The sequence below is a fragment of the Microdochium trichocladiopsis genome (assembly GCF_020744255.1).
Source record: "Microdochium trichocladiopsis strain MPI-CAGE-CH-0230 chromosome Unknown B0I36scaffold_10, whole genome shotgun sequence".
NCBI classification, from domain to species: domain Eukaryota; kingdom Fungi; phylum Ascomycota; class Sordariomycetes; order Xylariales; family Microdochiaceae; genus Microdochium; species Microdochium trichocladiopsis.
In genome coordinates, this window is record NW_025763553.1 from 639,879 (window position 1) to 1,658,433 (window position 1,018,555).

The 1,018,555-nt window shown below is 56.4% G+C and overlaps 316 protein-coding genes and 7 non-coding genes across 323 annotated transcripts in view; 156 read left to right on the forward strand and 167 right to left on the reverse strand.

The window, feature by feature from the left end:
• The first annotated feature begins 1,101 nt into the window (after positions 1–1,101).
• B0I36DRAFT_333408 (uncharacterized protein) lies at positions 1,102–1,471 on the forward strand. The gene is made up of 2 exons (XM_046155215.1): positions 1,102–1,282; positions 1,335–1,471. Exons 1-2 carry the CDS (start codon positions 1,156–1,158, stop codon positions 1,439–1,441), a joined length of 234 nt encoding a protein of 77 aa, XP_046007108.1. The 5' UTR covers positions 1,102–1,155; the 3' UTR covers positions 1,442–1,471.
• A 2,828-nt stretch (positions 1,472–4,299) lies between these two features.
• Positions 4,300–10,342, forward strand: B0I36DRAFT_434854 (uncharacterized protein; the record flags this gene model as incomplete). The annotated part of the gene is made up of 4 exons (XM_046162731.1): positions 4,300–4,377; positions 4,813–5,043; positions 5,687–6,062; positions 6,558–10,342. The coding sequence occupies 4 exons, from the start codon at positions 4,300–4,302 to the stop codon at positions 9,977–9,979; spliced, it is 4,107 nt and encodes a 1,368-aa protein (XP_046007109.1). The 3' UTR covers positions 9,980–10,342.
• An 848-nt stretch (positions 10,343–11,190) lies between these two features.
• Positions 11,191–12,438, forward strand: B0I36DRAFT_353644 (uncharacterized protein; the record flags this gene model as incomplete). The annotated part of the gene is made up of 2 exons (XM_046157233.1): positions 11,191–11,244; positions 11,470–12,438. The coding sequence occupies 2 exons, from the start codon at positions 11,191–11,193 to the stop codon at positions 12,436–12,438; spliced, it is 1,023 nt and encodes a 340-aa protein (XP_046007110.1).
• A 541-nt stretch (positions 12,439–12,979) lies between these two features.
• On the reverse strand, positions 12,980–13,909 carry B0I36DRAFT_252023 (uncharacterized protein; the record flags this gene model as incomplete). The annotated part of the gene is made up of 1 exon (XM_046150655.1): positions 12,980–13,909. The coding sequence occupies one exon, from the start codon at positions 13,907–13,909 to the stop codon at positions 12,980–12,982; it is 930 nt and encodes a 309-aa protein (XP_046007111.1).
• A 2,694-nt stretch (positions 13,910–16,603) lies between these two features.
• On the forward strand, positions 16,604–18,283 carry B0I36DRAFT_333416 (uncharacterized protein). The gene is made up of 2 exons (XM_046155216.1): positions 16,604–17,674; positions 17,774–18,283. The coding sequence occupies exons 1-2, from the start codon at positions 17,085–17,087 to the stop codon at positions 17,904–17,906; spliced, it is 723 nt and encodes a 240-aa protein (XP_046007112.1). The 5' UTR covers positions 16,604–17,084; the 3' UTR covers positions 17,907–18,283.
• A 685-nt stretch (positions 18,284–18,968) lies between these two features.
• On the reverse strand, positions 18,969–24,306 carry B0I36DRAFT_275315 (ABC-2 type transporter-domain-containing protein). Its single transcript, XM_046151372.1, has 2 exons — positions 19,471–24,306; positions 18,969–19,412 (listed from the first exon to the last, which is right to left on the reverse strand). Exons 1-2 carry the CDS (start codon positions 23,855–23,857, stop codon positions 19,207–19,209), a joined length of 4,593 nt encoding a protein of 1,530 aa, XP_046007113.1. The 5' UTR covers positions 23,858–24,306; the 3' UTR covers positions 18,969–19,206.
• Positions 24,307–29,350: 5,044 nt separating this feature from the next.
• Positions 29,351–31,181, forward strand: B0I36DRAFT_333422 (DOPA-like domain-containing protein). The gene is made up of 3 exons (XM_046155217.1): positions 29,351–29,686; positions 30,204–30,286; positions 30,481–31,181. The coding sequence occupies exons 1-3, from the start codon at positions 29,457–29,459 to the stop codon at positions 30,825–30,827; spliced, it is 660 nt and encodes a 219-aa protein (XP_046007114.1). The 5' UTR covers positions 29,351–29,456; the 3' UTR covers positions 30,828–31,181.
• Positions 31,182–31,978, reverse strand: B0I36DRAFT_333425 (expansin-like protein). Its single transcript, XM_046155218.1, has one exon. The coding sequence runs from the start codon at positions 31,738–31,740 to the stop codon at positions 31,384–31,386; it is 357 nt and encodes a 118-aa protein (XP_046007115.1). The 5' UTR covers positions 31,741–31,978; the 3' UTR covers positions 31,182–31,383.
• Positions 31,979–32,903: 925 nt separating this feature from the next.
• B0I36DRAFT_387733 (PQ loop repeat-domain-containing protein) lies at positions 32,904–34,314 on the forward strand. Its single transcript, XM_046161202.1, has 2 exons — positions 32,904–33,069; positions 33,168–34,314. The coding sequence occupies exons 1-2, from the start codon at positions 33,007–33,009 to the stop codon at positions 34,182–34,184; spliced, it is 1,080 nt and encodes a 359-aa protein (XP_046007116.1). The 5' UTR covers positions 32,904–33,006; the 3' UTR covers positions 34,185–34,314.
• Position 34,315: 1 nt separating this feature from the next.
• Positions 34,316–40,667, reverse strand: B0I36DRAFT_434863 (ABC-2 type transporter; the record flags this gene model as incomplete). Its single annotated transcript, XM_046162733.1, has 3 exons — positions 34,316–34,656; positions 34,727–39,237; positions 40,559–40,667. The coding sequence occupies 3 exons, from the start codon at positions 40,665–40,667 to the stop codon at positions 34,627–34,629; spliced, it is 4,650 nt and encodes a 1,549-aa protein (XP_046007117.1). The 3' UTR covers positions 34,316–34,626.
• Positions 40,668–43,930: 3,263 nt separating this feature from the next.
• B0I36DRAFT_367393 (uncharacterized protein) lies at positions 43,931–44,389 on the reverse strand (the record flags this gene model as incomplete). The annotated part of the gene is made up of 1 exon (XM_046159452.1): positions 43,931–44,389. The coding sequence occupies one exon, from the start codon at positions 44,387–44,389 to the stop codon at positions 43,931–43,933; it is 459 nt and encodes a 152-aa protein (XP_046007118.1).
• A 1,609-nt stretch (positions 44,390–45,998) lies between these two features.
• B0I36DRAFT_393158 (casein kinase II regulatory subunit-domain-containing protein) lies at positions 45,999–47,620 on the reverse strand. Its single transcript, XM_046161458.1, has 2 exons — positions 47,000–47,620; positions 45,999–46,933 (listed from the first exon to the last, which is right to left on the reverse strand). The coding sequence occupies exons 1-2, from the start codon at positions 47,156–47,158 to the stop codon at positions 46,097–46,099; spliced, it is 996 nt and encodes a 331-aa protein (XP_046007119.1). The 5' UTR covers positions 47,159–47,620; the 3' UTR covers positions 45,999–46,096.
• A 216-nt stretch (positions 47,621–47,836) lies between these two features.
• Positions 47,837–49,080, forward strand: B0I36DRAFT_333431 (uncharacterized protein). Its single transcript, XM_046155219.1, has one exon. The coding sequence runs from the start codon at positions 47,846–47,848 to the stop codon at positions 48,893–48,895; it is 1,050 nt and encodes a 349-aa protein (XP_046007120.1). The 5' UTR covers positions 47,837–47,845; the 3' UTR covers positions 48,896–49,080.
• A 2,096-nt stretch (positions 49,081–51,176) lies between these two features.
• On the forward strand, positions 51,177–52,623 carry B0I36DRAFT_252777 (endoglucanase-like protein; the record flags this gene model as incomplete). The annotated part of the gene is made up of 2 exons (XM_046150706.1): positions 51,177–51,776; positions 51,886–52,623. 2 exons carry the CDS (start codon positions 51,177–51,179, stop codon positions 52,621–52,623), a joined length of 1,338 nt encoding a protein of 445 aa, XP_046007121.1.
• Positions 52,624–53,076: 453 nt separating this feature from the next.
• B0I36DRAFT_367396 (fungal-specific transcription factor domain-containing protein) lies at positions 53,077–56,059 on the reverse strand (the record flags this gene model as incomplete). Its single annotated transcript, XM_046159453.1, has 8 exons — positions 53,077–53,405; positions 53,491–53,724; positions 53,782–54,254; positions 54,306–54,657; positions 54,717–55,235; positions 55,297–55,571; positions 55,646–55,746; positions 55,829–56,059. 8 exons carry the CDS (start codon positions 56,057–56,059, stop codon positions 53,077–53,079), a joined length of 2,514 nt encoding a protein of 837 aa, XP_046007122.1.
• A 671-nt stretch (positions 56,060–56,730) lies between these two features.
• On the forward strand, positions 56,731–57,526 carry B0I36DRAFT_26845 (uncharacterized protein). Its single transcript, XM_046151246.1, has 2 exons — positions 56,731–57,123; positions 57,274–57,526. Exons 1-2 carry the CDS (start codon positions 56,764–56,766, stop codon positions 57,367–57,369), a joined length of 456 nt encoding a protein of 151 aa, XP_046007123.1. The 5' UTR covers positions 56,731–56,763; the 3' UTR covers positions 57,370–57,526.
• B0I36DRAFT_26822 (nuclear protein 96-domain-containing protein) lies at positions 57,509–64,102 on the reverse strand. Its single transcript, XM_046151243.1, has 4 exons — positions 63,755–64,102; positions 63,547–63,654; positions 59,876–63,477; positions 57,509–59,741 (listed from the first exon to the last, which is right to left on the reverse strand). The coding sequence occupies exons 1-4, from the start codon at positions 63,861–63,863 to the stop codon at positions 57,648–57,650; spliced, it is 5,913 nt and encodes a 1,970-aa protein (XP_046007124.1). The 5' UTR covers positions 63,864–64,102; the 3' UTR covers positions 57,509–57,647.
• Positions 64,103–65,649: 1,547 nt separating this feature from the next.
• Positions 65,650–66,448, forward strand: B0I36DRAFT_367398 (uncharacterized protein; the record flags this gene model as incomplete). Its single annotated transcript, XM_046159454.1, has 2 exons — positions 65,650–65,862; positions 65,978–66,448. The coding sequence occupies 2 exons, from the start codon at positions 65,650–65,652 to the stop codon at positions 66,446–66,448; spliced, it is 684 nt and encodes a 227-aa protein (XP_046007125.1).
• A 2,045-nt stretch (positions 66,449–68,493) lies between these two features.
• Positions 68,494–70,494, reverse strand: B0I36DRAFT_252842 (uncharacterized protein; the record flags this gene model as incomplete). The annotated part of the gene is made up of 4 exons (XM_046150711.1): positions 68,494–69,866; positions 69,930–70,150; positions 70,237–70,306; positions 70,422–70,494. The coding sequence occupies 4 exons, from the start codon at positions 70,492–70,494 to the stop codon at positions 68,494–68,496; spliced, it is 1,737 nt and encodes a 578-aa protein (XP_046007126.1).
• A 762-nt stretch (positions 70,495–71,256) lies between these two features.
• Positions 71,257–72,677, reverse strand: B0I36DRAFT_26875 (peptidase family M28-domain-containing protein). The gene is made up of 2 exons (XM_046151250.1): positions 71,917–72,677; positions 71,257–71,839 (listed from the first exon to the last, which is right to left on the reverse strand). Exons 1-2 carry the CDS (start codon positions 72,540–72,542, stop codon positions 71,362–71,364), a joined length of 1,104 nt encoding a protein of 367 aa, XP_046007127.1. The 5' UTR covers positions 72,543–72,677; the 3' UTR covers positions 71,257–71,361.
• A 408-nt stretch (positions 72,678–73,085) lies between these two features.
• On the reverse strand, positions 73,086–77,371 carry B0I36DRAFT_333442 (uncharacterized protein). Its single transcript, XM_046155220.1, has 3 exons — positions 76,275–77,371; positions 76,168–76,215; positions 73,086–76,106 (listed from the first exon to the last, which is right to left on the reverse strand). The coding sequence occupies exons 1-3, from the start codon at positions 76,993–76,995 to the stop codon at positions 73,477–73,479; spliced, it is 3,399 nt and encodes a 1,132-aa protein (XP_046007128.1). The 5' UTR covers positions 76,996–77,371; the 3' UTR covers positions 73,086–73,476.
• Positions 77,372–77,795: 424 nt separating this feature from the next.
• Positions 77,796–78,275, forward strand: B0I36DRAFT_367402 (uncharacterized protein; the record flags this gene model as incomplete). Its single annotated transcript, XM_046159455.1, has 4 exons — positions 77,796–77,843; positions 77,910–78,006; positions 78,097–78,191; positions 78,255–78,275. The coding sequence occupies 4 exons, from the start codon at positions 77,796–77,798 to the stop codon at positions 78,273–78,275; spliced, it is 261 nt and encodes an 86-aa protein (XP_046007129.1).
• Positions 78,276–78,502: 227 nt separating this feature from the next.
• Positions 78,503–79,732, reverse strand: B0I36DRAFT_377031 (uncharacterized protein; the record flags this gene model as incomplete). The annotated part of the gene is made up of 2 exons (XM_046160520.1): positions 78,503–78,633; positions 78,679–79,732. 2 exons carry the CDS (start codon positions 79,730–79,732, stop codon positions 78,503–78,505), a joined length of 1,185 nt encoding a protein of 394 aa, XP_046007130.1.
• Positions 79,733–80,174: 442 nt separating this feature from the next.
• Positions 80,175–81,666, forward strand: B0I36DRAFT_333448 (60S ribosomal protein L8-B). The gene is made up of 3 exons (XM_046155221.1): positions 80,175–80,289; positions 80,558–80,629; positions 80,697–81,666. Exons 1-3 carry the CDS (start codon positions 80,287–80,289, stop codon positions 81,405–81,407), a joined length of 786 nt encoding a protein of 261 aa, XP_046007131.1. The 5' UTR covers positions 80,175–80,286; the 3' UTR covers positions 81,408–81,666.
• Positions 81,667–82,748: 1,082 nt separating this feature from the next.
• On the forward strand, positions 82,749–84,635 carry B0I36DRAFT_367405 (uncharacterized protein; the record flags this gene model as incomplete). The annotated part of the gene is made up of 3 exons (XM_046159456.1): positions 82,749–82,989; positions 83,064–83,799; positions 83,921–84,635. The coding sequence occupies 3 exons, from the start codon at positions 82,749–82,751 to the stop codon at positions 84,633–84,635; spliced, it is 1,692 nt and encodes a 563-aa protein (XP_046007132.1).
• Positions 84,636–85,341: 706 nt separating this feature from the next.
• On the reverse strand, positions 85,342–86,996 carry B0I36DRAFT_296409 (Thiolase, N-terminal domain-containing protein). The gene is made up of 3 exons (XM_046151892.1): positions 86,848–86,996; positions 86,674–86,759; positions 85,342–86,577 (listed from the first exon to the last, which is right to left on the reverse strand). The coding sequence occupies exons 1-3, from the start codon at positions 86,852–86,854 to the stop codon at positions 85,417–85,419; spliced, it is 1,254 nt and encodes a 417-aa protein (XP_046007133.1). The 5' UTR covers positions 86,855–86,996; the 3' UTR covers positions 85,342–85,416.
• A 453-nt stretch (positions 86,997–87,449) lies between these two features.
• B0I36DRAFT_333455 (cytochrome P450) lies at positions 87,450–89,889 on the reverse strand. The gene is made up of 3 exons (XM_046155222.1): positions 89,150–89,889; positions 87,916–89,084; positions 87,450–87,813 (listed from the first exon to the last, which is right to left on the reverse strand). Exons 1-3 carry the CDS (start codon positions 89,869–89,871, stop codon positions 87,674–87,676), a joined length of 2,031 nt encoding a protein of 676 aa, XP_046007134.1. The 5' UTR covers positions 89,872–89,889; the 3' UTR covers positions 87,450–87,673.
• Positions 89,890–90,670: 781 nt separating this feature from the next.
• On the forward strand, positions 90,671–92,638 carry B0I36DRAFT_252663 (uncharacterized protein; the record flags this gene model as incomplete). Its single annotated transcript, XM_046150701.1, has 1 exon — positions 90,671–92,638. One exon carries the CDS (start codon positions 90,671–90,673, stop codon positions 92,636–92,638), a length of 1,968 nt encoding a protein of 655 aa, XP_046007135.1.
• Positions 92,639–93,216: 578 nt separating this feature from the next.
• Positions 93,217–96,877, reverse strand: B0I36DRAFT_367409 (uncharacterized protein; the record flags this gene model as incomplete). Its single annotated transcript, XM_046159457.1, has 4 exons — positions 93,217–95,548; positions 95,612–96,077; positions 96,136–96,326; positions 96,387–96,877. 4 exons carry the CDS (start codon positions 96,875–96,877, stop codon positions 93,217–93,219), a joined length of 3,480 nt encoding a protein of 1,159 aa, XP_046007136.1.
• A 2,351-nt stretch (positions 96,878–99,228) lies between these two features.
• On the forward strand, positions 99,229–101,482 carry B0I36DRAFT_252351 (uncharacterized protein; the record flags this gene model as incomplete). Its single annotated transcript, XM_046150679.1, has 2 exons — positions 99,229–101,300; positions 101,356–101,482. The coding sequence occupies 2 exons, from the start codon at positions 99,229–99,231 to the stop codon at positions 101,480–101,482; spliced, it is 2,199 nt and encodes a 732-aa protein (XP_046007137.1).
• A 1,720-nt stretch (positions 101,483–103,202) lies between these two features.
• Positions 103,203–105,371, forward strand: B0I36DRAFT_353671 (uncharacterized protein; the record flags this gene model as incomplete). Its single annotated transcript, XM_046157234.1, has 2 exons — positions 103,203–104,268; positions 104,335–105,371. The coding sequence occupies 2 exons, from the start codon at positions 103,203–103,205 to the stop codon at positions 105,369–105,371; spliced, it is 2,103 nt and encodes a 700-aa protein (XP_046007138.1).
• Positions 105,372–107,923: 2,552 nt separating this feature from the next.
• On the forward strand, positions 107,924–109,563 carry B0I36DRAFT_333467 (uncharacterized protein). Its single transcript, XM_046155223.1, has one exon. The coding sequence runs from the start codon at positions 108,115–108,117 to the stop codon at positions 109,234–109,236; it is 1,122 nt and encodes a 373-aa protein (XP_046007139.1). The 5' UTR covers positions 107,924–108,114; the 3' UTR covers positions 109,237–109,563.
• A 1,586-nt stretch (positions 109,564–111,149) lies between these two features.
• Positions 111,150–112,676, forward strand: B0I36DRAFT_333472 (uncharacterized protein). The gene has a single exon (XM_046155224.1). The coding sequence runs from the start codon at positions 111,173–111,175 to the stop codon at positions 112,277–112,279; it is 1,107 nt and encodes a 368-aa protein (XP_046007140.1). The 5' UTR covers positions 111,150–111,172; the 3' UTR covers positions 112,280–112,676.
• Positions 112,677–112,953: 277 nt separating this feature from the next.
• On the reverse strand, positions 112,954–117,188 carry B0I36DRAFT_252893 (exonuclease; the record flags this gene model as incomplete). The annotated part of the gene is made up of 9 exons (XM_046150717.1): positions 112,954–114,215; positions 114,276–114,681; positions 114,738–114,842; positions 114,892–115,031; positions 115,088–115,338; positions 115,401–115,823; positions 115,888–116,777; positions 116,864–116,971; positions 117,168–117,188. The coding sequence occupies 9 exons, from the start codon at positions 117,186–117,188 to the stop codon at positions 112,954–112,956; spliced, it is 3,606 nt and encodes a 1,201-aa protein (XP_046007141.1).
• Positions 117,189–117,682: 494 nt separating this feature from the next.
• B0I36DRAFT_333476 (phosphoenolpyruvate carboxykinase) lies at positions 117,683–120,776 on the reverse strand. Its single transcript, XM_046155225.1, has 7 exons — positions 120,472–120,776; positions 120,299–120,350; positions 120,206–120,231; positions 120,075–120,124; positions 119,811–120,011; positions 118,666–119,372; positions 117,683–118,610 (listed from the first exon to the last, which is right to left on the reverse strand). The coding sequence occupies exons 1-7, from the start codon at positions 120,584–120,586 to the stop codon at positions 117,974–117,976; spliced, it is 1,788 nt and encodes a 595-aa protein (XP_046007142.1). The 5' UTR covers positions 120,587–120,776; the 3' UTR covers positions 117,683–117,973.
• A 986-nt stretch (positions 120,777–121,762) lies between these two features.
• On the reverse strand, positions 121,763–122,847 carry B0I36DRAFT_333479 (uncharacterized protein). Its single transcript, XM_046155226.1, has one exon. The coding sequence runs from the start codon at positions 122,610–122,612 to the stop codon at positions 122,073–122,075; it is 540 nt and encodes a 179-aa protein (XP_046007143.1). The 5' UTR covers positions 122,613–122,847; the 3' UTR covers positions 121,763–122,072.
• Positions 122,848–128,579: 5,732 nt separating this feature from the next.
• On the reverse strand, positions 128,580–129,273 carry B0I36DRAFT_333482 (uncharacterized protein). Its single transcript, XM_046155227.1, has one exon. The coding sequence runs from the start codon at positions 128,937–128,939 to the stop codon at positions 128,640–128,642; it is 300 nt and encodes a 99-aa protein (XP_046007144.1). The 5' UTR covers positions 128,940–129,273; the 3' UTR covers positions 128,580–128,639.
• A 1,087-nt stretch (positions 129,274–130,360) lies between these two features.
• B0I36DRAFT_367416 (uncharacterized protein) lies at positions 130,361–130,786 on the reverse strand (the record flags this gene model as incomplete). Its single annotated transcript, XM_046159458.1, has 3 exons — positions 130,361–130,521; positions 130,596–130,655; positions 130,717–130,786. 3 exons carry the CDS (start codon positions 130,784–130,786, stop codon positions 130,361–130,363), a joined length of 291 nt encoding a protein of 96 aa, XP_046007145.1.
• Positions 130,671–131,492, reverse strand: B0I36DRAFT_27146 (uncharacterized protein). The gene has a single exon (XM_046151291.1). It carries the CDS (start codon positions 131,414–131,416, stop codon positions 130,868–130,870), a length of 549 nt encoding a protein of 182 aa, XP_046007146.1. The 5' UTR covers positions 131,417–131,492; the 3' UTR covers positions 130,671–130,867.
• Positions 131,493–133,572: 2,080 nt separating this feature from the next.
• On the forward strand, positions 133,573–135,344 carry B0I36DRAFT_333491 (uncharacterized protein). Its single transcript, XM_046155228.1, has 2 exons — positions 133,573–134,573; positions 134,706–135,344. The coding sequence occupies exons 1-2, from the start codon at positions 133,719–133,721 to the stop codon at positions 134,844–134,846; spliced, it is 996 nt and encodes a 331-aa protein (XP_046007147.1). The 5' UTR covers positions 133,573–133,718; the 3' UTR covers positions 134,847–135,344.
• A 147-nt stretch (positions 135,345–135,491) lies between these two features.
• B0I36DRAFT_t171 lies at positions 135,492–135,578 on the reverse strand. The gene has a single exon. It is a non-coding gene; the product is annotated as a tRNA-Gly (tRNA).
• Positions 135,579–137,230: 1,652 nt separating this feature from the next.
• On the forward strand, positions 137,231–138,891 carry B0I36DRAFT_252377 (uncharacterized protein; the record flags this gene model as incomplete). The annotated part of the gene is made up of 3 exons (XM_046150682.1): positions 137,231–137,524; positions 137,583–138,529; positions 138,618–138,891. 3 exons carry the CDS (start codon positions 137,231–137,233, stop codon positions 138,889–138,891), a joined length of 1,515 nt encoding a protein of 504 aa, XP_046007148.1.
• Positions 138,892–140,422: 1,531 nt separating this feature from the next.
• Positions 140,423–143,701, forward strand: B0I36DRAFT_27209 (autophagy-related protein 13-domain-containing protein). The gene is made up of 3 exons (XM_046151300.1): positions 140,423–140,784; positions 140,856–140,954; positions 141,035–143,701. The coding sequence occupies exons 1-3, from the start codon at positions 140,542–140,544 to the stop codon at positions 143,540–143,542; spliced, it is 2,850 nt and encodes a 949-aa protein (XP_046007149.1). The 5' UTR covers positions 140,423–140,541; the 3' UTR covers positions 143,543–143,701.
• A 350-nt stretch (positions 143,702–144,051) lies between these two features.
• Positions 144,052–147,401, forward strand: B0I36DRAFT_333501 (uncharacterized protein). Its single transcript, XM_046155229.1, has 5 exons — positions 144,052–144,479; positions 144,597–144,757; positions 144,856–145,611; positions 145,675–146,047; positions 146,102–147,401. Exons 1-5 carry the CDS (start codon positions 144,437–144,439, stop codon positions 146,944–146,946), a joined length of 2,178 nt encoding a protein of 725 aa, XP_046007150.1. The 5' UTR covers positions 144,052–144,436; the 3' UTR covers positions 146,947–147,401.
• On the reverse strand, positions 147,388–151,119 carry B0I36DRAFT_333502 (SNF2 family N-terminal domain-containing protein). The gene has a single exon (XM_046155230.1). The coding sequence runs from the start codon at positions 150,689–150,691 to the stop codon at positions 147,626–147,628; it is 3,066 nt and encodes a 1,021-aa protein (XP_046007151.1). The 5' UTR covers positions 150,692–151,119; the 3' UTR covers positions 147,388–147,625.
• Positions 151,120–152,731: 1,612 nt separating this feature from the next.
• B0I36DRAFT_434890 (uncharacterized protein) lies at positions 152,732–153,318 on the reverse strand (the record flags this gene model as incomplete). The annotated part of the gene is made up of 1 exon (XM_046162734.1): positions 152,732–153,318. The coding sequence occupies one exon, from the start codon at positions 153,316–153,318 to the stop codon at positions 152,992–152,994; it is 327 nt and encodes a 108-aa protein (XP_046007152.1). The 3' UTR covers positions 152,732–152,991.
• Positions 153,319–155,291: 1,973 nt separating this feature from the next.
• Positions 155,292–156,899, forward strand: B0I36DRAFT_367422 (Clr5 domain-containing protein; the record flags this gene model as incomplete). The annotated part of the gene is made up of 2 exons (XM_046159459.1): positions 155,292–155,443; positions 155,576–156,899. The coding sequence occupies 2 exons, from the start codon at positions 155,292–155,294 to the stop codon at positions 156,897–156,899; spliced, it is 1,476 nt and encodes a 491-aa protein (XP_046007153.1).
• A 1,502-nt stretch (positions 156,900–158,401) lies between these two features.
• Positions 158,402–159,982, forward strand: B0I36DRAFT_333512 (ribosomal protein S7 domain-containing protein). Its single transcript, XM_046155231.1, has 2 exons — positions 158,402–159,011; positions 159,186–159,982. The coding sequence occupies exons 1-2, from the start codon at positions 158,514–158,516 to the stop codon at positions 159,651–159,653; spliced, it is 966 nt and encodes a 321-aa protein (XP_046007154.1). The 5' UTR covers positions 158,402–158,513; the 3' UTR covers positions 159,654–159,982.
• A 634-nt stretch (positions 159,983–160,616) lies between these two features.
• Positions 160,617–162,895, reverse strand: B0I36DRAFT_367424 (P-loop containing nucleoside triphosphate hydrolase protein; the record flags this gene model as incomplete). The annotated part of the gene is made up of 2 exons (XM_046159460.1): positions 160,617–162,445; positions 162,511–162,895. The coding sequence occupies 2 exons, from the start codon at positions 162,893–162,895 to the stop codon at positions 160,617–160,619; spliced, it is 2,214 nt and encodes a 737-aa protein (XP_046007155.1).
• Positions 162,896–164,058: 1,163 nt separating this feature from the next.
• Positions 164,059–166,127, forward strand: B0I36DRAFT_367425 (RanGTP-binding protein-domain-containing protein; the record flags this gene model as incomplete). The annotated part of the gene is made up of 3 exons (XM_046159461.1): positions 164,059–164,169; positions 164,221–164,289; positions 164,391–166,127. 3 exons carry the CDS (start codon positions 164,059–164,061, stop codon positions 166,125–166,127), a joined length of 1,917 nt encoding a protein of 638 aa, XP_046007156.1.
• Positions 166,128–166,353: 226 nt separating this feature from the next.
• Positions 166,354–168,123, reverse strand: B0I36DRAFT_367426 (uncharacterized protein; the record flags this gene model as incomplete). The annotated part of the gene is made up of 6 exons (XM_046159462.1): positions 166,354–166,422; positions 166,509–166,649; positions 166,743–167,091; positions 167,173–167,192; positions 167,247–167,416; positions 167,484–168,123. 6 exons carry the CDS (start codon positions 168,121–168,123, stop codon positions 166,354–166,356), a joined length of 1,389 nt encoding a protein of 462 aa, XP_046007157.1.
• Positions 168,124–169,512: 1,389 nt separating this feature from the next.
• B0I36DRAFT_333521 (uncharacterized protein) lies at positions 169,513–169,994 on the forward strand. The gene has a single exon (XM_046155232.1). It carries the CDS (start codon positions 169,575–169,577, stop codon positions 169,887–169,889), a length of 315 nt encoding a protein of 104 aa, XP_046007158.1. The 5' UTR covers positions 169,513–169,574; the 3' UTR covers positions 169,890–169,994.
• Positions 169,995–170,992: 998 nt separating this feature from the next.
• Positions 170,993–171,906, forward strand: B0I36DRAFT_333523 (uncharacterized protein). The gene has a single exon (XM_046155233.1). It carries the CDS (start codon positions 171,147–171,149, stop codon positions 171,618–171,620), a length of 474 nt encoding a protein of 157 aa, XP_046007159.1. The 5' UTR covers positions 170,993–171,146; the 3' UTR covers positions 171,621–171,906.
• Positions 171,907–173,187: 1,281 nt separating this feature from the next.
• B0I36DRAFT_252471 (uncharacterized protein) lies at positions 173,188–176,448 on the reverse strand (the record flags this gene model as incomplete). The annotated part of the gene is made up of 5 exons (XM_046150688.1): positions 173,188–173,585; positions 173,653–174,590; positions 174,674–175,813; positions 176,215–176,310; positions 176,369–176,448. 5 exons carry the CDS (start codon positions 176,446–176,448, stop codon positions 173,188–173,190), a joined length of 2,652 nt encoding a protein of 883 aa, XP_046007160.1.
• A 4,819-nt stretch (positions 176,449–181,267) lies between these two features.
• B0I36DRAFT_333530 (uncharacterized protein) lies at positions 181,268–181,684 on the reverse strand. Its single transcript, XM_046155234.1, has one exon. It carries the CDS (start codon positions 181,660–181,662, stop codon positions 181,453–181,455), a length of 210 nt encoding a protein of 69 aa, XP_046007161.1. The 5' UTR covers positions 181,663–181,684; the 3' UTR covers positions 181,268–181,452.
• A 217-nt stretch (positions 181,685–181,901) lies between these two features.
• On the forward strand, positions 181,902–184,803 carry B0I36DRAFT_333532 (pectate lyase superfamily protein-domain-containing protein). Its single transcript, XM_046155235.1, has 4 exons — positions 181,902–182,083; positions 182,153–182,301; positions 182,378–184,235; positions 184,300–184,803. The coding sequence occupies exons 1-4, from the start codon at positions 182,005–182,007 to the stop codon at positions 184,497–184,499; spliced, it is 2,286 nt and encodes a 761-aa protein (XP_046007162.1). The 5' UTR covers positions 181,902–182,004; the 3' UTR covers positions 184,500–184,803.
• Positions 184,804–184,896: 93 nt separating this feature from the next.
• On the reverse strand, positions 184,897–186,118 carry B0I36DRAFT_387769 (uncharacterized protein; the record flags this gene model as incomplete). Its single annotated transcript, XM_046161204.1, has 1 exon — positions 184,897–186,118. The coding sequence occupies exon 1, from the start codon at positions 185,953–185,955 to the stop codon at positions 184,897–184,899; it is 1,059 nt and encodes a 352-aa protein (XP_046007163.1). The 5' UTR covers positions 185,956–186,118.
• Positions 186,119–187,037: 919 nt separating this feature from the next.
• Positions 187,038–188,319, reverse strand: B0I36DRAFT_27409 (uncharacterized protein). The gene is made up of 2 exons (XM_046151341.1): positions 188,119–188,319; positions 187,038–188,068 (listed from the first exon to the last, which is right to left on the reverse strand). Exons 1-2 carry the CDS (start codon positions 188,122–188,124, stop codon positions 187,175–187,177), a joined length of 900 nt encoding a protein of 299 aa, XP_046007164.1. The 5' UTR covers positions 188,125–188,319; the 3' UTR covers positions 187,038–187,174.
• A 155-nt stretch (positions 188,320–188,474) lies between these two features.
• B0I36DRAFT_27423 (uncharacterized protein) lies at positions 188,475–190,305 on the forward strand. Its single transcript, XM_046151346.1, has 2 exons — positions 188,475–190,134; positions 190,232–190,305. Exon 1 carries the CDS (start codon positions 188,646–188,648, stop codon positions 190,065–190,067), a length of 1,422 nt encoding a protein of 473 aa, XP_046007165.1. The 5' UTR covers positions 188,475–188,645; the 3' UTR covers positions 190,068–190,134; positions 190,232–190,305.
• On the reverse strand, positions 190,257–192,094 carry B0I36DRAFT_27420 (uncharacterized protein). The gene is made up of 3 exons (XM_046151344.1): positions 192,052–192,094; positions 191,608–191,908; positions 190,257–191,507 (listed from the first exon to the last, which is right to left on the reverse strand). Exons 2-3 carry the CDS (start codon positions 191,789–191,791, stop codon positions 190,447–190,449), a joined length of 1,245 nt encoding a protein of 414 aa, XP_046007166.1. The 5' UTR covers positions 191,792–191,908; positions 192,052–192,094; the 3' UTR covers positions 190,257–190,446.
• Positions 192,095–193,062: 968 nt separating this feature from the next.
• On the forward strand, positions 193,063–194,044 carry B0I36DRAFT_27417 (uncharacterized protein). Its single transcript, XM_046151343.1, has one exon. The coding sequence runs from the start codon at positions 193,167–193,169 to the stop codon at positions 193,854–193,856; it is 690 nt and encodes a 229-aa protein (XP_046007167.1). The 5' UTR covers positions 193,063–193,166; the 3' UTR covers positions 193,857–194,044.
• Positions 194,045–194,233: 189 nt separating this feature from the next.
• Positions 194,234–196,696, reverse strand: B0I36DRAFT_252117 (uncharacterized protein; the record flags this gene model as incomplete). Its single annotated transcript, XM_046150661.1, has 2 exons — positions 194,234–196,237; positions 196,349–196,696. The coding sequence occupies 2 exons, from the start codon at positions 196,694–196,696 to the stop codon at positions 194,234–194,236; spliced, it is 2,352 nt and encodes a 783-aa protein (XP_046007168.1).
• An 845-nt stretch (positions 196,697–197,541) lies between these two features.
• Positions 197,542–199,128, forward strand: B0I36DRAFT_367435 (FAD dependent oxidoreductase; the record flags this gene model as incomplete). Its single annotated transcript, XM_046159463.1, has 1 exon — positions 197,542–199,128. One exon carries the CDS (start codon positions 197,542–197,544, stop codon positions 199,126–199,128), a length of 1,587 nt encoding a protein of 528 aa, XP_046007169.1.
• A 1,956-nt stretch (positions 199,129–201,084) lies between these two features.
• B0I36DRAFT_367436 (transcription factor TFIID-domain-containing protein) lies at positions 201,085–201,965 on the reverse strand (the record flags this gene model as incomplete). The annotated part of the gene is made up of 3 exons (XM_046159464.1): positions 201,085–201,516; positions 201,571–201,658; positions 201,733–201,965. 3 exons carry the CDS (start codon positions 201,963–201,965, stop codon positions 201,085–201,087), a joined length of 753 nt encoding a protein of 250 aa, XP_046007170.1.
• Positions 201,966–203,639: 1,674 nt separating this feature from the next.
• B0I36DRAFT_27431 (uncharacterized protein) lies at positions 203,640–204,474 on the reverse strand. Its single transcript, XM_046151348.1, has one exon. It carries the CDS (start codon positions 204,417–204,419, stop codon positions 203,757–203,759), a length of 663 nt encoding a protein of 220 aa, XP_046007171.1. The 5' UTR covers positions 204,420–204,474; the 3' UTR covers positions 203,640–203,756.
• Positions 204,475–207,475: 3,001 nt separating this feature from the next.
• On the forward strand, positions 207,476–207,593 carry B0I36DRAFT_t160. Its single transcript has one exon. It is a non-coding gene; the product is annotated as a tRNA-Glu (tRNA).
• Positions 207,594–208,093: 500 nt separating this feature from the next.
• Positions 208,094–210,311, forward strand: B0I36DRAFT_275405 (major facilitator superfamily transporter). Its single transcript, XM_046151373.1, has 3 exons — positions 208,094–208,497; positions 208,595–209,400; positions 209,525–210,311. The coding sequence occupies exons 1-3, from the start codon at positions 208,301–208,303 to the stop codon at positions 210,019–210,021; spliced, it is 1,500 nt and encodes a 499-aa protein (XP_046007172.1). The 5' UTR covers positions 208,094–208,300; the 3' UTR covers positions 210,022–210,311.
• A 1,270-nt stretch (positions 210,312–211,581) lies between these two features.
• B0I36DRAFT_333548 (uncharacterized protein) lies at positions 211,582–213,174 on the forward strand (the record flags this gene model as incomplete). Its single annotated transcript, XM_046155236.1, has 3 exons — positions 211,582–211,585; positions 211,748–212,216; positions 212,462–213,174. 3 exons carry the CDS (start codon positions 211,582–211,584, stop codon positions 213,051–213,053), a joined length of 1,065 nt encoding a protein of 354 aa, XP_046007173.1. The 3' UTR covers positions 213,054–213,174.
• Position 213,175: 1 nt separating this feature from the next.
• On the reverse strand, positions 213,176–215,697 carry B0I36DRAFT_296472 (uncharacterized protein). The gene is made up of 3 exons (XM_046151893.1): positions 215,069–215,697; positions 213,475–214,993; positions 213,176–213,406 (listed from the first exon to the last, which is right to left on the reverse strand). The coding sequence occupies exons 1-3, from the start codon at positions 215,352–215,354 to the stop codon at positions 213,307–213,309; spliced, it is 1,905 nt and encodes a 634-aa protein (XP_046007174.1). The 5' UTR covers positions 215,355–215,697; the 3' UTR covers positions 213,176–213,306.
• Positions 215,698–217,970: 2,273 nt separating this feature from the next.
• On the forward strand, positions 217,971–218,473 carry B0I36DRAFT_333553 (uncharacterized protein). The gene has a single exon (XM_046155237.1). It carries the CDS (start codon positions 218,038–218,040, stop codon positions 218,284–218,286), a length of 249 nt encoding a protein of 82 aa, XP_046007175.1. The 5' UTR covers positions 217,971–218,037; the 3' UTR covers positions 218,287–218,473.
• A 372-nt stretch (positions 218,474–218,845) lies between these two features.
• Positions 218,846–220,580, forward strand: B0I36DRAFT_434907 (uncharacterized protein; the record flags this gene model as incomplete). The annotated part of the gene is made up of 2 exons (XM_046162735.1): positions 218,846–219,020; positions 219,094–220,580. The coding sequence occupies exon 2, from the start codon at positions 219,252–219,254 to the stop codon at positions 220,578–220,580; it is 1,329 nt and encodes a 442-aa protein (XP_046007176.1). The 5' UTR covers positions 218,846–219,020; positions 219,094–219,251.
• A 2,409-nt stretch (positions 220,581–222,989) lies between these two features.
• On the forward strand, positions 222,990–227,410 carry B0I36DRAFT_333558 (AMP-binding enzyme). Its single transcript, XM_046155238.1, has one exon. The coding sequence runs from the start codon at positions 223,394–223,396 to the stop codon at positions 227,261–227,263; it is 3,870 nt and encodes a 1,289-aa protein (XP_046007177.1). The 5' UTR covers positions 222,990–223,393; the 3' UTR covers positions 227,264–227,410.
• A 1,344-nt stretch (positions 227,411–228,754) lies between these two features.
• B0I36DRAFT_393224 (cytochrome P450) lies at positions 228,755–230,416 on the forward strand (the record flags this gene model as incomplete). The annotated part of the gene is made up of 1 exon (XM_046161459.1): positions 228,755–230,416. The coding sequence occupies one exon, from the start codon at positions 228,755–228,757 to the stop codon at positions 230,414–230,416; it is 1,662 nt and encodes a 553-aa protein (XP_046007178.1).
• Positions 230,417–230,529: 113 nt separating this feature from the next.
• Positions 230,530–231,691, reverse strand: B0I36DRAFT_333559 (uncharacterized protein). Its single transcript, XM_046155239.1, has 2 exons — positions 231,208–231,691; positions 230,530–231,157 (listed from the first exon to the last, which is right to left on the reverse strand). Exons 1-2 carry the CDS (start codon positions 231,577–231,579, stop codon positions 230,756–230,758), a joined length of 774 nt encoding a protein of 257 aa, XP_046007179.1. The 5' UTR covers positions 231,580–231,691; the 3' UTR covers positions 230,530–230,755.
• A 1,100-nt stretch (positions 231,692–232,791) lies between these two features.
• B0I36DRAFT_367445 (uncharacterized protein) lies at positions 232,792–233,581 on the forward strand (the record flags this gene model as incomplete). Its single annotated transcript, XM_046159465.1, has 4 exons — positions 232,792–232,873; positions 232,950–233,083; positions 233,205–233,367; positions 233,502–233,581. 4 exons carry the CDS (start codon positions 232,792–232,794, stop codon positions 233,579–233,581), a joined length of 459 nt encoding a protein of 152 aa, XP_046007180.1.
• Positions 233,582–234,254: 673 nt separating this feature from the next.
• On the reverse strand, positions 234,255–237,128 carry B0I36DRAFT_367446 (ferric reductase like transmembrane component-domain-containing protein; the record flags this gene model as incomplete). The annotated part of the gene is made up of 6 exons (XM_046159466.1): positions 234,255–235,476; positions 235,546–235,667; positions 235,725–235,786; positions 235,855–236,084; positions 236,148–236,539; positions 236,613–237,128. The coding sequence occupies 6 exons, from the start codon at positions 237,126–237,128 to the stop codon at positions 234,255–234,257; spliced, it is 2,544 nt and encodes an 847-aa protein (XP_046007181.1).
• An 894-nt stretch (positions 237,129–238,022) lies between these two features.
• Positions 238,023–239,253, reverse strand: B0I36DRAFT_252228 (carboxy-cis,cis-muconate cyclase; the record flags this gene model as incomplete). The annotated part of the gene is made up of 3 exons (XM_046150669.1): positions 238,023–238,870; positions 238,934–239,042; positions 239,107–239,253. The coding sequence occupies 3 exons, from the start codon at positions 239,251–239,253 to the stop codon at positions 238,023–238,025; spliced, it is 1,104 nt and encodes a 367-aa protein (XP_046007182.1).
• Positions 239,254–242,047: 2,794 nt separating this feature from the next.
• Positions 242,048–243,845, reverse strand: B0I36DRAFT_275423 (concanavalin A-like lectin/glucanase domain-containing protein). Its single transcript, XM_046151374.1, has 2 exons — positions 243,490–243,845; positions 242,048–243,424 (listed from the first exon to the last, which is right to left on the reverse strand). The coding sequence occupies exons 1-2, from the start codon at positions 243,581–243,583 to the stop codon at positions 242,382–242,384; spliced, it is 1,137 nt and encodes a 378-aa protein (XP_046007183.1). The 5' UTR covers positions 243,584–243,845; the 3' UTR covers positions 242,048–242,381.
• A 2,018-nt stretch (positions 243,846–245,863) lies between these two features.
• Positions 245,864–246,774, forward strand: B0I36DRAFT_27592 (uncharacterized protein). Its single transcript, XM_046151384.1, has one exon. It carries the CDS (start codon positions 246,044–246,046, stop codon positions 246,512–246,514), a length of 471 nt encoding a protein of 156 aa, XP_046007184.1. The 5' UTR covers positions 245,864–246,043; the 3' UTR covers positions 246,515–246,774.
• B0I36DRAFT_27617 (uncharacterized protein) lies at positions 246,613–247,329 on the reverse strand. The gene has a single exon (XM_046151389.1). The coding sequence runs from the start codon at positions 247,222–247,224 to the stop codon at positions 246,712–246,714; it is 513 nt and encodes a 170-aa protein (XP_046007185.1). The 5' UTR covers positions 247,225–247,329; the 3' UTR covers positions 246,613–246,711.
• Positions 247,094–249,060, forward strand: B0I36DRAFT_333569 (uncharacterized protein). Its single transcript, XM_046155240.1, has 2 exons — positions 247,094–248,786; positions 248,867–249,060. The coding sequence occupies exons 1-2, from the start codon at positions 247,436–247,438 to the stop codon at positions 248,875–248,877; spliced, it is 1,362 nt and encodes a 453-aa protein (XP_046007186.1). The 5' UTR covers positions 247,094–247,435; the 3' UTR covers positions 248,878–249,060.
• Positions 249,061–249,982: 922 nt separating this feature from the next.
• B0I36DRAFT_377061 (cytochrome oxidase assembly protein-domain-containing protein) lies at positions 249,983–251,740 on the reverse strand (the record flags this gene model as incomplete). Its single annotated transcript, XM_046160521.1, has 3 exons — positions 249,983–251,090; positions 251,175–251,479; positions 251,600–251,740. The coding sequence occupies 3 exons, from the start codon at positions 251,738–251,740 to the stop codon at positions 249,983–249,985; spliced, it is 1,554 nt and encodes a 517-aa protein (XP_046007187.1).
• A 744-nt stretch (positions 251,741–252,484) lies between these two features.
• B0I36DRAFT_333574 (uncharacterized protein) lies at positions 252,485–254,747 on the reverse strand. The gene has a single exon (XM_046155241.1). The coding sequence runs from the start codon at positions 254,546–254,548 to the stop codon at positions 252,881–252,883; it is 1,668 nt and encodes a 555-aa protein (XP_046007188.1). The 5' UTR covers positions 254,549–254,747; the 3' UTR covers positions 252,485–252,880.
• Positions 254,748–254,862: 115 nt separating this feature from the next.
• On the reverse strand, positions 254,863–258,642 carry B0I36DRAFT_377062 (fungal-specific transcription factor domain-containing protein; the record flags this gene model as incomplete). Its single annotated transcript, XM_046160522.1, has 4 exons — positions 254,863–255,164; positions 256,595–257,867; positions 257,922–258,258; positions 258,419–258,642. 4 exons carry the CDS (start codon positions 258,640–258,642, stop codon positions 254,863–254,865), a joined length of 2,136 nt encoding a protein of 711 aa, XP_046007189.1.
• Positions 258,643–258,924: 282 nt separating this feature from the next.
• B0I36DRAFT_393250 (uncharacterized protein) lies at positions 258,925–259,691 on the reverse strand (the record flags this gene model as incomplete). Its single annotated transcript, XM_046161460.1, is given in 2 exon segments — positions 258,925–259,659; positions 259,677–259,691. The coding sequence occupies 2 exon segments, from the start codon at positions 259,689–259,691 to the stop codon at positions 259,207–259,209; spliced, it is 468 nt and encodes a 155-aa protein (XP_046007190.1). The 3' UTR covers positions 258,925–259,206.
• Positions 259,692–267,536: 7,845 nt separating this feature from the next.
• Positions 267,537–268,616, forward strand: B0I36DRAFT_367453 (uncharacterized protein; the record flags this gene model as incomplete). The annotated part of the gene is made up of 3 exons (XM_046159467.1): positions 267,537–267,744; positions 267,870–268,207; positions 268,317–268,616. 3 exons carry the CDS (start codon positions 267,537–267,539, stop codon positions 268,614–268,616), a joined length of 846 nt encoding a protein of 281 aa, XP_046007191.1.
• A 787-nt stretch (positions 268,617–269,403) lies between these two features.
• On the reverse strand, positions 269,404–270,328 carry B0I36DRAFT_27689 (uncharacterized protein). Its single transcript, XM_046151403.1, has one exon. The coding sequence runs from the start codon at positions 270,226–270,228 to the stop codon at positions 269,548–269,550; it is 681 nt and encodes a 226-aa protein (XP_046007192.1). The 5' UTR covers positions 270,229–270,328; the 3' UTR covers positions 269,404–269,547.
• Positions 270,329–270,776: 448 nt separating this feature from the next.
• On the forward strand, positions 270,777–272,018 carry B0I36DRAFT_377063 (Zinc/iron permease; the record flags this gene model as incomplete). The annotated part of the gene is made up of 1 exon (XM_046160523.1): positions 270,777–272,018. The coding sequence occupies one exon, from the start codon at positions 270,777–270,779 to the stop codon at positions 272,016–272,018; it is 1,242 nt and encodes a 413-aa protein (XP_046007193.1).
• Positions 272,019–272,146: 128 nt separating this feature from the next.
• On the reverse strand, positions 272,147–274,064 carry B0I36DRAFT_333584 (uncharacterized protein). Its single transcript, XM_046155242.1, has one exon. It carries the CDS (start codon positions 273,808–273,810, stop codon positions 272,425–272,427), a length of 1,386 nt encoding a protein of 461 aa, XP_046007194.1. The 5' UTR covers positions 273,811–274,064; the 3' UTR covers positions 272,147–272,424.
• A 283-nt stretch (positions 274,065–274,347) lies between these two features.
• B0I36DRAFT_27735 (uncharacterized protein) lies at positions 274,348–276,178 on the forward strand. The gene is made up of 2 exons (XM_046151416.1): positions 274,348–274,563; positions 274,628–276,178. The coding sequence occupies exons 1-2, from the start codon at positions 274,519–274,521 to the stop codon at positions 276,095–276,097; spliced, it is 1,515 nt and encodes a 504-aa protein (XP_046007195.1). The 5' UTR covers positions 274,348–274,518; the 3' UTR covers positions 276,098–276,178.
• A 3,748-nt stretch (positions 276,179–279,926) lies between these two features.
• Positions 279,927–282,139, reverse strand: B0I36DRAFT_367457 (Sodium/hydrogen exchanger family-domain-containing protein; the record flags this gene model as incomplete). Its single annotated transcript, XM_046159468.1, has 2 exons — positions 279,927–280,871; positions 280,955–282,139. The coding sequence occupies 2 exons, from the start codon at positions 282,137–282,139 to the stop codon at positions 279,927–279,929; spliced, it is 2,130 nt and encodes a 709-aa protein (XP_046007196.1).
• Positions 282,140–282,345: 206 nt separating this feature from the next.
• On the reverse strand, positions 282,346–284,037 carry B0I36DRAFT_333588 (uncharacterized protein). Its single transcript, XM_046155243.1, has one exon. The coding sequence runs from the start codon at positions 283,776–283,778 to the stop codon at positions 282,519–282,521; it is 1,260 nt and encodes a 419-aa protein (XP_046007197.1). The 5' UTR covers positions 283,779–284,037; the 3' UTR covers positions 282,346–282,518.
• Positions 283,912–284,478, reverse strand: B0I36DRAFT_333590 (uncharacterized protein). Its single transcript, XM_046155244.1, has 2 exons — positions 284,244–284,478; positions 283,912–284,156 (listed from the first exon to the last, which is right to left on the reverse strand). Exons 1-2 carry the CDS (start codon positions 284,354–284,356, stop codon positions 284,066–284,068), a joined length of 204 nt encoding a protein of 67 aa, XP_046007198.1. The 5' UTR covers positions 284,357–284,478; the 3' UTR covers positions 283,912–284,065.
• Positions 284,479–284,844: 366 nt separating this feature from the next.
• On the forward strand, positions 284,845–286,843 carry B0I36DRAFT_296500 (uncharacterized protein; the record flags this gene model as incomplete). Its single annotated transcript, XM_046151894.1, has 1 exon — positions 284,845–286,843. The coding sequence occupies exon 1, from the start codon at positions 285,224–285,226 to the stop codon at positions 286,841–286,843; it is 1,620 nt and encodes a 539-aa protein (XP_046007199.1). The 5' UTR covers positions 284,845–285,223.
• Positions 286,844–287,740: 897 nt separating this feature from the next.
• Positions 287,741–289,063, reverse strand: B0I36DRAFT_353721 (uncharacterized protein; the record flags this gene model as incomplete). Its single annotated transcript, XM_046157235.1, has 2 exons — positions 287,741–288,509; positions 288,582–289,063. 2 exons carry the CDS (start codon positions 289,061–289,063, stop codon positions 287,741–287,743), a joined length of 1,251 nt encoding a protein of 416 aa, XP_046007200.1.
• Positions 289,064–292,553: 3,490 nt separating this feature from the next.
• Positions 292,554–293,672, reverse strand: B0I36DRAFT_353722 (uncharacterized protein; the record flags this gene model as incomplete). The annotated part of the gene is made up of 2 exons (XM_046157236.1): positions 292,554–293,066; positions 293,652–293,672. The coding sequence occupies 2 exons, from the start codon at positions 293,670–293,672 to the stop codon at positions 292,554–292,556; spliced, it is 534 nt and encodes a 177-aa protein (XP_046007201.1).
• A 734-nt stretch (positions 293,673–294,406) lies between these two features.
• Positions 294,407–295,362, forward strand: B0I36DRAFT_27782 (uncharacterized protein). The gene has a single exon (XM_046151425.1). It carries the CDS (start codon positions 294,575–294,577, stop codon positions 295,283–295,285), a length of 711 nt encoding a protein of 236 aa, XP_046007202.1. The 5' UTR covers positions 294,407–294,574; the 3' UTR covers positions 295,286–295,362.
• A 1,867-nt stretch (positions 295,363–297,229) lies between these two features.
• B0I36DRAFT_367461 (chaperonin 10-like protein) lies at positions 297,230–298,381 on the forward strand (the record flags this gene model as incomplete). The annotated part of the gene is made up of 1 exon (XM_046159469.1): positions 297,230–298,381. The coding sequence occupies one exon, from the start codon at positions 297,230–297,232 to the stop codon at positions 298,379–298,381; it is 1,152 nt and encodes a 383-aa protein (XP_046007203.1).
• Positions 298,382–299,173: 792 nt separating this feature from the next.
• B0I36DRAFT_367462 (CCR4-Not complex component) lies at positions 299,174–305,839 on the reverse strand (the record flags this gene model as incomplete). Its single annotated transcript, XM_046159470.1, has 3 exons — positions 299,174–299,206; positions 299,274–305,170; positions 305,254–305,839. The coding sequence occupies 3 exons, from the start codon at positions 305,837–305,839 to the stop codon at positions 299,174–299,176; spliced, it is 6,516 nt and encodes a 2,171-aa protein (XP_046007204.1).
• A 1,024-nt stretch (positions 305,840–306,863) lies between these two features.
• On the reverse strand, positions 306,864–306,934 carry B0I36DRAFT_t170. Its single transcript has one exon. It is a non-coding gene; the product is annotated as a tRNA-Gly (tRNA).
• Positions 306,935–307,897: 963 nt separating this feature from the next.
• Positions 307,898–309,036, reverse strand: B0I36DRAFT_377068 (hemolysin-III related-domain-containing protein; the record flags this gene model as incomplete). Its single annotated transcript, XM_046160524.1, has 3 exons — positions 307,898–308,056; positions 308,238–308,468; positions 308,569–309,036. The coding sequence occupies 3 exons, from the start codon at positions 309,034–309,036 to the stop codon at positions 307,898–307,900; spliced, it is 858 nt and encodes a 285-aa protein (XP_046007205.1).
• Positions 309,037–309,550: 514 nt separating this feature from the next.
• Positions 309,551–311,768, forward strand: B0I36DRAFT_387802 (uncharacterized protein). Its single transcript, XM_046161205.1, has 3 exons — positions 309,551–310,664; positions 310,735–310,772; positions 310,834–311,768. Exons 1-3 carry the CDS (start codon positions 309,859–309,861, stop codon positions 311,676–311,678), a joined length of 1,689 nt encoding a protein of 562 aa, XP_046007206.1. The 5' UTR covers positions 309,551–309,858; the 3' UTR covers positions 311,679–311,768.
• Positions 311,769–313,133: 1,365 nt separating this feature from the next.
• Positions 313,134–314,245, reverse strand: B0I36DRAFT_353727 (heterokaryon incompatibility protein-domain-containing protein; the record flags this gene model as incomplete). Its single annotated transcript, XM_046157237.1, has 2 exons — positions 313,134–314,042; positions 314,135–314,245. 2 exons carry the CDS (start codon positions 314,243–314,245, stop codon positions 313,134–313,136), a joined length of 1,020 nt encoding a protein of 339 aa, XP_046007207.1.
• Positions 314,246–316,296: 2,051 nt separating this feature from the next.
• Positions 316,297–317,301, forward strand: B0I36DRAFT_367466 (uncharacterized protein; the record flags this gene model as incomplete). Its single annotated transcript, XM_046159471.1, has 1 exon — positions 316,297–317,301. One exon carries the CDS (start codon positions 316,297–316,299, stop codon positions 317,299–317,301), a length of 1,005 nt encoding a protein of 334 aa, XP_046007208.1.
• An 833-nt stretch (positions 317,302–318,134) lies between these two features.
• B0I36DRAFT_434933 (uncharacterized protein) lies at positions 318,135–319,035 on the reverse strand. The gene is made up of 2 exons (XM_046162736.1): positions 319,001–319,035; positions 318,135–318,884 (listed from the first exon to the last, which is right to left on the reverse strand). Exon 2 carries the CDS (start codon positions 318,758–318,760, stop codon positions 318,281–318,283), a length of 480 nt encoding a protein of 159 aa, XP_046007209.1. The 5' UTR covers positions 318,761–318,884; positions 319,001–319,035; the 3' UTR covers positions 318,135–318,280.
• A 2,380-nt stretch (positions 319,036–321,415) lies between these two features.
• Positions 321,416–322,538, reverse strand: B0I36DRAFT_424902 (uncharacterized protein; the record flags this gene model as incomplete). Its single annotated transcript, XM_046162301.1, has 2 exons — positions 321,416–322,151; positions 322,233–322,538. The coding sequence occupies 2 exons, from the start codon at positions 322,536–322,538 to the stop codon at positions 321,798–321,800; spliced, it is 660 nt and encodes a 219-aa protein (XP_046007210.1). The 3' UTR covers positions 321,416–321,797.
• A 1,040-nt stretch (positions 322,539–323,578) lies between these two features.
• B0I36DRAFT_434935 (uncharacterized protein) lies at positions 323,579–324,847 on the forward strand. Its single transcript, XM_046162737.1, has 2 exons — positions 323,579–324,078; positions 324,150–324,847. Exons 1-2 carry the CDS (start codon positions 323,814–323,816, stop codon positions 324,725–324,727), a joined length of 843 nt encoding a protein of 280 aa, XP_046007211.1. The 5' UTR covers positions 323,579–323,813; the 3' UTR covers positions 324,728–324,847.
• Positions 324,848–325,220: 373 nt separating this feature from the next.
• B0I36DRAFT_367470 (GNAT domain-containing protein) lies at positions 325,221–326,132 on the forward strand (the record flags this gene model as incomplete). The annotated part of the gene is made up of 1 exon (XM_046159472.1): positions 325,221–326,132. The coding sequence occupies one exon, from the start codon at positions 325,221–325,223 to the stop codon at positions 326,130–326,132; it is 912 nt and encodes a 303-aa protein (XP_046007212.1).
• B0I36DRAFT_333608 (uncharacterized protein) lies at positions 326,052–327,175 on the reverse strand. Its single transcript, XM_046155245.1, has 3 exons — positions 327,102–327,175; positions 326,858–327,000; positions 326,052–326,758 (listed from the first exon to the last, which is right to left on the reverse strand). Exons 1-3 carry the CDS (start codon positions 327,148–327,150, stop codon positions 326,456–326,458), a joined length of 495 nt encoding a protein of 164 aa, XP_046007213.1. The 5' UTR covers positions 327,151–327,175; the 3' UTR covers positions 326,052–326,455.
• Positions 327,176–328,780: 1,605 nt separating this feature from the next.
• On the forward strand, positions 328,781–329,825 carry B0I36DRAFT_333609 (uncharacterized protein). The gene is made up of 2 exons (XM_046155246.1): positions 328,781–329,124; positions 329,215–329,825. The coding sequence occupies exons 1-2, from the start codon at positions 329,076–329,078 to the stop codon at positions 329,682–329,684; spliced, it is 519 nt and encodes a 172-aa protein (XP_046007214.1). The 5' UTR covers positions 328,781–329,075; the 3' UTR covers positions 329,685–329,825.
• A 596-nt stretch (positions 329,826–330,421) lies between these two features.
• On the reverse strand, positions 330,422–332,088 carry B0I36DRAFT_27829 (phosphoglycerate mutase family protein). The gene is made up of 4 exons (XM_046151438.1): positions 331,762–332,088; positions 331,549–331,693; positions 331,399–331,472; positions 330,422–331,324 (listed from the first exon to the last, which is right to left on the reverse strand). Exons 1-4 carry the CDS (start codon positions 331,954–331,956, stop codon positions 330,521–330,523), a joined length of 1,218 nt encoding a protein of 405 aa, XP_046007215.1. The 5' UTR covers positions 331,957–332,088; the 3' UTR covers positions 330,422–330,520.
• Positions 332,089–332,845: 757 nt separating this feature from the next.
• B0I36DRAFT_367474 (uncharacterized protein) lies at positions 332,846–336,390 on the reverse strand (the record flags this gene model as incomplete). The annotated part of the gene is made up of 8 exons (XM_046159473.1): positions 332,846–332,882; positions 332,955–333,178; positions 333,242–333,499; positions 333,564–333,685; positions 333,744–333,972; positions 334,028–334,199; positions 334,250–335,379; positions 335,434–336,390. The coding sequence occupies 8 exons, from the start codon at positions 336,388–336,390 to the stop codon at positions 332,846–332,848; spliced, it is 3,129 nt and encodes a 1,042-aa protein (XP_046007216.1).
• A 968-nt stretch (positions 336,391–337,358) lies between these two features.
• Positions 337,359–338,186, forward strand: B0I36DRAFT_367475 (nuclear transport factor 2 domain-containing protein; the record flags this gene model as incomplete). Its single annotated transcript, XM_046159474.1, has 6 exons — positions 337,359–337,368; positions 337,504–337,521; positions 337,639–337,703; positions 337,767–337,838; positions 337,902–338,000; positions 338,079–338,186. The coding sequence occupies 6 exons, from the start codon at positions 337,359–337,361 to the stop codon at positions 338,184–338,186; spliced, it is 372 nt and encodes a 123-aa protein (XP_046007217.1).
• A 105-nt stretch (positions 338,187–338,291) lies between these two features.
• Positions 338,292–339,522, forward strand: B0I36DRAFT_27908 (uncharacterized protein). The gene is made up of 2 exons (XM_046151450.1): positions 338,292–338,887; positions 339,188–339,522. Exons 1-2 carry the CDS (start codon positions 338,582–338,584, stop codon positions 339,431–339,433), a joined length of 552 nt encoding a protein of 183 aa, XP_046007218.1. The 5' UTR covers positions 338,292–338,581; the 3' UTR covers positions 339,434–339,522.
• Positions 339,523–339,884: 362 nt separating this feature from the next.
• Positions 339,885–340,335, forward strand: B0I36DRAFT_252459 (TVP18/Calcium channel flower; the record flags this gene model as incomplete). The annotated part of the gene is made up of 2 exons (XM_046150686.1): positions 339,885–339,976; positions 340,035–340,335. Coding segments are annotated over 2 exons (393 nt in total), but the record flags the coding sequence as incomplete, so codon positions are not given.
• A 4,526-nt stretch (positions 340,336–344,861) lies between these two features.
• On the forward strand, positions 344,862–346,679 carry B0I36DRAFT_353738 (uncharacterized protein; the record flags this gene model as incomplete). The annotated part of the gene is made up of 4 exons (XM_046157238.1): positions 344,862–345,030; positions 345,617–345,739; positions 346,365–346,476; positions 346,553–346,679. 4 exons carry the CDS (start codon positions 344,862–344,864, stop codon positions 346,677–346,679), a joined length of 531 nt encoding a protein of 176 aa, XP_046007220.1.
• A 317-nt stretch (positions 346,680–346,996) lies between these two features.
• Positions 346,997–349,790, forward strand: B0I36DRAFT_353739 (altered inheritance of mitochondria protein 21; the record flags this gene model as incomplete). Its single annotated transcript, XM_046157239.1, has 2 exons — positions 346,997–347,936; positions 347,995–349,790. The coding sequence occupies 2 exons, from the start codon at positions 346,997–346,999 to the stop codon at positions 349,788–349,790; spliced, it is 2,736 nt and encodes a 911-aa protein (XP_046007221.1).
• Positions 349,791–350,211: 421 nt separating this feature from the next.
• On the reverse strand, positions 350,212–352,753 carry B0I36DRAFT_333624 (uncharacterized protein). Its single transcript, XM_046155247.1, has 2 exons — positions 352,124–352,753; positions 350,212–352,052 (listed from the first exon to the last, which is right to left on the reverse strand). Exons 1-2 carry the CDS (start codon positions 352,578–352,580, stop codon positions 350,470–350,472), a joined length of 2,040 nt encoding a protein of 679 aa, XP_046007222.1. The 5' UTR covers positions 352,581–352,753; the 3' UTR covers positions 350,212–350,469.
• Positions 352,754–354,241: 1,488 nt separating this feature from the next.
• On the forward strand, positions 354,242–357,582 carry B0I36DRAFT_377078 (uncharacterized protein; the record flags this gene model as incomplete). The annotated part of the gene is made up of 3 exons (XM_046160525.1): positions 354,242–354,673; positions 354,756–357,339; positions 357,407–357,582. The coding sequence occupies 3 exons, from the start codon at positions 354,242–354,244 to the stop codon at positions 357,580–357,582; spliced, it is 3,192 nt and encodes a 1,063-aa protein (XP_046007223.1).
• A 517-nt stretch (positions 357,583–358,099) lies between these two features.
• Positions 358,100–360,016, forward strand: B0I36DRAFT_434945 (putative adipose-regulatory protein-domain-containing protein). Its single transcript, XM_046162738.1, has 3 exons — positions 358,100–358,514; positions 358,629–358,813; positions 358,888–360,016. The coding sequence occupies exons 1-3, from the start codon at positions 358,512–358,514 to the stop codon at positions 359,831–359,833; spliced, it is 1,134 nt and encodes a 377-aa protein (XP_046007224.1). The 5' UTR covers positions 358,100–358,511; the 3' UTR covers positions 359,834–360,016.
• An 892-nt stretch (positions 360,017–360,908) lies between these two features.
• Positions 360,909–362,795, forward strand: B0I36DRAFT_353743 (uncharacterized protein; the record flags this gene model as incomplete). Its single annotated transcript, XM_046157240.1, has 3 exons — positions 360,909–361,947; positions 362,034–362,395; positions 362,460–362,795. 3 exons carry the CDS (start codon positions 360,909–360,911, stop codon positions 362,793–362,795), a joined length of 1,737 nt encoding a protein of 578 aa, XP_046007225.1.
• Positions 362,796–363,953: 1,158 nt separating this feature from the next.
• Positions 363,954–366,517, forward strand: B0I36DRAFT_28056 (beta-lactamase/transpeptidase-like protein). The gene is made up of 2 exons (XM_046151475.1): positions 363,954–365,715; positions 365,804–366,517. The coding sequence occupies exons 1-2, from the start codon at positions 364,049–364,051 to the stop codon at positions 366,252–366,254; spliced, it is 2,118 nt and encodes a 705-aa protein (XP_046007226.1). The 5' UTR covers positions 363,954–364,048; the 3' UTR covers positions 366,255–366,517.
• A 750-nt stretch (positions 366,518–367,267) lies between these two features.
• B0I36DRAFT_367482 (ESSS subunit of NADH:ubiquinone oxidoreductase-domain-containing protein) lies at positions 367,268–367,783 on the forward strand (the record flags this gene model as incomplete). The annotated part of the gene is made up of 2 exons (XM_046159475.1): positions 367,268–367,542; positions 367,705–367,783. 2 exons carry the CDS (start codon positions 367,268–367,270, stop codon positions 367,781–367,783), a joined length of 354 nt encoding a protein of 117 aa, XP_046007227.1.
• Positions 367,784–368,404: 621 nt separating this feature from the next.
• On the reverse strand, positions 368,405–369,248 carry B0I36DRAFT_367483 (2',3'-cyclic-nucleotide 3'-phosphodiesterase; the record flags this gene model as incomplete). Its single annotated transcript, XM_046159476.1, has 2 exons — positions 368,405–368,609; positions 368,710–369,248. The coding sequence occupies 2 exons, from the start codon at positions 369,246–369,248 to the stop codon at positions 368,405–368,407; spliced, it is 744 nt and encodes a 247-aa protein (XP_046007228.1).
• Positions 369,249–369,599: 351 nt separating this feature from the next.
• B0I36DRAFT_296522 (aminotransferase) lies at positions 369,600–371,314 on the reverse strand. The gene is made up of 2 exons (XM_046151895.1): positions 370,829–371,314; positions 369,600–370,772 (listed from the first exon to the last, which is right to left on the reverse strand). Exons 1-2 carry the CDS (start codon positions 371,061–371,063, stop codon positions 369,763–369,765), a joined length of 1,245 nt encoding a protein of 414 aa, XP_046007229.1. The 5' UTR covers positions 371,064–371,314; the 3' UTR covers positions 369,600–369,762.
• A 266-nt stretch (positions 371,315–371,580) lies between these two features.
• B0I36DRAFT_296527 (kinase-like domain-containing protein) lies at positions 371,581–375,055 on the forward strand. Its single transcript, XM_046151896.1, has 2 exons — positions 371,581–373,298; positions 373,352–375,055. The coding sequence occupies exons 1-2, from the start codon at positions 371,864–371,866 to the stop codon at positions 374,857–374,859; spliced, it is 2,943 nt and encodes a 980-aa protein (XP_046007230.1). The 5' UTR covers positions 371,581–371,863; the 3' UTR covers positions 374,860–375,055.
• A 576-nt stretch (positions 375,056–375,631) lies between these two features.
• B0I36DRAFT_252189 (DHS-like NAD/FAD-binding domain-containing protein) lies at positions 375,632–377,270 on the reverse strand (the record flags this gene model as incomplete). Its single annotated transcript, XM_046150666.1, has 2 exons — positions 375,632–376,905; positions 376,997–377,270. The coding sequence occupies 2 exons, from the start codon at positions 377,268–377,270 to the stop codon at positions 375,632–375,634; spliced, it is 1,548 nt and encodes a 515-aa protein (XP_046007231.1).
• A 442-nt stretch (positions 377,271–377,712) lies between these two features.
• Positions 377,713–378,130, reverse strand: B0I36DRAFT_333638 (uncharacterized protein). Its single transcript, XM_046155248.1, has one exon. It carries the CDS (start codon positions 377,892–377,894, stop codon positions 377,718–377,720), a length of 177 nt encoding a protein of 58 aa, XP_046007232.1. The 5' UTR covers positions 377,895–378,130; the 3' UTR covers positions 377,713–377,717.
• A 592-nt stretch (positions 378,131–378,722) lies between these two features.
• B0I36DRAFT_28135 (putative calcium P-type ATPase) lies at positions 378,723–383,217 on the reverse strand. Its single transcript, XM_046151487.1, has 3 exons — positions 383,023–383,217; positions 379,662–382,859; positions 378,723–379,600 (listed from the first exon to the last, which is right to left on the reverse strand). Exons 1-3 carry the CDS (start codon positions 383,073–383,075, stop codon positions 378,769–378,771), a joined length of 4,083 nt encoding a protein of 1,360 aa, XP_046007233.1. The 5' UTR covers positions 383,076–383,217; the 3' UTR covers positions 378,723–378,768.
• Positions 383,218–384,227: 1,010 nt separating this feature from the next.
• On the forward strand, positions 384,228–386,158 carry B0I36DRAFT_353751 (uncharacterized protein; the record flags this gene model as incomplete). The annotated part of the gene is made up of 6 exons (XM_046157241.1): positions 384,228–384,248; positions 384,346–384,632; positions 385,124–385,218; positions 385,715–385,792; positions 386,014–386,029; positions 386,089–386,158. The coding sequence occupies 6 exons, from the start codon at positions 384,228–384,230 to the stop codon at positions 386,156–386,158; spliced, it is 567 nt and encodes a 188-aa protein (XP_046007234.1).
• Positions 386,159–387,019: 861 nt separating this feature from the next.
• On the reverse strand, positions 387,020–389,885 carry B0I36DRAFT_251696 (tubulin-tyrosine ligase family-domain-containing protein; the record flags this gene model as incomplete). Its single annotated transcript, XM_046150633.1, has 4 exons — positions 387,020–387,752; positions 387,825–388,511; positions 388,808–388,873; positions 388,963–389,885. 4 exons carry the CDS (start codon positions 389,883–389,885, stop codon positions 387,020–387,022), a joined length of 2,409 nt encoding a protein of 802 aa, XP_046007235.1.
• A 150-nt stretch (positions 389,886–390,035) lies between these two features.
• B0I36DRAFT_434955 (uncharacterized protein) lies at positions 390,036–391,753 on the reverse strand (the record flags this gene model as incomplete). Its single annotated transcript, XM_046162739.1, has 2 exons — positions 390,036–391,362; positions 391,561–391,753. 2 exons carry the CDS (start codon positions 391,751–391,753, stop codon positions 390,221–390,223), a joined length of 1,335 nt encoding a protein of 444 aa, XP_046007236.1. The 3' UTR covers positions 390,036–390,220.
• A 997-nt stretch (positions 391,754–392,750) lies between these two features.
• On the reverse strand, positions 392,751–395,059 carry B0I36DRAFT_333647 (uncharacterized protein). Its single transcript, XM_046155249.1, has 2 exons — positions 393,847–395,059; positions 392,751–393,771 (listed from the first exon to the last, which is right to left on the reverse strand). The coding sequence occupies exons 1-2, from the start codon at positions 394,644–394,646 to the stop codon at positions 393,240–393,242; spliced, it is 1,332 nt and encodes a 443-aa protein (XP_046007237.1). The 5' UTR covers positions 394,647–395,059; the 3' UTR covers positions 392,751–393,239.
• Positions 395,060–396,095: 1,036 nt separating this feature from the next.
• B0I36DRAFT_367491 (DASH complex subunit Duo1-domain-containing protein) lies at positions 396,096–396,742 on the forward strand (the record flags this gene model as incomplete). The annotated part of the gene is made up of 3 exons (XM_046159477.1): positions 396,096–396,353; positions 396,454–396,585; positions 396,659–396,742. The coding sequence occupies 3 exons, from the start codon at positions 396,096–396,098 to the stop codon at positions 396,740–396,742; spliced, it is 474 nt and encodes a 157-aa protein (XP_046007238.1).
• A 377-nt stretch (positions 396,743–397,119) lies between these two features.
• On the reverse strand, positions 397,120–399,075 carry B0I36DRAFT_28195 (ribonuclease H2, subunit B). Its single transcript, XM_046151498.1, has 2 exons — positions 399,023–399,075; positions 397,120–398,945 (listed from the first exon to the last, which is right to left on the reverse strand). The coding sequence occupies exon 2, from the start codon at positions 398,669–398,671 to the stop codon at positions 397,241–397,243; it is 1,431 nt and encodes a 476-aa protein (XP_046007239.1). The 5' UTR covers positions 398,672–398,945; positions 399,023–399,075; the 3' UTR covers positions 397,120–397,240.
• A 380-nt stretch (positions 399,076–399,455) lies between these two features.
• B0I36DRAFT_296537 (uncharacterized protein) lies at positions 399,456–402,280 on the forward strand (the record flags this gene model as incomplete). The annotated part of the gene is made up of 2 exons (XM_046151897.1): positions 399,456–399,759; positions 399,819–402,280. Exons 1-2 carry the CDS (start codon positions 399,753–399,755, stop codon positions 402,278–402,280), a joined length of 2,469 nt encoding a protein of 822 aa, XP_046007240.1. The 5' UTR covers positions 399,456–399,752.
• Positions 402,281–402,522: 242 nt separating this feature from the next.
• B0I36DRAFT_333652 (uncharacterized protein) lies at positions 402,523–404,017 on the reverse strand. The gene has a single exon (XM_046155250.1). It carries the CDS (start codon positions 403,850–403,852, stop codon positions 402,983–402,985), a length of 870 nt encoding a protein of 289 aa, XP_046007241.1. The 5' UTR covers positions 403,853–404,017; the 3' UTR covers positions 402,523–402,982.
• A 1,951-nt stretch (positions 404,018–405,968) lies between these two features.
• B0I36DRAFT_252535 (uncharacterized protein) lies at positions 405,969–410,417 on the forward strand (the record flags this gene model as incomplete). Its single annotated transcript, XM_046150693.1, has 3 exons — positions 405,969–408,243; positions 408,349–409,949; positions 410,031–410,417. The coding sequence occupies 3 exons, from the start codon at positions 405,969–405,971 to the stop codon at positions 410,415–410,417; spliced, it is 4,263 nt and encodes a 1,420-aa protein (XP_046007242.1).
• Positions 410,418–411,170: 753 nt separating this feature from the next.
• Positions 411,171–413,631, reverse strand: B0I36DRAFT_28221 (uncharacterized protein). Its single transcript, XM_046151505.1, has 2 exons — positions 412,734–413,631; positions 411,171–412,640 (listed from the first exon to the last, which is right to left on the reverse strand). The coding sequence occupies exons 1-2, from the start codon at positions 413,441–413,443 to the stop codon at positions 411,227–411,229; spliced, it is 2,124 nt and encodes a 707-aa protein (XP_046007243.1). The 5' UTR covers positions 413,444–413,631; the 3' UTR covers positions 411,171–411,226.
• A 1,478-nt stretch (positions 413,632–415,109) lies between these two features.
• B0I36DRAFT_333658 (uncharacterized protein) lies at positions 415,110–416,836 on the forward strand. Its single transcript, XM_046155251.1, has 5 exons — positions 415,110–415,294; positions 415,501–415,741; positions 415,846–415,888; positions 416,013–416,438; positions 416,509–416,836. Exons 1-5 carry the CDS (start codon positions 415,231–415,233, stop codon positions 416,548–416,550), a joined length of 816 nt encoding a protein of 271 aa, XP_046007244.1. The 5' UTR covers positions 415,110–415,230; the 3' UTR covers positions 416,551–416,836.
• A 4,094-nt stretch (positions 416,837–420,930) lies between these two features.
• B0I36DRAFT_353761 (uncharacterized protein) lies at positions 420,931–422,737 on the reverse strand (the record flags this gene model as incomplete). The annotated part of the gene is made up of 5 exons (XM_046157242.1): positions 420,931–421,063; positions 421,360–421,431; positions 421,497–421,603; positions 422,492–422,593; positions 422,684–422,737. The coding sequence occupies 5 exons, from the start codon at positions 422,735–422,737 to the stop codon at positions 420,931–420,933; spliced, it is 468 nt and encodes a 155-aa protein (XP_046007245.1).
• B0I36DRAFT_28275 (uncharacterized protein) lies at positions 422,647–423,670 on the reverse strand. Its single transcript, XM_046151528.1, has 2 exons — positions 422,956–423,670; positions 422,647–422,859 (listed from the first exon to the last, which is right to left on the reverse strand). Exons 1-2 carry the CDS (start codon positions 423,351–423,353, stop codon positions 422,751–422,753), a joined length of 507 nt encoding a protein of 168 aa, XP_046007246.1. The 5' UTR covers positions 423,354–423,670; the 3' UTR covers positions 422,647–422,750.
• Positions 423,671–423,994: 324 nt separating this feature from the next.
• Positions 423,995–424,624, reverse strand: B0I36DRAFT_28306 (uncharacterized protein). The gene has a single exon (XM_046151534.1). The coding sequence runs from the start codon at positions 424,531–424,533 to the stop codon at positions 424,108–424,110; it is 426 nt and encodes a 141-aa protein (XP_046007247.1). The 5' UTR covers positions 424,534–424,624; the 3' UTR covers positions 423,995–424,107.
• B0I36DRAFT_28312 (uncharacterized protein) lies at positions 424,625–425,168 on the reverse strand. The gene has a single exon (XM_046151537.1). The coding sequence runs from the start codon at positions 425,044–425,046 to the stop codon at positions 424,717–424,719; it is 330 nt and encodes a 109-aa protein (XP_046007248.1). The 5' UTR covers positions 425,047–425,168; the 3' UTR covers positions 424,625–424,716.
• On the reverse strand, positions 425,136–425,783 carry B0I36DRAFT_28304 (uncharacterized protein). The gene has a single exon (XM_046151533.1). It carries the CDS (start codon positions 425,687–425,689, stop codon positions 425,225–425,227), a length of 465 nt encoding a protein of 154 aa, XP_046007249.1. The 5' UTR covers positions 425,690–425,783; the 3' UTR covers positions 425,136–425,224.
• Positions 425,784–425,878: 95 nt separating this feature from the next.
• On the reverse strand, positions 425,879–427,321 carry B0I36DRAFT_367498 (uncharacterized protein; the record flags this gene model as incomplete). Its single annotated transcript, XM_046159478.1, has 3 exons — positions 425,879–426,858; positions 426,986–427,144; positions 427,246–427,321. 3 exons carry the CDS (start codon positions 427,319–427,321, stop codon positions 425,879–425,881), a joined length of 1,215 nt encoding a protein of 404 aa, XP_046007250.1.
• Positions 427,322–429,429: 2,108 nt separating this feature from the next.
• On the forward strand, positions 429,430–431,255 carry B0I36DRAFT_28334 (uncharacterized protein). Its single transcript, XM_046151543.1, has 4 exons — positions 429,430–429,952; positions 430,164–430,338; positions 430,512–430,628; positions 430,759–431,255. The coding sequence occupies exons 1-4, from the start codon at positions 429,629–429,631 to the stop codon at positions 430,869–430,871; spliced, it is 729 nt and encodes a 242-aa protein (XP_046007251.1). The 5' UTR covers positions 429,430–429,628; the 3' UTR covers positions 430,872–431,255.
• Positions 431,256–433,132: 1,877 nt separating this feature from the next.
• B0I36DRAFT_393312 (uncharacterized protein) lies at positions 433,133–434,578 on the reverse strand (the record flags this gene model as incomplete). The annotated part of the gene is made up of 3 exons (XM_046161461.1): positions 433,133–433,822; positions 433,999–434,073; positions 434,105–434,578. 3 exons carry the CDS (start codon positions 434,576–434,578, stop codon positions 433,478–433,480), a joined length of 894 nt encoding a protein of 297 aa, XP_046007252.1. The 3' UTR covers positions 433,133–433,477.
• Positions 434,579–436,087: 1,509 nt separating this feature from the next.
• On the forward strand, positions 436,088–437,283 carry B0I36DRAFT_252612 (2-dehydropantoate 2-reductase; the record flags this gene model as incomplete). The annotated part of the gene is made up of 2 exons (XM_046150696.1): positions 436,088–436,168; positions 436,252–437,283. 2 exons carry the CDS (start codon positions 436,088–436,090, stop codon positions 437,281–437,283), a joined length of 1,113 nt encoding a protein of 370 aa, XP_046007253.1.
• Positions 437,284–438,225: 942 nt separating this feature from the next.
• Positions 438,226–440,306, forward strand: B0I36DRAFT_377089 (major facilitator superfamily transporter; the record flags this gene model as incomplete). Its single annotated transcript, XM_046160526.1, has 8 exons — positions 438,226–438,403; positions 438,478–438,532; positions 438,637–438,673; positions 438,768–438,798; positions 438,862–438,904; positions 438,971–439,003; positions 439,078–439,577; positions 439,666–440,306. The coding sequence occupies 8 exons, from the start codon at positions 438,226–438,228 to the stop codon at positions 440,304–440,306; spliced, it is 1,518 nt and encodes a 505-aa protein (XP_046007254.1).
• Positions 440,307–450,750: 10,444 nt separating this feature from the next.
• B0I36DRAFT_t169 lies at positions 450,751–450,845 on the reverse strand. The gene has a single exon. It is a non-coding gene; the product is annotated as a tRNA-Cys (tRNA).
• Positions 450,846–450,918: 73 nt separating this feature from the next.
• On the reverse strand, positions 450,919–452,044 carry B0I36DRAFT_28400 (uncharacterized protein). The gene is made up of 2 exons (XM_046151554.1): positions 451,400–452,044; positions 450,919–451,314 (listed from the first exon to the last, which is right to left on the reverse strand). The coding sequence occupies exons 1-2, from the start codon at positions 451,919–451,921 to the stop codon at positions 451,147–451,149; spliced, it is 690 nt and encodes a 229-aa protein (XP_046007255.1). The 5' UTR covers positions 451,922–452,044; the 3' UTR covers positions 450,919–451,146.
• Positions 452,045–452,101: 57 nt separating this feature from the next.
• On the forward strand, positions 452,102–457,266 carry B0I36DRAFT_333694 (EPSP synthase-domain-containing protein). The gene is made up of 2 exons (XM_046155252.1): positions 452,102–456,970; positions 457,059–457,266. Exons 1-2 carry the CDS (start codon positions 452,321–452,323, stop codon positions 457,122–457,124), a joined length of 4,716 nt encoding a protein of 1,571 aa, XP_046007256.1. The 5' UTR covers positions 452,102–452,320; the 3' UTR covers positions 457,125–457,266.
• Positions 457,267–458,797: 1,531 nt separating this feature from the next.
• Positions 458,798–461,198, reverse strand: B0I36DRAFT_28415 (uncharacterized protein). The gene is made up of 2 exons (XM_046151555.1): positions 460,307–461,198; positions 458,798–460,237 (listed from the first exon to the last, which is right to left on the reverse strand). Exons 1-2 carry the CDS (start codon positions 461,013–461,015, stop codon positions 458,952–458,954), a joined length of 1,995 nt encoding a protein of 664 aa, XP_046007257.1. The 5' UTR covers positions 461,016–461,198; the 3' UTR covers positions 458,798–458,951.
• Positions 461,199–462,344: 1,146 nt separating this feature from the next.
• On the reverse strand, positions 462,345–462,838 carry B0I36DRAFT_333698 (uncharacterized protein; the record flags this gene model as incomplete). The annotated part of the gene is made up of 1 exon (XM_046155253.1): positions 462,345–462,838. A coding segment is annotated over one exon (494 nt), but the record flags the coding sequence as incomplete, so codon positions are not given.
• Positions 462,839–466,623: 3,785 nt separating this feature from the next.
• B0I36DRAFT_333704 (histone-fold-containing protein) lies at positions 466,624–467,521 on the reverse strand. Its single transcript, XM_046155254.1, has 2 exons — positions 467,187–467,521; positions 466,624–467,109 (listed from the first exon to the last, which is right to left on the reverse strand). The coding sequence occupies exons 1-2, from the start codon at positions 467,332–467,334 to the stop codon at positions 466,946–466,948; spliced, it is 312 nt and encodes a 103-aa protein (XP_046007259.1). The 5' UTR covers positions 467,335–467,521; the 3' UTR covers positions 466,624–466,945.
• A 1,164-nt stretch (positions 467,522–468,685) lies between these two features.
• Positions 468,686–469,578, forward strand: B0I36DRAFT_333706 (histone-fold-containing protein). The gene is made up of 2 exons (XM_046155255.1): positions 468,686–469,224; positions 469,291–469,578. Exons 1-2 carry the CDS (start codon positions 468,859–468,861, stop codon positions 469,333–469,335), a joined length of 411 nt encoding a protein of 136 aa, XP_046007260.1. The 5' UTR covers positions 468,686–468,858; the 3' UTR covers positions 469,336–469,578.
• B0I36DRAFT_434972 (2-hydroxychromene-2-carboxylate isomerase) lies at positions 469,546–471,016 on the reverse strand. Its single transcript, XM_046162740.1, has 4 exons — positions 470,714–471,016; positions 470,529–470,597; positions 470,418–470,448; positions 469,546–470,345 (listed from the first exon to the last, which is right to left on the reverse strand). The coding sequence occupies exons 1-4, from the start codon at positions 470,786–470,788 to the stop codon at positions 469,861–469,863; spliced, it is 660 nt and encodes a 219-aa protein (XP_046007261.1). The 5' UTR covers positions 470,789–471,016; the 3' UTR covers positions 469,546–469,860.
• An 11-nt stretch (positions 471,017–471,027) lies between these two features.
• Positions 471,028–476,941, reverse strand: B0I36DRAFT_275501 (uncharacterized protein). Its single transcript, XM_046151375.1, has 2 exons — positions 476,578–476,941; positions 471,028–476,505 (listed from the first exon to the last, which is right to left on the reverse strand). Exons 1-2 carry the CDS (start codon positions 476,757–476,759, stop codon positions 471,492–471,494), a joined length of 5,196 nt encoding a protein of 1,731 aa, XP_046007262.1. The 5' UTR covers positions 476,760–476,941; the 3' UTR covers positions 471,028–471,491.
• A 204-nt stretch (positions 476,942–477,145) lies between these two features.
• B0I36DRAFT_333715 (pre-mRNA processing factor 3-domain-containing protein) lies at positions 477,146–479,142 on the forward strand. The gene has a single exon (XM_046155256.1). The coding sequence runs from the start codon at positions 477,541–477,543 to the stop codon at positions 479,026–479,028; it is 1,488 nt and encodes a 495-aa protein (XP_046007263.1). The 5' UTR covers positions 477,146–477,540; the 3' UTR covers positions 479,029–479,142.
• Positions 479,143–482,103, reverse strand: B0I36DRAFT_387843 (DNA repair helicase). The gene is made up of 2 exons (XM_046161206.1): positions 481,274–482,103; positions 479,143–481,191 (listed from the first exon to the last, which is right to left on the reverse strand). Exons 1-2 carry the CDS (start codon positions 481,862–481,864, stop codon positions 479,380–479,382), a joined length of 2,403 nt encoding a protein of 800 aa, XP_046007264.1. The 5' UTR covers positions 481,865–482,103; the 3' UTR covers positions 479,143–479,379.
• A 4,627-nt stretch (positions 482,104–486,730) lies between these two features.
• On the forward strand, positions 486,731–487,814 carry B0I36DRAFT_367509 (uncharacterized protein; the record flags this gene model as incomplete). The annotated part of the gene is made up of 2 exons (XM_046159479.1): positions 486,731–487,527; positions 487,595–487,814. The coding sequence occupies 2 exons, from the start codon at positions 486,731–486,733 to the stop codon at positions 487,812–487,814; spliced, it is 1,017 nt and encodes a 338-aa protein (XP_046007265.1).
• Positions 487,815–489,341: 1,527 nt separating this feature from the next.
• Positions 489,342–490,106, reverse strand: B0I36DRAFT_333723 (uncharacterized protein). Its single transcript, XM_046155257.1, has one exon. The coding sequence runs from the start codon at positions 489,990–489,992 to the stop codon at positions 489,747–489,749; it is 246 nt and encodes an 81-aa protein (XP_046007266.1). The 5' UTR covers positions 489,993–490,106; the 3' UTR covers positions 489,342–489,746.
• A 2,513-nt stretch (positions 490,107–492,619) lies between these two features.
• Positions 492,620–500,329, forward strand: B0I36DRAFT_424926 (uncharacterized protein; the record flags this gene model as incomplete). The annotated part of the gene is given in 9 exon segments (XM_046162302.1): positions 492,620–492,974; positions 492,987–493,598; positions 493,608–496,437; positions 496,515–498,195; positions 498,712–499,263; positions 499,273–499,825; positions 500,011–500,032; positions 500,055–500,179; positions 500,265–500,329. Coding segments are annotated over 9 exon segments (6,492 nt in total). The 5' UTR covers positions 492,620–492,922.
• Positions 500,330–500,434: 105 nt separating this feature from the next.
• On the reverse strand, positions 500,435–502,140 carry B0I36DRAFT_28625 (uncharacterized protein). The gene is made up of 3 exons (XM_046151598.1): positions 501,882–502,140; positions 501,533–501,720; positions 500,435–501,462 (listed from the first exon to the last, which is right to left on the reverse strand). The coding sequence occupies exons 1-3, from the start codon at positions 502,021–502,023 to the stop codon at positions 500,632–500,634; spliced, it is 1,161 nt and encodes a 386-aa protein (XP_046007268.1). The 5' UTR covers positions 502,024–502,140; the 3' UTR covers positions 500,435–500,631.
• A 1,731-nt stretch (positions 502,141–503,871) lies between these two features.
• B0I36DRAFT_252030 (uncharacterized protein) lies at positions 503,872–506,959 on the forward strand (the record flags this gene model as incomplete). Its single annotated transcript, XM_046150656.1, has 2 exons — positions 503,872–506,317; positions 506,394–506,959. The coding sequence occupies 2 exons, from the start codon at positions 503,872–503,874 to the stop codon at positions 506,957–506,959; spliced, it is 3,012 nt and encodes a 1,003-aa protein (XP_046007269.1).
• A 341-nt stretch (positions 506,960–507,300) lies between these two features.
• Positions 507,301–508,901, reverse strand: B0I36DRAFT_28652 (aldo/keto reductase). Its single transcript, XM_046151603.1, has 3 exons — positions 508,686–508,901; positions 508,477–508,585; positions 507,301–508,386 (listed from the first exon to the last, which is right to left on the reverse strand). Exons 1-3 carry the CDS (start codon positions 508,791–508,793, stop codon positions 507,656–507,658), a joined length of 948 nt encoding a protein of 315 aa, XP_046007270.1. The 5' UTR covers positions 508,794–508,901; the 3' UTR covers positions 507,301–507,655.
• An 818-nt stretch (positions 508,902–509,719) lies between these two features.
• B0I36DRAFT_252784 (uncharacterized protein) lies at positions 509,720–511,705 on the forward strand (the record flags this gene model as incomplete). The annotated part of the gene is made up of 1 exon (XM_046150708.1): positions 509,720–511,705. The coding sequence occupies one exon, from the start codon at positions 509,720–509,722 to the stop codon at positions 511,703–511,705; it is 1,986 nt and encodes a 661-aa protein (XP_046007271.1).
• A 576-nt stretch (positions 511,706–512,281) lies between these two features.
• On the forward strand, positions 512,282–513,862 carry B0I36DRAFT_333733 (uncharacterized protein). Its single transcript, XM_046155258.1, has 2 exons — positions 512,282–512,568; positions 512,747–513,862. Exons 1-2 carry the CDS (start codon positions 512,365–512,367, stop codon positions 513,773–513,775), a joined length of 1,233 nt encoding a protein of 410 aa, XP_046007272.1. The 5' UTR covers positions 512,282–512,364; the 3' UTR covers positions 513,776–513,862.
• Positions 513,863–514,806: 944 nt separating this feature from the next.
• B0I36DRAFT_393341 (uncharacterized protein) lies at positions 514,807–517,254 on the forward strand (the record flags this gene model as incomplete). Its single annotated transcript, XM_046161462.1, has 1 exon — positions 514,807–517,254. One exon carries the CDS (start codon positions 514,807–514,809, stop codon positions 517,183–517,185), a length of 2,379 nt encoding a protein of 792 aa, XP_046007273.1. The 3' UTR covers positions 517,186–517,254.
• Positions 517,255–517,842: 588 nt separating this feature from the next.
• B0I36DRAFT_252242 (uncharacterized protein) lies at positions 517,843–520,481 on the reverse strand (the record flags this gene model as incomplete). Its single annotated transcript, XM_046150673.1, has 6 exons — positions 517,843–517,960; positions 518,023–519,927; positions 520,005–520,019; positions 520,085–520,136; positions 520,250–520,273; positions 520,364–520,481. The coding sequence occupies 6 exons, from the start codon at positions 520,479–520,481 to the stop codon at positions 517,843–517,845; spliced, it is 2,232 nt and encodes a 743-aa protein (XP_046007274.1).
• A 602-nt stretch (positions 520,482–521,083) lies between these two features.
• On the forward strand, positions 521,084–522,454 carry B0I36DRAFT_333735 (uncharacterized protein). Its single transcript, XM_046155259.1, has one exon. The coding sequence runs from the start codon at positions 521,519–521,521 to the stop codon at positions 522,254–522,256; it is 738 nt and encodes a 245-aa protein (XP_046007275.1). The 5' UTR covers positions 521,084–521,518; the 3' UTR covers positions 522,257–522,454.
• Positions 522,455–522,879: 425 nt separating this feature from the next.
• B0I36DRAFT_251391 (uncharacterized protein) lies at positions 522,880–527,437 on the reverse strand (the record flags this gene model as incomplete). Its single annotated transcript, XM_046150612.1, has 2 exons — positions 522,880–523,056; positions 523,115–527,437. 2 exons carry the CDS (start codon positions 527,435–527,437, stop codon positions 522,880–522,882), a joined length of 4,500 nt encoding a protein of 1,499 aa, XP_046007276.1.
• A 2,079-nt stretch (positions 527,438–529,516) lies between these two features.
• Positions 529,517–530,287, forward strand: B0I36DRAFT_28719 (bladder cancer-related protein BC10-domain-containing protein). The gene is made up of 2 exons (XM_046151619.1): positions 529,517–529,650; positions 529,745–530,287. Exons 1-2 carry the CDS (start codon positions 529,634–529,636, stop codon positions 530,187–530,189), a joined length of 462 nt encoding a protein of 153 aa, XP_046007277.1. The 5' UTR covers positions 529,517–529,633; the 3' UTR covers positions 530,190–530,287.
• Positions 530,288–530,598: 311 nt separating this feature from the next.
• On the reverse strand, positions 530,599–531,960 carry B0I36DRAFT_367522 (flavin-containing amine oxidoreductase; the record flags this gene model as incomplete). The annotated part of the gene is made up of 1 exon (XM_046159480.1): positions 530,599–531,960. The coding sequence occupies one exon, from the start codon at positions 531,958–531,960 to the stop codon at positions 530,599–530,601; it is 1,362 nt and encodes a 453-aa protein (XP_046007278.1).
• A 968-nt stretch (positions 531,961–532,928) lies between these two features.
• B0I36DRAFT_28751 (uncharacterized protein) lies at positions 532,929–533,979 on the forward strand. The gene is made up of 2 exons (XM_046151624.1): positions 532,929–533,185; positions 533,274–533,979. The coding sequence occupies exons 1-2, from the start codon at positions 533,170–533,172 to the stop codon at positions 533,846–533,848; spliced, it is 591 nt and encodes a 196-aa protein (XP_046007279.1). The 5' UTR covers positions 532,929–533,169; the 3' UTR covers positions 533,849–533,979.
• A 130-nt stretch (positions 533,980–534,109) lies between these two features.
• On the reverse strand, positions 534,110–534,556 carry B0I36DRAFT_367524 (uncharacterized protein; the record flags this gene model as incomplete). The annotated part of the gene is made up of 1 exon (XM_046159481.1): positions 534,110–534,556. The coding sequence occupies one exon, from the start codon at positions 534,554–534,556 to the stop codon at positions 534,110–534,112; it is 447 nt and encodes a 148-aa protein (XP_046007280.1).
• Positions 534,557–536,964: 2,408 nt separating this feature from the next.
• On the forward strand, positions 536,965–540,006 carry B0I36DRAFT_333742 (ribonuclease H-like domain-containing protein). Its single transcript, XM_046155260.1, has 4 exons — positions 536,965–537,863; positions 537,938–538,176; positions 538,236–539,358; positions 539,438–540,006. The coding sequence occupies exons 1-4, from the start codon at positions 537,065–537,067 to the stop codon at positions 539,770–539,772; spliced, it is 2,496 nt and encodes an 831-aa protein (XP_046007281.1). The 5' UTR covers positions 536,965–537,064; the 3' UTR covers positions 539,773–540,006.
• Positions 540,007–542,351, reverse strand: B0I36DRAFT_296591 (phosphoglycerate dehydrogenase). Its single transcript, XM_046151898.1, has 3 exons — positions 540,692–542,351; positions 540,310–540,589; positions 540,007–540,231 (listed from the first exon to the last, which is right to left on the reverse strand). The coding sequence occupies exons 1-3, from the start codon at positions 542,062–542,064 to the stop codon at positions 540,124–540,126; spliced, it is 1,761 nt and encodes a 586-aa protein (XP_046007282.1). The 5' UTR covers positions 542,065–542,351; the 3' UTR covers positions 540,007–540,123.
• Positions 542,352–544,133: 1,782 nt separating this feature from the next.
• On the reverse strand, positions 544,134–545,146 carry B0I36DRAFT_28768 (uncharacterized protein). Its single transcript, XM_046151625.1, has one exon. It carries the CDS (start codon positions 544,993–544,995, stop codon positions 544,339–544,341), a length of 657 nt encoding a protein of 218 aa, XP_046007283.1. The 5' UTR covers positions 544,996–545,146; the 3' UTR covers positions 544,134–544,338.
• A 1,327-nt stretch (positions 545,147–546,473) lies between these two features.
• Positions 546,474–549,128, forward strand: B0I36DRAFT_333750 (major facilitator superfamily transporter). The gene is made up of 2 exons (XM_046155261.1): positions 546,474–547,871; positions 547,979–549,128. The coding sequence occupies exons 1-2, from the start codon at positions 546,791–546,793 to the stop codon at positions 548,641–548,643; spliced, it is 1,746 nt and encodes a 581-aa protein (XP_046007284.1). The 5' UTR covers positions 546,474–546,790; the 3' UTR covers positions 548,644–549,128.
• Positions 549,129–549,816: 688 nt separating this feature from the next.
• On the reverse strand, positions 549,817–552,061 carry B0I36DRAFT_210525 (armadillo-type protein; the record flags this gene model as incomplete). Its single annotated transcript, XM_046148904.1, has 3 exons — positions 549,817–550,311; positions 550,368–550,994; positions 551,054–552,061. Coding segments are annotated over 3 exons (2,130 nt in total), but the record flags the coding sequence as incomplete, so codon positions are not given.
• Positions 552,062–553,846: 1,785 nt separating this feature from the next.
• B0I36DRAFT_367530 (mitochondrial ribosomal subunit S27-domain-containing protein) lies at positions 553,847–554,353 on the reverse strand (the record flags this gene model as incomplete). Its single annotated transcript, XM_046159482.1, has 4 exons — positions 553,847–553,869; positions 553,929–553,978; positions 554,038–554,246; positions 554,312–554,353. The coding sequence occupies 4 exons, from the start codon at positions 554,351–554,353 to the stop codon at positions 553,847–553,849; spliced, it is 324 nt and encodes a 107-aa protein (XP_046007286.1).
• Positions 554,354–554,603: 250 nt separating this feature from the next.
• B0I36DRAFT_333753 (ribonuclease III domain-containing protein) lies at positions 554,604–556,431 on the forward strand. Its single transcript, XM_046155262.1, has one exon. The coding sequence runs from the start codon at positions 554,823–554,825 to the stop codon at positions 556,038–556,040; it is 1,218 nt and encodes a 405-aa protein (XP_046007287.1). The 5' UTR covers positions 554,604–554,822; the 3' UTR covers positions 556,041–556,431.
• A 797-nt stretch (positions 556,432–557,228) lies between these two features.
• Positions 557,229–558,389, forward strand: B0I36DRAFT_367532 (acyl CoA binding protein-domain-containing protein; the record flags this gene model as incomplete). The annotated part of the gene is made up of 3 exons (XM_046159483.1): positions 557,229–557,244; positions 557,387–557,684; positions 557,768–558,389. 3 exons carry the CDS (start codon positions 557,229–557,231, stop codon positions 558,387–558,389), a joined length of 936 nt encoding a protein of 311 aa, XP_046007288.1.
• Positions 558,390–559,414: 1,025 nt separating this feature from the next.
• On the forward strand, positions 559,415–560,346 carry B0I36DRAFT_28828 (uncharacterized protein). Its single transcript, XM_046151644.1, has one exon. The coding sequence runs from the start codon at positions 559,532–559,534 to the stop codon at positions 560,282–560,284; it is 753 nt and encodes a 250-aa protein (XP_046007289.1). The 5' UTR covers positions 559,415–559,531; the 3' UTR covers positions 560,285–560,346.
• B0I36DRAFT_28834 (uncharacterized protein) lies at positions 560,346–561,452 on the reverse strand. Its single transcript, XM_046151647.1, has 2 exons — positions 561,151–561,452; positions 560,346–561,094 (listed from the first exon to the last, which is right to left on the reverse strand). Exons 1-2 carry the CDS (start codon positions 561,274–561,276, stop codon positions 560,408–560,410), a joined length of 813 nt encoding a protein of 270 aa, XP_046007290.1. The 5' UTR covers positions 561,277–561,452; the 3' UTR covers positions 560,346–560,407.
• A 580-nt stretch (positions 561,453–562,032) lies between these two features.
• On the forward strand, positions 562,033–564,304 carry B0I36DRAFT_333759 (phosphatase 2C-like domain-containing protein). Its single transcript, XM_046155263.1, has 3 exons — positions 562,033–562,874; positions 562,940–563,950; positions 564,007–564,304. Exons 1-3 carry the CDS (start codon positions 562,135–562,137, stop codon positions 564,119–564,121), a joined length of 1,866 nt encoding a protein of 621 aa, XP_046007291.1. The 5' UTR covers positions 562,033–562,134; the 3' UTR covers positions 564,122–564,304.
• A 150-nt stretch (positions 564,305–564,454) lies between these two features.
• Positions 564,455–566,223, forward strand: B0I36DRAFT_333761 (uncharacterized protein). The gene is made up of 4 exons (XM_046155264.1): positions 564,455–564,750; positions 564,805–564,833; positions 564,939–565,476; positions 565,595–566,223. The coding sequence occupies exons 1-4, from the start codon at positions 564,724–564,726 to the stop codon at positions 565,931–565,933; spliced, it is 933 nt and encodes a 310-aa protein (XP_046007292.1). The 5' UTR covers positions 564,455–564,723; the 3' UTR covers positions 565,934–566,223.
• A 201-nt stretch (positions 566,224–566,424) lies between these two features.
• Positions 566,425–569,678, forward strand: B0I36DRAFT_296600 (family 4 glycosyltransferase). The gene is made up of 9 exons (XM_046151899.1): positions 566,425–566,741; positions 566,820–567,280; positions 567,412–567,692; positions 567,827–568,029; positions 568,115–568,377; positions 568,474–568,560; positions 568,631–568,653; positions 568,734–568,860; positions 568,965–569,678. Exons 1-9 carry the CDS (start codon positions 566,619–566,621, stop codon positions 569,599–569,601), a joined length of 2,205 nt encoding a protein of 734 aa, XP_046007293.1. The 5' UTR covers positions 566,425–566,618; the 3' UTR covers positions 569,602–569,678.
• Positions 569,679–570,799: 1,121 nt separating this feature from the next.
• Positions 570,800–572,434, forward strand: B0I36DRAFT_251829 (uncharacterized protein; the record flags this gene model as incomplete). Its single annotated transcript, XM_046150644.1, has 3 exons — positions 570,800–571,749; positions 571,795–572,134; positions 572,246–572,434. 3 exons carry the CDS (start codon positions 570,800–570,802, stop codon positions 572,432–572,434), a joined length of 1,479 nt encoding a protein of 492 aa, XP_046007294.1.
• A 793-nt stretch (positions 572,435–573,227) lies between these two features.
• Positions 573,228–576,381, reverse strand: B0I36DRAFT_251740 (DDHD domain-containing protein; the record flags this gene model as incomplete). Its single annotated transcript, XM_046150636.1, has 3 exons — positions 573,228–575,100; positions 575,165–575,660; positions 575,721–576,381. The coding sequence occupies 3 exons, from the start codon at positions 576,379–576,381 to the stop codon at positions 573,228–573,230; spliced, it is 3,030 nt and encodes a 1,009-aa protein (XP_046007295.1).
• Positions 576,382–576,386: 5 nt separating this feature from the next.
• Positions 576,387–577,165, reverse strand: B0I36DRAFT_28896 (uncharacterized protein). The gene has a single exon (XM_046151661.1). It carries the CDS (start codon positions 577,131–577,133, stop codon positions 576,588–576,590), a length of 546 nt encoding a protein of 181 aa, XP_046007296.1. The 5' UTR covers positions 577,134–577,165; the 3' UTR covers positions 576,387–576,587.
• Positions 577,166–580,532: 3,367 nt separating this feature from the next.
• On the forward strand, positions 580,533–582,891 carry B0I36DRAFT_28973 (dual specificity phosphatase). The gene is made up of 2 exons (XM_046151685.1): positions 580,533–582,420; positions 582,509–582,891. The coding sequence occupies exons 1-2, from the start codon at positions 580,626–580,628 to the stop codon at positions 582,823–582,825; spliced, it is 2,112 nt and encodes a 703-aa protein (XP_046007297.1). The 5' UTR covers positions 580,533–580,625; the 3' UTR covers positions 582,826–582,891.
• Positions 582,892–583,311: 420 nt separating this feature from the next.
• Positions 583,312–585,144, reverse strand: B0I36DRAFT_393370 (WD40-repeat-containing domain protein; the record flags this gene model as incomplete). The annotated part of the gene is made up of 2 exons (XM_046161463.1): positions 583,312–585,021; positions 585,084–585,144. The coding sequence occupies 2 exons, from the start codon at positions 585,142–585,144 to the stop codon at positions 583,760–583,762; spliced, it is 1,323 nt and encodes a 440-aa protein (XP_046007298.1). The 3' UTR covers positions 583,312–583,759.
• Positions 585,145–586,175: 1,031 nt separating this feature from the next.
• On the forward strand, positions 586,176–590,196 carry B0I36DRAFT_333779 (uncharacterized protein). The gene is made up of 6 exons (XM_046155265.1): positions 586,176–586,422; positions 586,483–586,703; positions 586,763–587,124; positions 587,195–588,948; positions 589,046–589,336; positions 589,416–590,196. The coding sequence occupies exons 1-6, from the start codon at positions 586,285–586,287 to the stop codon at positions 589,968–589,970; spliced, it is 3,321 nt and encodes a 1,106-aa protein (XP_046007299.1). The 5' UTR covers positions 586,176–586,284; the 3' UTR covers positions 589,971–590,196.
• Positions 590,197–591,037: 841 nt separating this feature from the next.
• Positions 591,038–592,117, reverse strand: B0I36DRAFT_367543 (uncharacterized protein; the record flags this gene model as incomplete). Its single annotated transcript, XM_046159484.1, has 1 exon — positions 591,038–592,117. One exon carries the CDS (start codon positions 592,115–592,117, stop codon positions 591,038–591,040), a length of 1,080 nt encoding a protein of 359 aa, XP_046007300.1.
• Positions 592,118–592,403: 286 nt separating this feature from the next.
• B0I36DRAFT_333783 (uncharacterized protein) lies at positions 592,404–595,868 on the reverse strand (the record flags this gene model as incomplete). The annotated part of the gene is made up of 1 exon (XM_046155266.1): positions 592,404–595,868. One exon carries the CDS (start codon positions 595,863–595,865, stop codon positions 592,728–592,730), a length of 3,138 nt encoding a protein of 1,045 aa, XP_046007301.1. The 3' UTR covers positions 592,404–592,727.
• A 1,004-nt stretch (positions 595,869–596,872) lies between these two features.
• B0I36DRAFT_353805 (uncharacterized protein) lies at positions 596,873–597,808 on the reverse strand (the record flags this gene model as incomplete). Its single annotated transcript, XM_046157243.1, has 1 exon — positions 596,873–597,808. One exon carries the CDS (start codon positions 597,806–597,808, stop codon positions 596,873–596,875), a length of 936 nt encoding a protein of 311 aa, XP_046007302.1.
• A 523-nt stretch (positions 597,809–598,331) lies between these two features.
• B0I36DRAFT_367546 (uncharacterized protein) lies at positions 598,332–600,735 on the forward strand (the record flags this gene model as incomplete). Its single annotated transcript, XM_046159485.1, has 3 exons — positions 598,332–598,600; positions 598,712–599,021; positions 600,667–600,735. 3 exons carry the CDS (start codon positions 598,332–598,334, stop codon positions 600,733–600,735), a joined length of 648 nt encoding a protein of 215 aa, XP_046007303.1.
• Positions 600,736–602,744: 2,009 nt separating this feature from the next.
• B0I36DRAFT_367547 (PAPA-1-like conserved region-domain-containing protein) lies at positions 602,745–604,191 on the forward strand (the record flags this gene model as incomplete). The annotated part of the gene is made up of 4 exons (XM_046159486.1): positions 602,745–602,880; positions 602,968–603,726; positions 603,790–603,896; positions 603,955–604,191. 4 exons carry the CDS (start codon positions 602,745–602,747, stop codon positions 604,189–604,191), a joined length of 1,239 nt encoding a protein of 412 aa, XP_046007304.1.
• Positions 604,192–605,435: 1,244 nt separating this feature from the next.
• On the forward strand, positions 605,436–607,638 carry B0I36DRAFT_387880 (uncharacterized protein; the record flags this gene model as incomplete). The annotated part of the gene is made up of 1 exon (XM_046161207.1): positions 605,436–607,638. One exon carries the CDS (start codon positions 605,436–605,438, stop codon positions 607,608–607,610), a length of 2,175 nt encoding a protein of 724 aa, XP_046007305.1. The 3' UTR covers positions 607,611–607,638.
• Positions 607,639–608,793: 1,155 nt separating this feature from the next.
• Positions 608,794–609,931, reverse strand: B0I36DRAFT_333789 (uncharacterized protein). Its single transcript, XM_046155267.1, has one exon. The coding sequence runs from the start codon at positions 609,665–609,667 to the stop codon at positions 609,185–609,187; it is 483 nt and encodes a 160-aa protein (XP_046007306.1). The 5' UTR covers positions 609,668–609,931; the 3' UTR covers positions 608,794–609,184.
• A 2,538-nt stretch (positions 609,932–612,469) lies between these two features.
• B0I36DRAFT_29059 (uncharacterized protein) lies at positions 612,470–614,075 on the forward strand. Its single transcript, XM_046151708.1, has one exon. It carries the CDS (start codon positions 612,588–612,590, stop codon positions 613,974–613,976), a length of 1,389 nt encoding a protein of 462 aa, XP_046007307.1. The 5' UTR covers positions 612,470–612,587; the 3' UTR covers positions 613,977–614,075.
• Positions 614,076–614,377: 302 nt separating this feature from the next.
• On the reverse strand, positions 614,378–618,182 carry B0I36DRAFT_333793 (uncharacterized protein). The gene has a single exon (XM_046155268.1). It carries the CDS (start codon positions 618,126–618,128, stop codon positions 614,793–614,795), a length of 3,336 nt encoding a protein of 1,111 aa, XP_046007308.1. The 5' UTR covers positions 618,129–618,182; the 3' UTR covers positions 614,378–614,792.
• Positions 618,183–618,334: 152 nt separating this feature from the next.
• On the reverse strand, positions 618,335–625,370 carry B0I36DRAFT_333794 (Mus7/MMS22 family-domain-containing protein). Its single transcript, XM_046155269.1, has 6 exons — positions 620,638–625,370; positions 620,412–620,590; positions 620,189–620,356; positions 619,998–620,132; positions 619,756–619,942; positions 618,335–619,700 (listed from the first exon to the last, which is right to left on the reverse strand). Exons 1-6 carry the CDS (start codon positions 625,190–625,192, stop codon positions 618,469–618,471), a joined length of 6,456 nt encoding a protein of 2,151 aa, XP_046007309.1. The 5' UTR covers positions 625,193–625,370; the 3' UTR covers positions 618,335–618,468.
• A 258-nt stretch (positions 625,371–625,628) lies between these two features.
• Positions 625,629–625,903, forward strand: B0I36DRAFT_367552 (uncharacterized protein; the record flags this gene model as incomplete). Its single annotated transcript, XM_046159487.1, has 2 exons — positions 625,629–625,692; positions 625,755–625,903. The coding sequence occupies 2 exons, from the start codon at positions 625,629–625,631 to the stop codon at positions 625,901–625,903; spliced, it is 213 nt and encodes a 70-aa protein (XP_046007310.1).
• Positions 625,904–627,198: 1,295 nt separating this feature from the next.
• B0I36DRAFT_252355 (cytochrome c oxidase polypeptide 5) lies at positions 627,199–627,978 on the forward strand (the record flags this gene model as incomplete). The annotated part of the gene is made up of 3 exons (XM_046150680.1): positions 627,199–627,433; positions 627,621–627,814; positions 627,895–627,978. The coding sequence occupies 3 exons, from the start codon at positions 627,199–627,201 to the stop codon at positions 627,976–627,978; spliced, it is 513 nt and encodes a 170-aa protein (XP_046007311.1).
• Positions 627,979–628,823: 845 nt separating this feature from the next.
• Positions 628,824–630,666, reverse strand: B0I36DRAFT_367554 (P-loop containing nucleoside triphosphate hydrolase protein; the record flags this gene model as incomplete). Its single annotated transcript, XM_046159488.1, has 2 exons — positions 628,824–629,964; positions 630,020–630,666. The coding sequence occupies 2 exons, from the start codon at positions 630,664–630,666 to the stop codon at positions 628,824–628,826; spliced, it is 1,788 nt and encodes a 595-aa protein (XP_046007312.1).
• A 1,821-nt stretch (positions 630,667–632,487) lies between these two features.
• B0I36DRAFT_367555 (alpha amylase) lies at positions 632,488–634,921 on the forward strand (the record flags this gene model as incomplete). The annotated part of the gene is made up of 6 exons (XM_046159489.1): positions 632,488–632,560; positions 632,630–632,754; positions 632,810–632,909; positions 632,989–633,101; positions 633,172–633,863; positions 633,916–634,921. The coding sequence occupies 6 exons, from the start codon at positions 632,488–632,490 to the stop codon at positions 634,919–634,921; spliced, it is 2,109 nt and encodes a 702-aa protein (XP_046007313.1).
• Positions 634,922–635,196: 275 nt separating this feature from the next.
• B0I36DRAFT_367556 (origin recognition complex subunit 5 C-terminus-domain-containing protein) lies at positions 635,197–636,834 on the reverse strand (the record flags this gene model as incomplete). Its single annotated transcript, XM_046159490.1, has 1 exon — positions 635,197–636,834. One exon carries the CDS (start codon positions 636,832–636,834, stop codon positions 635,197–635,199), a length of 1,638 nt encoding a protein of 545 aa, XP_046007314.1.
• A 263-nt stretch (positions 636,835–637,097) lies between these two features.
• B0I36DRAFT_29174 (uncharacterized protein) lies at positions 637,098–640,108 on the forward strand. Its single transcript, XM_046151757.1, has 2 exons — positions 637,098–637,196; positions 637,290–640,108. The coding sequence occupies exon 2, from the start codon at positions 637,538–637,540 to the stop codon at positions 639,725–639,727; it is 2,190 nt and encodes a 729-aa protein (XP_046007315.1). The 5' UTR covers positions 637,098–637,196; positions 637,290–637,537; the 3' UTR covers positions 639,728–640,108.
• A 393-nt stretch (positions 640,109–640,501) lies between these two features.
• Positions 640,502–642,405, reverse strand: B0I36DRAFT_367558 (uncharacterized protein; the record flags this gene model as incomplete). Its single annotated transcript, XM_046159491.1, has 6 exons — positions 640,502–640,600; positions 640,672–641,393; positions 641,466–641,751; positions 641,812–641,859; positions 641,919–642,107; positions 642,328–642,405. 6 exons carry the CDS (start codon positions 642,403–642,405, stop codon positions 640,502–640,504), a joined length of 1,422 nt encoding a protein of 473 aa, XP_046007316.1.
• A 1,448-nt stretch (positions 642,406–643,853) lies between these two features.
• Positions 643,854–645,818, reverse strand: B0I36DRAFT_424949 (CDP-alcohol phosphatidyltransferase). Its single transcript, XM_046162303.1, has 3 exons — positions 645,149–645,818; positions 644,712–645,088; positions 643,854–644,655 (listed from the first exon to the last, which is right to left on the reverse strand). The coding sequence occupies exons 1-3, from the start codon at positions 645,360–645,362 to the stop codon at positions 644,278–644,280; spliced, it is 969 nt and encodes a 322-aa protein (XP_046007317.1). The 5' UTR covers positions 645,363–645,818; the 3' UTR covers positions 643,854–644,277.
• Positions 645,819–646,521: 703 nt separating this feature from the next.
• Positions 646,522–647,477, reverse strand: B0I36DRAFT_29210 (uncharacterized protein). The gene is made up of 3 exons (XM_046151766.1): positions 647,018–647,477; positions 646,838–646,948; positions 646,522–646,761 (listed from the first exon to the last, which is right to left on the reverse strand). Exons 1-3 carry the CDS (start codon positions 647,256–647,258, stop codon positions 646,640–646,642), a joined length of 474 nt encoding a protein of 157 aa, XP_046007318.1. The 5' UTR covers positions 647,259–647,477; the 3' UTR covers positions 646,522–646,639.
• A 2,909-nt stretch (positions 647,478–650,386) lies between these two features.
• On the forward strand, positions 650,387–652,460 carry B0I36DRAFT_252884 (pisatin demethylase; the record flags this gene model as incomplete). The annotated part of the gene is made up of 7 exons (XM_046150716.1): positions 650,387–650,585; positions 650,727–650,941; positions 651,023–651,360; positions 651,455–651,580; positions 651,668–651,975; positions 652,089–652,276; positions 652,344–652,460. 7 exons carry the CDS (start codon positions 650,387–650,389, stop codon positions 652,458–652,460), a joined length of 1,491 nt encoding a protein of 496 aa, XP_046007319.1.
• Positions 652,461–655,885: 3,425 nt separating this feature from the next.
• Positions 655,886–660,462, forward strand: B0I36DRAFT_377123 (humps family-domain-containing protein; the record flags this gene model as incomplete). Its single annotated transcript, XM_046160527.1, is given in 13 exon segments — positions 655,886–657,009; position 657,451; positions 658,075–658,347; positions 658,357–658,452; positions 658,462–658,521; positions 658,534–658,588; positions 658,613–658,755; positions 658,768–658,788; positions 658,798–658,910; positions 658,935–659,205; positions 659,221–659,520; positions 659,563–659,695; positions 659,801–660,462. Coding segments are annotated over 13 exon segments (3,252 nt in total).
• A 1,046-nt stretch (positions 660,463–661,508) lies between these two features.
• B0I36DRAFT_206818 (signal recognition particle, SRP19 subunit) lies at positions 661,509–662,003 on the forward strand (the record flags this gene model as incomplete). Its single annotated transcript, XM_046148849.1, has 1 exon — positions 661,509–662,003. A coding segment is annotated over one exon (495 nt), but the record flags the coding sequence as incomplete, so codon positions are not given.
• A 796-nt stretch (positions 662,004–662,799) lies between these two features.
• B0I36DRAFT_252190 (dynactin) lies at positions 662,800–666,865 on the reverse strand (the record flags this gene model as incomplete). Its single annotated transcript, XM_046150667.1, has 2 exons — positions 662,800–666,390; positions 666,464–666,865. The coding sequence occupies 2 exons, from the start codon at positions 666,863–666,865 to the stop codon at positions 662,800–662,802; spliced, it is 3,993 nt and encodes a 1,330-aa protein (XP_046007322.1).
• Positions 666,866–667,338: 473 nt separating this feature from the next.
• B0I36DRAFT_252142 (V-type ATPase, V0 complex, 116kDa subunit family) lies at positions 667,339–670,186 on the reverse strand (the record flags this gene model as incomplete). Its single annotated transcript, XM_046150663.1, has 5 exons — positions 667,339–667,470; positions 667,535–667,755; positions 667,812–669,848; positions 669,912–669,990; positions 670,058–670,186. The coding sequence occupies 5 exons, from the start codon at positions 670,184–670,186 to the stop codon at positions 667,339–667,341; spliced, it is 2,598 nt and encodes an 865-aa protein (XP_046007323.1).
• Positions 670,187–670,341: 155 nt separating this feature from the next.
• On the forward strand, positions 670,342–670,940 carry B0I36DRAFT_435019 (uncharacterized protein; the record flags this gene model as incomplete). The annotated part of the gene is made up of 2 exons (XM_046162741.1): positions 670,342–670,413; positions 670,457–670,940. 2 exons carry the CDS (start codon positions 670,342–670,344, stop codon positions 670,763–670,765), a joined length of 381 nt encoding a protein of 126 aa, XP_046007324.1. The 3' UTR covers positions 670,766–670,940.
• B0I36DRAFT_333823 (uncharacterized protein) lies at positions 670,925–672,397 on the forward strand. The gene has a single exon (XM_046155270.1). It carries the CDS (start codon positions 671,293–671,295, stop codon positions 672,220–672,222), a length of 930 nt encoding a protein of 309 aa, XP_046007325.1. The 5' UTR covers positions 670,925–671,292; the 3' UTR covers positions 672,223–672,397.
• A 428-nt stretch (positions 672,398–672,825) lies between these two features.
• Positions 672,826–677,226, forward strand: B0I36DRAFT_29255 (uncharacterized protein). The gene is made up of 2 exons (XM_046151773.1): positions 672,826–674,877; positions 674,950–677,226. The coding sequence occupies exons 1-2, from the start codon at positions 672,957–672,959 to the stop codon at positions 676,965–676,967; spliced, it is 3,939 nt and encodes a 1,312-aa protein (XP_046007326.1). The 5' UTR covers positions 672,826–672,956; the 3' UTR covers positions 676,968–677,226.
• A 541-nt stretch (positions 677,227–677,767) lies between these two features.
• Positions 677,768–678,608, reverse strand: B0I36DRAFT_387900 (SGNH hydrolase-type esterase domain-containing protein; the record flags this gene model as incomplete). The annotated part of the gene is made up of 2 exons (XM_046161208.1): positions 677,768–677,912; positions 678,007–678,608. The coding sequence occupies 2 exons, from the start codon at positions 678,606–678,608 to the stop codon at positions 677,768–677,770; spliced, it is 747 nt and encodes a 248-aa protein (XP_046007327.1).
• A 1,262-nt stretch (positions 678,609–679,870) lies between these two features.
• Positions 679,871–681,319, forward strand: B0I36DRAFT_393388 (trypsin-like cysteine/serine peptidase domain-containing protein; the record flags this gene model as incomplete). Its single annotated transcript, XM_046161464.1, has 4 exons — positions 679,871–680,315; positions 680,405–680,669; positions 680,760–680,889; positions 680,959–681,319. The coding sequence occupies 4 exons, from the start codon at positions 679,871–679,873 to the stop codon at positions 681,055–681,057; spliced, it is 939 nt and encodes a 312-aa protein (XP_046007328.1). The 3' UTR covers positions 681,058–681,319.
• Positions 681,320–682,548: 1,229 nt separating this feature from the next.
• On the forward strand, positions 682,549–684,137 carry B0I36DRAFT_333827 (ras family-domain-containing protein). The gene is made up of 5 exons (XM_046155271.1): positions 682,549–682,812; positions 682,923–682,935; positions 683,026–683,415; positions 683,514–683,594; positions 683,671–684,137. The coding sequence occupies exons 1-5, from the start codon at positions 682,792–682,794 to the stop codon at positions 683,796–683,798; spliced, it is 633 nt and encodes a 210-aa protein (XP_046007329.1). The 5' UTR covers positions 682,549–682,791; the 3' UTR covers positions 683,799–684,137.
• Positions 684,138–684,733: 596 nt separating this feature from the next.
• On the forward strand, positions 684,734–685,821 carry B0I36DRAFT_353830 (ribosome biogenesis protein BRX1; the record flags this gene model as incomplete). Its single annotated transcript, XM_046157244.1, has 3 exons — positions 684,734–684,858; positions 684,928–685,145; positions 685,217–685,821. 3 exons carry the CDS (start codon positions 684,734–684,736, stop codon positions 685,819–685,821), a joined length of 948 nt encoding a protein of 315 aa, XP_046007330.1.
• A 565-nt stretch (positions 685,822–686,386) lies between these two features.
• On the forward strand, positions 686,387–688,239 carry B0I36DRAFT_435024 (uncharacterized protein). The gene is made up of 2 exons (XM_046162742.1): positions 686,387–687,533; positions 687,600–688,239. The coding sequence occupies exons 1-2, from the start codon at positions 686,691–686,693 to the stop codon at positions 688,041–688,043; spliced, it is 1,287 nt and encodes a 428-aa protein (XP_046007331.1). The 5' UTR covers positions 686,387–686,690; the 3' UTR covers positions 688,044–688,239.
• Positions 688,240–689,577: 1,338 nt separating this feature from the next.
• On the forward strand, positions 689,578–691,929 carry B0I36DRAFT_252066 (histone deacetylase; the record flags this gene model as incomplete). Its single annotated transcript, XM_046150659.1, has 4 exons — positions 689,578–691,103; positions 691,164–691,227; positions 691,286–691,547; positions 691,619–691,929. 4 exons carry the CDS (start codon positions 689,578–689,580, stop codon positions 691,927–691,929), a joined length of 2,163 nt encoding a protein of 720 aa, XP_046007332.1.
• A 1,134-nt stretch (positions 691,930–693,063) lies between these two features.
• B0I36DRAFT_333834 (uncharacterized protein) lies at positions 693,064–695,889 on the forward strand. The gene is made up of 3 exons (XM_046155272.1): positions 693,064–693,476; positions 693,549–694,226; positions 694,293–695,889. The coding sequence occupies exons 1-3, from the start codon at positions 693,466–693,468 to the stop codon at positions 695,533–695,535; spliced, it is 1,932 nt and encodes a 643-aa protein (XP_046007333.1). The 5' UTR covers positions 693,064–693,465; the 3' UTR covers positions 695,536–695,889.
• Positions 695,890–696,822: 933 nt separating this feature from the next.
• B0I36DRAFT_435027 (uncharacterized protein) lies at positions 696,823–698,459 on the forward strand (the record flags this gene model as incomplete). The annotated part of the gene is made up of 3 exons (XM_046162743.1): positions 696,823–697,326; positions 697,635–698,053; positions 698,361–698,459. The coding sequence occupies exons 1-3, from the start codon at positions 697,317–697,319 to the stop codon at positions 698,457–698,459; spliced, it is 528 nt and encodes a 175-aa protein (XP_046007334.1). The 5' UTR covers positions 696,823–697,316.
• Positions 698,460–700,993: 2,534 nt separating this feature from the next.
• Positions 700,994–701,672, forward strand: B0I36DRAFT_367577 (uncharacterized protein; the record flags this gene model as incomplete). The annotated part of the gene is made up of 2 exons (XM_046159492.1): positions 700,994–701,263; positions 701,373–701,672. 2 exons carry the CDS (start codon positions 700,994–700,996, stop codon positions 701,670–701,672), a joined length of 570 nt encoding a protein of 189 aa, XP_046007335.1.
• A 285-nt stretch (positions 701,673–701,957) lies between these two features.
• B0I36DRAFT_29319 (uncharacterized protein) lies at positions 701,958–702,717 on the forward strand. The gene has a single exon (XM_046151785.1). It carries the CDS (start codon positions 702,142–702,144, stop codon positions 702,619–702,621), a length of 480 nt encoding a protein of 159 aa, XP_046007336.1. The 5' UTR covers positions 701,958–702,141; the 3' UTR covers positions 702,622–702,717.
• Positions 702,718–703,895: 1,178 nt separating this feature from the next.
• B0I36DRAFT_29330 (uncharacterized protein) lies at positions 703,896–705,914 on the reverse strand. Its single transcript, XM_046151795.1, has 2 exons — positions 705,872–705,914; positions 703,896–705,806 (listed from the first exon to the last, which is right to left on the reverse strand). Exon 2 carries the CDS (start codon positions 705,656–705,658, stop codon positions 703,991–703,993), a length of 1,668 nt encoding a protein of 555 aa, XP_046007337.1. The 5' UTR covers positions 705,659–705,806; positions 705,872–705,914; the 3' UTR covers positions 703,896–703,990.
• An 815-nt stretch (positions 705,915–706,729) lies between these two features.
• Positions 706,730–708,258, reverse strand: B0I36DRAFT_252696 (family 1 glycosyltransferase; the record flags this gene model as incomplete). Its single annotated transcript, XM_046150703.1, has 2 exons — positions 706,730–707,997; positions 708,072–708,258. The coding sequence occupies 2 exons, from the start codon at positions 708,256–708,258 to the stop codon at positions 706,730–706,732; spliced, it is 1,455 nt and encodes a 484-aa protein (XP_046007338.1).
• Positions 708,259–712,127: 3,869 nt separating this feature from the next.
• Positions 712,128–713,610, forward strand: B0I36DRAFT_29356 (uncharacterized protein). Its single transcript, XM_046151802.1, has 5 exons — positions 712,128–712,456; positions 712,515–712,695; positions 712,754–712,794; positions 712,851–712,928; positions 712,987–713,610. Exons 1-5 carry the CDS (start codon positions 712,370–712,372, stop codon positions 713,578–713,580), a joined length of 981 nt encoding a protein of 326 aa, XP_046007339.1. The 5' UTR covers positions 712,128–712,369; the 3' UTR covers positions 713,581–713,610.
• Positions 713,611–714,451: 841 nt separating this feature from the next.
• Positions 714,452–716,216, forward strand: B0I36DRAFT_29373 (carbon-nitrogen hydrolase). Its single transcript, XM_046151807.1, has 2 exons — positions 714,452–715,110; positions 715,241–716,216. Exons 1-2 carry the CDS (start codon positions 714,538–714,540, stop codon positions 716,117–716,119), a joined length of 1,452 nt encoding a protein of 483 aa, XP_046007340.1. The 5' UTR covers positions 714,452–714,537; the 3' UTR covers positions 716,120–716,216.
• On the forward strand, positions 716,217–716,649 carry B0I36DRAFT_29374 (uncharacterized protein). Its single transcript, XM_046151808.1, has one exon. It carries the CDS (start codon positions 716,313–716,315, stop codon positions 716,571–716,573), a length of 261 nt encoding a protein of 86 aa, XP_046007341.1. The 5' UTR covers positions 716,217–716,312; the 3' UTR covers positions 716,574–716,649.
• On the reverse strand, positions 716,619–717,472 carry B0I36DRAFT_29386 (uncharacterized protein). The gene has a single exon (XM_046151809.1). It carries the CDS (start codon positions 717,248–717,250, stop codon positions 716,726–716,728), a length of 525 nt encoding a protein of 174 aa, XP_046007342.1. The 5' UTR covers positions 717,251–717,472; the 3' UTR covers positions 716,619–716,725.
• Positions 717,473–717,786: 314 nt separating this feature from the next.
• On the reverse strand, positions 717,787–719,200 carry B0I36DRAFT_367581 (uncharacterized protein; the record flags this gene model as incomplete). Its single annotated transcript, XM_046159493.1, has 2 exons — positions 717,787–719,027; positions 719,167–719,200. The coding sequence occupies 2 exons, from the start codon at positions 719,198–719,200 to the stop codon at positions 717,787–717,789; spliced, it is 1,275 nt and encodes a 424-aa protein (XP_046007343.1).
• A 987-nt stretch (positions 719,201–720,187) lies between these two features.
• B0I36DRAFT_296662 (uncharacterized protein) lies at positions 720,188–723,454 on the forward strand. Its single transcript, XM_046151900.1, has 2 exons — positions 720,188–720,658; positions 720,713–723,454. Exons 1-2 carry the CDS (start codon positions 720,415–720,417, stop codon positions 723,289–723,291), a joined length of 2,823 nt encoding a protein of 940 aa, XP_046007344.1. The 5' UTR covers positions 720,188–720,414; the 3' UTR covers positions 723,292–723,454.
• Positions 723,455–723,741: 287 nt separating this feature from the next.
• Positions 723,742–726,998, forward strand: B0I36DRAFT_367583 (vacuolar membrane protein; the record flags this gene model as incomplete). The annotated part of the gene is made up of 5 exons (XM_046159494.1): positions 723,742–723,756; positions 723,849–724,856; positions 724,910–725,143; positions 725,202–725,537; positions 725,595–726,998. 5 exons carry the CDS (start codon positions 723,742–723,744, stop codon positions 726,996–726,998), a joined length of 2,997 nt encoding a protein of 998 aa, XP_046007345.1.
• A 318-nt stretch (positions 726,999–727,316) lies between these two features.
• On the reverse strand, positions 727,317–728,837 carry B0I36DRAFT_367584 (uncharacterized protein; the record flags this gene model as incomplete). The annotated part of the gene is made up of 1 exon (XM_046159495.1): positions 727,317–728,837. One exon carries the CDS (start codon positions 728,835–728,837, stop codon positions 727,317–727,319), a length of 1,521 nt encoding a protein of 506 aa, XP_046007346.1.
• A 765-nt stretch (positions 728,838–729,602) lies between these two features.
• Positions 729,603–730,859, forward strand: B0I36DRAFT_251524 (chorismate synthase/flavin reductase, NADPH-dependent; the record flags this gene model as incomplete). Its single annotated transcript, XM_046150619.1, has 1 exon — positions 729,603–730,859. The coding sequence occupies one exon, from the start codon at positions 729,603–729,605 to the stop codon at positions 730,857–730,859; it is 1,257 nt and encodes a 418-aa protein (XP_046007347.1).
• Positions 730,860–732,423: 1,564 nt separating this feature from the next.
• On the forward strand, positions 732,424–735,692 carry B0I36DRAFT_29442 (uncharacterized protein). Its single transcript, XM_046151816.1, has 3 exons — positions 732,424–732,438; positions 732,619–732,767; positions 733,271–735,692. The coding sequence occupies exons 2-3, from the start codon at positions 732,745–732,747 to the stop codon at positions 735,681–735,683; spliced, it is 2,436 nt and encodes an 811-aa protein (XP_046007348.1). The 5' UTR covers positions 732,424–732,438; positions 732,619–732,744; the 3' UTR covers positions 735,684–735,692.
• Positions 735,693–736,894: 1,202 nt separating this feature from the next.
• B0I36DRAFT_252877 (uncharacterized protein) lies at positions 736,895–740,212 on the reverse strand (the record flags this gene model as incomplete). Its single annotated transcript, XM_046150715.1, has 2 exons — positions 736,895–738,824; positions 738,888–740,212. The coding sequence occupies 2 exons, from the start codon at positions 740,210–740,212 to the stop codon at positions 736,895–736,897; spliced, it is 3,255 nt and encodes a 1,084-aa protein (XP_046007349.1).
• Positions 740,213–742,438: 2,226 nt separating this feature from the next.
• Positions 742,439–743,593, reverse strand: B0I36DRAFT_333860 (uncharacterized protein). Its single transcript, XM_046155273.1, has 2 exons — positions 742,862–743,593; positions 742,439–742,748 (listed from the first exon to the last, which is right to left on the reverse strand). Exons 1-2 carry the CDS (start codon positions 743,180–743,182, stop codon positions 742,551–742,553), a joined length of 519 nt encoding a protein of 172 aa, XP_046007350.1. The 5' UTR covers positions 743,183–743,593; the 3' UTR covers positions 742,439–742,550.
• Positions 743,594–744,776: 1,183 nt separating this feature from the next.
• Positions 744,777–744,886, forward strand: B0I36DRAFT_t161. Its single transcript has one exon. It is a non-coding gene; the product is annotated as a tRNA-Leu (tRNA).
• Positions 744,887–745,293: 407 nt separating this feature from the next.
• On the reverse strand, positions 745,294–748,709 carry B0I36DRAFT_333863 (uncharacterized protein). Its single transcript, XM_046155274.1, has one exon. It carries the CDS (start codon positions 748,443–748,445, stop codon positions 745,569–745,571), a length of 2,877 nt encoding a protein of 958 aa, XP_046007351.1. The 5' UTR covers positions 748,446–748,709; the 3' UTR covers positions 745,294–745,568.
• Positions 748,710–751,429: 2,720 nt separating this feature from the next.
• On the forward strand, positions 751,430–755,381 carry B0I36DRAFT_333865 (uncharacterized protein). Its single transcript, XM_046155275.1, has one exon. It carries the CDS (start codon positions 751,476–751,478, stop codon positions 754,950–754,952), a length of 3,477 nt encoding a protein of 1,158 aa, XP_046007352.1. The 5' UTR covers positions 751,430–751,475; the 3' UTR covers positions 754,953–755,381.
• An 885-nt stretch (positions 755,382–756,266) lies between these two features.
• B0I36DRAFT_367590 (kinase-like domain-containing protein) lies at positions 756,267–760,029 on the reverse strand (the record flags this gene model as incomplete). The annotated part of the gene is made up of 2 exons (XM_046159496.1): positions 756,267–759,711; positions 759,836–760,029. 2 exons carry the CDS (start codon positions 760,027–760,029, stop codon positions 756,267–756,269), a joined length of 3,639 nt encoding a protein of 1,212 aa, XP_046007353.1.
• Positions 760,030–766,607: 6,578 nt separating this feature from the next.
• Positions 766,608–767,276, forward strand: B0I36DRAFT_333871 (uncharacterized protein). The gene has a single exon (XM_046155276.1). The coding sequence runs from the start codon at positions 766,673–766,675 to the stop codon at positions 767,162–767,164; it is 492 nt and encodes a 163-aa protein (XP_046007354.1). The 5' UTR covers positions 766,608–766,672; the 3' UTR covers positions 767,165–767,276.
• A 1,381-nt stretch (positions 767,277–768,657) lies between these two features.
• Positions 768,658–769,193, forward strand: B0I36DRAFT_353853 (uncharacterized protein; the record flags this gene model as incomplete). Its single annotated transcript, XM_046157245.1, has 2 exons — positions 768,658–768,672; positions 768,729–769,193. 2 exons carry the CDS (start codon positions 768,658–768,660, stop codon positions 769,191–769,193), a joined length of 480 nt encoding a protein of 159 aa, XP_046007355.1.
• Positions 769,194–771,661: 2,468 nt separating this feature from the next.
• Positions 771,662–771,964, forward strand: B0I36DRAFT_353854 (uncharacterized protein; the record flags this gene model as incomplete). The annotated part of the gene is made up of 1 exon (XM_046157246.1): positions 771,662–771,964. One exon carries the CDS (start codon positions 771,662–771,664, stop codon positions 771,962–771,964), a length of 303 nt encoding a protein of 100 aa, XP_046007356.1.
• A 4,361-nt stretch (positions 771,965–776,325) lies between these two features.
• On the reverse strand, positions 776,326–777,069 carry B0I36DRAFT_29528 (uncharacterized protein). The gene has a single exon (XM_046151848.1). It carries the CDS (start codon positions 776,947–776,949, stop codon positions 776,404–776,406), a length of 546 nt encoding a protein of 181 aa, XP_046007357.1. The 5' UTR covers positions 776,950–777,069; the 3' UTR covers positions 776,326–776,403.
• Positions 777,070–782,578: 5,509 nt separating this feature from the next.
• Positions 782,579–785,031, reverse strand: B0I36DRAFT_333881 (multidrug resistant protein). The gene is made up of 4 exons (XM_046155277.1): positions 784,339–785,031; positions 784,000–784,263; positions 783,520–783,919; positions 782,579–783,436 (listed from the first exon to the last, which is right to left on the reverse strand). The coding sequence occupies exons 1-4, from the start codon at positions 784,823–784,825 to the stop codon at positions 782,818–782,820; spliced, it is 1,770 nt and encodes a 589-aa protein (XP_046007358.1). The 5' UTR covers positions 784,826–785,031; the 3' UTR covers positions 782,579–782,817.
• Positions 785,032–786,289: 1,258 nt separating this feature from the next.
• On the reverse strand, positions 786,290–788,578 carry B0I36DRAFT_333887 (FAD dependent oxidoreductase-domain-containing protein). The gene is made up of 3 exons (XM_046155278.1): positions 788,412–788,578; positions 787,464–788,360; positions 786,290–787,394 (listed from the first exon to the last, which is right to left on the reverse strand). Exons 2-3 carry the CDS (start codon positions 788,157–788,159, stop codon positions 786,414–786,416), a joined length of 1,677 nt encoding a protein of 558 aa, XP_046007359.1. The 5' UTR covers positions 788,160–788,360; positions 788,412–788,578; the 3' UTR covers positions 786,290–786,413.
• Positions 788,579–789,581: 1,003 nt separating this feature from the next.
• B0I36DRAFT_353858 (uncharacterized protein) lies at positions 789,582–789,959 on the forward strand (the record flags this gene model as incomplete). Its single annotated transcript, XM_046157247.1, has 1 exon — positions 789,582–789,959. One exon carries the CDS (start codon positions 789,582–789,584, stop codon positions 789,957–789,959), a length of 378 nt encoding a protein of 125 aa, XP_046007360.1.
• Positions 789,960–791,318: 1,359 nt separating this feature from the next.
• B0I36DRAFT_367597 (uncharacterized protein) lies at positions 791,319–793,069 on the reverse strand (the record flags this gene model as incomplete). The annotated part of the gene is made up of 2 exons (XM_046159497.1): positions 791,319–791,821; positions 792,745–793,069. The coding sequence occupies 2 exons, from the start codon at positions 793,067–793,069 to the stop codon at positions 791,319–791,321; spliced, it is 828 nt and encodes a 275-aa protein (XP_046007361.1).
• Positions 793,070–795,771: 2,702 nt separating this feature from the next.
• B0I36DRAFT_333892 (centromere protein Chl4/mis15/CENP-N) lies at positions 795,772–798,054 on the forward strand. Its single transcript, XM_046155279.1, has one exon. The coding sequence runs from the start codon at positions 796,020–796,022 to the stop codon at positions 797,727–797,729; it is 1,710 nt and encodes a 569-aa protein (XP_046007362.1). The 5' UTR covers positions 795,772–796,019; the 3' UTR covers positions 797,730–798,054.
• B0I36DRAFT_333894 (uncharacterized protein) lies at positions 798,042–800,227 on the reverse strand. The gene is made up of 3 exons (XM_046155280.1): positions 799,901–800,227; positions 799,654–799,831; positions 798,042–799,588 (listed from the first exon to the last, which is right to left on the reverse strand). The coding sequence occupies exons 1-3, from the start codon at positions 800,051–800,053 to the stop codon at positions 798,381–798,383; spliced, it is 1,539 nt and encodes a 512-aa protein (XP_046007363.1). The 5' UTR covers positions 800,054–800,227; the 3' UTR covers positions 798,042–798,380.
• Positions 800,228–801,349: 1,122 nt separating this feature from the next.
• On the forward strand, positions 801,350–804,889 carry B0I36DRAFT_333896 (ribonucleotide reductase). The gene is given in 6 exon segments (XM_046155281.1): positions 801,350–801,575; positions 801,644–801,801; positions 801,877–802,254; positions 802,335–804,167; positions 804,177–804,408; positions 804,469–804,889. Coding segments are annotated over 6 exon segments (2,664 nt in total). The 5' UTR covers positions 801,350–801,556; the 3' UTR covers positions 804,513–804,889.
• Positions 804,890–804,980: 91 nt separating this feature from the next.
• On the reverse strand, positions 804,981–807,737 carry B0I36DRAFT_333897 (exocyst complex component Sec6). Its single transcript, XM_046155282.1, has one exon. It carries the CDS (start codon positions 807,491–807,493, stop codon positions 805,247–805,249), a length of 2,247 nt encoding a protein of 748 aa, XP_046007365.1. The 5' UTR covers positions 807,494–807,737; the 3' UTR covers positions 804,981–805,246.
• A 4,948-nt stretch (positions 807,738–812,685) lies between these two features.
• On the reverse strand, positions 812,686–814,494 carry B0I36DRAFT_296698 (taurine catabolism dioxygenase-like protein TauD). Its single transcript, XM_046151901.1, has 3 exons — positions 814,126–814,494; positions 813,456–814,014; positions 812,686–813,308 (listed from the first exon to the last, which is right to left on the reverse strand). The coding sequence occupies exons 1-3, from the start codon at positions 814,244–814,246 to the stop codon at positions 812,744–812,746; spliced, it is 1,245 nt and encodes a 414-aa protein (XP_046007366.1). The 5' UTR covers positions 814,247–814,494; the 3' UTR covers positions 812,686–812,743.
• A 917-nt stretch (positions 814,495–815,411) lies between these two features.
• B0I36DRAFT_367604 (major facilitator superfamily domain-containing protein) lies at positions 815,412–817,283 on the reverse strand (the record flags this gene model as incomplete). Its single annotated transcript, XM_046159498.1, has 5 exons — positions 815,412–815,611; positions 815,686–815,869; positions 815,957–816,751; positions 816,819–816,853; positions 816,968–817,283. The coding sequence occupies 5 exons, from the start codon at positions 817,281–817,283 to the stop codon at positions 815,412–815,414; spliced, it is 1,530 nt and encodes a 509-aa protein (XP_046007367.1).
• Positions 817,284–818,444: 1,161 nt separating this feature from the next.
• Positions 818,445–819,755, reverse strand: B0I36DRAFT_252651 (uncharacterized protein; the record flags this gene model as incomplete). The annotated part of the gene is made up of 1 exon (XM_046150700.1): positions 818,445–819,755. One exon carries the CDS (start codon positions 819,753–819,755, stop codon positions 818,445–818,447), a length of 1,311 nt encoding a protein of 436 aa, XP_046007368.1.
• A 517-nt stretch (positions 819,756–820,272) lies between these two features.
• Positions 820,273–821,480, forward strand: B0I36DRAFT_393418 (TIM-barrel-protein domain-containing protein; the record flags this gene model as incomplete). The annotated part of the gene is made up of 2 exons (XM_046161465.1): positions 820,273–820,360; positions 820,470–821,480. The coding sequence occupies 2 exons, from the start codon at positions 820,273–820,275 to the stop codon at positions 821,273–821,275; spliced, it is 894 nt and encodes a 297-aa protein (XP_046007369.1). The 3' UTR covers positions 821,276–821,480.
• Positions 821,481–821,613: 133 nt separating this feature from the next.
• B0I36DRAFT_333905 (uncharacterized protein) lies at positions 821,614–823,443 on the reverse strand. Its single transcript, XM_046155283.1, has 2 exons — positions 822,935–823,443; positions 821,614–822,863 (listed from the first exon to the last, which is right to left on the reverse strand). Exons 1-2 carry the CDS (start codon positions 823,004–823,006, stop codon positions 821,970–821,972), a joined length of 966 nt encoding a protein of 321 aa, XP_046007370.1. The 5' UTR covers positions 823,007–823,443; the 3' UTR covers positions 821,614–821,969.
• Positions 823,444–824,276: 833 nt separating this feature from the next.
• Positions 824,277–824,387, forward strand: B0I36DRAFT_t162. The gene has a single exon. It is a non-coding gene; the product is annotated as a tRNA-Gln (tRNA).
• A 303-nt stretch (positions 824,388–824,690) lies between these two features.
• Positions 824,691–827,678, reverse strand: B0I36DRAFT_296711 (uncharacterized protein). Its single transcript, XM_046151902.1, has 2 exons — positions 826,955–827,678; positions 824,691–826,876 (listed from the first exon to the last, which is right to left on the reverse strand). Exons 1-2 carry the CDS (start codon positions 827,407–827,409, stop codon positions 825,007–825,009), a joined length of 2,325 nt encoding a protein of 774 aa, XP_046007371.1. The 5' UTR covers positions 827,410–827,678; the 3' UTR covers positions 824,691–825,006.
• A 1,703-nt stretch (positions 827,679–829,381) lies between these two features.
• B0I36DRAFT_393420 (uncharacterized protein) lies at positions 829,382–830,785 on the reverse strand (the record flags this gene model as incomplete). Its single annotated transcript, XM_046161466.1, has 1 exon — positions 829,382–830,785. The coding sequence occupies one exon, from the start codon at positions 830,783–830,785 to the stop codon at positions 829,715–829,717; it is 1,071 nt and encodes a 356-aa protein (XP_046007372.1). The 3' UTR covers positions 829,382–829,714.
• Positions 830,786–832,328: 1,543 nt separating this feature from the next.
• B0I36DRAFT_251495 (cyclophilin-like domain-containing protein) lies at positions 832,329–834,062 on the reverse strand (the record flags this gene model as incomplete). The annotated part of the gene is made up of 1 exon (XM_046150618.1): positions 832,329–834,062. The coding sequence occupies one exon, from the start codon at positions 834,060–834,062 to the stop codon at positions 832,329–832,331; it is 1,734 nt and encodes a 577-aa protein (XP_046007373.1).
• Positions 834,063–834,482: 420 nt separating this feature from the next.
• On the reverse strand, positions 834,483–835,920 carry B0I36DRAFT_333910 (uncharacterized protein). The gene has a single exon (XM_046155284.1). It carries the CDS (start codon positions 835,509–835,511, stop codon positions 834,753–834,755), a length of 759 nt encoding a protein of 252 aa, XP_046007374.1. The 5' UTR covers positions 835,512–835,920; the 3' UTR covers positions 834,483–834,752.
• Positions 835,921–836,581: 661 nt separating this feature from the next.
• B0I36DRAFT_275658 (Deoxyhypusine synthase) lies at positions 836,582–838,335 on the reverse strand. The gene is made up of 3 exons (XM_046151376.1): positions 837,850–838,335; positions 837,006–837,785; positions 836,582–836,946 (listed from the first exon to the last, which is right to left on the reverse strand). Exons 1-3 carry the CDS (start codon positions 838,072–838,074, stop codon positions 836,881–836,883), a joined length of 1,071 nt encoding a protein of 356 aa, XP_046007375.1. The 5' UTR covers positions 838,075–838,335; the 3' UTR covers positions 836,582–836,880.
• A 1,808-nt stretch (positions 838,336–840,143) lies between these two features.
• Positions 840,144–846,640, forward strand: B0I36DRAFT_29723 (uncharacterized protein). Its single transcript, XM_046151916.1, has 3 exons — positions 840,144–840,268; positions 840,365–844,343; positions 844,402–846,640. Coding segments are annotated over exons 1-3 (6,120 nt in total). The 5' UTR covers positions 840,144–840,266; the 3' UTR covers positions 846,541–846,640.
• Positions 846,641–847,079: 439 nt separating this feature from the next.
• B0I36DRAFT_29725 (uncharacterized protein) lies at positions 847,080–847,660 on the reverse strand. The gene has a single exon (XM_046151917.1). The coding sequence runs from the start codon at positions 847,500–847,502 to the stop codon at positions 847,119–847,121; it is 384 nt and encodes a 127-aa protein (XP_046007377.1). The 5' UTR covers positions 847,503–847,660; the 3' UTR covers positions 847,080–847,118.
• On the reverse strand, positions 847,390–850,460 carry B0I36DRAFT_29728 (Up-regulated during septation-domain-containing protein). The gene is made up of 3 exons (XM_046151918.1): positions 850,212–850,460; positions 847,742–850,153; positions 847,390–847,658 (listed from the first exon to the last, which is right to left on the reverse strand). The coding sequence occupies exons 1-3, from the start codon at positions 850,341–850,343 to the stop codon at positions 847,566–847,568; spliced, it is 2,637 nt and encodes an 878-aa protein (XP_046007378.1). The 5' UTR covers positions 850,344–850,460; the 3' UTR covers positions 847,390–847,565.
• A 1,006-nt stretch (positions 850,461–851,466) lies between these two features.
• Positions 851,467–853,079, reverse strand: B0I36DRAFT_333918 (UBA domain-containing protein Ucp14). The gene is made up of 2 exons (XM_046155285.1): positions 852,344–853,079; positions 851,467–852,225 (listed from the first exon to the last, which is right to left on the reverse strand). The coding sequence occupies exons 1-2, from the start codon at positions 852,596–852,598 to the stop codon at positions 851,665–851,667; spliced, it is 816 nt and encodes a 271-aa protein (XP_046007379.1). The 5' UTR covers positions 852,599–853,079; the 3' UTR covers positions 851,467–851,664.
• Positions 853,080–853,454: 375 nt separating this feature from the next.
• B0I36DRAFT_296726 (dehydrodolichyl diphosphate synthase) lies at positions 853,455–855,147 on the forward strand. The gene is made up of 2 exons (XM_046151903.1): positions 853,455–854,285; positions 854,355–855,147. Exons 1-2 carry the CDS (start codon positions 853,804–853,806, stop codon positions 854,929–854,931), a joined length of 1,059 nt encoding a protein of 352 aa, XP_046007380.1. The 5' UTR covers positions 853,455–853,803; the 3' UTR covers positions 854,932–855,147.
• A 591-nt stretch (positions 855,148–855,738) lies between these two features.
• B0I36DRAFT_367616 (uncharacterized protein) lies at positions 855,739–858,014 on the forward strand (the record flags this gene model as incomplete). Its single annotated transcript, XM_046159499.1, has 3 exons — positions 855,739–856,922; positions 856,992–857,872; positions 857,950–858,014. 3 exons carry the CDS (start codon positions 855,739–855,741, stop codon positions 858,012–858,014), a joined length of 2,130 nt encoding a protein of 709 aa, XP_046007381.1.
• Positions 858,015–863,019: 5,005 nt separating this feature from the next.
• B0I36DRAFT_252846 (uncharacterized protein) lies at positions 863,020–865,032 on the forward strand (the record flags this gene model as incomplete). Its single annotated transcript, XM_046150712.1, has 2 exons — positions 863,020–863,548; positions 863,615–865,032. The coding sequence occupies 2 exons, from the start codon at positions 863,020–863,022 to the stop codon at positions 865,030–865,032; spliced, it is 1,947 nt and encodes a 648-aa protein (XP_046007382.1).
• Positions 865,033–868,367: 3,335 nt separating this feature from the next.
• On the reverse strand, positions 868,368–871,824 carry B0I36DRAFT_393436 (uncharacterized protein; the record flags this gene model as incomplete). Its single annotated transcript, XM_046161467.1, is given in 3 exon segments — positions 868,368–870,259; positions 870,272–870,562; positions 870,723–871,824. 3 exon segments carry the CDS (start codon positions 871,822–871,824, stop codon positions 868,368–868,370), a joined length of 3,285 nt encoding a protein of 1,094 aa, XP_046007383.1.
• Positions 871,825–875,324: 3,500 nt separating this feature from the next.
• Positions 875,325–877,140, reverse strand: B0I36DRAFT_333946 (TIP49 C-terminus-domain-containing protein). Its single transcript, XM_046155286.1, has 3 exons — positions 876,748–877,140; positions 875,835–876,602; positions 875,325–875,772 (listed from the first exon to the last, which is right to left on the reverse strand). Exons 1-3 carry the CDS (start codon positions 876,889–876,891, stop codon positions 875,413–875,415), a joined length of 1,272 nt encoding a protein of 423 aa, XP_046007384.1. The 5' UTR covers positions 876,892–877,140; the 3' UTR covers positions 875,325–875,412.
• A 44-nt stretch (positions 877,141–877,184) lies between these two features.
• On the reverse strand, positions 877,185–879,252 carry B0I36DRAFT_333947 (uncharacterized protein). Its single transcript, XM_046155287.1, has one exon. It carries the CDS (start codon positions 878,770–878,772, stop codon positions 877,333–877,335), a length of 1,440 nt encoding a protein of 479 aa, XP_046007385.1. The 5' UTR covers positions 878,773–879,252; the 3' UTR covers positions 877,185–877,332.
• A 1,290-nt stretch (positions 879,253–880,542) lies between these two features.
• On the reverse strand, positions 880,543–881,748 carry B0I36DRAFT_435068 (transcription initiation factor IID, 18kD subunit-domain-containing protein). Its single transcript, XM_046162744.1, has 2 exons — positions 881,426–881,748; positions 880,543–881,315 (listed from the first exon to the last, which is right to left on the reverse strand). Exons 1-2 carry the CDS (start codon positions 881,484–881,486, stop codon positions 880,849–880,851), a joined length of 528 nt encoding a protein of 175 aa, XP_046007386.1. The 5' UTR covers positions 881,487–881,748; the 3' UTR covers positions 880,543–880,848.
• A 407-nt stretch (positions 881,749–882,155) lies between these two features.
• Positions 882,156–882,624, forward strand: B0I36DRAFT_367622 (uncharacterized protein; the record flags this gene model as incomplete). The annotated part of the gene is made up of 4 exons (XM_046159500.1): positions 882,156–882,164; positions 882,241–882,350; positions 882,466–882,547; positions 882,604–882,624. The coding sequence occupies 4 exons, from the start codon at positions 882,156–882,158 to the stop codon at positions 882,622–882,624; spliced, it is 222 nt and encodes a 73-aa protein (XP_046007387.1).
• On the reverse strand, positions 882,608–883,298 carry B0I36DRAFT_29798 (uncharacterized protein). The gene has a single exon (XM_046151935.1). It carries the CDS (start codon positions 883,053–883,055, stop codon positions 882,699–882,701), a length of 357 nt encoding a protein of 118 aa, XP_046007388.1. The 5' UTR covers positions 883,056–883,298; the 3' UTR covers positions 882,608–882,698.
• Positions 883,299–888,223: 4,925 nt separating this feature from the next.
• B0I36DRAFT_29827 (uncharacterized protein) lies at positions 888,224–888,938 on the forward strand. The gene has a single exon (XM_046151944.1). The coding sequence runs from the start codon at positions 888,309–888,311 to the stop codon at positions 888,828–888,830; it is 522 nt and encodes a 173-aa protein (XP_046007389.1). The 5' UTR covers positions 888,224–888,308; the 3' UTR covers positions 888,831–888,938.
• Positions 888,939–894,745: 5,807 nt separating this feature from the next.
• On the forward strand, positions 894,746–897,215 carry B0I36DRAFT_29842 (putative camp-mediated signaling protein SOK1). The gene is made up of 2 exons (XM_046151951.1): positions 894,746–894,771; positions 895,120–897,215. Exon 2 carries the CDS (start codon positions 895,227–895,229, stop codon positions 897,123–897,125), a length of 1,899 nt encoding a protein of 632 aa, XP_046007390.1. The 5' UTR covers positions 894,746–894,771; positions 895,120–895,226; the 3' UTR covers positions 897,126–897,215.
• Positions 897,216–899,537: 2,322 nt separating this feature from the next.
• B0I36DRAFT_t163 lies at positions 899,538–899,664 on the forward strand. The gene has a single exon. It is a non-coding gene; the product is annotated as a tRNA-Ser (tRNA).
• A 6,870-nt stretch (positions 899,665–906,534) lies between these two features.
• B0I36DRAFT_252900 (FAD dependent oxidoreductase-domain-containing protein) lies at positions 906,535–908,639 on the reverse strand (the record flags this gene model as incomplete). Its single annotated transcript, XM_046150718.1, has 2 exons — positions 906,535–906,677; positions 906,749–908,639. The coding sequence occupies 2 exons, from the start codon at positions 908,637–908,639 to the stop codon at positions 906,535–906,537; spliced, it is 2,034 nt and encodes a 677-aa protein (XP_046007391.1).
• Positions 908,640–910,115: 1,476 nt separating this feature from the next.
• B0I36DRAFT_213795 (uncharacterized protein) lies at positions 910,116–912,551 on the reverse strand (the record flags this gene model as incomplete). Its single annotated transcript, XM_046148947.1, has 1 exon — positions 910,116–912,551. A coding segment is annotated over one exon (2,436 nt), but the record flags the coding sequence as incomplete, so codon positions are not given.
• Positions 912,552–913,425: 874 nt separating this feature from the next.
• Positions 913,426–913,725, reverse strand: B0I36DRAFT_333971 (uncharacterized protein). The gene has a single exon (XM_046155288.1). It carries the CDS (start codon positions 913,709–913,711, stop codon positions 913,556–913,558), a length of 156 nt encoding a protein of 51 aa, XP_046007393.1. The 5' UTR covers positions 913,712–913,725; the 3' UTR covers positions 913,426–913,555.
• Positions 913,726–916,424: 2,699 nt separating this feature from the next.
• Positions 916,425–917,173, reverse strand: B0I36DRAFT_333972 (uncharacterized protein). The gene has a single exon (XM_046155289.1). It carries the CDS (start codon positions 917,072–917,074, stop codon positions 916,622–916,624), a length of 453 nt encoding a protein of 150 aa, XP_046007394.1. The 5' UTR covers positions 917,075–917,173; the 3' UTR covers positions 916,425–916,621.
• Positions 917,174–917,607: 434 nt separating this feature from the next.
• B0I36DRAFT_333974 (WD40-repeat-containing domain protein) lies at positions 917,608–919,741 on the reverse strand. The gene has a single exon (XM_046155290.1). The coding sequence runs from the start codon at positions 919,355–919,357 to the stop codon at positions 917,804–917,806; it is 1,554 nt and encodes a 517-aa protein (XP_046007395.1). The 5' UTR covers positions 919,358–919,741; the 3' UTR covers positions 917,608–917,803.
• An 801-nt stretch (positions 919,742–920,542) lies between these two features.
• B0I36DRAFT_333975 (uncharacterized protein) lies at positions 920,543–921,450 on the reverse strand. The gene has a single exon (XM_046155291.1). The coding sequence runs from the start codon at positions 921,434–921,436 to the stop codon at positions 920,936–920,938; it is 501 nt and encodes a 166-aa protein (XP_046007396.1). The 5' UTR covers positions 921,437–921,450; the 3' UTR covers positions 920,543–920,935.
• Positions 921,451–921,570: 120 nt separating this feature from the next.
• B0I36DRAFT_333976 (RNA polymerase II transcription factor-related protein) lies at positions 921,571–923,965 on the reverse strand. Its single transcript, XM_046155292.1, has one exon. The coding sequence runs from the start codon at positions 923,629–923,631 to the stop codon at positions 921,700–921,702; it is 1,932 nt and encodes a 643-aa protein (XP_046007397.1). The 5' UTR covers positions 923,632–923,965; the 3' UTR covers positions 921,571–921,699.
• A 1,565-nt stretch (positions 923,966–925,530) lies between these two features.
• B0I36DRAFT_367629 (thiamine diphosphate-binding protein) lies at positions 925,531–928,700 on the forward strand (the record flags this gene model as incomplete). Its single annotated transcript, XM_046159501.1, has 2 exons — positions 925,531–928,084; positions 928,156–928,700. The coding sequence occupies 2 exons, from the start codon at positions 925,531–925,533 to the stop codon at positions 928,698–928,700; spliced, it is 3,099 nt and encodes a 1,032-aa protein (XP_046007398.1).
• A 657-nt stretch (positions 928,701–929,357) lies between these two features.
• B0I36DRAFT_367630 (uncharacterized protein) lies at positions 929,358–932,351 on the reverse strand (the record flags this gene model as incomplete). Its single annotated transcript, XM_046159502.1, has 1 exon — positions 929,358–932,351. One exon carries the CDS (start codon positions 932,349–932,351, stop codon positions 929,358–929,360), a length of 2,994 nt encoding a protein of 997 aa, XP_046007399.1.
• Positions 932,352–933,107: 756 nt separating this feature from the next.
• B0I36DRAFT_367631 (uncharacterized protein) lies at positions 933,108–934,773 on the reverse strand (the record flags this gene model as incomplete). Its single annotated transcript, XM_046159503.1, has 6 exons — positions 933,108–933,167; positions 933,264–933,407; positions 933,496–933,756; positions 933,835–934,254; positions 934,362–934,543; positions 934,653–934,773. The coding sequence occupies 6 exons, from the start codon at positions 934,771–934,773 to the stop codon at positions 933,108–933,110; spliced, it is 1,188 nt and encodes a 395-aa protein (XP_046007400.1).
• A 3,239-nt stretch (positions 934,774–938,012) lies between these two features.
• On the reverse strand, positions 938,013–939,851 carry B0I36DRAFT_251618 (NCS1 nucleoside transporter; the record flags this gene model as incomplete). Its single annotated transcript, XM_046150625.1, has 3 exons — positions 938,013–938,927; positions 938,998–939,584; positions 939,653–939,851. The coding sequence occupies 3 exons, from the start codon at positions 939,849–939,851 to the stop codon at positions 938,013–938,015; spliced, it is 1,701 nt and encodes a 566-aa protein (XP_046007401.1).
• Positions 939,852–940,454: 603 nt separating this feature from the next.
• Positions 940,455–943,222, forward strand: B0I36DRAFT_29947 (uncharacterized protein). Its single transcript, XM_046151980.1, has 6 exons — positions 940,455–940,638; positions 940,716–940,792; positions 940,858–941,027; positions 941,099–941,476; positions 941,530–942,544; positions 942,609–943,222. The coding sequence occupies exons 1-6, from the start codon at positions 940,588–940,590 to the stop codon at positions 943,150–943,152; spliced, it is 2,235 nt and encodes a 744-aa protein (XP_046007402.1). The 5' UTR covers positions 940,455–940,587; the 3' UTR covers positions 943,153–943,222.
• Positions 943,183–944,269, reverse strand: B0I36DRAFT_367634 (Alpha/Beta hydrolase protein; the record flags this gene model as incomplete). Its single annotated transcript, XM_046159504.1, has 3 exons — positions 943,183–943,734; positions 943,793–944,159; positions 944,226–944,269. 3 exons carry the CDS (start codon positions 944,267–944,269, stop codon positions 943,183–943,185), a joined length of 963 nt encoding a protein of 320 aa, XP_046007403.1.
• A 616-nt stretch (positions 944,270–944,885) lies between these two features.
• On the forward strand, positions 944,886–946,522 carry B0I36DRAFT_377165 (TfdA family taurine catabolism dioxygenase TauD; the record flags this gene model as incomplete). The annotated part of the gene is made up of 5 exons (XM_046160528.1): positions 944,886–945,181; positions 945,298–945,614; positions 945,694–946,066; positions 946,221–946,320; positions 946,445–946,522. 5 exons carry the CDS (start codon positions 944,886–944,888, stop codon positions 946,520–946,522), a joined length of 1,164 nt encoding a protein of 387 aa, XP_046007404.1.
• Positions 946,523–947,757: 1,235 nt separating this feature from the next.
• Positions 947,758–948,608, reverse strand: B0I36DRAFT_353893 (uncharacterized protein; the record flags this gene model as incomplete). The annotated part of the gene is made up of 3 exons (XM_046157248.1): positions 947,758–948,005; positions 948,203–948,320; positions 948,429–948,608. 3 exons carry the CDS (start codon positions 948,606–948,608, stop codon positions 947,758–947,760), a joined length of 546 nt encoding a protein of 181 aa, XP_046007405.1.
• A 10,772-nt stretch (positions 948,609–959,380) lies between these two features.
• B0I36DRAFT_435081 (uncharacterized protein) lies at positions 959,381–960,539 on the forward strand (the record flags this gene model as incomplete). Its single annotated transcript, XM_046162745.1, has 2 exons — positions 959,381–959,941; positions 960,504–960,539. Exons 1-2 carry the CDS (start codon positions 959,522–959,524, stop codon positions 960,537–960,539), a joined length of 456 nt encoding a protein of 151 aa, XP_046007406.1. The 5' UTR covers positions 959,381–959,521.
• Positions 960,540–960,947: 408 nt separating this feature from the next.
• B0I36DRAFT_29989 (uncharacterized protein) lies at positions 960,948–962,274 on the reverse strand. The gene has a single exon (XM_046151992.1). It carries the CDS (start codon positions 961,908–961,910, stop codon positions 961,212–961,214), a length of 699 nt encoding a protein of 232 aa, XP_046007407.1. The 5' UTR covers positions 961,911–962,274; the 3' UTR covers positions 960,948–961,211.
• A 5,379-nt stretch (positions 962,275–967,653) lies between these two features.
• Positions 967,654–968,854, forward strand: B0I36DRAFT_30010 (RGS domain-containing protein). The gene has a single exon (XM_046152007.1). The coding sequence runs from the start codon at positions 967,742–967,744 to the stop codon at positions 968,771–968,773; it is 1,032 nt and encodes a 343-aa protein (XP_046007408.1). The 5' UTR covers positions 967,654–967,741; the 3' UTR covers positions 968,774–968,854.
• Positions 968,855–969,244: 390 nt separating this feature from the next.
• On the forward strand, positions 969,245–969,994 carry B0I36DRAFT_30018 (uncharacterized protein). The gene is made up of 2 exons (XM_046152010.1): positions 969,245–969,826; positions 969,898–969,994. The coding sequence occupies exons 1-2, from the start codon at positions 969,372–969,374 to the stop codon at positions 969,947–969,949; spliced, it is 507 nt and encodes a 168-aa protein (XP_046007409.1). The 5' UTR covers positions 969,245–969,371; the 3' UTR covers positions 969,950–969,994.
• A 1,628-nt stretch (positions 969,995–971,622) lies between these two features.
• On the reverse strand, positions 971,623–972,151 carry B0I36DRAFT_334024 (uncharacterized protein). The gene has a single exon (XM_046155293.1). The coding sequence runs from the start codon at positions 971,915–971,917 to the stop codon at positions 971,678–971,680; it is 240 nt and encodes a 79-aa protein (XP_046007410.1). The 5' UTR covers positions 971,918–972,151; the 3' UTR covers positions 971,623–971,677.
• Positions 972,152–976,147: 3,996 nt separating this feature from the next.
• On the forward strand, positions 976,148–978,964 carry B0I36DRAFT_435083 (uncharacterized protein). Its single transcript, XM_046162746.1, has 2 exons — positions 976,148–977,039; positions 977,122–978,964. The coding sequence occupies exons 1-2, from the start codon at positions 976,374–976,376 to the stop codon at positions 978,619–978,621; spliced, it is 2,166 nt and encodes a 721-aa protein (XP_046007411.1). The 5' UTR covers positions 976,148–976,373; the 3' UTR covers positions 978,622–978,964.
• A 1,591-nt stretch (positions 978,965–980,555) lies between these two features.
• Positions 980,556–981,788, forward strand: B0I36DRAFT_334028 (uncharacterized protein). Its single transcript, XM_046155294.1, has 2 exons — positions 980,556–981,272; positions 981,386–981,788. Exons 1-2 carry the CDS (start codon positions 980,771–980,773, stop codon positions 981,487–981,489), a joined length of 606 nt encoding a protein of 201 aa, XP_046007412.1. The 5' UTR covers positions 980,556–980,770; the 3' UTR covers positions 981,490–981,788.
• A 1,258-nt stretch (positions 981,789–983,046) lies between these two features.
• On the forward strand, positions 983,047–986,684 carry B0I36DRAFT_367640 (uncharacterized protein; the record flags this gene model as incomplete). The annotated part of the gene is made up of 7 exons (XM_046159505.1): positions 983,047–983,203; positions 983,264–983,345; positions 983,424–984,693; positions 984,752–984,962; positions 985,035–985,993; positions 986,059–986,292; positions 986,415–986,684. The coding sequence occupies 7 exons, from the start codon at positions 983,047–983,049 to the stop codon at positions 986,682–986,684; spliced, it is 3,183 nt and encodes a 1,060-aa protein (XP_046007413.1).
• A 452-nt stretch (positions 986,685–987,136) lies between these two features.
• On the reverse strand, positions 987,137–988,108 carry B0I36DRAFT_252577 (s-adenosylmethionine mitochondrial carrier protein-like protein; the record flags this gene model as incomplete). Its single annotated transcript, XM_046150695.1, has 1 exon — positions 987,137–988,108. One exon carries the CDS (start codon positions 988,106–988,108, stop codon positions 987,137–987,139), a length of 972 nt encoding a protein of 323 aa, XP_046007414.1.
• A 649-nt stretch (positions 988,109–988,757) lies between these two features.
• Positions 988,758–991,429, forward strand: B0I36DRAFT_334035 (uncharacterized protein). The gene is made up of 2 exons (XM_046155295.1): positions 988,758–991,310; positions 991,381–991,429. Exon 1 carries the CDS (start codon positions 988,790–988,792, stop codon positions 991,079–991,081), a length of 2,292 nt encoding a protein of 763 aa, XP_046007415.1. The 5' UTR covers positions 988,758–988,789; the 3' UTR covers positions 991,082–991,310; positions 991,381–991,429.
• Positions 991,430–993,739: 2,310 nt separating this feature from the next.
• B0I36DRAFT_252528 (uncharacterized protein) lies at positions 993,740–995,427 on the forward strand (the record flags this gene model as incomplete). Its single annotated transcript, XM_046150692.1, has 7 exons — positions 993,740–993,937; positions 994,010–994,370; positions 994,435–994,552; positions 994,605–994,675; positions 994,739–994,763; positions 994,836–994,968; positions 995,026–995,427. 7 exons carry the CDS (start codon positions 993,740–993,742, stop codon positions 995,425–995,427), a joined length of 1,308 nt encoding a protein of 435 aa, XP_046007416.1.
• A 968-nt stretch (positions 995,428–996,395) lies between these two features.
• On the reverse strand, positions 996,396–997,564 carry B0I36DRAFT_367644 (cyclin-C; the record flags this gene model as incomplete). Its single annotated transcript, XM_046159506.1, has 3 exons — positions 996,396–997,036; positions 997,113–997,322; positions 997,405–997,564. 3 exons carry the CDS (start codon positions 997,562–997,564, stop codon positions 996,396–996,398), a joined length of 1,011 nt encoding a protein of 336 aa, XP_046007417.1.
• A 1,204-nt stretch (positions 997,565–998,768) lies between these two features.
• On the forward strand, positions 998,769–1,001,291 carry B0I36DRAFT_252187 (mitochondrial carrier domain-containing protein; the record flags this gene model as incomplete). The annotated part of the gene is made up of 8 exons (XM_046150665.1): positions 998,769–998,931; positions 999,013–999,093; positions 999,184–999,391; positions 999,571–1,000,331; positions 1,000,396–1,000,442; positions 1,000,502–1,000,620; positions 1,000,682–1,000,717; positions 1,000,775–1,001,291. 8 exons carry the CDS (start codon positions 998,769–998,771, stop codon positions 1,001,289–1,001,291), a joined length of 1,932 nt encoding a protein of 643 aa, XP_046007418.1.
• A 4,160-nt stretch (positions 1,001,292–1,005,451) lies between these two features.
• On the reverse strand, positions 1,005,452–1,006,546 carry B0I36DRAFT_30202 (uncharacterized protein). The gene is made up of 2 exons (XM_046152037.1): positions 1,005,696–1,006,546; positions 1,005,452–1,005,623 (listed from the first exon to the last, which is right to left on the reverse strand). Exon 1 carries the CDS (start codon positions 1,006,502–1,006,504, stop codon positions 1,005,716–1,005,718), a length of 789 nt encoding a protein of 262 aa, XP_046007419.1. The 5' UTR covers positions 1,006,505–1,006,546; the 3' UTR covers positions 1,005,452–1,005,623; positions 1,005,696–1,005,715.
• A 1,360-nt stretch (positions 1,006,547–1,007,906) lies between these two features.
• Positions 1,007,907–1,010,799, reverse strand: B0I36DRAFT_296797 (FAD binding domain-containing protein). Its single transcript, XM_046151904.1, has 3 exons — positions 1,010,357–1,010,799; positions 1,009,374–1,010,290; positions 1,007,907–1,009,309 (listed from the first exon to the last, which is right to left on the reverse strand). The coding sequence occupies exons 1-3, from the start codon at positions 1,010,406–1,010,408 to the stop codon at positions 1,008,347–1,008,349; spliced, it is 1,932 nt and encodes a 643-aa protein (XP_046007420.1). The 5' UTR covers positions 1,010,409–1,010,799; the 3' UTR covers positions 1,007,907–1,008,346.
• A 573-nt stretch (positions 1,010,800–1,011,372) lies between these two features.
• On the reverse strand, positions 1,011,373–1,013,907 carry B0I36DRAFT_275740 (peptidase family M3). Its single transcript, XM_046151377.1, has 2 exons — positions 1,012,960–1,013,907; positions 1,011,373–1,012,903 (listed from the first exon to the last, which is right to left on the reverse strand). The coding sequence occupies exons 1-2, from the start codon at positions 1,013,689–1,013,691 to the stop codon at positions 1,011,521–1,011,523; spliced, it is 2,115 nt and encodes a 704-aa protein (XP_046007421.1). The 5' UTR covers positions 1,013,692–1,013,907; the 3' UTR covers positions 1,011,373–1,011,520.
• A 711-nt stretch (positions 1,013,908–1,014,618) lies between these two features.
• On the forward strand, positions 1,014,619–1,016,693 carry B0I36DRAFT_30234 (uncharacterized protein). The gene is made up of 4 exons (XM_046152038.1): positions 1,014,619–1,014,969; positions 1,015,030–1,015,103; positions 1,015,159–1,015,308; positions 1,015,383–1,016,693. The coding sequence occupies exons 1-4, from the start codon at positions 1,014,804–1,014,806 to the stop codon at positions 1,016,451–1,016,453; spliced, it is 1,461 nt and encodes a 486-aa protein (XP_046007422.1). The 5' UTR covers positions 1,014,619–1,014,803; the 3' UTR covers positions 1,016,454–1,016,693.
• Positions 1,016,694–1,018,216: 1,523 nt separating this feature from the next.
• The window catches only part of B0I36DRAFT_393511 (uncharacterized protein), a gene marked incomplete at both ends in the record, with an annotated part of 3,197 nt that continues 2,858 nt past the window's right edge, over positions 1,018,217–1,018,555 (forward strand). Inside the window, one exon of the mRNA XM_046161468.1 lies at positions 1,018,217–1,018,555. This exon is cut by the window's right edge and continues 1,266 nt beyond it. Coding sequence (XP_046007423.1) covers positions 1,018,217–1,018,555 — 339 coding nt within the window.

The following is a 1,018,555-nucleotide window of genomic DNA, read 5'->3' on the forward strand; positions in this document are numbered from 1 at the left end:
TGCACCCACCCCCTTTCGGAGCTTGCCGACCTGATGGGTTTTCCAAGAACCGCTATATCAGCGTTCTCATATGGCTCCACGGTCATGGGCGAACGGTCCAATTTGCGAGCAACCTGGGCTCCGCCCTCTACGTACCTAGCCTTTTGATCACGGCTAATTTGCTGGGTCCAGGCGGAGAGCAAGCCCAAGGTTCGGATGATCCCCGTTGTTGTTGTTGTTGTTGTTGTTGTTGCTGTCGTCTTTGGAGGGCGGCGGCTCGCTCGCTCCCCATTCTCAGACGGGCCGCCCGCGCGTGCAGCCGTTTCTTTTTTCTTTTTCTTTTTTCTTTTTCTTTTTTCTTTTTCTTTTTTCTTTTTCTTTTTTCTTTTTCTTTTTCTTTTACACACAGAAGTACGTCGACGGGCGTTCGAAGCAGGCGCTGTCCCGCGGTGCGCATATCGACACTGTGACGGTGATAATGGATGATGACACAAAAGCCCCGTCATTCCACTGCCCATAATCAGCGCCTTTGAAGGTTTGTGGCAGACGAAAGAACGTCACAAGTGCTTACGACGACGCGTCGCAAAACGCGAAGTCACCTGGCCAGGCCGCCCCCCTTCCCCCGCCAACCCGAGCTTGGTGATCCCCGTCACAATGTGGCAGAAAGGCCATGTCTTATATCTAAACTAGAGCGCTACACAAAAGCACGCTCGATGGCACGCTCAAGCCGTGGTGGGCAAGCTGCGCGTCGCGTCGTCGTCGTTTCTTCACTCTCTCGGCGTCTACTTGCATGCGCCGCATACTGGTACCTCTATGATATACACTAGGTACGTTCGTAGTCATGCAACCATTTCAAGTTTCCGTGCACCACCCCTTCTCCCACTGCAACCGCACCTTTTCAGGGGGTTCCTGGGCTGCACGGTGCACGGTGTGATGATGGGGTGGTACCTGCAGATGGTGATCCAAACTCGGCGCTTCAATCCTGGCAGCTTTTTTTCTCCCACGTGCATCTCAGAAAAAACGGAGGGACATCATTAAAACGTCCAGTGACAATCCATACACTTGGCGTACTTATCCAGCGTTTTACTCGCGCTGGCAAACAGACAGACAGACAGAAAGGCAGTGAGTGCCGCCTGCGCCGCCCCAGTTCTTGACGTTTTTTTTATTATTACCTACATGCCCCTCCAACTTTGCACATCTGCAAGCACTCTGCCTGGACTCATCTCAGGGGCTTCCGCCCTGCATATGGGAATGAACCCCGTCCGCACAGATTATCAGCCTCTCCCAACCGAGCCAAGGGAAGCTACTGCATGTGATTAGTACGCAGACGAACAGGCGCATTGTCGAAAACACACCAACTCCACATGCCGACCGGACGAGAAACTCCTATGTAGCCCCCCGCGGGGGCCCGGACGAACCCCCCCATTTGCACGCGCTGCTATTGATCACAGAGACGGCCTAATTACCTGATATTGAGCGGTTCGCGTGTCCTCCAGCCAAGGACAGAGCCAATGCTAGGTAGTACAAGGGCCGGACCAGGGGATCGGGCCAGATGAACTCAAATATACAACCCGCCTGGAGCACAATGTAACGCGGGCATGCTGCCTCAACCTGGTAGGTAGGCAATCTAATCCACTTTATCCCGCCGTGCCCTACCGCTATATGTACCGCTGAGCTTGATCCCCAATCGGGAAGGCGATCGGAGAACGAAGAGAAAAGCGGGGTCTGCTCTAGATGTCGGGGGCTCGAAAGGGACCATAACCATATTCTTTGTTACTGTTCACTGACCCGATCAGAGAGATCTGTGTCGAGTGGTTGCCGAATTGTTGATCACACGGCTCGCACTGGGAGTTGCGCTTCCAGCGATCACAGGGATTATCTGTGTGGGCCACTATCCCCGACCCTACACCACGGGATATGTAGCTCGGCAGTAAGAACCCTGTGCCATTCCTTACTACAAAAGCGCTGAGTGAGTGGTCTCAAGCCAACTGACTTCTCAAACGTTTGAGACCTGGCTGGCATCAGTATCAGTATCACCGTACTGCTTCAAGGGCAGCAAATATCCCCCCACCGGAGCTGGCATTGATTTCTTTCTATCGACGACGATCGAACTTTCGAATTGTGGGTCGCCAGAAGGAAAGGAGAGTTTTCCTCTTTCACGAGTCCCGATTCGGCCACTTGGGGCCTCATCTGTGCTGGCGCTTGTGCTTGTTGCGAAGGAGACAGCAGCCCTTCAGGATGATAGTTTGGAATCGTTTGGCCAAGCTGGGGAGGAGAGCAGCCAAAGTAATCCACTTGTGAGCCTCAACCATTTAGGGGTACGACTTTATGCGGAAGACCCTGCAGAGTTCAAGAACAGGAATGTCGACACCATGAGAAGAGCGACCTTTCGTCATCACTTGACCTTACCAAGATGGGGCCGGAGGGACTCTGAAGCGTTTGGTCCAACGTCAAATACCGCGGGCGGTCCATTGTCAGACACCATTGCAGGGACAATGGGGTTGATGGAGAAAAGGAGACAATGACATTCGTGGACACGGTAGGGGGTGTAGACCCTACGAGTCATTGAAGGCCGGATTGAAGATTCCGATCAAGCTCACGCCAGGCACAAGCTTCTGATTGGCTCGCGGAACACAAACAACCCCACCGAGCGGACAGGTGGGCCTGAACGAGAACAAGGGGGCTGCCCAAGGAAAGGAAAAAAAAGTTTGGATCCTTGTAGTGCTCTGCAGGGGCCGTGGCGCCCTGCATGGAGCCATGCGACGAAACAGCCGGCAGTGGTGATTCCGAGTCCGGCGAGGAGGCCGGCACAGAATCGTAGCTCGCACGCGCTTTTGGCCCGGCCGTTGTGAACCCGATCTATCAGACTCTAGGAGTGCAGCATGCAGGCACTTCGTCCGGATAAGAGCGTTTTTGTTTTGTGTATACGCCGAGCACATACTACATCGAGCGACCGGCCAATGGGGAGTGCTGGCCGTTTCTGTGCCTTGCACCAGTGCAGCGGCTGATGAATGCAAGACGACGGATGGTCACGACGACCGTAGCCGTGAACCAGAGAAGTACTACTGCCCGAGGGATGCCAGATTGCCGGTGAGGTCTCCTCAAGCTGATGATCGATGTACCCATTCAGATCAAGGACAACCTGTGGTGTTTGAGAAGCTGAGAAGCTGACACGCCGAGCTTCAGGGGTTCTGAGCTTTTCTTGCGGATCCAATAAGCGTCAACAGGTCTAGGCACATGAAACTCGGAAGGCATCTCTAGCCTTCTCGGCCAATCCTGCTGCGCTTCATGGGCGTCTGAAAAATGACAGACAGTGACGAGCTGAGTCGAGAAAACAAACTCCTTTGGAATGAAGAAGCAAATGCAGGGGCAGATCATCTGCGGACTCTCCAGCAATAAGCAGTCGCCATTGCATCGCGGTCTATTTGCTTCGCAGAGAATGGTGTTGCGCCTCGCAGCGCCCAGCCAAAGTCTCACAAGCGTTTGGACAGGTCGGAACTGGAGGACGAAGCGCGATTGGAGGGGGCCGGTGTCAGGAACAGCCGTCTTATCCCAATCCTTTAGGAGAAGCCGTTGCAGGATAGGGCGCCACCTGGGGTCCATTAACGCTGTTTGGTGTCGCCTTGCAGCTGGCTGGCTTTTGTTTGCTTTTGCCCCCCCCCACACCATACGCACTGCGACGTCAACTGCTGCTTTGTCGAATCATGCCATCGTTGGCGAGGCTGCCGTGTTCTCTAGTGGGTGCAGATCCATCCCCAGTGGTCCTTGAGCCTCCATTCCTCGCTCCCTGCAGACGGCCACGGTCCTGCTGATCTTGCAGTGTTGATGGATGCTCGAGCTTGGGGAACAAGCGCCTTGTCGCCGGACTGGTGGCTCCAGGCCAGCCCGCTTGTTTTGCCGCGCTGTGTAACTCTTGCCCTGGCGAGTCACGCTGGCACGCTCCATGGTTGTGCTGCAGAGGAAGGAGAGAGGCCAGGGCGAGGGGCAATCGGGATGGAGGCTCTGCCTGTGATACGGACAACGAAACAAGGCAGGGAGGGAAATCAAGGCGGCAGGGTTGCGAATGGTATGCGGCCGGGGGACCCCATGTCCACTCCGACCGACCGGAGAGCACGCCCGCCTGTCGAGACGATGATGGGATGTGACTGACGGGGCCAATTGAGACTGGTCATGTGGTTGGCGTCGTGGGGAGGGGAGGGCATCCGTGGGGACGCGGTTTAGGGGCTGCAGAGCCCGCACGCGCAGCACTGGACTGTTCCGCGGAGGAGGGCCAGCAGGCGGTGGCTGCTTCGCTTGTGCGGCGGTCGTGCCTGCCAAGCCATGTGCCTGGCCAGAGTGCCTCTAGTTGATAGGCCGCCCCCTGTCCGACTAGTCGACACTCCACTGCCGTCCAAGCAAGTATCTTTGGGACTCAAGCACGTGCGAGGCACTGTGCGACATTCCTCCTCTATGGGTGTGGGACGGGACTCTTGTGCATTCTTGACGCAGACCTGCCTGAGCTGTTGCCCATGTTCAGCCTGTGCACGCGAAGGCCCAATATCCCCTTTCTCGCTTGTGCTACCCAGCTCGGTTTTTTTTTTTTTTTCGTGTTCTTTAGGCGCGGAAAGGTAGAGCGCCATGGCAGCAGGTTGATATTTGAGACGCAAAATCTATTCCACTGACCGCCCGTTCTGGCCGGTCTCCTTCACTTATCTCTCCCATCCGTCGCCTCACGATGGGCCACCAAAAGTAGTGGATGCAGCAGATGAAGTGCATATATGTCCAGCTCAGGTCCCGACGATCGTCGGTGTCTGTCTGATCAATTCGCCAGCTTGTAGGGTTGCTGTGCCGTAGGGTTGCACAGAGCAGCAGCTAGCGCTTCAGATTAACCATACCACGGAAGGTTTGTGTCCCGCAAGGACAAAGGCATCGCCGCGTGTTTTGGGTAACGCAGACAACCCAGACCCATACCGCGCTCAAGACGACCGTGCTATTGCACTGCTGGTGCCGAGGAAGATGGTTGGAAATCCCCAGAGTCCTGGAGATCATCGACCAGGCGACAGAGCCCTGGGAATGCATCTTACAGTGTGCTGAGAGCCACAGGACCACTGGCTACTACTGCTGTGCGTCCGGCACGACGCTGGCGACCAGGGCCCACGAAGCCGCCCGCTGCTAGGCGGCACACTGGACGGGGAGGACCCTGACCCCTGCAGCAGCGTGGACAGGCTCAGGTGGCTTTTGCTCGTTCATTTCCACCCGTCCAGTCCACCCTTTGCTCGCGCCGTGCCCGCCAGCCCCTGCCCGCTCTTCTGCCCCCAAGTGCCTCAATGCCGGTGCAGTCTCTTGTCTGTGCTTCCAGGTCTCTTCCTCGACGCTCTTGGGCATTTGTCTTCTTCTCTGCAACTTCTGTCCCCGAGCCACTGTCGACACCTTCGTTTTCGAGACCAACCGACATCCTCCTGCCCACCGCCAGACGAGCTCGATAACGACACAACTTCGCACGCCCGGCACCGGACTTGACGCCACCGCAAGAACAATAAGACAGTAGCCCCTCGGCGTGTCTCCAGCCAGCAGAGACCACCAATCAGCCAACGTCAACACGACCGGTTCCTGCAGCACCTTTTTGGAACGTCTCCCGCACGAGCCCGCTTGTTTAGCCATCGGCACTGCTTGAAGAATTCAGGCGCTGCGGAGCCCTCCCTGACGGTAATCTCACGACGCATTACAGACAATCGGCTCTGGCATTCAGGAGCCCATCACTCTCCGTCACCACTTCACAAAATCCTCAGACGCCCACATTCCAGCCACCAGGCACAACAGCCTGGACCCCTCACCGACCGGTGGGTTCCGTGTGGTGCCGCTCGTTGCTGCACAATCTCTTTCTCAATACGTGTGCCCCATCGACCAAAACACTCCATTCCGGTGGCTGTTCCCAAAACCAGACTTCTTGTGCAACACACCAAGTCAAACCGTGGCCAATGCCAGCCTAAGAGACGATCTGATTTGCATTCTTCGCTCCGGCGCGAGACACGAAAGTCGGCCCCTCGCAGAGCACGAGCCTGCAAGGCACAGACCATTCTGCGCAGAGCCCCAGCAGCAAGAAGGTAGGCCACGCTCCTCCTGATGCCGGACCCCTCAGGCCGTCTGTACCCCTTTTCAGGCGAGATTCTCCATATTGTGACTCTGTCACAACAGCCGCTTTCCTGTACACTTTTCATAAGCCATTTTTCGACAGCACCTGCGGCTGGGTGTTCAACATTCAATAATACCTAAGAAACGACTACATCGGATAATTAATAACATAATACAATTAATAGGCGTCTATCACGAAGACAGGACTCTTTCCCACCCGGACGTGCTACTTTTCGGCCAGCATCATTACCTCAATCGATACGCGAAACACTCATCTCGAGATTTGTACCTGCAAACACAATCAGTTGTCTGGAGGGAACGGCATGTTGGCATAGGGTGCACGGAAGAACTGACTGACTTCACCACCGACTGATTCTGGGTCCGCGCGCGACCTGCAGTCGCACACATGAATCGATTTCGGACGAAGAAGACGAAGGACGACTCGGGCAACCCTCGTCCTTCCACAGACTCCGACTTTTCAATGCCTTCCTTCAGACCGTTCAAGAAGGGCAAGAAGCCCGCCGAGGAGAAACCACAGATCGACCTGGCAACCGTTTTGCCGAGTAACGATGACTTCAGAACGAGTTTGCTCATGTCGGGGCTCTCGGCGCGGTTTTCGATGCTACGGGAACAAGACGACCCAAACACCAAGATTGGCAAAGCCAGCGACGACAGCGTGTTGTTCTCAAATAGGCAATCGAGGTTAGATTTCGGTCTTTCAAGCGGGCTTGGTGACATTGCCGAGGTCGAGTCAATCAAGCCTCCGTATGCTAGGAACGACTCTTTCCATTCCGACGATGCCGACTCTTTGGCCGGCGGGAGTATCATGGGGCGCTCAAAGCCGACAGAAGGCAACAATCTTTTTGGCGGACGACAGAAGATTTATAAGATTCCAGCAGGCGCGAATGCTTCGAAGACCGACGGTGGCATGCCTGGAAGAGCTCTATACGACGACGATGTTGCGATGTCTGCCTTCCAAAAGTGGCGCATGCAGGAAAGGGAGAGGAAGTCAATAGACGGCGAGAGCGACGAAAATGCGGACGAGCCAGCAAATGATTACAATGGAGATGGCGCGCGACCAGCGTCGCCCGGCCTCGCGGGTTACAACAAGAACCGGGACACCTCTTCAACCACGTCATCTATCCCGTCCATGGCCAGGAACTCCACGGCGGCAACCTCAATCATGTCTAGTCAACGGACCCCATCCTTCAAGGAGGGCCAGAACAGCTTGTCACTAAACACCTCCACGTCGACACCTGCGACAGAGAGGAATGTTGCGCGGACAAGACGTTTGTATGAGCAGGCATTGAACCAGGATTTGCAGGAGAACCAGTCCTCGGCTCTCTCGAGATTTGAATCCCTCAGCAAACAACGCGGACTGGGCAGCCGAACACCGGACCTTGCTCCAGGCATCAGCCCTTCGCCTACACTTTCTGCCTTTTCTGATCGGTTCGGCGGACGGAGCGTATTGGCAAAGGCCAGTGCACCAAACTTGCGCTCCATGAGCCCCCCTGCGACGGCCTCGACAGTGGGCACCCCCGACCTCAACAACCGAGTATCTGGTGCTTCAGAGAGCCGCTCCTTATTTGGTGGCGGCGCGCCGCCGCTGAGCCCCCCTATCAGCGAGTCTGGGGATGCCTCGGTCCTTGCAATTCAGCCCAATGACCGCGGCAAAGCGACGGCGATGGGTGTCTTTCAGAAGCCGTCCCAGCCTTATGACGAGTCTCGTTTTGCCCAGAGACAAGTGCAGCTTCAGCAGGGTCGCGAAACCCCAACATTGACGCGGGACAGAACCAATTCAAATGCGTCTCGTGGGACCTCCAGATCGACCTCGGCACAGCGGCCACCGCTAGAGAGCAAGGCGAGCTCCTCTGCCATCAGCCAGATGCCATTACATGAAGAGCAGTCCACATTCTTTGTCGATGATGGCGCTTCTGAATACTCGGTCAAGTCACCAGAGACCGACTCTGCCCCGACGCTGACTCGTCGTCCTTCTGACCGCCAGCACCCTGCCTTGCGCGAGTCGACTTCGCCAGTTCCGCTCACGTTCAGCGAATCGCAGTCGGCTGAGCAGGCAGCAGCGGACAAATTGGTAGTTCCAGGCGAAAAGGCGGAACCGCTCGATTCTCCGACTCTGCCCGGAGCAGGACTCAGCGGCATGGTGCGGCAGCATTTGAGAGCTGCCAGCAACGCCTCTTCTGTCTATGACACGGCTCCAGGCATGGCAGAATCTGATGCCGAGGGCGATTCCTACTCTGCATCGCGGGAGCATGACGGCCAATGGACGGATGACTTCTCCAGAGAGGATTATGGGCACCTGCCCATTGATGCTGATCGTTCCTTCTTGACAGGCACTGATCTTGACGATGCGGCCACAGACAGCCTTCCCAGGGAGTCGCTTGAGAGAGACGAGTTTGCCACACAACTTGCTGATGGCGCTCGCCGGATTCGTGAGAGGCTCACCATGTACGCCGACAGCGACAGCCGATCGACCTCGCCTCATCACCAAGGAGAGCCCAAAACTTCGATAGACGCTGGACCTGCGCCCAGAGCTACTGGCCTCGGCATTCTGCGGTCTCGCGAGAGCCGCGGCTCCATGCGGGACAGAGGTCGCGATGAGTCGCAGTCCAAGGCCATGCGCATGCTAGGACTTGGCAGCAGAGGCTCATCCCCTGCTGGCAACAAGTACTCTCTGGATGCCAGCCCCCCTCTCCAGGGTGTGAGACAGACCGAAGAGCCAGATGAGCCCAGACCGAGTCAGGATTCGGCCAAGCCTGCCTCCAAAGAGGAGCATGCGGGGATCCGCGCTTTCCGTCAGGCGCGGCGGGAGCTGCAGCGGATGAAGGAACTCGAGGCACAGGGTCGCCGTCAGGCACCCAGTCAGGAGTCGCATGGCTCCCCGGATCGGGATGCTCAAGATAAAGGACCGCAGGACGTTGGAGCCCGTCAGTCACCTCCAAGCCGTGATCGTAGGCCCCCACCAATGGCGCTGTCTCAGCGGATGCCAAGTGGGGAAGCTTACCATCCCGGATCCAACCCAGGATCTAGATCTGCCTCGCGAAATGACAGGGACAGGAGCGGATCAGACTCGAGCCAGGGCTATCGCTCCCAGAGCCGGCAGGGCAGATTCAGGAATGATTCTGACGCCGATCGCAACCTTCCACCTCGACTGGACATCCAACCTCGCCCACAAGGCCGCCTCCCCGTGGGGCTGCCAACAAGCCCTCACCCGATGAGGCGGTCACCAATGATGTCGCCACAGCCGCACCCAGGCTCCCCAGCCAGAACACCGCAGCCGAACTACGCCGGGCCCGGCGGTTTGCAGCCTCCTAACGGGCGTGCATATGATGCGGGCCAGCCCTCCCCAATTTCTCCCATGCCATCTCCATTTCTCTCTGGGGCACCGAAATCCCCCAATGGCTTGCCTGCACGTCCGTCTGAGCCTCAGGGATACCCAGAGGGGAAGATGCAGAGAGTTAGACCACGAGGGCCTTCAGAGGCGGCCATGATGCAGCCTGCGTCGCACGACTTGCGGGACCGAAACCGCACCGGCGGGCCACGAATGAATGGCAACAGCCCTTCCCATGCTCCCCCTCTGCCACCCATCAACCCTCGGCGGCGGCAAGAGACATCGAGGACGCGGACAATGTATGACTCGTCTCCGGACAGGCAGGGCGAAAGCCAGCATGGCCCGCCGAGCAGTGCGAGCACACCAAATCTGCTGAAGCATGCTGAGGGTCGAAGGGGCCCCCAAAACTTCACCCCACCGGACTTTTCCTCGCGGCCCCGTGACAACACGCCCCCATTCAATGTCGGCCCTCCCGCTTCGAGGATGGTCGTTGCCCCGTCCAGAAACCCAAGCTCTGGACACCCCGGCGGCATGATCTGAAGGAATGCACATTGATTGTGCACTTCGCGGTCAACATAAGGTGCTGCATAGCGGCTCTCGCATCCTTTTTTTTTTATTACTCTCTTTCCATGTTTTCAGTTCAGAGTTGGTGGCGTTCATCTCTATATCTTGGGACACGGCATAATCGGGGACACTTTTATGAGCACTTGACGATACCTTGGAAGTTTTTTGTTTGACGTCAGGCATATATATACACATGGGTACACTCGCGCGCGCACACCACAAATCGAGCAATCAGGGGTTTATGTAGACCAGCTACTGTTTTGTCGCCTACTTAGGTACTTTTAGCCGGCTTGATGCCGTGGACTGTTTGTTCCAATTTTAAAAAAACTTGAACCAGAACCCAAACACACGATGCCTGAGGTTGTACTATGGACGCGAAGCGTCTCTAGTTGACGTTGTTGCAGCCACACCAGTGGTGATTGACACAATTGCATGTTGGAGGCGGAGGGTTGGTCCGGCCCACTTTACCCCGGACCCACGTTGCAGCGACTTGAAGATGACAGGTGCTCGATTTCCAAGCCCCGCCCTCGCCTCCCCGTGCAAGCTGGAGCGAACCTTGCACGTCTTTTCAACGGCTGGCTTGAATGAGGAGGACCTCCTCAGCCAACCACTCACCACCTCGCCAGCCAAGGAAAAGATTCACCACACGAATTTCTAAAGTCGCACAACTGCCTTCCTCCGGCCTCACAGACTCGTCAGTATATCTCCCCGTGTCGTGTTGCGGGAGATTGGCACAATTGCCTTACTCAGGAGCGGCGATTGCGTGAGCAGCAGTTTGTCAAACACTTTACAGCAATCACCAGGAGGGTTCACTCTCCTTTTTTCCATGTGGCGGCTAGCACGCTGAAACGATAGCCGTGTATACACACTGGGACGTTTGACAGAAGACTCAAGAGACCAGCTGTTCTTGACGCCAGATAAAAGTCTACATCGCAGCAAAACTTCCGGAACACACACACACACACACACAAACACAGAGAGAGAGAGAGAGAGGAGGAAAATATTCGCCAGCTAGACGTGAGCGATCACACGCACCGTGGCTACTCGGCCCCCCCCCCCTCGTTCCTCGTTTCCTTTGGCCTTGTCTTCAAGGTCTTTGGAGTATCCCCGTGTGATAAGAGCGTTTTGTGGGGTGGAGCAGCATTTGAGCCGAAGGAAAGAAGAAGAAGGAGAAGAAGAAGAAAGAAATGGCGTTTATCCGTGGCTACCGCGAGAGCGACAAGGAAGACTGCGGGTTCATCGTGAGTAGTTAGTTTCTCTGCCTGCACCCCCCCCCCCCCCCAAACCCTTCTCTTCTGCCGTTCCTCGTCTTGGGAGCGTTGGTTGTTCTTTCCACCCCGGGGTTGGCTTTTGTTGGTTGGTTAGCGGGTGGGATACATACTTTGCGCGAGGGTGGTTGAGCAACAAATGTCTTGCCCTAAGGTTGTATGGCTCATAACTAACAATCAAAACCAAAAAAAAAAAAGTGCCGGGAGACCTTGCCCCCTTCTCTGTCCCCCGCCCAGGCCTCGAGCAGGGTCCAGCTCCTGGCGCCCTACGTCTGGACGCACCAGTTCACCTACCTCTCCCCGGAAACGTGCCACGTGCTCGACGACGGCAGCGGGAGGGCCGTGGGCTACTGCATCGGGTGTCCCGACGTGCACGCCCTGACGAGGGTGTACGGGCGCTTCGTGGACGATGTCCTGCTGCGGGAGGACGAGGGCGTCGTCGTCGTCGTCACTTCTTCGAGAAGGCCGCCTGATCAGGATGGCGAGGAGGAGGAGGAGAGGATGGCGTGGGTGAACGGGGCGAGGGTGCCGTGGATGGTTGAGGTTGATGATGATGCTGCTGCTGCTGCTGCTGCTGCCGCGGACGGCGAAGGCCGGAATAAAGGAGCCTGGACGGAAGATGGGAAGGAGAGTAAGGACGAAAAGCAGAAGAAGAAGACGAGAATGGTGACGAACCCCAAGGCCCTGGAGCAGCTCGCCTTCCGCCCAGACCTGCTGCTCGCGCACCCAACGTTTTCGAAACCGACGCTGGACCAGCAGCAGCAGCACCCGCCCTTGCCCAGCTACCGCGCGACCATGCACATCGACCTACTCCCCGGGTACCAGGGCCAGGGCTGGGGCCGGAAGCTGATCGACACGTTTGTCGAGAGCGTCGTCAGGGCGGCGTCGGCGGCGGCGGCTGGTAGTAGCCACCGGCAGATAGATGAGGAGGAGGAAGAAAAGGAGGACAGCAGCGCGCGGGGGCGCCGCGACAACAGGCCAGACTACGGCTCGGGCATATGGATCGGCGTGTCCCCCGAGAACCGCAAAGTTCTGCCCTTTTACGCGCGCGTCGGGTTCCGCCTCGTCATGAACGACGATGCCGAAGGGGTAGTGCTCGTCAGGGATATCCCGCCGCTGCCTCCTTCTGCTGCCCCTGCTGCAGCTGCAGTTCCTGCGCCAGTTTGATCATCCGCGTTCTTGTACGCCTTCCCCGGCCGCCGGAGAGAGAAAGAGAGACTCTCTATGTCTCTCCATTATGCGTGTCTCTTTGTACGCGCCATCTTTTGGTCATGGCCTGTAGGCAGGAGCACCAGGTCGTGCACGATTCGGTTGCAGGACTGGCAGGCAACTAGCTCCCTTGGTGTGGAAATGGCTTACATATGACTTTGTCTGCTAGTAACGCCCCAATTCTACTTGTTTCCGTGGTCACAGTGTCTTATTGTTATCGGTGATGAGACCTACCTGTACTTACAACACTCAAAGGACAAGGCGATCAGTGCTGCGTTTTGCGGACCAGCAAGCTCGCAAACAAATCTGACACTTGCAAGGTTGCTACTACTTGCGTGTATCTCAGCGGAGCTACATGTCTCCCCCCTGATTCTTCACAGAAAAATTGACGAGATGGAAAACCCGCCGCAAACTCTAAGAGGAACAATCTTATTTCTAGCAAATCTAACCAACTATTACAAGGGCCGTGTCGTCAAGTCATTACTCTTCGTCGTCGTCTCTAAGGCTGAATCACAATCCGAGCAGCGCCACCGAGGGTCTTGTCACCCCACACTTGCTCAATGTCCTTGAGCGGGAACGCCTGGGCGTCCAGCATCTTCCACCCGGCGAGGGCCTGCGCCATCTTGGGCAGCTCGATCGAGGCGCCCTTGAAGCTCCAGGCGCCGGGGCCGGCACCACGGAGGGTGATGTTCCTGGACCTGAGGATGGCGGACGGCAGGGCAATGTCGGTCTGCGCCAGGCCGCCGATCTGCACGTACTGCACGGGCTTGCCGGGCCTGACGGAGCCCAGGACGTGGAGGGCGACGTCGCCGTAGACATAGTCGAGGATGACGTCGTAGTCGAGCTGGGAGAGGTCGGTGTCCTTGATGTTCGGGGCCTGGACGACGCGCTCGTCGAGGCCCTCGACCTTGGCCAGGGCGTCGGCGTTGCGGGCGAGGCCAATGACCTTTGCGGCGCCGAGGGCGCGAGCGACGTTGACGGCCATGCGGCCGCTGGCACTGGTGGCGCCGATGATGAGGACGGAGTAGTCCTTGGGGAGGTCGGAGGTGCGCTGGGAGAGGGCCATCCAGCTGCTCATGGCCGGGTTGGCGGAGGCGGCAAAGCCGACAGGGTCGACGCCGGCGGGGATGGGGATGGCATTTGACTTTGGGATGTTGATGTACTCGGCAAAGGTGCCAAAGTCTGGGGCGAACTTGAGGCAGTAGTAGAGGTTGCCGGTGGCCTCGTCGCGGGCGACACAGTCGACGCCGGGGATGTGGGGGAGGACGTTGCTCGAGTAGTGCTGGCCGGTGGCGCGGGAGCGGACGACGTGGTGGAGCCCGGCAGCCAAGACCCGGAGCTGCAGCTCGTCGCTGGCCGGGGCCGGGAGGCTCTCGACGTGGCTGTAGCGGGGTCCTTCGGCCCACGAGGTGACTTGCGCGCGGTTCATGGCGGTGGTTGTTGTTTGCTGGTGGTGGTGGTGGTATTGGTGATGGGGTTGAGTGGCTTGGCCTGGTCTGTCTGTCTGCTCTGTGCTGTGATGATGTCCTCGATCTCTTGTCTCGACCTTCGGGGGCAGGCCAGCACTATTTGTATCCGTGGGCCATGGTCGAAGACGAGCTGTGACTGCTGCTGCTGCTGGCATCAGCAGCCCACCTTGAGGCAGGCAGATAGCCCCAGGAGTATAGGGTATGCATGCACAAGCTTCGTATGTGCCCCCCTCGGCCAGCCAGTCAGGACAGAGGAGCCCATCGCCGGCCTTGCAGCTGAGCTGTATCTGCGCGTGCTCCGAATTCCCCGTCCAATTTGCCGCTCTTAGCTCCGGCTCCGAGGCTGGCGCCTGGCCGTGGCCTGGCTGAGACGCGGCGGTCGCGAATTCCAAACTCCCGCGCGTCGGTCCCGGCGCTGACCAAGAGGGTTGCAATCATTGGGAAGCCCGTCGTCCCAGGCGAGCGGCCACGCAAGCTTGTCCGACTTGTTGCATGAGCACGCCTCTGCTGAGGATGGGCTCTCGGGACCGCCCCGAGAACAAGCATCTGTCAGCTGCATTGCGGGCACCAAGATGGAAGCCACTTTGAGCAGTTGCGCGAGCCGAGCAGACTGGACCCCGCTGACTGAGACCATGCCTGCATTACGCGCGATTGTGACTAAGCACAGCCCTATGCCCCTTCTTGCGACTAGGTAAATGCAGCCTTAGTAAGGATTCCCTCATCGTCTCAAAAGGCTTACAGCCCATTCCCAGCTGCCCTCTGTTCGCATTGGTCAGTCTCTGTCAGTCTCCAGCCCGCGATTGCAGAGCCCCCCTTCTTGGCAGGTCCGAGATCTATGGCCCCCGCCCGCGTTCTCAGGCGCAAGAACGACGGGCTGGGCGCCCGGCAAAGTCAGCATCTGGTTGGAGTGGTGCTGCTGAGGCCCCTTATCATGCTCTGCACAGTTTCCTGTCCAGCAAACCGAAATCTTATCTTGATCTGTCTACAGGGCTGGTGTTCCCGGATGTGGCGACAGACCACGACAATCTCGGAACTTTGGCGTCGGCCCACGCTCGTCACCCCGCCTGCCAGGCCCTGGTCCTGGACGCGCATCTTCAGCCTGCACAACCCAGCCGACCTCTTGCACAGAGCGGCAATTTGTGCAATCTTGATCCACCACTTGCTGGGCCGCCTTCCTCGTCGACGCAGTTTGAGCAGCATCGAATGAGTCCACAGCCCCCATCTTCACCCGCCTGGGTCTCACCAACAGCCAGGCTGGCTGGCCCAGAAGCGGCAGGCCACTTCCTTCTAGACCAGGAGCGCGAGACTTGCCCCAGTGGCCAGCGATGCTCTTTTCGGGCTAGTCACCAAGGGCGGCCTGGAGCCCACTTGGCTGTGGCGCCATGCTCCGGTCCATCCCCAGATTTCCCCCCAAAGGTGCACCACCACCACCACAGCTGCGCAAGGCCGTTGGAAAATGTGTAGCCATCAGCGAATGCACAGCGTCCAAGATTCCGTGGGCATTCGACTGCATCAGGATTTTCTTCCGACCACGCCCGATGTCGTGCTGGTAGTGCGCAGTCCGGGCTGGGTTCGTGCTGTCCGGGCACTTTCTTCCTGCAACGGCCAGCGCATATGTGCTAGGCCCGCGAGACCCCTGAGGACGGATTCTCGCCAACGACCAACACGACTGCTGCCAAGCGCACACAACGGGTCCTTGCCCCCAGCTCCTGACACATGAATACATGGACCATTATGCATGTCCACTGGTGTCCACCGGGCCGGGTTCGCTGCAGAGGTATTATTTTGCGAACCAGCGCGCTTTTTGTAGCGCTACCCGTGCGTGTCGCTGCGCTGCGCAACATTGCAGCTGGCAGTGATGGCACGAGTTCTGGCGGTGCTCTTAAGATGCAACAAAGGTGGTTCTGGCAGGATGCTTAAGGCAACTTGGGGTGCGCTTGTGTGCTTTTGAGTTGGCGTTAGTGCCAGTTTGAGCAGCTGAGTCGCCTGCGCCTTGCGGTACTAAGCTTATGCCGGGACCATATTTCCAGCCGATCTGCTGACACTGACAAGCCGGGGGAGGCAATTCTGCCCCACTGGGACGAGGCAATGCAATGCAGCGAGTGCCCCGGCTGCTTGGATGCTGCTTGGGTGGGAAAGACGTCCAGCATCTCCTGGGAGAAGGCTCTGTCTGGATCGTGACTGGAGGCAGATGGAGGGCTCGTGATGGATGCCCTGGGGGTCAAAGGCCTCGTATAGACAGGACAGGCAGCAGAGGAGCGAGCAGAGGACCCAATGTGCCCTGGCCTAGCCTAGCTCGCTCTCTCACGGCCGCTCGGCAGGGTCCAAGGCCGTTGGTGCGAGTGTGGTTCTGGGTTCCCCGCTCGAGGGCAGCCGGCACCCTGCAGGCTGGGTGTGTGGTGGTGTGGCCCGTCTCGTGGAATTGGCCACTGGCGCAACAACAGGTCTGGAGGATCGGCGACGAGCTGGCTCGAGACACCCCAAAGAAGCAGAGGAGCAGCTGGCCTCGCTGGTTGGAGTCGTGGCCTCGACACAGATGCGGTGCGGACGACGAGACAGGCACACCTGGGCAGGCACCACAGGTCGGGACACTTCAGGAAAGGACAGCCCCTGGCCCAGCAGCAGCGCCCCGGTTCTCGTGCGCTTGCCAATTTCCTGCCTCCACCCTCGCCCGACCAACCGACCTGGACCGGGCTGCGCCGTCCGCCCTGCACTCCGCTTTCTCCTAACTGCCTGCCTGCTAGGTACCACGGTACGTACTGCCACTGCCACTGCCGCTGTGTGTGCGTGCGTGCTGTGCCCGTCAGCCCGTCTCGCCGCCTTTCCGCCAATACCTCTTGCTGCCACGGCTGCCGCCGTCGTCTCTCTCCTCCCAATCGCCTGCATCGTCGACTCTGCCGCCGCCCTCCCCCCTTCCTCGCGCCCTCTGCGTTGCCGCCAGTGCTCCAGCCATTGCACGACGCGCGCGCCCCTCTCCGCCCTTCTGCATGCGCATGCCCGGCCTGGCGACTCCGGCTCTCGAGTCCTCCTCCCGTCCTTGATCCTCCCGTCGCCCGTCAGCGGTCAGCCGTCAGCCGCCCTTGCTCGCCAGTACTCCTCCTCCTCCTCCTCCCGCGAAGCGCGAAAGGGCCTGCCATGTCGTCTCCCCGCCCCCGAAGCCCGCGGAGCCCCTTCTCCGCCAGCGACCGCTCCTCGACAGAGACCATCCTCGACAAGCACTCGGAAAAGTGCGAAAAGTGCAAGCTCGAGAGCGAGCGCAGCCTCCAGCTCGGCGTGCCCCTGATCGCCCTCTTCCGCCTCGCCAACGCCATTGCCGGCTGCGTCGCAGTCGCCCGCATCCACCAGACCGTCGACGCAGGGTGGTGGGTATGGGAGCACAAGGTCCTCTTCTCCCTCTGCTGGGTCATCTTCTTCTGGAACCTCCTCGTCGCCGGCGGGAGCATCCTCGGATACGCCTACTGGCCCACCCCGCGCCGCACCTTTGGCATGCCGCCCATCACCGTTACCGTCAACGGCTACAACCTCGTGTCCTTTGGCGGGCCCGACGAGCCTGATGCCGACCGGCGGCGCCGCATGAAGCGCGTCCAGGTCTCCGTGTTCGACATGGTCCTCACCATCCCGACCATGGTCCTCCTCATCTGGTCCAAGACGGGCATGGACCCCTGGTGGGGGAGCCGGTATATCGGTCTGTGGCCGCCGACCGTCACACCAATCGCTGTGCTCATGTATGTTTGATATCTCCCCCTTTAATGTATGCGAGCTTTACTGTCAAAAGTGAGCTCCTTGGCCATTCCACTCAGCTAACGCTATATACAATCCTGCAGTGCGTTTCAATTCCTGGTCGCCACAGTCCAGCTCTTTGAAATCTTTGAGGCCCGCGTCATCGGCATAAAGCTGGACATGTACGATATTTACGAGAATGAGGAGAGGCTCGGCCGCCTACGCCTGCGAGCGTAGTCTGCAGCTCAGTCGGGGGTCATTTTCCATGCTTTTTATCATTTCGCACCTAGCAAAACAAGAAAAACGAACTCAACTTTGCGCGAGATCAGTCGAAGTCCAGACTAGCAATGGAAAGCGCGCGCGACGTGTGTGTTGGGGGGAAATTGCGAGCTTTCTTTGAAAGCCCGCCCAGCTCGCCAGTTCGGGAGTATATTGTCGAAAAAACACATCCGCACGCCCGCACGCACAGAGAGCAAGTAGACAAAGGGCACAGGAATACGTATATGGCGTTCATGGGAGTTCTTACTGCAAAGGGCACACATACACACATTGTTCTGGGGCTTTGGCGACGCAAATAGCTTGGAATATTCTGTTATTGAGTACATTCATCCGTCCCCTCGTGTCTCACGCATGCGTTCATCTTGTCGTTGTGTTGTGCTGTATTGTGTTGTGTCTCTGTCCCTTGTCTCTACTCTACCCCCTTCATCAAGTGACAGGTAGTAAAGGACGGTCATGTGAGTGGCAACTGTGGGCAGCAACTGTGAGCAGAGACTATGAGCAGCGACCATGAGCAGCAACTGTGAACATTATACCACACCCATCCACAGCGAGCTTGTCATGTCACGACATAGGGAAGCGGCCCCTAAAACATGATAGCGGACTGCCGCCCCTTCTTCCTCTTCCCCCTCTCTTCTCCCAATGGATCTGGGAAAGATTCAGTCCACAGTAACGTACATATCAATACCGATATCATTACACTTGCATCCATTTTTTAAGAGACCTGGCCAACCCACCACCACCACCCCCACCACCACCCACTTTGGGCTTTGCCCGTTCCCCCCTTCCTCAAAAGTGCGGCTCGCGGACATTACGTTAGGAATTTTTCCAATCTGCAGCAGCAACAACGAACACAAGAAGAGAAGAAGAAAAGAAAAGAATTTTTTTTTTTCCAAACTTGCCACCCCACTCTTTTGAATATCGACATCGAAAACAGCGGCGAACCTTGTAAAAACACAAGCCATGTATTCATTCACTTGCTCGGATGCGTGATGCACATGCGTCACGGCTGATTTCCTTGTTCAGATCAAAGGGAAGAAGCGGTGTTGTACTTGTAAAAGATGGTTTCTCTAAATCATTTACCAAACACTAGACTGCTTTCTGACAGGCCTGGAACTCTTGAGACCTATAAAAGATTGTATCCCAAACGCCGACACATATAATCTATAAAAAAAATGGAAATGGTGCACATGATCTAAACGAGATATTAAACAGATAGTATATACGCGGAAAATTTGCAGACGATCCGGACTCGTCGCGCTCAAGCAGCAGCGTTGCTGCTGCCAGTAGAGTCTGCCGTCTTCTCTCTGGACGTCTCCGGGACAGCCTTTCCGCCCTTCTTGGCGTCGGTCTTATCGGCAGACTTCTTGCCCTTCGGCACGCGAGTGAGCCAGTACAGGAAGAGGGCGCCAAAGATGTTGAAGATGATGAACGCCCAAATAATGCCAAAGTTGCGCCACCGGTCATCTAGAATAATGTTAGCTGGTTGCACACTTCTTTCGCAGCACGAGAGCGTGGTGCTTACCATATGAGATGTTGACCTGAGCCAGGAAGGCGTTGGTGTCGGTGAGTTGGCATAGAGAGCAGTTTGATGTGGCGTCCGGGTTCTGCAGCTCTCCGCCCACCACAGCCGTGTAGCTGGCCAGGTATTCTCCACACGTGGAGGACGGCGGCGGGTTGAACTTGATGAACTCGTTCTCTGCACACGTGACGGGGGCATTGGCGACCGACGTCGACAGAAGACCAGACACCAGATACGTAAAGGGACTGATCCTGTACATGAAGATCCAGAAGCCAGGGAGACTTGCAGGGCCGGCGAGGACACCGCAGAAGATCAGGCAGAGGGAGAACAAGAGGTTGGCGATGTTGCCACCGGCCTCGGCCGTCTCGAAAGCAGCAATAATCATGTCTGTGAATGTGCAGGTGAAGAGCAGGAAGACCCAGATGAAGAGGAAGGCAAGAGCGCCGCGCTCAGTCTGGGCACCAGAGTAGGCGGCATTCTTGTACAAACCGACAGGGTAGTACCAGCACACAAACATGAACACAGACATGAGAGTGTTCCAGGGAATCTCCACAATGATCTGCGACAGCATGAATACCTTCCAGCTGTACACCTTGGACGGGCGCTCGCGAACTTCGTATAGACTTCTCTGGACGACGAAGTGAGGCATGGTCTGTTGGACAAGCTGGCCGAACACCGTGAGGATATTGAAGATGGCAAACATCTGGTTCTGAAGACCCTGCTGAGTGAGGGGAGCGTTCAAGAAGACGAGACCAATGAAGAGGGCGACGGAGATGCAGAGAGCAGCCTTGGCATAAATGTACGACGGCGTGCGCCAGTACTGCTGGAAAACACGGTGGGTGACAGTGGTGAGCTGCTTGAAGAAAGGGGCAGCGTGCTCGCGGAAAGACTGGTCATCTTCCGTGGCGGCAGGACCATCCGGAGCGTCGTCCTTGAGGCGCTGCAACTCGGCTTGCACCGCAGCGTATTCCTCGCTGTCCCGCCAGGTCTGGAACCAGTCGACGTCGGTGTGACTGCCAGGAGCAGCACCAATGGCGTCAAGCATCCATTCGGCAGGGTTGGCGTCTGGAGGACAAGCCGGAGCGCCGTGGCGCTCAAAGTACTTGGTCATGGTCCGGGAGTTTTCGCCAATATCGCCAAAATAAACAGTCCTGCCGCCTTTGGCCAGGAACAACAGGCGATCGAAACGCTGGAAGAGCATAGCAGAAGGCTGGTGAATGGTGCAGAGGATAGCCTGGCCGCTCTTGGTCAGCTTCTCAAGCAGGTCGAGAATGGCCCATGAAGTCTGCGAGTCGAGGCCAGAGGTGGGCTCGTCAACAAAGAGCAACAATGGTGGCTTGGCGGCCAGCTCAACACCGATGGTGAGGCGCTTGCGCTGCTCGACATTGAGACCCTCTCCGAGGACACCGACGACGGCGTCGGCGTATTCTTCCATATCAAGTAGCTTGATAACCTCATCGACGTACGCAAGCTTCTCCTCGCGCGGGACGTCCGCGGGCTGGCGGAGTAGGGCAGAAAAGTTGAGCGCCTCGCGAACGGTAGAGGTCGATAGGTGGAGATCCTGTTGCTGCACGTAGCCAGTCTTGCGCTGGAAAGAGTTGTCTCGAAGCTTGCCATCAACCAGCATCTCACCAGTGATAACACCCATGGTGATACGGCTGGCAAGCGCATCCAAGAGGGTGGTCTTTCCAGCTCCAGAAACGCCCATCAGCGCAGTCAGAGTACCCGGCTTGACCCAGCCATCAACGTGGTCGAGGATGCGACGGTTCTCCTTCTTGATCTTGACATCATAGCAGACATTGTTCCAGTGGAAAACACTCTCGCTGGCGTGGATGTTGGCACCACCCTTCTCGGCACGAGCGCGGCTTGCATTGGTGATGACAGGTCCGACCTTGGCACCCTCTTCATCGTCGCCCTTGCGCTCCTTGAACTGCGCGGGCTTGTGGCCACGACGGAAGACGAGCACCTCGCCCTTGGACTTCTTCTCCGAGACGAGCTCGGCAGCAACAATGTAGGTCATCAAGGAGAAGCTAATGAAGGCAAACATGATGCCCACATTGCGCCACTTGTGCACTGCCTGGTATTGGTAGGCGCTCGTGATGTAGGTGTCACCGTCCACGAAAGGCTGCCCAGGGACGCTGCCGACGGCGCTGCATGCTCGATATTGGTCGGAAATGTTTTCGAAGCCGGGAACCAAGGCGCTGGGCACAAATTGATTGCACTGGAACTGCCGTCCGCTGAACTCGTTGATCATGAACGACTCGAAGGCGTACGCAAGAGGGTCGACGTAGTTGAGCCAGCGACACCACTCAGGCATGTAGGCGATTGGAATGACAAATCCCGTGAAGATGACGAGGTCGAGAATGAGGACGGCAGCGGGTACCATGGCTTGAGACAGGGTTCTCGAGCCGGAGGCAATGGTGCGGAAGATCATGCTCATGACCAGGACAGTGATGAAGGAGAGGAATAGGAAGAAGAAGAAAGCGCCAGGCTCCCGCCGCAGGTTTGTCATGAAGTACAGGACAAGGTTGAAGGCAATGCAGTTGGCGACTTTGTAGGGCAAATCTGTGATCATTGAAGCGACGGCTTCGGCAGCGGGGTGGTACAAGGCATAGCGGCTATGTTTCTCGACGATGGGTCGTTGCGCGTAGAGTGTCAGGATCTCGAGAGCACTGGCGAAAGCGTTCATCAGACAGGCGAAGAAGAGGAGGGCACCACGTTGGAAAAAGCTCGATGTGGTCTGGTCCAGGTTGTAGAACACACTGCCAATGATGAGTGCCATGATGACGTTGCCAATGAGTGCCCCCACAGTCAAGCTGGGATCGCCAATAAGTCTGCGGAATCCACGCCACAGGCAAAGCTTCACCTGCTGGCCAAATGACAGAGTGTATGGCGACTTTGCTCTCTGTGCCTTGGCCTGCTGCTCACGCTTGGCCGTGCGGAAGGCCAAGGCATCTGGGCCGTCAATCGGGTGCTCAGTCTTGTACACCTCGATCTCGGCTTGCAGAGCCTTGTACTCTGCAGACTCCTGCCATGCCTTGGCGAAGTCGTCAGGCGTGCGCGGGGCGCGTCCCTTGAAACCCTCGCGATAGACGCGCTCCAGGGGGCTGGTCATGGACGTGAGGAAGTCGGGAACCGTTTGACGGGCAGGGCACTCAAAGCCGAGGTTGATGAAGTACTGCTTGGCGGCATCTGCGCGGCCAAAGTAGATCTGGCGTCCCTCGTACAGAACGAGGGCCTTGTCGAAGCAGTCGTAGGCCTTCTGGGGCGCCTGGTAGATTGAAACGCAGGCGGTTGTACCAAACAGCTCGGTCTGCGTGCGCAGGGTCTTGCAGAACTCGACAGCGTTGGCGCTGTCGAGACCTCTGGTGCTGTTGTCCCAGCACTGCAGCGGTGCTCTGCTGAGAGCAGCTTCCGAGATGGTGACACGCTTGCGCTCGCCTCCGGAGACACCGCGAACATACTCGTTGCCGACACGTGTGTTGACTGTGTGCGAGATGCCAAACATGGCCATGGTCGTATCGCGGAGGTGCTCGGCATAGGTGTCGGCGTCGACGCCATCGGGCAGCGAGCGCGGGGCGCGGGCCCTGGCGGCGAAGGTCAGGGTGTCGCCGACGGTCAACATGGGGAAGTGGACATCGACCTCGGCGGTGTAAAGCGCCTCACCGCGGTGGTGGGAGTGCATCTCCTTCGCAGAGATACCCTGGTAGTTGAAATACGACTTGTCGTCAATGTAGATACCATTGGTCTCTCCGGAAATGGTCTTGAGGAAAGTCGAGCATCCGGAGCCGGGCGGGCCTAAGACCACCAGCATCTCGCCCTTCCGAACCAACCCGTCAAAGTTGCGGAGGATGTCGATCTTGGTGGGCTTGCTCAGACCGGCTAGCTTGCGGACCAAACCCACGCCTTCCAGAGCGATGTTGCCAACACTCTTTTGGAAGTCAGTGGTCTGGCCAAATCCGTGCACATTCAGGTTCTGGTAGCAGACGCCGGCAGACTTGAAGAGGGATCCGTCGTTCTCCGACATGGCGACAAACGCCTTGGCCCAAGCCCGGGCATTGAAGTTTGGGGAGGCCGGGTTCACGGGAGAATCCTCGGCCGTCTCGAGGAAGGGGTTGACACTGCCGGCACGATGGGAGTGTGATGTATACCGCCGAGCGAGCTCGTGGACAATCGACTCTCTACGCTCAAGCTCCGAGTCGTCCTCTACTTGTGTCTCGTCGCCGGAAGCTGGGTTGAACTCGCGATGAGACGAGTCGCCAGATGTGTTTGTGCCCTTGGCAGCCTCGTCAATGACATCCTGCTCGGACCGGGCGCGGGCGAGAGGGGCACCGCTCGACTGCTCAGTGCGGTCATAGGCCGTAAAGGCCGTGCTCCCCACGAACGCCATTTTGGCGAACCGATCCCTGAGACGTCAGTCGGCTGACGGTGATGATGGTGGTTGGCGGTTGTAAGTCCGGGGTAAGTGGCTCTTCAGGCGGGTGGTCGCTATATCGATGATAGGGTTCTCCTCCAATGCGGTCGAATCTGTGAGGTGAGCAGTGAAACCGTGCGTGACAATGTTGAGAATTGAGGAAGTTGTGGGGAGGCAGGTGTATGGCCGGCGGCAGTTTATGAAGCGCGAGATTAGAGAATAAGTCGAACTATGATGTAAATAGGCGCCAAGCGAAAAAAGTGAAAAAGAAGTCGCCGAGGTGCGGGGGCAATACGGCGGCTGGCCGAATCCGCAGGTTGATGAAAGATCACGGCAACAACAAGCTGGCAGCCGCAGGGAGGTCTGTGGCACAAGAAGAGCAGAGGGTAACAATTCGAACCTCTGGAGCTGAAGCGGCTCTGTTGATAACCGTATGTGTCCGAGAAGAAGCCAGGGACCACTGGCTGGGGCGGGCACTTTTAAAAGGAGAGCGAGGCTCTTCGCAAAAGGTCCCGCGTTCCCGAGGATGGCACACCCGCTGCGCCAGTCAAAGCTGCTCGTTTTCGTACCGCGCGCTCGGGTGCAGGTACCTCCGGACACGCGCATATATACGGCCCCACCTGGGCTAGGGGGTTTGCGGTTTAGGCAGCGCCCCGGCGCCCGCAGACAAAACAAGCACCCGCAGAATCCATCCAACGGGTGCATCACGCGCATTCTTGTTCTCCCCGTGAGCCCGTAGTCCCTCCTGTGCCGCACCCTTAACTCCGCCCACGTTCCTTCGATTGTTCCATACGGGCGCCCAGCAGACGTCAGCACACACTACACAGCATGACGAGAGCTGACGCAACACCAAGTACGTCCCGCCTTCAGTCGCGCCCTATGTGGTCAACCCAGAAAATACAGGGTCTCTTGTCGCCGTTGACGTTTCCAGTGCTGCCCCGGGGCCGTCGATCCTCGAAGAGCCAAGGATGCGGCTCCCGCCATCGCGAAAGTCCCCTTTTCACAGCAGGGTGCTTGAGGATAAACCAGCAAATGTCTACCTCAACCCGTGGCTTGGCCCCCGCGCTGTCACTCAACTTGCTGCTTGTTGTTGTTGCAGGCCCCTTCCCTTACGAGCCACCATCACCGTGCTCGCGAGATGACCTGTCTCGTCAACTTGACCCAAGACAGCATCGGCTTCAGAGGTGGTGTCGCGCTCTTCCGACCAAGAAACAACAGTCGTGTGCATCACCCAGCAGCTCAGCCCGGAAGATGCGGCTATACACGTCTTGGCACAGCTTATGTCCAGCACTGCATCATGACATCCATGTCCAGATCTTTGATACGCTGGCGGGCGCTGAGATGGCCAGGGTCCTCCGGCCGGTTTACGCTTACCTAAAGGCCGCGTGGGTCTCGTACCGCTGGGCCTTGACCTCACTATTCCAATTCATTTCTGCCCGCCGGCCCGGCTGCGCTTGGCAAATCTCGGGAAACAGCAACTGTCCGACAGCCCGCAAACGCAATGCACTACCTGCGCCACGTCAAGGCTCGCGCACCAGAGTTATCAACACAATTGCTCAGGGTTTTCCAGGCAGCATCTTGCATGCCAGCACCGGACCCCCGGGACCGGTGTTTGCGACCCCAGCAGTCCGTACTCCGTACTCCGTACCAGGTCGGCGATTGGCAAATCGGCCGTGCAGCAAGTAAAGATTTCGGCCGAACCATACCGGACGGTGCTGGATACCTACTGGACCCGGCAGCAGTCAGCAACAGTGGTAGCACGGAGCAGCCAGACCCGGACGGAAACAAATGGGCTGCACTTGATCACAATGGTACGAGCATGCTGCATGTGTTGGCGTACCAGTCACTTGCCGTTTTTTTTTGTCTTTGAATCCGGCAGGCTACTATGTAAACAGAGTTGCCTGCCTATTTGGACAGTAAGCCTGACGGATGCTCACTTGCGCATTGACAGACGAGACGCGCGATCAGGCTGTTGTTCCCTGGCTTGTCAGCGGGACCTTGCTTGACAATGGCATGTCGAATGTGGCATGCGTCAGAACCAAAGAGGTGGATCGGGGAAGCCTGTGCTGTCTTACAATCACGCGACATTCGCGGAATAAAGCCACATGTAGAGCAGACGTCTTACCATCTCGGCAGGAGGTACCGAACGCCACAGCTTACTTGGGGGCCTGCTCTATGTCAAATACACCAAACCCGGGGCGGAGCGAGCCATGTATCTGCACCCGAATACCCGAAGCTCCCCTCGCGTTCGGACTCGTACTTGCAATCGTGTGCCAGCAGGGGGGACCAGCAGCCCCACCAAGCGGGGCATCTGGAACGCCCGCACATCATGAGCCAATCTCCCACATCCACACACCCAACCAGGTGGGGGCGCCGCTGCATTGCCTGCCAGGGTTGCCTACAATCTTGTGCCAGTAGGGAGCCGGGACCCTCCAGCACCTTGTTGGTTGGTGACAGGGGCTCAACCCGCATTGGGAGTCACGGTCTCTCAAGCACATGCCAACAATTCACGTCCTTGGGGATTCCCGCCTAGACAATCCATGCGAGGCCACCACCACGCCACGACTGCGCCGGGCAGAGTGCCCCAACAATGTTACACACACAACCCTGGGCGAGATGAGAAACACAAGCATGCCACAGGGCTCTACACATTTCTCAGAACGACGGCAGCTTCGAATGCCGCATTACCACGTGCCAGTCACTCATCAAACGCTAGATTTAAAAAAATAAAAATAAAAAAAAAAGGATTGAAGCACTGGTGGGTGACAAGCGCGATGACATCACTCACTCCTGGCGGCTTCTCCAAGCACGTGTCACGACTCGCCACGGCCACCACAATTGCACAAAAACGCTTCAAGCACAAGTCCTATGGGGGGCCGTCGCTGTCTACGCATCGGCCGGATCCGGACAACGGGCATGTATCAGGAGCGATACACTTCGCAGCTCATAAGGTTGTGCGGGAAACCCCCCTTGAGGCTGGGGAGGGTCTTTGGCCCGTTTTGAGATTCCGTAAACCTTCCGAGGCATCTGGGCCACATTGACATGTTTTGCGGTCCATTGATTCACTCGTCTCGTCCGAGTGATACAGGAGGCTCTGCTGGAGTTGGCTTTATCAGCGATCCAGTCCAACAGCAATGCGCCCTCGCCCTCGTCCTCGCCCTCGCACCAGCAAATCATCCCGCCAGCCGACACGACAATGCTTGGCATACGCATTACATGACCTTTCGCTTGGACATGGCTAGAGTGTACCCAGCCGTCGCAGTGCAGTGCTTGCATGTTTTGCCGGACCCCAGATCGCCTCGACAGGTTGTCTCTAAAGCTGCGCTAGCCTTCGCGGCTAGTGGAAAGCTAGCCAAAAAGTGCGCGTGCCAGTTTTGGACTAGGCCCGGGTAACAAACCCATGCTGACTGATTCCCGCGCGCCTCCGTGCCTAGCGGAGGACCCGAAGAGCAAAGCTGCGGAATGACGTATCATCAGTTTCTCTCCCTTAACGGCGCCCTCTAGGCATCGAACCAAGCTGTTCTCTTCGCTGCAGGAGTTATTGTTTACGAGCTGAAAGAGGAAGGGCTTAGCGAACAACTTTCGCTGCTCTCATTGGGTTTTGAGTCAAGTAGCATCCCTGTTGTGACGGAACAACTAGGTCTCATCCGTGACACATTGCCGTTGCCGTACTTCGTAATTGGATAGGATGAGCAGGTCAAACTCCCAGTCGCCTACTCGGCGTACTTTGCAGTTCGTCCTTGGCCCTGTGTACCATTGACTGGTAGGATCAGAGGTCTCCCTGAATATATACATAATCACATTGCGGTTAGATCCGTATGCAGGACTCTGCATCATTGCGGATGGTTCTGTGCTGGTACGCACAAAGACGGACAGCCGGGAGCCGGGAAAGCCGTTGCCAGAGACCAGGTCGGGGTTTTCATGAGCTTGCGTGACTAAACTAAACTCGCTCCCAATGGGACCACTTCCAAGCCGGATTGGAAATCATTGTTCCAGAAGGCATGCCGTTCTATTCTGTAACTACGTAAAAGGCCACGGATGCACCGAGCTGGCCCCGCCCAGCTACCTACTACGAGCGCGAACGAACTAAGCATTCTGTCGTTGAGCATGTTACTGTATCTGCAAATCGAAGGACGAGGATTTCTCTGTGGTGGTGGCAGACCGCTCGCCCTTGGCCACTCCTCGCTCGAGGGCGAGGCAGCAGGTCAGATTTCGCTGCGGGGAGACTTTGAAGTGATGGTGTGCGAGGCTCCGTAATCAGAATCTCTTTCATGCTGAGGGGAAAGTGTGAAGCCGCCCGGGAGCGAAATATGTCTGGTTCATGCAATAGCATGTATCGATTCTCAGAGCTGGGGTACAGCCGGAAGCTTCGCGATCGCATCACCTTTTTTGTACCCTCTACAGATCGCCACACCCCTTTTCTTTTTTTCTCATCCTGCTACGAAAGGAGTAGACATATCTCAGGTTCAATACCCGCTGGAACTTGTACAGCTATGATCGAGTACGAGCGTTATCCTTGGCCACGGGTTTCAAGATTCTCATGACGCCTCGGCCGACCTTGCAATTCGATGTCGAGACCAGTGTTCTCTTGAATGATCTCACCGGCTTTTCCGGCCGTGTCGAACTTACCTGCGCGCCTACACGCGACCTGATGTGCATGCCAGCGACTCTTCTCCCAGAAGCTGACGATCTGACAGATGCTGCAGTGAATGACCTTCTCCGCATATGTGCTGCTCTTGCACGGATTATGTCTGTCTTGTTTCCCGGGTTGTCTCACTGAGTGAGCTGACCCTTCCACCCCGAAGTACTCGCATAAGCAGACCCTGGGACTCATTCGTGTTAGAACAATCACAGAGCCGAGATTGGCCAGCCCTTGGCTGGCAGGAGCAGCCTGCGCACCAGGTCTGTGAGAACGGGGCTTGTAGCAGAAAAGACGTTGAACGATTAAGGAACCCACGTGAATCGAATTGCGTGGCGAGGGTTTTCGGTCCATGCACAGAAGGTGGTGGCTGCATTGAGCCCGGCCTTGCATTAGATGCCAGACTTTACATTCCTGTCGGACCACTTTTACGTTCTTCATCAGCCATTCTTGATGCACCTGGTACGAGAGGGGTCGAGACGTCCAACTGTATTATATCTAAAGAAAAGGCTGCAGGATCAGCCCATTGTCCGAAACAATTAACTTGTAGGGCCTCTGGTAGTAAGCAAGAGCACGGCATGACCGGCGTGCCAAGGCCAGGACCGCCCTGCCCTGCCGAGCCTGGGCAACAGCGTCGGCAGTTTGCGGGGGAAATGCGGGGCCCGGCCCCGGAGCACGCGATTGCATGACAATTACGTGCCACAGCGCTGAGTGGTATGGATGGATGTGTGGCTTTTAGTCAGGTCCTGGCACGGTTGACAAATCACGATGCCCTCCCTCCAGACCTCAAAATCGCCCTGAGAGCCCGCCGACCCCAAAGAGGCACCTACCAAGGACAGGCACACTGCGCAGACATGCACATACACTTATTCAGCACCAGCATCATCACCACCACCAACCACCACCACAAGCAATAGCAACAATTACAGTCACAGAATGTCCGCCTCGGTCCCTGCATCAGCAATAGCCAAGACACCCGTGCCGACCCGCCCGGTCAGCACATACCCGCCGCCCCTGTCCGGCAAGTACGCCAACCTGCCCCCGCTGCCCGAGGACAAGGCCCCCGACGGCAAGAGCTACGTCAACCCGCCCGCCGCCGACGGCAAGCCCAGCGAGGCGTACGGCAGGTTCACCGCGCCGCTCGACAATGGCATTCGCGGGGGATTGTGAGTGCTTCTTCGTTTTTCCCCCGTTTTTTCCTTTTTCCTTCTTCGTTGTTGTATCGTTTTCCGGCGTGGGTTCCGCGGGACCGGCGTGAAATTTGCCCGATCGAATTGGGCTGGACGAGCCGGCCTGGTATTCTGGTTCAAAACGTGTAGTCTGCTCGCCGCTTTGGCAAGTCGAGAGGAAGCACAGCTCGGCAGACCTGCATGTCTGCATTCGAGATCCGAGCTCGTCCATCTAGACACTCGTTTGCAAATTCGTACACGAGGACGCGGAACCCCCAGCTCGGAAAGGGCGATGTTTGAGGCAGTGACCATTTGTATGGTGCGACGACCAAAACCTCGCAGCAGCCGCTTTGTGCCTAGCTAGCTCCCCGGGGGGCACACATTTCGTTCTTTTTTCTTGTTCTCTTTTCTTCTGATTTGATCGTTGTTATGGAAACGGCCCTTAGAAGGAAGGCCGATGTTGCCGTTGCTGTATTCGTGCTGACCAGTTTCTCATCTTCTCTCTTACACACAGCGACGTGCACATCTACCACGACCCTTCGGACGCAGAACAAGCCGCCTACGCACTGCAGCTATGGGAGCGTATCCGGCGAGAGTGTATGTCGTTTCCCCCTTTTCACCCTCTTTATTCCATGTTTTCCCTTCGCCCGCCTCGCTCGCTCCCGTTCTCAACCTCTACAACAAGTAGCACTATTACCCCCCTTTTACTTAAACCCCCAACCGCTTGCGCAAAGTGTTTCACATCGACAAAGAAAACAAAACTAACCCAAACAAACAAACAAAAACTAAAGTCCCAGAGCTCCGAATCTACCGCTTCTGGCAAGTCCCCATCGGCCCGCACCCGCTGGCCATGTTCGAGGTGAACCTGCACACGCCCGCCCACTTTGGCGCCTTTGTCCCCTGGCTCGCCATCTGGCGAGGCCCCCTGTCGGCTCTGGTCCATCCCAACACCCTGCCGCATAGTGCTCCCGGCGGGGAGGCCGAGGCCGAGGCTGAGGATGAGGGCCGCCGCGAGCTCAGGAACCATACCGAGCGGGCGATGTGGATGGGCGAGAGGCTCGAGCTGTCTACGGCCATCTTTGACAAAATGTCGGAGGCGGCGGCGGCGGCGAGGCAGAAGAAGGACGGACAAGAGTGAGGAAATTGCTGCTGCAGCTGCTGCTTTTTATATCGGAAAAAGGAGAGGCGGTGGTCAGGGTGGCGGCGACTGGCCTTGTCAGACAGTGTTTTGCATTGTGCCGTTGACCTGATATCAGACCCGCACGTCCTTTGTGACAGAGTGCACTCGAAGTTACCGATATTGTAAGAGTCGCTTGTCCAAGGAAGAGGATTAAAGAGCGCATCACTCACCTGTCGACGTCCCTAATTATACAGACCTTGCAGCAAGCTCGAGAAAAGTGTAGAGACAACAATGCCGTCGATTTTTCTAGGGTGTGTATAAGGAGAGTTATATACAAAAGATGCATATAATCATGTGCAAGAAGAGAAAACAAAGGAAAACGGCCAGTGATGGACACATGGCACCACCATAGTCAAGACTCCTCCTCGACCTTTTCTCCCACAATCAACATCCAACAACGTTTTCTTCTCTGTGGTTCGCCCCCGGCACCACACTCCATTCCGCCTTGCTCACCGGCATCCCTCTTAGGTGTTCGCTTTCCAAAATCCCGGGCGAAATTGTCAGTTCAGCCCGCTTAGACGAAAACCCAGCTGGTGCTGACGCGGCCCTCGTCGAGGTTTCCGATCTGCTGGAAGGCCGCGGGGGAGAGGTCAATGTTTCCCTGGGGGCAGCTCATGCACTTATCGACGATGGTGACAACGACGGTCTTGCTGCCGCGGGTGACCTTGGCCTTGCGGCCGCAGATGGAGTCGAGGTTGGGGTTGGGGTGAGTGAAGAAGCTCGGGGCGATGGCGGCGATCAGGTCGTTGCGGTTGTTGGTGCGGCCGCAGGCACCGAGGCCGGGCTCATACCAGGTGGCCTGGCCGGAGTAGGCGGTGGCGGCGGAGGCAAGAGTGGCAGCAGCCAGGACGGTTTGGGTGAAGGAAACCATTTTTGCTGGTGGGGTTTGGGGTTTGTTTTGAAAGGAGGGTGTTTGGCGGCTGCTTTGTTGCGCTGAGAAGCTGGTTGGGAGAAGGAGTGGTGGTTGAGGCAAGGAGTGACTGAGTAATGAAGCTGATGCTGTGTGAATCCAAGTGGTGGTGATCGTGGGGGTTCGACAGCAGTTTTATACTTGACGTCGTGGGCGCGATTCGTCGTGATGAAGGCGGACTGCCCGTCGCGAGCAGGCTCATTTGGAAAAGTTGGACTGCTGTATTCCACCATGGCTTCTAGAAGGCCACGCCCCAGCCCGCCTTCGGCCATTGTGATTGATGATGACGACGACGAGATGTCGACGATGCATACCATGAAGCTGAGTGTCTGACATTGAGCATTGACCACGGACGGGGCACTGGAAGTGGTTGTGATGGTGGCACATCCAAGCATATCCGCTTTGGGATACAGGGACCCTTGGGGGCTACGTTGCATCCATGGCCGGCCAGGGTCAAGGTGAGCAGAGCCCCAGAGCTGCCAGCAAAGTGATGCTCACCTCGCCTCACCGTAGCAGGACGGGCATTGGACAACTGGCGCGTCGCATCCGTGATGGGCCAGCCCCCTTCGAGAGCTGCCTCGTGGCGGGAGAGAGCCCAGCTCGTCGGGTAAGCCGCAGGCTGGCGCCCGGGAACGTCCATTTCCAGGGCCGCCTAGTCATTGCCTTGGCACCCCATGAAGCGGCCACTCAGCAGATGCAATCGGACTCGTATAGTGTACTAATCCAGGGTCGTCGATAATGCCGGTGCGGGCCGTTACCTGGTGGCGCCGTGTAGCGCTGGCACAATGACAGGCAAGCCGTCGTCTCAATCCGCCGTTCCACTCCGCCCGACCTGACGGGACAGTTGGTGCCAGGACGGTCAGTCCACTGGCAGTAACGCCGTCACAGGACAGGGCCTACCGTCCTTTCAGCTCTTTCAGGGCATGTCGCACGACAGACACGCCTGCAGGTACGCACCCGCCGTTTCCGGGTTGCACCTGCCGTCGTCTGCTCTTCCGCGGACTGCCCGGCCACGGAGCCGCCGCAACTGCCCCGCTGCCATCACTCGGCGCTGCTGCACCACCACCGCCGCCCCAGACCCCGGTCCCTGGAGCCGACCGACCTCGTCGCACCTGCCTGCCTCTCTGATACGCAGTGCCCAACCCGCACGTCGTCCCAAGCGCACAGCGCACAACGCCATGTAGCATCAAAAATGATGGTGCCGGCCAGCTCTCTCCCCACATCACCATGGACAACCCTGTCGCCGCCAACATCCTCGGCACCGCCGGCGCCGTATGCTGGTCTGTCCAGGCAAGTACAGCCGTCTCAGTACCACTTCCAATCCTCTCTCCCGCCTCACATGCGGTCACAATGTCACTTGGTTCCTAACAAAACCCGCCGCCCGACAGCTCATCCCCCAGATCATCACAAACCACCGCCGCCACCACGCCGATGGCGTCCAGCCCACCATGATGCTCCTCTGGGCCCTCGCCGGCCTGCCCCTCGGCGTCTACAACATTGCCCAGGGCTTCAACGTCGCCCTCCAGGTCCAGCCCCAGCTGCTCACCTTTCTCAGCCTGGTCACCTGGGCGCAGTGCAAGTACTACGGGCCTGCCGCCGGCTCTCAGAAACGAGATGAGGAAGAGGAGCAGGAGGTGGAGGCTGCTACTGACTCTGCTACTGCTGCTGGTTCTGCCCATGTTCATGGTCACAGTCGTGGCAACGTTGATGATGACCGTGCTGCTGATGATGTTGTCACCAGCCCTAACGTGGTCCGCCCACATTCACCCATCCCTTCCACCACCACCGCCAATATACCACCACGAACACCAGTCACCTCCCATTCCCAGTCCACACCAGAAACGACGTCCCCCGAGAGCCACCGGCGCTGGCCGCTATGCCCACACATCCTCCTCGTAACCTCTGCCATCGCCCTCGCCCTCGGCGGGATACAGGCGGGCCTCGTCTTTGCTCTAAGGCACTACACCACCACCACCACCACCAGCAATACCACCACCACAACAACCACAAAAGCCCCCCTGACGGCATGGCCGTACACCCTCATGGCCATCCTCTCGGCCCTGCTCCTCAGCGCCGGCGTCCTCCGCCACTACTGGGACATCTACACGACCCGCACCGTGCGCGGGATATCCTTCCTGTTCGTCGCCATCGACGCCCTGGGCGACCTGACCTCCCTGCTCTCGCTCTTCTTCGAGGTCCGCCGCGGCACCCGGGACGCCGAAGCCCAGGGCCAGGGCACAAGCGAGGGCGTGGATGTGCTCGGCATCGTCATCTACGGGTCCGAGCTCGTCCTTTGGATCGGGGTCATGGCTTGTGGCGTCGTCTTCAATTTGAGGCCCTGGCTGCTGAGGCGCAAGAGGCGCGGACGAAGAAGGAGAGGAGAGGGCAACGCAGACAAAAGCTGAGGGAGATATTTGGTCAAAGCCGGCCGGGGTCGGGATGCTTATGCCACTCATAATCACTAAACATCGAGAACTGCGGTGCGCCACACTTGTATGCACTTCGGGGAGCACATCAGTACCATCATCATTGCTCAACCGCCAATGTCAAAACGACTCTCTTATTTGATTATTGGATCAGTGTCGACCCTCGTATGCTGCGAGTACCGTATCTAGTCATCCGTAGACCATTATGAAAATATAGAGAATGATATGTAAAGCGAAGACAGGAAAAAAAATATCTAGTGATAGGCTTTTATGTTCTAAAACAAAATGCGGAATCGCGCAATGCCCCGGCGCTGTAAAGAGAGTTTAACACTGCATTAGCTAGCGTAATGCAGGCCAGAAGAGGAACATGCTCGTATCCTCGTGAGAAAAAATCAAACGTCACGACACCAGACCTGGTACTCTATCGTCGATTGAAGTTCAGGAAGCGTCCCTAGAACAACACATGTTAGTCTCAAGTGGCAACAAATGCAAAACCCAGTTTGTGGGGCGGCAAGACTTACCGCCAAGAGCAGAATCGCCAGGTTACTGAAGATGAAGGCGGCAAAGATGCCGAGATCTCTCCAACGGTTGCTGAACTCAAAGCCAAGCGGCTCGTAAAACTGATTGCCAATCTTGTAGGCACAGTACTCGCAAGCACTCGTGGCATTGTTGACAAGGTAGCCGAGGCCACCCGAGCTGAAAAACGGTTCCATATACTCGCCGCAGGATTCGCCGCCAGGAGCATTGAAGTGTTGGAGCTCGCCTGATCTGCAGACGACAGGAAGACCCTCGAGAGCGGTGGTGACTGTGCCACCAATCAAACGCGTGAAAGGGTCCAGCTGGTACAACCAGGCCTTCCAGAAACCAGGCATCTGAGGATAGGGGATTGTGACACCACAGAAGAGCGCAAAGGTGATGACGATGAACGGGTCGTACTGGCAGGCGATGAAGGCTGACGGAGAGATGGCAGCAAGGACCTGACCCAGAGTGATGGCGAACAGCTCCGTGATCAAGATCATGAAGAACTGGTAACCCGCTCTCACACTCTCATACTGGAACCCAGGCATGTAGTAGAGCGGCAGGAAGAACAGAACAGCGCAAAGAATCGAGTACGGCATCTCGGCGACAATCATGGTGACCGTGAACGTCAAGCTGCTGTACATTTTGCTGGACTGCTCCCGGAAGAAAATGGCACGCTTGATAACCCACATAACCTCGGCTTGTGTCATGACAAGCGCAGGCAAGACGGTAATCTGGAACATGACGAAGACCTTGTTCTGCAGAGACGCACGAGAGTCGTCGAGTTGTAGGTAGGTGAGACCAGTAAGGATAGCGATGGCAACGTGGTTGAAAACACGAGTGAACAGATAGTTGGGGGACCGCCACAGGGACAGGTTCATGCGGCGCATGACCGTCCTAAGCTGGTGCGACAGCGTCGATGCATATTCGCGCTCCAGGGCGTGATCGATCTGCAAGTCCGCGGCCTGACGTTCGGACTTGAGCTGAGAAATGGTGTCCTTGACATTAGCAAGCTCGGGGCTGTCTGCCCAGATATCAGCCCAGTCACGATCGCCAAAGCGAGGACGGCTGCCGGCACCAATGGCCTCGAGCATGAACTCGGCAATGTTGTCAGACTCTCCAGCAACGGCGCCATGCCGGGCCAGATAATCACGGAGAACATAAGCATCGCTGCCGATATCGCCAAAGTAGACACACTGGCCACCACGTTGCAGTAGCAGCAACCGGTCAAAGTTCTCGAACAGAGCGGCGTTGGGCTGGTGGATGGTGCACAGAATGGCCTGGCCAGCACCCGCAAGCTTCTTGAGGAAACGGACAATGTTGAAGGCGCTCTGGCTGTCAAGACCAGACGTCGGCTCATCCAAGAACAGTAGCAGCTCCGGCTTGGCAGCAAGCTCGACACCAATGGTGACACGCTTGCGCTCCTCAACAACCAAACCGAACTCGGGGTATCCAATGATGGCATCTGCGATATCCTCCATCTCAAGCAGGGCAATGATTTCCTCGACGTACGCATACTTCTCCTCCTGAGGAGTGGTCATGGGTTGTCTCAAGTCAGCCGAGAAGCGCAGAGCCTCACGGACGGTCTGGGTGGGATCGTGCATGTCGAGCTGTTCAGCGTACGAGGTTGATCGCTGGAATTCTTTGCCAGGTTTGAGGCCGTCGACCAGGATATCACCAGAGATGACACCGATGTTCTTGCGAGCAGCCAGCACGTCCAGAAGCGTCGTCTTGCCGGCACCGGAGGCACCCATGAGGGCAGTAAGCTGGCCAGGCTTGCAGTAGCCGTAGACATTATTCAGCAAACGACGAGTGCCACCAGGGACTGGTACATCGTAGTTGAGGTTCTCCCAGGTCAGGACGCTGGCAGATTCGATCTTCATGGTCTTATCTTGGCCTTCGCGTCGCGACTTCTGACGGGCAAGACGATGCTTTTGCAGCTCCGCGTTGAGCTTCTTACGCTCCTCATTGGGTTTGGCGTATGTGCGGAAAGTGTTGCCACCCATGCCATGGTTGAGGACCTCACCGAGAATGACATTGGCCGCAAGGAAGAAGATGATGATGGCGATGATGATACCAAAGTTGCGCCAGAGATCCTCGGGCGCATACTGGAAGGCCTGGGATATGTATGCGCCTCCATCGACCTGATCGGTACCAGGCGTGGATCCGGGGAGCGTGCAGACTTGATTGTTGATGTCGCCGTAGCCAGGGCCTGACGGGATGAGAGATTCGGCCGAGCAGGTGAGCGTGTTGCGTCCAAATTCGTTCGCCATGAGGGCAGCAAACGCTAAGCCCAGTGGGTTGATCCAAAAGATCCACCGCAGCCATACCTGCTGGTTCTGATACTGGATGAGGTAACCAGATGTCAGAATGAGCAGCGTGATGGAGACGACGGCGAACTTGATGGCGTAATCAAAGTCCGGACTTAGACAACCAATGATGCGGAAGAACAGCGTCATAGCTATGTTGCCGACCAAGATCATAAGGTAGAAGGTGAAGAAGGCACCCGCAGTCCTTGTCAGGTTAGTCATGAAATACACAATGATGGAGAACACCAGGATCTGCACAGCTGAGAAGGCGGCGTCGACAAAGATTTGCGCAATCCACAAGGCCGAGGGCCGATGGAACGCATAAGCCTTGTGCTTGTTCACGATGGGGCGGCCTGTCATAGTTGACCCGAGCTCCGAGAAGGCCTGGAATGCGTTGAACAGGAGACTGATGAAGAGAAGACCACCCTTGCTGAAGGCGCTGGCTGAGGTTTGACCGAGGTTGAGATAAAGAGTACCGAGGACGATGGCGATGACAATGGCACGAAGCCAGGAGAGGGAAAGACTGAGCTTGTCCTGCATCTTGAGGACGAACTGACGTTTCATGATGGCCCAGACTTGCAGGTGGAAGCCGACACCGTAGACGGAACGCTTAGCGCCGCCCCGCTTGCTCTCCCGAACTGCCGTCTGGAAATCATTGTGCTTGGCCGACTCGTGCTCGAGCTGTGTCTTGTAGCTGGCCATCTCCTCGTTCAGGCGAGCAGCAATAGCAGACTTATTAAAGGCCTCAGCCAGGGTCTCTGCGCTGTGCGGCGCGTTCTCGGGTGAGTACCCGTCGGCATAGTCACGCTCGAACTCGTCAGTGCAGCCAGTAACATAATCAGGCGTGGTTTGCCGGGGGCGAGGCAGGAATCCGAGGCCTTCAAAATAGGCGCGAGCCTCGGAAGCTGGTCCAAAATAGACCTGCTTGCCAGAGTCAATGACGAGCACCTTGTCGAACTGCTTGTAGATGTTCTCAGACGCCTGGTACAGGGAGACAAAAGTCGAAGTCTGATACAGGTTGGTCTGGATGCGCAAGGACTTGGCAAAATCGAGGGCGGTACTGGCATCAAGGCCACGCGTGCTGTTGTCCCAGGACAGAATACAGGCATTGGTGATCATCATCTCCGCGATAGAGACACGCTTGCGCTCACCGCCAGAGACACCACGGACGAGAGCATCACCGACGACGGTGTTGCGCGTGTGCTCAATGTTGAACATCTTGAGCAGCATTGTGATGACATCCTCCTTGAACTGCTTCTTCGTTGTGCCGGCGGGCAACTTGTTCGGCACCTTGACGTCGAGGGCGAAGCCAAGAGTCTGCCCCACACTCAGAGTTGAGTGGTGAATGTCGTCCTCCTGGTTGTAAACGGCCTCGCCTCGGTATTGCTTGAACTCATCAGCAGTCCACGGGCCGTACAAGACGTCACCCGAGACGCTGGTGTATCCATGACGCTGGTTGGCAATATTCTTCAAGAACGTGGTGCAGCCTGAGCCAGGCCGCCCGAGGACGAGCACCATCTCACCGGGTTTGACGACACCCTTGAAATTGTCAAGAAGGGTGGCCTCCTCGAAGCTGAAGCCCTTTCCGAAAAGGCCCATGATTGGGGTCCAGAAATTGAAAAAGTTCTTGAACGCATCCGGGAAGGTCTGCACATAGTTGGTCATGCCACCCATGCCCTTGACAGTGAGCTTGTCCCAGTAGACGCCAATGTGCTTTGGCTTGATGCCGGCCTCCTGCTGGGCAGCGAGTCCACCACGCAGAGTAGCTTCGAGGTCGAACAGTTCCTCGGTGCTGTCAGACTCGTCTGCACCAGTCCTGTTAGATTTGACCTTCTCCACATCTACGCCCTTCTGGCTCTGCCGGCTTTGAACACGGCTGATGCGTGAGAGACCAGAGATCTCACGCTGGAGCTCGGCGAAGTCGGCTGTTGCACGCTCAATGTTCACGCCACCTTGTGCGTTGGAGAATCCACTGGGGTTTGCCTGTCTGGCTCTCTCGCGCTCTTCTTCTGGCGAAATTGTAGCCACGGATGCGGAAGAGCTGGAAGTTGGCTCAGAAGCCGGGCTGGCCCCAGTCTCCTTGAGCTCAGCAGCAGGCGCCGCCGCAGCCTCATGCTGCTTTTCCAGATCTCTCTGGTCCGCCATTATGGCTGTGCGATCCCCCACAAGAGGCGGCGATGGGTGAGATGCGTCGTCCTTGGTTGCTGCGTTTGTCGGTGTTGCTTATCGAATTTGAGCGTTGATGTGCCAAAGCTCAAGCTGCACCAAAGGCCAGTGAAATTGGGCGTAGAAGGGGGATTTGACCGTAGCTGGGGCGTTACTGGCTGTGATGCCGTTCTCGAATCACCAGGGGGCTTTGTGTCGGTAGGATTTCCTGTGGAATCGGAGCTTATATTGCACAAAGTTGTCGGGGAAGGGCTGTGAGGTGCGTTGCCGTGGGGAACCCTGGGTGGTAAATAAAGGAACGAGACACACCACGAGGCAGCCGCAAAAAAAGGCGAGCCGTTGTGGTATTAGAAAGCAGGAATGACTAGAAGAAAGGGCCCAATTGGGAGGGGACGCTCGGTGGGAGCACGAGATGCTGGTGGAAGCCTGGGAAAAAGAGGGCAGCAGCACAGCACGAGAGGAGACAAGGCGGGAGGGACGCCGCTGATGAGATAGTGTGCGGCATCGCAGGTCTCTGGACAAAAAAAACCGGGCTCAGGAGCGCAGTTGCTGGCCCATTGAGGATTATCAAGCAGGACCCACCACCACCTGCCGGGGACGCGCCACGCCGCGCAGGGAAAGAGCGCTGCACTGCAGCCTGTGGGGCATCGTGAATCTGAGATGGGATACATACCACTGATGGGACGCCGCCCACCAAGCGGGCTCCACTCCTTCCCCGTCGACATCGTAGGGTCATCGGCCAGAGCACATCATCGTCACCACCGGCAGGGAGTCTGGCTGCTGTGGTGCACAGTCACAAGTGGTCGGGCGCAGCGTCGCCATGCCACTGGTGATTTGGAATGCAATCACACTTGCAGCCAGCCAGGCATGCAGAATGCAGCATGCAGCATGCAACCATGCAGCACATCCGCATGCCCACGCACGCAGACTGCGCCCTTGGTGACCCGACGCCTCTCCCGCAGCTCCCCTATCAATCGCCGTCTGGGGCTCATATCACGGAATGCGGAGTCGGCACGAAAAAGACCTATCGCCATTCGCTGACAATCATCCGCGGGCGAGCGCACTGCTGAGAAACCCGACCGCAGCACGCCAAGCAGGATCCACCACCCGACGGCCCTGAAGGATGCCCAGTCACAATAACCGAACTGAGGCCCCGGCAGATGTAACTCTGGCACGACACACCGCGCCTGGTCGCCCCGGCCAGTCTGCCGAGCTGAGCGGCGAGCCGAATGGAGCTAAAGCGGCAGACCAGCATCCTGTCAACAGTCAAGCACCCTGTCAAACACCCTATCAGAATCATAACCACGTTCTTTGACACAGCCTCAAGGCAGGGACTTTTGCACCAACCATCCATCTCACCTTCGACGTTGAAGCTGCTGCCGCGAGTCTTGTCGACAGGTCCAAACGAACTCCAGTCGTCACCATCAGAGCCAAGCCGCCAAGTTGCGTCGCCGGCTCCACGTCTCATGAATGAGTGCCAGGGCTGTTAAGTCCGCTTCTCCGTCCTAGACCCGTGGCAAAGCTCAAAACTCTGCTGGACTTTCGATGTGCGCTAGCTCGTTGTCGTCCAAACCCCTGACTAGCGCACACAAGCACAACAACACGCTACCCATCCCACCTTGACTCAGCTTTTTCGCCGCCGCTTGTGCATGGTATGGGCCATCTCCTGGGGCATGCAACCGGCCCAATAGCTGACCGTCCACCTGGCCAGACTGCAAATCGTGCAAACAACCTTGCCTCAGAGCTCCCGTACGGACGGTCTCGAATCCAGGACCATCAGACCCTGATCAAGGGGCAAATAAGCACGCGTCTAGTGCCCCGTCGTGCTGCATGCTACATCTTGATAGTGGGGATACGAACGGGACTCCCTGGCTTGCCCATCGGGCTTCGGACAATAAGTGGAGGCGCCCTGAGATTAGGGTCCTGCGAAGTTTGATGCTGCGGGCCGTAGCAGCCCTGACCTGGGCGGGCGGCGTTCCGCCGCCCAGGGGGAAACGGCTGTGGCGGGCGTGACACCCTGGCACGCCACGGTATCACCTCTTGCGCAGCATGTCTTCGCCAGAGGGTGACGTCGAGTGCCAGCTTAAGTCGGCGTGATTTCTCAGCACGACGGCACGTTCGACGGGAGACAATCCGGACCAGGCGTCACGCCGAAAAGCCTCTGCGTGTCCCCGGGGCCGATATGGTGGTTTCGCGGGGCAGGCACTAAGATCGATTCACTATGATTCATCGCCGGCTAGTGAACCCGCTTCCACGGATCCCTCGTTTGGCAGCGGCGGCAAGAGGGAGCGTGCAATGCATGTCAGCCCCTCAGCTCCGCGCGCGTGTGTGTGTCACATTGAGTCAACGTCCGGGCATGGGCGGACTTCTGAGGCCGGCTAATTTCTTGTCAACTCCGCTTTCTCGGCACCACCCGCGCGAATGGCAAGCCGACTCTGCAAGTGTTTCTGCCATGTCCCGCGCATTTCCTGTCGTCAGCCGGAACAGCCGCATTTCGGGGTGACGCACACCTGTTTGCTTGTCCTTGCAGGGGTTTTATTTGTCTTGACGCCTTGACCACGGCGTGCGGTTGTGTCCACTTATAGGCTCGTCGAGACTTTCTTTTGATCAGCTGTTGCACATTGGCAGAACCTGTAGATCCCAGACTGCATGGCGACAAACCCGATCAGCCTGCATGCTTCAAGTAATACTGCGCATGACCACAATGTCAACATGGGGCTGCCCTGCAGTGCGCTTACATCCTGAAGCACTATGGTGCGCTGGTGCGCGATGACTAATTGGAAACGTTGTATACTTGCCTTGGATCGCCCTGAGTTTGAATTCCGCAAGCCGAGTGAGACAATATGTGCAGCCACCAGATGTCTGCGGCTCTGCAGAGGGCATGGCCAGGTGAGGTGAGTGAATGCCGACCTAGGTAAATAGCTGACGACTATCTGGCAATCGTCCCTCTTCATCGCGAATGCAGACAACTTGCCACGTATTGAAACTGCTGCGCCCAAATACTGCCCCAACCAGGACCTCGATTTCCTCCATGGCTTTCTGCCCTGGTACTGGAGGCCCTCTCACTACCTCCTGACCGGGACTCCCTCCAACCAGGCTCGTTCTTGACATTCGTGTAACTCTGGTGGGAAAATGGCCACCACTAAACTTTGTGCTAGTCGAACGAACATGCGCCTCGTGACGGTGGTGTATCAGGACTTTGGCCATGTTGTCTAGCACATTTCTTTGTCCGACTGCAGGCCATACATATTCCACTTAGTCGCCGTGTATCTTCCCGGACTGTGTAAGTATCATGGCGAACGAAAAGGCATTGTTCTCCATTATCCAGCGTTGCTGTAAGCACAGCTGCTGTTCCCGAAACGAGCGGGAGAGAGATTATTTTTCTGTTAATCCCAGACTGTTAGCATCTGTCCAGAGGCAGCAGCCCTGGTTGATGCATTGTCTGGAGCGCAATGATGGAATTTCATCTCGTGAATTGTCCCTTTCCTGATAACGTCAAGAACTCGCTTTGAAGGTATTCGCATCCTGGAATGCCTATTGCTGTATGATTCGCCGGTGCCCGGTAAAAGTATGCCGCTCGACGACATTGATATTCATTTATCTGGATCTTGAGTTATCGTTCTTGTCGATCCGTGAGCCAGTACGAGCACAGTATAACTCAGAGCAACTAAATAACATATGTGAGGATGTGCTATAGAGCCTGACTCAGAATCAGTGCTCTGGAGTATATTGTATACTACCTGGGGCTTTTCCTCTCTACGTGGACAGTTTCATGCTCAGTCTGGTTTGTCCTCTTGTACTTCTCTGCTCGTTAATTTCTACCAAGGGTCGATTGGTATGGACCATTCGAGATCGCATCGAATACGACGGGGGCCACCGACTCATTTTGAGAAAGCTGGCCTTGGGGTTTAAACGGTCTGAAGCGGGCTCAAAGGTCGTGACCAATATCCCGCGTCCCCATACTAATTTCCACGCCCTACAGAGTTTGGATATTTTGCATGCCTTCGAAGTGCTCTCTGTCGCCTAGGTCATATGCTTGGATTGGCATGATGGTTATGGGGGATTGCGTGTTGGTGAAACCGGGAGAACGCCAGAGAAATGTTGGGATAATATAGTCAATGTGGCGTACTACTCTCTTGTTTGCAAACCAGGCGCTCGAGAATCAATAAGTCTGCGAGTAGCCATCCCGATCAAGAAGGCTTCCGCTGTGGAATTTCCCGACTGCACATGACTGTCATTATTCCCTCCGATTATGAAGACATAGTCCTATCAATTCGCGAGCCCTTGTCAGGACAGACTTGTCTCTAGGGTCCGAGACGACAGCTCGGGGCCGCTCAATAATAACAGCTCACTGTGTCCCCACTGAGATCGTTGTGTGAAATGTTGTTCTTTATAAGTTTTGCTTAAAGGAGTGTCGAGAATGTAATTAATGCTGTTGCAGGGTTTCCATAACGTATAAAGCCCCTGACTGTAAGTCAGGTGACGCTTCCTTGCCCTCCTATCAAACCCCCACACGTCTACCAGCGCCAACTTGCCGTACAAAGAAACTGCCCGGGCAGGACGACCGCATCGAGTCTAGCAGGGTTCATCACTCCTCCACCGCTCCGAGATAAACGTGATGAAGCTCGGAGATACTTTGGCGGCAGAGGGGGGGATCCCAATTTCCGCCTCCACGTCCTCGTCCCAGTAATCTCTATGCCTTGCTAGCGAGGACATATGGCCCTCGCCTTCTTATAGCCCCGGGTTGATGTCGTAGTAGACCTCGGAAGTGCTGCCAATACCCTTGCTAGTGCCCGGCCAGAGGGAGTTGCAGAGCCCGTTGCAGTCATAGTCTGGCTGCGGGTTCCTGGGCACGCTGGCCCCCTTGCCGTCGAGACTGTACTTGTCCCTGCTGGTGACCTCAAAGTCGTAGCAGAAGCCGCTGCTGGGACCCTCGCCGCAGATGCGCACGCCCGGCAGGTAGAGCTGGTCGAGCGAGCACTTCTGCGGGATGCCCACGGGCCCCTGGCAGCGCTTGGCCGCGTTGAAGAATTTGTTGAGCCGCCCGTTGTAGTACGTGATGGCGATGTTGTAGTTGGCCTGGCCGCCGCCCTCGCAGATGCAGATGTTGCGGTTCAGCTTGTCGGCCGCGCTGGCCTGCCCGGCCATGGCCAGCAGCGCTGTAGAGATGACGGCGGCGGAGAAGTGCATTTTTCCTTTCGAGGGGAAAATGTCAAGATGAGATATAAGCGAGGGGTTTTATTGGAGCTGAAATGTCTGCTTGTGCTGTGATGGTGAATATTTTCAAATAGTCAAAATCTTGGTCGATGTCGAGCTTCTTTATATAGCCGAACGACGAGCTGAAGATCGAGATTCCCCACCAGCGCCAAGACAAGTCGGTATCCAGTCCATAGAAACTGAAGCTGACGATGTTTTCTGAGGCACTGCATGCCAAGCTGCTTGAAATCCGCCCATGAAGGACACGGACAGGGAAACACTCGTGGTCGACCAGGACCTCGCTCAGGCCTCGTGCGCCCTTCAAAGCACATCAGGATGACGAGCCGGGCAACAGCAGGGGTGTTGTAGGCCCCAGTCCACTGGGCGGTGTTGATTCAGAGTGGGAATATTCATACCCGTTGTCATTCTGCCTGTGCGTCCCGTCGTGATATTGGGCCTGGGTTTGAAGGATTCAAGCCGAGACAAGGTTGTTTCATTTCGGTGAGATCAGATCGGAAGCTACGAAAGAGTCGAGCTGGCCTAAAGAATCCGAGTGCCCAAGTCATGTCTGTGACAATATTGTGTCGCCTTCCGTGGTGGCTTCCTATTCCATGAAACGTGTGACAAAACGAAGAGGAAACCATTTACAGTCTCATCGCCCGAACCGCGGCACCAAAATTGGACAGCTATCCGGTCTGGGCCAAGGACTTTTAGTCAAGAAGTGGAGTAGAGACCATTTCCGGATTCATATCCCGAACGCTGACATGACAATGGACGTTTTCTGATCGCAGTGTGCCATTGTGGAGGAGCGAAATCCCTGCAGGTCTGGGTTCCTGTGTCGGGTGGCTGAGCTTAATGTTTTCCCGATTGAGATCTGGTGGCGATTGCAAAATTGCAGAATAAGGAGACCAAAGCAACAAGGCGGAATGCGCTTGGTTTGATAAAATTCACATCTGCGACCCAGAGGTATTCTTGTTCACCTCGTGAAACACGGTTTGACTGAATCAAGTAACCAGTTGTCGCAAGCACTTCGTCTCTGCCTAAAGTCGTTTGAGTGTTCAGGTTCTCATGAGCGTGGCTTCCTGAGACAGTCACGTATACCCAGTCCGAAAGTTTTCGTGGAAGGTTGTGGCACACAACCGTGGACGTCTCTCAGGCAAAGGCTGGGACGGTAGACACCATGCCTTGACTAGATCTATTCCTTGGTATCAATTTTGGATGTGGTAGATTAAAGGGAACACTGCTTGCCGAAAAAATGCAGTGTACAACTTGTCTATGATGAATGATGCTCCGAGACCCCACGCGCCGCCGCCTCCCCCTCCCCAAACCCGTTTTTTGGCACCATCGTGGAATTCCATGTGTCTCTCCTGGAAGCCTTTCCAACCAGAATTGTCGCATGCTGTCACCAGCAGACCCAACGAGGCATTGCTTCATACGGGCGTATCGCTCAGCCGAATTGAGGACCGGCCGCGAAAGACCCAGACGGAGGCAGGTCTTCTGCCACATCCACCGCCCAGTATCAATCGACTTCGATTATGTCTGGGTTGCTCAGGACCCATCACGACCTGACGGTCGTCAGTATTCCCAGGCTTCGCAGAATGCAAGCTGCCAGACTAGTTTATGCATCTGACGGCGCCTGTGATTCTCCTGCAATATCGGATGAGTGGAAATGCCCCAGTCTGCTAACAATTTTGACATCATCTAGAGTTCGGAGTTGGCACCATTCGTCTCCATAGGGCTACCACCCTGGCCGTTTCTCCTCCGTGCCCTCAATTTCCGTACCGGCCTGCCATTCAGGTTCATGCTCTCATCATAATCCTCGCTGTCTGGTTGCTCCTCGGCGAACCGCCGCGCCTCATCGAGCTCTGTGATGTCTGTCGGTTTTTGCCTGAGCCACTGCATGCGCGGCCCGGACCGCGCAACTTCAGAAACACGGAAACCGTAGATCCGGGGCTCATAGATCTTGTTGGGACCCAAGCCAGGAGCGATGTTGCAGGTGTACATGCCGTTAAGCATGGACTCTCTGTCGTCCTCCGTTATCCTAGCGCCAGCAAGCACGTCCGCTCCGCGTTTCGTCAGATCGTATTCGGGGAATGTGAGGAGGAAGAGCGAGCCGAAAGTGCGGCCGAAGAAGGCACCGTCCACGGTCTGGAACCTGCTGTTGGGCGGCACGTAAACATCTAGGCAGGATGGGCAGAAGAGCTTGACAGTCTCTTCGCCAGGAATGTCGGACAACCCCACTGGCAGCGTCCTCGCCTGCTCGCAGTGGCTTCGCGGGCACACACCGAAGTGGCCGAGCTCGTACTTTTCCGACATTTGCTGTATGCCTGCACGAGAGCAGATGAAGCGCTGGTGGATGAGACCGTAGAGCATTTCGGCAGAGGATTCTATCACCGAGAGATCACTAGCTATGCGGCTGTGGTTTCTCCGTTCGCCGTGGCGCATTGGGCCGTTTCCGCCCTCGATTGACTCGTCCTCGTCCTCTTCCTCCTCTTCCTCTTCTTCATCGTCATCCTCGGGCTCGACATCGAGTATCATCTGGGGGCGGGTTTGTGGTCAGCAGACACTTCAAGGACGCTGTGAGGGCACAGCAGAAGAACCAACCTCGAGCGCCTCTTTGTACATTGCGACCTGGGTCTGGAGACCTGTCAAGTTGAAGTCATCTTCGATAAAGTCCTCTGAGACCTCGGCAAAGTACTCGTGCCCGAGCAGCGAGCAAAAAGACGAGATCCAGGATTCGGGAGTCCCCGAGGAGGACGACATTGTGGAGTCCAGGTTTGCGGTTGGCCCACGGCGAGGACAAGAACAGGACGGGTGCTGGTGGTGTTTGTGCACAGGAGGAGAGCACAGGTCGTGTCGGGGCTAGGCTGTGCGACTGCAGCAGAACCTGAAGGCGAATATATAAGCGGTGCCGTCACACGATGCGGCGCGGTGTGAGCGAGGTCTTGACGAGACGTGCGGGCGGCGCAGCGGCGGGGGTGGGAAAGAGGCGGGTGGCCGAGGAGGGGCAGCACTGCAAGTTTGCAGGGACCACAGCCTCGAGGGTCGCAGGCGGGCAGCGCTCGAAGGTGGCCGGCGCGGACGCTGGGCGAGGAGGGAGACGGGGGTCGGGTTCGACGTGGGCAGGCGGCTCTCCTTTCGAGCACTCGGGGGCGTATCGTGAGGTGGTTCTTCGTAGACGGCGTGGAGAGGCGACGTCGGTCCAGATCTGCAGCAATTGCTGGCTTATCCATGCAGTGTGTGCCTATCTCGCCTTGCAAGCACAAACAGTCCTGCACAAAGCTGGTGCACCTGCTCATGGCCGTGCCGTGCGTGCCTGGGCAGGTGGGGAATTCGCGCACGGACCACTAACCCCATTGGCTGGGAGGCTCTTTCCAGTTGGTACAATGTCGTGGTGGCCCTGCGTCCATGACGGCCTTGCTGCCCTGATCCAGATCTTTTCTCAAAATTATGCTTCTTAGAAGGTTGTCGCCATCATCGTTGCCATTGCGAATACTTCCGTCACAAACCTCAATACCCTTTGCACGGGATGCCCGGCTGTCGCGGAAGTTTGCAACTTCACCCGGAGATGTGTCCGTCTCTGGCGTGAGTGAAGTCCAAGGACCACTGGACACCCCATCCATAAAGACACTTGTCTGGGAGACGTCCGCACCGCTTGTCATCAGAAATGGCCACGACCTTCCAGCCATCACCAAGTGGTTCGCAAGCGGACATGGTGAGCGCTCGCCAGCATTTACAGAGTACTTCCGCAGCTTCGAGGAGTTGTACATGCCGTACGAGTTCACAACGGATCTGAGCCACAGCAAAGGCTGGAATACATTTCTCGAGTGGATGCGCGGACATTCGTCAGTGCAGGTGCCCGCCCTGGAAGACATCATAAGCTCTTCCCTCTCCCGAGCGCAAGACGGTCCTGCTACGTTTCACCAGTTTCAAGCTCCCCTGCAGCTGTTGACCTGCGCAAGCCAGTATAACTGCAACGCCCACGAGGACAGCCTTCTCACGCAGCTATACATTGCCCAATCGGACATTGGGGAATTACCAGCAGAGCTCAGACACGACCTCCCCGTCCCAGACCTAGTGAAGAACGCGCCAAAGGGCGACATTTACAGCTCGAGCATCTGGCTCGGACTTCAGCCGACGTATACTCCCCTGCATCGGGACCCGAATCCAAACATTTTCTGCCAGCTGCATGGTCACAAGACCGTGCGCTTCATGCCAAACAAGGTCGCTCTTGATATTTACAAACATATTCAAAGGATACTGCAAAGCGGTGGGCACGCTTCTATGAGGGGGGCAGAGATGATGCAGGGTCCCGAACGTGATCTATTGCACAAAGCGACCTGGCATCCAGAAGCGCAGGATGCCCATCATGCACACATATCGGAAGCAACCGTGGGGCCTGGCGATGCGCTTTACATACCAAAGGGCTGGTGGCACACCTTCGTTAGCCGAGGCCCAGTAGGCTCAATCAATGCGTCGGCGAATTGGTGGTGCAGGTAGTCGGCAAAAGCTGCTGACGACAAGCGGCGGAGGACGTGCCCGACTCATAGCATGTGTTCAGAACATCGAGGGTTGCGAGTTGTCAAGCACAATCTAGTCTCTCTGCGCCTTTGCAATATGTCGATTCCTGGATGTGAACGTTCTCCAAGGCGAGCTCCTACGACCTGGACATACGCAAATCAGTGCAATACTTCAAGCGGAATTAGAGACATGGCTCAATGGTCCAGAATCTGGTATTCCAGGCTTTCCGAACTAGCGTGGTGAGCGCACTCTTTAGGACTACACCTCAGGAGCAGTTTTGTGGCTGCTGTATGCAGCATTGGAGCAGACTGTATACCCGACAACGCACCGGGATTATACCCGACTGTCTGCCACGCCCGCACACATGAAACCGCACAGAGCGACTAGGCATCTTCACCTTGCGTCACAAGTTAGCATGACTTGTCAGCCATATTTTTCATGATGAAAGTAGCCTCGTCATGCCTTCCAGCAGATTGCGTACGGAGAAACAGTTCCTAGTATGTCGGATACGGCCTGTTGCCGTGGCCTGTACGCCAACTACGGAATCTTTCACGGAAAACTATCAGCAGGCATTTACGCCGGCAAGTGACACATGTTATCATTTGGCCAAATAATCAGTCCAAAGACTACAGCTGAAGAGTCAAGAGGACATGGTCGCTGGGCTGTGAGCGCACTCGCATAGCACGACACACGCCCACCTCGGCAGCCGCTCCCGCCGGCTGGGCTCAGTTCTCTAAGCCCGCCATAAACCCCAGGCGGATTGCCACTGAGCGCCACGCAAAATGTTTTGCAGGCGGGGACTGAGCGTATTTTACCAACTTCGAGCTGCCCAGGAGGAAGATGCCTGCATGTGACGTAGCTACCTCCACTATGTAGGTATCTATCCAGACTAGGCAACACGGTCACATGCCCAGGCCCCAGCCACTGTGCGGGTGTGTGCCAATGACAGAAGGCAGGGAGGGGGACAAGGCCCGGCTGGAGCCGGCCATGGGTGAGGCCAAGACTTGACGAGAGAGAAGGAGACGGGGAATGGTGGAGGCGGCGACGTAGTCGTACATATGTATGCGCGGACAGAAATGGAAAACTTGGACAAGCAGATCAGGTCCAAGTAGGAGTTGCCGTCCGATGTGCCGTCACAGCACCCGCGATGCTCCCTCATCCCACGCCACGTTCATTAGCCTGCAGAGAGGTAGGCTCCCCCAGGGGCGAAAAGGATGCAGGAACCGGGGCTCGTTGGGCGAGTCAGAGCACATTTCGCGGAGGCGTGATCCGGCAATCGGTGGTCGTACCGCTGGCAGGAACCAGGGTCCACCCTTGGCCGTCCTTCGAAGTGTGTGTGTGTGTGTGGAAATATGCACCATATAGTAAGCCCAAAGTCCAGATATTTGCCCAGCCGTCCAGTAATATGCAGAGCCATGCCCAGATCCTTGGCTCGGATCTGGCGAGGGTCAGGTACCGTCGGCAAATGTCGTGAGCATCTACAGGTGGGGATCTGGGGCTGAAGTGGTCGAGACGGGTCGAAAAGGGGGGGTCAGGAGACTTATACACCCGTGAGCGGAGTCGGGGGGAGGGGACGGTCGTCCGATCTTTTTCGTCACCAGACATATTTCATCGTCGACCACCTGTGAACATTGCCAGGGGCCAAAGCAACCGACAAACCCTAGTCCCATAGAAGCAGGCGAGTGTGGGGTGCGGAATCCGGGGCCGAGATCCCAGATGGGGGTGTGGGATTGCCCGATCTGGGAATGCGGCGGCACATGTTCCATGGCACGGGTTCTTCAACCCTCCCTCTCCGCACAACATGTCGACGCACCCCGGCCTAGTGCCGGCGGCGACGACCTGGGAAGCCTGGCGCGTGCGGGAGAGCGGAGGGGAGGGTTGCATTACCTTGCTAATGGTCTGCTGCGCAAATGGGGTCACGATCTGGGGGTGCGATACCCCTGGGGAATGCGGAGATGGTGGAGGAGGCGAGAGAAAAAAAAAAAGAGTCCTGGTCAACATGTGGTGGTATCCGGCCCGGGGGAACAAGTGACGGCCCAGCTTGCGCGTGCCATAGATATATAGCTGGCCGCCGCGACATGTTTCCTGGAGAGTTGTTCCGTGGATCAGCAGGGTTGCCAGCTCCTCGAGACTATACGCCTCTCTCTCGGTTGTGCCTCGTTTCTTTCCTCCAGCTGCCTGCCTGGTGATTGGCCCGTTTGCCACTTATACTCGAGTCGAGTTGCCCACTCACTTGCCCGTCGAGCAATCCTCCTCCGCCATGGCTCGCAACATGCTGCTGCTGGGCGCCACGGTCCTGCTGGGCCTCGCCGCCGCCCAGAAGCCCAACGGCAAGGAAGTCCACCCCAAGATCACGACGTACCGCTGCACAAAGGCCAAGGGCTGCAAGCCCGAGACCAACTTCATTGTGCTCGACTCGCTCGCCCACCCGGTCCACCAGGTCGGCAGCAGCCTCGACTGCGGCACCTGGGGCAACCCGGCCAACGCAACCGTCTGCCCGACAAAGGAGGCCTGCGCAAAGAACTGCATCATGGAGGGCGTCTCCGACTACTCAAAGTACGGCGTCACCACCAGCGGCGACTCGCTGCGCCTGCAGATGATTGTCGACGGCAACACCGTCTCCCCGCGCGTCTACCTCCTCGACAAGACGGAGCAGAAGTACGAGATGACAAAGTTCACCGGCGGCGAGTTCGCCTTTGACGTCGACGGCCGCAAGCTGCCCTGCGGCATGAACGGCGCCCTCTACCTCTCCGAGATGGAGGCCGACGGCGGCAAGAGCCCGCTCAACAAGGGCGGTGCCTACTGGGGCACGGGCTACTGCGATGCCCAGTGCTACACAACCCCCTTTATCAACGGCGAGGTAAGTAAACCGAAACTCCCTTGTTCTTTTGAGAGGGCCCATTGGGCTGTTCACCCTCGCCCTTTCATCGTGCCGGCCAAGCCAACTAACAAAAGTAACCCCCCCACAGGCCAACATCAAGGGCTACGGCGCCTGCTGCAACGAGATGGACATCTGGGAAGCCAACAGCCGGGCCACGCACATTGCGCCGCACACCTGCAACGTGACGGGCGTCTACGAGTGCAAGAACGCCGCCGAGTGCTCGCGCGAGGGCGTCTGCGACAAGCCCGGCTGCGGCTGGAACGCGTACCGCAACAACCAGACCGACTACTACGGCAGGGGCAAGCAGTTCGACGTCGACACGACCCGCAAGATCACCGTCGTCACCCAGTTCCCGGCCGACAAGAAGGGCAACCTCCTCGAGATTGTCCGCCTCTACGTCCAGGACGGCAAGGTCATCCACTCGGAGACGGTCAACAAGCCCGGCATCCCCGCCGTCGACTCCATGACCCAGGAGTTCTGCGACGCCACCGGAGCGGGGCCCTTCACGAGGCTCGGCGGCCTGGTCGGCATGGGCGATGCGATGAAGCGCGGCATGGTCCTCGCCTTCTCGGTCTGGTGGGACGCCGGCGGCAACATGCAGTGGCTCGACGGTGCCGCGCAGGGTGCCGGCCCTTGTGACGCGACCGAGGGCAACCCGACCAATGTCGTCAAGGTCGAGCCATTCCCCGAGGTTTCCTTCAGCAACATGCGCTGGGGCGAGCTCGACTCGACCTACGGAAAGCCCAAGCCTCCCGGACCCCCTAAGCCGCCGGGTCCTCCTAGCCTCCCCGGCCCTGTCCACCCTCACGGCGTTCCTCGTGTCTAAGTATGTGTTGACTAAGGAATGATACACGGAAATGGGCAAAATACCTACTGCGAGGATATATACTTGAACTGGAATCATAGTTGGAGCATCACCAAGCGCTGGCCTGGCAAATGTATTCTACAAGCTAGAGGTTAAGATGAAGTAGTCAAAATGCTACTATTTTCATGTCACCTGTATCCGTTCCTCGAACGACTGTTATTTGCAACGTGCAGAGTGATTAGGGTGCGGCAAAACCGAGACCCAGCAATAGTCGTTCGTCTTTCCATTCTGAACTGATAAACCAATCAACGCCAAATAGAATTTCGCTCTCTTTACAAATGTATTCCAGATCCAGGCAGAGTGCCATAGCATGAAGTGGGCCCCAAAAAGTTGTATGCCACATTCCAAGTATTGGCCACGTGGTGAGGACAAGGCAGGCTTAAAGGACCTGTTTCTGACTTGAAACATAACAGGCTACCATACCAGATCCGATGTGGGCATGTTGTCGATAAAGCCTGGCTCTGTGTAGCCCATCATATCCGTCAGATCAAGACTCATGTCCGAAAAGTCGAATTCGGGAGGCAAGAAGCTGGCCGCGCCCGCCGGCGGAGGCAGCATGGCCGCCGAAGCTGGAATGCTGAGGCCAGCAGGCATGTGATGATTGCCTATCGCCATGCCTCCGCTACTGTTCATCGTGCTTGTGCTGGGCGGGACTTCGAACATCGAGTGCCGTCGACTTCCCGCGGGTAGGGTCTGTGCTGATATTTGAAGCATGTTATTGTGATGGAGCTGCCTTGGTCGAGCTACGCGATGTTCTGGTCAGCATGTTTGTCATAGCCGTGTGATCTGGCAAGTCGAGTATCTGCTCGGATGAGAAGGATGACCTACGAAATCCTTGAGCGCAGTGTCTCAGTGCGGATGTGAATTTTGTACACTTCTCAATCACCGGGTTGCGATGGTCTATCAGCGGCAAACATTCAATTGCTTGATTCAGCACCGTCTTCTGCTTGTGAGTCACGGATGCACTGCCATTCCTTGGTAGTGGCATTTGGTTGTCCAAGTCCAGTGGGTTGACATCTTCGGATATCATGATGGCCACGAGGGTCAAAGCTGCGTTGAACGCTACACAGGAAAATTTAGTTAGGATCGGGTGAACCAGTACAGGGGTGGCCCTCTTACTGTAGTACAACGTAAACCACCAGGCTCCCAGCAGATTTCTGTGCTCTGCTGACGAATGCGTCGTCGTAGATACTACATTGACGATGACCTCGGCAGACTGAAAGCAACTGCTCTTGCTTCGATGACTGATCTGCCAAAGCACGGAAGCCTCGTGCGGATCCAGCACAGAGCCCTGGAGAAGCTCTAGGTAACGGTCCAGTATTGGACGGTGCGCCAGTATGCGCAGATTGTGATATCGTAGCGTCAAGATGACCCGGAGTTTCTTTTGTAGTGAAAGTACGCCCGAGTCCGCTGCGAGCTCATCCGCGTTGACAAGCTTCAGGCTGGCTGGTAGTGATGACCGCCATGACACGAGCTGCTGTTCCGTCTGGAGAATCACAGAAGCAGTATCAGCTAGCGGTGTCGGTGTGCTGCAGCCAATGTTATGGGCGTAGAGCATGTCAATGACTTTGCACATTATTTGGTGTAGCGAACTGCCTTGCAAGTCAGTAGGGAGCATAGCATGTGATTAGAATCCGACCTACATCGTAACGTTGAAGAATGCTGTGCTAACTTCTTCAGTAGACCAAGAACATGGGACGGCCTTGTTCTGGCTAGAAAATTCCATGTAATGAGCGGGAAGCGGGGTCCGGACATAGCTTTCAGGGATCGCGGGCGGCCGTCCAAAGGTCATGCACAGAGTACGATCAAGAATGATACAAGCGTACCAAGTCCGGATCCGTGTTTCCCGCTCAAGGGGCGCGTGTCGTCTCAGCGCCTCTTCAGAGTGAAGGCCGAGTTGGAGGGCGGCTTTCACTGCGAGTCCATGGACAGTCCATGTTCGTATGGAACGTTGGGTACTTTGAAGGTATTGGGTCATCAGGAGCATGACCTGCACTGTCGCATTGATCTCGAGTTAGCAAGCATCCTCAAGGCTTCTGGAAAGCTCAACACACCTGTCTCAACAGAAGCCGAAGTCATCATCTGGCCTACACACAACGCTTTAGCTCGTCCTAGAAAGACGTCACCGTGAACAGCCCGTTCCGCCGCGTTCATGCCAGCATCCATGTCTGTGCTCATGGCCATCGCCATGACCATGTTGAGCAGGCCCAGCCAGCTCTTCTTGACACCTCGAAAGCGACAGGCTCGAGCACTCAGGTAGGTCTTCCAGAATGTCTCCTCGTGGATGTATGGAAATAAAAGGCCGGTGTCGCTGAAGTATCTCCTAATGAGCCGTGTTGTCTCCTCCTCTGGAGGGATGTGAAATGTCTCGGGACTGCTCCTTCGTCCTGTCCATGAGACTTTGCGTGCATGGGATGGTGGTGATGGCGGCCTTGAGACGGCCAATGGAGGTCTGTGTTTCTGCAAGTCATCGTCGGGACATGGGGAGAGTGGTCCCGTGCGTTGCGGGTCTTTGATCACTGTGCTTATGGCACGACGGATCACACGTGTGAATGCGATATTCGATGTTGGGCCTAAGAAGACGGTTAGAGATCATAGGCATCCCCGGATAGTCCTGATGTGGTATTTTCCTACCAAAGTATGCAGCAGAGTCTTCCTCGGCGGCAAACTCGATGCTGCCAATCCCGTCAGTGACATCGGGCGAGTACACGGAGCTCGCATCGTCGTCGTCATCCGCAGCCACCGAGACTTCGATGCCGGGGCCAGTCTGGGCCGTGGGTGACTGGTTGTTCTCGTCACGAAATGGCATGTGCGCTGGCGTCAAGAGACCAGTCTGGGAGTTCTTGCCCTTGAGCACGCGCAGATCACGCTCGACAGCAGAAAGACGAGCTTCGACGAGATCAAGGAAGCTGCCGGCGACGAGCCATGTCAGCATGACCAGCAATCTAGGACTTGCACCAGCAGATCGCACGTGTAGACTTACACCTTGGGCACGGTTGCGTTGGCAGTAGGAGGGTTCTGTGCATAGATGCATTCGATGTCCTGTGCCTCGCACGAGCCGCACTTTGGACGCTGCCCGTCACACTATTGGAAGCTTGATTGTCAGCACGATGCTCTGCATGAATACTTGGACATCATCACATCAGGGTGTCCGGGCGTGACTTACACGAGACTTGCGGGCACGACACCAGCTGCAGGCGACTGGGATGCGACGGCGCTTGCGAGGCCCGTTCTCGGCGTGGCCATCATCGTCGCCGTTGGTCGTCGTGTTGGAGTCGCGACGGTGTACCAGGTCGTCGTCGTCTTCGCCGCCGCCGCCACCGCCGCCGCGAAGGCCATTGATGTGGTCGGGCGTGCTGTTTGGGGGCGACGCCGCCATGTGCTTATGGGTGTGCATCCAGAGTGAATGGTTTGAAGTTGTCAAGAGTTGCCGCCTGCTCTTGGCGTTGGCAGGCCGAGGTGTTGTTGGCTCCTAGCCCAGAGCTTGTGCCTCCTTGCACAAGCCGGGGAGATAACAGTTTGCCGACGTCTTGTGAGGCGTTCAAGGTGACGTGGAATAGAGCTTGGGAGCGCAGTGTAACGCGGCCCTGTCGATCGATCTCAGCAACGTGCCGCCACTCTCTGTGTGTGTTTGTCGGCAATATCTGCGTGTTAGGATAGGTAGGCCTCCTCAGTCCTGTTGGTATCGCAAGTTTTGGATCTCCAAGACATCCAGAAGAGAGGAGATGCAAAGGGTCTCGTTCTCAAGACCTGCAGAGAAGGAACGAGCCCGACACCGGCTCCTTCCCGCGATCAGGGTGCAGGTGTCTTCCGCAGATAGCCAACTTGCACAAGACTTATCGCCGTTGTCAGCCTGACTCCATCCTCTGCCAGTCACTCTCCGGCGCATCCTACGACCTGTCGCGCTGGTTGCTAATTGTGAGATCAACCGCCAACAGTCGAGTTGTCACCCAATCCCCACCCGATTACTGTACCGGCCGTCGGAAAAAAGGAACCCCGCTAGACATGAGATCGCTGCCCCCCGGGCCCGACCAAGATCTGCGACGTGGTTGTGCCTGCAGGACATACGTAGACTATGGACGAAATACAGACCGGCTCGCAATGCGCTGCCAGGCACAACCGCAACTCGCCAAACGAAGCTGTGTTCAAACCATTGGGTGTGTCCACGATTCCGGCGGCCGGCCCCACCTCGCCCCGGCGCCGTGCACACAGAGATCCACCGTGCTCCGAAACCCGGGCTCCCGCGAGAACTGCAAGATGGCTCCTCACTTGTGCTCCTACTCAATACATGTGCCATATAGCAGTCTACCAGCTAGAGCTGCATTTCTTTTTGGGCAGCACTGCTCCGAATCCTCCTTGCTCCTGAGCCCGATGCAATACGACACATCGGCCGGATCGGCAGCAGCTCTCACCAAATTTCCCCAGGGATCGGCCTTCAACAACAGAGTGTACCCCGGAACAGTAAGCAACACCATTCAAAGAACTCCCCCCTTGCTCCACACATCCTGCCACGCACGCAATCCTCAGGTTGTTGTTGTTGTTGTTGTCCCGTGCACGTGCTGTGAGGGCCTTGCGCGCACAAGCATTCTCAAGCTAACTGGCTGACTGCTGTGGTGTGCTTTTGAACACGGGGGCGTAGACACGTCCCACGACACACGGCGCATACACGGGACTCATATTCACACATGCACAGACCAGAAGAAATAGGCACTGATTTTGTTCAAAAGACGTGTACACACGCCTCCATGGGGCTCATTAAGTATCTATCTACTGCTACATATAATTGACAAGAGACGGCGTGGCGCGCTCTGGTCAGCCGACTTCCACATAATCCAGCAGTCGTGCCGAGATAGGGACTCTGTCGCGTGCATTTCGGGTCCTTTGTTGCCCCCACCAAAAGTTTTTTGCGTATTTCTTCTCCAATTCTTCGTCGTCTTTCTACGTGGGGATCACGTTCGCCTTCGCTCAAGATCCTACAGCATTCCCTATATTTCCCTAGCGCCCATCTGAATGGCTCTCAATGTCCAGCCATGATGCTCGTGTAGTGCGACCACGCCAGGTCTCGCGAGTGTCGCAGCAAGACATCCTCGGTAAGCGGGAGGTGGAGAATTCTCTCGTGCTCCATCTGTATATGAGAAGACTCGGGTCAGTAACTTCGCTACTTCAAAGCACACACCGCATGACGGGAAGCGTTCATGAGGAGAGATAAGACTTACCTGGCCAATCTTGGCCATGCCCGCCACAACCTTGGCAACCTCAGCAGCCATGTCGGTTAGAGCGGCATACTCGGTGATGCCCGCCTCAGGGCTATTGCCATGCATCGCTGGCAGTCCTTCCAGGAGCGCACTGACAAGCTCTGAAGGAGGCTGCTCGTGGCGTCGCTGGTAGCCCATGAGCTCGAGGAACAGCTTGTACACCTCGCCGCCTATGTTCCACTCGGGAACGCGCGCATGCCTGCCTTCAAATTGCCGCAGCACGTCTGCAAGCGCATCGTAGTCGCGCTGGATGATCGTCACAGGAGCCACCTCCTTCACAAATGTGCGGTGAGCGTCGGCAAAGGACTCGGCGCGTAGCAGGCATTGAACCTCGCCTGTCGGGTCTTTCTTGACGCTCCTCATGAACAGCGCCTTGGCGTGCCAGACCCATTGTGTGGGAATCTTGTAGTCCTCGACGAGCTTCTTAAAACTGCTCGAGTCCTCGCCGCCGATGTGTCCGGCGTGGCGGCAAAGTTGTTCCTGGACAGCTCTGCTTCGCGCCAGGGGATCACTCAGGTGCAGCAGCACGAATGTCGCCTCGAGCCAGTGGCCCTCATTTGTCAATTGGGAGGCGAAGGCAATGGTCATCGCATCTGCCTTCTCGTCTGCATCTGCGCCGAAGGAGACCTGACCAGAGCTGACAAGAGCCTGGCCAAGCTGCCAGCTTAGGCGGTAATCGAGTGGCGAAAGTTGAGAGTTCTCAGGCTGAAGGACGGCCTCGAGATCGCACCTTTCGTCAGAGTAGAGTTGCAACAGACCCCACAGAAGATCCTGGCGGCTCTTGACATCTGGGTCGTTCCAGATGCCTGCTATGCCGCTCTCGAGATACCAGCTGACGGGGGCATCTTCTTTCTCTTGTGCAATGTCGTCTCTGAATCTCTTGACCGCGTCTGCAATAAGTCCATTTGACGAAATTGCGTACCAGAGTCTCAGGCCAAATGCTTGCTGCCAATTCAGACCGAAGCGGCGGGAGATGACAAAAGGCTCGGACCGGTTTTCAACTGCGCCTTTGACACCTTCGCATGCACAAACGTTCCCGCTCAGCATCTCGTACAGTGCCCGGATGGGTTGCGAGAACTCAACGAGGACGTGCGCGTCTTGCCACTCGCGTATCTGGTCCCGCATGTCGCGCTTCACATCGTCGCTAGTTCCAATCAGCGCAACGAGGGTGGCCAGGCGGAAGTTCTTGCCCTCCAACAAGTGCTTGCAAGCCTCGGCTTTTTTGTGGCCCGAAAGTGCGGCCAGAGCCTTTTCTTCACTCGAAGCAGCCATGGCAACGGCTTTGCTGGTCTGGGACTCAACCATGCCTTCCCAGAAGCGGGAGAGCTCGTCGCGTCGGAGAATCTCAGCGGCCGCCGGGTGATTGTGAAGATCAGCGGGGATCTTGGCTGCATCAAAGAGGACACTCGCCAGTTCCCAGACAAGGCGTTCGTGATCGGCAGCGGTGTTCTTGCCTCCATCTCCGCCGACAGCGAAATCCTTCAACTTCGTGGCCCGGTCGAGGTGCACAGAAGGGATGCCATCTACAAGAACAACCTTGCTGAGCCTCTGGTGCAAGGCTAACGACCTAGCCGACATCTCGTTCGTGAACTTCGCTATCCGGATATCTTGAGACTCAGTGACGATGCCGTTCTTGGTCACTGTCATCAAGCCATTCTTTTCTGTTATCCTCCCTGAACGCTTGAACGCAGAGTGATCCGGGGTGGCAGCAAAAACCAGTGCCCCACTGGGACCCCAGTTAGGCCGCATGGTATCGCGCCATTGTCGCTCGGAGGCGTTCATGTCACTCTTGGTCATGGTCTTCGTAACACGCTTGTAGGGCCACTGCAATATGAGAGAAAACTTAGTTAATATATTCAATCTTTTGTCTGAAATAGAAAGCCAGCGTAGATCGTGTGAAGCCAATCCTAAAACACATCCGCACCGAGGAAAGGGACAAAAATTAATTAGCAACCGACCTTAACACCCTGTGGCCGATGCGGCGCCTGGGGGGCCTGGACAGGCGCCTTGGCCTTGTCGAAGAGTGAGTTCATCAGATCGATGCTAGTAGCGAAGCCACGTCCATCTGAAACGACTCTTTTTTTGTGGAAAAGGTCGGTCTTGCTGCTCTCGGCGACGGCGCGATATCTGTCGTTCTCGTGGATGCTCTTGAGAAGGGCTCTGTCGCGCTTTTGGGGGCTGACAGACTTGGTGAGCATGTCCTGCCAGTCGTCTCCGGCAGCAACCTGGATCTTCACGGGCGTCGACGTATCCCTGATGGCACGCATTCTTGCTCTCATGATGCCAGCCGGGGTTTCCTGGACCATGTCTTGGACCTCAGCAGCAAACGAGTCATCTTGCTCCATGGCTTGATGCTGTTCGAGGGAAGCACTCGCATCTTCAGATGCCTCGAACGTCGCATATTCGACGTCCTCCTCGTCACGAAGGACAAGGGCCTTGGACGCCGAACCCACGGAGCGCTCAGCTAAAAAAGACGGCTTGCTCTGCTTGCGCTCAGCCATCTCTTCTTGCTCGTCACTCTCATATGCCAGATTGGAATCAAAAGCGCCAGGGATCTGGCTTTGGCTGCGTCGAAACTCGTACAGCTCTTCGTCTTCTGCCGAGCCAGCATCTGATGACGCAGCGAAAGAATTCCATTGGCTCGCCCGAGGGGGTGCTGCGACAGGCTCCTGCTCAGTGGTCTCGTCTTCCTCATCGCTGTCATCAAGACCGTATGTAGTGAAATGCTCAACCGAAAAGGTCCATTGGCCGGTCTCTTCCACGTAGCTCTCGAAAGTTGTGTTCTCGATCCTCTTGAGACGTTCGATATGCTTCTTGACGGACGTCGTCTTGCCACGTGACTTTCGTGGATAGGCATTCTCGAGGCTGATGAGCGAAGGGACATTCAATCCCTTACCGACCGGAGGCTTCTTCGCAGGGTTCGGGTAGACCGTCGCTGTTCGCGGCACGAGGATCACAATGTTATCAAAAAGCTCATCGAGATTGATGGATGTCAGATCGACGGGAACCTTGAACTTGACATAGCCAACATTGTCTCGGCCGACGGTAAAGTTGGCGACCCGCTGGCGCTGGACGCGGTTCATGTTCTGGATCTCCTCCTTGCTCGGGCTCATCCAGTACTGACCAGGCTCGCCATCACCGGTCTCGATAGAAGCGTTGACCGCTGGTGACTGAGGCTCCTCCTCGACGATAGCCAGTTCATTGCCCTTTACCTGCTCGGTCTCGGGCTGGGATGAGCTGATCGGAGAGACTCCGTTTGTGCCATTGCTTGCTTGGGGAGTGGCAGCCTCCTCTCCGTTCTCGATAGCCTCAATGGTGTTGGACTCGAAGCTGACGCGCTTGTTCAGTTTTCTCGACCCGTTGGGGGTCTCCTGCAGCGGTTTGTCCTTGGTCGGCGTGGAGAAGAGGTCGGAGCGCAGCTCACGGTTGATGACAAGCTTCTTCACACTGTTGCTCCCATAAAGGCGAGAGCCGGAGCTTGCGGAGAATGCACCCGGTGCCAGCAAAGTATCTTCGACGTTGAAGCTGCGACGGAGACTGTTACTCGAGATGCTCTTAGCAAGGCTACGAGTCAGACTTCCGCCGCCAAGGAGGCTCTGAGACATAGCACCGGGGGTGCTAGCGACACTGGAAGGGCTTCCTGGGGTTCCGTAGGTGCTGTACGAAAATCCAAAGCCATTGCCCTTGCGCTGGGGCGTCGCGTAACGTGAAGCAGAGGAGGGGTTCAGCTTGTACATAGGCAGGATTGATGGACGTTTTGCCTGCCTCTTGCCAATTGGAGTCGCCAAGGGGCCGGGGTTGGTGACTTCGTTGTTGCCGATGTTGCCGAACAGCGAAGTTCCGTAAGCAGAGGGGTCGTTCACACTAGCGGTCAAAGCAGTGGGCGTGGACTGGTTTCCCATGGAGCCGCCGAAGAGGGAGTTGGACTGCTGCTGCTGGTTCGTCGAATTGCCAAAGAGTCCACCAGACTGTTGGTTGTTTGTGCTTGCGCCGAAAAGGCCCCCACCAGTAGCAGGTGTGCTGTTCCCAAAGAGACCACCGCCAGTAGCGGGCTTGTTCTGGTTGCCGAAGAGACCGCCTGATTGGCCCTGGTTCTGGGTGGTTTGGTTCATGCCACCGAAGAGACCACCGCCAGTGTTGTTGGTCGTAGTGGACGAGCCAAATAGGCCGCCACCAGTGGCAGGCTTGTTGCCAAAGAGACCACCACTCTGGCCTTGGGCGGGCTGCCCGAAACCTCCGGTCGTTGTGGTACTGGCACCGCCACCGAAGAGACCTCCGCCAGTAGTGCCAGTAGTCGCTGTGCCGGAGCCAAAGAGACCTCCAGGCTTTGCCTGAGGCGTGCTGCTGCCGAAAAGGCCACCGGATTGCTGCTGTGGCTGGGCGCCGAAGCCGCCGAATCCAGTGCCTGCGCTCTGCTGCTGGTTGTTCTGAGCACTGCCGAACAAGCCACCACCTGTCTGGCCCGTGGCTGCATTGTTTTGTGCGCCGAAGAGACCACCGCCAGTGTTTGCGGCGCCAGTAGTGGTCGTTCCAAAGCCACCGCTGCCAAACCCTCCAGTGGCTGGAGTAGTGGTCGATGCGCCGAAGAGACCACCGGGCTTGGGCTGCTGTGTCGCACCGCCGCCGAAAAGGCCACCTCCAGTGGTGTTCGTGGCTCCAAAGCCACCAGTCGCGGTGTTGGTGCTGCCAAATGACGTGCCAGGATTGGAGCCAAAGAGGCCGCCAGACGGTTGGCTTTGTGTGGCAGTGGTGCCGCCACCAAACAAACCACCAGTCGTTGCAGCCGGCTTGCTGCCAAACAATCCACCAGTGCCGGATGAGGCACCAAAACCTCCAGTTGTGCCTGTTGTGCCGGTGTTGGACTGGCCAAAGAGCCCTCCACTGCTGGCTGCAGGAGTGCTGCCGAACAGACCACCTCCAGTTGAGGTGGTGTTGGTCGTGCCGAAGCCGCTGGTGGCCGCGGGTTGTTGGGCCGTGGCGCCGAAACCACCACCGAATGTGGTGCTGCCAAAAGCACCGCCGCCACCAGTACCGCCGTAGCGGCGGTTTTGAGCGTAATCGACGAGGCGCAGTTCTTCTGCAGACCACTTCTTGTAGGGGTCCACAAATAGGATGTTTTGGAATGAATTCTGTGCACTGCTGGTCGCTGAATCCTTCTCGACGAACGGCTGGAAGTTCGTGATGGCTGCAGTGCCAGGAGGGTCTCCGACGGCACCTAGAGCAGTGCTAGCAGGGGCATTGTTGGTGCTGCCAAAACCGCCGAACCCTCCTGTCGTGCTTGTTCCGGTGCCACTACCGAAGAGGCCACCACCAGTTGTTCCCGTTGTAGCACCGAAGGCGGGTTTCGCCGCGCTGCTACCACCGAAGAGACCGCCGCTTGTGCCTCCTCCGAAGGAAGATGTGGTGTTGGTCGCGTTGTTGGAGCCGAAGCCGCCGAAGCCACCGCCGGTTGTCGCTGTCGTGGACGAGCCGAAGAGACCGCCGCCGGCTGATGTCGCTGGGGTGCTACCAAACGCAGGCTTGGCACCAAACCCGGAGCTGGCAGTAGAACCAAAGGCGCCTACGATGCTGTTAGTCACACAAGTCTCGAATGCATACGCATGAACTCCCATAGGTCGCCAGGGCTTACCCGTGTTGGAGCCGAAGCCAGAGGTGGTGCCGGTACCACCTCCGCCGAAGAGACCTCCGCCAGTAGTGCCGGACGTACCAAAGCCGCCAGAGTTGTTGGCTCCAAACCCTGCAAATAGGGAGGTCAGGGATGCCCGTTGTGAAAACGAAGGCGAATGGGAGCGCATGGAACGCCAGACGGAGATTATCGCGCAGGGTGTATTACGTACCGGATGTTGTATTATTTGTAGTGTTGCCGCCGAAGCCGCCGAAGCCACCAGAAGTAGTGTTGGTGTTGCTGCCGAAGCCGCCACCGCTACCGAAGCCGCCGAACGACATGATGATCGTTCAGTGATGGCTCGCTGAGAAGGGGAGACGATCGCGTGCAGCGCGTGTGATGTGGTCGACTGAGAGCTGCTATCAAGACGAGGAAGACATGGAAAGCGAGGCGGAAAGAACGGAAAGACTTTTGGGAGTCTGGGTCTCGTGGCGCGTCAAATGTCGCACGATGACGGGTTGAGCGGACGAGAGAGCTGCAGGTCGTCGCCAACGGGCTGGACTTCAATTGAGATACCGCAGTAGTCGTCGGATGGAAAAGGAGATGCGCAAGGATACGACGCCTGGGGAAGCGCGAAATAGCCTGGGGTTGGCAAAATTTTGGGAAACCCTTGCCTGAGAGAGAGGGCGCAGGAGGTGGTGGTGCCCGTCGCAAGAGGCAAGCAGCGAGGGAAGGGGAAAGGACGGACGCGAAAAAGAATTAAGAGGGGGAAGCAGGGAAAGGACGAGATGAGGTCGGTCAGTCAGAGGGCGGCCGTGGATGGGGCGGCAGCTCTGGGCGACGCTCTGGGGTCGGATGGTGATGGTGGATGGGGAGCTCCAAAAACAAGCAGCAGGAGTCGTGACGACGAGCAGCAGGCAAAGGGCAAAGTGTTTTTCTGGGACGGGGCCAGTTCGCGCACAGCTTGAGCTGCTGCACCAGGCCGGGCTGGGTCAGGCCTCGACGCGGTTCAGCCACTCAGGAGACGCGAAAGCTGTCGAGGTGGGGCGGCGAGCTCCAGTGCTCTCCAGGTCGCTGGCGGCCTTTGCGCTGCCACTGGCGAACGACCTCGGGACCTCGAGACCTGAGGAGACCTGAGGAGACCTGAGGAGACGACACACTGTCAAACAGGCAAAAGGAGAGTCACCACCGGCACTGAGCACCGTTGTTGCACAGACACGTCGTCAGTCACAGCAGCCCGACCAAGAGCACTTCAGCACACGGACAACTTCAGAGCGCAGCCACCAGGCACCAATTTGACACGACGATTGGCACAAGAGAAACACCACCAGCAGGAGACGACGAGCAGGCACGCAGCACGCAGAATGCAGACCGTGGTCACGTATCTCGCGATATGGTTGTCACTGATGGAGTTTGGAGTTGAGTCGAGCGTGTGAAGAAGCGAGTGAGGTCGGGACTGCTTGCTGGAGGCTGGGAACCAGGTGGCATTTTATATGAGCGCATGCGAGGCCTTGGAGGCCCAATTGTTAAGCAAGGCAGACTCGGGCGAGGCTTTTGAGTCAGGCAGCAGAGCAGGGAGACACAGTGTTTAGCATACAGTGTTTGTGCATTGGAACACTGCAACTGCAGCCGTCGCACGCGCAAAGTGGAAACCGCGACAAGCTTGCACAGCAACGCGCATCAACCGCGGGGAGCAGCCCCCGGAGACGCGCTGCACGGCGCTGGGTTGATTGGCTGCCAGCGTCGCGCTGCCGTCGAAGACGCTGCATCGCCAACACACAGAGCACACGGCAACCCCCACGATCGCCTCCTAAGCCTCGGTCTTGCTCGTCGCCGCATTCATCTGCAGCTCATTGATTATTCTCACGGGTCTGGTCTGTCATCCTTGCAGAGCATAGTTTGGCGCACAAAGCGGCAGCACGTTTGCGATTTCCAGCAGAGACCACCAACTCTCGCGACCAGCCATTCTCTCCAGCTTGCGCCATTCAGAGCACGACACAGTCAACGCGGTCGCATTACACGCAGAAGAGCCCTTTTACTTCTCCGAATTGGTCAGCGGTCGATTGCCTGACTCGCTGACTTGCTGACGATTCCGGCGTTGCGACTCAATACTGTACCTTGGCGGCCATGGCGGCCTCTTCGCAGCACAGGATGAATACATATGGTGGTGGTGGCAGCATGAACGATTACGCCGACAGAAATCCCCAGCACAACCTCTCAATACGGCCGGGTTCGACGTCGCGGCCCTCGGGACGTTTTGCTCCTCCAGCGCAACCACCAAATCACTCAGATCCGTGGGAGCAGATTAGCGACGAGCACAGGAGCGAGATCAACGATTGTGTAAGTACGAACATCTCCGTGCTGACGAAGCGCAGAAGGCCGCAGGTGTCAACTTCGCTGTCGAGATCTATATCGCTCAGTAATTTGCGACGTGGCTGACCATCACTTCTTCAAGTTCTCATTATTTGATATGAACAAGGACGATACCCTAGACTTCAGCGAATTTCGCTACGCCCTCCAAGCGCTCGGGTTCAGCAACATACCACGGAGCGAATTAATATCCGCGTTCAAGTCCGCTGCACACCCAAAGCCCCAATGGACGCCTCTTCCCGCCATACCGAACCAGCCACCGCCGAGCCAATCCCCGGGCGTTGTCGACCTGCGTCTGAGCAGAGAAGGTTTTCAGTCTATAGCCGCGAAATATGTCGCCGCGCGAGACCCGCGAGAAGAACTCCTCAAAACATTCAGTCTGTTCGACAAAGGAGGCAAGGGCGTCATCACGATTGAAGATCTGCGAACAGTGGTCAAGGAGCTTGGCGAGGACGTGCCTGACAACGAGCTGAGGAGCATGGTGGAACAATTTGATGTGGAGGACAAGGGCGGCGTGTCAAGGGAAGAGTTTCTCGGCATCTTCCTGGACAGGTGATGAATGAGCAATCGGTAAAGAATGGTTCACTCAGCCCGACAATGAATTGGCTGCTGGGAACAATCATGTGCACAATCGGCACCACGGTGGATTTCTGCTCGCTCCGCCACATCGTCACCCCGGCTCAGCTGCAGGCATGCGTGGCGGGAGGGAAGGCATGGCGACAGGCTCCTGCCAGCATCGGAAGCCCTCGCCTGACACCATTTCAGATGCGCAGTCTGCCATCATGCAATCATATGTGGGCCACGCGCTGAGCAGCGAATTTTGACTACGAAGAGGAGGGAGCTCTACGGCACAATGGCGCTGTTGAATTCTGCCATCGTCCTGCCGGGGATGCGTAGATTTTGCCCAGAGCATGCTTTCTGCAGCACTATGGGGGGACACGGTCTGCCAGGACGTATCAGCGCCTTTCTGCTTGGTTGGGGTATGGACTACAGGCGTCAAGGTCTTGATTACTCTACCCTAGCACAATCGGCGCACGGCGTTTTGTTGGGGCCAGCAAAAGCGCAGGTACATACTCGTATTCATCCTCGAATATATAATGAACAAGTCATTTCTCCCTCAAGTCAGCACGACACCTTGATCACAGTGGTAGATCTTTTGGAGGTAACGAAGATGAACAAAAAGTTCCAAGGGGGCGAGAGCAAAAGTAAATCACCCAACCAAACGTGCAGGCTCGGCAACAACCGCGCTCCCCATTGTCCTTGACTGTTGCGGTCTAAACATGCTGGACCGTGGCACACGCCTCTTTTCATAGGCCGGGCAAAAATAATCTAAAACCCGAAATAAAAGACTCTTTTGTAGCTCTGTGAAAATGTTACCCGAAACATCTAGAAGCCACGGTTGAGAGCATGACCACGCAATAAGTCCAATTCATTTTATGGCGGATTAACATTATAAAGGAAAAAGTCGGAAAGGAGGGCCTAGCAGGAAAAAGGAATGTTGATAACCAAGGAACAAGTTTGTAATAGTTAGCTTGTCCAACTTTAACAGTCTCTGGGCAATTATCTAATTCCATAGGTAGATATCTTGATACGATCCATGAAATATAACGCACAGTTGCGAAACATGACCCAAACAACAAGGGAAGCAAGAATAGTTATTCTCTTTCTAATAAAAAGATAGAAAGAAAGAAAACAAGAGAGAAAGAAGATTTCAAGGTCACAGGAGGAAAAAAGGTGAACACCACCGAGCACCAAGCACCAATCCACTTCATCCGCCTTTCCAACCACCCGCAGCAGCAAGACTTGGAGCAACTAAGCGTATATACCATCAAATCAAATGAGAAAAAGCTCCATTAACCATCCAAGCCACGACATGACACCGGACCGCCTTCACAGCCATTTTGAGGATCAGGTTTCGCACAGCCACCACTACTCACAAACTTTTCAGCTTTCCAAAATGTACCAGAGAGCTCGAGAAACTCCAAGGCTGTCATAATCATCAGGCAACCACAACTTTCTTGTGCGGCACGATTTCAACATCTTCGGCAACATTGCATACTTACCTGAACGCGCCAATACTGGAAATGATCTAAATACATTATATCTATTTTTGATGCTCGCATTATTCTTCCGCTCTCCAACTCAGCCATCGTGCAACAAGAATTAAAAAAATTAGCGTAGAATGGGTGTGTATATGTATGCAAATATGTAGAACCTCGTCTGCCTGTGCGTCACTTCTCAGCAATCTTGCCCAGGCTTTATCGGCCCCCTCCTTCAAGCTGCGTCGATTGTGTTGTTCCTCAACCCCCGTCCTCTTCCAAAAAGCAGACCCTGAGTATGTCGAGGAATTTGCGATCTGTGGTATTTGGTATGGCAAATCATGGCGGTTGTGCATAACCAACCAACACCACAAAAGAAATGTATTTACAATGCGCTTCAGTATGGCATTCTTTTGCTCGAATAGCAACGCGACACAACTCGCCCCCCGTAGCGCTGATGAAGCGTGCTCGATGAGATTCGGGCCGCCCCAAATCGAATGTATTCAAAGTACACCTCACGTAACCCCCCTGTGTGATTCTTTACCCATAAACCGGCGTCAACCTAAAACTGGATCAGATCACCGCCCTGTTGCTGGTGGTTCTGTTGCTGCTGTCCCCCGAATGGGTTGCCGCCGCCGTAGCCTCCATTCATACCACCCACTGGGCCAGTGGCAGCGGGCATTTGCGGCTGGCCATATGTTGGATTGGGCATCCCCGTGAATTGCTGGCGCATGAAGGGGTTGTTGCCGGTCGCGTTCGACGTGAGCTTTTGTGCGCCGATGCCAGCAGAGTTGACAAAAGTGCCAGGCGCCGTGTGTTGAGCTGGAATGCGCAGCTCGCCCGTATTGCCAAATGTGTCCATGCCGTCACCACTGGCCAGCAGGGCATTGAGTCTTTGCTCGTGCTCAGTCATCGGCTTCTGGTTCTGTCTCTGCTGCTGCTGTGGCTGCTGAGGAGGCGGCAGGTTGAACAGCGACGATTGCGCTGGAGGGGGCGTGAACGTCTGGAGCGACTTCTGCTCAGGCAGACTTTGTAGGCTGCCGAAGCTGGGCATCGCCGGAGGCCGCGCTGTCTGAGGTCTTCCAATGGAAGCGAATGGGTTGTTTGATCCAGTCTTCATCGGCTGAATGGACTGGGCAGTGTTTGCGTTGTTGGTGGCCCAGGGATTGTTGCTGCCGGCCTGAACTGGCGACTCAATCGGGGTATGCTGCTGCTGCTGCTGCTGCTGCTGCTGCTGCCCAAAGCCCTGTCCGTAGGGATTGAAACCGGTCGGCTGCATCTGCATTGTCTGCTGTGGCTGCTGCATCTGCTGGGTGTACGGGTTGTTGTACATGCCGGTCTGTTGTGCATCGAAACCGTTACTGAAACCGGTCTGCTGATTGGGGAAGCCCGTGTAGTTATTGCCCATCTGGGGCATTCCTGTGTACTGCTGCTGCATGCCCTGGTTCTGGTCAATGGGATTCCCAAGCCAGTCAACGTTGCTTCCTTGCTGGTAGCCCATGTTGGTGTACTGGGGTTGGACAGGCTGCTGAACGGGATCATCGTCGAAGAGCGATGCGGCGTTGGCATTCTCCAGCTCCTGCTTGCGACGCTCGTCCTCTTCTCTACTGAGCTGGAGGGCTTTAGCCAGGTCGTCGTCAGCGGGATCGGCACCCTGTCGGCTCTGTCGTTTCCTCCTGTCCTCCTCCTCTTGGTTCTTGCTGGCCTCAATCGCAAGCTTGTACTCGAGATCGTCCTCGGATGATTGGCGTTGCACGAGAGCTCTTCGCTGCTGCGACGGACCAGCGCCGCCTCTTTCGACCCCCATGCCGCCTTCGCTGGTGTACTCTTCTATGCCCGTCACTCGGGACTTCCAGGTCTTGCGGTCGCTGCGCTCGGCGCGCAACCTCTCCTCGTCCATGATCAGTGCGGTCAGCTCCTTGGCCGCCACTCGGACTGTCAAAACCAGTTAGCTCGTCACTCTTGTCGCTGCCAGAGCAATCCTCGACCTCCACATACCATTCTGGCCGACATCCCGTCCGTCCTCATCAATGTACATGAACTCGCGCAGGGTCTTGATGATGTATATGTTCTTTCGGGCCCATGTGACGATGAGCTCGGAGCCCTCATGCAGGCAGTAGTCGAGTACCTTGAGGGCTTTGAGTACGTGCCTCCAGTTCTTGCCCTTGTCGTTCAGACGCTTGTCGAGCATGTCAACAATGTCGTAGAACTCGGTCGACCTGTAATTATCCGACTCGTAGTTAGGCGCTGCGCATACGGGAAGCGTAGATGGGAGCATGGATGTTTGTGATGCATTGCGACGTACGAGTTGTAGGTAAGCTGAGCGATCTCGCTCATCTGGGTCCCGGTTGGGCCCCATGGGTCATTGCTGGTCGCTGCGATGCGGAGGGTCCGTCAGTGAGGCGCGCGAAACATGGAGAGACGAGCTGGGCTGGATATGACGCAGGTCTGGGGGAGGAGGGGGGCAGAAGGGGGCGAGCAGTCGCATACCTTCGCGGACCTTGACCTGGACGCCTGAATAGCCCTTTGTGACATTCTTGACACTTCTCATAACCTTTGACATGTCGGGCGACTTGTGGTCCCTAGCCGGGCACCTGGGCGAAAGGGCGGGAGGCGGATTGGCAAGAGAAGTTGGCGGAGATTGGGGTGTAGCTGGACGGTTGGGCCCGCAAGCTGGCGATGGGGGAGATGATGTAGGTGTGCCTGCACAGGTGCGCAACTGGGGGCGGCCTGGCTGGATTCGGCTCGCTGGGGTGGGGACAGTGCTGTGTGTCGATGGCGGGAGGCTGGAAGCTGCAGCAGCGAGTCGACGAGGGTGGTGCTTGTTGTGGCAGGCAGTCGAGATGGGAAGACACGCCACTGATGAGGGGGAGAAAGATTTCCAGAAGGGTGCCTGGCGAACGGGCGATATGGGGAACTGTCACGGAGGAGGCTGTGCGACGGCGAGAAGCAGGTCAGACGCACGCGTGGCAGCGGGAAGGGCAAGCATCCAAGAGCATGCATGTATGGGCTCGAGCGAGCGATGATGATGCTAGCACCAGTGAGTGCTGTGCGCGACCAGCAACAAGTGGGCCTCCTCCGGGGGGATGATCTCAGCGGGCCCCAGCGGTGCCCACGGGTGGGGTGGGTGCGCCAGACTCGTGCCTTCCAACGCTCTCAGTGCCACGCACTCCATTGCCTCGGCGGGCTTGGCGCTCCCGGGCAGCCCGTGGCCGTATGACTCAGCCTTCCGGGGGGTACGACGACGACAACCAACTTCAATCTACGAATGCCCATCTCCCCAGGGACTGTCGCCATAATCAAGCAGTCTTACAGCCGTGTAGCGCCACCAGCTAGTTCTTTCTTGGCGAAATTCCCAATGCCTACTTGAGGATGTACATGCAACACACTTCCTTCCCTCCATAAAAAAAGAAATGCGACAATGTGCTCATCATGTCATCGCCGTGCTCGAGACATTCATCAAATCCATCCACTCCATCGTGAAAGCCACCGTAATCTTAGCCCAGTCGTGCACAGTCGGCATATCCAGATGATCGCCGTCATCGTCCATGGTATGCCACACCAGCGGGAACGGGGTCGTAATGATGTGCAGGATAGGCACGCCCTTGTGCATAAACGGCTCATGGTCGTCGCTAACCCAGGATTTCGTAAACGCCGACGGCTGCTTGTCGTGGTCTGACAGGAAGGCCGACATGGGCGTCGCCTCGAGCGCTCCCAGCTCCCGCATGCGCTTCTCAATCTGGGCCATCCGCCGGTACGCCCAGTGCGTGGACTGGAAGTAGCTGGGCACTTTGGGGCCCGCCGAACCCAAAAGGTCCAGTAGCACGAAGAGGCTGATCTGGTCCATTGGGTCGTGATAGGTTGCCACACCGGGAAGAGGCGAATTCTCCCATTCCGTAGTGAGTGCTCTGCTTGTGTGTCAGGCTTTGCATTCCCTCCTCGAGACGAACACTCATGTAAAAGGGGTGGGAAAAGGTTGGCTTACCTCGAACCGTACAACGAATCCGTCGCCGTCCACGTCACAAACGCCTCCTCGCCGTCGAGCAAAACAATCTGCACGCCAACATTGCTCCTCTCACCGCTCGCCTCCATGCCCTCCCACAACTTGGTGAGCTGCGCGTCTATCGTCTTTGCAGTGTACATCAACATCGCGCACGGCGCTGCCGAGTCTGTCGCGCCGATGAACCCTTCTGGCGCAATCTTTGAGTCATAGTGCGCGACGAGGGTCAAGAGCCCGCACGTCCCCGGCCGGTCGATACACCACTGCGGCTCGCGCTTGAAGATGATGTTCTGGAAGGGCAGCTCACGGGACCCCGTGGCGGGCGTGGTGCCCGTCGAGTTCTGCCATGAGACTTGCCACAAGGGCAGATGTGAGCTGAAGAAGTTGACAAAATGGTTCTGAGCGACGACCTGGCCCTCGGTGCCGGGGACACGCGTGATGAGCAACGGCGCCAATAACCCGTTGCTGTTGTGGATGTCGAAGTCGGCGGGATCAAGGGCGATCTGCTTGAGGCGCTCATCCGAGAGCTCCGTGTAGCTAAGCGCCCTGTTGGCCAGCAGGAGGCTTCGGATGCACGCCCCCAGGACGCCCGCGTTGAATATGCGGACCATCAGGTCTATTGCGCCCCTCGATCACAGGACCATAAAGTGAGAGTGAAAGAGTGCTGCTGTCGACTGGCCAGCAGTAAACCCGCCAGCGCTTCCTCCTGGGACGACCCGGCAAACAGTGCAATCTGCTGAAGCCTTGCAACCGATCTGGTGTTCAATAAAACTCGTCCTGAGCTAGACGATTAGAGAAACAAGTCAAATCACACAGGCTGCGAGCAATAACAACGAGAGGACCAGAGAGGACGATTTGGAGGAAGACGGGCAGCGACTGGACATGAAACTTAACCCTTGCAGTCCAGTTGTCCAGGTGTTCGTTGGCCTTGTGTGGTGCAAGGGAGATCAAAGTGGGGCATTCTTAACCACATTCGGCGACAGCCAGCACAATCGACCCCTGAAAGGATATCCAGGTCTACTGACCAAGACCCTCCCAAAGGCTACGCACTTTCTATGATCCGGACGCTGCAGCAACATTCCGACATAAAGACACCGCGCATGAGGCTCCTGAACGAATCGCAGTGTGCTGGCCTAGGCTGCGATGCCAGCCAACATACTCGCAGCTCTCACATCATGACAATGCTTGAAATGTACAATGGGGGTATTGTTCTACTGGCATATAATCTTCCAAGCTCACACGCTTTGTGAGGCAGCAACGGCGTTCCAACCCCGTCGCTCCGGCCGGCTGCCTTTCGTCGTACCAACCGGTGATCCCAGTGAATGATCCCAGTGAACTCCTAGTGTTGCGCCCGGCTCGTCCCAGAAAGCAAAATAAAAGATCTCAAAAAAGGGAAGAAAAGAAGAAAAGTCCTGCGACCAAAGTCAGTGAGCAGGCTCAAGCTATGTGCTTGCCTGGCAGACTGAGAAGCATCGATGTTTGAACATAAGGATGTACAGCCTCAAACACTGGAAGTGTCGAATGCTTCGCCCACCGCGAAATAGTTCACTCCTCCTCGCCTTCCGCGTCAAGGTCGTCATCACCATTATCGACATGGACGTCACTGACGACCAGATCAATCCGGTCATCCTCGTCCTCGTCATCGTCCTCGTCATCATCATCCTCGGCGGCGCTGTCGGGTTTGAGCTCGAAACGCGCCGAGATAGTATGCACTCCAGCATTCCCCGCTGCCGCGTCCGGGGTTTGAACATTGACGGTATCATGAGCGCCAGCGTCAGCACTAGTTTCGCCATCACTCTTGAGCTGACGTTGGCGTTCCAACCAGGCTGGCGGGAGCCCAGGTCCACTGTCCGCGTTGCCATAGTCGCTCTTCTTGGTCCCTTTAGGCCACCGACCTGGGCCGCGGCCTGTGCCACCAGATTTGCGTTTGGAAGAGCTGCTACTCTTTCTTTGTGTGGATGAGGACTTTCGTGGTCGAGGAGTCGCACCGGACGGGCGTCGCGGGCGGGGACGAGGTCGAGACGCTGACGACGGGGCTCGTGGCAGAGTCGGTCGTACAATAGATGAACTAATGCGTGGCACCGTAGGTCGCCGCGGATTGACTGGGGGGAAAACGACAAAGCGATGTGTTGGAATGTCCTCATACGCTTTGTCCCACGACACATCCTGTTTCTCTTCTGATGTGGCGCCTGATGAGTTTGGACCACGGCGACTATTCTCCTCATTCTCATTGACCGTAGTATCGGTGCCGTTGACTCCGCTACTATTTTCTGGGTTGAGCTCCGTGTTATCATTGGGCTCCGTGGATTCAAGTACCCCGGGTTCCAGTGCTGTAACAACCTTCCGATCCGGGCCCAGATGTAGTGCAAAATCGCCTGTAGCAATCCCGCTGCTCGCCAGGATGTTGACAGCAGGCGTCTTTATATCGTCGTCCTCGTCACGAGGGGCAATGGTACTAATTGTAGGGCCCAGCTCAAAGTTTGTGGCGTTGCTGCGGCCCATGACATATGGGGTCCATGTCAAAGCGTTGGGTTTCAGCTTGACGTAGCCCTTGGAGTCCCACTTCTCGACATATTGGCGACAGTAGGCGAAGTCGACTCGAAACGCATACAAGCCACTGATCGGGTCCCGCACTAAACATCGGAGTCCTTCGAGGGCGGACACAACATCATCCGGGACCATGCCAGTATCGTCAGAGATCTGCCGGATGCTGAGTCCTTTCCGTGCCATGCGATCCTCAGAAGCGTTATCGAGGAGGTACTGACACATGACGAGCCTCCAATAGTTACGATATGAGACAAGGCCCATATCGGATAAAGGCTTTTCTGGCGAGCCCGTTTTCTCCTCCACTTTTGTGAGCAAGTAGGAGAAGTCGATAAGGAGGTTGCCGTACCCTTTGCGTTGGTGGATGGGCAGTGTCAAAATGCAGCTGACGTTGTTCTGACTGCTGGCTCTCTTTTCTTTGGAGAAGTATCCAACAAAGTGATAGCCCAGGTCGTCATACTCGCAGAGAACGTAGAAGAGGAAAGGTTCTACATCGTAGTAGAGCGTTTTCGAACCCAGGAAAAGCTTGGCCAGTAGGCAGAGATTCTGGCAGTAGACTGGGTTCTTCCGCCCATCCACTTCGAAGAATGAGATAGAGCCGTGCCTGTAGATCTCATCGCCAGGTGGGTGTTTAGCTGGGCACTTGAGCTTGTGCCGCCAAGCGACGTAATCCGAGTTCATATACTTCAGACAGAACTCGCAGATGTATAGCACCCGGTTGCGACTGTACTCCTCTGGGTACGGTGCAGCATACCAAGTATCGATTTCCCAACCTCCAAACTCGATGCATTCGATCTGGCTTGCTGGACCCTGTGCTTTCTTGGTCTTTCTGACTGGTTGCATTTCTGCTTCCGCCTGCATGGCCAACAGGCGATTCCTCCACTCCTCTTCGGCCTTCTGCTTCGCTTCATCGAACCGTCGCCTATCATCCTTAGTGGGTAGTGTTTTGGTCGTGTCGGCTTCTTGCTCTGTGAGAATACCGCCATATGGCTTGCCTTTGAGCTCATCCGTCTCCTTGTCATAGAACGAGTAGAATGGCTGCGAATAGCTTGGACCAAAGACAGATGATACAGCTAACGCATCGGCGACCGGCACGTCGCGCTGAGTTCCGTTGGTCTGTGCTGGCCGACTTGTTGCCGCCCTGTGTGATCGCTTCTTCAGTGGTTTGGGTTTTCGTGATAGAATCTTGGACAGCTCCTCGCTCTTGACCCTCATGTTGAGCACGAGACTAGATCGCGAACGCTTGATGACGGTGCAGGGAGTGGTGATTCCGGCAGATTTGAGCCGCACTGAGCGCACAGACCGTGGTCGCACGGAGCTTGCATCATCATTCATGCTTTCTTCTTGCCCGCCCTCGTGATTAGAGCCATCCGGTGTGCTTCTGTGTCGTTTCCGAAGGGCCATGCTGTCCTCTTCCACCGCGCCTTCGGAGCTCTTCCTCTTCCTAAGCACCCGGGACTCCGCTTGGCCCTGACCCCTTTTCCTTGTTTCGCCGTGGGCAGATGGATGGTTGTCTTCGCCATCTTCGTCCACTTCCTGTGACTGCAATACATCTTGAGCATCCTCGCCATGCTCGGATGATGATGATGTATCATCCTCTGCACATTCCGGACACTTCCACTTCGAAGGAGCTGTCATGAAGGTAAGCTTTCGGGGTACCGTATCGCCTTTTGAAACAGGATGAGTACTGACCATTCTGTTCACTAATTGCTGAGGCGTCTCGTGCACATTGCTGATGGGCTGTATCTCCATGATTAATAACTGTTGGCGGGTGATGTGTACACACTCGTAAACCTTACCGTGGTCGCCACAACTGCTGCAGGCAAGGAAGGACTCAAAGTCTTCTGATGGGTCGTTCTCCTCAGGCTTCTTGCAGAATAGACATAGGCTAAGGTCTGCCGCTTCAGACTCCTCATCTTCGTCTTCGTTGCCATTCTCCGCGGCAGCTTCCCACTCGGCTTCGGAATCGTGATCACTCGACGCACCAGACGCAATGCTTGCGCTCTCGTCACTCTCCTCGTCGGTATCCCCCGGCCTAATCTTAACAGCACCAACGCCTTCAGCGTCATCTTCGTCCTCCACGTCATGCTCATCGTCCTGGCTGAGTTGTGTCTGGGTTATAGGCTCGTCATCGTCATCGCCTTCAGCGTCTGCTTCGCCCATGGACGCGTCCTCTTTGTCCTCATCGTCGCCGCTCTCGTCGCCGTTACCATCATCGCTGCTTTGATTCGGATCGTCATCGTTGGCTTCGCTCAGGTCACTGTCCGCATCTTCTTCCCCGGCACTCTGGTCGTCCAAAGCATCTTGAAATTCCTCGTCGGTATCATTCCTGCTAGTTCTCGATGCCCGAGGTTGTCGACGTCGGCCGTTGGCTGAGCTATCCCCACGTGTCTCGTTGTCGCCTGTATGAGTATCGTCGACCTCCATGTTGTCCCGATCATCTTCTCCATACTCGGCTTCGCCTTCGCTGAGGACGACGCTCTGTTGCAGCTCCTCTTGCATTGCCTGGGCGCTGCTCATTGTTGCGAGGGGCCCACGCCGCAATGGGGCGAGGCAGGCGCGCACGTTGGACCACAAAACAAGTGTTTGGTCGGACTGATTATTTTGGTGAGATCAAGCGGATAGTTTCATAGCAAGTGTGTCTTCGTGCTATGGCGGTTGCGACCAACGGCGTTCTTCGCACACAGCCTAGCAAGTTCGACAAGGCTGGCGCGGCGCGACATGAGGCGACAGGAAAGCTGGAGATGAGCGAGGTGCAAGCTCCACAACGCGCTGGCGTGTGGCCAACCAGCTGCTGGGGCGGTGTCTTTCGTAGTGCGGCCGACGTAGAAATCGATTTGACGCGTCCTGGATCGATTCGGGTGCCGTTGATGCAACGTGGTCGAGGGAGAAGCTGGACGGCGCGAGAGCTCCTCGTTGTCGTCAAGGTGTCCTGCTCTCCGCGCCGTGAAGGCAGGCAGGCGCGGTCCCGCACTGCTAGACTCCACTCTCCCAGGCATTCCGGGATCGCTCAATTTGGGGTGCAAGCCAGTCTGTAGAGTTACATCGCACGGTATGATGCACTGTACCACATGTTTAGAGCCGTGTGCCACACGCTGGGTGGATCTGGCGGGCCAATCGCGACTGGCTCAATTCGATAGACTGTAGCAAGAGCTCGCCGCCCGACGACATCGCCAGCTTCAGAGGCCATCTTGGTTGTCTTCGATCACGAACGCCTAGTGCTTCGCAGCCAACGTCGCTCTAACACCCGCTGCTGCACCCTTCGGCAACAAACACATACCAATTCCGCTACTGGCAAAACGTCAGCACACCCAAACGCAATGGCTGTTCCCTTTGAGGCACTGATTCCCTACGGAATCATCTTGGCCGTAAGCTCCTGGCGCCCAGCCTCACCCCCTCGAAGCGCATGGCATCTCTGACAAAGTGTTGAACAGATGTTCGGAGCGACCGGCGCCGGTCTCTCGAAGTTTCGCAACTGGCAGAACGGCGGCAAGCGGGCACGGCGATCGGTGGACCAATGGGACAGACAGAGTACGAGCAACCTCATACGGAATTGGGCGGCGTGAACAGCAAAACTCGACCTCTGGACGGCGAAACGACTGACATCAAGTTTTTGTGTAGTGATGAACCGCGACAGAAGGCTCACGGGGAACATTAGAGGACAAATTGATGCCGCGAGGGCACCTGCTGGCTTCGAAGTTAACAACCCCTGGAAGGTTCGCATATGACCATCACTTCCGGAAGGGCCCTCAAGCTAGATATACTGACAAATCGAGCAGGTCGAGAAGCGCATCTGCTAATTATCGGAAGCACGATATGGGCGATCACAACGGCAGATAGACAAGTTTCAGCGGCAAACCCTTGTACATAGCCAAATGAACTCGTCACCAGAGAGGATTATAGTTCTTGTTATTCTCGAAATTCGCGTGGACTCGGGTTCATATATGAGATGATATGTGCAAAGAATTGCATTTCAGCTTGGCCAGATTTCAATGGCTGGTTGTAAGCGCTGGCGGAGAGTCATTCTTCATAAGACGACTTCGGCTCGGTTTTTATTGAGCCCCTCAAGAAGCATACAGGCCTGACACAGCTTTTGGCTCGACATATAGCCACACTTCTCGCAGGATCCTAGCTTCTGCTTGGGGATGATGGGAATGGCTTGACCAGCGCGCTTCGGACTTGGTTTCGCGGAGCCATGATTACCCTTGACTGTCGATGGAGTATTTGAAGCGATCTTTGCGAGCGAGACTTCGGTCTCTAACTCCTTCTCAGAGGCGAGGTCGTTCTCTCGTAATTGTTTCTCCATTGCCGCCATCTCACCAACATTCGAGCGTCCAGCCACTGAACCACATCCTCCAATGCTGTCTGGATCGGCGACGGATGTCGCATTTGCAGACTTGCCATTACAGCCGCAAGCGTCGGGGGCTGCCCCTGGCACCAGACGGGCCATATCCTCTCCGCTCCTGACGATGTCGAGGATGGCGCTTGGCCGCACTCTCTCCAGGTTCTTGATCAGACTCCGCGCGCTTCCACGGAAAGCCTCCGGGCTGTATATGCACTCTGTACTGAAATAGTCCAGCTTCTTGTGGTGTGCATACAGTACAATCTCCTTCTCGTATGCGTACTTGAGCGGCTTGCTCCTTTTGACGTCGCTTGCGTCGCTGCCGGTAACAATACTTGTGCTCCTCGATAAACGCGGCAGATCTCCCCGGAGGAGGTTCATTAGAATGGTTTCGGCCATATCGTCGGCGTTGTGACCAGTAACTACGTGCTTGATCCCAAGCATCTTGGAGCCTCGGTCGAGCGCCTGTCGCCTGAAGACACCGCAATAGGTGCAGTTGCCTTTCTTCCCTATCGTCTCCACGACTTGGTCCATCGTCCAGCCGTAGAGCTCATCGTAGCCGACAATCTTGAGCGGCATTTCGTACTGGACCGCGTTGCGCTTGACAGTCTCGAGCGAGTCGTCCCGGTAGCCCTTGATGCCCTCGTCGATGCTGAGCAACAATAAGTTGACGCCATAGTGGTACCTCTCGTTCAAGGTCTTCAAGACCGAAGCCAAAACCGTGGAATCCTTGCCCCCCGAGGCACCAATTGCCACGTTCTCGCCAGGCTGGAATAGTCGAGACGATGTGATGGTGTGATGCACTTCATCCTCAAAGACTCTAATGAAGCAGGTTTTGCATAGCTTGTCGTGGTTCTTGGGCCTCTTGATGAGTGCTCGCTCAGTCTTGCAGCTGACGCACGGCACGGGTGGCATGGTTAAGAGACGCTTTGATGAAATCTGCAACTACCAACAATACCACTGCGCAATCGTGCTGGTTACTGTGACAGCGATCGGAGGATACAAATGGTGCTGTCGTTCACCGCAAGCTGTTCGTCAACCAGAACAAGCTCAATGCCCAATATCTAGTACCCAAATCTCTGTCCGGCTCTATGGATGACTCAACCAAAGTGTACCAGTACCAGACCTTTCAGCTCATGTTCGCCCCACCTGAATCTTCCCAGTGCAGTCCAGCGGCCGTGAGCAAAAGTTGCCCAGGTCCTGGAGAGGAGGGGCTAAAAGTCTGAGGTACAGAGGTACATGCAGCGCCGCCAGAGTGGACCCAACTATTCTTGGACTAGCACAGCCGATGAATTCCCGAGCGCCCACAAACCCTGACAAACCACACAATTATTCTGGAGCCATGCGAACTTTTTCCCATCGTCGTGCAAGTTGGCTCGTACATTTTCCCCCGTCAGCACGCCTCTGCAGAAATCGAACGGGTCGACCATCAATCCTCACCCAACGACTTCTAACCCACAGCAGCAACCATGGTAAGCACATCTCGATGAAACACGACCTTCCAGCACGGCTGTCGTGCACTCGCCTGCACGCGGCCATTGTGTGAATTGCAAAGACTCTCGCTTTGTCGAGATGTCACATATCCCGCCTATCGTCCTTCGGGATGATAGGTGAAGATTTGGCTTGAGGTTGATTGCGATGTGTTGCCGAAAGGTCGCTCGTAATCAATTCTCTTTAGAGTTCAAGGAAGATCAACAGTCAATGTCAACATTTGCTGATGTCTTCTTTTCTCAATGATAGCCTCCCAAGTCCGGAAAGAAGGCCGCCCCGGCCCCCTTCGGTGCCTCCAAGTCTGGCAAGAAGGCTGCCAAGGTTAGTGATGATGCTCCTGTTCCCCCATCTCTCTTGGTAATGGTGACCCTAACTAGGATTCAATCAGAACCCTCTCCTCGAGAAGCGCACCCGCAACTATGGCATCGGCCAGGACATCCAGCCCCGCCGCAACCTCTCCCGCATGGTGAAGTGGCCCGAGTACGTCCGCCTCCAGCGCCAGCGCAAGATCATCAACCTGCGCCTGAAGGTTCCCCCGGCGATCGCCCAGTTCCAGCACGTCCTGGACCGCAACACTGCCGCCCAGGCTTTCAAGCTCCTCAACAAGTACCGCCCTGAGACCAAGGCCGAGAAGAAGGAGCGTCTCGTCAAGGAGGCTACCGCCGTCAAGGACGGCAAGAAGAAGGAGGACGTCAGCAAGAAGCCCTACACTGTCAAGTACGGTCTCAACCACGTCGTTGGCCTCATTGAGAACAAGAAGGCCTCGCTCGTCCTGATCCCCAACGATGTCGACCCCATTGAGCTCGTCATCTTCCTGCCCGCTCTCTGCCGCAAGATGGGTGTCCCCTACGCCATCATTAAGGGCAAGGCCCGCCTCGGCACGGTCGTCCACAAGAAGACCGCCGCTGTCCTCGCCATCACCGAGGTCCGCTCCGAGGACAAGAGCGAGCTCTCCAAGCTCGTCAGCGCTGTCAAGGACGGCTACCTCGCCAACAGCGAGAACGCCCGCAGACAGTGGGGTGGCGGCATCATGGGTGCCAAGGCCAACCACCGCATCGAGAAGAAGAGGAAGGCTATCGAGAACGCCACCAAGATCTAAACATGGCCCGTAGCGCTTGACAAGGTTGAAAAAAAGAAAGAAACAATAATGTCTCGACGTCACGGTCATTGGTCACGGATGAATGGAGTTATCTAGCTTTTTGCACAGTTCCGGCGTTTGGCGGGGTTCAAAATTTCGGGAATACCAACGTTACATGGATTTGCATGAACAGCAGCTACTCCCTCCGCTCTCGAGAGAGGCCACCTCTGACCTATAAAAATGTGACTGCATGATACCACCTATATATTGACTCCCCAACCGCACAAGTGCTGAAGTGATGGTGCATGGCCAATGTGATATCTAAAGCGAACGCGCTGTGGGCTTGTTGGCGTTTACACTTCTGGATCTTTTCCGCTTTATTTCCAATCTTAACATGAACAACCGCAAGTTCTATCCATGGCCAGAGGTGTGCCAGCTTTCGACCTGCTTTCCCGAGAAGAAGGGTATCTTCAGTCTCGTTAGAATGGGCGAATCTGGGTGTCCCATGAGTGCCTCCCATTGAGCTCAAACCAGGCCGCTGAAGCGCAGTCGTATGCGCTCCCCCAGGGGAGCTTTCCGCCGAGCTAGCGTCTCACATCTTGGCTGCAACGGGGTTTTACGACAAGAACACAACGCCGTATTCTGGAGTTGACGTCTACTGTGGAAAGTCAGCAGATGGAGGAAGCTGGTTGTTCAAAGAGGTAGATTGGGACAGAATAGTCGAGTTCCGCCCCCCACAATGGACTGCAACATTCCCACTTGAGGTTGTGTTCCTGTCACGAAGTGCAGGCACTTTGAACCGGCAAGTGATGCCTCAAGGAGCTGCGAATGCAGGGATACTGGATCCCTGAATCAAGGACCTGGAGGCTCAAGGTCAAGGTCGGGTCGTAGTTAAGGTTGAGACACATCTCGGAGACAGGCACGGAAGCTCCGGCGACTATGATCGACTTTTAACGGGAGCTCATAGTGTCGGACTTTAGGTCGGACCCCAGACGGTGAAAGGCCGGCGCAACAAGAGCCCGTCGTGATAACTGCGTCATGTAAGGTAGTTGTGTGGGGATGGCAAGGGTTCGATTCGTGCAGACGAGGGGCAATTGCACTCTCCGCGTCGGATCTGCAGCTTCCAGAAAACAAAAGTGTTAAGCTTACCGGGTACACTGGAACTATTAATAAGGGTCCTGTCAACCTTCGAATTCTCGGAAGCACACATCTGGCCATACAAAGTACAGAGGTGACGCTACGGGACGCCCGCCGACTCAGCCGCTCCTCCACCAGCAGCAACTTTTGACGAGAACATCGACGGGAAGGCATCTTGCCCCAGCCAGCACAAACAACACGACCTCCCCTTTGGCGCATTGCAACATGTCGTTGACAGTCCTGTCCGACGGGCAGATCCAAACGCTCCTCGAGAGCCTCGACAGGGAAGACACCAACGCCTTCAAGTTTGGCCTGAAGAGTGCCCTTCACGCCTATTCAACCGGCCAGCAGACGGGCGGGGGCCCCTCCATAGACCAGCCGGAGAGGACAATCACGCACTCGGAAGGCAATGGCACGACGACGCTCTTCATGCCCTCGTGCGCACCTAACGGCCACGGAGTCAAGGGTATGTCAATATTGCCATGCTTTCTACACACTGCCGTTCTCAAGCTCAACTGAAATCTGACTCTACATACACAGTCGTCACATTATCCTCTGCCAATGCTGACCCGTCCCACCCGGTCGTGCGGCCTACTGGCTCGATCACTCTCTTCTCACCAGAGGGCGAGCCCATGGCCCTGCTCCACGCAAAGACCCTCACGGCTTTCCGCACAGCACTTTCCTCAACCTGCCTGCTCGAGAAGCGCAGTGTTGTCAGGACCCTGACCGTCTTCGGGTGCGGGCTCCAGGCGTACTGGCACATCCGGCTGGCCCTCAAGGTGAGGGGCGACACGATCCGGCACGTCAACATCATCAACCGCCAGTTCAGCGAGAACGCCAAGCACATAATGAAGAAGTTCTACGCGATCCCGAGCGCCGTCAAGCACGCGGAGGGTTGGGAGGCGGCAAAGTTCAGTATCGTGACGCCCTCGTTCGGCGACTACAGCCGGATCGAGGCGGAGAACATTGCCGACGCCGACGTCATCTACTGCTGCACGCCGAGCACGCAGGAGCTCTTTGACGCCGAGGTCCTCACCAACCGCGAGGCCAGGAGGAAAGGCAGGCTCATTGTGGCCATCGGCAGCTACACGCCCGCCATGAGGGAGCTCCCCAGGGATCTGCTGCACCGGGCGGTGCGCACGCACGAGCATGGCCACCGGCATTTCCACAAGCATGCGGTGGAGGGCGGCGTGGTGATTGTCGACACGATCAGTGGTGCGCTCAAGGAGGCCGGCGAGATCATTGATGCTGGACTAGACCCGAGGCAACTTGTGGAGTACGTTTTCGTTCATGCTGCTCGTTTTTCCTTCTTTGTTTTTCTTTTCATGTCTCCCGGACCATGACGGGGCTTTCCTTTTCGCAAAGGCCAATGCTAACTCAGCGCGCGTTGATCACAGACTCGGAGAACTAGTCATGATCCACCAGATCACACAGCAGGAACAGGAACAACAAGACGCGGCCGCTGCTCGAGCTTCGCAGTCATCAGAATCCTCATCCCTGGCCGAGTCCCTCGAAGGCATGAAACCTTTCTCTCGTTCGAGCACGGGCGGCGGCGGCGGCAGCGCAATGTCCAGCGTGTACGGCACCAACTCGTCCACAAGCGAGGCGGCGAGCAAGCGCTCCTCGTCGCGCAGCCCGAGCCGTAGCAAGAGCGGGAGCATCGCAAGCAGCATCTCTCACGCGCTGCACCGGCGCAGCTCGAGCCGGTCGTCCATCGATGGCCGGCAGGACAAGCACCATCACCACCAACAACACCACCAGCAGTTTGAAGCGGCAGCAACACCTACGCCGCAGACCGCTGCCGACCACACTGGCAGCGAGAAGCGAGGCTCGGCCTCGACGTCGTCGTCAGACTCGAAGCAGCAGCGGGAGAGCCACCTGGCCCGCTGGCTGCACGACGGCAACGTCATCTACAAGTCGGTCGGGATGGGCCTGATGGACCTCGTCGTGGGCCAGCAGGTCGTCCACGTGGCTCGATGCAACGGGTTCGGCACCGAGGTCGAGAACTTCTCGTCCGTCGCGACTGCGGCGGGTGGTGGTGCTGCCTCAGCCGGGGATGGCCAACCAGCTCACGCTCATGCGCTGCCTCCTCATCCTCCGGCCGAATCTTGAAGTATGAAGAGCATGAACAGCACTCAGTTGCGGCAGCGGCGGCAGTGACGGTAGGAGTGAGATATAAAAAAGAAAATTTGCAGTCGGGTTGGCCACACGACAGAGTGATGATGGCAGAGTCCAGACCCACGAGCTACTCTCGGCCTGCACGGTAGATTCTATTCGGAGACGTCGAATAGTGTATAATGCGCGGCAATAACCTGACATCTCCTCCACCCCAGACCTTTGGTTGAGGAACAGGCCTGCCGGGACTGCATCTCTACACTCTTTCAAGCGCCTTGTCTACAAGCCAATTCGTAGCATCGGCTATCTAGCAGCATATGAATATATTTTCCACAAATACACCATGATTGCAGTACTTGGCTTGGATGGAGTGCGCTCGAATGAGGTTAACATACGGGACTATGCATGACAAGCAAAAGCACAAATCTGGAAACAGGAAACTGAGAGCGCAAAATAGTAGCTGTGTAGAATGATGTCCGGCCTTCCTTCATGGTCTTCTTCAGCTAGTATGTGAGCGTGCAATACGACCACATCAAGAACGATACGCCCCTCTAGGTTCAATAGGCAAGCCATCAAGTGTTCTGACAAATTGGTGGTCTAGTGATCATAATGGTCCGTAGCGAAGAAGAATTGTTGCATGAAGGCCAATTCACAGAGAGCTCTTGTCATGAGGCATGCACCGTGACTATGCGGAAGTCTTATTTGTTCGAAAAGTTCCCCTTTATTGATATACAATGCTAAACTCCTTTCTTTGTTCATCCAATGCTAGACTGATCTTTTACTCGGCAACCCAAACAGCGGCCATACCCATGCCAGTACCGACACACATGCTCGTAACACCAATCTTCTCGCCGCGCCTCCGCAGCTCGTAGAGCAGGGTGCTGACTTGGCGGGCACCGGTACAGCCGAGAGGGTGACCAAAGGCAATCGCTCCACCCTTGGGGTTGATCTTTGCCTGGTCAAGGCCGAGCTCGTTGGCGCACCAGAGGCACTGCGAAGCAAAGGCCTCGTTGATCTCGAAGATGTCAACGTCGTCCTTGGTCAGGCCAGTAAGCTCAAAGACCTTGGGAATGGCCTTCCAGGGGCCGATACCCATGAGCAGGGGCTTCACGCCAACGATCGATGCCGCGACGTACTTGCCGAGGATTTGCTGGCCGAGCTTCTCGGCGGTGCTGCGCTTCATGAGCAGGACGGCCGCGGCACCGTCCGAGATCTGGCTGGCGTTACCGGCGTGGATGGAGCCGTTCTTGTCAAAGGCCGGGCGCATCTTGGAAAGGGTCTCGACGGTGGTGCCGGGGCGGACGCCGTCGTCTTTGGAGACCTTGATGGTCTTGACCTCGCCCGACTTGGGGTCCTCGAACTTGACGGTGAGGGGGTGGATCTCCTCGTCAAACAGACCGGCGGCCTGAGCCTTAGCGGCCTTCTCGTAGGAGGAAGCGGCAAAGGCGTCCTGGTCGGCGCGCTTGATACCGCGGTCCTTGGCCATCTGCTCGGAGAGGACGCCCATGGGCACCTTGCAGTTGGCCGCTTCCGGGTGGGATTCGAGGAGCTCCGAGAACTCAGTAACGGCGCCGGGGCCGTACTGTGTGGACATGCTCTCGACACCAGCACCGATACCAATCTCGATCATGCCGGCACGGATCTGGTTGGCGACGTCGACGCAGGCCTGGAGACCCGAGGAGCACTGTCTGTTGAGGGTGCGTACGGAAGTCGACTCGGGGAAGCCGGCAACGAGGGCGGCGGCGCGCATCTCGGTGGCACCACCGCCGGGAGCAAGGACCTCACCGACGGCAATGTCCTCGACGAGGGCAGGGTCGATCTTGGAGCGTTCGATGAGGCCCTTGAGAGCACCGGCCATGAGGTCGGCAGCGGCGGTATCCTTGAAGCCGCCCTTGCCGCCCTTGGTGAAGGGCGTCCGCAGGCAAGCGGTCACGACAATCTGCGCCAAGGGACAGAGTGATTAGTACCTGCGCAAAAAGCAAAACCCGACAGTATAGCTGGCGGAAGGCGACTATGGATGGGTGGAAGAACATACATCGTCGGCATTCTTCTCGAGAAGCTTGGCGCGAGCGCTCTTGGAGCCGGTGAGCTGGCTGCCGATCTGGGATAATCTGTCGAGGGCTGCACCGGGGAACGAGTTGTTAGCGCGTGGTCTCGTGATGGGGAGCCGCGGCAGGAGAAGAGGTTGGAAGCAGGGGTTGAAGCTTACCAGACATTGTGTGTGATGTGGTGATGGAGACCGAGAGCGAGGAGGGAAATAGAGAGATGCAGCCACAGAAGATGGAAAAGAGCAGATCGTGGGGTTGTGGGAGCTGTGGAGGATGATGTAGGTGTCTCGGTCTGGGGGAGGTGGCGGGCGTGCTGGTTGTTTTAAACCTTGGGGCCGGGAGCAGGAGCTGCTTACTGAAGGTACTTAGTTGGCTCGCTCGGCTCAAGGTCAGGTCAGGCCAGGCTCCGGGCGGGCAGAGGCGCGAGGGCGAGGCTCCACGTTGCTGGGCGGCAATCACGGGTCAGTAAGGAAGTACGCATGTACCCCAGACTGCCTGGGGAAAGGCACTACCGGTCTTGTCCAGGCGTGCGGCAGCGTTGTGGGACAGGTGCAACGCAACGCACGCATTGCAGCAAGCAGCAGCAGCGCATCTCGAGCCTCGGAAGTTGCTGTTTGCGTACTAGCCCCGTGGCGGCGGGGGCCCGCGCGCCCTGAGCCGCTTTCACATGCCAGACCCCGGCCCCCGCCGCCAATCACGGCTCGGTCAGCAGACCGGCGGCACCGGGGCTTGATTCATGGTCCTACACAACGACATCTTCAAGGTCCAGCTGACCAGCATTAGCATGGACAGACTCATACAGCTGCGTGCCGTGGCAGGATATATCAAGGACTCGGGTCACAAATCATCCATGCAGAAAAGGACATGGAACACCGCAAGAGCCACAGTCCCGCAAGGACCTCACGGCAAGGTTTTGGAGAGACTGGTCGTGTAACAGTACAGCCTTGTATCGTCCCAGAGAATACCTTGGCAGGTCCGGCTAGGTGCCTATATAACCCTCTCGAACCGCAGATACAGCGAGTTGCTCCTCGGGTGACCCGTATACGCATCAGTCTGCTCGATTCCTACATCGTCGACAATGTGCGTCACATAGTTGGCCCAGATGGCAGCCACGACAAGTTTCATTTCTGTCACGCAGCATCAGTATTGCCACAATTCAATCGTGCTCGCCCACAAAGACTTGCGATGAGAAAAGAGTGGAACAAGAAGGGACTCGCGGGTTGACGTACCGTGCATCGCGAAATTCGAGCCAAGACACATTCTGCCGCCACTGGAGAACCCCCAGAAGTGTCGGTTCGCGACTGCAGACTCCCCCTCGTCGCCTTCCGCGCCAACGACTGTCCTCAGCCATCTTGTGTGATCCCACTTCAACGGATCGGGATACGCTCGCTCGTCACGGTGCAGATTATACGCCGAGGCCGATATGCGTGTACCACCAGGAATTTCTTGACCTGCAATGACTGACGAAGAAGCCGGAACAACCCGCGGCTCCGGCCCGCCAGCAGGAGCGTACCGGCGTACTGTTTCCATAATGACTGCATGCAGGACTGGGAGCGCGTCGAGCCGCTTCGCATCGGGGATGTGCAGTTTGGCGTCCTCCCCATTCCCATCCAATTGTACTGAGAAAGGACTGGGGAAGGCAGAGCGCAGTTCCTCTCGCAACTCCCTTTGCAGGTCAGGCGACTGCGAGAGATGCCACGACAAATAAGTCAACGAGACGCCAGTGGTCTCCTGGCCCGCCAAGACGTGGTCGAGGACCTCAGAGGCCACCGATAGTTCAGGATGCTGAACAGCGGTGGAGTGAATGAGAGAGCTCTCGCCGTTATTCCTCGCTTCGCGGTCAATCCCCGCCAGCATGGCCCGAACAACGACGGGTTCATTAGAAGCGTCGAGCGGTGCCGAGGAGCCGGTTGTCCTGTGCACATACTCCACAGCTGCATCGCTCTTGCTCTTGCACCAGCCTTGGAGCTCTTCATTCGTCGCTCGAACCCAGGCGGGCGTCAGGCTGAAGCCTGTTCGGCGAACGAGAGACTCTAAGTAAGGTAGCTCCTGTTCGAAGAAGCCGTACCCCTTTCGAGTCATGTATAGCTTTAACCAGTGGTCTCTGTAGTTCTTGTCCTGGATAAAGTTGGACGAGCGTGATATCCCGAAGCAGTATGCCGTTATAAAGTCCATGGCCACGGCGCAGAACAGAGAATGTACGTTGATACCGTGTGGCTGCTGTTTCTGGCTGGCCGACTTTTGCAACAGTGGCATCAGTCTGTCGTTAACTATCACGTTTCCCTGTGCATGTGTGGCCGGGCTGGTTGCAATGTACGATTTCGAGTACACATTTGACACCATGCGTTTCCGCACGGAATGGTGCTTGGATTGTGTCGAGGAAAATGTGTTTGGCACACTATCGTTCTTGTCAGTGGATAACGTCGGCTAGCGACGCATAGGTTCCCGGAGAACTACACTCACCCGTAGTTGTTGAAGACATCGTACCAGCTGTGCTTGTCAAAGCCACCCTGATATACAGTCTTGACAGCCTCGAGGCTGTTGACACTCACCTCGGCGGGCCCTATCCGCACGACAGGTCCATACTTGCGATGCAGCTTCTGCAACGTGCGGTTTTCCCGCCCCGAGAACCTCGCCCACAGGATCCACGCCGACGTGATGGAGCACGACCAATGCGGTTGCGGCAGCCTCGAAAGTGGCGACAGGAAAAAAGGATATAGCAGAAGCTTGTACAGCAGTGCCACTGCCGCGACACAAGCGGTGGTAGTGTACAGCTGAACAAAGGCGAGAATCAACCTCGAAGAAGGCGACAGAACGGCGGGATAGAGCACGAGCTGAAGGAGGAAAGGGGATGCAGCCAGGCACGCGGCGAGGAACCTAGCCTCAAGCAGGGCAAAGATGAACATCCTGCGGGTATGTTCACAGCAGGGGACAGCTCTAGAGAAGCGCTGTGTGTGCGATCGCCACCACTGCCGGGCGACAAGGCGATTAGCATGGGCTGGTTTGCCGTACACACAGGCAGTCTCCGACTTGTGCGGCAAGGGGAGATGGCACTGCGTGCCAAAAGTGACGTCGAGGTTGTAATGTCCCACCGCTGGCGTGATCAGCTTCTCCAGGGACTCAGCCGGCCCCACCCACCTCTGCCGTCCGAGCACTGGAGGGGCCTGCAGACCTGAGGCAGACATATAAGAGTTACCAGCAGGCTCTTGAACAGAGGCTGCCCTGCACTTACCGTTTGCGGCTTTTCTGATCGAGTCTCTGATCACAAATATTGGCTGCTGCTGCGGTTGAGCTATGGCCTGCCGTGTGGGTTTGGTGGAAGCAGTGAGTCACGCTTGTGGTTGATGACTCCAAGCAATCGTGGACGTCTCGAAGAGAGCCTTGCTTGCAGGACTCGAGAGTGACCAGGCTGGGATCCCTGTTACCTCAGCCGCTATGAATCTTTGGATGGCATGCATGCATACGCTGTATTAGTTGTTGTCAAGTTTGTCGTGACGAGGGGCCACTGCTGCTTAGTGGTGGGGCCCCCGGGCCTAGCGCTGAGGCTTGGGGGCGGCCGTTGGCAAGCTTCCCTCCAGGAAGGCGCCTTCCGCTTGGGGCGGCTGCGTCACAGGGGCAATGATGTCAGCTCCAGTGACTCTGGCGGTGGTGCTAGCGTCGATGACTCTTTTTTTCGTCGTCGTTCCCAATAGTTCCGCCCCAGGTCCCCGCCACGAGATTGACGTGTGCCACATTCGGCAGTCGAGCCAGCTTCGCCTCTGACGCGCCACAGCCCGATCCCTGCAGCTGGGCCTGGTCCTGTAAGCCAGAAGAGACAAGCGTCCGTATAGGGCAACGCCGTGTTTCCTTCTTAACCAACCTCGCCGTCGTGATCCCTTCTTTTCGCCCTCGCCACTATTCAACCAAACCAGCAATCATCACAGCACCCCAATACTTACACGACCGTTATTCTCTGATGCCCCAGATGGCGTGCCAGACCAAGATATGGACTTGAGCCAGCATTTCAAGTCGCTCCAGATCACCAGGGATCCGGCCAGGCTCGAGTCCCTCCCGGCCGATATCCTCCTCATCATCCTCTCCCACCTCGACACAGCCCAGAGCGTCGCACGTCTCGGTCTGACCTGTCGGGTACTGCACAATGTCGTCGTAACCGTCGGCTGGCGGACCTTTGCTCGGTCCTGCTTTCCCAGCCTTGACCTTCCCGAGGTCAGCAGCGACGCAGGATGGAGAGAGCTTGCTCGGACCCTGACCTCCCAGTCACGAGACTGGGACAGGCGTGCATTTGTCTTTGACAATTTCGTGCGAACAACGCCACAGCATAGCCAGCGTAGAGGCGGACGGCGTGGTGGTGGCCGTGGCGGCGCCGCCTTTGTTGCGGCACAGACTATACCTTGCCACATGGTCGTGGCTGCTCACGAGACACGGGACGGGAGACGGAATTCTGAAACAGTGATTTGGGGAGCCGGGGAGGATCTCGTGGCGCGCACACGTTCCCATCGTGGTACTGCAGAGCAGGAGGAAACATGGCACCTGTCTGAAGGTGCTCGCCATGGTTATACGGCTGGCAAGGATGATGTGACCTCTCTGTCCGTCGTGGAAGACTCAAGTCGAGCCTCTGCAGGAAAGGGCATCGCGGCCGTAGTTGGTCGAGCCAGTGGCGAGCTGGCGTTGCTTTCACTCGACAAAGACAGCTTCGCGCAACCAGTGCTGCATTTTCGGCCCTCGCCGGAGCATGGCACCAAGCTCGAGCAGAGGGAGATCCAGGCGCTTGACACGAGCAGGCATGGCGGACTGCTTGCAAGCGCCACAAAAGACACTATCATGCTCTACTCCTATAATTCTCACGAAGAACAAGTGAACAGCAAGGCGCCATCCTCGGATGCCGTGGAGGAAACGCCTAGCATCGGCCCAAATGACTTCATGATCCTCCGAGACCAAGAAGGCTCGCGGCCTTTTCAGGTCATGCGCGACGTCAAGTTTGTCGGCCACGACTTGCTCGCGGTGGGCTTGACAAGCAGTTTGGATCCTCTACGCTACATCACAATCAGACCGAGTGGGCTGGACATGGAGGCAGCAACGAAGCTAACCGGCGGGTACATCAAAGACGAATCCGAGAGTGGGACAGTACGAGCGATATTGCCAGTCGGCTCCAACACTATGGCTGGCGGGCATGAGAGTACCATTCTAAGCGCGTGGGATGACGGTACAATCCGCCTTCAGGATTTGCGTACTCGCCAACCATTCGACCGCATCTACCAAGATCACTTTGAGCCAACAACGCCAGCCAGCTCTCTCATCTCGTTTGGTTTCGAGCGCTTCGTCGCCGGCAGTGCGCGCGCCTCTGTCCTCAAGATCTTTGATTTTCGCTGGTCCGGAGGCTACCAGTACACCAACGCACTTCCGTGCAGTGACGATCCTCCTTATCCCGAATCACGGTCGCCTACAATGACCGCCGCACCCTACCAGCCTGACCTCGACCGCTGCGATCATTTGACCGGCTCTCGGTGCTGCTGGCATGCCCTCTCGTCGCATGCGTTCTATAGACCAAACATCAACGTCTACCTGAACGTCCGCCGCGAATCCCCGATCCACACGCTGGCCAAGGCCTCTGATACCTCACCAACCTTGTATGCCGGGCTATCTGCCACACTTGTCGAGATGAATCTCAAGAAGGACGACGGCGTGCATTTTCCCGACCAGCCCGGAGGCAGCGCTGGTCCACCTTTGCCCAAGAGTGGCCCGCTGCACCCAGCATCTCGTGTTGGCGCTGGTATCATTGAGACAGGCGATGGATCTGTCCTGCGGGACATTAGCGAGAGCCAGCGGGTGCCCTTGATCAGACACCAGCATTCGCAGCAGAGCACGTACATGGAGTTCCCCAGCGACTCGGCGCGCAAGCGCCATCGGCTTGACACGTGTTACCAATACATTGAGGACTTTACTATATATTGAGGAAGAGTGATAGAGAACCTTTTTCGTCTCCTTCCTTTTCCTTGCCTTCAACGGTTGTGCTCGGTGGATTCCAGTGTGTGTTTTCCTCGCGAGCGAAAATTGGGATGCATGGAAGGCGCGGTAGATTATCTGCCTGTTCCTGTTTATTCGAAGCGACATGTGAGTCTGAGATTCGAATTGGCGGGGATCATAGAGACGACTATCTGTAAGCATTCGTACCTTAGATAGCTGCTGATTTGACCGGAGTCCGTGAGAAAAAACAAACGCCATGTAAAATCGGCGGCGGTTGGCTCAGACTTGGCAAGAAGAGATATATTTCGCGATCTTACTTCAAGTACTCATCTTGGCGACCACGCGAAAGGACTGAGTGCAACCTACAAAGCAGCGCTTCATGTACAGCAATTAAAACAATACCCGCAAGCAGCACGCTAAATACATTGTCTAATCAAGTTATTTGACATGATAATACGAAAATGACAAATCACGTTACAGCAACCCCCTCATGACTCATGTTATTTCCCCTTTTGCACTGCACACACCACGCCCAACTCAGCTCCAATTTTGAAAGTGTCAGCTGATCAGCTGAGATCGAACCCGGCTCCAGACTGGATGGCATATAGCAACTTGCTCCTCAGCGTCTCGGCAGAGCTGTACCGCGGCAGCTTGAGCAGATTGACACACGTGCTCGTGCTGGGCAGCCTGTCCTCGTCGGTGCCGCCGTCGCGAATGCTGAAGGCGGGACTGAGCTGGGAGAAGCCGAGCAGCGGGGCGCGCGGCGTCGAGGTGACATACTTCAAGACCTCGCGCCGCTCAGAGTCCTTGAACGAGTGCATGACCTGCCAGAACATCTCGACGGTGGGGTGCTCGAGGCCGTCGTCGCCAATGGCGTAGAGGCCCGAGTATTGCGTGTTGCGGCGCAGGTCCTCGACGTCAATCTCGGTGCTGTCGCCGCCCACGAGGCGCTGCAGCTCCGACTGGTTGAACATGGACAGCCAATAAGGGTTGATGATGGTGCCCAGACCGCGCAGGAACGCTTTTGTCTGGCGGTACGGCTGGGCAACCAGGCGGTGGTTGACAACGTATGATATGTAGAGGGGCCGGTCCTTGTTCGTGACGGGCAAACTCGACCCTTCTTTGCGCAGAGGCCGTGTGATGGTGTGGACTTTGCCTTGGAAATCCCTGACCTGGTCTGTTATGGTGAAGTCCAGCGAGAGATCGGCAACGTCCCCGGAATAGTTCTTGAGGCTGATCAGACCTTGGTACAACTCCGGATCCATATCCCGCAGATCGTTGAGATTAGCCCTGTGGTCGGTGGGTGAGGTCTGACCTGACGACGCCCACTTGAGCAGGAAGAAGCTTGCAAACGAGATATCGACTAGAATGCCCTCGTACATGCACTTCCCTATCAGCCGGCCCAAGAACTCGTACCGCTTGGACAGGTCAGTCATTCCGTTGTTCCATTCCGGCGATCCCTTGGCCGTGCCGGTGTAACGAAGGAGTTCAGCGCGTTCATCAAAGGCGCTTGGGTTGGGATACAGTAAGTTCTGCTGGTTGGCCACGAAATACCCAGGACCGTTCTCGCTAGGGTCAAAGGCTTCTTCCGCAGCACTGGTGAGGAACTCCTTGGTCACGCCTCCACCATCGATACCAGCCTCTGGCTGGTCGAATTGGTCAACAAAAGTAATCTGTATAGGCTCTTTGATGCCTTCACCCAGGTTATAAAACTGCTCGTAGGCATCATCAAAGACGGAACCACGCTTCACGCGAGCAGTGTGACGCCCAAGAATCTCTCGTCCGCCAGGTGTTGGGCCACCAAATCCCCCGGCACTTTGTATGACGGACAGCCGCCACCGATCAGGATCGACGTGGCCACCGCGCCTGCGGTTCTTGTCGAGGTAGATAAACTGTCGAAAGATTTGTACTCGAATCTCGAAGGGGATGATAAAGGGCATATTCCTGAGAATCTCGAGTTTGGGGGCTGCTTGCGCCAGCAGTTTCTCGCGCTGTATCCTGCGCAACTGCCGATGTCGCTCGATCTGAGCAGCCCGTGATATCCGCGAGACGCTTGCAGTATGAAATGGGGTTCTGTCAATCTCATCCTCGTCCTCGTCGTCTTCTTCGGTGGTGTCGTTCTTCTGCTGCTCCTCAAGAACGACAGCTGAAGTGAACCCGTTCATGTCGAATTTTGATGTCATCAACCAGAAGTCTTGCGGCAGAAACTTTCGGCGGGAGTCCCTCTCGTATAGTGATCTCATGGTGGTGGTCGCAATCTGACGAAGACCAATAACGTCATTCCCGAAGGTGGGAGATAAGGACTCTTGTGAGGATCCGGATTGAGCTGAAGGCTTGGGTTGTAGCCCCATGAAATGGTCAAGTCGCGCGGGCTCCTTGGTAGAAGAAATTATGCTTGGTAGATCGTGATATAACGGGAAAGTGAGATTTTTCAGAAAGCTCGTTAGCGCTTTGAGTTCTTCCAAGTCCAACCCGCTGGATCGAATGCGTGATGTGGCCGGGCTTTGCTGAGACATCGCTTGAAATGTTGAAGGCAGGAAGTCCTCGTCATCCGTGACACGCAGCAGAAAGTTATATAGCTCGAGGAATAATAGCATTGTGCGCCACTCCTCATCGTGCTTGGATCCCGGCTGCAGCAAGGGACCTACAACTGAGGCAGGATGCGTAATCTTGCTTTGCATCAGCTTGCGAAAGATCTCGGTCCTTGACGCCGCGTGCCAGAAGTACTTCACGGTCGGCATAGTGTGCTGTTTGCCGGAATCGCTCGTCGTAATGTCGCCATGAAAGAGCCGCATCTTGATATCGTCGCCATGGTTGGGAAAGCACTTGAGCAAAACCAATGTGTAGCCAGCGAGCAGATTAGCGTCCTCCGAGAGCCCTGCGCTGGGCGATGACGTTCTGGATCGTCAAGAGAGTCAGCTGCTAGAAATCTCCCAAGCAAATAAGGTAGCTTGAACTCACGTGGTGAATCTCCGCAAGAGTTCACTGATACCATCGTCGTTGACGAGAAACTCAAGCTGCTCGGCAACGAAATCAGGCAATGTGGATGACGCAGGGTCAAGCATTTTGAGATCCTCGTCGTCCGAAATCTGATCGCCATCGCCACTGTCATCCTGGTTGTACCGCAAACGGATATCGACGGCAAGACTCGAAAGTTGAAGGTAAAGAGCTCTCAGGTAAATGGTATCCTGACCACCGGCGGATGTTCTGCTGAGTGCGATGAAATGTGCCAGGAGCCATAACTGACCGTCCCTCGATGTTTTGTTTGCAGATGTGCCATACAAGACAGCATTGGATATGACATCTGAAAGCAAGCGGTAATCTATGACAGCTGACAGAATCTCTGGGTTCTGTCTGGTTACAGGAAGGCCTTCAAACGTCAAAAAGTGAAATGCTATCGCATGGTATGCAGATTTTAGATCTGACGCTGTTCCTGTCAGTGCACGCTTTCGATAAAGTCTAGGACTCGAGGTGTCAACACGTACTTTTCTCGGAAGACAAGGGTGCGCGGACAACTTCGCAGAGCATCGCTTCCTCGGCAGGATCCGCGACCTCTGAAAAGTACCGTGCCGCAACATGATAGTAGCGGCCAAGGATTGAGCCAACACTCCAAGGCCGTTTTGCCACAAGCTCAGATAAAAGCGGTAGGAGCGCACGGGCGGAAGAGAATGGTCTTCTGTAGTTTTTGGTATGTTAGTTGAGCTGACTGAGGTGAAATGGGCCTTATTTGTCTTACTTTTCAAGAGCAGCGACGATGAGGGCGACCAGGCGATCGAGCGAGTGCTGGTTGAGGCTTCCGAGTTGATGATCTCGTGCTCTATGTGCTGTGAGATCGTGTACGAATGAATCTAACCTGTTCTGGTCGTCGTCTCGCTTCGGGTCAAAAAGAGCCAACAGCAGCGGCAACGTTTTGGTAATGTGGCCAAGACCGGTACCCCCGGCACGCTGCATTTCGCTGTCAAATGCTCGACGATGACTTTCTCTAATCTTCTGCCTCGCGGAATGTCCCCTCCATATCCTCTGGAGCCGCTTCGTAGCGACAAGCTCTTCGCGATCCTTCTGGCGCTTCTCCCTTTCTGCTTGAGCATGGGCGACCGTCTTGGACGCACCAGATGATGCGCCTGGGTTTGCGCTCCAGCCGCTAGAGCCCCAGGGACTCGAAGGCCGCTGCCCGCTGAGGTTCACATTGCGCGGCCGCCGAGAGTTGCCGGTGAATGTAGGAAGCATGTTGGCGTGTTCTCGTGTTGGTCTGCTCTATGATGGTGGTGGATGAGCCGGCATCGGACGAGGAGCAGTAGAGGGGGCCGTTGGGTACTCCGCCGGGTGCTCGAGGGATGTCAGAACTCTAGGAAGCGGTGGCTGCAGTCGAGCCATGTGTATGTTCCGGCATCAAAGACTGGCAGTCGATAGCGAGGTCGGGCTGGTAGCCTGGGCGAGGCACAGGAAGCGTGTGTGGCGATGCGGCAGCTGGGTCTCGGGCGGCAGCGGGCCGGTGGCACAAAGAGCCAGGATGTGGTCGAGGCCAGGCTCTGGAGCGGACGGTAGTTCGGATGGTTGCCGGGCTCGATCAGAAGGGAATAGGAGCGATGGTGCCTGTTGGGAAGCGCTGTCGTTTCGAGGACTGCGGGTGGGATTCCGTCACATTCTCCCAGCTGCTGTCATCGAGGCCGCAGGTCGAGGTCTCCATGCCCCACTGCGCACGCAGTGAGCTCCTTTAGTCGCCTCACATGCCACTAGAACACTCGAGGGCATGCTCGGTGCCACTGGGCTGCTGCAGAGACAGTTGCTCATGCCCATGCAAAAGTCTCCAATAGATTTGGACTGTTCGTCTCGACCATAACGCGTCAACTCGTACCTCTAACGGCGATCAAGCACCCAGGCCCCCATAACCAAAGTCCACCCAGGGTCACGCAGGCACACAACCAGTGATGCAATGCCAGTCCCGTCTCCACATTTACGACGGCCCCTGGCTTCGAGCTAAAAGGGAGGCCGATAACTCCGGCGGTCACCCCCGCCACGACCCTGGAATCCATCGGATCTGAAGCTCACCGCCTGGAGAAGGAATGACTGAAACGATTTAAACCCTTTGAGACATGGGGAAGTTGGTGTCTCCCACGAACAGGAATCGTTGACTTGGTCAGACAACTCAGGCCCTGCCATCTCGAGTTGGTAGAGTAGGAGTTGGGCAGTCCATGTGCTCCTTGTTGGCCTGTAATGGGTCCATGTCAGGCACTACACGACCAAGAAGAGCAGGCCACCCAGCGCGAAATGCTGTGGGAACACCTTGCCAACATGGGCGAGTGTAAAATCATAAAGTGCGCTCCTGCGGCTGTGGTTTACCGCCTTTCACGAAACCATGGTTGTGGTGTAGCAAACCAGCAGGATCCAGGTCGCCCAGGCAGGTGGAGCAAACCATCTACCTGGGCACATTTTAAGTGGTTGTTCCTGCGCCGCCGTGCTACATTACGCTCCAGGGTACAGAGGTATCATCGCATGTGGCTGCCAGGCGGTTCAGATGTCCACGCCTGAAGTAGCAGACTCTTCAAAAGATGGCAATGTCAAGTCGCTCTGGGGCTTGTGCTGCCCCTGACTATTGTCTGGCGCAGGTACCTAGAATGTCGAGTCGCCCCTCTAATTCATCGTGATTCCTATCACGCGCCAGAGCAGTCGCCATAGGCTGGCGGGGTCGCCCTAGGAGAGTCATGCCCTGCTGTCGTTTCTTCAGCACGGCTTTGGAGACACATCAAGCTTACATAGTACGTACTTTGCCGTCTGCAGCCTGGTCGAGATGGCGGACGATCCAAGCCGGAAGAAGCACCGGCGTTGATACCTGTCAGCACTCTCATTCGTGCGAGCAGCTGCATGTCACTGGCCCAAAGTACTTAAGTAGTTGGACTTGTCGCTGGTGAGGGTGTGGGTGGTGGGGCAGGCCCTTTGCCGCCTACTAGAGATTTTTTTCTTCCTGGCTCAGGCGTCGACTTTTTTCTGGCGGGCGCCGTTGGACCCTTCCCAGGTTGTGTGCGCGTGGGCACGTTCGCAGCTGCCCGCCGCAGAAGAGCAGAGCGGCATGGGGGCCCCCCACCTGCACCATCTCCGACACGCTCGCTGGGCGCAATCACAAAATTTCTACGTCTTAAGCGGTGCATGGGCACCACCCTCCTCCTCCCTCCTTCTTCCCTTCAACGACTTGACACCCCGTTATCACCAGCTTCGTCCCATAAAAGCACAAAAGAGATTCAGTTATAGGCACGACTTCCCAAGAGCTCGTGCTTCATATCTGTTCTCGCCAAATCAAATCTCAGAAAACACCAAAAAAATCAGAAAATCCAGAAAATCCCCCCCTCCCACCGCCAGTTCACCACCCCGCGGCCCAGGATCTTCGACTCGCTCTCGACACACCGGCACTTCCACTCCGATCCGAGACGACGATATCCACTAGAACCTCTGACCCCAGCGGAACGAGTTCTCTCCCTCTCGATTTTCTCATTGACGCAACAGGTTGACCTTGGTCCCAGTTCGTCATCACCACCTGCCACGAGACAAATTCTACTGTTTGCTCGCGACACCAAACCATCATCATGTCTGCCGCTGCTGCCTCTGGCGCTGTTGACCAGCTCGCCACTGACCTCGGCAACACCTCCCTCAACAACGGCAGCGATGCCAAGCCCACCGTCGACACCAACGTCGCTGCCTCCAACGATGAGCCCGATACCGCCGGCGCTGCCCCGAGCTCGGCCCAGACCCCTCACCCTGCCGCGTCTGCTTCGCTCTACGTTGGCGAGCTTGACCCATCCGTCACCGAGGCTATGCTTTTCGAGCTCTTCTCTCAGATCGGTTCCGTTGCGTCGATTCGCGTGTGCCGCGATGCCGTTACTCGCCGCTCGCTCGGCTATGCCTACGTCAACTATAACACCACCTCCGATGGCGAGCGGGCGCTCGAGGAGCTGAACTACACTCAGATCAAGGGTCGCCCCTGCCGCATCATGTGGTCTCAGCGCGACCCCAACCTCCGCAAGAGCGGCGCCGGCAACATCTTCATCAAGAACCTCGACGCCGCCATTGATAACAAGGCTCTCCACGACACCTTTGCCGCCTTCGGTAACATCTTGAGCTGCAAGGTTGCGCAGGACGAGAATGGCAACTCTAAGGGCTACGGTTTTGTCCACTACGAGACCGATGAGGCTGCTTCTCAGGCCATCAAGCACGTTAACGGCATGCTGCTGAACGAGAAGAAGGTCTTCGTCGGCCACCACATCCCCAAGAAGGACCGCCAGAGCAAGTTCGAGGAGATGAAGGCCAACTTCACCAACGTCTACGTCAAGAACATCAGCCCTGACGCCACTGACGATGAGTTCCGCGCTCTCTTTGAGAAGTACGGCGACGTCACCTCGTCGTCCCTCGCCCGCGATGCTGAGGGCAAGTCCCGCGGCTTCGGCTTTGTCAACTACACCACCCACGAGCACGCCTCCAAGGCTGTGGACGAGCTCAACGGCAAGGACTTCAAGGGCCAGGACCTCTATGTCGGCCGTGCGCAGAAGAAGCACGAGCGTGAGGAGGAGCTCCGCAAGTCCTACGAGGCTGCCCGCCAGGAGAAGGCGAGCAAGTACCAGGGTGTCAACCTCTACATCAAGAACCTGTCTGATGACATTGATGATGACAAGCTCCGCCAGATGTTCTCTGACTTTGGTCCCATCACCTCTGCCAAGGTCATGCGCGACAGCCTTATCGAGGGCGAGCAGGACAAGGAGGGCAAGGACAAGGAGAACCAGCAGAGCGATGACTCCGAGGAGTCCGACGACAAGAAGGAGAAGAAGACTGATCGCAAGCTCGGCAAGAGCAAGGGCTTTGGCTTTGTCTGCTTCGCCAACCCCGATGACGCCACCAAGGCTGTCGCCGAAATGAACCAGCGCATGATCGACAGCAAGCCTCTCTACGTGGCGCTTGCTCAGCGCAAGGACGTCCGCAAGAGCCAGCTTGAGGCTAGTATCCAAGCTCGCAACCAGCTCCGCATGCAGCAGGCTGCCGCCGCCGCCGGCGTGCCGCAACAGTTCATGCAGCCCCCGGTCTTCTACGCTCCTGGCCAGCAGCCTGGGTTCCCTCCTCAGGGCGGCCGTGGCATGCCTTTTCCCCAGCCCGGTATGGGTATGCCCGGTGGTCGTCCCGGCCAGTTCAACCCCAACTACGGTGGTCCTCAGGGTGGCCGTGGCGGTCCCATGCCTCAGCAGATCCCCCCCAACATGTACATGCCTGGCCAGTTCCCTCCTGGTGCTCCTTACGGCCAGCCTGGCAACCCTCAGTTTATGATGGCTCAGGGCGGCCCTGCCATGCCCGGCTACCCCCCTAACGCCCGCCAGGGCGGCCCCGGCGGCCGTGGTGGTCCCCGTAACGGCCACCCCGGTGGTCAATTCCCTCAGGGCGGTCGTGGCGGTGGCAACCAGCAGCAGCCTCAGCAGGCCGCTGGCGCCCCTCAGGACCTGACCCCGTCCTCGTTGCTTCAGCAGCAGCTCCAGGCCCACGCCAACAACCCTGGCCAGCAGAAGCAGATGCTCGGTGAGCTGATCTTCCCCAAGATTTCTGCTATGCAGCCCGAGCTCGCTGGCAAGATCACCGGTATGCTCCTGGAGATGGACAACAACGAGCTTGTCAACCTGTAAGTCGACCACCCCAACGGTGCTGTTGGCCCAATGATACTAACCTGCCCGTAGCATCGAGGATGAGAGCGCTCTCCGCGCCAAGGTTGACGAGGCTATGTCCGTCTACAACGACTACGTCAAGTCGCAGGGCGACGCTTCTGCTGAGCAGAAGGAGGAGAAGACCGAGGAGAAGGCTTAAGCGTGCCCCAATCTGCACTCTGCCCCTCCCTGAGCGACGTTTACGACATTGTCACGCACATGTTTTAGATCCTTCGACACGGCTCGGAAAAGTTGGGTGATTTCACATCGATACTTGCATTGTTATTTCGTACCCCCTCATACCCTCTTACGGCTTACGACATGTTTCTCACGTGCGATGTTGCAATGATGTATGGCCACGCAATGGCTGCATCTGCCACGGCGGCATGTGAGAAACAATCTGTTACTCGCATGTATTGATAGACGATCTAGGGTCAGACTGGGATCGTGGCGGGGAGATTGCACACGGCGCAATATTGTTATTTTTGGCGTTGACGGTTATTTGACGACCATGCTCATGGTTCACCATGTTGACATAGGTTATGAGGGCGACGTTTCTGGGGAACAGGTTGAGCCCGGACATTGCCAGCTGGAAGGTCACATTCCGGAGCACAGAAGACTTATTGGTAGCACTTCTGATAATAAGCAAAAAGTTCAGTCAAACAAGTGGAATGCGCAAGGTGACGAGTAAAGTATGAACGCGCCTACCCTCAGATGTGGGGGATGCTTTTGGGACGTCCTCGGGCTTCTGCAAGGCGGCGTCATAGCTGTTACAATGAATGTCAGAACACAACACACGATGTTTGCTCGCGCATAGTGGTCGTTGAAGCTTTCAGGCTCCGAAAAAGTGGCGATGTTGGGCCAATGCTACGCCATTGCGACCGCGAAAAGACTGGCCAGACGCATGGGAGCTCTCGTTGTAGGATGGATGCTTCCGTGGTTTTGTTTCCTGTCTGCAATAGTCTAGATCCAAGCCGCGCGCTAGGTGGCTTGTGCATGATTTGGCTCTAACGGCTGCTTGCATTACTCTGCAGCACAGATCATTCCATCAGATTGACATTCGACAGAACTAACTGCCGCCAAGACGTGGCTGGCAAAGAGGCAAGCCAGCCCAGGTAGCACGGCTTGGCAGGAAGGCGCGGTTGAGCTGCTGACGCACACCAAGCCCAATCCCCAGGGGGTGGTCCCCCTCTTTCCCTCTTTCCGTCCTGGAGCACTTGCTCAAGAAGGTGGTGCCAGGCCACCCACCGCTTACCCGCCTGCCCCTCGCTCGCCGTGCATCTCAACCCCCAAGCCTGCCCTCTTTGTATGCTGCTGCTTTTGAATCACATATTCTCCTCGTCGCTTGCGTAGGCGTCCGTATAGAACCTGCAATAGTTGTGGTGCTGCTCATTTGGCACAGCAGCTCCCCGTTCCGGCACTACGTCTGAGGGGTAGTCTCGAGGTCGAGATCGTTCGAGGGGCCCCAGCTTCGCCCGCCAAAGCCTAATCCAGCCCGCCCAAAAGCCAGCCGCGAGACGCACTTGAACACGGTTGACCGCCGAACTCCATACAACGACAAAGGCTACGCCGTCGCCTTCGAAACACACTACAGATCCTGCAGCGTCCCCCGAAACCACATCTGGCAATCGTTTGATAATTACCAGTGGGCTCCTACCATCGAGCCAGGCCCATCTCCAGCTCCAGTGGACCTGGACGTTCGAAACTCTGAGAGCGCACAGATTGCGTACCGTCGCCCGCTGCCAACGCCAGCCTCGTTCCAGCCTTTTGTGACTGTGTTGAGCTGAGGCAGGCACTAGATCGCAGCAGCCTCCAGCAGGCTGTCCATACGCTCAACGACCATCATCTGCGCCGCAGCCGACACTCTTCCTCCTCCCATAATGGCTGGCCGACCAGTGTCCTCCCTCGAGGCAGCCCTCGAGGAGGAGCGGGCCGAGATTGAGAACCTCATTCTTCAGCAAAAGGCACGAAGCCCGCCATCATCGATCAGCATGCGCTCGCCGTCACCCTATGCTAGGATCCCACAGTCTCCTGTGCGCAGCATGCTTGACGTTGGAGGCTCGGACACGACGAGAAAAAGCCCCTCCCAAGCACCATACCGCAGCATGCTTGATCTTGATGCAGGGTCGTCAAGAAGGCCGTCAAGTATGTTGGATGTGGGTGAGCCTACCTCGGCAGCTCCACGGTCGCCTATGCTGCCGCACAGCACTCATACATCTCCCACGCTTTCATACAAGACTCCAATCTTGCCAACAGCCCGCAATAGAAGCGCCTCTGACGCCTCGGCGAAACCAGTCGACTTTGGCCCGCGGTCGCCACCCGCACTGAATCCTAGATATGATTCCATGTCTGCCTACCAGTTTAGCAACATATTACCAACCAATGTTGGCCAGGCCCACCCTTCCCGACGAACACAAGGTTCTAGCAATGCCCGTTCGAGTTCCATCGGTGAGGCATTGAGAGGTACCGATATCTCGAGTCTGATGATACCCGGCGAAGGACGCAGCAGCAGGTTCTCGAGCCGCAAGGGCAACAAATCCAAGTCTCCAAGCGGACGCTTCTCCCTGCGGTCAAGCTCACCAGGCGGAAGCTTACTCGCCAACTCGGCTGGCCGTAGCTCTGGAGGACTCGTCCTGGACAGCAACGGGCAAGTGATTGATATGAACAGCGCGTATCGCCGGCTGTCAGATGCCAACCTGCTCTACGGCGGCTCGAACCTTGCATCCTATGCAAGGAAAAAGCCAGAAGGCGAGGGCCTCGGGCGTATCGAGAAGGACAACATGAGCCCTTATGGAGACATCTTGCCCTCGGATGAGAGTGATGACACTGGCAACAGCTCCGACGAGGAAGCAGATCGAGGTAGAAAGCTTACTACTAGAGCTGAGGAGAAGACTGGTGTGCCTCAACGTCGCGTGCAAAGTCTTCTTGCAGCTGCGGAGGAAGAGAGTGAGTGTTGCCGCCCACGTCCGCAAACTCAAGATGTTGATCTCCATTGCTAATATGACCACGTAGGGCAACACGTGTCAACGCAACCACAGTATCGATCTTTGTTCGATGATGCAGAGACTCATATAGCTCGCTCGGAGAACAAGGCAAAAGCAAAGAACGGCAAGCAGCCAGTTCACCCTAGCACGAGTTTTGATGAGATGACACCGTCGGGCAACCTGACTCCCGCTTTGGATCCGGACCTGGAGGCCGACGTGTCTGCCATTCGTGTTGCACAGAATCTCGCCCTGAGCCATACAGGAATTATATCAACACCTGAAGTGCACAGATCGATCAAAATCATATATCGCGGGGAGTTTGACAGGATCCAACGCGAGGCGGCAGAGGAGCACCGCCGGCTTCGGAAATATCTTGTCGCGACAGATCTCAGCGACGAATCGACCCATGCTCTCGAGTGGGCGATCGGAACTGTTCTTCGCGATGGAGATACTCTCCTGGCCCTATACTCGATCGATGAGGAAACAGCTAGCTCTGCAGACCCAAATTCGATCAACCTGGAGGACGCGAGAGCTCTGAAAGAGCAGGCGGCTGCAGTCAGCGCGATCGCCAAAGGTGCCATGGGAAGGCCACCTGGGTCGAACACAGGTAGCCCGCATGCACTCCACGCCATCATGCGCGAAGCTCGCAGTGCAACACCTTCGCCTGCGCCTAGCATGAGAGGGAAGGGCCGACTCGAGGAGGAACGTGAGCGCGCGGTTCAGGACATCACAGAACGTGTTTCCAAGTTGCTTCGAAAGACGCAGCTCCAAGTGCGGGTCATCATTGAGGTCATCCACTGCAAAAGCCCTAAGCATCTTGTGACAGAGGTCATCGATCTGGTGAGCCCGACGCTGGTCATTATCGGCAGCCGGGGTCGGAGCGCTCTGAAGGGCACCTTGTTGGGCTCGTTCTCAAACTATCTTGTCACCAAAAGTTCCGTGCCGGTCATGGTCGCGAGGAAACGGTTAAGGAAGAAGAGCAAGTATCAAGCTCCACCAGCGAAGCAAATCAACAACCTTGCCAACCCGGCGGCACGCAGCCTTGAGACAGCGCGCATCGACTAGAGTTTTGGGTCGCGCGCGAAGAAGACATGGAGTTTTTGAGATACCTCTTACGGAATACGTAGCCACCATCAGCATCAGCGCCAGCTTTAGATGTGAATGAAATAGTCCAAGAGACGGCTTATCAGCGTGTCTACCTGTTCGATCTACCAAGACTGTGACACTATCCACCCAGTGAGCCGAATGTTGACACACCATCGAGCCTGAGTAAGTGGTGATTGGCAGAACATCACGTGGCGGCCCAAAAACGCGACCTGCAAAGCGCCGCAGACTTGTCCCGAGGTCGTCGCGGTGGATGAGACCTCATTCAAATTACTTCCAGACTGTTCGTGCAAGTAGGCTGGGAAGAGACCTCCGTCGGGGCCTTGAGAACTTGAAGGAAAATGCGCGAAGCTCATTGTCGCCAGGATTCTCACTGCGCGACCTCGTGAGGCCAACGTGGACCAACCAACGCTAGAAGCTTGGTTGAACTGTTGAAGCCCCCCGGTGTGTAGCTGTACTGCGTGGATGTTTTGACGGCCCCTCTTTTGGAGCCCTGCACCCCGCTCCTCGCGAAACAATGGTGATGGCGTTTCCCCACCAGGCCGGAAGAGGCGCGCGTGGCCAGACAGTGATTGGCTGGCAGCGGCCAGAGACGGGTGGGCTAGGTGCGACACACCGCGCTGGCCCCCAGCCTCTCCATTTCGAGATCTGCAACTGCTTCCGACCTGGGCCCTTGTCGAATCAGCAACTCCAACTCCAGGCCAACCAGACGAACCCGTCAGAACTTGCACGCTGAGCAAGAGGCACTCGTTCAGTCGTTCCGTCGATGACGCTCTATGACTTGGCCCAGCTGGAACCTGTGAGAAGACTCACGAGCAGGAGCCTCGCCCAAGCGGAATACACACTCTTCTTGCCACGCCGATGGTGCCATTGTTAAAACGTTTACCATACTCCATCACCATTGTCTGCTGCTGAGTCTATCCCCGACAGGGTACCAACCAGGGCTCAACTGCACACGAGACAAGAGACAGGGAGCCTTATCTGTCTGGCCCAGCTAGGTACAGTCTCGCTGTCTGGGATTCACGGCCCACCACCCCAAGGCGTCCTCGCATCCTTGCCTTGACGCCTCGAGCATCACCACCTCCCATTGGACGCTGGCGAGTTCTGCGACCTGGACCTCGACGAGTTGCATGCAGGGAAACACGACTGGGCTTGCCGGCACTTGCCCTCCCACCAACCACCACTACCACCACTCCTGAGCAGCACGCCAGCAGCTTCCACCCACCTGCCCAGCCCGAGCCTGGAATACTCTCCCGCCCGCCCCCGTTGCCGTCTCGTCATAACTTAAGCTCGCCTATGCCGGCCTGACGGGACTCGGCCCTCGTTGTCACCCGCCCGCCTCTTTGTCCATGTGGTGGCCTACCTCACAGCCCCTCGTGTCTGTGAACACACAAGTCTCCTTCATCAGCATCTCTATTGCGCCCAGCACCTTTCTCGCCGCCCTCATCCTCGTCTGCGTCTTTGCTGCCGTACTCTTCGTCACACGCGCCGTGCGCCTGCCCCGCCTTCCCCGTCTGCCCATCCCTTCCGGCCTGGGCCGCCTACTTCCCGGTGGTGGTGGTGGCCGCAGCCCTCACATTTTGGACCTGCAGCACCTGCAGCTCGGCGACACTCCCGCCTACTCCCAGTACAAGGAGCTCCCTCCGCTCCCCGAGCCAGACATCATCTACGAGGACCTCGCCGTCGAGCACTACCATAGGGCCCTGCGCGCAGCCAAGTCGCCCTCGGCTTCGACACCTCGCAGCAGCTTCAGCCGGTCCTTGCTCCCGCCTCGGTCCAAGCTGGCCATCGAGGCGGCCCCCAAGGACAGGAAGTCGAGCCGGTCCTCGGCACCACCCGTTACCACATCATCTGCTTCCTCCAAGCGCCCCCGCGCCGGACGTACGTCGTCCTCCCGCTCCGATGGATCTGTCCGAGGTGAGTCTCGACGACGATCTTCGGTTCGAGACGCCGATGTCGAGGACCGGAGCAGCAGCCCACCAGGACAGCAGCTATTACTTCAGTCGCCAGCAAACGCAGCACAGGCAATCGTGGAGTCGCTCGTCGATGGGCCTTCTGGAGGAGGAGGAAGCCCATCATCACGGACACCATCCTCCCGGAATGGAGGGGGTGGAGGAGAGCGACGACAACCTTCGCGACGAGGATTCAGTCTCCGGAGGATACTCTCCTCCAGCGTGGAGACGCCTCGAAAACGGCAGTAGGTCATCTGGATTCTGGCGAGGAGGTGGCAATGCCGGCTACGGCGGTGCAGACCTGCACATTATGCGCCGCATGAACGAAATACGGCGCGATAGTCCCAGCATTGGCTTGGACGACGAGATTGATGGCGAGATTCTTGAGCAAGCCATGAGGACCCGGTTACCGACTGGCAGCATAAGTCCGGAGAAAGGCAGATCGCCAGAGCCAGAGCCATCTTGCGAAGACGACACCCTGGTCAACCGAATCAAGCTTGAGAGCTCGCCAGGCTTCAATGACAAGCACAGTCAAAAGAGGAGCATACTGCATTCACTGCCCCCAGAAGACACACGAGAAAATTGTAGGTTCCTCTGGTGAGCAGGGTGTACGAGGCTTGAATACTGACCTTGGGGGTTCAGATATAAGGTTTGCCATACGTGCAGATGTCCAGCAGAGAACAGAACCTATCGAGACCGCGATCCGACATGTCCGGAGCTGGTTTCAGTCAATCACTAGATCGTGGTCGAGCATGATTGTGGCCACAATGGTGGCGATATTGTCAATCAATGCAGTGCGATCAATATTCCAGCCAGTCACATTACGACCGTCACCGGATCTGGTCAAGGTCGCCGGCATCGCGCGATCTTTTGAGCCGCTTATATACTACTCAGAGAACGGCATCGCGCAAGTCGGAGACCTTCAAGCTACCGGAGTTGCGGTGTGGGACCTTGGCGAGAGCGTTCGCCAGAGCAACATGACTTCGGCTCCAATCATCGTCAAATCTCTTGATGAGCTCTCCGACAGTCTCAAAACGCTTGCGATAGAGTTGACAAAGTTCTTTGCCAACGTGGATGGCGACATTGATGGCATTCTGATCGTCATGGATTGGGCCCGAAGAGAGCTGGCTCAGGTCCAAGCCGTCCCGAGCCCACCGTTCGTCACGGCATTTTCGAATATTCATAATGTGCTATGCGCCACTGGCGTCCTGGAGAACCCTGCTACCGGGGCTCCGACGCGACTTGGGGCTCTCACGACCGGTCTCTTTGGCATGTCGCAACCGCAGCGAACACGGAGCACACTGCAGCGCACATTTACCGAATTTCTGTCCGTTCTAGAGGAGGCCATTGAGAACGAACTACAGCACTCTCTCGCCCTTTTTGGCCTGTTTGAGGCTATTGACCGGCAGTTCCTGAACCTTGCTCGGACTGTGGTCCGCGAGTCGTCACTGCAGGACGAGCAGCACGCCGACCTGCTGTCGTCTCTGTGGACGCGCATCCTTGGTGCAAAGGGCAGCGAAGTCAAAAAGTACGAGCGCAACCGAGAGCTCCTGCAGAACGTGCGGGAGAAGACGGTGCGCAACAAAGGCATCTTGGTCGAACACAATGGCAAGCTCATGACGCTGAAGGCGAATCTCGAGTCGCTCCGGCGCAAGCTGGTCAGCCCGCTCGTGCGCAGCGTCAACTCGAGCACTGTGACTGTTGAGGAGCAAATCAAAGGCCTCGAGGACGTCGGCCTATATCTCGAGGGCGTGCGCGCGCGGCAGAAGGGCAAGCTGATGGAGATGCTGTACGGGGCTGGGAGCAACAGCCACCATCGCCGAGACGAGCACGCGAGGATGATTGAGGGCGATGGTGCCAGCGGTGGGTGGTAGATATAATTGGGTGGACGTCGCGAATCTAGCTTTGTCGTTTGCGGGCGTACATGGGTCGGCGTTTGCTAGGATTCTAACACCTTGGCTGGTTATTTTGTTTATATGGAGGTGGACAGACATGATTTCGATAGCCTTGAGATGGATCAAGCCGGACAGGACAGGGCAGGACAGGGCAAGGTACCTAGGTAGACAGGCATGGTCGTCACTGGCGGCTGGTATGGTGGGAAACAGGCATCCTTTGTATTTACTGCGAGAGCATGGAACAAATCATGTAGGTGGTTAGCATGGACGACCGCACATTTCTGAACATTTGCATATTCACATAAACTCCCTTGCAATTGTGTTGGCGCGATGCTGACGACCTTGTCGTGCGCAAAAGATTTATTGTACTCCCAGATCATGCACAAATGTTGACGTGGACTTCGAACCTGCGTGCTAACATGAACACGTGAGTACAGTGCAACAGGCTTGCTTAGGTCTGTCTGGGATCAGAGCAGGGACTTCTGTGCCGTCAAAGGATGAGTAACCTTTCCCCGCTGGTCTGAAGCAAATTGCCTGCAACTGCCTTGACTGCGGGCAGGTCTACGACTCGCGCGTCACAGAAACACGAGTGGACTTATTGCCTCTCCTCCTGTGCCCTCCTTTTGTTCCCTCCTCAGCAACGCCATCCCCGGGCAGATCGGCGGCGGCGGTCAGCTATCAGTGTTGGCAAGGTCCAGGGTTTTCATTCCACCCATCCACCACCCTGCCTGCCTCGGAGGCCTGCACTTCGCATCGTGGATTAGCTCGATGGGCCAGGGCGTGCTTCTCCATGTGCTTACTATTCCTCCAGTGCCGCATCCGGCATATGCCCTCGATATGCCTGTCGTCGTTTCTTCAACAGGTCCCTCGCATGGTCTCGACACGCCACACTACATTCGCCCAGGCTGTGTGAAATCAGTGGGAAAGATGGCCAAACTGCATCAAAGCGAGCTGCGTCTGCCCTGCCAGATATGCATGGCCCTTGTCAGAATCTGAAAAGGCCCCTTCCCTGTCTGCGCATCCGCCGAAGGAGCAGCCACCCATGTGCATGCCGGGACCGAGCAACCACCACCAGGACCACCACCACCCTCGCCCGCCTTTGCCGCAGCTAGGCATGGTCTACAGGCCGGCGCTGGAGGTGATGGGGGACGATATCAAAGATGGAAGAGGGGCCCAACCCCATGTCATCGGCAATGACAGTTGGAGGGGTTGGCGTACCTGCCTTCAGAGTATTGTGGGTGGTCTTTTGTCTTCTTCTGTGCCTGGACGGTCTGCTCCGAGTTTGACTTGTCGTCTGTCCTTGTGCGTTTCTTGCAATACCGGCGCCGAGCAGAACAGCATTTCGGACTTGCGCGGTTGGATACAGTCATACCACAGGTCGTTCTCTGGAATATTGACGAGACAAGACAAAGCCAGGCCACCGGGCCACAAGCTGTACCAAGTGTCCATCGACAACCGGTAGCAGCCATGAGCCCCGGATCACCGTGGCTGAACAACAACGACAGCGGCGCCGGGCCCCCATGGGCGCAAAGCACCTGCCAGCCGTCCGCAGCATACACCGACCTGAGCCACGCCGTCTTGTCGCCTACCAAAAATGCCACCTTCAAGGCCGGCGACCAGATCACCATCTCGTGGCAGGCGGGCCTCACCGACGAGCTCATTGTCCGCAACGGGGCGCCCTGGGCTGGCGGCTGGTCGCCGAGGACGTCAAGCTGGAGTGTCTCGGTGATGGAGGAGGGCGGCGAGGTTGCTGCGACAATTCTCGGTGCGTCTGCTGTCTCGGTAGACCTTTACAGATGGATGTGCTGGGACACGTGTCATGCGTGAATCTTCTCAAGTACAACAAGTCTTGACGAAACGACTACTGACATGATGACCACCACGATGGACAGAAAACGCAGAGTTCACATACGGCATGGACGTCGCCTGGACGGCCCTGGCGGACTGCCGCAACACCGCCATCAACCAGACGTGGCGGGTCCCATCGACCTTTGTCGACCAGCAAGGCGGTGGCGGCGGCGATGGTCGCGGAGGCAACGTCTTCAGCCTCGTGGTCGTCAACATGACGAGCCCAGACGCGCCACAGACGACGACCGGCGCCGCGTTCACCATTAACCCTGCCAGCACGGCACCAGTCTTGACTTCATCATCTTCATCATCAACACCACAACAGACGTCGACTGGGAGTTCAAATGGACCAACATTAGCAGCAGAGAACCCAAGCCCATCATCGACCGCACTCTCAACCTCTCAATCGACATCGCCATCATCAGCCGACCAGCAGGGCCTGACCTCAGGCGTAAAAGCAGGGATTGCGATGGGCGCACTCGCCGGGGCTACCGTGCTGCTATTTGGTCTGGTCTTCCTCTGGCGACGACGACAACGACGACACCGGCATCACCAGAAACATGCAAATGACCTCGAACGCGATGGCCCTCCGCCAGTCGAAGTCGAGGCCGTGATGCCGACCGAGCTGGACGCACACAGCGGCACATGCCACCGCAGCCTAGATCTCAGTCCCGCCACCTCCTCCACCTCGAGTTGTTGTGGAGCGGGCTCGGAGCAGAAGCTGGCGATCCTGGAGGTATTGCACGACCAGTACCGCCACCACCAGCATCAGTATCAGCATCAAGGACAACAAGAAGGCCAACATGATCACCATGATCATCACCGCAGGGAGGAGCAGTCGTCGATGAGTAGCAACACAGGGCTGGGCATCAGCCTCAACACAGACCCAGCATTCTCCCAGGACCAACATACCCATCATCCACACCCCGCGGCGCCGCCGCCGCTGCAGAATGGGCCGTTGACATCCAATGAAACCAGCGACGGCGGCAGCAGCATACGACCGCGCTATCCCTCCGGCCCGGTCGAATTGCCGGGCCACATCCCGCACCAGGAGATGCCCGCTCCCGGCATTTACGGTAGTGACACCACCCCCGAAGAGGGCGACAGCGATAATGACATCACGGGCTCGCAGTGGCGGCGGAATACGGGACGGTACAGAGAGACGGATGGATAGGACCACGTACTGCCCTGCCCGGATCAGCTTGGCTCGTCTCGGCTCAGACCAACTCAGCTGTGTGGTAATGAGTGACACAGACAGAGAGCACGGCGCACCGAGAAAAGGGGGGGTATCTTGCAAGCAAGCATCGGGGGATCAATGACAACGGTCTAAGTACAGAAAGAAACAAGACCTCTCTTATACTCGTCTCGGACCTCTCTGTATATATGCCCACACAGGAAACACACATCTACAAGATAGCACACGCGCATGAGAAAACAAGATAATGCCCACTCACTACCTCTGTGCCCGGCATGACGACCACTTAGGCGTCCTGAGATCCAAAGCGATTCCCACGTTTCACAAGGGCTGGCTTACACTTGATCAAGACAAGAAGAATTGGCCAGATCGCCCTTTTGACCCAGATACGAGATGAAAAAAAAAAAGACTCATCCAACTCTGCCCCAGCCTTGATTCACGCATACTTATGATCACAAAACTTGGGGGTCGCACGCAAAAAGCTTAACTTGCTTGAACACATGCAACATCTAGAGAGTCAGCGTTGGGTTTCTAATCAATATCTAATACTCCTCCACCGCCCGTCTACACGACACCTAACCTTCTCCCCCTTGCTATACCTTCCTCGTCCTCCGGTTCCTCGTCTCGCTCTCCCACGCTTCACAAGAATCAAATCATCGGAACCCAGGTGGTGGTGGCACGCCACCTCCGCCGACTCCCCCTCTGCCAGGTGTACTCCACCCGGCATTCGACCCGGGGCTGCTCATGCCCATGTTCAACGCGCTCCCTCCGCTTCCAAACACGGTCCCGCTGATTCCGCTACCACCCCCAGCACTCCCAAACCCGCCAATACCACCGCCCTGCCTGACTGGCGTCACCGGGCCCCCCATCGCACCAACGCCACCGGTTGGTGGCGTGCGAGTCCTTGCGGAGCCATTGTTGCTATGCCCATTGTACCCACCACTACTACTATTGGCGGCACCGGCGTGGCCGTGGTTGTTGGCATGATGACCGCTCTTGCTGGGTGGCTTGAAGCCAGTCGCCGCGCCGGTCTTGTACACCTCTGCCAGTCTCTGATCTAGGATGCCTGCGTCCACAAACTCCTGATACTTGCGGTACAGCAGCAAGGCGGTGCGCGCATCCTCAATCGAGTCGTGCGTGACCTGCTGGATGTCTTCCTGCAGCAAAGTGTGCGCCAGGAACTGCAAACTAAGCTTGCGGAAGCGCTCTTTGATGTAGAAGAGGTCACTCGTGTCAATCACCTGCGACTTGGGCACGTGAATATTGATCACTCGAAAGTCCTGCTTCAGGCCGTGGCCGAGGAATTTGCAGCCCAGGTTAAGCAGGATCCATATCTTTTTGTAGGCAAGCTTGAGCGGCACCAGGTTGTGGCCGCGCTGGGCGGCAATCTCTGGATCTAAGTCCTCGGCAGTGATGCCAGAGTACGAAGTCAGGTAGTCGACAACCTTTTCTTTCATAGTGATGTAGTCGTCGATGAAGGGCACGCCTTCGTCATGGCCAGAGCCGCGGAGAATGGACGTGCGCGCCAGCGCGTGCGTTATGGGGCGGATGATGTTGCGCTCTCCGTCCGAGTTTATCTCAATCTCGGGCTGCGACACTTGGACGAACTCGGTATCAATCGCGACAATGGTGTCTGGACCCGGCGGTTCGGTGTCCGGGTTGAGGGTGCGATATGTCTTGGCGGCGGGGTCGCGGTCGTGCAAGAGATCCAGGTATAGTAGCTCTCGATTCAGGAACTTCTTCCACTCTGAATCGATCTGGTTGTTGGCTGACTTGACTTGGAAGATGACGACAGAAGGCGATTTCCAGGACGAGTTGAAACTCAAAGCCTCCTCCGCGGCCACCGGGCTCACGGCGAAATCGTTGAAAGTGTACCACTGATTGGTTCCGGGCGCCACAGGGGCAGAGTGAGCGACTGTGCATACAAGTAATTAGCGTAGTCCGGACATGTGATGTAGTTGTTGGCCGAACCTACCGTTCGCTGTGGCAATCAGGTGAGATCGCTGCTGCAGACCGTCCTCTATGCTCGTCGCCACACCCGTCAAGGAGTACACCGTGATATTATGGATTGCCCGTTGGAGGTGGAGCTTGAGATCCTCTCCTTCATAACAAAAGAATTGCCCGTTGTCCACGATAATGCCAATCTCCTCAGGCAGGAACCCAGGTGTGGCCCATAGTCGCCGTTGCTCGCTGTTTGAGATGCCCGTCGTGAGCATCAGCACGCCCGGGATCTTGTGGATGGTGCGCCTCGTTGCAAGCGTTTGGTAGCGGCGACAGTTGTTGCACCAGCCCTTATTAATGGTTTCGCGCTCAACGCTCTGTTTGAGCACTTGCGAAAAAGTCGTCTTTGGGGCTCTGGCGTTTCGGCCATGCGTTGATTTCTGCAAAAAGTCAGTGTCCTGACCAGCGCCGGCGGGCTTCACTCGAGTGGACTCACGGCTGGCGGGTAAATGAGCTCATTGACGGGTATGAAGTCGGGCTTGGTGGTCTCGCCTCGACATTGGTGGCATCGTATAGCGCTCACACCTGCGGTGTGAAAGAGCTGCAAAGGGTCAGCGATTGTAGAACGAAGGGACAAGCAGACAACTTACGTCTTCTATAACTCTTGTTTGTGGGAACATGGCGGTATTGTTCTTCGCCATCTCTTGCAGGAGGAACCTGGCTAGCTGCTGCAACATCAAGGTCCGTGACCCGTTGGGGTGCTCCTCCTCGAGCAGATTCAGTCTCGAGGCTGCACACGTCAGTATTTCCACAAAAGACAAATATCACGCAGGCCTATGGACTTACTCAGGGGATGGTGACTGAGCGTCTTGGTCAGGTTCGACGCCTGACAGGCATCTCCTTCTGCCTTGTGCAGCATGTCAAACAAAAATCCGAGCTCGCAAAGAAGACATGTTTCGTCAAAGCAAGCAGAAGCGGCGTGTCTCAACGCAGTGTTGCGTATCAGAGGGGTATAGTGCATGATCTGCAAAAGTGAATTGACGTAGGCGTTGACAATGTGGTTCTGTAGACCAGAGTAGTGCGTCTTGTTGTAGTGACTGACTATTGTGTTAGTAGCAATGTCCCGTCCACCATCCTGAAACCTCGGGCAATTACTTACGCAAAGTCAAAATCGTCGATGCCAAATCTGCTATACTTGATCTCGACCGGCTGGTACAGGTCTGGTACTTCGACCTTGTGGCTCTCGATGGTATCTGGCAGCACCAGCGGGTACTCGGGAAAGGTCTCCTCAGGCGCCGGTGTCCCAGCCGGTGATTTCGCCAAATCCCGCGCTTTTTCACTCAGGAATCTCGGGACAGTCATGAGGTTGTTATTGTTCCGCAAAGTCGTTCTAGTATCTTCCACCTGGTTTCGGCGCAGACCTCTGGTGTTCTTCCCATAGAAGCCCCAGTCTCTTTCTTGTAAGCCAGTCAAGATTTGCGGTTCAATCTTCGGGGCTGGGGCGCCGAGTTCTGTGATCATGTCTGGCCAAGCCGACAGCAGTACTTCTCTATAGTACGGCATCCCAACTGTGCTCAATGGTCTGATATGGGCAAGCTTGTTGTCAGTTGCAGAAATCATCAACTCCAGCATTGCAGAGAACTCACACATCATCCTTCCACTCCATCTGAGGGGCTGAGGGCACGCTGTCCGCAAACTCCACCGGCGTCACATATTCGCTGAAATGGATCTTGTTCGGTGATCCCCAAAGATGGATATTGCATTCGCCATCAGCGAGAGCAACCGCCTCGCCAGACGAGGCAATCTCGATCATTGAGAAAAATGACAAGCTGTTGGCCTGCCGCACATTGCTAGTGTTGGGGTTCATGAGATCGACAACATGCATCTGGCCAATCTGCGACATGACAATGCTCGTGGTCGACATCCGCGGATGCATGCGGACAAAGGCGGCACCGGCAGGAAATGGGATCGGGCTCATGGAGATCATGTTCTTGAGATCGAAGACATTGACGAGTGGATCAAGCATATAGTTGTTGTTCTGGCGCACAGAGAAGCCGCAAGTCACGATGAAGTCGTGCTGCGCGTCCATGTCGTTGATCGCGGCCGAGTGAGCGTTCCAGACTTTCGAGACCTTGAAGGTGATCGGGTCGAGGATGTGGACGGCACCCTTCGGCGTGGCGGCACAGATGAAGCGGCTCCTGCGCATGATTTTGTAGTACGAGTCCGTCGGGACGGTCTTGGTGACCTCGCCTTTGTGAACGTCGATGACAAACATTTTGTCCTGCTCGCCGGCGACCAGGATTTCTGCCGTGCCCTTAGACGTGAAACTCATGCATCGCAGCTCCTTCATATCGGGGTGTCGAACTGTCCAGATCGCACCCCCCCTCCTTGCAGCCATATGCACGCTCTTTGAACCAACTGCAATGACGCCCTTATCGTTGAAGAGCAGTTGATGGACAGGGCCATCTTGAGAGGTGTGCGCTTTGAACGAGGTGTACTTCACGAGCTCGTGCCCGTAGAATGAAGTGACCCGGCCCTGTATGTAATTTGCGACGTTAGCGGGTGTCGGGCAGCTTGTCTTATGCCGTCAGCCCAAAGGAAACAGTGCTTTGTGCATCGTACATATTGATTGCCGGCCCAGAGAAGTTCCTGCGCCGTGTCGAAGGCAAGAGTCGAAACCGGGGTCGGATGCGCCCGGACACCTGGCGGAGGCAGTGGGATGCGGGCAACCTGGAGCAGGGTACGAGACACGTTAGCTTCGTATCAATACGACTGAGGCGAAGGCTCGAGAGTGTAGCCCAAGCAACCTGGGAGGGGAGTCGAGAAGAGGCGCTCGGCGTGCGTGCCACGGTGAGGTTGTGCGGTGCGCGTTTCTCCGGACGCGGGGGAAGCTATCAGGCATGACCTGCGACGATAGTCCACTTACCTCGTCCCAATCTCCGTCCATCTTTAACGTATTATCATCGTAGCAGGGGATACAATCGGGAGCAGAGCTCTATGCTGCTAGGGCTCGTGCGCCAAGGAGTCGTGATCTTGAGAGGGCGATTGTGGTAGGGTTGTTCAGTGCTGGCTCATGCCGTGATCGCGGGTCCACCATTGTCAGTGGGATCGCTGGAACAACAGGTGTGGGTCTGGCTCTGGTGGTGGGGTCGCTCCGAAGTCTGACTTGGCAATTCCCCTTCCGTTGTACCCCTACGCACGATTTGGAAAAGTGATGGATTTCCCACAATACCTACGATTCGGATTTGGTCTGCTATTTTACGAAGCATACGCTGCTTCTGATCATCACATGCTCACCTGCTCGGACTGTTTTGTACCAAGTTGGATTTTGCTCTTGCCACAAATAGTCTGAGCGCGGCGAGACGGCCTGAGATGGGGCCCAACATCACCTCATTCGCAGCGTGACTCTACGCGCAGTGACATGTAGGGCGGGATAGCATATGATGGTACTTTCTTTCCAATTTCGTCGATAGTGGCAAGATATGTGCCTGTAGGAAAATATGACTGGGATCAAAGAATCCGCGCGTCAAACTCATGCTATGTACAATTGCTCCTTTTTCCTCATAATCGTGCCGTCGAGCCCAATCAGGGCCGCATGCGCCGTTCAACAGAAATCAAATGATATAATTCATAACCCAACCGAAAAAAGGGACAGAACTGGAGTAAAGAAAGAAATCCTAGACAGTGGCCAGAAAATCAAACATGCTGAAGAAGAGACGCGCTTTTGGGGCCCTAAACGACAGGGCCAGCCGCCTTGACGTCGGGTGTAGCCTCGGACTCGTACTTCTTGAAGTTCTCGATGAAGAGGCCGCCAAGCTTCTTGACCTCCTCGTCGAAGCTATCGAGGCCAGCGGTCCAGGCAGTCTTGGGGTTCAGCAGCTCATCGGGGACACCAGGGCAAGTCTTGGGCACCTGGAGGTTGAAGATGTCGTAGTTCTCGTACTCAACCTTCGCAAGCTCACCCGAGTGGATAGCGTCCAAGATGGCGCGGGTGTACTTGAGAGGGCAGCGCTTGCCGCCCTGGGCGACACCAGCACCAACCCAGCCAGTGTTCAGCAGCCAAGCATTGGCAGAGTGCTGCTCAATCTTGTCCGCAAGCATCTTGGCGTAGCGCATGGGGTGCAGAGCCAAGAAGGGCTGGGCGAAGCAGGAGGAGAAAGTGGCTTGAGGCTCAGTGACACCGTCCTCAGTTCCGGCCATCTTGGAGGTATAACCGGAGATGAAGTGGAACATGGTCTGGGCGCTGTTGAGCTTGGAGATCGGGGGCAGGACACCGCGAGCGTCGCAAGTGAGCAGAATGATGTTGCTGGGGTGGCTGGGCGACAAGCAGGGAATCTTGGCATTGTTGATGTACTCGATGGGGTAAGCACTAGCAATACTGTTAGCAGCGGCCTACACGATGATGGGATTCTGTTCAGACTTACCAGCGAGTGTTCTCGGTGAGGGTGGCATCGTCGTAATCAACCTCACGGGTGACGTCGTCGAAGACAACATTCTCGAGGACTGAGCCGAAGCGGATAGCGTTGAAAATATCAGGCTCCTTCTCGGCAGAGAGGCCAATGCACTTGGCGTAGCAGCCACCCTCAATGTTGAAAACACCGTTGTCACTCCAGCAGTGCTCGTCGTCACCGATCAGGGCACGGTTGGGGTCAGCTGACAGGGTGGTCTTGCCAGTACCGGACAGACCGAAGAAGAGGGTGACATCGCCGTTCTTGCCCTCGTTGGCAGAGGAGTGAAGTGTGAGCACGTGGTGCTTGATGGGCATCTCGTAGAAGAGGACGGTGAAGACACCCTTCTTCATCTCACCAGCGTACTCGGTGCCGAGGATGACCATCTCCTTCTCGGCAAAGTTAATGGCGACGGAGGTTCCAGAGGTCATACCCTCGGTGTATCTGTTGGCGGGGAAAGTGCCGGCATTGTAGATGGTGTAGTCGGGGTGGAAGTGCTCAAGCTCCTCACGGGGAGGACGGATGAGCATGTTGCGCATGAACAAGGCATGGTAGGCGCGGGCGCAAATGACACGAACGCGGATGCGGTACTTGGGGTCCCAGCCAGCATAGCCGTCAACAACGTAAATCCTCGACCGGGTGTTGAGGTAGTCGATAGCACGCTCGCGGTTGATCTTCCAGACCTGTGGTGACATTGATTGTTAGCATGTGCCAAGCCTTTGTGCAACAGTAGAAGTGGGGCTGGCGGGCAACCCCGGGCAGTCAGAAGGAAATGCGGGGTGCAGGAACATGCGCCGCGTCTGGCCGGCCCATGACGCCAGCGGCAGGGATGCTGCACGACTCAGCCAGGACGTTGTTCCGGCCGCTTCTCGCCCACATGTGCTCCCAAAGCCAATCAGGTGGTGGCTTGCAACTCCCTACGACCTCGGGCCAGACCACACGATAGTGATGTCAAGGTTCGCTCACGTGTGACCAAGCTTCCGCAAGGGCGTTTTCGGGAGTAGTAGAGGCGCACCAAATGTGATTGGGCCAACGTATGGGTGGCACCCCGATTGCTCGTGTGCAATGGAGGAGGGCGTGCAGGTTGTAAATGGAGAAGACAAAACTCTGCCGCAACTTACCTCGGGAGACATGGGCTTGTTCACTGGTCCCCACCAAATGTCGTTTTCTGACGAAGGCTCCTGAACGATTCTCTTGTCTGAGGGGGAGCGGCCAGTCTTGGCACCAGAGTAGGCAGTCAGGGCACCGCTTGATGAGATGGCGGAGCCTTGCTCGTAGACGAGAGCATCTTCGTAGAGGGCGGCAACAGAGGGATTAGGGATCTGCAAGTATTGTGTGAGCCCCCCATAGGCGATACCGTTCTTGATGGTCTCTCCTCTACTTACAATGGCGACTCTGTCGTAGTCAATGTGCGCAGTCTCGTGAAGCTCGTTCTCTGCCCACAAAGTTAGTCTCTCAGGTCATCCTTCAGCTGACTCGAGGGGCTAGCTCGTGGGCCAGTGCGGGGAATATGTACCGAGTTCAGTGTGCTCGGCGTGAGGCCTGTGAGGAGATTGCGTTAGACAAATGGACGGGAATCGCAAAATTCGTGGGTAGTTGCGGTACTTACTCGACACCACCAGGGTGAAGGGCAGTCTTGTTGACCTTGTTACTGGGAATCACTAGCAGGCGGGCAGGAGCCGTTAGCAAACTAAAGGATGATTGCAGGCAGGGCGAGGAGAGGACGAGGGAGAGAGGTTCTTTGCGCATGGCCATCTGGTGTGGGCGAGAGGCGAGACATACTCTTGCGTTCTTGGTGCTGGGAATGGGAACGGTCGTGGAATAGCTGCTGAGAGCGAGGGCCTTTGATGGATGGATCGTGGTAAGGGGAGTTTGTTCTGGGGACGGGGTCCGACATGGCCTTTAAAGGTCTACGAGAGCGGGAGCTGGGGCAGGCTGGCGACGCTTGGCGACGAGGATAAGAGGTCCACCGGATACTAGCGGACGGGCGTTTTCGAATCTGTGGACGACAAGAGTACGGGGCAGCAAGGGAAGAGACGGCCCAGGTGTGGTGATAGTGGTGGGTAGCTGGTGCCGAGCTAAAAGACGTGGGCCGAAACCGAGGATATATGAAGACCGGTGGAGACGGCGACGATGGCTGACGACATTGGACTGGCCCGTAAGACCTGCCCGCCGTGCCTGGGCGTGGCCGCACGAAATCAAACCGGAGCGGCCACCCCTGCACCCATCGGGAAGGCCCCATGGCGGCAGGACAAGCCCAAGTCTGGGGAGCAGCGGCGGCAGCAGGGCAAGCGCGGGCGCGCCTGGAGACGCTGCTGCTGCGCCTGGAGAGCTGAGGCCAGGGCGGCGGACGGGGAACACACGGAGGACTGACGGGACTGGACTGGCGATGGGATGGTGGAGGACGAGAATGGAGACTGCAGAGGCACGGCAGGCTGCGGGGGAGCCCGGCCGCGGGGAAGAGGTTCATTGGGCCAGGCCGCGAACGGCATCGTCCCGGTGGGGCCTGCGGTCGGAATGAATCGCGACAGGCACCGTCAGGACAGCCCAGGTGCTCTCGACAAGGCCGCTGGCCGTGCCGGTGCGCGGCCTAAAGCTCCGCCGGGCACGCTGGGCGGCCAGTAGAACTCGAGCGTCGAGGTCTGAGCCCGATCAGGACGGGCATGCGCCGGGCGAGCTTCGATCCAGCCCGCCACGGCCACACTCGGCCAGGCACTTGAGCCACGGTAGACTTCCGTCTTGCTCCCCTCCACACCCCAGATCTGCCACAAGCGCCAGCCCCAGACTTCCCACGGATAACCTCTTGCGCTGCCTCTCCCGGCTTATTATCGTGCGGCACTCTCCATCGTACGTATTCACGTCCCCAAGATAGATGATCTTTCAACGACAACCCGGCTCCGCCTTGTGCAATCTGCCACAGGGGTCGGAAGCCGGCCGGTCCACGTAGCTGCGCAGCGAAGGCCATGCTGTCAAGGAAGAATCATCTCCCGATCCCAGCCGGTCGAGCCGTCGTTGGCTTTCCCACTGACATTGTGGATTGGACAGGGTTCACCCAGAGATTCGGATCTCGAGAGGACTTTGAGCGGTCTCGGTGCATTGGAATACTCAACGCCGGCGACGAGTATTGAGACACAAAGATCATGCCTGTGATGTCTCGTAAGTCGCGTACAGTCCGCATCACGAGGATTTCCCAACCAAGCACATGCAATACGACAACCGCGTATCGAGACCATGACACGGCAAGGTGCAAACCTGGGCAAGCGTTGTGCCTAGGAGCTTTCCCCGGAAATCTTGGCGAGTCGAGATGGGATCCACAGTGGCTGGTTAATCGCACACCTGCGGGCCTGCTCTAGACCACGACTTAGCTCAGTTTGAGCTGGAGCTCAGCAAACCCCGACATCTTCCGAGGCTACGGGGGAACCAAAGATGGGCCCTGGCTGCGGTGTACGCATTGGAATGAAGGTCAGCAATGGTGCTCCGCCATGCGAAAAATTTGAGGCTCTCGTGAGCGTGGCCGGGCGCAGTCTGATCCTGGGACAAGTGGAATTCATGTGGATGGCCGTTACGTAACGAGCCTGGCCAACCAGAGACCTGGTCGGCCACGGGTGCAGCAGGCCTGGCACGGCACACTCGAGAGCCTGTCTCAGAATGCCTGTGAAGACGAAAAAGCTGGTGAGTCGCGTGACGGGCAGGGACCATGCACCGAGATTGGATACGAAGGCTGTATCGTGCACGTGAGGGCCGGCGCAGTCAATTCTCAACGGCACAGACCAAGAACAGGACCGGAAAACGCAGCATGAACAGCAACGGAAATGGCATCTCGTCCCAGACCACTTTGCTCCTAGAGCTATCTCGGTTCCTTTCACATGGGAAACCGCCTGGCCCCATGGGAGTCTCCAGAGCCAGCTGGGCAGTGAAGTCATAGTGCGTTGCAGCCCCCACGACCCCACCCGAGCACCAATGGCGGGCCCGCCATTATCAACGACAAGCCATCGGGTGTTCTCGGAGCTCGTCTCTGGTGCCTGAGATGGATGGCCAAGTGCGCTCGTCGACGTTGCCGTGACGGACAATTACCCGCGGGAACACACATGTACGTCGCCCGGCAAGGCTCCGTCTCCGTGTCGGCGGCCTCTGAGACGACAACCCGAGCTGCTGCGCCGTGGATCGCTCTCGGAGGGCGTACGGCCCTGCTAGCAATGTCCCGTCAATGGTACGCGAGAGAATGGGCGTCATTCCTGCCGGCGCTTTCCATGATTTACGACTTACAACAGCGCCCGTCCCAGCATTCAATCTAAGGTCAGTGTTCATGTAAATGGTCTCTCCTGTCTCTCCTTACCCAAGCACTTCACATTTCCATGACAGCGTGTTCTGCCCTGGGGACACAACTATACACTCTGAGACACGCTTTATATCGTACTAGAGACTTTTCTCTTGCTGTCATCAGCAAGGGAGTCTCGTTCCGCCTTGCTGCTACCAGCAGATGAGTGCCTGCCGCATTTGTCTACGTGTCATCCGAGGCATATATCTTACGGAACACGAAAACACCTCACCATTCGTGTAAAGTTGGCCAGTAGAAGCAGGGCCAAGAAAGGAGGAAAGGCACCCCATGAAAATCCCGTTGAGCAATCCCGTGAGGCATTTCCAGGCTGCTCTTCTCCAAGCAAGCTTAGCCATGCAAGTGTCACTCATGGATTGGAAGTGCAGAAATGCCTCAGGCTCATCCCCCGGGCTGCCATCTATTGCGAAATATTCTCGGGTCGGAATGAAAGAGGCCTCCTCTCTGTCTGTTGAAAAGTCGCGCACAGAAAATGAGAGTGTTTCCATGCTCTTGCTCGAGCATAGCCATACCCGTGGTGTGCAATGAACGTGCCAATAAAAACGGAAAATGGCTCAAAACAAATGGCTCTCATGACAAGGACTCATCTGTCGAGAGCCACCCTGGATCAGCAATAAGCTTAAAGGAAATAGACTTGCAGGCCAAGGACTGACAAGCTCTTGCTCCTCTGTGGGAAACCAATCGTCTTTGACCGCCCCGGACGAAAGGAGGGTCCCCTTTTCTCGGGCCGAGCCGCCGAGCGGCAAGGTTGATGGTTGATATCTGACCAGCACGTCATGACCACTGATCTCCCTCCCTTATGCCGAGAGGCTATCCGGTAGCGACTGTTGCGGAGCTCCGATGCTTGCACAAATTTGTTCATCCACGGGTTCGTATAAACTCCGACTGCTCATGACACACAAAGTCATTAACGCACGGCTTGTGCGACGAGAGTTGAAATGGCGTAGTGGTTAGACATGTTCTTAAGAACAAGCCGGACCTGCCCGTGTCTGGGCATACATGCTGTGCCTTCTTTCCAAGCTCTGTGTGACCTCGATTGGACTTATCATCTTCATATGCCACATCACAAGCAGCGTGTGTCTACCACCACATGTCACTCGCAATGGGGTACCCTCATCAACGAGCGGAACGACTTCTGGCGTTGGCGTATAAGTCGTCCGTCCCTATGTCATCCTCAACCTTTCGACGAACAAAGGTAGTTTGCTTGCAAGAGACGCCCAAAACTTACCGGTCTGCACCAACAATGGCGGGTTTCCAGTCGTCCTTGTCAGCACCATGGGAGTTGCAGAGTCGAGGCTTGCACCCCGTGAGACTCGTTGTCTCCAGACAACGAATACGCGGACGGTAGGTACCTAGTAGACATAGCACTATCATATCTTGAAGCGAAACCAGGAACCGTCATGCATGCGGATAGTCATCCCTACCCCCAGCCAGCAGGTCCGGTGAACATGCTGAATGGTCTCGTCCAGCTGGAACACGTACACTGCCTGCCCGTCATACTCCTTTTGTTTCAGTCAAGAATCGCCGTGTCCGAGTTATACGTGAGGGGCGTGTGAGGGGTAGCCAACCCTGGGCTGCGTAGAGTATATTCAATTCGAGCGAGAGGCACGGATATTCTTGGCACGCCGCGAGGCCGTCGCGGGTTGGATGGATATGTTGACCAAGGTTGCAGGCTCTTAGATTGCTGACCCACGCACCGCAACCCGCGGATACTCAACGGACATCATAATCGTGTGTCAGGAGATAGTTCTTTCACATGGATGAAGTCGACCCGAGCACATCCTTTATGCTAATACAAGGATAAACAGCAACAAGAAAAGAAGGGGAAGTGCAGAGCCTAGTAGGGGTACTACCTTACACGCTTGCCGACCCGAAATGCTGGACTCGGCTCTCCGACTAGGTCAAAGCGTGTCGTGACTCAATTCCAACCACTAGGCCAGACGGGAAGGATTTGCGACATGGCTTTGAAATCCCCAACTACCCTGAATTTGGCTGTCTGTAGTAGCTTGAGTTTCTTTGTAAGGGTTAATAAGGCCTTACTTGGCTGGTAGGCTGGTCGCTGTGGTTCTCAGCCGAGATAAGCCTGGCGTACGCGTGCCTGAGGAATTCTGAGCAGAGGAGAATTCAGGGACTGCCACTATGGGGAATGGATGCTCGCTGTCGGGCGGTTGTAGATTCCCTGGCATGCAGATACGGCCGTAAAATACCCGCTGTTGAAGCTTAGAGTTGCTACCGTCCGTCCAACTAGCGAGAGAGAGAGAGAGAGAGAGAAAAGACAGAAACCAGAAAAGCCAGAGACTAGAAAAGAAAAGAGAATGAATTGTTCATGGACAGTCGCCTGCCGAACTTGTGTACAAACAATGATCACCGGAGACAACACTTACTGGCAACATGCCACTGCCGCAATAACCATGGGTCTGCAAGCAGGTATCTCAAGTTGCGGTCTGTCAGTCTACAGGGCCAAACACGGAAGTGCTCAGGTTGTACAGGTTGCAAAAGGAAAGGTTTTGCAGAAAGCTGCCACTTAGAGGGGCAAACATGGAGACCTTACGAATGGGACCATCGCCTAACCTGCCGTGAGGGAAGGGGATTTGTCTGATACTCGTGCAGTTATTGACATTGACACCTCCTACCTCGAAGCTATGCGAAAACAGAAGATTGTGGGCGCTGGCAGTATTCTTCATCATTGACATGAACTAACACCCGTGATGGTCACTCCTCCTTTAAGAGGGGCTGCAACAAAGGTTTGCCATATACAAAGATGTATCAAAGCCGAGATAAGTATCCGTCCGGGTAAGAAGAATTGAACAAGGAGATGCAGCGCCCGCCAATATCTGTGAACGCTGCGCCGTCATGGCGAGGACCCAAATTTTTTCTTTTCGCGGGACGCGACAGTGGGGGGGACATCTGCTAAAGTACAGAACAAACAAGCACAAGCTGCCAGTGGCCCATTTTTCTTCAATTTGTTGATGATGCGCGTCGGGCCGTGGCAGTTATTAGGCCCTATATGTGGTCGCATATGAGGTTGCACGGATTCTAGACCTGGAATCTCTGAATGAGGAAACGTAGGCGACAGTCAGAATGCCACGCCCGCTCGGAGCAGTACCACCAACCCCTTCTCACAGCGTATCGAACGACACACTCAGCTGCCGGGGGTCTGCTGTCACGCATGGGCGAGGTTTGCTCTGGCCCAATACTTCCTTTTTGTCGGTGACGAAGTTAGAAAACCGTCATTGATCGGAAATAGCACCCGTCGAGTCATGATCAGCATGCAATCTCGAAGGAAGACCAAAAAGAAAAGCAGATCCCAGAAAATGGCTTTCGGAACATGCCGCTGGTTATCTAATTCCTCAACGTTTGTCCCACTATTTTGTCCTTTTGTCCTGCGGATAACTCGACACATGCGCATCATGACCCGACGACGGCAAGTGCCGTCTCGGCGAGACATCATCATGCTTTTCTGAAAAGGAGTTACATGTGGACTTGACCACAATCAGGTATTGGTTTTTCTCATAATCCCGTGGCTCGATGCGGGCATTGAGTGATCGTAACCCTTTCCCCGGTGTGCAGGGCAGAATACCCATCAGACCTGGACGATTATCCTCATCGAGACTCGTGCACTGGCTAGGGAGGGTTGCCTCTTCAGAGTAGATGACGGCAACAACAGCGTCATCATCACCGGGTCGAGCCATGATCCCTGTTATAAGAGAGCTATATAGGAAAGCAAATTGCCCGGTACCACCCAAGATGCCTGCTTACCTGTCAAGGACCGGGATGGTGCAGCGAGACGTGCATGCCTGGCACGGCACGTGGCATTTTCGACAACTTTACAGCCATGCACGTACAGGCCACCGCGTGATCTGATACTTGGCGCCCTTTGTTTTGTGATATGTCGTGTTTGTCCCAAGATTTGTCGTGTCGGGTTGCAGCTCGAAATGGACGCTTAGGTACGTGCTGCCGTTGCTGTACCTCGAGGACTAGTGACGAATCACCCGAGTGGGATTTCTGTAGGATCTCCAGGATTAGCCAGAAAAAAAAAGTCCCCGTCCTTCTCGTCTGCGCCGGGGGTGCGAGTGGATTGGCCGCACAGACGATGTACGGGGACTTCCGTTTCCGGGCAGCAGGAGCCCAAAGGAAAGCACCCGGACCAATCGCTAAATGAGCCTCTTGCTTCTTCTGTTACAGACAGCGACTACGGCCAAGCACAACCCAGGGCAGTGCATGGTTATCGTTGATCCTGGCAACCCTCTACATATAAATTATCCTTGGGGCTGACGAGGCAGCATTGCAGGGATGTGTGGTTGCGATCGGGCATCGTCATTAATCTTTTTGTCCCATACGCGCGTCACAAGCGTCACAAGGTGTCAGAAGCGCGCAGGAAGTTTGCTGCCCAGCAGTGTTTGTGTGTGCAGGTGGAGAGATCAACGGCCGAAAAAGCAAGCTCAGTCAAGCATACGAAAGAAAGAAAGAAAAAAACACACATCTGAGTGATTTGACATATGGCAAGTCCCCCACTTATAGTCCGGGACAAAAGTTGCACTACGCAGGAGGGCATTCGCCAGCTAACACGGCAAGCTCCGCTTGCTGTTGGCAAGGCAGTCGCATGATGACCACCGCCTTTTCAGCCCTGTCGCAGACATCAGACGATGCCTTTCCGCTGAGACTGATGAGGTGGTTCGAATCCACCATGCCGCAGCAACAACAACAACAACAACAACAACAACAACAACATTGGGACAGTTCGGGTGTGTCTGTGGCAGGCAGGCAGGCAAGTAGAGACAATACGGCCGCTTTGGCACGTCAATTCTGGACAAGTTATACCGTTCTGTCCTCGACGAAACGTTTGCTCGTGCGCAGGGCCGAGTCATGAGACAGAAGTTGGGGTCGTTGCTCCCAGCCCCACACGGCACAGCGCGCAGGGTGCATTAGCCTCACACACGCACAAGCACGCCGCCCAGGCGGAGGAGAATGGACAGTTGGAGACACTGGCGGATCGGACAATTCAGAGACCGCCAAAAAGGACGAATAGCTTGTGGGCAGGGAAACGGGTAACCACTCTAAGGTAACCTTACGGAGTACTCTGGCCCCCGAGGAACCCCCCACAACCCTGTCTCAAACGGGAAATAACCAGCACGAGTCAGCCAACCAGATCACGAGCCAACAGCCCGCTGTTCCCGGCCGAGAATGCCCAAGGGTTTTCTCGGCCGCCAGCCAGGGGCAAATAAGAAAGCCTTTTGGTTGCTTTTTTTCCTTTTTCTTTCTCTCACCGTTGCTGTACGGACACGGAGCAGCAGCAGCAGCAGCAGCAAACAGGAATATCACCTGGGCTCGGCTGATGGAAAGGAAGCAGGACGGATGGCTAGCGTCGTCTCCTGGAACACAAATGGTGTGGATGGATGGATGGTGTTTGCTAGTGTGCGGCTCCGCACCGGTGAAGACGACCGAGGGCCTCTCCGTCTGTCTCACAGTAGACTCCGCAAAAGTCTAAATTGATAGATCCTCACAACGTCCTGCACGGCCGCGGAGAGAGAAAAGTATGCAACAGTGAGCTTGAGAGGAAACACAGAGGGGAAAGAAGTGTGTTTTAGGTACTTAGTAATCATGGTTACGTACGCTACGCATGCATATGCACCAGGAAGCTCCCAGCCATGGTGCTGTGCATACAGACATATTGACAACCTTTGACAACCGGGGACCCCCAACTACACTCACACATTCCAGCACCGTGAAATGACGAGAGAATGCCAATCCCTCGCACCTCCGTTTGCTGCTTTTCTGCTTTCTTCGCTTCCATAGGAAAAACAAAGAGGGCCGTGGCAGCAGACACTAGATCCTCCTGAAAAAGGCCAAGCAAGGGGAAAAAGAAACGTAAGCGCCGCTGCCGCCACTGCGGAAACCCCCAAGTCTCAACCATTTCAACCAGTCAACCAGCCAGCTTGCCACCCCCCCTCCCTGAAGGAAAGAATCGAGATATATTTCCCGAAAGACCATCCCTCTCTTCTCTCTTGTCTCGGGGAAAAGATGCTTAATCCGCCAAGAAAAACCGCTCGAGATGCTAGGTCTACTGCGTAAATCAGACCATATGTATATGTACACTTCCGGAGCGCAAGCGAAAGCAAGAAAATACGAAGTGGAGAAAAGATACGGAACAAAGGCGCTGGCTGGTAACACGGGGAGCCCATCCGCTGCCCTGCTCTCCCTTCTTCTCCTGCATTTCCGGCTCACAGATCATGTGTTATCATCGTCAATGCCACAGACCCCTTGTTGCTGGTCTTAGAAAGGCCCTCGTCCCAAAAACCCCCCTCCTTCCCCATCCGGGACCATCCGCGAGCATCCTCTCGAACCTGTTCCACCCCCCACTGGCCTTTCCCCCCCGTCACCCCCCTGACCAATTCTTGGGCTTCGAGAGTTTTCCCTTTGGCACCCGCGGGCGGGTAGGGTTGGCCTAGTCGCTGGATGCAGGGATCAGGGGTTCACCGCACGTCTGGGTTAGTGTTCCCAACTGCATGGGTTGGTGTCCCACGCTCTCGGGACCCAGACATACCCAAGCAGGAATGGGCAGATGCCGGTGTCCCTTGATTGTGCAGGAGTTGACGCCGGCCAGCACTGACTCGCGGGTCGTTAGTCGTACTAGTTGCTTGTTGGGTTTCAGAGTTTCGAGTGCCGTCGAGTCACCCTTCGCTTCCGCTTTCCCCGGGCCGCAAAGCTTCACTAGAAGTGGATGGGGTAAGTATCACATCCCCTGAGGTATGCGTCATGTAAGACCTGTCAAAGGTTGACAATCGGTGCAAGTGCCGTCTCGTGGATCGACCAGTCTATTGATGGCTCATTTGCATTGTCCAACAACGTAAAAGAAAATGCTGCACCACCCATACAGAAAAGAAAATCAAGCATTAGCAAAAGAGAACAGAAATGAAAACAGCATCGCCCGTTGTGCACCAAAACACCATGCCAACCGCCCAAAGATTGTTGTACAGTTCCCCGCAACCCAAACACACGATTTCTTGGCTCCTGTTCAGTTTCGGCGTCTCCCTGTGATGGGCCCCTTTGTGGGAGCACACGCCTCCACCAAGTCGATGTTTTCTGGACGGACGTCCGAATGTGTCTGGCAGTGCGGATTGCATCATGCCCCATCAGAAAGTCCTCCACCGACCAGGGAAAAGGGGTCATTTAATGTTTGCACCGCACGCTAGGCAAGCGGAAGCAAGTTCCGGCCGCGCACAGGGCGCGACAGGCCCCTGTCGTCATGGGCGGTCCGACCCAGGAACCCGGACCACAACCCCGTGGCCTCACCGCTTCGAGAACACTCGCTTGATCATCCGGGCTGCGGACCCATCACCAACCCGTCGCGATGATGGACTTGTTTGTCATCCAATTGAGTGCAGCCTCGGCGGCGTCCTCCTTGGCGTTGTTCAGGTTCTTGCCGTCGTACCAGAACCGAGCCGGGATTTGTTTGCCGTAGACAGTGACTGTGCTGGACCACGCCGTTCGCCCTCCTTTATGGGGTATGAGTTAGCTGAATGGCATGGGAAGTAGGCTTTGTTGTTGTTGTAACCCAGCTTTGTCTTACCTCGGCGATCGGACACAATCTGAAAAATTGGTGACTGGATCTGATACTCGCGGCATACGCCTGGGGACAATGGGTCAGCAAGCTGCCAATGGGATGTTGACAAAGGCTCTGTGGTCATTACCTTCAAGGCGATCTTGCCATGGAGTTGTGAAGCTCGCTTCGGTGTGAGTGTGCTTTGCCACGGAAGGCATATTGGGATATCCTGGCACGCTTGGAAGAACCGGGTGTGGTATTGGCTGCGTCTGTTGGACTTGATGCGCTTCGACTGTCGCTCAAGGAAGTTTGGCCGAGGGTAGAAGAAGGAGAGAGCGAGACGGGTATGTTGACAATATGGGGGAGGAGAGAAGGGCGACGGCTAGATATATATGGACTGGCAGTAGAAGTGACACGACGGGAAGGCCGGTAGCCGGAGCAGTGTGATGACAAGTGACGATCGTCTGAAGCACGGAGGCCCGGGAGACGGGATGGCGGACGGGGAGGCAATATAGTGGTTCTGGGGACGGGCGGGTGCATTGGGAAACGGCCCCAGGAGCCGTCCCCGGGGTGGACGAGGTCACGAGACGGCGGGTGGGAAATGGGCGTGTCTTTGCATCATGGCGACGGAAAAGATGGTAGGCTCGAGAGTCCAACGTCTGGATCGGACCCTGGCGGGACGGGAGCAGGGGACAAATGGAACTGGGACCGGTGGGCGTCAGCTGTGGTGCCCTGCCTGGCGTGGCCTGGGCTGGCCTGGTGGTGCAGGCCGGGGCGGCGGGTACACCTGGGCCACCCCGGGGACAGGGTTGTGATCCGAGTCGAGGACACGAGCGGGTCGTCTCCATGGCATCGTGGAGCGGGACAGGACCTGCTGGACTTGGACGTGAGCGAGAGCAGAAGGAGGGTGGGCGGGTGTCTGGCTGAGGCGTGTCCACGATGTTGCGTTCGTAAGGCGAGCCCGTTGACTGACCTCGCCTACTTACGCGTGTCCATCCCGCGCCTGCCTCGACGGGCCAGGCCCAACCATGACGTCCTGCCGCGGCACCGACCGGTCCCTGGGCTGCATCATCTCACCACTTGCATGCCACTGCCCGCGGACAGCACATCACCACGCAGCACAGCACTGCACTGCACTGCACCGAGATTTGGGCAGCACCCGCCCTCTTTGCCTGGGCCTCACTCGCTTCAACAGCTTGCTTTTTCTCCGCCATCTGGCAAGCCTTGCGTCGCGCTATGCCGCTTGCAGGGCCCTGCCGCCAGACCGGTTTCCTTTCTGCAGGCAGGGTCACCCCCCCTGGTGCATCATGATGCACGCTCGGATGTGCAAGCTTGCCCGTTCTTCAATCCTTCTCGACCCCTACGAATCGCCGCGGCGGCAACCCCCCACCCACTCCGCTGCTTATCACATCTGCCCATCTCGTCTCGCGATGGCTCCCCACGCCATGTCTCTCGCCAGTGTGCCACGCAACGTGTCCGGCGCAGAGCCTCCCACCAACGGCCATCGTCAACCCTCCTCCAGACAGTGGGTGACGTGGCAGTATGTTTGGATTGGGGGTTTCCGCCCGGCGGTCCGTGGATGTCGTCGGTCCCGTAGGTTCTGCATAACGAAGCGCCTGTTGTGCTGGCAAGCCATCCGGCATCTTCGTCAGCGACAGCGTTTGCGTCTCGATGGCAAATGCTGACTCGACTATATTCTTTCCCCCTTCCTCAAGACGTGGCAAGTGGCCACTCGAAACTGCCCTCACCCCGGTTGCCTGCCATGCAATCCACTTACACAACACCACGCAACACAACACGACAAGAAGTGACAGCTGTCTTCGACGCGGGGTGTTGATCAAGCGCCTGCCGATCTGGGGTACATGATGCACCTCGCATAGCCTGCCCCGGGATGATAGCAGCGAGGTCTGTTCTCCCATGCGAGTAGCAGACAGGAATCTCTGGGGACCAGGCGCGCACGGCTGCGGGAGAAGTTTCGAGGAAGCCTGTATGATGCAGGCCTTAACGGCACAAAAAGTACTGCAGCCCTTGCCCGAGCAGCGATCCTTGACAGTAAGATGTCGCAAATGCCGCAACAAGCAGAAGGAGTAAGTCAATCGTACCTCTAATCGATGGGCTGAATGTCCGGGTGCTCACACTCCATGTGTGGCCGCCTCTTCGCGAGATTCATGACTGCTCATTCTCGGTGGCTGGTGCGCATCAAGCATAAAAGATGACGCATGAACGGGAACCCGATCGGCCGTTGGGCCCACGGAGCTTAGAATCGCCCAGAATAGTCACCTCGAGTGCCCAGAAGGCGGTGGCTCTGTACCCGTCGTCTGTAGTGGACAACCCAAGGCCATATCTGGGCTGAGGTGAGAGAGGTCCCAGGGCTTTTTCGAGCATGTGAGACGTTGACTGTCAGGATACTAATCGCAAACGACAGGCCGGAACGAGTGCCCCTAGTGATCTTATGCCGTCGGATTATCTGGGATGGCGCGACAGGACACATTATGGATCCAGGGATGCTGTGGGGGCCACGGAATATGGCCGCACAATGCAAATTGCGGGGACGGAATCTGGGGTTCACCGCGCGCGCTAAAGACCCAGCCCTCAGCTGCCATTGATGTTTCCAGCGTGGCCGTGGTGCTGAGCATGGCTGCGAGTTTCTGGGAGAGATAGACTCACGTCAAGGATTTCGGCACGGCAGATGGCGGTCATTCTTGGAGTAAAAGTCAATGGGGATGGATGGAATACTTTGAGAGTGCCGCGAGGACAGAGAGACAGTCCCTTAAGACCACGTTGTCTATGGCCAGACACACAGGAACATAGCACGCACGACAGGCGCCGCTCTGTGGCGCTCAAGTCCATCACGGCAGGTCCACTTGAGAGACAGTTCATATAGTAAAGGTGGCAGACGGACAACGGCTGCCAGAGAGGCAATGGCCACGCCGGGGTTCGACGTCGCCGGGTATGGCGGAGTGGACCGACCCACTTGAGCTCAACCTCGGCACCTGTGATCTCGGCCCCACGACAGATCCGGGGCCGTGGCAGGCCAACATAAGCGCGTTTCGCTGGCTCCTCCTGTCCACCGACTGCCCTCACTTTGACCTACTCATTCCACCACGCACAAAAACACCAACACCAACACACACCAACCCCGTCTGCACAATGCCGTTCGACACAGAGCTCACCCGCAAGCTGGGCATCCGGATCCCCGTGGTCCAGGGTGGTATGCAGCATGTCGGCACGGCTGAGATGGCCTCGGCCGTGTCCAACGGCGGCGGCCTGGGCATCCTCACGGCCCTGACGCAGCCCACGCCCGAGAAGCTGCGCGACGAGATCCGGAGGTGCCGCACCCTCACAAAGTACCCGTTTGGCGTCAACATCACGCTCCTCCCGGCCCTCGTGCCGCCCGACTACGCCGCCTACGCGCAGGTCGTCATTGACGAGGGCATCAAGGTCGTCGAGACGGCCGGCAACAGCCCCGGCCCCGTCATCAAGCTGCTCAAGAAGGCCGGCATCATTGTCCTGCACAAGTGCACCACGATCCGCCACGCCCAGTCCGCCATCAAGCTCGGCGTCGACTTCCTCTCCATCGACGGCTTCGAGTGCGCCGGCCACGTCGGCGAGTCCGACATTACAAACTTCATCCTCCTCAGCAAGGCCCGGCAGACACTCAAGGTGCCCTTTATTGCGTCGGGCGGCTTCGCCGACGGCCAGGGGCTCGCGGCCGCCCTGTGCCTCGGCGCCGAGGGCATCAACATGGGCACCCGCTTCATGTGCACCGTCGAGGCCCCCATCCACCACAACATCAAGGAGACCATTGTCAAGGCCGACGAGACGGACACGTCCATCGTCATGCGCCGCTGGACCAACACCACTCGCCTCTACAAGAACAAGGTCACCGAGGCGGCCCTCAAGGTCGAGCGCGAGAGCAAGACGGGCGAGTTTGCCGAAATGGCGCCCTTCGTCAGCGGCAAGCGCGGCAAGGAGGTGTTTATCAATGGTGACCCAGAGTTCGGCGTAAGTGTTTTTGTTTTTCTTGGTTCTGTTCTGTTTTGCACAGTTTTGGTGCACATGCCAATTGCGACTCTTCGCTTCGGAAGGCGCTCTCTGTTCGCCCGTCACTGACTGACATGCCTTTGACGTAAACAGGTCTGGACTGCGGGCCAGGTCATCGGCCTGATCCACGACATCCCCACGTGTCACGACCTGCTGCAGCGCATCGAGCGCGAGGCCGAGGAGACGCTCACCAAGAAGCTCAAGCTCGCCAAGGCGGGGAGCAGCAAGTTATAGTTGCAGAAGCCGTCGACTGGGCGGGATGCGGATGTGACTGCAGGTAGCGAGCCTGTAAACAGCTGGGTTTTCAACATGGTACAGGACGGGGAGATGTTTGGTCAGTTGGTTAGAGAAGAGAGACCTCTCATCTCATGCTGATAAGACGACGCAGCCAGGACCGTGAGAGCAATGTAGAGCTTATAGATGCGCGTGGATGGATGAGCTCTTGATTGGAATAGATCAATGAGTCGCTTGCGGCCGAGATTCTCGCACATTCTACAAGTCCTGACGGGGACGTGACCTCTCACCGTGTTGTAGAGAATTGCAGTATTCCTAGAATCCAACACGAGTCTCGCATGTAGTTCTCGTGTGTAGATTTGATGCAGTTTTGGGAGGTTTCGTCCATTATGGCAGCTCACTGCTTGCCCTAGGGATGTTCTTCGCATGCGCAAGAACAAAGTGCCCCTTGTCGTGCCGTGAGATACATCACAGAAAGAGCGCTCCCCCCCCCTCCCAACTGCCCCACAAGAAACAAAGAAGAAGAAAGAAAAAAAAACATAAAAACGAACTGCAAAATATCCACACACCGTAACCAGCTGCCAGGAATAAGCCAAAAAAGATTGAACTTGACCACTGTGATCAGTGGTCAACCCAGTACGTTGATGCATTGACGGGGAGTCGAACCCCGGCCTCAACCTGCCTCGAGATGAAGATGGAAGGGTTGAATCCTAACCGTTAGACCATCAATGCTTGATGATGATTCGGTGATTTCCGATTGTGGATAATGCTTCTTGACAAGCTCTATATCCTGAGCTCATGAGCTACCAGTCTGGGTTTTGGTCAGGGCGGCTAGTTACGACAGCGCAAGGCAGCGTTGTTGCAACATTTGGGGTTTATCTGATTTGGTGCACTGTCTGTCGGACGCACACGTCAAATTGCGAGGATCCGAGGTATGGTGAGGACTGGCTCATTTGAGCGGTGTATCTGACTGACTGCTGTGGTAGAACATTGCAATGAGAATTAACTCATGAAATACTGCTTCCCGCACAAGACCCTGTCTTAACGAATCTACCCTGACCCAATATGACACGGTCTATCTTGATTCCACAGTATGAGCTTGTCCGCTCTGACCGACGAGAGATTGGAATTAGGCAGTCCTATAATGATCTTACGGTCAGGACTTAACCCTTCTATCTTCATCTCGGCTTAGGTTGAGGCTGTAATTCAAGCCCCATCATTATACCAACACTAGGTCAGCGACTGATAATAGTGGTCAAGTCCACCTTTCGGCTTTTTTTGTTCTGGCCATAGGCTTGCGCCCACTGACAGCTTGCAGGCCGGAGTTTTTCGGACCTTTTTTTCGTTCCCACTCTGTAGACAGCGTGCTGGCACAAGGTTACAATTTGACTTTGCCGCCACGCAAGGAACACCCGACCCCGAGGCTGTAAGCATAGTATCCACCACCACACCGATGTCTGTAGCTCGAACTTCAAGAGGTTTGGGAGTAGAACATGGCATATGTCAAGTACAAGGCATGAGCTGCTCCGCTCTCAACAACGACAGAAGTGCGATGACTGACCCCATCACAACTTCGGGGCGGGATGCAGAGATTCCTCACCGTACAGACCCCCCTCACCTCCCCATTACCAACGCGATCCCTGTCGAATGCGGGGAAAACCAGGCGACGATCACTTGGAGGCCAGGTCAGTGGTCATGACTCCTGCTGCGACCTCCACAAAGGCCTGATTCTGCAAAGGAAGCCCGGAGAAAGAACTAGGCGATCGCCACTGTAACTTGCCGTAACAATCTCTAAACATTCCAAGCTAGGAACTTGGAAACACCCCACTGCCCAAATGACTTCACCCTGCAGCGCACCAGGCTGGGGAAACAGGGGGAGCAAGTGTGGGGGAGGGAAAAAAGACCTTGCCCTTCTCGTGATCCGCAACAGATCTGCAGCGGCAGAGCCGACGGGTTATTTTCTCTCTGCTCCTTGAATGCATGGGACCTCAATGATCTCCTGCCCAAAACTGATGTGGTCTTCCCCGCATGCTACTGTACGTAGTACTCTCAATACCCTGCTAAGCCTCTGCTCGGCTCCTCTGCGGAGCCATTACTTCATCGCTCCAACGTACGATGGAGGATGACTGTCGTCAGGTGAGAGTTTGCCGACACCCATTCGGATAGGTGCAGATCAGCGTGCAGTGATTCCTTTTTTTGCGTAGTATGTGACTGATGGTGATCGGCATATGACCTGCAGGGCAATGAAGAAGGCGCAGTAGTATATAAGCAATGGGGGGGACCTCCGCGATGGTCGCCGTTTCGCCCTTCACGCTCCATGTGCTTGTTCCAGCACGAGTGTTGACTTGAGACCACCGGACATGATGCCCAAGACGGCACTTCTTATGCTCCAGTCCCTGGGACTTTGCGCCCTGGCTGGAGCGCAGTCGTGTCCCGAGTACATCGACTACTCCAAGGAACGTCACGAGCCCTTCTCCTCGGGCAGGTATCAGCTGTCGTACCAGCGACCTCCCCCAGAGTGCCGCAAGTTCGTGCTACCAGAAGTCGAGCAGGCGATCGTGGACATGAAGACGACGATTGCGGATCCCGACTTGTTTCGGCTGTTCGAGAACGCCTTCCCGAATACCCTCGACACCACAATTTCCTGGCACGGCTACGCTGCTGGATCAGATGAAGAGGTGAGTCGAGAGATGAATCACCTGGTTTCGCAGTGTGAATGCTGATTTCTGTGCGTAGCTCACATTTATCACGACGGGCGACATTGTCGCCAGCTGGCTACGAGACTCTGCGAACCAGCTTCGGAGCTACAAGTCCTTACTGGTGGCCAACGACTCGCACGATTCGCTCGCATCCCTATACCGCGGGGCCATTAATCTGCAAGGCCGATATATCCGGACGAGTCCATTCTGCAACGCGTTCCAGGCTCCAATCGAATCCGGCCTGCCGCCAGAGTTCAACGACTGGGTCGACAAGGACACGGTCAAGCCGGCATATGACCGCAACTTTGTATTCGAGTGCAAGTACGAGCTCGACTCCCTCGCGGCATTCTTGCAGTTGTCCTTCGACTACTACGACAAGACAAAAGATGCAGCGTTCTTTGGCAAGTACCAGTGGCTCGCCACCGTCGAGAAGATTCTCAACGTAACCAATTCGCTCCTCGTCGGCTCATACAATGAAGACGGATCTCTGGTCGAGCTGCCGTACACCTTTCAGCGTGAAACCACGAGTGCTTCAGAAACCCTATCGAACGATGGGACCAGCGCACCGATCAGGAGCGGGACGGGCCTTGTCCGCAGCGCGTTCCGCCCTTCAGACGACTCTGCCATCTACCAGCTACTTATCCCTTCAAACATGCAGTTCTCGAGCTACTTGGACAAGTGTGCCGCCATCGCGGCGAGCTGCGCCTCACCACTCGCGGGCGAGATGCGCGAGATGGCCAGCGGAGTGAGGGCTGGCATCGACAAGTATGCCAAGGTCAGCCACGACGAATTTGGCGAGATTTATGCCTTTGAGGTCGACGGCTACGGGTCGAGAAACATGATGGACGATGCCAACGTGCCGAGTCTGCTGAGTGCGCCGCTGCTGGGCTATGTCGATGTAGCAGACGAGACGTATCAAAACACTCGCAAGTTTGTCCTCTCGAAGATGAACCCTTACTACAATTGGGGGCCGGCGTTCTCTGGGTGAGTATAATCACTTCCCCCTTTCCCCCAAATCTTTTGGTGTAACGTCGCTCAAAGCACCAACAAACTGACGGGCTGCGGCATGTAGAATCGGCGGACCTCACCAGGGACCTGGCCAGGCTTGGCCCATGTCGGTCATCACCTCTCTACTGACCTCTGACGATGACGAGGAGATTCGTCTTGGACTCAGGAGTATCGTCTCGACGACGGATGGCTTGGGCCTCGTTCACGAATCCATCAACACCTTCAACGTGAGCGACTGGACGCGGCAGTGGTTTTCGTGGGCCAACGGGCTGTTTGGGGAGATGTTGCTGGACCTGAACGAGCGGAAGCCACATCTGCTGAGCGAGAGCTACCAGTAGTTGACTGGCTTAGCGGCGGTTGGCGTGCTTAGCACAATGCTGCCGTGGACGCTAAGGTGATCACGATCAGATGTTCAAAGAGGTCTGGCCCTAAGCACATCTCTGGCTCTGTTGATCTAGAATAAGAAGGACATTTCCAAATTCCCGTGGCGTTTCGCAAGGTGCTCGAGTTGGCTGGCACTATGGGTAGGCCTAGCCCAAAGAAGCTCCGAGACCGGCGCATGGCGACAATGCGCGTCATTAAGCACCTGGCTCACAGTGGACAGCGCCTTGGAACCAACTGCATTGGAGAACAACTGTGTAACGACGCTGTGCGATGTGCTACAAAGAAGGTATTATTCATGGCATGCATTTTGCAAAGTAGCAAGCTCTTATCAGCATTTCCGTTGCCGATGCGAGTGGCCGGCAGGCAGTAATGAGGAGGAGGGGGCTCTCTTATCGCCCTTGGAAGAGGGTGGTGACAATTGACCTTCTGTGGCACTGGAGGGGCAAGCGGAGACGGGAGTTGTGGTTCTTATCATGGATCATCGCCAGGTGAGCCGGACTGGAGAGAAGGTGGCGATATGGGTGTATTTAGCAGAGCTGAATTGAGTCCAGAGTGAGTGCGTTGCGGGCGGCATCTGGGACGCGCAGGTGATTCACCCTGCCAGCCTTGGGGCTGCTTCTTGTGAATCGTAGATGGTGACGGCAGGCGGTGATTATGGTGGCAGATGAGCAGTTGCTGGGCTCTTAGCACGTCACGAGGCCGGCCCCATCTGACCAGGACGGCGGCCCGCCCGCAAAAGCACGCCCCAAGCACTGGTGGTGCAGGGCTTTTGGCTTATCGCCCACCCCCAGACTAGCCCTGCCCTGGACGTGAGACGGGGCTACTCCGCGAGCACATGGCCTGGCGAAGCACGGAGCTCCCTGTCCCTGCCCTGAGCCGCCGTCATCCACTGACGTGACTCGGCCTCACCCGCCCTCGCCGAGGCCGCCGTCCACCCTATCGATCCCAACATCGAGTCGACGGGCTCTGATGCACCTCCGCGTCTTCTTGTACGTCCAGCGTTTCCGGCTGCATCCCCTTGTCAACATCGGTTGCCATCACCATCAACACCATCATCATCATCGCCGTCGAATGCACCACGCCTGCTTCTATCGCTTCAGCATCTTTCGCAAGCGCTCCGATCCCCAGCATCCAACGTTGGAGCTTACAGCTCACCACCCTGCTGCCGCCCGCGTGTATCCTTCCGGCTCAGCCTTTCGTAGTTCGCATCTCCCGCCCCCGGCGCCCGCGTTCCGCCTGTCTGTCTGCCTAGTCGAGGCAACCCGTCAAGGCTGCCGTCGCCCGACTGAGCAATCTTCCATCCACTGTGTCGCGCAGTACCCCTCGCTCGCTACAGGCTGCAACAACCGAGACTGGAGCTTCTGATTGAACAATGGACCCCAGCACCCTGTGTGACTCAGGGCAATAATCACAACATCACGACTCTTCGAAAACCACAAGGCAAGACTGCATCGCGAAGCCCACGAGGCGCCATCAGTCCTGTCGTCGAACTGTGGAACCGCCAAATTCCCTTCGTTTCCAGCCGGCTCGAGACTGCCGAGCGACCATTGCATCCCCACGACAGTCACTTATGACCAGAGGCCCTTGGTGGCCATGACATCTGCATGATGCACCAGACACCTCGCTCTGCCCCGCGCCCCTTCTCTCCCGCATCTTCGCCTCAAACGAACCCTGCTCGAACGAACAACCCCAGAGATCCAACGAGTCCCGCACCGAGTTCCCCACGGCCGACATCAGAAGCCGAGTCCGCCTCGGATCATGCAGCAGGCATGTCCAGGCCCTCCTCAGAACGGCCGTTTGGAGGGCCAACCAAGGACTCAGTCAAGAAGCTTGACCAAATTATACAGGTACACCACCCTTGATAATCAACGACGAGACGGGCAACTTGAAATGTGCCAGCTGACACGAGGCAAAACAGAATGTCTACTCAAAGGCTGGAACTATAATTCTGCAAGAGCGCATGCGAGTTACCCCAACCTTGGTAGGGCGGACACTCGAGAAGAAAACAAGCAGATGGGTACGTCATGATATTGCTCGCTAAATGCATCTAAAACGCGGTGCTCAATTTTGACGTCACATCTAACAATGGTTCCACAGTTCCAACTTGACACGGACGATATCGATGATTTCAAGGACGAGTTCCGGACTTGGAAACAATGTGGTGGGCTCGACAACCGCCCTCCGCCTCTCATCATTGAGACATACTTGGATACCTCACGGCTGAAAAGTGGTCAAAGTCTGGTGATTCTCGATGACAACGGGAAGCGGTGGGACGTCGTGGAAGCTCTCACTGCATCGGACGCCTCTAGTGATAGCAGCTCCGGCTGGCCGTCAAAACCGAACCCACATGTCATCCTTGAGCGCTGGAAAGTCGAATTGAAGGGCACGATACCAGATGACCTGGACGACTTTGGAGCCCAGCTCCCCACTATCTACAAAAAGGCCATTGTGTTGTGCCGGTCAATATTCACTACCACCGGTATCCTTCCGGCGTGGAAACTAGCACGAAAATCGAAGACCCAGGGTATTCATCCTGCTAGCCAAGTGCGCTGCCGTATTAGAGCCAGCGACTCTCTTGGAAGTGGCCTTGATGCCTTGCGGTCGCCCCTGTTCGATGGTCCCGCAGATGTAGCTACAGACTACATGTTTGGCCAACTGGAGGTTCCAGTGGGACGCTTTTACGTCTCTGTCTCCTACCGCAACAATTGCAACTTTCAAGTTGTCGAGACGGAGTCGTTGCTCAGCTCTCGCATCGGTATAGCGATTTCTGACGACATGTTCAAGCCCTCGTTGCCTCACCGAACACAAACCGAATATGCCAAGGCGAACCGGCGCGCCTTGGAAGTTGGTTCCTTGCCCTACAGTCGACAGACTGGGAACATCACAGACAACCAGCAGCGTTACGGCAGCTTGTCAACATTCCATGGCGAAGGTCCCTTGGGAACCAGTCCGATATCTGCACTGAGAGCTGTCAAAGCACCCGAGTCAGACACAAGCTCTCCTCCGGGGTCGCGTCCAGAGAGCATTGAGCCACCTCCACATTCTCTCCCTATCACTGGGCCCGCGCGGCGGCCGTCAGTCCGCACAGGTACGAGTGACAGCCACGGGAGACGACCATCGGTTTCATTCCAATCGTCACCCTTCAAGCATGGCTCTCTCTCAGGATCGCCTGGGCGGAGACTACATGGAGATGAGGCGCCATTCTCCCCGAGCTCGCTCAGCCGTCTTTCTGGGCCGAACACTCTGACCCATACACGGAACCGATCGTCTCTGACGGCTGGGATGCCAGCATCACTCCGAGGAGGGCCACCTCAGCCTGCCACGGACAGTTTCGTGGCTGGTTCGCCAAGGCCGAGCGTGACCAATAGGTTCAGCAGTAGTTTCAGTCACCGGCGCAGTCGTACGTCCTTTGGTGGCACAAGCAGGGTTGGTGATGACGACCAGAACAGCAGCGGAAAGCAGAGCCTGGCCTCATCTCTCGCCCAACCTGGCTCTGGGCTATTGAATGAAGCTGGAGGCGGTGGCAGCTCTGGTTCATTCCAAACAGATGATGATAACATTCAGGAGTTCCTGAAGGTATTGGATAGCAAGAAGACTCTACAGAGTTTCGAGCCATCCAAGAAAGGCGAATCGGCCACGAGCAGGACACGAGCACAACTCAATAAGTTCCAGCTCATGCGGGAGTCCAACAATGCGCTGACCGACTCACTCAACTCGTCCACACAATTGCAAGCGCCATCGAGCACATCAAGTAGGCATATCGCCAACATTCCTGGTATGTCGACATCATCATCGCCTGGCAAACCGTTGTCACCACACACGCCACACACGCCAGCGGTGCCCTCCAGGCTAAGTGAAAATTCGAGCATCGACCACGAGCCGACTGTTCGGGAGACTACCATCACGGCTGTTGGAAGAGCTCCAACCAGTGCAGCGGGCACTACAGCTATTGACATTCCGATCTCACCTCGTCCTTACACCCACGTGCGGAGATCAAGCTCTGCCGCGCAGAAGCATCGCGTGCTGGCTGATGATGAAGATCAGCGAAGCATCAGTCTTGGTGCTGACGACCGGGAGCCCCCAAGCCTTAGCGCCCTGCTAGGACGGAACATGGCGTCGGGTGTTGACGACGGGGATGCCTCGCCTGTCCTGCAGCCACCTGCAGATATCACCACCACAGAATCACCAAGCGTGCCCGGCTCGGGATCAGCATCGGAAGAACGCGAAACGCGGCCACCAGGGGGTCTATATGCTGGGTATTCGAGCTCCCCATATGGTCGGCGTTACGGCAGTAGTGCAGGAAGAGGCGCCACGCCGCCACATTCAGGCAGTGGCAGCCTGGCGGGATCCAGTACGGGCCGGTACGGGAGGGGATACACACGCGCGCGGCCAACAAGCGGCTTAGGTCCTCTTGGAGGAGGGCCCGCTGGAGATGAGCCGGAGGAAGAACCGCTCTTGTTTGACATGTCTGAGATCAACAGAGACCAGTCGCGGCGCAGTATAGAGGAGGGCCGCGGCGGAGGCAACACTGGATCAGGCTCAGTTGGTGATAGAGGCGGGCCTGGTGGGTATGAGGCGGCTCATAGACAACGGCGCTGGCAGTAGGATAGAATGGTGGGATGCTTGATGCTGTCACGAGTCACGCCAGCCATGATATAGAACACCAGTTTGAAAGGCAATACCTAGACTGTCTCAGGGTTTCCAAACACAGAATGACTGCGAGTATTTGAAGAAATCCCTATTAATTCAACGATAAGATTTCCGCAAAGAGAAATGTCATGTGCTGCCTAGTGAAGGCGAGCTGCTCACGAGAAAGTCGTCAGGCTTCCCAAACCCCCTTGGAAGTTGGGCCCGACTGCGCCGCGCGCTTCTCGTGGCCGATGGTGGCTGAGCGAGGAGCAGTTGTGGGGAGAGCACTATTCCTGGACTGGCAGGCTGCAGCATATCGCAGCTAGGCGGAGCAGAGACCCGGCATGGCAGGGCACCTACAGAGGGCAGGCAGGCAGGCAGGCAGGCAGGCAAGCAGGCACGCAGGTGGGGCTTGCAGCTTGCTTGTGGGTGCCCGCGCCGCTTCGAAGCAAGCCGCCATCCCCATCAACCCATGCATTACGTAGCACACCTCCAGACAGCAACCTCCACCACTGCCTGCCTCACCTCCGCAGGCTTCTGCTCCGACAACCTGTTCCTGCTCGTCCCAAGTTCGGCGCAACAAAGATCACGGCATCTCCTTGGAGGTCGAAACAAAGACGACGCATATTTCACCCCAACCTGTCACTGCACCCGACACGGCAACGTTCCCAGACCTGTCTGTCGACCTTGTGCTCATCAGCCGAGGGGTTCGAAGCTTCGCGAAGAGCTCTTGACCACCGCGCACTTCAAGAGCGCGACACCTGCCGCTAGAGCCTGCGCTCTTGCATTTTGTTTGCGCGGCCGCCAGGAAAACAAGGCTATCAACCAATCTGCCGTGTTCGCGGTCGTCCCGACGTCTGTCTGCCCACAATGTTTCGCCCTGCGGCAACGTCTGCGTATGACGATGTCATCGGTACGTACTGGTTTCCTCGGCCGATCCCACCATCTTCGCTTCTTTGAAGAGCGAGGACATAATACTGCACCTTCAGTGTCTTGGAGATCTTGGGCGCTGACATCTATTCTCTTGCAGCCAAGGCCACAAACGAGAACCTCACTTCCGAGGACTGGGGTGCCATCATCGAGGTGTGCGACAAAGTGACGAGCGATCCCAACGGACCCAAAGAGGCAATCTCGAGCATAATCAAGCGCTTGGCGCATCGTAACGCCAATGTACAACTCTACACACTGGAGGTAAGCCTCCTTGATCATCGCTCTCGCTCGCGGTGCTTGCTCCCTTGCTGCGATCGCGCACTTGCGCATGCTTCCAGGAGATGCTGACATCGTGGCAGCTTGCTAATGCGCTGTCGCAAAACTGCGGCAAGCCCATCCATCGCGAGCTGGCCAGCCGCGCCTTCACCGACTCGCTCCTGAAACTTGCCAACGACCGCAACTCTCACCAACAGGTCAAGTCAAAGATCCTTGAGCGCATGAAGGAGTGGTCTGATATGTTCAGCCAAGACGCAGACCTCGGGATCATGTACGATGCATACTTCCGCCTCAAGCAGTCGAACCCTACACTACACCCGCCGTCGGCGCCTCAGAAAACTGGCCTTACCGACCTGGATCGGCAAAAGGAGGAGGACGAGTTGCAGATGGCGCTGAAGCTGTCCTTGCAGGAAGAGGAGCGTAAGAAGTCTGTGTCGAATGCTGCGGGGCCAAGCTCCTCCAGTGCTGGCCCTTCTACAGCTGCTGAGCCAGTAGCGGCTCATCCTACCGGCACTACGGCTGCAACGGTGTCGCGTGTGCGCGCGCTGTACGACTTTGTGCCTACAGAACCAGGCGAGCTCGAGTTCAAGCGGGGCGACGTGATTGCGGTTCTCGAGTCCGTATACAAGGACTGGTGGCGTGGCTCGCTCAAGGGCAAGACGGGCATTTTTCCATTGAATTACGTCGAGAAGCTTACAGATCCTACACCCGACGAACTCCAGCGCGAGGCACAGATGGAAGCTGAGGTGTTTGCGGAGATCAAGAACGTGGAGAAACTCTTGACTCTGCTCAGCACATCCAATACAGCACCACGAGAAGAGGACGATGGGGAGATCTCGGTATGTCACTGGCATTCGACAGCAACTGCCTGTTCAAAAACCAAACTAATGACAAATCCACAGAAACTCTATCACCAGACTTTGTCCATTCGGCCAAAGCTGATCAAGCTTATCGAAAAGTACTCGCAGAAGAAGGACGATTTCACCCAGCTCAACGAGAAGTTCATCAAGGCCCGGCGAGACTACGAATCACTTCTTGAGCAGTCAATGTCGCACCCTCCCCAGCACAGCTACCACCATGGCTATGCGCCACAGCCACACATGCCACAAGGTGTTCCGCCGGGCATGCCCCAGGGGATACCCCAAGGCTACCATATTCCAGGTGCTCCTGCTGGGCCAGGAGGTCCTGGGCCCGGATATGTACCTCAGGGGCCACTACCTGGGCAACAGGAGCCACAGAGATACTACACGCCAGGACCCCAAGGCCCTCCTCAAGGTAAGAATACATGAACACCCCCGCATGCGTAAATGAGCTTACAGGAATATTTAGAACAGTATCAGGCTACGTCACCACCTCCTAACAACTTTCAACGTCAAACACCCGCTCCTGCGCCTTTCTATCTCCACGGCGCAGAAGTGCCGCCTCCAGGCGCCTCGGCACCTCCACAGCAACAGCATCAACAGCAGTACCCTCACCGAGAACAACAACCATCAAGAATGGCAAACACCGCCAACGCCCCCGCCCCGATCCAGACAGCAATGTCGCCGCCGCCTCAGCAAAGCTACCACGCTTATGCACCTCCCCAAGCTGGACAACGACCTCAGAGCCAGTACGGTGGCAACCCACAGGAGCTAGCTACTTCTGTGTACGATTCCCCAGTGGCTGCACACCACCCTGGCAGTCCTCAAGACGAATACCCAACCTACTCCCAGGACGAGACTCATCTCCCAAGCCCCGGAGGACCGAACAAACAAGCGCCCTCCTATGGCCCGCCTCAGCCTCCGCAAGGGGCATCAGCTCCGTCTGGATACGTACCTCAACAGCCGTCGGCGCCACCAACGCAACCCCAGTACGCTGCCTTCAACCCTAATGCACAGCAAGGTCCCTATGACAACGCACCCAGTCACCCACCGCCTCAGCCCACCGGTCCTGCGCCACCGATTCCTCAGGCTGTGATGAGTCCCCCACCGCTTCAACCCAGCGGACCTGCCTTTGACGCTCGACAGAGTCTGCCAAGTCAAGCCGCTGGTAGGCCGTCTCAGCCAAGCCAGCCAAGTTACAGAGCCTATGTGCCTGGCGGAGGTGCTCCTTCTGCAGCAGGTGTCGGCCCACCGGGCGGACTTGGAGAGCCCAGTGCGCCACAAGACTTTTACCGGCAGAGCGCGGCGTACTGAGGAGGGAATAGTGTGATGGGTTGATCAAGGCGACGAACGGATGCCGGAATTGGCAGGCTAGGTGGTGGATGCTGAAGGTGTTTCCATGGTTGAGGCAACTTCGCGTGTACTTGAGACGACGGTTCTTGCTGTCGTGGGTGGAAGCCTTTGAATCCTTTGCGCCAAGATCAGGGTGGTCAATGACTAGCAACGACAGTTCACATGTTGGCCGTGCTAAATGTTCTGTATAGCGAGCATTCAAAGCCAAGATTCTTTTTCTGTTCCCCGAATTTTACCCACAAGGGCCGAGTGCGGTGCAAGGGCAATGCATACATATACCTTTTCTTTCCCGAAACCGTGCCCACGTACTTCATTCTTGACATGTGGCCCCCTCTTCATGCATTGTGTTGTGAACGGACTTTGGCTCAGGATTAGCCAAGTCTCTACTCTGGTGGAATGAGCTGGCTGAACAGGTGGGTTAAAAAGTGAATAATGTATTCTCGTGGGCCTCGCTCGGTATGCTACAACTCCTGTGTTCCAAACCCCCAGCGTTCATTCATAAAGTATCGTCATGCCGTGCCCCTGCCTGCCTGCCTGCCTGCCTGCCACGCGACCTCGTCTCGCTACATCATGATCGCAAGTGACAAAATCTTCTTAGTTGGGCGTCAGGGTCAGGCACGGCGCCCAAGGCGGCCACGAATCACCACCGGCGTCCATATACACCATGGTCCTTTGTACCCCCCCTGCCGCTGCCGTGGTTCTTCTTACTGCGCATCCCGCTCAGCGAGCTGAACACGTCGTCGTGGACAACTCGGTCGTTGACGTCGTCGTAGTGGCCGCCGCCGCCGCCGCCACCACCGTCGCGGCCAGCATGCTTGAACAGCGCAATCATCTCCTTCAAGCCCAGGCCCATGCCCTGCTTGCCACCGCGGCCACCGACGCCGCCTGAAGCAGCCGCGCCCTCGATCGCCGCGTCCGCAAGCGCGCGCTTCTTCTCCTGCAATTCCAAGATGCGCTCCTCGACCGTATCCTCGACCGTCAGCTTATACACAATGACGTCGACTTTCTGGGTGAGGCGGTGCACACGGTCGATGGCCTGCTCCTCGACGAAGGGATTCCAAAATGGCTCAAGTATCACGACGCGTGAGGCCGCAGTCAAGTTCAGACCCAGCGCGCCGCACTTGAGCGAGCACAGGAGCACACGTGTGCCGGCATCGTGCCGGAGGCTGTTGAGTGCCGCCTCGCGCGCGTCGTTGCGCATCGACCCGTCGTATCGCGTGTACTTGATGCCGTCTTTGCGGAAAAATGGCTCGACCAAGTCCAGCATGCTTGTGAACTGTGAGAAGACGATGAATTTGTGCTCGTGAACTTCCTTGTGCAGAATCGTGAGAAGTTGCCGAATCTTGGCCGAGGCCAGGACGTGCGGCGTTTGTGAGCGGTCTTTAAAGGTGCCATTGTTGTCCGAGTCCGAGTCAAGTTCAGACTCTGAGATGCCTGTATCTTCATCACTTTCCTCGCCGGCCTCCTCTTCGTAGGAGTCTTCATCGTCTTCATCGTCTTCGGACCCAGACGGCGATACGACGGCCCGTGATGCTCGTGCTTGGCCCTTCCTTGACCGGCGGGCAATAGCAGACGGAGCAGGCAGGTCGTCATCAGAGTCGCTCTCCTCAAGAGCTTTCTTGATATACTCAGGTTTCGTATCTCTGCCATCGTCCACCACGAAACTTCCAAGCTGGCTGCCTTCCCTCGAGTCTTCATCATCATCCTCAGAGTCCTCGGTATGGATAGTCTCGCCGTCGCCCTCGGCATTCTCATCATCGGTGCCTCCAGCCTTGCCGAGCCTTAGAGGCCCCTTCTCGTCCCCGGAGACGATCCAGCTGCCCTCTACCTCCTCGTCGTCGCTATCAATGACGGCGCGGCGGTTTCTCGGTTTCCTCCGCCCAGCAGCCAGGTTGATTTTCTCTACGACCACCTTCTTGACCTTAGTTCTCTTGCTCTTCTTTGCCTTCGGGGGCTTCGGTGTTTTGAGCAGGTTTGCGCCGTCATCGTGATTCCTGAAGTATTGGAGGTCGTCGTGGCAGTCCTTGCACTTATCACGGCCAGCCTGGCGGCTTTCCTTGTCGATTTCCCAACCGCAGATGTCACAATGCTTCGCAGCGACATCGAGCCCGCCAAGCAAATCCGCGAGAGCATCGACATCAGCATCGGCCTTCTTGGGCTTCGGGTCTTCTGACAGTGCCTCTTGATCCTTCTCGAGCTTGCCCTCGAGTAATTTGGGGTGGTTACACGCCTGCCTCAATCGAAGCAGCAGGACGAGCGCACTTGCATAGTTGATGTTGCCCTGCATGAGGGCGTCGATGCTCTTGTCTGTCCGACGCTCTAGTCTCTCGTAGAAGCGTCGCTCCGCTGGGGAGAATGTCGTGGCGATTGAGACAACCTTGCGCTCCGTCACCTTGAAATCTGACGTTGCGCTGTTTTCTTGGTCCGCACTCTTCTTGCCACCCGTGTCTAGGGCTCCGGCTTTCTTCAGGATCTCCTTTGTCCGCCGCTTCATGAAGCAGCTCAACATGGCGTGCAATTTCTGCATGGCCACATCGCCTTTGCCTTGCTTGATTGGGATCTCGAAATGGTCCTTCCATTCGCGTAGATCATCGTATGGCTTGATCCTGAGAAACTTGACAAGGCTCTGCAGCTCCTCGAGGTTGTTCTGCATCGGCGTGCCGCTCAGGCACCACCTGTACACGCTGCGGAGCTCGTAGCAGGCTTTTGTCGCCTTGGCATTCCGATTCTTGATGGTATGCGCCTCGTCAAGAATGACACGATACCAGTGCAGGCCGAAGCACCCAGCCTGCCGTGTTGGCGTGCACTGTCCGTGCTCGGAAACAAGGATCTGGTAAGTGGTAATGACGACGTCGTACTTGCGTAGGTCGGCAAAGTCTTTTGTCCGCTGCGGCCCGTGGTGCACGAGAACCTTGAGCCGGTGCGATTCCTCGACCTTGTCATCAAGCTCAGACTCCCACTGGCGGATCAGAGCCAAAGGCGCAACCACCAATGTGCTCTTCTCGACTCCCGCATGCTTGTCCGCCGGCTTCGAGTTGGTCAGCAGCAGAGCGATAGACTGCAGCGTCTTGCCGAGACCCATGTCATCGGCGAGCAGTCCACCTTTTGGCACCTTTCCCTTCTTCACGGGGCCTAGTTCACGGCCTCTCATCCACTCGACACCCTCAACTTGGTGCGGTAGCAGGCGGACCTTGAGCCCCTCTATCTTTGACTTCTTTTCTTGTTCCTCCGCGTCCTTCAAGGCGTCCTTGGCTTCCTCATCGTCCTCTATCGCGCCCTCGAGTAGGGCTTTGATGTTCTCGGTAGCCTGCTTTGGGTCGACATATTGCGAAAACACGCCAGGCTGGCTGTACCTCGAGATCGGTGCATGATCTACCACCGTGATAGGGTTGCTAGACGTGCCCACAGGAGGCAGCACTTGTACCGGTGCCGTTGGGACTTTCTTGTCCTTATAAGATGGTCCGAGGGGTCCGTTGAAGCGCTGCGGTCGATGGTGCTCGGGTCGATTCTTTGGCTGAATGAAGAGGTTGGCGTACTTATCGTCCAAGCTCGCCCAAACTTTCGCCTTTACTGCTGGTAGTGAAGCCATGGCGGACGACAGTCCGCTTGAGGCTCGTTGTGTGGAAGACGTGCCGTCGTTGTGGGACTGGTTCGTTGCGTCCTGGGGACGCGGCGGCAGCCGCGGCGGGGCGTGCTCGTTGACCATTGTGATCACGGCGCGCTGGTTTGTCGGAGCCGTCAGGGAGAGGGAAGCTTTCGGAAATGCGGAATCGAACAACAGATCGAAGCTGGCGAGGTGTGCTTGCCTGCGAAAGCTCGGTTCTTCTGAGGAGGCAAGACTGTTGATTGGCCGGAAGTGTGTGTTATCCCCAGCTTTTCTGCACAAAAGAGGTATTAGCCGAATAAGAAGTGTCTAAGCACATGCGACCTCAGTATCCTCGGGGTTCAAACCTCATGGGCCTTCGTCGAAACTTGATGCTCGTTGCAGAGGCGGTGCACACGTGGGTATGGCGGTCCTGCCAGAGAGACGCGCCGATGTTGCAGACACGCGAGCTGAGAAGAGCTAGCCCAAGGGGTTCGTTCCCGCAAGTCCTTTTTCGCGCGTTGAAGAATGGTGTGCTGCCACGCAGTGGTTGGGCTGCTTGAACAAGACTTCAATTCTTGGTGGCATGGAAATGTTGTGTTTACTCGCAATGACATAATCGCCGGGCCAACCTTGGCTCAGGCAAACGAGAGTGCCCCACCAGGGACCCTGCCTGAGGCGTCCCCCGCCAAACTGTCAAAGACTGCCTTGAGCGTAACCAGAGGACCCTGCCTACGGCAGCATCGGGAGAGCGTTTACTACCTTAAGGTACTTTAGGTACATAGGCTATGGTGCTTCAAGTAATGCAGGTGCGATGGCATCTCCAAAGAAGACGCCTGAGGCTTCGTGGGCTGCGCTTGCCCACGCTTTCATCACGGAAGAAAACTTCTTTGCTCCTCCAGCTGCAAGCGCACCGGCTTGGTCAAGAGCAAGCGTGTTTCTGGTTGGGCCGTTCCCTTCAACCGCTAAAAGATAGTCATTCAACATTCAAAGGACGGAGACATTCACTGTAGGTAAGAAGCCATGATCATTTGGTGCTTGTGGCCACATAGATATGCCGAGCTCAGTCCATGATGCACCCGCAGTCAACATGTTATTACAAAGAGCCTGGTTGTCACAGATGGCATTGGCTGGTGGCGGGGGCCATACCAGTTTGGAAAACAATCCGACGACGATGTTGGACGTTCTGGAAGCATTCCTTGTGTTCCTCATACGCGGCCTCATAGGCGACAGAATGCCAGCATCGGCTTCGTGACGGGGTACAGACCTATCGCGCTCTCCAGTCCGCCCATCGTATACATTGTGCCTTCGCGCAGGTTCCGCCATCAGCCCCATGTGAAGTGCCTCCCTTTCATCGCAAGGCTGGTGGTCATCTGTATTCACAGCGACCATGATGGCATCAGCCAGATTGAAAGACGGTCAGCGCCTATGAACAGTTCGTCATGACTGACACGCGACAGATTCACCTTCCTCATCAAGGTGTTCCGGAAGGCGTGGCGTGGCGTGTCGACGCTGTGGAGCTCGGCGACCACCATTTGAAAAGAGGGCTTCTGAAGGGACGAGTATACGACCGGGACACCCTACACAGCGGTAATCGTAGATAACGTGCTTGCCCATGGGGTCTAGTTACTGGACTTGACCAGAAAGAAAATGTCAAACGTGCTCGCATCTGCCGTGCACGGGCCGATCAACTAACATACATTAGGGAAAGGCAATCAATCATGGTGGTCCCATCCCGCAACTTGGCTCGAGCAGACGATCTGCCTAGCGCAACCGAGGGCTGCCTCGCAACCCTTCTGGGAAACCACAGCCGCAGTCACGGATTAGTCGAATCGCCGAGGCGCTCCTTTGAGCAGTCCACCTTGGCAAATTGGGTGCTTCCCCCAGGGCAATTTAGGCTGCTGCTCCTCACACTGACGCTATCGTGCTGCAACACTGCCGAGTCAAGAACGGTCTTGCGAGTCAGACAAGGTTGCTGCAGCGTTCTAGGCTGGAACAGGCAAGGCACAGGTAGTCTAATGCAGCTCTCTGGAGTCTGGCGCGCCTGTGGTTTTGGCTCAGGGTCGGCGGGCACGCGAATTTGGACTGTATTCGTGATGACCGATCATTTATCAAGGCGGGCGGGCCCAGGCTCCCAAGGGGCGACGCAAGACACACTGAGCAGCTTTTGATCCTCGCGAGGTTGCGCAATATTCTGATGCGGAAAACGGCAGTTGCCTGCTGGGGGAGCGGAATCAGGGTGGATGCTTCGGCCTGCAAACAAGCCCGTGCACAGATCCGGCCTTCGGGCGGGCTGCGACTTGACTGGCTGTCGACTGCTGTGCGGTCCGCGAACGAGGACTGCAGGCTTTTGTTTGCTGCGCCGTGGCGCCGTCACGACAAGCTTGGCGGCAGGGACTGAACGAGCTGGGCGGACTCTGGGCTCACGCATTGACGTGCAAGTTGGAAATGGCACTCGTGTTGTGTGAGGCTTGGGACGACTGTGTTTCGGACACAGTTGCAGTGTAGCGTCGGGCGATTGTTAGAGCCGCAGATCTGCCGGCAGATGTGGGAAGAGTGCTGCCTGATCCCAGCTCGACTATAACCCCCCAATCTTGCTGCTTGTGATGAATGAAGCTAGAGGCGAGCACGACCTGAGCAAGCACCTGGGCAGGACGTAGAGTCGAGCTTGGGCCACTGGACAGCTGCCAATCACAAACGCCGGCTGTGAAACCCCCGCAGCCCAGAGCCCGGAGAGCCAATGGGCACATTGCAGTGGCCACGACTCCACACCCTCATCTTGCTGGGCTCCAATGGTGCGTAGGCCGGCTCAGTCGAGGTTGCAGCCGAGGGCCCCTTGCGGAGCACACCCTCCTCCCGTGGTGCCGAAGTCGCCTGATTCATGGCCCTGTGGCCAGACGACGAGATGAAGAATGAAACATCCGGTGCGGTGGTATAACTGGCCGGCTGTACGTAATAAGGCATTGATTGATCTGGCGACGACGCAACGCACTCGAGGGAGGCACTGTCGACTACTGCTATCATCATGTAGCACTGACACGCAACTGTGTTGCGCACTTGAGACCTGGAATATTCCGTACCCTCCCTCCCCACCCGTGTGCGTCCTGTCTCTCTTTTCTCTCCCCTTCTAGATCAGGTCGTCGTCCAGTGGCGCGGCGCCTTTGAAGCAAGCGCGCAGGCATTTAGCTTTGTGGGCGTTAGCTAGTTAGAACCCGCCTCGATATTCCTCCCGGGCGCCGGCCCTATGCATGCTTTTGCCGGCCCCAAGGCCAGGAGTAGGGCACCGCTGTCATCAGGCACCCTGGCAGTTGTTTGCTTCACAATTGCACCGTAAGGGCAGATCCCTGGCCGCCGGGGGCCTCGTTACCACTTACGGCCATCCGGGTTGCCACCTTTGACGGCGCTGTCGTATTATGCACATGACGGACGGATGAAGTGGTTGCTGCCCGGCCCCCTTGGCCTGCGAAGCGAGGCCCTCGTGGGTTTGGTCTGTCTTGGTTGTCTTGTCTCTTGTCGTTCGTCTCGTCTCGTCCCGTGCCGTGTCTTATCTTGCACGCCGCAGTGAGCAGCACCGGCCTGGCACGCCACAAAGACCGTTCTCGCGCCTTTGAGGCTGTCAAGGGAACCTTCCTTCTTCCTCTTCTGCAAAGCAGCGGCCATTCGACACACCTCGACCGCTGAGTTACTTGCGGCAACCACGGCACAGCACACGGGCAATTGTCGTTCAGACCCTCCTGCACGCACTCTGCGTCATCCTGCTGCTCCAGCCTGGCTGGCAGGCTACCAACATAACTGGCTGGACCCAGCGCGTCGGGCTGCCGGGCTTTGTGTCCCACGAGCACGGGCAGTGGGGACTGCTACCTTCTTCGTTGGAGTCCCTCCCCTGGCCTCAAGGTTGTCCCTGCTGCGGCACCTGCCTGGTGCCCCATCCTTGGGCGCTGCGCCTGCGCGGGCTAACACCTCCAGACCGCGCTACCCACGGCGCAGGTCAGCCGGCCCCATCCAGCGTTTAGTTTTAGCCTTTGTGCCGGGCTCTGGCCAGCTCCTTCGCCCGTCGCGGTGCGATCCCTCTCGTTGGGATCTGGACCCGGACGAGCCGGGTGCCTCCGACTTTGGTCGTCCTCTCCCGTCAGTATCACGCACGAGATTGAGGCCACAAAGCCCGCACAAGAGTGAAAGAAAGAAAAAAAAAAAACACTCCAGGCACAAACAGAGAGAGAGAAGGAGGGAGAGAGACAGACAGACAGACAGACAGAGACACAGAGATCAACAGGCGCCCGACATTCTACAGCAGATCGCAGCACGCCGTAGCGCAACACTCCAGCGCTGGCTGGCCACCTCGCTCGAGGACTGCCGTAGTCCCCCACGTGGACCTGCATGGATCTGCTGCTCAGCACGTCCCCCGCAGCACGCTGTTTCGCCCCGTGTCGCAGTCCGACCTGAGCGCCCGCTCCTCCCTCGCACCTTTTCTTCGGCGACTCTCCCGTAGACCCTGGACGCACGCACACCCTCACCTCGCACCTGCTTGCTCCCACACACATCTTCGCGTGTCGCTGTCGCTGTCGCCAGCCAACATCAAGCACGTCGTCGCCCATCGCCCACGGCGTCACTTACACCTCGCCCACACGCTGCATAGCCTCAATTGCCTCGAGCCACCACTGCATCGTCCTGCTGCTGCGTGCCGCATGCTCCGTCGTTGACGGTAGCAGAGCCTCTGCTCGTCATGGCACCCATCACCCCCCCGCCCGAGGGCTGGGCCACGGCTGCCGAATGGCAGTCTCAGAAAGAGACCATCACCACTCTCTACAGAGACCAGAACAAGACTCTCAAGGAGGTCATGCAGCTCATGGCCGACAAGCATAACTTTTATGGCAGGTAAGCATCAGCCTTGCATCGTGTTCGCCCCTCCCACGCTCGCTCCTGCTCCAATCGGCCGCTATGCTGTGTCGTCAATTACTCGATTTCTTTTTGCTAACATCGCTGGCCACTTTCTCTGTCGGACTACAGCGTCAAGATGTACAAGTCCCATATCCGGAAATGGGGAATTGATAAAAACATGAAGGCGCGCGATGCTGCGGAGATCATCCGCCAGCAAAAGGCACGCGCCGCCTTGGGCAAGTCGTCTGTCGTCTATATTCGCGGCAAGCGGATAGAACCCAGCAAGATGCAGCAGTATCTCGCCCGAGCGTCCGCCACCGTCACCACGCAGATCTTTGACGACTCGCCAGAAGATACCACGTCAACGTCGCCGTCAAGGCCAAACTTTGTCGTCTGTCGTACGCCATCGCCAGAGCCGGCAGACTCCGTCTTCATCCCTCCGCGGCTTGACGACCCCAATGATCTGAGGGTACCGCAGGAATGCATGCACATTCTGCGAAATTATGTGTCCGGCGGGTTTGAAACGGGGAAATGGAAGCTCGACCCGCAAATCGGAGGCCCAGACACATACAACTCACTCGCATGGCTCGGCAATCTCAACACCGCGCGTGACTTGATCCAGGGCAAGCGGATAAAACAAGGTTTCCATCTCCTCGGCATATGTCTTGACCAGTACAAGCTTCATCTGCGCGAACCCGACGCCGACTTCTGGATGGTGACCTATGCGGCTGCCGTCGGTCTCGGCCAGAGCGACGCAAAGCTTGGCGACATGTTTATCGATTATGCCGCCAAGCTGACGAACGTCGTCCTACCGAGCAATCATCCATTCTCGCTCCTCTGGGCACGACTATTGACACTTCGAATGCCAGGCATCAAGCAGCATGGCGCTGCGGTTATAAAGTCCTACGTCGACACATGTGGGCGGTACTTCACTCCACTGAACCCGATACGGACTCACGGTCCCCAAGGCATGTACTATGCTCTGCACATGCTCGGGCTCTTATCACTGCAGGACTTTGAGATGCTCAGTGAGCAGGGCTACCGGGAGAGCGGCGTTATCGAGTACGGGAAGAAGAAGGTCAACCTGAGGCAAGGAGCGATTGCGGCCATGTCCAACAGGACAGAAGAGGCCGACCAACACTGCGACGAGGTCGTTCGCTGGCTTGACACAGAGCCAAAGGATCTCTGGAGCGATATGCGCCTGGAGATACATTGGATCCGGTTCCAAATATACGCGGGGAGGCCACATGAGGTCTGGCCAGTTGCCAAGAAACTTGCCGAATATTGCAAGGAAGCATACGGACCCGGACACTACAACACGGCATACACGATATCCACACTTGAATCTTACTTCCGCCAGGTTGGCAACGAAGCAGCAGCCGAAGACCTGCGGCGGGATTTCGAGTCACAATGGAAGTTGCTGTGCAAGAAGGCGCGCTACTTTAAGCGGTAGCTAGCGGCGCTCTAGCAATCTGGGATGGCTAGCTTCACACTAATTCTGCCACGAGCAAGATGAGGCAGCGTGGCAAACACACCTGGCACGATTTGAGTGGCCAATTTTCAGCAACATTCAGAACCCTTGTCGGGGACTGAATAACAGAGGCAGCATGCCATTTTCCTTTCCTCAAAAGATGTGTTGAGAATTTATGAATAATATGGGAGGCGTTGTTCGGGCCCCTTGTGGGCAGACGGAGGGGTCATTTGGGAAGGCAGAGTTGAGTCTTGCATTCACGAAAGTAGGCACGAAGCAGGAAGGAAAACGTATGGGCGGCGTTTTGTTACGCATGTTGTTACTTTGATATCCCCCTTTTCGCATCGTACATATAACTTTGATATCCCCCTCAGTATATACTCACAACAGGTAGTTCTAATTCTAGCACGCCGAAACGTTTATGACATCTAAAAGAAGAAAGAGCTCTCAAAGATCATGCGGACCGAGTGGCTGTGACAATTTGAGTCTGAAGGATGTACACTACTGCACAACCGTGACATCTCATCTCTGGAGGATTATCCCCGTGCGCATGTGTGGCACGCTGCGTGGATGGTTATGCCTTGAGGCGCAAGCCACGCCAGTCGGCGAGATGAAGGACAGCACGAAGACGGCAGAACAATGACCTTCCAGCGGCGCGTCAACTGTTGCCATAAGGATAGCATGAGCCATTCTCGGGGAGTCAAAGCAATGGGTATCTGGCGGGTGTCCTCGCATTGCTGTGTTCAGCTGCTCATTGTGTTCAGCCACAACCGGTTGAGGATCGAGATCCTTGCCCAAAACTTGTCTTTGATGTCTTGTCATTCTTGCAGTCATCATGTGCGCTCCTCTTTCAGAAAGAGGTACACGTTGTGTGGACTTGGCATACAGACGCTTGTGCGGAATTTGCAGCGACTGTGCATCTCACGTCACGCATGATGGACAACGAAGAGTCCTCGAGGTGAGGGCCGTGCTCATGACGATTCCCCTCGATGCAGAATCATTGACATGGGGTCAGCAGCATGACAATCCCGAGCCTCTAAGCGTTGGCCAATACTTCCGGGCCGAGACATGTCTTGCGGGACGATCGGGCAGGGGGGGAAGGTTTGTTTGGTTGCTGGCCCAAGGTCGTTGGCGCATGAAGAGGTCAGATAGGACGACTGATTACGAAACTCTCGTGTTCTTGAGCGGGCCACTGGCGCTGGACCTCACGCTGAATACCCTTGAGGTCATGTGTGCGACTTTAGCGATGGCCAAGTGGAAATGGTGTGTGTCTCAGCATATGGTTGACTCAGTCAGGCTTCTCTTCTCATTCATGATGACTGGTGCAGGGGTTGGCAGCTGGCAGTCCAGGGTGACTGCGCCAGCCTGACATAGGCGTCCTGACCCCACAGTGCGTGCTCACAGTAGTCCCCTGTATCCTTACTGTCTTCGGCTCCAATCAATTTTGCCCGCAAAACGCATTCGAAGTCTCGCGACGACGACAAGCAAAGAGGACAGCGGCCGTACAACACAACGCCTGCCGGCGCTCGCGAACCCGCCACCCAGAGACAAGACCAGAAGCCCTGGAGATATTCGAAGCCCAAGAGTCTGCCCGCCATGGCCTCGAGAGCCAATCCCTGGACTGCGCTTCGCGGCCTGAGCATCCGGACGAGAGCCCTCCGCACATCATGCACCCAGCAGCAAACCCGGCCGACGCCAGCCTTGCTGATACACAAGACGATCGGCGTGCGCCGCGACTTTACAGACAACCGCAGGCACCAGAACGCCAATACATCCTCGACACAATCCACATCATCATCATCACAACAGCAGCCTGACTCGGCGGTACCACCACCGCCACCACCCTCGGCACCAGGAACACAGGTTGGGCCTTACCACGAGCTCTTTGCTCCCAACTTCCTCAACACTGAGGCCATTGCCGCGCTCGAGAAGGCGGCTGCGGAGGCCGCCGAGGCTTCTGCGGGAGATGGCCTGCTATTCCACATGCCTGACCGGGTGGGCAAGCACGAGCAGTTGCAGGACCGGTATCACCCCGTCGTCCACCAGATCACTCGGCTTCTCATGCGCGACGGGAAGCTGAGCAAAGCCCAGACGGTATGAATACCCCCTTCCAGCATGTTGTCGGCAGTTTTCTCCTAGGTTGTTCGACGTGGCGAGGAAGCCATCGAGTGGCGAGCCTTCCAGCAGCAGATAGTTTGATTGCATATGGCACAGCCCTACAAGCCTGGAGGAGAAGCTCATATACTAATCTTGACCGACTGCGAACAGAACATGGGCCTCATCCTCAACCACCTCCGCACATCGCCGCCGCCCAAGATCAACCCGCTCCGCCCGCTCCTCCCGGGGGCCCCGCCCCCCTCGCAGCTCCCGCTCAACCCGCTGCTCTACCTCACGCTGGCCATCGAGTCCGTCGCGCCAATGGTGCGCATCTTCGCCATGAAGGGCCAGGCCGGCGGCGGCCGCGCCCTCGAGGTCCCCACCCCTCTGCCCGCGCGCACGCGCCGGCGCCTCGCGGTCAACTGGATCCTCGACGCCGTCAACAAGAAGAAGTCCCGCGGCTCCGGGCGGGGCCAGTTTGCGGCGCGCTTCGGCGACGAGATCATCGCCATTGTCGAGGGCCGCAGCTCGCTCTGGGACAGGAGGCAGGTCCTGCACAAGCTGGCGACCGTCAGCAGAGCCAACTTGAACAACCCCAAGGTTTCTGGCACCGGCGGTGGCAAGAGCAAGAGGATGTAGGAGGAGCATGGATTGATCTTTTCCGACGCTCTGCTCTTTACCAGTTGGAGGTATCAAAAATAAAGTGTAAGCAGAGCATGGGCGAATGAAAGGCGGAGCAGAAAATAAAGAAACGATGGCCAGCAGCCATTGACACGTCACAGACGCGTCTGCGAGTTTGATGACGAGGTTTTGGTCATCATTTCAAGCAAGTGCAAGCGACCACTTGAAGGCTGAAAGGCGCAATATCCTCCTCGGTCACACACTCGGCATAGATAGCCTCAAGTGCTAGCCGCCAGCCTTTTTCCGAACCACTCCTTCAGTGGAGAAAGGAGCCGGTTGCTGTTAAGGATTGGGGGGGGGGGGGGGGGGGGGGGCCTCGGAACAGGTTGCAACAAAAACACATGTGCCTGCTCTTTGCTTAGCATGAGCAACGGGTGCGGCGGCGCAAGGGAGGGGTTCTCGTTTGTAGAAACATGATGTACATTTATAGGAAGACATGTATACCACCACCAAAACAAGCCGAAGCAGCCAGCAGCAGCAGCAGAGTTTGAAAGACTCTGGCACATTTCCAAGTGTGGCAATTTGACGCCTTTCCTCGTGCCTAGCGTGGACAAACCGCAAAAGGGCTACTGCTCGTCATGTTTGTGTCCTGCACATCCACGCGATCAGCTTGTGTAAGTCATCACATACATACTTTATAAGTGTACGTACACTTGCCGCTACTGCAGGACAGCGCTGGCGATGCATCACGGCTCGCAGTTCGTTCGCTTGTACAATCCATAGTGCATGCCTGAAGAACAACGACTGCCATGCGTTGAACGAAAACCGTACTCATGTTTTGAAAAGCTTGTGTCTATATCGTCATCGTCACTACTAAACCGGTATCTTCAACCCATGATGTCGTCCATGATGCATGCTTTTTTCCTCTTTCCCGCAAGTTTTTCCCTTCTTCCACACTGCCATGTGTCGAAAGAAACCCTCTTACTCCGTGATGAGCTTGGTAATCTTACCGATGGCAATGGTCTGACCCTGGTCGCGCAGGGTGAACCGACCCATCTGCGGGTAGTCTTCGAATCTCTCAATGCAGACGGAGCCGGCGCCACCGATGACCGACATGCGGGCGATGATGCTGTCGCCGCGCTTGGCATGGGTCGGCGGCAGCTTGCTCTTGCGACCAGTGCCCTTCTGCAGCTTGTGCAGGAGGCTGGCGAACGTGACCTCCTCGACAGCGGAGTGTACGTGCATGACGCAGTTGAAGCCTGCCGACAGGATGCTCTTGAGCTCCAGAATTCGGATCTGGGCCTCAAACTCCTTGACGTTGTGGACGAGACGCTTGGGCGAGCACATGACGAAACCGGGCAGGATGTCTTCCTCTTCGATACCGCGCAGGCGGAGGCGGACCTGGTCACCACACTGAGCGGCCGGAATCTCGTCTTCCTGCTCGCCGTACACTGCAGCAATCTCAACCTTCTCCTTGTTCGGCATCATCACGATGCTCATGCCCTTCTTGACCACACCAGCCTCAATCTTGCCCTCGACCATGGTACCCATATCCTTGTACTTGCCACTGATGGCCATCATAAAAGGCGCATTAACCTTGCGCTCCAGAGCACTCATGTTGTCAAGGTACTCGAGGAGGGACGGCCCGCTGTACCATGGGCAAACGCCATCGGGAATGCGGTCCTTGATGCCCATCAGCTGCTGCGCAGCAATGGGCATGAAGAACACATCGGTCTTGAGGTTGTAGCCAGTACCCTTCAAGAACGCCGCGAGCTTGGTCGTGCACTCCTTGTACCGCTCCTCGGACCACTCGACGGTAGGGTCGTCCATCTTGTTGATGACGACAATGAGCTTGTTGACACCCTGCGTCTTGGCCAACATGGCGTGCTCACGAGTCTGTCCACCCTTCTCGAAGCCAGTCTCGTACTCACCCTTGCGGGCCGAGATGACCAGGATACCGACATCGGCCTGCGAGGCGCCACCAATCATGGAGGGGACGTAGGTCTTGTGTCCGGGGGCATCGAGGATACTGTAGCGCCTCTTCTCCGTCTCGAAGAATCCACGTCCGACCTCGACAGTCTTGCCCTTGGAGCGCTCCTCCTTGGTCAGATCAAGAGCCCACGACAAATACCAGGTCTCACGACCAAGCTCCTTTGCCTCGCGCTTGTTCTTCTCAAGTGTTCTCTCGTCAACCATGCCAGTGGCATACAGGATAGAACCACCAAGCGTAGACTTGCCGGCATCAACGTGGCCAATGAAGATGATGTTGACGTGCTCCTTGCCGTAAATCTCCTTGAGGGTCTCGTCGTCGACATCGGCAGTCTGGTCGTCGAGCACTGCATCGACACGGGCGCCCTTGCCGGCGGCGGCGGCGCGGGAGGGACTCGATCTGCCTGATGATGGTGTTGGAGAGGTCTTGCCGCTCGGGGCCTTGGTCGACTCGCCCGTCTTCTCGATCGCCTTGGCGGCTGTCACCTTCTGGGCTGACTCGACTTCCTCCTTCTTGGTATCTGCTGGCTTAGGCTTGGCAGTCTCGCCGCCAATGCTGAGGACTTTGGTACCACCCTCCTTCTTCGCGACAGGCTTGGCGTCTCCTCCTATGCTGAGCACCTTCGCGCCACCCTCTGACTTGACCGCTGGCTTCGCGTCGCCTCCGATGCTGAGGACCTTGGCGCCGACTGCGGGCTTGTCACTAGGGGCCGCCGCATCCGTCGGTCTCTTAGCGATGGTGGGGACTGATTGTTGTGCAGGCTGCTTTGGAGGCTGCTGCTGCTGTCTTTGCTGCTGGTATTGAGCGTATGATTGTTGGCCTGCGCAGAAGGTATGGTTAGCAAGATACGGCGGCAACAGCACACGGGGTATCCTCCGCACGTACCTTGGCCTTGTTGCTGGTAGCCCTGCTGCTGGCCATAACCACCGCCATAACCCTGGTTGTACTGGTTGTAGCCCTGGCCGTAACCGCTCTGAGCATAACCGCTCTGGCCGTAGCCGCCACCGCCGCCGCCATACTGAGAGAACTGGCCTCCGCCGTATTGCTGCTGCTGCTGATATTGCGGGTAACCGGCGCCGTAGGGTTGTCCGGGCTGGAAGGAGGCAGCGCCGGGAGTGAACGAGGCGCCGGGGTTGAAGGACGAGGCGCCGGGGCGGAAGGACTGGGGTTGCTGAGGCTGCTGGTTGTTGAGATTCATCTGCTGGGTCTGCCGGGATAGGTTGTCGTCCTGGGCAGACGGATCGTCTTCCCACGAGTTGAGGTTCGACATGACGGGCTGTATGCCGATGGGAGTGGTGCAGAGCGCTGGTGTAGTGAAGTGGTTGAAGCACCGCGATGGGCGAAAATCGTGCAAAATTTAGGAGGGCGGTTGAGATGGCTCACAAAGAGGAGGGGCGGCAGTGCAGTGTCGCGCGTGCAGAGAACTGCGGGGCTGGCGCAGAGGTTCCCGGTCCTGGAAAGGCTTCGAGCAACAGGAGCAACCTCTGGTCTCCAGTTAAAGAATGCTGTGGCTTGATAGGCCAAGTTATTCTGGGCAATGGGAATTGAATGTCCACTGATGAACTTTAGTGCCGCGAATGTGTCCTGGGTTTCACCCGTTCGGAATCACAATTACAGCACAGAACAGCTTCCGTTTGGATGAGCAGAAGTGGCTGGATTATATTCGAGATCATGCGACGGCACCAGCTCAAGTTTTTGGCTGCCAGAACTTCTATACAATTCTAGGACAGTCTCATCTCCTTTTCTCGAAGTGCTTTGGGCAAGAGAGGCACAGTACTGCTCTTGGTTGCGCGAACACTGCCTCGTGCCTTGCACTCTTGCTGCCTGATGTTAGGCTGTTACACAAGATATGTGACTCAACCGCTGGCTATGTCCTTGCACGTAGGGCTGTGGTAAGCATGGGATGACGCATCTTTCTCTTGCCGCACAGCTATCGCTGCCACCAGGCCAACCTGTGATCGCTTTTCTTGACGCCCAATGACCCACGTATCGTGGGAAGCAACGTGATTCTGGGCGGGGTGTGCTGGAGCCAGGTGGGCTGCCCCACGCTCAGCTCCTTGGCCAGTATGACGCACGCATCTCTTTTCGAAAGGCGACACGGGTAGCACAGTAAGAATAGTCACAGTGTGGTTTCCTGCAATGTACTGTCTTTGCTGCCTTGCACTTCCACGAGGAATAACTAAGTGATGTGCTTTGTACAAACGAACGGACCAACATTGAATATTGTGCAATCCAGAATTGTCGGACCCTCCGCACAGGCGTGAGGAAAGTAGGCCGACTCTCCAGGGCCTGCACGGCAACCTTACTCCATTCACCTCGTGCGACCATTTGTACTTGTCGAGATTGACGCGATGCTGCTATTCGACCATATTGCCCAGGCTGAGCTGCATCCTCAAAGCCAAGCTCCTTGGAGTCTTGATACTGGGAAGCACCATGGATGCTTTCGTCTCAAAGCTGTCATATCATGCCACGAGTTTTGCCATCCGTTCCTGTCTCGCATTGACATCAAACTACGTCGCCAAGCATGCAGGCTCATTACTCAAGGTAAGTACTCTGCAACGAGAGGAGCTTCAGACTATCTAACGATACAAGCAGACAGTCGACAATGGACCTTTGCGCAGAGAGCTTGATAAACTCCAGCGGCGTCTGGCTCGAAAGATTGAGGTGCGTGTTTGGAGGTTGGTGGAGTGTGCTTGCACAACAACAACGCATATGTTCGTCTTTCAATCATCCTTGCTCGATGTATCTGACCCGATATTCTGCAGCTACTGTCCCCAATCCTTGAGTCTATAGAGCTTCGCTATGCCCAGGGTGAGACAGCCCTTGAGACCGTCATACAAACTTCGCAAGACCTCCGCAGAGAAATAGACTGCTTGGAGGCGAGAATCATGCTCGCGCAGCCTGAGAATCAAGGGGACAGATCTACTGCGAAAGTCACCAGCAACTCAGATGCAGGTGAAGTCCTGGCCATAATCGACGACATCAAGGACCTGATCACCAACATTGATGACGCAATCCCGCTTGTCAACCTCTGGATTTCCTCTTTGGGAACTACTCCGACCCAGACTACACCATTCTCCCCCTCGAGACTGTTACAAGCCAGCATGCTACTAAATATCGCTGATACACAGCATGTATTGAATTCCTCCGGATCCACGCAGATCGGGCCAGATTTTTATGTTTCGTTGTACATGCTCTTTCGAGGTCATGCATCGCTAAGAGACGACGAAGAGCCCTATGGCGTTGGGGAAGGCCAGCGAAAGCCGCTGTGGCAACAAGTCATGCGCAAGGCTAGAGTTCGCTTGTACCGGATGTCACACCATACTGGCCACGGAACGCAGCAGGAGTCGCGCACAGCACCAGAGACAAGCTACGAGTATCAGCTTCGGATCGTGGAGGATCTAGACGATGGACTGCTACACACCAGCGATGGGCGGACGCCAGTTTCGGCCTCATATGACGGTGTCATCGCGGCCGGAATGCAACAAGCACTACCCATAGGACAAGTGTCCAAGCTATTATATACGGAGGTTGGTGGCCTACTCAACATTGTCCCCGACGACGATCAACGCGGCAACCCAGTTCTGCTGTTGAAGAGAGAAGTCGGTGTCACTATAACAAGCGAAAACCTTGTTAAGCGCGAACCAGATCAAGAGATCCGAAGTCGACCTGACTTTCACATACCTTCGGGCGACGAGGGTGTTCAGGGTGAAATCAACAGGCAATTGTTCGGAGAGGATGATGCGGCCGAGCATACCTCTGTCGGATGCAACAAAAATGCGCGGCTGGCCGAGTCAGGCATCGCGAACGGCGCCTTGTGGCAGCTACCTCCAAATCTTGATCCGGAGTGGTTGGCTCTCGAGGTCTACACGCCCGAAGATGATGAAGGCTGCGGATCAGACACCAGTAGTCAAACAATCGATGATCCGCAGCAGATTCAGAACTCGATTTCGGAAGATGCTGAGCAGATCAGATCGGACAGCTGTGGACGCACAAGTGATTATACAGATACATTCCGTGTCGACGCCAATCTCTGTAAACAGTTCTCACGCATGAGCACGGGACCAGTTGAACAGTTGCCTTCATTCCATGTCAAGCAAGGATTCGAGTCCTCGAGCACCGACACATTTCATCGCCCAAATGGTAGGTCTAGCCCAGTGCCATCACAATTGGCCCAGTCCAGCATTACCGACAAGAGCTCCCTCCACGACGAGCATAACACGAGACGCGAAAGGGACAGAACACTTCTCCAGCGCTCCCCCTTCGGCGCGATCACGACCTCGCTCTCGCTCCTCGAGATGCTCTTGCGCCTCACAAGCCTGCAGGAGTTTGAGCAGAAGACGCACCTCGCGATCCCAGATCACCTGTTACGGTTCTACCTCGACGAGTCCGCGTCGACGAGCGGGCTGCGCGGACAGCAGCGCGTTTCGGCTAGGAGAGAGGCCGAAGCCAAGATGGGGTTTGATCCTTACACGGACTCGCCGGCGTTCGACGGACGATGAGTTGAATGGCATCAATGTTGTCGCGGATGTGGAAGGCATTAGTCCACATTGGTGCTTTTGTCAAGCTTTGCGCGTATGAACAATTAGACATTCCGTATCTACACATTATTGTGGAAACAAGTTGCCCGATCCATGACGCTTTTCCCCTATCCGACCCTTGTGAAACAGCGCCAACACTATTCCCTCTAATATGATCGATGTGTCCACAGTTTTCTCTTGTGCCAGCTTATTCGTCATCCTCCGAGTCACTGTCATCCCCAGGATCCGGCATGACCACGCTGTTCAAGAACGTCACCTATCTTTCGTCAGCATTTGCCCAGCAGGCGTCGTGTCTTGGGCGAATCCAACTATCATGCTTTTAGAAGGTGGAGGGGGGCTCACAAATCCGACCAGAGCGCGTATGGACTCCATGATTCGTTCCTGTGCATCTGGCGCGGTAAAGTCGTGGTCCGAGAACTTCTTGCCCACCGTGTAGTTCTTGAGCTTGAGGAGCTCGATATCGCGGTGCTCGGGATCGACGCCCTGTACTGGCAGGTCAGCATGTTGCAACTTATACCCGCACAACAAGTAGGCACAGGGTCATGACAAAGCAGCGCCGAAGTGGAAATGACCGACCTTTGGTCTCGTCTTGAGTGCGCTTTCCTTGTTCGCTTCAGCAAAAGCTCGGATGACGGCAGCGGCCTCGTCGATTTCGACTTCGTCGCGAGTTGCATTGCTCTTTCCACCTTTCTTGTTCTTTTTGTTCTGGAGGCTTTCATATTTCGCGGCCTCGGCCAAGAAATTGTCGCGGAAAGCCGGGTCCATCAAGATGCGGCGAATGCGGTGTGGACGTTCGTCTACGCTGGCACGCAGCCTCGCGAGGGCGTCCTTGTCTGGACACCACAGGCCACCTCCGATGAAGCACTTCTGTGGTTCCACATGGATGTAGTAACAGGCGTATGGACCTTTACGCCCAGTCCGTGACCTACAAGCTTTGTCAGTCTGATTACGACAGATGCGCAACCTGCATGAAGGCATTGGTTCTGTGCGTCGGGAGAAAGCTCACCATGCAGCAGAATAGTGTGGCTAGGTTCGCATTAACATCTCCAGGAGAAATTGAGTGGATAAATGGACACCTACTTTGTATGGAGTTGGATCCTTGCTAAACCGCACATCCCGGTAGATCCTGAAGATCACGTCCTTCAGAGGTAGCTCAGGGACAGTCTCGTCGGCCTCGGTGATCTTCTCTGTTATGCTCTCCACGAATGACTCCCAGTCCTTGAGCGACCGTCGATACTCCTCGTCATGTACTGCAAGGTCTGTCAATCCTGAATATATTCCAAGTGCACAGCAAGAGGAGCCGGCGGTGAGTCTTACGCTTGAGCCAGCTACGTTTGTTGTTGGCTTTGAGGTCCTTCAAGAACAAGAGAGTGTTGGGGTGAATACGTTCCGGCTCATAGTCGATGCCGCCGGTATCTCTCAGCTTTGGAAGTGGTATGAAAGTGACCCTCGACTCCTCATCGTCCTCGTCTTCGTCCTCGTCCTCACCCTCGCCACGATCAACTCTGCCTGCTTTCACCGGTGCCTTGACTTGAGCCTTTCCCGCACCTGGTCTTCCTCGCTTTTTGATCTTGGGCGACTGCTTGCTTGCGGTGCGAGCCGCATTGCTTGAGCTCTCGTCAGACTCGTCGTCGTCATAGTCGTCCTGATCCTCCGCCTCGTCCTCGGATCCTTCCAGGAAGTCCTCGTCATCCGTAGAGTTGGCAACTGCCCGCTTCCTCCCTGCGGAGTCGCCACGCTGCTTCTTTGCATGTCCGTCGCGATTCGGAGACGCCTTCTTCCCTGCACTGCCGCGCTTCGTCTTTGCGACCTTTCGCGGCGGTTCTTGTTCTTCGACGGAATCGCTTACGTCATCCTCAAAGTATGTGCTGGTCTTGCCTGTGCTCAGGCGCTGCGACCGGCGGCGTGACGACGCCAGCCTGTCAGGTGCGCTGCTCAATTGCGTGGTTGCGGCCATTGCGAAAGGCGCTCAGCAACCGAAACCGGATTGAAAACGTCGTGGTAGCTGCGAGTACGTGCATGGGCAAGCAAGACCGGAAGCTCGGTGGGAGGCGATGACGCTTTACCAGGGCTGTTGCGCTTTACGCGTTTCAGCAGCGCGCCTTCTGCACGCAGTCACGTGCATCATCAACCCAACTGCCGCAACAGCTTGCGAGGCTCTCGCTGCACGAAATCCTTCCATCTCCGCTGGTTGAATTCCCAGTGCACCGGCGATTACGGTTCTGTGCAGGACGGTCCTTCTTTGCCAGATTGCTCCAAACGAGAGCTACAACGTCACGGGGACCTTCTCGCTTCCAGAGGACCCTCGATGATCGCACATCCGCGAATGGCAGTTCGACAGCACGATGTCGTCCATAACAATGAGTGCTCGATAAGAGTCACGACCGCCAAAGGTAGGCTCAACTTGATGATGATGGGAGACTGATCGCCATGTCCCAAAGGTCTTGCATCGCCGCATTGCAAACACCATGCCGAGCATCACTCTTAAGACTCAGAGTCTCGGCAGCCTGACCAAGACAAGGATCTTGATCACGGAAGCGATGCGCTGGTTACCAGTCTTAAGCCAGCCGCTCGGACAGTCGCTTAAGTAAGTCCCATACTTTCTGATCGATCTCCGTGAGTGGCGGAGAAGGACTGTCGTTATGCCGATGCCAGCAATGCTGACATGCACCAGCTTGTCACTTGCAGAACACCCCTGGCCAAGGCCCGCCCTCTCCCCTCCCCCAAGCAAGCTCGCGCAGCGACAGGTCGTGCGTGCTATGAGCACCTCCGCCACCCGTCCGCAAAATCATTGACGATGATATTTCTACATCCCCAAGAACGACTGCTTACATGCCGTCAGTAGCTGCTGCCGATGGAACAAGATAATCGCCCATACAGATCGAAGGAGGTATCACGACGGCACAGCAGACATCCGCGAACTGGTTCGCGACCAGAAGAGGCGACAGGTATGTACGGGTACCTGAACCGCGTTGTATTTGGGCGCCGTAAGCAATTACAAGCATAAACGAACTTCCGTACGATGGCCCACCAGCCTTGACCATGCTGCCATCTCATGACATACAGTATTAGCGGCCTAGAGAAGCGTCGCCCCCACCAGCCCTACCTGCCTGCACTGTGGCACTGCCACTTCGACGGATTGGGCCTGGCAAGTCTGTGCGACTGGCTGGTGAGCATCCCCGCTGAGGTGACACCCCAGCAGCTGAAAGCAGGGGTGCATCCACAGCCCCGGTTAGTGCTCTCAGCTTAAACTATGCTTGAGCCTATTCACGGCCATGGCCTCGGCGATCAAGCACCGGCTCGCCAAAAGTGACTCCAGTCCGTCACCCTGGCAGAACCACTTTCGGGACTTTTGGCCATCCGGACTCCAAAGAGCGGTCGATCGTCCTTTTGTCTCGGCCGTGCGGCATGCATGGCAACTGTGTCTGGTGGGCGATCTGGCACTTGTTTCCTTTGTTGCTGGACTGCTGCCTCGTCGATGCTCGAGACTGTCGCTACCACGAGTGGTGGCCCCGACGGCTGAGCAATCTAGCGTCGTGGGCTCAAGCCTGCTCAAGCCGTGTTGGAGAGTGCCATCCACTACTGTGTGCCCTCTCGCGACGGGCCACACTGGTTTGTTGGAGGCTGTCGGCATCAGTTGTTGTTGGGCAGCGGAAATTGTGGTGGACAAGCTTTGCGGACGGTCGTTTGGGCCTCAGCCACTACGTGCGTCCACCCTATTAGCTCATGGGACCAAGCATACTGGGAGATGACCCGACAATCCGACCTCTAGCACCACGCCGGTGCAGAAGCTGTCCGTCGAAAAAGGGCAACAGGCGTCGATCTTGGCTCCACGCGGTCCTGCTAGGAAGCACAATAGTCCATTGCTTCGTGCCGGCCCAGCCTCTCCCGGTATTGTTTGGGCTAAGTCAAGGCGAGGCAGAACGGACCGTCGTCAGAGTGCCTTACCGGGAAGGATGTGGCGTCTTGATCTGCATGGGTCGGCAGTGGCATTTGGGCAAGATTCCTCAGCTGCGCGGCACAATTTGAGTCTCAGTCCGCATACTGGGCTGATGCTTGGGCACAAGTGGTGTGTGGTACTACATACTCATTTTCCCTGGCACAAGATGGCAAGGCTATGCCTGCCGTCATAGAAAGCCTCGCTGTTCTGTTTAGCTGGCTTGGCCCATGCAAGCCATTGGCCATGAGCTGTATGCAATCCTCGACAGGATCCAGCTAGCCGCAGCCTAGGCCGACATGGACAGGGGCTGCTTGATGGACCCTGGTTTGTCACCGCCTCCAGTCCGGAAGAACTCGAGCGAGCTAATGCAGTCCGAAGAGTCACTGGCGAAGCTGCAGATCGCTCCGTCTATGAGACCGAGGAGTGGCGCTGCAAAGGTGATTCGACCTTGTTGTGGAGAACCAGAGGCATCAGGCTGGATTCTGGGTAAACACATCTTGCATCCTCCGGCGCATATAAAGAGACGGAGCACGCCCCCCACGGAATCGGCTGTTCGTGTAAGTCAAGTGTTGCCCTCTCTGCGCAGCTCCTTGCACAGCACCTTTCTGGCCCTGTCTACCCAAACAGCCAAGATGCGCTCTCACATCCAACTCATCAACCTCTTCCTGCTCCCTCTGGCAGTCTCTGCTGGAGAGTCTGTGAGCAAGGTCAGCCTCGCTGGCTTCATTCCCCTCAAGGCCAACGACTACAGCGCTGCTCGCGTTGGTGCCAACAGCCTCCTCCTTGCCCGCCAGTCATCATGCCCTGGTGGTTACTGTGACGGCGGGTGCATGGCTATCGGCGGCACTTGCTGTAATGATGGCAATGGCTACTGCGAGCTCGGTTACTACTGTACCGCGACTGCCTGCTGTAAGATTGGCAAGATTTGCTCCGGCTCGGGCGGCGGCGGCGGCGGCGGTGGTGGTTCCGGTGGCGGTTCCGGTGGCGGGTCTGGGTCCGGCACCTGTGGTGTTTCTCAGGCAGTTTGCGACGACGGCTGCATGCCTCTCGGCAACGTCTGCTGCAACGATGGCACTGGCTCTTGCAAGGCCGGCTACTACTGCACGGCCACCGCCTGCTGCCGAATCGGCCAGACTTGCGATGAGCCTCCTTCCAACCCCAGCGGCACCGTGGGAGGCGGAGGCGGCGGCGGCGGCGTAACTGCGACGTCGACTTCTAAGCCCTTTGGCGGCGTCACCAGCTTGCCCACTGCCACTTCTGACGACGACACCTTCATCTTCGGTCCGACAACGACCAGCGATGACGACTCGACCTCGACCTCCTCTCGCAGTTCGACCAGAAGCTCGACCAGAAGCTCGACCTCCACATCCGCCACGGCTGCCACCACTCCCGGCTCGTTGGGCGGCTCGGCTCCTCCTCCGCCCCCTGGTGCTGGTGCTCAGCTCGAGCCCAACGCGAAGCTTGCCGCCGGCATCGTTGGCGCCGTCGCTGGTGTCGCTGCCATGCTCTTCTAAGTCATCCATCGCCACTGACTAAACAACCAAGCCAGGTGTCCGTGGTCACACCTTGCGCGGAGAAGTGGAGGATATAATAGTGATCTAGGTCCCCTTTTTATTATTTGATGATTCATGTCCTGTTCCTGGCTCGTACAGACTCAAATATACCCCAAATTATCCCCCAATTTCATGAGGTTCTCATTTCGGCGCGCTGAACGTCGGAGAGAAGACGAAAGATTGCACAACTATTTAGTGGAGTAAATTGCCTCGCCGCACATAATATCAAACCAATACTCTTCATGGCACATATTTTTTTTCTTCTCCTGCACGTGCAGTAGCAGCAGCAGCATGACGAGTGACCGAGCTTTAAGTCACGCCCTGTTATCTATTCCGATGTAGATGATTTGTCCCCGGGTGTCTTCCCACGTAGTTTTAATCTCGTCTGACTTGCTTCGGCCGGGTCGCGTCCAGGCAGGCAGGCTCTTTCTTGTGTCTGGCTGAGATTGGCGCGCAACCAGCCCTTCCCGCCTCTTTATCTATCTCTCTCTCTCTCTCTTTAAATTCTAGAGCTGGTCGGGCATTTGTCGTAGTTTGTTTCCGCTCTCGTCATTGCAGTCAGTGTGCCAGTCTGCCTGCTTGCCCCTGGGATTTGCAGAATATGTGTCCAACATGTCAAGAAAGAGCTCGAAAAGAGTGAAGTCAAGGCCTCCGCAATATGACGGGGGATACGGATTGCATCGGCACGACCTAGGCACATATTCAAGTACCTAGGTATTCATATAAGATAAGGGAAATCTCGGAAGGCAAAGGGGGGAGCTTTGATAAATCATAAGATTCTCTGCACAGGGGTCTTGACGGGACTTTGTCAACAGCAGAGGGGGGAAGGAAGGGCCTAGGGCTGACGGGATAAACAAAAACAAAGAGGGTAAGAAAAAAGGAAAGAAAAAGAAAAGAAAAGAAAAGGTTAGTGCCAAGTAAAAGGGGAAAGGGGTTCCCCAAAAGGACGTGCCTCATTTCGTACGACCCAACTAGCCATCATAACAATGAAAATAATACTTCTGCAAGCTTGGTCGCAGACGCAAATGACTGGACTGGGCTGCGTTTTCACCCCGATCATAGGCATGAGTGGAAAAGAGTGACAGATAGGATGCACAGGCATCTTACTCCCACACCATCTGGTCACACAAAACACCAGTGCCACGACCAATCCACCAGACACGATGGATCAAGCATATAACAAGCCGCCTGGGGCAATTCTTATTGCACGAGAAATCTACCAAATAGAATACGCCACCGCGAGACCACCGGATGGTGCTCGAACCTGACAGCTAGCTAGCATGGTATTCGTGCACGCTCTGCCCAAATGCTGCCCGGCGGGCTCTAGCGAAAGCTAGCTCTCAAGAAACACCACACACCAACTCGTCGTCTTGTTACCTTGACGAGATGAAACACCCATCCAATTAAAAAGCCGCTTTGCCAACGCCAGAGAAGCAACGATGAAGAGCACCCCATCATACAACACAATGTGCGGCTAACCATTTTTCATCAATGACCAATTCCAATCAGATCCAAGAGGACCATGGCTTCAGCCCAGTGCTGCATTGGCGCCTATGAGCGGGGGCGTCGGCGGCTTCTCTAATATCTCCGCGTACCCGTCTAGGCCGTTGCCGATGACTTGCACCACATCAAAAATGTGCGAACCCTTGAAAGTCTCGGCCCAGAGACGAATGACGGCGGCTGCAAGCTGACGCAGCTTGATCCCCTCGTTGGCATGACCGTTGATGCTGCTACCAGTAGAGCCGTTGCTGTTGTTTCGCGCCAGGGAAGGGTCAATCGGCACAGCAAACTCAGTCTCGTCGAGCATCCGTCTCAGCATGGCAAGAAGATTGCGCTCCTCCGGTGACAGAGGACTGTCGCTCGGCCCAATGGCGCTCAGAGTGATCAGCCACTTTGACAGCAGTATTGCACATTCCAGGTTACAGACTAGAGACACTCTTAGTATATCTCCACCGAGGCGTAAGTGCCAATGATGTGGGATGAAAAAACTTACGGGAATGCTGCATGCTCCACTCTGTTGACTTTCGCCGCGCCACATAGTTGACACCAAGCTTGACGAGCATGGACAAAGCATGTATCGCCTGGAGGACGGCCCGGTTTAATCGTACACTTCGGATGAGGTATGGTGCATTACTGAAACCTTGGGCAATAAGGCTTGCGTCGCGAGTCTCAAGCACTCGACTCGGGCTGAGGTCGGTGTAGAGGCGAATTGAGGCCAGTCGCCACAGAGCCGTTGAGTTGTATACAACGGCGCCCCCGGGGAAAGATTCGCTGTTGATATTCTGTCCGCTCTCGCTGGCCCGTGCTTGCTGCTGTTCAAAACTCATCTGCCAGAAACGCAGGGCCTGGAAACAGTCATCGACGTCATCCGGCCGTAGACCCCGAGGTGCCTCGAAGGACGGCACAGATGTGAATGATGTCTGCTTGAGCAGGAATATGTGCTGAAGTAACGCATGGATCAGGACGTAGTTGCCCAGCGAGGAAATGTATGGCGGCGGTCCTTGCGGCGACCTGCTGAACAGCCTGGAGAATGCATCTTGGAGTGACGTGTCCATTGATGCGACAGAGTGACGCATTTCCTGCCACTGCCATGCACTCTCCGCCCTCCACAATCTCGAAGAGTTTGGCAGAAACAGATTGAGCTCCGATGTCAATAGCGAAGGTGGCATATTGTATGCAATACTGCAGAGATTCGAGAAGCAGTATGCTGTGAGTTTCATGCGATTGGCACCTTCGATACGGACCCACGATTCCCAGTCTGCTGTCTGGGTCGACTCGGAGACGAGACCCTCTTCGCGGACTAGTAGTGACAACAGACTTTGTAGCGAAAGAGCTTCGTGAAGAATAGCTTTTGCGCCCCACAGGCCTACAGCGAACAATAGGAGGATAGCCTGTGTGGTTTCCATTCGCGCTTGAGGGGTATTTGGTGAACTGTTGAACTGCCTGTTAGTATGCTGCAGTGATATGGATGAGGAATGGCAGGAGGGTCCTAGAAGAATTGCATAGTAACGTACTAAGGTTCACGATGCGTGTCTTGTGTCATTGGGCGCTCTTGCTGTACAGAGCTGAAAGAGTGCCGAAAACCGTGACTCGGTGATGGCCTTGTTGAATGTGGACTATACGCTGCGGGAGTCGGCAGAAGACCTGAAACCTCACGACTGCGCCGCCGACGGATTTGTTCGAGGGCGACAGCTTTTGCCGCGTACCACAGAGCATTGCTACGATGGCTTTCGAACCTGTACTGTGCGCCAACGGCAAGAATAGCCAGAAGAAGTTCCGGCGACATGTCCACTGCGCTGAGAGTGGGCAGATGAAGGATAGGAAGGTGGTCATGAAACCCGCTCACATATCCCTCCACAAACCTGGTAAGGGTGTGCCGAGATGGGAAGATGAAATCACTCGGAAGAACAGTGGTGAACTCGTCCAAACGATTCTTCAGCGTGTTGTGATCCGTAGCCGAAAGCCGCTGGAAGGCTGCTTTTCCAGCATCATCACTCATCCGCACGCCCTCTTGCATGTCGCGTGGATCTGGGGCGAGGGAGGAGAATCGGGTTGGCATTTGAGATGCGGGTTTCGATGGTCCGCCTTTCTGGAGCCAGGAACTAACGGACTGCTCACCCTCAAAACCAGGCGGCAAGAAGTGTGCAGACGTCGAAAACTCGTCCAAGAAAAGGTTGAAGTCTTCCGGCGGCGTGGGTCCAGGATGGCCCTGGAAGCCCACAGTGGGTGGCTCGTGGTCTCGCGCTCGATCGCCGTACCCGACTACATCATCGTAGTTTTTGATACGCTGATTGCTCATATCGGTGACCATCGGCGTGATGGCGTTCATTTCATTCGCCGATGCCAACTGCGTCGCGGCGTCCGACAAGAGATCCAGGTTGCAGGCCGCGGGGCGTGATGGCACGCGATGGTCCGCACCCATGCCTCCTATCGATGTGATCTGCTCCCGCTGGTACGGCTGTGCCTGCTGGTGCTGGTGTGGCATAGACATGAGATCTTGAGCAGCACGCGCCTCGGCTGGGATTGGCTGCGGAGGTGATTGCTGTGGGTTATGCACCCCAGATTCACCAGAGGACGACTTTCTTGGTCTGTTGCCATCCTTGCTCGAGCCCTCGTTCAGATGAACCAACTTCTCGTGGCGTACAAGAAGATCCCTGATATCCATCAAACACGTAAGCAGGCTATCACGGTAGAAGTCTGGAGCATTACTGGGCAGGTGCTATGGTGGTTCGATATACTGAGGATATCGTGGGGCCTGTGAAAGCAAAGGCGTGGAGAAATGCTGTACTCTGGCGGTGACGCACAGCAAGGGACCAACGTGAAAGAAGAACACTAGATGCAGAGCATGGCAACAATCGGAAGGGGCAATGGTGTATTATGTGCTCCAGTCGGCAGAATCGGGATTGACCCCGCCAGGATGTAGGATTGGAGGGTACGAGCGGGCAGAGGAGAATTGGCCCAGCGCTACCCCAAAGATCACAACGCTTGGGGATACGCAGGCGCGGAGACGGTGTGCGGAATGAGGACCAAGAAATTGCTTCATCGTGTGACATACCTACGCCCAAATGTTTTACCACAGCGAGCCCAGCCGCAGCTGAACGGCTTCTCTTTCGTATGTGTACGCTCGTGACGCTGGACATGTTCGACACGCCTGGGGAAGTCAGCACGGGCGCAAGGTGTGTTGCAGAGGGCAGGAAGTTTGCACATACCTGAATCGTTTGCTGCAATACCTGCAAGGCAGCGTCTTGGGCTTCTGTTGCTTACCATCCGTGGCCTCGTCGGCCGTCATCGTGTTGTTGTCCATCGGTGAGAGCAGTTGCATAACGAGCGTGTAAGAGTATGTTACGGAGGGTAGGCAGCAGTGCTGACTTCTGTTGGAGATGCAGGCAACAACTGGTTACCGACAGCCTCTTAGGTTTCAAGCGCTCTCCGGGTCGTGGTTTGAGGCCAAGCGGCTCGCAGTCTTTTTCTGGTTGGGACAACCAAATATTCGGAGAGTCGCGATCGGTGTTGGAGCAGAACGTGGCGGTATGCCGTCACAACACGATAGTATGAAGTGGACTAAACCCGCCGGCGGCGCTCGTTCGTTGTTATCACGGAGACGAGCCGTCGCGAATGGCGGGGGCCCGATGAGCCTGCCGCGAAGGATAGTACCGCAACAAGAAGTGCAGGTCGTTTCGTGGCGCTGGGGTGCGCTCGTGGACGTTGTCTGCTTAGCAAGACTTGTCGGGATGCCGATGACTCGGCGAACAAAGCCGTGTGGAGACGGCCTGCGACCTTGCTCCAAGGTTCTTGCCCGCGAAAGTAGTTTGAGGGACAGCGCACGACTGCGTTGCAGACGCGAGGAGCGGCGAAGCCCGTCGGTGCGATGCTGAGGGGTTTCGTCGCTGGGGGTGATGAGGAGGACGAGGAGGAGATTGACAGGTAGTGCGGCCCAGGATTGATAGCGTGAGGGGGACTTCTGGAGCGGAAGTGTGTGGAGGGCTGGGAGGATGCGGAGTAGAGCTCCAGCGCCTAACCAAAAATGACACAAAATGACTGGCGCCAGTGCAAGGCTAACCGTGCCCAAGTGCGCGCGGAGAGGGGACAGAGAGGCAGGCGACTCCGACCAGGAGGACGTTTCCCCGAAATGGTCGAGCCGGCTAGGGGCCCCTGGGCCGAGCCGAAATGGGCAGACACGACTGTGCTCTCGGTATTTCGCCAGATGGGAGCGGTGGTGCCCGCTCAGATTTGTGCCAGCCTGGCTGTCTTTGTGGAGTTTCGGCAGCCGCAGCCTCGCTCCGGCGGGTAGAAGCAGAGGCGCGAGGGCATGCCCTGATTATCCGGGCGGACGGCTGGGATGGGCTGGGCTGGGCTGGCTGGGCTGGCTGTGCCGTTTGCTGTGCTGGTGCTGATGTATGGTGCTTGCCCTGCACATGAGTTGGGTTGGGGGGCGCCTGCCAGGTTGTGCTGCCATGCAGAAGAAGAAAGGTGAGGCGGCGAGGGACTGCCTGGGAGTGGCACACACCCGGGGCGGCTTGTGCTGCAGGTGTGTGTGTCGCCCTCGATGTTGGGGACGGAGGGCCATCTGCGAGACTCGAGGAGGAGAGGAGTTGGGGGGCGGAGAGCGCGGGTGCGCCTATGGGGGGAGTCTGCTCGGAGGCATGAGCAGGAGATCCCCAGTCTTGGCACAGTTGGAGAAGGAGCAGCCCGCGACGGGCAGGAGCCCTCAAAGTGGGGTGTGACTAAGCTGAGGCTCCTCCCTCCTGGACGAGGCAGACACCAGTTGACAGCACACATTACTCGAGCGCTGCCCAACACATCGTCAATCATGTACAGAACTTCTCCCATGGTGGCCTTGCTCCAACTGCCCCTGACACGCGCGCTGCGCACGCCGTCCATGATGGACCATGCACATCATCATACCGGCCTTGCTGCCGCGGTAGCGACGACGAGATGACGTTCTTATCATGCTGCTTCTCCAAGTGGCTTCTGCTGTGGGACCTAGAGCCAACTTTGCTAGATGGCTTGTGGTGCCAAAGCCGGCGCCCTGATCGCGCCGAACCACGCCAGCCTGGCTCCTCAACAAGAGCCGTGCTGACATCCCGCTGGGGTCCGGTCAAGCCTAGAGCGTATACTCCTCCAGCCCGCCTGGCTGCGCATTGGCAGTGCAACCTCAGCCAGCAAGCACGCACACAGGCACTCCTTGACATTTTGGGGTTGGCGCACGTGCCCCCCAGCTCACACAGCTCTCCGGCAGGCTGGGAATTGGCGAGGGCATGGGGACAAGCGAGTGTCCCCAAAGACTGTGTGGCCACGGCGAGACTTGTAATTTTCACGAGCCATTGTCTGGGTTTTGTGGAGTTCGGCCGACCGGGATTGTGCACGCGGGGAAATACAAAAGTGCGTGGCGCAAGGTGGAGACCCGGCCCACGACAAGAGTCAGTCAGTTAATCCTGCAGGCAGGTGGCCCTGGCATGGCACTTGCTGGAGCAGCAGGCAAGCACGCAATGTTGCCCCGCTCCTCAGGAGTTGCTCCAACAGATTCTGCAGATGCTGCTTTCCACCTACCAAAGCGCCTGTGAGCATGTGGAGCTGACGTTCTGTGCTGCCATGGAAGGGTTTGGAGCTGCTCTCCAGCTCCGCGCTCCCAAACATGTGAGAAGAGGAGCTCGCTATGCCGGGCAGACTTTGGAAAAGCGGCTCCCATGCCCAAAGCTGGGGATTGTGGGGAGCGGGGAAACTCGCCTGGCCCCCTTGGTCTTGCTCGCTTTCCCTTCGCTTCTGTACAGGAACATCCCGCCCTCAGCGTCCCATATCGCTCTGCGGCCGCTTCAACATCACTGTGAGGATGCCAATGCGCTTGCGCCACAAGCGTTCAGGCTACACTGGACTCGGTGGTGCAGCATTCCACAGATCTGATACTGGCAACAGCTACAGGGACTGTCTTGAGCGCCCCGTTATGCGTGCGGCAACGAGACATCCGGCCAGGAAATTGTGAAGAGTTACTCCTTTGAACGATCGCAAACTCGCGTCGCACTGGTAATTTGCGTTGACGATACCCGCGATTTCTGCGAAGTTCTCTCGTTGTTTACGTTCATCTCCAGAGTTTTTCTCTGTCTGTTCGGTTGGGTCCGCTGCTGTCTGCTTGGTTAAATATCATTTATTGGTGATGTTGGATATCGCAAGAAGTTTGAAATGCGTGACCTGAGCCTGGACTTCTGCTTTCCCAAGATTACAACGAGGGCCACACCAGCCATGGCATCCCCGAAAAGGCTGACCTGATAGATCCATCCAATGCCATAACAAAGAATGTTTGTGATGCTGGAAAGAATGCGAAACATGCCGCTTAGCTGTTCGAGTCGTGACACTAATGCGACAGGCTCTGTCTGTCTGTCAAGTGGTCAAAGAGTACCGCGGTAAAGGAAAACATGAAAGGCGAAGTTGTTGCTAGTGTCTACGCCGTTTTCAGCAAAGCAATGGTCGTTTAAATGGCCGTCTATTTGTATGCATGCGCGAGTGGAGGCTTTCTTGTCATTAGTTGCAGGTGAGTTACAAGCGCCGGCCCTTCTAGGACTGTGGCATTCGAGCATCAAGTCTCGGCCGTGAGCTCCGGGCATGAATTGAGTCGAAGGGTCGCCTATCTCGGTATAATGCTGGACGGCGAGGGATGGAGATCCGCTGCCCAGGCACTCATTTGCGGGTGCTGAGATGACAGCTGGTTACGTTGCATCTGAGCCGGTTGGGGCATGGTCACCTTGACCCAAGGAACATGCGAGCAGCCTTCTGCACACAACACACAATTGCCGGACAAGCCTCCTTGACGTTCAGGCTGGCAGGCATCAGGCCCTTTCCTGGACGCGCGCTGTGACGTGCGGTTGATATTTTTTTGGAAGGCTGCCAACGCTTTTGTTCGACATGCATCGTTGTAGTGGTTGCGCTGTGATGAGCGGGTTCTGGTGATGTGCGGGCTGCACATGATCCCTCAACCCACCCACGTCCCAACGGTCATGGGGTTTATGACCAGCGACGACAGCGTGACTTTGATCCAAAACAGGCCCGATAGCATCGTCATTGTGTTATGCTAGTTCCGTGCGGGTGATGATTCTTAGAGTAAAGTTCCGCATGGGAGGAATCCCCCGAAGGACTTCCAATTACAGGCAGGGTGGCACGTCCCTCCAGGTACCACCAGGCTCGAGAGTGGCCGGCCCTGCTAGGGTATGCAGCTTCCTGAAGGGGAAGGCACGCGCTGACCAAGGTTGGCGCCTGGAAATTAAAGGATTGCCACCTCAGAGGCACGTTGACGACCATCATGTTTCACTCGGCCACCTCTCCCCAGACCTCGTCCCGTCTTTGCTGCCAGACACACCACCCCAGGAATAGATCACGGGCGAAACACCCCGAAGCCCCCCCTCCCCCTTCAGTGTCCACGCGAGATCCTCCGCCGGGCCATGCCTCGCTTAAGCCCATGCCGCAGTCTGCTTTGGGGCATTCTGACAAGCCTCCTAAACAACAGAGCAATAAGATGGAAGAGTGCAGGAAACCCAGCGTGAGCATGTCGATCATTTCTTGAACCTGTGGACCACGACACCGTCCTGCTTGTGGCATCTTCGCCTGCAGACTTCAGGCGACGAGTCCGAGCAGAACAGTCCAGCACAGATCATGACTGCTTCAACATCAAGGCCTCATCATCAACGACTCAGCCAGTCTACAGGCTAGCAAGAGGCTTCACGTACAAGCTTTGCGATCCTGCCACTCAAGACTGGACAATGGCCCCACCGAGTCGGACCTGGTGGAACCCTGACAAACTTCGATCTCGTAGCGTCACCTTGCCGGGCCTTGTGGACAGTCTGGTTGGCTGACACAGCACATGACGGACGGCCCTTAGGTTGAGATTGCCAATGTCAGTCTGCACAGCCAGGAGCAAGAGCCACCACGAGATCTCCTCCGCCCCTTGCAGCACTTTGCGGGGAGGCCCCATCTTTACCGACTTGCGCGAGGTCGAAGGATTGGAGGTGCCTGGTGGACACCTCGGGACCTGATCCTACTCATGGATTTACACCAGACGGCATGCGATGCTTCCAATGCAACGACGACCCATGCCCGAATCAGCAACGGGCCGAAGACATCCTGGCTAGACTTCTTGGTTCATGAAAAAAGTCCCTACGACTCTGATCACATGGCATAACCCACCACTGTCTTTGCTTGGCTTGTCCCCTCCTCCATCGTCGCGTCGCACAACGTGTCCTGGCTTGCGGGACGACCCACGCGCATAGTTATTGCCCGTAAGAACAGATCTTGGCACTCCTCTGTCTCAGCAGTGCCTTGCCATATCACCCGACTGGAAGGTCACATACACAAGGTTTAGCTTCCTGGTAGACACGGACAATGTCGAGTACGTCGTGGTACGTGGACGCCAAATCGAGTGACACTCCTCATCTGCGAGGCGGCGCCAGACCCATGAGTCGATCGATTCAGTGTGGCGCCCGAAACTACCACCCATGCCCATGCAGATCTTTACCATGTGGCCGCAAGTGGCACAAGCCTATTCAGAAGAGCCGAGACAAGGGACTCGCTCGTGGCAGACTGATCACTCGGCATTATTGGTCAGGAGAGGTAATACTGCTTAACAGGCCTCCAGACATTCCATGCCTGCTTTTTTACTAGCGCCCGAGGGAATGTTTCGTTGCCAGCGCTCAGGAGCTTGGCGGGTGACATGGACCGGACATGTGGTCCATGTCACCTCAACTCATGGCAGCTTCATGGCTAGCTGTCTATAAGTAGCCGACGGGTCCCGTGGTCCTGGTAGTTCGAGCAGCGAAATGTCCCACACTCTCCTCTGGCAAACACGTCAGTTGCTGCAGCCATGAAGTTTCAACATATGCTTACGGCTCTCATGAGCCTGGCCCTTGGGGCACAGGCCTACTGGATGGCGGATATCAAGCGTGAGTTGATACTTTTGCGCTTCGCATCATCTCGGCGCCCACGGTACTAACCGCAATCCACACTTTTAGACCAAGGCTTGGCCCCCTTTGGAGGTGCCAATTACCAGGTGTTCCGTAACGTCAAGGACTTTGGCGCCAAGGGTGATGGCATTACCGATGATACTGAGGCCATCAGGCGTGCCATGAACACTCCCAACAACCGCTGCTTGCAAGGATGTGTAAGTCACAACACGTACAGATGAATAGGCACAAGTCTGTTTTCCACTGGCGCTAGATCTGACAAAAGTTCTTCAGGCTTCCAAAACCGAGACTCCCGCTGTCGTCTACTTCCCCCCGGGAACCTACATGATCTCGTCCTCGATCGTGACCCCTTACTATACCAAGATGATCGGTGACCCCACGAACAGACCCGTGCTCAAGGCCACAGCCAACTTTGCTGGCTTTGGTCTCATTGATGGCAACCCATACTACACTGAGAAGCCCAACTGGGTACCGGTTAACGTCTTCTTCCGCGAGGTCCGCAACTTTGTCATCGACACCACCAACATCCCCCCACGCACCGCGGCCACTGGTATGCACTGGCCCACTTCCCAGGCCACCAGCTTGTACAACCTTGCCTTTGTCATGCCGGCCACCGCAGACGTCGTGCACGTTGGTCTCTTCATCGAGGAAGGCTCTGGTGGCTTCATGGCCGACCTTACCTTCCAGGGTGGCGAGTCCTGCGCCAGCATGGGCAACCAGCAGTACACCATGCGCAACTTCAAGTTCAACAACTGCAAGACTGCCATCACTCAGATGTGGAACTGGGGCTGGACGTACATCGGTCTGGAGATCAACAACAGTGACGTTGGTATCAAGATGGCCAACTCGGACGTCGGCTCGGTCACCCTCCTGGACTCCACCATCAGCAACACCAAGACATTCATTCAGTCGAGCTATACCCCGAGCGGCAAGCCTGACACTCAGGGTTCCATCATCATGGAGAATATCAAATTCAACAACGTCGGCACTGGCATCAGCGGACCCAGCGGTACTATCCTTGCTGGTGGCACCACCACCATCGCTGGATGGGGTCAGGGTCACCAAGTCCTCGGTACGGCAGGGGCCACTGAGCTTCAGGGCACCATCCAGCCCAACACGAGACCCGCTGCCTTGATGAACGGTAACGTGTACTACCAGAAGTCAAAGCCCCAGTACGAGAACCTTGGGGCTGGCGACTTCCTCAGTGCTCGCTCTGCTGGCGCCAAGGGTGATGGTGTCAGTGATGACACTGCTGCCATCCAAGCCGTGATTACACAGGCCGCGGCGAGCAACAAGGTTGTCTACCTCGACTATGGTCTCTACGTCGTCAAGAGCACGGTCAACATTCCCGCTGGCACTAGAATCGTGGGTGAGACCTATCCCGTCATTCTGGGATCTGGCAGCTTCTTCCAGGACCAGAGTGCTCCCAAGCCTGTGTTCAAGATTGGTAGCCAGTCTGGTGTCGCGGGCCGTGTCGAGTTCTCCGACTTCATTGTTTCTACCAAGGGCCCCGCTGCTGGCGCCATTTTGGTCGAGTACAACCTTGTCGCACCTGCCGGCAACCCGTCTGGCTTCTGGGACTTCCACACCCGTATCGGCGGCTTCTCCGGCTCCGAGTTCATGATTCCGCAGTGCGCCAAGGTTGTTGGCTCCGCCAACATTGACCCCAAGTGCATTGCTGCTTACATGGCGGTCCATGCTACCAAGCAGTCTTCTGGTCTGTACATGGAGAACACCTGGATCTGGGTCGCCGACCACGATATTGAGGATGCAACCAACGCCCAGATTACCATCTTTGCTGGTCGTGGTATCTTCATCGAGTCCACCACTGGTTCCTTCTGGCTTGTTGGAGGCGCGGCTGAGCACTTCCATCTGTACAACTACCAGTTCGCGGGCACCAAGAATATCTTTGCCAGCATGCTCCAGACCGAGACCCCTTACTACCAGCCTCTGCCCAACGCCATCCAGCCGTTCACGGTCAACACTTCGCTGAGGGACCCTGACTTTGCGACTTCATGCCAGGGTGTCAGCGGCAACTGCGCCAACTCCTGGGGTTTGCGCATTATTGACTCGTCCGACATCTTCATCTATGGCGCCGGTTTGTACTCTTTCTTCAACAACTACAACACCTGTAAGTTCAATCACCCACCTGACAGACACACTGGGGACTGTTACTAACCGTACCTCAACTGCAGTCTGCAACAGCATTGCCAACGGCGCCAACTGCCAGTCTCGCATGGTGTCCCTTGAGGGGTCGATCAAGAATGTCAACATTTTCGACCTCAGCGTCATCGGCACCGAGTCGATGATCAACAGGGACGGCAAGAGCCTGACCAAGAACTCGGACAACTTCAACACATATGCCTCCAACGTCATCATGTACCGCAGTGGTTAACCTATGTCAACTTGACATCGAGCAAGCTAGTCTTGGTCATGCTCAGAGTCCGGACAGGGCACTCACGTGATCTTTCCCCTTGGCATTTGTCCAGCTTTGACTTGGATGAACGACATATAAGTCACGTCAAATTTGGGTGGTCGTGGATGACCACCCTTTACGAAATGTTTTCCCGTACATACTTGCAGGAACCTCAGCAGAGCCTGCCCTTACTTTCACGAACATAGACTTTGCACAAATGGACTACACATGTATATAGCCCTATTCATAGCACCATTGTCAAATGCAATCTGGTGAAAATGCAGCCGCTCTCTCCTCATGCTCAATGCCTCACCACCTACTTGAATGAAAGTGAGCAGCAGTCCGCACCATCTTCATGACCATAAGTGTGCAGACACTAACCCGTCAAAGAATATCCGACATCGCCGCTCTCTCTGCCCAGCTTGACAAGCTTCTCACGCATCTTCTCCGCCCTGGCCTTCTGCCTCTCCTTCCATGCCTTCCTCTCCGCCTCGCCTTGCAGCTGATCATACCAAGCATCACTGGCCTCATCACCACCAGCAAGGCCAGCAGCAAAGACCTCGTCAAAATCGACGCCCTCGACCCAGTCCCTGACACCATGCTGCAGGACATTCCTGGCCCTCGCCTTGCCAGCCCTGACATGGCCCACGCTCCCGTGCAGCGCCATCCGCTCGCGCGCGACATCCTCGTAGACCCCGCGGTGCAGGATGTTGTTGTCGTAAAACACGACGTCCCCCGCGCCGAGCTGCACCACCAGCTGGCCCGGTAGATGCTCCGCAAAGGGGTCCGCGTCGCGCTCGGCCTGCGTCCGGGCGCGGGCGTGCGAGCCCGGGACCACGACGAGGCTGGCGTCCGCGTCGCAGAGGGCGAGGTTGTACTGCGTGTGGCTGTACAACGGCTGCTGCTGCTGCTGTCTGGAGGAGGAAGAAGGCGTGCGGTTGTGGAGGAGGCGGGCTTCTTCCTCCTCTGTGGTGGCGGTGGCGGGGATGTCGTCGCGGTGCCAGCGCAGGGCGAAGGGCGTGGGCGGGTTCACGAGGAGGTTGTACAGCTCGAGGACCAGACTGTCGTCGTCGTTATCATCATCATCATCATCATCAGAACCAAGCAGAGCCTTGACCACACCCAGGATCTCATCCGAGAAGTAGCCCCGCGCAAAGACGCGGCTCTCCGGCCCAAGGGCCGGGTCCATCAGCCCCTGGACGCCCCAGATGCCGGCTTCCGGGTCGAAGGTCCACGGCGGGAACTGCTTGCCGACGGTGCGCACGTGGGGCCACCCGCCCGCCCGGGCGAGGGCGGTCGTCCGCCGCGCGGCCGCGTGCAGCGCCGCGAGCTGTGCGGGCGGTAGGATGGAGCGGATGATGACGAAGCCGTCCCTGCGGAGGGACGCGCGGAGCGCGGCGGGGGAGGGTATGTGACCTGGGCGAGAGTCTGCCATTGTCGGTGATTTCGCAGGTGTGTCCTCTATATTCTGCTTTAAAGAGTGAAAAATGGCTTCGTAAAAGATCCGAGAGTGGTCGCGTGCCACGATGTAGCGGGCACTTGAGTGAGTGAGTGAATGATGGTAGGAGCACCGGCGCCGGTGCGGGGGACGTGGGCACACGGAGGGCGGAGGAGGGTGGAGCTCGACAGAGGGCCGCCGGCTCGGAGCGGGGAACTTGGAGGAGAGCGGGCAGGAGGGGTTCCGTCGCTTAGAGCAGCAAGATACCTGGGTCTCCCAGTTTTGGTCGTCTTACTGCATGCATGCTCACACTGGCTTGTTTTTGTGTCACATCCCATACCATGTCTACATCATCAGTGATTGACTTGAGACGCGCTTCTCCAGGCCCAACTACTCGCCGAGTTGTACGTGGTGTGGACTTTTTGTGTATTTTGTGTATAAGTGGGGGCTGCGGGGAATTCTGGATTCCTTCTGTCGACCTCTAGCTCAAGTACCCCCTTGACGGGCCGACTTGTGACACTATCGACGCCCAAAGGACCTGCTTGCTCTCTGACATGTGTGGAGAATACCACATGATATTTGTGCCACTGGATTGCTATGCTAATTATCGTCGTGGTGTAGCCCAGCTCGGGCATTTGGAACTAATCCAAGATGTGGACCCCAGACCTTGTTCGCATTTGTGACATCTCGCCAAGAGAGCAGCCCTCGTACTACCAGCCACGTCGTCGTTGTGACCCGTGTCAATCGAATCGTGGAGGTGAGCGGCTGTTGCTCTCGTGGCCAGTGTCGAGCACCACGCATGACTAGCCATCATGGCGACTGATCGTTTGTCCTTTCCACAAGAATTGCTTGTGGAATGGCCTGTCAGAGCTGAGCTACGTGTGTCCACGCGTCTCTTTCTAGCTTGCGTCTCTCGAGAGCAGCAGGGTTTGCCCTCGTTCATTCAGTCTTCTGGACCATCCCACACGCCATTGCGCTGGTTCCCTCACTTGCGATATTCTCCGCCAGCACCCTTCGCTATGGCTCCTTTTCACTTCGTGAAGAATATCCTGCGTTGTGGCGAAGTATTGGGCCGACATCTTCTTCCATGAGACGAGGATATGCTCAACGGTCTCTTAGAGAAGCCTGTTGAGCTTCGTGTCCCGTTTGTGCCAAAGGACACTTCGCAGTGATTGTCACGACAGTCGGCCTTGCCAATACCCACTGCTCTGGTCCTTTAAGTGCACTTGTCCGCTGGCCAGCGCAGCGTCCATCCGGTCACCGTTTTGCGCACCTCCTCATCGCCCGGGTCCTCCTCGAACAGGACTTTGTCCATCTTGACCTCGAGAAACTTGTCGACCACAAAGCCACGCTCTCTCGCGACGTCGAAAAATCCCAAGTCGCGCTCCTGCAGCCACGGCCGGTAGCTTGTAAACACCACGTACGCCGTGCTGCCTGGCTTGGTGCTCATGGTCTCCTCGACCGTCTTGACCAGCTTGCCGTGCTCCGAATGTCTGAACAGCAGATCGGCCAGGATGAGCACGTCGAACTTGTCACCATGGCCTGGCTGGAGCCGCTTAAGCAGGTGGTCCGGGTTGGCACCCCAGACGAAGCCGTCCACGTCGATCACTCGTCCCGCGCTGGATGTCCCGTTGTCGTCGCCGCCGTCGTCATTGAACGAGGTCGGGGTGATCCCAGGGATGAACTCGCACCCGAGGATGTTCTTCTTCAAGTTCACGATGAGGTCCGCGTCGGGGAAATCCGTTACGACGACCTTTGCTGCTCCCAGGATGGCGGCCGAGATGCTGGCCAGGCCCGCCCCGGCGCCGAGCTCGAGCACGGTGCGGCCCTGGATCTCGTCGAGGTGCGTCTCAAAGTAGTCTGAGATGACGCGGCTGCCGTTCCACACATGGTGGGCATCCAGAGCACTCTGGCCGACGGTGTGCAGCGTGATGGTCTTGCCGGACTTCATGACATGCGACGTCACCTGAGGAGGCGGCGTGGGCGGGTAGTACCCCTCCGGATCGTCGAACAGGCCATTGGCGTCCTCCATGATGAGTAAATGATATCTGCCCGCCGCTGGCTGGAAATATGCCTGGACTCCCGACCTGCCTGAAATGATTTGTGTGTTCTGGTGATATTAGTGCCTAGCAAATGTTGCTAATCAAGACTGTTACGTACCTCCATGGAATTTACAAAAAAATGCACGCCCCACTATGTTCTACTTTCGAGCGGCTGCCGGAGCTGGTTGCTCCCATCTGTGACCATAGTCAAAATTCTTATGCTTTCATAGGTAGAAGATGCATCCCAGCAGGGACTCGGCCATGATGTAAGTCTAACATGGCCTTACGCCCTCGAGGAATGGCTATTCATTACGAGCTCTGTCGACAGACAATTCTCGAGACTGCCCCTCCCCCACTGGAATAGCATCCAGGGTCTGATAAGACAATCAACCAGGGCTGATGTTTGATTATGTAATCATGATCTGGCATGTCACTCCACAATCCCCAGGCCTCAAAGGGTGGAGCACAGCCTCCGTCCATACATATTTACTCTAGTTACTAGCCAGTAACGAACAGTTGGAGATCGACCCGTACCTTGCACTGCCTTGTTGCGCAATGACATACGACGAAAGCACCTAGCGCAAACGGTCGACTCCAGAGCCTCCACGAGCGACACACGCCAATGCAACCGTCCCGCCCGACACAATGAGCAGCAGCACGACGAGGGATGCTCGCCACGGCGCACGCTCACGATCGCCCATGTCGCCCGTTCCCGCCTCACCCTCGAAACGGTCGCGCGAGGACGACTACCACCGCGACGCCAAACGCCGTGCTACGTCTAGACAAGGCTCTGTAGATCACCGCGAAGGCGAGAGTCGCACCCACCGCCATGACAGAGGCTCCCGGCACGATCGTGAGAGCCGCCCACGCTCCCGCCATCGCGGCGGCGAACGCACCGACCACGATAGAAGCGACCGCCACCACCACCACCACCATCGGCATTCAAAGCCCTCCAAGAAGCCCGCCACTGCTGCCTCCGCACCCGAGCTTCCCTACGGCGCCCGCCCCCTCCTGTACAAGACGGACCTGGAGCAGTTCCGTCCCATTCTGGCGCGGTACCTCGACGTGCAGAAGCAGCGCGACATGTACAGCATGGACGAGCGGGAGATCCGGGGCCGCTGGAAGAGCTTCGTGGGCAAGTGGAACAGCGCCGAGCTCGCGAGCGGGTGGTACGACCCGGACGTTTTCGCCACCGCCGTGCTCGAGGACCGCGCCGTGATGGCGGAAATCGCTGCTGCCGGCGGCGGCGTCGGCGGGGCAGGCCTTGGAGGTGGGGGACATGACTCCAATGGCGGCAAGAGTCGGCGAGACGAGCCGCGGCATGAACACGGGGAGTCGTCTCGACGCGGACAGGGCTCAAGGGAGGAATCTGGGGCTCCTCTGAACCACCGGGGCTCGAGCAGCGGACATACAGAGGGCAGCCCGGGACAGCCGCACGACAGACAATCCCATTCCGCCCTCAATGATAGTAATGCCGACGACGACGACGACAACGACGAAGACTACGGCCCAACCCTACCAGGTACCGGCACCAACAGCACCGGCCGATCCCAAAGAACCCAACACCAGGCCGCCGCCCCGAGCATGCCAAACCTCCAAGACCTCGCCCTGCGCCGGGAGCTCGTCGCCGAGGCCGACGAGCAGTCGCGCGCTGACGCGGTGGCCCAGCTCCGCGCCGACCGCAGGGCGGACCGGGTGCTCCAGAAGGAGCGCCTCGAGGACCTGGTCCCGCGCGCGGACCCGGGCTCCCGCGAGCGCAGGCTCGAGAAGAGGCGCGAGGTCAACGACAAGATGCGCTCGTTCCGCGACGCCTCCCCCACGGCCGAGGTCGACGACCGGGACCTCATGGGCGGCGGAGACGGCGGCGGCGGCGGTGCCGACGACATTGCCGAGCTCAAGAGGCAAAAGGCCGCAGAGCAGCGGCGCAAGACCGAGCGCGAGATCCGGCGCGAGGAGGAGGCGCGTGCGAGGGAGGCGGAGCGCGAGGAGAGGCTGCAGAGCTACAAGGACAAGGAGGACAAGACGATGGCGGTCCTGAGGGAGCTTGCGCGGCAGCGGTTCGGGTAATCTGGTCCAGAAGAAGGAAAAGGGGGCCTGGCGTTGAGAACGCAAAGCTACGGTTTTGTGGCACTAGGTCTGTGTTTATCACGAGGGGAGCCAGTCCTACTTTGAAAAGAACATCCGAGATGGTCTCAGATGGATCTCTGTGGCTAAATACTTTTTAGGTATAGATGATCGCCATAAGTAAATAGGCCAGTCCAAGAAGGAATCTGATGAACCGGCGGCAGTAGCAGCAGGGGGGTTGTTCACTCCGTCTCAAATTCATAAAAGGGGGGTATCTATGCAGGATTAAATAACCTGCGGCGGCATCGCATGAAAAAAAAACATGATGCATGACGTCGCTTACGTTGTCTCCATCCACCTCTCATTCACATTTGTTTTTCCTTCATGCCGGATGACTTCCCAAATTGATCCCGCCATTTGCATTATTGCCATTACTGCTCCCTCCATGGATTGTGCACCCTACACAGGCACAATCGTCCCCGCACGGGCAGTGCTCTGGCTCGCCCAGACAGCCGTAGCTGTAGTTGAAGACAAGATAGTCCGAAGATACCGTCTGCTGCATTTCTGGGTGCGGCAGCATCTGCTCCAGCAGTGGGTCGCCAGCCGGGGACGGCATCGCGCTTGATGCCTCGGAGCTGTGCATATCTTCCGTAGACCCATCCACATCTTCGTCCCCATTCTTGGTCCAGTCTGCCACATTGATAGCAGATGCGACATAGTCCCTCGTCACGGTGTTGAATGGATGATCGATACAGCCAAGACACTCGCAGACATCGCCGCATTGGCATTGCATAGGCCGGCCCAAGATACTGTTGATCTGCCGGTTCTGCTCAGCGGTGAGTCCGGCCATCACGGGGTACGCGCCCACCACGGTGACTGGTGGATAGACTTGGTACGTCGGAGGGTACTGTGGAGCGATGCCGTTCATATACACGTATCCGTTGGCCTGTGTCGGCATTTGCGGTGGCATTTGTCCCTGCCAGAATGCTACGCCATTTCCAGGGTTCTGGATATAGACCGCTGGCTGCGCCTGGTTGAGCTGTTGGATTTGCTGCTGGTAACCAGGCAGGAGCGCTGGTTGAAGATCAGGCAAAGGTGCTTGCGGTAATTGTGCTGGTCCTCGAGCTTTATTCGAACAGCACCCACCTCCACTACTCATCGGTTGTTTGTACGAGCCGTTCTTCGGAGCCGGATGCGTGCTTTCTGAAGATATGGTGTTACGGTCGCCCTGCATAGGACTATGGCTCCCATTCGGCGTCGCCGGCGCCGTCTGCTTTCTCGAGCTGCAGCACGACCCAGCAGCCGGGGGGCTTGCGGTGTTTTCCTTTTGTGCCGTGTTTGACGTCTCATCAGGAAACTCGGGATGTTTCTGGGCGGGCGACGCTGAAGTTTGCGGAGACAGTGGAGACCCGTTTGTCGTTGGTACACTACCAATGGTATGATCTATCGAAGAAAATGAGGATATGCTGGGCGACGGCATAATGTTGAGAGAGCTCGGGTTCATTCGCTCCAGAGCAGTTGGATCGATAGACTGATTACGAACATGTCCATTGCTTTTGAGCTTCTTGACCCGGTGGGCTGTCCTTGTGGGTGAATGAATGCCGGTCTCTGCTACACCATCTTCCTTCTTCACGGTGACCCCCTGATGGGCCGCTTGTTCTGTGGCCGGAGGACGGCAGCCATGATGTTGGATTGGAATCGCGGCTTGAACGCCTCCACAGCCACATTGGATCCCAGGAGCATGTGGGCAAGTGCTCAGCGGTCGTCCAGGCTTCTTTACCGCGATCATGACACGATCATGATGTGCACATTTCGTTGAGCGATGCCCACGTATGCATGGCGCACTAGCAGGAGGCGACCTTATCAGTGATGGGTTGCTTCATAGGTGCAGCCAGACGAGCGGTAGTAGTCTCTTTGAGCAGGGACGGGTTGGTTTCTGGGGGGGAAAGGGAAACAGAAGTATCTCATGTAGATTTGCAGAACATACCAGGCCATCTTCACTCCATTAATCACAGGCATTCTGTTGTGGGAGGAAGTACTTCTCCAAATACTTCAGGTTGTAGTAGTGGTCGTAATAGCCAGTCGGACGGTGGTACTCCGTATCACAAACGTGGCAGCTGGTGTTCTGTATTCCCGCGACAAGCAGCAGGCCGGCCTGAGTGAAGCAGTTTGCCGAGCGCGGCTGCAAATTTAATTGGCGAAATTCTTGTCGCAGTCGAGGGTTGGTGTCGTACCCGTACCCAGGGGAACGGGTCGGGCTGCAGGTTGCGTCTGCGCCTCAGTGCAGATCTGCCCTGGGAGACAAAATTGGTGAACTGCACAAAAATCCGGAACCTTTTGGCAGCATGCAGAAGGTTTCATTAGGTTGTGGTCGTCCTAATGGTAGCCTGTAAAAGTCCTGTCCGAGCCAACCCAATGTTTTGCGTCAGGCCCGTCAGCACTTGATGTCTTATGAAAACTGATCTGGCCCAGGGGACTGGCTCGAGCTCGCCCGGAAACCTCGGCAACGACGCTGAAGATGCTGTCCTGGATGGCCAGAAAAAAGAGCTTGCTGCATGTGCAGCTGTGATATCCAAGGGTCCACGGGGCCCGCCTAGTCTCGGCACGGCGAGATGGTGATGGCCACACGGGCTGGAAGAGTTGTAGATGGGCGGAGGTTGCCGGAGGCGGACAGTCAGACGCGGTCGTGCGGTGCTTTGCGAAGATCGGAACGAAATCCGAGCTCAAAGCCAACAAGGTAAAACCGGAGCAGCACCACGGCACTGGCCACGGCGCCGTAGGGCAGGAGGTCCTGGCGCAGACCTAGACGGGAGACCGGATTTGTGGGTGACGAAGATTGAGGACCAAGCGGACGGACTGGACCGGAAGGAGCGTGGCTCGAAGCGACACATGTGAGACAGGATTGGGGATACTGATTCAGGACAAAATCCCAAAGATGGGGGCTTGTGGTTTGTGTTGTTGTTGAGTAAGTAACCTTGTTGCCGCACGGGCTGCTGAATCCGGGCTAGGACAACCGTGTCAAACAAAGACGACCCGGGCTCGAGGTCAGTGAGCAGCCGAGCCTTGACAGTACAGTCGGGGCAATGGAGGGCGATCGTGGCCATGGGAGAGGGCGCGGAAACATTCGACCTGCGTGCGAGCGAGCAGCCTGTTTCGTCAAGGTGGGATGGGATGCCAGAGTTGAGCATGTTTTTATGTAAGCAGCCCGGCCGAACGAAACGTGAGGGCGGGGCTGTTCTGGGCATGCACCCGAGCCACCTCAAATGTCCAGCTCCCCCACGGGCAACACAACTGCCTGCTCACACGGGTTGTCGCAGTGAAACATGTGACCCCTTGCGCGTCCTAGTCCGACAGCCGCGCCATCAGAATCCCCTGGCCTGCCTGGGTGAAGGTTCTTGGGCGTGTCGTGCTCCATGGATGGATGGTTGCGCCTCCAAGCAACTCCCCGTCCGCTTTCCGCCTTCACATGCTCCCGCGCCGGCTTGGCACAAAGCAGGGTCCAGATCGTTAAGCCCAACGCGGCTGCAGGGTCCCCGATTGGCGCGCAGTTGCAGACGCTTCCAGCTCTACGTGTCCGCGTATTCATCAGGGTCAGGCTCGTCGGGTCAAGAGACTCCTCGTATTCCATCCAAATCGACGCTGGCAATCGAGCGTCCTTATCGAGACTTGTCGGGCCACAGTCCTCGTTGGACAATCAGACTTTCTCCGACCACCTCTAGCCTCCACGAACCCCCCGCCCAGCCCCTGTCGTCTCCGTCGATCGTTCAGGGAGCCACCTCGGACCATACCTAGTTTGCAGTCTAGCTCGCCAAACTAGATTGTTTCAAGCGGCAGCCACCTTTTCGCCCCCAAGAGTGTGCAGGTCTGCGGATCAAGACGAGGAGGTCCCAGCCCGTTCGCATATAAGCTTAGTGAACTTCTGGCCCCAAGAGTAGCCGCGTCGAGGAGTCGAGACATTGCTTAGTCCGCAGCCACCGCGAATAGAAACAGCCTGCACAACTCTCGAACAAGATCGAGAAGGTCCATCGGGTGCATAGCAAGAGAATTTCTGCATCCGCTCTGTTTGATGTCCCTGGAGAGCAAGAACATGCCTTCCGGTTGGCATGGTTTGTGATTGGTCCCTGCAGGTCACCTAGTCGTATTGACTTGGATACACCAGCAGATACACCTCAGTCTGATGTATCGGAATCTGCAAACATATCGGCTGCTGTCAAGCGCTTTCGTGGCCTAGGTGCCTCCTCCGGTGGCACAGGATCCTTCTCGGCGGCTGTCAACGTTGTCTCGATCTGTGCCTTGTCCTCGTCCATAGGTTCTCCATCTCCCTCACTGCCGTCCTTGTCCTCGTCCATGGGCACCCCGTCAATATCTGTGTCCATCTCCGAACCGTACATGTCGTCTTCTTCGTCATCCATGGTGTCATCTACAACATCTGACGCTGGCAAAGGTTTGAATCCTCCACTGTCAGCCGCAGGCGCAGCGCCCGCTTCAACTGTCTTCCACTTTTTCGACTTCTTCACTTGTGCCTCTACTGATTCTTCCCGCCGGGCCGATGGCGGATTCTCGAACGTGTCGACGAAGAAACGCTGGCTCTCGATTGGAAAGGCAGACCAGCCTTCCCAGAGATCCAGGACCAATCCAATGCTTCGCTTCCACTTGTCAGCCCTGAGACGTCCCCAGTCATTCCTGTCCGCCATGAGTCCCAAGACCTCAAAGACTTTGTGACGCTTGAGCGCATGCTCGAACAGCTGACGAAAGCGCCAAGCATGCCGCACGCCACTTGTTGCCGAAGATGAGAGGATGTCACTGACGACATAGAGAGCAACGAGACTGGCTCCGCTACGGTCTTGTGCCTCCGCTGCTTTGGCCGTGGTCTCCTCGGCAGATCGGCCAAGATCTTCCGCATCGTCGTTGTGGCTCTTGATCCGTTCTGATGCAGGGACGGTCAATGCAAGCGGGTTCACAATATTAGATACGATCAAACTGGTGACTTCATCTGCGCCACGGCTCGAATGTGTGATGGCAAACGCCGTGATTCTGGCAATGTCGCCTTTGCGAATGCGGGTAAGACTCGTTGGGAGTCGGGTGAGGAGATGCGTCAACTTGGCTTTGTCAAGAGGGTTCAGATACGTTATTGGTTCCTCAGCCTTCTCCCCTGGTTTGGTGCCTTCGTTCTCGGATTCGTCGTCTTCGGATGAGTTGTACTCTGGATCGGAAACGAACTCGTCGATAGACGTCGTGTACTCATACAGCAGAGGTTTTTCGGGCAGCTTCCACGCATGGCTGTCCTCAAACACCGGGACGAAATTGCCTGACTTGCTCCGTCTGGTGTTAAGACCGGTCACAATTTCCCACAGGCGCCACCTGTACCACACGCCACCTTCGCTCCGGGCATCCCAGATCCACGCCCACTGTTCGTCCTTTTGAACTTCTGGGCGAGACATGAGTAGTGCCTCAAACTCGGGACCATGTTCTAGCACCGCCTCAACCACCTTGTGGATCAGGGCTACCTGCTTTACATCGCGCGGTGCTTGTATCGGAACGTGCAGGATTGTCTTGGCTATGGGCCCTCCTGGCCCGTACGAGGTGGGCGGAGCATAGCCCCGGCGGCCGCCGTGCTGGTACGATCTTGTGTTCCTATCTCCCATCTGTGGGACGGGCTTGGCACCGAATGGGTGTGATGCAGCTGCCGAGGAGGATAGGTTAGATGCCGCGGCAGCAGTCGATACCGCTGAGGACAAATGACGGTGTATCGTCAAATAGAATCCGTAGCCAAGGTAGCGGTTTTGCAATGCGCTGACCGCGGAGTCCAGATCCGCTGCTGGTGTCTCCTTTGACACTGTCACAATGGCTGTGAAAGATCTCTTTTCGGTGTTGACAGATTGAGCTGTGGGCGGGAGGATCTTAACGTTCTCTACAGCGAGATCCGAGGGTAGCAGCGCTTTGACGAAAGCCGGTGATGTGCCAAGAGGGAGACTTGCTAAACGCAACGTAGGCTTGGCGACCGCCTTCTCCTCTGCCTGATCACGAATCCGGGCGCTTTCAGCTTCGTCATCGCTGACGTCGAAGGCTTGGTTGACGGATTTTGTGGGTGTGGATGTAAGGTCTGCATCTTCAAACCCGGCGCGCCCAACAGCACGGTATCCATCGTGAGCTCTGTCGACCCCCTTCTCTTTCTCGCGGGAAGATGTGTATCCTCCTCGTGAAGGCCCGTCGTATTCTCGTCGCCGATGGACCGAGTTTGGAATTGGGCCCAGAGATCCGGGGCCGCTCCTTGGTGTCGACACGGGACCTAGAGAGCCAGGGCCGCTCTTCATCGAGCCGGCAGTGCTGCCCATGCTGGCGCCAAAATGCCGTCTTGCCGCGCCCCCTCCGAGCGCGCTGCCGCCACGACCGTAGGGTGTTCCATGTTGTGAGCCGCGTGATCGCGTAAACTGGTTGAGAGGGTCGTCGTCGTCGTCGTCGTTGTCAAAGCTCTTGACAAAGCTCTCGTAAACGGCAGCTGTCTCCTCAGCCTCGCGTTTGCGCTTCGCCTCTGCCTCCTGTTTTTGCTTCTCGAATGCGGATTGTTTGGAAGCTGTCTGCAGCTTGGCCTCAACGTTGGGGAAACCTGTCGGGGGTTTGTTTGCGGACATGATGGCGCGCGTTCGCGAGAGCCTCAATGGAATTCTGGCGACCGAGCGCCAAGCATGGCCAGGAAGCTCCACGCGTGCTGAAGCTGGCTGTCGTGGTAGCAGTGGCTCTGGAGTAATTGATGCTGCCGGTTTAATCTGCGAAGTACATGATGCGAACAGTTGGAAGGATCAACCTAGGGTGGGACCCACTTCCAGCCGTCATGCTCCAACACAAGATGATGGCAACCAGGGCAGGCAAGACGGCGTGCTCACCCTTCCCCCAGATTCAAACATACCAGTGGCATCCGAACGACGTCTTGAAGTTGGCTGCTAAGCTATCCTAGTCTCTTTGACGCACCGAAGGTGGTTTCTTACCTCTCCCTGTGAGGCGACGACACAATTTGGTTCCCGGACAACGTCAATCGCTTGCTGTCGGCCGGGTCGAAATCGGCGCAAGCCGTCTCGATCGGCATTGACGCGGCGACTTATTTTTGCACATGGCGCGTCGGATATGTTTGAGAGCGCAGTGGCAGAGCGTCAGGCCAATAACTTCCATCCTGGGTGCGTATTATCGCAAAGGTTGTTGGCGATAAGGTGCCACTGGCCCGCGATGGCAGCTGGCTCGGCGCCGACGTCGGGACCTGCAGAAGTCCAGAACCGCCGCTGGCCGCGCTCCAGAGCAGGCGGCAGCTCTGAACGTTGTGCTTCGCACCTCGTCACAACTCTTGCTCGCGCACGCCGCCCTCGATTGACCAGTACTGGCAAGACCTATCCTCGGTGCGCACTTAAGCAACACACGTGGACTGATAGCCCACATACGCACTGTGCCGACGCCCTGAACCAGCTGCAGTTCTCAAAACCCCGCCATGAGCCACCCGCACGCGCCTTTCCGCCCGCCGAACAGCATCCTCATCATCGGCAGCGGCGTCTTCGGGCTCAGCACAGCGCTGTACTTGACTGAGCAGCGCGAGTTCGCCAAGACTTCCATCACGATCCTCGATCGCTCTCCCGAGCCCGGTGTCTTCCCTGCCCGTGATGCATCCAGCATAGACTCGTCTCGCATCATTCGCGCCGACTATGCCGACCCCGCCTATGCGCGGCTCGCTGCCGAGGCTGCGCACCACTGGCGCAAGCAAGAACCGCACGAACTAGGCGGCGAGGGTCGGTACACCGAGTCGGGTCTTTTCCTTGTCGCCAACAAGGACGGCACCCCAGGGCTCGGCTACACGCAGAAGAGTTGGATCAATGCCATGGCTCTAGCGAATGCAGAAGGTGGTCGCGGGCCAAAGAGTGTGCGAGTGGGTTACCATGCCGGACAGCTGCGTGCGATGACTGCTGCCGGTGGTACCTTTGGCGACTGGGGATACCTCAACGATGCCAGTGGCTGGGCAGATGCCACCAAGAGCATGCGCTGGCTTTATGAGAAAGTGGTCGCGACTGGCAGGGTACGCTTCATCAACGGCACTGCCGAACGACTCGATGTAAAGAAGCCAATCTTTGCGCTTCCAGGCGTCCTCGACAACAAGCCTCGAGTGAGTGGCGCTATTCTTGAGGACGGGACTAAGCTGTCTGCGGACCTCACCATCGTCGCAACTGGCGCTTGGACACCGTCGCTCCTGGACCTGCAGGGCCAGGCTGTCGCCACGGGGCAGATTGTGGCATATCTCGACATTACTGAGGAGGAACAGGCCAGGCTCAACGACATCCCTGTCTTGCTCAACTTCTCAACGGGATATTTCATCATCCCGCCACGCGATCGTGTCCTCAAGATCGCGCGGCACAGCTACGGCTATCTGAACCCTACCGAGGTGCCCACACCTCTCGGCATGGCTGACAAGTCAGCTGCGACCACACTGGACCAAATCACCAAGTCCAGTACGTCGACAACCACAAAGAGCACTGATTCAGCCTCGGCGAAAGCACCAAGCACGCCAACCGGTACGGCTTCTGGAACAGTCAAGGTCTCCAAGCCGCGAACACATCTGACACACCCTCCGGTCACGCCGACGACATCAAGTCTTCCCCCAGAAGCTGAAGCAGGGTTGCGCGCTGCGCTCAAGAAATTTCTCCCTTGGATGGCTGACACGGAGACGCGGCCATTTTCCGAGACTCGCTTGTGCTGGTACACCGACACACCCTCTGGTGATTGGATCATCGACTACCACCCATCCTACTCCGGTTTGTTTGTCGCAACCGGCGGCAGCGGGCACGCGTTCAAGTTCCTCCCTATTCTCGGTGCAAAGGTTGTCAGCTGTCTCAAGGGGCAGTATCCGGCCGAGTTTGCAGACAAGTGGCGCTGGCGCGGCGTCCAGGGTCTCGGTGATGGCGATGCAGAGCGCACCATCATAACCGAGGACGGCAGTCGTGGTGGTGTGCCTGGGCAAATCCTTGCTGATGAGCTTTCACGAGCTCCGGCAGTCGCGCCCGAGGAAGGCGACAAGGCTGCGTCGTAATGTCTGGGTGCTTAGATATAATGCCATCCTACGAGCATGTAGCAATGAACCACCAACAATATAGCCATAAAACAGAAAGAAGAAATTTTATGTATAAGTGCTACACTTGGAATGCTTAAAACATCATCTGTCTCGACACCAGCAGTGCCAAAAGATCCGTGGTGAAGGTCAGTGAGTTGAAACATAGGCGTGCTTGGTCTGGCTCGTCCATATGGAAAATCTGATGCCATTCGTGGACGACGATGACTAGCAATTGAAGAGATGCTCACTACGAAGCACAGGTAAGCATGGGCGGAAGCATGGGTCCTTCATACGGTGCGTTTCTGTTGAGTCATGGACTACTGCAGTCTTGGAAACTTCAGGAGGACCGCGAGTTCTCAAAAAAAATAAAAAAAATCATCGCTATTAGTCAGATAGCCATGAGCACCGAAAAGGGTGAACTTTACCCTGCGACGAGCACATGCCGAGACCGTGAGGTAGGTAAGCTCCCCGATGCTCTCAGCCTGAGACCAACGTGAGTTCCATTTGCTCGTTGTTGTTGCGCGTCCGTCCTTTGCATGGGCTGGGTGCTCCGATAGGTGAAGGTGTGTGCCCTCCCTCCCCCTCTTCTCTGTCTCTGAGTATCTACGACTGTTTCTGCCCATGAGATCAAGCTAGTGGCTGTTAAGGGAGGCGGATGCGGAACGTTTTGTTCCTCCCACCACCAGATGAGGAGCATGACGTGGAGTTGACTGTACCCAAGTCTCGTTTGTTTTCTCGCCTTGTTTATTGCTCAGGGTTTTTTGGGGGGTTTCCTTGCTGCTCTGGGGTGAGGAGCGACAAGCAAGCAGGCAAAAAGGCAAACAGAATATCCAGTCATACACATTTGTGAATTTCCTTTATCTTCGTAATCCCCCTATGTTTACAGCCTTTTTCTCCCAGCAAAACTAGGAAGATCTTGAGGAATCCCTCACATCACTGGTCTCATTGTGCTCTTAATGATAAAGCATCCCATGAATCGCCCTTGCCTGGATTGAATCAGGACGCACGAAGATGTCCAGCACGACGGTACCCTCAGCCGTGATTTCCTGGCCCACTTCGCGATATTGTCTTCACGGGCACAACATGATATTGGACCCAGTCACAAATCTTAGAGAGACAGGCAAGAATAGGTTTGATGAGAGCGGTCAAAAGATGCGCACGGTGGAATTTGTATCTAGACTAAAAACCTTAGTCGATGCCAGCGGCGCGAGTGTCTTATAAGTAGACCTCTTTACCAATCAACTCAGCTCCCAACCTCATCCCCAAACCAAAAGGTAAAGGTCTGGTCTCCTCTCAAATGCGAGAATCGCAAAAGAGCAATCTCAGGGAGTACTCAGCGTCCCTTCCTTGGGAAGTGCTTTCGCCAGCATTGTCTGGTAATCCAGACAAAATGCGGATAGATGCCCCTATCACGGGTTGACATCTGTCACAACTCTAGCCGGTGGGACACCGACGTCGTGTTGTCGTGGCCAAGACTTGATGATAGTGATGTGACGTGTCACCAACTGACCACGCCGGGGAACAACCCCAAACTGAATTAAGACGGCATCCTCGTCCAGCGCTCATGCCGCCGAAGAATGCAGTCATGCAATCTATGAAGAGCGTGCTCATTGACTGAGGAGTGATCATCAGACATAACGACTCCTCGTCAGGCACACATTATGTGTATCGTCCCATCCATTTGTTAACGCCAGTGCAATGCAGTAATTTTGGTGAAAAGAAATCAAAGTGTACAAGCCTGCCGAGGGCTCAAAACGCAACGCGGAAGCGAGTGCAGAATGATCTCCCGAACAGGCGAGGAAGTGAAGTTGTGGTCGTTAAGTCATGAAATGCGCGAACTTTGTATCGTAACCTTACGCACGGACATTGACGCAGGTGACGATTCAAAGTGAGTCGGGCGATTCGTGTTGCGCGAGCCACGGGCCAATACAATGCCTAGACCTTGCGGAAATCTTGGAGAACGGGGTAGATCATCTCGAAGGCCTGGTAGATCTCCTCCCTGACTTTGGCACCAGTGAGAACGATTTTGCCGCTGACGAAGATCAGAAGGACAATCTTCGGTTTGATCATGCGGTAAATGAGACCAGGGAACAACTCGGGTTCGTAAGAACTGAAGTTGTGGTGGCGCGAAGCCAAACCCTCGAGGCGGATGGGGAACTTGATGTCGCAGCTGCCGACAATGTTCTGGATCTTGAAGTCGGTGAACTTGGCATTGAAGCCGAGTTTCTGGATGATGCGAGCGTACTTGCGGCTGGCAAGCTTCGAGTCATCCTCAGATTTGGCACCAGTGACGACCATCTTGCCGGACGCGAAGATGAGAGCCGTCGTCTTGGGCTCACGGATACGCATGATGACGGCGGCGAAACGCTAAGCAACTCGTCAGACCCAGCCCTTGACACAAGGCGCTCTGGTAGCTCTTACCTTGGGGTTGTACTCAGCGTTGCGAGCGTGCAAGGCAATCGTCTTGAGGTCCAAACGGCAATCGAGATTGACCGTGGCAACGATATTTCTTGAAAGTGCAGTGTGAGCCTCAAGAGGTCTACGCAACTCAACTCAAAGAGTGTATCACGAGATTATACATACTGCAAGGTTGGTGTCAGACCACTGCCACCCTGCGTGGCGGCAGGCGTCGCAGCTGGGGTCGCAGGGCTCCCGCCGTTGACAGTTGCGCCATTGGCAGCACTGCCGTTAGGCAGTTGCGAACCGTTGGACGGAGGAGTGAGCTCGCCAGCAGCGCCGGGGAACGACAAGGAACCAGCAGCCGTGAAGGCCTTTGCCTGAGCCGCGGTCGACGGGTGAGTCTGGATAGGCTCCATGATTTCGCACTTGTGATTCCCTGAGGATTGGAAACTGTCAAGTGTGGACTGCAAGGTGCGGCGTTAGAATATTGTCTTTATAAAGGACGGAAAGCGTGGCTCTAGTTTTGCCACAGGCAATGGGATGGCTGGCGCCTCGAAAGGCAACCACACCCATCAAACAAAACCGTCTGTTGGGTGGTGGGCACGGCAGTGGATGGTGGGCTGAGGAAGGATATCCCTCTTACATGATAGATGTGTGAAGGAGATGAACAAGTTAATGTCTCCCCAGCACGGAAGGAAATTGGAAGACCCGACGGTGGTTCGGAGGAAGCCGCGTCGGTTCTGGGCACACACGGAACAAGGGCGTTCAAGAACGTCGAAGTCGATCGAATTCGCGATGGTTAGATCGGATGATCGAAGTGACGAGCGCTGCGCAAGGTGGATAGACGAGAGTGTCGACGATCGAAGGTGGTGACGCGGAGATGCGAGGCGACCTGTGACTGACGACGAGAGGGCTCGATCGATCTCTTGCAGCTAGGCTGAGAGGAAGGTGAGGAGACCTTGAGATGGTGATCCTCGAGCAGTGGCTGGACTGCTCCTAAAGTCTCTATTGATCTTTGTGCTACGGTTGCGACCGGTGCGGAAGGTGGCGCAAGTGTCGATAAAGAGACTGCGCGGTGTTTGCCGACAAACACGATGTTCCTCGACGGACGAGAGAGCTGTCCGGCTTGACTGAAAGACTCAGAAAAGAGAGGGAGAGAGATGTGGGAGACGAGCGACAACGACGACGACGACGATGCGTGACGTGGTGCAGCAAGTTCTTGACGGTTACCAGCTCGGCACTTGTGCGAGCGGAGGGGTGGTTGTCAGATGTGGAGAAAAACCAAACGCAACTGGCAGGCAGCTGGCAGGGAGTGCGTGGCAGACGAGTGGTTTGATTGGTGGAGGAGAATGGTGTGTGGGGTCGGTCAGTACTTCCGCAGGCGCGAGAGCCTCTTTGGAAATCCAAAAACCGAGGGGGGAGTCCCGGGCTCTTTATAATTTTTCAGCAGCCGCCTCTGACTTGCACGCACACCCACCATGTTCCGAGCCCCGGCACAGCTGGGGTGGTGGGGCGCCCACTTTAATTGCACCCTAGCGAAGACGCTAGCAGCAATGCGCCCAATCACGAGCAGGGCTCCGCCCCTTATTTTATCGCTCGCTGGGATGTTCCTCTCCAGAAGTCCGGCCAGGTCACCCCAAGTCCCACTGCCCCGGTAGACGATCAAAACTGCCTCATTGCGCAGCAATACACACGTTGCAGTGTTCTACGTCACTGACGCATGTGTCATGATCGCGGATACGCTGTGGCGCAGAGCCAACAACATCCGGCAGGCGGCCAGAGATGCCTCATCGCATGCTCAAGTAACATAAGAGCGCGATACGTCAGGAGTAGCTGGCGACAAGCCATGTGCTCCCAAGCATGTTGTTGGGTGCAAAAGGGGATTGACGCGGAGGAAGAAAGAAATGGATGGACATGGAGAAGATTATGTTGACCGAACTGGTCAGAATTTTTTGCAGGAAGAAAACCCACCATGATTTGGGCACACACGCACGGTTCAGCTTTTTCGTGTGCACCTGGGCCGTGACGAGCCAGATCCGGCTGGGAACCTTATCTGTGGACGGACATGTGGTGCGAGAACTTGCTGACCCCCGCTGTCAGGGAAGCTGTTTCAAGGTTTGCTCGTGTCGCGAAGTTCGCACGGTGACCGGGTCTCTCCTTGGCCTGCTGAAGAGGGGTTGGGAGCGGATACAGACGGGTCCGGGTGGTCAGCAGAGGCTAAGGCAAGCCTGGCCGTGCTGGTCTGCTATGCGTAAGAGTCGCCCAGCAAGCCCACTTGCTGAAACAGCTCCCGTGTTCTCGGCGGTATTCGCCTGGCTCGGCTTCGTGCGGGCTGTATGTGTATTCCGAAATGGCGAGGCATGACGACCCGGTGTCCTGCAGTAGAGAGCCAGGCACTGCTCCAGGGAGATGTTTGGTGTCGAATCTGTCCGAGGTTGGCATTGCGCAGACGGAGCAGTCCGAAATAGTTGTGGTGTCGAGGACGAGAGGTCGAGGTGACGGACGTGCATAGCATATGACGAGCGAGTGTGCCTCATGACGGTTGTGTGGGCGGGCGTGTCGATCCTTGGTGTGACGGGGGCTGGCGGTGTGGACTTGAGTCGGTCATGGCCCCGTCGTACTGGTACTGTTGGAGGTGTACTCGCACGACGTCGAGTTGTCGATTCATTGTTGCGTAAGTCGTCGTTGTAAAGAAAGGCTTGTGCATCAGGAGTTGGGCCTTGGGCACAGTTGGCGAAGCTTCGCGCCGTGAAGGTAGTGAAGACACGATCGGGTTGGAGAGGCAGCAAGCAAGCAGGCAGGCAGGCAAGCACGGAGGCCAGCTTGCTTGCGGCGGAGTTGACTAGGGCCAAGGACGGGAAATGAGGCATGGCACAACACGCGCTGGAATGTGCGCAACCGAGCACGGGTGGCCACAGCAAAGGGAGGCGAGAGCAGCGGCGACTTTGGGCACTGCTCCTACTGCCGGGTGGGCTGGGGCAAGGGGCTTCACAGTATGGCCCTCTCGCGACACTACCCCTGCGAGGTGCTTGCGTGGCTGAGATTCAGGAGGTTTGGCCGGGCTTATGGGAACGCGCAGGAACCCTGCCCAGCCATGGCTCGTGTCGTGAGCCGGTGGCGGGACGCGAAGAGATTTCATCCCCTCCCTCCTCTTTGCACAACCAACCTCAAGGACCTCAGCAGCACGCAGGAAGCCCTCTTGGCGTCTGCCGTCTGCGCTCATGCAACACACACGCACGACCCGAGCCGTGATGCCCTTTGTTGGAGAACACGCATGCTACCCTCATGAGTCTGCCGTGGCGAGGGCTTGAGCCGTTGAGTCTGCTCGCGAGGGACGGGAAGCACGACAGCGCCAGGAGCCGCGCACGCAATGTCTGCCTGCTCGCCTGCCTGCTCGCCTGCCTGCCTGCCTGCCTGGAAGCTACCCAGCACTGGAAGCAGCACGCACCACCAGACTGCCGCCAAGCGGCACCAACCCTGGCCCCTGATTCGCGCAACACGAATGACTCATTTCCCGTGCCCCATCCCTCTCCGCATCCGGCATCTGATACGTCAACCACGCCAGCCGAGCTTGTCGTGTCTCGTCCAGAGACGCGCCCCTAGCCCGAGCGCCGTCGTCCCGTCCTCGTCTTCGTGCTCGTTCGTTACTCGAGGCCACGCTGGCCTGATCCTCGTCGTGACTCGCCCGCAGTGGCGAAGACGCTTCTCGGAAACCCGTCTGTCCACCAGGCAACGCAATGGCCTATGAGACATGAGCGCGCGCCGCTCAGATGCGACAGGATCGCAGTGTGGCACGCGGACACGGGCGAAGAATGGGAGCCGAGGGCCGCAACCACGCAGAAATAAACAAGGCATGGTGCGAAAGAGAAAAAAAATTTGATTCGTTTGCGTGCGTGCTTGGGTTGTTTGCTTCTCTCGCCCCCACAATTTCTTTTTTTCCTGCTTCTTCTATCGATGTCCACTCCTGTAAGTGGTTGGTGGCTGTCGTACCGGCCGGTCGACCGCCATCTAATTGGTTAAGCCTCCCATCCTTCGCGCGGCTGAGAGCGCAGGACTTTGACACACCCTCCTCCTCAAGTCTCTGACGGAAGGCAAAGGCAGGCAGGCATGAGCCTGGCGCTTTTCCGTGGCGTCCTGGCCACCCCTGGATCCCTGGATCCACCCATGTCGAGCCAACTAAAAAACCCGTCCAGCGCAAAGCCACTGTCGCTCCAGCGCGATGGGCGAATCAGTGCGCGGAGAGGCGTGGCAGATAAGCCCCCGTAATTCCCAGCAGTGGTGCGGCTCTCCGTCGGCACTGAGCGCACCTTTGCCCCCCTAACCACACTTGGAAGCCCGATGCCACCCAAACCAGGTATCTTTGTGTAGCCAGTCTGTCGCACTGTACGGCTGCGCTACCCGACCCCTGAAGCCCAGAGCTGCAGAATCTGGGGGAATCAAAAGATAAGCATCATCAAATGGCGGAGGCTGTTGCTAACGACTTCGTCGTGTGGCCAATCGCTGGCCCAGACCGGTCCTGTCACCTTTGCGACCTGGTCGCCGATGCGGAGATATGCTGATGGCGTTCTTGCTCTGCTAATCTGTGCGGTACTGGTTGTGTGGATGTGCCCGGAGTCCCTCGCGTGTCACATACGTCTGCCCTCGTCGTATGATCAATGCCAGAAGTATATATCACCTCTATCCGTCCGCACCCTCATACGAGCACAGAGGCTCAAGCGTGGCAATGGACTCGTACAGTCTTGACCTAGAAACCTGAAAGATATGTTGGCATTCATGGCAAGTGATTTGAATTTGGCACCAGGCACTAGCAACCTTTCTTGGGCGTGTTTTGTGATCGACTTTAATGGCATCTTCAACTTCGTCCGGTAGTCTCTATGCGAATTGCACCATCATATGAGTATTGCCGATGAATTTCAGGCCATTGGGCGGCATACAATAATCACAGGGTTCACTCAGGGTCCAAGACATTGTCCGCCCTCGTGATCAGCTCAAGGGGCTCAAGGGGCTCAAGGGGTCGTCGGGTCTTAAGTTACCCCTTGCTTCCTGTCACTGCTCCCTTCTTGCAGGTTGCAGGAAAGTGGGCAAGAATATGCCGGAGTACAGGTTTGACGAGTCTGGGCAGACAATGCCATTCCCCGCACCGGACAGAACTGAATGCCACATTGGCTGGGATGTCATCTCTTGAAAGCATACGTGCAGCGAAGAAATCGTCAAGATTATGAGCCACTTAGCCTATAATGGCGCCGCCTGAAATAATTAAGTAGCGTGCTTTTCCGTACGAGATTCGGGGAACGGCAAGCACTTGTAATCTGGTCTTATTCATCGCAGCTGTAGACGAGAATGATTACGGATGATATTCATCGAGCCATCCCCGCTTGTATTGTGAATTGTCTGCGCATATATCGTCCTTGATGAAGGCATGTGTCTAAAATGTATTGGTATTATATGGTCTTCATCTAAGCTCGTGCTCGTTATGTAACCCTCGATTGACAGTGGTGTGTCCTTTGCAGTCGACCGGCATGCTTGAATCTACCATTTCATCTGTGGTGCCTTGATCAAGTTTGTATGCAGGAACTGGGGGCATCCAACCGAAAACATTCGTGTTCTCAACAACCCAGCGACGACCGCCGACTTTTCGTTTTCGTGTTCTTTTTCGCATATCACGGTATCACCAATTACTCAAGGAGACTACTCCCCACCGCCAAGATCAACCAAGCCTGTTCACGCCGTCAACCAACACCACGGGCGCTCTGGTGGAGCAAGAATGGTTCTTCCCTGGCAGGAGTCATATCATTCCACACGAAGCCTTGCCATCGCAATGAGCTCCGCGGCACGGCTCTCAGTGTGTGCATGTGTACATAATGGCAATTAGAACCGGATGACTAATACGCACTCCTCTCACACTTGAGAGCTGACAACGTTCATATCCGATATCGTCTAGCGGCTAGGATACCGCGTTTTCATCTTCCATCCCCTCTCATTCTCTGTCATGAGGGAGGGTAAAAAGGTCCGCGGGGGCCGGGGTTCGATTCCCCGTATCGGAGACATTCCTTTTGCATAGACTGGTCTCTCAGGGTGTCATTCTTTTTGGTTGGTTTAATTGGGGTGCTGACTGGGAAAGCTGAGTGAGGCCTCGGTTTGGTTGGATGCTATCCGATCTGGGTTCTCCGTCAACAACTTGCACAGGGATACCGGTATTGGCTGTTGGCAGTGGTTGATAATACACCCCTTGACAGGTTTCGAACGGTAACGCTGTACTAAAGATCTAATTGGAGCGCGGAAGCCGGGCAGCGCGGCATGCTGTGACCTCGAGTTGGTGGCTGAAATGCAACTGCAGCTCTTCACGTTGTAGGGTCTTTCTCACGAGATGTCAAAAGGTGTTGAAACGGGCGCGCCCTTCGACGACCAGCGGCGCGGATGTTGCCATCTTGACCGGGGTGTGTAGTGCTTTACTCAGCGGGTCCTGGCCCTTTCAGTCGGAGCACCTGGGCCAGGGGGAAAGGCGTCATTCTCCAACGACCCCTCAAATAACAGCTCGGCGGCCGGACACTTTTTTTTTCTTGCTCCTAAGTGTTAGGCGGCTGACACACCGCTGTCAGACTGCAAGTACGAAGCTTTTATATACTAGTCAAAGGAACCCAGCTAGACATCCTCTCGCACGTCGTACAGACTCCCGTCTCTAGCCAGCGCAGACTTTTCCTAGCCAAACAGTGCAAGCTTGAACAACGCGGACACACCGTCCACCATCGCCATGGACGAGACGGCGCCGCTCCTGCCCGAGGACACCCGGGTGTACGAGGCCCGGCGGCACAGCATCGACGATGTCTCCGCCGCCAACAAGGACTTTGTCCAGTTCGACCCGGAGGGCGACGCCGAGAACCCCATGGACTGGCCGGCGCCGTACAAGTGGACCATTGTTGCACTGCTCGCGTCCATGGCCTTTACGGTGTAAGTGAGCTCCGTACTAGCGCTGGACGTTGTTCATCATCAACGCCGGCGCTCAATGCATGGCCTTGGCTAACAATGGCTGCACAACTTTGCATAGGACATTCACGTGCATCTCCGTGGTCCCCATCGCAAGCCGCATCATTGCCGACCTCGAGGGCGAGGGTAGCAACCCGAGCAAGTCGTCGAGCGTGCTGCTCGTCACCATCTGGGAGCTCGGCGAGGCGGCCGGCCCGCTCTTCATCGCACCCCTCTCCGAGGCATATGGCCGGTACCCCGTCGTCAATATTGCCAACATGCTCTTCATTGGCACCGTGGTGCTCGCCGCGCTTGCCACCAGCAGTGAGACCATGATCCTCTCGCGCTGCCTCACGGGCGTCGCCGTCATCTCCAACGTCCTCAACCCGGCCATCGTCGGCGACATGTTCCCGCCCGAGCAGCGCGGCACCGCTATGAGCCTGATCCAGCTCGCGCCGCTGACCGGCGGGGCGATCGGGCCGGCCATTGCGGGAGCGATCGCCGAGACCGCCGGGTGGAGGACCATCTTGTGGATCTCGGTCGGCCTCGCGACCGCTTGCGAGGTGCTGTTCCTGACGCTGTTCCGCGAGACGTACCAGGTGCCCATCCTGCGGCGCAAGGCGGCGCGGCTGCGCAAGGAGACGGGCAACAACGCGCTGCGGACCGTCTTCGACGCCGACGATGGCTTGTCGAGCACCAAGAAGGTCCTCGAGGGCGCCATGCGGCCGCTCGTCGTGTTCTGCGGCTCCGGTGTGCTGCAGGCCATGTCGCTGTTCGGGTCTGTCGTGTTTGCCTTCTTCTACATCATGTCGACCACCCTCCCGGACATTTTGCAGGATTTGTACAAGCTGTCTCCGGCGATGACGGGCTTGTCGTTTGTGCCGTTCAGTGAGTGTCCCTCCCTTCTCTGCTACCAGGATTGATCCGGAAACTCTCAGTCTCAGCCTCATGCTTCGTTTTGCTTTGCTTTGCATGTCTCGACTAACACACACCTCTTTGCGAAATCCTTCAGGCGTCGGCTCCGTCGTAAGCGTCATCATCTGCAACAGGATCCTTGACCCCATCTACGTGCGCCTGCGCGACGCCAACGGCGGCGTCGGGCGGCCTGAGTTCCGCCTCCCCGTCGTCATCGCCGGGTCCTTCAGCCTGCCGCTCGCGATCCTGCTCTACGGCATCGTCGCGCAGGCGCGGCTGCCGCTGCCCGTGCTGCTCTTCAGCGTCGGGCTCATGGGCGGCACGCTGCTGCTGGGCTTCCTGCCCGTCATGAACTACTTTGTCGACGCGTTCGGCCTGTACTCGGCGTCGGCCATCACCGCCATCATCGTCACGCGGTGCATCATGGGCACGTTCCTGCCCCTGCTCGCGCTGCCCCTGATCGACGCCCTGGGCTATGGCGGCGGCTTCGCGGTGCTCGCGGGGATATTGCTCGCCATGGCGCCCATCCCGATGCTCGTGATGCGGTATGGTGGCAAGTGGCGGCAGCGGTCAAAGTATACTCGGGATGCTTAGACGACGGGGGCGAGAGGGAGAAGAGGAGAGGAGGAGGTGTCATTTAGATGGTGGGAAGTCCCGATCACATTTTGGAAGAGAGGTGGGAAAGAAAGCATAGCGAAGCCTTGTCAAAGTTGGACCAGCCCATGACGGATCTGCATGCATGATTGAGATGTTTGGGTCTCTTTTGGGCGAGTGCATCTTGGATTTGTCCTTGTCGTTGTTGCTTGACCTATAGACATGATGAAATGACGAACATATCGATGCCATGCCCGATCTCGCTTTATCAAGGCGCGGGGGGAAATCACAAGAGACCCTTTGATATGTCCACTTCAATCTGTACCGTGATTATTGATGATCCAAAGGTCGGCGATGCGGCCAGGCTTATCGCGTGGAATCGCGCATAGTGGTTGGAGATGCCCGATTGGGGTAGCATAGCCGGCAGGCTTGTGACGCTTTGCGGTTGGAGATAGTTGGTAGGCCCAGATCTCGCCCGTCGGATTGGCTGGGGACGTTTTTTGGGGGGAGGAAAACGCGGGGGTGTCTCAAAGTGCTATCAGCTCAAAGGTCGAGCTTGCCTGTACAAGGTGCGTAGCAAACGTAGCGAACGACAAGCGGCGTGCCGTTTCCGGGCCTTGGTTGAGTGGGATCGTGCCTATCTGGAGAGGGGTGTTACATATAATACTTTAGGAACACATTGTCCGCAATGACGACTCCCGTGGTCGCTTTCCCTGATATCTGCACGGACTGTGCATGCGGATGCTTCTGCAGTTGCACATTTGCTACAAATCATTGCCATACTTGAGATTGTGTCGTCCACGTTCTTGCAAGGCGATTACCATAAAAGTCGAGTACATACCAATCACTCGGCCTTCAAAGTAACGTGCCGTATCTCACACCCTGCAGTCATCGGCGTGTAAGTACAGCAGACATTCTCAACCTGCCGACTTCGAGTGGCTCTCTGTTCTGTGTCCAGCTCTCTCGGGCCATGCTGGTCACTTTACATACTCAGCTTACACAATGACCTCGTCAACCCTCCTGTGGCCTGCCGGCCTGCTCTTCCTCGGCGTGACCTTCTTGAGCCTCAGCAGGACTCACAGACAAGAGCTGCTAAGCATCACCGGGCTGCGTCGGCTGAGCTCATCCCGCCCGACGACACCAAACGTCGAGAAACAGCCACTTACACCCACAGACACCTCGACTGCCCCAAACGCAGCACTCAAAACCACATTCCCGCCTTCGCAGCGCGACCAGCTCGTGGCGCTCAGCAGCAGACTGCCCGCCAAGCAACAAGCGGCCCTCGGGGATGTCTCCGGCACGGCTTCATCATTCGGCGACGGGAAGACCCACCAGCGTTCAAACCTCCTCCTCCTCCGGATGGACGAGGACTACAGGACCGCCGACGAGTCCAAGTTCTGCTACAGCGGGTTCTCGGTGCGCGAGATCAGGGCCCTGGGGGACTTCCCGGACTACGCGGCGCTGTGCGAGGTGCCGCTCCCGCAGGCCTACGCCGAGTTTGACATTGACAAGGCGCTGCCGAGGCCGTATCGGCCTTTCCGATGGGGTTATCATCAGACCATGTGTAAGTTGCTGGCCTTTTGATATTTATCCCTTTGAATGAAGTTTCTGGTTTCAGTGTACAGTAAGATCAACACGCCCGAAGAGAGGAAAACAACGAGAAACCATTGGGGGAAGATGAAACAAAAACAAGGAAAAGGACAGCTCAGCTAACTTTGTGTCACAGCCCTGACCAAGATGGACACGGACTGGTGGCTCGAGCTGGAGAACACGTACAAGCAGCGCATCGCCCAGCGGCAGCAGCTCTACCGCGAGCACGGCGCCAGCGTGCTCCAGGCGCTCCCGGGCTCGGAGCTCGCGTGCAAGGAGCTCATGGAGATGGCCGTGCAGTTCCTCTGCGCGCGGTACCCGCGCTGCTTCTCCTTATCCGCCGACGGGGCGGCCCTGCACAACGCCATCCTCGGCACCACCACCGTGTTCGCGGCGACGGACCCGCTGGTCGTCCTGCTGGACAACATCCCCGAGGACTTTGCCGTCACGCTGCGCGACCCGGAGACCGGGTACTACCACTTCCGCGCGGGCGTCATCTGCTCGTCGCTCGGGTGGAATGTGTCGACCAAGATTGGCTTGCGGCTGGATGAGATCCACAAGATTGTGCCGGACTACAAGGAGAAGATGGCTTTTAGTATGGACCGGTGAGTGTCTTAAAATTCTGCTCATTTTATTCAAGTGATCTTGTTGATATTTATCAACTGTTTCCCGTCACCATGCATGACATGTATAAGCACATGACCCTCCTTCTCTTTTCCAACCCAAGGAAACGAGAAACAACTCGATTTCTTGTATCCAACACCCAGCGATCCAGCGATCCAGCATCCACAACCCACCAAAATCACCACAAATAAAGAAAAAAACTACTAACATCAGAGCAAATAACCAGCTTCTTCTCCAAGATGCCCCCCTCGAAACCAATCCAGCGAGGCTCCTGGGGCCTCGAGGTCGGCCAGCCCCTCTACCTCCCGCCGGGCCACCCGCACCTACACCTGCGCACCTTCCAGTCCCCCGAGCTCGAACCCTCAGACGTCCACCTGCGCGTCGACTGGCAGACACTGCGCCGCCTGCCCCTCTCGGGCGCCATCGTGTTCAACTTCAAGGCCTTATTCACCCCGCTCGCCGAGCTCCGCGACGAAGCCGGCGTCCCGGGGCTCGTGGCCCACGTGCTTAAGCACGGCAAGAGGGAGATTATGCGCTACAAGGACACCTGGCACGTCGAGCACGTGGTGGTGCCGCTCCTCGAGGCGTGGGAGAGAGAGCAGTGGGAGACGGGCGTGTTCGGGAGCGGCGAGGGCGAGGGTGGTGTCGTCTCGTTTCAGGGTGTGGATGGGGGCAGTAAGGAGGATAGCAGTGGCGCTGGTGAGAAAAAAACGGGGTGCAAGATGCAGAAGGAACAGGGCTGGGAGCCCAAGACGCTTGATCAGAGCCCGTGGTTCAGGGGGTGGGAGGAAAAGTGGCATCGGCAGCAAGGGTTTTGAATTTCGCATTGAATTGAATCAGGGAGATCAGGGATCGAGATGATGGCCATGACTTCTCGAGGTCTTTACGGTAAGGTCAACGTGACGGAAGGGGCAATTTCCAATATACACAGCGTGAGATTAGAGTTTCAGCGTTATAACATCAGCCTTGTGTATTGCATACATATATACTGTTGGACTTTTGCCGTGTCCGTTCCGTCCCGTAACGAGCTGTTACCTTCTCCAAAGCTATCACCCTTTTTTTCCACTTTCTTCAAGTCATATAATACTTGGGACCCTCGCCACCTTGAGGCACCGCCCAGTTGATGTCCTGGTGAGGAGCCTTGATGTCGCAGGTCTTGCAGTGGATACAGCTAAATTGCGAAAGCGAGTCAGCCACCATATATTGCGAGGGAAGACATGTCGGCACGGGGATACTCACTTCTGCGCGTTGATCTGGAACCGCACGCCGAGCGGCTTTGACTCGTCCTCGACATACTCGTACACGCCAGCAGGGCAGAACCGGTTCTCGACGCCCTTGAACTTGGGCCAAGTCTCCTGCGTGTGCTTTTCCCAGTCCTTGACCTGCAGGTGCACAGGCTGGTCCTCCTCGTGGTTTGTGCCCGTGCGCGACACGCTCGTAAGGATATCAAACGTGATCTTGCCGTCGGGTTTTGGATACTCAATCTTCTTGCACGCGTCGGCCGACTTGGTGGCGCCGTGGTCGGTGGTCTTGTGCTTGAGCGTCCATGGCACGCGGCCCTTGAAGATGAAGGCCTCGAGGCCAGAGTACATGATGCCGCCATACAGGCCGAGAGGGTTGTGGAACGAGGGCCGCATGTTGCGCACCTCCTTCAGCTCCTTCCAAATGCTTGACTTGCGCAGCTTGTCCTCGTAGTCATATAGGAAGACGGATCCTTGGTCCTCCTCGGCCAGGGCGTCCCACGCCGCCTCCGCCACCAGCATGCCCGACTTCATGGCATTGTGTGTACCTTTGATCTTGGGCAAGTTGACAAAGCCCGCCGAGTCGCCAATGAGCGCACCGCCGGGGAACGCCACCTTTGGTATTGACTGGAAGCCACCCTCCACGAGAGCGCGGGCTCCGTACGAGATACACTTGCCGCCCTCGAGCACCTTCTTGTACTCCGGGTGCTGCTTGAGCTTCTGAAACTCGCCATACGGCGACAGCCACGGGTTGGGGTAGTCGAGAGCCGTTACCAGGCCGATGCTCACAAGGTTGTCGCCAAAGTGATACATCCATGCGCCGCCATAGGTGTCCGAGGGCAGAGGGTAGCCCATCGAATGGACGATGTCGCCCTTCCGGAAGTTCTCTGGCGGGACCTCCCAGACCTCCTTGATACCCAGGCCATATGTCTGATGCTGGCTGTTGCTCCTCAAATCAAACTTCTTGATCACCTGCTTGGTCAAGCTGCCGTGACATCCCTCGCCGAACAAGGTCACGCGGGCATGGAACTCCATGCCACGCTCAAAGCTGTCCTTCGGCTTGCCCTCTCTGCTGATGCCGAGATCGTTTGTGGCGACGCCCTTGACGGAGCCATCGGGCTTGTACAGGATCTCGGACGCGGCGAATCCCGGATAGACCTCGACACCGAGCTCCTCTGCGCGCTCGCCCAGCCACTTTGTGAACTGGTTCAGGCTGACAATGTAGTTGCCGTGATTGTGCATCTGGGGAGGTGCCGGCAGCGGGATGGACATGGACTGGGTCAGGAACCTCATCTTGTCAGTACCCGCGGGGGTGGCGTGCTCGAAGCGGTTCTCATTGTTCTCGTCGAGCCAGTCGGGGAACAACTCTTCGACCGAGGTTGGCTGTATCACGGCGCCAGAGAGGATGTGCGCGCCGACCTCGCCGGCCTTTTCGAGGAGGAGGACCCGGAAGTCCTCGTTGCCAGACTCATTGGCGAGCTGCTTGAGGCGGATGGCCGCACTCAAACCAGCGGGACCTATAACGGGGTTGCCGGGCTCCAGTCAGTCCCATTTATCCCATTGGGCGCCTTGTAGTGATGACACAAGCTTACCTCCGCCGACAATGCAGACGTCAACCTCGTCGCTCTCCCGGTCGATGGTCTTTGGGTCGAAACTGTCGTCGACGCTGGCGAGGCGTCTGGCCGGGGTGGTGCTGATGCCACGCACTGCAGCCCGCGCGGGGACAGATGCTGTCACGATAGCAGCCCTCGAGGGCTGAGTTCTCCGAGCGGAGGCCGTCGAGTAGGAAGCGGCGCATGTCCTCCTAGCGAGTCGGGATCGCAGCGGCCGCGCGCTCTGGCGGGCGAGGGTCTGGAGGGGAGCAGAAGCAGCCGACATGATTATAGTGGCGCAAGGCCGCACTGTCGAAGACGAATTTGCAGAGGCCGGACGGCTGTGGAAGAGGCAGGCCGGGGAAATCTGCTGCGTCGCAGGCGCGGCTCAGGCGACCCTGGCATTAAAAAAGAATGGAGATCGTGGTGGTAATGAGTTGTGGAGGTGGTGGGCACTAGAGCAGGCCTTCTCCAGGATGGGGACCGGACCGGAGGGCCAGTATCCGAACTAGCAAGCCACCGCTAGCTAGAGGCTGTGGAATTTAATTGATAAGCTCGAGCGGACGACAGGCAAACACAGAGCCAACCCAGCTGTCAATTGGCAATGGAGCTGGAAGGTGGATGCAGTCTGGCTCAGCAGGTTGTCGCCTACACACACAAAACCCGAGCAGGGAGCTGACGACATGTGCCAGCCAATATGCGCAGCGTCGCCAACGCCTGCATCCGGCCGAGGTCAACCGCGGTACCTGGGCTTTGGCTGGCCGCCAGGGCGGATGATCGGGTACTCTAACGCCGGCCTTGGATACCCGCAGGAGGCCGCGCTGGAGCGTGCCTGCCGGCTGAGCTTTTACGCTTGCCCGTCATCCGCTGTGGGGTCAACCACGGCCAGCCGGCCTGGCCAATGACGTCGCTGCCATTTCGAAGGCGGCCGCCTGGGGCCGGCCGATTGCGGAGCTGCTTTTGTTTGTTACTGAATGGCATGTGCTTCCTTGATTACGACTTGTAGCCGTGATCCGCATCACCTGGCATACAGCATCCTGAACAACTTTCCTGGATGATCGATGCATCTTGAGCTGTGTCGTCAGCACGTATGCGGTCCACGTCAGTTAGCAATCTCGGGTTGTAGGCGGTTACTTACCATAGTAATGTGCCCATTGAAAGTAGGCGTGTCCCGCTGCTTGTCAGTGGTTGCCACAAGAGACGCAAAGCGAGAGAGAACACAACTGTTCTGGATCATTGCGACGCCAATCACATTAAACAGCTGCCCTGCCCTTCAAACCTAAATTCACGATCACAAATATTCTCACCCATTTTGAGGAGGTTGGGTGCACCGTGACACCCATTTGGCAGGCCTGTTGTTCTACTCGCCAGGTGACATCTCGCCACGCAAATCTGCACCAGCACAGTTCACGGTTGAAAGGTTGCCAAACAGGAACGCCGCTCAACATAGGGTTTCCAGGATCAACGATCATACTGCACTGCGTGGATCGTACTTGGCTGTGTAGTAATTATCTGCTGTGACAGAAGAAGCAGCAAAATCATCATTGAGCGATAGGTTCGGGTGCTTTCCTTTGACACCTTCTGCTTAGCAGTGGAAGTCTCACTGCATTGAAGGTGCTGTCAATCTGCTCACCCTCGCGTGAAAGAGAATGTACCGGAACTTCTTTTCCCTAATCATGGAGACCGAATAGTGACGTGATGGGCTCTGATGCGATTGGACAAGCAGGGAGGACATTCCTGCGACATGTCTGCCACACACCAAAAGCCGAACGTCTGAGTGCTGATATGGAGATACACAATACTTGAGCAGAAGTAGACAACTTCATCTATACAGACTAGCAGTGACTGTTACTAGTGCTGCCGCTCCACCAGTGCCTTCCTCACCAGTGCTGTACCATGGGAGCAAGAGTCCAGACCTGGCTGCCAGCGTGTGTGTTTGACGCTAGCGTTGGTCAATCAACCCACCCACGACAGCAGCAAATGTTCCCTACCACTCAATGACGCGCAACCACCCCTGCTTATAACGCCGTGGTCTAACGGCCGCAACTCAACTTGTAGTCTGTGCAATGTCTTGGGTTATAAGTTCCCTGCCATGAGGTGTCACCTTGGCCCTCTCCTTGGCGTGGTCTCCAGCCCCTCCCCAGTTCGCTTAGGTACTGCTAAGCACTTGACTGAAGGTACGCTACGCTAAGTATGTAGTACTCGAGTTGCATTGCACGCAGACGGCCAGGCAAACCCCTGTGAGGCCGCGCAATTTAAGGTTCTCGCGCCGGCAACTCGTCCCCACCACACCTGGCTCGCCTGGGTTCCCGATCAGAAGAAACCACCAGCTCTGAAACGCAACGGCCCTCAGCCTGCTACAACTCAAGACTCAATCCCAGCCCCCACCCCCAAGCAACCCTTGGTCGGCCGATCACAGAATGGCAGTACCGCGCACTTCTTGTTCTTCTTCTTCTTCTGTGGGCTCCACAACCGCTGTCTCAAACGACAGCTCGATCGGCGCTGTTCTCTATTGTGTGCTTCTTCCACCGAGCCGGCCACACCAGGCCCCCCTTGCCGTTTGATGTTCGTGGACCAGAAAAGAAAGAACAGAACCTGCTCCCCTTCACCCTGCAAGCGCGGAAAAAGGACAACGAGCCGCCGGCTGGTCGGCCGCACCATCGCCACCACCACCACCACTACCTTATTCGTAACGATGCCTGCCGCATGCCCAGACATAGACGTGTGTGACGATGAAGCCTTGGGGCCCCAGGGCAACTCGCTTAGTCGTGACTTTGCCCGGCGTACGCGACTGGCCTAGACCAAAGTCCAGATCACCCCACGTCTCATTGACATGACTATGTACAGTTGCAGCAAGGGTGGATATGGACCCCCGTGAGGCTCAAGAACACAGCCACGAAATGCTCCGGGTGGGACGCCGCCCGTCCACCCACCCGCCCGGCACTATCAATCCCGCCAAGCCCAAACGCATGGGAATAAGCTTAACACACGCACTTCGCGGCACTGCATCCCCCAGTCTCTGGGCAGCCTGTTTGAGCCTCCTTCGTGGGCAGCAGGCGAGAGATTCCGAAACCATGGCCCAAACACCCGATCCTCTCAACGACTGCCGCTTCCAGCTTAACGCTGTGCCCCGACCGTGTCTTTGCAACCCCCCTCTCCTTCACCCTGGCTCGGCCGATCCTGGAACAACACACCTACATGGAGAAGCAGAGATCTGATCTATCGGTGCCGGAACCAGCAGCGGCGTAGCATTCAGGAGGAGGCTGTGCTCTTGGTGTGACCTGTCTCCCCCCGATAATGAGGTGATTCTCTTGCCCAGCCTCGACATCGTCGCGTCTTCAGCCGCCTGGACATCGGGCTCAACCCAACTTCAGGCCCGTCCGACCGATCTTCTGCTTCCATGAAGTGCTTGGAAGCTTGGCAGGGACGCCCGGAACGGTCTTGGATAGACGAGGTGGTGCTTAGTGCTACATGCATGGTCCGGGAAGGCAAGGGGGAAGGTGATTCCACGCGCTACCTGTACCTGCCTCGCCTGCCTCCTGTATACTGTCCCAGCGATGCGACTTTGCAAAGCTGTCGCGCGAGCTGCCGCCCTTGGCCTAGGGCCAGCCAGCCAGAGATCCCCAGGGTGGAAAAGATGAGCTCAGTGGGCTGCTATTCTTGGCGTCTCAAACATGGATCGCCGGACCCCTGGCTTGCGCCCGCGCTTTCCCGCATGGCGAGATCAGAACAGAACGGACCCGCACCCGCCGTTTGAATGTTTGGCAAGTCGCGCCCGGGGGGGGGGGGGGGTTCTCTTCGCTTCTCGAATCATTGAAATACCAGGCCGATCCTCTGCACTTTCCAGTCGAAATTCCGGCCCTCATCCTCATCTCCACAGCTGACTTTCGACGTTGTGGTGTCAAGTCTTTCTTCTTTCTTCTTTTGCCTCTTCTTCGTCGTCTTCCGAGAGGTAAGTTCGAGAGAGTCCTAATATCACCAAAGCTGGTGACTGGTGGTCCTGACAACTGACTTGATTTACTTAGCTGTGCTCTTGAGTTCCCCTTCGTCTGATCGACTGGTCTCGACTCTCCTTGAACACCGTGCTTCATCTTTTTCTGTAACGACTTCGCTTTCTCAAGATACCCGTACATTTTCCACCTTTCCTCACACGTCAACGCGTCAGTTCAATCCTTCCGCCAAGATGAAGAACTTCGCAACCACTATGCTGGCCCTGGCGGCCGGCGCCCACATCGTCGCCGCCATGCCGACCCGGGCCTCGAGCGCCGGTGTCCAACGCCGGAACCCAGACGTCCCTGTTGTGGACGCCCGGTCCATCCTTATCGACTACAAGAAGAGAGGAGTCCATCTCAGCTCGCTGGCTGAAGAGGCCGGCGCCGGTGCCGACGTGGCCCAGCCTCCCGCGGCCGAAGCCTCTGCGCCTGCACCTCCAGCTCCTCCCGCCGGCGAAGCTCCCCCGCCACCTCCGGCACCTCCCGCCAACGGTACGGCACCTCCTCCGCCTCCGGCCCCGCCTGTTAAGCCTGGTAAGGAGGCCGTGGCGCCTCCGCCTCCCCCGGCCGGAGCTGCTCCCCCTCCTCCACCTGCCGCCAATGGCACGGCACCTCCGCCACCTCCGGCGCCGCCTGCTGAGGATGCCGCAGCGCCTCCCCCTCCGCCGCCACCTGCTGCCAACGGCACGGTGACTCCCCCGGCTCCGCCTGCCAAGGGTGGTAAGGGTGCCAAGGATGCTGAGAAGGCCAAGGAAGCTAAGAAGGAGAAGGAGGCTAAGAAGGAGAAGGAGAAGGAAGCTAAGAAGGCGAAGGAAGCTAAGAAGGAGAAGGAAGCCGCGGCGCCGCCTCCGGCTGCTAATGCTACTGCTCCCGCCCCTGCTGCAGGACCCGGTGCCGGCCGCGGTGCTGGCCGTAAAGGTGCCGGTCGTGTAGGCGCCGGAGCCGGTGCTCTTCCTGTTCCCCCTCCTGCCAAGAACGAGACCGCAGCTGCTGCGCCTCCCGCTCCTCCTGCGGCTGGAAACGGAACTGCTCCGGCTCCTGGTGCTGGTGCTGGTCGTGGTGGTGCCGGACGTGGCGGCGCTGCCGGCGAGGAACCTGCTGCCGGAGCTGGTGCCAAGGCTGATGGAGGTCTTGGTGGTATTCTTGGCGACCTCCTCGGTGGCGGTGCTGGCAATGCTGCTGGTGGTGCGGGAGCCGGTGCTGGTGGTCTTGGTGATATCCTTGGTGGCCTCGTTCCCGGAGCCGGTGCCGGAGCTGGTGCTGGAGCCGGAGCTGGTGGCGCGGCTGGCGGCCTGGGAGGCATTCTCGGTGGCCTCCTTGGTGGCGGTGCCGGCAATGCTGCAGGTGGTGCAGGTGGCGCCGGCGGTCTTGGTAACCTCCTTGGTGGCCTTGTCCCCGCCGCCGGCGCTGGCGGCGATGCTGCCGCTCCTGCTGCCGGCAAGGCTCAGAAGGGTGAGCAGAACGAGAAGAGGTCCTATGCTTCGCAGCCTGTCCGTCGCAGCCGCGTGTGGCTTGCTTGAAGGAGCTTGTGAGCATGTGCACATCTTTCGTGCTTGCTACTTCTCAGTTTCTGGTGCTGGAATGAGGACCTGAGTCTTACAGAAGAGTAACGACGAACATTGTTAGACAAAAGAGACCAAAAAAAAAGAAAAAAGAAAATTCAAAGAACCAAGCATGGACCAAGGGCGATGCACGTTGTTGAGATTCAAGTATGAGGTGTGAAGGAGACAAAGCCCATGGGGGCCGGCATTTCATTTCCTTCGGGAACTCTTCTGTTTCTGTCCCGCAGACAGTGTGTTTATTTTGTGCTTTTGCAACGGTCTGAGGACCTGGCTGGGGTTTCTTTCGTGTTGATCATCACAAATAAACCTACTTTTGGCAGCTGGACCTGTCAAGTCTGGTACTACTACACCCTGTATCGCAGTCCTTGGGACGCTCCAATCTGAAACATTGTGTTCTGCTGGGTGGTAATGAGTCAAGTCTAGAAATTCTGTTGTCCGCGATCGTAGATTGCCTGCGCGGCAGGATGACCTGCCAGCAGGCGGCGTAGGAATAGAATGGCGGCGACAAGCGGATGGCGGTGTTCCTATGCGGAGTCTGCCGTTTGGCGCCGGATATCGAGCCCTGCGGAGTCGGCCCCGAGCGGTGCGGGGGGGCACAGATGCGGGTGCCGGGGGCCCGGGACAGGGCTATTGCGTGATGTCCGAGCCTGGCCAACTTCCGATCCGGTTCAAGCTGACCGGAGCCGCAACTTGCGGCTACCGCAAACGCAAGCCCTCGTCATTTTTGCGTATATTGCATAGTCCTGGCAATGGGAAACCCTGGAGGCAGCCAGCCAGGCCCCCCTCCGAAGTCTAGACTCATCTCAGCCACCAAACCTTGTGTGTGTGTGTAGCATTTATCCCACGACGCTGTCATTTGCTGTACTGCTGTTGCCCACGCGGGTCCTCTGGCACGTCCGTGCAGCATGGGACAGATGTGGAAACGATGTTGTATTCTGCAGATGAAGCGACTCGCTTGTACGCCCTCGATCCGCAGGTGGGGCGTCTTCATCAAGTTCTCCATGCCCACTGTCATACAGTGCAGCATCCGCGGACACCTGAATTTGCGTGAAGATTGGAAATGCTGCATCAAGAGGTGGAACAATAGCCATTTTCGCCGTGGAGCCTCGATTGTGCTGCAAGCAAAAGTCGTCCGCCATTGACATGGTCGTGGAGGCCTGGTGCCGAGAAACTCAAAATGGGGCGCCGGCCATGCAAGCCAGGAGACCAAAACATGGCAGTAAGTCAACCCAGCAAAGCGGCACTCGGGCGGCTGCGCCAGCGGCCCAGAACTTTTCGGGAGACAATTGAGGTGTGGGAGGCGGCTGGGCAAACCAAGGTTTGGAATCTCGATTCAGCGATGACGTTGCGGGCTAACAGCTGCCGGTGTAGAAGGCAAGCCAAGGGCGGCTGGCGAGTACTGATGGGATGGCGGAGCTGCACGTCCGTCGAGTTGGGGGGAGGGCAGAGTGTGGCGCTCGGATGGGCCAACCGGGGAGTGGGACGACGTCCATGGATGGGATGCCCAGATGCCAGGGCAGAGTCTATGGACACGATGGCCCGAGATCTGTGCCGCCAGGTGGGGGGGACCCAATGGAAGAGGAGGGAGGGCATCGCAGACTGCCCTGGTGGGATGCGCTGTTGGGGAAGGAGGGGCAGCTGCCTGCCTTCACATGTCTCCGCTATCGCACTTGGCAGGCGAGGCCAACCTTGGAGGGCAGGAATCTTGGGACGGCACCAGAACACATTGGAAGGCCGCGCCGGCGCACACCGCCGTGATTGGGCCTGGAGCAGCCTCGCCCGGCAGGAACCGGCTGCCCACGTCGGCTCTAGAGCTGGCCAGGAGGAACCCCTGCGGGATAAATCTCGAAGAATTCTTGGACGTGTCCCTGCAATGCCATCACCCTATCAAACCCAGGCTCTGTTGCAGGCCATTCTGCAACTTCGTATCAGCGCCTGGCCTTCGAAGCTCCATGCCGTTTGTCAATGAATGAATGAATGAATGAATGAATGAATGTCGTTGAGGATCAGGGATCTCGTCCGCTGCAGTGGCAAGCGGACACGTGGGGGTTTCGCCATCGACGTAACTGGGCAACCCGTCGAGGCGACCCAGAACAACCTCTGGGCCCAGCAAGTTGGCGGTCCATTGTTGGCCAGCTCTCCGCATCCTGATGTTGCGCAGAACAGCCCGGCCCGTCGGTTGCCGTCCCCGGGGACTGTTGACGTCCGCCGTGCCGTCAACTTGCCGCCCCTGTGCCCCAGTAGAGCCGGTGGTTGTCTCGTGAGCATGTTCCTAATGAGGCAGCCGCCCACCAGCCTAGCGCAGACGTATAATTACACGTCTGCCCAGGCACCACCCTAACATCGATCTCCCTCTCGCTCTTTCTTCTCACTACTCCCGAACGGCCGTTCTGTGGCACAATTCTCTCAGTACGTTGCCATTTCCGACACACCTTCAGCCTGTCTCTGTCTCCATCACACAAGAGGTCGAGTCTAGAGGAGTGCCGGCACCCAAACGCCACTTGCTTGCTGAAGATACGACTACCCAGATATTACCTGCCTCTCTCCCTCTCAACTGCAGAGTCTGTGGGACATCCTGCGGACAACTCTTCTGCGCCGCAGAGACCAAAACTGCTGGCGACTACAGAGAGCGGGTTGCCCGCCAGTCGCTGCTGGACCCTGGAATTGCACCACTCGGTCTAACCTCACCGCATCGGAAATTGCTCACGGTGCCCACTCCCAACCATCAAGCCACCCCGCCAAAACCGCGGTCCAGGGGCGGCAACCTCAAAATGCCCGTCATCGACACCAGCAAAGACCTGGCTGCGCTCTTCAGCGCCCAGGCAAAAGCCACGCCAGACGTGATTGCCCTCGAGGGCGGCGAGATCCAGTACTCTTACGCCCAGCTTGACCGCGAGGTCGAGGCGCTGTCAGAAAAGCTCCGCCGCCATGGAGTTGGCCGGGACGACCTGGTCGGAGTACTGATGGGCCGGAGTGCGGACTATGTCATCTCCTGCCTCGCAGCTTTGCGCGCTGGCGGTGCATTTTTGGTGCTCGAGCTGGCATACCCACCAGGCTTGCTCGCCGATGTGCTCGAGGATGCTCAGCCGGCTGTCGTAATTACACATACTGCCCACATTGGCAAGATCCGCGAAGGCGTGCCTACTATAGTTCTCGAGCAGAATAGGCCACGACTGGAGAATGGCGACGCCAATGGCCACACGAATGGCTACGCCAAGGAACTGCCTGCTGAGGATGACCTCGATCGCCTAGCCTTCGTCTCGTACTCTTCTGGCACAACCGGCAAACCGAAAGGTATCGCCAATCCGCACAGCGCTCCGGTCCGTTCCTACGAGCTGAGGTTTAGATTGAGTGATCTCCAGGTCGGGGATCGCGTCGCTTGCAATGTATTCTTCATCTGGGAAATCTTGCGGCCTCTACTCAGGGGTGCGACGGTCGTCACTGTGCCTGACGAGACCAGCTACGACCCTGTCGCCCTTGTCGATCTCCTACGAAACAAGCGCATCACAGAAACATTAATGACGCCCACGCTTCTGGCGACTGTACTTGCGAGGCATCCCCAGCTCGGCAATCGTGTCAAGGATTTAAAGACGATATGGCTCAACGGCGAGGTTGTGACAACAGATCTGGCGCGCCGAGCGTTGAAAGCTCTTCCGTCCGCGCGGTTGCTTAACTGCTACAGTGCCAGCGAGACCCACGAGATCGCATGCGGCGACATCGGCAAGATGTTCGACCCGAACGCGCCAGTATGCCCGGTTGGACCCCCCATTGACCCTGAACACACATACATTCTTGATGAGCGTGGGCACAAGGTTGAGCCGGGCACCAGCGGCGAATTGTTCATTGGTGGGGGCCTTCTAGCCAGAGGCTACCTCAACCTGCCAGAGACCACAGCGAAGGCTTTCTCACCTGATCCGTTTGCGAACGCACCCAACGCACGGATGTACGCCACAGGAGACACTGCCAAAGTACTGCCGAGCGGCCTTCTTGAAATCACTGGCCGCGTGGGTGCAATGATCAAGATCAGAGGCTACAGCGTTCAGCCCCCAGCAGTCGAGAAGGCCATCATCGACCATTTGACTGTCAGCAACTGCGCGGTTATTGGCTATGGTGACGGACTGGAGAAACAGCTGTGTGCATACGTCGTTCGCGACAAAGAGGCGTCGGCTGGTCGTGCCGAACTTGTCATTGACGAGGCAGGCTACAGCCCTGCATCTCGCAAAGTGTTGGCACCACACCTGGCACAGTACATGATCCCAGCCCTGTGGATCGAATTGGATGAGCTTCCAACCCACGAGGTATCGGGTAAAGTAGACATGAAGAGACTACCGTCACCAAAGTCTCATGGGCGGCGCACTGGGAGCCCGACTGCCGACGGTCAGAAAATCGATCGCGACCAGAAAATCACGCTCCAGGATATCGCCAAGATCTGGGCAGCGGCACTTCAGGTCACCCCGAAACAAGTCATGCAGCAGGAGCATGACTTCTTCGATCTTGGAGGGCACTCGCTGGCTCTGGTCGACATCGTTACCAAATTGACGGCTGGTTACGGTTTCCCTGTGCCTCTGGGGCGGCTTGCGGGAAACCCAACTCTTCAGGGCCACCTTGACGTCGTCTTACAGGCTCGCGATGGTCATACGGCGGCTGTGCAAGCAGACCTGCCTAAGATTCTACGTGCAGACTGCATTCTTGCAGATGATGTTCGTCCTAGCGGGGCAAAGATGTGCCCGATCAGCGAGGCAGATACCATCCTGCTGACAGGAGTCACGGGCTACCTGGGCGCTTTCTTGCTCACGACGCTTCTTGAGACAACGAACGCCAACATCATTTGCCTCGTCCGCTTTGCGGATCTTTCAATCGATAATTTCCCTGCCGCTATGGCGCGTATCCGGAGAAATATGCTGGATCTCGGTCTATGGAACGACTCGATTATTGATCGTATTGAGCCTCTGCCAGCCAACTTGGCTCGCAAGCGGTTTGGTCTGTCTCCCGAAGAATTTGACGACCTCGCCGCGCGTACTCAGGTCATCATCCACTCGGCTGCTACTGTCAACCTGGTGTACCCTTACGCCGCGATGCAAGGTGCCAATGTTGGAGGGACGCGTGAGATCATTCGACTGGCTTGCAAGGCGAACGCCACCCTCCACCACGTCTCAACCAACGGTGTGCTCACCGAGTCTGTGGAAGGATGGGATGAAGATACCATGGTCGACGTCGACGACGTACCGACAAAGCTGCTTGATGGGTATGGCCAGACCAAGTGGGTAGCAGAGAAGCTTGTTCTCGAAGCCGAGAGGCGAGGCCTGCCGGCCAGGATATACCGGCCTGGCACTATCAGCGGACACAGCGTGTCCGGCTCGACAAATCCATACGATCTTCTCAACGCGCTCATCATCGAGTCTCTGCACCTCGGACACTACCCGGATATTGATAACTGGTACGCGGAGATGACACCGGTCGACTTTGTCAGCAAGGCGATTGCCACCATTGCGGACCACGTCGACACAACACAGCGCATCTTCCACGTGGGCGATCCGAACCCAGTCAAGACCAAGGAGATCTTTGAGCACCTGCAAGTTCTTGGATATCCCACCACGCCGCTGGCCTGGAATGAGTGGGTCGAGCTCTGGAATGAGAAGAGGGGTGGCGGCAAAGGTGGGGAAGGATCGTTCACAGTCGACATTCTTCAGCGAGGCATGCCCGAGCGCGAGTTCCTCACCTGGGTCACCGTCCTCAAAGATACTAAGACACAACCCGTCCTCGCTAGCCACGGTCTGGTGCGTCCCAAGATCGACCGGGAAATCCTCCAGATCTACGCCCGCCACTTCCGCGTTCGAGGTTGGCTTCCGCGCCGCGTGAACCGCAGCCAGCTCAAAAAGGTCGGCCCGCCTGTCAAAACCATGGGTCCCCTCTCCGGTAAGGTCGCCGTCATCACGGGCGCCTCGTCCGGCATCGGCGCCGCCGTGGCCCGCGCACTGGCCCAGGAGGGCGCTCACGTCGCCCTGGCCGCCCGCCGCGTGGACGAGCTCGAAACCCTCAAGACGTCGATGGCGTCGAGCGCCAAGGTGCTCGTGCACAAGACAGACGTCACCGACCGCGCACAGGTCGAGTCGCTGCTCAAGACGGCCAGCGAACAGCTCGGTCCTGTAGACATTCTCGTCTCGTGCGCAGGCGTCATGTACTTCACCATGATGAAGAACGTGCAGGTGGACGAGTGGGAGCGCACCGTCGACGTCAACTGCAAGGGTCTTCTGCACTGCCTGTCCTCGACAGTGCCGGGCATGCTGTCCCGTGGAAGCGGCCATATTGTCGCCATCTCCTCCGACGCCGGCCGCAAGGTCTTCCCAGGCCTGGGCGTCTACTCGGCGAGCAAGTTCTTTGTCGAGGCCACCCTGCAGTCGCTGCGCCTCGAGACGGCCGGCTCGGGCCTGCGGGTGACTTCGGTGCAGCCGGGCAACGTCGCCACGGACCTGCTGGGCATGTCGACGGACCAGGAGGCGCTCAAGAAGTACGGCGAACCCTCTGGTGCCAAGGTGCTCGACCCGGCCGACGTGGCCAACTCGATTGTCTATGCCCTGCAGCAGCCCGCCCACGTCGCTGTCAACGAGATCCTCATTGAGCCGAGGGACGAGCCAATCTGAGCATTTGTGATACCCAAGGGTGCTTCACTGGGATGGAAGCCCTTGAGGTGGGAAAATGAAATGTGTGCTTAGTACCATCAGTGTGTGTGTGTCAAGCACAAAAGCCATAGACATAAATAACCCTTTTAATCACTTTTCACTATACCGCCCACACCAAGCTCGTCTTGTAAATGACTTCATTTTTCCTATATTTCTGAGTGTTGTCACTATTGTCGTTGTCTGCAATACCCCACGCCGAAGATCCACCAAACTGCTGCCCCTTTCCTGGGTGGGATATCAAGTAGGGTGCCTTTTGCGAACGACACCTCGACTTCTCTGGAGTCTTGCCGACATCTCCTGTAGCATGATATGTTTTATTTTATATGTTTTATGCAAAGGAGCAAAACCCTCTCTCAGAATAACAGAGGCTGTCTTGTCAAAGAAACAAACCAAAGCTTGAAGCAGGGCGGCAAAGGGCAGAGGGGGAATCCCACATGCAACGACAACAAAGTCCTGCCGAAAAGCCAGCATGCAGCAGGCATGCAGCATGATGCTTTGATGCAACCAAATGCCGCTCGGCCCGGCCCATTTTCAGCCTAAAAAGCAGACCTGCCTGCCTGCATGGCTGGTGGCGGAGGTGGTGTTGGTGAGGGCCTATGTCTGTCAGGCTTCCTGGCGGCGACCCGATGTGCATGGGAGTGTGTCTATGTGCTTGCATGGATAGGAAGTAACGCAATCGGCTCGGCGGTGGCGGCCGCCGCCGCCGCCGCACATCTTGGTGATCACGAGTAAACCTAGACTGTACCCTTGCGCTGCGCCCAGCCAGCAACGGTGTGACTTGCAGGCGGGTATACGTACTTGCATGTGTTTCCCCTCCCAAATTCTGGTTGCTGTGCGGTGCTGTTAGCTGGCGTTTGTTTGCTTCGCCTGCAGGCCTTGCAAGTAGTATGACCAACCGATCAAGATCTTGCTAGGATGAGCTGGTTGTGCCAAGGTGTTCGAGGCCAGAGAAGCAAGCAAGACACAAATGGCCCCGATCGCGGCTACTGCACCAGGGCGCTTAAGACCATGCACGACATTGTGTCAACGGTCAAACGCCTGACAGGGGGTTGACTGGCCAGGCAGTCCGTCACCGCAGGCTGTTGTCCAAGGGTTCCTGGCCGGATCGTGCCCAACACTTTCATCGTCCAATGGAAGCAAATCTTTTGAGCATATCTTCATTGGTGTGCGTCACGGGGCCGAAGGATGATGTTAACCGGCATAGAATCATGATGTCCTCTTGCCAGCTTGAAATTCAAACCTTCTGCTCTTGGTGCCGGTCGGTTCCCAATGCAGTATGCCGCTTTTGTTGGGCAGCGTGTCTTTCGTGGGCAGCCCAGGATTGTCCCAGGAGGATAGAAGCTGTGGTGGGCAAGTTTCGAGACAGAGGTCTTCACACTCTGTTTGTTTCCTTGATTTATTGTCTGTCACCTGTATCATACTCCGGGTTTAGTTGTCGGACAGGATCGAAAAATGGCGAGGTCAAGATATCTTGTGGTTTTGCTTCTAGCCACGTTCATCGCCTCGCTGCTCAATCGGAGACGTCGACTCAAGCCGTCCACATCCAAGTTGCCGTTGGTCGGTGATTTGCACAAGTCACCTCCCGACAGACCGCTGTTGAACTGGAATGCTTGGGGTGCCCGCCATGGGCCCGTGGCCACGGCAAATCTGCTCTTTGGGACCCTGGTCCCCGTCGTTCTCCTCAACACTGTCGATTCTGCCGCCTACTTTCTGAGTCGGAATGGTGGACACTGCAACAATAGGCCGTCATCAGTGTCAATGGAGCTGCTGACCAATGTCGAGCAGCCCGGAAAGTCGAAATTCACCCTGATGCACGACTATGACGATGACCTCAAGCGACGCCACCGAATCCTGACACCTAGCCTTGGCCCTCTTGCTGCTCCCAGGTATCAGGCCGTTATGGACCTCGAAGTACGCCAGTTGCTGGGCGACCTGGTGAGAATGCTGCAGGCGACAAAAGATTCCGTGTTGAGTCGCGATGAGATCCATCCACCGCTGGAGAGGACCATGGCAAGCACGGTGCTCGCCTTGCACTACGGCATTCGAGTCCCGACTACGACGGACCCGATCCTCAAGCGGCTGCTTGCACAGCATCACAAAGTGGCTGGACTGGCAGCAAATCCCTGGCTTGTCGACTTGATTCCAGCTCTGCGCCACCTCCCGCTCTTTCTGTCTCCATGGCGCCGTGCTGCAAAGGCCATGTTTGAAGACCAGAGCGAATTCAACACAAGTCTCCTACGACAGGCGCGATCTAGTCCAAGCTGGAACGCTGCTCGTCAGGCTGACACTGTACTCGCCAACGAAATGGACGTCGGTCGTCAGCATCCAGCACGGCCGGGACAGCCTGACGGACCGGTGTCTGAAATTGAGTTGGCATATGCTTTGGCCACAAGTGTCGAAGGAGCAATGGAGACGGTTTCGCGACAGGCATTGTGGCTCTTGGTGGCTGCGGCTACACATCCAGATGAGCTGCAGAAACTCCACGGGATGCTTGATGCGGTTGTTGGGCAGGACCGCCTCCCCAGGTTTTCGGACAGGTCCCAGCTTGCCTCCATTGATGCGTTTGTTGCGGAGACTATGAGATGGCGTCCGATTGCGGCCATCTCGATTCCCAGACGGACGGGCGAAGCGGACAAGTACGATGGCGTCCATGTTCCCAAGGGGGTGTCCATAGTGGCCAACGCATGGTCGATCGGGCGTGACACACCATTCATCAGTGCTGGGCATAGCGTGACGGACGTCGAGGACTTTCTGCCCGAGCGGTGGCTGCAGAAGGACGACATGGACAGCGACATTTCCACGGGAAGGCGCCTCCGTGCCGACTTGTCAATACCCGTCTTTGGGCAGGGCCGACGTGGCTGCCTGGGCCAGCGAGTCGCTCTCGATGCTCTGTTCCTGCAGGCTGCCGTACTGCTGTGGGCTTTCGACATTCGAGCTGCTGATGACAAGAAGATAGACCTAATGTCGATGGAAGCGTCAGGGTTCATGGTCTTGCCGGCCGCCTGCAATCTTGTGCTGCGGCCAAGAGGCGACTGGGTGACGAAGACCATCGAAGCCGAGTGGGATCGCCAGGAAAAGGATGTACAGATTCTTCTCGGTACCTTCCGAGTTTGAGGAGCTTCGTTATGAGCACATGGCACCATCATATTTAACGGAGAGCGCAACGCAAAATTCTTCCAAGAGGGTGGCAGACACTCACGCCGCACACGACAGTCTCGATACACATCTTCTGCAATAGCTTGAAATTTGCTTTCGGTTTACTCAAGCAGGCACAAACGCTGCCGCCCACGCTATGCCGGCACAACCCGCTGTACAGATGTCATTTTCCTTCAGTCGAGTAGGCACAAAAACAATGGTGCTTATTTCATTTTCACTCTACGGAGTGGGGTGCAACTTATGCTTCAGCTATTGCACTGATAGGCGAATTTATGTACTCAACAGGCGGCCTCTCGCTCAGCTGGGACCTGTGACGGACTTGGTGACACTGCCGCTCTCAATATACACTCCACTGAAGTAGAAGTCCTCGTTGCTGTCGGCATACCCGCTGCGAGGGAGCTCAAGGACCCCCAAGTGCCAGTCGGCACCGTTGCTCGAAGGCGATGCACTGACGGGAGCAACAGTCTGAACCAGATCGGCAGAGCCCGTCGAGTGCCAGAAGCCGACGGTGCGGGCGTTGAAGTCAATCTCGTAAGCGCAGTTGTGCCACACATCGGCCGCCCAATCGACGCTCCACTTGGTGACACCGCCAACCATCCAGCGCAAGGCCGGGTCAGTGGTGCCGCTGGCACCGCTCAGCCAGCCAGATTTGAGCTCGGTGAAATGGCTCTCGAAAAAGGCGATTTGGTGCTCTCGCGTCTGCGCGGGGGGTTGGTGTTGCTCCGCTTGATGCTGAAGTGGTACCAGACCTTTCCGGAGGCAATGGCCGCTTTGGTTTGGGGGATGAGCTCGGTCCGGCGCATATTTTGCCCGTTCCAGTATGCCGAGTTGGTCAGGCTGATCTTGACGCCCTGCTTTGAGGCCGAGTCGGCCGGGTTCTTGTAGCTGCTGGACAGGCTGACATATTCGGAAGTGGGACCGTTGCCCTTGATGTACCACTGGTAAGGGCCGACCTGGTTTGACCAAGACCACTTGTCGAGGTCTGCAGCGGAAGTGAAGTCGTTGAAGCGGCCGTCCCAAAGGACAGTGCCACAGGCGGCTAGATGGCCCAGGAACAAGGTGGCAAGTGCTGAGGTCTTCATTGTGGCGGTGGGAGGCGGTGGAAGGTTAAGTGTGCGCATTGCCGACCAGAGCAGCCCAATTGTTGCCAACGTAGTCGATCTTTATAGCAAGTCTCAGATCAGGCTGTCGTCTACCTGCCCTGTCCCGCAGGTCGTTGCCAGCGCAAGCTCCGTGGCCCAAACAGGCCACATTGGGGCCATGGAGGTGTAAGTGCCGCGAGCAAATTAGCCAGTCTGGGGTAGATGACCGCCAATCCCTTGGGCCAATATAGGTGCTAGCCAATAGGGCAGCCCTGCAAACCCCAATCAAGCTTTCGCGGCACTGCGGGACCAGGGTCCAGGGACTTTCTCGGCTGCCCGATGGGAACTGTGCTGCTTGCCTGCCATCTCGAATCCAGTGTAGTGGTGCGGAATCTCAAATCGTCGTCGCGAGGACGGGAGAATCTTCCGAGTCTTGATTGCAAAACGCCCGTCCGTTCTTCTCGATGCGACCATCGTGGGATTTCAATAAGGAACCTGTCTTCTCTTGGTGCTGATCGTCGAGCCTGCTGTTAGTGGTGCATCCTCGCATGGTCTGCGGCGCGATTGTCACCCTTACCGGCTGCGAAGATTGCATGCTTGTCAGCATTGTACAAAGTGTACATGTCACGGGCATGCCAACCCTCCAGAGACCTCAGGTACTTAGGTCGTCTTGAGCCTCCTTCGTTGTGGATTTCAGGTAGTGAAGGGTTTTTCTCTGGACCGGCAGAGCCCCATCGAGGACCCTTACGGACACTAAATTAGTGCCGTGCAAATTCAGTTGAGCGGAAACCCTTGAAAACCCTTGGAAGTCGAGGCTCGATGTGGCAGAAAAAATCAAGAGAAAGAATGAAATCTGCTTCCCCAAGGCGAAGGTTGTGAAGGCGAGGATACTGCCGGGGCGACGTGCACATGATGCGAGCACGAATCAAAATGAGACCAAGCTCAATTCGAGTTGCTCCCGCAATTTGGAGAGCCTGTGAGCAAGCACCGTTTGCATGGCCTCCCGCATGCGGGAAGGAGCAACCAAGACAGCTTCACAGCTACAACCAATCACCAGCTCGCGCCCCCGCAGCTGAGCTGGGCGCCCCTCATGACGTACTCCAGACTTTTCACATCGCCGTCGAGACTTCTGCCCTGTTCAACTCTGAATATTGAGAAGCTCACAGTCAATAACGGAACCAATTGGACATACGGCTGTAGCAAAAGAACAACTCTCGCATCGCCAGCTTCATTGCACCACATAATCACACAATGTCGATTCCCACCTCCACCTCCGTCGTCGAGTCGGCCGTCATCAAGGCTCCCTTGAGCGCCGTCTGGCACCACATCAAGCGTAAGTCTCCAATTTCGGCGGTTTCCAAAGGCGCCCTCGAATCAGCATTGCTAAATAGCTCTATACCGCGAAACAGTCCAGAACTTCAGCGACTTCTGGTCCGCCCTCAAGTCCAGCGAGTTTGTCAAGGGCACCAGCGACGAGACCGACGTCGTCAAGTGGACCTTTACCGACGGCACCGAGCTCGAGGTCAAGCAGGAGGAGCACAGCGTATGTCTACCTTGAGGCCAGCCACCCCCAGCTGAGACAGATCATCCTCATGTCTGCGAATGTGCCTGCTGCACGAGAATCGTGGTCACCCATAGACTAACACAAGAATTGCGGCCGTCAGACCATCAACCACTACATCACCTACAGCATCATCACCTCCAAGCCCGAGCTGACTTACTCGTCTGTCCTCTCCACCATCCGCCTCTACGCCGTCACCTCTGGCGAGGCCGAGGGCAGCACCTACATCGAGTGGACCGGCAACTTCTCTAGCGACGCCGATGCCGGTATGTTTGTCCCATGGCCGCTTCCATTCGTACACGGGGTTCCATATGTCACCCAGCCATTGAATTACACCCATGGGTTCTTTTCATTTAAAAAGCAATTGGCTAACCACAACACATCCTGTTCTCCCGCACAGGCGTCATCCAGGATGCCAAGTTCAAGCGCCGCGACGCTCTTGCCGACCTGGCCAAGGCTGCCGCCAAGCTCAAGCACTAGAGCGCGTGTACAGTAACGTAAGAAGGAGTCATGACACTGTAACCATGACGTATGAAGACAGATTGTAAGAACAAAAAAGAAAAGGCGACGAGTGTCGGAAAACCGCTAGGCAGATTCGGACCGGAGTGCCATTGTTCTGGACTGGACCGCAAAGCTTGAATGGATTTCCAGTGTACTTCAAAAACACACAGATTGTGCAATGTGGAAATAATCAGTCTCAAGAAACAACGCAAGTGACCGGGCACCATGGATGACGATCTAGCTGCCACAGCCCAAGTCTTCCCATCGTAGACGATTGAACTTGAATCGATACCCAACTCGTGACAAAAAGTCCCGCATAAGTAAGGAAGGCTGCTGATGCACACCTAATGCCTCTAATGAACAACGGGACGTGGACCACAAAGTATGCACAGACTGCGAGTATAAACATCGCATTACCCAAACACAGTACCAAACGCCCAGATCTTGTATACTCGAATATATGCATCTACCCTAAATCCGTCGCTATTCCAATATGCTATGCAGCATCAAGCGCTGCGTCCAGATATGAATCCTCCCAAAAAGCTGACCCAATGACCACGCTCGTGTATATATGCAATGCCAGATGCACCTACTTTTCCATGATCCACGAATGCAACACAATATGCGAAAGGAAGGAAAAGATCAAGGGGCTTCACCAGTTGAAGCTCTCCTCAAAGTAATCCACCGTTCTCCTCTTCTGCAAATTCTTGGTCTCGTTGAGCAAGCCGCCGCCGCCGCCGCCCCCTTGCATGTCCACCACCGTCCGCCTCGCGTCGTCTGCCATCTTGCCCGGTCCGCACGCAACCACTGCCAGCGAGCCGTGCGAAAAGTCCGCGGCGAAGTCGTCAATCTCGGCTGGCACGAGAGGACGGCCGTGGAGAATCTTGACGTTGGGGGCGCTTGTCGTGGCTGTGTCAGTGACCGATGAAGTAATGCCACCTTCGTCATGCTGCTGCTGCTGCTGCTGGAGGAGTATGTCGTCGCTGTGAGGCTGCGCCTTGGTGACATATACATGTATGCTGAGCCTCTCGTCGGCAAGCACGTCCTGATCAAAGTCGTCGCGGAGCACTGAGTCCGCGAGCGCGGACTCGCGCACGGCCCAGATGATGCGGATCGCGCGGGTCCGGCTGTTGGCGTGCCGGGACAGATGGGAGGCTATAGAAGCCGCTGAGGGCCGTCGAGTTCGGTGCCCTCTTTGTGCTGACTGTTCTGACTGTACTGGAGATGATTGTAGCAATTGTGTTATGTATGCCAGTGGCACGACAATCCCGCTGCCGCCAACTACGAACAACAAGTTGTCGTATCTCTCGAACGGCTGGGTGTGCCCGTACGGTCCCTCAATTAGTACGCGCAGACGAGTAGGTACTGGACCAAGCGGGCCCATCTCAGACAGCGCAGCCGCAGAATCTCGCAGACGGCCCGTGAAGCTGTCGTATGGTCTAATGAGGAACTTCATGGTCGATGCATCCTTGCATTTGCTGTTCTTGTGCCTCCTGCCCAAGGATCGTGCAGCAGGCTTAGGTGATGCGAGCAGGTGATCCTCCTCGTCGGACATTGCTGGTGTTGTCGCAGAAGCTCCAGCGACGACGCTCAGCTTGGCCATGGTAAAAGGATGACTTTCCCAGAAACGTTTGTCGTTGAGCACATGGAGGTAGTAAAATGTCCCTGGCTTGGGCTTATAGAGCGACCTAGATGCAGGCACACTCACGCGCACCATGTTTGCGTCGGAGTCATATGTGGCTTCAGCGATGGTCGACCAGAATCGGGGGTTGAATGATATCGTGCGGGCCATGCGCATGATACGATCTGCCACCCAGATTGCGCAGCATGTCCATATCGGCGGGTCAAAACGGCCGTTGAAGATGGTGACGTGGCTGCGCACGCATTAAGGGCAACGGTTAGCAGAAGATCATGGTTGCGTAGAGAGAAATTGTTGAACTTACGCCCACATTGTGTACAAAATGATGACGGAGAAGCCAATATGGATTATCAGAAACAGCTCATACGTGTTCCTCCGGAACCAAAAGAGCGACAAGCCGAGAAGGAGGCTCATTAGGATGGTCGCCTGTTCCAAGTTAGCTGCGTCTTTGCAGGAGATATAGAAGGGTAGGTGACGACTCACGATCTCCCCAGTCCACCAAAAGAACTCGTCAAAATAGGCCACAAAACCATCCCAGCCAGAGCCTACAAGTACGCATGTGTGAGCGAGATCTTTTCACAAAAATAAAATCAAGAGTGACGCAGTGACATACTGTCAAACACCTGGATGGTGTAAGCAACAGAGTGGACAATCGCCTGTACCGTAGACACCCGCGCCACCCAGCGGTGGAAGTTGTTGTACGTGCCGAAGTCCCACCCAGTGAGCCACATGAGGAGATTGTTGCGCATGCCGAACAACCAGATAAGCGGGAAGTTGGCAAACGAGATGATGCCGGTGCGGTCAGCCACATAACGCAGCCACTGCGTGCGCGTATCGGCCCAGCTTTATAGATTTAGCAATCAGCCAGCCGTCGTTGTAGAGTTCAAATTGACCGGGTTGACTTACTACATGTTACCCGGAAATACCCAATAGCCGTGGCAACAGAAAGCGATGTTCATGACGACAAAGGTCGCGAGGGTAAGAGTCTGGACTCGAGGGGGGACCGTGTACCAGCCAAACGACTGCGAGCTTTTCTGGCCAAACGTTGCAGGGATAGTGATGTATCGCTTAATCCACTGGTGTGGCAGGCTCGTCCTGCTTGATGACTTGAACGAGGAACCAAGCTCCTCATCTTCAGAGTCATCAAGTGGGATCCAGCCGTTACGCTTGGTAGACTTATGGCGATCCCACCTGCCCAGAAACCGATAGGACAGGCCTATGGCAATTACTGCCGTCCAAAAGACGAACAGCCCAAGGCTATATTCCAAGTGCTTCTTCCATACTGCTGCCCATGCCGCCTGTTCATCACATATCGGTGTCAGCTTGTGCTCTCTCCCCATAAACACTGCCACCTTGGCATCAATAACTCACCAGGGTATCATGCATCAGCCCTAACAACGTCTCCGACGGTAACACCGGCTCATCGAACACCAGATCCTTGCCGCCGCTCAGATCCTCTCTCTCGAACCGGTGCAGCCGCGCGACATCCTCGTCCGTGTAATCTGCAATGATGCTCAATGGGGGCAGCCACGCCCCCGTCTTGCGGTGACACGTCTCGTTCACAAACGCCAGCCCAGCGGTCCGCTCGGTGACAGTGCAGTACTCTGTCGCACATAGAAACAACGACGACGCAGCGAGCCTGCCCTCACACGGGCGGAGACCCGGTGGTGCTGGTGGCGTGGCGGCGTCAGTGAAGCGTATTGACCTGAGCGTGGTCTGGCATGCCTCGAAGCATGGGGCATCACGGTACACTGTTGCAGCGGCGGCGGTGTTGACGAGGTGTGGTGACGACGCCAGCAGGAGGACAGACGCGGCGGCAAGGCGGTTGGCCGACTTGGGCTGGGCCGCCCGGGTGCCGCTGCGCTGGTGGCGGTGGGAGGAGGGCATTGCTGCGCGTTTGCTCGAGGAGCGAGGGCCTGCATGTGAGAAGAGCTACGAAGGCACAGCCCAACAGCAAGCAAGACTAGAACGGACGCTGTCCAAGTGAGCCCGCTCTCGGAGTCTGCGGAACAGGGAAGCGCACGGGCGGGCGAGGACCTGCGCGTCTGTACCAGCGGCTCGACGAGGGTTTGAGGAGAGGAGGTGTGTGTACAACTGTAGACTGGCGAGAGCCGAGCCAGCTGCGAGAGAAATTGCGGAGAGATTGATTAGATCCAACTAATCTTATCAATCAGCTGATGCGGGCAGCAGCATGCTCACCCACCCGGGCATGCAGGGCGCATCTGTAACTGAGCCGAATGCCACTCCAGGGCTGTCACGTCAAGTCCCGCGGGTCGGACTGGGGCGGCCGTTGTCCGGCGGAACTCCACCGCCCAATGTGCCCCGCGCCTGCCGCCCACCACACTTTGAAACCTTTACGAATAGCTTTTTGGACCTTTCGAGTGCACGACAGACTAGATCAGGTCTGCTCTTTTATCTGTTGTTATCCCCAGGGTCACGAATACGGCCGTGATTTTGGCAGGGCATTAGCTGAATTGAGTCGAGTTCCTTCTTCATGCTATGAATGATCAATGCTTGAGACAGAAGCTGGATAACTCAAGGACATGGGAACCGCCTCAAATGCGTTGCATCACAAATGCTCGTACTTTTGTGCTACACGAATACAGTGCAAGTCAGCCGTGCAAAGGTTGCAAGGACCAAAAGGGCTTCATACCCCATGTGCAGTGTCACACAGACCATGTCTTAACATCGAAAACACAACCAAGGTTTCGCTCAGCCGCCAGCAGTGTTGATACAAGACATAGATCTCAGTTATGGCCAAGATAACGGAATCGTCCTAGTCTAGTCATACCAGATTGCATTCATGCCGAAACCAGGCTCAGGCACCCTGACCCTGGCCACCCTGCCGAGGAACTCATCCTTCCACCGGTAGATCTCGAGCCAGCCCTCTTGGTCGTCCGTGATGGCAACCCACTCGTCCGTCCAGTCCGACGGGCTGACGGCATTACTATGCCCGCCGCTCGTAGGTGTCGGGTTCAGAAACAGCTGCTTCTCAATGGACCCGACATCGCGCAGGCGGAACGCCGTGACGTAGCCTTGCACGTCGAAGCTGTTGGAGCGCGCCGAGGCGAAGAGGTGTTTGCCCGAAAACGACACGGCGCAGACGTCGCTCCTGAACAAGCCCTTGTCCGCTCCGGGGATGCCCGGCGGGATCAGGGGGAAGGAGTGGTGCGTGTACACTGGCAGGTGCGTGGCCGGGTCGATGACATACTCGCACAGGCGGTTGCCGGACTCCATGAGCGCGTACAGGTAGTTGCCCGTCGGGTGCATGGCGACCCAGCGCGGGTGGTCCTTGGGCGAAGGACACTCGACCGCGCCCACGAGCTCGAGGTCTCCGTCCGTCGTGGACCCCGGAGAACGCTTCTTGTGCACCCAGATCTTGTTCCGGTACATGTCGGCCGAGTACAGGTACGTCTCTGTCGGGTCGAAGACCATGCCGTGGATGGCGGTGCCGGGCTCGTACTCGTAGTTTTGCGTGTTGGTCTCGAGCTTGCCCGTGTCCGAGACGGCAAAGACGGCGCCGTGGCCCGCATGCTTGTAGAACGGGTTGCAGTAGACATTGTAGGGGGGCTTCTTGGCCGAGAGGAGGAAGATGGCGCGCGTGTTGGTCGTCGCCAGGCTGGCTTGTGCTGTCGTCGCCCATGGTGGTTAGCTGATGTGGCACAACGGAACGAGCTCAGAGAGTGGCGTACGGTCGTGGTTCATGGGATGTGACGCCTCATGGACAATATCTGTGGGACTCTTGACCGCAAAGCTGTTCCACTTCTTCATGGCCGCGCCATAGATGTTCTTCTTGTTGTGCTGTTCAGAATATCCGGGGTAAGTGTGCATCCTACAAGCGAAAGCCAGGGAATGGCTGCCTCACGTCAAAGGTCATCCAAGAGATGGGCTCGTCCTGGGGGATCTCGGTCCGCTTGACGAGCTCGAGGGTGAGCTTCTCGTCGTCAAAGGCAAAGGTAAAGATGGCACCCGGAGGCGTCCAGGTGCCGACCATGAGGTGGTGTATGGGCATGGTGATGATATGCGGCCCTCGGCGGCGGGCGGCGGGTGTGAAGTGTGTGAGGCGTCTGAACAATGGAGGTGCTGATGTCCAGGCTTTGGTCGGGAGCATCAATTCGCTTGTTTCCAAATGGAACGAGCAGATTTTGGTCGCCAAGTACTCGTTTGTGGTACGTCAGATGAAGCAATTCAAGATCTGTGGCAGGATAGATGTTGAGCCGGCCAATGTTTCCGCCGGCAGACCCGCATTGCCGCTCCGAATCGCTGGGAGAGCCTGCGGGGTGAGGGGCTTCCCCAAATCGGGGAGGTTGCGGCAGCCGGCGTCGGAACGCTAGAAAAGATGTGGTGGCTAAGCGTATTTCCGGCTGGCCACTTGCTCTCACGGGCATTTACATCTCATGCTAACGCAGCGCTGGCGTGTTCTTAACTAGTAGCTGCGATACGTTCATTATTGCTACGTTGAACATCTCGGAGCTCACACTAGATATACTCGGCGCTTTCAACACAACCGGGTGCAATGACCTGCCGCCGGCAGCCAGCCGCTCGGTTTATAGCTACTAGATGACGAAACATGGATGGCAGTAATCGATGCGTTGCTCCTTCAACAGTTGCTCATACCTGACTTCGATGCACCAACCTTGCAAGTCTACCTTTACAAAGTTGAAAATCTGCAAAAGTCGTTTAGAATCTACCTGGTCGCCGAATCATCTTTATTACATTAGCGCAATCATAACTTGTTGTTGGTGAGCATCGTTGGCAGGGACAGCGTCTGCATCTGAAGGCGCCGTGCTGGCTGATTTTGCAGGGTCACGACAACATACCTCTGCGCACACCCGCACACCCACTCAGTTGAATAAGCCGACGTCTTGTGGTTTTGTGCAACTTGCAAATGCACAGGCAGCATAAAGCACCAGCACACCTCGAGAGCAGCAACTTCATACTTACTGGCACGGGGCCTGTGTGGGGATGACTATCTTGTCGGTGCTTGCCCTGAAGGGAAATTACTTCGCATTCTGCCAAGTGAACAGCGGACTTGGCACCCATGCACCGCTTTGAACCTTCGAACCAGCATGTCTCGCGGAAGAATCGCCTCTCCGGGTCCGGGGAGACGTCAAGAAGTGCAGAAATCGCACACGCACGCACAGGGGGAACGTCACGTCATCCATGGCTAGTTCAGCTCGCGCGCTGTCACTGGCATCACTCATGGTCACAAACCGCCGCTTCGAGGGGAACACGAGCGAGATGACTCAAACTAAGTGCAAGCCAGTGGACGAAGCGACCAGCAGAGAATTGTCTTTTCACCTTGCTTAAGTTGTCGTGCAATAATGTTATACTGCGTATTACCGCACGGTAGTCGACCAACAGCCGTGGACCTTGCATTCACAAGTAAAGCCGATGGCTTTGAAAAAAAATAACAATATCAATTTTGATGTACGTAAATCCTGCACCTGTGTGTCACCATGCTCCCGTGCGTTCGCACATCGCCGCCAAGCGCTTACCGGTGTTGGCAGATGGGATCTGTCTCCTCTTTTAAAATTGCGCTTTCCCCCAGCTCTGCCCGAGAAGAATTGCATACGAGTATTTCGTCCTTATGCGCCCCTCCTCCCGTCTCCATGTTGGTAGGGTTTCCACCAGACTAGCAGCCTCTAAGTACGGCCCCATACATCGTCCGATCCCAAGCCCCTACCCATGATCAACGAAGTAAGGTGAAATGGCACCATCTCATTAATTACTATGTAGGACCTGTGCGAGACGCACCAGAGCGGGCCAATAGTGCTGCCAGGAACAGGGACCAAAGTAAGAGACATGGAACTACCAACCGACCAACCAACCAACAAAAGGGGGGAACCGTGCACCTGATCCCGCTTGAAGCATTTGCAGCAGCATCAACCATCGCTCTGTCATATTAGCAGCACCCACCCACCGCATGCTCACAGAGCAGCATTGTAGGAAACAGTTAACCAAAAACAATTCAAGGCCCAAAGAAAGGCCTGGCCGGATGCAAAGTGAGTGAGCATAGTTGCTTTGTGCGCGCGGCCACTTCTGCCGTGCTACCCGCTCTTCCCCCAAGTGACAGTTGTCCGCCATGCAGGTCTCTCTCTCCTGTCAGCGGCGCCAGGCGGCCGTCCCTGTCGATCCCTTCCCTGCAGAGCACACTCTCCGCGCGCCTGCCTGCCTGCAAGGCGGCCAACCCGTCTCGCACCAGCGCCAACGCCAGCGCTAGAGGACCCTGGCACTGAACCACACTTGCCAGTCCCCACGCCTGACCAACATCAGTGGTTGTGGACTCGGATACTTGCATTGTTAGCACAACGACCTCCCATCATCTTGCATCCCTTCTGCATTGCCGGGCGATGAAACGAAATAGGACTATTCTCCGTGAATTCGATGCGCATACTCCTCCTGCTCCGGCACCGCGAAGCACATCTCATCAACAGCGTCCCCCCCCCCAAATCGTTGCGGATCGATAGTGCAAAGCTGGTTAAGCGGTGGTCCTTTCTGTACGTGGTTTCGCGCAAGGCACCAAAAAATCCGGGGTCATCATAGTTGAAGGGACGTGGTGGGCCTTCACCCGTCGGGCTGTGCGCGGCCGCCACTTGCATTCTTTCTTTGTTTCCCACCGCGATTGCGAGCGGACGGCTCGATCGACGTGCCGTGTCACACTCCAATGCCGTGTAACGGCATCATGCAAGGACCACGAGCTGAAATCTGCTTGCGGACACTAGCGTGGTTGTGACACATGGTTGACAAGATCAGCTGGGGTGAATAGTCGCACAAATCAATCAAGAACCTGCAGGCCAGACGTTGATGTAATAATGTTTGTTCAAATAATGCAGCATTTTTTTCTCCCTCTATGGTATCATTATCTACAGGCCACGCGACGGGCGTATCTCCAGCCAGTATCGGTGCCGCTCTCCCCTATATAACATTCAATGCGCTCATCGATCCCCGCAACCCCAGACGTGCTCGGCTGTGGCAGCTTTTCCGGGTGAACGCCATAATCATTGACCGCATGCGCCGGCCGCAGCGCCGCATCAACGAGAGATGCTGTCTGGACCGCGTGAAGCAAAAGGTAGCAATGCTGAAGAACAAAAGCCAAACGCTAGAACGAACACGCTCAGGTCTGTCTCTGGGTATAACTTAGAAAACAATGGCAGCGACAAGAGCAGCACCCAGGGCAATGGGGCTGAACGAGTTCTTGAAGGCAGCGCCAGGGACAGGCGACGTGCTGGGGGTAGCAGCGCCGCTGGGAGTGGCAGAGACAATGGCGTTGGCGTTGCCAGTGGTGGTGGGCTGGTCAGAAGAGGTGCCAGTGGCAGTCGCGGAGCTCGACGTCTTGGTGGCAGAAGCAGACTTGGTGCTGGTGATCAGGGTCGAGGTCTTGGTAGCGGCAGCAGAAGAGGCAGTGGAGCTGGCGGCGACGGAACCACCCTCCTCAGCGGAGCCGGAACCACCGCTGGTGCTGACAGTGATGTCGGTGTAGGCGCCGTTGTTGGGGGCAGGGGCCCAGACGTACTCCTTGGCACCCTTGACGCCGTTGCTGTAGTCGGTGATCTTGATGTCCTTGTAGTAGGCGACGAAGGGGCCCTGGCTGAAGTCGGTGTAACCACCAGCCCACTGGACAGTACCCTCGGGGGCGTCCTTGCGGCCAGCAACCCAGCTTCCAAGCTTGATCTGCATGGGGGTCTGGGGGAAGCGAGTACCACCCTGGGCATCCTTGTACAGGAGGGTGCGGACAAGCGCACCGTCAATGTACCACTTGACGTAGTCCTTGGTCCAGTCGATGGTGTAGGTGTGGTCCTCGAGCTGAGGGTTCGCGACCGGGTGGTAGGCACCACGGTCGTAGGTGGTGGTGTCGCCCTTGCCGAAGTAGTTGGTCTGGACCTGCTTGACATCACCGCCGAGCCACTCCCAGTCGATCTCGTCGAGGTTGTCCGACTGGAGGACGAACGAGGTGACGACACCGTTGCCCGGGGCGGCACGGATGGTCACGTCGATCTTGCCAAAGAAGATGTACTTGTGGCTGCCGACAGTGGGGGCATCGGTCTCCTTCTTGATGGTGAAGAGGGCGCCGTCCTTGGTGTAGTTGATGGTGGTGCCGGCAAACTCGTAGAAGTAGGGGCTCTGGCCCTGGGTGAAGTCAGCGTCGATGGTGGTGCCGAGCGCGGGGTCGTTCTTGCAGGCTGTTTTGAAATGTCAGCAATGGTTTCTGGTAAGTCCAGTACTTGGTCCAGGTGTGTCTACTCACTCTTCTCCATGGGGTTGCAGTCAGTGTGAGTCTGGGCAGCAGCGAGCTGGGCCAGGGCCAGGACGGCCGCACTGGAGATGTACTTGGAGAGCATGTTGACTTTTGAATGTGGTGGTGGAAAGATGTACAGCAGAGAGTATTGGCAATGGGCACCTCTTTGAGTCGGCTAGGAGATATTAAGAGAGGGCCTGGTACGGAGAGCAAGAGGAAGCTGCGAGGCTGAGCGAGTGGTGGAGAATGGCAGCAAGAAGGAAGGAGCCTGTCTGAGCGAGAGGTACAGGCGATGTGAAACAAGGATGTTTGAAGAAGGATATGGAGATGGAGAGAGCAAGAGATCAAAGAGAGAAGGATCTCCCATGTGGCTCCCTGAGGCGCTGGCGACGGCGCCTTTATTTGTTGTTTGGGCTGGGCGGCGTCGCAGCCAGCGGCGGGAGGGTCTGGTCATCTGCCTAGCCGGCCGGGGCATGCACCCATCCATCGTGCGTGCGTGCGTGCATGTTGCACTTGTGGATGCAGGGGCAGCCCTGGACCTGGCAACCCGTATTCCCCCCCAGCAGCCCTGGGGCGGCCAGGGGGCTGGGCCACACGCGGGGCTAGGCCGAAAAGGGGCAGGGAATGCTCCAAGCGAGTGGCGCCTGTTATTTCCCATGCGCCGTGCTTGTGGGCTGGGCGAGCTGGGCACGCCCTGTCCAGCCAATCAGCGCGTGCGAGCCTGGCACCGCGTTGGCCGGCTGTCTCGAGCCCGGCCCCAGGCTGGCCACTAGTCAGCATTGGCCCATCCCCCAAGCCCATAGCGAGATGGGCCTCATTCCCTCCCCCCGTGAAGGCTGCTCCAGGCTCGTGTTGGCGTGCGATGCGACCTCGCAACCAGCGCCGTCCCTTGCCCGCTTTGGGACTGGCTCAGGGTCTCCCGCCTCTTTCCTGGGTGACGTTGCATAACTCAGCCTTCCATTCCAACCTCAAGTGACAACCGTGGAGCCTGCAAGCTGGTGCGTCGCCGCTTCGTGTCTAAAAGTGCACAGCCCCAGCACAACGCTGACTGATGCAAGTGCATTCGCTGGTCCAGACAGATGCGTTCCATCATGTCATGCTAGGCAAATCATGAGTCAATGATGCTCAGAAATAGTCGCCAGCACATGTCGCGATCCGTGTCCATTATTCATCTTCATGGTGGTTGGAAAAGCAGCACCCAGCCTCTCTCGGACTCACCACCTGCACGCCGTTGGCGCGCTACTTAGCGTACGTTAGGCATGGTCCCCGTGAGGACGTCAGCAGGCGACGCACGCCTGCGCAATTTCGACAGCATCAATAGTCGACGGCGCTCGTGACGAAGACTTTCTACTCTGGGGCGGCTCTCCCCATTGCCGCACAAAGGGCTTCTTTCGGTCTCGTACGCTTGTGGATCAGCCAAAGTGCCCAACACGACCTACTAAACTTTGTGCAGTTCCATACGAGCATGCCTGACATGGTTGTTGTGATTGGCCCTGCATGGTCGCCTCGACTCTTGTGCCGTCCACGGGTGTCGACGGCACTGAGGGCTTCTCGAAGCATGGTGCGGCAAGCGACGCAGATCCTGACTGTTAGGCCCCTTGCATTCTAATTACTAACTCGCACATTATGGCCCCTCGGCACCATCCCCCATTTTGGCTTATGTTGGCAGACAGCTGCGCACGTCCACATGATGCATCCGCCGCCCGTCCCATGGTGCCGCTCGGCCATAGGTATTTTGCGCTCGAGCGAGCAGAATCCTAGAGGTTCCAATTATTCCAGACACGGAATGTGGAGGGCAAGGGACGACCCTCGCCTTTCGCCGGTGCGGGCCCCATCACGAGCTGTACACTACTTTGTAGGCCCGTCCAGTCTGTCAGACGATCCGTCGCGCAGGGGTCCAAACTGGAGCAGGAGACCCAGCAAAGTGGCAATCAGGGGAAGACGGGTAGGAAACACGAGGCGGTTTGCGCAAAGGAAATATGTCCGGCGCCTCCTCCACCGAGTTTGACATCTTCGAGAGTGATCACCCATCTATGGCCATGTGCTTGCGCTGCCGGCCGTCCCGCTCCCGCCCATCCACCGCTTGTTGCCAGTCCCCTGACCGGCAACCCTTGGCAAGACGGCGTCTTTCGAGTGCCCGTGGTGGATGGTGGTGGTGGCGTTACGCTGCTATTCCTGGCACTGGCTAGGGCGCATCTGGCAGAGGTCCGGGGGCGGTGCAGCAAAAGAACAATAGAACGAGGCTGCCCGACAGGCCCTCCCCTTCGCTTGCGCCGTCTTGCGCGCACACGGCCCACTGCCGACCAGATCCAGTGCCAGCCAAAAGATGCGGCCCCTGCCAGACAACTCGAGACACGGAGAGTCATGCCTCAAACACGGCTGTCTCATGCGGTTTCCGCGCACCCAGCCACTCAGAGGCCGGCTTACTGCCATTGGCTGCACATGTGCCGTTTCGAGTTTACAGCCCATAACGTTATGAGCAGGACATCTGAGTTAATGGCCCTGGGCATTGTGGAAATATCCGCGGAACGTGTCATGTTTCGTTCGTTCTAAGCCCTCGATCATGGTGATACAGCACGGAGACTCGAGTCGCTGTGTTCTCCGGGACATGCCCGATGCTGGCGGCGATATCATTGCGGCAGATCGCTTGTTGCCTCGCCTGTCTCTTGCTCACATACCGCTTTGCCACTGTGCTATTTGGACCGCTTCACAAACACATTTCCGTAGAGCTGGCTTGCATCCTCCCTGGACGCAAGCGAGCAGTGGGTGTTCTCCGTGTTGCGGAGGTGCCTTTCAGCACCAAACTGGCAAAAACTTCACCATGGCCCAACAATGGCGTGATGTCTGCCTGCAGCACTCGTCATTGCCCCAGGCTGCATTGCTGTGCCAGTCTTCGGTCGAAAGCTACATTGCCGTCATTTGGAATTCCAACGACAAATCCAGAATGTCCCAGGGCCGTTTTTCTAATTCGCAGCCGATGCTGGCATCCACCTGTGTAAGTGGCGTGGATCTGACCTGCCAGAACTGGAAATAAGTGCTGCCTCCGTTCAACCATAACCTGGGCAGTGAGACTGGAGATGAAGCAACAACATCTCCCATTTCCTCGATACCGCAGATCAATCAAGACAGCCCATGACATGCATGCGCAAGATACTAGTGTGCTGGCGACCAAAGCAGCATCAAACAGAGATCTGCACGTGAAGCGAAGTGCATTTAGGTGAGTCAATGAGCTTACCCGGCATCGGCGCTCTGCCTGCTACCCCGCGACAGGGAATGTGCGTGACTCAAGCTCAAAAAATAATGCCCCGCCATCGTCGCAAAAATCCATGACATACTTTTGATAAACGTGCCCCTCACCTTCGTTCGTGACGCAAGCAATTCGATTGCGCGAAGCACATCATAAGCAGACGCAATCGATCCCCAAACATGGCCGACTCTGAAGCGCCCCCGACCGAGCAGGTCGCCAACCTGCACCTCGACGAGGTGACTGGAGAGAAGGTCTCCAAGTCTGAGCTCAAGAAGAGGCAGAAGCAGCGCGAGCGCGATGCGAAGAAGGCCGACAAGGCGGCTGCCGCGCCCCCCAAGGCTGCCAAGAAGTCGAACGACGAGGCCGAGGAGAAGGAGCTGACTCCTAACGTGAGTCCCAAAGGGTTCCTTGTGGGAATACTGTACTGAATTGCTGACTCTTGATAACTGCAAACAGCAGTACTTCGAGATCCGGTCCCGCAACATCAAGAAGCTCATAGAGTCCAAGAGCCCTTACCCCTACCCCCACAAGTTCAACCGCGACTACGACCTCAACAACTTCGTCAAGGACTTTGGTCACCTCAAGTCTGGCGAGCACAGCAAGGACAAGGTCCTCCGCGTGGCTGGCAGGATATACAACAAGCGTGCTTCTGGCAACAAGCTGCTCTTCTACGACATCTACGGCAACAATGGCGTCAAGGTCCAGGTCATGTGCCAGGCGCAAGAAGTCAGCGAGGGCTCGCCAGCCTTTGAGGACCAGCACACCCACATCCGCAGAGGTGATGTCATTGGTATTGTCGGCTACGCCGGCCGCACCGCACCCAAGACCAAGATCGAAAAGGGCGAGGAGGGCGAGCTCTCCGTCTTTGCGACCGAGGTCGTTCTGCTCGCGCCCTGCTTGCACCAGCTGCCCGACGAGTACTACGGCTTCAAGGACCAGGAGCAGCGCTACCGCAAGCGGTACCTCGACCTGATGATGAACCCGACCGTCTTCAACACCTTCCGCACGCGCACCAAGATCATCAAGTACGTCAAGAACTACCTCGACAATGCTGGTTTCGAGGAGGTCGAGACTCCCATCCTCAACATGATTGCTGGCGGTGCCACCGCGAAGCCCTTCACCTCCCACCTGAACGACTACAACATGGACGTCTTCTTGAGAATCGCCCCCGAGCTGCCTCTCAAGATGTTGATTGTCGGCGGTTACGACAAGGTTTACGAAATTGGCCGCCTCTTCAGAAACGAGGGCGCCGATCTCACCCACAACCCCGAGTTCACCACCTGCGAGTTCTACGAGGCGTACGCCGACTACGAGGACCTGATGAAGCGCACCGAGGAGCTCGTGTCCGGCATGGTCAAGCACCTGACCGGCGGCTACACCACCGAATTCACCAACCAGCACGGCGAGAAGTACAACGTCAACTGGGAGGCACCCTGGCGGCGCGTGTCCATGATCCCCGCCCTCGAGGAGGCCACGGGCGAGAAGTTCCCTGCCGCCGAGGACCTCCACACCGACGAGGCCCGCGAGTTCCTCAAGGGCGTCTGCAAGAAGATGAAGGTCAACTGCCCCGAACCCCAGACCACCGCCCGCATGCTCGACAAGCTCACGGGCGAGTTCATCGAGGAGACGGCTGTCAACCCGACCTTTATCATTGAGCACCCCAAGATCATGTCGCCCCTGGCCAAGGACCACCGCAGCAAGCCCGGCTTGACCGAGCGCTTCGAGGCTTTCGTGTGCAAGAAGGAGATTGCCAACGCCTACACAGAGTTGAACCAGCCGTTCGAGCAGCGGCTGCGGTTCGAGGAGCAGGCCCGGCAGAAGGACCAGGGTGACGAGGAGGCCCAGACCATCGACGAGACCTTCCTCAACGCCCTCGAACACGCCCTGCCCCCGACAGCCGGCTGGGGTCTCGGCATCGACCGCCTCGTCATGTTCCTCACCAACAACTACAGCATCAGGGAGGTGCTGCTGTTCCCGTTCATGAACCCCGAGCAGAAGAAGGAGAAGACTGTCGGCACTGATGGTGCCGAGGAGCCCAAGGTCCCCATCGAAGGCATTGGTAAGTGAATGCACCGTGCTGCAGCCAGCTCATTTTTTTCTCTCTCGCTCACCATCAAAAGCTAATATGGAGCTGTACAGCGCACAAGTAAACTGCTAGTCAGCAGTGCTTCACCGACGACACGAAAATGTTCCAGCAGGAAGAAAAACAAGAGAAACCGCCTTGTCTGGATGAGAGCTGAAGTGATGATAAGCCACAGGTAGAAAACCCTTATTTGGCGTACTTGGCGTACAATAAAAGACAGCTAGAAACAAAATACAGTAAAATCAGCCTATCTGGGACCAGCGACACTGCGATGTTTAGTAGCTCCTCGTGTGAAGTGACCTGACTGACTGACTGGCTTGGAAGTCCAAGCACGCCCTATACTGGACTGTGAAAGTGCCCTGACAGCACCGGCGGAGGCAGTGACGGCGGTATCGGCTGTTGTGTGTGTAAGTGTGTGTGTGTGTGTCCTCGCTCGCCTCATCACCTGCTGTTCGCAAAAGCAAGCCGGTGTGATAGAACTCAACTTACCAAAGTTCCACAAAAGCCCAGCGAAACAATAACCAATACCCTTCTCCAGCTTTCTTGGCATTCGACACTTTATGGCTGTGAATGTGACTGTGTGTGTGTGTGTGAGTCGTTTCTTTCTTGGGGAAGCTGTATTGTATTGTGGTGTTTGTGGTACAGTAATATGTACAGGTCTATCTTTTTATCGTACATACAGAGAGGACGGACCATAATGTCTCTCCTTTCCTCGTTCTCTTCCTTCTTCCTCTTCCTCGTCCTCGCCTTCCGCTTTGACAGAAGGGTCTTCTTTGCTTTCAAGTCCTATATATCTCTGGAGGGGTTCTGGTTTCGAGGAAGAGGGTTTCACGGTATCTGTCCTCTTACAGGTATACACCTGCGGTTTCCTCTGAAAAGGAAGGGGGAAAAACGGTGCCAGGCCAGAAAGTGCTCGGTCTGGGTACATCCCTTCTTCCCGCTCTCCCCCACACCCTGCCGTCTCCCTCTTGTTCATGAACGCGCGCGCCCAATGGCGGCGATTTTCGTACAATATCCTGTTTCTTCTCTTTCGTCTCTTTCTTTTCTTTCTGTCTGTGTTTCGGCGCTTACCCCATCGTCTCGAATCTCTCTCTCTCTAACAAGTAGAAGTCGGAGCGGTAATTTTTTTTTCTTCCTCTTTACCTTTTAACGTTATCGACGTTGTTGTTGTTTTACAACCGCGGCGGCAGCTTGCCACCAGCAACCTGGTCGAGGCGCTTCTGGACGAGCCTCAGCGTGCTCCTGGGCACGCGGAGCCTCTGGCCCAGGATCAGGACGCCCGTGAGCAGGGCGAGGGCGCCGGCCTGGTGCGCGGCGGCCAGCGGGACGGGGACCATGTAGATGAGGGTGCTGATGCCCAGGGCGACCTGGAGGCTGACGAGGTGGACGAGGCCCAGGGTGGCCTTGCGGACGTCTGGCGGGATGGCGGCGGCGAGCTTGCCCGCCTGCCCGCGGCGCGAGTAGGCAAAGAGGGCGAGGACCGAGAAGAAGGTCGTGGTCGCGAGGATGCGGTGGTCGAGCTGCACGAGGGACGGGTTCTCGAGCATGTTGCGCCACACGAGGTCCGACCGGTCGGGCGTGTGCGAGTAGAAGTCGTCAAAGAGCTCCTTGCGCGGAGGGGTGAGGCCGAGCCCCATGTAGGGGAACTCGTTGTAGATGAGGCCCGCGTCGAGGCCCGCCACGAGCGCGCCCGAGAGGACGGTGGTGAAGATGAGGCCGGTGAGGAGGGTCACGAGGCGCCGGTAGGGGAGGAGGGCCGGGTTCCGCAGCGCGGCGAGGTGCGCCATGGCGGCGGCGGGCTCGAGCTTGGTGACGAGCCGGCGCGTGCGCAGGACGCCGAGCCCCGCGAGGAGCATCCACGAGTAGCAGACAAAGGCCGTGGCGAGATGTGCGGTGAGGCGGTACTGCGAGACGCGCGGGTGGCTGCCGGGTGCGAACAGGTCGTCCTTGAGGCCAGACTTGACCATCCACCAGCCGATAAAGCCCTGGAAGCCAATCAGGCCGCTGATGCCCAGCAGCGTCCACGCCATGCGCTTGGTCACGCGGCGGCGGGCGACAAAGTAGACGGCGGGTAGGACAAACGACATGCCGATGAAGCGGCCCCAGAGGCGGTGCGTCCACTCCATAAAGTAGATCTGCTTGAACTCGGCCAGGTTCATGTGCGAGTTGAGCATCTTGAACTCGGGCGAGGCCTTGTACTTTGTGAACTCATCCTCCCAGTCGGCCTGGGACATTGGCGGCAGAGATCCGGTCACGGGCTTCCACTCGGTGATACTGAGGCTGTTGCCCACGGGGACACATGGTCAGCAAGCTTTCACGTCGGACGAACGAGTCGAGGCGGAGAGACAAAGGGGAAAGACATACCCAGACTCAGTCAACCGCGTCAGTCCACCAAAAATGACAATTCCAAAGACGCTGACAGCGCTACCGACAAGCCACAAGCCCACAGAGCGTGAGCTCATATCAGGGAACGAGGAGCTCCGACTGCTGCTGCTGCTGCTGCCACTCTGGCTCTCAGCCGAAGCCGCTCCCTCCACGCTGTTGTCGACGGCGATTGGCGTCGTCGCGGTTGGAGTCGGGAAAGGGATAGTCTTGCTCTGCAGCAGCGTCGTGCTACCATTACTGCCAGCACTCGAGGTTGCCGTTACCGTCGTCGCCGCGGTGTCCGCCTTGTTCGTGCTTGCAAAACGTCTAGCCGCAGCCGTAGCCACAACAGACAGCGGCCGGCCGGCCACGCCCGCCCTCGTCGACGCGGCGGAGGCAGAGGTGGACAGACATTGGCGACATACAAACGGAGTTGTCGCTGTCGTGCTGGCCACCAGCGGTCGTCGCAGCAGCACCGCCGCGGTGGTAGCAGCCTTGCTGGTGGTGCCGGTGGTGCTGCTGGCTCCGGCGGCGCGGCGAAAGGCGGGGACGAGTCCGAACGCCATTGTGTGTTCCCCCCTCGTCGTCGTCGATGTTGATGTCGATATAGCTGGGACGTAATTGGGGGTTTGATATTTCCCCTCCCTGGATCCGCAGGCTTCGTGAACCCCTCGGAGGAGACAGAGAGAGAGAGAGCGCGAGAGTTTGTGCCAAAGCCGCTGCTGCTACACCCGTTGCGGATGCCGAGCGCAGAGATTCTCGGGGAGCTGCGTTAGCTGCCAAGAACAGGAACCGTGCCTGCGGCCGTGACCCAGATGAGGAGGGTTCGGTTTGACTGACTGACTGACTGGCAGACAGATAGAGATGATGGTGTGGGCAGGTGTGGTGGGCGGATCGAATGATTCCTCGAGTTTTTGGAGGGTCCCAAGAAAAGCAGCCGCGCTGGGCGGAAGGGCGGGCAGGCAGGGGTTCTTCGAGCTGCTGCTGAGCCAAAAGATGGGCTGCCCCCACCATGCCATGCCATGCCATGCCACCCCTAAGCTCCGGCTGGGGCCGGGGGCCGATCCGCTGCGACGACGACGGCACCGAATCCCTTGCGCTGTGACTGGTCCGTTTGTTTGTGGGTGCGAGCAGCTCCGCTCCGGAGGACCGGGAGAAAAGGGAGCAAGAGACCACGACCTTGACTCTTGACTCTCAGCTTCTGCCTCCATATCTCGCTCAGTGATTGCAGCAGAGCCTTATAGCTTGGGGATCCGTCCAACTTCGGATTCGGCGGAACTGATGCTGTCCTCCCCATCACATGGCAGGGCCGAATCAAAATGTAGTGTGGAATCATGCAGTGGGCCATCTGATATAATCATTGGAGAAAGAGGAATTCGTCGCTTGTTTTATGTGCTAGAATACTGGTGAGAAACATGAATAGACCCGCATGCAACCGCCCTCCTATGCACCTTTCCCCCTTTCTATAAGTCAGAATCCCGACTGGGAGCACTGCCGATGTGCAAGAACAGCCGTGTCAACGTAAATACCTTGTCGACCGCAAAAGCGTTCCACAAGCATCTCCCTAGAATGCCGCTTGCTAAGATATAAAAGCAATGGCCCATGCTCTGCCATATAACCCACCCTCGACAATGGCTAAAGCCCGGCATGCTGCTCTTCGCAGACACGCACTGATAAACGTATAGTACAGCCTTCGGCCCACAGCTCTAGTCTTGGCTCGCACTGAGGTCCATGTTCTTGTCCCACAGATTTCTCAAGATGGCCGCGAGCCCACCATCGTCGCCATCATTGTCATAGCGGGAATCTTCATCGTTGTTGTTATTGTTGCCATCGCCATAGCTTGAGTTGGCCCCGTTCGTCCTGATCGAAGTGGGCCGTCGAGCAGCTGCTGCTGCAGTCGCAGGCGTGGTCGGCCTCGACTTCTGTAGGTCTGCCAGACTTTGGCTCAGGCCATACGACGGCTTCTTCGCGTGGCCCAAGCCAGCCGCGGACCCGCCATTGACGCCGTTCGACTTGTGTTGGCGTATCGGCTGCGTCTTGTTGGCGCCCGGCAGCTGGGATAACCGGTTGATTGACCGTGCAATGGGGTTCTGATACCGGCGAACGACGAGGTACTCCATTCCTGTGCGCTCAAGCTGCCTGCTGATCCGCAAGTCCCGACCTTCGTGGTTGTTCACTCCGACCAGAGGGCTGGCTCCAACAACTCCACCGCCTCCGCCGGGCTGCGAGGGCTCCATACTGGAGCTTGCGCGCTGGAGATTGAGCTTCTGCTGCGTCCGGGATGTTTCTGCCGGCACACCTCCGCGCGCAGGTCTTGTGGTCCTGGGTGCCAAGGCGCTGTCGTCCTCGTCATCCGCGGCGGCATTTGTGTCGGTCGAGTCTCGATGCTTGTCGGTGATATTGGTCAGTGATTTGGACGGTCGGACATTGTCGCTTCGGCGCGCAGGCGATCGTGTCGGCGTGTAGAAAGAGCCTGGTTCTGCGCCGCCGCCGGAGCCATTGACGAATCGTGACGTCACTTCGGCAGTCTGGTCGCTACCGACAATGGCAGTGGTGTTCTTTGGCGTGCCGTACAGGCTTGCCCGAACCGAGTCTGGCGAGCCCCGGGGCTGCACCAAAACCGTCTCCTTGGACATGTGTGGAGCGCTGTATGAAGGTGTTCTCTTCAGTAACCTGGACGTGAGATACTCCTTGTGCTGGATCGTTTCCTTGTCAGACGCGGTGTCACTACTTGACTCGTGCTCTGCGGCAGACTCTTGCGACTGCTGCTTCTGGAGCTGGTGTGGTTCCCTGGGCGTGTGCGGTCGCGACGACGACGCTGAATGTGCTGCCTCGTCGCGGGCTGTCTTACCCGGACTCTGCACACCACTGGCGACGGATCCTCGCCGCGACAGATAAGGCGAGGCAGAACCGCTGGCGTCTACCCACTCGTCCTCCTGCTCGTCGTCGTCGTCGTCGTCGCCATCGTTGTCGCCAAGCGCGAAGTGGACCGAGCCCTTGGCGCCAGTGCCTTTGTACTTGTTGACGTCGCGATGTGATGCAGAGCGCTTGATGTTGGCGGCCGACTTTGACTTCTTGGCGATCTCGACGTGGGAACGGTTGCGCTTGCCGACGAGGCTCGAGTGGGACGCGTTCTTGCGCAGGTTGGCCGAGGACGAGTCGCGCGAGGAGAGCTTGGCCTCGGACGTCGAGCGGCGGTGGCCAGGAGTGGAAGCCGCCGTGGAGGTGGCCGTGGCAGCCGGGGCGTGGTGGTGGTTGTGGTTGTGTGCGGAGCGGTCTGGCGAGGGCGAGTGATTGCGCTTGGAGGCGAGCTTTGTGGACGAGGCCGAGGTGTGCTTGTGCAGAGCCTTTGAGGAGGAGGTGCGGGCGTGCATGGGAATGCGGGCAGAGGTGCCGCCGCCGACGACGTGCTTTGTGTGCTTGACTCTGTGGTGGTGGTGGTGGTTGTTGTTGTTGTTGGCGCCGTGATGGTGATGGTGCTGTGTCGAGGACGAGTTTGACGTCTGGTCGCTGGCGAGGGAGTCTGTCGTGTTGTACCGCCGGGCGCCGGGGCGTTTGGCAGCAGACGAGTGCATCTGGGCGACAGGGGCGGAAGCGGCATCGCTGTCGACACCGCCGTCCTTGCCGTCTGGAGCCATGGATGATGGTGGTACGGCAGCTTGCTGCTGCTGCTGCTGTTGGGTGTGTGTCACACGCCAGGCCAGGTCACTGCACAGGCAGTCCAGTACCGAGTACCTCGGGCCGCGCTGTGCACACGCTGTCGCCCACGGCAGCCCAGGTCGCGGGTACGCGCAGGGCGGGTTGGAGAGGTCTCGTGGCGGCCAGGGGGTTGTGGCCTGTATCGGGGGACCGGTGTGAGACGCGAGGCCACGCAGCTGAGGGCTGGAGGGAGGTGTGAGCTGGCAGCGCCCGAGTGGCCTCCCTTGATTCGTCCGCCGCGCGCTGCGACACCGGCGTGTGGCTGCTTGCTGCTGCTGCACGAGGCGAGTACTATGCGTGCCGCTGATGTGTTTATGATGGGTGTCGGCTTGTTCCTCGTCGGCGCGCTGTGTCGGCGGTTCGTGGTTCCAGGGATACGTCGAGGCAGAGACTGCACGCAAACCCGGTGGATGGGTGGAAGGGTTGAGAGAGAATTCGAATCCTGGCGGGAAATGAGCGGCCGTGGTTGGATGCGGCACAGGAGCCACTGTCGTGGGTGCTCTCTGCCCTCCTGCTGCTTGATTATGCCGCGCTTCGACGCGGAGAAACTCTAATGGCAACAGGCGTCCAGCTCAACCCATCCCAGACAAGACACAAGAAGGGAGCAGGATTCGCAGATGACCCATCGGAGCAGCCGGCCTGCATCCTTAGCTCGTGCTCAGGCAAACCTAGTGCCAGACCAGATACTGCTCGAGACGGCCACAAAGACCTCCAGGGACGGCATACTCAGCACGGGGCACGACCGCAAAAGTGGCCCAAGAGCCGATTCCAGCGTATCTACACTAGATGGCCACCTGGGCAGCAGCACTCGGACCAGCCATCGAGCTAGCGACCATGAATCAAGGCTCGGACACCTAACCCATCAACTGGCACTTGTTGTGTGCGCTACTCCGAGATTTAAAATGACGAGGCTCGAGCAAGCCCTTCCAGGAGCTGCGAAGTTGTCTTGGGCCGTTGGGCTCGTTCAAACTTTGCTCAATGTGGGTGTTTTTTCTTTCTTTTCTTTTGGTCAACACCATGTGCAGAGACGAAATTCACTTCTCTTGGTAGGGATCACAGCTCGTGTTCTGACAATGACTTGCAGCATACACACGTTGAGCATGCTCGGCTAATAACATTGATGGCCCCCCGCTACAGAAGGCACCGACGTGGCTACTCCATTTAGGTGATCACCACCATGTAACCCCCCATGTGCGTCATAGCAGACGCATGGCATAACTACCCGCAGCGCACGCAGCAACCGGCGGTGAACCAGCACTGACAAAGCACACCAATCATTCCTACAGCCCTCAATGGCAAGATGTTGACATGTTCATTCAAAAGTAACTTCGTAGCATGGAGCACTCATCCGGTGGCGTCCAGCTTTTTCTACACAGGTGAGGGGTATCCAAGCGAACAGAACAAGACATGAAATGGTCCAAACCGCCATAATCTACCCCGATAACCCCCCAGATAATCCCAAAATCAATAGCAGCCGTCTATGGTCGTGAATGGCAGAAAGATGATTGGGTGGCAACAAACTTTTAGCAGGCAGGCAAGGCCTACCTTCTCTCAATCGGTATACGCCACGATGCCGTGTCGTGTCGGGTGGTACTGCTCGAAATCTTCGCTACTATCGCTCTGGCTGTTGGGGCTGTGCACCGTGCTCATCTCAGCACTCGCGAGGCCGCTATATGTGCCTGGTCCGTCAAATGTCATGCCCATCCCCATGGACAATAAACTCTGCCGCCGAGCACCCACCAGATCCATGTCGACCGCGCTGCTGTTCCTGCTGAGCTCGGGTTTCTCCGGGAGCTGCTTCAGAAGCCCTGTCGAGATGTCCAGCATGCCCATGGCGAACTCGGTAAGCTTTGCACTGCCGCCAGGCTTGCTGCTTACACTCAAGGTCCAGCGATACTCGCCAAGGCGCCTGCGGTACCAGTCTGCTTCTTCGCGGCCTGGAGATGTGGCCCACAGCAGTGATCCAAACGTGCCAATCAGTGCAAAACTGGTCTTGGAGGCGAAGAACCAAAACGCTTGCAAATGCAGAGGCGTAAGCCTGTTGACAAAGTCCATGGCTGAGATCAACCGTGCTTTGGCAGCACTGCGGCAGATGTGCTGGACATACGCGTCGATCGCCTGCGAATCAGCTGCTAGCGACCTGATGATGCGGCGGTGAAGGGTGATCTCGGTAGCGAAGTAGGCCAGATGCAGTGAGCCAATGCTGGTGAGCCGCGTCGAGGTCGAGCTGACTGTCTGGAAGGATGAGTCCATGCGAATACTGGTTGGAAGCGCTCCATACCAGTCCTTGAGCTTCAACTGGATAGGTTTGGCCAAAGAAAGAACAAAGCTGGTGCCTTGAGGACCAGCATTCGTGACGGTCTGCATGGCTCGCAGAGTGTAGAAGGTGTCGAGAATCTCAGCCAGGATCTGGGTGAGATATACCATTTGCACGAAGAGAGTGCGGCCTTGTTCGCTCTCCTGCTTCTCCTCGACATCACCATCGTCGTAGTCGTCCTCAGGGAAATCGTTTGGTGAAAGTGGCTGTACGATCCAGTTTGCAGTGTCGATGTGCGACGGTCTCCCATGAACCAGGGCACCCCATTTATCCTGCATGTAAAGAGCCCAGGCCAGCCTCTTACGCAGCCCCTTCTCCCAGGGTGGTATCTTCCAGTGCGTGCAGTCGAGATGAAGCCCAAGCTCCTGGGCGATGGCGACAAGCTGTGCTGTCGGCGCCCACTGATCTCCTTCAGGCTTCTGTGACAGCAGCAGACCTGCTTGAATTGTGGACAGCTTGGGCCGCCACATGGCATCAGCGAGGGATGACCGCATCACTCGTTCGAGTTCTGTGACGTTTGGGCGCTCGCACTGGGAGAGTTCCTCAGAGTGCTCCCACCAGTTCATCGCCAAAAGGTAGACTACCGCAAGGATCGGAGGAGCGAACTCGCGGTAATCGCGTTCGTACTTTTCGAGGAAGACCGACTTCTGGATTATGGGAAACGATGGGTGGACGACCTCAAAGTACAAGTCAATGAGCCGCCGCCCGTGCGGGGCGACCAGCCGTTCGACCTCGTCGACATCCTGGATGCAGTGGTCGTAGCCGGGTGTGTTGTGGTCTGGGAGCATTAAAAACGTGTCGTGCTCGCTGACCTTCCGCAGCATCCCGCGCGCTAATAAGCTCTCATCTTCGGGGTTGAACGGCGACAGGTTGATGAGCGATGGCTCGAAGTCGGTGGTTGGCCCGATGTATTGGCTGTATCGGTCGTTTTGAAGCCCGAGGGTCCTCTTGAGAAGCGCGGGGCCTCCAAAGTTGGCCATCTCTTCGATCAGGGAGTTGCTGGCGGTTGTGTTGGAGTGACTCGAGTGGATCTCTCGCTGCCTTCTATACTCGGACCATCTCGGCGACCTATTGTCAGGTCATACGCATTGTTAGTCCTCGCATGACGCCCATTCGACGCTGATTCGTGCGGGCCGGCCGGTGCGAGACGCCTGGTCTCGACCTGCAGTAGCTTAAGGTGGGAGAGATGGGGGGTGAAAGCCCCAAGGGTGGCAGGTTGATAACGTACCCTCTCTTCCAACTGGCCTCTTCCACTGTAGGATCACGCCCAAGCTTCCTTTTCCGCGGCTGTGGGCTCGAGTCCGAGTCGGCAGAATCATGGCCGTTCATGTTGCTGACAGGGCCGTTGTCGTTACCCAGGCTGCTCTGCTGGCTGCTCATGGCGGGCTCGAGTGGCTTGGGTGCGATGGCTATAGGAGCCGTCCGCGGTATGGAGGGCGTGCCCCGAGACATGGCGACAAGTCCAGATACCGCCGAATACAGTTATAAGCAGGCGGTACTTCTGGCCCCCAGACTAGGGGTTACAAGCAGCCTCGCTCGGCTCAGCCCGTGCTTGGTGGCCGTTATCTTGCCGCTGCCGCTGCCGGGAACCGTGGGAGTGCTACTTTGTGGTGGCGGTTCGTTGCAAGATTGGGCCCACTACGACACCGCGCAGGACTGTAGGATGGAACGGTTGGGTGCGTGAACTGGCAGAGATAAGAGCGAGGAAGAGGAAGAAGAGATAAGGATGTGAGTGGTCGAGCCGACCGTCGATGTCGGGCGGCGGCCGAGCCAAGTCTGGGGTGCGGGCTGGGGTTTGGGTTTAGAGAAATGTAACTTGGTGTGTAATAGGAACTGATACGCAAGATCCAGATTATGGAGCTCGTTAGACTCGGCCTTCAGACACGCCAGCCGCTCACGGCAGCCGGATTTGAGAACACCCAAGCAAGTGTCGACAGTGTGCGACGCTGTCTGGCTCGAGGTCAGAGATCGTGAGCGGGCGATATGCAGGCGCTGGCCCAGCCTCTTTCTGACTGGCTAGGGCTGGCGCGATTGGACAGCGACGGCTGCAAGGATGAGAAGAGCCCGGGATTCCGACGTCATGGAGAAGCCAGGCAGGGGACGCTGCTCGTGTGATACACCTTTAGAACCGGGCACGGGCGCACTTTCTGGATATCGTCGAGCGAGGCCTGAACGACAAGTCAGACAGGCGGGCAGAGGTCCATCTGGGGGAGAAATGAAGATGACGACGGGAAGCAGGCAGGCAACGTGGGGGGACGAGGTATTAGATAAGGTAGGCGAGAGCGCAGCGCTCTGGTCTGGAGTAATTCTGGAGTCCACCACCCAGCCGACGGAGGCAGGCAGGAGTGATCGCTGCGCCTGGAGAGCCCGGCCAGGGTCTGCTGTGGCAGGGCCCGGCTGCAGCTGCAGCTCTTTTGCCGGGCTCTGGAGGGTGGGAATTCTGGGGCGGGCAGCCCTGGAGGCATTTGACTACGACTACGACATACCTGGGTACGGTACATGACATGCCAGGGTCCTCGAGTCGGCGAATCGAAGGCAGTCCTGTGTGGCAGGAGATGCACTTGCGTAACAGGAAAACGTGGTGCCTGGGGCCGCTAGCTCAAGCCGGCTGACTCCAGTAGCAGCAGCACCAGCACCACCAGCAGGCGAGATCTGGGTGGGCTCGCCTGCGCCCGAGAATAGCAAATGCGCTGAGGACATACGACACCAACCAGATTCGGCTGGGCCATCTCGCGTGTGGTGTACGAATCCCCCTCTGAGCTGCGCTGAGTCACTTGCAGAACAGTCACGGACTGGCACTTTCTCTCCGCTTCCCCTCTCAGCAGTCTCGCATTTCAGCTGTCCTCTCTGTCCTTTTGGTCGCATTCATTGCTTGCTTGCGTTGCAGTGGTGGCCGGATGGATGACGGGGCCGGCCGGGCGGGCGCTTGGCACGACGTTGCGGCGCGGCGAATGGGAGGCGGGCCAATCTTTATCTCTGAGGCATGACAGTACACAATTGTCAAGAGTTTAGTCGTCAAAATGCCGCCGCTGCGCAGCCGTTGCTCCTGCCCCACCATCCTCCGCGCCGCCCGGCCTGCCCAGGTGGACATCCAGCAAAGCACCTGCGGCCTTCAGTAAAGGGCGTACCGCCGCTCCCGCGTTGCTATCTGCTGCAGGCTGCCCTTGGCGCTTGTCGTGTGCCTTTCCTGGACCAACCGCACTGGCTGGAAGCTGCGCCGACTCCCAAGCCACAGGCTGAAGGTTCTTCTAGAGCGGCATTCTCCTCAGCAGCTCAAGACGACTGCTAGGAAGGTCATGGAATGAGAGCACAATCAACACAACCAGACCCGGAAGTCGAACCCCCATGGCTAGCATCACCACGGACAGATCAGATCGCCCGGGACCCTGTGAATCCGCTGCCGTGCATTACCAAACCGAAATCCCATGGGTATTTCACAAGCCCGCCCGCGTCATGACTGGGCTCTCAGTACCGATAACGTAATAGCTCTTTCCGCTTCGAGTCAGGGTGCCACTACCTCGACTCCGCCGCACCCTGCGAGGCCCGTCCTCGATGCCTCGCATGCCCTAACCATGACGGTGTTTGCAGGGCCCTTTTCGATCTGCCTTTTCTTGGTTCGGCTTCACGTGCGGCCTTGCTCTGTCAGTCTTCTGTCATCAAGGCACAGTCACCATGTCGTGGTCTCGTCGGACGATCCATGGCTGCTCCAGTGATGGCCCCGACTTCTCTGCCCTTGTCCGTAGACCAGACCAACCAACCCCCCACCTGGCTGTCAAACATCAGCAAGACCAAACCGCCTGCTCTACCCCCAAGCACTCCTCCACAGGTAGCGCAGCGCTGGTAAGACCGGCTTCAGAGATAGGAGAGTGAACAATGTTGGGTCCATCCTAGTTTGCACCTTAATGTCTTGCCATGTAAGCTGTCGCAACCCCTGGCTGGCCAACCACAGGCCACGGCCACGGCAGGACTGGAACTCTAAAATTCGGAGCCAAGTAATCAGCCTACGACAAGGGCTGAGATACTGGCTGGCATGTGCAAGGCAAGCCATGGCAAAATATACACCAGGGTAGTCAGCAACTACCGCATGGCAACTACTGGATGAACGCAACGCCGCACTTTGAATTCACAACTAGTAGGTCTGCCATGACTCTCTGTAGCTTTTTAGACCGTGGTGTAGACTCACTTGGAGTAAAGTTGAAAGCCCATGCAGCAACACACCACTCTCAGCCCCCTGACTCACTACGAGCACTGTCGATCTTGTCCCCCACTTGTATATCGGGGGTTTGCATTGGCTTCCAGAGGATCATCGAACTAGAGCTCAGTGCAAGGGACGAATATCCGGTTCACCAGCCGAGCATCTCGAACTAGGCGACTTGACTCTACAGTAGTGCACATTCCGTGGAGTGGTCGACCAACCTCAGAACTTTGACCAACCATATTCCGGGAACCAAGGCCCGTGATTATTGTGCGTGAGCTGTTCAAGCCACAGAACGGGCTCGACTTAAGCGGCCAATACCTACCCAGAGCGACAACTTTCAACTCACGGTGTGTCGGAGCTCTCCAAAGGCTGATCCACTTGAGGCACCCATGCTCTATCTGTTAGCAGCAGTGACCAGCGTTCTGCCTCCTGCGGCACGTCATGTCTGCGCGCTGACCCATTCTAGCTTAATTTGAGAAGTATTTGAGAAGTTAATGGACAGCCGCGCTTTCGCTGTGGCCAAGTTCCCAGACTCCAGGCTCACCTCCAATTTTGTCTCCGAGCCTAGCGAATCGAGTGAAGCCAGGCTCGTTCCGCCAAACATTAACGCCGTCTAGGACAAAGCTCGACCGGGGTATGTGGCCGAATAGCGCGCGAGCCGGAACCGCAATCGTACGAAGGAGGCCTATTGTCATGTTGTTCTTCCTCGCCCGTGGACCCGATTGCCATGTCGGCCGGCACCGGATCTTCCAGGCGGCCTGGCCTGCATGGCAGTTTGTGGCGTCAAACGGCCCGGCCGGCCGCCCGGCGCAGGCTTCTTCTCTGTAGAGCGAGATGTCCCTCCGACTAATCATCAGCGGCAAGGATTTGGGGGCACAACAAAGCCTGAGCCCTAGATTATCTGCTTCCGAACTCGCTTGTCACGCTCAACATTGAAATGCAGCACAGCAATTGTTCTTTTTGATGCAGATGCCCGCAGCGATTACCTTGAAGGCCAAGGTGGGACGTAAATTTCTCAAGCTGCCTGACTAGGCGGTAGTCGGGATGTGAGTAATGCGTTTGCGGCTGGTTGTGCCGTCTGATATTTTGGCTATGTGCTTCTTTGCCTTGCTCAATCGACTTTGCCTCCTCCAGGCGCACCACTCATACGAGCCTTGGCCGAAACACAAGGTGTCATGAACGACCAGAACGCTGATGACACGAAGCACCAGTATATAAATTGGTAAAAGACGGACAGGCAGACAGACCCCCATATCCCCCGCATGATGCACGCCGCCCGGTCGCAGCCCCGGGGCGTGGGGCCGAAGCCAGACCAACATGCACATGGTTTTGACACAACACGGTGTGATGAGACGTGGGGGCTGTGCCAATCATTACTGCTCCAGAGGAAGCGGGCGAGTCTCTTGTGATCTGGGGTGAATGGACAGGCGGGCGGATAGAAGGAGGCACGAGATCAACAGTCCACGGTGGTTCCTGCTGGCAATCGTCATTCATCTATTGTAGTCCTAGGGGTTTACAGCAACGTGGCAGTAGTCCATCTCGACGTGTTCCATGGTGCTCCTTGACGCACCACCGTGCGATGAGCTGCTGATCTTTTGCTTCAAAAAAACATGAACGTGGGATCACTTGTCAGGAGGACCGACCTTTTCTTGAGCCACAAGCGCTGTCATTGTGGCATCTAAGTCATGCGGCACGGAACCTCGAGTGCTGGCAGGCGAGGGCTGCAAGGACTATTGGCAAACACATGACAGGGTCTCATCGTTGCCTTCTCTTCTCGTCAAAGCGGAGAAAGACCCTGGCCGTCTATCGCACTTCACTTTCCACTCGAAAGATGTATTCCGCAACCCTATGCCAATGTGTACGAAACAAGAACACGTCCAGCCTAGCCTTCATTTCTCGTGGTCCTGATTGCCAATGCATCGAACAGCCAGTCGCCAAAAGCTCGCTCAGCCATGGACGACGAGATACTCTTGAAAAGTCGGACACTATGCCATGCCATATAGCCAATATGATCTATTCCTCATCGCCAGATCCCGAAAGGTGCCGTGCTCCTGACGGAGATGAGAGAACCAACCCCCACAAAAGGAAGAACGGTGGCCTCTCATGCTGTCTCGGTCTTTGCACACATTCGAGGGGCTCGATAGACCACACAGGATGGGGAGCAGCTATTGATTAGAAGGCGCTGTGACCAAGAGCACCGGCGCTTCTGGGCATTGAGATTTGAGGTAAACATGTGCAAGTCCTTCTTATCGTCCCAGGGATGGGAATGGTAATTATGTCTGCTCCGGAGAACCGAGCCGCTCCCGCTTTATTACCGCAATCTTCTCCCCAGAGGGTCTCATGTGCGAGCAGGTCAGATGAGGTAGCAGGTAAGAGAGATCGAACGGAGACGGGGACGTGATTGTCCACGTCGAAAGTGCATGTGCCTGGGTCGTAAGTCGAGGATGCTCATGCCATTCTCTCTGGGCCGGGCGTGCCCACAGGATACTCTGACGGATGCGAAGCTCGTCTGATGATTGATGGGCTATCAGATGATATTAGTAATATTACTTCAAATGATCATCATAGAGCGATCATCTGACTTTACGGAGACGTGGTCGGCAGAGATCCGGCTTCCGACCATCACTCTGGACAGAAGGATGCGTTCCTCTGGCAGGAGCGGTTTCTCTTTAAGACAGTACGCTGGAAAACGATATCGAGTAGTTGACGCCGTGAGAATGTTGATCGCATCTTGTTCTGCAAGACCGGACAGCCGTCCTGCTGTTTCAGCTGGCCATAGAGATATGTTGATTCTCCTCACAGTCTGTGACTGAAACACAGGCCAAGTCCAAAGTCCTATCGATCCCTTGTCTGTCTTTAGGAGCCAGATCATCGTCAATGTCGCCAACAACCCAAGTTTAGACACCCACTAGCGGGCTGAGGAATATAATTCGCCAGGCTTTCTTGAGGCTTACCCCTGACTATGACGGAGTGTACCGCTCACTTAGCCCCCAAAGCGGAACTCGTGTTGTAAGAGCTCAACTGTGCATCATGTCCACATCTCTCTTTATGGCTGTCACGACCCACAGACACACGGAAAGAACATTGAAGCCAGCTGGATTGCTCTCCCATGTCAGCTGATAGTTCCTTTCCCCGGCCTCACTCAGCCCTCTTCTCCTCCTGGAAGGGTGCAGGATGCTAATTACTGCATCCTCGACAAAGCTTTCCTCGTGTTCACAGTCCTGCCAAGAAAGCACATTGTGGCGGTGCTGCTGATCCGCAACTTCCTTTGCTCTTTTTCTCCTCGTGCCACGCATGCTTACGAGAGGGTAAGAAGAGATGTACGTCCGAATTGGGAAACCACGACATGCCTATTCAAGATAAACATTGCGTGTACAGAATTAGGAACGATTGTGTGTCGTGGCCACTAGAATTTTGTTGCCTTGCTGTGGATGGCCTGGGAATTTTGTTGTCCGGACTGTTGCTGTACTCGGAGTTGTGTGTACCGCAATTTCATTACCGTGGCAGCAGTACTCTCAGCTTTCCATCTACACTCCAAGCTGTCATGGTCGGCACGCGCTCTTTTGTCCATAGTGACACTGCTACAAATGCGTCAATTCTCTGGATATCCACGAGTACTTAGCAGTACACTGTAGTCTTTCGAACGGAACCACATGCCCCATACGAGATATGGTCAACGACAAACCATTCATCAAACGATTCGAGTTCTCTGGTAGCTTCTCAAGTTTGTTTATTGTAATAACGTGGTGACAAACAGAATAGCAACTGATGTCTACGACCAAAGAGCTTACCTGCCAAATCTTTTCCTAAATCCTACGCTCCAAAACAAGTAAGCGAGGCTCTTTGAACAAAGGAGCAAGCATCGCCACGGAAATCCACACTTGACCCTTGTCGCCCAGCTCGATGATCCCCGGTGATACCCGGAAGGCCTTTTGGTTCTCTCCCACCTGGGTAATGTGGCTGTGTATGTGTCTGGGAACTTGGTTGGGGTCCACACTCCACACTCCACACACAAAGAAAAGAGCATAATGCCCCAAAGCGAAGTTATTAGGTCATGTCCCCACGTGCCTTGCTGGTTGCCACGCCCGAGGCTCTTCGTCTAGAGTTCGGCAGCTCCCGCGTAGCTGGGCTGCCCACAACGGCGGTAACGTTCCCTGGAGAGAGGAGCTGGGGCAGCTGAGGAAATTGAGGTGTGATTGCCTGCAGCGGTGGTGGTGGGGTGGTAGTGGTGCCTATAAATAAATTAAAAGGCGATCAATCCTGCAGCTCTGCTAGAGTCCCATGCCGCTTGTGTGCTGTGTGCTTGCCCGTCCATATCCCCACCCCGTAAAGAATACTGCGAATGATGTTGAGGCTGGGAGAAATTGCTTTGAACAACTCCTGGCACATGCCTGGTGGTTCGATTTATCGTTTCATTGAGATGTTTGATTTGAAGGCAGTCTCCCAACAGGGCGCGCGACATTGTTGCTGATTGAGACTGGCGAGCGAACGGCGGTCATAATCGCCACGGTGCACATCATCAAACGCCCGGGCTGGTGGTGGGTTTCACCGCTTGCCGCTGTACCTCGCAACTCTAATGTCACATGCCCATGCAAGCCCTCGTGGAGAATGAGCAGACCATCGGGTTGGAAGAACCGAAATGCTGCTGGACGGGCCCTGTATTCTCTTCGCTCCCTCGGCTGCTGCCCCCGCAGCCATATGCATGCGAACATGGTTGGAGGGTCGCAACTACCAGCGCCGGCAGTTCAACATGTGCTTGCTGGCCAGCCACAGGGCACAGATGTTCGTGCTGTGGGATTGTTGTAGCAAAAAAGCTGCCGTTACCTTCAGAAGTCGTGTATCTCCGTCATCTAAGCTGACCTTTTGCCTTGAGGATACCCGGAAACTAGCTGATTCGGGGAGGCTCCCAGGTAACATTACTGCAGATAGGACTTTGCCCGCTGACAAGTCATGCAAAGCCCAAGAAACAGACCCCAACTGGTATACCTGCCTTTCCTTCTTGGCGGCGGACCTTTGCCCAGGTCTGGCTCGCGGTATGTGTACCCGTTGTCAAGATCAGCCCACAGACCGGGCACCCCGGGTGCACAAGGGGGGCTCAGCTCAGCTCAGCTCATTGCGGCAACCCTGCAGTTGCCTCCAATGGTAAACTCCGACCAAGGCAACACGGGAAGCGGGAGGGGGCTCTGCGGAAAGCACCAGCCGTTGTTGTCGGCGGTCCTGTGCGCTGGCGGGAAGAGACCTCAGAAGGTTAATAGTCGCGGAAAGAACTAGCTTGCACAGCCCGCTCGCTGTAGCTGCAAGTCTAGGCGCATTGTAGGCTGAAAAGTTGCTGGCGCAACAACTCCTCAACTGCGGTTGACTCGCGCGGCCACGAGACTTGGTCCAAGGTTGAAAGGATAATCCAATGGTCAGCAGCATCTCCACAATAGCTGTTGTCTTTGGTCCTGTGTACCAATCTCGCATCTGCTCGCATCGCAGCAAATAGTGGTTGAATAGCCTGCCGTGTGATGAACTAATCGCTGCCGGGGTATCACGGGCATGTGGTGGTGGCGGCCGGGCGTTTGCCCGTGGGCCCCTGTGGTAAGCCCATGCCTGAGGCTCTCTCACGTCAGCCCTAGCTGCACCCTTGGACGACGCATGCATGCATACGGAGTATGTATGCTCACTTGGCGGCCCAGGGATGCTGATCCGGTGCTGGAAAGTGCCTTGCTCGATTCTCGCCTTCTTGGTCAGCCGCAAAGCAAATGAGGAAAGAGATGGAAGGGCCGAAGGAGCGCGGGCGTGTGCAGTGCAGGATCCCTGTCCGTTCTGGGAGTTCGAGAAGGATAATAAGGAAGCCCTGTTTGCAACCACAATGTGCTACTAGGACTTCAGCCTTCTTTCTTCCTGCCTGAGGTATATCTCAAGTGCGAGGCCGACACGACCTTACGACGCCTGCAGCTCAACTCAACTTTGGTTGATATCAGTGACAAGCCCGGCCGAGTAGTTCTTCCGCACTTCTCTCAGCACCGTACCCGACGATATACTAGCACGTCATCATTCACTTGAGCGACAGCTAGCAGTTACACAGCGAGAGGTGTCAGAATTCGACAGGAGCTCTAGCTCAAGATCTTGGTGCGCGGCTATACAACTCAGAACAAAGGAAATCATGTTGTCAAGAACAGTTCTATCGGGGATTGTGGCCGTGCTGGTCGGCAGTGTTGTGGACGCACACACGGCCATCAAGTATCCTGGATCACGAGGCGACAACTTTGGAAAGAATGGAACCGTGGCAGAGAGCGACGGCCTGGGCATCTTCACCAGTGGCAACGACTCGGATCCGATATTTCCCTACGGCATGACATTCATCTATCCATGTAAGTCCTTTTCCCAACACGGGCAAGCCACGACGACGACACCAACAACCACAACCCTCTCCATTTGAACGCGAGTACGCCCGCAGCGCCAAGAAGAAGACCACTGACACAAATGACTGCCGCAGGTGGTGGCCTTCCCACATCGACGAATCGCACACTCTGGCCCCTGAACGGGCCGGTGCCGCTGATCCTGGAGCCGGGCCACCAGGCCAACCACGACTGGGGCATGATCTGGGTCAACATTGGGCTGGGCACGATCCCGACCAACTTCACCACGCAGATGATGCACGAGTTCTCGTTCACTTTCCCCTCGGACGGCGTGTACGACAATCAGATCTGCCTCCCCGAGGTGACACTGCCCTCGGCGGTCCGCAATTTGGTTAGCTCCGGCCAGGTCAAGGCCGGGGACAACGCGACTATCCAGGTCGTGGAGAGCGCAAAGCACGGAGGTGCGCTGTACAGTGTAAGTCTTGGGTTCTAATTTCATTATCCAGCGTCAAACGCGCCAAAAACCCGATTCTCGGATGATGTGTCCTGGAGTACTAATTTGCATATTTTTGTTTGTTCGGCAGTGCATCGACATCACCTTCACAGCTGCCACTTACCCATCGGTCGAAGTCCCCGACGTCACGACAAAGGGTCTTCAGTGCACAAACGACACAAACTTCCAGTTCGGCAACGTGACATATGGGCAATGGAGCGCCGAGTGGAGCGGAGACGGATATTCCAAGGACCAGTCCCTTGCGCTGGGTCTCGGACTGGGCCTTCCGCTTATTGCTATCGTGCTGGTGCTGGGCTACTTCCTGTGGAGAAGCAGGCGGCTGAACAAGCGCTATGAGGCTGCAGGGCTGGCGGTGGGGATTAAGGCGTGACTTTCCGTCGGGGGGGCTTCCAGACGGGAGGCCAACGGAGAGGAGAGTGCCAGCGGCGCGGTGCCGCTGCTTGTTCGCCGTCCCGATGAACGCGAGAGATAGGACCAGCCATTCTTTCGAACCTGGCCCCAGATGGCTTCAGGCGGAGTTCAGGAGTTTCGATTGGGATATACCCTTGTAATGAGAATAATCATGCTGCTGTTCGTCCTGCCTACTAAGTATGGGCGACTGCACTTGTATCGGCTTCTAGCTTGCTCAGATTAGCGCCATGGCCGCACCAGATGATCCTGAGAACATGGAAAGATGTTGCTTTTTCCTGGTACGCCACTTGAATCATGGACATTGTCCCCAAGGTGAATGTCTGAGCTCGTGATGCATCAGTCGGCATATGCAAAACTTCTGGGCAATGGTTACCGTTTGATTACAAGACTCTAGGCCGAACGGTCCGAGGATAGTGGTGATGGCAGTTTGGACGACTGGTGGTTCCCGACTTCACCCGCCATGCCGCTTCAATGATGCCGGCACTAGTGACGTTGACATCACTTCCCCACAGTGGACACCTGGCCCAGCCCCGGTCGAGAGTTCTGCTTGCACGTGTGTGGGTTTCGAAGGGCCATGGCTAGTCGTAAAGAGCTTTTCATGATGCTGCGTATGTGCAGCGAGGTATCGTGAAGTGACTAGTCTCGAGTAGGTAGAAAGGGCCACGGCGGGCGAGCAAGATGCTGGCCTCGGCCAATCTCCGCCCCTGGCGTGGGAAGCCCAGTTGGATTAAGGTTCGTGGGCGGATAGATATGCTTAAAATCTGACCATGGAAGCACACACCCAAACAGGGAGAGCGCCCACCATGCCAAACAGCTACCCATCTCTCGAATCGGCAGATGGCTGTTTGGTGACTGGCAGTTATCAGTGTCTGGGAGTGAAGCAGTCTGGTTCACTCGCCTGTCTCTGGACGGAGTCTGGGCACCGCCGAACAAAGTCGGCAATGGCGCCTGCCGCGAGACTGGAATGTCGCACACAGACCCGGCCCGCGCCTCAGGAGGGGTTGAGAATCAGGACAGCCACGAGCATATTTACTGACGTGCTTACGTTGGTGAGCTAGGCACTTGTCGTAATGAAGCCCTGTGAGGTTTGGTTTTGAGGGATGCGGCAAGGGGCTCCTTCTTGGCTGGGCGGCGCATGGGGTACGCGGCTTCCCCAGACGACGGGGACGACGGCAGCGCCCGGCACGAGTCGGATGCGGAGGAAGGTTCTTTTTGCCAGTGCGTGCCGTGTCGGTCTGCGAACCTTGGGAGCCTCCAGAGCGACCTTGGCTGACGCCTCGAAGAGGCGCGATGCCGGCATCCGACTGGCCAGGCGAGGCTGTGCCGGCTGTGCGCGGCCCCGGTTTTACACGATACTTCTTGGCACGCCCTGGCCAGGACAAAGGACGACACACGCCCGCCAGCCCTTGCTCTCCACTAGACCGCGCTCCCCCGTCATCAATGGGCCAGAAGAACAGATCCAGAACCTGCCAGCCCGCGATCCCTTGATACAAATACCGTACAGTGGCCCATCCATCCCCACCGCCCACGGGACGACCACCACTGCCTCCTCGCCAGCACCCAGCCGCCATCGCCTGAATGTCCAGTCTTCAGATACACACTACGCGCACCGGACCGATCCCCACGGGCCGCACCTCTCCTGCCAGCACTGGCTCGACTGGTTGAAAGAGTCCTCGCACACAAATCCCCCCTCGGATCCCAGGACATTCACCGCGTAGCCCGCAACTCGGCCTCCTTCCAGCTGTAAACCACCAACGCCTAACCCAGAGCCATGGACACCAAGCAATCCAGTGGCCCCAATGGCACACCCCAAGCTTGCCTTGGCAAACACGCTCTGCCCGTGGAGCCCAGGACGTGGTATGGTGACGAAAGCCCCATGCAAGCTCACATCAGCCCAACCAGTGGTATTTGGAATAATGTCAGATTCTCAAAGATCTCGAGCTGGGCCGCCTGGATCGCCTCGGTCCTTGTATGCTCTGCCATTCTCTCCACCATAACGGCATCGTTTTCTGCTCTGAATACAACCAGCCAACACTTCACTACCGGCACCCCATCGCCGCTTGATATCGACACCGACTTTGCCCAAGATATGGTATCTCTGCGTTCTCCAAGCTCAGCCATGGACACATCTGGCCTCGCACCACTCTCTGCCATCGTCAAGCGTGCAAACACTTGTGCTTCTGGCGACGAGACGGTTGGACAGTATGACATGCCACTGAGGATTGGTGCCGTCTTTATCATTCTCTTCGTCTCAGCCTCCGCCTGCGCGTTCCCGCTCCTCGCATCACGCCTCCCAGGCCTACGGATGCCCTCGGACTTTTTCTTTTCAGTCAGGCACTTTGGCACCGGTGTTCTCATCGCAACTGCCTTCTGCCACTTGCTTCCAACTGGTTTCACCTTGCTGCATGACCCTTGTCTTGACAGCTGGTGGACCGAGGGCTACCCAGCGATGCCTGGCGCAATCGCTTTGGGGGCCGTCATCTTTGTGACCGCGATTGAGATGTGGATGCATCCTGGTCGTCATCACCACACTTCGCCAGCAGCGAATAAGGCGACGCCTCCGCGTAATCGGCAAAAGGGCCAGTTTGTGGGACGTGCCAGGAGCATGGGTCGCAGCCTGTCCTTCATTGGTGGTGAGAAAGGGACGGCAGACAGGATCACATCTGGCGTGCTCGTCAACGACCCGGAAACTGCCCAGAGGAATAAGAACGGTACCCAGACGGCCGTTGATGATGGCGCTGACAACAACTCCGAGAACGACATTGACGTGGTCGACAACCATGACGCCAACAGGGATGTCCACGACCCTAGGACCACGAATGACGACAGTGACAGCACACGCGGCCTCACACCTGAGCAGAAGCGCAAACGCGAGATCGCGCAGTGCTTCCTCCTCGAAATGGGCATCTTGTTCCATAGTGTTTTCATCGGCATGGCTCTGAGCGTGGCTCTGGGCGGCAGCCAGTTCGTGGTCCTTCTCATCGCCATCTCATTCCACCAGACATTCGAAGGCCTCGCCCTGGGCGCCCGCATCGCCGCCATCGACTGGCCCGAGAAGAAGTCGATGCAGCCGTGGCTGATGGCCCTGGCTTACGGGTGCACCACTCCCCTCGGACAGGCGATCGGTCTGGCCACTCGCTCTGCTTACAGCCCGGACTCGGAGGTCGGCCTGATCCTCGTGGGCGTCATGAACTCCATCTCGTCGGGGCTGCTCATCTTTGCGTCGCTCGTCGAGCTCTTGTCAGAGGACCTCCTCAGTGATGAGAGCTGGAAGATTTTGCAGGGCAAGAGGCGTGTGTGTGCGTTTTTGCTGGTCATTGCTGGGGCGTTTGGTATGAGCCTTGTTGGTGCATGGGCATAAGCCAGAGCGATTCATGGTTACCAGCCGGATCATTTTGCATTAGACTTGGGTTAGCATACCTTTGGAGTAAACTAGACAAACACGATGCTAGTCGTTGTTGACAATACATACGTCTCTTGCGACTGCCTTCCCGTTGATTTTTGTGGTGTTATGGCGTTGGAATGGCAAAGCTAATCTCGTACATGTATTCAGAAAGCGAAGTAGTTTCACATGATATATCATACATTCCAATTCCTTCGCTGTTCCGCCATTGGTCGTGCGGTCCGTCCACTGTCCATTGCCGCAGCTGTTCTACTCCAGAACCATTGTGCCAAAGCGCATCCAAGCATCATCGAGTACTCCCTCAGCACCACGCAATTATCCCTTCACGGCGGGACAGAATCCAAACGTCCGCCCGCTCCGCCTTTTAACTCCACCATCCGCGACCGCCACCAGAGCCGCCACTCCCTCCGCTGCTGCCTTGGCCCTTCCTCTCCTTCTCCACCATGGCGTCAAACTCCTTTTGGGCCTTCTCCTTCTCGTAGAGCCGCTTCTCGCGCTCCTCGTCGGCCGCCGTATATGTCCACGACTCGCTGTTTGCTGGGCTGTTGCGCTGACGGATGCTGCTCCAGCCGCCGGCGGCATTGTTAGTGTTGGTGTTGCTGCCCCATTGCGCGCCGCTGTCGGTTTGCGTTTGCTGCTGTTGCTGCTGAACTCCCGCCGCGCCCTGTTTTCTGATGCGGTCCCAGGCCGAGGCGCCCGAATTGGCTGCGTTAGCGGCGGCAGCGGCAGCGGCTTCCTGTCTCCGAGCCGCGGGCGACACGGGGGACATATCGTCGAAGTCGTCGCTATCGTCGTCGAAAGCGCTGCTGGTCCCGGCCCAGCCACCGGGCTGGGGTGATGTTTGGCTTTGTGGAGGCGGGGAGTACGACGGTGTCGAGGGCAGCGAGGATGGTGGCGGCTGCTGGCCGTAGGAAGGGGCAGGCCGGTAGGCGGAGGGGCTGGCCGAGGAGGAGGCGTATGATGTCGTCTCTGCATAACCCTCTGTCTTGCCCCAAGTCTCGCTACCGGCGCCACTGCCGTTGGTAGGGGGAGCGTCGTCCCTGTAGGAAGGCTCCTGCTGCGGCCGCTGCTGCGACTGGCGAGGATAGCGTATATCCGGCTGTGATGTTTGTCCCTGTGCGCCTTGTCCACCCGGTCGGGCACCGGCGAATCGCTTTGCGAGCTCGGCCTGTCTCGTCGCCCTGATCTGCTGCATCAGCTCGCGGAGGCGGGGATCTGTGCCTTTGCCCTTCTCATAGCCACCGACGGAGACTTCTGATACGATCCACTGCATGACAAACCAGGACGGAGGCGCGTAACAGGTGAATCGAGCAGCATGCCAGCATGTCCTGGCCCTGGGGCCTCTCAGAAGCGGCATGCTCTCGGAGGGGAACACGTCCGGCTTGAACGACGACCACGGCGTGATGAATGGGAATTTGAACACCTTCCGACTCCTCCAGGTCATGAAGCCCGCGAGCAGCAGGGACAATGGCTGGGCAGTGGCCCGGGTGCGCCACACCCAATCGAGGTGCTCTACGAGTGCATCGACTTCCGTCGCCGTCACCTTGCGCCCGGCAAAGGTCGCCTCCTTGGCAAGTTGTGACCATATGTAGGCCCGGTGTGCGTGCTCGCCCATCCAGAGGAATCTTGAGAAGAATCCCGGCCGCCGTAGCTTGCTGTAGTCGACATTGGCATTCTCCTCCAGGAATTCGTTCTTGACCTTCTGCGCGAAGTCGGCCAGAGCCGCATCGCGCTGTTCGAGCGTGGCCATTGCTGCAGAGTTGTGGACAGACAGTTTGCTGCCACTACTACGGGAGCTTGTCCCCCAAGGTCGTGAAGCTGTGTTTTGGTGCGTTCGGATGTTAGACGTTTCTTCGGGCCTACCGCATGCTGCCCTCCTACCGAAGAACTGGCTCAATGTCTACTTGGCTGGGACGATGTCTCACGGCCGAGCGCGGAGGCTTTAGCTAGAGGTGTTGTTGTTAGTGCCCGGTCATGGCATCATTGTCGCTCAGCTCCAGCCAGTCGTCAATCTGCAAGAAGCTTGGGCCAACGGGTTCCAGGCGTCCCGCACCTGCCGCAAGCTGCTTGCTAGACCCGCTGACGTACCGTGCTGAGGTAAGGCCGGCAAGCCCAATCGCTCCCCGCCAAAGCAATGGCAGGGGTCGCCGTGCGGGGCCGCACTGTGCTATCGATAGACGCGTTTATTGATTCTGACGCGTCTCCCTGGGCCCCGGCGCGTGAACCTCTCAATGGAGCTGGCCAGTGGGCACGTGCAAGAGCTCGACACACATCTCGTCGAAAACATCAACGACACTTTTTTGGAATACGGCACGGCACATGAGGACGTAGCCTTCCCAGCCGAAGCGCGAAAAAAAAATTACTCCTGTTCATTTTCTTTCTTGGTCCGCGCCCCACATTGGAAGTGAAGGCGTGGTAGAGATGGACAGGTGATCTCTGTATTGACACGACCGAACTCATGCCTTTGCAAAAGTCGTTTTCGGAGCAAAATGGCTCCCTCAAGGTCTGTAGATGAATCGAAGATCGCGTTCTCGTTAAGCATTACTAACATGTTGAATATCTGATAGGCTCGCCAGAACTGGTCGAAATCTAAAAGCCACAGCTTTGCAGGGCCTCAATCTGCGAATCGAACTGCATCAGCCAGACCTCTCGAACCAGTCTCCGCGGTCACGAAGAACAAATTGAACGCATTCAGCTTCCACGCACCCGTAGCCGAGTCGAGCAATAGCCATGCGAACCACACTGTCGATTCTACGACCATGGACAGAGGAATGGAGGGCGGAAAGCCCGAGGACGACAAAAGTCTGCCGGCGAACAACAAGATCACCTCAACACCCATCAGCCGGCTAGCATGGCAAGATCTGATCGGCATGCCGGAGATCAAGGAGACAGAAGAGGACGCCAGTCCCCAAGAGCGACTCACTTGGGATGCTAGACAAGGACCACAGGTCTCGTACTCCCCGATCGTGCCACGCAGGAGGAATAGGAAGAGAGCACGAAGCTCATCACCGACGTCTTCCCCCGCCAGCTGCACGAAGCCAAAAGCACCAGCTGTGAACGTTCAGCAACTGTCGCGTGCTTTGAAGTCCCCTCACGCTGACCCAGCCATGGAGCTTTGGGACCGCTTCTCGCTCAGCGGCTCGCACTCGACGACCCCGTCCGGGGCGAAAAATCCAGCCTTGGCACAGCTCATGGTCTCTTCCTCGCCACAGCCCCGACAAGCGAACAGGGTGAATAATGCTGCGTCCGGCGAGAGCAGTCTACGAAGAGCGATAAGTTGCGGTACAAATTGGCCAAAACGGCGGCGGCTGGATCGACAAGAGTCCGCTCGGTCAGCCGACGCTGCCTACGAAGGGAGCCCGACTGGCTCTTCCAAGACGTCCATGGTCAATGCTTTGCTGCGCAACATGAATGGCGAGCTCAATCGATCCCAAACGAGCGCAGAAGCCCAAGACGATATGCAATCTCCGACCGCGAAACGGTCGATACGAGCGGGTGTCATGGACTTGGAGCAGTCTCCGAGCAGGAAGGCCAAATCGCGGGAATCGTCTCAGCAGACTGCTTATGAGGAGCTCGGAGAACAGCCGACACGGGACTTGGCAAATCCGGCCAGAATCGCCGACGAATTCGACTTTAGGGACGACGATTTCGACGATTTCGACGATGATACACTCCTGGAGCTAGATAACACGCTCTCTGCAAAACCACAACCTGAATCAAGAGAAGCTCTGCCAGCTCAACCGACTCACCACCAGCCATCAACCAAATCCATAACTCAACCAATTGCAGACACATCTGACGACGAGTTTGCTGATATGGACGACGTCTTTGCCGCTGCAGAGACACTGGTGTCCCAGCTTGACGGGGGCCATAATACCGATGCTGCCAAGACAGCTGAGGGTGCACTTGTCGAGGACGAATATGGCGACGATCTTGGGGTTGACTTTGACTTTGACGCAGCCGAGTTAGCTGCTACTCAATCCGTCCAGCAAGCAGGCCGCTCGGTCCCTCTTGTACGTAGGTGGCATCTTTCATAAGGCTCGAGACATTGTACACTAAACAAACTCAGGCAGGGAATAAACCTAAGACTATTCAACGCTATCTTGTAAGCAAAGTCTTGGAGACTGAGTATGTGAGCGATGACGGGCGAGAGAACATCGAAAAGGTAAATTGTCTGGACGCTTATAAATCCCCTTCATCGAAGCAGGGAGAGCTGCATGGACTAACAGCACGATGCAGATCCTGTTCGTCCAACTCGATCGCAGCAATGTGATGCGGACGATTCACCTTCGTGGTGACTGGATTGACACGCCTGCGAGCCAAGGTGCTTTCGTCCACGTTATTGGCGGGTTCGAAGCCTCGGGTCGATGTGTCATCGACAACTCGCAGAACATTCTCATCCTACATCCTGACCAGCTAATGTCGGCGACCGTCATTGCGGACAGTTTCACTTGTATGCGCCGAGCTGTGCTGCAAGACCGCGTCAAAGCAACAAGTGAAAAGACACCACCGTTAGTGTATGGGACGTTGATCCATGAGATTTTCCAGCAGGCTCTCATGGCGAATCAGTGGGATGATGTCTCTCTGTGCAGCTTGATACAAAAGGTCACGGAACTTCACCTCGAAGACCTGTACACGATTCGCGTTGCCATGCCAGATGCGCAAGAACATCTGCGGTCGAAAATGCCAGAGCTCAAATCATGGGCTGCCGCCTTTGTCACAGAGGCACCCAGAGTACGTTGACCTTAAGAGCAGCGTGTCGAGAATAGAAGACTAATAATCGTTATAGCCCGAGGCTGTTGTGCAGGGCCGAAACGGCGAGAAGGCCAACATGTCGCTCACGAAGCTTCTCGACGTGGAAGAGCACGTTTGGTCTCCGTTGTACGGAATGAAGGGTAATATCGACGCGACAGTCGAAGTAGTCATGCAGGAAGGAAGCCACCAGCGCATCTTGACTGTGCCCTTCGAAGTGAAGACCGGACGGAACGCGACCAGCAACCACCAGGCGCAGACATCGCTCTACAACCTCTTATTGTCCGACCGATATGACATAGAGATTGCCTATGGGATTCTTTACTATACCGAGACTTCCCAGACGATTCGCATACCGACTATCCGGCATGAGTTACGACATATGATCATGCAGCGCAACCAGCTGGCGTGCTATGTGCGAGAGCGCAGTGTCCAACTCCCGCCGATGAAGAAAAGTTCTCATGGATGTGGCAAGTGCTACGCTCAGACGTCCTGCTTTATATACCACAAGCTCGCAGATAACGGCGATGGCGAAACCAGTGGACTCAAAGGAAAGTTCGACGAGGTCGTTCAACATTTGAATCTAAAGCACCAGGAATTCTTCTTGAAATGGGAGGACCTTCTCACCAAAGAGGAAAAAGAGAGCCAGAAACTCCGCAGGGAACTGTGGACTATGACCAGCCGGGAGAGAGAGAAGGTGGGCCGCTGCTTCTCGGACGTAGTGCTGGAGGAAGGATCAGCCCGCGAGGATGAACAAGGCAACAGGATCAACCGTTACACGTACGGCTTCGTGAAGGAGGAGGCTTCTCCAGGATTCTCGTTCCTCGAATCACAGCTTGCAGTGGGAGAGCCAATCGTTGTATCGGACGAGCAAGGCCACTTTGCGTTGGCGATCGGCTATGTCACTGCTGTCAAAAAGCAAAAGATCAGTGTCGCAGTTGACCGCCGACTGCACAACGCGCGAATCCGCCAGCCAGGATTCGACGAGATCGACAATCAAGCCTTTGCAAGCATCATGCAGGTAGCACCACGCTCAACTGTGCCCGAACAACCGACTCCAGCACCCGTAAGATACAGGCTCGACAAGGATGAGTTTAGCAACGGCATGGCGACAGTCCGGAACAACCTGGTGCAAGTTATGGCGAAAGGCTTGTTTGGGTCGAGCGAGATACGGCGGCTTGTTGTTGATCTTGTACCTCCAACCTTCAAGACGACGCCAACCCAGTATACCTTGGAGGGTCGGGCTAGTCTAAATGTCGATCAGCGGAGGGCCATTCAGAAGGTCATGAGTGCTAACGACTACGCACTCGTTCTTGGCATGCCCGGCACGGGCAAGACGACTACCATTGCGCACATCATCCGTGCGTTGGTATCGCAGAAGAAGAGTGTGCTTTTGACTTCTTACACGCATTCCGCTGTCGACAACATTCTACTCAAGCTCAAGGAGGATGATATTCCAATTCTGCGTCTTGGAGCCACAGCCAAGGTACATCCAGATGTCCAAGATTTTGCGATCCTGGCAGGCCAGCCGAAGAGCTCTTTTGAAGACATCCGCAGTGCCTGGCACGACACGCCTATTGTTGCGACCACATGCTTAGGTGTCAATCATCCCCTCTTCTCCGAGCGCACTTTCGACTACTGCATTGTGGACGAAGCCTCGCAGATTACACTTCCCATCTGTCTAGGCCCGATCCGCATGGCGAAGACCTTTGTTTTGGTTGGAGACCACAATCAATTGCCACCGCTTGTGCAGAATGAAGAAGCCAGGGCTGGCGGCCTGGACATTAGCTTGTTCAAGCTTTTGTCAGAGACGCACCCGTCCTCTGTTGTCAACCTAGAACACCAATATCGGATGTGCGAGGACATTATGTCTCTCAGCAATGCACTGATCTACGAAGGCCGCCTCAAATGTGGCACAGAGGCGCTCCGACTACAGAAGCTCGCGGTGCCAAACATGGACGCGCTCAGGCAGAAGCACTACGATCCGTCCAACATCACCCACTCGTCTACCAGGTCAATCTGCACCTCATGGACGACAAATTCTTGCTGGCTACGTAATCTCCTCGATCCCGAAGCCCGCGTTCGTTTTGTCAACACCGACATGCTGCCATCGAATCGCGAGGAGGCAAAAGGCAACCGTATCGTCAACCCAACTGAAGCACGAATAGTTGTTCAGTTAGTTGATTCTCTGGTGGCAGTCGGCGTGCCAGTCAGCGAGATCGGTGTGATGACTCACTACCGTAGCCAGCTGTCATTGCTAAAGCACGGGCTCCGCAGCTATGGGAACAAGATTGAGCTGCATACTGCCGACCGTTTCCAGGGCCGGGACAAAGAAGTTGTGATCCTCAGCCTTGTGCGTAGCAACGACACCTGCAATATTGGTGACCTTTTGAAGGACTGGAGAAGGATCAATGTCGCATTCACAAGGGCAAAGACAAAGCTGCTTGTGGTTGGATCGCGGCAGACACTCAAAGGTAGTGGCGAGCAGGAAATGCTCAGCCGCTTCATCAAACTGATGGAGTCAAAAGCTTGGATCTACGATCTGGACTCTGACGCGCTAGATCGTCATTTCTTCGAGGACGGCCTGACGCAACTGACGAGCACAGCGACTGGCACACAACGTGGCGTCCTCTCGCCAACAAAGACCCGAAAGGCAGCCGTAACGCCGACGAAGAAATCACCGCGCCGGCAGCATCTGATGAACATGGACAAGGAGAATCAGAGGCCGTTCCAGGGCGGAGGGCCAAAAAAGGGCACGGTCACTGCCAAGGCTCTCGTCCAGGGTCGTCCGATCTTGCGCGATATCTTGGTAGACCTCATGGACGACGACATTTTTTGAATTGCAATGCTGGGGACTGGATCGGATATGCTGCGTGGCTTTGAATAGTTGCAAGTTGGGACAAGGATATCATTTGTTGGTATGCCGTATTGCTTTATGATTAGCAGCTTGTGGATCAATCATGGCGCGGAGTTTGGGGAGCTTTATTTTAGGATGGCTATTTGAAACGACTATTATGGACGTTGATTGATTGCAACAGCGTGTTCTCGTGCATTCCCGGTCCAAGCCTGACTGGCCTTGTCGTATCTGGATGATGAGCTTATTCTGTTTTTCCATCACACACCCCAAACACCAAGTACGTGATCCTCATGCTCGCCCGTGAAGGGAACTCGATCGTCCCCATCTCTCGGGCCCATGGATTGCTGTGGATGCTGCACAGTGGTGTTGGGAGTGAGGACGACCTCATCGCCTCCGCGAGCGCGAGCACCGCCCTCTTTGCCGAGCAGACTACTCATCCTCCTCCTCTGCACCTCGAGCCGCTTGACGCGCTTGACCAGGATACCCACGACCAGGGGCCCAATGATTGTGCACAGCACGATGGCCCAGGTGACGATGAGGAATATGTCTGAGGGTTCTTGTGCGGATGCTGCGAGGCGGTATGTACCCGACAACGACTCGGTGTTGCCGGAGGACGAGGAGGATGGGGTAGCGACGGAGTGAAAGACGCCTTTGCTCTCGGCGACGGCGGAGATGAGGAAGCCAATCTCCCCACGGGCGACCATTGCGAAGGAGAGGATGCCTGCTGGGTAGAGAGATGTTGGTTTTGCGGGCGTGGGGTTTGTTCTGGGAACCGGCGGCGGCTGCTGCTGCTGCTGCTGCGGTGTCACAGACTGACTTTGTTCTTCCTGGGACGACTGGGCGGTGGTGGTGGTGGTGGCGGTGGTAGATGTAGTAGCACCGACGGTCGGCTCTGGACCGATAGCAGGCCGGTCCCGCACAGGATCAGGTGCTGCTGGATCTGTCGACATGGGACGTTTCTCGCGTACGCCCACGGCTGCGACGAGCTTGTTCATTCTGGACGAGAAGAATGCCTTGACGCTTCCCCATCGGGCTGAGAGAGTGGCGCCACGGCTTGCGCTGTGGCTCGGTCGTGGAAGCCGGACGAGCCAGAGGCCACAGGCGAGCTTGCCGAGTAGCATGAGGAGCGTGTAGATGATACCGCGCCAGACGATGGCGCCGGAGAACATCTTTGTGATGGGGATAGAGAAGCCGATTGATGCCTACAGAGATGAGCAGAGAGTTGTGTCAGTCCAGGGAGGTAACTTAAGAATGTCACGGAGCAGTAGAAAGCAGAGCGGCATACAAAGAAGAAGGGCTTGAGCACGCGGCCCACCGCTGCTGAGTAGTAGTGCTCGTAGACCGCAATGCCGGTGTGCTCTGACTTGTGCCGGGAGCCCACTCGGGGAGTGTGTTGTCCTTCGCGGTCAGGAGTTCCTGCGCCGCCCTCGTTCACCTCAGATACCGCGTGTGGCGACGGTGGCTGCTGTGCAGCAACTGGAATCTCTGTATCTGACGATGTATCGGTGGTCTGCTGCCGGTCCTTTCGCTCAGCATCCCACCAGCACACCATGATGCCTGCGAGATACGCTGCGAGAAGGACCGAGGCGCCGGCAAAGGCCGCGGCACTGACGAGGCCGAGGAGCAAGGTGGTGTGGATGGCAAATGCTGCGTCTCTGGTGCTGAGCAGGCCAAACACGGCACTGCGTCTTCTCAGCCTGGCTGGACTGTCCTTTTGGGGAGCTGACGATATTCCTATCTCCTTCTCGTCCAGGAACCGCATCGCGGGCCGAAGCACGAACCTGTTGGCCAGCGGGATCACCACGGCGAAGGCCAGAGACACGAGTACTGGCCGAACCACTGTGATTGGGGCGATGGCGACGGATGAAGACGACGACGACGAGCCCAGACTCGACACAATCTGCACCATGACCAGGCCCACGACGTCGTCCATCATGGCGGCGGTACTAAGCACGCTGCCGAGCCTCGTCGAAACCAGGCCGCTCGTCGAGAGCACGGTGAACGTGGTGCCCAGGCTGGTCGAGCACAGCGCTGCGCCGGCCGCAAAGCTCTGCAGAGGCGTCGCCCCGACGAGCGGGCCTAGCACGAAGCTCAGTGCCATGGGTGCCGCGATGCCCGTGGCCGCAACGCCCGCGGCGAGGACCAGGTTGGCCTTGAGAGCGGCGATGCTGGTCGAGACGCCGCCCTCATAGACGAGCAGGATCAGGCCGAGATACCCCAGCTGGACGACCGCCGTCTCGAACCCGTCCGGAAGTATTGTTGATGTGAGCCATTGCGCGCCAGGCGTGCCCCATGCGATCCCGACAAGCACCTGCCCAATCAGGCCACAGTACAGCGTCCGGTCGAGGATCGAGTTGACAGTGTTGAGCAGCAGGAGGAACGACGACATGACGAGTATCTGCGTGATGGCGGGTTCGTAGTATGGCAGCGATGCGCTGTCCGCCGTGGCTGTTGCATCCATCGCCGCCATGGTGGCTGAGCTGGTTTGTGGCGAGTACTGGTGCCAGAATTGAAGAACCCCACTAGTCCGACTCAAAGGAGAGCCATGAAGACGCCCAATGAGACAACTGCAACAAATGCAACGGAGTAGGGGCAAACGCTTGATGTTGTCCTGTGCGAAAATACTCGATTGTGGTGTTGGTGGAAAGAAATGGGCAGGGTTGTAAATAGCGCGGACGGGTCCGGGTCCGGGTCCGGGTCCGGGTCCGGGTCCGGACCGATGTCGTCATGAGCGACCGGCACCATGCTTGACGTCCCCCCAAAACAAGCCTATGACCAAATCATCTGGAGGTTGCTTCATGATGGGCATCATTATCTATCTGCTCTCAGGGAAAGTGACGGCTTCCAGTTCAATTGCCAGCCTGACGTCGCAGATTGAGGATATCCTGCAGCTTGAGGGGGCCCTTTGCGCCCCAACCGGACGGCCCGCTCTCCACCTCTGGCCGCACGGAGACATACCAGTTCCACGCCCGCCGGTCGAGCTCGGCCATGCTCAGATGGTCCGCCCAGCTGTCAAACAACAGTCTCAGAGCCCCTAATAACCTGCCCACATTCTCCTGCTTTTCCAGGTCCAGTGCCTTGGTCGTTCTACGCTTTGGTGTCGTCTTTGCCTTGCTCACGCTGCCCTTCCGTGGAGTAGTCTCGGTGCCATCTTCTCCCTTGCTGCCGTCTTGTGCCGCAAGTTCATCATTCTCGTCCACCGCCTCCATCCGGGTTGCAAAGCTCTTGAGCAGGTATGCCATTGCCGCTTCCGGCCTATGTATAGGCATACCCACGACGCCAGCCTCGTACGATCTCGCGCCACTTGCCGCTGCAGTAGAATTGCTCTTCATGGCCTCCAGATCCAGACCCCATAACGCCTCCCCGCCCAGCTGCTGCTGTGCCGCCCGGCCCGTGATACGCAGTCGCCCAGCCACCGCGTCCTTCAGACAATCCCGCATGATACGCCACCTGTCGGGTCCCAGCATGATGCCACCATACCAACGCGTCATGACGACCAGCATGTCCACCGTCTCCATCTCGCGCATGTTTTTGATGAGGAAGTTCCCGCACCCGGACTCGCCGTCGTCAAACGAGTCTTCTCGGATCGTCGTGGCGCCAAACAGGTTCGTCGGGGTGTTGACTCGATACGCCCAGGCATTGTGTGAGGCATCTTTGAGCGCAGGGTACCGGGCGAAGAGGGCTTGCATCTTGGCGCCTCTCTCGGCTGGTTTTGTAAGCGGAATGGCCCGCACGATGAACGTCGACTCTTTCAGGGTGATAGGCTGGCTCGCGGACCACGTCGCTTCTTCCTGACGTTCCGGGGTTGCGGCAGTGGCTGAATCTTGAGTGTGCCCCGAGATTGTCGCGCTCGAAGCCGCGCTAGCGGAAGGATGCTCGTCACCTTCCCGCTTCACGACGTCTTCCTCGCCTTTCCACGTATAGCCACCTCTCTTGAGCACCGTGACCTCCCTCCCCAGCACACGCACTCTCGGCTGGCCATGACCCCAGCCCTCCTCGTCTGCACTGAGCCCCTTCTCCAGCCCGATCGACACAGCCTTGCTCCTCGAGTTGGCGCTGACCACCGCTTGCGCCAGGCTCAGGCGGCTCGAGGGCGGCTGCTCGGGCATCGTGTACCGCAGCAGCTCCACCGCGAACGCGAGCACCAGCGGGGCGCGGTTCGTGACCAGCGTCGTGGCCGCGATGAGCCGCTCGTCCGCCTCGACGGGGAGCGAGAACGACGCCTCGTAGTCCTCGGGTGATACTGCCTCGGGCCCTTCGGTGAACAGTGCGCCATCGCCTTTTTGTCGTTTTGCGCTGCTGCTGCTGCTGCCGCCGCCGCCTGCCAGTAATGAACCGCTGCGCTTATTGCCGGTTGCTGCGGCGGCGGCGGCGGCGTCGGGGTTGTTGAGCTGCTTCACACGGGCTTTGCACGCATTGTGCAGCGAGCGGGCAGCTTTTGTGTCTTTGATGGCAGACTCCACGGTGGAGAGGGGAGATTCGGCAATCTGCTGGATGCTGAGCGTGCGAGGATGGGAATATGTGAGCATAACAGCACAGCGACTGGGTGACGCAAGGCGTGGGTTGGTCCCTACCTGCGCAGGTTGCTGCCCTGGAGCAGCTTTATCCTCATCATGGCATCTTTGATGGGCACCTTGGCCGTGGTGAGGAGCCGTAGCAGCTCCTGCAGGTCTGTTTGAGAGGCCATATTGCCAGGTCAGGATGTGCCGGCAGTTTTCGCTCGACTGCGTCAAGCGAAGAGACAATATTCTGCAATTCACGAGAAGGCTGGAATTTGCATTGTGTTGAGTTTTGAGGTTCACGCGTGTTGTGAAACGGTAGACGCGTTAAGAGGTCACCAAGTTGCGTCATGGCCGAAAGGCTGCAGCATCTGCCTAATCAGCCGTGGCCTAGGCTTATCAAATGCTCCAAGACCATGCCTTGACAATGATCCGTGAGCCCTCCCGTGTAAAATCGCGCTTGGTCAAAGACAGATATATCCAATATATGAGATGTAATTACGACCACGTCTCATTAAACTTGTGCTTCGCAGGAATTCGTGCAACCTCTTCTGGAGGTTTCGAGTACGGTGACAGTGCGCAAAGATCTTTATTTCTACTTGCACTGTACTGCTTGACGACCGCCCACTTCCCCAAATCTCCAACTCCACAAAAACTTGACAGGCCAGCTCGATCCATTGCATTGCTGGACGGACCTGTGAACGTCGGGATTCCTGCTCTGACCTCTGCATCTACAGCGGCCTGGACTGCGGCTCCTATAACGATCCCTCATTCCCGTGGCCGAGGCAGTAGCTCACACCTGGGCGCCATTGGGCCTCGCCAATTCTCTCTCGAGAGGTCAAGACTTTTCCCCGCCACAGCCAGGCTCTACCTGTGCATAGAGCGTACTAGGATACACCGGGGCTCGAGGCAGAAGTCCAAATAGCTCCTCAAGAGCTTGGTCCGGGCGGTGCGCTACAGCCCGCGGGACTCCTGACTGATCTGGGGAGCGAAACCGAGCCTTGAACTTACAGGGCCCTTGGCAAGGGACGAGCTTGGTTGGATCCTCATACCTAATGATGTCCCAGCGCACGGCCGGTCCGGCGTCGAGGACATTTCTGTCTCGATGCCGGTGTAATGAGATCAACAGCGTCTTCCTAAGGCAGACTCGACGCCATGTCTCGTCAAAGAACTCCAAACCAAAACCACAGCAGCCGGCCAGGAGCAAGCCGCTGCCATACAAGCCTTCAGCTCAACCACCACCGTCCTCGGCCACCTCGTCTCCAACCTCTGGCAGCAGCGGCTCAGAAGCCCAGCCGGTGTCCGACCTCGTCAGGCAGCGCTGGCTGCCCATCTTCGGCATGGGCGCCATGGCGCTCGTCCTCGGCTCCGTCTTCGCCTCGGGCGTCTACCACTGGCGCAACGACGAGGTGGTCCGCTACCCTCCCGGGAGGGAGCCCCAGGTGCCCACAGGCAGAGCCAGCATCCAGTCCCCCGTCGAGTTTGACCTGCACCTCGACAAGTCCGAGTGGCGGCTCGGCATCACCAAGCTCCGCCGCCGGCTCGCAGAGCAGGCGCACGGGCACGTCCTCGAGGTTGCCATCGGCGCCGGGCGGAACCTCGAGCACTACGACTGGGAGCCCGTGACGGAGGCGCTGCTCAGCCCGGCCGAGCGGACCAAGCTGCGCGTGGCGCGGAACGACTGGACCGGGATGAAGCGAGACAAGACTGCTGGAGGAGGAGCCGGCGACCAGGCTGGCAGCGTCACGCCGCCGCCGCCACCACCACCAAAGGGAGTCCTAAGCTTCACAGGCATCGATATTTCGCCGGCCATGCTCGACATTGCGATGAAGCGCATGCGTTCCGTGGTCCCGCACCTCGCCGAGCGCGGCGAGCTACCCGCCAAGCCCGTCTGGACGCTGTTCTCGCAGCACGCGACCAAGTCCGCTGCTGCTGATACATCCGGCCACACCGCCACCAAGGGCACCGGTGGTGGTGGTGGTGGTGTGGAAGCGACCTACGCGCTCCTCGACGACAAGATCCGGATCATGCAGTGCGACGCGCAGACCACCATGCCTCCTCCTCCTCCATCATTGCCATCCCGTGATTCTTCCTCCTCCTCTTCTTCTTCCTCTTCCAGGCCCCCCAAATACTACGACACGATAGTGCAGACCTTTGGCCTATGCTCCGTCCGCGACCCCGTGGGCCTGATCGCCAACATGTCGACCCTCGTCCGCCCGGGCACGGGCAGGATCATCATGGTCGAGCACGGCCTGAGCTGGTGGGAGCTCATCAACGGCCTGCTGGACCGCAGCGCCCGGGGCCACTTTGAGCGCTTCGGGTGCTGGTGGAACCGCGACATCGAGGTCATTGTGCGCGACGCGGTCCGGCAAGTCCCGGGCCTCGAGATTGTCGCGCTCGAGAGGCCCGGCTGGCTCACGGGCGGGACGCACCTGTGGGTCGAGCTGAGGATGGCTTCTTCGTCATCTTCTTCTGGTGGTGGTGGTGCTGGTGGTGTGGTGGGGGGGAACCCGGCGGCAGATAACACAAAGATGGACGGATGGTTCGGGCTCGGCTCCTTCATGACGGTCAAGAAGAAGAAGGAGGAAGCAGGGTCTCAGCAACAAGCCACCACCACCGCCACCACTACTGTCGAACAGGACGTGACAAAGGACACTAATACCAAGGGTAAATGAGGCGAGGAAGTAGGTCCGCCGAGAAAAACACGGGGCGACATTCGACACAACAGACAAGACACTGTGCCTTGGAAGGCGACTCATTTGCGAAAATGTGGAAACACTATACCAGGTGTATTTGGACGTGTAAATGATATTGTACCACTATGCAGCAACAGACAGACGGCACAGACGACCAGATCGTCCAGTCGTCGGTTATGTGTGGGTTCTCTTGTTCAGCCGACAGCAGTTCACAACTAGAAGGCAACAGCACATAGCAGCTTAAGAACTTGCCTGAAGACTACGAATTCGAAACCTGAGCCTAAGATTTTCTACCAAGGAGATACAAGGATACGTGCAACTTTTGTTCTCATGTGCAGCGGGAAAATGTAGATGTAGAGACCAAGAACCACCAAAAGAAAGCTTCTTTATCTCTAGATGGTATCAAGTGTGGAAAAGCCAGCAGACAGAAAGTCCAGCCGAGACGGCAGACACACATTGCGTAATTCCAGCCACGTGTGCCATCCCCGCCAGCCCACCTCTTGCTCTGTAGTCGTACAACTGCCCTCTATCTACATGCCCAACATCCCTTCCGAGCCAAGTGGAGTAGTAAAGGTGAAAGAGTAGAGTCCGTGAAACCAAGCTTCCTGAAATCAGAAGGCTCGCATTGAAGTAATGAGGGGAATCGGTAAAGATAAAAAGCAACCCAGAAAACGCCACCCAAAACAGCAAACGCCATGAGAACGCCGTTTTTTTTGTAACCAGAGAACCCGCTTATATCAACTTCAAACTGGTAACCTCGTCTAATCGGCAGGGACTGTCCGCCGCTTTCATCGTACAAGGATGGTGCGAATGCCCCAGGCAAAGCTAACCATCCTGCCTCTCGCTCAGCGACAGTCGTGAAAATATGTAATATAATTAAAATCCGTTCAAAAGACCGTCGAGCTCGTCTAGCTCAACGGTCTCGGGACTTCTGTCCCAATCGAGCATGGCATCAAGTTTCAGCCAGCTCTCAGCTTCATTGTCCTTCTTGGCCGAGACAGGCATCGGGACACTGGGTCTGATGGCTGGACTGGTCATGTAGGCCATGTGGGGGAAGAAGCTTGGCGCGAGCGCCAGGGCTCGATGCGACTCTCCGAAAAGTGTTTCATTCTGGAGGCTCTCGTCGACTAGCAGGTTGCTGTCCACAGGGTCGGCGGAGAGGAGCTTGCCGGTCAGTCTGCGTTTCTGCAGACCATCGGCGGTCTGTGTAAACTCCTTCTCGTCCTTCTCCAGCGGAGGCTCATCAGCCTTGTGCGCCCGCGAGACGTTGTGGACTGGACGTTGCCGTCCCGAGGCAGAGCCCATGGGGGTACCAGGGATGGGAACCTCGTCGTCAATGTCATCAAACTCGGGAGAAGACAGGTCAACCTCAGGTGACATGCTGAGCTCTCTCCTGCGGTCGCTCTCGGTCTCTTCGGTAGTGGAGATGGAGCTTGCCAGGGACGGGGTGACAGTGGTGCTAAGCTGCGAGGACGTTGCATCCGGCAGGGGAAGGTGAGGGCATGTGGTCAAGTAGTAGTAAGTGCGCCGAGGGTGCACAGTCTCCAACTCCTTGGCAAGTGGGCAAGGGGAGGAGGCGGACCAAGACGAGCGCTTCATGAAAGCAGCAAGTCTGGAAGAAATAATGGAGCACGGGTTGGCCGAACTAGAGTTAGGACTGTCAGTGCTTTGATCTACCGGGCGGCGTTCCTCATGAAGGACAGAAAAGTGAACTCACGTCTTGACAACCTGGAGCTTGTTGATAAGCGCGGTAGAGAGATCCTTGATGAGCTGAGGGCGGTTGCGGGTGTCTTGGAGTCGGAGAATGACGGCCTCGACAATCTCATCGTTGACCTTCTTCAGGTCGATGGGCTTCATGGTGGGTAGATGCTGGGCATCGTCCCGCTCAATAGATCTCTTGACCCCGGAGCGAGGCGATGACGGAGGGCTTCGTTTCGTGGCTGTGACGACGGGCTTGGAGTGTGCGGCCGACGAGGGGGCGGGCGAGCTGACGTCGACATCGTGCGACCGTTTTATCCTCTTGCTCGAGGGCTCTGGGGCGTCGTGGTCGGGCGCCGGTCTTGTAAGGGCCATCTTGGACGGGGAAGTGTTGGTATTCTTCGACGACGAGGTTGACTTGTTGGACCTGGGATGCGACTGCGGGATGTGTATACCGAGGGACGGCAGCGACAGGGACTTGCGACGGGTATTGTACGGCATGGCTGATAGCGGAAGGGGTTGAGGAGGTGGCAGAAGTGTATTATATGGATGTAGGAGGGAGCGGAGAGGTCGGAAGCATGCCGGGGGAGGAAACCCAGAAGGACCAGGCTGGGGGCGTGTCGCTGGAGACGGAGTCCAGAGCCGGGCCAAGACAAGACGGGCAGGTAGGTCAAGGAGCGGTGATGGAGCGGCGGCGGCGGCGGCGGCGCAGGCTGGGAGGAGGCGAGAAGCGGCGGCGGGATGATGCAAGCTGCGACAGTGCGTGGCCGGGCGGCGCCAGGGTCCGGGGCGGGAATGGCAAAAAGTACGGCGATGTTTTGTTTTGGGGTCACGAAGGGAGGAAATGGTAAGGATGGATGGGGGGAAGGCGAGGTCAGTGCACGCGCAAGCAGCGAAGAAGAAGCGTAGGAGGAGAGACAGGACAAGGGAGTGGTGATGATCAGACAGGACAGGACAGGCAGACAACTAGGCCAGGCGAGGCTCACCACTCTAGAAATGGCGCGTTTGTTAGGAGCGGGCCGCACAAATGCGCCAGTTTTAGGTTGGGGCACTTGCCAGGCTTGGAGTGGACGAGGTCGCACGACCAGAGCAGCCGCATGCGCCTGAGGCAGACAGGCAGGCAGGCAGGAGCGATCCGGCAGTGACCTGCGCAAGCTCCACAGCTTCTTTTTTTCTGGCTGGGGCGGAGGCGAGCACGGCCGGGGCCTTTGGCCGTGTTGCGACGCAGTGACGGAGCGCGGGAATGCTCGAATGCGCCGGCTCGCGCTTGCGACGGGCGCTGTGCAGGATTAGGAAAGGCGGTGGGCCGTCCTCCTCACTTTTTTTTTTTTTTTTTTTCCCTTTCCCTGCTGCGCTCCTCTGCCCAGGACGGGGACAAGCCAGTCTGGCGCTGCATGAGAGCGGAGTCCGCTGGCAGGGCACCCTGGCGCCGGGCAAGGGCGGGTGGGCTGCACCTAAGCACGCTTCTGCAGGCCGACATCAGGGCTCTGCAGAGTGGGTCTCCCGGGCAACAAGTCCCGTCATGGGCGTCGTCAAGTCTCTGTAGCGCGGGACCTTCGCAGGTATCGCCAGTGGAGACCTGCCACCACAGCGGCACCAGGCCCGGGTGGGGCAGGTACTTCTCGTCATGCGTGCGCGGTGGGCTGGTGTGATGCAGCTGCCAGCCAATGGGCTAACACGCAAAGACGAGAAAAGCAATTGCGGAGCTCGATCAGACAGATCCTAGTCATGACTGCGGGTCGGCGACCCACAGCCAAGACCCACCGGGAACGGCGGAAAAAGAAGAGGAAAAAGAGGAAAAGAAAAAAAAAGAGAGAGGGAGGAGCGGGAGGTGGTGGTGGTGGTGGTGCAGGGACAACCCAGCAATAGCAAAGTCCACTCGCCCTCACCAAGCACGCCGTTCGCACCTTTCGCTCTTTCGGCGCCGTCGTGTCTTTGATGAGCAAATTAACACTCGCTAGCTGCTTTGCGCTGCCGTTGGGCCCGGCGCCCTCGGTGCTCCATCCAGCCTGGCATGTTGCCTTCCGTCGTTCCTCTCGAGTCGGATCTCGCTAGCTAGCCTCTGGGCGCTCGTGCGTGGAAGCCCGCAAACCGCCCTGTCAGGCCTTTCTCCCGTCAACGTCGGCCCTTTTTCCATCCCGCATCCAGCAGACTCCCATCAGGACTGTCTGCCATTTTTGCCGTGGCATTCGCCTCGTGCCCGCCTTTGAATCGGGGTCGCCCGTGGGCACGCGGCTCTTCACATTGCACACCAGTCCTGCGACGTCCTGCAGACGCAGTAACACGCCTCGATTGGCTGTCCATGTCCCCCACTAGACTAGCTGGGTACCTGTCTGAGGCACGGTCTGTCGAGACGAATTAGGTAGCACTGAGAATGCGGTCAGGGACCGTCAGTAAGCCTTAGCCAACGAAGTATTGCCCGGAGACCAATGCGCCTGTGGATAGCGTCGTGGTGGACAATTCATCACCGCCTTCTCGAGCTGCAGGCTGGAACGGGCAAGCGGCGGTTAAGCAGAGACCCTGAAGAACGGGCTCGAACGGATCCTTCACGTCCCAAGGGCCGGGCACCCGCACTTGCTGTGCAAACCACTCTGGGGACGACAGGACCGTGTGGTGTCTTGTCGGCCTGCGCTGTTAGCCCAACCTCGGCCCTAGCGCGTGGCTCCAGGGATGCTCCCTTGTCTGACCCATCTGAGACAACTGTGGCGTGGGTCTTGACTGCTGGAGCACGAGGGTCGTCTCCGCTTCTCATTCATACAGTGCCCAGGTGCACGCGCGGGCTCCAGCGCATGATCATCCGGCTGGCCTGTTGTTCGTTGTGAGACATGCCTCTTGGGAACGTCTGTATCATGCTTCCCATCTGGATGATCGCTGGAAGCGCAATTTACGGTTCAGCCAGGCGTACCAACGACGGATCTTTCAAAGGCCTGGTTATTTCGAGCTTGTTCATGGTTACTGACGTCCAATAGTCCACGGACAGTCGTGACACGCAGTATGAGCTCCGCTGTTGATTCATGCCTCGGCGAAGGCTACACAGTGCCAATGTCGGCGCTACGAAGTTTTCAGGGTCCAAAAGGCCCATCTGGATCTCGTGTGTCACTGATCTTAATTCCTTGGGATATTAGTCCGGCACGCTGCAGAGAACTTGGTAACTGTCGGCTTGCTTCCTAGTTAAGGACAAGAAAAATCAAACTCGCGCGACTGGTGGGTCAACCTCATATGCCTCGTGGTTATGAGTCCACAACCTCGAGAGAAGTGTTTGTTACACGCATAGGGACGACGTGATGCCGTGTGATGAGGCTGTAATTGGCGCACTCGTGATCTGCTGCTGTCCAGGGCGTACGATAGCCTTTGTCGAGGGTTGGCCAGTCAATACGCGGAACTGGATGTTCCCTCTGCATCATTCGCCCAGTCGCCGCGACCGTGGCTTGGGGCTGTTTTCTGTCGCCGTTCCTGCTGTTCGTCTCTCGTTGTGCAAGGAGCAGGCGCCCATCCATTGGCGCTCGAGCATTCCGAAAAAAACGCCCAGGATATTTTGAGGTGCAGCGGGAGCGGCAAGGGTCCCTTGCAGCCCCCGAGGCAGAAAAAGGCGGTCTGCGATGCAAACAGATCCATTTGTGACGCCTCGCTTGCAGCTGCTTGCTCCCTCGGCGCATCAGACCAAGTGTCATGCCATGCTGCTTGCAGCAGTGTCCGCGGCGACCTGATGTGCACCATCGGTTGAGCGTAGAGAGCCATGGCGTCGATTTGCGAAGCGCACCAAAAGGCAGCAGCGTCGGCCTGGGACCACAACATGACAGCGAAGACTGTACTTGGAGAGTCGCCAAGGGGCGAGATTACGTCAGAGATCGGATGCACGACTGCTGGGCGGGAGCCAATGCCTGGGTTGCGCTTGACACCGAGAGAGGTTGGGACCCGCCAAGATGAGCAGCAGGTGGGGAAGCCTGCAGATGCTCTGGAAAAGGTCTCGGTCGTCTACCTCGACTCGACGTCAGGGCTTTTTGTTGTGATGTGCATGACCACCAATCAGGGGAACTCGGCACAGAGTCTCCAGGTGACTATCGAGCCCTTTGAGACGGCCATACAAGGGCTTGGGTCGAGGAACTGCGTCGTCGTGCTGGTTTCCGTGAGGCACGGTCTGAGGGCAACCAAGCACTGACACACACAACTGCTGCCTCAATTGGCCGCTGTCAAGGTTGCCATATCCTGCGAGCGACATTGCTGGTGGCCAACCAGAAGGCAAACCTGCCGAGAGGTACGCACGCCTTGGCTCACACGAATAGTCTCCTACGCTCAAAACCGCAGCCGACGTCACATCAACGACAGCTTTGTTGAGGCTCGTATCGCACGAGCCGCTGCTGGGTGTCGCTTGGTGGACAAAAGGTCTGCCAATGGCGATTGCCGCCAGTGAGCCGCCGCGAAAACCTGGCTGTTGATTGGGCAATGTGCTGCTTCGTCTGACTCGTTGCTGGGCAGGCGGGATGGGCTCTGCACCGCACTTCGGCTAGTGTACTGTCGTTGGTGCAACCAGGTCTTTGTCGCGGCCACGCTTGCAGGAGATTGGGTGTGCTGAAGCTGTTCGATCGCGCAGTCTCGGGATGCGTTCCTCGCGGGAGACGGTCCTAGTATGGGTCAAAAGTGTTGCCGTTTGTGCTTCGTGCTCGCCAGAAGCGATGTGGTGGTGTGATGCACAGGAAAACAGCCGCCTAACTGCGATCACGACTTGGTGGTCTTGGGTTCGGTCCTTCCGTCCACATCAGCGTCACGACTCCTGCTGGCTCACAGGCATTGATGACTCGCAGCTGCAGGCCAGGGTGTTGTAGTTGCAGCTGTCGTCTGGTCTTCGTTGCCATCGTGATTCACCTGTTTGCCATCATGAGCCTCCTCCACCCACCATCGACCACCCAACCCCACAGTCGACTGCACCCACCACACTACCCACCCACCAGGACCACTTTGTCTTGCGCTCGACATTAGCTTGCATGCAGGAACGACTCCCCCGGGCTGTCCTTGCGTTATCCGGACCACTTGTTCATCGGCGAGCGGACCTTTGTCGAGCGTCAAGTCGCAGTCCATGCCAGGCACTTACCATAATAGCACGGCACACCATCACGAATGCACATCAGCCATTCTCGCTCAGTCACCAGCTTGTCAGGCGGCCCACCCTGTTGGCAATCGTGATCGCTCCAACAACCAACATGAGCTCGAGATACGCACTACCACGACCAGCTACAGGATATCATCAGCTGTTCCTTGGCTGGCCACCACTCGCGCGGTCTACAGATAAGCGAACCCCGATCCAGCCACGGCCTGCCTGCACAACTTCTCTCTGGAGCCGATTGCAAGGTATGGTTGAGTGGCCGGCGTTTCTGGTTCGACTCGACAGAGATCAGATCCTGGATACGTGATTCGGATGACTCGCGCAAGCTCGCCTTTGTCGATTAGAGTTTGACCCACGCACGTCCCATGTGTTCGACGACATCAATACTCCCTTCCATGAGCTTGTCAGCCCGCCAACCCATGTGGCTCCAAACCATGTTCCACCCCTCCAAGTCTCCAATCAGAGACATACAGCTCTCTTGATTCTGCACGCTTGTTGGGTAGCTTTCTTGAGCTATCTGTGAGGGTGGCCGACAAAAGAACCCATTGAAACCGCCTGGCGGACCCTCGGCCATGCAGGCGTCACTTCCGCTGTAAGTGCTGTAAGGCTCGATGCGCGATGCACTGGAACGTGCCAAGCTGAAGGGGGCAGTGTCGTGATGTCCAAATATGGATAGTTCAGCAAACCAAAAAGGTTTCGTCGCTCATGGTGACAGCATTTGGAGAGGAGTCTGATGTACACTGGCGACGCCACATGCCTTCAAGAGACTTGATCAGCATTGCGCTTGTTGGCATGGAAATTCGAGATATGCATCCTGTCGCGCAGCAAGACTTGGAGCGTCGAATCATCTCCAGATTTGGTAAGCCACCTCAAGTCTGCAGCCAAGGGATTCTGGCAGAGCACCACATCGAATGACTTTCTTATGTTCTTCAAACATCAAGCCGCCATACGTGTTCGGGGCACCAAGACGGCTGTCATTCAACTGTGTCAGGCTGGTGATGATTGCAGCTACTAAACAAGAAAGGTTGCAGATCCAGGAAGCTCTGAAAAGAAAACAAGATGCGAATAAAAAAAAACCGTTCGTTCAAGTTTTGCACTGGTATTCTTTGTTTGCGAATAGAATCGGACTTGATGATGCAATACTAGACAGAACACAGTCTTCCTATGATCAACACAGCTGCTCTTCCAGCGATACTTCACGCTATCACTTCAGCAGTGGACATTGCTTCATGCCCCGTGAGTGCGTCTGCTTTCTGGTCCTCGCAGATGGACCGAGCGGGCCGCCTCGGTTGTTCCAGGTTTGCCTCAAAGCCCTCCATCTAGGCAAATGGGGGATAGTTCATCGTCAAATGAAAGTAATAGGAAGCCTTGTGTATCGCCGAAGGAAGACTACTGTGGCGAACTGGCTCCATTTTCTGAGTTCCGCCGTTCTCTCAACCCCTGGCATACGCGTGATGGAGGTTCCAAGCAAAGCTTCATGCAAGGCGAGCATACAGTCCTGTTCCGATCCCTTTGTCATAGAGTCCTATATATGGGTTTCCTTCTTGTACCAAGTGCCAGGACTTGCTGCTTCTCGCGACTGTGTCGGTTGTTCAGCACTATCGAATTCTGCCTTCGTATAAGCATGTATCCTTCCCCTCTCCCGGTCATACCGGGTATATACGAGAAATATAAGGACAAACCAGGCGCTGACGATCCATGATCAGCCAGCACCGCGCTTTCGATCCATGATCAGCCAGCACCGCGCTTTCGGCGAGTCCTCCCGAGGTTTTTTGAACCTATGGAATTCATGGACTAGGCCGACGAGCATAGATCAAGTCATAGAGCCAGCAGTCCGGTCTGCCGGTTCCGTGGGTACGTGGCTCGGCTTGTCTGTCAAGTTTCCAAGCTCGGACAGCAGTAAATTCTGCCGCTGGACTCAAGGGGCTCGGCCCGTCTACTTGAACGAACAAAAAAGTGCTCCGGGGGGCTTCAGAAATGCTAAAGGACTCTGGGAAATTCGCGTGCTTGGTTTATACTTCCCAAGAGAGGGTTCTCGTGCCCACAAGCCGGAGTAGTGACTATCTCATCCATTTATGCGTTGTTCGCTATTCGTTGTTCATCGACACACGCCGCTGTATCAAGATTGTGCGAGTATCGCCTTCGTGTCGTTGAACATCATAGCGGGTAGTTGAAAGACGTCTTCTCATAATCCGCCCGAGCCAAAGTTCAATATCTCCGGAGTATTCTCACAATATTTGGCGAAATCCCCCCCCACCTCTCTGACTGCTATGGCGGGACTGTTCCTCGGTATACCTGTGATAAGCTGTATGCTTGGTCCTTGGTCGTACTGTTGACGGAAGGTGAACATGCTTGATGAAGTGACCGACGTACTCTGACTTTGGTACTTATTGAACCCAATGTTTTCTCGTGATCGGTTTGCCTGTAGCATGTGCACAATCACAAGAGTGTATCGGGGTCCTCAGTTTTAAGATGAAACGATCTGGAAGGCCACAGATGAGATCTCTGACCTGGCTCCATGCTTTTACACACCAATTTCGACGCTGCACAGTACCTTGGTGCCTGCTGTTCCCGGAAAAATCTGCTGCAGGTTGTGATCCAGTCTGATTAGTTGGGCTTGACGTGTCAACAAGAGCCGGAAGTATTAACTACGTAGGTACCTAGGCAGAATGTGACCAGGACGTGTCCAGGACCGGCAAGAAATCAGCCCGGGTCTTTCCGAAGGAGAATCACCTCCGGCTGCGTCTTGTCTCCGATCGGACCCCAACGTATAGACTATGCAGGCAGCCAAACGCCCGCTCATACCCGGCCGGGGCCTTGACGTAACATCTCGGTGCCTGTCAGCCGGCATGACAGTTCGCGGATGGGGGTGGAGCAACAATCAGGCCGGGCCTGACATGTGGATCCCCCGGGCTCCGGACGCCCCACCTGCCTCGACTGACTGCCGGGGGCCCCCACACCTGCGGCTGTGAGGATTGATTTCGGGCTGCTTTCGCACACAGCTCGGGCCCCGCTCTCTCGCAACTGTGTGTGTGTGTGTGCCTGCCTGCCTGCCGGGACGAAGCTTAACCCTGCATCGCCCGCCGAGTTCTCGGGTGCCGCTAGGCCTGTTCGGGCCACATTCGACGCCGCCCACGCAAACCAGCCCTGCGCAATATGTGTCCGGGTCGAGGCCAGCCCGGGGGAACTACAGCACAGCAGCCGTGTCATTCGCTGCCTGGAGGAACATGAAGCCGGCAGATGCTATTTTCAGGGTCTGTTTGGAGGGGAAGGGTGTGTGGCCACCAGGGCTGAACTGCAGACCAACACCCGCGGCTGCTGAGGCAAAGGGATACATATAAAGTATATAAAGAGATTGACCTGCTCACAAACTCAGGACTCTGGAAGTATCGACATTGCCAACGACAGTAGCAAGCCCCTTACAATAATAACTACCACCACTCAACCTCAAGTCGCATTGCATACAGCCTCATTCAAGACCCTCCCCTGAACAGCAGAGAGAGGAAACTGGAACCAAAGATACCCAAGTTGTTCGACCACAGACACACACACACACACACGCAGCCATGGCTTCCTCGAAACCCATCCGCAAGGTCCTCATCTCGGGCGCGGGGGACATCTCGGTGCTCAGCGTCATCGACGCGACCATCGACCCCCCCAAGGCCGGCGAGGTCCAGGTCCGCCCGCTGTACTCTGGCTTCTCCGGGGCCGACATCAACATGCGCGAGGGCGTCTACCCGATGCAGAAAAAGGCGCCCCTGACACCGGGCTACTCCCTCGTCGGCACCGTCGTCGCCCTCGGGCTCGGGACCAGCAATTCTTCAGCCACAGGTGGCCGGCCCCTCCAGCCGGGCCAGCTCGTCGCCAGCCTGACGGTCTACGACGCACAGGCCCAGCTCGTCAACCTCCCCGAGAAGTACCTCATCCCCGTCCCGGACGCCGTCGACCCGCAGTCCGCCACGGCCGTGATGCTCGACTGGACCACCGCCTTGGGCCTCGTCGAGCACGCCAAGGTCCGCGCCGGCCAGCGCGTCTTCGTGCACGGCATGAGCGGCGCTGTCGGCTGGGCCCTCCTGACCCTCTGCCGGCTCCGCGGGGCCGCCGTGTACGGCACCGCCTCGGCGTCCAAGCATGACCTCATCCGCAAGGAGGGGGGCACGTCCTTTGTCTACACCGACAAGCGCTGGATGCAGGCGATGCGGGAGCTCGGCGGGGCCCACGTCGTCTTTGACGCCCTCGGCTTCGAGAGCTGGGGCGAGTCATACGATATCCTGAAGCGCAAGACGTCGCCGGCCGCACCGGTAAAGGGAGGCGACTCCTCCCCCTCCGCCGGGCTCGAGAGTGGCGGCCTCCTCGTCGGCTACGGCGGAAACCTGCACAACCTCACCAAGCCCACACCAACACCCCAAGAAGACGGCAAGAGCAAAGGATCCGCCGCCGCCGCCACGCCGGCCCAATCCCAGGTCTCGGGCATCGTCAAGCTGCTCGCCCTCAACGCGAAGCTGTGGGACTCGCGCTCCACCTCCTTCTGGTACATCTCCCGCGACGACAAGAGCTTCCGCCCCAACGTCGAGAAGCTCTTCGCCATGCTCGCCGCGGGCGAGCTCAAGATCCCCATCAAGCAGGTCTGGGACATGGAGGACATCAGGCAGGCCCACACCTCGTGGGGTAAAGGTGACGGGGTCGGGAGTATTCTGATCAAGGTTAATGATGAGTGAAGGATTGAAAGAAAGGACAAAAAGGAAAGAAAAGAAGAAGAAAAAAAAAGTGAGCGGAAGGCAGGTTTGAGGGGTTTGGAAGGATTGACATGGTCGATCGCTTGCTTACAGGCAGGGCGGTCGTTTTGATGTGCTCATTTGTCTTGATATACACCCGTGTTCTGGCAGGTTTATGATTGTGTGTTTCTTTGTTTAGTCAGGCGTCTCGGCCGAGATATACCACTTTTCTTCTCACAAGCAGTTACAAGCGTGGCACAATCACCAGCGTGATGTAACCTGTCACCTCGTTCTCGTCATTATCGAACTCTGCCCTCCCCACTCCATTTGCAAGCACGGAGAACCAACAAGGAACTGGGAGGCACTAAAAACACGACAAGGTAGATTAATCTTATAGTTTTCTTTTGGTACATTTGTCGTTGTCAGAGCGCAACCGTCCGTTGCCCACTTCGTCCGCCATTGGACAGACTATATGATTACACAAAGGGATGATGCTCCAGTGACTTGGCCAAGCTAATCAAGGCGATGGCCACCAATCACTCATCGTGAAGATTTCATTGCTCTTCTTCCCTGCCTTGCGCCTTACGATGCTTTCTTCTTTCGTTGGGAATACATGTCCTTGCCAAATGCAGTTGACCCCGTCTTGTGGTGACGCCGAACAATATCAAAATGGCAAAAGCCCGCTTGCATAACAGACCCAAACTGTCTATGAATCCTTCCCTCCGCCTGCCTGCCATGCAAGCCTCCTTGCTTATTACATAGTCTATTGGTATGTAGTCATCTCACAGAGATGACTTACGATCGAATGGAGAGAAATTGCTCGGCAGTCTGGTGTTACACAAGTCAGTACAAGACAGTCCAAAGCCACAAGAGCCGGCTCCCATCATAGACGTACCTCGCGATCAGCCTTGATGAATGGCTGCTCAAAAAACATGTGCTTGTCGTCCCGGATAAGATCCAGCACGGCCCTCACGAGCCCAGGAGGCTGAGGCCAGAAGCCGGAAACGCGCTCGAGCAGGATTCGGACAATCTGTTGGCGGATGTCCGCCTCCTCAAGATCATTGGCATCCCGACCAAATAGCTCGAAGAGGACAATGGTAAAGTATTCAGTCAGTGGCCCAGGAAATCCAAGTCGGTCCACGATACTGCTGAGGAAGAAATATCGCGCTTCAGGCTGCAACTCGTGGACAAGCAGCGAGATGGTGGCGTAGTCTGGCGAGCCCGGCGAAAATTGCAGAGACTCGCGATGATATCGATTGACGGCGCGGTGGCCAATAAAGCCAACAATCTCGTCGACCAGTCTCGTGTTCGTGCTGAGAGGCACGTTGCCAAATGTCGTCTCGTGCACTCCACTGCGCGAGATCGCGTGCGTCAAGTGTGCAATGGCATCTTCGGACGGGCCGTCCTGCAAGACCTGTTCGAGAATCTCAAGCAAGCCGGCGTCACGCAGATACGAGAGAGAGCTCTCTTGAGATTCAGTGTGCTCCAAGGCGAGCTCCGCAGGGGTGCAGTTGATGAGCACGTTGCGGAGCTGTCGACAGTGCGGCGGAACGCTGGCCAAGAGCGCAGACGAGCTCGAGGCAATGTACTCGGGGAAGTCGTGCTGAATAATAAGCACGAGTTTGATGGCGGCACGATAGAACTCCTTGGCAACCTCCGGCACCTCAAGACCCTTCATCGGCTCACAAGCAGACTTGAGAGCACTGGAAACTAGCTTGGTGAAGGGTGCCCAACCGCGTTTGTTCTCAATCAGCAAGAGCTCAGGGGCGAAGCGGCGGTGGGCAACCAAGGTCAACCAGCCATACGCGAACCCAGGGAACCGCTCGGGATTCAGCACCGACATCGTCTTTGCGAAGCTAAGAAGGAACTCCTGGCGAGAAGACGATGCGGCTTCCGCAAACAGGCCGTCCGTGCCGTGAAGCAGCATGGTGAAAATGCGGAGGAACACACGCTGGCAGAACATCTCGCCGCGGACGAGGTGGTGATGATTGAGTACTACTGTCACAATGCCCATGACGGCATCAAGGATCGCGAGGGTGGTCGTTTGATCGTTCTCGGACGTCTGTGCACTCTCCCGGGCAAATATGCAGACAAGTTTGACGAGCCCGTCAGCCGCATCCAACGCATCGTGATTGCTTGAGCCCAGATGCATCGCGTGCTCGTACGCAGTGACAGCACTGTCAATGGCAACACGGACAAAGACCAGGAAGTCGTCCTTGCTGGAGAGCGGGCCACGCGCGCGCATCTGATTGACCATGGCACTAAGGACTTTGTCTGTTGAATGGGGGTTGCTGACGAGGTGCAGCCATTCTTCAAACAAGTACTCCGCTTGCTCCTGCTGGTCTCTGTCGCCATCTTGACCCTCGCTCCTGATTGGCGCAGGGATACCGGACCCCATAAACTTCGCCTTTAGGCGTTGCGATACTTCCGAGTTCGGGTCTTCGGCAATCAAGTCCCAGGAAACTGAGAGACTCTGGAGGAAGTCGGCATACAAGGCACAGGGGCGCTCATTGAACAGAGCGATATCGAACAGCTGCTCGAGGAAACTCAGACCCCATTCTTCTTGTTGGCTCAATGCGCTGGCCATCATCTCGTCGATGCTCTGCAAGTTCAAGATGCCGGTTGGCAAAAGAGCCTTGAGCAAGGGCAATTTGAGCATGCCCGCTGGCGGTTGCGATGCTGCTTTCTGCTTGACCTTGTCATCAAGACCGTAACTGTCCGTCAAGCGGTGAGACAGCTGCAGGAGTTGATCAAGGATGTGGATGAGGCTTTCAATGAACAGAGTGTGCGTGATCTGGGGATTGAACAAAAGACTTGTGATTCGGTCGGCCGCATAGGCGACGAATTCCACGGACTCTTGGCTGATAATCAGCTGCGTAAAAGTGTCGACCGCATCCATGACCTGGTGAGGGCGGGGCAGGTCCGGGAAAGATTCCTCTGTGGACTCGGTCGCAGCGCGCTCAAGCTCAGTCAAGATCTTTTGCATCTTGTCTACAAGAGCCTTGCTGTCAAGCGGGCCCTGCGGAGCAGCCTGCCGACCGTTCGTTAATCCGGCATGCTGCGCATATGGCAACTGCGTGCTCAAATGTGGCACAGAAGGTGTTTCGGCCGGGGTAGGAACGCTGGGAACAGCCGAGTACGACTCTTGCAGTACCTCGTTTGCAATGCTTCTGGTGGCGTCCGATGCTGATGCTGCATGGGTCGGGCCAGACTGAGCTGTACCTCTAGGCTGGCGAGCAAAGTCCTCGTAGATGGCCATCTGTTCTGGGTTCAGACCCGGAAGGTTGGGAGTAAGCTTGTATGGATGAGGGATGGTCATCGCCCAGCGGCTCAAGCCCGGGTCAATGAATGGGGTGCCGGGTTGCTGTTGGCGATGGCGGCGACGAGCCTCAACTTCTCCAGCAATCATTTCCTCGATCTCTGGGACAGCCCGGTCTTCCGCCTGCTTCTCAATGATGCCACAGGCAAGATCCAGGTTCAGGTTCACACACATGATAATGGTACCTTCCGGCAGCCCCTGTGGCAAATCCCGAGCAAGGTTACGCATGCCATTGGTAATGGTGGCACGCAGCGGTTCCTTGGAGGTGACGAGTGCGAGGCTACCGGCTGTCGCCTTGACCATGCTGATGGCGGACTGTCGCAGCTTATCCTCATCAGGCTCTGTTGCAAAGTCTTTGTGGATCATCTGTTGTGTGCTGATTGCAGCGATAGTAACACTGCGATCAACGACAGGTTGGATGGTCTCCTGCAAAGCACGAGTGAGGGCGGTCCGCACAATGTCGTGGAGCCTGGCGTGATTCACGACCATCTCGTTGGTCGGTGGCAAAGTCAGAGCGTGACTGATGTCTGGGATTGTCACAGGAATGTTGTGTGGCGAAAGTCCCGTGGGCACAGTGCTTGCCATCCCGTTCAAAGACAGGCTGTCAAAATGGTCAAGGGTGTCCTGCACCACAAGTTGTCCAAGCTGAGCAGCGTCTTCGGCCGGACCGCGCTCTTCGAGCTCCCGAGAGGGCTCAATACTCTTATGGTCTAAGCTGAGATCCTTGCAGAGGACTTCAATCTCAAACTTTTGGTTCAATTTCAGCTCCCCGTCGTGGTACAACTCGATCAGGAGATGGATTATAGCCATCAACCACGGGTTTGGCGGTCGGAAGATGGTTGAGCGTGCACCTTGGATGAGGACTTTGCAGACAAATGGAATGACCACCACGAGCCGTTTCGTGTCGTGAGCCTCGATGAGAAGCTGTTTGAATGCGATGTTGCGGTGGAGAATAGGCTTGTCCCGAGCAATAGTCAAGAGACCAAGCCACGCTCCCAAGTGCTTGAGATGGGATCTTTCCATCGTGCTTGACGCTGTGCTTTCAGAATTGAGCATTCTCGTCACACTGATGTATGTCTGGCGAAGAACCTCGGCCCAGAGGCTCTGACGCTCAAAGAGCTTGAGGAAGTCGAGGTAGACATGGTGGAAGTTGGGTTGCATTTTCGCGCGCTCCTCGACGAGGTGGCTGGCGAACCACTGCTGATGGCGTTCTTCAAGAACCTCTTCGAGTTCTTTAAAGGTTGACTGCAGTGAAGACGCTGTCAAGTTGTTGAGGCCAAACTGCACTTTGTCTTGCACGTCCACAACAGGGTCCTCGAACAGGATGCCTGGCGGTGGGGGATCAATCCCAAGAGCAGAGAATGGCGCGACCAGAGTATCTTGCGCATCACCACCGTTGACGAGAGCGTCCGCGGCATTGTGCTCGCCGGAGCCCGAACCGTTCTGGTTGCGCACTCGGTCCTCTTCGTCTTCTCGAACCACATCTTCGGCACGCCTCCAGGCTTCTGTGCCCTGCAGTCCCGGGATCGCCAACAGCTGTGTACAGAAACCAGCCCACTCACGCAATCTGGGGAAGAGTTGCATCAATGCCTGCAGACCAAACTTGTACATAGAATGGTCCGGTGGGTGATCGCGCACTGCCTCCAGAATCATGCCGAGACCAATCTTGAGGGGTAGCTCGGAGATTAGCTTCTTGGAGATGACACCACCAAAAAGCACGGCTGTGGTTGCCAAAGCTTCGAGGGGGTAGTCGACAAAGTGCGAATACTCGTCAAAGAGGCCGTGGATCATGCAGGCAAAGATGTCCTGATCCAGGGGATTTTGCGACCGCTTGTACTCTTCGAGCTGCTGGACCAGAACCTTCACCTCAGTCTCGTCGCTGTACATTTTCTTATAATGCTCCTCCATCTTGAGGTTGGCAGCCGGAGGCAGTGCGTTGCCATCTCTGCCGTTCGCGTCAATGATGTCATCGTAGCCTTCCCCGTAATTGATAAGACGGGGGTAAGCGGTGATGCAGAGCCTCTGAAGGGCTATCAGATCCGGCACCGGGCTTCTCGGCATGGCATCCTCCAAGATCTGAAGCAGCGCAGATACCGTCTTGACTTGCAAACTGGTCGTCGTCTTCTGGACTGGCTCGTCGTCCGAGGAGCGTTGATACTGCAACTCATGGTTCGCTTTGATGCCCAAGAAGTGCAGAAGGGAGCGCGGGTCACGTGCGCCGTTGTGGGCCCATTCGGTGAGGTCCAAGTAGCCCTCAGCATGGGCTAAGGCTGCCAGATCGTAGCCGAACCCAGTGGGAAGGTAGACGAGTTCATCCAACCAGTTGTGCTTGATGACATGCTCCGCGATTATCCCGAGATCCATGGGTTTTGTGGCATGAGCATTGGACAGTCTCTCTTTCACCCAGGATTTGTCCTTCTTCCACAGGCTGTACAGGACGAAGTCATAATTCTCTGTACGGCGGTAGAGGAAGCTTTCAAACAACGGGTTCAGAGTTTCCACAGCCATTGGCGGCCAGGGTTTAGGCACGCCAAAGGCGGAAACGATGAAGATGTCCAGGTTGGGCACCACTACACCCTGGAAGAGCCGCTTTGCCTCCGTGCTCTGCGAGGCATGCAAGGAGTGCAGAGCGACCTGGAAGATGGCCGCCAGAGCTGGCCCGGATACCAGAGGGTGCTTGACTGCAACCACCGCTCTGTCTCGCACCTCGGCTGGTGCATCGGTGTAGTCCTCCAGAGTGAAGGTCGGTTGCGAATTTGGAATCGTGCTGGCATCCAACTGCTCCGGGCTCAGAGACGCAAATGCGCAGATGAAAGAGAGCTGAGTTTCCGGGTTGTCCCAGTGTGCCCCTCCCCAGAGAAATTGTATATCAAATGGTGCATCGTCGTTCTGGGCTTGTGCGATCGGCAGCAACGCATTATACAGGCGCAGGAACTGTTCTGAAGATACTCTGACATCTCGCTGGTCAAAATACGATACAACCTCTTGCCAGCTGAACGATTCGGGTACGACTCGGCGAAGGGCGGCAACAAGCGCAGCAGGGTTGTGGCGATACGTGATGCTGACGGTCGTGTATGTCAGAGCTGCCGAAACTTGCTCCTCCGTCAGCTGGATATTCGCTGCACGTTTCTGCAGGTACGTGTAACATGTCTCTTCGTCACGGGTGAACTCTGGGCCAGTGCGCTGTATATAGAGAGCCAATGCGTTGGGCTGCTTTTCCCCAAGCACACGGATAAGATCGAGAGCGGCCAGCACTTCCATTGGCGGAGCTTGATCAGGCGGCGGCCAGCGAGACTTGACTTTGTGGCTTAATTCGGACTTGGCCATGGCATTGAAGTTCGGAGGATGGCCCTGGATGTATCGGTCGACGATGGCAGCGATGAAGGAGGGGCTCAAGTCCGCGTGTGGCGCGTAGTCCGGCCTCGAGATGATGTTGACAAAAGTAGGGAAGTTGGTGGACAAGATGGCGTCAGCTACACATGGGTAATGGGAGTTAGCAAATCGAGCTTGTAACATTAGGTGGGAGGAACTTGAGTGTGCCGGGATGGCGACGAACCTTTGGTCTTTAAGTCAGAGCGAGTGCCCGTCTTGAATGCCAATGCTAATATCGTCTTCTCCAGCGCATCGAGTTTGAAGTGCTCCATGAATGTGGAGAGGTCAAAATCACGAAAGATGTCTTCACTTCCGGTCTCGATGGACTCTGCAATCTTTGCGGCCTGGTCGGGCTCTCGTGCGATCTTTGACATTTCTGTCACGAGTATCGAATAGTTGCCCTGGTTCGACGCTGACCGGCTGACGCCGGGGAATATCTGGGAGGCATTGCTTGCGACCAGGCGCGAGAAGTATTTCGAAAAGACCTCCATCCCGTTATCATCGATGAGTTTCCGAAGCTGTTCAACCTGTACCTGACGCTTGGCGCGGTCTTTGTCGTCCTTGATCGCGCCCAGAAGGAGATAGACCTGTGCAATGACAATCCTTGTCAGGGAAGTCGTCCCAGACGTTGGGCTGCTGGTACCAGGGCTAGCACTGGAACTGAGCAAACCGCCGTGTGTAGGAGTAATGGATGGCCGGGGACCAAGAGCGAATTCGGGCGAGAATGTTCCAGATCTCTGTTGGCTGTGATTCGGATACCGAGAAACCATGGAGGTGGAGGAGGGAGGATAGGCGCGTGCGGCGGGTGGGTAGAAGTAAGGGAAGAGAGGGGTTTGGGTGCGGGTAAGCCCTTTCTTGTCTCTCTGGCGAGTCCCTTCAATACGTGTGGACTGTCGTCGCGCCGAGCAGTGACCCGAGCCTCGTACAGCCTGGAAGCACCGTCGGCGTGCGTTCGATCGTCGTGGGAGATGATTACGCGAGGAAGCTCAGAAATCCTCGGGCTCGAGTATCGTGTGCCCGAGGTGCGTCGCCTGAAAGATGCGCAGGAAGCGACAGGGAAAACGACCACAGGACGAGGCGAGATTGACGCAGCTATGAGTGGCTGCGAGGAGACCGTCTGCTTTGAGGGAGTGGCCGCGCGGGTTCGTGGGGAGGTGGAATGTGTCGCGTTGGTGGCGGCAGGGAGGAGCGACTTGTGGTTGAGATGTGAAGGAAGCTTGGGTGGTGCGTGCCCGCTGGAGTTGATGTATCGTTGTCGCCTAGGCGGTTCGGAGGGTGGATCAGGTCGCAAGGCGTCGTGAAGGGACGAGAGGCAGGGGCGGCTGGACAGGCAGGCCGTCTTGTCGTTGTGAGGGTGTGCAGCGTCGGGGTCAATCACATACGTACACGGGCAACACGCACAAAGACAGGTTGATAGAGGTTTGGTCCTGGAGCCATCGAGCATGCTGGCATGGCAGCCCCAAGCTCTCTTGCTTGGCTGCCGTGTCTCCATCCCACCAGATTTCAACAGCCTCTGACAGGCCAGGACCCACCTCATGCGAGACCAGCTCTGTGCAGCTGCGCGCAGCTGGAGGCGTTGGCGGGGTGCACCCTTAGCTCGAAACTCTGGTCCTCAGACAACAAGATGATCCTCCGCCGGTTCCTGAGACAACTGGCTGCACACGGCAAGCATGGAGGAGTCATACACCAGAGCAAAAACCAGAGCTTTCGCCCGTTGCCTCTTTCCTCTTCCTCATAAGGGTAGGCAGATGGGTTGACGGGAGAACCAAAAAAAAAAAAGATCATCGGCAAAAATGCATCAGCCGTGAATCGAACACGGGGCCCATCGATGGCAACGATGGATTTTACCACTAAACCACTGATGCTGGTTGTATGCCGAAGGTGGCACATATTGAATTGGGTTGCTTACGATTGATTATGACTGCGACTCTGGATGGAATTGTAGCTGAGAGGAGAGGCTACACCGCGCAATGTATCTGCACTCTATATACTGGTCCTAGTTGAGGAGGCGTCAATTCGATATATGACTGCCTTAGAGTCTGAAAGTGACAAAGGTAGGCTCGAGCATAAATTCTTCGAGACGCGAATTGATCCTCATCCCAGCATCGGTCAATCACATCGGTTCACATACCATCTGGATACCACAGTCTGCCTATTGGCGAGTGCTTTACGCGATTTCTTGATTCTCGTCTAGGTTTGGATGCCGACCAAGCGTGCTACTTCTTGGGCTGCTGCGGTAGCTAGGCCGTGCTGGCACGTGCGTGCCTGCTCAACTCTCAACTTTAATATTTGATCTATAACTCGTTCGATGGCGATATAGTATAGGGCTAGATAATGCTTAGCTAAGTACATAGTAAGCTATTCCGTGGGCCAGTTATGGTCATGCTTGTTAAGCTTGGCATGCAGACTGCCTCTAACGAGTGATGTCATGGGGTCCACGACGACGACGAACGCAAACCCGCGCACATTTGTCGCTGTGGTCTCTCCATGGCAAACTTAATTGGAGGATAGGACAAGCCAGTCCGCGCGCACGAAACCGTGAACGGACGACACTTGTTAGCGTAGCAGGGCGTCGACTTGATACGGCAATACAACGATGCATCACGTAGGGGCTGCATCGAAGCCCCATGCGTAACAAATGCTTGGTCGTTGTCCCACAGAGTTTTGGCAACTTCTGGCAACTTCGTCTCCGCATTTGCGCCTCGACAGTTTCAGTGGTTTCTCCACCATGTCTTTGGAATAGTATGGGAGCGCGAGCTCATGCTCAACGTCCGGTTTTGGGGATCGGAATCTAGGGTAAAATCCTAGCAAGGCGATGGTCTTGCTCTTTAGCACCGCATCGTCTGGGGGTCATGATTGTACTTGAAAGCCTTGACCACACCGTTGAGGTGGCACCAGGCCCCGATCAGCACGCATGCGTGGAAGATCTGGTGCGAGCTGCCCCAGATATCAAAGTACCCGGGTTTCCATTTCTCGGGAACCTTGTTCTAGAAAGAGCGAGACGTAACATGTTAGCAAGAGTGCCTATCATCGCAGAGACTTGGCGAAAGTGGTGCCATGACAGGCGAGAGTGGAATATAACTCTGCAGTAGAAAGTTCGCCAGGACCGTGACACAAGAAGCGGGTAGCAATAATTAAGTTGAAAAGAGAGAGAGAGGGACCACTAACCACATATATAATGGCGCCGAGGACATAGAATATACCTTCGCCGACATACCAGTCCCAGCCCATCTGCAGGCCGGCCTGGTGAACGCCGAACCTCTGCGCGGCGTGGGTCATAGGCACAACGCCCGAGAGGCCCATGGAGATGAGGATGGCCGTGCGGACGTGGCGCCACGGCTTGCGCTGGCACTGGGGCAGGAGGCAGACTATGAGAGCGCCAATGCCGAATATTGTAATCTGTTATTTCGTGTAATTGGAACTGTCAGAGCGGGGGGAGGAACAAGGAGTTCGGGAGCCAGCCCATATGTGCTGCGGGGTTGGGCGAGGGTCAACATACCATTGCCCAGTAGAATCTGGCGATGGCTGGTTCACAGTAGAACCCGTAGTACACTCCAGGGTAGAAGCTTGTCATGGTAAGCAAGATGATGCCCGCGAGGTCTCCGAGCAGAAAGCACTGGCGGATCACCTCGGAGTGGTTTCCAAATGTATGAAATGCCGAAGACAGGGTGAGGCATGCGAGGAGGCCTGCGAAGAAGACCCCAAAGAGCACCAGGTCAAATTGGAGTGCCTGTCGGAGCTGCTGGTGCAGGAGGAACGCCGCGGCAACAAAGGCCACAGCACCAAGCAAGTGGCTCCATATGTTGACGGTTTGGTTGTGTATGTGGGCGAGGCTCTGGAGCGATCTACCGTACGAGTTGGTGGCGGCGCGGTACCCACGAATGATGAAGTGGTTGTCTTGCTGCCATGGCTCGAGTTCGTCCCAGGTCAGCGTCCTGAGCCCTTTTTGCTGCTCACCCGATGCCATGGACCGCAAGGCGGGTCCGTCTGGCTTGTCGACGGATGCGTGTGGTATCTGGGCCGCGCCGTTGGGGCTGCCGACTACGGGGTTGATCCGACGCAGATATGCCATGTCTCTGCACTGTATGCGGAGTCTGTTCGAGTTCGCGTGGTGGGTGGAATTGGAAGCGAAAAATAGGAGATTCCGCAGCTGTGTGCTGGGCAGTCCTGTGTTACAGGCATGCGTCTGGTGGGAAGGGCTTGTGTTATCACATTTCATGCACGCACTGGTGTGGCATATCAGGCTGGCCAATCTGGTAGCGAGGGCTGCCGCTTGTCAGGGGGCTGGAAGCAATATACTACGATGCCATCGAGATTGCGTGGGCTATTTTTATGATCCCGTCCCGTCAGCCCGAGGACACCATCCGAGAAGGTGGGGGATTGTGAATCTGCGCCCCAAACGAGGCTCTGGAGGGATGCTCGTACACCCACCGACGCCAGGACGGGAGAGATTTTGGGGCAGCCTTACGAGTTTGACCCTGGAAGTATCGGAGCAGAATTCCCGCAAACAGCAGGCGTACTTTCAGCTCGCAAGGATGGCGCTTACCTTTCGACCGGGGCGACCCATGCAATCTCCGATACTTGCTTTCTGTCACATTCGGGTGCTTCACCCGAGTCGGAGAATACTGATGACTTGGACATACTGCGTATAGCCATCTTGCTCATGAAAAGTGCGCGCATCCAGTACTGATAGACTGTGTTTAGGATTAGCGAGATGCGACAGCTCGCTGCCCTGAAACTAGCATCGGCGTCAACACGCTTCCAGAACTTTGTGGCTAGGTAGCGCAAGATGGCATCTCTACCCGCAAACACTGGGAGAACAATCTTCGCCTCCGAAGACCGTTCTCGACCAGTCTCACGCTGGCCAATGACGACCCTGTCACAGTACGCTGCGAATCTGCGTGTCAACATACGACTTGTTCTTATTGCTTGCCTTGCCAACATTGTCAAAGCTCAGGAGCCCAACTCCACAACGATAGAATGCTCGACAGAGGCAGACCAGTTTGTTGGCAATTCGCAACAGATGTTCAAGATCGGGCCGTGGATCACACGAGGAGTGTGCGTGCGGCAGAACAACCAAGACGCTAAATGCTACCAAACACTCCTCGGGGTACTCACGAACCTGAACGAACTCCGATCTGCCGAGTACAACGGAGCATCTGGCGTCCTGGCCCTTCTGCCCACCATCGGAGCCCTGCTCGGAGCACCCACCAACGAGATCTGGAGGCTCCTGACAATCGTCCCCTTCGGTGGGGTCCTGGCCATGTTCCTCTCCTTTGGCGGTGCCATCCTGCCGGTTCGCGTCGAAGACTACGAGCCGTCCCTCAATAAGGAGCTGCACTCGGACTCGAGCTTCAGCCTCCGCAACAAGAAAAGGGGTGCGTCAAAGACCAACAGCGCGAAGCAGGCAGACGAGGTGGAGGTTGTGACACAGAACCTGCTCAAGCAGATCGAAAAGAAGATGCACTCGCCCGACAGCGTGCGGTTCAAGAAGACGGACATATGGCTTGGGTTCTTTGGGATGTTTCTGCTGTTTGGGGGCTCGCAAGCCGCCATGTCTGTGGTCGAGCAGGGCGCCGTGCTGCCTTGGTGGTGGTCAGTCACATTATCCCCACAGGCTTTGGCTCCTCGGTACTGGTACTGACAAGAACCGCAACCCTTCTAGTGTCTCGCGTTGGTGGATGCACATGTGGTACTTCATGGGTGAGCCTCCTGCATTCTCTCCCCAAAGCCGAAACTAAGAACTGACGTGGAACGCATACAGTAACTCTGACTGCCATCGCGGAGAACTGGGCCCAGTTACCATTCAGCGACCAATTCAAGCTCTTCCTGTCCGACGTCCCATACATAATCAGCGTCACGGGTGGCGAAGACATTACCCAGTCCTTGGAGAAGGCTGGATCTGGCGACAACACAACCATCTCACCCAACGTTGAGACCGGAAAGGCCATTGAGCGCGCGGTCGGCCAGCTCCAGACCATCACGCCGGGCGTCGTGCACATCATCAGCGGCACCGAGACGACCTCGCCCCGCAACGCCATCCTCATCATCGTGTCGGTCATTGGCAGCGAGGGCGACGAGGGCAGCCGCCTCAACGCGCAGTCGTTCTGGCGGCTCCTGACAAAGTCGGCGAGCATTGCCGTCTTCGTCACGGGCACCGCCTTCTTCGCCTCGGCGCAGCTGCTGGCCTTGCCAATGGCCGTCATGGCCCTGACGCTGCTGCTCGCGGCCGCCGTCTTTGGCCGCGCCATTGCCTCGTACATCACCACCTCGGTCGGCACCTCGGAGCCCATGATCCACGTCATTGTCAACTCGCGCTCCGAGGCCTACCAGGTCATTGCCCGCATCATGCTCCTCACCCACGACAGCCCCCGCCGGGAGCAGAACGTCGAGGCGGCGGCGGGCGCCGCGGCCGTGCGCGACATCCAGATCGAGCTCAACGGCCACATCTTTGTCAACTGCAAGAGGGTGGCCCAGCGCTCGCGGTGGTGGCTCAACGTGCTGGGCATCATGGCCAAGCCGTATGATCTTGCGGGCGTGACTCGAAGGAGGGCTAGAGGCTACGAACTGCTGCCGGTGACGTCTTCTTCTTCACCAAAGTCTGAATAGGGGGAGAGAGCGTGAGAAGCATGAGACTAGGCAAGTTTTCTGCTCATATTGGTAATGAATATTTAGTGCTAGCTATTGTTCACATCATGGAGAATTTCTGCGTGCAAGTCGCAGACAAATCTTGAATTACACTTAAGCCCTCTGTTGGTAAGCGGCTTCCGGAGCCCTATAGGGCGCAGGCACTACTCAGTCCCACATAGGCCCTGCTCATTTGATGTGCGTTGCACGGCTAGACTTCGGCCACAGATCAAAGTGCGGCTCGCGAGAGATACCCCTCCGACACTGACCTGCGGCAAACCTCCTCTTCGAAGTGGGTGGCTGGCTCGCTTGTGATCAGGAAAGTCTTTCTCTGCCCAGTGACAGTTTTATAAGGCGGAGACACTACCCGGCCGTTTAAGCGAATCAAATTGGTTCTAGATACAAGAGGCTAGCTCGGCAGCGGATAGACCTAGGCGACGTCGCCGAATCAAAGAAAGGGAAGGAGAAGAACTATAGCGCGTATTCTGCCTTGTAGAGGTATAATCAAAGAACAAGTTGATGGATAGTAAATCTATGAAAAAGCCCCCTGCCCCTCTTATTCGAAAACACGTCACCCATAGCTTTTGAGTGTGACTCTACTCTTGGCTACATCAAGAAAGGCACGCATATTTGACTTTTCCAAGGTCATGATATTGCCCTAGTCGTCTTTAAACTAGCACAAAATCTCTCCTCTCAATCCCATCGAAACAAGAATTAGAGGCGTCTCCCGAAAACCAGCCGAGTCTCGAGAACGAGCCATCTGCGTCGTTCTCAAACAATACCAAGCCGCTTGTCGTTGCCCTTGCCCCACTTGCACTTACTCCACTTGTACTTGTCTTAAACACCATCAGAAAGACGATCTCAGCTGCATCTTCCTCCACTGTGACATCAAAGGTTATTTTAACCTCACTCTCACCCATAAAGTCAGCGAAGCTGTAGTCTTGGCTCGGATCGAAGCTGTAACCTTGGTCCCGATCCCCCTCCGCTCTGGAGCTGGAGTTCGGCGTCCCCACGATGAATCTGTTTCCCAAACTTCGAACCGCGCCGCGGAGCGCCCGCCGGTCCGTATAGCTGGGAATCCCGCAACCCCGCCTGGCGCGTACCAAAGGCGCTCGCAAATGAAGCCGGATATCCACTGCTGAAATGTGATCGACTTTGAGGAGGCTGCAGGAGATTTCGTCACTTTCCACGGCCCCGCTGTTCCTCACCCTCTCTGTGTTAGTAAAAGTCTACTGCGCGGGCCGGCGCAGGCTTCGTGCTCGAAATCCTGCATTCAACACTGCGAGCCGATCACGATCTGCCCCTGCAGCGATGTGCCCCTCTAAAATTGTCAGATACTTACCATACTAGAGAGTAACACACCCCTCCCTCCAGAGACAGCCAAGACCAGCTGGGCGCCCGCCTGCACGAAGGCCTCGAGCACTGCAGGAGAGTGCCCTATCGCATCGTCAAATTGGTTCGCCAGTTGAGGTGCGCCGGCACGAGCATCTCCCACATCCCAGCCCAATAGCTCCCCAGGAACGGGCAAAAAGCGCCGGTAACACCAGCGATGGCAACTTCGCGGTCGGTGTCATATGTGAGCTCCATGGCCGAATATACATCGACCAGTTTGGCCCAGTAGCTCGCAGCTGAGCCTGAACCTGAGCCCAGCATCGCGTTCGCGAGGAATTCCGAGATGCGTAACGGCCGAATACACCTCTCTTTGCGTGCTCTATCTCGCCCGAAAGATCTATCGTAGAAAGTGTCCTCCCAGTACCTCATCGAGGCCTCCATGGCCCTCAAACTTTCTCCCGGCGACTTGCCCGGGCCGTAGGCCACGTCGGCGGGGTGGTTGACGGACCTGGCAAGGGGTCCGCTGAAACCGCCCGGGACCTCTTCTGACGCGCGCATGGCGGTGCATCGCCAGTATAGCTGAGATCTCCCGCAATCGAGAGTGCGCGGGGCGAGGAGGACCTTTTGGAGCACCCATGCCGGGGTGTACAGATGATACGTTCCATCCATGCCATCTGGGTTATGGAGATACCACTTTTCCTCGGGCGAGTCGCATCGAGGCGGCGCGAAGGGCTCGGGCTGCAAGAGTCGTGGGTTTCGGGGATATAGGCATCCTTCGTCGCCATTCCTGGCGTTTGAAGTGGCAATGTTGCACTGCGAGTTGCGGTAGATCTCGCCCATCACGGCCGATTCGGCTTCCCAGTCCTCCACCGAATCTTGGATGATGCAGAAGCTGTCGATCCACAGGTACTTCGAGCCCAGGTGCCGCGCGACTCGGATGGCATCTTTGAACGTCTGGGGCAGCGCATCGTCTGGTACGTCGCTGCAGAACGTCTCGAGGTTGTTCCGTTGCAGCTTGGTGGAACGCGATCTTCCCCAGCAGTGACTGAGCGTCATGTATGTAAGCTGCTCGGGATATTCTGCCCTAATGCGTAACCTTATTCTACCTTTTGGGTCTCCCAGACACAGTAAGCGAGATGGCCTGAAGTGGAGGTCGACGTCAGCGGAGCAGGCGCCGTGGTCTTGACTGGACGACAGTTGGTATCTTCGGGGCACATGGTCGCACTGACCCTGTACACACTTCCGAAGCCACGCTCTGGCTTGGTCGAGACTTGCTATAGACCCGGTATGGTCTGATAGCTCTTGCTGGGGAAGAAATGACGCGGGAATGTCGTCCTCGGTACTCATGATCATGAAGTGGCATAGGTGCGGCGCCATCCTGTGATGGATAATTATCCTGCGTATACTGAGCTCGAACGTCGTAGAGTGCCACCATATCATAGAATAAATGCGCGGCCGCGTCTCGGCAAGGTGGTGCCAGATGACCGCGCAGACGGGACAACCGCCCGTAGCTGAGTCTCTGAGTGACTTCGCCCACCAGTGGTGGCGGTACTGCTTACCGTTACCCATCATTAGATCCTTCTTCCAGAGTGCAACCTCTGCGAAAATGGTTGTTCTGCAGACACGACAGACTCCTGACCTCGGATTGGACAGCATAACTTGCATGGGAATTGGCTCGACCAGGTATTCTGCAACATGGCGCAATGAGAGGAAAGTGAGGACGAGCGATGCGCTGCAGATCGGCGATATGAAGAGAAGGGGCCGCATCGTCTGAAGCTCAATCGCCAAGTATATAATGTAGAGCAAGATGCAGGGCGGTAATCCTAAGTGTGGACTGTTGGCAAGCCCGTCCGGGATATGTGATGAATACGTCCAACCACAAGCAGCCATGATCTGGGCGAAAAGGGCACTGGCTGTGTCGACATACAGCAGTGGAAGCGCCAAAGTCACCAATCGAAGCGCTCTGGTGTCTAGCCAGCAGGCCATGCTGCTGAGAGAAACAGCTGCAGCCAGGGTGGCCAATGGAAGCACCCAGCATCTCCCGACTGTCGTACCGACCCTGACCACAAGCAAAGAGGATATCGTGCCCAGCCCGCGGAACAAGCCCCACCAGGAAAAGAGCCCAACGAGCGAGCCGATGTGAATCGGGTCCTTGGTCGGGCGGCTCGGGCGGCCACTGAAAGCCTTCCATATGGCGAAAGTACCACCAGCTGGGCACTTTGTACGGCGACCTTGGCGAGAATGTCTCGCCTTTCTTCTGAAGTCATGGGGGGGCTCCACAGGCTCTGGATGGCCGAGATTGTTGTCAGGTTCGTCGGGTGGTGTTGATACTCTTCCAAGAGGAGAAAGTAGATCATGGTGTTTAGTACAGCGCCCAAAGTATGCCAGCACCAGACAAGCTTGGGAACAACTTGGTACATCAGGGAAAGCATGCTGAGTGGACGGGTCATGCCGACCTCGCGCTGGCAGATCCAAGGCAAAGCCGGGCGACGACGAGATAGGCGATTATCTGGGCGGACCGTCTGAGCACCCAACTGTGGACAACGTCGCACAGCCGGCGGTCCGGAATTGGGATTCGCATGGTGTAGAGCCTTAAGCACGACAAGACATTCACGCAGGTCGCTTGGTGTAAGCTGCTCAGCCACTCTAGGTACATTTTTCGTCAGACCAGGAGCGGACAGCAATTGGCCCCCACCATCCAGCTTTATGGACACCGCCTCCTGGAGGGGGGCTGCTGTTGCCGTTTGCAAGGGTGTTTGTCGCATCAAGACCAGGGTTCAAGCAGTCGGAACTTGGGCCACGCAGCTCGTGGTGCGTACGGGTCGTGAAGGCCAAGCAACCTGAAACGGGAACTTCCGCACATTGTCTCTATTTTCTCGGTTAGCGTGTGCTTGGTTCGGCATGACGCGGTGGCTTTCAGGGCGTCCTGCCGTGGGCAGCCAAGGGTGCGGTGGAATGCAGCCCCGGTTGGGTGCCTCGCGCATGTCAGAATTAAGGTTGTGTGCATCCTGGCATGCAGGTGCCCCTCCCCTCTAGGGCTAGTCTAGAGCTCTTTGCGGGGGCGTGCCTTCCCGAATCCGGAATTATACATGTCGGGCCCCCACCATCACGTCTTGTCACTCTTCTCGAGCCTTGGAAGAGCCCGGCAGTGCTTCCAGTTATTAGGCCCGGGGGCGCGCCCTGTTGTTCTTTGTTTCCCAAGGGCAATACCCGTGGGCCGCAATCACGAGGGACAGCCAAGTCCACAATCCAACAGACCGCGTCCAAGATGGCCCACGCACAGAACAGCACGTCCTCACATGCCTGGTCCAGACTGCGCTCCAAGAAGTACTTGTGCGCACTGGCGGCCGCCCTCGTCATCCTTTGCTATCTTGCCTGGTGGGACAGCAGACCGGTCCCCTCGACTGATAATTCCCAGCGAGTATCCGCCCTCGGAGGTCACCCAGGCGCCTCTCCAGGGTCACCAGGTGCAGTGGGCGACACCCCGGAGGGGAGCGCTGGTGCTACCTCACACCTCGATGCAGCTCAACAACCAGAATCACAGAACCAGCAGCAGCGACTGGGACCTTCCGAGCCGGCTGCTGACCGGCCCAAGGCCATCATCATCGAGAGCCGCCTGGTCCCGAGCATAATACCCATCATGTTGCACTTTGCGGCTGTTCTGGGGCCCGCGTGGGGGATGGTCCTCTTCACGGACAAGAAGACCTGGGAAGAGCCCCGGTCGGCGCCGTTCCAGCGACTTCGTGACGGCGGCCAGCTCGAGGTGGTCTTCCTCCCGGACAACACCGCGCTGACCGACACCCAGGCGGTGTCGCAGTTCCTTGCATCGCCCTGGATCTGGGAGCAGGTGTCCGAAGCACAGCGAGTGCTGCTGTTCCAGGCCGACAGTATCCTGTGCTCGCGGTCCGGCAACACAGTCGAGAACTTCTTCGAGTACGACATGGTTGGCGCCCCCATCGCCGAGGGGTATGGCAAGGGCTACAACGGAGGCCTGAGCCTGCGCAACCCGCGCGCCTTCCTCGACATCGCACGCTCCGCCGATTTTGCCAGCTCCGGCCACTTTTTCGAGGACCAGTTCTTTTTTGAAAAGTTAGAAGAGGCCGGCGCAAAGCTGCCCGACGTCGACACTGCAAAGCGGTTTTCTGTCGAATACATCTACTACAAGACGCCACTGGGTTACCACCAGCCGGCGCGGTGGCACGAAGTCAGGATGGAGCAGATAGAGCACTGGTGTCCCGAGGTCAGGTTGATCCTCGACCGGAGGTTGGATTGAACAAGTCGGTCTTCTGGCCGGGTCAGCTGACGGTCTTTTATCATCATGGATGCGCTGTGCGCGGAAGTCTAAGAATCAGGCTCGATCACGACATTTCGACAGATTCCACCTCCGCGATGTTGTGCAAGTGTCATCACATGGTGCATGTGTGCTCAGGGAAGAGGTGAAACAGTCTTTCCGCCCTCTTGCTATTTTTACGAGCGATGAAAGTGACTTGATTCGTTTCAGGACGACGATTGATAGCCACAAATTGAAGGTTTCCATTTCGTTTTCTTTTCCATTCTTTTAAGCTCGCCAGGCCCTCATCATAGCCATCCACATCAAGACGGGTCATTCGTGCAAGCATGGCTCCGTAGCAAGGGCTCAGAGAAGCTCATTTGCTTGGCGGAACGGAAGGACACAAAACCAAATCAGAACCGTTTTGTTGAGGCAGATCACGCAATCTCACACTGGAGTCATTACTGTTCACGACATCACACAGAAGAGGAGCTACGCTCTCGTTCAGGCTGCTGCTCGTGGTCCCAGCTATCGGCTTTGCCATGCCGCGCCCTTTCCATCCGCGGACACCATGAACCTACAGCGAAATCGGCACATCCTGGAAATAAGTTCGGCAACAGCGCTTATCATCAACTCGAGAAAGCTGCCCAACCTTGTCATAACGATGCCAATGCGTTGGACTTTCATTCCCAGAGGATTCAGGGCGTCGCATTCGCCTAAGAAGCAGAATGGGGAGTGCCTGCCGACAGACTTTTTGGTGCTATCGTTTCACCAAGCATAAGTGTCATGTCACGGCAGAAGTAGTCAATATGAAATCACCGACAGTAAGTCCCCAATAGGTCGTCCATCTCATCATCTTCAATTGTCTGTCATGGGAACCTGTTCGCACTCTAGCCCAAGTCATGGGCCAGGCCGACCATTTTCAAAGTCCTATCCCTGCCGACTGATCCGATCGTAGATGAGTTGCCTGGATCTACACAATCTACTCCTCAGACTCGGCACGGCGGCCAGACTGAGAAGCCCAGACATAAGCTGGCTCAGCCTCCTCGCTGGCCGCGCCACGCTTTCCAGATGCCCAGACGTAGGCGGGCTCGGCCTCCTCGGTAGCTGATTCACGCTTCCCCGATGCCCAGACGTATGCGGGTTCAGCCTCCTCGCTGGCGGGTTCACGCTTCCCCGACGCCCAGACGTAGGCGGGCTCGGCCTCCTCGGTAGCTGATTCACGCTTCCCCGATGCCCAGACGTAGGCGGGTTCAGCCTCCTCGCTGGCGGGTTCACGCTTTCCAGATGCCCAGACGTAGGCGGGCTCCGCCTCCTCGGTGGCAGCGTCACGCTTGCCAGACTGAGAAGCCCAGACGTAGGCGGGCTCGGCGCCCTCGCCGCGGGCGCCGAGGGCAGCGCCGGCGACGAGCGCTGGCAGCAGCATGGCCGCGACGGTGGAGAAGACGACGGTGTTCTTCATTTTGTTTTTCACTGATTTTGTGGTGTGTGTGTGTGTGTGTGTGTGTGGATGAGGGGCGCTGGCTGGGTTTTGGAAAGTCCAGTCAGAGGTGTAAAAGTTTGCGAGTCTGTTTGGAGAACTTTGACTTGAGGATATGTAAAGCGTCAGTACTATGCTCCTGCTCCTGCTCCTGCTCCTGCTCCTGCTCCTGCTCCTGCTCCTGCTCCTGCTCCTGCTCACGAGCATTATATGATTACTTACGAGGCGAAGAGATGTCTTGATGCAGGCGAAGCGTGCTAAACTGGATGTCTCTGACGAGCGGGAAAAGAACAAGTCTTGCTCTATGGAGCCTCCAGGACTGTATCTATATACCTCCCGGGGACTAGAGGCCCAGGCCACAACACTTACTTGTCCATGGATCTGATATTGGGCAGCCTCGGCCTACGACGACGGGTCGCACCTGACCAGTGACAGTGGGTAGCAATACAGTCTCTGCGTTCCCCGATTTTACATGACCACATCCCGAGTGTGAGATCCTCCTTGCCCGCGATAAGCCGCCACTCCTTCTGCCGACATGCCTGTTTCACCCCGTTCATCCCATCCCCATCCACGAAGAGGGGCAATTCCATCACGCCGCAGAACGCTGGGATGGCGTGGTCCTACGCGGCCCTGACGGCGGCCCTGTGTCAGGCCATGGATTGCTGCTAAAGAATACCAGATCTGGCAGGTGACATCCGGGACGCATGTACAGACGACCACGACGACGCGTAGATCGGTAAGACACTTGAAGCACGTACAGAGTGGGGGTGTGAAGAACACAAAGTGGGCGGGCGCGCGCAAGGATATGCGGCCGGGTGGGTTGCTCGCGTCTCCTTGCCTGAACACATCGGCCATGGAAACATGACTGGCTCCTTTCTCTTTTGTCAGGACCAGACCTGGGCACATGGTAAGGTCCTGCCGGACGGGGGGGGGGGTCTGGAGACACGGATGTTCACAGGCTGCGTGGTTTTTCCTTCGAACAGGGTTGATTGTGTCTGGTGTAAGTGCGAATCGCAGCAATGCTGGCACCAGGACTAGAGGGATTTTTCTCGTTCGTGCAACATGGGATCGCCGTCGCCCCTCTTCGGTGTCGAGTGTAGTTGAAGCGGAGACGATCACGACGCTCGGTTTCTCGGCTGAGTATCACGACGGCTGGTGGTGCAAAGACAAGCATCTAGCATGGCACACTGTGCTTCGTGGGAGTTGCAGAGAGTCGGTAAGAGTAGCCTCGGCTAACGCGGAGGCCATCAGGCTCACGCACGACACAGAAAGCACAAACTGGGCTACCGAGACCTCAAAGACCCGCCCTGGTAAAAAAACCCCCGGCCGTGAAGGCAGGAGTGGCCATGCAAGACGAGCCCAGCACGCAGCAGATGATCTACGTCTTGACAGAAAAAAAAGTCCCTTTTCCAAGGCTGGCACACGCGGACATGTCCTGGGAGAAGGACCGCAACGGTGCTATCGGCGCTAGGGGTGAGGACAAGAAACGTCCCTCCAAGCCTATCCCAGGGCAAGGGAGGCTAGCTTCCGGCGGAGACAAGGTCGTTGTCGGGGCGCATGGCCTGGATGCAATGTCTAATAGAACCCGAGCCGTGGAGCCCTCCTGTCAGCCCTATCGGGCCCCGGACGTTGACCGCGCGGCGTCCCCTTCTGTCGGCCTGGGCTGTTCCTGCCGCTCTAACTGGGGCGGGGTTAGTGGTGCGACCACCGCGTCGTTGAAACGTCCTCCACTCGGGACCATTACGAGAAGATAGGCAGCTGGAGGAGCGAGCTTGTCGCCAATCATCGCCGTCGAATTGCACAAGGGTTACATGCGTGTTCCGAGGGGGCGACTTGCAGCTGGCATGCGAGCTCGTGTGCTAACGTACTTTCCGCCCATTCAAGTCCAAGTTCCAAAGCAGGGGCGTGTGCATAAGAGCAATCCCCACACGGCCGTGAACCACAAGGACCAGGGACCCCTGACAGACAGCGGGTGGTATACGCTTGGCGGTCCTGCAGATCAAAGCTTGTCATCCCACCCCGCCTTCCCCCACTTCGTTTCGTTTCTCCTGGCCGCCAGCCCTGCGCCAACGCCCGTGGGCGATCTTTGTGCAAAAAGGTAATTCTGATGAGCACGGCAACCTCCCCGGTCAGTCAGCATCACATGCAGACTCGCATGGTCAATTGGCGGGGGGAGCCCGGGGGGGCGGTGTGCAGTCGGACCAGCTCCCGTGATACCAGCCAGGCCTTGTCCTAGCCCACCAGCATGGCCTGATTACCACCAGCAAGATGGGCTCCCGGTGCACACGTCCGTCTGTGAGAGCCAATGGCTGTCGCTAAAGAAGACATGAAACTGATTCAGCCAGGCGCAGTATATTCACTCACTGTCCTGTCGGCATGCACAAGCTGCCGAGCGGCCAGCTGGCACGAGAAACAAGACGCCCGTAAGCCCGACTGCGAGCACGCGACTCGTGGTCCTTTCCTGCCCGCCACTCATCACTACTGCGTGGTGCGAGGAGACCGAGCAAGGGACCGTGCTTGTGTAACCCCTCGGCATCGTCCTCCGCTTTCCACCGATGATATCCGAGGGTGCTGCGTGTTGCCTGCTTTGAACAGTGACACGGCAGTGAGACTGTCTTCCCGGGCTCTCTCATGCCGGCGATTCTGGGAGCACCGCAGCCTTCGCAAGCAGGACAATCACCGCTGAAGTTGCCGTAATGCGATGCTGGGGTGCCGTGGACCACACAGCAATACTGGCTGACTCACGAATTGAACACGGTGCACCGATCTGGTGGTGATGACAATGGCAATGGTAATGGTAATGGCTCCTTCAAGCACATTCAAGCTCCACCACATATACAACCTCATCAATGGAGACCGGGTTGCGTTCGGGAAGGGGGGGCAAAACAACTTTCATTTTCCAGTTGCTGAAGACAGCTAGGTGCTACGATGCCAGCAGATAGACATTTTCCAGAGATATCATGATAGCAAACAAAGATGGACACATGGTTGAAGTCCAAACTACAAATGCCACACCGCCCTATACACCAACCAGTCTCTCCCTCCTCGTCAGAATGTTCATCCCGACCTTGCGTCCCTGCGTCACTGGCATGCCCGCATGCCACGTCCCCGGATGCCCCGTGCCATTGGGATACAAGTTGCCCCAGAAGATGGCGTTGCCCGGGATCGGCTTGAACGCCACGCCCCCGACACCGCTGTCGTCGTGGCAGTCGATGAACTGGCACCATTTCGCGGGGAAGGCACCCGTGTAGTCCGGGAACTGTGTCGCCCCGCCTTTGCACTCGCCGGCCCCGGGATGGTTGGTGTCGTCGGCGTCGCAGGCAATGTAGACGAAGAAGCTTGAAATCCGGGGGTTGGAGTCACCTCCGAACCACTAGACACCAGTCATATGCAAATTAGCAAATATTCCCCTTGACCCTTCTGACAACATCAGTTCGAGGAATATACCACTTACATCAAAATGTGGCCGGAAGTGGTCCGAGATACCATACTTGACGACCTGCAGGTCCTCGAGGTGGCTGCGGGGCAGGAAACCTTGGAAATCCACAGAGCGCTGCTCGATGCACCGCACTACCGGATCGTTGCCGCCTAGCACGGCGGACATGGACGACCGGATCTCGGCGTTGTACGTCTTGAGCCGCTTTCCCTGGGATACGGGAGATTGCTGATACAAAGGCTTCGCCAGCTTGAGCAGGTACTCGATCTCTGCGGGGGAGAGGTAGTTCTCAATATATGTAATGATTGGATCACTGCTAAACATGCTCGTGCGGAACTGGTGGTCTGGGCAGCCGTGGGCGTACTGTGAGCGCAGAGCTTCCATGCTGAAGGGCGCCGTGGAGGATGCGCTTGTGTTTGTGGTCATCATGTCTGCTTGGGTTGAGGGTGAAGCAGAGCTATGGAGGAACGAGTCCAGAGCTGCGAGACCCTGTGAGCCCCAGCGCATGCCGGCGAGGGCAATGATTGTGGGGGCAAAGACTCCGACGAGAGTCCATGGCCTGCTTGAAGGCGATGAGACTTTGGTGGGCGAGGACTTGGATGCCATGGTGTTGTGTGGTTGTCCGAGGATGGAACAAGAAGTGGTAGCACTGCTTTGCAACAGAAGAAAAGACCAAAAGTTGAGGACGATTCCCAAGGAGAAGGGGACACAGTCGAGGACACTTGATCTGGATTCCTTGGGCAAAGGACAAGACTCCGATGCGCAGAGTCAGAGGTGGTCTCTGGCCACTCGCTTTCCCAGCCGGCTGGTGGAACTCGCAGGAATTATGATTTTTTGCGCGATCAGCCTTTGACAGAGTGTCTTTGCAGTCCTCGAACAGGCGTGCGGGACACTCGAGACGACCATGTCCAGTGGTGATCTTCCCCGCAGATAGGGCAAGACCAGGTCCGTGGCAACGAGGCCCAAGACATGGCAAGGATCTGGTGTCGCACGACAGATAAACCAGCGTACAGCAGCACAGATACAAGCCGGCCAGCCAGTCGGACGTTGTTGAAAGACGAGATGCAACGCCGGGCTAGGGCCAACCCTTGGTGTTGTTACTGATGGCCAACTGACACGAGGCCCCAGCGTGACATTGCTGCGGACTCGGCCGGGCCACTCACTGCACTGTCGACTAGGGATCTTGTTAAACACACGCCCCGCCCCCACTTCCCCGCCCCTGCCAAGCACCTTCCGTTCTTAGGACCCTCCTCACTCCACGCTAGGTCGCATCTGCCGTGACATTTGACGACACTAGAGTCAGGAACCGCCACGATTGGTTTGCAGCATGACACAGTGGCGTGGATCCCGACGACGCCATCTGCCCGGCTTCACACGCAAAGATAGGCGCCACTCGACCAAACCATGACCCGGCAGCATTGGTCAATCACAAGGCGGTGTCCCGGATGTCCTTGATCGCAAGACGACGTCTGGAGACCCGCGCATCTTCCGTAACCTCGAAGACCACTCCTCTCTCCCTGTTGACCACACAATCACCTAGGGCAAGCCTGCTTCGTTCCTCACAATTGTCTCTGTCCAGTCCTGCCATTGCACCTCATCATGGAAAGCCCTCGCAACGACTACTATTCTCGCAACTCCATGTCGTCAGACGAGACGAAGCGCTTCCTGCCGTCCGACGACATGGACACGCCAGTGGTGCGGCCTGCCAAAAGGCAGAATCCCTGGCTGAGCAGAGGCGTCGCCGTGACTGGCCTCAACGTTGCGCTGTTCCTTGCTGCGGTGGGTGTCTGGTCGCACGTCCACGTCCTTCTACGCAGCTTCGACTGCGACGCAAAGCCTCGCCAGGACCACTTTGAGCCAGATCGTGAGTATCTGCTTGTAGACGCCACTTGCTGATCGAGAATACTCGTGTGCTGACAACATAACCTGTCGCAGTGCTTTACGACACTCGCGTGACGTTCCAGCCGCACAACTACTATGGCGGCGCGCCAGACAACCACACCGATGAGATGTGGCAGCGCCTGTCGCCTCCAGGCGACGGCATCGTCGAGGTGCCCAACGCCTTCACTTACAGCCTGCCCGCATCCCTCCCGGCACCAAACAACCCAGAGACCCATAAGGTATATGGCGTCTCCATGTTCCACCAGCTGCACTGCCTCAACTTCCTGCGCTTCGCGTACTACCCGGAGACCATGGCCGACTCGATGGAGCCGCACGAGATCACGGCCCACCGCGACCACTGTCTCGACTATATCCGGCAGGCCATCATGTGCGCGGGCGACTCGACTTTTGAGCCCCTGACCGTCGTGGGCATTAATGGCATGGGCGCTACGCACCAGTGCCGCAACTTTGAGCGGCTCTTTTCATGGGCCTATGACCACCGCTCGGACAAGAAGAAGGGGTCTGGGTACAAGGGCGGCGTTGTCACCCATACTCCGGGCCACCGCAATGATTTTGTAGAGGGTGATGAGGGCGCTGTCGTGCCGGCGCACCACAGCCACGAGTCTAAATGATCGCCGTTACACATGACGGATCGTAAATGGATGTCAAGTGAATGAGTTCACAATTTTCATAGAGTCAGATATTGATGTTCTCGGGTGTATCCTGCTAGCTAGTTCCTGCGTCAATGACAGCATATACAGCACTTGTCAAACTCGCATTAAAAGTTAGAAAGCCACTTCAGGGCTCGCACACATTATCTGGCCAGACTCGAGCTGACTGGGGTGGTGACCAGGATTGCGCAAAGTGTTGGTTGTCTACGGGTCCGCAAGCCCTGCAATGATCTGCTGCCCAGCGTTGGTCCGCAGCCATCCATGTGCTAACAACGGTATACAACCACACTTACAGCCCTCACTAACATTTCTCCCCTCTGCGCCTCCTAGACCTTCTCTCACCACAACAATCATCTGGACCTCTCTGCATCACGCCAATTTGCACATTCAAACACATAGACCACACCCCTGCCAGGTTTCCCCCGTTTCTTTTTCCGCGCCAACAACAATAACCATGGCAACCCCCGCCACCACCATCACGAGCAGCAACAACAACAACACTCTCATCACCACCCCGCGCCTGCACCTCATCCCCCCGGACCCGGACTCGGCCGCCCACGCCGACTTCATCGTGCACCTGTACAACACGCCCGAGTTCATCGCCTCGATCGGCGGGAAGCCGACGAGCATCACCACGCGCGACGCCGCGCGGGCGTACATCCGCAACCGCTTCGTCGCGGAGCACGCGCGCAACGGGTACGGGACGTACCTGGTCGTCCTCCGCCTCCCTGTCCCGAGGCCCGGCGAGTCCATCGGCAATCATCCTGGCCCTGACATCGGCACCAGCACCGGCACCAACACCACTGGCGGTGGGAGTGAAGCAGAAGCAGCAGCAAACGCAGTGGGAGGAGGAGAAGATAATGCGTTGTCGCCAGGAGCAGCGGAAGCAGGAAAGATAGTCGGCACGGTCTCCCTGTCCCGCGGGCCTCCCGGGTCCGGCTACGCCGCGCCGGATCTGGGGTTCGCCGTGCTCCCCGAGTTCTGCCGGCAGGGCATCGCGACGGAGGCGTCCCGGGGTTTACTTGCCTGGTGGTCCTCGTCGTCGTCATCGCGGGGATCAGCGGTGCAGCGGCAGGAGGGGGACAAGGGAGGTGCCAACTCCAAGGGCGGCGGCGGGGAGGTCGTGCTGGGACTTCATGACCCGGGCAATCTTGCGAGTGCGGCTGTTCTCAAGGGTCTGGGGTTTGAGAAAAAGGGGCTGAGGAGGTTGAGTTTCTTTGGGGGTGTGGTTGGGATGGTGTGGACTATGAGGGTGGGCGGCGGTGGTGGTAGTGATGGGACGGTGAGCGAGGATGAGGTCAGGGCGCTGGGGCTGCCTGGTGAGGAGGAGGTGGTGGCGCAGGAGGGTGCTGGTGCGGTGGTGTGAAGACCACGAAGAATTGGTGACTTTGTTACAGAACTTGGGAGCGGCAGGGACTCCTGCTAGAAAGCGCCATCGTCAGGTCATGTGGATGGAAATTGAGCGAGGCCGATTGTCAGTTTCAGGTCCCGATTTATGTGCGTTGTGTACGTTGTGGTGCCTCAGGGACCACACAGTTCCGCAGCACTCCATGACGGGCAGGATGAGGGAAACACGAAGGCATGATACACGTCGTCATTTTGAAGTCTATCTACCACTAACGACTATGTCGCCCACCCTTCTACTCTGGATGCGTTGCCTTCTACAAGGTCAAGCAATCACGATCCAGCCTACGGATTCTGCCAAGTCAGATTGTACTTGGCCTCCTGCTCAATCTGGAACCGCCGGAGCAAGTCAAAATCGATACAGTCATGCTCAACGCCCCAGCCCGTCACCGACGTGGCGTGGCCCTGCCCAACTTTGATCGGGCTGTTGCCCTCGATGATGAGGTCGCCCCCGCACGAGATGCCCTGCCGAAGGTACTCGAAACAGTGCTCCACGTGGACCTTCCACTTGAAGGATGTTTCTTGGTCCTCGGTGACCTTGTGGCTGCGGTGATCCTTCTCTTGGTAGTATTGGAAGCGAATCATGTTCTAGTGCCGGGAGTTTGGAGAAACCCGCGTTAGAAGGGTTCTTGTCTGTTACAGAGGCTCTGAGCCAGAACTTCTGAAGGCACACGGTGCAAAACATACCAAGCAGTGCAATTGGTGCAGGATCGAGATGACGTAGAAATCCTGCGGCTTGGGCACGGGGGTGTTTGGATGGTCATACGGCGCGACGATGCCCTCGCCGAGGCCCCATTGCTTTGGATTCTCGATCCACACAGCGTCGTGTCCTAGAAGCCGACGACAGGCATGATCAGCACGCGCTTTCTCTCTTCGACAGCCGGACAGAAAGCATCGGGGCTAGCTGTTGTTCATGTGCAGCACCACTTACCGGCAACCAGCCCGTCCCAAGCAATATCTGCCTCTCGGCCACCCCCCATGTACCGCTCGTCCTTGTCAAAGACCTTCTTGACGGGCTTGAACACGTCCTGCGGGATGGGCGTACTGGTGTACATGCGGAAGGGGGACACTGGCACTTGCAGCGGCCGTGTTTGGTGCCAGGCCACGACAGTGGCGAGCCAGCCCAGGCTGAGCACGATGACCGCGGCCGTCTGCCAGCTGGGGACCCGGGCTGTGCGGGCTGGACGAGATACGTCTTCGAGGTCGACGCTGTCGTCAAGACTTGCGCGGCCGCTGGACGGTTTCTCCCCGTCGCCGGAGAGAGGGGCGTATTTTGTCTCGCTCGGAGCCATTGTGAGTACACAACCACCAAGAGGCAGGAGTATGTTTGGTAGCAGAGAAGGAAGAGAGCGAGAGTCTTTGGTGAAGGGGGGGCGCAGTGCTCCTGCTGTTGGCCAGAAGCGATGGACAAGAGGGGAGCAGCGTAGACAGATGCTGTGAACAACCCGGAGACAGACTACCCTCTGCGTTCTTCATGCTTCCTTCCTCTAGCACACGAAGACAGATCCCCTGAACACCCAACCGACAACGGTCTCCCCCACAAGGCAGACCCGACAACGGCACGACGAGGAATCCCGCGCACGTTGCACCGACTCGTACTCGGTGCCGCTTTCTCGCTTTGCCGCGGAGGCAAAAGCCGGTAGCCAATCATGGCCCACGACATGTCGTATGCCGTGTCAAACCACCGGGGCGCGAGACATGCGCATGCAGGCTGTGGGTGGAGAGACACGCACGACACGAACCCCTGCGAGATAAGCTTTGATCTGCAGCGGTTGACAAGGCGGGTGGTGGGGCTGTCCAGGTGTGGGAATGAGGGGTCGAGGGGGTGTCGCTATCTCCTGTCAATGTCAACGAGCCAAGCCAGGGTCCCCAGATCGGCAATGCAGCTTCCCGCAGGGGTCCTTTCGAGATCCGTGTACTCCGTACATAGGACTGGGGATGCTGGCCACAGGGACAAGTACTAACAAGGTGGCTGCTGCACGGAGACCCCCACAGTCCGCAGCTGGTGCCTCCTCATGGGCCCGGGAAGGGCGTGGCTCAACGAGGTATGCACGCACGACAACGTGCTGACGCCAGCACATCTCGCCACTGCTAAGGTAGCGGGGTCGATCGACTTGGCGGCACAAGACCAGCATCAGCTCGTGGTACACTCCACTGCGTATACCGGGCAAGTCGACATCGAGTATACCGCAGCGTTTTCCTCTTTAGGTAGGTGGTAACATCCATCTCCTCCGCCATGGGACGACACCCAACGGACATCAGAGCACAGGCCCGAGCAGAGCCACTGGCATCACGACAGCAGTGGTGCAAGTGACGTACGCACCAGCGCTTGCCATCCGTACCACGTAGATCTATCTTCCAGTTGCTCTCGATTCAGGGCATGCTCTGATTCTTTCAGGGTCTGTCGTGGTCCCCGACTCCCATCTTCGCATCCTCTTGGACAGAGCCAGTGTCTCTCAATGACCACAACTTCAACTTTGACAGCAGCATCCTCTCAGTAGTCTACTACATCTCGCGTCATCAAGGGACCAGTTTCGTCATGTCAACCACGCTCAACGACAAGCAAGACGGCCATTACGACTCGCTGTCTATCGACCAAGACAGCGACGACACCGCCAGCCAGAATGAGCGCGACTCCTTCCTGCACACCAACAAGACGCACCAGGGATCGAGACAGCACCGGCGCCAGCCAATATCAATAAGTCGTGTGTTCATCTGCAGTATCTCTACACTTGTCGTTGGAGTGCTCGCAGGCTTCTTCGGGGCCCAGTGGGCATCGACGACAAGGCCGCCTGACCGAGCCAAGATCCTGCTGGAAGCCGGCATCACGAACCCGGCCTCTCCGATACCCCAGCAGGTCTTCACGAATCGCAAAAATGTGCCTTTCATCCCACACAAGGAGTTCATGGGCCCTTCCGCCGAGGCCGCGAGCAACTGGAAGAAGTTGACAGCTGGTGAGCACTTCCATCACTCATTCTCAACTGCATATATTTCACCCCATAAAGGAGACTCTCTGACTAACTCGGGACGGTTCAAAAACTCAGGCTCCGACTCCATCTACCTCTCCGACCCGTCCCGCTACGGACTCTCGGACCCAGGCATCCGCGCCCCCTTCTTCACCTTCCACGACCCTCCCGCCCGCGCGGCGCTGGACTCTGCCAACCTGCACAACTTCTACGTCCTCAGCAACCTGCACTCCCTGCACTGCGTGCACATGATCCGCATGCGGTACAACTCGCTCGTGTACGACGCGCCAAACACGGACCCGCTGGGCTCGAGCCCCATCGACGTCGACTGGATCGACCACATGGAGCACTGCTTCGAGTACCTGCGCCTGAGCGCCACGTGCGGCGACCACATGGTCTTTGAGAGCGACTCGCCGCCGGGGAGCCCCAAGAGCTACTGGGAGGGCGGGCTGAGCTGGGGGGTCGTGCATAGCTGTATTGATTGGCAAGGGCTGATGGAGTGGCAGGAGGACATGGTGGTGGAGTACAACAAGACGTGGCAGCAGTAGTAGTTAGCAAGGGGAGGTTGTGGGATATATATATATATCTAAGGCCCGTCTTGGTCAAGGCAGACTGGAAAAGTTCTGCTTGTGTTATGAGTCTGCAGATTCCACTCCAGGCGGCTGGGCGTCGTGCAATGGCAATCAATGTGGCAATGTCTCTGGCCTCCTCTCTGGCTTCCTCTCTGGCATTCATCGTTGTGTGTACCGTTTCCCTCCCATCTCGGCAGCCTGCGCTTTGGAGAGGCGTAGCTCGACATGAAAAGGACTTCCGGTCAGTCCTGGATAAGAGCATAACTCAAGATTGAACTCTTTTCGCCCGTGTTGGGCCGCAAAGATTAATCGACGTCAAAGTCCCAACCGGGCATGCAAAGACGTAGCACGCACTTCCCAGGCCTCAGCCGGCACAACCCCCCCCTTGCGCAGCACATCACAGACTGGACACCTGGCGTTGTACGGTTATACCAAGCACGAAGTCGGTGCCAACCCCACTGACATGACATTGCATTACCTCGCCCCCTCCCCAGATAATAGCGTATAATTGTCTGAAGCGACTTCATCGCGACTCAATAGTGATGAGCAGACATGCCATGTGCTGGCAAACGCCCCCGTTGTCGTCATCCCGGGATGCGCCTGCCAATAGATGATGTCCAACAAGTCCCGGGACGCATCACAATTGACACAACAAACAAATGTGTGGTGGTTATATTATAATTATCACAAGTGACATCAACTCTCTCGTCTTATTATCGCCAGTCCCCCATTTTGGTCTAACTACACACATGTCCTCCAAGTATTTACAAGAATGCAACCGATGAGAGACACAACCACCCATCTTTACAAGCTCAGACGACCGAGGTGGTCGGCGCGGGGGTGATGACGCTGCCATCGGTGACCGTGACACTGGAACTCTCGGTAGCAACAGCCGAGGCCGAGGCAGAGAAAGTAGCCGTGGCCGAGCCGGTAGAGCAGATGCAGCCGGTCCCGCCGATGCTGGTGATGGGCGGGCCGTTGGCGCAGGTGGGCTCCGACCACCAGGACTCGATGGTCGAGGTCGGGGTGTCGACCTTGCGGAGGTTCTGGGCCTTTACGAGGACGGGGATGGCCTGGCCCGTGCCGAGGCGGAAGGCGCGGTGGCCCAGGACCTGGAGGTGCTTGGAGATGGCGCCGCTGTGGGCGGTGATGGAGATCCAGGTGGCGTCGTCGTGGGCAAAGACGTCGTCGAGGACGGCCTTTGTGCGCTTGACCTGCGCCTCGTCCGTCTCGGCCTCGTAGCCGCGCCACAGCTCGTCGAGCTCGGTGAAGCCGTCCTCGAACAGGAAGTTGGGCACCTGCTCGTGGATCCAGGTCTTGTTGTTGCGCTCGTCGCACGTCCGCATCGAGATGCCCTCGCGGAAGAACTCCTTGATCACGGGGACAAAGGGGCGGTCCGCGGGGAGCCGGAGCCCCGCGAAGCTGAGCTGCGCCGTCTGCCAGCAGCGCCGCAGCGGGCTGCTGTAGTACGACTGCGGCGCCGGCATCTTGACCGCGTCCGACAGCTGTCTGGTCCAGAAATCAAACGCCTTGGTGGTCTGGTCAATGCCGGCCTGGGTCAGGGCGGCGTCGCGCCAGGTGACGGTGCCGTTGCCATCGAGGGGACCCCAGTAACACTGCAGAACGTTTGCGTGAGCGGGTCGATCAGACTGGTGCCAGAGACAGCTCACGAGTTTGCTTGCTTGCTTACATTCCAGGCGGGAGTGCCAAAGGCGCTCTCGGCCGCGTTGTGGTAACCCTCGCCGTGACGTCCGAACAAGAGGACTGTAGGTCTCGGCAGCTGCTGTTAGCTCGTTGCTCAGGCCCTCTATCAAAATCCGGGTGGAGGCCCTCGACGTACCCTTGTACTGGGTGTTCTTGTCAGCGGCTTGGTTAAGCGAGTTGACATAGTACTCGAAGCGTTCCCACAGAGTCCGGGCACCAGTAGGGTCAAACTCGGCATCCGTGGGGTACGACTGGTTGATCAGGCCGTAGTTGGTGGTTGTCTGCCGGAATGTCAGTTGGGAACCATTGCTGTAGGTGTACACACTCCAGAGAACGAATGGCAACTCACGTAGTCAAAGCCGCTGGGATTTGTGCTGGGGTCGTCCTGCAGGAAGAAGCCGGTGACGGTGGTGTAGTTGAGGAGGGCCTCGTGGCCATGGCAGGTGGTTCTCTGCCTGTCAGACCACTTGCCAGCCCTGCCCCAGGGCCAGGCCATGCAGGCCGATGCCAGCGAGAGCACAACGAGACCACTCTTGGACAGCATCGCGGCGGGTATGCTAGGAACTGCAAATGGGGGGTATTAACGAGTGTGGTATACTGGCTGCTGTGAGCGATAGAGAGGATGGCCTGGCAGCTCCTGCATCGAGAGCATGCGACTGTGCCGGGGACACGAGTAGCTATTTATGCCAGCAAGCAGAGATGACGCCCAGGATGCCCAGACTTGCATGACGAGGTGCTCCAACGCTGCGAGCCTGGGCAAGGCCAGGGTGGTCGGCCAAATCGGCGGACCTGCATGTGAATAGTCCCGCATGGCAGTAATACACCATCACTTGCCTTGGTGTACATGGAAGACAATGCGGACGGCCCAGGCGCGATTGTGGAGGGGCCCTGGTCCGGGGCCCGGCGCCGGCAGCCCACGTGCAGCCAATCGCCGGGCCGGGAGTGACAACGTGGCGGCCAGGCACCCCCCTGTGCCCACGGAGCCGCTCACGACAGCCGATCCGTCGAGCCGCTCGATTTCATCTCATCTCTTGCTCGCTCACCGAACTCCGTGGGAACCCTTGCAAATAGTCTGCCTGCGTCCGTCCCGAGGCGTCGGATCCCTGGGAGCCGCAGTCAACGACCCTTTTCCCCTGCATTAGCATGTTGCGCTTGCTTGACATGGACCATCGCCCATTTCATCTATTCGGCCGTGGCGTACGCTGGCTTCAGTCCACCTCCGGTTGGCACGGCTTCCCAAACTCTTCCCGGGAGCCTGCCGTCTTCGGATGTTGCATCCGTGGCACACTCGACACGTGGGTCCCATGTTGCATCTGCCAGGTCATAGAGTCGGACTCCTTTCGTGGCCACTGTCATCGTCAATTGCTAGCTGTGATCATGCCAAAACGGGCATGGCCCACTTGAAGCCATTGCTCAGTTAATTTTCGACATGGCTAGCTCAAGGACGTGTCTAGGAAGCCGCAATCAAACCTGCAACAAGTATACGCGTCATATCAGTAAAAACAGTCTTAAACAAGTGGGTGGAGATGCTGGCCGGCTTACCCTTGTTCCCCGACAATGGCCTTTGTGTACTTTTCTAGCTCCTCGAGCTGCTCAACACAACCTGTCAGGCTCTCATTGTACGAGTAGCTGTAGATCTGCGACCATTTCCGGCTCTCGGCCTTCTCCTCCTTCTCAACCTCTTCGTCAGCATCTATGCGGTCCTGTAGCTCGCTGCTCTTCTGTAAAAGCTGCGCCCGCGCGGCTGCTGCGCTAGGTAGGTATTTCTGCGGACAAGACGGCGTCAGCACACTGTGGACACAGAATATTCATGGTCTCATGCAACATACCGGCATCTTCCGATTCGCTCGGAGCGCCCCTGACAAAACATAGAGGTTTGTGAGAATGGCTGCAATGGCGTCTCTGCGGTATGGCAGCAGCTCTGCGGCAGCTTCCGCGTTATCTCGTATGAATTTTGGGTGGTAGAATAGAGAAGCCTGTCTGAGAGCAACAACGTGCTCAAAGAAGCGCTCCGAAGCATCGATGAGACCAGAGTATGGGAGCGGGTCAAAGGGCGACCGAAGTCGGATCTCATGTCGTGTCAAGCCCTGGGCAATCGTCAGCGGTTGGGATGTGATTTACAACGTGAAGGCATCGCACGCAACTACTTACGAGGAGTTGGCGCAAACGAACAAACCCTTCACGAAGTCGGCCTTCAAGTTGCTCTGAAGCATCTATGTCCTCTTGAGTCGGTTCCCTCCCTGCTTCGTAGTAGACGTACTTTGAGACGATACCTGAAAGAACATCCATGAGTTTCCACCCTGATCAAGTGTTTGGGAAAACCAGCCTTACTTCGGTAAACAATGCTCGAGTAGAAGAGCATTAATGAAATTCCTTTTCGAAGGTCGTGTCGGGCAACAAAAGGCCACAAAATCCAGTTCACGAGTATCGAGGCCACTACGCCGACGACCATGGCAGCGCCGCGGATTGCCGCAATGGAAATGTGTGATGTGTCCTCGGGTGCCGTATTTAGCGTCAAGGAAATTGTCGTGAATGCCAAGCAGCCGACCAGGCCAGACCTCTATGCGCGCCTGGATATCAGACAACGCCACACGAGAAACCAGGGAGGCACTTACCGGATGAGAGCTTTGTGTATATCGATATAGCATCGGAGGCATATATATAAGGCAGAACACAGCCATGACATAAGGACTGCCGTTTCCCGCCGCAAATGCTAGGCCTGCCCAAACTGCTCCGAGGACAGCACAGAACGATCGCATCATCAGATCCTGAATATTGCCCCCAGTTCTAATGATTGTCAGTGACAATGAAGGCGTTTGACTGGCAATGGTGCTTACCGTGATCCCATGATCAACCACGCCATGACTACGGCCCACCATGCCTCATATGTATTCCACCAGTCACTATCTTTCGTAAGCCAGGCAGGAACTGACAACAGCGTCGTGACAGCTGCCGTCTTCAAGCCGAACCTTGTCTCGAAGCCCTGCAGGCGGTGCAGGGCCTTCCAAACACCATATCGGATCTTGGTTCGCTTGGTAGGGCTATCGTCCTCTAGTTCGTCCGCTGTCATTGTTGCATGCGCTTCATCGCGGGAGCCCTTGGAAGCATAGTTGGTGCGGGGGAGTGGCTGAAAGTTCCGCGATTTGATCTTTTGGATGAGCTCCGCGATCTCATTGAAGCTCCTGAAATATGCTCCCGCTGTTACACCGCCTCGATCATGTCGGACTTGTGCGTTGTTTCGAAATAGACTTCTGGCAGCGGGATAAGACGGCCAGTGAAAGCGAGGATATCTCGGCTTTCGTTGCTGCATATTGTTGACCTTGACTAGCAGTGCCTCAATGGCAGAAGCTGTCTGATGCACCGGGCGACAAAAGGCAAAAAGCTTGACAAGTTCCGGCAGCTGGCCATAAGACGCAGGGAGGCGCTCGCTAGCCAGCACAGTGTCTTGACAGCGCGAAAACTCAATGATCCCCTTTCTCAAGGTGACGAGAGCGCCTGCCACATCATTTGAAACATCGTGTGCTGGACCTAGATATTGACGAAGGCCGCTCATGTCCATGAGAACAGCGTCACAACTCTTCAATGCTTCCCTCATGGCTCCTAGAAGCGTTTCGGTAGGATTTGCAAGATAACTGGCGACAAACTTCATCAACTCGAGCTCTTCGTTCTGCTCGACTGAAGCTGGTTCCAGATTCACGCTGACGACGAACTCGTCCAGAATCGGCCTGCCTCCAATCTCTGCTGAGCGGCCAAGGCCCTCATAAAGCCGAGTCTCGTTTTGGAGGCTGAGCTGTGAGCGGAGCACGTTCTGAATAAGATTCCGTAGGTCGAACACGTCCTTGGGGTCAAAATACGTGATGGAGATATCCAGGATGAGATCTCGGTAGGCTTGCGACAAGTTGACAAACGTTGATGCTAACCTGCGGCGCATCCTGCGGTGGTCGCTTCCTGCAACGACTAGTCCATCCTGCCAGAGACATCAGCAATGTTCACACGCTTCTTCACCACGGAGCGGACTCACCAGCATGACTTCAAAGGCTTGATGTAGTGCCACTGCAAGAGGGCGTGCGCCAGCATCAGGAGACACCACAACGCACACACACAAGGCAATGGCTTGGCCAAGGGCCCAAGGAATGGCGAAGTCCAGAAGCTTCGCCCATGACACTTCGTTGGCTGAGACATCGGCCAAGCATGTATAGGCAATGGCTATCCCGGCACAAATGATGCCTTGGTATGTGCGTATGTAGTAGGTCCGGATGAAGCCAATGACAAAGATATATAGGAACAAAAACGTTGCCAGGACGCCTCCGTAGCCGTCACGAGCCTTGGTAGTGGATGTTGATATCCATAAACCCAGGGCGCCCCATCCCAGGCCTGTAGCTGTGCCAATGATGGTTTGGACAGCTCCGTCGACCTGTGCACCGACTACCCGTCCAGGATGGCCAAGAATGGTAGACACAGCCGTGATGTAGTAGTGATTGCCGAGAACACCCCTGACGCTTGGAACGAGACACAAAATGTAGGCGAAGTAGAATGCCGCGAACGATTTAAGTAACTTGATGCCAGCCCGAGTGGTGGTGACACGGCGAACGACGCCCCTGATTTCACGCCACTGCTTGGGAAGAAAGCCGCTGAGCGACAACGGATCCCTCTTCCGGAATGCGAAGGGCAATGTTGCCTGTGCTTGCTTCAAAATCTCCGCTGGTTCAACACTATTCGGCACGCTGAAGATAGCGTCGAAGAAGCTATCACGCATCTCGATGAGGCCGTACGTGTCATCCTCATTCGTAGGCTCACTGCCAATCAGAGGAGCTTGCCTACGAGCTTCGGGCTCGGATGGTGCCAAGGGTTCCGAATGTGTTGCGAAGACTCTGTCCAGCGAGCTGACAGACGGCGTCCGGCGTCGTTGCGTGCCAGCGGACGTTTTGCGTTTGACCAAATTCGACAATCCTTCTCGTGCCGTTGGGGGGCGGTCCATCTTGTGTGATAGGCCCCGCCTGCGCGATACCGAGTCAAGGAGGTGCCGCAAACACGAGACCTTGATCCAACGCGACAGCCTGGTTGTCTTGTGAAAGAGGACATGGAAGACCTATATCTTCATGGTCCTTGGCGGGCGGCACCTGATGGATCATGTCGATTATGAAGTTTTATGCCGCCCGTTACGATGGGTGGCCTACCCATTGAAGCCGTGTTGCCGTGGGAATCTAGGTCGAGCTGAGAGGCGAAGGTGCGTGAGGTTGCGCGTCGCTCATGCGATTCAGGCTGGCTGGGGAGCTTTGGCGTCCTTAATTAGTGCATGATTCAGGCATGATCGAGACCCACCCTTATGGGGAGTACACGCCGTTATAAGTCCCAAGGGCAGCAGGCAAAGCCGTGTATTGATTGTCTTTGTCCTGGGCTGCACGGTCCTGATTGTGAAAGCAGCATGTCATCAAGCATGTCTCGCCTTTTCCGACGCCCAGGGCCGGTGAAAAGACGGAATCCGTGGCGTCATAGCTCAACGTCACTGGTTGCGCACAAGCATGAATGTCAGGGGGGAATGGTGCCGCAGGACAAGATGACCTCCGCGCTTCAACATCAAACAAAGTCAGTGCCGGACAGGGGTGGCTGGTGGTGGTGGTCGCCGCCGTGGTGTGGTGGCCTGCGTGCCTCGGGCGTCCCGATGCATTGGGCGCCAACCTCACCTCACCTGGGCAGATGGGAGCTGGAGCTCCCTCATCGAGCTGTGCAGGTTGTTGTCAAATTACCCCGCCGGCCCGCCTCACACACTGGGCCATGGTGGGGCTGTCACTGCTGCCCGCGCCGGCGCATTGTCTTGCCCGTGTGCTTCCCGTCTCCCGCAAGTCACAAAAACCTCGAGCCTCCAGACTGGCAAGCCTTGCGTCCTTCCCCGTCCACCTTTGTCAACAGAGTCACATTTCGTCCCAGCGACACAGCACCGCAAACATGGCCCAAAGTATGTTCCCCTGCGCACGAGTGCTTCCCCGCGAGCTGCAGTTCCCACCACGCTCAACCGCAAACCCTGCCCACCACCCAAGACCTTGTCGCTTTAAGTACTGGAATTGTAACTGACAACCTTGCCCGATCTTAGACTTCGAGGAGGTCGCGAGTGAGTCTGCCCCGGGCCGGTCGACAGCTCGACAGAGCGCTTCATCTGGCCGTCGCAGATGACGCCACCAAGTCCGACACCCGAATCGACCGAACTGACTCCTCCTCTTCTCCCTAGAGCAATTCGTCGAATACTACTACAACCAGTTCGACAGCGACCGGACTGGGCTCAGCGCCCTCTACGTATGCGATCCCTCGAAAGACGGATACAGGAACCGGGAAGATCCTTGCTGACGTAGCTCGCAGCGCGATGGATCGATGCTCACTTTCGAGTCTTCGGCCAGCTTCGGTGTCGCCACCATTGTCGAGAAGCTTGTTGTATGTGGATCGCCTACCACCAATATTTCTCTAGAATCTCGAAGCTGATGGGACTTCCTACAGAGCCTCCCCTTCCAGAAGGTGAAGCACCAGGTTTCTACGCTCGACGCTCAGCCTAGCGTCAGCGGTGGTGTCCTGGTCCTCGTTACCGGTCAACTCTTGGTAGGTCGCGTTCAAAGAAGAGTCGCTGATACTCCACAACGAAGTGTGCCGGGCTGACCCTCGGTGTCTCCTGATTAGGTCGACGAGGAGCAGCGCCCCATGAACTACACTCAGACCTTCCAGCTGATGCCCGACGGAGGCTCCTTCTACGTCCTCAACGACCTCTTCAAGCTCGTCTACGGCTAAGTGCGACAAGAGAGTATGCTGCGCGCGGAGGCTGCGAAGCGCATCGTCTCAGCACGCATGTGACAGCGCTGTCGGCCAGCGCTACGGTCCAATGCAGGAGGCAATCATCGTCGTCAGATAGCGCAATCAAGTCTGTTGTCCTGGTCAGTGTCGGACAAAACATATGGCAATCTTTGCCACAGCAGTGATCAGCACAGCGTACTGTCTGCTGCTTGCGTGCAGTACTTTGCGGAAGTGTTCCCATACCCGACGCGTGAGTTGAGGTTGGGATTTGGAAGTGTGCAGAATAGTGTCCTGTTTCTTGCCAAGGACAATGGTATTGGCTACAACTGTCATGTCACCTCAACAACAAAGCTATCGATTGCTTGGTGCCGACCCCTGCTCCTGCACAGCCCATGCCGCGTCAGAGCTCTCGTAATCTCGATATCCTTGGGCCGCATTTCCGGTTCCTGCCTACGCCATGTACAGATGCACGCAGAAGGCACCAGCTTAAGCGTGGCACGTCTGGGACTCTTCCATATTCAGTGAGTGTGGTTGGTGTTTATTTGGGTGCCTGGAGAGCCTCAGCTTCGCAAGCTATTAAAGTCAAGGACAGCCCAGTCTTACTACGGAAGACGATTGTGTCATCCATGCCCAGCGCTGCGCCACCAAGCGTTCATTCATCAAAGGACAAGCCGGCCACAACCTTGAACCGAAGCTCTGTAAGTGGAAACGCGCAGCAAACATGCCTGACTGAGCCTTCCTGAGCGGACGAGAAGTACAGTGTACCCGGCGGAGTCTGGTGCCTGTGCTGCTTGAAGGCAGTAGCAGAGACCTGTCGCAATCCTGCCCCGACCCGACCCCTGGCAGGAACGCTGGGGCTGGCAGGAGGCAGGCGGCGTTGCTGGGGAACAGGTGCGGCGGCTGGTGTCTCCAACAAAGGGCTCCCAGGGCCGGCCCCCCCACCCAAGCTCTCTGCACAACTGGCCATCTGTACAGAACTGACCTGACACGGCAAGCAGCACCAGCCCGGACCCTCTCCACGCACTTGCGCACGTCCTAGTCGGACCCCAGAGCTGACTGCCCCAACGTCGTCCCCATCGCAGCCAGCATCACTGTCGCAGCTCTTCCCGAACCCTACTCTGGACACTCTTCTCCTGCCTGCTCTCGAATCTCCAACCCTCTACCCGCACCATCTCGACGTCTCTGCCGCCATCTCAAAGCCCGCGCATCAGTCCGCTCCCCGCCAATCACCCGGCGATCCATAGCTCTCGCTGCCAGCTCCGGAGCTTACGCACTCCACCACATCTCCCATCGCACCGTCGACCGTCAATTCCCGAAAGCTCAAGGCACAAAGTCGCACCACCGGCACAATGGGTCTCAAGGACGAGTTCGCCACGAGAAACTTCAGTACGTCCTTCCCAGCATCTAGCAGTCCCCTCTGTACTATCGTACCTAGCTAACGCCGCATCGAACGATAGGCATCTATGCTCAATGGTAAGCAGCCTACAATCGAGATCATCCTCAAAGTCAGCACGCGCCTCCACGCAGACCAACGGGCCCAAAGCTCGCCATGTGGCGCAGCGTGCGCAACACCCCAAGGCGCTCGACGCACCGTCCCTCGTGCGGAGGATGTCTGCCGGCCGATCGACTGGGACACAGCGAACGACGATCGTGGCACGCTTGACAGAGACATTGAGCTGACATACAACTAGGTGCGGAATTCTCTGCATGATCCTGTGCTTTGCCCTAGGCATTGCCAACTTGATCACCATCACTCTCCTCCTGATTGCTTTTAGCATCATCTGCTTGTAAGTGCTTCCGAACCCCGGCGTCTGTTGCGGCGCAGGACCCTGACATTCGCGCTAGGATTTCGTCATTTTTCATTCTCTTCCTTGAGGTGCCCCTTCTGCTCCGTATCTGCCCGACATCGGCCTCCTTCGACAATGTTGTCCGCAAGATCACCACCAACTACATGCGCGCCGCAGCGTATCTTGTCATGGCCCTTGTCCAGTGGCTCAGCTTGCTCGTTGCCAGGTCGAGCTTGATTGCTGCTGCTGTCTTCCTCACCATTACCTCCGTCCTTTACCTCTTGGCGGGTATCAAGGGCCAGGCCTTTGTTGGCAGCAAGACTCTTGGTGGCCAGGGTGTCGCCCAGATGATTGTGTAAGCCGACTACGACAAGCGCAAACAACTACGAACCAATCGGAGGTGCGAACTTCCTGGCCGGGGTGGCCGGGTTTGGCCGACATGGGAAGAACCCAGCTGGGAAGCGATGGGACTTCAGGCAGACTGGAAACGAAGTTGATGATGTGTGGAAACCAAAATATCCTCCCTGGCAAACTTGCTTTGAGCAGGGGCGCATAGTACGGTCCCCTGACCTGTCTGGAGTACGGCGTCGAGCTTTGAGAATTAGAAGTGGAGGGCAAGTGAGAGGGTTGCTTTTGGACTCCTGTACAATGGTGTTCGTACCTTGCATGTACTTCTCACGATGAAAATGGGTCTTGGTTTTTCGTTTTAAGAATGGCTTTGCTCATGTGGTTATGGCCATGTTGTCGACATCTGTGAATGTCATTGTTGCGCTTCTTCCAGCCGGGATGAGGCTTCTGTGATCTGAGCCCCGCGAGGGTTCGACCGTCCTGGTGGTGATACAAGTCAAGGGGAGCACATGCCAGGAGTGCTTTTACTTGCGATCACCACTCCCACCATTCCCAAGCTTACAACAAGACGCATAGGATTTGAGGTGCGTCCCGTAGTCTCGGCTTGCTATCACAGGTCCGGTCTCTTCGGAGATAATGAAGACCAGAATCTTGGTGGGCTGCCCCTGGGCTTTTAATGTGGTAGTCCGACAAGTACTGTTCGCAGCTCGCGGACATGCAGATCTTGTTTTTTCCTCCCCGAGAACAGTCTTCCACTATTTCACCACTGTTACTCCCGTCTCACACCCGGAGAATTTATAGTCTGCCGTCAAACGGGTGTGGTGGACATTTAGAAACAACTTCAGTGTTGTCAAATTAGTCGAGTTGGGTCAACAATTGATCCTCGTATCAGACGTTGTTGTGTACAGCGGGACAGGACTCGAGCTTGGAGACAACATACTGGGCATGAGCAAGTCGGAAGCGTCGACTGACCGACTTGCCAACTGGCCGACAGGGGGATTGATGATAGCATGACAGAGGAATTTGCTATCCGCGCTGAAAGGTTTCCATGATTGTCCATGTCTGGAGATGCCGAAGAAACCATGGCTACTTGTCGTGAAACATTTTTCATTGGTCTCAGTGTGGCATGGAAGACTTTTACCACGAGCCCGGTTCCAACTCGGTTTGTGCCATGGGTTCTAGTTGAACTCATACACCGGGATTAGCTGGCCTACCACGAAACTTGCATGAGGTAAATAATTCGAAACCGCCCGAGAGTGCTTTGGCCTCATCTCATCTCATCTTCATCTGAGTAGTTACAAACAAACGAGTGTTGTCCATGTAGCTAGCTCGTGGATCAGGATGTTTGCGAGGTTGGACTACATGCGTTGGGACCGCAAATCTGGGGTTGTGATCAGCTGATCTGCTGATCTGCCATCGCGACATTCCCTCACTGCCAGTGCCCAACCTGTCACTCCAAGTTTCTGGTCTCGTAGGCATGGGCTTTGCAGATTGGTAGCAGTCGTGACTGACAGGCTGGGCATGTCGACGACGTGGACTTGAAGCCTCGAGATCTAGCAGGTATAGGACTTTAGCATCCATCTCATTTCACCCTCGCCCTCGCACAGCACTCTTGACGCTGGAACTATGGGGACCGAAGATGAGGACTTGAATATAAGTAGCCGCCGCAGAGGACCTGCTGGGCTGAGTAAGTGAGAAGATGAACTCCATTGGTAGGCAAGTCAATCACGAAAGAACATGTAGTTCATAGGCAGGCCGATCGGTCGTAGCTTTAGTTGTGCCATCCGCAAGATAGTAGCAAAGATGAAACAGTCACCTGCCGTGATACGAAAAGGAGCACACAGGGGGTCACGTCACGATTCAAGGACCAGCGGAGACTTGTCTCCAGAAGATGGGTTCTAGTCCGATCCTGACGTCCGCTGGTCGCAATCTCGCACATTCCACCCCCCAATCCCTGCGCGCTCGGTAGCGGCCGCCGCGCGGGGGAATCCGGGGGGTAGGGCCTTGCTGATCCGGGGAAAGGTGTTCTCCTCTTCTGAACTAGCACCTCGAGATCTCCGACTGATTCATCGCAGGTAATCCGGCCCAGTACGAGACGCTAGCAGCCAAGATCGTTGCTCTGTTTTTTTTGTTGTTTTTTGTTGTTTTTTGGGATGCTTACGCCTGCTTCTCTGTTCGATGAACAAGAGCTGTGTCTTGTGTGAATGAAGGCTCCAAAGGCAAATGCCGGTTCAAAGCCATTTATTACAGGCTTATGCAACATGAGCCCGCATCTTTGGGCTCAAAATGCCCTTCGAGGGTTGACTACAGTGGGTGTTACCACTTACGTAACGATTGACCAGTTGAAGATGCTGTCTTACAAGCGTAGGGAAGCTTCATCTCGCTTTTTGACCTTTCCTGTCGTTACTAGATTAGGCTAGTTGCAGATGTCGTCAACATCGTTAGAACATCACGGCCTGTCGTGCTCAGCCACGCCCAGCATGGACATTACAAACTATTCACGATACGTAATCACGATATGTCAGACACTTTGGTGGATTTGCCATCTCGATGCTGTTGTGCCTTTCTCCGTGGGGGTAGTCGTGCAATGGACTGGACAAGGAATGCCTGAATAGTTGTAGTCGGATGCCATCCCAAAGGGACAAACCCCCCCCCATAATGTTGTCATCGCGCGGCAGCCTCCCACTGGCAACCGTCATGGTGGGTGGGATGCGTTCATGGAGTGGGTCACGCTCCCCACCCGCCAGTGCAGTGCAGTTTCCTGTTCCACGAGAATCAACGAAGCCTCGCCGGCTCGCAAGACCTTGATGAGTTAGGTTTGCTGAACGCTCATGGGAAGCGCTGCCCCTCTATTACAGTGAGAACATCTGTCCCAGGTCAGGGCTGGCATTTGGAGGCGTATGGGCGACGCGGCGTAGCGAAGCAGCGCGTCTCCTGCTGAGCGCTAAAGAAAAGTCAGCATTCTCGTGCCACGGTGCGAAGCTCAAGATGGGATCGCTGAGCGCCACAGGTCTGGAACCCTGAGACCTCTAGCCACTCTAGAGCAAATCGTTTGGGTTGGGTCGTGGCTAGTCCACTTGTCACGGAATCGTCCAAGTATCGAGCGCGTTTCCAGGATGAGCGCTTTCGGAGTTTCTAATCTTGGGCCGTTTCAAGAGCTGTCCCAAGCTTGAATCGTTTCGGATGGCCGTGTTCGAGAAATCATGGTGAGACGAATTGGCAGCACCATTGAGCGTCACCGTCAGCGTCATTGGTGGGGAGAGACGGAAAACACGATGGGACCGCTGGGCTACCAAGGGCACAGTAAGCAACCGGCCCACGCTCACAGTGCAACACGGTCTGGGGCTTACCGTACAGTGGTTGCGAAGCCGCGCGCTGCTATTGCATCAGCTCTCGCCATGTCGTTGGCGAGGCTCATTGAGGGGTGTGGGGCAGTCTCCAAATATGCAGGAGAATCTGCAATACGTGCTCGACAATGGGCGAATGGATGCTGCCCAGACAGAGACTGGCTGTTGCGACACCCGTCTTCTCCGCCAGCCGACATGAGCCCCTGCCAGGCCCGTTGTTGCGGTGAAAGCTGTACCAGGACGCGCGGAAACCCGTCTCTGAAGCCGGGCCTGGTAATCTCATGAGCAGTGGGTTCTGGTCCATCAGGTGACTGCCAAATTTGGCTGCAGGCTTGTCTCCATGTTTTCATGGGGTATAGCCTGCTGGCGGTGGGGTCGGCTGACTGTCGAAGTTTTACGCCATGCCAGCCATCGAGCGCAGTTTTGTCATCTGTGTTGACTTCTTTGGACGCCAATGGCCAGCGAGTGGCCAGGCCAGGTGATATTGGAGATGCATCTTCCCCCACAAGTTTGCAGAGGCGCTCGGAATCGCCATGTCAGCATTGATACAATTTCGGGGGCGAGAATCGCGTTTCCCATTGTAAGATGAATACAATGCTGCCAGCGTTTACTGCGCATTTCTGCTCCGATCTGGACTCAGCTTTTGCTAGCTTGGACCTGCTCAAAGGGGCCAAGGCCGGACTCGCGATAAGCTCGACTGGTTTTCATTGTGGATGTCTGGCCAGAGTTCGCACACCGCCCCAGCTGTATTGCATGCTCTCATCCAGCCCGTATAAGTACCTAGGTACGTACTTTTGTTGTACCTTGCAGCACGGAACCGGTCGTCAAAAACATTCCAAGGTTGGCCCAGACGAACTTTGGAAGGTACAGGGACAAACACCCCCGCCCGCAGAAAGAGCCTGCTGGCCATGTTTGGGGCCCAGAGACGAAAACGACAGCTCTCAAGGGCCATGTTCAGCACTTCGCAAAAGGTGAGCATGCTCAACAGTGTCAAAGAGCAATGACCCTGATCGCTGCGTCCAGCCGTGTTTCATGGACGCGGAAAGAGGGTCCGGCATTGACTGATCCAAGATAAGCCTTGCGGTTGGCTCGATTCCGGGTGCGTGTTGTAAGCTCTTTGAGCACTTATCAGTCTCGAGATATCACGAGGCAGCGATAACAATGGTGTGCCCAGCCAGGCCCGGGCCCAGATGGACATGGACACGGACTTCACAGAGCGTCGTAGAAGGCATGTCGGATCCATGGCAGGTGGCAGCGTGGACCTGCTGATCATGACTGTCTTGTTGAGTCGCGACAGTAGCCTCGCTGGATCGAGGTGTAACGGCCTTACCGAGGCTGTTGTGTCTCCGCCAGGCACAAGTCAGTCTGCTGCAGACGCTAGAATCGAACAGTTTGAGAGCCACACGTTGACGTTATGAGGCGACCAGTCTTCGTACCCGTCCTGTATCGAGATGCTGTGGAGCTGCCAACCCTGCTTGTATCACAGGGTGAAGTCTTAGCGTTGCGATGGTCGAGCCAGCTGCCCCAGACTCTCAGGTGCTTCGTGTACCTGACTTGCTCGGCTGGCATGGCGAACGTGACGGGTTGGTTGCGTGGATGCTGTGGTGGATTGCGAGCACAGGGATACGGGCTGACCTTTTTCTGAGCCAAGAAGTGGGTTTGCGTACTGTGCCGGCCCCTCCTCGGCACACGTTGCGATACCAAGGTACATACTCGCCCCAAGCTGTCTGCCCGCACTTGACGAGCGAGCTTCCTGCTCTGGTGGCCGTGTCGATTGGCAGAAGCATTTAAGAAGTCATGAGGCCGTCCCGCCCCCGCCGGTGACATGACGACGATGCTTGCTGGCCCATCTTCGATCTGCTCGAGAACTTGGCCTGGTTCTATTATTCCCTTTGTTCATCCACTCTGACAATCTGCTCCCGACTGCAACACCATCTCGACGCAGGCGCTTCCCCACGATTGCTCACTCGTCACTTACACGCACCCATCTCCACCCCGCGTGCGATCGATCCTCTTGCAGGCGCCAGACCACAAATCTGCTCGACCAAACATAATAAGAACCTCAATTGTAAGTTACTGAGCGTTGCTGTCCCAGTACACCGCACACATCCACTTGCCTCCATCTCAGGGCCTTCCCCTTCTCGATTTCAATTGAGAGGCCTGTCATTGGCGGGCCTCGCAGATACCTCTTGCGCTCGAAGCTGCACCCACCAAGTCTTGCTCCCCAGTCTGTCACAGTTGACAGAAACATGGACAGGTTTCCTTCTTTCAGGTTTCTGCCAGTTGTCCTATGACCGGGAGAGCCAAAGGCTACCGCAGCTACAAGTGGTGTGCTCTCGCAATTGTCCCTCTCACGACCCATGATGTCCCGCCGCTACCCGCGCCGCCAGCGGTGCCACGATGCCCCTCCACGTATCCTCACTTGCCTGGCTGATCTTATCGGCTGCATTCCCAACACCCAACCAACGCCCGGCTACCCTCTGCCCGTCCCTTGAAGCGAGCCCCTACACCGCCGTCGGCTAAGGCTTTTTCTCGCCTCGCTCGCAAAGCGCACCCTTGCATCTTATCAGCGTCAAACTAGCTGCACAAACAGCCGGGAACGGACACTTTGAGCTCTCCTCGAGTTTGCCTTGTGTGTCTTGTGTCATTGTGTGTCCAGTTTCAGTGACCAATGCTAAATTTCCAAGAAATAGATTCCATCTCCCGTGCTTCCTCCAGCACAGCCGATAACGGTGAATTCGGTTTTCCATTATTAGCTTTGTCTTGCGTCCTGGCAAAGCCGCCCACCACAAAGTTGTCCACGCTGTAAGTTCAACCTTACATGGCTCTAGCCGCGCACCACCAACCCCAATTGAGCACTGCCCACCCCTGCGGGATAAAGTCGTCCTTGGGAGGAGGCCTCGGACCGGCCAGGAACGGGCCTGTTTGGTCCTGCAGTCCACGAGGCCAGGCCCGTGGCCAATCCTGGCGGTGCGGAAGATTCCTTCGGCGAGCAAGACCACCGCTGAGGGATTTCGCAAGATCCCCCTCCAGACCCGACGCAGCCAGAACAGAAGTCGGGCTTTTGGCCAGCGCTAGCCCTGACTCCTGCGGGCGTTGCGTGCTATCGTGCTCAGACGTGCCCCCGCTGCGCCGCGCATTTTGTGGTCGGAGGCTTGACTGTGCAAAGTTGCTAACCTTGATTGCTGCGTTGGTTTAGGAAAGCGGAACCACAAATACATCATCGCCCTGGCCTGCACCGATTTAAGCTTCGCAGCGCCCATCCCACCCAAACCTCTAAACAACACTGTCATCTTTGCAGCTCTGCTTTCCTCGTTCTTCAACAATGTCAACAGCCACAATGCAGTCTACGCCAGCCATCCCGCCGCGTCCTTCTAGGAGTCATGACAGCTCCAGCACTACGGCCACAGCTGGCAGCACGCCCAGCATTCCCCCGCGGCCGAATCGCTTCCGATCTGTCTCGCCCAACCCAGATCGGTTCGCCCCTTCGCCTTTGAACGAGGGCTTCAACCCTCCCAAATCACACCGGCTCAGCGCGACCTTTACTCCCAGCTCCCTTGGGGTTACCTCGCAGTCAACCACGGATCTCGACAACATGGGTCCTGGCGAAGAAGGTGCCGAATACGCCGCCTACGGAGCCAACAACGATGGAGGCGAGGAGCTCACCCGCCAGTCCTCCGCCTCCCCAGAGCAGACTCGCACCATTGGCGAGGACATCAAGCTCCACGCTCCCAAGCCAACGATGCCCGCCCAGAGCGCCAAGCAGCGAGTCGCTCAGGTCACTCGTACCGACTCGGATCGTGCCGCTGCTTTTGGCATCGGACGCCCAAGCAGCACAGACCAGCACAACCCTCCTCGCACCCTCAGGAAAAAGGCCAGCACTGCCAGCCAGCTTTCCCAGGGAAGCCACTACGATGACGATGGCGGCATTCCAGAGATTGGCATCCAGGTCCCCATGTACCCACATGCTGGCGACGTCCAGGCTCCGTCACCTGCTCCTGGAGCCATTGGCACCGCACCTGGCACTCCCGGTCAGCGCAACCACCACAGGAAACGTAGTTCGCGCGGTTTCAATGAACTGCCACCCGGGAGCTATGGCCTGCACGGCCATGGCGTTGTGCCATCAGACAAGCTGGAGAAGGCCTATTACGAGAAGCACCCTGAGCTCCTGCAGAAGGAGCATTACAAATATCTTCAGGACCGTCCCACAGACTTCTCTATGAGTAGCGAAGACCTTAACAAGATCGTCCGTGGCGAAGCGACAGGTAAGTTCCGTCGAGCCCTGCGAACGATGTCCCCATTTCTAACTAAAGGGTTGTGCAGCGCCGTCCGAAAACTACACTGGTACGCCCAGCGAACAAGTTGGATACCAAGCTGCCGAAGAGTACGCCTCGCGCCTTTCGCGACCTCCCTCGGCAGCGGCCAAAGATATTACATCGCCAATCCGCCCCAGCTTCGGACGCGCTGCATCAAGTGCTGACGATGATGAGGTCATCCATGTCTCGGATCGTGGTCACCATCGTGGAGTTCTCAAGTACGGCGAGAACGAGCCCGCTACAGTGGATAATGAAGAGGGCTACGAAGCCCCCATCCTTGCTTCCGATGAGGTCGCCAAACGCTCATCCCAGTATGAGCTCTACCCCGCAGTCGATCCGCCAACCGAGCGTCGGGGCAGCGCCTACGAAATGGAGAGGCCCCGGAGTATTACTGGCAGTCGACCCAGCAGCATCTACAGTCCCCCACCTGCGGACGTGCACTCGACCTCATTGGATGATGTCGAAGAGTACGAACCGCTCTTCCCAGAGGACGAGCAGGGTAACAAGATCCCACTCTCGGCCGCCCAGCTGCAAAAGATCCGCCAGCGTTTCCCCAGCCGAGATATCTGGGAAGACGCACCCGACAGTGTACACGGCACTGCTGAAGTGTCAACACCCGAAGCGGTGGAGTCCGCAGCTCAGAGGCCAGCTGGCCAGCCTCTTGGCATTCCTCGGGAAGGCGAGACTCCCGCGCAAGCATTCGCTAGGCAACAAGAGGAATTGGCAGAGAAGGAATCCAGAACTCCAGACAGCTTCTTGTGGCGGACGCAACGTGGCTCGTGGTCCGATAAGCAAGCTCCGAAGGAGCCTGAACGTCCAGGTCTTTGGACCGACCGCCAGGGCAAGGCCCAACGGTTCCCGAGTCGCGATGTCTGGGAAGACACTCCCGACTCGCTCCAGTTCACCACCACAGTCTCTGGTCCTCAATCAGAACGAGAAGTTGAGGATGAGGCGGCGGCCGACGAGGCGTCCGTATCAAGCAGGCCAGTCGTCCCTCCACGGCCCAAGAAGACGGGGTCCGGCGATTCTGCTAAGCCCGTCATCCCTGAGCGTCCGAAGCCACAGGTCCCAGCCCGCCCGGCTGCCAGACAAGGATCCGACCCAACCGAATCATCAGAAGCAGCAGCCAAGGCGAAGCCTGCGGTGCCCGCTCGCCCGGTCGGTGGTAAGATCGCCGCTTTGCAGGCAGGTTTCATGTCAGATCTGAACAAGCGCCTCCAACTTGGCCCGCAGGCGCCAAAGAAGGAAGAGCCCGTAGCCGCAGACTTGTCGGAGGAGAAGGAGCAGGCTCCGCTGGCAGATGCTAGGAAAGGTCGCGCCAGGGGTCCTCAGCGTCGGGCGCCGACAAAATCATCAAGTGCCGGATCGAGCGACAAGTCGACTCCTCCACCGGTATCCCATGGCAAGCCTGTGCTGAGTTTCTCCATTACTCACACACTCTGGAGCATTGACGAGGAGGGCACTATGGTGATCAATCCGGAGGAGAAGGAGCAGGAAGTAAGCACTGTCACTGAGATCACGCCGGAGACTCCTTCAGACCTGGAACCGAAGTCCGTACAACCTCCCACAGCGAAACCAAGTGTTGGCGACCAGGGCGAGGGCGACAAGGTCCCAGTGTCGCCGGAACAGCATGAGCCGGAGGCGGCGTCTTCAGAAAAGCCCACCTTTGAGGAGTCGGAAAACAAGACCCTCGCGACTAATACTGCGGGCGAGTCGATCTTGCAGGAGTCGGTGACCAAGGACCCTGCGACGGATGAGATCAAGGCCGTCGAGGGTACCAAAGAGGACGTCATTCGGGATTAGGTGGATGCGACGGCGATCTTCTCTCATCCTGTAGAAAGCCAAATCCCAGCTAGACTTGGCCACCCGCGCTTCTAGGAGTAGGGCCACACACGTCTCTTATCACTATTCAACTTGGATAGGTTTACTCTGTGTTCCTTCTTATACATAAACGAAAAGCTACCGTCACTCCTTGATAAAAATTGTCTGTCTGACCTGCATTGCTGCCATGCGTGATGCGTATAACGTGAAAACCTGAAAGATTTTGTTTGCGTGGATCTGGCGAAACGGGAAGGGCGCGCTCTTTTTTTTTTTTTTTTTTTTTGTGTACAACAGCGCTCTCTCTTTTGCCACTCAGGAGACCACCAAAGTGAGCACAAAAGCCCTGCACCTGCGAAAGAAACAATATTCGTTTGCTTCACGTCACCGGGGACTCTTGCACTAGTTTTTCAATGGGTAGGATGTTGTTATATTATGGCTCAACCACGACGCTTTGAGGATAAAGATGATCATACAGCAGCTACCAATATGGTGGGGTTCACTGCTCTTCTTTCACCGACAATTACATTTCTGGAGACCCCGGCGTCTGGACGCCGTACGAGATGTATGACTGCACGCACAACGAGAGACCTTGCTGCCTGGCTATAACCAGACGACAGCAGACAGTGCGCAACACAACCTAACTCGTCCTCACTTCTTACCCTCACTTCTTGCCGCCCTTCTTTTTCTTTTTCTTGTTCTTCTTGTTGGCCGAGCCGGAGCCTTCACCATTGCCATTTGTAATTGAGACTTCGGCGTGAGTAGCTACCTCGGCATCGACTTCGCCCTCACTAGAGCTCGAGAGTTCAAGGACCACTTTGCGGACGCCGTCGGCCTCAATGACGTTCTCCGTGATGCTTCCGCTTCTCGCAAGGCGCTTCGTAGTCCGCCGCTCGATGCCGCCGAGACGGCCAGAACTTGAGCTGCCTGAAGGCGAGTTGTCTTGGTGCGACGTATCGTTCGGAGCCTCGTCGATCTTGACATTGAGCTTGACGGCATCGGCGTAGCTCTCGCCTGCGGTAGGTGTGCTGCCGTAGGCGGGTCGTTTTGGGGCGTCAGCACCGTCAAGGTTTGTGGGTCGCAAGAGACTTGTTTGTTCATCGGCTTCATGCGAGGATTCCGGGATGTGTTCCGCGGTGGCAACAGAGTCGGACCGGTGATTATGGCCCATTCCTGGTTTGATCTTGACAGCTGTAACTCGGGTGCTCTTAGGGTTCGCTGCAGGGTTCGAGGGACCCAGATGCTTGAAGTGGTCCAGCATTTCCTCATAGTTGGCCTTGATGGGCACGGCCGCGCGGACAGTGTGGCCATCGTGCCCAGCGGAACTGCGGCGCATCAACACATTAGTTCTAGGACTGGACGACAGGATCTGGCTGGGGCGTTCCCCCACGAGGCTTGGTCGCTTTCCCAGAGTCCGGTCAATCACATCATTTTCCGTTTCGACCTGGTCGTCGTCGACGGCGGTGTTCTCCTTGCCGGTGTTCTCTTTCCGTTGAACGCGTGCCTTGGGTGCAGGGTGAGCGCGACGAATGGCCTTGTGCACATCGACATACACATCAGATTCATCAATGATCTCTTCGCCAATGAGCTCCTCGATGACGTCCTCGAGGGTCACGACTCCGAGGGCGCCGTGGTCTTCGCCTGGATATTCAGAAATCAAGACCATGTGCGACTTGCCCTCTTGGAAGAAGTTGATGATGTCGAGACAGCTCGTTTCCGGCCGTGTCTCGGGTAGAGTGGCGAGGGCGAAGTCTCTGACTCTCTTGCCGTCTTCAGGATCGTAGGTGATGAGGATCTTGACAAGGAGCATGCCCACAAAGTTGTTCGGGTTTCCGGCCTGGTGGATGGGGATTCTGGAATAGCCAGCATCGAGAATCTCGTCAATGGTTTTCTCATCAAGCACTGTGTCCTCAGACATTGTATAAACGTCATCCATCGGGGTCATGACATCTTCTACAGCCTTGCGCTTAAGATCGAGCACGGCACTGATGATTGTCACTTCGTCTTGGTTGAGACGCTCATCAATCTCGCCCAGGGATTTGTGAAGAGTGACGAGGGTCTTCAGACCACTCTTCTTGTAGACGGTACCGTGATCTTCGCCAAGGAGCCAGTCGAGAAGCTTTGCAATCGGCCAGGCAATGGGTGACATGAGGTACATGAGAGCGAGGACGGGTTTCGACGCATACCCTCCGATTTGCAGACCATAACGGACACAGACTGATTGCGGCAAAACCTCACCGAAAATGACTGTTCAGATCCCGCGGCGTCAGTAGCTTGACCAAGTGAACAGCGCCGGAAAAGGACTGGTTGAGACGTACCAATGAGCACGGTACTACCAACGACGGCAGCAACGCCGCCCCCAAAGCATCGGTCCAGCACAACGGGCAGCGTCTCGTTGACGATGACATTGGAGAGTAGCAGTGTAACCAGCACCCAGTGCTTGCCTCTCTTGAGCAAATCGAGAACGCGCTTCGCATTCTTGCGCTGCGACTCTTCGGGGTCGGTCGAGAGAACTTGGAGGTAAATTTCGTCCTGGCCCATAAGCGCTATTGTTAGACCAGCGAAAGCGCCTCCGGAAAGAACCAGGACCATGGAGACGATGTAGAGGATCCATAGCGCGCCACCTTCAGCCTCGGGGGCATTGTCGTGGTGGTCGCGAGGTGTGATCCTGGAGGTTGGAGCAGCTGCAGCAACTCCCAAGAACAAGGCTTTGGCCAGCCCGAGCACTGCGCTTCTCAAGCGGAAGACATTGGCGTTGCGGGCGGACGGCGACATCCTCTGCAAGCTACCGAGGCGGCAACCCGAATGCTCAAGGTGTCGGGCACGATTGGAAATGTGCCGGTGCCTCAGCGTCGCAGGAATGTGCGAAGCTTCTGGCTGGGGAGGTCGAGTAGGCCCAGGGCGCGGGTGTACGATGTCGTGGTGAATCTCGCGCAACGGAGGAGAAACGATGCGACGCGAGTCAAGTCGAGCAAGAGCTGGGGGGCCAATTGGCAAAGTGGAGGAGGCCAGGGCTCGGCAGAGGCGCAGCGAGAGGCGCGCGGGGGCCGTTGGCAGCAGGGGAGCTCAGACCCTGCCTGCTTCAAGGTTGCCGGTCCAGTCTGGGCCCTGCTTGCGGCCTCCAGCTATTACAGGCTGAGCCGCCGTTGTCGTCGTCGGCTTCTGTTGACTATTGACTGTTGACTGGTGTCGGGGATTAGCAAAGTGTCTCGTGGGTGTCTGTTTGCTTACAGCAGGAAACTTGAGTTGGCTGGCGTCCAGGAAGGAATAAAGAAGGTCGAGTTCTCCTCTCGGCCGCGAAATGCACCTCAGGGCCTGCGGATCGACAGCATTACAGTAGTTGCTACCTCTGTGGGACGGACAAGTTGCGCCGCCGACCCGTCATGCCTCCCGAGTACTGTAGGCTGCCGACTGACGTGCTTGGCGTGCACCACCCAAAAGTCTGCTGCTGTGGCCCGCCAGTCGGTCATGACGACAAGCTCGAGACAAACAAGTGTGCCTCTATACCGCTTGCGCAAAGCTTGACTCGGTTAGCCTCGAGCGCACCCAGTCCGCCGGCAGATGCCTACCCTACGAGCATGTGCGAGCTGCACCAGAAACGATTTCGGCTCGTCTTCTGCATGGTGGCATTTTTGCCCACGTGCTTTTGAGCGGAAGATGATGCAATGCCAGCCTTCTTGAACCATCAACACGCCGCAATCAGATCCCCAGCCATGATCTCTGCGTCTCAATGGAGGAATGCAGGAGCCACTCCGCAGCGTCATCCCAGTGTTGTCTGCTGCAAGCACAAACGTGTGGGGGCCCCATGCAGTTCGTCGTCATCTGTCCATCCAACAGCTCCGGAAGTGTACCTATTGGCTTGTCGGCGGCGCACCACCAAATTGTGGAGGTAAGCTACCCGGTGGCCCCGCCCCCACCGCTCGAGCTCCACCTCAGGCAAAGATCGGGCAGGATGCGACTCGCTGCCAAGCGTTACCCGGCGTTGCCCTGTCAACCAGACCCTAGATCCAAGAGTCAACACCCAGGGCACTCCGCCTCTTCACCGCAAGACCCTCCATGGCACACTGCAGCTTGCTACAACACTTCTCCAGGCTCCAGATCCTAAACAACACACTTGAGAGTCACGATTTCGTCGTTCTTTGCTACGACAGTGTCATTCGGGCGGAGTGGCCATCATTCAGACATTTTCGCCATCACCGGCACCTCCTGCCCTCCCTGTCGGCGCGGGCTGTGCGAGGCGGCGCCTTTGGAATCCTCGGTTTCTGCCCACGTGAGACACCACCCTGACCTCGGGCCAGAAGTTTCCCACTGCAACAGCAGGCATACGTGATAGCCGCACGTATTTCTGCCTTCGACAACGACCTACGGGTCGCCCCGAGCCATACTTCAACCCTGTTTGTCAACAATCAAACTGCGCCAGAGCTGGCACGTCCACGATGCCCGCCGCAACGGAGGCGCCCTCAGTGGCTCTGTCGTTTGCGAACAACTTCTGGGGCAAAGATGACGCCGGTGTAGCTCCCATGCTGGAGCGGATGGCGGCAGCAAAGCAAACCAACGATGAGCTCAGGTCGTTCTATAGCGCCCGTGCGGCTATCGAAGAAGACTATGCTAGGAAACTGCTGGCACTGTGCCGCAAGTCACTGGGCTCGCAGGAGATGGGCACCCTGAAGCATTCTCTCGACACGGTTCGAGGAGAAGTTGAAAGTATGGGGAAGCAGCACGCCAGCATAGCTGCCCAAATGAAGACCGAGCTGGAAGAACCGCTGGGTGCATTTGCTGCCGGAATGAAAGAGCGCCGTAAGATTGTGCAGTATACGGTGGAGAAATTACTCAAGATCAAAGTGCAGCAAACTGCTGTTGTCAACAAGGTAAGACTTTCCTCAGGCGCCAGTCGTCCCAGCTGTGTTGCAGCAGAAACAAATTCTATAGGTGGCTGACGAGTTTATGTAGACTCGTGATCGGTACGAACAAGACTGTTTGAAGATCAAAGGCTATCTCGCTCAAGGCCACATGGTTATGGGTCAAGAGGAGCGCAAAAACAAGGCCAAGCTTGAGAAAACTCAGATCAGCGTTGCGACAACAAACACCGAGTATGAGAATGCCGTCAAAGCTCTGGAGGACACCACCGTACGCTGGAACCGGGAATGGAAGGCTGCAGCCGACAAGTTCCAAGATCTTGAGGAGGAGAGGCTCGACTTCACGAAAAGCAGCCTGTGGACGTTTGCCAATGTGTCTTCAACCGTCTGCGTGAGCGACGACGCATCTTGCGAGAAGATCAGGCTATCACTGGAGAAGATGGATGTGGAGAAGGACATCGTCAACTTCATCACTGAGAGAGGAACTGGGCAGGAAATCCCAGACCCGCCAAAGTACATCAATTTCTGTCGCGGCGACGTTGACGATCATGTGTCAGAGGCTTCAGATGACGACGCATACTCGGTCGCCCAGTTCCCACGGAGCATCAACCCAGCATTCCGCTCGTCTTCACCGCAACCCTCCACCTTTGAATCACACCATGACCCGAACTCGGCTCTGGCTCGTGAGATGGGGCTTCCAGAGATCAGCCCTGCCACAAGCCGGGATGCCACTGCCACTCCCCAGAAGGCCTCACCTGCTCAGATCATGCCGCTCCGTGACACACGTCCGAGCAACAACAGCGTGCAGCCATACGGAGCATTCCGAGATTCTAGACAGTCGACATACGGAGAAGTATCATCAGAGGCACGGCAATCCAGATACGGCGCGCCGGATACACGTCAACCGGTATATGGAGCTGGTGTGGATGTGAGGCAGCCCCCATACGCCGCCGGCGGAGGCGAGATGCGACAGTCCCCATACGGAGGCGGCGGCGAGACGCGACAGTCCCTATACGGAGGCGGAGGCGAGACGCGACAGTCCCCGTACGACAGTCAATCGGCAAGGCGTCCAGCACAAGCTACCCAATACATCGAGGCTCCGCCTGCAAGCCAAGATCCCAGGCCTGAAGCGCGGTCCCAGCATTCGTACAGCCCTTCCCAGTTTTCGGCGGTCCCCCATGACCCTTACCCCATGGATGGAATGACTATGCTATGCAGAACTGATGGGCTTAACTCGGCCACTAGTTCTAATCTGTCCGCTCGACCAGTCAGTCGTGATGACAATAGCGACTACTCAAATCCGACCTCGATGTCTAGCGTCGAGCCTGCGAGTGGCAAAGTATCGCCAACAAAGCAACCTGAGCCATCACCAGCGCCTGAACCCGAGAGGCGCATGCTTAAGAAGAAGAGCGGTTTCTTCCAGAACCACAGCCCTTTCCGGAGGAAGAGTGTCAAGGAGCTACAAGCAGTGAGCAATCCGAATCGGAATACTTGGGGTCCCACGACTGTGAAGAGTCCGGTAGAGTCCCGTCGGCCTCAAATCACACCTCAAATCACACCTCAAATTACACCTCAAATCACACCTCAAGTCGCACCCCAAATCACGCCCCAACGTGATGTGAAGCCTGAAAGAACCGCTAGCCCAGATCCGATCGACGCAAACGCCAGTCTTGCTCTGAATGTTGGCCAAAACGTATTTGCGGTGTCCAACACAGATAGACGCAACAAGCCCGCAGAGACAGAGGATTCTTCAGTCGAAGACCAGGATCCTATCGCGCTTGCCCTAGCTGAGCTAAAGGGGGTAACGTCAGGGAAGCAGTCGGCGGGTCGTATTTCTGCTGATCACTATCACGGCATTGCGACTCCTGCACCCGAAGCGGAGCGCACCCGACCATTCTCTCGGTCAGTTCCTGCTCCCAGAACCGACACAGGTGCCGCCACGCCCAAGATGGCTTCTCCACCTTCTTATGATCCGCCAGTGCAGAGGCTCGGTGTCCCGCCACCTGCTGTCACTTCGAAGGCAATGAAGGAAGCTTCACGCAAGTATACAGAGCAGACCCAGGCAATCTTCAGTCGTCCTCAAACAAGCACGTACTCGACCCCACCTACTCGTTCTCCTACAAAGCACTCAGAAGTGCCACGTGCGGCGTCGCCGGCGCCACCGCGGAGCGCATCCCCGAGACCCAACATGCACCCAGATACGCGCCAAGCCGCTCGATCAGCGTCTCCTAACCCTTATGCCAATGCCCATCAGCGCGCGCCGTCGCAGATGTCGCAGAGGTCGCAGAGGCCTCAAGCACAACCTCGGGCTTCAGAGCAGAGCTACAGCAGGCAGAACTCGAGCGGCGATATCAGGTCGGCATCCCCTGCAGCGTCTTATCGTGGTAGCTGGAACAGCCGCCCCGCCAGCCGTGCTAGTCGCATGGGAGGTAGTGACATGGCTGTGCAGCTGGCTCCGATCGGACCTGATGCCTTTGGGTCATCCGCCGGCAGCGAATATGGAGGCTCTGTCCGTGGCCGCGGCAACGGACGACCTGGCACAAGTGCAAGTAACCGGGGAGCCATGGGGCTTTATGACGGGAGGGACCCGGCCCAGGAAGGTTCTCGGCAGAGAAGTAGGAGCGTGGCAGACCCAAGCCGGCAGTATACTCCGGAAGGCCGCCCTATTCTTCACTATGGTAAGTTTAACAATGCTAAAACAATAATGGAGCTGCCGTCGGTGATTACTAACTCGTCGGCTCACAGCGCGTGCTCTATACCTGTATCAAGCAGCAATTCCAGAGGAGTTGGGGTTTGCCAAGGGCGATACCTTAGCCGTCTTGCGGCACCAAGACGATGGCTGGTGGGAAGCAGAAATCCACTCTGGAGCTGGACAAGGCCGCAATGGGCTTGTGCCTAGCAACTATCTCCAGCCACTCTGAGCAGGTGTCATATGGGGCAACGCCACCAGTTCGATAGCGGAGGCAACGTCGGCAAGTCGGGCTCTTTGGTGTAGAAAGATGTTGATCTGATTTGACACTTCTTCAAGCAAGCGATTTCGACCTTTTATAACCCGGTGCGCTTCGAGACATCTCGGTTTTGGAATGTCAGGGGCATGTATTGTACATACTTCCTTCTCGCGAACAGTCGTCTTTAGTATCATGTATAACGCATTGGAATGAATTATTGTGCCTTGAATGAACTCACGAGAGGGACACATTTATCAGAGCCAGAAACTGAAGATAAGTGCCTCACCCAAGCATTGAAATCATGACAGTGACACCTTTGCATTCTCCTTTTGAGGCTCATGTATCGTGATTGGCGGTGCTAAAAAGAATTCATCATGTAACTGGCCATGACGTTATGTTTCCAAAGTCGACAGCTCCGGCTGGAAAAGTGGAGCTGCTGGCGTCGTCGCGTGGAGGGGCGCCCGAACAAGCTCCTTTGTCCGATCAACATCGTCGAGCCTTTTCGTCACATGCCACAGCCCTGGACGAGACCACACGCTGCATTTCCCTTTTCAGCAAAGCCATCGCACCGTCTTGTCTGGATATCGGCGCTACGTTCGGCCACAAAGAGCAATTCGCACCAAGCTGTCAATATTCGGACATCTAGAGTAGCTGGTGATGCGGTTGGCATGTGAATAGGGCAGGTGAGACAAGGAACGTGGTCCCCCAATCCCTGGCATACTCCTTCGGAGTCCTTCCTCCAAGGCGGCTCCGAGGCCTGAGCTCCGACTTGATTCCCCTGCCTTCAGCTTTCTGCTACTACGGATAACGCTCTCCTTGCACGTCGCGTATCGGAGGTCAGCCACAACCGTCTAAATACTTGTCACGCTGCCCAAGCAAAGGGCTGCTACGCCTCTCATCTAATGGTGCGCACACGTTTGCCCCTTTCGTGATGTGTCGAGAGGCTTGTTCTCTTGGTCGCTCGAATCCTTATTAAAACCCACGTCCTCGAGAAGAACACACATTGACATCTAGTCCAGGAATACCTTTTGCGGCCACTGCGAGTTGCAACATCGCCCCCAGCTAGAAGGACATATTTAGGGACAATCCTGTTCCTGGCAACCTCATTCATCTTGCTGTGTATCGCCGTGCTGGCGTACCTCGTCTTCTACTTCAACTACGTGCCACAAAAGCTCGTCTCGGTACCTATTCATCTTCAGTATAAGTAGGCCGTCCATCTTCATCGCCGCTTATTTCTGGCGGTCTTGCCATCTTGCTTGCTACTAACTATACCTGTAGTGCTGGACTGAGCCCGTTTGGCATTGCGGATCTGGCATCAACCTTGATGCTGGAGCAAGCTTACGACGTGACCGTGGACCTGACGCTGCCGCGCTCGCCAGTCAATCTCGAGCGTGGCAACTTCATGGTCGCCTTATACGCTCTACGGTCCCTGCCTGACAATCCTGCCTCGGCTTTCAGGCTCCCCTCGGATCCATATGAGCACGTCACGGCTAGCAATGTGGTCTTTGCCTCTCGCCGCCCAGCCCTGATCCCGTATGAAGATCCTCTCGTGTCCACGGCTTCACGCCTTCTGTTCTTACTCTATCACATCATATTTCCCTCGTCGGAGCAAGTCACCCTGACTGTTCCCATGGGTGAGTTGGTTGACTTCAAGGACGTGCTACCACTCTCGATACTGCTAGATGTACAAGCCGGCCAGACGCTACAAGTCTACTCAGCAACAGTCACTCTAGTCGCAAGGCTAAGGGGGCTCCGCTGGCTCATGTATAACCACCGCGTCATCTCGTTCGTGGTGTGCACCACAGTTTTCTGGCTGTTTGAAATCGTGTCTACCCTCATCGCTTGGCTTGCACTCGCGTACGTCGTCTCGAACCAGCAGCCAAAGACTCAGCGCGAGTACGGCGGCAAGGGGGTTTCTCGAGGTGGCGAGCTTGCTGGCCGGCGAGCACAACAAGATTATGCTGGCCAGACGGATCATTCCCGCGGCTCTGATGCTCAGGTCAAGAATGAGCTGGAGGCCAGCAGTGACGACATTGATGTCAAGCAGGAGGAGGCGGAGGACGAGGTGCTGGCGGGTCTGTCTCGGCACGGAGGAGATGCTGATGATGAAGAGGAAGATCTCAAGGACCTAGGTCCGGGAAGCACGGGAAGTGCACTGCATGATGTGAAGGGTGCCGGCTCGCTGCGCCGGAGATCCTCCCAGAAGGGAAGGATGTCTTCATGAACTCTTGAGGCCCGAGCGAGCTGCCTAGGGTGTTTTATGGGCACTAATTGGAAGGCTGAGGACAAGTTGGGATTTGGGAGGGATCACACCAGGCCTGCAAATGAATCGAAGCTGGCTCATATCGCGGACACGTGTTTGCTCCAATGTATGCAGGTTGGTGAACAAATAAACTGCTGGATGACATGGTCGGCGCGCGTGGTGTGCGGCGTCCTGTTGGCTGGAATGTGGCGTGGACCCCTGACGGCAGAACTGCCGCATCGCGGCGATGCGGAACCATTACGCCCACCTGGGCACCCAGCCCAGCAAGGCCTGAGACGACCCCTCCCACAATTTGGCGTCGAAGATCGCCTCGTGGGCTCCGTAGGTGCTGGAACATCAAAAGTGCAGGCGGCGACAACTTTCCCATCCCGCTTGAACCGGGACCGTCTCGAAGGCACGGGAACGAGTCTGGGGCATTAAGTCCGCCAGCCACACTGATAGCGTACCTTAGTCACTTCTAAGTGTTTGGTAGAAGCACCAGTTCTTAGCCGACAACTCCTGAGTCCTGTAGCACTGTCTTCCAGACCCCCCATTGTCCCAGCTGCAGCAACATCAAAGCGTGGACAGCAACAGGTTACCCCCCAACAGCCCACGCGACGTGACCAGATCTTGAGAGGCTGTCGAGTGGCGCCTGTACGCTCTAGCGTAGGTAGTTCCTTGCACGACCCCTTTCAGGCGCCGACCGCCAGAACAAGCAGCAGCAAAACTCCCCGAGCCAGCACACCACAGCTCGGCGGAGCAGCCCACATCGGGCCAAGCAACAGCAGCTGTCACCGCTACCGCTGTCCCGCTCCGCGCCGCCATCCCAGCCCAGCCCCGTCCTCCCTCCTACCGCTACTCCTCCTTCACGACACCGACAAACCCCCAACACTTCTTTTTTTTTCTCTTCTTCGCACAGGCCTTTTCGCTTGCTGCGTTCAGTCCAGTCTTGCCAGCTCCTCCTGCTGGCGCTTCCGCTACCCCTTCTCTCTCTCTCTCACACCACTCCCACCACGAACGCACGCCGCGCCTCCCCCCGCCCTTCCATTTGCCCACGATGCCCTGCTTCAAGGGCATCGCGGTGAGCATCCACGCGAATGGTGCCCCGCTCCCCGAATACGGCATGCAGAAGCAGTCAAAGTTCTCACGTATCAGCAACTACATCTCCGTGCCGCAGCCGCAGCTCAACCCGGACACGTCCCAGCACGAGCCCGCCAAGTTCGCCATCTCCATAACGCTCCTGACGCCTGGCCACCCCATCCCTTACACGACCCCCAAGCCGACCGATGCTGTTCCTCACCCGAAGCCGATCTATGCCGGGCCATTGCCCTCCACAAGCTCCGACCCCTCTCGACACGTTGGTACCGTCACGCCCTATGTCCCCCTGACCAACTCGGAGAACGAGACCATTGCTGCCTACATCTACTTTGATGGCCGTGCCAAGGAGGAAGTTGCCACGCTTCTGCGGCCAGGCGAGGAGACTTGGGTCAATAGCCGTTGGGTTCAGGTTCCCGACAGCGAAGGAGGTGGTCTGGCCGAACGCGAGTTCCTCTTCCGCGAGGTCGGCCTCGAGAGGTGGCTTAACGGGCTCGACCTCAAAGGTCACGATGCTGCGGAGAAGGTGGAAAAGCGCAGACAGAAGTTTGAGAGGCGGCATCGCCGGCAAAAGTCCACCGCCTTGAATGCCAGCGGCCTCACCGCGGAAAAGTCCGGCCGCGTAAGAGACACTCTCACGTACGGCGCCGACGAGAACTCTCCGCTCGAGACGCCAGACGACTCCGACACGGACTCGCTCTCGGACGACGACGACGAGCCCCCAGAGGCTACTGGCCAGATCAAGGTTGCCATGTTCCGTGTCATCGCCTCCGGCGAGATCAAGAAGGGCGAGTACTCGCCTCAATTCGGCGCTCATGATGATGACGATGACAACGACGGCAAGGGTGGCAGCAACGGCATTGATGCCGATGTCGAGCACACCACGAGCTTTGCCAAGCCCAAGACACTCGACCCCAAGACCATCAGCACACAGACCGTCACTGGAATCGACGGCCCAGACAAGCCATACGCTGTCTTCACCTTCTTCTACCGTGGTTCTCGTAAGTTGTCTTTTAATTGTCGCACGGGCAACGGAATTTCTCCAAAGAACGATTGCGACTGACACAGCCCGCTTGCTACACAATAGGTCAGTTGGCCAAGATGGGTATACTGCCTGGGTCCAAGACAGAGCAGAAGACCCCCGCCGCTAAGCGCCGATCAACCCAACTGGACTTTTCCAACCTTGGGCCTCTGAAGAAGGAGGGTACCGTGGGATTCTCGGCATTCCGAGACCAAGAGACCGAGGCGCGGAGGCGCAGAAAGTCGCAGTCAAAGCCCAACGGAGGCGTCTCGGCAGGCGGCATGGACGAAGACAGTGACGATGACGCTAGCGACGCAGACCCCTTGGCCAAGATGGATGATAACGACGATAAGGTCGTCAAGACACATCTGGCTCCAGAGGACGCTCAGGCGGCCGGAGAACTCCAAGCTGGCATTGACAGGATCCGGGTAGGTTCCGGTCCTTTACTCATCCCTTGATGGATTGTTCGTGCTAACAGTCGCGTGCAAACAGCTCAAGCGTCAACACTCTGTCGAACCCGACAGCATCAAGAAGTCGCCGAGCGTCGACCCCACGACAGGTGACGCTACGCCTCCGGATCTAGCTTCCAGTGGCAAGCCTGTGCCTGACTCGGTAACGAACTTGCTTTCTCAAGCCTTCAATGGCGACTCCACCACTGTTGGCAGTCCTCTGAAGAAGCACCGGGCTAGTGTGGACGGTGCCTCCATGGACCGATCAGCTGGTTTCCCCTCAGCCATAGGAGATGTCCTGGGTCGCGCTACTGCGGATCAGCAAAAGAAGGAAGCGGCAGAGGCGAATAAGCTCAAGGAGGAGGAGGAAGAGTTATAGAACAACTATGACCCGTGTCGGTACCTCTAGCCCGGATTTCTGCCATCTCTTATATCGCCGTTCGCGCAGCGCGAAAGCTTACGACTTCTTTAACGACGCCGACGAAATTACCATGACGCTTTGCCCGCTTGTATCCAATGGCACACTGTTGCGCCCGCCCTTGGAGTAGGGCCTGGCAAGACAGAGCAGCGGAGAGCGAGCGAGGCTCACCGCCAGCAGCATGACCAGCAGAATCTGGTCTGTCTACGCTGTAGACTGTTGTTGTGTTTGATGGTTCAACCTTTTTTGATGCTCGTTTTGCAGATGATCACCTAGTCTTCCGCACGATGAGTTTGTTGCAGCAGGATATGGTCACGACAGACTCTAGAGGCGGAGTTGGCAAGATAGATCTTTTCCACTGCAGACCGATGCTGTGCAAGCTCGGGACAGCAGCTTCCCACACGAATGCGGTCATACTTGACTCTGGGACGTATGTCCGAAAGGCGATGGCGACAGTCGTTGGTCCCTTCACAGTTCATCTCTCCGCATTCTAGGAGCGGACCGATCGAGACGTATGTGTGCAGGAGCATAGCTGCTGCCGCTACCAGTGACGTCCAGCCGCGACTTGCACTGCTCGACGAGCGCTTCTCAAGTATCTATTGGACGATAAAGAGATAGAACATGAACATGACGAATCAAGTACATTTGCAGAACAGTACCGTGGTTACCGAAAGACTTGCCCGCGCTTCAATGATATCAATCCGTAAACTTTATATCAACCCTAAGAGTCGATACCGGACCCCGGAGAGTCTGCTGCTTTGTTTGTGATAGTGGTGCTCAAAGGCTGAGAATATTTGGCTACGGAATAGTCACAGCAGCACTGAATAATATGGCTGGCTGTTGCTGCATCCCGGTGTTGTCAGCGCGCGCCGCCCACGTGGCTTTACACCCCCGGGCCCCGGCGCTCGGGGCGGGGTTTCGGCGTGCGTCCGGAGGGAAAGCTTCGTCCGTCAGCCACATCCCGGGCTGCTTGCTTTCACCGCATCCGCACTCTCTTATTCTGCTCTGGTTGCCCTGGGGCTAGCGTGCAGTCAGTTTGTCGCCTTTCTTTTCATGCAGCTGTGGTTCGAACAGACCCAACTGGTCCAACAGGCAGTTCGACTTCACAACAACAATCATTGTGAGTGTGCCGCTCCCGCTCTTGCTCTGTCTACACAGTCACATCTGCTTCGAAGCTACCGTTGGAGAATTTCCTTACCGGCGCAAAGCCAGTCATGGGAGGCGGCGAGGACTACCTGCCGTACCGTGGCGGCCGGCACGGCGAGCATCGAGGAGCAGGCACGGACGGTTCCATGCGGAAAGGGCGGCCAGAGGCTCGGCATAGATGCGCACAAGAGCAACACGAGCCGCGGCAAAACCACGACCAAGGCAGAAATAATCCCCTGCGACAGGCAGACTTCGTGGAAGCAGCGCGTGCGGGACTGGATGAGTGGCGCGTGCCGGGGATATCCATCGCGGTGATCGACGGCAGCGCCAGCATTTATGCCGGAAGCGACTGTACGGGGGGTGGCGGGTATGAGATATGGGCCGAGGGCTTTGGATACGCCGCACTTCCGAAGCGGTGCGTTGCTCCCTCTTCCAGACCGGCAGCCTCACAGAACGGGGAGCGGACGGAGCACGGAGCACGGCATGTGAAGCAGACGCGGGGTGAGGATGTCGGCTCCCCGGCCACCGCCGAGACGTTGTACTACACGGGTAGCACGACGAAGGCGTTCACCGCGGCGGTGTTGGGCCAGATTATACACCCCGATGCAGCAGGGGAAAAGTCGGGCACGGAGGCGGCGGCGGCGGCGTCGGCATCGGCATCGGCACCAGCAACGTACTCGGCCAAGTTCCCAAAGGGCTTTCGCACGCCAGTGTCGGAGGTCATCCGGGACGATTTCGTGCTCTCGGACGAGTGGGCGACGGCTCACGTCACTTTCGAAGACGCTCTGAGTCATCGCACAGGGCTTGCGAGGCACGACAAGGCGTTGGCAGAGTGGTATCCGCCGGCCACCTCCGCCACCACCGACAACAACAGCAGCAACAGAAACAGAGATGATAGCAATGATGATGTCCACTGCAATGGAGAGAAAGGGCAAGAACGAAAACACCGCGGAAATGTCCGGGACTACACCCGACTCCTGCGCTATCTGCCGCTCGTGCAGGAACCTCGCGTCACGTTCCGCTACTGCAATCTCATGTTCCTCGCGGTGTCACGGGCGCTCGAGGTCGTCACCGGCCGCTGGCTGGGAGACGTCATGAGGGATTGGATATGGGAGCCTCTGGGCATGCAGAGTACATACTTCAGTTTGCAGGACGCGCAGCGGGCGAGACCCGGGAGCTTGGCGGAAGGGTATTACTGGGATTACATGGCTGCTGCGGGGGGCGATCACGTTCACGAGGTAGAGAGCAAAGGAGCAGGGGAGCTGCGGAAGGAGAAGAGCTTGTATCACTACATCCCCTTTATGGACCTGTCGGGAGGCAGCGGTGCTGGAGGCATCGTGTCCAGCGTGGCCGACTACGCGCTCTGGGTGCGGTGTCTTCTACAGGAGAGTGGCCCGCTGAGCGAGGCGTGCCATCGGGCCATCACGACACCACGGATCATCATGCAGGCCAATGTCGACGGCAGCACGGACAAGCAAAATGGCTATGACGGCCCCCTTTCCTACGCGCTTGGCTGGTTCGCAGGCACATACAGGGGCCACCGGGTATATGCGCACTCGGGCGGTATGGAGGCTTATGGCACCGAGGTGTACTTCTTCCCAGATCTCAAGTTTGGCGTGGTCACCATGGCGAATACGGCCGTCACCGCGAATTGTCTGGGGGCAGTGTTGGCCTGGAAGTTGATTGATGACAAGCTTGAGGTGCCGCAGAAGCAGAGGTTCGATTGGGCCGGCAGGTAAGTCTGCAGCGCAAGACAGAGTGGTTGTGATCCCTCTGACGGTTCTCCCGTCCATGGCAAGCAAGCTGACACAGCGCACCTACAGGCGGAAGGCTGGCATTGCAAAGTCGCTCAAGGCACGAGACACTGCAATGAACGACTACTTTCCACGTCGCGCGCAACCTCCGCTGCGCACGCCTCTTCCCTTGGATGCATATACCGGTACATATCACCACCCAGCGTACCAGAACCTGGTCATAATCAAGAACGGGAGCAGAGCCGAGAGAGGGCTCATGCCGACGAGCGACGCCGCTGCGAGAAGGGAGCTGTACGCCGCACATCACGACCGGGTGTGGAAGATGGACTTTGAGTTTGAGCACGTCTCTGGCGAGCACTGGCTCGTCTTTATCGAGTTTGCACACTCACCAAACAGGCTCAACCAGCAGTTTGCCAAGGCCGAATTCAAGATTGGTGCTGCAGGCGACGTTGTGAGCGTCTGCGTCGAATATTTGGAAGACGGCGCCGAGGGTGTTATTGAGTACAAGAAGCTCACGTAGGAGGTCGATGGACTCGCAGCACATGATTGTGCGAGATGGCAGCACGATAATGGAATGGCAGATATACATATATACGCGCAAACGTTTTCTTTCATTACTAGTATGGTTCGTGAAGATGGGAAGAGCTATGGCATCCGGGGTATAGTGAGGTGCCTGGCCTCGCCTTATGGAAGGAAGGACCAAATGAAAACTAGAATGACTGTCAGCATCCTGCGTCTGTAGCATGGCAAGTGCGATAAAATGATGGAAAAGTCATGTGTAATGTCAGACTGTTGAGCTTGATTGTGGTATGAATCAACATTATACTTCAGTTGGCTGTTCTTAGAAGTAGGTAGTCATCATTCAGGTGCCGTGGGATGGTGTCCATGGCGACCGAAGTAGAATTGGTGCGGCTGTGATGAATCACGAGATGGAAAAAGGTAACTTACACTATCGTGAGCGAGCCCGGAGCGAGCAGACAGAGACGCCAACGACGTCAGAATCCTGCAAGCCTCGATCCGGGTGCTCTGGTCTCCGTCCACCAGATTCAAAGGCGGAAGGATGTCAAGCCAACTGCGTGGTGTTGTCGAAGCAAAACAAAGCAGAATGTGGTTGTAGAGTGAAGAAGAAGAAATTGCTGCAACCAAATGCGCCAGGTTTTGAAGAGTTGCTCCTGTGGGGACACGCACGACCCCAGCGAATGTCTAGTGCCGGCCAGATGGAAAGTCACGTGCTGCGGGGCCCGCTTTTCTCCGGCCCGCTCAGTGTGACTCGCTGCGTTTGTCCCTCATCCGCCAAACGAGGTTCGGCCACGACCTCGCAGCTTCCGACCTCATCCATCATCGCCGTTGCTGCTTATCGAGGCTGCCAACAACCATCGCCCGCAGCACCATCTCCACTCAATCCGCTGCGCACACATCACCAGCGCTCGGGCACGCCGACCTGAAGATCGTTCAGCACCAGCGGCCCAATCTTTCCCGGCTTTCGACATCACCGCAACCACCAACACTAAAGCTCTGTCGTCACCAGCTATCATGCCCGCCGTCCGACCGACTACCGCCGTCCGGGCCTCGCGCGCCCTCAAGCAGCAGACTGCCTCTCCTGCTGTCGCCGCACGGTCCTTCTCCGCCACCCCCAGAGCTGCCGGTGGCGCCCACGGCCCTCAATACGACCCCCCGAGCGGCTGGCTCTTTGGTGTCAAGCCCGGCGAGAAGTACCAGAAGGAGGGCTGGGAGACTCCTTTTTTCTACGGATTCTGCGGGAGCTTGCTTCTTGCCGCCGTTGCGTACGGTTTCAAGCCCGATACCTCGTTAGTTGGACCCCCGCCCGCCACATTTGAGACTTGGTGGCTATAGAGCATGATAGCTCTGTGTTGCCTTGGCGGAGATATAGTGGCACCGCTTTGCCTCTAATTCTTACATGACACTTGGCATCTCTATAAAATCAAGAACACAACTAACCTCAGCTATAGCATACAAACCTGGGCTCTCGAGGAGGCACGGAGGAGATTAGAAGCCGAGGGTATCCTTGAGGATCCTGCCAAGAAGTAAACGCTTATGTCGATAACTGGCTTTTACTTGCACAATAATCCTCAATGCATACTTCAATCCTGTGTCGTCAACCATATATATTGTGCTGGGACCGCGGTCGCGGGTTGTTGAGTTGCACCATTTCACCATACCGCATAAAACGGCAAGGAATGGTTCGTAAGCGCGGCTCAAGGCGCTTGGGATAACCGCTCAGCAACTCACCTCTGTACATGGCCGCACCACTCTCGACACTTGCGCACTGAACTTTCTTACTTTGGGTTTCCTTTCTGGGTCGCGATGGAGGGGTTGAGGTTCTGTGGTCACGTTCTTGCCTGCAGGGAGGGCAGAACGTTTTGAGCGTAAGGAACTGTTCACATAGACAGGTAGCCACCAATCGGCGAGGGAGCCTCTATTCGATCATATACCTTTCTGTCATGTCCGACAACGAGCATCGAATGACATGATGCGACGCGTACGAACACATGGCGGGCATGGGGCTACCGCCATTCGCCTCCAGCTCTGCGTCACCCCGTAATGAATGGCCAGCACTTCGCCTGAAATTTCCATATGAACCTGTACGCATACACCGTCTGCTCATTTACTCCTTTATGCATCCTAAAGCTCTGTGGTATAAACTTGCCATCACAATAATCTCGTCGCGATCGGCTTCCACTCCGCGATCGGGCGATCTGTCGGCACAAGCCATACCATGCCACCCTCCCAGCCAGCACCTTCCTCGGTTGTCGAGTCGGTGAGTGTTGCAGCTGAAGCACCAAGCTTAACTCCAGCCTCTTCAACTGTCTTGGAAATCTGCGAGAGCTTCTCGTCGGTGATCGGCGTTGAGCCGCTGTTTCCGTAAAGATCGGATGGTTAGTCAACTGCTTGCTAGGCACTCTGTGATCCGAGGAGACAGGGGAATGAGCCGAAGAACGGAAAGGGGCACTGACTAAATCAGACTGACATGAGGCCCGTAGGCCTCTTTCCACCACGCAAGCCATTCTTCCGTGGTCTGCGAGATCGTGCCGGGCTGACCGTGTGTATCTTGCCCGCTGGACGCAGTGCTGCCGCCGCCGACGCCGCCACGAACCACACCGTGCTCCCTCGCAACGCCGACAATCTCCTTGACGCCGTCATACCCGACGCGGATGAAGCACCGCCGGAAGAAAATGTCTTGCGTGTCCACGCTCTCCAGCCTGACGCGGACATGACTGGCCGGCGGTAGTGGAAGCGTGTCGAGCCACTCTTGCGCACGCTGCTTCTCCTCCTCGCGTTCCTTCTCTGACGGCCCGCTGTCGCCGCCGTACGTGGAGGGCAGTATCTCAGACGTGAGGGTCATGTGCGGGGCGAACAGCACCGGGCTAGTCCCGCCATCGCCACCCGCTTCAGTGGGAAAGTTGGATGGCAGGACCGAGGCGATGAGCGAGGTGATTGTGCCATGCAGAGGATGCGATTCCGGCGGGATGAGCCAGAGGGAGGAGCCCGGCATTATGTCTCTTGTGCCGGTCTGCCTTAGACCTTGGTGTAATGAGACTGGCGACGAGATCCCTCCAAGGAGCTGCTGGCTTTCTGTTCTGGGAGTTCACGTTACGAAATTTTGGGGGAGAGCTCTTCAAATGCATAGGTTAATGTTCGTTGCTCAATGCTCAATAGAGTTTCGCTTCACGAGGTATTGGAGAATGAGGGGCCCCCTCATCTGCCGTTGGAGGTCACTGCTCAGGTGGCTGCATGTGGATGAATCCTTCCCACTCATTGGTTTGCTTTCACAACACACTGCACTTCGTCGCTACTCGTGTTATCCAACTTTGGGTTTCATAACAAGGCGGTCAAATGACGGAATGCTGGACATTGATACTTTATTTTGTTTCTTTCAGGTGTACCTAAGAGTATGCAACCATATCTGATTCCGCTAGCCGTTATGCGTCTTTCTCTACCATGCAACTATATGTAGTATATTCTGGAAGCCAAAGAGAACTCTGCGTCTTGAGAAACGAACCAGATGCTTAGCAACGGAAGCTCCACTCGTGCTCCTCATCGCCATACTGCCTAGCCTCCATCCACTCCTTCATCTTCAGCGCAATCTCGCCGGACTCCTCGTGCTCACTCAGTCCGCAATCGACGAGCTCGCCCTTCCAGCTGATCTTGCGCACAGGGCTGACAATAGCCGCAGTGCCGGCGCCAAACACCTCGATGAGACGACCATCGAGCGACGCCTCGTGCAGCTGCTTCATCGTAAGCTTGCGCTCAGAGATCTTCCAGCCTTCAGGGGCGAGCTTTTCCCGCGCCAGCCCGAGAATGGAATCTCTGGTCACGCCCTCGAGGATGGTGCCGTCGAGCGGCGCGGTGACGAGCTCCTTCTGCCCGGTCTCCTTGTCCTTGAGGGCGACAAAGAGGTTCATGGTGCCGACCTCGGTGATGTACTCCTCGGGGCCGAACAGCCACAGGTTTTGCTGGAAGCCGCGGCTGGCGGCCTCAAGCTGAGGTACAATGCAGGGAGCGTAGTTGGCTCCGAGCTTCTTGTCGCCCACTCCACCCGGCCAGGCACGTACAGCGTAGTCTGTAGCCTCGAGAGACACGGCCTTGAATCCGGTGGGATAGTATGGTCCGACAGGAGAAGCAATGACATAGAGCAAAGCAGAGCCCGGCGCACCAACGCCCAACGTCTTCTGTGTTCCAATCATGGTTGGCCGCAGGTAAAGAGAATAGCCACGCTGGTTCGGGATGAAGCGGTCCTCCAACTTGGCGAACTTGGCAATCAGCTCAATGAGGCCGGTGGAAGAAAAGGTCGGAAGGGCAATGCGGGCGGCCGACTTGTTGAAGCGCGCCATGTTCTTGTCGGGCCGGAAGAGTCGGACCTCGCCATCCTTGTCCTTGTATGCCTTCATGCCCTCGAAGCACTCAAAGGCGTAGTGCAGCACACACGTGGCTGGGTCGAGCGAGAGGTTCTGGTAGGGGACGATCTTGGGCTCAAGCCATCCATCAGTGGCCGTCCACTCAATGGTGAGCATATGGTCTGTTCGAATGGTCAACTTCTCTGCCGTTGCGGGCTCGGTATGCTGAATGTCTGACCTGTGAACTCCTTGCCAAAGACGAGCTTGGCCGGATCAACCAATTCCTTGGGCGACTTGGTCTTCTCAATGGTAAGCCTGCTGGCATCGATGTCCATCCGCTTAGCTGTCGACGCAGCTTCAGGCTTGATGCTATACCATCTTGCTGCGCGCGTGGCCGGGCGGAGCAGAGCCGGCCGAGCAGGAGCGATAGCCCGCGCCGCGCTGGCGCACCGAGGCAGAAGTTGCCTCAGCATCTCGGACGCCTGATCAGGAGTCGTATGATCTGTAAGGAGGTAGTTGTTCTCGATGCGGAAAAGGTATGGTAGGGACAGGTGCGAATCGAGGGGCAGACGGGCTAACGAGGAGGAAGGAGAATGGGATCAAGCAGGTGACGAGACCGAGTAGGTGCACAGAATATGACAGCACCAAGTCAGGGGCGGCCGGACGCGGGTCTCGTCGGTTTGCAGAGGCAGAAGATGAGCGGCGTCGCAAGTGGGCAGCGAATGTCGGTGCGATGAGAAAGCCATGCCCACGAGCGGCTCTTCAGTGAGAATTGTCTGGGGTCGGTGGACCCTTGAGCGACATCGGAGGACGGTGGGCGGGTGGCTACAGGGGTCGATGTCAACATGCTGCGCCCAATCAAGCCTGCCTCGATTGGACAGACAGTACAGGTGCTGGGGTCCACAGTGGGAAGCCTGCGACAGCTCCTCGGGTGGGACAATCGCGGAAAGCTGTTGCTGCCCAGGGGACTCGCATCCGGCGCAACCATTCAACAGGCCGAACTCAGCCAGGTGCTGACTGCAATCTATGCGCCGCAACCTCGACCGCGAAAGCCACGAGTATCAGCTCACCACGCCCGCTCATCTACGACCAGTGCACAACATCCCGCTTGGGCGCGGTCAGGGTGCCAGCCCCAGGCGACTCGACAGCATCCACTTCCACGGACGGTGACAACGGCAGCAACGACGACGCATTGGGACACGATCGCCTCAGCACCCGGGCGGCATGAAGCGAGAACGTCATCCCGCACGACCGAAGCTGCCCCTCCATCACCATGTTCTCCTCGCTTAAGAGCTTCTCGTCCAACATCAACTCGAATTATACCGTGTCCGCAACGGCCTCGTCGTCAGCTGGCCCCTGGAAGATCTTCGACGCCAAGAAGAAATCCACAGACAAGCCATATTCAGTCTTTGTCTTTGACAAGAAATCCCTCGATGCCCATGGCAACTCCCTCGGTCGCTCGGGCGCTGCTGCCCTGAAGCGCGCAACAGAAGAGGTCGTCGAGCGGCTCAGGAAAGAGGCCTCTTCCCTCGCCCGATTGCGCCATCCCAGCGTGCTCGAGCTTGTCGAGCCCGTCGAAGATACCCGCGGTGGCGGCCTGCAGTTCGTCACCGAGCCCGTCACCACTTCGCTTGCCAGTTTGCTGCAAGACAAGGACGAACAGGAACGTGCTGGAGGCGTCGGCGGTCGATCGAGCCGCTACGTTACCGAAGATTCCGACGGTGTCCGGCGACGGCGCGAACTCGAGATTGATGAATTGGAGATCCAAAAGGGTTTGCTGCAGGTCAGCAAGGCCCTAGAGTTTCTGCACGAGAACGCCGGCCTTGTCCACGGCAATCTGACACCGGATTGTATTCTCATCAATGCCAAGTCGGATTGGAAGATCAGCGGCCTCGCGTTCTGCAGCCCGCCCGAGAATTCGACGAAGCCGACTTCCGTGCAACCCGTCAGCCTGTCCGAGATTCTCAACATTGATCCTAGGCTCCCGCGCCAGGTCCAGATTAACCTGGACTACACGTCTCCAGATTTTGTGCTTGACAACAACCTCACTACCTCTGCCGACATGTTCTCTTTGGGGCTCCTCTGTGTTGCACTTTACAACTCGCCCCACAGGTCTCCCATAGAGAGCAGTGGGAGCATTTCTGCCTATAAGCGAATATTCACGTCGTCCTCGACAGTTCCATCCTCTGCAAATAGCTTCCTCTCGTCACGCCCACTACCACGAGATTTGTCGAGTTCAGTCTTGCCTAGACTCATAACCCGCCGTCCTGCCCAGCGTATGACAGCACGGGAGTTCCAGGAAAGCGAGTACTTTGACAACATTCTTGTTTCAACCATCAGGTTCTTGGACGCCTTCCCGGCAAAGACAGCCAACGAAAAGGCGCAGTTCCTGCGAGGCCTGAATAAGGTTCTGCCATCATTTCCGAGATCGGTCATGGAGAAGAAGATACTACCTGCTTTACTCGAGGAACTAAAGGACAAAGACCTTCTGTCCCTCATTTTGCAAAACGTCTTCAAGATCATAGATCTTTTGCCGTCAGGAAAACGTGCCTTCAGTGAGAAGGCGCGGCCGCGCCTCAAGGAGATCTTCACTGTCAATGCCAAACAATCTCAAGAAAAAGATCCAGCTCGTGATGCAGGTCTTATGGTTGTGCTTGAGAACGGCAAGCTTATCGCGGACAACACAACGGGCAAAGAATTCAAAGATGGTAAGCGATAGCTTTGCTGAGCGTGAGTTCACGGCTAACGCACTCATTTCTAGATGTCTTACCAATCTTCTTATCTGCCATCGAGTCATCAACGCCGTCGTTGGTCGATGTGGCGATGCGTGGACTCCCAGTCATCCTTCCTGTGCTCGACTTTACCACGATCAAGAATGAAGTATTTCCAGTTGTAGCAACTGTCTTCAGTAAAACGAACAGTCTGGCAATCAAAGTTCGCGGTTTGCAGGCCTTCGTCATCCTTTGCGGAGGCTCAAACGACTCTGATGATGGACTGGATGGGTTGAGCCCTGAAAAGAAGAAGGCGTCCTCCTCCAGCGCGCTGGACAAATACACTATGCAGGAGAAGATTGTTCCCCTGATCAAAGCCATCAAGACGAAAGAGCCTGCAGTGATGATGGCAGCGCTTAATGTGCTCCGCGTCGTCGGCGAGTTTGCAGATGCCGATTTCGTGGCTATGGATGTTCTCCCCGTCTTATGGAGCATGAGCTTGGGCCCATTACTAAACCTGAAGCAGTTTCAGTCCTTCATGGAATTGATCAAGATTTTGTCCAGACGGGTGGAAGACGAGCAGATCAAGAAACTCCAGGAGCTTTCCAGCGTCACAAATGGAGCTAGCTCTGTTTCGCAGAATGAAGATTTCATGGCCTTCGGGGGCATTACAGGCACGGTTTTTGAAGCCACTAACGGCACTGGGGACGATGATTTCGAGAGTCTGGTGAAGGGCAAGGCATCTAGCCATTCTAAAGACGTTATGGATGCCGGGTGGGATGCCGAGCCAAGTACTGCTCGGACCGCCTCGCCACCCGTTCAGCGCTCGAGCACGCCACAATTCTCATGGTCGACACCGAGTCCTACGACCGTGACAATGGCCCCCGCATCGTCTAAACCGTCTTTCCGAACGGTGACTCCTGATCTCGGCCGATTCGATACCTTGAAACCAACCTCGACGCAGTTCTCAAAGCCCCTCCAACCTTCAACTAGTAGCAACAACATGATGCAACCAGCCGCCATGAACAGTGCGCAGGGTACGCCAGGACTCGGTTGGGGGGCCCCGTTAACATCGACGACTTCGAATGCCGCAGCCAACCCATGGGCTTCCTCGACATCGCCGGCTTCGCCGCCTGCCGCCCCATCTGCATTTGGCAGCATGACAAGCTCCTTGTCGGGCATGAGTCTCGGCATGAACAACCAGCAGCAACGCTCAGCGTCGTCCTTCTCCCTCCCCCCGCCTCCGTCAAGTAGCAGTTCCACGCCTTCCGGGTTCAGCCTCCCTCCGCCACCAGGAGGCAGCCAGCCTCAACGGCAAACCTTCATGGGGCAACCGGCCGTGAAACCCAACTACGGCGGCGGACTCAACCAGGCGCCTCTGGGCAGCATGAACAGCATGATGGGTGGTAGCATGAATAGCATAATGACAATGAACAGCAACAACCCGGCTATGAATGCCTCGGCGTTAGCGACCCCGCAAGGCCAACAACAGCAGGCGAGCAGGCAGGGCGGTGGAGGGAGCGGATCGGGTTTAGATAAATACGAAAGTCTGATCTAGAAAGCATAGCAGAAAAGTTGGAGGGGCTTCGTCGAATTCTGGAGAGTGGTGACCAGCATCGCGGGCACCGTCGACGACAGACGTGGCCGAGAGTGGGAGGCAGTACGTCGTGCTTCTTGTATCACAAGCTCATATGTCGCAAGCGAGGGATACCCATACACAAAAAGCAATGGCATTTTGATGAATGGAGACAGGCCGCTAGTTGTGGTGCCATATGATTAATGGTTGAATATCAGGCTGCCGTTCGGCCGTGATCTATGTATGATTTCTAATTTCTCGCACACTGGCTATGCGTGGGAGTTTCTATGTCGTGGATCGCGTCCACACAGGCGATTCGTCAGCTGCATCGAAAATGCAGCGTCATGGAAAAGCATTGTATTTCAACAAAACAGAGGCGCCTCCCTTCATATTGCTCCCAGGAAACGCCAGACCGGGGGCTGCCGTCGACGGGCAGCAGTGGTCCATGGCAGATTGAGGAGGGAAGACAACAATATGTGAGGACAGGACCAAAACCACAGGAAAGACGGAAAGAATGAATCAGAAGCCACAAAATTAGCCATACCAGTCCAACTTGACGCGATGGACCCATAACTCCTTGCTTGCTCCGATCAAGGACAAGAACAACAACAATTCTCAAATCACGCCCATGGGACAAGAGTGGCCTGGAAGTCGTCCAACAGGAACCAGTTTCGAGCGCAGAACCGCCAGGCAGATGACACAAGACGGGGCCTTGTAATGCCAGGGAAGTGCCCCATCTAGAGGTCTTGTGTGCTTAAGCATTTGTCGAGGACAGGTCAGGAAGTATAGTCACATCTCTCTTGATGACGTTCTGGTTGATCTCCGTGAAACGGTGCCGGTTGTCATAGCCTTCTTCTCGCTCGATAAGAACCAGCTGGTCTGAAGGGATCATGCTGTGCTGCAAGTCCCAGCCAAGCCGTCGGCAGAGCTCGGCAACAACGACGTCGCAGTCTCCTAGCATGTCGATGTCAAAATTGATGTGATTGACAGGTGTTCGTGAAATGTAGATCTGGGGCACGTTTGGTGGGAGGAACGAGGCGACTTCGGAGACAGGGGCAACCTTGAGCGAGGTGCCGATCACGATTACGAGGTCGACAAGACCTCGATCTTCGGCGAGCCGATTGGCAAACTCGTCCGGGAGGTTCTCCCCAAAAAATGTGATGTCAGGCTTCATCACCCCAGCCGTGGGGATGTTGTAGTCATCATCGGAGTCGTCATCGGACTGGCCACGTCCCCGGCGGGACGAGGAGCGACTGTTACCTTGCCGCTTGCGCTTCACGAGACCTCGCGCCCGGAGCTTGGCGATGCAGCTTGGGCAGCGGGGAATTGTGTCTGCTTTAATCTCTGCGAAGATGGCATGGCCGGGTAGCTTGTATCCGCAACGCTGGCAGGTGGCAGTGGCAAAAGAGCCGTGGCACTGCACAAGATGCTCCGGCTTGATGCCAGCATTGGCCTCGATGTTATCAATGTTCTGCGAATAATTGGTGAGAAGCTTGTTGCGGTCCTGCAGCATGGCAATGAACTTGTGGGTGGGCGTGAAGACCTTTGCATCGTCGGGAAGAATGTTGCGGGCAACGGAGTAGAATATGCTGGGATCTTCTCGGAAGACGTCGATATTGAAGACCTCCTGTGGATCGTTGATACCCAGACCCATCTTCTCGAGCTGGGAGTAGAGGCCTGTGGCTTTGGATCGAAAGTCAGGAATGCCTAGGGAGGTGGAGATGCCAGCGCCAGTGAGGACGATGATGTTGCGGGCGCGCTGGATGAGGCGGACGGCGTCGTCGACAGAGCTGTACTCGACGAGCTTGACGCGCTTCTGCAACTCGCGTGTCATGGCAAGTGTGAGCAGCTGGAAGTATGCATCGTCATCACAGCCCTCGAGAAAGGCGGGTGGTTTGACGCCGAAAGCGGTGATGAGGCGCTTGGCGGCATAGTCGCCAGACTCGATATGCCGCCTGTAGAATTCGACAGGACCCAACGTGCGGAGCTGCTGGCGAAGGACGGCTGCTTCCTCCGAGGGGATCACGGCTGCATGGGCGGCTCCGGGTCAGCGCTGGCTGCGTGGAGGAGACACTCGCAGCAGGCTCAATCAATCAATCAATCAATCGGTCAATCATACCTGTGTTGCCAGGGTCTTGCTTATCCTGTGTGAGGTCCTCAATGGCATCGGCATACAGAGATTCCGTCTCCCACGAGTCGCTGAGATCCAAGACGCGCTCCTCGAGCTCTGCGATGGCATCCTGGTCCACGGGGCTGGCTGAAGAGCGGACTTGTTTGATAGCGACGGCAGGGCGCTCGACAGGCGCGGTGCCCGGAGGAAGGGGATGCTTGCGCGGTCGGCCAGGCTTGCGCTTGACCGGCACCGCGGGCGCCTCATTGACGTGCTGCTGCATGGCGCCGCTTTGCGCGCTGTGGGTGCCGGCACCGTTTGTGGTGCAAGCCGCAATGTGCTCACGGCTGTTGCTGTCGTTGGGGTGGTTGCTGCCAGTGCTATTCCCGAGGGCGTCGTTGTCACCAGCCATGGATGGCAGTGGTCACAAACAAGAGGCTGCAAGAGCAATACTTATGGCCAAACCTGGCAGCAGCTGCAACCGGGGTGGGCAGTGCAAGGCCAGATCCACGAGACGCCAAAGTGCTGTTAGCAAGTGTCAATGTGGTGGACGGGCAACTCTGATGGAAATTGTGGTGTTGTCGACAAGGATGGTTGGTGCAACGGAGAGAGCCACACAGGGGTGGGTGGGTACCAGAGCAGATCTGGCCGTCTTTGTATATAATTGACAGACTCCTCTGGTTGCCCGAGTTGTCGAGCGCCTGCTGCTGCGCTTGGCAAGTCGACACAATCAATGCGATACGGCCCCATCACAGCCGTCAGCAGGGCGATTGGTTCCGCACATAGAGAAGCATCTATCTCTATCTCCATCTCTCTCTTTGAGGTGAACCAAAGAAGAAGAAGAACCTTGAGCCTCGAAGGGTTTTTGACAAGGCCAGAGCCAAGCTAGTGTTGTGTCTTGCCACATTTCATCCACACTGCCGTTGTCAACCCCCGCCGCGCATGGTTCCGACTTAGTCCCTTCCAGACGTGTCCAAGGTGCAACCTTGGGAATGTAAAAGTGTGACCAGGCGGGCAGAAGGAGGCCCCCACACCCACGCCCCCGTCAATCAGTCACTGGCAGAGCTGGCAAACAAACAACCAAGCAACCACAGTCTCACGCGGCCAACACAACATAGCTGCGCACCTTGTTGGCACTCGTCACATCTTCAGTCTTGGTCGATAGCGGCGAGCGTGACGTTCTCGCCATCTTGCTGCACTTGTGCTCCACGGATGTCTATTGGGGCGCAACCACGCTATCTGGTGCGTAATACAAAGAAGAAAAGCTCCAGGTTGATAAGACTGGATGGAAGAAGCGGCCAGGAGCGCAAGACAAAAAGGAAAAGAAGAATAAGGCACGTTCCTCTGTGCAGCATTATCAAGGTATCCATAGTGTAGCGAATGTTACCTCGGTGCCTCCCCACAGCACCCCCCCCCCGGCGCCAATCCATGTCATCTCAGCAGTTCTGCTTAGACTGCTCCTACTTGAATAGCTCAGTATCTTGGGCGCCTCTTCGTCGTATTTACTCGGGTGTTAGCTGCATGAGCCGGGTCAATGTGCCAACGCAAGCATTTACCCTGCCCAGCATGAGTCACGCTGGCTGTTGGGCCAACCCTCTTCGCTCCATCCCTTCATTGTCGACGCTGGCATCAAGGGCGATCTGCCACAGTGCATCAACCGGCATGAGCGTCGAAAGTCTTGGAGAGTAGCTGGACAATCTCTTGTCAAGGCCGTCTAACCAGGGAACACCGCCTCGCTTCGATGAGTGGTGAAGTGAAAACAGGAACAACCATCCGACCACCTAAGAAATGTGCTTTTGTGAAGGGGGTTGTGGCACGGACAGTGTTGGTACATCAGAGGAAGCACCAGTCTCTGGTTGCTGCTCACTCACAAGCTGGCTGTTTTCCCGGCTTGCAAGTGGCGATGGTGTTGATCGGGGCGGGAAGTCGCGTTCTCCGGCCGGCTTGTCGACAGGGGACCACGTTGCGCCTACACTGCCGGCAATGATGCCGGCCATGACAGCCGTAGCCCCGAGTGCCGAGTTGGATCGAGACCGTGTCGACCTGGACCGCGAGCGGCCTTCGGGCGTCAGAGCAGATGGAAGGTGCTCCTCCTGCGTCGGCGTGTGAGGCTCCCTCATCGAGTTCGACCGCGAGTGGGATGGGCTCCGTACGGCAGACATGAAAGCCTCCTTCGGGTGCTTGGCGGCAAACTTCAGATTGCTGACACGGCCGCCCTTGAACTTCTTGAGGAAGCGCAGGTCGTCCTTGACATCAGCGAATACCTCTGGGTATTCATTAAACTTTTCCTCGTCGGATACTGTAAGGCCAGGAACCCGGTTGCGCCGTCGCTTGATGAACGCTGGGATGCATTTCCGGATGAATTCATCAGGAATGCAACGGATCAACATGCCGATTGGGATCGAGAGCAGCCCGCAAATTAGGGCAATGCCCCACTGCGGACCGCTCTGAGGAGGTCGGCCTTCGGCAGTAGTGGTGGGAATGGAGAAGGGAATGCCGCCAAAGAAGATAATAAGAACTTGAGCGCCACACATGATCACGTTGATGCCGATGAAGAACCAATTCTGCGTCAGCCCCTCGAGAATGTTGAACTTGTTGTCGAGGCGTCGATTGCTGCAGGTCGGGTTAGCCAGATTGCCCGGAGATCATGGTTGACAGAACTGGGGGTACTTACTTCCACTGGTTAAAGATCTGCATCCAGACGAAGGTGTTGAAAACAAGAGCATCAATGTACGGCTCTTCGTTGGAAATACCGAGCTGCGTCGCGGCGTACTTGAGCGTGAATGTGACAGCCAACTGGTAAATAGCCTGTCCGATGATCATCTTCCACATGGTGATCGAGATGATCCCGGAGCCCTTTCGCTCAGGTTTGCGGTCAAGGACGCTGTCTTGAGGAGGGTCTGTCGCCAGAGCAAGAGCGGCGAGCGTGTCCATAATCAGATTGACCCAGAGGAGTTGCACGGCGGTGAGCACCGATTCTTGGTTGGCGTTGGCCACGGCAGTGAAGAATGTAAGCACGACAGCGGTGACGTTGACGGTGAGCTGGAACTGCAGGAAGCGTTTGACCGCGTCGTTGACTGCTCGACCCCACTTCAAGGCCTTCACAATGCTTGTGAAGTTGTCATCCATGAGAATGATGGCAGAAGCTTCCTTGGCAACTTCCGTGCCGGCAATACCCATGGAAAAACCAACATCGGCAAGTTTCAGCGCAGGCGCATCATTGGTTCCATCACCAGTGACAGCTACAGTCTCGCCAAGGTCCTTCAGACGCCGAACAAGGATTCGCTTGTCTTCGGGGCTCGAACGTGCAAGGACCTGCAGGCGGGGGATGATCTCGTTTTGCTGATATTTACTGAGATTCCGGAACGTTGGGCCTTCCATCACGATGCCCTCGTCGTGAAGAATGCCACACTCTTTGGCAATAGCACGAGCGGTCAGCTTGTTGTCTCCAGTAACCATGCGGACGATCACGCCAGCTCTTTGGCACTCTCTGACCGCTTCAGGAACGCCTGGCCGTAGGGGATCCTGGATTCCAACAAGGCCAATGAAGCACATGTTCTTAAACACATCTTCGAACAGAGCTTCACCCTTGTTGTCCTCACTTCGTCGAGCGTCTTGCGGAGGCCAACTCTCAAAATCGCGGTATACGAGGCCAATGGTTCTCAGAGATCGTGAGGCGTATTCTTCGATCAACGCCTTGATGGTCTCATCGTCGCTTGCTTCAAGGCGGTCGCTGCTGATATCTTGGTCCGGGCTCTTGAGCAGTTGTGTGCATTTGCCGAGAAGAATCTCCGACGCGCCCTTTACGTAGAGGCGTGCTTTCCCGTTTTCCAGCTGCGCGACTACACCCATACACTTCCGGCCGGAGTCGAAAGGAATGAGCTGCAGAATTTTGACATTGGCACGTTCCTCGCTGACAGCACCCATGGCAAGAAATTCGCGTGCGAACATAAGAAGTGCTGTCTCAGTCTTCGATCCGATGAACGTAGAGACCCCATCTACGTCGCCTTCAAAAGCAGTGGAGTTGAGCGAGATAGACTTCAGCAGTAGATCTTTAGTATCCTCGGCGAGCCCGGAGGCAAATTCCTGAGTTGTAAACTCCTTGGCTGACTTCTCGGTAGCTGCAGTTTCGGAGCCTCCGAAGCGACGCTGAGTACCAACGGCACCAGCGACTACGGTCATCTTGTTCTGAGTAAGTGTGCCAGTTTTGTCGGAGCAAATCGTCGTGGCGTTTCCCATAACTTCGCATGCCTTCAGATGACGAACAAGGTTGTTGTCTTTCAGCATACGCGTGGTAGCAAAAGCGAGAGCCAGCGTGACAGCCAAAGGCAGTCCTTCCGGAACTGCCACGACGATGATAGTAACGACGACGATGAAGATCTCGAGGAATTCTTGCCCTTTTGCTGAAGGTGTGCCAGTGTTCTGCGGAAGATGCGCGCAGAATTCGATGAACAGTACGATGAACAACAGCAGACCAGCCCCGCCACCAAGCTTTGCAATGTACTCGGCAATAACATTAAGTTTCGACTGGAGTGGTGTGACTTCGGGGTCCTCGTCCAGGGACATGAGGGTCTTGCCGTAACTGGAGTAGATTCCTGTGGTAGTGCACATGAATGTGCCGACACCCTCCATCACACGGCCACCCGACTGGATGAAGGGGTCTGCCTTCTTCAGATCTTCTCCGGCCTCGATGGCAGCGAAAACCTCGTCAGCAGGCCTCTTTCGGATGACGTCTGATTCACCGGTTGCCTGAGACTCGTCGCACTTGACGTTGAAGCCCTGGATCAGCAGGCCGTCAACAGGGATGAGGTCGCCTGGCTCGAGATGCAGAACTTCACCAGCGAGGATGTCGAATACTGAAATTTCGACCGTCTTGCCGGCACGGATGGCTTTTACAACCCGATCAGTCTTCTTGCGGTTGAGCTTCGCAAACTGTCGCTCCTTCTGCCAGTCGTTGAGTGAGCCGACGAGAACCACGATGACAATGGCTGCGATAATTGCTACGCCCTCAATCCATTCGACCGCAGGTTCGCCAGCCTTGTGTTCGCCGCCGAAAGTCTGGTACAGGCCGACCGCGAGTGAGATGACTGCAGCAATGGACAGTAGGATCAAGACCTTGTCATTGTACGTGATCCACACAAGCTGCAAGAAGCTTTTGCCCTTCTTCTCCGGCAGCCGGTTATCTCTGTACACACGAATTCGATCGGAAAATGGCACGTCAGACCCGCCAGCGGCTGCACCGCTACGCGACTGCGCCGCCGGATTGACCTTGTCCTTGGATGAACGAGCCGTGGCCTCTTCGAATGTGACTGTCCCGTCTAGATGGCGTTCATCTGGACTAAGGCCAGATTCACGGTTGCTGCGTAGACCGATTTCAATTCCAGCAAGGCCACCAAGCTTGTAGAACGCCGGCAAGCTTTTGGGGTTGAACATCTTGGTGAGCTCGCCGGGAGTGAAAGCAAATGGGTTGTTCTCGACAACGAAATCCTCTTCCTTGCCCTGATCCGGTTTCAGAGCATCGGGATCATTCATGATCGCATCGTTTCCGGGGCCAGCGTGGGAATTGGTCCTATCCGCGACGACGGTTTCTCCCTGGGAGAAGTTGACAGAGCGAGCACCATCGTTGCTATCAACCGAATTTTGTCTTGATCGATGTTCGCCGGGCACAGAAAGAAAGCCTTGTGCCTTCTCCCCCGTCTTAATGCTAGGGGTGCCGGGGTTAAGAGGGCTCACAGGGCGGCCATCTTTCCCTTCGATGGGTGCATTCGCCCGTGGGTCGATAGACGTGTTGTTCCTGTCTGCGGTTGGAGAGGCCGACGCGGTCGTCGAAGCGGGAGCAGTATCGTTCGCGTTGTCAATAGTGATTGTAGGGCTAACGGGATGTTAGAGACGAGCATAGAAGGAATGGGCTTGAGCTGCCATCCGGCGACCTCTCGCCATCATGCACAGTCCACTCCGTCTCTGATGGGCTCCAAAGCGGACGTCTGCTCGCATCATGGCGTAGGTCGCATGGTACAATGGAAGGAAGTACTCACGCTCGTGATCTCGCCGGCGCGGTGTCACCACCGTGTGGTGTGGACTCCGGCATCGTGAGGTCTGAAAGCTGTGCGACAGGGCAGCGTACTGGAAGCGGGCAAGTACACAAGTGGCTAAATTATGTCAAGTCGAGTAGCGAGACGGACGGTGTTGAGGTGCTATCGAAACGCCATCGACGATTTGTCGGAAATTCGCGGTCCAAGGGGGCCAGCAAGGTCTGTAGGTCGCAAGAGGGCGAACTCTGCGAATAAGAGACAAACCGAGCGAGGCAGTCGTCGATCTGCTGCAGGAACAAGAATGCTGACAATATACGAAGTGCTTTGCCGCCGTGAGGCTCTAACGCTGTGGTGAGGCGAGCCGTGGATGGACGAGACGCTGCCCGGGCTTCATGAGTAGCTCGATCCTAAAGGGCCAGGACGGGCGGAGGTCGTTTGAAGCCGTGGGTTGCTGCTTCTGCAGCAAGACGAGCTTGGGCAAACCACCAGACACGGGACGCGGTGCGGTTGCTGTGGCGAGAACGAAGCAGGCCAAGGAAGGAGGAAGCAGGAGTGGGAGCGTGAGGCCCCTGGTCATGATTGCATGCGCATGTGCCTGAAGACTCACCTCCGGTGGTGCGCTCATGGCAAGTTGCATCTCCACCCAACCAGGCACGACTCAGGCCCACCTCCCGGCCGCTCCCCAGTCCTGAACCCACACAGAGGCTGCACTGCCCAAACCAAACATCAGCACAGCAGCACAGCTCGTCCCGCCCCATTGGCCCATGCCTGCTTCGTCTCTTCCGCTGCTTCTTCTCAGTATTGTTATTATTATCCTTCTTCTTCTTTTCCTTCTTTTTTTCGTAATCATTGTCGTTATCCATTCTCGTAGTAGACTTGCCGTCACCGCAGCACCCACAGCCATCATCACGTCCAGCGGCTCATGTCATGCAACGCGCTACGGCCGCACTAAAAGATCCAAATCAAGGGAGGGCCGCTCCAACGCAGCAAGCACAACAACCCACCGTGGCCGGGGCCGGGCAACGATCCGCTACGCCCATGTTCGCGCTAGCCAGCCGTGGTCTGGCGCTGCTGCTTAATTTGCTTGGCGCCTGAACTGGCTGCTTTGTTTCGACTCGCTCTCTCTCCACGCTGGCGCCACCATCGTCAGGCTGCCAGCCCAGGGGCACCTCAATTCGCGCACGCTGGCAGCCATCAACAAACACAACATGGCTGGGCGCAAGGACCTGGTATCGCCCGGGAGAAGCGAAGAGCCCAGCCGGCCCAGGAGTCGAGCTTGGCAGAAGCGTCGAAATGAGCAGCGAATTGCGTCAATGAATGTGCTAGGCCTTGGCCTCGACAAATTGGCTCCAGCGCCAAGCCGAGCCAAGTGAGGCTGTGCAAGCCAGTGCGATGCCACCCCGGCCCAGTAGAATTGTCCTCTCTGGTGTGATGTGCCCAGGCTCTGGCCCCAAGGGTGTGCAAACGACACAGATTGGTCTCGGCTTGCTCCAACAACAGAGAAAGCAAGCGTTGTTGCTTGTGGTTAACAAGGGTGGTTGCATTTGCAACCGCTTCTGTGGGTGCCCCATCCTGGTTGTTGTATCCATGCTTTCCGGCTCTCGCATACTAGGGTAGGAACAGTCTTCGATGACAAAATGGAAAGCGATGAGCAGCACATTGACTTCTGTATGCCCCCAATCGAATCTTGCGCGCATCATTCAGGGCCCCGGACGTCCATTCCAAGCATTGCTTATTTGTCGCGACAGCAAGCCCGTCGAGCGTCATAATTACCAACTCTCATCATTCCAGCATCTCATCCCGCCCTGCTCAGGCTAGCATGTTTGATTGGCAACCATTGGCTCATAGCGCCACGGCCCTGTCTGCGTTTGCTGCTGTCATACGTGGACAAGAAGGCAGTAATAATGTCGGTGATCCCTCGCAAATTAGGCTCCTGCTCCTACATATGCCAAGGAGCCTTGGTATGATGGCGGGCCCACGATATGTCTTGGAGCTATGCATGCGCGGGTACCACCTGGCTGCGTTCACGGAGCAACTCTCCGCGCTTGTCACCACACACCAAAGGGGACCGGTGCCCGTCAGACTGTGTGATTTTCGCCTTCAGCCGGGCCCGCAAGCGGTGCGGCAATGTGCGTGCGTTTGCTGCATTCGCTGTGCAGTACTGGACGTGCGACGCCCAAGCCTACCTCGGCTACTCTGGTAAGCACTAGAACCGAGGGATACGCAGCAACTATGAGATCCCCGAAACGCTGGTGGTCCTTCGTGGAGCCTGGGCGAAAACAAGGTTAAATCCCAGCTGTTGCATTGGCCAGAGCAGCCCCTGGCCGGCCTGGCAGGTTTTCGAGAAGGGCCAGGGGAAAGGTACTGTCCACTGCCGCGAGGCCATCCATGCACACACAAATCACAAAACGCAGCCAGCTCAGCCAGCTCTTCCTCCACCTGCACGCACAGTGACGTCCGTGGCAGCATATGTCTAGTGAATGACGGCACCCATGCAATCATCCAACAACCTACTAGGAGGATATCCTCTCGGATCGCAGTCCTGACTGCGACAATGCCTGGAGCCATTAGTTATCTGCTCAATTGCATGCGGACCTGCCACTGTATTGCTGGTTGGGTGGTCTTCAGAGCACTTCAAAGGGGTGTCGCTTGCTGCTACACGTGTCCTTGCATAGATAAATCGCCAGCACGATAGATGGGCGCATTGCGGAGCGTACACGTGCCCGAAGATGCCCTTGCTGGGCACTCGGATTCATGCTGCGTGCTCTCCAGAGTAAGGACAGGCTTCTCAAACCTACACCGACTCGGCACGATGCGGTTGGGCCAAGCCCGAGCGGCTGGGCGACCGCTAGAATGCACAATAGTAGTCCAGCAAGAGGAGCGTCCCCGTGCTTGCGCAGCGCGGAGTCTAGAACCATCAACCATCATGGCAGTTTGCGCACGTCTAGATCCTGCCACAGTGACGAAAAAAATGAACACATTTGAACCCGACAGCGGATCGCTACGGCCAGTAAGCACAGTCGCAGGTCGGGCGCCAGTAAACTGGGTGGTCACTGCTATAAACAGTAGAGGCGGTCAGCCTCGCAAGGTTATCTCTCGAGCCAAGGACGACACCATGAGCCGCTCTCAGGCCTATTGAGCTGTCGCGATGAAACATTTCACCGGCCCTTGATGTGATGAGGTCACCAGTGGCAGGGCGTACCCGACCAGGACAGATATGGACAAGGACCTCGACGAATGGCTGTTGTATGCTGTATTGCATGTTTTACACCCATGTCGCTGCACCGCTGCCACGGCGCCTCTCGAAGCAGTCTCTACCTTTAGCGACGGTCAAGCCAAATCTTTCTGCTCACTTAGTACCTAAATTGGAGTTTTGCTGCTGCTTGGTGTGCTTGGAGCTGCCTGAAATTCACCACCATCAAACTCCTTCAAGCCGGGACAAGGCAGATTCCGAATACTTGATGCTGTTGGGTACACCGACATTGCTCTATTCAAGAGACTCACTTGACACTTCTACAAAGCACCATTTCCCACGGTCCCCGATTGATTAAATTTCGCCTTGCTGTCAGACTCAGTGCGGGCCCTGCCTGGCCTGACGCGAAAGTGCACTTTTCGGGCATGAAGGATTTTTGGCCATTGGAAGAACTGGTGCTGTATATGAAATCGATAGTCTTGATCAGGTTCGTATTGGCAGTATTGAGCCGTTGAAACGGCAGAGGCTGTGCATCGCTTCCGGTAGACAGTCCACCGGCCGGCCGGACATGCTTGTATTGCAAAAATCTGTTCGTATATAGATAACCGACCCCTCGCTCAAGAAAGTCTAGTTGTGCGCACCAGCGATATGTCACGACGACGATACAAATCGTGAGTTGGTTGTGGAAAGGTGAGAGGCAAGCTGTACTGGCTATGTCAGGTGTCGTGGGGAACTTGACGGGAGTGTGTTGGAATCATCGATGAACGAGGTCTTCACGCATGCCTTTTGCGTCTATTGATGTCTCCTCTACGCGCCAAATTGCGCACCAAGCTCAATCTTGCGGACCAAAATCAAGTCACGATTTTGACTGGAACGATCTTTCGCATCCCCCGCAGCACACGCCGTCTGCCCGTGCTCACTGCCCAAGAACCCGCCAACTGCGACCCTCAGTACGTTCTCCCAAAGTCCCTCGACAAGACTCTGCAACTCCGCACCCGTCTGTTTGAAGTCCGGGAAGGCATTGACCTCGAGTAGCCAGACATGCTCAGTCGCGTCAACCAGGAAGTCGAGCCCAAATATCTCGAAAGCATTGTCGAGCGGCCGGAAGTGCATCATCATGCCTCGTGCTGCAGCCTCAAATGCGTCACCTGTGATGTCGCACACCTGTTTCAAGATATGCTCCTTGGTTGTCTGAGGCAGCGAAACGTCCCAGAATTGCTGAACGGTATTGTCCGCCACAGAGCGCTGAAGGCATGTGTTCGTCAAATGCGACTCCAGGTCGATGGCATCTGGACTGTCCGTAGATGTGCTCTTGGCTGCTGCACCAGGCGCCACATAAGGCTTTCCAGCAAAGAGTGCCAACATATGTCGGTAAACATAGACATCTAGGCTTCCAACACAAGCGACGTAGGTTCGTATATGGAACTTGCGATCATCACCACTTAAAATCAGTGGTGGATTTATGTAAGGCTGTGCAACGAAGTGGCGTAGGTGGCTGGCATTGATGCCGGTGTCGTCTTGCTGATCATCTCCGTCGGCCCTGTCACCCTTTCCGATGACTTGTCGTCCGTCGTACCCGTCAGCTTCGTCCTCGTCGGACTCGTCATCGGACTCGTCATCTTCCCACTCGTCAAAGATTGCCTGCAGCTCCTCCATAGTGCTGAACAATCGGATCCCTTGACCACGATCACTCATGCTTGGCTTCAGTATCCACCACTCGATACTCTCAACAGATGCATCATTGGCAGTCATCTGTTCGTTCTTCTCCATGCTGGCCCTCAAATCGAATGCCTCAATCAAGGAATCGTCCAGGAATTCGGCATAGTCCACTTCGAAGGCTTCACTCCTCTTGACATGGGTCTTCAAGGACGAGTCAGGTCGTTTGGCCACCCAATTCTCCACGGTGGCCGAGAGATAATGTTTGCGGATGAGCGCTTTTCGAAGCATGTAACTATTTACCAGGCATGTTCGTGGATGCGTGCCGACGTAATCCCAGTCTATCGACTCGTACTGAGTGATCTGCAGTATCTTTGCGTCTTCTGGGGCATTTTCAGGCAAGAGAGACCTTACGGTTATCTCTAGGGCGTCATCCGCATCTGTCGACCGCTTGGGCGATGCCAACAAAGTGAAGGTTTCACGAGGAAATACCTTGTTTAAGGCGTCAAGGATCAGCGGCTGCACGTACGCATCCCCGTAGTCGATAAGAGCGTAAAAGTGATTTTTTGGTCTTAGTGCAAGCGTTGTCGTCCCCAAAGGTTTTGATGAGGTCGTTTCTTGGGCTGTAGCGATAAGACCTGACCTGCGTGCGTAGGTTTTGTGTTAAGAGTGCATAGTTCATGTCCTAACCATTGAAAGTCACAAAAACGTCGTGCCATGGGAGAGACATCCACGTCGTCTCAGCACATTGGTGAAGTTTAACCTCAAGAGATCAAATGGCATATGGCTGTGTTGAACTAGCATAAGGTGTTGCTTTTGTCCAGATTACCAGAAGCCAACCAAACTCCACCACATGCGGGACTGAATCTTTCCACATGATGTGCATCGACATGCAAACTTTACATGGACGACAATCAGAATGGGCATGTGCAAACTCACAATTTCAATTCTTGGCCGTGGAGATGAGGGGCTGCCTGCTGGAAGTTGGCCTTCAAGGAAGCGATACTAAAATGCAGTGTTGGCCATGATGAATAAAGCCGTATAGCATCACTCAGTTTCGGTGGAAGAGGCGTCGTTGGGGAAGCTTCACGTACCTGGTAAACCCTTGAGTCAAGGCCCAGCCGTCGTTGCCAGGAGGGGCCTCTTCAACGCTTCGGTAGACACCTGAGAATTTTGGGGCCCATTTGAAGTGCCGATGGGATACCGTCGAAATTTTGGTGGTCTGGTCATCTGTGGTTGGGATCGAGGTGGCAGCCTGCTCGCGCTCACGGATGCGCTCCTCCTCCTCCTCCTCATCTCCGACACTGCCCTCAACCTCCTCGAAGCAGCCGCCGTCGGCGTCGTCCCAGTAATTTTGTAGTACGTCGGTGAAGACTGCTTTCTTGCCAACATCCTGCACGAGAGGAATATTGACCGTGTACACATCGACACTCCCGTCCGAGGGCCATGCCTCGTATAGAGCCTCGATGACCTTGACAGCATGCTTGCTGGCCGCATTGATGATCGTAGGGTCGTGCTTCCTAGAGAAGAAAGCATAAGATACTGCAATGGATTTCTTCCTGCAGGCGGCTCCCTCGAGAGCCCCTCCCAAGGTACCAGAGCTCAGCGCAAAGACGGAAGTTGAGTTGCGACCATAATTTGGCCCGCTGACAACGAGATCGATTGGACCACGGTGCTTGAACAGGTGATGAATACCGATTTGTGCTGCACTCGCTGGAGTTCCGTCCACCAGAACCCATTCCTCTTCCCCGTTCTGTGATGGTCGTGTATGTGTCGAACCCTGAGGCCTCGAGCTATCCGGGTCCAGAGTGACGTCAAAGTGCTCAGAGGGTCTATAGTAGGTTGGCTTCACGGTCTGGCCAATAATATGTGCTTTTCCTATCCATGACCGCTGTGAGTGCGGCAGACAAACCGAGACCACATGTCCGGAGGCCTGGAGATCACGAATGAGCTGGTGGACAAAGGGCGAAGTGCTGACGGATGGAGGGCCGTCGTCATTGGTGACCAGTATATGCATGACGGATTTTGACAACCCCACGGGATACCGAAGGAGCGAAATGGTAGAAGGGCACACTGTTTGTGGAGGCGAGTTCTGAAGACAAACAATAAAGGTAGCGCAACGGGAGAAAGGCCCTTTGCTAGTGCCAGACAACGACATCATTTTATAGTGGGGGCGGGGCACTAGGAGTGGCACAACAGCATCCTACATGCTTGAAGAATGCCTGATGAGTACGATCTTGTCACTTGAATTCTAACTGGTGTCGTAGAGCGGTCTGCATGTATTGATCACATGCATCTAGAAGGTCTGATGTCAGATCCTTGAAAAGCCTGTTGGTGTATAATGTTTAGAGCCTACAGCCTCGCCTTCTTCGGACTGCACCCCTTCTTGCTGTCCGCCTCAGTGGACGCTTCCCTTCTTCGCTTGCCCACTTGATTGCCCGCTTCTTCGCCATCTTCCGTTGCTTCAGACGTGTTGATCATACTCGCATCTGGATCGTAGGTCATGTTCTCCGGGTCCCGTAGGGCGCCCACAATTTTGTCAACGCCCATGTCGTCGCCCTCCTCTGTCTCTACGAGGTCTGGGTCAACCCATCCCTCGGTGTAGCTACCGCCAAAGTCGATGATCCACAGCTTCCCGTCCTTGTCGACCATGAAGTTGTCCGCTTTGGCATCGCACCAGACAATACCGGCATCGTGGAGCACCCTGACGGCTTCTTCTGCCTGGTTGGCCCACTCCTCCCTCTTCTCCTCCACGACGTCCGAGTCCAACATCCGTGTAAGTGGTGTGGGGTTCTTGATTGCTGTCTGTAAGAAGCCCATGATCTGGTTCCCAGAGGAGCCACGGCTGCCGCCGTACCACCGTACCAGACCTCTCACTACAGGCACATTGATCTGATGGTGCAAACCTTTGGCTTCAATGTCCTTGAGGCTTTCGAGTTCCCGCTTGGTTGATGCTGTTTGAGAGGCGTCGACCTGTTTGAAAAAGTATATAGTATCCAAGTCTTTTCTGCCTTCACCTCCATTTTCGCGCTCGTTGTCTGAGGTCTTTTTGCAAATCATGACTTCTGTTGGTGCGTGAAGACCATAATGGTCTCCAGCAGCGACAACCTCAATCTCGCTAGCTTCGTACCAGGGGATGTCGAGCTTGTAAATGGCCTTTGGAACCTTGATCCGCGGGGCCATTTTGACGATTTTCTCCTCCAGTTCTGGCGAAGTCTCCAGCTGTTGTTGCGCGGCTTTGCCGTCGCCCCCAATGATGAGCTTGTAGAAATAGGTAGGGCCGCTGTACCATTCCTGTAGGGTCTGTCTGTACACCTTGGCGCCTCCGATCTCTGGAACAGGGTCCAGTCTGTCGAATACACCCGAAAATGGCGAGAGCATCCACTCGCGCAGTGCTGTCTTGGGATCTTTCTCCAATTCGGTCCCCTTCAGTGAAGGCGGCAATGGTGACGGAGTCCTCTTTTGAGCAGTCCCCTGTCCTGGAGAAGCTAGGTCTACACCACTATCCGTGTCTGATGTTATGTGGTTTTCTTTGTCGTTACTTGATATCTTGTCGTTGATGTGGTTGCGAGTTGCCCTGGGGACACCTCCCTCGTTCTCGCCTGGTCCATAGGTCCGATATATCCCTTCTTCCTGTTAAGCTCTCAAGGCTGAGATCAACCCTTGGAACTCTTCTCCGACTTTTGCCGCACTTTGGGGCGAGCTCCCCTTGAAGTCGGGATCGTCAAACGTCGATTTCAATAAATCCCGTGCATCGGCCACAATGTTGAAACGGAAGTCCTTGACCAGCACAGTCAAAGTACAATGGTCATTTTCGTTGCCAAGGCTAAAATTGAGAACATGGGCCTCGTTGGCCGTAGCCTGGGATCCCTTGGTTCTGGTCATTGTGTTTGTCGTTCTTTGTGGCGGTTAAGATGTTGTCGTCCCAGTGCCTTAAAGAAGTGAGACCACCAGGCACGTGGATTATTGACGGCCATTCCATGTCCTCTAGCAGACCCAGCGTTTTACAAAATACTTCGGATTGGAGATGTCCGCAGTACTCGTAATATGACTCGGTAAGTGGTGAGATCATGACAAGTCAGGTTTCAGTGACCTGCGGCGGTTCGGTACAGACTAGCATGAGTAAGGGAAAGTTAAAGGATTAAGTCAGCCCAGCATCGGCGTCTGATGCCGAGATCGTGGGCAGCCCGTTTTTGCTTTTACGATGCGGCGTCGGCAGTGAACGGCGATTATTGATCACTGCCACTGTAGGGGAATCCCAGCGATCTAGAATGCCGCGAGCATTGGCGTGGCCATCGTAAGAGTAGCATGCTCGACGATCTACACTAGAAAGACAAATGTCAAGCGCCGATCGTGGTAGTGCGGGCCGGTCCCCAGGCTCGTGATGACTGACTGAATCATCACTGTCCATATGGGTCGTATTTGGTCGCATTCCGTCACACCAGGCTTCTCTCCTCAAGCGTTCATGGCGCTGCCAATTATTAAAACCCATAGGTTTTCTTTCTTTCTTGGGGGTTGTTTTTGGAATACACATGGGCAAATGAATGATTTGTGCTGCACAATAAACGTACCAATTGCGGATCACTCAGAAAGTAGACTCCAATGCGTCATAGACACCGTGAGCTAGTTTACAGAACCATCTGGGCCTAATGCCCTGTTCCTCTTTCTACTCCGGAATCACCATGAGAGATCACAAAAGTCGCACTACAGGTTTTCCTGGCCTGTGCCCATCCTCAATCGTGCACTTACGAGTTTGTAATCATGAGCGTGTCCAAACGCTTTTCATCCGTGCAAGCACGGCTTATAAGTCTTGCTCAAACCAGTGGTTAGAGCAAGTGTGGCATCTTGAAGCAGACCAGTCGGTCTTACGAGCCGTCTGAGATGGGGTCAAATTCCCAATGTATTATCTATCTACTGTGACTGTCCAAGAGCAAAAAATACCGTACTTGGCGTGCCGTTGGACAAAACCACTTGCAGCCAAGCGACCAGAGGTGCGCGAAAAAAAACCCGAGTGACATCAATCTCAGGATACCGGTGCGTGGACTGTCCTTTCCGTCCGATACGACGTTCTGCCTTCAATGAAGGCAACACTTTCCCAACAAAACCCACGTCAAAATAACCATTCTCTGAAGGTATTCTGAATTGCAAACCTGCCTCGCTGACAACAATGCTCGTCAAGTCATTAAAAGTGTGTAAGATAGCACATGCGCACGGCAGAACAAATGTATCCTGTGGTAGGACTGCTGACATCCCTTCCCGGTTATCGACAACCTCATAGTGCCGCGGATATGACACCGGCTGCGTACCACTTGCCGTGGACAGTCGCAACAACTCGTAAAAAAAGAGGCGTTCGCTGTTGTTTGAGTGGCGATCATGCTCTTTGACGCTTCGAGGTCTCCAAGGAAGACTCGAGAGGCTCGCCCTCACGCTTTAGGCTCGTTCGACCAGACGTTCGCTTAGAAACACGCCAGCTGTCGAATGGGCTACCAGACTTAATGGGCCGCTTCAGTGGCGATTCGTTCGCGAGGTCCTTGCTAGTCGTGCGTGTCGTACGAATGGTGGATGGAGGCGAGGCAGGTGCAAAGCGTGGTGCTTTGGGTGTCTTCAGGTTGTCTTCATGCGCTTCTGCGGGTGTCTCTGGGTGAGGCATAGTTGCGGCATTCAAGAACGACACGCCGTTATCTTCGATGTCCGTGACGGCCTCTTCGTCGTCCTCCTCAGTGGCGGGCGCCTTGTCCCGAGGCGGGAAGAGCAAGCGAGGTTTGATAGCTGAGCGAGTCAGGCGACGTGGCGTCTCCTCATCCGCTGCGGCCTCAAGGGACATCTCATCATCACCAGCTGCAAGGGCAGACGATCGACCGTCCTGGCTGTCTGAGAACTTGCGGAAAATCTTCTTTCCTCGGCTGGTTGCGTGGGATGTTAGTGAGTTTGACCTGAGGACAAGGTGACTCGAGGAGAGATATTAGATTGCAACTTACAACACGTATACTATGCCGTCATCCCTCTGCACAGCTTCTTCGACGGTTTGCGAGCCTTCTCCCGGAATAGTGACCTGACGACGCCTGCTACGTCTCTTGGCGGTCTCTGGCTCGAACGCGACGTCACTGTCGTGGGCGGCAGCATTGTTGGCATAGAAAGGATTGGCACTGCTCCTATCTATTGAAGGGATGCGATCTCTTGAGTCGGTGAAGATGGGAATGGGCTGCTCAATATCTTCGGCAACAAAACTCTCCATGGCAATGCCCGAGTACTTCTTGGCTTTCCTCTTCCGTGGTGACGCAATCATGTCAGACTCGGCGCTAAAGAGGTTGCGTGCCACGGACCGCACGGCTGCTGCATCATTTTCGTTTGGCTGCTTGCGCGGAGTCTTTGCTGGAGTGGGGAGCATGGTGCCGACGCGAGAGATTGATGCTGAGCCAGTCTTCGACTTGGAGTAAGACGAGGATGTTAGAGGGATGGGGAGTCCATGGCCAGCCAAAGTAGGGGCCTCTGCGGTGCATGTGTTCGGGGCGCGGCGGACAGAGTCCATGGCCGGAAGACGGCGCTTCTGAGGAGAGGTGGCAGGCGTGGAGAAGATGTTTGATGCCGGCTTGCGGGACGCGGATTTATGCGTTGTTGTGTTGGGTGAAGGTGTGCGAGCGCTAGCACGTTTCTCCGAGATACGAGCCGACTTGCGCGGGGAGAAGGGCTCCCAGGAGTCGCTGTAGCCGTGCTTTGGGGTGTCTGGCGTGCGCACGCTACCTGGAGGCGGAGGTGTCGAGCATAGATGGGAGGCCATGGTTGCTGGGCAGTCGGGCGGAGCGAAGCCTAATGGGAGCCAAGCGGGTTCGTGCAGAGGACAACTCTGCAACGATTCATGTGCCGCAAAGGTGGGCAAGAGCGCCAAGAGCGTCAACTAGGTGTAGCGAGGATGTTGCTAAGAGGTTGAAGCAATGGACTTGATGATGCGTAGCGACAGGATGATGATGATGTTGTTGTGTCGTGGTTGTCACCCAGAGACGGACGGGGTAGTGTGTGGATAGGGAGTACTGTGTCGAACAAAATGTAGCAACGTGCGATGGTGTTTGTGCTTCGTCAATTGAGAATTTGCACGGAGTACGAAGCAACGACAGGCGAGCCTGCTGGGGGAATAGTATTTTAGGAGCAAGGACAGGGACGGCCAGGGGAGTCAACGACGGTGGCATAAAGACGTGGCTGGGGCGGGAATGAATGGGAGGCTCGAAGGGAGGGCGGGTGTGGCCGTGGACACAGGGCGGTGGGCAGGTCCTTTGCCCAGGTGCCCGCCCGCCCACCTGGGAATTTCCAACGTGCCCAAGTACCGGAAGGCTGCAGCGCATGTCCCAGCCACCAGCTTTTCCGGTGTTTCTGCACAGGGTTTTGGAGCATGGGTACTCGCGTGCAAGCAGACCAGTACATCTCTGCTTGGCCCCACCCAGCCTACCTGGGCACGTCGGGTCCTTACGCAGTATGCCCAGCAGCAACCCGGCCTGCCCAGGTGTGGAGTCCCCTCGTGATGATGTCTATTTGTTTTGCGTTACTGCCTCCAGCTCTCACGTCTCGTCGCGTCTAGATCAGTGGTTGACGCGTCCAACACGCGTCACCTGGCCTCCCACTACCAGGCATATCTGCGACGGGCCGCACAAGACACAGCTACTATCTGGCTGAATATGCACGTGATACCTACTGGATGGGCAATCTAGCATGACAGGCATTGCAACCCTCATAGCAACGGCCTATTCGCTGTCTGTCGCCGGCATGGTTGAAGGAATGTTTGTGGATCCTGGTTGAGGTGCTGAGGCCCATGCGTGGTCATTGTGCTGGTCTGAGAGTGTCCGCTGCTCGGCGGGAAACGTGCACTGACTATTTTTCAGGGTTCAAGGCTACCATAGTATCAAGCCTTCGCGCAACTAAGACATCCATTGCTGAGGTGACGCCGGTATCCATGTCTTGCCTTGCCCAGTGCGCAATGGCTCGGTACTTCATGTCCACCTGCGAGAGTTGAACCTGCTTGGATAACGTAGATCAGGTTAATTGGGAGAGTTCCCGCTCATATTTGTGGGTCATGAGAGCCCCTGCCCAGGTGCCCCTCATTCGTTAGCAAGACACGAAGACAGCCGTTCAACGCCTGAACAACCGTAATGCCTCCGGATGTCCAGACCCTGAGCCCGAAACCTGCGCTCAAGGTGTCCCGTCTACATTCTTCGCAACCCGCTTCCGCAGCCGAGCCATGCCTCCGCCTCCAGGCCACGAACTGTCTGATTCGGAGCCCGATGAGGCATTCGACTCGCCTATCAAGAGGAGCACCTCCTTCCGAGATCAAAACCGACCAAAGACACCGAACAACCAGTCTTCTCGCTACGATGAGCAGGACAAGGACGACGCTCGCGAGACGGTACTGCGCAGGGAGCTAGAGGGCGTGCGCAACATCAATGAGCTGATCGAAGGTGTTGTTGGCACACTGGAAAGAGCAAAAGGCAACATGGCTGTAGGCTGATATTCTTTGACCTGCCGCACCGGCCACCTGTTTGTGCTTGGCGGATGTCCTTGATGAACAGATGGTGCTAACCTTCTTCGACCTTCCGAAGACCGTCTCAAAAACCGTCGACACTGCGAGCGCGCTGCTCAACACATGGACGCGCATTCTCAGCCAGACGGAACACAACCAGCGATTGATCCTTAACCCGACATGGAAAGGCGCCAGCGCGGACGTTGCGGAGGTAGAGGCAGAACAAGCCGCCAAGGCCGCGCAAGCAGAGCGCCGTGCCGCCGAGGATGAGCGCCGGCGGACAGAAGCAAGGCGACGAGCGGAGGAAGCACAGGACAACGCTCACCGGCAGCGAGAGGGCACCGGATCGTCTGGCGGAGCTGGACTAGGCAGAACGCCCTCCACAAGAGGAACACGTGGTACTAGGGCGAGAGGTGGCATCACTGGTGTCCGTACCACGAGGAGCACTTACAGAACAAGAGGCGGCATCACCAGGGGCAGCAGTAACGTAGGGACGGCTGATGCATCGACTGCAAATACCTCAGCATCTTCGTCTTTTCACGCGGGTACTAGGGGTTCGTCGGGAATAGCAAGGGGATCAGGCACCACTCGCACTCGCGCGCGAGGGACGACAAGAGGAAGCTGAGACAAGCCGACAGGTCACCACCCAAGAACGGAAGAAAAACCCACCCGGCAGCAACAGTTTGGATTTCTCGCTATCTTCTTGACCGCGACGAAATTTCGAGAACCTTACAACGAACGAGTTGGGCATAACAAAGTATAAAATAGATGATACCCACGGCAATCGATAGCTTGCCAATCGACTCCTTTACGCCAAGCATATGCTGTAATGATTGAGTAAAGTCCTACGCATCCGGCCAGACGCTTCACGCCTTCTTCTTAAAGAAGTCGCTCATCTTCTTCATTCCAGTCGTGTTCACCTTCTTCAGGTTTTTCACACCCCGACTTTCACCCGCCTTTTTCCTCCGGTCCTCCTCCTCCTTGAGGCGCTTCTTCTCTGCACGCTCTGCTGCCTCGTCATCGTCAAGGACACGTTTTCGACTGTAGTCACTCATGCTCCGCGCCGACGCCGCGTCTTCGCGCATCTTCGCGATCTTGGCAAGGTACGCATCCAGAGGCGCAAAATCCACCATTGAAGCGCCGACATCCCTGGCCAGGAGGGCTTTTACGGATGCTGCCCGTGCTGGGGATAGATATGCAGAGCAGATGTACGAAAAGGCCACGCGCAATCTTTGCAAAGCCACAATCTCAGGTCTTGCCTGAACAGCTGAGGTAAGATCTGTGACCGTGCCCTTGGCTTCTTCCTCGTCCAGCTCTGGAGTGGCCAAGAGCGAGGTTGCTGCTGTGGAGGTCATCGATATATCCGAGGCAAAACTTGCCGTGGCATCGGAGGCAGAGGCGGACGACTGGCTATCAGCTCCCCGGGGTGACATTGGTGTAGACACTGAGCACTGTTCCTTCTCTTCAGCTGTATCTTCACCAACGACCGTGGACTTTGCGGTATCTGTTGACACATCCCGGACCTTCAATCCCAGCATGGGGGCTTCCAAGGCTTTGGTCACAAACTTTTCCTCCATGCTTTTTGGCAGGGCTTGCCGCGCCAAGGACCGCGCCTTGCCAAGGAGCTCGTTGAGTAGCTTTTCCTCACTGAAGCGAAACATCAGCTCGTCTCCTGCTTCAACAGTATCGCAGATTGACGCCATGCGGGACTCGAGCAGTTTTTGCAGCTTGCCACCAGCCCAGCGCAAGATCTCGGTGAGATGCGGTGAAAGTTGCGCAATGGAGTCAAAATGGTCGTCGCCGGACAGGAAGAGCTTCTTCTCGTCCGCTTTAGCAGTTGAAGATACTGGATGGGTGGCCACAGCTGGTAGAACGAGGAATAATGGATCTACTGGCGTCGCGACGTAAAGATCTGCTCCTTTTGTGATCCTTGCGTGGAAGACGCGGCTTTCACCCAGAGTCTCACTCTGTGAGGTCGAAAGAGGTCCTCCATTTGGTGGACCAGGCTCTATGAGCCAACTTTTCGGTGTCGATTTGAGAGCCGACACGCGTGTGAATTCATAAATGCCACTTTCGGGGCAGACGAGATATCTCGCGGGTTTGCCTGTTCGAGCGCACAGTAATGACACTACTCGAGCATCGGCGCTCGCTTCCGTTGGGAGTATGAAGACTCTTGGGGGGTTGTTTGTCTGGACTGGTAGAGCAGAGGAGCTTTCTGAGTTATCGGCGGCCGGAGCCCTCTCTGCGGATCCTGACTTGGTTGGGGCCACAGCCTTCGATCGAGTTGTTCGAGCCATCGGATGAATACCGGCGCGAAGGTGCGACAAGGACCGCAGGAGTGTCGTTCACTGGCAAGTAGCTTTGTGGATGCTTGCAGCTGGGTGATCGTGGAAGACTCGATTTCCTTCGTTGTCGGTGGCTAGACTATTCTGATACATCAGTCGCGCTGACGTTGTCCGCCCTCGGAAACGCGCAGTCGTCGGGATTGGTTTCGCCCTGAATTCTCAAATGTCGTCGCGGTGGCAGCGGGCAAACATCAACGCATGAATGTCATGCTCAAGTGGTCGATTTCTGGGCAGTACAACAATGGCCCGCACGAAAGTTAGCCCTGCCACTTACCATCGTAGTGTCCTTGAGTTGGTACGTACAGTCGGTGGGCCTATTCTGGACACCTGACGTTGAACGCGTAAATTGAGTTTACCCATGCCGCGCGACGAAAGACGCGCCGTGCTAGTACTGTTTGGGATGTCCGCACTCCGAGCCTGACCCCATCACCAGATGGAGGGCCACAGCAAGTCGGCGACTGAGTGCTGCCCGATTCGCGAGCAAACCCGAACCTGTATGGCATGCAATTATTGATGGTCAATTATCGATTGGCTGGAGTCTCTTGGGAGCTGTTACGCAATTGCAAAGTCGCTGCCAAGTCGCAACGCACTGGCATGTATGCCCCGGCAGTCACGAGCACCCCTGAAACCTTATCGATATCACCCGCTCCGCGAAACATTGCGCGGGTTGCCTGGATCCTCTAAGGTACCCTAGTCCGTCTCAGCTTTATGACCTCGGGTTCTTGAATCACAACCACCCAAAACGGTTTTCGAGTCGTTTCGCGCAACGACATCTTGAGATTCGCGCTGGTTCTCCTTGGTTGTTCCGCAGCACCGCCGCCGTTGGTCATACCTCGAGTTTACGGATCAACCGAGATTGTCCTCTTGTCCCTCTCACTCCACGCCGAATTGGCCTTCGACAGCATCGACCAAAACATTGCTGATGAAACCTCGTTTCCATCTTGTCGTACCCGCCAACGAGTGTCTGACCGGGACGTGCATGCGGTAGGACCACTACACCAGGGCCGTCGCAGGCAAAGTCCAGGTAGACGGCATGGCAGGCACGTTTCCTCGCTCATGCGTTTGGTTGCATAGACTAACATCCTGCCTGACCCAACAGGGAATCTCTCTGATGGGCCCCAATGGCCTCCTCGATCGCCGCACGAGGCCCTGCTGAGCACGCCGGGTGGCCGGGAAAAGCTGCGTCGCATGATGAACCGCACATCGCCTTCCCCATCTCCGTCGAAGCGGACCACCGGCACAGCTCAGACACAGGCAGCAGCGATGCTTTTCGAAGACGGGGACGATGACGATGAGGACGACGAAGAAACTCTACAGCTCAAACTAAAAGCGATACAAGCCCAGCTCAAATTGAAGAAGTTGCAAAAGGAAAAGGCAAGGAAGGATGCCGACAATGAAAGCACCACCAACAGAGCTGAGTCTACATCGGTATCAAGCACATCGATCATGACAACCAGGCCCGCCGCTTCATTGACAGAGAGAAGAAATACATCTTCACACCAGGCTGAGGTTCAAGTGCCTGCCTCTCCCGTTCGCAGGACTCAGCAGAGCATGCAAGATCCCACATCTCCAAGCCGAATACGCTTAGGAATCGACAAAGGCTTGACTGCAAGAGACATATCACTCAAGCGAGCTCCGAGTCTGAGGCAAACAGCTCGAGCAGAGCACGACAGCCGCACGACACAGCGTACAAGAGGATCGACCGATCAATCGTCAAGATCAGGTGAAAGTCAGAAACAGGTCACGACGTTCGGGCAAAGAATGCAGGCTGCACGATCGGATGAGGCCAGTCGATCGGATCGCCAGGCGCGGATCAGGCAGGTCCGGAGTACGGCATTTGGCCTGGGGAAGACTGAGTTGGAGGACCTCAAGAGGAACGCCACCGAGATCCCAGATGTGCCCGACGAACCCATCCAATTCACGCGCGAGGACGTTCTGTCACGCGGCCCGGAACAGAAAAGGAACGCGGCCAACACGGCCAGTGCAGCAACGCGGACAGCACTTGATATGCCAGCCATCGAGCCATACTCCGGTTTCCATCTGAGCAAAAGAATCATTCCTCACACCACCATGGCGCGGACCCTGAGCGGCAAAGAAATATACAACATTGAGGATGTCTTGAAGCATGTCAAGGCACCAGACTTTGAACTACCAGATATTGACAAGGACATCGTCATCTTTGGTATACTAGCGTCCAAATCGGACCCCAAGGCGCATAAAACCAAAAGCGCCCTCAAGGAAAAAGCAGGAAAGGACGATAACGCTGCGAAATACATGGTCCTGAAACTAGTCGACCTGCAGTGGGAACTTGACCTCTTCCTATTCAACACAGGCTTTGACAGATACTGGAAATTGAGCCCCGGCACGGTGATCGCCATACTGAATCCTACAATTATGCCGCCGCCGCCAGGTAGGACCGATACGGGAAGGTTCAGCCTCGTGATCAACAGCGGTGAGGACACCATTCTGGAGGTGGGCACTGCTAGGGATTTGGGCTTCTGTAAATCAGTCAAGAAAGACGGCAAAATCTGCGACAGCTGGGTTAATAAAAAGCGTACGGAGTTCTGTGAATTCCACATGAACTCTGCGCTGGAGAAGCATCTCAAAGCTAGGCAGGATATCAACGCTTTCAATACCGGCCCGGGGCCTCGCAATGGGAATGCTTCCAGCAGCACGAGACGAGGCAATTCCGCGCGCGGTAAAGATGGAGGAGGTGAAGACAAGAGAGCACGAGGTGCCTTCGATCGCGACACGCAAAGCCACTGGTTCTTGCACAAGAAAGACAGTGCTGCTGCGATGCTGGACAATGAGGTGCTGTCGGGTCATATATCAGGCACCATCGAGCGTGGCGAGGCTTTGAAACGTCGTCTCGCAACCCAGGAGAAAGAACGAGACATTATGAAGCAGCTTGGCAAGGTTGGAGCTGGTGCTGGCAAGGAGTACATGCGCTTGGCACAACAGAAGAGAGAAATCCCCACTTCTGGGGCAGACCTTGTACACGATCCTGACTCGACTTCAGGCAGTACAGGAGCAGAGGGCGAGCCGAGACGAATGGATGCCCGGTCTCTTGGTCTGTTGAAGGACAAAGATCACAAGATCCATCTCAGCCCCGTGAAGCGGAAGCGCACGGAAAGCGCACTGTCTGGGTCATTTGACTCGTCCTCGTCAACATCCCATTCCTCGGCGTTCCCGTCCAGACCTCCCAGTGTCGTGAGCAATACCAAGACACAGGCACTTGGATGGGGTGGTGGGCTCAAATCGAAGCTGTCAAGGATGAAAGATGGAGAAAATTTGCGGAAGGGCAATGCGAGCTCGACGCCCCAGGAGAGCGACATGAGCGGCACAATGAATAGCGTGAGCAGCGACCATGCGCCGTCTCGTAAGAAGACGCGGTTTGTGACAGAGAAAGGCATCCGGATCGCAGGACGCGAGAGTCTCGGTGGGGAGCTTGCCAGTTGCAGCAGCGATAAGCCTGGCGATGGCGCCAGCACGGCGACGGGGCCACGGATGGTCATGCTGGATGATGATGACGACGATGATTTGCTAATCCTTGACGAGTGAGCCTCGTACGAGGCAGCAGTGATTCGAGGAGTTTCGGCGTTCATAGTTGTATACCCCTTTCCTATAGCGAGCATTGTTTACAATTTGGACACTTTGAGCCCTGTTCATGCGGGAAAGCCTACTTCGCCGTGGATGGTTGTGTGAGAACTGGTGTGGTTTGCTATAAGTAGCTTTGCAAGATGGGCCGGTGCATTAGTCAACAATGGCAGTGTGAGTGGAACCACACCCCTCACACCTCCGAACGACCAGGCAAAGAGGAGGTCACTGGCGCAGCTACTACTGAGAGAAAACCATGCCCGATTATGTCTACAGCCCTGCGTCTCGCAGCAACCTCCAACCGGGACGCGAAAGAGTACAGAGCTGGAACAACCAGGACTCGTGCGAACAACTAGAGACTGAGGTTACCCTTTGCGAAATTCTATTTTCTTTCGAGGACCAGGTCTATGTGCAACCTGGGCCTCTTGATTCGAGGCTTCACAATAACGATCGCCAAGAGGAGGACAAATTGCCATCGCTCTGCCTTCTCAATCCACATTCGAGAAACACACTGGCATTTACATATGAGCGCTACAGTGGACACCCCTCACTGAACAATATTCTTGGTCTTTCACACTAGACATGAAAAGACTGGATGATGGTTCAAAGGTCGACGGGTTGGCTCCTCAAGTATACGCGCCGTGGGCCGGCGCCGGAGAGTCATAGTTATTGCTCCCCTACTGCGAATGCCTCGTCGGCCTCTTGGCTCCTCTTGCCCCAGAAGCCCTTGCCATAGCTGACGAGTATTTCCTCGCCCTTCGCTATGCCGGCGGATGCCTTACTCTTTGGGTTTGCGTTTTTGCCTGATGGGAGGACAAAGACTGCCATGCACTTCTCTCGGCAACGGCCATCCCAGCACTCCCTGAACTCAGCATTGGGCTTGGCCTTGACTCCACGGTAGTCGTTGATGAAACGAGCCTCGTTGCCCATGAGGGCGGCATCGATAGCCACAGACGCATCGCGGTCGAGCCATAGGTCGTAGTCAGAAGATTCGTGCTTGAGGCTGTGAGGTGGCAGCGCGGAGTGCACGAGCCCGTAGTAGGGGAGGATGAAGGAGCCTGGAGGCAGGTGTCGGGCAGCAAATAGACCGGACTGGTGGCAGGCAGGGTGGCTTGGGTCAGAAATAGGCACAACGACGGCGTTGGCCGACGGCCCCCGTGGCAGATGCACGGGGATGTCGGCAGCTTCGGAGCCAGAACCGGGACAGGAGTGGGAGGCTTCGGAGGACCGGGTGGCGAGCGCGGCCCGTTGGGACCGGGAGAGCCCGGGGGCGTATGAGGGCTGGGTCAGATAGGGCAGATGCGACGGCCAATGGCGAGGGAGGGAGGTGGCCCGAGTTTGCTTGCCCATGGACAAAGGCTGGGTCCCAGCCGTAGATGTTCTGTGTGCCGCGAGTGTTTTGCGCTGCGTATGTAAGCAGTCTGGATGACTGGATGTCGTCAGAACGGCGGTAGCAATAGCAAGATGACGAAGTGACGGGCTAACGGGAGCGTCAACAATGACAAAGCCAGATGTTGGAGGGGGGAAAAGGAGCATGCTATGAACAGGCAGGTTGTTGCGGGCCACATTGCGGGGTGGAGTCTGGTAGGCGTCAAGAAATCACAAGTCAGCCGTGGACAAAATGGGCAGGATGGGTAATTGTGGCCGAGGATGGGAAAGCGCGATGGGTTTCCTGCGCCGCCGTCGCAAGCTCGGCTCCGCAGCACCAGACAGACTCGAGGGCTGCTGACGGGGATTCGGCCATCTTGTGCATCCACAGCGTGGTTCCGCCTCCCTTGATGGCGGCAGGCAAAACTCTGTTCCTGAGCTCTCTCTGCTCCCTCCCCTTCTCAGATGGGATTCCAGAGAGCGCACCAGGGAAATCGGCCCATTGAGACAAGAAGAGGGGGACCAAGTCGACAAGGTGCCGTGCATCGATGAGCAGTTGAGTCGAGCTAGCTCGAGTTAGCTCCCCGACCATGAGCATCTGGAGGTGGCATGTGCCTGGGGCAGGCACGCTAGCCCGCTAGGGGCAGACTCACAGGCAGCGGGTCATGCACCGGAGGAAAAGTCCGGATGCCCTTGACTCTGCGTCGATGATCGGCGAAAAGGTGATGGATCTACGATGACAATTGGGCACTCGCTTCTGCGCCAGCTGCACACGGCCCGCCCTCGGCAGAAGCCCCACAGCAGGGCGCCCTCCGGGTTTCGAGGCTCCAGGCCCACCAGCTGGCAAAACGAACCCCCGGCTCCGGAGCTGGATCTGGAACCTGCTTGCGGCCGATCTATACCAGAGCGAGCGCAGCGCCCGCATCACCCAGAGTCAAGGCAAGAGGGAGAGGAGAGGTGAAGGTGTTGCACGGCAGAGCGACAGACGAGGGGGGCGGGGGCACACACGACCCGGCGATCAGAGGGCCACACACAGAGACCAACAGGTTTGACTCGACTTGCCCATCAGCGATCCCATCAGTGCACGCCCGCATCCCACCACGACTGCGTCGACGCCCAGGTTTAGGCCAACTGACTGTGCTTCCCCAGCCAGCCTGCACGGCGCGCCACCATCATCCGTCACCTACCACGCCCTGCAAGCGTTCATTATCGTCTTGCCCAGTCCGGTGGCACCTGCGACCCTCGTCCTCGTCGGCCCCGACAACGGCAGCGACGAAGAAGACGACTGACTGCATTGTCAACGGTCCTTCCTCTGCGCCGTGAATGCTCTGGCGTCTGCTGGGCACAGCAGCACAACATCCATCCCAAGCACTTTGCTTGTCGCCGGCCCCTCCACCCTGGATCTCGGTGCTGCTCGCCTCCGCACCAAGCACCTCTCTTCGACCGTCCTGACTTCATTGCCGCCAACAACCACGACATTGCCAGCTTCGCCAGCGCTGTCGGCTTACCCAGTCTTCTTCGCCGTTGCGCAGACCTACCAGCCTATTCCTCCAGGACCTTTCCGCATTCGTGACGAGGTGGTATGTGCATCACGCGCGGCGGTTCAGCTCCATCCTCACAGGATGCTTGATACTGCCTTTCGCAAACACCCGCTTCCACCACAAGTCTTCGGCGCGAGACCTCTACTTGTGTTCACTAACTGGTCTTCTCGATCTAGGTAGTCGTAGCCCAACTTCACAGACCCATATATTGCCAGTCCCCCAATCCTTCAACAACCCCAACGAGCCTGCTCGTGCGACTTATGTCGCCATCCGACTCTACCAGCTGTTCTTTATGGACTGTCCCATTATATACGCCTAGTCCTTTTGATACACGCCACCCGCCCAAGGGTCGGCTCCTCTCTGTTAAGCTCTTGGTTGCCACGGCGGCCTCGCCCGCCTAGACTGCAGCTTCTGTGACACTGGCCTCTGCTGGCGAAACCACGAGCATGGATGCTCAAGACAACACATCTGCCGTGTCGCCTGCGGCACCGGCACCATCCGACTCTAGCCCTCCAGAAAATCCCTTCGAGACATCGTTCCAGCAAGATATCGAGGCTGGGACCACGACCGTACCCGCGGCTGTTTCTCCATGTTCTCCGGACGACGAGGGGGATGTGACCACTGCGAAGCCGTCACCACAGGAAGATGACGCATCCGTAGTCAAGCCTACTTCGCTCCCTCCCTTGCCCGAGAACAGCATCCAGGGGCCGCCGTCCAAAATGGATTCGAAAGATGAGGCATACATGAACGACGGGTCTCGTGCCTCGTCTTCCTACAGCACAAGTTCTGATCTGCAACTCGGGGCGGGCACAAGCGCCAGTAGTACCGCCGATCCCTCGGACAGAGTGTTTCCCATACGTTCGGTTGTCAGAGTCGACACTTCACAACCTATGCCCTGGGGCCTTTCACGTTCAGGCGCTGATCACGAACCTTCCGCCCGCCCAGATGTCACATGGAATGGCCGCCGCCCAAGCAGTCCTCGCATAGACACCGAGGCTGTCCTTCGCCGCGCCGATACGACTTATGGCTATATGCCGTCCGGCCTGAGATCACCATCCGACAGGGAACGCTCCACAGCACGCTCGAGAAGTACGACAATACCATCCACAACCTCTCTCCCCAGTCCCCAGCCCGTGTCTGAGCACGGCGGTTTCTCTGACCCATTGACAATATTTGACGATGCTGCTTCCGATGCTTCTGACCGGACGCGAGGCTCCAAATCTGCCCCAGCCTCGGACTCTCAACCTGCGGATGCCGAGTCGTCTTCCGACTTGAACGATGATGCGCTTGTATCCGTTCGTTTTCGGCATACCATGACAGCCGAGGGCCATGCTGTCATCACAGGACGGGATGGAACCTTGCAGAGATGCGAAGACGAGCCGATCCACACACCTGGGGCCGTCCAGGCTTTCGGCTTGCTTGTTGCCGTCCGAGAAGAAGCTGATGGTCGGTTCAGCGTGCGCTACGCCAGCGAAAACTCGAAGAGAATTATTGGCTATACTCCCCAGGAGCTTTTTCGGCTCAATAGCTTCACCGACATTCTTAGCGAAGAGCAGGCCGATAATTTGCTGGACCACATCGATTTTGTCCGAGACGAAGAGACGGATCCTGCAACCAGTGGCCCTGATGTCTTCAGCATGTCAATCCGGCCACCCGGGCAACGCAGCACGAAGTTGTGGGCGGCCTTACACATATCGGACTCACATCCTAATTTGATCATTGCCGAATTCGAGCTTGAGGACGACCGAGAGTACCCATTGCGACCACCAGACGAATTCACACCCGACGAACCCGAGGATACTTTGTATCAGAATCCCACAGTGGAAGAGTTCCATGAAAGCACGGAAATAACTAGCAAGCCCCTCAGAGTCCTGCGTAGCGCTCGCAAGCGGCGGGGCGAGGCAGGAGCGATGCAGGTCTTTGACATCATGTCACAAGTACAAGAGCAGCTGGCCGCTGCGCCCAACCTCGAGAAATTTCTCAAAATCTTGGTTGGCATCGTTAAAGAGCTGACAGGCTTCCACCGTGTCATGATCTACCAATTTGATGCAGCCTTCAATGGCAAAGTCGTTACCGAGCTGGTTGACCCAGCTCACACGCGTGACCTCTACTATGGCCTCCACTTTCCGGCATCCGACATCCCTAAGCAGGCGCGCGAGTTGTACAAGCTCAACAAGGTCCGGCTCCTATACGACCGTGACGTCGAGTCAGCCAGGCTCGTCTGCCGGTCTCTGGAGGATATGCAGACACCGCTTGACCTGAGCCATTCATACCTGCGCGCTATGTCACCTATACATCTCAAATACCTCGCCAACATGGCTGTACGCTCATCCATGTCGATATCTATCAATGCGTTCAACGAGCTTTGGGGGCTCGTCACATGTCACAGCTACGGCGGCAAAGGCATGCGCGTAGCCTTTCCCATCCGGAAGATGTGCCGCCTCGTCGGTGACACCGCATCCAGAAACATCGAGCGCCTCTCGTACGCCTCTCGACTTCAAGCTAGAAAATTGATCAACACGATACCAACGGACAAGAATCCTTCTGGTTACATCATCGCCTCCTCGGATGACCTTCTCAAGCTCTTCGACGCTGACTTCGGCATGTTGTCCATTAGGGGTGAGACCAAAGTGCTTGGCAAGATGGAGCAGTCGCAAGAAGCTCTTGCTATGCTGGAGTACCTGCGCATGCGAACTTTCACATCCGTGCTCACGTCTCAGGACATCAAAGAAGATTTTCCAGATTTGCGTTACTTACCTGGATTCTCGGTCATCGCAGGCCTACTTTACGTACCGCTCAGTGTGGGTGGTAATGATTTCATCGTCTTCTTCCGGCGAGGGCAAGTCCGCGAAGTGAAGTGGGCAGGTAACCCTTATGATAAGGTCATCAAAGAGGGTACTTCAAACTATCTGGAGCCACGGTCCAGTTTCCAAGTGTGGCATGAGAGAGTGCTCGGTAAATGCAGAGAATGGTCAGAGGAGCAGGTAGAGACCGCCGCTGTGCTCTGCTTAGTTTATGGTACGTGCTTAGTAAAAGGCCTGCTCGGGAGACGTCGACTCTCTCTGGCCTCAAGCGACCGCACCATTCATGAAATGCGTACTTACTCCTCGACTATGTGAACAGGAAAATTCATTGAGGTCTGGAGACAAAAGGAAGCTGCGATCCAAAGCAGTCGACTGACGCGCTTACTGCTGGCCAACTCGGCTCACGAAGTCCGCACTCCACTCAATGCCATCATAAATTACCTCGAAATAGCACTGGAGGGCAGCCTGGACCAAGAGACACGAGAAAATCTGGCAAAGTCTCATTCTGCATCGAAGTCTCTAATTTACGTCATCAACGACTTGTTGGATCTCACGAACACCGAAGAAGGGCAGGAGCTCATCAAAGATGAGATACTCGAACTCCCTGCAGTCATCAGGGAAGCCACAGATCCATTTAAGGTCGATGCGAAGCGAAAGGGGATCGACTATCGTGTCCTGGAGCACCCAGGATTGCCAAGACACGTCCATGGCGATTTTCGTCGGGTTCGACAAGCTATTGCTAATCTCACAGCCAATGCCATGCAGAACACCACTTCTGGTTCTGTCTCGGTAGAATGCTATGTCTCTGAGGTCACTGAGGGCCGCGCCCGGATTGAGATTGCGATCGAAGACACTGGCTGCGGCATGAGCAGCAAGAAGCTAGACAGTCTCTTTCAGGATCTGGAACAAGTCAGCACTGATGCGGATGCAACTTCATTGGATGATGTCCAACGGCCCTCAGAAAGCAGGACGTTGGGCCTTGGCTTGGCCGTCGTTGCACGCATCGTCCGCAATATGGATGGCCAGCTCCGCCTCAAGTCCGAGGAGGGAAAAGGTTCGAAGTTTGTCATTCAGCTCCCGTTTGACCTGCCCACTGAGGAGTTGCTCGCGAAGGTTGGTGCTGTCGACAACGAGGAGGCGGACAATACGACACCCAGCGCAGCTTCAGTCACCAAGAGTCTGCCACCTACAGATGCTAGTGAAGTCATGCTTGTTGCAAATGCCAGTAATGCTCACGGGACTCGCACATTGAACACAAAACGGAGCATGGATGAGCACAGCATCACCAACAGTCTGAAGAGCAGTCTGGCGAGCCAAGGTAGCATCCGCAGTGTCAAAAGCGATGCCGATCGCTTGATTGATGCCATTTCGACCCCCTTGGCCCTGGGAGACCCCGAAGACGAGACTCAAAGAGGCTCACGGCGTGAGTCCAGGGGTCGCAACCACAGCCAAGCCGGCAGTACGACCTCTCTCCCTGGCACAATTAGCATTGGAAGCAACATTGGCACAGCTGAGCGTCCCGCCCCCTTAAAGAGATCGACCACAACATCTGGTGTTGTCGATTCTTCGGAGGCGAGCACCAGTGGCACACATCCTGTGGCAGACAGCAAGACGCCCATCAGACCTGTTAAGGTTCCAGACGAATTCTTTGACCAGCCAAGACTACCTCAGACTGGACAAACCTCGAAGGTTCTATTCGAGGTACCACCCTCGCCTGCCCCTGTCATTTCCAAAAGCTCTGACAAGCAGAGCACATTGCAAGTATTGGTGGCCGAAGACGATCCGATCAACATGAAAATCCTGAAGAAACGCCTGGAAAAAGCAGGCCACGAGGTCACGCATGCAGTCAATGGGGAGGATTGTGCAACTGTCTACAGCGAGACACCAGAGAAGTTTGATATCATTCTCATGGATATGCAGGTACGTTTTCAGTCCAAGCATACTGGCACATTTTACCTGGGGACCCTTGCCTTTCACTGCTGACGAATTTGACCATTACAGATGCCAATTGTTGACGGACTCAACAGCACCAAAATGATTCGTGCTTTTGAGCGTGCTGACAGTAAATTAGCTCTCTCACCTGTGGCACAGAGACACGGCGGTATTCCCATTCTTGCTGTATCCGCGTCACTGGTTGAGCGAGAGCGGCCTTCCTACATCGAGGCCGGTTTTGATGGCTGGATCCTCAAACCAATAGACTTTAAGCGTCTGAACACCCTGCTAGATGGTATCCACAGCCAGGACACACGCGATAGCTGCTTGTACGTCCCAGGACAGTGGGAACGAGGGGGGTGGTTCCATTCTGGGCAGTCAGATTGGGCCGACAAGCAACATACCGAGGCACCACAGACTTCGGTGAACGGCGACACGACGATACCTCCTCAGTGAGGCCAGGCCACTGACGTCCGCATCCTCAACATCACTACGTAGAACTTGTTACATCGCCCGGCTCGTCACTTGCACATCAAAGCGCCTGGACCGAGGTCGGTCATGCTCACAGCTGAGCTTGAGAACGGGCTTGAGCGGTGGCGAAAGTGCTCCACTGGGGCTGTACGCAAATCCCAGGCGATCTTTCGAAAAGGCTGCCACGGGTGACACCATTGGCCTTGTATCTTCATATTGGCGTTTTCTTTTATCCTGGTGCATTATAGAAGGGTCACACGGAAAGAGCATGAACAGTACACGCATATTACTCTTGGGACGGTTATGAAACACCAATGAATTGGGTTATGAGCTGAAGTAGCTCTTTTGTCCTTCGTCTGCGGATGTGTCGTCTATCTCGCTTTTGTTATTGCTAGCAATTCGCCATCGTTGCCATGTTGGCCCTAGTCGCGGTCAAATGACGCCCATTGCTGCCTCGAGCAGCAGTACAATATGATATATCCCCATGGCGGGTTACCCTAAGATGTCGAGACTCCGTGGTAGATACATGTATCGTAGCAGCAGGATTGGACAGTCTGGCGGGCTTGCCGCACCGCCGCAGTTAAATTTTTCAGATAGCCACAGCCTATTCCCAGTCCCGCCAAGGTCTAGAAATATCAGTAGGCTTCGCAAATGGGTTGTATTATTCCATGAAATTATATGATACAGCAATTCGCAACCTCCAAATGCATCAAATCGCTCGAGAAATCGTTTTGAACGCCAGTTTCGCTGAAAACTTTTGTGGCCAGCCCCAACTGGAGCTCCTTGGTATGCTGTCAGTCCATATACATGGCATCACCATCCGCTCCGTCCCCGGCACCGAAGTTGTTATATAGAGCTTGCTGGGATTGTTGCTGCAATGCGACAGATGCGCCGCCCATGTCGGCGATGACAGGGCGCCCGTTCATTGAATGCACATCCACGCTCGTGCCATTGGACATGTAATGATTAGTATTGCTCGCCACCGCAGTCTGCGAGGTTGATCTCGCCTTAGCAACATTAAGCTGTTGTGGCTGCTGCTGCTGCACCAGCGCCTGGTGCTGAGGCAATGAGCCCACCGAATTCAGTGGCTGAAAGGGCTCATCCTCATCCATATCTGCATCTGCGTCTTCGTCACTGTCATTGTTGCTGTTCCCGTTCTCGAGCGGCGTGGCAATTTGCTCTTGTGCCGGCGATGCCGCCGTTGAAGGCGTTGCTTTTGATGGCTCACCATTTGCCGCATCGACAGTCACAATCGGTTCGGGGTTGATTTGATCTTGCTGCTGCTTTTCTCGCTCTTGCTGGTGCTGGTTTTGCTGCACTTGCTTCTGGAGGGCTTTCGAGGTGGCCACATGAGAGGGAGCTTTTGCTGACTGCGCAGCAGGTCGCCCCGTGGATGGCGCCGTGGCGCTCGTCGGCGTAGGAAGTGAGGTCATCTGGTCCAGTGGCTTTTGACCTGCCATACCCTGAGCTCTTGATGACACGATTGCCGACTTCCAGCGCTCGATGGCGATGGCGACGACGGCATTTAGATCCAAGTGGCGGTCGTCCAAGGCAAGGCCTATAGTCTTTCGTGCAATCGAAGCAGCATTTCCAAACAGATAAGAGAGAATCGACTCCTCAATCGGTATTGTAGCAGGTGGTACGAGACGGAATTCTCGCGGCTGCTGCAGTCGGTTGAGATGCTCGATCTGAGTCTTCAGATTTGCGTTTTCTTGCTTCAGTTCATGCCTCTGCTGCTTCAACATGTCGACCTCCTTTTGTCGCCTTCCGATGCCCCTTGCCAGCTCCACAATCCACAGCTCCTTTCTTCTGTCGAGTGTGAGTGACTCCCAGACTTGAAACGTTGACTGCAAATGCTCGTCAATTTGCTTTTCCAAGAGGGTCGCGGCCGCTTCTGCACTTCTAATACTTTCACGAAGATCCTGGGAGGCTAAGGATTGGGGCATTGGGTAGCTAAAGTCTTCAGCCACAGCAGTTGTAGCCGTCGCACATGTGGATTTCCATTTCTGAAAGTGTTCATGGAAGTAGACTTTGAGAGCCTCATACTGTTTCTCAGATGGTGGTTCGATTGACCAAGAAGAGGAGGTAGAGTGCGGAATTGACGAGAACAGGGTCGGTGGTGCGCAGAGGCATTGCAAGGTCAGAGCCGGGAAGTCGAGAGACAGAGGATCGAAATCGAAAGGCTGCGAGTACATATCTATGTGCTGCCTGATTACGAGACAAGTCTCGTTAGCCATATGAACCAAGTACTGGTGTAGGGGTATTTCCAAGCATCAGCAAATGAAGGGAGGAGGAACCTACTTGGCAGCTCTCAGAGAACTCAGAAGCTCTCTCAACGCAAGCTCAGCCGCTCGAGCCGTGTCCATGGCATCTGCCAGCCTATGTCTTGCCTCGAGCTGGGCCTTTTGTGCTGCCCGGCCAGAACTATTGCGGAACTGGTTCTGAGACTGCTGGTTGATCCTTCGGCTTGCGGCCGAACCCTGACTGGCAGCATCATCCACCTGAGCGGTTTTTTCGGGTCCAGTAGTGGGCGCCGGGATGTCGAGTATCACGCCAGTCGCTTCCCAAGTTGGCTGAAAGGGGTATTTGAAAGCCTGGTTATCGACAACCAGCTGTGCGTCTGAGCCTGCTGCGGCGGTTGGCAATGTATCTGGAGCAACTGAACCACTGTGGCTTTCGCGAGACGGGCTTGGTTTCTTGACGGAAGAGGGAGGTGTAGATACGACATGGTTGGACGACTCTCTCCGGGCAAGAGAACCCCGGGGTTGGCGGCGGGTAATGCCACTGCGCATCTTGCGGATGGCTTCGACATCGTGGATGCCGTCCGGGGGTTTTGGATTTTTCTCCTTGACGTAGAGATCGAGGTGACGGCCAAGGGAAGAAGAGGTGAAGGCCTGGCCACAGTACGGGCAGTTCTTGTCCTTAACAGCGCTCTGTTTGCCCAACACACCAGGAGAATCCTCGCCACCGGGCGCTGCCGCGTTGGCGCCAGCGACATCGGTGTCGGACATTGCTGCTAAGACGGGCAAGCGATTGCGACAGCTAATGGATCATGGTCGAGGATATCGGCTTCTAGCAGTGTTGGGAACGGCTGTTCGGAGCTGTTAGGCAGCCCAGAGAGCGTGCGCAGGCGTATTAAAGTATAAGGCGAAGCGAGTGTCGGGGGCCGAGGGAGATGTGAGGGAGACGAGCGCTCGATGATGGAAAGCTAGGGTGGAGAGTCTGAAGAGCGGCCCTTGATGAATTGAGCTGGCGCCAGGCCCGGCCCCAAGGGGCGCTCAGGGGCTGACGGGTAGGCGTGGCAGCGGCTCCGCGTCCACCCACAGCACGACGCGGCCACCGACCGGTACAGGGTCCTGTCCTAGCTCCCGCCCTGCCCTAGCTCCCTGGTCCCACAAGTGAAGCTCGAGACTCGTGATGCTTCGCTTTGGAGCGCCGCCTTCTGCCAACCATCACACACCCACCGCCCATCTACGGACCGTCGAGCAAACCCGACCTGGGGTCAAGGCCAGCCACTTTGGCCGCCGACCTATGCATGCAGGCGTGCCCGTGATGAGCTGGCAGGCGCCGGGCCGCCTCGTCGCGTCCTTGTCTGCAGGCCACGCCCAACACTGCCCAGGTGGCTAGGGGCCATCCCGTTGCAGCCTGCACGCTGTGGCGAATAGGCTCCTCTTCCGCCCACTGCCGCCTTGGCGGGCGATCCCCCGTCCTCGCTCTCCCGCTGCCACGACCCCTGGCCATGCAACTCTACCATTCTTCGCCCACATCTCGTGCGCGCCAGGTCTCCTCGACGTCGGTGTCCTTGCGCCGCTTCCGGTAGACCGTACAGCTGTATGGGTTTGCAAGTTGGGCAGGGTTGTTGTCGTTGTTTCGTCCTGGCGTGCGGTTGCCCCGGCAAGGACTATTCAGGTGTGCGGTGCACACTTGCCTGACGTATTGTGTGTCGCAACTTGACACTGGCAGGTCTGGGAACGATACTGCGAGCCGTCGATCTGGCTTTTTCGGTTTCCACGGAGGCACAGGCACAGATCGTTGCATCAATACAAGGCTGTAACTTGGTCCTGTGAGCGGACAGGTGCAGAGAGGCGGGCGACAAGTCCTCTAACGGTCAAGCCGCTCAGAGAGAATCGTCCTCGAGCTTTCTGATACCCGTTCATACGGCATGAGCATAGACACCATCGTACTAGACTGGATCGCACCAAATGCCTGACTTCCAAAAAACTTTACTGCGTGCTTTATGACTCGGCTGCCTCGTCTTGCTAAGGCATACGGGGGTCGATTATTGTAGTGGTTTACGTCTCAGTAGGCGTGCCTAAGGTACTTACCAAGTGTGTTCCGGGAGACAAGTCTTGGGGATCTTTCACTGCAGGAGCAAATCTAGAATGGGCAGCACAGAAGTATCCTGCTGTCTGAGCAGGAGTGTACTGGCTAACCGCAAGAACACACCGAGGGAGAATATGGTAGCTGACTATATTACCAAGGAGCAATCCCATGTTTTCGAGGGACGTTTGGACGTGACCACGTTGGTCTGCGAGACAATTGGCGAAATGACAATTTTCGGACATTACTGGGCCGGCCCTGGGTGTCCGGTTATATCGGAGTTGGCGCGTCCACCTGGGCACTTTCGAAAGTCGCTCGAGGAACCTTGGAAGCTTGCAGCTTCTCCACTTGCTCCGCACCCCAAATCGCGTTCCACATCTTTGACACTCACGCGCCGCAGCGAGCGAGGTGCCTCCACAAACCCGTCTCTGCGCTTCGCGACCCTCCATCCACTTCCTGTCCTCGGCGAACGATTTGTATGCTGCGTTTCTTTGGCCTGGCGAGCCGTGAGGACAAGAGCTCGACCACCAATATGCCGCCCGGTAAGTCGCCCTTTGGTCTCATGGTCTTGTCGCGCGCCGAGTCCAATATTGCACCAGGATCAACCACTCCTGAAGTCAAAGACAGCCATCACGACTTCACGCATGCGCCAACAAACACTTGTGCCGCGTCATGGCCGCCGCAGCACACTTGATCTTCTTGGTTTTCCCAACATTAGACACTGACTAGATGCCGTGCATCAAAACAGCAATCAGTGACGACGAGCACTCGCAATCAGAAGACGACGTGCAAGTGCCTCTGCGCACCAAGGCTGCCGATTCCCCGCCACCCAACGCTTCCTCGTCGCGACGAACGGCGAAGACCACCACATCGACTACACGCAATGGCTCCAAGCCGCCAAACAAACCCGCCAACGAGTCTGATGAGGTCAAAGACGATGAGGATGACGACGATGACGAAGACCAAGACGACGATCTCGAAGAGGACGAGTAAGTCGCCTGCAAGAAGTGTTTTATGGGCGTATCTAGGCCACCATGCAACGGGCCCAAGGCTCGCGTTGTCACGATCGAAATGCTGATGTCGCGCAACACAGATACGTCGTGGAGAAAATCATGTCGCACATGGTCTATCCAGATGTGAGTGCTCCCAAATCGAAAGCGTGTACGGAAGTGTCCTGCTTTCTGTCACCTGAATCGGTTCATGCCGGATAGAATAGAAAAGGGACAATATCGGGACTCATTTTGACATCATGATTCCTAGGGTACTTTGAAATTTGAGGTCAAGTGGGAGGGCTATGACAAGAAGGCAGATCGGACTTGGGAGAGCAAGGAGAACCTGCTGGAGAATGCAGGTGATATTCTCCTTGAATACCTTGAGGCCCATGGAGGGGAGGACAAGATCCTCGAGGACTCGGAAAAGGGAATCAAGGGAAAGAAGCGCGGCCGTCCGGCGGCGAGTGCGCCTGCGAACGGTAAACGGAGAAAGGGCGAGCACCCGAGTGATAGTACACCGCCAGCGTCGACGAAAGCGTGGAAGCCACCGGCTGGACTCTGGGAGGACGAGGTCGATTCGATCGACGCGTGCCATGACGAGAACTCGGGCAAGCTGATTGTGTACCTCACGTGGAAGAACGGGCAAAAAACTCAGCACGAAACCAAGGTCATCTACCAGCGCTGTCCCCAGAAGGTAGGAGGCCTTCTCTCTGCCACGCCAGCACGTCTCATCTGTGGAGCGATAGCTAATTCAACTACTGCAGATGCTGGCTTTCTACGAGCGGCATGTCAAGATCGTGCAATGAGTAAAAATCGCGGCGAGCGATGAGTGTGCGCGTCAATTCCGCGTGGGAAGACACGCCCAAAGATGGGTGGAGCATCTTATGAAACCGGGATCGTTGTTTTTTGCAGGCAGCTAGGCGGGACACATAGGGAAAGGCGCTGACGGGTTTTGAAACATTGCTTGATCGTGCATTTGATGTGGTAACTTTCTAATGCGTAGCTATTGTACCTCACCACGAGCCTAACAGCCCTGTGATATATGGAGGCGCGTGCGCGGAGACGTGTCGTTGACAAGGTGCAGCCACGAATAACTCGTAGTGGATGGATTGTTCAATTGTTCAGAGCGCTAACCACATGGGCATCCATGGATGTTCTGTGGTTGTTGGTAGGAGCCTAGAGTGGAGTGGAGTGGAGTTCCACCTCCCAGCCACCAAGAAAGTCGCATCATGCCACCCCTGTCCAGGGGCGGGTTGGCCGTGGCCTATCAGAAGGCCCTGTAGGCTCCCAGCCTTGTGCTTTTGCGCTGCGACGCTCGAAAACCTGCCAGCCTCGCTATTTACTCGTGGTGATGGCGGGGCAACCACCCGTTACAAGTACGCATGCGCAGCCGCCGTCGACCGACAGCGAATGCATTCCAACTCTACTCCTCCACGAACATACACAAAGCGTTTATTCCTTCACATCAACCAATTACTTGACTCTCCCACCTAGTCTGTCTCAGACTTCACCGCTTTGCTCCCCCAACGGATCTCTCCTGGGCCATATCCATCTCCAGCCTCACCAAGCTTATCCGCTTCACATACCACCTCTCACCAGCAATCACGAGCTTAGAGCCAAGTCGCAATCATGGTCAAGGAAAACGATACCATCGCCATCATCATTATTGTCCTCTTCATCGTGCTCGCTCTCATCGCCTTCGGCATCTACCGCCTAGTCCACATGGCCCGTACTCGGGGCTCGGTCACTACCTCCAGTACAGGCAGTTCAAGCGAAATAGTATGATCACGAAAGTCTGGGCACTAGTGGACTACACGCACATGGCGAATAAAATCGGATTCGCGCCAGACGGCTACCTGGCTACGTCGACATTGGATCTATGGCCATATGGAAGTCGGCGGCTTGAAGTCAACCCATTTCGGTGACACAGCAGCAAACACTGCGGCAAATAACGAATAACGGAGCTCACGATTTCTTCACGGATTGGCGACAGCGAATCAGCATGCCCCATGTTTCAACGCGGCGGCTTCCTCATTTTGGCATCAACGAACAACTTGCTGGTCGCCCGTCTCTGTATATATATCACGGCCGTAGATGGAGGGGCCCCGTCACTTGTCGGGGTCGGGGATGGCGAGCGTACCCCCTTTTGACTGCTCACATCCCCAGATTTCTTTTGGGTATGGCGTAATGGCGTTTGTACGGGGACCTGTCGATCAGCCCACCACCTGGTCGGCTTGGGTTTTCCGCGGGAGCCTGACCTGACTTGAAAGCAGGGGCATGGGGCATGGGCAAAGGGAACTGCCCTGTGGCAGTGTGGCATACCCATACGATCCAGGGCCGCCTACGACGCATGGATTTGTCATGATAAAATGACATCCGGTAGCCATAACTTCATCATTCTGACAACAGCATGTACGTATATAGTTTAAGTTAGATCTGGTAGATACCTTGCGTAGTGTAGATAGATAATCGCCTGCTTTTGCGACACGAAGCGGAGCGAAATGGCATGATTGACGAAGCAATGCAAACAGCACTTCACCCTTCCCTCATCTGTTCCCCTGTCTTTTATACATGCCAGCAACTGGTCTGGGTACGGTGTTGAGAACTGGTAGCGTGGTACATTTGTATTGGCGTTATATCATGCCATACTCTGCTAAATCCATAACCCTAGGGTCAGCACTCCCTGGAATACAAGCAGGTGGGGCACTGGGGTCGCTGGCTGAATGTGAAAGGCAGTGTCTTGCCACGAGGCTGTTTGCGGGGCTTAGCTCCTCCGATGTACCTGGCGTTGACACTCTCTCCGCCCGCATCCATTGTTGAATGTCTCAGGACATCCGCGGCTCCTTGCCGTACCATACTGTCGTAATGCATCATGAGTCTCGATGCTGAAGCTTTTTGAGCCCGGGCTCGGGGCCCCTTGGCGTTGATCTCGGCATTTCAGGAACGCCAATGACAGCATGCCTACTTTCCAGCTTCATTAGTGTCCGAATCGTAGGTTGCCGTGCCTCCGTTCCAGACTACGACGCCTGGTCGCCCTGGTTGGCCCTGACCTCGCGATAACTGGCCGGCCGACAGCATCAGTTCTTCGTCAGTCGACTACTTGGTCTCCAGTGCTTTCGATTCCTTCTTCGTGCTTGAACACTTCGTGGCCAACCTTTGTCTGCAACTTGCGGACTTGGTCAACCTTTTCATCACTGCTTTGCGCCACGCTCGTCCTGGGCCAAGCGAAATTATCTTGGCCGAAGTCCTCGTACTGTCAACGTCATAGCCGGCGCACAGGCGCAAGAATGTCCCCTATATCTGAAAAACCATGCCCTGGTTCTGGCTTCGTTCCAGGTACATGTCGCGTAAGCCACAAGCCGGTTCCGTTAGCGACCTTGGGCCCATGCTGGTGTGCCTCGTCTATATTATCCAACCCAGATGATATTCGATCTGCATTGGATCCAAGAACAACCAGAGATTGCTGGGCGACGTCGTGTTGGCCCTGTATTGATATTGAGTGTTTGGATGCCCGACAGTGCGAACACAGAGCAATAGCTCCACCCGCGCCAGTTGCAGATGGTCATCGTAAACACCATAACTTTGTCGTTAATTCTTGCACCTATGGAGCGGAAGATGATTAATGAGACCTTGTATCGACACGTTCCGATGCCAGTGGAACTGAACAAAACCTAGAGTATAGGCAGTATTCATACCACCGCTTGGGGTCTGCTTGCCGTGGCGCTCAGTACGCCGGCGACGCATGTCATGGTAAGGACTCAGCAGATTGGTTCTTGGATTGACTGGAAGGATGGCTTCTTGACAACAGAGTAAGCCTTCGTTCCGTCCGGCATGGATTCACACGTAGCCGCGCTAGCCCTCTCTCCTGGCTGTAAATGGAGCGACATGTGCGAGCAAGTACCTAGCGGTTCCGCACGCAGCCGCTTCAGTTGAATACATCGAGGTTATGCCGCTTGTTGGGCAAACGGAGGAGAACATCCCAGCCGCGGCACTACGGGCTGCACTTGTCATACTTGGCGTGCTGTATTCAATTTTACCCATGTGAGGGAAGAGACGGCGGCCACAACGACACCAACGTCTTATTTACCTCGAGGACTACCAATGTCGAGATGAGCGACGGTATCGTCTTGAAATTAAAGGACATTCCCAAGTCAACCCACCTCGACCTTACTTCCAGATGTCCAAGCGTTTGAGCAACACCTCCTTGCAATGCACAGATGTACTTTAGGATAACTTACTTTATCCTAGATGGTGGCGGACACGTCTCATTAGAGGGGTACGATGGGGGCAGGGAAAATGGATATTCCTCGCGCTTGCTCAAGACACAGGCAGTTGCTTTGGCTCAACAGCATTTGTGTTGGAACTTCGGCGGCTTGGTCCGCACTTGGGGCACATCGATGGCTGAGCTTGAGATCCAGCATGGTCACTGATACTGTGCATCGCCTCGGTTGCGTTTCAATCACGGCAGAAAGGAGCACAAGTCTAGTATCAGTCACACTGGTGACCTAAGTTAACCTCTACCAACTTTGCGATGACGACAACGACGGTACAGCGCGCTATTCTCGTGTAGGTTGACGACCAGCATGACCACCACGCCATTGATCACGGCAGTGTTATGAACAATGGCAATCAGTTCTCCATGACTTTAGAAACTGCAGAGAACCAGTCGCATACATATCGCCGCTGCGCCAGATCTAATCAGTGCACTAGACGTGATGAAGAGTGTACTCAGGCCGACATTTAGAACATGCACTTCTCAACCACGGTGCGCAGGAGCAACTCGATAAGAACCAGAACGTGTTGGTCACCCATGGGAATGAGGCACCCACATGTCCATTGAGTCTCAATTGACGATGTGTATATGAGATTCGAGACGTACAGCAGGATGGAAGCCACCGTTAGACCATTATTGCTTGGGAGGACAAGCAAGCCGAACGCCTCACATTCTATAAACCTATGTTGAGCCCATAGAGCTTGAAACCCTGCTAGTGGATGATAAAGATCAAAAAGGTTGAACCAGCCCCAGTAGCATGAGGACATGCGCCGCGCCCACCATCGATGGTTCTTCGTGGCAGGGCTGGGACGCGCCCGCTCCTGTATACCGCTCCAGATCTCGGCGAAGCAGATCAAGCAGCACTAGAAGTTCCGTTGCTAGTGTGTACGGATCGACTTACATTCAATTCTGTTTACGGTGTAAGGATGAACTCCTCTACCGTCACAGGATATCGAGGAGGTCGAAAATGGACCAAGATGAAACTCAATCGTTCAGCCACGTAGTTCGTATGCTTGGAGTTTCCAGGTTGACAAAATCCGTGTTCACTGTCGTGCACTCGATTAGTATCACGTTCATAATCAAAACAAGGGACCAGCCATTCCGATTTACCATTTCCGAACAAAATCAAGGTGTTTCTGGGAGGACAAGTCAAGCCCCCTTACTTCTTTAAAACGAACAGTGCCAGTGCGCTAGAACCCTGAGTTGACTCAAAGTCAGAACCCATCGAAGCAAAATTTTGATGGACTCTTATCCTGTGATCACCTGTTCGAATGGTTCAACACGACCTTCTAGGGATGCTTCCCGAGGAAGCGCCGCTTCGCGCAAGCCAAGTCATACTTACGATTTCCAAGAACCGTTCGTGCGTAATGAGGAGCCTGGAAATTTGGGCAGGCAAGTGAACGGGTTTCCGTACCTATGGGGCTGCTTGGGTTGTGAATATTGTGCTGGCGATCTGGGAGGCCGGCTTTCCTAGCTTACCCTTTGAGACCAGTGAGAGTCTCGGTGACCGGGACGCCCAGTACAGAATGACCAACATACGGCTGATTAGACTCGTAGCCGCCAGACACTGTTGTACGTGTGTCCCTCTACTCTCTGCACTGTGGTATTTGCCTAAGTTTAGCCTGCACCCTTCCCAGACTACCTAGGAACTCACAGAAGCATGGTCTTAACAATACCCCGGATAGATTTGAGTAGTCCTCACCAGCATAGTCAGCTTTCAAACTCAGTCGTGTCCAAAGGCACGGCAGGTCACGTAAGGCGAAAGCCTCTGGGCTGCGGAAAAATGTGAAAAGGGGCTACGGCAAGTTTTTGTCGTGCGACGACTATCGAGCAGGTCTTTCCTTCCTGCCAAATATCTGTCCTGGTAGACGGCAAGTGCTGGATGCTAGCAAATTCTGCCAACAGAAGAAAATGGCGCAGACCGGTGGGATCAGGAGAGGAATTCCACCAGCTGCGCCCTCGACCCCGACTTAATTCTGCGAAAAGTTGTTATGTATGTTTCAGGGTCCATTATCCTCGATACCAGCCCGAGCTACAAAAATTGTCAGCATTCGGACCTTTCCAGCAGGCGTGGGCAGGTCGAACGTCAAAACACCACAAGATCTCGCAATATCTGCATCTTAAAGATTCCACGGTCAGGTGAGCTATTCGCGGGATAGAGTATCGTTCGTATCATTGTTGGAATGTCAGGAATCAGCATGCGGCTCACATCTGAAGAGCTGATTGCCCCGAAATGTCACATGCATAATCAACAGCCACCGTCTCTACGAAGCGATCATTTTCAAGGAGTCGTTAGGATGATGGACTCTACCGAAGCTGAGTGGCGCCAATGGCTTCTTTCTGTCAATCGTAGAAGCCAGTGGTGGGCACTACAGCTGGGCTTCGTTGTCGAGAAAAATGAGCTGTGGTTTAGTCACCAGGCATCGACAGTACAAGACAAGATAATACTAGTAGTGACCATTGGTCAAACTTACATGACGGCCAGAGTAAACCTCGAGCGCTGCACAATCCTGTGGTATGGGTAGCAGGATATAAGTCCATTCGCCCGCGAACAAGTCCCCGGAGGACTGCCACAGCTGTTGCTTGACGGCACATTATGTTGCTGTTCCCCGGCTCGCTTGGACGAAATCATGCAACCTGGCCGCCCACAGGCCTTCTGTGCCAACCTTACCACGCACGCCCCCTGTGTTCGAAACAGTTGAGTCTTCCACGATGGACATGGTTGCTAGGCATTTATCTCCGCAGGATGTAACCACCCCCCGAAGAAAATTCACGGCGGTGGAGAGGTTGCTTGGGACGAGGAACCGATCGAAAGAGTTGGCGAGCCACACACAGACACGAACTTGTCCCTGTGTTAACAAAAAGACGTGGAGCGTCGCCGGCGCCAAACAAGTGAGTTTTCCGCGCTTTGACGTTGATATCAAACTAACCAGCTTACAGGCGCGAAGTTCTCGGGGCTCGGTCCATCGAGCATGTCTCGGCTTGGGGATCTGGGTGAACATCGGAGGGGACTAAATACTGCCTCTCCAACAAGACCAAGAAAGGAATGATTCCGATGAAGAGTGGATTACAGTCGATTGGCACAACATCTCGAGACGTTGAGTAAGACAGCGAGTTACCGGGGCGGAAACCCCTTGTAGTCAGAGATGGCTGAACGAGATAGTGATGCTGTCCAAGTGCACCCTGCGTGAGGGCTACATGCCGGGCTTGTATTGACAATGAGGGAAGGAAGGAATGGCCGTGCTTTATGATTTTCGCATCTGACACCAAGCCACGATTCCTCGGGTCGTCTTTAACGTACGATAGTAAGCGAAAACATCCCGACAACTTCCGCATGGGCCCCACGTAGGAGAGCAGAGTAGAACGCTCCCAAGGGACTAATTATAAAGCAACGACTGGAGGATTGCCGCCGGCTCCAGCTCATAGGTCAAAGCTGTCAAAGCCATCGACAAAGGTAGGTAGGTGTGCAAGCCCGGGCACTTGGACGACGGTCGCAGTACGGCTTGGGATATGTTTTCAGCGAGCACTACGGCGCAGCTGAGGCTGGGTTGACTCGTTTCACAATGATTTGACATTGTATGCGTGTTAATTATATCACCTGCGACGTGGCGAAATGTGCAAAAATACCGCAGATTCGCCATGGCCAGTGGACGGGGGGAGCCGGTGCCTAGTATCATGCGCGATATAAGTTGGTCATCTGCGTGCCAGCGTATTTAAGAGGCAGCCATGCCCCATGTAGGAGGACATCCAGGCACGGCTCAGTCTCCGGACGTGCGACGGTGGTACGACAGGCGGTTCGGCCCAGGTCGGCGCATCAGCAGCCCAACACGGGGACCGTCTATAAGACGCAGTCCGGCCGCCTGACCGCAGCCCCTGCGTTTCTCGGCATGCATCGAATGTTGCCCGCCGGCCGGCTCGACAACAGCTGGTGACTGACTTGTTACCACGAACACATTCACGGACACGATGCAATCGTCCCCAGCATCCACGATGGCTATCAACGAAAGGACCAGATGTAGCACGAAACCTCGCCTTCAACACCCCCCAAAAATCACCAAGACGGTCCGCTCGTTTCAAGAGCGTCTCGAGGTCACTTCGAGATGAGACACGAGACAGGAGGCAAACGAGCAACGACAGCAGCGGCGGGCAAGCAGAAAACTTGACAGCGAAGGAGAGAAAAACCAGGATGAACGGGAAAGGACACAGCGGTATTGGGCATGATGGCCCATTGGTCCGGCTGTAGTGACCGAGTTTGGCGAGCGAACCGGTTCTTTGTTGTGCGCCGGCGGATGCCAAACGGCCCTTTTTCGCCCAGCCGGGTCTTCAGGTTCTTGGCCGCCCACCGCACAGTGCAATGGCCGGGCAAAATTGCACAAGTGCACACGGTATCAGGGCTCGCCATCAAGTCCCCCGTTCGCCCTCCCACTCCTCCTTCCCCCTTCGCCCCCACATACGGGCATACTGCGGCAAATGCCAAATCCAGCCACCTCAAGCGTGCGCGGGCCCCTTGTTGCATTGTTGCAGCATTCGTCCATCAGAGTGCCGCTGCACTTGGGGTGGTGCTGGGCTAGGGTTGATGGCAGGATTCAAGCAAGCAAGCACGCGAAGCTTCTGCAACCAAGTGGTTGCGTCGTCGGGCCTCTAGGCTTTCTTTGTCTTTGGAGGCGGACAGGCGCCTCAAGGAAGTCAGAGAAGGGCATCAACCCACCGACCAAGTCACAGCGCATCGCATCGTATCGGGTCGCTGTGAAGCGCATCGTCTTTTGCGGTGGGCCCACAGCCCTGCCCTGGGGACCGGCCACACGCCGCGCCCACATCCGCTGCGACGTGCCCTGACCCTTCCTGGTTGCTGTCGTTTGCTGTCTGCGACAGCACTACGTAACGTCGCTGGCTCCTGCGAGTCGCTCGCTGGCGTCTCGGCTGTCTTCGTCCGACTCACAATCCGCGTGTCTTGTTCTAGCTGTTCGTGCGTCGTGGCGAGCGTCCCGCCCGTAGCTCGTGATGCGCGAGTCCTGCAACATGCGTGCATGCCGCTTTCCCTGACACATGCAATGGCGTCACTACACAGCGTGCCCTGGCTGCCTTTCTAGGATCCTCTACCTGGGCCGCGTGGGGGGAGGGGGGGGGGCGTACGTCTCTTGTGCAGACCCCACACGCCCCTATGGCGCTCCCATTCCCCCGACAGTTTCCCCAACCGAGCTGGTGCCCTAGGGCTCTGCTCCCCACGTTCGCACCAAAGCGGCCACTGGTGCACCACCGCATTCCCCAACATGCATGCACAATGTCCCAAGTGTTTGTGTGTCTGCGTGTGTGCCACGGCCCTCTCCTGACTCTAGCATGGATGGGCCATTGTTCCTCATTTGGGCTCTCTGCTGCTCGTGCACCTGGTATTCAGCCTCAACCTTCTCCTCGCCAAAGCACGCTCGCCATAGCAAACCAACAAAATCATCAAGTCTATCATTGACCTGCCTCGTGAAACGCCAATCTCCAGTAGTAGAATGAAACCCAGACTGAAAAGAAAAACTCCCCACCGTTCTCCCCCCTCTCCCCGCTCTTCTCTCTCTCCAAGAATATGTGCAGAACTGGAGATGGTTGCAGTCTACCAGACAGTAAGAGACGGTTGCCAAAAGAGCCAGACTTCGGCGACCCCTTTCCCGCATGTCTATATACATTCCTTTGGGTGGGGCCGCCTTTCGCACAACGGTCTTTCTCCTCAGCAAATTCAAATCTTTTGGTGCCGTGACCCGAGCGGCCACGAGCTGAACGCCTCATACTCGTCGTCAGAAAGCCATGCGACAAAGGAAATGTGCTGCGGGAGCGATGGCCGGGGGCCCTTTATGCTTGCGGCCTCTGGACGTTGCCTATAATGAATCCCACAGCCCAGATGCAACGGGATCGGGAGACTGTGTGATGCCGTCGTTGAAATTGTTCATACTCCAGTATCCATCGTCCTCCATGGCTGCAAACGCAGAAGTGCTGTCGTCCAGGGCAACAGAAGCCGCCATAAGCTTGCTGGCTGCAGCCGTGCCCTTGAATTCGTCGTACTCGAGGTTGCTCAAGTCCGTTGCACTAAGCATGGATGCTTGACTTTGTGACAGATCCAGGAAACTGCCTGCAGCACTGTTGCGGAAGCTGTCCATCGCCGAGGTGCCAAAGCTGGGCAGGAAGTCCTCCGTTTCGGAAACGTCGCCAGAATTAGAAGCCAGCGTGGGCTCGGCCGAGTCGGGCAGCTCGAAACCGGGAAACGACTCCGCCTGGCCAAAACTCGAGGGCACATAACCGTCGCGCAACTCAAGGCCGTCATACTGCGCCCAGTCGACCGAGGCGGCACTGAGGCCAGCGCTGAAAATAGGTTGTTCGCCGTCCGACACACCGCTGAATAGATCGATGAAAGGTACATAATCGGGATATTGTGAGGGGGTGTATTTCGGGTAGCGAATGCTCGACAGGTCGAGCGGCGGCAACTGGCCATTGAGCTGCTGGAGCGTGTCGCCCGGAGACGCAAGATCAGACTCGATGTCGGAAGGAGGTGTAGATGCCGCAGTACGGCTTCGACCACTAGCCTTGCTGCAATGTAGATTGTCCATCGACCGTGTACCAAGGCTGCCAGAGCTGCTATTGCTGTGCATCGAGGACACTCTGTTCAGAGTGTACGGCCCATGTTGCTGGGAAGCTTTGATGTGCTTGTGCGTCGGCTTGTGGTGGCCGTTCTCGTCAAAGCTCAGCACTGGTTCTGAATGAGCCGTGTTGGTCCTGCGGCGGCGGCTGATGGGTTTGCAGCTTGTTGTCTTGCACTCCTCCTGGTCCGACTCTGATTCCGGGACGGTATCAAGTACTGCCTCTTTTTTGTGACAGCATGTACAACGCCCACCGTGGTTACAACAACAGCTCTCTGGAAGGGCTCATGATGTCAGTCGTTGCGTGCCCAGTACCACCACATATTCATGGAGTGGCAGGTTGCCGCTTACCCTTGTGTCCGTCCATCGTCTGCTGCAGGTGGATGCACTTGTGCGTCTTTTCTCCGCAGTCGCACTTTACATGGGATGAGCGAGACTTGCGCATGGAGCGGCAGTGCTGGCACTGGGATACTGGACGGCCCTTCTTGTTGATGTGTTGCAAGGGACGGTCTAAGATCACGATTTCCAGGTCAGCGAGGATCACACGTAAATGTAGCAAGAAGAACACAAGCTGCAGGTGGAAAGGTCGTGAGCTTCGACTCGGAACTCACCCGCATGCTGGCAGTTGCTGACCCTGTGTCCACGGACACAGGCCTCGCAAGCCCATTTCTCGCCGTCTATCAACATATCTTCAACCTCTGCTTAGGTGCAATGCGGAATCAATAAGCAGCAGAGCTCGCCGTGAGCCGACACAGGCAAGACCTGGTAACACTTTTGCTTCTGTGATCTTTGTGGTTGGCGTGCTGCTTTCAGCAAAGCACCCAGGCAGAACAACAGACCCGCGAGGCTATAAGAGGCTCATGCCTGTGTCTGGGAAGAAGACGTGGAGGCTGGTTGGTGGTGTTGTAGAGTCGGGACTGAGGAGCTGGCCAGGCGTACGCTGGGCACAGAACTCGACCTGCCAGGACAGACAAGCGGGCAAAGCAGTGGGAGAGAAAAAAAGAAGGCTAGAGGAGAAAGATGAAGGTAGAGTTTGGGAATCGCAGCGACGGGCGGCGGCTAGGAGAGAGTCGCAGGCCGACGATGGGCCCACAGGGAAACCCTAAGGCGTGGGCGGAAGAGAGAGCGCCTGTGAGCAACAGAGGAGAAATGGGGTGGAGAATGGGCGGGCTCAGACAGGGCCTGTGGGAGGAGCAAATGGCGAATGGCACCGCAGTGGAGAGGCGCAAGCGTTGCTGAGTCGGTAGTCCAGCCCAGGGGGTGCGCTTCTCCAGTGTCGCAGGCGACAAAGGCGGTTTGGGCGACGACCCGCCAGGGGTTCAGGCCTGTGGGAGCCGAGCACTGGAGCGTTGATGAGGAGGGTGTGGGTGTAGGGGCGAAGGCGCGGCGACGGCGACTTGACACCACCAGAGAGGACTGGGGAGCAGTGGGACAGTACCTAGCCCTGGGCAACGATGGCAGCAATGGTGCCAAGCTAGCCTCAGAGCTGGCGAGAAGCCGGTCAGGACCCTTTTCAAAAATTGTGCGGACTAGTGCAGCGGCGCCGAGACAAGCACCAGCGTCCAGGCGGCGGCACACGCTCCTGTTGCAGATGTCGATGCTGTGCCGGTGGTGCTTATGTCTCACGTATTGGTAGGGCGGTCTTGTGTTGCAATGTGCTGGCAGGCAGTTGAGCAGACAGATGAGAAGCACGGACACATGACAGATCTGAGGCGGCAGGCGGGAGACTGCGCGACGCTCCGACAAGCGGGGGCCACCCAGCCTTGAGAGAGCGGCCCTGCGGGAGCTTTTAACAACGAGACCGACGGCCAAAAGGAGCCGGCGGGCAGGACAACGAGTGGGAAGAACCGGGCTGCGTCGCGACCAGGCGGGCGGGCGACCCCGTTGGAGCGTTGGAGGTTGGAGGCGGCAGGAATACGCAGGCGCTGCACGATGCACTTTTGAGCCGGCTGCAGGGCCGGTCCATGCCCCTTCCGGCCATGGTCTTTGTGCCCACAGGCACAAGGCCGGCATGAGCAACTCGGTTTCTCCGTCGCCTCGAGCGGCTGCACTCCCTCCCCAGCCAGGAGCGGGCCACAGCAACCTCATCCATGACGGCGTGGCCACCCTCAAGCCAGGCGGACTCATTATGGCCTGCCGGACCACGCTTCCGAGTCTGTTGTTTACCACGAATATGGTCTAATTGCCGGCGCAAGATGGTTCAGTCCCCCTGCGCGCCTGCTTCGGGTGCTGATGACCCATAGCGTGCCTCTGCAGATGGCTGCGTTGCCGACCTCGTTATGACGGTGTAGCCTCGACAGGCCGTGACAACCAACTGGTCGCTGACGGGTTGCCACGGGAATGAGCTGCTGACGCGAGGAGGGCTGTGGTGGTTGGACGCACAAGGGCTCCCAGGTCCCGGAGTGGTGAGCGACTTTTTGTCGTGGAAACAGGCCCCCACCACTCAGTTCGGCGCTGCATGGGGGCTTGCAGGACGAGGCAGGCAGGAGGAGAGCGCCAGGAAACAGCTGAAGCCAAGAGCGAAAACGCGGGATCACGTACATGATCGCCCTGGACAGGCGTGGGGACAAGGGGCCTCGCTCCCCACGCCACGTCGATGATGTCGCCCGCCGGGTGCTCAGACCAGCATCCGCCCTGCTTCTTCCGACCAGCCAATGGCCAACGTTGCCGGCCAGGCCCGTTGGTGGTCACTCATCAGTGATCCGGGTTTGGGGAACCATTCTCTGAATGGCGTAGCTTTCTTTTGTCTGTCACCGCCGCGGCCGCGAGCTGCCCGTCTAGCAGTCACAGAATCAGACCGATCGAGTGGAGAGCGCGTGGCTGGTCATCTCGGCGCGGCTCCACAAGCCAATCAATGGCTCTTGCATGACAACCCACAAACTGCCATCCCACGCAACGCAGATTCTCCGCTTGCTGGCCTAGCAGGTTCCCAGACAGCTCACTCGGCGGAACTTGGCATGGGGCTCGGCCGCCCTGGTAGAATGGCGATCAACAATGCTGGCGGGGTTTCCGACGGAGCACGACTCCTGGATGATGCTACCGAAACGACCATCGTGCACCATATGGCAGGATCGAATAGGCTTAAGGAATACCCAAAGCTGGGAGAACCGGAAGCGCGTGGCAAGTTTGGCGGCCGACTGCCATCTGTGTGACTTCGATGTGAGGGCACTTGAGGTCCACGATGATCATGGTGATTGTCGCAGTACGGAAGCAGTCTGGCAGTCTCTCTGCCTTGCTGCTCAGTGGGGAGAACCGGAGAGCCTGTATATCACGGCAGCACACACGACTTCACCACCACATACCAGTCCAGGCTCACAGGTACAACTGCCCTTCATAACGCGTCCCAAATGCATACCAGATTGCGCAGCTTTCTATCGCTGCTGGCTACGAGGTCTCCTGTGGCCGTCGGCCAACGTCCTCCGCATTGCTGATGCCGATTGGCCGGCCCGTTCTGGACTCCAGCTCATATTAGCCTCAGCTTCACCTCCCGGTGTTGACCGCCACTGCCTTTTGCTAATTTGGATGCCAGACCACACCCTTCTTCCCCGGGTGCATGTCACACTCCATCCACGGTTTGGGCTGCACGTCGTGCTCGCTGGCACAAATCCCTCGCCTCTGCAGAATTCTTCTAGAACGTCCAGCGCTGCAGTCAGCATATGGCGCCGCCTGCGCCTGTTCCTGCCCTTCCCGTGATACTGGACTGCGTAAGCTCAGCCTCCACCCTGTTCAACTGGAACCCCTGTGCGCAGCCAATAGCCTGCAAGCTTGGTTGGAGATGACCCTCCACAGAGAGGAGCTCGTTTTGTGGTTCCTCTAGGTGGCTGGGAAGTTGTGCACGTGCTGTATGATGCCTCATGACTGACGTGTGTACCCGCAGACTGCGCCACTCGTAGATTTTGTTTCAAAGCAAGCTGGACAACTTCACAATGTAGAAGGCGACGTGCGAACACCACAGCCAAGTTCACTTTGTGGGTGTTGATACTCGCCCGAGGTGGTATGTGCCTGCTGGCCAAATCATTTGGCACTGCCATAAGAGACTCGCAGCAGGATGAGCCGATTCTCAATTGAGTATCTCGACTGACTGCCCAGGTTCCCTGTTTACATGGCTAATGTAGTCACTCAAGTGATCGGGGTGGCACCTGCACATCTGTACCCGGCCCAAACGAGGCAGTATCCCAGCCGAATGGCTCTTCTCAGCGTAGGGCTTCGAATGCCCAATCACGGATGCAGCTCGTGACCAAATGACCAGTCTTCCCTGCTGGATCAAGTGATGCAGGCCATCCTCAGCGACAATTAATCCCTCATGCTCATAGGAGCTCGACGCGTTCACAACACGCCGATCACCAGAAAAAGTGCGCAACACAGGGACAGAGTCAGGGTCTGCAGCTGATGTCGCTCCGTTGGTGAAGACAATTCCAATTCGCATTTAGCTTAGCAACCTATGATCCATACGAGCTCAAGACCTTAAGAAGATTGTGTTAACGCTAAGAATTACTGACACCCGAGCTCGACCATCGAGCCGCACGTACAGGCATATCAGCCGACCAAGCTCGGTCGCTTCTAGACCACGGAGTATTTCGTTTCCTTGGAATTGGCTCGCCTAAGAAATCCCTGGCATGTACACGTCCAGGGTGCCGACTTTTCTCGCGCTAGCAGCATCTCCCAGACGCCCGCCACCACTACTCCCAGCCACCAGTACTGTAGTGATCTATTTCCGAAGCGTGAAACGGCACTTGAGGGTCTGATCTACACTGGGGGGGGGGTTACACAACCCCCTACCCTGGACCCTTGGGGGAGTCCCTCCGTCTCCTTCCCTTGAGCCATCGTCTTTGGGTACTCGTCGGTACCAGGTCTGCGCTTGTGTCGAAGCTGCTGAGAGATCTGCCAGCTACAGACAGAAGTCGTCACAGAAGCGCCTGCTGTTGACAATAAGCCTCTTCTAGGCTATCGGCCGCTGTGGCTGTGCAGGATTTGTCGTGTCATTTATGCCGGTCAGTCAAGCAGTTACATCCAAGCCGCAGTTTGTGTAACGATGATCGCCACAAAGGCCATTATTACACACTCAATGTGGCCAATGTCTTCTCGGTGGACTTGTACTGGCGTCCTGTTTGAGCGCAGTTCCCCTTATATGATGCCAAACTCACAGTGTTCAACAGATGTTGACCATTTAACACAACCTTGAAGGTCACCGCCTAATGCCCTACGTTTGGAATTTGCATGTCATCGATCCTGATACCGTTTCACCTCACGCTGGTTGGGCCGGAGATGTGCGCGGGCTCAGAGGCTTCCTCCCCTATTATTCATATGAAGTGCTGTCTCGCCGGCCAACAGTAAGTGCCGACCAAGCACAAGCTTTCCAGGGCATCTTGTAGGGCATCGAAAATGCCGTATCGCTGCACGGAGCGAATTGACAGTCCATCAGATCTATAGAGAGCGTATGCCCTCTGCATAGGTCTTTCGTTTTGTTTGCTCGCTGGTGCATCGTCACGCTCCTCAAAGTATCGGCGGGTCGGACTAAGTTGTCCACAGCAGCAGAATGACTGGAATTCAGGAGTACGAAGTGCCTCTGTTGCCATGGTAGCCTGAAACCCATGACCAATAAGCACCACAAAAGCTCTCCCGCTAAGTGCAATGTTGTGCTTGCACATATTCAAGGTCATGGACAGACCTGAATATTGTTTGGTCCCACAGAACAGTTGACTGACCCTTCACACGTCAACATAGAGTGTTCGCTACGAAGTGCCGTGAATATGTCTTCGATTATATTATTGAACAGAGGGGGTTATGTGGCCCAGGTCAAACACAACCGTGACGACATTGTACAGTGGTCTACTCAAATACGCGAAGGGTGAGCAATCATTCGACAAGAGGTTCGCCGCTTAGAGATTGCCAAACGCCAACCTTTGAACCGACTACCAAGCTTATAAGTGGCAGGGCTTAGTGCGGTCTGGCTGGTTAATGTTCGTTGTCCCATGTCATGATCGAGGTACGGCGCCATAAATTGGGACACTTAAGTAGCCAGCACGTGCAAGGTGCGAAATTTGATCGCAGCAGATAACCCAACCGTTCCGTAGCTTCCTCCCGCGGCAAATCCACCTTTGCCACCTCAATCAGAGAGAGAGTGCCGGTAACAACAACAAGTGACGGCTGAGGGGGGTGAGGGGAGCAGCGTCGGCAGGCAGGAATTCCGACGTCTGCCTGCCCGGCCATACCACCTCTGCAGGCTTCGCATTCGTTCGGGAGAGGTACACCGGAAGTCGGCAATGCCAACAAACAAGATGTAATCTCGAATGTGAACACGGGGTAGAGGCAACTGGCAGCACCTCCCGAAAAAGCTCGACGGAAAAGTTGAGCTGGTAATTCAGAATTGGGGATGCTCCAGGTATCGGTCTCAGGACTTGTGGTAGCGCTAGTGCAACAGGCGCGAAGTGGCCGAAGACTTTCGAGAGACTTGGAATGAGTGAACGACTAGCTATTAACTGGAAGAGGACACTCACGGGTCAGACGACAAACGGGCTTGCTTAGCACTGGGAATCATGCGAGGAACAAGAGCGATGCGGTGATTTCGGACTAGCATGGGCTGGCAGTGACAACCGCGTTCCAACGATCAAGCATGACCAGTGTCCACCAGCTTCTGACCCTTTCGTTCGCAATCAAGATCAAGCTCCATGCCTATCTTACAGGCGTCGAGACTAAATGACCGCAGTCAACGGCACGCCCTAGAATGTACATTTTTGACGCGCTACCATGCTAACCTTTTAGCAACGATGATCCGAAAGTTTTGATGGCAACAGTGATCAAGATCAGCCTCAGCAGATGAATAAGCTGCGTCGTAGAGGAGGGTTAGTCGGTGAAGGCGTCCCAATCGGTGAGAAGACGATATACGATGCTCATGTCGCTATTTGTGCATGAGCCATATTTGTGCATGAGCCAGGGACCGAGACGAATGACTCCGTCAATGCATCTCGTAGGAGATGGACAATAACTCAGCATCAGTTCCACGCGTTCTCGGGTGCTTGACAGGACAGGGTATGGAAGACGAACAACGGCTATGTAGCTCACAAATGTGTCGTCGTTCAGTCCAAGGAAGTTGTCGGTGTGGCCGATATCCAGGTATAGATCGTCCATTGAGTTTGTAGAGTACGGAGCCTCTTCGTTGGGTGACTGGCTTGCGGGCCGTGGAGTCAGCTCGTTGGTAGAGTCAGGCACGCTGGGTTAACTGACCTTATGGATTCCACGAGGATGCGAGCCCCAGCCTGTCTGGCATGGGAGCGTCTCGAAATCTACGGCCCTTGATATGTCTGAGCGGGCCCTCTTGATTCGTGACCGCGTGAGATGCGTATAGGCTGGTGGTGGACTCTTACATTGGCGCCCAGCAAATCGTTGATGGCATCCACGCTAGCTTCCTCGCTCGCAAGCTTGCCTCGATGTTCTTGATTCTACCCGCTAGCTACTTGATATGACCTTTACTGCGCGCAAGTTTCTGGGGGATTCTGCTAAACACTCAAGCGATTTCTGTGTCCGTGCGGTCTTAACAACGTTATCCTCCATTGTTACCCGGCGTGTCACATTGGTTCTCTCTACAAAGGTGCTCGCCACAGGTCCGGGAACCTTGGAGCGATTCCTCGGAGGTGTGCTGCCTTCCGCCTGCCGTGGGTTGCCATCACGTACAATAGCCCTAGGAGGCTGGAACTGGCCAACTGGTAAGGCTTTACAAGAATGACCATTTCGTTCAAGCTGCAACTTCGATTGTGGTGATGGCGCTCGTTCTGTAAGCACAGAGTGCATGGCCAGCTGCACAAGGGGTTCACCGTCCTTGAGATCAGAAACGCGATGAGCAGCGGTCCATCCGACATGAGAACTTTGGCTGTTCTGATATCCTTGGCCTGCATGTTCACGCTCGGTTGGAGAAAGCGACGCTTGCAGCTGCTGCGATGGCAACATATCTTGACGATGCTATTGGGCGGTAACGTTTGTAGAAAGCATGCGCTGAAGAGCATGTTCATTTGCCTCGTCAAGCCTCATCGATGGAATTGTGTTGCATGCCTCCCATTTCAACACCCGTGCTAGCATGCCGTGCCACCTGTAAGCTGACTCATGCCCAACCTCGCCACCTTTGGTCAAGCCAGGATGTGCATCCCTTGTCGCGTCCGCAAGTGAACGGCTGCTAACGCCTGAATATTGGTTTGGTGGTTTGGTGTTCAGGATGTGGCCACGACTTGTATCATCTTAACTTGGACCAGCTTCATATTGTATCGATTTTCGACCAGCAAGTATTGCGTTGTGCCTGGCGATGTCGGCGATATCGCCTTCCAGCAGCTCGCCATCGCGCTGCGGTGGCCTGGTTTCATTGATAGTGCCTGTTACCGTCACGGACGCCTAAATACTAGCTGCAAGGTCTAGCAAGGCGGCACGCTCATTATCGATGGTCGTCATTCCTTGCCTAGCCGAGGCCATCTCGCGACCTGCCGACAGAACTCGACACGCGACAGCTTGCTTGGTCGTCATTGCCACAAGCATGCATGAATGCTATTCCTAATTCGCCCCGGTCCATTACACGGCTCATTGGACCAAGGCCGAATCAAGGATGCAAAAATAGATCTGCGAATGACGTCACACATGATAAGCCCAGATATGCAAGATCAATGCAAGCGTAGAAGCTCATGTCGAAAAGGAGGCAGCAGTGGTTTCTGCCAGGTGGCTCACCAGGCGAAGGAAGACCAAGACATCGCGAGACCCCGAACACGGCGCATCTGAAGCTGCTGCCCAGGCTTAAGAAGCTATGATGAAAATAAGTGAGGCGAGCGCAGCTCGAGGGCTCATCCACAGGAGGCGTAGGCGAGCCCGAGAGTGAAGCTATCAGTGCAAGCTGCGGTCCAGGCCAGGGAGTTCTGTGACTTGCGCTACGACATGCACCACGCACGATATCAAAAAGCAGGAAGGCGATGAACGCTATTCTGATTGGAGCTGGTGAGGGGAACGGGTTCACGAGAGATGAGACTGATGTCAAGATGGGCCCTGGGGTATGGCGAGTTGAGTTGATGGCCATTCGCCTCGAGTCCGAGTCGTAGAGGTGGAATTTCCGTTTGGCCTTCTGGTGGCAGAAATACGCCCTGGGCAGGTCGTCCTCCAGGGCAGCCAAAGTCGTCTTTTTCCTTGGTGCCAGTGACAACCGTGGCTGCGCGTCTGCTCCGAACGCGTGTGGCGTTGCTGCCCCTCAGCCGTCGTCATTACCTAAGCCGGCAGGGGGAACGCACTTCGCAGCCTTGTTATCGCGAACTCGCCTGGTGAGCCTCGGCAGACTCCACATTCGTTCAACCATCCTCAAGCTCAAGAGACACCAGTTGCCCTGCGGCCTCCTCCAGGATAACAAACGACAGTGCTGGGACTTGGCACACAAACAAGACCCCCGTGGCGGCGCAGACAAAAGGTTCAATTTCTTGCCTCATCAGCATGGAACAAAGGACCGCCACTCACATCCTGTTCGTCGGCGCAGGCGCCGTCGGCTGCTTTTATGCGTCTCGCCTGCACCATGTGAGCCTCAACATGACCAATCTGTCAGCCATAACAAGGCTCAGTGTCTTTGCTGTATACAAGTACTAACATTGAGACGCCAGCCTGCCCAAAACATACACGTCTCTTTGACGGCGCGGTCCAACTATTCCGCGATCGCCGAGTCTGGCGTTAGTCTACAGACACACACCTTTGGCAACTATACGTTCTTGCCTCATGCCGTCTTCCCCTCCGTTCAGGCTGCTAGCCCTGAATCCATGCCATCACCGCATAACCTCAAAGTGCCCCCGCCAGCCTCCGGATGGGACTACATTATCGTGACAACGAAGGCTCTGCCCGATAAGACGGACGATGCGGCCATGATCGCACCTCTTGTTTCCCCAAAATCATGCATAGTGTTGATTCAGAACGGTGTCGGTGTCGAGGATCCCTACCGCCAGAGATTTCCGCACAATCCCATCATCAGTGCTGTTACCATTGTCAGCGCCGAGCAAATCAAGCAGGGCACGATTCGGCAGAACAGGTGGACTAGGATGAGTCTTGGCCCGTATGGCCATGGGCTCAGCCGGGCACTGCGTGATGGTGGTGGCCAGGACGAGTCGAGCCAACTTCTATCACGTGCGACGAAGAGTATGAACGACCTGACACGCTGGTGGACCGAGCTGGGGAACATCCGCGATGTTGAGCCGCATACCGAGATGGAGCTCCAAACAATACGGTGGCACAAGCTGTGTATTAATGCCGCATTCAATCCCACAGCGGTCCTATCTGGTGGCCGCGGTAATGCCGACATTGTGACCGACCCCGAGCTGCGGGAACACGTTGCTGGTATCATGCAAGAGATCTGGGATGCCGCGCCAAAAGTTCTAGGCAAGCCTTTCGACGAGAATCAGGTGGCGACGCCGGCAAGGATCATTAGAAGCAATGAGCGCAACAAGGGATCAAAGCCAAGCATGTTGCTGGACTGGGAGGCAGGCCGTCCAATGGAGTTGGAAGTCATCCTCGGCAATCCTGTCAGAATCGCTCGCGCGGCAGGCGTGCCCATGCCTCGGCTCCAGAGCATCTATGCAATCCTCAAAAGCATGCAAACTGTTCGTGAGCAGCGTGCTGCAGTAGCTAAGAACACCAAACTGTAATGCTTGCCTTCTCTCGAAGAACGAAGCTGGTCTGCGTGCTAGACGTTCTAGCCCTCCGGAACAGGTACAAAGTAAGAATGCCGGGAATTCGGCACAGCATTAATTCAACGTACTTCTCTTGTGGCTGATTTTGTCATGTGTTCGCTGACCTGTTGCTAGAGCGCTAGTTCTTCACCTTTGTCGTGTCAGCATGCTTCCTTGACCCCTCCTCTGGGACCACCGAGTTCCAGAATATCTTCAAATGCGCGTCGTCCTCCGTGTCAGGTATAGGGGATGATACTGGCAGTCGTAAGAGTCTCTCGCTCGTCGTAGAGACCACGCTGGGAAAGAGCTCGCTCTTCAAGGCGGCTTGCTCTCGTCCTGCCATAGGTCACAGCTGGCGCACGCTTTGGCGCCAAGGCGACGCTTGGTGTTGCTTGTTGGAGCTTGTGGAGCTTGTTTCTCCGGGGGTGGCGTCGGGACGGGGCCGCATGCGCATCCTCTCCAACATCATCAGTAGATCCTGGCTGGCACATTATTCTTTTAGATCGTCGCTGAGCTGGAATTGCGGGGAAGGGAAACTAAGAGGACTCGTCACCCTCGCATAGCCATCCTTGTCGGTCACACATCATAGCCCGAAAAGCCATGCATTAGCCAGGCAGCACGCAAGCGAGACGGTTGACAGAATAAATCGGACGCTGATGCCGATTCCGAGCGGTGTAATGTCTAACATTTTTTGTCTACTGGTTTGGCGAGCTCGGGTGTTCCCCCCTCGGACGTGGCAGAGCTGGCCCAATTTCTCACCATTCTCACACGTAGCAAATGAATTTACATACGCACGAGGTCGTTGTTCTCCGTCCTCTACTTGTGCTCATACGCGTCCGCCTGCTGGATTCCCTGGTTGCGCCTTGTGTTCTCCTTGACTCATTCTCATTCTCCCGAGCACTAACAGCGACACCCATCATGCCTGATAGCATCACCCACGAGGCAGCTTCCATTGAGAAGCACGTACGGCCCATATCTCAACCTGACACGGAGCCACACGTCGATGTTGAGCTTCATCCTGGCCTCGACCCCGACCAAGAACGTCGAGTAAGGCGTAAAATTGATTGGAACCTCATGCCGATGGTAATGGGATTGTGTAAGCAAGCATCCTCTTTCTTCTGAGCTGTGGACGTGGAGCCCCTTACTGAGATCACCTTTCCCATCGGTCAGATCTCGTGGCCATCCTGGATCGCTCAAACATTGGCAACGCGAGGACCGCTGGCATGTATGTTTTGGATCTCGCCGAATGTCCCATGACTTTAGGCACGACATTGGCGCCATGTATGTTATCATCATGTCGCGGCACTAATAACAGTCGCACAACCCCAGGGCTACTGATCTCGGCTTCGATGACGCCCATTATCAGGTTCGTATTGAGAGAACCCAAATCTTGTCACCATTTTCCAAAGGGAAGAGAGTACATACGCATAAGGCTGACGCAGACTGCGGGTTTACTGCAGTGGCTATTGACCATATTCTACATTCCGTACAGTAAGAACAAATCCACAGCCGTACCTGGTGTCTATCGACTAATCTTACGTTTGTGGGCACTAGTTCTTTTCGAGCCTCTGGCATTTATGTGGAAGCTGGTCCCACCGTCAGTGCCTGGATCGTGACACTTTCCGCCGTTCCGCACCCTTGACTAATATCAATTGTCCTGCAGTCATATGTGGGCTGCTGGTTGTGTTTTGATATGGTAAGCACCACAGCATGATTTCCTGCCTAGAATCGCCAGTCCCGTGTGGCTAATCTTCGAGTGGCCGCGTTCAGGGGCATATCATCCACTTTACAAGCTGCTGCCTTCTCGTGGTCCGGCCTTATGGCCTGCCGTTTCTTCCTCGCCGCAGCCGAGGCCGCCTACGGCCCAGGGATTCCCTATCTACTCTCCTTCTTCTACAAGCGTCGGGAGCTAGGCCTGCGCTGTGCCATCTTCTTCTCCGCCGCACCACTAGCCAACACCTTTGCTGGCGCCTTGGCCTACGGTATCACCTCAGGACATACGAAAATTGCTAGCTGGAGACTTCTTTTCCTGGTTGAAGGTTTACCCTCAATCCTCATGGCTGTCGTAGCGTATGGGTTTATGCCTGATTCGGCTGACACGGCTCGCTTTTTGTCGCCAGAGGAACGGGAGATTGCCAAGTTCCGTGCTATACAGCAAACAGGTCAAGAAGGCAGGTCCAGAATTGGCAATGTACAGCTCAAGGAAGTTTTTGCTAGCCTCGGCGACTTGAAAACGTGGATCCCACCCTTGATGTACTTCTGCATCAATGGTAAGTAGTTGTTCCCTGGTTGACATTAGGAGGAATAGGCGCGCACGGCACGGCCGACGTGGGCAAATACTTACATCTTCTCGAGCAGTCTCTTTCAGCTCCCTCCCTGTCTTCCTTCCCGACATCATCTACCATATGGGGTTCTCCTCGGTCGATGCGCAGGGTCTGACGGCACCTCCCTATCTGCTCGCCTTCTTCCTATGCCTAGGGACGACTTATATAGCTGATCGAACAGGCCAGCGCGGAATTATGATTGCCTCCGTTTCTGTGATAGGAGGCGCAGGTTATATTGTGTTAGGCGTCTGCACATCGGTGGCTGCGCGATATGTAGGCGTTTTCTTGGCTGCCGCCGGCATGTTCCCAGCTATTGCCAACATTCTTCCCTGGTCGATCAATAACCAAGGCAGCGACTCGAAGCGAGGCGCAGGCATTACAATCATGAACCTCGTCGGCCAGTGCGGCCCCCTCCTCGGCACCCGGCTTTTCCCACAAAACGAAGCCCCCTACTACTCAAGGGGGATGTATGTTTCCGCTGGATGCCTATTTATGACTGCCCTCTTAGCACTAACACTCCGCACATTGCTCGCTTGGGAGAATAAGAGGTTTGAGCAGAGGGATCAGGCTCTCATGGCAGCTGCATCAGTTGGTTCCGCTGCACGAGATAAAACGAGTACGGTTCGCTTGGTTGGGGTTGAGAACGAAGGTTTCGGCTTTCTAAATGTTCTTTGAAGGCTCTCCTGCACCTGCCTTCTTCAATCTCCAAATAATGTTCCGGTTGTTACTATTTCACGGCGCGTGGATCACCGGAACACAGGGTACTACAACGGGAAAACTGTCGGGTACCACCAAGAACTTTGTGAGCCTGCGGATTTCGATGCGATCGAATACATCGTACCGAAGCCTATGGCTGGTCTGATAAAGCCGTAATGATGAGCTACCTGTACCGATCATGTGCTAGTGCATGGTCGATTATGCCCACAGCGGACAAGTTTCGATGTACGCAATTTCAACAACGAAAATACCACAGCATGAGATGCATATCCATGTTCACATAGATATCCAAGATGTAGCAGACCTAGCATGAACTCGGTAATTTGAATCACTGAACACTCTACGACCAACGTGGGAGTCGCCCGAGCAACATCAAGAGTATCTGTAAAGGCACGACAGAGGGTTGCAAAAATTGGCACGACGAAACGCCTATTTGTACCACAATTGCGAGAGAAGCTCTCCAAAACTCTTGCAATGATAATAACAGCATCATGTCACATACTCTAGAGACCGCCCGCAATAATCCCTTAATCCAAGCACACCAAGTCCTTATTCTAAGTAATCAAATGATTCTTGAGCCTCGCCGTATTTCAACTATCGGCTTGGAAGTAGGGGGTTGGGGATCACGTTGCCTCAGTCTTATCTCAGCTAATCATAATAAATCATCATATCCTACACATATCCGCAACCTTTGTCGTGCAAACAATCTCCACATCAACATGTTCGATCTCTAGAGAATTGAAAAAGATCATCGTTCTGAAACTCTAGCCGTACGCAACATAAGGTGATTGCTCTCAACGGGGGCGGATTGCACATATGACGGTAGATTATTTTCATCTTTTTAGAGTGATGCTAAGTAGGAGCTATACACACAGGGCCGACAAATGTAATCGGCCACTGTTTTCAGTTTTATTTTCTGGCGACTCACATCTCCATGAAACGTAACAATATTAGGTTTTCTGTGCAACTGTGGGACCCAATTTCCCCAGCGATTCCGAATTCTAAGTTTTATCATATGCTATTCTTATTCGAGTTACTCGTAAGGATAACAGACCATCGTGCTGGTGTAATGATTATTATTAGTACGTGTGACCTATTAAGGTTTCGCGAGCTAGAAGAACACGTCGTGGGCGATTTATTCAATGAAAAGCGTTTTTCACCGTCCTGATGTAATGAATGAATCGTCAGAGTTTTACGACACAAGACTAGTTCCACAGTGGTGGAGAGGAAAAGGATGAACTATGTTGCCATCTTTTGTCACCGTAGCTCCTGGCGATGGATTAATGTTGGCAGAAAAGCTTTGCCGATTTCATGCTGAAACAGGGACTGCGCACTACTTATAAGCATGTCAGATTAAAAAAGCAGAGTCAGTAAGTTTCGAAAATGTACGATGTAATTTCGCATGAAGCAAAGCCGCCTTTGACGTAGTTGTTGTCTTTTCTATTAAAGTAAGCAATATAGTATGAGATTTAGATTACAAAATGATACCTATGCTTAAAAGCCGGGCCACCAACTCAACGGCTATATTCCTCAAGTTGCTCGCCAGTGATAAATAGTAGCTCGGTATCGATTCCCGAATTATGCAGCGACTCAGCTAAATGATCGCTACGGGAATGAGTATTTTCGCGAGAGCGAATCAAGCGAGGCCTATCTATATCTGAGCAGAAAAAGAATGTCTATCAATAGCATCTGATATAGGAGCTCATGTTAACGTACGCTCTGCAAAATCCCTCTAGGCCTGACCCGAGTAGAACGAATCGAAGTACCAGATAAATGGTCTCATGTAGTCATGGAAAACAACCCTACATCCATAGCTCAGAGAACAAAATGTTGACAAATAGTTTATCTAGGTGGCATTCGAAAAGATGAGATATCCTCCTTATTTTGAGATGTGCGAACTGGTCGTGTTGAAAACACAATCACTCGCATAAGGCTTACACAATAACAAAGCGGAGTACAGAAATCAATAGTGGCAGGTGGACATGTATCAAACGAGTCGTTGAGGTGTAATGAGAATTAACAGCCGTTACCAGCAACACCTATCAGTAGATGAACATAGATATATCCTGCCGAGACAATCACAGACTACAGCATACAATACAAGTATGACGCTTCCTAGGGATAGGAATGATAAATGGTTTTTACTGTCTAATGTAGTAGTCAACAAACGGCAATCCCTAGCACGAGAACAGAAGCGATGATGAGAATTAGGTGGTTACAAAACTAGCCCATGAAGCATCAACTATCCATCAGACGTAGTCCTTAGTCAAATAGCAGATGGTTGTTTCCCTGTGCGGATCACGCGCTCAGTATAAAAGCAATCACAAGAATCTAGCACAGCTGTTTATAAGTAGGTGAAACCGAAACAGAAGGCTATGTCTTCAATATGTATGCTATATATATACTTTTAGTCCAAAAAAGAGTAGTTTCAATTCATTGCCCCTCTTGAATGTGAATAACATCGTATATAGGGAAGGAGAAGTTTTCTCTAGCATGCGCTAACTCCATAGGCTTTTTAACAATTGTGCGTGCTTTGAATCTGTATTATTTTACTCTCATCATGAAAATACTACTGATGACCATCAAGCTTGGTTAGAGAGCACGTGATATTAGTTTTGCGGTGTCACTAGAGTATAGCGCTACGCGCAAGCTCAATAGGCGGAAGATAGCCGCCCCATAACATACCTAAGAGAGTCTACTCTGCGGGGCTCGCCTCCTTGGTCTACTTCAAATAACACTGAGTCGCAGTTGTTCAGATGTTTTCAAGCGCTCAAACCGAACCGCCTGGCCGTCACATGTATCGGTCATCCTACAAATGATACACGTTTATGTCAGCTGGTTAGGTGTTGATATATGGGATTCAATGCGATGATATCTGATATCTTAATTTGGGTTCTTGCTATCTAGACTCTTTACGTATGTTGCAGTGGCTTACTCCACAATGCGTTGAAATTTTCCATCTTGACCAGCTCTAAACTCGAACCATTCGGGGTTCTTCTTTCATTTCTTATTATCAGGTACACGCCCGCCTTCAATAGCGCAAACGATATAGACTGAATGGGGTTGACGAATAGATGCGTTCCGCGTTGAAATATATGTAGCCCTTCCATTCGTTGACCTACTTGCTAGGCATGATGCTAGCTGCTCGACGTATAGACTTGGTAGTATGTAATCGCTGATATGAGAATTGCTGTCCCACGATGTTCGCCTTTGATTCTCAATCAGCGCGCCCAAGAATGACTTTTGAAGCTTCTAGTGTGTCTGAAGCGATAACCCTCGTTTGGCTTTTGACGAACCTCAAGATTTCAGTAGACTGATGCTACATCCTAGCCGTAGCCTATTGACTGACCGCTTGATATATATTGCCTGCGTCAAGGGCTCTAACATAACGGTCCAACAGCCAATTCCATACTGGACATGAATCTTTGGTGGTCGATCTTTGGTGAATCCACCAACAAGGTAACAATTGGTTAGAGCATAGCGATTTCTGCTTTTCCGTCTTAATATGCCGCCTCTCATGGTGGAACGAGGATTGTACTTTTTAAGTTCCGTTATATTGAGTCTGCGTCTCGATTCCAACCGGACTAACTCCATTCATGAGACAGTGTACACGACAAAATAGAACTCCGTCTAATGTAACGGAACTTGCACTTGATGAATGAAGACCATTATTGCTGGCACTTGTTGTCACGATGGAAAATTAGGAAGAATAAGACGTCGTACCGGAGTTGCGATATACTCAAGATTCCGATACCCAATGCCCATCAGAATTAGCCGTTTGGAATGACGATTACTCTTCTAAAAGGGAATATGCACTCCACGATCTCGATGCCTGGAAGAGAATTGAATTATCCTTCTTTAGATAGAATTTGATTGAAATGCAAAGATTTAGAGCCGCACCGATTTTTTTAATCTATACGGTAGCTTCACTATGCGACTTCGGCACTTTCTCATTTTCTAGTAATTCAGAGTAGGTACACAGAATTAAACTTACACTTTATGCACATAGCTATGGATACCAGCGACTCTAATTCATTTCGAGCTTTTGAAACTTAATTGGATTTATGAAGAGTTATTCAAGAGATCCCATGGTTAGGAGGACTTTGTTTTGGTGAAAATGTTGAAACTACCGGGGGGCGGGGGCGGTGTCTCAGAATTCATGTGCGCCGCCTTATATCATGTTGCTGTTCGGGAAACGTGGCTCGTGCTATAGAACTAGGTTAAATCCGTGGTGTTCAGGGAGAAAGTCCCAGTTCTTGGAGATTTCTTCTGTGTGAACTGCGCTGGATCTTCTTTCTGGCTGGCATTATCAACCTTTAGAATCACAGCCAGAAGCCCTAGGGTACTTTTACTCTTTGGGCCATATCAACAAATCTGTATATAGAGCAACGAGGTCTGCGGCAGACGGCATTTGTTCAATCAAGAGGTTGAGCATAAACTGACTCATCGCAGCGCTGGAACGTTTCAACATTTAATATGTACATAGGCTCGACACAGATTTCTTGGAGACTCGCAAGTATTCGTCAATGTTTGCAATGGCAGATAGTTATAGATATTCATCGAATGCATTCTTAAGGAGTACATCACAGAGCCAAGAAGAAAGGATGAGAGGAAGAGAAGCTACAAACAGACAGCTTCTCGTTAGCCTTGCTTAGAGAGTAGACCAACTACTAATATTCAGACTCTACACCAATGGCGCCCGGAAATCGGATCTCGATTTGAGGTAAGTATCATATCTCCATACCACTCACTTGATGAAACACCTTCTGTTATCGTAATTCAACTCTTTTCAATACTGTACCGTGTATGCTTCCTTTCTTGTGGCTGTATGGCACAAACTATCAGTTGAAGATATTTTTTGCCTACGTCGCGTTACGATATTTGGGTCATACGCAGTCATGACTTGAATCGCTTGACCTCTTGATGCGATAAATTGTAAATCCAGCACGTTCGTGAAACTCACCTTCATAATCATTCAAGAATCTCCGATTGTAACAATGGTGATAATCAGCTGGATATTAAAGTGCTCGAGTTGTGCACAAGTATATGGGGCCTCCTTGTCATCAGAACTGTGCTGATATGCGCCTCATGTAGTATTGTTGGCCAATCAAAGCGATTGAACGTACTGCTTTTCATACTATGGAGCTTGTTCTGCTTCCATCACTGAAACGGCCGGAAATACGTCAAGGGCTTACTATTGATTACCACTCTGTACAAAATGAACTGTGTTATACGATGCTAGTAATTTCAAGTACTGGATGACGGCGGCAGAGCCTGAGGATACTCTGGAAGCACACTGCAGAAAGTTCATATTCAACTTAGACTGAGAGATTTGTTACTCTTGCCTATCTATTGTTCCAGTGTCTGTTGGGATATAGTCAGGACTAACTGAGGTAGATTGCCTATATACCCATTGTATCGTCTTTTGGGGTCCTCGTGGGCTTAATAGTCAACACCTCGGGAAAAGTGGTATCACTTTCGGACCGCGAAGACCTTCTTGCCCATCTTCACTTTGATCTGATGAATGGACAGTCCGAAAGCAGGCTTGTTAAGGTTATCTCACACCTTCAAATCCATAGGTCATGCTATGCGAATAGTAGTAGGTAGGTTAAAATCAAATCGCATGTCGCTAAACCTTCAGTTAAAAACTCCATAGTAGCGAACAACAGTGTCGCTAAGTTGAAAAGTAGCCTAATTCGCCAGTTTCGATCTGGCATAAGGACTTCATAGATACTAGCCATGTGCGGATGAGAAACTTTATGCAAAGACTTGACATGGTCAAGGCTAGAAGAACCAGCTCAGAAGCTGAACTTTACGTACCAAGCTGAATACAATATCAGTATTCCTAGACTCGGGGTTGAAAGCAACAAGGAACAAGGACATCAATATATATCCTTGTAAAAGGTGACGGTCGTCACATCATGCACGAGGAGCCAAATAAATTCTTGAATCGGTGACTGGCCAGATCTAAAATGCTCTACGATGTATGGACCAATATCGGAATGTCTTTGAAGGATTCTAGGAACAAACAGTCAACAGTCAAAGAAAAGGACTTATGTTTTTGGTACGTGTCATAAGTAATTAACTACCTAAATTTGAATACCTTTCCAATCCCCTTTGATTGTTTCATTTTGCACTCGAGGGCGCCAAACTCTTGAATAAAAAAAAGTCCAGTATATACCAATTGTAGACTGAACTTATGCTTTATGAAATCTCCCATATCTGTCTGGTTCTCAAATAAAGTATTGCAATTACCATGACTTAGTTGCCTAGATGTTGCTGAGGAGATGATTCTTGGTATTCTTGGAGAGAAGACCAACTGGTAGTGGCGACGTGCTTCAATTTCTTTTTCTACACAGATCGTCCAATTTCATACATAGAAGCAGCCGTCTTCTAACTAGTGCGCACGGGTACTTAAAAGAAGAAGAAGACTCTTGCTTCCAAAGGGTGATGTCAGAGATCGCTGCAACTAGGCAGCTTGTACCGTCCTAAGGAAGCCTATACTATCGTGTCGTGATAATGAAGCAGGCCCATTTGATCGTTCTATATTCATGTTCGGGCCAGAGAGGCGGCTCTTGGGACACGCCATCAGGCGGGTTTCAATAGCACAATATCAGAGCATTCAAGTGCTCACGTCTGTCTAGTCGGGTCAGGCGTTTCACAAATTAGCATCACTTCAAGTAGATAATCGTGGTCATAAGCGAGCGACGCCGAAGTGCTCGATTTGTAACAATATTGAGAGGAATACAGCCGACTCTTCAAACCCGGTCTCCAAGGCAAACCTAAATGACTTCCGACCAGATTTCAGTGAAGACAAAAGCTAAGATGAATGCGTCTCACCATCACTAATGAATAGGTCGAGGGTATTTATCTCTATGGGAGTCCGAATAGTTCGATGAAGACCTACTCAAGCACCAAGACTGTGTACGGGGGGTGTATTGTATAATTCTACTCGGCTTCCCAGGAAATAGAAATTTTTACATCATGGTAAAATGGAAATCACAAACTACATTCGCCTGAAATTGGCTCTTCATAACTTTGTGGCAGAGTGTTATTGATCATTTTATTTCACGTTGCTGGATTGTGCCAAGTGTGAGTTGTGTCCAACTCCGGGCTTAATAACCACGAAGCTTTGCAGTTCTGGATAGAATACAGTGTAGCACTGGCACTTTCGGATGCCGTGCAAAGGATAATGACCTTCTTCTTGAACCATTCCAGCGACCTAGGGATATAGGCGAACCAATAGCCTTTATAGCAATTAGCTATAGTAAAAAAAGGCACCCAACGACCTCGCTGGGAGATAGTCCACCGGACAGCTGAGCTGTCTGGGGCATGTGAAGGACCTACCTCTCGTTCTTCTTTAACGACAGACTTTATAGCAGCCGGACGCCGCAGTAGTATATTACGAGGAAATGATCCTCCGTGGAATCATCTCTAACCGCGCTAAAGCACTAACCCTAAACTACGAAATGAAATCTACTACCCGCCCCCCTTTGAAGAAACGTGGAGCAAGAAACCTAACGAACCTAAAGTGAGGCAGAAGCCCCTCTACTGTAGTACAATAGGATCTGAGACACCACATAAATTATTACTGCCCTGCCCATTTGGAATGCTCTATTGAACGCTCTAGGGTAGATTAACAGTAACAGCAGACTGGCGCGTTGGAAGGAGGATTCTTCGGAAGGACAAGGATACTTTTAGACAAAGCTCAACCATAGTCGCACGTCCAGCTCGAAGATAGACAATATTCCGCCTCACGAAGCTTTGCAGTTCTGAGAGAAATGTCTCTTTTGCTAACCCTCAGCGAGGCATCATGCATAACTAAATGCAGTTCAGTGCTCCGTCAAAGACGACGTAAGCAGGATAGATCATACGAAGACTCGCCCGATAACTTGCTATTTAGCTGAAGAAACAGCTTTTGTATGTATGTCTCGCTAAGCGGTTGACACCCGCACCAATCTATCTCGTTGTTGGAGTTAACGCATTAGCTGTATTGACGAAATCAGTTATTGAATGCTCCTTATTGGCTCTCCTTATAGAATGCTCCCTTTGCGTCGTGACAAATGTCGAAAGCCTGGGTGTCTTGTACTGTATGATGCGAAGGGTGTTCTAGGCCTGCAGAAGTAGCCGCCATCAGTGTTGGGAAAACTTGTGTTTCATAGTGTACATAGCAATGCTTCCGTGACATTATTATCTAACGCTCATCAGGCTCTAGCGAGATGGGAGTTTCTGATCAGCGGCTTCAAGGTTTTGTGTCAACGCGACCGGGTACACGTAATTTTGAAATCAAACGTCGCAACTGCTTTAGACCAGAAGCCTTCTGGCCGCGCGATGTTTCAGGGAGAGCAAAATACAAATGAGACTGAAGGTGATCCTTTCGGCAATATTATTGGCCACGGGCGGGCGGGCAGGCAGACAGGTGGGACTTGTTTGCTGCTCTCAGTGAGCTCAACCAGGTTCAACCGATGTTGTGTGATAGATCGGGTGGCTGCAACTTCTTTGGCTCCGAGTTTATTGCTTTGAATATCGTCGGCAATGCTCTTCTTTCCGTACGTCACATTGCACGACTGAGTGACTATAGATCTGTTGGTGTGCTTAGTTCAAAGGCAGTAGCAAATTTTGTACGTGGGAGCAGACAGTCACTCACGTAAGGTTAACCACCCTAAGGCGCAGGTAGGCGTGTCGTTTTGTTTGTGCTGGGAATTGTTTTGGGGCAGCTTTCAATCCGAGTCGCAATGGGCGCTTTAGGCATGGACCATTCTGTTGACAAAGTAGAAACTCAAACTTGGTGTGACCCTAAAAGCAAAAGTCCGTAGGGTGACTTGTAAGACCATGGGTAAACACGGCTATGGGTTCAACCAACGACACAAAGTGCTTCTGATAGTGGCAGACTGAAGAACACCAGATGTCCCGTGAGCTGTTGGGCTCTTCTGGGTTGAGTATCCGTGGAGTATGAACGCCGAAGTTTTCGTCTATCGCGGTTTCCGCCGCGGTGCGGCCACATCTTCCTTTTACAGGGCCAGTCGAGTTATGCAGTTAGGCGAACTTGATTTCTTGCAAGGCTCACCGTCTCCTGGGCGGCATCACCAAGTTTGGGCCATGAGAGAGATGTGTGAGTGCGTCATGGCGCCAGAATGAGTCACGTCCAAACATCGGGAGCTACAGTGTCCCTGCTTGCTGGGAGGCGAACTTCCACTGCAGTGGAGTGCCCCTTGCTGAAGCGGAAGTACAGGTTGATGCTGACGTTCGCTACGTGCTGTCGGTCAACCAGCCGAAATCAGGTGGGCAGATTTGCGGACAACATGGTTATGCCGACCCCATGATGCGAGCCAGCCAGATCAGCCAGCCTCTGCATGATTGCGAATTTGTATCTGAGCCGATCCCAAGCGTATCGCAAAAACCACGTCTACCATTTCACGAAACTGATGTGGCGACTGACATCGGCAGCACGCACGCATAGTTTTATGTCCGCGACTGGGAAGCTGAGAGCTACGTATGTCCTCTGTGCGTCGATGCTTGCAAATCCACAAAAGTTTAGGTGATGTCCTTCTCGTCAGGCGATGGGCCAGTGTCACAGAGGTCCTTTGCTTGTGCTGCGTTCCGGAACTGACGGCTACGTCTCTCTTTCTGGCTGGCAGCGTTCAAGCTAGTTTCACTCCGTGCTCCTTTGCCGCACTCTCAAGCGTGTGGATGTGGTGCATGGAAGGTGAAAAAGGTCACCACAACACACAATGGATCACTCAATGTAGAGAGAGCAGAGAGAGGGTCAACCGAAATATAATCAAATCCCGAATCGCGTTTCAAGTGCCTGGCATTCAATGTTGCTCAAGGCCAGCCAGGGCTGAGTAACCTTGTCGAGCGAGAGGTGAGAGGCACCGCGACATCTAGTCGATCTCTGACCGTGACGATGATGTACTACCTGCCGTAGGAGAGAGATGGTCTCGAGGTGTAAATACTAACTAGTAGGAATGGGCACACAGGATCGATCAGCAATGCACAGTCACAGACTATTCCCGCTTCTACTGCACACTCACACATGCCCTGCAAGACAGAACGACGTTTGAGGTGCGCCTGGGAGGGGAGTAAAGCTGGCGGAAGTCGAAAAGAAACTCAAAGGAGTTCCGGAATTGTGACCGCTGTCAGGCGTTGTTAGCCTCCTGCGGAAAGGTGGTGGGAATTCCTGTCGCGATTTTGCTGTGGGAAGAGAGATCGTGCCAATCGATCCTTCTCACTCTATCTTGTTTATTCGCTATGTTCATTCGCTACATCTTTCTCGGCGAAGGGGCCTCCTCTATACCATCAAAAAGGTAGACAGACACCTTCCTGCATAATCCTGAAATGATGAAAGCAATCTCCCATGCCGTAATGAGACAGGTAAGACGACGCGACCGGCAAAAGGACAAGCCTAGACCGCGATTTGAACGCGAGACCTTAGGATGTTAGTTGCATGTCCCTATGGAGCTGCAATCCCACGCTCTACCACTGAGCTACCGAGGCCTTTTATTGACGTCGCCGCCGCGTATCGCATAACTCATGCCCGTGCGAGCATGCGGCAGCACAAGTCCGAAACAACCCCACCGCCTCAAGTCAAGCTTACAGCATAACGACTTGAAAGAGTGTACAGCGAATAGCGGTTGTACTGATGAGAATAGTGATGTAGAAGTAGGCGTCTGCTGCAAGCCGGCCACCTGGCGAGAATTACTTATATTGGCCCCCCTATGCTCGGCAGCACCTGTCCACCCTACAGATTCATCCTATGATTGCGTGATCCCAAATGGGCAGGCTGCATTCCCACGCTCTACCGAGACTCCTGGTAGAACGTGCCCGTATCAATCACCAATACCTTTCCTCTAAAAGATAGACAAGGAGGGGGGAAATACGCGACTGTGCAGAGCTTCGCAGCTGGGCCCTTCTCGCTGCCCATGGAAAGAGCGCCAAACGCAACCTCGGCCAGCCCCGCTGAGAACTCGACAGTGTCAGTCCCATCGCATCATCGCCCTGCTCGTGCAAGAATCGAGCCATCGGCCACCCCAGCTGTTTGGGAAGCATACAACAATACTGGCTAGATGTGGCATGTCCATCACACCTGCTTTCAACGCTCGAGCGGATTGGGAGACGGGGCTAAGATGCGATAATGCCTGTGCTATGTCTCGTCCACGCACCATGCTTGTCCTCGGAGTCAAATGCTCCAGCCCCGCCGGCTGGAGGTACACAAGAGCCTGGGCCCTCGTCGAGGTACTTGCTTCCCCGCACACCTGAAAAGTGGGCCATCGGCTTAAGCAGTATAGGCGCCACAGAACCCGGCCCCTGCACAGGTACGCAAGGCACGCACATTGACCAGGCGGGGGGGGGGGTATGCCAAGCTCAGAAATAAGTACGCCGATGTCGGTGTCCTCAACCAATTTTTGAGATGACACATACGTCGAATGCCCAATTGCCGCCACCCCGCGCCTGGGCAACAGCAGACGACCTGTGTGCGACCAAGATGGGAGGGAGGAATGAGTGCCAATTGCTAAGTTGTGAAATGGTGATGACCGTAGTACACCCACGTTGCTGCGTGCAAGCTGTCGCATTTGGTGGTGCCTGGCGTGCTTGATGGTGGACCAGACATCCCTGACAGTGACACACAACCCAGTGGATTATTGATGGGGGCTTGAGTTCGGCAAGTCCAGTCTGCCGTGTTTTCAAGTTCTCAGGGAAGTCCGTGCCTAGCTGCTGGCTTTGAACGGAGAGGTGCAGCAGCAATCCTACCTCGATGACTCTTCAGGCTGTTTCTGCTGCTTTTCCGCTGCTCACCGCCCAGCTGGCGCCGCCGCCACACCAGGGAGCCCCACGAAGACACCTTCGAGTCTGTACTTCTTTCTGCCCCGTGCAGACTTCCACCTCTTCACACCACTGCCTCCTTCTCGGGATGCCCTCCTGCCGTTGCAATTGAGCCTGCAGCCTTTGGATCTCGATTGCATCATCTCAGCATGGCGTCCCAGGCTGCGCCGGGCGACCAGCCCCCACCCACACGCATCACCATCCTCGGCTCCGACTCCATTGTTGTCGACAACAACCTTTGGCGCCAGTTCGTCGCCGGCGACCTTCTCGACAACATCGTCTCGTCCACATACGTCCTCATCACCGACACAAACCTCCGCGACCGCTACGTCCCAGTGTTCGAAGATGCCTTCGACGAGGCTCTGCGTGCCCGCAATGGCGACGCCCGCCTCCTTACGTACACCGTGCCTCCAGGCGAGACGTCCAAGGGCCGCCAGACCAAGGCTGACATTGAAGATTGGATGCTCTCGCAGCGCTGTACTCGCGACACTGTCGTGATTGCCCTTGGCGGCGGCGTCATTGGAGACATGATCGGCTATGTTGCCGCCACCTTTATGCGCGGCGTTCGTTTTGTCCAGGTTCCTACCACCCTCTTGGCCATGGTCGACTCCTCCATCGGCGGCAAGACCGCCATCGACACCCCCATGGGCAAGAACCTCATTGGCGCTTTCTGGCAGCCACAGCGCATCTACATCGATCTCGCGTTCCTCGACTCCCTGCCTGTGCGCGAGTTTATTAATGGCATGGCTGAAGTCGTAAAGACAGCCGCAATCTGGGACGAGCAGGAATTCGACTTCCTCGAGGCCAATGCCGCCCTTATTCTTGAGACCATTCGTGCAAAGCCAGCGACTCCAGCGGCTGAAGCCGGACGTCTAGACCCCATCCGCAACATCCTCAAGCGCATCGTTTTTGCCTCGGCTCGGGTCAAGGCCGAAGTTGTCTCTGCGGACGAGAAAGAAGGTGGTCTCCGTAACCTTCTGAACTTCGGCCACTCCATCGGTCACGCTTACGAGGCTATCCTCACGCCCCAGATCCTACATGGCGAGTGCGTCGCTATCGGCATGGTCAAGGAGGCTGAGCTAGCTCGCTACCTAGGCGTCCTCAGCCCTAGCGCTGTCGCGCGCTTGACAAAGTGCATCGCGAGTTACGACTTGCCAACCTCGCTGCAAGACAAGCGTGTTGTCAAGCTCACAGCTGGGAAGCGCTGCCCAGTAGACACCCTCCTCACCAAGATGGCCGTGGACAAGAAAAACGAAGGCGCCAAGAAGAAGATTGTGCTTCTCAAGGCCATCGGGCAGACGCACGAGCCGCGTGCGACTGTCGTCGACGACACGGCCATCTCTGTCGTGCTGTCGCCTGCCGTTACTGTTCAGCCCGGGGTACCGGAGGGTTTGAACGTCAGCGTGACGCCCCCAGGGTCCAAGAGTATATCCAACCGTGCCTTAGTCCTTGCAGCCCTCGGCGAGGGCACGTGCCGCATCAAGAACCTGCTGCACTCCGACGACGTCGAGTTCATGCTGGCAGCCATTGGCAAGCTCAACGGTGCGACGTACACATGGGAGGAATCCGGCGAGGTGCTAGCTATTACCGGCCGGGGTGGCAAGCTGCAAGCTAGCGATGAAGAGTTGTACCTCGGAAATGCTGGCACTGCTTCCCGATTTCTTACCAGCGTTGTCGCGCTTTGTGCTCCCGCGGCAGCTACTTCTACTGTGCTTACAGGTAATGCTCGCATGAAGTTGAGACCAATTGGCCCCCTGGTCGACGCCTTGCGGTCCAACGGCATCGACATCAAGTATCTGGGCAAGGAACATAGCCTGCCAGTCCGAGTCAACGCCGCTGGCGGTATTGATGGTGGTGATATTGAGCTTGCCGCAACCATTTCTTCCCAGTACGTCTCCTCTCTGCTCATGTGCGCACCGTACGCCAAGAAGCCCGTTACTCTGCGTCTCGTCGGTGGCAAGCCCATCTCGCAGCTTTACATCGACATGACCATCAACATGATGAAGGCTTTTGGTGTGTCGGTCACCAGATCTGAAGACGAGCCTCATACCTACCACATCCCACAGGGTACGTACCGCAACCCTGCCGAGTACGTGGTCGAGAGCGACGCCAGCTCTGCCACCTACCCACTGGCCATGGCGGCCATCACTGGAACGACCTGCACTGTTCCAAACATTGGCTCGGCGTCGCTCCAGGGTGACGCACGCTTTGCGATTGATGTGCTCAGACCCATGGGATGCAAGGTGGAGCAGACTGCGACCTCAACGACAGTGACTGGGCCTCAGCCTGGCGGGCTCAAGGGCATCACGGTCGATATGGAACCCATGACGGATGCCTTCCTCACTGCCTCAGTCCTTGCCGCCGTTGCTACTGGCGAGACAACAATCACCGGGATCGCCAACCAACGTGTCAAGGAATGCAACCGTATCGCAGCCATGCGAATCCAGCTTGACAAATTCGGCGTCCATTGCAAGGAGCTAGAGGATGGCATCATCGTTGCCGGCAAACCATTCTCAGAGCTCACAAAACCAAGCGAGGGCATCTACTGCTACGACGACCACCGTGTTGCAATGAGCTTTGGCGTGCTTTCCAGTGCCGTTCCCTTTCCAGTTGTGATTCTCGAGCGGGAGTGCACAGGCAAGACTTGGCCTGGTTGGTGGGATATCCTCAGCCAGTCATTTGGAGTCAAGCTGGCAGGCACCGATGTCGAGGCTCACAGCACGGAGGCAGGAATGAAGGGACCTTCAGCGCCTTCAATCTTCGTGATAGGTATGCGAGGCGCCGGAAAGACAACTGCTGGTGGCTGGCTTGCTAGAATCCTCGGTAGGCCTTTCATCGACCTCGACCAGGAGCTGGAAACGCGGTCAGGTATGACCATCCCGCAGATCATCAACGAGAGTGGTCGTGGTTGGGAAGGATTTCGCCAAGATGAGGTCAACCTCCTCAAGGATGTCATGGAGAAGCAGGGCCAGGGCCATGTGTTCTCTTGTGGCGGTGGCATTGTCGAGACGCCTGAAGCCCGTGACCTTCTCATCAAATACTGTGCCAATGGTGGCGTGGTGCTACTAGTCAGCCGCAACATCGAGCAGATGGTCGAGTATCTTATGCGTGACAAGACTCGACCAGCCTACACCGAGGAAATTCGTCGAGTCTACGAAAGGCGCAAACAGTTCTACCAGGATTGTAGCAACTACGAGTACCACAGTCCACACCTGGATGCATCAGGAGGTCTGGTAGAAGCACCCATGGATTTCGCCCGCTTTGTAACTCTGATCAGCGGTCAGAGCACCCACCTGGAGGCCGTCAAGGCGAAAAGGCCATCCTTCTTCGTCTCTTTGACTGTGCCAAATGTGGCAATGTCACTAGCTGTCATTCCTAGAGTTGTCGTCGGCTCGGACGCAGTGGAACTGCGTGTCGATCTTCTAGACGACCTCTCACCAGAGTCTGTTGCAGGCCAGATTGCTGCGCTTCGTTCTGCTGCAAAGATCCCTATTGTGTTCACGTTGCGGTCCAAGGAACAGGGTGGCCGTTTCACCTACAAGTCTGAGACAGAGCTGCTCCAGCTGTACCGTGTCGCCATGAGGGTTGGTGTTGAGTACATTGACCTCGAAATGGGCTTGCCCGATGAGACACTGGAGGCGATTCTCGAACATCGACCTTCCTCGACGTCCGTCATCGCATCTCACCACGATCCACATGGTCAATTAAACTGGAAGACAGGGAGCTGGCAGCCATGGTACAATCGTGCTCTGCAGTACGGTGACATCATCAAGCTCGTTGGTGTGGCGTCCAAGGTGGAGGATAACTTTGCGCTGGCCGCCTTCAAGGAGCAGATGTTTGCAGCACATGGGAAGCCCATCATCGCCGTCAATATGGGCTCCCTTGGAAAACTATCGCGAATCCTCAATGGCTTCTTGACACCAGTCTCACACCCTAGTCTTCCATTCAAGGCGGCTCCAGGACAGCTGTCTGCTGCCGAAATACGATCGGGTCTTGGTCTAATCGGCGAGCTGGAGAAGAAGGATTTCTATCTTTTTGGCAAGCCAATCTCAGCATCGCGGTCTCCAGCATTGCATAACACGCTGTTTCGGCAGACTGGTCTGCCTCACCAGTACTCGCTCTTCGAGACAGATGTTGCTGCCGATGTCAAAAGCCTCATCAGGGCGCCGGGCTTTGGCGGTGCATCAGTAACCATTCCGCTCAAGCTTGACATCATGCCCTATGTTGATGACCTGACTGATGCGGCCAAGGTCATTGGAGCCGTGAACACGATTGTTCCAGTCACCGACGATGCCGGTGAACCAACACGCCTGCTCGGTGACAATACGGACTGGAAGGGCATGGTCCACTCCTTGCAATCCGCTGGTGTTGCTGCAGCTACCACGCCTACTAGTGCAATGGTAGTCGGTTCTGGCGGTACCACGAGAGCTGCCGTGTATGCGCTCCATTCGCTTGGATTCAGTCCCGTCTATATCGTCGCGCGAAACGCCGAGGCAGTGGCGACGCTGTGCTCTTCTTTCCCGGAGGATTTCAATGTCCAGAGAGCCACAGACGCGAGTCAGATTCGGCGAATCCCCTCAGTCATGATCAGTACAGTACCGGCTGATAAGCCTCTCGAAGCCTCCATGAGAGATCTCGTGGTGTCCGTTCTGGGTCAGCCGCCACAGCAGCAACGCTCGCGCGTGCTGCTCGAGATGGCTTACAAGCCTCGTCACACACCATTGATGGGAATGGCCGAGGACGCGGGCTGGGTGACCATTCCAGGATTAGAGGTCTTGGCCTCGCAAGGGTTCTATCAGGTAAGTGGAACTATCGTCCCTGGGCACGCCACAGATGGATATCTGTTAGGCTCGACCGCAACATATCGAATGCTGACATTCTTCTTAGTTTCAACTCTGGACGGGCATCGCCCCCTTGTACTCAGATGCGCGAGCTGCCGTGCTTGGAGAGTGAACTTTCCCGTTGACTTTTCACTAGAGGTTTGAATGGCCCCATGGCGGTGTGTATCATATAAAGGTCCAAGAATTAATCCCACTTCGGGGATTCCAGGTTAGGTGTGATTTGGTCGGATCATAAAATTGAAGATTGCTTGTAATTTGTTGTGGATTACGCCTCGAGCGCATGACTGGGAGAATGCGTGGTAACTCTTGCACGCGGAGACGCCATTCGCCAGAACGCGTGCGCGTGCACGAAACAAAAGCCCAGTGTCCCAACTGTAGAGGCCAGCTCATTACTGTGGCTATGTCATAGCAATATGGCCCCGCCTTTGTTGATTTGCTGCCATATGCCCGTTCGATCACTGGAGGAAAACCCGTCGAATGATCAGCAACACGACAACAACCAAATAACGGCGCTATCTTGTGGCCAGTCAAAGATTACGACTTCCAATGATAACGCTTTTGCAATGAGGACGCCTAGATCGTGATTGCACTCGCCTGCATGGGATCACCATCACGAAACATTATCGCACCTTCAGAGGTCGTGCACTCAAGCCAGGACCGCAACAAGGACAAAGGATCGACCTGACTACAGCCGAAAGGGGCTACATTTACAATCCTTCCCCGGGGTGGTATTTCAGGAAACTGGAACTAAAGGGTGCAACGCCAAGCGAGGGCAGGGAAAGGTTTTCTTGGTCTTTGTGACGTGAAATGTGGGTGTGTGACCACCCAGGGCGAGCAGGGGAGGGGCGGAAGTGGGCACGCACAGGCATGAAACCCGGCTGGTATGACGAGGTGCACGTCTGGGTGGAGGGTTAGAACTGGCCACGCTCTCTCCCTAGGGCCAGGGCTACAGCAAAGATGGCACCAAGTAGGCCACCGTGTCGTCCTGTAGTGGTATCGGTCTTTGCTTGCTCCCGTATTACACAAAAATCGTAATGTGCAACCTTAGCTTGACTCGAGGCTACCAATAAGTGGGCGGTGCTCGCGGGGGAGACATTGTGCTCAGGATAAACCCTGGCATGTCGCGGCTTATCGCGACACACGACACAAACTGGACGTACATGCACTGAACATTGTTACAGCCTGCCTTCCACATGGACGACGAAGTTGAGCTCTCTACCCGGCAAATCTATCATTAAACCCTCATAATTAATTACAGTACGCTGCCGCTCGCGATGCCAACGAAACCCAACTGTACGAAGCGAAATAGTCGTGATAAAATCGTAATGGACTCATCAAACACGTAGCATGAAAGCCACGCATCTTTTTTCTCTAAACCCTCTGATGTTGATCGCCATAGTTGGTATACATGTGCTGGTTGTACATTGGTTCAATTCGTCCCAAGTGGAAAAGAAAAAAGCGCCCAGGACGTCATTAGAAAACAAGCAAAACAAATCAAACGCTTGCGAAACGCTGCTAGGGACAAAATCGAATGCAGCCCAGGTGTGTAGATCATCGGAAACCCAACCGCAGAAGCATGACGAGATTGCCCTGAAAGGAGATTGCAATCACATCATTTTGCGCGGTCCATGATGGCACGACGAGGGGTATTCTCGCAGGGGTAATGACGGCACTGGTGAAATGTATGGAGGGGGCCAGACACCATGATGTCGACGACGGGGTGTAGGGGAGGCGATGATGTAGGTGGTGCTCGTGATGGAGGTGGGCAGACGTCACCCGTCCAATCAGGCATTAATGATGTGCTGATCACTCCCTCTCCACACTAGCGCCATGAAGACCCTGCATCATCACCCTCAACGTGCTGGACCCTGAATTTGGTGGGCCCACACTGTAATGGTGTGCCCATGGCCTGCCCACTGGCAGACGTCTGACAAGCAGCTTACGCCGCAGTCGCTCCACCCCGTCGCCGATGCTTGCCAGGGAATTCGACGTCGGGATGGCACACCCGAAAGTGCCGTGTGAGGGCGTCCGCCCGACTGAATGTTTTTTCCTCTGTACACAGCTCGCAACGGACCTTTTGCTTCCGGGCGTTGTGGATAGTATCCTCATGCCGTGTCAAATCGTAAGGCCGAGAAAAGATGGTATTGCATGGCTTGCCGGTGCTTGGGTTGATTCTCTCGCACTTGTGGGGTCCTGCCTGACTGTTCAATACACTACCCGGCATGCTGGCATCTGCCGTCGCGACCGGACCGCGCAAACTGCTAAGCGCATTGGCCTGACGGTGGCCCTCTCGCTTGTGTTTTTGTAGTAATGCTGGTGTGTCGAAGCGGCGAGTACAGCCGTGATAGGTGCATGTATATGTCCCGCCATCGGCGGCGGTCCGAACTGGCCTCTGTACTGGACCTTCGGTGCCAAAATCTGAGAGGCTCCCCTCCATGGAGCTGACGCGGGATGATAGTGTCGCCGGTGTGGACTGCTGCGATGGCCGTGGTACGAAAGGGTATTGCTGGGGTAATTGTTGTGGTAGCTGCAGATTTGTAGGCATGGAAAAGTTGAAGCCATTCTGCAGTGGCGTCGCAGTCATCATTGCCTGATGATACGTAGGCCCCATGCGCGGCATAAGTTGCTGCTGCTGCGACTGTGCCTGTGCCACATTGAGTGATTGCGGCTGCTGTTGATGGCGGTGCTGCTGCTGAACCATTGGGGTATTCATTCGGTGCATATTCATGGCATCGAAGCCCCCGCTTGTATCATTAGCATCAAATAGTGGGAAGTTGTTCATATCGTCACTATCGTTCAGCTCAAGGACCGCATCTTTTGGAGAGATGGTGTTCGGAGTGGCCTGCTGTTGCGGCGTGGCTCTTGCCGCAATTTGGGCTTGTGCTTGCCTCTCGCGCTCTACTTTGCACAGGTCTCGCTGCTGCTGTACCGGCTCAACCTTGGTTGAGGCCAGACCGGCGGAGAAGTCGTCAAGAGGCGCAAAGTGAGGCGAGTCATTGCGGAACGGTGATCGATCCCGCGAAGAGTTTGAAACAGGCGACTGGGCTGCGCTGAGGTGCTGCTTGTTTGCGGCCTGTAGTCTTTGCGCGAACAGTTCGTTGCTGGGTGAGACCGCAAGTTGTGTCTGTGGTGGCGGTGACATGGTAGTCATCGCGAAGTGGGGGTTGTACAGCTCGTCACCAAATACATCCGTCATGGTGCGGCTCAGCTTGGCAACAGGGTATGCTGTGAGGACAGAGTGTAAGTCTTCTAGTTCGTCGTTGACAAGTGGGTTTTCGAGCATGAGGGTCATACCATTCTTGCCTCTCCTTCTCGACTCTTCCTCCACGTCATGTGTGGGTGTGGCGGGTGAGTCACCACCCGCAACGGAGCTCGCCACCGACACTGGATGTGAATTCTTCAAGGCTGATGATGTGCTTGATGAATCTGTTGGTGGTGCAAGACTTCGATCGGGTCTGTCAAAACTCGAGCCAAAGCTCAGGTCTACTGAAGGCCCGACGCCACTGCCGCTGGTGGTCGTGCTCGTGGTATTGTTGCTGCCATTGAACGCGGACAAGGCGGTTGTGTAGTAGTTGTCACTGCTTGCGAGAGACTTGCCGAAAGAGTAGTTTGCATCGCCACTGGTAGCCAGGTCTTGGTAGGAGTCGGCAAGAGCTGAATCGCTAGAGATGGCAATCTGCGGGTGAGAGGTGCTGGCGGCGTATGGTGAAGCTGGGCCATTGGAACCAAGAGATGACAACGAAGATTCTCGCTGATGACCGAAACGATGTGTGACTCTTGGGGTTTGCTGTGAAGCCATCTGGCTCCACGACGCAGTGTCCGTCGAGGGCATGAGGTCAGGAACCTGGCTGAGGCTCTGAATAGGGATGTTACTGGCAGGCGAGGTGACCGCGGCGAAGAGGTTGTGCTGCTGAGGGTAGTGGTAGAGTGATGAAGGTCGCGACTGTGTGGCTCGTGGGTAGTTGGTGTTGTTGGGAAAGTTGTGATTCTGGGCGAGCATCATATTGAGACGATATGATGACGGCTTCTTTGGAGTGGTGAATGCTAGCTGTGGGGAAGAGGATTGTCCGGAAACGTGGGTGGCGAACGGTGACTTTTATAACCCGACTAGCACGAGGTGACAAGGACAAGACAGGGCATGCCCCCCAGATAGGGTAGTGGGGACGGGAGGCTATGATGCAGTGGGAGGGCGGGCTGGTCTGCAACTAGCTCGGGTCTAGTTTCGTCCCGGCTGATACACTCCGTGCTGGACCCAGTCGACGAGGACGGATGATTTGTCAGGGAGAGGGAGTGCTTTGTGTTTGGATATAATTCTGGAAGGCTCGGCGAGAACAAGTGTAGCCAGTGTGAGTGGTGAAGCCGAGTTGTGGTCAGGTACTTTGGCGCCTGGGCTGTGACGAGGAAGATGTGGAAACGGAGAGAAACCAAGACTGGAAGGGAGGGGAGGACCGCGATTTTGCTAGATGGAGATAGAGCCCAAGGGCTCTCAAGGGGCCTGACGGCCACAGGCAGGAAGCATGAAGCAGCATCATCGGCGGGTGGCTGCCGACACCCCTCTCCCCAAAGCCTCGACACCCTTTCAAGTCAGGGTCCACGGACGCAGAGGAAAGCGCGAGGAGGGTGACAGCTGGGGTGGGGCATCCGGGGCTTGGCGCTGGTTGCGAGTGACGTTCGTGACGTAGCTGGCTTGACCTTTCGGCTTCGGTGGGCCCGCGGGTGGGTCGCGCGGTCCCGGGAATTCCAAGGGTCCAGCTCTGGCGCCGATCGTTGCTCTTTCAAAGCCTGCTCGCCCAGCTGTGGCTTTCTCCCCAGAGAAGCACTGCACACTGCCACAGCTGGCGCCACACTTCCAGGGTCTTGGGCTTTTCTGCCATGAACTTGGCTGGAGTCGCGGGGCGATTCGATGAACAGAGTGCTCGTCTGTACAGACGCCCAGCATTCATCCCATGCGTGCACGACATGCCCAGCACGAGCGACACCCGGGCGGCCTCCGGCAACCACCATCCAGCACCTCGCTCGGCGGACGCGATGTCTCATGCGGAGAAAATTCTGCGCGGCCGGGTGTGTGCGGGCTCGGGCGGACTTTTCATCGAGCCACAGCAGCATATGCCGATGGCCTCTGGACCGCCGCGGCCCCTCCGCAGGGCTGAGGTTCCTTGGGGGCTTCCGCTGGCCAAGGTGCTGACCAACCTCGCCCTGCCCGTACAGCTCGCCCAGCCCCCGGCACTTTGCCATATCCCCGACAGCGCCGAGCTGCAACGTTCTCTCTGGACTTTGCACGCTTAAAGAGCAGGCCGGCCAGCCTGTCTTACGCAGGTGACAACGCGGAACTGTGTTGAGAATGCATCGCACAGGCAGGCCCTCGTGACTCTTCTCGCGAGCACTGCCTGCACTTCTCGGAATTCGGGACGGTGCCGTGTCGGGGTTAGGGAAAGATTGCTGCCTTGCTTGCCGGTGACAAACAACTTGAAGCGCTACCTGCCAGGCCTCGACGAGTAGAACAATGGTGACTTGGTCAGCACCCGAGAGCGAGCTGAGCTGAGCTGTGCTGTGCTGTGCTGCACCCCTTGCAGCTCGTGGCCGTTGGGACGTTCTAGAACACGATACGCGCCTCCAGAACCACCTGGCCACGATGCATTCAGTGGGTACCGCTGCCATCGTGCATGCCGAAACACGGATGGCAGGGAGGACCCAGAACAGTTTGCACAGTAGCCCGGTCCGACAAGCCGTGGCTGAGCGCAGCGCCGTCCCGGAAACCACTATCAAGAGCACGGGCAATTTCGGTGCGCAGAGACGCGCACACGACTGAAAACTCTGCAACAGCATGTGCTATGTATGCAGGTGCGGAGGTGGCTTGCGATTGTGTAGCAACGTTCGACTTCCGCGGGTGTCCAGGTGGCCTGTTGCGCGAGGACCCTTCTGGGACAACTCGCGCTCTCGCCCTCTACCACGGCCCGTGGCTTATGGCTGACTTATGTAATCATTCCTCCCTCCGTGGCTGTGCTATTCTTGAATCAGGTTCCATGCGGGAGAAAAGCGGAGAAGCACATGGTGGGCATTATGCTAATGGCCTCGAATGGTTGCATTCTGCATTCGCGCGTTTGTTACCCGTCGATCGCCGTCTGCTTACGTGTCGCTGACCCATCACTGACTGACATGGAGGAAGAATCTCTTGAGTCTGCTCCATTGTGCCGTGTCCCAATATCCCGGTTCCCCTTTGCCCACTCGTCTCGCCTTGGGTAAGGCGCCAGGCACATGTCCAAGCCACACTTGGCCACCTCCACGATCCATGGATGGCATTTCCGCCCTGTCCAGGCCCAATTGGATAGAGCGCTTTGTCGTGACGATCTACCTGCCTGCAGCACTAACTTTAGAACTGTGGATTGTGGATGTGACTGACAGGAACCGGCTCCTCTCGTGGCCCGCATCCTTCACATTGTCTTCAACGGTGCCTTATCATTGGATTTCTCCTCCATGTCTTTCGCCACCTCAGGCTCAGGCACAGGCACCAGATGTCCCCATCCCCTTGCACGTGCCCATCTTGCGTGCACCAGGATGCCGATGCATTCGAGGCGGGCCAGGGTGTACAAACAGGTGTTCTCTCGTGGAATCTACACCAGTATTTAGCTTTCTGCTTTACACGTGATTTCGTGACTCATCGGCCCGCCACCATATCGCTCGGCTGCCTCTCCACGGCTTTCGAATTCCTGTTCCGATTCGCATGAACAAGCCATTGTCCATGGTCGCTTGTGCGACAGGCACCAGGAAATCTCCTTGTCAGACCACCCCTGACCTGGTCAGCGAAGTGTTGCCGTCATGTGATAACAGTTTGTGGCGTTGGCTGACGTGCTTAGCAACGTGCTGTGAGACGGGCAATTCTCACGCCTTGCCGGGAGCCGTTCTCGTCAACTCTGGATTTACGCTAAACACTGAGTTCCAACCATGGGCTCGGACAGCCGCGTCAGCAGATGGGTTCTGCTCGAGGTGTCTGGCTAGGCATCAGACTGTGCCTTTGACGTGGACTTGGTTGCGCGTGTGGCCAGACACTTCGCTTGCTGCCTATTCGCACCCGGCTTTGTCATTTCCCTAGAGATCGTTCGAGTCGTACATCGAACGCCCCGGCCAGTGCCTAGCCAGCCATATCCGGCTGTTGGACTATGGTTGAGTCGTGGTCTTTGCTAGGCCAATCTACGACTTATCCGAGGAGTACGTAGGCTGCTCGCCATGGCGCTGTGCATCAGAACGGCGGCGGCGGTTTGTTTTTACTGCTGTAGACGTTGAACACCCTCTCCATCACATCTTCCACGTGATCTGTGCACCTCTCGTCGCTAATATCCAGTAATGGACCTGTAATGTTCGCATTGTCAAGTACGTCGTGCTTCACCCCGGTCACCAGCCCGAGCGCGGAGTCTGATATGGCCATCTGTCTAGCGGAAATGAGTCATGTGACTGGCGATAGTGCCGAGGTGTGTGGCCGTGCTTCGATGACTTGACTTCTTTGCCAGGTGGGAAGGAGTGGTGGTCACTCATCTGTCGACAAACTCTGTAGATGAGCATGTAGTGGTGAGTTTCTCGAGACAGAACTTCCGGTGTGGTCGACAGGTTACAAGTGGTCGAATGAACAAGAGTGCAACCTCGTCATCTTTTGAAGTGCCGCGATGCCGCGGTGCCACCCGTGGCATCGACAGATCGAGATGCATGTGTACTCGGCATTGGGAGTTGCTCCAGATAGTCCAACCATCTCAGCAATCATGTAACTGGTTGGCGGTTCTTCAGAATATTACCAATCACGCCGCTTCCGCGAATCGATGCTTTCTCTCCATTTCACCTCATTCATGCTACATGCCAGTTCTCCTCGGAGAAGAAACCGCCGCGACATATATTCACGTCGCGTAGCTATGCTGGGACACATGGGGCATAAGAGCACCAACTCGAAAACCCATACTTTGCTTTCTACCAGGTCCAGTGTCTTTGGAGAAGTCAGATAGTATTTGCATTTGGCCTCAAGGCCAACCTGTGTAGTACCCATCCAGTCCCTATGTCATGGATGGTTAGAAACATGTGACTAGTCTCGACTAACGTGTCCAGGCGGTTGCACGGATCACGACGTTCGCTTGGATTTGCGCCATTGGGCAGAGTGAACCCTGAGTCTTGGTGTCCAATTTTGTCACATTCACTGTATACTGACTTGTTGCTGCCACTTGCCCAAGTTGTGCGGTTTCCATCACGTCGCTTGGTATTGGCAGCGACCCTCCAACCCCGTCTCCTTCGTTTCTTTTTCTGAGGCACCACCAGTGTTGCAGTGACTTGCGACAACCAGGACGTGTTTTAGAGCATGCCCTGGAGGTTGCTGGAGGTTGCTGGTTAATAAATAAAAACATTTGAGTCAAGACACCACTAGGAGCGATGAATCACGAGACGTGCAACTGGCCGTGGGTCGCTCTACGGCCTGGCTTCATTGGTGTTGCTGTTTGCGGGATGGTAGTCTCACCTTGTCGTTCAACCTTGCTAGCACCCGCTGCACCATCTTAATGTTCTTCGTGCGAGCTTGGATCTCAGGAGCGAATTCGATCTGAGATTTGTAGCCCACTTGCATGCTCCAGTCCTGCGCGTGCTGGTTGTCGCACGCCTATGAGTGCCTCGCCGTTCTCGTAGTGGTAGCCCTGGTCACGTCGGGGATGACGGTCTTTGTCCCTGTTGACCAGCTGGAATGCACCATTTAACCTGGTATGGAAGTTGCCTATCTCGTTCTATACCTGGTTGATACATGTTGCCTATGCAGTGAACAATTGCCTGTAGGGTTGGGAGTATGTGACGTTGATATTCTGAGGACGATTGCGATAATTGGGAATAATTGTAATTCCAATATGGAACTGCTAATAAAAGTTGTAAAATCAGCCAACCGACCAATTTTCATCGAGATGCTCTCAAACGGACGCCACAGGCCACCAGGGCCAAGCACAAGAAGATAGTACAGAACTGCAGTGCCACGCAGACATTTTCCAACCAGTATCAATCCCGAGCGTCAGAGTTGCACACGCCTTTCAAGGTTCCTGGAGAGCTTGCCTGACCAAGCTACCCTGCACTACTGCACCAACTGCGGCGTTTTCGAGAGGCAGGTCCCCACTTTCAGAAGTCTGCCCACCACCGCCAAAGGCAAGCTGCACTTGCGCATGTCCCATTCAACGCACGGCGACCGATCACAATCTGGAAATGGTCACCTCACCAAGAGATGAGAGCCAGTCATGTACACATACAAATTGGCAACCTGAAGAGATGCGACGGGCCAAATATTAACGACATGTCTAGATTGCATACTCATGCTACCAAAACGTAGGAGGCAGGGAAAGACATTGCACCACCGATTACCAGCTGCGCATCACATGATAACTGAGTATGCGGGAAGACGCAGAACGTTCCAACGCACAGACAGCATGGTGGCAATCGTGCGGATAAACAGCACAATCACAACCAGATAAGACGCGACACGGCCATGACACATCAACAACCAGCACACCAAGCAGTGCACTCACAGAAGGGAACACGAAAGCGCGACGCGACGAAGACACGCCAAACAAACACACACGCCAACGAACGAGAAATGACAATAGTTGATGTTCAAAGCCCGCGTACGGGCAGGTGTCAATTGAATTATGCCGCACCTAGGCATCCCATAACTGGGCCAACCATTTCTCCCGTATGGTACAGTGATAGCTTGTGATAAACATCCATAGCTTTATAGCCGAAAAGCAAAAACAAAACCCAATCCCATTTGATTCATCATGACGAGCCGCCCACTCGACGCGTCGTGTTGCGTGTGTGGATGCGCAGGCGGCTTTCCGCGCGAAGAATGACTTTCATAACAGACGTGAACTCCGTGTGCCCCGAACCAGCAACCCCAATGCGACCCCAAGTGGCAGAAAAGCGACACGCTTAACCACCGAAACCGTACAGGGTGCGGCCCTGGCGCTTGAGAGCGTAGACAACGTCCAACGAGGTGACGGTCTTGCGCTTGGCGTGCTCAGTGTAGGTGACGGCGTCACGGATGACACCCTCGAGGAAGGACTTGAGAACACCACGGGTCTCCTCGTAGATCACTGAAAGGAAACATGAGTTAGAGATCAGAACACAAGACGCGAGCCCACACGATAGTGCGCGCGGGAAGATGACTTACTAGCAGAAATACGCTTGACACCACCACGACGCGCGAGACGGCGGATAGCGGGCTTTGTGATACCCTGGATGTTGTCACGCAGAATCTTGCGGTGGCGCTTGGCACCGCCCTTTCCGAGGCCCTTGCCGCCCTTGCCGCGTCCAGTCATGTTGACGGTTTGAAGAATGTGGTTTTTGTGGGAGAAGAGTGTGGGAACTGAGGCGCAGAGGCTCTCTGATATGGACAGGCGAGGATGGAAGAGTGGTAGTGGATGATGGAAGTGGTGAGATGGGAAACAAGACTTGACGTGGGGAAGGCGGACGCAGGTTAAATACGGAGGGGGCGAGGACGTGAGCTGCGCGCCAGATCAGCCAGCGCAGATGGAGCCGGTGCAGACGCGCCGGGCAGGTGGGGTCTGCAGGTGCACAATCACACCGCAGGGTCGGCAGCAGCCTATGCCAGATCAGGCCAGCGCCCCCCCGAACGCCTGTTAAAAACAACGTCCGCAGCTACGGTGCAAATTTCTGATTGGCCAGCACCGAGGTCGCGGCCTGGGCTCCATCATTTGATCCATCACTTGCACAGCGGCCGCACAACGTCCAGCAAGCATGACAAGAGGGCGAAGGGTGCGCAAGTGTTGACACTGGCTGACACACTGGGACAACACCAAAGTTATGCACATGCTAATTCACCGCCACATGGGCGCACCTGACATTGGCCACTGACGGCTCATTCACGGACGAGCCGCACTATGTTTGCGATGAATACATATCGAAGTTCGGACCATGTTCAGAGACTACACGTTTCACACTTTGCGTGCGTGCCTAAGGTGGGCAGGCCTTGATGCACTCTGTCCAGGCTCATTTCCGTGGCAGCCAGTCAAACTGGCACTATGTTGCATGAACTCGCTAGTGTCCCGTGTATCTGTACAGTGCAATGACGACATGCAAGTGTGCATCACTTGATGCATGCCTGACGCCGGACACGTGCCAAGTAGCAGATGAGCTATCCTGGCCATCTCTGTCAACATCTTCAGCCATGCGCGACGCGGTGCTGCCTGCTGTTGTCCACTTCGTGTCGTGCCGTCAGAGACCCATGTTTCGTGGTGGTGATTGCAATATCTGCAAGCCAATGACAATTCGCGATGGATGGGGTGGGCGTGCTACACCGAAAACAGCGAAAGGGATGTGATGCACCCAATCAGAAATCGGGACGGGTTTTGGATGGTGCTGTTCCACCGCCAAATCGCCCGCGCAGAAAAGCAGCAGAACCGCACCCCTGTCCGGCCCCTGGTCAGACCTCGAGTCTGCCACAACTTGATCACTGCATTTGCGCAGCACTTTGCGGGCACATTCTGCTGCAAACACTGCGCGCTCGCCACCCACCCTACTTGTCCGCCCCACACACACGCATCCACATCCGCGGTCGCGCCTGCCCTGCCTGTGCTCCAGATCAGAATCACGCCCAACTGCCGCCCGCGCCTGCCTGCCTGCACCCACTCTGCACCTGTGCCTGCACAATCAGCCAGCGCGCCCGGCTGCCCCAGCTGTCACATATTTAACCCACCCCCACCTCTTCCCATTTCTCTCTCCCTCCTCCATCATCCACTCACAACCATCATCTCCATCTCCAGCCTTGTGCTTCATTCCATCCAACCACCACCACCACAACATCTTCACATCCATCCATCACAATGGCCCGCACGAAGCAAACTGCCCGCAAGTCCACTGGTGGCAAGGCTCCCCGTAAGCAGCTCGCTTCCAAGGCTGCTCGCAAGTCCGCCCCCTCCACCGGTGGCGTCAAGAAGCCTCACCGCTACAAGCCCGGTACCGTCGCTCTCCGTGAGATCCGTCGCTACCAGAAGTCGACCGAGCTCCTCATCCGCAAGCTCCCCTTCCAGCGCCTGGTCCGCGAGATTGCCCAGGACTTCAAGTCCGATCTCCGCTTCCAGTCCTCTGCCATCGGCGCTCTCCAGGAGTCGGTCGAGTCTTACCTCGTCTCCCTCTTCGAGGACACCAACCTTTGCGCCATCCACGCCAAGCGTGTCACCATCCAGTCGGTCAGTACTCACCAAACCACCACAGCCTTACCATCTGATGCACATGATAGCTAACAACCTCCGCAGAAGGACATCCAGCTCGCCCGTCGCCTCCGTGGTGAGCGCAACTAGATTGTGCTTCACGCATAGTCTCTCGGGGAGGAGTTGACAATTTGGGTGGATGCTTATGATACACCTTGGGATGGCATGACGATTCGGTTTTTACAGGGCAAGGGTAATAGGCGTTATTGAATGCGTTGATATTTCTTCATATGCACAAAGAGGCATCGTTGTACATCAGTGCGAGGCAGCTGCCATTTGCGCTGCGATACTGAACTTGACAATTGATCACGAACAACAAAAAACCTAAACAAACCTGGCCTGTCAGACTCTGCACCACTGTGATTGCCACTGCGCGTTTTCTACTGCACCCCAAAGCCATGCCCTTGTCGCGTCCCGATCTCCATCGATCAACAAAAGCGAACGCGACCGTGCACGCGGCGACCCACCAGCATCGTCGCCCATGTCACGATTAGTTGCGAGAGTGGTACCTTGGCTGAAGGACGTGGGAAATTTATCTGCACTGAGTACCACAAGACGCGTGTGCGAGAACATATACCAAGTTCATCTATTCACGAGCAGGATCTTGCGCCGTCTTCACATTATGGCTCTCCATGCGCGACTCGGTACTACCCTTTCTAGGCTGAGGAAATCTGCCACTTGACCCAGGTGGTCGACGCCCCAGAAGGAATCCGTTTTGCCGTCACTTGTCGTGCAAACAAACCATGGTGTCCCAAAGGCACCAGTCTCGAAGGCCTTGTCAGTATTGATCTTGAGCGCCGTCTTGCCCTCGGTGTCGGCCTGCTGGATGACGCTCTCGGCGGTTTCACCAGCAAGCACCTCGCGCAAGATGGGCCCAAAGACCTCCTGTGTCTCAATGGCTTTGCGGTTGACAAAGAACTCGTGGAAGAGTCTTTCAACAACGCGACTTAGCTGCTCCTGGTCCTGCTGAGGGATGAGGGCGAGAGCGCGCATCGTGTGCATCGTGTTGGGTGGGAAGTTGGCCACCAACTCGTCGTGCATTGGTATGTCAAAGAGGCGCGCCCAGCGCAGGCGCTCTACCGTAATCCATTTGGCCTTGTCTGCCCCCATGTGTCAGCCACAAGGCAGAGGAGAATCCGCACCGTCATCACAGCCGTCACGTGGAAACTCACTCTTGATAAACACGGGCGGCGAGTTGCCACACTGTGGTAGAAGTTCACCATTGGTCATCTTGTGTTCTTGTGTCTCGGCCACATGAGCCCTTCCGAAATCGTTGAACTTACCGCCTTTAGAAGTCCACCGAGGAACATTGGCGTAAGAGTCAACTCCACGCCCTCAAAAGTGACATTATGCTACAGACGAGCCAATGATGTAAGTAACTAAAGATTGTTCGCGGCTACCAAGTTGTCACAGCTGGCATGGCATTGTAGACGCAATGTCGCCCTTAGGGAAGGACATGGTAGCATACCTTGATAATATGGAATGCCTCGTAGGCGAACGGGCTGACGATGTCAAAAAAGAGGTTGATCTTAGGAGGAGGCATGACGACTGAGGAGATGTGGCAGTGTTGAGTCTCACTAGGGCTATCGCAGGAGATGTTGGTGCTAAGAATAACCGTGCTATACAGTTCGTCGTCGATTGGTGCACCTGCTGCTAGCGGTAGCACGATAATTTGTACTCGTCATGCAAAGAGAAGCAAGCAATTCGACGTGAGTCACCGGCGAGATTGGACCTGAAGCAGAGGATATGTCGGAACACAGGAACCAGTCGGGTGTTAGGAGGGTCTGCCAGCCACAGCTGTGGTACATGAGCGGCAAATTCCGCGCTCGAGGAATTCCCCCGCACCGCTAGATCGACTTAAGAGGCGAAAGCCCGAGTCCCGGCATTACACCGCAACCTCAGGGATGTCCTCACAACACGTGACAATACAAAGGATTTATTGTCGCTCGTGATGACTTCAGGCCGAGGCTGAGGCTGACGCTGATGCAGTCGCGGGCAGTTCCGGGTGTGACAGCTAAAGCAGGTCCCCGTCCATGAAAGTGCCTTCACTCCTCATGTACCAGAACTCTTGTAGACAATCATACAAATCTATTCCACAGCCGGAGATAATATTGAGAGCACGACGCAAGACTTAAAAACACAATTTGGTTCGCCGAAATCACCTGCGCCTACATGAACGCCACACATGCCTCAGCTCGACCCTCAATCTGCATCCCAGCAGCTCCCCATCACCAACCATTCCTGCATCACATGAGATGGCCCTTGCCATTTTTGGCGTGTACACGAGTCAGCACATCAAAGGCTCCCGTGCCGACCTTGCTGAGCTTGCCCATGACAATCCTGCCACTAGGCGTTGTGAGATCGTCCCAGTCGCCGTCTAGGACTGCGTCCTTGAGAAACCCGAGAGTGGTCTCGAAACTCATCTTGGTGAATGGGCTTACATTGCCCTTTAGGCCAATGCGGTTGAAGGCCGTAAAGCCGCCATTCCTGGTCATGTAGTCGCCAATGAGGTTCAGGTGACGGGGGTCCACACCGATACCGTGGCCGCTGAAGACTCCACTCAACTCCTTGATGATGTTGGTTCGAGCAGCCTCAACACCATAAGTCTTGAGAACGGCGGCGATATCGTTGGTCTGGATTGCGTTCGGGTTGATGAAGGCGCCGTAGTTCTGCATGGCCACCAGGTTGACCCCGTTAGTGTGGATGACTGGCTTTTTCTCCGTGTTGCCGGTGCGAATATCAAAGACATCGTCCTCGGCCACGTAGGTACACGATCGAATGCCCGGGATTTGCTGCACAAGCGCCTTCCGTGCTGCATCCTGCACCATGTTCAACATGAGGATCTTGGGAATGTTGGAGTCGAACTCGAGGGTGAAGTCACACCACTCGCCCTTCCTCTCGTCGCACTCGAAACGCGATACCATCGGAATCCTTTCTTTCACACGTGCTTCTCGACCACGGCTTGTTTTGTCGTTGGACCTGCGTTTTCCATCACCGTCTACTGCGTTGCTGTCGCTGTCTTCATCATCTGATGAGACAGGCGGGCTGCCGCCAAAGCCTTCGTCTTCGAAACCGTCTGCGTCTTCATCTTCAGGTGTGCCTTCGCGCATCTGCCGTTGGATCTCGTCATCTTCATCATCGTTGGCCCCGTAGGAAACAGCTTGGGCGCGATTCGCCCTCTGCTTGTCATTTGTGGCGTCTCCGTCGCCAATGTCGTCATCATCATCATCGTCATCGATGTCACGTTCAACCACTGCGTCTGGACGCGCTTGCTCTATTGTGCCTGACGAGGTACCAACATCAGGCACGTCCCGAGCCTCTGACTTTGCCTTGATCTCCTTCTTGATGGCCGCCTCGAGTTTGCTGAGAAAGTTCATTTCCACCGTCTTGAGCACATCAGATGTGCTGATGGCGTAAGTTTTACGGTACTCCACAGAGGGGAAAAACTCGAGGCGCACGTCGAACATCTTGGCAATGGCATGTCCGGCGCCTCTGCCCATACGCTCCTTGACAACGACTTGGTTGAGGACATGGGAGAGCGGCAGGATACTGATGGCCTTGGCAAATGTTTCGCGCTCGGCCTCCGAAAGCTCTTTGTTGAGGATCAAAGTCATGGAAGGCGTAGAAATGTGATCACTAGCTGTCATGAGGATCTCTCGTAGACGGGGAATACCGAGCGTGACATTCTTGGCCGAGTGTCCTGCCAAATGGAAAGTGTTCAGAGTCATTTGAGTAGAAGGCTCTCCAACGGATTGTCCGGCAACGATTCCGACAGCCTCGCCAGGCTCAACCAAAGAGCTCAAGTACTTCGAGTGGAAAATCTTTTCGGCATACTTGCGCGGCACCAAAGGTGTCTTGCTAGTCGAAGTTTTGGCACTCTTGTCTCCTTTCTCCTTGATGAGATTGTCGGCATTGGTCTTGACGTAGTCGGTGACCTTCTCATAGAAGCTTTCTGACGTAGCAAAGGCATGCCGATTCGGATTGAGCTCTGTCATGATCGGATCCAGAGTGTTTGGATCATTCGCTTTCGCCTGCTTAACGGCCTTCTTGAGATACTTTTGCGCAAAGTCCTTTGAGTTGTAAACATCTTGTTCCCAACCACGCTCGCCAATGCCAAGCTGATGAATTTGGGACGTCTGATTACGAAGCACGAAAGAGAAATCCTTGAGGTACTTCTGCTTCGTGATGTCCAGACCGTCTTCTCCGTACAGAAATTGGACCATCGTACCATCAGCATCTCGGACTGACGTGTCATATGCGACCTTCAAGCCCTCCATGCCCTTGATCAGGCAACGCTGCAGATAACCGGAACGCGAGGTCTTCACAGCGGTATCAATGAGACCTTCGCGTCCGGCCATATGATGGAAATAATACTCTTGCGGTCGAATTCCTGTTAAGAAGCGGTTGACGATATAACCGCCAGCCCGAATGTGTGTCTCGAAAGGTTTGAAGCAAGGTAGCGACTTGCCACTGACCATGAGAGGTACCCGGCGACCTTCCAGAACCTGCTGACCCAGATTGCAGGAAATGAGGTTGGCGTTGACGGAACTACCCTTTGCACCGGAGATAGTCATAGACTGCATTTGGTTTTTCGGAAACTTCTTCTCGAGGCCGGCAGGGAGACAGGCTTGGGTCACAGCGCTTGAAACGAGTCGAGAGCCAGAGTTCATCATGTGATCCAAACCTTCTTGTTTGGAATCATCTCTCATGACTTCTTCAAGTCGCTCTAGCAGGAGTGGATGTGTGCCATCAATGCCAGGTTGATCACCCAAGCTGACATGCTTGGCAGCCACCTGGAGACCAACTTTATCGGCCTCCTTGAGGGTCTCTTTCCGGAGTCTTTCGCCCTCGGGAGTAAGCACGAGATCGTCCATGCCACATGTGAAAGCCCGCATATTGAGGTAGCGCGTCAGCATGCGACCCATACAGCTCAAGAGCTTAGCAGCAAGCTCAGGACCCCAAACCTCGTGAATGGAATGGATAAAGCCTCCGGCGGCAGGACCGAGGTGGGCCTTGTCTAGAATACCTGTGATGAACTCGCCATCTTGGATCAAGACAGAACCTTCTTCTGTGAACTTGCCCCACGGGGTAGGGCCGACCTGAGATTTGCCAGTCAGCCAGAGGTCTCCACAACCAGCTGGCTTCATGTTTTTAAGAATCGTAGTGATGACCTGCTTTCCGGTCCACCGCTTGACAGGTTTCAAGACGGCAGGGGGAACGAGTTGCAAGCGTTCACTTGTGATGTGTCCGCTTTCCGGCCGCAGAGCGTTGTACACAAGCTGGTGATACGCGTTCTTGTCGAAGAAAGTGTCTTTGTTGCAAAGAGCAACTGAGACAGACAAGTGATCTTGAATCAGACCTCGCAATGGCTTGCCAGCAGTAGCAGACAAATACTGGTGATCCGTATCAGCGATGTTCATGGCCTCTGCACGCGCCACCTCGTTTTGTGGAAAGTGCATATTCATCTCATCTCCGTCGAAATCGGCGTTATATGTGTTGCAATTGGCGTAGTGCATACGAATGGTCTTCTCGCCAGGCAAGACCCTGGCTCTGTGACCCATGATGGACGGCTTATGTAGTGTCGGCTGTCGGTTCATCAGGACAACGTCGCCATTGCCCAGATGACGGTGCACTTTCTTGCCCTTGATGCCGCTATAAGTGTGACTTGTAGGGGCCAACAGCTGGTTGGCGAGGGCAACGCGGTCTTCGGCGGACTTGTTCTTGAGATTGATGATCTGGCCGTTCTCGTTCTCGATCGCAGCCGCGCCGGGCCACTTATCCGCACCGTTGATGACCGCTTGCTGCATCTCACGGAAGTTGTGGCTCGTGACGGGCTCGGGGTACGTTAGCTTCATGGCAAAGACGGGTGGCACGCCGATCTCGCTGGTTTCGATGTTCGGATCTGGTGAAATGACACTGCGAGCGGCATAGTTGACACGCTTCCCCATCATATTTTTGCGGAAAAGACCCTCTTTCTTCTCCAGTTTCTGTTTGATACCATCCTCGTTGCGCTTCCCAGCAGCACCTCGGATAGGGTTCCTGTCGCGGTCGATGAGCGAATTGACACAATCCTGAAGTTGAACGCAGGCCTCGTGCATTTCCGACATGTTGCGATGCCGAACGACGCTGTCCATATCTGGGTCGCGAGTTGTCGACATTTCGCGGTGGAGCTGTTGTATCCTCCCACAAGCAGTAAGAATCTGCTTATAGAGGGAGTTCTGCTGAGCCTCGGTGATCTGGCCCTCGCCCTGGCGCGCCTCAGGCCGGTATTTGTTTGGCGGGACGAGTATTGTCTGGATGAAGAAGTTGTCCGCCAGGATTGGTGGCTGCGGTCTGCAAGGGTCATTCGGCCGGGCGTTGTAGACCAGAGCCATGATCTCCTGCTCCTTTTCAAAGAGAAGGCGGAGGCGCTCCTGGATCTCAACCGTACTGACATAGCGTTGGGGCAAGCTTGCAGGCTTCTGCCCTTTGTTAGACTTGCTAGGTGTCTTGATGGTAGCATCACCCATGACGATGTCGCCGTTCTCATCAAGCTCGTCTCCCGTACCCTCCTCATCTTGATTATCTTCTTGCTCGTCAGATTGAGAATCAATGTCGGCCACGCCTTCATCGTGGTCATCACCAAAGGGCTTCTTCGCCGCAGCAGCTTTGGCGTTTGTGCGGATCACGAGGGCATCCTTGAGCTTCAAATTGCGCATGGCGTTCTTGGCTTGATCCTTGAGACTGATAGACTTCTCAAAGATTTTGACAAATTTGTCCTTTCTGTAGCTGGGAGAAATTCCGTTGCAAGACTTGCAAAGCCGTCCGACAGTCATGTCTTTGAAAAAGGCCTTGAGCACCTCCCGGCGTGTTTCGGAAGCACCCTCATGCTTCCCCGACCGAATGTCCTCATTTGAAATTCGATGACCGCGGAGAGCCTTTTCTGTGTAGGCTTTGTACATGCGGCTGACCTTGTCCGCGACGGTATCCTCGTCGACATCGTCGGCAGGCCCATCGGCGATCTCGATGCCCTCCGTCTCCGGAGTGATTTCGTCGAGGTAATTGGCGGCCCGCGTGAGACCGTATTGAAGCAGGCGCAGTTTGCAGGCGACGAGATCGAGGTCAACACGGCGCATGCGAAACCCGTGACAGTAAAGGCACTGGGCACGTAGCAAGCGCAAGACCTGGTCCATGAAGACTGGATGGTAGCATGGAACCGGAAGGTCGATGTGGCCGGCGTGGCCGGGACAGGTCGCAGGGCCGAGGTTGCATGTTGTACAGCTGAAAAAAAAATCATGGATTAGTAGTGCTTCAAGGCGATCACTCTACGCGGTTGTGCAGAATAGTCCATACAGTGAATCGGCCCAGGCCCCCAAAGCCGGGTCGTACAAGCCTCCGGGAATGGGGTTCAGCAGAGTATCGAATGTCGTCGGATTCTCGATCCTCTTGACAGACATAGACTTGATCTCGCGAGGGGTGAGGAAGTCGAAGTCGACAGCCGCGATGGCCGAGGCCACGGGCTGGGAGATGTTCATGATGGCGGATGTTGGGCGGATAGAGTCCGGAAGAGGCACAGCGCGCGGTGTCTATAGATTCCGTCGAGGTGCCCCGAATGATTTAGGGGGAGCCGAGGCTCATGCTCGGCGATGCGAAGACGGCAGCAGACTGCGAAGGTTGGGTCGTGGTGGTGGGTTGCAGAGTCTGCTTGTGCATGTACAGGCGCAGACGGACCAACCTTGGAAGCCTCTGTCGCAAACCGTCAGTTGACGGACCGGGCGGGCGCAAAAGCAAAGAAAAATGCAGAGCTCTGCTCCACGCCCGGGTACACTTTTTGGCGGGCTAGAGCGGCAGAACAAGGGTGCACCTGGTTCCGCCAGCTGCACGACCTGGTCGCTCCACTGGCCAGCACTTTGCGTGCACATGCAAGTCGGCCTCGAGGCAACCAAGGCACCAAGGTCAACCGCGCCCTCCACATGAGCAGGTACGGCAGACTTGGAACTGGAGCCTTGATCGCACCGACGCAGCCCACATCCACGCACCACTCCTCGAACCAAGCCGCGACGGCACCCCGCACGCAACAGTCTTTCCTGGAGACGATTACGGCCTCTGGTCATCTACGGCTACACGAGGGATACCTCACAACCCCCGTTTCTACGTCGCGACCGCAGCGCGGCCTGGGTACGACAAGTAGTTGTTCAGCTGTCGCTCGAGCCTGTCCGGAAATCACCCAGATCGTTCCGCCGAGTGATCGATAGCCGGTTTGGACCGACTTACTGGCCGCCTACGCCTCTGACAGAATTCCCAACTCGCCAGACCATGAATCGACACGGCTCACCGGCGCTTGGCGCCAAACACGATGCGGCCTCGCGAGTCCAAAAACCCGAGTCGGCCGCTGAAAAGCTTGCTGCTCTCAAGGCACGTGTTTCGGCTGCACTTGACACCAGCAAGGCGAAGGGTGGTCTCAACGTTGGCCTACATCCGGCGCTGGCCGACCTCGCGCAACCATCCGCATCGAAACCCTCAGACTCTAGATCAGCATCGTCTGGTTATGGAGCTCATACACAAAGTCGGTCGGCGAATGGAAATCAAGCTCGGACCAATGCCCAGAAGGGCAAGGCTTTGGACTTGTCCGGTCCCTCTTTGGAAAGCATGAAGAGCAATCCATATTACGATCCAAATTTGGGAACACAAGGCAACAAACCACGCCAGTCGCGCGAGCTGGTGTTCAACCAGAAGGGCAAATACATCCAGCAGGCTAATGCGCTTCGTCGTCAAGCTGCTCTCGAGGCGATGAAGAAGAAAATCGCCGAAAAGACACGCAAAGTGGGAATAGACGAGGATATAGACGTCGAGAAGAACTTTTCTGTCGAAGCTCCTCCAGAGATAGAATGGTGGGACGAAGGATTGGTGGATGGCAAGAACTATGACCTGATCGATGATCCATCCAAGCTCAAGATCGAGTCACCCGACTCCATCATAACAAGCTACATACAACATCCCGTGCAAATCGCTGCTGCCGATGAGAAGCTGTTGCAGACCGTCAAGCCCTTATACCTCACCAAAACTGAGCAGAAGAAGGTCCGCAGACAAAGACGCATGGCTGATCTCAAGGAGGAGCAGGCCAAGATCCGTCTTGGACTTGTGCCTGCGCCACCACCGAAAGTCAAGAAGTCGAATCTTATGCGCGTGCTGGGTGAAGAGGCCATCAAAGACCCAACACAAGTTGAGGCGCGGGTCAATCGAGAGATTGCCGAGCGACATGCGACGCATGTTGAAGCCAACGACGAGCGCAAGCTCACGAAGGAGCAGCGACATGAGAAGCTCCAAGCCAACCAAGAAAAGGATGCTAGCAAAGGCTTGCACATGCTCGTGTTCAAGATCAATTCTCTGGCGAACGGGCAACATAGATACAAAATCAACGTCAATGCGGAACAGAATGCGCTGACGGGCATCGCCATCATGCATCCCAAGCAAAACCTTGTCATCGTGGAAGGTGGAGCGCACTCCATTCAGAGTTACAAGAAACTCATGATGAATCGAATCGACTGGACCGAGAACGCACCATCAAGAGACAAGGGCGCGCAGAATGAATCATTGCGACAATGGCTCAAGGCTGAGGACGAAAAGGGGAGTTTGAAGGATTTGGCGATGAACAAATGCCAGCTGCTCTTCGAAGGCGAGATCAAGGAAAGGGCCTTCAGAAAATGGGGCTCCAAGGTCGCTGAGACGGACGCTGATGCGAGAGAGGTTCTGTCGCGAGCAAAGGCTGATAGCTTCTGGAACTTGGCCAAATCATCATTGTAATGATTTCAGGCACACCTCGCAAGCAGTCTCATTTAGCTCGTGACTAGTTATGGACATGTAGGCAGCTAGATTCAATATACCCAAGAGACCAGACTGCTCAGCTGTATTCGCCTTATTCCGGCTCCATCTCAACTATCCTCAAGTTTCACAAGGTGCACGCAGGTCTCATCTTGCTCATTTGTAGCATAGCTGCCTAGCTCGTCGGTTCACCATAGGAGAATAATGTCGTGCTCGAGAGGTGTGACAGAAGAGACTCTGAGATGGCGAGGCCATGCATTCTATCGACACACACTTGTGCTCACAATACAGCTTACCCATTTGTGGCCGGCTTTGTCCAAACTGTGCATGCAACTAGTGGCCATCCAATTCCATCATGCCCTCCTCGAGTTCGTCGTCGTCCATATCGTAGTCCATATCATACGGCTGATTCTCCTGTGCCCTGCGCAACGCCTCCATCATGGCATCCTCGCGGACCATCCCGTCCTGCAGTTCGCGGATGCGCTCCTCGTCGAGCTTCTTCTGATGTGCACGCAGGTCGTCCAGACTCCATGTACTGATGCCCTCCTGGTCCTTTGCACGCACAGGACGAGCCATGTCTCGCAAGAAACGCTTGGCTGCGATTATTGCCATGTCCGTGCTGAGATTACCGTCAACCTCTTGCATGGCTTGTGCGATCCACTTGGGGAGCTGCGTCTTCTTCTTCTGGAATCGTCTATCGGCAAGTACCATGATTCCGTAGTCGTCCTTGCCACGCAGTACACGACCCAGGCACTGCGCTGCATGACGCATTGCGTCGAACGAAAGGAAGTCGTTCTCCCGAATGCGATATGTCTCGCGCAAGAACTCGAGGCGAGCCTTCAGGATCCGTGACTCCGTGTACTGGAATGGCACGCCTATGCAAAGAACCGTCCGACCGTACTGGTGATCGAAATCTATGCCTTCAGAGACCTTGCCACGCGCAACACACAGCAGGATGGCACCTCGGCCATTGCAGCAGGCGGTGCGGTACGTCTCAAGCGCGAGAGATGTCTCTTGCGCGTCAGGCGTCTCAACGAGGATGAGCTTGTACTGCCAGACCTCGTCTAGAATGCCCATGCCCTGCCACATGCTGATGATTGACTCCATGTAAAGGTACGATGGGAAAAAGACGACCATGCCATCAGGGGTGACACGCGCAAACTCGGTCAACAAGTTGCCGTAGTTGCGAACCACACTTGGCTCATTTCTGACTTGAAAACTGGTCGAGATGTTGGCTTGGTCACTCCCTCGGGTGACGATCATAGGGAGAAAAGATCTTCTAGCCAGAGTCATGGTGTAAGACTCCTGCACCACTGTCGAGAATCCTAGCATCTTCGGATACATCTCGAGCGGAGACAGAGTGCCGGAGGTAATGATGACCGAGCTGAAGCGGTCAAACACGGGTTTGATGGCGATTGCCGCATCGAGACAAGTGAAGTGCAGAACGGGATTGGGAACTTCTGCAGTGTCTGACTCGAATGGTTCGAGAATGAGCAGGAAGCCTTTCTCGTAAGTTGCGACAAGTGTTGCGAACGTTGCAACCTCCTGCAGAGGCTGATAGTCTTCTATGTTTGTTAGCTCTAGAGTTCGGACAAGCGACGTCAGTCGCTCCGCGCAGAATCTCAAGGGCTTCTTTTCAATGAAGGTGTGCTCTTTCAGATGCGCAAGAAAGGATGGCGGAGTCTCTGAAATGACCTGTCGGACTTTCATGCGCGTCTTGAGGTACTCTATGAAGCGTGTGAGGAAGCTTGTAAAGTGCTCAGCTCTGCGGATATTCCCTGGAACGGCTTCTTTGAGCAGGTCATCTGGCAGTGCTGGATTAGCCATGAAAGCATCTTCTTGCCGAGCATCGCTTGCATCGCGGAGGCCCTCTACAAGTTTCTGATACTCGTTCTCGAGCTGTTCTCGGTCGGTCTCCTTCATCTCTCGGATCTTTCGATCCAAGTTCTGTGCACCTTTGGTGGCTTTCCGGAGCGAGTCCTCTGTGATATCTGTGCTAAGAGACTCGATACAGACGTTGTCGATGTTGTGAGCCTCATCAAAGACTACGATGCAGTCTTTCGAGAAGTCTTTCGATACCCGCTCGGCGATCTTAGGATCGAGGAGATAGTGGTACGAGTAAATGATTACATTGCAGTATTGCATCTATCATGGACGTCACGGACGTTTTGTCTTGCGTCAGTTGCATCGTTGACCTGGGAAAGGCGAACGCCCAGGGTTCTCTTACCATTCTCCGTGCCGTGAAGTACGGGCATTGCTTGTGACTCTCGCCATACTTGAGCAGATCATCAAATGTCCATACCCCGTTAGGGATGAGGTTGTGGGGTTCTAAGAGGTCCAGATTGTCATGGTAGACACACACTTCGACGTTCTCGCCCTTTTCCTTCTTTTCCTTGACGAAGCCAGCCGTGAGGCTCCGACATCGCGCATCAACAACAGATCCGCTCTTCTCCCTCTTGACCGATGGATGAAGGCAGAGGTTCTTGCGACTTGTCAGACCAAGTCCACGAAACTCCTCGGTCCGGCCAAGTTCCTTTGCGCGGAACTTTACGAGCTCCCTGAGTTCGGCAAGAGCCTTCTCGATTTCGGACATGGTTCTGGAGCAGTAGATAAGCTTCCTGTGCTCTGGGTAGTGCTGCTGATACGCCACAATGAGTGACAGGAGCGAGACTGTCTTTCCGGTTCCCGAAGGCATCTCCAGGACGCAGTGCCCGCCTGCATCGAGGGTCTGCTTGAGATCACACATGTAGGCATACTGCTCGGGATAAATCCGCGGATAAGGAAAGAGCACAGGAAGATCATCTATGAAGAACTTCATGGTGATTGCTTGCAGGCGGCCAGAGGCTGCCAAGTGACGAGGTTGTGAGGCGTGTAGATGTCGATCTGCCCCGACACGTGGATCTCAACCTCGCTACCTGGTGCCGTCTACTGCGATGCCCATGCAGTGGCAGGTCATGTGGAGGCAGAGTCGTACCGAGTGATTGTCTGCGTAAACTCCTGCAGAGCAGCAAGGGGCTTCGCGGTTCATAAGCATTGTTTTAACCGTGCTTCATGACGAAATTCCGCCCGTGAGGTAGCTCGAGTGGATCTCGACCAGGCAGCGACGGGGCAGTTGATTGGGTCGCTCACTTGAGCTCGGAGCTCTCCTGTCAAGCGCGTCCAAGGATTCTAAGGTTCCACGCCACTCACTCCGGTGAAGCGCCACAGTCAGGCTCAGCCACTTTCCTGAAGGTAACGTGTTGATGCGCCACAATGACTTGCTCGCAATGTCGTCGTTGTGTCTGACTGCCGAGCGCGCAGCCACCAAGAAGCGACAAAATTGTGCCTGCCCATGTGAGACGAGTTGAACATGGCCGCTAGGCGCACGAGGGGACTTGAGGACTAACTGGTATTTTTGGCACTTCGTCTGACCTTGTCATAGTGCATGACTTCAGATACTGGGGACTGCTGGCAAAGGTCAACAGGACAACAGCTGCCTGAGAAGACCACAAATTTTTTAGTCATGGAGAGTTCGACACAACAACAAAGAGTAGAACCACCGCGAGTCGCGGGAGCAAAGCGACACAGATCCCAGCATCAAATGGTCCACACAAAGCATTGTGTAACGTCCTTTGATCGTGACAGCTGCGAGTTGTTGAATTGTTTGCCAGTTTTTCTCGCTGACGGACTTGTTCGACAGGCGCAAAACAAACTGTGTCAAGCTACATCGCGACACCACAGTGTCACCAACGAGCCACGCGTGTGACCGTTTCTTTGTGGTTCAATTAAGCTTTGTTGATCTGAGCCCCTGCACGCTGCCCTTCATCTACAACCGGCCCGAACGACAAACTGCGCCGAGGCTCCCGCGCACGTGGGACTGGTGGACAATGGGCTGCATACGTGGATCCATATTGCTGACCTGGTGCCGATAGTGGTGTTCCAAGCGACATTCCTGCATGTGGCTGTCCAGTGTGACCCGAAATATACATGTGGAGGTTCGGCGTGCAGAGGTACAAACTTCGACCATCCGTAGAATACATCCTAGCGCATGCCAAGACCGGCCGCCCTGTCCTCAACCAACATCGACGTCTCTATCAGAAGCTGTCCCAGCTGGGTCGCCATCCTCGAAGAGTCTGGAAAAGCAGTAGTGATTGAGTCTGTGCATGCGTCTGTGCCACAAAGATCATACGGTCTCGTGACTGGGCTAAAGAATGGGACACGACCTCGTCCTCGAAGGCAGCGTGTCCCCCATCAGAGGACATCTGGAATGTGCGGGGCAAATCTGTGAAGATTGTACTGGATGACTGCAAGTCGGTGTCGCAAAAAGCCGCTCGACAACCGTCAGTGCCGAGTTACGGATTGAGTTGAACTCTCAAGGACACCTGTGCAGTATCCTGAATAACCCACGTCCTGCTCCATTCGGCCGAAGGTCTGGGGCATGCACTACGGTTGATATGTTCGAGGTTCCTCATCCATGATCGATACTTTCAAGTTGAGCAGCTCAGAGCGCGCTCTTCGTTCAACGGCCATAACTTAGTTAGGGCTGAAAGCAAATTACTCGTTACCCCACAAAGTACCACTGCAAAACCTGGATCCTGCAGTCTAGTAACAAGACCACCCAGCAGGTAATTTGATACAGTGAAGAGATTCGAACAGAGCACACAGATCGCATACATGACCAAGCACATTATGGAGCTCCGGTCTGGCAAGTTATGGTCACGTAACGAAGCTGATGTTAACGTGAGGACTGTGTCAGCTCGTTTGCCAGTATCCCGAGCGTGTAGCTAACACCGACTTGAAAGCTTGCAAGTGGTTCGACTTCGGATCCATCCGATCATCACGTACCCGTACTCTGCCCCGCACGGTAGGCACTCCGTGTTGACGGGCGCCGGCCCGCAGCACCATGACAAGCTGATAGGTAGCAGCAGCTGACGGGGCCAGGGCGGGAGCTTTCCACTGGCGTGGGCAGAGTTCCGCAGGATCCGGGCAATAATCAGCTGTTCTTCACGAGACATACAATTGTGCACTGAAGCTACATTGCTCGGCCAAGTGGACCTGGCTGCCTTGTCCTGCAGAGCACGCAATTGGCCACGGACGCTGGACCTAAGGATGCTAGGACATCGGTCGAACAGTTAGCTGCAAGCAGATGGCTCTTGGTGGCTTGCGGAGTCCCCGGTGAGAGACTGGAGCACACTAGGTTGGCGAGCTTGAGCCAATTATCGTTCGGGCAGGCTCGCCAGTGGCATGATTGGTGGTCTTTGGCAGGCCTGCGCAGAGGAGCGGCGGTCAGGGAGCCGATCGCACGGCAAGATGAGTCCACGGAAGGACAATGTAGAAACACGGGGTGTTACGCGGTCATTTGAAATCAGGTAGGCTCAGTATATTCCGTCGGATATGCGGAGCAGCGCAACCTCGACCTGCGTCTTTAAGGCGATGCTTGAAGCATTCCTGGCCCGCAGTCCATCCAATCTCGTGGTTTTATTGCTTCTCATGCCTTGCGTGGAGATTCGAGCTGGCAAAGTCGGAGAACCGCCGACGCTGATCAGCACAGCCCACCTGATTAGTACGCCCAGAGAAAACGGTCAGCATTTCACGCTGACTGGGCGTGCTTCCCCACCCGAGCTGCCAAACGAGAAGCTCCACCGACTCGCTTCGTCCCCCGATGGCTATCTACTGTGATCCCACAAGACGCCAGTGGGGGGAGCGGGGAAATTGGGTGGTTGCTTCCAGGGAGGCGGAGGCCGGAGCTACGGAATTTCTTGCGAGCCTGACAGGGGCCGGCCGTGGGCGGCCACGCCAATCAATTCCCATGTTGCTGGCTGTCTCGAGACATTGCATGCAGCCAGAGACGACAAACGCCTCACCAAAGGGCAGACCGCGCTTCCTCCAGACCGAGTCACATGAAACATCCAAGGCAAGCTGGCCAGAGGCTCAAACGACAATACTGGGCGGCATGGAACCAGGACGCTCGCTGGGAGTGAAAGTGGAGGACAGGATGCACGTATTCGGCACCAGACGAGGCCCCTTGGCCAAGGAAGGAAATGAGCCCATGCCAGGTGCCAAGCTGCAGCCAGGTGGGGCTCCACCTGTACACCTGGTCGTCGGCAGGCGTGTGGACGTTGCCGACGGGTTGGTGCTGCGCAGTGGAGACCCAGCCCTTCGTACCTGAAATCCGGGTCTGCTTACGTCAACATGCCCGTCCCACGCCCTTTGACACCACACACACACACACACCCTCGAACAGTCGACGCCCTCGACCCTCTACACTGCCAGCATTGCTGCGTTGGCCTCCGGTCCTAACGGCGCAGCCGCCGCTCTTTGCCGATCCGCCCGAAGGGGAACCCTTCCCCCAAGCAGCCCGTCCCGTGCCTACCTGTCGCCCCAATTTCCAAGCTCCCCATTGACCTTTCCTCGATGGAAGCACCATCAAAGACCGTCCTGGCCTGAAGAGTTCACAAGATGGATCTGATCCTTGCTTCTCCAGATAGTTCAGACCATCTGGGAGCACGCCCGCACGGCCCTGCATGTCACGCGTGTCCGTGAACACAGCCCGCTCAAGATGGTGCCATGGTGTCGGGGGGAGCATCCAGCAGATGATGAAGACTAGTCCAAGCTTAGCCCAGAATCCTCCGTGAACCCCGGGGCGCCATGTACGGGACCGATCAAAGGGCCCATGGCCACCTCTGATGACATTTGAACTTGGCGTTCGGGAGTCAGCGTGCGCGCGCTCCGCCCACTGCCTCGCTGCGTCGTGGGGGTTGGCGTTTCAAGACCCACGCTACCACGAGGCAGGCCTCGTTGGACTGGCTCGTTGGCTTGCGCGAGTTCGATCTGTCCCTGCTCGGGCTTGTCTAGAAGGAAGAACCCTGGCCCTGACCAGCGTCTGACCTTGTTCCATTCCAGTTATTGCTCAGCCAGCTCCTCGGGAGGCCCATCCGGTAGCTTGTCCCTGAACTGCTTGACCAAATTAAACGTAGTCTATTGCGTACTGGTTATTATGCAAGGTGCCCATCTCAAATCCCCAAGGCGGTCTCCGGCAACTTCTTGGGACCTCGAAACCCCTGTAGCATTCCTTACATAACTTGCACCCCTTCCCCCTTGTCCTTGACCGTTCCCCGGAACCGGGCGTATATCGATCTGTTCGTCTCTCTATCGGAGCCGGATTCCCCTCGCTCTCGTCCTCCCGATCCGCAATGCTGTATTTCCCACGATCTTCTCAAGTCCACACGGCACAATTAGGGCATCACTAAAGACATCTGCCGCTTGATCGGCATCGGGGATGTTTCAGTGTCGTTGCTGAAATGCAGCAGTCTGACTTCAGTCATCACCAGGAAGGACAAGCAGCCGCGTCGCCCATCTGACAGCAGTTTGTTTCCCCACCGCCTCAGGCCCCGGAACACCACCTCTGACCGGAAGGAGCTATTCCTCAGACATAGACACTGAACACTCACAATCGTATCCGCCACTGCACTCCATCTCTTCGCAGCTGAGCTTGCCACTGTGATGGAAACGTCCCCGTCACAATCTGCTTACCCGCTCCCCCCTCCGTGAGGATTCCGATCGCGGCATCTTACAATTGCCTTCTCGCCCACCACATTCATACACAGGCCAAAACGGTAGGCGTCAACCGAGCACCAGTCTTGCCTATCAGAACTGCATCTTGAAGATGGAGCACGGAAATTCAGGCGACTGGCCTGCTACAGCGATGCATCATTCGTCCTTGTCCAGCTCGTCTTCGCTGTCGGGCGGGCCTCCAACTGAATACTCACCTTTCCAGAGCTATGACGGCACTTTGGCACCACCATATGGGAACCTCCTGTATCCTACGAGCCAGCTTCATGGCCATGGAGGACATCACTCGACAAACCCGTTGGATCACGCCAGGATCCCTGCAGTCGCTTCAAGATACCCTTTTCCAGCATACTCGCGGAGTACATCGCCAACTGGACGGCACCGAGCGGAAATCGGGTCAGAGTATTCTGCCAGTCTGGCACCATCACAATTTCCTTCCCCAGGCGCGGTGCCAGCCGTCACTGCTGGGTCGGAGGGCTATCCGTCCCCTTCTGTCGCCTCTGGCTACACCTCCGACGTGGCCAATACGGCATGGGCAAAACCCGAATACTCGTCAATAGAACCTCATCCTTACTATGCAAGCACAGCTGTTTCTCCGCCCATCGCGAACCCCGAGACACGACATGTCAGGACAACCCGCGCTCCGAAGCGTCAGACACGTAAATTGACGACCAAGGAGGATGCCAACTTTCAGTGCGAGGTTCCGGGGTGTGGAAAACTATTCAGTAGAAGCTACAACTACAAGGCGCACATGGCGACACATAACGAGAACCGGGCTTATCCATTTCCTTGCCCCGAACCAGAGTGCGGCAAGAAGTTCGTCCGCAAAACCGATCTTCAACGACACAACCAGAGCGTCCACACCAAAGAGCGAAGTCACAAATGCGATTTTTGCCACCGGATGTTTGCCAGAAAGGACACTCTTCGAAGGTAAGCACCAGCGGTTGTCGTGGTGCACAGTCCCTGCACCCACGGTATGCTGATTATGTTCTTCCAGACACATGGACGACGGGTGCTCTCGACGTTTTGACATCGAAACAGTCGACATGGGCCGTGGCAGCCACACAGACTACGAGGCCGCCGGCAAGGCAGGAGCACAGGCTGTGGAGACTCTTCATGTGCCGGGCTTACACCACTACTCATCACAAATGAGCATGCCTCCAGCCTCAGGGAGCAACAAATTTCTGGGTCACCTGAATGCCTATCCAGATGGCTGAACACCGCACGATACACCGGGAACCGAAACATTGTGTACAGAAACCGAGGCTTTGCCGGATCATTTGGGTTGAAAGGTTTTGTCGACGACTCCCGAACTGCGCGCATACCCGTTTCGCAAAAGTCGCCAGCCGAGAACAAGCTCGTCTTCGCTAGCTGGATGCCCCCTTGACTAAATCATCAGAACTGAAATGCTCGCAACAATTGCGGCATCTTGATGATCTGGATAGGCGTAAAATAAAGTTGATACTTCGGAAGACGGAACAGGGAGCGATATCCACGACACTTGCAGGGTCCCCATCAGTACGAGACCAGCCTTAATGTCGTGACCGCAATCTTGAGCAATGGTTAACCGTTGCTCCAAGAGCTAGGTCACGATTGACGAGTATGACACTGCGAGAGACTGATCCTATATCTCATCGTTCTGACGGTAGACAGCATGGTGATAGGCCCACTCAATGGCAACAGCTTTCAGGATTCTGAATCTTTGTTCGAGTTGGGTACCAGAAAACCTCCTTGTCACAACCAGCCTCGAGGCTACGCGATCATCTTCTCCCATTTCTATGTTGGAGTGCGAATATACCGGTCTACGCGAAGCTCGGCAAAAGCATGGCAACCAGGCTCATAATGTCAAGCATTCCCGCGGATCAGATATGGCAAGTTGGTGGCTAAGCCCATGGTGGGAGATGCCCAAGGGCCGAGATAAGCCTTCGATGTGCATCAACTCGCATTTCTGTTGCGTTTGCGGGGGCATCACGAGGGTCACCTAGGATGATATGAACACGTCAGGAGATGGATGGCTATAGAGTGACTGTGCTCTGATATAGCGTTGGCATGGCCGCCTGGGCAAAAGTCAGCACAAATCCTCAAGGAGGAAGTGTTTGGCCCTAATAAATGAACTTGGGACGATCTTCAGTAGCACGGCACGCTTATTGTCACAATGTGGTATGGTACACGGGCGAGGATTCGAGCCCGCACTACTCCTCCCACTTCCCCCCACGCTTGTCACAGACGCCGGCGGAGCTCCCAGGGCTGGGAGCGCGCAGTGCTGGATGTCGGACATCGTTTTCCCCTCCTCGCCCCCTATCTCCACTGAGCAGAGCCACTGACTGCACCGCATGACGATGTGGACATACTGGACCCACGAACAGGTCAGATCTTCGGGATCGTTTGTATCAAGCTATCCTAAGCGTGAGCACCCAAGTTGGTGCTCTGCTGCACCGTTGTTTGTTGTTCGCGTCCAGTTGAGGCCAGTCAGGTTTCTGAGGTAGGCGGTGAGCAGGTCAAGACTTGACGGGCCCATGTAATCTGTGCGCACCTCCATATCCGGGATGCCAGCCTGCACTTGATGCCTCTAAAGCAAGGCCGGGCCGGAGATACTTCCCCAACGAGCGGCGATTCGGGCCTCGTGTGTTACGTGGACGGCGGCCCGGTAGGGCGTTCCGAAGCGCCCTTGGCCATGCTCCACAACCGCCCACTCACACAATGTTCCGGGAGCCTCCCTCGACCACCTTGGTGGTCCAATCCGCCACCTAGTCAAGTTCGGAAGTATGGATCGAACTGATCACAGACTAGTTTGTCATCTTCTAGATGGCACTAAGGCCAACCCCTGTCGCATAGAAGCACGCAGTATGCGTCACCACGGCCTATCAAAGTCTTCTGACTTGATCCGTGGAAGAAGATCCACGATCGCCGGCCACTTCATGCGTCGAGAATGACCCGGTGGATTGTACTGCACACTTGCCCTCCGCATTCCCGCACAGGAAACGCTATCCTGACCCTCAGTCGGGATGTTTCAGCCACGAGCGCGTGAAACCTTGATCAGCTGCGTCCGGAGCAACAGCGCCTAATAATGGCCAATAGGAGCCAGAAGACCGGATTCTCATATCTGATCACCATAAAATTTGCCGGGGTCTGTTGTTCCCACAGTCTTGTCATCGCCGGACAAGATTGACCGGACTACAAATCCCGGCGTTCGTGTGGCCATAGATGCGAACTACTGGCAAGTTATTGCCCCCTAGATCCTGTCTGGCTTGCCAGGTCCAAGCTAGTATGCGAGCAAGTATAAGCCGACGAGACCTGGTCGGGTGAATTTTGCTCACGCGGCGGACCATTGTCCGCATAGAGACAAGGAGACGTTCGAGGATCGGCCATGCACCGGGAATAAACAATAGCCACATTCACCAAGCACTACGTCCCGTTGGAAGTTGAATAGCGTGGCATGAGCCAAAACAAAATTGCTTATTGGTGATGGATGGAGAGTTGGCCCAAAGTCGCGTGAGGACAAGGAGCACATGCCATCTGACTGAACGCGCAGCATGGTGAGACATCAAGAGTCAACGATGAAAGCTGTTCTTGTTTCTGTGCAGTTGAAACTGCGGCCGCAACGCCCCCGTACTTGTAGACTGGTGGCATAACCAAAGGCTCCCTGGACAAAGTATGGACTCTAGAATCTGGAAAATATTTGGGTCGTGGCTCGTTGACAACTCGATAGACTCTACCTCAAACGCCTTCGTCATTACCCTGTGGCTGGAGAAGGAAGAGGGGGGAATACGGATATCGTTCTCATGTGAGGCAGACACCTTTCTCGGCGCTCCGCGTCGCGCTCTCCGAAATGGGCAGGGTACGTCTATGGACAAGCCCTCCTTCGTAAATGGCCATTCCATGTGGTACCGGTAGATAATATACTAAGGAATTCAAGCCGGGAACCGGTGAGTGTGCTGCCCATCAAATCTGCTGCGGCTTCTCCGCACCGGAAATGTTGGCTGGGTAGGGGACTGCTTGTGACACTGGCCCATCCCAGACACCTGGGTCGTGATCATGCCAGGTCTCACAGATTTACGATGTGTGACACAAAGGGACACGAGACAAAGGAAAATATGGACAGCTGTTTGATCGAGACACACGAGGCTGGTGATACCTCTTCTTGTGCATGGTATCTTGTGCGTGCGGGCTGAGTGGATGAATACTGGGCGGCTTACTACTCCTTGACATGGATCGAATCGGCCGCAATCAACCTGGTTCGTGCCTTCAGTGAGAATGCTCCGCGAGGAAGATTACAGAGACCGTATTTGGAGCAATGGGCTCCTCCTATCGACATCTCATCCTGATCACGCCCGTGCAAGCAAGCAACAATGTTGGACTGCGTACATTAGCGTCCAAGATGGCAGATTCTTAGAAGCGATCCTTCTCGCTGGTATCCGCCCTCGATGCGCGGAATCAGTACCGGATACGACTCGTGCTACAAGTCAAAGTTGCGGCATGTGCGGGCTCTGATATCAACAGCGCAGGTGATGCAGGCTGGTCCTCAGCTGGCCTCAGCACCAACCCGGTGCGGGATCGTGCGTGGAACCAGGGCTGGGTTCTTGATGCGTCGATACGTTACCGGAAAAACCATGGTCGGGGGTTCCTGACACCGACGACATTCGAGTGCCGGATCGAAACGTGCAGATTTGGGAGATCCTGCAGATAGCCGCTTCGGTGCTTGTGTGACGTGGTCGTAACCAGACGAGCCACCTGCCATGGAAAAGATTAGCGTCTCCGGCTATGAAACTCACGGTGTCTGTAGCCAATGAGCCATGCTGAACCACACGGGTGGCAGCACCATCACCTCCTTCGGCGTGGGACAGCGCCAATAGTGCGAGTCGACCCGCTTCGTACTCATAAGGGAAGCGATAGAGGCCGATTATGCACTCAGCCGGGGAAGCCGAGCAGGCTGGGCATCTGGGCGAGACTTAAGCGAGTGGTCCGACGCAATAAACAACCTCCTCTCCTGGCTATCTCGATTGGTGGGGTGGCGTTACTCAAACCGCCATGAAGAAAGCTGAATAAAGAGACGTACACACCAGTACCTGTTACTTGGCATGTCGGAGGATGAATTTGTCATGCAGGATCTCTGTACACCCGGAACACCACGATTCTGCAGTCTCTCGTGTAGCCGCACAGGGGAGCAGATGTGACAAGGTCCATATGCACCATGGCAGTCCCCGCCACTGGATCAGTTTACAAGATCCGCAGTCCCAGCGAGCAGAACTCGTCGCTGCCTCCATTGACAGTCGTGATACAACAGCTGCAGAGTATCAGCTCGGCTCGATTTTATCACTCGCTGGCCATCAGATCGTCATGCCTCCCCTCTCATCAGAAGTGGTATGAAACTCGTAAAAGTCACATGTGGCCGCCATTTTTCGCGGTATCGAGGCGCAGAATATGCTCATCCGGCCTCACGGTGACCCGGAATATATGCTGGAGAACAGAGTAGTCTCTGAGCATTCCTGAAAAACAAGCAAAGCCAGACTACGGACGACTTGGAGGCATACGGTATTAGAGAACTAGATATAGGCCCCACCATCGTGTCCTGGCAGTATCACCTAATAGCACAATCGCTTGCCAACCGTGCTGAAGAGCTCCTTCGTGTGTCACCTGATCCGCCAAGACGGCCTTTTTAACGTACCGGTATAAGTCCATACGTGATAGACGGGTCGTTGCGTCCAGACATGCCTCTGCGAAGTCCTGCTGAATCGGGTGTCTTTTGCGAAAGTGTTTCGAGTGAGCACTCTTCCGCTGGAGCCAACACTACGAGGTGAATGCTCTGTTGAAGAATGCAATGTTGGCGTAGAACCATACAACGATCGCTGCCACTTTGGCAGGTTTTCGAATTCATGCACTCGAGCCTCACTGGAATCTTGGGTTCAGCCAACCAGCTATTCCTGTGGGGCGATCTGGAAGCCACACTCTGTTTAAGTGTGCTGGGTTCATCCTTGCTGTAAGCGTGACAATGCAGTCAAGTAATGGTCCATACCCAATGTATCAGAAGACCAGTGCCGGGCCGTTAAAATGGAGACATGGAGGTTTGTGGCTAAGTGCTGGACTAAGGAAAGCGCCTGGGTCAGTGGCTAGACAGGGTTCCCATACGGGCTGTAGGCATTCATAAACGATGCCAGCCCAAACTTGATCGTGACCAGAATTCGGGTGCTCTCTCTACATATCTCTGTCTGTCTCACACTCTCTATAACTCTCTGCCTCTTACTCCTGCCTGTTGTACACAGCCGTCGCCGATTTGCTTAAAACCACCCACGTCCAAAGCAGAACTCTACATAATAGAATCGACGTAATGAGCCAGGCGGTCCCCGCGGAGCCTATCGCCGTAGTCAGTAGCAGTTGTCGTTTTGCTGGAGGCATAACGACTCCCCATCGGTTGTGGGATATACTGTCAAATCCACCAGACTTATCAAAAGAAGTTCCACAAAATCGATTCATGGCAAAGGCTTTCTATCATCCCGACGGCACTCACCATGGAACAACAAACTCGATCCGGGGGTACTGGCTGGAACAAGATCACCGTGCGTTCGACGCGGGCTTCTTCCATATCAATGGCAAAGAGGCCGACGCGATGGACCCCCAGCAACGCATGGTGCTCGAGGTTGTCTATGAAGCCATGGAATCCGCCGGGTACCAATGCCAACGATACGCGGGCAAGGACGTTGCAGTGTTTGCGGGCGTCATGACAGCCGACTACGAGATTCTCTCGCGACGAGACGAGCTGCAAACAGACCAGTACCATGCCACGGGAAATGCGCGGTCAATGATTGCCAACCGCGTGTCGTACTTTTTCGACTTCCGAGGCCCCTCTGTCACCGTCGACACCGCATGCAGCTCTAGCCTTGTCGCTGTCCACCAAGCTGTGCAGAGCCTGAGAAGCGCAGAGAGCATCATGGCTTGCGTGACTGGGGTCAATCTGATGCTGACACCAGACCACTTCATTGTTGAGTCGGACATGCACATGCTTAGTCCGTCAGGGCGCTGCCGTATGTGGGATGTCCGCGCAGATGGTTATGCGAGGGGTGAAGGCGTGGCGGCCGTCCTTCTCAAGACACAGTCACAAGCAATGAAAGATGGGGACACGATCCACGCCATCATAAGGGAGACTGGGGTCAACTCGGATGGCCGAACCGAAGGAATCACGATGCCAAACATGGCGGCACAATCACGGCTGATTCAACAGACGTATCGAAGAGCCGGGCTTGACGCGTGCAAGCCAGAGGATCGATGCCAGTACTTTGAGGCGCATGGGACCGGAACCGCAGCTGGCGACCCCCGAGAGGCGGCCGCAATCAAGCAAGCATTCTTTGGCGAGGCTCCTGAGCTGGTCGGCCGCAAGCTGCTGGTCGGGTCGATCAAGACGGTCGTGGGACACACCGAGGGCGCAGCCGGTCTCGCGGGGCTTCTCAAGGTGGTTGAGGCCCTCAAACACGGCGCAATACCGCCGAATCTGCACATGGAGCGGCCCAGCCCGAGTGTCGAACCGTGCTTGAGCCATCTCGAGGTGCCCACGAGGTTGAGCCCCTGGCCGCGGGCAGCTGCCGGTCAGCCAAGGCGGGCGAGCGTCAACTCGTTTGGGTTTGGAGGGACCAATGCCCACGCGATTGTCGAGTCGTATGGCAATGCTGCTGCTGGTGCGAGGGATGACGAGGCTGTTGTTGTTGAGGCAGGAGCCGGGGTCGCTGCGGGGGTGGTGCCGCTGTGCATCTCTGCCGCCTCGCCCCAGAGCCTGGTGCGTGTGGCTCACGCGTACCGCACGTTGCTGCAGGACGATCCTGGCGCCTCTGTCCAGCTTCTTGCCTGCTGCCTCGCCTCTCGCCGCGATGCGCTGCCGTACCGCCTTGCGCTTTCTGTCGCCTCGCGGGAGCAGGCTCTTGACGCCCTCGGCCGCCTCTTGAACCACCCAGACACCATCACCGCCAAGAGCACCCACGCCGCCACCATGGACCACCCCCCAAAGTTGTTGGCCATCTTTACCGGCCAGGGTGCCCAGTGGCCCGCCATGGGCCGCTCCCTGCTGCGCTCCAATTCCGTCTTCCGCCAGACGGTTCTCAAGCTCGACGCTGTGCTCGCAGCCTGCTATGATCCGCCCTCATGGACCTTGGTTGACCAGATCCAGGCCGACGACGCAATCTCTCGGGTCCACGAGGCTGCCGTGGCCCAGCCACTATGCACCGCGATCCAGATCGCTCTGGTCGATCTCCTGCAGAGTCTCCGCATCGCCCTGCACACCGTCATCGGTCACTCCTCCGGCGAGATCGCTGCCGCCTACGCTGCAGGAAGACTGACCATGCAGGATGCCATGCTTATCTCGTACTATCGCGGCCTGGTTATATCTCAAGCTCAGCGTCGCGTGGCTGGCCCCCCGGGTGGTATGCTTGCGGTTGGCCTTTCCGAAGGGGCAGCGCTTGGTTTCTGTCGAGATGACAAGTATGCTGGTAGGCTTTTTGTGGCTGCCGGTAACGGGCCCACTATGGCCACAATCTCTGGCGATCTCGACATGGTCAAACAGGCAAAGGCGGATCTTGACAGCAAGCACATCGCGGCCAAGATACTCCGCGTAGATGCAGCGTACCACTCGCCCTATCTGGCGACGGCTGCTGCTGACTACATGAAAGCTCTTGAGCGTTGTCGAATAGCCCCTATAGCCGAGGGCAACGATGTGGTTTGGATCTCGAGTGTCTACGGCTTCAAACGGACCTCTGAAGGGGACCTTGGGGCTGGGTATTGGAAGGACAACATGCTCTACACGGTACAGTTTCACGATGCCGTAGAACATGCGCTGTCAGAGTTTGGCCCTTACGATGTCGCCGTCGAGATCGGCCCGCATGCTGCTCTCAGGTTGCCTGTCTCCCAGACAGCAGCCGCATCCGGACAGGAACTGCCATACACGGGCATTCTCGACCGCACGAAGGATGATAGTGTTGCCGTTGCAGACTTTTTGGGTTTCATGTGGTCCACCTTGGGCTCGCTAGAAGTACATAATCCTCCATATCTCGAGCAGACTTCCAACAATAACACAATTTCCACCTATCTCGAGCGGTTGCCTCGTTACCCGTGGAACCACAGCCAAACATACCAAAAGGTGACACGCCTATCGCGTCAGTACCTCGGCCGGAGCGATGCTCCACATGAGCTTCTTGGAGTCCGGTGTGAGGATGATGGCCACGTCTTGCGCTGGCGCAATGTTTTGAAGCCGGATAGAGTTCCGTGGCTGCGGCACCACAGGTTCCAAGGGCAGTGCCTCCTCCCGGCTTCTGCTTATTGTCTTATGGCTCTACATGCCGCTCAAGCTCTACCTCAACAGACCGAGCTGGCCGTCGTTGAGCTGAGTAATATTGAGATTGTTAGTGGCGTTGTGATTGACGAGGCACCTCATGGAACAGAAATAGTGTTCACCATTACGACACGCAGACCGCGGGAGCCTTCTCAGTCTGGCATCAAGGCGTCCTTTTGTCTCGTCTCATGTCCGGGTGACGGTTCAACAGACTTGGTATTGAACATGACTGGCGAACTTGAGCTTATCTCTTGCGAGGAACAGCCTGAATTGCTACCGTCAAAATACGAGGACCGATCGCACCTGCTGGAGACGAAGCCCGAAACGTTTTATCAGATGATGGAAAGCATTGGTTTGACTTACACGGGCCCTTTTAGAGGAATCCGCGACATCAATAGGCGCCTTGGCTACTGCGACGCTCGTGTAGCATACCAGCACCAAGATTCCCCTGCAGGTTGCGCAATCACTCCTGCGTTGTTGGATTCCTGCTTTCAGACGGCATTCCTGACCTATGCATCTCCCGGAGACAGGTGAGTTTCGTGTCCAAACACGGGCCACAATAACACTGATTTGATGTCATAATTGGCCGCGCTAATATGAGCAAAAGATCCCTCTGGGGGCCTCTACTGCCCTGTCGCATTGACCGGCTGCTGTTTGCCATGAAAGGCCTCGGGGCAGTAGACCATGACAGACAGAGCAAGTTCCTTCACGTAGATGCTTACCTTACGCGCACGAGAGCGGCCACACGATCTCGGCCCACGACCTTCGCTGCCGACATGGGTGTCTGCAATCACCGAGGACAGAAGATTGTTCAGGTTGAGGGGCTGACTGTTCGCGCGATTGCCAATGCTTCATCCGAGAACAACACAACCTCGTATTTTCACACGGTCCTCGACGTGGATCCATGTTATGAAGCCATCCGAATGGGTAGCCATAGCTCAGATATGCCAGTATATGACGGGCTATTGAACTCTAGATCAACGGGAGTGAGCATCAATCGATCAAAATCGAACGTCAAAGAAATCAACCACGATGGCTCATATTATGTGGATGAGAACCAACCAATGGCCCAAGATATTGCCCAGTTCCACGATCATGTAGGCAGGCTGCTCCAGCAGATCACGCACCGCTACCCCTGGACAAATTGTCTCTGCCTGCCTGATTCTTCTGTGGACCTACCACTACGCCTCTTACACAATACCAATATAGCTCTCGACTCTCTCACCATTGGCACGATGACTGACACCATACAAGACGCATTTACCAAGAATCGCGTCCACGGCACGACGATAATTCGTCTAGATAGAGCAAGAAGCCTCTATGCGCAACTTGAGCGGAGAACAAGGTACGAAATTGTCGTACTTTCAGTCTCGCATCTGGAAAGGAGAGACTGGCCGAATTTGCTTGGAGCGGTTCGAGAGCTCATGCGGCCTGGTGGCTTCCTAATACTCTTCCACGAACATCCTGGCCGAAGAAAGAGGCCGCACGCACTTATAAGTTCGGGCCATGTCACGCCCCCTGACTGGCCAGATGAACTCCTCAGCTACGGCTTCCGGTCTCTGGCCACACACTCGGATCAACGGTATCCACATGACAGGTTTGTAATGGTTAGACAGCTGGCCCCAATCAAGCCTCTGTTGACGGAGGCCCAGGGATACCAGTCTGCCTTGACCAAAATCGATCACGTCGTCATTATCGCAGGGACGAATGGTATGCTTCAGGATGGCCTGCACAAGCTGTCTATACTGCTCTTGCGACGGTGTCTCCGGATCACTGTTTTGGGCTCCATTCAAGCAGGTGATCTCTGTGTACTGGAAACATGTACCGCGGTCATCATAATTTCAGACGACGAGGAGCCACTGGAGACCATGACGGCAAGACACAACCTGAAGCGCTTTCAAGCTCTATTCCGGCCCAACATGGTAGTTCTTTGGGTCGTCCAGAACAGCCGCTCTGGCGCACCTGGTCATGCGGCCGTCCTCGGTTTTACTCGCACAATCGCTGCCGAGGTCGCCAGCCTCAGGATTCAAACGTTGGACTTATGTGCCGTCTCGTCACCTGAGACGCATATTGCAAATGCGTTCTTGCAGCTGACCTTGTCTACTAAGGAGTTGGGCGGCGAGGATGCCCTTTGGACTCACGAGGCGGAAGTGCATATTCACGGTGATCGAAGATTCATCCCCAGACTTAAACCTCTACACAGGATGAATGAACGCGCCCATGCCTTCCGTTGCCCCCTGACAAGGAGCACCGATATCTCGAAAACCGTTGTGGCAGTTCGGCCACGAGTAGCTGATGACGGAGAATTCGAATTTGTCGCAGAGGAAGTGATCCGCAAGAAAACCTGTTCCTATCAATCTGGTTCGGAAGTGCGGACTCGATTTAGTTCGGCCCTCCCAGTTTGTCTCAACAAGACATCGGTTTATGTTTGTCTCGGCCTTGACACAGTGACTGGCCGATCCGTGATCGGATTGTCCTTACGAAACCGGTCACTCCTAGCCGGCGACACGCTATTACAGGCTCATTCGCTCGCTGGTTTTTCTGGGAGCGAGAAGAATCTGTTCCACCACATTCACAACTACGTGGTTGCCGAGGCCGTACTGAGACTTGCTCAGCATCGATCCCTCGTTCTGATCGACGTCGGGTCAGGATTACTTGAGGTCATCTCAAGTGAAGCACGCAGCCATGGTAAAATTGCCGTGGGCTTTTCGACCACGCGGGCAAATACTTGCTATCCCGAGCGACACCTCAACCACTTTCTCACGGCAAGAGAACTCCGGCAGACCTTACTTCCTGCGAACGAGAATGCAACTGTCATCGACTTCTCAGAGGTTCGAGGCAGTTTTGCGACAACGCTTCGTCAGTTACTTCCGACTGGCTGCCTTTACGTGCAAGCTCGAGAATCGATTTTCGGCGCATCACTTTTTCCCGAAAAGTCGATGACTGAAATGGCACATGAGCTCAAGGACTTCTGGGCAAGGGTCGTGACCCAGTCTCTCGAGAAGCACCAGCGAAACCCCCCAGAAGCGGCCACCGACGATCGCAAAGTAATGACCTTGCCGGCCCTCCTGGAGATGACAAGTCCGTGCAAACCGCATGCCATTTTAGACTGGACAGCCACTGCCGAGGTCGATCTTCCCGTACAGCCGCTTGCGGTAGCAAATATCTTTAGCCCGACAAGAACCTACTTGCTGATCGGCTTGACACGAGACCTTGGCCAGAGTCTCTCTCGGCTTTTCATACAACATGGGGCAAGACACATTGTCCTGGCGAGCCGCAATCCGGACCTGCTTCCGAGTTGGGTTACTGAGCTTGAGCTGAATACTGGCGCAATAATTCGTCTGGTGAAGCTCGACGTAACAGAGCTGGAACAAGTCATTGAACTCAGAAGGAGATTACTGGAGGAGTACAGACTACCTCCCGTCGGCGGCCTGATCAACGGTGCCATGGTCTTGGACGACCGGATCTTCGCGCACATGACGACAGATACATGGGATCGAGTAATGCGCCCCAAGACGGTAGGATCAAGCAATCTCGACCAGGTCTTCGACAGTGGAGTAGACGAGCTTGAATTCTTCATAATGACCTCCTCCTTTGCCGCCATTGGCGGTCACGCGGGCCAGTCTAATTACGCTGCAGCAAATATGTACATGAACGGCCTCGCGGCGAACCGTCGAAAACGCGGTCTAACGGGGTCGGTGCTCAATATTGGCGTCATATACGGACTGGGCTTCCTGCATCGAGAAAAGAGAGAGCTTTATGCCGGCTTGGAGCGGGAAGGGTACCCACCCATATCGGAGCACGATGTACACCACATGGTGCTCGAAGCAGTCGTGGCAGGCCGCCCAAACCCGCACAGTGACCAGCCTTACGATATAGTGACTGGGCTGAGTCGCTTTAAGCGAGATGACCCGAATCGTCTGCACTGGCAGTTGGATCCTCGATTCAGCCACTTAGTGATCCCAGATCGGGATGGAATGAAGGACCAGGACTCAGTCGGCACAGGCGCGCCTCACGCCTCCTTTGAAGAACAACTCGCTACTTCCACAGACCGCCAAGGCCTGGAAAAGCTGATCACGAAAGCATTCATCATAAGGTTACAGACAATTCTCCACACGAAGCCTGGTCAGACGATTTGCAAGAACAGCCGCCTGAGCGAGCTGGGTGTTGACTCGCTTCTTGCTGTGGATATTCGTAACTGGGCTGTTAGGAAATTGGGTGTTGACCTTGCTGTGATGAAAATCCTCGGGCCTTCAACGAATATACGCAAATGTAAGTCCCCTGCTGAGCCTTTGACAGCCACCGTAACCGGCGAGCTGTGTCTCGAATAGTGCACTAATGCGATTATGCCTTGTAGTATGCTGTGAGATGGCCGTAATGGTGGCTGCTGAACGCGGAAAAGTTCAGCGCGGAAGCGCTTGACCAGCTGAGGCTTAGACGTAGCCACTGAGAATAAAGCATTCTTCGTTTGTACGACATCATTTTCTTGTAATGGAGTTCGGAATATTTTGGGTCAATCGGAAGCGTTGAGAGGCGTTAGTAGCTAGAGACTTGGATGTCTCCCAGAGGATAATATCTGGGCCATGACATATGGACGTATCGCCGAATTTCCATTGCTGCTGAGACCAAGTATCGATTCCCGGTTATCGGAGTTTTGAGCACTGTGACCCTGTCAAGTTGGGCTGTCATCGCATGGCAGATATGTGTGGTAGCATGCGCAGCGTTCATAGTTCGTCTTCAGAACCTGTCTCATCATCATCAACCTCTGCCGCAGGCTTTGGCGGCAGTGCAGCCTTCTTCTTGTTACGCATGAATGGCAATTCCCTCTTCGCGGGTGGCGCATCATCTGCTTGTTGTGATAGTGGCTCTGCCTTGACTTGGCGGGTGCTGCTGGCCTCCGGCGCGGTATTTTGTTCTGAAGCCACAGCAGATGACTTCGTGCGTGTTGCCGTTCGACCGCTCCGATGCTTCTCCTTGGGCACATTGGGTTTCTTCTGATTTCGCTCCTCCTCGCTTTGCGTCGTGGCCTCGTCCTCAGTTTCGTCATCCGTTGTTACGCGCTCGTCAGGTTCCGGGTCTAGCTGAGGACTGCCTTTGTCATCGATCTCCATGAGATCTGCATCGTGATCCGGCTCATCATCGCTGTTGACACCAGCTTCGGTACTTCCTTTCCTTTTGGATGATCGAGAAATTCCTGGTTTCCTCCTTCCGCTCTGCTCGACCTCGGCTAGAGCCTCCACATTTAAGTTGGCTGTTGCAAGCAGGCGTTGCTGCTGCCGTATCTTCACTTTCTTCTCATTCAGGAGGTCCCGAAATTTCTCGAGCAGCTGTGTCTCGTCGTCCTCCTTCGCTTTAATCAACTCCTGCAGCTGGTCCTTAAGCTCGTCCACCACGTGCTCCCAAGACTCGATCTTGGCAGATGAGGTAGCCGCCCTTTCTTGCAACTCTGCCTGCTCGCCTAAGATCGAGACACACCAGTGGAACGGCGAGATCTCGTTGCTCACGTCGGAGTCATTCTCTGGACGCGCAGGCAGCTTGAGTGATCCTAGTCGTTGCTAAATAAAGAGAAAAGATACCGAGTTAGTACACCACCCCACCTTGGAGTTCACCATGATCACCACATACTTTTATGCCCTGAATGTTCTTGCGGAAGGACAGACCAATAGCTGCACCATCTTCGAGAACATCTGCCCGGATCTCAATATCGGCAATGGACTTGCGCTCGATGAGGGTGGCAGTAAGTATGTTCTCCCACTCTGCGTCGGTACAATGTCCTGTGGCAGATTTGTACTCTGCTATCCTCCGATGGCGAACTGGGCATACGGTCAGTCTGGCTCCTTGCGTGCGCACTAAGAACGCTTCCTCTCCACTTTACAGAGAGCCTCAAACTTGAGGCGTAGACTGCTTGTTCAGACGAGGCGAGTAGGAGTGGAGAGGTGGAACAGCAGATTTGTGGATGAAACATGAGACTCACGTCTGGTGAGGTAGACCCCTTCACCCTCCGTGCCTAGTAGTTTCAGATCAAGTGGCTTGGACCCATGCGGAGAGACCTCGAGCAGGAAGAACTCGTCTTCACGAGCGGTAATGGGGAACCGCAGTACGGTTGACTTGGGCATGACGAAGCTTGAGCTTGCTCTGTGGGTGCTCCCTTGGTCGTTCGTCCAGGCTGCAGTAGCACGGCGAAGAATGCCGGACCGAGAAGCTGCAGAGTTTCTTCTTCGGGACTGTGTCCTGCTACCAGGTTAAGCTGGTGCTGGGGAAGGACTGCACGTTGCTGCTCTGGTGCGCGCGGATGAATCAATAGTGAAGTCGCGATGGCGGTTGTTCGTGTCACCAAAGTGCTTTTCGGTGTTATCCAAGTACGGGACCCAATGCGCAGTATAGACAAGCTCTTTCAGGGCCTTTATAATAAGTTGTGAAGCAAGAAGCCAAGCTTTCGAGCCTCGTGGGAATGTAGGCAGCAGTGGCTCCGACGGCTCCAATCCGCAGGCAGCATTGCATGCTCCGGTGCAGCCAGCGAAGCCTCGCGCCCAGCAGCAAATCGCAGATCCACTCAACCACGGCCAGCACAGAACGATGAATGTGGATGCCGTAGTCAATCGAGCAGCAACCCGCCCGGTATGAGCAGCTCTGAGCTGAGCTAAATTCCAACAGGCATCGATCGATAGCCTAGGCTGTGGCGCAGTCGATGGCAACTAGCGGCCCAGCCCGAGAGCTCCAGTCACGCGGGCTGTTGTTGTTCAAACAGTCTTCCCCACGCGACTTTGCGCGTGGCTTTCGCGATTCCCGATGGTTGGTCACAACAGCACCCTCCCTACCTCGGGTTCCGGAAATAGTTGAGAAAAAAGAACGTCTCGGTAAAGCCAAGCAAACACAGCTGTTTCTGCTTCAGAATAAGGAGAAAATGTCACTCCACGGAGATCTTTTATTCTGCAGACGCAAAGCAGCTGGTTTGCCTTTGTTGTGACGCATCCACACCTCGAAGCAAGCTAAATGACGAGTTTCCAGTCCCTGCTCGTTACAAAACATCGTGTTTGCCTTGGTGTCTCTGGGGGTAATAACAGCTGTACTTTTCCCAGGCTGTGGCCCAGGCACAAGGTTTGTACAATGGATTTTGCGGGTTTGGTCCCTTGTGTTGAGCATGGCTCGTTCCCAGCCGCACGGATTTTCGTGAGGCCCAGGTGAGCAGGCTATTGTTGGCTTGTGGTGGATCCACGCTGCACAGCGGCGTGCAAGGACCCGGCCGGAGTGACATGCCTTTGGGTGGGCGGACACGTGCAGAAAGAGGTACCTCGTCATCCAGCTGCATGACGCTAGTGATGCTCGACTCTCACCGCACGGGGGACAGGGGCCCCCCTCCCGCTGCACCGGGGCCACCCACACACTTGCCTGCCACTTCTTTTTGCTTTGCTTGCCCGCACCTTCCAGGCCACAAGCTCCTGCCCGCCCACACGACCTTCGCCCACCTCACCTTGCTGCATCCATCCATGACACCCTCCAGAATCCAGGACCTTCACCAATCGCCCGCAACACATCACCCGGCACAACACGGACCGCCGCTACAGTTCAACAGCACCCAACTTCCACAGCTTGACACGCGACGACGTCAATCGACTCTCCGCGCGCATTTCTTCCTGAGCTACCCTGCCGGCTCCATCGATCAAGCGACCAGCTCGGGTGACGCCTTGCGAACCAGCCAAACGAGCTCGTCGCATCTCAGATCATCCGACCGCCCTTGCGAAGAAACTGCAACTGGACTGGCCATAAATTGTGTGGCCGTGACGGCTCCGTGGTATCACTGCTACGACTTGCTTCCCCATTCGCGCACCGCAAACGTCGCCTACTGTATGAAGATGCGAATCACAAACAGCATCGTTCACTGCTAGGCCTTATTTGGTGGACTGGATCTTGCACAACATCCACTCAGAACTCATGCGCATAATTACGCGCTCGACACATCCGACATGGAACCGCTCACATTAAAACCTCGTCAACCCGTCGAGGACAATATCGAAAACTGGGATGATGACGAGGACTTTCTCATCGACAATGATGACCTCACTTTTCGCAGCTCCTCGTCCATGACAAACTCCCATTCTCATCGCAGGGATAGTCTATCTTCGCTCCGCTCAGACCGAGAGTCATTAGGTGGCAGAGAAGAACGGCATGTTCTGTTACCCGATACCGATGAGAAATCCACTCTGGATGCCATTGCTGCCGCTGCGCATGCCGGTATTCCCCTTCCCACCAATGTCCCTTCCTCTGCTTTGATGGGGGGCACTATTAAGCGGCTTGGTGGCCGCAAAGTCAAGAAGATCTTCCAGGAAGATTGGGGCGATGACCTCGAGCTGCCTGATTCTGGTCATGCGCTGCGCGTAAAGCCCCAGGATCCAGCCAAATTCCCTGAAGCCATTCGTCAAGTGAGCGGCTCAAGCCTGATTAGCCCTCTGAAGCTCTCGTTAGCTGCCTCTCCTATGGAGAAGAGCCCCGCCCAGATGAAGATAACGCCATCGGCGAGTCCACTCAATCTGGACAGATTCCGCGATGCGGAAGGCGACAACGACGACGTTTTTGGAGAAGGCGCTGCAACCATCAAAGCACCCAAGTTACGTCTTCAAGCGAAGCCTATCTCGCTTATCACGCCTCCTACTCCACGAAAGCAAGCAGAGGAAGATGAGTTCGAGATAGATTTTGAACTTCCTTCCGATGGAAAACTCGAACTCTCAAAGAGGAAAGACATTCCTAAGACCCCGCTGGTGACCGCCAGCGACGACTTCGACTGGGGAGAGGGCAGCCTTGGAACCAGGTTTGGTGGTACAGGCCGGGGTCCGTTCTCTGCTCGGAGCTCCTCAGTCTCCGCACTTAGCCCGAGTATTGCAAGCTCAATCACCGCGGAGAGTGAGGACGAACATTTGGATGGGCTGGAGCTACCCGTTGGCCCTCTAGATCTTGGAGAACGGCTGAACCGCAGAAGAGTCTCCAAGTCGCCAGAACGGTCTGTGGTCGAGACCATCACATCTGCAGAGAAGCAGAAGGCTTCGGCACTAGCTGCCGCCGAGAAAGAGGACTTTCTCGCTGATCTCGATATTGGTGATGGCGATGTCTTCAGCTCCGCCCGGCCCACACTGCACCGCAATGTTAAGGTGAAGGAGACAAAGCCCAACAGCCCAGTGCGACCGAAGACTGCGGTCTCCATCACGTTCGGCAACAAACCTGCCTTAGCTTCGCAGACCTCGCGTTTACCTCGACCGATGTCCGGGCACGAACGTACCCATGCGCAACCATCATTAGAACCCGTGTCGGAGAGCGGCGGACCTATCGCAACGCGTCCTTCGAGGAGGTCTCAGTCTCGACTCAGCGGCCATTCTGCACACTCCTCAATATCGAGCATTCATACCCCAACGACGCCAACTGCGTCGGCTGCATTCCAACAGTCTACACCTTCACGAAGGCGTGAGCTTGGGCAGAAGGCATCGATAGGTGCCCTGCGACCAGAACCTACCACGACTAGTGCCCAACTTCTGCGACTTAAGAGGTCTCTGCCAGTTTTGCGCCCAGGTCAGTCACCAACAAAGCCACCGACGCTTACATCGTCAACCTCGGCTTCTCGGGTTGACCGTCCGCCGTCGCGAGGAGACTCCGGACGGCCGCTCTCTTTTCTGCGACCACGGACACCGGTTGACCGTAGTCGCCCTACCCACGAAAGTAGCGCCGCGATCAGCAGAAAATCACAAGCGCCATACGGGAATATCGGTGCGTCGCAGTCACAAACTGCACTCCACGGGAAATCCTCCCGCACCCTGCGCCGACATGACTCGGACCTTGGCCCCGAGTTCCGGCCCATGTCGCGTACAGCTTCTCGGAGCATGATGCGATCACCTAGCCCCAGACGAGCACGTCATGAGAAGCACTCGTCCGAACCTAGCTGGTCGCAATTGAGCAAGCCACGGAGAGCAAGGGCTTTTGGGGACGGGCACGAACTTGATGCGTTCGATGACCTTCCCACCTCTGCACATGCAGAGTCGAAATTTACCAAGCCGGCCGTGGGTTTTGGCAGCAGGGGAAGCATTCGCAACAAGATCTATCAAAACGTTCTTCCTGATAGAAACACACCTAGCCCTGTATCACCGTACTCTCCACTCCGTCATGACCACACACCGCACTTTGCACGCGACACCGCTGCTAGCCGCAATGCTCGTGAGGCGAACCTGGCGCAGCGAGCTTCCCCGGCGGCTCCTCTTGCTCCACTCACCACTCAGCGAGTCGCGCAGCTCACTTCGAGGACGATCCACGAACGAAATCTTCCTGTTTCCCCCCACGCGCACACTTTGCGGCCAAAAAAGACACGCAAGCCGCCGCAGCTGAAACCCCATCTGATCTCAAATCTGACTGGGGCCAAGGAAACAAAAGGTTCGTACAGAGCGGCACCATCCCTGACCAAGGCGCACAATCTCTTTTTCTAGTACGAAATGCTGACACATAGTAGTGGTCAATGGCATGACATACAACCCGGTGACCTTCCGTTGGGAAGGGAACGAGAACGCCCTTAGTGCATTCAACCTTCCAGCATCATCGCCACTGGCGATCTCTGTCCCGCCACACTCAGCACGCGAGAAGGAGACATTGACGCCAGGTCCTGTGCTCATCAAGGACATAAGCTCGAGCAAGATGCGGAAGCAGGTCGGAGACATGGTCTTTGACCCTCAGAATATGTGCTGGATCAAGGTCCAGTCGGAACAAAACACACCCACACCCCGATCTAGCGATCCACTAGATGGGTTCCAGGTCATCGAAGACGAGGACCCGTTCAAGGACATCCCTGACCTAGAAGAGAAAGAAGCATCGTCGGGCAACGTCACTAGAGGTCGGGTCAGCGACGTCAACGATGAATGGATGGTTGGAGAAGAATTTGATGTTGGCCCCGAGTTCATCCGGCGCCAGCGCGAAGAGGAAGACAGGTGGCGCAAGAAGTGCGAGAAGTGGGTGAGTGCATCGACACGCGACCAGGACGCTTGGAGATGGGCAATTCGCGACATCATCTCGAGCGGCTAAGAAGACCGCCCTTCAACGCCTTTCCGTGTCCCCCACGGGAGCACGCTAATTGCACCGTATCGGTGCACAATTGGGACTTCTTCATTACGATATTTTAATGACAGTGGTTGGTTATGCCACTGCTGCGCGCAATCATTTTCAGTTACGACATCGAACACGCACCCCGAATGGTCAGCAACACTCTGGATACCAGGCGCACATTTGCATTCCGGGAACCTTGATCAACTTCACTGGTCATGCACGAGGCTTTCTAGCATTGCTCTCTTGGAACATTTTTGGGGTTTTCTTTTTTTATGATTTACTTTGGAGGGCTTGTATTTGGTACCTTAATGAGTTACGACACACGCTTATGACATGTTAACGCAGTTATGAAAAGGAGGACTCCGTCCACACGGATGTATTTCTAGCCTTAGACGGGCGGGAGGCGTTTGGATCTGCTCGTAGCAATAGCTACCAGTACATCAAAAAATTGATTTGGCATTGCGCCTGTTCTATGATCGTTCAACCAGCTTCATACAATCGCTTCAATCTGTTGTAACATTTGTGCGCCCTTTGGCCTTAACTTGATGTGCCTAGACACAAGGGTGATGTTGCGATATCGGGCCTCTTTTCACCTTTAGGTGATGACACATTTGGGCCCCGTCGGATAAATCACGGTGGCAACATTTGCTTTTCGAGTAGAATGCGATACCATCTCTACCTAGTGTCGCCCTCGGCGAACTTCTGCGACCAGAAAAAGCGGCGGAAGGTCTCGCTACCAGTCTTGGAGATGTCCTCGACCTCCTTTGGCGTGAGCTTGAAATTTGGAATGTTGCAGGTGTAACTGTTGATGCGTGTCTCGTTTGAGCTTGTGGTGATGGCAACGATGCCCTGGTCGATGCACCAGCGCAGAAGGACGTCGGCCTCGTTAACGCCGTACTTCTTGGCCAAGCCCGGGAGCAGGCCGCTCGCGTGGAGAGGCCCGTCCGGGGCGCGGATGACGGGGCTCAGGGGAGCGTAGGCGCTGATGGCAATGCCCTTGTCCCGGCACAGCTGGATGACTTGCTGCCGCTGGTAGTAAGGGTGGAACTCGATCTGGTTGATGGCGGGGACGACCTTGACCTTGCCGCCCGAGAAGAGCATCTCAATGTCCTCGGCGAGGAAGTTGGACACGCCGATGCTGCGCGCCTGGCCAGAGGCCTTGATGGCCTCGACCTCGGCCCACAAGCCCTGGAGCCTCGCCGGGTCGCCGCCCGCCATGGCTGGGTGGTGGACCAGGTACAGGTCTACGTAGTCGAGGCCGAGGCGCTCGAGGGAGCCCGTGAGTATCTTGTCGACCTGCCCGATGTGTTCGGGCTTGTTGTCGAGCTTGGTGACGACGTAGAGTGCGGACCGGTCCACGCCGCTCTGGGCAATGGCCCTGCCGAGCTCCTTCTCGTTGCCATACACTTTTGAGGAATTGTCAGTCACATTGGTACCCTGTTCAAGGAAAGAAAAGAACGAAGGTGAACTGGGTCAGCTACAATGGGGCAACGCACTCTCGGCACCGTCGAGGTGGAAGAAGCCAGCCTTGATGGCGGTGATGGTGGCCTTGATGACATCATCTGCGGCCTGCTTGGAGTTTGCGGTGCCGAGACCGTATGCGAGCTTTGATTTTTGTGGATGAGGATTAGCATTGCCAGACATCTAGCAAGCAAGCAAGCAAGAACAAGCAAGCAGTGCCGGCATCATGGGGACTGTAGCGCACCATGGGGATCTTGTTGCCGTCATTGAGCTCGAGCATGGGGACAGCTCCGTGCTGCTTGGGGGCGGTACCCGAAGGGTCGGACCGGAATGCGGAGGCGATGGAATTCATGGTTGCATGTGCCAGGGGATACAGTGCTGGGGGGCTATATTGAAGGAAAGAATGGTAACCAGGACGGCCGTGGGGAGCCCGAGGTGGGAGATGTTGCGTTCAAGTACTGGGCGATGTGCAGATGCTGGTGGATGGCACACTGCTGACTGAGGCCCGGGTGCATTTCCGCGATCGTAAAGCAGGTGCGCGTACCCGGCTGGCGTTAGTTACGTTTTAGTTAGCTAGTGCAGCTTCCTCGTCGAGGCTGGATCGAGACTGGCGTGCATGCCAGGGCGGAGGAGTTCCGAAGGGTTGCATCACCAGCGCCGTGCGTGCAGCTCCATCTCCTCCGTTTGTCGGAGCCACATCCGGGGGAGGGGCATGCATCGGCAAGGCCACGTCCAGGGCCGCCGCCTCTTCCTGGGGAGCCCGAGAGCTGCGACAGCCCAAGCATGGCGCCTCGCTTTGGTCCAGTCTTGATCATGCCGGCATTGACGTGCACAGAGGACGAGACGCCTCGCCTGCCGACCGACCATGGCAGCTCCAACAGCTCCAACAAAGGCCTGCCTCGGCCGGCGTGGCAGCTCCGGTGCGGGCGGACCCCGCGGCCCGCTCGCCACCTTGGAGAGCTCGTCATCCCTCCACCCGTCATCTCTACGCAGCGAGCGAGCCACGACCTGCAGGCATGCTATTTCTCCCCGTCTTTTCGCCTCTTTCCTCTCACTTGATCAATCCTGCTCAACCCACACGGTGCTACCTCGACTTATACTTGCTTGCCATCCTCACTCGCATCTTCAACTGCGCCACTCCAAGGGGCAACGTAGTCCTTTCTCCCCTTCGTCAAGCCGCTGATGCTTCGCAGAGCACGGCCCGCGCCCATTCTTCGCACGTTCTCGAATCTGCCCGTACGCTCAATCCTACTGTCGCATCACACACGCCTGGTCTACATGGCCGCACACCCGTCGTCCTCGCCCCCGGCCGGCGCAGGCAACGGCGCTCCGATCAACGACATCCCCAAGACCTGGAACTTCACTTCAAAACTGCCCGCAGACAAGGTCTTTCCGACCCCGGCCGACTCCCACAAGACACCACGCGAAGATATCGGCCCCCGACAGGTCCGCGATGCCATTTTCACCTGGGTCCGGCCCCAGCCTGTCGAGTCCCCAGAGCTCCTCGCAGTGAGCCCCGCCGCCATGCGTGATCTGGGCATCCGTCGTGGCGACGAGGAGACCGAGGACTTTGTGCAGACCGTTGCGGGCAACAAGATCCAGGGTTGGGATGAAGAGACGCAGACCGGCGGCTATCCCTGGGCACAGTGCTATGGCGGCTTTCAGTTTGGTTCATGGGCGGGGCAGCTTGGCGATGGTCGTGCCATCTCCTTGTTCGAAACAACAAGACCGGCAACGATAGCGTCCAACAACGGGGCACCTGAAGATACCGACAACGACCAGCCTTCCCTCCGAGCCCCCCCTGCCGCACCTGTCCGATACGAGCTTCAGCTCAAAGGCGCCGGGTTGACGCCGTACAGCCGCTTCGCGGACGGCAAGGCGGTCCTGCGCAGCAGCATCCGCGAATTCGTCGTCAGCGAGTACCTCCATGCCCTTGGCATCCCATCAACACGGGCGCTCAGCTTGACGCTGCTGCCGAAGGTCAAGGTGCGTCGTGAGGCCCTCGAGCCTGGCGCAATCGTGGCGCGCTTTGCGCAATCCTGGCTGAGGATCGGCAACTTTGACATCCTCCGTGCGCGCGGCGATCGCGATCTGATCCGCAAGCTCGCGACATATCTCGCCGAGGATGTTCTGGGTGGGTGGGAGACACTACCCAGTCGTCTGACGGATCCTGAGAAGGCTACAGACACTGCCAACACGGTCGAAAGGGGTGTCCCGAAGGATGCCGTTGAAGGTCCGGAGGGGGTGGAGGAGAACAGATTTGCACGGCTATATCGGGAAGTTGCGCGGCGCAATGCTGTGACTGTGGCCAAGTGGCAGGCTTACGGGTTCATGAATGGCGTTCTCAATACGGACAATACGTCACTGTTTGGCCTCAGCATCGACTTTGGGCCGTTCGCGTTTATGGACAATTTCGACCCGCAGTACACACCAAATCACGACGACTACCAGCTGCGGTACAGCTACAAGAACCAACCGACCATCATTTGGTGGAACCTCGTGCGTCTGGGCGAGTCTCTGGGCGAACTTCTTGGGGCTGGACCCCGCATCGACGAGGAGGGTTTTGTCAAGGACGGCGTCAAAGAGGAAGAAGCTGAGGGCATTATCAAGCGCGCAGAGAAGATCATCATGCAGACTGGGGAGGAGTACAAGGCCGTGTTTCTCGCTGAGTACAAGAAAACCATGTCTGCTAGGCTGGGCCTGCAGACGTCTGCGGAGTCGGACTTTGACGAGCTCTTCAGCGAGCTGTTGGACAGCATGGAGGCTCTGGAGCTAGACTTCAACCTCTTCTTCCGCCGGCTGAGCGGCATCAAGACCAGCGAGCTCGATACGGAGGATGGCAGGCAAAGCAAGGCCGATGTGTTCTTCTATGAAGATGGGGTCACGGGCATTGGTGGCAACGCAGAGGCGCGCAAACGGATTGGGGCCTGGCTGGACAAGTGGCGGCAAAGGATTGTCGAGGACTGGGGCTCTGGAGAAGACGCCGAGCAGAAAAGGCAGGCGGCGATGAAGAAAGTGAACCCAAACTTTGTTCCACGAGGTTACATCCTGGACGAGGTGATCCGGCGGGTGGAAAAGGAAGACGAGCGGGAGGTGCTGGAGCGTGTCATGACGATGGCGCTGCACCCCTTCGAGGAGTCGTGGGCTGGCAGGACGTTTGACGGGCAGGAGAGGCCGTACGAAGGGGACGAGGCTGAGGAGACGAGGTGGGTTGGCGACCCGCCGCGACAGGCACGGGCGATGCAGTGCAGCTGCAGTTCATAGCGTGGCGATATTCGAGTGTAGTACCTCCAGGGACGTATCTATGGACTTTGATAACTTCCTTCGTCGTCGTTAACAACCTGCCTGGATGAGATGCTCGTCTTGGGTGGTGCTGTCTTTTCGCGGGCAGGGGCACCGGATGGAGCGGATGGCCGGCACGTGCCGGGAGCCCCAAGCGCAATGTTGTGGGTGGGGCTTTGGGACCCTTCTGCAACAGGGGTTGTCACGGAACAAATGGGGCGAACCATCCATCACTCGAGCACTTGCATCTGCCCATCCTGCATACTGGTGACGAACCTTGACATGCTGGGGGACTCATGTGTACAGTAAAGATGATGAATGCCCACGGCATGGGTGTTTTAAGCAAGAGCAGATGATGACCTGGTAGGTACGTTAGGTAGGCCCACACGCAGCCTGAAGAACAGCCTGTCTCGCTGCTTCCTGGAGCAAACACTCCCACGGCCAGTGGTGATTGCGTGTTCGGGCTTCCAGTGCGAGATGGGGTACGCGTAACCGGCGCTCGGCGCAGCTTGGCCTTCCACGCCATGCAAGGAATTACATCTCTTTGCATTCCTATCCCTTGAGGAAACTGCCTTTAACCAGCTTTGGTCTCTTCCTCTCTCCTCCTTCGTTCCTCATCCCCTTCCGCATCACCACTCGTCATGCCAGGCGTCCTTCTCTGGCGCGTTGCCAGGCATCTTGCCGCTACTGCCGTCACCACGTCGTCCACCGTACGGCGAGCCTCCGAGACTGACAGCAATGACATTCTCTCCTTGCTCGCCCAGCTCCCCTTGCCAGACAACTTCTGGCTGTGGGCTGTGTTGTTGATCCTCAATCTTCTCTATATTGTGCCCCTGTGCATCTACGTAAGTCTTTCTGATTTGTACGCCGACAAGGTGATTTTGACTTCGCCCCGCGCAGTGTGTTCCCGACACTATTATTATGCACGACCAGTGAGATGCGCTCCTCGCAGCCACATCCCCCGTCCTGCTACCAATCATCTTATTCGCCTTCTGACTGCGTGCTCACTTTTACATCTCGTAGCTGTCTTACGCAGTCAACAATCTGTGGCCGCTGCTTTGTATCGTCGAGTCCAGTGCCCCTTCAGCATACGAGCGCATTGCCCTAGCGGATATCGAGGAGGAGGATGGCCATGCAAAGGACAGCCCCGCCCTGGAGGCTGGCCACGATCACGACGACGACAGCAACGACGACAGCAATGGCAGCCACCCGTTACACGTCACAGACTCCGTCCGCGCCCTGAATAGGAGGCTCTACTCCATCGCCGGGTGGTTCTCTCTTCTCCGTGGCTTGCGACCGCACATGCTCTTCAACTTCGCTTGCCTTGTCATCTCGAGCCTGCTGGCTTGCATCCCCTTCATGCCAAGCGTGCTCGCGGTCGCTCTTGCGCCCCTCTTGACCGTTCAGCTTTATACCACATGGGTGCACATCGCCATCTCGGCGCCTCGTCACGACTCTCTCTTCCAACGCTTGCCACCATTCAAGCAATGTTTTCGGATAACAGCACTGCCAACCCTCGTCCTTTGGTTGGCAGTCGCCTTCTCGCAGCAAGCGCCGTGGCTGGTATTATCCGCCCTAGATCCAGGAATGGCAGACCTGACGGGCACGGACGTGACTGAGCTCCAAGTTTGGAGTGGCAGTGCTCAAAGCTTTCTGGTTCTTGCTGCTGTAGCCTTGGCCTACTTCTTGCCATCTATCTTGCTCGTCGTTCCAGCGCATATGGTTCTCACACGCGTGCAAGCGTCGATGCTGCCACCGAATGATGTTCCCATTGTGAATATGGATGAGCAGCTCCGACCGCACCATGAAAACAACAAGGAAGCCAAAAGCGGTCTTTGGCAAGGAGTATCAATGCTTGAAGCATGGCAGTCATTCCCATATTCGAGCTGGATACGACTCGTCAAGATGTACGGCAAGATGCTCCTCGTCACGGTCGTTGCAGAGTTGTTCATGGCTGCAGCCTTAATTGTACAGTTCATGCTTCTCTTACCTGGAAGTGGCTTAGAACTTGGTCCGCCGAGTTTGGCCTCTCCTTCTACGACAAGGTCTTGAGTTCGCAACGGCTACGCGCGCTCGTCGTCTATTTTGCATCTAGATAGTTAGCCTGAAATTGAACAATTGTAATTCATTAACTTATGGTCAAAATTCCGAGCCTTGCACCGTTTGGAAATCCCCAAATACAGTTCTGCAACATGCTCATGTCGATACAAAATGGCGGCCATGACGCCTGCCGAAAGACGTTGAGTACGGGATAGCTGCGAACGAGAAGGAGGAGCCTGTAGTGATACACTCAGGCACACCCAAAGCCTTTTCCCCGATCTTGGGTATGCAAAGCCAAGCAGCTTCCAGGTCTCATTCGGCGTCGTCCGTCCAGCCAGGTTACTCGGGAATCTGCGCACGGATCTCGACAGCGTGTTTGTACTGTGCGCAGATGCTTGAATCCTTCTGCTTCTTTTGCCTGGCCGGACAAAGCTGTGTTTGCCCGTTCGCGGATTCAAGCCACTTCAATTGTGCGAAAGAAGTCCTACACATCGTCAAAGACACGCTCGAGACCACAAAACCGCCTCGGGGCCGACGTCCTAGAAATATGCTTATTATTCTGCCGCTTGGTTTGAACGACAGTCGGACCGCCTTGTTCACCGAAAACTGAAGAGTTTCAGCGCCTACAGAACAATACGCAAACCATCTCGTGTCTCAATGGGAAACGATCCAGGAAACAGACGCACACGGCCAACGACGAAGCTTCCAACAAAAAGCTTTTGTTTTGTGTAATCGCCAGACATGTTGTCGGTCAAGAACCATAGGCGTGATTGTGGGCGTGGGATATATTCAGGAGGATGTTCGTCTTTCGGAAAACCGGTTTCTTTTCTCCTTACAACCAAGAGGAAGACGAATGCAACCAAAGCGAAACAGACCTACCGCCACCTTGCCATTTTCAAACCGCTTATTCTCACCACTAACAGCACCATTGAGCACGGCACGGCCACTGAGCTCGAGGAGCGTGTTGTATTGCCTCACATTGAGGCAACTAAACCCTTGACAGACACTGCTTCAGTTCGGACGACCCTTGAGATCTAGTCGAGATGGATTACAGCCGAGGATGGTCAGCGCAAATGCAGCCAAATCTCAGCCAGAGAACTCGTCTTCAAAACAGCTCGAGCAGCGGCAGACCAGTTTCACGATCAGGTCTTCTCCCTTATGGCCCAATTTCCACGCCACTGTCCGGTATTCCCCCACACATGCCTCAAGGCTCTGGCCGTCCATATCCCGGTGGATATCTGGGTCCGAACTACCCGTATCAAGCGGCAGCATGGCCACAACCTGCCGTGCAGCAGCCCATGCCGCTGATGTCTCCAAGCCAGTACTCTATGCCTTCTGGTAACCCCTATCCAGTGGCCAACCACTGGGGGTTTCCAGTCCAAGCTTATTTGCCGCCGAGTCAGCAAATAGTCCACGGCACGCAACCAGGGAGCCAGATAAACCTGAACTCGCAAGACGAAGCTTCTCTCTCGGTCATGGCTGGGCTGTCGTCTGTCGACTCGAGTATTGACCAATACTTCAGCAGCATGGGCGCTGCCCCCAACAGTACCGGCAGCATACTCAACGCCGGCAGAGGGCTCGCCCTTGGCACACCTGTACAAGCCCAATCACTCCAGCCGCAGCCTCCGCAAAGCAGCTTAGACCAGACAGATGGAAGCAGCAGTTCCTCCGCTCCACAGCCCTTCCGTATCACTGGACCAGTCGAGGGACTGTCGCTCCACAACTCCAACGATAGCAACAACAACAGCAACGGGGCACACGAGCCTCAGAAAACAGTCCAAACAAGGCTTCCACAACAAGCTATCACGGGCCAGAAGAGAAGCCGGGAGACGTCGAGCAGTCGCGGACAACGACCAGGAGACTCTGCAACAACAACAAAGCCGGCGAAAGAAGAACGGGAGGGAAACAACCCACCGCGTGAGGAGAAGAAGAGTGGTATCCAAGCTGCCGTCGACAAGGGTAAGAAGAGAGCGGCGGGGGAGTCTACCGCTCCTCCCACGAGCAAACGGCAGAAAGCCGCGACCAACCTGGGGGAAGGAGTCACCGCTGCCAGGCAAGGCTTGCCAAGGGATGGCGATTATGGCCACGGGCTGTCCTCGAGGCAGGAAGACGGAACGGAGGATGAGCACGTCGATGCTGCTTTCAAGGTAGAGCCAGCCCTGAACTCCATCAAAACCAAAAGCCGTGAAATGGTGGCGGGGCAGTGGCCGGGGAGCCAAGCGCCTGTCAAGGGCAGCAGGCTTCTGCTGAAGAACTACCGCCGGGTCTGCGACGAGTGCGTTAAGAGGCGGATCCGGTGCAGTTTCGCCACCGAGCCGCGGCCCAGAGGCGAAGATGTCACGAACCTGGGACTGACCTGTGAGCAGTGCCAGGCCGGAGGGAAGAGTTGCACGACCGCCAAGCCCAAGAAGAAGCGAGGCCCGGAGGAGGGCTGGGCGCTCAGTCCCCGCCTGCTCGAGATGTTGCGCAGGGACGACGAGCAGCTGCTCTATCGCTGGTGCTCAAGCGTGCTCTTGAGCGACCACCTTGTGGGCGAAGGTTTTGTGGGCGACAATTTCGATTACCTTGTCAGTACCAAGGCGATACCGCTCTCTGAAGGATGGGCAGAGACTCGGCTGTCAAAAGCCTTGAGGCTGAAGGCGAAGGAGCAGCTCCCAGACACGGAAGTCACAGGCAGTGCAGGAACTACAATTCGAATCACAAAGACTACAGACAGGCGCGATCCGAGATACCGCCTCGCGACGGACCTGCTCGATCGTCGGCAGCATGTAGCCGGTGAAGAGATCCGGAAACAGGAGATCGGGCTGGAAGTCGAGATCATCAATGCGTTCAACGTGAAGTGCGCGAGAACACACAAGACGGGCACATTGGCCTCAAGCTCTGGCACGATCCCGAGCTTGCCGCTTGTGGATATGATGCCGCCGAATGGGACAGCTCGTCCCGCCGAAATACAATCTTCACCACAGGAGGCTCTAGAGAAGAAGAAGACGAGTATTTCGGGTGATGCTCTGGACGAAGATGCTGTTCATGATGGAGGAGACTGCAAGACCGTCCAAAGTCCTCGGGAAAGGCAGCAGCCGCCAGCAGCATCTCTGCCTGTCACACATACCGAAAACACCACCACAGGCACCGTTCTCCAGGCACCGCCGTTACAGGGAGACTACGGCGAGGACGTCACGGTCCAGAAGGGTGACTCGCTCGTTTTCCCCGAAAACAGCCTCGGCTTCGACGATCTCTTCGGCCCCGAGATTGACACTGGCGACTTCAGCGGCAACGGCAGCAGTCTGTTTGATCTCGAGGCGGACACCACAGCGATGACAGGTGACACGAGCACTGCAAGCTGGATGGACCCCTCCACGGAGCTAGACTTCTTCTCGACGCCCTGGGACGGCGCGCTTGACTGCGAGACTTTGGACTTTTAATCACAGCCCCTGCAGGGCCTTCTTCTGTTGGACAACCTTACCGACCGAACTGAAGCGAGCTGCGACGGGAGTGTCTTGTCACATCTGACGTTCGTTGGCACAACTAGTCTAGATACCCTTGTTCATTTTCATTGGAGCGCTATGTTGAGTGGTCGTACTGCTGTATTTTGAAAATGCCGATGAGGGACGCCTTCACACAATGCGCGCTTCTCCGTCCACGGGTGCTGTACGTGTTCGCTGCCCTAATTGTGTGGCAAATGCGCTGAATGAAATGGCTGTTGTACCTGATGTCCGCCTTCGAGGCGGTTTCCCAACACAGATCTAGCCACATAATCAAGACAAATGTGCAATCGAACATGCCGTGTTTTGCTTTCTTGTAATCTTGATTCCTCTTCTTTCTTCGTTCTGTCTCGTCTGTATATCTTGCCTCCGCGCCGCCTCAAGCCTGCCGCCTCGTGCTATATGTACAGTATGGTGTGCATGTGGGCGTGTAGTGGCTCCCCATTCTTGGAAAAGAACAAATGGAACAACTCGAGAAAACGAATCGAGAGCTCATGATACACAGCTTTTGCACCCCTCCCAGACCACCACTTGTCCACCTCCCAAGACGCCGCGGCCCAGGCCCCAATATTACTCGTCCCAAGCTTGTGACTAAGTCTACGCGCCATAAGCGACCTGGCCCATAGGCTTATCTTCTGTCATGCCAGGAGCCATGAAATCTGTCTTAGGGTTGCCGGTAGCCTTGGCTGCTGAGCAACGAGCCATTGTCGGCGAACTGTTTGTGACTTGATTAGCATTTGGGCACACGAATGGAGGCTAGACGAGGTAGAAACTAACCTTCTAGAAATCACGTCGGTAAAGTAGAAGTCCTTGATGGGGTTCTTGAGGGGCTCGCCGGTAGGCTTCGCGCCCTTGTTCTGGTCCACAAGCTGCACCTTGCTCAGCTGCTGCAATGACGTGGGCTCAATAACGTCGTATGCGGTAAGGGCGGGGCTGATCTCGGCCATACGGTCACGAAGCTGAGCGACGTCGTCGTAGGGCAGAGGTGCGCCGAGGAACTCGCTGACGGCGCGGATGATCTTCCAGTCTGTCCGGGCCGCACCGGGTAATGAGGTGGCAGCACGGGTCATCTGGACACGGCCCTCTGTGTTGATGTAGGTACCAGCCTTCTCGGTGTAGGTGGCACCAGGAAGGACAACGTCGGCAATTGCGGCACCGCGGTCGCCGTGGTGGCCCTGGTAGACCACAAAGGCGTCCTTGGGAATGTCGGCCTCGTTGAACTCGTCAGCACCGAGGAGCCAGACCATCTTGGGGACGGTCTCGGCAACTGCAGCGTTGGGAACGGTGAAGCCGACCTCGAAGGCACCAGCCCTGGAAGCAGCACGCTGGAGAATGTTGAAGCCGTTGTGCTCAGCGGTCTGGAAGTTGGCGGCATTCTTGTCGGTGAATGTGCCCACAAGCTCGTAGAAGGCCTTGGCGTCGGCGTGGTCGGTGACCGCGGACCCGAGAACAATCATGGGCTTCTTGGCGGCTGCCAGCTTCTTCCCGAAAGGTCCAGCCAGCGCCTTCTTCAAGGCAGCAAAGTCTGTGCCGAGATGCTCGAATTCGAAAGTGGAATCCCAGGTCTCGCCGACAACACCAATCTCAAGATCCGATCTCATCCACTGCTTGCGAATACGGGCATTGAGCACCGCAGCCTCGTGCCTAGGGTTGGTGCCAACCAGGAGAAGGCAGTCGACATCCTCAATACCCCAGATCTTCGAGTTAAACAGGTAGTTGGAGCGCACATCGACACCGTGAGCAATGGGCTGGTTGCCAGAAGGCATGTCGAGGGCGAGGTTCTCAGAGCCGAGCTTGTTGGCCAGCTCCTTCATGGCAACCAGGGACTCTACCTCGGTCAATTCGCCAGCAATGACCTTGAACTCGTTACCCGAGGGGGCGAGCTGACGGTGGGCGGCCGAAATCTCCATCAGGGCCTGCTCCCACGAAGCCGGCTCAAACTTGCCGTCACGCTTGACGAGAGGCATGGTCAAGCGCTGCGTCCTCAGACCATCACAGGCGAACCGAGTCTTGTCGTTGATCCATTCCTCGTTGACATCGTCGTTCAGTCTGGGCTGGATGCGCATGACCTCGAGGCCACGCGAGTCGACACGGATGGCGGAACCGAGACCGTCAAGGACATCGATAGACTCGGTCTTCTTCAACTCCCAGGGACGAGCGCGGAAGGCATAGGGCTTTGAGGTAAGGGCACCAACAGGGCACAAATCGATGACGTTGCCGGAAAGCTCGGAGTCGAGGTTCTTCTCGAGATAGGTGCCGATCTGGATGTCGTTGCCACGACCGGTCGAGCCCATCTCGGGGGCACCGGCGATATCGTTCGAGAACCGAATACATCTTGTGCAGTGAATACACCTGTTCATGGAGGTCTTGATGAGGGGGCCAATGTTCTTGTCCTCGACAGCACGCTTGCCGCCAACCTCGTGGAAGCGACCTCTATCGCCGCCGTAACGCATGGACTGGTCCTGGAGGTCACATTCGCCACCCTGGTCGCAGATGGGGCAGTCAAGGGGGTGGTTGGCGAGGAGGAACTCCATGACACCCTCGCGGGCCTTGTGCGTGAGCGGGGAGTTGGTCTTGACAACCATGCCGGGCTGGACGGGCCACGCGCAGGAGGCAACGGGCTTGGGGGCCTTCTCGACCTCGACGAGGCACATACGGCAGTTACCGGCAATCATGAGCTTCCTGTATTGCATGTAAGTTCGAGATCGTAGGGTAAAATAATTGCGTTCTTTCGGAGGCGGTTTGGATATCGGACGTACTCATGGTAGCAGTATCTAATAAATAAATTAGCATCACATCGTGCAGCCGGATGTTCTGAGAATCTGGAAATTGGACATACCTTGGGATGGTGACACCAGCCTTCTCACAGGCCTGGATAAGAGCCGAGCCGGCTACAGTTCCGAGTCAGCACCATGTCTAAATTCGAAGCCCGTCTTCCCAAACAGAGTCTTGGCATAGTCATGACCCAAAATCGGAATCGTGGAGTTGGTGCCTCGTAGCGTACCTTCAACGGAGACCTTCTTGCCATCTGCAGAGCCAAACATGTTAGCAAAAGTTTCGCCAATCGCCCTGTAGCCCCCCATAAATATTCGCTGGTCCTCGGTTGTCGTCGACGTACCGATGGTGAGCTCGACCTCGGCAGGCCGCTGGACAGAGGCGGAAAATGCCCTCGCGGAGACGCGGGCGGCGTGCCTCCGGGACTGCCAGGCCGAACGGGCCAGAGACTGTCGCAGCATCGTGTCGTTGCTCCTGGCTGGCAGGAACAGAGCTGGGCGGCGCAGCAGCGGAAGTCGGGGGAGTGTGCGGTGGTGTTGGCGAGGAGAGGCGAGGGCCGTTGCTGGAGGGGGGGCGTGCAAGCCTTTCGACGACGACGTTGACGTTGACGACCTGGCTCTGGAGGCGAATTGCTGGGCTGGTGCTGCAGGCCGGCCGCCAGTGTCTGCGCTATTCCAGCTTGCCCAGGCTGGTTGCTGCCAGCCAGGGCGGGTTTCCACCTCTGGCCCAGTGAATCTTTCCAAATCCACCAGCTCTGATTGGCGAATTGGACGGCCGGCTGTGGCTACCTGGCACTGGGCATGGCCGAGGGCGTGGGCCTGCCGGTGCTGGAATTGTCATCCTCCCACCGACCCCTGCACGCCGCTGGGCAGGCTCGGACGGGTGGAGCTTGAGCCACAGCAGCCTACGCGCAGCAACAGCTTTGAGCCACTCTGGTCCAGCTCCAGCCACGCCAGGCAGGGGAGGCCCACCCCTCCACCCTGGCCGCTCCAGCAGCACAAAACCGCACGACGCAGGCTCTGCTTCTGGTGGTTCTTCTTCCTTTCCTCTCCATATTGTACCACGGGCACATTTTATTGTAGGTGAGCTTGAGCGGCGGCGCATCCGTGCGACGTCTGCTACAGTCGAGTCTTCCTCTATCTTGTGCTCCAGACCAACACCAACTCTTTCTGGAGGAGGGAACGCCGATTATGGAAGCATGTGAGGCAGGCTCCTCGGAGGGCCTGCTCAAGGATCGCTGCCTCTTACCGCCGGTCGTTACATTCCAGCCTGCGATTATGTCCTGGGTTTTCTTCGTAGATCATGATTGCCTGCTTGCCTCAAACAAAGTATGAAACGTGACTGGCCCTCGGATGGCGCACCTCACCTGCCGACGAGTGTAATGGAACGTGGAGCTTCACAGATGTCGCGAACCATGGATGGTCGCTGCTAGTGGTTGCACCACAAGTTTGAGCTTCTCCAGGAGCTTTGCCAACCTATTTTACATCTGCCAAGGTCCATGCCAGCCAGCCACGTCTGTCACAATGCGGACTTGAAATCTGCATGGCCAGCTCGGCCCTTCCATGTCCTCCCAGCACAAGGACGATACAAAGCAAGCATGAGCACAAGCCTCACAGTCGACGCCATCTGGCGGCCCATGACCCTCGAGGATGTCCCTCTCGTCGTGGCCATCGCAGACGCCGTCCATCCAGACCTCCCCGAGGACGCGGCAGTCTTTGCTGAGCGCATCAGGCTCTTCCCGGCAGGCTGCCACATCCTCGTGCCACAAAAATCACGAGAACAACGACAGGCCAGCGACAACAAGTCGCAAGCCACCACTGCCGGCCTAGGCTACATAATATCCCACCCAATCCCCAAGAATTGCCCGCCCAGCTTGAACACCCTCCTTGGCACCCTGCCCCTCCTTCCCACGGCGAACGACAACAATGCAGAGCAGCAGCAGCAGCAGCAGCAGTACTACGTCCACGACCTTGCCCTGGTCGCCGCAGCTAGGGGTCGGGGCTTCGCCGCCAAGGGCATCGCGGGCGTGCTGCATGGCCCGGACGCGCCGGCTTTGCAGTATCCTATGACTTCCTTGGTCTCCGTGTACGGGACCGCACCGTTCTGGCGGCGGCTGGGGTTCGAGGAGCAGGATCTACGGGCACAATCTCGAGATACAGATCATGTCCCCGCCCTGGTTGCGAAGCTGCGGGATTACGGCAAAGATGCAGTGTACATGGTCCGGCAGAATTCTTGATCGCGAGTGTCTATGTACAACCAACCTTGGAAGTCTCAAGCAAAAGCCGTGGGTGGCTGGTGTTATGTAGATGCGTCGATTGTACATCATTCCCATATACCGTCACACATGTTTCCGCGTGGGAAACGGTACCTGTCAATATCGTTCCTAGGACTGTGCAAAGAGATGGTCGAGCCGCTGCTGAAATTGGAAAGCATATCATAAAATTCTTCTCGTGTCTATTCTACATGCAGGGCATAATGATAGTCAAGCTGCATCCCCAGCGGCGTTTCTTTGCATGGGAAGAACATCGAGACATCTCAATCGAGCCCTGTTCCCTCTTTCCCCTTTACCACCAGAACGTGCCCCATGACCGCGACTACGAAGTACAATGAATGTCATCAGACCACTTTTGTGTCCACCCAGAAATCTGCAGCAGGTAGAAAATGCGAAAGCGGCTCCTGGAGCCGTCCAAGTTAACAGTGCAGCTGTCGAGTACAAGATGGTGGCCGTTGCCGAAGAGCAAGAACGCCTAGGCAATGCGAAGAGGCTTGAGTGACCGCGAAATCATAAAAGGCATGGGAAGGGTTCGACTCTATGCATAGAGTGGCACACTTCTTCGTTGCGTCCCTCAGCACGGGCAACTAGTAGTTGTGGTGACGAGCTGCTTCGCGAACACGGTTGGCCATGTTCACCATCGAAGAGATGTGCTTCAGAATGTTGTCGTTTGGCGCACGGCTACTGATTTGCAGATACAGGTGCTCCAGTCTGGACACGAACTGGCCCATGATATTCGGGACGACCTCGCGAACTTGAGAATCCTGCGGGCGAATGTTAGCAAAATGGGCGTACATGAGTCTGTGCTTACGAACAACTTACAATATGCGGCATAGACGATAGTAGATTGTGGAGAATGATCTCGAGCCAGTTGACCTTGTCACGGGTGTGCGAGTGCTCGAGGTTCTCGGAGATGACGGAGCCAACTGAAAGGAGTACCAGTGCAGGGAGCTCCTGTAGGAAGTTGGCCTTGAACTTGACAATGTACTGGTCAAAGACCTCCTGCTTGCGCTCTCCTTGCAGCCAACGGACAAGTGCCGTCTCGTAGTCTCCGGCCTCCATGTGTGAAGCAATATTGCCGATCAGATCTTGCAGCTCATGGTCGATGTTGCTCTGAGCTTTTGTTGGGTACGGCACGAGTGCGCGGCTGTTAGGGTTGCTCGCGGGAGAGTCGTACCCCTGCGAATATTGTGAAGGCGCAATCTGCTGGTGGCCAGGCGCGCCTTGACGCAGAGACATCTGGTCCTGCATCTTCAAGAAGCTATCTTGAAACTGAGCCTGTGTTGTAGCCATTGCGGACACAGTATCCGAAAGTCGAGAAACGAGTGCCGTCAGCTGATCAATCTTCTTGCTGTCGGCGATGTGGCGTTGCTCGAGCTCCTCAATCTGGGCCGCAGTCTGGACCCTGACGTCCTGGATCATTGACCGAGATGCAGCAACAGCCATATCACCAAATATGGGCGTGATCGTGTTCATCAAGGTCTGCTGGAAGGACGCCTCCATATCCAATGCGACTCTGCTGACGACCTTATCCGAGATTGCCTTGGATAGCTCAGGCTTCTGCAGAGCCTGCGCGACAGCTGAGGGCAGGAGCTTCTGCATCTGGTTCTGGACCGAGTGCGACACCTTCCCGCCGATCTTGCTGTCCAATTGCTCCGTGATCGTCTTGGAAATCAGAGGGCCGAGCTGAGGAACAACGCTCTCATCAAACTGATCGTTAATGAGCTTGGTCAGGACAGTCTGAACGTTGTCGTTCAGGACGCTCGACACCAACTCGAGAAGCTCTTTCTGCTTCTTCATAAAGTTGGACTCGCGAGCGGCAAAATCTTGTTCCAGGCTTGCACGGTGATCCTTCATCTCAGTTGACACAATCTGCGAAACACTTGTCGACAAGCTGGAAACGACCTGCTGAACAACCCCCTGGATTGATTCGGGAGACAACGCGGACGAGGCCTTGCCGTCGTTCCTGGGCGTGCTCGAAGCAGTGGAAGCCATACTGCCGTTCGTTTGCGCAGCCTCAACGCTGGTTCTATCAGCAGCAGCGGCCGCCGCGGCCGCCGCAGCAGCAGCCTTGTCACGCTTCTTCCTCGTCTTCTTCTCGCCCTTCTCAGCTTGGGCATTTGGTGTCGCCAGGATGTCCGCCTCCTTGCGCTCAGTGGCGGCCGTCCCAGCCGCAGGTGTGTCAGAAGCAGCCTTCTTGGGCACAGAGTCCACAGCTGTCGAGGCTGCAGGCAGGCCATTCTCTTTGGTGCTCGACTTGTGAGCGATGCGGATAGGGAGCGCCTCCTCAGCAGGAGCCGTCTCGGGAGGGACGATATTGCTTGGGAGTTCCTTTAGCTTCGCAATCCTGACAAGGCCGGCCTCGGTAGCATCAACTCCCGCAATGACCTTATTGTCCTTTGTCCAGCCAAGCTCTGGTTGTTTCACCCAGATACCGGTCATGCCCTTTGAGTGCATCGCGTAGAGCTCGAAAAGCGTCTGCTCCTCCCCATCAGACGATGCAGCAGGGTTGACAAGAATATCCAGGCTGCGCAGGATGCCCTTGTTCGCGAACGAGTACTCGCGCACACCGCTAATGACAGCAGTCGAGTCAGGCTCGGGGATGGAAGAATCCTTCGCAACCAGCTTTTGGATATAGTCGACTTGTGACAGACCCTTAATCGTGTACTTCGGGGCCGACAGGTGGAGGAAATAGATCGAGTTGCGTGTCGGATGGCCAACAACAATCATGCCGGTTGGCGGGTGGTACATGACGCTGCAAACAGCATCGGACTCCTTGGAATGGGGTAGGTTGAACTCCTGAACAGGCTTGCCAAGGGCCAGATCCCACAATTGCAAGGTGTGATTCTGCTTCATGCCGACAATCATATAGCGAAGGGCACATCTCTTCTGGTAGGGCCGTTGCTTATCCAGCAATAACACAGAAGTCGGCCACGCTTTCTCGCCCTCTGGAGTGGTGTTGAGGGTCAACAGGGGCTCCTTGATCTCCAGGGATGTGTGTGCTGGCATCGGGAACCGCGAGTCGGATCCCTCTTGCGCCGCTGTCAGATCGCGCACATCCCAGAACTTGACCCGGCCGGACTTGTCAAGCGACACGATGGTGGTATCATCCTGACTGAAGGTGAAGTCCTTGCCAGCCTTTCCAGTGTTGATCTTCAAGGCACACTGCTTGGTGAGCAGCTCAGTGTCCACCACACGATCGTGTCCTGCCTTGAACAAGTTGTTCTGCATGATGTATGCGGGCCAGATGATGTTAATAGTCTTGCCACGTCCAACAGCAAAGAATTCGGGATGCGATGAAGAGATCCTGGCACGGGTCTTCAAGACACCGCCAGGAGCATCACCCTCCTGATTGTTAGTGACAGGAGGGAGAGCGAAACCATGCTGCTCTGGGTGGGGATCGTCGAGGTGGTCCTTGTCTCCATTCTTGATCTGCACGTAGTAGACAGTGCCACTGATACCTGTGCCAATGATTGACTCCTTGGGTGTGGCATCCATGTCGGCCGGCGTAGTGGAGACCGAAACATTGAAGATGCGATCCTTTGTATCGGTGAAAAGCTTGGCATCCTTGCCGTCTTCCTGGCGAATCACGCGCAAGCCCCCAGCCTTCGACATGCCGTAGACCATGTACGACTCCGTGGCGCAGACAAGGTTGCGATCGATCTGATCGAAATCCTTCTTGAGGCGGGCGATATCGAGGACGACATCGTCTCGGAACTGGGGCCGAGGCTCTTCGCTCTCGAGCATGGTGATTGAGATCCAAGGCTTCATGGGAAAGTTGTACACCTTGACGGGCTCGGACTCCTCCTCGATGACGACGATGTCGTCAGCTTCAGCGCTTTCCCAGCTGTCTGCCACACCTTGGGCTGTCTCATCGACGATGCCCCGGATAGTCTGAGCCACATCAGGCGGATAGGCCTGCTCAAGCAGTCCACGGTTCTCGGGTCGGTCCAGCTCATATTGGATGTCCTTGGCCGCGGCCTCTGCAGTCTTGCGAAACTCGGCATCGGTCTTGGCGCTCATCATGTGCTCAAGCTCGTCAGCAATGTGGCCATGTACGCCGTGCCCCGTTGCACGAGCCAACGCTTCCTGTGCCTCCTGATCTGCCTTTCCAGCGAGATCATGGATTGCCTCGGAAACAGTTTCTTTGTGTGCATCACCATGCTCGCCAGCGCCGTTGGGCGGCGTGGGATGCTGGTCATGCTCCTGTTCGCCATGCGGCGTGGCCTGGCTTGGCTCCTGCTGTGCTGCCTGCCCGGCCCATTTCTGGTCGCGGGCATGTCCCGGGGACGAGGCAGCACTAGGAGCCTTTTTGAGGATCTGATACGGCGCGGACGTGCCATTGTGCGAGTGCTGCTCCGTGTACGTAGTGGACGTGCCAGGCGTGGACGACTTGGGAGTCCTGTTTTGTGGCGAAGAAGCGGCTGCAAAGTCATCGAATGGATTAGCATAGTCGAACTTTGTGACGTGGCGTGTGGGCTCGTGCTGAACGGCAGGTGATTGAAACTCGTGTTTCGCCGGCGGCGATGGCGCATACTCGTTGACATAACCGTAGCTGTGAGGGTGTGGATCATGGTGTGCCTCTTGCTGTTCAAGCAACAGCCGCTGGTGACCATAGTCTCTGGAGTGGTCTACGGTGGACTCGTTGGTCGAGGGCGGTGTCATTGTGGCAGGCTGCGACGACTCATTGGTCGAGGTCTGGTCATGCTGAGATGGCTTGGGACGGTTGAGGAGGTTGAGGAGATAGGCCTGGGTGTCGGCAGGCGGAGCGCCAGTGTTCCAGTTGGCTGGCTGGGCTGCAGGCTGCTCATGAGCATGCTGTTCATGGTGCATGTGGTTGCCCTTCATCAACGTCGCCAGCAGACCCTGCGGATCGACAGGCTTGGGGACGGGTGCGTGGATCGTGGGCCGGCTCACGCTGCCGTCAAAAGAGCCCTGGTGAGGCTGCGAGACAGTCGGCGAGGCCTGCGATCCGTGGAAGGAGCCGTGGCGAGAGCCATGCGAGCCGACCGAGCCAGCCTGGGAGGAAGCCTGCTGTGACTGCTGGCCAGCACCGCTGAACTTGAGGAGGTGAAGCAGGCTGTTGCTCTGCTCCGCCTTTGCGGCCGAGGGCAGGCTGCTGCCAATTGGCCCGAGGTTCGACATGCCGGGCGGCTGGTAGGAGCGATTGAAGTTTGGGCCGGTTGGAGGAGTGGGAGCAGGAGGCGGGAATAAATCTGGGGTTTCGGCCGTCTGCTCACCACCGTAGAAGGAGGAGGAGAAAGGTGCAGGCGAGTCGGCGGGCGCGTCCGAGTCGTCGTCATTGACGTGGCCCTGGGCGATGCGGGCAGCCTGGAGGCGAGCATACATTGTCGCCAGGTGATGGTTGCTCGCCATGCTTTAGCTAGGGCAATGTGGGCACTGTCCGTTGGGCGGGTGATGGCGCGGTGACGGGCAAAAAGTCGGCCGGCAGAAAAGGCGGCCGCGTGCGGCAGCAGCAGGCGTTGCACCAGTCTCGTCTCGTCTCGTACTAAGCAATTATTAGCACTGGGCAAGATTCCCAGTCTCACAAATCGCCCGCCGCGAATCGAAGTAGGCTGCGCAAAGAGGGACAGAGCACCGCCTGGCAGTTGGAGAAGGGCGACGACGCGAGCAAATGCTGGACCTGATGGTGAAAGTGTGACGAGAAGATGAGAAGGGCACAGGCTGGTGAAGGCGGCAACACAGGAGAGCAGGCCACAGAAAAGAGGTCGGTCGAGGCGGTCGGCCAGCTGGCTCTGCGCTCCAACCTCGCCGCAGCAGGAACGGGACTGGGGGACGGGGGATGGCTTGGGCGGAACCCAGCTCGTTGCCCTTGTTTGATTGTGCTTTGGCGCCCAACCCCGGCTGGGAGCTCATGACCCCGGAGCGGCAGTCCCTTCCTCCTGGGACCTGCCAGCGGAGAACCCGAGCCCGATTTCAGGATGCCGCGTTGGACAAGACCCCGTGTCTGAAGAAGCCAAGAGGACTTGACCAGCACCTCGATCTGAGATTCCAAGAACGGTCCCCGCTTTCTTGGGTCTGTATTGTCTTTACTTGAAGCACTCAAGATGCCTAGCTATCTGACTGGGGGAACGAGGTGGCTGTCGGCGGCTGTCCGTGCTCACCTAGGGTACGGATGCACCATCCGTTCGATAGCTCGTGGTGGCCGTGTAAGCTACAACAGGCAGCACATGATGACTGTTTGCAGGACGAACTGCTCGAGATCCTCGTGGACAACGAGGTTGGGCAACGATGCAGCACACGGGGGCCCGCCTCGAGGGGGTGCCATTCATTCATGCATGCATGCGCGGCGAGGCCAGCACGTTTCGAGCATCTGGCGGGATTGGGTCGCGCCTCGCCGCCAGTGCGAAGAAGCTGCCAGCGATGCCATCTCCGCAAGGTGCACGAGCCGGCCCTGATGCGCCAGTCAGACGCGGCCATGTCATCGCTCCGAGCATGGGTGCAAGTGCATGGGGTTGTGGCAAGGCATGGCCCGCCGTAAAAGGGCCTCCCAGACCACAGCCTCTCTAGACTCATTGACCAAGGTAGGGCCCACGATTCTCTGGCTGACGTCCGAGTGGCCGAGGCGTAGACCAACGGCAACCATCCTCGTCCGAGCTAGACGCTTCATTGTTTTCTGGCAGCTTCAGGAGGCCCAGCTTTTGTATCAGACTGAAGCGTTCTATGTATAGCTGAACTGTGGCAGTGGTAACTAGTTCATGAACAGTCCCACTTACGTAGGGGCGGGAGGAGGCTGCTAGCAATTCTCCAACCTTGGAAGTGTCCGGCGCTCAGGACGCCATGATCAGGGCATGCATTAGGTAATCCGTTCTTCAGCAATGATTTCATCCTCCCACTGTTGCCGCACCTTGTCTATGGCGTGCGTGCCCTGAGATCGAGCAGGCACTTCTCCGCCTCCTTCGAATCACGCCTCGTGTCGCTCATGCCAATATCCACCACAAAACAACACAGTCACTGCTCGCGGCGCCAGCGCCAACTTGCCAACCAGCATCAAATCGAATTGTACCACGGCTTGAGTTCTGCCCTCGCGAGAGCAGCCCTGCAGGTCCATCCACATCACGACAGTGACCCCGAGACCCCTCCATCTACATCAGTCCCGCCTTCCGGCCACTACTGTTTGATTCGACCCGCGGCTCGAACACTGCATCAGCACGATACACAAGTCATTGGCAAATCCCACTCGAGCAAGAGCCGTCCTTCTTGTACCACCTGTGGCCTCTCAATACCGCCCAGACACATTCCGAAGACGGATACGGACATCCGCAAAGCACAGAGTCTACCACACGGACCGGCACCTAGTGCAGTCACATCTTTGGCGCCATGTTTTGTTTAAGGAGGTAAGACGTGTTGGGGCGACTCCCCAACGGCTCACGCACTGTTTTTCCTGGCTCTGGAAGTGAACATCATGCTGATTGTGCTTCAACGTCGTAGCTGGCTTCCGCTCCTCTTCATCCCGACCAACGCATCGCCCTCCTTCATATTTCTCTTCTTTGTCTGCACATACTTCCTGAACCGGCCGTGTGTGTACTGTTCGGTTCTGCTCGCCATCCTCTTCGTCACGTCTTGCTACTGGTCCGACCGGTGCTTCTTCGACTTCAGCAGCAACTGGTTCGCGCCGCGGTCACCTTCCTCGCCCGTCGGGTGTTCCACGAATGCGACATGCTCTACATCACTCTCGGATGACGTCGTCGACTCGTTCAATGCGACTGCGCTTGAGATGATGAGCACAACCGCTTCAGCATTGGCTGGCGCTGCGGCCGACGAATTGGCAAAGAAGAAGGCCGAGTGGACTGGCCTGGGCATAGAGTGGCTGCGCAGTTTGCTCGGTCGGCGCGAATGGAGAATCGAATGCATGGACCTGGACATTCGATTATAGAAAGTTTGCAAACGAGGGCGAATTTGCCAAAGCCTCCCATTCTCAGACCCTTTAGATGTTATCATGCCTTGTAATAATTTAATAACTGCTAGCATTGGTTAGCTGGCGGTCCTTGGCACTTGGTTATGTCAGTCCTTCTTGCATGCGTGACCACTGGCAATCCTACTGATGGAAATGGCTGAGAAACATTTCTGAAGTGATCGAGTTCGACTGCAGGCTGACTTTGATGTCGCGTCCTTATTTGTGATTTACAATGAAATAAGAAAGAGAAACTGAGCGAGTCAAACAGAAGAGAAGGCGCCGGGCGCAAACAGAAACCAATATACTCGTGGCGAGATTGGGACATACTAGGAGAATTGATCTAGCCACGTCGGACACAATGCCCCGAGCGCCTCGCCCTTTACAGCACTTATATCTCCTTGTCCAGGCCCTGCAAGACCTCCCTCGCAGCCCGTTGGCCTGCGGACACGGCTCCCTCCATGTATCCTACGAAATGCGTGGCCGTCTCGGTACCCGCCCAGTGCAGCCTGCCGATCGGTTTTCGCATCCAAGGGCCCAGTGTCGTCCATGTCCCTGGTGTTGGTGTAGCTACCGGGCATCCCATAGACCACTCCTCCTCCATCATCGTGTGGATTAGGAACTTGGAGGGCTCGCCGGCTTCGGATCCAAACGCAACGCACAGCTCTTCGAGGACGACCCGCCGGCGTTCGTTGTTGTCGAGTCCAAGGAAGCGCCTCGCCTTGGTACCGACAATGAAGGCTTGGATCTTGGGTGGGTTGCCACTGGGTGGCGTCGCATCGTATGTTACACTACAGTAGCCGTCGTAACTCGTGCTCTCGCCGCACATGTCGTTCTCGGCCCAGAAGCGGCGGGGGTATGTTACCATGGCCTTGATGTACAGACCCATGGGCAGGTTGTGAAGTAATAGCTCCTTCTCTGGCGGCAGGCTTGGCGAGAAGACAATTTTTTGCAGAAGTGGTGGCGGGACAGCCAGGATGATCTTCGATGTTATGTAAGTCGTCTTTGTTGTTATGACCTCGACATGGACTTCGCTTGTTTTGACTGAGACGACCGGCTCGGATAAGTGTACTGTCTCGCTCGTCAAGCCCTCGCAAATCTTGTTTGCAATAGCCTGCCCGCCTCCAACAAACATGTGGTTTTGCGCGCCGCCTTTGACAATCGAAAGACTTGTGAGTGAGCCGCCGGCCTTGCAGTAGAAAGCTGCGTGGAGGACAGAGGCCGCCGAGACACCTGAACCCCAGAGGGCCTCAAAGATGAGTGAAATGCCCGCTTTGCCTACCCGGGTCCAGCATGTCCTTTTGAGCCAGGCCTCGAGCGACATGACGTCTAGCTCATCCGCATTGGGTGTCCTCCACGGCTCTTCGACATTGACCGATTCGCAGAGCTTCTCGAATTTGCGGATAGCCAGGTAGGTGTCAAGAGCTTCCCACAGCTTGAGCGGTGGAACGAGACCTTTATAGCCTTTCGATGTGTTTTTGCGGACGGACATGATCTGACCTTCGAGTGGAAGCTCAAAGACGTCGATGCCATACTCCTTGGCCAGTCCGTACATGAGGTTTTGGCCGTCTCCAACGAACGCTGCACCACAGTCCCAATAGGTGCCATCTGCTTCGTGGACCGTCTTCGCGCGACCTCCGACACGGTCTCTCGCCTCGAGAACGAGCACTGACTTGCCCGCTTCTTTGAGCTCTTTCGCAGCAGCGAGTCCCGAGTAGCCACCTCCAACAACGATACAGTCGTATGTCGACATTGAAGCGCTTCTTCGTGCACCCTCCTGAGGCATAGGGGTTACGTCAAGAATAATAAACGTAAATTGACAATAGCTGCGGCTAGTTGAAGTACAACATCATCCCGCGACAATAGTGAGCAACGCAAAAGGTAAAGCAGATCACTCTCGGGCGTTTCTCATTCCTGGTCGTGGAACAATGGGGTCATGAAAGCGTATCTGTGGAAGTCTGCTTCACCAAAATGTCCCAAAACACTACTGGATAAGCATACACTACACGGCACCACACGCTGATTCGACAGCGCGTGCTAACCCCGGCCAACTGAGCGGCTGACACCACGTGCTCGCGAATCGACGATAAAGATACCATTGCAATTCGGGTAGCTCGGGACCTGGCCATGGACTCATCTGCCGCGACCGTGTCCGTGGCGTTGGGTTCTTATGGGTTCTTATTGTGCACTGCTCGACTCGGCGACCTCCCTGTGATTGATCACATAGGCGATATCTGGATTGCGCGGAGGTGTAACTATGATCTTGGGTGACGAGACTACGGCCAGGTGTTTCAGGCCTCTTCGCAAGAAAGTCTTGGTCAATCGTTCCTAACGTGGACCATGCGACGACAGCACCACCAAGATCCGGCATGGCGAACTCATATCCCACAATCTCTTGTCGCGTTGTCTACATCGTGGCAGTGCCGGTAGACCAATCGTTGTGACTGCCCCATCGTGACTACCCGCTCTTGTAAGAATCTCTATTCTTGAATCCCACCTCGCTCGGGATCCTTGGAAACGTGGTGATGGATGTGACGAAGCATATTGGTGTTCACGATGGAGCTTGCCTGGGTGTCCATGCGAGAGTGCTGGGCCACGAGGCATCCCCCAGCTCAAGTGAGCTAGCCCCACTCTAGTCCCTGACGACCCGGCCTGTCCAGGGCCTGCCCAGGTCTGAACGTGCGTGTCGCAGTGGTGCCTTCCAGGCACTGGGCAATGACGACCCCTACTGCGCTGCGGGGCACCTCGAGACACCACTTGGGGTTTCTTCACCCTCCCGAGGCCGCGACTCGTCTTCCTGTGGTCCTTCGCGACGCCGACAGTGACAGTGATTTTGCACACGTCGATTACCTGCAGGTTGTTCGCCTTCGCTCACCATCACACATCTGGACGTGGGTGGACCGCCACCCGTACAGTGCCCCATCACATTTTGCGCTCGCTCCTAGGGCACCACCCCTCCATCATGAATCCATACGAGAGTAAGTTTCTAGCCTGTCGCAAAGCAATTCGCAACCCAGTGTCGTCTTGATCTTGTCAGAGAGCTACACGACTTACAATGGCCAATAGTCGAGCACAATATCAAGGCCAGCGAGAGCCGGCCGCATCGTCGAAGACCGGACATGTCCACGTTCACGTCCCACCTCCACCAGATCTCTGCCGATTCAGAGCAAGGCCAAACGCGGCCGCACGCAGTGCCCACACCAGTCGACACTGCAGCCTTGTTCAGGCTCCTGCAGGACCAGCTCGGCACTCTCGCTTCCGACGCGCCCTCCGAAGAGAACCGACAATTTCTGGAGCTGCTCATGTCCAGCCTCGAGGTCGACATTGCACACCCGCCCGAACACATCCCCGGCGTGAGCCAAGAATATGTGGATAGTCTGGATCGCGTGTCAAGAAAGAGCATAAAGGACGATGACTCGTGCCCTATTTGTGCAGAGCGGTATCTGGATGACCAGTACTGCCTGGTCGTCGAATTGCCCTGTCCGGGCCGGCACAAATTCGACTTGGAGTGCGTTGGACCCTGGCTGCGGAGCAAAGGAAATTGTCCCATGTGCAGGCATGACTTTAGCAAGAAAAAGGTCCTAGAACTGCCCAAAGACGAGGAGGAAGAGGAGGATGATATGGATGGACTTTACGGTTAAGCTATGGATATGATATAGCCATCTCGGATACAGTTGGTAATGCTACCGACTTGTGCGTGTCAAAACCCGCTTGCACGTTCGCGCAATCAAGAAGTTGAGAGCTCAATTTCATCCAAATACATATCGTAAAGCGCGGATCCTGAGCATTTACACATTGTATTTACAGTCGGTCTACCCGTCTACCTAGACCTAGCGGTCGACATGGCAAACGCCATGTCCACTTTCTACACGTGAGCACCAAATTGTGCCTCTTCCCAAACTTCAAGGCTTGCCACTCTTCGGCGCACTGCCAGTGTGGCTAGCCTTGCCGCTGCCCTGTCCGGGTTTATCCTCGGTCTTGCCTCGTCCCGCCTCCGCGGTTGCCTTGTCTGTGGGGCTTCCGTCGAGCGCGGCACCGCCAGCGCCAAGACTTTTGTCCTTCTTGGCCTCGGCGCCCTCAGACTCGGGCCGCGTCTTGGTAGGGTCGAAGGCCGCGGAGCTGTGAGCGGCTTCACTGTCCTCGTTGGAGTACTCGTGCGTCTTGGGCTTGAGGGATTCGCGGTCCTGATCGTCTTTGTATGCCATCCTGGCTAAAGCAGATTGGTGGAACGCTGCTGCGGCTTGTGGTCGGACTGAGGCTGGTGCAGAAGATCTAAGAGTCGGAGTTACTGGCGACTTTGTGGCGCTGGCGAGGCGCGCCACGGAGCGGAATGTGGTGAAGCTGGCCATGGTTTTATTTGTTTTTGTTGCGTGCTTGATCTGGCTGATCGACTATGATACGGTGGGGTGTTGGGGTGTTGGGGTGTTGCTGTGACTGTTGCAGCCAGTGTTCTGTGTATGCAAGCTTATATTGTGACAATGAAGTGAAAGAAATGAAGCCGTGATCCCTAGCAGTGGAAATTGAGGTCATGACTTCCAGAAGCAATGCTAACGAAGAGTTGTGGTTCTGCTAACTTGTGTGACGTCAACATGTCGTCTCGTCCTCGGCCTGGAGCTTCTTGCCCGGAGCAGCAACGGGCGCCCCACCCCCAGATTCCAGACTCCCTAAAGCTGCCCACTGCCGGGAGCTAAGCAATAGCGCGATGTGGTTGGACAATTCCGCTAGGAGCTTCAAGGTTGAGAACCCCAACAGCAGGCCGGTAACTGATGGTGATCTTTAGAAATGATTCCAGGTTCGTTCTCATTCCCATGGCCACGAGCCCAGCCATTTCCAACCTTCTCACAGAGAACAAGCAGCCAGCCTGGGTGAACGTTGTGCCACGAGGCTTTCAATGACCTGTCATTGGATGATGTGCGACACATCTCTGCAGGTATCAAGGCACAGCCTTGTCCACAGGTTGGCACCCAAGGAGTCTGCCTAGCTGAACTCTACCACAGGCCAACGACCCGAGAACACGACCTCGTGCAGGCTACAGGAACGCCGGCCAAGAACGACGGGTTGGATCGTTTGCGTCTGATCCCCTCTTCTGCCTCCAGCCATGAAAAGTTATCATAAGCCTTGTCACGGTGGGCGCCTGTTTGCAATGTGATGACAGCAGACTAATAATCGGTCCCGTTGGCTCGGAACTGCCCGCATGATGAAGTATCGCACCCTCCAAGCGCCGTGGAGCACTCTTTCCAAATGGCCTGGCGAGAAGAACCTTGGAAGTCGAAACTGACGTCCCTAGCCGCGGACGGTCCCCCGCTCCGTTTGCTAGCTTGCGTCAAGCATGCGGGAGGCCGACCACGCGCAGTTGGGCGGCGTGCCTCGACAGCAGGTGTGCCCAGGCTTGGTCCGCAGGACCAACATCCTGTCCAGCACTTGAGCGTTGCGTCTCCACGGGTGCACCTGCCATAAAGCTCGCTCTACGCTCCGTTGCTTTTGCCACTCAACTTCGGGCGTCATCGTGTTGAGCATCTATCCATCTTTCTTGCAGGCTTTATTCGCTTTTGAGAGCACGGGCTATTCCCATCTCATTGCGTTGGCCTGAGCAGGACGGGGACCTATCGTTTGTTGTCCCTGCTTGTGCCGTCCCAACTCGTCTCGGAAGTTCGACCCTGGTTGTCGCTCATCAGAAGCTCACCTGGCACTCACCATCAGAGACAGCCGGCCCGCGCAGCAAACGTCCTTCACAAGCACGCGCCCCCCAATGATCCCTTCGCAAAGTGTGAAGTAGACCAAGTTGCAACACGCCGTGTTTGCACAATCATCAAACTCCTGGCCATTCATACCTCAATAATCACGCTTTGTAAGTCTGCTCCCGATATATCAATGTCATCCCAGCCGAACAAACCACCCCCATGAGGAACGCAAATCCTACAGACGAGAGACTGTCACCTGATTCGCGGCAGATGTTCTTCTCCTCACTCATAGCGAAGCGGTATGCTCGGCCGCAAACTTCATTTCTTTCGCAGAGCACCTCACAATTGCATCCTCCGCCAATTCTCACTTATACTAACAAATCAGCAGCATCCACGCAACTTTGGTGGTACAGTCCACGTACCAAATCGCATCACAGCAGCACAATCGCCATCACAGTCCCTAGCCCCGCCACAACCAGAAGGCATGTCTGACCAGCCAAGAGGCAGAGGTCGTGGAGGACGTGGTGACCGGGGCGGCTCGCGAGGCGGGGGCGGCAGGGGCCGCGGAGACGGCGTCTCATTCTCCGGCTTCGACGGCCAAGGCAACCCGCGCGGCGGTCGTGGCGGTGGCGGTGGCAGCCGTGGCAGTGACAGGGGCGACTTCCGTGGCGGTGGGGAGCATCGTGGAGGTCGCGGTGATTACCGCGGTGGAGGCAGAGGAGGTGACTTCCGTGGCGGGCGAGGCGGTGGTCGTGGTGGTGGCCGAGGTGGTGACAAGTTCGCCGGAGAAGCAGAGGTCTTCAGGTATGTCTTAACAGCACCGCACGCCCCCACCAGAAGTAGAGCTCACACTATCACAGACCCAACCTAGCCCCCAAGCCAGATTCTTCCACGCAGGCTCTCGAAGACAAGATCTTGAGAGAACAGCTTGGAGTAAATGCGCTCGCAAGCAAGATGGCGAGGACGCAGATCTCCAAAGGAGCCCAACCGGTTCTAGGCGAACACTTCCCTTGTCGTCCAGCGTTCGGCACAAGTGGCCGCCCAGTGTTGCTTTGGGCGAACTACTTTGAGATGAAGATCAAACAGCAAGCTCTCTTCAAGTACCAACTCGATGTAAAGCCGGTGCAGAATAAGGACAAGAAGCAACAAGCCAAAGACGCGAAAGGTCTGAAGCTGATGAACATCATCAAAAGCGCTCTCAGCCAAGTTGCACATGGTCACCCTCTGGTGACCGAGTTCAAGAATCAGGTTATCACGCTGAAACCTCTTCCGCTCCCAAGCAACAACATCGTGATCGTCAACTATACACTGGAAGGACACGACGATCAATATGAGGTCAAGTTCAACGGACCCGTCGACGTGGACTTGTCAGCGTTGTTTCAGTACCTCACGACTATGGATGATCCTACTGGGAGCAAGTCCTTCCCGAAGTATGAGGATGTCATTGATGCCCTTAACGTGATTATGGGTCACAGTCCCCGAGGCAATTCAGAAATCGCGTCGATTGGTCGAAGCCGCTTCTTTCCTATCGATGGGCCAACGCTTCGGACTGAGAGACAAGGACTGGGCTGGAATGAAGCCATCCGAGGTTATTTTCAGTCTGCTCGACCGGCAACTGGTCGTCTGCTGCTCAATGCAAACGTCAGTCACGGAGTGTTTCGTCCCGCGGGCCCGGCGACCAACCTTTTCACCCAGGCGGCCCTATACAACTTGCACACGTTGCACAAGAACATGTCCAAGCTTCGGGCTCGTGTCACCTACCTGGGTGATAAAGGTGAGACGAAGCGGGTTGTGGTGAAGATGATTCAAGGGCTTGCTTCGCCTTACACTGCCAAGGGCAAAGAGGCGAAGCCGCCCAAGGTGACAAGGCTGGGCGCAACCGCCACTGAGGTAGAGTTCTACCTCACTGGTCCGACAGGGTCAACAAGCTTGGCACCCAATCGGTACTACACGGTCGCCGAATATTTCCAGAAGCGTAAGTTATCGAGTCTACTATGGACATCATTGCCAGAACCGGCCTCGACTAACCCGAAACCCTTTGATTCACAGGTTATGGCAGAACTGTCAACCCGAACTTGCCAGTGATCAACATCGGAACCTCTCATCGACCAGTATTTATGCCCGCAGAAGCCGTCGAGGTCATCCCGGGCCAGCCATTGCAGCGTAAACTCAACGCAAGGGAGACTCCGACCCTGATCACTTTTGCATGTCGCTCACCAGTTGCTAATGCAACATCAATCACCACGTTTGGACGCAGGTGTCTTCAGTTGGACAACAACGAGAAATTGGTGAGTTCCGTTGATTCTGCGCATGGAAGATGTGCCCAGTTTGCTAATGACTTTCCAAGTCCGAGTTCGGTGTCGAGATTGAGAAGGACCTGCTGACTATCAACGGCCGGGAGCTTAAAAATCCGGATATAAAATACAACAACCAGAAGGAAGCTAATCCGCGCGAAGGCTCGTGGAACATGAGAGGAGTCGAGGTCCTCAAGCCTGGTGCCAAGATCGACAGGTGGACATTTGTCCATGTCGACCCAGAGCCTCGGGACAAGGACACCGTCACAAGTATCATGAACGGCAAGTTCAAAGTTCTTACAAACATGGGCATACCCATTGCCGAAACGCCCATGCATCCTCAAGGTCTTGTGGTAAACACCCGAACTGGGCACCCAGTTGATGCTGTGCGCGACGCGTTCACCGAGATTCGAAAAGCTTCGGGTGGGAAGGGTGCGCAGTTTGTCTTCGTCATTCTTGCTCAGAACGACCCAGATGTCTATGCCGCGGTCAAGAGTCTTGGCGATACCGAATTCGGCATCCATACTACTTGCATGGTGCGGAAGCACTTCGCCAAGGACAAGCCGATGGACCAGTATTTCGCCAATGTCGGTCTGAAGATCAACCTCAAGATGGGTGGCAACAACCACCAGCTCAAGAACGACATTGCCATTATCCGTGAGGGCAAGACCATGGTTGTCGGCTACGACGTCACACATCCGCCCCCGGGCTCCAACTCACCCAGCCTCGTGGGACTTGTGGCAAGCGTTGACAAGGAACTCTCTCAGTGGCCAGCTGCAGCTTGGGCCCAGGATGGTCGTGTCGAGATGCTCGGGGAGAAGCTGCGTGAGAAGTTTGACGAGCGTCTTGTGCTTTGGCAGAAACACAACCAGCAAAGACTGCCTGAAAACATCATCATATTCCGTGATGGTGTATCCGAAGGGCAGTTTCAGCAGGTCTTGGACAAAGAGCTCCCATTGATCCGCGAGGCATGCGCTAAGAAGTATCCTGCCAATAGCGCACAACCAAAGATCACTGTGGTCGTGTCTGTGAAGCGGCACCAGACGAGATTCTATCCGACGGCCCCTAAGCACATGACCAAGTCACGCAATGTAGCTACCGGCACCGTTGTGGACCGAGGCGTGACCCAGGCCAGGATCTGGGACTTTTTCCTCGTTGCCCATGCCGCACTGCAAGGTAAGTTTCCTCCCACATTTCCACTCTACTTGTTTGGTTCACAACCCAGGGTACTAACCGTTTCTCTCTCAACATATAGGCACCGCCCGGCCGGCGCATTACACAGTTCTTCTTGACGAGGTTTTCCGCGCCAACCTTGGTCAAGGCGCTGCCGCGGCCAATGGCATCCAGGAGCTCACGCATGAGATGTGCTATATGTTCGGTCGTGCCACGAAAGCCGTGAGCATCTGCCCTCCAGCTTATTATGCAGACATTGTCTGCACACGTCAGCGGGCGTACATGACGGACCTGTTCTCAGATGCGAGCGACACGGCGTCCGTGGGTGGTACTTCGTCGACGAGTCGTGCTGGTTATGGTAAGGACATATCAGTTGAGGTTCATCAGGATCTGAGAAACTCGATGTACTACATTTAGGGGGCCAAGTTTGAAAGTTGGGTCACTGCAGCTGAGTTCAGTCCAGAAATATGTAGATTGAGACGTCGGGGCATAGTGTCGCACCAGCTAGGGAGCAAGTTTTTATGGAGATCGGCCAATTGGACGAAAATGATGAACTGGAGTCTGGGAATCTGGTAATTAATGACAGAGCTCACGAGCGATCATATGTGTCAAAGGATCAAGCAAAGGTTGGGTTTCTTCAAGCTGTGCAGCGCAGCAGGCAGTTTTCATTCTCCCACATGTGCTCGCTAAGCCTTTCTGCAAGTCTGGTTGCAAGCCCGGTTGCAAGTCCGGTTCGCTTAGTGGCATGCTATCAACCGTGTGCGTCGTCTAACCCTCGAGCTGCACGAGGCTTACATCCAGGATGCCCTCGGACCGCTCGAGATCCTCCACGACAGCACGACTGACGGTCCCACTAACGCCCAAGATCATGAGCGCCTCGTTGCCGGCTTTTTCCTGCGCGTCACCTGGCACACCTTCAACGCCAGCAACAGCAGAGTCCATCCTCGCCAGGACTGGCAAGCCCGCGCCTCCTCCGTCAGGCTCCTTCCCCTCGGGCCCGCTTTCCTCCTCCTCCTCCAGGCTAGCAACCTGCATGAACCGGATATTGATCCCATGCTTGCCCAGTACCAGCCCCACGCCGCCAATCTTTCCCGGCTCATCGTAGTTGTGCAAGATGAGCAGGGAGCCCTCGGGGACGAAACTCGACGTGAACCTCCCCAGCTTTGAGATGTAGATGTTCTTGCCCGACACATAGCCCTGGATCATCTGTCCGCCGCTACGATTGGCGCCACGACTCCTGCTCCTGGCGGTAGCAGCAGCAGCAGCAGCAGCAGCAGCAGCAGCAGCAACGCCGCCACCAGAGTCCGTCCGACGATGGTGAGGATCACCAACAGACCGCAGTGTGACCAGGCTCGCATATGCACCGGACGATGACCCGTCGTCACTGCTGCCGCGCTCGTGGACCTCGTTGATGACGATGCCCTTCTCCTTGGCTATGAGGGTCGCGTTGACAATGTTGACGTCTCGCCCGCCCGAGTCGGTAATGACGGACACCAGCCCTTTGACCAGGGCGGCAAAGAGCGGGCGCGTGTTGGACACGCCCGACAGCTCTCCCTCGTAGACGAGCTCGAACTTGGTGCCGCCAAGCAGGCCGCCGCTGTTCCGACCGGCCGAGGCATAGTGCTGCGTGTACAGGGCGCCCATGCGCTCGACGAGCTTGACATAGGGCTGCAGCTTGCGGTACTCCTCCGGGAGGATCAAGGGGGCGTTGACGGCGGCGGTGGGCAGGCCGCCACGCAGGATGGTGAGCATCTGGGAGCAGACGTCGAGGCTGACGTTTTCCTGGGCCTCGACGGTGCTGGCGCCCAAGTGCGGCGTCGAGACGACCTTTTCGTGCTCCGCCAGCTCGGCCGCCACGCTGCCTGGCTCCGGGGGCTCCTTGGTGAAGACGTCGAGCCCGGCGCCGGCGATCCAGCCTTGGTCGAGGGCCTTGAGCAGGGCCGCCTCGTTGTACACTCCTCCCCTGGCCACGTTGAGCACCCTCGCCGTATTCTTCATCTTCTGGAACTCGGCCTCGCCAAGCAGGTCCAGCGTCGACGCCAGCAGCGGGGTGTGGATGGTGAGGAAGTCGACGAGGGGCAGCAGCTCCTCGAGCCCGCCGGGGATCAGCTCGACGCCCGCCTGCTTGGCCAGCGCGGGACTGGCGTAAGGGTCGACGGCGAGGACCTTCATGCCCAGGCCGATGCACATGCGGGCGACCTTCATGCCGACCTTGCCCAGGCCGATGATGCCCAGCGTCTTGCGCCCGACCTCGACGCCCACGAGCTTGCCGCGCTCCCACTGGCCCTGCTTGAACGTGCGGTCTGCGCGGCCAATGTTGCGCGCGGTGGCGAGCAGCAGCGCCACCGTGTGCTCGGCGGCCGCGACAATGTTGCCCGCGGGCGAGTTGACGACAATGACGCCGTGCCTGGTCGCCGCGTCGACGTCGATGTTGTCCACGCCGACGCCCGCGCGGGCGACCACGCGCAGCCGGCGGCCGGCCTGGAGGACCGCGGCGGTGACCCTCGTCTCTGAGCGGACAATGAGCCCGTGGTACGACGGAATGAGCTCGACCAGCTCGGCGGCGGACAGGCCCGGGCGGGTGTCGACGTCAAAGTCGCCGGAGAGCAGGGCCAGGCCGTCGGGAGACACCTTTTCGGGCACGAGGATGCGCAGCCGGCCCGGGCTGGACTGTCCGGAGCTGGTTGAGGCGAGAGCTGTCGGTGCCATGATGATGATGACGACGGTGGTGGTGGGAGTAGAGGAGTAATTGGGTCTTTCACCGTCCGGGACCTGTTCTCTATCTCTCGGTACTCGCAGTGGTCGGGATGCTACAGGATCTTGGAATAAAGGCGGAAAAGGGGGGAAAGAAAACAGAATATGACAGCTCGAGCTGGAGGAAGCTTATGATATTTGGATGCAGCGGCAAGGTGAAGTGTCAATGGCGAGCTAAACCAACCTCTGAGTTGGCGCTATGCCGTCTCGGGGCGAGAGCGTCCGAGGACGCAAGAGAGACCAGAATGCCCCCGCCCACGTTCTCAGCACACACACGCACACACGTGAGAGGTGAAAGCAGCTGATGGAGGTGCACAGAGCAGAGCAATCCGAGGTGCAGGCCGAGCTGTTGACGCCGCCATACATACATTACATATAAGTCTGGTGAGAGGGAAATGGAGGGGTCACTTTTCCTCTTTCTTTTTCACGATCCCCATCCGAGGGAGGAACGAGCACATACTTGCGAGCTGCGAGAGCTGGGCTGGTGTTTTCGTCTTTTTACTAAATCGCGGTCGTTGGGACCGAGGCTGGGCTCTCGACTTGCTACTCGTCAACACTCCCAGCTATTTCGTGGAATCAGCATTCGCCTTCTTCCCCATCAACGACAACAACAAGAAACAGACACACAGTCCCACCCCCCACGAACAAAAGCCCGACCGCGCAGCCCAGACCAATGAGGGACAGCAATCTATGAATCATCCGGCCGAGTCACAAGAACTACACCATGCCTGCTTTCTCTCCCCCCCAACCATGCGCAGGCGATCGCGGGGAAAAGAGTGGGATGTAGTACATACCTTGGCTTGCGTGGGCCACGGAGCCTCGAAGTTGTGGAACATCCCTGCCTGTCTGCCTGGCAGGCGGCCCCTCCCCCACACCGAGCCAAGATCTGCACCCCACATTACAGGGGGTCAACTGGTACATGGGCATGGGGAACCGGATTGCGGGGGGGGGGGCACCCGGGTCCGTCCCATATTATGTGTGGTGCCCTGTCAAGACTGAGTTGTCCTGTCTGCCTAGCAGCTGAAGCAGTAAATTCTGCGGGTCCAGCGCGTGTTGGGCTGCACCTTCAGCAGCTTCTAGACAGCCAATCACTCCAAATGAAGGACGCATCAGGCAGGACTGGGAGTCAACAACCAATGACCGACCGGCCGATCAAGTCGACAAAGTGCCATCATTGCCTGCCTTCACCGTGCTGTTCCCCAGTAGTCGTGCCAGGACCAGCCAGGACCAGCCGGGGTGGGGAACAGTCCTGTACATGTACTCCCAGCACTTACACATTTGACACAGGTGCAACAATTGGGAGGGGTTATCATCCATCAACCTTCAGTGTGTGGGGACCGGCACTCCACGAGCCAGGCTAGTCGGCGCCCCCCTTCCCCTGTCCAGTGGCGCATATGCTTGCAATAGAGGGGAGAAATCCCCTCGTGCGTCTGCAGGGAAGCCGACGACAAGAACCACTGACTGTAGATGAGACACACTACCTACTGGTCATGCTTCGAAATCCCTTTTTGTTTTATTACCACTAAACTTTGACGAGGTCGACACCTTGCGCCCCATACAGCAATTTCAACAAGTCTCCCCCCCGGGTGTGCCGTCCGTCCGTGCGACCTAGTAAAAAAAGAAACGACAAGTCGTGTGGGGCAAGATATGAGACAACAACACATGACGTGAATGCCATCCCATCCGCCAGCTTCTGGTTCCCACGCGAGCTCGCGCCGCGACTGCCAGTCAAGAGCCACATGCGCTGGTCCCGGAAGTCGTTTCCCAAAAGCAAAGCAATGCGGCTCTAGACTGATGCTAACCGCCTCGAGCCTCTTCATCAGCACATCGCCGGCACCTCGGGAAATTGGGCTTATCCCTCTCCATACATATCGAACGATACAGGACCCACGCCGGTGGCATACTTAATCCTCGTCACGAGCGCCATTCTATTGCTATGTTGTGGTTACATGACTAGCCTGAAAGTCTTTGAGCAAAAGCTTCAGGCGTATAAATAGAGCTGATTTCTGCAGGGATATGGATGGCTTGCTAATATTAAGAGTGTGAAGGAGAAAATAAAAACCAAGGCTGGCTATGCTGGTAGCAGACACACGGGCAAACTGAAGGGAGAAGCAGCACGTTCTCTAGATGTGGTCTCTGGTCGCGTCGCGTCCCCACAAAGGCCACTTTCATCGGAAGGACACCTGGGCAGTATCTGTGCACCACCAGTGACTTGCGCAGGGATGGTGCCTAGACCAGGAAACCAGCAGCAGCAACCACGATACCAGCCAGCACCCCGGAATCGATGGCGCGGTGGCCAGCTGCGCCAGCCGGACCAAGTGGCGGCGTCGGCGGCGGTGGCGGAGCAGAAGTCGTAATAGGGTCGGTCGCGGGCGAGCCATTCGTAGCAGCATCGCTGGTACCAGCCGTGGGATTGCCCTCGCTACTGCTGACACCGGCGTTGTCCTCGCTGTTGGTTTCCCCTGGGGCTGGCGTCGGCTGCGCATCAAACGAGAAGGAATAGGTGTTCACGTCGTCTGTGGTGGTCGCAACATCGTCGGGGGTCGAGGTCGGGAATAGGTCCCACGTCCAGGTAAAGCCGGGTAGCGAACTCCCCACGGTGGCGTCTGGATCGAGCGGCGGCTCGTCGCAGGTGGCGCCGTTTAGGCAGCAGGACGTGAGGGTGCAGTAGTAGCCAATGTCGCAAAAGGTCGAGGTGCCGTCGTTGCAGCACGTAGCGCCGATGTACATGCAGCTGTCCTCGCAGACCTCCTCGGAGGCGTCACACTTGGCCGCGGCGGCTGCCAGTCCGTTGGACGGGCGGCGAGGCACCGTCGGCGTGGTGCCAGCGAGAACCACCACGGCGGGCGTGAGCAGCACGGCCAAGGTGTGGAGGGTGGACCGCATCTTATCACTGCTGGACGAGACGAAAAGCGGGAGGCAAAAGTGACGATGATGATGAGCTGCCGCTTGTGCAGGGAGGCGCGGAAGATGAGGAGGACTAGGACGACAGTGGAACGACTCGACTGGCCAGACTCGAAGTGCTCGAGGTGGGAAAAGTGAGTGACGAGGGAGCCTCTGGGCGGGCCGGTTCCCGCTAACGGTGGCAGACCTTGGGGACCCGAACGGTTGCGCCCTGGCTAGGCCATGTTTGGGCAGGCGTGCGAGTCTAGCGTCGCCGCCTTGCAAGCCTTGTCATTGTGTGCTCCCAACCAGGCAGGCAGCGAGAGACCACTGATTGTTGACATGGGCCTGTCAAGATACCAGCAAACCCCTGCACGGCGACGGCCATCTGCCATCAGGGTGGAGCAAACGACCCGGGCCACGGCCAGACTTCCGAGGAGGATTGCTGGCCCTGTTTTGTGCGAGGCAGACAGCCCCTTTCCAGCACCGTCGGCAAGGCTGCTCAGCCCGTTGACGGTGTGTCTATCAAGTTGTGCGCACAGGACCGTGTCTTGGCCAAGGACGGGCCATTGTCGAGGCAGGACGAGGGGATCAGAGACCATTGTTTTGGGCGCAGGTTCACCACCCGCGAAGCACGTGTGGCGGAGAGAGCAGGCGGCCAATGAACAGACACGCCCGTGAAGAGCCAATGCCCCCCGCAGGACAGACCCATACCCGCATACTTGTCGGACAGGGCACTACGCTCGTGTGTTCGTGTGTCTGCGGTTGGAGCTAGAACGAAGCTTGAAGCAGGCAGGGCCTGCGGGGAACAATGACGAGCGAGACCAATTGTATATTGTCGGCAGGCAGATGGCAAACGGACGGCGGGTGCACGTGCAGGCCCTCAGGTTAGTGACAAAGAAGGTGCTGGAGTCACTTGATGTGGGTGGATGCCTAGACTTGAGCTCAACTAGAGGAGAGAGAAGCTGAGTGCTCCAACAAGCTTACGAGCGTCCAATTGCATGAGACGAGATAATTAGGGAGAAAAGCAGAGGAGGGATCAGATAAAATGAGGGTGGGTTCGGGGGACCCGCTGGCAGGCCACAGTGGAGTCGGGGGACCTGGCTGAGTGCTGTGTAAAGCCGATCGCAGTGTCGCGGTGGGCTGGGGCGATCGAGGACGACTCGGCTATAGGCACATCACTAAGTCCAGAACCTTAACGTGCTTAAGGTCGTCAGCATCGGGAGGATTGGTGCCCTCGGGACTCCGCGTGCCCCCGGGGATTACGACTTGCCCCAAATGGACCTGAGGCTGCTGACCGTGGAACAAGCTTTTTTCTTTTCTTCTGGGAGGGCAGCGAGGGACGAGGACCGGGGGCGCCTTGGGATGCCTGCTTGGCGTGACGGAGACGGCGCCCGGCCAGCCACAGAACGGAGTCATCGACCATCGGCATTGGCACCCTCCCGGACTCTGTTTCGAGCCGCTGCATGGCTAGTCGACGCCCAGAGTGCGCACCTCGGGCCACGGACGAGTCCGAGGGCAGCAGAAGAATCCATGATCCGCACCTCGCACCCCTGCCAGTGGGGCGCTGGCTGAGAATGGCGCCGCCCAAGTCTAGCTGTCACGATAACGCGCCGCCCGCTAGGCCAAGCTCTACCTGCGAGACAAAGGTGAAAAAGGGCCGGCACGACGCTCCCTTGCCGCCGTCGTTGGGGGGAGTGGTGTGGCCTCGCTCTGCTTCTCTCTTGATCAATCGATTCGGGTACTCGAAACCTTGTCGCCCCCCCATCGCCATTAACAAACGAGCCTCACCACCACCATGGTAGACTCGACGACAACCACGCTGGCTCCGTCCATCAAGGACAACCACAACAGAAGCACCAGCACCAGCAGTGGCCCAGCTGGCAGCAACACCGACGAGAAGGTCGCCGCCTCCCCCACAACCAAAGACAACAACAACACAAACACCACCGACGGGAGCGGCACCGGTGTCGAAGTCGACGAGAACGGCGTCCCCTACGTCACCGGCGCCAAGCTCTACCTCATCATCTTCTCCCTCGCCCTCGCCGTCCTCCTCGTCGCCCTCGACCAGACCATCATCGCCCCCGCCCTCGGCGCCATCACTGCCGAGTATGGCACCGTCAAGGACATTGGCTGGTACGGCTCGTCCTACCTCCTCACCTCGACCGCCCTGCAGCCCCTCTACGGCACCATCTACCGCAACTTTGGCATCAAGTACTCGTTCCTCGCCGCCGTCGGCCTCTTTGAGCTGGGATCCCTCGTCTGCGCCCTCGCCCCGACCTCGACCGCCTTCATCGTCGGCCGCGCCGTGGCCGGCCTCGGTGCCGCCGGCCTCTTCTCCGGCGCCATCGTGATCCTGAGCTACACACTGCCTCTGCGCAAGCGTCCTGCCGTCTATGGCATGTTTGGCGGCATCTGGGGCATCGCCTCCGTCGCCGGGCCTTTGCTCGGCGGTGCCTTTACCGACCACGTCACCTGGCGGTGGTGCTTCTTCATCAACCTCCCCATCGGCGCCGTCGCCTGCGTTGTCATCTTCTTCTTCCTTAACATCACGCGCGAGACCAACGCTGACAACAAGTCCATCGGCGCCCGCATCCTCCTGCTCGACCTCCCCGGCGCCTTTGTCCTGCTCCCCGCCATTGTCATGCTCCTCCTCGCCCTCCAGTGGGGAGGAGTCGAGTACCCCTGGCGCGACGCCAAGATCATCGGCCTGTTCTGTGGCGCCGGCGCGCTCGCCCTCATCTTTGTCGGCATCGAGATCTGGCAGGGGGACAAGGCCCTGCTGCCCCCGCGCTTCTTCAAGAACCGCAACATTGTCTGTGCCATGCTGTTCGCCCTGTTCTTTGGCGCGTCCTTCTTCCCGCTCGTGTACTACATGTGTAAGTTGTCGAACCGCTCTCGCTCAGACAGACAAAAGAAGAAGAAAAAAACAATGCTTCCCACCTATGAATGCCAAGCTAATATAAACCCTTTGAAAACCTACCAGCCCTCTACTTCCAAGCCGTGTTCGGCGACACGGCCGTCGAGGCCGGCCTCAAGCTCCTCCCGCTGCTCATCGCGGTCGTCGTCTCGTCCATGGCGTCGGGCGTGCTCATCACCGTGTTCGGCTACTACAACCACATCATCCTGGTCGAGATGGCCCTGGTCGCCATCGGCGCCGGGCTCATCACCACGTTCAACCTCGCGACCCCAATGTCCCAATGGTTCGGGTACCAGGTCGTCTGCGGCCTGGGCATCGGCGTCGGGTTCCAGGCGGGAGTGCTCGTGGTGCAAAACGTCGTCACGCAGGAGCTCGTGCCCCAGGGTACCGCCTGCGTCCAGTTCTTCCAGCAGCTCGGCGGCGCCGTCTTCATCGCCGTCGCCCAGACCCTGTTCCAGAACGGCGTCATCGAGGGCCTCGCCCGCGACACCCCGGGGCTTGACCCGGCCATCATCATTAATACCGGCGCCAACCTCGTGCCCCAGACCCTGGCCTCCATGGGCCTCGCGGACCTCACGGAAAAGGTCCTCACCGCCTACATGGACGGCCTGCGCGACACCTTCTACCTCACCCTCGGCGGAGCCTGCGCGGCCTTCTTGGTCGCCTTCGGCCTCGAGTGGAAGAAGATCGACAAGGCCCAGAAGAGCGACGCCGGCGCGGCTGCTGTATAAACCAAGCCGTCCGCGCCGCCGCCGCGACTTTGTGCCTGCTCGTGGGCTGGTTTTTGCAGTTAGATGACGAGGCTTGGGACCCCACCAGCGTCACCCTTGGGACTTGAGCACAAGAGTGCTGCAGCAGCGTTGTCCAGTCGTCTTCTGCCTGAGCTCACCAGCCTCCGGGTCGAATGGCTTGTCTGTGGCAAGCTTGCGTGGGAAGTTCGGGACAAAAGAGACCTAAATATTCAGCATACCTCATTGTAATTTGCTTGCGAGAGCAAGAAAACGTGATACCCCCCTCTCAGATAATAGAATACTATTCTTCTTGGTTTTTTCCATCTTCTCAATCACCGAGTCCAAAAATGAACGCTTGCCTAGGAACAACAACAACACTCCCACGGAGGTAAACGGTTTACGTCCAAGAGACAGCTGGTTTCTGCGCCGCAGATCGCTGATACCTGGAGACTAGACATGAACATTACCCCTCAAGCACGCACGTCAAATGGAGACCTGGTGTTTCAAAATTCCAAGTAATGCAACGGTGATTTAGTCTATGTTTGTCCTAACAGACGCGTTGTGCGACACATTGTGATACTTCCTTCAGTCTCTCTTCAATACAGCCAACACAATCGCCATACTTGATACCACTTGTCCTTTCTGCCAAGCATGTGTCGTCTCCAGCCAGCCCAATTCTGAATGCAAGCATGTATATATTCTGCGAGAGACACAAACCTGACGTGATCGAAATATCGGCCATAGCTTAGAAATGAGACTCTTTAAGTCTTCGCGAGCACAAGAACTGCCGCTAAAGCCACGCCTCGCCCGAGCTTCAAACGGGCAAACTAGTGTTGACCTTCTCGAGCATGCGATTCTCGGGCGGTAGTATCGCAAAACTTGTAAAGCATGCGCTGTCCAAGGTACTTAGGCAGTAGCCTGTTGATGTAGGTGGTAGAAAAGTCATGATGCATAAATTTTGTGGAAAAGATGATGCTGTGCGTGATCAAGGGTTGTAAATAGTCTCAGCGTCGCGGGACAGTCAACGGGGATCAGCTATTGGCGGTGCAGCATCGGGAGAACCCCTGAGAATCCTCGGCCCAAGATCGCGTTTACGTACTTGTGACAAGCTTGCACCGAGACATGTAGAACCACTTTCGTCTAATGGTAAGGACGGACACCGTAGCGAGGTCCAGGGGGCATCCGCGTCAAGGTCGTTCCGACGCCAGGGCCAGGTCGGGTTGCGATCGCAGGGTTGGTGCACAGCATGCCAACCCTGGATCCAAATTTCGATCCTCGCAGGGAGACCATGTGCTTCCGAATGTGCGCGGCAACGACTTCTCTGTGTTGAGGACCGGCGTGTGTAAGGATCCACTGGACCAAATAGTTGCCGTACTGGTCGCTGGCAATATCAATCAGAGGAATTCTTGGCCGGTCGATCCGGCCCTCGCACACTCGGTCGAGGTAGCGTGCCAGAAACTCAACACCGCCAATCTTCAGGCATTTCTTAACAACCTTCGAGGCGTATTGGTCCATGCTATACTCTGCCGCGAACCGAATGACGTGGTCTACGGCTCTGCTACGATCAGCAGGGGCGCCGTGCTCGCAGACATGCTGGATGCACCAGTTGCCGAACTGGCCGTGAGCGACGATGTCGATGTTGGCCAAAACCTCCTCGATACAGGGACGCTGTCAATTGTTAGCTCCGTGAAAGCAAGGCGACGTATTCTCAAGTGCGCGCCTACCTTGTCCTCTTCAAGACAATTTTCAAAAATATTCTGCACGACAAGACTGCCTGTCTCGCCCAAAGCAACCTCGTGCCACATCCCACGCAGCGCTTCGTTGACAAACTTCATGATCTGCGGAGGAGACTCGGTCCATCTGAGCTCAAAGAGTTTCTGCCAGACGTGGCATGCGTAGCGGTGAATGACAGTCTCAGGAATGCATCGCAGTAGCTCATGAACCATGATGGCTTTGTAATCCTCAGGCACGGAGTCGAACGCTTTCTGCACCACATGGCAGCCGAAAGGGTCCATGGAAAGACTCAATGTGTTACCACGAATCGCCTCTGCAATCTTGATTACCTGTTCCGGAGTTCCGTGTTCGAAGCACCGCTGCACCAAAAAGTTTCCAAAGCGATTGACCATGAGTGGGTAGGCTTGGGCGACTATGGCCTCGACAATGGCATACTTCTGCTCCGGGGTGCCCACTTTCAGCTTCTGTTGCAAGAAGATCGACGCTTGCTGGTCATTGTTGCAGACAATCTTGTCAACAATGTACTTCCAGTTGCAGTTAACGTTGCGATCCAGAAGACGGCGATAGTTCAGAGGCTCCGTTGTCGGCAGGTAAGTCTGACCTTCAGCCGTGAACGACTAGAGATATTTATTAGCACCAGGATTCTCCAAACACTCGTCTACACTTCCGGACTCACATCAGATTTCCAGGACTCGCCGTCGGACGCAGTCGTGAACTCGCTCGCCAAAGGTGAGAGCGTATTTGGCACGGTACCGTAGCCTGGGAACATGCCCATACTGCTCATCAGCGAACCCGCCGAAGTGCCACCATATTCGGCTCCACCGTCGCTACTATACGGATAGCCGCCCCCAAAAGCATTCTGTGCTCCGGTGTGCTGGGCAGACATGCTGATGTCTGGGCGCTGGCCACGCCTGGCACCTCCAGCCCGTGTGGAGAAGTCAATGTTTTGGGCGAGGCGGTCAGGCCGGAAGCTGTTCTGCAATGGTGCAGAGTACGGCATTCCGCCTTCTGCAAAGCCAACATTGCCAGGCCGATTGTTGTTCCAGATTTGACTAGGAGGGATGGAGAGCTGCCCAAATGCAGGGGGGCCTTGACGAGTGTTCCAGATGTGTCGAGCGCGGTTGGAACCAGCCGTGTGAAGAGTATCGCCGCTCTCCGACCGAGAATCTTCGTATGCCAGCCAGGCCCCTGTGGGGTCACGGTTCTGCGTGTGAAGACCACGTAGCTCTGGTGGAGTCAGACCTGGCACTTGTGCCTGCTTGTGTTCTGAAGGGAAAGTGAACGATGACTCGGACTCGAAAGGAGAGTTACCAATGCCGGAGTCGGAGAGCCGAGGCACAGGCCGTGTCGAGGACAACTCCTGATCAAGCCGATTGATTTGATCTTGGGCTTGAGCAAGCTGCATTTTGAGCCGGGAGACCTCTTCGGTGTTGGTGTTCTCTTCTTTGACAGTGACCCTTGCAGAATGCGGTTGAGTATTGAAGCCGAGCACCTCTGTCGCTGGTGTAAGCGGTACAGATTTGCTGGTTGAGGCGCTGGCAGCCTGGGAAGTGCGCGAGACCGCATCTCCGCTGGAAGCATCCAAGGCCGCAGACTGCTTTTGTAGGATGGCCTGCTGCTTAGAGAGGTTCGCAAGAAGAGCGTCGACAGGGCTGGTGTCGTTGGGGTCGCTGTAGCTGGTTGGCTCGCGACTGAGCTTCGACTTCTAGATACCCAGGTCCTTCTTAGCTTACAACCAGTCCATCTATCAGCAATGATGAGGCATACCTTAGAACAGCTCAGATTGTCCAGGGACGCAGCTGAGAGCCCTCCTGCGCTACGCTTGAGAGTCGGCAAAGTCTCAGAATCCTGTGTCTTGATTGAACCGTCAAGCTTGGTGGTCAGTGCCTTTGTCGAAGTAGCTCCCAGAAGTTGAGCTGAAACTCTCGAGCCAATCACAATCCCATTGCACACAAGAACAACAGCGAGTGTGGGGACCAACAGGCATGGTAGACTTACGGATAGTCTCATGCCGTCGAGAGCCTTGCTCACGTGAACTGTGGGCTCTTCCAGTTTCGGAAAGTGACGATTCTCGATCAAAGCCTTACCACTTGCGACTGTGGGCTGACGCATAATTGGCGAGCCGTTTGGCCCAGCAGCGGGCGACATGATGGTCTGACGAAAAGTGAGCGCAGCTGATGGTAAGGTTGGGATTTCTGTGCAATTATCGCGATCCGGTTGGCCGGATGATGTCTGAAAACGGTCAGCCAGTCTAGATAGGAGAGGCTGGGAGAATGACAGCGGATAGGGCAGCCTGTGTGGTTGAGTGGGTGGAAACAGTCGACTGCACAGAAATGGGCAGTCCTCTCATGGGAGATGCCCTTGAGATTGGGCAGTGATGAGGGAAGAGGGTATGGAGGTGGCTTGGTGCAAAAGTGGCGAGGGGATGGAAGCGGCCAGAGTGAGTGTTGGGAGGAAGGTACGGACAGGGAGAGGACTGGTTTGTGTGCCCACACACGAAAGAGGCAGGTTGGGCAGGCCAGGCACGCACGGAAGGCGACATCAAACGAAAACCCGAAAGAAAAGGTCGCAAGGTGAGGCGCATGTGAGGAAACAAGCCTGCCTGGTAACACTCGACCGACCGAGACGACGGTGCTGTGGCTCTGCGGTTGCGAGTTCTGAGCCAGCACTTTGTTTAAGGCAGGCATGCCCGAGACGATGTGGGAGTATGGAATGGCATGTGTGTGGCGGGAAGCTCGCAGGCCAAATTGGCAGGAGGCAAGTTGGCAGCAGCATGCTTTCTGGCCGCACAGCTGTGCAAGCCATCTGCTGTTTTTTGAGCGCACCTGCACCATAGCACTAAGCAACGTCGGCCATCTCAGGACTCTTCCAGCAAAGATCGGGCAGGGTCGGCTGCATCGGCAGTCCAAGGTTCAACTGTGCGGTCATTGAGTTGCATTGCCTCGCGAAAAGTCATTAGCTACGCTGAAGGGCCGAGTCGACGAGCTTCTACGTTACTCCGGGGCCAACTGTAATGTGCGCATTCCTATGATGCGAACACCACCAACAAGCAAACCGGCTGCCCTCATGGATCCCGCCAGTCACGGCTCCTTTGCAGGCAGATACCACCAAAGCTATAATTAGAGTGGTCCTTGTCAGTCGAGTACTATTTTGCGAATGTTGTGTGTGCATCGTGCCGGCAATAGATGCCCAACCACACCGTTCCACGCATTCTGCTCAGAACGATGCCCCTGCAGAGCTTTTTTACTCGCTTGAAGCCACATACGCGGGAAGACGTTTAAGATCCCAAGACGTTCAAAATCTCCTGACAAAGGAGCTCAGACACTGAATCACTCAAAGGCCAACTGAAAGTCGCACTCCGGCGAGCGTGACAGCAAAGGTCAACATGTGTGGATCGACGGGATATTGTGATTCCCGCAACAGCGCCGTGGTATCGTACAGACTATATACAAGCCAACGATCTCTTCGATTACCTCTTGGGGCCTTTCTCGACTGTTCAGGCAGATAAGTTAGCATGCAGACCCCACTGGTAGGTATCCGGGGGCTCTCACCTTTAGCTGTCCTCTTCTTCTTGGGCGCACCCTTGCCTCTCGCTCGTACACTATCAACCTGTCAGAAATGCATTTTCCAACGATCGGAAAGTCGGCTTTTCGTCCATACCCAGCCAGATGCTCCTCTCTGTCCATGGCGGCTTCATCAACAACCTCGAGCCCGAAGGACTCAAAGTCTCGTGCCAATGTCTTCAGGTCGGGAAGTCGTGGAGGGTAGTATTTGACTAGCGAAGGCCCTTTTAACCGCTGCCGCAGGATCTTGTTGCCTGCGCGGATTTGCTCCGGGTTGAACGTCGTCGAGAAGATTTCGCATTGTGTCTGCGTCTGGGTTAGTTTGTCGTCGTGGTCGGTGGTCGGAAGGTCGCTTCGTGGCCTTTTCGCACCTTCATCAGGCTCAATAGCCTTGCCTTCGGTACTGTGGCCATCGCGTCGTCGGCTTAGGTTGTCACGACACTCGGTGCTCGCGGGTCTTTGGCTTGTCGTCGGCGGCGGCGTCCTCGCGCAGCTCTGCACTGAAGTCGTCAATTGTGGATTGCGGCTCTGCAGCTTGAAAAATGTGCTGACTCAGGGCCGTGCGAAAAGACATTGAGGCACAAGGGCCTCAGCCCTGACACTGTGAGTCCGGTAGTCCATGCACGGAGGTGGATACCACAAAGACCTGCATCTCCCCAATGCGACGACTTTGGAGATGTGCTCTGTTTGGCATTCTCACAAACGTAGAACCACGCCGCCTCACTTATTTATCTATCTAGGGTAGCAAGGCATACCGGAGTCTTGCGCTCGCCATCTAGTAATCTCAGCTCAAAAGCATCATTTTCGCAGCAACGCATTTGGTTACATCCGGTGTTATGCACTTCGAGGATCTTCTTAGACTCTAGGCAATCTCACCCAATTATGCCTAAACGGTCACATGCAGAGCTCGATGGCAGCGCTGCTAGCATGTCAGAGGCTCTTGCTCGCGTCGACGACATCCTCTCGACAGCAAGTCGGCTCAAAAGAGAACTTGAACAACTTCGCGACTTGAAACAAAATGGCAGCATTGCGCCCGCTGAGGCCTCGACGACATTGCAGGAGCACGCCAACAAAATTCTTGATTCGGCCACACGACTCTCCCAGCAGGTGACGAAAGACTCCCTTAGTGCTGAAGCGGATTCCCGCAAGTCTCAGAGACTGGATACGGTAGATGCACAAAATCTCGTGCCGAAGGAGCTGCCAATTCCTTCACCCTCGTTGCTTACAGCCTGGACACTTCAGGACGTCCCTGAAGATGGCAATCTTCCTCCACTCCCCTCTGTCGCAGATTCTTTACTGGAGAAAGCAGCTCTTACGCACACGGGCATGTCAGCCAAGAGCACAGATCTGAGCTACGAGAGGCTGGAGTGGATTGGTGATGCCTACCTGTACCTCATGTCGTCAGCCTTCATCTTCCACACGTTTCCCGTCCTCAGTGTGGGCCGCTCGGCGCAATTGCGGGAGAAGCTAGTCAAGAACGACACACTGCGTGGCTATACCTTGAACTACAGGCTCAACCAGCGGGCAAACTTCCCAGCCGAGTTCGACCTTCATGGGAGAAGTGGCGGAACGGCGGCTTCGAACAAGGTCAAGAACAAAGTGCTTGGAGACATATTCGAGTCTTATTTTGCCGCCATTATTCTGGGCAACCCGAACGGTCTTGAGCTAGCAACTGCTTTCATAAAAAAGGTATGGGCTGTGACACTGAGCCCCGAAATTCGGAAAGAGTGCAAGGCACAAGAACAACACCGTAGCCAGACAGGCCCAGAAACGGCGAGCACACCCCGGCAGGAGCAGAATCACAAAGTCGAGCTTGCCAAGACCATTGGCGGGCCCAATATTTACATCGACTACAAGCAAATCGGAGAGAAGAAGTCAAAAGAGTCTGGCACGCCCCTGTACACCATGGGCGTTTTCCTCACTGGATGGGGCGAGACTGGCCTTCAAATCGGCTTTGGAACTGCTCTGTCCAAGAAAGATGCTGGACAGAAAGCGGCTGCCTGTGCTCTTGAGAATAAGAAGTTGATCAAGCGGCTGGTAGCGGTTAGGACTGACTTCCTGAAGGCAGTGGCGGCGCAGAAGGAACAGCAGAAGCAATAGGCATGAAGCTACTGCTGTCGGCAGGGATGAGTGCCACCATCATGGTATCTGAGAAAGTCAAACGTAAATAATACGCATGATACCCCCAGATTGGTAGCGAATTAATGAGCATTAGAACATGAGATACCCATCAACACATTGTTGTGAAAGACTTTGTCCACTGTGGTCCCCGAGAACGCCTCCATCACGAAGAGGCAGTTCCGGAAGTGGAGGCAGGTTGCGACATGTGGACATGCGTTGACCCTCGGGACAATTGGCCGCTTGTCTTCCCCGCTAAACCTGTACGGATTCCCGTGGAGACGGGGTGTCCAGGGATGCTGGGAGGGTCCGACAAGGGACGCCCAACGACCTTGTCGGAAGCATGTGCGGCGAGAGCTTATCGGAGGACACGGCGTGCGTCGGCCTCCGTGGGAAAGGTGTGCCAGCCAGGACGTGGGGTCTGGAGGAACAGTGACGCGCTGATGCGTCAACGCCAGAGCTGCGGCTTCTGGGTAAGGCAGGGTCGGACGAGTCAGCACCAATGGACGCGCCGGTGATGGATCTAGTAAATGCTGCTACTAGTGGTGGTTGTTTTGAGTGCTCGCTGGCTGCCGAGATCCCCCTCGAGGAGAAGAGGAGGAGAGTGCCGGCTGCCCATCGCCGAGGCACAACTCCCCCACACCCCTGTCTGGCCCCGAGTAAGCCCGTGCCGCGCCATTGGGGCCCTGCGAGCACCACGGCGGCCCAGGCCAGAGACCAACCGCCAGCCCTCGCTCGCAGGGGCGCGCTGATTGCTCTTGGTCCACGTCCATGACGAGCATCACCAGCACAACCAATCCACAACGGGATCTCTTCACCGATTCTTCACTGTAGTAATATCTGTCATCATTCGAGCATTTGTTTGCAATACCTTGCGACTGGGCACACCCTGCTTTCCCCCGATTCTGACGCCAAATGACGACGCGCCCGACGCAGAGACCCTGACCCGACCCGATCACCCCCAGCCCTGCCTCGTCCCCGTACACCTCACCACGACGTCCCGCTCTGATCCCGCGGGCTCCCGCTTCTCCGGCCACGCACCCACAGACCCCGAGGCTGTTCTGGAGCGTGGGACTGTCCCGATCCCCGAAAGCACCGCCGAATAAAGGCCGCAGAAAGTGAAACCATTGAGAGACGCACCGTCCTGTTCTCGGCAGATGACTGCCCACCATGGCGGACTCGGTTGGTCAGTTATCATCCTGAACGCTTTACGTCGCGCCATGCCAGCCTTGTCCACGCAAGGGGCGCAGGCAGCCGTCGAGCTGACCTCGAGAGCTGGTCAACACAAACCATGAGTGCAAACCAGCTGACCTGATCAAATATCACAGACCGCGTCTTCGTCCATGCGCTCAACACCGTCAAGAAGATCCCCAAGACCGGAGCGTCACGGCCGCCGCCTAGCGACCGACTCAGACTATATGGACTCTACAAGCAGGCCATGGAGGGCGACGTGGACGGTGTCATGGAGCGGCCGGCCAGCGGACCAGGTGTCGAGGCGGATGAGCTGCAGCGGGAGAGAGACAAGTGGGACGCCTGGAGTGCTCAGCACGGTCTATCCAGGACAGAGGCCAAGAAGCGGTATATTGAGGCTCTGATAGACACAATGCACCGCCATGCCACCACACCGTAGGTGCTCTATCCTTCAGCCTGCAAGAACCAGGACAGGGCGGTCGGAACTCTGTGGGCATGTGCTGACATTCACCACACAGGGACGCAAGAGAACTCGTCTCAGAACTCGAGTTCGTCTGGAACCAGATCAAGAATAACACCAGCAGTCCGTCAGTATCCGACTCGTCACCAAAAGCCAGCCGCGTGGGCCTCACGAGAACAGCTTCAGAACCTGTAGCTCCAGTAACAGCAGTGGTGCCGGCGCCTGCACCACAAGTCACGCGCAAGTTTCAGCAGCCGACGAGCGGCACAGAAGGACCCATGCGGATCCTCAGCCCCATGAGCGAGGACGATGTGGTCGAGGCTCAATACCGGCGTGAGCATATCGAAGAGGAGCCCGATGATGGCGAGTACGTCCGGAAAGGCGATCGGTGGTCACGAAAGGTCGAGCGCGCCCTCGTCAGGATGTCCGCGGAAGTCGCTGCATTACGAGAACAGATCACGACGAGCCGCGAATGGCGGACGCAGAAGGAGAAGTCCTGGGGCGCCTGGCTGGCTTGGGCGCTGTGGCGGGTCACGAAGCACATTGCAATCGATATCAGCTTGCTCTGCTTGGTGCTGCTTTTCTTGCGCAGGCGGAAAGACCGGCGGATCGAGGACCAGGTCAGGGCGTCCCTTACGGTGTTACGGGAATATGCACGAAAGGTGCTGCCATCACGATGACAAGCTCTGTGTCTCCATCACCAGTCAAGAGATAGCGCGGAATGCCACCAGCTCTTGGCCTGAAGCTCTGCGGCAAGGACCACTGGTTGTGGACATCCACTCCGGCACCGTGCTTGTGGAACACAGCACAGCACAGAACGAAAACCGGCAACTTGAGGGGTCATGGAGATCCAGCTGTTCCGGACATAATGCCAATCGTCGCTCTCCGTAATTGGGCGAGGAGTTCCAGCCCGCCATGACACTGCAAAACGAGCAGAGTCGCCGATGCCGCGTGCTGATGCCTCAAATGGCCTCTGTTTCCCAGGAGGAACACCATACATACAACATATCTATCTATATACAACCAGATCTAATGTATATAAACCTAAGCCCCAGTCTAGACAGGGCTGCTATGACGAAATACCATGACTTTGGAATACAATGATGCTGGCACATGGTCACGAAGACACATCACGCCAGATTGAAAAGTTTTCCGGTTCGTTGATGTGCAAAGCAATATCTTCCTCGCATACAGTGCGCAGTTTGCCGGACCAATTACTTGTGCAAGCATTCAAACTTGCTCAGTAAAGGCGGAAGTGATTGTTGACAACTAGGATAAATCAGCAATCCAAGTTGAGAACCCATGCACGGCACTTGGACAGACACAAAGTGGGGCACCTGAGCAAGCTGAATCCAGTACGGCAACCAAAACCCCCAGGTCTCTTTCGATCCTCAAACTTCTGCAATTTCCACATCCACTTATACGACTCGTCAATCTGCAATCTACCTGCGTTTCTACCTCGGCACTTGAAACGTTGTGTTTCTGCAAAAACGTTCTCGGTTCTTTTACTCTACGGCTCGCTTTCACACATAGGATCCAGAGCGAACTCTGGCCTTGAGGCAACAACACTGTTTCAGGACAACACATTCTATTTCAGAACTCGCGGCGCAGCGGGCCCTTGGGCTGTTGTGACATCGCGGCCAGCCCAAGACGGCTTCGATCTGGAAGGCTGCCAGGAGCATTTGTGCTGTGCTTCAAACAAATTGAATGCCGCACGGGAGTACTGGCGTGCGCGCGCGCGGCCTGCCACCGGGTTGATGAAGGATAGATCACATCTGATCTCGCGAGGCCAGCCATTCATCTGAGGTTACTACAATTTCAAATGGGCCCTTCAGACCGTCTCACAGATTCCCGACCGGCGTCGCCATCGGCCATGGAGGAGGCAATGGAGAACCAGTTCCCGCTACTCAAAGACATACCGCATGAGGAACCCAAGGACACTGTTCCTCTGCCAAATTTCGTCCAGGCCATGGCAATCCCCGTGCTGCGAGACTACACCAAGGCCCCGCCGCCGCTACCAGACACCCCAGACGCCCGGCTGCAATGGAAGCTTGACCAGATCGACCGGCACGCCGCGGCGATCAACCACAACTTCCACTTCATGGCGCAGCGCGAGGCGAGGCGCATCGCGGGGCTGTGCGAGCAGGAGGAGCAGGAGATGCGGGAGCTCAACGATCTAGACGACCTCCCCGTGTATGGATTGGGCGCAAGCGAGGACCCTCACTCGACGCTCGATCTTGATGTGCTACTGAACCAGGAGCCTGATGGCCAGCCGGAACGTTATGCGCTTCCGCAGGGCTTCACGCAACGCGAGTTCAAGATCCCCGCTACCAGCGGCCTTTTGCCGCGCAAGGTCCTTCAGATCGAGACTCTCAGCTTGTTTCAACTTGCCTTGAACAACATGGAGGGCCGCGCAGGCGCTGCCCAGCAGCAGAAGGAAGCAGCGCGGAGAAAAAAGTCTATGGAGATGGCCAAAGAGACGGCACGTAGATTGGGTGCAGCACAGCCGGACAGCAATCCTGGTCCAAGTAAGGCAGATGGCCAAGGGGAAGCAATGGACACAAGTGAAGACTGAGGCCATTGGAGAAGAAGGCGTCTGCTCATGAAGAGGAATGCGGGTGATATTGCTCGTATGGGTAGTGGTGGATAAGAAGCCTGTCATTCATGATCGACTGCATGCTTCGAACAAGGCTTGCGCTCATGACGACGTCTCGGTTGCCATGGCTGAGCTAGCATCGCCACTTGAGGCGGCAGCTCGCCGTTCCCAGGGCTTTAGCGGTGCTTGCATCTTGCCTGTTGTCGATATGGATGGGTCCTCGACGACTGTATCTGGAATTTTGCGTATACCCTCGATAGGCTTCCCTGTCTGAATAAACTCGACGATTTCCATAAACTTCTTGGGGTATTGCTCCTTGCCGCCGCCGCTACCTCCCGAGGAGTCTACATCCCGGGGGACATACAGCTCCGCTTTGGGTGCTGCAGCCTGCCAGCTTGGTACCGTCCCATCGACCTCTGCGTCCGCTTCGGAAGCTTGTGGTACTGCTACGGGAGAAGAAGAAGAAGCGACTTCCCCTCCACTGGCTGCGTTCTGAGCCTCGGTCTGCAAAGCGATCCGGCCAAGCGGTTCGCCAAGCTCGACCAGGAGTTGCGCAAATCTGCGTTCCGCGGGGTCCGTAACAGCCATGGATTCCGCCATGACGATCTGTTCGGGGACTAATGGTGGCTGCCTTGCGTTATTCGCTGTAAGCCACGCTTGGTATGCCGCAGGATCGATCTTGATCTTTGTCTGTTGTTCGAAACGGGCTGTCCGTGCTGCCAGAGCAGCTGAGACAAGGCTTGACCCTGGGGACTGTGCAGCGGCCTCGAGAGCGCTCGCCAGTTGTGCCTGGAATTGATGAATCAGTTGGGTATATGCTCGATCGGGATTGAGACTTTACGAACAGTGAAAGGCCGGTCCTTGGTCCATGGGTATGTATCAAACGCCCGGTATTTTGCATCCGGGCTGTCCGCCGCACGACGTTGGACACCCGCCAGACCAGCTGACGGTACAGCTGCGTTGTCCGCCATTTGAAAGGTCTGAAGCAATGTGCTAGTTTCAAGGTTGTAGCCTCAGCTTCGTGCCGGGTGACAAGCGGCAGGCCAGACCACGGTGGTAGTGAGGGGCAGTGGTGCAGATTCAGGGCGAGTTGAGAACGGTCCTTTGGCGATGTGCAACAGCAGCACCGAGCACGTGAAGATCTCTTTTGGCCGCGTCCTAGAGATGTAATTCGATAGTGCGGCGTATGCCTCAACGTGAGTAGACAAGAGTGATGTCGCAACCTGATCGCATCACACACTGGGGGTTGTGGTGGTTGAGATTAGCATGTGTGAGCCGAGGTGCGATTCCAAGTGGGCTCTTGCTCATGTGGGCCCGGCCCTGCTACAGCCGCCGCCGCCCTCGTTGAAGAGCCGCCCCACGGCTGGCATGTCCGGGGGCTGCTTCCTTGACACTAATAGCATTTCCTAGGCAAAGTTGATCAGTATGCCTTTCATGAAGACGACTGTGCATCTGGAAGTCAGGTAGGGTTTACTGATTTTGCCAGAAAGCCGCAGCTCTTCGTTTGCCCTTCGTTTGGTGCAGTCGGGGTCCATGCCACGTGCTGGTTCTATGATCACACGATACAACGTCGCAGCAGCACCTAGGTGGCCCTGTCTTGCCAGCGATCTGCCGCCGGCCCCAACCCCAGCAAGTGAGCAGCCCCCCAGAGGCTAGTCACGCCAGTGCCGTGCCTTAGCCTGCGCCAGCCCAAAACACCCTGCCCTTGCTTCCATTTCCACCTGCCCGATTGCCTGCCGTTCACATCCTCCCCACCTGAAGCTCGACTGAGCACTCTCGCCCACGATAGCCTCGCCCCCAGCCTTCGCCAGAGGCTCCCCATCGTCCAAATGGGCCGCGCAGCTATACGGGCGCTCCGAACGACCTGCCAACACACCGTACGGGCCCTTGCTCGCACCGCTGGCCGTCCTCGACGCAACGTCCTGCTCAACCACCATCTTCAGAGCGCCACCTCTCACGCGAGCGCCGCTTCCGCCGCCCCGGGCTCCGGGCTCCGGTCCTTTTCTTCCTCTAGCGCTGCTCTCTCCCGACATCACCACCCCCGGCATGCTCTAGGCGAGCCTCTCCGCTCCTCCATGTACTTCCGCCGCCTCTCTGTCGCCGTAGTCTCCAGCCTCGTCGGGTATGGTGCTTGGTACTCGTACCGCGGCGATCAGGGCTTCGACAAGACTGCGGCTCTTCAGTTCTCGACCAACACTCCGACGACGACCCCGACTGCTGGAAACACCGCCCTGCCTACCCGGAACGTCCTTGTAGTCGGTGCCAACGAGCTACACACGGGAACTTTCGTTGGCGACGGACCCATTTCCAAGAACGCAGACGGAAGCGGCAACAACGTCCTCGAGATGCTGACCCCGGAGCAGGCCACCGAGAAGCTGCGCAACAACGAAGCGTCATTCATGGTGAACCGCGGCCAGGGTGTCTTGCGGTATGACATTGTCCAGGTCGCGAGCAACAACCCTATCGAGGATGACCACGCCGAGAAGATTGTTGAAGTGTCACCATACACCAAGGGCGAGGACACGGCCAATAACGACTGGATGTTCTGGGGTGTCTTTGATGGACATGCGTAAGTAGTTGTACAGGCGGGCATCTAAAAATAGGGCATGCACTGACAAGCAATCTTCCCTGCAGCGGCTGGACAACATCTGCCAAGCTTAGACAGTCTCTGATCAGCACCGTCGCACGGGAGCTCAACACCACATACAAAGCGGCTGGCACACTAGGCACGCTGCCTTCTGCGGAAGCCATTGATGCTGCCATCAAGAATGGTTTCCTGCGGCTCGACCACGAGATCGTAAACGAGAGTGTTGAGAAGGTCTTCCAGGCCAACTCGAAACGAGCCGCTGCGGAACTGCTCGGCCCTGCACTGTCCGGCTCATGTGCTCTGCTGTCCTTCTATGACAGTGCCTCAAAGACTCTCCGTGTAGCCTGCACTGGCGATTCCCGCGCCGTGCTCGGACGCCGGAATGCCTCCGGCAAATGGACGGCAACGGCTTTATCAGAAGACCAGACTGGAAGCAACCCCAACGAAGTGGCACGCATGCGCAAGGCTCACCCTGGCGAAGAGCGTGTCATTCACAATGGGCGGGTGCTTGGTGGCCTTGAGCCCACAAGAGCGTTTGGCGATGCAAGCTACAAGTGGACTCGAGAGATTACCAACAAGCTGAGGCAGTCGTTCTTTGGCCGGAGTGCCTCGCCGCATCTGCAGACACCTCCGTACGTGACCGCCGAGCCTGTTGTTACCACCACAAAGGTAGACCCGGAGCGCGGAGATTTCATGGTTATGGCCACTGATGGTCTCTGGGAGATGCTCACCAACGAAGAAGTCGTTGGATTGGTCGGAAAGTGGATCGAGACACAAGCGGCTGATCAGTCCAGCTCGCAACTCGGTTCAATCTGGTCCAAAATGTTCGGCTCGAGCAAGGACCTCCCAGTTGAGGCTGGAAAGGCGGATGGCCCCGATGGCCAGAAGACCCCGATCCGGCTACAACAGTGGGGAATCTCACCGGACGACAAGGAGCGCTTCGTGGTCAAGGATAAGAACGTGGCGACCCATCTCATTCGCAACGCGCTTGGTGGCAAGAACGAAGAGCAAATGTGTGCGCTGCTCACGCTTGTGGCTCCCTTCTCTCGCAGATATCGGTAAGTGCTCGTCACGTAACTTGGTTCGGAAGTCGTGATACTAATGTGCTCGACAGTGATGACTTGACGGTACAAGTAGTGTTCTTCGGCAATGGCCAGAAAGGTGGCGAGGTTCTCGTCAACGAGGAAGCTTCAGCCCCGTCCCAATCTCCAGTCAAAGCCAGGCTATAACGAAACGAAGTAGCATATCTCTTTTTGTCCAGCGAGCATTACACCATGCAGGGCGGAATGCAGCTTTTCCAATAGGGTTTCCGGCGTTATGAGGTCGGCTGCAATGTCCAGGGCATAAAACTTGTATACCTAGGGTAGATATAGTCTGAATTTTGTCACTATTGCAAGCGCCACAGCATCGAATTTCCTGCCCAGGCCAGGTTTGGTGAATTGATCTCTAGCCACTCATACGGAGCGGGATGCCCCAGTGTGCGAAATCGTAAGGGCCTTTTCTGGGCAGCACATGTTGGTTGGCCTCCTGCATCAGTTGCCCGTATTGCGATTGGTCACCTTCCATGACTTGGGCGCCTCGCTCGACATGACGGCTCCAACAAGCCAGCCTTTCCATTCGTGCCTTGCTAGGCTGCCTGCATGCAATCTGGGAGCGGGAGAATATTTGAGTGCTCATTCAGCGTGGGAACTTTGGCTTTTATTTCTCCCAGCTGACACTAATCACGATCCCCTCATCCCTGACCTTTGTGATTTCTCACACACTTGCTGCGAATCCAGGAGGCTCGGTTCCCTCCTGCACACAGACTTGCCCTTCCAGCTCATTTGCTGACATGACTCCGGCAATCATTTTCTACGTGGTATGATCAGCCCTTGTGGGTATCTCCTGCGTCACTGACAAATGGAACCATCAGGTTGTGCTCGGCCTAACGGCTGTCGCAATGTAAGTCTACGAAGTTGCCTCAAACAGCATGTCCGAACTTGTGGGAGCCGACCCGATTTGCTTCTTGGCTATAATTCGTGACTAACATAAGGTCTTGGTCGCCAGTTACGTCCAAGTCACGGCCAGCTATCTATCACTGCCGATTCCCCAGCCCACGAGCATTCTGGTGATCCTCCTACCTTGGATAGCCGCCGCGATCAACTTCTGCACCAGACTCACCAACACCACCACCCCCACCAACAAGAGACTCAGTCGTTACCATGCTGCTGCTGCCCGTGCTCCGATCATCCGTCTCGCGCGCGCCGCCCTGCCCATGCTGCAGGTTTTCCAGGGGATCCTCACCGTCGTGCTGGCAACGCTGCTGTCCCAGACCATGACGCAGAACGGGCCGACGACGGGGTGCCTCGCCCAGGGCACTTGGCAGGGGATGTGGTCGGCCCACGACCGCCGGGGGATTGAGAGGATCCAGGACGCGTTTGACTGCTGCGGGCTGAACAGCGTCAAGGACCGCGCGTGGCCGAGGGACGGCACGTGCTCCTCGCTGTACGGGCGCAACAGCGCCTGCGGGAAGCCGTGGGAGGCTGCGTTGCGGAGAGGGTCGGCGCTGGACTTTGGAGTTTGTCTGGTCTTGGGGTTCATCCAGGTGAATTTCTCAACCTTGTCTTTTCTTCCACTTAGCAAGACCAAGGCTCTGCTTCTCAAAGTAGAGCCTGGGGGTTGTATGTTCTGTACTGACTGATACCTTCTCTTTTGCCACCCAGCTCTGGCAGGTTTCCCGATTCTTCTTGTCCCGTGGCGGCGGCGCCTGGGCAGAACTTGGACGCGGGGACGGAGGCAGCAACGGGTACCGACAACTCCCGCCGCCGAACGAAAACACCCAAACTGCTGAGGACAGCCGACTTCTCGAGGATGTCAGCGACAACGAGGAGGAAGACATTTACCGCGCTCCGGAGCACGGTGGAGAGCGTGTAAACGACCAGACCAGGCTGGCTGGAAATCAGAACAGCCGCGGGGACAGCTACGGAGCGGTGGAGAACGGAGGCACCTCGGCGGTGGTGGTGCCGACCGGGCTTGGACATGAGGCGAATGCATGGCGATGAAGGCTGTCCTGAATGTGTTTGACAATCAATTCACGAGGGTGCTTGTAGACTGTGCGATCGTGCTTATTGGGGGGCATTGGAGGAGGAGCAACAGCGTAAATCAGTGAATGGCCCTGTGGTGGTGGGATGGAGCCCAAGAGGCGGAGGTCCCGCTTGTAAGTGAGAGTGAGCGCAGCAGCAAAGTTCACCTAGACAGCGGCTGGGAGTGCAAGCAGGCCGCCTGGAGCCCAGGCTTCTATGCGCTCTCGCCTGCCTATTACTACAGAACAATTGAGTTTGCTCCAACAGGACGACTGTGAATTCCCCCGTCTTGTGCCAGGTCATCTCCCACGTGCATCCCAGTCCGGCTGGGTCGGAAGGATCCCTAGTGGGCATCAACGTCATCTCGAAGTCATCACCTCGAGTCCCTGCAGCAAACCGAGCGGTCGCGCATCGGCAACAAAAGCCATAAAACAAAGGATCCGAGGTTTATACCTTACGTAGCTGTGCTTCCCCTGATGCACAGACTATATCCACATATTGTGCCTTTTTGCGTCCCAGATGGTATAGAAATCGCAAGATCCCCAGCTGAGTCGAAGAACGCCATAGATCGCATCCTCAAGCATAAAAGGTCGTCACAAAAGTGATAATTCACAGCTAGTCTCGCATTTGGGTTCAATTAGCACCAAAAGAATAGCAAAGGATCATGCCGACGGCCGTTGACCATGGCCACGCAAGCCAGCGCAGCTTCTCCAAGCAGTCGGAGCAGCTGCACCGGCGGCTGAGCAAGGTCGAGGAAAAGCACGGCACCTTCTCGAGGTCGCTTACAGTCAGTCCACGCTGTTCATGTTCTCGTCTCGTGAAGCATGAGCTGAGCTAACTGCTTTCTTGTCTTGCTCGTGGAAAGCCCCTCTTTATGGGCATTTCGGCCGCCAAAGTCGACGGAAAAGCTGTCATTGCTCTGGCCGCCCATGACCAGACCTACCTGGTCGATTTCACCGTGCAGCACATTCCTCTCGACGCTGACAACAGCCACAAATCCGCCAGCAACAACAACAACATCGACACAAAGGAAAATAGCAATGGAGAGACTAAGAACCTGCTCGAGGACGGGACGCAGGACGTCATTGCCGACTGGATCGTCACCAACGTGCAGACCTACGAGCGCTCGCACCACGTCAAGTTTGTTGGCGCGGGCGTGCCGGACAAGGTCGCCGACCAACTGAGCCCGACGCTCTGCTCGCGGCTGTGGCTCGAGACGGACATTGTGCCGCTCGTCCTGAAGATTGACGGCGACGTTCCGGGCGACTTCTGGGACGCGAAGCACTTGGACGAGCAGGCGGACTCGATGGCGCGCAAGTGTGTCATGTAGGTGTTTGGCCGCCCTGGATATCAACCCATCATCATGCCCGACCGAGAAACGGTTTCGCAGATTTATCCTAGGTGGAAAACTTGGCAAAATGGATACTTTCAGCTGACCTCTGCTATCACTTGTCCAGGAACTTCGGTCCGTCCCTGACGCCCCTTCTCCAAGTCGGCTTCCGCGGGCTCGTCATGACCGACGCCGGTTTCAAGGCTCGTATGAACCGGCTGCTCGACCACCAGGGGACCAACGGCGAGACGACGTGGCGGGCAGTCAACGTCCTCGCCGACAGGCTCAAGGAGCGCGGCACAAAGATTGCCTTCTTCAGCGCGACACCCCAGGGCGGAGGCGTGGCGCTCATGAGGCACGCTCTGGTGCGGTTCTCGAAGCTCATGGGCGTTGATCTGCGGTGGTATGGTGAGTTGCCGATCGTGGTCCTGACCACTTGTTCTCTCCGAGCCCTACCCGAGGGGAATTTCTATGCATACGCCCCTTTACTCTACTTGGACCATAGTGACGCTGATCTAACAATGACACGCCACTATTCGCAGTCCCAAAGCCTCGTCCGGGTGTCTTCAGAAACACCAAGAACATGCACAACATCCTCCAGGGCGTGGCGGACAAGGACGACCGGCTGTCCGAGGAGCAGCGCGGAGTCATCCACGACTGGATCACAGACAATGCCGAGCGGTACTGGCTCGCCAAGGACGGCCCGCTGCGGAAGCCAGAGGAAGGAGGGGCTGACATCATTGTGGTAAGTATTGTATCCACGACGAGGACTGGCTTACGGCCATTTGAATGTTTTCCTGCTCCCCGTTGTCTAAACCCACAAACAACAGATCGACGACCCGCAGATGCCCGGCCTGATCCCGTTGATCAAGAAGACGACACCCGACCGGCCGGTGCTGTACCGCTCGCACATCCAGGTGCGCAGCGACCTCGTGGCGCAAAAGGGTAGCCCGCAGAGCGAGGTCTGGGACTATCTCTGGCACGACATCCAGCATGCCGACGCCTTTATCAGCCATCCGATCCCGGAGTTTGTGCCGCATAATGTGCCAAGAGACAAGGTCATGTTTATGCCGGCGACTACAGACTGGTGCGTGTTCTCCCTCCTGCTAGTGGTCGGGATCCCAACACATCAAGATGGGAACTATTGATGGATGAGGAGACTAATGCGACATATGGGTAATAATGCTAGGCTGGACGGGCTGAACAAACCCATGAACGACTGGGATCGCGGATACTACGCGAGCAACTACAACCTCCAGTGTCATGTGCAGGATATGTGAGTTCTCCACTGGTAACACCCAAATATCAACTCGCCAATGTACTGACTTCGCATGTGTTGATGACAGGACACCGTTGCGTTTCAAAGAGTGTTAGTATCGGTAACCCTTGTGGTCGTTGGCTGAGCTGCACAGATTCGGATGCAATACTGACTGTTTCAATCACCTGCAGCCAAGTACATTGTCCAAGTCGCGCGGTTTGATCCGGCCAAGGGCATTGACACCGTCATCGACGCGTACGCCGAGTTCTGCCGTCTCGCCAAGGAGAAGGACATCAAGGACATCCCGCAGCTCGTAGTGTAAGCCGGCTTTACTTCCGTGTTGTTGTTGTTCCTCACCAAGTTCTTTCAGACACAGACAAAAAAGAGACTAACATGACTTTTTCTTTTGCACCGAACTGCAGCACCGGCAACTCGTCCGTGGACGACCCGGACGGCACGCGCGTCTACGACGCCGCCCTGACCCAGATTGAGACGCACTTCCCGCACCTCGCGACCTCGATCAGCGTGATGCGCCTCGACGCCAACGACCAGCTCCTCAACACGCTGATCGCGGGGGCCCACGTGGTCCTGCAGCTCTCGACGCGCGAAGGGTTCGAGGTAAAAGTGTCCGAGGCGCTGCACGCGGGGCGGCCCGTCATCGCCACCAGGGCCGGCGGGATCCCGGTCCAGGTCCAGCACGAGAAGAACGGGTTCCTCGTCGAGCCGGGGGACTACAAGGAGGTTGCGAGGCGGCTGGTGCAGTTGTTTGAGGGTGGCGATGGCGGAGAGCTGTGGAGGGAGATGAGCAAGGAGGCGAGGACCGGGGTGAGCGATGAGGTGAGCACGGTTGGGAATGCGCTTTGTTGGTATTACCTCGCCGATCTGTTTGTGCATCGTGGAGGGTTGGCAAATGATGCTGGTGGTGTCAATGGTGAAGCAAAGAGCAGGAAGACGGTGTTTAGGGAGAGGTGGGTGAACGATCTGGCGCGGGAAGAGGCTGGGGTGCCATACGAGAAAGGGGAGAACCGGTTGCCTCGACATTTCACAGAGAGGAAGTGATACGGGACCAGGTTTTGAGCATTTGGAATTTCCTCGGTAGACCAATACACTAGAGCCTCCGATTCCACCACTATTGTAAAGATGGATACTGGTCAGACAGCCGTGAACCATGTCAGCAAGTAGATGATCACAGGCCCGAGGAGACGAGGAAGCGACAGAAATTTTGACTTGGTCACGAGCACAAGCATCTCGAGTGAGTTCTCGCAGACTTGCTGTGGCACATCGACAAACAACATCCCTGCTCTGGATATTATTAGTAGTTGCGTAGGTATCTATGAGTTGCGACAGAACGCGGGACTGCATTGTGTAGAGTCACATCGAATTTGGGGGCGCCATGCCACAAACTGCCTAGACTCCGCTGGCTGACACTGGACCCTGGCAGACCCGCCCCGGCGCAGCGGACATGTCGCCTGGAGAAGGACGATGAAGAGGGGGGACCTGGAATACTCAATTTTATGTCTGCATGTGCACCTGGAAAACAAGGAATGCTGATTGGGGCGCCAAGGTGTTCCATGTTGGGCACCTCGAGCGTGCTCTGTATCCCATGTCCGTTACACAAAGGGTGGCCGAACTGCCCAGCCGGCCGCCCGGAGAGAGGTGGGTCCACCTCCGGCCTCGGCTGGTGGGTCCGCGGCGGCAGCCCCCCGGACCGCGGAGATGCTGCACTCACTGCAGGTTGTGTCCTTTGTCGTTTTGACGCATGCGCCGCTTGGCCTCGATTCGACTATTATGCTCTGGCTGCCATCCAAGCCGGGACTGCCGGGAAGGCTAAGTCAGCCGGGCCGGCCACGGGTCGAGCCGCAACGCCAACCACAGGACGCAGCCAAGTGCGTTTCACGACGACGAGCGATGAGTAAGCACGACATTTAGATCGTACGATGGTCACGCTGTGCACGTCCTGTCAACGTTGCTGGTTCTCCGCTGGGCCCTACAAGGTCCACCGCGGTGGTCCCGGAGATGCTCGACTTGAAGGTCCATCAATCATGTAAAATGTCACTCAATGTCGCCCGTCTTGGGTAGGTCGTGGCTGTCGATAGGTGATGTGGGCGGTGGGTGGTGCGCCCGCCGTGGGATGGCCAGAGTATAAAGGAGACTCCCCGTATCCTGGCTGGCAAGTGCGAGTCTTCTTGTTAGAGCAGCATCACCATCGACAACATTGACAGAACACCACAACCAACTGACGGCTACACATCGCATCATGGCGGTCGAGTCGATACCCAAGCCCTCCATGACACCCGAGCAGGTCGCCATTGTCAAGTCGACGGCGCCCATCCTCAAGGAGCACGGCGTCGCCATCACGACACACTTCTACGCCGCGATGCTCGCCGCCCACCCGTCACTGCACAACATCTTCAACCGCGCCAACCAGGCCACCGGCGACCAGCCCCGCGCCCTCGCAAGCCTCGTCTTCGCCTTTGCCGCCCACGCTGACGACCTGCCCGCCCTCGAGCCCGCCATCCGCCGCGTCGTCCACAGGCACGTCTCCCTCCAGGTCCAGCCCGCCCACTACCCCATTGTCGGCGAGTTCCTCATCGCCGCCGTGGCACACATCCTCGGGCCCGACACCGTCACCCCGGCCGTGGCCGACGCCTGGACTGCCGCGTATGCCGTGCTCGCAGACATCTTTGTCAGCGCCGAGGCGGACATGTACCGCGACAACCAGGACCGCGTCGACCCCGTGACCGCTCACAAGATCTGGCCCACCCCGGCCGGGCATGATGGCTGGCGGCCGTTTGTGATCCAGCGCCGTGTCAACGAGTCTCCAGACGGCAGGATCGTCAGCTTTTATCTCGTCCCCCAAGATGCCCTTCCTTCTTCGTCCGATGAGGGGCTTGGTCCAAAACAGCACCAGCCCCTCCCGACCTTCCTGCCGGGGCAGTACATCAGCATCCGCGTCCCCGTCCCCGAGCATGGCGGCGGAAAGATACTGCAGCCGCGGCAGTACTCGCTCAGCGATGCCCCCGGAAAGGACTACTACCGCATCACGGTCAAGCGCGATGTAGAGCAGCACGTCGTCGCAGAATCTCAGCAGGGGCATCATCCCCAGGTCCGTCCTGCCGGCCTGGTGTCGAATATCCTGCACGACAACTACAAAGAGGGCGATATTGTCGAGGTCACATATCCCATGGGCGAATTCTATCCCCCCTCGTTGTCCTGCCCCGCACCTCTCGCAGCAGAGGACAAGGATAAGAGCAAAAACGACGAGGATGTGCTGCCAAATGGGGCAGAGAAGCCAATGGTCCTCATCTCCGCGGGCGTCGGCATTACGCCCGTGATGTCGATCCTCAACACCGTCTTGGCCGCCGCCAACGGCAGCAGCAGCGAGGGCGGCGGCGCCAAGCGGCCGTCGTCAAGAAGAAGCAGAAGCAGCAGAAAGGCGCCGATAACCTGGATCCACGGCTCGCACAGCACCACGGCGCGGGCGTTCCACGAGCACGTCGCAGAGGTCGTCTCGGCCCATCCGGGGGTCGTCAGTGCGCATCTGTTCCTCACTGTGCCCCCGGGTGACAGCAGCAACACCGAGAACGGTGTCGTCATCCCAGACATGACGAGCACGGCTCACCAGCAGCAGCAGCAGGGGAACCAGCACAGCACGCAGACTTGTACGCACACCGGCCACATCGACCTCTCCATTTTGCCCCAGCAGGGCCGAGAAGGAGAGGGACAAGGACACGAGAGACAAAAAGGCGGGCTGTTCCTGGACGACCCCACGGCAGAGTACTTTGTCTGCGGCCCGCGCGGGTTCATGGACGCGGTGCGGGACTACCTCGTCGAGAAGAACGGGGTTGACGAGGCGAGGGTGTTTCGAGAGGTCTTTGGTACTGGCAGCTGAGGGGGGTTTTCCTTACTTTACGCTCTCTTTGGCTCGGTGTCTTGCTTCTCTCTGAGTTGCTCTTCTTCTTCATGGGATATACGAGCAGGGCTGGGTGAGGCGGACAGTAACGTTTAGACACTTTCGCAAAGACACGCGTCCATTTCTTTTCCTTTTCAACCCACGGCTGGCTTATTTTCTTACAAAGCGTGAGTTGCTCTGTCATATATACATACACATATAGCTACCGTCATAACAGATTTGAGAACAGATTCGAGATATTGAAACGAAATCAGTAGGGTCCCATGACAAAAACTCCAAATTTCAGCATCAGGGAAGTGGTATGCCTGGCTCGTGGGCATGACCTTTGGTGGATAGACAGCCTTCCCTTGCGCCTTGCACGGTGACGCACACTGACTGCACCATTCCTGTGTGTACATTGACCAGCATTCTTTACACTTCCATCACTCGATGGCCAAGAGAAGCCGCCAGTCCTACCCAAACACCAAAATTGAAGCGAGTACAAATGACAGGCCAAAGACCCGGAGCAGAAGCAGAAGCAGAAGCAGAAGCAGAAGCAGAAATGCAATGGTATTATACGCTAAAGTCATGTCTAACATGCAGATGTATGTGGCCCAGTCTTCTGTCACCACTCTATCCGTGAGTCCCAAAGTAAAAACCTCGATCGCAAACACCCCAAGAAGAAGAAGAAGAAGAAGAAATAGTTGGTGACATCCTCCGCTCGCTCAAATCTCAAGGGAAAATGCATCACACGGCAGCCCAGACACGTTCAACCCGGGGCAGCCCATATCATTCATAGCACCCTCTTCGCGTTCTTGACCGCCCGCATCGCCGGCAGCGTATGTTTCCTCCCCGGCTTGCGCCCAATCTCCATGCACAGCATCCGGATCAGGTCCGTGTTGTACCAGTAGCTCGAGTGCGCCGACAGCATGTTCAGATATTGAATCTCCAGAGGGCCGCCGCTGGATCGGAGAAAGTAGTCAATCTGCCCGTTGTCGTTGAGCAGGTACGCCTTCTGCTCGGCCATCTCCTCGCGCGTGAAATCGTGCACCTCGAGCTCGAGCTGTGAGGGGAGGCGCAGCGGAGGCGGGCGCTGGTCCTCGTCGGCTGCAGGATTTGTCGTGGTGCCTTTTGAGGCAGAGGACATCCCTGGGACCATGCTCCACATGGCATTACCTACAGACTGGAAGAAGCCGGTCGTGGCGCTGGGGACGTATGCGGTCTTGAGACTGGCTGCGTACACAGGATCGACGGTCCCGTTGAGTAGGTAAGCCACGGCGTCCTCCCTAGCCAAGACGTTGTAGATATTGTCGACGGCGATGCAGCCAAAAGCGCCGGCCTCGCCCACAATCTCGTCTGACTGTACATCAGCAGGGTCGACGCCTGGCTTCCTCCGGTTCCTCCTCGGCATCAGCGCGCCACGCTCAAGAAGCAAGAAGAACGCGCTGGGGCTGCCTATAAAGAAGAGATTCTTTGTGTCAAACTCAAAGTGGTTCACTTCTGCAGGCTTTTCGAGGTCTAGCATCGCGACTGAGGTGGGTTGTCTCGACAATACCTCCAGAGTCATGACACTGCCCAGCGAATGCGCAATAATGTGTACGCGACCGTTCCTGGCGAAGCCAGGGTTGTTGCGACACCACAGTCGATAAACCCTGTTCGCCTCGTTCACGAGCGCGGCGACCATCTTCGGCTTATGGTGCGACATATAGAAGGGGATGTCAAACATGACATCTGAGATCATGCTGCGCACAGCCGGGATCGTTTTGGGCTCGATATCCTTAAGGCCAAAGCTCTCTGGCGCGTACTCATCCTTGTCCTCTGCCGTCATGGGGCCCCCGTCTTCAAACGACAAGTTCTGTCGCCAGTTGACTGGGAGCACCATGATACCATTCTGCCCGTCACGCAGCACACTCTTGATCTCCTCGTTGCCTAGCTCGATGTTGATAGCCCGGCGGAAGGCATTGATCGCATGTGTGAAATGGTACGTTTCGACTCTCTCTGCCAATTTCTGCCCAATTCCGTGGGCGACGAGAACCAAATCCGTCACTTGACCTCGTTCATCTGCAGCTCGGCAGGCCAGACAGCCCTCTTGTCTTGTCTCCCGGAGGGACTGGCTGAGCGAGAAGACGCTAGGAGCTGTGCTTGTCTGTTGCTTTGGCTTCTTCTGGTGCTTCTTTGCCCAGACCTCGGCATCGAAGCCCCGCACAACGGCGACTCCAACGCTAAACCCTTTCATGATCTTTGCAACTGGTCGTCTTCCATAGTATGCTGAAGGCTTCAGGCTTGGCTTCAAGAGGTATGCGGTAGTCTCGTCCTTGTAGATGACATGATACTGGTCAAACTTGCGCGGAGTCGACGTCGTTGCTGCCGAGTCTTCATGCGCGTTCTCAAGCCGGGTGCCTTCAGCGGCTGCCTCTCCTCGGAAACAACGTGCAGCACAGAAAGGGTCATGCGAGATTGCAGCTTCAGGAATCTTGGCGGGCTGCTTGCTGGTCGCCTTTGGCGTGGGTGGCCACAGCGGGTGTGACACTTTCTCTTCGCCAGCTGGGCCAACATCAATCGCCGAGCGAAGCTCATCCTGCCACGTCTGGGCGTGTGGCTTCAGCTCCCGGTATCCTGCCTCGAGCTGATTCGCAACAGCAGTATCGACTGGCCGCATATCCTCCCTAATTGATGTTAGCGAGTGGTTTCGAGCACTGGCCAGCCACAGCAGTTCGGAATGACACTTACTTATAGAACCACGTCGCCCTCAGAACGGCCGAAATATCATTGACGGGTGACCAATAGATTGGCTTCATCTGCAGAGCTGGCAGCGAGACCTCATGCAACCTAGACACTCCCACCGGCACGCTCGCTGTTGGGCTGTGCGTCTTCTGCTCAGCTATCGTTGATGAAGCACGCAATTTGCGAGATGCTTCCCGCGACGTCTTTCGTTTTTGTGCAGTATTGCTCCGCATACGACCTCTCCGAGCTTGTTCATCGTTCTGCTTATCCGAGAAAATTGCGCCAGTCGCTTTTGGCAACGAGGATGCCGGCGAGAAGTTGGTTGACTCCGGCGTCCCCACGCGGACAAAGGGCATGCCCGTCAGGCCATCGTCCGCGGCGGAGGTCCTGGCGAGCGACGAAGGTGGGACGCTGGTGTCTATTGGTGCTACCTGAGCCACTGGAAATGGCTGTGGAAGCGATCGGGACTCCCTCCTGCTCGATGGACGGCTGCTAGATCTTCCTTCTGCGGCATTAGACTTCACGTTGACGGCCCCGACCAGCCTCACAGAGGCTGCCACACTGGAGTCTCTGCGCTGGTCCGGGTCAAGCAGACTCTCCCCAAGTTTCTTGATCTCGCTCATCACCCTCTGAGCAACCCTGTCCCGGTCGAGCTCGGGCTGTCGCCTTCTAGCCAGCGCACAGAAAGAGGTACGCAGCGCTATGCCCACATCGACAACAAGCTCCGCACAGCAACGACCCTCGGAGTCGTCCTGGTCCACTTGGGTATCAAAGCCAGCCTCCATGAACTCTTGTGGCGCTCGCTCCGTGGCGTGGATTTCGACATGCTTCCGAGCAAGTTCATGAATTATGACCTCCAATCTCTTACTGTTGGTCTTTGCCAGCGAGGGGCTCGGGCTCCGATCCCGCCGGGCAAACGCGTGATTCCGTCGAAACTCGTCCGTTGACAGGCTGAGCCACGCCTTTTCCAGCTCATTATTGTCGCCTTCCGAAAATGGCTGAGTGATGCCTTTGGCGGCGTTGGCATCAGTGCTCGCGGCGATTGTGGACGTCGAGAGGGGATCGTCGATGGGGACCACAGAGGTGTAGAAGAACTGCGCCTTCACAGGTGGTATGTCTTCGAGTTCGGCAGCGGTGAAGGGGTTCTTTAACGGTGCCAGGCGACAACCAGAGTCGTAGGTGTGCGCTTTGGGCGCATTTCCAGTGGCCCTCGATGGCGCCATTTCGAAGGGCTATGGATTGCGAGACGACCGCGGCAGGAAGGGATAAACAGAGGGCCACGTTGGAAGTGTTGGGACGTCCACGGTGTAGTGAGATTTGGCGCGAAAGCGTTTCGTTCAGGCTGATGCCGGTCACACAGACATGTCTGCAGTCCAGCAGTAGCCTCGCTTGGCCAGATTTCGCGAACCAGAAGTTTGTGTTTGGATCGTCAGGTAGGACGAAAACGGTGTGGAGTCGCGTCGGGCGCAGATTTGGAAGTCTGAATCGGTCTGATGGTTCGGTCCGAGCTGGCCTCCAGTGTGCTCTTCGGCGGAAAGGGGCGGCTCTTATTTCTTTTTTTTCCCTGGTGCCTTGGTCGTGGCGTCTGTGTCCCGGTCGCGCGAAAAGTGTTGTTTTGTCGTGGCTGAGAGGAATTTCTGTGCTTGAAGCGAGCCCAGGCAGACGTTCGTGCACATACGTCAGCGAGGCTAGCTAGCTCCGGGCCACCCCAGTGCGTCACTGTCCGAGGCACGAGCCCCAAAGCCTGACATTTGACAGGGCAGACCCGCCGCGCATATCTCCAACCCGTTATCAACACCCCCTGCTTAGCTCCTGCTGAGCAGTGGGGAGTGAGCATCGAATAGCTTCGCAAGGCCAAATCGAATTCCCATACCTCTGGGTCTGAACAAAGAAGCGCCCGTGTTTGGCCATGTGCTCGTAGTCTTGGCAGCAAGGACAAAGGACTCGCTCCATCCAGTCGTCTCTTTGCAGACATGATATCCGCTGTGCCCGGTTCAGAGATGCAAATAATTGGTTCTACAAATTTGACTCGGGAGCACGCGAGTGGAGAAAAGAAATCCTTGTCCACATAGTGCCACAGCAGATTAACCATTCTCTATTCATCGCATGTCGGTGAACAAGTGGAACGCGTGTTCATCGTCGATTTCAACCACAAGCATGAACTGTTGATCCTCGGATAGTTGATGCGATACACTCCATGTAGCTGCTTTCCTAGAACTATAGCTGATGGCGATCAGCGGCCGCATTGAGGTGAAAGGGTGGCTACCTCTGCTGTTTTCTTCATTGCCTGCAATCGAGGCCGGCAGTCTCCCGTATGGAAGTATACAGTGACAGATAGTGCCAATGGTCTCGAGGAAGCAGGTAGGACATTGTGCTGCAAAACACCCACAGAGAGAAACCGTTCTAATCGAGCACCTGCTGTATGACCACCTCAGCAAAATAGCGATACCTACAGCTGGCGGATGCTGAAGGCTGTTCTATGCCATCCAAGCAATATCTCCATACGTAAGGTACTCACTCACTTGACCAGTGGTCACGATATCCAAATACTGAGGACTGTCTTATCGGCACCAATGAGCATGGAACAGTGTCACGGGCAAGTCCCCAATAGTTTGATTGCGAGATACTTACACGGCTATTGCTTATCACTGACGTGGAGATTAAGCTATGGTGGGTTTCAGACAAGCGCGCGGCCCCTCCCTCGGTGGCTATTCATTGTCATGTGGGTTTCAGAAGCTGGTCCACAGCCTGAGACAGCAGCATTTCTGGGCCAACAGCCACCCGTGTCTAGAAAGCGCTGTTGGGTGGTGGAGTAATTCATGCCACAGCATCCATTCGAGCTTACGGGTATTGGGAAGTAAGCGACATTCATCGGTTGCAGGCAAACGATAGAGGCCAAGAGAAATAGCAGATTTCAATCCCAATCATCCACCAGTCGGGATGATCATCGGAAAGCTTGTCCACGCCGGAGCGAGATGTTGGCGCGGCGATGGTATGCTGCAGATCGGAGCAGGTCGTGATGCTCTTTTTAGCAACACAGAGGCAGGATGCCCAGATTTTCATCCTTCACGGTTCCAAGTCTGGTGGTTGGCTCATTCACTGCGTCTGAGATGGAGGGTTAGGGGTTGTGGTCTCTGGAACTTCCCGTTAAAATGTCCGCAGCATGGCGAGCGAACAAGTGCAGCAGCAGTTCTCGACTGAGGTTGCGCAATCGGCGCCCCCACAGGCGGGAACGGGCACGCGACAGCACGCCAGCATTAGACAGTGATCGCCAGGCTCTATTTTCCGTGTGTGTCCCACTCACCTCAAGAGCCACTTGCCCAAGCCTGTGCTCTGACATCCGACTGCTTCCCTTTCCTGTTATTCAGAGACTGGGCCCGCGGGGCCACATCCACATCAACGCATCAATTGCTCGCTATGCTTAAGACCATCCTCAAGCATGTCTTGGTGTCAATGCCGTGCTCATCGTGCTTTGAGGCGCAACAATGCCGGGGGCAACCATGCCCGTGCGTCGCAGGAGATTGACGTCGAACTGCCGGCCAGCGAAGCCAGACATGACCAGTGCCTCTCTATCTAAAGTTGAGTTTGGCTAACGAAACTCTAGGCCCGGGGCTAAGATGCGGCCACTCATAAGGCACGAGCAAAATAAGTCTGGCCTCCCACGATGGCGTTCTGAGCTTGCGCCAGCTCTCAAGGGACTGTGACTCCGGCGCGCCAACAAAAATCCAGGGGCCCTGCTGGCAGTCCGGTAAAGATGCAGCTGGGATGCGGCACTGATCCAATGAAGAGTTTGGGGGACTGCAGTAAGAGGCATCCCTGCCTGTGCAGATTGTGTGGTGGAGTGGCGACACAATGATTGGCGGGACCCTCCATCATGATGCGCCTTGACCAACCCCGGTCGTGACTGTGCTCCAATCACTCGGGCGCTGCTGGCATGGTGGCTGCTTGCCTCAATGATCCTGGAACACTCAATGCCCCGACAGTCTACTGCGTATGGGGTTCCAGTGTGATAGTTCACAACTTTGACGCTACCTGCCTGCATGGTGGTGTCAACGACCAACGGTTTTGAAAGTGTAGCCATCTCGCGCAGCCAGTATTCTGTGCTGTCCAGAGTAGAGACTGTGAGGCTCGAACTCGCAGCTTCGACTGACTAGCTGGGCAGACGCACAAAGTACCGGCATATGCTGAGATGTCCAGCCTGGTGAGGATCGTCGATGTGCTCATTCCCCCTGGCATCCAGACGATCAGACTGGCTGGCACTGGCCATGCTGTGACCGCGCGCCTCGTTACAGATCGTCAGAAGACTTGTGCTCTTGCTGAGATTCCCCAAATCATTGATGCTAATCTTGGGACAGCTACATTGAAGGCCGCCGGGCCGAGTCGATCCATGGTCCTGTGTGGATAAGAAGAGGCGCATGAGAATGTTGGACCATTGTTTTGTGCTGTTGCCGTGGGCGGCTGTAGTTGTGTTGTTTGTGAGGAGTGACAGGCAGAGGCCAGGCCCTTGTCTCAGCGCTAGACAAGGGGTGGCATCCCCGCGACCCCGCTAGTGGAGCGGGGGGCAGGCCTCTGCAGCCGCACTGCGCCAGGATCAGCGATAAGGCAGGCGCAACCTCCCAAGCCACCCACGACCGCCACGCTGATTGATATACTCTCCGCTGTAGCCCATCCACCTCGATGCTCTCTCGCTCCTCTCCCCCCCTCTCTCCATCGCATTACTTGCATACGGACGTGTCTTCGTCACTTCCACTTGCACAAGTCCCCTCCCGTCGTACTTTGCCCTCTGGTCTCCTGGGCCGATCTATCACCACGCGAACAGCACAGGCTGCCATCGACCGCCTAAGCGCATACAACGCTCGTAGCAACGAGCGACCCCAGCTACCCCGTTCGTGGAGCCCCGCCTGCACTTTCATGGTCTGCGAGCCCGTCTGCCGGTCTCCAGCAACATCTTGTTCAAACACGTTGGACCAGGGCACACCCATTGCGCTTGCTGCTCTCGTCACCTCCGCCTGACGACCCACGCAAGCTGCAGCCATCATCCCTGTCTCCCTAGATTGCCCCTCTCTGAGCCTGTGCGGCTAGCCAGCTCCGAGTCCACCTAGCGCCCCAGCCAGCAAGCAGCACCCTTAACTTAGCTGCTCCAGGGTGATCTTCCCCGCATCTAACTGACGGGGGTAGTGAGCTGACTTGCCTGCCTCGCTCTCGGTCAACTCCACCTCTTTGCTCCTTCCCCGACCATCTCGACATCACGTCGGTCGCCGGTCTGCCTCTCAGAACTAGCAACTTTCTTCCAAGCCCCGTATCGTTCCTGCGCGGCATCGGCATTTCATCAAATTCAGCCGGTGCACTGTCTGCGCAGCGTCTTCAGCTTTCTTGGTGATTCTCATACGCCCCCAGCGACCTACACGTGGACTCTCAGAGTTCTTACACAAACCAACCCTCAAGCACCAGGCACAGAATTGAGAGCATGGCCACTATTGCTCTGCCTCGTCCAATTGTCCCACATCGATCGTCCTCTGGCTTGCCTGCTCTCACAGCACCCCTTGCTCTCGATACCATCACTCCCCCGTCGCACGCATCCGGTGCCTCCGACAACGGCGCTGTGCCTAACAAGCACATTCCCTTTTGTCCGCCTGGCCCAGTTCCTACTCAGGACCGCAATACCCCCCCGCCTTCACCAGCCCGAGACGATGCGATCGAGCAGCGAGCATCTCTCCTCTTCCCTCCGGACGACTATACTCGCCTGGAGAAGGATTCGCTCGCAATCTTCAGTATAAGCGCCAAAGATCTTGCTGCTGCCATCAACTACACGGCCGCTCAGCCGTTGCCAGACCCTTCTCAGCTTTTCCCATGGCTACATGGCCTGCATCCCAATAATCAAATCCAGCAGGCTTTTTTTGTTGCCCGAAAGAGAGCATTGAGGAGGACGCCAAGCTGCTTTCGTGGTCTCACAATTGTCAAGGCGGACGGTGATCTCTCCACAGCGCGTCTGAAAGGCGCCGTCGCCCCACAGGAACTGCTCAAGCCGGAGGCCGCCGGCGAATTCCTCGACATTGATCCTAGAGACGGGTTCTCCGTGAGGAACTTCCAAATCCAAACCGTCAAGTCCGGGGTGCTCTCGGACATTGTAGTATACGGTGACGATGCAACCAAGGTTAAAAAGATTGGCTGGCAGATTGCTGAGGCTCAGAGCAAATGGCGTCAGAGACACGAGCAACAAGGCAATGAGCTGCCCGTTTACAACACCTTCATCTGCCTCAACTCATTCAAGGAGTTTGAGGAAATGCACCCCGAGATTGTGACCCTCAGCTCAGACGGGCTGTTCACCAACTCAGTGGTTGACTTTTTCCATCAAGAACGCGCTGAGATGTACGAGATGACCAAGGCCAGCGAGATCTCACACAATGTGTGGCTGGGCCCAACGCCGGAAGTAGGCAGTGAGGACGAAAAGGATTTCGACATACTCATTGAGTGCAGTGATCTTGGCAGACTGAACCCAGCACTTTTGCAGACTATTGCAGAAAGTTCTGGGGGCGATTCGAAGCGGATCTATCTGGACTTTCCATCCTCTGGCAGCATTCTTCCGCCCACGTGGTCCCATGCTGAGGCCGATGGGATCTTGGACACTTGCAAGTGGATCTGGCATCTTTCGCATGGCACGCTGCCCGCAAAGTGTGACATGGACGGCGATGGGGATTCCCACATGTCTGACGAATCCGACGGCACAGTTGAAGCGAGCAGACAATACAAGATCCTGCTTCATTGCACGGATGGCTACACCGAATCGACAATGCTTGGAATTGCATACTACAGTTATAGCACGGGGCAAGCTGTCCCGGAGGCCTGGCTAAAGCTGCACACCGAGAAGAAGAGAAACTTCTTCGCCTATCCCACCGACGTCGCCCTGCTCACATCTCTTGCGACACGACTCTTGAGCGAATCTCCGGCATGTGCCAGTAAGAGTCTATCTGAGATTACCACTCTTGTCCAAAATGAGCCTCGGTGGCTCGCCAGCCTCGACGGGTCATTTCCAAGTCGCGTACTTGACTACATGTACTTGGGCAATCTTGGGCATGCCAACAACCCTGATCTCCTCAAGGCAATGGGCATCCGGCAGATCCTCAGCGTCGGCGAGACTACCATGTGGCGGGAAGGCGAATTGGAGAAGTGGGGAGCGGAGAATGTGCAGCTTGTGCAGAATGTGCAAGACAACGGGATAGACCCGCTGACGACCGAGTTCGAGCGGTGTCTCGAGTTCATCGGTAAGTTGCAGACTGCCATTGCCCAACAATAGCTCAACCCATTTACACACGACCCAGTTTATGCATACTGACTGAGAACTTTGTTTAGATCGAGGAAGGCGGAATGGCACGGCCACTCTTGTCCACTGTAGAGTTGGAGTGTCACGCAGTGCTACCATTTGCATTGCTGAGGTCATGCGGGCCATGGACCTCTCCTTTCCGCGCGCTTATTGTTTTGTTCGGGCGCGACGCCTGAACGTCATCATACAGCCTCACCTGAGATTCGCGTACGAGCTTCTCAAATGGGAAGAAAAGCTCCAACGCAGTGCTGAGAAGAAGTCTGAAGGGACAGGCATCAAGAGAGAGCTTGAATGGGCCGATATTGCGCGCGAGATCGCGTTGATGAATCGCCCCTATGCAAGATGATGTCGCCCTCAAGGGCCAGCAATGCTTCTTTTCTTTCTCTCTCGATATCCAGTCCTGGCGAGGAGTGGATCCAAACCACTGAATCACGACAATATATCCGTGTACATCTATAACGAACGGATCTGCGCGGGTCTAGGCGCAGAATCTCTGCGGGCCATGAATACGACTTCGACTTTTCACGACACAACATGATGAATGAGTTTCAATCTCGAATTCACCAGCAAGTCTCTTTTTCTTCAAATCAACTCGGCAGCATTTCAATTCACTTTGCCTGCTTTTTGGGGGATTGTCGCACATGCGCGAGCTTTTAATCTATTTATCTGATGGTTCTGTATATATTCATTCGACACGGGGCTTGCTGGCGTTAGGATCGTATGATACCTGCTTGAAGGGAGACTGGCTCAACTTGCGCCTACACATTGTAATCCAAATCTCAAGTCTCTCGTTGCGCTCTGACACCAGCGTCTCCACACACTTCACAACTAGCGATCTTGGTGACATTATATATTGTGGCCCCTGTCTGGCTGAGTGTTTTGGCGAATGCGATGTTTGAAAAGACAGAATTAAATACGTCGCCACAAAGGTATGTGGTTGTAGGCTACGTCTGTATGAAGGAATATGAGATATGAAAGAAAACGCCTTTCGCTTATGCAATGAACTGTTCCAGCCTCAAGAATGGGAGACAATCGACTTTCCACCAACAAAACCCTCCCATCACCGTACCCCCGTCCCGGTGGGCCGGGTCTTATTTCCAGCTCGCACTGTTTCTTCAAGAAAACACGCCCAGTACTGTGCTTGGCTCAAAACCTGCAGGTCCATCCTATGGCCCATAGCTTGACGCGTCAAGCTTATCATCACCGTCCAGGACCCTGCCCGTTTGTTCATTATCAGTATTGGATGCACCTGCACACACCGTCAGAGGTCAAATGTGGACTTACGAAAACTGCTTCACGAGATATCCCTCGCCTCCTTGCTCCATATCAATGTTGAACACGTAGAAGCCGCCATCACTCGTCACCACCATCACTTGAGGACTGCTGCTGCTCATGGCAACCACACTGCGTAGCTGTTGACCTGTCGCGCCCGAGCCACTCCGAGATGTCGCTGCCGAGCTCTTGGGGATCTTGATGTACGCAAAATCCCTCAAGGGCTCCCACATCTCGGTGACTGTCTGCGGCAAATAGTTGTCAACAACTCCCGCTACACCGCGTCCCATCAATTGCGACGATCTACGCAGCATGCTGCTAAACGACCCGCTCTGCCTCCTATGGCTAGCAGGGCCCGATGGTGGTGGGGTTGTCATGTCAGCAGCTTCGCTGCGGTCAGACTCCTGCGCGCTGCTCGGCGACTCGTTGCCGTCTTCGTAACTTCGGCTTCTTGCCCATCGATCCGGTCGATCTGTCGGGGAGGCGCCATTGTTGCTCAGCGCACGTTGCCTGTTCTGGCCGGGACCGGGCTGCTGCAGCCGAAAGATGTGTACGGTCTCGGAAGCAGAGGAAACACAAAGCAGCGAGCTAGCCATGTTGAACGACATGCTGTAGATGGTGCTGGGATAGGTGCCTCGGCGGAACTGGAAGAGTTTCTGGCCATGGGGCACAGAGAAGACTCGAATGATCGTTCCTGTCTCACTAGCTGTGGCGAGGAGATTGCCTTCGCTATTCAGGGCGATGCACGACAAAGGCGATCGATGAGCCTGTATGACGGTCACAGCTTTGAGCGTGAGAGTGTCGTAGATCAAAACATCCCCGGAAGTAACTGGCGCATAGAGAGAAGTCGGCGGAGCGTGCGAAGGCCTCTTAGAATCTTGCGCATCTTCCCGCGGCTTTGGCAGCGGATAGGCAATGTAGCAGTTTTCCGAAGACGGAGAGAGTGCGCAGATGGCGCTCGGGTTGGGCGAGGTGGCAATGTTGGTAAGAAGGGTCATGTTGGAGATGTCGTAGAGGTAAATCTCGTCCTCGAGCACGACGGCCAGGCGTTTCCGGTTCAGTCGGACGGCGAGGACGGCAGAGGGGAAGGTGAGCTCGCAGATGACGGAGGCACGCTTGGTGTTTTGTATGATGAGGTGTCGAGGAGACAGGATGAGGGCGACGAGCGAGGTGGAGAAGAGCATCTCGATGATTGCAATGTTTCCATCATCGCTGCTGAAGATCTTGGAGAAGGGGTCGGTGTGGTAGATGCGGAATCCTCGCGAGGTACCTTGAGATGGCACGTTAGCTTGCGGAGTCGGCAGGCGATTGTTCGCAGCGCGGCAGACTTACCGACAGCCAGACAGCTGTGGTCCTGGTTGAAGGTGATGAAGTTGAGGGCGGCGCCAGCCATGATGGCGAGGGTTTTTCGAGCGTCCGTGAGGAATATGGGCAGCGGGGCGCTACAAAGCAAGAGGCTGTCCGTAGCGGTCGAGGCGGTGCCGAGTTGTTTACGGGGTGATGGCAGTCGACTGCCTAGCTCTCGAAGCTCTGGGTGGCTATCTGGAGCGGTTTGCGCCGTGTCGGCAAGCTCCGTCAGAACACGGTCGGATGATTGTGCAGCAAGCCTCGAGGCGCCGAGCGTTGGTGATGGCCGCTTCGAGTCTGGATCAGAGATGTGGCCGGAGCGAGTCGCCGCTGTGGTGGTCCGTCGTTGCGAGGATGGACGGCGCACGCAGAGGGAGCAGTGACGTGAAGGCTAGTCGACGAGCGGCGAAAACCGAGTGGTTGGCGCAAGAGCTCTCGCTCACGCGGGCAGGGACGGGGGGGGCGGGGCAGGCAGGCAGGCGTGTGTCCAGTACTGTAGGCAGCGCTGGAGTGGAGCTGGAGCGCTGCCAGGCTGGGGGGTTGCTTGCAGACCAGGGTGGTGTCCAGGGGGGTTCGTACAGTACAGGCTCCAGCTCCAGCTTTCCGTCCGATCACCACTGACTGACTGACTGACTGACTGACTGACTGACTGACTGACTGACTGACTGACTGACTGACTGACTGACTGACTGACTGGGCTGCCAGGCCACGCTTGCCATGTGACACCAACCACGGGACGCACCATCCATCATGTCAAGCTACCTGCTTGCTTTCACAACATCTCTCCAGCCAGCTCGAGGCACTCAAGGCTCTCAAAGTTGATTGACGAGCTGGAAACACGTCTGCTTCCTCCCAGGGTTTGGGTTCCCGGGAGCTGTTAGCGCAACAGAGGTTCTGTCCCCAGAGGAAATGGTCGAGCTTGCAAGCCATGACATCGGATGAGCGCTGTGGTAGGGCGACAACGTCCTCCGTTCCTGGATCAATGTCTCGCCCTCGGATGGCCCACTCCAAAATCGCGGGACTCGACCACCGTCAAGCACAAGAGTGGGGCTTTCCAGCATCAAAATTTCGACACCACTTTGTATACCTAAGGTAAGGTAGCCACAACATATGACTCCCATAGGTGTCTTTCCTCGTGCACAGGTGTCTCGCGAGCTGGTGTCTGGCCTCAACCGTGAAGAAAATCATGTCCGCAGCTCAAGATGGCGCGTCGAGCTCCGCCGGTCCCTCTGCTGCTGGCTCAGGTATGCCCAAGGCGAGCTCCAGGCGGCGACCTGCTGGACGTTCCGCAAAGGACTTGGCTCAGGACGACATTGTGATGGCTGTAAGTGCTCCACGGTGACACTCGAGAGAAGCAACATGTTGATTTGAGTATGTCATCTAGACGAACAGCAGCAGCATCGTCTCAAAACGCAGCGTGGAAAAGATTTATTATCCCGGCGAACCCCATTTCTTTCGCTACTTTGTCAAAAAGTTCCAGAGGCGGTCGCCTTTGATAAACCGTGGTTATCACCTGCGTCTGCACGTCATCGACGTCGCGGTTCGCAGCTTCCTGCGAAGGCCTACGAGCAAGACAAAAGTTGTTGTCAACCTCGGCTGTGGCAGGTGAGTCTTCCTGATAATTCACATTGCTAGACTACTTTTGACATTGTGAACTGGAATAGCGATGTTTTGCCCTGGCAATGCTTCACGAGGTACCCGGAGAATTGCCGTGGTGCCAAGTTTGTCGATATCGATTTCCCAGATCTGTTGAGGAGAAAGTGTAACGTTGTGCAGGACACTCCTGAGCTCTTGGGACCCCTGGACAACGTCACTATACCAACAAGCGGCCAAGTGTTCCTCACCAGCGATCAGTATGTCCAAATCGGCTGTGATTTGCGCGAGCTTGGCAAGGTCGAAGAGTCGCTGGCCTCGGTTCTTGATATCCCGAACTGTGAATTTCTGTTTGTTGCGGAAGTATCCATCACCTACATGGAGACAGAGGGTGCCGATGGTGTCATCAAGTGGGCTAGTTCTCTCGGGGATGGTAAGTGACTGTCCTTGAATCAGCATCCTGCTCGACAGGATTATCCGTGAGCGAACTGACACTGCTACAGTCGAGTTCTGCCTGCTGGAACAAATTCTTCCCGATGGACCAGAGCATCCGTTCGCGAAGACTATGCTCCAACACTTCAACAAGCTCAAGGCACCACCAAAATCTGTTTTTGTGTATCCGACACTTCAGGCTCAGAGAGACAGATTTGGACGACTCGGGTGGTCTCACGCGGATGTAAAGAGCCTCTGGCAAATATGGACTGGCAACGACTATCTTTCTGTAGAGGACCGCAAGGAGCTCAATGACATTGAGCCGTTTGATGAGTGGGAGGAGTTTGCTCTATTTGCTGGCCATTACTGCGTGGTATCCGCAAGGACATCGCCTGGTGCGGCTACACTTTCGAAGACTGAGGCTGAAGCTGAGGCAACGAACAGTTCTGCCCAAGTCTGTCCCGAAGTTTCAACCATTTTCTACCCTTATCAAGGCACTCGTGGCCAGCGGCGCTTTGGCGCGTCCCTGAAAATCAACAATACGCTTGGCGAGTCCTTTCTCTCGAATATTTTCGGGCTCGGCACAAACACTCGATTGAGGTCACAAGATATATACGGCAGCCAATTCAACCTCGAAGATGTTGACGTTTCTAGTGAGAGTCCAAGCAGTCGAATGTGCCACGCAACCACAGAGCTCCGTGGCCTGGGCAATATTCTTTGTGGTGGGCGGACTTCTCCCTCGTCTGCTCTCAAAGACGCCTGGCTCCTCAGACGCCACGAAAACTCGTGGTCTCGGATCAAGGACCTTCCCACAGCCTTGTATCGGCATGGGCTAACAAGGCTGGGCAGCAGTCACAACATGGCCCTGGTGCTGGGCGGAAAGACCAGCGCATCCGCAATCTTCCAGGGATGTCTCATCTATCAGCCTGGCTCAGAGTGGCGGGCGTGTCAGATTCAAGGCACAGAGTACGTTCCCGTTTTTGGGGCAGTGCTGTTGAGCTTTCCAGACTCAGAGAGTGGAGCAGACGGGCTTATATTCACTGGAGTTTTATTGGGCGGTATGTTGGAAGACGGAACAATAGCCAAACAGGCCCTACACTGGACTCTCAAGGTGCCCAAAGGAAATGAAGCACCCACCATCATCTTCGAGCCGCTGGCTATATCAGATAGAGACTCTTCCAAGTCTCTAGTGGCCACTATCAACAGATTTGGAGCTACAGGTCTAAATCTGGGTGGTTCAAGCATAGCAATTGTCGGCGGTATCATCGAGAACGAACTCCTCCGTCCAGACCAGGAGATCGTTCAGATTGACTTCGTAAAGACGGCGAACGCATCGGTCAGTGATGGCTTCGTTCTTGAGCCGATCAGGCTTGCAACGTCCGAGAGGGGACGCCGGATTCCTCGTCCTTTGCTGGTGGGCATCTCAGCCGCGACCACTGACGACGGCAAACTTGTCATCATGGGTGGTGGTGGCGTTTGTTTCTCCATGGGCAGCTACTGGAACGAGGGCTGTTATACCGTTCAGCTGGGCCTCCCTCAGCCTCCTTCGACAGATGATGGTATGAAGCCCCCAGGCTCATGGGCACTTCTCAGGACACAAGAGATAACAGACGGACACAGCGCTCTAAACTTGCAGGCACACCCACAACCAAGCCAGAAGACCGTCAAGGTTGACGTCCCGAAAATTAGGATATCTTCCAACGACGACTTTGTCCGCCTTCTGACGGAGGCTAAGCCGGTCATCATCGAAGGGCTCGATCTAGGCTCGTGTGTGCAAGGCTGGGACGTGGAGTCCATCATAGGGAAAGTCGGTACTGATCGTAGTGTAAGTGCATGACATGAAGTTCGACTAGGTGCTTCGCCCAGCTATACGAGTAAGGTACGAGCCGGCATTGATCACACAGCTAACATCCGATTACAAGGTTGTCATTCACGAAGCCGAATCATCAAAGATGGACTTCAACGGCAAGAACTTTTCCTACACCACGAAGTCCTTTGCAGAATTCATGCGAGACGCCGATGCCGGAAAACCAGTCTACCTCCGAGCACTGTCCGGAGAGAAGCCTTCCGACCAACCTGCAGACCTCGATAAGGACTTCCCTGTTCTTGCAGCCGATTTCACCATCCCGGATGCCCTCCAGTTCGTGCGAGACAACGTCTTCAGCTCCGTGCTAAGGGTCTCTGGCGGTGCAAACATGTGGCTGCATTACGATGTGAGTCTCGTCGGATTTTCTCCCCCTGTTTATTACTATATAAAGTTCGCCATTAACGATGCTTATCTGACTCAACTAGGTAATGGCCAATGTCTACTGCCAAATCCGTGGCTCGAAGCGCCTCGTCCTCTTTCCGCCCTCAGACGTGAGCCGGCTCTCCTTTGCCCCTGGAGCATCCAGCTCCAGCCTCAATGTCTTTGAGCACCTCGACGAAGAAGACTTCTCTTCCCTCTCATCATCATCAGCAGCGGCGGCGGCGGCACTTCTATCCCAGACGCATCCGCACGAAGCAATTCTCAAGCCCGGCGACGTCCTCTTCCTCCCAGCCCTGTGGCCGCACACTGCACAACCAATCATGCCTCCTCCCACCAAAGCCACTACAGCCACCACCGGCGGCGCGGCAGGCGTGGCAGTCAACATATTCTTCCGCAGCCTTGTGGACAGCACATCCTACGCCGCGGGCCGCGATGTGTACGGCAACCGCGACCTGGCCGCGTACGAGAAGGGCAGGCAGGACGTGGCGCGGATCGCGCGGGCGTTTGACGACAAGGGCGTGCCCGAGGACATGAAGGAGTTTTATATCCTGCGGCTTGCGGACGAGTTGCTGGGCAAGAGGCGGGGTGTCGCTGGCTGAGTCGTGAAGGGAGAAGGCGGGCGAATCGACGGTTTGCCGGGTGCCGGGAACAGGGATAGAGTATTAAAAAAGAGATGAGGGTGGAGGAGAAGAAGTGACCGGGTGTTGGGAGATGAGATGGAAGTCCATTGGGCTCTTGATCGTTAGAGGCAATACCAATTTCTGCTGCTTGAAGAGTAGTGCTGAGCATTATGAATACCCAGCTTTTGACTCGTCTAATTGTGACTCCGTTCGAATGTTCGGCTTTCGTGCTTCAGATATCCACAAACGCAGTCAGTGCAACACGCGGAAATCGGCCATGATTCAGGGTCAAATGATCGCTTGGTATATTGAACATTGAGTGTCAGGACAAACGCTAATATGATACATGTTTTGATATGAAAAACAAAGAGCCATTAATGTGATGCGTTCATATGTAAGTAGAAGACGCCGGTCTGATTCAGACGCCCTTTTCCTCCTCGGTGGAGACCAAGCCTGCCGCAGTCGTCCAGGCCCCAGCTCTGTACACTGACTGCCAGAAAATGCCAACAAGATCTGTGCTATGATGCGACCACCTGAAGTTCCCTCAGATGGAACAAGCATCCCAAGGTCAACAACGGGCTACACAGGCTTGGAGACGAACAGGTAGCAAACAGTATAAATGGTGTTGATGCACACGCCACTTGTTGGACCTATTCGCATGCTCACGCCGCCGAGACCTGGGGTCGCACAGCACATATAAAGGTGAGTATCCCAGAAGCGGGCTTGATTCTCTGTGCATCGCCAAAGCGTAGTGGCGTGCGCGGCGTGGCCGGCTGGTCTACCACGTAAGGGTATCGTCTTCGTGAATACTTGGGCTCGTGCGGGCTAGCACTGGGCATACCCAAGTGCCCGCCTAGAAGTCGGAGGCGCACCTCGGGCGGACTTGGACCAGTATGCGCGCGCGTCTGTGGTGGACTCGCAACCTTGGAAACTTCAGCCCTACGTCCGTGTGACGCCTCTCCATGTGTGGATGAGTGCGCGATTGCAGGTGTCACGGCAGGCCGGCCCATTCCACTCGAGCCATCCGATCGTGCTGGCAAGTCTCCTTACCTTGCCCCAACGGCCGGGAAGCTGCGCGAGCTGAGGAACATGCCCTTGACAGACCGTATCGCGTCCTTTGTCTTCTGCACCTCGTCGTCCGGGTTCGCGCTGCGCCCGGCGTAGCCGCCATATGTCGAGTTGAAGTCCATCTGCGGGTATGTGAGCTTATCGACATCTTCGCGGATTTCACGGAGAATGGCGTTGAGGTCTTCGGTGTTCTCGGCGCGTTGTGTATAGGTCTTTGTCAGGTCCTCCAGCTGTGACCGTAGCGAAGCAAGACGCCTAGCCTGGGCGTCGATGGGCTTCTCTGAAGCCTTGTCGCTTTCTAGCGGGGTGAGCAGTGAAGGCGGCGGATCTGTCTGGGTGCCGAAGTCGCGATGAAAGAGCTCGGTCGGGTCACTAGCGGTGCTTGCGAGGTCGTCGTCATCGTGGTATTCCTCGCCGGCGGGCTTGATCAGCTTGCCGTTCTTGTACGGCACCTCGCTGACGATGCCTTCCAGCTTCTCCACGAAACTGCCGAGATGGTTGTTGACATGGTTGTAGTAGTCTTGCCGAGAGTCGGACAGGTTCTGTGCCATAGGGTTGACGATGTAGCGAGCGGCGCCATAGAGCGCGGTCCATACACCTCCAGAGACGGCCAATATGTTGAGGACACTTGAGGGCGTGGCGAGGGGTGGCGGCTTTGTCGTCTTTGTCAAGAACTCTGGGTATGTGATGATAGGTGCGGGCTCAGCAGGTGTGGACTCGGGGGGGATGGGGCTGTCGAAGCCAGAGTCGACCTCGTCGATGAGCTGCTGGATCTCTGCCTCCTTGAAGCCCTTGTTCCTGAGGAAGGCCGTCTTTCTCTCTGCCGATTCGGTGCGGACGATGGAGTCACGTAGGAAGCGCCTGGCCTGGTCGAGACTGGCTTCAGAGGGCTTGTTGTCGTCTTCGGCAATGCGGGATACCTCTTGGACGTGGGCCTCGGCGCCTTCAGAGCGCTCTTGCGGCTCGTCTTGCTTCTTGTCTTGTTTCTTGTCTTGCTTCTCGTCTTGTGGCTCGTCCCGTGGCTCGTCCTTGGCCGCTTTGGAGTTGTCGTCGGACATGGTGCTAGGGCAGTCTGCGCAGTGCAAGGCGTGTGTGTTGCTTTTGACTCGGGTGTCGATGGATGACGGCAGCACACGGGTGCAATGGGATAAGAGATGCGACCAGGGACTTGCTGTTGCTCGAGGGCTGATCTGATGGGGGAAGTGCCGGTTGTCGCGAGGATCGCAGGGGAGGAAAGAGAGCCGAGGCTCGCGCCGGCGCGGCTCCGGCTGCATGCACGGCCAGCTCCACAGTCGAGTGGGTCTGGCCCCATATCTCCCACATCATGTTGTGGGTCCGCCTTCATCCAACTTTGCAAGTGTTATTATTATTGTTTTCCTCGAGACCGAGCTTGTTGTAGACCAAACTACTAGGGGTCTTGCAATGAACTGCTGGATGGATCTTCGGGGCACCATTCTATGTTAGGGTCTTGCGTTCACCATGGTCGCACAAAATACAACCACCCCTCCCTCCTGGCGGACTGCTACATGCAAAATGCGAATGTTGCAACAACGGAATGCCAGCCCAGCCCCTGCCCTTCACAGTCGTCAAGCACGATCGCGGCGGTGCCCATGGAAGTACGACATAGTTCCAGGGACCCAGTGAGTGGATTGAGAAAGCAGTGCCCTGCTAGGCCATTTGATCCTTCGGCTCGTGACTCTCTGCCTGCCACTGCTCCAGCTTCTCGCGTGTGAAAGTCGTCTTCGGATGTGTTGCTCCAAGACGGCGTTGTCTGTACAAAAGACACTTTTCGAGCAGTGAAATGGCCTCATCCGCTCGACCTTGGAGCCAAAACGTCTCTGCTAGGCTATACATGGTCGCCAGCGTATCGGGATGATCCTGCCCAAGAGCTCTCTGTCTCGACCCCATAGCCTGAACCTGAAGCCGCTCCGCTTCCTCCAAGCGACCTTGTTCCCAAAATATCAATGCTAGGTTATGGATACATCCCAAGGTATTGGGATTATCCGGCCCACGGATCCGCTGACTGGACTCCAGAACTTGACGCCCAAGCACTTCAGCTTCTTCCAAGCGGCCTTTGTCGCAAAGTATCAATGCCAAGATAGACACAGCAATCAAGGTATCGGGATGATTCTGCCCAAGGATCCGCTTCTTAGAATCCCAAACTTGACGCCCAAGCTCTTCAGCTTCATCCAAGCGGCCTTTGTTAAAAAGTGTCAATGCTAAGTTAGACATAGTAGCCAAGGTGGTGGGATGGTCCTGCCCGAGGAGCTGCTTGCTAGATTCTACAATCTGAACCTGAAGCTCTTCAGCTTCGTCCAAGCGGCCTTGTTCGAAAAGTGTTGATGTCAAGTTAGACATGATAGCTAAGGTGGTGGGATGATCTTGTCCATGGATCCGCTTGCTTGATTCTAGAACCTGAAGCTGAAGTCCTTCAGCTTCATCCCAGCGACCTTGGTTTCGAATGGCCAGTGCCAAGTCAGACATCAGAAGCAGGGTGTTGGGATGGTCCTGTCCACGGATTCGCTTACTACGTTCTAGAGCCTGAAGCAGAAGCCCTTCAGATTCACCCCAGCGACCTTGTTGTAGAAGTGTCCTTGCTAGTGCCGACATACTCAACAGTGTGTCAAGATGATCCTGCCCAAGAGTTCTCCTTCTGAACTCGAGAACCTGTACGTCCAATTCTTCGGCATCGTTGAAACGCCAGTCGAGAGCAAGGGCGTCAGCACACCTGGCGCGAAGCTTATCTCGTGACTCGGTCTCTTCTCCTTCGAAGTGCGCAAGCATATGCCTGGCATGAGGCAGTAGTCGCCGCCATTGAGTTCTGCTGTTGTCATCGACTCTCGGGAACACGGCGAGCATATGTAGCTGAGACAAGCCCTGGTAGTACGGCCCTTGGCCATTTCGATTTATCCATCTCCGCACAGCACGATGCACCAAGTCGTGCACGTCAACTGCAGTTGATGCCGGCCGTCTCGTAATAAGTGCATAGTTTCTCAAGAGTGCCATGCGATCTTCGATCTTGCCTTCGGCGTTGCAATCGAGTAGAACGAGTGGAATATCTGTCCGATGCAGACATGCCATTCTGAACAGAGATTCTGCTGCGAGAGGGTCGTCATTCATGATTTGACTTAACGAAATATGCGTCGCAGCGTTGACGGATTGATCTTCCGATGCTGTACGTGGCGATATTGCTGGCGAGACTTCATCATCTTCTTCGATTTCTCTTTCATTGTGCCAAGTTTTCATTCGTATCACATATTCGTCTACTGTGATACCCTGGACGCGAAGATAGGCCGCTGCAATGACTATTGCGAGTGGTCGGCGCAGGACCTCCGCAAGCTGCAGGATGGCCGCTTGTTGGTGCTTCGCCGGAATATGGTTGGCGAGATAAGCCTGCAGCATAGCGGCAGAGGAAGCAACTCCCAGCTCGGCCATATGCATGAACTCGTCGCAGACTTGGCTAGCTACATGTGAATTTCTAGTTGTGACCAGGACGGAACGCATCTGTGAGCTTGCCAGACACTGTGTGGATGGTGTCGATTGTTTGATGTTCATTAAAGTCGGTATCAGTGATGTTTCGTCTGCGTTGTCGTAGATCAGTAGCCATCCTCCGGCTTCCTTGCTACTGAGGTATTGGTCAACAGCAGTCATGACTTTTGCCGGCTGGCTCTCATCGCTTGACAATCGAAGTTTCCGAGCAATCTCGCTGTAGGACTCATGAAGACTGTCTGTGCTACTGGCATCGATCCAGAAGACCGAGCATCCAGGCATCTTGTCTCTCGTCTTGTAGGCAAACTCCAAGGCAAGATGGGATTTGCCTAGCCCACCATCTCCTAGGATGGCCACGATGCGTGTGTTTTGGTCTCCGAGCAATTTCTGGTCAAGTTCGTGTAGGGCAACCTCGTGGCCGACGAAACAGTCGTTCCTCCAGAAAGGTATGAGACAAGGAGCTCTGTTTGGTCCATCAAGCTCCTCTTTCAGGCGCAGGAACGCCTTCTGTCTCCCTTCGCCATAAGTCAGCGGCATCTCAACTCCGAGAATGCCAAGAAGACAATACGCGCCATCTTCGGGCTCGGTTGTGATCCGGCCCTCTGCCCACTTCAATCGATCGGCCTGGCTGAATCCGCCCAAATGTCCGTCTAGGGCTCGCAAGGGTATCCCAGTGATGGCATGAATCAGTTGTCGATGTGCCACCCTGTCCCCCAGCCTCCGGCCTTGCGAGTCGAAGAACTCGACGGACGATGGCGCAATGAGCTCCTGGAGTGTCCAACCCCGAGTGAACCATTCATCGTCACGGAACTCTTGTTCCCAGGTTGTTTCTTGTCGTCCAAGCGGCTGGGTGGTTGTGTTGACCTGTCGCAAAAACACATAGCACTTTGCCGCATTCTGGTACCACTTGAACATGGAGTTTACGGACCTGGAGCGCTCGGCCTGATTCCATTTGTCGATGCAGCAGGAATCGATCCAGAAATAATCCAGGCCATCGTCAGCAGCTCTCTGGGCACAGAACTCGATCTTCCGCCATCCGGCTTTTTTCTCGCGAGCAGTATTGTTGGTAATATCCTCGAACAGTACTTCGTCGTCGGTCCATCGGTGCGAAAGGATGGCATAAGGCGGGGTTGTCGCCCCAGCGAAATCGGTAAGCACCAGTCTGTCGGCGTCAAAACGGAGAAGTCGCATCGTGGAAGGCACGTAGGCATGCCATGTCCTCTTTGCTGGCCTCTGGACGCGATTGCCTGATGCACAGCGTAGCGAGAGATGCGCACTGCGGGTTATTTCTTGGGAGTTGTTTCTCGCCGGGGGCATTCGTATTTAGTCTTGACCAATGAACTGATTTACCAGTATGCCTTGCGAATCTGCCCCTTCCTGTGATTCGGCACCGCCCGCACAGCTGACTTGGTCCTGCATGGTCACTTGCATTGTGCCCTGGTAATCGGTCAGGTTAAATGGCCAATCAGGTAGAAGCTGACGCTGTTGGTCAAGTGCATGCTTGATCGGCCAGGCTGGAGGTAACATTGCAGGCCAGACACAGCCTAGGCTAGGCAAACCACCCACATACATCACAGAAACACAATCTTCTCATCTGGCTCGCCTTCATAATCAGCAAAACTCGACAAAAACTAACCAAAAAATACACAAAAAAACGTACAACACCGAGGATTCGCTGGTCGTCACCGACCCAACTACTAGTTCGGCGGTATCAAGCTTGTGTACAGGGGAGCGGACGGGACCCTCAATTTTCTTGATCCTATGGTCGTACGTGGAAGAAGGGGTTGTTATCAGAGTACTAGTTGTCAGCCTCAACGAAGCTCGGCAGATGGGTCAGCCTTCTCAGATCAATCCTTCTTCACATCCCAATATCCTTGCCCGTGGCTCAATAGGAAGTCCCCATGAAGTCATGGCCGAGTCTGTGCGATACCTTTTTGAGGCAGATGCCTGTGTCCTCCCTTGCTTTGTCCCGTCTGTAGAAGAGGTCGAGGCTGTGGTGAATGTGCTACAAAGACATAGCGGTAGTCACAGGCGGTTGCGTTTAATGCTCTCCTTTTCCGCGACCGCCAGTCTCATTTTCACAAGACACAACCAGGCGCTGCCGATAGGTGATGGCCGTACAATGTAATCTGGCCTCATTGCGGCAGCCTCTTATGGCTGACAAGCAACTCTAAGATAAGACTCTACAGCATTCTTGATATTACTCCAAGAAGGTACATGACAGACCACATGCTGAAGTAATGGTGGTAGGCCTCTCAAGACAACCTAATTTGTTATTGCGTGCTGGTCGAGGTCTCCAGCATCATAACCAGACAAACGAGCCCCTAAGCGGCGGATCTCCTGTTTTCTCGTCTAAGATACTCAGGAATCTCGAGAGACACGCGCTCTTCCGCAGCACATTTATTATCCGGCGGAGTCGGCATCGCCAGCACCATTTCAAGCGTGGGCTCATCCCCCGTGAAAGGATATGCCCAAGGGTCGACACCGCTATTAAACGCGGTCACGGCAGCCGCATCGGCAGCAGGTCTTGTCTCGCGGCGTCTGCGTTCGTAGTAGACGGCGGCATCCACGGCCCTGACCATCCGGCGGGGCCCGACAAGCGTTCGATCCCAGTAGTCTGGCCAGTCCCAGTCGTCGGTCTTCTCGGTCTTGATATAGTCTGGATCTGGCTCGATGAGGTAGACCTCTTCCCGATTGCACCAAAGGTTGTATTCGTCAAGCACGTCGGACCACTGTGATATTCCATTCTCACACACAATGAACGCCTGCCTTAGGTTCTTGTAGTGGGACAAACGGGGTGACATGCTGCGGTTGAAGTACTCGTCACTGTTGTCCGCCACGATCCGGAAGCGCTGAATCTTATGCCGGAAGTTCAAGAAGTCATGCAACCCCCCTTCGTCGATGGCGATGATATCGATCGCCCAATTTACCCAGGTATAGTACTGCTGCTCTACCGGGAGGTACTCATGAATCGTGTCATGCGTCTTCTCGTAAAGCCTGCTTCCCACGGCACGTGCCTCTCGGGACACGTGCAATATCGCAGGCACCGGCGTCTTTGACTTGACGTGCTTGATCTGGAGCCAGTCGCGCCAATCGTATCCGACGAAGTCCCTTGGCTCCTTCTGCTCGGCGTCTGTGAGCGAGACAGTATAGCATCTCGACCTTACGATCAAGGGAACGAGCCGCGGTATTACGGTGAAACTCCAGATGCAGACGCGGATTTCACATGGGAGTTGAACAAAATTGGTGAAGGTCGCCATTGTTGATTCTCTAAGTGGTGCCGAGTCTTTCAGCGACGGCCCTCTGCACGGAGTAGAAGGAGCCTAGCAGCTGGGAGTCATGCAGTGCTGTTGTCAGTCCAGCCAGGCAATTGGGAACGCGCTGCTCAGCATACTTCCCCTGCCCGTAGGGTACGTAGACGCAAGATTCTGCCTAGTCGAGGTAGCTCGAGGGCTCATTTCAGATATGTGTCGGACGAAGAATAAGTCCTTGCAATGGGGTCAAACCGGACCTGCAATGACTAGCTACGGCGGCATGAGAAATGGGGCTGCATGGCCTGCCGGCCAGACCAACGGGTGGGCAGACCCATAGCATCATCGTCGTGGTTGGTTCTGTTAAGGGCAGTGGGTAAGGTGTTGGTTGTTGGTTGCCAGTGTCTGAGTCAACTGCAAAAGACCCTTGAGACCGCTCGGCTGGCGAGTCTCCTCCTGCCCAAAGTGGAAGTCGAGTTGCGGATGCACCAATATCGGCTGGCCCGTGTAGTCTGCACTCGCTACCCCAGGCATGCTCCCTGATCCCAACACGACGAGCGACTGCGTCGACTGGTATAACGACGAGCTGACCGGCGAGTCTTGCGCATATATCCGCCAGTACTTTGGCATCTCGCCCGAGCTCTTCCACCAGTGGAACCATTCTGTCGGGCTCGACTGCGCGCCGTGGTCCTTTGACCAGTCGTACTGCATCCTGACCCTCGAGCGCTACAACAGCATCTCGGACCAGATCGAACATCCCACAGGCACAGCAACGGCCACCAGCACCACGTCCAGCACCTCGTAAACCACCACCACCACCACCTCCCTCCGGCCCTCACCTACGTGGTGGTCCCACGAAGGCTGCTTCGCCGTCGACGAGGCCAAGCGCGCCAAGTCCTGGCACCTCGCCAGCGGGCCCGAGGGCGACGCCGCCCTGACAGTGCCCAAGTGCAAGGACACATGCTACCGCGCATCGCGTTACCTCGCGGGCCTGCAGGCGGGCAACCAGTGCTGGTGCAGCAGCACGAATGTCTACGAGCTCGCTGATAACCCGGCCGACTGCAAGATGCCGTGCACCGGGAATCAGACCGAGTTCTGTGGCGGGAAAGACTCCGCCCTCATCTTCTATGGATATGACAACTCCAGCCCGCCGCCCGTCTTGTCCTCCTTGCCGTCCTCGCCCTCGTCGCCCACTTCGCCCTCAGCATCGGCCACGGGCACTGTAGAACAAGGAGGCAGTACTGTTGTGGAGGCGCCAGGGCAGGCAACGAGCCAGGTACAGTCCTCTGGTGCTATGCGGAATGGGCTCAGATTTGCGTGGCGCGTGGGAGCGCGAAGGCGATGACTGCTGATAATTCGAGAGTTTTACTTGTTTGGAGGAAGTGGGAGTGGCCGAGTCTGGCGGCACGCATGCCCGCGATACTGGTTAATATTGTAATACTCGAAATACGAACCGCTTTGCAGTCAGATCTGGTTCATCACTTTGGCCTCTCCATGATCATGTTTTGAAAATTACAGGATGCCGTCGGACTTTGAGAGTCTGAGCTCAGTTCCCATTCTTGTCTGTGTGTATTTCGCCATTGCTGCCTTCAAAGCAGCTGTCATTTATCCCTCTTGCCCCTTGCGGGCTGCCGCCTCACCCTTTACATCCTGTAGTGGGGATAATGCGTGTTGGCGGCGGAGCGACCCAGGGAAGGCAAGGTCTACAATATGCAGCAAAGTGCTTTCAAGGGTCGTGCTGGATCCAGGACGTGGTTGCTGTCAGAGTCCGATGCCTTGCTTAAGCTTTTTAGGCGCGGCTGGGCTAGGTCGGCCAGGGGTTATTTAACCTTGTCCCCGCGTGCCCTGCAAGCACCCGCTTGTTCCCGCGAGTCAACCAATACAACCTCCAAGGGTCGGGGACCCCTTGCCCGCATTCGTTAGCTTGCCCGTCTAGGGTTGCCGTGGGCATTCTTGGAGGTACTTTGGGATACCTGCGTGCCTGGTACCTTACTTCGTTGTGACACCGTGGGAGCATCCACAACGACTTCATTTTGACCTGTACCACGTACTGCCAGGAGCAAAACCCTCCATGGCTGCCAGCCGTTCACAATTGCTCTTTCCCAACACTTTCAAGGGTGCTAAATCCCCACGGCTTCTCATTCATTCTCACCGTTTGCTCTGGCGTGGCATTCGTGCAGACCAGGACCCTGTTGCGTACACCACAACAGCCCCATTACCTCGTAGCCTTTTGGCCCTGGTCTCGTTTAACTTACGATAATAATCATGTAGTCAATAAGAAAATATTCAAGTCTGCATAAAACCTACTTCACTAAGAAGGGGATACACGAGCAATGCTACTTCGAGCACCGCCGTTGACCATTGCCGCTGTGGCTCAAGCTTGGGCCTGTCAGAGCATGAATAGCAGTCCTGGCCAGCAAAGTGCTTGTCAGGACGCCAAATATGCTGCCCTCGTGCGGCCAGTCCGTCGGCAGCTCGTCCCGTCTGTTCGAAACCCGGATTCGACACGAATTACGCATCGCAGTCTATTCGTTTCCCTTTTATTAGTCAACGCGCGAGACTGGTACGACTCCTTTGTCCTGTGCTTGCTGCGCCTGACGTTGTTGTTGGCCTCGGCAGGCTCTTGGGGGTGCTCTCCAGATGGCCCGGCCGTGCACGTGTCACCACGACACCTTTATGGGAGACACCTTTCATTTCATGCTAAGTTCCTGTCGCATCTCACGTTCCGGCGCTGGGAGGGAGTGACGCAGCCATCCATGGCTCACACTTTCTCTCTGTCTCTCTTTCTTTCCTTCTCTTTTCTTCTCCTTTGGACACTCTTGCAAGTGACGACATAGTTGCACTCATGCTGACAGTCTTCCCACCAGAACTCATCCATCAATGCCGCTTGCAGTAGTCTCGAGCCCTCTCACTCATACTCCGTCGATGGCGAGTAGTCATAAAATTAGCACGTATTTCTATCATCAGACGTCAGCCGCCAGCTCCCAACTAGAAAGCTCACGAGGTGAGCCTAGGAATTTTAGGATACATACGGCCAAGTAAAGTGCTATATCGGCGTTCAAAGTGAGTTAAGCTTGGACGACTTGAATCAATTATTTCTTTTCGAGGGAGGGGAAGATAGGACAAAGGGGAAGAAAAATAAACTAAAATAAAGCCGGCAGCATTCGGAGACGACGAGGTCATAGTTTAATCAGGGCCTATGATCCCCGAAGATGGAGGCTGAAATTGGCGAAAAGTCAACGTTCGCAATTCAGCAGTTCCCCGCCGGCAAGTCCGGGGTGGAAAGCTACGCCCATACGCCACACTAAGTACTAAGCCATGGCCGCACATTGACAGGGATCCTCCACCGACAGAGGCTACGTATCGAGTCTAGGTGTAGGAGAGCGAACAAGTCCCTTAATCTTCTTGATCCATGGTCGAAGGTGGAAGGAGTACCATCTATTGGTCATTCACCACACAAGCCAACACAGCCAGTCCTAATGTCAGAGGGTAGAACAACAAACAGGTGCCAAGCAGTAGGAGCACTGGCACTACCCACCAATGGCCGCGTGCCCCGCGAGAGCTTCTTTGCCCTGTTGAGATGGCTGACTGTTTGGCCTGTCAAGGTGTGACTGCATCATCCATGATGATGGTATTGGAAGCTCACAAATGGGAGGCTGGCTGAGCTTCACCTGCAGCTTGAAGAGGTCCCAGCTGTCGCTGGGTTGGAGGTGGGTCTTGGTGTGATGTGATTGGCCACACTGTTCCGCACTGTCGCGTGGTCCACCCGTGTGGCCCGCGGAGACATGGGCAGAGCAGACCCAAGCCTCGAAAGTCGACCGCCAGAATATGCGACGTCGGAGCAGAATATCCAAGAACTGCCCAGACGACGAGTTATAACCCGAGAGGCATATCTCCGGCAACAGCATTTCTCAAGTGACGACGCGAGACACCAGGGACCCCCTGGCAGAACGGCCTTGGCCAACCACGCAGCACACGGAGCACGCGGACCACTCGGTGCGAGGCTTCCATCCGACGAGGTTCTTCTGTCTGTGCATGTTGTGCTGCCTGAGGCCGTGAGCGAGACAGCACAGCACAGCGTTGCGCCTACTAGAAGAGATCGACACTGCCGCGTGGCATCCAGCAGGTGGCCGGCCAGCTACTTTATCCTTGCTTCCTCAATGTGAGTCCGACATGCTTTTGCTTCAACAGGCCATCGGCGTCCTGAAGAAGGCGCGTCGAGGCTTGCCTGGGGGTGTCGTGAACGAGAAGATTCGGCGGCGAGGGTGTTTAAAATGGCGGGTTCTGGCTTGGCGGCAGGCCGGCAGATAGGATAGAGCAGATGCGAGTGCGCTGCTGGTGGTGCTACTTATCGCGCCAGTCGGCGTGGGTGTGGTGAGCCGGGAGCCAAGATGAGTCTGATGGAGCATCGACGCGGGAATGCGACAGAAGCGGCGACGATTGGCCTGGCCGAGTGGCGCGCGCGCGCAAGCAACCGCCGCCAGCCCAGCCAGGGACACACATGTCAATTGCCGTCCGTCTCTCACAACTCAAACAGACTGCCTGGGGAATATCAATCCGCCCATCTCAACTCATCTCGGCTCATCCCACCTGAGCACTATCCACCCACCTACTCACTCACTCACTCACTCACTCACTCACTCCCTCACTCCTCACTCACCCACTGGCTCTTGCCACCTTGCGCCGCAACACCTCCCACTTGACACATCGCACCTACCCCTTTGCCATCACCATCAACTTCACCTTACGAGCCTCGACATTGCCACGCAGGAGTCAAGAGCGCTCGCTGGTTCCCGGTTGGCCGTAATAGCCTCATTCCCCTCTTCCAAGCACCAGCCCAATCGCCGTGCCCGCTAAACACCACGCTTTGGCCCACGGCGCTCGGTGCATCGATCCAGCACCAGCAATTGCCTGGCTCGACTCCAACTGCCACACCTTGCCCGCCATGGCGACTCGCCCCCGCCGCGTCGCGGCCCAAAAAGCAAACACGGCAATCACTGACATGGTCGACAGCGAAAACGCCGTGAGCAGGTCAACTGACAGTATAGTCATGTCTGCCCGCCCCTCACGCCGCTCAGACGGTAAGCCTCCCCTCCAACTCCCGTATATTGACTCATCCTGGGGGGTAACCAACCGGGTGAACTAACTTGCTCATTTTCACATGACAGCCCGGTCACCACCAGACAGGTCGCGTGGAGCCAATGGCGGTGGTCGCAGCAGCGGCATCTCCAGCCGGGCACTCGGCCGAGAACACTTTGTCGGGGGCGAGATCCTCGAGGGCAAGCGGAACCGGTCGCAGAGGAAGAGCTACCGAGTGGACTCTAGCGACGACGAGGATGCCGTTGGCGAGGACGACTTGGACGCCGAGGGCGAGGAGGAGGAAGACGACGACGACATGATGGATGCCGACGGTGAGATCGTCGTGGACGCGGACATGGATGTCGACGCCGAGGGCGAGGAAGATGACGAGCTCGATGCCGAGGGCGAAGACGACATGGAAGTTGACCCGACCCCGCCCCCAAGGCAGACCGTCAAGGTTGCCAGGCCGGCCAATGCACGGCACAGCGTCCCTGGCAAGGGGAGGGAGACAGCCAGGGCTTCCACCACCAAAGCGGCGGCACGGCAGGATGAGAGCGACGATGAGGAACTCAGCGACCTTGACAGTGATGCGGATGAAATCCAGGACACAGTCAACGTCGGCGGCGGAGAAGAAGAGGACGAGGAAGAAGAAGAGGACGAAGAGGATGACGACAACGAGGGTGCAGGCGCCGGCGAGGAAGATGAGGAGGAGGAGGAAGAGCCTCAGGAGATGGACAGCGACGACGAGGGAAGCGAAGGAGGCTCGCCGGATCTCGACAAGATGACGAAGCGCCAACGCGCCCGGTTTGCAGATGACGAGGATGGTTCGCTGATGAAGCTATCTGATGGTATGTGCACATCAAATGTCATCACAAGGCTCGGTATGACCAAAATCACTAACGATGTAACAGAGGTGCAAGCAAAGAAGGTCTTCACTGCGGAAGAGTTGTCCATGCGACGGGCTGAGATGGCTCGTCGGAGGAGGAACCTCAGCGAAAAGCGAAATGAGGAAGTCAAGGTGAGCGGCGTGCACACTACCAGCACTTCTCTCCCATGCACTGACCAAGGTACCACAGATGGAAACGATCCACAAGCTGCTGCACAAGCAGGCGCCCAAGACCAACCGCAAGCAGTTGCTGGCCGAGGACCAGGCTCAGGAGGAAGAGAGGGCCAACCCGATCTTTGTCAGATGGGTCAACAACAAGTCCGGCAGCATTGTGGCCGTGCCAGACGAGATGCTCGCCGCACCGCCAGGCAGGGTGTTTGTGCCCGGGGGTCTCAAAAGTGGGAAGATGGTCGAGGAGGTGTCTTAGGATGGACCATAGCGAGGCAGGGTATAGGACGCAATGGCTGTCGATGGACGGCAACAAGGAAATCATCGGGTCTGGTAGAAATCAAATCGGCGCAATGTGTTTCAAACACCTCAGTGATACTCCCAATCAGTTGGATACCGCGGGCCCATCTCGACGGGGGGGCGGTGTTGGTACCATAGAAAGGAAAAGCTTAACCTGCACCGTATGAGTGACCGGTGCGCAGCATGGCTGCTTCAGGACCGTCATGTTCGCTAGCAAGTCTAGGAATGACTACAGCGTTTGAGTTCACGAAGGAGACTGTTGTCGAGTGCTGTGATGTCAACTGTTCTTTTAAGCTTGAAACGTTAAGGTATCTTCAACTCCACAAAGCGCTGGCGTTGACACAAGGTGATGTAAACAAATTGTGCAGTTGCTCCCTGCGGCCCGAAGAAGCTTCCCATAGACATATCGCAACAACGACCTGGACACCATCCAGGACCCGGCCACTGTGGCTTCCGTCTGCTATCCAGAGGGTGCGTCGCAAAGCGTGTGGTCATCTTGTCTTCTCCGTCCCCCAACCGGCGACTAGGTTCCAACGTCAAGTTCGAAGCGTCTCGCATGGCCCGTGGGGTTCGTCCCCGACACTCACTGCTCCGGTTTCTACAATTGTGGTCATGGTTTCTCCCACGACCACCCTGCGATAAGTCCCAGCCCGCGGGCCAACCTGGGTCTGGCGGGTTGCTCCGTCGTCGTCACCCGCCTCTGATGCTTCGCGCGTGGTACAGCCTAACTCCGATGCCTCCTCTGCTTGTACCGTCCAAACAGCCATTTCGGAGATGGGATGGGAGAAAATTCTGCAGCGCTGTCCTGAGTGTACAGAAAGAGTGAATGGGCATCTCTCACTGCTTTCTCCTTTGCACACCCATCGTCACACACAGCCTTGCCTTTCACAGATCCATTCCTTGACAGTCAACAGAACCCATCAAGCCCAGTCAGCCCGGAACTTGCACGGAGACTACTCTATTGCCGTCCACGAGCACGTCGGCAACTCGAGAGCAGCGGAGCAGAACTAGAGAAAGCATAGTCGAGCATCCGGCAGTGGAAGCCTCCTCCACCACTGTCTCGTCGAGATCGTTCCCCTGAACGGCTTCGACCGACAAGCTGCTCGCCGCGCTGTGCCTTGACTTGAGAGGGCAGACTAAGAACCGGCCGACCATCGAGAATCGCCCCCAAGAGAGACCGAGGACCAACAATCTCGCGACAAGATGGCGGACAACCACCACCAGAACCAGACCGGCTGGCTTCCCCTGCCCAACATGAACGGCGGGATATTGCAGAACGGTGCCAATATGCAGACTGGATGTTATCCCAGCCCGTTCTTCGCCATGCCAGCAGCGACGACGGGACAGGTCATGCCTACGACAAAGGTCACGAACCAGACCATGGCCATGCCTACACTGCACAACACGGCCACTGCTGCACAGCCAGTCTACACGCCAGGCCCGGGACAGATACATTCCCCTCAGCCTGGAAGCCTGGTAGCATCTCCTGGCTACCAGACTCTGCCAAATACTTATATCCAAGGAGGCATGTCTCTCGTCCGGAGCGTCACGCCCACTAGCTTGAACAACGACAACAGCGGCAGTAGCAGCATCAACACCACCAGCAGTGGTGGCGGCATCAACAGCAGTGATGACTCCAAGAAGCCATTCTACCTGCGACCGGCCTGCCACGAGCCAGCCCCCGTTCTCCCACCCGTGGCCAGCAAAGCCGGAGCCAAACGCAAGAGGGCACCCAAAAACAGTAACGGCAACAGTCGCAGCCCTGGAAAGGCGAACAGATCCTGTGCGGGAAACAACAACAACAATATTGCGTCCACATCGGCCTCTACTTCATTTCACAGCGGCGGGGACGGCACTGCTGCTGCTCCATTCACGTTCCCTAAGGAGGATGCGGACGGGAGTGCACCGGTGTCTATGCCAACGCAGCCGGCTTTGAGTGGCATCCAGCAAAACTACCACCAATACCACATCCCGCAGCAGCAGCAGCAGCAGCCATCCATATTCACACCCACAACAGCAACACCACAGCCCACGGTCACCACCGCCACCATCACCCGCAAGAAGACTACAACGCGCCGTCCTCGTCCTGCTGCTACTGCCGCTGCAGAACCACCACAAGGGGTCCCTCCCGAGGAACCAGACTCCGAGGAAGAAGCCCGCATCGCCGCGAAGCGGGCAAAGAAGGAGAGAAAGTGCTACATCAACACGGGCATCAGCGAGGCCGACAAGGCCCGCAGCCTCGGCCACCAGCTCGACAACGCCCTGGGCGCGGTGGGGGACCGGTACGCGTGGCAGAAGTCGCAGGCGCAGAAGGACCGCGAGGAGGCCGAGGCGTCCCAGCAGCAGTTCGTGGACAGCTTGATCGCGGCCGGGATCGCGCGGGAGGCAGAGGCAGAAGAGGAGGAGGAGGAGGCAAAGGAGCGGGAGGAACAAGAGGCAGAGGGGCGAGAGCAGTTGAATCTGGCTGGACTCTCGACAGCTGCAATGACTGGCAATTATGGCGGTGGTGGTGCTCATGGCGACGGCACAATCAACCCGGCTCTGTTGCTCCTCGACCAGCAGCAGCAGCAGAATACCTTGGATCAGCTCCAGCCGTTCCCTGATCCCACAGAGGAGGCACCCTGGGCGAACACGGACTTCCAGATGGACACTGCGTGGTTGGACATGGACAGTGAGGACGACGATCATGACGATGACTCGTCCCTGCTCCGTCGTGTACAACCGCCGCCCATGCGCCTGCGCCGGTACGAGGAGCCGTCGAGCAACTCAGACGACGACGATCCTCCCTTTGAGATCGTAGATCCGTCTCTCGGACATGTCACGATCGCAGACCTCCGCTCCAACCGGGCTGGAGCTCCTGGTGGTATCGTCAACGCACGCCACCCCAACAACAACGAGACCATGCTCCGCGAGCAAACGCCGCCGATGGCACCAGAGGAGGAGTCGCTCGACGAGGAAATCCCTGCCCTATTCGAGTCTGAATCCGAGGCACAGAGAGAGAGCGAGGAGGAGCAGCAACAGCGCTGGGCTGGACTCGAACAAGAAATAGAAGACCTTTTCGATGGCGACGAGGAGCAGGAGGAGCAGGAGGCGGATACAAACACCACCATTTCGTCGCCGCTTTCTCCGCGTACACCGTCGACCGAGCATCTCGACGGCCTCTTCTCATGCCAGGAGGAAGAGGAAGAAGAAAAACAGCAAGATCAAGAGCAGGAGGAGGAGGAGGAGGATGGCACTGCTCAGAGCTGGACGGTGCTGCAACATCAGGTGGCGGCGGCACACTCGCTCGACTACCAGAAATCAGCACCTCCGGTGGTCCAACAATTCCACATTATGGGAGAAGAGGACTCAGAGTCAGAAATCTCTGAGGAGGAATAGCAGCGGAATCGCTTAGCCGCATTTGTGGAGGTGGTTTCGGGCATCACTCAACTGTCGACGCGCGGCACGATTGCTTGACACTTGGGCATGACGATGCTCTTTTGTCGCTTGTCCTCGACGCTTTGATTCAAGGTCCAGCTTTTTGTTGATGTGGGCCAAAATCGGTCTTGACTTCGGTGCTGGTTTTATATTTCCAGATTGGATTGGTCCTGTTTATTGAAGCTGTTGGTCTTGTCGCGCGCAGCATATTTGCAACCAGCCAGCGGTTTCAAGGGTCGAGCTCGTACCTTGTTTGGCACTAGACAGAGTGTTTGTTTTCCAGTGTCTGTTTAATTCTCTGTGTTTCGCGCTGTCCAGCATCATATATACCCTGCATTGCTGTCTTTCAGTACTTGTTACAGATTGGGTTTTAGGGGAGAGAGAATTTCATAGCTGCGGTAGTCAGTCCACGAAGGGTCTGGTCTGCTCCGCTCCAATACAAACTTTTGGGCTCTCTCGATACCTCTGCTCCCACATCTCAAGCATAATGATTCTTATGCGACTCGCAATGTGCATGGCATGGTGATGTTTGTGTCTTCGTGATATCTGTGTTTGTGATATGCCCATACGGTATTATTTCTAAGTGCCTTGCCGCTCGTGCCACCGTGGATCGGGAGTCTATCAACTGCGAAGAACTCCAAACACGAAGGGTGTTTTTCTGTGTGTTTGCTTACTCCGACCTTCTTCGTTGTTGGCCTTAGGCACCTGGGGCGCCGTCCGCTCACTTCGCAGACCCCGTCCTCTCTCTCCTTTGTTGGTTGGCCAACCCCTTGAACCTAGATGAAATCAAAGAAAAGCTGGCCGGCCAACAATATTCCGATATAACCAGGCACGCCTCTCACGTCTTGTGTGTTTGTCCGAGAAAAAGCATCATCATCGTGAAGGTTGGTCTTATCTGCTCTCTTCTTTTCTCCTCCTGAGTCTTGGCTGCCATGCTGGCCTACGTGCCTGCCACTCTGCCGTTTGAACCTCGTGCCATCATACACAAAGGCCGCGCTGTGAATCTTGAATACCGGCCCGAGCGTACGCATGAACACCAGTATCCACTACACAGGCACCGCAGCGTTCACCAGTTCTTCTTGAAATGACTTGATTCCTTGCGGCTTGGATATGCATATGTGCAAGTTGGCCGGTCGGCCGTGCACCCTCACTCACTCGATGGCCCAGGATCTTCCTGAAAAGCAAGGCATCACTCATCATCATCATCATCATCATCATCACCGTCCTCCCCCCTTTGTGAATACCTGCCAGGCATGGCCATACCTAGATACCTCACCTTAGATACCTCGGGAACACATCCGTGCAGGCACGCGCGCGCGCGGACAGCAAGGAGATGAGGCAGCCAAGAAACCGACTCTTGGGGGAAAAGCTTGGCCCTTAGCTTAATTACAGTACCATATAAAGCCTGCTATTACGCTCGCTAGAACTTTTGGAGATGGAGAACAGCGAGAAGAAAACACGAGACCAGAGAGACGGCCAATGTGTAAAGACAAAAGAAGATTCGCGACGATCTCCAGATTTACAACAGAATACATTCACATATCGCTCGGCGCACACTCACACACCAGCATTAAGGCATAGCACAGGACTCCAGTCTTTACTCTCTCGGCGCTGCGGAGCGCAAAGAGCACATCCCAGGCACCGGGGCAACAGCGGCCACTTTCACTCACCGGGGCAACGGCGGTCGCGACTTTGCCAGATCCGGAACTCTGGCATTTCGGTCCCGAGAGCCGGAAGAACAACGAGTGCGGAAAGGATGCATCTCCGCAACAACAAACATACCTCGCCGCAGAAGGGCTGCGCGGAGATGATGGTGGCGGAAACAACCACCACGGCGACAACTCCAGAACCGCAGGCACCCCGACTGATGGCCAAGAGCTTGGCGACCAAAAAGACACCAAAGAACCGGGCCCCGCCGGACTTTTACCTGAACAGACCGCTGCACAAGAGGCTGCGCGCGGCGACCCCATCAGAGGAGGGGGACGAGGAGGAGGAGGAAGTGTTTTGGACGCCACCATCAGGAACGTCCCGCAGACAAACGACCGCCGATACACCCTGCCCGAAACAACAACTCGGCCAGCGCAGGGAAAGACAAGTGGCCATGCGGTACACGACGCCCGTCATGATCACGGACGAGAGCGAGGTTGAGGATGCCGACCAAGACAACGACCACAACCAGGGCGAGATCGCTAAAGATCATGAAGTCGACGACGACGACGATGACGACGACGAAGTCATGTTTGTTCGCGAGAACGTTGTGACTCCCACGAGCGCACGAACGCAATATGCAGACAAGCATCTGCCGCCGCCGCCGCCGCCACCACCACCATCCCAGCTCACCAGCATCGACGCAACCCCCAGCGTGCCGAGGGCGGACGGCTTGATCGACCCGACCGAGTTCATCAAACAGCTCCTGCAGACGCCAGAATTCGCGCCTCTCATCTTTGACGTCCTGCGGAAGAGCCTAGCGGGACACGAGGTGCAGCAGGACGCCGCGACCGGTTTCGTCCAGCACCGCTTCGCCTTGCGTGATGATCCTCATCATCATCATCAGGTCGACGCCTCAAATGCACAGGCCACGCAGGATGCTCCCGCGAGCTCACAGGTCTCTTCGATGGGCGCGCAGCACGCACAGCCTGGTCTGATTACGCCGACAGACAGCTTCTTTGGCAGCTTCTCCTCGGCTTCACCGTCCAGTCAGACAGGCCCCGTGCTCGCGTCATCAGCCTTTAGGACGCCAAGCACGGCAAACACCTCGTCCGACATTGGTGACAACACTGGCAGCACCACACTGGCGAACACGCTGCCGCCGACGATCTGGGCGGCGCTCGAGGAGGACATGTCCAAGTACCCGTCAGTGGACGACTCGGAGCAACTGTGGCGGATGGGAATCCAGTTTGGGATTGGGGCGGGCATCCAGGCATTCCGGCAGGCACTCGAGGAAGAGCAGTGCGTAGCGTCGCAGGGAGCCGAGAGGATAGGGCTGGGATCATCGTCTTTATCGAGCCCGGCGACGCAGGATCTGTCGGTGGCGGCACGGGCGGGAAAGGACGTGCTGTGGAGCCGGCAGCGGGTGGTGGATGCGCTGTGCAGCGGTGGCGTCGGGCAGCACGTGAGGGAGTCTGGCGGCTTCATTAGGGCGTGCAGCCTGCTTGAAGCTTCCTCTAGTGCTGGCGCAGACGGTGCCGCCGCAGTGGCAGCCGGCGGTCCAGAGAGTACGCTGGTGATGGGAAACATGCTGCAGGATGAGCCAGTGTCGTACACGGCGGGTGGTGAGGCCATTGGGGGCATCGACATGCGGCGCCTGGATGGGACTGCAGGTCTGGCCGCGAGGATGCTGCTCGAGCACGAGATGGACCTGGACGAGGCGCTGTGAGGCAAACTCTTGAGGAGGTGGCGGAGGGGGCAGAGGCGGGCATCACGGGCTCGTGCCGTGCTGTCATTAGTAGCGGGATGACTGCATTGTGCAAGGGACCTGTAGCTGGGACCTGTAGCTGGGGCCTGTCGTCGTAAGCGCGGGAGCTGGGCTGACTCGAGACGGAGGCGACCGAGGCGGTGGCGTGCCAAAGGAACGTCGAGATGAAGCAGCTTGGGGGGGATTGGGCTTTGGAACCCAGTGTGCGGGGATGTCCGGCTGGTGTTGTGACACGCAAGGGGTGTCCGGAGTGTGACCATGATTATGATATGTTTTGTGCTCTGCGGCAATTATCTGACGACAAGTGACTGGCTGCGACGGAGTCCCGTGATGGTGGTTCGAGGTGGCCACCCGCCTGCCTGCTCGTTCGTTCGCTCGCTCGCTGCTTCGGCCAGCGTCGAGGGCGGGCACGCAAGTTGCACTTGAGCACGGTCGGCAGGCGGCCAGGATCCCGCCGTCCCCGGCCCCGGGCACGAGCGAACTGGGAACTTTGGAGCTTTGCACATGCATGTGCGGATGGGGATGCTGTTTTGGTTCAAACCTTTAGAGTTGGCCAGGCGGTCTGGGCGCCGGGCCAGTGGTGGTACCTTTAGCTGGGATGGGCGTTGTGGTCAGGCGGACAGTGGAGTGCGAGAGAGACAGAGATGGTGATGACAATCAGGGTCTGTCTGCTTGGGCGCCGCCAAGACACCCCCAGAGGCCAAGCCAGAGCGGCTGGACCTTGACGAGATGCCAATACTGTACCCTAGTTACCTTATGCAATGGCAATCAAATGCCCAGAGCGGCCGGCCCGGGGCCTGGCCTCACAGCCACCAACCTACAGGCACGCTTGCGTGGGGTTAAGGTGTTCGTTGCAGTTCCAGCCATGACTGACTCCTGCCCGCGCCGATCCCGCCAGCCGCCTCGTCGCCTCCGATCTCGTGCTTCTTCTCGTCTCCTCTCGCTCCACGGATTGATTCCATCACTCACCTCGCTCCCTTCACCCGCTCATGTGCCCGTGGCCCCCCATCACCACCACCACCCACCACCACCGCCACTTGTCGTCACTGGGCCCTACTTAATAAAGTGTAGACCACCACCACTGCAGGGCCTGCCCGTCACAGCCAGGTACAGGTCTCGAGGCCCCGTACATGCAACCGCTCGACTTGGCGTAGCACTGACTGGGTGGCGCTCGCATCCTCCCCCGCACTCCACACCCGCTGCGACGCACGCTCTCCAGCCGCCGCCCTGCAACTGCAATCGCGAACTGCGCGAGCCGCCTGCAGACCCGATACGTACCACCCGTTAGCGCACTTCGAGCACTCCGTACTTATTCCCATCCCTGCCGCCGCTCGCTTGCCCGCGCCCTCTCCACACGCGACTGCCCACCAGCAGTCGTCCTAATCGCTCCCCTCTCCCTCTCCTGCTCGCTGCCCGTCTCTTCACCTCCCAATCGTCACCGCAGCCCATTGAGCATAGAGACAAAACCCTCGAGACGTCGACGACGGACGGCGTTGGACGTCGTCACCCACCCCCCGGCAGCCATGCTCTTTGGCAACCTCTACAAGTCCTCCAAGAGGCGCCAGCTCCACCAGCAGCCCGCCGGCTCTGATCTCGACTATGGCGACCCGGACCTCATTAGCAAGGACAAGCTCAAGCAGAAGAATGCCGTCCGCCGCTACCTCGACAACACCATCCGCACCGACTGGCACTTTTCCTGGCCCGACCCTACCGCTCCGTCACCGCTCCAGAAAATCATCACTCAGCCCAGCACAACCCCCCCGCCAGATACCGTCCAGGCGCCCGTTCAAGACGCCCAATCCGCAAGCATTGAGAAACAGGCAGGAGCAGACGATCTTGTCGCGCAGCCTGTCGACGTCGACGTCGAGGCCGGCGAGGCGAGCAGCGACGACGACGACGATGCCGTCTCCACATACAGCACAATGTCCGAGGACAACGACCACTACCGGCGACGAGTAGATTGGACCTCGGACTTTTCCGACGACGATGAGCCAATATCTCCCGCGGCGTACCGCTTCGACAGTCCTGATGCGGTAGGCGCCACGGTCCTCGCGAATGAGCTGTCCAGGGCGGCGCAACGCAGAAAGGCCCATCGCGAGGAAATGGAGTGGAACTATGGTCTGGCCTGGTTCAGTGCGCGCAGAGACGCCTGGACAGAAGCGAGGACCGTCAGAGTACGGCCCAAGCCTGCGCCCGCCACCCCCGCCTCTCAGTCGTCTCGACGGCATTCACTCTGGAGGTTTACCAGCCCCACGACGCCGCTCTCGCCCGTCGACAACCAGGCGCTAGCCTCTCCGAAAAGCTTGAGCCGCACGGGAACGCGTACCTCCGCGGAGAACAGTGCAATATCAAGCTCGGACAGCGACTCCAAGGGTGAGACAGGGCCCAAGTCCAGCGAGGACTCTTCCAATTTCCCCGTGGAAACTCTTCTCCCAATAGCACGACCCCTCCTGCCAGTAGCAAACCCCATGCGAGCATCGATAACGCCAGCGAGCTACCCATCCATCTACGACAAAATTGTCGTCCATTCCATGACCCCCGCGTGCCCAATCAACCTGAATGATGTGATCAAGTCTTGCGTTGTCGGCTGGAAGCGGGATGGGGAATGGCCACCCCGAGCCATGGACCCGCCTGCCCTGGTAGCAGTACGGCGCAAGCGCAAGGACAGCAGCGGAACGAACGCAGGCAAGCCCAATACTGGGCGCAGACTCAGTCTCGGGGGTTTTCTGGGCCGGCGCGAGAGTGCCGGAGCCCATGCTGAGCAGCAGCAAGGCGCCATGGACGCCACCAGTCCTGCGCAGGACGATGAAGCTGCCACCAAGGGAATCAGGAAGAGTTTACAGCGGGCCCTTGGGTTCGGCCACGAGAGGAACGGCAGTGCCGTGAGCAACAACGGGCCGGTCTTGGGATGATGTGAGAGAGGTTATTTTGGCCACGGCAGCCACGTCTTGAGCACCATCTGAAACCATCTCCGCGCGATTTAATCGGCACTTTAACATTCACGTCACACCATTTCACACCACGAGAAATGCCATCACTCCGCACCCAAAACACATGAATCACGTTTACGAATGATTGACAACAATATACCCATCGCACTAATTCACAAGCATGAGGAAGGGCAGCAAAAAGAGGCACTGGCGAAGTTGTGTAGCCTACGGGAGAGAGAGTACTGGAGCAGTAATCATTAAATTTGAAATGACGAGAGATACCCACTTGATCAGACAATTTTGTTTGTCCGACAATAAGCCATGCGTGGTGGTGATTGTTGTTGTTGTTGTTGTTGTCTTTTGATTATGATGACATTTGACACTTGCATTCTCTATGACACCATGGCATCCTCGTCAATGACCGCGCAGCGCTTAAGCCGGCCGTGAATCAAAACCCCCCATCGTAATGTCCTTTTTGAGGCAGGACCCAGACGGCGCCTTCATTGTTCTATGGCTATAATTCGGGGGCTTTTTATTTTTTTTGGTACAAATGTGTTCTATCCCTCCCACATGTGATTTGTCTTTTGTCTTGCACACTATCGTCAAAAGTCCCCGATGGGAGATGTTTCCAGGCCACACTCTTCGACCCCAGCAGCGCCTGATCACAGTGCACGGTTGCCGGCTGGTGCGACCTCTTCACCACATCGTCACCGCTCTGTTGTATCTTCGCTCAGACAAAGAAAACAAAACATCCAGTTGTCTGTCTGCGTGGCTGCCTGTCTGTCTGTCTTGTGTGATCTACATCCTCCGCACCCTGCCCTCATTGACATCCACGCCGTCTCCTCCTCCTCCTCCGGCACCGGGCGCCGCGAGGATGTCAAACCCCATCCCCCGCCTGGGCCGCCTCTTCATCCCGTCGCCGTACTTTTCGTCAAACTTCTTGATCGCGGTGAGGGTGGCCATGTCGTCGCTCATGCTGGCGCTGATTTCCTTGAGGGCCTTGTCAAAGTGCCGCTTGTTGAGGATGCGCCTCTTGAGCTCCGGCCCGGAGGATGACGGAGGTGACGGAGACGAGGATGACGAGGATGATGAGGATGACGAGGATGATGGTGGTTGTGAAGGTGAATGTGAAGACGTGGAGGACGACGACGACTGGTCGGCCTCAGCATGCTCATGCTCCCGGCTTCCCAGGAAGACACCACCAGCCTCCAGCTCCTCCCGGACAGCAGCCATCGCGGCCGCGACGCACAGGTTCTTCAGGTCCGAGCCGGAATACAGCGGGGTCTGCTTGGCCAGCCGGTCCAGGTCCACCGTCGCATCCATCTCCTCGCCCTTCAGGTGTATCCTCAAGATGGCAGCCCGGTCCTTCTCCGTGGGCAGATCAATCAGCAGCCGCCGGGGCAGCCTCCTTAGGACGGCCTCGTCCAGGTCAAAGGGCCGGTTCGTGGCGACCATGATGAACGCCTTGGTCGAGTCGTCCATGCCGTCCCACTCGCGCAGGAACTGGTTCAGCGTCTCTCTCCGGCTCCCGCGGTCCCGCCCGCGCGTGCCCAGCAGCGCGTCCGCCTCGTCGATGAAGATGACGGCGGGGCTCTTCTTCTTGGCCAGCTGGAACAGCGCGCGCACGTTCTTCTCCGACTCGCCGACGTACATGTTGTTGATGCTCGCGCCGCTGACCTCGATCATGCTCGCGCCGCTCTCCTTGGCGACCGCCTTGGCGAGCAGGGTCTTGCCCGTGCCCGGCGGGCCGTACAGCAGGCAGCCCGGTATCCGGTCCGTCGCGAGCACGCCGTACGAGAAGGCCTCGGGCTTGATCAGCGACAGGGTGGTGAGCATCTGGATCGACTCGATCGTCTCTTTCGGCGCGTGCACGTCCTTGAACGTGATCCGGATGTCCTTGGCCTGCACGAGCCCGGAAAGTAGTCGCTCCTCGTAGTTCTCGGACCCTTGCGGGTTCGCGACCTTGCCCATCGCCGCAAAGATGCCGCCGGCGTTGCCGCTGCTCCCACCCGCGCCCTGGGTGGCGCGCTCGTGGGCCTTGAGGTGGCGCTTCAGCGCCGAGGCCTGCCGCTCTGTTGCGAAGTCGTTTGCTCGGACGAGCGACACGATGGTCTGCCAGTGGTTCATGCTTGTGACTTGTTCGGGGCGGAGCGACGTGCCGATAATGGCAGTCGCAATGCGGTATATCTCTGGGAGCGTCAGGACTCCTGTCGTCCAGCTCTCTTCGAGTTTCCAGAACAAATCATCCAAGGCTGACAACGGATCCTGCATGAGGTGTCCAGGAATCTCGCTCAGTGCGTCGGCATGTTCGGGGACAAGCGCCGCGAGGACATTGGACAAGTTCGAAATATTCTCTACCCAGAAGTCGGCCGCGTCGATGGGCGGCCACATGTCGTCATCGTCAAGCTCGAGCTCGATTCGGCTTGGCAGGGTGTACGCCAAGGAGACGACGCTAAGTACGCGCTCGCTCAGAGCGGTCGATGTGACTGCATCAAGGTATGGCCCGGGCGCTCCTTTTGTCGAACACGTGCCGACCAGGACGACTTTCCGGCCGTCTAGCCAGAGATTGTCAATGATCTTGCGGAGCTTCGCGAGTAGAGCATTGCCACTCTCCGAGTCCATGCTCAGCGCGACAAAGTCGTGCACATGCACAACCAGTGGCCGCTTCGGATCCTCGGGCAGCGCGGCATGCACAATCTCCTCCAGCGCCGTGTTGAGCTTCAGATCTTCCCAGCGCTCGTCGCTCTTCTCCTGGCCGTTGCTGCCATTCAGGTACTGGTCCATCAAGGCCAGTGGCGAAGACTTGGACCCGCTCTTCTTCTTGTCCTGGCCCAGCATGATTGTGAATGTCTTCGGGAGGCCGGCCAACCCGCTCTCGTCATCTTCGGCCTCCTCCACCTTCCGGGGTTTGACCCTGCCCGAGTTGAGGGCTGCCCGGAATCCAAGCTGTGTCAGCATACTCGGTGACCGTGCAATGTCCTGCCCGAGGTAGTTGCCAAGCGTAAATGCCAGAGACTGAGGAGACAAGTAGAGAACATCCGCCTCGAGGCTCCGCGCCGCGTAGCTGATCACGTCTCTTGGCATGGTTGAGCCCGCCGTGAAGTCCAACCTCGCGATGGTGGCAGGTCGCTGCAGGCCGTTCATCCCCTTCGCCTTGGGCGGCGGCTTGACCTCCAAGTCGGATCTCATGGCCGCGAGCAGCTCCTCGAAGGAGGAGTGATCTATCGCGGCAACAGTGCGGTAGTCGCAGAAATCCGAGTCGATCGAGTCCTCAATGATGTCGTGATCCAGCCTGCCTTTCCTGGCGTGGTACCGGACAAGCTCAAGCCCCGCAGCGCCTGGTATTGATTGTAGTAGCTTCTCAAGCACCGCCGTCGCAGTCTTGTTGGTGTCGTCCATCGCATGCAAGATGCCCGCAAGACGCCAGTACGCCGCCGCGACGAGAAGGTCGCCCCTGCGTCGAACACGATCCGTCTTGCCATCGGACAAATCGGCCAGCGCTCGCTCAATCTGAACATCGTCCCACCCATTGGACTCAAGGATGAACGCGGGGAGGGACTCTTGGCGCATTGTCCGCCGCCGGCCCTTTATCCGGTCTCTGAACTGCTCTGCAGCGTATGTGTCGACGAGTGCCAGCTCTTCCTGGCTCGCGGGCACACATGCCTTCTGCATGTCTTCAACTCTTGTGATGGCGTGCTCGAGGAACGACTTGGGCAGCTCCAACGGCGGCATCTCCTGCGCCGTCCGGTTCCGCAGCAGTCGCGATCGCAGCGAGGTCGGACTGCTCCGCTTCCGGCGGCCCTGGCCGTCGCTGGTTGCCTTTGCATCATCTGCGGCAACACTGCTCTCCTCCGTGGCTTCGCTCAGGCTGCTGTCATGATCGCCGGGTTCGTGATTCGGCTGTGTCGAGTCGCCGCTCGCCCCGTTGGACCCGTCGCCTTTGTCGGGTTTGCTGCCGACCCCATTGTGAGGTGGACTTGGTGTTTCGGATGCGCCGGTCGCTGCGGACTGCCGGCTTATCGCCGTGGCGGAGAAAGACCGTTGCGGCGGTTGCGCTCCATGGTCAAGGGGCGGATGAGGTGTAGAGATCCGACGCGCTGCCGATCGAGGGGCACGCAGCCATCGTGTATGCATCCGGATCAGTGGTGCTCGTGGCGGAGCAGGACGGTGATCATGGCTAAACACTATGTGAGGGGACAAAGCCGAGGATATTTGTTTGCCTTCTGGCGCAACGTCACAAGCGATCACCAAATCGGGCCCTTTATCGATAGCGCTAGGTAGGTGGGCGCAGTTGCGCCAAGGGTCCCAACATTGGACGAACCACTTCGACAGCGTTGATGTCGTAATACAGTCAGGCTGAAATCCCATGTCATAGCGGTTTTTCTTTCTTTCTTGAAAATTCACGGGTCATGCGAGACGTTCAAACAGTCCTATTTGGTGTGCCAGACCACATCCGGCATGTAGTGTTATTGGATTACCACCACAGCTCCTTCTCGAAGTCTTTGGCTGGTCTACAGCTTCCGCCATAGTTCGCAATCCATCCCTGTAACTGCTCCACCAGCCCGGATACCAGTTCACTGCGATCCCATTGCGGCACAGCTATTCCACGACCACTTTGCGTGCTTGTCAAGCCTTGCAATCTCGTCGGCCCTCTTACAGTCATCGTTGAGCCTGTCGAGACCCAGTTGCGCGAGATATCGTCGGTTACGTGACGAGAGAAGTCGTCGACTTGAGTTTCCGTGCCTGGTGGCAAGGCAGAGTTCCAGAGGTCTAGACCTTCAAAGAGATGGTCAGGCACGATGGCCATATTGTCTGCACCGTTGGCTTCATGACTTCCACGGATGACACCATCAAGGTGAGAGGCTGCCGAGGTGACAAACCCTGATATCGAGGAAATGATGCTGCGCAACCTCAATGACTCATCCGGCTCAATGTCGAGCTCGTTGTCTTCCATCATGAAATGAACTACGACTGAGGGGCCAAAGGCATTCAGCGCCATGAAGATCATGGTAAGACTGTGTAGATGCTCGCCTCTCAAATCGCTGATGTCCATCCTCGCCATCTGCAGAAATGCATCGAGAGCCGCCGTGTATAAGGCAAGGACGGCCGGCATGTCCTCTTTGCCAAAGTGGCGGTGTATTGCGGGAGCCGAAAGAGATTCACAGAGAGCTTGAGCGTAGGTCTCCAGAAGGATCCACGCTTCGCCAGCCTTTGCTGCTGTCATCACTAGAGCTGGCAGCATATGGCCCAGCATGAACCTAAAGATGCAAAGGTTATCCAGACCCTGCTGTACAATAGACCGCTCTTCGGCCACTCTGCCGTTGGCAAGAGCGATCTTGAAATTTGCTAGGAGCAGGTAAAACAGCCCTGGAGCTGCGCGCGGGTCGTTCTCCTCGAGTTTTAAACCATACGACAGTATACCCGCTGCTTGGAGTCGAGGGTCCTGGCTCGACGGCGTGAATTCAGGACTGATCTGGTAGAAGAATTGGTCCACGGGGCAGAAGTCCTGAGCTCGAATGAGGTTGATAATCATGCGCACAAACTCGATGTAGGCATGCTGCTGTCGGCTGTCTAGGGTCATCAGTCTAAGATCAGCCTTTAGCTGTTCCATGACAGATTTCATAATCATGGCAAAATCCGACTTCATGACCAAGCGGCGGCTGGGCTCTGCATCTTGCAATGCTCTGCGCATGTTTTGTGTGATGGCTGGAATTAGTTAGCATGCTTATCTTCCTTGAAGGCATAGTTCGGTAATGCCTACTTGAAAATAAGTCCCTGTTAGAAGAATATCCAGGGACCAGCTCATCTCGCACTACGATCCTCCGCAAGTATGGAGATCCTGTGGACTGTATTGCTGCAGAAAGTCGGTTCTCGTACTGCAGGAACTTGGACGGCTTGACAATGGCATGAAGCAGGATCCCAAGCATTGAGCTGGATGGTTTCAAAGCCTGTCCGGTTGTCAGATTTGGACCTGAAGTTCAATTTCTTTCACGAACAACATACCTTGAAATCCGTGATTTCATTCGAGATTATCGTTGCCAGGAACAAACTTAGGTACTTTCTGGACTCTTTGGCACTGCTCTCATGAGGCCCAGGGAATGTGCTAAAGCGGCCCGACCCGAAAAAGGTCGAGATGTCCTTCAAGGTCGTCAGGTGAAAATATCGAAATGTGAGCAGTGAATGAGTGTACTTACGGCAAGGCGCGCTTGACAGAGGCGAGCGCCTAAACGACCACCAACTGCAACTAGCCTTTCCAGGCAGTTCAATTGAGTTTGAGTTGCTGTCGTAGACTGGGAAACATCTTGTGCTAAGGCCGAGCGTGCCGTTCGGAAAAAGTACTTCACGACAACGCGTTCGAGGAACTATGACCTGTCAGTCCAACACAAGAATCTGCCATGATTTAGAAGCGCCACTCACCTCTAAGGCCTCCTCGGTGTGCCATTGCTCATTTGAGCTTGACGTTGCATATGAGGGAGAACTGAAATTCGTGATCAAGGACAAGTAGCAATCGACAAGATCCAAGCCCAGGTGCAAGCAGCGCCAGGCTGAGTCGGTTGTGGGACATTGCATTTCGGCGAAAACAAGCTCAAGAGGATCTGACAATGATCAGCGGCGGCCACCGATTGGTGCTTCAAAGACTTACAATTGCTGAAAACGAGCGTTGCAAGATTCAAGCTTGGTACATGTTGCATCGTATTCAAAACTGTCGACATGGACGCCCCAAGCGATTCAAGCGCGGCCTTCTTGTTCGTGCTTATGACAATGTCCAGGAAATCTTGACTAATATTCCTTGATGCTTCAGTTGACATGGTCGCAAATTGTTGCTTGGCGTCGTCCTCAGCGGAGCGGTATTGCTGCATGAGCTGTTGCGTGATGTTGCGAATCCACGCCGCGAAAGGACGATAGGCCGATGCATCTCTATGTTCATTTGTGACGAATCGAGAGAGCTGGCTCCAAGATCTCAAGTTGACAAGGCAAGCCTCTTTATGGGAGCTTTCTGGCTGCACAAGCCTCTCGATCATTTGGGCAGATGGTCGGCAATCCACCGGCGCTGCCCAGAACAATGTGCAAAGCAAGTCGTGATGGTTTCTTAAGGCGGCCAGATCGCTTTGGTGCATGTCCATCTCTTTGCTGAACTGCCTATCATGATTTGGCATAACTCTCGCCACGAGGTTGCGAATGTCCTTCACTGACCCTGTCTCGACGAACCCCCTGATTGTCAATGCCACAACCTTAAGGAAGATGTGAAAGCAGCGATCACTAGCTGTGACCGAGAGTGACGGACACGTAGCCAGCTCTTCCAGAAACTGCGGGGACGTATAAGCCTCTTCATGTCGCAGGTGCGCCAGCCCTTGGGAGGCGAAAAAGTCGAAAATGACGCCGGCGATGGTATTGGCCCGGCGCCAACCCCATTGCTCTGCGAGATAATGGCATCGTCCCAGGATAGCCCGGCAATAGTCATTGAAACTCGCGGCTTGTTGTTGATTGGCCTTGTAGATAGCGAAAACCCGACTAAGCAGTTTTTGTGGAATCGCCCAGCCTTCAAAGGGCAAAGATTTTCTGAGACCTACGACAAGCACACCGTTGCCATCAAACTCGCTGAGTGGCAGGAGCATGAACATTGTTTGCCAAATCTTCTCGAACTTGACGGAGTCGTAGGATGACTGCATCTCGGTACCGAGCATCAGGCTGCCTAGTATGTCCCAAAAACCAGATCGTGGTATCCGAGCCATCTGCAAGATATGCATGACACATACCCAGCCTATGACTGCCGCATGTTCGTTGCGGATGCCTACTTCTCGGAAGGACGAGCTCTGGAGCTTGTCATATAGATGACGCACCTCGCTCAGTTCACTTTCGAGCAGGCACCGGAGTGTGATTTTGGACAATTTGGTAAGCACATCTTCGACCCTGTATGCCACTGCCATCAAGTCGAGTCTTCGTGCCGAGCACAACGCTTGCGACAGTAGGACGAGACAGAGGCTCAGAATGTCGATGAAAGTGCTTCGGTCAGGGCGCTCAAGGGCCAGGAGAGACTCTATCTGCTGTGTGAAAGTCTGCAAAACATCGCAGAAGCGCGTGAAGAATGAAGTATCGGGAGCGGAGAAATCCAAAGAGTCCTGCATGAAGTCCAAAGCAAAATACAGACCGTTTGCGGCCGGAGATCGGAAAGATGTGAGGACCCTAACATTGGCAGCCTGATCCAGAACCCAGTCGAAGAGTATTCCGAATTCCGAGGAGACCTCCGATGTCCAGGAGCTCCAATGTAGCACTTTCTCGCCAAGGACGAATGTGCGGTCTCGTGGGGAGAGCTGAGAGCTCATCTGCAAGCCGAGAGCTCGAGCGAGACGGCCGCTGCCGATCAGAGTATCCTGATGAAAGAAGGCACCAGGGTCTAAAGGAAAGATCTCGAAGTGATGAGTGTAAAGAGTGCCAAAGGCGCCAAGGCCCAGCAGCTTGCCACTTGAGCCAGACTCAATTTCCCGTTGTATGGGCGTTGTGTCTAGATCGGAGTCGACCAAGACGGGGTCGCTGGCGCGCAAATACTTAGGCGCGGCAGTATCTACCCACGTTGGCTGTGCTTGCTTCCTGCGTCTTTGTATGGGTCTTTCGGGACGTGTTGGTGAGGCTTCCATAGGGGCATGCAACTCAAGAGTCGATTGGCTCGTGTTGCCTGCTCTGTCCAGTTTTGTCTCAAGCGTTGAGACCAAGCTTGGGGTGCCCTTGTGAGTTCTGCGGAAGACGGCGTCAAGTGCCCTCTTGGTAGAATGGAATGCTCTGTGTCCCGTGCTGCCACTAGGTGTCTCAAGCATTGCTGGCCGAACGTGTGCTTTCGCGTGCTTCTCCACAGCTGTGCTTTTTCCGAATGACTGTTGAGCTCGCATTTTCTGAACACCTCCACTGTTTTGCCCAGACTCTTGCAAGGACTCTGCCATCCGTGCGAGGTGAATTTGACGACGCGGCCCTGAGAACTGGGCAGCTAAGAGATCCTGTCGTTGGCGTGCATCATAGTCTTCGCTCATGGGCTGCATGATATTGTCGGACATGGGCTGTAGTGGTATGGGTGACCCAGTCCGCTTCGTAGCAAGAGAAGTGACTGAAGCTCGAGGGCGGATGGAGCCGCTGCGCCAAGCTACCAGAGCCTTTACTGCATCGATGTTGTCCTTTCGAACGCCCAAGTTGATTATCTTCTGCGACGGGCTGGCCCTCCCTTTGTCCACTCGCCTCCTGGCTGTCCTGGCTGCTATGCGAAGGAATGATGGAGCATCAGGTTCGATCACGTCCAAGACACTTAATCGCGGTGTAGAACGTGCCGTCTTGGTTTTAGCCTTTGCCTGTCCCGACTCATGCTTCTTCCTGTGCTGGCGAGTACTTGTTGCTCTACCAGGCCTGGCTTCCAATGAGCTGCCCTTCTTCTGCTTCCTGCTGGTGACGTGGCCGGAGATTTTTGTCTGCTTCATGTTCCGACCAGATTCGCCGCGAACGGAGCTTAAAGTTTTCCGAGTCTTCTTCTCGGACGTAATATCATGCTCAGCCAGGCTCCAACCCTTGCTCCCTGGCAGAATCAGGTCGATTTGGTCATCTTCCACCACCGATCCTGCGTCGTCCTCGAAGACAGGTGCACCATCGTCCGCGATTTCAGGGCGCTGTTCCGAAATGTTGTCATTAAATCGTGAAGTCGTTTCGTCGTGGGATTCGTCAGAATCATCGAAAAATATCTCTGGGTTCGCTGCGCCTGTTCCAGAAACAACACGACGCTGCGCCACCCCTTTCCTCGGTGACTTGCCTGGACTCCGCTGTAGAGGCATCCTCCGGTGAGGGCTTGGCTTGGCTCGCTTCTGATCAAGGCGGAGCCAGGAAGCAGGCAGTACGCCACGTATCCGCTTCCCAACTGTCTCCACGACATCAGCATGCGGTTCTGAATCACTGCCAGACGCCGAGGTGCCACCTTCAACCTCACCATCGGAACGTGCGCTATTTGTCGTGTACCCGCTGAGATCAATAACGAAGTTGCTAAGCCTGCCCGGAGCGGGACTCTGAGGCCGTGACGAGTCAATAGTGCTGCTTGCACGCGGAGTCAGGGTTTGGGTCCGTCTTGCCAGGCCGAGCCTCGCACGGGGTGTAGTGGACTGCAAGCCAGGGCTAGTATCGGGTGGCGAGGGCGGTACATCGAAAACGCCAATTGGGTGCATTGAAGACGACTTGGCTCTCGGCATTTTCAAACTTCCTGGCAGTTTCAACCTCGCTCTTTTTGCAACACTCTGTGGAGTGGATTGAGTATTGAGTTTGGCTCGCTTTCGTGGTTTCCACTTTCCGATGTCGGCAGCATCAGGCAAGTCGTCATCGTCGTCATCAGCTTCAGCTATAACACCGTTCGAGGCATGCCTTGTTGGAGTTGCTTTGTCCGAAGACATGGAGTTGTCTTCCAACGGTGAAAGATCCAGATCGTCTCCGTCCGCAAAGATATCGTACAGATCTGTTGGCTGGCTTTCGTCAAGTCGGGTCGAGCTGTCATTTCGTCCACTTTGCTGGCTTTCATCCTCATAGTCTTGTTCCTGGGAATCCTTTTCCTCGGGCTGAACATGCTGTTCCTCCAGGACTATCCTCATGGGGCGCATGCCATGAGATTTGAAGAGCTTGCTGTATTGTGCGTTCTCTAGCAAATAAGGATGTTCTTGAATTGGTTTCCGCGGACGCAAAGATCGCGTTCCATATCCAAAAGCCTGTGTGGAGTACTCAAAATCTTGAAAGCCCTCCGCATCGAGCGGAGTGCTCAAAGACTCACCCCGAATAAGGGGCTGTGATGTAGACTGCTCATGGCCACCAGGTTTATCGTTCGTCTGGACGATACTTGACTCGTGATCTCTGACGAGTTCATCAAACTCTTCGCCGGGCAGCTCAGAGAGAGGTGATGATGGAATCTCGACCGGAGCCAGGTGGGTAGGAGAGGCGGCTCGGCGTTTCTCGATCGGCACGGACTTCTCGAAGCCACTTCTCTCCTGCGATAATGAGGTAGGGACCCTCCAGATATCGTCGTTGTCATCGCTGTCATGAGCTACATGCTCGTCTATGGTCCGGGTTGCATCGTTCGGAGGATCGAGGATCGCAGTCGGCAACGATCTTTGCGAGTCTTCGGCATCGAGGGCATCTTCGTCGTCCGAATCGGGAACCTCTCCAAGCTCCTTCCATGTCGCCATTGACACTACAATGCATGTCTTGGATGGCCAAAGATGTCCAGTCGGCGACCCATGCCGCGAAGTGCTGTTCTTTCGTACGGGTATACGGGTGACGTGCTGTCCACCAAATCCTGTGGTTCCGGAGGCCGATATCTGTTGCCAGGTCGTGCTGCCGTGGTCATAGCTGCGTGACAGGAGGAGCCGATGTGCCGGTAAGACGCGTCCGGGCTGCAGGTACCGCGTCGGTCCCCCAATAAATGCTACCGGATGTGGCTCCACATTCACAGTGCGGGGTTCCGTTGTGTGGACAACCACAAACCACTTTGCGCGAAACTGGCGCCAAATCAGTCACAGAACCTTCTTGTGTGCTGAGGTCATTGATGGTTGTGGTGTAAGTACGCACGGGCAATCTCCCAAGCATCATAATAACTTCCATGACTGGACCTGCATCGCAACCATGAGCTTCTTCGTGAGCCGCGTTCTGCCGGTAGGCTTTGCCATCGGCTTTGGTATCTGGAACGGTTCGTTAGACCTCAAGCACGTGTAGAAAATCTGCGCTGAGCATGTTCTAAACAGATCCCAGGATATTATGCATTCAACCCAGTCCTGAAGGAGCAATTGGAGAAGAAGAACGACCCGGCACTGAGAGGTGGACAATCATCACCAGCAACGGCGCAGCCACCTGACAACACATTACAGCAGCCTACCAGCTCACGATCGAAACCCGCCTAGCATACGAGGCGTTCTGCTTGGCAGCATTTGCTAGCATGTGCTACAGCCCGGTCTGCTTCATGCACAAGCCATATGAACACGAACGTCATGCCAATAATACTGCTTGAGACGCCAAACAGCCGAAACTTCGCCAGCAAAGTTCTGAAGCACGATTGAAGCCATCGAGAGACTAGGGATTGTCAATCTCTCAGCTTGTCAGCCGGGCAAGCATTTTGACATCCTTTCCGCCGTCAGGCTTCGCAGACGAGTATCTCCCGAGATTCAATACGCCATAGTGGTTAGAGGCTTGCGTTTACAAGTATGCGACCATGAGGAGCACCATTATGGACCTTGGTATCCTTTCTTCCACGATCCTGAACCGCGGGTACACTTCGTTGGGGTGCAGGGAAGCCAGGGTCATTGTTGCCGGCAAGGAATCAGCAAACTGCAGCCATTCGAACTAGTGTGGCTCGCGAACGAGAATTGACGCAAATGAACACGCTGGAGAGCACCTTTCTCATTTCTTCAAACATCATTCCGGTTCGACTGGCCGTCTCTGCATCTTGAACATGGTGAGCGGTCAATGGTCCGTGCCCAAGACTACTTGTTCCTTGATCAAGGACCAACTTCAGGCTCTGAGCCCCTCACAATGACAGCCCGAAGAGTTAAAACCAGGTCGTAAGCCAGGGTCTTCATTGAAGATGCGTGAGCGCAGAACTCGTACGACACCCCCATCGTATGATAGGATAGGATCCAACGCCGGCATTGCTTGCATCCACGAGGGACACTGGAATGTTGCAGAAGTGATTGGAAATGCGGCCCTACAAGCACGTCCATTTCCTAAAGAAAGATACCATTACATTAATAACAAACACCAGACACGGTCGTATTGTGTCGTCTCAAAAGTAGACTCAAATCATCCTGTGCCCAAGCTCGCGGCATGGTGACACCACATCGTGCATGGCCAGAAGTGGGTCTGCCCAAAGGTGGGCTGAACTGCGTAATTGCAGCTCAGTGAGTGGTGGGGACCAGCGACGGAAGGCCCTGTCATTGGCAGCAGCTGCTGGCCAGCTCCAGATCACGTGGCCTGTGTGTTCTTGACTCGGAATGCCTCGCCGGGGGAAGGGGAGCTCGGCTCGAACGACGTGCAAAAAAAGGCTCGGCCCAGTATCACGACAGCTCCCAATCGTCATCCGCCAGCCACGCAACCCGCATCCACCACGCTCCGAGACGACTCGCGACCGCCTCAATTGGACCTCTCGCCGCTCATTGGATTCCTCTCCCACAACTGTGTCAGGCACACAACCGCCAAGATGATGCGCACACCGGCCACCTCTCTGCTGCGCGCCTCCGCCAGGGCTGCCTCGAGACAGGCCACCTACGTCCCCCGCGCCGCCGCCTCGACTCACGCCATCTCGAATCCCACACTCGCCAACATTGAGAAGAGATGGGAGGGCATGCCCCCTACCGAGCAGGCCGAGCTCTGGATGGCTCTTCGTGACCGCATGAAGACCAACTGGTCCGAGCTGACCCTCAACGAGAAGAAGGCTGGTATGTTGTGACCAGATGGGGAGTTGGCAAGACGCACGGCTACATTACGACGGCATGGAGTGTGATTCTCAACAGCCCTCTTGCAGATAGCACACTGCCTGCAGTATATGGTCCTGTCGGCACGCCAGGAGTCCTTGAAAAGCTACAGTCTTCGGTCATGAAATGGGCTAACATGATATCTTCGCAGCCTACTGGATTGCCTTTGGTGCTCACGGCCCCCGTGCTGCGGCCCCTGCCGACGAGAACCAGAAGGTCATCATGTACACCGTGATTGGCCTTCTTGCATCCTTTGGCGTCTTCGCCGCCATGCGCGCCTTCGCTGGCCCCGCACCCAGCACCATGCACAAGGAGTACCAGGAGGCTTCGAACGAGTACCTCAAGGTAAGCAACCGCAAGACTCGCACGCCATGCTCTCCTCGCACGGCGACATTGACGGGAATACTTACTGACCATCATTACAGGAGCAACGCGCCGAGCCCCTTACCGGTCTCTCCTCTGCGGACTACAAGGGCACCGGCATGGTCCAATCGCCCCCCAAGCACTAAGCCAGCTATCGTGTCTGTATCATGTAATGCGTCTGCTGTAGTGGACATAATCGTCAATATAGGATGTTTTCACCTCCCCTTTGTTTCCTTTGTCATTAGAAAGAGTTGCATGGGAAGAATTCCTGCATGGCCAGCCTCGGGACAATTACTCGGCCATGCGGTGGCAAGCGGACGGTGGCGGCTCGCCTCCATGTACGAAAACGAAAAAGACAAAAACTTAGAAAGGCTCGCGAGCATGTCAAAAACACGGACAACCTTTTGGCTGATGAGGGGGAGGACGGCTATTGTGCTGCAATGACGTGTTGGCTAGCACTACTGTAACTGAGAAATGCCCGGGGCAATGAATGAGACCATGGCTTGTACATCAGTGCATCTCAAGCCCTACATGCTGTTGTGCCACACACCTCCGTCACTTCCCGCGTACTAAGTCCTGTATGATATGGTGGTGGTCTTGACGGCGGCCAGCACATCCGAACCACTTCAAAAGTCCGTCCCCAAGCCTGGCAACTCTGACCTCGACCTATGCTCTCCAGAAATTCTAGCAGATAGGCTACTTAGACGTCTCTAGGTGTGCATGTATGATAGATCGAATGCGGCTGCATAGTCTGAAAGTATATCAGCCGCCGAAGACGACATGAATATGGTTCAGGAGTCTTCATATACGATGTAACCAGCTATTTTGTGTCCCGCTAGACGCCCAGAGAGACAGACATGTATGTCAGAGCAAATCAGGATCACGATGTATACACAGGAGGAAGATGCGGTTATAATGATGTGCTCCTTCTTAGGGATAGCCGCATATTCACACCGCGCTCGATCTAGTCATTTGTGTCGTGGACGACGTATCAAGCACCACTCTCGCCGGCAGTCTGATACCCGCCATTGCTGTACACTTGCCTTCCGATGCCCGCAGGGTCATCCCCCGGCACGCCGTCCTGGATGTCATCCTCCTCACGGATGCGCCGCTCGACCTCGAAGCGCCCGTCCTTGCCCCAGTACCCGAGTTTCTCCTCGCCCCGCACAGCCTTCTCAGTCACCAGGACGTAGTGCATAGGGGCATCGAACATGGCTTCAGCTAATACACGCTCGACTTCCATCTTGAGGCCTCGCGCGCCAGTCCGTGACTTTTCCGCGCGTTCGGCAATAGCCAGCAGGGATTTGTGCGTAAAGTACAGGCGGGACGGGTATGTCTCGAAGAGGGCCGTATACTGCGCAATCAAGCTATTCCTCGGCTCCGTGAGGATGCGCAGGAGGTCTGTTTTCGAGAGTGGTGACAATGCCACAATGTTGTGGACGCGGCCGATAAGCTCAGGAATAAAACCAAACCCCTGGAGATCCTCCGGTGTCGTCAAGTCGAGAGCCGACAGGCCAGTGGCAGTCGTGGCTCCTTCTGGTCGGTGTGGGAGGTGGGCAAATAGCTCCGGAGCGAGCTCGGGCTGCTTTCCATCCGCAGTTGATCGGCTGCGGACCTCAGCACCAAAGCCTATTGTCGGCTTCGCGACTCGGTTAAGAATCACCTTGTCAAGCCCCACGAAAGCCCCGCACATTACAAAGAGGATATTGCTCGTGTCAATCGTGTACTGGTCGACCTTGCCAGAGGGGGGTGGCGTTGCTTGCGGACCCGACGTCGAGGTGTTACCGCCGGGACCGTTGTAGTTGGTGGTAATGGGACTTGCAGAGCGCGTCGAGGACGCAGAGCGGTTATCTTTAACATTGACCGTAACCTTTGTGCCCTCGACTAGCTTCAGCAGTGCCTGTTGGACTCCCTCGCCGCCGACATCGCGTCCATTCATCGTCTCACGCTTAGCAATCTTGTCGAACTCGTCGAGCACAACAATGCCTTGCTCGCATGCTTTGATGTCGTAGTTTGCCTCGATCAAGAGCCGTTCTATGCACGTTTCTACATCCTGGCCGATATACCCCGCTTGTGTGAAGGAGTTGCAGTCGCATATTGTGAAAGGGACGTTGATCTGCTTGCTCAGGGTCCTGTAGACTCTTAGTTTCCATCATTTCAAGCTGGAACAATAGTTGTGAAACGCACTCTAATATGTAGGTCTTGCCTACGCCGGTCGGCCCAATGAGTAAAAGGTTACTCTTGTCTATCTTGACGGGCGCCGGCCTATTCTCGTCTTCTGGAATGTAAAAGTCGTCTTCCTGCGTCTTCTGCCAGGCTTGGTGCATTGCTTGTATCGAGTCGTTATGACCGGGGAACTCGTCTTGCGGGTAGTCGTCAGCGTCGTACTGATAATGCAGCGAGGTGGGATGGTCGGCACCTTCGACCGGGTGAGGGTCTCTCTGCCGCATGCTCCGATCTCGCGCGATTGCTTGTCTCATGAGCTTCTCATCCCTCTTTCTTTCCATCTCCTCGTTGTATTTGCGGCGTCGCAGGCCTTGGTAATGGTTGAAGATGACGGACGATATGGTCTTCTTTGCCCGGTCTTGGCCAACGACGTATTGGTCCACCCGCTTCTTGAGGTCTCTGGGATAGAATTGTGGGACACCAATGGGGGTCTTGTTGAACATTGGCCCGCGGCCTTCTTCATTGGGGTCATAGCTGCTAGAGAAGCCCGAGTTGAAGTCAGAGGTACGGCGCGCGGCGGCTCGAAGAGCAGAGGCGGCAGAGAGCGCTCGGGGCCGACCAGGCAGTGATCGAGGGCTACCCCGCGAGACTCGAACAGCGGACTTCATGTCGTTGGTTGGGATTGTATGACACGAAATCCTTTTGCTGAGTCGGTTGCTGATGTACCACGGGGGTTGGCACGTACCGCCCAGCGTGTCTGACTAGCAGCACATGGGCGGACGATTGGGATAGTGAGCAGTCGATGCGATCTGCACCCTGGAGTGTGTTGGTGTAGAGGGCCTAGCCGATGGCTGTGTCAGAACAAGGTAGGCTTGTCGCTCAATACACGTCCCTCCTCGAATGAGCTATTGTCGCTGGACGTCCTGTCGTGGTGGCAGTCGCTGTAGTCGTGCCTGAGGTTGAGTCGGGTGTGGTGAGCTACCGTGGCTCCGATCATGGAGCTTGGGTACCCCACCAGGCTGGCGCATGCAGTTTGGGGGACCCAGGCAAGGCCAGGCGCAGGGTGCGGAGTGATGGCCTGCCTGGGGCGGCTTTGCTCCAGATGGGCGGGCGCCTCAAGAAGGCCGTTCCGTCCCATGTGCGACACGCTGTGCGGATAAGTAAGCGTATGCAATGCGGCCAAGTGCCGGTTGCGCGAGTCGGTTGTCCCTTGATCTCTGACACATAATCGTACACGCCAATGATATGCATCCATCCGTGTGAGAGATCGTGATTTCGTCTAGAGGTCTCTCCTTCCGCTTGCGAAGCATTATATCCCCGCACGACATCAAACAGGCCTGGCAAACGTACGTAGACTAGGTCTAGGCATCAAATCCGAAAGAGAGAAGTCAGGAAGCAGAAAGCCCGGAGAATCTCTTTCGTCCGAGTCTTCCTTGCGGGTATTCAACAGGGAAGCGACCACACAGTCCCAACCCATATCAGCGCTGGGGTAATTTCAGAGGTGCCTGTCGAATCGTCGATTGCGACCCTTGGGGCTCTGCTCTGGCTCGTGCGGGGATCGTGGGACGACTGGGGCAATGCTCGCGTGGTGGGGCGCGTCGTCGCTAGCGCTCCCAGCTGAGATGAGCTTGCTGGATTGAGCACCGGCCTGCAACTTGTAAGGTTTGCCTTGTTACCGTCCCGGGTCTCGCCATGCTCAAAGGCCACGGTCTACCGCGTATGTGCCGTGTGCACTTGCATGCTTGACGGCTCGCCTCTGCCCATTGACCCAACAAGAGACAGCCTTCTTGGCAAGCGCGTGGTTATATCAGGCCGTGCCTCGCACCGAGACCTGCAGTGGGTGGTACATACCGGAGCTTCATCCCAGGCGTATGGCCGAGCCGGGGCGGCAGATCCACGATGGCTTCCAGGGTTGGCCTGCAAGCAAATTCCATGGCGTCTGGCTGGAGGAGCCTGGGCTGCCCTCCGGACCAGGCCGGGTCGACAGCTGTGCGATGTTTTCCGCGCGGACAGCGAGAGAAGGGGCGACTGATAAAAAGCCGGCGACACCAGACCTCAAGTGTCAGCCCGCCGGCGTAGGCGATTGGCCGCTGCCGTTGCAACCCCGTTGTCTTAATTGTGCGAGCATTTGGCAGTGCGAGGCACGCAGGCACAGTTGCCCCCCGTAACGTCATTCCATGCAGCTCTCCACTTTAGCTCTGCCACCCACCCTGGTCTCGCCGCGAAACAGCTCTCGACAATGGAGCTTTCCGCCGCCCGCACGGGTTAAGAGTGGGGAGCCTGGATAAGCTCCAGCTTGCCTCGTCCTCACTGTTTCTCATAACCATTCCCACCTTCTCCTCCTCTTGTGTGTGTCTCTCTCTCACACAATTTTCGTGCCTTACTGCTCGCACAGCTTGAATTTTGTGGCCAAACGACATCTGCGAACCAGTACGCCCGTCTTTCGAAGAACCGGACAGTTCTACGTGACCAGCATACGTACCGTGAACATGGCAGCAGTCGCAGCCAAGGCGGCCAACAGTCTGGACGCCGCTCCTGACGGAATCCCCAACGATGGGACCGGTGAGAACGCCCGATCTTCCACACATCCATTCTACAAGGCCAATTGACTGACAGCTATTTGGCTCGCAGGCGTCGTCAAGATTGATCCCTGGCTAGCACCTTTCCAGGACTCGATCAAGCAACGCTACGCCAAGGCACAAGCGTGGATCAAGAAGCTGGATGAAACCGAAGGAGGTGTTGAGAAGTTCTCGAGGGTGAGTACAACCCTTGACTGCAACTCTCCCTGGGCTCTGCTGACCAATTGGGCAGGGAACTGAGATCTATGGATTCAACGTCGACAAAGACAACAACATCATCTACAGAGAATGGGCGCCCAGTGCCATTGATGCTTCCCTCGTTGGAGATTTCAGTGCGTCTACCCCTCTTTCGGGCCCAATGAACCCGCCCAAGCGTGTGCCAGAGGTGTCGACTGACGAGTACATCTGCAGACAACTGGAACAGGGAATCCCATCCAATGAAGCAGAATGAGTTCGGCACATGGGAAATCAAAATCCCTGCTGTCAACGGCCAACCCGCCATTGCGCACAACTCAAAACTCAAGGTGTGTAATGATCATGTTGACACGCACCATGCCAAACACTTGGGGTATATTAACGTCAATCCCAATCCAGATCTCAATGACTTCCCGCGCAGGCGAGCGAATCGACAGGCTGCCGGCATGGATCAAGTACGTGACCCAAGATCTCACGGTGTCCCCAGCCTACGATGCGCGCTTCTGGAATCCTCCTGCGGCGGAGAGGTACACCTTCAAGAACAAGCGCCCCAAGAAGCCTGAGAGTATCCGTGTGTACGAAGCTCACGTGGGCATTTCCTCTCCGGAACTGCGAGTTACTACATTCAAGGAATTCACCAAGGACATGCTGCCGCGGATCAAAAGTCTGGGCTACAACGTCATCCAGCTCATGGCCATCATGGAGCACGCATACTACGCCAGCTTCGGCTACCAGATCAACAACTTTTTCGCTGCGAGCAGTCGTTACGGTACTCCAGAAGACCTCAAGGAGCTGATCGACACCGCTCACGGCCTGGGCTTGGTTGTGCTACTCGATGTGGTACACAGCCACGCCTCCAAGAACACGCTAGATGGCCTCAACATGTTTGATGGCTCAGACCACTGCTACTTCCATGAAGGCGCCAAGGGCAGACATGAGCTGTGGGATAGCAGGCTGTTCAACTACGGCAGCCACGAGGTCATGCGTTTCCTGCTCAGCAATCTGAGATTTTGGATGGATGAGTACCAGTTCGACGGCTTCCGATTCGACGGCGTCACAAGCATGCTGTACACACACCACGGCATTGGAACGTGAGTCTCCCTGCTGGCCCTCAATAATTGTCTTCGTTCTAATTTATGATAGGGGCTTCTCTGGTGGCTACCACGAGTACTTTGGTCCGGCTGTCGATGACGAAGCGGTTGTCTACCTAATGATCGCCAACGAGATGATCCACGAGCTCTACCCAGAGTCCATCACCATCGCCGAGGACGTCTCTGGCATGCCCGCGCTCTGCCTCCCCCTTTCCCTGGGTGGTGTCGGCTTCGATTATCGCCTGGCCATGGCGGTTCCCGATATGTGGATCAAGATCCTCAAGGAGAAGAAGGATGATGAGTGGGACATGGCCGGCATCTGCTGGACCCTCACAAACCGACGCCACGGCGAGAAGACCATTGCCTACGCGGAAAGTCACGACCAAGCTCTGGTCGGAGACAAGACGCTGTTCATGCACCTAGTTGACGCGGAGTTGTACACCAACATGTCGGTGCTGAGCCCGTTGACACCAGTCATCTCCCGCGGCATCGCGCTCCACAAGATGATACGTCTTCTGACGCACGGCCTGGGTGGTGAAGGCTGGCTCAACTTTGAGGGCAACGAGTTCGGCCACCCGGAGTGGCTTGACTTCCCCCGTGAGGGCAACCAGAACAGCTTCTGGTATGCTCGCCGCCAACTTAACCTTACCGAGGACGAGCTGCTGCGCTACAAGGATCTGAACGAGTTCGACCGCCAGATGAACTTGACCGAGGAGAAGTATGGCTGGCTGCACGCGCCACAAGCTTACATTAGCCTCAAGAACGAAACGGACAAGGTCATTGTTTTTGAGAGGGCCGGTCTTGTCTTCATCTTCAACTTCCACCCCACCGAGAGCTTCTCGGACTACCGCATCGGCATCGAGCAGTCGGGCACATACAAGATTGTCCTCAACAGTGACGCGAAGGAGGTGGGCGGCTTCGGCAACATCGACTCGGCCACCCGCTTCTTCACAACTCCAATGGAGTGGAATGGCAGGAAGAACTGGACGCACATTTACATTCCCAGCCGCACTGCCATGGTGCTCGCCCTGGAGTCGCCCATCTCGCAGCATTCGTAGGGTCAATGTCTTCTTCCCATGACCACCACCTGTGTTATCCAAGCGAGTTGTTTCATTTTTACTTCATTGTATGAGAGCCGGGCAGAAGCGAAGGCCCTCCCAAAAAATTGCTATAGATTTCGAGGTGAAACGTCACGGCGAGCCAGTATTCGCCCTCTAGTCGATAATAATTCCAGCCTTCTTGATGCGGACAACATGCGCCCTGAGCTTCACGTGAAAGGGTATCAATTGTGTATTTTGCCGCCTCTTCTTGCATGCCGTGAACCGGTTATTCCCTACTCAACAAGCCACTCCTCGACCTCTACGCCCATGCTCCTGCCAATGCCCCTTATGAGCTCCCACCCAACGTTGACCCTCCATCGCCCGCCGCGGTCCATGTCGCCCGTGCCAGATGCCATGCCGCCAACACGCACGAGCAACCTCAGACTTGCCAGCGTTGCGATTGCCATACCCACATCACCATCCACACTCATGTTCAGTTTCCCGTCGTCGTCTGCGCCGCCGCCGCCACCACCACCACTACCCAGAGAAACCCATTCCCCTCTCGTGGCAAGATAAATCGCCATCATGCGCTCCATGACGAACACGCCCGGGCCGAGCAGCTTTCTCGCAATCTTGCGGTGCTTGGGCTTCGGCCCTCTCCTCAGGGCGCCGGGGACGCTGATGCCGCCGCCGCGTCTCCGCTTGCCGTTGTGCCAGGTGCTGAACAGCGTCGAGTCGTGCCGCGGAGCATTGTGGCTGGCGAGATAGGCCGCCATGAGGAGCAGCCTGGCTGTCGGTGGGAGGAGAGCAGCCAGGTCGTTGGCACGAGCTCGGGGGTTCGCTTTTGATATTGTCTCTTTTGTGCTTGTGCTTGTGGTCGCCCTCGTCGTTATCGTCGTTGTCGTCGTTGTCGTGGTTATAGGTATTGTCGTAGATGTCGATGATGATGATAGTGTTTTTGAGGCCGATGTCGTTGACAATGCTGTGCCGTCCGTGCCGTTTGCGACCCTTGTGGCAACAACAAGCTTCGGCTCCAGCACGCTCTCGTCCTGGAAGTAAACCCTCGCCGCGATGAGGAGCTTGCTGAACTCCTTGGCTTTATGCGTGCCCGCGGCTACGGGGGCCGTGAAGCGAGGCCACAGCGCGGCACAAGCCTGCTGGAAGCTCGGCAGGGTGCGCGACGCCGAGCGGACCAGCGAGTCGTGGACCGCGCCCGTGAATCGCGTCCACAGGTCGCTGGTCTCCTGCTGCGTTGTATTGGGCAAGGGCGGAGGCGGCTGCAGGCTCAGGATCGCGGCATAGTCGGTCTTTGTGTACGGCGGGAAGTAGAGATGTGCGACGGCGGAGGTGCGCAGGAGTGCTGGGGCCGGCGCCGTGAGGATGAAGACGGTCGTTAGGCTGGGAATGATCTCGGATAGGCGAGCCAGGCCGGGCAGGAGCAGTGGGGGGGCATCGCGCTGGCGATCTATGGCGTCGAAGACGAGGACGAAGCGCCGTGGAGGGGTCGGCGTCTGTGTCGATAATGTTTGTTGCGGTGTCAATGGTGTGTTGAAGTGGCTGAGCAGCTTGCTGAGCTCGACGGTCAGGGCGGCCAGCGTCTCGCAGCTACCGAGCCTGCTGTCCCAGGCCAGAGCATCGGCAATGATGCTAATGGTGCGTTCATAGAGGTGCCGCGCGGTGACGCATTCGGTGGCCTTGACGACTGCATATCGAAGCTCTACGGAAGGGTCATCTCGCATGGCCGCCAGCAGGGCTGAGGTGACGGCCGTCTTGCCGGTGGCTTCGGTGCCATGGACGATGAGGTTGCGACAAGGAGCGGCCTGGGGGTACAGGAGTGTCGCCAGCGACCTGATCTGGGCGGCTCTGCAGGGAAAGCTGTCGGAGAGCGTCGCCAGGATCTCGTCGGGCAGCTGGAAGAGATTGGCCGTCATCGTGAGAGCTGCCGGGCTGGGCTGACGTTGGGATTGACGATGTCGCACAGATGGCTACAGTAAGTACCCAAGTAGCTTGTGATTGACGCGTCCTGGGCATAAATTGGAGAAGGGGGACGCGACCGTTGGGGTAAGCTACCCGGCATTCTGCTTATATCCGTAGGTACCTTGGTACTTGAAAAGTACAGGACTTAGGTAATCCACGGCCTGGCAGGCAGGCAGGCAGGCAGGCACATGTCGCTAATGCAACGGTTGCGGGACTAAGCAAGCATCCCTCAGGCTCAGGGATGACGACGTTGATTGCAGCCAGGCCTGGAGCCAGTATAGTGCGGCGTGGGGACTCTGCCCTATCATCTCAAAGTGTGAGCTTAACCCCCCTGGACAGGACAGCCGCCGTCCCGGAAGCCGAGCTTGGTAAGGGCTGACGGGTACTGCATGCCGTTGCCTGCTTCAAGCACAACGACGGCCCCCGTCTGGAAGGATGTCATCGATCCTACGAAGAGCCTCCTGAGCTGTCCCCATTCTCCTTCTTCGTCCTGAGTCGTTGTTTTGTAGCTCGACTTTGACTTCAGCCGCAACAACTCGAAAGTCGGCCCACATATACGTGCCGGCTCCGAATCGTGCCTCGTGTGCCGCGGTCTCACTGTGCTGCTCCGGAACTAGCCCCGCTCCCTCGTGGTCGACTTTGAGATCAGCCACCAGGATGAACAACGGGATGGATCTGCTCAACGCCCACGATGGCGGCGTCGACGTCGACTTCAGTAAGCTCAGCACCGCCGACGTCGACTTCACCCTGTTCGACGACTCGGCCATGCTCGATGCTGACCAGCTGCTCCTTTTCGAGCCCAGCATCGAGGCCGACGATGCTGTTCCTTCCATCCCCAGGCCGTATCACGCCAAACGCCCGCACAAGAAGTCGCGCGCCGGCTGCACAAACTGCAAGCGCCGCAAGGTCAAGTGCTCAGAGACGAGGCCGGCATGCCAGGCCTGCGTTCTGCGCAAGGACACGTGCGTCTATCCCAAGCCTCCACCAAATGTCACGCCTCCGACCACGTCTCTGCGCGGCAGCTCGTCTCCAGGGACCCCACAGAGCAAGGCTCTTGCCCTCTCGCCATCACACAGCAATCGAGGGGACCGGTCCCCGTCGGTCGTCAACATCGACCCGGCCGAGATCATCACCAAAGAGCCCCTCTTCCGGCCCCCCGGAATGAACGACATGACCGAGATGAAACTGCTCTGGTTCTACACCACAGAGACCTTTTCGTCGTTCTCTGTCGAGACCCGCCGCTCTCGCCTCATCGACGATGCCCTCCGGGTCAAGGTTGTGGAACACGCCTTCCAGTCCCCTTTCTTGATGCAGTGCCTGCTGGGACTATCAGCATTGCAGCTCCGAAGTCTGGGGCAGCCGATGACGGCTAAGAAAGCGGCAGAGTACTCGTCAAAGGCATTCGAAGGGTACCGCAGTGCCATACAGAACGCCGAGCCTGGCGACTATCCGGCTCTGCTAGCCGCCTCCCTGCTCATGTGCGCCCTGAGCACCGAAATGTTCCGCGAGCAAGAAAAGAAGCGACTCTGTGTCATCGACTGGATGACTGTGTGGCGAGGCATTGGCTTGATCGTGGACCTGATCACGCCCAAGTCCATCCACGAGTCGGGGCTTGCAGTTCTCTTCTATCGCCCACCGATAGACCTGGAGAAGACCTTCCGCTTTATACCCAACAACCTGTTGTTCATGGTGTCATCGATCACGCCGGACGACGCCGACTACCCGCATCAACAAGTCTATTACGATGCACTGAAGTACCTTGGCTCGTTATATATGGAACTCCAGCACGGCTTCAGCCCGATTCTCGACTTGCGAGTCATCACCTTCTTCACTTTCATTCCTAGGTTGTTCTTGCCCTTGGCTCGGGAGGAACGCCCGCGGGCCCTGATCATCCTGGCACATTACCTGATCTTCACCAAACTCAACACAAACGTCTGGTGGATGCAGGGCCTCGCCGACCGCGAAATTGAGGAAATATGCCACATAGTGGGCGATGAGCGGTCGCACCTGACGGCCGTGCCCAGGAAAGTCCAGCTGGCCACGGACAAGGTCGAGATTGCGCGCATCATCATTGACAACCACAACTGGAATCCGACCGAGCAGGACTTCGTCAACCGGCTGAACAGGGACCCACGCACGGCGACGCTGGCGCTGATCAACGATGAGGGCAAGAAGGTTCGGATCGAGGGCAACGCGTGGGTGTTGACCACCGACTCCGAGGCCGTTGCAGAGGCCCTCAAGTCTTCGCCGGACAAGCTCAAGCCGTGTTTCCCGAGCCACGAGCGTCTCAGTGATGGGCTAGTCACCGAGCTGCCAGCGCAGACCCCACCTTCTCCGACACCGCAGTTTTTGCAGGAAACAGCGTCAGCGTCGTCTCTCGTTGACAACTCTCTGCCTATTGAGGTAGTAACTCCCTACAACAGCCGCTTCGCCGACGAAGCCAGCACCCCAGCATGTGTGGAAGGTGGGGACCTTTCATCCTATAAGCCTGGCCTGGCTGCCTATACGAATAGCAACAACAATAGCCCTGGCGTCGGCAGCAGTCCAGAAAGGGAGGATGGTATACTCGCAGCAACAGCGTCATCTACACTCCACGCTTATAGTGCCAGCCCAGCAGGATCCGCCATCACACCGGGGTCGTCATTACACTCGCCTGCCTCTGCCTCGTACACGACGCCCAGTTTACCGCTGAGTGATAATCAAAACAACGGCGACATTGACAGGGGCACAGCAGAAGAGAAATGGGCGCTGATGGGCAAGCTTGACGGCCGCAGCCGGGACCTTGGCGAATTCGTGCGGCTCGCGAACAGCGAGGATGACTTGCTCAGCAAGCAGCTCAACATATGATGTGAAGGGTGCGTGGATCCTGTGTAGTCTTGGGGGCGGCTTTTTCCCAACCCATCATTGCGGACGTTGTGCGCAGTAGACGTCCAGCGAGCATGCGTGTCAGCGATTTATAAGATTGTTTGTTCTGGGTTTGGGATATGGCGCAATTTGGTGTCATTGCTTGCATACCTGCTTTTTTTCTGTGATGCCGCCCTCTCTCCCAGCTCGCCTTGATTCGCGGACCAGATCAGGCAGGATTCCTTTCACAGGGACGTACAGCTATCCTGAGTCTGGACATTCATATATACCCCCCTCTCTTGCCCTTCACCCTCCTTCCGTCACTTATATATAGCTACGAGCATGTATGGGTTTGGTTGTCAGGATGAGAATATCGAATGGATGATGACCCCTGCTGCACTTTGACGGCATCGGACAACCCGGTTTTGCTTCCCAATATTCGCTCGAGGAGCAGTCACGTTTTCAAGAGAATTGTACGCTAGTCATGACTTGCAACAAAAGTCGCAGACGAGTCATTGCAGCTTCTTGTGAAGTTCCACACGACTCATTGCCCTGCAAAAAACAACGTAGCAGAATGGCTCAGAATCGTTGCATATGTATTGCTAGAGGAGAAGAAAGGCAAACGCGTAAAGCTACATGATCGCTAATCACAAGCTCTCCGTATGAGCTCGCCATGTTGTTCTTCTATTGCTACATCTTATTTTTGCACAGCCTAAGCCCTGCAATGCTCAAAATCCCACAGACGCCTACGGGCATCATGATTCATGGCCCAACAATTCACTCTCGGGGAAACTTGTACTTTGTGCCAGGCGGGTGCTCCTCGGCGCGGAACTTGCAAAACGGATGGACACAGACATTATTTACCACACTCGGGCACTGGTAGATGTATGTTAACTCCATGTAGGCTTAACTGCAGAAGAATGAAACCAGGCGCAGCAATGACTTACATGGTGACCGTAAATACAGTTGTCCACATCACACTCCTGACCGCTTGTGCATGGATTGAGCCGCGCCAGGAACGCAATTGCATTGAGCTCCTCCTTGTTCGGTTTGTAGTTGTGCTCAAAGCAGCAGTCATCACCCTTAGTGCAGGGACCACGGAGATAGTGATTGTTACACAACTTGCTGCTCTCTTTCCTCTTCTTCACCGTGTCGAGGACGCTCTGGTTAAGCGGTATTGGAGCATCCAACCCACGCGGACCGGGATTCCAGTTCGGCTGCGGCGGTGTCTTATTCGCGCTCACAGAGCGAGCCGGCGCCGCGGTCTTCAGCGGGATTGGCAACGTGATAACAGGCGGCGGTGTGGCTTTTCGTGTTATGGTCGCCCAGGTCATTGGTGCAGAGGTGGCCGCCGCCGGTATTGACGCGGGCGCGGCCGGGACCGACTCTGGCGTGGAGACTGCCGCCGAGGAGCTAGATGTATTTGACCGGGGAGGAGGTGGTTTGTCGGCTGGCGCGTCAGCACGGAAGATCCTGTCGAATGCTATGATGTTGACGCCCGTGGACCTGATCTTTTGATGTGTTGGTTGGCCTTCGAGGACCGTGACGCGTTTATTGAGTTCCTCCTCGGCTACCACGCCCTCGATGAAAGGCGTGAAGCCACGATCATGTGATACACCAAGCAAAATCTGCTTACAATCCGAGTCTTTTAGGTGCCACGAAGCAGAGTCTAGAGATACAAGCCGTGTGAGCGCATGCCAGAAAGAGCGTCAAAATGTCGGCCACATGGAGCGTAGCATACCGGTCAACTTCAAGCGAACTTGATCGCCATGGTCACCAACGTCAATAAAGTCGAACGATGTTTCTGCTTGAGAAAACCCGAGCATGAACTCGCGAACACACCCGGCACTGCTGGCGGAGCCACAGCTTCGAAGCAGCCGACTAAGTCCTACGGCATCGACATATATCTTGGTAATGACTTTGATCTCGCCTGTTGTGTCATTGCACTGCGCGGCAATAACATTTCGTAGGTCTATCGCGGCCTGAGCGCCACCCTCGCGACCTAGTTTAACATAATCCTCTTTGAACTATGGATGTCGTTAGTGCCTTCCCAACATCCTGCCTCTCAGTTTCCATAAATGACTTACAAGCAACCCATTACCATCGAGCAGAAGGACAACATAGGGTTTCCGGCCCTGGTAGTTTCATGTCAACTCGGCGCAACAAAGTACATATGGGAAGCAGGTCTCAATACCTGGGATTCACCCTCGTCCTGGGAAACAAAACCAGCACGGGCCTCCGCAGTAATAAGGCGTTGTTGTAAGTCACGGCGGGAGTTTGTTGCATCCTCCAGGTCAAATTTTGCCTCTTGAAGTTGCCGACGCAGGTCTGCATTTTCTTGCTGGAGCTTCTTTTCAACCTGATCGGCATAGATCATAAGATCCTGATTGGGATTAAAAGTCAGCAATGACCATGGGCAGTCAAATGTAAGTGACCATGCCGGATTGCTGTCGCTCCCAAAGTGGGGGCTGCCCATGGGGCGTCGGACTGTGGAGTGAGCAGCCAGAAGTGGATCGTCGGGGCTATCCTGGAGTACAGTACCACCATGCATGCATGGACAGGGGAGTCGAGGGTACGTCACGGGGACAGTGAGACACACTTACTTTGACAAACTGGTGGTGCTGGCTTATCTCGAGCTCAAACTGCTGATATCGTGGAAGGAAGTCCATTATGCCGCTCATAGTTGCGGGTGTGGGCAAGCTCGACAGCCTCGCCAGTGGTGTATGAAGTGTAAAGTATGTCTGCCACGGAATGGTTGTGTTCTGACCAGAGCCCAAGCCTGCTTGTGTACGGTTCTATGATGTTCGTGTCTGGGACTCGAGAAGCGACTTCTCAAGCACAAGAAGTGCAGACTGGTTTATATGGTGACCGCAACCGCCGCCGTGTCATTGAAGCAGGGAACGTTTGCCAGGGGCCACCAAGGTCAATATTCCGCCTGCTCGCACCTCCCGCAATGGAAGGAGCTTTGCGTGAAGGCCGGGGACAATTATCGATCTGTCTTTGCGTCGGCTGATCAACAGCTGGTTCGTAGGTGGTGCCGCGGCGTATCAGGCTGGTTGCTGCTGGAGCGGTGCTTTGTGAAGTGCTTGTGAGGAAGCGTACGAAACGGTCCGGAGTAATGATTGTCAACAAGTCGGGTGGCAGTTGCGAGACAGTCGACGTCAAAGGGGAGGGTGAGGTGCAAGCAAGGGCCAGAGAGGCGGCGGCGGCGGCCTCAATAGCAAGCTGTTTGTCGGCGAGATCGGAGGGTGCCCAGGGTCCTGCGCCACGGGTCTCTGAGTGGCGTGTCTTGCTTCTTGTCCGGCCGCGTCGTTGCCCGAGTTGGGGCTTGCAGAGGCGGGTTTGTCGTCTTGTCTCGTCTTGTCGCCGTGCCAGTCGGATCAAGGCAGGGATTGAGTGCTCGCGCCGGCAGCCGCTTTGATCGTGGGTGACCGAACGAGGTGAGTGATGGTCTGAAGCCAGAACCAGGGCCTGGGCCTGGGAAAATTAAACTGGGGATTGGCTGGCCTGCCGTGCGCTTAACAGTTGAGTCGGGTGGTTTGCGCGCGCGTTCGCGCTAAGTGTGTCAAACGCGTGCAAGTGCACCTGCCCTGCATCCGCAGCAGCTTGCTGGTGGGACCCTGGAGGGCGGCTGTGACGTCGCCTCAGGCAGGCCCTGTCAACAGTGAGTGTCAAGCTCCAGCAAGCACCGTAAGCAAGCACCGGCTTTTTTCAGTCTTCTACGACTCCTTTTATCGGCCTCTGTCTCTGTCTTCATCTTTGACAGACTCCAAGGTCCGTTATAATCTTGGTCAACTGAGGGGTTTCAGGAACAGCTAACAGCCAACCAACAACCAGCAACTGCTTTCCGTCAACCGAATTGTGTTGGCCAGTCGATTTCAGCCTCGCAGGATTCCGAAACCTGCAGGCGGGTCGCGCCCCGCCCCCAGAGCAGCTTTCCCGTCCATCTGAAGTCGCCGCTTTTGTTAGCTTGCGTGTGCCAACAACAGGTAGCCGCCCACCAATCCGCGGGCCCGGCGGCAACGACTCAATCTCTCGCTCCCCCTCGTCACCTCTGCATCTGCCCTCCAAGTCCGCAATCACTGTGGCCCAGCCATCCTTAGCTGGAAGCACCCGGCCGTTGGCCAAGCAATCTCAGCGGCGTGTCAGTCGTGGTCATCACCAGGATTGCCATTGCTCGGTTGACTGAGATGCCCCATGTTTCACCTTGAGGGAGATGCATGCCTGTAAATCATCAATTGAAACACCCTGTACGCCAAGACGCCGTTGCGACAATGTCTACAAATTAGCACCCTTCCCATGCGATTCTTTGATCCATCCCACGAGACTTCTCCTTCTATGCTCGCCATGGTGTGAGATCGCCAGCCGCATGGTTGCGAGCAACAAGCCTGTACAAAACCCTAAACAGGAGCTCCTGATAGAATGATCGTGCAAGGCCAAGCCACACTTGCCATCAGCTCTGCTCGATCTCTGCAATCTGTAGCACCATCTCCCGCTTTCCCTTGCCTCGCCATGATTCGTGGGGGCTAGCCATGTTCATAGCATGTACAAGTCTACTCCGTCTTCCGCGCCGCCGCCCTTCTCGCCTTGATATCTCCTTCGGCTAGCCACTTGCTTGCTTTGACGAGCTGGACAATATTGAGGAATTGCTTGACAGCCATGACGGGGAAGCTGATGCCAGCCAGGATCCACGGGATCTGAGAATCCATCTTGTTGATGCGGGCCATTTCGAGAGCTGCCGCACTGTATGGGTTGACAAATAGTTGACGGAGCGTCGAGCTGTTAACTTCTGCCCCGGACTGAATGGCCGCGGCCTTGGCGTCTCCGACGCTGCTGAGCAGCTGCGGCGAAAGCAAAGGCGACGAGAAGGACAGGAGATACAGCGCGATGAAGAACAGCTCGTTCAGAGCACAACAAACAAACAAGACAGTCTAAAAACAGATATTTAGCTCTAGAATCCAAAAAAGACATTGCTGCCTTTACATACCTTGTTTGTGTAGTAGAGGTTGAGAAGCCAGCTCCTTGACTTATCCACGTTCTTGTGGCTAGTTTCAGAGCCTCCCATCGCCAGGGTTGCGTACATGTGCATGTAGTGACTGGCAAAGTCGAGCGAGATGAGTGACTGGAAGACGATCGCCCACCGTGGGAAGGCAGAGGATAAGAAGACGAGCAAGCAGGATGTTGTGCAACGGTCTGTCACCATGTCCAACACGGCACCGAATTTGGTCGACTGGTTATAGTATCGCGCGGCGTAGCCATCGAGGGCGTCGAGTAGGCACGAGACGCTGTACAGCATGGAGCAAGTGCGTGGGTGCAGCGGCATGTAGTACAAGGAAGCGATTGCGAGGACAATGCGGACGTAGCCTGGAGAGTGGTTGTGGTTAGCAGCAGCTTCTCGTACATGAAGGAGCAATGACGACATGCCTATGATGTTGGGCCAGAACAGGAAGATGTTCTCTCGGGGCTCTGATCGCGCGAGCACCGCAGATGCGTTATCAGACGTTGCCGCGATACCGTTGCTGTTTTCTTTGGTGGTAGGCGAGCTTTCCGCCGTGGGCGTGTCATCTATGATGCTTGTTTCTCCTGCGTCGGTCGCCGCGGCCATCGCCGCTTGGCGTCTTGTTTGTCTTGTCGACATTGGAAGCGACAGATTCTAGGATCTCGTCCTCTAGCGACAGGGGATGCGAGGGAGACAGAGACGGGACAGCCGGAGGCCGGAGACTGGCTGCCGTGGAGCTGGTTGTCGGAAGCTTTGGCTCGAGGGGCGCTCGAAAGTGCGCAGGTTGGGAGACCAGATGCTGCTACGACGGTCGGCCTGCTGCTTTGATGGTGCCTAACTGCGAGCGGCGTGACCGTGAGGGGCTTGGATCGCGGAAGCGGGATGTCAGACAGAGATAACGAGGGTGCTTGGTCGCGGAGGTGTTCAGGGGTCTGCCTGGCAGCGCAGCCTCGTTATCGCCTGCTTCTGGAAGGAACCTGGCGAGCTGGGACTTGGGGAGCTGAGCTCCTGCTGGAGCAGGCAAACTTGACACGTGCAAGAGCCCAGCTCCGTCGACTGCGAGTGGGGCCCTGCAGCTTCCCACTTCGGGGGAAACCGTGGCGTACTTGCCATATTATGGTATTAGCTATTAGCTGTCACCACTTTACAGCCCGTTTTCCGAGGCCCACATCTAATTCCACAACTCGCCCCCACCTCACAACTACATACAACGAGAGGGCCTTCATGATAACGAAGCTGAGCGTCATAACATCATAACATCATGCCAATAACTCTTCGTGCAGCGAATGGGGTGTCAGCTTTGGAAAGGTGATGGTTGTCATCTTTGACGACCCTGCTGAGGATCTCGGATTCCCAACTCGGCCAAGACATGCACCTTCATCGACACCATCAGACGGATACTTGTGGCTCCTCCCAGTCTCTCAGGTCCATCTCGTCGCTGCCACGGTCGCCTTGTGCCCTGCTGTCCACCTTGGTTTGGTAAGGCGACAGCGAAAACAACGAGAACTCACGGGCTTTCTTCTCGGGCCTTCGATTCACATCCATAGGAGTTCCGCCTATCGTGTAGAGACACACGGCTTCATTCTGCTTCGGACCAGCACTGTGCGAGCCTTCAAGATTGGTCCCTTCTGGGGTCTCGCGAGGATTCGTGTCTTGTATCACCGCGCTGTCCACGCAGAAAGTGCGCGCTTTGCGCCATAGCAATTTCCACAATGGGAGACAGACTGGAATCCCGACACAAACCAAGGTAGTAGTTGCCTCGATATGTGACCATATGATGACGGCGATCGGAACATCTCGGCGGTCACGGATAGCAAAAACGATGGCGGAGTAGAGGCGAAGCACTCCTGCAATCGCCGCCCTGTAGCAGAGCTCGGCCGTCAGCGGCTGGTCGAAATGTCACATGTTGCCGACACTTACAAGATACCCAAGCCAAAACTGAAAGCGAGCAGAACTTTTTCCCTCCGCGGGTTAGGGAGCTTCCAGATAAATATCCATGCCAGCCCAACGTACACCATGTCGGCCAGGATGGTGGAGACTGTAATGGTATCTAGGTCAGCCACTCGCAACAGACCATCATCGGACGTGGTTGCTGCGTTTCGGAGAGGACTCACCAGCTAGTGCCGCAGTGACAGGCGTCGAATCGATACAGGTCGCGTTTTTGATCCGATCGTCCCACATTAATGCCACTGGGGTGCAGGAAGCCCAGGTGAGGATCGTCGAAACTGTGATCACCACAACGAGTATTGCTTAGTTACTGGACCAATACCCTGGGGGGGCATTCTTTGGATTACCGAGCGATAAGATGGCCATGATGATGATTACAGTCCATAGTGAAACCTTGTGCCATGGTTTGGCAACCAAGCGCAGCAGGAACAACCCAACAGGCGCTTTCGAAGTGCCAGTCGCTAGCATGGCTACCGATTGTGCGACAACTCGCCAGAATGTCATCTCTGCCTTCTCAGCGAGGCCGAGATTATCTCTTCCGAAGCTATGTAAGCATGCGATTGTAATGAGGACCACAAATATGACCATGAGAATCTAGGCCGAGCATGAGCACCGTCATCAGCTGCAGAAATAAAGTTTCCGAAACAGGCACCCACATACACACCGTCGATATGATGAACAATGTGTCATCAACCCCATAGGAAGCAACACAGACAACCCGGGTATAAGTGCGAAGCCCAAGAAAGACCAGGAGAACGGCCGTCGTTCCCCACAACACCGAAACGCAGAAGGGTCCCTGTCCACCTAAGTTCGACATCTTGGGCTTGCAAAGCGTCGTGCAACTCTTGCCCCGAGCACCATACTGCACAAACTATCAGGAGCCGTCGTGCATGTTCAGTAGGCTTGAGCTTCGCCTACCACAAATAGGCAAACATTTGCGAGAAAACATGTCAGGAAGACCCTCCGCAGCAATTTGCTCGGCTCGCCAACCGCCGATATGAACCAGGTAGTGGTGGCTACCCTTCGATTTGTGAAAATCGCCCAAAATAGGAGAGGGAGGCATGAGTCTCGAAGACCAATCGCCGCATCAAAGCCAGAATAATGACATCAGGAAGTGGTTTTGTAGCAAACATCGTGACCCTTGGCGGAGCTCTAGAGAACCACGTGAGCGAAAAGCTTGGCTGTGCCAACAGGTGTCCCCTTGGTTCATGCTTGCAGTAATTAGGACGATCGTGCATTTGCAGCAGTTTGGATGATTTCGGCACAGCCTCGGGTCAAGATTCTGGGTGACAGGTGGTACTTAGGTAGGCACCTACAAGCATGAAGAAGCTGATATCAGCACTACGCGCTACTCTATGACAGGCGAAGTTGCTATAATTCCGCAACACCTTCAGCCTCCGCCTGCAAGCAAAATAATCTCAGGTGACACGTCATTTTACATTGGAGTCGTTGTGTTGCCAGCTGAGCGACTGCATCCAGTAAAGACCAACGCCACAGGTAGATCATTGAAAGGCAGGGGACATCGCAGGGTTCGCAGAGGAGGGCAAACACATGAAATTTGGCCCTGATAAGCAAATCTTGAGATGCCATCGACCACACCATCAGCTTTGATAAGAGATTTCCCAGATAGAATCCGCATCAATTTTACAATGCAAGTCAGTGTCACTCCCACGGACCACCATTATCCCCCCCTCCCCCAGGACCCTTGTGTGCATGTGATAGCAAATAAGGTGCAAAGGCCCAGCCGTTGGGTGTTCGAGTCTTCGTCGCTCTCTTCACCATCTTGCAGCCTGTTCGCAGTACCATAAATGACACGAGAAAAAACATTCGCAGTGGCTAGTGGGCAATTCCCTGGAGGCAACTTTTGGATCTCAAGTATAAGACCAGTCGCATTATTGAAGAGAGGCAACTTGCTCCATGGATATGCTTTGATGTCTGATTGGGACACTCATGTTGAAGAAGTACCGCGGGTATGAGGATCTGTGTCCGAGACTCGAACGTCCCTTCGCCTAACTGCTCCGTTGGGACTCGCACAACTATCGGGATTGGGAAAAGCTGATCAGTTCACGGGGGGGAGTGTCCATGAGACCACAGATCGGGACAGTGAAACCAACAACAGAATAATCTCTTGGAAAAATCAAGGCTTGCAGATCATCCCCAATGTTTCTCATGGGGATGTAAACTTCCCCTTCTTGGCGCCTTTGTCCACTCTGATGATTCCATCATTCTTGTTGCCGTAGCGATCTTTCCAACATGATGTCACTCCAAGTAGTATTGTTCTTTTCTAGGAACGCCACACATGGCGCGAGGCAGACGCAACTACTTTTCCATCCGCGCCGTCTGTTACAACTCGAGACCGAACCATTGGCTCTGCTAGTACGTATCTACCATAGTAGAGTTCGAATCCTTCGCCAAGGCGCGTGGGAACTCTTTGGAGACTAGCCTGGGCTGGGCCGGCATGGATAACCCAGATAAACTCCCTCGGGTAGCCTGGTATCTGTCTGCTTGTAAATCTGCTGCTGCTGACAGCTCGGGTTTTCGAGAGATATGGCCTCCAGCACTTCTGGTCGCGCACCCTCAAGAGACATGACTCTTGTCAGTACGCGGAGAGCGTATCGAGTATCTTCGACTTGTGGGCGCGGAAGCATCGACCCGTCAACAACAGGGCCGATGAATCGTCCGGCTGCCGGAGCGGGGAAGATCGAGAGTCGAAAGCTTGGTCAAGGTGTCTGCTGGTAGTGGATGCTACTTAAAGCCTCCCTGGCCCCCAAACCCTGGCAGGGTTCACATGCATCATGGCCTGCAGCTCGCTTCTCTCGAGCTTACCGATTGCTCCGCGCGAATCATCGTCGACCATGCGAGCAGACACTTCCGAGTCGAAGCCCTCGCAACTACCAAGAATCTCGATTCCCAAAACCCCCTTATCTGACCTTGTGATCTACAGGCTAGCCAGCCAGCCAAAGCAATCTGGCACCACGAAAGAGCTGCCCCATTTGGGCGAGGCACTCGAATCGGACGCTGAGTGGCGTTGTCCGTGTGATATGTCATCCCCCAAAGGACAGAGCTTACGAGGGGCGACGGTGCGCTGCTTGCTGCTGAACCTGTCTGACAAACCTCCAATGGGTCAGGTGGCCGTATTCATCCAGAATAGGACCACTGTAGAACAATTATTTGATAGGTCGAGGTTGACAAACGCCACGACCCGAAGCACCTGGAAATCATGATCGCATATCTCCTAAAGTCCATGGTGGTTGATTTTCCCAGGTTTGTTAGGTCCACCCCGACACTCGTCGGGCAACTTGGGAAGGACTTCGGTTGACAGCTTGATCTGTGTCATCCCGAGACACATCTCGATGCTTGCACAACCGGTGGAGGATGTCGTTCGAAGCCCATACGCCACCATTTGGATGTGAAGAAGAAGAGGAGCTCTACGGGTTAGCAACCTCAGGGTTTCTTCACGTGCGGCACTCTCTCGGCTGGTGTATCGGTTGACATGAAGGCCTATCAGAAGGGGACCTTTGAGCAATATAAATATGTGAAGGTGTCGGAACCTGGAAAAGGAAGAAATAAAGAAAAAGAGTCATGACACCGAGGCAGAAACCACGTCTTCTCTCGTGCTCGCACCGCGAGGACATATTGGCAAAGTCTAGAACCAGCTTGCAAGGCGGTGCCTGCCGAGACAGACGACAGACATGGCTGTGATTGCCTTGATTGGCATGAGCTCAGAGCTCATCAGCCTCAGGATTCTCCTCGGTCTACTTCCAGTTGTCTTCCTCACACGATTCTACGTCAGATGGCGACGCCTCCGTCACGTCCCCGGACCCTTCTGGTGGTCGATCACGCCAATACCCTTCCTGGTGGTTAATTTAAAAGGCATCTCACATGAAGCTCAAGATGACTTGGTCAGGAAGTATGGTGAGTCCTTTTTCTGGACTCTGCATGTCCAGTTTGTTCATAAGGAGGACTCGGTGGATGTGTCTTTGGTTGGCTATCACAAGAATACGTCCAAACTCTCTCGAGTACAGGCGTGTCTTCGCTGACCACCATCGCATCTAGGACCCCTCGTCCGTATCGGTAGGAACACAGTCCTCACGACGGACCACAAGCATTGCCAGAAAATGTCTGCCCACAAGTCAAACTATGAAAAAGGGCAATGGTATTCGAGCTTCCGCTTCCAGGTCGGCATCCATCACTCCTTTTCCGAAACCAATGAGCAGAAACATGGAGCTCTGCGCACGAAAATCGGCCCTGGCCACGCTGCAACACCTCTGGTCGTAAGTATATCAACTGTCGTTGACTCCCTTTGTGTCGCCTGAATGGAGGGCTGACCAAGGACTTTGCCAAAATTACAGGAGAACTCCATGGATCGCCAGCTCACACGCATGTTCAGCCTCGTGGAAAGGGACTATTTGAACCCACAGCACGCAAAACCTACGAAGCGCGTAGACCTGTCAGTTTTGACACGCTCTTTCGCGCTGGACACGATCGGGGACATGACGTTTGGTGCGCCGTTTGGATTCCTGGACGAGGGGGTCGACGTGTTCGGGTGGTTCAAGTGGAATGAAGATTTCTTCCCAGTGGCGTCGACATGTGCCACGTTTCCTGTCCTCGGAGATCTGTTCCAATTCTGGCCCTTCTCGTTGGCGCTTCCAACACGCAAGGACAAGGTCGGGTTGGGGAGATTCATAAGGTGAGCACCTTGCAGAGCACGGCCGCGATGCTGACGGCTTCATGATGTTACCTCACGGCAGCTATGGATCGGTCTGATCACCAAGTCTCCGCAGAGCCGCTGAAGACTCGCTCGATAGCCACTCGCAATCTGGCGCCTTGCCGAGACAGGACATGATAGCTCAGTTCCTCAAGAACGGTGCCTCTAGGACAGAAGCAATCAGCTCGGCGCTTATTCAAGTGTAAAGTCATACATCCGTCAGAGCTGTGCTTGCTCCACGGCCGTTTTATTGGATTCTGCTGACAACAATACCTGATCGCCCCAACAGCGTTGCAGGTACAGATTCCGTGGCGGTGGCCATATGCATGACAATGCTTCTTGTCTTCTCCAACCCATCAATCCACACCAAGCTCATGAGCGAGCTTTCAAGCGCCGAGCAAGCCGGACTCATCAGCAGACCACTGATCCGAGACTCGGAAGCCAGGCGCCTGCCTTACCTTCAGGCAGTGATTCGCGAGGGTATTCGCAAGTTCCCGCCGTTGACGCCGCTGCTAAGCAAGACCGTCCCCCAGGGAGGCGACGTAGTGTGCGGGCACCATTTACCTGCTGGGACTCAGGTTGGAGTACACGTGGTAAGTGCCTCCCCCTCCCTGGCTACCAGATAAGCCCATGGTGGAGTGTGCTTGTGCCTGGTCCCAAGACTGTGTCGTGGTGGGCTAACAAATATCGCTGTAACCCAAAATAGTAAGGTATCATGCACAGCAAGGAATGCTGGGGCGGCGACGCCGACACGTTTCGCCCGGAGCGTTGGCTCGAGGCTGATGAGGCCACGCTGGAGGACATGTCGACTTGTCTCGAGGCTGTCTTTGGATATGGCAGATACAAGTGCCTGGGCCGCGGGGTTGCGTTTATGGAGATGAACAAGGCTCTGCCTGAGGTAAGACTGCTGGTATATCGTGGTTCATTGCGGGTGCTTCGCACTGCTGACGAGTTTGCCATTCCAGTTTTTGTTGCGATATAACATCACGTTTTCCAATCCGACACGGCCTGTCGACGTTCTGTACAGCGCAGCATTCTGGATGATGCACGGACTATGGGCGTCAATCTCGTCAAGGGTGTGATGGTGTACACAACCCCGCGGCTCATGGACACCACACTTTGGACAGGGCTTCACTTGGTACCAGACCGTGGCATCTGGAGCCGAGGTTTATCGGATCGGGAAGGAATCGGACAAACGTCAAGATAGGAAGCCTTGGCTATAGAAGAGCTAAGAAGTGAATGCAGCGGTCTTAAGATTCCTCAGCCAAATGGCAGCTTTACGCGTGCGATTGTGGGATCTTGTCTTACAATGCCATCCCAGCACCCCGGAACGCCAGGAGAAGTTGCCGTGTTAGCGGGTCGGGATGTATGGAATGTCAGACAACAGGTAGAGAGCCTGGCAGTGGCGGGATCGGGGAAGAGACCCCGTGCCGCGTGAGTCGTGCTCCTGTCAGCCTCGGAAGCCAAAGGTCTCGGCACCACAGGGTCGATGATGGCCTTCAAAGCGCTGCAGCCCCAGCCTGCTGGTATCGCCCGTTGAATTAGAGCTCGCGGGATCTACAGGCTCCCCAGCACCTTGCAGGACGTTGCCGCCCCCAGGACGCTAAAGAGGACCCAACCAAGACTAGCTGCTTGACAGTGAGTCTGGCTGCGGCCTTAACTGGCACAACAGCTCCTGCAATTTGCGAGAAAAAAGCAGATGGTCCTTGACAGCTTAAGGCCGCCTCAGTCTACACAACATTGCCAAGTTGGACGGCCATCAGCGAGCTGGTGACTGATTGAGCTGGCCCACGTGGTTGTGCTCGCGGTGCCCAGACAGTTCGGCGCCGTGGCCTCTCTTGTGTCTCGTGAGCCATACCGGGCCACCTAGGCTCCGATAGTGGCACCTGAGAATGCGCCTTCGCATAGGACGAGTTGATTCGAAAAGCCACACAGCTCGAGGGCCGGGATGCTTGACACGGACTTCAGACACTGTCGTCGCTAGTATGGCCAGCTCGCCAGGGCAGCCTGGATCTAGACCTGGGCATGCGGTGGTGGTGGAAAGTCCCGTGCCCTGATGTGAGGAGTCGGAAACAATCGTACCATATTCCCCTCTTTGAGGTTCCGAGCTAGTGTACTGAGCCGACAGGCCTGGAGAGCCTTTTGGCACTGGCCAGACTGCCAGCTGAATGGAGCTACTAGTGAAGACCCTGCACGGCAACCGCGACTCGAAATCGGTGTTCACGGCTATTCTCCACAGCCGAAGACTTGGCATCAGCCCAGGCTCGCTTGTTGAGCCTCTGCCGTAGGCTCTAGCGAGAGGGCACCTGCAGAACGATGGAGCTAGGCTGTCAGGGGCTTGCATTGGCTCTCACGACAGCGTCGAATTGGTCTGCTGCAGGCCGTGCGCTAACGGCGTGCGCGGGTGCAGATCACGACCAGGGAAAGGGCCTCGACCGGGCTTGATTCCTTAGCCCCTGGCATGGTCTGGTCGTGCAGAATGCTGGCTCTGCGCGTATCTCTGCTGAGCTGGCAGGTGATAAACAGCTCATGACATAAGCAGTGGAATAATGATCAGGGATCGGCCATCGATTCACGAGCTTGAAAGTGTTTGTTGCTTGGAAGGGACGGTGTCCTGAGAGAGAAGCATTGCGTGCTCGCTCGATGGTCGCTGCTTGTTCCAGACTGGAACGAGAGGAGCAGCATAGGGTCATGCGCTCCCATCCTTTTAACGAACAAACGAGCGAATAACTGAACAAATGAATGCATGGGACATGTCATATTCTTAGGCCCAAGTAAGGTCGCTGTAGCGGCTGCCCTAGAGTACGCCGTGCCATGTGTCTGTTGGCGGAGTTTTGGACGTTTGCCACACTCGTGCGTTCGCGGATGGAGCTGGCGCTAGGCTCCGTATGATGCAGACTGTGATGATGGACCTGGAGCGTGCCAGTTGTTGCCAGTCCCGCCGTGAAGAACGAGACCCTCTTGAGTAGGCAGTCTTTGCTGTTGGTGACGATGTTGGGAGCGCTGGGCCGTCCTGAGTCCACATCAAGGGTGGTCGGCGTGACTCGCTCACAACCGCGAACAATTGGAGGGTTCGGCGGCGGGAATCAACCTTCTGGAGAAGCAGCCAGTGAGAAGCTCGAAAGGGTCGAAAGGGTCGACGAGGTCAACGGCGGGCTGGCTGATGTCGCAGGGCCAGCATGCGAGGCGTCATCGCCCCACCTGCTGCGCTGCACCTGGGCTGGGGCAGGAGCGTTGTTCGACCAGACAGGGTTGCTGCTGCTCCTGCCGCGCTGGTGTGCCGTGTGTGCAGCGCAGTGGGCAGAAAAAGGTTTGAGCTGCCAACGCGGCTTGCCCCGCCTCACTGAAATGGATGCTCCCGAGGTCACATCGGCAGCGGTGCCTGTCCTGTCCCCGGGCCACCCGCGCGACCATGTTCGCTTGAGGACAAATACCTTATGAGTTGGTTGCTCTCCAGGTCCTTCGAGTCGGCCTCGACGATTGACTCGACTCAAGCCTCTTGACCCTGCAACCCTCTCGCCCAAGCTGTGTTGTTTTATCGGACCCACCTCCGTCCTCTCACATACAGTACACACCACCACCGCGGCCAGTGTCCAAGCCTGACTCGGCCGCCTCGCCTGCCACGCCGAGCTGCTCAGAGGCCGGCCAGCACAGGCTGAGACTCGACTAGGCCGTGTGCGACCCGGCGATCTGGTCCCCAGGGAACCAGAGGGGCCCCGGCGCCGCGCTCCGACTCCTCTCGGTTTTTTGTCTCTCAACCCTGTCCAGCGCCGTCCTTAATCACACGCGCTGCGACAAAAAAGCACGGCTCCTGGCCTCGCCATTCTGCTTAAGTAGTCACGCGGCCTGCCTCGGGGGGGCACTTGCACAGCAAATCCCACCTCGACCGTCTCGCCCAGATCGCTCTCCGTCCCGCCGGTGCGCACGAACCCATCGTCAGAGGCCGACTCCGCTCAGCATCCTGGTAAATTTCCTTGCCCTGCCTGCCCTGTGGGACACCGCTCCGTGTCCACCGGCTGCCATTCTGCTTGCGTACGTGCACCTCCGCGCTTTCTTCACGGACCAACAGGTGGATGCCATGGAGGACCCCTCTCAAAGCGTCATGGTATGGCCCTGGCCAAGTCACCACCAGTGTGGCTCGCCTCGTATGATTCCAGGGCCACCTGGCGCCGGGCGGTCTAGGATCCCATCCCTACCCCTTCGCCTTTGCCATAATTGATCGTGGTCCTCCAACCTCCGGACAGCCGCATGCTTGTCCTTCTCCCGTTCTTTTCGCTGACATCATTTTGCTCCACCGCCTTCAGGGTCTACTGCTTCGGTTAACTTCAGTCGCCTCGTTTGACCATCACGTCAATCACCTATCTGCATTGGGTCGCTGTATATCGTCAAAAAGAACCCCCTGCTGGGCTAGGTCGTCGTCCGATCTTGCGACAGTAGAGCAATCGCTGCCTCAACATTGCCGACAAGCCTCACACCGTCCATTCTCCCATCTTCGAACTCTGTCACAATGGGCAACCAAACGGACGCTGTCAAACACTCGACGTTCGAGGCAACATTTGCCGAACGGGCGAAGAATGCATCCCATCCACTTACCAGCTATCTGCTGCGGCTGATGGAGCTGAAGCAGTCCAACCTCTGTCTCAGTGCCGACGTGACCTCGGTCCGGGAATTACTCAACCTAGCCGACAAGATTGGACCCTCGATCGTGGTCCTCAAGACACATTACGACCTCGTTTCAGGATGGGATTTTCACCCCGAGACCGGCACCGGCGCAAAACTCGGTGCTTTGGCCAAGAAGCACGGCTTCCTCATCTTCGAAGACCGCAAATTTGGAGACATTGGCAATACCGTGCAGCTTCAGTACACAGCAGGTACGGCGCGCATCATTGACTGGGCGCACATTGTCAACATCAACATGGTCCCCGGCAAGGCTGGCGTGACAGCCCTTTCAGAGGCGGCTGCCAAATGGCGGTCTCGAGTCAACTACCAGGTCCGGACATCTGTCAGTGTCGGTACACCCTTGTCTGAACAATTCGACGACGCCGAGGAGAGCGCCGAAGTGCAGGCGGAGAGGAGGGAAAGCCTCTCGCCGTTGGAGGCTCCGTCGTCAGGATTCTACCGAGAGCAGGACGGTCGAAAAGGTAGCATCGTGTCCGTGACGACAGTCACCCAGTCGTTTGAGCCGGTTGATTCACCACGTTTCCCCACCGGCACCGCGCAGGGAGACGAGCTGTTCTATGCTGGAATCGAGGAGCCTCCTTTCGAGCGCGGCTTGCTCATTCTCGCGCAGATGTCGAGCAAAGGCAACTTCATGAACGCCGAGTACACGCAGGCATGTGTCGAGGCTGCACGAGAGAACAAGGACTTTGTCATGGGTTTCATCTCACAAGAGACTCTCAACACCGAGTCAAGCGACAGCTTCGTCTGCATGACTCCTGGTTGCCAATTGCCACCCGAAGGCCAAGAAGAGAACGGTATTGTGGACGGCGATGGTCTGGGACAGCAGTACAACACCCCCACGAAATTGGTGGGATTGTGCGGCACCGATATCATCATCGTCGGCCGTGGTATAATCAAGGCGAGCTCTCCGCAAGCTGAGGCTGAGAGATATAGGAACAGGGCCTGGAAAGCGTACAGGAAGCGCACGGGGCAGGAATGAAAACCAGGAAACTGCTGATGTACATATCAGAGACGATCACAACGGGCTGAGCTTATCCGCGACCACCGAGGTCCTGAGACGCGCCAGCTCATGCCGACATCGAGGAAAGGCATACGGCCAATCCGAGGTGCACTGTTAAGGTAGAGTGGGTTCGTCATGCTGTAAGCCCAAGAGCCAGTCTGTACTTTGTCAAATTGTATGTGTAAAAGGGTGCCTCTGAGCCGAATGGTGATTTTCCTGCTGCAACCAGTGATGGGAGAGTTCTCAACCACACCGACAATGGCTGTCCGAATCGACCCGCCAATGCAATGCTATCGCTACTGGCCCAGAGCCGATTGGGTTTTGCTGACGAGGCAAGCATATCTGCTCGACATGCTGCTAACCCTTGAGGTCGGCCAAAAGTGCCTGCTTAGTGTAGGTAGCGTCCCTTGAAAGGTCCAAGTGGTTCTGTCTCGGAGTCGGCAGGCGGGGAAGTTGGCCGTGCAGCCGGAGTGGCGACCCCCCCACGAAACGCACGCAAGGGTGGGTGGGCATCACCCTCGACTCACCTTCGCTGCACCCGGCCCTCAGGAAGGCACCTGCGCGCCGATAACTCCACTCAGCAAAAGCCGTTGCCAAACTGCACCCTGTGGGCGTGCTGCAACGCAACGTCAGCAGCGAATGCATCCCGTCCATCACTCTCGAGCCTCTGTCGCACGCATGATCGCATGCGGCGCCAGCTCCAGTCTCTGGCTGAGCCCCAAAACTACTCGCGTCCAACAGTACCTTCCAAGGTTAGCACGAGACAAAGGAGCGGGGGAAGGACTCCACTCCTAAGTCTCCAGACCAACAATGTCGGACCACGACGCCCGGTCGGAGCCGGAGGAGGACGACACTGGCCCTGTGGCAACCGAGGAGGCGCCCTCCAAGCCGCCACCGAGAAAGCGCCGGCGGCTTGTCATCAGTTGCACCGATTGTCACCGCAGGAAGCAGAAGGTCTGTCCTGTCTAGCTTGATGATTCCTCGAGCGATCACTGATGAGCTGACCTCTTGGACAGTGCGACCGCGGACTGCCATGCGCCAACTGCATCTCGCGCGGCAAGGAGAGCTCGTGCCGCTACGAGACGGGGAAGCCCGTTGCTCGAGCACACACCGGACCTTCTGGTGAAAGGCCACCTGAAGGCACGAGCCGCACGGAACGGGTCGTCGATCTGGGCTACACTCATCAGAATGGTGCCTCGACTCTGGACGTTTTGAGGAGGATCGACAATGCCTCGGATGGCGAACGCCTCGCAAGCCTGGCCGCCGAGCAAGGGACCAGTAGCGCTGGTGTCCGCGAGCGGTACAAGGCGCTGATACGCCAGTTGCCGGCCCGGACCTATGTCGAAGACCTTGTCGGTTTCTACTTCCAAGACATCAACTGGCAGTACTTTGGCGTGGACGAGATCATCTTCCGCGAGCTCATGGCAAAGTGGTACAGCGTGCCCTTTGCCGTCTTCGCCAATGTAGGACCTCAGGGCCTTGAACCTATGCTCCGAGAGTTCCCCGCGCTCGTGTTTGAAATGTCTGCTTGTGCGCTGCTATACCTGCGCCAAGACCTCTTTGAGAAGTTTGAATCGCTCAAGTACGCCGACATGACCTTTGACGATCTGGCCATGGACTACAGCGAGTCCGGCGCTGCAATACTGTCGCTTCTGGGCAAGCGGCAGATGACACTGATAGCACCGCTTGCTGGCTGGGTCCGCGCCAAGTTTCTCAAGAACTGCGGCATGGTCACAGAGTCGTGGCACCAGCTTGGTTCAGCTATTCGCGATGCTCAGGAAATTGGCATGCATCGGGACGAGAAGGACCCTCATCCTGGTCCCCACGATACGATTGAAGAGAGCCTCGAAAAGTTATGGATGGGCCAGGCCCGCAGGCGAATTTGGATCACTCTGCTGTCTTGGGATATCCACATGGGCTCTGTCCTCGGACGCACTCCTCAGTGCGATCTTGGCACCGTGAGCGTGACGCTGCCCGTGGACGTAATGCCGAGCACAGAAGGCCGTAGGATGCCCTTGATTCCGCGCCCGGATGACACACCGCCCACGCCACTGACACGATCAATCTGGTCGTTCAAGCTTATACAGCCACTCCGCGACATCATCGGATTGGAGAAGCAGGGCCCATTTCCCAAAGACTTCTCCCATGTCGACAGGATACAGCGGTCACTGCAGGAGATGGAGGCACAGATCCCTGCCCCGCTCCGAATGCACAATCCTGATACGAGATTTGACCATCTGCCAGAGTGCCGGTGGTTACCATTGACGCGGCCGACTCTGCCACAGACACTGCACTTTGGCAAACTCGCGCTGCATCGGCCATACATCTTCACCCGGGCCAGCAGCCGACTGGAAGCACTGAAGGCCAGTTTTGGCATGTTAGAGGCCCAGAAGCAGTATTTTGCCGTCCTCAACCCGAGTCACCACCGCATGTTTTCGCTGTTCTACGGGACATTCGACGCGGTAGTGATGGTGGCATCGATATTCATCCTCTTCCCGCGCGAGCATACCGAAATGTTCGACGAGGCCTTGCAACATTTCGAATGGGCCAGCGACCGATTCGAGAAAATGGCCGGCCGGAATCAGCTTGCCCGTTCGGCGACGAGCGTGCTCAACACGCTCCACATGCGACTGAAGCGTATCGGGCAGGCTGACGATCGGATGCGAGCCGCCTGTGACAGCCGCACTCGCAAAGGCAAGAAGCAGACGGGCAATGGTGTTTCGGCTACAGTTTTGCCTATAGATGAGCCAACGCCTGCACCTAACTCGGAGGTGTCATCATCGTCAGCGAGCAGTGGATTGACTAGTAGCGCCAGCTCCAACACGAGCCTCACGCCGGGCAGTTCCATCAGTAATATCGGAGGGAAGGGGCCACTGAGAGAATCTGGAGCAGATGGCCAGAACGGGGGAAGCGTGGCCAACGGCGGCAGTCATGACATTGGAACCGGATTCGACATTTTTGGCAGCACAGACTGGTCTCTGCCAGCAGACTTCGATCTTGGGTCGATCATTCCAATGTATCCCATTGGAGATCTTGCTATGAACGATCTGACTGGTTTCTTCGGCGACACCGGAAGCCATACGACATCAATGGGCTGGGCTGCCACTGGGCCCGCCGGCGCTGATCTGCTCGCCTTCGACCAACCACAACAGATTCCGACGAATGGCACACATTCCACCATAGAGAATGGCGGTTCAAGCGCACCCAATGTCGTGTCCAACATAATAAGTGGGAACTACGAGACGGGCATTTCGGGACACCCAGCCCAGGGTCGATACCAGTCCCAGTCCGGGAACGGAGACGCTCCCTGGCAGTTTGGCGGTGATTTTGGGAATGACACTGTTTGGAACTTGTTCAATCAGATTCCGTGGCCGGCGAATTCTGCGTCGTCTACGACATCTTGAGTGAATAGATGGGTGTTGGACACCAAAAGGTCATCTGGGAAAACGTTGTGGGTCCAAATCTGGTGTGTGAGTGAGAGCAAAAATGCCTGCGGATAACATCCCAGTGGAGGGCAGCTTTAGACAGAATCGTCGTGTACGGGGAGGCTTCAAAAGCACCGACCAAACAGCAATTATATGCCGTAAGCACATGGTTCGGATCGTTTCCAGCCACGTGCCGTTCTATTCAAGGCAATATCCCAAAGGCATCTCTGGTCATACCCGCAACTGTCTCACTCACCGTGAAGCCGCGGTCTTGCCAAGCATCAACTTAAGAAGCAAATGCCGAGGTTCAGGTGCAGCTGTGGTGTAATAATGCGGTGGCTAGCATCTCGTCCCGCTACCAAGCACTGCGTTAAACCGTCGAATCTAAACGATAAACGTGCAACAGCACAGGCGAACTTGCATCAGCTGTGAATCATGTTCAGGAAGGAAGACAATATATCGCAGTAGGACCCTTGTGGGGGAGGGCACTACCGACCCATAGAGCACACAGTGCGATACGGTGCGCAACATACCCCACCGTAGCTCGCCCCACGATGTCACTCACGGTATCTGGCCCCGTCCAAACTCCCCCACCATCAATTCGCCAGACCACCACCGCCGGCACGTTTGGCGACAGCTTCGCCTCGACTCGACTCGACTCGACCTTCACGAAGAGCGGCTGCACGCAACAACAAGGACGACTGCGCAGACACACAGTCCTTCTCTACCGGCAGATACACAGACACAACGGCCCCGCCACAATGTCGCACCCACGGATAGAAGAGGTGTCCGAGAGCGACAGCGAAATGTCAGACCCTTCCGAGGGCGACATTGACGACTTTGTCGAGACCGACATCTTGCGCCAGATCCAGCCCAAGGCTAAGCCCGCCGCGACGTCACCTTCCCCTCCGTCATCATCACAACAACAACAAAGATCCCAGCAGGCCAACCCAATGATCAACCCGGCCAACCTGGGCCCTCAACAACCACAGATCAAGCCCGAAGACATCAAGGACTACCAGTGCCTGTACCCGTGCTACTTTGACGCAAACCGCTCCCGCGCCGAGGGCCGGCGCGTGCCGTCGTCGCTGGCCGTGCAGAACCCGCTGGCCCGCGAGATCGCGACGGCCTGCGCGCAGCTGCGCCTGCAGCCCGTCTTCGAGGCGCACAAGCTGCACCCAAAGGACTGGGCGAACCCGGGCCGCGTGCGCCTCCCGCTCAAGGACCACGACAACCCGTTCGCCAAGCAGATCAAGAACAAGCACCACCTCTACGTCCTCGTCGCCAGGCACCTCCAGGCCAACCCGACGACCGAGCAGTCCGACGCCCTCCGCCGCGTCCGCGTCCCGGGGCTCGCCATGCCCAAGGACGACGAGGCCTGGCCCAGGCCCGCCGTGCCCCGCGGCTGGAAGATGGGCTCCCTCCTACCTGCCTACTCGGCTGCCATGACGGGCGGCGGCGTCTCCGAGGATGCCTTCAAGGACATGATGAAGGAGATGCAGGGAGCAGGGGGCCCGGGCGGCGCTGCTGGTGGTGGTGGCATGCCAGGCCTGCCGCCGGGAATGGGCAACATGGCCGACATGATGAGCATGTTTGGTGGCGGTGGTGGTGGTATGGGAAGCCCTGCCGGAGCTCTGATGGGAGGCGGAGGTGCTGGTGGCAGCAGCGGCAGCAGCAGCAAAAAGGCCAAGAAGGGCAAGAAATGATGAGATTGGACACCACATATATCACCATCGAAGCTCTCGAAAAGAAAAAGAAAAAAGAAAAGTACCGAAAAATACCCAATCGGCCACTCAACTAGGGCACTATAAGACGGCAGGACGTCGTAATGTTCTTCTGATGTGCAACATTACAACCCCTATCTGTGGGCCACGTTGAGTGTGCATTGTGGCTGGTCATTGACGGATAATACTGTGTTCAAAAGCTCTTCGTGGACGAGACCGGCCAAGAATAAGAGAGTAGTCGGCATTAGACTTTCATGGCAGTTTGCACAGAACCGCTTCTGTGTAACAAGACGCATGTTCGAGAAATGGATGATGACACTGCGGAAAAGCGCAAGAAATATACATGTTATACTCGATATATGTATTTAGCGTTGCTGTATGGGGGGGTATCGTCTCGCTCTCTCTCGCTGGCTATTCTTGTCATCAGCCCCTTCTTGATGATATACATCTGCGCCTAGCAAATAGTCGCTACTCATCGCTTCTTGACGCAGTGAATGCAAACGAAACGGATGACGGGGATCTATCTATGCTTGTCGTGAAATACTTTTGCTCCTCATGAGCATTGGTCCTGCTGTGCCACTCACTGACTCACTCACGCGGCAGAAATTCGTCGACCTTGGAGCCCTTCCCACTCGCTTGAGCCCACAATCTGAACCTCGCTGTCGCCAGCAGGGGCGGACTTCCCGTTGAGTCCAGGCAGGCGGATCTGCAGCCTCGCGGCAACCGCGTTGGGGCCCTTTCTCGAAATATCAAGACGTGGACCAGCCCTCTGCGTAGTCAGCACCACAGAAGCCTTATGCGCCACCGCATCCTGCCAGCTCTTCCAGGTCGCAAAGTCCTCTGCCTGCTTGGCAGCGTGGTACTGCGGCGAGCCCTTGGCCGGTCGCCACGCGAGCTTGTCCTTGGGCAGCTTACCAAGATCGTAGACCTTGGCGTTGCTGGCCATCTTCAGAAGCTCGCCAAGAACGTCCTTGCCTTCGGCTGCGACGAGTGCCTTGCGTTGAGCGGCCACCGGTGTGGGTTTGCGCAGCGGTTCAGCGAGCCAATCATGCTTGCCCTGCTCCGTGAGGCGGGCGCGACGGTTGTCTTCACGGAGGTAGCGCACAGCCGCCTGCAGGCTTGCAATGTCTTGTTTGAGAGCATCCATCTCCCTTGCAGTGGCAACGGCACGCTCCTGGCCGGCCTTGTTTGCACCAGACTTGTCTTCATTGCCGGCCGCGAACGTCTTGTTGTCTCCAGCAATCTTCTTCCACTGGTCACGGTCAGCTTCGAGGGTCTTGAGCTCGCGGTCTTGTTCCTCAATATTCCGCTGCAGGCCAGCAGCGTGCTCCTTGGCCTTCTCAATCTCCTCTTCGAGCCCAGAAATCCTGTCGGCTCTGGCTTTGGCATCGTTCATGCGGGCCTCGAGTGTCTGGATCCTGAGGTTGGCTGTGCTCAGGTTTTCGGCGCTGACGGCTAGTTGGCGAGCCTTCTCGTTGGCTTGCTCCTTCAGGTGACGCATTTCCTCTTCCGCATCAACCGGGAGCGTCTTGGCGGCCTTGATCTCCTCGGCACGAAGGTTCCAAGGGGCGTCACTACGCTCGAACTCTTGGGTCTGTGACAAATCTGAGCAGACCGCGGCAAGGTCCGTAATCTGGCTTGTGAGAGTCCGCAGCTTGGACAAGTATGTCGAGAAGATGTCGGATTCGCTGGAGGAGAACTTCTGCATCGCCGTCTGGGAAATCGTGCCTTGCACATCCGTGTATGTGAAGGGCTCGGCCCGACCTTCTTCGGTGAGGAGCGCATGCAGGTCAGTGCCCATTGTTCGCGACATCTCGGCCAACTCTTGGCTGGCAGCTTCACACTGCTCAAAGACCTCGGCTGTTTCTGGAGTCAGGCACAATGATCGTGCCTGAAGGTCCTCCAGTGACCGAAGTGCTTTCGACACAACAACCTTGGCGCTTCGGGTAAGAGAGATGACAGCTTCGGACTTCCTGGTGAAGTGATCGGCGAGCTCGTCCTCCTCCCCGGCAGACGGCACAGTCCGCTGGACGAGCTCTTTCACCACGGCCATCACTGTGGACGCGCTTTCAAGGTGGCTCTGCATCATGGACGTCTTCATCTGGATTTCGTCGGCAAAGCTCTCGAGGCCCTCGGAAATATGCACCTCGCCCAAATGTGTCATAAGGGCAATCGTGCGCTGCAATTCGCTGGCACACTGTTGCTCCTTGAGCTCGTTCCGCCGCAGGCCGTCAATCCAGCCGTTCAAGGCTCGTTCCACTGGCTCAAGCTCATATAAAGCCCCCTCGTACTTGGCAAACTCTTCCAGTGAGCAGTGGCTTATCGCATTGACGAAACGATTGCACATGGAAGAGACCCAAGTGAGCTTATCCATGGCATCGCAACCTGCGAACACATCGTCCTCATGCCCAGGGTGTGTCTGCCCATTGACACGATCTTTGATGAAACCATGGAGCAGAGTGGCTTTGAAGGCCAGGCGCTTGAATCGAAGAAGAGCCAGTACGGAATCCCGATCTTCGTCATAAGTCTCGGGCAGGAACAACTTGACAATCTGCAGGTGCTGTTGAGCTTCCTGGGCGTCCATTCGCTGGAGCTCCAAGTCGATCGTCTTGACTTGCGTCTTTGCAGCAGAGATTTGAAGTTTCTGATTCAGGTCCATCATGGCTCGGGTCTTGCTGTTGATCTGCTCAGACTCGGCCTCGTTGACGGCATGCGACGCCCGGATGTCCTCCAAGTCGGTCTGAAGATTGGTGACGAGCTCGCGGAACCGAGATAGAGTGTACTCGAGGTCCTCGACTGTCTCATCTTGTTGTGCGGCCCGGCGAAGCTGCTCCGCGATGAGACTGTCCTTGAAGTCGAGGTCCTCTTGCATCTCCCTCTCATGTTGTACGTGGTTGATTTCAAGCTCGTCATTGATCTCCTTGAGAGCCTCGAGGTCCTCAATCACAGCCTTCAGCTCATTGATCTGCTCAGCCTGGCCAAGCTTCTCGTAGCTCAGCTGCTCGATCATGGCCTCGGCACCAAGGTTGTCGTCCAACTGTTGCCGAAGATCTTCTGCGCGCGTCTCCAGCTCTAGCACGGTCTCTTTGGCAATCTCGTACTGTTCCTTGACAGCCTCGAACTCCTCAAGATCACCCTGCAGCTCTTTGATCTGTGCTCGCTGCTCCTCATCTTGCTGCTGGGTAAGGTCTCGTAACCGGATCAAAGCCTCGCGCAGGCGCTCATTGGTGCGTTCCAGTTGCAGCCAGCTCGTGCTTGTCCGCTCTTCAGGTGTCATCCCTTGGGAGTACTCCTCATTCTCCTCGCGGAGAATCTCGACTTCCAGTTCGAGCTCCTCTGTCTTCTGCTTCAGCGCGTCCAGCTCGACCTTGAGTACCTCGGCGGTTTCCTCTGCCATCTCGCGGTCGAGAGTGGCCAGCTCCATGATGGAGTCGTGCTCTGCCTGAAGTGACTCGACCTCCTCCAGCCTTGCCAAGGCCTCTTTAAGCTGTTTCCGCATTTCGGCATTCTCTTGGTTGGTGCTCTGGAACTTCGCCTCAATCTTCTTGTTGATCGTCTCGAATTTGTCGCCCCGCTCTTGTGCCTTCTCCAACGCCTGTATCTTCTCCCGATCCTCCAGACGCTTGCGCTCAAGGACCTTGAGCTTGGCCTTGAGGTCCTCATTTTCTCTGCTTGCCGCTGTGCTTTGGCCTGGCCGTGTCGTACCCGCTGTTGCCGCCCCCACAGCACTAGCTCTAGTCGTGGTTGTGGTCGAAGCTGCTGTCTTACTCGTAGCCCTCTCCAAAGCCTTCGTCCTGGAGCGTACAGGGCTGTTCGTAGCTTCGTTATCGCTTCTGCCAGCTGCGCCCTCAGTGCCGGAACCAGAATCTCCAGATGTTACCCGGCTTCCTCCTGGGCGCGAGAGGCTACCCCGGACACCAACGCTCGAAACTCGTCCAGCTGCCGGTCTGGTCGCGCTAGATGTCACCCTAGGCGCTGACGACGTTGTTGAAGTTTTCCGCGTCAAACCAGACGCCGGGAGCGCTGGCGGGCCCATGGACATCCGGGAGCCTATTGTCGAGGGTCGTGCTGGTTTCGCGCCAACCGAGGAGACGCGGGGGTTCGCTGGGGTACCGGTTCTTGAGGTTGCGGCACTGGATGTCGCAGTCGACGCGAGTTGCTTCGTGGGGGACTTTGTTGGGCTCTGTTTGTGTTAATAGTGCTAAATGCTATTATAACGGCACCCGTCGCGGCGATTGGGTGAGTGCCTAACTTACCCTTACTATGCTTGACGGTCGAGACGTCCGAGGCACCGGGCTCGGGCTAGGAGCATTGAGGCTCATCCTCTTGTTCATGGACGGGTCATTCACCGCAGCCTGCCTGCCCGTACTCGGAACGATGTTACTCGCCCGCGAAGGACGCCGAGCTGGCACCGCCTTGACTTGTGGCGGCGCTGCCTGTATAGCGGCCACGGCAGTCGGGCGAACGAACATGCCTCTGCCGGGAGGGCAGTCAAAGTATCTCTCTCCCTGAACGGCTCCATCGTTCTTGCCACTGTCGTCCTCGAGTTCAACTCCGATCCATTCGCTAGGTGCGAAGTGTGTCTGACCGACGAAGCGGACTATGGCGGTGCGGCCATCATTGAGCCGGATCGTCTGCCCGACCTGGATGTCCGACATGTTCGCCGACGAGCCAGACGAATCAATGTCGCATCCTGGGTCAGAAAAGTACAAGGCTGGGTGAGGCAGTGTCGTGAAATGTCGTTTCTCGTGATGGCAAGCTCCTGGACCAGCTACGCGTCTCCTGGCGAAGCTCCAGGAGATGGTGAAGCTCGTGGTGTGCCCCACATGGCCATGGCACACTACCGTGCGAATAGCCTGGGCACCGTCTCTGGCCCACATGACCACCTGCATCTATTATTGTCACCAAGACCATCCATGGATGGGGTTGCTTGTCTCGACAAGAAAACCTCGGAAGGGTAGCACAAGAGCTCAGCTTTGTTTAACGCGTATCATACTAAAAGGGCCATAGCATATCCAATTTCACAAAAGGGACTGGTTCCGTTGGAACACGAATCAACACATTCAAATAGTTGTATGTCTAATGCTACATAATGGTGGTAAAGAGGCGATAGTCGTTCCCACTCTGGCGCTCAGCCACGGAATTCCGCCAGAGCTTCGTCTTCCTCCAACAGTGTTGCGAAGGAGAGCGGCGTGAACATGTGGCCCTCGAAGTGGGCGTACTTGGATTGAGCCTCGACCCATTGCAGACGGAGAGAGTGAAGCTGTGAGACGGTTAGTGATGAGTACAAATAACGTCTTGGTGGACGCCGACGCCCGAAAACTTACCATAGCACTGCAGCCTTCCATTGCAATGAGAATAGCGCAGGAGAGGAAGAACCACATGTAGAAGACAACGACCAGGAAGATGGCACCGCCAATGCCACCGGCCACCAGGCCAGAGCCAAGGGTCATGTCCCACAGAACGATACTGAGCTGCTGATGAGCAAGCGACAGAGCCCAGAGACGCAGGTAAGAGGCAGTGTGAGAAACACAGTTGAGACAAAATTCTGGTATCGTCGATTAGTACAAGCCCGGAACACATACCAAGACAGGGAATACATACCGATCGTGTGGATGACCTGGTGGATCATCTCTTCACTAAACTCAAACTCGTGATGTCCATCGCCGTCCTCGTCGTCATCATCAGCATTGCCGTTCTGAGCAAGCATAGCAACACCCTCGCCGCCATCCGTGTCGATGCTGATGCGACCGTTGGCGCGTCCATCATCGTCGTCATCAATGGCAGACACTCGTGATGGCTCACCAATGCCTCTGTAACCCTGTCCACGAGCCTTGTTGTGCTCCCATCGCAGGTAGAACGGCTTCAAGAAGAGCATGACTGGAACCTGCACGAAAGCCAGAAGTAGGAGGCACGTCTGCACTGTTGCCTGTCCCCTGTAAAATTCGACGCCGCCTTCAAGCGTGCCAGGCTGGAGGAACATGTAGATCAACATGTTGAGCAGGCCAGGTGGTTGCCGACCAGTCCCGAACCAGTCCACGGACCACTTGTAAATGATGCAGAGAACCAGATAGCCAAAGATTGACTGGAAGAAAATCATGCCGGGGATGAAGTTGCCCCATATGTCGATGGGCTTCTTGTGGTGACGGGCGTTGAAGTACGACAGGCAAAGGGAATAAGTCATGTGTGCCCAGCCCAAAATGATGGACATCTTCATCTTGTAACTGTTGGAGAAGAGAAGAGCATTGTCGGTGCCATGCCAAGCCCAGTCGAGACCGAAGGGGTAACGGTAGTGCTCCTTGGGCTGCGCGAGCAAAGCTTCACCTTCTTTCCAACCTTCGGGGACAACCCACTCCCATCCGCTGTCAAACAGCGTGAGCGACTTGGAAAAGACATCGTTGTAGATCAAACCTGTGAAGACGGAGAAGAGGGCCATGACAAGAGCAATGTAGCGACCGTAGTATATCATAGCGAAGAGTTCGAAGGTGACCTTCTTGAGAGGCTTCTCCCAGTAGATCATAGCCAAAGCCGCACTGAGCATGATGATGGCATGGCCAAGATCACCAAACATGACGGCGAACAAGAAAGGAAAAGTGACGATGGCCGGCAGGGCAGGGTTGACTTCCTGGTAAGAAGCAGTTCCGTAAGCATTGATGATGGTCTGGAATGCCTCGGTGAACTTGTTCGTCTTCAGGTACGTCGGCGGGGTTTTGTTGGTCTTGATCTCGTTGATGATCGAGGGGACCGACAGTCCCGCCTGGTTGGTGACGTCTTGGAGAACAGCGCGGATCCTAGACAGGTCGTTCGTCGGGACCCAAGCTTCTGCGATCAGGGTCCGTCGCTGGCGGTCAAATGAGAAGAGATTGAGGGTCTGGTATGCAGCTTTCTCCTTGGTGATAAGGATCATCCAAGCGGACAGAGACTGGGCAATCTGTGTGAGCTCAGCCTCAAGCGTCTGCTGAGTGTTCTGCAGGACGTTCTGCACATCATTGAGACGGGCGTTGACCTCGTGAATCTGATCCCTGCGGAGATCCGAGTTCTCATCGACGCTGTAGATCTCGGCGCCCATGGACTCGGAGATCTTGCGAATCTTGGCCAGGATTTCCTTGCCGTGGGCGAAAATGACGAAGACGTTCTTGTTGACCGTCTCGTTCGTGCTGGGGTTGGCCAAGGGCTCTGGAATCTCGGACTGGTTCATGTACAAGTTGCCTCGAAGAGTCCGCCACAGAATGCGCTCGAATGCAGCGACGCGGTCTCTGGGGATGACTCCAGCTACGAATCCGATATTCATGCCACCGAACGAGCGCTCGGCGTCGGGGGCCTGGCTGTGCTGCTCGACATCGCGGAGCAGGGGCGCATCATCCTCCTCGGTGGAGGCGCGGATCTCCTCCACATTGCCGTGGGCACGGTCGAAGAAGCCGCCGGCCTCCCGGAGAACCCATCGCCACTCGGTCAGTTCGACTTCTCTCTTCTTGAGAGTCTCGTAGCTGTCGTTGAGCTGGAAGATGCGCTGCTCGAGACTCTGGCTGCGTTCAGCCAGCTCGTCGATCTCGGTGGTCGTAGGAGGAGGAAGCGTCTCGTTGTCGAGGTCGAATTTCCGGACTGGGATCCCGGACTTGTCCATCTGCGTGTGGAAGTAGCCTGTCGCATTGAGTTGTGAGTAATCATTCGAGGTTAGCCAATGCAGGTCGCAGAAATGCTTACGCAGCTGGCGCTCGACATTGTCGAGTCTTCGGATCTCCTGGGTGAATGTGCGCTGGAAGGCATTGACACCTTTGTTGAGCTGTTGCGTCCTGGTCAGCATGGGTTCGGCAGAGGGCTAGGCAGCCAGCACTGGGGAAGAGACGGACATCGCGGAACTGGACGAGGCCAAGCTCGCCGAGGGCGTTGACGCATTCGCGGCCGATTTCATTCGAGATGTAGAGCTGCACCATGCTCATGTCCGCCGAGCGGAACATGGACTGCTGCGATGGCGCCATGGTTGCGGCGATGGGAGTCCCTACGTAGGCTCGTCGCCAATGATGATGACTTTGTAAGGGGAGAATGAACAGCTTGGAGAAGGCGGCAGCTGCAGCTGCAAGGTGAAACGGACGCGGCACTGCGCTGTGGCTAGAGCGCTCAGTGGTAGGTCCACATGAGTGGGGCCTGCCCATGGGTGGTTCTCCCTGGAACGCTGCCCAGCCAGCCTGGTGCCTGCCCAGGCCAGGTGCGTGCTGGGTAGAGACACTTGACTCTGTGGCGCAGTCAAGGCGCGGACTGGTCTAAACACGCTGCCTGCAGGGTGTGACGTATTGGCGCCCGCCGAGCACGGCCCAGTCATGGCTGTCATTGGAAGAAGCCCTGTTGCCGACGATACGATCTTTGAGCAAGTCGATCAGTCTCGGCCCCTTTGCGTGTTGCAAAGTCACAGTAGACAAATTGCAAAGTCCTCTACGCATGTTCACGAGCAAAGTTCATGTCGCTGCACCGTGCATCGACCAAAGAAAGGCCCGCACGCAACTTGGCTGACCATCATGGCTCCCGAGGTCGCTGCAGACTCCCGAGGTTCAATGTTGTAGACAGTGATAGGGCGCAAATGTTCTCACCTTGTGCCTTGGCAAGCATGCCGCCCGCAATGTTTGGGACAGCCCTCCGCAGTAATAGAAGTGGCAGGGAGAACCATTCACGAGTGGAACTTTCAAGATGATGTTGGCTCTTGCCTAATTGTTGCCACTGCACACATTCATTCCAGCCTGCACTAAAAGTGGTGCTGTGCAGTCCCGTGAGGGAGGGCTACGATCGTATTGGAAGCTGCAGGATGATCGAGTTGCTGCAAGTGTTCAGCTGACTTTGTCAGCCGGCAGCCTGAACACACCAGAACCCAACGAACATTCTCGTACAAATCCACAGGCTCGTACTTGCATCAGTCTTCCGTCATTGCTGAAACTCGCCCGTGCAGACGAAAAGGACCCAGCCATTCTCGGCATATTCCAGAAAAGTCATCTCGGCACTTGGATCTCCACCTTGAGTGCTCAACGTACTCAGGGAAGCATCGACTGCAAAGCTGATCACGTCGCGATCCAAGGCATCCCAATCTCAGAACACAATGCCTCGCTACGTGGACGACCACGACCGCAGAGACCAGCCGAGCGGTCGGCAAAGGGATCGTTCGGCAGACCTAGCATACTCTCACGAGCCTGCCACGCCATATCCTCACACCATCCGCATGGTGGACAATGATGCGCCGCCAATGACGATGCCGGGGGCCCCGGCTTACGGCTACTCACCTCCGCCGCTCGACCAACAGGGTCCGCATTACGGCGCGGTGTCGAGATCCCGCCAGCTCGACGTTCCCAGATCACAGGCACGCCCCAGGTCGATGCCGCCGGAGGATGACCATTACCGTGCTCGGTCACCAAGGAGAACTCGCCGTCGCTCTGGCAGTGGTAGTGATTACTCAGATAACGATGGCCCCAAAAGCCCCATGGATCGGGCACTCCTTTTCGTCAACGACAACTTCAGCAGTTCCACTGCCGGACTGGGTGTCAGTGTCCTTGGTGCCCTCGTGGGTGGCTTGGCAGCACGAGAAGCTGTAGAAGTGACCGGCAAGCAAGGCAGGCGTCACCACCATGACGACCCCGATTACAAGCGCAACCAAATGATCGGAACCGTTGTGGGGGCTGCTGTGGGTGCGCTTGGTGCTAATGCTTTCGAGAAGCGGATTGAAAATAATCGTGAGAGGGAAAGGAGACGAGAGCAAGAGTGGGAACGGCACAGATGGCCAGCTGACAGAGTCCTGGAGAGGCGAGAGGTGGTGGCCAGGTCCAGAAGCCGTGGAGGCGACCACGGTTCGGGACAGTGGCGAGGACGGAACCCCATCGATGGTCGTCCTCGAAGTCGTGGCACCGGAGTCGAGCGCAAGGTCGACGACGATGACGGCGGCAGCTGGGAGAGTGTCCAGGACTGGGTTTATGATGATCGGAAATCTGGGGGCCTCCCAGACCGACGAGCTGACGTGCCTGACCACCACCACTAATACGGCTTTGTACTCATCCATTTGTGCTTGTTTTGGTCCTGTTAGCAAGTTCTGCATGAATTCCAAGTAATCTATGGCAAGCTTTCCACATGTTAGTTTACGCTTACCCTGCGGCTACCACCACGTGGACCATCACGGCCTTGGTGGAGGCGGCCACCTCTGCAATTATCAATGGTTTGCTTTGCACCAACCGCGAGTGTTTCTGTATGGCTGGCGTGCGGTCTGTGAAGCAGCTCGCAACAATTGACGAAAGGTATCATTCGGTGGCTTTACAGTGCAGCACACTGTAATCCGGTGCTTCGCTTCAGCAATGTTCTACACCAGCGCCGCGGAACCAGCAGAACCCTGCAAGGCTGCCATCACACCTGGGCTCTGCACAAGCCCAGTAGCATTCAGATGCAGGGACACGGGACGTACCTACATCCTTGTTCACCATCAACACGTCTCCCGCACGTCGCAAGCTACGTATTCAGAGTTCGGCGCAGCTCAGGGACTATCGGTTCTATTTCCCGTGGCTGCCGTGCACGAGGCGCCACACGCACCGGCGCATTCATCCGACGAGCTCTGGGAGAAGCAGCAAGCTCAGGCACCACCCAGCCAGCCGCGTGTTCGCCTCGCCCATGCGCAAACAACCTGGGTGCAGAACGCGACAAAGCCGCAATTGAGCCTGGGCCTTGCGAATGTCATGAAAGTATTTCTCGGAGATAAGAACGAGATCATGCTCACATTCCAGCATGGCAATGATTCCTGTTGCGCAGATGACCAACCCTGAGGGCGAGAGTCTCTTCGTGCCTGAGACTGAGGCGAGAGACGCGGCTGACGAAGATGGGCTCTCGGCGACGTCTTCGGACGACGAGGACGATGACAACGAATTTGAGGTTGAGATGGTGCTTTCCGAACGACCAGACCCAGGAAACCCCGGGGGCTTCCAATATCTGATCAAATGGGAGAACTATCCCATGGATCAAAGCACGTGGGAGCCACTACAGAACCTGGGCGAAGGAGTACTACAAGGCTGGGAAGAGGCCAAGGCCGAGATCAAGGCTGGGACCCGAGCAGAATTCGACTTGAACATATTCGAAAAAGCTGTAAAAGCTGCCGAATCTCAGGCGGCCCTAGAAGAGCGTCGTCCCAGCACTGACTCTACGTCTAGCGAGCCTGTCGTCGACAACCACAACATCAGTACGGAGCAACCATTCAGAAGTGATCTGCCACGTTCGAGGTCTACTTCTGCAGAGAGACAGGACGCACCCAGCCATGCATCCCCGCACGTCCGCGATGTGCCCAACACGATTACTAAAGAAAATGAGGGCATCACAAAGTCGGGAAGCGATAAGCGTGTGGTAGCTACCCAAGCACAGCCAGGCACCAAGTCTGGATCTCGATATCAGGGAACAGGCAAAGTGGCAAAGGCACTATCTGCGAAACCCATCACATCCAAGCCAATTGCGAATGCCGGCCGCTCAAAGCCCATTGTGAAACCTGGCGCCTTGGCGCCTAGTTTATCCTCCAGCTTGAGGGACAAATTCTATGGAAAGACGGCCAGACGCTCGGGGCCTGTCTCCCATATAATCATGCCAGGCGAGCAGGGCATTCGGCCACGCAAACGGCGAAAAGCAGACAACAATGTCGACCCTTCGAAGGATCCGAAACCGTTCAACACCATGCGGCGCATGAACAACGCGAGGAAACAAGCAATTCAGAGAAGCGAACAAGCTCCCCGCGATGTCACGGCGATTCCAGCCCACTTTTTGATGTCGAATGATCGGTCAATTACGACAGCTGTACGATCAACGAATACGGTGTCGGAGGCTGGCTCAGTAACGTCGGACAAGTCAACAGGGGATGCAGTGACCGTCCCAAAGAAGGCGAAGAAAGCGGTCCGCTTTACGGGGGCGGGTGGTTCGTCTTCATTGGAAGAGGTTGTGACTGTCGAAAGTCCCCAAGAGATGATGGAAATTGATGACGCTCAACCTTCTGCAGGCAAGAAGTTGACGCTCAGTAGCTACCAAGCCAGGCACCGGACGAAAACCTTCGTTAAATCTTGCTCCTTTGGCCCTAGCGGTTCATCTGCACTCGACGTCAGCTTTTCCGATGTGCCTCATTCGAGCGAGCCGTGGATCACAACTTTCCTGGACGCAACAACCATCTCGTTTGACCGAGAATGCAGATTTGACGATTTTTCAACCCAACGCACAGCTCTTGTGTCCACGCAGTCCCATCTCGGATCCGCGCACGCCAGCTCGACTGATGACAATTTCTTGATCGCTAACGTCGCCGCGAACTTGAAGCAAGAGGGCACCGCACTGCTTTTGTTTCGGTCGCAATACTGCATGCTTATGTTCCCCTGCGATGCCCTGAACTGGCTGAATGCACTCGGACGCTCACCTCTGCCGGACACACCCAACTGCGCCTTAACATTCCTGTTGTTCAAGCCCAGCTCCGAGCCTCAGCTCTTTCCAACTCCGTCGCAGATTGTCCTTCAAAACCCGGTTGAACAGCCGGCGGATTTGGTGCGCCTGTTTAGAGATGTTCTCTGTCTTGATCCTCGCGTCCTGCGACCACGAGATCCTGCCGAGGAGCGTGAGCAGGTTTTCATGCTGTGTTTTTCGGCCGAGAATCAAATGCTTTGCCAGTGGGTCGCTTTATGGCTCAGTGAGTTTCCAGAGCATAGAAAGGACATAAAACATGACCGGGCACCACAAAAAATGCTAACAGATCTCACAGGAACTGTGCAACCGGGTTGTCGGATCTACATTTACGCTAAGGGGGGAGCATGGAAGACATTCATAAAAGACCTGCATACATCCCCAGGTGCTCTGATTTTTGATGAAATCCTGAGCCCTAGGATCCGCCGGTTTCCCAAAATCTGGCATCTGGTCGATGCAGCGAAGTGTTGCACCTTTTGGTGTCTCGCAAGTGGGGAGAGCATCAACCCGCCCCGGTTTCCTTCAAACGACGACGTCCTCTTGGCTCCGTCACAGTATCAATTCACACAACTGTTTCCTCATGGGCGGGTATTTTTCCTGACTCCAAGCTTCGTTGCAACGGATCCTAAGGGGCTATGCGAGTTCCTCGAATGGTTCATTGAATGGGGAGCTAATCCCGGCTACCTGGTCGTCACTAGCCATGACTTCCTTGCGTGGATGCACAACCTCGTGAAGCAGCGACTTCGTCACTTTCGTCAGGAGGTTGGGCCAGCATCAACCGGCCTGTCCATTGACCGAATGCTTGAGGATGTCGAAGGAGAGAAACAAGACCTTGAGCTCAGGAAGAAGGCTATCAACTTGTGGCACTCTATCACGGAAAAGTATGGGAATGAGCAGATGAGCGACAGTCTGCGGAAACTCGAATCGGCTCCCCCACAGCTGCACGCCAGTGACGAACAGAGCCTGGTGAATTGGTTCTGCTGGTGGTCTCTGCGGCGCCTCGATCGACATAGGAGGTTCACTGTCATCGGCTCACATGCTCAGACAGGCATACCGTGCTCTGTAGAGTTCACGATACCGAATTACCCAGAGGATATGGCCGCTGATCCCGACGCCGAGGAAATCGAGGTCGAAAAAGTCATTGCTCACCAGCGTGATGCTCAGATCACGGCATGGAGGCGGCTCCATCCTGGTGCCGTACCAAATGTCGACACCCAGTATGACCTTAGGGTAGTCGCCGGAGAGCCAGCTTTCTCTGGTGTGGTGTTGAGAAGCAGCCGCATTGAAGACATTTCGGCGTGGCTCCGCAACCTGAAAGATGACCTGGCTACTAACTGGTCTAAGGTTTTGCCGAGTCCAGTTGCATACGTGGATAGGGACATGGCGGAGCACTTCCACGATCCTATGTGTGCGTCTGCTACTTTTAAGCAGTGGCTTTACGAACCCTTGCCATTTAGCAGATACTTCAACACGTGGATGGGGCTGTTCTACACCATTGACGGTCGCTGGGATGACAGTCGTCCCGCTACGTCCTACAAGCGCCGACCATGGATCGCCATCTACCGCCCGATGTACCCACACGAGCTCCGCAACCCTTACAAAGCCATGGAACTCTTGATCTGGGATATTTCGGCCGACGAAAAGCTTGCCGAGGCCCGCGATCTGAGCTGTCTGGATGACATGCAGACCAGACTTGTTGATTTCGTGAGAAACGAGGCAGGGCATGATGATGTTGAAGAGTACTACCTGGCCCGCGCGTGGATCGGATCAAGACTGTGCGAGGACATCGATCCTGGCAGTCATCCTCTTGAGGCGACGTGTAGCCAGCTGAAGGTCATGGCACTGGAAGGGCGTTATTGGCTGCCTCCAAAGGACCATTTGTTGATTGAACGTGGCTGGACCAAACTTAAGCTGTCCAAGCCAGCTATTGTGTCGTCCGCGCCAGCATTATCTCAGGCAGAGCTGTTTGGTCTGGCCTTCCCCAAAACACCAGCCGACCATGAGCGCCCGGAGCAAATCATCTTTCATCCTCTGCGGTCGCAGTCTGCGGAGCACCGCACGAGCCGGAGGAAGCTCTCGAGGTGCTCGAATGACATGTACAGGGCGGCGATGGAGGCCAGATGCAAGGTTGCGGACTGTCCCACAGCTGTCTTGCAGTATCGGCCCACGCTGAGCTGGTACGCAGATTTGAAGGCGGAGAAACGTGATGCAAGTCATGTGTGTGTGCAAACTTGGGAGGCCATATCCACGAAACTGGGCAGACGGGGCCAGAGGTCAGCACCACCGGCCGCCGATAGGCCGTCTAGTAGGGGATAGGAAGAGCACTCTGCACAAACTCGGAAGGGCAGCAAGGCCAAGCTAGAGGGAGCAGAAGGCAGTGTGCACCGGCTTCATTGTCTGGTGATGATGTAAGGCGTAAAGGTGCGACCACTTGGAAGCAGGAGCTGCGGCCAAGGATAGTGCGGCCAAGGATGGTGAAACCCATGGTACGAAGCGTCAGATTGTGCCATGGACTTTTGTAGAGAGCCGATTCTTGAAGAGTGCAGCTGATATAGCATAGGCATTGAAGTGCAACCTTGAGTTCTCCTTTATCAGATTCTGGCCACGATGAGGCCGTCCATCTAACTCATCCCATGTAACCGAGGTGAAGGCGGGCGGCGACCCCCTCTTGCAGTGGGATTGCTTCAAGTCGACTAACCTATCTTGTGAGGTGGCACAGACGTGCTGGTACTTGATGGCTCTACAAGAACTCTCAAAGGCCCGATACGCTGCAACGTGGTCACAATCTGTTGGTGATGCACAGGATACATGTTAGTGGCCGCACAGGCAGCATGAGTACTGCTTTGTGCAGTAGTGAACATGATCAGTGTGTCTACAACGAACTTGTGATAATAATTCATGCCCGGGCCATACTCTCTAAACGTACCTACTAAGTATAACGCTAAGCATCCCATTGTGGTTAGACAAGCGTAGTTGAAGAACGTACGTTTGACTGGATGCAAACACGTGACAGCGCACGATTCGTTCTTATATGATGGAGTATAACAACATGACGATCTATAGAAGTCTGCCATGCAGATAAGCCGTCCACGGTCACATTAGCCTACCGACACGAATCAAAACGGACACGTGTATGGCGACGACATGCCGCAAAACGGTACAACAAGCGGGCTAGCGCCGAACCCGGCCTGCACCATGGCGACGGAGAATGCGAGGGCAATGTCGTACTCTCCGTGCGGGTTCGGGTGCAGTCCATCATATCTAAACAAGCCGTTGGAGTTTAGCACTTTCTCTATACAGGAATGGTTTGGATTGCGACAGATTGTGACGAGAGAAAGAGAGCAGGTGAACTTACGCGTCCGGACAGCCCTCAGGTCTGCACTCATAAGCAGTATTGACATCGACGAGCTTGACGAACGACCTGGAACTGGCCATGCTCTGCAGCAGACCGGGAAGGCGTTGATTATATTCCTTTGTGTTCTTCACGAGATCTTCCCTCCCGCCCAAGAACGCTCTGTCCACAATATTGGCGAAGAAGAACTTGACGTCTGGCTTGGCCCGCCTGGCCTCCTCGATGAACTTCTGCGTGTTTGCAAGCGCCCCCGCGACGTCTGTCACGAACCACCCGAGATCGTTGAACCCGAGCATGACGAGGAGATACTCTGGCTGGTGGTCGCGCGTCCACTGGGAGACGGTGTCCTTGGACTGGGCGAGCGCCCGGCCCCAGTACGCCGCGTGCCCCGAGGATGTCGTGAGGAATACCCCGTCTGTACCCGCGTGGTACTTGCCAGACGTGTCGAATTCTGTGTTGGGATCGCCATCGTCGAGAAATGTGCCCTTGAACGGGCCGACAAACTCTGGCGAGAGGGTCGTGTTGTAGTGCAGCCACTGCCAGAGCCGGTAGCGCCAGGTCCAGTCCCCGTTTGCGCCGTGGGTGATGGAGTCGCCGAGTATCATGGCGCGAAATGGAGCGGCTCTGTTGTGCAACAACGGAGGCGCAGGCGTCGACAAAGTTGGAGTGGACAATGTCGCCACGAGAAGGGAAAGGGAGAGGCAATGGTGCTTCATGATGTCGCTGGGCCGAGTGTGTTTTCCAAGTTGAGGTAGTTGAGGTAAGTTGGGAAAGGTCATACATACAACGTGGGTACGGCTGCCGAGGGCTCTAGCTCTCTAGAACAGATTATGAGTGTTCCCAGGCCTTGACAACGAAGCTGAGTTGTCCACAATGTTGTTGCTTGAGTCTCACATAACAGGGTTCCTTTACATGTCTCGAGGCTTGTCGGCTGCGACGGACTACATTATGTAGCTAGTACACCATCAGCAACCTTTCCTGAAGAGGCAGATTAGTACCAGGAACATTGCACTTCCCTTTAGGGTTCGAGTACAGAATCATACATGTCAGCCACGACTAGAGTGGAGATGGCCGAGAAGGGCCTATAGTCCGGAGGATTGCATCAATTTGCATGTTTGATGGATCCTTGTCATGGCCAAGGTGGGCTGCAGGCTGACTGCACAAGGCGTTGCGAGAATGGATTCGTCATGACATGTACCAGTCGGCTACTTGGAATTTCCCAAAGAGTATCTATTAAAAACGCGTATATTCTCATTACGCTATGCGGTAGGGGAGATGTAGACATCCAGGTGATCCATCTAATGAGAGGTGCCCAAACCCTGTATCTCGTCCGTATAGTCCTATTCCTTCTGTCTTGGCGTGTCTGACATGCGCAAGTAAGTCATCGCTTATTGGTCAACCTCATACGATCATAGTCCTTGGCGGTGTTTTCTATAGCCCCCAACGGACGCCATGGACTAGGGACGGCTTCGGGACCAAAAAAGTCGTGGAGTGTGCACCGTACCTGTCGGCTGCTGGCTGCCTTGCGTATCTCTCCACTCAGACAGACGCGCCTAGAGCCTGGATTTCTACGGCAGTCGTACCAGTTATTCTCTTGGCCACGGAGACAGATATTCTCCCGGCCACGAAGAGAGACCGTTTGCTTGCTAAGCCATCATAGTTATTCTAGGCCGCCGCAAAGAGGAAGAAGAATGGTCTCATATGATTGGCCTTGTCTGTACGTAGCCGATCGTACCTACAATGACAACTATAAGAATGGACGATGTCGCCTGGCAAGAAATGTGAATATTCGACGATACGACTCATCAACCAGCTCTTCCATCTCCACTGCTTCTAATTCGGCAATTTGCTCGCCCATATCCCTACAATGTTGAAAATCACTTTGGCAAAGACGGCTCTCCTGCTTGCCCTCGGCTCGCCTGCCTTCTCCGCGGTTGTCCAAGACAGAAACGCCGCGACCTACGATGACCTCGTCTATCGCTTCGCCGCTGACGAAGCTGGCTTCCAAGCCGAGTCTAGCCCTGTTTATCCCGAGGTCTTCACAGTTCCCGAAGACTTCGTCCCTGACGAGGAGTTCTTCGCCAACCACTCGGCCCAGAACCAGCCTCTTGTTGGTCGTGGCATCATCGGCGACGACAACCGTTTTCAGTGGGATGGTGTCGACTTCCCGTTCAAGCCAATCGGCAGGCTTACTTTTCAGACGCCGACCAGTGGAGTAGCCTGCAGTGCCACTCTGATCGGTCCTCGCCACGTGCTGACCGCCCGTCACTGCGTTGCTGATGGTGCCACCTTCTTTACCAATGGACGCTTTGGTGAGTTTGTCGACCTGAGCACAGGAGAAGGCAATCCTTCTCCAGATGACCTGTAGAATGACGAACTGACACCGTACTGCATCTCATAGCTCCCAGCTACCTCAATGGCGAGCGCTTCGGTTCCGCAGGCGTCACCGGCGTCATCACGGACCCAGACTTTGCTCAGTGGGCACCTTCTACCTCGTGCTGGATCAAGAACGACTATGCCATTCTCATCCTCGACAGGCGCATCGGCGAGGAGACGGGTTACCTCTATCTCGGCTCAAACCCCGACCCTGCAAAGATCGGACGCCAGGTGCTCAACACCTGCGGATACCCTGGAGACAAGGGCCTGAATTCTAAGTGGTGCCAATAGTCAGTCGCCTGTGATCTCCCGAGCTTGTACACCGAAACGGGATCGAGGGACAAATATGCTGATCAGTCTGGACTCTTGCGATTCTATAGCCTGCGTACTCCCACGCTGATTGGTGGTTGCGGCGACAACACCGGCCCACTCGCCACCGATATCGATGCCGTCGGCGGCCAGTCTGGCTCGCCTGTATGGGACCTCGCTCCCAATGGCGCCGTCTGGATCGTGAGTGGTCCTGCAATGCAAGAATCGTACCGCAGCGTGTCCCGTGGCTGACTCTGATGCTCCGCATAGTGGGGTGTGCTCTCCGTTTCCAGCAATACCGAGACCATCGCGGCTTCTGGCTCGACTATGATGCTTGGATGGCAGTTCGCCATGGCTCAGTTCCCTTAGAGGGGGTGCTCAGTCTCGTCAACTCGAAACCAAGCTGGACAAACCGTTTGGCCAACGGTGCAACGGTGGCACATCTTTTCACCATAGGAGCTTCCTCAAGAAACCTTGTGCCCACAGTACGAAACAGTGTAGACTGTTCTTTTTCTCTTCTATCTTTGTGGCTCTGTGCCTCCCGATATTCCTTTCCGGGCCCTGGAGACTCTTTGCGTTTTTCGCGGCCCATATTGCCAGAATAAAGTATTTGCTCAAAATCTTGTATCAGACCATTGCCAATGACATAGTCAATGCTACTAAACGCGTCGTGCCCCACGGACATCCCACAGCTGGCAAGACCAGCGACTCCGTGGCGCGGCTATCCATAATCATTAGGACGCTTACAGACGTGCTCGGGCACTGCAAACTATCCACCAGAGGGCTTCCCTGTACTCACCTTTCGTTCTCGCTATAGTGATCAGGTCATATCTGTTGAAGGGACTTCTTGTCCATGCGAGCCGGGGCAATCCCTACTATACGTTCATAGTGGAAGGCGGTGCTCCACTCACTGGAGGATTGCACCCTACATACCTCTAGCACTGCCCTGGGCCGCAATCCACATACAAGCACAGCTTCATGGTGTCAAATGGATATCGTGTAATCGAGCATGCGCGGCTGTAGTCTCAAAAGCAGGGCAGCTGGATCAAGCAGCCCAGTCCAACTTCTCTGTCGCCACCTCCACACACAAGCAGTTGCATATCGCTGCCTGTCACGGCCGCCCTCGCACCAACTGCTGCCTCCAAGAAGGTGAAATTCTTTAAATGCTGAAGATCCACCCGTGTGACTACGAACAGTTTTTGAGCTGGCCACGAAACCTCCCCAGTGCTTCTCAAAAATTCCCCTATAGAGATAACGCCCTATACTGTGGGACCAGCTGACATTCGTCGGATTGGTGCGCAGCGTGGACTTGGACTGCAGAGGGCAAATGGAGCCGCCAAAGTGCTCTAAGCCCTGGGCTTCGGGTCCGACTCCGAAGGCCACTCGGGGGCCTTTACTCAGTGTGCGTATTTTTATCCGAATACAAACCTCACAGCTACACGGTTAGGACGGCCAAACCAAGAGGGCGGATTGTAACAGATAGATCTACGGACGAGTTAGACGGCGGAGATAACCACAGGATTACTTCCGATGGTAGGGTTGGCGGCAGCGGCCTACTATACCTACTCCTACAGCATTATTGACGTCGCAAAAATGTAGTTGGCTATAGTAGTGTAGTTGAGTGGAATGTGAGGTCGGGATGAGCTGGCAGCTGGCAGCGACGGCGGGGCAGGGACCCCTGGACTAGGGCCTGGACCAAGACTCTTCTGGAGCACCTCCGTAGTGCAGTGCTGTGCTGGGCCGTATCAGAGGTCCCGGTGTTTTGTGGCTGCCTTGCAAGTGGTCCCGCAGCAATCCAGAGGCTGTTTTGGGGGCCTGGAGGAGGTACGTACTAGCTTAGTGTAGCCTTCCAAGGTTCCCACTGCACCTGCCCAGGCAGGACCAGGGACACATGGTCTCTCCAGCCTGGGCCCTCGAACTTATCGCGTGCGGCCGACCGCCTCCATCTTCCTCCACCCTGGCACTTCGCTGCGACAACCACCTCCACAACCACCATCCAAAGACAACAACCTCCTGAGCCGACATCTCCTAACCCGCCACTGCCCATCGCCCTTTGCGCCTTCAACAACAGACTCGCCCGCCGCAGCCTGCGCCTCCATCAACATGGCCAACGACGAGTACGATGTAAGCCGCCCGCCGCCCGCCTCAGTGCCCCTCCTTGCGCTCTGCCCGCCCGTCCGCCCACTTTTGTACCATCCAGGGGCCACAGCTAACCTGCCCGTCCATGTGCGCAGTTCCTCTTCAAGGGTACGACGATCCGATGCCCATCCCCCGATCCAAGACGCATCCGCCCCAGGCACGCTCGCCGCTGGTCACTAACGCTCTGCTCCTGAATAGTGGTGCTCATTGGTGACTCTGGCGTCGGAAAGTCCAACCTTTTGAGCCGATTCACCCGAAACGAGTTCAACCTCGACTCCAAGTCTACCATCGGCGTCGAGTTCGCCACCCGCTCCATCCAGGTCGACTCCAAGACCATCAAGGCCCAGATCTGGGATACCGCCGGCCAGGAACGATATCGCGCCATCACTTCGGCTTACTACCGCGGCGCCGTCGGCGCTCTCCTCGTATACGACATCAGCAAGCACCAGACTTATGAGAACGTCACAAGATGGCTCAAGGAGCTGCGTGATCACGCCGATGCCAACATCGTCATCATGTTGGTTGGAAACAAGAGCGATTTGCGGCACCTCCGCGCCGTCCCCACAGAGGAGGCAAAGGCGTTTGCTAGTAAGCAATCCCTCTACGCCGCAACCGTCGCACACTCGGTTGCGCCGCTGCTGCTAAAGCTCCAGCGCCAAATGCTGACCATTACTACTTTGCCACAGGTGAAAACCACCTGTCCTTTATAGAGACTTCGGCTCTCGATGCCAGCAACGTCGAGCTTGCTTTCCAGAACATCCTCACTGGTACGTGTTCTTGCCGGCATCTGCCTCGACACGAGTCCCGCATCTCGTCTTACCTGCTGACCACTTGGCCGCACAGAGATCTACCGCATTGTGTCAAGCAAGGCTCTTGACAGTGCTGAAAACGCCCCCGCCTCGATCAACCCTGGCATCTCACTCAGCAAGTCAGTGGACGACTCGCCGAACAATGCCGGAAAGTGTTGCTAAGCGGCACCCCCAACACAACGATGAGCATGCATAACGGCGAGAAACGAATTGCGACGAGAAGCCAACATGTAGTCACGTATATGGCGTCATTTGATGTTCCCTAGGGCTATTTCTTCTCATTTGACTTTTGTGGTCTGTTCACGGGACAGCGCGGATGCGTGAATACAAGTGCATTGTACGCTTTATTCATGGCGCAGCGAAGTCATCATCGCTGGGACTTTCGTCGTCTCTTTTGTTCAGGGCGGATTCTGCGGCTGTAGTATCATGGATCACTCTTTCTATTTTCAGTGGCGAAGGTTCATGCGGTACGATCACGTCAATCTAATTATTTAAACCAAACCGTGAAAAGTGTAAATTGCACTGCCACCGAAGCCTTGACGTGCTTGCGAAGCCCTGCAAGCGCTCTCTTGCGTTCTGTGTTGTCTCCTAAGTCTTATGGTTGGGCTGCACAGAGACGTCATCCAGCTTATCCCGGACTGGCATGCACAAGGTTGTCAGCGCAACAGAGAGATTGCGCTAACATGACATGCCCACCACGCCAGCTTGCAGGCTACAGCAAAAAGCTGTCTCACATGGTCGGAAACTCAGGTCATGCTCACGCCAGGCCACAAACACCACTACAGTATGGCCGAGCTCATGGAATGCTACACAAGTGCCAACGGCATAGCCCCGTGACCCACTTCTCACAGCCGTAGGCGTGCTGAGCCCCCAAGCGCAAGGGGGACTCCACCATGCCGCTTATCGATATCCTGCGGGTCTGAAAAAAGTTATGACCCACCCAGCTGCTCGGCGCCTTTGAAGAAGTTTGGGCGCTGCGCGGACGGGCAGGCAAAGAAGTAGAAGCTGCATGCGCCGCGAACTTGGGGACAACATCACCATACACGCAACTCCACATCAGACCTCGAAATACACTGCCCTTTGACGGACGACATATAATGGCATCAGTATACAAGTCGCTCTCCAAGAGCGAGAAGGCTGCGAAGCCAGAGGCTCCGGCGAACGGCGTTCGCAAGAACAAGCAGAGAGTTCTCATGCTCACATCAAGAGGCGTGACCTACAGGTACGATATTCCGGAGATTCAACCTCTTGTGAAATCATTGATACTGACAGCACATTTCCCGCTTCGCAGACATCGTCACCTCCTCAACGACCTCTCTTCCCTTCTCCCTCACGGCCGCAAAGACGCTAAGTTCGACTCGAAGTCCAAGCTGTACCAGCTCAACGAGCTTGCCGAGCTGTACAACTGCAACAATGTCCTCTTCTTCGAGGCGCGCAAGGGCCAGGACTTGTATGTGTGGCTAAGCAAGGTGCCAAATGGACCAACCGTCAAGATGCATCTCCAGAACCGTACGTACATGCCAATAGTCGCTGAGTGGAAACCCCGTGGGACGAGTTACTGACTTGGGGATACGTTCCAGTGCACACAATGGAGGAGCTTCACTTCACAGGCAACTGCCTCAAGGGCTCTCGGCCCATTCTTTCGTTCGATGCCGCCTTTGAGAAGCAGCCCCATCTGCAGCTCATCAAGGAGCTCTTCACACATACCTTCGGAGTGCCCCAGGGCGCGCGCAAGTCTAAGCCATTCATCGACCACGTCATGGGCTTCACCGTCGCCGATGGCAAAATCTGGATCCGCAACTACCAGATCAACGAGACCGAGGTAGCCAAGGGCGATGGCGCGGGCGCGGACGAGGATGCCGAGGGCGCAAAGAGCGCGAGCAAGAGCAAAGGAGGAAGCCGCGATCTGGACGTCAACCTTGTCGAGATCGGCCCGCGGTTCGTCCTCACGCCGATCGTCATACAAGAGGGCAGCTTTGGTGGCCCCATCATCTACGAGAACAAGGAGTTCGTGTCGCCGAACCAAGTCAGAGCCGACATCCGCCGCGGCAAGGCGAGCAGGCACAACGCGCGCGCCGAGCAGTTTGTCGAGCGCCAGGCCAAGAAGGGAGACCTGGGCCTCAGAACCGAGGGCGGCAAGAAGGCGGCTGCCAACCCACTCGAGACCAAGCGGTTGTTCGCATAGATTCACGCGATCCGCGGCCATGTTGGGATTGTCTAGGCACATGTGGTATAATATCGGCGTTCTGGGAGTCTGATTGCAGGTATCGAGCATCTCGTCTGACGTACAAAAGTGCATCGGACCTACATAGCACAAATCGATGATATCCAAGTCCCAAGTATCTTGTTTTTCGTCAAAAATTGACGGTGCAGAGACTACGTTCAGAGTTGCAACGCCGTAGGAACGCGTATGCAAGGTCACCACATTGACAAAGTTTGGGAACTTGGTAACCAGGACCACTTCGTAGCATGAGACATTCTCGCCAGGACATTTTCAACTCATTCCGGGGATGCACGGAGTATGCCACATCCATGACTTACAACATTTCTAGGTTTCTGAGTCGTGAGTTACTCGTTACCTTAGGAAGCCGGAGCTATTTGATGTCGCGCTAACCCGCACATGGCCTTATCAGACCCCTGCTTATCAGGCCCTGGGCTCGCTCGCCCAGGCGTCATCCCGCCGGGTCACCCAAATCGCGTGCGCGTGTCAGTGAGTCGAAGCCTCCTTTCCTCTTCTCTGCCACACATCACCACCATGTCGACCCGACACCAAGATCCTGCCGTAATGGCACAGGACCTTTCTACACGAGTGATGCTGCCGTATGCGCAATTTCAACAGTATAGCCCCAAGGGAGGGGTCTCTACTTGCTAGACCGTCTACGTTCTCACGGCTCATCCTTCAAGATTCGGGGGAGGAGCTCGAGTGGTGCCTTCAGAGTCAGCCATAGTGGTCCGACGACCAGCACGGACGATCCCATTACAGCCGGCTTCAGCACCACTGTACTTTACACAAATATTCATTCTGCACCAAAAATAGAGCCAACCAAAGTCGCAATGGCGGTCGTACTCCCATATCCTACGGTCCTGGGGCCCCGCCGGTTCAAGCACAATCTTGACTTCATCGAGAACGCAACCGATGATGCAGCGAACAGCGACGATGGGGACGATGAAGCAGAGTCGATGCCAGCCGCAGCCGGGCCGTCTCTGTTGGAGATCCTCCCGACCGAGATTGTCCTAAGGGCCATGGGTTTCATGTCAGCACAAGATCTCACCAACCTCGTTCTCCTCAACAAACGGCTCTACGAAATCTTCAAGAAGAACCAGGCCATGGTAATGACAGAAGTCCTTATGGGTCGGGCCGAATTGTCGGTCTTGCTTTCTGCATTCTGTGCAGATATCAGCGATCTGGCTGACGGGACGATGGCAAGGCCGCGCGCTTTCAAGTTCTTCACCGGGCTCGAAACTGGGAAGATTATCAACCTCCACGTCCCGCCCCAGCAAGATGGCCAGCCTCAGACAGGCTCATCAGAAACCGTCATGCTCACGGCTCAGGATGTCGACCAGCTGTGGAACTGGACCAAGGTGGTGGATTGGTGGGTTGAGAGGTTCCCGTCTATGCGCTGGCGCGACGTGACGGAGGACAGTCGCTGCCTACGACCATCCGAGGAAGGGCGACTGCGCATGGCGGTTGCCCGCTGGTGGCTGTACTCGACATTCTTTCACGGCTCGTTCTGGCGCGACCGCTCCGTCCCACTCAAGTGGCGGTGGGACAGGAGGCTTCTGCTCATACGCCAGATGGACACGTGCGAAGTCCGAGAGCTCGAGGGGCTGATGGGCCTCGTATGGGAAGCCATCAGCAGGGACCTATGCTCTTCTCCAGCCAAAGTCTTCAACAATGTATGATGCCGGCCCCTGACATTCCCTCGGCGATGGACTGGAAATATGCTGACATGCGGCGCACAGGGGTCCTATGACTACGAGATGGTCCCATGGGGCGAGGACGAAGGTCGTCATTCTAACATTGTGAATACATACTCAAAGCTCGACCCGTTGCAGCTCAAATACTTCTTGGTCGACTTGGTAGGTCGCAAGAAGAGGGACATCATCACGATAGCAACTGAGCTGAAGAACGAGTTTACAATGGACAGAGAGACACTTTCAATCTCGCTCAAAGTTGTCCTCCAGGAGCGCCTGATGCTGCGGCCACCCAGCACCATGGACATTCCGGAGTTCGGCATTATCGACGATGACCGGCCAACAGAGGACAAGGCAGTATTCTGGAGGGGCGACTGCTCGCCGAATGGAGGACCGCCCATGCCGCAGTTCAGCATAGATGCTTTCCCTCGTGAGACGCCGCGCGATGTATGGTGCGGTGATGACGGCAGCGAGTCAAGCTGGGATTTCTAGAAGCCCCGTCACGGCAATAGAGCTGGGTCTGATCTGATCAAGGACGTCTAGAGCTGGGGGCAGCCGTGCTGCGACGGGTGTATACTCGTTTCATATTCCTAACCACTGGCAAGCATAGAACAGATACTTTGGGCCGCCCTTGCGTCACTCATTAAAGAGCCAGTTGACGTGAACAAAGCGATCAGTGATTATTGAAGGAGCCCCAAGCCGATCTCTTCCACGTGATTTGTCGTGATCATCACTTGCCACGTCGCGGGTTTGCAGATGGTCGCCAGGCATCACTTTTCGTCGTTTTACTCTTCCCAGATTATTTTTGAGGCGTAAGCTTCTAGGCCTTATCGCAGAACGCCAGAACGATGCGTTGTGTTTTGTGTATAAGTCGCATGTGTACTTAGACGGGGCCCGCCAATTCCGCGGTCTGGGCTGGCCAGCGGGCGAGCGGCCTGCCCCTTCAGTGGGAGCAGCACCACCAAACACCAGCGCGCTCCAAGCCTGGCAGCCCGCACCCTGATCCCCAGCCACATTCAAACCACACAAACCTCCACCAGCTTGCAACCACATGCGCAGTCTGCAAGCAAGGAGGCAGCGACTTGCAAACAACTTACTGCGCACGCCTGCCAACCAGCGCCTTGGCTCCCGTCACCCCGTTCCTCAAGCTCTTGCACAGAGGGTCTCTCCTAGTGGCGCTCACGCTGCGGTTGCGGCGGGGCGCGCACGGCGCAGAGCGTCTCTCGTTCGTTTCTCATTCGGCGGCGGTCCTGCTGTTCTGGCATTGTGCATACAGGTCCAGGCCTATCTGCTGCTACCGCCGACTTGACATATTCTCTATTGGCAAGCCTTGTAAGTCATCGAATGTCTTTTTTTTTTGTTAGTCGTTCCCCATATTCTTCCCGCCTGCAGATAAGCAGCCACTATCCCACAGAACCCTACTCTTTTGACCGTGCTTGGGGACAATACTTGCCTCGCAAGGCGAATGCGCCGACGGTCGGGATCATCAAATCGCCCTTGATTATACGGTGCGCTCAGATCTTTGATCTTGCGCCTCAGGTCCCCATGTCCTTGCTTCCACCATCACACTATCTCGCTGCTGGGATTGTCAATAATATTGCTAACCAGTTCACTAGGTGACCTGTACTGAGACTGCTCTTTGCCGTTGCCGTGGTTGAGTGCCGCTGCTTGGCCTTAAGCCCAGGACTACTGTACGACATCAACCTCGATAGCGACACTGTCAACACAGCGCTGTTGTTTCGTGTTGCGTCCTCTCCATCTTTCGTGTTCTTTGGCACGTCTCGCAGTACTACCGTTACGCCGTGGTCCTGCCATCCCCGTCCACGCTTTCTCTTCCCTGGGCACTGCCGTGTACGGTCTTGCCAACCCTAGAGACATCCTACGCCTGAGCAGGCCAGACGGGAAAGGCAGCGTGCGCGCCTCCAGTCCTGAACAGCCAGCAGTCCATCTTGTTGAAACACTTCCCCATGCAAGGATCGGGGACACTGTCTGAATCTGACTTAACATCATGGATGAGGATCAGTCGATGACAGACGCCCCAAATGGCGTGGGCGATCAGTACACGAGCAGGGAACAGACGGGCAACGGAATCGACAATACCCCATCCAACATGCAAACGGATGACCGGGAGCCATCGGGGCAGACTGACGAGCTCGCCTACGCGAAGCGGCGGGGGTTGCTGCCCACAGGGGTCTGCTACGACGACAGGATGAAGCTTCACGCGAATGCCGACTTCGGTCCGTCGCCTCACCATCCCGAGGATCCAAGGAGAATCGAAGAGATCTTCAACACGTTCAAGAAGGCCGGGCTCGTCTACACGGGACCGGACTCCAAGCTGCTCGATATACTGAGAGACACGCCGACGAAATACATGTGGAGGATACCCGCCCGCGACGTCACAAAGCAGGAGGTCTGCCTGGTACACACGCCAGGCCATTTCGACTGGGTCCAGGAGCTGTCGGAAAAGTCCACGAAAGAGCTACGCATAATGAGCCACACACTGGACATGGGCCGAACGTCGCTGTACGTAGGCGCCATGTCCTATGAGGCTGCGCTCTTGTCCGCCGGCGGCTGCGTCGAGACTTGCAAAGAAGTGGCGGGCGGGTCTGTTAAGAACGCGTTTGCCATCATCAGACCACCAGGCCACCACGCCGAGTTCGACCATCCCATGGGGTTCTGTCTGTTCAACAATGTTCCCATAGGGGCCAAAGTCTGCCAGCAGGAGTTTCCTGACACATGCCGCAAGGTTCTCATTCTTGACTGGGACGTGCACCATGGCAATGGCATCCAGAACATGTTCTACACAGACCCGAACATCCTCTACATATCAATACATGTGTACATGAATGGCGAGTTTTATCCCGGCAAACCAGAGCTCGACATCACGCCGGACGGAGACCTAGACAAGGTCGGTGAGGGCCCTGGTATGGGCAAGAACGTCAACATTCCCTGGGCGGATCAAGGCATGGGCGACGGCGAGTACCTGGCTGCGTTCCAGAAGATTGTCATGCCCATTGCGCAAGAGTTCAACCCGGACCTCGTCATCATCTCGGCTGGTTTTGATGCTGCCGACGGCGATGAGCTGGGTGGGTGTTTCGTGACGCCTCCGTGCTACGCACACATGACGCACATGCTCATGTCGCTGGCCGGAGGAAGAGTCGCAGTTTGCCTTGAAGGCGGCTACAACCTTCGCGCCATATCAAATTCTGCTCTTGCAGTCGCCAAGACCCTAATGGGAGAGCCGCCGCCTCAGATGAACATGCCACCCATCAACAAGGATGCTGCGAGGGTGCTAGCCAGAGTGCAGGCTGCACAAGCACCTTACTGGGAATGCATGAGACCTGGCATCATCGACAACCAAGAAATCACCGGAAATGCCACTCGATTGCACGACGTTGTGCGAGGCTACCAGAGACAACGGTTGTCGGAAAGACACGGCATGGTTCCGCTGTACATTCAGCGAGCCGTGCTCTACAAGTCGTTCGAGAATCAAGTCCTCGTGACCCCGGGATTCCAAGTACAAAAGCGGCTTCTCCTGATCATACATGATCCGTAAGCAAAATCCTCCTGAACCGAATTACTGACCATCCCATTACTGACATTCGGATACAGGCCGGAACTTGTTGCCATGCCAGACGTCATTGATAACACTGTTGACGCGCATAACGCATTTGCGGTAAGTAGCTGTGTCGTGATATGATCATTTTGTCAGAGGTGTACTGACACGACTGCAGCTCGATGGCGTGGCTTCATATGTGGACTGGGCTCGCCAGAACGACTTTGGCGTTATTGACTGCAACATCCCTCCGTACATCACACACTCTGAAGACGACGCCTTCGTGCCTCGTGCCACAGAGAAGACCCTGCAGGAGCAGATCCAAGAACTCGTGTGCTACATCTGGGACAATTATTTGCAGCTTTCAGAGGCTGAAGATCTGGTCGTGCTGGGTGTCGGTAATGCCTATCTTGGCGTCAAGATCCTCCTGACTAATCGAAGTAAGTTTGGATCCAATACCTCCACTGTTGCAAGGAAAGTCATCTGATCAGTGGTGTTGCTGCATCTGCAGTCTGCAAGGATCGCATCTCTGGCGTCGTCAACTTTGTCACTGGGAACTTGCGCCCTGTCAAGTCTGAGACGGACCCCGATCTCTCGAATTGGTACAAGAAGAATTCCCTGGTCTTTGTCGCGAATGATCACGCCTGCTGGAGCAATGCAGAGCTGGTCAAGAAGGTCGGCCGGAGAAGATTTGGCGGCGTGAGGAGGAGTCCGCAGAACGGACTCAATCGCATGATGGAGGCGCACATGGACGAGATGGGGGAGTGGGTCAAGGAGCGGCTCACGCCGGAGAGCGCTGATGCTACCGAGGAGGATGCATGATGATATCCACTCGCAGCTGCTTGAGGGCGTAGCCTGGTATGAAGAGATGCTGCTGGACTTGAGGAAGCGCAGGGTCTGTCGTTGAGCTTAGGAGGTTCACATAATGAGTGTGAACACCCTGACTGGGTCGCAACTGCTTTCTGGTTGCCGTGGCTGTTGGGCACCTTGGGAACCGGACTTGTCTGCGTCTTCCCACTGAATATGCGGTCTGCAGAAACATTGCTCCTCCCCACAGCTATAACCAACAATGCTATTCAAAATCTTCAGTGGGTGCCTCGTCTGAAGACTGCTCTGCCTCTGGCCATCTTCACTGTCGTTTCTCTTTCTGAAAATGTCCGTCGTGGGTAGCCTGCCACGCCATTCTGCTCACACACCCACAATCCCTTTTACGAGAATCCACCACAGCCAAACAAAAAGCTTGACGGAAAACGACCAAACAACTAGTGGTTTTATGTTGTACATTGACATTGTTGGCCACCCAGTTGTCACCTTCACGACATTAGGACAACCTCGTCGGTTGCCTTGCATCACAGCCGCCACACCGAGAACTACAAGCCGGCACGGGACTTTCACGACGCTCAAAGAAGCAGCGGATCGAAATCCTTGCCCAGCATCGACCTGGATACATCCGATATGAGCAGTCCGTGAGAGGTACGTGACTCTGTCCACGACCTTGGGAGCCAAGTTCAAGTACACTTACACGGAGAAGGTCACAGAGCTGACTAAGCAAGTGGTCCAAGGACCCGCTTATCGACTTCCTTATCAGAACGTGTACCTGAACGCACGCGCCTACCGTGGCCCAGCGAGAAAAAAATGGCCCGGCGGCGCGGCGCAGGCAGCCGGGGGGGTGCTGCTACTCGCGGCGGTCCTGCCAGTGGACGTGGAGGACGCAGGGGACGAGGCCGCAAAGGCCGACCTCGACAGCCACAGCCTTCCCAGCCCCAACCACGTCCTTTCAGACACATTGACTTTGCCGGACCGGGCACTGCTTCGCTGTCGCCGCGACCGACGCAGCCTGTCGAATTATTTGCTCCAAGTATCGCTGTGGACGTTGCGCAGAACGACGACGACGACGACGACGACGACGACGACGACAACAAGTCCACAGAGGACGGCCAGATCGACGCCAGCAGTGTTTGCAACAGTGACGGCGACGACGAAGACGGAGAAGGAGAAGAGGAACACGAGGACCACAAGAACAAGTCGCGGTGGCTGACAGCATACGACAACCCTGAAGACACTCCAGACCGTACACAGGCATCCTCCGCCCGGGTTAGCCACGACTGGGTCCCTCGTCTCGGGCCATACGCGGTGGTCAATCCCCATCTCAAGAGCTTACCTGCCCAACTCCCTGTTCGCTCTCCCGACTTTGATCCCCAGGAAGATCCGACTTCGCAGCCTCTGGTGCATCCTCTTCGCCTCGCTCTCATTCGCTCTTTCAACCCTGGCATCGACGTAGAGAAATCGCAGCGTGGGCATTCGCACGCGCAAACATCTGTTGGCACTAGCGACGGCCCGCCTGAGAGTGCATCAGACATGAGTCGACGGTAAGCCCCTAGAAAATGCTCAGGGCAGGCCCGACGGTTCTGTTGGCTGACGAAACACCTTGTGGTCTATAGCTATGATGATGGCGAGGTAACTCGCTACGGCGCAGGGGAATCCTACCGGCCATTCAATGGCAACCGATCACCACGTCGCGCAGCGTCGCCCCGACGCACAAGTCCGCCTCCGCGCCGTGCCAGTCCTCCCCCCCGACGAGCCAGCCCCCCTCCGAGACGGTCAAGTCCTCTTGCTAGACGCAATAGTCCGCCGCCGCCTCGCAGACCAAGCCCTGGGCCTCGCCGCGTAAGCCCGCCTCCACGACGAGCGAGCCCGCTATCGCGTAGAGCCAGCCCTCCGCCGCGAAGATCCAGCCCACCACCCCGACGAACAAGTCCTCCACGGCGGCCACGTTCGCCCCTGAGAGACCGCGGCCGCACACCTCCGGTAGGTGCGGAGAACGACCGCTACGTGCCGGATCGTACACCGCGCAGAAGTCCAGATCGTTTTCGACGAGATGTATCGTGGGACCGTCGTGACGGAAGAGACAATGGGCCGGATAGCTGGAGACGGCGAGACAGAAGCCGCAGTATACGCAGAAGTCCTCCACCACGGCGTAGCCCTGGGCCGCCCATGAGAAGATCGAGCCCACCACCTCGTGGCGGCAGAATGTCGCCGAGACGAGATGATAGACGTGATGACAGACGAGATGACAGGGGCAGATTCCGGTCGCCTCGTCGGGGCGGGTTTGACGCTAGGTTCGCCAATCCTAACAATGTCCCCATCTCCCCCAAGCCGGGCATCCTAACTAGGGCTCTGAGCAGGCGGCGGTCCCGTTCTCCTGACGACCGAATGCGCGATCGACCTCGCGAGCGATCTCCACCGAGGCGGTCCCCGGGGCCTATGGCGAGGCCCAACAACTTTCGAGGCCGATCCAGATCACCCGACCGCAGGGACGAGAGGCGTGGAGTGGATGACCGCCGTGAAGACCGGAGAGATGACAGGCGTGATGACAGGAGGGATGACCGCTACGTCGCTAACTACGCACGGCGGCCGTCACCAGGCCGTGAACTGGTTTCTGCAAACTCGATCCCCATCCACCCATCGAGAGACTCATCTCGCAAGCCCTCTCCACTTCCGCCCATGTCGCGGAGGGACGATCGATCTCGGCCAGAGTCGCCCACTCGCTCCAGGCCACTGTCTAGGTCCTCGGCTAGTGCCACCGCCAGGGAGAGAAGTCCACAACGACCAGCTCAGGACTCTTCAGCACCTGGTTCGCTTGCTCGATCACCCCCACGAGGACCTGCGGCTCAACGTCAGCCACCCACCGGACCACGAGATAGTCGCGGGTTCTCCAGCCAGCCTCCTTCAGCTCCCTCTGCAGCAAGAGCAGGTGGCACTCCATCAGCACCAAGGGCCACGCAGTCGCCAGCTAACCCCTCGAACCGCCAAGAAATGCCTAGCCCTACCATGCCTCCGACTGGTCCTCGAGGGCATTTCGCCTCTCGCGGTGGAGCCCCGTTCCGAGGTGGTCGTGGCCCCAACGCTGGGAGCTGGGGTACGAACCTCCAGAACAGAAGCGTACAGCAGTCGGCTTCCGGACCGCCATCAACAAGCGCATCGGTATCGCCTGTCCATGGCGCTCCTAGCGGGCCGCGAGGCTCTATTTCGCAGCAACAGAACTCTGGCCCGCCCACACCAACGCTCAACTCGAAGCCGTTCGACCCACCCAAGGGGCCAGCAGCGGACAAGAACAGCCGCCTCAGCCTTGCGCAGAGACTCCTGGCGGAGCTCCCACCCATCATACCAGGAGGGAAGCTCGCTCCGGACTTGATTCCGCTGACTACGGGTGTGCTGCCTGAGCTGCAGTCACATATGGACTCGCTCAAGGAGGAGGAGGAGCGGATCCGCAAGGAGAAGTACGTCAAGGAGGAGCGGCTGCGCCGGAGCCTGCAGGAGTGGGACAAGCTGGGGCGCGAGATCAAGCTGCTCGAGCTCAAGTGTGAGCTGTCGACGGCGAGTCTGAGGAAGATTGCGGGCGAGGAGACTGGTGGTGCGGCGTTCTAAGTTTCCGAGGGTGGAAGGGAACATGTGTAGCCTGCATTTGTAGGGAATCAAGCCATGGCTTGTGGGAGCAGAGAGCGGCTTTGTTTAGAGAGAAACAGGAGCGGATCCAGCTCTAACCTTGACAGATGACGACATTTTTAATCTTTTGAGGGAATAGCTCTGCACTGGGGATTTTCCTCGTGCTATTATTCAAGAACGTGTGCTTTTTCTGTGCTACACTGTTTGTGTGAAGCAGGGTCTGTCTACATGGATTAATATTATTGCCTCCGGAGTCGACCACATCAAGCCTTGGCCACTGACAGTATTCTGTTGTGGATAGCGATGACATACCAACAACACGTATTTTTTGAGAGTTGCAGCCTTTGGAAGTGCCTGTTGAAAGACGCAAAATGATTGTATATATAATTGTCTTTTGTCTATTCTAGACCCTGACGCGAAAAGCCTACCTGAATGGTAGTAGTAGTCCTGAGTAATTGGAGTGTACAGAGCTTCGCAAGAAGATGAGACCGAATTAATCGGGATGAATTTTGTTGGAGAGCACGGCTTGCCGTAGAGACGAAGCAATATTGTCACACTGACACGGATTTCTCGGAATGTAAACTTTTGGTGTTTTGCTGATTGGCATTGCTGGACTTGAAGACTTGAAGACTTGGATAGGGTAGCTTTGTTTCCGTTGAGATGCAGAACTGCTCTCTCTCGCTGTCTCTTATGCTTACAAGCACAGGATCTGGGTCAAGTTTCATGACCATCGTGTACATGCCCACTACTGGGTATCTCACCTTTACTTCAAAAGATTTTTTGTAAATCCGACTAGGTTCCAAACTACCTTTGATATCTGGCTGTCTATTGACCTGCCTCCCACGTGCTCGATATCTGCAATTGGGCGAGCGGAACGAAGGACGAGGAAGAGACAAGTGAGACGAGACATTGGTTTATGCCCGCCAGCCATTTACTCATTGACCCCCTTTTTGGCCACGCTGGCCTGACTTAGCATCTCGTCCATCGATTTCCATCGTCTGTCCATAATTTGTTGCTTGGCGCCAAAAACAAGCGCCGGTATGTGATTCAGCCTTGTCTACATGAAGCCCGGCATGAGGCGGACCAAGGTGGCATGCACGTTGTCTAAGGGAGCGAAGGCTGTTTGTGAGCACACACATACACACACGGGTTTTGCTCTTGTCCGGTGGGTGCGGCATGACAGCCTTGAGTTTTTTCTTTTTTTTTCTTTTTTTCTTTTTTTCTTGTTGACCACATGGCCACTGCTACAGTAGTTGCTGACCAAAGGTGGATGTTGTGAATCACCATGGCACGGGTCGTGCAAATAATCGGCAGGGAGGCAGGCAGTCGAGGCAGTGATGTACGTGAATGAAGTGTGATCAAACAGTGTCCCCACACCCGCCCGGCGATGACGCATTTGTTCCCAGGGCTGTGGAATTCAGGACACGTCTGCACGCCTCGAGGTTCTTTTGGCCGGCCCTGTAAAACATTGGCATTCCATATCGAAAGCAAAGCTGTTCGTCAGTTCCAGACACGACGGAGGGTCTCGTGACCTGGTATTCTGAGTCCGAACTGCCGCCGCCGCCGCCGCAGGCAGACTGTGCTTGGTCACGCGGGAGCGTGTGAGGAGCACCACAGGGCACCAGAGGGATGGATATTCAGGGTCCATCCACCACTCCTCCGGTGGAGCGTGCGTGCGCGTGCCCAGCTGGCGCGGGCGAGGCACTGACTGACGGGGCTAAGGGGCTATTAGCGGTCCTTTTGGATTGACTGCTAGGGTTCTCATGGATACTGGTAATTAGCCCTGTGTAATTGTGTCATTTCCTGCAAGTCCCCCTCGAGAGACACGACCGGACTGAACAGGACAAGACAGACGGTGTGCTCAGGCAGGACAGGAGAGAGGCTATTCTGGGAACGGCCATATTGGAGCAATGCACTGATGGGCCGACGGGGGGTACAAGATGGTACAAGATGCAGTCGGTACACCGTATACCGTGCAGCAGCAGCAGCAGCGACGTGGGCATGGCCTCACGGGCAGGCTGGTCGTGTGGTTGTGGTGTGCTTGTGCATGATTGACGTTATCTGATGATGTGGTGGTGCAGCACTGAGTGCAGGTGGTGGTGGCGAGGCAGGCCGTGGTGTCCGCCATCTGGGTGGTTTGCCACCGTCTGGTCGGCCCTTGCAGATCAGTCAGCGCTCTCTGCTGCAGTTCCTCGGCACCACAACCACCACCACCCGCTCGCATATCTCGCAGTGCAGTAGCTTTCCCAAGCGGTTCATTCGCCTGGCGGCTGTTGCGCCTAAGTTGGCACCCTCCTTTGGGCGAGTGGGCGCTTGCCGTTCTTGCTCGTCGGCTGCCAGGCCACGCACCATTGACGCATGGGGTGATGAACACGGACTGGACTGGCCGGCCACTTTGAGGGAGCAGGCAGGCATTGCAAGGCCTGAACTGGACATGGATGCGCCGGCCGGCTCTTCCCCGCCACTTCCAAGCTCCCAAGCCGTCAGCACAAACCTGCAAGTCACACGACCGGCGCCCACAAGGTGCAAGTGGTGGTGTCGAGGTTCCAGGCGCTGCCACCGGCGGATCATCTGAGACAACCCGCCATGCTCAATGCGGCGGCGCCCACCACAGGCTGCGCTTCGACAGTTCCTGCAGCACCGCGACCTGCTGCAGAAGCAGAAGCACCAGGGTCCGTTCACGACCAACTGCGGCGGCTGCCTGCCTGCCTGCGATCACGAGGACACAGCAATAACAGCAGCAGCAGCAGCAGAGTGTGCTTCTTACTTGAGAAGTGGGAGCAAATGGCCTGGTCTACCTCGTCTAGGCTCACAAGACTGCCATGCTTGGGTCGCTGCACGACAACACACCAGTTACAAAGTCGGTGCATGAACCAGCCAACCACGCCTGGAGCCAGCCTCAATAGTCAACAAGGGTCGTTGGACCCTGGGGCCAATTATATCATCCCATCCTGCCGGATGGCGGTGCAGTGCAGGACCAGGGACGCAGGGGCGGTTGGCCAACCACGCTTTTCCCGGCAACTCCAAAGTTCGAACCCGATAGCGGAATTCGCATCCAAGCCAGCTTGATTGCCAGGCCGAGATGCGCAAGCAGCTCAGCTGGCCGTCGCACCAGTCCTTCTGGATGAATCCATCAATTACTCGTCAAGGTTGTGCCAAGGCGGGCGAGCCCATGTCGATGCTAAATCAAAGTCGAGAAGCTCTGGAAGCCCCGTCTCCGTGAAAGCTACGCTACTTGCCCGATACATCGACGAGCCAAACCCGGGTCCGGCCTAGTTATGCCTCAAGCCGGCGACGTGTTGTGCAAACATGGCCACATCATTCGTCCCATCGAGTCACGCCCAGGTCAGTGGTGACTTGTCACGGCCCGCAACCATGGGGTTTGACAGTTTGACAACTCCATTCATGCACCGCCAGCACTCTGGCCCGCCGACCCCTTCCCCACAGGTGCATTGTCCAGCGGAACGGTGGATTTCCTCAGCCACCGTCCGAGGCCGTAGCAAGGGATGCTGGGCCTGCCAGCCTGCCTCGACTGGACTTCCTTGGAGAGGATCACGGCGGGCGGCAGGCAGGCCCTTTGAGATCGGCGGGCGACCCCAAGTCCTGCATCCTTCCCGGTTCAGCTCGCTTTCAAGGGCGGGCGTGGCTGTTGCGCCGTAGCTCCGCGCCGATTGGCTGACCTGCCCACGCCATGATCGCGTGCCGAGTGCTCCATGCTGTCGAGCTAGACCTCTGTTGAGCTCCGGCGCCTGCGGAGAGCTAGGGCATTTGAGTTGGGATCCGTCGCGAGGGCGAAGCACTGGGCTCATCATGGGCCCTCGGAAAGCAGACTGCACACTTCGGCCGAAGCGCAGCTCGACTAGGCCATGCCGGGACCAGCCAGAGGGGACAGGAACATTGAGCAGCAGCAGGAGGTGGTTGCGGTTGTTGAATCTTGATCACTCGCAGCTGTCGCTGGGCCCCTTGACGCAGCAAGGCCCAGTCGCACCAGGCCTAGGGCAGCACCACATCCACATGTCTCGAAACATCAGAGCGTCGGAGCCTCCCCTAGCCCTGCAGCAGCCAGTCGGGGGGGGGGGGCTGGAGCACTTGTCGACTCTTTGTCGTCAGCCGCCTGCCCACCAGTGTCTCTGGCAGGCGGACGGCCAGAGCGGGCGGGACGGGGTTTCCGGCGACCAGGCACGGCGGCGATTCTGGCGATGCTCAAGTGACCTGGCATGACCTGACGGAAGAGCGGACTCGGAGGGAACGGACGGGGAAAAGAGTCACCCTCAGCACGCCGCCTGGCCTCGCACCTTGGCGCTCGCCTGGCGGGTGAGGGTCGAGAGGGTGCAGCCCAAGCCCGACTGGGCATGCTGGGCTAGCCAGAAGGAGCATGGCGTCAACAATGCCTCCCGGCCAGAGCCAATCGCGCAGCGGTGGCAAAGTCAGGAGGTGGGGACCAGTCGGGGTTGGCAGAGGACGGTGTGGCAGGCAGGGCGGATGGCATGGGACGGGCGCGTGTGAATTGCCTGCTGCTGGACGGACCGCCTCGACGCCCAAGTGATGCAGGCAGGCAGGCAGGTACGCCTGGCCACCCACAGTTAGGTACCGTACAGTGCATTGTCCTCTGCGCCAGCAGGGTTCTTTGCATCACAACCCGCCACCACCCCACCCCTGCCCTCGTCTGGTTCGCCAGCCCGCCTGCGCCGCCCGCCGCCTGTGGGGTCCACCCTGTGCGAATCGACCTGGTCTGGACGGAGCGGGCTGGCCCACGGTCCACAGCATCGAGACGTGCCAGAGGCATGTACCCAGCACAGTGTCCCAGAGGACAGCCCCTGGCCCGCTGAGCCCTAGGGGCGGCCGTGATTGGCCACCGGCGACACCAGAGAACCCCACTGGCCATCGCCCAGTGAGTGGTCTGCATTGCATGCGATGCCTGCTGGGGCCGCTCGTGGGCAAGGCCGCTCCCCCTCCCTCCCAGTCCAACAAAATCCTTTGCCCTCTCTCGTCCCAGCTTCCGCCCGCCTGCCCATCCGTCCTCCCACTTCTCCTCTCGCACCCCCCTTCCGCATAGTCACCTCGCACATACTCTCTGTACCCATATCCAACCGCCAACAATTCAAGCAAATAAACACACAACTCCTCACCGCTTCAGCCTTGCTGCGCGCCTTTCGCAATTCTCGAATCCCTCCAGCCTCACGACCACTATCCTGCTCGTCCATCCGTCGCTGGCCGAGTCAACTGTCTGCTTATCCACCTGACGCTTGCTCCTCCTTGTCTCGGGTATTTCCCGCACAACGCACGGTCGCAGTCCACACCCACCCACTGCTGCCTCAGGCCTTCCACCAACAACAACACAACACCTGCCAACTCGCACACCGGCCTGCCACTCGACTCCTGCGCCTAGCATCCTTCTTCCCGTGCCTTATCAACCACACACTGCCGACAACCACCCAACATGTCATTCACGTCGTATCATTTCAACCAGCAACAGCCCACTGCCACCGGCCCATCCGTCCACCAGCAGAACCACCATGGCCGCAACAGAAGGGCACCGCGTCTGTCCGTCTCCCAGAACTCGCAACGTCAGTTCCGCGGCGTCAAGAGCATCAAGGAGATGAACGACACTGCAACCGTCACCTCGTTCCGCTCACAGTTCGAGGCCAGCCGGTCCTTTGACCTCGAGGACGACATGGAGTTCTGCCCCAAGCTTCTGACGGAAAGCGATGTAAGTTGCAAACTTGACTCACCTGCGCGTGACTGTCGTCGACTGGATATGCTTCCAGAAACACCTTGGGTGCATCTGTGCTGACGCTTGGCTTTCCTTGTTGTTGCAGCTTGTTTCAATCAGCAGTGCTTCTTCGGACAGGTCCTCGCTGTCGAGTAACTCGCCCAACTCGTCGCCGACGCAGCACCCGCAGCAGGTCGCATCCTTCTCTCTCAACTCCACTTCTCCGGCTTTTGTGCCACCTTCTCTTCACAACCAGCAGTCGAGCATGAAGCTCCACCAGCCACACGCCACGCGCATTCGCAATGCGATCCCCATCATCAACCCTGCCAACGGCCTCACCATGTCTAGCCCGCCGCCCTCGGTGTCTCCTGCCCGGATGCAGCAGCCCCTCGGCCGACGCTGGTAAACACTACGTTTTCTCACATCAACTGCTTTGCCTCCCCGCATATGCGCGTTTGTGATGATCTCTAGTATACCATCTTTGTGCTGAGGCGTCTTGCTTCCCATTCATACTTGAAATGCAGACCTTTCAATCGTCTCATTTTGGCAGGTACCGATTAGACAACAGGCATCGACAAAACCACGACCTTTACATAATATCTTCAGGGCTCGACTGCTGGCTTCATCCCCAACCTATATCCCTTTTAAAGCACCAGATATCCCCCCTGTACAAAAAAACATACATTTCTATACGACATGCACTTATTGTTTATCGGCACGGTTTGGAGCTGTCACGATGAGCTTTCGCGCGGGATCTGGAGATATCGATACCTCTTGCTTTTACTCGGTTTACACGCTGGAAATACCCCCCCTTTCTGATCACTCGGAAGACCGGTGTTTTCCTGCCTTCTCGCCAAAAACAAAATTATTGGACGATGGCGCTCGCTTTTGCGTATTTCTGGGAATTCTGCGTTTCTCGTACACGGATGGGCGTGTTTTATCAGCAACGCAGCGGTCTAATTTTTGCATTTCATCACTCGCATCGGTGTTTGTTCACTACACAGTTCGGAGTACACTGGTTCGCATCGGGGAAGCGGCATCACGCACAAATCATCACTATTTGTCACGACGTTGAGAAAACAAAAAGAACACTCTCCAAACACATAGAACGCCCTCGGCTTGTTCGGGCGACGAAACCCTGGGGGCCGGTCACTGTTTTTGGGTCTTTTCCTGGGTTTTCCTTTTCATCTGGTTGCAGGCGGGCGGGTTACTATACATTGGCCAAAGCGAGGCGGCGGTGTTCTTTGCGGGGAGAATCATTGGGTTTACACTGCGATGGAGATATCCAAATACGGGGAAACGGGAAATCAGCAACCATGTCTAGCAACACCTTTTGTTGTCGTTTATGGGTCTAGCGGGCGAAATCGCGCTCGCGGGGTTGTCTTGTTAAGTTGTCGTTTCATCTTTGAGAGCAGCCTCATTTTCTCATGACCAGCGCGGCAATCGCGGGGAGCGTACGGGAGCATCTGCTTCTTGGGTTTCTGGGCCGCTTTCTATGCGGCGGAATACGGAGTTTGAAATTGAAATCTTGGAATATTTTCCCTCTTCAACCACCTGAATTCGGATATCGTGATATGTGTCGCATCATGCCTACGCTCCATTGACAACTTGTTGTACAGAAGACATTGTGGATCTGTCTCGATCTTGGGAAAAGGTGCTGTGAAGTGAAAGACCAATACGCCTTAGAAATGGCCATTGGATGACCACACATAACAGACGAGCTACGATGATCTGAACCAGATGAAAAGCCACGTGTGTCCTTGCACACGCCTCTCCTGCTGATGAGGTGCCCGTTGCGTTTAAGGGATAGTCGTGTTTTCAAGGACTTGGACTTGTGTGTATGATCGGCGCCTTTGAAGCATTTTTGCAGCATGAAATGGAGGACACTCGAGGCCGTCCCAGGCAACGACTTCTTGTAGTCTAGTTGAACTTGGGGGGGGGGGGGTTGTCCGTGGAGGCAAGCTGCCTTTTCGTTAGTAGTGCCTTTCTTTGCTACACGCACCTCTCTAGATGTTATTACCTCGCTGTGTTGTTTTCTTCTGGTGGTTTGGGATACCGAGAGGTGAAAGGGGGAGAGAGAGAGAGAGAAAGAGAGAGAGAAAGAGAGAGAGAAAGAGAGAGAGAAAGAGAGAGAGAGTGTGTGTGTATGTGTGTGTTCTCTTTTGTATACATCCAGCGTCAGAAAGGTATTTTCATGGTTCTCAATATGGTTCTCGAATAAAAAGCTTTTTCGCGGTGTGTATATTTTTACTATCAGTGAACCGATTTTTGGTGTCGAATTACCGCGGGGAGGTTGTTACTTAATTCGCACCCAGGTTGTTGTCGTCGCATACTTTCTCCTTTCGTACTTTTCGGCATCACTCACTCTTGAATTTGTACCATGGAGCTGACAATAAGGGATTTTTTATTTTTATTTGTTTGTACGGTACAGCAGGACTAGCTGGATACGTAGACATTCAAAACAAATATCAACTGATCCTTAATTTTGATGGAAAACAAAAACATCCTTTAATACAGTTCTGCCATTCTCGCTAGTTATCACAAGACTCGAATACTCATATCCTTATGGAGCTCACCGGGATAATCCTCAATTATTGCTATTCTTCCCTTTCTGATATTCCTTCCTTCGTCCTGCCGCCACATTAAAAAACAAGATAACCCGAGAAACAACGAACGAACGAACGAAGTGGTACGACCACCGACGACGCCCTTCCCCCCTCTCTCTCACCGCTTCGGATTCACCCAAACCATGACCTCGTCCACGGCCTTGCCGCCGCTCCTGCCGAGCGCCTTGACAATCTGCCAGACCTGCCGGGGCACAAACACCGCGACCTGCAGCAGCGCCTCGCCGAGCCAGTACACGACGCGGCCCAGCAGCCCAAACACCGTCTTGAGGACGTCGTACACGGCCCGCGCGCCGCCGACGAGCATCTTGTCGTACAGCACGTCCCTGGGGAACGCGACGAACACGGAATGCAGCAGGACGGCCAGGCCCCGGAGCACGTCCCGCGCCGTCACGCCGCGGCAGAACCTCGCGAGCGCGAGCAGCATGGTGTGCAGGAGCGAGACGAAGCGCGCCAGGACGTCGACCGCCGCCCGGCCGGCGGCCCTGAGCACGTTGAGCAGCCACAGCACCGCGATCCGGCCCGCGGGCGGGATCCTCTTGAGCAGCTTCCACAGCGCGGCCGCGAGGTCCCTCGCGTACTCGGGCAGTCTGGCGATGATCTTGACGGACTTCCTCGCGGCGGTGTTACATGCCCTGCCGAACCGCTTCGCGCGTCCCGGGAACTCGGTCACCTGCCGCTTGCACCATGCTGGGAACTTGTCCTTCTTGCGCCAGCAGTACCTGGTGAGCCTGGCAGCAGGGAGAACGAGCACGTGTTTCGGAACCGTCCATACAAGGTGCCGGGGGATTTCCCAGAACAGGATGGCGAAGAACTGGGCGATGCTCGCCCCCGCCCGGCGGATGCGGCGCAGCGCGAGAGCGTGCGTGTCTTTCCAGCGCAGGAACTCGCCGCCTCGGCGCAAGGGCAGGTACTCGACGACTTCGCGGTGGTTGTTGGCTGCCGCGAGACGTAGGGCGAGTTGTCCGTCTGGCGCGATGATGGCGTCGTCGGCCGGCCCACCGCCCAGCTCCGTTGTCATCAAGAGCCGCACGAGGACGAGGTTGCCGCGGGTTGCTGCAACTTGGAGGGCCGTACGCAGCGGCAGGGCGCGGTCGTGCGTATTGCGAAGGTAGAGCCTGCTGTGCCTCTGACGACGTGCGTCCTCGGAGAGGTAACGCGGCGTTGACTGAGGGAGGCCCTGGGGAGCTGACGAGCTCGAGTGCTCCTCGTCGTCGTATGCGGCAAGGGCGTTGATTTGTGCACCCAGCTGCAGTAAACATCGGACCATGTTGGCGTCGCCCGCATTGACGGCGACAATGAGAGGAGTGCTGCCAATATCGTCCGTCACGTCCGGGCTCACGATGCCGGTGCTGACGAGCCGAGAGACAACTTCCACGTTTTTGCTCCGTACCGCATCGTAGAAAGAATCTATGATCTGTGCTTGATGCTCGTCCTTCGCTTTCTGGGCCAGTCGCTCTTGCTCCTGACGAGCCCACTCTTCAGCACTCACTGTACTGGACGATTTGTAGTTGCTGTATTTGGCTGTTTTCTTTTGGCCTCTCGATGTCATGAACACAGCCGTCTGGTGCAAAAGGGACTCGGGATAGCGCGTGATTGGGGCGTGTGGATGTTGCTGTTGTGGTTGTGGTTGAGGTGATGACGGTGCTTGGTTAAGCTGAGAATCATCTTCATCGCTCTGGCGAGGTGGTGAGGGAGGCAGGACCTCGATACCACCACTCACATCCTCAACTGTGTAGACCGGCACTGGATCATCGCTGGCCGCCATGACGAGCTCCGATGTGGGTGTTGCTGGCTAGCCGTTTCCTTGAATGCCGCAGTCTGGTCTGCGAGGTTCTGTATCTGCTGGGCACGAGCTCGTGGATGGTTTCCAAAACTCAAATGGACGAAGGAGCACGTGCTCGTGACGTTCGTGGCTGAAATCTAATGATGAGATTATGAACTCGAAGCCGGGAGCGCTTTGTGAGGAAGGCGCCCGTACTGTTTTATATTATGTTACAGCTGGGTAGCCGCAGCAAAACATCTGCCTGGGAGGGCCGTTGATTGCGGTTTGCTTCACAGGGCCGTGATATAAGTCCGTGACCCTTGAAAATGGTTGGCTGCAGCACAGCACGGTAAGACCATGACTTGTCCTTGCTGGCATGTGAATAGGGTGCCTAGTCACGATCATTGTGGAGTGATCGAACTAATCTCTGTGACAATCGCCCAATTCGTCCTCAGATGAGGCACGTTTCGTGGTCATCAGACAGACCCGGCAGTTTGGACACCCCGTCGTGATTGGCGCTATCATGAGAAAGCCTGGCCTTGCCAAGCAGACCGTTCAACAGCCGTGGTCCACAGCTTAGGGTGGGCGAACTACGAGGCCGACCACACGAAACCTTCAACGACATGTGCCATTTGCCAGACGACGACTTGTCAGGCACGACAACCTTGCACGCGCACGCCTACCTCGGCCTGTCAAAGAAAGTTCGGACAAATGTTTCGAGGCAGCCCCCTTGTCGGCGCTCGAGCTGGGTGCCTGGGTGCCAATATCATGTGAGGGACCCCAGCATAGCCACGTCGTCGGTGGTGCGGCTGAAAGCTCCACCCCCGGTCTAACTTAGCTGCCCTGAATCTGCGAGGTTCGGCAAATGCCCACTTCCACGTCGCCCTGCTCATCTGCATGCTCATCAAAGCATGAACGCGTGTCTTGCGCTCTTTGGTGGTGAATCTCATACAGCAATGTGCGCAGGTCAATATTGCGGGCGACTCTGGCGTTTGCGATTGTGCTAGGGATATCTCTGATCGTGCAGCTCGCTTCTCTCTATTCTTCCCGTAAAGACATCTGCCACCAGCATCATCATGCTTCCGCCCAGACGACAGCTTCGTCCTCGCCGTTCTCACGTGTTCGTAGCATGGCCAGTCCAACGGCTGCCACCACAGCACCGGCCACAGCTGCCACCACCAGGACAGCAAACGTCAATGGCCGTGCCGAAGACCTAGGTTTGTCCGCCATGTCGGTGAAGATGTGATCAAGACGCTGCGACATCTGCAGCTCACCAAAATTCTGCTTGACCCTGTCAATCCCAGCTCTGGACATGTGCTCCGTCTCTTTGGTGGACATGCGGTTCAACACCTGGTCCATGACGTCTGCCCACTCGTCAGGGCGATCTGGAGAACGGAGCCAGCCCGTCTTCCCATCCACCACAGTTTCCCTTGGCCCACCGGTGTTGGCTGCGAGCACGGGTACTCCAGCCAGCATAGCCTCGAGAGGGACGATGCCAAAGTGTTCATTAGAAGGCGTGTAGACGAGCAAGCGAGCAGAAGCAAGCAGTATCTCTTTCAGCAGGTTCGGGACGGACTGCAGGAAGAGAACCTGCACGTCGTCGGGCACCTGCATAGCTGTGGGCAGGGTCTTGGCCGTCATGCTGCTCAGGCCGAGAGACTCTGCCAATTGTGCCAATTCTTTGTGATATTCTACGTTCTCAACAACGCGATTATCGTAGCCTCCTGCTAGCACGAGCCGGACGTCCTTTCGCTGGTTCTCGTCCAATCTCGCGAACGCCTTGATCGCCAGCTCAATGTCCTTCTTTCGCTCGAAACGGTTGATAGACAAGACGAATTTCTTGCCGTTCCATAGAGGCTTGTCCGCATTGTCGTCGTTTGAGGCCTGGCTCTTCGTTTTCGGGGAGGTATCAACGCATGGATAGACTGTGATGAGGTCCTTGCGCCGTGCGAGATCTGGCCACGTCTTGGCCACGACGCTCTTGGTGAAGTCGGAGTTGACGGCGATTGCATCGGCGAAGCTCATGCTCCATTGCTCCCATATGTCGAACGGCACGCGATAGGCTCGCTTCCACCATTTCTGTCGGCCTTTGGCCAGCAGAAGATCCGGAAAATGACAATAGAAGAAGATCCGACCCTCGGGGTGCAGCCAGCGGAGCAGCGGCAATCCAGCACTCAGCTGATCCACGAAGTAGGCATCGGGGTGTATCGATCGAAGCTCGGACGAGAGGTAGATCTGGATAATGAGGTGAAGTTGTCGGAGGATCGCGCAGAGGATGCTGAAGCGGGCAAGTATGGAAGGAGGAACGATGCTGTCGCCACGCACGCGGACGTCGAGGGTGCCTAGGCCGATCAACGATTGGAAATTAGTCTATGGAGGGGTTTTCCATGCGACACTGCGCGGTATCGGTACGCACCGTCTCTCGCCTCATCAAAGCAGTGCTTTGGATCGCAATGGCTCGTGAATATGACAACTTTGTGCCCTTGCTTCTGCAAGCCGACAGCGGCATCGACGACGAGCCGCTCCGCGCCGCCGATGCCAAGGTCGGGGTGCAGGAAGACAATCGTCTTTGGTGCTGACGGCTTTTCCTGTTTTCCTGCCATCGTCGCGTTGGGCTCAGAATTGGTGTCGTGGCGGGCGGGCGGTTGGCAAGGGCAACGTCAGAACCCTCATGTTTTGCGCCACGATTCACACGTGGAAGCTCCCGTGGTGCGTCCCTGCATGACAGGTGCCTGCCCCTCCCCACCTGCACCCACACCACACCCCAATCAGACCGGCCGTCAGCGTACAACAACATCCTCCTGCCTCGGATCATGGAAAGGGTTCAAGGATGCGCCCTCACTTGCGAGCTCGAAGTATCAGGACTTCAGTACTTGCAATACACAGGTCTTCAGCTGCTTCTAAAGATACAGCTTGCACCGGAGAATGGGGATGGGGTACCGACAACCTTGTGGCTCACTCTCTCAAGAACATGGCTGGAACGGTAAGCTCATTACGTAGTGATGCAAGAGTCTTGCTATGCATGCGCAAATTACTGCACATGCATAGCAAGACTCTGGGCAGCCAGATGTGCACGATTGGCCACTCTGCGATCTGTCCAGGCTGGCAGAAGGATGCGAAGTCATGACTCGATCTCTTCAGGCTTCGAGAACGACGAGATGCATGTGGATCAAGACATTGCTTTTGGCCTTGAACAATGCATTGTCGTAACACTGACGACGTTGATGTGTGTCGATTGTTCCTGAAATTCCCACGGTGAGGTCAATGACGATGTTGATGCGGACCGAGCTTGGCAGCGCTCGAGCGGATGAGGCGTGTGACAAGGCCTGCCTGTGTGACCGTGGAACTAGTGGTGGTGGTGACCACGTCACACTCTGCACTGGCACCACAGCCATTTCTGGTTCTGCCCAAGAACACCTAGATTGTTTGATGGGCAGCTGCGGGCTGGTGACCACTGCTGTTCCGTACCATGCTGCACTGCAACCAGGGCATTTGCCGTTCCTGGCGCGCTCAGTGCCCAGACGAAGAGCCTATGGAGATCTCGAAGCTTCTTGCTTGACTGGTGCTGCGACTATCGACGGACTGCGTCATGTAGCCTCTACTAGCCCTCGCCAGAGACAAGAGCCGAGCGGTGCACCCCTGATCTAACTGCCACCTAGCCACATGCCTGGTACAGTCCAACATCCATATTGTCCCTTGGGGGTCTGCCTCTCGTGCCTGCTCATCTTGTCTGTACTGTGATAATTGATGGTCCTCAGGTGTGGAAGAGGCCCTGGTCAGATGCTTCGTCTGCCAGTCCCATTTGCAGTGAGAAGCACTTTAGGTAGCCCGATTCCCAGCCAAAAATGCAACCCTGGGAGCGCTGCCATCTAGGAACCCCTGCCCCTGCCGCCCGCTTCACAGGGCCCGCCGCAGGATCTCTGGGATCTGGAGGCTGGTGATGTCATCCGCGATCGCATCGGCTGTTCCCTCTCCAGCTCCAAACGGACGGCCGGAGACATGCCAATTGGTGCTCTGCTTTGTGGAGTGAACACGCCAAGTGCACCATAGTGATCAATGAACTTTAGAAAAAAACAACAGAGCAGGGCCTAACGGCGTCTCCGCCGAAGATCTTGCCTAGCAGAAGACAAGACCGGAGACCGGATAAGCAATGCCTGGCACCAGCACTCGCGGTGAGGCTGCGGGGACCAGGTTTGCCTGGAGATGCTGGGCAAGGGCTTTTCGTCGAACAAAGTTTGGATGGAGCTTAGGCGATGCTGCCGGAGTCTGGACCTGCGTTCGTGGGCTCACAAATCAGAACTCGCCGGAGTGGGACGCGAAGCAAAAGAGGGATACAGGTGGCTGGGATGCCCAGCCACAATCTCAGTCCAGAGGGACCTTCACAAGGCAAGGGGCAAGGTGCAGTTGTCCGTCCCGCGCTAGTGAAGCTTTTGCCAGGCCAGGTTGTGCTCTGCAAAAGGTTGTTGTTGGCTGTCATGACGCCCTCCGAGCTCTGAGGGGTGCTCGTCCTGGAGGAACCCCTGCCCGGCGGGCCTCCCCACTGCGAGGCCGCCAGCCGCCACCGATTGGCTGCTTGGGGGCTTGGCACAGCAAGCTGCCCTGGGGCCGCCCCAAACAGGGAAACAAGCTTGGCAGGAGCCGACCACGAATCTCAACCGCATTGGCCAATCACGCGCCAGATCGTCATTGCTTCCACGACCAGACGTGCCCAGGTGAGGTCCCATCCATGGCAAAGTCACACAGCACGGGATCACAATCTGCAATGTTTACCTAGCGCATTGTCCCGCAGCCTCGCCAGTCCCAGCAACGGCGCCGCTGAATGCCTCTGTCGTCCCGATGATCGGCGGCAGTTCTGCCCGGCTCTGGCCAGCTCAGATCGATCATCACTCCGCCCGCGATGTGGAGGCACGTTGCGATGCTCGACATTCACACCGCGAGGGCTTGATGTGAGGCCTCACCACTCGCAAAGGATCGGAGACCTCATCTGTGCGGTGGCTGGCTGCTCTGGCTGCTCTGGCAAGTACGTGTGCGGGTGGCTTCGTCATCGAGGTCGCGCAGATGGGCAGACTTTCCTGCGCATCGTCCGTGTCAGCGTCAATCCTAGCGACAGAGACGTCCTTTCGGTTTCCCAACACAACAATATAATATATCCACGAGCTCGCTGGTGAATTGCAAAAGGGGCCCTACGCCTTTACTTGCAGGAGAGCTAGCCTCTGATCCCACAAGCAAGCAGTCAACGGAGTGTCGACTCTTGTGTTGCGACACATCGAGGTCCTTGCCGAAGGCGGCCTCTGGAGCAAGATGTTTATTGCGCCACATTGACGCCTCGTGGCCGAGTAAACTCCAGGCTGTTTCGATCTCCCAAACTCTGAATGTGCACTGAAGGAGTGCGCGTCGCGGAGCAGTGCCTCTGCGCTGTTCCCTGGAGCATCCCATGCTCGATGATCTCAAGGCGCCGGATGCGGCCCCACTCCCACGCATCGCGCTACCAGGGGTGCAACGCAACCTTGGAACGCCTGCTCTGGTGGGTCCTCCGACCTCTCCATCTTTTGATCCGCCGATGATGAAAGTGCCCGCACCGCGTCGACAACTCATCATTCGCCCGGAGATGCCAGCGCAAACAAGAAACCCACGCAAGGCCCGGCTGGGCCGGCCGCGCCGCGCGGGTTGCACGCACGGCAGAGCACAGCACAGCAGGCTAGCGGCCTGCACGCATGCCTAGTGCGTAGAGTCTAGTAGCAACGACATCGTCACACGCCATGCGGTGTGGCCAAGGGCCCTGCCAGCCTCTAGCGTTGTCCTGGAGATTGGGCCTGCCATGGAAACCTGATATTGTTCGATCTCCATACAGCTGCAGCTGACGACAGGCTCGGGGCTCGGTGGTGCAGGAAAATAAATATCGAGTAGAGCCGCCTGCGGGCAACAATTTAAATCTTCTGGCCACCATCCTGCTTTGCGGACTTTGTCAAGCACCAGTGCCTTGGGATTACCACCAACAAAACACCTTACCAGCAGCAACCCAGCCAAGCTCCGATCCCACCTCGGCCTCTTCAAGTCTATCCAGTTGGTAAGTGCAAATCGACCTGGGCGGAAGGCTCGCGACTCTGGCTCTGCGCGACTGTCTTGGAACAGTCTATCTTGTGCCTGGCTGATCGCCGTGCCTCCCTGGCTTCACCAAAATCTCCATTCGGCTTCACCCGCCCTTCCACACCTGCTCCTGGCTCATATCCCACGGCCTAGCCTGTGTCTCACGCAGCACAGCTTGTCTTCCCCTCTGAAACCCTTGAGCGACTCGAAATCTCGGCAGCCTCCCGCCAGTCAGCGCTGGCCGTCCTGGGAGCTGTGGTGCCTTTGTCATTTCCCATGTGGAAGGGCGCTCTTTCCCTGCATGCCTTCCATCCACACTCGAGTCGCACCTTCCTGAGCTCACGAGGCCCTCACCCCCAACTCACCTTCCACCTGGCGTTTGGCATCGCCTCCCATTTCTTCCTCTCTCACCCCCATCACTTTCATCCACCCCAGGCCACGTCCATCTTCTCTCCTGCAAATCATATCAACTTGTCGCGGGCGCTCTGCCATCAGGCACATCCACATCTCCAGTTCTTGCACGCTTTTTGAGACATCATCACCACCATAGCACAAACAGCAAGCCAACCATACTTACTGAGGTTCGCGGTCAACAGATATCGACAGCCCATCTTCACACCCGTCAAGATGAGGTCCTCCGCCGTTCTCCTTGGCGCCGCTGCCGGCCTCGTCGCTGCCCAAGCCGGATTCCCTGAGGGTTTCCCCGCGTGTGGTGTAAGTCCCCATGCCTCAAATCACGCATCTGCTGTCGACCTCTAACATGGAACTTAAGAGCACCTGCATTGGCAACATGCTGGGCCTCGCTGGCTCTCTTGGCTGCGAAGCGACCAACGCCCAGTGCCTCTGCAACAACCAGGATTTCGCGTACGGCATTAGAGATTGCTCGCGTCAGGCCTGTGGCGATGAGCAAGTTGCAAACCAGGTCATCGCCTACGGTGTCCAGTACTGCGCCAGTGAGTAATCCGTGATGATGTGGTCACCATAGGCATGGCTTGCTGACCATGTTCTCAGACGCCGGAGTCGCCGTCATTGTCCCGGGTGCACCTGGTCCCGTAAGTTCCCTCCCAGTATGAGAGTGTCTGAACTTTGCTGATCGTCTCTTCTCCAGTCCGGCACTGGCCCCGTGTCTACAACTCTCGAGGCTACCTCGCCTCCTACCAACACCCAAGGTGCCGTTGGAATTAGCGTAAGCTTCTCATTACAACTAGTCTCGTTTCCCATCAGCTACTAACTGGTGATTGCAGTCCACTGGCAGTGGCGAAGGTGTTGGTTCGTCCGCGTCCGGTCCTGGTGCTTCGTCCGCCTCTGGTGGTGCGGGTAGTGCTTCGACCCCATCTGGCACGGGTGCCGTACCCATTTCGACTGCTGCTGTCCTCGTCACTTCCACCAACTCTGACGGGTCGGTCGTGACCAGCACCATTGGCTCAACCACCATTTACTCGGAAGCTAGCGGTGGTGGCCTTGGTGGTCTTGTTCCCATCTCGACCGCGACCATTGTCTCAACCGGCACCGATTCTGCTGGTTCGACTTTCGTGACCAGTGCTACTAGCACGATCTTTTCGTCATCCGCCGGTGCTGGTTCCGGTTCTCAATCCGCGCCCGGCTCTGGCTCTGGCTCTGGCTCGGCTTCTGGCTCTGTGTCGACGATTGTTACCAGCGTGAGCACAAACGTCCCCATTACCACCACCAATTCTCAGGGCAGCCCCGTCTCCACCAATGTCCCTAGCACTGTCGCTACGACACGCACGACCACCGGCTCTCCTGGCCTTGCTGTCAAGCAGACTGCTGCCCCTGTCGGCCTTCTTGCTGCCGCCGGTGTTGCCGTTCTCATGCTATAAGCGCGTTGATCCAGGTCCCTTGCCGCATCTCGGAAAAGTGCCAAGCGGCAGAGGCTTTGATTAAGGTCGAACTGTTGACGGGTCCAGACAAGGACCGTAATACAAGTGGATGGGTGAAGGGAGACTGGAGTTTTTGTTGTTTTTGGAGCCACGAAACGTCTGAAATGTCATGATGTACAAAGGGAAAGGTCTATTGACCGCTAATGGCACACTGAGATACCCCTCTCTGGGCATTGGGCAAATGGTAGTTGACCGGCTTCTTGCTCTTCTTCACGATTAATGAAACAACTTGTTGTCCGATATTGCATCATCCTGATGCCATCTGGTGATGTGCGGATGCATGCGCACAATCAGATCATGTGTTTTGAACGGAACGGTGCCAGCTGTAAGCGGCGCCGGCCGAGAAAGCCACGGACAGATCAAAGCGATGAACATGACTGCCGGTCGTCGGCTATCGGTCTTTTAAGGTTATGCACGTTGCTGGTCAAAGTATCTGCGGCACTTGTCCAAGGCGCGCCTGACACTGTACCGTGCGGGGCAACTTGCAGGAGCTGACGATTAAGGAAGTGCTGTGCCCGGTTGCGGTGCGGAGAAAGAGGCCATTGTGTGGTATTCCAGCTCATGTGAAGTCAGCCGGCACGCTTCGCCGCTGGCCATCTGTGGTCTGATGGTTATTCTTCCCCTCAATGCCTATCCCCAGTCTCAAGACTCCCGAGAACAACACTTGCAGTGCTCGAGACCACGAGAAGCTGGGCATCGTGGATAACGCTTACACAAGCACTTGACACTCTGCATCTTCTACATCTTCTAGAACCCATCGCCTGACCCCAACCAGGCCCCTCTCGACTTCGGACCTCCCTGACGTTTCCCCGCACCGTAGCATCCCAGGTACGTGGCCAGCTGTTCGCTCAAAGTTCCTCGTCTCAACACACCTCCAAAAAGAAAGCCACAAGCACAATGGCTTCCACCAGCACCGCTGCTCCCTCAAGGGGTACCCCTCCTAGCGGGAAGATCCGGCTCGCGACAGCCTCTCCGGGGACGCAGGCCACGACTCGGCAGACGGTGGGCGAGCTGGAGCAGATAGCCCGGAGGGCGGCGGCCGAGGGCCAGGCGGATATCCTGCTGCTGCCCGAGGCGTACCTGGGTGGCTACCCCCGGGGGTCCGACTTTGGATGCAAGATTGGAGCTCGGGACCCGAGGGGCAGGGAGGAGTTCCTCGAGTATTTCAAGCAGGCGGTTGACCTTGGCGATGTGGTCGGAGAGGCTGGAGCTGGGGGCGGGGAGAGCTGGGTCAAGAGGAGTCTTGGTGGGAGTGATGGTGGTGGTGTTGGTGAGACGACGACGAAGAAGCAGCAGCAGCAGCAGCAGAGGGGAGACGGGACGAGGGAAGAGCTGGAGCGGATCGCAAAGGAGACGGGCGTGTTCCTTGTGGTTGGCTTGGTGGAGAAGGCTGGTGGTAGCTTGTATTGTGCGGCCGTATATGTCTGCCCGTCTCGTGGCATGATTGGGAAGAGGAGGAAGGTCATGCCGGTGAGTTTTGCCGTCCCCCATTCCAGAACTGCCAATGGCTGAGCGGAAGTGGGAATTTGCATCGAGAGAAAGAGAGAGAGAGAGAGAGAGAGAGGTGTGCTAATGATGAGTGACCAATCGAAAAAAAAAGACTGGCACAGAACGCCTCATCTGGGCCCAGGGCTCACCGGCGACGCTCAAGGCCGTGAGCACGGTGATCCGGGGCGTGCGAATCAACATGGCTGCGGCCATCTGCTGGGAGAGCTACATGCCGCTGCTGCGGCAGGCCATCTATGCGCAGAACGTCAACCTCTACCTCGCGCCGACGGCGGACAACCGCGACGCGTGGATGAGCCTCATGCGCACCGTGGCCCTCGAGGGGCGGTGCTTTGTCGTCAGCGCCAACATGTGCGTCCCCGAGGGCGTGCAGTCTGCCACGAACGGGCAGCCGCAGCAGGCAGCTCCGCACAGCAGCAGTCCTCGCACCACGACGACGACGACGGCGGCGGCGACGACGGGGGAACGGAGGAGGAGGAACTCGTGCATGACCGAGGAGGGCTTCGAGATTGCCCTGCCCTCTGCTCCGGCCTCGTCCTCCTCCGCCGCCGCGACCAGCACGACTGTCACAAAGACGGCAAACACGCGGACGCGCCGACGGTCGGTGCTCGACGAGGACGGCAACGAGATTGTGCTGTGCAAACTTCAGCAGGAGTTACATAGGACGACGACCAGCGAGGCCGTTCTCGAAGAGCCCGAGGACGACGTGGACACAGCAGCATCGACGACCGCAACAGCAACAACCAACGGAGCCACCAACGGGACCACCAACGGAGCCACCAACGGAGCAAAGAAGCATACTGCCAGAAGCTTCATCTCTCGCGGCGGCTCGAGCATTGTCTCGCCCACTGGTGACGTCGTTGCCGGCCCGCAGTGGGAGGACAACGAGGGCATCATCTACGCCGACGTCGACTTTGACGACTGTATCCGCGGCCGGCTGGACCTGGATGCCGCGGGTAGCTACTCGAGGTGAGTCTCACATTTCCTGCTCGCTGTCTCTTGTTCCTGGCAGGAGGTTTTCTTTTGGCCCTGTCTTCCCCCCTTTTCGGACAATGCATATTTCCCGGTCAAATGTTTGAGCTACTCCGCCCACATGACCAGTTGCCAGCAAGACCATTTTCCTTAGCGATCATCTCATCCCCTGCATTCCTCTCTAGCAAGAGACAATGAAGTCGTCCGCAGGCTTATGTCCAATTGGGCACACACACACACACACACACACACACACACACACACGACGCCCCGGCGATTTCATGGCATTGTTTTGTGTCTTCCTTGTCATTCCTTCCCATGCTTGTCTCGTGATGTCTCGGTTTCTTCTCGCGCAAAAGTCTAGATCTAGACTATACTGGCACGCGGGAGAAAACCCCACGGTCTCTCCCTCTCCCTCTCCTTCTCTGTTTTTCTATGCCCCGACAAGGACCTAAAGGCGAACAAATGTGGAGGAAACAAGAAGCAGCGGCTAACCCCGCCTTGACATCCCCCGGGGAAAAAACAAAACAGGAACGACTCGTTCAAGTTCTCCGTCCAAGGTCTCGACCTGGACCCTCTACCGTACTACTAACAACAAGCCGAGATGCTACGAGAGATATCGGAACGAAGGGGGGAAGGGCGCGTCGTCGAGAATGCAACTTGGGTTTTTGCCGGGCTCCAAATAAGGAGATTGGCCAGATGCCTGTCTACGTTTTCTCATTTTTGCAGCAGGAGTATTGAGGAACTGCAAACGACATTTGTATTTATATGACAGTAAAAAAAATGAACAAAAATCGAGAGAAGGAACCACATTGGCGATTGGTGGTGGTGGTGATAATAATGCTCGGGAAATCCCCCTGCTACGCCGAGTCACGGGACGGTTGGGACAGTGTATAAGATGCTCCGCGGACATCATCAAGTTTTTAGTTACACACGGCGCTGCTGTTTTCGACAAGTCCGGAGAATGGAAACAATGATGGATGAGGTGGAACAAACGTGGCAAAAAGGCGCACATGGTGGCCGAACAATGTCCCCCGCCCGGCCGGTCTCTCTGTATCAGCTTCGTACCCGGGCCCAAAAACTTGGCATCGTCAAGGGATAACAACGGGACAGAGTCAGACAATCTGGGCATCGGTCCTCGTTCTCACATACCTTTCTCTGAGCTCTGTCGGCATGTGAGAAAAGGGAAAAAGGGGGGGAAAGGGGGGCGAGGGGTACACCAGATATCTCCCAACAGCCGAGTGAGGCTCGGGGCGCGAAATCTTCCCAGCATGCAAGCATGCATGCATGTCAAAAACAAAAAGCACCCGATGCAAGACATAGTTCTTGGCCCATTCTCTGCAATGCCACCACCCCCTTGCCGCACCTCCTCTCCATTCTTTGTGACTCCTCAACTTGCCCTCAATACAAGCGATACAGGTGTCAAAGGTCTAAATCATTTCAATCAGTCTACTCAGCAGTAGATTGGAGGGTATCTCGTCTGTTATCTAATTCCAAGCGCAAAGAAACCCCAATTCGGTAGCACCGGCCAATTGCAATGCAATCAGCCTCCTGTCCGTAGACGTGGAGGCACAAATCTAACTATGTCACAACCAATGGCTGTCTTTGCACGGCTGGCATAAACCCTGCTCCGTGGTCAGACAAGCCTTGCGCTCCAAACACCTTACTCTATTGATCGAGGAGTTGTTTCTCCTTGTGCTCAAGAGCTGGGTCCGTATTCTCGTCGCCACCTGGAGCTAGAGGACGCTCAGTCTCTGAAACCTCCCTAGGGCTTGCAAGAGGACTGTTGACGCCTCCGACGCTCCCAGTTACGCTGTCCGCCCGGTTGTGTCCAAAGAAGCCGCTGCGCACACTGACGGCATCGCCAGCGAGCTGTTTTCCTGCATAGTAGCTGTTGCGCTCACTGGGCAGAGCCGGGGCGACTCCGGTGGCTGAGTATATGCTTGTTCTCTCGGCACCAGCTATACGAGAGCTGCCCTGGTAAACACTGGTGCCAGGTTGCATCGTGGTTGAGCCATCGACATTGGCACTAAGAACACTCAGAGGCAGGCTTTCCCTGCTTCCTCCCCAAAGCGAAGAAGGTGCGAGAGCTCGGACTGATGCATCCGTGTCCATGGATCTCCTCCGCCGCCGCTTGCTAGATGATGCCAAGGTCAGGATAGACGCGTTGTCGGTCAGCAGATTGTTGGCTGTAGCTGTGTTGTACGTGTTCGGAGGCCCGTGGGGCGCAAGATGCGCGGGAATGGCCGAGGCAGGCACCGAGGGGAAAGGTTGTGTGAATTGAATTGTCTGTGGGTTGCCTTGAGAGGCTGCTTGGCTCTGCGAGGGACCGCCTGGGGCATTAAGGGCCGTGTTGGGATTGACCGATTGGATCGTCGTCAATGTAGTCGTCAAAGACCTCACTGACGGGGCTGGTGATGAGAACGTGCTGTCTTCTCCTCTTCGTCCATCAAAACCACCGTTGGCTGTTCTGCTTGTTCCCGCGACAGAAGAGGCCATGTGCGAGGGGGCATGTATGGAGTGCGAGGCATCATGGTCCGTAGAGACGGTCCCGGCCATGGATAGTCCGCCGGCCGTCGTTGGTGGTGCTGGACCATCTCCAGAAAGGATCGACCCTCGACTTCGACCGTCGTCCTCATCGAAAGACACATTCCTGTGCGTGTGTGCCGTAGATAATGATGGCTGACTGTGATGTGCCGGTGTGCTGTCAGGGACGCGCCCAGACTGAGGATAGGGGTTGTTGTATCTGTTTTTGCTGGGCCGCAGCTTCTTTCCCGTTTTCGAAGGGCCGTCGCGCTTGTCTTCTGCAGAGTCTGCCGACGAAGACCCATTCTTGAAGGCGGCGAGCTTCTTCACCCAGCTGGCGAAGGGGCGCCTTCGACTAGAGCGTTCATGCGATCCTGTTGCCTCTGCATCTCTGATCAGCCCTGGCTCAGTGCAAGACAAGGCCAGCCTAATTGGTAGAGCCAGCGTGCTCGAGGGGAACCGGTGCCCAAAAGGCGTCGGATCATGGCGTGTCTATGAACAGGAACCATCCGAGTTGCTTACCATTGTAGGCAGGGGATGCGGATGTGATGGCCATCGCGGGGATGCACTTCCAAGTGTTGTCGCAATGGTCGAAGATGCCGGGAGATGTGTGCTCTGGACGCGGCAAGCGAGGGTTGGTAAAGAGCGTCGAATGGCGATGAGTTGTTGAGCAAGGGCGCAATCGACGTTGGGGAATCTGGGTGGCAATGCTGTTTGCGCAGAGTATGGCGTCGGTACAGGAGTCGGAAGGAGGAATGCGATCACGGCAGCTCCAACAAGCAAACGCTACTGGGGTCCAGCCAGCCTAGCGCAAAGCACGGCGTGTGCGGGTGGCTGAGGCTGGGGCTGCGTCTCCTTGGGAATCGTGCAGCTGTCAACAAAGAGCGGCGTGTTCGGCTTGATGCTCCAGGCAGCACAATGTCTCGCGGGAATCGAGGCGAATGGCCGGATTGGATCAGTTCTATGGCAAGCAGAAGTGTCAGTGCTCGCACACACGAGATGGAAAACCTCACAGTGATCTGGATCGCTTCTTGCGCAGCCGCGCTCCCTGTAGTGGTTGTGTAACCACAGACGCCACAGCGGGCGAGGCGACGCAAGGTGGTGAGCGCCGGTGCAAGAGACAGTGCATGTATACATACATCCCGGACGGATTCAACACATTGAGCACGGAGCCTGATGCGGTTTTAATGTCGATAAAGGCGATGCTTGCCCGGGGAGTCGAGGAGGAGAAGGAGGGAAAGGAGGCTGAATTCAGGCACCGGAAGGCGTGGATGGGCAATGCAAGATGGCCATGGAGTAGTGCCGCATTTCGACACAAGTGGGTGGTGGACGACCACGCAGTGTGCACCACGCACGCCTCACGCCAACCACTGGGCAGTCACCACGGGCCCGGCAGGCAGGCGTTGGTGCCTCGGGAACCAAGACCACAGGGGTCTGTCCTCAAGTGTCCCTCCTTCCCCAACACTGGGCACGCACTACGTAATGCGGGCGCGGTGGAGAACACCCAAATCTAGACAGTGTGCATTCGCTCATCCCCAGTCGTACTGCCTTCTCGCTCAATCCTATGGTAAATGCATGCGATCCCATGGATCCACAGCTAGGCTAGACGTAGCCATCACGTCCTCACGCAGGAAGGCGCTGGCGACATGAAGGTAACATCAGGCACAATAGTCGCATCGTCACCGTGAACCTGCCAGCGAGTCGCGGGCAGACTCCATGGCTGAGCTTCACTCCGCACCATCTTGACATCGCGCGGCCGCTCTGCCTACCATGCAGCAAGCCTCCTCCATCCACCGTCTACCACAAGATGCCATTGCCCAAATCAAATCTTCTGCTGTCATTGTCAGCCTCAGCGATGCGGTAGTCGGCCTTTTGGAGAACTCGCTCGACGCGCACGCCACCAAGATCAACGTATCAGTCGATTTTGCCCGCGGAACCTGCACCGTCGACGACAATGGTTGCGGCATCCTCCCAGGCGACTTTGCGGAGACGGGTGGCCTCGGTCGGCTATATCGTAAGAAAGTCGCCTGCCTCGCACAAGCACTGATCACTAACGATCCTCTCACAGACTCATCGCGTTTCTTGGCTGGCAGCGAGGCCCATGGCCGCCACGGAACCTTTCTGGCATCGTTGGCGGCTTTATCACTTTTGACCATAAATTCACACCATAAAGATCATGACTCGCACAGTGCAATCCGCCTGTACCGAGCCGAAGTCGTTGCTCGTCATGTACCGGCCTCACCGGAGCATAGATTTCTGACCTACTCTCATGGGACGAGGGTGGCACTTCGCGACTTGTTTGGTGGCATGCCTGTTCGCATCAAACAGCGGGCCTTCAATGCTGAGAGAGGACTTCACGCGAGAGAATTTGAACAGTTGAAACACGACATCGCCGCCGTACTGTTGGCATGGCCTGGTTGCGTCCATGTCGCCCTGCGTGATGCCAGTAGTGGACAGACTCTCTCGGTCCGTGTGCCGTCTATCAATTTGCAAGCTCCGAATCAGCGAGGCGATGTCTCCAGTCTGGCAGCCCGGCTGAATGCGGTACTGACCTCTGTCCAACTATCGGAGGAGAAACTCTCAGGATCTTGGATAGAGCTTCGTGCATCAGCAGGAGGGCTGTCAGTGTCGGGAGCCGTAAACCTGACACCAGTTGCTACGAAACGAGCGCAGTTCGTGAGTATCGGTATACGTCCAGTCAGGAACAGTCACGGCTCGAACCTCCTGTACGAAGAGATCAATCGCATCTTCGCTGATTCGGCATTCGGCGTCGTGCAGAACTCGACAACCGAAACACAGGCGCTTTGCTCAACGCCTACATCGACTCGCGAGAAGGCTAATAGTGGCACTCGCCAAGAACAAAAGGGACGCAAAGCCCTGGAGAAGTGGCCAATGTTCTTCCTCCAGCTGCAAATCGTTGATGCTGCTCAGCAAGATGAGGACCACCTTCTTGGCGAGCAGTCAGATTCTCTGTCCAAAATTCAGCGTTTGCTTCGGGCAGTTTTGTGTGAGTTTCTGCTCAAGCATGATCTGCAACCGAGGTCCTCGCAGCCTCACACGAAAACCCCGGATGGCAGACCGCTGTCGACAGAACCGATCGTTGGCCGACGAGCGACGCGTAGTAGTGGTTCGCGCCGGCGCAGCAGCTCTCCCCCTCGGAGCCGCATCGCTGTGGGTGATCTTGCCACTGCCCGAGTTGACTTGGCCGCGACAAGGGACATGCGCGCGCGAAGCAGGTCGCCTTTCAGTTTTTGGGGTCGAATCAAATCCGGTGTAGCATCGGACTCGCAACAGAGTATGTTGCACAAGTCTAGTCCTCTAGCTGAAGCCAACGGGTCTTCAAGGTCTGAAGTCTCCGCTACAGAGAGCGAGCCTTTTCTGCCACCCGGTCTTGCGCCAAGTCAGTCTCCTTCGACCTTTCAACATCGCGATGACGGTGGAGATCCAAGCTGTAAACGTAATACACAGAACACCATCACATGGATGAGTCCTGCCACCGATCATGTTTCGTTTCTCGATCGCCGAGGAGGCCTGCTTACACAGAAGCACAACCAACTTGCCTACTGTGCAGGCAATCGCATCTCCGATGCCAGTCGGAAATACCCTCTCGTAACACGACCGGCAGAGACAAAGCCTGCAAGCCCGTGGCTGACTGATTTGATTTCTAACTGGGAAAATCCAGTGTTTCCCAGTGCTGAATTGTCGATACCAGCGATATCGAGTGTAACAGAGCTACAATTCGACGACAAGCCGCCGCCCATGCGGAAGTTCTCGGAATACAAAGTGTCAAAGGTTATGCTCTCTCAAGCCGAGGCTGTCTCTCAGGTTGACCGGAAGTTTATTCTCGCTAAACTGCCAGCAATGGCCCATGCTACACTCTCCGAGTACTCTCTCTTGATGATTGACCAACATGCGGCAGATGAGAGATGCAGAGTAGAGGCATTGATGCGCGAGTATTTTCAACCTAAACGCACTGCTGCCTCCGATGACACGCAATACTGGAAAGCTGTGGCCGAGCCACTTGACCAGCCTCTGCGGTTTGATATTTCCGACCAAGACGCTGTCAGGTTTGCGGCAGCGAAGTCGTTCTTCGAGCATTGGGCTGTGTTTTACAGTATCAAAGCACAGCCTCGACCGATTGGCAATGACGAGAGGATTGTGCCCCAGAGTCTTGAAATTACCCAGCTTCCGCCCAGCATCTTAGAGCGATGCCAGTCAGAGCCGCGTTTGCTGATCGAGCTGTTGAGAGCAGAGGCTTTAAAGCTGCACGAGTCGACGCAGCCTTTACAGCATATGAATAGCCCAGCAACGAATGACACGGTCGGTGACAGCGATACCAAAGCTCGGTGGCTATCGAGGATTCAAGGCTGCCCTCGTGGGATATTGGAGATGATCAACTCCAGAGCATGTCGGAGTGCCATCATGTTCAACGACAGCTTGTCACTTAAGGAGTGTCAGGAATTGCTCCATCGGTTATCGACGTGCGCTTTCCCTTTCCAATGTGCTCATGGCCGCCCGTCAGTGGTGCCTTTAGTCGATATTGGCTTGAATGGCACAGCGCCGTTCCCAAAACAAAACCATCTAGTCTCTTTTCGAGAAACATACCGAGAATGGGCAGGGACTAATCATAAGATCACAGAGCCTTAAACAGAATGTCAAAGCGGAGGAGTTCCTTTCTGACATGTGCATGATGTTCACTCTCAGGAGTATCGGCTGCACTTACTCATGAGTCTGATGCTCGCATATTGCATACACATAAATATACACATGACAAAAGCGTTAAGAGCTGGGGCTTGATTAAAAGTTGCTGTGGAGGTGTGATGCTTGACTGGTGCTTTGAGGGTTACTATAGTGCGGAGGGGAGCGCGCACAGTATTGGCTACTCCACCCTTGCATATATGGTTGGCAGCTGAGCTCGGAGCTACCGTATGGTGGATGACGTCCCGATTAACCCCAGGCTCCCCAGATGAACCATCCGCAACACCGAGCTGCGCTACCCGTGCACAAGTACTTGCAACACCTCGACATAGAGCTGATGCGCGAAACCTGATGCTCATACCGAGCTGATCAGCCACGCGCAGGCCATAGCAAGGCACGATGGCTCTGCTCCTGGTTTGTCCTTTCCTCTGGCGCCCCCCTTGACGACTACCGTGGGCCGCGATCAGTATTGCTAACCTCCAACGGCTTCGGCTGCTGTCGCGTAGTGGAAAGCGTTCGACTTCTTCCAGGTACACCAGGTCAAGATCGAAGACGACGACAGGACTCTTGATGTCTCGGACGTCAGCAGCGTGTGCGCCGGGTCCGACAGCCTCTTCCTTGGCAGCGACGATGGCTACGTCTATATCGTGGGCCCGTCTTGGAAGGTGATGCGCAGCTTTCGCGCCCACGACACCGACCGAATCACCCATATGCGACAAGTCGAGGGTACGAGCCTGCTTCTGACAATCTCCGAGGACCTCAGCTCTGAGCCGCTGCTCAGGGTCTGGGCGCTCGACAAGATCGTGAAGAAGACCGGACTGCCCACCTGCCTCTCGGAGCTGCGCATCAACAACGGCCGCAAACAGTTCCCCATCTCGGCATTTGCAGCGCTGGACGACCTGTCGCAGCTCGCAGTTGGGTTCGGGAACGGCTCTGTGACAGTCATTCGCGGCGATCTCATAAATGATCTGGGAACACGACAGCGCATCGTCCACGAAGGGGAAGAGCCCATAACGGGTGTCGAGTTTGTGGTCGATGCGAAGACGACTACGCTCTTCGTTGCGACCACGGCCAAGCTTCTGAAGCTGCTGATCTCTGGCAAGGGCCAGTGGCAGGCGGCAAGGACAGTTGAAGACGCGGGCTGTGCAGCTCACTGCATGACCGTCAACAAGAAGACGGGGGACATTATCGTTGCTAGAGAAGATGCCGTATACTATTACACACTGGATGGCAGAGGCCTCTGTTTCGCCAATGACGGTGCAACAGATACTGTCTCTGCCTACAAGGACTACATAGCGCTTGTCTCACTGCCCTCGCCGTCGAAGAACGGTGCGGCAAAGAACATCGGCAGATCATTCGGAGGCGCAAATGCCGACGCGCTGTTCAATGCGTCGACTTTCTTCATGGTCGATCCGGCGTTGCAAATTGTCGCACACTCGGAAACGCTCATCTCCCAAGTCAAGGCGACTTTTCAAATCTGGGGTGATGTCTTTGTTCTCATGCAAGACGGAAAGGTGGGCCATATTGTGCGTGAAGCCAAGCTGAACGACGTTCTGACGAGTTGCAGATCAATCGGTATCACGAGAAGCCGTTACAGCAGCGTCTTGAGCTCCTTTACCAGCGAAACCTGTATCCGTTGGCCATCAATTTGGCTCAGAAGGCTGGTCTGGATGGCTCGCAACAAAACGCGATTTATCGCAAGTACGGCGACTACCTGTACCAGAAAGGAGACTATGACAGTGCCATGTCTCAGTACATAAAAGCAATTGACAGCACAGAGCCGTCACAAGTTATCCGCAAGGTATGATCTTAGACTGTGAAGCCCCATCTGCTCTATGGCAACCTAACAGCACAAACAGTTTCTTGACACCCAACGGATACACAACCTGATCGAGTATCTTGAGGAGCTGCATGAGCACCACAAAGCAACAGCGGACCACACGACACTGCTGCTCAACTGCTATGCGAAACTGAAAGACGTGGAGAAGCTCGAGGCATTTATCAAGTCTCCTGGAGATCTGAAGTTCGATCTAGACACGGCGATCACGATGTGCCGGCAAGGAGGCTACTTCGAACAGGCGGCATATCTTGCGACCAAGCACGGCGAAAACGAGCTCGTCACAGACATTTTGATAGAAGATTCAAAGCAATATGCTGATGCCCTAGACTATATTTGGCATCTAGATGTGGAAACGGTAAGCGACTCTTGCGTCTTCTTTGTAGAATCTATGTGCTTTCTAACACATCCTTAGGCGTACACGTGTCTGATGAAGTATGCCACGGTACTGCTCGAGAACTGCCCGAGCGACACGACCAAGCTATTCATTGAGTACTATACGGGCCAATACAAGCCGAAAGTACACGCCACCCCTATACTACCACAGCCCGAGCAGAGGACCGGGCTTGCTGCTGCTGCCGGTCATGCCGTACAGAATCTGACGACACTGTTGCCACTCCCATACATGAATAGCCCTGCCATAGCGACGCCAGATACACAGAGCAACACCCCGGCTACGACGCGTGACGCAGAAGCCGTCATTGAGCTGGGCGATGCACTGGAGCCCAAGTACAAGCCGCCACCGCCACGAACCGCATTCTCGGCATTCATTGACCATTCCGACAACTTTATTGCATTCATAGAGGCTTGCTTGGAAGCAGACTGCTTTGGCGAGCAAGACAAGGCCGACTTGTACACGACGCTATTCGAGATGTACCTCCACAAAGCCAGCGAGCGCAAGGGCATACATAGAGAGGAATGGGAAGCCAAGGCGAAGAAGCTTATCGAAGGAAAAGACCTGCCCATCGAAAACTCGAATGTGTTGCTACTCTCTCACCTGTCCGACTTCCGCGACGGCACAACGCTTGTCAAGGAGCAATCCGGCCTCCTGTTCGACATCTTCCGCTCCTACACCTCAGCCAAGGACACGCGGGGCGCAATCAAGGCGCTGCGCAAGTATGGCGGGATAGAGCCGCAGCTCTACCCTGCGGCGCTGGCCTATTTCACGTCTGACGCGCGGGTCCTGGACGAGGCGGGACCCGAAGAGCTCGAGAGCGTGCTCCAGAAGATTGACGAGGACGGGCTCATGGCGCCCTTGCAGGTCATCCAGACGCTCGGCGCCAACACGGTGGCGACGATGGGCATGATCAAGCCGTACCTGTCCGAGACGATTGCGCGGGAGAGGCGCGAGATCGCGACGAGCCGCCGCCAGTGCAACAGCTTCCGCCGCGAGACGGCGCAGAAGCTCGGCGAGATCAGGGAGCTCGGGACCAAGCCCGCCGTCTTCCAGGCCCAGCGCTGCCCGGGCTGTGGCGGCGCCCTGGAGTTGCCCGTTGTGCACTTCCTCTGCAAGCACAGTTTCCATCAGCGGTGTCTGAAGCAGGGTGGTGGTGGTGAGGCTGCTGCTGACGGCGTTGGTGGTGGTGGTGCCGACGCCGCCGCCGCAGGATCCGAGTGCCCAGTCTGCGCGCCGAACAATTCCGCCGTGCGGGCAATGAAGGCACGGCAGGACGAGTGGAGCACGAGGCACGACTTGTTCCGCGACGCGCTCGAGAAGGGCGGGAAAGGCGGCGCTTCTGGAGGAGGAGGTGAGGATCGGTTCAAGACCGTCTCTGGGTGGTTTGGGCAGGGTGTCATGGGCGTCAGCACGCTCGAGTAGGTCAATAGAACCGTACATCGGGCGGGACTGGAGGATGGATCCCTTGCAGGTTGTGATTGTAGTATCCGATATCCCAGATGAGCATGACGTTAGATTATGGCTTTTCTAGATTGGTTTTTCGCGCGAGTGAACGCGGTTGCCGTCGAGTTACAGATTGACGCGATCTAGGTTCCATTCAAGGACAAAGACAATTGCATTTTTGGTGGCCTCATCTTCATGATATATACTACATCGTCCTTAATCAAGTCCGGAAACCCCTCTCAGCGGAAGGTCACTTGGGGAGGTTGGAAGGTGTCTGGACCAGAGATTGAGGTCTCCTCATGGGCGCGGCGTCACGCCAAACAACTTATTGAACCAAGCTCCCACAGCCTGGTGCCCGAGGATTGACCTCCAGTCCTGTATCTCGTGGAGCTTGACCCCCACGACAGAAGTTGTCTTGTCGTCTGCGCTGCTACTGGCCCCCGACAGCAGAGACGACTCCCCCGCAAGCCCGCTGATCTCTGCGTCCGTGACTTGTCCGTGGCGCACAGACATGTGCGCTTTGAACGGCGCGTCGCTGTCTTCGATTTCCAGCTGCGACGCAGAGTCAGGTCGTGGCCGAGGGTCTTCTACCGTGGGGTGTGTGGAGAACGTGAATTGCGGCGTCTGCGCGAAGATCCAGTCTAGCGAACTGAGCTCGTCATAGCCCTTGCGAATGGCTGGTATGCTGCCGAGGAGAGACCTCGCGGCTTGTGGTGTGATGACCTCTGGTTCTAATGGTGTAAGGGCTGGAGAGGTTGCTGAAGACGATGGCGGCGGCGGAGGAGGAGATGGAGGCTGAGATTGTGGTGTTCCGGCAGTTGATGGCTGCGAGGTGCGGAACTCTTCATTGTTGTACATTTTGTCAAACTCACGCACCACGGCTCGCTCAAAGGGTGATCCTGGATCATTGGACAAACCGACGTTGCGGATCGGACTGCGAACACTTTCGACACCTCGAGCCTTGATGTATGGTTCTGCCGGGGATCGGAGGAACTGTCCGATGACTGGCAGATTTGGGGAGCTCAGAAGAAGCGTGCCGTGGTGCAGTGAGCGTAAGCGCGTGAGCTTGTATGCCGATCCTGAGATCTTGAAAGTGCTGCTCTTGCTGCCGGGTCTTGAGCCGGCAGAGGTGGATGTTGAGGTCGCAGATGTCTCATGCTGGACATCCATGACAATGTCATGGCGCTCATTGACGCGGATCTCGAGCTCCGTGCCCAGCGGAAGACCACGTAGGGCACGGACGACCATCTCGGCGTGCTTATCGCGGTCAAAGATGGCTGGCGGGCAGATGATGCTCCAGTTGATGTTGCCAGCGTCGTGGAAGACGGTGCCGCCACCAGAGCGTCGCCTTACAAGCTGCACATCCACTGGCTCGTCATTCTGCGCCTCGCCATCAGAAGCGGTGACGGGCACCTGCGGTGAGCGGAGCAGCGCATCGCTGCCACCCTCAGGACTCCGGTAAGGCCGTAATAGATCCCTCGAGCCCTTGAGCAAGCCCAAGTTGACCTCGACCCATGGGTTCTGGTTGCGCCCAATGACAACACATGGCCTGTTGGTATAGAGCAGCAGGACGACTGAGTCTGGGTGAGACTTCTGGAGGAGGAAGTGCTCGATCGAGAGGTTCAGATATGGGTCGCTGCTGCGCGAGATGTATACCTGGACCCGTCCCGAGGCGTGCGAGATCTTGTCCTCTGAGAAGAACCGGCGGGCTGGCCGGGGCGCCCGCTGTGGCGATACAACAAGAGCCCTGGGCAGACTGGACGCCGAGCAGAGGCCCTGACGGAAGGGACCGGCCATGCGCGGTATTGCGCCTGTCATGTCGAGAAGGACAATCTAGGTTGGCTGCTGCAAGTCATGTCATGGCCGCAACATGGCAGCGCGTCTCTAGATCGCAGTGGATCGGGGCTGGTGCACACCACCACCACAGGCAAGACTGCAGCCAGCAAATGTTTTGCCGCTGGTGCAGGGGCCAGCCAGCCAGCCTTCAGCAAGTCCGCGGCCGTGGACGCCTTCACCTCATGTGTTACAGCTACAGGTGTCTCAAAGCCAAGCCTCTGACCTGCTAATTACTCTCAAAGACAATTGACACGCTGACCACGACTATGGGCTTTCCAGCATGGCGGGCTGGGAGTGAGAAAGCTCAGGCTGGCTGAGGGATGGGATGGGATGGGGGACGGGCCTATATCGGACCAAGCGGCGCGGCTGTGACTGGGCAGGAACGAGGCGCCCCACCCCCACCATCGTCGGCGCAGTCAGAGTTCGAAAAATGTCGTCCCATCGGCATGCGCTTTGCCCAGGCGTCAAGAGTCCACTTCTCCCGTGTCTCAACATCTCAAAAAACTCATCACTGACCGCGCTGCAGTCGACACGCCCGTGACCACATCTCTCCGCAGAGCCTTCCTACACAATTGTCGAGTCGACGCGCTCAAACTCGACCCCCTCCCTGTCGACACAGCCTGGCCCCGAGTTCGGCCACGAACCCCAATACTTCCAAGGTTGACCGCATCCCTCCACGAACTGCCAGGTGGCATTGTACCTTCGCCCTCGACAAACACTCTCCTACAGCAGGACTTACGACCAGCCATGTCGACCTTCGGCCACGCCTTCAAGGTTACGACCTACGGCGAGTCTCACTGCCGCTCAGTGGGATGCATCATTGATGGCTGCCCACCCGGCATGGAGCTCACCGAGGCCGACATTCAGCCTCAGATGACCCGCCGCCGCCCCGGCCAGAGCGCCATCACCACTCCTCGCAACGAGAAGGACCGCGTCGAGATCCAATCTGGCACCGAGTTCGGCGTCACCCTCGGCACCCCGATCGGTCTGCGCGTGCTCAACGAGGACCAGCGGCCCAAGGATTATGGCAACAAAACCATGGACCTCTACCCTCGCCCCAGCCATGCCGACTGGACCTACCTGGAAAAGTATGGCGTCAAGGCCAGCAGTGGTGGTGGCCGCAGCTCTGCCCGTGAGACCATTGGCCGTGTGGCTGCCGGAGCCATCGCCGAGAAGTACCTCAAGCTCGCTTACGGCATCGAAATCGTCGCCTTCACCTCCTCAATTGGTGCCGTGCACATGTTCCCGCCCACTCCCGAGATCCCTTCGCCCAGCCAGAACCCCGAGTTTCTCAAGATGATCGAGACCATCGACCGCGAGACCGTCGACAAGTTCCTGCCCGTGCGGTGCCCCAGCCAGGAAGCGTCGGACAGAATGACCGAGTACATTGCCGACTTCAGAGACCGCAACGACAGCATTGGAGGCACAGTCACCTGTGTCATCAGGAACGTTCCCAGCGGCCTGGGTGAGCCCTGCTTCGACAAACTCGAGGCGTCCCTGGCGCATGCCATGCTCAGCATTCCGGCCACCAAGGGCTTCGAGATTGGCTCCGGCTTCGGAGGGTGCGAGATCCCTGGCTCTATCCACAACGACCCCTTCATCAAGTCTACTGCTGTCCACGGACCCGAGACCGGTGCTGCGAGAAATGGCATCCCGCGCCCCAAGCTCACCACCAAGACCAACAACTCTGGTGGTATCCAGGGAGGCATCTCGAATGGTGCACCCATCTACTTCCGCGTGGGATTCAAGCCAGCGGCTACTATCAGTCAGGAGCAGACCACAGCGACCTACGACGGCGAATCTGAAGGCGTGCTTGCTGCCAAGGGCCGCCACGACCCCTGCGTTGTTCCGCGCGCAATCCCAATTGTCGAGTCCATGGCCGCCCTGGTCGTCATCGATGCTCTGCTGCAGCAGATGGGTCGTCACGAGGCTAGGAGACAACTACCGCCTTTGAAACAGACACTTGAGCCGTCCGACAACGGGGTTTCGATGCAGACCGAATGAGGTGGAGCGAGGCAGGGCCCGACTTGGTAAACACTCGAACGCATATACCTTTTCTTTTGCTTTATGTGGATTTCTTTGTGGCGCAATCTGGCATAGCTGTGGACGAAAAGTTACTGGCATCTACGTGTACGAGAGAATAGATGGGTGAATGTACAAGGCTACTTGCAGCGAGAATTTCACGGAGAGTGCTGAGAATTGCGCTGAATGTTAATGTGTCCCTCCCCAGGAATCGCGGAGCCAAGTCACATCAAACGCTGAAGAGTTTCTGGCCTCGTTATTGAGCGGGTTATGGCGAACAGGCCTTCTTCGGCTTGATGAACGGCAAACACACAAGATACTCTTATCGGTTTGCGCCAAGTTTTCCTGTGATCGGCAGTGGCTCGAGATTGCCCGCGAGTTATCCACGACTTGTGGTACGGTGGAGAGCTCCCGTTCCCCAATCGCCCAATAAGGTCCGAACGGCAGAAGGGGATTTGGTCTGATTGATGGGAAGACTCAGCCGAGGGCTATCAATGCAACCACGAGCTGGATGTCGTGCAGACCAGGGCCGATTTTGGAAGAGCTGCCGAGCTTGAGAGGCGTGACTGACTCGAGGCGGGGAGGCAAATGTCGGGCAGCTTGGTGGACTGCCCAGCCAAAGAACAAAGCCATTGACGAGACACGAGACCAGAAGATCTGCCCTCTTGGCAGCCAGATTCAGGGTCCTGCCAGGCCTAGCTAGCGTCCAGGGCTCAGTGCCTGGGGGCTTGCCAATTGGGTGGACTCTGGTCAATCAACGTCAAGAGAGGGCTTGCTGCAGGGGGCCTGACCAAGCTTTGGGCTCTTTGTCGCCGTCGTCCCCACACACCACTTCCCGTTTCTGGTCACTCTCCTCCACGATCCCTCCCTCCGCCCTCTTTCGCAGCACCGAGCAAGACGACAGGCAAAGGTTCACGCCACGCGACATGGAGTGACATAGCGTTGCGGCTGTGCTCGGCCATCGACAAGGGTCTCTCCCAAAGAGAAGTCGACCATGCCTGCAGGGACGAGCCACATCCTCCTCGAGTCCGCCCGGCGTCCACTGAACACCCATCCCCAACCACCACCGCTCTCTGGCCCGGTCCAGGATGGGGGAGTCTGAGCGCGTCGGTGGCTTCGATGGCCCCCTGTCAACAATGGCGTCACAGCATGCCGATGCCCTGGCACATCCCCACAAGCGGGCAAGCTTGACTCACAGACGATAGATAAATGCCAGTCGGCCTCTCGCGATGGCAAAAAACGAAGGAGAACCCTTGGAAGGGTGGGCGCCATCCACCAGTCACTCCGTGGTGTTCCCCTTGTGCAAGACAAGCTTGTTCGACTATCCGCCCGACTATATCCGTGCTGGCCTGCCGCCCCTCTCGCTCGGCCGACAGCTTGGCTGCTGTCCTGGCCCGCCCCTGATCGCCAGCACGTGTTGTACTCACTCGGCCATAAAGACCCTGCACAAGTATCTGCCTGTCCCGTCTCGATCGATCTGCCTCATCGTTCGAACAAACAGGAGTGACTACCCCTTCGGCAGCCGCCATCAAAGAGCCGCTCAGTAACAAACTGCCCAGTGGTAAGTCCAGTCTTGCTCTGCCAGCCGGCGGGCCGTCCCCACAACAGTACCACGTTGCAGACCCCAGCAACCACCAACCAAGCGGCCGCCAGCAGCCGCTCCTCAGACTGCTCTAAGCGCGCGCTCTTGCCCAGGCCAACCCAATCGACCATGTGCGCTGACCCGATGCTCGAAACACAGCACCAGCAGCCTGTCTGCGCCTAGGGAAATTGCAAAACGTCTATTTTCCGACATTCTGCAGCTTAGAATAGGCCCAACAGGCGCTGCCCTCACGAGTTTCCAAGTTCTTGGCGTGGCGTCTGCCGCATGCACGCAACAATGACTGCAAGGTGAGTGGGCAGCTGTTTGGTCAACCCACGCTGGTCTGACTTACACGACACAACACACACCCTCGCTTCACCTCCTCAAAGAAACCCTTTATCCTCTGAGCAACACCCACCTCCCCGCCTACAGCCCTTTCTCTTTGTTTGCTGGTTGCATTCCTTCCCCAAGGCTTCTGTGCATCCAGAGCTTTTCCTTTTTTGTCCATCCTGCAATTTTTATTCCACATCTCCTTGTCATTGCATACGCACGGAGTCACTGGCACCCCTAGATTGTTAGACACGGCATACTCATCCCGCATCACGAAAGACACTGGCAACTTGTCTTTCTCCGTTTCCCATCCCCTCCTTGTTTGTCGCCAGCAGGCTGGCTTTAATCACCGTGTCACCTACTCTTTCTTCATATCTTTGGCAACGGGACCATTATAACACTGCATCACCCCTCCCTTGACGGCGAATCTCCAGTCGTCTTTCACGACGTCTTCACAAAGCTAAGCCGATCCATAATATAGTCGCGAAAAGACAACCCGCATCATGGGTTGGCCTTCAAGCAACGACGGGAACTCACCGTCCCTTCGTACCGACGGCTTCACAACCTCCAGTTTCCACAAAACTCGCTTCGTCAATCCGGCGAGGCATACAAAGCACACCCCATACCTGCGGACCCCGGCCCGTCTCTCCCAGGTCTGGTTCAACCGATGGACAGTTCTCATACTGCTCGTCCTCGTTCACTTCCTCATCACCCTCAGCAGCCTCAACTCTGGCCTCGACGATGCCAAGATAAAGGCACTCTCCGCCTGCACAAAGGTCGAGGACATTGGTAGCTCCATGGCCTCCATGCCACACTACCTTTCCAGAGGTGTCAACAGCCTTGCGGCATCCGGCATCACGAAGTCGGTCCACGCTCTCCTGTCCGTGCTGGACATGATCCTCAGTGGTGTCGAGGCTCTGATTCTCTTCGCCATCCACATGTTCACCGATACTTATGTGTGTCTTCTCAGCTTGGCCATTACCGGCGGCCTGAACGCCACTGCCGCCGCCATTGAGGGTGCCACGGACGGTATCAATAAGGCAATCGACGCTTTCGCTAACAAGGTTGATGATGCCGTCGCCCCGATGCAGAGCGTCATTAATGGCGCTTGGTCTGCGGTAGATGGCCTTGGAGATGGTATCAATGCTGGCACCTCTGTCGTAGGTGGCGTTGTTGACGGCATCACGGGAGGCATCGGCGGAATCTTCGGTCGTGTTGAGCGCAGTACCTTGGTTCTCCTCGACGTCGAGGCCACACAGCTCGCCAACTCTTGGTCCAGTGCTACTGCGACAGCTGCGTTCCCCCGTGGTACGGAGGCTCTCGAGCGTTTGGCTGAACGTTCCGAGCTGGTGATCGACGCCATCCCATCAACGGTCACGGCAGCCAGCCCGCCGTTGCCAACCGAGGAGAGTGTCCCTCTCGTCACCGTCGCTCCCCGTGCCATTGACATCGGCCAGGCCCCGGATATCGGTAAGACTCTGTCGGGACCTATTGCCGAGCTCAAGAGCTTCGATATCAACGCGAGCGGCGTCGTCGGTGACATTGAGTCTCTCCGAGACAAGGTCCCAACCTTCGACGAGGTTCGCAAGCTCACGGAGGACACGATCGGTATTCCGTTCGATTTTGTCCGCAAGGCGCTCAATGATAGCTACGGTGCATGGAGGTTTGACGACACGATATTTCCGCTTGCCAACAAGGAGGCCCTCTCTTTCTGCTCAGAGAACTCCGCGCTCAACGACTTCTTCGAGTCGCTCTTCAAGCTGACCGCCACGGCCAAGATTGTCGCCATCTGCATCCTCTGCTTCCTCGCTGTCGCTGCCTGCGCGTGGTTCATGTTCCTTGAGATCCGCCAAGGCCGGAAGGAGGCCGAGTATGTCCAGACTTTTGAGACCGAGCAGTACGACCAGATCGACTTTGCACACCTGTTCTCGCGGCCTCGCATTGGCGCATTCTCGGTCAAGATTGCCCACAAGATTGCCCCAAAGCCGCAGGACACCAAAAAACGCATGCTCATCCGCTGGTGCATCTCATATGCAACCTCGCTCCCCGCCATGTTCGTCCTGGCCCTGGCGATTGCCGGCTTCTTCTCTTGCCTCTGTCAGGTGATCCTGCTTAAAGCCATCGAGAAGCAAGTTCCTGCTCTGGCCGAGCAGGTTGGTGATTTTGCTGAAGATGTTGTGTACACCCTTGGCAACGTCTCTGAGAGATGGGCCACCGACGCCAACGGCGTGATCATTGGCTTCAGCGACGAGCTGAACAACGACCTGTTTGGGCACGTCGAGAACGCCACTCAAGCTGCCAACGACACGCTCAACGTATTGGTTGACAGCATGAACGACGGCCTGACCAAAGCCTTTGGCGGTACATTCCTGGAGAACCCTGTGAAGGACGTGGTCCGGTGCCTCGTCGGGCTCAAGATCGAGAGCGTGCAAAAGGGCTTGACCTGGGTGCATGAGCACGCGCACGTCGACTTTCCCTTGTTCCCGAAGGACGTCTTCAGCATGGGCGCGCGCGACTCGATCGAGGGCGACTCGGAGCTCACCACGTTCCTTGCTAGCCCGAGTTCCGTCTCGACCGACGAGGTGACCGGCGCCGTCACCCACGTCACCGACTGGCTGTACAATGGCATCATCCAGGACCTGCTCATCTCGGCGGCCCTGTTGCTCGTGTACGCGCTCGTCGTGGTCGGCGGCGTCCTGTACACCGTCTTTGCAATGATCACACCTGAGAAGAACCGCGGCGTCAACGACCTTAACGAGATACGCCGGTCCGGCGAGGTTCCCCGGCGCAACGTTACGACCGTCGAGGCCGGCGGCGCTGGCAATAGCGGCATGCATCAACGCAGCAGCAGCTATGCCTCCTACGACTATGCTGCGGGCGAGCCGAAGCGCTAAAGATTTGAACACTCAAGTCTATGTTGCCCTGTCTCTGGGTTTTGGCGCAATTCGTTTACGGTAGCCCCAACATGGCGTTTGAGATTTGGACATTGATGTTCTAACGCGAGACGTTATATGTATATCCCTCCCCGTTGGTTGTTCATCTGCTTTGTTTTGTGGTTTTCCTCTGGGTACATTATCCCTTTTTTTGGATTCTGCGGTTTCACCAGTCTCTCTCCTGTTCTTCTCTTTCCTTGCAAACTTCGTCATTTTGGTAGTCATTTTCTGGAAAGCTCGACGTCGCAGATACTCTTTTCAGTCATCATCATGTATACTCCTTCCAGCCCAACTTGTCGCGCGCGCGTCGTCAACAACCACCATCACCAAGAATGGTCTCCCCCTTACCGCCGCGGGCAAGCGCCTCGAAGGGGTCCTTCCCCCCGTCGTCCTCGTTAGTCCCCTGCTGGTCATGGGGTCTAGGATGTTTCCAGGCGGTCGCCTATGTCAAATCAAGTCTATATGTGTTCTGTCGCCACAGCGAACCAAAATTTCGAGGGAAAAATAACAAAAAACAAAGGAAAAAATACGGCAGAACATAGAAAAGAGACAAACAGATTGCCAAACTTGTTGACTTTTGCCGGGTACGTGAAAATGTGGACATAGTCATAGATCATGCAAGTCGATGGCTTATATCGTGTGTTGATGGGTTGGTCACCTTGCCTTTGCTTGCCGTGATGGTTTTTGGGATCATCTGCCAGGCTTCGTTCGGGGTACCTGAATTCAGTGCAGAGATCGACACGCCAGTCTCACCAGCATCGCATCCATGGCTCGAAGACTACTCATACTCTCGCGAGCAGCAGCTCCTGCTCGACATTCTAAGCGCTGTGTGATGACATTCTCGTAATAATCTTATGTGACAAAACTCCCCAAAGCACTCGAAAGCTATATCGCCAGACGCCTCAAGGAAACACAAAAAATGAGTTGCCGTGGGGTATGATGAAGTGCAGACCGTCTTGATGCATCCTGCCGACTGATGATAAAATGCTCCGCCTCTTCGTACAGCCCTTGCGCCTCTATGACAACCAGCCAAGTAGAGAAACGCCAAAAACAAGAAATAAAAGGGAATAATACGCTGGCCAAATGACCCTCTAATGTGCCCTGCCAGCTGAACCCGTTTTGCTCCATGCTAGAAATAAGGGGTCCAAAGGATGTTCGAATCGTCCTGCTTGCTACTCGCTTACGGAGAAGCTCTCTTCCTCTTCCGCGAATTCTTCGTACCTAGGGTGACCTCGCTGAGCAACTGCCAGACCCAGCTCGGCACGGACGTCTCTTTGAATCCGCAGAAAGTACCTCCGCAGGGACGCCAGCCCGCGGAGGAACCCTCGATCTGGTTCGTTTGGGTGTGTTGGTGGACAGGGCTTGTCCGCAGGCATTTCGCCAGGGATCACGCTATTGGCAAAGTCTGCCATCTTGAAATCAACCTCGCGCTTGTCCTTCCGGCGTCTTCTAACCTCCCAGGACTCGTCCGCGTCGGTAGGCACGTCGGTGGTCGAGTCGTCAATCGTCGTCTCGTACCCATCATCTGACGTGTCCGCATCGTAGAACATGAGCAGACTGGCTGCATAGAAACGATAGCCATGCAGACGACGAACAGTCAACTCCAATTGGTTGAGTTTGTGAAGGATCGCGGGGATGTGTTTGAGCACACTGCCGTAGTCCATGCCATCGTACAAGAACATGGTCAGCGCATCCTGGAACTCGTGACCAGCTCGGAGGTCCCGGCCCCAATACTTGTCCTTGAAGATGAACGACTGGGTCTTCGCGTTCCAAGTCTGAAGCCCGCAGACTCGGACACCCAACTCCCGAGAGGTCGTTGCCGCGCACTTGCGTCGCTGTGATTCGCGTTTCTTTGCGCTGGCTTCCACGCCGTACTGGCGCGTACCCATCTTGAGATCCATGATGCAGGGCTTCTTCATGCCCGCTGTCAAATCTTCCAGGAGGAGGAAGTATTCCACGCGCGAGCCTTGAGTTTGGGCCTCTTTTGGATTCACAGGACGTGGGATCTTGGCCGGTTCAGCTGTAGGGCTAGGTAGCTCCGATGCTACGCCCGACGACATACCAGATGGCGGGAAAAACGGTGTTTCTAGCCCACCTGCATGACGGGAGTCGTTCGCAGCTGAGTCAGCAGCTGGGGTGGTCACAGCCGAGGCAGCAGCAGATCCAGTATCGGCCCTGTAGCCGGCATCGTCTGCACCTTCGAAGTATTGGAGATCTCCTCGGCTCTGTACAGCATCGCTAGCTCCACCATTAACTTCTTGCGGTCGACGCCTCAAACCGCTTCCCGAGTAACGCCTCTTACGCCTGGGCGATGGAAACCGTTCCGACAGCGTGTCAGGCTCTGGGGCACTAGTTCCAGTCACATCTTTGACGTGCTCGGCAGGCTCGAGAGAAAGAGTATTTCTCTCTCCACCCAGATCGCTCTGGTGGTAGGCTAACGTAGGTGTAGGACGCAAAAGGGATGCCGAGTCACGCACGTCCCCACCCTGCTGGGGGTCGTGCTGCGCAGTGACGTCGACTCCGCCTCGTCCTTGGTATGACGATGTCTGCTGGACCGCACGGCGAGGAATCGAGCGCTGATGTGTCGCTGGTGTCTTGTGCTTGCGGACGGTGACGGGTTCTTTCAAGAAGGCATCGTTAAAGACCTCGTTCCGCAAGCGTTTGTTTACAGTCGTGGCACCCCAGCTGTTTGCGTGACGGTCTTCAAGTGCTGGCCTTGATCGAGGTCGCTGTGGCTGCGGATCTTTGCATGTTTCGTCTGGACGTGTTTGGTCATAGATGTTGGTCATTGAAGCACTGCGCGCACGCTCCATACCGGCTACATTGGGTTGGAGGAGACTTCGAGGCAGAATGTGCTGGTTGTCAACAAAAGTAACGGTGGGCAACGGTCCAGTTGTGGACTGGATTGACTGGCTAAAAACTCTGCGGTGATTTCGGCCCTCTAGTTCTGCTTTCGTAGGCGAGAGGACCGACTTTAGTAGTGAGTTGGGCCGATCTGGAACGGGTGTGGAAACAGTTTCGGCTGCCGCAGCATCTTCGCGCTTGACGACCGATTTCCGTCGAGGCTGTTTCCGGAAAGTAACATTGAGAACCCCAATGTATCTGGACAGAACGATTAGTATCCCATTTTAGACGCGAGGCCAGCATAAGAAAGAAAAGGGTTACCTTGGCAAGAAAGGCAGCAGGGCACGATGATATCGCTCAATGTTTTCGTAGAATTCGTTCTCTCTATTGTTGAGTTGCTTGCACACGGCTTTCTTTGAGAATCGCCACACGGTGGTGTGCCCGCCGACCTGGTGTTTGTATGGCACGAGCTCGATGGCTTCCAGGGGTTGCTTGTGATCAGGTTCAGCTTCCACTGGTGGGTCGTCTTCAACAGGCACAGTGCTTTGCGGCACGTCCGAACTTGGAAGACTGGTTGGACCCGGTAGAGCATTCTCCTCATCGTCCTCAATGGCGCAGTCGTCAGCGGCAGGAGGACTTGCTTTGACAGTGCGGCTGGAGTCCGCGTTTCCTTTTGTGTCACCATCCGGGCGGACCATTGACTCGGGCTTCCCACCTAGCTCGTCTGCTTTCACCAGCCACTCATGGAAGTCCTCTTTGGTCGATTGGCGCCTTGCCGGCGTGGGTCGGCTCGATACATGGTCTGAAGGTAGCGTGTCTGACGCAGATTCCTCAGGATCCTGGTGAGGAACAAAAACCGCGGAAGAGATCTTCTCTTCCGATGAGTCTTCACATTCCTCGGTGGCGTCCCCACGATCGGTGCTGGCATCGGACACTCGATGTGCTTTAGGAGGCTCTGAGATAGACGGGGGCTGCGTCCTCGACTTGTTCTTTACCGGCGGTTCCAGAGACGCCTCGGCGAATCGAGCTGCCAAGGAGGATCCTTCTGCAGTTCGAGGTGTTGGAATCGGCCCGTTCACCCGCGAGCCGAAGTAGTCCGTTGATGAATCTGGATGTGTTGCTTGCTCCGTTGTTGTTGAGCCGGTCGGGGTCACACTCGGTAGATCCCGTTGAGCTATGCTGTGCTTCTGATGGATGTGGTCGTCCTTCACGCGTGCGGCCCCTTCAGCATCGGGCTTCTCGTGGGTGGGTGAAAGCTTATGTTGCATACGAGATCCGCCCCGAGCGTCGCGCTTCTTGGCAACTTCATCTGGAAGCCCCTCCTTGAAGAACCGCAAGCTGTGGCTCGCCTTTCTGCTCCGCGTGGGTTCGACGCCCGCCAGCGCTTCGGTGATCGATTTCTCCACGGGCCCATCCTGCGGGGTTACACTGTCTCCTGTGTCTATGGACCAAGCCTTCTCTGGACCTAAGGGCACAGGATGTTCTGAGGCACGCCAAGATCTGTACTGACTTCTTGCATCTGGTATGGAATCGTCTACTGGCTTTTGTACCACATTGCTGCCTGTCTTCTTCGCGCCAGCGCCATGAGAAAAGCTGGTGTCGCCAATATTCTGGTTGTTCACTCTGTCGCTTTGCTGTACAAGCATCTCCTTCTCTGTGCGCTCAAGAGACCGGCCCCTAATGACATGGGTTGGACGAATGGTGCGGAACGGGCTGATTGTTTGCGTGAGGGTCGCTGAGGGAGCCATTGTGACTGGTGCTACTGAGCCGGTTGGCTCGCCGGTAGTATCGATAGAGGTCGGTGAGGTTGTCAATATCGGTTCTCCCTGTGCTGCCCTGCCAGATTGTGGGAGGTTGTCGGACGTCAAGGACGCGCCATTTCTCCAGGAGGCGACGTCATGTTGTCCTTGGTCTGGAACTGCACTACTCTGCAAGTCTGTGTGTCGCGCTGGAGCGATCTGGGAGGACTCTTTGGGCACAGTTGCCTTGCTGGGTTGAGGGTTACGCGCTTCGGTCTGCACAGGCGGCTGTACAGGAATGCCACGGGCAGAGGCAAGGGCTTGTGTCAACAAAGATGAGCGGTTCGCAGACGGTGTAGTCATGGGCAGCCAGGGTCTTTTAGGACCCAGGTCGACCTGAGTACCGGGACCAGGAGGGTTGGACGTCGAACTCGGTGAGCTGGCAGCGGAGGAATCCCTGGGTGGAGGGACGGAAAGAGTTGGAGGCTTGACAGGGACCGAAGTATCAGAGCTGGCAGACGAAGGGGAGCCAGTCAGAGCGGCAGGCGTGGCGGATGGGTGGTCAGTCGAAGTCTCAGTGGCAGCCTGAGCCGTGAGGGCCGTGTGGCCAGAAACATGAGGAGCAGTAGCGGCAGCAGCCACGCCAGGGGTGTGGGCAGGCAATGTCGAGGCAGACACTGGCGGGGGAGTCGGGCCTGGGATGGCCAGAGGAGTTGGCGAGGCAGCGAGGCTCACCGGGGCGGCGGCGGGAGCTTGGGGCGGTGCGGGTGCGGCATTTTCGCGGCTAGAAGGCGAGACGGACATGAGTAGGGTAGCGGACGGGTGACATGGCAGGGCAGGCAGGCCTCGGGGAGCGGGTGGGCTTGTTGTGAGCGCGGCGGGCGTGTTGTCGCAACAGTGGTTGGCGGGCGTGGAGGAGTTGAGGGTGGAATGTGGGATGTGGGATTTGAGCAGCGGCGGGTGGACAATGTGCGTGGGCAACCTGGCTGGGCAGCGGGTCAGGCAGGTACGTACATTCCACGCCTGGCCGGCTGTGCCTTGCGGGGTGGGGCTAGCCCAAGCGTACTTACTTCCTGCCGCTCAGTGTACCTACGCTCACTACATACAGGATGTGCTCTGTCCGGGGCGGGCTCCCACCACCACCTCGCGCCGGTGTGACCTCAGGCCGGGTGGTTATCTCTGCGTGCGCATTGCGGCCCCGACGTCTGTTGTCAGTGCCCAACCACCAGCGTTATCTCGCCGTGCCTCTTGAAATCCATGCCGCGCTCCTTCCTATCTCTGCCCTCTCGCCTTATCTTGGGATCCTGCCCTCCATCACAAGCTTGTGGTTCTGGAGCGCCTTTTTAGTTTTCCTCTTGGTCTTCCCAGCTGTTTCACCGGTCGCTGACGCCCAACCTTCTTTCAGGCCAGGGGCGCGGACCACACAATCCAGTCGCAGCTCCGGTGGCATTCTCCTGGGGGCCTGCGCGTCAAGGGGCCCCTCGCGGGAGCGCTAGCTCAAACGGGCACCCAAGCCATGCGATTGCCGCTTTTTTTATACCTGTTATTGAAATACCAGAAGAACCTCTGCCAACGTGGTTTGCGACGTACCTAACAGCACGGATCCCCGGTGCGGTTGTTGAGACGGCGTCACGATGGCAGGCAGGGGTCCGCCCCGACGGACCAGACAATCGGGAGCCTCCAGGCCAGGTTCATGACGCCCCACGTCCACTGGCCATGGGAACTTGCGATCCCTTCAGACTTTTGGGGCCCGGCAGCACGGCCACGTGTTGGCCTGGGGGGAGCTCCATGGATCTACGTGCTCCATGCAATGGTCGACCTCGACGCAGCGATGCAGGCCATGACGAGCATACTGTACAGTGTGCCTGTCAGGAACGATCGCCGCCCTCGCAAGCACGGTACCTTTTGTCGGGGCTTTTGCAGTGCCGGGGCACATTGATAATGACGAGCAGATCAGGACGACGACCATGACATGAATTGTGGAGAGCACACCCGTGCGGGTCTCCTGCTGCTGCCCGCTGGTGCTACAGGGCCAGCCAATGGCACTGGCGGTTTGTCCCACGCTTGCCCAGGCTTGGACTTGAGAGCCTCCGGGCCCCGGAACCTCGACAGCCGGCACAACACACTTCGACAGCTCCAGTCAGCGCCATCGCCACCCTCCACTTCAAGTCCATGATCCTGATTGCGTAATGGCAACACGCACGTGCTGCCAGCGTCCGCGACCGGCCGGCCTGTTTCTCAGAGACTAGGGAGTCGGATCACACATGCAGTCCGTCAACGAGCCGTCCGTGGTTTGATCCAGCCAGAGATTGCGCAACCTCGAACCGAGTCGATACTTACCATGGCAAAGCGCGAGCTGCGGCGCACGAGGCATAGACTTTGGTTCGTGTGGAACGCAGTCCGCAAAGACGCTTGGGCACGACGGTGCTGTCAGACGCACAAGGCATGTTGAACCCTGTGTCTCAAGTCCAAGTCAACTCCCCTTGAGACGTGTCTCAGTGTCCCAAAGTTCTCAAGGTTTCTTTCTCAACTAAATACAGCTAATCACGACTTAAGGCTATCCGCTTGCGTGCAATCGCGGCTGCTGCTCGGTTGCGGTGTTGTCGTCCTTCGTGTGGCGATGGCATCAGCGACCAACACCGCTCCTGCAACAACACTTCTGACCATGCCACGGTAGCGTTTCATCCTGCCACGAGGTAGCAGATTGCCCACAACTGTGCCGTCGCAACCTCGGCAGGGATATCTCCTGACCGTCATCGTCTCTTCGGAGTGGCTGATGCCACACCTGGATGTAATCAGGCTCACATATGCAGGACGACAGGGATCGTGTCGAGCAAGCCAGGCTGCGGGCCGTGCCCCGGACTTTGTGTCATTCATCCATAGGCTCGGCAAGGATATCAAACTCAATTGTACCCTTGCTCGTCCATCTCCTCCGTGCCGAGGCCAGTTGGCTCAAAGTTGCAAAGGACTGCCAAGGGTCTATTGACCAATCGTTCAGCAACGTGCCGACTTACACCACGCCCACAAGCCAAACCATGAGCAATGTCCCAGCTCCGGATTCCTCAGCCCGTTTCTAGAACAACAAGCCGTCGACGATCCCGGCGCTGGTCATTTCAAATGTAGGCGAGATGAGCCCTCTGCTCCCGGAAGCCGCTTCATCCGATTCGCTCGGGCCATGCGATTGTTTATAGAGATACCCCTGCGGTCCTGCATGGGCGCTTCATTGGCTATCCTTATGTTGTGATCAGGAACGTGGCCATCGGAATGCTTATTCTTCTCACATTTCCGTCCCAGCATTGCACGTCCTTTGTGATATGCTTTCCTAATGATGTGATGTACACGTCGCAAGTGACAAATTTGACTCGATGCAGGTCACAGCGCCAGAGGTGTTCTGCCACATGAAGCGTCACACGTGGAGGACGGCAGCCAATCATCTTGAGGAATTGGTGAAGCTTTGTCTAAATCATGTCCCTGAGGTGGTCAAGATATGCTGAGTAGGGGCATCAAGCTATGACCGATTATGAGCAGGTCTTGACAAAGCAAGGGTTAAGCATCTTCACGTTCTATGCTCTCTGCTTGCTTCCACATGTTTCATCCACGGCAGGTGAAAGCCACCATCACGGAGAGCTAAATTACGGTCGCAACACATGACGAAGACCCAAGGAGTATCGTCCCACACCGGAGGGGTCTGGAGTTTTACATTCGCCCTTCCTTGATACCCACGAATCACCAGCAGTGAACCTTGTCTGGCATTTCGGTCTCCGGCTTTTGTCCATATACGTTGCGAATTCTTCAATGCATTTCGCTGGCATGATTTGGCTTTCCCTCCTTTTGTGTTTCAGAGGCAGACGGCGTAACCTTGGCTGCATGTCGTTGCCTGACGCAATAACGCAGCAGGGTGACTTCGTCACTGCCATGATGAGTAGGGTTGATTTGCTCAACATGTCGTCTGGCATGGTCCTAGAGGATTACCTCACAAGCAAGCCATGCTATGCAGTCCACTAGTATCTTAACATCTGGGATTCAATCGGAGGAATGCGTGCTCACATTGCTGCTGCTCATTGGATCCATGCCGCTGTACAAGAAATTGGGTTCCCTAGCCTCTTCCTCGCCACAACTCCCCTGCGGTCAAAGCCGGTATCATCTTGCAATGGTGTACAGACGGGCTATGCCACACCGACCAGAATAATATTCCCCTGCGAGACGAGCCCCGTCTTATTCTCAAGGGTCAGTGCAGACCACACACGCTTACACGCCTAACAAAAAAAAAAAAAACCAAAAAAAAAAACCCTTACGCTCGACCGGACCACTTCTCGTCCAAAACACGTCCAAGCGTGAGAAAAGAGGCCGGCCGGCTCTGCTGTAAGCCCATCGTCCACACACTTTTAAACTGATGCAGACGGGGACCCACTTATCTTCCCAGCATTAATATGTCGTCTCACAAGATCATGAGCCTTCCAGCCAATCAGCGGGCGAGATGGCCGAGTTGGTTATGGCGTGAGGTTAAGGTCATTCTAAAAACTCTTAGCAACTATATTCCTCATGGAGCAATCCGCATGGGTTCGAGTCCCATTCTCGTCAGAAACATGAATCATGCAAACCTCGGGATAACGAGGTTTCCGCTCTTCTTTTTTGTTTTTGGGGGTGCCGGCGTATCACCATTCGAAGAGCCCATGGATGAAGAATGTGTGTGTGTGTGTAGCCCGTGATGGAATGACCCATATCCGCCAGGTTGATTCAGTCCAGGGGACGTGGGTCACGGGTCGCTGTTCCCCTCTTACAGGGCACGTGCGGCAGACAGACTTACATCAAGGATTACAGCAGACAATCATGCCGAGATTTCTGCAACAAATTTTGATATTTCCTACACATCATGGCAGACCTGAAGCCATCCAACATCGCCTGGTCAACATTGAGTAATCTGTTCGTGTGAGATAACCCAGGCACGGAAGCAACAGAGGGTCAGCGGACCGCAAAGCCGTGTTGGGCGAGATCTTGCATCGACTGATTATAGCAATACCCAGGCAATTGAATATATATACCATATCTACTGATATACTTTTCCTGGTCTCAATGATGCAGCACGTCCAAGCCTAATCCGTGAAAACGACCTTCTCGCTCAAGTCCCCGAGTATACCATACTCTTGCTCTTGTTCCGATAACGCCTGACCCAGGAGAAAAATTTGAAGCAAAGGGGTATCAACATAATCATTCGCTCATTGGTTCATGTCCTCTGCGGACCAGCATGGTCCATCCTTGCATCTCAATTCCATACTGACAGCTCCTGTAAGCCAAATCGATTACCCGAGGTTCGGGTCCTGCTCTGGCCGAGGCCATGGTTCTCCTGATCGACAGGGTCACCGGCTTTCTGCATTTCGTGCTCAACGCTCCACGCATCCAAGAAGGCGTCCAGGTTGCCCATGACGGCAGCCACGTCGTCAACCATGTCGCTCTGTGTATCATGTCTCCATGGAGACTGGGGTTCGTTCGTGCTCGGTTGTTCAATTACTTCTTCTGTGCTGACACCATCCATCCCTGCGGGTGTCGTGATTTCGTCCCCGGCCAAGGCCAGGTTGTCCGTTTCGAGATGATCTGAGCCAGACGCATATCCCGATGAAATCGGGTCTAGGCGAGATCTGTCATGTACCACGAACCTTGCCTTTTTGCGCATCACCGAATCAAAGTGTCCCTGAAATTGGTCGGTGACATCTTCATCACCCAGGCCAGGTGTCGTGGCCGGTGGCGGCGATGCTGCACGGACGTTTTGGGCCGAGTGTTGCTGGTCGGTAACATCACTAGGTAACGGTGCAAAAGACACACGCCGTCGAGCGCCACGGTTGACTCGCTGCGAGGATTTTGTTGAGAGAATACCCCTGGGCTGGCCTGCGGAGTAGCATCTGTGCACCCTTTGCGCAGACCGGCGCTGGGGTGATGGCGTATTGAAACGTGAGAACGATTTCAGGCCCAAGTGTGCCGTCGTGTTGCTTGGAGGGGGTGTTATTGGCGCTGCAAGTTCTAGGTACGCCTTCCCAGGGATTTCCTCTGCCGAGCTCGGCCGCACTGCAGTTTGTGCCACTTGTCCCGTAACCAGCAGAGCTTGATCGCAAGGTGCCCATGGACTCTGCTGAGATGGACAGACAAAAGTCTTCTCAGGAGTTGCGTTACTCTCGCCTATAAATACTGTCTCTGTGGCTGACAAATCCCCATGTGTTGATGCGTCCTCATCAGCGTGGACCGATCCACGAGTTGCAGGTTCCGAGGGGGTGCCCCTGGGCTGCGCAGCTTCGTTGTCATTGAGTAGTAACGTTTCCTCGATCTCCAGAACGTTAGCACCCGAAATTTGCTTCGGGTCCAAATCGCAAATAGCGCCTTCAATGTTCTCGATGTGCACTTGAGCCATCACTGGATTGCCTGGGCTCGACACTGACTCCGATAACTTATCGGCAGTGATCGCGATTGCTTGCAGGTTGGCATGGTTGAGCTTCAATGAGACCTCGCCCGCTGCTTCGTTCTCGAGTTCAACTTGCAAGCCTTCCTGACCAATCATCGTCTCTTGGACGACAGCAGCCGTTGCAGCGTTTGTGCTTGGTTCCAGATTGTGACCAAGCTCTTTTGGCTCTGGAGATTCGAATCTAGCCTCGGCCGACGGGTACTGCGACTGGGTACTCTCAATTTCCTGGTTCGGCACCCTATGTTGCGCGACTCCAGGTGCGAAGGCCTCTGAGTTGGGTTCATACTTGATTGCGGCTTGAAAAATGTGGGCAGTCGGCACCACGCTGTCGTGATGGTCAATCTCAATGACCGATGGCGCCTGTTGTAACATTTCATGTACCGAGCCGCCATCGGCAGGACCTGGCTGAGCCCCCGCAGATCTGTCTACGTTCGCAGAGGTGAGCAGCTCGTCAGGATGGTGTGAAGATTCTGGTGTCTCCGTCTGGGTTAGGGTCTGAACGCCCGTGAGTCCTTCACAATCTGGCCTGCCCTTCTTCTGTCCGCTATGCATGGTGTGTTGATGAAACCTGGTGTTGGCCTCACTTTCAAAAGCCGTCTCCATTCGTTCGGTACTCTTATTTGCGGGAATCAGTGGCAATGGGAGACCCGAGTCCTCATCGAGGGCGACGCGACTACTAGCTGTGGGCCTTTTTGGTGAAGCACTATTTGACATATCGTGGTTTCGAGCCTCTGTTTCTTGATCGGGCATTCGTAGCACGCGTCCTGTGTCGTCGCAAGTCGAAGCTTCATCGTATGCTGAGTGGGATTCGTACAGCATATCTTGATCGTGTTCCATCGGCTGAGGGTCGGCTAGGGACGACGGCGTAGTGAGCTCGAAACTGCGGCTCTTCAGTAGTGATGAGACCTGATGCCGACAGGCCGAATTGGCCACTCGCATCCGTGGTTGCAGCGCAGCAGAGTCTGACGTGCTTCTAAGAAGTTGAACAGATCTGTTCACCGTGCTCGTAACAGCCGGTTGCTGTGGCCTGGTCCGTTTGCGTTTTAACGGCGTCTTCTTAAGCCATCCGTTCTTTGTTGGCGCGTCGTCAGTAGCTTGGTCATGACCCTCATTTTGGCTCTGGCCCTTTGCAAACGGGTTCCAGAAGTCTTGGTCGTCCTCGACAAAGCTTGTTTCGACATTATCGGCCCAAACCTGAATCTGAATTCTCTTTTCCTCGTGGATGTGAGTCGTCGGGGTTGTGGCCTGTGCACTACTCCAGACAGCAGAGGACGACCCTGCGACCAGCAATGAAATGTCTTCTGTCGTGATTGGCACAGCAGCGGTGGCGTGGACTATCGTTGTGTTCATCCGCCTCGGGGTTTGGGAGCCAGCCTCCGAGACGACACCATTGCGGGCCTGCGTTCGACTGCATGAAGACTTCGAGAGCCAGGGATTTCTCCAGCCAGATTTTGCATCAAATGGCCCTCTCAGAGAGGCTGAGAGGAGCCGAGGCCGTTGTCCGCTGAGAAATCGCCGGCCAGCAGCTTCGTAGCGCAGCCGTTTGGCCAGTCGAGCAGAGCTGTCGAGCTCTTCGTCCGAGTCGTAGCTGTTGGGTTCGTCGGGATTTGTCATGGGTGGAACGGCACAGTACAGAGGCTCGTCAACCAGTTCCCTCAGCCTCCAGATATCGAGCTTGTTTGCACTCATGACGGAACTCGTGCCAGCGTCTAGCCAGCCGGTGCATGCCTGGGTGTTGCTCGAAAGTTTCAACCGGGCGTTGTGAGCTTGCAGTGGAACGTGGACCAGACCACAGGAGACTTCGACGGCGAGTGGTGTGTTGTAGCTGGCGTAAGGTGGAAGCGAGAGTTGGTCAGTCACCAGCAGGGTGCCTATCACTGACAAGGCGGAAGTTGCCCACGAGAGCAGTTGGTCCGGGATGGGTGTTTGCAAGAAGCGAAAGTGCTGTCAGGGATGGTGGTTGCTCATTGACAGCCAGCCCCACATGCATGAATGGGCGTGCGGACTCAAATTAGCGTGAAGTGAGCGAGACGCGCCTTGAGCGGTTCCCCAAGCGCGTTTGGCACGAGTTTCGTGTTTAATTGATTTTGCGCCACACCTCGAGCCCCAGCTAGCCGTGGCTGAGCCCCAGCTGGGGCTGCTGCGCGGAAGGTGCCGTGTTGTCCAGGCAACGGCGAATCCTAGCAGGGGTTCTTGTGTAATGTTTACAGCGCCCCACCAGTATCAGTGCGCGTCGTGGCTCCCCGGCCTGGGGGAAGCTCAACCGTTTGGGCCACCCAAGCTGCCGTCATCATCGAATGCCCGCTCACTAGCACCAGACTAAGGCCTCGACTCTGGCAGGCGGGGACTTGGACTGTTTCCTTCGACTCCGGACAATTCGCAACCGACCTCCAAGAGCACCACGCGCAGGAGCAGCACGATCAGCACGCCTACCACTCATGATGAGCAGTCGCCCATCTCTCCTCCTCACTCCCGGCGACTTCGCGACAGCCCTTTTGGCAACGCATCTGCAAACATAACCTTTCGTCTCGTCGTGGCCACCGCGCGTCCATAGTCTTTTGCATCATTCTTCGACACGAAACCTCTTGACGCCTTGCACACATTCCCATCAGCAACCGAAGTCCCCATCTTCTCAGCAAGATTCGACAACTTCACTTCTAGCAAATCCTCCCAATCTCAACGCGCGCACGACTTGGTATCGCAGTCACGCGCAAGATGGCGCACCACGCCTGGCTCGATTCCCTTTCGGAAGACTGGGTATCGCAGCCTCGGTCCAACGAATCCCAAGCGGAGCTTGAGCCGTTCTCGAGCCCAATCCCAGACGCCAAATCAGTGCCCCCCGACCGAGCCAGCCGCATCCCGCGGTTGAGCGCAGTGTCTAAAACGCCTGCAGACCTTCCCAACTCCGCCCTTAATGAACGAAGCGCCAACGAGATCAACATGGACATGACAGGCCGCCTGTCTCCTCGAACATCACGAAACGCCAAAGAGAACCACGAAGCGCGGTCTGCATCTGTCTCAACGACATCATCCGTGTTACATAACACAGTTCAACGCAACTCCACAGATGGATCTCCTTCCAAAGGTGCAGACAGTATCCCGGAGTGGCGAAGGCGCTTGGTAAATGGCGAATTACCATACGGGGAGTCAAAAGACCTCTTCAGTTCAGCTGGCACCGGCCTCGAGGACATGTTCAAGCCCCCCATGGGAAGCGAGCGTGCCGGTGACGAGGCGCTCGGAGAACTCTCTACACTACAGGATATGACACTACCGTCGAGCCCCCCGCCGTATCGAAAACGGACGTATATTCCTTCCACACAGTCAGAGGCCGGGGATGGGCCGTCCGACCCTGCACCCCCCACAAGTATCGCCAGAACCCCCGGTCTCCCACAAAAACCAGAAGAGTCCACCGAGGAGAGCCCGAAGAGCAACGGCAAGGCATCCAGCGGTAACACGGACAGCTCTTTCACATCAGTCTCAGCAAAACCCGAGCACAAAAACATGAGGACAGTGAGTGGGATAAGTGGTCAAAGTGTCATCCAACATGAGCATCTGAGTCCTATCCTCCTGGCTCGCCATGATGGCATGAATGGCAAGTTCACATATGCACCCTTGGATGCATCTGCGGATCAGCTCAAGAAGCGCTTGGAAAATTTGCGTCGCAATCAGCAAGTCCTGGACGACGATCCATACAGCTCCATGCGCCAACCATCGGTGCGGGTCCGCGCGAATGAAGCGATTGGCGAATTCAACACTACAGACGACTTCATCAGAGGAGGAGGCTTCTTGAACATAAAAAGGGGCGGCCGCTCGGGTGAAGGCTCCTTTCGCACACGGCCACTAAGCCCCCCCACAAATATCGACACGTCGGACATGCTCCCAGAATCATCGCTTCAGGCGAGTACGCCGAAACAGTTCCCTACTGTAAGGACGGAATGGATGGCCTCGACGAATCGCGATGACGAGTGGCAGAGACCATCAACACCAGATTATCCCCAGGATGCACAAAACAGCGCAGCCCAAGCACAACATGGTGCTAGCCAGACGACGAGTCCTCTGAAGCTATTTGGTCCTTATGATACATTCACCAATCAGACACTACTTAGGCGAATCAGCCAGTTCGAAGATCCCATGTCCGACAGCCCGTCCCAGACTGAAACCGCCGTCCGGCCCAACTCGCGAGACCGGCCAAGAAGCGCGAAGCAACAGGACGAGAGAGCTCGTAATAGAAGTTCAATCTGGAAGCCACGGGATGCACGAGGTGTTACCAACACGTTCGGAGCTGGCGAGCTGAATGATTTCGAATTTAGCGAGGATGTTTCGCTCTCGAACGAGGCTTCAATCTTGACAAACAAGGAAAACATTGCACCATCACGAGGCGCCGCGTCCCAGGAAAACTTGATCAAATTTAATATTCATGAGGATCTGCCCTCTGAGTCTGAGTCTCTCACAGTCGACAAGCTGCGCAGACGATCGACTTCGAGCGCTGCGGCACGGTACAGCAGACAGTCATCTGGGGTTTCTCATGCACGCCGGTCGCGAGCCTCATCAGGCTTTGGAAGTTTGGACAAGGCTCTACTGTCGACACCTAAAAGAGAGAGCTCAGAGGGAAAACGCCCAAGGACCTCGCCATCGAAGGACCCAACGCCTAAGCGAAGGAGGACATTACACAAGTCTGATGTAGCTTTTGGTCTTGTTGATCTCGCTGATGATTTTGAGATGGTCCATAAATCCCATGATGACCTGCAAGATGCGATGGGAAGGAAACGGAAAACGCCACAACAGCGCGAAGTTCCACTCTCTATGAACCCAACAATCTCTGCACTACGTCAAGCCGTCCGTCCCCGGTCTCCAACGCCCAGTCAGAGGAACTCAGCTGTCAAAAATCGACAACCATTAGAAGAAGTAGACCTTGCACTTGACGAAAGCGCCCCGAACATCCACAGCGCCGCAAATGCGACGCCTGACTCCATGCTGGACGGCTCGCGGAAAACTTCGATGAAGACTCAGGACTTCTGGGATCAGGCTAACGAGATTATGGCCATGATTCGAAACAAGGCTCGACCGAAGACTAGCCTCGACAGTGTCGAAGAATCAGAGGTCGAGCAAGGGAGTCAGACACCACCGGATGATGCAGTCGGTGATGATGATGACTCGTACCAGTCGACTGAAGAGCCATTCTCGCGCCCTCCAAGTCGCGAAGGTCGGCCTATGGCACGAATGCCACTCCGTCAGGAGGATCCCGAGCTTGCTGATCGGCTCAAGCAGTACGCTGAATTGAGCGATCTCGGCGAGCTTGTGAGCTTGTCTATGGGACGTATCAAAGAGGTCAACCACGAATTCAACATGGCCAAGGAATCCATTGATCAGAGTCTGCGGGACACAGCGTCGCGTTCTTTCTCCTCACCCCGTGAGGATTTTGTCAGCGACTTACCGAACGTCCGCATATCTCGAAACCCTGATGAGCCGCCGTCCCCAGGCACCTATAGCCGTCCCCCCTCAGGCTACTCGCAAGGATCAAGAGCTTCGAGTGCTCGATCGTTTCCTAGTGGTTCATCGCGGAACTCAGATTCGCGACGGTTGATTGCGCCTGATGCTGTAACGCAGCTCATTGGGGATCAAGTAGGCAATATGGTCTTCGATAAGGACAAGAATGCTTGGATGAAAGTTAGGACGCCAAAGCCTCCAACGAAGATTGTCAATGTTTTGCCGTCCGACGACAGCGAGGAAGACCCTTTCGCGAGCATACCCGATCTCTCGGTCGACATGACGAGAGAGAAGGAAAATCTCCTCGGCTTGTCAGCAGGGACACATTCTACCGAGTTTGGGGCTCAGCCAGAGGATCTGGACGCATCAGACATGTTCTCAGATCGGAGATCAGAGGCCGGCACGCCGTCACGAGATCGTAGTCCAGCTATGAGTCCGGCAGCGCCCCTCCGGTCCCCGTTCGACAAGGTTTTCACAGACGATGATGAGACCGTGGAGCACGAGATCACTATTGACGAAGACCGCGTCAGCAAGACTACATCCTCTCGTCGGCGGAATCTGACCATCACGTTCTCATCTCCTATCGCTTCCATCATTAGAGATCTGCCCGCTCTAGATGATGACAACCTTGGCATGGATCCGGCCGAACTGAGCGAGGCTGTCCGTGAAACAACATCTGCATTTGTCGCAAGACACCAAAATGAAGCTGACAATCCTGTGAGCACAAATACTCGACAGCAGAAACAGAGATCAAGGAGTCAGTCGCGAGGCCCCGCACGAACGCTATCTGTCCGCGGACGAGCTTTCCTGACTCGGCCAGTTTCTCGGATCGAGGAACGGGATGAGGCCTCAGAACAATCCTGCATTGATGAACGTCAACTGAGCATTATACCCGACCTGAGCATCGGCGGAGTTGATGTTGAAGATGGCCAAAAATCATCCATGGATGTGGCTTGGACACCTGCAGCGGAGAGAAGGTTGTCCATCTCGGCCACACCTGTCATTGCTAAGCACGTCGGGACGCTGTCTTTGAGTCCCCTCTCCGAGTTCACAATGCTTCAAGCGGATCAGTCATGTGCTCTCGAGGTCAGCTATGTGGTTGAAGACCAGTACCTGGTAACCGGAAACGGATCCAAGAAAGTTCTCTCGAGAGCAATCCGGAGTCTAGTCGAGAAGATCACGGAGGTTGAACCCTTTGAGCCAGACTGGGAAGGCATGCGAGAGCTGGACATCAGCAACAAGAAACTTGCATCACTCCACATGCTCGATGAGTTCTGCGGAGGTGTTGTCACGCTAGAGGCATCGAACAACAGTATAAGTCATCTTGAGGGCGTGCCAGATGGTGTCCGCAACCTTCGCATCACTCACAATCAGCTATCCGAGCTGACAGCATGGGGCCACCTGGTGAACCTCCAATACGTGGATGTCTCCAATAACAACCTTACCAGCCTCCATGCCTTCAAAGAGCTGGTCCACCTGCGGAATCTTCGTGCGGACAATAACAAAATCACAAGTCTCCAAGGCATCTGCCATCACGACACCTTGCAAATACTGCGAGCGCGAGGCAACCTGATCGAGGCTCTCGACTTCGAGGGTTCAAGGCTGGACCGGCTTTCTGAACTCGACTTGGAGCACAATAGCATTGCGTCGGTCCACAATCTTGACCAGCTGCCTTGTTTGACTTCTCTCAACCTGCAGCGAAACCAGCTAACCGAGACCCCAATCGCCGCGGGGTCCACGACAGAGACTATTCGGTACCTCAAACTGTCCGACAATAACATCTCACTTCTGGATATCACCGGGTTTCCGTCTCTCAGACTGCTACATGCTGATCGCAATCAGATTACTGCCGTGACAGGAGGTTCGCGCTGTCGACGGCTTGATAGTCTGTCTCTGCGTGAGCAGAAGATTGAAGGCCGACTGGATACTGCCTTCTTGGCCGAAGTCTACGAGATTCGCAAGCTCTTCCTGTCGGGCAATCTGCTCAGTGGATTCGACCCTTCAGTCGACTTTCTGAACCTGCAGTACCTGGAACTCGCCAACTGTGGGCTCGAACTACTGCCTCAGAATGTCGGGCAGCTTATGCCAAATGTGCGAGTGCTGAATCTTAACTTCAATGCTCTGAACGACCTCTCACCTCTGCGTTTCATCCCAAGGCTCAAGAAGCTGTCAGCTGCCGGCAACAGGCTTGCCGAAGCCGGTCAAGTCGCTAATGTCCTAGCCGAGTTCCCGCACCTGGCCAAGCTGGATCTGCGAGACAACCCCACGACGCTGGGATTCTACCCGCCACTGCAGACGCTCGTGCACGTCGACGAGGATGGCGAGAAGCCTTTTGATCCATTTGTCCTGCCTGAGGGCAATGCCGAGCGCGACGGCCAGTTCCTGGCCAGGCTGGACATGGGGACGAGGATGCGCAGGCGGCTTTACGAGATGGTGGTGCAGGGCCGCTGCCAGAGACTCAAGTCTCTCGATGGCCTGGCCGTATGCAGGTCCGATGTCTCTAAGAAGGATGCTATCTGGATGGCGCTCAGCAAGACTGGTGTCCTGAGCAGCATACACATGGGTGCTGAGGAGAAGGCCAAGCCGGACGAAGAGGCAGAAGAATGCGAACTGCCTCCCCTGCCCGCCAAACAAGACGCGGCTGCGCATATTGATTTGCCATATAGGCTATTTACCCCAACGAAACAGCAGCAACAGCAGCAATCATAAGCTGCTAGGAATAAGCACGACCAACATAAAACATGACATTACCCTGAGAAAGATGAGGGGTACAGCGGCGTTACTGGAAAAGGGATTGGCCTAGGGCACGCATAGAGTTCTGGTTCATGTCAAGGAGTTTTGATTTCCCCCCGCCCCAGGGCCTCCGGGGGATGCGGCTGGTTCATGTACAACAGCGCAGAGTCTTGTAGGGTTCTTGATTTCAATTTTACTTGCCACGATAATGAACGGGATAAAACAGGAGGACAAGCGGGAAAAGGGGGGCAGGGAATCAGCGGTTTTCAGATACATTGGCGTTTCACATTACCGAGAGGGGGAACTCAGCGAGCGAGCAAAGCATGTTGTACCAAGTTATTGATTTCTCATGAATGGCCGAGAACGCAAAGTGTCACAAGCTCCCAGTATGAAATCTTTAGGTGTCTCTCTGGTCCCAGGCCTGTGATTGTTTTTCGTACTCGTCGCAAGTGGACAGACAGGGCTTTCACCTACCTCAAAGGTGCTTTAGTGAGCATGCTGCGATGCACTGGGGCTGCCAACCGAATGCATTCGCGACCACCATCGACTCGGGGCATTGTGACATTCGAGAGCTGGGGTCATTCACAGTTACAGATCGCATTAAAGGTCTGCGAAGACATTCACGGTAAGATTGCATTAACCAGCATATTCGCGAGGTAGAAACTGGGTATATTCGATCGCCCCGCACCAGATGACGCTGATGGGATATTGACCAGCCATTGGACTAGGATACGCCGCGAGGCCGCGTACGGGCCATCTCACTAAAGAGAGAAAAACAGGCAACCAGCCGCCACAATGGCGAGAAGGTTGTTTAGTGACAGGAGCATAGAAAAACTAGAAAAACTCCGCTGGGAATGCCTCTGTGTCTCCCGATGATTATGTTCGATGTGGTGATGATAAGCGATGATTAACTCGAAATTCCGACAAGAGGATTTGAAGAGAATCGAAAAGTAAAAGAAGTGGATAGCATCTCTATGACAAAGCAAGATGAAATAGATCGCTCGACCGCCCAGTGATAACGTGATGTTTTTGGAGAAAGGTTTAAATGTGTTGCACTTCTACCGCGCAAGACTATCGCTCAGCTCGTCATCATCCACCCAGTTGCGCATTCCTCGTTCTTCGTATCATTCATCTGCTGGCGTGCGCGCATTGCGGGCACAGCTTCTTGGTTGTTTCGTACTTTACATCGCTTCTCATACAATTGGGCTGGTTGGTTGTCGAAAGAATATAAGAAATATGTTATCGCTCGTAGAATAAAGAAGCTGTGGTGTGATCATCTCTTGACGTGGATCAACGACTTTGCATCAGGATCTTCTTGGCAGTCTCAGTGCTGCCCACACTCGTCTGCGTGTCTCGCCGGCGGGAGATGGCAAGCTCCTTGGGAGGACCTTTCCTCTTGGACTTGAACATCACGATGCCTTCATCGCTGTCGCTGTCATCCTCGTCCTCGTCCTCTATGGCTCGCGAGGGCAAGGCAGCGGCTGAAGTAGGAGCCTTGCCCCGTACTTGAGGTGATTGGAAGAGAACAGTGTGATGGTCATCGTCGAAGCCCTCCAGGGGGAATTCTCCGAGTGGTTCTTTGCACATAGCGGGAGGTGTGAGCGAGTCAGTGGTGTCGACTAGTGAGGCACGATCAACTTGCCCGGGGTGAACCAGAAATTCGCCCTCGGCATCTGCGGACACAGAGCTGGCACCACTGAGAAGAGCCGGCAGCGACGGGTCCGATCTGAAGACTGGTGAGTCGTGACTCTGTCCAGGATAATTGGTCAGCCCCGGAGAAATGGTCGAATCACAAGGGCTGGTCATGGAGCTGGTGAGTGCGCCAAGCGACATGGAGCTACCACTTGCTACGCCGCTGCTAGTCCTGCGTTTTGTCGAAACCACGAAGGGGCCAAAATCCAGCTCGTCGTCGGGCGACGGAGGGCAAGGTACTGCTGACGCATTCACAGACTCCTTCAGGGGTGTCTCGTGCTGCTGAAGACGCCTTGCAAGCTCCTCCTCTCTCCAGGTACGTTCAATCCCCTTCCTCTGAGCCTGTGCGAATGATGCTGCTGTGGAAGGCTTGTAGACTCTCGGCGGTGGAGTAACAGTTTCCATCATCATGACTCGCTGGGGAGTAATCTGCTGCTCGTCCTGGCTGTTTGTAGCTGCATGGTTCTGCTTGTGATATATGTTGGGATCTGAGCCAGGTAGCCGGTGCTGGTAGTTCTGCATCGCATGCTGAGGAGGTCTGACCTCGTGAACACGTTGCCGGGTTTCGATTGGAGCAACAGACATTGGCCGCTGGGGTAGCTCGACATTGCCTGGCGCCACTACAGTGCTCAAGGAGACCTTCGCCTCGGCGCGCTTGTCCTCACTGGCAAAGACTCCACGGTCTACCGACCGGGCACGTGCCGACTCAGCAAAGGGGCGAATGTCACGGGCTTTGCGCAGTGTCGCCATGGGGTCATCGCCTTTGTAGTTCTCAACAGCTGGCGTGGCAGGGGTGGTTTGAGATGGTCTGCTGGCGGCTGTCAAAGGGAGGAACTGGTGGGGAGTTGATCTGGTCCGTTCGTGACGCTGCTCGTATGGCTTAGTCGCAGCCAATGAAGCTGTAGACGGTTGCCGGCTGCCAAAGTCGGATTGTGCTGTGAAACTGCTGGCCGCTCCACTCCCACTCCTACGAAGATCCCCATTCTCTGAAGAAGCCCAGTCTGCGGGGTAGCCTTGTTCGTCCAAAGGGGTCACCTGAGGGCTGACGGTGACGCTCTGGGAAAGGGGATGATCGCTCTCGCGGAGCGTTGCGAAATAGTCGTCCGGGCGTATGCTCTTTCGGCGTGAGTCTCGCAAGAGGGCTGGCAAGGCAGGAGAGTATGGGGTGTTCTCTCCGTTTGAACTAGCTGCACTGCTTGTCGCTCGACGTCTGGTTTGACTCGATGAGGGAATGACCTTGTCCATCGTTTTCTTCAAGACGGACCGCGCACGCTCAAGAAAAGTGAGCGGCACAACAGCCCGAGTCATCTCGCGCTCGTCGACTTGAATCTTACGGCCAGCTGTGCGTCTGGAAGGGTCCGTATCGTCCAGCCAGGCAATGACATCATCAATATCGCGAGTGACCCATCGGTGATGCTTCACTTCCCTTAGTCGAATCCGCTTGAGGGGATCCTTTGTTAGCATGCGGCGAAGGAGGTCCTGCAGATCCTCATCGACATCCTCGTATGTTGGCGAGCTGTCATCTCGGAATTCGCCCCGATTGCCGGAGTGGTAGAATGAGGTCGAGGACGGGGAGTGCTGTGTATTGACAGGTTTTAACCGCCGCCTGGGGATGAGCACAGGTTCTTTCGCGATCTTCTTAAACATTTGGAATTCATCCTCAGCCAAGAAGGGGATCCGCGCATAGATCAGACAGTAGAGTGTGACGCCCAGAGACCATATGTCGATCTGTTCTGAAATGCGTGGTTGCTTCTCGTCGATGTCCGTGTAGCACAGTTCTGGGGCGAAGAAGGCCGGTGTGCCAACCGTCTTGGCCAACTCCAGGTCGTCATCAAAGTCGCAGGCTTCGGATTCTGGCACCAGCTCGCCGGATTCCTCGTCACGAATAGGTCGGCCAAAATAAGAGACTCCAAAGTCTGAGATCTTGACTCGGTGGTCTTTCGACCACAGAAGGTTGGCTGGTTTGATGTCGCGGTGAACGACACCTTCGTAGTGCAGGTACTCGAGCCCAAGGAGCGTATCGCGGAAGACAGCTCGTGCCTTGTCGAACGTGAAACATGGCACGTAGGAGAAGTCATCAGCGAAAAAGTCGTGGGGCTGGTGAGTATTAAAGTCGACCGAAGACATGTGCGAAATGATGGAATCCGCCACGCTGGGAGAGCGTCCTCGGAACCACGGGTCGTCCCTAATGGAACTGGTGAAGGACCCAAACTGGCCACTGTGCAAAGCATTGGAGGAGCCAGGTTGGGATCTGAGTGGCAGGGGACCAGGGGTTTCCATATCGCCCTCGTCATCGGCATCAAACGGGGACATGTCGGGCTCTGAAGGCACTGGTGTGCTCGATCTCGAAGCACCACGCGACGCCGGTCTTGACATGTTGCGAACCCGAGACAGCGAGGTGTAAGAAGACGATAACGCTTGGGTTAGAGCCCGGCGGTGATCCCAAGAGTCGCCACCCGAGCCTTCTGACGGTCCCTCGGTGTCGTCCTCATGGGCGCCGCCCAGCTCGGAACTCCACAGCCAGTTCTCTTCTTGTTGGTTTTTTTGTAGCTTTGCCTTCTTCAGACGTCTGATGGTCTCCTTACGAGTCATGTATTGGTACGCCTGCTCGTCATCCTCTGTGAATGGGTCTCCAAGCATCTCCCTCTCGATCCTTTTTCGCTCGAGGTGGCAGATCATTGGGTCGCCCTTTGTTCGCCAGACAACCTCGCCAAGTTCGACGTGCTCAAGTACCATATAGATCTTCTTCAGCTCAGGGTCATCGATGATCTCAAGGAGGGCGACGACGTTCGGGTGCCGGATCTTCTTGAGAATGGCGATCTCCTTCTTGGTCTTGTCCTGAGGCGAGGCGGTGACTTTGCCCAAGCGACGCGTCTTTGAGAAGCGAGGAATGATTTTGATGGCGACATTCTCCCCTGTCTCAAGATTGCGGGCGAGCTTGACTTTGCCGTGCATGCCACGGCCAATCTCTTCGATAACTTCATACTGGTTGATAATCTTTCGGCCAGTCATCATGTCGAGGTCTACCAGCGCCTTGTGTGTCCTGCCAAAGAAAGCTTGGTAAGTACGGGGTCATAGACCTGTGGGCGCTGGGTTGTCACCCAGCACGAGGGCACAGTGATGGCAGTGTCAACCGACGAAGGGCAACATGATAGTAAAGAACCTACTCTCGGACTTTGTGTGTCTGCAGGGGGTGCAGATATGGGCTTCCTGGTCCCAGGCCGTGGGGAGAGTCGGTGGCCTGGCCATTGTTGCGAGTCGGGCTGAACAAGCCGGGGGAAGACGAGGGCGTGCTGCTGGCCGTCCTCAGCGGCGGGAGCTGGTTAGGCTCGAAGGAGTACTGTGGGTGGTAATGATCCATGTTGCGCGGTGAGAGGGATCACGGAGGAGGAAGCGCTGCAGATGCGGCAGGTGGCACAGGACGCGGGGCGCCAGAGCATGTCGTCGCAGGGGTGTAGTCGGCGGCAGAGGCTTCGGCAAGCACGCAACCGCACAAGGAAAAGGAAGGGCTCTTGTGTGAAGAAATCTAGCGGCCGCGAGCCATTGTTGCGTTCGGCTGGTCGAGGCTTAGGTTCGGTCTCCAGCCGTCGAAGGTTCGCAAAGCCCACAGTGTGGTGTTGAAGGGGATAGGCTGTGTTTCGCAGAAACAGGGCTGTCGGCCGGGGCGATGTGCAATGGCGAGATCGTGAGAGGAGAAGGAGCGGTCGAAAGTCGCAAGCGTAGCCCGTTTTGCTGCAGTTGTGAGGGGAGTTTGAAGTGAAGTTGTGCAGGCAAGAAACAAAAGCCTGAGATTGCGGCACGAGAGGTGGCACCCAGGCGTAATCGGGGGGCCTTGTGAGTTTAAGGGACGGAGGGAGCGGCGGGTGGGCTGCAGAGTGATGGGGTGTAGGGGGGGAAAGGGCGAGACTTGATGACGGGCTCGCCCAGCGGAGAAGGTCCCCCAGGCCCGAGAGGCTTGGGCGAGTGGTACAGTAGTGGTGGAGGGCTGCGGCGGCGGCGGAGGGGGGGGGTGGGTCGCGCGACATCGATAAGTTGGGCGGGCAGGCAGGCAGGCAGGCAGTCATGGCTCAGAGAGAGTGGTGTGCAGCCCTGGAGAGCACCGCAGAGGGAGCCCCATGTGAAGGAACCTGCGGGCCAGCGCCAGGTATCACCCCCGGCGGGCGGTAGTGGGAGTGGTACTTTCTAATCCAGCATACGCCAAGCAAGTGCATGGGGGCCGGCGCAGCCCGGTGGGGATCCTGCCTTAGCCCGCGCGCCTGTGCCCATCCATCCTCTCCAGGCCTGCCCAGGCTTGCCCGCGCTTCTCCCACACGTAGCTCTGGCGTCAACCCAGCGATCGGCACTCTTGCAACGTCCGGCCACCACCACCACCATCATGGTGGCGGCGGCGGCTTCATCTGCTTCTCACTCAATTCACACGCACGAGGAGTCGATACATCAATCTGCTCTCGTTGCAGGGCGGCGTCAACCAAGACCCCATATACTGTGCTGCACTACGTACCGTACGCAGACCGGCATACGAACCCCTGGCCCCTACTGGATAGCGGACGGGCCCCGGCGAGGACAACAAAAGACTGCCACGCCTGCTCGCTGTTGTCGATGCATCCGCCGGCGGCGTCACGGACCAGACAGACTCGGTCATGGGCAAACGCTCCATTCTGTCCCCTGGTGCTTGCAGCAAATAGTGCCAGCGAAGCTCGGCAGGTTCAGGCACAAGACAGCACGACAGCCGCGTGCAGCCATTCGTCTAGCTTGCTGAGCGCGGTTGTCGCTCTCTCTCCGAGCCGTTCTGTCCAACCAGCACAAAACCTTTAGCAAATCGGAGCCGCAGGCCCCTGGGGCCGACCACGGACCCTGCCAGCATTGGTTCGCCTCCAGACAAGCCAGCACGCCTGCAGGACCGGAAAGCAGGAGCAGCCAGCAAGGCACGCGCGTGGCCTCAAACGTTGAACGTAGCCTGGTTGTCGCTCGAAAATCACAGCTCTTGGCTCGAGACTATCCCTCCTCCCCTCGCACATTTAGTCGCTCTTCCGCCGCTGGCGAGGAAAAGCCCAACATCACACTTTGTATGCGAGCCAGAGGCGCAGGCTAGGCCTTGCTGGGTTTGGTCCTTGGCTGGCTGGATAAGAATAAGTCGTAGCCCGTTGATAAGTCTAGCCTCCTGAGGCTATCGGTACGCAGCCATCGCGTCGTCCTCCCGCCCTCTTAAAAGTGTCCGTTGAAGCTCGCGCCGCGCCTCGCATCAAGTGCCGCAAAGGCGACATTGGTGCCAGTGTTTCAAGTGCTTGAGGCGGCGATACCACCATGGCCAAGTCGTCATCCATGGCGGTCTTGTGCATGAGGCCAGTCAAGCTAGTCCGGCTGCTCAAGATGGGCGCAGGGGAATTGGCAATAGCCGGGACATGACACTTGCACGCAGCCTTTCTTGGTTTGGCGGCGGACTGGGGTCGTGCCGGCTGGCCGCTTGGCTGGTGTCTCACCTTGCGAGACTTTGGTGGCATCAGAGATAACGAGAATGGAGGCGCCTGATTTGACGACAGGCTCCCATGCTGCAGGCCGACAGGAACCAGCATGACGAGGTCCAGGGTCGCGCAACCTAGCGGCTCTGTGGCCCAGCAGGGTCCGGGCGGCAGGATTCGCAACGCAAAGACCTTGTCCCCTGCCAACTCAATCGTTGCGCATGGACAGCCGCGATCGTGCCGTGTTGGTCCTGAGGCACAGACACAACAAAGGCGGATGTCTCGCGTCTGACGCCATCGGGCTTGTCTGGAAGGCGCCTGGGAGATAAGGACCGAGACAACAGAGGCTGCTGGACAAAGGACATTGCAGCGCAGCACGTGGCATCTACGGTCGATGGTCTCACAAGTCTCAGACCTTGCCGGCGCCGCCGCGAAGAATGCTGGCCTGTCTCGCGGAGAAAAGTCTGGCCCACTGGCTGCAGCGGTGACGTCCTGCACGACCGCAGCTGTGCGTTGTCCATGGCTCCACGGTCGGGCTGGCAACGCAGTGCAGTGCAGTGCAGTGCAATGAAAGCACTGCAGCACAGCGCAGGTCACGATGGAGTCGCGCATGCAGGGCAAGTGGTCCAGGGGGGAGAGGCACTGTCTGTGGTGGAGCAGCGCCCGCCAGCCAAGCGTGCGTGCCTGTCGACACTGACTGGTGCTGCCATTGCCAAGACGCACGCTGCGTCAGCCCCTGCCTAGCGTGCTGCAAGGTGCCAGGGGGCCTGGCACGCTGCAGGTCGATCATCGTCTTGTACCTGTTGTCGTCCTCGTCCTCGTCCTCATCATGCTCGTCGCCATCAGATGCCCAGACAGAGGTTTCCCAGCGTCTTGTTTGTGCCACTGGTGGGACCAGTGCGGCAGGCAGAAGCAGCAGGAAAGGTTAATTGGCAGCAGGCGCCGCACCGCTCAACGGTCGCAGAAGCTTCAGGAAGCAGCGGGAGGGCGCGGGAATGGAGCCACCCGTCGATCAACTAATAACTCATCGCCAGCCGCACAGCTTGCAGCGCAAAACGAGATCATGTCGCAGGTCCCATCCAGCTCGAGATCTGGGCTTGACATGCTGCTGTGTTTCCATCCGCCGCGCATGCGCCTGCTCGAGCCATCTCCCCCGGCAACTCAACCTCACCGCACGGCCAGCAGATCAAAATAAGCCAGGCCCCGGCACATAGGGTCCGCCCGTAGCGCATCGACGGGCCGCCTAAGGCTTGCTGTTATCACGCCCAAGGTTCGCAGCCTCGTGTCCGCTGACGGTGGCTAATATCTGGGCCGCCTCCCAGGCCACCAGGCTCACCACCATGGAATACGGATCCGCCTCACCTGTACCTTCGTAGTAGCTCGGCATGTGCAGGCAAGTGCTGTTCTTCTAGGAGCCGGGTATCTGCAATTGCGGTGCACGACACATGCGTGTACCAGACGGGGACTAATAAGCAGTGAGACACGGACCCAATAATGGACAAGAACACCGTACCCACGCCACGATGGATAGTGAGCCCACCTCCCCGGCCCGTGCTGTCTCGAGACGGCACAACGCCCGCCAGGCAGGTAAGGGACCTTCGCCAAAGTGGGCAAATGCAGGTGCATTTCGTGGTTGCACATCTGCACATCACCACACCAAATCTGTCCGTGTCTCACTCGGAGCATGTCCCTTCGAAACCGGTCAGGGCTGCTTTCCTCTGGGGCGAGCTTGAGGGCCCGACATATCATCGTGGGCGGGCGCCGACCACCTGATGCTTGGCTACAGCTTCCGCAAGCCTGGCAGCCACAGCCGGACTGGCCAGCAGTATGGGACTCACTCACCAGCCCTCCGAAGCATATTCTCGATTTGATCGACTGGGGCGACCGAAAGAGACTCAAGGTTCTGCCCGGACTTGCCCGCAGCTTCCTGCACGATCGATGCAGAGGCTGGCTCGCTTGGCATTGCGCTCGAATGACTTGAATTCGTTCCTGCTGCTGCTGCTCCTTGGACGTTTCTCAAGTTCCGCACCCTCCAACGAGCCGGGCCGGGGCAGACAGGGCAAGTTGGAGACTACTGTGCCAAAAGGAGAACAAAGTTTGTAATCTGCAGCCAATCGGCGAACAAGACCCGCTATTCAAAGCCCTCGAGAGCAATGGAAGCTGGGTTGGGCCGGCGGCGGTCAGAGTCCCTCTCGTGGTACGTTCCGACTGCTGTTGATAATCTTGAATCGTCGTTTCGAAGGCGCCCTGCACGCAGCCGCAAACCCGCGAGCAATGGGACGAGCAATTGCAGCAAACACGCTACAGGCACGTAGCCACATCTTAGGGCTATGGGGAGGGAGCACGAGTCGTGGCGTGCGTTCCTGGTCAATCTGCATACGCCGTCCAAAAGAGCGACGAGCCGCCCCACAGGCCGATCCTCATCGCCGATCACGGTATCTTCCGACACGCCTCACCCGCAAGATCAGGCGTCAGTGCCTCTCACCAAACCACTGCGCTTCGACGTCATGGCTCGCTCAATGAATCGCAAGCAAGCTGTTAACTGTGCGATTCGAGCTGTGAGCAGGCCCGAAGGCTGCTTGCCTCAACAGATAAGGGCACAGCTATCACCAAACTTGACCTTGTGGCGACACCATATCATCGCCACTTTCCGATCTCTCAGTGAAGCTTTCAAGTCGAGGGTCCTTCCGGGTCGAGCATCAGATAACAGCCAAAGGAGGAGCAAAGGCAAGCGCCGGCCATGGTGGGGCCAGAACTCTGGCTTTCCCCCTGAAGCTGCAACTGCAACGCTCTGGCTCTGTGTGCGGCACGGCGGCTGGACTGTGAATCCACAATTTGCCAGCAACTCAACCTGGGCACAGGCGCAGGGCGAGTGGACTTCTGTGCCTGAACGCCGGCTTTCCTGAAAATGTCGTCATCGTCCTATGTAGCATGAAGGACTAACGTGTCTAATGTTGGTGTTTTGGAAGTCGCCAACTTGCTGGCTTCGATGCTTCGCATCAGCCGCGGGAGGCAGACGTCCCTCTCGAGCCTCGAGGCAACTGGCTAAGTTTCATTACAACCCGGCTCTTGGGCTGTCCGACGGTGCTCAAAGCGTTACCACAATCAGTGTGCAGAAGACGGTGGCACCCAGCCAATAAGCGATCGACTTCGTCGTACAACAACAACAAAATCCTCATTGTCCAAACTGGGGAAGCCCTGGCTCTCTGGCCCGTGATATCATGTGCCAGCCAACGATACTTTTGATCACGCTTTTGCGCCTTTTCCATACCACAAGCATATGCTTACCAGATCTGCCGGCTGGGCAATTGGTCGGCGGGAGGATATAGTGCCACCCCAGCGTCGCACTTGCGGACAAACCCCCGGCCAGATTCACCATACTCCGTGTAGACGCCCATCTGGCTTTTTTTGGCCACGTCAAACAGGCTTGTGGTGGTTTGTGTCTGCAGAGATGCATTTCCCAAATTCCGATCCGCGCGCGCGCGCTCCTCCTGAGGCATCCCCTGCCCCTCAGCAGCTTGCACTCGCAAGGGGGGGCGCGGGCGTGTCACTCATGCACGCTGCCAAGAGTGGCATCATGGAATGATTCTGGGTATGCATTTGTCCTTGCCTGCGCAAAGCTAATTACGTCCAGAGAATCTCACGATCTTTTCGTCTCTCACTCGACCAGACAGCATGCATAAGACATTGTCTGTCCCAGATGCCCAGATATCCAGGTCTGGCCGTATCCTTTGAAATATGCGATAAGGAGTTGCCGAATCTCCCTCCGGCTGCCAGATATTGGTTGATGACATGTCACCCAGTATTCGGCTGATGTCAATTAGCATGGCCGCTACTAGGCTATATACAGAAGACCGGCCGCCTCACTTTTCGCCCATCAGTCTCGTAGGTAGTGTTTCCTTCCCAAGGGTCGGGCGCATGCATCGCCAGGGTACGTACTCATCGCGAGGTCCAAGCCTGATGCAGCAACGGGCATTAAGATGAGTGCGCGCGGCTGGCACCTCGGCTCATGGCTTGAAGCTGAGGCGAGGCTGAGGGGGGAAAGGAAGTGCCATTGAGTAAGTGAGAGCCATTGCCAGTGAACCCTTTGGTTGCGACGAGACACATTCGGGGTCTAGTTCTACTCTGGTAGGCCTTAAAAGCTCGGCCAATATTCGCTCGGTGCGGACCTCCGAGCACAAGCTTCGCGAAGCGCACGGCGGAGCGAACCAGTTGGAGAAGGGAGCGAGTGTGTGATGTGACAGGTAACTCCGAGCCCCGGCATCGTGGACTTTCCCGTGCGCCCCCTCCCCCCTTCTACGATCACAAGCATCAGCTGTAAAGTTTGGGTGGCTAGCTGAAAGACCGACAAGAAAGCCCCTTCGAGGTGCCCAATCCTGACAACGCACCGCTCCCCGTTTACAGTATTGGTTGGTGGGAAGTGACAGCGGGAAAAGCGCAGGACTCAAAGTGCTGGTGGCGCCACGCTTTGTGGAAATCACAAAAGGCGGGACAAGCGCAGCCGCCGCCGCCACCACCACCACTACCACCAGCACTCCAGGCAGTATGGGCAAGACTATCGACCACAGCATCGTGACCCTTGTCGGCGCCCACTCTGCCGAAAAAAAAGGGATAGCACGGGACCTGACAAGTGAGCGAGGGGCAGTGCGGCACAGCAGCATATCGGACAAAGAAAGAAAAGAAGCTAGGCCGGTCGCCCACCCTGCATGTTGGTACAAGTCTCGCCGCAGTTTTGTGGCGGCTGGCTGGCTGTTCCACTATTCTTTCTCCCATCATGTGTGTCTCTGCTCGTCCCTCTCCTGTGGTGGCTCTCGATCACCGTGCATGATGATGGATCGTAGTCTGGACCGTGGGCGGCATGGTATAGATTGGTATGCGTTTGTGTGGTGCACGCGGGGCGAGAGGGAACCTGCACGCGCGTCCACGTTTCGTCGTCCTTCCCCCCGTTCCTCGTTGCGGCGGCCCCGGCCGGCAAGGATCTGGGGGAGCGGGGCAAAAGATTGCTGGGGTAAAGACGGCAGGGCAGGCATAGAATAATATGGCAGTGACCGGCACGGCAGGGAGGAGGAGCAACAGTCCGGAGTAGTGAGATGAGGGCACATGAGCCGAAGACTCTCTAGTCGAGAAGGACACAGCGGGGGAGGGGGCCGGGATAGACGGCGCATGGGGCGGCGGGCATGTTGCTCGTGCGCCTTTTTTCTTTCACGATAGCATCAAAACCATGACGAAAAAGGAAATCCTGGGAGGGGGAACGGGTCGGAGGGGATGGGCGCCCAACTGGAGGAACGGGAAGACCAAGGCGAGACCTGGCTGGATGGGATGAGGGCCGCTCTCGAGACGACGTCGTCAGCAAATCAGGTTGCGGCAAGCAACGCAGCCGTCTGGGGGTGCCTGCAGCTGCAGCAAGCCGCTGGAAGCAAGACAGCCAGCCACGGGGGCGGCTGGGGTGCGTGCTTTGCTGGGCTGGGCTGGAGCAAGGGAGGGAGATTGCGTCTCACACCTGGCTGTGACATGAAGCTATCGTGACTGAGCGAGCGAGCCCAAGTCTGGTCTGGTCTGGTCTGGCCCGGTCCTGCCCGGCGCCCAACTTGCTCCTGCCCAGACAAGGGCCCAGGTAACCCCTCTCCGATGTCTGGCTGCCTGAAACCCACGATGCCTCTCGTCTGCCACGATCCTCCGTCGCTGTCATCGCTGGCTTCTTTGACTGATAACGAAAAAAAAAGTTAATGTCGTGCATGCTTGCGTCTCCATGCAGGCTCGTCCTTGCCGTTATCACAGGCCGAGCTCGAGACGGGCGTCTGCATCAGTGTGATGGCAGGCATCGCCAAAGGTGCCACGATCTGAGGTATCCTTCAGCGTACACCCACCTCCTCCCCTCCCGCATTGCATGGGCGATGTCCTCTCTTACCTCCCGGTCGTCGACGACCACGATGATCTGTTCAGGACAAAGGAGGGCGCAAGGTTTCTGCAGGCATTGGGGCTCTGGAAAAGCCACGAATAGGAAAAGCACCGAAAGCACGGCCGCTGCTTCTGCTGCTATTGTTGTGTTGTTGCTGCATGCTCGCGTGGTTCCACGCGGTCGCCAAGTGCAGTCGTGGCATTTAGCCATCGGTCGTTTACGACACGCAGGATGCCGGTTATAGACCTCGAGGGGGGATGTCGAAACATCGCAGATCGGCTTCCCTCCATCCAGGACCGGCAAGCATGGGCATCTATCTTGTGCATGGGACGTGCGTTGCTTGGCCAAACCGGGGCCGCGTCGAAACATAACATCGCCGGGAAGAATCGGGCATTTTACGGGATGCGAGGTAAGCCGCCCTCGAGGCCCTCAGTCAGAGTCAAGACAGGGGCTTCTTTACCCTTTGTTATGGGCCTTGAAGCGTCAAGCAGTTCGACCCCATCTGTGTGTGGCTGACAGGCCTGCTTCTGGTATCGGCGCACAACTGACTAGGGCTCCGGCTCTATGCACTCATCACAAGAGCGCTTCATTACTAATTCACAAGCAGGCAGAGATTGCTCCTCGGATTACAATGTGTCCAAGAAAGGTCAGGTATTTCTCCGCATGGCGCTATACCCAACGCTGTCTGCTCTGCATGCGTAGCGCCGTTCGAACGGTGGAAGAAGGCCCGTCAACCGCCAATCCCGTTCTGACGAGCTACGACGAATGTTGGCTCATTGTCGCTGGGTGTGCATTCGTGCCCAAAAGGAAATGTCGATCGTGCCTTTGCGGAGACTGGGGTCTCTGCCCGCGATCACAAGCTTATCAAGGCAACAGTTGACAGGTCCCTGGTCGCTGCACTCACCTCGTAACCGGGGCCACTTCAGCGAAGCACTCTCCCCATGGGGCAGTCGTGCGGCTTGCTCCATAACGTGCCGCGAATTGGCTAGAGGCGGACCGATCCTCGAGGATCTCGAAGCGGAGCATGCCTGCAGGACCCGCACAACATGCAACCAGCCACTCCGCTCGCTCGTCATGTCGACAGGTGCTGCGTTGAAGCTCGTCGTGACACTCATGGTCACAAACGCAGCGCCCCGTGTAATTTCCCGCTGGAACGGCAAAGCATGATATATTGGTCGCTGACCAAATCAGGCGATTTTGGAACTATCGAGTCCTGCTGCCAGACTGCATCATATGCCCCTGGCCTTCTCAGACTGATCTGCATGGATGAGGTGCTATGTGCCAGCTTTTGTTTCTGTGCGTGAAATGATGGTGTGCCGCGTGTTATGAAGACCCAGAGTAGATTTGAAGTGAGTGTCGCGTGTCGACGGTCGCGCAAACCAGATCGAATCATCACAAGCTCGGGTCTGGTCTGGGCCTGTTGCGATGACATTTCGTGAAGCGCCTAACCCCCCTGCAACAAGCTCAGCCTCCACCAAGCACCCAATATGCCGCTTCTTCACCAACATGCATGTCGACGAACAATTGGCAATCTCACGATGTCTGGTGGTGACGCTGACCATCGGCGAACCATGACCGGAGCTGATATGCCAGCCATCCAGGTTCCCCCCTGTCTCGTCTGCTCTCGCTACTCGTGCCCTGTTCCGGGTGCAGGGGGCGAGGTGGACTCCACCCCTCATGCCCTTGTCATAAGACAGTGAGCAAGGAACACGGGCTGCCTACACTACCCGTCCCGGACTGCGAAATGCGATGTTCGAACCCAGCGACAGCTCCGGGTTCAGAGGGAGGAAACTGGCGTTGTGATGGCCAAGGAGTGGTGGCACGGTTTGGACCCGAGGCTCAAATCAAGACATGACGTGCTCGTAACTGAGGACAGTGCCGGCGGGCTCGTACTTCAGGCGGCAGTGAAGGAAGGCAGCACGTCACTTTGTACGGTTGGCGCTGACTGAGACGCAACCACGAGCGGGGATTCTAGTTCTGGCGCCGCTTCATCGGACCCCTGCATCAGGTCATATCTCACTGTTTGCTCGCTCTGCTTTCGGCTCGTCCCACCATGACCCGATGGTTTGGTATTGCAGTCAGCAGCATCGGCGGCATTATCGGCCGTATGTGGAAACAGGGGAATGCGCTTATCTACGACGATGTCTCGATTCCCGGGGCTTGCAGCTCAGTTTGCTTTTTTCCCCCGATACCTCCATTTAGCCAGCCGTGAGACATGCATCAGGGATGCCGCTAAGCTCACCGGTTTTCTTCAGTCGTGCCGGATATTGAAACACAATCGACATTTCTGGGATGGAGAAAGACAGTATTGGAGGAGGGAAGGACTAATCCCGGCGCGGAGGTGAGAATGTTGTTGCATCAACCACTTGGTCTCCTCGAAAAAGTACCAAGTGACGTGAGCGCTCGAAACGCGAGGACACAGAAAGTTCCCAGCACGACCCTTCCACAGCCCCGGACCAGCGTTCTGTCAGAGAGCCTCTGAGAAGAGCCGGCGATGAAGCTGACTCAGACTTTGGGGGGGTTACATGAGGCACCCTTGATCACTAAATCGCGAGGAGGAATGAAATGGCGGCTGTGTTGTGGATGCAGAGAGAGGGTGATGTGATGCTCGGCTGCAGTCGTTGGCGCGAACCCCCTTGCGTGGACATTTGAACCATGACGATCCTTGACCCTGGCCTGCCAAGTGCGGGACTTTGGCACCTGGACTAATGGGGTTAGGGTGTGCGGCCTGGTGTAGCTGCTGCCCCGCCATCCATTGGCATCGCGACGCGGGCATCGAGAGGATTGGAGGCGATGCTCGGATGTTGGCCGCCATGGATGGGAGCTGAATATGGTGGATGGGTGCTGCAGCGCCATGCGACCTGACGTCCTGGCCCAACCACTTCACGTAGCAAGGGTGCGTACCTCAAGGGAGGAAACGTATTGTCGACTCGTGTGGGTTCTGGCGAGGGTTTGGCCTCGAGTCGTGTGGTGTTGTTGCTCGATATGCTTTGGCGATGCTGCAGTAGCCAGCCGTCACCGTGAGCTACGGCCCACGCCTGCGCGTCATGATGCATCCACTGGCCCGAGTCCTGTGCATGCTCCAATCAACGGCGCTGATCAGCACCATGGGGTACTGCATCTCTGGGGAAGCCCCTTCTTCGTGGAGAGGCCATGGGATGGAGGCATGGCCCGATCAGTCTCGATCAGCCGTGGTTGGCCTGTCGGCAGGGCCTTCGCACCGAACGGGGTGGTGTTCTTGTTTCGGCCGCGTGGTCTTTCAATGTGCAGGAATCAGGCGACTATTGTTGCCGTCCGCCACCCAGCCGCCGCCGCCTCACACACCATCAAGCTTATTGTGATAGTGGCCGTGGGCGTCGGCACTAGCAGGGCTTGACGGCTACCGCGGTTGGCACAAGTCGCGGGCGCTCGCCCGAAGAGGGTGTGCCCAGGAACCGCATCACAAGCGGGACGATCGGGGCCATCAAGGACAGCTCGTAATGGGCTCTTTTGTCGTCTGCCCGCGGACTGTGTGCAGTGCAAGAGACGCCCGTGTACGTAAGATGACCTCGGGAAGCTGGTGTGGCCTCCTCCCAAGTGTCAGTCCACCAGGCTGCTGCACGGCGCCTTCCGCCATCTGTGTGCTCCACCAGGCCATGGCAGTGGCTGCACTGTGGTTTCTGGCTTTCCCTGAAGTGTGCCTGCCAGCAATACAACCACACGTGCGTGTCTTCATCACCATCACTCTCGCCAACAATAGACATGTGCTCAGCTCATCCACACCTCAGTTGATCGTGGCAAGAATGATCCGTCTCACCACACTCTACCACGGCCCACTGTCCAATCACAGCAGCCGGGTACGACTTCCAGCCACACATCTTGTGCCTCCGCCCGTCATCACAAAGCCTCTGCTCTTCTCAGCAAGCTCCCCGTCCCGACGGTGTGGTGCTGAGATGTGATTCGTCCCGCAAGTTTGCCCAGAGACGAGTCGCAGTACACCACCGTCCTGCGGTCCAGACGACATACACGACCAAGATTGCTCTGGCAAGCTCGGAACGAGCATGACCAGAAGTTGGGCTCGGAAACTACTGACTGCGCAGCTTTGACTATTGGCCCCTGCCCAAGGCTATCCCTGCCACAACGTACCAAGCCTTGATCGAAAATGCCGAAAAGAGAGAGTGTCAACTAACAACACAAGTCATGAATGTCGCAAGAAGTCTGTCCTCTGGCTGGAACGCACGTAGGTCGCGATCCTGTGCTTCATAACGGGCGAAACAACGATCGAGACACTCCGGTTTCATGTAATTATTGGGCTCTCCAGCTGTCGAGCAATCATCAACATGCACCAGCATCACCGTCGAGATGTGCTGGCTGCCAGCCTCTGCGTCTAGAAAACTTCCAGACCGCCGTTGATGCATCAATACAAGAGATAGGGACGGGAAGGACAGAATATTATCTATGTTCTGGTCACATGCACAGATTTGAGTTTCCGCATGCCGGACTCAGACAATGTCTCAGAGCTCTGGTAGGGCAATGCCTGTGAAAAGGGTTTCACGAAGCTATCATAGGAGTAGATGAGGCTTAGATATACTCTCACTTCACGGACGTGGTACGATAAATTGCCAAAGCAGGGCGGCATTCGAGATTTCCTGGTTGTTCAGGATAATCATCATTCCGGAGATGTTCTTCACTCTCCGACTCATACACACAGGGAACATCCTGTGTTTCTGAAACATCTGTCGTCAACGGCAAACTTTCGCATCCACAGCCCGGCCGCCCAGACGGGGCGAGACGACGAACCTTCGCACAATCTATGTTGCCCGCAAACGTGTCTCGGCTCGGAATTGACTCGGCTGGATTTCAGAGATGCTCGGACTGAATCGTTGCTCACACCTGCAAAGGGTTACTAGGGGTCCAAGACAGGAGTCACGCGCAGGACAATGACTCCTGTCTCGGGCGATGAATTGAAGCTTCGACAACATGTGTCATGTCTCAAGGGTCTGAAACCAACAGTGTTCATGGCTCACGCGAGGCATTCAGACTCTGGAAATTAAGCTCACAGCCGCCGAGGATATGGCGCCATACGTCATAGTCGTCATCCGGAGCTTGTTGTTGTTTATCGCGATCGAAAACGTGGAGTACAAAGTATGATCAGCTCTACTCAGAGTCGCCAGCATGGAAGGAAAGGCCTTTCCCCGGGACTGGTTCTGCAGCGCATGCCCACTCGCTCTGAAAGGGTCTATTCCGAATTCGTGCTTGCCGTTCAACTCACGGTTTTATTCTGGTGCGCATCGCCACTTCGCACCGGAAACACAACCGGCTGAGTGTGAACCAGAGAACGGGTGCCGAATGGACGTTTTGATCAAACACTATCATATAGTATTCTCTCGCACAATGTCAGTATCCATCTTTCCGCGTGACTGATGCTACAAGACTGCCAGACCTATGGCTTGGCGAAGACTGATTTTGTGTCCAGCACCATGCACACTTTGGCATGCATGACTTTTGCAGATGTCACGCCAGACACAGAGCGATGAAAGAATAGTTATGACACGGAAAGCTCTTGCCCGTGCCAGAGCTTTTCTAGCAGCAAGTTCGCTTGCCTCTGCAGTCCTTGGGGTGAGCCCATGCGATCTAGACTAGAGCCTCGTTCTATCCTGGAGTGACGTCGATTCCGCATTCAACAACAAGCTTCCAACCTACACAGCCTCACTGGGGACCGCCGAGCGTTGTCGAAACATGACGAGCAGGGGGGACCCAGGGCAAAACAGGGCAAGCGAGAAACCTTGGCCAAAGCGTACTGCCGGGTGCGGCCCGCGCCGTTCGCAAGGAAGGTCAGGCAACAATTTCATGCAGGGGTGAGTGGCCGCCGCCTGTCCCTTGACCGCTCGACTCCATGTCTCCCGTTCGACATGGCCTGTAAGACTAAGCATGGAGCATGGAGGAGGCGGATCTCGAGTCACCCACTTGACCATGGGGTTGCGACCCAACAGTGGAGCATCGTTGCACCATGTGTGCAAGGGGGGCGGAGGCGGAGGCGGGAGGCAGCTGCATGTATGCAGTCATGCGGTTATTTGAGCCTCTCGTCTCTCTAGAGAGATGGCAGTATTAACCAGATGATGCTCGAACCCCATGACCTTGGATGGCTGTGACAGACATGTCTCGCCAGAGCACCCTCAAAAATAAATGGCACATGGGCTCTTCTCTCACGAGTGATTGTCCGCCATATGTAACGTGGCCTGAAGTGATCCATAGACATACTTCGAGAATACGAAGAAGACGAGGTCCCGATCTCTCATCTAGCCCGGGTTCACCCCGTAGACGTCTGACCCGGGAATAACGGCGCAGGCAGCAGACAGGGACCTTCCTTGACTGCCGTTCCCGTTCCCCTTCACCCTCTCCCTCTCTCCCCCTCTCTCTCTCCCCTCGCTCTGCTAATAACGCCTTCCGGGGAAAGCCAGACCTGGTCGCCGTCCCACATGCATACATATGCCGGCAAGTATCAGGGTAGCAACCCAGGTGGAGAGGGGAGAGGGGGAGGGGAGTCGAGAGGGGGGGGAACATGCCCATCCGTTTTGCTTCCTTTGCTCTCCCATCGATACATTTCCCCTTGGTCTGGCTGGTGCTACCTATGCAGACTGTGCGGGCGAGCGGGCGGGCGGGCGATCCGCGGAGAAGAGACGCAAAGACCTCGTTCTTGCACTGCTGCCTACCTACCTAGGTAGGTACTTATAGGTAGGTACCTACGCGTAGGCAACTATTCTGTCCCAGGAGGCCTCATTTCTCACATTCTGCGGCATCGCACGTACCTACATCATCGGGTAGGAGATTCCCGGCCAGTCAGGACAAGCGCAAGGACGGGCATCGGACACGCAAGGAGAGACCGATGTGCGGGACACGCCGATATTCGACGTATACATGGCAACAAATTTGCGACCATTTCGACGGGAGAGAGAACAAATATCTATCTGCACGTCCCATGTAAATCGAAGTAGTGATCACCGCCGTGTATATAGATAGGACTTTCCGCGCTACATGAAAAGACCAACCTCGGAACGCCCAAAAAAAAGGCACGCAACATTTGTGAAGCCGCCCTAGAACAATACCGCAAAAGTTTCACAGCCACAGCAGGTGGTTTAACTAGTCGTCGTTGTAGGGCTGGCTCCTGTTGAAGACCAACATCATGTTGGCAGATGAAAGGATGCTGCTTGAATCAAGCACATCAGTGTCTGCCGGTCTACCAGCCTAGGAGTGTCTCAAACAAGTTTGTAGTGGCAGTGTAGTGTAGGCCGTCAAGAATAAAAGCGTAACCAAAACCCTCCAAATGGCCGAGTCACCAACCAGCCAGACGTCATGCAAGAAGCCGTGCAGTATTTCATCTCAACCACCCCGAGGTCCAATCATCTCACAGTCACGAGTCAGATGTAAATGTTTCAAACACGAGCTTTGCCCGGCAGGGCCTCTGTAACGTTGTACTTGGCCAAGAACGTGTATTTTCATTGATCACAAGGCGAGCGATACGAGGAATACAGGAGGATACGGAGCACTCGTGTGGTTGTCATGAATTCATTTTCGGGGGCAAAGTATGGCACAATCAATCATGAAGCCAGTATCGCTTCTCAGCGTCTCATCGATGACGGGCAGTCCATTGTTAACGCAGCAGGTTACATATGACATAGTTAGAGACGTTGCAGCAGCACGTGGGCGCCCACTTCTTCATTGTGCTGCTCGGCACTGATGCGGATAATTCCCTAGACTCCGCTGGTGCCCACACCAGAGGCACCACCACCACTATGCTTTATCGCGTCGATTCGGCAACGGTCTACGCATACATTAGCCGCAGTCCGGCCGCATGTGACCAAGCAAACGCATACACCTGATCCATCACCACCAGAACAAGAGAACCTCTTCACACCTTTCGTCGATCATGACGGGGACGGTCGCGGGTGCGCTGGACCCTGTGACCGCGGCGGCCGCGGTTGTCAAGGCACTCGCAGAACGACTCCGGCTCGACCTGTTCCATGCCGAGGAACGACCACGTGCAGGCCGCGTGCTGCTTAGCCCTGCAGGCGAACTCGATGCAGTCCTCGTCGTGCCCGCAGGGGATCGTCTGCGGGACTATCAAGGATCGACAGTCGCAGCGGCTGTGTGTGAGGGAAAGGGAAGGACAAGAGAACCGAGGGTCAGCAGGGTGATTACATACGTATGTAATGGCAGTAGTACAGCGCAGGCGCACCACTAGGGGGAAGGGGGAACCAAAAGAAAGGGCATGCGCGGCTACTTACCCGAACGGATATGAGGTTGGGTTGATGTCGGCCCGGAGGCAGACTCGGTCTTCGTGCTCCGAGTCCTCGCACGGGGTATCGCAGATTCCTGGATAATGGAGGTCTGGTCAGCGTCAATTCCCTCCTCTCCAGGCAATTAAAAAACACAAAAAAGAACACTGGTTGATGCAGCACATACCTCGCTCAGGGGCCCCCGACATGCAGCCAGAGTTCCACTGGCAGGCACAGTTGCAGTGCTCGTCTCGCTCAATCACGCTGCAGTACATGTGGAAATCCTCGGCACAGGTAGTGCAGTCTTCGTTGGCACAGCCCTCCGCCGTCGGTTCGTTGTAGAACTGGATCTTGTAGTCACTGGGGCAAAGCGCTTCCACGACTGGGTCGGGTGTCGGCAGCGCGGATGCTAAGGCTGAGCTTGTCGTCCACATTGACGATGTTGGCGGAGTAGACACCGAGGTCGAGGGTGAGGTTGAGCTCGTCATCCATGTTGTCGACGTTGGTGGAGCAGACGATGAGTTGACGGCACCTGGTGGCACAAATGTCGGGAGCACCGAGGGCACAGTCGTAAAGGTGAAAGGAAGGTCGTCCAGACTGTCGATAATGAGAGGGCCGCCATCAGGCGCCATCGGACAAAAATACGGAAACTCCTCGTCAGGATCCATGTGCTGGAGCCTGGGAGGAGGCGGCGGCGGCGGAGAACCGGAACCACCTCCAGTCTCAACATCGGGCTCATCCGGGTCGTCATCGTCATCACCGCCTTCGCCAGGAGCATCTGGAGGTGCCGGTGTAGCGCCTCCTTCCCCATTGATGGGGTTGCCGTATGGGTACACTGGCGCATTGCCATTTCTCGAGCAGTCTGGTTGGCGTCAACACGGCTCTTTGTGCGCCTTTGCTCACGTTGCATGGTGCTATCTCTTACCTGCTTGATCACCCCGGGCGCCATTGTAGGCGACCTTGACATTCTCGGGCGGAGGATAAGGCAGTGTGACACCACTGGGCAGGATGACCTGATCCGCCATGTCGTGGCGGCGGTAGGCAAGGTCGAGAATCAGCCACTCTTTCATGGACTGGGTGTAGTGATAGCCATAGTCTTCGGTTCCGTCCGGTTCCCAGAATATGCCTGCCCAGCTGTAAAGATATGCAATCAGTCCAGCCTAGATTTTGGTCAGTATCTCTGGCTTCTCCTTCCCGCAGTGAGATGGTTCTTTCGAGACACCTTACCACTTGAGGGGCGGCGACGCTTGTGCCCTTGGTCTTCTCCTCCTGAGCTCCTGGTCCGAGGCTTATGACACCCTCCCCTTGCGCCCAGATCGAAATCTCCGCTTTGTAGTAGTCGTCCGGGGGAGTGCCTTCCGGGCTGGTCCACGGCAGGTAGCGGCCAGTCAAGCTCACCGCGCCGACAGAGACAAGGTTGTTGTCCGATGCAGTCAGTGCGGCAGGGTATGCATAACCAACGTAGCGGATCTGCCTGTTAGGAAACTTGGGATTGAATCCGCCATTGCCCGCGCTGGTGACGAAGAGAACGCCGAGGCCTTCAAGCTCTCGCAATTGGTCGCGCCACATGTCTTGTGTCCGGAGCCACTCGTCCCCCTCCGACGGCATCATGACTGTGCGTAGCGGTCAGTTTTCCAGTAGGACGATATTATTAGGACTGTAGGCGTGCTTACGAAGAGAGCAAGTGACGACTGCTCGGCCTTGCAGAGATCTGTCCTTGATGATGTTGATGATCTTCTGCATGGCGTCTGCGCCGGACTGCGGAGTCCAGCGGCCGACAAACTTTTCCCTTTCCTCGTCGTAATAGTAACCAAGAGCTTTGACCAGGAACGTCTTGGCGTTCGGTGCTATTCCATATGTCCTGCCCGTGGTGAGCTGGACGATCGATGAGCCATGGCCGTATCTCAGACTGCCGTCTGGACGCCGCACCTAAATAATCAAGCATGGTCAGATAGGTCGCCCATGGCCTACTCGGTTAGCAGCAACTCACCACCGCATCGTCATCAATGCTTTCCGGTTTTCTCTCAAGGTGTTCTGGGACGTTCTCTAGTGTCAGAGAGTTGGGGACCACGTAACTCCAGTCAGCGAGATCTTCGATGTTGTCGTAACCATAATTCGACGGCTGCAGCACGTGAAGTCAGTGCGGATCTTGGACAGCATGCGGAGCGGAAACTCACTCCTGGTTGCGTCATGTCGAAGCCGCCGTCTATCACGAAGACGGTCAGGCCACGTCCTTCAGAATCATCGCGACGATACCTTGGAGCGAACTCGCCCGTGGCCCAACTTGCAGCGGACAGGATACGCTTGTGAGCTGTCTGTGGTCTGAGATTCGGCTCTTCGATCATGGCTCGTGGACGAATTGGTGATTCATCCACCTCAAAGTCATCCTTATCATCTACGATACCTCCTCCAAAAGTCAAGGACTCTAGAAACACATCTGACGACTCCCACTCTTCAATGGTAGGTGATCTGACGACAGCCGAGAAGTGTGGCATCACATCGTAAAGAACATGGTCGAGGACCTCACCCTGGGCCATGCTGATATTGTAGTTGAAGTTGAAACCAAGAACGTCTCTCGGGCCCAGGCAGGACCCGGCACCTTTGCCACGGGGATCCACAAAGTCGGCGACTGTGTTAAAGTACCAAAGCTCTCTCACCTCTTGCTTGAAGGAGAACATCCAGCTGCGGTAGTAGAAAAGATCCTTGTATACGCTGAGATCAAGCTTTGACATGAGGTGAAATGAAGTCAGTCCAGATAGCAAGGAGCCGCCAATCTCGTAGAGACCAGTCTGTCCATGTTCGTTGTTCATGTATTCGGACCGGAACGTCTTGAGGTGGCTGATCAGACTGGCGCGATTAGACCAATCCTGCCCGGCCAAGAGCTGTGCAGTGTTCCAGAAAGCCTCCGTCCTCCAAGGAGCTCGTTCGCACAAGTTGGCGATTCCCGGAACGTCCTTGAATGCAGCATCAATGTACTGTTTGGCACTGATCGTGTCCATATCGGGGTCTTCATCCGGCGGGTCTGGAGGTCCCTCAGTCGGAAGAGGTGGTAAGGGACCTTCGCAAGCATCGGGGATGCCGTTTCCGTTATCGTCAATGTCAAGATCCACCTCCTGATCATCGTCTTCGTCATCATCGTCGGTGTCGTCTAGCATCTTGACCGCATGCAGGAACGCTTCCTATGCCGTCTGCCGAGGGTCCATGAATGTAGTGGCGACTGTGCGGGCAGCACTGATGATAGAGTCGAGAACGGCGTCTTCCGAGCCGAGCAACGCGGTCGCGGCTTCTTCAGAAGGCGCATTAAGCCTTGCAAAGAACTCGAAGATGGTGTGGAACAGCACGCTGGCAGGATCAACCATATCCTTGCAGAAGGCAATGTAGTCCTCGGCGAGCCCGCGAGCGAGCTCTCGAACCAACGGATTGTTTGGTGGGAGTAGAGTGGGAGGTGTCAAGGGCCTTTCGGAGAAGATGACCTGGAATTGCCCCTGGGAGAGAGTGGTTGGCGAGGGAAGCGGTAGAGGTGGTAACGCAAATGTCTGGTCAGCGACGACGACACTGCCGGGTCCGAGAGTGACGGTGATACCGGTATTACCAGCACTGTTGAGAACCACATGAGTGTCGCTGCCGTGCTGAGGAACGATGAAGTCTATGTTGTTGATCTTGACCATGTAGCGTGAAAACCCGGAAAGTCCTGAACAGAGGGGGGGTGCCCATGTCGCAGTAGGCGTCGATGTCGGATCTGTCATGGTCGGAGACAACGTGTTGAAGGCCTCGCATCCGGGGATAACAGAAGGGACAATTGTTGGGGTGACGACAGCAGGTTCGCTCGAAGGCTGCGGACTCTCCGTAGTCTCTGGTTGAGGCTCCGTTGTTCCCATCGGTGGAGGGGGAGGCGGCGGAGGAGGCGGCGGCGGTGGTGGTGGATGAATGGTTGGCAGCGGAAATGGTCCGATAGTCGGAAAGGTGATGCCAGGAGGGGGAGGAGGAGGAGGAGGAGGAGGAGGAGGAGGAGGAGAGGGTGAAGGATCAATGGTTCCTCCCGGAGACGAAGGAGGTGAGAAGGTGTCCGACGTCTGGGGCGTGGTCAAATCGCTCTCCGATGGCGAGACGAGTATCGGCGGCAGCGGTGTGCTAATGAGCGACGTGGACAGCGTGGAGAATGTGGTCTGGGAAGTGGTGCTCGCGGGGCCAGCTGAAGTGGCCACGAAAGTGTTGCTTGATGCGAGCGTGCCAGTGAGGGCCGTGGTCACTATGTCCACCGTGCTTGGGGGGGACTGTCCGGGGCTGCTTGAGACGATTATCGTGCCCAGAGCGCTGCTTGACCTAGTAGATGCCGTAGCGGTAGATGTTGTTGGAGACAAAGTCAGAGATTGCGCAAGGGGCGAGCTTGTTGGCAAAATAGTGGCAGTCTCTGAAAGAGTTTCTGAGCTGTTGGGTCCAGGAACGGTGGACAAAGTGCCAGGTGAAGACAGCCAGGTTGGTGCAACTGTGGACGAGGTGCCAATGGAGAGTGGCCGGGTTGAGGTAGAGATTGGTGGAGTCGGGTCACTCACGGGGTCCGAGACGCCACTGCTACTGTCGCTGGAGACGGAAGGCTGTAGACTCGAGCTTAAAAGGCCCTGCGAAGTCGTTCCAGTCGCCCTGGTGGTCGTGGTCAGAGTGCTAATGCCACCACCTGGAACAGTCATGGTGGAAACGACGCCACTGGGAAGAGCAACAGCAGTAGTGCTACCTGAAGCGAGAGTGTATGTCGACGTGGCGACTCCACTGATGACCAGCGTAGTTGTCCAGCTTCCAACAGGTTCGCCTTGAGACGTTGGTGTGACCGCTAGAGTGCTCGTTGGGGGCGAAGTAGGCACAAGTGTTACTTCTGACCTGGTTGGCAAGGCACTGGTCGTCTCAGTATCTCCAGGAACAAACACAGGGCTCGAGTCTGGGGCCGATGAGACAGTCAACGATATGTCTTGCCCGGAAGAAGTAGGTGGAGAGGGGGAGAGAGGCAAGGAAGACGACAGCGGATGCCCAAGGTCACTGGAAGAAGAGTGCACCGTGCTAGGAGAGGTCTGTGTAACAGAAGGTACGACATCAGGAGACGAAGTCGGCGGAAGCAGCCCAATGGTGCTGACTGTGCTCTCGCCTGTCACGGTCGCGACTGGACCGCCAGTGTCTGGCTGCGTAGGCGTTGCATTGGGAATTGTCGAGAGCAGTGTGCTGATCACACTGCCGCCGACTGCGCCCTGGCTCTCACAAGGAACGCTCACAACCGTCGGCTCCCTCGTAAAAGTGCTGATAGTTCGTGTGGACGTGGACCAGGTACTGGCCAGGGGATCCCACGAGAGATTGATGATGGGCTCGATGACGATGGTGACGGTCTCGAGGAAGCAGATTGACACGACAGACGCGGTAGTACCAGGAGAGGAGACAGTCTTGAGTACTGCATGCTCACACAATGGACCGGGTCAGCTTGGAAGTTTCACGAGGCGCCTTACAATGCCGTCCTACGCGGACGACATATCCATATCAGCAGGTAGTCCAACTCACCTCGACGAACAGTGGAAGAAACGACGACCTCGGTCGTATTAATGCCAGGGTCCGGACCCCCCAGCGTAGCAGACAGTGCTGCAAGCCATAGAACCGCCAGCAGCCAACGAAGGATCATCTTGGTAGATGAAGACGTCGGCGTGAGGGCGTGGTGAGTATTGTGACGCAATGCTATACGAGTAGCCTTATGGTAAGATCTCGGCGGCGATTCGTGTCGATGAGGGTCAAGAGAAAGAGAAAATGCAGGTCAAGCTTTGTCAGTTAACTGGCGGAGGTGTTGGTGCTGTTGCGAAGTCGAGGCACTTGGGTCGGAGTTGAGTTAGGAGGAAGAGGTGGCTTTTGTAAAGCAGCACTGTCTGCGAGCGCCTCGCTGATCCAGGCAGGGCAGAGCAGGCATCAGGAATGCATCAGAATCATTACTCCGAGAGGACCTGGCAGCACATTTACTGTTTCCGAAGCAAAGGACTATCGTTCAAGCAGACTGCGCAAAAGGTTTTGTAAACAGCGGCTGAGAAATGTTGCAGCCACAGCTGATTTGATATAGACACGCCTGAATGACTTATCCCGGGCGTCGTGAGTGTGGATGGCAAAAGTCGGGCGCAGTGATAGGGGCGACATCGCTTTGCAGACCCAGCATGAAAGGCCAATTCATGCTGCTCACGGGTTGTAGATGTGACATAATGGATTCTCAGCATTCTACGAGCTTTTTTTTTTTTTTTTAATTTTTTTTTTTCATCATTGTTCGCAAGCAAAACATCAGCCTGTAAAATGTGTGATTAAAGTCTATGATTAAGCATTGTCTATATCTGGGTATCAGTCTAAAGTCTCCAACTACAGCTCAAAGAGCAATTAGAACATCTTCCTAATCCATGTCCTCCAACATAGATTTTGGGCACCTCCCAACATTCGGAGGCGTTCATAACGCCCCCCCCCCTTTTCCCCTTCTTTCCTTCAGCTTCTATTCTCAGTTACACCACCTAGAGCTAGGAAAGCCCTTAGGGGTTGCTGACATAACTCTGCGCCCTCCTCAGATCCTCATCATCCGAGTGATCCTCTCGGAGCACTGGTGATCCACCAGCACTCTTCTCCGCAGCAACATCCTCATCGTCACCCGCATACGCGTACTTGCTGCGCCGGCGGATCCGCTCACCGTACCGCCAGAACAAGAACGGGATCGCACAGCACAGCAGCGCAATGCCGGCGATCAGAGTGCTGGCCCACTGGTAGCCAAGGCGGTCATACATCTGCTCGGTGAAGAGGACGACCGCTGCGCCACAGAAGCTGCGGATGCATGTCTTGGCAGCGAGCGCAGAGGCCGCCTGGTGCTGGTACGAGTCGACGAGGTAGTTGTTGGCCGAGTTGTAGAGGAAGATGAAGCCGAAGCCGACGGGCAGGCCGCCGAGAGCCGGACCGGCCCAGGAAAGGTGCGGGTAGGATGTCCAGGCAAAGATGAGCACGCCGATGGGGATGAACCAGCATGACGCCATCATGGGAACCAGGCGCAGCTCGGGGGGCGGGAGGCGGCCCTTGTACTTGGCGATGAGACCGCGGTAGTGCTTGTTGACCATTGGAGAGCAGGCTGCGGAGAGGATGACACCGACTGCGAGGGGGATGCTGTTGTCGAGGGGAATGAGGTTAGCGGGGATGTGTTGTGCTGTGAGTATCATTGTCAAGGCGGCTTTCCGAGAATGACTTACAACATCAGACCCGTGATACCAGCAGAATAGCCCTTTCCTTGCTGGTACACGATGGGGAATGCGACGAAGAAGGCGTAAAGCAATCCATACAAAACAGACATATAAATGCTTATCAGGAACACGATAAGCTCTCCGAACAACAGCTGGAACGGGCGGACCATGAAGACGGAGAGCCGCTCCGAGATAGGGCGGGTGTCGAGATCCTGCTCCGTGACGAACTCGGCATTGCCCGTCTCTGCACGGAGCTTCTTGGCGCGCCGGGCGAGGATCGTGGGCGCAAAGGTCTCGGGCACGGTAAAGGTGATGAGCACCCACACGATGAAGGCGAGGATGAGCTGGATCCAGTACAGCCAGCGCCAGCCCGCAGCGTCGGAGAGGAAGCCACCGACCAGAGGACCGACTGTGGGGTTGATGAAAAGGACAAGTCAGTAAGCTGTTCGTATCTGTAGATGAGATTGCTCATGAGGAAAGTCTGCTTACTCGCAGGGCCGATGAACGGCGCGGCAGAGAACGCGGCCATAGGCACGCCGCGTTCCTCAGCCCTCCACAGATCAGCCAGGGTACCGCCAACGAGCGTCATAGGCGCGGAAAAGGCGATGCCGTCGATGGCACGGGCGACGAGGAGCGTCTCAATGTTCTTTGCGACGGCGCCAGGGATGATGAAGACGACAGCCACCAGGAGGGTGGTGCCGTAAATGATACGGCGACCGTAGAGCTCGGAGAGCGGGGCGAAGACCATGGGACCTGGTGAGCATCACTGTTAGTTATTTGTTTCCTTCCACTCGTTTCGATGGTAGGAAGCAGTGGACCGGGACGTACCGAGGCCAAAGCCAACGACAAAGAGCGAGATGCTAAGCAGCGCAACCTCCTCGCTGCAGCCGAATTCCTCGACCACGCCCCCGACGTCAGCAGTGACGACGCTTGACGCAAAGGCAACGACGAAGCACGTCATGGCGACGACCATGGTGCAATACCACTTGTACGCCTTGGACCAGTTCTTGGGGTTCTCCTTGTCGTCGAGAGCAAAGGTGACCAGCTGGTACCGCTTTTCACCCTTGCCGCCCACGCTGCTGCTGGTATCGGCAGTAGCCGCCACGGCAGGAGGGGCAGGAGGTCCCGGAATGCTGCCTTGGGCCGTCTCGGTCGTGTACTCGGCCATGTTGGCGTTGGGGCTCAGGGTGCGGTACGGGAGGTTGATGTCGAGCTGGGGATCGCTACGTTCCTTTGTTGTTGCAGCTGCAGTGGTGCTGTGGGTGCTGTGGATGGGTGCCGCTGGATCAGCAGCCATATTCGTTGACGTTGCCATGATGTGTGTGAAGCAAGCTATATGTTCTTGTGTGGCGTGGTAGTGACCAAGATGAACAGTGTCGTGGCGATCCAGGTATTCAGGGTCTGAAGCTTGGAGGGCTTTTTGCCGGCAGGGAGTAGGCGGTCTTATATGCCCACGACCCGAGGATAAGTTGAATTCGTCAGAGGGTCGTCAACAGGCTTTGTGCACATCACAAACCACCACAATGGTCTGATGCAGGCGAGGATGGGAGGGGGGCGGCGTCATTTTATATTGGCAGGGCCGGCCCGAAGGAAGAGGGACGAAAGGAACACCATTGCGCCGGTTGGGCGTCTGGGACACGAGGGAGTGCAAACCCCTGGCAAGACCTCGCGACTTCGTGGTTTCGTCAGGGGAGCAAAGATTGCCATGCAGGAAGCGACATGATCGTTATCTGAGCACACGCGCGCGCGACGAGGTGCGAGCGCCGCCGGTCGGCCGGGCAGGTGGATCCGACGGATGCAAAGACACGGGAATACCACCGGGCGTTATCGTGGGCCTGGATGGATCACAAGTTTCACCAGGGGAAAACCTCACTTTGGAAGTGATGAGTAGGCGCTCCGTGGCCGGAGGCACGTAACTGCTATCAGGCAATGGAAATCAACTCTGCCGTCATGCTTGCTGCCCGCGTGCAGCCTGACACTGCAGCCCCGATTCTGGCTGTCAACTACTGCTCAAGATCGCCGCCACGTGCAGAGAACCTTTTGGTGCAATGGAAAATGCTGGCGGCACGCAGTGATTGCCGCATCGAAACCTCAGCCTTAAAAGCTTGCACGTATCTGCAGGGGCCAGTGACGTCTCGGCACTGCTCGGCCTGAGTCAAAAGCGCGAGCTTATGGCCAGGGCCCCACCCTTACCCGCACAACCATCCTGCAGACTGTTCCTGCCACGAAACAAATGCGGCAACAGAGCCTCATTGTCCCACCCAGATGCGAGCTGCAGTAGCCGTGTCTCTGGCCTTCCCGATGCCCTATAAGGGATTGCATACAAGCACTAGTCCGCATACAGAGTTCTTGTCACATCGTTTCGTAGTGTGTTTCCTGGCGTGCCCATTGCTGTGGAAGCCCATCATGGGACAGCGGAACCGGAGGCGAAGCGGACCGGCTGGTGACCCACTTATCCCGGCCGAGCCCCGCCGGACCCGCTGAAAAAGCAGGAGGCTCGCATCGCGTGCAAGCCGTGAGGGCGTCGGGAGCCTTGATCTTGAAATTATCCGTGGATCCTTTTTAAAACTCCTCAAAAGTTGATGTCACTTTGTAGATGTCACTTTGTATGCCATCATCTGCGTCGCTGTTGTCAACGCACCGAGCAAGGCACATGACATGAAGACGACAAAGAGTGGCAACCCGGGACAAACTCATGCTCAAGGTCGGACCACGCCCGTGTCTTAACGACATCTCACGGCCGTGGATCAGCCTGCAGCGGAAGAGCTGCATAACGTTCTTCACATGTAGAACTCCGTTAATTTGAGTAATCTAACCGAAGCAACATACACCAATTCCGAGACCGGATCTGGGTTCGCGACCAGCCGCGGTTTCCTGGATCACATAGAAACTCTCAGCACGGTTCATGCGAATCTCTCAGCCAGCCCCTCTAGGCCAGCCTTCTTCACTCTCGCCGGCGTGGCAAGCAGCTCATGTGGGAACCAGTCAACCACCCGGCCACCAGGACGGCCTGGAGCCTCGGCCAGCTCCCGCAGCTCGGCGCCGGAGATCATGAGTCCCAATGCCGTGCCACACAGCCAAGCCCAGACCATGCCATCGCCACAATATCCAGCCGAGACCCATTCGCCCGGAGGCACTCCAGAATACCCGGGGCCTGCCCCGGAGCTGGAATGTGATGTTGAGTCACTGCTCAAAGGCGAACGACCAGTCAGCGTGGGATCCAGCCGCCCGACAAATGGCAGCCAGTCTCCCGTTGCTGCGACGATGCCGGTCCAGCTCTTCTTGATGCGGCCCTCGGGCGCGTCTGGACCCCAGCTCGGCTCGAAAATCGTCGGCAGGACACCGCCTAGATGTGCCATAGGTAACGGGTCTGTGATGCTGTCGTCCCAGACTCCAAAAGCACTCATGCCTTCGTTGGCACCACGATTTAGTCCACCGCCATGCATGATGTCACCAGCTGAGCCATCAGGGCCTTGCGGTCGCTGCGTTGTGTAGTCGAACGCGTTGCCGTATACAAGGGACCACGACTGACTGCCGTCACTCTGCGGAAACTTGGTGCCAGGCCTCTGTGCGGTCATGTGTGCTAGAGCTCCCGTGATCTTCCCGCGGAAGCCGGGGATGTACTGGCCAGCAAAGGCGTTTGTGGCGTGGACGACGTGTCTACATTTTATGATGCCTCGCGGAGTGCCGACCTGGTAAGCATGCCCTGAAGAAGATGAAGCCGTGGTTGCTATGGATGTGACTGGCGCGTGCGTTTCGAGCGAGATGTGATCTGGAAAGTCCTCAAGGAGAGACTTCCAGACGCACGACACGAACCGGAATGGCCAAAGAGCACCGGCCGTGTAGGTGATTGCCCCTTTGATGAAGCTATTGACACCCAAGGTCTGTTATAAGATCATGGGCCAATTAGTTCATGCCTCTGAACAAGAAGAATAACAAGGAATACGGCCCACCTTTTGTGCTTCCTCTTCGTGAAGACAGTCAATCTTGCATTCGGGGACCCAATTTCTCAACTCCCGGACTTGAGAAAATGACCCATCCCGGTGCTTCTCGTCAATGTACATGTCGCTGGTCTTGACGTGCCTGCACTCGGCAGCGTCCCATTGTTGGCTGGCGCACAGCTTCGGCAGCATCTCAACATGCTTCAACTGGAATCGTACCAACTCAGCAGCCCTCGCGGGTCCCAGTCTACCTTTGAGGTCGGCAAATGTCTCATGCGGAGACGGCTTGATGTGGCCGCCATTCCGGCCCGTTGCGCCGGAGCATAAGCTGCGTGCCTCCAGCACGACGATGCGAGGTGGGCGAGACTGGTGATCCTTCTGCTGTTGCTTGTCATCGTAGTCTGCACCATCGGTCGTTCCAGGGCTCGACGGGGCAAACTGCTGCAGAATCGACCAAGCGACCGCTGCTCCCGTGATACCGGATCCGATGATTACAATGTCTGCAGTCTCGGGCAGGACTGGAGACTGAGCATCGACGAGCTCTGGGTACGGAGGGTCCTCGAGCCAGTACGAGGCTGTAGGCTTGGGATTTGGCAGTCCTGGCGCTTGACTGGCTCGCTGGAGGACTTCCTGCAAGTCTTTGTTGGCCTGGAGCAGGACCTTGATGGCTATCCCAAGCGTGTTGAGGATGGAGAGCACGGCACCCATATCGACAGTGCGGGCTTACGTGGCCAGGTGCTCAACCGATAGCGTGAAGAACTCAGAGCTGCAGCCCAGACAAAAGTGGGCGAGCAATTTGTGGCAACCCGCGACGGTCACCGACACATGTGGAAGTATGCACGAATGCTTCAGAGTTCAAGGACTGAGTGGCCGGTTGTCGTCACTCTCCAGAACACGCGGCTGTCAAGGCTGCTGCGTTTCAGCGTTCAGAATGGACAAGGATACACGTAGGGGTTTCACCTGAAGCCAAGACTTCTGACTAGATCTGGTGCCGTATGAGCGAGTATGGGAAACGGCGATAGCGGCGGGCACAAGGAGCACAGCAACAATCCACGCAGGGGTTCCAGCTAGGATCGCATTCGCCCAAACAAGTTGTACCCCAGCCTGGACAGCAGCAGGCCAGAAATCAGCGAAGCACATGTGCAATGCAGGCGTTGGAGCTGTCTACGGGTGGGAGTGTGTCGAAGCTTGCCCAGGTGGCGTCAGTGGGCTGCCGCCGAGGGCCGCTCGCTGGCTCCACTGAGCCCGATGGCCGCCAACCCCCTGTAGCCGCCACTGAAGTGGGCAGGCACGGCACTGCAGCACCGAGTGCCCATGTGTGTGTGTGGCCGCCGCCCACCTTGCTCAGACGAGAACGAGCAAGAAACCCAATGATCCCAGAACGGAGGACGATGGTTGTAGTAGGACGCGAGCGGCTTCGCGACTTGACATCACCGCTGATAAAGATGTGCCATTGACACCGTTGCAGCGAAGCAGGGTCGAGCCAGCAGCTTGCTCTTTGCAGTTGGGGCATGGACCCAGCGATTCTTCCAGAAGTCGCAGGACACAAAGCCAGCAAGATCCAGATAGCGCCAGAGTCTCGCAGAACACAAGTGACGCAACGGTCGCACAGGGACGCAGCACAGGCCCCCAGATCTGTTCCAGAATGTGCTCGGCAGCTCCCGAGAAAGCAATTAAGGTCAGAATTAAGCAATCCGGGGGTGGAACACGGATGTCGAGAGGACTGCTTGCCGCTGGATGTATACCGTGCTGCCGTGGTTTTGGTGGTGTCTGGGGGGGCGTGCAACCGCCTGCGCGGGAGTCGGGCACGGTTAACGGGGCGGCTATGATGGCCTCACGCTGCCGCGCACTGAGGCTCAACCGGCTGCCATGTGGTCCGGTGGATATACGTGGCGTGCCCCTGGTGGTAAATTTGACGACATCTCTTGTCCTCATAATCATCTCCTGGTACTTCACTTATACATAACCCGCCCTTCCCGCCCTTCCTGCCTCGCCGCACTTGGTGCAACTGAGATGCACGTCTTCGCTCGGCACAGCAGACTTCTCACCCGGCCCAGAGCTCTCCAGACACGACTCCCACACTCGCCAGCGCACACAGGCCTGCTGCCACACACAAGCACGAGAGCCACCATGTCCTCCTCCTCCTCCCCCTCCTCAGGCTCCGCCGCGACGAACAACAATGACGACACAACCGCGTCAAACGCCACAGCAACCAAGCAGCCGCTCCCGCTCCCCGAACCGCCCAAGGGAAGCGGTGCGACACAGCTCGCAGTCGACGGTGAGGGCGTAAAGCTCGACCACCTTGGCCCTCTAGTGGTCAACGTGGACGGCACAATGAGCCGCATCGGCAACTGGGACAAGATGGCGCCCATCGAGCGCGAGAACACGCTGCGCATCATCGGCAAGCGCAACCAGGCAAGGCTCGCGACGCTGCGGGCTGCGGCGGAAAAGGTCGCTGCTACGGCGAGCGACAGCAGCAGCGACACCACCACGACAGAGAAGAAATGAATGGGCAGAAACGTCTGAAGGTCCAGCGGTGTGCAAATCCACGACTCACGATTCACACGATGCACCCGTGACCCCCCAATGCAGGCGGATACTTTGCACCATCACACCGAGTATTATTGAGTCGAGTATTCCCGAGGCGCAGAAGCACATGCAGAGTTGTGCTGCTGCCATGAAGCCATGAACACCACCACCTTGGTGCGTCACACACGATCGCGAGCGGTTCACGGCCTCGGCGCCATCCTCAATTCCATCCATTAGTCAAATCAATCAATCCGCACATCCACTTACCCAGCATTCTTGTCTCCCTCTGTCTCTCTCCACCATCAATCCCCCTGCGCACAAAAGTTCCAGACAGCCCTCGCCCCTTTTCCCCCGGCCCGCCACCTCTTCAAAGGACGCAAATCCCCTCTCGGCGAAATAGCACCAAACGCATTTCATGACACCCACTCGAGCCACTCGCAAGAGGAGGAGTCCGGATCTATTCATGGACGGGGAGGCGCAGAGTGGGCATAACACTATCTCCCACCGTGTTCTCTTTTTTTGGTCGCTCGCTCGTGCGCGCCGCTTACGAGACTAAAACCCTCAATTCGGTCCATGTCGGAGCCGATCTATCTCTAGGTCGGTCAGGGGAGGCGCCACCATGGGCTATGGCACACACCGACGGCGACGGGTTCAATCGGCAAAAACGCACTATGCATCGGGCGAGCGAGCGAGCGCGTGGCCCCCCATCCCATGGGTCCGCCCGGCTTGGCTTGTCTGCCCTGCTTGGGTCCCCGCCGCCGCCCCCTCGAGACGTAAGATTACTCTGCCCGCCGGAAAACTCGGTGCACAGTAAACCCTGGGTCTCTCTGTGATAGTGCGCCTTCCTTGGGATGGTGCGCGAGCACATCCTGAGCCGCCGCCCCTCCCCTTCACTTTCTGACACCTGTGCGCACACTCTCTCGCGCGCGCGGTGGGTTCTTGAGGGGAAGTTAGTTGCTCATACGCACCAAAATGACAACATGTGACCCGCCCCAATCATCACGCACGCGGATCAGGCGGCACAGACAAGAGCGACTCGCAAGAGACGCGGCAATCAGACAACATTCAACAACGAACAACGAGCAGCATCGTAGAGAGGAAAACTGTGTGTGTAGTAGACATTTCTACGATCCGTGGATCTGTAGGTAACTATGCAAATGCGATGTCGAAGCCGTCCGCGTATATATACCATGATATACCATCCCCCGCCCATTTTCTTCATTCCCGTTCCGCTCAAAGGAAGCTCGCTGTCCGTCGCTACGCCGAAAATTGAAATCAAAGACACCAAACCGGTGAACGCCATTGCTTCATGCATGCTGAACCCTCAGGACCGTATCATCATGATGACTTGCTGGCGGTGTCGTTCTTGGAGGACTCTTTGGCTTTCTGACCGTCCATCAGGGTGGAAACAGCCTCGGCGCTGCCGCCGTTCTTCTCCATGACCAGCTCCCGGAGCCACTTGTTCTCGGTCTCCAGTGTGGAGATACGACCCTCGAGAAGGACAATCTTGTCGGCGTACTCCTTTTGGCTCTTCTCAAGAGCTTGCTCCCTCGCCTTCTTCTTGACACGGAAGCGCGCACTGGCGGCTGTGTTGCGCCTGCGCTTGTCCTCCTCGGCGGCCAACCGGGACTGGTCCTCAAAGCTCAATTGCCGGGGAGCCGGGACTGTGTCGGCCTTGCGCTTCTCGCCGGCTGGAGGACCAGCGGGGACAAACTGGTTGCGTTGAGAACCATGGGAGGCATAGGTAGGTGCAGGCTGCAGAGGTTGCAGGGCACTCAGGTTCTCTGAAAAGGCAGGCACACCAGAAGATGTGTAGGGGTTGAAGTCGAACCCATAACCGTCTGAAGTCATCGTGTTAGACGAATATCGTGTAACCATGACGCATTTGAAGAGGTGAGATAATGTGAGGATGAGATGGTGAGGGGGAGAATGAATGAAAGAAGGCTCAAAATTGGTGCACGAATGAGTAGTCCTGGGATTGAGATGGCGACAGATGCGTGTAGAAGGTAGATATCAGAATGGAGGGCATTCGCGGCTTGGGGTCATCAATTGCAGCAGATTGATAGTATGGGGAAGAGAGCTTGTGATCCCCAGGCCCAGTGCCGGAGACAGCCCTTTGTCCTCGCACGTCAGATCACGGGATATTGCACCATCGCCCAGGCGCACCATCACTGTCCTGGCCTGGCGGGAAGGCACCTGGGCACCCCTCAACGGGGAGAGACAGGACAGATGGGCTGCAGGGAGGGGACGCACATCCATGCTCTGCATGCGTGGACTGGTGGGCCGACTGCACAGTGTGAATGCGCAAGGCCGGCAAGAGTGACATTGCTGCGAAGAGGAGGCCGGGAGTGGGGTGGGGTTTGGGTTGGAAGGGTGTGAGTCTGCGGGAAGAGTAAGGGTGTGTGTGGATGGAGGGGACCAGCCTGCCGTCTGGTGTCTTCTTTGGGGGCACCCAGAGAACACTGCATGGTCTGGGCCACATGCTCAAGCAGCTGCACGCACATCTGGTGATTGAGTCGTTGCGTGCTTGACCAGGGACCCCACCACTGCAATATGCATCACTTGATGCTACGTATGTGGACATTTTGGGGACCTGGAAAATCGTGGTTGAGACTTCCCGTACGCAGACCAGAGTGATGCTTGGATGAGCCGTCGCAGGTATGAAGAATATTGGGCTTGGCGAGAGGGAATGACACGCCGGGCGGAAAATATCAAAAGGCTGTCGGAAAGCGGCCCCCAGGCCGCCGCATGGGCAGGCACTCACCCAAGTTGAAATCGAACGTCGTCAGATCAGCCAACGGGTCTGTGTTTGGCGGCGCAGGCGTCGCAGCCTGCTTCATCATAGGCGTATTCGCAGGCACAGATGGAGCCGCGGTGCTGGGAGTCGGTGCAGAGACCGGGCTGGTGTGGTGGGCAGCGGTGGGAGTGTCCCAATCGACAAAGTTTGTGTTGGCGAAGACGGCGAGGTCATCCTCGAGAGTGCCCGTCGTGTCCTCGGGCGAAGGTTCTTGCCTGATCTCGTTCAGAGTCTGCAGATATTGCGACATGTTGACGCTCTGGCCGCGCCGGCCGGTGGTGAAGCTGCTCATTGTTGCTTTTTGAGGCCTGGATCAAGCCTGCCTTGGTGCGGGCGCGCAGAGTCGTGAATGCGCAGGCGGAGCACGCTCAAGGTCCAGGTGACCGATGTTCGAGTGCTTCGGATGTCTTTGCCTTGTGCGCGTGGCAGCAAGTAGTGTCTCCGGCAGATGGTGACGATGTGGTGTCGATGGTGATGTGAGGATGGGGAAGAATTGAAAAGACGCAGTCGAGAGAGCGAGTGCCGGCACAGAAGGACACCCAGGCTTGCTGCGGGCAAGGGCGGGCTGACAGTGGCCACAGGCAGTTCGTTCATCCCACAAAACGACAGCCCACCCAGAGTGGGCGCATCTCATCTGTGACTGGCAGGGCCAAGTGGGGAAGCAGAGCCCGCGAGAGATGCCGAACTTCTGCCCGCTCCGACCACGGCCGCGCCCTTTGACCCGGGTCCCTCTTTGCGCCCAACACTCGACACTGCATGGCACGACGAGGGCCTCTCTGTGCGGGCGTCGATGGACCGCATTTCTAAGCCACGTCTTTGATGTGAATCCCCACCAGAAGCCCCTGAACTAAACGCATCGCGACAACTCGCTCGCGTATGCTGTCTGGCCGCCCAGGACTCAAGATCAACCATGAGTGCCACATTGGCGACACCAGATTCATTGGCCATGTCTTCAGTCTGCCCATGTAACATGACCATCAATTACTCACACTCACTCACTCACTGGTCTGGTCGCTGCCAGTGTTGCAAGGCATGGCCACCCGCTGTCAGCCACATTGCTTCCTGCAAAGGCCCGGAACAATCCCACGCGGGCTGAGGGCCAGGTTGGATTTGTCATTACAGTGCACTACGTACCCTGTCACGCCTGCATGGTGCCGCCGAGTGCTGCAGCCCCGCCCGTGTGGTGATGGGCTGGGTCCATGTCCCGAAAAGCAACGCCCGGTTCCGACGGTGCAGAGTCTTCATGGGGCTTGACATGGCGTCGCTGTGACGCCGGCCAGAGTCTACGGAGGGGAGCACGAGTATGATCCTCGGTACGGACTAATGGACAGTGGTTGACGTCAACCTTTTTGCCCCTTCTGTCCAGCCACTCTAGGTGTCGACACAGGCGACTTGATTGGCATCGCGCCTTTCGAAACAATATTGGCCAGGCTTGGGACAGCCGTCCTTGTCATAAATAATCACCACAACAGCACTCCACAGCAAATGCCCACTGCGCCGCATCCCCAATGCCCCGTGGAGGGTGCTGGTGGTTCATGTGGAGAGGCTCCTCACGATCCCACCCGATGCTGGCTGACTGGTCATGGCCAGGGGGCAGCCAACTAGTCGCACCGCCTTTGTGCCGAACAACGAGAGCAAAGCCCGCACATGCCGCTCAGCTGTGTGGGCATCATGTCTCTCGTTCCTGCACCAAGGTTTCGCAGCGGGGAGGATCAAGGTGTTTTGGCGGCTGCTTAATAATTGTTGTTTTGGCTCGGTCAAAGCAAGTCGGGTCCCCCCACGACTATCTGCGGGCCCCGCAGGCCAGGGACGCAGTCTCATTGGCCGGCTGGAATGCTTGACGGTGCACAATTACTGACCGCCCGGTGCGGTATGTCCGGGCAGTCAACAAGCGCTGATTGAAACCTTTTCCACGTGCTCGTCTGAGTGAGACACTCTCGCGTACACGGAGTAAGATGCAGTGTCACAGACCACAGTTGGATTCGGCCACGACATCCGGCATTGGAGATCTCCAGGCCCGGCCGGGAGTCGTTGGAAGCTTAAACCTGGTGCTGCTTGACTGCATTGGTAGAACTGCTTATTGCTGGTTCCAACAACACTCCTGCAGCTTACTGTAATTAGTACTATCTGTCCAACCGACGAACCATCCATCCATCCGCTGCCTACAAACACGTGGGCCCGCGGCGCAAGGATTGTTCGGGCGACAAGTGCTCGTCATCGATCCTCATTAGCGAATGGCTGCTAGCCCACGGGCGGGGCTAGCACGACATATTCACGCCCGACGACGAAATCGTGACTACAGTAAAGCTGTGGTCTCTGGGCGTCTCTCAGCGTATAGTGCCGAGGGAGAGATTCCGGCTGGCAAGAGCCTCTGTCGTCTGCACAATGGTAACCTGTGGGAACCCCACGGCTGCGAAGGTTGCAGATGCTGCACATAATGGCGATGGTGTCATCTGCGAGTGTGCAGTGGCAAGGGATAAACTTACCTGAATGGGCAGAGAACCCCCAAACTCTGCGGGTCGAGATACTGTGCCAAGGGGATTCCTGCTCCCGAATCTGTCCAAGGTAGTACCGCAATGCTTGGCGCCTTCGAGGGTCCTACCAGGCCGGAAATCACGATCTTTTCAGGGTCTATGGCATCATGATTTTTTTTCTTGAACTCACCCCCTCTCGGATGGCTGTTCCAGGTAGGGCAAGAGCAGCTGCCTCGTGGACACCCACAGCAATGGGCTTGCCGCCGAGCCTGGCCTCAACAGTCCCTATTCAGACTGCTGCTCTCTCAAAGGCTGACCTCCTTCGGCTCGGATATTGCACCGCCATCGAACAGCTCCAAGAGCCGAGGGGCATCTTGGCGGCACGCTCGTGGAGAGAGACTGCATGACTCGCCAGGGTCGACCCCTAGGAGATATCTCGGGGTTCTCCAAACCAGGTCTGAGCACTTTGCATACGCTTAACTGGGCATCGCAACCTGAAGCGCTTATGCTGTTGGGGTGATCTATTTCTCCAAAGGCTGTGTGGCTGACGCTTGTGGCTGCGCAGCGGTTGGCGTGGCGCAGCCCGGCACCCCTTTGGAAAAGGACCCTCAAACTGTTTACGGTCCGCCCAACCAATGGCAAACATGTGGGGTTGACCGTCTTAGACGCGTCTGATACGCGGATACAGCTTCACGCATAGATGGGTAACATGCGACAGCGACAGAGATGTCTCTTGGAATCCTGCACCCCTTCCTGTAACAACTTCTCATGGCGCCGCGCGTATCCGTGCCTACGGCCACGCGACTGCCCTCTTCTCTGCGTGTAGAAGCAAGCCATCCGGCCGTCGTAAAGGCCCTCAATAAGCTCTCCAGGCCGTCGCTCTTATCGATTGTGCTCGACTGGCTCGACGACAAGAACCAAGGCATATGTCCGCCGCTGCTGCGTCCCGCGGAGCTGGACGAGGTCGGCCCAGATGGCCAAGAGCAGGACGATCCGTACGCAGATGATTTCTACCCGCCGGCGCGCTCCGTCGACGAGTTGCAGGAGCTGTACTCGGATCTCCAGGACCGCAGGGGCGGCAAGCGCGAGGTCGTCGACCGCATCATCGAGGGCGACTGGCGCCAAGGGCTGAGCCTGTACCAGCTCGCGCTCGTCGACATCCAGTATCTCTACGACCATCCGCTGTCGCTGAAATGGGGAGCGTTTCGCATCCAGCCGCTCCGGCCGCCGCGCGACGAGGCGGAGGCGGAGGCGCCGGAGAAGGTCAACAAGATGTCCTTGGCGGTGCCGCGCTTCCACCCGTCAACGTTCCTCCAGAACCTGCAGGCCGAGGTGCTACCCGATGTCAAGGCGCATTACCAGTTTGAGCGGCACAGGAGTCTGCCGCTGTCACTACTTCGCATCTTTGTGCTAGACTCGCCGTATACGACGTCTCTGGCCGTGGCATCGTCCAGTCGTAATCGGGGCGGTCTCTCGGCGCCTACGAGCTTTGATGCATCGAGAACGATATATCTTGCATTCCCGGATGCCGCGCCGTACATTTACATTTCCAAAAGCACAACCACGGGGGCGACAACCACTGGCGACACGAGGAGTCTGCGAAGTCTGCTCATCGATGGCGTTCCAAAAGCCCTGTCCAAGCCCAAGGAGAGGTACGCTTTGACACCGGTGGGACTAAGCACCAAGAACCTTGACGCTCTACTGTCCACGAAAGGCTCGGGAAGGACAAACGCCGCAGGTGGCGGATGGGGCATCTATGTCGATGATTCAAAGACCACCGAGAGCCCGCTAAACGTAGTATTGCCCACGCCGCCGCCGTCAGCACCAGGCTCGGCTGATGAGGTCTCGTCGCCACATGACCCCCAACATGCGGCTTTACCGGTGCGCAAGAAGAGGCCGAGAGACCCCGTGGCGTCGAAGTACGAGCGAGAAATCAAGCGCCATCGTTCACTGGCGAAAGCCCGCTTCGGACATTCCGCGCTGGCTGAGGACGGCAAAGGCATAGAGAGGTTAGACATTGTAATCGAGGATGCGTTTCCACACTTGCCTGAAAGCGCTACCAACAACAACGACGACGACGACAGCGACGTTACGGATGATGAGGAGGAGGAAGACGACAACAATGCAGACGCTTCCGGCAGGCAATCGCCATCAAAATCTACCAGGGGCAGAAGAAGCACACTCGACATAACATTCATCCAACAGCAAGCCGCCCTTGACGCTGCGGACCCGGACAACAACGACGACGAGGACATGGTCGAGAACGCCGAGTTTGAGCGCCTCAACGCCGGGACCTGGCGACCCAACGTCCGTCTCACGTTCCATGGCCCCCACGTCTTCGCAGGCGTCAGGCAGCTCGTCGAGGCCGGCGTGATCAATGGCGAGCGCATGCCTGGGTGGCTCACGGGCGAAGAAGGCGTCACCATCGGAGCGGTGCGGAGTGGGCGGATCAGAGGGCACAAAGGTTCCGGGCTCTAGTTACGCGGCACAGCAAGGCTGCGTGTGTGTGTGGCCTGCTTCATGGAGTGTGAATGGCTTGTCGCGTTTTGTTTTTTGCCGATGGTCGGGCTCTTGTTTCTCCCAACGGGACGGTTTGCATGGCGTTGGACGGGTCAGGGTTTTTCGTCCGTTATCTCGTGTGTTCAGGCTTTATGTGGCAAGTGTCCACCCACTATACCTCGCAATTATTGCTCGATGGGTCGGGTCATTCACGTCAGAGGTACCTCTGTATATATCGCATTACCCTCGAGGGGATTATTCACCTCCTTCAGAAGTGACAAATATCAATTCCTCTGATCGATCACTTGCTGCCAAGGGGTTTCAGATCGTGCGATAAGTACTTTCTGCTCTGGTGACTTCCAGAGGAAGTGAAGTTAGAATTGCGCATGCTTGGCTGGACTCCTGGTGCCAAAAATAGGCCCGACGATTGACTCTATATATACTGCCTCTACTCAAGGCTCTCTCTCTCTCTCTCTACAAAGAAATTTTTATGTTGGTCAACACCTCGTTGCTCGCCCATATCCATAAGAGGAGGGGACTCGGACAAGACGTATCCCCGCACGCCTATGATATATCAAAGGCGCTACTCGGCACCAGACAGACAGCCCATACATACATGCATGGCCAAGATTACTCGAGCTTGAACACCCGACAAGTATTCTCCCACGCGGCCTCGCACACCTCCTCGACGCTGACGCCCTTGATCGCCGCGACCACGGTGCCCACGCGCTCAATCATGCACGGCTCGTTGCGGCTCTTGACCATCGCGCCCTCGACCCACTTCTCCTTCTTGACCGACTTCCACCGCTCGGGAACCTCGGGCTCCTTCTTGGTCTGCTTGGGCGCGGGGGGCTTGCGGCGCGGCTTGGGGCCGGGGGTGTGTGTTCTTGTCGAGGGGGTGTTGGTCCCTGCTGAGTTTGTTGTTGTGGTTGTTGTGGTTGTGGCGGTGGTGCCGGTCTGGCCAGGGGAGGAGGATGACCCGAGGGTTGACGAGGATGGTGGTGCTAGTGATGCTGAGGCAAGTGCTGCGGTTGCGGCCGCCAGAACAGGTGTCTCTTGCGTTGGCTTCTCGCCAGCTTCGACATTGTCGTTTTGCGGCTCTGTGGCTTCTGCTGCCTCGGCGGCGGCGACAGCAGCAGCAGCCGCCTCAGCCTCCCTGTCTGCGTTGATTTTGCTGACGAGATACTTCCCTCCTTCGTGGCTGGGCCGCACCTCGCACCAGGGCCCATCAGTCTCGAGCATGAGCCGGTCGAGCTTGATCTCCTTGACGACGTCACAATTCTCGGCCGTCTTAAAGCTGCATCCGTTGGTGCCGATGTAGAGGCCCAGGTCCATGAGCTCGCGCATCTCCTCGGCCGTGCCGGTGAAGCTGTGCACGACGCCGCCCTTCTCGAGCCTCTCCAGCCTCGGGCCAAACTTGTCCTTGAGCAGCCCGACAAAGTCGGCGTGCGCGGCGCGGGAGTGCAGGAACAGGGGCAGCTGGGGTTTCATGGCGAGCACGAGATCCAGCTGCGCCGCGAACGAGTGCAGCTGGACCTTGCGGGAGCAGTAGTGCAGCCTGTCGTAGTCGAGGCCGAACTCGCCAAACGCGACGAGGGCGCCCGGCGTCGAGGCCTGGGCCTCGGCGATGAGGTTCTGCAGCGAGGCGATGATCTGCGAGGTCTTTTTGGGGCAAGCGTCGTGGTCTTCTGAGATGGGCTGCGACGGGTCAGGATCGCATGGCGTGCTTTGGCCTTCGGTGTGGCCCTCGCCACCCTCGCTGGCTCGAGGCTTGTGGGATGAGCTGAAGATGGCGCTGGAGCAGGGATGTATACCCGCAGTTGTGTAGACCACGCCAGCTGCGGCGATGATGATCAGCGAGTAGTTCGTCATGACGAGACTGCCGATCTATGGAGAGTCTTACGGTATTCCTTTGCTATTTCGAGTGCCTCTTTCGAGTTTGTCAAGTCCGAGCCAGTGACGATAAGCTTCTGGCAGCCGACCTCCTTGGCTCGTGATATAACGGCGCCAAGGTCGTCTGGGTGTCTTTGCTTGCCATGGTATAGACCACGGAAGATGGGGTCGGCCAGGTTGATGCCAATCTAGAAAAGCCGTCAACATGGCTGGACTCTCCTGACAAGTATTTTACGGAACCATCCAGGCGGACTGACATCTATGTAGCGGGGCGTGTAGGCAGAGCTGCCCTGTGACTGTTTTGACGCCATGGCTGAAAATGGTCGAAGCCTCGAAAGAGACGACGGCTTTGCTGAAAGGCGGGTGCTGCAGCGCAGGAGTTGGGAATATCGAAATCTTGGCAAACTCATCAAACAAGCTTTCCGAGTCTCTTCTCAGCCAGACTCTCTTATGTATGTGCCACGAGCATCTGTCGAGCTCAATTCTCGCCTATTTTTGGCAGTTCTCGCTGAAAAAGGTGACTCAATCAGTTGTTGGTTGAACGAACGACCCGCCAAGAGTCACCACAGCGTTGCAGCACACAGCATCATAATCTCACGTGCTTTCGTGGCGGGTGGGACACATGGCAGAGGTGCACTTTGGTGGGGCGGGACTGACTCACCTCACGGCTTTGATAATGCAGGCACAATCTGGGGCATGGACCTCGAGGGAGGCCTGCTTGTTGTCATGCACGTTCCTGCGGGCTATGAAGCGGGGAAGCACAGATGTTTCTACGATGCTGGCCAGGGAGAGAGGAGGTGGCCAGAGGCGACGACTGCACCTGTGAGCACAGATCCCCAGACCTGGCCAGACGAGGCGGGTGCTGAGAGTCGAGGCGGCAGCGGACGCCCTCAGCGCTGGGGCGGGCAGGTGGTGGCGGTGGGGCGCCACTTTACGCGCTCTGCATCCACGATGGGAGCCGCAACCACTTAACGCGTGCCCGCTCAGGTTACAGGGCGCCAAAGCAACATTTTTGTCGTCTGCGCTTTCGTGCTTGTTACCACGATGACGGCCGGTTTGCGTTCCTATGATCTTGATTCATGAAAGGTCTCAGACTAGTCGCTGCTGCTGCCTGCTGCGCCCATGACAAATCAGCCAGAGAATGGCACAGCGCTTTGTTGTTGCGGAGTCGACGGGGACCCTGGGCGAGCCCCGCGGTCCATTGGCATGGCGACAATGTTGGCAAAACAACCAGCAGAAGGCTGAGTGTCCAAGCTCCCCGCAGCACAGCAAGCAGTCGCCAGATCTCGCGGATGTAGAACCGCTCGCGAGTGACATGTCGATGAGAGCCCCGAAGATGGAAAAGGACATGCCTGGCGATTGAGCAGCCTAAGTTCAGGTGCATAATGCTGTGGTCAATTGGCAATCTCTGATGGAGTGTCCAACATGGACGTCTGCCCCTCAACCCAGGCCATTTGCTCAACGCGTCTAGCAGCCCCGTTTGCGAGCTGGATAAACACGGCTGATAAATCATGGTGCTCCATCGATGGGCCATCGCCTGGCCGATGGCCTGCCTGCTGCAAGGGGCAGGGGCCGGCCCTGGCTGGCGGTGCCTTTTCTGCCCATGCGCGCTAAAGTGCCTGCGACGCGGTCGGAGCGCGCCTTCGCGTCTGCACTTAAAAGAATCCCACTGGCAGCTGCATGGGAGCCCGCATCCCTTCCATCAACACATCCCACCACCACCACAACAACAAGCCACCACGACAGCATCTTCTTGTCTGCTCCAGAAGACAGCACAGTCCGGGTGCACCTGAGCCATTCTCCTCACCAGGCTCTTGAACGGGAAAGCGTCTTCGTGCCGCCTTCTTGTACGCTCGTCTAGAGCTCCTTGAACTCACCCACGACGGGCATCTACACACACATCCTCCTCCACCATGTTTGTGAGAAAGAGAGGTGAGTTTCACTCTCGGGAACGCATGCATCTCGTCAGTCGATCAACGATACTGACTTCCTCTGCTCAGATGGACGCCAGGAGCGTGTCCAGTTCGACAAGATCACAGCCCGTGTCTCACGGTTGTGTTACGGACTTGACGCCGAGCACGTTGACCCTGTTGCCATAACCCAGAAGGTCATCTCAGGTGTCTACCCAGGCGTAACAACAGTCCAGCTGGACGATCTCGTAAGTCGCCGTCTTTTTCGCGTTCAGTCGAGTATGTTTGAGTATCAATGACTGACCTCTTCTTGTTCCCCTTAGGCTGCCGAGACTGCTGCGTACATGACCGTCACACATCCCGACTATGCCATTCTGGCTGCCCGCATTGCAGTTTCCAACCTTCACAAGCAGACCAAGAAGCAATGGTCGTCGGTTGTCAGCGACCTCTTCCACTACGTCAACCCAAAGAACAAGACGGCCTCCCCCATGATCTCCCAGGAGACGTATGACTGCGTCATGCGGCACAAGGACGAGCTCGACTCGGCCATCGTGTACGACCGTGACTTCAACTACCAATACTTTGGTTTCAAGACTCTCGAGCGGTCATACCTGCTCAAGCTCAACGGCAAGATCGTCGAGCGTCCCCAGCACATGATCATGCGTGTGGCTGTCGGCATTCACGGCGATGATATTGAGAGCGTCATTGAGACGTACAACCTCATGTCTAGCAAGTATTTCACACACGCCTCGCCAACCCTTTTCAATGCTGGTACCCCCAGGCCCAGCTTTCATCTTGCTTCCTCGTCGACATGAAGGACGACAGCATTGAGGGTATCTACGACACTCTCAAGACCTGTGCCATGATCTCCAAGATGGCTGGTGGTATCGGCCTCAACATCCACCGCATCCGCGCTACTGGCTCCTACATCGCCGGCACCAACGGCACCTCGAACGGTATCGTTCCCATGCTGCGCGTGTTCAACAACACTGCCAGATACGTCGACCAGGGTGGCAACAAGAGACCTGGTGCCTTTGCCATCTACCTCGAGCCCTGGCACGCGGATGTCTTTGAGTTCCTTGACCTCCGCAAGAACCACGGCAAGGAGGAGATCCGCGCCCGCGACCTCTTCCTTGCTTTGTGGATTCCCGACTTGTTCATGAAGCGTGTCGAGAAGAACGGCGAGTGGACGCTCATGTGCCCCAACGAGTGCCCCGGGCTCGCCGATGTCTACGGCGACGAGTTCGAGGCTCTGTACGAGAAGTACGAGGCCGAGGGTCGTGGCCGCCTGAAGATCAAGGCTCAAAAGCTGTGGTATGCTATTCTCGAGGCTCAGACCGAGACGGGCAACCCTTTCATGCTTTACAAGGATGCTGCCAACCGCAAGAGCAACCAGAAGAACCTGGGTACCATCCGCAGCTCCAACCTCTGCACAGAGATCATCGAGTACTCTGCCCCTGACGAGGTCGCCGTCTGCAACCTGGCCTCTCTTGCTCTGCCGCAGTTTGTCGACTACAACGCGGCCACCTATGACTTCCAGAAGCTCCACGATGTCACTCGCGTCATTGTGCGCAACCTGAACAAGATCATTGACATCAACTACTATCCTGTCCAGGAGGCTCGCAACAGCAACATGCGCCACCGTCCCATTGGCCTTGGTGTGCAGGGTCTTGCCGATGCCTTCCTTGCTCTGCGCATGCCATTTGAATCGCCCGAGGCAAGACAGCTCAACAAGCAGATCTTTGAGACCATCTACCACGCTGCTCTCACTGCCTCCATGGAGTGCGCTAAGAAGGATGGTCCTTACTCCACCTATGAAGGCTCTCCTGTCTCGCAGGGCATTCTCCAGTACGACATGTGGAATGTCACTCCCACTGACCTTTGGGACTGGGCTAGCCTCAAGGAGCAGATCAAGGAACATGGTGTGCGCAACAGTCTGCTCGTTGCTCCCATGCCCACTGCCAGTACCTCCCAGATCCTCGGCAACAACGAGTGCTTTGAGCCGTACACCTCAAACATCTACTCGCGTCGCGTGCTTGCCGGCGAGTTCCAGGTCGTCAACCCTTGGCTGCTCAAGGATCTTGTCGACATGGGCCTTTGGTCTGACAGCATGAAGAACCGTATCATCTCCGAGGGCGGCTCTATCCAGAACATCCCCAACATCCCTGCCGAGGTCAAGGCTCTGTACAAGACCGTGTGGGAGATCTCTCAGCGCACCGTCGTCCAGATGGCCGCTGACCGTGGTGCCTTTATCGATCAGTCCCAGTCTCTCAACATCCACATGAGGGAGCCTACCATGGGCAAGATCACCAGCATGCACTTCACCGGCTGGAAGCTTGGTCTTAAGACCGGCATGTACTACCTACGTACTCAGGCTGCTGCTCAGCCTATCCAGTTCACCGTCGACCAGGAGGCCCTCAAGGTTGCTGACACTTCCTCGAACAAGCTCGGCCAGCTTAAGAAGCGCACTGCTCCTGCCGGCAACTACTCTTCTGCAGCGGCTGCGGCTATCTCCAGACCCGCCTATGCCAAGCGTGAGGACTCGACTGGCCTGACCACCACGAGCGCCGCTGAAACCAATGGCATCCCCACTCCTAGCATCACTCCTCCTCCTGTGACGGAGATCAAGGCCCCTCGGCCCATGGCTTCTCCCCACAAGGCGCCTGCTTTCAAGGCCGATGCTGAGGAAGGTGACAGCCCCAAGGCCCTCGCCACCGAGCCCAAGGGCGAGATTAAGGCTGAAGAGCTTCCTGAGCCTGCTGTCGATGCCGCCAAGACCCCTGCTCAGGACGAGGACAAGGCCGACTCCAGCAAGGAGCGGGAGTTCGATATCTACGCCGATGCAGTGCTAGCTTGTAAGTTGAGCCCCACGATTTATCAGATGACGATAGAAGCTAATCAGTTCATGACTGCAGGCAGCATTGAAAACCCCGAGTCGTGCCTGATGTGCAGTGGTTAAGCTGCATATCACTACACGGCGCAAGCGCGAATGAATGAGATGGCATGATTATTTTTGATGAGGCATAATATGGACAAGCATGAGAGATGTATTTTGATACCAATGGCCACGCCTATGACCAGCCCAAGAGGTCTATTAGGAGGCGTGGCGAGAGACACGAGTGCGCATCACTGCATATGATGACGGCAAAGCTACCGACCGGACAGGGGTGGTTTTTATTGCTTGGACAAGGCTTGGGTTCTGCTTGTATTTCGACGGTGTTTTTTTCGCTTAGCATTTTAGGGTCTTGCTTGTAGTTGTTTAAACGCTCACACATGGAGATAGTTTCATGGATCTTTCATCACGATAGATATGTCAACTTCTGCAAGATATTGTGATGAAAAGTACCTTGCTGACAATTCCGGGTTGGTGTATCTTGCCTCGATCAAGTTGCCAGCTGGGTGTGGGCGTTGAGATATCGCTCTGGCACATCCCAAGGGTATGTCAACTTGGCATCCGCATAAAAAAGGCATGCAGTGGGGGATGGGGCACAAGTGTTCGGTGCTCTCATGATGCAGCTCCATGTGTCTGGGTTTCTTTTTCATTCCTCTCAAGCAGTATTGGTATAGTACTATCGTCACTCATCAATCTACATCCATCTTTTGGCCGTCTATATTGCGGTCCTCCAGGCCGCCACTGCAGTTTTATCCTCGGTCTAAGTTGCAGTCTGACCATGATCAAGTACTAAAAGCTGCTCACTTGACCTTTGTCATGATGGTCTCGGGCCCGCGAACGACTTCCATCTGCGCAGCCCGCGCCTTGACGGCATTCAGCATGCTCCTCTCAAAGTCGTCGCGTGAGCGCAGCACGCTCTCGACCCACGTGATCTGCAGGTCCCAGTAGAGCGACTTGAACTGGGCAAAGACGTCCGGAATGGCGTCCTTGGGCTGCTCGAGGAGCTTGAGGAACCACTCGGTGACGCGCCAGGTCTGCTTGATGGTGTCCGGGTTGGGGAGGGTGGAGAAGTACTCGAACGCGGTGGAGATGTCGTTGTAGATCTTTTGCGCAAAGGGCTCGGCGCGGCGGAACTTTGCGCCCTTGTTGCGGACGCTCATGAGGTAGCGGACGAGGAGCTCGTCGGCAAAGATCTCGACAAAGATGTCGACGAGCGAGTGATGCAGGACCTCCTGGTAGTCGTTGACGTACTCCTCAAAGGTCATGATCATCTGCTTCATGGCGGTGGTGGTGTACCACTCGGGCGTGAAGAAGCGCGGCATCACGGCGCGGAAGTCGACGGCGATGACGAGCAGGGCAAACTGGCGCAGGCACCACGTGCTGCAGTCGACGTAGCTGTCGCGCAGCGTGGCGAGGTCCGTCTCGGCACGCTCGAGGTAGGCCGGCGTGACCAAGGGGGCGTACTTTTCGCGGAAGCCAGAGACGTAGCCGAGGCGGCCCTCCTCCTCGACGTCGTCGATGCACGCAATCTGGTCGTTGGCCGTGGCGACGAGCCAGTCCTGCAGGGACTGCATGCCGTCGAGCTCGCCCGCGGCGTCGGCCTCGTACCTCGCGGCCTCGTCCTCGAGCATCTTCTGGAACGTCTGCTGGCGCGTGCGCAGGCGCACAAACATGGCGTCGATGACGCCCTCGGCCACGTCGGTGCGCTGCGAGTTGCCCGCGGCGTCGACCTGCTCGCGCAGCATCCGCCACATGTCGACCAGGTTGCGCGTGCGGAAGTAGCCAAACTCGTCCCGGTCCAGGTTCGACCCTTCCGTGTCGCGCTCCGCAAAGTCGCGCTTCTCCTGCGCAAAGATGCGCTCGATCCACTCGTCCAGGAACTTGATGATGAGGTTCCGGAAGTCCTTGACGAGCTCCTGCTCCCGGTTGTCGATGACGTGCGGCTTCAGGTCCTGCTCCGCGAACCCCAGCTTCTTCATCTTCTTGTAGTACTTTTCCGGCCAGTTTATTATCTCGAGCGTGTTGGCCGAGCTCGACTCCGGGTCGTCAATCATGCCGACCAGGAAGTCGTGCATGAGGTTGTGGTATATGTCGCCGTAGACCTTTAATATCTTCCACTTCTTGGGCATCAGCGGCACCATGCCCTGCTTGACCGCGTTGAGGTCATTGAAGTACCACCGCAGGTACTTCTCGAGCTTGCTCGGGTCGTCCAGGAATTCTCCCCGCACGTCCTGGAACTGGCCCTCGGCGGAGATCTTGATCGCCTGCAGGAACTTGTCCTTGTAGCCTCGCACCTTTTTCGCGCCGTCGGTGATGCTCTGGAACCGCGTCGCCATTTCCTTGTGGTCCTTGAGCGCTTCCTGCAGGGCCTCGACCCTCTGGTCGCTCTTCTCTTCGGCCTCGACAATGACCGCCAGCCGCACGACCAGTGCGTGGTTGTCCGCGACGACGAGGTTGATGAGGTTCAGCGCGATCAGCCCGACGTGCTCGTCGAACCAGTCGATGGCGTCGTTGAGCCTGGCAAAGTAGTCCTCCAGGGTCGACTGCAGGCCCAGGTCGTCGGCGCGCAGGATCTGCTCCATGGCGTCGTCGCGGATGTTGCGCAGCTGGGTGAGCTCGTAGTGTATGGGGAGCAGGTTGGGCATGGTGTCCTTGTCGTCCTCGTCCCCGCGCAGCATGGCCTCGATGGCGGTGAGGCGCGTGTTGAAGGTCTCGAGGTTCTCGACCATGGCCTCGACGGCGCCAAAGTTGCGGTGCGCCTGCGAGACGAGGTTGATGTTGCCAAACTCCTTGATCATGAGCTGCGACTCGGAGCACAGCTGGTCAATCTTCATCATCTCGTCCTTGATCGCCTGCACCGTCTTCTGCCCGTCCGTGAGCCCGTTGATGCCCGACTGCGTCGTCTCGAGCTGGTCCCGCAGCCCGCCGCGCAGCGACGAGTCCACCGCCGCCTTCTTGCGCGAGAACTCGAGCTTCATCGCGGGGATCTTGTCCAGATCTTCCGGGTGCCGCAGCAGCTCTGACAGCTTGACCGGTGGGGCGTCCATGTTGTCGACGTCGGTTCGGGCGCAACAACCGCGCGCGCGGCGCAGGGTACCGGACGGTGATCGGGGAGGAGGGAGGCTCGGTCGAGGGGGGTTGGCCGGCGGCGAGAGGGCGGCCTATGAAGGCTCAAACCATCCCTGGGTGGACGCGTGGTTCCTGGCGCGCAATGTCTGCAAGAGTCGCGGTCGGGGCCGTGTCCAAGGCGAGGTGGCTTGTCAGTCTGTTCAGTTCGCGGCGTTGTTTGCGTCGTGGTCCACAGGTCGAGAGCTCCCCCAACCTCTGCAAGTTCAAAGTGTCACATTGCTGCTGTGGGGTGTCCGCCCAGCACAACCCCCTTAGCGGCGTCTACCCCTGGCATGGGGCCAGCTTCGGCGATCATGCCCCGGCTCACACGTCTTCTTCTGTTTGGCGTGGCCGAACGGTTCACATCAGAATCGCAAACAGAAACGATTTCCATATATGGTAGTGTATAATTACAACGCTTAGCAATCAATGAAAGTCGAATTGTCCTAATCCGCCTGCATTTCCATTCAGCGCTATTCTCATCGTGCTGCCGAAGTCACGTCTCTAGGTGAAACTTTCAAGGACGATACGCCGGCATTGGCTTGTGGAAGCTGTGGAAGCTGTCCGCCTCGGCGCCTTTAAAGGGGTGCGACATTCCTGCGTCTGACTTGGTCGTCTGTCCATCTGCATCCGCATTTGACTCTTGACGGACCACCTCGCGGGTGACCATGATGACCTCTCCATCGTGTGTGATACCGTGAGGGAAGATCTCGTCTTGGGACTCGTTCTGCGCCCCAACATGCCGCAGCGCTTCCACGTGGCTCGATGTGCCATAGCCACGCGACGGGGTACGCCCCGTGTTCCTAGGCTTTTGTGCAGATGCACCCAGGTACTCCTTGCGACCACGGCTGTGCAAGTAGATGGATGCTCCATGCTGCCTCGAGTTCTTCCCGTAGTATGTGTTTGCGTTGTCTCCCGTAGAAAGCCCAAGTGCGCTGTTGAGCCCAGGAATCGTCCTGGCAACCTGCCGGAGTGATGGGATGCAGGAGCAAATGATCAGGGCGCAAAGTTCGACTTCCGACCATATGAGAGGCTCGGCGAGCTCATCTGGCAAGGGATCGAAGTCAGCACATGCTTGCTGGGATTCATTGCACTTTGCCCGAACAAATAGAACAGGAGAGCAAAAGACTCACAAGTAACATCAGCCCCAATTCTTGTGACGAAATAGATTCGGATCACTGATATGGAGGTCACACTAGACAAAAACGAAAAATGAGCACATTTGCAGGCAATTTTGGCGGAGAGGACGCATCACAGCTTACAGCAGACCGAGTGATAGCATAGCGATGAGCCCGATTCTCTTGGCCAAGGGCATCTGAAGCTTCCACATTGATGGGATCGGCTGGGTGAATAGCGAAAGATCGGTGAAAACGTTGAAGACAAACTGGAAGTCCATCGGTAATTAGTCTGAAGTTACAACTCAGCACTTCTTGAAATGATTCCAGAAGCATGACACTTACAGTACACCACCAGAGAGCTCTCAGATCAAGGCAAGAACCATCCATCAGAGGATTCCAAGACTTCTGGATCGGTCTACAGGCTAGTGCCACAACCAGCGTCTCCTCGATTGCTTGGCAGCACAAGAAGGCACAGAGGCCATAGTTGAAAATCCTGAGCTCACAGACTTTTCAGCCAATATTTCAAGAATTCGTGAGTACGAGGGACCTACTTGTACTTCGACTTTGGCAGCAGTCTCAGATAGAGCACAGCAAAGCTCGCCTTTGCGGCGCAAATCCCGCAGCTGTAAAGGTTGGATGCTACAGTTTGCAACTGTGACACATTTTAGTTTTCACTATTGAGAGACTTTGGCCATTGAGCTCTCACCTTTAGATACATAACAAACTCGTCATAGTTGACCTCATCCTTGTGGCGACCAAGCCCGTAATTCGAAGCTATGGGCAGACGGTGTCAGTGATCGGAAGCAGCAGGGTTCGCTTTTCTTCCGTATCGTGGGACTATGCTGTATTGCTTCATGGCTTGTCCCTGTCCCTGTCTACCTGGCATAGGTACTTACCTTGTATCACGGCTATGATCATGGCTACTGAACATAGCTGGTCATAGTCAATTTGGAAAGTCAGCTCCAATGCTCCAGTGCGACAGTCGAACGACGAGGCCGAACGCGCCGAGGTTGCGTCAACATACCCAGCTAAATACGATCAAAGCTAATCCCGGAAGACTATGGTTAGGATTACGGTGCTCTCGGAGCAGTATAAGACAAGATTGACATACCATCATCGATACCAATAGACCGTATAATGAGAAGACGGGCCCAAACCCTAGCGGCGACGAAGATGGCTGTGAGGACCAGTAGCGCGATCCCTGAGGCAACTACATGATCAACCACATTATCCATGATGAAGATCTGCGGAGCTGCGCAACCGCTGACTTGTGACGTGGGCAGTGGCTATGTAGACAACATGGTCTGCACGAGCTCGGAAAGTTGGAACCTTCGGACCCCATATGACGGGGAGCAAGATCTCTTTGGATGTTATATGGAACAGGTAGAAGGAGTGTCTGCTGGGGGAATCAATCTCCGAGCTAGTCTACGCGCGGAAGGGGTAGGGAAATAGCCAAGAGATCCCCGGGTGCTCTTTGTGGAAGTCTGTGGGGGGTGGCGGAGCTTTGCGTACCTCCCCGTGTGTGCCTATACGAACTTCGCAACGCCTTATAGGGCTGCCGGGACGAGTGGGCTGCTGGCAAATCTTCCAATATGGTGTGTCATGACAGGCCTAGCGTTGCTCAAACATAGCAGGGCACTTCTGACGGAATAGCCACGTACTCGCCTGAATGACCCAGGAGAACGGCTGTGCCTCTTGTGTGGCTTGATGGGGTACAAAACAAGGAGCTAGAGCCCAAAGATCCTGAACGCCACGGTGCAGAGCGGACGAAGAGAAGGAGGAGCATGGGAAACGAGAATCCACCTGGTCTCCGTTTCATATGGCGTGCATCCCGGAGACCGCCATAAGAGCATGCGTGGCATGCCTGTTGCTTAGGGCGAGTTGGCCGCGGATGACGGCCACCCTGTATTCCGGCAGCAGACTAAGGCGTCAAGTCTTGGAGCTACCTGCTTCCTGCAGCAGCCGGCCTGTCCCGGCTACGACGCAAAGGGATAGGATGCAGCTTGGCAGGGCATGAGGAAGGGGCCCTCGAGAGCCATAGGGTCGGGGAGCTGGCGCAAGTTTCGCCACTAGGCTCAACAGACGAACAACGGCGGACTAGTCGTTTCTGCGCTGCCAGTATCATCCCTGCATTCTTAGCTAGAGAGTCGCGGGTTGGCTAAATGGAGCTACTGGTGCGTTGGTGCATGGCGACCAGGCCGACTCGAGTAGTTGCAACGAAGAGCGCTGGGCAGCCAATGCGACAGGACAGCAATGCAATACAGCATGTGAAGGGTCTTGAAAGCATGGGACAATGGTGGATGACGGATGACTGGGCGTGGTGATGGTCTTGAGAAGGAGCTGGCGTGTTGAAGACATGGGTGGTTCCCGAAAGACTGTTTCGTGACTGACTTGCAAGGCGGAAGGGGACCACTTCCCCAGGTTCTTGGTCGTACCTGCCACATCCACAGCCTGCTCCACCTGCTCTCCGCTCCCCGCCAACAAGTGGATGTCGAACCCCAGATTCTCCTCGTCGGGGACAATCGCACGCCTCTTAGCCCTGCCCGGCTCTCAGCTTGATCTATTTCCCAATCCTGATAATCCAACGATATCTGCCATTGACCCTGTCCCGCCTGGCTACGGACCCTCTCCACCGTTTCGATTGTAGAGCGAGCGACTGGGAACAGAACCAGTCTCGTCGCTTTTAACGACAATGGCCTACAGTGGGAACCTCACCCATCGCTTTTACTCCGAATCACATTGCGTAAACCAGGACTCATCAGGCAGGGCCTTGCCAAGCTACTGGCGGACGCTACTTCCAGCCACCAATGCAAGTGTCTCTAAGCTAAATTTGAACCAAGTCGCAAGGCACAAGAAAAGGAGGATCCCTCCCCGAGACCCCTTAATCTGGCCCAGCCGCCGCCTGTGCCGCAAGAAATCGTTCATTACCCGGGGGCCCTTTCGCTGCATGAACCTCAGCCGCAAGAAGCAGATCCTTACTGGTGTCGATACTACACCTACGCGCGTGCGGAACAGAGCTTGCCAGACCACCCGGTCGGTGCCGAACGACTCCTCGAACCCCTGGTGATCTGCACCGGGGGACATTCTTGTGGTGTGCTGCTCTTTCCTACGACAGGTGACACACACTGGTCCGTGTCAGCTACCCCTAGCGGGGGAGGCGCCGGCGAGGTACGAAGACATGGCAGCACTTCTTTCGCGCTTTATTGGTTCGCCGCAAGCGCGCCCAGAGCAAGCAGACAGCCAAAAGGCGTCTCTCCCAGATGATCTGCGCTTGCAGTATGGAGATCTCAGGGCAAGACGAGGTCACAGAGGATCTCGGGAAGGATTCAAAGCGGACACGGGAGAACCTTTTCCTGTCGATCGCCCTTCCGACTGGACAGCGGGTTCTGCTTCCGAGACGTTTCATCTTCATGTGAAATCAAGATACTCTCTGCCGAGGGGCCATCGATGGCTTCATGGGCCGCCGCTTTTGACCTAGGCCTGAGAGCAAGAACACCGAGCTTCGCCTTGTCACTCGAATGGGCCTGCTTCCCAGCTGGGGGAAAGGTGAACACGACATGTTCTTTGGCTCTTAAAATCGGCAGATTGAAACGATGCTACATGCGAGAATGGCTAAGTTTTTCATACTGTGAAGTGTGCAAAAGAGTGCTGCGGCGAGTCGATGGCTTGGACCAGGCTTTTCTGCAGGGAGTGGGATCATTGTTGTATGTACCCGCTCTCTCTCGACAAGCCCCGTTGCAGCTAACAAGACCTACCCATGTATCTGTCGCGTTACTCGTCCATTTCTAACCGGCCAAGCAGTCCAAGATATGTGACAAAACATTGGGACCTAAGATGGACAGCTTGCACGTAACTTTCGGGGGGCATTCGTTCATATAGAGATGGCAGGATATTCTGGACCATGCCAGACCATGACAGCATGTGGAAGCACAGTTACGCCGTGACAATGGGCGAAATGCTTTTTTTGAATTCGACGAGCCGCTACGCAGATAATAACAAAAACCCAAACTTCTCCCCTTCCGGCTTCCGACAATATCAATACGCCTTTTGCACGGGTCGACTAAATCTTTTTTAGTCCGCATCCAGCCTCGCCACAGGCGGCGTGTCATCTACCTGGATACCACCACGCTTCTTCTCGTCCGCGTCCCAGTACGGCAGCCGCCAGCCGCCCTCGCTCTGGGGCACGCTCAGCCACAACCGCATGAGATGCCGGCGGGGCTTGCCCGAGTCTGGCCCAAAGTCGCGGTACGCCGTCCGGGCGTGCAGCGTGTGCGAGTTGCTGACGAACTGGATGTCGCCGACGTCGAGGACCATGTGGAGCTTGACGCGCTCGCACGTCTCCTCGAGGAGCCGCACGGCCTCGTCCTGCTCCGGGGACAAGGGCGGGATGATGCCCTTGTCGCTGAAGCGCGAGAGGGAGCGCACAAAGTACGGGTCCCACTTGCAGTAGACGCGCTGCTCGCGGGCCGGGTCTGCCGGGTCCGGCGTCTCGAGGTAGAAGACGGCGGCCCGGATGTACGGGTCCTCGCCCTGGGACACCTCGCCCTTGCGGTCAAAGTACCAGATTGGCCGTGTGAGGAGCTCGGCGACATCTGGCCGCTCGTCCTGCAGGATGTTCCAGACGTGGTGGATTGAGCTGTTTTTGGGAAACGGTTCTGTCAGTGAATGCTCGCAAAAAAAATAAAAAAATAAATAAATAAATAAAGAAAAGACAAGGATCATTATGGGGAAACATATGAACAGTGACAACTAAGGGGGCCAAATCGGACGGAAACACACTTACGCAATATCACTCTCGCCGCCCTCCTCCGCCTTGGCGATGCACAACAGCCCGACCACATCGCAGTCGTCCGCGTGGAAGAACTGCCGCGCGTTGGTCCTGTAGATGCGCACCTTGTCGATCTGCGTGCTGTCCTCGCCGAGGTCCTTGACGTGGCCCAGGATGTGGCCGCGGCCGTTCTGGCTGACGGGGTAGCCAATGTGCGCGCCGAGGCCCATGTACGCGACGGCCGACTTGTGGTTGCCCCACTGCTGCACGGGGAAGCCCTTGTAGAGCATGAAGCCCTTGCCGTTGAGCATCTCCTTGCGCATGGTGGCGAGGAGCTGCTCCAGGTTCCCGTCGAGCCGGAACTGGGCCTTGTTGATGCCCGTCAGGGACTCGCCGGACGCGAGGAAGGCGTCGGCCGCCGCGGAGAAGGAGGCAATCTCGCTCGCCGAGAAGTGGTGCACCCAGCGCTCCGGGTTGGACGAGTACTCCTCGGGCCGCCAGACGGTGGTGCCGGTGATGTGCTTGGGGAAGGCGCTGTAGGGGTACACCTGGTCGTAGAGCGGTGGATGTTGGCCTGAATAGAAGACAAGTAGATTTTGCCGTTAGTCGAGATGGAGCAAGCCAGAGGAGTTTCGTTCTGCCTTTGTCAAGGTTGATTCTTGGGGGGTGGATGGGTGTCACGTACCTGTCGTCTTGTATCCATCGGGAAACACGGCCGTGTTGACCTTTTTGGCTGCCTGCTTGAGCTCGTAGAACGGGTCTGCGGCCTGTGGCTGAGGGGCCGTGGCTACCTCGACGGCTGGCATTTTCTCTCTATCTGTTTTACCTCGTGCCGTTGTCGAATTGATGCGTGCGAGCGAAGAAGGACAAAGACAAGGAGAAGGAGGAGAAGCCCAAGGTGGTGGTTGTGTAGTTGCCGGCGATTGGTGGTTATCAGCAGGGTGTTATGTGATTGGTCAAGAGCAGGGTTCCGCTGCCACAAGTAGCAATAGCTGATAGATAAGAAGTGCTCGCGCGGGTGGGCGGGTGTCCTTGGCGAAAGATGTCTTTCACAAGGGGCAGGCAAAGTCCGGGGAAGTCTGAAGGGGAAAACAATGGACGAATCCTGACTGCATGGAAAAAAGAGCTTAAATACCACCAGCACTGCCTTTTTTCTAGAACGTCATGCTGCCTCCCATGCCCAAATGCCAATTGGGAATTGCGCAACGAGGGGCTTGCTTGCGTTTGGCTGCTGGGAGGGGCAGGTGCGAGACGCGCACGCCATGGCAATCACGCAATTGCCCCAAGAGCCCCCCGGAGCCACACCAAAGATAGCGATTTGACACCATCGCAGACGCCCAGCACGCCATCGTCAGGCCCCCTGGCGCGCAGGGCCGCGTTCTTTTGGAGTTGATCGGGGCTCCGGATCCCCCCCGCACGCCCGCATCGCCGAGACCGCTGTTCTGCCTGGTCATGGGCTCAGGAGTGAACTATCGCGTACGTGTCAGTCCCTGGACGTGCTTGCTCAGCACCGGAGGAGTCGGGGATTGCCCCGAGATATCAATCTTACTACGACATACGCTCTCGGGCGCTGGGCACAATGTCTGCCATGCTTCAATTGAGCATGGAAGTATGGGCACGCGACTCGTGTCATTGTGCTAGTCAGCTCCAAACTGCGGCGGTTGTGATAAGCGCTCCCAGACCGGTAATGATTGCACAGCATGCCGTTGGAGACAAGGTCCGAGCTCGGCTCCTGATCTGATAAGTGAAACGAAACAACAGCCATATCTTGTTGATCTGCTCATTCAATCACCATGGAAATTCGAACAACAGACGACTAGAGGTATCTCAAAGTTCATGTTCTACTTGATTGGAAACACTAGTGTTTGCCCACCATTGAACAGACTTCATGATAGGCTTGCCCAGCACAGCAAAGGACAACCTCACTCCCACAATACCACAAAGCCGCCCGACTTTAAAGCAGACACTGAATCACAACGAGTACCGGAACCCAGGGTTGTCCAACTCAGTGACGTCGTGCATGCCCAGCTCAACCGCAGCCCTCTCGTCCGCGGGGCCAAGAGCGTCACGGCGCTTGTTCTCACGGTACATGTACACATACAGGACCAGAATGGCGACAAGCTTGACCGAGTAGCCGACCAGCATAGCAACGTAGGCGCTCTTGTAGTACGCTTGATCGTTTCAAATCCATGTCAGCACAACCATGTAGACTAAATCATCCGGGTGGCGGGGACTGGAAACTCACGTTTCTCCGAGTCAATGAACGTCTGCGGGCCGATAATGTTGCCCACGCAGTAACCCGTAAAGAGGAGCGCCGAAGTAAGCTGCTTCTTTGTCGAGCCGGCAACATTGGACGACACCATGGTCAGGGACATGCTGAAGCCCAGGCCCTGGAAGTAGCACAGCCAGAGGGCAACCAGTCGTCCCCACTGCAGGCAAGAGAATCGTGTGTTAGATCAATGGACGAGCAGGTTTTGGAGAGATTTCCTTGAGGGAGAGGAGAGAGCGAAACTCACCTTGTTGGTCAAGGGCAACCCCACGAGAAGTCCAGCACCGAGGATGCACACGCTGTTGGCAAACGTCATGGTCGCACACCTCAGCCCCGGCCACTTGGAGCACACCACGCCGCCCGTGATGAGCGCGAGGAACTGCACCGCGCCTCCGGGGATCTGCATGTACTGCGTGCCCAGCGCGTCAAAGCCGAACCCGGCAATGATCTGGCTGGCGAAGCTCGTGAGTGCCGAGTTGGGCACCTGCGCGCCCGTCGCCATGACGAAGAGGATCCATGTCTTGGGATCTTTGAGGAACTGGATCGCCTGATCCTTCTTGAAGTGCTGGTTCTTGACGCCCTGCCGGTTCCGCGAGACCCGCTCGACAGCAATGATTCGCTCCTTGGGGTTCAGGAACTTGGCCGTCGCCGGGAGGTCCGGCAGCCAGATCAGGCTGATGATGCCCTGGACCAGACTGAGCGCGCCGAAGATGATGAAGACGTACATCCACTGGGCGAGGCCGGTCGTAATATGGCCAACTGCATATCCGACGAGACCCCCGAACATGGTCGCTATCCCGTTAGTACAATAGTATGTCTCTAAACGTAACGGCTGCTCTGCCGCGGTGTACCACATAGACATGATAAACACAAAAGCCGGGTTTATGATCGATTCGGTGAGTCCGAGGAGGAAGCGGTTGGTTGCGATGCCTCCAAAGTTGTGGCATGCCGGTGTGGTCATGAGGATGATGCCCCAGGCGATGGTCGTCAAGGACGTAAACTTGCCGGTCGGAAGTCTTTGTAACAAGTATCCGGCGGGAAACTGAAGGCGAACATGTTAGATGTCGTGATGAATCTTGGTGGACTACGAGACTCGGATAACTGCATACCTGCGCGATGAGATAGCCGAAATAGAAGATAGAGCCTGGATTCCGCACCAGTTAGTTGAAAGTCGAGGACCATTTGATACTCCTGATGTTCTTTGACCGGATTCGACACAAGTGTCCTTGCGGAGCGGAAACAAGTAACCGAGACTTACCCAACCACGAGTACTGCCCTCCATCAATGTTTGTGCCCTCTTTCAGGCCAAACGTCGCGGCAAAGTTGATCGAGTTCTTGTCCAGGTACTGCAGCATGTACGTGAAGAACAAGATGGGCACGATGCGCCGGTCGATCTTGCGCAGGACCTGCTTCGACTCCTCGGGCGTGGCGTCGAGCGTGCTCGTCTCCTTGAAGACGTGGTACGCATCGTCGAGGTTGGCCGAGGATGTCTCGGAGATCACACCGGGGGTCCCGGTTTCTGGTGCCGACTTGATGGCGTCGGAATCCCCAAGGGGATCGATCTTTCCTGCCATGGTGGAATTTGGACCTTTGTTGATCAGGTACAGGAGAAACCAGCGGCTTGGGACAGGCAGGCAAATCAGGGTGGGTGTCAGTCGACGATTAAGTACGAAACGCGACAGCACACATACAAGGCAGAGACTATTGGATGTAAGCCAGGGACGGTCACGGGCGGAAATAGCCCGAGGGTTTGAATCAGAATCCACGGTAGGGAGGCGGCGCCATGACGCGCAGCAGGCACCACGCTGCAGAGAAACACCACCGTTTGCACCACTTTTTTTGAAGAGAAATTCTGCAAACCGACGGATAAGCTGTACTCCTCTTTCGTACTCTAGCAGGGTTGACGGAGTGGGTTTGGAGTGGATGTGGTTTTTGGCGCACGCGGCGTCCTATGGCGAGCCGGGTATATTGTCAAATAGCAAGGGACGATCACGCCATGCGCGGTGTCTGGCGCGGCGACATCATCGCCCTGGCTGAGAGTGCAGAGAAGCCTTGTTATAGGTTGTCTTGGCCTCGGGTGACCCCCTTATCCCACGCTTAGGTCCCGGTCGGCTGGTACACCGTGTAATCAGCTCCAACTGGTGGCAGATATCAGTCGGTGGGAGGGGGCATAGAACTCAGTCCTCATCTTATGGTTTGGAGCGAAGAAAGTGACCAGGCTCGTTCGGGGGCCATGGCATCATCACAGGGTCGCCTCACATCATCTTCCCTTTTGGGAAAGCTTGGAGGAGGCTCGGTTTTACCCAGGCTGCAGATGGCCCCGTTGCGGGGGAATGGCCAGGGTAGCGCCGTCTTAGCCCCGACACTTGAGCAGTGCTTGCGGGTCAGTGCCTCCCGTTAGGCTTGCCGAATGGGTTCCTATGTGTAAAATCTCAGGGGGGTTTTCAGAAGGGTCGCGGAAGAGTTCTCTAGTTCGTGTCGGTGCATGTTGACGTTGTGTTCCGACGGCTCCAAAACTCCAAGACGACCGAAGAAGACTCGGCAAGGCTTGGTGGTGCCACCTTGTAATGCCCAGGAATGAGGCGTTGGCATTCATCTTGGCGGTCTCGTCACGACCCTCAACAACGAATGCAGCACCACCGCAAGTACGGGAGATCCATGTCGACCGCCAGATAAGCGAATTGACTGCTTCGGGCCTTCCGGCCAATTGGCTGGCATTAGTAGACAACAATGCTTCAGAGCAGGGTAGTCAACATCTTTACGACACATTCGGCGAATGCCTCGTGATTGATATCCTCCTTGCGCTCAATCACCTCAATCTCCGTGCCCTGGAGATCTTTTCTGATGGCTGCAACGAGCGCCTCGTCGGCCTCCTGATTTGCGAATGGCCCGCCAGGGGTCGCAATCAAGCTGACACCACCCAGGGGCAGGATGACTTTGACCTTGGACTGATCGGTACAGTGGCTCTTCAACTTCGCTGCGATCCAGCTTCCCACCGCCTTGCACTCCTCGGCCGTCGTGCGCATCAGCGTCACGTAAGCATTGTGCTCGTACAACAACCGATCCGCCTCAGCCTTGGCGTACTTCTCCGGCACCGTCCCGCGCGGTCCAAAGTTGACCATGTCTGTTGCGCCAACGGACACGATGCAGGGAATCCCGCGCTTCGCCGCGGCCTCGAGCCGGAGCGGCCCGGCGGACATGTTGCCCCCAAACAGCTCGTCGCAGACCTCCGTCGTGGTCAGGTCCAGCACGGCGTCAAGCCGGCCCTCGGCCACAAGCCGCTCCATGGCCTTGCCGCCGTGGCCCGTGGCGTGAAAGACAAAGACTTCGTGGTCGTATCTGGCCTCGAGAATCTCCCGGACCTTGTTCACGCACGGCGTCGTGACGCCAAACATTGTCACGCCTATGCGTTTCCTGCGTCGCTCAATGGTGTTGTGCTGCTCTGCGCCTTGAGCTTGCCGCGGCGACGAGGGTGACGAGGCCTTCCACGACTTTGCCATCCCGACAATGGCCCCGGCCGCGTTGGCAAAGATTCGCTCCAGCAGCTCATTGGAGCCGGCAATGTCGACGACCGAGTACATCATGGTAACATCGGCCTCGCCGACCACGGGACCGACATCGCCACTGGCCACCGTGGACACGAGGAGCTTGGGAAACCCGATGGGTAGAGCCTCCCTCATAACTGGTGCCGCGAGGGATGTGCCGCCGCTCCCGCCCGCACTCAGGATGCCGTGGATCTCCCCGCGCGAGAACAAGCCCTTGACGTAAGACGTGATGGCCTCAGTCATGATCTTGAGACCCCCACTGCGATCCGAGGACGGGTCATCGATCTGTGCGATCTGGGAGTCGCTCAGGAACCCCGGCGTCCGGGTGCGGCTGACGGTGATGGCATCGTGGGAGACCGGGAAGCGGCCGCCGTCGATGAGGATGACTGAAGTCGCGCCCGCGTCGAGGGTGAGCTGGCGCAGGCGCAGCAGCTCTTGAAGTTTCGAGTCGCAAGTGCCGACAACGGCGATGACCAGATCGCTGCTACTAGGGGTGGACATGGCCGTGTGTGAGATGAGAGATCGCAACCACGATGGATATGTGCAAGATGAGAACGAGGAAGGGAAGTCTCGGGGTCAGCGTTCTAGTGAGTTGCAAACCATGCCGGCTGTACACGCCCTGCAGCAAGATCCATGCATGATGCAAGCTGTCTCGTTGTCTGCAAGTCCAGTGGTTCATGGCAAGACATGGGCAGGAGGAGGAGGGAAGAGACAGCGACTGCCGCGCCCCGGAATGCGACGCAGCGGGGCGCGGGGTTGGTGCATTAGCTCCCGCCGCCGCAACCTCTGTCTGGATGGAGCCTCATCTTGTGTCCCCTGCCAATGACAAACCCAGGCTCTTCTTTTGGCCGGCTTCAGTCGGTTCCTCCTGTTGCAATTGTGACCTGGTCTCCTGCGAGAATCCCAATTGTTTGAGACTCTGATTCCAGATACAAGCTTCAAACCCATCCCGCTTGCTTGCTTGCCTGCTTGTACCTGCGAGATAGTGTGTGTCGTCATTGGCATCCTGGACATCGACATGGGCAAGCCGAGCAACAGAGAAGAAGCCCTTGCGGCTCTCCGAGCCACACGAGAGAAGGGCAACATAATCGTCGGCGCCGGAGCAGGTAAGAAGCTCGAGTCTCGCCCTTCCCCCTTTTCCACCAGATATAAGCCGTCATCAGTCCATCCGCTCTAAGCGACGTATCGTTGGCTACATAATCGCGTTACAAACAGACCACACAAGAATTCGATGTCGCTCACTAACAGCACAACTCCCAGGCATCGGTCTCTCAGCCAAGTTCATCGAAGCCGGCGGCGGCGACCTCATCATCATCTACAACTCTGGCCGCTACCGGATGGCCGGGCGGGGCTCCCTCGCGGGCCTCATGCCGTACGGCAACGCCAACGACGTGGTCCTCTCCATGGCCAGCGAGGTGCTGCCCATTGTCAAGCACACGCCCGTGCTCGCGGGCGTCTGCGCGAGCGACCCCTTCCGCGACATCCCGCGCTTCGTCGCCCAGCTCAAGGACCTGGGCTTCGCCGGGGTGCAGAACTTCCCCACCGTCGGGCTCATCGACGCCGACAGCGTGTTCCGCAGGAACCTCGAGGAGACGGGGATGGGCTACGGCTGCGAGGTCGAGCTCGTGCGCGAGGCGAGGAGGCAGGGCCTGCTGACCACGCCGTACGTGTTTAGCGAGGACGAGGCGGTGCAGATGGCCCGCGCGGGCGCCGACGTGCTCGTCGCGCACATGGGCCTGACCACCTCGGGCAGCATCGGGGCCAAGACGACCGGGTTGACTCTGGATCAGTGTGTCACGCTCATTGGCAAGATCAAAGATGTCGCCCGGGAGGTCAACCCCGAGATCCTGGTGCTGTGTCACGGTGGACCGATTGCGACGCCCGAGGACGCGAGGTACGTCATTGACAAGGTGGGAGGGCTGGACGGCTTCTACGGTGCGAGTAGCATGGAGAGACTGCCTGTTGAGGAGGCGATTGCGGGCATCACCAAGGAGTTCAAGGGACTGAAGCCGTCGTCTTGAGTAAAGGACACTCGGGAGTCTGGAGAAGGATTGTCCACAGTACCATTGGTCGTAGCTGTTGTAAGAGTAATCATCTGCCGCTGCCCATTCACTTTGAGGGGACGACCGACGTCCTCACCTAAAAGTAGACATGCCCATTGGGAGTTGCCGTCATGGGCACAAACCAGAGTTCTACGGTACTATCGGCAATCTATGCTAGGTATCAATTAGTAAGGAAGACGGACAGCAACACCAGCTTCTTACAAGACCAGAAAAGGGCTCCACAGACTTTGCCACAGGAGAACGTAGCGAAACAGGATCAAGTTCGCATTATTGCTGATGGGATAATATACTATCATTTATGGTACGCGTGAGAGATTTGTGAAGTTCCATGCCCTTTTTAAGGTTATCTTTCACCCCAGAGCTCGTTTATGCTATCAAGAAACTCAGCAAAGTCTAGGAATCATCTCATATATTACGTCATCGGTCCGCGAACAGCCGCTACGGTTTTACCAGGCAATATATATCTGGAACCTTTGTTAGCAAGTAAGGCGAAACTAACGAACAAGACCACAAAAGCGCTCCATCAGATAAGTCCAAAAACAGTATTTAATTTGTGTTATAATCGTAAGGAGAACATGGCTCCATCGAACCCTGAGTTGCCATTAGGCACCCGGCCCACTAGGTAGCAGCCCGATCTCGGCCGTCTATCAAACTATTTCGTCTCCTGTAGCTCTTCACCACCTTCTGCTCCTGCCGGCGGCGCCGCCCCGTCCTCCGGGTCCAACAGCTTGACCTCCTCGTCCGGCACGGGCGGGGCGCACTGGATCTCCCCGCGCAGGATCTCGATGATGCTGACCACGGGGAGCAGCAGCATGCCGACGGAGAGGAGCTGGCCGAAGCTCCAGGCGCGCTCGCCCTGGTCGCTCAGCGAGACGGGGGGAGCGGTCTGGAAGGCCTGGGCCATGAGCACGACGCGGATGGTCGCGCCGATGGCGATGCCCGCCATGGTGACGAGGCCGATGATCTGGATGAGCCGGTAGTAGCGCTGGGTGCGGCTCTGGAGGTAGTACGTGGCGAAGCCAAAGACAAAGACGTTGCCGGCGATGGCGACAATGGTGCCGATGAAGCTCAGCGAGATGCCCTTGGAGGGGGGCTCGACGGCGTTGTCCGGGAGGGGGTCGGGAGACCAGACGCACATGATGGGCAGGGTGGAGTTGTTGATGCCGTCCTGGACGGCCTCGAGGATGAAGATGCCGTACGCGCAGGACAGGAGGAGGTTGATGGCCATGAGGGCCTGGCGGACCCAGCGCAGAACCGCGTCGCGGCGGTAGTCGTGGACGAGGGCGATGAGGGTGGCGTTGTGGACGCCGATGGAGAGCAGCGAGAGCATCCAGATGATGAAGAAGTGGTAGGGCACCATGGTGGACATCTTGGCGAGGCCGACGCCCTGGATGCCGATGCCCGTGAGGAGCTGCTGGTCCGAGTACGAGTTGAGCAGGCGGCGGCGCAGGACGGAGGGCTTGCCGCTGTTGCGGATCTCGTCAAAGACGAGCGACACGCTCAGGCCGAGGGCGATGACGGCCGTGATCATGAAGGAGAGCAGAACCTGTGCCGCGGTGGTTAGTACCTACGTCGAGTCTCTCGCCGTTGATTGCGGTGATGGCGGCGTCGACTTACACCAACGCCTGCGACGCCGGCATCGCTGGGCACGCTGGCCGGAGCCACCGTGCAGCCCTCTGTGAAGTTCATGGTTCTTTGTGTCCGGGTACAGTGCTGCCCAAGAATGCCAGGCAGAGACGAGAAGAGGCGCAGAGGTTTGAGAAGGCCAGCCTTCCGGGGAGACGCAGTCTTGTTTTGAAGGAGGCTCAGTCAGAGGCCCAGGGGCCCAGAGAGTCTGTGCCAAGAAGGCGTGCGCGTGTCTTGCACGAGAGTCCGGCTGCGATGAGTCGACAGCCAGGAGCAGACGCAAATGGCTCGTGGTGGCGGGCGCGAGAGACACACCAAGACGGTGAAGGCGTCTCCAGATTTTGGGCACAGTCAACCAGCCATGCCTCTTGTCTCTTGTCTCGCGGGGCCGGGCCCGGGGCCCTTTAAGGGCTGGGTGCGCCCCCTCGAGCAGCCCTGGAGATCGGGCGCTCCTGGCATCTTGCCTGCTTGCAAGTCGGGTCTGCAGAGAAGGAGGCGATCCTCATTTGTTTGGCCGCCCGCATTGTGGCCAAGGTGGGTCGGCCTGACGATTGGCCCACAGGTGCCGGTGCTCTGGCATCTCGAGGCGCCTGTTCCTGGCCCGGCCACCCCAGTGAGTGTGGGTGGATGCCTGGCGTCATTCCGTGCCGCCCATCAATGCGCGCCAGGTTGTAGCGCCGGGTTGCATTGTGGCACAGTCGCCTTTGACGCTGCTTCAGAGGCAGCCCAGGCACTGCAGGTTGTCAGTGGCGAACGCTTGCGTTTCACTACCCGCCTACGCAGTACACCCAAGCGCAGAGACGGTGCTTTCTCTACACTACGCATGCTCCGTACCTCGCACAGCATGCGCAAGCTGAAATCATTCAAGAATCGCATCCAGCCAAGGGAGACGGCGGGAAGTGGGGATATGCCTGGTGTTGAAATTCCCCCATCTCCATCACGACCGCAATCGTAATGGCCATGTTTCATCCGACAGCCGGCTCCAGCCCCGCACTGCCGCGCGCAGCACCAAGCACACACCTCCCCTCGTATGTGTGTCACGCCATGGGTGTCAGATAAGTTGGGGGACTTGATTGATCACGAGCAGCAAGTTTCCGCAGGCCCAAGAAGTTTATGAAAAGCCCAAGGAGGATGTGCTGTCCTCGGGAGGGACATCCAGAAACAAGGTACAAAAATATACATTAGCACCGCAAATCTCCAAAGCTCACACAGTCTAGGTCTCAACCTGCCATTTCCCAAGGCTCAGAGCTCTCTCCTTGTACAAAGCAAATATAACGTGCAATAAGTCCCCGTCGTTCCAACAAGTTCTCAAGGACTCAAACAACAGCCGTCTGGTTGTATAGTGTAGTTGGTTATCACTTCGGATTCTGACTCCTCCGCTTCTCGCAATGAGATCGGCGCGATCGTTATTCCGGCGACCTGGGTTCGAATCCCAGTACGACCTCTTTTTGCCAGCAAGCCAGCGTCCTGCATGGGTTGTTGGGTTCCTTTTGCGCTCGTTGAAGCCCTCTGTTGTTGAATCGTGATGCGTGATGCGCGCGATTGCTGTTTTGGGACATGTTACCGGTGCGCTGGGACCGCCGTGGCGGTCGTTCCTTCCGTTTTGTGTCGACAATGTGCGACGCGGCCGCGTGGAATCCCTCCGGCGCAAGCTCCTGCCGTTCTGTGACAGTGGCAGAGCTTGGCCCCGAGAACGATGGTTCTTCAACCATGGCACTTCACCATCACAATGTTCAATCACTCTTGCACCTGAAACAATATTGCCATGTGATGATGGACCAGGGAACGCTGTCTGAGATTTTTCTCGCCGCTGCACTAGTCCAGTATTGAACAAAAAACTCCCTTGATGTGATGAAAACCCCCCCCGCGCGCGCTATCAAACTAAAAAGCCAAACTCGGGCTCTTAACCCTGATCCCTTGCTCTCCTCCTCCTGGATGTCCCGTGCAAAACAATGAACCGATAACTCCGATACCCTGATTGACCCTTTGCGGCTAATGATGTTTGCATAAGAAAAAGAAAAAACCCGCCATCTCGAACAAAGCCAATCTGGACAGCAAGTTGCTCACACTTTGCGCTGACGTTTCGCCGAGCGGCTGGGACTCTCTTCTAGGTCATCCCTCGTTATCTCCTCTGTCCCGCCTGGGCTTGGGCCCTGATCGGGCGTGTTGCTCTCCACGACCCGGCCGCCGCCCAGGCCGTGCCCGGACAAAGCAGTACCACCGCCGCCGCCGCCGCCGCCCACCACGCTCGGGTCAAAGTCCGGCAGGGGATCTGAGGGGTTCCAGGTGTACCCGGCGCTGCCGAAATCGCCGGCTGGCCCGTTGGGGTCGAACAGGGGCGCGCTCGTGTCGAAGCTGAAGTCGCCCACCCCGCCCGCGGCGTCGTTGGTAAACGCCGACGAGTCGAGGTACTGGTTGAGGTCGATGTCGTCGTTGCCAAAGTAGCTGACGTCGCCTTCCAGGCCAGGGATCCTACCAGATGGGCTCAGAGGGCCGAGCAGGCTGTTGAGCTGCTCCAGCTTCTCGGCCTGTTCCGCCTGGAGACGCTGCAGCCTCTCGAGCTCTTCGTTGTTCTGGTTCATCCGCTCGATGGAAGGCGGCTGGACCTCCCGCGCAGCACGAAGGATCGGCGACAGGTTCGTCGATGTTGCGGCTGCTGGTTGTGGTGACGGCGACACGCTTGTTGTCTTGAGGCTCGGCGGGACCTGTGTCCTTGGTGTCGGGAGTTGGCCAGCTGGTGGAGATGGCCCTGCCGGGACAGGCGACGAGCTGTGCCTGGCCCCCGAGTTCATGATGTTGAGCATGCGGTCACGCTGGTCGTTTGTCATGTTGGCGGACGTGTTCGCAGCGAGGTTTGAGAGGCCAGCAGAATTGGGTCCGGCATTCGAGTTGGCATTCTGGATAATCTTCATCATCCCTTCCTGCGGGTTTGATTCAAGCTCCTGTTTGAGATATGCTGGCGTGGTCGACTTTTCTGAAGAAGGAGGATCAAAGACCTCCTCGACAGATCCCATGCGTGGCTGCTGGTTGTTCTGGTAAAGGTTCGTCGCCGCATTGCCAGAGGCCGATCGGGAGTCTTGGTGAGACGGTATGGGTGGCAGGAGGCGTTGTGGTCTTTTGGGCGTCGACACCGAGCCTGTGCCCCCCAGGTTCGCCTGTTGTTGCAGAAAGTCACCCAGATCCACAACACTACCAGAAGAATTCTGGGGCATCTGCATGTTAGGTATGATGCCGGCCAGCAAGTCGTTGACGTTCTGCACACCGCCCTGCTCCTCCAGAGATTTCCGGAACACGTTCGCCAGGAAATTGAGAATGGCGGTGATGGAGTTCTCGTGCCGGTCGTGCATATTCTGGAAGACGACAGCTTGCTGAAACAGACTGTTGTGCTCGCTCCGCAGTCTCTTAATTGCATCGCTGATGGTCCGTTGCTGCTGCTGGAGCACAGCCATCTGGTCTCGAATCACCGAAAGCTCTTTCCTCTGCAACGGCCCCGACTCCGGCGCGGGCAGTGCACGGCTCGGATCTTGAGGACGGGTCGCGGCCGGGGTCACGTTGTCCTCGACAGGCAGAATCTCGTCGTCGCTGTCGCCTTCCACATCATCCGCGCGCTTCTTGCCGCCCTTTTTGGCGTTGCCGCTCTTGGGCTTGTTGATCAGCCAGAGAAGATTCGGGTGGCCTCTCCGGAAGTACGGGTTGTAATATTCGCTGGGGCTCTTGTTCTTGCGCTCGCTCGCTTTCATGGAATTGTCCGAGAGTCCGACCTTTTTGTGGAAGCCATACATGTTCAGTTGCCGCACGAAAGAGGCGTAGTTGTTGTGCTTGAAGAGCTCGGGAATCAGCGTCTTTGCGAACTCGTCCTCGTCCAGGACGATGAACGAATCGCCTCTCTCAGACCACCGGATGAGCTCGGTGTTTTTCGACTCCTCGAGGAAGCTACACTCAGGGTGCGCATGTCAGTGAAACCATGTCTTTTAATTGCTGTGCCGATAACCGGCCTTTGGCGCGACTCACCTGTTTAGTTTCTGCACAAACGGAGGGATCTGTTTCCTCTTCGCTTGCGCCTCCCGCTTCGCCCTCTGAGCCCGCTCCTCCAGCAGCTCAACATTGTCATTGTCGTCGGTTCCACCGTTTGCGGCTGGCACTACCATCCCGTCCTCGAAGTTTGGCCAGGACTCACTCTGTGGCTGGACATAAGCGCGGTTCGAGGGGACGAGTGTCCCGTTCATCCCCCGGCGCGCAAGCGTTGTCGATGTCGCGGCCGGGTTGGTTTGAGAGAATTGGGCTGCTGCTAACGGCGTCGACAGCATGCTGTAGTCAATGTTGTTGGCGCCGTCCATGAAGTTGCCCGAGTTGTTGCCGGTCCAGCGCATCAACTGGTCGGCCTGTGGGTGGAACGGCTGCGCCATCTGTTGTGATATCGGCACGCTGCCCGGCGCGGGTCTCTTTCTCGAGTTTGGCGAAGTCATAGAATGGCGCACGGCGAGGGCGGCGTCGCGCGGGCGCTTCGAGTGGATGGATCGTAGAGGCCGCGCGCTCGAGGAGTTCTCGATTTCTGCGCAGGGCTGGAGAGCGGCCGGTGTTGCGCAGTCCAATGTCCACTGCTGCAGGTGGGAATGGCTGGCGACGATGGAAGCTCCGGCAAGGCAAGCGAGCAAGAGGCAGGCAGGCAGGCAGGCAGGCACACGCGCGGGCGCGAGTTGAATCCTGTCGCAGGGCTGTCAGGCGAGTAGCAGCGAGGACGCAGGCGCGGGAGGGCTGCGGGCGGGAGGATCGTGTTGTGAGGCAGGCGGACAAGCAGACAAGTCGTGCGGCTCGATTTCAGTCGTGATTGAGAAAGGCCAAGGATAAATTTTGAATGCTGGCCAGCGATGGGAACTCTGGAAGCTATGGGCGGATAACGTAGCGCTGGAGGTCTGTCAGGCTGACCCCACTACGCTCTAGCCTGCCCTGGTCGGCAGCCTCCCACGTTTTCTCTCTGTGGAGCCTGGCTGGCGGTGATGCAAAGAGGACTTCCAAGGTTGCGCCTTTGCAATTGGCGGTGACCTCGCAGATTGGGATGCTAATTGAATGCTGGCAAATAATATCTTGCGCCAGTGCAGGCGCAGACAGCCTCGGGGACAGCGTCTGGGGGTTCACAGGTCGTGAGCTGGATCGGTACTAGCTCACCAGGGACGGGGACAGAGACACTCTCGAAAACCCTTGGTGCACTGCGGGAAGCCCGGCTGCTGGAGGCGCTAGCGATAGATAAAGTCGCGTTCGTCGTTGATGACTCTAGCAAGTCGACGACGTGTCTTTTTTTTGGGCACCGCAACGGGACTCTTTTGCGAGGATTGGCAATGGGCTGGGGTGCCAGGAAGAACGTGCAACTGCCGGCCAGACGGTCGAGAGCTTGTGTTCTTGTCTAGGCGGTCAGGCCTCTTCTCCTCTCCTGGGCGGGCTCTGCATTTCACATTCTTTCCGTCGATGTGACGTGATGTGGAGATCCTGCTCTCGTCCCGGGGCCGAGGCAACCGCGCAGCAGCCCACGCATACGGGAGGCCAGGGGGGCGCGTCAAGTTGTAGTCTGAACAACAACCACCTCTCCTCGTGGCCACCAAGAAAGCAACACTCTCAGTTGTTCAGTCTGCATGTCTACCATACCACAACCTCTCAACCCGTGATTGCCTTTTCAAGTTCCCGTCTAGACCTCACTATAGCTCTGCATGTACTGCTTGTAGCCAAGTTTTTGTCATGGGCAGCACGTCTCAGCAACTAGGCACCCTTCCCGCAATCAGCCACGTTAACCACCCAACCCAAAACACCCGACCACCGCAAAGCGGCGACTGGCACGATGTAGAGTCCAGCAAGATCTCCAGGATTGACCCCGTCGTCTTCGTTGAAATGCCTCCAGTGATCGCCAACACAATGGCACGATCTCTGCATAGGGCCCCAGCCGGATTGCGCCAGCTTGGTTTCCGTCCCCTTCGCTGCGTTTCCATCTAAAGTCCCGCCCCTGACACGACCTGTCCGCTCCAGTCGAGCCCATCTCGATGACAAAGAAACAGACAGCCGGTCAGGTCGTCCTCAAGATGAGCAGGCACAATTCTTCGGATGAGGCCCACTGCAGGGGATGCACTTCACGACTTTGCACAGCGACCCTCGCACCTCAAAGGCTCTAGTTCCTAAGCTCATCGGTTCAAGCCGCTGTCGCCTTCGCCCGAATCAGAGGCGAAGGATCCGGACGAGAGCGCTGACCTTCACTGCGCCTATTTCTGTTGTGGTTGCCAGGACTGAGCTGGTCGAATTTCATCATGTCCACCAAGTGTCTATCAACCACTATGCCACTTCAAAATACCGGATGACGATGGCACACTCTCTTTGAAGAGCTTGGCCGCCTTGCTAGGTGCATAGCCGCTCGGAGGCATCCGCGTGTGGATATAATGCATATCTTTCCTTTCGAGTAGACAGGAAAGAGCGGGTAAATCTAGGCAGGCTAAGGATTTCCGTCATTTATCAAGCTCAAGACTAGAACAAAGCTACGTAAGTAATATAAGGTTGGGGAATACCGGCAGGTATAGCACTACAAGAGACCTTGGCCGTTCCGTTTCGTGGCACACGGCCAAGCTAGTCGCCCAAGGAAGACAAGGAACACCAGATGACGCCTGGCGGCAGATGTCTGATACCATTAATCGTCTCTGAGGGTTGAAAAAAATCATGCCTATACGCCAAAAGGGAAAAGGGTCGTCATACACCGCCGCGGCTCCGGGTGGGCGACCTTCGTGTTGCTCCGCTTCACGTAGCGAGTGCAAACTTGCCGCAGTTGCCATTGCTAAGCGTGTAGACTACGCCAGGCCCTGATCCCCTGTAATATTCAAAGGCCGTCTGGGCCGGGTTGCAGGCAAATGAATTATCTCCTATCAGGATCTCGCACTCTCCAGAGCTCTCGAGGTAGGCGCTGCCAAAGCAGTCCGCTACAGCGGCGCATTTCGCGCAGCAGTCCTCCGCCGAATCCTCAAGGCTATCCTCGGTTGTGTAAGGCTCCAAGTTGACTGGTTGATAGTCAGCGATGCCCCGCCCATTGAACGTCGACCGGAGGTTATCTGGCGCGCACTGCGCGTAGACTGTCGGTGTCGGCGCTTCAGACTGCGCCGTCTCCGTGGCGATGGTCAAGGACGTTGTAGTTGTGGTTATAGTGCTGGTGATGACGCTGCTGGCGGTCTCGGGCTCGGTGCCGGCGGCGCCGGTCGCACTAACGGTGGTGGTCAGGGTGGTGGTGGCGATGGGGGCGTCTGCTTCGACGGTGCTCGTCTCGGTTGCAGTACTGAATATTGTCGTTGTTAGGCTTGTCGTGGATGTACATGCCGGGTCCGCCTTGGTGTCATCGCGAGGCTCGGGCATGCCTCGTCGCCGGCCAACCGGAGGATAGTCGTTAAGGGGTGTAAAGCCGGCCGGAGTAGGTACGGTAATGGTCGGTGGTGTAGTCGTTGCCGTGGTCGTTGACACGGAGCCCGTCGCCTCGGTCAAGGTGTTTGTGACGAAGACAGTCTCGGTAGCAGTAACGACAGGCAAAAGATCGCCGGAAGTCACGGTGACATAAGACGTGACGACGGAGCGGCTCTCTGTAGTAGTAGTAACCACGGTGCTGACCACATACGCCGTGCTCAGGCTTGTGCAGACTGCGCCTGCTTCGGAGCTGCTTGTCACGGACGAGGACGGTGATGGTGCTGGAGGTAGCGGTGCCGGTCCTAACAGGAATGGCGGTATGCCCGGTGCGTTAACTTGTATAAAGAACCGCCGTGGCGGGTTCTGACCAGCCACGAGGGTAGCTATTCCTAGCAGGTAAGAGACCACAGGTAGGAGCATTATGAAAACAATTCAATGCAGGGGATAGGACAAACGACCTCGGCTTATTGGTACGACCGAGTCGCTAATGATTGGGGCGGCGACTGGAAGGCTTTTGTATATATATCTACGAGCCGCCTGGGAAGGAGAGACAAAGCCAAGGGCGAACCTCTAGTAACCACGCATACCTAATCATTTTCAGCCCGCTATCCAAGTATCTTGATCACGGCTGGAACTAACACTGCGTTCACATTCCATATGGTATTACTGACATGCTATGCACCAGCTCGTGTCGACGACCACGATTCCCAAGTTACAGGATGGCGGCGGTGTCGCTGGCTTGGTCGACACTTGCCATATCCGAGGCTTGACGCAGCGGACGCCGGCACAGTCTTCCATGCGTAGCATATATGCCCTGGTAGCCGGTCGTTAGACCGTGGCTCTGTACTCCGGTAAGCTTTAAGCTTATATATTGTCCGGCTGGTGCTTCGTCCTCCCTTTGTTGAGATACAGAGCTAATCTGGGGTCGTACAGTGGAGGTTAGGCTCAAATGAACGCCCTCCAGCTGGCCGTGCCGCAGACGGAATTGGTTACGTAGTCCCTTGGAATGAGACTCGGGAATACGGTCTGTTATGACCCTCCCTTTCCGCGCCGTCTCACGGCGTGCTCTTCGGATTTGTTGTGCATGGGGTATCCTACGGCCTCCACTTCGGAATAATGGGTGAGATATGTCTCAAAAAAGCTTGCGCAAGCCAAACAGGACAATGGAACTTGGCCTTTGACCTGTTTGGCCAGCATATGTGTGTGTCTCAATGGTGGCCTCAACAGCGGTGCAAGTGCGGCTGATGGTGGAGAGACACGAGGGCAGATTCCCGTGTGGTCCAAACAAGGGATCACCGCCTGGCACCACTCGAGCAAGAGTTGCCGGCCAGTGGTGATTTCAAGAGCGTTACCAAGAGGTGTGAATCCAGCACTGCCAGAGAGCTTCGTTCATGGCCTGGTCACGTATTGTCCACCAAAGAGCGATCTCGAGTCCAACAACAAGATCACGGATGGCGTCGAGTCATCCTTGCATCATGGACGGCCCCTCAGGTCCATCGAACGGGGTTTGCCGCCAGCAGGAAATCGTCCCACCGGCACTGGTAGCCTCCGGCTTGACGTGCGGAAAACGTTGCTGGCGTTCTTTCTGATGTGTGGCCAAGGTCTCCAGAAATTAGAGTTTTGTGTTTGACGTAACTGCCCGGCAGGGGTTCCGTCTTCAAACGGGGACCCATTTGCTGCAGCTTTCCAAGGCAATTGTCGAACGATGGACGCATGGCAACTGACTTGACACACTGATAGCCAGTCCCAGTGTGCATGGTGGACCTTTGGAATCATAGTAATCGTCATCAATGTGTGTGCAATTGGGGAAACTGGCGCCTCGAAACGCGTTACACGGCACGGTATGCTGTCATGCTCTGATACATTCGCAATGTCACCATGTCGTGCAGGAGACAAACGGGCTTCCGCCATACACGAGCCAGCAACGACGTCCTGGATAGCGGCCCTGGGTATTCTTGATGGCTTATCTCGCACCTCTACCAGCGAGAGCGCTTTGCCTCGCCAGTTTCGCATTGCGCGCCTGGTCCCACTCGCGGCTAGACTCGCCAGACTGCGCGCTCCTCTTAGCTCTCTTCTCCTCCTTGAGCGTCCGGGCCTTTTCGCGAGGGTCGATCACGACAAGCTCCTCCTCGGCCTTCTTGCGGTACGTCAGGTCCTTACCCAGCTTGTCCGCGGCAAAGGTGAGTCTGTGCGACATCCAGCCTGGATCGTTGTCGTCGTCATCGTCGCTGGCCCCGGCACCTTCCTTGTCCCACGATTTGCAGCTCTGGCAATTCGCGATAAAGTGCAAATCGCAGAGCTCGGCTTCCTCATCGTCGACGCCAGCCCTATCTTTGCCATTCGTGCCATCCTCATTTCGTTCCGAGGTGCCTTCGGTCCCTGGATGTGCTGAGTTTGCCGTGCTTGATCCGCCATCTCCTGCAGAGACATGAGCCTGCCCTAGGCGTGAACGAAATGCCTCAAACATGGCCAGGTCGGCATCTGTCATTGTGCCTTCGCCTCCCCTCCTTCGTTTCCTCCCCCGCGTCGAGGTCTCGGGTATCATTTTTTCCAAGGGTGTCTTCTTTGTCTCCTTGATCGTGTCCGTATGCGTGCCGCGCTTCATCGAGGCCTTGAGCGCTGCAATCTCCTCATTGACCGTGTCCAGAGCGGACTTCTTCTTCTCTTCTGGTTCCGGAGATATTGACTCTTCTTCGTCGTATGTTGGTCTCGACGGCTTTGGTCTTGATTCTGTAGCAGCCCTCTTCACCGTCGTCCTTTGCTCGTCCGCGCCGGCTGACGGCCGCTGGGGTGACCGTGTCCGCTCAAGTTCTTTAGATTCGGCGTCCCTGCTGCTGCTCGTCTGCTTCTTCTTGGGTTTCGACGCGCGTGGCTCACCCTTCTCCTGCTCGTCTGCCGTCGGCGGCGCGACCACTCGTGAATCAAACTTGGTCTTCTTGAACACGGGCATCTCCTCGCCGTCCGCTTCGTCATCGCCAAAGCTCAACAATTTCTTCCCCGCCGCTTTCGCCTTCTTGCCCTTCTTCTGCTGCTGCTGAGCGGGCTGCGTCCTCGTGGTCGTCTCGGCATTCCGCACGGCGCGGTCCGACTGCTTCATGTCCTCGAACGGGTTCACCAGGATCTCCACGCCGGTGATCTTGATCGGGTACAGCGGCCGCTCCGTGCCCTCGGCAACCTCGGCCTCCCCCATCCGGGCGAGGTTGTATATCGTGTCGCCCACGATCCTGCCAAACACGGTGTTGCGGTTGTTCAGCTCCTCGGCCTTCTCCAGCGTGAAGAAGAACTGGCTCCCGTTCGTGTCCGGCTTGCCCTCGTTCGCCATGCCCAGCAGGCCGCGCCGGTTGAACTTGAGTCGCGAGTGGAACTCGTCCCGGAACCCGATCCCCTCCGTGCCCGCGTTCGCGCCGCGGCGCTGGTCCATCGGCCACGGGTCCAGGTCCCCAGAGTATGCGCCGCCATCGTAGATGCACTCGCCGCCGTTCCCCGTGCCCGTCGGGTCGCCGCCCTGGATTATGAAGCCGGGGACCAGGCGGTGGAAGATTGTGTCGTTGTAGTATCCGTCCAGGCAGAGCTGGAGGAAGTTTCTCGACGTGAGGGGCGTCTGCTTCGCGAAGAGCTCGACGGACAAGTCGCCGAGCGTGGTCTTGAGGATCACCGAGGCTGTGGGCTGCGGCTCGAGGTTGTAGATTGACGACATTGTGGCGGCGACCGAGGCAGTCGGGTTCCTGCTGGTCTTAAGTCAAGATGGTTCTCGGCCTGGTCGGTTTATGAGACGAGCATGCGCAAAAGTTCGCTCGAGCTGGGCGAGCTCACGCGCCTGGATCGAGGTCGCGACCTTCGAGTCTCACGGCGTATCGTGCGCGCAAATTCGCTGGTACTACGCCGCTTGTCGTGAATTAGGCCGTAATTATCTGCTTCATGTGGATAGTCGTTGCGATGTTGCGACGTCGCGTTATGAAAGTGGGAATAGAAGGTTGAGATTGGCTTGCGGCTCGATGGAGCTCCGGAGCTACAAGGATGTAAAATGCGACCAGGAAGCTTGCGAGGCTGGCTGTTGCATTAGAGTGGGTTCTGTATTACATAAGCACTCGAGATATTCCAACTACTCAAAGCCAGGCTTCACAGCAGGATCACGCTTCGGCCAGTTGGAAGTGGTTCACGATCTATTGGTGACAAGAATTGGCTTAAACAAGAACTTCAGGTTTCTTATGCGCTAGCAAATGAAGAAAGAAGGAACGGGCACCAACTGATACTTCTCGCAGCGATCTGATATTTGATTACACCGACGCCACCTCCAACAACCTCCACGTAACACACTCAGCGCTGCAACTTATCACTAGCTCTTCGTGGTCGATTGCCGTTAATATCGACGTGGGCGTCCCACTGCTCAAAGTTTCAGTATGTGAGTCACTCCCAAATCGATATTGTTTGGCAGAAGCCGAGCTTGACTTACCGCTGCTCCCAGGTTGGAATTCAGATCCTCCGTAAGTCTCTTCTTCTTCGCAGAGCCTGGTCGGCCTTCCTTATCGGCTGAGTCACGCGCATTCTCGGCCATGGACGGAGTATTGGTGGTCTTGTTGTCAGTCTTTGCCTCTGCAGAATCGCTACCGTTGGGCGCAGGCTGGGGATGGCCATTCTTCTTAGGAGTGTGTTGTCGTGGTCGATCATCCATCACTCTCTTGCGCGAGCTCTCCATTGCCAGTGGCGGCAAAACCGGCGGGACTTTCCGCTGCCGGAGGACTTTGGCACGACCTGGAAATACAAAGTCATCCTCCTCCTCCCCCTCGTCTCCTTCGGGCAGCACAAATCGGAATGGCTCCTGGCGCATCCTGTCTTGCTCAGCCTGGAGCGTTTCGAGCTGCTCCCATCGGTTTCGCTCATGGGATCGTTTCTGCAGGTGAGCCATGGCATTGTTCAGATAGTCGTCCCACACTTGTCTGCTTGCACTGGGTGACGGTGGCCCTTTGCGGCCCAGAGCTGTGTCCATGTCCGCCTCCAGCTTTTTGAAAGCCGCGTTGATGTCTGCTCCATGCTTCGTCTTCGGCTTGGACTTTTCGGTCCCGTTCAGTGGGCGTGGTGTCACATCGAGGTATTCTCGCTGGAGAGGCGGCGAATCGAGCTGCGGGTTCCTCCCGCTATTCGACATCTCGGGGCGTGATGGAGTGTCTGTATGCGGATCGATGTGGTCCTGATGGGGCGCAGGGCTAGACGATGCAGCTTGCGTGTCGTAGCTTGCCGGTACAGTGACATCCCAGTCGACCGTGATCTGCGAGTCGACTGACACTGTTGACCTGCGCCGCCTTTTTGGCCTGTGATGCGCAATGAACGAGTGGCTGAAAGAAGAACGCGGTGATGCTGATGTGGAACCTGCGTAACGAGAGCTTGGCGGTGCGCTCGCGATCTCGTCCAGTCTGTGGAGGTGTACGGTCAGCCTGGAGTGAGCTTGGGATTTGCAATGAGGACAACAACTCACATCAATGGTGGTCGATAAGATGGCCTTGGCCGATATGGCTGGTTGCTGTGGAAATATGATTGTGCCGAATACTGCTCGATGCTACTGGGCTGTCCCTCCTCGGACCCTATCGTGTACTTGAGAGAGAGGACTCCAAAACTGTGCGTGCGAGAGACTATGTTGACCTTGTTGGTTTGCGCCAGGCGCGAAGTGGCAGCGTCTTCGTGCCTAGCCGGCCCTGTTTTGTCGGCCATACCTGCCTGGCGTTGTTTGCGAGCTGAGGAAGGTGCGGACAAAGTGTCTATAGAACCTGATGTGTTTCTCCCCTCCAGCACTGGCGGACTGTGCTTATTATTGGGCGTTGGAGAGCTAGGCGTGGGCATCTTCACCTGGTACTTACGCCGTTCCCGTTCTCCTCCTGTACTCCGCCGCTCCGACCTGCGGAACTTTCCCATTGCCGAAGGAGACAGCATGATGCCTAGATGATGCTTTCGAGGAGTCCACCAAATCGAGTATGGCGCGTTGCAGTGCAAGCCAAATCCCATGTAAAACACAGAGGATGTTGTGAGTTTTGTCCTTGATCGTGTAAGCCAATAACGGAGTAAATAGCTCGAATAGGCACCGGCCTCAGTAAACTACAAGGACTGGATCGCAAGCTGGACCTTTTCTGTTGTTACAAGAAGCAATTGAGAGGACCCAATAGTGGTGGATTCACGTCATTAGTGCTTCACCTCCGACGGTGACGCCCTGCATAGAGGAACCAACAGCTTTCCGATTGAGGAGGATGTTTATAACTTTGGGATTTTTTGGCACTACTTTTCTGACCAAGTCTGAAAGCCCAAGGACTTGTGGGATCGCTTCGTGCGACAACCACGGGTGCCGCAATTCTGGTACGCCAACGGCATTTCCCCCATTTCACGGACCGAGGGATCGACCTCGTCGTTTGTTCGTTTGTGGCATTCCCCAAGGTTGAGATGCAAAACAGCACATTGCGTGTAGTTCCAGACGCGGAGCATCAATACCTGCTGGCCCCCTTGGTCCCCTCTCCTCGACCCTACCACAGTCAATCCTCCTTTGCAAACGTGCTCGCTACTATGAAGGGAAAACAAGCCGATGCCTCAAGATATACCTGCGGTGCACGTTAGTCGAAGTCTTGGGAGGTCGTTTGCAGGTCTTCTGCTCTCTCACCTTGACATGGTCAGCACCAATCTTAATCTTTCCCCACGACACGGCCTCATCCGGCCGCGCACCGGCATCGCTGCCATCAAACTCCTGCGCCGTGTTAATGTACACCGCCGACTCGGCACCATTTCGCATCAAGCAGGCATTCGCGATATGGTGCTTGACGACTCCGCCGCCTAATATAATCATACCGGCCCGCTTTGCTCGGACGGCTATCGTGTTGATACGACGGATATCCTCGACAATGTCCATCTTGAGCTGCTTGGGCGACGCCTTGAATGTATGGAAGTACAACATATCGCCCAGGCTGCCGTCCGTCAGGGCCGGACAAAAGACAGGGATGTTGTTCTTGTACGCCCAGTAGTATACGGATCTCTCGTCGTTGATTTCCTTGCCGAGCCTGTGGATGATTTTCGATGGTGTCCAGTTGACCTCGTCGTCGGTGCCTTTTGACGCCTCTTGCTCCTCTAGCATCTTGTCCAGGATGGGCACCACCCAGTCCTCGAAGGCGCAGTAATTCGCATTCGGCACCATCAGGTTGCCAATGCGGTTCATGCCCTTGGCCCGCAGCTCAGCGCCGACTGCGCTGAAGGACGACATGTAAGTGTCGCCCAGGCACTTAATAAAGTCCTCCTCGATGCCGCCAGCCGTCGTGACTATGGCGGAGACGTGATTGTGCTGCACGAGATAGCGGAAGACGCCCCGAAGACCAGAGCTGATCATATTTGAGGTGTATCCGAGGAAGATGGTGGTCTTGTCTCCGGTTTCAGGGTCCCTCCAGGCTCTCTGCACACCAGGGTGGTTCAGCATAGATTGACAACGCCCATTCTGACAGAGACCAGCCACTCACCATGTCGTTTATAATGCGGACTGCCTCGCCCATGGACGAAGCCTGAAAGCCCATGTGTTTCATACCTGCCATCATGTCCTCGACAGTTATGGGCCGTCCTCTGAAGCTGTTGAAGTCGATCTCTTCGACCTTCTGGGTGCCTGCTGGCACCTCGGCCGACTGGACCAGAACGGCATTGGTGGCAGCAGCAGGGGGCCGGTTTGCGTCGTCGTTTGTCGAAGCCATATCTGAGATCCTGATCTTGCCCCGCGATATAATTTTAAGTGGTTCGTTGATGCTGGGTGAGAATGTCTGTGCTGCCCCGCAACCTCCCAATGGTGCACGTTATGGCTCCTCGGATATGTTGTGTTGTCTTGTTTTGCCTCGCTAGCCAAGCCTACAGAACAGCGATGATCTCCAGGATCTTCTGTCGTCCTGATGCTAATTATGCGTTGTGGAGAGATCTTGGCGGCCCTGCCTGAGCACTTGTTCCACGGTGCAGTCCAGACAGTGCCAATGGCGGCACCTCGTTTTGGGGCCGGCCAATGTGTGATGGCATGTCTTGGCGTCTTAAAAACCTGCACGCCCCGAGCGGCCAATCAGCGTCGCTGGAGCCGCCGTGCCGGGGTTGGCTTTCGAGGCCCCACCTCGAAAAGAGCCAAAACGACTTGGACCCTGGCCTGGTCGGCCGGCAGCTCTAAAGTCTGACGATGAAGGATGGCCGGCTGGCTGGTCAGCCTTAGGCCCGACGCGGCAGGCCCGGCCTGCGTCGAAGGTTCCCTCTCGTTGCAGCCGACCCCACAATGTGGTTCGTTTCATCTGCGGATGAGGTGTCTCTCTGCACATTCGCCCCCCCCGCGCAGTCGGTCCCGTCCCTGCGAGCAGAGAGACCTCTCGCAGCAGCGCAGCCACTGTGCATGGGCATCACGGCATCGTTCGGCCCAAGTCTTTGTGCTGAGCCGTGCGCATGGCAAGGCGGTTACCAGGGCCCAGCGACCCCCCAGGCCAGCCAGGGCATACCTCAATTTCGATGCCCTGACTCGCCTCTGGCCCCTGTTCGACAGCTCAGCCAACACTTGCAGGCCATCCTGGAGCCGCTAGGCACTCAATTCCCAAAACCGATCGTCCACGCTCCAGTTTGCGACGAGTCCATGGCGCCAACCGAGTCGGCCTTGAGCCACCTGGCCTAGCGTGGGTTTGGCGGCACCATGCGTCACGCGTACATGCAATTATTGCAAGGCTACAGTCTGAAATTTCCGTGGGGCTTCTGGCCATGACCAGGCGGCTGGCTCGTTACCCAGCCAGGACAGGAGGAAGCGATCCCACCTAGGTAGTCTGGCTGCCGGGGAGGCCACGGTTGAGATCTGGTCTGTCTGACCAAGCGGGCGTGCAAGACCGGGGTTGGTGCCTGAAAGAAAACCTCCCTTGGCCGCTTTGTGACGGGTCCGTCGACGTGTCTCCTGAGCCACTGAAACTGGGGCCGGCAGCCAAACCCCGAGTTCTCGTCGCCGTGGGGAGCATGCATGGAGAGTCTGCAAACGACAAGCACCTCACGGGCATGCTGATTGTGACGTGAACGCGAGCCGAGCAGGCTGCCTGTGCATTGCGGCGGGCGGGCAGGAACTGGCACTCTCGATCTGGGCGTTGTTGAAAGGGGCCAGCGGCGGCGGCAGCGATCTACCGCGTTTCGGGCTACAGTGGCATTTGGTGGCTCTTGCTTTCTCTGCCAGGCAGGCAGGGGCCCACCGGCAGCGACCCATGCGTCAAGTGCGTGCAAGTGACTTCCCTCGTCGCTCCTCCCGCCCGGGCACCCGCCACGAGCGCCCCCCCTGGCTGCATTGGCGCAACATTCATGATTGAGATGCAGCTCCGGGCCCATCCCCTGTTGGGTCAAGCGCGCAGGCGTCTCTGCCCAGATCTCCAACCCGCTCAATGCCAACCTTGAACCTTCCTCCGCCTGTCACGTCCGTTGCTGTCGCCGCCTCCTGCATATACCGTCCATACAGCCCCGTACAGGCACTACCATCCGCCGCTCCAGACCGGCTCTCGCCATAGATCGGCTCGATCTGTGGTCACCATCACCATCATCATCCTCATCAACTCTGTCAACAGTGACCGACCGCACGCACACCGGCTGCTGCTCAGGCCACCCTGTCGTGGCAGACTAGTTCCCCTGCATCGCCTCGGCTAGGCAGACCACGCCCCGTGATTTGCGACGACGCGCGCAGCTACCGGCACCACAGCCGCCGCCCTCCTCTTCTGAGACGCCGCTGCACTTTGTCTGACTCCGCGCAGAGTCAAGTCCACCAGGATACACCCTACCACGTCGCGATCTCGATACCTGCAACGCGATCCTAGCTCTTGCGTCTTCGTGCTCCCCATGTGGTCTGCTGGAGGCCGTTGATCCATTACCCGGGCCTTGTTCAGCCCTCGCTGCAATGTAAGCGCCCCATTGTCCTGTTGCCTGATCTTCACCGTCATGCACACCAGAGTAGTACCAGCAGCAGTATATTCATATGATGGCGCGTTTGCACAGGGCATCTCGATATCCGCCATCGCGCTACGACAACGACGCGAGACGGTCAAGATCCCGAGATCGCTCGCCAGACAGGCGCTCACTCTATAGCGACGGCGGACCTCGGCGTTCCTCTGCAGAGTCTCGTCAGAATAACGCCGCTTTCCAGTCAAACCGCGATGTCTTCCGTGATCCACTCCCGCGCGACACGCCACGAGGCCCAAAGGCCCTGATCGAGCCTCCCAACGGCCCGCGAGGCGGCGGCTATGCTGGTAGCGACTTCCGCGGTCGGGGTGGCCGTGGCAGAGGCCGAGGTTGGAGGGACGACAGCCGAGATCGTGGGCGTGACAGGGATGCCGACTTCAGAGATCGCAGGGAACCACCCTTCCGGGACGAGCGCAGCCGCGAGCGGGAGCGTCCAGACTGGCGTGATCGCGACAGAGACGGAGGAGGTTTTAGGGGACGGAGACTGTCTCCGCGCGGTAGATCACCAGTAGGGAGAGATTTCCGAGATGTCAGAGATCAGCGCGACGCGCGAGATCCCCCTCCAGGTGTCGATGCTGACAGGGCGCGCCGCGGATCGCGCGACGGTCCGCTCTCCGCTGGCTCATCGTCCTCCGATCCACCTTTTGGACAGCCATATCGTGGTGGTTACGCTGGACGGGGGCGTGGAGGTAGAGGTCGCGGAGATTGGGACCGTGGCCGTGGACGACCATTTTATGATGACCGCGACCGTTTTGGACCAAATGGTAGAACGCGCTCCCAGGAAGGCCGCTTCAGAGATCGGGATGACAGGGATCGGGATAGAGACCGCGATCCACGCTTCTTCGACGTTGACAACCGCCCCCGCGACCCGCGAGATCCCAGGGATGACCGCGACCTCATCCGCGATCGAGAAGCGCGCCCAAAACTCGATCGCACTTCGCATGAGCCGCCCACGGTCACCAAAGATGTATCACCGCCACCTGTGGCCCCTGCTGCTCCTTCGTTCGGCTCTGTGCCTAACAGGACTGCGTCGACCTCCGAGGGCAGTTCGACGGCGGCAAAGGTGCCACCAACTGGGCCTAGGGCCCTGAAAGAGGAACGACCTCCCCCTCAGGGTGGTGCTACGGCAGCCACTGATGCGAGACAGCCGCCAACTGGGCCTGCAAAATCGTCCTATCCAGATGGAAGCCCTACCATCCCTTCTGGGCCGCGAGGACTTCGCACACCAGGGCCCTCTAGCAAGCAGTGGGTCAATCCCACGTTCAAGCCGCGTCCTTCAGACTCACCACAGCAAAGCCGGTCCAACAGCTTTGCCCAACCGCGGCCCAATGGGCCTCATACTGATGCCCTTGGCATTGAGCACCCTGACACGCATCATCGGCCCCAGAGCAGTGATGCCAAAGCTGGCTCACGACCATTCCTTGAAGGCAAGTCTGAAGCTGGCGAGGACCTATTTCCCGCTCGCGGCCGTTCGGTCGAGTCGCCCACAGACCCGGCCTTTTCGTTCCAAGGTCGAAATGGCAAAGCAGAGGACGACGACACGAGAATGGAGGACGCTCCACAACCCAGTATACGCGAGCTATCGCCTGGAGAAATTGACCCCGAAGCCCCCGAAGAGCCAATTGTGCCAGATGCGAAGAACGCACGAAAGCGTCCAACACTCAAAATTAGCCATGTCCACATCTCGATGCCACGCAGCCAAGCAAAGGCCGTTGTTGCAGAGCAATCTGAATCTTCCGACGACGACGACGAGAACTTTGGGGACGAGCTTGACAACGACATGGCAGAGGTTGAGACAAAGCTCAAGAAGCTCGAAGGGCTGGAGGAGACCTTGTCAATACAGCCTGTCGTTCGCCATGCTATTCTGTCCATAGAGGCCATCATCAAGGTGCTAGACGACTCGCATTCTTTGCAGGATGTGGTTGGCCCTGTCCCCGAAGTTTTGGCCAATCCCAAGGAGAAGAGCTTGATCCAGCCTACTGCTGAAAAGAAGGAGACCACGCATCCTGCCGAACAACAAGACAAAGAAATGAAAGATGCGACCGGGGCGGATAAGATTGAGCCTAAAGTTTCCGCACCTGCGAACAATGTCCCTCCGCAGGGTACTGATACAACAGACAAGGCCGAAGTCAAAGGCTTGCCGGCCAAGAATGCGCCAAAAGCGCCCGCGAACGACGAAGACACTGTCATGCAGGACGCGAGCGAAGATGTGCGCCCTGCCAAGCTTGCGACGCCCAACCATGAGCGCGCAAGTTCTCTCCTCCTACCGGAGAAATTGTCAGTGCCCAGCAATGAGCTGGACTCGGTATCGCAAGCGGCAAGCAAACAAGGGTCAAGCATGCACTCTCCTGCGGACGACGACGATGACGACGAAACAGACATTGAAGACATCGATCTGCAAAGCATCCAGATAGTGCGCGAGCACATGGAGACCCCGCCTATCGACAGCCTGCCTACCTTTGATGGGAAACCTTGGTTCGACGATGCAGCCTTCGTAAAGAGCCTCGATGCCACGCACCACAGCCTTGACACGTTTATCCTCAAAGGACTCAAGGAAGAAGCTGCGCGCGTCGCAGCAACCCAGGGCAAACAAAAGGAAGGCTATGCTGCGAACTACGAGCAGTATCTTCGATTCACGCTATCTGACGACCAGGACGCCGTCAAGAGCCGGAGCAAATTCATGTGCGTTGCCGAGGTTCCTGATCCAGCACCAGTCAAACCGCCGACAGCGCCTGAGCCCAAGACCGAGTCCACAAGACGCAGCCGGTACGCATCCGAACGCGACCTCGAGCGAGTCTTGGAGGAGTCGAGGAGAGTCGAAGATGAAAAGCGAGAGCGCCGTTTGCGAGCCGAGAAGGAGAAATACCGGACTGAGAAGGAGGCCGTCATCCCACTTCAGTATCAGACCGAGGAGGAGCGACAGAACGAGTTTTACGTCGACACCAGTGGTTATATTCCGCCGGAGAAGATTGTCACAGCCTGGGATGTTCTGCCGCCCAGTGTCAACTACACGGAAGAGGAGACGCAATTGTTCGAGAAGGCCTATCTTGAGTTCCCTAAGCAGTGGGGTCGCATTTCTGAGAGGATTCCCGAGAGAAACTTCGGCACCAATATCCAATTCTACTACCTCAAGAAAGACGAGCTGAATCTCAAGGACAAGCTGAAGAGACGACCTCGACAGCGCAAGAGGGGTGGTGGCCGAGGAAAGCAAAGGTCCAGCGCACTGGTTTCTGAGCTTGGTAACCGGGAGAACGAGGGCGAAGACAATGCCGAGACTGGCGAGAACGGCGAACGACGCCGCCCACGACGAGCCGCCGCGCCGACATTCAATTCCGAAGCCACACCTGCTACAGACGAAGGCGTCACGCCTGCAGGCACGCCTGGCCGCCGTGGCGGTGGTTCCAGAGCTGAAGGGACTGGCGATAAACCGGAGAGAAAGCCAAGGGGCCGTCGCGCTGCCAAAGACAAAGAGCCAAAGGCGCCGCGTGGCACTCAGACACTCGCAGCAGCACCGCCGTCCACAAAGGGCAACCGGTCAAGATCAAGTTCACGTGTACAGAGCACAGACTGGATGGGACAACAGCCCCAGCCTGATCTCGGCCGCGGGATTGGCACATTTGAGATACCGCAAACCGCCCCCCCTGTTGTGCCAGTGATGGCACAGGCGCCTCCCCAAGTGCGACCGCCGCCCATGAATACCGAGCCCAGCATGCCTCATGTTCCTGGAGTTGTCTTTGATGGTATGGCACCACCATTGCGACCTGAGCCACCTCAGCAGCAGCAGCAGCAACCACCACCACCGCTACAGCAGCAGCAGCAATTGCAGCAGTTGCAGCAGCCGCCGGTTACAACACTCGATTTGGGACAGACAACCTCGGCCGACCGGAAACCAGCAGTTCAGGCATCAAGCTACTGGAGTGTTCCTGAAGCAAACGATTTCCCACACTTGCTCAGGTCTTTTGGCTCGGACTGGGTTGCGATTGCAGGGCACATGAAAACCAAGACAGCTGTGATGGTAAGTATCCGCACTCTAAATTAGGGGGTTGCAATGCAGTCGCTAACACTTGACGCAGGTAAAAAATTACTACGCGCGCCAGAAAGGCAATAACAAGGAGTGGGAGCTGATTGCCCAAGAGGCCGACGCGAAGAAGGCGCGTGGAGAGCCGCGACCGCAGCCTCCAATGCCCAGCACGACTGGACCCAAGAAGCGTACCGAGGGACCTGGGAATCGTCCACTTGCTGCAGCGGATACGGTCATGGAAGATGCGCCTTTGACTAAGGTCGAACACATCCCGACGGCGCAGTCCATGACAGGTCGCTTTAATGTCCCTATTGCCGCGCAGCCGCAACCTCCACAGCCTCCTTTCGTGCCTGTCACCCATGGGCAGCCTGTGGCTAGCGTCCACCCTGGACATTCTGCAGGCTCGCTTGGTCATGGGCAGCCAGTCGCACAAACCATGTCGCCACGCGATAGGCCTCTGCGCCAGCCATACGGATTCGAGAGAGAGCGGGAAGGCGGCCTTGTTCAACCACCGGGACGACGTACCCCTCTCGGCCAGAAGCACTCCCCTCACCACAGCGCCCCGATGCCAGAACCACATTCTAGGCATCCACTGCCGCCCACCATCGATTCCCCAATGGATCGCCAGAGAATGGAGCCAAAGCCTCCCAAGGATTCCGGACGCCAACCACTGCGTGTCAAGCAAGAGCCCGACGTCATGTCACAAGCAGAGGCATTCGTTGGGGCAAACGGGCGCGTGCCACTTACGAGAGCAGAGCCATTTTCTCTTGGACGCCAACCTGAAGGACCTCGGACTGTGGCGCCTGCACCACAAGCTCCCTATGCCGTTCTCCAGCAGCAGCCGAGCCGTGGGCTGTTGGGTGAGAACATGGCTCCTTCTCCACAACCGCCTCGTCCGATGTCCGAGCACTCGCGAGCCATCTCGAGCGCTAGCGCCGGCTCTGATCCATATGGCACTCCTCCAGCAAGGCCGACAGCAACCCCTGCGCCATCACGTGCCCCTGAGCCACGAAAGACTTCGAGCTTGATGGCGCTGCTCAATGATGAACCTCCAGCACCTCCCAAGCGAGTCACCGAAGTGCCCGCAGCTGCGAGACCGTCACCTACGCCTCCACCTCAGTCGAGGCCGCCACCTCCGCCGGCACCGCCTTCGCAGCTCCGCAGAGACGCATCTATGGCTGACTCGCAGGCATATTATGGACGGAACCCGCCGCCGGCGCCCTCTTCGATGCCATCACTGAAGCCGTACACCGCCTCACCTCAGTCACAACCGATTGCTGCGCCAAGACACATGGCGCCTATGGACGCCCAGTCTGAACGCGATTATTACGGCGGGCGACCCAGCCAATATGGCGGAGCAAGTCAACCGCCGCCTGCAGCGTCACCTCCAGCGGCCCATGCATACCAGCCTCCTCCCGGCCAGACGCCCTATGGACAAAGCCCGTATGGCGGTTATGGTGGCGCCGGCCAGCAGCCGCCCGCAGGCTCTCCACCGGGACAATATTCCGGTATTTCGGCTGGTCCTCGTGGGCATGAAGGACCAACTCATTCTCGTGAGCCTTCTTGGGGCGCACCGCACCAATCAGCACACTCGATGCAACAGCAGCAGCAACATCAAGCACAGCAGCAGCATCCAAGCTGGGCACAGCAGCCGCCTAAATCCAGTCAACCACCTCCCGCCCAGTCCGCATGGGCAGCACAACATGCCGCGGCAGCACCCAAGCCCCCGCCACCGAGCAGCTCCGTGCCTCCGCAACCGTCGTGGGCAAACACGCCACCGCCACCTCGTGGACATAACCCTATGGCCTTGCGCGACGTTAGGGATGTCTACACGCCAGGTCGCGGCATGCAGCCACCAAACCAGCCACAATACACTCCGTCGTCGCGGGCTCCGGAGCCTGCCCCGCCGCAGCCTCCGACCGCATATCAGCGGTACTCTAACACTCCCGGACCTGCCAGGGACCCTCGCGATCTGCCCCCGCAGCGGAGCTACACGCCCAATCCTTATGAGAGCAGGGGCTACCCGCCGCCGGGTCAGGACATGCGCGATGCGCAGATCCGCGAGCAACAGGCTCAGCAGCAGCAGCAGCAGCAACAACAACAGCAGCAGCACTCGTCATTGTTGCAGCAACAGCTTCGTCCGCCCCAGGATGGTCGGCATATCTATGAGCGTGACCGTTACGGGCGGTGATGTGGTGGCCACGAGCATGACTTATGAGAGTAGTCTGGAAGCGACATCACGGCTTTAGGAGTTATGTGGGTCTCAAAACCCCGATCGAACAGGGATAAGAAGATCGGCGTGTATTCCCGCTGTGCCAAGTCGCCTGGAGATGTCGGGCTCGTCAAATTAGTTGTTGGGTTTTTGAAGGATGAAAGAGAGAAAGAGGCAAGATGGGGGCGTCATATATCCATTGTCATGAATCTATGTCTGTGAGAGACGAGCAAAAGCACATGGCGCACAGCCTAGGGTTGGATGATGAAGCATTTACCATTTACACAAATACATATATATGCATCTCACACATTGAGCGCAACATACATACCTATCTACCCTCAAATTACTTGCGCGCACTTTCGTTTTACTGCTTACTTCCACACGTGTTTGTCGTGACGATATCAGACATGTATGTAAACACCACAAGTCTTGCCGATCGCCAGTTCTCTCTTACTTCCCGTGGTCCATTTGATTGACTGCCAACGTGCTAATCGGAGCGAGCACATGCGCCACTCTCTCTACTTGCTTGCATGTGCGTATAGCGTCTTGCGAATTCATTCCCACCACGCCGGGACGAGCTCTGACCAGGGATACGAGAGGGAAAAACAAAAGATGCATCTATAGAAATATACACACAAATACAAATCATGCAATCCTGCAGTGCGTCTTTTTATCTTCTTGCGATGCCATGCACACACACATATATATATAGTTTGTCCTGTACCCCAACGCCACTTCCCGGGGGGAAAAGAAAATGTGACATAACAAGAGGAATAAACAAGAGAGGTCAAGGCTGAGGATATGCAGATAACCAAGAAAAAAACAAGAACGGGGACCGCGACCCCAAAACAGACCACCCAAGAGACATTGGCATTCATTATAAACAGATGGTGGGTTGAGCACAGCGTAGGCGGGGGCTGGCTGTGACGACGCGACATCGGTGGTCGTGGAGCACGTAGGGTTTTCCGTAATGTACTACTACTAGTAGACTGAACTGGGCCTTACCGCGGCGATAGCGGGCTCTTGCCAGGGCCCTGTGCTTTCTTGAGCGCGCGGAGCTCGTCCTCGATCTTGCGACGCAGCGCTTGCTCGGCCTGTGTGCGAAGTCGTCAGTCGCGGTGTTCACATGGGCATAAATAATAATAACGAGGAATGATAGTAGCAGATGAGTACATACCTTGAGCTGCTCCTCGTACTTCTTGCGCTCTGCCCGCAGACCAGACCGGTACGACTCGGTCAGGTGGCTCGTGCCCCTTGAACCACCAGGCGACAGCGGACCGTTGGCTCTGAAGCGTTCCTGGTCGAGCGCCTCCTGGAGCTCCTGCCTGTCCTTTTGCAGCCTCGCGACCTCGGCTTCGAGCCTCTGCTCAATCTGCTGCTTCGTCTCCGAGAGCTCCGCCTCAAGCTCGTCCTTGAGCCGGGACTTTTCGGCGAGCGCGCGGTCGAGGTCCGCCTCGAGCGTGCCAATCTTCTTCTCGGCCTCGAGAGACTGCGCCACCACGTCCGCCAGGTCCTTGGCCGTGGCCTTGAGCTCCTGCTCGAGCGTCTGCGTGCGCTGCTGGACCTTGCTGATCTGGGAGGTGTCGTGCAGCGCGGCAATCTCGGCGGCGCGCTCAGATCTCGAGCCGTACGCGGCCTCCAGCTCTGCCCGTGCCATTGTCGCTTCCAACTTAAGCTCCGCATACAGGCCGGTCATCTGCTCGAGCTCGGCCTCCTTGGCCTTCATTTGGGCCTCCTTGTCGTTCAAAGCCTTCTCGGCTGCAGCCTTGGCCTCTTCCGCCTCGTCCAGCTGTGCCCCAATCTGCTCGAGCTCGGCCTCTGTCTGTGCGAGTCGTGTCGACACTTCCTTGCTTGACGACTCGAGGGACGCGATCCTGGCATTGCGCTCCTTGAGGATCGTGCGCGCCTGGTCGATCGCGTCAGACTCCTCACCGCGTGATTTCTGCAGGTCGTCAAGCTCGCCCATAGTCTGGGAGAGCTCCATGCGCACGGAAGCCAGTTCCTTCTCGGCAACGAGCTGAGCAGACTTGGACTCCTCAACTTCCTCTGCTTTTTGCCGCAGTGCCTCATCCTTCTCAGAGTCGGACTTGCTGTTGAGCTCGCGCTGCTGCTTGATCTGCCGCTTGAGGACCGCCTTCTGATCCTGCAGACTGATGGCTCGAGAGTAAAGCCACTGTACCTTGTTCGAGAATGCCTGCAGCGAATATGTCTCGTTCGGATCAAAGGACTCGCCGTCCGACATGTCATCCTCATCAACTTCCAGGCCTCTGTCCTGTCGGTCTCTCCGCCGTTCTTGCTTCTTTTCTCTAACGTCAGCCAGCCCAGACTGGATGATGTCCCAGAGGCCAGACAACACCGCATCAGACTGTTCTGACTTTTGGCGATCTGCGGAAGTGGATTGTGACGAATTGGCTGCCCGCTCAATCTCGCCCTGTACCCGACGCAGAGAATCCTGCAGATATTGGACTTGCTCGTCCAGTCCTTCTGCAGACTCGGGGGGATCTGGGTGGCTAGCATCGGAGCCTCTAAGAATCTGCTGGACCTGTGCACTAATCTGCCGCATCTTGTCGGCGGCGCCAGAGTTGTGGCTCGATGCCTCGTCGAGCGCGGAAAGTCCGCCGTCAAGGTACTGAAGGTGATTTTCGAGCATAGATCCCCTTTTGCCCTGGTTTGAAGGTGGTGCGCCAAGTCCCGAGCCACGCTCGGGGTCTGTCTTGTTCAAGATGGTGCGAAGCTGGTTGTTGAACGCCTCGAGCTGCCGCTCTGTATTGGTGATGAGCTGAAACTGGTCGGCGCTCTCGTCACGGATGGCGCCAAGCTCGTGTATCAGCTGCTCCATCTGGGTGCGCAGGTCATCATTTTCGCTGCGCAGTCTCTCGCTTTCGAAAGTGAGCTGTCTCTGCTGCTCCCGGATGGGCGATCTCACAGGCGGCTCAATCGGCTTTCCTCCGGCTCCCTCGACAAGGGCATCGAGCTGGTCGAAAGACTGGTACAAGCTGCCCTCGTTGAACAGAAAAAAGTCGTCTGGCGCCAACTCTATGCTGTTTCTGCCGTGCGTCGCCGTGTGCATGCTCTCGGGGCTTGGCGGCACTCCATTGACCAGCTGTGCTTTGGTGCCTGGCTTTTTAGACTTTGAATGCGTCAACTGGAGTATACCGGCTGTGTGCTCCAATAATCTCCTCCGTCCGTCCATGACTCGCTTCTCCAGAAGAAAGAGCTCCGAGGCAAGCTCCTCGCAGCGCTGTTGTACGGCCCTGCGTTCTGCGTCCGCCTCTTCCGCATCCTGGCTGGAAGCGCTATGCCTGACATCAACAGGGCTGCCACGACCTCCGACTGACCGCGGGGGCGAGTATAGTTTCGACATGGACACGGCCGCGTCCCGGTATTTCGTCTGGACTGCGAGGTTCGAGCGTGTCTGCTCGATGCGCTGGTTCGTCGTCTGGATCATCTTCTTGAGGTGGTCGACTTCTTCCTCGGATAGGATCTGGTACTCCCTGCTGTCGAAGAGGGCGGTCTCCGTCATGAGGTGCACCTGGAGAGGGTCTTTGAGATCGAGCAGGACGGGGCCGTCCGCGCGAGGCGACGGCATCTGGAAATCCGAGTTAGTAGGCTGTGGAAAGCACATGTAGCGAGCAGAGCATTCCTACCGTGCTGGACCCATCTCGTCTGTAGGCGTCTATGAGAGCTGGACCTCGTGGTGCCTGCATTGATTGCCCGGGAGAGCCAGGTCTTCCAGTGTCTATGCTCCTGGGTCCTCCCTGCCTTGTGCTGCCGCTCATGGTTTTTGCCCTTGTTTCCCGCGATCGTTCGCCTGGCAGTTCAAAGCATCATGCGGTAGAGGTCAGGGGTCCTTGGTTCCCAAATTTGGTGCTGGAAGGCGTGTCGAGAGTTCGGCACCGTCCTGGCCAAGGTCTGAAGCTCGATCGAGCAAATATTGCGCAACGTTAAGCAAGGAGGAGCAGAGAAATTCGTCCAAGGCAGATGGCCGAGCGTGGTTGAGCGGGTCGAGAATTGATGGCTGGGTTGGCTGGCGCGGCGCGGCGGGATCGTTGGCTAGCTCCAGAGGAGACGGGTACGATTTGGGATGGTTCCTGTGCCCAGCGACCTGGTCACAGGCGATCTGTTCGTCTGCGGGACGCGAGAAGGCTAGTGACGATGCGACAACGCGGTTCGATCCTTTCCGAGTCTGCGGCGGCTCGAGAATTAGGGAGTGATGCTGGCCAAGACCGAGCGATGCAAGCAAAAAGGAGACGAGGCAGGCGGAGGGCTCGACGGCGGGCTGCTAGACTTCGCGATAGTCAGGAGAAGGGCCTCCATGTCAGGTACCGCCCCCCGGAAGAGGCGCCGTGCAGGCACTTGGCCGGGGTGGCAGAGCAGGGGAAATTGAGGGTGGGCCACTGGCGCTGGCAGCACCCGCCAGGCATGCACACCCACTGCACTGCAGCACCCACACCAATCACAATCCCATCGCCAGGCAGATCTTGGCTCTACCCTGGCTGCGGCTCGCTCGATGACACTGGAGCGCCACCTGGGCAGTCAGTAGAGATCCCTCTAGTCCAGCCATGGCAACTGAATCAATTCGGAAGCTCACCCACTGACTGGCATGGGAAAGGAAGACGCAGCACGGATACTTGCGCCTACGTGCAGCGACAACGCCAAACCTTCTGCAACTGCGGTAATAGAAGGCTCACGTCAAAAGTGTCAAGGCACTCAAACTGTATTGTGACAGCTCCTGTCATGGCCTGACCTGGCTGAGCTGAGCGGAGCGGGAAGGGTGGGCGGGCCTAGTCCGCGTTAGAGGCCCCCTTCAGTAACATCGAGCAGCTCCACAAGCATTGCATTCGCCTAGTGCGAGAGTCGGCGTCCTGATTCTTGACAACTCACCATGTCAAGGCTCGACATGGCGGAATACGGGGCTGTACGGAGTAATCCACCAAACTGACATCACTAGGCCGTGCATGTCTCCAGAATGAAAGCCAGCGACCTATACGACCCCATGGCAATAACATTTGATTTGTGGTGTTGCTCGCAGTGGTCCAGCCAGTTTAGACAGAGCCGGCTACGTCAAAAATTCGCTTGATATACAATTTCGAGATGCATCTATTGTTCCCCCCGGAATTGGTCCATAAACTGTTGACCCATCGTTCTGCGCCGGCCACCCTCGCCTGGCTCGCCTCTCGCCTGGGTGCCTGTGGACGTCGCCGTAGCCGCATCACCCTCCATTCTTCGTCGGAGGCCTTCAAACTCCTCGTTCCGCCTGGGCGCCCGCACTCCCAGTACCCATCCAGGCAACCGCCACCGAATCAGACGCCGCGGCAACAGCTCCATTCTCCACGAGTAGCCTACCACCCAGCCCATCAGCGCGCCAAGCACTGAACCGGGCCATTGCGAGAGAGCAAGCTGTGCAGCAAGCAAATAGCGGTACGACTTGTCTGAGAACGTGATTCCTTGTTCGTCGTTCCCAGCAGAGATCGCAGTCGCTATCTTGTACTGGTAGGTGTGTGGGATCATGGCGTGATATTGGGCCATGACGGCAAACACGATCGGCGTTGGGCCGGCAGGGAGGTAGTTGAGCAGGCCCAGAGTCAGAGGGCGCATGAGGAATGCCAGGAGCACTGGCGTGACCACGCTCGTCAAGAGGTAAGTCGAAAAGACAAAGCTCTGTAAGCAAAAGCAAGCTGTTAGCGGCCTGTGATCTACAAACGTCCTGAGGAATGCAGGTATGTGACGGAACAAGGCATGCTATGGTTGTTCGATGTGGACGGCTGGTGAGGCTTACAGCAAACTTCCTCGGTCCCCAGAACCTCTCGACCATGCGCATATTGTAGAGGGCCATGCTGGCAAACAACACCTCGCTCGAATTCGTGTAGCATAGCTGCCAGAGAAGCACTCTCCAGGTCTGGTGAAAGCGCCATAGGTGTAGGTCTACAAGAATGTAGAAGTAGTGCTTGACGTCAAAGAGGCTCGCGGCGATGGACATGCCAATGATGCCATAGATCAGACTGCGTGTGACGGGCGCATTGGTGAACGACATGGTAGCTAGTGGCTGTGGTACGAGCTCATCGCAGCTGGTTTGGGGTGGGAGCAACAGGAAGCTGGCTGTCGGCAAAGAAACAGCTGCCGCGGAACGAGCCTCGCCGCCAACGCCGTCGCTAAGTGCCGCAGACAGCAACACTTGTAACCCAAGCTGGTTGGTCGACTAGCTGTGATATGGGAGCAGTTCGCAGGTCGAGGTGTTTCTGACATGTAGAGGGGTAACGTTTATGCTCCTGAGCTTGAAGTCTGGACACGTTGGGGAAGATGGTGGTGGGCCAGCTTGGAGCTCCGTGCTTACATAACACGATCCACGTAAGGGGGCATAGATCGTTGGCCAGCCATGGCGCCTGTGGCATGTAGCATTGTTCGGCATGGCGTTTTAGGGGACGCTCAATGTCTCGCCCAGCTTCCCCGAATTTCAGACAGCCTTAGGCCCGGTTTGGCAGCACTTTATCTTGCCATGGAGAGGTGTATTCATCCGACATGGTTGTGTGGTGTCATGAGCACTGTACGTACTCAGCAGTGGCTGCACGTGGATTCAGAAGTACTTGATACAAGTAATTACGAGGCGGACACGACATCTCGAGGCCTGCCGTGACTGATCCATGCTCGTAGAGTCTCCGTGATTGGGCGACTGCAGCATGCCTACGTCAAACATTGCGGCTTGGGCACTTCGTGGCGATCAGAGCACCTGGCCTCGCCCGCTGGCCACCCCGGCCTCTGCGTGCCGAGTGGCCGGGAGCCTGCCGCAGCGCGGTCTGCCAAGCTAATGGTGGCCGCCTGCCCATGGCGCTGCCCTAATTAAGGCAGCCGCAACAAAAGCTGCTGCTGAGTTGCGTGTTGCTCTGCGGCAAGGTCGCCGCTGGTTGGCTGGCCGCCCCGTTTGCTGAGCTGCAGCTGCAGCCCGCCGCCCCAACCTGGAGCAGCAGCATCGCCAACTTTCCTTCGTCATCCCTCATCCCTTGCGCTGCGGGCCAGCTATCCTCTCGCCCAACCCACCCGGCCTTTTCCTCCTTGTCTTGCCAGCCTGCGCGTGCATCTGATTGCATTGCATAGCCTGCCACCTGCTTCTTCGTAACCATATACTGCCCGCTCGCTGCAGCTTCCCTGCCTTGGAATTCCAGCACCACCAGTCCTCCGCGACAACTTCCCAGTCCTGCTCTTCGTCCACACAGCCACCTTATCCGCCTCGGCAGCACTAGAATGTCCGACCTCCACGTTTCCAACATCAAGCGGTGGCTATTCAAGTCACCGCCCGTCGAGTGGGCCATCTGGACCGCTCGTGAGATCCTCATCGGCACCCTGCGTCAGGGTCCCATCCCGCAACATGTCGCTTTCGAAATGGATGGCAACCGCCGGTACGCCAAGAACCACCAGATCGAGACCATCCAAGGCCACCACCTTGGCTTTGAGGCCCTGTCGCGGGTGCTGGAGATTTGCTACAAGTCGGGAGTCAAGGTTGTCACCGTCTACGCGTTCAGCATCGAGAACTTCAACAGACCCAAGTCCGAGGTCAAGGGCCTGATGGCCATGGCCAAGGTCAAGCTTGAGCAGCTCGTCCAGCATGGCGAGCTTCTCGATCGCTATGGCGCCAGGGTCAAGATCTGCGGCGAGCGCAACTTGATACCTGCGGATGTGCTGCCCTTTGTCGACAAGGCCGTCGAGATGACCAAGCACAATAAGGAGTACGTCTCCCCGGGTTATATAGCACCATTGACCTGGCCAAGTAACGGCAAACGCTAACGATTCTCTAGTGCTGTCCTCAACATTTGCTTCCCATATACTGCTCGAGCCGAGATGACCAGCGCCATCAAGGCCACCATCGACGAGTTTACCTCGCCAGCACCTCTGCCGCAGCCCTCCGCACCCTTTTCCCAGTCCCGCATCGAGCAGAAGATCCGCGACAACCAAGCCAAGTCTGGCACCGGCGCGCCACAAAGAGATGCCTCGCCGGAGGCAGTCAAGTCTGACGTTGACGATTCAGGCCGCTCCTCGACTGCCATCGACCCTGACTCTCCCACACTACAAGCCACGGGCAGAGCCAGCCTCCAGAATCCCGAAAACATCACCGCCGAGACAATCAATAGCCACACATACACTGCGGAAGACCCTCCGTTGGACATCTTTATCCGGACCAGCGGCGTTAGGAGATTGAGTGACTTCATGCTGTGGCAGTGCCACGAGAACACGCACATCTTCTTCCTGCAGTGCTACTGGCCAGATTTCGATCTGTGGAACTTTGTTCCCGTACTCCTGGAGTGGCAGTGGCGCCAGAAGAAGACAATGGAGAAGGAAGGAGTCCGGAGGAGAGTGAAGGAGCGTGCAGAGTAGGGGCGGTGGTGGTGATCGATGTTTATACCCAAGCCAGACTTTGTCTTCATAATTTTTCCTTGATAGAACCAGTCAATTGTATGCGTGTAGATGAGAGGACACTCCTCACGAGCAGCATCCCATGGTCCGCGATGGAGATGGTGCTCTGGTTATCTTATCGTAACTGTGCGAACGCCCCCCGTGAGCAGATGAGCAGTGGGCGGTGGCCTGGTTGGTGGAAGGGCAGTGGTATCCTCAAGCTCTCAATGTATGGGACGACAGCGGGAGCAGCCTGCGCAAGGTACTTGGACAGCGCCGCTTGGACCACTTTGGGTGGACGCCCCGAGTGCTCGGCGACTCGACACAACCAATGACCGACGCCATTAGGTGATGGGCCTTCCCCAGTCGCAGCACCACGCCGCAGGAGCGCGCGCTCGCTGGTGCCCGGCACAGCACTTGCAGCATTTGTCCCTCCTCCCGGCAATCTGCGCTTCTCCTCGCTCGCACACCTGCCGCTTCGTCTTGCTCCCCCAACCGCGTCACTCCAACATCTTTCCTGCTCCTTGCATGGCAGAGCGCTCGACATGTCCTAGCACGCGCCTCGTTCATCTCTGCCACCGTTATCACTGCACGACCTCGACCGCGCCGTTACGAAAGCCCCCAGCCGTCTTTCGGCACCCCAAGCGCATCCTCTCAATCACCCTCTCCCAGTCTCGACAACGCCTGCCGTCCGCACTTGGCGACTCCTAGTCGCGCGCAGAGAGCAGCCACCAAGCTGGGCTGCGTCTACATCTTTCGCTTCAGCATCCTTGTCCGCCACGCACCAACATGAAGACCGCGAAACCACCGCCTCAACAGGCCGACCCTGGGGCCACAGCGGCGGCCAGTCGTCGAGCTCAGCCAGCTCGCCAGGCTCGTGCGAACCCGACGAGAACCCTCTCCGGCCTCACCAGCAATTCCCACGAGTCGCGCAGACCACCTCCCTCATACGACCAGCCGATCGACATCTTTCCGGCGATCACCCACTTCACCGACGCCATCCAGTCGCTCCCCAAGGACCTTGTCCGCCACTTCACTCTGCTCAAGGAGGTCGATGCCAAGATCTTCGGCCCAGAAGAGACCTTGTTCCAGCTCGTCGACGCCGCCCTCAAGTCGAACCCTCCCGACACCCGCCGGACCAATGCTGGTTCCAGCATCGTGGGCACGGCCACCCCGATTAGCACACAACACTCGATCGCACCCTCAGTAGACGACGCCTTCAACCAGGCCGTCTTTGACCCTACCAACATACCGAGACGCCAGCTGTTCCACCAGACTGCTTACAAGATCCAAGAAATGCTCAACTCGCTCGAGGAGAAAAACCACGTCATTTCGACGGCCAACGACGCCCTCTCGAAGCAGCTGTCCCGCATTAATGACGTGTGGCCGCATCTTGAAGCAGAGTTCAGCGACGAGGCGAAATGGGGCAGCACAACGCATTGGGCCTACCCAAGCAATCGGGAGAATAACAGAGTCAGCCAGGCGGAGCGGTCGCGCCGCGACGGTGCGGCAACCATTACCGCTGCTGCGCAACAGCTCGCCGAAGAGGCCGCGGCCAGGAGTGACGCGAGGAAACAAGCTGTTGCGGCCAAGAAGAGTCTGAAGGCCGCACAACAGCAGCAGCGCCACGAGTCGGACGCGGACGACCACGAGACGACGAGCAAATCCAAAAGCGAGGCGAAGAAAGCCGCGAGCAGCAAATCACGCAAGGGCGTAGACGCCGCGGCGGCCCCAGCCGGCTCCGCAGCTGCCACAGCCGCGGCTGCCAATGGCAACCCTGCTCCCAAGAAGCGCAAGACAGAGAAGCCGCCTGCTAACGGCGGACAGCCCATGGAGCGCTCCCTCAGCTCCGTCTTCGGCGACAAGTCAGCAAAGGCTACCAAGACATCCAGCCCACGAGGGACGCCCGGTCCCGATCAACCACCAAAGAAGCGCAAAGCCCTGCCGACCGCCAATGGCGCCGCAAAGAAGAGGTATGACAGCTATGCTTGAGTAGGGCCCGATCTTAACACTCTCGTGCAATATACTGACGCGCTTGCTAGCAAAACGTCTTCGACGGCCGCTGCCACAACAACTGCGGCGCAGGCATCCATGTCGCCCGCCACAGCCCTGTCGCCAGCTCTACCCAACTTCTTGGACACCAAAGCTGCGCCCGTCAAGTCGCCGGTTCCGCCACCTGCCGCACCTGCCGCAACTGCTCGACCCTCATCATCCCGCGCCCGTGCAAACTCGGTGCGATCTACGGCTGAGTCTACCACGCAGCAGCGACCGCCTTCGTCCGCCTCGAACAAGACGAATGGCACGACGATACCTGCGCCGATATCCACGACGCCGGTGCCTCCCCCTGTCACGAACGGCATCAGGCCGCCTATTGTGGAAGTAAAGCCGACTAAGGAGGTCGCCCCCCCGGTCAAGGTAGAGGCAGCCAAGGAGGAGCCAGCCAAGCCATCCAGCCGGGCAAGCAGCACAGCAGATAGCTCCAAGAAGGAGGGCGTGCCGAAAGCAGAAGAATCTGAGCCACGCACAGACGCGACGCAACAGACACCACAGACTACAGCATCCGTCGTGACTACCAAGAGTGGCCGAGCAAGCAAGCCGTCCACACCGGCGCTGGGCTCATTCCCAGATCCTGTGCTGCCACGATCGCGCAATTCTCGCAACCAGGTTACGACAACTACAGCAAAGAGAAGCCACAAGAAGGGAGCGTCCCAGATGGCCCTCGCACAGGCCGCCGACGACGACGCCGCTAGCAGCAGCGTGCCTGATGACGATGAGGACGGCGAGATAGACGCGGACGAGCCGCTATACTGCTATTGCAATAACGTTAGCTATGGCGAAATGGTAGCCTGCGACGCGGAGAATTGCGAGAAGGAGTGGTTTCATCTTGGCTGTGTGGGCCTCAAGGCGGCTCCTTCGCAAAACAGTAGGTTCATCCCTAGTCGACACATTCCGAGCCATGTACTGCTGAGCTTGAGCTAACCATTATTCCCTCTCCTGCAGCGACCTGGTATTGCGACAACTGCAAGGATCGTCAAAAGCATGGCAAGAAGTCAAATGGCCGCTAAAGTCCAGCCTGATGGTGCTTACTTACTTCCACCATGGCTTTCTGACGATTGGCTTTGATCTGACGTTTGGATCTATCCTGGTACGCCAGAGAGGTTCCCTGCCTTGGCTCGTCGCGCAGATATCCAACAGCCTCCTGTTATCACAAAATTTGCATAGCGCTGGCGTCAACTGGAGTTCTTCCTTCTTTTCCGGACCATACACAGAGAGCTGTTGCCTGTGGATGGGTCATCACGATGTAACGAGGCGGTAGGCAGCCTGATGTCAAGGCATCTCTGGCTCACTTTTTTCTTTATATTGCGCGCTCTCTCTCTCTCCCCACCGCTGAGGGAAAAAAAGACGAGACGCAACAACTAGTTTCATGGTGAAGCAGAGAGTGGATAATAAATCACAGTAGCTAGAACTAAATGCGTAAGATTAGGAATTGCAGAATACATTTAGCCCCCTTCCTCCCCCAAAATCAGGGTTTGATTGATTGATCGAAGCTGGCCGTTGCGGGACCCCCGTTGCCCATATTTGAGGACGTCGTTGCTTTGTGTTGAGTGCAATGTACAGACAGCGGCTTCTAAAACGTTCACCGGACAGTATGACAGTAGCGGACGGAATGACAATGAGCCGTGGCACTAGCAATTGGCGATCAGAGACGATCAGAAAAGTAAAGCTTGGGGTGGCCAACCCCGTGCTTTCTCTATGCGAACTCTCACCCCAGCCCAGCGGCATAAATCATGCTGGACGGAAACGGGGGAAACTGCTGGAGGAGGGCATATCCAGAGAGGAGCGGAGATGACACGAAACACCCCCTAGATCTTCGGGCCTCAGGCCTTCACTCGTCCTCGTGATCCTTCTTTTTCATAGCCCGTGGAAGCCCGGAAGTAGTGGAAAGGAAGAGAGAGAGAGAGAGAGAGAGAGAGAGAGAGAGAGAGAGAGAGAGCGCCCGCGCAGGGAGGATGTGTAGACCAGAAGAGGGAACAGCGCCGTGGGACACCTTTTCGACGTCCAGTCCCCCCCTCCCCTCCGCCCCAAACCTCCTCGGCCTTGTTCTTATGCCTGCTTTTCATTCCGCAGGGAGGCCGTCGTGGCTGTCCGCCTTAGAATGCGTGTTTCGGTTGGCAAAATGTTGTTGTTGGAGAGACTACCTAACTATTTTTCTGGCTTTTGGTTGCCAGTCGAGGGGATGGACAGCATTATACTCTAACACTAACACCATGAGACAGCTCATTGTGGAAAATAATAAGTCCCAAAATCCACAAGTACCAGGTGAAAGTCTGCATTTGGCTCATTCGCGCCTGGGAGGCAAGAACATCTCGCTGTAAACTCCAGTTTGCCCGATTGTGAAGTTTCGGGTCGCCCACCCCGAGATGACCTCGCTGTTTGGGCCTTTCACACCATCACACATTATCTAGGCTATGCTGGGATGCAGTAAGAGCAAGACTACGGATGACTGGCTGTTCCCAAGTTGGACTGTAACTTTACAGAGAGGATCTAGACCGAATCGTAGCGTCCAGCTCAGATCGACTGTTTACATCTTCACCGCACTTCAATTCCGTAAACGAGGGGTGAAGGAGAGAGCGGCACATTATACTCACAAGCCAAACAGAGCAGCTGGGACAAGACGTACTTGCAGGCACCCGACCCTCCGACCCCCCATCCCGAGCCCAGACAAAGAAAGAATAAAAAACAAAAAGGGTCCAGGTGAAAGCGGGGGATGCCACAGCGTCGACTGACACAAGACGTGAGGGATATCAGTCTCACAAACTCTGGACACGGATTTGCCGGCGGCCGTGTGTGGCTTCTGCGCATGCCGAGGCTCGTCCCCAACAGCGAAACGGTTTTTAAAGATGGGGTCTTTCGGGTTTCACGAATCCGGGGCTCCTTTAGCGATGGTCCTGGGCTGTTTGTAAACACTTGACACCTGCGAGGGGGCTCTGCTGTCTCGGGCTTACACTTGAGGAGCTCCTGCCTCTGTGCCTCTGGCTTTTACTGGTGGCTGACGCTTACCTGGCCAGCGTGCATGCTGGCGGGAGTACGCAGGACCGTGTTACAGGGGGGGAGAGAGAGAGACACGGATTGATATCAGACGACAAGCAAGCAGCCCAGACGCCCAGGACTCCAAAACTCGCCCATGTTTTTCTATTTTGGCGCCAACCGAGGGATGTAGCCGAGGCGTAGTGGACAGGAGACGGAGCAGCTGATTGGCTGGGTAGCGCCGGTAGTCAGGACGGGTGGCCTGGCGTTGCCTGTCTTGGAAGGTCCAAGCAGGAGGATGGTTGCGCCGGGGCCATGGACGGGGTTAAACGTGGTCCCGGGCGCGAACACGAGATGTGCTAGGGGAGCATGTTCTCGTCATTTGTGGACCTGGTGCCTTGTGTGCGGACTACTAAGCGAACATGTCAAAAAAAGAACACATCCTGAGCAATGTGTTGTAAGAGACCCTGGCTGTCATACTGAGTAGGTCCAGGGACAGAGAGCACCTGATGTGCCCCTGGCTGGGGGCTGGAACGAACCAACCAGACCACGCAGCAGGCTTCCCCGCAAACTGCTAGATCTGGTCCCCCCCCCGGCCTGAACTGCCCGCCCTGCAAGCCTCAGCTGGTCCCCACGATCCACTCGCTCACTGCATGGGCCGGGATCTCCGCGTGCCTGGAGCAGTAGTGCCGTGGTGCAGTGCTGCATTGCATGCTCCAGCATCAAACATGCGGCTGTGGCGCCTCGCCTGAAGCATCGCCCTCTTCGCCATTGGTCTTGTCGGCGGCGCCTGCAATAATCACAGTCCTCCACCCCAGGATCCTTTGTCCGGGACACCCCGACCACGGACTCTGACCTTGACTCTAGTGATTATGTGCAGCAACAAAGCGTGGTCTGCATGGCTGCCCAGGGGCAGGGCGAGCTAAGGGACACCACGTCCAATTTCCTGGGGAAGGCCAGCAGGCGGATCGCTTCCGGAGCAAGGGTGGTGGCGCTGCCTGCTGATGTGCCCAGCGCCCCTCCTATCGAGAAAGCGGTCTGGAAGGCCGGGCCAAGATCAGATGATGGTGTCTCTGGTTGCGGATGGGCCCGGCCCCTGATTGTGCTGGGTCTCGTGAGCGGGCGTCGAGCTCGGTTGGGCCTTGGGAAGACGGTCTTGCTTGGGCTTGGTTCGTGCGCACACTACGCGGATGCATCATGTGGCCGCCGGCCTCTGGTGCTCTGCGTGCAGATTCCCAGAAGCACTGTGCACTAAGTATTGCTCGGAGGCGTTCACGCTCGTCTTCTGACGATGAGTCCAGAATAGGCATGACACATACTATGGTACACGGCACGCAGACCGGGCATGCAGGCGTCGCAAACATACCATAAGCTCCGAGGATGACGTTTGCGAGCGGCGCCTGCCGACCACTCCGTGTCACCACGCAAAACCTTGTTGTCCGTAGAGGCCCCTGGCACGCCAGCGCCAGCACGCCACGCGACACGGAGCTAAGCAAAGACCGGCAGGCGGGATTTCGATCGCAAGGACACGCGCGGCAGAGTATTTGATGCGGCTCCGCCCAGGGCTCCAACGCTTGGCAGCAGCGAACGAAAAAGAAGGTTCTGCAGGTCACGGGACTCGGCATCGTGTCAGAGACCCTGGGCCCTGGTCGCTCAAGGAGAAAAAAAGTTTCATGGGGCAAGCAGAGCGGTGGTGGTCGTCCTGGGGCTCGGACACAGCCGATGATGGGCGAGAGAGCGGCGCTTGCGGAGACGAGAAGCGCGTGGCGCCCCCCCCCCCCCCGGACAGTACAACCCAGGCCTGCGGTGCTGTATGTAACCTGCTGCCTCGCGCAAGGGAGAGACCACCTGCCAACCAGAAAGGTCATGATGGCATCATGTTCCGTGACAATGGCACACTTTGAAGCACAACACCAGTGAGCGCCAGAGTAAGCGTCTTGCGACACAGACGAGGGGTCGCTGGGGTCCGGGGATGGCGGAGATGCACGGCCCACAGGAGCAAGGGAGACAAAGAAGGCAGCAGGCAGGCTGGGTGGATGGATGGCGATGTTGTTGCTGTTGCGGGAGGGAGGTCGGCTGGGTGCTGGTCAAGTGACCGCGAACGGGCGGTTTTGATTTAGCAAGTTTTAAGTAATGAGAACTGGCCGCTGCCAACCGCGCTGTCTTGGGCCTGCACGCTGCGCCGCCCATTACGTACCCGCAACTGGCCCAGGGTCGCTCGCCCCTTTGCGGGCTCGGCAGACGACAGAGATCGGTGGACATGAACATGATCAGAGGCCGTGCTCATGTCCTGTTCCGTGTTCAGGAGGATGTCTGGGGTTGTCGCAGGACATGATCACGACAGCCAGCGCCTGCCCGGGTCGCAGCATCATTGTGTAGAGGGAGCGACCACCGCGGCGAGCCGCCAGCGAGTGAGACGTCAAGCACATACATACCTCAAGGTCCGTCAGGTATGTGACATGCCGTTGACGACAGCGGCACCCATGGATGATGACTTGGGCCGGGCCGGCCTTCTGGAATGCCCCATTGGCGCTGCTCCCCGCGAAATGGCAAGCTCTTACCTAACGAATGGCAGCGGTGACTAACGCAATCCCCGGGGCTGTCAAATTTTCAGCGCGCCCGGAGCCACCACGCCCGCCCTCGAGCGCCGCTCATTGGGCACCAGGAGCTCCGGGCTTGCAAGTGTGCGCAGAGCCCCGTCACCGACGACCGAGAAACAATCCCAATAATAATAGGCCCAGCCTAGCTCTCGGGACTAGCAAGGCACGCGCAGGGGCAACCTCCTGCAGCAGCAAACCACCATCGTGTGACTGCCTACCTGCCTACCTGCCTGACTGACTGTCTGTCTGTCTGTCTGTTCCTCCACACGCAAGCACGCAACTCTGCTCCCCTCTTCTCGCACCTGCCATTTCCATTACATTACATTACATTACACTACACCAACCACTCTGCGCGACCTAGCCTGTACAAGCACAGATGCTTCACGCCGCCCGGCCCCACCATCCCCAGGATCAACCGCCAAAGCCGGCCCCTGCCACCACCATGGCTGCCGGCACCAGGCTGGCCGGCCTGCTCTCGCCTGATAATAAATCTGCCCGCTCCTCCTTCTCCTCTGTCCGCGAGGACGATGCCGGCCTAGCCCAGTCCTTCACCAGCTCAAAGATCTCGTCCTTCTCCCACCTCCACCTCGCCGCAGACAGCTCTAGTGGTGACGAGGCTGCCATTGACGACTCCTCGCCGCCCCCCTCGCCTCCTCTGTCCCGGCCGGCCTCCCACAAGCTTGATACCATGGCCACCACCACCCTCACCTCTACCATCACCCATTTCCAGACGCCTCTGACCCAGCCTCATAGCCGCCTCCATGGCTGCTGGGTCCCTGCTGTCGCTGCCGACAGCTTCCAGGGATGGAAGGCCATCGATGTCAAGGGCAAGCTCGCCAGCAGGAGCTTTGGAGATCTCCAGTCCCTCAAGGTCGTCTGGTCCGCCCCCTCGACTCCCAAGAAGCCCCGGTCTCCAGGCCGGCCCGCCCCTGGCACCGCTCCCATCGAGCGCCTGCCCGTCGAGATCCTAGGTAAGTCTTCCGTCACACGTGACTTTGTCAACGTCCTTGCCACCCCAGTACTGACCCTGCTTGTAGGCCCCATCATTGAGATGCTGGTGCTTGACGTGCCACCCAATGGCGAGACTGCCCGGAACGTCGACCTGATGTCCCTGCTGTTGACGTCCAGGACGCTGCACACTGCTACTTTGAACGCTCTGTACAAGAACATTACCATCCCCCACTCGAGGATCTTCCGCAAGTTTCTCTCTCATGTTACACAGAACCAGGAGCTTGGCACCATCGTCCGTCGCCTCGACTTCAGCCACTTCAACCCCATGTCGCTTTTCTTGTCAGCCAAGGAGCGAGCAAGCACACGGAACCTGACACCAGAGACGCTTCTTCAATGCCTGGAGCTAACACCCCATCTGCGCGAGTTCCTTGCTCAAGAGTACATTGACGACGAGATCGACATCAATGTCCTCAAGAAGCTCTTCTTTGACCTGCCGCGGCTCAAGGCTGTCGACTTGTGCGGATGCTCCTCGGCACTCTTCCGGACCGCCATGACAGCATTCGTGCAGGATGACGTGGACTGGACCATGCCCCTGTCTATCTCGCGTTTGTCGCTGCACCGTTGCGTCAACCTGCCACCCGCAGTCTTTGATACTATCCTGCCTCGGCTCACCAATTTGACTCACCTGGATGTTGCCGGCACACGCATTTCCGACGAAGCTCTGCACTCTATTCCCTACACAGCACGCATCACACACCTGAACCTCGCCAAGTGCAACGGTCTCACGGCTGATGGGATCATCGAATTCTTGACTTACCACCCAGCTGTCAAGGACACTCTAGTCTATCTCAGCCTGGCTGCCGATTTCCGCAGCCACCAGATTTTCGACGAGGAGGATACGTCTCGGCTACTGGCGATCATGCCGCACACTCTGCGATCATTGAGTTTGAAGGGCAGCAAGATGACGCCGGCACACATTCCTTTACTGCGCCCTCTGACCAAGCATCTCGAAGAGCTTGCTCTCGGAAGAGGGCTCAAAGTTGTCGATATGGATAGGCTGTTCGTCCCCGACCCTGAGCCTGTTGATGAGGACGAGGATGTCGACATGGACGGCGAAGTGAAGGCGCAGTTGGCCTGGGTTCCGCACACCTTGAAGTACCTTGACCTTTCGGATTACATTGGTGGCGAGCTGGACCTCAGCGCTCTGTTCTCATCCCAGTGCAGTATCATGAAGCGGCATTCGGCCCCGCTCGAGGTGGTCGAAGTGGCAGACGAGCTATACCGGCGGCTGTCGAAGTCTCCAGTACTTGGCAACGCCGGCTGGTCTATCACCGAGTTTGGCAGCCGCGCTTGGATCGTGCGTCGACCAGACAGTGGTGCTGGGGACTCCGGTGCTCGAAGCTGGAAGATGGGCGCCAGCTATTGGGGCATGCGCAAGGTCCCTGTCGCCGTGGCAGATGTGGGTGGCATGTACGGCAGCTACATGTTCAAGCGCGGCCTCTAACCAGCTCGGACCGCAACGACAAGACGACATTTACCGGAGGCGACCATCTCGAATGAAGTCTCGAATTTTGTTTTACGAAAGCCTTCGTCTTCAGCATAGTCTCTCCTTGTCCGAACACATTGTCAAAAGCATCATGACTGCGAGCGATCCATACCTTGTTTTTTCATGTTCGAACATAGCGAGGGTGCTATTTATCAGCCTTGTACGATTCCTTTCCGGCATTCTGGGGATTTTTATCGCAAGGGAGCATTTGGCGTTCATGAATTTGGATCATAGCATCTCAGCACACTGGCATGAAATAGTTGTTTTCCCCATCACTTTGCGGAAGGGCGAGCAGACGACACCCAGCTCGCAGCGCAGAAAAGCGATTGTATTCCGTATTGGTTGGCTTAGCATTGTCTCATGCAGACACACGAAATAATGAAAAAAAACATCCCAACTGTAAAGCTTTTTCTGCGCGAGGTTATACAGGTAATTTGGATGCCTTCGATCCTGTGCAGTAATTTGTGGAAGAGCTATCATGCCAATGTCGGGTGTCGTTCAATGACAGGCATCCGACGGGACAGCCTGCAGCAGCCACAGCTGCAGCCCCCGGCTCAAAACCGCCAGGTGACCCGCTTTCCCAGAAAGGAAAGAGCAGCCTGCATCTAGCCAATCACCGCTTTTTGCTAAACACAGCACCCCGCCCCGGTCACAGCGGCAGACAGACGGACAGACAAGCCCGTTCGTTTCGTTTGGTCCTTCTTCTCTCTCTTTCTCTCTCTATCTCTTCTTTGGGGGGTTTTTTTTTCTTCGGTTCTTCGCAGGTGCATACATGCATGCGTCGCCACCCGGGCGCGGCCTTGGGTGGCCACCAACCCAGCAACCCAGACAGAAGAGTACCGCTGCCAGCGGGTAACACTCCTCTTGTGTTTTTTATCCCCCTCTTTAAAGTTTCTGTGCCCATTCTTGCCATGCCAGACAGACACCAGGATCGCCGTCATCTTTTTGTTCGATATGGGGTTTGTACATATATATAACGTAACCCACGGGTGACCCGCCCACACGGGTGACCCGCCCACTTTCCCAATCTTTCTGTACAAGCTATCTTCAATCCCATATTCCTCCACCAAAAATCATGCCACAGCAATCGAATGAAGGCGACATTATTCTAGCGCTAAACGCGCTTCAATCCGATCCAAAATTAAGCGTACGAAAGGCTGCGCAGATCTACAAAGTCCCTCGTACGACACTTCGCGACCGAAAACGCGGCGCACAGCAAAAACGCGATACCCGACCACCCTGCCAGAAATTGACTTCGTACGAAGAGGAGAGTATTATACGATACGTAATCGACCTAGGTTCGCGATCATTTCCACCGCGACTTAGTGGTGTTCGAGAAATGGCGGATCGACTCCTCGCCGTACGCGACGCGCCGCGTGTCGGAACGAACTGGGCCTCAACCTTCGTACGACGACGATCAGAGCTCCGTACGCGTTTTAATCGAAGAATCGACTACCAGAGAGTCCTCTGCGAAGATCCAGACGCGTATCGCGCGTGGTTTGAGCTCGTACAAAACATAATCGCGAAATACGGGATCCACGATGACGATATCTACAACTTCGACGAAACGGGCTTCGCGATGGGCAAAATCTCCGCCGAAACTGTTGTTACGACCTCCGATCGACGCGGGAGGCCAAGAGCCGTACAACAAGGTAATCAGGAATGGGTTACAGTAATCCAGGGTATCGCGTCGTACGGCTATTCAATCCCGCCGTACATTATCTTCGCCGGGAAGGTCCACCTCGACTCCTGGACCGCGAATAGCCCTCTACCGGCCGACTGGGTAATCGCGCTTTCAGAAAACGGTTGGACGACGAACGAGAGAGGCCTAGAATGGGTAAAACACTTTGATTTCCATACAAAGAGTCGTACGAAGGGTACCCACCGCCTCCTTATCCTCGACGGCCACGAGAGCCACCATTCCGTCGATTTCGAGCTCTACTGCAAGGAACAGAATATTATCACGCTCTGTATGCCTGCTCATTCGTCGCATAAGCTCCAGCCTCTCGATGTTGGGTGTTTTGGACCTCTGAAACGGGCGTACGGTAAAGAAATCGAAGGTCTAATGCGGGCGCACGTAACCCACGTTTCAAAGGAGGACTTCCTCCCAGCCTTTTATAAGGCGTACGACGCTGCAATGACCAAATCAAACATCCAGGCAGGCTTTAGAGCGACAGGCCTAGTACCGTACGACCCGAATTATGTGATTTCGCAGCTAGATATGAAGTTTCATACGCCGACACCACCTGGTTCCTCTGCTGGACTACCACCCCCATGGGTTTCAAAGACGCCGAACAACCCAATTGAGACCGAATCGCAGACGAAGTATATTAAAAATCGCATCATACGACACCAGAATAGCTCACCGTCGTCCATTGTTGAGAGCCTACGGCAGCTGGAAAAAGGAGTTATAATGATGGTACACGAGCAGGACCTTATACGCCAAGAGCTCGCCGAACTTCGAGATGCAAATGACCGCCTTAGCCGCCGTCGTCGTACGAAAAGAAAGCAGCTACAGAAAGGAGGGTCCCTCACGATTGATCAGGCAAAGGATTTGAAGGCTCAAATCGATGTGACGCAGCAGTTAATAGCGGAAACGAGTCAGAATAGTGGTCGTACGAGGAGGCCCGAAACGCGCGCGCGACGATGTGGCGTCTGCAGCGAGCCCGGTCATAATGCTCGTACGTGTCAGAAAGTTGTATCTGCCTCTGAAGAAGAGGATTCTGAATAGTTTCAATTGATTTGAGGCGTTATGGTTGAATTGACTTATATATTGTCGGACGATAGCCCGGAAAGTGGGCGGGTCACCCGTGTGGGCGGGTCACCCGTGGGTTACGTTATATATATATACATATACTTTTCGTTGTACCTCGCTTATCTTGACCTTTCGCGCGCGTAAATATAATCCGCGTCTTACTCCTGGTTAGAAAAAGAAAAAGAAAAAAGGAGAAAGAAGAAAGAAAAATAATCGATCGTCCTAACTTATTTCTTTCATTTGTTGTGCACGCTTGCCTACACGATTTGTGTAATCTGGCTTGGTTCGTTCTCGTCTGCACACCATGTACTAGGGATTGTCATTCCTGGGACTTATTGTTCTCTTTGGGTAGTTAGACTGTGTAGACATTATGTTCTACGAATTATTCTGCTGTATGGTTCAACCGTGGGGTATTTTGTCTTTCTAAAAATGAGGAAAGCGAAACGAGGAACAAAATATCCAACACACCCCACCACTGCCACCACCCAAGCCAATGCAGACCATCATATATACACATACGGCTGCGCGCCTCGTCCACTCACGACACCCCGGCGAGCGCCGTGGCGCTGAGCTGCCGCAGCGTCGCGGCCGCACTGAATCCGCCGCCGCGCACCCATTCCATAATCTCGAACCCGAGCCGGCGCTCCAGCTTCTCATCCAGCCCGCGACCCTTCTCCAGCGTAACCACCATGACGCAAGCATCTTCGCCGCTCTGCGCGGCCCTCGTCGGCCCGCCGCTTGCGCCAGTGGGACTGTTGCTCGCGGAGACGGCAGAGGCAGTCAACAGCTCGACACCACCGTGACCGCCGTTGCTGCCGGCCGCGTCGTTGCTAGAGCCCTGCCGCTCGCGGACGTAGATGGTGAGATCGGCACCAACAATACCGCGCCATAAAGCCGCTATCCAGCGCCAGTGCTCCTCGTCGCTGTACGGCTCCATCAAGCCTGGCTGCTGCAATGCCGCTGCCCACCTATCACTGATGGTGAGGCTATAGCCCGTCGACACTATGGCCACCGGCATCTTGGACGGGTCGACAGCCACGGAGGCTGCGCTTTGTCCAGCAGCAGCCTGCTTTGGCGGGTGATGAGTAATATAGTTGACAAGCTCTTCCGAAGTCTCGTGCCACCGCAGCATCTTGGACATGTACTTTGGCAGGGACGCTTGTGTCCTGTCCTCCAAATTGTCGTACACAGAGGCGAGGCTCTCATCCGACCACACCTTGACAGCACAGTCTTGAGACACAAGTAACGCTGTCTCGATGACCCGCGAGACAGCTCTTATGACGTCAATATCAGCCCCCTCTACAGCAATCACCGGTCCACGAGTCTCGGATGATCGACTTTGCTGTGTGCTCAGCGGCGGGTGGATTGACCTGAGGGCTTCCAGTTTGCCCAAGAAAGAGGACCTTGTCCGGTCACGGGATGAAACTGCTTCCCGCCTTGGTGGTTGTCCGAGCTCAGCAGACTGACGTGGCTGGAAATAGTCTTGAGCATGCCGTAAGCTTTGGCTGTGTCCTTCCGAGTGGCTCTGATATTGCGCCTGAGACCAGCTCTTTTGGTCATGCTGTTGCTGTGTCGCCCCGGTCTGCAGCGGATGTCGAGACGCTTCCGTGGAGCTCATACCCAGACCTCTCGGTTCTGTCTGTTGACCTTGCTGATACTGGCGATCTGTTATGCTCCTATCGTAGGTGAGTGGTCCGCCTGCAGACGTGGAAGTAGACTGCGGAATCTGTGGCTGTAGTGGAGGAAGTCGAAGAGACTCATCGAACGGCGCACCCAGCTGTGGCGCTTGATGCTGCTGCTGCTGAGCGTGGCTACCTTGAGATGGGCCTCCATGTGTCTGTGACATAGACAAGGGATGGTGTTGCTGTGGCCTGGATGGTGCTTGTTGTGAGCGGTGATATTGTGGAGGCTGCCCGTAAAGTCCGGTGTGAGCGTCTTGATGAGACAACGTGGCCGATTCACCGCGAGGAACTTGTGCAGAACCATATGTCAAGGCACCACCGGAAGGCTGGCTAGTCGGCTGCCAGCCTTGGTACTGCTGGTAGCGTGGATCGACATGAGTATAGTTCCCTGCCGCCGGGGGTGACATCGGGTACGTGCTGCTGTTATTGTAACGGCGTCGCTTGGAATCAGGGGACGCCATCTCCCCAGGCGAGGCCTGATGTTGCTGGTGAGCGGCATAATCCTCATTGATATTTGCCAGCGGATATTGAGCCTGAGTGTTGTATCGCCTCGCATGGGAATCTCCACTGCCTATACTACTGATCGAGCCCCGTCGCAGATGCTCCGACTCAAGGGCACGGCCACCGGGCGGAAAGTACGCATACCCGCTTCCTCCGCTTCCTGGGCCGCCAGATCCCGATGCGGTCCCTGGCGTGGAAGCATCTCCAGTTGCGGGAGTGTACGGTGTGCTTGGGGTTCGTGGTGTCGCTATATACCTACCTCCGCATTTGTTGCAGCGGCCAGGATCGTCACCGCCAGCCACGACAGTTCGAGCACCGCCGCCATGGGAAGCACCTGACTTGCCTCCCCGTCGAGGCTGATACCGATAGTCGGGATATTGCTGTTGATGTCGAATCTTCTCCTCCTCTGCTAGCCTCTTCCAGCTCTCTTTGACCTCGTCGGGCTGATCACGCCATTGTTCCCCAATGAGCTTGGAGATTTCTGGGTTCGCAAGTCCTGGATTGTTGGCAGCAACGTTTGCCTGATGGTGTTGACGGTACAGGATGAATGCTAGAAGCATCGAAGGCAAGGTTAGTTACACTCATAGACGGAAAGTCTCGCCTCGGTGGCTTGCGAGAATACACAGATGCTGTGACCAGCTGCCCATCAATGAAGCCCTCGCAGTGAGACCGACCGTAGCTCCAAAAGGACCAAGTCATTGCCAACTTACCATTTCGAGGTCGGGGGACCTTTGGCGCTCTTGTGCAAAGACAGATCAGCTCACGACCACTGGCGTTGCCTCCTGCCACGTTTGAGCCTCCACTGCCAGCTGTAGCAGTAGCGATTGGAGCATAGTGGCCAGCACTCGATGCGACGTCCGCACTGCCGGATGACGAGGCAGAGGGCGGGCCCCTACTGTCAGAATGTGTCGTCATCGTGCTATTGTCGGCACCCGAATAGAGGTTCATCTCCTGGTGGCCTTGGGTCCGTCGCGTTTCCCCCTTGCGACTGCGCGGTTCCAGCCCGTATGCAGCGAGGCTAAGCGGCTGCGCGGTCGGCTCCTGGCGCTCGTCTTTGATCTCTCTCGAGCGGCCACGCTTCAGCGAAGCCTGGCCACTTCCAGTCGAATCCGTGGACATACGACCTGGCGACGCCGGTGTCTGAGGGGCATCCTGATATGCGCCTCCGCGAGGAGTGGCGGTGCCTGGAGGTGCGCTTGTGATACTTCTGGGATTAATGTTGTCATTACTAGGGAAGCTTGGACGGCTGCTGCTTCCCTCAAAGAGATGGGGGCTCGACCGGCCAAAGTCGGGTCCGTAGCCCAGATGCGCAGCAGCCGAAGCAGGCCTATCGATCACAGGAGCTGGGCTTCCGGGTATGTCACCGTATTCGCTGCGCGCGCCACCATGGTGGGAGAGGAGCAAGGAGTGACGAGAATGCTGGTGATGGTGGTGTGATGGTTGGAGAGTGTGCGGCTGTCGCTGTCCGTGGGGAAGGAGCTGGGGAAGATGGAGGTGCGGGTAGTGGCGAGGATGGCCGTCTGTCATTGTTGCCATGCCGGGCTGCTGCTGGTGCTGCTTCTGTGGGCTGGTCTTTGCCAATTGGCTAGGCCGACTACTGCTCAAAGGCCGCTTGCTCACGCCCTGGTGGACGTCCCGCGACGTGCTGGCCGTGCTGGCCGTGCTCACCGGGCTTGACGACAGCGAGTCTGAGAAAGAGTCGGACGCGGACGACGAGTCGTGGGCCTCTACTGCCTTCTGGCTCTCCTTGAGCGATTCTATGGCGCTGGCTCTCCTAGTGCGGTAGTGGTGTTGAAGGGGAGCATCGAGCATGATGAACTGCGACAAAAGACGGCTTAGTTTCTCAAGTCATGTGCCTCCCGGCTTTGTTCCTATGGCGGCGCGACTCGGGGCGATGACGCAGAGTTGCAGTGCACCCTATCGCATCAGATACGGCAAAGCCCAGGGGAGAGGGTTTATAAGAGGCTGTCCAACGGGGACTCGACTTGGGGGACGATTGCAGAGCCCCCAGTGATGGATCAGACTTTCCGAGAAAGGGCTCCGTTTGAGTGCCGTATGGCGGATCCGATCGCTCCGGAGGGTCGACAAGACGGGACAGCAGATCTGACGATCCGACGTCAGGCGTGCCAGCGACTATAAGACAAGAACAAGATGATCGGCAGTGATGACCACGAATGAAGTCGAAGGTGCCAGTGGAATGATTGTCTCGAGCTTCAGAGAGTTGACAGGCAACAAAGCCAAACCGAATCGTGCAAGGGGCGGCAGGCGCTGATGATATCAGGCAGGCCGGAGATGGGATGGGGCGAGGGGATTAAGGTTGACTTCTTTGTGAGAAGCAGGCAATGTCTTGGGAGGGCGAGCAGCAGGGTTGTGCAGGGCGGACGATGGGAATAGCAGTGAGCGAGAAGGAGCGAATGTTGTCCCATGAGGTGAAGAAAATGTGGTTGCTTGCAAAGACAAGAGAAAAACTATGGAATCTTGTGGTCGAGGGTGGTTTATGAGAGGAAAAGGACTAAAAGAGAGGCGAAGAATGTCCGGGGTGCAAGGTTACTGTTGTTGGTCGTACCTGGGCAGGAGGGATCGGCTGAGGATAACAATAGGGACTAGATCTAGGGGCGCCAGCAGCTCTCGCCTTGCGGTCGACCGGCTGCGAATAGTTGTGTGCAAATCTCCTCAAGCTAGGTGTGAGTGGCTGGTGAGAGAAGGAACATCGCAGCAGACGGTCATCCCGGTGCCGGCCTGGAGAAGAGGATGCAGCCCAAGGCAACAAGACGCGGCAGCAAGGTTGGGGAAACAAAGTGTGCGCTGTCCGGACGTGTGACAGCTCGAAAGGCCATGACACGAGCACAGAGTAAGAGCTTCAGCAGGACGGCACTCAAACCAAGAGGCGGAACCTTGCCTGGGCGTCTGTGTATCGCCGCCGCCTGGCGGCGCTCCAGGCAGAATGCAGCTGCAGAGGGCCGCTCTGGGATTGTTTTGACATCTGGCTCCCGCTCGCTCCATTCTTGGCCCTCTCTTGCCATGTTAGCTCTCATTCTTGGCCGGGTTGTCGCCGCATTGTCCAGCCCGTGGCGGCCCTGCTTGCATCCAGTCATGAAGCCCGTCCGTGGCCGCTTCATTTGTCCGGGCAAGCCTCTCCAGCAAGCCACGCACAACGGACCCTTTGTGCATGCTTGGCCTCACACTACAAAGTCGGCCGCCATCTTCACAGACTGGCTGAGTCGCATTCATTTGCAGCCATTGTTTTCTAATCGGTTGCTGGACCACCCATCCTGCCTGCCAGTGGCAACTGCCGAAAGGAGAGCGGCTGGCATTGTAAGCAGTGCCCTGGCGCCCACGCCATGTCTCGGGAGCACATGTCCCAAGCTGGGGCACTGAGACAGCATCAACAGGTTGCCCGTCCCATCCATGAGCTCCAGTGCGCCGCGGCCTAGCCTAAGCGGCGATCCACACCAAAGGACTGCCGATATGGGAGCGTTTGCGCTTGGCTAGCCGCCGGACTTGGAGGACGAAGTGGCAGGCGAGAAGGCCCGGCGCCGCCGGTGGGACGAGGCTCTGTTGGCGGCTCCCAATGGCTTTGCATGTCCTTTTGGCACACTATTCCCTTGCAACCCTTGAGCATCCCACTTTTACGCTCTGGGTGCTTTGCCGCGAACGGAACAGCTGGACCCAGCCCGGAAAGTCTATATCTCGCCCTTTCGGGACTGGCCGTGGTCTACCTGAGTCGGGAGGGTTTTGCGTCAGGCGCCATACCGGAGCAGAACCTGCCATCAGTATATCATGCTCCGTCGCTCTGGGCTCGGATAGACGACTTGGCACTACCTTTATTCCTGCTTTGAGGCGAGGTGTCGAAAGTATGGCGGGCAGTCCCGCGCCTCTTTCGCCCGTCTGGGATAGAGCTAGATCTAGATTGCCAGAGAGGAACCCAGCATATGGAGCACGAGGATCGATGTCCCCGGTGGCACTGTCACAGATAGCAAGCAAGTGTCGATTGAGCTAGATGGATGCCGCTTTGGGCTCGAGAGCTGGAGGGCCTCGGTCGACAGCAGACCCCAACTGTCCCGATGGAGTAGGTAGATGACTGACATGGACGACCCGGATGCAGCACAAAGAAAGGCCTTTGTGTGTTCGTAGGGGCGGCCATGCGACTGAGGCATGCAGCAGGGTGCCTGCTTGTCTTGGGGAAGAATGCGTTGTTCATGGGATGGCCGCCGGTGCCGTGGAATCAGTCATTGGCGGACGAGAGGAAGTGATTGTTTGTGTCGTGTGTAAGTGACTGACTGACTGGGCTCCACAGACCGGGGTCAGACAACGGGCGAAGGAATGCTGCTTCTGGAATGGGCACCCCTTCCGCACCTGGGACCTGCATGCCACGGCAGGCTGCTGCACAACACCTGCACAAACAAAGAAAACCAGGAGCCGCAGCCGCATCAATCCCACGTCGTGGGGTCCCGCACATCATCATTGGGGGACCAAGCGCAAGGCTAGCACGAGCCGGCAAAGGGACAATGTCACTCACTCCAACCGAGTTGGGACCACGACACCAACCGGCACCAAGCAAACCTCATCGCATCTGCGTGCCATCCCTCTAAACGGACACAACGGTTGCATCAGGCAAATACCCAGGGCACTCCTCACAAGCTTGAACGCTGGCCACAGGCGGATCATGGTTTTGGGGCTGACAGCAAGATTTGCACAAGTGTGACCAACATGGCCTTTGTTTCCGCTCCGTGTCGTCATCTGTCCTCGACCCGAAGGCTATCGCTCCGAGCTAGGCGCCTCGCCGTACAAGTCGTTCCAGACGTTGCTCGCACAAACTATAACCCGTGGAGGCGTCTTGGGCATGTAGTACCACTGGCTTGTGACCAGCCGGGCCCCATCGGCTGCATTTTCAAAGTGCTTAGTCAGTAAGGTAGAACAAACGTGCTCCGCCTGGATAGCCGTCTTGCAAACATGTGCCTGTCCCTTGAGTAGTACGAAACGGCCAAAACTCTCTATTGGGTCAACGCCGGTGTTTAGAGGCGTCCTCCCGCCGTGGTCATCTCAGCGTGAACTGCCGATTCGCTGTGGCTTCCCTACATGTAGTAATTACACATCTCCTTCAGGATGAGGCATGCCGAGTTGCCCTACCAATATCCTGCGCCCGTGTGCAGGAAATCTAGAATATTTTAACCATGGTGCTCTTGTGACTCATGGGGTTCTACGTCAAAAAGCCTTTGCCAGCCTCACCAGTGAGTAGGCTAGCACTTCGCCGGGCGTCCAGGAATAGCTCTTCACATTCGGCGACGTCGTTCGTTTCAATCTGCGCGCGACCGCCTACGCGAGCGAGGATGCTGTTCAAGAGGGTGTCAGGGCTTATAGCTCAGAACGCATGGCGTGCATCTGCCCATGGTATGCACGTCATCGAGAAAGAAAGAAAAATACGTACCTTGCCGGCGTGAGCAATTGGAGGCAGTATCGCAGACTGATGCGGACACCGTGCTCCGCAATCTTGTCGAGGGCGCCATCAGATAGTGAGACGTTCTCAGTTGTCGCACGGATGCGCACGATACGTTTGATCTCATCAGCATCGTAAGGGGTTGTTGGGATGATGAGCAGGCGGGCAAGGAAGTCCGGAGGGACGCCATGGGCTGCCACGACGTCATCTGTCCCACGAATGGTGCACATGCCGCGATTGGATGCAAGCACGACAATGGGAGAGATACTCGATTCCAGTGCTCGGTTGAGGTAGGTGAAGCATTCGATATCGAGCATGTGAGCCTGCGTTGTGATGCAAGGTTAGCATAAGTGTTGGCGAAGGGGGAAGGGGCTATTCGGCATACCTCGTCAATAAAGAGCACACCAGGGACCAATTCTGCGACACCCTGGTCGATGTACTTGCTGACGACCTTGTTAATCTCCGCACGAAGCTTGTCTGTGATTTCCGTCATCTTCGGCTTCATCAGTTGGCCCATCATGCTCATGATGTCCTGACCGCCCTGCGGTCGTGCGTTTGCCACGTCGAGATCGTGAAGCGTGACGTCCTGCACAATCTCCTTCTTCTTGTGGACTTCGCCCTTGGGAATAGGCACGTATTCTTCGGCTTCGAGATCAAACTCTGTGGCGTAGGCGTCTGACCGACCGACGCGCTTGCAAGCGCCAGTGTTGGCCTCGATGTAGATGACATCACCCACGGTGACTCTCTCCTTCTGGATTGCCTCATATATGCTAGGGTCGAGGCGCAGCTTCTTCTGGCCCTTCGCGCTCTTCAGTCCGATCATCAAGGTGCTGATAGTCTTGCCGTAGCCGCCAAGAGGGTTCTCGGCTTCCTCCGGCGTGAGCTCTGTGACCTCTCCTTCGTACACCTCCTTGGTCTCGCGGACCTTGAGGCCAATCGCCCTCCGAAAGTTCTCCATGAGGACCTCTGTCTTCTTGACTTCTGTGGAATAGATCTCGCTGCCAACAATGGGGCAGAATGGTATCTTGGTGCCGAGCTCGTGGCTGAGGGCGAGCGCAAGCGCGGTCTTGCCTGTGCCGGGCCCGCCAGCTAGTAACACGCCTCGGCCGGCCATCTTCTGTGCGCGAATCAAGTCGACGACGACACCGGCAGCCTAATTGTGATGCGACACACGTACTCAAGGGTTAGCAAGGGGGACATGATCCAGAGTCTCTACGCGGGCTGGCAATCATGCGCAACCCAATCTCGGCCAGTAATGATGTCCTGCACGTCACACCAGCTGCGCGTGTATCGCATACCTCACGAGCCTGCTCCTGGCCGACGAAGCCGCCAGCCTGTGTCTCCGCCGTGCCATCTGACTTGAGGCCCAAGCCCTTGATGTGGGTGTGGGCGGCGGTGCGGTTGTCGCGGTTGTTGCCCTTGATCTCGCTGATCTGCACCATGGCTGCACGTGTCAGTCTTTGGCGACTGCTACCGGTCGATAACGGAAAGCGTTGTGTGCGAAAGGGTCGGGGGTCTCGGCGATGTGGTGGATTGATCAGAGGTTGGTGGTTGGAGGTTGGTGGTTGTCGGGTTCTTGGGTGGGTAGTTCAAGCACTTGCGGCGCAAGGCTGGCGATGAGCTCAAGCTGGGCGGTGCCTTGCGCGAAACTTTTCTGGAGCTGACGCGCCTGGGTTGCGCCTGCAACAGCGCAGAGCAAGGCAATTGTGGGTCCGTGCACCATCACCAATGCAATGCTTCACAGAGTGTTGGTCACAATTACTTTCTGGCAGTGGCGTATTCCATCATCCTTTCGATACAACGTCCATCACCATATCCAGTGGGTACAAGGGAGCCTAGCTTTTCGCATTACAAGCCTTCAAGTAGATTAACACTGATCCTGCTCATCGTCGGCTCCGGCCTCTCGTCTGTTGTTCCTGCAAGTCCATCCCGTCCACGTCCCTCATCATGGGCACCGTCTCGACACCGCCAACGGGAGCCATGCCATGCTCGATATCGCGTTCACTCGCAGTCGTGCCAGGGTTCTTGGTCATCGCCACCCAAACCGCGCTTCCTAGGATACAGCCACATCCAGCCAGACTCAGGGCGCCCATAGTGTGCTGGAAGAATATCCTGTCAAAGGCTGCAGCATAGAGCATGTGCGTGTAGACCATGGCAGTGGCCCGATTACTCTTCTCTCGCGCAAGACCGGCGCTCAACAGAAATTGAAGGGAAAAGCCGCAGGTCCCAATCATTAACAGGAGTCCCCACTGCTTAAAACCAGAGGGCAGCGCAAAGTGCAAGTCGGGCTGATCATAATCGAGCATCGGGGCAACGGTCAAGGCGATGATCGCCACAACGGTAGCGACCCCAGAAAAGTAGTTCACTGAGTGCAAAGGGTGCGCTCGTTGTCCAATCCAACGCAAGATCGTGAAGACGATTGAGGCTCCCAGGACGCCGATCAGCCCTGCCCCAATGGCAATGAGACGCTGAGCAGTCGTCACCGCCATATCTGGATCTTCTTCAGCCCTGATAAGCAACAAAGTAGCATTGACGGCTGCCTCGATGGCGGCTTCGCCACCAGTCCCAGAACTCGATTCACCGCCCAGGCCCGGAAACAACGAAAGTGGTCGAGTAATGAGAACTACACCCCCGAGCGCCAGCATCGATGCGAGCTGCTCCGTCCGCGTGTATGGCTCATGTAGGATTACGTGGCACATGTAACCTGACAGATTCGGGGCCAGGAATGAGATGACGGTCGCGTCCGCAAGTGGCAGATATCTGAGCGAGTACCACATCCCATATATGCCAAAGAAGCCGAAGAAGCCACGGGCCACCAGCACCAGCCGAAGGCCTTTTGGGCCGAATGGGGCGTCTGGTGTCTTCTGCCACTTCATCCACACGAGGCATGCTATGAGCGTGATCGCCATGCGAACACACAATATCTGCATGGGATGCATCGGCCTATCCTCATCAAGGACGAGAATTCTGGTTGCGAGGTTCATCAAAGCTGCGAAGAGCTGAGCGAGAGCCACCATGATGGGACCGGCATTCTCATTCCAGAATCTTTGAATGGGCTTCCATAACCTCGCATGTGGTGCTGCAGCTTGGCGGGTCTCTGGCCACGGTGAGGTCTCCCGGAAGCTCAAAGGGCTGAAACGCCCATTTTGGGAGAACGGGCTTGGTGACAAGTGTCGAATAGCGTTCGGATCGAGGGCTGAGTCGATTTTCGCGTGTTTGATGCCGCCATTAGTACTTGAAAGCAGCCCTGGCTCTTCGTGATGGCCATCGGCAGGTGGCTGCTTGCTTTCAGATGTCGTTGACATCGGGTCCAGATTTGTCATGTTCTCATGGGAAAAGCGTAAAGGATGGCAGACAAAAGAGATTTCGGGGGCGACCACAAAGACGAGACCGCGGCAACAGTAGAACCAGGCCTTCTGTCGAAACCTTTTGGCGGATGCAGGCTAGGTGAGAAAGGAGCAATACCCACGGCCGTGTCTCTGGAGAGGAGTTGTTGTTTGCACAAAGAGAGAGGGAAAGCACTGCAAACGATGACGAGGAGTACCGACTGACTAAGGGAACAAAGCCAGTTTAGTTTCTGTCAAGCTGGGGGCTAGCATCCCACACCCTAGGTTGAGGACAAGGGCCGCTGTCGCAACAGTAAACCCGCCCTCTCTGGTGGGTGGGTGGGGATCGAAGGCGAGGCGGCGGCTACTACATGGATGCGTCTGAGAATGGATTGGGCCTGTCGATCATGTGCTTTGCAACAGCTCCTGCGTGTCATCCAGAACCCACCAATCGAGCTCCATCTGGAAACTTCGCCCGCAATGTGCTGCTTATAGAGACGTAGTTGCTAGCATGAGGGAGGCGTAACATATCTTACGGATAGTGAAAAGACGGCTGCCAGCCTGGCTTCTGTTCAATCTTTGAAGTTCGTGACGGCGGCGCGGGTGGTTGGATATGGCTGGGCAATCCGTTAGTGTCAAGGGTTGCAGAATTTAGCACATGCACTCTTGAGTAATCGGCCGGCGACTTCGGAGACAACACCAAGCGTGGCTCAGCCAACCCATCAATCAGCCCGGCCTTGACGGCCCAACCACCAATGGGCTCCGGGCACGGCTCTTGCTGGAAAGTCCTCACGTGGTCGTCATTGTCGCCGTAATAGTCGGTCACGTTGACAGCGAACAGGCAGGTTGCTGCCTGGCTTATGGTATTCAGCCACACTACTTCTACGGACACTGACTCAATTAACTCCGCAACCCTTCCCGCCCCGTGAGATGTTATTCCCGGCCACCTACCTAGGTAGCCTAAATCGCTTGGGCAAGAGACAGAGTGCTTATCGGGCTGAAGGTGGATGACGGCGGCCTTTCACGCTGCGGGGAAGTGGACTACAGGACGTGGGGCTGGAACACAAAGAGGAGCACCTCCACTTTTTGTTGCATGCAGCCTGCATCCAGCGGGCCATGCAGACAGAGGCTGCATGTCCGCCTGTCAAGCGTAGTGTAGCGAGTGTAGCTACATACGGCCACATTGTAACGTACTTGGTCTTTGAGATGTCACGGTCAGACTCGTGGCTGCAGAAAGAAAGCATTTGTATCTCCTCCTCCTTATCATCATCATCATCAAGTGAGAGGGCACGACACAACACGGCGCTTGGTGTATCAAATGCCTCCTGCCGCGAAACGGTTCTGGAGGAAACGAGACAAGGTAGCTAGAAATACAGGGGCCCATTCAGTCCCATCCCTCGGATGGGGGTCTAGGGGTTCAACCCCAGGACGGTTGGAGACGCAGATTTGTGTCAAAGCGTTTGAAAGAGAGCGAGATGCGTGGGTTGATAAGAAGGGAACAAGGGAGAGATTTCGAATAGACGTAGGATGTTGGAAGTACAGGCTCTATATGCTTCGCATCATCTACAGTCGGTGATTCACCAAGGATGCAGTATCCGGCTGTGGGAGCCTTCAGAGATACCATCTCATCTGAGGTCCGTCGTCGAACACCTTGATGCATTAGGCTTGCCTACGACAACTCCAAGCAACCCAGGGACGGCCTTGCCCAGCCTCGACACAAAGCCCTTCGAAGCAGGACTTATTCAAGCAGTGAGATTGTATGTCAGCATATTTGCAAATGGCCATATTTTGTATCTGCGATTGCTGCCGCTGCTCGACTGATCTATGGTTCCGCCCCACGAGACCATGCTATGCGGTTGTTGTTGTTGAAAATCTCAGCCCAAACGCCAGCGCTATGAATGACAATGCTCAAATCCCATATGCTCCGAATCCCGTGTGATTTGGTCCATTTCACTGCCCAACGTTCCCAAATGCTCCGAAAGCAGCAAGAGTCTCCTTGCCCGTGTGCGTTCACAAGCACTATACCAAAGATATCTCTGCAATGATTTGCTTGCCGGCCTCCCGTCAACGCCCCTAGTCTACGGGCTCGCGCTTCCTCTTCTTCTTCTTGGGCCCCGCGGCGCCCCCCTTTGCCGATCCAGCCACTGACGGTTTGGCAATATCATCCTCGTCACTCAGGCCTTCAAGCAGCTCGTCCTCCAGCCCCGCTCCTCCCGAGGCGCCGTTCGCCGCGCCGTTCTTGCCCGCGCGCTCGGCCTCCTTGGCCAGTGTGTCGTCGTCCTGGTTGAAGGTCTTGCGCATCTTGTTGATGTGCTGCCGCTTGTCAATCATGTTGCGCACCTTGCCGAGGTACGCGGGGCTGTGGCGCAGCGCAAACTCAAAGTCGTCAAACTTGAGCTTCTGCCGCCCGGCGACCTGGGCGCGCCGGCTCGCCTCGAAGCACACGCCCTCGAGGAACTCGGTCACGATCTCGTCGGCCACGCGGACCGTCTCGGGGAGGGGCTTTTCGACATCGCCGTACGCGAAGAGGAGGTTGGCAACTGTATGATAAGAAGGACCCAAGGCGGGCGGTTGGGTCAGTAGACGAGAACAACAGGTGGGTGGAAAGCGGGCGCGGTGATGTTTTGACGAGTGGGTTAGAGGAACTGACCTTCTTTCGGGTTGAACGTCTCCTTGCCGACGTTCTTTCCCGCGCGGGCTCGGGGCTCCATCTTTGTGTGGTTCGGGTGTGGGATGCGCCGCGCGTAAAGTGGTGAAGGTGGCGCGGACAATAGCCGAGGGGAGTTGGTTTGTTTCGTGGCTTTGATGAGAAGAACGTTATTGTATGCGGCCGTGAAGTAGCAGTGAGCGGCGTTGTGCGGGTCAAGTGCACGGCAGGACGAGGACGGTAACAGTTGCACGCGCTGCGTCTGCGATGACTGCCTGAGGTTGTCGCGACGAGCTTGCCGGGGCGCGGACAAGGCTGAGGCTCGGATGTGCAAGGCTAACCTAGGAAAGCGGCAGAACGCGACGACCAGAAAATGACGTGGAGGCCAGATTGCGGGCCTCAGTCCCCACCAGTGCCGCGTACCTCGTACATGGCGTGGCTGCCAAAATATCTCCCACTTGCGGCAGCATAAAGGTACACACTACTTGAGCCCACCACGACCGATAGGAGCTCCCTAGGTGCACTTTGGCAACATTGAAACCTCCCCGTCCCTGAACATCGGCCGTCACCCAAGCACATTGAGCGCCTGTCTGCATAACCACGAACGAGATACCACAGTGCACCGCCCCGGACGCGCTGGTCTGATTCCGACCAGCATAGGCCACTGCCCCGATACGACTTTGCAACAACACACAAAGAGCTACCTCGAGTCTACGCCTTCCAACCCAGCAAGATGGTGAGTGTCCCTCCCCCTCCCACCCTGGAGGGATTCGAGCCTGCTGCGACAACACAGCTAACGTCTCACACCGTTCCGACAGTCTGCGCTCTTCAACTTCCAGTCTCTCCTCCTCGTCCTGCTGCTCCTGATATGCACATGCGCCTACGTGCACCAGATCTTTCCGACCATCCTCGACCGGAATAAGCAAGGGTCAGTATCCGGTCGCGGCTCCCAGTCCTCCCACGCCGTTCTGCTGCTAGACTACGATGGCGTAGATCGCGGCATATGTAGACGCCAAGCTAACGTCGGATGTGCCTGGAACTAGTGTCATGGGCATCTTCTGGAAGGCCGCGCGGATAGGCGAGCGTCTCAGCCCATATATAGGCCTCTGCTGCGTCGTCATGGCCGTAAGTTGCAATCACAGCCTCCAGGTTGCCCGCCGCTTACACTTTTTACCATGCAGGTCTCCGTCATGCTCAACTAATCACGCTTTGGAACACACATCATAACGATGACAACGACGACGACCATGGGGGCGATGTTCTTCTTTGCTGGGTTTTATATCATTGCGCACGGAGTTAATTGGTTATGAGGGAGCGAGCGCCAGGAGGGGGAGGGGGGGATTTGTTGTGCCCATAAGGACAGCACAGCGCCATTGATTGGGGCAAGCTTGTGGTGCTGTATCGAGTCATAAAGAGAAAGACTGGCTGTGCAACCGAGCATATCGGCAATGGAGGTGGTGTGCGGAATGGCCACGAGGGGCTTCACACAAAACTTTTCATCTGTTGTGTTTTGGCAATGGTTGACTATGGGTAGCTTGACCTCGCGACTTTGCGATCCGCTCCCAGCCATGTCTTGGTGATGGATTTCTAGATGAGAGAGCGACCAGTCTGAGGATGGTCGACTAGAAGACATCTACCGACTATGAACACGATGGAGAGCATGGCCTATGCTGTCTGGCCTTCTAGCTCGACTTTGCAAATTGCAAATTTCGCTTCTTTTCAGCAACAACTTTACGGAGCGATCATGTACTGTGCCTCTCTCTGGTTGACAATCACGGGCGGTGTCTGGAGCTTCCAGCAATTTGCAAGATGAACCATGGTAGTGTAGCCGAAGTCATCAACATGCGGACCTGGAGTATCTCTTGAAACTTGTCGCCAGTTGATATCTATCGTCGTTCCAGAGAGTGATGGAGGTGACAGGTCGTCTGAGCTGGTGTCTAATTGCGCTCTTCTGAGTCTCAGGATCGAAATTGGGTGAACTGGGTGCTCTCTGGATGTGGCCTTGAATTTCACTCAAGAATAACAGCAAGCCTGGGAGTGAGACTGGTCCTGAGTCCATCATAATGGCTTTGTTCTGTAGCGTAGAGTTTCTTCTGTTCCCGTGGAGGCAGATGAGAATGCAGCACTCGTATGAGGATTGTGATGACAACACAGCAGCTGATGATACCCGCCACTAATTTGAAGCTTTGTCGATGTCAGACGCAGCAATATACGATCTCTGGTTTGGCGAGGCACGACAATATCCGTACTCTCGGATACACACTGAGGATTATCTGAGTTCCAGATCAGTAGTGTCCGCGTAAGGTCACGGTGTGCCCTGATGTCGTTGATTATCTAGTTGACTGGGAAGCTAGTTGGACGATGCGACGACCACAGATCCGGGAAGTTTTGAAGGCTCTAACCGCGATCGTGCGCGCCCATAATTATTCCTTGGAAGGCTCTTTTTAATGACCACCCTGAACGAAGTTCGTCACATTGGACGTTGGCACAGTGTCCGCTATAAAGGTTTGAGCATATGCCTAAAGACGTGATTATGAGCCGCAACCTGAACGGTCCGCAACATGCCTTGGATATATCTAGTGGCCCGATGCTTACGGGCGATCCATCTTGCCAAACCATGTTGCTTTGTTGGCTGCAAATCGTCGAGGTAGCAGCGCCCCTTTGAGGTTTCAACACTCTTTTGATAGTAGGTTCGGGCATTGCAGAATGTCGAACCAACGTCCTTCGTCCAGGAACCTGGGTCGAAGCCCACGAGCAATCTTGATGAGGGCCACCAAAACGCGCCCAAAGCAGATTACTCCAATGCCACACAACTGTACTTGCAGATTATTATGCATAGCCCATAACAACCAGACCTTTACGTGGGCGAAACCGGCTACTTTCTTCCAACGTGACAAGACCGTTGAGCTTTGACCTGCAACAGCTTCCGCGCTCTGATTCCCGGATCACGGGCAATGTTTCTATTTCGAGCCACGCGGTCACCCAGTTTCCTCCCCCCACAAGAAAGAACCGACCTGGTGCTTTGAAGCTAGAAGCCCCAGTAGCGCCATCTAGTGGCGGCCATGATGCAGCGCGTGTGTTTGGCGCTTGTGAGGCGCCGCCGGGCACACGGCCCCCTTTTAATGGATATACAGGTGAACCCCGGTTATGCGGAATAAAGGAGACATTCCGTTCAATCCGCTAAAATGAGGTATCCGCAGTATTGAGGGGAGGTCATTCTTGAGGTATTTCGCGCCTATCCAGGCTCTGTATTCTACTGAAAGTACATGCGGATATCTCTCTGCTGTAAGGCTTCAATTGATGAGTTCGTAAGTACCCTTTCCTGCTTATTGAGGTAAGAAATGAGGCCAGTATCACCACCTGATTGCTCCTGGTAAAGGCGCAGTCGGCGGAGGGCCTCTAGGGCCTCAACTATGGTGATTCGTGGCTCAATTTCAAGCTCAGCATTATCGTCGTCGTCGTCGTCGTCGTCGCTATTGCCTGCCGGGGTAAACTGGTCGAGAATCTGCTGGTCAAGGTCGTCGGATTCTTCAGTCAGATTCTCGTCAGCCGGGTTCAGGAAGTTATGGATGTTCATCACCTCCTTGACGTGATGATTAGCCTGAAGCCTCTGCAAGCCGTACGTAATCTCGCGAACGGCTTCTTCATGAGTAGCAGCAATTGCTGCCTCAAGTGTGGCCTGCTGGGGGTCTCTAGGGGCCTCCATGAGGCCTTTCTTGAAGCACTTCGTGATAGTTTCAGGAGTCACATCTGGCTCCCAGGCCTGGATGCCCCATCGCAGAGCCTTTAGTACGTTCATTGTACTAAGAGGGTCTCTACCGGCGTCATATTCCGACAGCATATAGCGTACCCAGTACCGTCGCCAGTGAGATTTCCAGGCTGCAATGATTCCCTGATCAAGAGGCTGTGTTTTGCTTGTAGTATTGGGTGGCAGCCATATGATAGCGGTGTTTTGTAGGGGGGTCGCACTTGTCAGAATAGCTTCATATCCGGCTTCATGAGCAGAGAAGTTATCCATCAGCAAAATGACGCTTTTACCAGCCATTTGGCGGTCGAACCAACGTAGCCATTGCTCAAATATAGTCCCTGTCATCCAGGCCTTCCTATTGTGAGTCCATTCTAGGTTCATATGGCGGATATCGACCCCCGCAGCGGTGAAGGCGCGAGGCCTTTTTGCCTTGCCAATGAACCATATTGGTAAACGGTCAGTACCTGACCAATTACAGCAGAGATGGGCTGAGATCCGGGCCTTCTCCTTTTTGCGGCCTGGAAGGCTGCGCGTCGAAAGAGAGCGATCCGGAATCATCTTCCAGTAAAGACCTGTTTCGTCGCAATTGTAAATGTCATCATGGGAATACTTCGAGAGGATCTGTCGGATTGAGGCCATCTCCTTCTCAGTATTGACGATATTGACACTGCCTAGCTCTCCATGCTGTACGCGTAGTTTTATATCGTGTCGGCTTTGGAAACGATAGAGCCAGCCGTTCGAGAACTGCGGCGGCTTTTGGTCCTTGTATTGAGGCATTTGCGCCCAGAATTGCCGTGCTTTTGCCTTAATGACTTCGCCCGTGATAGTAATTGAGCTTTCAGCTTGCTGGCACCACATATATAAGGCGCCTTCGAGGTCGCGGTGAGGGTTATTATTGACCCGCGTCAAGTCGAGGGCGCGTGGCTGCTGTAGTGGCTCGCTTAGGTACGCGAAACGGCTGCCGAGGATGTCGGTAATGGAGGATGTCGAGATAGGCTGGTCGTACTGCTTCAGGAACCATTGCTGTAGCTCGATATGGGAGTCTGTCGGACGGAGACGTCGTCGTTCGCGAAGGGCTAGCTTCTGCGCAGTCGAAATGCGTCGCCGCGACGGCTTCAAGTTGGAGGGTGCGGTGGCGCGGGGTGCCATTTCGGGGGGTCAAAACGCGGTCCAAACGCGCCCCTATTTCACTCGGATTAGCGGATTTAGGTGGTGGCGATGGCCTCGCTTTGTGCGTAATCGATGAACGCGAGGGATTAGCGGAATCGCATGTGTTTTGAAAGGAAACAGCCAGTTCATCCGCAGAAGCGAGGGAATCCGCTTATGTGAGGTCCGCATAACCGGGGTTCACCTGTATTGGCGTGCAAGCCGTGCAGATTGCAATATGGTGGCTTGGTAATATCACCATTTCCTGCTTCTAGGGGAGTTCCGTAGAGGCCATGGCGAGACATGTGCGAAACGACGGATAGGCTGCTTGTGTGATCAGGTGGTCAGGTGGTCGTGTGTGTGGTCAGCGGTTGTGACATTCCCCTTGATGCAACTATAGCACATGGATCTGAATAGCCCGACGCCTCGCACCATAACTCTCAAATTTAGTTTAGGTTTCCTTCAACGGCTTGGCCCAGCCGATTGAGCCACTCAGAAGGGAGCCTGCGGCACGCTCCACGCATAAAGGTAATACTATATCGTATTGGAGCAAGCCAACAACGATATGCGGCTCAGCGATCCACCACGACGGCGACGGCGGGTGTTGTGCGAATGACGCAGATGCAGCAAGCATCGCCCCAGTACCAAGGTGTCCAATGTTGCATCCTCCTGCCGCCGTGCTGCTCGCCTTTGCCCTGCCATCGGCGATACCCGAATGCACCATCGCATGCACTGACAAGTTGCATCTGAGCGCCGCTCTCCGCCGGCACGGAAGCTGATGGCCGAAGCTGAAGCACACACAGACACATGCACCGCAGCACAAGCCCGTGACTGCTACTCACTCGTAACAGTAGCACCCAGCACAGAACAATACCACACCCAGACACCAACAACCCACTCGCAGCGACACACGAGCTGTCGTGGGAGCACGGACGTCGTGAGTGATATTTTTTTTTTTCCATTGCTCTCCCACGGCCAGCCCAGTCAGCCAGCCAGCCGCAGTGGCACGGCACGGCACAACGCACGTACACACACACATACACACACACAGCTCAGACGCAAATGCAGCCGCAGCCACGTACGCATGCACACACGCACACACACACACACACGCACAAGGCGGGCAGCTTCAGGCAGGTTTCACCTTTCGGGATATTGGTGGTGGTGGTGGTGGCGACTGTGTGCCGTCTCTTGGAGCTCTGCAGGTATGAAATTATTGCTTGCTGGCTCCATCCATATAGCATGAGGCTTGGGGAGGTCCAGCACACGACATCTGTCAGAGAGCTGAGCACATCATCATCATCATCTATTTCGGGCATATCGCCACCCCTTTACTGAAGAAGAAGAAGAAGATTTTTCGTGTGGCATCAGCCGAAAAACACCAGGATCCTGCAAAACTTGGCAAGTCACCACCCATCTGTGAAGAAAAGGATGATGGGGCTGCTGGCCTGGCGGAACCAGTTGTTGCTGAGATGAGTTGTGACACGGCACAGACACCGGCACAGACACACACACACACACACACACACACACACACCACACGTCTACACATGTAGTCGCAAAGGCTAAAGTATTTCATCCATCTGCGCGGGCCGCGACCGGGACCTACCGACCGCACCAGAGGATAAAAAACAAAAAAAGCATCAAAAACAAATCAAACACATTATGCCAGGTGTGCAGATGTTCCTGATCTCCAAGAGTGAAAGATTGCACTAATCTGCTATCTCTCTGCTTGATTTTCATTTCTTTTTTTTATCTACTCTACTCTTGTTTCACCTCTCCCCCCTCCGCCGCCCTGGCTTTTCCGGGGGGAGGGGGGGGGGGGGGCGATCTATCGTCAGCCAGCCACGCAGCTCAGCCTCAACGTCGTCATCGTCGTCGTCGTCATCAAACGACAACCCCCACCACAAATTCACGACCAATATATTTCAAGCCCACCTTGTTTACGAGGGAGGGGGGGTTGAAGCGACTGTGGTTGTGCGTGCAGGCGCAATGAGCCTAGCAAAACACTTTCCCTCCTTCACGATTTCCCAAGGTAGCGTACTCTGCCAATCTTGGCCGTGGCGTCTGCCCAACAACGCACCAGACACCATGAAACACACGGGCGCCCCGCGCCATGCGCAATGTACCCGTGCTCAGAGAACAAACCAGACAAAGCATTCCCCTGGTGACCAGCGCAGGCCGCCAGTCCCGCGACCATCAGTAGAACAAGAAGTTGAAGGAGACACAACCAAGTTCCCTCATGTTTACAATGGAGCACCTTTCGAGGGGCGGGCTGTTTATGCTGCATGTTTCACATTGCTGCATGCACATCGCTGCACTTCCGGGCACGGCTCAGACACGCCACGCCAGGTCAACAATGTTTGTGGGATGAGCAACAAAAAAAAGATGAAGGAGACATGCAGACGCTCCTGCACGCGCCAACAAGATGTGATTCGAGCATGGCGAATGCTGCATCATTTTGGTCACGCTCAAAGGCAGGGCCGAGCAAAGCCTATGTGCCAACCTTTGTGAGCCAAGAGCGGAATATGTGAGTTTTGTTCTGATAGTCCTGGGCTGACGACAGCGTTGTGTCGAAACGGAGGGAGAGAGTAATATCGTCCCTCCCGCTTGCGGGAGACGCCACCGTACCGGGCGAGAGAACCCATTTGCACGACGCTGGTGTAAACACTTCAAGGACGCAACAAGGTGCGCAAGAGGTCAAGTGCGACCTTTGTTGTTAGTAAATATCACGACGCTTGTCGTCCGCGACCGGCGTGGCTGGATCTGATCCGAGCTTGTGCTGTGGCCGTTCTGCCCACCTCCGCACACAAAGGTTTGCGCCCAGCACAAACACGGTGGAAAAGTTTCCGACAAAGGGCGTGACGTTTCCAGAAAAAAGACAGATGAATGCCCTCTGTCGGTCCGGGTCGGTCAGCGATGTGGCGGGAGGGCGCTCTCTGGAATGTAGCGATGTTGCCAAGAACACGACGCCAGCGTCGGACAGCAACGAAGAAAAATACATGACAACAACAACAAACAAACAAACAAACACCGACAACCACAAACCTTGACCGAACAGGCCCTATCCTCGTCATCCCAAGTCGAACGGAGATCACGCTCGCGTGGGTATGTCGCAGAGGCATGCTGGCCCCGCCCTCGTGGCTTCCGTCTCCCGCCAGCCGGCCCGGCGAGGCGAGTCGAAGCAAGGCGGACATGCCAACGGCCGCCTGGTCCCGATCCATGCACGCAACCCAATTGATGCTGAACGCTTATCCACATTCCTCCGCAAGCACCTGTCGGTGTTATACAACGTAGCGTGTGCTCGGAATAGCCTGCATGGACGTCGTTGTCTGGAGAAATAACATCACCATGCGCTGGGGGGATTGTAGGGACGAATGACAACTACATCCCTCTTTCGGAGTACCCAGTCGCGCCGGTGATTGAGGCTCCGTCTGCGTGGCCACACTCGGAGGATCCAGAGCAATCTCAGATGCAAATGACGGATTCGCTTCGCCCTTGCTCACGAAAGAGAGGTTGTGTGCGTCTGTGCTGTGCCAGCCCCGGGTGGCCGCTTTGCGTGGTATAGCGGGCAATCAACCTCGCGATATCAGACCAGGGTTGCTTGTTGTCTCCGAGATTGCCAACGAACACGGAGTGCGCACGGGGCCCATGGGCGTTGACTAGACCTCGGCCCCACGGTGTCGACGCCTTGGGGGCACAACCCCAGGATCATGGGCCACGACAAGGGACCATGCCCGCAATGATGCTCCACAGCCCATATGTGCAAGCCTTGAGCTCTCGCACCCGTCGTGCTCGCCCCACCATATCAACATTGGCCCATGGGAGATCTTCCTGGTCTCAGCATGGTGTACCTGACAACATTGAGTTTGGCCATGACGCTTAATGCCTTCTGAGAACGGTCCAAAACGACCAGGACATAACCTTAAGCTGTGACTGTTGTGACCTCCCTAATACCTCCGTGGCCAGCACGGGCTCATTCAAAAGCCCACGGGATGCTGGGCAGGCCGGGAAGGTGTCTTCTCGTGGATAATGTCCCAGTTCTTGCGAATCGGCAAAGACAAGGAGCATTCGCAAGCCCGTGGAGCGCTTGTCGTATACGCTGTTCGTTGGGTGGCAACGGTGGCAATGTCGCTCAGTGGCTCTCAAGCCAGCATGACTCTGGGCGCCGGCTTTACGTGTCCTGGCCTTGACAAGTGGCTGTACTTCTGCAATAAGCGTGGTGGCGGGTCCATACAAGTGTGAGGTCGTCCGTTTAGCGGGCGGCGACTGGATGCGATGTGCTTGGAAAACGGCAGCACGAGCAAATTGAGTTGGAGGGCGGACGAGTCAGGAGCGCCCAAGTGTGCGTGCAGCTCATCTGCATCGGACACTCTCCAAGGCGGGCCCACTAGAACCACGTTGATGAGGTACCCACGAAGCCATGCCATTTCAGCTGAGGGATGTGGTACCCCAGCCGGTTTCGGGCGCGACGCCCGGCCACAGTCACACTCCAGGGCTGGCCCTTCCCATGGCAGCTGGGACCTGCTAGCCTGGGACCCTCTCCGAAGCCACCGTACCGGCAAATCGCATCTCGGCCTCGTGTGGGTTCGGGGTGTGGAGGTTTTAGAGTCGTTCTCGAAGGGTTCTGCCAGGTTGTCAGTCCCACGAGTGCAGGGGCCGACGAGGTGTGGGCTTCTCACGGTTCCCAGCTTCCGGTCCCTGCTTGCGGCAGTCGCTGCGGCTCATTTGTTCATTTGCAGTGGTCATGTCGCTCGCCAACGCAACAGAACAATCGCTGGTAGGGTACCGAAATCTCGGATGCCCAGTCTCACGCTTGCTGCTTGATGCACACGGAAGCGTGCACGGCACGGCACGGCACGGTTTCGATGTCGCGTCATTGCGGGCAGTTGCAGCGATGGGATCGCAGGCGAGCCTGTGAACAGAATAAACCAGACAGTGCTGCTGTACAACTCGGCTGTAGCTTGACCATCCTTTTCTGACCACAGCCCCGGCAGGGTTGGAGCCACTGTCACTCACATCACCCGTCGAAGGCCCCCAAATTTGGGGTGGGTGGATGGCGTATTGTGGGCCGGAATAATAACGACCGCCGATAAGTCGTCACGAGGCGTCGCATCGCGGGAGGAGCAATTCAACTGCCTCCACGGGGCTCGACTGGGGCACATCGGTCGGCCTCCTTGGCTATGCTGCACGTCTGCGGCGAAGCGCTGACTGTTGTAGCCGTGAGGCACTCACCATTCTGATGATCCGCTCCTGCTCTCCATTTGTCCCGTAATCGACAGTGTTGTGGTGCTTCTCGGTGCCCCCCTTGCCTTGCCTAGACACAGCGCGCAAGAATCCTAGACCTTGAAGCCTGAGGAGAAGCATCGATTCAACATCGCGGCCAGCCTTTTCCGGGACGTTAGGGCGACATACGAAGGGAATTGTCTCAATAGACGAGCTTCGTGATGCGTGCATGTTTAATAGTGGGTTGGTATGGGGGGCTGAACGCGCACGGTTGTTATTATTGGTGAAGATCGTGGTTTGCCGTCGTACCTGGCAGTGGCCCGTTGTCGGGAAGCGAATCCGTCCGTCCAGACAGTGGGGGATGAGACCCTGCCGTTATTGCATTCTTGTTATGGCCAATAGTCAGTCTCATGCCCTTGCATTCCATATTCGTCGCCCAGGGTATCCTCAACAGGCCTTTTGCAATTGGCAGGTCGTGTTATCGGACACACAATCAATATCGAGCAGACGTGGGAGGCACACGCATGTCGAGCGCTGTGGTGTCATGCCCGTGGCGAATTGTACCACGGCAGACAAGGCTTGCCACTTGCAAAGTAGGTCGAGATTGGTCTGTAATGTGAGGTACACTAACACACCTGGACGGGATTGGGCTTGGCTTCACGTTCTCGTCCCATCTGGCCTGTCTCGTTTTAGCGGGACCGCCACATGTCGTGTGCAAAAGGGCGGCGGCGCGCAGCGATGAGGTTTCGGCACACCGAAGCGGAGGCAAACCGCCCTGGACGCCAATCGTTTCGGAATCTAGCCTCGTCTGGTCCGCTTTGGCACTCGCTCCGACGACCAATCGCGCAGGGCCACACTGTTCAAATCCCAGTGCAATGCTGAGGCCCGTGTGAGCGAGTGATGCCTTTGTCCAATGATCGACATGGGTAGGGCGGCACGTAAGAGTGCTGCGTGGGAGGTATCGCAATGTGGGTAAACCGTCGCGGAGCTGGCGACATTCATGCCTGCTAATCGAGGCTTCGCAAAAAGATTCCCTTGGTATGTGGCTGCTCGAGAGAGTCGAGAAGCTCAACATCCTTGCGCCGGGCTGGCCTTTCTCCTTGCGCCGGGTACTTCGGGGTGAGGTGCTCTCACCTTACACCATGGCGGAGTCGGCACAGTCAGGGCTATTTGAAGCTTCACAGTCATCTCTGGACCAACTTTTGAGAAGGCTGGCGAAGCATTGAAAGCCACAAAGAGTCGTTGTAGTTGGTGCTGTGGCGCTTGTACAGAAGTACCGCCATGTACCTAAGCGCGCCCACAGGTGTCTTTCATCTAGTTACCGTGTCCAGAGCAAAGGCGCTTCAGTGGTGCATTTGTGTTCACATGCACCCATATGCTGCTTGGCCAAGAAGCATTCATAAGAGCGCAGTACTATGCATCGAAACCTGCTTCAAGTTTTGATGATTTTCACGGAGGGGCAAAGGCGTCTCAGCTCCGTGCTGGTGCGAAGGATTTGCTTCAGGGGCATTGGCGAGCGAAGTGCAAAGGCGCGTGTTGCAGAGTCACCTTCTTGTTCGCAAGGCCAGAGGGATTGGGCCCGCTGCAAATGGTGGATCAGCGCGCCGCCTGCAGGGGATTGCCGTGTGATGGCCCATGTTGATCATAGCACCAATGTCGAGAGTGACTGGGACTCGAGTGCAGCAACGCCGTGGCCATGCCGGCCACTATCGAGGCAACAGTCTAACAAGGTACCCTCTCTGTAGAAGTGACCGAGTCGCTTCCAAGTTGGGCAGGTTTGGCTCGATGTGCCAGGCCGTGTCGCGACCAGCCACTGGCTGGCGCCGTCTCGCACACTTGTCTCTAGTAGGCCGATATGGACCCCCTGAGCAGCCCCTGGGGAGCCGTCGGCACTCCCTGGAACCGTCCGCCTGGCGTGCGGGCAATGTGGCGATCTCGAATTGACTCGGCGGGCGGGCATCGTGGGCTCGAGCCACCGACTTTTGTCGACGAGGACACCAGGCATGCAGGAGCGCCTGCAGTCAGCCAGTGCACAACGAGCCGCAATGTGACGATGACAGCGAGGGAGCTGGACCACGGGCGGGCGCCGGAATAGGGCGGAGAGGCGGCTGTCTGGTGTTAAGGTTGGAGTTTGAGAGATCCCGGCTTCGTCTTGTCGTGCTAGATCCGTTCACGGGACGGGGTGGAGCGGCGTTGCGGAGCCGGCAGGGCCGCGAGGTCATGGCCATGGTCCTGGCGGCATTGAAAAAAGCCTTCTCGTGAGGGCAGTGATGGTGCAATTGGCACGCTAGACGGAAAGGCATCACCCAAAGGACGGGGTGGTGGCCATGCTGAGCTCACTCAGAGGGCGAGGCGAGGGCCAGTGGCCACCTCCTGCAAAGGTCATGGGGTGGTGGTGGGAAAGGCCCGCCCACCACCTTTGGTGGATGGTCGTGAGGTTGTACCTGCCTGCCTGCGGTGAAGCCCACGAGTTACATGGCCGGTACGCCAACGCAGGCAGCGCGCTAGCTGGCGCTTCTAATGCAGGTGCATTACTAGGGAAGGGTGGGAGGGTTGCAAGCATCAATGCTGCCCACGCCTGCCCTCCCCAATCTCTCGCCCTGCATGCATGCAATCCCTCCCTACGCTAGCCCAGAGGACCCTGCGGTTCCTGACTTGCCCGCTGCTGTCAATTTCCTTCTAGCTTCCCATGTGGCCACCACCACCACCAGGCCGGCCCCGGCGTTCTCGCCTGGCCCGCACACCCCCCTCCACACCCCTTCCCCTTACCACGATCGCTATCACTCGCGGTTGCGACCGCACTCCAGCTGTGGTGCTGTCGCTCCTGGACCGCCCCCCCGTGCCCTCCTTTTTCTTTATAGCAGAACGACCTCCTCCTGCCTCGCTATGCCTTGCTCGTTGACTTGTCTTCTTCCCCCTGCTTCCCGATTTCCTTAATTCCATAGACGCCCTCGTCAACGCTCGCTGGCTCTACAGCACAGTCACGCTGCCTCCGTAATCGGTCTCTCTCTCTCTCTTCTCTCTCACACAGTCTCTCTGTCTCTCTGCCTTCCTCTTTCCTTGGCCGCATTCCTTCCTGGACAGGACCTCTCACCCCCTTGCAAGAGACAACCTGGCAGAATCAACGCCTACGCCACCCTCGATCCCCAGCACTCCTTTCTGGTAGAGGAGCAACAGGCGTCGGATACGCCAAGTGAGATTCCAACACGACGGGGCACCATAATCACCGGTAAGTACCAGACAGTTCCATCACCAGGGCCGGGTATTTCGCCGTGGGCTACCGCTCGACTCTCATGGTCCGGTTCGATCGGTCGTTCGCCGGCCTTCATGCCGGCTGCCGGGCTGGGTAGGACACAACATGGCTTGTACCCGCTTGGGCACTTTTACCAGCCGGCTGTTCGACCTGTTCAAAGCACCGACACTCTCGAATCACACAACCGCCCGTGCGCTGCAAGCAACCGTGTTCACGAGACTCATCCGTACCCCCCTACCTACAGCGGCCCAACCGTGGCCATTGTTTGCCCAAGGCATGCCATATATAGGAGAAGATGCCCAACTAACATTTATGCTTCTGCAGGTCTGTCGATCGATCCGTGCCAGTGTATAGCGCATTTCACCAGAGAGCACGCCTTGGCTCCAGCGAACCAAGACTTCTCTCCAGTCGCTCTTATCTTACTTCTCATAATGGACGGACACGGAGTAGGCGGGCGGCGCGAGTCCGTATCGCAGCAGCAGAATTACCGTGACGAGCAATCTATGCAGACCACCACAGAACAGCAGCCTTCTAGCACCGAGGCCAAGGCTCCGTCTCGCATCAGTCAACCAAAAGTCATCCCAGCCGTTTCTGGGACAAGCACGCCTGTCGAGATCGGAAGCCCTTCGCCTGCTACCACACTATCGTCCCGACCTGGACCGTCAAGTCAAAAATCAGACTACTTCTCGAGTCGGAGGAAGCTCGAACCTCCCGTCACAAGAGCCACACTGAGCGAGCTGGATGTCCACAAGATCGTTCACAATCCGAAGCTCCACCACGACATCAACTTTGACCCCGAACTGCATTTCCGTCCCAATCTTGACGGCGAGAAGGGCCAGAAGAAGCAGGCGAGAGCACAGCAGTTTTGGCAGTCTCTGGCTTCCCAGCTCAGGATGTTCATGACTGATCGTGACAGCTTCATGAGCCTGTATGGGCAAGGCCAGGAGTGGTGCTTGCCGATGTTGCTCTCCTCAGTAAAAGACATCATCAACACTCTTGTGCCACACAAGGATCGCGAGCAGCTGGCCGAAGGCCTCAACGTACCACACATCATGCAGCAGTTTGCGCACGGCATGGCCGACCTGGAGAAGTTGGCGTCATGGCTCTCGGGCGTTCTCAAGTCTCACTGTGCGCCTATGAGGGACGAGTGGGTAGACGAGATGTACACCCAGCTCACCAACGGCAACCGGAACAACGATATCGACGAGCTTGTCAAGGGGATGCGCAGTCTGCTGAGCGTTCTCGAAGCTATGAAGCTCGATGTTGCCAACCACCAGATCCGTTGCCTCCGCCCTGTCCTGATCGAGGAGACAGTGGCATTCGAGGACCGCTTCTTCCGGAAAAAGCTGCGTGAGGGCAAGTTCGACGCCACAGCTGCCAAGGACTGGTACACCCGGATGAGCGAGCGGACTGATCAGCACCACCAGGGCTCTGCACAGGCCTTTGGTGACATGGCCATCTTCTTTGAGTCGATCGTTGAGTTGATCATGCCTTCCAGATCCGAGGCGTTCCCCAACACATTCCTCTTTGATGAAGAGCGGATGTCAAAGCTTCGCTCCGACATGCTTGACGCCATCAACCTGGAACTCTGCATGCGCCTCTACGACAAGCTTGACCGGGCATCGCCTACATTTGAGCCCACTGCCACGACAGGGGCGGCCTTACCCCTGGACCTGGTCATGGACGATGACTCGGACTGCCAGTCAACTTCATCCGCACGGTCGAGCATGGTGTTCAGCTCTGCCGGCTCTCCGCATGCCAGCCCTCGCTCCTCGCTCGTCTGCCCGACAAGACCCGCATCAACGCGGCCTCAAGATCGCAAGGTGAAGAGCCAGGAGCTGTACGCCTCGTTGGTGTCCCTGCTCCAGTCCTGCCCTGCCACGAGTCAACCGGCCCAGCGCTGGCAAGCCATGAAGGACTCTCTTGCTTTGCAGATCTTCCGCTTCTCGGATGCTCCTACCAGTGACCTCATGATGTTTGAGGACATGCTCGACCTCCATCTCAGCGAGACAGCCTCGGAACTATTCCAAGAAGTCGAGAAAGACTTCCGTCGCCGCCTTGTGGTCGAGTTGCAACAGCGCGTCAAGACCTTCAAGAACCTCGGTGCCGTCTCCCTATTCTCGGTAGCCACGGGTGGTCGCCTGCCGTCAAGCGGCCGTGCGTCTACTGGACCGTCTGACGCGTCCATTCGGGGCCGCGCCCGCAATCCCAGCGACGATGGGAGTGTCGCAGACATGGCCACTCGCCTCGCACACCTTGGTCTTCTCCACTGGCGTGTATGGGGCCCTCTCGTCTACTGTGACGAGGACACTGACGTCGAGATGTCGTGAAGACGATCTCTCTCAGTCAATTTTTGGCGCTTTACAACGTTGCCACTCTATCATTTTAATACGCCACTAGCGTCATTCGCAAGCCATCAACTCCTGACTCGCTTGCGTCCACTGCTTTACACTGCACAGCATTAATCGGTGTTTGGGGGGTCAACTATTTTTTTTTTTTTTCACATGTCTTCATTGGGGACGGTTCTCTGTTTCGGAGCTTTTGTCGTTTGGGTTGTCTGCGAATGATACACAAGTTATCGGTGCTTGATTACAAGTTTGGTTTTCTGGGGGCGAACTGCGAAGGATTGCCCGCAAGAAGTTCTCGCCGCAGATCTGGCTTGTCTGGCCATATAGAGAGACTGCCACCAAAGTATATACATAGAATAGAACGAACCGTTTGTTCTCATCGTATGTCGAAGCCTCTCATGAAGCAATCGCGATGTCACATGTGTGCGGATGGTGGTTCTCTCCCATGTGGCCATGAAGACCTCGTCGTCTTCGTGTGCTTTGGCTGGATCTGCATGATGCGACATGATTGAAAGTGAGCTTCTGTACAATAATCCAGCGCGCTTCCGGGCACCTTTTGGTTGTCCATTTGGGTATGTCTTTGTCCCTGAGAATGGCGCATGGGAATGTCACATCCAAAGTTATGCGACGTAGTAATCAAGGATTGACAACAACCGGCCGGCGCTGATGTTGGATACAGCCTTTTCGACCTTGCGCCACGCAGATACAGCTAGTTCTCTTCACCGGAGCCTGCCGCCAACAGATACGCACACGACCGGCTAGTTGGGATAAGGCCTTGGTTCGTTTGATATGTTGCATATGCTGCGATGTTTTAAAGTCCCATGTTGGAAAGCCATCTAGATTATGGCTCTGGAGGCAAGACACGAGGGTCAAACCGGGTTGAGCTCAGGGTCATGAGACCCGCGAAGGGAACGACACGAAGATCAAATGTCCCAAGAAGGTATGTGCTTGATCTGTGTCTCGTCGGAGACGTTGTGCGGGGAGAAGTACACGGCTAAGTAGTTTGCATTTCACAAATAAGAGCATCACAGGAGATTCTAGCCGGGCTGACATCATGTACATGGCGTCGTGTTGCAAGGCGATCACAGATTTAGTCTCATGACGTCGCGGACGTTGGCTCGTTTTCAGAAATAGATTAGCAGCCGAGAAGCACAATGCCCTCCGGATACTGGGTTCGCGAGCTCATCCGTATGGCGGAGGGGGAAGATGTTCACGTTCAAGTTTTGTTCGGCACTGTCCACTTGGATCGGACGAGGTTGGTTCGCGAACATTTCTCAGGCGTTCATGGTTCCGTGTCTGGGGGCGAACTCGGGATTTAGTGGATTTCATCTTCAATTGTAATGATACGTGCCCAGGTAACTATGCATGCAGGTTCAGAGCTGGATGAATCCAGTGGATCAGGTGTATCTCGATTAGTAGTAAACCACATTTGTGGCCTTTTCTCTGCTTCCTTGCCACCTTCCCGCTCGCCTTTCAGACCGTTCTTGCCAGCTTCCAGATAGAATCTGTTCCAGTGCCTCAGCTGCTTCTTGTGGGCATCGTCTTGATCCCAGGTAGGCTTGATGGCATTGATAACGCCGCATTGTCTTGAATAGATGGAGGTTTGCTCGCGAGAAGGCTGGTAGTGAAGTTGTATCGATTTTATGTGTACCCTACTGTGAGGCCGTTGTTGCCTCCCCGTCATGGCATTGTGCAAAGTAAAACTGGCGTCATTATGTACGACCAGGTGTTATCCTCACCGCTGAGCCCAGAAGACTTCACTTAGGAATAGTGGATAGCATCTAGGTTTATGAGCTGCTACGCTCGTTTATGTTCGAGGATACTTTGTTCGTCGCGTGAAAGAAACATTTGCCATCGTGCTTATTTCACACGTCACACAAGCACAGCCCCATCTTCAACTGCAGTGGCGAGCAGAAAATCGTGATACAAACGGCACACCAAGCGGTACCTCTAGCAGGCTCTCGGATGTGCTAACAGGTGTTGTCTCGGCGAGGCCGTGGACTCGCCATCAGGCGGGCGGCGGTGGTGGTGGTGGCGGCGTGTAATCCTGGACAGAAACCCGCCTCCACCGAGTCATTCCACCGACGCTAAGACAAAATCTTGCAACATTGCAATCGCATAACACCCGCCTGCTTCACTCTCTGAAATCCATTTCCCGATCAAAGGAAACCATTATATTTCATGATGCGCGGGTGAATTTGGCGGCGCCTGCCGGACGTCCGGCCGGAAATGCGTGCAACCGCAACCTCCTCTGGTTCCGGACCTGGGGGGGCCAAGGTTCCTCCGGAACCCACCATCCCTGTCCATCACTTTTCTCACAATATATTCCCAAATAATTGTCCCGCTTCTCAACAAACCAGCCACATCAAATTCGGACGTCCAACATCCGGAACAGGCACTTTGGCGGAGTGGTTAACGCGATGCCCTGCTAGTATACCCCTGGTAGTCCGCCCGGACTATACAAGGGTTCTATCGTGAGGCATTTCCTTCGGGAGCGCAGGTTCGAATCCTGCAGGTGTCGAGCATATACAGCTCACTCAGCAGTAGCTGAGTTTCTTTTTTGGTTTCCTTGGGACTTGTGGTTGTTGAGTTGTGAATTTCCAAAGATTCGTGTGTAGGGGTCATGAGTTTTGTGTGTTTTTTGCGATTATGGCTGCATCTCGGCATGGTTGCTGCTATTTTGCGCAGTCTGGGCTAGGTCGTTCATTGCTCCTTCCCCCAGACTGGTTTCTGGAATTCCCCGGAATTATTTGCGCATTTTCAAGGAGGGTTTGTTGACGTAGACTTTTTTTTTTCATCTTTCTTTTTTCTTTTCTACAGAGAGCTTTTCATCGAATAATTCGCCCATAACGTGTTCCTTCATCGATCTTTTATTATAGCGCGATTCTCCAGGTCCGAAAGGACAGAGAGGCGCTCCCGCATCGTCCGCGCATCGAACGCGCGGAATGGCAGAGCCGATGGTTATCGTGGGGGCTGGTGCCGGGCTCGATCAGAGTCAACACCACCCGCACGCGGGCCGCAGCGCAGAGGCGCCGCAGGCGACACGCGCGCACACCGAAGGCGACACTGAGGCGAGCGTTCGAACGCAGGACTCGACCGTCGAACAAGAAATAGCCGACGTCTTTGGGATTGAGGATAAGGCGCGCCTCCACGACCTCCTCGAGAAATTCTACGCCCTCCGCGTGCGGCGCGACCGAGCCTCGAGCGCGACGCGTACCCACACGACCGACAAACACATCGAAGCCATTATCGCGAAAACCGTACAAGCAACCATCGACGCACAGGAGAAGAAACAGAAACCCACATGGGCCGCGGTCGCGTCGAGCGCGCAGCTTAGTAGCAGCGCATGGCAACCCCGGGTTGTCGTCCCTGAACGCAGGGAGAGACAGGCGATAATATCGGCCCCCGAGGGAAATACACTCCCTGACAGGGACCCCAAAGCCACGGTAGAGGCAGTGAACGCGGCCCTGCGCGGCGGAGACGCCGTAGCAGCGATGCGCCTTCAATCCGGCGATGTTATGATTACCTTCGCGAGCAAGGCAGCTAAGCCCGGACGCGACGACCAGTGGGTGGAGGCGGCCTTCGGCCGGGGAGCGGTCCTGAGGCACCGCGAAGTCGCGGTGATCGCGAAGGGCTTGCCAACGGCGCTACTAGCGGCTGCACACGACGAGCGCGCTCTAGCTGCGCATCTAGCGACGGAGAATAAGGTGGGCATTACGAGGTGCAAGAGGGACCTCCCCAGGAACAACCAGGCAGCAAGCGCGTCGCTTATTATTTTCACGAACGGCGTAAGCGCAGCGCAGGAGCTGGTCCAGCGCGGGTTAGTCTGGCAAGCTCGGATCTTCGACTGCGAGCCCTACGACCCCAGCCTCCGGTTCCTCCAATGCTACAACTGTTACGGTTACGGCCATCGAGCCCGGGTATGCAAGGCTAAGCCGAGGTGCGGGCACTGCGGCGGCGCCGCGCACGAAGGTGGCGAAAAGAACTGCACGAAGGCGGCGCCGAGCGCCAGAAAGACATGTGTTAACTGCCAAGGACCACACGCGGCGTGGGACCGGCGCTGCAGAGCAGCGCAGACGGAGCGCGAGCGAGTCCGTGAGGCGTTCGCTCACCGGGCCCGCCGCTTCGAGGTGGCCGACAGCGTATCGACCGTGTCGGCACTCCGGAGTGAAAACCACACTACGGTACCACCAACGAGCGCCCGCGGGGAGCCCGCCCCGACAACGACGCGCGACGAGTGGCAGGTCGTACAGGGGAGAGAACCCTCAAGGCCCCGCGGCCGCCCACGGAAGCAAACAGTATCGAGCGTCGGGGGGAGCCAGGACAGGGCCATAACGTCAATGTTCACTGCGCCCGCGAAGCGAAGGCGCGGCGATGGAGGATCGATCGCAGCACCACCGGAGACGAGCTCAACCCGATCAACATGAAGCTCTCAGTCCTATACTGGAATACCGCAGCAAGCAGAGAGAACGCAGCGCTCGCGCTAGAAAGCCGCGCCGAGTACGACGTCATCGCGATACAGGAGCCCTGGACCAACAGGGACACAGGGGGGGTCTACTGCCCCAGCCGCTGCCGCTACATAGCGGTCTACGAGGGAGGCAGGGCGGCGCTATATGTGCATAAACGACACGACCCAGCTACGTGGGCGCAGCGCGGGGGCACCGACTGGTGCGTCGTTACCTTCGGAGCCGAGAACGCGGCGATACATATATGGTCCATCTACTCCCCGAACCAGACGGACCCGGAGAGCTGGGACAGCCCACTACGCGACCTCCCCGAGATGGCGCCGCGTGGGCGGCACGTACTCGTAGGGGACTTCAACACCCACCACCCGCTCTGGGACTTGCACGGCCGGACCTCTATCCACAGCGCCGCGCTCCTCGAGTTCGCGCAGCGCTGGCGCCTCGAGCTAGCCACGCCCTACGGGGAAATCACACGACAACGCCACGGTCATAGGGATTCAACGATTGACCATACGTGGGCCTCCAGGGACATCAGGGTCGCCTTCGAGGGGGATGCAGGGCTTGAAGGGTCCGACTACCGTTCGCAGCTTATACGCATCGCGGAAGCCGCGGTCCCGCAGGGCCCGGAGCCGGAAGGATGGAACTGGAAGATGCTCGACAAGAAGATGGCCTAACTCGAGGCGAAGCGACGATTCGAGGGCATGCCGCCCCCGCTGCTCACGCCCGCCCAACTCGATAGCAGGGTGGACTGGCTAATCCTACAACTTGAACAAGTTGCGAACGCGGCGGTACCGAAGCGCACACGATCTAAAGGCGGGGGGGCGGACTGGTGGTCACCCGAGGTGGAGGATGTATGCGACAAGGCCAAGGCGGCTAGGAGAGAGTATATAGCACGACCCGGCCCCTATACTTGGCAGAGGTGGCAAGACGCGACACGGAACTAGAAGACCACGATCGGCGACGCGCAGGCGAGGCGGTGGCGCCACTGGCTCGCTGTCGCATCGGAAAGGGACCGCGATATATGGGCTCTCGAGAAGTGGGCGCGGCTCCGAAGCTCCGCCCCGGCAGACTCTGGGAGAATCCCCGACCTACAGCGCAGCGCAGACGATACGCAACTAGCGCGCACGTACGAGGAGAAGGCTGGGGTTCTTGCGGCCTGATTCTTTCCAGCACCTATTATCACACACGGAGCTAATGAGCCGGGACCTACCCCGGAGAAATCCATCGAGATCGAGAGGCGGGTGAGCACCGAGGACGTAGCGCAGAAGCTCCAAAAGACGTCGCAGTGGAAGGCCCCTGGGGTTGACCTTATCCCGTCAGGCCTACTCCTACACTGCGGACCACCGCTGCACCAAGAACTCGCATACATCGCGGACGCCTCCTTCGCACTAAGCTATTTCCCGCAGCGCTTCCGATGCGCCCGCGTAGTAGTTATACCTAAGCCTGGAAAGACGAAGGCGCAAAAGGGAACGGTAGCAGCCTGGCGGCCCATCTCGCTTACTAGCACAATTGGAAAGCTCCTTGAAGCGATACTAACTGAGCGAGTCGCACTCGCTGCGGAAACGCACCTTCTGCTCCCACAAGGCCAGATGGGCAACCGCGAGGGCCGCTCCACTGAGCTCGCGGTCAAGCTCGTCCACGACGTAGCGCATACGACGTGGGCACGAGGCGGCCTCGTCTCGCTACTTCAGCTCGACATTAAGGGGGCCTTCGATACGGTGGACCATATAAGGCTTCTCCAGGTGCTCCGACGAAAGGGATTCCCCTAGTGGGTAGTCGGATGGGTGCGCAGCTTCCTTGACTCGCGAACGGCGCAACTCTGCTTCGACGGTGCTACATCAGATCCCCTCCCTGTTCGGGCCGGGGTGCCCCAGGGCTCACCGTTATCCCCGGTCCTCTTCCTGCTCTATATCTCCTCGCTATATGATGCACTAGCCGCGTACTCGCAGCTAGTAATCGTCGGCTACGCCGACGACACAAACCTAATAGCCGTCGGCACGGACCCGGCCGATACCGTTCGCGCCCTCGAACGGGCCTGGACTACCTGCAAGGTCTGGGCGGAGGAAATGGGGATGGCGTTTGAGCCAGCGAAGAGCGAACTCATGTATATGACACGCGTACACGCGGCGCCTTCGACGAGCGTTCGCCTTGACGGCGTGGAGGTACAACCGGTCGACGAGGCCAGGTTCCTTGGCGTCTGGCTGGACAGGAAACTCCGGTGGACGGGCCATATAAAAAGGACGAAGGCGAAGATGAAGTCCCAGACCCTCGCGCTCACGAGGCTAGCAGCGACTACGTGGGGATGTAGCCTCGCACGCGCGCGGCAGATATACCTTATAGTAATACGTAGCGCCCTGTCATACGGCGCCAGCGTCTGGCACACCCCCACACCAAGGACCGGCAAGAAAGCGACGGGCCCGAGCAGCGAACTCGCATCGATACAGTCGGAGTGCCTCCGCGTTGTCTGTGGGGCGCCGCGATCAACCCCTATAAAGTACCTTGAGGCTGAAGCCTGCGTCCCCCCCCTGGACCTACACCTAAACTATATCGCCGCAAGCTTCCAGGAACGGATCGAGCGGAAGGATAAAGAGAAGCTTATACGCATCGCGTGCGCGCGAGCGGCGGGTATCGTAAACCGCGCGCTCTGGGCACGCCGGAAACGGAACTCAACGGCGATCAACCTACTGCCGAAACCTGACGAGGTCCTGACGCACCGAGCGGATGCACTCCGCGCGTGGACCCGAGGGTCCTCACCCAAAATCGCACCCGCTGAGGGGTGGGAGGACCGCTGGAGCGCTGCGCGAGCGCAGGGCGCCGGACCATGCGCAGAAGACCGCGCGGCGACTATCAAAAGGCACAAGGGCCTCCTGAAATTCGAGTCCTCCATTCTCATCCAACTACGCACCGGACGACTAAGCACCCGCGCGCTCCTCTACAAGATAGGCGCCCCCGGCGTGACGTCGCCGCTCTGTCGGTGCGAGGAAGCCCTTGAGACTGGGGAACACATCCTCCTCCACTGCGACGCACTTAGAGCGAGCCGGGAAAAGATGTGGCACGACGCCGGTAAGTGCCCGCCGCGCGGGAGCCGCGAGTTAGCAGCGCTACTAGACCAGCCGCAGCTTAGCAAGAAGGTGGCCCGGTGGCTCATCGCGGAGAACCTACTCCCCCACTTCGCTAGAGCGGGCGAGGAGGCCGCGGCACAGGAACAGGGGACGCGGGAAGCACGGGAGGACGAAGCACAAGCGAGAATGCAGCGAACACGAAGCGCAGGCGATGCGGGCACAGGGGCCCCGGGCTGGTTGCCCCGGATACTGAAGCCGACTTACACGACGACCTCCGCGAGAGGGAGCGTCGCTGACGATGCGCACGCGCCCCTAGAAATCACACATACCCAGGAGCTGCACCGGCTTAGAGGCGTGGAGGGAGGCGACCAATCTCGCCCAAAGAACGTCTGGCTGGTGAGAGCCATTCGTGATACGCGACGGAACCACGCAGCGAAGACGCCGCTTAGGCGTACCGAATACGTAGCGTATATTTTTTATCCGGCTTCGGTACGGTTTATTATACGATAGATTTGTAGGCTCGCGAAACCTAACTAGGTAACGCGTACTAATAATAATAATTTTTCTTTTCTGCTATATGTGGTCACATGCTCACTTGCACATAGCATAGAGACACTGTTTTCTGAACCAAGTTCTGTTACTTATTTCACACGGACTCCGGTGGTCACCTTTCTCTTCTCTTTTGCGCAGGTTGTGAATTTAAGCCGCTCCTATGGATTCGGTTTTGTGACTTCTCCTTTTACCGGATCACAACTGCGAGGACAGACATTGTTTGCAAGCCAACGAGAAGCCCTGAAATCCGTCCCCAGGTCTCCTCAATGCCCTCACAATCCAAGGAAAAACAATCACCGAAAAAGAGGACCCTGATCCCCAGCATCCAGAAACAATCGCAGCAATCCAAAGAAAAGATCCGGACCACCGGAAACTTCCAAACATCCCCCAGAACATTCCGTAAATCCGGTCACCCGAGGACCCCCGATGTTTACAACGTCCAAACCACTGCCGAGCTCCCGGTGGCGATAATATGAAGGTGTTCACCAAAAAAGGAAAAAAGAAAAAAGGCACATCATTCCAGCTGGGCGGACCAACCTGCCTGACAAAGGCATACTTTCCCACCAAACACCACAGCTTGGAAACCACCATATGGCCGGCCACTGATTTATCTATCAGCTGGGGACTACATCATCGCAACCACTAGAAAAAGGCAAGCATTTAAAAAGGGGTTGGTGAGCCCGGTGACGATTCAAAACAAAGCTCATAATGGCCTTCATGCGAAGCCAATTCAAGGAGAGCTAAACATCCATGAAAACAACTTTACAAGACTACATCATTCGAGCACCCCAATACGTCAAGATTTCAGTACCCGGCAATGTGCCGTCTAGAGGAAAACTTCGAGAGAGAGAGAGAAGAATGCCCGCTTGCTCTCGTCGATTATGACTTCCTCCTCCTCATCCTCCTTCAAGTGTCGGATATAACTTGCACACTGTCTGACCTGTCCCCTCTGGAGTTCTCACGCCGAGTCCCCCCCCTACCAGGATCACACAGCTCGTACGTGTCATGCACACCAGACACATATATTTACAAACGATAGACAGCTCTGTGGACGTCTCGAAAACACAGACCAGTGTACATTTTCATGCCTACAGACAGATGGAGACAGGACTGACAAAAAGCGCCAAGCAGAATGATGAGGTTTCTTCCAAAAAGTCGAAATCTTTTGCCCGGCAACAAGAAAAAAAAAGTAATCAGGAAAATTTTGACCTCTTGCAACCTGTACTCCAGTCCATGACATTATTTCGACCTCTATACAATGAGAGCTCTCCGCAATACACTTTTTCCCGTCTTGTAAGAGTTTCTTTCTCCCCTCTACTCGTTCGCAGGCTTGTCGTGTCGCGAGTACATCTGGTACTCCAGCATGCTGGAAAAGTCGAGCTTGCCACGCTCGACCTGGGCTCTCGTCGTGTTGAGCATGGGCTCGGGGAGACCCATCGACTGGAGGAAGAGAAGGGCTGTCGCAATTGGAATTAGCATTTGCAGCTTACAACTCGGCCTAGATTACCGGGGGGAAATTGCCACTTACTGTCCTTCCACTCCTTCTCCTGTCTCTTCTTGTCCCACTTGAGCTCCTGCGCCATAATGTCAATGACGCACGGCAGCGCCTCAAGAGAAGCCTGGGCGTTCAGGAAGGCCAGGCGCGTCCTCCGCGCGAGGACATCGACTGCGGTCTGTGCATACTCGTGCGCAACGGCATATCGGACCTCGCCGTCGACGAATGGGTACAGGCGGGAGATGCGCTCGCCGCGCGCGGGGAATCGCTGGTCGGTAAGCTTGCACATGGACGCGACGGTCCAGGCACGGTCGCCGTAGCTCTCGGTGAGGTGCTTGGCAACCTCGGTCTCGAGGCCAAAGTGCTGGATGAGAGGAATGAAGAGCGTCTTGCTGAAGCCGTGGGCGCCAATCAGGCGAACATTGTGCGTCTGGCAGGCTCCGTCAAGAATGGCGCCGTCGTCAATCTCCTCGGTGCCGCTGACGCGGGGAGCGTTGGGGACGGGCCGAGTCTTGAGGTCAAACTCCTTGACGGCCGCGTCAAGGCACTCCTCGGCCATTTGGCGGTACGTGGTCCACTTGCCGCCTGCGCAGGTGATGAGACCGGAATCGGAAATGTCGATGAGATGGTTGCGGACCAGCGACTGGGTGTTCTTGGCCTTGGGGTCCTTGACGAGCGGGCGAATGCCGGACCACGCAGCAAGCACGTCACCACGGCGGACGCTGATCTCGGGAGACAGGTAGTGCTTGACCTCGTTCAAGATCCACTGGATGGACTTCTCGTCGGGGAGGGGGTTCTGCGAGATCGCTGAGGGCTCGTCGGTGGTGCCGGCAATGGTGTTGCCCTGCCAGGGCAAGAAGAAGATGACTCTACCATCCGATGTCGACGGGTCGATCAGGCCCATGTTCGAAGGGCTGTAGTAGCCAGGAAGGATGACGTGGACACCAGAGGCAGGGGCGACAATTGGTTGGCAGTCTTGGTCGTCCATCTTGCGGATCGAGTCGGTGAAAGGTCCCGTGGCATTGATGATGCACTTGGCCCTGACGGGGATGTCCTGCGTCTTCTGGCCATTGAGTTCGGAGACGCGGTCCTTGATGGTCGCGCCGTTGAGACGACCTTGCGCATCCTTGGACAGGCTGGTGACCTCGGCGTGGTTCAAGACAGTGGCACCGTAGACAGCCGCGGTCATGGCAATAGAGACGTTCATTCTTGAGTCGTTGTGCGCGCCATCGTAGTACACGAGGGCGCCGACAAGGTCAGTCTTCTTCAGCATGGGGAAGGCGTCGATTGCCTTGCTGCGAGTCAAGAAATAGGAGCTCTCGATACCCTCGCTGCCAGCCAGCAGATCGTAGCACTTGGTGCCGGCCCAGTAGTACGGCGCTTTCCACCACTTGTCGAGGGGCAGCATAATGGGCAGCCACGAACTGAGATGCGGCGCGGTTCGGAGGAAGTACTTGCGCTCCTTGAGGGCCTCCCGGACGAGCTCGTACTGCGAGTAGTCCAGGTTCCAGAAGGCCTTCTCCAGGTACCGCACGCCACCGTGGACAAGCTTTGTGCTCTTGCTGCTCGTGCCGCTGCTGAAATCGTCTCGCTCCACGACGGCGACCTTTAGGCCTCTGGTCACGGCGTCAAGCGCCACACCAGCACCAGTGGCACCACCACCAATGATGAGCACATCGTACTCCTCGCCCGGCTGGGTGCTGCCCTTGAGAGTTGCGAGCTGCTCCTCGCGTGATTTGACCTTTGGGAATCTAGGCAACCTGAAGGTTCCGTCGGCACTGTAGGGAGGCGCTACGGCGGCATCCTCGAACCCGGGGATGTTGCGTGGCCGGTATGTAAAGTAGAGAGCACTGCCGCCGACAGCAGCGACCGTGGTCGGCACAGCCAGTCGGCGGAGCAAGCGTGAGCCAGCAAGTCTCGACATGTTGCGATTCTTCAAGGAAGCCTCGCGTGCTGGGCGGCCGAGAGCGGCAGCCGGGATGGTCGAGGCGAGGTCGTCGCGGTCGTCGCGGTCGTCGTCGTCGTCGAGAGTTGGCGCGTTGGGGCGCGGAGTGTCCGGTCGAAGACGTGGCGGCAGATCCGGGAGCCCGGGATTGAAGGAGGAGAGTACACGGGGCGGAACAATACTCGGAGGATGGCAAAGTCAGCGCAGAGGCGAGGACGGACGAGGAGTGGTGGAATTGTGGAAATGCCCGTGGAGAATGTGGCCGGGCCTATGCCGGACCGGACCCAGACTATGACGTTGGCTGTGCTGAAGGGGGGCGGTGCGGGCGCCGTGTCAGGGGCGAGCTGCTACTGGAGAGTCCTGCGCACGCTCGTGTTGAGGGTGTCGCGAGCAGTGGTTTACAAAGGCTGTGCAAGATTGCGGACGGAGAGAGCGGGATTCAAGGGACGATCATGGATGACAGCTCCCCAAGTCGTTGCCCGCGGGCCCGGCTGAGCAGGTGTCAAACCCAAAAAAAAAACCGGCAAGGACGTCAGGAGCGGCGTGCGTTTCCCCAACTCGGCCGGCCTCGCTTTCTTGGGGCACATGGAGAGCCTGTGGGTGGCCGCGGCGGAAATGCTAGCAGCCCGCCCACGTGGGTCGCGCCCGCGGGCTCTCAGTGGAGGAACCTGGGCCGCCAGCCCCCATCAACTGCCGGGATCGCTGCCCGGCTGCTCTTTCCACCAATTATGCCCCGCGGCCACTTTTCCCCCCCCGTGCGAGCCCCAACTTTCAGGTGCGCCCGTCCCCCCATCGCCATCATCTTGCCATCGTCTCCGGTCTCCGCCTCGAGACTGCCATCCTCACGTGCGACATCGCAGGCCGCAAAGTGGGTTTTCTGTGGTCTCGTGTGGGCTCTCTACAGATCACAATGTCATATGACATCGAGCAGGAGCACAGTGCACAATTTACTCCTTTAGTATTATATATATAAAGTCATATATGCACGATCGTCGTCGTCGTCGTCATGGCACAGACGAGACCCAGAGCCTGGTGCAAGGGAGGAGCAAGGCGCTGCCGCAAACAACGCCAACCCATGTATGTGTACAATGAATGGAAACCCCTGAAAACATCATATACAAAGCAAGAAGAGAGTCGACGCTGAAGCAGAAACAAGCGGCAGTCCCTTTAGCTACCCTCCGCATTCCTCCCATCCACACACAGTGGGAACAGGATGTCGACAAATGTCCGCATCGGCGCGCTATCCTGATCGTACACGACGACCGCACTGCGCTCGTTCAATGCTGCGAGCTCGTGGCCCTGCGGATTGTTCTTGTGGTGGCCAGCGTCCTCCTGGGCCTCAAATACTGCAGCCGTCGCGCCCCCGACTCTTAACTCTCTTCCAGCCACGGCCTGGTCAGCACTCTGGTGCCGCACCAGAACCTTCGAGCTCGGCCCAACGGCGGCAGGTGGCACTGGCGATGGCAACGTCCCAGCCACACGGACGTCAACCTTGATCTCTTGGGACACCATGATGCCCCCAAACTCGGACCTCTGCTGCTGGGCCCCCTTGCCGCCGCGGTGGTGTTGGTCCCCTCGGTCAGATGTGGGGATCTTGAATATACTCTTGTGGTCGTTGCTGTTCTGCTCCCACAGCTTGAGCGTCGAGCTGGTACTGGCATTTGATGATCTTCTGGGCGCGGCTGAATCGCTTCCCTCGCTCACAGTGGAGTGAGATTTTGCGCGTGGGCGGAAGAGACGCTGTAGGGCTGCGGCTTTAGCCCTGGCACCTAGACTCTTGCGTGAGGTGATTACGAGACGATTCGGGGCGTTCAGTAAGGCCTGGCTGACAATCGGCGATACTTCCCGGTGTACGTGACGAGAGAAAATGGCGTGATACGGCGAATCCTTGTGAGCGAGCTGGTTGGCCTTGAAAAAGTTCAAGGGAATAAACTCGCACTTTGGGCTATGGACCGTGGTGTGGATCGGGACAACTAGCTGCAGCGTAATCATCGTGCATGTCATGGCAGTGTTTGTGCCTGTCCTTGCGCGGCAAGGTACCTTGACTGTCGTGGCGACAAGATGAGCATCGTTGAAGACTGGGTCGTCCACCCATGCTCTTAGTGACTCGACCGCATCGTACAGCTGTGATGCAAAAAGCATCTCTCTTGGCGTGAGCTTTTGCATGGAGTCCAGCCGCTGCAGCAGGACGAGCACATTCGTGCGGTCGAATTGCCGCACAAAGCTTTCTTGCCATTCTTCCAGATGATCGAGCGGGAGTTGTTGAGACGGGAGCAGATTTCGTGCGCCTTTTCTAACAAGAATGTCGAAAGCAAAATCAGAGTTGACTGTGGCCTTGAGTGCGAAAAAGCCCATGTGGACGCCAGGCTCCAGCATGGTGTTGTCCTCGGCATAGGTAGCCATGCTCGCAAGCTTCCCGGCCAGATTCCGGGTTTGGATCTGCATGCTGGAGCCGATGATGCCGCAGACCTGGTTGACATCTGCAAACCGGAAACCAGCAGCCTCGAGCTTTTCGACTTCGTACGCATGCTCTACACGACGCACCAAGAACATGAGAGAGCCGCGAGCATAATGCTGATGCTGTGAGAAGGCCCAGCTCTCACCCTTCTCGATCAGGTCGCCCGACTTCTCCGCCTCAAGAATGTCGCCAGTGTCCCCGCGGCGCCGGCGTGGGGAGGAGCCAGTCGGCATTATCTCGTCCCAAAGAATCCCAATGTCTGTAAGCTTTTCCTTCATCTTGTCTGCCAAGTTCATGGCAGCGACACAGAAAAGCTCTTTGAAAATGATGCCGTAGTTCTCAATCTGGTGACCGCTTTCGTCGATCAGTCGCACTTTGTGATCACGGTCGCTCTTCGGGAGCTGCTGTATGTGCTTGGCCATGCCATGGATGATGCTCTGCAACCCATGCCAGTTGCGGGAAGCCTGAAACATCCAGTGGAACAGGGGATTCCCGATACTAAAGCTGTCGCTGGTGGTCCTCTCCACGTAAGTGTCGGTTATCTTCTCGCTGGGGAGTAGACCGTCAGGGTTGACCATGATACGCCCAGAGCGGTCAAACACAGCAGCAGCGAGGACGATTTGCTGCGCCTTGACAGCATACCGCCTCATGACGCGCGTTGTATAGACTGCTGTACACGCAATGACTATGGCGGCACCGACTGAGAGGCAGATGACCACGATGACGGTGGTGGTTCGGGACTGCTGGGCATTCGTATCCGCCAGGGCAATGAGCTCGTAATTTGTTCCAACCGAGGCGCACCAGTGCATGCCAGAGACAGCACCTGCGAGTACAACCCCGGAAATCATGCGCTTCCACCATGAGTTCGTCCACGAGGCTCGAGAGACGAAGAAGAGCGTCAAGGCTACAGTACTGGCAAGCACTGATATGACGGCTGCTCCAACGACATTTCCAGGCTGGTAGACACAGTGATAATTGGCGATGGACGAATTGCCGACGTAGTGCATGCCACAGATGGCACCCCCAGCCAAAATGCCTCCGACTGGTGTCCGCCACCAAGAGATGGTGTTGTTGGCACCGATAGCCACAAATGCTACCAGGAGCACCACGATCGGGATGAAGAAAGAGAGAGCCGTGAATGTCGGAGAGTACGAGATGTGTAGCTCAGGCTCGCCGTTGCCAAGTTCGATAGCTCTGTTGCCGATGAAGTGCATACACCAGATGGCGATTCCTCCCATAGTGACGGCAGAGCCAAACAGGATGAGGTGGTTGTACAAGCCATTCTTGGACGTCCGCCGGTTGATCAGCTCGAGGGTGCATGCGGCACCGATGAAGGAGACCAGGTAGCTGATGACGACAAAGCCGCTGTTGAAGGAACGAGGAACAATGTGGCCTCCATACTGGGCGAGTAGTTGCTCTGCTTGCGTCGACATGGTGTCGCGCGAAAGTGTGGTTCCGAGGTAGCTGGCGCGACGCTGACTTTCAGACACGGAGAAGGCCTTGTACTCTGCTGGGAAGGATCTAGTTGCACTGAGTAAAGGGGACTCAGACCGTTGTATAGCTGATGTTCATCGTCTCAAAGCTTCGCTGTGGGTGTGAGACTCTGATCAGTGTATGTTGGTGGGAAGTCTCCCAAGTGGTCCAAAGTGCGGCTGCACAGTTTAATGCTGAGAACAGGAGGAAACCAACCCTGTCGAAGTTTGTGCGAGGACGGGGTCCAATGCGATAGAATGACGACGACCAACAACAAGGCGAAACGGCCCCAATGAGTGTGCTTCGCCTGGAGCGGAAGGGAACAAGGGCAGTTTGAGGTAAAGATCAGCTTCCCAGCACGGTAGATTCTTACCAGCCGCAGAACCCTATCCAACGGGGCTTGCCTGAGGTTCTGCTGGTGAGGACGGAGAGTGCTTCCTGTTCCAAGCCTAGTTTGCACATTAGGTTGCAGTGAAAAGGAGTTGCTTGCCGAAATGGATATCCTCAGGTGGATATATCAAGCCAAGTGCAAAAGCTTAAGCCTAGCTCGCGAACAGAACGACACCGTGAAGTGTGGTGGCGTTGGGCTACTGCGAATCTGAGCCCGCTCTGGAACGCTGGGCTGGTGAGACACTGGCCCGTATGTCATCAGTAAGTTGGGGCTAGGCTCAACTGTCGACATATGATTTGAGGCTTCAACCGAGGAATCTGAGCTATTCGAATCACCATAGAAACAGAACATCGGAGACGACGAGGGTCGCGAGGGATGCGTGGATTGTGGGATAGTAGGCTTTTGTCCTCGGGCATGATTGCAGGAGTTCCATGAACACATTGTGATCTTTTGGCATAAAAGCAACCACGAAGCCCTTGTCTGTGTTGGGAAACATGCAGCAGCTGCCACGGCTGGTGGTGCCCCTGTCGTGTAGCATCGCAAAGGTGGTGTCTGCTCTGAGGCGAAGTGCTGTCAGGCAAAGCAAAGCGCCAGTGATAGACAACGACTGGGGGGCAGGAGATGCGCCTCCATCGCAGCCAGTGCTCCAGCTCGATCTTGGCGACAGGGCCGGACGGGTCTACATGGCGATAGGTGTGAAGGCACCGGGGTCGGCACAGTACCAGGCATTTGGGGCCGGCGGCCGTTCTCGCACGGGGGATGCCGTATCAAATGCAAGCAGAGCATGTGCTCGCTTCGGCTGTTGCTGGGCAGTGGCTGCAATTCTGTGAGGAATGTCGGCAGCGCTAGGACTGCTTGAGGATGGTCCATGTTGAGCTCCACACCCGGAGCGTGGCACCTGGCCTGGCTTGTCCCGAGTGCCTGGGCGCGTGATGTGTTACATTGATCTCGTTCTGCAACTCCGCCCCTGCCACTCAACCGGGGGCAGCGCTATGAGGACGCGGTAAACAGGCCCTGGTCGTGGTGGGTCGGCAGGGATGGGCACACGAGGAAACCAAGCTGAGAGGACGAGTTGGCCGGGCGCGCTGCGGGAAGCCAGATCCAGGCAGGAGGATCGCGAAAAGCAAAGAGAAGGAATCGCGAGCTGGTGGTCCGGAGCAATTGGGTGGCTGGAAGCAGAGGCTGTTGTCGTGGCAGGGATCCGGGGCTGGGACGCAGAGATCGGTGCCAGGATGAAGGCAGGTGGGGTTCATGGGTGACCCCTGCCTCTGATCTTGATCGCTCGCGTCTCCGGCGTCAAGCCCCCACTTCCCTGTCCAGATGGCCTCCAGGGCTGCCGATTGGGCGGCTGCCCGTTTCTGCATCAGTCAATCAATCAATCAGTCCGTCAGCCAGTCAGTCAGTCAGTCAATCACGCGGCAAGCATACTCGCAGAAGAGGCTCCGAGGCAACACTGTGCCTGAAGTGGCTGCCAATTGCACCTCGTCCGTTCCGATTGACTTGTGCCACGTTCGAGGTGGCTGGCACTTGACGATTAGGTTGTGGTTTCTGGGGCGAGCCACTCGCCTGTCCATCGATGGCACCCCCGTTCCCGACCGTCAAAACCATCATGGGCGTTCGAGGCTTGCCTCCGAACCCCTCACTTCTCGTCGCCAGGTACTTTCAGCTCACTCGGAGTGCACCGCATCAGCACTAGTTCCTCCGGCTAGCAGCTACGGGGTGCGGAATTAGCCCCTTGCATGCTTCTGTCCGGTGCCGACGTCCGTAACGCTGCCCATCACTGCGGAATCTCGACTAGTACCCGCAGTAGTTGGTGTCATGTTGCGAAGGGGTCTCTCGCTCAGTTCCATCTGCTTGGGACCATCTCTCGGGCGTTGACCGTGACCTGGCTCGTAAAATACCCGCAAGCCGGGTTTGGGCGTCGAGCCTGCATGCAGCTTTGACCCTTCGGACCGAGCATCCGGCTGCCGCGTCGTGTTTCCCGTGCGTCTCTCCACGGTATGACATGGGGCTGACCGGCTTCCACCTCATCGTGACTCTTGCCTGACGCAGCAATGCTGGCTTGTGACGCGAGCAGTGTGTGCCTCGCACCAGAAGCAGTGGGCTCGGTCGCAAGCGTCGGCAGAGAAGAGTCTGATAGCCCCAGCCGTGCCTACCTTAGTGTTCTGGTTAATTATGCTATGCCCGAAAGGCGAGTCTAGCGGCAGTGAGGGATCAACTGGTACTGGACCTCAGTGCTTGTCATGTCTCAGACCTCGCTTTAGCTTGCCACGTCAAGGCTCAGCCTGGCTCCCTCATCAGTATACTGTCCGTTTTCTTTGTAGCCTCTCATTCTGCAGGTACCTGGGGAATACAAATAATCCCAAAGGGCTTGTATGGTCCACGGATGCCGTGTGACAGCAAGTGCGATTGTTCCTACTGAGGGCATGCCCGAGTGGTAGCTGGGGCCGGCCGTTGACGCTCGCGTCCGCGAATCACATATTAGGTGCTTCCATATCTCTTCTGATCCTGTGTAGACAACTGCGGCCACTGCTCTCGCTCAGCAGGCCCCCGCGTTGGGGCGATTGATATGAGATCGGATCCTTGCTAGTTAGGACTGATTGAATGCGACCCATCCCATCTCGTTGCGATATGGACCCGCGCTTCAAGTGCTACCAATGCCAGCTTTGTCCCAATACAAGGTACGCGGTGCTACTGCAGTGACTTTCAGGTGAGTTTCAGCTGCGATGGTCCCGTACGCAATGCCGGTGGCTTCGAACTGGGGCCATGCGCTGCTGATCGTCCAGCTTCACTTCTAAAAGACCCCTGCTGGGTCACAAGGATGAAGATGAGGTAAATGGCTCGGCATTGGAGTACTGTGGGGCCACCCTCTGTGGCCATGTAGCGGACACTATGCTACCGTACCCATGGAGGCCCGGGAGTCCGGAACGCCCGCAGCTCAAGTAGGAAAATGCTCATTCCTCCTCACAAGAGCATCAGATGCAACGACACGTGCACTAACACTGGACCACGGCGTGCCTCGTTTCGAGCGGGGGTCCTCTAGTGCTTGGGAATGGCGGCCGGCGGCAGAATAGTTTGGTCAGTCTGCCACTAATACCGTTGCGAGATGTCCAGGCTGTTCTGCTCGCCGCCTCGGGCGCTATAGCTATTGCTTGGGCACAGACTGGCGTTCGCCCCCCCAGGAGAATTTCAATGCAGGGGCAGCATTTAGTCAACGGTCGAGGCACTGATCCTGGCATCGCGAGTCTCGTGGCGCATCGTCTAGCCAGGGACTCTTCGCGTGGGAAATGGTCTCATGTGAACACTTTCAATTGACTTGCGAAGGTTCCATGTGCCTATCCTTTGACAGTCAATGCGTTCCCGCGAGGCCGTTGCCCCTGGTGCCTGAGTGACACTCTCGGATTGAGTCCCTGGTCCTGCGGAATTTATTCCCTGGCGGTGAGGGTCATGTCGATATGGCGCGTGGGCTAGCGTAGCCAGCAAATGAAGCTAAGTCTCCAAGGTCCGGTCTCGTCCTCGGCACCCACGACGACGGGTCAGTAACCATTTGGGAAGCGTCCGTCCCTCCTGAAGCAGATCGACCGGCCTCGTGGCACATGCTCCGTGATTGCATGTCACAGACTTACCACATCCAAAGGCTCAGCTGCACAAGAACAAGGGGGCATTGTGCCGCTCTCGACGACCAGGTGGGGTGGACTGCACTGCACATCCCTCAACCAGCCGCCCCTCACGAGGCACAGAAACAAAACACAAGAGACCAGTCCGGTCCAGTAGGATTAGCCGGCCACGCACGCGGCTCACACAAAGCCTTGAGACATTTCTCGGATACCCGAGCTGTCCCTTTTTTCTTTTTTCTGGGACATCTAGCTCGTTCTCCCGGTCAAAATCACACATGGTTGCTCCCTTTCCGCCCGTTGCGGGCCTTCGACCCTCTGACAACCGCCAGGTGACACATCCGTCCAGCCATGCATGTCTCAGCCCAGCTACGTGTTCTGTCCTGGCTTTTTGTTTGTCAATCTTTCCACTGTGACAGGTATGATGGCGGAGGACCCGGCCACCCGGCACATGCCGGCAAGCCGCCGCACACGGCATACTTTTTCCAAGACACTGTGATTTATGAAGATTAGAAAGTCAATGGCCATGCCTGTGAAGCGGCGCGTACAAGTGTGTGTGTATGTGTGTGTGTGTGTGTGCGTATGTCTCTGGATACGTCCGCCGCGTCGTTGGGATTTCCCATCGTCTCCGGGCACGCGTTCTTCTTGAGCAGGACTTTATAGATCTCAACTGCTGCTCCTGCTGCTCCTGCTGCTGCTGCCACTCGACATCATGTGCGTGGCATTCAAAAGATAATCGTCACTGTACTGTGTATTAAAAATACATTTGTAAAGAGAAAAAGTCGAAATTATTTCAACACGGACATGGCGTGCGGCTCGGTGGGAAGACCACCGTTGCGCTCTATTTTATGGAACGAGAAGAATGCTGTGTCTTGAATGACCCCCAATTAGGAATCTTTATTGAACGCCGGCTTCACCATATTTCTCATATTTATGCTTGATGCCGCCGAGGCATCGATCTTGCCTAGCTATGATCGTGACGATGCACCAATCGAGGGCATGTGTCGTCCACGAAGAATCAGGGAGAAAGGGCGTCAGTAACGAAATGTAGAGCCTTGGTCACAGTACTGAACAGTCTCGAGAGTATGGTGTGGCATCGGGCAAAGAGCATTTTCGTTTCTGTCGCGTATCTACGACTGCAAGTACCACCGAGGCCATATAATACACACCACGCTGTCCAAGGAGGAAGTTTTGGTCTTCTATTCCCTCATGACAACTCCGGCACAGGCGCACTAACCTGCCACGGCCTGATTGTGCCGTCGTCCCCAGTCGTCACGAGCATCTCCTCGACGCCCCTCTTCTCGGGGTCGCACGCCTTGTCGTACCGTTTGCACCAAGTGATGTGATTTACCTCGTACGGCCCGTGGGCTGCTGCCTTTGACCCAACGACCTTCCACAACTTCGATCCCAGCTCGTGGTCGTAGTCCTGCTGTTTCTGTGGTTTGCTACTACTGCCGCCGCCGCCACCACCCATCTGTACGTCGCCGTCGAGCTCGGCTGCGGCCTCGGCGTCAGTGGTCTCGGTGTCGGCAGGAGCGACCTTCTCGGACGCTCCCGTGTAGAATGACGCTGGACCTTCGCTGTATATGGCGATCTTCCCGTCACTCCCGCTGCTGGCCACCCTGCCTGTGGAGGCGCTCCATGAGGCGGTATAAATCTCGCGGTCGTGGAAAGCCGGCAGCGTCGCCGTACAAACCCACTCCTCCTTGAGCGAGCGACGCATGGTGTTCGGGATCCCCCCCAGTGCGCCAGACCACGCGTGCGCTGCCGGCGCCGGCTGCACGTCGTCCTCTTCTTCGGATTCCTCCTTGAGCGACCATAACCGGATCGTGCGGTCGGCGCTCCACGTCATGAGCCGCGGGAACCTCCCGTCCTTGGGCTTGGGCTCCCACTGCAAGCCCCAGACAGTGCCCTTGTGGCCCTCGAGCACCGCCACGCACACCCACTCGCCGTCGTTGTCCTCGCGCCATATCCGGACCGTGTCGTCGTAGCTCGCGCTCGCCAGGACATCGCTGCTGTACCGATTGCCGCTACTGCTGCCACTGATATCCGGACACCACGCAACGGCCTTGACGTCGCCATCGTGCTCGTTCAGCACGGCCACCGTCTCCCACTCGTCGTCGGCCTCACCCGGACCGACGTCCTCCCAGATCCACACGCTCTTGTCGCGGCTGCACGTCGCGAGGTACTGCCCGGCAGGAGAGAACGAGACCGACTTGACCTCGGAATCGTGGCCCTCGAGCACGAGTGTAAACTCCCAGTCGTCCTCCTCTTCCTCCTCGCCATCTTCTTCGTCGTCATGTTTGCTCCTCCCCGAGTTGGCAGCCGTCACTTCCCGCTCCAGCGCGGCGCCCGCCCGGCCTCCTCCTGCTCCTCCAGCCGCCCGGCGGTCGTTGTCGTACCGCCACAGGCCCGCGGTGCTGTCGAACGAGCCCGTCACCAGGCACAGCTGGCCCGCGCCGGCGTTGGGCTTCCACGCCACGGAGCGCACGGAGCGGTTGTGGCCCCCCGTCAGGGTGCTGTGTGAGGACAGAGTGCTGAGGCTGAAGATTGTGACCGACTTCTGGTGCGCGGTGGCGAGGAGCGGCAGGGTCGGGTGCGGTATCGACTGCCACGCGCGCTCCTGGAGGTCTGGCTTCAGGGCGGGCAGGGTCCCGATGCTGACGTGCGGCCAGAAGCGGTACTGCCTGCGCGCTTCTTCGGTGTCTTTCTTGGCCGCCTCCGCGCTCGCGGCGGCTTCCAGTGCGGCAGGGTCGGCCATGTGCACGAGGTGGACTCGTCAGCGAAGTCTGGATGGGGGGGTCGAGCAAGTCGCTGTGCGGGGAGGGTTGATGGCGCTCTGGCAAAGAAATTGAAAAAGATAGATCATCGCCGACCATCGCTATCCTGGGGCGAAAAAGTCCGACAACATCCAACTGACGTACGCGGGGCACGATATCGGGAGGTGGGGGTGGAGAACCTCAGGATCGCGCTGCAGAGACCAAATATTTCACACCATCGCCATGCAGGCAACATGAGGTGTCTCCTGGTTGGTCTTTAATCGTGGATCGTGCACTATCAGAGCCGCTCATTATCCCACTCGCTCGAGATTTGCATGCGTACTTGGCACGTAGTACAGCGACAATCTGCGATGCAGACTTAGGTCCCTCTCCGATTATCGGAGGGTCGGTTCTGACTTGTCCGAGCCACAAGCTCTGGGAAGATTTGGCGGCAGTCACCTACGGTAGCGACAGTTTGTTTTTGCTATTCTCATGATTGGTTCTATATCGTCAGAAGGCCTGCTAGGGACAGCACGCTGCAGTAACTTGACGCCAGGCATATCGTGTGCACCATCCATCATTTTCCTCCGTGTCCCTCGCGGGTCGCCGCCCAAATCCCGTCCAGGTCCAAAGCCTCCTGCCAGTTCGGCAGCACACAGCGCAGGGTTGTGTCTCGCTTGACTCTGCCGATCGTGCGTCTTCTCGTACCGGATGCCGTGCAGTATGACTAGAGTCGTGTCTCATGGAGCTATTCCTGCGATATGGGATCCCGAGGCAGCCAACGTCGGCCTGTGCTGGAAGCGAAGGAGCTGGCCCCTTAAATCTCTGTTGTGCTCCTGATGCACCAGTAGCTCGTAAGTGCTGCCTTCGCCTAGTTCGCATCTGGCGTGACCGGCTTCCTGAGCTTGCCGAGCCTGCTTCTCTCCAGCGGTCAAGCAAATGTATTCTTCCACATCCACGATCTTGGCAGCCAAGCTCTTCCACTGCACGTCTCGGACGCCTTCTTGAGTATCCAGACGCCATACCGCAGTTCCAATGCTCAATCCACGGCGGCGTTGACGGATGGCAGTAGCCTGCACAAACAGGGTTTCGAGGGTACTCGTGGGGATCTAGACGGGCCAGAGAACCCAAGAGATGCTCGGTCTCATCCCCGTGGACAGCCGAGCCAGAACAGATTGCCCAGTCTTGTCGCATGAAGCCCATATCTGCCTCCAAAGGCCAAGTCGCCGTTTGTTTGCGGCCATAGAGAGCTCTACCATAAGCACGTACGCATGCAGGCAAAGCTGCTGTTGGTCGAGCCTCGCTAGGGATCGGGCGCATCACTGGGCACGGAGCTGCAAAGTCGCCGTCGTTCCTGGCAGTCTTTTCATTCCGTGAAACGTCGCTTCGAGTCCCGGTTTCCCTGAGAGTGGACTCGTGCAGAAGACTAGAGAGGCCTGACGTGGAGACACTCGCAGTCCTCAAAGTGGCCATACTTGGTTTGTTCGGCACAGCCCCGAATGGCGTCCAAAGCTCTTGTGACATCACCGCCTCGGCTCGTATTCTTGTGAGAGGAGATAAGGCGGGGATTTCGGCAGCGTCTATTTGTCGTACCTGAGTTGCAGCTGAGCATAAGACTTCAGTGCGGGACAGATTAGGTCGCTTTGGGCGTGTCGTCTGAGATGCAGGGGAAGTGAACAATCGTATTGGCGTATCGAAGTCACTGCATGAAGCGAGTTCGGCCTCGAATATTGAGGCATGTTCGCTCGGAATTTCTTCTGAGAGGTCTCTGTGCACCCAGATGGCTTGCCTGGGAGACCCGTGTACGTCCTCCGATCCTGGAATGTCTCCTTTGTTCGGCGATCGCGGGGACTGAGCAGCATCGTCAGTCGCGGTAGACAGTGGTGCGACTCTAAACGAGTTATTTCCTTTCGCCGAAGTCGAGCAAACATCCATGGCAGTAGGCAGATCCATGATGGGCCTTCGTTTTGCCAGGCCGGGTAATGTGTGTTAAATAAGAATGAAGCGAGTGTAGGACATCTGCAATAAAGATACGGCGAAGACGACGCTAAGTGTGAGATAGAACGGACGTCAAACATCATTGCAAAATAAGGAGATTGCTATGTTAAATGGCCTACGAGGCAGCCATGTGCTCAGTCGTCGCTGCCTTGATTCTGATATACGTGTAGGCCGTGATTGACAGCAAGAACGACCTGGCGCAATCCATCACGAGTTTCACAGTGTGCAAGGACGGACAAGGGCAGTCTGAGACGATGGGTGTCCGTCTCTATCTCAATTTGACATCTGATATGCTTGTTTATCTAGATAGGGCCCTCATATCCGCAGTCTGGGTAGCAGAATAGCTTCATAGCTCCGTACTGGCCTGGATTCCCTCCGCTTCTAACGCTCGCTTGTAGTCCGCGAGAGCTCTATCCAAAGTCTTTGACACAGGATCCATTAGCTTCAGCACAGCTTCCCGGCCGCCTCTGACAGACTTGAAGTTGAAGGTACGCTTTCGGCCCGTCTTCTCAAAGTATGCCCTGATCTCTTCTTTCTTCTTTTTGATCTCGGCATCGCGAGCCTTTTCAGCCTCCACGGCTACTGCCTCTATCCGCTCCTTTGATCTGTTGAGCGAGTCTGCCAGGTATCCCAACTCAGCCGCCCGATCTGGATCGCCCGACAGGAAGGCGTTCCAGAATTGATTTAGAAACTCCATCGTTGTGGCGTGCGTGAGTGTGCAGCTCGCGGCGACGTCTTCGGGCAAGCCCATAGGAGTTGTGTCGTCCATATTGTGGCCATAAAGATGCGCACGACGCTGTACGATGCTTTCCAGCATTTGAGTTTGTGCTTCCTTTCGCGACGCTCGAGAGCCGACGTGTGGCGGCTGCTCAGCCTCATCGTCGCTGTCCATTTCATCGTCAATTCCCAGCGAGTCGTGCAGAGCAATACCACCGGCGCCATCGCTTTTCAGTCTCTCTAGTTCTGAACGAGTATCCTTGAGGACTTTGGATGATTGTGCCTTCGTCAGGGCTTCATTCGTGATGGAGGTCTTCTCTCCGGAATTCCCAAAGAACCTGCTCTGCTCTTTGATGTTCAAGGCTATCCGGCTTTCTTCAGTGCTGCCAGCAAGATCGCGTAGGGCAACTTCATGGTACGTATCGTAGTCCGGTAGGCTCGTGTCCACAGTCGTGTCGAGCGGCACCGTTTCTCTCAGCAAACGCTCGCTCACTGCGTTGAGGGTGGCAATGATGGGGACTTCTCTCCTTCCACGAGGACGCATCTCTACGTCCTTGCGATTACCTCCTTTGAATCCGCCCTGGTTTTCTTCGTTTCCCTCGAGATTGATGATCTGCGGCATATGTTCCGCCAGAGCCTTGTTGGAGAAGGCCGAGATATCGTCCTTCTCGTCATATTTGTCAAATATCTTCTGTGCCTCTTCCATGCCTGTTGGGCGCTCTCCACGGAGCTGCTTGTACAGTTTGCTAAGAAAGAACTTGGAAAAGAACTCGTAGTCGTTCAGCGGCGGGACGTTCTCGTTGTAGATGCGTTTCACCAGAGGGTGCTGAATGAAGATACGCTGGAGCTGCTCCGTGTTCATCTTGAGCTTCATCTTGTTTGCATCATTTGGATCGGTGCTCGAGACGAGATCTGGCTTGAGCTGTGCAAGGACGTTATAGGGGCCTTTCTTCTGGCTGCTTTGTATGGCGTAAGAGCGAAGTACATTGATCCTCGTTGACCAGAACTGTGTGTTGAAGGCCGTGTCAGACATCGAGGCTGGCTTGGTCTCTCGAGCCTTGAGATACACTCTTGCAAGCGCCTTGTCTTCTCGCATGAGCCCTTGCTGCAGCATGATATCGGTCTTGAGCCTGGAGTCGTCAAAGAGCTGTGCCGAAGCCGTTTTGTTCGCGGCTCTGGCCAGAGCCATGGCATCTGCCGCTGGGCCGCCATCTAGACGCGTGACGCTGCCATCATTCGCCTTGGCATCCGCTATGAGTCTCGACAGCAAATCTTTGATGGCGCTTGCCTGCTCAGAAGGGTTGGTCGGCGAGTTGAAATGGAAGAGATATGGGGTTGGTTCCGCTCCGTCAGCGCCCTTCTCGAAGATCTTGACCATAATCTTGGCAGATGTCGCTGGGGTCTGCTGGAGGTTTGTGATGCTGCTGATCTCTATCGCCACGCTCGGAGGACCCGTCGGAGCGGCATTGGGCGTCCAGATAACCTTCTTGCGGTCTGCGGTGAGAGTGATGATGCCATCCTTCTTCTTGTGGACCGCCTCGCCCTTGGGTATCGACGCCATCGCGATGCACCTCAAGCCTGGACGGTCTTGGCGTTTGTCATGTAAGTTCTTACGCCAGCCTCAGGGGCATGAGATAGCCGAGCGGCTGTTCGGTACTGGTCACTGCCGCATGTGCGTCTACTGTTTCTGTCCGGGCGGCTCGGTGAATGGTGAGGAAAGAACCTGGCCGGTGAGAGTTTTACGAGCAATAGAAGTGGGCAGCGATGTGTTATGCTTGTTTCTATAGGTACAGTCACCCGTTACCTTGCTGCGATCCGCAGGCAGCGTCCACGGCTGTCTAAGTGTGCCAGCTCAATGGAATTCGAGATTGAAATGGGAGTTCACAATCGTGAATGTCGCGTGTTTGCGTCAGAGCTCACAGTGGCTCGCGAAGTCGTCTTGGACCCACCAGTGTAGTCCACGCAATGGCGATGAGTCAGCTGTGGCGGTGCTCCCACCTCGCTCTGGAGTCTCGTCCGTGCCCCAAGTGCGTCTAGTCTTCAAGGGGCGGCTCGGGAGCTTGCATTACATCACCAGACATGAAGTCCACGTCCTGCAAGTGGGTTGCAACCATTCCTGGGCTCGTGTTTGCGAGTGCACGCCATCAGTTTGGCTCACGAGAACCTTCGTCCATGAGCTTGACGCTCAGTTAGATCACGCACGATGGCACTGATTACTCCCCATCCTTGCGCTGCTCGATGAGGTGTAGCTTCGAAACACACGCAAAGGTGGGACACGCAAAGGACAACCCGCGGGAACGGAAACGCCACCATGTGGTCTGGGTCAACCTGGCCACGCATGGCACGGCTCTCGCGCGGCAACGCTGGGACCGTACATGCGACTGTGTTGCTTCGTCCACTCGTCTACCATGTCACGTTTGAAGTTGTTGCAATACCGTCGCAGCCAGGACGCGTGAAACAAATATCGGGAGGTCTCAAAATAGCACGAATCAGCAAGGGAGATCAACAATGTTTCGTCCCTATGGGCACCATCTGCAGGAGATCCTGGTTTCGGCGGACATCCTCCGACCAACTCGGCGATAGGCGAACGGGTTGGCCTCTTAGCGCTCGGAGGACTTCCAGGCCTCTTGAATACCGGCCCTGAGCCCCCATACCCACAGCTGCCAGGTGTCCTCGTGTACAGCAAATTGTCGTGAGCAGGCGATTGTCGAAGTTGCGTGTTCTACCGGAACGGCGAGCCTGCCATGAGATCTACAACGCCATTGCGGCGTGCCACTGCTCAGCAGTGACACTGACTACCACGATGCCATCCATAATTCGCGCGTGGGCTGTGTGGACGAGGCACTACACAGGCTGCCCGTGCCGGACACTGTCCGTCACTCGATGCTGCTTTAGCAGATACCCTCGGCCTGGGCGACGATGCGGCAGGAATCGGGGCGGCCTGGCGAATCACGAGCCCATGAATGCGGATGCTGCTTGGAGAAGGGGGCGGATGCACAGTGCACCCGGGTCTTGGCTCGACACAGTCCCCCTTGGGCTGCGGCTTCCCCGGCCTGAGGCGCGCGGAAGGCAGGGGCGCGGCTGCTAGCCCTGTTTGCAGAGCCGGCGGCGTGGCCCCGTGTCCTGCTCACAGTGACGTGTATACTGTGCTCAGCTGCCTCGACAACTGCTGGTGGTCCAGTGACCCCCCCCTAATTGGCGCACGCCCCATGCACAGCTGGCACTGTTCTGTCCTCTTGCGGCGTGGAGTCAGAACTAGCTTCTGCGGACCCGACAGCTGCGAGAATAATAATTGCATCGCTTGCAGTCTCGCTCCTCTCTGCTGTTTTTCCCGCTTCTCGAGCTTTCCCCACGCCCTCACGCAGCACCACTCCCGTGTGATGCTTGCCCTCTCGAACGCCTAGGTCTCTCCTAAGCACCACCTCTCTTCTCCTCCATTCTTGACTCGCCCTTTCTCGCGATGTTGAGAACCTCCCTCCGCAAGTCCTGCGGCCAGCTGCTCCGCAGCAACGGCACGCCGCGATGCTCGGCCCTCGCCTCCGCCAGGCGGCCTGCGGCTGCCTCGACGAGCTTCCTCCAGAAGAGACATGCCATGTCCTCAGCGCCGGCGCATAACGACAACTTCCTCTCTGGCAGCACTGCCAACTATATTGACGAGATGTACCTCCAGTGGAAGGAGGACCCCAAGAGCGTCCACGTGTCGTGGCAGGTCTACTTCAAGAACATGGAGAGTGGTGATATGCCTATCCAGCAGGCATTCCAGCCGCCACCCACCCTTGTCCCTGGCGCAACTGGTGGTGTTGGTGCTGCCGTCTCCGGTGTAGGCATGGGCAGCGATGTGACCAACCATCTCAAGGTCCAGCTTCTCGTCCGCGCATACCAGGCCCGTGGCCACCACCAGGCCAATCTCGATCCTCTGGGCATTCGCAACGACTCCTCTGGCTTTGGAAACATTCGCCCCAAGGAGCTGACTCTGGAGCACTACCAGTTCACCGAGAAGGACCTTGACTCCGAGTTCACTCTTGGCCCCGGCATCCTGCCCCGCTTCAAGCGTGATGGCCGCGAGAAGATGACCTTGCGCGAGATTATTGACGCCTGCGAGAAGATTTACTGCGGCTCGTACGGTGTCGAGTTCATCCACATTCCCGACCGGGGCAAGTGCGACTGGCTCCGTGAGCGCATCGAGGTTCCCCGTGCCTTCAAGTACTCCATCGACGAGAAGAGGCGCATCCTCGATCGCCTCATCTGGAGTTCCAGCTTCGAGTCCTTCCTTGCCACCAAATACCCCAACGACAAGCGTTTCGGTCTTGAGGGCTGTGAAACTCTTGTCCCCGGTATGAAGGCCCTGATCGATCGCAGCGTCGATTATGGTGTCAAGGACATTGTTATTGGCATGCCTCACCGTGGTCGTCTCAACGTGCTCAGCAACGTTGTGCGCAAGCCCAACGAGTCTATCTTCAGCGAGTTCGCCGGCACTGCTGGTGCCGAAGATGAGGGTTCTGGCGACGTCAAGTACCATCTCGGCATGAACTTCGAGCGCCCTACCCCTTCCGGCAAGCGCGTCCAGCTCTCTCTCGTGGCCAACCCCTCCCATCTGGAGGCCGAGGATCCCGTCGTCCTGGGCAAGACCCGTGCCATCCAGCACTACAACAATGACGAGAAGACCCACCGCACCGCCATGTCTGTCCTCCTCCACGGCGATGCTGCCTTTGCTGCGCAGGGTATTGTCTACGAGTGTCTCGGATTCCACTCTCTACCTGCCTTCTCGACTGGCGGCACCATCCACCTCGTCGTGAACAACCAGATCGGCTTCACTACTGACCCTCGCTTCGCTCGCTCCACCGCCTACTGTACCGATATTGCCAAGGCTATCGACGCTCCTGTGTTCCATGTCAACGCCGACGATGTCGAGGCTGTCAACTTTGTTTGCCAGCTTGCCGCCGATTGGCGTGCTGAGTTCCAGACCGATGTCGTCATCGACCTCGTCTGCTACCGCAAGCACGGCCACAACGAGACCGACCAGCCTTCGTTCACCCAGCCCCTCATGTACAAGCGTATTAGCTCTCACGAGCCTCAGATCGATATCTACGTCGAGAAGCTTCTCAAGGACGGAACTTTCACCAAGGAAGACATTGAGGAGCACAAGCAGTGGGTCTGGGGAATGCTCGAGGAGAGCTTCTCCAAGTCCAAGGACTACCAGCCTACCTCCAAGGAGTGGACCACATCTGCCTGGAACGGTTTCAAGTCCCCCAAGGAGCTCGCCACCGAAGTCCTTCCCCACAACTCGACCGCCGTCGACAAGCAGACTTTGGAGCACATTGGTGAGGTTATTGGCTCTGCTCCCGAGGACTTCAACCTCCACCGCAACCTTAAGCGTATCCTAAACAACCGCACTAAGAGCGTGATTGAGGGCAAGAACATTGATTGGTCTACCGGTGAGGCTCTTGCTTTTGGATCCCTCGTTACTGAGGGCCACCACGTCCGTATCTCTGGCCAGGATGTCGAGAGAGGTACTTTCTCTCAGCGCCACGCTGTCTTCCACGACCAGGAGAACGAGAGCACCTACACTCCTCTGCAGCACATTGCTAAGGACCAGGGCAAGTTTGTCATTTCCAACTCTTCCCTGAGTGAGTTTGGTGCTCTTGGCTTCGAGTACGGTTACTCGCTGTCGTCTCCCAATGCCCTTGTCATGTGGGAGGCCCAGTTCGGTGACTTCGCCAACAACGCTCAGTGCATCATCGACCAATTCATCGCTTCCGGTGAGGTCAAGTGGATGCAGCGTACTGGCCTCGTCATGTCTCTGCCTCACGGTTACGATGGTCAGGGCCCCGAGCACTCCTCCGGTCGCCTGGAGCGCTACCTGCAGCTTTGCAACGAGGATCCTCGCGTCTTCCCCTCCCCCGAGAAGCTTGACCGCCAGCACCAGGACTGCAACATGCAGATTGCCTACATGACCACTCCTGCCAACCTTTTCCACGTCCTGCGTCGCCAGATGCACCGCCAGTTCCGCAAGCGTAAGTTAACATTCCACCCCGTAATCGCGACATTTTGATAGCACGAGCGACGTCGCTAACACTACAGGCAGCCCTCATCATCTTCTTCTCCAAGTCCCTCCTGCGTCACCCTCTTGCTCGCTCCAGCATTGAGGAGTTCTCCGGCCCCGACGCCCAGTTCCAGTGGATCATTGCCGACCCTGAGCACCAGACTGGTGCCATCAAGCCTGCTGAGGAGATTGACCGTGTCATTCTCTGCACTGGCCAGGTCTACGCTGCTCTACACAAGTACCGCGCTGACAACAACATTGACAACGTCGCCATCACTCGTATTGAGCAGCTGAACCCCTTCCCCTGGCAACAGCTGAAGGAGAACCTCGACACCTACAAGAACGCCAAGACCATCGTCTGGGCCCAGGAGGAGCCATTGAACGCTGGTGCCTGGTCCTTCACGCAGCCCCGCATCGAGACACTGCTCAACGAGACCGAGTTCCACGACCGCAAGCACGTCATGTACGCTGGCCGTAACCCCTCTGCTTCCGTCGCCACTGGTCTCAAGGCCTCGCACAAGAAGGAGGAGGAGGATCTCCTCGACATGGCCTTCAACGTCACCCAGGACAAGCTCAAGGGCGAGTAAGCAGTGGTGATCGCGGAGATTTGTTCGAGAAAGCATTGTTTGACAGCATCATATATACCAGAGACGGGAGGGACGGGAGCAGGATGGTTTGGTTTTGGGTTTCTGGGTTCTCGGCTTCTTCGGCTGCACCAGTGTACACTTTCCCCCTTTTTTGCGTTGTTGTTATCTTCATGCATGCGTGTCTGATTTTTGTAAAAACTTTTGTATGTGTATAACAATGACGCGACCCTGCTACCCCTGCGTACCTCAAACGGCATGGACCGGAGCAATGCCAAGTAGGTCTCACGGGGCGAGGGGGTTGTCAACACACTTATAGACAACGACCATTTCTTTCGCGGCGGCTGTGGTTGCCTGCCGAGGAGGGAAAAGGGGAAGAGAAAAGGGAGAATACACTTCGTAATGTCAACATGCAGCCTATGATCACGACGCAGTCCTGAATAGGCTCACTTGTGACACGAAATAATGCGCATTGGAAGACTTCGATTGTGATGGCCAAGGGACACTAAAAAGTCCGCGTCGTAAGCCCCTAGACAAAGGTCGAGCATGAGAAATGAATTCCAGTGACCACGTCTTCTGCGTTGATCCCCTCACCAACTTCCACGATCCGATCGTCATCTCCATCCAAGTATGAAAGCCCTCCCTCCCCACTCTCCAAACTCAAAGGCACCAATACCGACCCTTGTGCAGGTACAAGCCATCCTCCTGCGTCGTGCTCATCGCTGCCGGCGAGGCCTCGATCTGAACCGAGCGGCCGACGTCGCAAGGCAGCGTCAGCCACGCAGCAATGTCCTGATCACCGTGCATATCACTGATAGCAGTGGCGATGAGCTCAGCATGAAGCTCGTACCCGAGGGTATCTAGGGTCAGACACGTGGCCGGCTCAAGAGACGACGACGACGACGCGGTGAGAGGCGGTGGTGGTGGTGGTGGTGGTGGTGTAGAGCCTCCCGTCACCGTTGCAGCAGCAGCGAGAGCCGCATGCTGCAGCTGCTGCTGCTGCTGTTTCCGGACGGACATCTCGTGCTTGCGGTACAGGCACCAAGGACCGTCCGCGCTGCTGCCCTCCCATGGCCGAGTCCACTCTTGCCACAGTCGTGCCCGTGTGGCGGGGAGGAACATCTCGTGGCAGCCCAGCTTGATAGCCGCGCAGCAGCGCTCCGTCACGATGGCACTGGCGTACCAGAACTTGTGCAAGTCGCGGGTCCAGCGGACGAAGTCAACCGCTGTGGTGGTGGTCCCCGTCGTGCGGTGGTGATCCCCTTCTTCCCCCTCGTCCTCTTGCTCATTGCTGCTAGGCAGGGTGGTGCTGAGAGTCCAGCGGCGGCATGAGGCGACGCGGGTGTAGAACTCGGGCGGGAGGTTCTCTGCGAACTCTGCCTCCAGATATTCGGCAAGGCTGTTTGTGATGGATGGCGAGATCTGATGACGTGGATCGGACGGGTGGCGAAGTCTGGCGTCTGCCAAGGCGCTGTTCAGGAGCGCGATGCGGTTGCAGATGCCTAGGAGGTCGCAAAGGCCTTCCTCGAAGCAGCGCAGGGCTATGATGTCTGACGCTGCCGTTGGGTCGGTCGTGATGTACTGCAGAGTGTGGGCCAGCTTCTTGGTGAGTGGTGTGAAGCTGTGGAGGACGACCCGTAAGGCTGCGAGCACCCCTTCGCCTGGCCGGTGGGATAGTTCCCTGCAGATGTCGTGACCTCCTCGTGCTACGTCCTCGAAGAGGTGCTGGTTGTGCAGGTCGTCTTTGCAAAATATAAGCGGTACAGGGGCTGTTCTCAGCTTCGGCCTCTCGAAGCCGAGCAAGGCCAGCCTGGCTTGGTCGCCTTCGTTGCTGGGGTCGAGAAGACCTCGTGCTCTGGCAGCTTCGCAGATTCGAGCCGGAGGTGCCCAACCTAGCTTGAGGGCTTCTGGCAGGACCTGGTCGATGTGAATAAAGTCGCTTGTAGGTGGATGGCCTTGGGTCCGTGGAAGTGTGGCGATATTGCTGATCCACTGTCCCAGTGCTTGCTTGCCGACTTCTACAGTGGGTGCCGGGGCTTGGTTCTGGGCTGGGTTCTGGGGAGTGGTCGAGCTGGGCGGAGTGACTTCTGTGCTCGGTTCTATCCTCGCATACGACGAGCTCAAAGAGCTTCTAGGCAGGCATTGCCGTTTTGGAGGACGGAACCCAGGAGCCTGTCCCGTGCCTGCGCCTGCTTTCTGGCCGAGAGCGCCGGAGACCAACGTCTGCGAAAACGGTTCTTCCTTGACATCTTTAAATAGACTTTGAGGCACAGCCTCGATCCTTGAAGTCACTGAGGTGCGTTGACCGACGACGGATCCAGCATAAGACAGCTCCCTGCCTGCATAATCAGGAATGGTGACGATGTTCTGGTTAGGCTTGTTTGCAAGGGCAGAGTAGTCCCGGCGAGTTTCCATGCTGCTTGGTAGCGCTATATGGGTGTACCGGTGTTTATCAGACTTGTTGTTCTGCAATGCTTGCAGCGAGGGCAATGTCTGGTAGCGGCGGACAATCTTCCAGTGACTGTGGTACAATGCCGCTGAGATCAATGTCCGAAACTCCAAGCTCGTGCTCTTCGACCTTGGATGTGGGCGGTAAATGGTATTGATGTCACCGAGCATATCTACCATAGGCTGGACTGCTTCGTAATGCGACATCTGGTGGGAGTTTGGGTTTGCCCACTTCGACTTCCGTAGCTGCTCGTCTGCAAAAGCTTCGTTCTTGGTACCTATGAGGTCTCCAGGTAGTAGACCGGCACAGACTTCTGGTGTGTTCGAAGTATAAATGGCCATTAGCTGGTCCTGGATCGCCGTGGTCTCGGTTTCAAGCCTTTCTTGATCGTCGTTACTGAAGTCGACTGCGGATCTTGTCACGGCCGCAAGCATTAGGTTTGGCCATACTGCGAGACCGTCTTCTTCAGCTTCCCGTAGTACCGTCGGTATAAGAATAGTAAAGATAATTAATGGTACCGTATCTGCTACGTCGTCCGTATCGGTAGACGCCTGCTCGTCGTCTTCGCTTTTAGTGATATAGTAACACCACCAAAGAGCATACACTGTTAGCTGTGAAGCTGTCATGTAGTCGAAAGTCATCCTAGCTCTAAGCTGTAAGACCAGATCATGGAACTTATCGCCCATATCAAGGTTTCGAAATGCAGGGATTATGTCATATGGTACCTTCGCACCCCATGATATTGCATTTAGCGAAATCGCTGGAAGTGGCTGACAGAAGTGCGCAAGCTGGTCTGGAGGTGTCCAAGGCCCGCCTTCCTTCCACTTCTTTGTGCGTCGTGCGGCCTCGACCGACCAGTCTGTGGCCGAGAAGTCGAGGTCACTGTCATCGCCGTTGAGGTGCTTCTTGGCAGCTTCTAATGCACCGGGTCTGAAGTAGGCGACGAAAGGCAAGGCTAGCAGTGGCGTGTTGTTCTTGAGACCAGTGGCGCGGACGCGGGCGCCTCTTGCGAGCGAGTTGTTGATGGGTACTCGGACGTCACTTCCCGCTGCTGCTTGGATAAAGACCGGGTAAACTCCAGTCATGTCTTTGCCGAATATGATTGAAGCTTTCGCTCTTGCCGCGTCCACTTTTCTGGAGACCCCGAGCTTATGATAGCCTCGAGGAGTCACTTTGATTTCCACGTATTCGTCCGCTGTGGCCATCGTGTGAGGGCACTGGGGTGTACAGAATCAGAGATATTGTAACTGATGGCCGATATCGTAGTGAAGGAAGCAGAAGTAATGAGTTCAGATTCACGAGCTGAAGGTAGCGAGTCAAGGGTAGTGAAGCGCCTGGTAAAGCAAGTTGGAGTACTAGTAGCGTAGTTTGCGCGACGGCCGAGGAAAGGGCGATACTAGGAGAACGGTTGTTGGCAATGAATTGGCCTTGTCGATTCAATGGTCAGAGTATAATAGAGTGTGGTTGCCGTCGAAATGGTCAGGGTCGATGGTGAAGAAAGAACTTTGGAGTTGTGAGAGTGAGTCCCGATTTGTTGTGCTGAGAAGTCCAGAGGACCGTGCCTCTCGTTTGCGTCCACACTTGAGACCTCGCTCGATTTCGGGTGTGGCAGACGGAATGTGATGGATTCGTGAAATGACGGGAAGGAATATCGTGGCCAGGATAGTTCTCAGAATATGTCGGTGTTGTCAAAGTGCGATCGGAGTCTGCCTAAAGGATGTCACAATATGAAAGTCATTGAAATGTGAGAAGTGTGGGAGGTTGCTTCAAGAGAGGTAAGTAGAAGAAAGGCCGCAATGTAAGGTATTCAATTGGTCGGTAAGCCTGGGAATGCGCGCCTGGAGAAGCTTTTTCTCTGCAGCTGCTCTTGTCTGTCTTCGGAGGGGATGTAGCAGTAAAGCACTGTGAACTAAAATCTGATCTGTGCTTATTTATTGATCTACAGCTATTGAGCCAAATACTTAGACCGCCACAGGAATTGGAACTGGTCCCACAGGCGAGGTCGACGCGCCGATGTTCGCCTAGACATATGAATCAGTTACCAATCTCTTCCCAGATAAGCGCATCGCAGACGTGTCAGAGGGCTCAGAGGGTTGAGAGGGCCACAAGCAACTCACCTGGTGCATTGTCCTCGGGCCCCAAGAGTCAGGGTAGTCAACTGCCGTGTGGAATGTCTGCCAGTTGGCCCACATGATGATGTCGCCCTCTTCCACTTTGGGCAGCATAATGTACTCTGGCTTCAGTACACGCTCTTGAATGGTCTATCATAACGTTGGATCACAACGATTAGCATCCCTGGCCACAGCAACGCGAAACATGCCAAAATTTGGAGTAAGGGGATCATCATACCTTCAGGAAAGCCCGGATCTCTCCAACGTCCTCCACGACAACAGGCGTCTCATCGGGTGACGACCGAAGGAACAGCTTACGGGCGCAGATACCATGCACCATGAATGCCTTCTCGCCTGTCACGGGATTCACCCAGACCATGGGGTATGTCTTGACGGATTTGGGGTCGTAGTCACCCAGCTCCTCGAGCTTCTTCTCCCGGCCCTCGGTGGCGACACCCAGGCCAGTTGTGAGGCCTCTGCAGTTGCCCATCCACATGTACTAGGAAAACAAATAGCGATGTTAGGATATGACAAAATCATATCAAGGGGCGTTCATCCGGGCGGGCGGTACACTTACCGGATGTGGCGCATACTCGACCCAGCTGTGATCCGCAATCTTCTTCTCCTCCTCCGACATGAGCTCGTACGTCTGGACATTGCTGAAGAACGCCGTCAAGCCGGGCTCGCTCTTCATCTCGAGCCCACTGCCGTCGTCCCAGCGGATGTTGACCTGGGGCTCGGTGGGCCTCTTGATGCACCGGAGGGTCGTGAAGTACGCCGGGTCGCGCGCGTAGAGCGGGGCGTCAATGTGCCAGCGCTGGAACCTTGTGTTGCCGGCCTCGAACTCGCCCTCGGCCTGCGGCTTGCAGTGCCAGTCGTGGCTCAGGGGCTTCTTGACCGTTATCTCCTTGAGGCCGTAGTGGTCAGGACCCTGGTAGCCCTTGCCGACGAGGCGAACATTTTCTGCGCCGGGGATGCCGTAGACGTCGCGAGCTTTCTGTGGAGGGAGAGGAGCAACCATGATCAGCATCATGTCCCCCGGTCTATTGTTGATCTTTTCTTTCTTGGTGGCTCATGGGATGGGAGAAGGGGCTGGTGACTTACAGACAACAGGCCGCCTTCCTTGTTGAAGGTCTTGACGCTGCCATGTGAGTGTACCTTGGGCGCGGTGGGGTCGAACCGCGTGACCAGCTCCCATTGCTTGATGGGCTCCAGCTCTTGCTGGCCTTTCACAACGAGCAACTTGTGTGTCCAGATGAGGTTGGAGAGGGCCTTCACGTCCGCGTCTTCATCGCCGGGTGATATACAATCAGCATCCATCTGACGATTCGCATGTAACTGTGGCGAGAAGCACGAGCCCAAAGCTATGGAGCAACTCTGGTATCTAACACATACCGCTGATTTCATTGAGGTCCAGCCCGGTGACCGTGGCACCAAAGTCGTGCTTCTCCTCGGCAGTCTTCTTCATCGGCGTGACCGTGAAGGTCGGCTCTGGGGTAATGGCGCTTGGCGACATGGCGAAAGCTGCTGGCTGGCCTTGGTGCAGGACTTGCTTGTGTGTGTATGTCTTGCAGAAAGTATCGGCTGGTCGATATGTTGTGCTGCTTCCTCTCTGGGCACACTTGCTCTTCGTAGACGCAGATATTGATTCCTGTCTCAAAAAATTCCACAGAGGTTTCGTGGTTATCGTGATGCAAGCCGGTGAGGAGCACGCGCGTGGCTGTCGGGCCGTGCTTGGCTTTCTTTATCTTATTAGCTCGTGTCTTTGGTTGACGCCGCTAATTGCCGTGATCTGATTTATCGAAAGTACGGAACAATAGTAGACTTCAAGTTGGAGCAAAGTCTAAACTGTCCCCGGCCGAGATACTGCTCGTAGTCCATTGCCAACCCCACGGCTTCGGCCAACTCCGACACTCCGCGCTGGCCAAGTTCAGACATCAAAGAAGCCTACGACCTATTACAGCCCCCGTCATTATCCATTACCAAACACTCCTCCTCGGGAGCGAGGCGCGAGGCCAATCCGACCCACCACCCGCTCAGTGCGAGGACGTGGAGAGAATACCAGGATTCATCTCCACGCGACCCTTATCGCAACTGCCCCCCCCCCCCCCCACTCCCCGGCCGACCTCCCGACGGAACCGGGGTCGGGCAGCGAGTTCACCCCCCACAAAAATAGGCCGAGGGGAGGGGAGACAGTACTCGCTCTGCCGATCCCGCATATCGGAAGAGCTCGGCCGAGCTCCACTTTGGCCCCAAGTCTCGCCCTTCGTTAGTTCACGGCAAGCTTATCGAGCTCTCTCTCGTCTTGGGACGCCCAAAGTCTAGACACTTTCTAGTCAGATTTAGCGTCAAGTTCAACTTCGCCTTTCGGGTCGAGGTTTCACGAGCCGATGGCCACTGGTATTGTGTGCCTTCATCAACGCAGATCGCTAGCTTCATGTCTTGCGAGCTGATCCCATGTTCTAAGCTGAGTCGCCAGGTCCAGCCTCAGTGTGGCGCAATAAGCTTATCGGCCAGGTTCGCACTTCGAGAATCGGCCGTGGCTTGGGACTCGATCGGCACTATGAAGGTGTGCAAGTGACTGTATGCAACTTTGGTCCCAGTGCTTCGGGTCCGGGGAAGGTCATTGATAGTGTAGTCTTATTGGGTGCAGTCTATGATATATATAACCACTTGAGATGTGGCCGACTACAACAGCATCCTGCAATTCATGGTGCGACTTTGCGCATGTGTGATGGTTTATCGATCCGATACAGGCCTGGTGCGATTTGAAAGAGGTCACGAGGCAGTTGCAGACTCATGGGGGTATGGCTTAAACTTATCATTTCCATCATAGACTACATATAACGTAATCCACGGGTGAGCGGGTCACACGGGTGAACGGGTCACTTTACTGCAATTTAATTGAGGTTCACTTCCTTCTCCTTTTTCTCCACCTCCAATCATGGGACGACAATCAATTGAAAGTGATTTGGTTCTAGCGTTAAATGCGCTCCAATCCGACCCAAAATTAAGCGTACGAAAGGCTGCGCAGATCTATAATGTATCTCGTACGACACTCCAGCAACGATACCACGGCCGAGCTGCGAAACACGACACCCGACCACCCTGCCAGAAATTAACCTCATACGAAGAGGAGAGTATCGTACGATACGTACTCGACCTAGATTCGCGTTCATTTCCACCGCGGTTAAGTGGTGTTCGAGAAATGGCGGATCGACTCCTCCGCGTACGCGACGCGCCACGCGTTGGAACGAACTGGGCCTCAACCTTCGTACGACGACGACCTGAGCTCCGTACGCGTTTTAATCGAAGAATCGATTACCAGAGGGTCCTTTGCGAGGATCCGGACGCGTATCGCGCGTGGTTTGAGCTCGTACGAAACATAATCGCGAAATACGGGATCCACGATGACGATATCTATAACTTCGACGAAACGGGCTTCGCGATGGGCAAGATCTCCGCCGAAACTGTCGTTACGACCTCCGATCGACGCGGGAGGCCAAGAGCCGTACAACAAGGCAATCAGGAATGGGTTACAGTAATCCAGGGTATCGCGTCGTACGGCTATTCAATCCCGCCATACATTATCTTCGCCGGGAAGGTCCACCTCGACTCCTGGACCGCGAATAGCCCTCTACCGGCCGACTGGGTAATCGCGCTTTCAGAAAACGGTTGGACGACGAACGAGAGAGGCCTAGAATGGGTAAAACACTTTGATTTCCATACAAAGAGTCGTACGAAGGGTACCCACCGCCTCCTTATCCTCGACGGCCACGAGAGCCACCATTCCGTCGATTTCGAGCTCTACTGCAAGGAACAGAATATTATCACGCTCTGTATGCCTGCTCATTCGTCGCATAAGCTCCAGCCTCTCGATGTTGGGTGTTTTGGACCTCTGAAACGGGCGTACGGTAAAGAAATCGAAGGTCTAATGCGGGCGCACGTAACCCACGTTTCAAAGGAGGACTTCCTCCCAGCCTTTTATAAGGCGTACGACGCTGCAATGACCAAATCAAACATCCAGGCAGGCTTTAGAGCGACAGGCCTAGTACCGTACGACCCGAATTATGTGATTTCGCAGCTAGATATGAAGTTTCATACGCCGACACCACCTGGTTCCTCTGCTGGACTACCACCCCCATGGGTTTCAAAGACGCCGAACAACCCAATTGAGACCGAATCGCAGACGAAGTATATTAAAAATCGCATCATACGACACCAGAATAGCTCACCGTCGTCCATTGTTGAGAGCCTACGGCAGCTGGAAAAAGGAGTTATAATGATGGTACACGAGCAGGACCTTATACGCCAAGAGCTCGCCGAACTTCGAGATGCAAATGACCGCCTTAGCCGCCGTCGTCGTACGAAAAGAAAGCAGCTACAGAAAGGAGGGTCCCTCACGATTGATCAGGCAAAGGATTTGAAGGCTCAAATCGATGTGACGCAGCAGTTAATAGCGGAAACGAGTCAGAATAGTGGTCGTACGAGGAGGCCCGAAACGCGCGCGCGACGATGTGGCGTCTGCGGCGAGCCCGGTCATAATGCTCGTACGTGTCAGAAAGTTGTATCTGCCTCTGAAGAAGAGGATTCTGAATAGTTTGAATTGATTTAAGGCGTTGTGGTTAAATTGTCTTATATATTGTCGTACGAGTTACTGGAAGGTGACCCGTTCACCCGTGTGACCCGCTTACCCGTGGATTACGTTATCTCCATCTCATTTATACTATATACCAACTCTACTAGGCAGCAAGCTCAGATCGGCACTTCCTTGGTGACGCTAGCAGCAGATGAGGCGCTCTGGCCTTTCTCGCTCTGGCCAGCACGTGACTCAACGTCCGCCTCAGAGCTGTCGAGAATAACATTCTCGTCACCATAGATGGTCTTGGGAATGAGCGTGGGCTTGTGAGGCCATACCACGTTGAGGACCCAGTAGAGCACAAGAGCCACGAAAAAGCCATATAGCCAGTTGAAGTTGAAGAGATTCTCGAGGCCCACGCTGATTGACACGCCCGTCGGGTTGACCTTCTTGCCCAGCGCAGGCAGCAAGGGGACAATGACCAGAAAGGTGGTCACAAACGCCCGCCAGTTGGTTCCCCACTTGTTGAATTTGTAGATACCCTCAGGGTCGTACAGGGCCGGCACATCGTACTTGCGCTTCTTGACGATCCAGTAGTCGCACAGGATGATGCCTGCCAGGGGTGCCATGAAGATTGCGTAAGCCGACATGAAATTGAGGAAAGCCTTGGCCGAAGAGACGATGATCCAGGGGCAGAGCGCCCAGCCGCCGAGCAGCGAGGCGAAGATGATGCCACGGCGGATGTTGAACCACTTGGGCGCAAGAGACGTGATGTCGTTGGCGAAGGAGATGCCGTTTGCGCTGATGTTGACGCAGACCTGGCCAACGAGCCAGCAAGAAGCAGCAAAGAAGGCCGCAGCACGACCTCCGGGAGTGGCAGGCCACTGGGAAATGATCTCGAGAGGCGACCACAGAGTCTTGCCGTACAACTGCTGAGAGGCACTGGCAGCGATGATACCGAAGGTACTGCACAGTGTCTTGAGGATTGGAATGATGGGAAGTTGCCAGTATTGCGCGCCGCGGTCCTTGCTGAATCGGGAGAAGTCGGGAATGTTGACACAGAGCGTACTGTAACCGCCAGTGACACTTGTCTAGGGATCGGGGGAAGGCAACTGTCAGTCAAGTTCGATCATAATTCATGCGGCCAGGATCAATACTTACCAAGTTCGCGAGCCATAGCCATGCTCGGGTAGAGCCAGAGACGGTCGCCGGAGCACTGAAGAATACGCCGCCGCCTCCAGCCTGAACCGCAATCCAGATGACAGTCGCCAACGCAGCCGGGCCGACCAGCACGGTCTTGAACCAAAAGAGCGGCTGCAGCTTGTGCGTTGGGATGAGCAGGAGGGGGAACTGAATGCACCAGTAAATGAAGTACGAAAGCAGGCCTTGGCTTGTGATTCCGGCCGAGGCGGGCAGAGTATTGGGGAGGTTCTTGTAGCTGGGCCACAACGCCGTCAGGATGACCGTAATGCAGGCTCCGCCGTTCGCCGAGTGCACACCGAGCCAGAAGAGAGCCAGGATACCACGAGAGACGACACAGAAGTAGCTGAACCAGACACCAAAACTAGCTCGAGCGGCGATGGGGAAGGGGATGTGGAGATCAGAGCCGATCGCGCCGTTGAGGACCGTGGGACCGGCGTTGCACATGGCAGCCACGAAGACGATGAGGACCGCGTCAGTCGCGCTGAGACCAGTGGTGAGAATTGCGCTGCCGGCCTGCCATGTCGAGATTGTGAACAGGTCACTGACTGTTGGAGAGAAGTCTGGTCAGCCTCCAACCTTGAGCGGTCGTTCCAGAAGCCTCTTGAGCACTTACACCAATATGTCATGAAAGTCCACTTGGTCCATGTCCTCTGCTCGACCGGGACGGGATCCTGGTCGGCATTGGACCAGACATTGGCCGGGGCAATACTGCTGGCCTGTTTGGGGAGCTTCCAGCTGCTTGGGTTGGTGATTCTCTCATGGGCCTTCTCCTTGGCCGCCTGGCCACGCTGACGCAGAGCCGAAAAGTCCATCTTGATTGATGCCTCGAGGAGGTGACAAGAATGGTGGCAAGTAGGAACGAGACTCTGGGACCAGGGCGGAACCAGTGCTGATGCCGTCCACCGCCGATCACGAAGGGGATGAGGCGGGTGCCTTATATCAATAATTGGCCGTAGGGCTCCATCTCGGCCTAGGTGCGGGAGTCCCGAGCATCGCCCACGTTGCTGGGCCAGACCCTACCTGGCGAGATAGGCATGCGAGCCGCCCGTGCATGGCTCGGCAGTCGAGCGAGCCTGGCGGCTGGGTGTTATCGACGCGATGGGATGGGGGTGCAGGGTTTGGTCGTTGCTGGCTGTCGTGCTGGGGAGGGCACAGCTACAGCGGCCGATCCGCTGCGTCTTAGTGGCAAGATAAGCACAGTGGGTTCCCCCGTCGGCAGGCTCCGCAGGAGGAGGGGCGGCCACTAGGCTGCGCACTCTAGGGCGGCAGCCACGACCGGGCCACTGCTCCCGCTTATCGCGGTGCAGCCCATCCCAGGGTCCAGGCGAGCCTCGTCATCCAGTCCAATCAAGCTGCTGCTGATTATCCTACTGTGACTATCCCATGGGTCCCTCTCCTCTCTCCCCATGGGGCCTCCCTGCACTGCTGGACCTCGCCCGAGGTCTTGTGCCTGTCCATCACATCACGTCTTCTTGCCCTTCCCGCCACATGCCTCTCGACCTGTGGGTGTAATCCACACCACGACGACCTCAATTGCCTTCGCCCGAGATGGCCCATCAAGTTGCGGTTGCCACTGAGGGCACGCCAGTAAGAGCCAAGGTAAGGGAAACATTGCCCTGGCCCATGGTAGTTTCTCGACCCAGGCAGGGTCCCTAACACGAGATGGCCATCACCAGAACTCATGCTGGCCGTGTCGTCAACGCAAGGTCAAATGCTCCAGAAATCCAATTCCTTGCAAGAACTGCATCAGACGGTGATTATGCCCTCGCTTCTTTGTGATACCCTGTGCCTTCTCGCTCTCGTTCTAACGCCAGCCAGTGGTGAACAATCTGCGTGTGTGGTCGACTTCGAGTCTCGTCCGAGACCACCCATCCTAAGAGCCGCTGGTGGTGCTGCCTCACCAGAGAATCACGAGCTCATACTGCTTCGACGAAAAGTGCTAGAGTTGGAAAACGAGTTACAAGGCCACAAGAGCCCGTCCTACCACTGTAAGCCAGCCCACGCTGGCGCTTCAACCCTTGGTCCGGGAAGGTCAAGGCACTGATGTTATGCTTTGCAGCTTCACCAATCCCCAATGAATCGCCAACCATGCGGCGGGCTGTGGCTCCTGAACCAGCAGCGCCCGCACCGGCCGACGATGATTGTGCCTCCCAGGGATCAGATGCCCTTATAGTGGAGGATGCTGCATCCATTCTCGAGTTCCTAGCTTGGGGTCGCCAAAAGAATCCGGACTATCACAGGCTCGCCAGCCCCGAAGCTACCAGAGGCGGCATCCCAGGAGACATACAGGAGGAATCGACTGGACTGGACGACGATTCTTTGGGTTCTCTGCAGATGCTGTTGCCCAGTCAACGACAAGTGTGGCAGCTTGTCGACTATTCCGACAATAATCTGCTCTGGTTCCATGGCTCGTACATGCCTCGGCAATTTAGAACAGGTCAGTAATTCGTTTATTGAGCATGCAGATCCAAAGGCTGACTGGCTCCGCAGAACTGAGGGAGTTCTATGCCAAAGCAGGCGGCACCATAACCGACAGGCGCATCGACTTGCAATGGGTCTCACTCCTCTTTAGCATCTTGACGGGCAGCCTTCTGTGTGCGCCACGAAGTCAGACAGGTGCGTGGGGTTTCCGCGCAAATGAGCAGGCCTTCCTCAGCCAGAAGTGGTCGAGCGCAGTCATGACCCTCCTGCACAAGGCGGCGTATACAGCCAACCACTCCATCTACTCCGTGCAAGCCATAACGACGATGACAATGTCGGCTCATCTGCTCGGACAATCAAACATGCAATCTATACATCTCGCAGCCGCAGTACGCATCGCCCAAGCTCTGGGTTTGCATCAATTGACCTCAGAGCGGAAGGGCGTGGACCCTGCGACAACCGAGCTGGGTCGTCGTGTATGGCAACAGCTTTGTAGCCAAGACTGGTTCAATATTCCATTCTCGGAGACTTACCTTATCAACCCCCTCTACTCGAAATCCGACCCTCCAGTCAACTGCTTTGACGACGGGAAATTTACACCACTTCCAGAATCTGTCGCGACGCCAGAGTCATACACTCGGTTCTTGGCCAAGATCGCAGCTTTAATGCCCCACCTTCTAGATGACATGACAAGCTGCAACACGACTTACTCAAGATACCATCGTGTCCTGGCCTGGGACAAACAGCTCCGGGCAATGGCTTCCGAGAGGCCGCCAATGCTCTCGAACCAGCCCATAGAGCAGGGGTGGCCTTCCTACACTGAATGGGCAAGACGCTCACTGGCCATATCGTCTTCCCACAAGATCATCATGGTGCATCGGTCTTTTCTCTCCGAAAGCTTTAGAAATCCCCATTTCGAGTTTACACGACGCACGTGTATTGCCGCTTCCAAGACAATCATCAAGGAATTCAAGATCGCCTTAGACGACGCGGGCATGCCCACATTTTGGACATACCAAGCTTTTGCTGTAGCGGCCTGTATTATCCTGCTGCTAGACGTGTTCCATCGGCGTCCGGAAGAGAGGTCAGTTCTGCTGAGCTGCATACACTGAGCTCACACCTGTGCTGACATCATTTGACACTGGCAGGGAATGCATTGAGCACACAAGCCTGGTTCGGGAAACCATTACTCTACTGCACAGCTGTCATAACAGCATGATTGCTAGCCGCGGTGTCAAACTTCTTTCTGCGCTCCTTCAGAACAGTACCAACACCCGACCTCGAAGCTCATCGACCTCTGCGGCCGCTGTCAACCCTAAGAAGCGTAATCATGAGGATGACCGTGTTAGCATTGCAAGTGAACGAGCTCCGAAACGAGGTCCAGGCTTTGATATGGCTGCATTTCTCGAAGAATTTCACAGGAACAACACTTCTGAGGTAGCATCGCGAGCGGCCCCAAGTACATCTGCGCCTTGTCTGGTGCGTGCCAATAATGCTGCACGGGTCTCGATCAATGCTTCCGACGTCGCTGGCGTTGATATCTCAACAAACATTCAAGAATCGCTTGACGCCGAGGCTCAGTTCGCGTTCATGGACACAATTACCCGCCAAATGCCGATGGCTGGCGCAGACCAGATGAACAGCTTCGAGAATCTGCTTTACTTGGCGAGCCATGACTTTTCGATAATATGAATTATATTGATGTCTATTCGCTCGCAACTATCACATCGGAGCTGCGATCTGCTCCAGCAGTTTTGTCATGGCCGCAACAACAGGTTCAATGTCGTCGATGATCGGCTGATGGCCACCCTTGACTACCTCGACACGAGCGCTACCACCGAGTAGTTTGCTGAGGCCCTCCGATCTCTCGACTGGGCTGATGACGTCCAAGTCTCCGGCAATGAAAGTAACAGGGCATTTGATCTGCGCATAGTCTGGATCCTTGTGCTCTTCGCCAACAATGGCCTCGCAGGTCTGGGCGTAAGCCTCTGGGTCTGCTGCTGCTACTTCGTCGTACACGGCCTGCCTGTTCGCTGGAGGGACGACTCGCTGCTCGTCGCTGGGGAAATTTCCAATCGACGCGCCCTTGGCAACGGCCTCGATGCCCTCGGTGCGCGTCTTTGTGGCGGTGTCGAGCATCCGTTGGCGGACTGCGGGAATGTGCGAGGCGGACCTGCCGGCACCGAGCAAAAACATGCCGCCGACTTTTGCGGGGAATTGTGCAGCGAAGTGCAAGCCGACAATGCTGCCGAGGGAGTGTCCGAAGATGATGACCTGGAGCGCATGCCATCAGCGATTTTATAACCCCGAGGTTATCTGTTAATGGTCTTACCTTGTCATCCTCTGTTCCATGGCTGGACTGGATGTGCTGTACGAGAGCCTGGAGATCGGCCACCAGCCCAGGGATTGTCACCGTCTGGGTGGTATTTCTCGGGGTCTTGCCGTAACCAGGGAAGTCGACAATGACGGTGTTGTAAGACTGTGGGATATGCGGGAGCAGAGGCAGAAAGGTCTTTGAGGAGCCACCAAGGCCGTGCATGCAGATGATGAGGGGGCCGTTGGCATTGCCGGACTGCAGGTAGTGCGTCTGCGTGCCTGATGGCGTGGTGAATGTATCTAATGACGGCGACATGTTGTTTCGGTGGCTGTGACGAGGCAGGATGAGATTCAAACCGTCTGCACTTTGGTGTGTTGACCGACTAGCAGAAGACTAAGTGTAACAAGCAACAAGTTCGTTCTACACCTAAGAAAAGAAGTCTAGTTACAATCGGTGCTCGGCGAGGGAGGGGCCGGGAGGAGGATCTGACATTGTCCACGACCAAAAAGCTGCTACCGCGAACCCGCCGGGCTCGGGCGAGGAGCCATGACAATTCGCCTTACGTAGTAGTGTAGCGCAGTGCTGGGCGGTTGTGCCCGGCCGATACGATCCGCTTGGACGCTCCGAGTGCCCGGCTCCGCAACTCGGCGAGCTACTGGACCCGGCGCCGATTGCCCATATCATGAGGCTCCACATCTCGGCCGAGCGCTCCCCCGCAGGCCTCGTGCTGGCCACCGATTCGCTGGATAGCCTCGTCCTGAAGTCAAGACTACCATGCTGATATCCCTCACGGGCTCGGGCGAACTGGATGATATGCGCGGCTTATTGGGGATTGGCGAATCGGGATTGGAGCGGAACGATCCCTATGGCTGTTTTAGGCATGCTGGAAAAGTCACGATTGTGGTGTTGCTAGTCTGCGGTACGGGCTTGAGATACCTCGATATAACTCGGGCAAGATTGTGTCCTTTCCGACCCACCCGTTCTTGGCTAGAAGGTGCTGAATGAGAGATACTGGGAGAAGCGCGGTACATCACGATCTCGAGTAGCCTATCCTCGTCTGCTCTGCCGTTCACCAGTTGCCACATACCCTTAGACGACTTGCCCAACCATGACGATAACAGCCACGACAACTGAGGAGGAGGCTCCGGGCCTGCACCTCAGAGCTTCCCACGTTGCCTTTGAGCTGCCGCACGCCGAGCACACGACGGGCACCGTCCAGCCCATCGAGCATGCCGCCGGCAGCGCCGTCGACTTTGGGGCCGAGGTGTACGGCATCGACCTCAACAACTTCACCGATGCCGACTTTGCCTTCATCTCGGACGCCCTGCACTGGCACAAGCTTCTCGTCTTCAAGCAGCAGCCACGCATGCTCGAGCCGCACCAGCAGTACCGCCTGACCTCGAGGTAAGTGCCGGCCTGGCAACGTGGCTAGTCGTCTTTTCCTTCCCACATGACGATGACGACGACGATACCGGGTACACCCAATACTTACTTACGCACCATGCAAACAAAAACAACAGCTTCGACCCTGACGAGAAGACGGGCGGCTTCGCCCACGGCGCAGACCCGTACCTGACGTCGCACAACGGCGTCGACATCTACGGCATCCCCAAGCGGCCCTCGATCCCCGAGCAGCCGCAGGTGCACATCCTCGGCCGCGGGCCCTTGCCCGAGAACCACTACGGCTTCCCTCCGGGCTTCGAGGTCCAGGGCATCGACCACACCGAGTTCCACCTGCCGCCGCACATTCCCGCCGAGGAGCGCGAGGCCGGCGCCTCGCGCTTCTACCAGTGGCACTGGGACGGCTCGCTGTACAAGATCCCCCCCCTCGCGTCGGGTGCCTGCTCGCGGTGCGCACGCCCAAGGGCCCCGACGTCACGGTGCGCTGGGAGGACGGCTCGGGCACTGAGATGAAGATCGCTCCGGGGGCTACCGCCATGGTCGCCGGGTCCGCGCGCTGGCCTTGCTCGACGGCCCAACCCGCGCGGTCGTCGAGAACTCGCGCATCGAGTACGCCCCGCACGCGTTTGTCTGGATGAGCACCGCGCGCAGTACGCGCCTGGGCCACCTGCTCGAGACCGAGGGGCTCGAGGTCCCGCTGGACAAGCTCCCGTCCTGGAGCAAGGAGCATGTCTGCGTGTACCCGATGGTCTGGACCAACCCGGTCACCGGCGAGAAGAGCCTCCAGGTCCACGGCCAGGGCGCGTTCAAGCTGTACTTGAAGGACGGGCCGGACGCGGAGGAGAGGGTCGTCGATGACTTGGGGGAGGTCCGCGCTTTTATGGACAAGTAAGTGTTCTTATTCTTCTTCTCGCCTCTTGTTTTTTCTTCAATCGAGTTTTGTTAGGGCTGGTTCAAACCGGCGCCCCGATCTTGTGGCGTGGGTTAATGGAAAGAGAGCCATATTGGGACATTGTCGCTAACGTGGAACTTTTGCAATCAGGATCATGAAGCCCGTCCTCCAGCCCGAGAACATCTACGCACACCCCCACCAGGAGCAGGACGTCATCCTGTGGTACAACAGGGCGTTGTGGCACAGCATTGTGAGTATATCGATCCATGTGCTTCTCCCTCCCTCCCTCCTTCGGTCCAGGAAAGCTGGGCAAGACCTTCAAACGTTTTCGTCTTTAAATATATGATGCTGACATGAGATATTGCTCGTTACAGACCGAGTTCCCAAAGTCCTACGGACCCAGGGTGATGCACCAGTGCAATATTGCCGCGTCGGACCACCCCTCCGGATAGACCAAGTGGAAAGAAATGGCACACAAAAGTCTGGGTTTATTAGCAGCATCATGAATAAAACGAACAGCGCCTCCGTGATCGCAACCGCACTTGCTTCATTGCGGACTCGAGTTTGGCAGTACCTGGCAAGACTAATGTGAAAATAATGGTGATCAGTGGTGATTTGTAGCTTGGAAGCAAACATTGGATCCGACAAACTCCAACACACAGGATCAGCACGCGGCCTGTCCGTTTAGCTGGGCAGCGTCACGGAAATACAGGCCTCTTGCATCCAAGGAGAGCCTGTCCACAGAATTGACATCGTGATTGAAGACTTGTCATGGGGACACATGTCTACGCGTTCGCTGATCAAGGAGAGAACGGCAACATCTTGTCGTCGACACGGGACGGACGGCACCAAGGACGAAGAGCTAGACCTGCTGGGCCCGTCTGATTTCACAACTTGCTCGATGAGATCTTGCGCCGGACCGTTTGATGCTACGCCTGTCTAACATGTCTGGCAGTGGCGGGTACAAATTTGTGCCTTGGGAGTCAAGCACGGTGTCAATATCGCTTGTTTCTTTTTTGTTGTTGCCATTGCAGTGGATGCTGTCCACCTCTTCTCCTTGGTCAGAATTGGCTTTCCTTGTCTCCCGAGGATTCGATATTTTATGAGTTTGCCCATATGAAGGACTCTAATCACGTCGTCGTCCCAACGCGACATTTTATATAGTACTGGATAACTTCATCAATGCCTTGTGGTGTAAGGCTTTGCAATATGTAACTACCTGGGTATGCAGCTGAGATTGAAGAACAAGAGCTGGATATGGAAGAGGAAATGCAGGGCAGATTCCAATGAAATAAAACCACCTTCTTCAACGTCTGCCAAAGAACGACTGATTGCACGAACAAGTTCTTGAACTGCTGTTCTCGCGGGTGGTCATTTAGATTGAGGTCAAGCCGTCCAGTAATGGCCGCTCGTTTCATGAGAGAACTTGTCCTTGCGGAATGAGCTGTCAGGTGCCAGAGCAATGCATAAAACGACGACTGGCAGAATAATCGAGAGACAGAGCATGATTGTAACATAGAGCGTGACACAGAGCGTGACCACGGATAGGGAAGCACACCAAGACCCCCGACTTTCATGCGCCTGGGCTTGATATGCGTGCGCAGCCTGGCCCTCGATTTGCTCAGGTCCCGAAGGTCATGCTATGCAGCGACAAAACCCTTCTCAATCTTGAATCTTCAGAAGCGATTTACGATAGTGAAGTACGTAACGTCGTCCCAATAGCGATTTGTGTACTGTCTTCAAACTCTGGTCGAGAAGCTGGACTTGGTTCTATGTAGCTCGCATCGCTTGTGCCATCGAACCACTTGCGCCAGGAAACTTGCAAGTCTTCAAAGCTGCCGGAATTTGCCGGTCTTCGATAACCGCGTCCCTCTGGATGCAACTCCCGCAGGCGCATGGAAAGGCGCACCTCATGCAGCGTTGATTGATCCTCAACTTTACATCGTACCATCCCGAGATCCGCCACGACCTGATTCCTTCAGAGGGGTCGCACTACAGCGGAGGATGCAATGCAACCTCGGGGGACCCCCGGCACCGATGTGTCTTGCAGGTTTTGATACTGCAGCGACACACCCCCTTGACAACAGGTCTATGCAGGAGAAACATGCTGTACTGTCTCTGCCATGCATTACTATGCCTCGGCGGAGGATTTTGCCATTGTCCGTGAGCAGAAGAGGAAGGAGGACATCGGCCAGATCTTGGGTCTCCACCTTGGAGGGACATGGCCAACGTCACACTACAGAGACACATCTGCCATGGTACAGTACAGATGTTGCAGGCCGCAATGTCGTCGGCGCGGCGGCAAGTGCGCTGTCGACACGGGGCAATCGCTGCTGCTCAGCCACTTCGCTCGCATACTTTAACTTTGGGATCAGATACAGTAATCATAAGTTCGGCAGATGGAGCTGGCTTCACAACGGTCAAGGCACGACTCACGACATTAGTGGCTGACAAGGAGGCAGACATGACTACCGGAAAGCCACGACGTTGATGGCGCTCACTATGCTCAGTCGCACCATAGCGTTCGCCGTCAGTCATTGTCTGACTCGGCGACCGACCACGAGGTCAAGAAGCCACGCGGCACAGACCACGGAATTGTGGGACTTTGTGAACAACACAGCTCATGAAGCCATTTTGACGCTGTAGTAGCAGAATGGTCCCTGTGGCGCTATTTCGTCTCCTCTTTTCCACAATTATCCATGACGGCCAATGCGATCACATTGTCCTATCACCCCCCGTGTGACCACGACCAGGGATGAGGTTGCAAAAGTCATTGTCGCCAGATGATCAAAACCCCCCCACTGTGCGCCTACACAAGCACCGGCAAGTACTGTAGTCCGTGGGCCAGTGGTCTGATGCTCGGACAGTGGACGACGATCATCGTTGTGGATTTATGACCCATGAGGGGGCCCACGGCGGCTGCTTATGCTTCTGCCTTTCACGTCAGATGCTCAGGGCCCGCCACCGCAGGATACCTACTGACGATGGCTTACCTCCCGACGCCTGACGCCTCAGTAACGTCATACTGCCCACCGCGGCTTATTCACCGGCGCGCGACACCAATAGCGAAAGCCATTCCCCCACCGTGGTCCCAACAACTCAAGCCGGCGCCTCTCGGCAGTCCTGTCGTGAGCTCGGGCGGCGCCCAAAGTGGGCAAGGAGCAACAGTAAACGGTGGCACTGACAAACTCCCTCCGTCCTGTGAGCTTCAAAAGATACCCGCCGCGCGCCGCGCTCGGCCGGGACAAGCCAGCACTGGTTGCGCGCGCCACCGGGGGTTGCGAGTAGACCGAGTGGTCTGTGGACGATAGGTGAATCAGTCAGCGGCTGCTTAGGCCCTGCTTCGCCCCATCACGGCGGCGCACGGTGGCTTGTCGTGATTTGCGACCAAGGCGGAGCTATGGCGCCCAACGATCCCACTTTGGGCGATCTCTTAGCTCGGCGGGCGGAGCCAGAGAAGCCCTTCTAGAAGACTGGAGCGAGCAATTCCAAGCATCGAGATCTTCGAACTTTCTGGTAGGGCTCCACTATACGATCTGCCGCGATCTCTGAATTGTCTTGAGACAAAAAGGGCCTCTTGCGCGGTTTTGTCATTCGTGTCGCGCGGGAATGCCGACACGCTTCGGGGGGCCGGTTACGGAGGAAAGTCAAGAGCAGAATGGAACATTTCTAGCCCCGTTCCCTTCTTTTGACTGACTCAAACGAAGGGGCTCCATTTCTACAGACCACTAGCAATCCGTTCTACGCCTAACGGGACTTGTCTAGACGCCAGTACCTCGCGCCGCCGGTCCTGGGACTTATGCACGTCTGACACGCCCCGTAGCGCCCTGACTACAATGATTCCGTCCCAGAAACGTAGTTTACGACGTCGATCCCTTTGATTTCACACGAGTCAAAAAAAGCACGCCGTTAGAGAAGGGTCCTTGGATTGCGATGGTTCCTCGATTGTGCGGTACGCCATTGTGCAGCGCGATCGAACTTGGCGAAACGGCAAAGAAGGGACCCTGTGACTGGCGCCTTGAACGCTACTGTAATAGCATCCCTCTAGGGAGGAGCCGGGCGTCGCGTTTTGGTGGCAGGCAGCCGATGTTTCCCCCCTGAAGATCTTGCACACGACACTTCATGACCCGTGTGCATGTGGTGGATTCCGTGGGTCTATTCTCGTCAGTCTGCTACTCTTATGGTAGTAGAGCAGTTGAAGGCGGCTTGCGGGACCGCACTGTTTGTCAGTAGCATGACGACGCTTTAGGTGGGAATCATGGCTTCGGTCACATCATAGACACTACGCTAATTCCTGCACTGTGGCATCACGAGAATGCGCGCCGTGATTCAGAGAGAGCTCCACTGACAGTTCATTGTGGACTACGACATATCAGCCTTCCCGCTTGGCCCGGGGCAGGGCGTGATGAGCGTGAGTAGCCAGGCCAGTGATGGCCACATACCTTGCTTGCCTCCATGATGCCTACCACGCCGCGTGATCACCCGGTGGGTTCGGCTCTTTTCATGTGGTGCCCCGTGAAAGTCCAGAGCACAGCCTCGGATCCGGCCGTGCACTTTTTCACCGCTCCAGAACGACGACAGAGGAATCCCCATCAGCTCACCGCGTGATCCTGACGTCGTTGCGTGGACAGAACCCGAGCGCCGGGTATTCTGCGCATGGTCGCCCTCGGTGTCGAGGGAGGAAGATGCACACCCCCTTCCCAAGGGAACCAAGAGCTCGGTGAGCATGCCTCGGCAAGTGCCGAAACAAGAAGGCCTCCTCTGGAAGCACAAGATCCCCTCAAGAGCCAGCATCAGTTTGGCTCCTTCCCCGATCAGCAAAGTCCCTTAAGGAGCCAGATCGTGGTTGTTGGAATGGTACCCACGGACTGTGGATTCTCGATGTTCTTTTTTTGCATATGCCGGCAGTTCGTGAGGAATACCGGGGTGCATGGGGGGCACCGCAGATCCTGCTATCATGCTCGGCATCTGGGCTTGCTTGGTCACTTCTTGCGTAGGATTGTCACAGAGAGAGCGAGTGAGACGAACCGGCTTCCTGCAGAAGAAGGTCAGCGTCGCTTTTCTCAACCGGCGGCAGCGGCTCGTCGTTCTTTCTTCGCATGTGTGTCCATCGGGCGATCTCCCGAATGCCCTCGTACATCCAACTGGACGCAATCGGCAATTGTGTCGTTGCCATGGTCGTCCAGACATGGTCGTTGTTGTAGACGCAGGGGTTTCCCCTTGGAAACTCAAAAATGATTCCAAGTCCCCCCCTGTTCTCCTCTGGGGAGTCTGGTCTGGTCTGGGGTCCCAGCGTCCAAACCCGCAGACTGGGGAGGGGAGGGGGGGGTCATTCTTACTGCGTACATTTGCCTGGCCACAACGTTCCGGTACGACACAAGTGACAAGGCATTACTTACGAGGGTCCTTTCTGGCCCTGGTGGTTCAGTGCCGGGGCAAAGGCTCGCAGACAGGAAGACAGAGTAGGACACCTGCCGGGACAGGAAGTTCGACTACGGCCTTGGCGACAAGGGGGGCCAAGGGCGTATGCGCATTGGACAGCGGTTGCAAGACTCTCATGATATGCGGCCTCATGCCCGCGGACACTGGGGGTCTTTCAGGCACATACAGTACCGCCCTGTCTCTATCGCGTCCAGCATGCTGACGGAATTAAGATATCGTAAAGGGGCCAAGCAGCCGAATTCACATTTCGTCCCGTCTTGTCACCGAGGTGGTGGTAACCAGTGCTGGCAGACGAGGGGTTGCAGGCTGTCATTCCGAGTGTCCCGAAGACCCCTGCCTCTGGAGTCAGCGAGGCCAGGGGGGTTCCGCAACGCAGAGGAAACCTTGTTCATGTCGTCAATGCAACCGTGATTGCGCCCGATGAGTTGGGACGAGACAAGTGCCGGCAGTCTCTAATTGAAAAGCATGTGAGCTCTGCGACAGGGCTCTCCGGGGGGAATCGGGGAAAGGGGCAATCGAGTTGGTTTCTGAGCAAGTATCGTCATATGCTTTCGCCATGATCCATGCATCACTCACACTCTCACACTCACACGCACAAAGTGCTTTTGCAGTATCGAGGAATTGAATCGCAACAGGTCGCCAGCAGCATAATGCAGAGAGAGACATGCCAGGGGGCCGGCGCCTTGGCAGGACAATACGGCCAACACCTGAGCGTCTTGATTTATTGCGCGGTTTCTGCTCCGAGGTCGCGCATTGTTGCGCTGCAACACACGCTGCATCACACTCGAATCCTTCTTCCATGGAGCGCACATATCGTAACTCGTTGCGAGGTTGACCCTGAGTGGTTGGCAGTCACTAATGAGCCGCTAACAGTGGACAACCAGGGTTGGTGGACAGGCAGTTGAGTGATTGGCTGTCGGAACACAGCGGCCTTTAGTTGCAACCAGGAACTTTTTTACGGCATATGCAGATCGCTCTTGGTATATCCCAAATGCGACGACGCAAATATCATCAACAACCAAAGACAATGCACAGACAGGCACCGGGAAGAGACTCCTTCCATCACAACTTGAGAGATATGGACCCTCCTGTATCAATGCCTCGTTGGCCGCCCCATCGGCGCAGCAAAGTCGACAACTGTCCAGGTTGTCATTTCTTCTTCGCATGCGCCGCGTGCACAAGTCCGGTCAGGGCGCCCAGGCCACCTTTGGGAGCAAAGTCCCAAAGATCGAAACCTATTGTTACCTCAATTTCGCCTTGTCCGACGGGCAACCCCGAGCAAGAGCGCGGTGTGTATGACCTTGAATGGACATCGGCGATCGTATCATCCTTAGTTAGGACGAGCAGAATTCTCCCAAAATGCTCGTGCTCGTCCATGCTAGGCATTATCAGCACACGGACGTGTGTAACGACCGGGACCTTATCGAAAGTCACAGTTCGGAAGATCCCCGTCGTCGTCCTCCTCCTCCTCCTCCTCCTCCTCCTCCTCCTCCTCCTCCTCGGGGCCGACGAAGTCCCACGGGACGAGCGGCTAGGCGTGCCCGTGGCATCGTCTGAGCTATAGACGTCTTCCGTTCGGGGTGAGTGGACGGACGGATTGTTTTCCGTCATGGCGCTTGGAGCGAGTCGTTAGCATCTTCCATCCCGGAGGACTCATGAGAGAGCTGTCGTTTGACGCCAGTGTTACCCGATGGCACGACGGGGCGGCTAGGACTGCAGAGGCTCTAATGACTTGCCTCACGGATTGATATGGCGGCGCCCGGAAAGCCAGCGAGCGAAAGAGCACGGAGAAAGAACAAAGCGGCTCCACCTCGACCCGAGTCGGGCCCGGGTGCGGGTGCGCTGGATCCTAGGGCCGGTGCGGCCGGCGGCCGTGGCTTTCATTGATTCGCCTTTGTGTTTCTTGTCCAGCGCTACTGTACCACCAGCCAGCGGCCGGCCATGGTGGGAGATTTCCACTGAATTGAAATGAGGCGGCAGCCACCACCACCCAATAGCTTGCTTGTCGATGCAGCCACCTGGGAATCTTCTACAGCCCTGCGGCTGCAAACAATGAGATTCTGCGTTTCTTCTGGGCGCGCGCTAAGAAGAAGGGGGGTTTGCTCGCTGATGTTTGGGTTGGATCGATCGATCATCTGCATAAGCCTCGCAGGCTAGCCCTCGCGATCGTGGTAAAGGCTGAGAACAGGGCGGACCACGCCGCAGCAAAGCCTAAATGGCAACCCTGCATGCTTACGACGGTCGGTGGCCCGGTGCTAGAGGAACAGACTATTGGCCGCCCGGGAGATCAAGCTTGCGGAAAGCAGCGTAGTTAGTGCTCCTCTGCCCGGGCAGCGCGCACACCTGTGAACTTCGGTGAGGATCTAGGCCAGGGTCTTTTTTTAACGCGGGAGGTGCGGCGGGAGTTGGAGTAATCGGCTCCCGACACTCCGGTCTTCCTGCGTGTCGGATCAGATACAACGTCTGGGTAGAGTGAGGGCAGAAGTACGACTCAACAACAGGCAGATGGCCTGAAGGCGCCGCGCATGCTGAGCACAAAGCGTGGTGACACAATGCACACAAACATGTCATGTTCCCGGCTCACTAACAATGTCCACCTCGGCACGACATGACGTCCGTCTCGTGGGCCTTCGGCACGAGGACGTTGCGTACAGCTCTCCACTTCACTGGCCAGGACTCTACTGGGAGCGGGCGGGCCCACCACTGCTGCTGGGACCAAGAAAGGGTCGCCGGCTTAGACGCGGCTATCAAAGGGACAGGATGGATCACGAACCACAATGCAAAGCGGGACCAGCGAGCTGTGGAAACCTCGCCTCGAGAACTATTTTTGACGTGACAACTGCCCAACAACAACTAGTGGGCGGGCCAATGGACAAGCATGCCCCTGGCACGCTGCCGAAGCCATATTAGAAGTTGTTTTAGCTTGGTTGTCGTCAATGGAACCCCCACGGCTCTTGGTTGCCGGACACAGGGGTGACAAAGGAAAGAGCCTCATCTGGACTGCCCACGGGACGCCGATCGTCCACGTCCGTCCGGCACAGACACGGAGAATCGCCCGGTAATCAGCGTCCAAATCGGCGATTGCTGTCGTCGAGAACCTTGGCAGGGGGGAAAATGGTCCAAGGAGGAGTGAAGACCCAGGTTGAACAGCCCATTGCCGTTGTCTGTGTCCGAAGGCTTTTGCCGGCATGTCAGGAAACGGGAATGGATCTTCTGGTGGTGTCTTGTCTCGTTGAAAGACGTTTGTCAATGCCGAAGTCTGGGCGGGCCGAAGTGTCTAGGTCCTTGAAGCCACAAAGCCACAACAGCGAACAAGGGAGACAAGGGGATGACGGGAGCTGGAAAGGAAGGACTTTCCCTTTCAGGCGAGGGACGCCATGTAGACACAACCACGCAACATTTCTCGGCGGAAACATGCACGACAAGAACTTCTCAGCTCAGCCCATTCCCGACGCGATTGAACGGCGGTGGCTTGCTGGCCAGGCCGAGCTTTAGATTTTGCGGCTGGGGAGGTTTTCCGAAAGGCGGCCCCCATCGGAAAACTCCAGCACAGCGCAGCACCACATCAGAAAAACACAATGCAAGCCTCAGCGGATCCCCGAGAGAGGCACAGATGGCCCGACGGCCCCTCTCTCTCTCTCTCTCTCTCTCTCTCTCAAAGGCCAACCTTGGAAGGTTGTGCCAACAGCCGCCCGCCCCGAGGGACCAGCAACCGCCGCGCGTGTGCCACAGGAGATGGGGACAATAGCCGACAGACAGCACGAATCAGTCAGGCATCCCCATGCACGACGACTTGACTCTTGATCCCTGCGGCTTGCAACGTCCCTGCTTCTTCTTGCTCGCTCTCGTCGGCAGTGCATCGCAGGGAAATTGTCGTACGTGCATCGATCCGCCAGGGGCAGAAGGAAGAACGCACGCCCCCCTGACATGCAAGTCTACGGTCCTGCTCTCGGCGAGGCCGTCGGCATCGTCGTCAATGCAGGATTTGTTGCGTCAACGCCAAGCGGGTGCGATAAAACAACACGGCCTGAATATCGATTGGACCGGTACATGATGAAGAAAATTTTTTTTTTTTTTGTTCTCTCTCCAGCCAGCCTGCTCGTCCTTGATACGCAGGTCCCCTTTCTCCGCAGGGGCTAAGGGCATCGCCGCCGCAGACAAAGGAGACCGACGGCTATCACCCTGTCCTGTCCAGTCCAGTTTTAGCCCATGACCTGCTGCGGGCTTGCGCGCGCGGGTTTTACCCCGTATTTTATCGCGCGAGATAAAAGGCGCCGCAAATGGGGCACATTCTTGTTGTAGTTCCACACCCGGTAATCTAAATCGGGACTTTGTCGTTCTTGGTGCTGGGCACTTTTATTATCATCGTTTTGCTTCTTGCCGTTCAGCGGTTTCGGATTTCAAGAGACCCCTCCCCTGGCAGCTCAACGTTCCCCCCCGTCCCCATGTCCGCCCCATCTCCGTGTGTCGCCATCCCGCCGTCCCACTCGGGCAGAGACCCCATGAAAAAAGAGGCGAACCGGCGGGCGGGACTTTGAGCCGTGTACAACAAAAAAAGAAATTGTCGTATCATCTGCCTTAACATCATCATCCAGGAGGGTCGCACAAGGTGGCCCACTGCTCTCGAGAAGGCCAAGAAAGGTGGGCACGGGACGAAACCAGCCAGGCCCAACATGGGCTGACACAGCGAGGCGAGCTGAGCTGAACTACACAGTACATAGCAAACAATCCCTGTGTGCGCGCAAGAAACAAGCAACAGAAGGGCATCTAGACCCGAGCGCGATCGTTCTCCGGAACCAACGGGCTCAGCAACACAATAGGCAAGTGTAATATTATACAAAATCTCAGCCGCAGCGGAGGGAAGGGGGGGACCGCCAAATAGCGTTGCCCAGAACGACCCGACATCCCAACGGTCATCAAGATCGGCAGAATACCACACGGGAAGCAGCCTGCCTGCATGAGCACCCCCAATTTGACAACCAACAGCAGCAACCCCTGCCTTGGCCAATGAAGCCTCCCACACTTTGCGCAACTGCTATGCATTTTCTAGAATGAGCGCGCAATTGAAAGGGTGCATATCGAATCAAGTTGCCAGGTATTACGGAATGTGTTCTTTTCTCATTTGTGCTACTGTACCCGTGGTTTCTTGCTTGCTTTCTTGTTTGCTTGCTTGCATGCGGCCCTCTGATTTATGGAGGGGTTTATTTGCGCGGCATACATCTGCGCACAAAATCTCCCTGCCTGTCTGGGTTGAAAGGGAAGGCGCCGAGCCCGTCCGTCCTGTTGAGTCCCGCGGATACGGAGCTGGGTTATTGATTGCATGGAAAAGCGATTGCCTATCGTACGCGCCGAGCAGACTTGTCGGTCATTTCCGAGTTGGGAGTTTTGCGATGGAGGGGATGCAACGATACCGAAACTCCCGCGGAGATCGGTGTCGCGAGGCGCAAGAGGCGTCGTCATCACGAACCATCGTGCCTTTACAACCACATTCCACTGAGGCCGGTGCGCAATATCTCTCGAGTCGTGCAAAAGGCACACAAAGACCGGTGGACAAAACCCGTTGCTCTGCATGACATGATCAAAAAGTCATGGCACGTGTGTGTGTGTATGTGTGTGCGTCTCGATGTCACGATCCTTGCAAAGCGGTTCCTGGCATGCCTCTGGGGCATGTATGATGGTACTGTTAAGAAGCGCGCCGTTGCAGAATCACGCAGGTCGAGTCATGTCCCACAGCGCCGTTGGCCTCCAGGCACGTACGCACGCAGGGTCCTTCTCTTTTTTTTTTTCGCCTCCCTCAGCTCACCGAGAAACACCTAGCCCACACCACTTCGGGGGCTCCCGTCCGATGAACCGTCAGCTGCTCCGGCATGTTTTGTTGCCTGGCCTGACTTGGGACGGACGCGTGGCCAAGCAAGTCCTAGTCAAGTACGGTAGTGGCACACGTCAGGGGCTTTTGGTCTCGGCCGCGGGTGAGCGGGATCTCGGTCCCTTAGAAGAATTTCTTGCAGATGGGCACGAACGATTCCGAGGGCACAATAGGAAAAGGTGGGTTTCCGGTTGTCGTTGTTGGCGGTTCCTTGTTGCGGACGGAAAAGAGATGTTTGTTTGTTCCAAGATTGGGTTTGTGTAGAGACCAAGCCGCCCGGCGTGACCGGCTGGGCCAGCTGGGGTGGTGCGGCAGGCCGGGGTGCCGGGACCGGCGGCGGCGGGCAGCAGGCGAGGGCAGGAGAGCGAGGTGCAGAAACCTTGGAGGTTTGCATTCTAGAAGGATTCTCGAAGTGTTCTGGGGCCATGCCGGAACCGGCTAGCCCGTGGCGCGCCAGAGGCCAATCAGCACCGGCTCGCCACGCACAGTGCCGCGCACCGTCTTTTGTCCCCGCTTGTGAGTAGTCACACGAGCGAATCGCCACCAGTGTCTAAGCCGCGCAAGCCTTCTGGGCGGACCCTTTGGGACAGGGGGGCGTGGGTGGGCTGGCTGATAGCCCTGTTGTTGTCGAACGAGGCAGGGCTGCCAGGGGTGTGATTGGGCGACCTGGCCAGGTCGTGGCAGCGACAAGAGGTACAAGGCCCTCTTGTACTGCTGGCCACCCTCACCTTGAAGCCGCTACTGCAGCAAGCCCGAGGCGGCAGAGGACACGGAGGGGGGGTCACCAGGGTGCGCCCACAGAAGGGGGGCGACTCGAGGAGAGCGTACTGTACAATGCGAGCAAGCCACCAAACATCAAGGCAACCAGTCCAGCCCTTGGTGGTGGTGGTGGTGGTGGTGTGTAGCCGCAACGCCTCCTCCATCTACGGAATACGGAAATGCAATGGTGGATGAATGTGATTGTTTGCCCGGGGAGGGGCACAGCGCACCACTACGGCAGCCTGGCGGGTCGCAACTGATCAATGACAGAGTACCCCCTTCCACGAGCGACAACGGGAAAGCGGGTGTGCAATGTGCAACGTGCAATGTGGGACGCGGGCAATATGCTGTGTCTTGTTACGCGAAACACTCCGAGTCCCACAGCCGCCGAGTTGCCAGCTGTGTGAATTGCCAACGGGCGCAACTGTGCACTGCTCAACAACAACGACAATAGCAAACAACAACGTGTGGCATTTGCGTTTGCATCTCGTGCTTATGACGTTGTCTGCCTGCAGGACGTGTGTGAGACGCTAATAGCGGTGCCGTGACGCTGCTTTGGCGCGGCTTCCAGAACGTCTCCGTGCCACTTCACGGGGCCCATGACGATGGCCGACAGTCACCATCATCCATGGGGCCTCGAGGCTCACGAGGTACGCCTTGCCTGCCTGCCTGCCTGCCTTGCCTGCCTGCTGCAACCCCTCCTGATGCACCGTGATGTGCCTCCTGCCTCTGTGTGTGTGCATGCGGAGAGGGACGTTCCATCTCGCCCCCCCCCTCTCGAAATCCCCGATCATGCCGGCGTGCAAGGCGTGCAGGATCAGCATATTGCCCAGCCTCTATTGCGTCTCGTGCGTCTGGCGTGTGTAGCACAGGCAGGGGTGGTCAACACCCACCTCGGCGCCCTTCCAACGGCGCCGGGCCACAGTCGCCGAGCACACCTGCTCCCAATTACTGCGACACAGTGCTGTCCAATGCCGTAATGATGCATACAAGCCCGTCAGCAGCAGCAGTAAGGGCCACCCCTGGCCTGGCTGCTGCTGCTGCTGCTGCTGCTGCTGCTGCTGCACCATGCGAGGAGAAGGACAAGAAGGACAAGCAAGGACAAGCATGCTTGCCTCTCGCCGTTCCAGCCAGCCTGCCATCACTGCATGCCAGCCAGGGTGTTGTTGTTGTGGGTGCTGGTGCCTCCCTCTTTGTTCTCTCTTTCCTTTCCCCTCATCTCATTGTCTCCGGCCTGGGGCGTGCGGGGTGCATGGTTGTCACCTTTCGGCACTCAAACACGAGAGTAACCCCCCCGTTCGTACGTGGTGAGAGCCGTCGCTAGGCCGTCACCCAAGCCACTGCTCCATCTCGCCGCCGCACCGTGCAAGCCGGGACATTAATTATGAGGAAACTGCATCATCACAAGCGAAGGCCAACGTTGGCAAAGACAAGAAGAAGAAGGCGCCGTGGTATCGGCACCAAGCTTCCTAGCGCAGCCTCGTCCGTTGGCAATGACAACCAACCCGCGCCCTTCCACGACTCCAAGAACTCCCAGGACACGGCCCAGCCGCTCCGAGGGGCTGGCTGGCTGGCCACAGGACTAAGCGACGACCGTCCTAACATCTCCTCGGAGGATTATACCACGCCCTCCTCTGGGTGCCTCACAGTAGTCTCAAAACCCCCCGATCCCCAAGCGACAAGCCTGTCTGGCTCGCATTCCACGGCGTGCACACAGACACAGACACAGACACACCAAAACACAAACACGTTTCCGCAGCCAGCCAGCTCCTGCAACTCTGCCCAGATGCCCAGAGGCGTGTGTGTATGTATGTATGTGTTTGTTTGTGTGTGTTGTGTATGTGCATATGTGCTATCGGTCATGCCACATGCAACGATAGACTTTGGCGCTAGAATCGGTGCTTCGCTCTTTCGCCTTTTCTCCACATGCCCCCCCCCCCCCCCCCAATCTCCTCTCCGTCCCCAATGGTTGGAAGAGGACTTCTGGCGTGTTTGCGATCCGAGCCATGCTAGCTAGCTGTTAGCTACATGCAATGGCCTCAATGGTTAGCGGGCGGGACGGAAAGAGGCCAATCATCTCCATGGACGGTGGCAGGCACTCTCCCGTGGACGGAGGGTCTGATTGGCCGGTGCCGGGGGCTAGAAGAGGGGGTTTTCCGCTGTCGTTGGCCCCTGGGCCAGCCGAACTGCCCAGCCCATGCGCAACGACGTAAGAGTTCTTGATATCATCCCCTCCCCAATGATGCAAGCTATGTTATGTCCTGTGTCAGGGGGCGGACTCTTTCCCTAGAACAGGCACAATCAAATTACTGTACGTTTTTTTTTTTTTTGGGGGGGGGGGGGGGTTTGACTTCGATGGTGTCTAGTTCTGCCGCGGTCAAAGAAGTGGCTTGCACGGCTAAGCGTCCGAGTGGCGAATGGCCTTGCCATTGTGACTTGCTAAGTAAGGTAAGCATAAACCCGGAGAGGTCAAGGACAAAGCGAGACTTTTCTTTGTCTTGCTGCGCGCGCGCGCTCCCGTCACACCCTACGGAAGTGCCATGCATCTCATGGGACTGGCGCGTTGGAGATATGATGATTAGATGAATCCCGGACGCCGGCGATCCATCTCATGTCTCTGATTCAAGGAACTTTTATCATGCCATTGAGATGCTGAAGAGCAAGATGTGGTTCCGTACGCCATACAGATAAAGCAAACGTGCAGCAGCAGCAGCAGCGTTGGCGTCTACCAAGCACACCCAAAAGACCCTTCCCTTTACTACCATCACAGAGCCGTCATGGACCGTTCGCCGCGGCTTGTGTGATTACACCACATCACATCAGAACAATGCCAGCCGGCGTTCTTCGTTGCGGACCTTGGGCCCTGTAGACTTAAAAGGGTAAGCGATCGCCAGCAACCCAGGGGTTCCCATTTTTAGGTCTGAGCACCCACCATCCAAACACCTGTCAACTGCAGCCGACTCCAACCAGCCAAAGTCTCCTCTTCTGCTAGAGGTTCCCCCTCCCCTCTCCGCACCCCCCTGTCCCTGAGCAGCAAATGCTCACTCACCCACCAGGCGTGCCGTGATTGAGTACTAGCTAGCTAGCGTAGCGTGCAAGAGAAGGGCGGAGTTTTGTGGACCGAGACGCGCCCGCCCTGCCTGCCACGGGACCTGCCGGATCTGCTTGGCCGTCAGTTTACCTTTTTTTGATATCTGTTTGTTCTTCCCTTTGGGCTCTTCTCTGAATCTGGTCCAGGGCATGAACACAGCATCAGCACACAGCGAATCTCCAGCATTTAAGCATGGATGCGTTTGTGTGGGCGCGCGCGGGTGCGTGGTCGCTTTCCCCCCCCCCCCCCCCCCCCCACATCCGTCAGGGCGGGTGAGACGAAACACCTGACGCTGAGCCTCGGAGTATTCCGTTTCTGGCTGCTGCACAAACCCATGTCTCGCTGAATAACCTATCGCACAGAGGACAGACGAATTGATTGATAGAGAGAGAGAGAGACCTGTCTCAGATGCGTGGTGGGCGGATTTAGCAGCAGCTGTCAACCGAGTCTGACTGGCGCGCGCGGGGGCGCAGGTATGGGGCGCCTTGGCTGGTGCCGACCTTTTGCTCAACTGGGCCGAGTGGTGAGTGCATGCACGGAGGCATATGACGTGCCGAGATGAGACACTTGGGTGAAGAAATGACATCGTCGGTGGCGAGAGAGAGAGAGCGAGTGACTTGCAGGGGAGCGAAGGGAAGGATGAAAGCCCTCTCCCCCCCCCCCCCCTTCCCAGCCGAGACATGCAATGCTGAGACAGGTGCACACGTGTAACTGCATTCTCGCAGCTTAGGCTTCATGTAGTCCTAGACATTAGAAAAGAACGGCGCAAGCCCCAGCGAGAAACTATGCTTGAGTACACCACTATTTTCCACGATTAGCGTGGGGGACGGCTCAAAAAAACCAATCCGTCTCAGCAATTGCTAACTTTCACTGTGTTAACGTGGACTTGTTCGTCCCGGCCTTCCGAGACATCCAAGCCGTTTCGAGACTCCTTCTGGAAGAATTGCTCAGGTTGCTTGTGCGTGTTTGGTTGGGGATTGAGACACATAACAGGTCATGCGAATGAGCCCTGCTGTTGAGTTTCAGTTCTATGTCCAAGTCACAGCCCGCTACGCAGGGGCACCACACGCTGCACCTCGTACAGAGAGAGCAGTCACACAGTAATTGTTTGAGTGCTGACGGCTTACATTTTCCGCGGGCGCGCCTTCTGTCCGTACACAACGTACATAACACATTCAAGAGTCCCGACGGGGGGCGGCTCTGCACTTGACTCGGACTGCGCGCGACCTGAAGCATTTCCCGTTCGGCATAATTTCAATCGTGGAGATATAGCATTAAAGAGCCCTTGAAAGGTGGCTCCTCTTGTTCGTCGTTGGAAACTTGCGATTGGTCTCGCCCCCACGAAGACGACGACGACAACGACGTCGGCAGCATGAGCTTCAGGGCGGGCACGACAGGCAGGCACCCCCAGCAAGTCTTCAGGTCTCCCCCCAGCCTATATCTTCGTTGTCCATGGCGTGCCTGGGACCCTTGCATTCCGGGCAGGGGCATGATCGGGGATAAACATCTACTTTAGGCGTTGGGCCACCGACCCTGAATCACCATAGAAGAGTAAGAAAAGCCCTGCAGATGCTCCCCGACGCAGGCCGCGAAAGACTGGCTGGCCGCAGAAGAGTTTCGTTGTGCGCCTGCATGGAGAAAGCAACAAAGAATAAGCAACCACGTCTGGGGCCGGTGAAGAAGGGGAATGAGACCCAGTTACGACATTGGCTGGGCTGGTTCCTCTGCGTTGTCGTGCGTCGAGGGGGGCGCGTGCCCTGCCGTCAATCGCCCTCCCCCGAGGCCAATCGTTTTGCGATTCCTTGGACGGAGCTTGCCAAAAGGAACTACTGCCTGCAACCATGATCCCAACCTGTGCCGGATTTACGCAAAACAAGCTTAAAAAGACTCGCTCGAAAGACCCCTCCTCCTCCTTCTCTCCAAAGCCCTACGTGGCCGCGCGGAAGTGGACTCTCTCAGGTGTGTATGTGTTTCTCGCAGTGGGCCGTCCTTCCTTCTTCCGCTTTGACCTCGTCTCCTTCCAAGGTTGCTCCGCCCAAGTGCCGCGCACGTCCTGCATGATGAAACTCCGTTTGGCCACGGCTCTGTCTCCCCGTCGCCCGCTCCCAGCCCACGGGAGCAGCGGGTGCAAGGGTGCGTACAGTAGCAGCTGTCCGTAGGAGCCATTCGCTGCATGGCGTCCTGCAAGGGCGCATTCCGGTGACAACTTTTTTTTTTTTTTTTTCCTTTCTTCCTCAGATTGATTACTCCGTTAGGCTGAGAATGAAGAAGTGGCATGGGTGGATGGGCTTCAAAACGGGTGCGCAGAGACATGCTGATCTTTGCTTCCCCCGTCGATAGCGCGGGTTTTCTTTCGGGTCACACAGGGCACATGGGCCTCCCGATATGAATACCTTCCCTGTCTGACTAGAGTTGTGGCCGCCGATCACTTCAGAAAATCCATAATGTCCGTGCTGCAGAAGTCACACAAGCCGATGCTCTCTCTTGAAGGCTCTCCGCCGCCGCCAAGCAAGAGCTCGGGGGTGGCGGAGAAGCCCCAGGACAAAAGCAGTTTGGAAACTAAGGTACGTACATGATTGATGGGCTTCAGTTGTGGCTCCTCGTCACAAAGATCATCCACCCAAAACCTCAAGGGGTTTTCATCATAGGGATACACACACACACGTGCACACACTACTGAATCAGTGCGCCGGCCCCAATTTGGCGCCGCCGTTGGTGCTATGCCTTTTCCAAGCAGGAGCGCGTTGCCGATCATCTTCTTCTCCTACCAGTCCACTGGACAAGAGAGCCGAGTCTCTCTCTCTCTGTCTTTGCACAGCCCTCCCAAAGCTGTATCCGCCACGCACGCTCGCGCGCTACCACTGCTGCGAGGGTCCGTCCTGCGCGCCCCAAGAGAGATCTTGGCGGAGGGAGGAGGAGTGAAGAGGAGAGGATTACTGATGTGAATGACGCCAGGGCGCGCCGCGCTACCACCGGTGCGGTTATCGTATTGCACTACTGTAACTAATTACTCCGGTAGACCACGCCCAGCTTTATTCGGGCTCAGGAGAGCAGAAAAGGCCGCTATGCGCTCTCGGCAGTCGTTGCCCTGATGACGTTTGTGCGCATGAGGCCGAAATCTTTAATTTTAACCACAAGAAAGAAACTTTGGCGGCTCTGGGGAATGGGGCAGGCAAGCGTGATCATTAGTACATACCATTGCCTATGACTCGCCCGGTGGTGATATGGTGCCAGTCCTCGTCCCACCTTGGGCGGCGGGATGTGAGCATAAGGCCAGTCAGTCCCCTTGCTTGGAGACAAGAGAACGTTTGTGTGGTGGAGTCACAGAGTGGCACGGCATTAATCTCCGAGCAGGCGTTGCCGGAGGTGTGTAACGCAATCCTGGGCGAGCAACACACCATGGACGCCAATGGGCCAATGGGGTAGGCCCAGCCAGCATCCATCATCACGAGTGAGAGATAGTCGCTGCTGGGAAATTGTGCGACGTGGCGGAGGTGCATCTCCTCCTTGTGCATGCATGGGGGGGGGGGGGAGGACCATGAGCAAAGTGCGGGGTTGCAAGGGCAGGCGGCCGGCAGATAAGGACGTCGGGGGGGGACAGACCCACTCCCTCCCACTCTGTGACCACGGTTGGTGGGTACGAACATGGCCGTGATGCCATCCCTGAATGGATGTCCTCAAGGGACCGTTGTCTGGCAGTCTCGTTCATTCATTCATCGGTGCTGTAATGAGAGACTTGAGGATGCGACATCATCATCATCATCATCATCATCATCATCATCATCATCATCATCATCATCATCATCATACACTATGAGGTGTTGCGCATTCAAGCCACTGCCCCCCGATGTCTGGATGATGGTGGTTGGTGATGTGCGCATCTTCGTCGACGACACGGGTCCCTACGCCGGTAGGTCGTCCACCAACTCCGGGAATACTATGGCAACACCGAACTTCGCAGCAAGCGCAGCTGGAAGAGGTGGGATTTGTAAGCCCTCAAAACTGCGGCTGTCTCCTCCTGCACGACCCCAGACGCCTGGGCCAATGGCGACGACCGCCTTAATCAAGGTTAAGACAATGCTGGCGCTGGTCCAGCAGCTGCGAGATCGCCGTTCGCTGAGGAGCAAGAGTCAGGTACCTGGCTGATCGTTGTGGGCAATGCTGACCAAGGGCGGAGATTGTCAGACGCAGCGGCGTCCCTGCGACGACATTCCATAGTATGAGCGAAGCTTAGCATGCATGGCCGGCCTCGGGCCTTATCACGGGCAGAGTTGATAGGCCCTGCAGGGGTTGATCGGTGCAACCCCTTCTCTCGGCAAGTTCCTTGGGGATTGGGGGACCTCCTGGGCACATTCCAGGGTGCACATCAGAGTTCAAGGTCAGCACCAGTGGCAGGCAATTCCAAGCCAGCCCAGCCCCAGCTGGGGTGACTCGGCGTGGGAGCCGGACTGCGTGGCAAAGAGAGCGAGCTCCGGCCAGGACGATCATGTGTCGTCGAGGACTACAGCCGTCTAGACGCCTCGTTGGCTCATCTGCCATGGCATGCATAGGCCAGCAAACGAAGCCAGCCGAGTACGTTTAGAAGCCCGGGCTGCATGTTGACTGGCACAGAATGTCGCAGACGGGATGCCGGGTCCGGCATTGGGCCCGGCTGGCTGGATCAGACCTGACTTTGGGCTGTGTTACACGGCGCTGAGCTCGCCCGACTTGGAATTAGCTTCCATGCCGCGTGTCGCGATCCATGGACTCGTGCCTGCCGCTTGGTGTTTGCCGACGACAATCACGTGATGCAACTTGCTGGGCGCAATTCTGAACCAAATGCCCATTGCTTTGCTTGCGCATGCGCAATTGCGATCCTGCCCACCCTGGGCCGGACATTGACTACTGGGAAACAGGCGTGCCGGACTTGTCCCCAAGCCCGAGCTGGCTGTGGCCTGCAGCACGGCCAGCAGCACGGCGAGCAGTACGGGGATGTGGACACTCGTCGTCTGGCGGGCCAGGGCGGCCTTTAGGCGCGCATCGGGTCAACAACCAGTGACACAGCGGCAGCGCGCAAGGCCCGTGCGTAGGCCCTTTGCGGTTGCGCTGACACCATTCGTTGATCTAGGTTGGGTGCGTGGAGAGGGCATGGGATTGACGAGTTGCTGGCGTGGCATCGCAAAACAATCACGGCCCAGTCACTGGTCTCTCTCCCCAACGAGCAACTGCCGGATGCGCAAACCCAAAGCCACGAGGCTGGGTCCAGAACCTGACGATAGGAGCCGTGATCCGAAGGGCTGCTGTCGTCAAGTTGCGTTGATTGTTTGATTGATTGAGTGATTGTCTGCCTGCTGGCACATCAGAGTTGCGTGGTGGACGAGACGCTGGGCCCAGGCAGTCAGAGGCTTGGGCTGCGAGGGCCTTTCGAGAAGGAACCCACCTGTTGAATCAGGCAAGGCGGCAAACGGGGGCTTCCAGGTTCGCCGTGGAAGCCGGGGCGGAACCTCTTGGAACTTTGTGCCCAAGTACCTTCTGCCGCTGGCTTCTAGACGCACCCGCCTGCAGGCCAAGGGGAGGGGGGCAGGACAGGGGGCCACGCATGGGCAGGGGCATAGGAGCCTTGTCCAGCGAGCCCACTCCGACTGGCCCCTGCCTGGGCACTGTGCGTGCTGCCCACTGGCCCGGGGGCACTCTGTGGCCTGTCCGCTTGGTCGACATGGGCCTGCCCCCACTGCGCGCTCGCCGGCCCTGCAAAGGTCCGCGCCATCCCTGTTTCGGCCTGGCGCGCCCAGCGCCCCACCTGCCTGGTTTCTGCAGATGTCATCCCCCCCCCTTCCAGATGCGCGTGCATCCAAGTGTCTTACCCGCTGGTGGGCCCTGCTCGTGCTAGGTAGCGCTAGTCGAAACTGCCCACTGCTCATGCGCAGCCACTCTTTTCGCCTGTGCTGTCTGCCGGTGGGTGGTGCTGGTGGTGGTGCTGTACCATGTACCACCCTGGGGCCGCCGCGATAGACTACTCGCCTGTCCGCACCTCCTGCTTCTTCCACTCTTCCCGCCCTATGACTTGCTCCTCTTCGACCTCATCCTGCTTCTTCCTTCGCACCAACCAAGCTGCTTACCTTCTCGACCACCACAGCGACGACGACAATCTCGACTGTACTACCACCGTCTGCGAGCAGACCGCCATACATCCACACGCACATACACACTCGCGCACCACATTGCTTGCTTGTCCCAGAGACTGGTCTCGACTCTTCACTGTTGCACACAGACACACACATACACATCTTTCGTGCACCCCGGACTCTCTACTCTTGTATCGACCCGGCCTTCTTTCACTCGGGCACCAGCCACTTGATCAAACCACTGCAACAGACAGATCTTCAACACTCGCTTACCTAGTTCAACCGCAACAAGCCATTCTGTCAAGCGATTGTGTCTCGAGACTTCTATGGCGCAATAACATCATAGGGAGCTCATCCCATACTCTAACACCCCAAAAACACTCAGCATTTATACTGCCTTGGGGCCATTATGGGATTGTCTAGCCTCCGTGAGACCTCGTCTACTTTCTTCTCTTCCTCGAGAAGAGCCGCCTCGCCCCCAACTTCCGTCTCCAGCCAGTCCTCCGACATGCACTCCGCCATGAACCTCTCTACAGGTTCAACATCCTCTCGAGGGTCGAGCATGTTCATTCCCCGCGTCGACTCGCCAACAATCAAAGCTCCTTCTCTCGCCGAGATTCTCGCCAACACCGCCCAGGCGCCATGGACACTGAGCGCCTTCATGGCCTACCTCTCGCAAAACCACTGCATGGAAACCCTCGAGTTCATCCTCGATGCCGGCCGCTACCGCACGACGTACGAAGTCGCCAAGTCAGAGCCTGCAGATGCTTTGACCAGCCTGAACCACCTCTCCTCTCTTTGGGACAAGCTCATTGACGCTTACATCCTACCGTCTTCCCCTCGCGAGGTGAATCTGCCCGCATACATCCGTGACAGCCTTCTCCGGCAGAAGTGCCGCTCTACCGATGCGCCGCACCCTTCAAAGCTGGACGACGCCGTGAACATTGTTCACGAGCTCATGCAGGACTCGCTTTTGGTACCATTCGTCGAGTCCATGGTACCTGCCCTGGTCCAGTCTGCTTCTGCTGAGAATCTAAACGAGCAGAGACAGAGCCGGTCTATGCTTCGACACTCGCAGCTCAAGACCTCCGATGCGGACGGCGCGAGCCAGTCACCCAAGTCTACTTTTCTCCCCCTGTTCACCAGCATGCGCCGTGGTTCTCCTCGTCGGTCGTCCGCCGCCTCGATGGAAGTTGACGATGCTTTGTCGGAAGACACAGCAACACCTCAATCGGCAGTTGGTGCAGACATGATGACGCCGCCCACCACCCCACCTACCGCCGACTATGCCTTCCCCATCATTACCACCTCGGTCGCTACCCACTCCACATCTGCGTCTAGTAGCTGGAAGGATAAGATCAGGCTCGGCCTCGGTAAGAAGAACAAGACCGGACGTCGCCCCGCGCCTACCAGTGGCACCGCTGCCCCTGTGTCATTATGAAGGTCACAGGTTGCACCATCATCTGATCTTCCACACATGCCAGCTGATCCCACACCGTCAGCCGACGTAGTAGTATCCTCAGTGGATACGAGTCGCTCGCAGACATCTTGGGAAGACCCGCATCCGGGGCAAAAGCTAGCAATCACAGAGACGACATACTCATGTCGATCAAGTGGCGAGAAGATTACAGACGGTGCAACCGCAAAAGCGCGGTGCGCAAACGGCAGTGGCAGCGCCGGACGTGTCCGACGTGGATCGACCATTTCAAAACAACTAGCGATCCCTGCTCAGGTCCCAGAAGAGATGGAAGCAAAGGCATCGCCGCCCCCTCTATCGATCTCTGACAGCCCGAGCTCTCCTCCATCGCCTCCTGATGGACGTGCGGATGAGGCAGCAGCCATGGACGTGGATACAGACACCGAGACAGGCACAGACGGCGGGTTCGAGAGTGTCACATTCATCAAGAGCCTTCACAACAAGGACGAGCCACGGTTTACCGACTTTTCCAACTTCCTCGGCATTAACATGCCAGAAGACAGCGACAGCACGCTAACTGTCATCAACTCGGATCTGTACAGTCCTCTAAATAACGTCGAGGATGTGTACGGCTGGGATGCCGACTATGAAACCAAGATCAGATTCGGCATCACTGCGGATCGGGTTTGTGGCTGCGAGTGTCAGCATGCAAAGACCTTCGGGAGCAAGCGAAAGCTCCTGCACCGAGTCTTTGCGCTGCAGACCGGCCGCAGGCAAACACGGGAGTCCAGCTGTTGAAAGCGGACACACTCTCGCATCGCGAGCGAACACTTCTTCCCTCACCCGTCAACCATTAATTAATCAACTTCCACGCATCACTCGGCGTCAAATAACATTTGGCAGGCGGGTTTTCTGCATACTTCGGGGGCACACAAAAGGAATCACCAGGGCATGCATACACGACCGGAAACCAAAATCAAAGACGGGGACCTTTGTCAAAATTACCAAACATCATTTCAGGCACGGCGTTTCGGCAACTTCTTTGTTCGTTGTACATATTGTAGGGGAAGCGGTGGAGCATCTGAACAAGACTGTTCCGCCGGATTTTTGTCATGGGTTTGTATGCATACACACCATCATCACATCCGGCATTTGGGAGTTGAGCGAGCATTTTTTTTGAGTCGAGAGACGAGGACATGATAAAGCATCACGAGAGACATTGCATAGGAGTTTGTTGATTAATTGTCGCCCAGCGATCAACTGATAGCACAAAGAAGATACCCGTTCTCCTACTCCCATAAAACTTGGTTCATCTTCTGCTGCGTGTGATGAGAAGGCCACTTGTCGGCTCGATGACGATGCGTGTGACAGGAGAGCACTGGGCGTCCCATGTCATGAACACAGGTAGTGAATAAGTTGACGCTTAGACACCCAACGTGTTCGTTCGTAACGTGTTTCCACCCATTTCAAGAGCCGGCCGTCATTGGTCACGCCGCCCTGATGCTCCGACACCTTTGCTGCCACATGTTAACCGCAAGATGGCCTCGCCACGTATTGAGCTCGGCCTGGCCGCCTGCCCAACTTGTGACAGAAAGAAATCACACGCCAGTGGCGGCAGATAATCCGTTGGGCGGCCCTGTTCGTCCAGAAAACAAAGGACGTGAAAAGACTGTGGCGATCGATTATCGTCGTCGTCGTCGCTCCCTGGACACACCCCTCCTACCCGCGCGACGAGGCAAGGGGCGCGTTGCGGGACTTGAAACGTGAAAAGCACACACACACATACACACCCACACACTCACACATCTCTAATCAATGGCTTGTTGGTAGTGTATACTTTCAAAGCATGACCCAGATAGAGGATCTAAGGTTTTATCATGACGGCTGAAGCTATATCGTGTGGAGGGCTGCTGCGTGTGTGTGTGTGTGTGTGTGTCCAAACGTCATTCTGACTACCCTTGGCCGCCTCGTCTCTCTCTCTCTCCCCCTTCCCACTCCCTCCTCATCCAGCTCCTGTGAGAGGGAGAGGGAGGAGCACTGCATTGATTTGAGCACTGTGGGAAGGGATCAGGGGGCGATGGGGAGGTGAGGGGGAAGGGAGCCCGACTGGTGGAGTGTGTGATTCTTGATCTGGCCTTGTCCTCTTCCCCTCCTCCTCCTCCTCCTTCTTGTTCTTCCTCTCATCCCCCGATGGCTTACATCGTGGAGGGGGTGGATGGGAGATATTTCTCCTATCGAGGAGCTAAGGTGGGGAGGGAGGAAATGATTAGAAGGAGGAGGAGGAGGAGGAGGAGTAGGAGGAGGAGTAGGAGGAGGAAGGAGGGGGGGTGGCTGGCAACCCGGTATGACGGAGTTTCGGGGGAAGGCACCTCTGGCAATGTGGGAGCTTGTTTTTGTCTAGTGTACTCGAGGAGAGAGGAGCAGAGGGTGGGAGAGAGAGAGAGAGAGAGAGAGAGAGAGAGAGAGAGAGAGAGAGAGAGAGAGAGAGAGAGAGCGAGACACTCAAGCTTCTGTCAGCTGTCAGTTGAACTCTAGCAAATTCAGGCGTGGCTTGTCTCTCTCGGCCTTGGTGAGCTTCAGCTTGGCTTGCCTCGAACCTAGGGAGCATAACCAGGTTGCATTTGCCCCATCCCCGGGTGGCCGGGTGGGAAGCAACATCGCGCTCTACCCGTGTGCCTATGCCCCCGTCCAGCCGGAAACAAGGCTTCTTCAGGCGTCCGCTTTGCTGAATCACGGATAATGACGACGCTCGTCTCGAGAAAGTGCTACATGCTACCTTGGGTGTGCGTAGAGTGGGAAAGAGGTTTCCTGACAAATGGGGTACACACACATACACACACACACACACGCACGCACACGCACACACCACAGAGTGAGGCTTGCACACATACGCCATGTCAATCTCTATCTCTTGAAGGAGGGGCGGGCTTAGAGTTTCGGGCTCGTCTCTGTCAAGCCTAAATCCGCCGGGGGGTCTTCACCATCGCGCGCTTCCAGGTCCGGGCCTGGCAACAAACTCTGTTTCTTGCTTCTTTGGTTATCGGTAGTTGGCGCAAGCTTCTCCGCTGACTCCGCTGAAGGGGGAAGGCTGTCTTGCCTTGCTTGTCTAAGCATGTGTTGTTCTGGAAAAAGGAGTGGACCGTGATTACGCATCTTCCGTGTCTGCATTGGGGATGGTTAACTATCCGAAGCCGGCCGTGAGCAGAGAATGGAAAAGAACTTGGCTGTCTGTCTGTGCGTTGTGAGACATTCCAGAAGGAAAAGGGCGAATGGGCGAAAGCTTGATATCCGCGCCGCTCCACGTCATCATCGTGTTTCTGAAATTGGAAAAAGGAAAAAGGAAAAAGAAAAAGAAAAGAAGGAAAGTACGTAGGGCGGAAGCGATCTGAGACACAAATGACTCGAACTACCGAGCGAGTTGCTTGCCCCCACGGAGGTCGGCTTGATACATTCCAGAACCCAGTGGTTGCTTCCACATCAGGGTTTTGTTTCATATGGGGCGGCCACGGCTGATGTTCGTTAATGTTGTTGTTGGGGCTGCTTTGTTCATTTCTCGCGGGTTCTTGTTTTTCGTGTACCCAGCGTGCCTACTTTTGTGACACGCTCGGTGTTAGTTGTCGCTGGCTTCTCCGGACTTGAACATGGTGAGTTCGGGCAAGCTCGTTTCCTCTATCTGTTCCACCCTCTCCAGATCTCAAGCCTATACCTTGCTGCGGATGAAATAAAAGTAATATAAGAAACCGACCTTTCTGGCATGGCAGAGCCCGGAAGTGATCCGTCACGCTCACCAGTGGCGCTCCAATATTGATTAGTGTGCTCGGTAGATGAGTCCGATTCCGTCGCGAGCACGGCCTACCGTGCGAGGCCTTATGGCCTACCAGGCAAGCCCTCCTGCCGCCCGTGGTGGTGCCCTGGAGGCCAAGCCCGGATTCCGGCATCTCACCTGCGCCACCACGGAGGGGCGACGCGGGGGGGGGGGGGGGGGGGCGGGCGCCGGTGCCGCACGCCGATGGTAAATAAGGTGACGTTTCAAATGGGGAAGAAAGGCAATAAGTCAATCCGACAATTGCCACATAAGTCAAAGTCTACAGACCAGGACAATGTGCGTGCGAGTACACTCCAACCGCCACGTTAGAAAGCAACGCCCCGGGAGAACTTCCAGGCCAAGTACCAACTCTATCAAGCTCAAAGAGATGCAAAGTCAGCCGTCGGCAACGCTTCCCGAGTGTCAGATGCACATCAGGACCAAACGCTCCGCACACCCGTCGCCAGCGTCTCAGCCTTGGGCCCCCTTTCGCCAGGGCAGGCTTCCTCCGACGACACACTCCCCGTCTACACCATCGCAAAGGGAGACGTTCATCAGCGGCGCACAGCTTGCATGAAGACTTGCATGAAAGTCACCTAATTGACCAATCAGAATATCATAGCCCCGACGTCCACCTTCTCCCATGCGCCGTCTCAGATGATGCCGAATGCAGTTTGGCTCGACGTCCGAGTTCAAGGTTGCCACACCCACCCTCCGCCACGCTGCATGATGTTCTTGTCTTGGACAAGCTCCAAACTTTAAATAACCCTCTCGTGTCCCCTGCATTTCGTACCAAGATTTCGAAGCGGTTCTGTTTGTGCGGCAGATCAAACGCGGTGATTGGCCACTGTTAGCCGATATCGCTAGCGCCGCGTGCCGCGTGCCGTGTGCCGCGTGCCGGCGCTCGAGCTGTTTTGTTTCGGACCCCGGGAGCGGCGCTCCGGCTGTCCTGTCCGCCGCGCGGGAATAGAGACTTTGAATAATTGCAGAATCACTCGTGGTTGTCCGGGTGCGAGGACTTGCGGGGGCCTCGTGAAGAGTAGCAAAATGTAGGAAAAACACAAACGAAGAAAAGAAACAAAGAACAAACAGTATGACCAGCGAGACTGGGGACTTTGGGCCGGCAGGAACGTGGACCAACACGGCAGATGGACGGTGTTATGATGCAGTGTAACGTATCAAAACGTTGGCGGTGTGATTGTCTTTTGGGACGGAGCTGGGTGGCCGCTAGAATACTTGTGCTATGCAAAACCACCACCGTGGATACTACCCGTACATTTCTACCAGGACTGGCACTAGGCGTCGAACTTATAGGTCATCACTCACAGATGGTCCTGCCCTTGTTGATTTCGTGTAAGGTCGCCATTTTTAGTGTGTCGTAAAGGCGCCCGATCGCTCGTTGTAATTACCACAAAGCCCACCCGCGGCAGGTCTTCGTTTTCTCCCTCGGCGAGGTTGTGACACTGTTGGGGCTGTCCGCCTATAACATTCTTTCATGTTCGATTACGTCTCCCGTCACCAAGCCGGAGCATTTACTACCTGTCGCATCGGCTGTCGCATCGGCTGCCGCCTCTGGTGTGTGCAACGTGGGCAGGTGTTAACGTCACAAAGGAGAAGTGTCAAGGTGGTGGCGTTATCTGGCATAGGAGGATATATCTCGCTGTTCTGAACCGCTGCCGCGAGCTTTCGTTGTGTGCAAGGGCGGTCTGTGACTCGTGTGAAAGAAGTCTCTTTTTGTCCAATGCTCCCGGGGCCTATTTGATTGCCAAGTACACCAAAAGAACACACAGTGCTTGAAGAGTCTGAATGGCTGGTTGGCGGATCCCACATCCTCGAGGTCTATTACGTGGAGGTGACTACTCCCACGCTCTCTTAGCCGAGACTTTGCAAAGGGAACGTGTCCCATCTCTTTGGGTTGGCGATGGGGGTCTTAAGATTCGACAGGCACTTAGCACGGGTTTCGCTCGTAGGACCTGCTCACTGATGCTCTTGTAGATATCACAGTATCAATGCATTGTGGATGAGAGATTCCAGAGTGACTGCTGATGCTGATGGGCTCTGGTTCGCAATCCCTCTGAGACATATTCCAAAGCGAGGCGTGGGTATCCATCCTGATCGAGCAGCTGGCACCGCTGAGTTGGATTTTGCAGAGAGGAGCCTCTCGGGTCGGAGAGGCGTTGTGTATGCTGTTCTGAGATGAGGTTTTGATGGCCAAAGCTCGAAACAAGTATTATACCCTGACTTCGCAAATGCCTCAGACCATATTAGTTAAGTACGTTCAGCTCCAAGTTACCAATACTGAACGAACAGCCGGCGTTGTACAAGCTCAGGACTGGTGCGTGGACGTGATGTGATATACTGCCTCAGAACCGAGCCACCGCAGGGCATGGAAATTTTATTCATTCCACTGACATGCTGTGGACTTACTATGAACTTGGTAGGTAGGTATTCTGCAGAGCTTTGCGCGATGCAGTCATGTCTCGACTTTTCTCCCCCGGCCGAGTAGGTTACATGCCTGTGGTGTTCTGAAACGACAAGTGTTCTATAAGAGAGCATGGAGCACGAAGGGGAGCGGGACAGGGAATATCATCGTGCCCACCCGTTTGGCCTAGGCAGGCAGTGCCTCTGGGAGGCTGGAGATGGATGCGCAATGGAGACGAGCGTTGATGGTGGTTTCTACCGAGCAGCGTATTTCTATTCGAGGCCATCGCGTCACCTATTTCGAGCCTGCAAAAGCACAGGATGAACCCCCTGGAGCAGCTTGTTACAACATGGCCGGGTTCATAGTCCAATGCTCAGCATTTCTGGTATGGGCTTGTTCGTTATAGAGTGTCCTCCAAGTCCCAAAAGTTGGCAGCATCCACGACATGAAGCATAGGCCGCACAAGGATACAGACAAGAGCAGTGCCACCAACGTCTTTGGTCCGTAACAAGAGCACAGAAAACAGCTAGAAACCATGGGCGGCTCCATTGGGCAGGTAAGCATGAATAAGTAGTTGCGGGCCGCCCATGATGCGAAGACACGGCCCATGTACGGAACGTCCCCATGCAGTCACTGACCAGAGTTGATCTGACACGTCCACAGAGTTTAGGACTGGGTGTCTGTCAGGCCAAGATCTGGCTGGGATGAATCGTGGACATGCCGAGCCATTTTTCGAGTCTAAGGCGTCTTGTCCCTGGCATGCCTAGCCTGGCGTGTCGTCGTCCTAAGCTCGTGGGGCTAAGATGATGAAGCTGCACCCCTGGTGGCTCTCGGCAGTCTGGCCGGAGCTGACCGTCCCCCAAGCGGATGACGGGCAGGCTATGACGCGACAGTGGTGACGACCACCTGCTGAAGTGGAAGCTTCCAAGTGATAACCTGGCCTGGTTGGCAGCAGGGAGGGATCGGCTGAGGCTGGGGGCGTGGTTGGCTGGATAAGCGTTTTGAAGAAAGTCGCTGCCTGGCGTGGAGTGCGGGGAAGCAGCAGGCTGCTGCCCGGCCAGGCGGCCGGCGCTCGACTCCACCAGTCGGAGTTCGGAGCCGGGCCTGCACGTCAGCGCGCCCAGGACCCTCCCCGATCTCTTCTCCCTCGACCTGCTGCTCATCTCGGAGTGGGTGGAGAGCGTCGGCCCCGGGCTTCCTGCGTCAAACTCTCTTGCAACACCATCCGTCCGCCCATTGACTGTGTTTGCTGCTGCCTGGCTTGTCTTGGTCGAGGCAATTCGCGGCGCCTGCTCCTTTGCTCCTGCCGTTCCTGCCCCTGCCCAAGTGCTGCTGCCTTGGCCTGCCGCGCGTTGCGTGCCACGACACAACACCCCAACACACGACAAAACAACACCATGCCGTACGCGGACGACCTCTACTCGGGCCGCGACGGCCCAGACAGCGGCGACGACGGCGACGACCAGCACCTCTCGCCCTCGGACGGCTACTTTGCCGCGTCGTCGTCGGGCAGCCACGTCCCCCAGGTCATGGTCCAGGACCCGGACGTCGCCCGCCGCCACGCTGACGACGCCGCCGCAAAAGCCCGCGAAGCTGCCGCCCACCACCCGCCGCCCCCGTCGTCCACCTCGACGATACCTCGCTCCACCCTCATCCACGCACGCCCGCCCTCGGTATATTCAGATGCCCCTCCGGCCTACAGCCCCTCCGCCTCAACCCCCCTCTCCCCTACCACAAACCGCCAGGACAACGACGACAGCGACGACGCCGCCAGCCGCCACAGCATCCCCGCCAACTACAACACTTTTGGCCCTCCCTCCACCACCATGGGCTCTCCAAGGCACGCCGAGTACGATCCCCTGCTCGGCCGCAATCCCCAGAGCATGAGCGGCCGCCCGGCTGACGAGGAGGCCGGCACCTCGCCACCCTGGAAGCACAACTATCGTAGCATCCGCTCCCGCTTGCCAGCCTGGCTCAACTGGAAGGTTGTCCTTGGCGGCATCATCCTCCTCGCTATCGCCCTGGCATTTATAGCCACCCCCTTTTCCGGTGCCCAGGACAAGGCAAGTCAACTCCTCCACCCTCTTTCCAGCCCATACGGCCCATACGAGACTAGAAGCACCAACTAACATGTCGGCCCTACAGGAGAGCACGCTCAAGCCAGCTAAACCCATCGACTCAACGCCCGGAGAGCCTGGAGAAGGCCCGTCCGCTCCGGGCAACGCTCCGATCTTCTCACCAAGCTATTGCAGAGACGCCAAATTCCGCTTCGATGACCTACTGCTGCCCCTGGATGCCCACAGCGCCAAGGACATCACCTTCATCGAGGATCTCTACGATGGCGAAGGCAGATCTTCTGTATCAGTGTCCGGCTCAGTCACGATCCGCCAGGCCAAGGACGGCCAGAAGCCGGAGATGCGGATGCAGATGGTGACCGATTATGAGGACTTGCGCCTCAAGGTGGTCCTCGACAACTCAGCACAGCTCATGAAGATCAGCGTGCCGCGCAGGACTGACAGCGACTTCCCCCCCAGGCTGCCTTGCCTCGAGATCCGAACCACCATCTGGCTCCCGGCCGACGCCAAGGTCGGCAAGCTCAATGTCGATGTCATCAGTCTTGGCATCTACACGCTCGACGATCTCTCGCTGGAGCTCACCAACATGCTGACGCTGTCCAGCATCAGTGGTGACATAGGCTCTGGCATGTCGAGTATCGATCAGAGCTTGACGATGCCTTCAAGTTATGCCACCCCACCCAACGCTTACAAGCTCAACTCGCGAGTCGTCAAGGTTGGCACGACGAGCGGCAAAATAGGCGGCCACTACCCTCTCTACGACATCCTTGACCTGCACACCACTTCTGGCAATATCGACGTGAGCATCACACCCCATGAGATCCTCTCCTCGGCGCCCGAGTCCGCCGCCTTGACCATCCACACAACCTCGGGCAGCATCCACGCCGCGATGCCTATCCGCTCCACCAGCAACGTTCCAGACCGCGATTACGTGACCAGCATCAAGGGAGTTTCAGGCACCTTGCACCTCGACTTGATCCAGGGCTCGAAGACTGTCATCAAAACCACGTCTGGCGGCGTCGATCTCATCCTGCTGCCCGTAATCGATCTTGGCAGCCACTCCCCTTCGAGCCCGGCCACTCTTGAAACATCGACGACCAGCAGCCACCTGAACGTCGAAATCCTGGATCCAATCTGGTTCGGCAGCGCCAATACGATCCCTACAAGGGAGATCAAGCCGACTCCTTACGAGCCTGTCGGCGATGGCAGCCCTCTCAATTCGCTCCTCCCTCCTTCTGTTGGCGGAGACCTTGTGACCGCCATAGCGGGCAGCAGCACCGCCGCCAGGAAAAGCGGGAACTCCCAAAGCTTGAACCTCCTCAAAGCTACCCACAAGACAACCAGCGGAAGCATTGTGCTGCATTACCCGGAGGCCTGGCAGGGCGACTTGCACGCCGCCACGACGAGTGGGAGCATCAAAATCACCGGTAGGGACGTGCACAAGATTAGCGGCCACGACGGCTGGGTTGGCCACGACATTACCGTGCGGAAGGGGTCGAGTGGCAATGCGAGCAAGACTGAGGTGAGCACTTTGTCCGGGAGCGTGCAGGCATACCTTGGATTGGCTTAGTGCTGCCCCTGGCGACGATTGGAGCAGGAGAGCCCCTTGAGGAAGCATGATTGAGGAGATTTAAGGGTCAAATCATGGAGACCTATGAGCCGCAAAGAAAAAAGCGAAAGCGGGTATGGGCATGTCCCTCTGACACAGGTTGCATCCTGGGCCAAGGTTTCAGGACAAAGGGAAGATTTTTTTACGATCAAGGAGTCTTTGGAGATTTCGAGTTCAGAGCACACGCACACACATACGAATAATGTAGTACTACTGGGCTTTTTCTCTGTTCGGCCCATTTCTTATAGCGTTATACCGATATCACTCGCTTTTTATATGCATACAATGATGTGCAAATTTCCCGAAAGACCGAGGCTGGTTTGCTTTTCCTTTCAAATCCAACACGTGCTGCTTGCTGGTTTGAAATACAGAGTAGCGTTTGTGATAAATGCCCAGTGGGTGTTTGCGACTGAACATACCATAGTAGTAGTGACCCCAGAGGTGCAGTGCTCATTCATGGTTTAGTCACATCTTGCAGGGTGCGATGCTCTCACCAAGCACCTCCCCCCTCAAAGTCTCCTCGTCTGCATGTAAAAGAGACATCCACATTATTGAATGTCCAGCGATATACACGCGCAATGACGTGTTGTTTACACAATTTCATCAAAAAAACGAAGATGGGTTGTCAGCAAAACTTTGGAGTCTTCTCGCCAAGCGCTGTTCCGAGGCTTTCTTCAAAAAGAACTTGTTGGAACCATGAGCTGCGCAGTTCCCATGACTTGTCTACCGTCGGGGCATTTCACCATGTTGTATATTCGGCGTTGGACGGCGGGCTGAAGGATCGCACTTCTCTGTACTGCACTGCACTTGGCGCTGTTGATCCCTAAGTAGTTATAATAAGAGGGCGACAGGACCGCTCTCAAAGAAAGGCTCATGGGGAAGGTAGATTTCGGGGTTAGGGCAAGACTGGGTCGGCCGGGCAAGACAGGTCTAGGTCTGGGCCGGGTAAGGGTCTATCTAAGCTTTTGCTGGCAAAACGGCCGCGCGGAAGGCTAAAATGCGTGCGTGCGCAAGACCCCGAAGACATGGGAACAAAGGGGAGGAAGCGCACTGATTGAACCAAGAGGGTGGAGTGTGTGTGTGTGTGTGTGTGTATGTGGGCGTGGACCCCGATCGTGCACTTACTTACACCAGCACACACGGAGTAACAAGCTTTCAGGCTAGGAAGGTGTGAGGGTCGCCCGTTCCTTTTCTTAGCGTTGCTGTCTGGTGGCGATGCCACTTGCTTCTGGCTTTTGGCCCTCCGCCACTGCCACTGCTAGTTGTTGCTGCTGCTGCTGCAGCGGCGGCGGCGGCCAGCGGGGTTGTCCTGCTATCGTCAGTGGTTTCAAGGTCATTTAGCATTCTCCACCGGTTTACACCCTGTTCTTTTGCAGGAATTGGATGGAATCGGATGTTTCCAGGCACTTTGTCCAAAAGGGCCGGGTCTGATTCTCGAGCTCGTATATGCGGGGTGCATACGTCACCTAGACCTCAAGATGCCGTCTACCGGCCTGGCACAGTGTACTCGATCTGGAGCGAGCGAGATCGCTGGGCCTCTCCTCGCGACGGTGCAAAGCAAATCTTGATGTTCCTCCTTGGGTAGTCTTGCCATGGTTACACGACCGTGGCCTCGATGCAGGACGAAAGTGTCGTTGTTCTGTGTTGAGACTGCTCTTCCATGCTCTTGGAGGCGGCTTTGAGGTTCTGGCCATGTCGTGCATGTCGTCTTGAGGCTAATGCGTCTGGCGAGCCCCTCTGGGAAGAAGATCAGCCGCGTGTGTCGCCATCCGCCATTGCTAGTGTGTCTGTACTGTATTCTACTGTGCCGTGTAACGAGCCAGTGCATGTACATAAGTATGCATGGAGGTAAGTAGACGAGGAGGGGTAATGGCCAAAAGTTACACACGCGTGGCGTGTTTCCGATGTTTGTTTAACTCTGTGATAGCGGTGCAGAGTCAGCTCGTGTTTGCTCTCGTCTCCTCTTTTTTCTTTCTAAAATTGTAAATATCCCCGGTCATCAATCTGTCGGCCAGCTATCCAGTTCAGAGTTATTCCTCCTCGGCATCACATTGCCCTTATGCAACGACGAGTACGTGACGGCGCACTTACAACATAACCGGATATAACCATGTGTATTGATATCTGGACGCGTTCGCCATGTGGCCACAGCATCTACCAGAACACATATCACTGCGATCATAGCGAAAGTGAAGCCGGTGATGGGACCGTGTTCTCCGATGATGTGGTTGATCGCCCGACTCTCAACTATGAGGACGAGCTATATCACTACAAGCCATCGGCAACCGAGCTGAGGCGGCGGCGGCTTTCCTCACTGTCGCTGCTGTCTGGATCTCCTCCATCCGGAGTTTCAGTAAAATCCCCATGCCGAGTGACGCGGGCGATCCGGCCGATCAACGAGGGAGAGTGTGCCGAATGTGCGAGAAGCTGGCAGGAGGCTCAGTGGCACCATCAGCAGGCAATGGCTGGGCGACACATGCAAAGGCGAGATTACTTCGACGACCATGGACATGTTGTCGGCCACGACACCCTCGAACGCAGTGGCGAGGACCGGCTCGGAGGCGTTTCTGCGACCAGCTCGCCTGGTCTGTCGCGATCATGGTATGGCCCTGGTGAGTCAAGACTGGTCCATTGACATGTTGATGCGGGGTCCGCAAGCAGCTCATACCCCATCATCCCCATGGTGTATGGATGCATTGCTAAACGCGGCCACTTTATCGTGTAGGGAGCCCAGGCTTCCAAAGGAGGCAGGGCCGCATCCCGTCTGCGTCTGCGACACGCAGGCTCGAGAACGCCTTCTTCATGATAGCGCAGCGACAGGCCGACTGATGCAAGGAGAGGTCAACGACGCGCGCTTACCCGACATGGCTTTGCAAAGATACATCCGGACAGATTGCGGCCAGAAGAGACGGGGGAGGTTTTGACGACAGAGATCAGACGAGACGCGGCTCTAATGTTTGACCATGGTGAAAGTGGCTGTTAGTAATAGCGGGAGCAAGTCGCAAGGCAGCACGCACAGAAGACACAGATGTAATTAGGGCGCCTCCCATAGATGCGGGAGGGGGGGCAGAACTTGATGATATCCCTAGTGCAGAGCTTACAGAGCATGTAAACCAATTTCTCTTGAACGAAGTGCCAGTGGCCACGATAGAGTACAGGGCGAGGCACAGTCCTCGAGCATTGGTGCCCATCAGGTAATTATTACGGACAGACCAGCCAACAGAACGACGGCTTGCCGCAACACATCCTGGCGGACGAAAAGGGGAAGGTGCCAACCGTGCAGCTGGGAACTGCTCGGTTGGTCAAAGCAGCCATGTACAGACGAATGAGCGGCGACGAGGCGAGACCTGGGGTAATGGCGGGGACAACCAGCCCGGGCCCGAGAGGTGGTGGCCACTCACCTCAGCTGGAGTGTGCATGGCCATTCGCTCGCGCATGGCTGAAGTCGTTGCGGCATGCTTTGTGGTCAAGTGACAAGAGAGAGTCCAAGCATTGATCTCTTTCCGAGGCGCAGCATCCGAGTTGTTCCCCCTGAGGAGACGTTATCATGCTTGCTGGCCGAGGCAGGGGACAGTGGCGTCTCTGCTGCCAACAACACCAGTGACCCCCGGCGCGGAGGGAGATTGACGCCGTCCGTTGCTCTGAGCTGGTGGAGATCAGACGACAAGGGGGGTTCTTCCCCTCTTGCCCCATCCTGTCCTGTCTGCCTGCCTGCCTGCCCTGTCTGTTTAGCCTGCGCCTTCAGGCGGAAGTGTCGTGCGGCGATTCCTGGACGAAGCTCCTGTAGTCCACCAAAAAGAGCAATATGCCGCCAGCAGAGAGGCAGGAGGCCATCGCGGGCACTGCAGACGGTTCTCACAGGAAGCGCAATTCGATTGGAGAGCCGCCTGGACAACCCCTGGTCTGGCCTGGCCGAGGTGGCACAGCCAAGATGTCAATCACTTGAATGTTGCGCCGCTCTTGCCCCAGCCCAGCCCACAGCGGCGCCTTCCCCAGCCCTGCTCCAGCAAGGCGGGCGGGCCTGGTGCACCTGCAGCGGGGGACCAGACCGAGCCAGGGAGCTTCGCCCGCTGGCTACGTACCTTACGGCAACTAGCGCCTGCGTTACTTAACCCGCCTCGACCCATCTCGCCCCGAGTCCCGTCGCAAGGCAGACACAGCCCTCGTCCAGTCTCGCATCGCAGTGCTCTCCCATCCGCGAGCCCGGCTGCCCAGACGACGCCCGAAGACAGTCCCCAGCGCTGGACCCGACCTCGACATACCGTTCGTCTCAACTGTCGCTACGTCTTTCCGCGGCCTTTGAACCCTTGCCCGCGCCCACCCTCCCATCGACCGTCGCACCTCCACGATAGGCGATGGCCAAAAAGGCGCGCCAGAGAGTCAGCTATGGTCCGTCGCCTCCCGCACCGCAACAACACGGCCTCTCCCTCCAAGCTCCCGCATGCCGAGGCTCATGTCTGCCCCGCGCGACGGCTCGCGTCAGACCTCGATCGTGCCGCAAGTGCGGCTGCTACCCGAGACAAGACGCTGCTTGCCGACCAGGGTCCACAAGCGCTGGGTTGGCTACCGTCACTTAAAGATAGCTAATGTTCCACTTGCACAGCTCTCGAGCTTGATCATTCCTCCTCCGGCGGCCACAGGCTCGGAGTCAATGGCCTCGCTGTCGATCCCGACAATGCCATCCTGTAAGCACGCGACAGCCTCCCAGCATTCCATGCGAGACCGGACTCCGAGCCATATACCTGACACTAACCATGGCGAAGCTACTCGGGAGGGCGAGATGGAGTAGTCTGCGCTTGGGACCTCAACTGCGAGTCCGACGACAGCAAGCCAGATGCGAAGCCAAAAGCGACAACAAAGTTCCGTGCCTCGGCGCAAGCGCACACCCACTGGGTCAATGATATCGTCCTCGCTGCCAATAGCTCGACCCTCGTGTCAGCCTCGTCGGACCTGACGGTCAAAGCCTGGCGGCCATCCTCTGGAGACGCAGAGGCGCATACCCTTGGCGAGCATGCCGACTACGTCAAGTGTGTCGCCACGCCAAGAGGCGGCGATTGGGTCGCGTCAGGAGGCCTGGACCGCAAAATCTACCTGTGGGATCTGAACGGCAAGGGAAAGTCCCTGGAAATCGACGTCAGTGGCGAGGACATCGCAGAGAAGGGCTCCGTCTATGCTCTTAGCGCCGGTCGGAGCATAATGGCAAGTGGCGGTCCAGAATCTATAGTCCGTCTCTGGGATCCTCGGACTGGCAAGAGCGTCACAAAGTTCCTCGGCCATACCGACAACATCCGTGCCATCCTGATGAACGAGGCTGGCGATACTGTCATGACAGCCAGCTCAGACCAGACGGTGAAAGTCTGGAGTGTCACCGCAGGTCGGTGCATGCACACATTGACCATGCACAATGACAGCGTCTGGGCCATGTTCTCAGAGGATCCTACACTGAGCGTCTTCTACAGTGCAGACCGATCCGGCCTGATTGTAAAGACGGATGTTCGTGGTTCGGAAGAGATGGACGAGGGTCTATCTGTCGCCATTGCGCAGGAGCACTATGGTGTTGGCAAGGTCGTCGCCACACAGGACTACATTTGGAGCTCGACGTCAAGCTCGTCCATCAACCGATGGGCCAACATCAATACCGGTCCAGATGCTCAATTGCCAGAAGCATTTAGCCGCCTGCGTTCAAGCAGCATTGCCTCAAGGCAGACACATGAGTCCGCGACCACAGTCAACGGTTCGAGCAAAGGTGAAATCCCAGCAAAGGCAATCCTGCGAATCTCGAACACTGCCAAGTTTCCTACAATTCTTTCGAATGCGTCCGAGTCAAACCTGGCGGCTTCCTCCGCACTCAGCAGGAAAGGATCCGAGCTGGTCACAGACTCTGGATCTGCCGTGGTGGAACCTATCCATCACTTGCCAGAAGAAACCATTGAAGGCCAGAACGGTCTTGTCAAGCACAGACTTCTGAGCGATCGACGACGTGTTTTAACTCTTGATACTGCTGGCGATGTCCTGCTGTGGGACCTGATACGGGTACTTAGCTTCCAACTCTCGGTTCAGAATGATCGTGCTTCGCTAACTCATTCGCCAGTGCCAAGTCATCCAGCGCTTCGGCAAGAGGCACCTGGAAGATGTCGAACCGGAAGTGAACACTCTGGAAGCCGTTGCTCCATGGTGTTCAATTGACACGAGCTCTGGTAACCTCACAGTCGTGCTAGAACCATTCAATTGCTTTGATGCAGAGATGTACGCGGACGAGCTAAAACTGGAGGAGCCGATTGATTTCAGGGAAGACCAAAGGAGTATGTTGCGACTGCCGAGCACGCCGAGCACGAGAAATGCGTTATGAACCGTATAAGCTAACGTGGAACCAGTAAACTTGGGCCGGTGGATTTTGCGGTACTTGTTTGCAAAGCTTATTGATGAGGTCATCAAGAGAGACGAGGCGCACCGACAAAAGCTCAATGAAGCCGTAGAGAAACGGCAAGCGGCAGCCAGACTCAACCCCCCAACGTCGATCGTCCTTCCCACTGCGAACCCTCAAAGCTGGGAACAGGACAGCTCACCTGCAACACCACGGGCGAACGGCTTGGGGTTCGCGCAGACACCAGGCCTTGGCATAGGCGTAGCGACGCCCGGTCCAAGAACTCTGCCAGGAGTTCCCGAGAACGCGGCGACCCCGGCAAGCCCATCAGAAGTGAAGCGGTCAATACAGTTGAGCCGGCCCTCAGGCGAGGACTACTTTGCTTCCTTCAACTCGGGAGACGCTGTGGGCAAAATCGTCCCGACTACACCAGCTGCAACAGAGCAGGCGCCTGCAGCACCTACAACGCCTGCAGCTCCCGCCAAGGAAGAGACCCCGCAGTCGCCAGTCGACGGCAAGAAGGACAATGGCAAAGGTGGTGCGTTTGGCAAGAAATTCCGCATGGGCATGTCTTTTGGCACCAAAAAGCTTGGCCGCTCTGCCTCAAGCAGCGCAACCGAGAAGCCAGCCGTCGTTGAGGAGAAGCCCGAGGAGAACAAGTCCGAATCATCGTCGAACCACGAGAAGGAGGTTGATGACAATCTGCACGGAGTCATCCAGAAAATCCAGAACGAGTACGAGAAGCAGCTGCAGGAAAACCCCGAGAAGTTCGTCGAGACAGGCATTCATCCTAGCTTACCGATCGACACACCGGTGTTGAAGCTGCCCTCAGGGACCAAGGTCATCATACAAGAAGAGACGTCTGGCGGCATTGCTAATCTATACCGAGGCACGGTCGAGACGGTCGGTCTGGACGTGGATATCATCGAGGAGAAAGCCCCAATGTGGCTAGGAGACGTGCTACTGACTGTGAGTCTTGCGAATAACAAAAATGCCAATCGACAAGCTGGATATCTGCTCACACTCTGTTACAGAACATCATTCCGCCGAAGGACCCTGTCAAGGTCTCCTTTGTCCTTCACCCGTGGCAGGACACGCTGCCCAGCCTCGCCACCGCGGACGGCAACAACCGACTCAACGCGAACCGCATGCTGCGCGTGCGCAAGATCCTGGCTTACGTCGCTGAGCGCATCGATCCAGACTACGATGAGAACAATGCCGATGCTCTCAAGCCCGAGGAGTACCTTGAGCTGTACTGTAATGAGCAGGTAAGTCAATTCGCCATGGGTGGCTGCTGTGCACGAACCCGAGAGCTTCCATCTGCTGGATGATCCTTCACTAGGATTTCATCAAATAAGATAGGATTGCTAACCTCGGTATGCATGATTAGTTGCTCCCTAACACTATGAGCCTGGCAACTCTGCGTGCACACATCTGGAAAGGCGGTAACGACGTGGTGCTGCACTACAAGGCCAATGGCCGTAAGGAGCTACCCAAGGAACTCCCTCAGCCTGCCCTACCACAAACAACCGACGCCGAGGGTGGCGAAGGGGCAGCAGGAGACGTGACAGAGGATGGAGAGGACGTAGGCATAGGTGCAACGGCCCCTGGTCAACCAACGGCGGCGGGTAGTACCCCAGTGCCTGTCGCGGCGACGTAGATCTCCTGTCTTGCCTTATGCTTTTTAAAGCACGAAAAGAATCGGGGCATCGATTTCAATTATCCTTTGAGCATAGTAATGAGACGAGAACAAGCCAAAGCGTTGCGGTGGGGGTATCATCTCTATTTTTCTTGTTCCCATTACGCAGTGATCCTCTCTGCCTAAGCGTGAGTGGTACAGAAAACATGCCGCCTCCCAAGGACTACTCGCTCAATCCAACTCTATGTAAATACTCCTGGACATCATTACCAGGCAAAAGGTTGTTACATGTAGTGATACAATTGTATACACAGAGGGGCTCCGACGCTGGAGCCGGAGTGCTATCCACAGTCGTTTTCAATCCCGTACAGAGGAGCAGACGGATCGTGATTTCAGCCATGTTGAAGTCTGTTCCCCACTCCTCTCTCTCCCTCTCTCTCTCCCTCTCTCAATCGGGAGCAAAAGCGACTGATTTATACGACACTACCGGACAAGGTATTGACCGCCCATTGGTAGCTGCCCAAGAAGATGGCGCCTCCGGCGCTGATCCACATGATGCGGGGCCCGATGCCGGCGAAGAAGGGGCGGACGCCGTGGGCTCGGTATATGTCTTTGAGCACGGTGAGCACGCCCTGGCGCTCCTTGCTGAGCATGACGCGCGTCTTGAGCACGTCGAGGGGTGTCGTGATGCCCGCGGCGACGGCGCCGCTGGCGGACCCGTACAGCGCGCTCTCGGCGGCGCTGACGTCGATCGTGGCAGCAGCGCTCGCGGCCGAGGAACTGCTGCCCGGGATGGAAGATGGGAGAGAGGCTTGGAGCTCGAGGGCCTTGCGCTGGCGGGACCAGGACTTGAGGGCCTCCCAGAGCGGGAACTGGATCACGGTGAACGGGACCTCGCGCATGACGGTGATGCCCCAGCCACGGTAGAGCTCGCGCCAGACGCCCGCGAGGCCTATCGCCGAGCGCTGGGAGAGGATCGAGGTGAGGGCGAGGAGGGAGCTCGAGTGCAAGCCGGCCTGGGCGCGCTGCTTGACGACTTCGGTAGGGACGCGGACCGCACAGGCAGCGACCTCGCCGAGGGACGCGGCAGCCATGTGCTCGAGGGCCTCTGCCGACCAGCCTGGCACTGGCGCGACCTTGCCGTCCAGGCCACCCGAGAGCAGATGGATGTTGCTCTCCCGTTCCCTGCGCCGCCGGGCCAAGATGTCCTTGACGCCCTCGTATGTGCAGAAGAAGAAGGCCGCGCCGGGGGCGGAGCCGACGACGGCGCTGCCGACGCCGCGGTATATGCCCTTGAAGCCGCCCGAGGCGAAGAAGCCCTCGCTAGACTGCATGCGGGTCTTGAGGGTGTCGAGGGGAAAAAGGCTGAGGTCGACGGTCGTGCCTGCGACGCCGCCGGCCAGGAGGGCGTGGACGAAGCTGGGCTGGGGCTGGTTTGGCGACATTGTGGGTTGTGGCTGGTCGGTTGCGACGCAGGAACCGCTAGTTACAGCGTCGCCTTGTTGGTCTCTATCACCGCGGCTTGCCGTCGCGCACACGGATTCTGTGGCCACAGATATATGCAGAGTCGTGGCGGGGGGTCGTCCGGCTCGGAGCTCGGCGGTGGGAAGTCGGCAGAGTCGGAGCTCGAGGCCGTCGAGGCCGGGACGCGGCTGGCAGACGCAACAAGGGTCCGCGTAGGCGGGGGAGGCAGAATTGGCCGTCTGTCCGTCGTCGTTGTCGCCGTGGCTGTCGTGCTGCTTGTGGGAGAGAGAGCTGCACGCTTCGATCCACAAGTTTTGCCCGTGGCCGGCAGGCGCAGTTGCTCAAGTGAGACCCTGCCCAGGTGGGTTGCAGCTTCCAAGCTTCCCCTGCTGGGTCGGCGTCCGGGGCGGGTCCTGCCCCGGAACCGCTTGGTCAAGGGACTTGGGGATACTTCCCGCCAAGGGCCACAGTGGACAGCCACGAGGTAGTTGCAGGTAACCTGTCAAGCAAACTTCGGTCGACAGGGGAACTGCTTGCTATAACACCTTGAACGGTCCAACATCATCACCACCGCCATCACCAGCCGCACGTCCGGGTCTCACAATATCTAACATCGTGAGACCCTCTGGACCTGCTTCGGTCCAGCTCGTTGGTGGCATGGCATGGGCCTCATCTCGCCCGTCCTGCACTCGGTGGCCCGCCCTGTGACGCTCCCCGAGTTCGTCGACGCCGTCCGCGCAACATGCCGCCCACGCTTCCCTCACCTCCGCACCGGCGCCCTCCGCCAGGTTGGGCTCGCCATCAGCGGCGGCGTCGACTCAATGGCCCTCGCCTTCTTGTCCAGCCAGCTCCTCCGCCACCACCTCCACATGCGTATCAATGACAACCCCCTCGCCAGCTTTGTCGCCATCGTCGTGGACCACCGCCTCAGGCCAACCTCGGAAGCAGAAGCAGTGGCCGTTGCTAGGGTCCTCCGTCGCCTGCGGATCAAGCCAGCCATCAGCATCATTAACTGGAAGCGTGAGGCTCATATGCTGCCTCCAAAGGACCACTCAAACCTCGAGACCCTCGCCCGCCATATGCGCTACCGTCACATCGGCCTCGAGTGCGCCTTTCGCGGCATCGGCAGCGTCCTCGTAGCTCATCATGCAGACGATCAGTACGAAACTGTGCTGATGCGTATGCTGGGTGGTCATCCCAGTCGTGGCCTGCGTGGCATCCGCCCCGCGAGCGAGATTCCCGAATGCGAGGGGCTCTACGGCGCGTTTCGCAGTGGCTGGCTCGACGACAGGATGCGCCAGAGACCCTACTTCAGCCATACCAATGCTGAGCGGGATCGTCGTCGTCTCAGGAAGCGCATCAGCAGTCTCATGAGCGAGGAGCTCGCTAGCCTGCACGAGCCGGACCTCGAGTGGCCACTACAGCCGTCCTACGACGACGCGGCCGCCCGTGACCTCCAAATCGAGAACATTGCCATGAACGCAATCACTCCGTCCCCAGTCGAGGTCGAGGATGGAGGAGTTATGCTGTACCGCCCCTTGCTTGAATTCGGCAAAGATAGACTTATAGCAACGTGCCTGGAGAACGATATTCCATGGTTCGAGGACGCAACCAATGCAGACGCCACCCTGACGATGCGTAACGCTATACGAGCTATGCATCGTGGTCACGAGCTGCCCAATGCTCTCTCAAAGCCAGCAGTCCTTGCACTCGCAAAGCGCTGCGACAAGAAACATGAAGCGCTGGAAGCGGAGGCTACGAGGTGGGCGCGGCAAGTCATCATCCAGGATTTCAACAGCCAAGCAGGAACGCTACTCGCACAATTCCCACACATGGAATGCCAGCTTCCGCCCTGGCAAGCCAAATCTCAACTCCGCTTCAAGGCTCGGCTAGCCAGGTGTAGAGAAGTCGCAGGGCTCGTGCTCAAGAGCATCATGGCCATGGTCAGTCCAGAGCACAACGGTCCTCCAATGATGTCTCTACAGAACCCGATCAACACGATATTCCCTGCACTGTCTATAGCCCTGAAAAGGACACCAGCATCGCCCAGGGCGTTCAACATCAATGGGGTTCTTTTCAGACCAGTGCCGGCCACATCACTGCGTGCATCATCCAGACCAGTGACCGGTCAAGACGACACCACTACAACTTCAGCAGAGACATATTCCTGGTATCTTACGCGCGAGCCGTACCCTTCACCAGCGAATAAGCCCCTTCCCCTCAACAATCTACGCTACTGTCTCGCGATCGAAAAGCCATTCGAGTGCAAAACCAGAGACATCAGAAGCGATTGGACCGAATGGATGGCGTGGACCTTGTGGGACGGCCGCTTCTGGGTGCGCCTGCGTCACCGCATGCCCTTCCAGCCCTTCATTGGCCCATTCCAAGAAGAACATCAAAGGCCCTTCCGCGATCGCCTCTCAAAGCGCGAGCGCGAGCACATGGCTGACCTCTTAAAGCGCCACGCGCCCGGAAAGACCCGGTACACCTTACCTGCCATCTACCTGGAGACTGAAGTCGATTTTGATAACCTCCCACCGGTCCCGAGCTACCCCTTCCGTCTTCCAGAAAAGCGCAACGGGCAGCTCACCCCGCAGTCAATGCTGCTCGCCTTGCCAACGCTCGAAATTAATGCGCCCGGACTCAAGAACCTCGTCGAGTATGAGATCCGGTATAAGCGCCTCGATCGCCCGTTGCTGGATAGAGCGACTGCGTACTCCACGGGCTCATATGTGACGCCGCTGTGGAGGAATAAGTATCGAACTAGGCGACGCGGTGGTACCCACTTGTCCTTTAGGGGGTCAAGAGCGCGCAACGGCGACAGGACGCATGGTGGTTGTCCTTCAGGTCTTGTGGGCCGTCGCCGGACACGTACAAGGTCTGAGGTGGCGGCACAGAAGACCGCGGTACAACATAATAAAGATGTCGAGACTCAGTTTGTTTTAGACGCCTAACACTGCGATCACACGGCCTCCCGTCTTCTGGAGCGAGCGGAATGTGAGGCAAACTTTGCAAAGCAACTCGGCACGAAATCCTGCTATCGCACCGACACTTCGATGAGGATTTAACAACATACGCAGCACAGAAAGTGGCATGGCGTCGATATGTATCAAGTTCGAGCCTCTGTAGAAAGGGGAGGAGCAAGATGAAGAATTTGTCTTGTAAAATAGCCAGCGATCTCACCTGTATATTATAAGTGTCATCATGTAGCATCAAGCGCTTATGAAGAGGCACAACGGTAGACTTGACTCACCCTGTAAAGAGCCGTTTAGAGTATCCTTGCAAATTATTTGGGCTGATACTGGTCACTGCTTGTATGTGTGTGCGAAGCAGGGCATAGGCCTTCCTTCGAGCTTGGGACCTACGGCGTGGCTCAGCTCGGATCGAGTCATGGAGATGACTTCTCGCCGCAATTTTCGCAAGGGCCGACGTACGATTGTGCCACGCAACATATCCATGAACAAAATCGGAATTCCTTATCAGAAGGGCTGCAGTCCTTGTATTAGGTCGGAGTCTACTGAGCTGTGTGCAGCAGTTTCAGGCCGCATGAAAGATACACGTCTGATGCGCGTCATCATCATCAGCAGCAGGATATGGTCGGGATTCCTCATCTCGACCAAATGGGCTTGCCTGACAGGTCATAACAAGTAAAACCAGCCACGGTCAGAGGTGGGTTGCCAGACTAACTTGAGTGGCCGGGGCAAGGCTCACACACACACGCCCCTTGTTCTCTCGGTCCATAGTCGATGACTCTGCTCCAACTGACACACAAGAGAGGAAAGGAAAAAAAAAAAAGCGGTTCGATGCGGCGCGCGTCCTTCTTGGATTCTGGGGCTGTGCATACGATTCACATGTCGGGCCCTAAACTTCCCAAGACGGGTTGGCTTTTCGCGAAACAGGGAAAAAGAAAGAATGCGTGACCCCTCTCGAGCCTGCAAGCTGGTGTTTGGGGGAAGATATACCGTCGCGTCATATACCCCTCTGGAAGCCAGGGTCCCCTTGGCGGGGAGAGCTGCGAGGTGCCGTGATTGCACGGAATAATTAATCAATGTTCACAAACTTGGACAACCAGCTCTGACAGCGAAGACTGGGAGCACAGAAGAGGAAAGAGAGGGTGGGCTGGTCATGTCGTGATGAGAGCCTGTCGTGTGGACGGACAGAAAAGCCTGTGCTTGAAGGTTTAAAGGCAAGTTCTAATGGAGGTACCTAGGTATCTGCAGGCATGATATGCTGTTGGTTGTTATTACCGTGGAGAGGTTGTATGATCGACGACGCAGCGAAGAGACGGGCACTGTGAATTACAAGGAGCCAGCAAGACTGCAGCCAGCAACTTGACACCATGTCAGTGGACTGGTTCCCAGAAGAATGAGGAGGAAGAACCCTTGGAAAGTGAGCGCAGGAGGAGAGCACGACCAGGCCAGGGCAGGCCCAGCTTGGCCTCTTTGCCTTGTGACACCTTCCCAAAGATGGCTCAGCCGTTGGAGCAGCGGTCTGGTCTGCATGGGTCGCCCGATCCCTGCTCCCCCACAAATACAGCAACTGCAGATCATCCAAAGTTGATGTTGCCCTGTCCTGGTCTCCCGCCCGGCTGCCCCGTCCCTCGAGGCCCAAGGGCTGGCTTCCTCCGAGCATTCCGTTCCAGGCCTCGCTGCCGTCCTGCACGTCAGTGCTGACGCAGCCCCGCAGCCGTTGCCATCAACGGCCCTTGGACTCGAGCACCGGCCGGCGGCATCGTCCCTGCGGGAGCCCGAATGTCCATGGTATGACACAGCCAGTCAGCTTGGGAACTCGTCGGGCCTCCGCAGCGGCCGTGATGATGATGATGCAGACGCGCCCGCCCGCCATGCCTGTCATGATGAGACTCGAGGCGAGGGCCACCCTGGCCTGGGACCTTGTGGGAAATTGAGGTGTGGTAGCACCCGCCGCGTTGGCAAACATCTCGAACCAACAACGGACCAGGATGGACAACAGCACAAGCCCCAAGGCCAAGGGAATCAGGCTTGGGATGCTTAAAACACAGCGCACCGCTCTCGACGGCCCAGCCCGCTGGCCATCTTCCCGTCGGTTCTTTCGCCAGAGCATCTCAGACAACACCTCTGGGCTCGGGGTTCCTGGCCTGTCACGCACCGTCAGCACACGCACGGCACTTGCTCCTCCGCTCCCTTTTCCGCTACTAAGCTTGCAGCCCTCCACTGCTTCTCGGCCAATACACACTGCTCGCCTGACTGCTCTCCGGCACGTCATCATTGGCCACTTGTACAAATCCAGCCTGCAGCCGTTCCTTTCTTTAACCGACCGCCAACCTATTGGTGGCATCTGCCCTTTGACGTGCAGCAACACACAGCTACAACGCTGCCACGTTCCGGGCACATTGTGGACGCGGGGACAGAGACAGAGGCAGGACGAGACACGGCACCCTTTGGGTATATCCTCTCTCATCATCCCTGGTTCCCGTCTGTGGGTTTGCATGAAGAATGCCATCCTCCGCATTTCGGCTAAGCATGACATGCCCCTCGTGTGGGTAAGGGGTTCACTGGCTTCGTTTTGTGTGAAACAGTCCCCTGGCTCTCTGTATGCCCTTCGTCGACAAAGTGGTAAATGACATCTTCAAGATGGAGGCATACATATTCGCCCGGGCCGACGACGACGACGATGTTGTGCACGACTTTGTCTCACCTTGGGTAGAGCTGAACATTGGCCTGTGGGCCTTGTTCGCCGCCACCACCATATTCCTGGCCTCTCGAATATGGATCAAGGTTACTCGCAGGTATGGCCTGTGGTACGACGACTACATCCTCGTGGTGTCGTGGGTAAGTCATCCGCATTGTGCTGTAGCAGTCATTCTGAGCTCTAGACTAACCAGTACCCGGTTCTACTGACAGATTGTTCTGGTGGTCACTGATAGTCTCATCGTACACCAGTTTGCCACTGGATATATTCTCGAAAACTCGGCTCAGAAGTGGGATGACCGAATGCATATTCTGATCAACGTAACCTCGTGCGGCACCTTGATCGGGCAGTCACTCACCAAGACGGCATTCGCCGTGACACTGCTCCGTCTGAGCAAGACTTGGCAAAGGCACTTGCTCTGGTTCTGCATCGTCACAATGAACTCTTATATGGTCGTCAAGGTCATTCTTCAGTGGGCAAAGGTGTGTGGCTCGAAGAGCACAGACGTCTACTATAGATTCGACCTCTGCCTCGACAAGAATTTTCGGGACGACTTCAAAGCTGGAGGCAATAGTGAGTTGAAGCTCAACGTGGCCGACACGATTAGTTTTGCATCACGACTAATCAGTGCGACTAGTCTACAATATCGTCATGGATTTTGTCTTCGCGACTTTTCCGTGGTTCCTCATCCGAGGAGTCGATATGCGCAGATTTGAAAAGATTGGCCTTTGTGCGGTGATGAGCTTAGGCATGCTGTAAGTTGAGTCCTCACAGAGATAGTCAAGTAGCATGCTAATTGCTATCCAGCGTCGCTGTTGTTTCTGCTATCAGAGTGAGCTGGAAGGATGAAGGCAACGAGCGGGACACGCTCTACATCTGTAAGCAGACCGACACACATCGTGACAAATATGCAGCTACTAATGAGGCACATGGAACATCAGACCGGAACGGCATTTCCCAAGTGTGGTAAGTCATAGCAGATTTCTTCTCCTACTGCAGTGCGCCTCTTGCACTTCCCACGTGCTGAATGAGGCACAGGTACTCTTCCGAAGTCACGGGCACCATCATCGTCCAATGCATACCCATCCTTCGCCCTGTGCTGCGGGATGTGCACAACACTCTTACCTCAAAGAAAATGAGCTCGACTGGGGACCGCCGAAGCACAACGACTGTGCCCAGCAGGTGGAGCGGCGGCGGCAAGCGTGGCTCTGGCGGAACCACGATTGAGCTGCGGAGCGATTTACAAAACAAGGGAGTTGATAGCATCATTCTGACGGAGATTGAGGAAGAGGGCGAAGAGCAGCAACTGCAGCAGAAGCAGGAGCAGCAGCAAAACCGAGAGGATCAAGACCCATGGATGGCGACTACACAACGCGGAGCAACACAGATTCGATCACCAAGCATATCTAGGCTCGACCTGGAAGCAGCCTTTAGTACAATCCACGACAATGCCTCCTTGTCATCAGACGAAGGGTGGCCACTGCCCAAGAATCAGCTGTGTCGGCCAGCTTCTATAGCCACCTCCGAATCAGACATGTCATTTGTGGAGTTCGTCGACTGGGACAACGAGGCATACGATCTGGGCGTGAGGAAGTCATTATCGCCAGTACCCAGGGAACGAACGCCTTAGGCAGGTAGAGCGCGTACATCTAGGAAAATTGATTGGTATTGAACAGTCGTTTTGTCCCAGCTGTCTAGTTCGCTTCATGGATCCCACGCTATGATACTATTTAATGTTATCTTGACCATGTAGCACCAGAGGCTGGAGCCCAGACACCTTGTTTTCGAGAGTATTCGACAAATCCCCTCACGAAGCGGCAAAGGTAGAATATGCACAAGCATTTGATATGTCTCTCAGACTCGCTGTTGGCAAAGAGTATGGCGGGTGGACTGCGGTCAGCCGAGCCCTTCCCCGAGCCATTCCTACCATGACTTTGATATCGCGTGCACGCACGTCGGTCGGACCAGCAGCTTTGCCCATGCCACCAATATCGATACTGTATCGATGCGCATTACCGCGCATCTTCTCGGACTGTCCAAGCAACGTGGTTCGTGAAGATCCCTGCTCCAGTCTCGAGTAAGTGCAGCGTCGAGGCGGCAAACCGGCACACGCCACCTGGACAGAGGCGTTTGTGTTGTAGCGCAGTTGCGTGTGCCTGTCTTTTGGCCGAGAGACTGTGACTAGGACCAGGGTCACAACCCTCGAAAAGGATCGGGACCGAGGAAATGCTGCATTTTGTTGTTGCCGCCCGGGGGGCGGGGTGTTATATAGCTTCGAGCTCCTCCATCGCCTTGCGAGCGATTTGACGAACGTTCCGTAGCCACGGACCGCGAAGAGGGGGGGGGGGATATTTGGCCAGTAGAACGTCCCGAGGAGTGGTTGTGTCTAAACTTCCCATAGGCGCCTGGGCTATATATGTATATATCCCTTTCTCCGGTATAGTTGTTCTGCGATCTATTTCAAATTATCCACAATTTGGTGGTTCGAAAATAGTGCTAGAAGCTCAAAAGAACCACCGAGGCTGGATCACACCCCAGCCGGGTTCTGTCGGGCATCATATTCGAGCTGAATGTCGCCGCCGCCAAACCGTGACTTGCTCAGGGTCTGTCGAGGGCACGCGCCTTGATGAAGCGGTTGATCTGCTCCCTCGTCATTTTATCATTGTACTGCTCGTGGCACTCGTAGAAAGAGATGAGCTCCTGCGTGCAGTCGACCATGCCCTCGATGTCGACGTTGCTCTCGGCAAGGAACTGCGCGAACCGCTGCACCTTGCCGACGCGCTCCCCTTGCTGCTTCTCCTTTTCCGACATGCCGCCCCCTCCTCCCGTCGTAGGTGGTGGCCCAGCTCCTGGCGTGGTCTGACCGCTTGCGATGCCACTTCCGCCACCGCCGCCCATTCCGAATTGCTGCTGGCGTCCCTGGGCCTGGGCCAAGACCGATGCTGCTGCAGCCATGCCGGCGGCCGGGGTGGCTGACACCGAGTTCGGGCGGAGGACGAGAGATAGCAAGATTGCGGTGAGCGCCACGATGTGCGGCGGGTAGTGGAGCGGGAGGTCGGTCATGTAGTGGTCGTTGATAACGGACAGGGCCAGGCTGATCTCCTCTTGGCTGAGGGCGAACTCGGTCTGGAGCTGCGTCAGGGTCCGGTATGGCTGGTGCACGATGAGGTGGGAGCTCATCTCGGAAATGAGGAAGAACTCGCATTCGCCGAGTCGCGACGTGTCCACGGTGAGGAGATCTGAAGTGAAGCAGGTGCAAATGTCAGACACGGAGAGCTCCCAGCAGAGGCACGGCAAGCAAAAGTCTCCACGGACCTGAGTACATTGTTCGCGCTTCCTGCACCACAATCCTAATGTGCTGGGGGCACTCCTCCATCTTGCAAGCCAGGTATAGCGCGGTCGTGAGGACGAGATAGGGATTCGTGCGGCGGATCTCGACTTTGCAGTAGAATCGCTTGATGTAGAGCTGGGCAGTCGCGACGGCCTGCTGCCGACAGTTGAGTCTCTTGGCTAACCGGTGAAGCTCTGTGCGACGAGTAGAGATGTCAGCGCTCCATGCAGAAGCTTGGTCTGTCGGGACTCACCCGTCCCGCAAAGGGCTACTGACGCTGGTTAAAGTATATGCTGAGGTGCCGCCACTGAGGAAGAGGGAACATTTGCACGAGACTCTGCTCCTCCTCCTCCAGGTTCTCCCGCAGCTGGGCCAGCTCATCTTTGGTGAACTGCCAATAGCGCCGCTGCGTCGACTCCCAGTAGTTGGCGGCCATGGTCTCACACAAGCCAGCTTGCCGCTTCGGCCGGCAAGGTTGGTGGTCGACAGAGTTCGAAGTTCGCGGGGCGAGACGCACGGAGGGACAATGGAGCTGTCCGCGCGGGCTGCCTTTATCTCAAGGCATGGCGGCAACGGCAAGAACGAGGAGGTGGCAGAAGTGAAGAACAGGAACAAAAAGAGTGGTCCGGCGAGAAGGAGCTTGTGGCACACAGACGGGAGCCAGACGCATCACCGCCAAGTCTGGCCAGTTGTCGATGATGAAAGATCAGGGATCAAGGGTCCCGGCTGAGGGACTCGCTCGCGTGCCGCAAGGAGAGCTGCTGGGAGGAGAGGAGCCGGACAGTGATCCACGACTGACAAGCACTGTAGGTTCTGGAGTTGGGCCATGCAAGGGTGACAGTGCCGGGATCAAGAGAGGCACTATAGTGGCCCCTTAAGTGTGTATAGTGGGTTCCATGGGGCTTCCACATCCGACAAGGCAGCGGGAAGAGCAGCAACGGCGGGGACTTGGCTTCCTGCAGAGAGCCAATCTGGGCCGAGGGATAGCTACACGGACAGGCGAGGCAGGACGCCTATGAGTGGCCGAGACGGGAGAGAGACAGGAGTGTCCTGGGACATGGCTGGCTGTGTGTGGGATTGCAAGAGTGGAGACACGATGACGGAGGGTCCCTGGCTGTCTGAGCTTGTGCAAGCCCGGCCCAGTCGAGGTAGAGGCTTGGAGCTTTTCCGCAATGGTCCAGAGAGCGGGCAACCTCGCGTCAATCTGCAGGAGCTGCTGCCCGTCACCAGGAACCCCATCGGAGCCTCCCACCGCAAGTCAACGTCACTTATCGCGACCAACTGCACGACGTTTCCTCTCTCCCGAAGAACAGCTACCCTGCCTGTCTGCCGACTACCTACTGTAGGGCGTATCGTTGGCCATTGACGGTGCTGCTGCTGCTTGCTCGAGAGCCCCATTGCGAGACGTCCCATTGTTCTCAACTCGAGCTGGCAAAGGCAACGGCAACCGACAGCGACCCGTCCCCCTCCTCCGGCGACCAGCAACAACCACCGCAACCACTCTACCGCAACCGACCTTGTGCCCTCCTCGTGTATGCGCCATGCCGGCCCTATAGCCCCTCGACAACAACACCAAGAACCCTCTGCTTGCGTGACTTGCCGCTGCCGACGTCCCGCAATGCCACATTGAGCCCGCTGCCATGAAGGTCTCCGACGTCGTCTCCCAAGCCAAGCTCGACATGGCCGAGTCACAGAACCAGCGCGACGCTCGCGTCGAGGCTCTCTGGCGCAAGCTCGACTACCAGAACAAGGGCGAGCTCGACTGGCAAGCACTCCAGAAGGGCCTTAAGAAGATTGATCATCGTCAGTCTCCCCTCACATGCCCGGGCGGGCACCACATGTGCAAGGTTTATAGCCGCTGACAACACCTGCCCCCACCCACAGCTATGAAGAACGCCGATGACATGCTCAAGGCCATCATCAAGGTTGTCGACACCAACGGAGATGACAAAATCCAGTACGAAGGTCAGTCAGACCGTCCTGGTCTTTCCAGACCATGACTTGGCACCATGTCACTGCAAGTCCACCAGACCACTGACTAGCATGTCCTTCCAGAGTTTCGTGTCTTTGTCGAGGCTACAGAACGCCAGCTCTACTATCTCTTCAGAGCCATAGACCACGACCAGGATGGAAAGCTCAACCAGGAAGAGCTCCAGACTGCCTTTCAGCGCGCTGGCCTATCGATCCCCAGACGCAGACTGTCTGAATTCTTTGATAACATTGACCACAATCGTGATGGTTATATCACATTCGAAGAATGGCGGTAGGTGGTCCCCACAGATTTCTACCAGACGGTGTTGATGCATGTCCCGTGATGAATTTGTTCCAATCTTTGGCATACTCCGTTGGTGCCTTGGGTGCTGGCCCAAGGTATCCGCCGGCATGGCTCAAGAACAATCCGCCCACAACGAGGAAAATGCGGTCGGCTAACTCAATCCACAGTGACTTTCTTCTTTTCATGCCCAATGCTGACCCCACGACGACATTGCGAGCCGTCTTCACATTTTATTCGGATATTCTGACTCTGACCTCCGAGGGCGATTCGGTGGTCACTGGAGAGACATTACAAGGCCTAGGTACGAGCGTAGCCTCTTTACTACAGACTTTCCTTGGTTCAATCGTCCGGCTGGCCTCCCCTCACACCCAGTCGCCTTCCACGCCTCCTCCGCCGACCAAAACTGCGCCATCCCATCTTGCTGGTCATTCTGCTGCAGACTATTCAACATCGGCAGCCTCAACAGTGCCGTCGCATGACCAGAGCAAGATGGCCGATGCCTCGCAGCAATCAGCGGCTCGAGCGATCAACACGAGCCTTCGCTCGGCGACAGCCGTGCCACACGACCTGCCCCAAAGCCAGCAACCATTCGCGGCCAAGCCCACTACATCACCGTCTCAGCTCGAGCAAACTGAACATGACAGCCCCAAGAAGGGCAAGAACAAGAAGCTGATCAGTTTCCTACCTGACTCAGGCTACTTCGTCGCCGGAGCCGTCGCGGGAGGCATTTCTCGGACCGCGACTGCCCCTCTGGATCGGCTCAAGGTTTACCTTCTTGTCAAGACCGACTCGGGCTCAAAGGCAAAAGTTGCTCTCGACGCAGCCAAGAAAGGCCAGCCCGTCAAGGCTGCCAAGCGAGTCGGCGGACCGTTGTTGACAGCCATCACGGAACTGTACAAATCCGGAGGAGTTAGAGGCTTCTTTGCTGGTGAGTGTGGCTCGCAAACATGCCATGGCTGGCCAGATCAGACTGACTGACGTTAATTGACCAGGTAATGGACTGAATGTGGTCAAGATCATGCCAGAGACAGCGATAAGAGTGCGTAGCGGCTGCGGCCTCGTCATATATGAGCTTCATGACTGATAAGAATTGCTTAGTTTGGTGCGTACGAAGCGGCCAAGAAGACCATGGCGCGCATCGAGGGCCACGAGGATCCCACCCGCATCACATCCTACTCCAAATTCATGGCTGGTGGTTTGGCAGGCATGGTTTCACAGTATGTCCAGCCTCTGCGCTCTCGAATCCGCGTCGTGGGCGAGACACTGACATTGATCCAGATTTTGTGTATACCCGCTTGACACCCTGAAGTTCAGGTAAGTTCAAAAAGCTATCCAACATTTCCGAAAAGAAATGTACTCATGATTTGATAGACTTCAATCCGAGTACGTCGAAGGGGGGGCGCGCGGAAATCAGCTCCTAGTGCAAACTGCACGCAAGATGATGTCTGAGGGATTCACGAAATCAGCATACCGTGGTGTGACTATGGGTCTCATCGGCATGTTTCCCTACTCCGCCATCGACATGGGCACATTTGAGCTTCTGAAGAAGACATACGTGTCCTACAAAGCAAAACAACTCGGCTGTCACGAGGAGGATACTAGACCAAGCACGTTTGCCACAGGCATCATGGGCGCTTCCTCTGGAGCGTTTGGCGCCACGGTCGTGTATCCCCTCAACGTCTTACGCACCCGTCTGCAAAGCCAGGGCACTAGCATGCACCCTGCTCGCTATACGGGCATCTGGGATGTGGCCCAGAAGACGTACAGGAACGAGGGCATCCGCGGCATGTACAAGGGCTTGGCCCCGAACCTTTTCAAAGTCGCCCCTGCGCTTAGTATCACGTGGATGGTCTACGAAAAGGCAAAGTACGTGCTGGACCTCAAGTAGAGTGTCCGCCTTGACCACAGCGCTGCACCAAAGAGACAGCACCTCCGCAGAGAATAGGCTTTCAGCCTCGTACATAACAACAACCATTCGACTCTCGACATCGCGTGTCGGCGACACGACCGAGAGCCACATAGAAGGATATAGAGCTGTCGTCGTCTGGACTATGGCGCACACTTGGACTTCTACCGGCCTTGATTTCGAGCAAGCATTTACATGGCGTTTCAGATGGAAGCGCGCTGCATTCACAGCATGCCTGGATTAGGGCCACATGGTCTGGAATCCTCGACAACTCGCAGGAACCGTTGGATTCATCCGACGAGAGTCCAACCACTTGAGATGACGTCACAGGGGTGGATGGCATCTCCGTTGAGGATCAGGGCAACGATTAACGATTATTGCAGCACAAAGAAAAGAACAAAAGATACCCCAACTGGCCCTTTTGGTATGGATGTCAAGTCCCATCTCTGTCGGCCCAGTACGCGCCGCCCCTTGGGGTAGCGAAGCGGCCGGTGGACACATACAGGAGTAGAGGACATTCGCAGGAACAAAAGGGTTTTGCAGCTAGTCGCATATGAGAGAAAGGAAGAAAGTTTCTATCGAGTCCAGTCCCAAGTGACACGCGTATCTGAACAGAACAGTGATGCCGTGGCGGCTCTGGCGGTTGTTATCTTGTCCACAACCTCCTACTGGTAGTCAATGTAGACTCTTGCACCCGCGTCTATGGTGCTGTCCTTCCGATGAATCTTGGGGTAACGACAGCATGGCATCTCCCGTGGTACATCGGCACTGCCCACAGGACTCTACTTGGGAAATTCCACTCGAGTGAGGCGCCAGGGTCAAACACGTCACAACACAATCACACATCAAGCACACAGAAGAGATGTGCAAGGCAATGCAACAAGTGTAAGAACAAACTTCCAATGCAACTTCATTATCCTAGAGAGGGCTTTCAACCACCTCAATGTGTGCGCTGTCTCTGTCCCGAGCCAGTCCTCCATGCTGCTACGAGCGCGCTTCCATATTATCCGTACACGTCAATGGCGACCTTTGAATGATTTCCAAACAAGAACCTGGCCACAGATGCTGCCCTTGTGGATCCAGAGGGGTCGTGGGTATTTCCCTCTACTTTTCTCTAATGTTTCCTGACGCCAGAACGATGACTGCGAAGCGCTGAAGATGGTTTCTCATTGCAAGAAGCGGACGGAAACCACAGAAATGAAAACTCAAGAAAGAAGCATATGAACGCCACAACACCGTAATGTGAGGAAATACGTGCGAAGAAGAAACAAACAAACATGTGTAGACCAGATATTTTCCATGAGCGCTACCGTTTGGAAGCTACCGCAAGCGAGGGGAAAGAACTCTTATGCGGCTTCCATTGAGCGCATTGCGCTGACCGTGGCCTGAACGTATGTCTCTGCTGGCCATGTGTCCTTCTCGCTGGCCTGCGTGCCTGCTCAGAGGCCTGCAAGGGAGCACTCGTCGAAGAAACCACCTTTCATGATGGCGGCCGCCATGCGCTTTCGCTGCAAAGGCATGTCCTTTGAGCTGTAGCTGTCCGGGTCAATGCCCAGAGCGATGCAGATACTGTTCGTGACTGCGAAGATGCCGCAATCATAGCCATTTTGCTGGCGGGGGACAGTGTAAGAGACAGTCTCCCACTCCTCTGGTTTGTACAGGTCGCCAAGCATGCCTTTAAGGAGCTTCCTTCCCACTTCCAAGTGTTCGTGCCCTGGAGAGTGGAACGAGTCGACGTACGCAATTGTACGAGCAGAGGGCCGGATCACGAGCATCGTCCAGTGCCAGTCGCTGTTGACGGGCAGCAGGAATGTGTCCACGTCGAAGAAGTTTTCAGGGGTCACACCCCAGGTGGTCTTGAAGCCTCGCCCGGGATTGCGAACCTGTCCTGCATAAAAAGTCTTGTAGAAAAGTGATGTTGACACAACGCACTTTGGTGTGTCCTTCTTGATGGTGACGCCAGCTCGTGTGTTGATGTCATGTGCCAACATTGCCAGGACTGCTTGAATGACATTGTCGTTGAGCCATACGGTCGGGGGTACGAGCTTTTCGAAGTCATGCCCCGTCACGTTTGTGCCTCCGGGATAGGAGATTGCATAGAGCGATCGAACCTTAACCGATGCTTCCGCTCTCACAAGCCACTCGAGGCTGAGCTCGGGGACAAGTTCGCCTTTTGGCTTACGAAGCCTGCGGCGCTCCTCGAGGCGAGCCTTTGCTTCGAGAGCTTGCTGCTCCCGTCTCTTTCTCTCCTGTTCGGCAAGTCGTTCTTGTTTCTGTCTTTCTAGCTCAGCGAGCTTCCATTCCGGGACCTTGAGGGTATACTGGCCAGGATCCAGAATGCCTCTCTGATCGTCTGAGTCGAAGAATTCGTTGATGTTGTTGTATTCAGGTGGAGCCTCCTTCACGGGGCCCATCTTGAGGAGAGTCAATCTAGCAGCCAGTAGCTCTGAAGTCTCCTGAGACGAGCCCATTCCACCTTCTTCATCTCTTTGGACTGTGGTGCTGTTGGAAACCGACGATGTAGTCGTGCTGTTGGTCCCATCGCGCTCAGAATTACTGCGCGGAGAACCTGCGTATGGATGGTGGCGTTTGGCCTGCTTCACGACACGCTGAGCACTCTTAGTGCTGGCGTCGGTCGCTAGCAAATGGGTTTGCGGGGTCTGCTGAACACTGTCCTCACGGCGTTGGGCCTGTGCTGACAAAGGGGCATCTCTGTCGGATTGTTCAGCATCATTGTTGGCCTGAGTCATGGGCGGAGCACGGTCAACAAGGCCCATGGAACGGAAGACCTGGCCCAGACGTTTACGAAGACTGCCCACGAAAGTCGTTGGCAGAGCTTGTGCCATACTGTGTGGCACGCTGGGCATGGTCTCGAGAACTCTAGTTGGCGAGGGCTCATTGTCAGCGGGGCTTGGAGGGTCAAGCTGCATGAGGGCGTCGCTTTCGGCTTGTACCTGTTCCGGTCGCTCTTCGTGAGGCTCGTTGACAGACGACTGCATGGTGGCGTCGCTTTCGGCTTGCAACTGCTCTGGTTGCTGTTCATCGTGAGATTCGTCTACAGACGACTGCATGATGGTGTCGATTTCGGCGTGTACTTGTTCTGGTCGCTCTTGATCGTGCGACTCATCTGGCAAGGGCAGAATGGGCCATGCTCCAGGAGGCGGAGCCCACGGGATGAAACCCGGTGATGCCTCGATCTCTCTTCTCTTCATGTCGAGCTTGCGGCTCATCATCTTGCTCCAGCGCCTGAATCTCACTCTGCGCGCAATGCTCTCAGCCGCTTCGGCCGCAATTCTCTCCTCTTGTCGCTGGCCTTCCAGCTTTCCCTCAAGAACGTAGCGCTCGGAACGGGGCAGGTGTGCGAGCGGATCCTTCTTCTTCTCCTCGTCGTACGCTTTGGCTTTCCTCTCGCGCACTTCTTTCCAGTTCGCAGGGAGCTGTTGCGGAAGGTATTTCCGGTACTTGGGCCGGATGGAACGTCGTCCAATCTCGCCCACTGATGCAGGAGAAGGTGTACTGGTAAGAATTGGTGTGAAACCTGCGTTTGCAAGGTCCGGGTCAACGGGTTGGTGGGGCTGTGAATCAATCTCAGCTGGAGCCGAGGTGTTGAGTTCGAATGCAGCTACGCTGGCGGTCTTGGGCTTGTCCCCCCCAACGGCGTCGCTGGGCGATGGTGTTGCAGAAGACTCGGCAGTAATAACGATTGACTCGTCAGAATCAACAGAACTCTCGACACTGGGGGCAGGGGAACGAGCAGCTGAGGAGACTGGACCAGCAATAGTGGTGCGTGTTGCAGTGCTCGAGTTGTTGTTATTGTTGATGATGTTGATGATGTTGGTGCATTCGTTGCCACTGTCGACTATGTCCTCAACGAGCTGGATTGGAGAGGCTGCCTTTGAAGGTATGGATGGGGCAGTGCGCTCGCGCCTTGCCAGACGAACCCGATTGTAATCTTTGTGAGTTGGTGCCTTCTTGACACCAGAAGTCTTGGAAGACGGGCTGCGAATGGACGCTCGCAATGATATGCGGGGAGGGCGCTTGTTGATGGTGATGGCGTTGCCAATTCCACTACCACTGTATGGCTTCTTCTTGCCGCTCAGCTGGCTTTCGAGGAATTCCTCGCCAGTGCTGTCACCTGGCAAGACCGTGATGCGCCCACGATGAGCCCAGTCGGATTGCTGAGTAAGTGTGAGCCTGTTGAAAGTGTTCTTATCAACAACCTCACGGATTGGTGATGGTGGGAATGCTCCCGGGATGACGGGCGAGAAAGTGGCTGTAGCATCGACTACGGTGTCGGCAGCCGAATCAAGTCTCCTACAAACAGAAGTCAGCACGTGGTTATTATGGTCGTGAAGAAAGTGGCGGGATGAGGATGAGAATGCTTACTGGTGAGGCCCGAGAGACTCCTAGTCCTCAAGGTTCTGCTCAGCGGAGATGTTCCTGTGGTTGTTGGTGTTCACGGCCAGAGAGGAAGCGCGAACGGGCCAGAGTGGACGTCTGTCTTTTGTGACTCTGAGGTCCTTGATCCTCGATGGCTGGAATTTCAGAGAAGTAGGGGGCAAGAGGGGTCGGGAGAGGCCAAGAGGAGGCTTCTTGGGGCCACGGGAGTTGTCGTGTGGAACTTGTTTGCCATTCACTGAGGATTGAATGACTTTGTTCGGCACGGGAAAGGATGCAAGGCGCTTGAACTGGCGCTTAGTCTGTCCAAGAGAGATAGAAGAGTGGGGCTTTGGCGATGTGACTTCAGAATCACTGGAGTTGTCGTAAGCGGCGGCAGCTGAGAAGGTGCCAGACGCAGTGCTGTGGACAGGCTCGGGTAAGCCGAGCTGAGCCGTGTTGGTGATGGCCGCAGTGAGACGAGGTGAAGGCTCGTCGTTTTGCGAGTCCGAATCGGCAGTATCGCTGAAGCCGTCGTAGGCAGAGGCGGCTGAGAAGCTGCCTGACCAGGTGCTATAGCAAGGCTCTGGAGAAGTGATGAGGGGTGAAGACTCGTTGGTGTGCGAGATGGATGACTCTAGGCCAAGAGCGTTCTCGCAGTTGGAATGAGTAGGACTGGATTGCTCGTCGACGGGAATGATGAGACCAGTGCTGCTGTTGATGGAAGGAGACGCCTCGCCGTTGCTGTGAGCGGCGCGCAGCTCACGGTCTGGAGAAGGGGTGAGCTTGGTGGAAACGAAGCGGCCCTCGTCTCTCATGTACGGTTCCTGGATACGGGCGCGGCGCTTTGGAGTGCGACTGGGACCAGCTGTGCTGAGTTGCGAAGCTGGTGCGCTGCGTCGCTTGGGGAGGCGGACGTGAGCTGTACTGTGAGCCGTAACACTGCCGCCGAGATCCTCGTTGAGCTTGAGCGTCTGGAGATGAGAGGATTCCTGCTTCCGTAGGCCGAGCTTGATGCGAAGTTCCGCGCAGTCATCGCAATTTGCTATCTGGAGCCGGCTGATGTGGTTGCAGTTGCCGGCGTGGAACTGTTGCTCGTCGTCGCTGTTGTCGTCGTCGTCTGGTAAGCCGTAGGTGCCCATGATGTCAGTCTTTCTGATACTGGACTCGGGGAAGGCGCGAACGCTGATGGTAGTGGCAGGCGATGAAGATATGGTAAGGTACGGAATGGAGGGGAGATGGCTGATGTCGATGTGGAGGATGAGAGAGATGAAGGCAGTCACGAGGATCTGCCAGAAGAGCATTGAGGAAGTGGGAGTATGTGTGTGTTGAGCGTGCCGAAGCTGAAGACTCGAGATGGAACCTGAGGCGTATGCAGAATGCAGGAGCGCAGTGGATGGTGGTTGTCAAGAGGCTTGCGTGCGTGCTTTTGCAGGAAGGCTCGAGTCTGAAGTGGGAGGAGAGACAGAGGCGGGGTCGATGTTGTTGTGTGCACGCGCAGCTTGGACAGAGAGGTTCATATGGTATGGCAGCAGCCAGGCAGGTCAAGCAGCAGCCAGAGCCAGGCACACTTGGGCGGCGGGGGGCAGCTTTGAGACGAGCACAGCGGCGGCAGTGGCATCACTCAGTGGAATCAGGTCCTTCTCCTGCTCACTGAAGCCAGCAGAGCACCCGGGCACGCTGGCGCCAACGCGCCGGCGGCCGTGGCCCTAGCAACCAACCAGCCAGCACCATGGCTTCGCCCGGAGGAGCAAATGCGCGGAGGGGCCGCAAAAGAAACACAGGAGCACAGCACCAAAAGCCCACCAGCCTACAGCAGAAGGCGACTTACCTGTGTAGTGCGGCGCGGGGAGGCAGAGGCTCTGCAAGTGAGCGCACCCGGCAGAAGGCGCAGTGCAGCACCAAGCGACGACGAGAGCGGTGATGCTTGGGCTTGGAGGTTTAGTGAGCCAGCCCGGCACCTGACGTTGGACGGGCACGCGCCAGAGCATGGGGACCCCCAACCGGCCCGCCTGGCGCCAAGCCCCTGACACGAACCGGCCCAAGTCGCGTCTACTTCCTTGCAGGCGCCTAAGCTCCAGCATCCTTGTCGTCGCTGGTACTTCCACCCGTTCTTCACCTGCTCATCACCTTGGTTTCACCTGCACATCACGGCGAAGCTTGCGTTCAGCTCAAAATAACAAGAGGAACAAGCCCAGTTAGGCACTATTCGATGTTCTTCTTTTGTCACGATTCCAAAGCACAGGCTTGTGCAAGCCCATCAACTCTCGGGGCCGCCTTCGATCTTTTCCCCGTGACCTGCCACATACCCCTGCCACTTCGCTAAGCACCAAGCGGTCGGGACCCACATCCGGCTATTCTGGACACTAATCATCCAAACCACATGGCCGGAATCCGGACACATACTGTCCCAATCTTGTCATGAAGTGCATTGGCTTCTACTTACACAGTGCAGATGACGATCATTGTGAACACGATTGGTATTGTTGCTTGGAAAAGTGAGGCAAGGCTGCAAAATCAAACGCCCATGATGCTTATGCTAGATGAATCCAGATCCCCACGGCCTTTTGTGTGAAATGCCGAAAACCAACTTGTCCAGGCACCCGAAATCAACTCAATCCACATTCAAATGCCCGTCATCTCTGTTCCGCGTTTCCCCCTCACAGCTGCGACATGACCTCGCCCAGCCGGCGCGTGCAGAAGGTGTTGAAGTACTCGTTGAGCGCATCAACCGTCCCGCTGCCCTCGACCAGGCTGACGACCATGGCAATGTACCCGTCGGGCCGGACAACCACGATGCCGCCCTTCTCCGGGTCGATGCCCATCTTGGCATGGGCGGCCGCACTGGCGCCCTTGGGCGCGCGCAGGTCGAGCCTGTCGTCGGCATAAACGAGCCCGCGGTACCTGCTCAGCAGCTCGGGCACGTCGCGCGAGACCTCAATCTTGCTGTGCGGCGCGGCGAAGATGGTCGCAAAGGTGAAGAAGATGCTGTGCGGGTTGTACGCCTCGTGGTGCGAGACCTTGTCGATGTCGGACCGCAGGAACGAGGTCAGGTACGACTTCTTCTTGCCGCTGAAAAAGGCAAAGTCCTTCAAGGCCTTCGCGCTGACCCCGGGTTGGCCAGCAAAGACGTAAATGCGGAACGAGCCGTTCAGAGGGATCTCCTGCTCCAGGTGCACGACGTTGGCGTCGGCCACGCGTGTGACGTTGGCATTGATCATGAGCCGGCCGGTCTCGAGCTTGGTACCCTTGGGGTGTATCAGAGATGACTGGGCCGGGTGGCTGGGCGACCAGTTGAGCGCGTTGGGCTTGTAGGCCACTCCGTAGCCGCTTGTGAAGGCGCACGACTCCTTGAAGGTCTTGACGAACTCGTTGTCTTCCATGAAGGAGTCGCTGCTGTTGTCCGACGCGGCCTTGACCTCGTTGGCCGCTGGTGGGCGAGCCGAGAAGAGCTTTGCGTACTTGTTGTCAAAGGCGAGGAGCGACTCGGCAACATCCTTGCGTTCGGGCTCGTATGTCGTTAGGAGCGCGCGGGCAGCGAAGCCGCTCTCGACGGCGTGGATCTTCCAGGCGAGGTTCTGAGCGTCGAGGAAAGCAGTGTTCATGCCCTGACCGGCTTTGGGCTGTGCTAGAGTTAGTCTCTGGGAATCCCTCTAACACAAAAGGACGAAAGGTTGGATCACTTACGCTGTGGGTGTGGCAAGCATCACCACCGAGGAAGACACGGTGGTCGAGAGTGTACTTGTCAGCGATACCCTGGCCAATAGGGTAGGCCGAGTACCATTCGACTCTCTCCCATTCGATGCTGTAAGGCTGGAGGATCTTCTTGGCCGAGGCCTGGACCTCCTCGACCGTGGCTGTCTTGCGCGGGTTCCAGTCGGGGTCAGTGGACGAGGCGAGCTGGATGTAGAGGCGGACCATGTTGTTCTCGCGGGGGATGACCATGATGGAGCCGTGCTGGGAGTGAATTGTGCACTTCATCTTGATGTCGGGGAAGTCGGTCTGAACAACGCCGTCCATGACACCCCAGACGTGGGCGATGGGGTCCTTGTGCGTGATGTTGATGCCAAGCTGGTTGCGCACCATAGAGCGCGCACCCTCGCCAGAGAACAGGTACTTTGCGCGAACAACCTGCTGGAAGGTACCATCGGTGTGCTCGAGGTGGACCTCGACAGGGTAGTCAGGGTTGGCGTGCTCGTCGGAGGTGAACGAGGTGATTGTCCACGGCCGCTGAACCTCGACTCCGTGCTTGGCCAGGTCATCAATGAAGACACGCTCAATCAAGCCCTGGTGGAGAAGAGTGGTAAAGGGGTACCTGGCGTCGATGAAGTCGGGGCAAGACGCCCAGGTGCCAGTCCTGGTGATGCCGGAGCCGTCCTTGGGGGGGTCCCAGAAGGCAACCTCGTACACTTTAGCGGGCTTGTGAGCCATGATGGCGGGCTTGAGGCCCATGTTGCGCAGCAGGTCGAGCGACCTGGGCTGGATGCCATCCGCACGACCCGTGGGCGTGGGCTCAGAGCGGTTATCAATGTGCTTGATCTTGTAACCCCAGCGCGCAAGACATGTCGAGAGCATGAGTCCTACGGGACCAGCGCCGACAATGACTGTGGAACCGGAGGGTCAGCTGGGGCAACTACATGAAGCGGAGCAAGCCCGTGGCAGGAGCTTACCGATGTCATAGTACGGGTGGTTCGAGTTCTTTGATGGTTGCTGCTCCATCATGACGGTCTTGGCGGCAGCACTGCGGTTGAGAGCGAACCGGGCTCAGGCGGCTTCGGCGCAAGTGCAGTGGTTGCAGTGTCGAGGCGGCAATGACGAGATGCAGATGCTAGTGGAGAGGCGAGGATGTCAGAAAGCAGAGTTTGGGAGGGGAAACAAAAACCACCGCAGCACCTGCTCGTCGAGGATGGGGGGCCATTGATGCTATTTAACAGCGCCGGCCGTGACGTGAGGCCACAGTCCCGATCCAAAGTCCCGATGGGGGCCCTGGGGGCATTTGTGGGTGCGGCCTGGCATGGCAATCGATCACGGCACCCGCAAGGCACACGACTTTTGAGTGACGGCAAACGACGCCGGGAAGCAGGGCCCGGCCTCTCGCGCCCAGGCCTGGGGGCCTCTGCCGCGAGCTCTTGCCTGCGCTGTGAATGGACGCGCCGCTCGCCAGCCCCGCCCGCCCTCGACTCCGGGATTTGGGGACGGGAGTTTGCAAGTGGGGCCCGGCCCACAGCCTCGTGTGGGGGATCTCAAGACTTCCAAGATTGCCATGCGACGCACCACTTAGGTAAGCGCCCTCGTCTCGTCTCTAGCTTCCCCAAAGCCTAGATCAGTCAGTCCAAGGGTTCTCCTCCACTTCCCCAACCTCTGGCCTCGTCTGCCGACCCGAGCCGAGACGCGAGAGTGCGACCCTGAGCACCGGAACCGCAATCGTGCCCGCTGGAAACACCGCGTCCGGGCTTCATCCTTTGGCAATCTCCGGATCATCATTGGTTCAGGCTGTCGAGCCTGGCTCTGAATCAGTTCTCTGTATACGAGGCTATCAATTTCAACGCCGTTCAACAAATGTCCCTCTGTATGACCGCTTCTCGTGTAACAGATCAATACGGACCCATCTATGGGAAAGAGTCTGCAAAGACGAAAGCCTGCGGCACGGCACGGCAGCACCATCTGGCGATCACGTCACATAATTCTCGCGTTGCATGACATTCAGATAACCCTATGGCAGTGACTTCTATTCTCCTTAGGGCATATGCTATGTTTAACCTTCGCTCGCTGAGACCAGCCACACCAAATGAACAACGGCTTCACAATCGATGCTTGCCCTCACTACCATGCAGTCAGGCTGAAGCTGTGAGGCCCATGTCGGCGTAAAAGGCATCACTGCTCGGCTTGCGGCCAAGGAACTGCTCCAAAGTCAGCATCTCGTCCTGGCTCCCTCCCCGCTCCAGGACTGTGTGGCGGTACCGCCGGCCCTCCTTGCCGTTCATCGGGTTGCCTTTGAACACGGAGTAGAACATGTCCGTGCTGTACACCTGCGATGACAGGTAGCCATAATATCCAGCGTCATAGCCACCGATGAGGTGGCCAAACGTCGCTTGTCCGTTGCCCCACGTGCTGGGCTCGCCGAGCGCTTCGGGTCCAGACAGGCCGGCAATCTCAGACCGCAGCTGGTTGTAAAGGCCGCTCACGTCCAGCCTCTCCAGCTCCGCGTGGCTCTTGGGGGAATGCACAGTCATGTCGAAGATGCCAAAGTGCAGCTGGCGGAGGTTGAACAGGGCATCATTGACGTGCTTGGTCGAGATGAGCTTCTCAATGAGCTCGTCGGGAATGCTGTTGCCCGTCTGGTAGTGGCTGGAAAGTGATTTGAGCTGGCTCGGGGTCCAGCACCAGTTCTCCAGCATCTGGCTTGGCGCCTCCACGAAATCACGAACAGTAGATGTGCCGTGGAAGCGGCTAGTGATTGTACGGCCAGCCAGATCGTGAATGCCGTGGCCTAGCTCGTGGAACAAGGTGACGACTTCGTCGTGTTTCAGTAGAGAAGGCTTCGACGCCGTTGGCTTTGAGAAATTGCAGACCAGAGCGGTGGCTGGGTATCGTCGTGTTCCATCGGGCTTCAGGAAACCCGGCTGCAGACTAAAGTTTGCCGCATGGCCATACTTGCCCTGGCGAGGATGCAGGTCAAGGTAGAGGTACCCGACGAAGCCGTCGCCCTCTGATGCATCGTCCCACACCGAGAAGATGATGACGTCCTCGTGCCACGCGATGTCTTCAGCCTTGCCAGTTGGTGACAATTTTTGCCGGTCATCGGACCCGAGCTCGACGAAAACGAGACCAAAGAGCTCTTCAAAGATGTTGAGCATGCCCTTGATTGTGTTTTGCAAGGGGAAGTACTCGGCAATTTGGTTCTCGTCGATGCTGTACTCCTGCTCGATAATCATGCGGTCATAGAAGCGGTGGTCCCAAAGGTAGTAGTTTCCATCGGGCTGCAGTCCGCGTGACTCCTCGTCCTTCTTCTTGAGTGCATAGAGCATTTCTCTCTCCTTAACACCTCCAGGACCCAAGCGGGTTCGAAGATCCGACAAGAATGTGTTGACAGTGTCTGTGGTCTTGGCCATCTTGTCCTCGATACGAAATGCTGCGTGATTCGGGTAGCCGAGGAGGCGAGCAGCCTCGTCGCGAAGCAGGATAGCCTCCTTGAAGAGCGGCACGTTTTGGTTGCACTAGATAGGCCGAGTCAGCCATGCTCCCCGAGAGAGTGCCCGAGTGGGATACAAACCTTGTTCTCGTTGGCGATGAAGACCTTCTTCCTAGTGTCCGGGTTCTTGGCGAATTTGAGTGTCGGGAAGAGGTCTGGGTATTTGAAGCTCAGCTTGACCTTGCCAGCATTCTCACCCTCGCCCTTTTCAAGCCCATCGATCACATCCGCGGGGACGCCATCAAGCTCCTCCTTGGTGAACCACAGGCCGCCATTCTCCTCGTTGAGGGCCTTTTGAAACTGGATCGTGATCTGGCTCAGACTCTTCTTGATCTCCTTGAACCGGTCCCTTTGCGGACCCTTGGGCAGCCCAAGCCCGTTACGAATGTAGCCCTTGCGCTGCTTTTCGAGGAGCCGGACACGTTCTGGCTCAAGCCTAGGCTCGTTAGTCTTCTGGCCCGCATACGCGGCGTCAACGAGCTGGAACACGTCTTCCCGCATGTTGCACTCGATATCGAAATCGTCCATGAGCTTGGTGGCCTCGGTGGAAGCATTGCGAAGGTCCTCGTCTGCGGAGACGTATTGGTAGAAGCCAAGTATACGGCCAGAAAGCTGGGACTGGTCTTCATCCTCGATCATGGGGGTGAGGACCGACGAGAATGTCGACTTCTCAGCAGGGACCTCTGCGACCAGCTTGTCAAAGAGGGAGCGCGTGGACTCGCACAGGGCCTTGGCATCGTCGACAATCGAAGTCTTGGTGCCGACAAAGGTCGGGGGCGCCTGGGGCGGGGTCCTGTACTTGTCCGGGGCCATGGTGGAGGAAGTGACGTGCCTGAGGTTGTACGGAGACGGCAGCTTTGAGTGGTACAGTGGGCGAAGGTGGGTGTGGCTCAAGATGGAGCTGAACCGGCTCAGAGCTCGTGGGATCGCCAGGTTGACGAGGATGGCGAGCAGGCCAACGAGGACTGAGACAAGCAGGAGGAGGAGGAGGCGGCGGCGGGGGAGGGGTTGAGGGGCGGCTCGCGGCGGGCGATGGCGGCGGTTGTGAGCTGCAGGCGGGCGGACCATGGGAAAGATGATGGCGGGAGCTTGCTCCAATGAGGGCGCGGGAGGAGAACATCGCCAGATCAAGAGTCTCCGCATCAAGCGCCGGCCTGCAACGCCAGCCTATTCCATCGCGCTTCTTGCATCGCCCACCCCCCCCCCCCTAGCGGCCGAGGGAGGGGCGGGCAGGCAGGGGTGACGCCAGTGTGGGGGAGATACTGTACCAGTGCTGCATCCAAGACTCTTGATTATGTCATCTCACGATGCATGCAACGTCTGCTCCATGGTTGCGGCTCAAAGGCAGGTTCCATCGCCTGCCGTGCAGCGTTGCTGTGTCTGAGCTGCCTGTGGCCGACTGATGCCGGGCTCCAGGACCTGCCCGCCATCAGCAGTAAGCGGTGTTTTGTGATGCTCTGTGCCACAGCAGCCGGCCTTGGCCTCGACAAAATCGAAGACACCTCTGTTTTCACAACTAAGGAGGTCCTCGTCCCGAACCAGCAGTCTCATCATGTTGCTGTACTTGGCAAGATTGCATCAATTGACGTCAACGGCAAGCATGGCTGATGCAAAGGACCGGCTACACTACAATGGGGTGGACTTCGGTCCCGGATGAAGGGTAGCAACTGCACCAGGCAGCTGCAACACACACTTGACTTGCAGGGCCCTTTGTCAGCTGTGACTGCCACAACCGCACAACCGGGCCTTCAGAGCCTGCCATGCGTGTCAATGCCAACTCTGCAGCCTCACTCGCCATTCCCCTTCTCAAGTCCAGTGATTCAAGGCTTCCACAGCTTGCCCATCATTTCTTGTCCATGGCACAGCTGTCTCTTGCCCCTGCAGTAGTGCCAAGTCGCCAGTGAAATACCCAGACAACGGCCATCATGAAGGGTTTCCGCCGCAAGAAGTCCAACGCCGACTTGATCAAGCCTGCTCCTTGTGACCCTATGGCCAGCCCTGTCCAGAAGCAAGCACCCGGCGATGTCGAAGAAGAAGCCGACGCGGAGGCATCGGTACCACCAATATGTCGTCCTGGCTACAGCGAGAACAGTAATTTCACTGCTTCCATCTCAACAGTGGGCAGATTGTGGCTGACGTTTCATCTCCCAGAATGCCGCAACGTTCTTGTCAGATACTGTGCTCATATCCCACGAAACTACCAGTACAAAGATGGCATCCAGCGAGTGAGTAAGTCACATTTTGATGTGGGTTCCACGACGTACTGATGATACCCAACAGGTATTCCTTGTCCTGCGAGAGCATTTGGGAGATGAGAATCTGGATCTTGCGGGCGGCGTGCTCTATGAGCTGATCGAGATCGACTGCGAACACACGGACGACGCTGGTGCTGCATACCAGCGATGGCGGTACGACCACATGTGGCGACATGTAAGCTGACAAGCGGTCTTTCCTTTTCTGGTCTTTCTTGTTCAATATGAGGCTTAACACATGTTGCTCCCCAGTCTGACTTCGAGCTTCCGCATGTCCCGCACATGACAACAATCACACCGTCGATAGTACCTACACCACGACTCGCCAAATGGAGAGCCACACACCCAGAGAGATACCCCTTTGTACTGTCCGACTCGGCACCAGTCACAGCCAGACCATCCTCAGAACCCAGCTGCATTCGGTCACAAAAAGCTTGGCTCATCGACAACACTTTCTACATCTCTTCTCGACAGCTTGGCACTCGACCTGTAGAGCTATGTTCGGACCCCAAAGAGTTCCACAAGATGCAGTGGGCCACGGTTGGCCAGAGCGGCCGTCTGGTACAGGAAAGAGAAGTGACCATTGCCCCATCGATCTGCTGCGCGGACCTCCCGTCGCCAACAACGATAGATGCGCCGTCTCTCCAGTCGCGCTCAAGCAGAAGACGTTCGACATTTAGATCGTCCCGATTGTACAAACTGCTGAATAAGACGGACCAAAACACAATTGTGTCACAGGCGAGCCAGAGACGGCATAGTTGGATCCCTTCGGCTCTGGGCTTCGAGTCAGACCAGCTTTTCAGTCGCAGGCGATCTCGAGTAGATCTTGCTGTGATTTTGGTGCCTTTGCCTGACGCAAACAAATACCAAAATGGCATATTCGCAAGGAAGAACATGCTGGTGGAAAAGGGTAATGCTCTGCCGCCATATCTGCCTCTTGGGCATATGCCGACAGCAGAGACCAAGGCTACAGAGTCCATGATGGAGGCAGCTCAGAGTAGCCAGTTTGGTGCGACATCTGAAAGGCCCTTCCGTGGCCCCTTTACACCCCAGCTCGGATTCGACGGTGGGCTCGACTTCCAATGGTCGAAGTCTGCATCAGCTATCAAGATTCGCCGCTTCGACGTGTCACCAGACAAGGACGAGTCGACGGACTTGATCTGCGAGAGTGACATTAGTCCATGTGCTCAGGTGCGCCGAAATATCTGCGCACTTCGCAGGCGTCGTCGTCGGGGGGTCATCTTCGATCTACCTGGCGCCCCTCCTTGGGGGACTCAATCACCAAACCAGAGAGTGGCTACCAGGCAGGGCAATTTCTTCTGAGTTCATTGTGGTAGGGCATAATGAATGGTGAGCATTTGAGTCTTGGCACATTTCGTGCCCTCACCAGCCTCGATAATCAATACTGTTGTCGGGTCTCACGGTGTATTGAGTTGCTTGCTGGATCCGACTGCATCGGAACACGCTTGGAAGTAGAAGTATTCATAATTGCATCACGTGCGCTTAATTCAGATCCATAAAATCAGACTCAGCCGCGTGCTTCCAGACTACGAGCGAAATGCCTTCCGTTCATTTCTGGTACCAGTTTGCACGTTGAGTGGCATGCGGGCAAAAGATGATCAGTGCTGGTGGATGCTATTCGAGGTCACTTTTCGATTTTGATAGCAGCGGAGCTCATTTTGGGATAATAGGGCTCTGTCTCGTGATATGCCTCACACGCCTTCGACGCAATCTGGCACTGTGATGATAATGCTATTATGAAGTCCCCTACAAGACCAACAAGCGGCCACCTCAGCAGGGCCACAATCAAAGTCACCAGAGGTTTGCATCCATTCTTATCCGACATTTCGGGCATCTTCTGGTCGACGTCCACGTAACGGAGCCGTAGAATGGCGTTCGTTCTCAAAGAATTCCAGCACAGGCTTGCAATATAAATGATATCCACCGTCCATCCTTTCAAACGAAAAGCCCGCGTCCCCCTAGCCTGTGTTTTCCTGATTCACTTCCATGTATAACAAGGTGGTTCAAGTCGAGGGGTGGGCTGTGATTGCCTGCTGTTGGTGTGGCTTTTCTAACAGCAACATCTGTGTAAGAAAGATTTCAACTTCGTGGATACTCCTGGACTTGGTGTATTTTGCCGAATCAAAATATTTTCTGGGAAGCAGCGGCATTGGCATTCGCCCATTGCTCTTTATCAGTTGCGATATGCACATATCGTCAAGCAACTTCTGTGCTGTGAATCCAGTTGCACCCCTCTTCTGTCGGGACCGACAGCATCAATCCAGACCCGACTCTGCTTCCACAGCAACGGCATCTACTCACCAGCAGCTCAGATCTTCGCCCACCCGGATTCTCTCACTGCACTTACTCCCTACCCCTCCTCCATGTCCTCAACTCTCCCCTCCTTCCACCTTCATCCTTGACAAGCGGGATCAAACAAACTCGATTGTTCACTTCATTCTTGTCACCTGGGACACTCAGTGATAATACCACGCCTTGATACAAACAAAAGGAACTTCCCATTCCGTCTCGAGGCAAGACTTCGACCTCGTCGTCGTCGTCGTCGCTCGTGGAGAGGACGCGACTTCCCCGTCCTGTTGACCATTGCGTCGCGACACAACCGCCCAACACAGAGATATTGAGCAAGTGAGTACGACGCCAATAATTCGTAGCTTCCCTTCGTGATTTCTCTTTCCAAGAGCCTTCTTTGATTAACCCATATGACAGCAAAGTCGATTGGCCACCACGTCTGTTGGCATTGCCGTCAAGGAGAGAATCCCCCCCAAGGATTCGCACACCATCGCCTTCCTCTCTACGTAAGCACAACCGAATGAAGCGTACGAGCTGTATACCAACTAACCCGTGACGCTTCAGCAATCAGCTTGTCGACGGAACTGACAAGGAAAAAGTCCTTGTGGCCCACGATCAAGGTTCCGCACCAACCTCGGATCTCGAGGCGCGTCGTTTACCTTGTTCCGTCAGTAAGCACCATCCTACTGTCTTGACAGTATTTCGCCGACTCACATGTAATAGTCCTCAAGGGCTCCGCACCTGCCGGAAGCGTAATCACTCACCAATGAGACAATATGAGCTACGATCTCAAGCAATTTGAGGGTGGTGGCCCAGGGCCTTGCGTCGGCCCAAACTGTTGCAGCGATTCGCACACTGAAACTGAGCCGGTCATTCACCCACAGGAAAGCTTCTCCTCGTTCTTCCACGGCCAAGAGCGAACAGAGCAATCCCGCGGAACTGTTGGCGAGTTCCGCGGCACCAATGATTTGGGAAGTGCAGGTCCCTCTAACATTCCGTTGACACCCGCTCCTGTTACACCCATAACTCCTGCCATTCATAGCAACAGATGGCCCGACAGAGAGGCCGAGTTTTCTGCCACTCGACGCCGTCACGATGGCCATGATGACCCTTAC

What these genes read in the sequence shown, in the direction of transcription:
- B0I36DRAFT_333408 (XM_046155215.1), top strand. Translation starts at nt 1,156, where the DNA reads ATGCCCCTCCAACTTTGCACATCTGCAAGCACTCTGCCTGGACTCATC. An exon ending in CCCAACCGAGCCAAGGGAAG is followed by an intron (nt 1,283 to 1,334) that starts CTACTGCATGTG and finishes TCGAAAACACAC; the next exon opens with CAACTCCACATGCCGACCGG.
- B0I36DRAFT_333416 (XM_046155216.1), top strand. Translation starts at nt 17,085, where the DNA reads ATGTCGTCTCCCCGCCCCCGAAGCCCGCGGAGCCCCTTCTCCGCCAGC. An exon ending in ACACCAATCGCTGTGCTCAT is followed by an intron (nt 17,675 to 17,773) that starts GTATGTTTGATA and finishes ACAATCCTGCAG; the next exon opens with TGCGTTTCAATTCCTGGTCG.
- B0I36DRAFT_275315 (XM_046151372.1), bottom strand. Translation starts at nt 23,857, where the DNA reads ATGGCGTTCGTGGGGAGCACGGCCTTTACGGCCTATGACCGCACTGAG. An exon ending in TCAGGTCAACATCTCATATG is followed by an intron (nt 19,413 to 19,470) that starts GTAAGCACCACG and finishes ACATTATTCTAG; the next exon opens with ATGACCGGTGGCGCAACTTT.
- B0I36DRAFT_333422 (XM_046155217.1), top strand. Translation starts at nt 29,457, where the DNA reads ATGTCCGCCTCGGTCCCTGCATCAGCAATAGCCAAGACACCCGTGCCG. An exon ending in AATGGCATTCGCGGGGGATT is followed by an intron (nt 29,687 to 30,203) that starts GTGAGTGCTTCT and finishes TCTTACACACAG; the next exon opens with CGACGTGCACATCTACCACG. An exon ending in GGAGCGTATCCGGCGAGAGT is followed by an intron (nt 30,287 to 30,480) that starts GTATGTCGTTTC and finishes CAAAAACTAAAG; the next exon opens with TCCCAGAGCTCCGAATCTAC.
- B0I36DRAFT_333425 (XM_046155218.1), bottom strand. Translation starts at nt 31,740, where the DNA reads ATGGTTTCCTTCACCCAAACCGTCCTGGCTGCTGCCACTCTTGCCTCC.
- B0I36DRAFT_387733 (XM_046161202.1), top strand. Translation starts at nt 33,007, where the DNA reads ATGGACAACCCTGTCGCCGCCAACATCCTCGGCACCGCCGGCGCCGTA. An exon ending in CCGTATGCTGGTCTGTCCAG is followed by an intron (nt 33,070 to 33,167) that starts GCAAGTACAGCC and finishes GCCGCCCGACAG; the next exon opens with CTCATCCCCCAGATCATCAC.
- B0I36DRAFT_393158 (XM_046161458.1), bottom strand. Translation starts at nt 47,158, where the DNA reads ATGTCGTCCTCCTCGGGGACTCCCGAATCCTGGATCTCGTCTTTTTGC. An exon ending in TGTACAAAGAGGCGCTCGAG is followed by an intron (nt 46,934 to 46,999) that starts GTTGGTTCTTCT and finishes ACCCGCCCCCAG; the next exon opens with ATGATACTCGATGTCGAGCC.
- B0I36DRAFT_333431 (XM_046155219.1), top strand. Translation starts at nt 47,846, where the DNA reads ATGCTTCTTAGAAGGTTGTCGCCATCATCGTTGCCATTGCGAATACTT.
- B0I36DRAFT_26845 (XM_046151246.1), top strand. Translation starts at nt 56,764, where the DNA reads ATGCGCTGCCAGGCACAACCGCAACTCGCCAAACGAAGCTGTGTTCAA. An exon ending in ACAGAGTGTACCCCGGAACA is followed by an intron (nt 57,124 to 57,273) that starts GTAAGCAACACC and finishes GGCTGACTGCTG; the next exon opens with TGGTGTGCTTTTGAACACGG.
- B0I36DRAFT_26822 (XM_046151243.1), bottom strand. Translation starts at nt 63,863, where the DNA reads ATGTCGTTCGGCGGCTTCGGTAGCGGTGGCGGCTTCGGCAGCAACACC. An exon ending in TACAAATAATACAACATCCG is followed by an intron (nt 63,655 to 63,754) that starts GTACGTAATACA and finishes CCCTATTTGCAG; the next exon opens with GGTTTGGAGCCAACAACTCT. An exon ending in ATCGGCCACAGGGTGTTAAG is followed by an intron (nt 59,742 to 59,875) that starts GTCGGTTGCTAA and finishes CTCATATTGCAG; the next exon opens with TGGCCCTACAAGCGTGTTAC.
- B0I36DRAFT_26875 (XM_046151250.1), bottom strand. Translation starts at nt 72,542, where the DNA reads ATGGTCCGCATATTCAACGCGGGCGTCCTGGGGGCGTGCATCCGAAGC. An exon ending in GATTCGTTGTACGGTTCGAG is followed by an intron (nt 71,840 to 71,916) that starts GTAAGCCAACCT and finishes ACACACAAGCAG; the next exon opens with AGCACTCACTACGGAATGGG.
- B0I36DRAFT_333442 (XM_046155220.1), bottom strand. Translation starts at nt 76,995, where the DNA reads ATGAGCAGCGCCCAGGCAATGCAAGAGGAGCTGCAACAGAGCGTCGTC. An exon ending in CAGCAGTTGTGGCGACCACG is followed by an intron (nt 76,216 to 76,274) that starts GTAAGGTTTACG and finishes ATGGAGATACAG; the next exon opens with CCCATCAGCAATGTGCACGA. An exon ending in AGCAATTAGTGAACAGAATG is followed by an intron (nt 76,107 to 76,167) that starts GTCAGTACTCAT and finishes CCTTCATGACAG; the next exon opens with CTCCTTCGAAGTGGAAGTGT.
- B0I36DRAFT_333448 (XM_046155221.1), top strand. An exon ending in CTGGCAAGAAGGCTGCCAAG is followed by an intron (nt 80,630 to 80,696) that starts GTTAGTGATGAT and finishes GGATTCAATCAG; the next exon opens with AACCCTCTCCTCGAGAAGCG.
- B0I36DRAFT_296409 (XM_046151892.1), bottom strand. An exon ending in TCGAGAAGAATGCCGACGAT is followed by an intron (nt 86,578 to 86,673) that starts GTATGTTCTTCC and finishes CCCTTGGCGCAG; the next exon opens with ATTGTCGTGACCGCTTGCCT.
- B0I36DRAFT_333455 (XM_046155222.1), bottom strand. Translation starts at nt 89,871, where the DNA reads ATGTCTGCCTCAGGTCTGCAGGCCCCTCCAGTGCTCGGACGGCAGAGG. An exon ending in GATGTCTTCAACAACTACGG is followed by an intron (nt 89,085 to 89,149) that starts GTGAGTGTAGTT and finishes CAAGAACGATAG; the next exon opens with TGTGCCAAACACATTTTCCT. An exon ending in CTCGAATTTCGCGATGCACG is followed by an intron (nt 87,814 to 87,915) that starts GTACGTCAACCC and finishes GCTGCGTGACAG; the next exon opens with AAATGAAACTTGTCGTGGCT.
- B0I36DRAFT_333467 (XM_046155223.1), top strand. Translation starts at nt 108,115, where the DNA reads ATGATTGTGGCCACAATGGTGGCGATATTGTCAATCAATGCAGTGCGA.
- B0I36DRAFT_333472 (XM_046155224.1), top strand. Translation starts at nt 111,173, where the DNA reads ATGGACGTCGCCTGGACGGCCCTGGCGGACTGCCGCAACACCGCCATC.
- B0I36DRAFT_333476 (XM_046155225.1), bottom strand. Translation starts at nt 120,586, where the DNA reads ATGTCGGACCCCGTCCCCAGAACAAACTCCCCTTACCACGATCCATCC. An exon ending in ACTACGACAGAGTCGCCATT is followed by an intron (nt 120,012 to 120,074) that starts GTAAGTAGAGGA and finishes CAATACTTGCAG; the next exon opens with ATCCCTAATCCCTCTGTTGC. An exon ending in ACAAGCCCATGTCTCCCGAG is followed by an intron (nt 119,373 to 119,810) that starts GTAAGTTGCGGC and finishes ATGTCACCACAG; the next exon opens with GTCTGGAAGATCAACCGCGA.
- B0I36DRAFT_333479 (XM_046155226.1), bottom strand. Translation starts at nt 122,612, where the DNA reads ATGACTTCACTGCCCAGCTGGCTCTGGAGACTCCCATGGGGCCAGGCG.
- B0I36DRAFT_333482 (XM_046155227.1), bottom strand. Translation starts at nt 128,939, where the DNA reads ATGGTTGAGACTTGGGGGTTTCCGCAGTGGCGGCAGCGGCGCTTACGT.
- B0I36DRAFT_27146 (XM_046151291.1), bottom strand. Translation starts at nt 131,416, where the DNA reads ATGGAGACGACCCGCTCGTGTCCTCGACTCGGATCACAACCCTGTCCC.
- B0I36DRAFT_333491 (XM_046155228.1), top strand. Translation starts at nt 133,719, where the DNA reads ATGCCGTTCGACACAGAGCTCACCCGCAAGCTGGGCATCCGGATCCCC. An exon ending in ATGGTGACCCAGAGTTCGGC is followed by an intron (nt 134,574 to 134,705) that starts GTAAGTGTTTTT and finishes TGACGTAAACAG; the next exon opens with GTCTGGACTGCGGGCCAGGT.
- B0I36DRAFT_27209 (XM_046151300.1), top strand. Translation starts at nt 140,542, where the DNA reads ATGATGCACCAGACACCTCGCTCTGCCCCGCGCCCCTTCTCTCCCGCA. An exon ending in AGCTTGACCAAATTATACAG is followed by an intron (nt 140,785 to 140,855) that starts GTACACCACCCT and finishes GAGGCAAAACAG; the next exon opens with AATGTCTACTCAAAGGCTGG. An exon ending in AGAAGAAAACAAGCAGATGG is followed by an intron (nt 140,955 to 141,034) that starts GTACGTCATGAT and finishes ATGGTTCCACAG; the next exon opens with TTCCAACTTGACACGGACGA.
- B0I36DRAFT_333501 (XM_046155229.1), top strand. Translation starts at nt 144,437, where the DNA reads ATGTTTCGCCCTGCGGCAACGTCTGCGTATGACGATGTCATCG. An exon ending in TACAACTCTACACACTGGAG is followed by an intron (nt 144,758 to 144,855) that starts GTAAGCCTCCTT and finishes ACATCGTGGCAG; the next exon opens with CTTGCTAATGCGCTGTCGCA. An exon ending in AGGACGATGGGGAGATCTCG is followed by an intron (nt 145,612 to 145,674) that starts GTATGTCACTGG and finishes ACAAATCCACAG; the next exon opens with AAACTCTATCACCAGACTTT.
- B0I36DRAFT_333502 (XM_046155230.1), bottom strand. Translation starts at nt 150,691, where the DNA reads ATGGTCAACGAGCACGCCCCGCCGCGGCTGCCGCCGCGTCCCCAGGAC.
- B0I36DRAFT_333512 (XM_046155231.1), top strand. Translation starts at nt 158,514, where the DNA reads ATGGCCTCGAGAGCCAATCCCTGGACTGCGCTTCGCGGCCTGAGCATC. An exon ending in AGCTGAGCAAAGCCCAGACG is followed by an intron (nt 159,012 to 159,185) that starts GTATGAATACCC and finishes GACTGCGAACAG; the next exon opens with AACATGGGCCTCATCCTCAA.
- B0I36DRAFT_333521 (XM_046155232.1), top strand. Translation starts at nt 169,575, where the DNA reads ATGCATGGCAACTGTGTCTGGTGGGCGATCTGGCACTTGTTTCCTTTG.
- B0I36DRAFT_333523 (XM_046155233.1), top strand. Translation starts at nt 171,147, where the DNA reads ATGCCTCTCGGCAACGTCTGCTGCAACGATGGCACTGGCTCTTGCAAG.
- B0I36DRAFT_333530 (XM_046155234.1), bottom strand. Translation starts at nt 181,662, where the DNA reads ATGGTAAAGATCTGCATGGGCATGGGTGGTAGTTTCGGGCGCCACACT.
- B0I36DRAFT_333532 (XM_046155235.1), top strand. Translation starts at nt 182,005, where the DNA reads ATGAAGTTTCAACATATGCTTACGGCTCTCATGAGCCTGGCCCTTGGG. An exon ending in CTGGATGGCGGATATCAAGC is followed by an intron (nt 182,084 to 182,152) that starts GTGAGTTGATAC and finishes CCACACTTTTAG; the next exon opens with ACCAAGGCTTGGCCCCCTTT. An exon ending in CTTCAACAACTACAACACCT is followed by an intron (nt 184,236 to 184,299) that starts GTAAGTTCAATC and finishes CCTCAACTGCAG; the next exon opens with TCTGCAACAGCATTGCCAAC.
- B0I36DRAFT_27423 (XM_046151346.1), top strand. Translation starts at nt 188,646, where the DNA reads ATGAGCAGCAGCACGACGAGGGATGCTCGCCACGGCGCACGCTCACGA.
- B0I36DRAFT_27420 (XM_046151344.1), bottom strand. Translation starts at nt 191,791, where the DNA reads ATGTGGCTGTGGAGGCGTTCAAGCCGCGATTCCAATCCAACATCATGG. An exon ending in AGCTCAAAAGCAATGGACAT is followed by an intron (nt 191,508 to 191,607) that starts GTTCGTAATCAG and finishes TTTCTTCGATAG; the next exon opens with ATCATACCATTGGTAGTGTA.
- B0I36DRAFT_27417 (XM_046151343.1), top strand. Translation starts at nt 193,167, where the DNA reads ATGGGAGAGGGCGCGGAAACATTCGACCTGCGTGCGAGCGAGCAGCCT.
- B0I36DRAFT_27431 (XM_046151348.1), bottom strand. Translation starts at nt 204,419, where the DNA reads ATGCCTCATTTCCCGTCCTTGGCCCTAGTCAACTCCGCCGCAAGCAAG.
- B0I36DRAFT_275405 (XM_046151373.1), top strand. Translation starts at nt 208,301, where the DNA reads ATGGACGAGACGGCGCCGCTCCTGCCCGAGGACACCCGGGTGTACGAG. An exon ending in GCGTCCATGGCCTTTACGGT is followed by an intron (nt 208,498 to 208,594) that starts GTAAGTGAGCTC and finishes AACTTTGCATAG; the next exon opens with GACATTCACGTGCATCTCCG. An exon ending in CTTGTCGTTTGTGCCGTTCA is followed by an intron (nt 209,401 to 209,524) that starts GTGAGTGTCCCT and finishes GAAATCCTTCAG; the next exon opens with GCGTCGGCTCCGTCGTAAGC.
- B0I36DRAFT_296472 (XM_046151893.1), bottom strand. Translation starts at nt 215,354, where the DNA reads ATGTCGGCTGCTTCTGCTCCCCTCCAGACCCTCGCCCGCCAGAGCGCG. An exon ending in CGTCTGCATTGTCGGCGGAG is followed by an intron (nt 214,994 to 215,068) that starts GTAAGCTTGTGT and finishes ACCCCGTTATAG; the next exon opens with GTCCCGCTGGTTTGAGTGCG. An exon ending in TTCCAGATCAACGCGCAGAA is followed by an intron (nt 213,407 to 213,474) that starts GTGAGTATCCCC and finishes TTCGCAATTTAG; the next exon opens with CTGTATCCACTGCAAGACCT.
- B0I36DRAFT_333553 (XM_046155237.1), top strand. Translation starts at nt 218,038, where the DNA reads ATGGGAATAAGCTTAACACACGCACTTCGCGGCACTGCATCCCCCAGT.
- B0I36DRAFT_333558 (XM_046155238.1), top strand. Translation starts at nt 223,394, where the DNA reads ATGCCCGTCATCGACACCAGCAAAGACCTGGCTGCGCTCTTCAGCGCC.
- B0I36DRAFT_333559 (XM_046155239.1), bottom strand. Translation starts at nt 231,579, where the DNA reads ATGCGCACACTTAACCTTCCACCGCCTCCCACCGCCACAATGAAGACC. An exon ending in CGGCCATTGCCTCCGGAAAG is followed by an intron (nt 231,158 to 231,207) that starts GTCTGGTACCAC and finishes CCCCCCGCGCAG; the next exon opens with ACGCGAGAGCACCAAATCGC.
- B0I36DRAFT_275423 (XM_046151374.1), bottom strand. Translation starts at nt 243,583, where the DNA reads ATGCTCTCCAAGTACATCTCCAGTGCGGCCGTCCTGGCCCTGGCCCAG. An exon ending in CTGCAACCCCATGGAGAAGA is followed by an intron (nt 243,425 to 243,489) that starts GTGAGTAGACAC and finishes ATTTCAAAACAG; the next exon opens with CCTGCAAGAACGACCCCGCG.
- B0I36DRAFT_27592 (XM_046151384.1), top strand. Translation starts at nt 246,044, where the DNA reads ATGGTGATACAGCACGGAGACTCGAGTCGCTGTGTTCTCCGGGACATG.
- B0I36DRAFT_27617 (XM_046151389.1), bottom strand. Translation starts at nt 247,224, where the DNA reads ATGAGCTTCTTGATGTTGCGGGACCGGATCTCGAAGTACTGCTGTTTG.
- B0I36DRAFT_333569 (XM_046155240.1), top strand. Translation starts at nt 247,436, where the DNA reads ATGTGCCAGGCGCAAGAAGTCAGCGAGGGCTCGCCAGCCTTTGAGGAC.
- B0I36DRAFT_333574 (XM_046155241.1), bottom strand. Translation starts at nt 254,548, where the DNA reads ATGCACGCCCGCACCTCCTCCTCAAAGGCTCTGCACAAGCACACCTCG.
- B0I36DRAFT_27689 (XM_046151403.1), bottom strand. Translation starts at nt 270,228, where the DNA reads ATGGCGGCTGGGTGCTGGCGAGGAGGCAGTGGTGGTCGTCCCGTGGGC.
- B0I36DRAFT_333584 (XM_046155242.1), bottom strand. Translation starts at nt 273,810, where the DNA reads ATGGCCACGCTCGAACAGCGCGATGCGGCTCTGGCCGACTTCGCGCAG.
- B0I36DRAFT_27735 (XM_046151416.1), top strand. Translation starts at nt 274,519, where the DNA reads ATGCCTTTGCAAAAGTCGTTTTCGGAGCAAAATGGCTCCCTCAAG. An exon ending in AGCAAAATGGCTCCCTCAAG is followed by an intron (nt 274,564 to 274,627) that starts GTCTGTAGATGA and finishes AATATCTGATAG; the next exon opens with GCTCGCCAGAACTGGTCGAA.
- B0I36DRAFT_333588 (XM_046155243.1), bottom strand. Translation starts at nt 283,778, where the DNA reads ATGCCCGAGCAGCCGCCCTCGAGCCGCCTGAGCCTGGCGCAAGCGGTG.
- B0I36DRAFT_333590 (XM_046155244.1), bottom strand. Translation starts at nt 284,356, where the DNA reads ATGGCCTCTCAAACAGACCTGCAGGAGCTGCTACGGCTCCTCACCACG. An exon ending in CAGGGCAGCAACCTGCGCAG is followed by an intron (nt 284,157 to 284,243) that starts GTAGGGACCAAC and finishes AGCATCCAGCAG; the next exon opens with ATTGCCGAATCTCCCCTCTC.
- B0I36DRAFT_27782 (XM_046151425.1), top strand. Translation starts at nt 294,575, where the DNA reads ATGACTTTCTTATGTTCTTCAAACATCAAGCCGCCATACGTGTTCGGG.
- B0I36DRAFT_387802 (XM_046161205.1), top strand. Translation starts at nt 309,859, where the DNA reads ATGGCATCTCTACCCGCAAACACTGGGAGAACAATCTTCGCCTCCGAA. An exon ending in GCCGTGCTGCCTTGGTGGTG is followed by an intron (nt 310,665 to 310,734) that starts GTCAGTCACATT and finishes CAACCCTTCTAG; the next exon opens with TGTCTCGCGTTGGTGGATGC. An exon ending in GCACATGTGGTACTTCATGG is followed by an intron (nt 310,773 to 310,833) that starts GTGAGCCTCCTG and finishes GAACGCATACAG; the next exon opens with TAACTCTGACTGCCATCGCG.
- B0I36DRAFT_434933 (XM_046162736.1), bottom strand. Translation starts at nt 318,760, where the DNA reads ATGAAGAACACCGTCGTCTTCTCCACCGTCGCGGCCATGCTGCTGCCA.
- B0I36DRAFT_434935 (XM_046162737.1), top strand. Translation starts at nt 323,814, where the DNA reads ATGGAAAGCCCTCGCAACGACTACTATTCTCGCAACTCCATGTCGTCA. An exon ending in GGACCACTTTGAGCCAGATC is followed by an intron (nt 324,079 to 324,149) that starts GTGAGTATCTGC and finishes AACCTGTCGCAG; the next exon opens with TGCTTTACGACACTCGCGTG.
- B0I36DRAFT_333608 (XM_046155245.1), bottom strand. Translation starts at nt 327,150, where the DNA reads ATGGGGGGTGGCCGAGAGGCAGATATTGCTTGGGACGGGCTGGTTGCC. An exon ending in TTGGGACGGGCTGGTTGCCG is followed by an intron (nt 327,001 to 327,101) that starts GTAAGTGGTGCT and finishes GTCGGCTTCTAG; the next exon opens with GACACGACGCTGTGTGGATC. An exon ending in TGCACCAATTGCACTGCTTG is followed by an intron (nt 326,759 to 326,857) that starts GTATGTTTTGCA and finishes TCCCGGCACTAG; the next exon opens with AACATGATTCGCTTCCAATA.
- B0I36DRAFT_333609 (XM_046155246.1), top strand. Translation starts at nt 329,076, where the DNA reads ATGGGCCCTTCCGCCGAGGCCGCGAGCAACTGGAAGAAGTTGACAGCT. An exon ending in CTGGAAGAAGTTGACAGCTG is followed by an intron (nt 329,125 to 329,214) that starts GTGAGCACTTCC and finishes TCAAAAACTCAG; the next exon opens with GCTCCGACTCCATCTACCTC.
- B0I36DRAFT_27829 (XM_046151438.1), bottom strand. Translation starts at nt 331,956, where the DNA reads ATGCTGTCCAAGAGTGGTCTCGTTGTGCTCTCGCTGGCATCGGCCTGC. An exon ending in CAAGAACACCCAGTACAAGG is followed by an intron (nt 331,473 to 331,548) that starts GTACGTCGAGGG and finishes CGAGACCTACAG; the next exon opens with TCCTCTTGTTCGGACGTCAC. An exon ending in TTGGCACTCCCGCCTGGAAT is followed by an intron (nt 331,325 to 331,398) that starts GTAAGCAAGCAA and finishes AACGTTCTGCAG; the next exon opens with TGTTACTGGGGTCCCCTCGA.
- B0I36DRAFT_27908 (XM_046151450.1), top strand. Translation starts at nt 338,582, where the DNA reads ATGCCGCGTCAGAGCTCTCGTAATCTCGATATCCTTGGGCCGCATTTC. An exon ending in CAACCTTGAACCGAAGCTCT is followed by an intron (nt 338,888 to 339,187) that starts GTAAGTGGAAAC and finishes CACGGCAAGCAG; the next exon opens with CACCAGCCCGGACCCTCTCC.
- B0I36DRAFT_333624 (XM_046155247.1), bottom strand. Translation starts at nt 352,580, where the DNA reads ATGTCGCCGTCCGCCCGCAACGCCAATGTCTTCCGCTTGAGAAGCGCA. An exon ending in TGGTAGTACCGTGCTCATTG is followed by an intron (nt 352,053 to 352,123) that starts GTACGTCTCAAC and finishes GGATCTGAACAG; the next exon opens with TCATTTTCGGTGAGGTTTTG.
- B0I36DRAFT_434945 (XM_046162738.1), top strand. An exon ending in CCTATTCATCTTCAGTATAA is followed by an intron (nt 358,814 to 358,887) that starts GTAGGCCGTCCA and finishes CTATACCTGTAG; the next exon opens with TGCTGGACTGAGCCCGTTTG.
- B0I36DRAFT_28056 (XM_046151475.1), top strand. Translation starts at nt 364,049, where the DNA reads ATGGGAGGCGGCGAGGACTACCTGCCGTACCGTGGCGGCCGGCACGGC. An exon ending in AGGTTCGATTGGGCCGGCAG is followed by an intron (nt 365,716 to 365,803) that starts GTAAGTCTGCAG and finishes GCGCACCTACAG; the next exon opens with GCGGAAGGCTGGCATTGCAA.
- B0I36DRAFT_296522 (XM_046151895.1), bottom strand. Translation starts at nt 371,063, where the DNA reads ATGCTGAGGCAACTTCTGCCTCGGTGCGCCAGCGCGGCGCGGGCTATC. An exon ending in CTTTGGCAAGGAGTTCACAG is followed by an intron (nt 370,773 to 370,828) that starts GTCAGACATTCA and finishes CCATTCGAACAG; the next exon opens with ACCATATGCTCACCATTGAG.
- B0I36DRAFT_296527 (XM_046151896.1), top strand. Translation starts at nt 371,864, where the DNA reads ATGTTCTCCTCGCTTAAGAGCTTCTCGTCCAACATCAACTCGAATTAT. An exon ending in GGGCAAAGAATTCAAAGATG is followed by an intron (nt 373,299 to 373,351) that starts GTAAGCGATAGC and finishes ACTCATTTCTAG; the next exon opens with ATGTCTTACCAATCTTCTTA.
- B0I36DRAFT_333638 (XM_046155248.1), bottom strand. Translation starts at nt 377,894, where the DNA reads ATGTGGCAAGACACAACACTAGCTTGGCTCTGGCCTTGTCAAAAACCC.
- B0I36DRAFT_28135 (XM_046151487.1), bottom strand. Translation starts at nt 383,075, where the DNA reads ATGCCGGAGTCCACACCACACGGTGGTGACACCGCGCCGGCGAGATCA. An exon ending in GCGCCGGCGAGATCACGAGC is followed by an intron (nt 382,860 to 383,022) that starts GTGAGTACTTCC and finishes ACATCCCGTTAG; the next exon opens with CCCTACAATCACTATTGACA. An exon ending in CAGATCTTTAACCAGTGGAA is followed by an intron (nt 379,601 to 379,661) that starts GTAAGTACCCCC and finishes CCCGACCTGCAG; the next exon opens with CAATCGACGCCTCGACAACA.
- B0I36DRAFT_333647 (XM_046155249.1), bottom strand. Translation starts at nt 394,646, where the DNA reads ATGGCCTCCCATCTATGCTCGACACCTCCGCCTCCAGGTAGCGTGCGC. An exon ending in GACGGCATAGTATACGTGTT is followed by an intron (nt 393,772 to 393,846) that starts GTAAGTTGCAAT and finishes CCACGCAACCAG; the next exon opens with CCGAGGAAAGAAGATTTTCC.
- B0I36DRAFT_28195 (XM_046151498.1), bottom strand. Translation starts at nt 398,671, where the DNA reads ATGGCTCGAACAACTCGATCGAAGGCTGTGGCCCCAACCAAGTCAGGA.
- B0I36DRAFT_333652 (XM_046155250.1), bottom strand. Translation starts at nt 403,852, where the DNA reads ATGCTCCTTTTCCCCCCTCCAACATCTGGCTTTGTCATTGTTGACGCT.
- B0I36DRAFT_28221 (XM_046151505.1), bottom strand. Translation starts at nt 413,443, where the DNA reads ATGTCCGACACCGATGTCGCTGGCGCCAACGCGGCAGCGCCCGGTGGC. An exon ending in AGTTCTCTGAGAGCTGCCAA is followed by an intron (nt 412,641 to 412,733) that starts GTAGGTTCCTCC and finishes TCTCGTAATCAG; the next exon opens with GCAGCACATAGATATGTACT.
- B0I36DRAFT_333658 (XM_046155251.1), top strand. Translation starts at nt 415,231, where the DNA reads ATGCTGCGTTTCTTTGGCCTGGCGAGCCGTGAGGACAAGAGCTCGACC. An exon ending in GACCACCAATATGCCGCCCG is followed by an intron (nt 415,295 to 415,500) that starts GTAAGTCGCCCT and finishes GCATCAAAACAG; the next exon opens with CAATCAGTGACGACGAGCAC. An exon ending in CGCACATGGTCTATCCAGAT is followed by an intron (nt 415,889 to 416,012) that starts GTGAGTGCTCCC and finishes CATGATTCCTAG; the next exon opens with GGTACTTTGAAATTTGAGGT.
- B0I36DRAFT_28275 (XM_046151528.1), bottom strand. Translation starts at nt 423,353, where the DNA reads ATGCGGAAGTTGTCGGGATGTTTTCGCTTACTATCGTACGTTAAAGAC. An exon ending in GCCCCGAGAACTTCGCGCCT is followed by an intron (nt 422,860 to 422,955) that starts GTAAGCTGGTTA and finishes CACAGGGACAAG; the next exon opens with TTCGTGTCTGTGTGTGGCTC.
- B0I36DRAFT_28306 (XM_046151534.1), bottom strand. Translation starts at nt 424,533, where the DNA reads ATGCAACAAGGGGCCCGCGCACGCTTGAGGTGGCTGGATTTGGCATTT.
- B0I36DRAFT_28312 (XM_046151537.1), bottom strand. Translation starts at nt 425,046, where the DNA reads ATGCACGCATGTTGCAGGACTCGCGCATCACGAGCTACGGGCGGGACG.
- B0I36DRAFT_28304 (XM_046151533.1), bottom strand. Translation starts at nt 425,689, where the DNA reads ATGTATATAGACATGCGGGAAAGGGGTCGCCGAAGTCTGGCTCTTTTG.
- B0I36DRAFT_28334 (XM_046151543.1), top strand. Translation starts at nt 429,629, where the DNA reads ATGCTGGCGGGGTTTCCGACGGAGCACGACTCCTGGATGATGCTACCG. An exon ending in TTCCCGTGATACTGGACTGC is followed by an intron (nt 430,339 to 430,511) that starts GTAAGCTCAGCC and finishes GTGTACCCGCAG; the next exon opens with ACTGCGCCACTCGTAGATTT. An exon ending in GTTGATACTCGCCCGAGGTG is followed by an intron (nt 430,629 to 430,758) that starts GTATGTGCCTGC and finishes TAGTCACTCAAG; the next exon opens with TGATCGGGGTGGCACCTGCA.
- B0I36DRAFT_28400 (XM_046151554.1), bottom strand. Translation starts at nt 451,921, where the DNA reads ATGCGACAGCTTGCACGCAGCAACGTGGGTGTACTACGGTCATCACCA. An exon ending in CACATCTAGCCAGTATTGTT is followed by an intron (nt 451,315 to 451,399) that starts GTATGCTTCCCA and finishes GACACTGTCGAG; the next exon opens with TTCTCAGCGGGGCTGGCCGA.
- B0I36DRAFT_333694 (XM_046155252.1), top strand. Translation starts at nt 452,321, where the DNA reads ATGGCGTCCCAGGCTGCGCCGGGCGACCAGCCCCCACCCACACGCATC. An exon ending in CCTCGCAAGGGTTCTATCAG is followed by an intron (nt 456,971 to 457,058) that starts GTAAGTGGAACT and finishes CATTCTTCTTAG; the next exon opens with TTTCAACTCTGGACGGGCAT.
- B0I36DRAFT_28415 (XM_046151555.1), bottom strand. Translation starts at nt 461,015, where the DNA reads ATGATGCTCGCCCAGAATCACAACTTTCCCAACAACACCAACTACCCA. An exon ending in GAGAAGGAGAGGCAAGAATG is followed by an intron (nt 460,238 to 460,306) that starts GTATGACCCTCA and finishes CTGTCCTCACAG; the next exon opens with CATACCCTGTTGCCAAGCTG.
- B0I36DRAFT_333704 (XM_046155254.1), bottom strand. Translation starts at nt 467,334, where the DNA reads ATGACTGGACGCGGCAAGGGCGGCAAGGGCCTCGGAAAGGGCGGTGCC. An exon ending in TGTCAAGCGTATTTCTGCTA is followed by an intron (nt 467,110 to 467,186) that starts GTAAGTCATCTT and finishes GTTTCCTTTCAG; the next exon opens with TGATCTACGAGGAGACCCGT.
- B0I36DRAFT_333706 (XM_046155255.1), top strand. Translation starts at nt 468,859, where the DNA reads ATGGCCCGCACGAAGCAAACTGCCCGCAAGTCCACTGGTGGCAAGGCT. An exon ending in AGCGTGTCACCATCCAGTCG is followed by an intron (nt 469,225 to 469,290) that starts GTCAGTACTCAC and finishes CAACCTCCGCAG; the next exon opens with AAGGACATCCAGCTCGCCCG.
- B0I36DRAFT_434972 (XM_046162740.1), bottom strand. Translation starts at nt 470,788, where the DNA reads ATGCCTCCTCCTAAGATCAACCTCTTTTTTGACATCGTCAGCCCGTTC. An exon ending in TCGGTGGACTTCTAAAGGCG is followed by an intron (nt 470,449 to 470,528) that starts GTAAGTTCAACG and finishes CTTCTACCACAG; the next exon opens with TGTGGCAACTCGCCGCCCGT. An exon ending in GCCGCCCGTGTTTATCAAGA is followed by an intron (nt 470,346 to 470,417) that starts GTGAGTTTCCAC and finishes ACATGGGGGCAG; the next exon opens with ACAAGGCCAAATGGATTACG.
- B0I36DRAFT_275501 (XM_046151375.1), bottom strand. Translation starts at nt 476,759, where the DNA reads ATGAACATCTCCCAGCCCGTGGCCTCGGCCATCGCGGCTGTCGACTTC. An exon ending in GGGGCCTGGGCCGATTCACT is followed by an intron (nt 476,506 to 476,577) that starts GTATGGACTATT and finishes TTTTTTTTTCAG; the next exon opens with CTGTACAACATGCAACCTCG.
- B0I36DRAFT_333715 (XM_046155256.1), top strand. Translation starts at nt 477,541, where the DNA reads ATGAATCGACACGGCTCACCGGCGCTTGGCGCCAAACACGATGCGGCC.
- B0I36DRAFT_387843 (XM_046161206.1), bottom strand. Translation starts at nt 481,864, where the DNA reads ATGAAGTTCTTCATAGATGATCTTCCTGTGCTCTTTCCTTATCCGCGG. An exon ending in ACTTCACGGCACGGAGAATG is followed by an intron (nt 481,192 to 481,273) that starts GTAAGAGAACCC and finishes CGTCCATGATAG; the next exon opens with ATGCAATACTGCAATGTAAT.
- B0I36DRAFT_333723 (XM_046155257.1), bottom strand. Translation starts at nt 489,992, where the DNA reads ATGTGGCTATTGTTTATTCCCGGTGCATGGCCGATCCTCGAACGTCTC.
- B0I36DRAFT_28625 (XM_046151598.1), bottom strand. Translation starts at nt 502,023, where the DNA reads ATGCCCAAGTCAACCGTACTGCGGTTCCCCATTACCGCTCGTGAAGAC. An exon ending in AGGGGTCTACCTCACCAGAC is followed by an intron (nt 501,721 to 501,881) that starts GTGAGTCTCATG and finishes CCGTATGCCCAG; the next exon opens with TTCGCCATCGGAGGATAGCA. An exon ending in AGAACATTCAGGGCATAAAA is followed by an intron (nt 501,463 to 501,532) that starts GTATGTGGTGAT and finishes CTCTTTATTTAG; the next exon opens with CAACGACTAGGATCACTCAA.
- B0I36DRAFT_28652 (XM_046151603.1), bottom strand. Translation starts at nt 508,793, where the DNA reads ATGAATTCCATCGCCTCCGCATTCCGGTCCGACCCTTCGGGTACCGCC. An exon ending in ACGGCAACAAGATCCCCATG is followed by an intron (nt 508,586 to 508,685) that starts GTGCGCTACAGT and finishes CAAAAATCAAAG; the next exon opens with CTCGCATACGGTCTCGGCAC. An exon ending in CCACCTCGACGGTGCCGAGA is followed by an intron (nt 508,387 to 508,476) that starts GTGCGTTGCCCC and finishes ATTCCTCAAAAG; the next exon opens with TGTATGGCAACGAGAAGGAG.
- B0I36DRAFT_333733 (XM_046155258.1), top strand. Translation starts at nt 512,365, where the DNA reads ATGCCAGGCGTCCTTCTCTGGCGCGTTGCCAGGCATCTTGCCGCTACT. An exon ending in TTGTGCCCCTGTGCATCTAC is followed by an intron (nt 512,569 to 512,746) that starts GTAAGTCTTTCT and finishes TACATCTCGTAG; the next exon opens with CTGTCTTACGCAGTCAACAA.
- B0I36DRAFT_333735 (XM_046155259.1), top strand. Translation starts at nt 521,519, where the DNA reads ATGCCAGCCAGCCACGTCTGTCACAATGCGGACTTGAAATCTGCATGG.
- B0I36DRAFT_333742 (XM_046155260.1), top strand. Translation starts at nt 537,065, where the DNA reads ATGAACATCATCAAAAGCGCTCTCAGCCAAGTTGCACATGGTCACCCT. An exon ending in CGCCGAATATTTCCAGAAGC is followed by an intron (nt 537,864 to 537,937) that starts GTAAGTTATCGA and finishes TTTGATTCACAG; the next exon opens with GTTATGGCAGAACTGTCAAC. An exon ending in TGCCCATGCCGCACTGCAAG is followed by an intron (nt 539,359 to 539,437) that starts GTAAGTTTCCTC and finishes CTCAACATATAG; the next exon opens with GCACCGCCCGGCCGGCGCAT.
- B0I36DRAFT_296591 (XM_046151898.1), bottom strand. Translation starts at nt 542,064, where the DNA reads ATGGCACCGACAGCTCTCGCCTCAACCAGCTCCGGACAGTCCAGCCCG. An exon ending in GCGAGCCTGGTCACACTGCG is followed by an intron (nt 540,590 to 540,691) that starts GTCTGTTGGTGA and finishes CAGGAGCAGGAG; the next exon opens with TCGTGGCGCCAATCGTAGCG. An exon ending in GAGGAGGCGCGGGCTTGCCA is followed by an intron (nt 540,232 to 540,309) that starts GTCCTGGCGAGG and finishes GCCGGCAACGAG; the next exon opens with GCGCTCATGATCTTGGGCGT.
- B0I36DRAFT_28768 (XM_046151625.1), bottom strand. Translation starts at nt 544,995, where the DNA reads ATGCGGTCCACCCTCCACACCTTGGCCGTGCTGCTCACGCCCGCCGTG.
- B0I36DRAFT_333750 (XM_046155261.1), top strand. Translation starts at nt 546,791, where the DNA reads ATGGTAGACTCGACGACAACCACGCTGGCTCCGTCCATCAAGGACAAC. An exon ending in CCCGCTCGTGTACTACATGT is followed by an intron (nt 547,872 to 547,978) that starts GTAAGTTGTCGA and finishes AAAACCTACCAG; the next exon opens with CCCTCTACTTCCAAGCCGTG.
- B0I36DRAFT_333753 (XM_046155262.1), top strand. Translation starts at nt 554,823, where the DNA reads ATGCCTAAACGGTCACATGCAGAGCTCGATGGCAGCGCTGCTAGCATG.
- B0I36DRAFT_28828 (XM_046151644.1), top strand. Translation starts at nt 559,532, where the DNA reads ATGGGCCCTTCAGACCGTCTCACAGATTCCCGACCGGCGTCGCCATCG.
- B0I36DRAFT_28834 (XM_046151647.1), bottom strand. Translation starts at nt 561,276, where the DNA reads ATGGCGGACAACGCAGCTGTACCGTCAGCTGGTCTGGCGGGTGTCCAA. An exon ending in CCAAGGACCGGCCTTTCACT is followed by an intron (nt 561,095 to 561,150) that starts GTTCGTAAAGTC and finishes CATCAATTCCAG; the next exon opens with GCACAACTGGCGAGCGCTCT.
- B0I36DRAFT_333759 (XM_046155263.1), top strand. Translation starts at nt 562,135, where the DNA reads ATGGGCCGCGCAGCTATACGGGCGCTCCGAACGACCTGCCAACACACC. An exon ending in GGTGTCTTTGATGGACATGC is followed by an intron (nt 562,875 to 562,939) that starts GTAAGTAGTTGT and finishes TCTTCCCTGCAG; the next exon opens with CGGCTGGACAACATCTGCCA. An exon ending in CCCTTCTCTCGCAGATATCG is followed by an intron (nt 563,951 to 564,006) that starts GTAAGTGCTCGT and finishes TGTGCTCGACAG; the next exon opens with TGATGACTTGACGGTACAAG.
- B0I36DRAFT_333761 (XM_046155264.1), top strand. Translation starts at nt 564,724, where the DNA reads ATGACTCCGGCAATCATTTTCTACGTG. An exon ending in CGGCAATCATTTTCTACGTG is followed by an intron (nt 564,751 to 564,804) that starts GTATGATCAGCC and finishes TGGAACCATCAG; the next exon opens with GTTGTGCTCGGCCTAACGGC. An exon ending in GGCCTAACGGCTGTCGCAAT is followed by an intron (nt 564,834 to 564,938) that starts GTAAGTCTACGA and finishes CTTGGTCGCCAG; the next exon opens with TTACGTCCAAGTCACGGCCA.
- B0I36DRAFT_296600 (XM_046151899.1), top strand. Translation starts at nt 566,619, where the DNA reads ATGCCGACGGCCGTTGACCATGGCCACGCAAGCCAGCGCAGCTTCTCC. An exon ending in CCTTCTCGAGGTCGCTTACA is followed by an intron (nt 566,742 to 566,819) that starts GTCAGTCCACGC and finishes GCTCGTGGAAAG; the next exon opens with CCCCTCTTTATGGGCATTTC. An exon ending in GACATCCCGCAGCTCGTAGT is followed by an intron (nt 568,861 to 568,964) that starts GTAAGCCGGCTT and finishes ACCGAACTGCAG; the next exon opens with CACCGGCAACTCGTCCGTGG.
- B0I36DRAFT_28896 (XM_046151661.1), bottom strand. Translation starts at nt 577,133, where the DNA reads ATGTCTGCAAAGAGACGACTGGATGGAGCGAGTCCTTTGTCCTTGCTG.
- B0I36DRAFT_28973 (XM_046151685.1), top strand. Translation starts at nt 580,626, where the DNA reads ATGGCCACTATTGCTCTGCCTCGTCCAATTGTCCCACATCGATCGTCC. An exon ending in GCGGTGTCTCGAGTTCATCG is followed by an intron (nt 582,421 to 582,508) that starts GTAAGTTGCAGA and finishes AACTTTGTTTAG; the next exon opens with ATCGAGGAAGGCGGAATGGC.
- B0I36DRAFT_333779 (XM_046155265.1), top strand. Translation starts at nt 586,285, where the DNA reads ATGTCCGCAGCTCAAGATGGCGCGTCGAGCTCCGCCGGTCCCTCTGCT. An exon ending in GGCTAGTTCTCTCGGGGATG is followed by an intron (nt 587,125 to 587,194) that starts GTAAGTGACTGT and finishes ACACTGCTACAG; the next exon opens with TCGAGTTCTGCCTGCTGGAA. An exon ending in ACATGTGGCTGCATTACGAT is followed by an intron (nt 589,337 to 589,415) that starts GTGAGTCTCGTC and finishes TGACTCAACTAG; the next exon opens with GTAATGGCCAATGTCTACTG.
- B0I36DRAFT_333789 (XM_046155267.1), bottom strand. Translation starts at nt 609,667, where the DNA reads ATGGTGGCGTCCAAAACACTTCCTCCTCCTCCTCGTCCCCCTCCTCTG.
- B0I36DRAFT_29059 (XM_046151708.1), top strand. Translation starts at nt 612,588, where the DNA reads ATGCTCTTTGGCAACCTCTACAAGTCCTCCAAGAGGCGCCAGCTCCAC.
- B0I36DRAFT_333793 (XM_046155268.1), bottom strand. Translation starts at nt 618,128, where the DNA reads ATGCATACACGATGGCTGCGTGCCCCTCGATCGGCAGCGCGTCGGATC.
- B0I36DRAFT_333794 (XM_046155269.1), bottom strand. Translation starts at nt 625,192, where the DNA reads ATGGCGACATGGAAGGAGCTTGGAGAGGTTCCCGATTCGGACGACGAA. An exon ending in AACGCTCGTTTTCAGCAATT is followed by an intron (nt 620,591 to 620,637) that starts GTAAGTCTTTGA and finishes GATCATTGTCAG; the next exon opens with ATCCTCTTGAGCTTGTTTTC. An exon ending in ATGAAATCACGGATTTCAAG is followed by an intron (nt 619,943 to 619,997) that starts GTATGTTGTTCG and finishes ACAACCGGACAG; the next exon opens with GCTTTGAAACCATCCAGCTC.
- B0I36DRAFT_29174 (XM_046151757.1), top strand. Translation starts at nt 637,538, where the DNA reads ATGAACAACGGGATGGATCTGCTCAACGCCCACGATGGCGGCGTCGAC.
- B0I36DRAFT_424949 (XM_046162303.1), bottom strand. Translation starts at nt 645,362, where the DNA reads ATGTCGACAAGACAAACAAGACGCCAAGCGGCGATGGCCGCGGCGACC. An exon ending in GTTCTGGCCCAACATCATAG is followed by an intron (nt 645,089 to 645,148) that starts GCATGTCGTCAT and finishes ACCACTCTCCAG; the next exon opens with GCTACGTCCGCATTGTCCTC. An exon ending in ACCTCTACTACACAAACAAG is followed by an intron (nt 644,656 to 644,711) that starts GTATGTAAAGGC and finishes ATCTGTTTTTAG; the next exon opens with ACTGTCTTGTTTGTTTGTTG.
- B0I36DRAFT_29210 (XM_046151766.1), bottom strand. Translation starts at nt 647,258, where the DNA reads ATGGTCATATTTGTGGTCCTCATTACAATCGCATGCTTACATAGCTTC. An exon ending in CATGGCCATCTTATCGCTCG is followed by an intron (nt 646,949 to 647,017) that starts GTAATCCAAAGA and finishes TGGTGATCACAG; the next exon opens with TTTCGACGATCCTCACCTGG. An exon ending in TGTCACTGCGGCACTAGCTG is followed by an intron (nt 646,762 to 646,837) that starts GTGAGTCCTCTC and finishes ATACCATTACAG; the next exon opens with TCTCCACCATCCTGGCCGAC.
- B0I36DRAFT_333823 (XM_046155270.1), top strand. Translation starts at nt 671,293, where the DNA reads ATGCCTCGCTACGTGGACGACCACGACCGCAGAGACCAGCCGAGCGGT.
- B0I36DRAFT_29255 (XM_046151773.1), top strand. Translation starts at nt 672,957, where the DNA reads ATGGCAATGATTCCTGTTGCGCAGATGACCAACCCTGAGGGCGAGAGT. An exon ending in GTGGGTCGCTTTATGGCTCA is followed by an intron (nt 674,878 to 674,949) that starts GTGAGTTTCCAG and finishes CAGATCTCACAG; the next exon opens with GAACTGTGCAACCGGGTTGT.
- B0I36DRAFT_333827 (XM_046155271.1), top strand. Translation starts at nt 682,792, where the DNA reads ATGGCCAACGACGAGTACGAT. An exon ending in GGAGGCAAAGGCGTTTGCTA is followed by an intron (nt 683,416 to 683,513) that starts GTAAGCAATCCC and finishes ACTTTGCCACAG; the next exon opens with GTGAAAACCACCTGTCCTTT. An exon ending in TTTCCAGAACATCCTCACTG is followed by an intron (nt 683,595 to 683,670) that starts GTACGTGTTCTT and finishes TTGGCCGCACAG; the next exon opens with AGATCTACCGCATTGTGTCA.
- B0I36DRAFT_435024 (XM_046162742.1), top strand. Translation starts at nt 686,691, where the DNA reads ATGGCGGTCGTACTCCCATATCCTACGGTCCTGGGGCCCCGCCGGTTC. An exon ending in CAGCCAAAGTCTTCAACAAT is followed by an intron (nt 687,534 to 687,599) that starts GTATGATGCCGG and finishes TGCGGCGCACAG; the next exon opens with GGGTCCTATGACTACGAGAT.
- B0I36DRAFT_333834 (XM_046155272.1), top strand. An exon ending in CGGGGCGGGTTTGACGCTAG is followed by an intron (nt 694,227 to 694,292) that starts GTTCGCCAATCC and finishes GGCTCTGAGCAG; the next exon opens with GCGGCGGTCCCGTTCTCCTG.
- B0I36DRAFT_29319 (XM_046151785.1), top strand. Translation starts at nt 702,142, where the DNA reads ATGGCGCTCGCTTTTGCGTATTTCTGGGAATTCTGCGTTTCTCGTACA.
- B0I36DRAFT_29330 (XM_046151795.1), bottom strand. Translation starts at nt 705,658, where the DNA reads ATGGCGGCCAGCGATGATCCAGTGCCGGTCTACACAGTTGAGGATGTG.
- B0I36DRAFT_29356 (XM_046151802.1), top strand. Translation starts at nt 712,370, where the DNA reads ATGAGGTCCTCCGCCGTTCTCCTTGGCGCCGCTGCCGGCCTCGTCGCT. An exon ending in AGGGTTTCCCCGCGTGTGGT is followed by an intron (nt 712,457 to 712,514) that starts GTAAGTCCCCAT and finishes ATGGAACTTAAG; the next exon opens with AGCACCTGCATTGGCAACAT. An exon ending in TCCCGGGTGCACCTGGTCCC is followed by an intron (nt 712,795 to 712,850) that starts GTAAGTTCCCTC and finishes TCTCTTCTCCAG; the next exon opens with TCCGGCACTGGCCCCGTGTC.
- B0I36DRAFT_29373 (XM_046151807.1), top strand. Translation starts at nt 714,538, where the DNA reads ATGGCTTCCACCAGCACCGCTGCTCCCTCAAGGGGTACCCCTCCTAGC. An exon ending in AGAGGAGGAAGGTCATGCCG is followed by an intron (nt 715,111 to 715,240) that starts GTGAGTTTTGCC and finishes CGAAAAAAAAAG; the next exon opens with ACTGGCACAGAACGCCTCAT.
- B0I36DRAFT_29374 (XM_046151808.1), top strand. Translation starts at nt 716,313, where the DNA reads ATGAAGTCGTCCGCAGGCTTATGTCCAATTGGGCACACACACACACAC.
- B0I36DRAFT_29386 (XM_046151809.1), bottom strand. Translation starts at nt 717,250, where the DNA reads ATGCCCAGATTGTCTGACTCTGTCCCGTTGTTATCCCTTGACGATGCC.
- B0I36DRAFT_296662 (XM_046151900.1), top strand. Translation starts at nt 720,415, where the DNA reads ATGCAGCAAGCCTCCTCCATCCACCGTCTACCACAAGATGCCATTGCC. An exon ending in TGGCCTCGGTCGGCTATATC is followed by an intron (nt 720,659 to 720,712) that starts GTAAGAAAGTCG and finishes ATCCTCTCACAG; the next exon opens with ACTCATCGCGTTTCTTGGCT.
- B0I36DRAFT_29442 (XM_046151816.1), top strand. Translation starts at nt 732,745, where the DNA reads ATGCACGCAACAATGACTGCAAG. An exon ending in CACGCAACAATGACTGCAAG is followed by an intron (nt 732,768 to 733,270) that starts GTGAGTGGGCAG and finishes TCCATAATATAG; the next exon opens with TCGCGAAAAGACAACCCGCA.
- B0I36DRAFT_333860 (XM_046155273.1), bottom strand. Translation starts at nt 743,182, where the DNA reads ATGAATGACACAAAGTCCGGGGCACGGCCCGCAGCCTGGCTTGCTCGA. An exon ending in ATTGCACGCAAGCGGATAGC is followed by an intron (nt 742,749 to 742,861) that starts CTTAAGTCGTGA and finishes GGTTCAACATGC; the next exon opens with CTTGTGCGTCTGACAGCACC.
- B0I36DRAFT_333863 (XM_046155274.1), bottom strand. Translation starts at nt 748,445, where the DNA reads ATGAGTGCAAACAAGCTCGATATCTGGAGGCTGAGGGAACTGGTTGAC.
- B0I36DRAFT_333865 (XM_046155275.1), top strand. Translation starts at nt 751,476, where the DNA reads ATGGTCCATAAATCCCATGATGACCTGCAAGATGCGATGGGAAGGAAA.
- B0I36DRAFT_333871 (XM_046155276.1), top strand. Translation starts at nt 766,673, where the DNA reads ATGGGCAAGACTATCGACCACAGCATCGTGACCCTTGTCGGCGCCCAC.
- B0I36DRAFT_29528 (XM_046151848.1), bottom strand. Translation starts at nt 776,949, where the DNA reads ATGGATCCTGACGAGGAGTTTCCGTATTTTTGTCCGATGGCGCCTGAT.
- B0I36DRAFT_333881 (XM_046155277.1), bottom strand. Translation starts at nt 784,825, where the DNA reads ATGGCAACGTCAACGAATATGGCTGCTGATCCAGCGGCACCCATCCAC. An exon ending in GCCGTTCATCGGCCCTGCGA is followed by an intron (nt 783,920 to 783,999) that starts GTAAGCAGACTT and finishes TCAACCCCACAG; the next exon opens with TCGGTCCTCTGGTCGGTGGC. An exon ending in GGTATCACGGGTCTGATGTT is followed by an intron (nt 783,437 to 783,519) that starts GTAAGTCATTCT and finishes CCTCGACAACAG; the next exon opens with CATCCCCCTCGCAGTCGGTG.
- B0I36DRAFT_333887 (XM_046155278.1), bottom strand. Translation starts at nt 788,159, where the DNA reads ATGGGTGCCGTGCTCTCCATCCTCAACACGCTTGGGATAGCCATCAAG. An exon ending in ACGAAGAGGAAGCACAAAAG is followed by an intron (nt 787,395 to 787,463) that starts GTGGGCCGTATT and finishes ATCTTATAACAG; the next exon opens with ACCTTGGGTGTCAATAGCTT.
- B0I36DRAFT_333892 (XM_046155279.1), top strand. Translation starts at nt 796,020, where the DNA reads ATGGCGCCGCGCGTATCCGTGCCTACGGCCACGCGACTGCCCTCTTCT.
- B0I36DRAFT_333894 (XM_046155280.1), bottom strand. Translation starts at nt 800,053, where the DNA reads ATGAGTTTGCCAAGATTTCGATATTCCCAACTCCTGCGCTGCAGCACC. An exon ending in ACACGCCCCGCTACATAGAT is followed by an intron (nt 799,832 to 799,900) that starts GTCAGTCCGCCT and finishes CGGCTTTTCTAG; the next exon opens with ATTGGCATCAACCTGGCCGA. An exon ending in CGAAATAGCAAAGGAATACC is followed by an intron (nt 799,589 to 799,653) that starts GTAAGACTCTCC and finishes TCATCGCCGCAG; the next exon opens with CTGGCGTGGTCTACACAACT.
- B0I36DRAFT_333897 (XM_046155282.1), bottom strand. Translation starts at nt 807,493, where the DNA reads ATGGACGCCCCACCGGTCAAGCTGTCAGAGCTGCTGCGGCACCCGGAA.
- B0I36DRAFT_296698 (XM_046151901.1), bottom strand. Translation starts at nt 814,246, where the DNA reads ATGCCAGCCGTCGAGGTAGCCACGGCCCCTCAGCCACAGGCCGCAGAC. An exon ending in CGATGGATACAAGACGACAG is followed by an intron (nt 814,015 to 814,125) that starts GTACGTGACACC and finishes TCTTCTATTCAG; the next exon opens with GCCAACATCCACCGCTCTAC. An exon ending in GGCGGCGAGAGTGATATTGC is followed by an intron (nt 813,309 to 813,455) that starts GTAAGTGTGTTT and finishes TCCCAAAAACAG; the next exon opens with CTCAATCCACCACGTCTGGA.
- B0I36DRAFT_333905 (XM_046155283.1), bottom strand. Translation starts at nt 823,006, where the DNA reads ATGAACTTCACAGAGGGCTGCACGGTGGCTCCGGCCAGCGTGCCCAGC. An exon ending in CCGGCGTCGCAGGCGTTGGT is followed by an intron (nt 822,864 to 822,934) that starts GTAAGTCGACGC and finishes ACCGCGGCACAG; the next exon opens with GTTCTGCTCTCCTTCATGAT.
- B0I36DRAFT_296711 (XM_046151902.1), bottom strand. Translation starts at nt 827,409, where the DNA reads ATGACTTCGCCAAACTCGAGAAAGAGACCCGCGCCGGGCAGCGTGCCG. An exon ending in TTTGTGCAGAAACTAAACAG is followed by an intron (nt 826,877 to 826,954) that starts GTGAGTCGCGCC and finishes CCCTGAGTGTAG; the next exon opens with CTTCCTCGAGGAGTCGAAAA.
- B0I36DRAFT_333910 (XM_046155284.1), bottom strand. Translation starts at nt 835,511, where the DNA reads ATGTCGAATAGCGGGAGGAACCCGCAGCTCGATTCGCCGCCTCTCCAG.
- B0I36DRAFT_275658 (XM_046151376.1), bottom strand. Translation starts at nt 838,074, where the DNA reads ATGGCTTCGACAAACGACGACGCAAACCGGCCCCCTGCTGCTGCCACC. An exon ending in TCCGCATTATAAACGACATG is followed by an intron (nt 837,786 to 837,849) that starts GTGAGTGGCTGG and finishes CCTGGTGTGCAG; the next exon opens with AGAGCCTGGAGGGACCCTGA. An exon ending in TTGGTGCTGACCATGTCAAG is followed by an intron (nt 836,947 to 837,005) that starts GTGAGAGAGCAG and finishes CGTGCACCGCAG; the next exon opens with GTATATCTTGAGGCATCGGC.
- B0I36DRAFT_29723 (XM_046151916.1), top strand. An exon ending in AAACCAAGACAGCTGTGATG is followed by an intron (nt 844,344 to 844,401) that starts GTAAGTATCCGC and finishes CACTTGACGCAG; the next exon opens with GTAAAAAATTACTACGCGCG.
- B0I36DRAFT_29725 (XM_046151917.1), bottom strand. Translation starts at nt 847,502, where the DNA reads ATGTCGCGTCGTCACAGCCAGCCCCCGCCTACGCTGTGCTCAACCCAC.
- B0I36DRAFT_29728 (XM_046151918.1), bottom strand. Translation starts at nt 850,343, where the DNA reads ATGAGCGGCAGCACAAGGCAGGGAGGACCCAGGAGCATAGACACTGGA. An exon ending in GACGAGATGGGTCCAGCACG is followed by an intron (nt 850,154 to 850,211) that starts GTAGGAATGCTC and finishes TCGGATTTCCAG; the next exon opens with ATGCCGTCGCCTCGCGCGGA. An exon ending in AGTACGAGGAGCAGCTCAAG is followed by an intron (nt 847,659 to 847,741) that starts GTATGTACTCAT and finishes CTTCGCACACAG; the next exon opens with GCCGAGCAAGCGCTGCGTCG.
- B0I36DRAFT_333918 (XM_046155285.1), bottom strand. Translation starts at nt 852,598, where the DNA reads ATGTCGTTCACCAATGCGCCCGTCACACGCAGTCTGATCTATGGCATC. An exon ending in GGGGACCGAGGAAGTTTGCT is followed by an intron (nt 852,226 to 852,343) that starts GTAAGCCTCACC and finishes TTTTGCTTACAG; the next exon opens with AGCTTTGTCTTTTCGACTTA.
- B0I36DRAFT_296726 (XM_046151903.1), top strand. Translation starts at nt 853,804, where the DNA reads ATGTCCGACCTCCACGTTTCCAACATCAAGCGGTGGCTATTCAAGTCA. An exon ending in ATGACCAAGCACAATAAGGA is followed by an intron (nt 854,286 to 854,354) that starts GTACGTCTCCCC and finishes ACGATTCTCTAG; the next exon opens with TGCTGTCCTCAACATTTGCT.
- B0I36DRAFT_333946 (XM_046155286.1), bottom strand. Translation starts at nt 876,891, where the DNA reads ATGGTGCAGATCAGCGAGATCAAGGGCAACAACCGCGACAACCGCACC. An exon ending in GCCAGGAGCAGGCTCGTGAG is followed by an intron (nt 876,603 to 876,747) that starts GTATGCGATACA and finishes CATCACAATTAG; the next exon opens with GCTGCCGGTGTCGTCGTCGA. An exon ending in GTGTGCTCTTTATTGACGAG is followed by an intron (nt 875,773 to 875,834) that starts GTATGCCGAATA and finishes ATCACAACGCAG; the next exon opens with GCTCACATGCTCGATATCGA.
- B0I36DRAFT_333947 (XM_046155287.1), bottom strand. Translation starts at nt 878,772, where the DNA reads ATGACAAATCTGGACCCGATGTCAACGACATCTGAAAGCAAGCAGCCA.
- B0I36DRAFT_435068 (XM_046162744.1), bottom strand. Translation starts at nt 881,486, where the DNA reads ATGGAGCCCCGAGCCCGCGCGGGAAAGAACGTCGGCAAGGAGACGTTC. An exon ending in GACGTTCAACCCGAAAGAAG is followed by an intron (nt 881,316 to 881,425) that starts GTCAGTTCCTCT and finishes CTTATCATACAG; the next exon opens with TTGCCAACCTCCTCTTCGCG.
- B0I36DRAFT_29798 (XM_046151935.1), bottom strand. Translation starts at nt 883,055, where the DNA reads ATGTCTTCTAGTCGACCATCCTCAGACTGGTCGCTCTCTCATCTAGAA.
- B0I36DRAFT_29827 (XM_046151944.1), top strand. Translation starts at nt 888,309, where the DNA reads ATGAGCCTAGCAAAACACTTTCCCTCCTTCACGATTTCCCAAGGTAGC.
- B0I36DRAFT_29842 (XM_046151951.1), top strand. Translation starts at nt 895,227, where the DNA reads ATGGACGGACACGGAGTAGGCGGGCGGCGCGAGTCCGTATCGCAGCAG.
- B0I36DRAFT_333971 (XM_046155288.1), bottom strand. Translation starts at nt 913,711, where the DNA reads ATGCCTGGTACTGTGCCGACCCCGGTGCCTTCACACCTATCGCCATGT.
- B0I36DRAFT_333972 (XM_046155289.1), bottom strand. Translation starts at nt 917,074, where the DNA reads ATGCCGTGTGCGGCGGCTTGCCGGCATGTGCCGGGTGGCCGGGTCCTC.
- B0I36DRAFT_333974 (XM_046155290.1), bottom strand. Translation starts at nt 919,357, where the DNA reads ATGGCCGACCCTGCCGCACTGGAAGCCGCCGCGAGCGCGGAGGCGGCC.
- B0I36DRAFT_333975 (XM_046155291.1), bottom strand. Translation starts at nt 921,436, where the DNA reads ATGATGTTTGACGTCCGTTCTATCTCACACTTAGCGTCGTCTTCGCCG.
- B0I36DRAFT_333976 (XM_046155292.1), bottom strand. Translation starts at nt 923,631, where the DNA reads ATGGCGTCGATACCCAAGGGCGAGGCGGTCCACAAGAAGAAGGATGGC.
- B0I36DRAFT_29947 (XM_046151980.1), top strand. Translation starts at nt 940,588, where the DNA reads ATGGCCCATCAAGTTGCGGTTGCCACTGAGGGCACGCCAGTAAGAGCC. An exon ending in GCCTCGGCAATTTAGAACAG is followed by an intron (nt 941,477 to 941,529) that starts GTCAGTAATTCG and finishes CTGGCTCCGCAG; the next exon opens with AACTGAGGGAGTTCTATGCC. An exon ending in CATCGGCGTCCGGAAGAGAG is followed by an intron (nt 942,545 to 942,608) that starts GTCAGTTCTGCT and finishes TGACACTGGCAG; the next exon opens with GGAATGCATTGAGCACACAA.
- B0I36DRAFT_29989 (XM_046151992.1), bottom strand. Translation starts at nt 961,910, where the DNA reads ATGTCTCGGCTGGGAAGGGGGGGGGGGGGGAGAGGGCTTTCATCCTTC.
- B0I36DRAFT_30010 (XM_046152007.1), top strand. Translation starts at nt 967,742, where the DNA reads ATGGGATTGTCTAGCCTCCGTGAGACCTCGTCTACTTTCTTCTCTTCC.
- B0I36DRAFT_30018 (XM_046152010.1), top strand. Translation starts at nt 969,372, where the DNA reads ATGTGTACGGCTGGGATGCCGACTATGAAACCAAGATCAGATTCGGCA. An exon ending in ATTGTAGGGGAAGCGGTGGA is followed by an intron (nt 969,827 to 969,897) that starts GCATCTGAACAA and finishes TCATCACATCCG; the next exon opens with GCATTTGGGAGTTGAGCGAG.
- B0I36DRAFT_334024 (XM_046155293.1), bottom strand. Translation starts at nt 971,917, where the DNA reads ATGCAGACACGGAAGATGCGTAATCACGGTCCACTCCTTTTTCCAGAA.
- B0I36DRAFT_435083 (XM_046162746.1), top strand. Translation starts at nt 976,374, where the DNA reads ATGCCGTACGCGGACGACCTCTACTCGGGCCGCGACGGCCCAGACAGC. An exon ending in TTTCCGGTGCCCAGGACAAG is followed by an intron (nt 977,040 to 977,121) that starts GCAAGTCAACTC and finishes TCGGCCCTACAG; the next exon opens with GAGAGCACGCTCAAGCCAGC.
- B0I36DRAFT_334028 (XM_046155294.1), top strand. Translation starts at nt 980,771, where the DNA reads ATGTGTATTGATATCTGGACGCGTTCGCCATGTGGCCACAGCATCTAC. An exon ending in GCGATCATGGTATGGCCCTG is followed by an intron (nt 981,273 to 981,385) that starts GTGAGTCAAGAC and finishes TTTATCGTGTAG; the next exon opens with GGAGCCCAGGCTTCCAAAGG.
- B0I36DRAFT_334035 (XM_046155295.1), top strand. Translation starts at nt 988,790, where the DNA reads ATGGGCCTCATCTCGCCCGTCCTGCACTCGGTGGCCCGCCCTGTGACG.
- B0I36DRAFT_30202 (XM_046152037.1), bottom strand. Translation starts at nt 1,006,504, where the DNA reads ATGAGAGACGAGGGCCGCTTCGTTTCCACCAAGCTCACCCCTTCTCCA.
- B0I36DRAFT_296797 (XM_046151904.1), bottom strand. Translation starts at nt 1,010,408, where the DNA reads ATGATGGAGCAGCAACCATCAAAGAACTCGAACCACCCGTACTATGAC. An exon ending in CCACCCGTACTATGACATCG is followed by an intron (nt 1,010,291 to 1,010,356) that starts GTAAGCTCCTGC and finishes CCGGTTCCACAG; the next exon opens with TCATTGTCGGCGCTGGTCCC. An exon ending in ATGCTTGCCACACCCACAGC is followed by an intron (nt 1,009,310 to 1,009,373) that starts GTAAGTGATCCA and finishes ACTCTAGCACAG; the next exon opens with CCCAAAGCCGGTCAGGGCAT.
- B0I36DRAFT_275740 (XM_046151377.1), bottom strand. Translation starts at nt 1,013,691, where the DNA reads ATGGCCCCGGACAAGTACAGGACCCCGCCCCAGGCGCCCCCGACCTTT. An exon ending in TCATCGCCAACGAGAACAAG is followed by an intron (nt 1,012,904 to 1,012,959) that starts GTTTGTATCCCA and finishes CGGCCTATCTAG; the next exon opens with TGCAACCAAAACGTGCCGCT.
- B0I36DRAFT_30234 (XM_046152038.1), top strand. Translation starts at nt 1,014,804, where the DNA reads ATGAAGGGTTTCCGCCGCAAGAAGTCCAACGCCGACTTGATCAAGCCT. An exon ending in TCCTGGCTACAGCGAGAACA is followed by an intron (nt 1,014,970 to 1,015,029) that starts GTAATTTCACTG and finishes TTCATCTCCCAG; the next exon opens with AATGCCGCAACGTTCTTGTC. An exon ending in ACGACCACATGTGGCGACAT is followed by an intron (nt 1,015,309 to 1,015,382) that starts GTAAGCTGACAA and finishes GTTGCTCCCCAG; the next exon opens with TCTGACTTCGAGCTTCCGCA.